This window comes from Bombus pascuorum, chromosome 3, assembly GCF_905332965.1.
Source record: "Bombus pascuorum chromosome 3, iyBomPasc1.1, whole genome shotgun sequence".
Lineage (NCBI taxonomy): Eukaryota > Metazoa > Arthropoda > Insecta > Hymenoptera > Apidae > Bombus > Bombus pascuorum.
In genome coordinates, this window is record NC_083490.1 from 5,223,938 (window position 1) to 6,222,439 (window position 998,502).

Here is a 998,502-nt window from a genome sequence, read left to right on the forward strand (position 1 = left end):
TTTGAATTTCAACTACTATCTTTGTCTTCATTTTTATTATTCTTTTCTTTTATTTTAACGAGTATTCTGTCCTCATTTTCTTTTTCGTCTTCTAAATCGTGTCCTGCATCACAGTACGCGATGTCCAGTCGCACGGCAGATATTTCAATTTTTCAACAGTTACACGCGTGTAAGTGACTGTCAAGCGAAAGCAAATCGCAATACGAAATTGATCTGCGGGCTAGCAATTTTCTCTCCATCTTATGGTACACATAAATTACTAAAATGTATTAAATTAACAGTAGAAAATATACTGTATTTGACCCAAGACGGGCCATTCGTACCAATTTTTATTTTTATTTCACGATCCAAGTCATAAGAGTCAGGTACGTCGGGTGTTTTAAAAATTCTTGCGACATAGCGATCGAAAGTAGCGGCCTTAAACAATCGATCACAAGCCCGCCGTTCTGAGCGTAACAGATGTAATTGCATCGCGTGTGTTTAACTTTTTCCCGTCATTCAGCTTGTCGTCGTCGAAGAAGAAAGAAAGAGGACATCGTCGCGAAGGACTATGATTATGGTAGAGTTAGAAAGAGAGCGAAAATCGCTAGAGGGAATTTTTGTTCGACTCGCAAAAGCGGCGACATCCTTTTTCCACGTGGCGGTCCCTCGAATATTCCCGTGGGAGTGAGGATCGTACACAAACTGGCGAGCACATGCACAAACATACACAAACGTTGGCGTGCGAGCGTGCACAGCCTCGAAGGGAATAGACACAGCGGGATGAAGTGACAGGAAGTGGAAGGATATTAGCCTGGATGTCACTCGAGGTAATAGGAAGAGGTGAGCAACCCCTCCGTTCCCCCATTTTCTATACGTCCCGAGGGTGCGAGACACCGTGGAACAGGAAAGAGGTCTCTCCCGTAACGACAGCCGTGCCGCTTCTACGCTTTCATCGATGGATTTTCCAGCTGATATCGATACCTTCTTTCGTTCTCTGCCTCTTACTTTACCCAAACTTTATTTCGTTCATTAATACGACGAATAGCTTCATCTGAATTTTGGCGCTGGCTACACATTTTGGAGGTGGATTGACGAAGAATGCCGCTGTTTGACAAGGATTACTAGGTGGATAGAATAATGTAAAGCGCACTTCCTTTTTTCTTTCGTTTTCTGGTTGATACAGATTTTATTTCGTTCTCGAATGGAGTGAACAATTTCTGCTGAATTTTTGGTGCTGGCTGGTTTGAAGGTAGTTTGATGAAGAATTATGGAGTTCGATGAAGAGTAATGGGTGAACATAATAATGTAGAAGGTTGCTGGTTTTCTTTCTTTCTCCTTTTTTCTCTTTGACAGTTGATTCAGACTTTATTTGCTTCTCTAGCTGGATGAATTTTGGTACTGGCTGATTTGAAGGTAGTTTGATGAAGAATTATAGAGTTTGATGACAAGTTATACATACATAGAAGAGTGTAAAAGGTTTCGGATTCCTTTCTCTCTACCTTTTCCTTTTTATATTACAAATTATAGTTATTTGACGATTTTTATTAGGACAAAATATAGCTTCTTCGGAAAATTGAACAGATTTTGAAACCAAACTAAAAGAGACACGTACAAATACAGCTAAATGTGTACGTTACTGATATTCAAAAAATCCTATTACAACTTACTCGCAAATCTCGTTGTAGTTGCATTTTTTTCAATACTTTCAATAGTGACAACACGTTTCAATCGAGTCGATATGGTTTTTGCAACGATACCAGTGGAATAATTCTGGATACAACGGTACGGAACAAAAAAGAGAGAGAATTTGCGATTCGCGTCTTTTCAATTACGAATTTACAAACGGGATATCAGCAAAACAAGCCTCCGCATTCAAATGTAAAATACGCAACTGACCGGTTGAAGTTCGCGCGAACAGAGATAACGTAAAAATACCTTGGCAAGTGCCGGATCAATATCCGGATTTACGTGCTTGGAAACTTTTGTAGGCGTCGAAAAATCACCGATGAAAAAAGGTAACCGTCGGCAAATTTTCATCGAGAATTCTCTTCCATCACTGTACGCATATCGCTTTATTAATGAATTCTGCAAATTGCACGTTAGTTAGATAGAAACTGAGCTAGTTCAATTTCGTTGAAGCAAGATTAGATCGTACGAAAGTTTCGTCCGTTGAAAGTGGAGCGGAATTGTAAAATGATGAACAAACTATCGGTTTTATTTCCTTTCTTCTTTTCTGAATAAGAAGCTGACGATATAAAGAGAGAGAGAGAGAGAGAGGGGGGTCAATTTTACGTAGTTTAATATGACAAACAGCAACTATCTGAGATTAATTTTTATGTTAAGAAGAAATTTAATTGCGCAATAATGTAAAAAGGAAAGAATTTTATGTATGTTTTAACACGTTGAAACGCATACTTTTAAATTAATTTGTTACATTAGAGCAAATTAATCCACATAATGATGTGACTAAGACACCAAGGTAGAAAAATAAGAATAATTCTACGAACATTAGTATGTTGAAATGGTACTTGAGATTAATTTTCTAGTTGGATAAAGGAGTAGACTCGTATAATGACGTAATTAACTTAACTCGTTGCCTGTTAACTCGGGCAAAATTAAGTTGGTGTTAATGCCGCGGATAGAGATTGGATTTACGATACGGACGTGACTCCAACGCAATTTTTGAGATTAAGAACTTGCGCGCATTTCCTGTGTCAATATGCTCGCTCCTTTATGCCTAGGAAAAAGTCCAAAATTTTAATTAAGAGTGCAAAGACGCAGAGCCTCTTCGTGATTCTTAGTAGATCCTCTCTTTCTCGTAAAATCTAGGAAATTTAACAAAAGTATGCTGTTCGTCTCGTGATAAAATTATATTTTGACTTTAAAGTAGTAACTGGTCTTTGTAATCTTCTTCGTTAAAAGTTAAGATAGTTTTCCAGACTATGGTACGCCGTAACTTTCAAACTTTATCCTTACGAGTAACGTTAAAATTTTATTCAATTTTTATTCTATTTGAAATTCTATTTTCCACATTTTTATTTTTATCATTGGAATATCCCTCGCTTCGATGTCAAACATTCCGGACATAAATATCAAGTTCCATCTTCTCTCGTACTGTTTCGTACAATTATTTCGTCGCAAACTGAATTTTCGACACACAGCTTCGAAAAATGAATTTGTAATACTAACGCAACCTCAAATCTTGGATAATGATAATCGTTCAAAGCAGGTCCAAAAGCACCGCGGAAATTACATCGAGTTTCCCACAAACTTCCGGGGCACGCACCATGCGGTGGCAATAATTATAATTGACATCCGGCGGCGCGTGGTGTCGCGAGTACGAAAACGGCCAACGGTACGGATGCCAATTACGAAACGTAACATCGATAATCCGTTAATATATCGTTCAACCAGAAATCTCATTTTGCCATGGAAGCAACATCAAAGAATAACAGAGAGAGAAAGATAATGAACGACGCGAAAGGTACATTCTCGTTTATAAGTATTGCGACGCTTATAGCAAACAAGGGAAATTTGAAATATTTATTGTCCAAAACCTTCGACAAGTTCTTTCGTTTATTTAACTTTTAAATTATAAGGAACTCATTATTGGCTTGGCAACTAAGCGATTGCGGATTTTATCAATACCATCTAATGACAGAATCCGCAATCATTTAGTTGCCAACCCAATAGAATAAAAATCTGTATTTAATTTCCTGTTTACTCGATCGCTGCCTTAAACAATTTCGCATCTGCACTACCTACGAAAGAACGAAATAAATTTTACATCAAACGATGAAAATCTGGCCGATCATATACAAAGCTGAAAATTCTGATGAATTAATACACGGGATTTAAGATTCTGATTAGTTAAGATACAAATTCGAAAATTCTGGTCAATTAATAATATAGAAATTCCAAGATTCTGATCAATTACCGAACTTCCCCAAGATACGTTTCGATTATTACGTTTCGTACAAGCTGGGCAGATGTCCAATATTTATTAACGGTGGACGTGCAGCATTTTCATGGCCGCCGCTATGCCTCTCGGTTCGTCGAATCGAGCTCGCGTTAATTCTCGCAAAACGTCAACGGTTTCTGATTTCTCTCGCAAGCCACCGCGAATATTCGCCGGCGCTGCCGCGCTTCCGGTCGCTTACCGGAAGTTTGAACGTGTCCTGGCGCCGCCACGCCGCCCGAAAACTTGCGACTAACGAGATAATAATTTTGACACGCGCGGAACAGCGCGAGATAGACAAAGTTACCAAGCTGAGTTACACGCGTTCGTACACACATACGTGTGCGCGCGCGCTCACACACATACACACATCTACGTACTTATTATATACGTGCGTGTGCGTGAATGAAATTTCGCTCGTAATTGCAGCTGCAACTAGAAAAGAGCGACACGCAGAAACGCGTTAATTAGCTACCTAGGCGAAAACTTGTATCACGGATAGATAACAGAGAGACGGGTAGGTATTTGTTTTCGCGAGGACGACGGAAGTGGCGCGTGCCGCTGCCATAACTGTAGTTTATAGAGCTAGAGGGTGGAGTAATAGCAAGGCTGTCGGAAGAACAACAGACGCACACCAAGCGATGACTTTATTCTGTTGATATAGCGCGCGGAGAATGACGAGGCGTATGGCTGGAACAGCAGAATGCCGCAAAAATGGGTAATGGAATTTTCAAAGTTCCTTTTAATTATTACCATGCGAAGAAGAATTACGTTGGTTTTTTTTTTTAATTACGATGTACGTTTGTTCATTATGAGAAATTTTAGAGATTGCTTTTGGATTGGATGATAAGGGTTTTATCGACAGTTGCGTATTTTGAAGATCCTAGAAGCGCGTTTTAGCCGCTAAGGAACATGTTTAATTATGTCAGATGCTCCTTTCGTATGAGAAGCTTTTAGGGAGCAATTTTATCGGAAATTATGTGTTTAACACCGTATATATTCTCGTTACGACAATTTGTCACGGAGTTTGCGGCGAAATGCGTATTTCTGAGTACGATGTCTCGTTGCCTTTGTGTGAAAATGAGGCGTCAGCCCTGTTCACCTTTTTGAAAGGCCGATGACAACGTTGGTCGCGGCAGACGGTGTAGCGAAAAATGATCTACAACCGCGGCTTTTGGGTTCTTTTGAGCCAACGAACGTCCTACGGTAAATTGGAAAGCGGTATTCAACGCTTTGAGCCAGCCTGCTCGCGGATCAAAGTCTAACGAGAGAGAGTTACATTGCTGCGCGACGTATTTCTGAAGTCTGCTGCCTTTTTTCCTACTCGTTTCGCGTGACTCGTGCGACACACCGCACGGAATCGAAAGAGACGTCTCATTCGCGATGGATGGATCGTTTTAAGTATGGTAGTCTAGAATCACCGAGAATTTCCAAGTTTCTTTAATATACTGGATAGTATATATATATATATAGCGACTTGTAAAAGTATTTGTGTTACGCCACGAGGCTTAGTATAGGCCGTATTTCTAGCCGTCGCTCGCGGTCCTACAGTGTCGCAGACAGATCGTCTTATCTGCCCGACGGAAAATATACAATGTATCGACGAGCGTGTAACATCAACCACATTTCAGCCCGCATCGGGGACCAGGCGACACTTCGGAACCGATGGGCTGACGACGGAAACAAAGATGTGGTGGCACGACATACATTGTCGCCGAAGCAAGGTGCCTAATGAACCCTCAATATCCCAACAGTCCTTTCGCCGAATGTTGGAGAACGCCTAACAAACGCGTGGATAGTGGGGATATTGGTATTTATATCGCTAATGGCGATCCTTAAATCCAGTAGGAATTATCGGGAAAAGTGAAGCTCCTCCTGCAAAATGCTTTTCGTTTCTTCTCGATCCGACTACCGTTGCTGAGATATCATCGTTCGAAGAGAATCGAATTTTTCAATAAAACCTCTTATTCGCGTCGCGTCACGAACCAATCGTAACTCTTTGGTAGTGCGCTGGTCAGTGACAGACAGCGTCTGCGCTTTCTTTTACTGTTACTACTAAGTACTAGACATACACATTTCTCGGAAAAGATGTAGGTCAGGCCACTGCAGCCTGCTATTCATAGTTCTATAGATCTACAATTACGTATACTTTATAATGCTACATCATCGAAATCAATTGAGATATCGATTTAAATTAAAGTACATTGTTAAAGCTACGCTTCTGACTATGCTCTGAGTAGATAAGGTTTAAGAATCTCGTGATTACTTTGTGAGCATTGCTTATAAAATATTCGTATTTCATAGTGCTGCTATGCCTTGTTTTTCAGTACAGCAAATACTCTAATTAATTTTCACTTAGAGTATTAGCATACATGATTCAGAATTTTAAAAGCATAAAGTCTAACTACGTTGATATTCTCATCATCGGTACAATAAAGTCCCAGAGTTGGAAGATCTCTGACGAATAGTCAGTTATCATCGAGTTATCATCGAGAATTCGATATAACAGTGTTAAAACGTGAAAGTACAACGACGAAAAGCAAAAGAATTCCAACTTTCAAGCAAAAGACCATTTCCAGGATGAGTCGCAAGTAAAGTCAAACTTTTACAAGACAAAGATGCAATCCGATTTTATTGCAATTTATACTTAACTTCAGTTTATAGAAACAAGCAAAAAGACTGTGTGAAATCGAGGAAAAACAGAGCGTGTTAAGAATCGATGCCATTAAACTCACTAAAGCTCGCTAGAGAAAAACAATATAAAGAAAAAATTCAGAGTTGGCAATCAGTGCAGGAAAAGTAGATGAACGAAACGTTATATCGGTGGAGTTTGATCGACCAGCTATTTCCGCGTATTTCTCGAAGGCAAACGGAAAAGAAGAAGGGAATAAAAGGTAAGGAGATCAAACTCGCGTGCCGTACGAACTTTCTCCTCCTCGCAAAGAACAAACTGGTTAGAACGAGAGAGGCAGAGAGCAACGAAATCGAAGAGGATTATCTGCAACGGGTTTCGGTATTCGGTCTTTCATTGCCGTTTAGAGTTCCTTGCGCTTCGATCAGCTCCGTTTCGTATCTACTTCGAAGGAAAGAAAGTGGCGACCCTTGGTCGTGTTGTTTGCTCCCTAGAAAAGTTTCTAACTCTGAGAATCTTCTGCAATATCGGTTTATGTCGTAACGAAGATCTAATTTCCATTTGAGAATCAGGGAATTTGAACTTTCAGGACTTTTACATTGAAACTTCTTTTTGTGACAAATTTCATCGTGACGATAGACGTCGCCTCTTACATATATAACATTCTCTGTGAGAGGAATTTCGATCGTCAAATTAGTTTCGTTAAATTTCTAAAACGAGATTGGGATAAATAAAGTAGTTGAACCGATCGACACGGAACATTGTCCGGTCGAACAACTTCCAGATGTCTGTGGCTATTAACGTTACTCCCATCGAGCAGGAAATTGTCACGAGGAAGCGTTTTACCACGGTCCCTTGAGTAGCCGAAACCGATTTTCACGCTTCGCGAAGCAATCGGCTAACGATTCGCGACCAAACCGAAAGCTAATTCGAGTGGATGCTCCAACAGCTGTCATGCTACTTATACGATACATATGGAACCTAGAGAGCACGTGTTTCCACTCGGAACTAGTCGTTTTCCCGCCGAATTTCCGATCCTCGTATTTTTCCATTACGGCTTACCAACACTCTACTCTATCTACTTTCTACCGATATTCTTTCAATACTTACGAACAACTTCACAGGTTTTTTACAATTTGTTCTTAGATCAACATAGATCTGATACTTTGACTTACGCGTATATAAATTTATTCACTTTCATGCAAAATTATTAAAACAAGGCGCGGTGCCCAAAGAAGTATACTCCTTAAACTTTCCCCAAATTTTACCCACGTTCTTCGTCTCTCTCACATCTCTCTCTCCTTCTCATCTCTCGCAAACACGCTCTCTACATCTTCTCAAAACATCGCTTCTCAAAATTCCAAAAATTCCAAATCAACGTATACGTGCAAAAACCCAATTCGCAATAACCATCCGCTGCTTCAACATTTTCTTTTATCTCTTTTTTTTTTGTGCTTCAACAATTCTCCCTTCAAGACACTCCCAATCGAATTCCCGATCATGAAAATTCCCTAGAAGCCATTGAGCCCCTTGTCGCTATAATTACTTGAATTACCAACTACCATCAGCACTCAAACCGTTATAACAAAATTATCCTCCGTACCACTTCGTCGACCAACCCATCAAAGAAACATCCACCGTCCGGAAGCCCACCGATGGAAACCCCGAAAACCATGATGGAACGTTGGCGGCGGAACGGTTTTGTGGGAGGTTGGCCGATTTCCACGAGGTTTGATGACAAAGGTGTCCAATGCTAGTTCGATAGTGTTCAATAGGACGATCGATAATCGAGAGAACAAAGCATGCGAGATCCTGGCTCGTGTACACGTGTGTTCACTCTGCGTGGGCACGCGTGCATCCTACGTGCGTCGCGATGGTGTGTGTTTGTCCACGTGCTCCGGAGCGCGCACGATATTTGCCGTAGGAAACCGCACAATGGTCCGTCACACCGCAGCTCGAGCATGGCCGACGTGCCGTAGCTGCATGCCAATGCGAAATACGCGGCAACTGGCTGGATTCGAGTGTCGCTACCTGGCACACAAAACCCTTCTTGCCTTCGCGTGTGGAAGAAGTCTGAAAAAGAAAATCTCTCTAAGAGTTTGTCGCTTCGAACAAGAAACAATTTTTTTAACAATGTTCTCTAAGGATCACGCATGATGATAAAAAAGATAGATTCTTATTAAGAATCGTCGTTATTTGAAGACAAGATAACAGATGTAAATGAGATGATTTAAACAGGCGATAGAACTAGGTTGATAGCCTTTGGCAGTACCTGCAGAAATTTAAATTTCATATACGTCGATCAAATCCCAAGAAAGAAATATCGATATATCCCTGTCTAGGTGACAAAAATCTCGTAACTCCGAGAGCCTTCCGTTAACGCTCCACTAAAAATGACATAACTGTTCCAGGATAATTAAGAATATTCCAAGCACCTCGACTAAACTTCAACAAAGAGATATTTCAACCCTTCCATTAGTAGTATCGTACTATAATATCAAAACTCAAATAATTATTACGAGATAATTTTCAAAATCCCAAACTGCCAGGAAATATATCCAAAGCAGATATTTCGCTCTCTCTAAGAATCGTATAATTCCAGCCCCGTAACCCTTTCATCGAAACGCAAACACAGTAGCTCGATGACCATGGCTCATGAATTTCCAACAAAATCGACAGGACGCGGGCAGAATGATTTTTGCCCGGAGCTTTAGCCTGGCGAAAAGGATGGGTGATCATTTATTTAACGCGCGTTGCGCAGTTACGCGTATTAAGCAATTGTTTTAATAACCATGGGCCGATCCGTCGGCGCACACGACGCGATCGATGCCGAGTTTAAACGGTGATGCGCGGGACACAAAAGCCATCCAGCCCGGCGGGTACACACGTCCAGATCAGAAAATTAATTTACATCCTCGCGATGGCTCGAGTGTCTGGTATAGGTTTCCCGCGATTGTACGACGAGAGAAGAGCATTAATAAAACCTCTCCGCCTCTCGCGGCTCTCTCTATCCCCGAAGCTGTTTCAAAGAGTAAATCGCGCCCTCGCGACGCGTCGCCAACAAAACCAAGCGGATGCTTGCGATCCTCGATTCAGCGACCAGCTGCAACGGAGATTCTTTGTCCACGTGTTTTTTCCGCTCTCTTGCATCGCGATTCATCTACTGATTATATTAATATTAGCGAATCGACAGGTTGGAAATTATTCGCTGCTTTTAGAAATTTTGTATAATTATACGTCAAATAGGAGAATTAGATAATTTGCAATGTGTAAATCGTTTGGTTCACTATCTAACTCGTTACTGCACTATCTACAAGAGAACTTATTAGTACCGTAGCAGACTTGTAAAGTTTCACTCATAATGTTAGTTCGATTATGCAAGAGAACGCTAGTAATTTAGGAAATTTATCGTGACAGCGATAGTCGATAAAGGAACGTTCGTCTTTTGAGAAATTCATCGATATTAAGATCTTGACGTGTCTTGATTATAGAGTTTTCTAGAATTCTTTCTTGAGCGATGGTTTATTAGAAAATTAATATTAGAAATTGTTTTTCCAATAAAAATTTATAAACACGAGTAAAGAAATGCAACAAATATCGTTGTTAAAATCGATGAATAACGTGGAGAATATCAGCTGTAGTCGACATTTGCTGTAAACACTTTGATAATTCAATGGTTTCACGTGTGGTAATTATTTACTTTTAACCTTTCGGAATTGTTTAATTTTATTGGATGTACTAGTGTGTTTCGAAACGATAATACGTTTTTATGACTTATTTATTCCCTATGGATGTTTCATGCGGGAAAGTTGGGTGTATCGTTGGAATTCGTCCAGACTCGTATTTCATCCGAAATCGAACCTCATATCCTAAACTGCCACTGAATTTCTTCTCTAAACAAGTGACTCTTGGAGTTAATACAGAGGGTGGTTCGCAGCCGTCGTTCTAGAAATTCGCTCATTCGTGAAATATATTTAAATAACAATATTCTCTCACGTAAAATAAATAGAATGGAAAATTCGATGGAATTACTCGACGTTTAAAAGTTATTAAAGACTCCCTTTGTCTATTAAAATGGAACTGAAATTATGATAAGAATATGAAGAAAAAGGAATAATTTCTCCTCTACCTAACGGCTAAATAACTAAGACAATAAAAATTCTTGTATTGTATTAAAACGAGAATAACAAGGGTAAAAGAGAGAAGCAGAAAGGCAAGTATTTCGATTTTGAAGGTAAAAGATTTTAAAAGTCCCCTTGTCCCATAAAACAAGAACGCGAAGAGAACACGCGAATCGGAAGAAAAAAGAAACTAATTTCTCCCTTATCGATTAACATTAAAAGCAACGTTATAAATCAATCTTGAAGAGATCTATGAAAACAGACGAATCCTCCGGTTTTTCGTTTTCACGAGGAAGCAGATAATGGAAATCGGGATTACGCGTGGAAAGTTATCGCCCCGCGAGGGGAATCCGTTTGTTCGAAAATATTGTCGGACGATCGTCTGATCCGTCGCGTCAGACTCGTGAAACGGTTTGAAATGATGGGGAGGATCGATCGATTTGCCGCGTTCTGCAAGCTCTTGTAAGCACTTCGAAAGGATTAGAGACGGAATAAAAAAGAAGAGAGAGCGCGAGAGAGGAAAAAACAAATATCGTTACACGCCTCGCGTATCCAGGATACTCGATCTCGTGTTTCGAATAGTGAAACAGTCGACATTCTGTTTCGTTGGTTTACCTGACCGTGCAATTAGAATGTTAAATCGCGCCGGGTCGCGCTTTATTTAAATTACAAAAGAGTCTCGGTCGCCTCTCCCCTCTCCCCGTCCATTTCAACATGGACTGTGCCACTCTCAAAGAGGTGTTTTCGAGTAGTGAAAGACGAAAGCTGATTGCTTGTCAAAAGAGACGAATCAAAGTGCGTAAGCGACGTGTGTTCCACGATGTTTCTCTCTTTAATTAGGAAGTTCGATCGTTTGCTCTTGATTTTGTACGCTCTTGATTTTATTTGCTCCCGTTCGAGCGTGAAACGTCAAGATCTGGAAATAGTAAATTAATTTAGCTCTTTGATGTTGTAAAACTGGCTGTCAAGACACGTCATCGATGGCTATGACCGCGTTGCAATTTCGGAAATGAACACGACTCACGTTTTATAGAAATGATCTCTTAGGTACCAAATTCCTAGGTAATTAGGATATTGTATAAACACGTAGCACTACACGTTAATATATCGCGTAATATCACTTTACCTCGTGGTAATAGCTCACAAATATTTTGTAATATTCATCGATCGACGATCTTTCAACGTTCGAAATTGCAACATTTGTACTTTTTCGTGATTCCCTTGAAAATCATTCTATAGCATCGCTTTCATTTAGAATTCTACATTTTTAATTTTTACGTCCTCGTTTCACGTTCGTTCAAACCAACAAAAACACTGCTTAGATAAACTTTAGTATAAAATTGAAACAAACACTCTGAATAACCGAGAAATTTCCTTACTTATGGTAAATTATATGGGAAACAACTAGGAACAACTAAAACAAGAAAAGATTCCTGCCTGCCTAATTATCTCCAAACTTCAACGCTTTCGGATCATCCTTTCGTCTCCGAAGTTAATTACGGAGTGAATTATTGATGGCGACGTGAGTCTTCCTCTGAGCTAGGGACTCGTGCTCCAACATAGGGTTGGAAAGTGAGAGGGAGCAAAGAGGAAGAGAGAGAGAGAGCGTGAGAGAGTACGATGCCTAGAATCGATTGATCTCTTGTCTTTGAACACGAGAGACAGACACTATTTGCCTGTCGTGCAGTGTATACGTAGTTACCCGAAGCTTTGGCGGATCAATGCATCGAATTGCGCTATCGAGTTTCGGGTGTACGCGCTGCTGCAACTATCCCGCTTCCCGTACGTATATTACCCGGCCTTGTAGAATGTGGTATCATAAACTAAGGGCCGTGGATAGGTATTTGCGGGCAACAGTTCCATTTCCTAACGCGCGGGAATACATTCGCCGACGATCCCGGCCCGTTCGTGTCCACGAAACTTTGGATTTATATCGACCACGGCCCGGTGGCCACGTCGAAAGTATCCGAAATCGAGAGGATGGCCCTCTCTATATAACCTCCTGACGCTTGTGACACCATTTCGGATCCTGTTGTGTTTAGATTCCGGCTACGCGTGTTACAAGGCTATTAAATAGAAAGGATAGGGTTGTTGGAAATTTTTGAAGATTTTTTTTTATGTAAAGATCAAGAGATGTACAAAGGTTTGGAAGAGAAGACTAAACAGTCGAACAAAAATTCATTATGTTATAACTTTTGCTGTTATTCTTAACGATTTCCTCTTAACAAACAACACTTTCGATCACACCTCGATGGAAATACCTTACTCAAATATACTTCGATGCAACATGATTGTCAATTCCCTAATTTCCTCTCGTTGTCTAATTAATCGATCGATCGATTTAACAGAATTCAATTTTCATCTTGGGGAAATATCGATATCTAGCGCTATTTTCATGCGAGCGATAGGATAGCATGGTTGTTAGCGAACACCATGAAGCTCGATAGTGATTAGCAATGTTATGTCAAAGCAATGCCACAATCGATACAATATGCAAGCGAATTGCATCAGCCTCGATGAATAACTAACGTTAATTAGGCAGCAGAATCGAATGTCAAAATGGATTACCATTGGATCTATTCTAAGTACGTTTTGCTTTCGTACATTCCTCGCTATATTGTAAAAGATCGAAAATACCATACCGTGATAAGGGTCTCGTATATTCTTTTAAATAGTCCACGATATCATGGAAAACAGAGTTCTCGGATGAAGCATATTTTTCCGGTGCTCTTGCGTTTTCGAAGTTGGAATTATTGTTTCGTCAATGGCGCGTCGATGGCCAAATAGGAAGAGGGAAAACACGACGTCCTGTTTCTGTGCTAGTTACTCGAAATGCCGCTCGAGGTTCAGATTAAAGTTCGAATTGAACTGGAACTACTTGCCGTGGATCGGTTCGAATTGGGGTTAATTAAGGATTAAGAGTAAGGAGGCTTTCGTGCCGCGGGTACAAAACGCTCCGCGCGATCGAAAGCCAGCCTTGGATAATAGGAAACCGCGTCGCAACGCAAACTACCGGAAATATCATATACAACCTTCGAAGAAACTGCAGAAGACTATCACAGTTTTCGAGGAGAAGTTCGCTTCAGATAAGATTCTACATTTTCGTGGGAATATTAGAGCGTACCGTATAAAGAGGGAAATCATTTCCTTTTTTAATTCATTTTTTTATCGTCTATCCAGCTTGTTGTTGAATTCTATCTACTGTACAAAGCGGAGTATAAAATCGGGATAGTAAGTATCGGAATGTAAAATCGTTGAATTTCTCTAAATTATTATTGATGTATAAAATGGAGTGGAAAATTGGAGTGGAAAATTGGAGTGGAAAATTGTCGAGTTTTAAAAACTTTTCTCTCCGTCACAATGAACAAACGAAACAGCAAAATTCACGCTGTAAACTACCCTTGATAAAAGTAGAATGATTCCGTCTCGCGAAAGCCAAACCTATTGCCATCGAAGAAAACAATAGGCTCGCCCCGAAGCTATTCACAAGCTCCTCGAGAAATCGCATCAGCAAAGCCCAGTCTTTTCTCCCGAGCCTTCTACGAGCCCTTCACACGAATTCCAGCGAATTCGAATGCGTGACACCGTCTCACGGTTCGCCAGAAATCCTATTCTCGTCGTGAAATCAAACTGTTCTGACGTTTGCATTAAGAGGCCCGGCCCTCTGCCAGGAACAATGCATGCTAATTACCGGGCGGCAATTATGGCTCGTTCTTGCAGTCGTCAGACCAGAGGGAACACGAGCTTATATACACGGAGACGAAGAAGCTTTGGATGCAAGATGGAAGTTTGTTCGAGTGTAACGAAGGGCTGCAGTTTTCAAAAGAGGAAAGGAGGAAGTCGTAAAGATCGTGCAACTTCCGCGGGGTTGCCGACTCGATGAAAGAATTACAGGAACATAAGGGATGAAAGGGGGTGGCTCGAAGCTCGGGGTGTCGTTTGAGAAATTGGAAAGACCCGGCGAATGGGCGATGCAGTTAGAGCTGCTGCTTCGAATTTATCGCTTACCTTTGCCGTTGTTCGATAATTCCAACCTCCTTTATGGCTTCGGCTATCGAACGTTTCTTTCTGCTTAGAAAAATGACGGTCGATAACCGGCGCTTCTGCGAAGCGAGACTTTGCACGAGTCATTTTTCGAATGTTCGTTAGCACTTTTATTTTTATGGCCGTCGTTCATTTGCGTGAGATCTTGTGGTTTCTAGAGTCGAATATGTAGAGTTTGATGGGTTTCTGGTTTATAGAATCGAGATTGACAGGTTTTTTAAACTAAGGATAATTGGCGCAAGAGATTTTAGAGTTTTAGACGATTGACAATTTCATGTCATCAAGTTTCCAAATTGTTATTAGACTTTCGAAATCTTCAATTCAGACAGATTATCGTACCATAGATAATTATCGAGTGGACGATTTCTAAATCTCCTCCCGGTCGTTGATAGATTATTTAAGATTTCCAATATTTCCAATCCGGACGTCGCTGATGAATCCATCAGCTTAGCCTCTTTGAAAATAAATTTATCAAATCCATAAAGAACTAATCATCTCAAGCGTTTCCCCATAATTATTCGAAAAATATTCGTAAATATCAAAGCAATATCTAAATGAAGAAAAATAATGCACGCTTACTGTTGCGGACAAAGAAAACTTTTAAATTGTTATCTTATCTTACGGTTCTACGATTATCAAACCTCTAGAATCAGAATCCCTAACTGTTCTCCAAGATCGATAACAGGATACATTGGATATTTGGGAATTGGAAGTTGTCGCTACTAGGATCCCTGCTTTGAGTATCTCCAATGGTAACAGCAGTTTCTTAAATCCGAAATCTGAGCTACCAAATTTACGAAGTTCGAGAGATCGCTATCAAGCTCATAGTTACGAAACCTCCGCAAGTTCACCGATACTTCTGCTATGTGTTCCGTTTCGAATATCGGATACCCCAATTCGTATATCGCTGATACTGCCTCTCGATTCTAGCATCGTTGCTACTGCGACGTCTCTTAACTTATAAATCCTTCCTACTCGCTCTTGAAACCGAATTACATGTACTTCCATTATCTATCGGATAATCCATAATCTTGTTCCTGTATTAGCAAGATCTTCGAGATAAAGATCCACGCTATATTTCGAATTCTTATCACAGTTTGTAGAACGAACTGTAACCACTAACAAGTTACCTTATACACCTTAATTACGAATTTTCATCAAGAATATTTCTATTCGAAAATTTCCACTATACTAATTTAGCTTAGTTTTATTAGCTTGCTACAGTTCATAGAACAAACAGACCGTATCGTCTTTATCTAAGTTCAAATTCCAGCTGGAAATGTCTGCCTGAAAATCTGTCGTTCTGTTCCAATACCATCGATATTTCGAAAATAAAGCTCTTTGTTATATCGCCAATCCTTAAATTCTTCCCGATATACCGCAGTCCATGGAGAGAACCATAACTACAACAGATCACTCCACGCCATCAACCCTCGTGTTCCGACTTAAATTCGAATTCCGACCAAAAATCGCCGGTCATTATTCTCGCTAGGTAACCATCATGTTTCCCGTCTCGCGCGGTTTATTTCTCCTCGTACTTCACTCCACCTTTCTCACTGAAACTACTCACGTGATGTCACCCTTACAAACACACACACACACACATGCCTAGATTTTATAGAGAAGAATAGGTGGCGCAGACATGGTCACAAACAAGAGAAGTCCGTGTGTATGCGAGTAGTAGAGAATACCAGAAGGGATTTAGCGAAGTCGGGCCATAAAGAGTAAATTACGATGTCGGTCTCGCTTCACAGTTTTACGCGGTGCTGGACCTTCCGTCATCCTCTCCGTGCGTTCTCCCTTTTCTTTGCCACTGTGCATCTCCTGTAAGTTTTTCACCGGATCAAACGATCTAGCATTGGTTTTGATGTCTTTTGAGATTTGAACGAGTCCACGCAGTTCCAAGTTGCATCACGAGTCGAACGAATTCTTATTTTTTGTAATTTAGTGCTGTTGATCGTTGACTTTTGATCGATCGTTTCACACTGCCTGTTTATTTCTTGCGTTTGTCGTAAGAGATAAAACAGTCCATTGAAACAAAGAATAAGACGCAGATAATAGAACTTTTGGACACTTTGGTTTTTATATTAACGCACAAGTTAGAAATTATTCTGATAATTTATTTTGTACGCGTATGAGGGTCTTATCCGGAATACTTTGAAAAATGTGAAAGTAATTGTTCATGCGATTCATTGTATGTAAAAAAATGGAAATTCGAAAAGGGACTCGGGGAAAAAACTGATTATAAGGTGGGTACTTGAACATTCCGCGAATTCTTTCAGTAGTAATTTTCTGGCGCCAATTAGGTTCCACGTTAAATAATGTCGCGCGTACCTATTCAGTCGGAACAAAGTGGACAGGCCGGGCATATTGTGCAGAAATGACAGACATCCGCGAACAAACCGCGGATGTTAGGGACTCGTGTAACAAAAGAGCTGACGATTATAATATCAGCGCTGTAAATAATGAACACACGAGCAAACGCAAATCCTACCATTGTTCGGCTCGTATATACGCGTTTAATACCAGAAATATTCAGTGTAAAATGTGAGTAAACGTTCGATCATATATTTTGCTCCGAATGTAAAACAGAATTACAAATAAATCAGAAAATGCACTTAAAAAGATAAATTTTTGAAACGCGAATGATATAAATTTATTCTTGAGTGAAAAAGTTAATTTACGACTTTTAATGCATTTTTATCGGAAATTCACAGTAACTGAATAACTTTCTAATGTTTTACAAATTTAATTTGCGAACCCTCCAAATTCAATTTATCTTTTTTAGTCGGAATAAATTCCCCTTGCAATTAATACCTCTACGTATATTATCAAACGTTAGCTTCCAATTATTCTGTTTTTCAACGAATGCAAGAACTTTTACATAAAATGAAATAAACCAGAATCGTACTGCTTTAGAAATTTAATCGAAATAAAGAAAACTAGTAATCGGTAGTTCGGAATTAAATTCGGATCGAAATTAAAATTTTAATAAAAGGTACGAAATTCGGTACGTACTGTTATTTCTTCTTCCTTGTTATATTATTCTCGTTAGTTCCGTACAACCAGAAATACACAAACAACTAATCCCTTTCTCTCCCAATTTGTCCCAAAAATTAGTTTGACCGAGTACGTACAAATTCGTACGATCCAAAGAATGTGTGTACGCGCGTAGATAAAATCGAATGATAAAATGATAGTAAAAATGGATTCTCCCTGGGAACAATCGGTATTCCTGTAGATCGAACGGTTTTTAATTAAGGGCCAGGGAACAAAGCAAACGAACGGGATAACGTTCCCTGAAGTTTCTAAAGGGGAAACGGGGAACGTACGGATTGTCAAAGAGAATAAACGCTTCGATAATCTCGTGAACGTAATTAAATCGTAATTTACAGTTTCCAGATGAATCATTCCTCTGTTTCACGCAATCTCTTGACATTATTCTTGCGGCTCTTGGAATTTTATTTCTACGTTCCATCGAAACAATAATTCTTTCGCTCGTGTTTTATCGCCATGTCGCGCTCGCTAATCTTTCGGCGGCTGCTTCTGACCGACGGAAATATAAACAATTTCACATTCCGTCTTATCTTTTTTTCTAGTTTATCGTTCCTTCGTTTCGTTTCTTCGTGGTTTTTTTATAACGTCGAGTCCCCATAGAGGTATCGTTTTCGCGAATTCAAGCATATCGCGTAACTTGATCCCGAGCGAGTTGTCTTTGTACACTGTGCGCGCTCTGTTAAAGCTGCAAGCGACGGAAAAAACCTGCCGCATTTGCATAGGTACGCAGAGACGAGGCCGATCATGTGTGACCTAGTTTGCCTGACCGACACTTCGTTAACGCTAGAATTGTTCTTCTATTCTTTTTGATTTCTGATACTGCTCACTGGTACGTGTTTCCAAGATGACGTGTTTCAATCGATATATGTTACGAGAAGTAGATAATTACATTTATATTTATAGTTAACAGTGGACACGATTCCATTTCAGTTTAAATATACGAATTATCTGCGAAAATTATCTTGCACAGTTGTCTAATCATTTTCCCTGCTAGAAAGTATTCTCTGTCGCAAAAAGTCAAATGTCACAATTGAGAGGACAGTACGAACGACGCAGAAGAACGAACCGTCGCTTTTAAAACAGAGGAGATCTGCAGGAACACGTCGGTTGTGTTCGCCGAATACTATTGTCGCTTAATTGTCGTAGTTTCACCTTTACACACTGTGTGTTTGCCTTTCAAACGTTAAGATTCACGACTGCTAGGAAGATACACGAATCATTGTGTATTTTCCATGGTAAAATCTATCATACGCGAAGCTCCTGTTAACCAACAGGTAAATAATTACGTATATCATACGAAACAACTCCCTTCAAAACCATATTTCAGCAACGTAGTTATTGCGGCGCACCATTTTAACACAATAAACATAAACATAAACATTTTAATACACAGTAGAAAGATTATTCGCAAATTAAGGCCAAATAGAAATATGTTTGATATTTCGCGTGTAGTAATCGTTCGTAGGAGGTTTTTAGTAGCGAGACAAGGTGTAACGCGTAGGAAAATGAATGATAACAACGAGGAATTTGCGCGAAATCGCATTTCGAGCGCGGAGTACGCAAAACGAATTAGCAGAAAGCGGCCGCGACGACGCATTTGCATATCTGCTACGGTTTACGTGGCGCGATCCAGGGGAAGACGTGGCTTCCGCCTCGCTCTTCCATCGCGCCAGCTTATCTTGCCGACGACCGGTGCGGCGACGAAAGAATTTCTAAAAGGAACGACTCGATCTCCGAGATGCCGGAATTTTTCTCGTAGAAGTATCGAAAAGAATCATATTCCATTCCCGGTTCGAATTTCCCTTCCGTATGTGAAATAGCTGGCTTTGAAGTAATTCTCTTTCCTTTTCCTTTTCATTTCCTTTTTTGCCTTTCGAATGTGGGACATCTTTAAATTTTTATTAGCATCGAAGGAATATCTTCTTCTCCCGATTCGTGTAATATAACTGGAAGAATAGCGAAAGCAGATATTTTTACTTCGAGAAGCGAGAACTGGTTTCAAATCTGTCGAATTTAACACTTTCGTATCTGATATCGCACGATATCGTACTTTCTTAAGTTACGAAGTAACTGAACCGATAAATCTACGTATTTGTTTTCGGTAAAACTATCTCAGCAATATAAATGACGTTTCGATTCATAAACGATAATCATTTTTTCATAAGAATTCCACCAATAGGATAGATGAAATTAAACCGATAAAATTTTCCCCGCAGAACATTTGTATTTCTGGGAAACAACAACTTCCCGGGAATAATCGCTTTTTCTTTAAATATTATATCAATCATCGAATTAATTCTCAACCTAAAGCTTTCGTTTTCCGCCTTCCGGTATCGTTTGCCAAACAAACGACCGCTGAGTTGTTTAAACAAACGTTCCTTCCGTTACAGAATCGCAACGCGGTATTTTCATAAAGTATTCCGGAGCACGGCAACGTGCGCATTTACTTCGCTCGTTGTATATCATGCCGGGATAAAAGTTTTCGTTGTTTATTGCTGAAAAATATGGCTGGTTCGTAGCCTCGACGCAAAAAGAAAACGACATAAAAAAAAAAAGGGAAGAATTAGTAAAATGTGGTTATAGTTGGAAGAATTTTCACGAAACACGCGAAATTTCGCAGTTTCTAACCGTTGTTCAACAATATTCACAATGTTCTTGGTTTCTTACGTTATACAGTCTCGTTGATAAATATCGTCGCGTTTATCGATCACATACGGAAAATTATAATTTGCACGAGTCATCGAGATATGTACGTACATTTCTTTGATAAAATTATCGTTAACGTTTATCAAGATCGAAGATATCAACAGACTACAGGGTTTACTAGTAGTTTAGGACATTTAGGGATTATACGTATTTAACACCTACAAACTAGAAATCCTACAAACTACTAATTCTCGGTAGATAGGATCGTGGTGCATTCTAACGAATAGATTCTCAGACGTTTTATTCCAGTTGGACGGGGTTTTCAATTAAACTTACGTAAACGCGGTCGAAATAAACGAATAGCAGGACCGATCGATGAAATGCATATTTGATTATTTATTTTGAATATGATTGGAATTTTAAACCCGGCACGTCTCGTTGCCGATAGATTCATGAATTTCAGATATTTTCGCATTGGCGTCGCGACGCTTCCACGCCGGAAATAGAAGGGCAATTTCGAAGTTCCGCGAGAAATCTCCGTGAATCTGAAATCGCGAAATCAGTCGATCGTCCGACGCTTCCTCGAGGAAATTAACGGCAAATCTGAATATTTCCATCAGCCTTCGATAATCTTATCGTACTTATCGTCGTGTAATGTCGTTAAATTTCTCGTCTTTGCCGCGTGGACGCCCATGCAATTGAATTATTTACGAAGCTTGCTGGCAAACAATAGGAAGAAAAACAGAGAAAGGGATGTTTCAGATTCTGGCCGTCGTGCGATTTGAATTATTGACTAGATCGTAAACGCGATGCAAGAACAGCAATTTGCATCGTCGAACGTGCTATTAGCGACACCTTGCGCTTGTTCGATCGTCCAACGAATATTCGATTGTATCGTATGTCGGAATATTGCGAAACGTGATTTTGCATTCTATATTTCGATTTGTGATGTTGACCTTTCTCAAAACGTTAACTGCCAATGAACACGATCGAAGAATCGAAAGTTTTCGAGCGATACATGCGTAGTAGAGGAGAAAGAGATTTTATTAAGTTTGTTTTATTTTTTTCTTTTTTTAATGTAAATTCACGTGTAGATCCGAATCGAGATTCCAGCTGAATTCAGATTCGAAATACGAAGCCGGGTACAAAGTTTTTTTATTCAGACTCAAATTCAGATTTTTCTCAATTTATACGCAACTTTTAAATTTAAATGTTCGAACTTCTTGTACCTCGCGTATTCTGTTCGATCTTTTTTTTCATTCTCGTCTTTCCAAATTTTCTATCGAATCGTTCGTCGGATAACCACGGACCTGAAGGCGTTCAGGCGACTGTACCCGTGCCGCTCCAAACGCATAAACCACTCTTACAACTTAGCACGATCGAAGCAGCCAAGCGAACCGCGAACGAACAATACCTTGTCATCAACGCAAGCGCGAAAAAGCTCGACGTAGTCCCAAGCATGATGTGGTGGCTCGTTAAGCATCGGAATGATCGGATAATTAATATGCAGCTCCCATCCCCCTTCCACGCGTCGATGTCCCTCACACGGGAACCTTCCCCTATTCGCTCCGGTAAACCGAGTCAATACATAACGCAATTACCCGACAAGTGGATGGAGGATGCCGCCGGCGGTGCATCAACGCGTCCGTTAACGCTCCCCTGCGCGTGCACGTGCAGATGCACGCCCCTTGTAACCACCGTGCACGCGCAGCTGCATGCGAGCACGCACACCTGCAACATCTCCGGACGTCTCCTGATATGGACAAGGGGTAACATCGATGACGCGCTTCGCGAGTTGAAACTTTGATGGAAGCTCTGACAAGCAGGCGCTTTGGAAGATGATGGCTTTTTATTTTTACTTTCTTGATCAGTTGATGCGATTAATCGTTTCATGAGTTGTCGTAGGTGAATTTGTACGTACACCGAGAATGAATTATTTTCGGAGATTTTGTTCCAGAGTATTAAATTTGAATTGAGAATTCGGTCGAGGTGTTGATAAACGGATGTTAAGAAAGATTACGTATATCGGATGGTGATGTTTTATCTTTGGTTTCTTGTTGGTTTCTTGTGACATGTCGAGGTTTGAGAGTTGATCGTTTTACGAATTATATATTAATTTTTGTAGAGTTTCGTATTTGCTGATATCGACTTATCTCTTTAACATCGTTCGAATCTATTACGCTCGAGTTGAGAATTTAGTTACGGTTGCTAATAAGGGAGTGCTTGGCGGGATCGTGTATATTTATCGTGTAATCGATTGCTTATTCCTGGTGCCTTGCTTGTAGTTAAATCCTTATAAATAATCGAATAAAGGTTGTTCGTAAAAAGGATATCGTAAAAGGTTCGTAAAAGATATTATTCGATCGAGCTTCGTGCCAAAACAATCGATACAATTCCTCTTCCAAAATTCAATATTGGCGAGGAAAGTTGGCGAAGTAAAATTCAATTGGGTCTCGATGCCCAACCCATCACTTTCAACGAACGAGAAATCACGAAGCCTCATTCATAAAAGATTACCCGATAAATCCCATTTACTTAGCGATAAATAAAATCGATACGACAAATCTACAAACAATTCTCGTCCGAACTTCGACACAGCCATCAAAAGTAATACTCGAAACATAATACCATCGATCATCGGCAGGATCGTTGTTCGTTCAACATTCATCCTTTCGTCACTTCCTCCTCCCATTTCCCAGAACTACCCCGGCTGCGGTAATCCGGGACCATTCAGCGAACAATCGACGGATAGAAAACGCGACTCACAGTGTGTGTCGAGAGTTTTTGCAGAAACGTAGTCGTTTCGCGAACAGAGGAGCGTGGAACGCGCGATTTAACCCTGCCACGAAAACCACCCCGTCGACCATTATATCCGCGGCACCCGTAAATCCGTTTTTATGGGCTTTCGATACCGTATCCCTCCACGAAATCAATAATCGTCTATAAAACGGGTACCTTGCTCTCCGCCGGCATACGTTCTCGTAGTCTGTCGCTTAAACACACGCATCTATCATTTGATACACATTATACGAGAGATATCGGTAGTTTCTTGCGTGTAATGACAATATGCGGTAAGTACGACGCTATATGTAATGACTGGGCTGCGAATATTCATGCAAATTCATATTTTTGTAAGATTATAATTAAAGAAGTGGAACCTAGGTAGACAATTGTTGTTGCTTATCGAGTATTATACTTGGTACGTTACAATGACTTTTATATTTCGCGTGTTTCAACATTTTCAAGAAATTGATCCATAATGAAGAATCATTAACAAATCGGTCATTCGTCGATGAAAAGAATTTTTTCGTCTTCTTAGGTAACAGTCTTGTGTCTCGAGGATCTTCAGTGAAACCTTATTCTTGGATCGTGATATTCTTCTTGTCAGATGGTATAACTCTATCGAGGAACGTGTAGAAAATAGTTCAGTCTTCGAGTCAATTTTTGTAGGTACTTAAAAATTGTCAATTTTTCTCGCAAATTGATTATGTTATTGAACGATATTCTTCAACGATACTATTAAGCACTTTATTGTTCTATAATATAACATTCGATAATTTGAAGGTATTACGTCGAAGCAAAATGACGTCGGTGCAGTAATGTCAAAGATGCGCAGGATGAAAAGCAGAAACGCGATTGTCGAATGGTATGCCGTTGGTCGAGGATTTAATGAAGAATCGTTCAAAGTTTGGTCGTTGTTCAGGTTGGTTTTTTCAAGCACGCAATTAGAGTAATTGAGAGGTCTCGTTGTTGTTTCCGTTTCGCGGAACTTCAAACTTCAAACCCCCTGTGGAAATGTTTGCTTTACCCGGGATCCAAAGAGGGTAGAGTGTCACGGAACTCCCACATTTCTGTTCGCCCATGCAAACTTTCTGTATCTCGTCGAACCGTGAAAAATAACCGCTCGATCCTTTCAGAATTTTACATTCCACGATCATTTGGAAATTGACAATCGGAACATGACAAAAGGTCACAATGGAATGTTTCTATCGAATTTGCAATAGACAGAGTCGCTTTGTTTCATAGCACAATGGATATGACATCTTATTGCTCACGTTTCATTTAATTATTCGTCTTCTTTCTTTCTTTTTTCTTCTTTCTGATCAGAAAATGTTTTTACTGAAGATTTTCTCGAGTACGAATTTCCAAATATCGTGTGAAAGTTGTACGTACGTTTTCTAAATCGAGGAAACAGCGTATTGCCAATACAAATTTCAGTGAATAGTTGTACAGGATCGATAATAGTCAATATTGATCAAATAAATCACGAAACAGTTTGATAAACCACAACCCAAAATCTACAAATCTTTCAATCAATAGTAACCTCGATTATCTTCCCAAGGGGTACATTCCAATAGCTCCAGCTAACCAAATTACTCTCAAATCACTGACCTTCCCACAACCATATCCCTTCAATTCCCCGCCTAAAATCAATCATCAACTTAATTATTGCTTGATTAACCCCTAAATGCTTGTTACGATGTAATTCGCGGTAAAATGAACGTTTTTTCATTTTCAATATACTTAATAAACGATTTAAATATTTATCAGAATATGTATCTTTGTATCTTTATTTACATATTTATCTTTAATCTTCTTAATCATCTTTCCACGCTGTTTTTTTCCGTAATAAAATCAACTACGTAATATCAACTTTAATTTTTCAATCTCCCAAACTGTTAAGTCTTTTTAATTTTAGTTATCCATACCAACTTTCCTTAATCGAGATTCCCAATTTTCAATTTGCTCGGATTTTAACTTCAAAGGAAGCTTATCTCAGACTTAATATCGTAATGATATAATATCCGTCTAATGACTATAACATCCTTAAATAACCATTTTCTTCAGAACTTGCCGTCATTGTATCTTGAATTATCAAGTTTCTTAGGTCGTTCGTTGACGAGATAACGTGGTGACGAGAAAGTCAGTGGCCCGAAGTAGAAACACAAGTTGATTACGTATTCAGGATACTTCCATCCTTGTACCCACGTTTTCCACGTAGACTCGTTCCTAATTAAACGAACTTTCTGTCTCTCTCTCTCTCTTTCCTCCTCTTCCCTTTTTTACCTTCTTCTGTTTACTGCGTTATTTTCCCGTCTGCAACACGTTTCCCTTTTCTACCAACTTCCAGCTTTGTGATAGAAAAATTCCAGATTTCATTTACTCTTGCCTTCCAAAAGTTTGCTCTTTACAGTAGTATAAGTCGGTGATTGTTCAGACAATTTTTTATTATCAAAAACCTGATACATATTTTCTGCGTGCGTCATTGAGTTGGTTTACGATTGTATCGATAACAAATTTCAGGTATCGTTTAGCTCCATTTTTCGAAAGTGTCGTACTTTTACAGTAGTACGAGTCAATAATCTACAAGACAAATTTTCACTAACGCGTATATCTACGGCTGATACTTGTTTACCACGTTCTCATCGACTCGATCAATGCGATTGTATCGATAGAAAATTTCAAATTTCACTTGGCCTCGATTTTGGCAAAATTTTCGTTTCTTGCTGCAAAGAATAAGTCGATGATCGTTCGGACAATTTTGCATTAACCCGATGTATATGTTGACGATTGACATCTGTCTTCTGCTTGCGTCATTGATTCATTGCGTGATCTTCGTGTCAGAAACATTTCAAATTTAGTTTAGCTTCGTTCTTAGAAGAATTTCATTAGTAATTCATAAAGATATTTTCTCGCAATTTAAAAGAACATCCCGTTTCGAAAGCATTAAGAAATGTATGAAAATAATAATAATAATAATCTCTAGTATTGTCAATGTAAAGAATTCTGATGTAATAACGAATTGAGACAACTCCCGAGACAATTCTCGAGAATAATACAATTTTCATACGACTCCTATATTGTTTAGTGCTTCTCTATAGGAATTACAGATTCCATAGTATAGAATTGGAAGTCACCGATGTCAGAGTAGCTCACGCGTAACCCGATTGGAGGATTAGCGAAAAGAAACAACTGGAAATACAGTCGAGACAGGTTCCCCATAAGCCGAGGCGCGACCATGCGTAAACGTCATCCGAAATGTGGGCTGAGGAGCGTGTTTAACTCCGTTCAGCCGTGTAATCGGATTGACTCGATGCGCGTGCGACGCATTATGAATCTGAGGAGTCGATAGCTTCCCTCGAACGTCTTCGATGCCAGAGGATGTCGTTCGAATGCAGGCAAATTCGGTTAAATTCACAGAAACATGGTGATTCCTGTGATAACATTTACAGCGGCTACAAAAACTAATTGCGCGTTATACATCGTTGTATTTCTTATATAGTTCTTATGCTAATTTAATTAATTAGATTGCAGAATATTAAATTTCACGTTATATAGTAGTACTTTCGTACGACTATAAAATATTGGGAACGAAACGTAGGACTTGCTAAAAGATATTTTTGTAGCCACCATAGTTAGAATTTCCGCATTTCTTTTATAACGACAAATACCGTTATGGAAACAGTAGAATCGAAGACCACATAGAGGAAATATGATAAATCTATTTTTTTTTAATTCTACGATCTTTGTGCCAGTTGGTGATTAAAAAGAAAAAATTGTAACAATACACGTATGTAACAATGTTGTGGAAGTATAGAGAAATTTTAACGAAGAAAGATTAAATTACGAGAGATCTTTATTCTAAATTTATTCTACGAAAATAATATAGGGTAGAAATTAATTGTAATTATATGAAAATATAATCGACTTTTAATTAAACTTTTTAGATTATAATTTACAGACCGCCGCACCGTTTACGTTTCGCCGTTCGCCGGTCTAAAAAAAAAGGTAGTCTCGTTACAGCTGAATATTCCGCGAGAGAACTTTCAATAACATGATTATATAAAAGACAGGAGAAAAATTTCAATAACGAAAGGAATGTTTTTAATGAAAGAACCGATCGTTTCGCTGAAAACGCAAAAGTTTGATGCAACGCACCGATGACTGACGCGCCGCTGGGGAATTTTATTTCGACCAAAAATTCGTTATTAGTAAAGAATTTTTCAGTAAAATTCTTTAGATAACAAGTCGAATTTTTGAATAAAGAAAGACAGAAGGTAATACATCGAACCTATAGAAAAATACGTAATAACCACAGGTAAGTGGCGAATAATTAAGAAAGACTGCCCGAACAATCACTGAGTTGCACTACTTTTTTAAAAAATTGCAGCTACACAGAATCATAAATTTTTCTATCGAGACAACCACGCTGCTAAACAACGATATACACAGGAGACGCGTTCAGTTGTAGATACGTGTCAATTTAACGAAATATCGCCTGCTTCAGAGAACCACCAGAGAATCTAAAAATCCAAATCCTTTTACCAGACAGTATCAAAAATTCTAACACCTTCGTGTAACCTCAACTGTACCGAAAACGATGATTCAAGCGATCAATAAAAAGGAAAAGAAACGACGCATGCAAGATTTGAGAGACAAACAACGCCGTAAAAGGAGTTGTTCTAATACTCGACGCAACTTCTATGTGCATCTAGATCAGAATCATCGAGCACGCAAGAAAAGGGCGCCGTCACGAGCGTTATACTCTGCGAAGAGGAAGCAAACATTGTTGCACAGTTGCTTCGTCATCCTGAACTCACACAAATGCAATATAACGGAAACGTGGTCGAAACGTTTGTTACGAAAACGTAGGGATGCCTTACCCGCTGTTTTCTCCTTTTCTCCATTGTTCTCTCTCTTTCTCTTTCGTAAAGTACGACGTCCGGGATCTTCAACCCTCCGTGTGCAAAACCGTTAAAACCTGAAAGCCCTCGCGAGCTTCCGTGAGGCAAGAAAATAGAAATCCTGCAACCGCGGTGCAGAGATCAAATGTCAAAATGGTAGCCGTTCTTCCTTGCGGAATCTGATTTTCAGCTTACCGAGGTAACTGATTTAATCGAAATTCAAATTAAAATACCACCGTATTAACGGTGTATTAATAAGATATAATTATCAGACGCGCAATATTTTGACGATTTTATTAAATCTTCGCTTTCTCGTCCGAGAATCAACGTGGCGAATTACCGAATTAGTCGAAGACTTTTCAGTCGGATCGCTGCTTTATGCTTCACGCCGTGAAAATTTCTGTTGTCACGCGTCATCCACTATCGATTGCATATTCTACGCGCGACTATAGTAGTCTGATCGGTATATTGGTAAAACATAGTTGTCAAATACTTTGCATTACTTTGAGAATTTTACTAAATTTCTATTTCCTTGTTACGAATCAATATAGCAAATTATGAATTTTACATTAACAAAGTTACAGACTTTCTAGCCAGATCAATACTTTGCACTTCACGGCATGGAAGGTTCACCTGTCTTGCAGCATCGACTGCGGCATCACTATGTGTGCGTATGCATGTAACAGGACCGAGGGGGACTTTATGGAAGGTTGGAGCGTTGAAAAGGGCTCGTACGTTGTGTCACAGGACGCCATCAAGGGACGTTGCCTCGTCTAGGAAGCTGGCCCTTCAGAACGCTTAGTTAATGGCGCACCGTGAGATCATTAAAGCGATTGCCGCTCCACGAGAATCACGCTGGAAATCATGGAAACGGCGAGCTACATTTTCACGCGTTTCTACTACCATCCGAGATTCTGATAATGGTTAAACGCAGAGGTAAAGGTGATAATTAAATGTAATAGCGGCGGTTGAATCGAGACGCATCACCAATTACCGTACCTTAAACCTTCTGTAACACCATACAGCTTACAAGTTATTGTCTTACCGTGGAAATTATCTTTTCAACATTTTTCGTATATCTGTTAACGTTAATACAGACGAGAGACTCGTTCTTGATAGCTTTTGACCTTTTGGAAATTTGCATCGTAGGTTGAATTGATCTTTTTACTATTATTCGACGAAAAATTATACTTAAAATTCCAAACACTCTTCAATTTAGTGTTATCAGCAAATTATAACGTTGGAAATTTCCTATATACTTTAGACTGTCGTGAAACATTATCCTGATACTTGCAGAAATTTGTGGACTGTCATGATACGTCATAATCGTAAACGTATGAGAATTTTTGTAGCATGAAGATCTTGAGATTGAAAGTATCAGAGTGACGAGCAAGCAGCAAGAAAAAAAAAACACAAAAATAGTCGAAACAGGTGCATCTATTTTAAAAAGCTTCGATCTTAAGAAACGGAAAATTCTTTAATTTTGAACTCTTTTTACAAGTGTTGTATCGTTGATGTATTATCACGCATCATTTTTGATCCTCACCATGAAGAAGATTAAGCTTGAACGACACGTAGTTTGGCGTCGAATCTCGCAGTGAATAAATGCGCAGTGGCGTTCAGAGACCACAGTCTCTACGCTATATCGGAAAAATTAAATCGATAAAAAGAAAAGAAAATAAACGGTGAACGCGACATCGTGGTTAATCAATTCCGTCCACGTCGGGAACGTAAATATACGTTAGAATACTTACAGAGTTACAGCAAATATTTATGACAGTACAACACGTTCACGTACAGTGTCCATAACGAATCGAGAATTTTACGAGAAGGCAGGGTGTCGTAAAAAGCAGACGGAATCCTTCGCGACACGGAAGAAACGGCTCTGGCTAATATAGAACGCCCGTCACGCTTTGGTACATGCAGTTTAGCAATGCGTCGCTGCAACATAGCAACGTCGAACATTAAACTGCAGCGTGCGCGAGCCGGTTCATCCTGCCGGTAGTTTATCGTCGCAGGATTTCCTCCTTTCGTCGTTTGCCCGCCGCAGCCTAATGGGAACATTTACTCCAAAGGACTAAACCGCCTCTGTGCCGAGGCTCACCTATTTCAGTAGACAGATCCTGCGAAAGATCGATATTTCGTATGTTCAGTTGTTTAAACGTGTCCAGAATAATGAGTAAATAAGTACCTACCATCGGTGGATAGACGAAAAGGATCAGCAGACCTTGAGCGATCCTAAATTCGTAATAAATATGATTCGAATGGATCATCTGAAGATATTCCTATCGTCGATTGTCTTGATGCTTCATTGTTAATTTACTCTCGTCTTTAGTTCGAGATACTTCCATTGTCATTATTACGGAATTTTCTTTTTTTCCGTGCCACTTTCTCTTTTATTTTTGTATCGTATCAGCGACCTTTCATTGTCGTATAAAAATGTCAAACATTAACGCCTGAGCGAACAGAAACTTGAAATATCCCTGGATTTCAAAATATGAAACGAAATGTACCTAAATGGCAAGTATATAACCAAGTGGCAAAATATACGTAAACGTAAAACAATCGTCGTATCGAGAAGCAACCTACGAATTGAAAATTGCTCTTTTATGATACGTAGTTGATTGCTATGCCGAAGAACGATGTATAAATACGTATGCAGAAACGTGAAACGTTTGATACATCGACGGTTGCCCCTGGACCAGACGACCCTTCAGGCGAACCGGAAATATCGCTCGAAAATTCAGCCGCAAACGCGCGACTTTTCTCGTTTAACCGGTAACCACCGGAGGGAACGGTCTGCTGCGTTCGAAGTGAATCTTTTAGCTTGTCGAATGCGAAATCGTCGCCAGACAGCTGCCCCTGGAGCCTCTTACGATATATTTCATTCTTATCTATACTTCATCGCCAGGGTTGCTTTTCCTCTGACTCCTAAAAGCTGACCTTGAGCCTTGGTGTCTTCGGTATACGTACGTACACAGACTGACAAAAATATTCGTAGACATCATTTATAAATAGTATTAAACGCGTTATAGGTAGACTACAAATTTTTATGCAAATTTATACTTTTATAGATACAAGGATAGAAATAAAACGTAGATGAACGTTTGTTTCGTTCAGGAAAACATTATGAAAAATACACCACTTTGCAAGTTTCGCGTATTTTTCTCCATTATATATGCACTCTGTCCATTTTTGTACCTTCAAACTTTGCATAAAAATGCATAAAAATCCCGCTTTCTGGGTATGGGGTATTTGGAAATCTCATTAACGCTGTCACGAAGCTCGATTTTCAAGCTCCATTTTCTCGAGAACCTCGACGAAACTTTATTCTATGTTTTCGACTTGAATTGTTTCTTCTTTCAAGTAGAATCGCCACCTTGCTGATCGTACCGTCGCTGCTGAAACAACCCGTACAGTGAAGAGATCGTACGTTATTTAACTGTTATAAAAGAGAATTCGAAAGATTAAAAATAAATATGAAAAAAACATATCGCAAAGATTATTCCCGTGTCGATTGACCGCGGTAAAATAACTGCAAGGTCCGCAGTGGTCTGGCAAAAAATGAAGCAGCCAAACGTCCCTGTTTCACACCGTACAGGTCTGAAAACGTTCACGCGCGACTTTTGATCAGTGGCGTGTGTACGCGAGAGATAGCCACGAGGACGTGGATGAAAACGTTGCGCGTTGGCTCGAAATTTTATACAGCTACACTGGTGGTGGAAAGAAGAGAGGTCCGGGGATAAACGCCCGAGGGCTTCCAAGCGACCCCAGGATTATAATAATTCGCGTCACTGCGTCCAATTTCAATTTACCTCTGGCCAAGCAAAGTTGTTTCGCTAACAGGACACTCGGTATCTCGGGATCATCAGCATTTTTCCGGTGTTCTAAGTAGCGGGAAAACCGATCGGGTTTCGCCACGAAAGGGAATACGAACTTTGAATTATCCCGCCATTCGCCGTATTTCCTTTCCTTTTATTCCTCGTCATCTTTTTAGATACTTTGAGATATCGTTACCGCTGTTCCTGAAGAGTTCATCCATAAGATGTTCGAGCTTCTCGATTCCGGTAGCTTCTTTTCTATACAACGATAAACGAAGCAGGTATTTAAGTGATCATTTGGATGAGACTTATCCGATTCTTAAAATTTAGGTACCAGAATTAAATATTAAATATTAGTCTTATCGAATTATAATTAGAAGATACCTAGAGTATATAGTTTTATTCGAGTTGCACCCTTTTGTTAGAATCTATAAAAATGTAAATTCGCATGGAGAGTCGTAGTTTATTTATGACTTGCGGTCGTATCACAATTATGTGAAAAATTCGGAAAGGGTTGATCAGCTGACTAAAGAGAAATAAATAGAGCCAGCATATAGATCGTACAGGTTTTATTCCTTCGATTCTCGTTTACAGAGATACAAATTTCCATAAAATCCGCCGTCTATAAACGATTTCGTTCCATCTTTATTAAGTCTCTCTCTCTTGTTTTCGTGGTTACTGTACGTTCTCCGATTCCAACATTTGAAAACACCTCGCGCTAGAAAAATCATAGAAATTCTACGCATAACCGACTTTCGATGTCGCGGTATATTATCACGGCAATTCGGTAGCTTTATCGTTCGATGGCAGGACAGTATCCTTCCCTTTCCGTGCCCGCCCCTACCGTGTCTCGGCCATCGAACCGTAGCACGTACGTGGGCATAAATCTGACAGTCGAAGGAATCTATGAACAAAAGTGGAGCCACTTACATGCGCGTAAAGTAAAATTTATGGAGGGTGTGGGCATATAAATGCGCGACGTATCATAAATTTCAGTGCTGGACGTGGTCGAAGCGAGACGGCGAACAATAGAATCGTGGAGAGGAAAGAGAAGAAGAGAAAGAAGAGAAGCGACGTGGGAGAGAAGAGCAGATCTCCCTCAAGTCTCGAAGGTACTAACGATATTGTTTGAGGCATTCGCGGGCACCAGGTCCGTCCTCCTCGAATTCACAAGGGGAAACAACAATTTATTTTGACGGGGCCACGGAAATACCCGAAGGACCAGTCGCAAATCACTGGCTGCACCGTTGCTTCGCCATGGGATTTCTTCGTCTTTTTCCTATATTCTATAGAATCCTTGTTTTATCCTCGTCTACCCGTTACTAGTCTTGGGATTGATACCGCACTGCTACCTTGCCAGTTTGCTTGCGCAAAAGTTGCTGTTCGTATTTAAATATCGGTATCGATTTGATATTTCTGTTGAAGTATCTATTGATACTGTAGAAACGTTGTATGAATGGTGTATTTATTAACGCGTTAATAAGTACACGTATCGAAGAGGAAGTAGCCCATTAGCGATAACGTCGATATCGACATCGTCTTTTCTAAATATTTTTTAACATTCTAGTGAGTGCTCTAGACATTTTTGAAGCAAAAACAAGAAAGAAAGAAATCATCTTGTCTTGTGTACTTTCTTGTAAATGATGTGTTAAATAAATACAAATTTTTTTTTCCTTTATCATCCTTATGTGTAATGAAAGTTCCTGCATATTTATTTCGGCGATTAGGATCCACAATTCTCAACACGTCCAAATTTTTTTGTCATTCTCTACCGACTAAAGATTTGTTTTACGTTGAAACGTAAATAATACTACCTAGTATAACCGATTGTAATTCCAATATCGTTTTTTTATATTTCTAACATGAATAGTGTTAAGGTTATTCGGTGTATGTGGAATTAAAGAAACGCGTGGGTAAATTGTAAAGTATTGTAAATATATATATATTGTGAATATTAAAGTACAAAGTGTGGAATACAATGTAAGCTGGTCCAGATCCTTACGCTAGCAATGTTACCCTGAGACTAAAAGAACCCTGAAGCCAACGTCGCACGTGTACCGCTTATGGTCTGTCATCGACGCATTCTTTTGTCTATGCGCTATCGATGACCTCAGCTCTTGAGAAAACCAAAGACCAGATGTAGAGTTTTCCTAGAAGTGACGATCACTTCAACAATTATCTTATTATTTATAAAGTACCTTAAAAATCTATTCTCAAATATCGGTCATAGTATCGATATCTATTCCATTGCCATAGAATTAGATCTGTCGAAGTGATCATCGCTTCTAAGAAAACTCTACATCTGGTCTTTAGTTTTCTGAAGCACCGAAGCCATCGACACCATATAGACAAAAGACTGGGACGAAGGCAGACCATAAACAGTAGATAGGCTTCAGGGCTTTCAGTCATAGGGTAACGCTGCTAGCCTGCGGATCTGGACCAGCTGAATAATATTCTGATTTTTATTTACTCTTCTGTATTAAAATATATTTTCTACCTTACAATTTATCCACGCGTTCCTTTGTATTCACATACATCTAATAACCATATTCATATAGGTTGTCCGAAATGTTTCTTTCGTTTTATAAGGAAATAACAGACGCACAATGTTTTTCGTTTTATATTAGTTTATTGAACTATGGATGAAAATAATAATAGAAATAGAACGAAATGGATCATACCTAATTCAATAAAATAATATAAAACAGAAACTGTCGTTCATCTATTATCACCTTATGAAACCAAAGAAACTTTTCAGACAACCTAATACAATTAGATATCGTTTAAAAAGGTATTAATATTGAATATTGATTTCGACATCTTTCGATACTTTTCTACTTGTAGATACTTAGGTAACTGTGAATCGTTCCAGTATGTATCATTACTCGTATGTATCGTATCATTACTCGTCAGACGCAAGTGTCATTTTCTACTTGTTCCATGTTTTCTCTCGCTCTTGCCACAGGTAATCCCACGTACTTTTGACGAATCGAGGTCGGATATTATTCCCGGCTATTAATCGGCTTCTCATGCGGCTGAAATTGAAGGGACGTGGAAATGACTCTTTTAATATTTCCTTCGACGGATATTGTGTCGCCCTCGTGTCGATCTTGCTATTTAAACTGACGAATAAATCGACAGATTAAAAAGGTTGTGATCGTCGCTCCATGCATCGTCGAAAAAATTCCTCTACGGTAGACTGTTTGGTTTTTCCTCGAACACGTATTATGTGGTGATTTTCCGGCTAACAATAAGTAATATAGCTTTTCAATGAAAGGAAAAAGATATAGAATTTATAAATACACAGGTGATTCGCTTAAATCGAACAATAAAATTGTATTACTCGCTATTGGAGGTATTGAAGAAAAGATGACCAGCAATAAAATCTAGCGATGAAATTGCTTTGTTACCAGATTAGACTTTTTTTTTTCTTTTTTTTTTAACTAACGGTAACAGTACAGTATTTTTAACGGAAAAAAGAAACCGTAGAATTTATAAATATACAAGTATGAAATAATATCACGCCTAAACCCAGTGTCAAAATTATATTCGCTGCTATTGAAAATAGGAAAAAATAATCCAGCCTGCATATTTTACTTTCCCTATTTTTGCAAATATATATTTTCTAATTTATCTGATATATGCAAAATTTCCTCGTAACATTTTTGTATATACCCTTGTCGTAAATGTATGGACATCGGCGACCTAATCATACCATAAATCTTCTAAAATATCCCTTGTTACTAAGCAAATCCCCAGCCTAATGTTTACTCCTTCGGTTCGATAAATCTAATCCGTTTCTCCGGTAAATTCCGGTTGGAAAAAATAAAGGAAAAGATCGAGCCTGCTAGCGAAGTATGAATGAAAGCTGATTCCCATGAAGAAATGTTTCTCACTCAGAGCTCCTTCGCCCTATATTACATCGATGGGTACCGAGCGATGATCGGTTTAGAGGAAATCGTCGGCACTTTCGTCGCCGGGTCGTTTATCCTCGTAAAAAGGTGGGAACCAATCCGAAGGTAACGGACAACTGCAGGAGTGGTGGCTATCTCCCTAAGAGGAGCTGAACTTCTCCAAGTTTTTTCCTTGCTCCGCGTTTCTCGATCGTTTGGCATTATTAAAGCCACGCCCTGGATTTCCATAGATCCCAGCGTTGAACCGCGTCATCAGATAATAGGATGAGATCGTACGTTTGCTTTGCGGTCCCTTTAAATCGAATCCTCGTTGCAAAGTAGGCCGGAGAATAGTTAAGATATCGAACGATCCACTTCAACGTTTCTCAGATTCAGCGTAAAATAAGGTTACAAGATTCGTTAATGATTGAAATCGAAGGAATATTTCTTTTTAATTTGATCGAATCGTTCGATTTTATTTCTTGTATACCTTCTGCTTTGTATTCTCTGATCGTATCTTTCTTTAATATATTCGTTGCATTCGTTGCATTACGTTTCTTATGCCCATTACCGTTTCTAGGCTACCTATGTCTTAGTTATATAAGACGTATCACAGTAGCAATTTGTACATATAAATGAATAACTGGTAAGAATTATTTTATGAGACTATTGCACGACTTGCGGTATTACGTACGAAAGTTTTATGTTGATAACGATTGAAACATTTCCTTTAGGAAAATTGATTTATTCGATAGATTGAAAGAAATATAGAATAATTTACATTAAATATAATTTTATAATATGATATAATATGTAATCTATATAAAGTACTTCCTATAAAATTGTGTAAGATGGCACTGTAACCTACGTATGTACTAATTAAATATTACATGTAAGTAATATGATTTAAAGATTACATTTATTTCAACTTCGACTATGAGACGTTTTACGTTAGTATCGGTTAATGAAAGGAACTTGTATAATCTAATTGTTTAAAGTTTTCCTCGCATACACCAATTCATCCTCTGCATTTCTAGTATTTTATCTGTTAACAAAAGGAAAACCAATTTTTACCCACTTTCTAAAGTATCGACCTCGAAGAAACCAGTGTTTCTTACGCCCTCTGCGATTTGCTACGGCGAATATAGGAATTATGTATATCACTGACCAAGGACTTTTAAGATCACAACAGCGACGAGGTCCTGCCCTTTGTCAATGATTACGTAATTTTAAGTCCAGAATGTCACGTTAAAATTTAGTTCCAATTCTAACCACTACAAGCGTTGCAATCTTATCCTACGCTGAATCGGTAACGTTGGGAATGATATTAAAATGATAAATGTACTCTTAGTCAATAGCGTGATACAAAAATACATCAGATGTTAGATCCAATCTGTCCTTCGTTGATATTTTTATTATCTTTTAATGACTAGAAACTACTTATCGACAGCGAAAAGATTCGTAATATTTGTAAAATCTCCAACAGATGGCGTAGCTATTTAATCAGACCGGCGCATAGGAAAGACGGAAGAACATATGTTTAAGCAGTAGCGCATGCGCAGTCATTGCTTCCGCGACGTACCTAGCCATCTTTCCAGTCAAGCAAAAGTGATTGTTTTCAGCTTTAGTCTTATTTAACGGAACTTTTATTAATGTCAGAGCCACAGTCCGCGCTTCTACTACGAAAACAATTAGCAGGTATCCAGCAAAACCAGTATAAGTGCTAAGTGTGATCGGTGCCTCAAATTCGAGCTGAACGAAAAGCCGGAACCGTTCTCATACCCCAAACTCGTGCGATCTCATCATCGTTGTGATTCGACCCTTGAGATTGGCTTTTGTGAACATTTTTTCTGTCGAAATATCACTTTCTCGAAACCTCTGTAACCTTATGTGAGCACCGATTAAGCCTTCCGTAGTCTCACGATGGCCCTGCGCCTGATTAGGGCGTGAAAATCAATACGGCTACGGAACCGTAGTGTACCTCCCATGAATAACTTTAACCTAGCATTTAATATCGCGTTTACTAGTAGTTACATCCGTGTCGGATCTAAATTTTCTTATGAACGATTTTCATGCACGACGAAGGCCGTTTACGCTGTTACCGAAAATAATTGCAGGCAACGTTATTTATAGCATTTCGCGCGTCACCGAATACAACGCGGTTTCGACTAAAAAAAAGACAGAGAAAACCATGCCGTGCAACGACCACCGAAGGTCAATCTTCGAACCATAACTACTGTATTACTTCTAAGGCAACGAATGAAACAATGAAATTCCTGAAAATTTGTTCTTACCATTTATTGTGATTTCATTCTTCTTTGTTAATTAATCTTTATCGTTGAATTTTACATGGAATATCGTGTCACCTTTGTCTCGCTAACCCCGTGGATATATGACGGTTACTTTGTGCGTTTCAATTTGACCTAACCTAAACAACACTGAATAACAAAAGTTGATTTATCAAGACCAACGTTTCTTTGTGTTGTCGATTTTTTTCAATGTTTTTATTATCGTTTCAAAGTATGATCAACCGTATTTATTTTTTCTAGTGTAATATTCTAGTGTTAATATTTCTAGTGTTTTAATACTATTTTATTGTTCTGCATTTTAGATACATGAAATTCTTATTAATCAAAAATATTTTTCAAGTTCAATTTCATGAAGAAATTATTTAAAAATACAAAAGCTTGATTTAAATTTTCTTCTCTTCTATAGAATTAAATAAAAACCCAGTAGAAGGGTTTTCAGCAGGCCTCATAGACGACAATGACATATATCAGTGGGAAGTACTCATTATTGGACCTCCAGACACATTATAGTAAGATATTAATTTGTTTACTTTATAATATATAATATCATATATACATATGTACGTATCACACATACATATGTACATATATATATTTTTACAAATATCTTTTTACATTTTAGTGAAGGTGGGTTTTTCAAAGCACACTTACAGTTTCCAAAAGAATATCCACTTAGGCCACCAAGAATGAAGTTCATAACAGAAATATGGCATCCAAACAGTAAGACTTTTTCTTTGACAGTAACATTTTTATATATATTATATAACAAAATAAAAATAGTAATGTAATTTTATATTTATAGTCGAAAAGAATGGTAATGTATGCATATCGATTTTACATGAACCTGGAGATGATAAGTGGGGCTATGAAAAAGCATCCGAACGGTGGTTACCAGTTCACACAGTTGAGACTATTCTCATAAGTGTTATTAGTATGCTTGCAGATCCTAATGATGAAAGTCCTGCTAATGTGGATGCTGCCGTAAGTAATATTCTGTATTGTACAAATTTAGATTACTATATCGTTTTGACTGTTTTTACTGATATTAATTGCAACACTGTAGAAAGAGTGGAGGGAAAGCTATGCAGAATTCAAGAGAAAGGTGGCGAGGTGTGTCAGAAAAAGCCAAGAGGAGTGTTTGTAGGAGATGAACAATTATTCAAATGGAAAGACTTATTTAATTCTGGTAAGTTCTATAACGTTTTTACAAATTAAATTATTCAATAAAATAATATATAATAATGAGTGTGTTTGAATAAACTTTTTTCTTATTTCTCCCTAGGGAAGCCGTAAGCACTGTAAGAAAGAAACCGATGCTCAGCATTAAGCTAATGGACAACAGTGCCACTAAAAACGGATATAGCCTGACCCATTCTTAAGCAGAAAAAGGGAGGCAGAGTATGTGTGACAATAAAAGATAAAATCACACATCTCTATGAAGTTTATACCACCGCCACTGACGTACCATCCATTGATACGAAGAACATAAAGGAACTACACGCAGCTCACCTTTTACATAATAAACAACTAAAAAACTAATTTACACATATACATAATGCAAAAAAATTATCTGTACGATTATTACCTTAATATTGATAGTTATAAACTTAACTTCCCTGTTCCTCCTGCTCAAGAGTTAGCCCTACCCTTTATACCTAAAAGCCTGTAATTTAAAATGTTTATGTTTATAATTGAATAATAATTCCTTAGTGGCGTTTCGTATTTTCTTACTTTCGTAAATATACATAAATAAATTTTTGTAAAGTCAAATACATGGTATATGTTTATATATATATATATATACATATAATATGTGTATATATATATACATATGTATGCTACAATCGTTAAATGTAATGCCAGTAAAAAATGGAAACGAAATATATGTGAATCAATTGTGACATCACGGTATACATGTCGATTAAGCTGTACAATTACGGCTATGTAAAGAAATGTGAAATTTCCGTTGAACCGTAAGTTGCCAAAATAACGAATTCTAATTAAAGTGATAATAATGCTAATAACAATGTTATTATTAGAAATATATCATTAATTACAACTAGTAAATTTACCATAAAATTTCGTACATGCTTACAAAAACTATACATATTTCAACCAGTGCCAGTTTGTGAAGTGATTGTTAAGATTTACCTTTTTATTGTATCTAAACTTGCGGTTCGAAGTCATAAAAACATTCAAATTTTTTATCCGACTATATATAATTTCATACTGTCAATTAAATTCTACAATATGAAAAATGTTTATTGTATTCCTAGAACCTGCATTCTACTTATGTCATCTAGTACGAAGACATATTTTTATTATCTACCATTGAAGCAAATTGCTTTTTTCTATACTGTGATTAATTGTTTGCTTATGTGTAATAAATAATAATACCTTATTTTTAATAGATTACAACTTATTTGATTTTATGGATTATCTTTTTTCTTCAATTTATTATTATTTTTATATTTTGTTTTATACAATAAAAATTTACATACGCATTGTTATTGTACATATTAACAATACTGAATTTTTAATTACCAAAAAGTTAATACTTATTTATAAGAACTACAAAATTAAATAACAAAGTAATGTACAATAGACAATTCAGGATATTATTTTAATAAAAAAATAATTGCTAGAAAACATAGATAATACATTATAATTGTTCAATTACACATTTTTTAATGTCATAAATATTAATGATATAATTATCTCTTTTCAATTGTATAAAATATTATTGACATCTATTAGTATTTGACTTTAATATATATTTACATGTACGTAATGTTCAATGAAAAATTCATTAGATAATTGAAAGTTTCTCTATGATTTTATGAATTATATGTGTAATCACAATACATTTATAATGTGTAAACACATTTATAATTCGATTTATAAAATGAATAAAGCACGTATGTAAAAATTTCTGACAAAAAATTTATGATAAAGGCGTCTATAGCTCCATTAATGCTAAAATATGTATATTGAATCTTAAAAATTAATTATACCTGATTATACATAAATAGACGTAGCAGATACCTAATTTATCGACATAAAAGATTCAAATTTCTACCTACAAACTTACAATGTACTTCAAATTCATTGTCGGAGCCGCAGTTTCACGTGTTTGTTTATGCTGTAAGTCACGTTGTTACGTTATGGATTAATGCTGTGCAGTCGTAATTTAATTTTGTTGTACTTAATTCTGTAAAGAGAGTAATGAAATATTTTCAAAATTAATGTTTGTAAATTTCTGACATAAACTTAATGTTGTTTTAAAACACCATTTTCTATAGAATTACGATCAAACACTAATATTATAATCGATTCTGTTTATATTTAATTTCTTCTTAATTTTATTATTTTTCATTATCTAAAACCTTGACGTAGTTTAAAAATATTTTTGGTTTGAATTGAACCAAGTAATTTATAACTATGAACGATGAACAAATTGTTTTGACATTACCTGCTACACAAAGTGTGGATGCAATATATTTGACTCCACAAGAGTCATCACAAGAGAAAACCATGACTGTATGGGGCAGATTATGTCCTATCAAATTACCTTTTAAGACAATGGGTAAGAATATATACTTATTTAATATTATGTATTATATGCAAGTTTATATAATTTATAATATATGATATTTATTGTGTAACCTATGTTAATTCCATTTACTTTCGTAGAAATGACCAAAGATGTTTATACTCTTGGTCGAGCAGAATCCTGTGATATTTGTGTTACTAGCAATGAATTAAAGCCAAAATGGCTTAGCGTAATGAGTAAGATACACTTTAAAATAACTAGAGAATATATTGGTAATGATAATGATGCCATAGTATATTTAGAAGACTTAAGCCAAAATGGAACTTTTGTTAATAAAAAAAAAATAGGCCGTGGGAATAAGATAATACTTGAAAGCAATGATATAATATCTTTAGCACAACCTATAGTCACTGGTAAATAAATTATATCTTATAATAAGCATGTATATATTATACACAAATCTCACATTTTATTTACACTATATAATACAATATTTGCTACAGTTTATATATTCATGAGTACAACAGCATGTGAAAGCAACAATCTTCCTCCAGAACTCAAAGATAAATATAAAGTGTCATGTAAATTAGGATCTGGGGCATGTGGAGAAGTGAATATGGTATTTAATAAAATGGGTTGTCAAAAATTTGCTATGAAAACTATTATGAAAATAGGTGACACAACGAATGGACAAAAGCATCCGTTAAATGATCCTGAGAAAATTATGAATGAAGTTAAAATATTAAAAGCCTTGAAGCATGTAAGTGAATATATAAATTGCTAAACTGATATAGAATGTATTAATTTATACTTTGTTCTTTAGCCTTGCATAATTCGAATGGTAGAAATTGTAGATACTCCAAAAGCAGTATACATAGTTTTGGAATTAATGGAAGGTGGTGAACTTTTTGAAAGAATAAGAAGCAGGGGAAGATTATCAGAAAAACATGCAAAATTGATTTTTTATCAAGTTGTATTAGCTGTTAGTTATCTACATGATTGTGGTATAACTCATAGAGATTTGAAGGTATGCGTTTTTCTTAAATATCTGTGATATTTTGGTTTAAATATAAATAGCGAACAAACATTCTTTGGTCACATTTACAGCCAGAAAACATATTATTAGCTAATAACTCAGATGTTACATTAGCAAAGGTATCAGACTTTGGTTTATCAAAGTTAGTTGATGCACAAACTATGATGAAGACATTTTGTGGAACACCTATGTATGTTGCACCTGAGATATTGTCTACTATTGGACGTGGTTCTTACACGAATCAAGTATGTATATGTAAGAAATATCTGGAAGAAATAAGATGTTCCATATTTTTTAATTTAACTAGGTTGATGTATGGAGTTTGGGAGTAATATTGTATGCTTGTTTAAGTGGTTCAGTACCTTTTAATTGTTACGACAAGAATATGAGTTTGCAGGATCAAATAAAGTGTGGACGTTATGGTTTTCCTCCTTCCAAATTTGGACATATAACAAACAAAGCTATAGAGCTGGTATAGTAATATTTGATGAAATATTATTGTAAGGTACACGAATAGAAATAATTCTATTTTCTAATAATGCGATCTTTTTTAGATTAAGAGTATGATGACAGTAAATCCGAGAAAAAGGATTACGATCAAACAAGTTCTATTACATCCTTGGTTACAGGATCGTGAACTTCGAGAGACTATTGATACCTTATTATCGAAAGAAAATGACGAAAACTTAGCGCCGCAAAGTATTTCCACTAACATTCAATACAAGAATGAACCGCATCAAAATTTAATTAAAAGAGCGAGGTTGCATCTATAATTATGTTACTTCCCTCTAGTTCTAGATAATATCATTATTTCAAAAATCATTGATCTCTAATCTATTTGTTCTATTTATTATTTATCATATAAATTGACTAATTAGTCGACAAAAGTTAGTCCACATTTATACATAACATGAAAGACTAACTTCAATTATTTTCATTAAGTTAATAAGAAAGATCAAATTAAAATAATTATATTTTAAATTGATTTAATTTTCAAGTACATAGTTATAATATAAATAAAATTAATTTAATAATAAAATTAAAAATATAATAGAGAAACTTTGTAACTGATATGCACCAGAACATTGTACAAATAATAGTTATAAGAAATAGTTATTATAGAATAATTATAGAATAGTTATTTTCATGTTTTATATTTTTTTACGCTTGTAATTATTAAAAATTTATTAAATATATTTTCTTTTTTACTAAAATTTCCGTACGTGTTAATATAAAAAGAAATTTCATTTTCTCGTGAAATCTTATCTTGATAATTTTTCATTGGAAAACAAATAAAACCTTATATGTAATAAAAAATACCGGTTTATATACAATTACAAATCGTATCAAGAATAATATTTCATTAATCATGTTTTCCTTTTTCCATCTATTCCTCTCTGCATTGGTAATGTCCTTCGCCGTTACATGGATTTGGAAGTGGAGTTTCCATGTCTGGCCGTTCCTTCTTTGTTAGTCCCGCTAACAATCGTTTTATTTGAGCTATTGCTTTTCCGGGATTTAAAGCCTTGAAAGAATTAGTCACATAATAATAATATATAAGTTATTAACAATATTTGAATTTCTATTCTTTATATAACGTTGTGCACTTCATACCTTCGGACAAGTTTTTGTACAATTGAAAATAGTATGACATCGATATACGGAATAAAAATCACGTAATTTACTAAGTCTTTCTTTATGCCCCATGTCACGTGAATCTATTATCCACCTATAAGCCTGCACGATAAAAATATTTCATGGTATATTGAATATTACGTATAGGACATTCTTTTTCTATAACGAATAATTCATGTACCTGCAGAAGAGTTGCAGGACCTAAAAACTTATCACCAAGCCACCAATACGGTGGGCAAGAATAAGTACAACATCCACAGAGGATGCATTCGTATAAACCATTAAGTTTATCTCTATCTTTTGGACTTTGTAGGATTTGTCGTAAACCGAGAAAATTGTCTTCTCCGGGACGTTTTAAAAATGGTTCAATATGCTGGTATTGTTTCAGGAATTGTTCCATATCCGTTACTAAGTCTCTAATTACGTATGAGTGCGGTAAAGGATATATGACTATAGGTTTTGGCGATTCCTTCACTTTTCTAAAAATAAAAAGATAGGATACTATACGGCTTTAGGATAAAAAAATATTATAAACTATTTACTTTACTTCGTCTGACAATGAGTGTTACAATTTTTTGAATAATTATTATGATTCAGGCAGATATGAGTAATGTATGTATACTATCATTATGAAACAACAAAAAAAGGTATTTTTCTCGCATTACGTGATGCAAGCCAAGGTATTAACACCATTTATATTCATCGAACAACATCCGCAAATTCCCTCGCGACAGGATCTTCGATAGGATAACGTGGGGTCATGTTCTGCTTTTATTAATGCCAATACATCTAATACCATGGTGCCGCATTTATTTAAATCCACACTGAATTGTTGCATGAAAGGTTTTACGTTTGGTTTTTCAGGATTCCAACGATATACTCGAACAGTCTGCAGTCTGGGCTTTTCCGGTACCTTCCGATCCTAAATATGGATTAATGATAAGAAGGAAGGAAATTTTATAATTCAATGCGTAATAAAATTTATGAAATGAAAAAAGAAATACAGAGGAAATGAGAAAAGTTTTTATTAATAAATGTAAATTTTTAATATAACTGTAACATTTATGGTTGCTAACTTCTGGAGGTGTTTTGCATTCTTTCACAGCGGCGATTTCGGCGTTAATTATGTTTTCTGTCTCAGATGGTTGCTTTTCTGCCTTTCCTGCACTGGACAAAAATCTATGGCTTGAAAAACGACTATTTTGACGCATGCCTCGTCGAAGAGATACAATTGTACAAAACCAAAATCGGCTCGCATGACTGATAATATTGAAGTTGAACATTGTACTTGTAGAAGTTTTATGAAAAACCTTTTATAAGTATCACCTGAGACTATAAAGGCATATTTCGTTTTTCTAATCTTTTTATCATTTTGTTTTGTAGTGACAGTGTAATTCTTAGTTAAAATAGAAACAAAATATCATCATTTGAAAGAACTTCATAGTTGTGTTCTTTGACGATTTGTTCACATTAAGAGAAAGAAATTATAATATTATACACATAACTTATATAATGCTGGATAATATAAAAATAATGAAATAAAAATAGCAGTATCATATGTTTTTGAATTAAAGTTAGATCCAATAAACACATGAATTGTATAAAAATTATAAGATTACAAGTATACAACCATACGATTACAAATTCACAATAATTCGTGAAAACAAATGATAATATTTCATTGACGTACAACGTTTGATATGGATATGCAACGCCAAGGTTTGTTGATTTTGCAGTTTGTTGATCATTTATGCAATATTCATATGTTTTTATTTACTAAAAGTATAATTATTAAATAATAATATTATTAAAATACCTAATATCTGGTCCTAAAATAATGAAAACAGTATGTTTCATATTTTAAAGCAATAAATTCCATTTATTTGAACATTATCTTTATTTATACTGTTGCTCAACATTTGTTTCGCGGCACAATATTTTAAATATCTTGAGCTATTTTAAAAGGTCAGAAGTTATCGCTCGTTACACACGAGTTATAATGGATTAACCCCCGCAAAGAAGCAGTCTTCTTCCTGCGAATCAAGCTACAGCAATAAATATTCGTTAAAATTTTCATAGTTATACAGATATAAGCGAGAACGATTAAACGTTTCAACTTTATTTGATTACCACCTGTTGCTCCAAGAAACACGTTATTAAGTAGTGGGAATCACAACAAATACAATTTTGAACCACGTGTATTAAATTAGGAAGCCAATGAAGCAATAAAAAGAGCTTTACTACACTCAGAGCTTAATATTCTTAAAAAGGTGCAAAAACTTCCCGAAAGATAATAAATACGGAGGTTATAAATATATTGTATTATGTAGATAGTTTATAATATCGAATAATATTGGTAATATTATCACGAAATGATCTTGTAATGGATTTATGAATATTTTGTTTTTATTTAATATATAGTAAATATTTATACATGATATGTATAATGTGGTATTATATACATATGTAAATAGTATTATACAAAATTTGATAAGCTTATTTGTTTGTATATACTCCTATTATGTTACATCTTTTTACAATTCATTCATTGTTAATATAAAATTTAATATTCTTTAGGCAGTATGCAGTATGCAGTTTTAGTTATTGGTGGTGGTGGTAGAGAACATGCTATTGCTTGGAAACTTTCACAATCTCCTTATGTAAGTATCTTAAATATAATATATTATTATATAGGTAAATAAAATTAATAAAACTTCTAGGTAAATAAAATTTATGTTTCTCCTGGAAATAGTGGAATTTCATCAGTTGACAAAGTTTCTCTAGTGAAATTAAATGTTAAAGATAATAAGGTATATTTTTATTATTTTATGAATTGAATTATATAATTATACGAATGAATTCAATAAAATTATGCTAGGATTTTTTATTACATAGGAAGTAGCAACATGGAGCAAAGATAATAAAGTAAATTTGGTAATTATTGGTCCAGAAGAATATTTGGCTAATGGATTAGCAGATGAATTAAAGAATGCAGGTATTAATTGTTTTGGTCCACAAAAAGCAGCATCTAAAATTGAAGCAGATAAATACTGGGCAAAAGAATTCATGGATAAATGTCAAATTCCTACTGCAAGATGGAAGGGATTTGTAAATGCAGAAGAAGCAAAGAAATTTGTTAAAAGGTATATTAAAAAATTATATTTATAGGTAAATTTTAAGAAAAAGTACTAAATATATAATAATTTATTATAGTGCACCATTTCCAGCACTTGTAATAAAAGCTTCAGGTTTAGCAGCTGGAAAAGGAGTCATAGTAGCAAAAGATAAAGAAGAAGCTTGTAAAGCTATAGATGAAATATTAACAGACAGAAAATTTGGATCTGCTGGTGATTCAATAGTTGTAGAAGAATTATTAGAAGGAGAAGAAGTATCTGTACTTGCATTTACAGATGGTATAAAAACAATTTTTAACCAAAATTATTGTAATTTTATTAAGCAAAAGCTCCATTTTTTCTACAGGGAAAACTATTGTGCCAATGGCACCTGCACAAGATCATAAAAGAATATTTGATGGAGATACAGGACCAAATACTGGTGGTATGGGTGCTTATTGCCCATGTCCATTGTTAAACAAAGCAGATTACGAAGTAGTGAAAGCAGACATCTTACAAAAAACTGTTGACGGTCTTAGACAAGAACAAATTTCATTTGTTGGTTCGTATCAGATATTAGAGCTACATTGTAATTTATAATGTATTTTACAGAAACAGTTTAATGTAAAAAAATTTATTATTTTTAAAAATATAGGTGTATTATACGCTGGATTAATGTTAACAAAAGAAGGACCAAAAGTTCTAGAATTTAACTGTAGATTTGGAGATCCTGAAACACAAGTAGTGTTACCATTGTTGAAATCAGATTTATTTAATATTATGAAGGTTACTTTTTATTTTAATATGAAAAATTATAACTCTGAATTAATAAATGCATGCATTAATGAACAAATTAGAGAATTAATTTAATATTTATTGATATAGGCCTGTTGTGAGGGTTCTTTAGTTGAATCTGAAGTTATATGGGAAGAAAATCTGTTTGCTGTTGGTGTTATTTTAGCATCTCGAGGATATCCAGTATCATCATCAAAGGGTCAAGTTATAATAGGCGTCAATGATATTTCGCGTGAAACAAATCAATTTGTTTTCCATAGTGGCACAAGTATCTCTTCTGAAGGAGAGTTATTAACTAACGGTATATTTTGTTGAACGGTATCTGGTTGTGTATATAGATATATATACGAGTTCAGTAATATTTGTCTGTTTGTTTGTTTATTTATTAGGTGGAAGAGTTTTAATTACTGTAAGTTTAGCACCTTCATTGGCTTTGGCTGCTGCTAAAGCAACACGTGCCGCCCGAATCATATCATTCGAAGGAAAGCAATTTAGAACAGATATAGCACATAAAGGAATAGCAAGGTATCGTGTAATAAAAATTATATAGAAGAAAAGAGAAAGATTTAATCAAGTAATATTATCAGGTCTATATTGCACCATGGACAATTGACATATAAAAGTAGTGGTGTGGACATAGAAGCTGGAAATTCATTAGTTTCAGCTATTAAACCAACAACTTACTTGACACAACGTTTAGGTACAATGGGTTCGATTGGTAGTTTTGGTGGTTTATTTGATATAAAAGCTACTGGTTATAAAGATCCAATCTTAATATCTGGAACCGATGGTGTTGGAACTAAATTAAAGGTATATAGATATTTATAGGAAATTTAAAAGATTATATAATGTATAGACATTATATCTCTATAATGTATAAGCAATAATAATTCCAATATAATAACAATGTGTAAAATCTATCAATTTTGCAGATAGCGTTTGAATGCAAAAAACATAATACAGTGGGCATAGATTTAGTGGCTATGTGTGTAAATGATGTTCTTGCACATGGTGCTGAACCTTTATTCTTTCTGGATTATTTTGCTTGTGGTAAATTAAACGTTGATATAGCTAGCAATGTTATAAATGGAATAAGTGAAGGATGTAGAAAAGCTGGATGTTCATTAGTAAGCAAACATAAGTGTACTTTTAAATCTTTTCCTCTAATATATTGATTAAGTAAGAATATCATACGTAAATAATGGATCTAGATAGGCGGGGAAACAGCAGAAATGCCAGATATGTATTCCAACGAAGAATACGATTTAGCCGGTTTTGCTGTGGGAGTAGTTGAAAGAAATGATTTGCTTCCACGTGTAAATGACATAAAAGAAGGTGATATTGTAATTGGCTTATCATCAAGTGGTGTGCATAGTAATGGATTCAGCCTTGTTCGAAAAATTTTAAAATTAGCAAATAAAAAATATTCAGATGTGGCACCTTTTTCTGAAAATAATCGTACAATAGGTATTTGTTTTGTTTCTTTATCTATGGTATTTTTTCTACTATAAAAAGAGAAGTTTATTTACACTTATTGTACTTTAAAGGCGAAGAATTGTTAGAACCAACGAAAATTTACGTAAAAGGAGTAATTCCTGCTTTACGCACGAATTTAGTAAAAGCATTTGCGCATATTACTGGAGGAGGTCTGACAGAAAACATCCCAAGAATTTTACCAAAAGATATGGGAGCAGTTTTAGATGCAAAGGCGTGGATTATTCAACCAATTTTTGCTTGGTTGGCAACTGTAGGTAAGGAAACGCAAATATTATTCAAATTTTAACATATAAATTTATTTTGTATTTATATATATTTTAAAATATATATATATATTTCATAGGAGAAGTTAATAAAGAAGAAATGTTAAGAACGTTTAATTGTGGCATTGGTGCTATCCTAATTTGTTCGGAAAAAGATAAAGACGAAGTGTTAAGTAAATTACAAATAGAAAATCCTAAGATTATTGGACACGTAATTAATTATAAAAGTAAGCTCCATTTAAAACTATTTTATTAAAAATAATTTTATTTATATTTATACACATTAAATATTACAGAAAATCACACTAGAATACACGTTAAAAATTTTGAGGAAGCGTTAGAATTGAAAATGAGACAATACATACCAGATATAATTTCACAATTAAGTAAGCCTTTAAAAAAAGTGGGTGTTTTGATATCCGGTAGCGGAACCAATTTACAATCACTAATTGATGCAACTAAAGATCGATCTCAACATATTGGTGCAGAAATTGTTATAGTAATATCTAATAAATCAAACGTTGAAGGACTTAAACGAGCTGAAAAAGCTGGTATTAAGACGATGGTAATTGTTGTTTTTAAAATTTTTTACATTTCTTTACCTTTCATCCGTATATCATTTCAATATGTGACCATAGGTTATTAAACATACGGATTATCCTAATCGAGACGCATTCGATGCAGCAATGAATGTTGAACTCAATGCTTTTGGAGTTGAAATAGTCTGTCTTGCTGGTTTCATGCGTATTTTATCAGATAATTTCGTAAATCGATGGCGTGGTGCCTTAATAAATGTACATCCTTCATTGTTACCATCATTTAAAGGTGCACATGCACATAGAGATGTTTTAGCAGCTGGAGTACGTGTTTCTGGATGTACGGTGCATTTCGTGGAAGTATGATCTATGTTATATTAGAAATTTTTCTTTATATTAAAGAATTCTTTTGTATTATTAAAAATAATTTTCAGCCTGATATAGATTCTGGAGCTATCATTGAACAAGCAGCAGTACCTGTACTGCCACATGACACTATAGAAACTCTTCAAGAGCGAGTGAAGACAGTTGAACATTGTATCTTCCCACTAGCTCTAAAACATTTAGCTACGGGAAGGATACAGTTAAACGAAGATAATTCCATTACATGGAATTATTAAACTGAAGATATTATTTAATTATTTTATGTATCATTTGTCACATTTATATATAATATATATATATATTCTTTTTAAATTTATATACATATATTAAATTTTTTATCAATAGAAGTAAATCAGTATAGAAGTATCAAATCTATTTAAAAGAAATATAGTGAAATAATCTAATACAATAAAATAGTATATTTTTTATGACACTTTTTTATTTAAAAATTGAAAATATGATTCCAAATAAAGTGTCTTCCTTTTTAATAGGGGCATTAGTGTCTACTTTTATTGAATTATCTCTTTTAATTGTTCTTTGTGGTGGTGTTGAAAGTGCCTCGTTTGCAAGATCTTCTAATTTGGTATGAAGCATTTGTTTCTGAAGTATAGGTACTAATAAATTATACTTATCGATTTTACTATTTATTCGTTTTGTTTCAGACCTAAAATTTTCTACAATGTTCCTCCAAGTTTCTTCATCTGTGTAGTTTAATGGAAGATGTCCCACATTATTACGGGCGTTTATTAATTGTTTTCGCAAATGTTGTATTTCTTCTCTTATTTCTTTAGATAATTGTATCCATTCTGGAGTAAATCCATTTTCTATTAGTATCTGCAATTTAATATTCTGTATATAATTTATTGTAAATTTCTAATTTATATTAATTTATCATACCTCATTTAATTTGTAAGTAACAAAATCAACATATGGACTTCGAGTATTTGTATTTTCTTTCAATGGTTTACCCATGCCTGGTAGATCTTTAAATTCACCTTTATTCATTGCTTCTTGAATTAAATCTTCTACTAAACGATCCATACCAAAACGTGTTTTAATATCTTTGGCACGTTGTTTATCCATTCCAACTAATGTATTACGTTCTTCAGCCTGTAACTTTTTTAATCTATGTTCTAATACATTCTCAACTGCCTTTTGAGCTCTTTCTATTGTATATAACTTTTGTCTTTTGCTATGTGTTCCAACTCCTATGTTATAAACTAAATAATGACGATGCTGTGGAGCTGTATGCTAAAACATGAATATATATATATATATGTATATTAAATCAGGAAAAAGATAATATGTAATATATATATTGTTTAATGTTGCATATATACTTTAATATCAAATTCTTCCACTTCAGGTAAGTTTGTACTGTTTTCTTTATCTTTCATTCTTGCTTTACGAATCTGTCTATAAGCAGTTTCAATCTGTGAAAAATGACATTACATGTGTATTATAACTCACAATATTAAATAATCTTTATTAACAATACAAAATATCTCATACCTCAGAAAATTTGGCTGCATTAGCTTCTGATGTACCGCTGTCTGGATGGAATTTCTTTGCTTGATAAACAAATGCTAATCTTAGTGTCTCATCTTCACAATCTTCTGCAACTTCTAACGTTTGATACCATTTCTTGAAGCGCAATAAAGAGTATATAGATCATTTATGTCAATAACATTTTAATTGAAGAGGTTCAATGTATATATATTTTATTAAACATATATATACATAATAATTATAATCATAGATAATTCTATACTTAAACAGAAATTTTTATTATAATTACATTAAAGAATGAATGTATTCATAAGGAATTTGAAAACACTAGTAAATGTCTAAATGTATTTTTCATACCAAAACACATAGGACTAATGTTCCATAGATGTAATAGAAAATATACGTTCTTTACCTTTATATCACGTTGATGTGTGAATCTTTTTATCTGCATAAATTCCCAATAAGGTATGCAGTATATGTGCTTAAATGGTTTCTTATTATACTGATTAAATTTTAACATGATTTTTAAAAAGTTAAAATGTTAAATGTTGTTATAATTTTGATATTTTTTTTACTATTATATAACTTATCGTGTTATTGTAATATATATTAACATATGAACTATTCTTTATGATAAATATTCAAAATAACCTACATGTTCGTTCTAAAAAACAGTTATAAATTGTATGCCATGAATGACATTCTGCAAAAATGTACTTTTCGGTACGAATTAGATATTACGAACATATTAAAGACAATTTATTTGTCATAGAATCAACATAATTATTAAAAATCATATAAAAATGAACGTAACATTGACGTTTTAAAAACGTGTGTCATATACATATCAGGTATCACGTGGTAAACGAACTCAGCTGTCCGTCATACAGTTATTTATTCATCTGCTTACTTCTATAATATAAAATAAAAAAATTCTATATAAATTTTTATACATATATTTTAATATAATAATTTTTACAACTCATAATTAACTTTTATGTTTCTATCAATATGTTACAAATAAAAATTACAATATTTTCATTTCTATATATAACAATAATTTTGATACAGCGCTATAAACTACATATATGCAATGTAATGTTTATTAACTATTGGATTAACAACTAAGTGATTGCGTATTTTAAATATGAAGGAAAATTCAAAATTTTTGTTTAAAAATATACCCTTTATTCAATTAGGTATTGTCCATTTTTGTCAATGACCTTTTGCCATCTTTCAGGCAGTGTCATAATTCCATCTTCATAAAACTTCTGATTTTTGCCAGCAAAAAACTGAATTAAATGTGATTTTACATCATCAACATCATTAAAAATTGTACTATTTAAGGAGTTCTGCATGGAATGAAATAAATGGTAATCTGAAGGCGCAAGGTCAGGGCTATTTGGTGGATGTGACAACACATCCCAACCTAGTTCCAATAATTTAAGAGTGACCAAAGGTGTGTAGAGGTTTGCATTATCATGCTGGAAAATAACACCCTTACAATTTGCCAATTCTGGCCGCATTTCTTGAACTGCATCGCTTAGTTTGGCAAGTTGTTGAACGTATTCGTTTGAATTAATCATTTGGTTTCTTGGTAAAAGTTCAAAGTACAGAATTCCTTTATAGTCCCACCAAACTGAGAGCATAATCTTTTCTTGGTGAATCTCAGCTTCTGGTGTCGACTGGGCTGTATAAACTATCCATTTTTCGTCGCCAGTAATCAGTCGTTTCAGAAATGGATCAATTTCATTGCGTTTCAGAAGCGAATCGCAGATGATAATACGTTGCATAAAATGAATTTCCTTAAGCTGATGAGGGACCGATAAATCAAGTTTCTTGACATGGCCAAGCTGTTTTAATTTTTTTTGAATGCATGTATGCGATACATTGAGCTTCTCTGCAATCTCACGCGTTGTACTACGACGATTTGAATTGATAATGGCCTTGATATGGGCCTCATCAACTTGAACTGGACGGCCAGATCGTTGAGCATTTTTCACTGAAAAATCCCCAGAACGAAATTTGGCGAACCAATTTTGACACTGCCTTTCTTTCAAGGCTTCATTCCCATATACGGCACATAACTTTTTGTGTGCTTGCGATGCGTTCTTGCCTTTTCGGAAATAATACAATAAAATATGTCTGAAATGCACGTCTTGTTCTTCCATTTTTTTATTGGGATAAAAACGAAACTAAATAACTAATCGATACAATTTTTTTACTAAATTAAAGGTGGAAGTCCAAACAACATGAAAACAATATAGGTTATGTGCTTTGAAGACATTGACAAAACAAAAGAATGTGCTAAGACCATCTATTGACAAAATCCGCAATCACTTAGTTGCCAATCCAATATTATCATGCTAAATTAAATATAATTTTTAATGAAATATATTTTCAATGAAAAAGTATATCATGAACAAATCTAAAACATGTTATTTATTGAATTCATTGAAATATTAATTTTGAATTTGTAAATATTGCCTAGTATGTGGCCTGTATTACCACATCTAGTAACTATATGTTTTCTAGGGAAAATGTTATTCTTTTGTTATCGCATTTCAAATATAATAAAATGTAATCTTTAGATCACACGTTCATTTTTTATATCAAAAGAAGTTTAGAAAATACGTATATTTAAATACAAACTAAATGTAGTTTATTGTATTTTTGTAATAGAGGGTTATAAAATAATTTAAATATAAATATTGTGTTTGAAGATTCCGATGTCCCTTGTGTGATTTTACGTGTAGTTCAAAACACGCGATCATGGTTTAAAATATTGAAATATCAATTGTAATAGATACATATAATATCTATTTTATCACAATGTCCGTTCATTAAGGTTTACAAAAATTATTATATGATTACATTTCAGTCATTTTTTATGACGATTTACTTAGAGACTGAGGAACCAATAAAGGACAATTTGGTTACTTAAACTACTTGTGTAATTGTAAATGAGGATAATACCATGCGAATGAAACCGGATGTATACATTTTGTAGGCATGCGCATTACTGTACTGTATCTTTTTTTTCGCTCCCCGTTGACGTCAGTTTTCCATATACTTGCAGAAAAGAGCGTTATGCGAGCTTTTAAAACTTGTATTTAATTATTTTCAACATATAAGTACATTTATTCTTTGTTGGATTTATGAACTTTGTAAACCTTCTGTGAAACGTACCGTGGTGTATCTTGTATGGTGAATTTGTTCTGTTCTGTTTAGTTCATCGTAAAACTTACAAGTTTACGATACAAACATGCAAGTACAAGAGGCGGAAGGAGCTGATGGTAAGCAAATATATATTGTATTTTTGTGTTCTTTTTTTAATTCCTTGTTTTTATAATGTTTGGCGAAGAGACGAGGTATTTTGTGGCCCGTTCCGATCATTACGATACACTTAACCTCTATTCCACCAGTATATATGTATGTTGATTACTATTGCTATTACGTGATTCGGCAGATACATAAATGAAACATTTGTACATAGGTTCACCGTGGAACAATTCCAGTGGTTGCGATGAAGAACGTCGTCCAACTCAAAAGGAGGGTAAAAAATCGAATATATTACCTCTATGGGGAAATGAAAGAACTATGAATTTAAATCCACTAATTTTAACCAATATACAATCGTCACATTATTTTAAAGTAAATTTATATGAACTGAAAACATACCATGAGGTTATCGATGAAATTTACTATAAGGTGTCTCATTTGGAACCATGGGAGAAAGGAAGCAGAAAAACAGCAGGCCAGACTGGCATGTGCGGAGGTGTGAGTATGTTTTCTTGTACATCGTTCATTTTTAATTGTTATTTATTGACATAAAACTGAAGCAATCATAGAGATATTACCGCGTGTATAGATACAGTCCAAATTTATAGCACTTTAAAGGACCTGGACACTCTATGAAATGAGAACTGCTATTAAAAACAAAGAAGGTTAAAGTAATTAAAGTAAATCATTCAAAGTGAAAGTTCTAAATATTTTAGACTTTTAGTCTAAACACTGCTATTAAATAATCAGGCATCAATATCAAAATATTGGGCTTCAACTGGTCTGAATGCAAACATTGAGCAGACAGTCTCACTTAATACCACTGTTAATTGCAGAGTAGCATGTTCTCGGTCAATAAATTATAATATAATATGAATGTGATTAATTGACATAGGGGGGTGTAAATTTAGCGGTTCATGCAGGTCCGAGGAGTCGGTGCTGGTGGAATTGTCTCAACAGCTTATTGTTTACTGTATAAACTCTTCACCTTGAGGTTAACACGAAAACAATTAAATGGTCTTATCAATCACCTTGATTCACCATATATTCGGGCATTAGGATTCATGTATATTAGGTAAGAATATTATGATATTAGATTTTAATTTAAAGAAATGTTCTAATAATTTGATGTATTATGCATATATTATTGTTGGTGTTAACAGATATACACAACCACCAGCAGATCTATTTAGTTGGTATAGTGATTACTTAGAAGATGAAGATGAGTTAGATGTAAAAGCTGGTGGAGGACAAGTAATGAAGATGGGTGATATTCTCAAACAATTTCTTACTAAATTAGAGTGGTTTTCAACGTTATTTCCAAGAATACCAGTGCCTATACAAAAAGAACTCGAACATCGATTAGCAGAAAGGTTTCCGCAACAATCTATGAATGCCCGGAATGCAAAACCACCTATTACCCTAAATAGTCATGGAAAATATAGTAATAGCAGTAGTAGGAAAGATAACGGCAATCTCACCTCACGGAATCAACCACGGCATATACCAGATAGCGAAGCTCAGTGGGGTGAGGCTGAAAGAACAAGTCACTGGCGAGCCAGGTGCGTCTACGTGGTATGAATACAATCACGTTACTAATTTGTATAAGGTTAATAATATTCTATGAACTTGTTAGGAAAATTGGGTGAAGATTAAAGACGTACCATCTCCTGGAAAATACTCTTGATCTCAGTGTATCATCATTCAGTTTTCTTTAATACATGTGTATGTTCTTATTTGATTCTTGTACAGTTATTCGCTGGCTTTATAAATTTAGTGCAATGAACTTGTTTTTATATCTATATATGCTATTTAGATTCTGAATATTGAATTTACTGAATTTCTTTGCAAGAGAGACATTCATAAGTTACATAATTTCGAATTTTTTAGAAGCCATCTCGATATTCATTATCTCAATAACTGTACACTAATCTTTTTATATTGGATATCAAGGAATGCAAGATTTTTAAATATCTATGAACACTAAAATCTACACAAATATGTAATATCGAGGTGTTTAAGATAAATAATTTCTTGGTATCTTCCATTGTAAATAAGTGCAACATATGTATGCACTTGTACAGGCTGATATTTTAAAGACGTTATTCGTTATTCCGCATTACTTCCCTTCAAATAATGTTTTTCTAGATCTGATGAAGACCGCAAGGACAAATACAGAGACCGAGATCGTGAGCGAGATCGTATAAGAGAAAGAGAACGAGAACGAGAACGTGCCCGAGAAAGAGATCGAGAAAGGGATCGACATTGCAGACGATCAAACAGCCGTGATCGAAGTCGAAGACAAAGAGAACATAGAAGTCGTAGCAGAGACAGATCACATAGAGATAGAAGTAAAGATCGTTATCGTGATAAAGATCGTCATAGGGACAGGTACATGTGCTTTTTTTTTTAAATATATTTTTAATTATAGACTTTTAATTCCTTGTTAATTACAGAAGAGGATCACCTTATGATTATGCAACAGAACTTGCTCGTGAAAGAGAAAGACAACGAAGAGAATGAAAATATACTCTGGAATGTATATATCGACATAAATGTTTGTACGAGTGCAACTATAGAGATGAAAACGATTTAGAGCCGAGCCATGTGAACACCACCGCGTTTTGAACAGACACTTCATTTGAAGTAATAGCCTAAATTTAATTCGATTATATTCACTATGTAGTTTACATGTTTTTATAAAATAAATTCAAGATTATAACTATTGTTTTACAATTCCTTATCCTGCATATGTAATATAATTTTTTATAAATGTATATACGAACGTATATGTATATAATTACAGAAAATGTTTCAAATGGATTTCTTCTTAATATATGTGTAATGTAACAAATTGTATTTATGTTTCCAGAATTAAAGAATGCTATAAAATCGATATTTTTTAATATCTTTTAAATTAATGTTTATTCACAACAATTTCTGATACTAATACAGTGCTTTACGGCGCGTGAGTACTTCGGTTTGAAGTTAAAAATGGCGACGCATACTTGCCGTCCCATCATAGTTGGATGCGACTAAGCAGAGGTTTCATCAAAACATGAAGGAATTATTTATTATCAGGTGACAGCAACCGCGTGGCCAATTTTCAAAGGTGATATAAATAGATGTTTTTCTTTACAAAACAGTTTTTCAGTATTCTTTGTATTCAATTCGTAACTCATATATGTACAGCTTCGTTAAAACTGTGTCGTTATGTTACACGTTACAGTATTTCAACACTTGTTTCATAGAATCTCTTAGATAAAATCTTATATATATTTGATTTAGAAAATTGATTTTTGTATTATCGATATCAATCAGTTTAGTCTTCACAGACTCTTTTTAGTACATACATGCATTAAAATGTTTATTATATGTTAGGAAATTATGTTGAAAAAGAATTCACAAGAACGAAAATGGCGTAAGTATAGATTGATCTTCAAGCTATATAGTCGCTCTGTTATAATATTCAAGTAAACCTGTAGTGCGCCATCTATGTTATGTTTATTCAATTAAAATTTTGTTCACAGATGATTGGCCGACGCTGTGCTCTCATCGCTTTGGGCGGTCTTTTGATTCTTGTCCTTAGCGTCAATGTATATTTTATTCGAATGATTGTAGAGAGCTCGTCGCACAAAACTTCTTCTAAAGGCATGCCTATCTCGCAATTAAAGCCGGAACAGGAACAGTTAATATCCCAAGCGGAACAAAATTTACAAGTTTCGCAAAAATCAGTTGCGAAAGATATGATAAAAAAGATTAAAGAGGAGATACAGATATTACCGTCAAGATATTTTAAGCAAAATACTAGCTACGTAATAGTATTGGAAAGATTATTTACTGAATTAAGGATAATGCCTAATGCTGTTCAAAAAAATATATGGAGTATACCTAACAATAATGTTAGTATTGTATCGAAATATGTTTAGAACGAATAATATAAAATATCTTTTTTATTGTAAATTATTTTTAATAATTGATATTTTTAGTGGCCTGACGCCCATCAGTTAATACCACCGGTTGCGCCTGAATTAGGAACAATTTTAGATATCTTGCGTAAATCGAAAGTGATGCGTGCAGATAACGCACCACTTGGTACGCAATTGAAATTGATGCTAACTTTAGAACACGGGACGAAGGCGATGTTCAAGCCTCAATGGTATTCTAGGGACGCTATTATTCGAGGACCTGTTTATCATGGAAAAGATCGACACAATGCCGAAGTAGTAGCGTTCTATTTATCTTCCTTATTGGCCTTAAGAAGAGTGCCGCTTACTGTTATAAGAAAACGTATGTTCCTATAGAAATTCTAGTAAAAATTTATATATATAATTTTATACAGATTGCGTGCAAAACATTTGACTATTTTGTATTAAATTTCTTTTTTTAGTTGACTTAAGGAATGAAATTCGGCCTCGTGCAACTCCTGAACTTTATGCTACTATGTATCAAGATGGTAATGATACTTGTTTGTATGGTGTTTGTCATTATTGCTCTCCCGTGGATCCAGTGTGTGGAGTAGGAGATATTTTAGAAGGTGCTTTAATTTCTTGGTTACCACGATATCTAAGACTTGTAAAACATCGTCATCCATGGCAAAGGACATATAAAAAAAACAAACTTGCAGCATGGGAAATAGATGATAACTATTGTGAAAAAGTAAGTCTATTAGATAAACGTATGTAACAAGTCTATCTTTCTCTTTCTTTTTTTTTCGATAATAACATGGAAATATTCGATTTTTTAGGTGAAAGATACTAAAGCATATTCTCCGCAATCGTCGAGCAGACTTTTAGACTTAGTAGATACTGCGATTTTTGACTTTTTGATGGATAATGGTGATCGCCATCATTACGAATTAGCACAGAATAATTTTCATAACCCAGCTGTGTTGTTAATCGATAATGGGAAAAGTCTTGGAAATCCTGATATAGATCATTTTGATATTTTAGCACCTTTGTATCAGTGTTGTATGTGCGTATTTATATATGTATTAATCTTGTTTATTTATAATAAAAAGTGCAATGTCTTCGTTAAAGTTCTAAGTTTTTTAGAGATTACTAACTCTACTTTCATTTTAGGATTCACAAAACTACATGGGATCGTTTGAAATTATTTAGTGGTGGTTCATTAAGCATAGCTCTTGCAAGACTTGCTGCTCATGAATCCGTAATGGCCGGTGTTCAACCCCTTGTTACAGAAGCTCATTTAAGTGCCATGGATAGAAGATTACTTACTATTTATGCAGTTGTAGAATATTGTTTGAAAAATAAGAAGTATGCTTCCAACGTTATATTAGACCATCGGTAGCCTATATATATATTTTATCCAATATTTAATGTGTACTTTAATGCCTAAGATGTTAGGAACACATTCATATTTTATAAATGATATAGGTGCAAACGATACTTTTTTAATGTCATTCCAGTAAAGTTCGTTGAAATTTAAGACTTAGCAAAATATCGCTGGACTATTTATATTTACTACTTAATACTCTTATTACTTCATATGTTATTATACACAAGTACAGTGTGTGTATATCTTTGATCTAAATAAAACAGCTTTGCCTATGTAATTTTATTCAATTTATCATTAATACCTAGGTAAAGGATTGTACATACGATTACCGTACAATGTGGAAGATGAAGTTGGTTAAAAAGAACGGTCGAATTAATCCAACCATATGAAGTTTAGTGTGATTTATTTGATGACACAATAATTATCGTTATTTGGATAAAGGTCCAGTGCAGCGTCGTACAGCGTATAAATACGGTACAAACGTAAAAAACCTGTAAATGTGACTGTATAATTATTACATGCACATCGTATTCATGGACATTGTGATACTGATCGAAATCTGAAATCGACTTCAAGGTTTATCAAACATGTACACTATGTATATTCGATATAGCCTGTGCTATTTTCTGTTATTTTGGCTTCTGGCAGTTGATACGTTGCAATCTGATAAATTGCACATAAAGCATTCAATTCCTTTGCTTTCCGTCTCTTTTTTCTTTTATACACTTTACACGCCATAACCAAAATTGATCTTGCAGGCTACTATGGGACTTCGAATCAAATTTGCATCTAGCGTCATCGTACATTCCATTCGTATTTTGTATTTACAATGTTACATGACCAGAATATTACTCACGTATCTTACTGGCTAATTATAAACTTTATTCGTAACATAAATTTAGCGCCATCATCGTTAGGTTGTGTGTGTATATATATAATATATTATATTAACATTTTTTAATTAAATAGAGATTTCGTAGCAAAGTATGTATAAATAGACTATTTTTGCACGCACACCCATCAGTACATACTCACTTCGAACTGCGCTGTATTTCTGAAGGCGAAACAATACTCTGTTGAGCGGTCCGTCCATGAGATCCGTATATCGAATACGATAAGCTATTACCTGAAAGTAGTGGACGTGAGGAATGGTGGTTCCTCGATCCTAAATCTTGGCTCAGTTCGAAGCCCTTCATTTTTACGCCCTATGATAATACTGTTGTATATTCCATCCAAATTTCTCGAGTAGATTCGCGTTAAGCTACACTTAATCGTATTTGATTTGATCATAGAAATGTATCTGTTTAAAATAGACTCGTACTTCCGTAACGGCAGCGTAGATTATTGCATCGCGTGACGACGTATGCGTTCATACGTCGGTATATTCAAAGAACATAGAAGTATCGCTTGCTTGTCTCTTACTTATTTAATTACATATCACACCGAAGTGCATGACGCACATAAAGATCTAGAATAAATATAGGCCAGCTGTAGGCATTGAAAAATTTTTCTCCACATTTTTAATTTCATTTGTAATGCACATCGTCGCCTCGTGTAAGAGCAAATGGAAGGACATGTTTTATAAAGAGTATCATATCACGCACTGTTGAAAATACCTTAGTCCTCGCTTATAGCTCGGTCGTTTAACATTTGATATTTTTTTGTCATAAAAAGTTAGAAAGAGAAGATTTATATCCTAAAGGTATTCAAAATTTATTTTTGATTCTTTTCCTTCTTTTTTTTCATTTCAAATTTTCGTATGCATTTATTCTCATACGGCCAAATAGGTATAAATTGTTATTCTTCAAACTGAATATTACAAACTGGCCTGATGCACGATTATATTCAGAAGTTGTGTTTCATTTTCATTAATCAGAGCAGAATTGAATTAAAGTGCTGATTCTACGCCTCTCGACGAAGATGTCGATGAACTTAAATCTTCGGACTGTCGAGTGTGCGACGAGTCAAGGGAGGTAACCGAGTCGCTGTCGTTGCTATGAGGACTCGAATAATTGGCTGCTTCCTGTAACCTCATCAACATATTCAGCTGTAACAAAGAGAAATTTTAATTAATTATCATATTACGGGATTCAGGAAGCGTTGAACATAATATTCAATGAACTTAATAAATAAGTAGAACTACTAATACTGATTTCCATATTGTATCATTCAAGAGTTAAATTTATTAAAAGTGAAGATACTAACTAGTGGATCTCCTTCTGTATCGCTATGTGTGCTACCAAGGCTTTTCACACTAGATGCGCCGACTCCGGAAGTGTGTCCAGACGTAACAACATCGTAGCCAACGTCCTCAGGTCGTAAACGAAGAAGAGCATCGCTACCACCGTGTACCGCGTGCGTAGAAATCCAGGGATAACTCGATGTGATAAATTGAGCTGGGTCTTCCCAGGAGGAATCTCCATTTCCATTTCCACTCACGCGTCTACCGTAAAGTGTTAATCCTTCTCTGACTGCTTCTACCAGGTAAGGTACTACAGAGTAGTTCCATAAGTCCGTAAACCATACTTGAGAACCCGTTACTTCCATCGGACAGGACAGAAATAGTCGCGGTCCTAGAAGTTATACGTTTAATTTCATATGTTTATGATGAAGCCGATATTACTGAACTGAGTATAAATATTGTTAATGATCTTACCTATTGTCACATCGGAACTGCTATGGGTTTCTAGGAACTTGTTGAGATGTAGCCACACCCGGGGCAACCATTCGACAACTGCTGCCATTTCTGCGTTTCTAGTTCCGCCACACTCACGTAACTCGTGTTCCAACAGCTTCCGCCTGAGATAACGTCCTAAGAATCCCTTAACTGGTTCCATGTGATTAGCGCAAAGCACCCACCTGAAAATAAGATATTCGTTGGAGAAAAAAAGAGAAGCGCTAATAAAAATATAAGACAAGTGGGCTGTCTCTCGTTAAAGGGTAAGTTAAATGATAAGATGTACCTAAAATTGTGATGTAATTGAAGATTCGTGGTACTACAAGTGGCCTGACTCATGGTGCCAATAATAGCTGGACAAGATGAATGTCTAGTACCAAGCAGGCCACTAAATAATTCTCCTAAAGATGCGGCGTGTTGCAAGTTCTCGAGGATGATTACCCTTGGTAGTTCGTCAGCTGCGTTTGAATCACATCTTTCGGCGATATGCGCGAGATATTGCCTGAGTTCTTTGCTGGACTTGTGGTCCACATTGAACGTGGCTACCGCCGTGGCATCCTTTGTATCGTTATCGGCATCGACCAACGCATGAGCTAATTTTCCAGCTAAATAACTCTTGCCGGTGCCACTGGGTCCGCACAGAATGACTCTACGATGTTCAGTTAGCAGAGATATCAATCGCTGTACAATGGACCGTGGTATGAGAGTATCCACAGCCAACCATGAGTAACCGGAAAGCACCAGATAAATGGTTTTCACGTGGCCAATCAAGTAACCGCAAGGAAGTAACTCTGGATGCTGGGAATCCGTGGTACACCTATATCGGAAGATATTACAAAAATATACGTGTAAGTGTTTCGGGGTATTTTTATAAAATAAAATATTAGTATACACATCGGTAAGAAAAAATAGTTATTATAATACACATACCTAGAAGCTTCTCCAAGATGATAAGCAGCAACGCATTCGACTCCCAGACCCAAGTTTGTCACAGGATCGACTCTCGAAACGTACTCCTTGAAGCATCGCCTTACAGTAGAATCAAGGGAGTCCCATGTAGTTTTGTTGCTGATGCAAACGCTCGCGATAATACAATGAGGAGGTTCACCGATGCTGCCATCCGACGTGCTTCCAGTTACGAGATTATAGTTGAAATTTTTCTCGCTACCTAGATAAATGGCAACGTTAATCCTTTTCCCATCCGTATCTTGTTCCAAAGTTGGTTCTCCTGTAGTTGAGGTGGTTGATGGGACTACTGGGTGTTCCGGTACATTTAAATCTTCTAACTGGTCTGCCGTCGTACTGGTATCGCCATTTGAAAGCGCAGCAACGGTGGAAGCTACTTCTGTCATGCTGAAACGTCTGTCTGGATCGCTAGGCAGTGACGACTGCGAGGATGTTAAGGATTTTGACGTTACTAATCTCTGCAGACGCTCGTTGTTTTGCTTCAGATTAAGCATTTCGTTCTGTAAAGAAAATTTGATTCTTTCATGTCGTACAGGAAAGTTAAAAATCTAAGAATTTTCCCACAAAATTAAAAATATGTTTACCCTCATCTTGATAACAGTGTCTTTCAACGATTCCAGCTGATGCGCCGATGACAGAGCCTCGAGTCTAATATCTGTTAACACAAGATCCTTTTCCCTGAGCTGTTTCTTCAGTTCCACCACGTCTTCGTCCTCTTTTTTGTACAAGGCCGAACTGCTTTTGCTTCCGGTCAATGGATTCTCCACTTCGGGTGATTTCTGTCCGTTACTTCGAGCACCTTGAGCTCGGGAAGAGTCGTGTTTGGAGGCGCTCGGCAATCTAGGGCTGTTCGGTGCGCTCAGGTCTCCGCTAGCGCTCTCCTTGCAATCTTCGGCGTCGGAAACGGAGCCATGTCTGTTCTTCCGTGATCTCGAGAAAGCCTTTGAAAACGAGCTACGAAGCCAGCCTTTCTTCTTGTGATGGCTGCTGGCCGAACAGGCGCTGCTCAACGAGTTCAACGAAGTGACACTATCCGCGGACAACTGTCTCGCCATCGAAGCACCCTGATGGTTGCTGTTACCAGTGCAGCCTGTCGTCCCAGAATCGGAATCGCCGAGGGTGTGACGGCGACCGTTGTTCGCGGGTGGTCCATTGTTCAAACCAGCTTCCGCGCTTTGCTTGCGAAGCCTTTCGATAGTTTCTCTTAATTCTTGAAGTTCGGAATCCTGAAATTTACAAGTAAATTGTAATTGTAATATTGCTTCTTCTTTTCTCGACCGCAGATCGCAGATTTTATCTGATGATTTGCAAAGAATGCCGGCACGTTTGTACAAGTTAAGAAAGTTTCGAGTAAATACTCGCGTCACGAGTGACTGTGTGATTCGTGATATATTCTTGTTGTTCCAAAAGATTTATGAACACATAGAAACGATATTAGAGAAAGGAACATAAAAAAAGAAACTTTCCTTTTCTTCCATATAACTGTACGAAGCTATGATAGTATTACGCATGCAGTTTGTCTTCATATTTTATTTCTAGCTTTCAACAACATAAATCCAAGTTGTACTACGACGGTAGCTACGCGATTTAATTAATAATCGTATCGCTATCTGCAAAAATATCAAATACTTTTATTCCTTATACCGACGATCATAGCAGATCGTACTTCGTATCGTAAAATGCATCTTGCACTTGACAGCATAATTAGTCTAATAAAACATCTAAATTTATATCTATTTCACAACTCGTTACTTAATTTCACTTCGGACTCTAACCTTTAGTTTATAGTAAATTACAAGATTTTCTTCAAACTTCATCGTATATCTCCTAGTAACTACATCGACTTATTTACGCATTCGTTAGTAAAGCGTGGAAATTTCTCAGATGATAGAACAAACAGAGTAGTTTTATTTTCCGTAGAAGTCGCTTCCGTGAAAGGGGCAAGGCTCTCGGCTGTGACAGCAGGCACAGTTATCCGAATGACTGACCACGGAGTCGCTGCTCCACGATTCAGCCATGCTGAACAATTGTTTCGTGGATTTTGAGCTCGATTCTTTCCTAAGTTTGCCTGGCTTGTTTCCCTGGGAGGTCGACGATTTTTTTCTCAGTTTACCGCCGGTTATCGATTTACGGCCGGATGTGCGTATCGTGGTCGGACTTGAATTCGTTGGGGTACCAGAGTCCCTCGGAGTATCCGGATGAAATTTTGGTCGCGTTTTTGTCCTGTTCGAAATATTTTTCAGTCCCCGTTCCAGTTTCGCGTGTAAAATACTCAGCGTTTCTAACGTAGCGGTTCGTTGAGCCTTTTGTTCTTGTTTTAAATCCGGTAGCTTCTTCGACGTTTTTACGTCCGCATTTCGATGACGCTTAACGTCTTTCTTGAGTTTGCTATCGTCGTTCGATCTTTTTCTAGAGGACTTGGGGCTGGATAGGCGAGCAGGGCCTTTAAACGAGGTCGAGTTTGATTTAAAGCTGTCGGAATCTGGGACTCGAAGACCGAGAGCCTTTGCGTCTTCTGCAGGGATGGGAATCATGGTGAGACCGTTTAATAGCTTAACCTTATTATCAGGGTAGGCGGATAATAATTGCATGATTTTCAAGTCACCTGGGCGATTTAATCTTTGATTTGGAGATTTTGGAAACTGCGAGCGATTGATCGTTTGGTCGAGGTTTCGATTTGCGTGCATTTTAAAAATTTGAAATAAGATGCCAGGTTTTCGAGAAATCGTAACTACGAAGGTTAACTTATAAATAGGGGAAAGGTACAGGGAAATGATCGTTCATTTCTGTCGTATGTGATTCATGGCATCTTCGTATATGGAAAATTAATGGTTCAAGGTGGAAATGTTCATCCCTTTAAATTTCGTGCTATCGTTTCACCGTTGGAGACTTCATATTTGAACAGCGATCCTTTACGATGAAACTTCTATTTGAAGTACAAATTTAGTCGATGGAATTCGATGTGATATTGTTTTTATATCGGTGATTTTATATGTTCGTTTAGAAAGTGTTGAAAATTATTAGGTTGGTAATAGAGCGCTTACTTTCTTTTCCGCCGTTGCAGTAAGTTGTTGTAAACGTTGTGTCATATTGGACAAAGATTGCTCGAACGCGGACACTACATGAGCCTGTAACAGAAAAATTCACAGGGTAATGAGAAACAACGAACGTTACTCGTAAAAATGATTATAAAGCGTATTGAATAAAATTGAGCGTACTTAAACAAAATAACGATCATAGATAAAATAATATTCATTTTGTCTATCTTCTATCCTAAAACGTTTGAAGAGATCAGCGAAATAATCAGACAAGAGCATCCTATGAATCTTCTACGTCCTAATAATTTTATCAGGAAGCTTTTGAAACAGAACATGGAACTCGGATAACGAGTCGAGTGTTGCAGCCAGGCAGTTATTTCCCACCTATCGATCTCGGTCATCTAATTTTCCTTCCTGTGCTCAATAGCGAGACGATAATTCATATTTTTTTTTACTTCCGTCGAGTGGCCATGCGTAGCAAGTAGCCACAATAAAAACTGATTTTCATAAAGATAGAAAACGACGAAAATTCTACGCTTGCTGTAAAATGACCCTCTCGGTTGTAAATATGTCTGGATACGAAGAAGGTTTCTGATTTCTTTAGTCCTCGTGTTTCGATAAAGGTTCGTAGTTTCGAAAGAATGGCTTGGACATAATGTAACCTTTTTCATTTGCTTCGACATAATTATTTGATTCGTGCAATTTTTTTATCAACTGGGTATACACCAAAAATAATTAAGATTATGTTATCGCTTGGAAAGCAATTAGGTTTCTTTTTATCTATGACACAGAGAAACGTCATATCCTATCACGATTTCCTTCCCGCAGTTATTTATTCCAGTCTATCAAGTACCCTTGGTAAAGTAACATGGTCGGATGAGCGTCCAGCTTCGTATCCAAGACGTAGGCGAGCTGACCCACAATGCGACCTACACGTTGCTCTTTCAATTTTTCTGGACGCTTTTCGTAAGAAGAATGGGAATAATAATGAAGGAAAGAAAATACACGGGGAAGGAGAAAATTCCATGTATTCAGTGTCTGAATAAACAAACATCAGAACACGGTCATCTTCTACTCCACGGGGTGCACTTATTGTGGTCACCAACTGTTTCATACTTATTTATTTGAAACGATAAATAATCGGTTGAAAGATCGCACGTGTCTATAGAAATACAGATACAACTACAAAATGTAAATTTGTTATTTTACAAACTTACTTCGAAACCTAAACGACTTTGATATTTTCATAAGTATCTTTCCTCCAAGTATTACGAGTATCACAAATAATAAGTGTTAGAGATATTACGAGTTAATTCATTGGAGGACGATATAAGATAAAACGTGAAATTCGAAATATTGTAAATGTGATTCTCACAATGTAACCGAGAAATTTCGACGAGAAACTACGAAGAGGAAACGAGAAGAAAGAAGGGTAAAGGACACGTGGATGAGCAACATTTCTACGCGTAATACCAGAGAAATTATTCCGCCTGTAAAGCGGCAACACGGTAATTTTCTCGGACCTATCCCAGGACTTCTTCATTGTCGTAGCTTTTCGCTTTATAACCTAGGATACGGAATGAGCTTTCGCGCTTGCAACGATGATTGCAGGTTGTCAGACACGCGATGTTCCCTCTTTTGTCGGAATGTCAACCTCCACTCGTATTGTTAATATTGTTCGAGTCAATGTCCAAGGTTCAGTGATTTTAAACAGTGATATCATACCGCAATTATTTATTTCTACGAACAAGCATTTCTTTATCCGATAGTCTGTGATTTATCAAAGACTTTAACTTGAAAATTTCGAATTCAAGATCTTCCACAGTATATATATATAGCTCAGAATAAGTATAGTTGTTCGGATCAAAACTGCTTCCACTGCCGTCAGTGAAGTAAGCGTTTGCTACACAAGAACGGAAATCTCGAACGAGTCGAAGCTACTAAGAAGACCAGTAAATCCCTCGAAAGATCTTGGACGAGCATAAGTATGCGATGCTCTCCCACGCGTGACTCTAACGCGATCGCTATACTGCTTCACCTACCGCCGAATGTGTCAACCGTATCCGTAGAAATATATTTCTTTATCGTATCAGACGTATACGATATGCACGTAAGTGCAGTCCACCTACATGTCGGCTTTGCACCTTCCTCGAACATTCTGTCGAAGCGCACCTCGAACGGTTTCTTTGGGCTTCGTCGCTAAATAAATAAACGATCTTATATTGCTCGCGTCGCGTCCTGTAATACACCTCGAACACAATCGTAAATAACGTTATTATCTGTATTTTATTAATTCCCCTTAGCGTTCTATAATTTATACAGGAAGATACTTAGCAATTTAAAAGAATTGAAACATATTAAATCGAAGATGTTAATTAAGCTGCTATTCGAGTTCGTTTCAAAGTGAGTTCGAAATTCCGATCGTAAATCTTCATATAAGATAGGGAGAAACTTTTATTTTTCTATCATGATATACCACATAATAATGCACCAATTAAGACGTAAATCTCAATTAACGAAGATGGTAAATATAAGAATGAAGCTAGCAATTAATCCTCCAGGAAGAAGATAATTTATAACCTTCGTGCGAATTTAATTCATAAATATTCACGCGTAGAGGTAGATATTCTACCTTTAAATATTGGTCGGATTGAACGCGATACGGCTACTCTGTTTGTCATAGGTGTGTCAAACTTGAGTTTTAAATCTCGTATCTAGAAACGTAGAACAGGGACGTTGGATCGGCTAGCATCTATATTAGCATGGCGTGTCAACCTCGTCGAAGATTAGTTCGTTTTGATTTCCAGGCTTAATGATCAGAGTAAAGTAACAAGTGTACCCAGTGATAACATCGTTCTTTAATTTCCTTTTCTCGCGATCGTTCAAACTCCTACGTTTAATAAACGACCCACGGACGATCGTCGATTCTGATGCATGCGACGCCTACACGTTTCAACTTATCTGCCACAGATAACTGCCGTGGTCGGGCTCGCTCTCGATCGATTTGGAAAGTGTCACGTTGTTGTTGTTGTTCTTCTTCTTCCACCGAGCTGATCTTACAAATACTTACGAAAATCTCTGCATGTTATTTAACTCGTTATTAACATATCGACTATCACACAAATTCTGTATATTTTTCCCTGGGAGCAACAGATGCAGATATACTACGCTATGATATCAAATTTTTGCAAAATATTATGTTGTATTTGCGCACTTCTCCTGACAATTTTTCTGTTGAAACTTACCTTATCTTAAGGACCGAAGTTAATGCGGAACATTTCATATTCGTAATCTCTCTTTAGTCAATTTGTACCATTGAATTTTGCTGGATTCAAATCGCAATTGCGGAAGGGAATTTCAAGAATTTGCACGATATTTTGTTCGTCTGTGAAGATATTGTTTTATGAAATTTGGAGGAATTGAGACACATATTTCATAACGTCACGATGAATTTTCTTCAATTATAGACATTCGTTTTGTATCTCCGATTTGCGTAGTTGGACTTTTGTAACGCATCTGTTATTGCGATATACTTATGGGACATTTGTAGGAAAGCTTTTACGCATTATTATTGCTCGGTCCTTAATTTAAGGAGATATATAACTACAGACTGCACGCTTTGAAGTACTTTTTGTAAGCGACAGTAGAAATAGGTAAAAACTCTCGAGCAAATGGATACTCAGACAGGAGATGTGTGCTTCGTATAATAAAATTCACTTTGCCCACGTCTCAGGAAGAAAAAAATGAGTGCACGTTTTCTGACATCTGTAGAACGTAGCGTCTGTAGAGTGCCTATCTAAAAAAAAAAAAAAATAGTAATTTATCGGCCTCGAAATGCTGATCGCACTTGCCTTAGTTTCCCACTGTCTCGTCTTCCTTGATATAATACACCCTGCGAAAGACCTAGTCGTAGATCATCTTTCACCGTTCTCTTTTGCGGTTTCATTTCGACTTGCTCCTACCCACGACGAATATGCCGCTCTTAATTGTACCAAATCAGCGTCCAATATTAATCTGCATCTATCGCGTAGGATTCTTCGATAAGCTCGTACGCTTTCCTCATAAGAGATGCTCCGTAATGGGGAAAAAAGCTAAAGTTGTGTCGAGAAACCAGTCGTGATACCGCTATCGACCACGCTTTCGAAACGAAAATTCTCTAGTGGATGATACTGTTCTATCTTTATCTCTGCTTCAGGGATGATATTTTCAAGCTATCAAATACTATATACATTAAACGCGTGGCTTGAAAATTTTCCGATATAGATATTAAAATATTCGTTTAATCGAAACAGATTATTCCTTGCTGCGATTTAATTTTACTTCAATTGTGAGATTTCTTTTTCATTTGCCGAGTTTAATAATGCATATTTTTCAAAGTGTGGGTTCACGTATATAATTCTCCATGGTATTTCATAGAAGACGATTCGCATAAATCATCGTAGAGGAACAGGTTACTCTTCTAATCTATTTTAACCAAAACATAAACTTACGAGTTTTACTTTAGTCGTGAGATTTCTTTTTTATTTGTCGAGTGTAGCGGTATGCATTTTTTGAATACGAATTCCTTATAATTTTCCATAAAGTATTTAGCATAAAACGACTTGCGTGAATCATCGTAGAGAAGGATTTTCATTTCTAATAATAGCCTGGTAGGTGGCATCGAGGAAATTCTAATACGGCGAAAAGCAGCGATTAAGCTGCTTTCATCCTTTCGTCGTTTTAGCTTTACCATGAATTAAACGTTGTTCTCTACAAACGCAACACAACGGAGCCGCGTGCAGAGGGTGCAGCGATGTTTCGCGCAATTCTCCGCTAATTGCACGCAAATACATGACTCACATGGAAGCGCGTTGTACGTAATTCGTAACTAGACGCGAATCATTGATATTCGAGACACGTACCCTCTACGATGCAGCATCGTTATTAACCGTGACGATACTCGACCGACGATTTCCATTGAAAACGAAAGCTATAAATACGCTTGAAATCAGCAGAATTTCCCTTTCGATCTATCTCTATTTGTGATCCATAAAACACTCGCTAAATATCTGCGCTTTTCGTTGAAAATTATATTCCAAGGACACATTTATGTGAAAACTGTCCATCACAGATTTAATTATAGTATTGATAAGATTATGCTCGTAAAACTAATTATACGGTTGCCACATACAGGATGTTTGTAAGATCCAGTTGTACGTTTTTCAAGAAATCTAAAAGATAGAAAATTAATAAGATGCTATCGCGATAAGACCGATATTAATGGATAAATGTTCTTCTTGCGGCAAATGATAGTAGGAAATGACTTAATTGTTGATCTTGAAACCCGTGTTTCTGTACTTTCTAATTTTGTGAAATTCTAGATACTTCAATGTTTCAACTTAATGTTTCATAAAGCTGATTCTAGATCGGTAGTTTATCCCGAACGAATATATTGAAACTAACGAAGAAATTTCAGATAAATGTGCGAATAAACTCCTTGATGTATGTTCCTCTATTCGATACTTATCGATATTATGAAAGATTGCAGTTGTATAATTTTAATTTGTCGAAGAGTGGAAAATATACCACCACAACATCCCTCTCTGTCTCGATAAAAGCAAGATGTGTATAAACGACTCTGTAAATTTCAGGTTTCTTTTCAATTAATCATAAACTATGAAAGTAAAACCGGTACTCACGCGTATATTATAAGGAGAACGTAATTCAAAATCCTCGCGTCATACGTAAGCGTGTACGCATTTAGGTATTTGAAAATTCTTGAATAGTTTAAACTTGACATTTGGTAATTTAAACTTTCTTCGTTCGATACGATCGAAAGAAGAAAAGTTTCAGTTTACCTCGTGTATCGGGTTTGACGAGGGATCGAGCGAGTTGAAACGAAGCTAGTGACTAAAAACTGGACCGGAAGCTGCTGTGGCAAAAACGTACGTGCCGACGATGCGCGTAAAATGCATCGTTCTGCACAGTGACGTGCCTTGTTTCCCTTAAAAGAATTGCGTTGATGTTGTACCCAGAGTTTCTGTATTTCTGAAGGGGAATTTACAGGCATGAATATTAAAATCTACCTTTTAATCCATCTTGCCTACGAGAAAAACATTTCACTGGAATATAAATACCCTTTTCTCTATGCACGCACGTGGAATTTAGAATCGCTAAGTATTTTTTAATAAAACGAAGTATTTACATTTTCACGCGATGTCTATGCGTATAGTATACGAGATGAGATTTAGAAATCTACTTATTTTATGACAAATCCGCAATCTTATTCACGTTATACACGTCATATAATGCAAAATACTAAACGAAGTAAAATTGATTAAATTTTTTCAATTAATGTAGGTAGCACTTACGATCTCCGTATACAGTCGTTTGATGTTTGCGAATTTTATTTATTATCATTTCGAAATGATGGTAAATTCGTTCAAAAATTATTTATCAAATAAGACTAGACGATACAGATGGTGTTAACATGGAGAATGTCGAAAATATCGTAAACAGCGAAATTGAAATCCGAGGAGCACGTACTCGATACAATGGTTCTCGTGGTTAATATAGTTTTTGGGTCGCGAAATGTGGTTTCTATTGATATAGGAAATATCGAAGGATGCAGGTAACGAAGTTTCACGTATGAACACGCGCGGAGTTTCACGTGTCATAAATCTGTGTCGTGATTATCCGCGCGAGTTCGCTTTTAGCGAATACAGTGACTCGTTATTTCCATAAGGAATATATCTAGTCGATTATTAGATAACGAACCGAAGAGAAAATCTATGCAAGAAAAATGGAAATATCTTCGATTCGAGACAGGAACTGGGAGAAGGTACAGAAAAAAAGCTAAAGTGGTAAAAGGAATTCTCTATAACTTTATAGATCGTCAAAGATAATTTCCATTGGTTAATCCAATATAAATTACACAGAGTTACAAAAAACGTAGAAAGTATGGTTACGTCTTTTTTTTCATGCCAATCTACTTTCATAACTTTTCTTATTATATTTCTTATTCTTCGTATTTTCGTTCCACACTCTTATTCCTAGTCGAGCTCTTAACTGGTCTTAATTTTCCTTCCTCATTTTAAGTCAGTTGGTTAGAGATTGGCAGTTCTATTTGTGATTTTCAGTGAAAAATTATCGAATTTCTAGTACAAGCTTCCGTGCAATATCGGTTGAAAAACGATAGCAGAGAAACATTGAACGGGTCGTAAGTTTCCTTCCCATACGAATGTCTCATGGGGCATACGAAACCAGATAGCACGAGATGTGAACATGGCATAATCTTCGAAGCGTTACGACCCAAGCTAACTGGGCTAACAGTTCCCAGGCTGCAGAAGAACGATTCCCCATCACGAAATAGTATACCCCAGTGCATGTAAGTGCACACAGCAATGAGTATTGGCACATGTGCAAGACCTAGCTCAAGATACGATAACTTCTCCATTGGGTTCTCTACGCGAATCTTTGAACCATAACTACATACGCTACTGCTGAAAGGAATATCGATACTTGTTTCTTTTTGGCAGAATGCAATTTAGTTACAGGATTCAGCTAGTTTAGTAATATTAGTTGCATATTACGATAAAAGAATGATATTTAGAAATGTCAAACATTATGGAATAATTTTTTTATTTGGAAACACTTCGTTATCGTCAGCTGAGTTGATTCCCAAGCTATAAATAACACAGAGCAGATTCTTTAAAATTGATAGACAGACTATCATGATTATTCCAGTTAATACTTCGACGAACCGTTTATTTTAATGTATCGTTGAGAACGTTTCAATTAAATAATTTCAATTTCGTATGACGTCTTTTGGTTTCGCGAGAAAATAGATCTTTTCAATAAATAAACAGACCTTCCAATAATTAATTTGTTACGAATTCATACATCTTACTAACATTTATGTCTTGTTAGTATACAAATCAGACCAAAATGTGTACATACTTACGAGCTATAATTGATGCAAACTAGACATTTCTTTTCTTTCTTCCATTTTACTACCACCTACCATTTTTACCTAATTTCGTTTGCAATAGGGCGCAGAAAGTTTTTTCTTCCGTGTAAAAAGCTGCGCGAATTCCCGAACACTTCCAACGTTGAAAATAAGATTTTTTCTTTCTCTCATGATAAAAAAAAGCGCGATAATTTTAGAATTTATCCAATAGAATGCATTAAGCGATCATTTCTACGTTCCATTAACCTGCAGGTATTATATCTAATCCTCTTACAAGCTTTTCGCGATTCTACCGCAACTTTCTCCGGGCGTGCTAACGCGCCACGTTGAACCTCTAATAGACTAATGCATCTGCGAGATTGCATCTCTGTAGGTCCAACGTGCAATTAAACGATAGATTCGATCAAGTTCTGCCAGAAGTTTAACACGTAACACCGTTTTCGAAGATGCTTGCGTGAAAGCCAACCGGCACGGTACTCATCACTCGGTTAATTGAATTTCCATCTTAGTTAGGGTTTCGTACGATTTCACGGGACACCGACTTAATAAGATCAGGGTCGTTCGAGCTTCTCTATTCAATACATTCGACCTCGTGAGTGAACCTTTAGCCTTTTATCTCTGAAAATGTTACAGTTACATTACACCGAAACACTATTTCAGCTTTGTAATTTTTGATCAAGTCAAAGTTGTTCAAATGTCCGAACGAGGTTGTTGTAAAATGTGTCAGACTTTTTAATTATGCATTTTAGAGTGATTTTTTGTTGTTTCCTTAGTCAAATCACAGTTAACTTAATAATCTTAGGGATATGATGCAAATATGAATTATCTTCTCTCGTTGCAAACCAATGCTTGCTATTCGTCTGTATGTCAATCAGAAAGTAGGTAAAATGTGAAATGGACCTCGATAATCAGAGCTTCGACCATTATTCGCATGGATATGTGTTTAGGGATTGCGTAAAATTTTGGCACACATAAGACTAGGAATTAGCCGCAACCAGCTACGGTTAGTGCTTGTATACTTGCAAAAATATTTTGGAAGCACTAAATCGTATAAAGTTTATAGTACTAGTATCGTATAAAGGGAATGATGTGGATATTTTAATAAGTAATATGTTCGAGTTTTATATGTATACGTGAGAAGCGTTTGAAATAGATATGAGAGTACCCGATGGGTCAGATTATAAGAAAATCCGAGTGCTTGAGATTGGCTTGTGTACAAAGAATGTACGATAACACAAGGTTACAGGTAGACGTGACTATGAGATCTTAAAGAATGTCTCCGTATATCAAATTGAATTAATATATAGTAGATATACAGTGGCTACAATAAATAATTGTACATCGTTACATCTATTATAACATTTACGTGCTAACTGTTAGGTCCAGGTATATTAAACTTCGTATCATTTAGTAGTACTTCCCTGGTTGGACCTATGGGGTCCAACTAAGGGGAACAGCGGGTAATTCCAACATAGAAATTCTTCAACGATTTCAATCAAAAACACTAAGATCCTTGATAGATGCATTTTGGTATGTTACCAAACCTGTTTTTTTTTTTCTTTTGTTTGTTACCAAACAAAGGCTAAAAGTTATGTTTGGTATATAACATAAGAATTAAAAACCACCAGAGTTACTCAATTACTTGACACGACGGATCAGATCCGCAGGCTGAAAAGAAAAACATTATCCTCTAGATCTAAACATTAGATTCAGCTAGAATCAAACATACGATGATCACTTATTATTCACGTTATAGTACCACAAGAATAATTTACTTACAATTCTCAATGAGAATTGATCGTAAACTACTTTCAAATAAAAAAAAAGAAAAATTAGTAGTACTTTCATACAATTAAAATAAATTGATACTATGAAAATGAAATGTAAATTCTGATTAAAAATCCGCTTCGTTGCAAATGCTATTTGTAGCCACGTTATATAATATTAAGACGGGAACCTCACCCTGGAAAAAAAGAAGAAGTTTTCTGCGCCACTGAACATCACTTACACACAATATCGGGCCAAAACGTTTAAGTGAACCATGAAACGATAAATCCTTGTCTTGCGGGGGAGTTGAGGACATTTACAACAGAGCATGGTGTCCAACGTGTCCTAAACGAGTGAAGTGGCTTACCACAAATCCCAGCGACAGTTTTATATGTTTTTGGCTTTCCCTGGCCCCACGTGCTGTTGAATATTTTGACCCATGGGTAAGTGGGAAAACATAGGTTCCAGATCCTTAACATTAGACCTTTCTATACCTATATAATCATGATTTATTCACGAGGTGTTTTCTAATCTTTGAACGAAGAAAACTAACTAGGAAATCTATACAACAAATGATATCATAAATAGCATGGAACGTTTTCCTAGCTTCTCCTTTCGTAGTTCCTTAGGAGGGTTCGATATTTAGGACGAAAACTAGTTCAATTTTCCTCGTACGAATAAAAATACGGTCAGAAAGGATTCTGCTTGGTTGAAACAAAATTTAATTGCATGATTCGCGCGTAAATGCCAAGTCTCTAGTATTGATTATTGGAATGCCCAATTAATTCGTTGATATTGATTCTAACGTTGCACACACTTTTCAACGAGTCACTCGAAATGATTAAAATAATTAGGAAGTTTCTAATTAAAAGATGAAATGCGAAAGAACGTATTTCGCCCGTATTTGTGGAAATAAGAAAAAAAGAAAGAAATAGTAGTAGTTGAAAAAATAGACGAAAGGTCGTTTCTCGGTGAAGCAGTTGAAGTAGTCAAGAGAATGCACTCTATGCCAGAGTTACAAGTGGAAGCAAAGAGGTTTCGAGTGTACGCGGGTAATTGAATAGGTTGTTTTAGCAAGAGTTCTTTACTGGAGCCCATTTTCGCTGTGCTCGTTCTACTAGAATATTTATTTACACCCTACTATACACTATAATTATTATGTACGTAACCGATAACATTTTATTCTACATCTACCGTAGTCAACTTTAATAAGATAAATTCCAAAAGAGCTATGTGCAAGGACCATGTGTTTCTTCCGTGCAGCTGTTACACATTGAAATTACCATATATATGGTACGTTACAAAGTTATTTAATAACTTACTTTCCTCTCGTAGACTCGAAGTAATTTATGCCCGAACTGTAATACTTGTTCGTGTATCCACGCGTGATTTAACGCTAAAGCTACCGAGCTAAATGGATTCTACATAATACACAGCATTTAAAGAAGCATAACATCAGCAACAATCAATGATGTAATAATGTTTCTATCTCAATGTAGCTAAACATTAATATTACCAAAAGACACTTGTATATTAAAAGGAGTTGTAAAGATGAAAAGTCTGATTCCTGTCATTTTGTCTGCTTCGGTAATTCTAGCGTTAAATGACAATGATTGCCGAAGAGTTAAATAACGTTATTACAAACAGTCATAGCGAATACACGTGTTATACGCGTCAGCTGTCGGTTTGTCCATTCGACAGCTGTAAATGGAAGAACAATGATGGAAAAGTTCCAAGAACAGAACATTTCACCGACGATTTGCTGTGAAAAGCGTGTACGTGTTATCGATTACGTCAACTAACGTCCCTAAGGATATTAATTATATCTGATGGTTGACGAAACGCTACATATAGTTGAATAAATACGTTCCAAATGATAAGCAGTATTTTAAACTTATCTTTAACAAGAAATCCGACCAATCGTAGCACTGAGAAACTAAAATATTTGACCGCGAGATAAAAAGACTGAGAACATCTGCAAATGCACAGGCGAATCATTGGTTAAAGATCGATTATCGATAGGTGCACTAGAACTAGGGAGTCGAATGTTGTTTTAGGACAACTACCTGCTGCAGATATATGGAACTTCTTTTCCAGGGAAAAATTCTAGAAGGGTCTGCTACCGGGTAAGGCTAAGGTTCTGCGAGGCGTTGATTTACTGCCTCGATGTTGGTCAAGAGGATACCCAAATAGTTTTGGGGACAAATAACAATCTCTCGAACGTAGTTCTACAAACAAAAGTCACGTTTCAAAGGGACCAACCGTGACGTGAATTTCGACCTCTACATTTTTGTCGCAATAGTTAACAGATGTTTTATGAAAATCTTCTATTTTACCCTCAATATATAACGTTCCCTTTTCTTTGGTATCTTTTCAAGCACGCATCTTTTTACCACTTCGCTATCTACTATTTTAGTATCTACGTTTAATATTTATTTGTAAACTGATTAGTCGTTTTTAGAATAAAATTAATATCGCGTCTATTTCGTTTTCTTTATGATTGTTTTAATATCGAGACGAGATTCGTACTCGAAGAAATGCAATTTTACGTAACTAATCGTTTCTGCACAAAAAAAAAAAAACTCTTTATCAGAAACTACTAGAGTGCTTAGAGATTTTTCACCCTAGAAAGATAACAGAATATTCAGGTTGTCGCCCGTAATAAATGTGTCCCAGAATTATTTTATATTTTCGAATACGTCTAGAACGGTAAAGAAACGAAGCTTGAATGCGAACGATTCAATTTTCCTGCGGAGTGTGAAAAAATATGTTTGTCTAACGAAGAGTTAATAATCGTAATGACAAAAGCAAACGACGTCGATTTTGGATAACGGTGTGCACGATCTTTTTTCGGGAACGAAGAGGAGGAAATTGAGTTTCACAGAAATGTTATATTAATGCGACGCACGAGAGGAGCGTGATCCGAAACAGGATCGAGTTTAAAGAGGATACAGAAGAGGCTCGGAATACGAGCATATAATTATTCAATCGGGACCACGAGTGGCATTGTCAACCTACGCTTTGTTACACATCGTCTTTCTAATGGTTCAATGGTATGCGCTCGGTTTAATTTCGTTTGACGGCTCCACCCGTGACGTCTTATTATCGAATTTATTATTCGAGTACCTCCACCTACCCGCAGCAGTTTAAGCAGTGACATAAGGCGAAATAAATCACGTAGATCGCCTTGACGACCGAGAGTACCCGCGTTCGAATTTACTCATTTCCTTTTCCTTCGAAACACCAGTGACTTAAACTTATTTCTTTTACCGTGAAAAATTTGCCAGCTACGATCGTGCAAGTCTGCTAATCGCAGGTAAATAATTGAAATATATAGATTCACGTTCTCTTCAGACGAAGCGATTAAATTATTTATTATTATATCGATGCATATGAAACGTCATCTCTTCGATATTTGAATTTGATGGGCTATTAATAAAATTTAGTGGTATCATCGAAAACAGAAGATTTACCTTATTACGAAGCGAATTAAGTTAATTAAAATATCGATTTTTATTTCGTGTTATGCGTTAAATCGTATTTAGTTGACCTTTAGTACAAGCTATGATCTTTAAAATAAACGAAGACTGACGATACACCTTAACCATGAATTCATTTTATCTTTCTTTTTTAATCGCAAGTGATTTCGAAGTGGCATGATTCGCTCGTTATATCTAATAAATATATAATACGAATTATTATATCGTAAACCCGCTTTAATTACAACCAGATTGAAGTCGCAATTAAAATGATTCGCAACTATCGCACACTTTTCTATTCACAGTATCATTAATGACGACTTAAGAAGACACAATAGCGTTAGTCCTTAAGAATCGAGTTGATATGTGTGATTTATCAAGAGCCATCTTATAATTAGCAACGCTGAAGGCCTATTCTGACGCGTGAAAGGCGTTAAGACCAATGAACCCGATCGAATAGACATAAGTGGTAGCGTAAGTCGAATGATTGCGATAGACCACCCCATACTATGCATCAATGAAAAAAATATTTAAAAACTTTTTGTTAATAGGTACGCGTCTTCCTCAACTCGATGTTAAAATCTTTTTTTAAAACATAAAAGATCTTGTGACTAATCCTTTCTAAGATCTTAAATCGACATTGGCTTATTCCAATAATTAAAAACTTACTCTGACGACCATAATTACTCGTATGAGAGCACCTATTCGTCGCATTTATTGCAAAACTCTAATAAATTTTACTTCGTAAGACGCATATGATTTAACAGATTTGTAATAAACCAATGAAAAAATAAAAGCAATGGAAAGCGTACGATCTCAACTAACATTACACGAAGTAATCAAATATTTATGGCCGGCGCTATGATACCATCGATATTGGTTATACCGATCGTAAGAAATCTAAATAGACGAGTACATCTTATTTGATCTATTTATTTATCAACGAAACATTTTTTCTATCAACCGTTGATACGCAACCGGACGAAATTTTCCTTCGCGTTACCTGCAATGACGGGCAACTTCGATGCCTGTACTTCCTAGTTGCTAGTTCCCACCAAGGAATGATGTTCTCGGTGCTTCTCGGTTTAACTGGATCGCTGACTGCGTGCTCGTAAAGCGGCTCGAGGATCGGCACGTTACCGGACAAACGTCTAAGAGGATCGTTAGATGCCTGATCTTTCGAGAGATTTCCTCTTCTAGGCAAAGTGGCGAAACCGCTGTGCCGGCAATTATCGTCGTTATCTTTGTCCTCTGGTTCTTCCGATTCCAAGGAATTGTGCCTGGTTCTACCGTAGGAAGATCTCAGGAAATGATCTTGCCTCTGGAAGCTGCGACTGGTTCTGTCTATTTGGCCGTGTAGTATGAGGTCGGTGGCATCCATCAGGTAGAATGGAAGCGCTCTGGTACTGTTGAAGAAGTTTTCGAAGTTCTTTCGTCTATCGAAGGATTCGTCGTTTCGATCGCTGACGTCGATATTGCTGGTGCAAGGCCTATGAAGAGAGGACGATCTGACACGGACATGTCGTTCACCATCGAGAACGTCTTCGCTGGATTTGTGAAGAGGTCTCGAGGAAGCTCTCGATCTCCGAGAGGGTAAGGTATCGTATCTTCTTTCTAGATTGTTATTCTCGTTCAGTTTCGCCTCAAACCGCGAATTGTACAGATTTTTCTCCGTCATATCGTTTGGTCGACGAATGTTATCGTACTTGGATACGGTTAAAATTCGATCTCTTTTTAAATAGGATCTGTCCGTAGAGTCGACCCTAGAACGATTCCTTCGAATCGAGCTGGTGACTGGTAAACGATCCACGGATCGAACGATCGTTGGTCTGTCGTCGTCGGTAGAAGACATTTCGTCCTTCGACTCGAGTTCGTCGGATCCTTCCGTACTTATCGGATCCTGTTTACAATTAATCGGATTTTTCGATGCGTTATTTCGAAGACTCGACTTTAGCTCGCCATTTTGTCCAATTTCGTTCGTTAGCGTTTTGCTAATCGCGTATAAAGATTCGGTCGACTTCGTCGACGACGTGGTCGTAGATCCTGTTGAATGTCTCGAAGTGTTTTCTATCGAGGAAGATCTTGGAAGCAACTTGGGTGGAAGTTTACCGAAGGAATTCGGCCTACTTTTGAAAATCAAAGTGCTATCCAAACATTCTGTCTTATTATCGGAGTCTACGTGCTTCTCCGTCTTCTCCTCGAAGTTTTCGCCAAAGTCGCAAGATATGGGAGGCATCGGCGCCATGTCCCTTTTCCTCGCGTAGCCATAAAGATTGCAGGATCGATCGAGTTCCCCTTTGGCGATCTTGTTGATCACACCATAGGCGGAATTCTTCGAGTTCGAGGACGACTTCAGTTCCTCGTAACTCTTGTCGATCTCTGCGATGTTCTTGTTAATATCTTCGATATACTTGGCCGTGGTGCGGTAAAGATCACCGCTCGGAACGTAATTACCATCAACGACGGCGATTCGTCGATCGCGTCTCGACTTCGACAAAATGTTCGGAACCGCGTAGATCGGTTGTCTGTCTTTGGTATTGCTGATTCTTTCGTTATCGACGAGAACGGGTCTCTTGAACTTCGCATCGTCCTTCTTGATATTGAAGCTCCTTCTTCCGCTTCTTCTTATCGGGTCTGAATTGCTCGCGAAGCTTTCCATCTCCTTCAATTTCTTCAAATTAGAATCGAGTATCACGGTAGGTTGAAAAGAATCGATCAACCGATCGTCTCGTGTAAAAGCATCGTTCTTCGATCGAAAAGAATGCAAAGTAGCGAGATCGTTTAAGCATTCCTCTGTGCATACGGCATCGTACAGGCGATCCAACGAGCCATTTTGAGTCGAATCTTGCTTCGTTTCGTTCGATTCGTTCCTAGCTGAGAACGTGTTCAGCTGTCCTTGACCGTTCACTCGCGCATCATCGGTTTGCTGGACGTAGCCGTTCTGCAGATAGCTGCGTCCTTGGTCGGCCTTGCTGAATGTGTTCATGGTTACCAGCTTGCGCTCATCCGGCGAGTTTACTTTCTTCGAGCCTCGTAACGTCCCGTAATTCTCGATTAGAAGGCAATCTTTGCCGAAATCGGACCATCTCGGTACCTGTTGGAGATCGTTCTGGGCTATGGGAAAATTCGAGAGCCGAGGAAGAGCGTAAGGACCTCCAGCTTCCTTGAGAAGCTCTTCCGAGTCGGATCTGTAGACGGCTCGAGGTCGGCTGCGACCTCGCGACCTTATGGTCGCGTAGCCGTCGTGAACTCGACGCGAACACACGTTCAGATCCATCGGTGACGGTTTACTATGTGTCGGATGGAGTCTTTGGCATTCTTGCCGTAATAGTGGCGGCCAAGGAACAGCGAGCTATCGTCAATCACCACATATCATTTGCTAGAATGTCTTCGATACACACAACATTTCTATCGAGTCTGTTTTTCATTCAAATTCCAAATGAAGTGGAAAGATTCTGTGAAAATAATTCATCTCGTATTAGACGGATTCGTTTGTCCGATGATTTTTACTAATATAATGTTACTCCCGTGACACTTCCATAAAGGGAGCTACCAGAGACATTTTGAAAAGAAAATTACAACGAGGAATACCTTGAAATCTCTCGTTTAGCAATCCGTAATTACCGAGAAATAAGTATTACGGGTTCTGTATTATAGAATTAAGTTTAATCTCTCTTTAGCCTAGTTAGCGCATGGGAAGATGCGTATGCGCTTAAAAGAATCCATATGTATGTGAGAAATAGCTATTAAGACCAACTGTGAAGGGAGAAACGTAGAAATTAAAGGATCTGCTGTGATTTTGATGGATCGCGAAGAGAAAGATATTTAGAAGGGGTTTTGGTAATTAACCATGTTCGTTGTTATTCCCATTTGATGTGCTCTATATAATTCGAATGAAATAATTGCACAGACATAGTCGTGTCAGCGATGCTCTTTCAAAAGCTATTTTCTAAAATAACGAAGGCGATTGATAGATGTAACTTTTTACTGCGCAAGGATCTTGAATAAATAGAATTCAGACGCTGAATAATTGGGGTAAGTCGAATTTCTAATTACGTTTCGATTTGTGCAAGAAACGTTCTTCGTGGTATGACATACATTTCTTTGCACCTACACATAACTATATCACGCTAACGACTTAATTTAAGTAACTTGAGTCGAGATACTATTGCTACGTTGCGGTGACGATCAACTCTTGCTATTCATCGTTTAACGAACAAACAAAAATGTGTCGCACGGGCCGTTTTATATAACAAAGAGGAGGCAGATTGCGAAACCGAAGGATAATGGCACCGCTGTAGCAACGAGTTTATCAGTAGCGTGTGGCATTTACAATCGCATAGTTTAAAGAAGATTACAAATAGGAGGTCATGACGGTAACAGCTGTAGCAATAGCATCATTGATAACTAAATTGGGTCTCGTGCGAGATGACGTAACGTTTCAACTTTATAGCTTCTCGAAGAAAATCATTACGCTGGCAAAAACGATTATTACGATCGTTTAACGAATCGGTTTCAAGGCGAAACTGTCGCAAATGAAAAACTGTAAACGTCAAGAAAGATTAGGTGACGAATCTTTCTTCGGAATTGAAACATAAACGCGCAAGATAATGACTTATCTTAATTCCGTGACTAGGTAGGTAGATTTATTGTGCTACCGTAATTTTATTGCGGCTTTATCGGGTTTAACGTAGTGGGCTTCGCAACGGTATTTAAACGTCGAATAAAGAACCTCGCGTTTTCTTTGTAGAAGATTGATCTTAATTTTGAAGAATCTTCGCCCCGAGTGTTAAGATTTTAACGAGGAAATTTTATAAACAAATATTTACTTCTTATAAAATCAACGTAAATTATATTTACTTGTTAGAGAGCGATTATAGGATATTTGCGTATGCATATTTATAGTATTATCGTAAGAGAATTCATAAGCATATGTTCCAGTTACAGAGAGTAACAACGATAGTCACTGACCTAAATCAACTAAGAGGCTTTATGCTACTCGCTAATCATTTATCTAGCGGCATCAGACTGTAATTTCCGATACGACGATTCAGAGTACTTCAGACGTAATAGTTAAAGACAGGCTATAAAAACTTTTAGCTATATCAGTAAAGTTAAGCATCTTAAAATTTCAATGAGTTTGTTAATTCAAAATTTATCAGTTGTACGTTTAAATTACCTTCATCGAACGAATATTCATTGGTGTTACTTTGACACGAGCACTTCTATCTCAATCAACGATAATGTAAAAGTATCTCGGGGATAATGATAATTCGTCACGTGTTTCGATTCAACAAATTCTAATTCCAGAAGAATTTACCATTCGTTGGTTCCTCGATGAAGTCGAAGCTTCTCTTATCGTTATTATTAAATGTACCTTTATCAGCCTCAGAAATCTTTGCCTCGTGACAGGTTAAATATTTCTTCTTGTCACGTAGAGCGCGCGATTCGTATGCAGAATTTGATTGTTCGAAAGAAGCGCTTGATCGCAGTCATCGAAATTAAAACTGGTTCATTGGATGACCACCTGCTTTCGTAAGCTGGATTCCACTCAACTCGAATTAGGTTCATATTTAAGAGAACGTTAAAGTCATGGGCCAGCCGAGCCAAGACCACCTTTTTGTCGCGAACATTTTGCAATTTAATGCGACTACCTGGTGACTAGAGAGTACGATCGAGAGTTGAATTATTTAAGCGGATGAAAATGAAGTGTTGACGCGCATCGACTTGAATTGAGACGATATCTGATTGTTTCTGTGACGAGTCACACCAGAATGTCATATGCCAATGTAATTCGCTACATTTTGTTCCGATTGTATTAATTTATAACAGCACGCTCTTCAAAAAATAATAAAAGATAGGAAACTTTATTCCAATAGATAAAGGCTGTTAGAAAAAGTATAGAAAAAGATAAGTTAACTTTATCTCTCTTTTATTAATTAGAGAGATCAGTATCTAACAGCAATATATATAAATCATTTTTAAATAGACTTTGCTCTTTAAATAAGTTCATTCCGTAATTCAATGTTATCACAGTTTTAACAGTGACTTGTTTTACACTGGGAAAAATTGATTAGCTATAATGGTTCGCTAACCATGAAAAGACATATGCAAAGTAGATATTATTAATTTCTCTAGGTGATAAAGATACTGCCGCTACGTCCGTAAGTATTAAGAGTAAATTATGCACACTCGAGACTTTATGTCCGCTATAAATATGTATCGATTAGCGTTTCAGATAAACCAGTTTCCCGTGCCATTAGACGTGCCATTTCTACAAACGTTTCTGCTATCACAACGACCAGCTATATAGTAGCTATCCTAAATTCTTCCCGTTAATTCGACCCGTTACATCACGGGTCACCAATTCGTTGAAGCCAAAGAATTATTTCAAAGCATTTACATTGCACGAATCGAAGTCTACCAACAAACGATACTTCACCTCGTAGCGATTAGCATAATGTACCTCTACGTTATTCACGTGTGTGGTACGTACAAGTACTACGATATGTAATCCTATTGAACTATAGCTTTTTACGCGACGCAATAAAAAAACCGTGATTGTTATTCATCGGGACTAGTACCTGATGGAATATTGATTGCACGAAAGATGAAAAAACACAACAAAAACGACGTAGAAGGTGTGGTGGTTTTGCAGAATCAACGGAAGAGTGGTAAAGGACGTCTATATTTAAAGATCGTGTAATATTAGCAGCGTATTTGGATACGTTTCTGAATAGTTTTAACAACGGATTAACAGCACTCAACGCTACTTTAAAATGGTAATTCGAATATAATTTGTCGGTATGATACTTTGTTTTTCTTTGAACGAAACCTAAAATTCTTTTATAAAGCTAATAAACGATAAGATGGGCGATAGTCAAAGTATGCGAATGTTACAAAATGTGTTGCATAAAGCGCACGAATTGTCCGATAAAATAATTTGCTTCTCGACTGTGAGAAATATTTTGCTGATCTCGATAATCGCAGACCGTTTAAATCTCCCACCCTCCATACTGTTTTTCTTCGTCTTTATTTTATTTTATGTCCAATTTTATTGCGAGCTAGTCGACCGTACGCGACGTTAACTTCGAACCGGGAAGTTTCCGGGAGCAGCGAGTAATGGCGCTAAAATGGCAGAGAAGAAAATACCCATGCACCTTGCTGCGTCTACTCGATACGTTTTATGCAAAATTCGATTCCGACAATAATAATCTGATAGTAATTCCTTCAAACGTTTCTACTATTCATGTCAAGCCCTGATTATTATTTGTTGTCTATAATATATAGTTTAGTAGAGTAATTAAATATATCTTAAATTATCTGTGTATATAACATATACGTTTTCATAAATGGTGTGACGTGATTATTAAAACATTAGAAGAATTTCCTAATATTCATGTCAATTAATCATTGATCGGTATATTTTATGGTAAAATTACCACTGATCCACTAAGAACCAAGCGATACAATATAATTTATTATAACGTTATAAACGCTTCAATTCCTTTGAATTTTACAAATTTCCAGGATCTGGGAAGAAATAGTAGCGAATAAAATATCAGGCGTAAAACACAGAATTCGATGACATTAATTGCTCGAGAAGACCAACGAATAAAATGTTATTTTGTTTTTTTACGTGTCTACCTACTTTCCTTTAACATCTGAATATAAAATTAGTGACGTCTGTATATTAATATCGAACATATCCGGTACACAGCGTAAAAGACATTACGTCGCAACATATCTCGTCCGTTGATGCGGAATGGTTGGGCGTACAGGTGTCGGTATAATTTCATTGATATTATAAGTAATCCCAGAGCAGACTTTTCCTTTTCTCGGATCCCTAGCGGCTATTCAAAGTTTCTCGCGCAGAAAAGATGGGAAGCGAAGGTTTCTCGGCAGGACGAAGAAACGTTGCACACGTTTGAAAGCTTGAAAAAAAAGAATACACGCGTGTACGTTCGACGTTGCAGCTTTGTTGCGGCGTACACGCAACGCAGGTGCATTCTCTTTGCAGGAAGACGCTCATAAATATTAATATTTCGAAGACGTCGATACGTCACGTTCTTCGTATCGTTAGGGTATTTTCTTCACTCGTTCTTCGTTTCACCTTTTTCCTCGGTCATATTTGAATTTCCCGTTGAAGGATGGCGCACAGTGTTTCGTACAGGAGCAACGAGACTGATAGCGTAGCGTCGTTTCTCGTCGTTTATCTTACTGTTTATTTTCGAGGAATCTCGTGATTCCGTTAAATGTCAGGACCTTGATGAAACGTCTCCTCGATGGGAATTAATTGACGCCAAGTCGCGCAAGTGTTTTGCGTTACAAAGTGAGTTACGTAATCGTTCGTTAATGTTCCGGGGAGGAATAGCGTTTAAGAATTCCGAAAACTTGGCTACAATGCATAACGTACTAACGAAACATCGAGGAACTATATAAATTATAAAAGTATCTTGAACTGTTAAGATTCAACGTCGCATTAATTTTATTTGTAATTTTCTTCTTTTTTGTTTTCAACCAATTGATATCGTGGAACTCTGTTTTTTAACGCTGTGATTGTGAAACGGAATTTCAAGGATACGCTTGATATCATCCTTTTCTTACTATTTCTTCCACTCAGATTCTACGATTTTCTCGTTAGTTTAAAGGTATCGAGTAAAATAAACGTATTGTTATTTATAACGGCGTTGAAATCGAAATTTCACGTTTCTAATCGTAATGCGATATTTTATAACGATATTGCTTGGTAATATTACGGTATATCGCGACAATATAAGAAACCTGCGTACTTGAAATATCAAAATGAATATTTCTCATACTTTTGCTCGAGCATATGCTTCGAATTCCTGCTGCATGTTCCAGCTGTGCCGAGGAGCTTCCTCGTGTTAATAACGAGTCCGAGGAAGAGAAGAGATAAAAAGTGTGGATCGTAATGCCACGAGTAGATAGGATGAATTATCTTATCGGACCAGACAACGATGCATTGTAGGTAAAAAAAGAGGAATAAAGGAAATGCGAATAAGTAGACGCGTCATGCGACGTAAAAGACATGTGTGGTTAATTGTAATTAAAATCGCGTAAGCCGGAAGTATATAGTTCGTGACGAACACACGCCCAGTGCGTGTTCTTCCGTCGTGTGAAAACTGAAAGTAAAAAACCATAGGTTCTTATTTTTCATGAGAATAGAGCGGAACTCCCGTGCTTTGTAGCCAATGTGTCATGATTAAGAGACCATGTAATATACCTACTGGGTAAAGAAGTGCATCGAGTGCAACACCTAGTTCCCAACTTCTTTCTTACGCCTTTCAGCGTTTGACACATTTCTAACTAACGACGTATAATTTTGGGAACTTAGTTAATTTCAAAGTCGATATACCTAATTGTCGTGCATAATACGCAGCCTGAAGGATTATTACGATAATATAACAATAATAATAGAATACGTAGTTCTTATCTTATAATTGTCCATTATACTAATTCCTTTTTCGAAACATTAATACATATCAGGTTATAAAGAATTCAAGGAATCCGTGTCTCGTATCTAGTCACTATTCTCCGATCATTGCTTTAAAAATTTGTTATCGTTATCGTTGTTGCATTATGAAAAACGAACACAGAGATAGGTGTTAAGGAAGAAGTAAAAAAATGGAAATTGTTTAACTCGCGAAACAGAATACATATTCGAGCGAGCTATGAATCTTGAAAGACGAATCATCGCGATAAAGATCGCAGAGCGAAGATCATCGATTTGCTGTGGAGAACGCGCGTGGAATTTACGCGAAACAAAATCCAAGCAAAGAACTCGGCGCACCGCCTTTATTTCTCTCTCGTTCCTGCCTCGTCTCGTCACCTACCACTTTTTCCCGCGATGATAGCCGCCTTCGGGTAAAAACAGCGCGCAGCTAAACCCAGCGTATATGTATGTATATTTCTTTTCATGGAAGAACGGTAGATATAGGGGAACGTGGAAGAACAAGAACGCTGGTGTCCCTATCGATCAACTCGGGGAATTCTTTTATTAATCACCGTGAGGTCAACAGCCCTCCGTTAATCGCTCACGATTTCATCGAGATATTTACCGATAACGGGGAGGAAAGAACGCGGAAAAAATGAGGGAACGATATCGACCGAATGATCTTTTGTAATTTTCAAGCTGTTGGAAGCTGCATTAGATGGGAAAGAGTGTGCAACGTCGATAAACGTGGGGACGAATATATAATTTAGTTGTCTGTTAGATAAGAACATAACTGGAGAATTATAAAATTTAATTAAGATACCGACAAATTACGCATAATGGAGATTGCTATAATAAATACACTTCCGTATCAATGATTATTATAGATCGTTCGTCTGTGACTAATGTATATATTTCGATAAATACATATAAAAGTGATTGCGACAAATTATGCGTAATGAGGGTTGCTATAATAAATTACTTTGGTAGTGGCAATTATTTATACATCATTCACCTGACGTTAATGTATATTTATGAATATTTCGAAGAATATATATTTATTTTAAAGACGTTATATATATATATACGTTCAATTAAAATGAAAATCGTGGAAATGTAAGCTGTGGAGATTAAATCGATGGCTATCCGAATTTCAGCTATTGTTATAATTTCATCGCTTTCTAGATTTCCAATTACTCCTCTAAATTACGGTCTATATAATCTGCGATAGATTGACCGAATTGAGCTGCCAATTTCACATCGAGAATTCACGTTTAATTCGGAGGGATACCATGTGGTTTCATCAGGGTGTGGATTGCTTTCTATTCAACGTGTCCGCATTACAATGGTAATGGCAAATTTTTCCATTTTCATGGAAGCACTAGTGATCAAGGATTTAATGGGAAATCGTAACCGCAGGTGCAGTTCCTATTATGAAATTAATGTCTCATGGCGAATGAATCTCAGCGTAATCAAGTCCACGGAATTCCATAGGTCTCGTCAGACTGATGGCACGCGAAATCGTCATCGACAAAAAAGAAGAACTGTAACTCGGAGAATATTAAGACAATACCAGGCTGATGTTCATTCCCTTTACACGCCAATGATGCAACACATTTGCATAATTAAAGCACATTATCATGTAAATTACACTTAGTGCATCTCATGTAGGGCAGTACTGATTAAAATTCTTCGAGCGAATTTTCTACGAAGCAGTGGACGATTTTTGATAACAGAACTGCGTCGTGCATGCGAACAACTATGATATAGTCGACACGTTTTTCCTCGATCTCCACACTGACATCGGTATTGTCAAACATATATTACTTATCGGCACTGATAGATAGACAGAACAGGGAAAACCGATTTAACTCTGATGTTGTAGCTGTTTCTTCGCGTTTCTATCTCTTCCGATACCTTCTTTTTTTCTGAAATATTTTATTCGTAAAATGGCGGAAGATGCAAAGGGTGGTAAAATTAAACTAAACACTCGCGAATCAAACATTACAAATCTATGTATGCTTTACTAATATCTACTCAACAGTAACATCCATTTCACACAGATCCAAGGAGAACACATCCGGACTAAGAAACGATTTCCATTGGTCGCTTTCAACGATACGATCTCCTACTGAAATAATTTCATCGCAGGAAACGAACCTTCTGTAATCTTATTTGTAATTTACTAGCGAGAGTTGGATAAACTAAATAAAATTAGACGATAGCTTAGCGAAATAACGAAACGAAGGGAATTTGCCCCAGTTGTAGAGCGAGCCTACGGTTTCATCGGTTGAACGCAGACAGAGAAAAAGGTAAGAAGCAGAGGGAAGCGAGCAGAAGGGAGAGTCGAAAGAAATGGTTACAAAGACGGACGCGCGGGTTCGAGGCGGCTAGTTAATGCCGGACATTAAAAGGAGAGACAAAAGACAAAACAACGGCACGAGTTTTAATAAGCCGGAGTACGGGATTGGCCGGCCAGTTGGCTTCAATCAAGTCCCGGGATCTTCTTCTCTGCGCCTTCTCGGGGCCTTTGCCCATTCCTCGCATATACACGCGCAAGTTGACGAATTAAACTCACCAACCACGGGGGACGATGAATTATCATTATTATTGTCACACTTATTGTTACCGCTGCCATTGTCGACGTTGACGGCAAGAATTGGACAGTCCTCCTTACACAGACGCGCTCGAATCACGACCGAATCGTTTATCATGCTATCGTTCGATGTTGGCCGAAAAAAAATTAATTCTCTCGATTACAGAATCTTCCTTTTCCAATATTCTCTCCCTTATGTCAATCGTCTTAATAAAGACGAGAGACGTTCGATTCGTTGCTTCATCGAAAAAGCGAATATTCGTGGTTCTCGCTCGGTCTCGGATTAAGGTGACAACTGACAAAAGTTGCTATCGAACTATTCGTTCGGTCTTCGTAAAAGTAATGCCTGACCTGGTTCTACTGTTCCCGTGATTAAGGCCAGCGCTTACTTGGTAGCCTTATGGATGGGTTCATCATATATATATGTCATACATACATATGTAGTAGACCCCTGGACAAAAAGCGACTTTCCTTTCTCTTTCTCTTACTTCCTTTCTCCCTCTACCTTGCACCTAGTGTCATTATAACAACGTTACATGCCACGATAGCGTAATATGAACGTCATATTAAAGATCGTGCAATTAGAAGCATATATCGAGATTCTCTTTTCTTTTTATACGTGTGGCAACGTAAAGAAAGATAAAGGTAAATCTCTGGACATATGTAGAACAACGTTTACAGATACAAATATCATCGGTATCGGTACAAAAAGATTTATAGCACCTTCGTAATATTTATCACGGTATTATTGCTACCGACGTCAGTCGTTTTTACGCCCGTCATTTCTCGACCTCATAAACCTGAATTACGATTCAAATCACATTAAAGAGATACTTTTATGGATTCTTGTATTCAAGCCAAGGCTATTACACTACACCTTTAATTTACGCGAATGATGTCGAATGGGTAATACGTGTCAAACGTTTTTATCGATTTCGTAATTCTCAAGCCCTTTCCGTACGATAATTTATCAACTCGTGGTATCAACGAGTAAACAACAAGTTGCAAATCGAACGCTCCTGTTGCTATTTTATGCATCAGAGTTACGAGTACTTTTTGTACAAACAACGTGTTGCGCGAGTTTTACGATTAAACAAAATTTAACACACGCACAGATCTAACATTAATTCGATGGTACAAGAGACTTCATAAATTTCCTTTCAACGATCCACGACTTCAAATATGTTTCCGATATTGTTCCAGGCAAATTCTCCTATTCCTTTATTCCCCGTCTATTCTCAACTAGTCGGAAGAGGCTGGATTTGATCGAACGGCCTCTGGTGTGCAACACGTCGCGAATCGCAGCTTCTTGTTTATCATCGTTCGATGTCAAAGCGAGTAACCTTCTGTCCCTGGACCTTTTTCTCTTTTCGTCGCTTTATTGCATACCGGCATATGATCGAGGACAATGCGTGTGCAGCGGCTTCGAAGCTTCTTTTATAAATCGCTAATGACGCGAAGCTTATTCGCATGTTTCTCAGACATCGAATGCGAGTAAAATAGACAAAGGTACGCGTTGATTCGTCGTTTTATCGTTCAAGTACATCGTTATTCGGTATTTGAATCGTGATGTAAAGGCAAACAAAAAGTTAATTCGAGCTTAATGTCCGTTTTCGATGAATCTCATATCTGTAGTGTGGTGTTGCGTAAATACTAAATCATCAGAGATTATGGGAGATACGCGTATACCTGCGTTGTAAAGAATATTATTAGGCTGATTTGTAATTGCAACTTCTCTGCAACGTATTCCCCATTATTAAACGAAGGAATCCCTGTAAAATTGTTATAGTTATGGTTCCATTTTACTTCAAGGGAACTACACAATTATAGCCCCCAATTTAAACACGATGTTTATTTTTATTACGAAAACACATGTTAGTTACTTCTATTATTATTAGTCTGCAGATTTTTACTCTGCAAATTTAAGGGTGCAGAGACACGTAGAATGCGCGTGACACGCGATATATATATAAAATATCCAAAGTATATAGTAGTACATATTCCAATACTTCACGAGACAAATTCCTACCATAAAAATATGAACTTGCATAAATATTCGCAATGCAGTTGCTATAAGTTTCAGAAAATCAACTTTTGTCGTGAAAGAAATTCTTGGAATTGCCAAAAAGTCTCAGGAACGACGCAGCGAAGGCTAATATCCAACACGTGTCCGTGTTTGGCCGTGTTCCCGGGACATTCTCTGCTCCGTTTCACGGTACGTGCGAGTTTGCGAGGAATCACAGTGACGAAAAACGAAAGAATCCTTTATCGAGGTCTGGCGTAATTGCTCGTTCTTAAAAGTGCATGATTCCGAGCGCAAGATGGGATTTGAAGGAGGCAAAAGGAAGTTTGCAATTGTCGAGATGTCGCCCTCGCTGGTTTCGACAGGCATAATCGTCTAATTCACCGGCGATTTTGTCCGCTTTGGAAGGAAAGAAACGAGTTCGAGGCTGGAGGCAGGCCAGCCCGAGGAAAAGAAGAAATCGGGGTTGCTCTGACGAAAGAAAAACACGGATAAAAGCCGAGCTGGTATACTCGTGTCAAAAGAGCCTGGAGGATCCGGGCCAGACCCTTCTAACCATTGGCGTAGAGTTTGGCATCCTTTTTACCCTCTTTTTTTTCACAATCTTCGATCGACATCTCTTCTTCCTATCTGTTGTCGTTCAGAGAACTTTTTACCCGATAAACATCGAGCTAAAAAGTTTCTTCCCTTATGAGAAAAACAATAGCACTCGAACGACTCATCGAGAAGAAAAGATCAGGAAGCGCGAATACTTCCAGGAGATAGGAAATTTCCATTTCTTTTTTCTTATTGCTACACGCTTAACATGTTTCTAAGAAGAAACGAGTTTCTAAGAAAGAATATTTCTCACGTTTTCGACTTTTTTTATTTATCGATGCTATGTAAAAATTTAATTAAAATATCGGGAGCATAAAAATGCATCGATATTTTATTCATTTTAATAATTATTATTTAGTAACTATAACTAGTGATTTCTCTAAATGTGACTAAATTTGCTTTGAAATATATACGGTACATGATTTTAATTATTAACACGTTAACCTATATATATATATATATATTTGCTCTGGCAGCTTCAACAGATTGAAATGTACTACTACAGTGTAACATTTAATTGTTGCAAAATATTACATCATATCCGCGCATTTTTTTCTGACAATGTTATCTAAATTACGTACATTGTCGTCGATTTGTTAGTCCACGAAATTTATCGTATCCTAATTGCTCTAAAAAAAATCCGCATCATGGATCATATAGTATGATGGTAGCCAACGTTGCTAAAGGAATATGTAGACCTACGAATGAAAAGTACTATACTTCGTCAAAATGGACGAACCAGATTCTCAGAATATCGATTCTCAAGTGAAATCCTATGCAATAAAAAGTAAAAACATTTCGAGCGAAATACTCAACGTGTTTGAGGTTGACGATAATAGAGCATCAACGAACGCACATAGATATAAATCTTCAGTTTGTTTACGCACCTAACGACGTATCAATTATCACGAAACAAAAGTTCGAGGGATGGACAATTACCAAAATCTTGTGGAATTGCTATTTTCCAGATCAAAGAGCTGATCATTATGGAAACACAAAGGGATTAACAACCATCCGCTCGATAAGGAACAATGGTAACAATTAGAGTTTATGACTTCCTGCGCCAGTGGAGGTTCTCGTTCGGTTCCTACGGATTAACGGAACTCCCACGCGGTCAGTATAAGTTGTCTTTCGAGGCAAGTTCATGAAGTCGTGCCGGTTCCACCAGCTATACGCCCCTGGGTGCCAATAGGTTGTCAATGGAATATCAATAAAGCGTATGAAAACGCTCGTTATGCGTGGCGCCGCTTGCAGCGTACCACCGATGAGTTTCTTGGTTTAACTTCACCAGACGGTTGAAATAACGCAATCGATACTTCGTTTCACAAATAACAAGCGTCTTCTGCCCATTTCTTTTCTCTTTTGGAATAACGACGATGATAGACGTATCGAGGATACAGTGAATTGCTATTTTTTTATGTCCTTTCTGCGAGTACGAAAATCCTTCGGGCTATCCGAACGAATCCATCTATGCTTACTTTTCAATCACGTATTTTTTTCTTTTATTTATTTAAAGGAAGAATGTTTTACACGAGATGTTATCTCGAACGCGAATAAAATACGGATGGATAATATTTATGGACGGTTATTTACGAAACAAGCTACTATTTAATATTCGAATATACGAGTGAGAATATTAGAATGACAAAATATTTCAGATTTTATTTTTTAAGCAGAGAATTTCTTACGATGAGAATATTAATCGTACAGTTAGGGAGAAAAAAGAATTTTAGGTCATGTGATTGCGACCCGCGAAGGGATGTATTTGAGTTCAAAGAATTTGTTTCGCAGGCTTGCATAACACATGCTCTGCAATCATTGTATAAGCTTGCAAAACGTAGCTAAAGAAAATTGTCTGGAGAAAGAGATACAAATAAGAGAAGTACACGGCACAAACCGTAGATCATACGAAACGTAAATAGAGGACACCATAAAACAAGGCCGTAAAGTGAACTCTATACTCGAGTAGAAATTAAGTTTCATAAAGCACAAAGCTGCTTAATGTTAGAGACGAGAGGAGTTTAATTTATTCCTACGCGACAATGCAGCCGCGAACGTAAAAAATCTGAGGCTAGACATACCCTCCAACGACGACGAGCGACTTCCCATTAATTTTTAACGAACACTAATAATTTTTAATAAGGCGTAATAAAGGTAATAAATATTAATTGCTGTCCTCAATAAGGCATTTCAAAAATCGTCTTCTTCGAGTTCTAGCAACATCGGGAAAAGTAATAGACTAGGAAAGTTTCCAAAATGCGATGCAATGGAAATTTAATTGCAACAAAGAAAGCAAGCAGCAACGCAAGAAGCACGGTGAAAGAAGTAACAAAAGCTGAAGGAAACAGATGTTACGAGACAACGTTTCGTCGTCTTCGTTTGCAGCATCGCGTAACGGGTGTGGTTAATAATTGCAAATATATGCATCGTATAATTACGTATGCAAAAACGTGTATAGAAAAAAAATGTGGTATGCGTAACTATTATCTACGAGACGTATGTTACCGAAGGATTTTGTCAAATAATAAGAATGTAGGTTTCACGAAATCTATCGCTTTCGCAATAGTAGTTTCCCGAATCGTTGTCATTATACATTATCAGTCATCGTCATTATCAATTATCATTATATTATCATCATATATTATCAGGAACATAATTAAAACCGTGGAACTTCATTGGAGACTCGTTTTACGTTTGAACGTGTGTAGAATGTCTCTCGTTTGCAATATCGATTACGTATCCTCGCCTTCCGGGTAAGCGCAGAATTCTTACCAAATTTATTTCGACGACTATACAGAATCGTTGTAAAAGCTCGATAAAAGCAGATTTTATAGTCGGCACGTGTAGAAATCCAGATTTTTATTAAGTCAATTTCAAATAAAGTTTCCTTGGAAGAAATAAGTTTTCCATTGGCAAAAGAAACGAGGAATCTTACTGGACAGACCGGAAACTGCGCACAAGTTGTAAAGTCGCGCGTGTCACGTTATGTCGACGATTAATTGTAAATATGCGCGTTGGACTATCATATGACGCAACAATATTGTAAGAAAAATACCGTCATACACTAGAATTGCTAATACAGCAGAAACGAGGTTGTATCTGGGCTAGCGATATATCCTGAACAACGTTGCCACTTATCGTCCATCTAGAAACTTTTCTTGTAATTAATGACTCTAGATAACAGATTTTCCATTGGTCTTAGAATAGGAAAATGCAGGCGTTTTAGCTAAAAGGTAAAAGCCACTCAATTATAGCCATTACAGATCGCAGTCGTGGCTTGACTTTGACACAGATATTCTTTGCTTCTTTTGTTTGCATCTTCGTTCCTCGTGATAAACTAACTGTAGATGCTTTTTCTTTAGAACGAGATGAGAGTCGAAGATGAGCATACACCTCGAAGATACGAAATTTATTTCAAAATTCTTACGCGTACGTTGTATAAATTGAACATTGATCGAAGAGATACGACGTAGAGATATACAAATTAATAATAAAAAAACATAGGTAAGAATTTGTAGCTAAGTGACTGTTATACAAATTTTTAAAATTCATTTTCGACTGTCACTGTATAATTTTATAAATCAAATCAGACGTGTGAATTCTTTCGAAGTCTCTTTTCATCTCTCTCTCTCTCTCTCTTGAATTTCATCCTCTTCGAATAAAATGTGAAAGGCCATCATATTCTGTTACAGCGAAAACGACGAGAATCTAGAAAATTTCGCATACCGCAAACATCTTACCGCGTGGTTGTCGCTACGTTTAACGATATTTTAAAAAAGTTCGTGACATCAGAGAACGGTGTTCGATTTACGAGCAAGACCGATGACAAATCTGAGTTTCAGGATGCAGGGTCCAACGCTCTACGAAGAATAGTGGACGTACTTTTCACAGGGGAGTGGTACGGTGTCCTAAGGCCGAGAATCGATTATTCCAACCGAAGTTGTAAAAGCATAGGGTCAGCCGAGGCCGTAAATCTCCAGTCGTACGTACTTATGTGAGGAAAAAACGAAAACGAACGATGCACCGAAGGGACGACTCTTCTCTACAATGTTTGTTCAATTGCGACAAGAAGTCGTCTCCAGGTTTTTCAGATTTTGTCGGAATATCAAAGTATGCCACGAACGGTAGTTTATGTAATTTTATCATTATGACCGTGATCACGATTACGATCCTCTTGCACGATAATTTACTAAATAATAATATCAGCATATTGAAAAATTATAAATTATATAAGCTTCTCTTATAATCTCACGATTTTATATGGAATAATTGGATGTTTTGTAAACTTTCTTTGTTCATAAGGCGCGTGTTACATTTGTAAATATGCTCTAGAATTATCGACCGTGAAGGCATTAATTGCCATTCATACTTCAATGAACATCAAGATCTAAAAATAGCGTTAAATTCAAATATTTGTTTAAGTTTCCACAGGCTATCCTAATTTTAAAACATTATAAATTAAAACGCATCACACGATTTACGTTACGACCCATCAGGACACATCCTTCACGTCGTTGGATTTGATAATCGCCTCCGCAAATTTTTATAGTTCGCTGACTCATTTAAGCTCTACCATCTGCCGATGCATAATATACGCCGCTTAAATTATCGACCAGTTGTAACGATAAAATCTACGAATTATGGTCTTGGGTTTTTCGGAATTATATTTCGTTTACGCGTCCGTAAAAGAGCCAATTTAGTTTGCAAATTATAAAACACTTATTGAGGAAAATCGTCGTGGAAAAGATATAATCGGAAGACCGGAAGATCGATTCGTATCGAAAAAGAAAGAATTAGGTTTAAAAAGATCGTTACATCTTTGTTGCGATCATGTCACATGAATTTACTTTCACGGCTTTCATCTTCCAGTGCAAATCTCTAACTTTCCTCGCAGAAGAGCAATTTCAACAAGAAGAAAACGGATATAAATGGTTTGGGAACTAGACGAAATCTCGACTCGTGAAAATCGGCTCGATGTATGTTCATTGCAACTAATTTACATACAACAAACTAATTACTCTCGGGATTTCAATTTCTTTTTAGTACCAACTCTAAACTCCGAATAGTTTCCCGGAAGAATGTTCAGCTAGTAAAAGCGATACGAGTACAATAAACTGACGAAACGACCTAGTTTGCACGCGGATAAAATTCTGCATTATAACATTTAAATAAAGTTTAAAACGTCATTAAAAAAATACATAACGTAGGAAGATATACGAAAAATATAAGGAATTATCGATAGTTGAATCGAGAAATGCATCGAAAAATGAAAACGTACTTAATCGTTCGTTTGACAGACACAGATAGTAAATCTCCATCGACTCTTATTAATAAGTTACGTAAGGGTCGTTTCGTATGATATTAGATTGATAGGAACGCCGTGTATGAAGCATTTCCAGCCATGTCGATTGGTCTAGAAAGTCCTGCTATTTAATACCTGTTGCCTGGCTTCCGGCTAAAAGCATCTATTGGAATTTCGATTATTAGCAAAAAATTGTCAATGGTGAAACACCGAGCGCGTGAACAATATAATTAGTCATTTTCCCACGTAAGTAGCTACGATATTTCTTCATAACGCTTGTCATAACAACCAATTGCTACGCTTCTTTTTATCAGATAACGCTTAATTTGTCCACAGCTTTTACTGGTAAGAAAAAAGGTCGTCACGAGTGTATTTACGTTGCATTCGAGATAGAAACTTGCATTCGACGGTAGTTAGATAGAAGTCGTTGGATCTATCCTGCAAGAAAAAGAACTTTCTCGTTGCTTGGTAATGATTCATCCAAAATTGCCCAGAATGTTACGCGCATAAACAAAACGAGCGAAAGTCTTTCGGAACGCTGCACGTGTTTGCTGCATTAGCTGTACCGTTAATTATGGCTCGTGTCATTTGAACGATTTTAGCTTCAGAGGAGCAAAATCGATGCGTTTTATTTTTGAGAAAATTTGTGTAACAGTAGGCGCGACATAAAGTTTCGTAAAATATTGCTAAGAAAATTTGATTTCTTGCAAAACATCCGATTAATAATTCTCTCGCATCAAGAACGGATATCGTTGAATTTCGTTCGAAAAGAATTTCACAGTTTTAATAATTCATATTATTGTGAAAGGCTTATTAAAAATTACCTTATACTTTAATAATTACCTGATTTCTTACCAGTAAATTAAAAATGGTAAATATAATGTTTCTCCTATATTTCGTATTTCTTTCTTAGCGAGTAGACCGGAACACGTAAGTATGTAAGCTCGTATCACCCAGAACATCATTTAGAAATTAACGAGATAGCCGATGCGTGATCATTTTCATATTTTAAAGTTAAAAAATTAAAAGCCTCTATTTATTTCTGTTACACGAACGTTCTCATTAATACAGTCTATGTTCACCCACTAAACAAGTAACCGTTCGACTCAGAATTCCGAGCTACTTAAATCTAGGTTTCTAGAATTTCTTTCAATTATCATCTCGATGAATATCAATTCCTAAACAGTGACCAACATATCGTTTGAATCAGAATTCCTGACTGCTCGTTTAGAGATAACCGCTGAAAACTAGTTCAACTCCCTAAATCAGCGATTTTCAAGCAGTGTGCCGCGGCTTGTTGCTTTGCCACGAGAGATCTACAGGTGTGGCGCAGGAATTTTTTAAATATAACTTTAAAATACCTAACTATTTAGTCAGAGGCACTAGTCCCTTTTTCCTTGTATTATCAAATAAAACGATAACAAACGTCGAGACAACGTGTCTTGAAAAAGATCACATATATATTATATATAATATAACATATAATATATTCTTTGATGTACCACAGAATCGTAGTAACTAGCGAGGAGTAATTTTATTAACTAGTAATTAGCGAGACGAGGAAGAATCGAATACATAAGTCTGTTTACTGCCAACATCAGAGCGGTCGATTTCGATAACTGCGCGGCTATTATTATTAAAATTTATACATCATCGAAGAAAGGATATGTCGGTGAATCGCGTGGACGATCGGCATAACAAGGAACCATTAACAACTATACAAGGCGTCAATAACTATAAATGGCGATGGTGGAAGGAAAGATCGCGAGTTCCGAGTGCACACAGACAGTTCTTTTCCCGTTGGCAGGAGTCATCGCAATTGCTCGGTAGTCGGTACGTCGTCGACCGGTCGCACGAGTGACGGACGGTCGACCCGGCTGCCGCACCAGTCGATGACAGAAACGGAAACGCGAGAAAAAGACAAAGAGAAGAAAATAAGGTAGGACGATAGTGGACGAAGGTGTACGCGTCGGGAATGTTGGATACTGGTCGCATATAGTAGCGCAAAAATGATCGCAACTCGAGTTGGATCCCTCGTTTCCTAGGAACTATCCTCGACGCGCTTCTTTCTTACCATATATGCGGCTCTTGTGTCCGACGATTCACGAACAACGATCGCGCATTCGATATCGAAAATTTCCTATTTCTTCAGAAAATTGCCCACTTAGGGCCAAATGTCCTCGAGTCGTGCTACCGATAGCTCGTTTTTACGTATTCTAAACGCATCGTCGAAAGGGTTCATAGCGTGTCGAGCAACGAGACTAGTGTAAATCATTTGTATCTTCTTGCAGCCGTGCGTGATCATTGTGCTGAACATGTTCTATATAGATATCCGTCCAGAGGTAAACGAACTTCGGGGGCTGAACTGTTACTTTTTTCAACATTTGTAGAAATCCAATGCGATACCGTGATGTTAATGTCTTTAATGTATATATATGTATATATATACCAAGTTGGTAATTGAAATTACCGGTAAGAGGAATAACACTAAAGTAAAACATTTCTCTCGTTATTCTCGCTCTAAGACCTAAAGAAATCCTTATGACTTTTCTTTATAGCGAAAGGTTTTAGGAAACGATTTATAGGAAACGATTTGCAAGATAAAACAACGCTCCTTCGATTTTACGTAATATTTTTAACCTACTGTTATTTCCACTTCTGTTATTTCTAACTTCTCGTCAATAGCCTGCGACCATTATAGTTACCGACCCTCTCATGATCCTAATACCGCTAAGTGTTAGAAAAAGGTTGATGCGTTCATAATATCATCTTTGTCGCTTCCTCTTTCATGTATACTTGATTTTGAAAACCAGAATTTTCATCCATATTTATGTTTTCACTGGAAGTTCTACCAAACAGGTACAAATTATATTTAGAAGAATATCGATGATTTTGAAATAAAAAATTAATAGCAAAATATAATATATTTTTGCTAACAGTCGTGTCCTAAAGCCTTCTAAGCTACTTGTCACGATACTCGTTCTTTTTCATGTGTAAAAATCGAAATCGGAAGTTAACTATTATCTTGTTAATCCAATAACAAGAAACACAAAATTTGTATGCAAATGTGCGTGTTTGGTTCGGAAGTTAATCGATCCGCGATATACTTGACGATCGTATCGCAATTACGCGCTCGTTAACGGGCTAAGATCGCGTTCAAATGAGCCGGCCGATTTGCTCGTAATTTGTATCTCAGCATGTGTATCCCATATAACTTGCCGATGAGACTTGCTTCGACTCGAAGGTCTCTTTTTCAAGCTGCGTCATACAGTTCGAATTATCGTATCCTAACAAGTTTTTATCGTCTACTCTGCTTGCACGATCTATCGTGCTAAATTTACTGCCTAAAACATATTCAGGGAAACAATATAATTTACCATTTTTTGAGCTATATACGCGTGAGTTATAATTCAGCGGATTACACGGACTATCGTCTGTTCAATTTTTCAAGAACGTTACCGTATACAATACGAACTTTTCTTTTATCTAGGTAACTTCTGCGCTGGTATCGAGAAGATAAGGATTAAAATGGTAAACAAATCTATGGAGGAAGTGTCACGAGCGTAAAACGATAATGTTTGATAATTTACAAAATGAACGAACCGTGGTCGATAAGTTACGGAGAGGAGACGACTGGATCACCATTTACATTCGTAAAAATCAAACCAGACAAACGACTCCATTTCGATTACTTTTCTTTCAACCACTTTGCCGCGTTGGAAGACTGCGTTTCACGCACATCGATCCAGCCGCCGATCGAGACGCCGATTGATCACCAACCGAAGACGTTGACAGAACACGAATCAATTTTTCGCGCTAATAATCTGCTACCACTTTTTTCCACTAAGCAGAACCATGATGTATTCGATCGTTCACTTTCGACCAACAAACACATCGAGCGTTTATTTGTATTCGCGACGTGTATAAAGTAACATACGACGTTTAAAGTAGCGCGTCTCGGCACAAACTGAATGTAAACTGACTACCGATCCACGCTACGGTGATCCAAGATGCCCGTAAGTGGCCGCTTTGCGTCCGATTGGTTGAGGCCACTGATCTTCCCTGGTGAACAGCCATTCAGCTGTACGGACGCTTTCGTTGTGTGGTACAACGCGGGTCGTTTGAAATTGTCTCAACGTTTCATCGGTTTCGTAAATCGTCGAAGCGAGTTATAAGTTTCCTTTTCTTGATAGAAAACTCGCCTTCTGTTTCGATATATACGGCAACGACGTTATAAAATTTGCATTTTAAGAGAAAATTTTTAAAAGAAAAAGATGTAATTTCGTTTTGTGTCTTTGAAATGATTTAAATTACTTATGTTTCCTTTTTATCTCGATACTTTTTCTCTCTCATAAAAGATATAACTTAGAAAAAAACGAAGCTGGCACCCCTCTGGGGGTAGCCACCCACATGCTATATTTATTTTTTTATTTACCAATGAGATATAACACTTTACCAAATGTCCCTCAGGACAAATTGTAAAAACCAAAATAAAAAAAAAAACTTTTTCTCTATAAACGATATTACAACAAATAGGTATACATTACTATTAGAAAGCTATCGATGATTTTGAAACGAAAAGTTAGTGTAAAAAATATCCTTTTAGGCTAACCATTGCATTCTAAAATGGGTTGACAAGAAAGGAAACGATTACCTGGAACACAATTGCTATTTGTTTACCTATTTAAAAGGTGTATAATGGAATTTAAAAGGTCCTTTTAACACTTAATTTCTGTATACGCGTTATTCATCGTTTTCCATGTTACGTAACATATAAATACATTTAGCAAGCAAAACAAAGGTAATGGACTTTGCTAATGTATATAAACCATTGCAAGAATGATATATGGGTGTTCTATGGAGAAAATTGTACCAACAGGTTTGGTCGGATCTAGCTCGTTAAAGCAAACCGTAACTATGAAATGGTAACTTTGCTAATCGTTGGCTCGTTCGATTAATTATGATTAATCATTTGCACCAATTCGTTTGATACAATAAGAACGAACGTATCTTATTTCGTCGGAGTAGGATAGATCCGCCTTGAGAAACTGTATATCACGATGACGTCAGTTTAATAGACCGGTACAGAAATTACAAAATACGAACAACTCAAAGCGAACAGTAGCAAGTAGTTAATATACGTCAAGCTTGCTTTATCGCTACGATAATCGATCTAATATGTACTCACATTTGTCGACAGCTGGCTAGTCAACGAGTGAACCTTCTCTTGAGCGTCCACGAGTTCTCGTCGTAATTTTCTTAGCTCGTGTGCCTGTTTCTCCTCGGCTGAACTGTACAGGCTGCTCGCTGTCGATACCAAAGATACAGAAGAACCGTGGACTGAAGGCAAAAGAAGAGAAAGTTTTCCTTTTTCCATTTATTTTCGACAAAAGGTCGGAAATGAAAAGAGAGATCGCAGGAAACTTGTGCGTATCTCTGTGTCAAAAATGCACGCTATCGTGTTACGCGTTTCTGTGACGTTCCTCCGAGTTTACTTTGGTGTTAATTCCTCGATAAGTTATATAACAGAACATGCCGTATCTTCGACGGTTGGTAAAAATGATATTTAAAAAAAATAACGATAACTTTAAACGGAAACTTACTATCGTCGTCCTTATGCACGTGTTGGTAAAGATTAGGTGGTTGCCGAGAAGTGTGCGTAGGCGTTGGAGACGTCGGTTGAGACCAGTGTTGTCCCGTACACCCTGTAGATCCTACAGGAACGCTGTAATATGGTTCAACGCCTACGCCCATTCCTATTCCGACTCCGACTTCCTCGCCAACGGAAGACGAAGCTCCACTTCCTCTAGCTAACATTGACGGATACATTTTTTCACTTTTTGTGGATCTGCGAAAACAGAGGTTTAAACATCTGAATAGTTGGTAGAAAGAAATGTTGCGGTATTATATCGTAAATGCCTCCGAAGATAGGCAAAAAGTTCTTTCAATCGATTCTATTATATCATTAAGTATATCTGTACTCGAAATTATTACTACGATACCATAGTTGTTGATGCGATGAAACGATATTCGATATATGATAATTGTCACGATTGTTTAACGAACTGTTTGCATCTTCGAAGAATAAAAAGCGCGCAACGTGCATCGATAAACGTCTAATATCGATGTTGAAAGAAGAGAAGACGTTCAAATAATTTACAAAATCTCGTTCACGTTATAGAAAGTGTTTGTATCTTCCATACACGAGATTACCTAAGTATTTTCTTTCAAACGATAGAAAGCACAATTACTGAATATTTATAGCTTGTTACGCTTGGTTGCATTCAGAAATTAGATTAATCTCGGAGAAAAGCATATTCCATTCCTGAATACAATCGCGTATACGTGTATGTGTGTCCTTGAAATGAAAATGTTCAGATGCGAAGAAATTGACGTGCTTGGTATCGCGCGCGCGCACACGAGAGAGAGAGAGAGAGAGAGAGAGAGAGAGAGCTCGTTAAAGTTAATTCAACGGAAAAATTCCACATAGATCGATCGATTCGTCAGACAAGAGTAGTTCTTTGCATCTGGTATTCGGTCGACTTAGAACGTCGATGGAAACACGCCCGTCTACCTAGCGAGTGTATACGTAATTAGTCGATCTAGAAGAGGCTCCTAATTAAAAGATAAATTCCCTTTAGTCTGAATGTCGAGTGCCGCTTCTCGATCGTGTATACACTCGTACGGTTCTGTAATAGCACAGCGAAAGAGGACGAATAAACGATAAAAAAGTTGACTTTCACGGAAAAGTATTTCAAACGGAATTAAACGCAGGTACATCGTAACGTCGAAGATATCTTTAGCAAAAAGAACCTTCGAGCTATACATATTGGTAAAATGTTTCCTTTCGCTGTGCAACGGAAGATTCGTAAATAAGCCTTAATCCCTAACTCGTATGGTGAGGATCAAGTCATTGATAAACGAGGAATGAGTAAATAATTAATTAGCACTCAACGAGAAGTGCGCATACTCTGACAGGAAAAACGATAAATTGAGAGAAAGAGGCACGTTATGTCTGTTACCGTTTTAATCCGCACCACACTAGTCGAGGAATAACATGCGTTTGGATAAGAAGCATATATCAATCACAAATACGAAATACAAAGAAAAATAGAATCGACTTAACAAGATAATAACTAAAGTATTTAAAGTCAATAATACAAATGTAAAACTCGACAGAAGAAAGTGCACATGGATATGTATGTTTTTAGTGCTTATAATTGGCACTCGTGTATACGTGTAGGGTACAAAACCCTCGAAGGTTTCGTTCTTTCAATACTTATGCATGGAAAACAGGCTCGACGAATGTGTATTCTAGATTTTCGCACTACCTTGGGAATGTCCTGTCCCGCAGATGGCTAGAACGGTATCAAATGATCTGCGTTATTTCACCGTAAACGAGCAATCGCTGTCATAGAGTGGTTAATTAGAAAAAGAATCAGAAAAAAGCTGAAACTGATCGTTTGAAAAAATGTGGTGAAAAATTTGCATCCTCTAGTCATGCATCTATACATATGGATGTATGCAAATGACTTGTAACAAAATTTGATGTAATATCGTGAAAATTAATGCAGCGAATAAACTACTCTGTAAATTTACCTAATAGAATTGCTTCTATTAAGTCTCGGTGGAGCTGGAGATCCTGTCGAGTCTCTCTGATGTATCAACAAGCGAGCGTGTGTTAAGCTTGCTCGATGCGATCCTAATGATTCTACGCTGTCAGCTTCGCACAATCCCATTCCTGAAATTAGACAAATTTTTCCCTTCAAAATAAATAATTCAAAAACTAGTCTTTGATCTAAAGTTATTTCAAAATTTTCTGACAGTAGTAAAACGTAAAATTTATAAAAATGACAAGCTAAACTAGCAACGCTTGAGTTCACCTAAAATATGTTTGAAACGGCACAAAAACTTGCCTTGAGAACGTCCACTCGGTGTGTACGTGTTACTGTGTCTCATCCAAGATGTAGTATAAGGACTATTGGGAGTGTAATATCCTTGCAGATCAGGAGCCGCGTAATTGCTGCACGTATCGCTGAGACTTCCATCCGATGGTTTGAGCACCCGCGGTGAGAAGGAAGTAGCCGTTGGTCCTGCACCGGATCCTCTTTCGCGATGATGCGCGGATGCAAATAGCGCCGTGAATTCTGGGCTACCAGGCTTTGGTAAACTTTGCGATCCGAGCATAAGACGATCTCGCACTGATTGAGAAAGTTGGCTGGCGCTAGGACCTGTGAGGCTGTAACTCTTATAATGATGTCCTTGATTCGACGTGGAAGAGTTGGCTTGAAGTTCTGTAGTACATGTTTGAGTACCACCGGACACTTTGACCTGCAATGTCACACGAAAGCAAAAGATCCGTTAATTAATGCTCGCCTAATATACCGCTGTGTAGAAAATTAAGAAGAAAATAAGCGATCTTACCTTTGTTCTTGGAACTGCGCTAACTTGAGCAGTTCTCGTCGAGTCTTTGCCACCATTTTGAACTCCGTTGGGACTGGGGCTGGTACCAGCGCTGTGCCTCTTAACATATCCGAAACTCTGTGGTACACCTCTAACTTTGCTGCTGCCGCTCGTCGATGTTCCCGATGAAACTTTCTGCGGTTTTTCGCCGTTCGCATACTCAGCCATGGCCTGTTTCCGATGTTTCTCCTGAAAGAGAAATTATTCAGTCAGAACATGAAAGTACCTAAAGGGGTTAGCCTCTTAACCTACAATATCGTGTGAAAGACGTGGTACGTCGATCGGGCCAAATATAAACAACACGTGTGAGAGACGTGGTACGTCATTGTTGTTGATTTATCATTTACTTTAAGATAATAGATCTTTCTTGTTTAATTATCAATCGGTAGTAATTATTTATCAAACATCTTGCAAAATAAAATTAGTTGTACCTTACACACGCATTTACATATCAAAAGACATGTGCGATTCGCACAACTTTGAACGCTCAGCCAAACCGTGATGTTGGCTCGACGTGTGATCGATCTTGTCGTTGTTTATGGCACGCGTTATTGGAACTTAAATCGTAAGCTCGAGAATCGGGAAATTCTAGAAAGAAATTTCTACAGAAATAAAATTCAAAGACTGCATTAAGTTGGCAAAACCGACTATCTCAAAAAATCAATATTGTCCGGTGATGCAACGACGTAAGAACGAACAAAACTGTATAAATGTTTACCTGAGATCGCCTGGAGGGATTAGGACTCGGAGGTGCAGCCTCCTTGTCTCTCTCCCGATCCCTCGCAGCTCCAGCCTCGATATACTTTTTCCATTGCTGGCTGTTTGAGCTACTGTTCGCCGAGCTATTCAAGCCTGGCTGTTGCTGATGTTTGAACGCCGAGTTGTCCGTTTGCTGAGAACTGTCCGACTTTTTCACGTGCGGATGATGACCAGGATGTCTGGAGCTCACCACACGGTATACCAGGTTACTACCCTGTTGTGCACCCTGGGGGGTGGCCGAATTACCGCCACCCCCCACAATCACGCCTCCACCACCCGGCACCCTCTGTTTACGGAAACAAACAATTTTTTCTGATTAAAACACGTTTGAAAAAACTCGACGAATTATTATAAATAACACAGCTTGTTATTATTATTATAACTGCCCTGTTGATCGTAATATCAAATTAAAGTGTAAAGAGATGTCGCTATAAATATAATTTCAGTGGAATAATCCTGCTGGAATATTTCTAAAATATTTTATTGCAAAATTCTTGTCGGTAGCCTTTAAACGCGTAAGAGGATATCGTCGGTGCCGCTGCAATCAAACTCGCGACCTGGGTCAAGGACTTCCGGTAAAGTTAATTTCACTACTATCGATTCTGGAGCGCGCGGTTTGCGAGAATCAGAACCCTCATAGCATGATTCAGAAGAGGGCGCCGGAACGGCGCGACGACTGTTCCAAGGACTATAAGATCTCTACTCGAATATTTTATTCTTCGTTCCTTTTCCCTCTTTCTTAAATTTCCAATTAAATGTTCACTTTCCTTCTGAAACACTATCTTTTTATACGATACGGAAATAAAAGTTCAGTATTTATTCTTGCAATGAATAGTTTAATCTTCACATCAATGTTAATATTATTTTCCTCCTTTTCGGTTATGTATTCTTCCTTATGACGCTCTTTTTACAGCCTCCTATCCATCTACGTTTACTACGGACCGGCAGATTTTACGATTCATAAAAACGAACAATCCACGAAGTGTCAAAATAGCGAACAACTCGTGATATTGTTCCATACTGTCAAGCCTCGTTCGGCAACCACTTTCACGCGATGCAATCAATCGAATCGCTTTAAACGATCCGACAAATGGACCCAACCAACATTCATCGATCTTTCCGCTGCTGCTCCATTTCTGATTCTCTCCAATCCCTTCATTTACTACGCGGAGTTATATCGCGTATCAAATGACTCACGGGGTTAGAAACGGTACCTTGGGTTTTTACTACCCGGATCGTAAACGTACTACGAGAAGGCCATAAGCGAGACAAAAGATCCCCGTGGGTCAAACGCAGCTTTTTCTCTTACTGCCCCTTAGAAGCGTGTTCGCAGTTCGATCGAAATACGGTTCTCGTCGACGGTAATTTCTAACTTTACACGAAGAAACGATCGAGGAATAACAAATATCGGGCGACTCCTTTATCTTTGGACGACACTACTGCCACAAAAATTCAAACAAACGGTGCCTTCTTTCGAGTACAAGACGCCAACGTCGGCTACGTTTTTCATTCTTTCGTTTCCAGCTAGTTTATTTTCAGAAATGTTCTCGCGAAGACATTCGTTTTTCTAACGGAACAAATGTTATCGTTCAGACAGCGCCAGGGTGCAGTCGAACGACGCTCCAACTACACGGAAAAAATGTGAGAAAAAATTTTATGAGCCTGAATACTATCTGGAATAACGATAATATTTTTCTCGTAAAGTGATAAAACCTAACTTTGACATCATTTCTCGTAAATAAACTCACCATTCTTCTACTTTGATCGACGTGTCACGTATTCCACACTGTATACTAATAGCGTTTTCGTTAATTTCATACAGACGCACGCATACAGTTGTTGTATCGTTACTTGATCGTTCGCGACCGGTTTAACAGAATGATTATAGTTAATTACACTCGTTCCTGTCACATTGGATGATTATTCGCGTAGCTTTACACGCACTGAACACGTACCACTCATAAAATTAATTCGGCCAGCTTCGTAAAGTGTTCTTGACAGCCGGTACTGCGTATGCTCACCGATACACGTGTCTACGAGTTTCGAGGGATCGATAACGGTGGAATACCTGTGTGAACATCGAATGCGTCATTGCACGGGATAATTAAGGGATAGCCCTCGAGCAGAACCACCCTTGTTACCCTCGACGACTAGTGCAATTTAACTAGGGTGCCTATTTGTTCCAGACACTCTTCATTCAACACGAATTTCAAATACCTCTCGATATTTGTCTAATCAAAGCATTTAATTTGAATTTACAAACGTGACTATTAGGTTTTACATGGTTTAAAATAACCGAACACACCTTTCGTTCTATGCAAATATATAGAAAAATCAAAGTTTGCGTGGAATTAAGTTTCTTCTAGAAGGTAAAAAAATATGAAACAACGATAATGATGTTATGTTAGAAAAGCTAAGAATATTAAAGTTGCTTCTCTTGAAATAACACGGCAGAAACATAGCTGTGCGGCGAATGATTTCTCGCCACGTTTCGTCTAAAAACACGAAATTTGAAAGCCGCTCTTCATTAACCGCAACCGTGCAAACAGTACCGTGAAACTCTTTCCCTATTCAGCTAAGAGTCACTTTGCAATGAAAACAGCAAGGCGTGAAACCGATCCACAGCACGGAACACCACTAAATATTCATTACGAAGGTAGAATATCCATCTTAGAAAATTATAGGGTTCCTTCGTCTCTCAGCGAATTAGATGATTTCATCGAGGGTTCTTCGAACGTGCGTCATTTAGTTGGCCTTCTTTTTTTCTCTCTCTCTCTTCTTTTTGGTAGAAATCGTATCGAATGAAAACGCCTCGAACACGGCGCGGTAGCACAGCTTTCACCGTGAGAAATTTACGAAAAATTGTTTTTTCAACACCGTTGACATTTTTCACCACCTTCGACGAACGTCACGTTTTCATGAGTCGGACGAACGTTAACTGCCGACTGCGAGGGTCGACGATCCATTGCTCACCGACTCTGCTCCCCACTTTATGCCACGATACTACTTACTAACGCCCGGCTACCGAATACTACATTGGTTGTGTACAGGCTGCCGCAAAAAGTATCACCGACCAAAACATCAACGAGTCACCGACTCTTTATTATCATGTGGTACGTTCGCGCGTAATTTCCTTTCGCAAGATTGGATGTTTTTTCCTGCGCTATTACGGATGAGTCGAAATGGTAGACAATGTAAATTAGAGAGAAAGAATGTAAATTCTATCTGGAATACGGTAAAAGAAAGGGGCAGAGTGATTTATTTCGGGTTTTAAAATAATCGTAAGCCAAATATAGAGTTGTGATGGTAAATGCTAGTTAAGTTGGAGTTGAAAAAGATGAAAATATAGCGAAAATATAGACTAAATTATCCTTTCCTGTAAATCTGTAAAAAGGATAAACATTGAAAATCTAATTAGTATCTAGATGATAAATAATACACAAGTACATAAGCATCAAAATTAATAGAAATACGTTTTTTGTTCTTGTAGAATATGCTTTGTAATGAAATAGAAAAAAGGAACATTAAAATATAACAAATTTATTACCTTTCATTAACTAGAAAACCTATGACGATATGTAATACATCGATGTATATAAAATCCCTATTAATTGTAAGATATAGAAACGATCGAAAAACTTCGCTACTTTGCGGCGTGTGCTGACTAATGTAATCAATGTCGGTATTTAAATAACGCGATTTGCAGGGAAAGTAGAGTAAAAGGAACATTGTTTTGTAAATGATAAGGTGCCACGCGAGCCACACCCCATCGTCTTTCACCCTTTTTGCTTTATCTGAGGAAAAAGTGGCAGGATTCAAAAGGCGCAAAAGAAACGTTACGTGAAAACTGATTACATTTCGGGTCGGTCAGGGATTTCCGACTCGAACCAGGAAAATCGAGGATTATCCTATACGGATTATCGACTATGAAAGGAACTAACTTTTCAAGGGGAACGATATCATATCGGAGAACCCTTTAACTCGACTTCACTGATCATCTAAAATGACCACAAAATGGATATATGAAACTAGCAGCGAAGGGGTTGAAGTCTACCATTCCCTTTCTTTTTTAACGATTTGCATACACAGCACAGAATTTTTAAATATATATTTTCACATCGACGATGTAGATATCCCAATATTATTCTGAATTAATTAATGCCAAAGACAAGAAAGAGTAATTCCATTATCGTTCCGATTACATATCCGACAGATTTTGAATATTACTTTTAAGTTGGATAGTTTAAGATTTTAATATAATTATTGCATTCGCGTATGCAACTATGGAACGCACGTAGAGAGAAATCATTCGTTTTTATCAATGATAAGTCACTTTATTCGACGGTACGTTAAACCTACTAATTTGTATAAAACAATTATTAACATAGGGATATCTGAATCATCAGTTGAAAAGAGAGATCAATCTATTTGCCTCTAAAGGCGGAACATTTTCTACGTTTCAGTGAAAATTGCCGCTCATTAACGGCGATTGTAATTCGGCTAATGAGCAGTTCTATTTATTCGTAATGCTCTTACATTACCGCGCAAATATTTCGAACAGAATAAACGAGCCACTGGCTGAATAGGTATTCATAGAAAGATGAAATAACTGTGGAAAAGAGAAACGTATACCCTTTACGTCTTACTCGGTTTAATAGGGTAATTACGCGAAAGAGATAAACCAAACTCGAGAAAGAACATAAATTACGGAAATATCGCAAAATTCCGAACGCGGGAAACTTCTCTATACAATTTTCAATTTGCCAACCAATTGTACAATAAAAATGCAGTGGAAATATTATTACCCGTTATTACGTTATTCTTTATTATTCTTTCGCAATTTTCCTTCGCTTTCGTTAAGCTAAATATACAATAACGTAGCATCCCATAGGTTTTTTTTAAAATAAACGAAAATTATACAAGCTGTGTTAGGTTGCACGTGAAAAGCAATTTCTTGCGCTGCACGGTCATCAAGTTACACAGCTGGATTTTTATCACAGTCAGATTCAGCCCAAACAGCGTATCTCTGCCATTTCTCATAGTCTTTTTTATCGATACTATACAAACAGCAAAATAGCTCCTATCATATCTGAATGAAGTTTAAATTTTAAATATAGATTTTCTAGATCAACACGAACGATGCCTTCGGACGTCTAAAACTACAAGAAGTTGGAACATAAACTGCTGTATAACGCAGAGCATGCTACTTCCTCCGAGCTTATGCTGCGCTGCGTCACTCTGCGCTTAATATGCATCTTGTAACGTAGAAATTTTACGCGCAAAAATGCGGTTGCATATACTGTGCTGCATCACTCTACGTCCACTTTGTGCCCAGACTAAAAGGCTGCAAGAACTTCCCTACTTGTCTCGGCGAAAGAAACAAACCAACGTGTATCATTTGCCACACGACAAATTCGATTCAACGTATCGTCAAGTTTTACCTTGGGATATCGACGTGAAGGAAGGTTGCATCGAATTGACGACAATCCTACAAAATAAACTAGAAATACGAACACGTATTCAAATTTATGTAAATTTATGTAAACCGCGCTAGATTACTCGTTTTAAATTCCATCCAAATAAATACGGTTAAGTACTAAAGATTAGACTGTGGATTTTTATGCATTTATAAGTTGGAAGATGCAAAAATGCAGAAACGTAAATATAATACGCACAAATATACAAAATACCCAAAGCGTTACAACGTTTAATAGATGAAACAATTCCCTATGTAGATTCTATATTTCTAAATTATGTTCGTAAAGATATGAATTTGTATAAATATCCGCGATTTACCAATGATTGGACTGGGAACTTTGTTTTAAAGGCGCAAAAAATGCACGCAACACGCGTAATTTGCAAAAATATTGTACTATTCTCTGTAATATTTGGCAAGTAAGACAACTGTCTACCTGGTTTTCATTTCTTTAATTATATCTATAAAAACACGAATTTACATAAACATTCGTAGTTTATTAATGATCATTACAGGGTATGATACAATCTGAAAAAAAGAAGACAACTCTTCTAATTAGCGGAACAGTGGTATGAATATGAAAGTGAGAAGCTCCGAAGGTGGTTGATGATCAGCCAGCACGTGCGTATTATCAGTGATAGATGCAGGCAACGTGAAAATGGCCCGAAGCAAAACGGTCCTCCCTCGCGTGTATCTATAGCTACACTTTGTTCGCGATAACTGTTGCCTACGAACGACAGAGACTGTCAAAGGGAGTAGGAATAGTCGGGAGAAAGAGAACGGTTATTATTTCAGCGAGCAGATATCGATTCCATTCGACGACCTGCCGTGACCCGTCTGCATAACTCACAGCGACGCGTACACTAATCCTTCCCCTTCTTCCCAATCCGTGCAAAACGCGTGCAAAACGCGTTCCTTTTTGTATTACGCGACCGAATGCACCAAACGCTGTTCGCGCCTTTCGTCTCGACAGAGACGTTTCTCCAAAGATTTCACAAATCCTTTCTCGCCTTTGGAGAGAACGGAAAGAGAAATAAAGAAAAAAGGAAAAGAAAGGAAAAAAGAGCTAAAGAAAGTCAACCAGCCGGAAGCAAAAGGATAAAATATGAAAGAACGTTCCCCGGAAAGGACTGAGAATCGATACCGATGCCCGAAGCCTCTATTTTCGTTGTGGTATCCCGATATAAATTCAACCAACGATGGTGTAAAATTTCAACTTTCAGTATTAGAGATTTAGCAAAATTTTAGGTGTTTGATTCAACCTTTCAAACATCCTAATCAAATATAAGTTAAAAACATTGTAGTAAAATTTGCCATTTCCTCGATTGCTGGACAAAGTCCGGAAAGAACTGCTTCTTTACGAGTATCACGAGAAGAAACTGTTTTCACAAAGAATGTTGTTTCTATCTGTCGAAATATTTTGACGAATCTGCCGAGGAAACGTTTCCTTCGGGAAACTGAAGAAAACAGCGACCGTCGGGAATATCGGCGAAGAGGAATAAAGACGTGGTCGTCCGCGAAAGGATAAAAAATTTGGAAGAAAAAAATAGGTAAGATAGGAAAGATATAAGAAACGACGTGGACAAATCGAAGGACAATGCCTGAGAGCCGAATACTCGGTGCCTTTCTCCGTTTTCCTTTCTTCTTTATTTGCTACGATAAGAGTGGCTTGGAAAGTTGCCTCGAGATATCTCAGGGGTCCTCTAAGCCTCTTATTCATTGGGTGGATGGTGCAGGATGCGCGCGTACGAGACATCTAAACTTCCGACAACATACGGCATTGCGCTATGCACTATGCGAGAGAGAAAAAGGGAGGCCACGCTGTGAATGGGGCTATTAGGGAAAGGGGGGTCAAATGCAAGCGCTCTGCAACATGCAGTGTTACAGCGATGCGATGCACCGCCGTATATTAAGAGGGAATAAAAGGGGAGAAAATAAACGCGCGATACACAAGGCGTAAGTTAAATTGGAACGGGTGAAAGAAGCGGGGGACGAGAAACCGATTGACCAACCAATAGGAAAAAAAAAGTTGAGAGCGATAGAGAATAGCCCGAGCGAGGGAAAGTCCCGGTTTGAAAGGGTACAGATCGCCTAGAAGATTGTTCCCGTGATTAAAGACACTTTGATTCGCTCAGTACCTTGATGCACGCGTTATGCGCCCCTGACGAATTCACGCATGGACATCCAGTTTATCCGATGGAAAATATCGGCGTTCAAGCAACGAGAAATTTCTGCTGTTTGTCATGTAAATATGTTGTGCGATAAAACCATATGTCGTTTTCCAGTAACGCCATTATCTTGTCGAGGAACGTAGAAATATTCGCGCGTTCGATTGCTGGCTTTTGTGTAAAGCTGTTACGTCGGGCGTTCCATTTTCATGATATTATCCTTTGGTATTTTCTCGTCTTTTTTTAATGATTTTAAAATTGCAAATATACGGTTTTTATAGGGACAAAAGGCAAATTAACGTTTACTAGATTGTACATGATTTTACGCACGATGTGCTTCGTGTGCATCAACATAGCGTAAAAAGTTTGGAGCAATATTTTTGTTTCTCGTTGTTAAAACAGGCTGATTCCCGGGGTTTTCAGCTGCACCATCAAACGCGATAGCAACAAATTCTCGGGTTCGAGATCGATGGAGAAAAATTGTACGGGCAAATTGTCAAAGCGACGCTTGCATTTTTATTCAATTTTTGTCGTAACTTGATTTCCGATCGCCTGAACGTAGAACATTTAAAATGAACCACCCAGTATACGGCAGCTGCACGACGCAACAGCTGACGCATATGTAGAAGCGAAATGCTTTGTAATTTCATTGTTTGCGCTCGAACTCGCATCCGCGCTTATGCTTTGGCGACCTACGTTTCGGTGAGACCGTACACGCACCTATTCAATAATTAGACGACACAACGTAATGCGTCTTGAATAATTATTATACGTCGTCGAGTAGTTCTTATATTGTCGGTTGCGAGCAATTGTTTGTCAATTATAGAGATTTGTTTCAAGAAACCGCAATGACTCGCGAATCAACCCTTCTCTTTTCCTCTCTCTTGCTCTCTCTCTTTCTCTTTCGTCCTGTAGATACGCGCGTATACGTAAAAGCCTGTGTAATTCGTATTGTTCCTGCTCGTTACTATTCTTTTTTTCCAAAGGAATTGATTCACCGGAACTCCGATTTAATTGTAAGCTTAATTAATTCCAACCAATGTTTGCCGAGCAATTCGATGTCAACTAATTAATAAAACCCTAATTGATACGTCGACCGAATTGGTACGTCGTGTTTATCGTTGCGTGTTTAATGAACAAGCTATTGGCGGATTACTTTGATTGGGAATGATGGAGCGTATGAACAAAGGGAGAAAATCGTGGCATTTGTTGAGCACGTTTCTGTCTCATTTACCATAACTGCGCCCCTTCAATTTTCACTCAAAAATGATCAACCTGTTCAACGAATCGCGATATTTTCATGCCATCTTTGTCACCAAAGTGGAGTCATCGATCGCCAAGTATGTACAGGGGAATATTCTGATGAATATTACTCCAACTACTTTATAAATACCAGACAATTATTCCATATATAAAATTATTCGTTTATCCTAACGATGTTTTCAGAAATTGCACGCATATAGACAGACTAAAATATATTATAATGTAGAATTATCAGAAACACGGTCCCAAAGAGAAATGTGTATTTGATGGTACCCTAATTAACAAATTGAATACGTAGTATTTTAGATCAAAATATCCAACGTAACGACACATTTGACAATGTTTAAACTATGCATTATGCAAATGTAATTACCGCTATTGCCACGAATCGACGAAAGGAAGATATTGTATAAAATGAAATTACAAACAAATATTTGTAATTCACTGTTCTTTAGAAAACATCAACCATCGTGTACATAATTGAGCTTCCATTAAACAACAATTCTGCGCTGGCGAATAATTAACTATGTGTGTAACGAACCCGTAAACAATATTTCCATTCGCCATTATTCTGTTTGGCAACGATTATACTTTGGCGTTTATTTAAAGGATAAATACCACCGACGAAATATCGATTTAGCTAAGTTCGCTGACCTTGTGATGAGAGGAATGGCCTGTGTGATTGGCGGAGGTGTGATTTCCGGCGGGAATAGATGCCAGGTCCTCGATGGTTAACTCCGCTAAGGCGTCGTTGCCACCGCTGCAACCGCCTAGCAAGCCGCCTGCGATGACGCCGCCACTTCCTGGACTGCTCCCGATGCAACCTCCATCCGACCTTACAACGTTTGCCGAGGGTCTCTTCTGCACCCTTCTCGAGGTCACCAGTTCTTTCACCCCTGACAATTCTCGCCTCGAACCACCCACGTATCTAAAAAAAAGCACGTGCGACTCTCGTTAATGTTTACGCTCAACGTCACACCGCTCTAAAAAATATTCAATTAAAAATTATGCCAAGTTTTGCTTCGCTTGCCCCTTTACGTATGTTGTCGTAATTCCTCATAAACTTAAATAAGCTATCGCGTGAGGTAACCACCTTTTTTTTTCTTGGGATTTTCAAGTTACCTAACAGTGCCTCTTTATCGCGATAAATCTCATCTGATCGATATATTTCTATAGATGTTAATAAATAAAATTTCCTTAGAAAAATAATTGCAGAGTACGTTGGTACCAAAGTACCGGAGTACCTACTGTAGGATAACTTATCCTTTGGAAGATGATTATCAAGCAACGAATAGACTAGTAGCAGTTATAGCAGAGCTTTTCTATTTAAAGACACACCGGATGAGTTAACGCGCGGAATATAAAAGCTGCATGTACCTAGACAACGACGAGCGTAGTTGGCTTTTTTCTAAGGAATCTCCGACAGAATGTTGCAGGCGGTTGAAAAAGCACCGTAGTTACCACGGCAGTATGAATCGTGTCAAACGAGGGAGGATTCGAATCATATAGAAATTGCTCTATTAGCGAGATTAGATCCGCGAGTCAATCCATTTGGCCGACAATGTCTGTCCTGCGAGCTGTTCTAAATCGATGTGACGCTGTCCGCGCGTCCACCTCGTCCCCTTTGTGCCAGACGACTTTCGTGATTGTCGCCAATTAAAATTGCACAAAAACTTAACGAATCAACGTTTCCTTCTTGGCAACGTCGCGACCTGTAATCTGAAGGTAAACGCGTTGATTTATATATACCACGTTAAAACTTGACTCTGTGCTCGTGGCATTTTAAAAGTCTGTATAGATCGCGTGATTTAACTCGAAACTCCAGCTATTATATGTAACGCGAGGCGGGAGAACATTGGCAAATTTTTCAGTCGAACTACGATGATTTATTAACGAAGGCATCGTGTTCTTATGGCATGATACTTAAAATACCAATGTGATTAGACGCGGATAAAGGAGGCAACATGTTGAACAAAGAGAATAAAGAAATGAAATCAATAGCGGTTGTTAAGCTGACGTAAAAGATCTGGAGATTCTGCACGGCTGGGACGTTGACTAATTAGTTTATAAGTAGTATAAGTCGGTTGCTGAGCGTCCGATCGCAGGTGTGATACGTGTGTTTACTTTGCATTTAGACAAGTCTTCGAGCAACAAATTTGCTGATGCAAATCTTGGAAAGTCTCGTGGCTCGTGCGATTAATAATTCACGAATCACGCGCCTAGGATTAGGATTACTGTGCTTACGTGAGCGCACTGCTGTCGCAAGACTTTACCAACTAATGTGATTAACGCGTTCTGCTTCTAATAATGCTTTTCCGACATTTCTTTACAAGCTTTCCTCGACTAGCGTTTCTCCCATACCGTTGTAATTATCCGTGACGCGTGAAACGTATTACAATTATTTACTGTTTGAGATTTCGTAATCAATATACGATGCCGAACAACAAGCTGTACATGTTACATCGAACGATACAGGAATTTATTTTAAATCTAGTCGACTTTCTTCAAATCTGATCTTTATCGTTTTCAATACTTTATATCTCGCGTCAAATAAATTTAATCTGATCAAGTTTAAGCTGTCTTAAGCATTACGGTTTAACGATAATCGAAGGTGACATGAAACTCGTTGTTCCATTTCGAGCAAGAATATTCGTCGATGGTCTTGCATTATGAAAGAATTTATTTTAGATAATTGGGAAGAGCGCACGAATTACCAAATATTTTAAAATGTAAAGTCACGAAAAGTAAAAGTGTAGCGATGTTCTTTCGATACCTCTAACACGAGTTCCATCGAAAAGATTTTATTTCCTTAAAGATAGATCGAAGGAAAGTAAAGGTAGAGAAAAGACGGCGAAAGTTACAGCTGTGTTCTCATCAACATTTCAAGATTTTCGTCCATTCTTTCTTACCTTTCTTTTCGGTAAGATACGATGGTCGCAATGAACGATCGTCTTGTCTCAATATTAACGATCCTTCGTAATGATACTATATCAATATTTTCGTACCGAGATAATTCGAACACGATGGCTGTTTTCTTAGTATCATAGCGATTCTCTTGTTATTTTTACATCCATACAAATGTATAATGTACAGTCTTGCAAGTAGCGAGAACTACTCGAAGATACGGAGAAAATATAGACGGCACGGAAAAATCTATTCTATGGAATTATTGAAAAGTATAGCATCTCAATCGATGTCAAAGACAACTCGACGGGACTATCGACGTTTGCTTTCTTCGGAATAGGATATCGAACGATTCTTCGAATATGTTTTCATTCGCGTAAATTCGACCATTTAATTTTTCATTCTCACTTTCTCAAGCAAATGTCGTACAATTAAACTACCACCCTCCCGTCAAATTTTGTATACTATCGTCATTTTCATTTTCTCAACTCACAAAACCGTGCAATATCCGTCACTTTACATACAACGTTGCAAATAAAATATCCCATTCTGCTGTCTCGCGAATCGGACGGTAACCGGAAGGTCCGCGACAAAATAACACTCGTGACAGGTCATTCATCCCCTAAAACTTCCTAACCTTGACATCCGGACGCACCGATATCCGGTGATCAGGCCGGCGAAAAGGATGAAACGTTGAAACTCAGCGAGACAAAAGAAAATGTAAACGGAACGAAGGATTACCCTGAACTTGCGTCTCGGAAATCGTGGTTCACCTCCTCCGTATAGGACGTCACTCGGCAACGTTCTTAACGCGTACACTCCTCACGCGACCGATGTTTCCGCGGAACATCACAATATTCCGGTTCGTTGGTTCGAAACCGGCCGACGGTGGTTGGTTTCGTGTGCGAATCCGGGAACGTGTAAATTGGGAGAAAATATGAAAGAAAAAGTGTGGACGGGAACGTGGCGAAGAGTAGCCGGCTCCTCAGTCCCCGGAGAACTATCGCTAACCACGACTTTCCGTCGTTCGTGTACGTACGTACGTTTCGTTCGTTCTCGACGATGCTCCCCACCCCTTGCCACTACGCGCTACGCTACGGATAGGTCTCTCCCGTCAAACCGACCCCCGAGTGCAACCCTCCGCGCCCTTCTCAGCTGTCGCGCAAGAACCACCCTTGGTGGCGCCTTAAGCTGCCCTCTGCCAGGTTTAGCAACGTCGCCGGCAGATCGCACCAGCGAAACCGCCGCCGACGGATCGATCCACGTGACGTCACGCCGCCCACGCAAGCGTCGTGCCAATCTCACTCCGTATCGTCTCGCGACGACACGTCCTCGTCTTCATCTAGAATCTAGATACCGACTCACCACCAATTTTTTTCCTTACAGATAAACTTTCTCTACTGCGCCAACGTCTCCTTCCAGTTACTCGATTCGGCCTCTTCTTCTATTTCTACCTCTTTCTTGTTTTTCTTTATCATTTCTTTCTTTTTTTATTTCGGTATCAGAAATGAGACTATTTCTGCGCAATGTTTCGAGTACAGCAGAACTCCGTTTATACGTATACATTTGTCGGGGAACAAACAGTTGGTATAATTGGACTTTGTATTAACGCTGATCCCTCCCACTATGAGCTTTTGCTCGTACGATAGAAATCCACAGTTCGGAATTTTTTATTGTCAGAGGGCGGTTAAATAGAAGTTTGTTTGATCAAAGGCGAATGAAAATTTCGTTGAAAGGGATGGAATTATATGGCAATGGTCAAACGTATGCACGTTTACTCGTGGTTCTTTTTATTTGTCTTTAATCAGACGAATGATGACGATGAAATCGCGAACGTTGCGCGTTGCACGTTATTCCGTGCAATTTTTACGCCAGTCTAGGATTCTGACATATTCTAGCAGGGAATACTTCATAATCCGCATTACCATACAAAACCTAGACATCTCTGCTATGAATTATGCATCTAGGCAAAAAGTCTCAATCGCAGTTTCAATTTTAAATTCAAATGCCTCGAAAGCCGACCATTTAAATCAATACCGCATGAACACATATTATTCGGAAAGTTGCAATTTGTGATTTATGAAACAATTAGAAGGATTAAGTGTACCATTACAACCGGTCAAAGAGTTATAGTATTTCCGTGTGAAGTAATTTAGCGATATATCTGGATAATTACATCGAACGCGTGGTTTAGCGCGTAAATTCGCTATGTTGCTGGATATTGGTTTCTACAAATCGTCGTCATTCGATGTTTTAATGATTTATATGTAAATAAGTGTATATTGATTTACAATCGTTGTCGACAATCACCGACTCTAAACGTTTTTAAAAATTAATAGCAGAAAAAAGGCGTTGCAAGTTGCAACGCATGACGTCAAAATTTGACAAGACGCGAATCCTCTGATAGTGCGCTTACCATTTTGTCAAACGAAAGGGACAATACGAAGCAACATCTGCAAAAGACAAAGACGTTTATCTTTTCTGTATACGGCCACGTCGAATGCCACGTCTCTTCTCGGTAGTTTAAATTGATTTCTCGCTTTGCTGCTTGTTTCAATCCATTATTGTTCGATGCTAAAGCCGAACGCATTCTCTATTCTGTACCTGCGATTCCTCGATAATTGTCTTGACATTTCAAACGGCAATCGTATTTACATGCACCTGCTGAATATTGTTTAAAATGTACTGGCTAATTCTGTACTCACCGATTGCTCTACTTTTATTCGTCTTTTGATTATTCGTTATTTCCACGAAATATTCTGTACGTCATAGTGACAATTTATTCGTTCACTTTCGTATTGACATAAAAGATATAACTTAGAAAACACGAAGTTGGCATCCCGCTGGGGGTAGCCACCCACATGCTATATTTATTTTTATTTTATTTTTTTATTACCAATGAGATATAACACTACTAAATGTCCTTCAGGACAATTTGTAAAAACCAAAATAAACTATAAAAAAAAAACTCGTATTGCGTTATTCATATAATTTTCACTCTTTTATCACATTACAATTTCATGTAGAATAAACTCTTTCTCCCATATTACGTTATTCGTAAAAATTCTTACAGCGCATCGCACGCGCAACTCGTTATATCGTTCCTTTTTAACGCTTTGAATTAATAGGACTTTATACGGTTTATGGATTACTGTGACAAACGTCATAAATTTTTGTTAAGAAGGATCAGACGTACTAAAGAGATTTAACAGGGATAAAAGAGGAAGAACCAAGGGAAGAGTAAACATCATTTTCTCAATGTTTGATGATTGCAATTAGGAACACCTGGAGGGTTTAACCTCCACCTTGGCGAGTCAAAATTCCGTCGACTCTGTCTTCATCGCGTAAAGCCCGTAATTAAATTGAACGAGGAACCACATACCCACACATGGGAGCAGTAATCAAACTTGGAAACTGCATTAAGATAAAATTAAATAGAACCTCGACGGTATCCTAATTTCGTGTCAACTCTAGAATAAATATTGTGTTTAAAAGTATAGTAAATGACGTGCAGAAAGCCAGCTCTCACCCCCTGCCTTATTTCCTGGCACGAATTTTCTTCGAACTCGTTAGTGGACTGCGGATTTTTACACAATTATGGGATATTTGAAAGAGGAAAATGCACAGGTTGCGCATAATACGTAAGAATATATAAAATATCCCAAATAGAGCACTCACTACGAATATTCAGCGAATAAAATAAATTTTTGCTTATGCGGCTTCCACTTTTGGCCAGTTGTGGTCAGAAAAATTTGAATTTGCGCGAATATTCACAGTCTAGTCATTAGCCACTCTGAAAACCGTCAAACGCAATTCTCCCCGGACACAATAAAAAAAAAAAAAAAAGAGCAAATACGAAGCCGCAGAGGCGACAGTATTCTGTAGAAAAGAATTAAAAGCTCGAATGCTAAGGGATAAGCGAGAGATAATGTTCTCTAGCATTGTTGGAGGATTCGTAATCGTTGGAATATGCTCTCAGAACTTGCTTTCTTTGTTGTGCGCTCGCCCTGCTTTATGGGGTTCACGACGATGGTGGAAGGATATATAGAGGGTCGAGCCAGAAGACGGGGGCAAGTATATTGAATTTCCGAAAAGCGCGTTGGGTTTCAAGCGGATGATACGCGGCTTGCTTGTGCCAAACGAGTTAGCAAGCCTGGAGAGGGTCCATGATACGCCTCCGGCTGTTTGGCGTATTACGAAAACACCGCTGTTCCTGCGGCCTAGCGGCTATTCCGCTGGCCTACTACCAAGACTCGCGTGGGTGTCCTAAAGGTACCTTTGAACCTAACGACGAGCGATCCCTCGTATTCGTCTGTGCTTAGCGAAATTAAAGCATAAGCGAGTTATTTTTCGCAGAATGGCGATTGTTCGCCGAATAGGAAATCAAACATCCGAATGATCTAACATGATTCGATTATCGTATAATTTATTCTATAATAGGATTTCTTACAATTTCTTCGTTAAACGTCATTACCATGATCCATTTTATAATATACTGCCTTATAATTTCGTCAAATACATCGTCGTCGCTGATGTAAGTAAGGATCGAACTGGAAATAACTATCGAGCATTCTGGTAGAAGGTGCACGGTCTAATTTTAACGAACGTATATTCGCAGCGAAGCTCTTTCGGTGTAAATAATTCTACGAACAAATTGCTAGACGGCCGTTTACACTAAACGAGCACGAGCGAATGCTCCTGTTCTCAGTCTATGTTTCTGCTTGTTTGGCCTGAACGTTACCTTCAGAACGCTTCGCAATGCTCCACAGTATTCCTGTTCGACGAACGACTATCGTTGGCTGAGTAAATTACCGTGGAAAATTGAAGCGTCCTAAAGTGTCACGATACCAATCGAGAAGTTGAAATAGTAAAAGGTATGATGACAGAGTAAAGAAACGATCGTTTTAGTTCGAGAGGATAGGAAATTTCATACAGAATGTAGTAAAATAAATAGAATCAAATACTCTAGCTTTAGAATGATCGATAAACGATGCTACGATCTTAAGTATGAAACAAGCTGAAACTGAAATATATCTATGGCATATAAATTTTTGTTTTTATTAGACTAGTTCAAGCGTGATAAAAGCCTAAGTATCTTTTTATTGCTACAACTGCAATAATACTTGTTCCGTTTGAAATGACATTTTATCCATTTATCCATTTATAACAAATTGTAACAAATTGCATCGATCGAACAATTTGTCTCTATTATCGGAAAATGAATCGAACGACTGCCGATAATACGTTTTTCGCCTAGGTCGCATGTACTGTATAGCCATACAAGTGTCTGGATCGTGTCGAGGTTTCGAATATCGGTACAGAGGGCAAATTGCCACGGGGCACGGCTCTATAGATGCGCGCTTTAAATTCAAGGCGTTTCTCGATATAATCGGGATAATCCACTCGAAGTCACTCTAGGTGGGACGTTCACTGAGTTCTTTTCTTTTTCTTTTTTTTTTTTTATCCGACCTAACTGTTTCGTGTCACCGCTTTTCTTATAAAATGGAAACCTAAGAATCGAACAGGTTCGGAAAGAAGGAACACAATCCAGTAGTTCTCAAAAGAATTGTATGTTCATTGGACGTTATAGCGTATACTGAAATTGGAAACTGTTTGTATTCTAAATTAATATAGAAACGATTTTGTGGATTGGATGAGACGGAGATATGAATATTTCATTATGCTTTGGTTGGTAGTAGTCTATGAAGGACTTACAAGTTTCTACTGTTACGTCTATAGAGTTCAGTGCCTCGCTAAGTGAAATGGGGAAATCCCCTCGATCTGCTAGCAATATGTTAACGAAGTTCCTTATGTGCGTAGGGACGCGATATGAATGAATCGATGGATTCTGATTATGTAAAAATCGCTATAGAATATAATTCTAAAAATATTAATATTCGAAGCAACTTTTGCCAAGATTGTCAATGCGATACGTGATATTCGTACAAAATTACGAGTATGGCGCTAGAACATTTCCGTTATGATTATTCTCATCGCATGGAGAACGCATCGCAATCGTTAACTCGCTGTTTCCTCGCTATTATCGATACAACCGGAGTTTCCTTACGAACGATGGCCGTGTCCTATATTCCTGCGAAAATTGCACTGGAATTTCTTATCTGCTGGACCGAGTTGTAATATAGGGCATTCGCGAGAAATTATTGTCGTTCGTCCAATACACTTTACATGGACGACACGTTCGAAGGAAATCAAATGAGATTGAATAGTCGAACGAGTTGGATAAAACGACCTACGCTTCAATGAGATTCTATTCGACCGAGACGAATCCAAACTCAATGCGGTGAATCTAATCGAAATGATCACCACTGACCCATTTCCGCTTTTTTTTTTCCATTGCCAATTCTCCTCTGCTTCCAGTCAAATTTTCTTTCCATCCTTCGACACTTCTGTCGCAAAGAAATTCTTCGATTTTGATTGGTTGGTCACAATAGGGAAAATATTCTGTAATACCGTAAAGATACGCCAAATGTATACTAAGCGGAATTATCTGATAACCAAATATTTTAATAGTTTCGGACGTTTTAAGGATACTTGGATTTTCTTAAAGTTTAATAGACTTTTACTTTTACTTTGCATTCGGCGAATGTTAATAACACAAATCTCACGAACTTATTACGCGTTCTTAATTACGTGAACGTAATTTAGATACAGACACTTTCGAAACGGTCTGAAATTAACAGAAAACTAGTGGATTTTCAGGTAAGGTAACTTGATGAGAGACTAGAAGAATGGATAAAAGTGAAGCATAGAAAAGTTAATTAACCAGCATCTCGGCAAGGCTTCCTTAATTCAATCGAAGCAACCAAAGATAACCGTGCTAAGCTGCGAAGAGCTGAGTAATTGGAGGCCCGTACGAAATTAGCCCCTGCAAATTTCGTCTAATTAAAGGCCGTTAGTAGTAGCATCGCTACTTGGTGCATGCCGTATTAAGTCTGATTCAGACATCGTTAATCTACTTCGCCAAGTGATTCGCGCTAGAACAACTTTATATTACTTAAGTATCTCCCTGATGTTTAAAATGAAATTAGCAATCGTTTCCACAATTGTATTGTAAGGTAATAAATAGTTGAATGAAAAAAATCGTTTGTTTTTTTCGCTAATTAGCTATGACGTATATGTAAGGATCTTGTTCGAATTTTGTACAAATTTCGTGAAAAATTAAATTATATATTTAGAGGTTGATTTACGTTTTCCTAAATAAATCGCGAGTAGAGAACGATTGAATACGAGCAATGAAAATTTCCAAACAATTTCTCGAATAACGGAAACGCTTTGTCCGCTAATAAAATTATATTCATCGGTTAGAATCCGCAATTGGGCCCACGTGCGCTGACAAATCTGGCGGCTTACATTTTACGTTCATGGGGGAACTATGACTCACTCGACGTGCCATTGAAACACGTGCACCAAGAAGCAACAAGATGCCCTCGTGGAAATAAATGGACGAAAACACGTATAACGTAGCGTGCTTTGTCTTCGAGACTTTTCAGGCGATTTGAAATCTTTTCATCTTTCTTGCATCAAAGGATATTATTTCAAAAGTTTATGTTACTAAAAGTAAACAAAAAATAAACACTGTGAAGTTGGATTTTTAATAAAAAATAAGTACAATCTCGAACCGATTTAAATGAAACCGAATGATAAATTAGCGAAGTATGTATTGTTCCCCAACGGTAATCCGTAAATTTCGTTTAATTGCTTTTTAACTAAAATTTAATTTCAACTAATTTAGACAGTCGAATAAACGTAATCGGAATATTTAGATAAAAATGAACGTTTCTATAAACTTACCTCTCGTGGTCGTGGCCGTAAGACGGATTGATTCTGCGTGCGTACAACGAAGCACCGCCCTCGGACATGTAACCATCGCACAAGTCGGATATAGTTCTACTACCAACGGTCATGCCACCTCGAAGAACCTCCCCGTCGCTCAGATAACCGGAGGCGACGTCGATGTCCGCATAATCGTGACCGACATGATGATGAGAAGAAGAATGAAGAATCGTGTACTGTCGGGCTGTTGTTCTGCTTGGTAAGGTCTGAAGGGCCCTTGCACCCGGCGTGTAACCGCGAAGTAGAGGCTGCATAGGCTTCACTGTCATCTCTGCATCGTCGTCACCCATAGAACCTCCACCGCACGTTGAACTTTCTGACAAAACCTATAAAATAGAATAAAATTAACGCCTGATCCTGTGTTTAACATTCATTTTATATATTTAACAATTAAAGGATGGTTTACATTACGCCAACTATGCAAAGTTTATCAGTAGTCGTACATGATACATAATTACTCAACGTTTTCACAGCAGGTGTTTTGAGCTACATTGGCGGACACGCGACTTTTCGTTTAAAGATCTCTTATCCTCTTTGCGAAATTTTGTTGTGTTCTCTTTGAAATTTATTAAATTTTCTTTTAAACATACTACATTTTTCTGGCGTATCTCTATTTTTTCCTCGATAACGCTTGTTGTATGCGAATTGTACATTATCACAGCAAAGACGAGTCCTTGCGATCGTCTGCCTAAAATCGCTGACAGTGGAATACTTACCGCCTACCGCCTGCTATCACCCGTCATAAAAGCGTCAAGTAATATTTTACTAAAGTTAAATACATCGTTCGTCCGAGGAATACGTATCGACGGTGTTACTGACCTTCTCCATTTGTTCGAAGGTTGTGTCAATTTTCCTGTTAGGTATGGTTTTGATTTCGCTGCCGCTTTCGCTGCTGGGCCTATAAATAACGCTGCTGTCGCTGGAATTACTCTGACCAGTACTATTAGAATTACTATGAGAGCTCTCGGACATCAGATCGGAGATACTTGGCATTGGTGACACCATTGCAACCGTGTTCGGATCGAGCTTACGATGCAAAGCGTCTGCCTTTAATTTTGTGGGCGTCGGTGCGCCTGGCATGTTGTTTTCCTTCGGTGGTTTCGAAGTGCCTTTCACCAAGGCCGTGGGCTTTGGAATGCTGGAACCTGGGCTCCCGGAAGCGCCCAAGGTTGAACCTTGCAGTGGACTATTAAGAACCGGTGGCTGCTTATTCGCTCCAAAATTTAGCGCGTTCGAAACTTGCCCATGAGGAGGAACGTTAACGTGAGTCGTTGTAGCAGCTACCGGGTTCTCTTGAATGCTTGCCATTTTTACATCCATCGGTGCTTCCGGGCTGTTGCGAGGAGAAACGGGCGGCGTTTGCTTCCCATTTATCCTTTCTGTCTCGTGTACCTCGTTTGGAATTCGAGCTTTCACGGGCAGGCTCGTATTTTGTTGCTTCGACGGACTGCTATTTTCCACGGGTGCCGCTTGATTATTCGTCAATACGTTCTCACCGATCTCCTTTTGCTTCTCTGCCGTCGACTTTTGGTCGCACAAATTCGCTTGGTTCATAGACAACGTATGATCGATCGTAGAACTATTCTCGTTGGTGATGACGATTTCTTCGTGTTCAGTCTGCTTGATCATTCCATTCGTATTGCTCAACAATACCTTCTGCGCTAGAACGTCCTTGTTCAATCCGTTCGGCGGAACTTTCATATTTTGCAGATGAACTTTCGTGTCGGGTATCTTGGCTGGTAGCTCCATCTTGGGTCTGGGCGACTGTTTCGACGTGTCGTTCTTCAAGCTGCCAAAGTTCTTTGCATCTTGCGGAGCGATTTGCTTAGGAGGCATCAACACGGAAGGATTCGGTTTCTGCAGTTGACTGCTAGGCTGTTGCTTCAGCAGATCTTGGAGATTCGAGGACTTTTTGTCCACGGCCGGTTTGGCCCCCACGCCACCGATTTTACTGGTCGGCTTGACATCTTCCAAGGGCGGATTATAGCCGACCAATTTATCAGGTGCACCCTTCGTTCGCGCTATTTTACTTTGAGCTTTGCTCTGCTCTTTTCTCACCGTCTTCGGGCTCGCCTGTTTCGCCGGCTTGGTCGATTGCAGCTTCGATTTCAGCGCGCGACTCTTGGGCGATTCCACTTGCAATTTGCTCTGATCGCACAGCGACGTCGAGCTATCGGAGTGTTCCGATCTCGCCGAGGAAAAGCCGGAAGAACTGGATGTACGTTTCGACACGCCGGACGAAGCTTTACCGCGATCTTGATTCTTCTCTTTGTTGTTGAAGAGCTTGAATTTGTCTAAGACGGAGTTCTTGTTTTGCTGGGTGGGAGCTCCCGTGGTGGTGTATGGCGATTGTTGAGCAGTCCTTACGCCGCTGGGTTTGCCCACCGTAGACGTTCGAGGGCTGAAACGATTTAACGTTCGATGATTAGTTCTTCGATGCCAGTATTGCAATTGTGAGAAATAGCAAATAATACGAACGACGCAACGATAGGAAAACATTATCGAGTCTAGAGTATGCTCGATAACAAATGATAGACAGTTTAACGATTATGTTTCTGCAAGGAAAGATATGATGAAAAGAAATTAGGAAAATGAAGGATAAAAAGTATATATATATATATAGCAACCAATGTATGCCGTATCGTTAGGAAAAATCAATATTTACCTTGGGGTAGTAGCTGCAGGTTGTCTGTTCGTAGAATTCTGATTTCTGGGCTGAGGAATGAAAGAGAGTCCACTTTGGGGTGATTGTTGCTGACTCGGACTTGTGCTTCTCGAACTGCTTGCACTGCCTATGCCACCGTTTCCATGTTTTAAACCACCTGAAATAGAAAATCATTGGTCCTGTTTAATCGTTCCTTGAAATATCGCTGTTTGCTTTAAAACATGAAAAGACGTCATCTTTAACCGACAATCGAGTTCAGCGAGCATCGATGCAGTGAAATAGCGGATATAATAGTCGTAGTAAATACTCTGAAAAAAACAGCAGACGAAAGATCCCGTTCACAATAGACGAAGAACCATCAGCTACTCTGAATTCCAATAATGATAAAATTTTCGATATTCGAGAAAATATCCGTACTAAGTGCACTCGTAACATTTAATTAAACGATCGGCGATAAACGCTTATAATTCGTCTGGTCTTTTTCTAACAGTATTCACACTGTCATTGGCCGCGTCTCAATAAAACGACGATCGGTTGGCTCATTAACCGAGCACAGTCGCAATACTGTACCAGACCTCGACTCCGTAGCTGTGTCTGGGAAGTATACGCTGTTTGTAGACAAAATAAACCGCAGGCCTGCTATGGTACATACACGTGACAGCGTGCATTTACCATGCATGGAGATTAATCCGCTACTGCTCGTTGCTCAATCTGTCACTACTGTAATCGCAGGCATTGTTTCCACCAAGTAATTTACGTTATCGTGGGACAAAGTTATAACGCGTCGAATTAATAGATCATCTTGCATGAAAACATAGTAGTTATATCATTCGACGGACGCAAAGGACATTAAAACCGCTACATACGAGAGATTAAGTTAAAATAATAGTAGCTGTTTTTCAGACTTGTGTATCGCAATACGGAAAGATTCTCTCTGCCATATGATACAGAGATAATATTATAGTCCTTCCGTCGTAGAAATTTATGGATTAAAACATATTTTTCTTCTACGCGTGACTTTAAAAAAGATACGTTCAGAGGTTTGGTTTTATCGTATTTATTTCGGAGAATAATTCTTAATAAAAAAACTAATTGATTAGTTGGTATGAAAGGAGAAATTAGGAAATATATGGATGAATTATCCAACGCTATTTTTTAAAAAGAATTGGATAGACGACCGATTAGTGCAAATAGAAAATTACGAGATACACTTTACAGTGTACCTAAATTGTCGCAATGAAGATCCCCTGATAAATTTTAATCTAGATCATGAAACAGCTGCGTTATCCTGATCCACGCTACTGCCAGCTGGCAGAAGTTACGTAATTTATTACTCGTGTCATTCTATTGTTGCACACCCGTAATTAGCAGAAAGACCGAGTGACTTATTAATATAAGCCAGAGCAACTCGTTCGGTTAGACGAATGACGATACTAAATAATTCAACATCGCATGTATGATAATTAAATTCAGCACAGGGGAATAACCACGAAGCAATTAATTATTTGCACATAACTCAGAACTTTGGAATCGTTAACAAGGATTGGCCGAACAAATCAATTAGATTATTAGCTTATTTAATTTAATTGCTACTTATTTCCTTTTTGAAATTCTTATCGTTATACCATTCAATTACTATCTATTTTCTTGTTATCTTCGATTATGGTATTCTGGTATTCGCATCACTCAAAATATCAACTTTCTAACTTATCCAGGCCTTCGTGATTTATTACTTTCGCGCGATAATTTCACATTCCATTCTCAGCGATAACACGTGTTTGAAATTAGTTTCGCAAACTGTTTAATTTTATGTATTTTCCAAGTATCCGAGAACAGCATGTTTACGTAACTAAAGAGCCAACGCGCGGATTCAATCGAGCTCAATTTATAATTTAAAATGGTCGTACGTTTAATTTGCTGCAAGCTCTGAGAACTCGCATCCACGTTACGCGTGTAACAAACTCGGACAACGTAGTTTCCTCGCGATGAATCACATTAGGGATCGTGTGGCTTAAATCAATTCCTCTATTTACTTAAGTTAATTCGAGCGCGCCGGTCACACGTTCGATCGGTACTCGTTACGGTAATCTCGACAACCGCGATCGTTCTTCATTGGCACCGGTGCTGACACTGATTCGCCGTAATAACAGAGCCTAATTCTGGCCGGTCGATCAGCTCAATTGTCAAACTACGTACGCGACACAAATCGCCTGGATACAAGATAAACGGTTCGTGGCTGAGAATGAAGAAATCTTACGATGTTGCAAGGCTATTTGCGAGGGGCGTCGTTATTAGTTTAACCCTCTATCGATCAGCCATCGTATAACGAGCGCGACCATGCGTAGCCGCATTCATAATCGGATACCATGCGTGCCAGCGAATCGGTGAATCGCATTCTTTCGTTGCGTTGCCATTGGAATTTAAACATGCATGGAGCCAAACAAAAGGAAAGAGCGCAATTAAAACGGGATTTAGGATTCCAACGATCGTAAACGTTGATCTCAAACAGGATGAAATAAAGTGGAGAAATGTCAAGACAGAGGTTTCATTTTATTTTAGATTTCGTACGATGGGTACATCGCATGCTTGGATTTTACTGTTAAGAGATAATCGCCTTAATCGCGCTTCACTTTTTAAGGTAACGTAGTTACGTCGCTTACATAAAATTAGCACGGCTTACTTGTCCTTGTCTCTTTCACTTTTTCTATATGTAGCACTTACGTACTGTTCATGCACGACAACACCCATATTTAATCTACATTTTGATCGTAAGTTACACGATGATTAGTGTCGCACGATTTGTGTTAGAGATGGCCTCGCTAAATGTATCTAGGCTTATTGATATAATTACTAATTTAGAATTTTTGCCAAATGCGTGATTCCACTAAATATCTTTCAATTTCTATACGCGTTTTCAGCTTCGTTTCAAACTATAATTACGAATGTATATAATTATAATTGCGTAATAGCACCAATAGAATTTTAAACGATTTCATACAACTCACATAATATGCGCAAGATTCGACTACTTCGGCGAGTCATCGTCAATTAAATGATAATACCGAGTAAACTATAAATCAATTGACTATTGTGAGAGTACGGAGATTTGTATCTCAGCCGGAACTCTTAGCGCCTTACGAAAAGCTTCAGTCACGGGGTGTCGTAATAAATTCGATTTTTTTATTATCAGCGAATCGAGGCATCGCTGACAAAGAAGAGGCAGGGGAAGAGACGAGATAGAGAAGTTAAAACGTGACCAGGCATTAGAGGTTGCCTGTCATGAAAATGATTCATCGGAAGTCGGAGCACGACCGATCGATCCTGCAAGATATTAACGACATTCGCGCGCCCCGAATTCTCAAATATTGACCAGGATATACCAGGACATAGATACCACCTGCACTATCATGCTCTCCCATGCCACTATTTTTTTTTTTTTTTCTTTATTCCTACTCTATCCAAAGCGCCAGGTGTTTTTCAATCATGCTCGTGTATTATGTATTCCATGTACCAGCGTTTTGAAGGATAGAGCTTGAATATTGCAGGTTAGTATTTTATTACCAGGCTGCGGTTGTCCGTGCATTTATGAGAACCATGCAAAAATGCGGAGAATGTATATGCGTAATACGAAGAAACATGTATACACGGTGTACAAGGTAAAGTACGTATTTGTTATAATATATAAGGAGTAAAATAAATTTCGTACTTCACCGTTATCAAAGGCATGAATTGACATAAATATGCGCAGCCTGTACATTACGTGCTTCTATGCAGAAGAACATTTAACCGGAAACAATGTGAAATTATCGCTGATGTCTTGCAGACTTGATGCGTTTGTAAATTATGTTACGAGATTAGACAATACTGAAGATATATAATATACGACAGTCCAAAGAGTAAGAAGTCGAAATCAAGGAGCACGGTTCCAAGGACAATAGAATGGGAGGAACCTGGGATGCAAAGGGCTGCGAAATTCCGCAACGTGCGTGCTAGGCAAGACTTGTTGCGCTCTCATGGCAGCGAACGCGTGCGAACTCGTTCTTGTGTTTCCTCCAAGCACAGTGCTTCAAACTTCACGTTGTTCTAATTTTACCTCTCATCCCACTTTAAATATACTCGCGGCGGAGACCTACTAAAAAATTGTTTTTCCCCGAGTAGACAAACATTTTCTTATTTACAGAGACACGCTGTCTATTTCGCGTTTCTCGGTTAGAAAAAGGTGCAAAATAAACGCAGCGAATCTTTAACGATCGTGACGCGGGACAAAACGTCGTAAAAATCAGACAAAGAGAGGAAAGATTTCTCGATATCACACAGTTTGATAGAACGATCAAGTAGCTTACCGAACTCGCACTAAACTGCCATCGTAAATCAAGAATCACGAGTCAAATGTCACGTGCACAGAGGCTCTCACGACGTTTTTACGGTGGCGGCGGTTACACTTTTAACCGAATTTCGTGCGATCGACCAATTATGGGCGATGCGTCCTCCCGTGTTCTCGTTCTAACGTAAACTCGCACTTGCATTTCATGCGAATGCGGTACAGCTCCATACTGTTCCACTCTACGCTCTCCTCCCTCCTTTTGTTTCGCTGGTACGCTTCGTGGCGAGAGTGCATCGATGCACGAGGGAGCAACGAGCAGCGGTTGCATTAGTGCGTCTTTAACGGTGTACGAACTCATAAGGGCATTGCATCGAGTCTACGTGGTGTACGAGCGTGTTCATCGACGTCTCTGTATGTGTGTTTGTGTGTGCGAGCGTGTGCCTCGAGCGACCCATGCGTATGCATGCGTATGTAATCGTGTGAATGTACGATTGACAGGCCAAAGCGATTAACTTCAGTGGTGACTCTCTGAGAGACACTGACTTCTCTCTTTTTATCTCTTGCCTCTCGTTTCCTTCTTCTTTCCACTTTCGATATTTTCTACTGAACAGATGTGACCAGAAAGACGCAGATTACTTATTTTCTCAGAAAGCTCGATAATGCGCGCCCGATGAGAGGAACAATCATTGGGTTTATAGAATATGTTCGTGGTTTGCAATCGAATCGAACTGAGATAGCTTGTTTGATGAATTGCTGCTTTATTTATCACGTAGTTTTCACTCGACTAACGCGGTACATCAATTTCTAATTGATCTTTCGTATTTTTCTAATATTAATCGTTTCGGGATCTAAGCTCGTTCGGGAAGAACTCGGACGAGATGAACGAAGATCTTCTAAATTATTGTTCCTTTCTTACCGACTATCGACTGTTATGCGTCATTCTTACGATAGTCAACGATGTTAAACGCGCAGTTCAATTAAAGGAGAGTTAGCGCCAGTTGAGAGTCACTGAGAAACGTGCAGTGCATGCGATATGTGTACGGAACTCCATTGGCACACCGGAGGATTTGCCGGGAACGGAAGATCAGCGAAGATTAGCGGCAAAACGATTTCTCCACGCTCGTCGAACATGCACTTAGCTCTTCATCAAATTATTATACGTAATTAGACAGTAACGTCTAAAACAAATACAACGTAACGAATTCGAATCCTTTCATTTCTTGCGTGAAGAGTCAAGACTGCTACGAAGTTATACGTACGTATGTATAGTTATTGACAAGGAATTGTCATACGGTAAAGAGAAAATGTCATTACGTTAATGCAAAGATTAAAAGTTCGGGGAATGTTATCGATACCATTTATTTGATTCTGCTCCGTTCGCATAATTTGATAACGTAATAATTTATCAAATATATTTGATAAAAAATTTCCAAGAACAAATGACGAAAATGATACGATTATTGCGTGATATCGTAAGCAGCAAATAGAGAAAAAGTAACGGCTAACAAAGGCGTTTCCATCGCTGCGAGGCGAACTAAGTGTAAACGTTCTTAGATTGCCATATGAGACGACTTACTCCCACGTATGTTATAGTTGGAAATATCGGTTTCTGTTTTCTGTTCCCACCTCCGTTATATCGAGTTACGCTTAAGATAAAGCACTACGATTCATTCTATGATTACACGCTTAAGTGCACAAGGTGAAAGCCTTTAAGTGGAATAATATTACGAATACGTACGATCATTTAAAGAACAGAAACGATCGACCTTCGTAAGTCTAGGAATCGTGAACTGTTCGAAAGATTATTAACGCGATTCTTTTACGGGATGATACGTTATCACATCGAGAATGTTTCTGCGTCTATATCAAAAACGTAATTCATCCATCCACAGTTGAAATTTCGGGATAACGTAGAATTAACAAAATACGAAGACCGATAGTCCGGTAAAATTATACGAACATCAAATTAAACGAGCACGTTTAGTGGTTATCGCGATCGTTAACAGCGTTTGCTCATGAACGACCGTGGAAAATTTTTCAAACCAGTCTACCTAACGAACGCTTTGATCGGCAGAGAAGTTTTAATCAATCTGTTATCCTCGCGACAGAGAAATAAAAGTTTATCTGCTTGCAAGCAGAAACGCGAGGTCAAAGGCGGCCTTTGAAGTCAACGGGACGGAAAAACGTTGGGCAGAGGAGAGCTAAAATGATTAGTTAAGGAGTCGAATTACGGTCAGGCCACCCCGCGTGAGTCTAAGATGGGGATTAGAGCCCTTAGAATTTTCGTTCACTTTCTACGAGAACCGCATCACCGACCATCTTCGAGATGACTAACCGACCCTTTTCCACGGAAAACTCTATTATCGACTAGCCGTCGAATCGAACACGAAGCTTCTTCTCGTTCTAACACCTCTTCTGACGTCTGTTCCGACGCGACGCGACGCCTCTCATCTGCTATTTCTGAGCTTTTATGCGATTGGTATGGATAACGGTGAGCGAATGCACGAGGGTTCCAGTGCTACAGCTCGAATCTCAATTAGAAGATTAGATTGTAATTAGTTGTATGTGTCAGTCGATCGTATTACGGTTGCTTCACAGCACAGTCATCAATTTCTTTCTCGTTGTACTTCGTTATCTATTGACATCTCTGATCCACTGAGGAACGACAAGTTGATAGAGAGGATTCACGGTGTTTCCAACGTAATCCTGTTACGTCCTTTCGGTCATTATCGATCCAATTATACCTTTCTAACTATTAAAATATATTTGTAGTTTGGAGAGGAAGGTCTTATTGCGACGGTTATTATAATTCTGTTTATTTGAACAAAATTCTACTCGATGCTCGATCGATTGAACTTTAGCTGCTTGAATTCATTCGCCTGAAAACGAACTCTTGTTACGTGAGAAATAATTGTTCATGAGGACAATTGGTGAGATTCTATTATACGAACTCCAATTATATATACCGTTAATCTCCCGACGCGTGTATGATTTCTTGTTTCAGTTTTATTTTTAAACAACCTCTTGAAACATCACAAATTCTATTTCTTTGCTAAAGTTGGAGCAAGAGATGGAAATATGACAATTCGAGAATCGTAGCAGAGTTAAATTCTAATTTTTAATTCAAGTTTTTAATCAATTTATTGAATTAAATATTAATTCTTCAAATCTTTTCGCTAAAAAGTACCTGTTAATGAAATTACGAGGCAATCCAGGGATTTTAAGGAAATGGAGGAAGTTCGGATGATAATAGGATTGGCTCGAACCTCGTAAACGCCTTTCTTGGTGATACAAACGATAGGAGTTTCCTCTCGTTTCAATTTCGCTATCGGCTTCACCGATTTCGCGCACGTGTTTTTTCTCCTTCGGGGAATTCACGCACGTGCGGTCGTCGATACGAATTAGAGTCGGGGATGAGTTCAACAAAGCGCAGTCTCTTCTGTCACAGTCCCGTGGGATCAGCTTAAGACCTGAATATTGTCAGGAGGTAGTTGACTCATAAGACCACCGTGAATTTTGGTCTCTTTTCTATGTATTTTTTTTTCTTTTCTCCAACATAACGAAATTCTATCATATTATATTATATTATCGATTTTTAACTTTTTACATATAAACAAATTACCAAAATTCTGTGTGACGCATTAAAAAATAAATTGTACTCGATCATTGTTTTTATTCAACAGTTTATGAGGAGAGGTCAGTGCTCCACGCTAGTAGCCAGGTATCGCAATTTTAAAAAAATTCTTGCGGTACACCGAATGAAAATGGCGATATTATATCGTTATATTATATTATGGTATCGCATTATATCCTACTATATCAACGATGTGTTATGAAAATGTTGATATGAAAAGACATTACGAAGAATCAACGTTTCCGATCTGTTTTTCAACAAATTGAATATTTGCAGATGAATCTGGATGATTCTTGTGGTCGCGGCCCCCTTTTAGGGGGTTGCTCCGCAACAAGATCACCAGCGACGATATCCGACGCATATTATATTTTCAATTCCCTTGTGGGCATCGCAACGAAATTGCATTCTGACAACGCTGGAGCACATCGTGAATCGAGTATTTTCTATTCACCGCGAAATCCATTTGCAGCAAGTCTATCGTGTCTTGCGATCTAGACGCTTAATTCGATGGGGAATCGTAGAGGGTGTGATGTTACAAAAATATCATGTCCAATGTGATAAAATCCATATAGTTGAATGGCGTTCTTATCGTATCGTATTTCATATTTTAATAGAGGATACTTTATCGTTAATAACGTACATGTCATGATAATTCAGCCTTTGTAGCACGATCTCTAGAATTCGATTAGATGGCCGCATAATTGTCTTCGTCGAACAAATCGAACTCCGAAACTCGTTACTGGCGCTATCGCATCGTTAAACATGGTAATTTTAAAATTTAATAGACGTTCGAGATGAACGATGTTTAAGCACATTTTTCAAAGGATGTAAGACTTTCTACTTTCACGTTCGTGATACGTGCATACTATCATCTATAGTGTTCCTGGCAATCTACGATTTTATATTCTAGTATTGTAGACGTTAGGTGAAACTCGTCCTATTTCATGCAGTTCCAGTCGAAGGATATCCGTTGCTAACCCTTTCACCGTGGATTAAAATGACAATGTGCCGTTGTAAAATTGTATTGTAAATGTAAAATTAAAAAAAAAAGGAAATTGTTTCATTGTGGATTTTGGATATAATTATGTATCTATCGATTAATACGTACTGCCTATATAATAGATTTTAAAATAGAAAATATATATACAACGTGTTCATGTGTCGTCGTAAGAATTCTAAATCTTACGTTAGTTTGCTTACTGTATTGGTTAAATTAAGAGTCTTTAATTCGGTGTTCTCTGTACACCTAAGATATTTTAGTGATTTGACAAGAATTCAAGTATTTTCGAAATTGATAAATTTTAGCAAAGTCCTCTAAATTTACTGACCAACACCATATACATTCGCATCGTCTAATTTTCCTATTAAGTCAGCTAGGCAACTACAGGTATACGTTTGCGTGCGATCGAACCGTGTTCGAAAATCAATTCAACCGTGTAAGTGGTGATATAACATCGGCCGTGCATTAAACTCAGCGATCGATCGAACAGGTGCAAAAAGGAGATTCGCTTTAAAAATTGAATCCCATTAATCCGCGCATTCCTTTCTGCTTCGTCGCTCGAACCTATCTCGCGCATGAAAAATTGCGCATATAAATGATGTTGCTTTCCGGTTTGGGTTGGATCTCATCGTGGACGTGATGCTTCGTGCCACTGTGAGAAACTGATGGACAGAGGGTATGGTTCTATTCCTGCATGCACGAAATCTGATTTTTCCCATGTTACAGAAATTATGACAGACATCGCCGATACAAATTGATTATGGGATTAGTAGATATTTTCGTGTAAAATTCTCAGTTGCAGACACGCGAATGGACGATAAATATCTTTATAAAAAAAAAAAATGTTCATTAAATTACTGCTACCGCAGAAAATAAGGTCCGTATTAAATACAAATATGTATAATTAAACGCGCATAAATGAATAATAAGTATAGCAATTAATATAAACTACCGCGTAATAGTCCGTGATTTTCTCTAATTTTAAGTTTTATTCCTATATCTAGCAATTCTTTGTACACGTCCGACCTTGCATATAATAACGAAATTAAATTTTTCTCGCGTCTTTATTTCTCAATTTAGCCTGCAGCACGCGAACCACGAACAAGCTAAAAGTGGTAAATTAAAATTCATTTTAGCCCGAGGAGAGCTTTATAATATACCTACTTCCGGCGTAACAGAAGTTTTGTTCATTCAACTTCTGATTATGAGTTGTAAATGTGGTTGTGTACCGTGCGTTTGCACTTTGCCCGAAGCGGAAAACAGGATTTAAAGTATCGTATTCGCACGCGCACGTCTGCAACTTCCATTATAATATCTTTGCATCGCGATCATTATCGTTTTTCATCGTGTCACATCGTTTTCGCGAACCGTTATGTTTTCTTTCCATTTCCTATTATTTTGCTATTGGGAAGCCCCTACCATGCCTTGCATTACTTTTTGTTAGCTCTTGCTGCTCTTCTCTCTCGTTACTTCTCCCTTCTCCCTCCATCTTCCAATTTAATTTCGCTTCCTTTGCACCAATCTTTTTTCGTTCAGACCTCATCCTTATTCATTGTTCTCTTATCTGAATTTTCAGCGAGAGGTGACCGCACAATAGCAGTCTTGATCTGGGATTTAATCGCTGCTTATTAAATTTCATTGTCTTGCTTCGAGAAGGATTCTTGCGTCTTTTAAACACTCCTGTGAGTAAACTGTTAAACATTCGAATTACGTTGTACATCGATGCACCTATGTTCCTGAGGATATAACAAGATTTGAAGAGAGAAGAACCAGTTGTGCAACGCGTTTCCGAGGTTTAAATTGATTTTCACCCTTGAATTCCACACCAGAAATCACGGAGGAAGATCCAATATCGAGACGAAGAAACATCCCCTAATTTTTTATTTCCACCGACCGATCGCCTTTCACTAGAGTGACGATGAAGGGTAGGGGAAAGCTCCGAAGGAAACAAGATGGAGTTAACGTCGCTAGCAGCTGTTGGTACCCGCGGTGTAAATAAATGGAACTACTCTACGAAAAGTGTACGCTCTTTTGTCCGCGAATTGACAAGTTGCATGTTGCACGAATACACTTGGCCACTGGATCGTTTGTTACAAACCACTGACGAATCACGTAAGAATACAAAGTTTCATTAATTACAATTTTTCCTTTCCTTATACGACGCATCGATGCGTAACGCTTTTACAAACCTTAAACGCTAGTTCCTAAAGAAATATATTGAAAATATAATATAAAATAAAAATCATCAGGAAACTATATATTTACACGTATTCAAGAAGGTATCGCAGGATAAAAAAAAAGCTATCCTTCACGAGAAGTATAGCGAAACGTCGATGTAAAAGTTTTATGTATCCGCAATTTTATATAAAATTCAGACTTTGCACCTCGTTTATATGCGGTGGATCGCATGCTGCATAAATATGCGTAGAAATACGGGCAGAAAAATGCGCATAAAGAAGACTGGCGTGCGTATACACTCGATAGCGAAGGATGGTGAAAAAGGTCTGTACCATCCCTTGCATCGTTGCTTAGGTGCAGATTATACGGTTAGGGGAGAGTATCCTGACTACTAACCATATCGGAAATATCGTTCTGTGGATTTTCAAGCCTGTCTTCTACGCTCCCTCAAATTCGCCAACGTGCAGGAATAATAGGAGTTCGAGGAAACGCACGGATGAGGGCGGAAATCGAAAAATCCGGATCAAAGCTTAGCGGCGGTCTTTACTCGCACCATCGAGATATAATACCTCGTTATCTTGAATAAATATTCTCCTTCTCGAAGGAATATCGTCAATGAATTTAACCACTGAGAAGCGAAATTTAATTAAACAAGATACCGAGAGCAGTGGAATTAAGATTTCGAGATTGCGCGGGACATGAAATTCTAATCGATATGTAGAGATTTCGTATATTTGTGTTTGGTAGATTAATGTTCGATATTTTAATGGACAGTAGGAATATTAACCGAGTTTCCCTTTAATCAAGAACTTGTGCAACGTACAGTGACAGAAGATACCTTCTGACAGCAAACGATATTTTAATAACTGCTATCCTTTCAACTTCCATCTGTATAAGTAAGAGATAGTTTTATGAAATATCTGCAGAGTACGAGTTATTTATTCAACGTTTATCGGTATCGAGGATCACAGAAATCCTGTGGGATTCTAACATTGACTTGCAAATAAATTTAGCAAACGAATCGGCAGCCCCATTCTGTCGGTCAGCAAGGAGGGACGTAGATCATTATCGTCTATTTCTCACTTGAAAAACTCGAGAATCGATAAGTTGGAGAAAAGGAATATCCGGTCTTTGCCGAGGTGAATTGAAAGGAAGCACGAGGAACGAAGGATCGCATTGAAATCAGAAATGAATGTCCAGGATACATCGTTGGGTACGTAAAAAAAAAAAAAAAAAAAAGAAAGAAAGAAAGGAAAAAGAAAAAGAAGAAGGAAAAGGAAAATATATATCCCATCCTTTGAGAAACCTTCTTTATTTCAAGTTTTATTTTCATCGCAGCGACGCTTCAACTTGGAAGAAAGGAAGTTCACTGATCGAAAAGAGAGGTGTACGAAGAATCCAGAAAGAAACGAGTTAGAATGGGAGGATTGAAGGGAACTACGAACAAATCGAGCCTCTTGAAATTGCCGAAGGAGTAGCAGCCGATCGAAGAAAAAGGCCAAGATGAATATCATCGAATAAAATAAAGGGATCGATGAAAAAATTCTGTATTAATAAAGTTGATCTAAACGTTCTAAATTAAAAAAAGTTGTATCGCAGGTTTAGACGTCGGGCACCATATTCGATATTTCGCGACACTCCCCGCTTCGTTTTTCGAATATTTGTGGTGTACATAGGGGGCAGGTGCAAGAATTGTTGGTAAAAATAACAAGTGAAATTCTCTGCTTTAGCTGCTAATTAAAGGCTGAAATATAAATGGAGTGATAAACAAGATTGGCTGCTATCGATCGTTTCCCCAACCGCTCTCTGGTCGCCTCATAATTTCCAGCGAATTATTCAAATTCTATCGGTGCACCACCCGATTCGGTATTAATAAAACAACGTCGAAAATCGTATCGCGCGTCGTGAAACAAAAAATAAAAAAGAGAAGAATAAAAAAGACAGATAGGAAAAGGAAAAAGAATGTACTTTCATCGGTGGAATGACGTAACACAGCCAGCAATTTTTTTTCCCGAGCACGACGAGCTTCGCCGTCACTCAGCTGTCTCGTTTCACAGTGAAGTTCAGCAAATTGCAATCTCTCCCTTTTTTCCTAGATTCCCTTATTTGTCCTCCCTTTGCTCGCCAACCTCTCTCTTTCCCTCTCTGTCTCTCTCTCTTTGAGCTACCCTCCTGGAATCTCCTGCTTTTCAACGATCAACCCCTCTCTTCTCTGTCAGATACACGTGTCGACTGCGTGTCCTTTTCAGAACGTCTTGACGCGTACACGACACGCGCGGTTACGTGCGTTCACACGTGGGCACAGGTAAGAATAGAGAAGTGCAATGCGATACGGATGAAATACCAATGAATGCCACTCAAGTGGAGGTTTACGCGTCTTTTCAAACTTCGATCATTCGTCCCACGATACTGACCCAGTTTTACAACTTCGTCCATCTCGGTTGTTCTCTTTTGTTTCCACGATCTTTCCGATTTAAGCGTCTTAACGAGAAAAGCGAAATCTAAAATTATTCTTATATGATGACAAATCTAATTAAATGTTAATTAATTGTACGTTGTTGGGAAGCATGGAGGAGCTTACCTTACGTGGACGAAAGCAAAATGCAACGACTTTTAGTTCGTAATGAATTCATTAAAAATATGGTTCAGTTGTAACGTTAATTACGGAAACGTGTAGGTAATTTTATAATTGTAAGGGAGGTTTGTAAATACTAAACGTAAGAAAAATGTGTAAGTATAGCGATAAGGAATAAAAGTGAGTGAAAATTCGTAAAAGGAAAGTGTACGTAACGTTGCGAAACAGTCACCTTATTTCGCCTATTGAATCTACAAGTGGTTGGTTGACTATTTGAGTACGGAGCACGACAGTGGTGAATTCAAGAAGAGCAAAGAATATCGGACACAGATTTCCACGTGGAATGCCAGATTAAAGGTAACAAGGAGTATTTGTTTAAACAACCACAGAGTATTTTAGCTGTCATAAAATTATCGATGTTCTATGTGTGAAATAATACGCACGAGAACATGAGAATGCGAAAGCATTTGTTATCTGAAAATCTACAAACTTGCAAGAGCAAATAAAGAGAAATACGTGGTAGGAAAATCGAGGCGTAGACTGACTCTGTACAAGATAGAATAGACGTAAAAAAGAAGAAAAAAGAAAAGGAAAAGAAGAGCAGAATATTTGTAGTTCAGAAGATAGCGATCGAGAATAGAACGTGAAAGAAGAAAATCACAACAACGGCCGTGACAACCAAGAGAAATAAACCTTGGCGCCAGTTTCTATCTTTTCTCGTTCAACGGTGCAGCGGCAGCACCCTTTTTTCCAGGAAAATAAAATCGTGGAACATGGTCAGGAATGCAAACACATTTTTCACTCGAAACATCCCACGCATTGGGAACGCGCGAACCAAATGGCAATTGTTCGTCGAATAGGTATATATTCCACGTGCGACGCAACTCGAGCGATGAGAAGCAACAGAGGAAAACGTTAAAAAAAAAAAAAAAAAAAAATAAACCAAGTTGCGTATGTGACTATTCTCAAAAAACGCGCTGTATTTTGTCACTGTTGTAAAAACTGGCGAGATGAAAGAAAATCATACACAGGATGAATATCGGTAGCACTCGCTAATCTAAATTTCCCTTTGACAGAGCGCACGTCGGAGAAAATAAAAGAAAAGATCGTGCGGACAAAAGCATTCGCAGGGTCAACGCGTTCATCGGTGAGATAAGACATAAACAAAGGACAAAGAGGGATGCGTAATCGAAATAAATGGGAAGTATCGGTGAAAGAGGGCTGGACAAAATAAAAGATGCAGCGGAATAAGTCCTACCTTGGAGGTCGGTTCGATGACAAGCACAGCTTTCCTCGTGACTTCGTTCGCGGATAAATCTTACGCAGAACATGTCACCCTCTCGCGCGACCATAAACGACCGTGGGCGACGAACGACTGCGAGGAATTCGATAATGGAAATGCAGCACGACGGCGTCGTTGGCTCCTGGTATAACCAGTAAAACCGTAGACGCTCGAGAGCTACCAGAGGAGCACTGGCAGAAAAAAGCAAGAAAGAGAGAGAGCGAAAGACCGTGGAAACGACAACATGGAAGAAGCGAGAGAAAGAACGCTACAGGAAAATACAGAGAGAGGGTTCAAAGAGTTCTGGCCCTCGCCCTGCAGTATTTTCTCTATGTGTCTACCTTTTCATCCGTTTCGTCGTAGCCATCCTGGACGACCTGTGTACGTGCTCCGTATATACGTACGCGTTCACGTCGCAGCTTGTGAACCAAGCTTTCCTATTGGCAAACGCCGTGGTTATGAAAATTTAGTAGCATGAAAAAATGTTGCAAATATTCTGTGGCAGGAATGATTTCTTGGCGGATGAAAGAAAGCCACGAGATTGAAGCTTTTTGATGTTCGCCTTTGTAGTTTTATCAGTGGTTGAAGTTTAATATAACTTAACACGGTACGAAATTTTTATTATGCGAAATTATACGAAACTAATTTTTGGTAAAACGGTACGAGATCTTTCGTGTAGTTTAACAAATTATCAATATAAGTTCAATTTGAGATGGCATCGCTAGTAATATTACCGATGTCGGAGTTTAGGGAACACGTGTTCAGTGTCGCGAGAACTATATGGGTACACCGTCGACCGTAAACGCAAAATTGAAACGATTTCATTCACGCTCGTAAAATCAAGTTTGTTACCCGGTGAAAGAGGACGCATATCCCAAACTATGACGATATTCCAGTCGGTTTCGCTGAAAAGGAACTGATTTTTATCACTGACGTATTCGATGTTAAACTTCAGACGGCTGCGAGATTCCTATCGTATTGTACAAAAATTCACACGTATCTGCTAGACACCTAGATGTTCGTAGGTGTTGGTTTGATCGAACACTCGCACGCGTTCTTTGCATTCAGTGCGTTTGGACAAGCTTCGAGTTTTACGAATTAATCGTCACAGGAAAAACAGCGAAAAATTGTTGAGCTAAAAAACGAATCAAAATATCATTCCTATGTACGTCGGAATTTTTGACTATCGATTGGAATACATCATTTCCGAGCCAATTGTCCTGTTCATGGAAAATGTGGAATTTTTTAAAGCGAAAAACTGGAAACCTCTTTCAATGCTGTCAAATAAAACGCAACTCGCCAGCAATAGAAGAAAAGCTGTCCCATTCATACTTTACAAAGAGTGAAATTAAAAAATAAAACCGTCTATTGGAGGGCGAGAACATTCTTTTGTAACTATTCCGTGAATACAAAAACACAGCTGTACAAGCAGCGCATTCATCATCGTGGAACATCGTTCGTATTTGAAGAAAGGCCACCATTCGATAACTGATGGTTTAGACGAACGAGCTTTACCACAAATTCAACGTAACGGTTAATTCAAACACGATTGAAACAAGATATCAATTTATATTATAATCCAATTCAATTCGTCCGTTTTATACCTCTACTTTTTCTGCTCGTGTTTCATTTCAATAATAAACTGAATGGTACAATGAAAAATACACGGGACTAATACGAGAGAAACGTTTACGCTTCTTGTCAGATTATTAACGACGTGCTGACAATGAATACGAGCTCGTATTACGATCCACGAATTTAAATCACAATCCAATCATCTTATAGTTTGATCCAATTCAATTCCTTCGTCTCATACCTTTACTTTCTCTATTCGTATTTTATTTCAATAGTAAACTAAACTGTGCAGTGTGAAATGCACGAGAGTAATGCAAGACAAACGTTTATGCTTCACGACGAATTATTAACGATGTGCCGACAACGAATACAAATGTATAGAGAAGTAACACATTGTGCACGTCTCACCTTTTGTCTCTCGAATCCGAACAGAGAGCTAAAAGAAAATGTTTGTGCCTTGTGCTTGCTTCCCTATCATTCCGGTACCCTGTACGCCGCAAAGTAAGGAACTCGCGTTTAGTTAATTCGCGTGTCAACGCGAGCCGCCCCGACGTCGAACTGATTTTTACTTCCGACATTTCATTTGCCCTCGAACCCTCTGCGACAGTCCTGATTCGTGGCGCATCTTTTCGAGGATGCGATAAATGCACGCGGGATTGCGCACTGGTTCGAGGGGTGAACCGGCGAGAATCGCGGCGGTGTTACACAAATGCACACAGACCACGGTCGTTCGCGTGCAAGCGTAAAATCTATACACAAACGTATCGGTAGGTACACGGCTGAATATGAGCCGCGTATTAAAGGAAACGGGCGCGTGGAAAGATGCGTGTTGCTATGCGCTGAAAAATCTATACAACGTCAACGTTATTCGCCAAGGGTTGGCTTCGAGGTTTCACCGATATTTTTCTTCCGTCGCGAATGGCTGGTTCATGTAGATTTGTTCAACCGTCGATATAAAAATTTATTCTGCCTTTAAACCATACCAGCCAGGTTTGTTTAACAATGCAAGTAGCGATATAACAATACAAACTATAGTATACTTAAGCTTTATTAAATTTGTTATTTAAAAATATAAATTAATCGTAATCTTCAAATTTAGAGTTATGTACTTGGAAGGTTTCAATGGCGGCATGAAAATTTAGCGATGCAGCAATTTTCTTGAAATTTGCCTTAAAACGTATGTGTTGTCTCGTTAGTCTCATAAAAGTTGAACGAAATAAGTTGTATTATTTGAAAAGATTTTGTATAATTTTAATATAAAAATTGTTACTATTTCGTATTAATTTTTTTTATCTTTTCTTCTTTATTATCAACCACTGCGAGTTTTCCTTTACGTCAGATTTAATATAATAACTGAATGCTGCACTGCACAATTATAGGATTCGCGAAGTGAAACTGGCGCACGCGCGTATTGTCGATCAAGGTGGCACTCGTTATAACGCGCACGCAGCTTTCCTCGTATAATGTATAGGATTTTTTTACGAATGAGAGCACGTATTTCCAGGAGAAAAGCGGGTGCGCTGTCAATACAGTTTGTGTCTTTAGAAAGTCGCTCGTATTCCCTCTTGGTGACACTCCAGCTTCGGCCACACACCTGAGCACCAACTTCGTGCGATACGTGTTCGTACGAGGATGGGATGGATGGGAAAGGTTAAGGGCCGCGAAAGCAGGGGGCTCGAAATTGTCGAGGGTAAAAGTCGCGGCGAATCTACACCATAGAAGACACTGAGATCTTCCGAGCTTTTCGTCGAAACAAAGAGAGTAGACGTGCCGAGGCGCGAACTCGTTTCATACACTTTCGTATCCTTGCTTTTTGCTCCTTTGACGCGGCAGCGAGCACCAATCCTCCTGAGTGTTGGCCAAATATTACTTATATGATTATTTTGAATAATTTCTCAAGAATCAGAAGTGATTGGTTAATTTTGCTTACATAAGTATCATTCTATTTGAAATAATCGTGTTTGCTTTCTATTATACGTAACAATTAACAAGCAGACTTGAATCTTTCAAACGATATTTCTATTTCTTTTGGCACGACCAGATTACGAATTCGTAAGCAACGATCGAATTTGGCGATTCAATGAAACTTTAAAAATCGCACATCGATTCAGCGAAGCGATTTTATTTTTTCAATTGATATTCGATGATACGGGTTCATCAAACATACCTTGTCAAGATTTCGCTTCGATAAAAAATGAAAGAGTCTGTTTGCATAACAAACGACCCGCAGGAGGCCAACGTGCCGATTATTGCAGGGGCTGTTAGCAAAGGGAGCGAAACCCGCGTCAGCAAGATCCGTACATGCGTTGCCACCCAGAAATTTTCGCGCTTATTCAGATAAAAATAGTGAATGTCAAAATAAAAAATATTCTTGCGATATATTTACTAAATTATTATTTTCTCAATTATCATTTTTATATTACGTCATCTATACATATCCCTCCAACAAAGTTATGTATTAAAGCGTAGGTGGAGCAGTCGGAATATTTATATACTGCGTTATAATTCGACGTTTCTTTGGTCAAATTCGAAGTACCGGTTCACAACGGTAAATGCGAAGAGGTTTTATTAAACGAACTGTGCTTAATTCAATATTTGCCGTATCATTGATAATAATAATAATCTTCGAACTATTATATTTCTCTGAATCTTCTTATTTTAATAAATAAAAACAATTTGTAATGTTTGAAGAAGATATTTAACGTCAGATTGAGATAAGAAATAACACATACCGATAAAACGTTTTCTATATTTTGTGTATTTTCGTCCAGTCGTAATTTCTCGTTACGATTATACGAATCGACACCACGAGCAGAGCGATCCCTTTATTTCTTTTGGGATAATAGGGGTGTTTGTTGTTGAATACAACTGTAGTCTACAGTTATATAATATGTATATATTTCCACCAGATTACAACACTTATAGCGTAGACAGAAATTATTTGACTTCGTCGTGTCGGAAAGTATAATGATTGACCCGAGGGTTGATAGAACAATAGATTTGACTGCCCGAAAAATGTTAGAACAGTAGACTTGACTGTCCAAGGAGTAAGAACAGTAACAAACCCGTCTCGTACTATTTAGGAGGAAAGCTCGGTGTGGGTACCCTTTTTCAACTAGGATCGCGGATTCGTTGTTCACACTTTTCGGTAGAAATGTGAGGGTAACGATCCGCGATGCCCATTGGTTATAGCCAATGTTAATAAATAAAATACGAGGAGAAAGTCTCCTGCAGATGTGGTTCATGGGTGTTCTTGTTCCTGGGAAAAATCAGTTATTTCGCTGCGCACATCTGCCTTCTCCGTAATTAGCAAGAGTGTGCAACAAACCCAAGGACCGTTCAAAGGACTTATACAAATAGAAGTTAAGGTGAAAAGATTCGGTTTACGGTGGTTCCATGGGTTTATTGCGGGTCAGTGTAACAAGGGGTAGGACTTGACGGCCAGATCGAGAGGGACGTCGCACGGACCATCTCGCGCGACGTAACATTTTGTTCAAATAGTAAAGATATTTCTTATTCTTAGGAAAATATAATTGCATGGAAAATGACCGACAGAACGTAGCAGGATTTGTTTAAGATCAAGTGATTGGACATAAAATATACCGACAAAAGTTGTACGTTGTTCCAACAGAAGGTAGAAAAAGTTAGCTAACAAATTTTTAGCATAGCACATTCTCGGGATACGTTCGGGGAAATAAAGACTTGCCTGGAACAGCGGTGCTAGCGCTATTCAACCTACAACACATACCACTTCATTTTTCATCCACCTCGTCCGTCTATCTTCTCTCTAATAGAGATCCTGGTATAATACATTATGGTTGGTTTCATCTCGTATTGTGCTTCTACTGTCTATTCACTGCATACGTGCTCGAATCCATGTTCTATACGTTCGACGTTTGCGATAATACGAACATGGAATTACGCGATTTACGAGCAACTGCGTAGCGATAACGAGGTAGAAGTAAATTGAAGGCGCCAAGTGCTGCGAGGTTAACAATGCGGTTAATTATGATAGTGATGTATTTCATTATCGAATGCTTAACGATGTGTGGTCAGTGTGTAAACTAAATTTCCTCGAGAATCAATGGGAACTATCTAACCAGTAATTTAATAATAAACTAACATTTAACTATGTAACTGTGGTTCTGTAAGAATAATTACTGTACAATGAGGGTGTAATTAAAAACATTGTTACGAAGAAAATACTGATGGCTTTGTTCAACTATTTAATAATTATATATAACCTCTATTCGATACGAAAAACATTGATTACTTTGTTATTCAAACTATCGAATAACTACACATATTTTCTATTCAATAGCGTGAGCGAACAGTAGTTCGAAGAATGAAGTTAGCGTTGAAACCAAACTTTGTTATAAATACAATGTGTATTCGTTAAGTATCACGAGCATGACTCAAATGCTTTCGCAAGGAAAGTGATCAAAAGACTATCAGGTATCGTTACTTCTACGTAAAATCTGTGTAATTAAGGGTGTCTACGCGTATACTCTTTCTGTTCCCTATCTTCTATCTCCTAGCTTTTTTCAAAGAAGTCAAACGCGGCTACCTTTATGTTCTGTACGCTGTTTAATGAGCTCTGATAAAAATGATATATATATGCAATTACGAGTTTATCCGATGAGAGACTAAAATAAAATATACATTCCCTTAGAAGTAAACGAATTCAATGGTAACCTAGATTACTATAAATATACCGGCGAGGAGCGTATGTTGCGTGCATAATCTAATGAAAGCAACAATAGAAATAATAGAAATGCACAGTCGATATCGAGTTCACCGCTATGCTTTTGTTTGCATAGACGACATTAACGGTGCTCCTCCATATTGATAAGAAATTACGAGACGAATTGCTGCATGGTGCAAAAAGATTCATGCAGGCCAGTAAACGATTACAGTCGTCTAGGTGGACTTATTATTAGCGACAAAAGTGTACCCTTAGCGCGCAAGAAGCAACGATTAACCTCGTAATATTCTCTGAAAAATCGCGATAATCTACTGTAAGGCTGCAAAAATGACCAAGTGAAAGGATAGCTCGAAGGAAGTAATGCATCTATATGCGCGTAGAGCGCGTGATTAAATAAGCGTCACGGTGATAGGAAGAACCGTATAAACCCTGGCAACGAAGGTAGTAAGTACCCGGATAGTTAGCATGATAGTTAGGATAGTATCTCCCATGACACTCTAGGTAGTCTAGCAAGTTTTATAGGTATAAGTTCATACATGTATATATATACACAGACCGGTCCATCTAACTTTATCGCCGGGAATATCTCGCCTGTAATATTAAAAATGTAATATAATATGTAATATAATGTAATATACTTAATGTAGCGTAATATTAAAAATATTAAAAAATATCCCAGCTATAAGTTTTTATAGAGAACGTCGAGCTGCATCCACTAACGTATTAAAAAATATGTGATTTCATTAAAAAGAAAAAAGAACATCGGTGATCTTCATAAGTCTTCTACGCGTTCATTTAATAAAAAGAGAATTATGTTCTCCCCGAAACCATTCAACTTGTACCTGAAACAGTTTTTAATATTATTAAAAACAAGCGAGATATTCCAGGTGATAAAGTTAGGTGGACTACCTCGTATATTTATACAGTGGCTACACAAATATTCGCACCATCGTTGTATTTATTACAGCGTTTACAAGTTAGTTAATTAGGTCCAAGTACAATTAAATTTCGTATCATTTAGCAGTATCTTCATACGGCTATAAAAATTTGATACTATGAACACGAAATGTACAGAACGTGATAAAAAAAACGATTCATTGGAAAATAAGGTGTGTCAATTTTTTTTTACAGACACTGCACGTGAGATAAAAATTGTATATTTAGCAAAGACGTTTCAGCAATTGCTGACATTAAGTATACATTTAAGTAATGTATTTTTAGCTTTTTACTTTGATTATGTTTTCGGTTTTCCGTTACCAACAGATGGAGATAGAGGGATACGAACTGTTCCTGGTTTTACAGAATGACTCAAAACGAATAAATAACGAGCGCTAAACTGTGAAAAAGCTTGTACTTATAATTAGCACAGTTTCTTCGGGTCTTCGATCTTTCTCCTCTCTCTCTTCGCTTAGGAAGCGAATGATTCTTGCCCTTTTTGTTTCTAACGAGTAAGTTGTTTTGTGCTTTCCAAGACACCGTACAGTATGTGCGCACGTAGTGATAATACAGAGCAAAACTTTGCAAATGTAATTTAAAGATCTGCACTACTCGGTACGAGATCGTCTAGAAATTTCTCATCAATTTTAACGCAGATCAGCTGCTACTAAATAGTTTTCCATTAACAAAGAACGAATCGCGGAGACATTAAATTTAAAGCAGAGAAGACTATAAAGTTAATTATAAACAGACTATAAAGCTACATCTAACAAGTGAAAGACGCTTTCATGTGCGTGGGTGCAACTAGCGTGACACGAACGTCAAGGACAACTGCAGATTTTTATCACGACCAACCCTTTCACGAGTTACGAGACTCTCCCGCACGTCGTAACAAAAGAATATTTGACGTAGCGAGTTAGAAGGATAATTAAATCTTCTCGGTTCATCACCGCGTTTAACAATCACAAAGGATTCTGTTGAAAAAAAGAACCTGGCTACGAACCTGGCATCGTTTCATCCCCTCGGCCAGAGCGGCGTTATCGAGGGGCAATTTTCAAAAACCTGTGCGCTGAGCCGGTGCACCACACGAGTAGGTATAGTATTTTTAACTCGGTCGAACGCGAGCAAGGGAGATGAAACAGAGAAAGAAAGATTTAAGGGTCTTAGAGCATCTAGTCAGTGGTTCTCTACGTAAACGACGTTTACTAGCACAAACTGAGCCATATGACAAATATTTCCCTCTTTCCAAGTGCACTCGCGTATTGCCTCTAACGGGGTACGCAATTTAGCGTGCAGCGCCAAGAGCGGGAAGGCAATAAAAAATGAAACTGAGAAAGAAGGAAAGAGCAAACAGACCTCTACGGGAACAAGCAATCTTCTGACTGCAGTATACGTCGTTAGAGTGATCTACTAGAATGAAAAAATCGTCTGGTCGGTAGAAACGGGGGCGAAATAATTATCCAGTAAAATTGTACTATTAAATCGGGAATGTTTTCAGCTAATATTTGTATCAAATATCTTTCAAGATCAGTAGGAATGAAACAGAATTTCGTTCCATAAACCATCCCGTGTCAAACCATCTTCATCAAATTTCACGGCAAGTAGATCGAGATACCTTTAAATGTTGTGAGAGCCACTGATTTCTCGGGTGCTTCGGGGTTAAAGACCGGGTGCAGGTCTTACGTGTGCTTCGCGACTTCAATTTTCTCTCGTTGTCTTTCTCGGTGCCTCTCTCCCGTTTCCTTTCTCTTCCTTCGTTTACCGTCCCTCGTCGTATCCTTCTCCGTTTTGAACCCTCTCTATATCCCTTCGTCTCTATGTTCCTCTCTGTCTAGCAAAAGACGATACGAAAGAGACAGCCGATATCGACACTGACGAACACGAGACCGTTTTTCTTTTTTCACTTCGTTCTCTGTCGCGGTCCAAGATGTCTCTTTGGGAGATTCCTGCAGGATTACAAGGCTTATGCTAAGCTCGTACCCAACGAGGGATTCGTTTGCCGGCAAAAACGATTTACTCTATGTAATTCCACTGTAATTGAAACAAATATCTACGAGCATGCATGCTCTTATTCCGTCTGTTTGATTTTCGCACGTTTATTTTCATCTCGTTTTATTCGTTCGAACGTGGCACTACAATATTATGCATATTACTCATTGTATTCATCGTGCTTCTTCTCTCGATTCTTCTTATCAAAAAGTTCGTATGAAAAATTAAATCAAAGGATAAAACGATGAGAACCTCGAAACCTACTCGATATAGTCCTTTTTTAGCGGATAGGCACTTCCTGTTCGCGTTGAGCAACGCTGTTTAATGATAGTACTACAATTATTCGAGTGTTCCAGCTGTTGACAAATGCAGATGCTTTCGTATTTTTTTCTCTTCCGCCTGAGAATCCTTATCGGATTCCTGAGGAATTAGCTGTCGCAAGATGAGATCACATCATGCCGAAAAAACGTGCAATGCCCTTGACTCTTTTTTTCGTTCGATGTACATGTTTTACGTGGGAATAATATAAATTAGATGGCTTTAAGCTGATTTAATTTACTTCCTTTCGGCGAGAAAACATTTGCTCTTCTTACTTCAGTCCAGATTCTGTTTATAGTAGATTTCTTAGAGGATTCAAAGTAAGCTTGATCAATAAGCTTGCCTGTGCCGTAGCATTTCATTTCTGGACCTCTGGTAATCCTTCGTAATACCTTCGCTAATTGAAGTAAATACCACACTGCGCACGAATTTGATACATATGTACATGTGCTTTCAAGCAAGTAATCTTATGTACCCATAAGCGTATACACATATGACTGAATATACGTACATAAGCTCATTTATGATGTAGGTTTCCGTCAATAAAGCATTATATCAGCAGGTTTATGAAGCATTCGTCAAGTTTGAAATAGCAGAATCATTTACATAGATATGCTGATTTCGGAATTAAAAATGTTCATGCGTTTTAACGTTGACAATGAAAATTCACTATTTAATTAAAAGCTATCGATTTCAATAATTATCATATCTTTATAATGGAACTCTGTAACACCAGCAAAGCAACGAACGATTAACGGGAAAGTTATGACACAGTGTTTTAATACCTTTTATGTTGTTTATTCCTGAGGGATGCTAAATTATTTTAGCGAAAACAACAAAAATCGAAAGTACTTTTTTCGTACGAAAAGGGAGTAGCAGCTGCAACTTTGTACCCTCGGCTCGAAGAGATAGACGAGAGTTACAAAAGATGTTGGTGGGGTTCCAGTAGTCAGATACAGAACAGCCATAAAATTTATCGAGCTTTCGGGGTGGCGGGAGTTAAGCTGTCACTGCACGCGACTGCGCCGCCGAACGTTCGCTTTATGAAAACGATGATTTCTGGGGAAAGATTTCCCGAAGGGGCCGTGCAGGATAATTCGGTTCTAATTCAAGCGGACCGTTCGCGCCACTGAATCGATTTGCAATCACATTCAAATATCAAATAAAAGTATTCATTCGTCTACAAATTCTTTCATATTCGTTCAATCGATATTTCTTTTTTTTTTTTTTTTTAAGAAAGGTCTATTAAAAATTACAATAATTACGTATTGGATAAAAAGTTGTGAAGCGTAAAACATTTCTGTTGATATATAAGTACTACTTTTTGGATATTCCAATGTCTATCTTGTTATTTGAATACTCTTTTCAGCAGAAACGTATTCCGTTTTTGTATACATGGAATGGTAGTGAGGGCAATACAAGAATATGCAATCTGACTGTCAATTCGAGCAACTTCAAACCGATGGAAGTGTGTTGTTGAAAGTTATCGAAATGTTTTTATTAACTCTCTCCGGTTGCCAGCTGAATAGCACTTGACAAAGCGTATCTACCATTTTCTTCGTTGGAGAACTTCTCTTGGCAACCGATTTTTACTGTTCCGTCCGTTGAATGAACTAACAGAGTTTCAAGGGCCATAAGTTTTTATTATCCATCTACTCTACACATACTTATTTAGGTTTAATTCATGCGTCGCGTAAAATATTCCTGACCATGTAATTTCTCGGTATACTCACGATCAGATAGAAACACCACAATTAACATTTCCATCAGCGAGGAAGGTAGAATTAATAATTCCTGTTTCGTGATTGATAGAAATGAAACGAAACGAGACAAATTAAAGTTAGATATACCGTAATTAAGCAACCTAACCGTAGTCTAAGGCAAACAACGATAACGGTGAAAACGGCACGATACATCGTCGAAAGAAAACACAAACCCTAAATCCAAAATCTTTCTAGGAAATCCACTCTTCCTGTACCTAAGCGATACATCTTTCACATTCCAGAAATTGTCTTATCAAGGGAGAACGCTCTAGAACCCATCTAAAACAGCATAAATCAAAACCATGACCTAGACGCGTAGGGCCTGTCGCCTAGACCGTCTACTCTACCGCTTGCTGGATGAACGATGGAAAGGAAAGAATAAAAGCGACGAAGGGCTCCTAAAATAATATCGTAAACCACGAACGACGGCACGTCTTGTCTACGCACGTACGCGCGCTTATGCGTGCTCGTACATATATTATGAACACGTTATAGGACGTGGAAGTCTATTTCGAACCGAAAGACATTCTGTATCCAGCCGCTCGCAACACGCTGGCTTTGATACAGCCACGATATATATGAGAGAACTGCATCCCCTTCAAACTTACCAGCGATCCTCAACCGTGTAAACAACTGGGGTAAGCAAACTTATATATCCACGAAGAAGGCAATTCGCGTTTAGAAAACGTTTTGTATTCGAAATTTGTTTTCCATTGTGCGACGGACGTGATTCGATTTCTGTCGAAGAGGTAAATTTCTTTGTATCAATTTGCATTGTACATTAAGCGGAATGTTTTATTCATAAACGCATTTGTCGACTACAGAGCATTGTGTAACGCGATAAGATGTTATGCAAACTAAACGCACAACGAGTTAATAATTGACAGGTTTAACTCAGGTGTCAGGATCATTGCAGTCGACTGTAGTCATTTTCATAAATTTATGCCTCGCAAAGAGAAGCAAATTAATTCTACCTCTCGGAAGAAATTTATCTCTTGTTTGGCTAGTACGATGAATATATTTACGCTCGTATGAATAACATATTCCTCTATGTATCGTATCAAGCGAAATTATTACTCGTGTATCGTTAAAACGTCTTTCTTTACCTTCCTTTGTGTAATTAATTTAAAGTTGGATTTAATACAATCAGAATCTATTCAAATTCGGTTCTTTCTAATCTTAGGACCACGAAGATTTCTATCTAACGAATCGAGACTCTCGTTTCGCCGAGTAATATTTCTCATATAGAAGACTTGCACCGGTCGTGTCATTTTTTGCGCTAAACAGGGTGACTATTCCCGTAGGTTGAGGACCACTGTAAATCGGCGTGCACATCTGGCCGTGGCCGCCCTGGAAACGTGGGAGTTGAGAGTAAAGTATAAACTATGGGGTGCCACCCCATCTCGTAGCGGGCTACCTACCTCCTCTCGGCCACCATAGATGTAGGTAATATCGTCGTCCATACGAGTTACCCACCATTATACGTACGTGTGCAAGCGCGTACACACGCGTACTTGCTATCAGCCGTACTTGTCGACTGGACCTAACGGAGTTTCGCGATGTGTATGTATACGTGTTACTACGATGAGAACACGCTATTCGAGCCACGAGCGTACGAAATAGGGTGACCGAGGTATATACACGCATACATAAGCTAGAACAAATACTAACACAGTTAGAAACTGGCGCAGATACGGCGCACTTTTGTTCAACACGGTTAGCTACACTTGCACGAAATAGAACGACTGATATGCGTGCATGTAACCACGATAGAGGGGGCAATACCGTATATGTATGTACAACAGAGGGAAATGTGTATGAGTGTATGGGGGTGAAAGGGAAGGAGAGGGAGGGAAAGAGAGAGAGAGAGAGAAGTCGACGTTAGTACAAGAGAGCTCATATATTTAAAAGGGACACAGGGTCGCGTACCCCATGGAAGCCAGTTTCCATGGTGGTCCAGATCTCTCGTGGCAGCCAGAAATGCGCAAAGGGTTGCTAAAAGCCATTCACAGGACTAATGGCTAATGGGGTATCCTTAACACGGTACCGAATCTACTGTGCCGCTTGCCACCCTCGACGAACCTTTGTATCTTTAAGAATAAATTCCACGTGTTACCTCAAGATCTTAAGAACTTCGTTCAATTGAAGCGCGTTTAATAAACGGTATAGGTAGAAATTATGCGACTCGGTGAAATTTTAATTTTAATTAAGAAATCGAACGATAGAACTACCGATTTGTAATACATTGTATCGAGTTATAAATTCGCTCGTTTATCAGTAATATATGTATTTCGAAGAATGTTGTAAGTGTTTTAAAGAATGAAAAGATACAGGAATTTGAGATTTGCGATAAAAGACGTATATTTTTAAAGAAAGGAGACGAGTAAATTACTTCTCGATTACATAGAATATGTAGAAATAATACGACTTGACTTTGCTTTTTGAGAAAGTTTGTGGGAACTTATATTATTCAACTTTAATTAGACAGATGATTGTGATGCAACTAATATAATGAAAATGATTATACTTTCTATATTAAGAAAACATCTCTTGTATCTTTACTGAAACTATAAAGAATTTTCTTTTATAGCGTTAAAATAAAATATCTTTCTCGTAAACAAATATACCGAAAACGCGTTGGTGAAAAATTCGACGCGAACAAATACGTAGAAAGCTAGACACATCAATCGCGAGAGAAGCAACAAAGGAGAAACGTGAAGTATCGCGAGGGGAAAACTGACAGTCGCGTCGAGAAAATGAAAGGGAATGCCAGAAACAGATAAACTGCAGGCACTAAAAGATCATGGCAGGATGTTACTTTGCGATAACTGTTCAGGATATTCGGTCGCTAATGACTTTCCATAAAAAGCAATTTGCGCCACGAGTAGAGGGGGAGTTGGAAAAAACAGTTCCGTTTCTTTTGCATAATCTAATCTTGACTTTTCACTTTTTCTTTTATTCTCCCCTGCTTGTTACTTTGAATTCTCTTGATAACGTTCGCATTATCGTACATTCTTTTATGTAGGACAATGCCTTTACTTTTATTAGAACACTATAAAATTTTCCTTCTTACTGGCGTTTGAAAATATTTTAAATAAAGCGAAGAGGATACAGACCAGACAGTTGTTTTCTGCTAATCCTTCGCATTGAAAGGACACTACTCTATCCTCGGAAGCAACTTCTAATATATTTTAGCTTTATTACGAATACTATATTTCTTTTTATGCATATAATTTTCCTCGATACATCGATAGATGTCAAATTTCTCCTTAGTTTAATCCTCTATTTTATTTTTCTATCTTAGCTGGTAAATACCTATCTCACACGGGAAGCACGGCGATTCGAAGACTGAAAAACACGAACTACATTCGTGCAAAGTGTCAAATTTTTTTTTAATTCCCCTATTAGTTCGTCGTCCGTATTTTAAATGATATTTTATTATTATATCATGAAGCTGTAACGTATGCGACTACCCTAAATCCCAAGGTGGCCATAAATATCGCTTAAGTTGTCTTAATTGCACCCGAAACTTCGTAATTTAATATATTAGTTACGTCAACATATTACCATCTAACGTAGTACAAATCCAAATTTATCGATAAGTATATATCGACGTTAAACTAACCAATTCAATTTAATTAACTAAAAAACTCTACTAGCAAAATGTTACTTATCCTCGTAATTAATTAAAGCAATCGTAAAGCTCAACAATCTTGATCCACGGACATCGTTGGAAAATTAAACGCGTGGAGGCTGTTGCAAGTACAGCCAATCGATACTTTGCAAAGTTTCCGCTTGAAACGAGGGAACTTACCAAGTTGTGATTGATGCGTCGGCGTCGGAGCGGGCCTAACCTTGTCTGGAGGACATCTCCTGGTGGCGGCTACGGTGGCAGGTAAGGGTATACTCGTCGTTCCAGCGCCGGGTCCGCCACCTGCACCACCCACTGCCGACTGCTTATTGTACGGAGACGGCAATCTGGAACAAAGAGATCAATTTAGAAAGCATCGTCCCAATGGGGTCGTTACTGTTATTCAGACTGAAATCGTTTCTGGTCCCAAACGATGGTCGTATCTGCTTGTTACTCTGTAGGTAGCTAGTTTCCTAACATTCCTTCTTTCATCATATACCTAATTCCGTTCTTGTATTTGATTTGCATTGAAATGACAAAACGCACCATGTCGCGAAATTATTTACGCTTGCACGTCAGTAGGATTATTATTGACGTATCTCCGAAAGGACTTTAAAAGATTAGGACATTTAACTCGGAAGATTCTCGGGATAAAATTACATCAGAAATTACAAAACCTTCAAATTTTTCAACGTTAAATGGATGAAGATTCGGTTATTTAACGTAAGTGTTTAATATTAGACGAGATTCGTTCTCATGGCTGTAATTGGAAAATTAGTACTTGAAACACTCGTGATCTTTTCTCATCATACTCTTCAAATTATATCCTTCTGCGCTAAAGAGATTGTCTCCTATTTATGGCTATTCTGTATCTTTTGACATTTCAAGTTTGACGATTATGGAGCAGCATCCATTCAACGTTGACGATAGGCAAGCGACTACCGACGATGCTTCATCACGTTCACGGTCACGACTGTTGACCGTGCAATTATTGTTCCACGGATCTGGTCAAAACTGCCTTTCCGAGAACTGTTTGTTTTCCAAAGGCCAGAGGCTGTACTTAAGCTTTTCAAGCAGGCCGACGAATCGCATCAAAAGCTGTAAAGCATTACGGCAGCGACGCGTAACGCGACGATGAAATTTCACGCCGTCGCGTCGACTCGTCGAAACGGAAGTACAGATAACCATCCGGTAATTATGCCACTTAATTACTCTCTCTCTGCTCACCGAGGTAATCTCGACTGAATCGCGTCACTCGGCTAGCAAGGGAATAATACTCGCATGTGTTCAGACACGGCACGTGCGCCGCGTGAACGGAAAATCAGGCCGAACGATTAGAGCAGAGCTCGTTGGAACGCCGACGGAAATTCTTCATCGGTGTAGCTTTGGTATAAACGTGCAACCGGATCGCATACCGAAATCATGTGCTCTCAAGTCGGAAAAAGTAAGATTAAAGAAAGAAAGAGACGGAGGAGCAACGAGAGAGAGAAGAAAGAGAGCGAAGCCAGGGGAAAAAAGAAGGAAACTCGACGAGGGCGTTAACGTGGCCCAAAGAAAACGCTGGTAAACGAAAACACGAAGAGGGAGAGTCTCGTTGGTGGTCGTTTCGCGTTCGTAGCATACGGCGTTCCCTTCGACGGAATACTTTTTTCTCCTCGAAGCATCGTCGTACTTTCCTTTTCGTTCTGGTGTAGGGTGCCGTGAAATCGGTCTGCAGAACTTCTTTGAATCAGCAACCCGGTGACGAGAGGGTGATACAAATTTTAATAAGCGAGGTATCTCGAATAGTAATGCGGAAAAAATCATTTTCACCTTTTCAAATGCCGCCACATCCGCCCTGTTAGTTCGTCACGCATAATTTTGTGGCTTTTATCGCGAGAACAATTAACATCTGCATTTCAAAGGAATATATCGGAATTTTCATAGGGTACTAACGAATACTGTGCTCCAATGTTTTCGTTAGTTGTTATACGCAGCAGCGTATATACTGTGTATTTAACGGGACACAAATACGTTTGCAAATGGGCTAGAAATTATTTATCGAGTGAAAGAACGCAACGAAGAATAGATGCTCCCGTGGGAATAAAATAAGAGGAAAAGATCGGCGAAAAGGAAAGGGAAGACGCCGGAGGCAAAACCCATGAGACACAGAGCGTTCGCGAAACTAACTAAGAAGTAACTCGTGGAAACGTAAAATGTATGGTTTGTCTGCAGCAAGTTAACAACACTGGGTGCATCGGTTCTGGTCGCGTCATCAGTGAACGGTAAATATTTGGTTAAAACGATGACGTCGGCACGTAGGTACTCAAAGAAGCCCCGGCTTTTTCCCAATTCTCCTACACGCGCCATTATTCAGCCAGATTTCTTATTCCCTTTGTTGATGAATCAACCAATAAAAGCGCCGCTTTCCTGGAAACCAGGACTAAAAGAATTCGTTTGTTCTCGTTTTGGGATGTTTTCATTGAAATGTCAGCGAATACGTGGAATTTATCTGCTCTCTCTCGAGGGGAAACTAAATTTGACGAACATAGACGTAGATGTTCGTTACATTAAAATTAAAATCAATTGAAATTTATTCTATTACGGAAATATTACACCTGCGTGTGCGTATAAAATTTTGCAAACGTCCAGCGAATAGCGTAGCATACCATACCAGCTAACAAAGGACAGTATTTCACAGGTTAAAATTGTAATTTATAATCTTGCTCAACGACGATGATAATTAATTCTCGAATAATTTTTACGGTACCGTAGACGTGCTGTTTCAGAAACCAGCCCTTGATGCGTTCATCTTTTTAACGAAATATCTATCTCAGCTCATGCTACTTGGACAAGCATTGATTAATATACATGATATGCGTATGAACGCGTTGTTAAGCCTCTATTTTACAGGATATACGTAAGTTGCGATTATTTCCAAGCCTCAGGATAAATTGTCCCAACAAGACGCGTTAATAGCCGACCTCCTTTTACGACTAGATTAAAAATTTGAAATGGCACGGTTATGCCCGTATTATAATGCATAAAGGATGGTCAGATGTTTATTGGAACTGTATTTGTACTGATAAGCGAGATACATCCCAAACGTTCCCTGGGGATATACGAGGATACGAGAGCCGTGTCGACTGGACGATATTGCTCGTAAGAATCCATATAGAACCGGTTATTCTCCTTAAAAACGAATCATCTACCCACACGTTCGAAACTGCGCTGAGATAACGTAGATATAAATACGAGCACCGTGGATCGTTGATTTAGCTTTTAATATTAAATTAAATACTTCTATTCAGTTTCTATTTAGTTAACACGAGAAAACGCGAACAAATGAAATGGTAGGAAAACGAGCATATACGACTACCACACGCATACTCCGTTTCAAACTATTTCATTTTTATCTTTTATTTTCATCTGCTTGTAATACACTTTTCTCTTTTCATGGTATGTTCGGTAAAGATAAGACATAAGGCTACCATTTCTCGACAGTGTTTAAAATACTTACTCCTATATTTAACTTAATGGAGTTCACCTCTACACAAGGAAAGAATAATTACATCTTCCATACGCCGACAAATTTCTTAAAGGAAATTTGTCTTCCATAGTGTTTATAGTGTATATATATATGCTTAATTATATATTATGTAGATTACATTTTTCAAGTTTCTCTACGGTATCGTAATTGCTATTTAAACGGTAAGTTCAACATCGCAGTATCAGGACATTGGTCAGACATAATACATCTCCAACTTTTACTACGACACTTTCCTATCTATATGGATATCTATTCGGCTCAATACCGGATGTATCCATTACCACCTAATGACAAAATCCGCATTCGCTTAGTTGCCAACCCAACAGAAGAATACTAACGTACCTATAACGACGACGGTAGTCTTGACGATTAGCAATCAGCGTGGATAGAGTAAGAAACTAGTTAAAAAATAATTCGTAACCTGTTTTACGCGAAAGCGAAAGTACTCCGACGCCACAGATAAAAAATGTAAAAGCAGTCGGCGTTAACGTTTCACGGGTCTTCAATGTCCGCTTTTTTTGTTTCACCGTAATACTTCGGTGTATCGATAACGCTGATATCTATCCAAACGAAATACTCTATGAATTCAGTAGTCGGCCGATACATCACGAGCTCGAGCAAATATCGACGGAAGAATGGTTTTCAAATCATTCGTATTCTGTGAAAGAGAAACGACGCGGCGGCCCATCGAGATTTACGGGCTTTTCTCTGCCGTAGATTCGTTGGGCGCAACAGCGTGTGAGATTTGTAGCGTGATATATCGGCGGTAGAAGGTCGACTGATCAAAAAAAATTGAAATCCTTTCCGCGAGCTGGGCCTGCGATGGCAGGGACGCTGGATCCGCGTCAAACGAAAGAAAAAAGCGTTTCAATCTTACGAAGAAGGCCGGGATAGAGCGTTTGGCGAATATTTACGAGGGTAATATCAGGAATTAATGTCCCCGGCTGGTGTTGCGAACGGCAGTGCCATTGCTCTCACGTTTTGCAATTTCTGCCGACTTGTCTGCAACCGGCCGACATATTAATATGGCAAGATATGACGTGCCTCGGCTGTAAACATCATCTTTACGATGTCTTTGTTCCTCGTTTGTAAGCAAACGACGTTTCTTCGAATAGCGATACGTCATCGAAAATATTATTAAACTCGGAGCATCGAGGATCAGGCACTAAGGGCGTAAAACTTCTAAGCTTGCGCTTAGCGAAATACAGCCTTGCGCGGATACCGGCAATTGTCGCGAACCTAACGAGATAGGACGGTATTTGAAAGCTCTAAGCGGCTTAAACAGAGTTCGACGGTCAAATACGACAACTATAGACACTTGATTGGAAGCTCGATTGCGACTCTCTACGACATTAATCGCTCGCTAATTGACATTTCTATTCAGACGTATAATATATAGAACGATAGGAAAAGAGTTCTTAACTTCAAAGGTGGATCGCTACTCTGGATGAAAGAAAACGTCGTATTGAATACCAGTTGAAAAATTAATGCTTGTGCGGTTACGAATAGACCGTACATTGTCGTGAGAAAGTTGAAAGTGGAAAAATGCGCAGAATGGAAACAATTTGCAAAATGGAGCAAGATATCCAGAGTATGGTAGTCTCTGTTGATATTTAGCGAGAAAAACAATTTTCTAACAAGGTTTCATTTTCTCGGTTATATTCGTAAAAATGTGGATTTCTATAAAATCCCATAGTCTATTTATAAATAATACACCTATTCCTGATCCCTAAATTTAAAAACGTGCAAAAAAAATTTGTCATGAAATTTACAGTTACGCTATTTGCCGTAATTTCACGCTCAACTCACATCGTCACGTGACACACGAAACAACGGCAATAAGTCGTCATATGCCGAAATAAAATCTATTAATTAGTAAACATGTTATCGACTCGATACGCTGCTCCTTTAGTTCTACAAGTTGTTAACGCGACTGGTCGATCACGTTTCAAGAATTTCATATGCAATCCGCGTGAACGGGCACGCACACAAACGCTGCTTGTGTTTCGTGCAGTCGCATGATATTGACACGTCGCGGAGACAATTAATGCAGACACAGGCATGTAGATACGTATGCACCCGTATACGTAGCTATGGGCAAAGGGGAAGGGGGTTCCGTTAATTACTCAAGCTTCTGGCTTCCATATCCGATGGGAGACCCTCGAGGATCGATATCCGATTTCTCATCCCTGCTACTTCAAGCGTCAAGCACGCACTTCCGAAAAGTGATAGGATTCTTGGAAAATGTAACGAGATTCTTATCTCCGATACCATGCGCACGTATCGAAGCGACGTACATATGCTACGCGATACGCGTATGACGAAACGCATGCACGATACGTTTACAAACTACACGTGCGGCTCAAGTTGATTAATTACAACGTATCGTTAAGACGAATATTTTCACATCGTCCTGATAAACTTCGAGTTTACATTTAAAATGGAGTGTCCTATGCCTTTCACGCTATTAACCCGTAATTCGTTTATACGATTAAACATTTAACCGGGGGAATTTCCTTCTTCGAACGATACTCAACATCTCTCTGACTATCCATAGAGATTTTCCACAGCGATAATATATCGACTAGATCTAATATCTCTTACGAAACACGTAATACCACGGTAGATAATAGCTGCTTAAAAAGCGAGCTTCTAAATTTCCTATTCAAACGAAAAATACTTCACCTCGGAGCTGTGTTTGTCGACGGGGAAAAATCGCGAAGAATACTGCCTTCGCCAGCGAGCTGTTTTCAGCGCTCTCGTGGCGCGGCATACGTAACGTCGATCGCCCATAAAAAATCGAGATCGTTAACGAGTTAACGGCGATAAATAACAGAGTTGGACGGTGGAGCAGCGCGTAAAATTACGGTTTTACCTGAACGAGACGAGTAGTCTGGAGACTGGAGAGGCGTAGCTGCGAGGTGAGTTCGTGAAAGCGCGAACGACGCAGGTACCCCACCTCGGAGCCCGATCGTGTCTTCGTGGCCAGATCTAATTGGTCGGTGGATTCGAAAAATCGGCGCGGATCGAGCCCGCTAGTTTCGAAGCAATTAGAAGGAATGTCGCCGGGTGCCGTGGCGTCGATAGGCATCTGGCGCAGCTTTTATCTGCCCGAGAGTCCAACCTAACCCCGGTGTTGTGCGCTTAGGCAAAAGTGCCGTTAGAAACTCTCCTCTCCTATGTGCTTAACTATATCGGACTATGGCGCGCCATTTACGTGGATAGTTCTGCACCTAGCGCAGATAACCGTAGCCAGAGGTCGGTCAACTGATGTCACGGACCGATTCTACTAATTGCCATACTTTCCACCGCGTCTTCCTTCCTCGTTTTGTACTTTGCCCCCCTTCTTAATCGCGTCGCCGACTTTCATATTTTCCTGTACAAAATCGCGGATGGAATTTGTATCTTGTTGGAAGTTTGTCATAAGCAGACTCTTAATGCGACACGAAAAACGCTATGCGATAGTCGACGTGGATCACGGAAAATAAGAGAAGGAGCTGATGTACGCGTTAATCGCGTAAGTAACGAAGACGAAGAAGGATAAGAATGAACAGAAGTTGGATTTTAATTTTAAGGAATCTGAAAATTAAGAAGAATCGACGATCGCATGGAAGATCGGTAGCGTTCGTTTCCGAAGATAAAAATTTTATGGAAAATAAAAAATCGATCCACTGCTTGTATGGTTAATTTATCTGGTGTTTGTTATATTTGATTCCTTTTTCTCTTTTTTTTTTTTTTTTTTGCAACATTAGAACATAAATAACACTTGTTAATTACAGATTCAACCGGTTCGCGTGAAACCTGAACTGTATTTAGCGAAGTTTTTCTAATAATTAAGGTATCGCGCTGAACAGGATTTCTGGCTATATTTTCATATATGTATATGAAAGCCACTTCTATGCTATTCGAGATTTTGGTATTTTAGAAACCGACATAAACGTATATTATAAATAAGCTCAATTCGTATTTAGTATATTTAACGTGACTGAATAGTTCGCGTGAATGAATCTGGTAATTTATACACGGTATTAGGGGTAATTGCATGCTTAACCAGTTCTTTTGAGGACCAGTTTGCAACGACAGTGAAAGCCCTACACAGAAAACCTCGTTGGAAGTTGCCACGATCTTTAGGCGGATGATTTTTCAACCGTATAGAAACGATAAACTGTATACAAATGCAAATTGCGGCAACGTGCACAGAAATTTTACCTACCAAAAGCAATCTTTCTTGCTAGATATTGCTTGCAATGATATTTGCAATTTGTTAAGGAAATATAGCTGGAGTAAAAAGAATTCGAAAAGTATCACATTCATGCACCTATATTCAAAATTGATGATCATTGTTACGAGACAGTAAAATTTGAAATGGTATATTTTAAAACGTGGAATATATAATCCAACGTTTCAGATATCGCTGCAATAGCATCTTTCAGAAGTATATATATGCGCGCGCGTGTGTGTGTACTATGCTTCTGAAAGGTTAAACTAATAAAAAAGGTAAGTGCTTCTCCAAATAAAATGTCGGTAACATTTGTCTTACTCTAATTCGACTTGCTCTTAAAGAAAGGCAAATATACAATAAGTTAACGAAATAAGGCTTGTACGTCATTGGACAGAAATTTGCATGAAAATGTAGCTAAACTGAATATCTCAACAGAAATATCTGCTTAAAATCCCAGGAAAGACTCTGATGTATTCACCGGTATGGTAGAGGCAAAGGAGCATAAGATCGTTAAGTTTGAATAAAATTACCATATTAAATAGGCTGAAAATTAAGATGTAAATTATAGCGAAACATAATTGTCGAAAAATAAAAAGAGAACAAAAGATAAACGAGGTATACAACTATGATATATTTGGAAAAATAACAAACGCTTGATCATCCGTTGAAGTAATTCATCTGCAATTAAATGAACGTAAGAGAAACAGCATAACGTTGTGATATAAATCTGCGTCAAGTAGTAAGCTATATAAGAGAAGGTTTGCGTGACAAGCGTGTTACTCGAATGCTTCGCGTGAATAGCTAATTCATTCGTGGTATTAGGAAATGTTGTGTGTCATCGGTGGATACGAGCCAAATGTAAAGTTATTTTGAAATTAACTAGAGACGTCAATTTCGTATAAAGGATTGCGCGTTTACACATTTGCGAAGAAGATTGGTTTAAGTGCAACGACCCGTTAAGTGAAGATTACGCGGAAACCGTTCAGTTTTATCTAAAATAATAAATTTTGTTGCTCTTAGGAAGCACATGGCATCGATAATAAGATCGAGCTACCGTAGAATAAAAAAATAACGCACGCGGTCATCATCGTTAATTATGGATCGTTAATTAAAAAGATTAGCCACTAAAGTTATCGATCAAAGAGATATCGTAAAATCGTTGGCTCTACGAATTTTGCCGACGCGTTAAAACACATATGAATAATTTTAACCGCGTTTTTAGTTTCTTTGGCAAGTCAGATACACAAAATTCGACAGGTGTGCGCGGTCTTTCGTGACTGGCTGCATAGCGAAATCGCATAGAACGAGGTAAAAGTATAAATGGGTTTCGATGCACGCCAGACACTCGTTTTTAAGACTTCCACGTATCAAGAGCGTGCATCTCAGGATCCCGATGATTTACGCGAAAAAGCCTCGATAATTAATTCGAAGTGGAATAATTACTCTTCGCGAGGAGGCTATAAGACCAATTCTCGAGTGGTTGAAAGGAGCACGAGGAGAAAGTACGTTAAGTCGAAGGAGCCGTTGCACGTTGTTCCAGAGCACGAGATAAATTTAGATAATCTCGAGAAAAAGGACGGTGTTCTACCAGGAAGGCCGACGCACTATTCCACGCGGACGATATTATTATCACAAGCGTCCAGAGCACCGCTTATTATTCCCCACGTTGAGAAACGCAAGGACGCGGGACAAGCGTTTATTACACGCGGGTGTATTCAGCCTTCCGATGACTAACGTCGCTTAATATACATCGCCATTTGGCAAAAGAAAACTGCCTTCTGATCGAGCAATATTTTTCCTTTCCGAATATTTTTTTAGGTATTAAAAGGTCGCGTAAATTGAACAGAACTCGCGAGCAATATCGAGTTAACGAAATCCAGCTGAGACCTTTTCCAAGAATCGCTTCCACTCGAATAAAAACAATCATCGATTGCCTATAATCATCGAACTCATAAATATTGTTTCGTCTTACGAAAATAATCGAGTTCAAGAAACTCTACGCGATCTATAACGCGAGATCGCGAACGAAAAAATCTCTACGAGAATTAATTACAAGCTTGTTACGATCTTACCTAATAACGAAAGCGAAACAAACCCACGTATTTAGTGTTTATATCTTTGTTTTCTTGACTAAAACAAATATGAATTTCCATAAAAATCCACAGTCATAAACGTAACAACAAGTCGGTCCAGTTAGGCAAGAATATATCGGTACTGTTAGATGTAATTTCGATCTATTTATAAAACTGGTTACAAAAAGCATTAATTTTCATCAGAAAGACATCGCGTCGACGATCTTGCGTTGCGCACTGTAATTTTCTCGTGACTGTCGACCGACTCACGTGATATTACCGCCTTTTCATCATAGCGAAGATAATTTTGAAGAAACATTAAAGTAACATCGATAAGTGAATATCGTTGGAAAAAATTGCCGGTCGTACGCGTTTCACGTGTAACAGGATGCAAAGGCTTTGATTTAAGGAACGGCAAATACCTAAGTGAACCAGGGAACAAAAAGGTTGGTCGGCCGCGAGTTCTCAGGGCACGGCCGGATCTTCGCTTCGAAACGATCGAACGCCGCTCTTTGTTCGCGACAAGAGACCGTCGAAAGGTTACACTTAATTATGACATTCGGGGAGGCACGTTTTGCCAACGGGAAGTGACTTTCCCTCGAGTGTTTGTATTACGAAGAATACGTTCGAGTAACAGTTTCATCGCGTGTACACTTACGATATATACTTTTGGCGAAGTAATCGACAAATATACACGGAATTTGTAAAATATTACAAATCCATTAAAAATATTTGGTGATCTTGTTCGTCGATGTTACTTGATAGATTACCTTGTTCTTATAAACTTTCATTTAACATCCCTACTATATCGAAACGTATTAAAATCGATACTATTTTAACAGTAGTCACAGGTTTGATTAAAACCTTCTGCCAATGATACGAGTGGTTTGTAACGAATAAAACTTTGTCGTTATTAATCGATTGCTCGAATCGATTCGAAACCTAATTAAATTTGTGTAATACAATTGTACGAATAATTAGATATAAAGGCAAGAAGTCAGAAAGGATCGTTCAGTCTCTTCGCGTTGACCAAAATAATCGAGTACTTTTGTTCGATGAAGCTCGTTCGAAATATTCAGATGTTGCGTAACGCGAGGACCGTGCGTTTTAATTACAAACTCTCCATTTGCTCTTCTAACGAGTCGTGCCAAATCAGCGAAACAGAGTTCGCGGCGTTTTCCGAACATCGCGTACCGATGGGCTTTCGTTGAAAAGCAGGAAATTCAAAGGCGAAACGGTGCAGAGGCAACGATGACATCGCATTGAGCACCGCGTAATCGTCGGATCGATCTTTCGACGTCGAACTACGCACTTTAACGAGGCGATCGCTAACAGGAGCGAGAACGTACTCGAGAATCTATTTCTGCGGCCATTCACATCGAAAACATGGACTCACGCTCGTCTCTCGAATGTCTTTGAACTCGTTCGCTAAATAAAGAGAATTTCAGCTAACAAACGAAGGGAAAGGGAGACGACGACGACGACGACGACGACGACGAAACGAAGGGAGAGGAACGATGGGCCCCGCGTGAAATAATCGCACGAGTCGCGAATAATAAATCAAACGGGTCGACTTGCAGGCGTAGTCGGTGAAAAAGGAGAGACGAAAGGGCAAGGAAAAAGGAAATACTCGAGAAAGAAAGAGAAAGTATCTCTTCGGTATCGCGACCCGTGCTGTGCCACGTGCTTCGCGAATAACCGACCCATGCTCAGCTTCTTTTTTTCTTTTCTTCACCCTTTTTTCCCTGTTTCACTAGTTTCTTCCGTTTCTTGTTTCCTTTAATACGCCACGATACACTTTATTCTCTCCTACTTTTTTCGTTAGATGATTAATCTTTCGGTCGAACGTTCCTTTCGTTTCATAAATCTTGCGAGAACGTTCGTTCGACAGTCGGTAGATACCGGCAGCTTTGTCGCGAATCGATATTCCTCTGTCATAAAGCGCAGCTACGTATACGAGACAAACGATGCGATGCGATTGTAATTACCGCGATACGATTTATTGATACTTACGTCGACGTTTCTCATTTTAGCAGCATTAAATTTCTGCCAGTCCTTTAAATTCTTCCTATTTTACATACGGCTCGTTCAATGACCGACTATATACAAACTTATTATCATCTCACTGTCCGAAACAGACATATCCTTCGCGATCAGACTTGTTCGTTAAAATACCATCGATTGTATTTTAATCGATCGTTATCTGATATTCGTATACTTGTATTTTAATTCTAGCTTTCTAATCACCCATTTAACTAAAAATGGCGCACTACCGTTCCGCAAGAACCGTTTGATTCGCATCTGTTTGACACATCGCAACGAGCACAAAGCAACGGAACACTTGGCCGAGCTGTACGGGCGCAAAAATATCGAGGTTGCAAAGCGAAACACGAATTTTGTACGCGAGCATTGTATCCGTGTTATCACGTCCGCGGGTACGCGACGAAGGTCGTGTTACAAAATATCAAACTCCATTGATTCCGGGGAGGACACATGAACCAGAACAAAGGCAGCCATTTAATAGGAACTTGATGCATTTGAATTGCACAGAAATCGAGTTGCTTCGCGTGGAGCGAAGTTTATTCGAAAGGCGTCGTGCCAACAGACCGGTTCTCCCACGGAACAGCCAGGACTTCGTTTACGACAGAATTTCGCAAAACCGATTTTTTAGCTCCATTGTGTGATACACCGTCGGAGCATTGGCTCGACGAGTTAGCTTCATCTGGCAAAAATAACATAAATACGACGTTTGTCTATGCCTTTCGCTCTTTAAAAGGAAACTTTGGTTTTCGTCGATCGAATGCCAGGTGCGTAGAATTCGAGGGTCGTGGGATTCGTGGTCCCTAAAAATTATTAGGGTCTCCCCAACTCGTCCCTTCTAATACCGCCTAAGCTTTTTTTCACCCCCGAATTCGGCTCGTGTCAGAATCATCTTTCTAAGCTGCTATAACGTTAACGTTTTGATCGAACGTACAAGTTATAGCTATTTTTATTATTATTATTATCACTATCATCGTCCTCATCATCGTTATTATTATTGTTATTATTTTCGACGATATACTTTGGTTCAGATTTATGTCGATAAACATCGTTGCAACCAATTCTTTGTTAAACAAGATTTTTCCAGGTAGGTATAATAATGATCGAAGCAATTTCGACATAACGTTATTGTTCGTATTGCGTGTATTATACGAGCACTACGAACACCAGAAGTAGCGTAAAAATGTTTCGAATAGATAACGGAACATTATCGTCGACGTACGATTTGTTATACACGCGACAGTAGTCGTCGTTTCACGCGTGTTACGAGACAGATATTTTTTCGAAGAAGCGTAAGAATACGTAGTTGGTTGATCGACGCAACTAAAAATTAAAGGATGAAATTAATTCTAGATTACAGTTCGTTCTACGTCACTTCATTTTACGCGGACATACTGTATGCGGAATATTCTTAATCCAAACTGGATTTTCACGTTTCAAGATTCGTTCGGTAATCGGATATCGATCGTCGGAGAATATTCAATGTCCGTCCTATCCTTCTATTAACGATGATTTGCAACGCGAATACTGGCAACGGACATTGACGTCTATCGACAGAAAGATATTCTCTTTGCTAAGAAATAACAGTATGGAAGTTTCTTTTTTTGTCGCTCGCGTGAAACGTAGGTGATCTACAATTGGAAAGATGCCGTGACAGAATGTTCTCATCGAATCGCGTGTTCGCGTCGGAGGTTCTCGTACAGAAGGTGTCGAGGTGCGACCTGCAGTCAAGGCCTAACCGGTCTTCGGGGCCCCGTGGCGATGGCCACTCGGAACACGAGGCGGGGTATCTGGTTTTGAATTTTTCCTTTCTCAATATAGATCGTGACCGAGCATGTCTTATTCGTCTGTATCGCGTAATTATACACGCCGGGTGATTCTCATTTTTACAGTTCTTTCCGTTCGCTCTCCTCTGAGATCACTTAGCTCTACGAGAATGCTTCTCGATACTCGAAATTTTAGTTGCTACCTATTCGTATATTCTGTTACTCCAGTTACTCTCTTATCTGCTGTTACTCGAGTGAAAAATTATAGATGCGAAGAATCGATGAACTCTTATCGTATAAACCCGCGATTTGCGACTGGGTCGCAAGAATTTTTCAACCGTGCAATACCAGACTGTTTGATCAGAGACACTGACATTTTCTCTATTGAATGATCGAGTAAAAACCACGTATACCGTCGTACGGTGTGAACAAATATAAGGTATCTCGTGGGTGCGGTAGAATTTTAGTAATTAGTATAGGCGTTGTGAGATAGAAAAGCTTGAGAATCATCGGTACAAACTATTTGACTTCCGACGAGTCCAGACAAATGGAATTCAAACAGGGTATTCTTTACGAGGAGCAGGTCGTTTTTCTTCTTGTCATAATAAATTCACCATGCTGCAATTCGCGTAAATGTTAGTCGTAAAACGTTTAACGTTCGAAGGCTATAGTTAATCGGAGCCACAAGACGTATTCGTTGCCGTGATACGGGTAGATCGTGAAATCCAGAAGCCGCGTGGAAACGTAGAACACGCTTCAGCTTGCAAAGCGGTCATCGTGAAAGTTCGATCCGCAAACTAAGTACGTATTATACATACGTAAGACCGCATGGTAATCTATTCGGTGGAGGAAGCATCGCGTTAGCCGATCGTGAGTCGAAGAGAACAAAGATATTTAAACACGTCGTACATAATTTATTTGGAATCCGGCTTGGTTGGAATTCACGAAGAAAAATCGGAGGAAACGCGCGGAAGGAGGTGGGAAAGATTGGCAAACGAAATAACCGGTTTTCGGTTGGTGGAAGGGTCGAGAAACTGAAATCGAATCACGAAGAACGATACCTGTGCGCTTCCGGTGAATTTGGCAAGCTGCGTGCCTTCCTGCTGGCCCCGCCGCTACTTCCGCTGTTTCCCATTTTGCAGCGATTTCCAGGCTAGTTTGGTCGTGTCTCCGCGCGATCCGAAATAGTAGCACTTCTTGCGTGCACTGACACTTCTGACGGTCAAAAGTGTCCCGATGAATCAACCGGTAGACGCGACGCGACGCAACGCAACGCGCTCGCTTTGGTAAATAAACAAATAGGTAGGGACAGGTTTTAGCAACGTTTCAACTTGCTCGGAAAAACGAACGTTCGGTCGCGTCGCTCTTTGCCAAATACTCTGTCGCGTGTGTAGATCGATGAACGCGAAGGAAGAACGCGATCGAAAAGAGAATCGCGGCCAGTGATTCATTCGGTTCGTCGTTCGGTATCGGTCGCGATATCTTTCGCTTTTAACTTCGATCTTTCGTTTAGGTTCGTCGAATCGACGATTCGCACGCGTATAATTTCTTCTTACACCGTTACACTATTGTTAGGCTTTATGATTCGTTTCCTGCATCTTGATTCATACACGTTGGCTGCGTTCGCGCAAATATACAGCACCGTTTGCTGCGATTAGTGGGATTCTCGCGAATCCATCATCGCCGTCCATTCGACCGTTGATAAACGATTTTACGACTTTAGCCGCGCTCGTAATTTATAATTACTCTGATCCGTAAATCTCTCGATGTAACGAATCGCATGGTCGGTGGAAGCTGGCGATTCTGCGGTTTCGCTGGACCCGCTAATTCGAGAGAACCACCGACGACAACCGGTACATCTTTACCGATTTTCTCGAAGCGGTTACTATATATTTATCTCTGGATGAACCGGTTATTAACGGAGCGATGTTGATTCCCTTAGCGACCAAGCAAACAACATTTCAGGAAACGTCGTTGCGCACGCAACCGTACATCGTTTTGCAGTCTGTTTGGCAAACACCATCTCATTGTTTCTCGATCAGCCGCTACGAATCGATCGTCGAACCGTCGATCTCGTTGTCTCGGTGCAACCGTGAGAACCGTGAGCGAATCATCGCGCACATCGACCCAATATTCTCGAAACGAATCGACGTACGGATCCTTTTCGAAGGAAGCATATTTCTCAACGTGTTGTTTCGCTCTTTGTTTACGTGGGACGGTTCTCTCGATTCGTAGGATCCACGAACAGAAACAGGAATGGAAAGCGGTCGTCCCGAACGGAACCTCGTTCACTACACTACACTTCCACCGAAGCAACGACGATGCCTTATGGCGAGCTGTTCCACGGTCATACTGTGGCCATGGTGTGTAGGCATCGTTGATGGCCCGTTTCAAACTGAGGCCCGCCGAGAGAGAACCATTCCTGTTCCCATAGCACGTGGCTTCTCTCTTTCGCTCTCTCCCTCTCTCGCCCTTGCCCCCACTATTCATTCGAGCAATCCCCATCGCCTTCTCTCTCTCTCTCTCTCTCTCTCATTTTCTGTTCCCTGTTCTCTTCCCCGCTTCTGGTTACCCCAGACTCTCTCGTTCGTTCTTCCTCCCTTTCTCTTCTGGATCCCCATACAGATGCGATATACCTTCCCTTTAGCAGGGTCTCTGGTATACACGTTTCATCTCTTCTTCGCAATATTCCTATCTATCCGTTTCTCCTTCGTCCTCGCACCAAGCTTCTCCGTTCGCGTTCTCTCTATCTTCCGTTCTGTCTTCTTCTCTCCTTCCATTCTCCACCCTCTCTATTCTTCGCGATGCGAAAGCCCAGGATCATCCCTCCTCGTCTGTTCGCTTTCACCCCCATGAGCCCCTCTTCGTTCTTCGCCCTCGAATCGTCCGACAACCACGTTTCGCTCTCTTCGCCTTCCCGTGTTGTTCGTCGTTCTCTCTATTTGTCTCTCTCTCTCTGTCTCTTCCTCTCACTCTCCCTTTATATTCTATACACCAGTACCCCACAGCCTCCGTGGATTTCCCCACTGCATCCATGCGACCAATCGCACCGCTCCACTTCCGTAAGAGCCGGCCAATCCCGCACGAACGCTTACCATTCTGGATTTTTCAATCATTTTTATGATAATGCTGGCATAGCTGGAGCACGTGCACGCGCACAGTATTGTACCGAGACGCAACAATACACCCTGTGTACGCCAGTACGAGCCTCGTACGCAAAGAGTCGAGCGCGTGTCTCCTCTACTTGCACGCAAGCGTGTGTACAAATCCTATAAACGGTGCGCGAGTAGCTTTCTACAGAGTGGCTCGAGAAGTCCACTTAATTACAGATTCGGACGTCTAGTACGGTTTCATGGGTTCGTACCGATAGCCGAAGACGATAGTTTGCATCCCTCCTATCCACGCATTCGTATCGTATATCGTAGCGGAGTAACACCAGACTCTAGTTTCGCCAGACTAGTGAATTTTTCCTGATTAAATTAATCGATTATATTGATTATTTTTTTTTTCTGTGTGTGTTTTTAGAAGCACGGTATAGAATTATTAGTTTACGTTACGGATACTTTAGTTGTTATACTTGATCTTCGCCAGCCCCTTAGCGTCAAACAAACATTAGGTCGAGTCGATTAGGTTGATTAATGCGAGCTTGTTTGAAAGAGCACATTATGTGTTTCGTATGGAAACATACTACTCGAGAGTTGGCGAATGTTTGTAAATATATTGCCTTTGACAGAAATTCACGTGCACGTATCCTTGCTGCATCAGATCACAACTTCTCATATTCTTTAATTACAAATGAAAGATATCAAATTTTGTGCAGACGCAAAATTTGCCGCATCGGTATCGTGCCAGGGCATTTGTGATAACGCGTCAAATTGACAAGCAACGACCGACAGTTAGAAGTCGACGAACCGAAACTCGCGCGAATAACAGACGTACGTTTCCTCTATTTGTCTTTTTCGTACGAGACTGAAATATTTGTAAATATTTAGAAAGTATGAAACAAGTAGCAGGAAGATGAAAGAGTATATGGAAAAGACGGAATTCTTATTTAAAGAGCGTTCGTGACGGGTAATATATCGGCTGGAAAATATGGAATAGAATTTTTTGGTTACCCGTTATATTCTTGTTATACGGGCCAGAGCCATAATACACCCACGTTGGCTGGTTTGTGTCGCGGGGGGAGTTTCGATGTATACGTGTGGTTATATTGTGTGGCGAGCGTAACACAACGACCACGGTCTACGCTGAGTCGTGGGCATAATGGAGCATTGTTAATATGTTAATGTCGAGCGTTCCTAAAGGTTCCGACGGTTTACGTTTCTCCATTCCACCGAAGAATCGTTACACGGTCCATTAGACGACGAACCTCGCATTCCACTCGCCACGAATTTCCCTGCGGGATCCTTCTTCTTCCATTTTGCTCCAACGTTACGATTTTCCATTAATTCGTTTCAACTATGTTGCACGTATTGGCGCTAGTACAATTTTTCGCATGCAAATGAAAAGAAAGAAAGAAACGTGTCTATTCGAATGGCTATCGATTTTCCGATAAGGACGGAAATGCAAATTACGAGCGACGTCGTAATACGAAGTTTCTTAAAACGGCCGGTTTGAAATATCGAGCAACCGTAGGAAAAATTGTCGCCGGGATACGTAACGAAGATTAATATCGTCTCGTTCGTTCGGTGAAAAGCACAACCTCCGCGAAAAATCTGCCCCGCGTAGGCGTGAGTTTGCGTGTGGGTTTAAAAATAACGACCTTGACAGTCGCGACTCACGGGAAACGCGAATTAAGAAAAACGGCAAGTCAGTGGGGCTCCTTGGTGTTCTCTGGCGAGCCGCGAGAGCAATTAACCGCGGACGGGAGTAATTAAAATATTTGAAGCTCCGAAGAGTCCGCAATTACGTTACTACGCGAAATACAGCTGTGTAAAACACAGTCGTGCCGCTTCCTGCATGTATATAGCGCGATATTCGCGTTCGTTCGGTGGTGTGAGCACGCGTACAGCTTGATTAACGCGGACGTTAATGAGCACGCCGTCGGGTCGTTCGTCCGACGGGACCTCGGTATCGATTCGAACTCGCCAAGAATAAAAGTACGATGAGATCTAAGTGCGCGAAAATTTTGCCGTAACGAGTCGAAGGCACGTCACGAACGTTTACTTATCGCCATGTATGCCGATCGATATCGATGAGACGAAAATTGAAATTGAGATTGAACGGCGATGGTCACTGAAAATATACCTCTCGACACGACAGAGTTCGATACAAATGTCTTTTATGCGATTTCTTGTCTTTTAAATTAACAAGGATGTAAGTTTATAAATATAACGAATATTTTCGTGCTACAGCGACGTTTGCAATGTGGAAATTGTTCGTCTTGTTTCTTTTTAGCGATAAGAAAGACAAAAGGAAAGAAGGCCATCTACTGGAAACTACTGGTCGATCGTATCGGAAAATTCGGACGTACAGTTTATCTCCGAAACGAGGCTAAAAATCATTGGCGAAATCTATAAACGAAATCTATTCAATATCCAATAAAATCAGCTAAAAATATATTAAAGAACTACGTGCATTATCCTTTTCAAGAAGATATTCTTCCTTTGTATTTGATGGTAACGTTTCGATAATTCCGAATTTATCTGCGATCGATACGACGCAGCGTTATCGACTGTTAGTAAAGAAAACCTAACTTATCCGTGGTAGATACAAACCACTGGTATTATCTACATTGACAGTCGGTAAGAAGGAATCTGCGTTGAAACTTACCTAGGCATGTCTTGAAGCTGTTTGGCTCTCTGCTTGTATCGCGAGAGGGCGAAAAGAAGGGCGAGGACCGGCCAGAGGGTTGATCCTGCAGCCAATTCGCCAGGATTCACGGAGCCCACGTCCGCCCCAAGAGCTCGGAGCGCTCCTACGCACAGGCTCACGTTCTCGACCTGCGCAACACACGTAAAACCTCGTCATCGATCACGCTATGAACCGATGTGTACTCGTGTACACCACGCGAATCGATCGAAAATTTCTTTTTTTTTTTCTTCCTTTCGACAGATCCCCAAGGATATGCCCGCAGCTAGTCGGTGACCTAAGTCGAAAGACAGTTGCGTAACGCGCGCTTTCGATTCAAATTCGCCTTATTCGATATTACATTTGGCGCGACGAAGGATGTCGATGCAGAATTCGATCTAGTTGATGTTGAAACATTATCTAGGACCGTGGTCTTACATTCCGTTTGTAATTGGATTCACAATTGCGAGAGAAAAGATCTCTGATGACTGACGTGACAGTTCAATGGGACTGAAATATCGGTTGACGCTCTAAGCTCTTTACTCCAAATGGATTCCGTTTCTTTCCTAGTTGTCAAATTTCTTCCTTCTTTCGTTAAATCGACGAAAGTACGTATGTAAAGTAGGGAAAGTAAGAAACGAAAGAAACCAAGTAATTAAAAAATACAAAAATCTAGAATTTACGTTGCATTAATTTATATACATACTTTTCTCGTGAAACTTAAGAAAGCGCGAGTATATTAAATAGAGAAATCGAGATGAAATATGTAATTTATAATGAAAAAGTGTCCAATTTACGTTGCCTCGGTTATTAACGATTACAAGTAAGAAACCAAGGATTAAAAATTAATCCATGTATTTCCACCAAAGTAAACTCTACTCGCACTATATTTACGAGTCGAATACCAAACGTAACACATATCTATTTCGTACATTTCGTGAAAAATGAATATTCCGCCATGAGCGGAAAGTGTCAAACGTTCCTTCAAATTTTCTACAAAATTTTCTTCAAAGTGTCAAATTTTCTACAAAATCCGCAATTTTGGATTCCGCAAATTCGACAAAAAATTGGGGATTTTGTCGAAAATTCGCAATCACTTAGTTGCCAAGCCAATAGAATAGACGCAAAGCACACGAAAGGGGAAAGTAAGAGGAAAGTACGGATTAACGTCGTCCCTGGTGTCGTTTTGGAGCGATAGTCGAGAATCCAAGACACGGTAGACGTATCGAGGTGACTGGTGCATATCGGCATACATAGTTTGGAGGGTAGAGCAACGCGAGGAAGGTACAGGAGCGTGGTGTAGGTGTACATAAAGGACGCGGCAGCACGATGTACATATACGACACAACATTCTACGAAACGTGACCGCCGTGACCATGGCTACCTTGTGCTAGCACGCGTGCCGGCCTGCCTCTTTTGTTTCCATTGTTCTTAAGAGCCACGGCGGCTCCGGCTTTTACCCAGAAAACAAACCGTACTATACTGCACACGCTGCACACGGGGTGGTGAGAGGTATACACGAGCTATGGTAGAGAGAGAGATGACTCACCCGACAATACCCTGGGTGCCCACGCGTAGGTAACAACTAGATTGCCTGTGTGTTCGTACGAGCTACATGCGACCAACAACGATGGGGTGCCATGACGGTGGACATCCGACAGAGAAACAGAATTCAGGAAAACCGTGAAAACGTGGATCGAGTAATTGACAGAACATGCTCTTACTTTTGCCTACCTTTCATTCCCATTTTATCCTTCTTTTTCCTAATTTTCATATATCTTCGTTTGCAATTTTTATGAAATTACACACTCTATCGTGTACATAAGGTGTATATAATCGAGAAATCGAAATAACAAACGATGCAAAATTAAATTAAAATCTTGTGGGTTCTAAAACTTATTTCTCCTTTGATATCCAATACGTACATATATCGAAGAATCGAGATTCTATCGATATTTTTTATACGTAGATCGCGAAGGTTTTTCATGCATTTACGAGAAATTTAATTTAAATTTAAAGGAAAACGTCCAGGACTTTCAGTAGGTGAAACGAACGTCTATTTTATTTCTAGTCCTTTCGATACCTGTATGCGTAGCCATTTGCATAAGAATTCGTGGTGTAATCGTACGCGATATACGTTTCCAAATTTCCATTTGTCGTTCTTTTTACATTGCCAATCAAGAGAAATACTTTTAACCGTACGACGTTCAATACCACAGAATTTCCAAGCGACGATGAATCATTAATCTTATAGCAACAAATAAATCAAACAGTGACGCGGTCTTTGATGGTGAGCAACCATTGAAACCTCGTTTCGGAGGAACGCAGGTTCCCCAAACCCTTATCAGACTCCATTAACGGCGAAGCTTTGAAACGAAATCTCAATCGAAAGTAAGACGCGACGAGATAAAGGGTTGCGAGCTTTTGTCGAAGTTGACGCAGACCTTTGTGAATACACGCGGTACAGATTTGCGTCGTCCACGAGATCTCAGCGCGACACATCGGAACCCTCTCGGAGCACTCACGGGTTATCCACACGAGATGACAGCCGTAAATGGCGATGGCGCTTTTTAATGCGTTTCTCTGTCTATGTCGTCGACCGTCCCACGTCGAACGTGTACTCGTGCGAACCTTCGACCGCGAAAAAAGAAAACGTTGCTCTTAAGGGAGACATCGTGCTTCCTAATAAAGGGTCGAAGGTGCATCCAACAGGTTGTTCTATTCTCCACGTTGATCGTTGGATATTTTCTTCGAATTCCTTCGATTGTCCAAACTATCGCTTTTTAAATACGCGTATCACGTACGATTCCATAGGAATGGATAATTGACGGGACGTTACTCTACGGATAAAGCGAAGATAAGTCGAAGACGTGGAACGAGATTTGTTTCGCTCCAAGTCTCCTTTTGGAGAAAATTTAATCTCGAGAATGAAGCCTTCGATTTTCGTCGTATTTTGAGCCACGGAGTTTCCTTGACTTTGTCCGTACTATGAATTTAAACCTGCGGTGTACACGAATCGCTTGGAAGCAATAATTCAGTACATTGGAAAGCAGAGAAAAGCGACGACGATGCACTTTTTACGACGGGTAATCTGACGAAAGTAAGTTATTCGCTTCTGGAGAAATCGAATGCTACTCATTTGTTGTAATTTCACTAACGTTGTTAGTTGGAAACTTGTTGTACGAGAGAGGCTCGGACGATTGAAATCGTTTCGACGCATAGCTCGAATAGCTGACATATTTTTGGACGTACTTGCTCCAACTATGCCTAACTATAAAACCGAAGGAAAGCCGTGAAATGGTATTACGCGCGCTGTATTAAGAATAGCTTGCGCCATTCGTATGACGAATATCGATGGCGAGCAACGCGGGCTGAGTCAAAATTCCCATCGAATCACGCGTATCCAATTAACCGAGTCCATTGGTAGATGCAATCAACGGATCGACGATGCTACGTGTCTCTCAAATCGCCCGAATGGCGTGTACATCGAATCAGGTTTGTAATTCAGAAACCGTGCTCGAGGAAGGAGAACGGCTACAGAGCCAAAGATGGCAAGAGATGTCTCCTTATGGTAACGTCCTCGCCTCTCCGCTACACAACAAGGAAACGAAAAAGAAGAAACGTAAGAAACGTCTTCGAAGCCTGTCTCTCTTCGGCTTTCGATTTCATGCGTATCGCCGATCTACCGATTTCTTGTTACGTCTTGCGCGCTCGTTTACTCCATCCAGCTTTTATTTATTTGCTATGGATCTTCCTATATCTGTTACTATATCGTTTATAAAATCATTTTCACGACTCTCGTGATTTCATTTACTATGGTCGTCGAACATATTACGATGCTTTCTTAATTTATCAAACGGTTTTGTTAATTATTCTTCATCTTAATCTTCGTTTAATTTCTAACCATAATTTATAACAATTTATAACAATCGAAACAGATCACGACGTTATTCCAGAAACAGATTTTCTTACATCTTTCTATATCGAAAAATAAGAAATTGATACTATACTCTCGTCGATCGAGCTCGTTTTACGTCATGAATATGTATATCGTATTTAAAATCTCAATTTCCAATCTGTCATTTTCATCAAAGTCAAACATCGCCTTCGTTTAATTATACCTGATACGAACGAATCTCACGTTCGAGATTCTTTTATCATGGCACAACAAGAAGCTGACTCAACCAATTTTCCAACTGACCTTTTTCGTCTCTTTTTTCTTACAAGCAAGTTCATTACATACTTCAAATATGGGTTTATCGACACACCCTTATACAGCGCACGCTTGGTATACCTACGCGTCGCGCGATCGTACGAGACAAAAGTCGAAGGAGCCGATTGCGCAAGAAACCGACGAGGAGGATCTGATATCTGACGTGGAGAACCGGTGTCGTCGCTTGGCGGCACCGGCGCTTCAGAAATCGAAACTCGCGGAGAGATGATTTCATTTTTTCCCCTGTCCTTCCGTTTTTCGTTGAATGCATCTCGCGGATACGTGAGTGGAATGGAGATCCTCGTTGGAACGATAAGTGGTAGCCACGATCCACGTAAAAATCAGATTTACACGGATGATCGGTTGAGTCACATTGACAGACCAGTTTCCACTGTGATCTTTCCCGTTCATTTAATTGGAAACTTATACACTGCGTTCGCGAGGTTCCCGAGGTTTTGACCCATTAAGGTGCAAGCAGCGAGACAACGCGTTGAAGTAAACGCAACGTCATCGATTCAGAATACGAATAAGATTTTCGTAATTCAAATTTATCATAGTGTCGTATGTACTTCGAATTTTATAAATCGTAGTGTCTAGACGGACCAAGATATAATGATCGTTCGAATTTCTTTGGTAATCACACTCTTAAAAAGCAGAATACAATGCGGAGTAACGGGGAAAAAGTTATAAATAAAACGTTGTTAATGCAACGTTGTCTCTTAATGGATTAACGAGTTATCGAAATAAATAAGCGGAATATTTACTACGCTCTGTTATACTTGTATTTTCACAAATTGCCAAATGGAGATATCTCTTGAAACATAAAGTGCTTCCTTAAATCGATAGGCTATCGTCAAAAATATTGATTTACCGTTTAAAAATAATTTGTTGGATATTTAAGAAGAATTTGTTTAGAGATAAGCGACACGATTGCTTCGACGATTATAAATATCAATTTTAAATATCAGCAGTTACATTATTTAGCGATTAAACGTTAATAGATATTTAATACTCCTTGTTACATATTTAATTATTATATGGAGGTTTAAACGAGAATTGTTTCGTACGATCTCCGCACGAACCGTCCCCAACGTTTTCAACGTTGAAACGTCGACAGGATTTCAACGATGAATTGCGCCGACAAGGTTTATACCTTTGGCTGATCTCTCCTCTTGCGATGTCGCCTAAAGGTACACGTTACTTTCGAGGTTTCTTTGGTTCCGGATCAGAACACCCGTCAGTACCTGATTATTAGTGATGTTCCTGGTTCAATCGTAAAACATGTAGCAAAACTTTAATCACGAACATCGTATTTTCCATGTAAAGACACGATTTATCGTACTACTATAATCATTCCTGACGCGTACATTAAACAAGCAGGAGAGTAACAATTTTATCCACTTTTTGCCTACTTGTGATAGAACAACGAAAGCTCTAACGTTATATAATTAAAAGAAATATAAATATTTGAATTTTTATAATTTGCAAATTTTTCCCCAGCTTATAGAACACTTTGTAACATGCTATTTTCGCGATGATAGATCGCGTGTGTACTGTGGCATTTAAAGATGAAAATTACCGAAGTGACCGTCTTTTATTTGGCTCAACGCCATCACCGGGCCCAAGAGTTAACACAATGAACGTTTGAATTCGTAGTGTCCAGTTAACACGATTAAATCGTGCGACGAATCGCTGAATAAGAAAACGTCCGGTGAGATGGAATAGAACGACTTGTAATGTAATTTAATGATACTTGCTGTCAGAGACTGGACAGTCTGACGATGGAATCTTACGTGTTTACTCTTTACGTATGAAAATTATATTATATTTCTTCTCGGAAAATGTAAATACGCGTCTCGCTATCCGATATTCAAATATCCTTTCAATATTCAAATACTCTTTATATCAGGGCTCAACGGAGAGATATATTTTGGTAGAACACAAAAAAGTGATCGAAGAAAGAAAGCTACAGTCACGATTAACCATACCACCAATTTTTTGCTTACACGAGAAGACTCTGCGAAAGGCTTGAGATCGTTCTTGCAGAATAAGCAAACTTCTTGGAACAAAGTATCTGTTTAATATATATAACATATTTCCTTTATCTCTGTATCGCTGAGGAATTATATTAATTTACATTTAATATTATAGGAGTACAATTTTATCGACGACAAAATTATTAACGAACAAGGATATCAAAGAATAGATGAAAATTAATTACCAATTTAAAAATTCCCATGGATAGCGCAAACAGACGATTAAAGAATAATACTTTGTGCTTTGTTAAATGTCGTTTAATATGGAACGGCATTATACAACTCTCTTGATCCTTATCGTATAGAAGGAGAAATTTGCTTATCGATAGTCGTTCGTTAAAGTCTCTTATTTACGTTATCATTTTAATGGATCTGTTCGACTGTCAATTTTACCACTGACAAGACGATAGTACCGTTAAACCGAAACTACCCGTAGCCTGTCGACGAAAAGGAAATATTGCTCTCTTTATACGCGTGTACGGTGCGGCAGTTATCAAGATATTTCAAGATGCAAAAGTTTCTTGTCCTTAACGTAACAAGTTCTTTTTCGTAATAGCCATCGGGCACTCGATGCGGTTACCTTTTCGAGCGCTCTGTGTTTTTAATCAAACTATAAATCACTTAAGTGCGCATCTCGCAACATGACATAATTATGTCTTATGCAATGCCGTGTTAACGGTATATATTTGCGCGTGTAACAAATTTTATGAAAATAAGGTATTATACCTGGTTCATATACGTTGTACAGGTATAAGTCGTACAAGTCGAGATGCTAGTTACCAAGCGATATAAATTATGTACTGACAAATCGTTGACTGGAATAGCGATATATGTCACCTTCTCATAGAATTAATATACGAATCGTGGAACATTCGTTTTCTTATATTCGGACGTTCATTTAAAAATTCGCTATAATATGTTTAACAGAGTTGAACAAATTTATTACGCTAGTCGAGGATTCCTTTCGTGAATAATTTTCCACTTATCGCGTCATCTTTTTGTTTATCCAAGTGGTTGGTAAACTCTCACTCGAAGATCGTAAAAAAACGATATTATAAAGTTCGGCAGTTGTAACTTTCCCGTTTTATTGACTCCATAAACGGAAGAAAAGTTGGCTGACGCGCAGGGACTACCCCTAATCTCGGTGCTTCGTGGTACACAAGAAGCCGATAGACCGATTATTTTTAGAGATGGCTCGTGCCTTCGGGACTTTCCTCGGTGCTAAACAGCCATCGCATTTATCTGTCGGATATAGGCCGGCTTTTCTTGTCACGGGCCATGTGCTTTTTCAAGTCGCTGTTGCATGCAGACCTTGTTTCATAATTACCGTGAGAGTAAGGAAGTGAAAAAGGGGAAGAGGAAACGCGGACGAACAGCACAACGATCGTGGTTATTTCCTCTTTTTCTAAAAATATAAGATCGAAGCTATCTAAGCTATACCCAGTGAAAACACTACAATTGTGATATACGATAAACGTGAGTCAAACTGTGTCGTAGCCGTAGACAGTGTGGTAAAGTGCCTAAGGATCGATCGCAGGAGATCGGACGTTCATCCTAGTGTATTAACTACGATCTGGGGATAATTTTAAAAATATCCGCAGAAATTAATATACGTGACGTCACGCGGAGATTTGAGCGTACGTTAGCACGTGGCAAAATAGACTGTTGACTGTCTCAGGTCTTCGAAAGTACGCTATGATTGGGAGGAGAGAAAGAGAGAGAGAGAGAGAGAGAAGAAAGAGAGGGAGAGCTATTGCAAAGTCATCGAAAAATTGTCGATGAGTTGCACTTGTTGAAGGAATTATGCGAGCATAGTAGCTACGAGAAAATACACAAAAAGATCCATTGTACACGTCGAAAGTATAACGCTGATAGATTCGGTATACAAAAATATGTATAACGTTATATAACGTTAAGAATTCGAAAGAGCCCAGTATGACATTTACGTGTGACATTTGATAGTCGAAAAAGAAGAAAAGAAAAAAAGGACAGTTAATTATATACGCTGAATTTGCGTCAATGATATTCGTTAATAAAAAGTTTTTTATTATATTTATTGAACGACCTACAACAAGAATTAGTATTATTGCGACATATAGCTTTATTACATCCTTTCATGGAGTATTTTATGGAGTAACTATTTATATTAATGTATAAATCTGTTACCGTGCTAGGAAATATAGCAATTTCTAGGAGTAAAGGAAATTCTGCGAGACAAATTGTCTCATAAATAGTTATATGAATATCTAAGCGGTGAAACGATGGCTTGCGTTCATTTGCATAAGCCGACAACAGAAATTCAAAGTTCGAGCGACAGAATTTTACAGTGTGATCGGCAAAGGATATCGAGAGATATGAACATGCAAATATCAGGGAGAAAGACATTTCTCGCGTGCTTGTCCCAGTCGTTTGAAACGCTCGTGCTCTCCACTTGGAAAATTGCCGTTGGCGTTTGCTTTGATTCCCTACCCGGGGAAAACAAGGAAAATAATAAATTCATTTCACGATATTTCGCTACACATTAAGGTACGTAGGATTTAAAATATTTTCACGCTACATTTATACTCGTACGTTACTATTACTCACAAAGTGCTACAACTTTTTCGAATCAAAATAGTTTTGCGCAGATTTCTTACAAAAAAAGTTCAATTTATCAAACTCCAAACATACGTGAATATCTATCATAGAATATCGATATCTTCGATTGAAGAGAATGCTCTTGCCAATTAAGAGAAATCTAAAATAAAGGTATCGAAACGTGTAATTCAATTAAATGGATGAAGGAATGATAATTACGTTGGAACTAACGATACGGTGGTTGTCTCGCTGAATAGGTTAGAGAATTGGAATTCAGGTTGAGTTTCCTCGAAGCTCCTGCCAGACGATTTCACGTGAGTTGCATTCGAGCAACAGGGAGATTCCTAACAAGTCTAACTAACCCATTTCCCGAGACAATGCCTATATTCAGACCTTTTCAACAGGGGAAATGAAAATGTTAAACGATTATCCTGCTAGTTAGAAGCTAACTATCGTCGGTAACTACATAGGATGCTTTTAAATCGCATTGATCGAACAAGGAGCACAATTGCCACGACTTATCGACTCAACGAATTACCAAAAAAGTCAAATTCCACGGTATACTGCTTCTAAACGTGCCATTAAAGGAAAATCGACGTTAAGAGCGAACGATGGAGATACAAATACAAGCTACGAAATTGTTTCATTAATTACACGATAAATTTGTCTTGTTTGAAATTTTCTTAGTCATTAATATCGCTAAGTTGCATGCTATGCGTGTAACTATGCGTGGGAAATACTTAATTTGCAAAGAATAACTTTCATTCCGTGTGCTCTAAGCTTATCAAGTTGGCAATCGTACCGTAGGAAACACTGTTGGCAGGTAACAGTAAGCAAGCGAGTACGAATCGATTGCACAGTTCATTTGGACTATTGTTTACTTAGCATTTAATCAAATTTATATGCGAGAACGTATAATCAATTCAGGATCGAAACACGGGATGTTAATTAAATAATAACAGAAAATTCATGGTTCGTTGTAATATTTATGAAGAATAGTGGACTCTCCAAATAGATATGATACTAATCATGCTCAAACATTAACGCTAAATTTATACAAGCTTTGTGGTTGTTACAGTATTTTACATACGAACAGTTGCACATAGTAATGCAACGCGAAACCAGACTTGCGAAACTCGTGCCCTGCATTAAATTTCTTACGGCTAATTTTTCTCAGGCTGTAACCGCAGGTGTCACTGTCATAAGCTACACGCTTTTTCATGTCCTCTATTTGACACAGCTCATGGTGATCTCGGTCGAACGCTCTGTATCACTTACTTAATAAATACTCGATACGTAATAACAGCTACGTATCCTAGATTAGACTTAGACAAAAGAAAGACCAATTTACTTTCTTTGTTTCCTCGATGTGAGTCATCGAATAGAATACGAGGGCTAGCGAATCGATCTAGGTGACGAAGGCAGAGAAGAGACGGGTTTAACGATCCCAACGACCCATGGAATTCACGGAATGTGCATAACGGTGATGGCGTAATCTGCGAGAAAAAATGAGCGGCTCGGCGGCGAAAAAAAAAGGAATATCGAGCGGCAGCTAATAATCGCCTTGGGCTCCGTAATCGGTTGGGCCTTCTTGAACGGCTCGCGTTACTTTATCAGGTTTTCCTGGATCAGCCAGCGGCCACGCAAGTACTGAACGATACTGAGAAAAGATCGCAGACAGTACTTGGCGGATTACAAAGCGTCCAATTTTTCAGGAAGGGTATTGCAAAATCATGAAACTCTGCATTTTCACACCTGTGTAAATTATTCTTCGAACCTCCGTTCGATTTCGAAGCAAGGAATATTTAATAAAAGTTTGAATCGTCGTTATAGAACATGCGAATATTGATAAGAATTTCGAAACAAATCAATTTAAATATTTTTAGTATAAAAATATAAAGGTGAATGCAAGGCATTTTATCACGCGAAATCCTTCAAGGGTAACGATACGATAATGACGAAATCATCGCGCTAACAACATTATTGTTAATCGTTCGATCGTCCGTCAGCACAATTTACACATATCATTCAATCCTGTTAATGTTTCTGTGGTTACACATATACGTACGAACCTGAAACCGCTTGATTCGCGCGAGATATGCAAACGCACCGTGAGCACCCGGACGATTGTTCACACAACGAAATTACGCAATCGGTCGTTGAATCATATCCAATGCGTTTCGTGAACACATTAAACTTTCACATTTCCATTAACGAAAACCGAAAAACTTCTTTCGCGAGATAGACACCGTTTCTTCCAGCGGAATTACTTATCTCTGAATCATTCGTACTACTTCTCTCATTGTATTATACATTATGGCGAATTAGTTGGAAATAAATGCTTGAAAGAAATGCTAAAATTAGTTCTAGAAAAATATCCATGTGCTAAATGGCTCTGGTATTTAGCACATAAAGTACATTCGATACGTTCACTACATCTTTGATACGAGACCAGCTGAAGTTATAACGTGCTAAAAGGATATCTTAAAAATAATATCTTAAACACTTATTGCAGCGATTGCCATCTTAAGTAACATTCGCATGTAGGGTATACTATTATGCGAGATACGTAATTACACTTGTGTATTATCATAACTTCGTGCTGGTCCCGATAGGACAATGAATTTTGTATATTCAACTGACGCAACTCGGACTTTCACTTAACTTTCCGACAGTATACAGAAGCAAGTACCGATGTGTTCGTGACGAGCTATAAAACCACCCTTTTAATATGCTTTTTTTTTTTCTTGTCAACGATAAAGAATTATTATGATTCCTGGAATTTGTCACCTTAATGGATCGTATTAAGCAGCTTTACGAACTGGCTTACGCGGCGCAGGAATTCTTTTTTCTCTCGTTGGCTGGCTTCTCGTGTGAATTTCAGCGTCCGCCCAGTAAAATTACAAAGAGAGAGACAGAGAAAGAGAGAGAAAGAGAGAGGCGAGAAAGGAGAAGAACGAAGAAAGAACGAAAGATGGGAAGAGGAGCGTAACGGGACCGAAAATGGGGATGCATACGCAATGTAGCCAACGATTATGCGGAATCTCGATTGATTGGTTGGATCGTTAAGAGCGACACGAAGAGAACGGGACCGAAGGAGATCTCGAGACGGAACAGACGTATGTACATATATGTATACGTAATAGCAAAGAGATCTGATATACTGTATGAATAATAGCGATGGACGATACGTATCTGAGCAACGTTGCTGCGCGACGACGTGGAAATATTTCTTCGTACGCAACTATTAACGCCTTAAGCTTCCAGCCATTTAAGTATGCCGCCACCCCTACGACAGTTGGCTTAAAGAGTATGGCGAAGATCGTAACTTCGTCACTTTATTACGTCTGTGACCAAGTTCAAGAAAGTCTGGTAAACGCCCTCCTGCTGTTCTTCGAGGATTTTAACCCTTTAGTAACGACCGCAATAAAAGGATTTGTCATTCTTTATACAATGTTAACTTTTTCATTAAACAAACGAAATTTAGAAATTTATCCCGTCTAATAACGATGACATAATTTAATATCGATGAAGATGATATGATAAAAATGTGATAAGTTTTCAAGGATTTCAGAATCTTATTTTTCAAACTTGAAATATAGCGAAGGTAGCAATCAAACGTTTTCCGTTTGGACTGGTACTATTGTTACACTTTGCGATTCATATAGCGAAACAATGTTACACGTATCGCGATCGAGACGCGTTTTCCTCTGACTTTTATTGAGGTTTAAAATGCTCGTACGCATTCGATGCAGCAGACGCGAAGTGTTCCGGCGCCGCTTCGTTCTCTCCTATTCTCTTTCTTTTTTTCGTTCGCATTTCCCGTCACAGGGCTTTACAGCCTTTCTTCCTCATTCGTCAACGACGTCACAGCGTTTTTCCTAGCGCGCTTTCAACGCGTGTCGACAACAATGCACGTAAAAAGCACGCGTGAGCATTGTTACTAGGCGACACCGGATTTTTGTACAATATGACGAAGCCATGGCTGTTTAACGCGTACAAACACGCTGTAAAGTCATTGTCTACGTCTATTTGCACGATTCTTCGAGAACTTTACTTTATGTTCTGTTTCTTAACAAGGTGCCGCTGTTATGCTTCGTTTAGTCTCACGAAAACCTAATAACAAAGTGCATGCTCCAATTCTTATTTCACAAACGCTGTATCACTTTTTAAAGAAGTTTACGAGAAAACACAGAAATATCTGTGTATATCTTACCTACAATTACTAATTCACCTATAATTATCAGTAGATGAACTCACAGGAGTTTAATTCCTTTTTAAATAACTGATCGATACATCTAGGAGAAATTTCTTTAACGAGAAAGATTCAATCGAGCAGCGTAGCCTACGTGCGCTCTAGATAGATATATGGCTAAAAAATATTCATTAAATAATATTGGTTGCAACATATAATATATAATATTTGTTGCAACAATTATTCGAAAGCTGCGAGTTTCGTTATTTCTCCCGCGTTAGCTGTTACGTTAGCCATATTAAAGCGATATTTCAACGAGATAGCGGTAATTTCGTACGATATTTTTCCAGGTTTCCGTATAAATGTAACGAGCGCAAACAATACATGCACGTAGGAGGCGCAAGGACACAACGACGCGAACACGGGATGCCGTGTTAACGAGATACTAATTCGTTGGTAACACGAATGCAAGAGTTGCTTTTCGTTGAAAATACAGATAGGAGAGAAAGAGGAGCGATTCGACGATCATGCATCGATGCACGCGGCCGCCGCAATTCCGCGTACGTGCACACCTGTGTAAAATACCGCGAGTCGATGAGCCATAGTCTGACTAATTGCACTCGAGTTTCGTTTCTGTCCACGATTGCCCCGCGGCCCCGGTCTGACGAAAAATTTGCAACCGACCTATCCAACAAATTTCAATGAAATTGCATCGCGCTCACAGGCCAACACAAACGCGTTAAAAGCTGGCTGCGCTTCGCGATTCCGCCACCCATGAAAATGTTCAACCTGTAGAAATAATGCGTGGTGAATAACATTTAACCGTGCTTTCGTTGATTTTACCCTTTTATTCTTTGCCGCGACTGCTGCTATAAAAAGTATCTCGTCGTACTCGTCGTTAACTTCGTTTTTATTATACCGTTCAATTTACGCTTGGGAATAATTAATTAAATTAAAACACTGGTTTTACACAATTTCTACACTTCAATCTTGCTGCGATCCTGCAATTTTTTATGCCTCAAATTCGCTTTCGTTTCAACCGAATTGAGGGCTTTCATCAAAAAGATCATATCGATAACGGTTCTTTCCTATCTGTCGAAAAATTTAAGAAATTTTCCAACGATAGAGAAACGCGATTCGGTCGAGAATGATCGAAAGAACGGGCGTTAATTTTATCCTCATTTCACGGAATGTGCAACTAAAGATATGTCTAGTCGAATTGTCTGTCATAATTTTTATGACGTTGAAACAAGTCCCGAGAGGATAAAGATTATATCTGCATAACGTCATTAGATACACTGCGCATAGCACTCTAATAATACTATAAATTGAAATACGCCGAATATCATTTAACGTGCAAGTTATTCTCATTTGCATTTACGCTGTTATTTCGAATAATCGTCGTACAGAATTGCTCTTCTGGCACGTTCGTAATAACCGTAGATACATACCAGAAACCAGATATGTTCGCTTATATGTACGGGGTTATCGTACATTTTACCTGGAAAACAAGCATCCGCGTAAAACGCCCAAGTAATGAATGCACCTTCTAAAATCCTATCATATTTCATCTTATACGTTGACACATATACTGATGTGAAAATTAAATAGGAATATGCACGAGCTTGTGCGTATTTGTGGTTATGTGAATATTCGGAGGCACGGGAATAATACGTGTGTACATACAATACAATCGTTTCGAAAGAGCTGATCTAAAGAAACGTGACTGTGTTTCAGACAGCTCGAAACCGCTGTGTCGTTCGCTTCGTAGCGTGAACGTTTCCCGCCCAAGAATACCGGAAGCGCTGGAATTCGTTTCAACGCGACCGGCGTTTCTGAAGGCCGTTGTTGTTGCAACGTAAAAAGTAAAACCGCAGCTTAACCGAGTAAAAGTTGACGCCTTGTTCATCGATGCTGGTCCTAACCTTCTTTTCCTTTTCTATCCCGCCTTTTTTTTTGTTGCATCTTTTTGTAACTATTACAAAATAATCACGATCACGTTAAGATTTTTTTCATACGAATAACGAGGCTACCAAGTAATAAATCTGTTAATGTCTCTTCCGTATCTTTCCGGTTCCTTGTCTTACAAGCGTTCAAGAAATTGGGGACTTTTCGTTCCTGACTTTTACAGTAAGTAGACTTATCGTTCCAAGTTTACGTCGAGTTGTAAACTCTTTCGTTGAAAGTTCTATCACTTATTATAGCGACCCTACTTCCATCCTTCCAAGAATTTAATGCTGCATAAGGATAGTTATATACCCTGTCGTTATATATAACGATATAATTTTTCTTTTTTTTTTTTTTCATTCCATTTAAAAATATTATTTCTTCCGATCCCAGGCGATCCTTATGTATCATTAAGTCCTTGGAACGACGGAAGTAGGATCACTTACGTAAGATCGTATAAGTGCAATAGGTATGCCAATCTTTCGACGAGAAGCACGAACACGCAGATTAATCTGCACACGGACGAGCGACCTGTGCGACACTCGCTGCGGTTATGTAATTTATTTTACGTTCATTTTAAGCAGCGACTCGATGGTACAGAAATACCGATCGTTCGTATGTTTACTGTCGGCGATTAAATACTAACGTCGCATAATGTAGCTTCGACATTCTTCGAATAAATCTCAAACGCGATGGCAAACATTTAACGAACACGTGTAATAAGACGAACAGCTTATTCATCAAATAAACTCTTAATAATTTATAAATTCTGCAGTGCATTTCAATAGCCGAATTCGAAAGTTTCAAGGATTAGCAACAAAGGAACATTTATTTAAATTAATAAAAATGATAACGTTTCTAGTTGAATTGCAAAGAGCAGAGTAAAGCTGCGCGAAGATTAAAAGCGACCCACTTATTTCGTATTATTTCGTTTGCCTCGAAATCCCAGGTCTCTCTTACTCGAGTCTTACTCTCGGTATGTGGCATAGAGATTTAAATTGAAATTACAGTCTTGACGACGCTAATTATTTCTATTACCAGTGGAATTAAAATTGTACGACCAGCTCAATGACGCGGAGCAAGCACTTTCTTGTCGTTCGACCGCTGCACATGTGATCGTGTCAGATCTGCCTAAGGTCGAGGCAGAAATGGGCAACTTCGTTAAGAATCGTCATTATCGTCCACGGCAAATATGTTATTCGCCATAGCGTAATTCTATTTTACCTAACATCCTAAGTAATAGAAGCTTATTTCCTTGCAGCGCTATTGCTATTTATTCGGTAATTTAAATATCGAAACTAAGAAAAAATTTACCTGTTAACGTCAAAGAACTCTTTATCGTGCTCCATTCGTACGTCAAACTTTTTCAGATTCCAGATATTCATCGTGGCGACAATAAAAACACTTACGAAGATCAAAGTCTATTTCGATCCACTGAAGCTGTTCTTGAATCACCGTTGTATAATTCGCGAACGACAACAGTTTAAGAATTTACGAACGCACACTGTCAAAACAATCGCAACGGATTTCTCCGCGAACTACGTTCGACTCAAAATAATAAGAAATTTCAACACGCTCTTTCGCAACCACAGGCTTCGATTTCTACGTTGTACATCGAAAATCGTTATTTCGTTCGTAGTTTGCAGCGAATCTTGTTAAGGAGTAGCCACGAAGGGCATTTATCGTCACAGTGGTCGTGACCAATTCATTGTCGCTTCACCGAGAGAGCGAAAATATCGCTTCGACTGGCCATGCCTATTTATAAACCTTCTTAAGGAGATTCTCGGACGTTTTGCTTCCTTCTCTCTTTCTCTTTTATAGCAATAACCTCTCTTTGTTCTGGGACACTGGAACCGTGGTCCCTTAAAGAGAGTTCCTCGTCGAGAGATCGAATAAGGTGGCAAGCCAACGCGAACCAACCCGCGTCACGAGAAACAGGACGATTGATCGTCGTATCGTTTTCAAAGTATCCTTTACACCATGCACACCGTACTAAATATCGCGCACCCTCGATTATACATTTCGTGCGATCTCCCATCGTTTCTCATCCTCGTCACGTTTTTCGTCTTCTGACGATTCTTTGATATTTCATTTTGATCGAATCGTCTTTATGTTACTGCGTTAAGGCGTTACGAGCTTGAGTATCAAATCTTCCTCGTTCTTGTGCTTCCTTCCCGAACCATCTTTTCTAGTATCGAGTGAAATGGCTCCATTTGTCAACGTCGTTTCAGCAAGGGCTGAAAATTTTATCGCGAACATAAAACGTAATACCATTCACGTTACGAGGATTACAAAAATCCAAGGTCCATCCTTTTCCATTTGACCTACGTCTTCCTCCAGCGAGTTTCATTTATCTCGCGCAACGCTGAAAAATTGGAGTTGTAACGTGAAACGAAATATCCATCCAACGAAAACGCATCCAGATGCTATTTTTCTTTTTTTAAATCCAACGATATTTAGAATCTCGTGACATAAATTTTCACTTCAACTGATCCCTTCTTTTTAATTCTTCGTGGTTAATTCGAGTATTTAATTTACAGGATATTCGATTTTACTCGTGTCTCTACTGCGCTGTTTCATTCAATTCTGAAACTTCAGGAACACTCTCGTACGATATCTCGTGTTTACCGACACTGGCGCGAAAATATAACTCGGGAAACTGTTGCAGCATCCGTACTAACAGACCACCACTCGTCGAGTACTACTTGATGATAGATAGAGGCCACAGATATAACGCATCCAGTAGCCGAGTCCGAATGTATTTTTACTATTTGCTTTTACTATTTGCTCTTGCTATTACCATTAATTCTCTATATCTTGCAAAAATACAGCATCGAACAAGCACTATCAAATTTCCAAATTTGTCGCCGTCTAACATTTTTACAACGGTAGTCCTTCTTAAACGTTAACGACGAGTAACACATAAGAAAATATCGATAATTTTCCAACTAACCGACGTTCAAAAATCACTCACTGTAAAACTTATTATGAAATATAAAAAAAAAAAGAGGGAATACCAGTTACATGAAACTCAATTCGGACAATGTATGCCTGTTAAAACTGACGATATTATTTTATTACATTCTGTATAACTTTCTCAAAGATACATATCTCGTATGTGTTTCCCGGCACGACGCAAAGTTTCCAGCGCGATCGGCACAGCATCCACGCTACCGGATCACTCGTGAGACACTAACCGACAAGAGACAGAGAACGCAGACACGAGGTAGAGGTAAGCTACACCGCAATTGGTCGGGTTGGGAGATGGAAGAGTGTATGTTAGCAGTATACGGAGAAAGAAGGAGACGGCGAATAAAAGTGGGAAGTAGAAATAAGCAGGTAGTGGGAGTGAAGTAGTAGCTGGTTGCGTATACGAGCCTTAAAAGCAGGTATCCACGTGGCCGGTGCTCGTAACGTGGGGTCAGTTCGTACCGCGATGAAGCAGTTTGCCATAAAAATAACGAGCCGAAACTTTTGAGGTCTTATCCCTCTTTACCTTTTTTATCATCGAGATCTTCCACGGTATTTGCAATTTGCTACGGTAACTGCAGTCCTTGCCGATGAAAGGTTCGATTACTTCGCGCGTTTCCAAAGCTTTCTCGACATGGGTTTCGATAGAAGCTTCCCTATATATATATAGCCTTTATGAAGGGTAGAAGACATTTTCGATCCGATGAAGCGCAATACTTCGACCCTCTTGCACAACACTTTGTTAAATGGTAATAGCGAATCGACAAGTGACGAGTTTTGGAGCGTAGATTTCCGTCGTACAGTTTACAACGTACAATTTCTGACCTTTACATCTTACGTTATACGATTTTACAACTTCACGTCGAACAGGAAAATCGGTTGTCTCGTAATTTATCGAATTTACTTGTAGACATTTATCAAATTTATTGCCGTTATTATCAAATTTGTTGCTGTAAGATTTTACTAACAGTAATAGTTCAATTGTGCAAAATGGCTCTGGCAATATTTTGCTGTTCTCTTTATTCGAAAATTATCATGAATTCCGAAAACTAGTTTACGTTTATTCGTAAGGATTGCAGTATAATACACAGGCAATTTGGAAAGCCAATGAGGTTCCCATTTTACTCGATATGCAACTACATTGTGAAGTTCTGAAATATTCCCTAATTTGATGTTGTACTTTCGTGGGAAAAAGAGAGCATAGGAAAACAGGACCACCCCCTCGGACCGTATCCTGTAAGGAGTAACTCCTACGACACACAATAACCAAGTAAATTGGATGGAAATTCGTGAGCCAAGAGCGGTCAACGCGTTTTCTACCCTGCGTGCATTTTGTATGAGTTGCCAGAAACTAGCTTCGACGTCGCTTATTTTATTTACGAGGGTTCGTATTTTGCGGCACCAGGAAAACTTCTCAATAAGGATTCAAAGTTTGATGACAATCAAATATATTCGATTAATATCACAGTCAGCGTTACCAATTACAACTGATTTATCTGTTAACTGCAAGGGTCTGCACATATCTGTCCCACTTTGATATTTTTTATATCTCGAAGTTGCGTTCAACGCCCTAGAAAACATTACGAAATACCAAGCGTATCTTATCGCGAAATATTTGATCAGCACGTGAGAGTTTTCTTGCGAAAACTGGACGTTTCATCTTTATTGCTATTTGTTCAAGCACTAAGTAAAACTGCATAGGAATTATGACCGAAGAAGTTTTAATTTGTAGACAAAGAAAATTTGTAGAGGTTCGCGTGACAACCAATAGAAACTGACAGATGAGCACTTACAAAGAGGAATCTTGCTCTGCTGGACACTAATTAACCAAAGGACAGAAGATAGAATTATAGCCGAGAAAGATGACGAAAAGGATAGTTGGAAATTGCATGTTGTGTGGGTGCAATGTCTAGTTCTTCTTCACATTTTTCTCATTCCCACGTTCCTTTGTAATGATTAGCTAGCCACATACTATCAATATATTCCGTATGCGAACACTAAGACTAGTAATAATTGACCGGAAAGTAAATAGGAACGAAAAACAATTGAATGTTGTTCAAGTCTAAACTATTTCACGAAGAATATAATTGCGAGTGAAAATTTGTTTGAACGTTGCACCGTAAATTATTTTATTTCCAAAGGAAGAGGAAGAACCATTTCCAACCAAAATTTTTTCCCAGGAAACCACACCCATGTTTCCCTGCTGTTCTCTCGGTCTCTCTTCCAACCTGCCGTGTAAATATCGCGTCTATATCTGGGACACCTGTGGCGAGCATTTTCGTTGACTTGCTAGACAAGGACATACGGGCGATTGAGTAAGTATATTTGCACTTGGACGTGGTTTTTGTCCATATTCTTTCGTAACAAAACTATTCGATTAACTATTACATCAAATATTTACGAAATGACGTTTATCAAATTATCTTTGATCTATATGTATGCTGTTCGTAAAATTAATTAGTATTTTGGTAGTAATGTCGTATCGTGTATTATCACTATAATTCTTCAACAATTTATATCGTTGCGTACCAAATATTTACCGTTTCAATTATATAGATTTTATAGAAAAGGTTTGTTTCAAATAACCATATTCTATAAACTTTCATGCAATAAACTTTCGTATTACTTTCTTAGAACGTTCATGATCGAACCAGTCTTTGTTAAGCTTGCTCAGAATCCTGTCGTAAATGGCTAACACGTTCCTCAGGAGAAAAATACGATGAACGATATAAAGAAGCAGAAGACTTTAATTATCAATTACCGTAGTTAACGCAAGCTTGTAAAACGTGATATTTTTATGGCTATCAAAGCGGAGCCGCGCTTCTCTAATAAAATTTTCTCACAGCTACCGTAACGTAATCCATTTATTTATTTCTAAAGCGTTGCTTATATTTATAATTTATTAGCGCGGTATCGTTAAAAGACGGCTGGTTGACTAATAACGTATACGCCGAATGACTCACACTCACGGGAGTGGACTCTCCGTGAAATAGAAATAGATCTCGATGGACCGGCTCGGATGGTCAGAGATGCGATGCTAGCCACCGATTCCGGTTTGGTCGATGACTCTTTTAAAAACAACACCAACCTCTTTCACTTGACTAATCTTGCGACAAAAAGGAAACAATAACTTCTTGAAAAAAAAGAAATTCGCTCTTTCCTTTTTAAAAACACCGATCCCATTATTTATCAAAGTTTCCCTATTTGTATATCGTGTTTATCCTTCGTGATAAGAGCCCTGCCTTGGACAATATTAGGTCTGTGTACGGTTTGTTTTAAATTTATATTGAAAAGTGACAAGAACCAGTGATGTAATTTCCTTAGATATAAACACTATCAAAAAATCTTATAATATTACTCTCTTATAAATATGCCATATAAAATTTATTATACTTTTACGAATATCTTGTATCGAAAATGTTACAAAATATAAAAAGAAAAATAGATTATATTATTCGGGAATTAGAATGTCTATGATAACTATATCGATGTAACGAAGCACCGTGGAGTAATCCTCTTTTAACGAGGATAGTTTAAATTTGGAACAATGATTTGGCGAGACACGCAAAGTTTAACTGACAAACTAGAACATAGGTTTTGAAGCAATCAACGGTTTCCTGTTTATCGTGGAAAAAGCTTAGAAAGTACGCGTTCCCTTTGGTTTACGAGTGGGACGTGTCGCAGGAGTTACTGTGGCCTGTAAAATGACGTGCTGTGAGTCGCGTGCTGCGTGAGCGAACCTTGAAGAAAAACACGTGATTCGGGTTTCGCGCTTTGCCGTCCATATACCTCAACGCGTATACGCGTTACATTTGGGCACGTTTTCGTGTGTACACGTATAGCCGCGTGGCACCGAGCACAGACGCAACCTCGTTGCTTTAATTATAGACCGGAGCCCTTCTTCTTTCCTTCGTCCACCCTCGACACCGCGAAATTGGAAAGCGTACGTCTGCCACGGATCGCGCTCGTTTAGTATAGCAAAGGGTAGCAGAATTTTCGGAAAATTCCCAAAATGTAATTCGTAAAATATTAGTGGCAATGAATCAATTGAAGTTTTCTTTGTTAATAATATTTTTAAATAGCATCGATAATTGGAATGATTTGGGCAAATGATCCTCTTTTAATTAAGTTTCCAAGCAAACGTCTGCTGAGGTAGATGCTATTTATGAATATTTAGGCTAGACGTCATGTTGGCATGAACATTGAAAAAGTTTTAAAGAGATTACCCGAGAGCTCTATTCTAAGACGTTTAAAGTAACTTTGCTGTAACTTTACTAGGTCATCGAAGGACTAAGTAATATGTTGAACATCGAACAACTTCCTAAACTCTGTAAAGACAATTTTTAACACTATCGGCAGGCGAAACACGTACTGACCGAAACAAATTAAATTTTCCAATATTTAGCTCTTCGCATTTTCTGATAGAAGCTATCTATATCTTTGGTGAGAAGTGCGTCAAAAAGTATAGGTAGACGTATAGTTGTATATTAAAAGTTTTTTACAAATATTTGCGACTATAGTAAGATATAAATAATTTGATGCTTTTTAAGTTTCGTATTACTTAAATCACTTGTTATATCGTACAGCGAAGATCACGTACTAATTACAGATTGGACACAGTCACAGGCATTACCTATTACGCCTACACACCTACGCGGATATAACTATTATTATGTAATTACATCGCGAAGATTATTCCTCTTTCTATTGTCGCAGGACAAGTACTGCTTGTTAGAAATAAAATCCATTAAAATCGCGAAACTACACGAGATGTTTAAACGCAGCTGACTCCGGCTGACAATGAGCCATTTAAGATACCAAGCTACAACGAACCATTGACTCTGGTTATGAAAATGGGAAATGGCCTCGTTAGAATTAAAGACCAACCGAGTTAGTATATTAATTTATGTAATTTTCGTCTATTGTACATTTACCAAGAACAGTGTACTCAGACGTTAAACGATGATATTAAACGTGAAAGTATCAAGCATAAAATCTCCGATTTAAGCAGGATATAAAATAAACTTGTTGCTAAAATATTTAATTAAACCGAATTACCATGAACGTAAATCTTCCATTCTAACACTTTTGCTTTTGTCTTCACATTGAAGAAATTATAATTTGTAAACGTAATTTGCCACAAATCGGATTATTAGAAATATTCAACCTTTTTCGAGATACGTAGTTGCTACTTTACATTACAAATGTTATCTTCGGTCATCTTCGATCTGCACCGCATTCTATCGAGATTATGCAAATAGAAAACACGACGAGGCATTATCTCGCAAAGTGTAACTCGACTTCGTCGATCTATCCGGATGTGACGCAGCTTGTTTTCACCGAGATGTAGTTGGGATTCATAAAATGCTCGTCTGTACTCACTTCGTCTGTCCATTCACATTTCTCCGATCTTTCCCTCAGTCCTTTCGCTGTGGCTTCGACATTAGAATTGAAAAGTAGCGAGATCCAAGATGCAACGAGTAACCAATCTGACTAAGAAGATCACAACAACGTTTCTAATAGGCTTTTGACTCGATAAGGTAATCGTGTATTCTTGTCGTGAAACATAGTGCACGTAGTTTTTGATCGAATTCAAATCGTTTAAAATATTCTGCGATGCTTTATATTATAGAAAAATTGGGTTACTTTATAAAGTATCAAAAATTGTCTGAGACCATAGCGACTTTTCTCAGATTTCTCACAATGAAAATAACAAATTCATTCGGTCGAATAAATGATAATATCGAAGCAAATTTAAAGAATACAACATTCAAAAAAACGTATTACGAAATGAAAATATAATATAGAAATCTTTCTTTTCTTTACAACTAGAATTAATATTTTATGTTTCTATGGCGCAACTGCAGATGAGTGGCACATTCGTCCAGATTTTATCTATGTACCCCGAATGCAGTTATAGGCTTTCTATTTTTAAAAGACAAGTCGTAAACGTCTGCATGCTGTGGTGATCGAGTCTCATTCGCTTCACGCTAAAGTTTTTGTACTTTCCTTCTACGTATGAAATATTTCAAAAATAATACTTTAACGTCCGCCGATAAGCGGATAAACGTTACCAATCTTAGGAATTATTACGCGTTATTTTGAGTAATATTAATGCCCCCAGAGTACACAGAAATTGGTTCACATTTCTCCAGTAATTAATTATGAGCCCAATCTACGATAGCTACAAAAAAATATTGACACATACTTTTATTTTCCAATGAAGTGTTTCTTTTTTTATCAGGATCTACATTTCATTTCCACAGTATCAAATTTGTGTAATCATATCAAAGTACCATTAAACGGCACGAAATTTTGTTTACTTGGATCTAATCAATTTTTATATAAAGGCAACACGATAATTCCAATGACGTATCAATGTTTCATAGCCACTGTATAATAGTCTAGAACTGTAGACGCGCAAAATTTTTTAAAAAGAAGCTTACCATTTGTTGAGCGTTCCTCGGCTTTCTATTTACGTCAATCACCTTTTGATTGGCTGCAACGAGAAATATACGATAATTAATGCAAAGATGTCCTCTACTGGTTAACGGGCAGCAAATCGTGAATTTATCGAGGTACATCACATATGGTGTTCGCGTATAGCACGTGACCACGTTACCCCACGAACTAACGACTTTACTGACGATTTATGTGTTATGGGTAACTGTCCAATACCATAAACGATTCGGCCATTGAGTACTGTTACTTGCCACTTTATTATTGGCACCAATCTCATTGACTTCCAAATGTACGGTTATCAATGTAATAGTGAAATTCACTTACTGACTGCTTCAACTAGGTCAGCTAGAAGAACACCGTCACAAAGGTCCGACTGAAGATCTGTCACCCTTCTCTTGCATCCACCTCTCTCCAAATAGTAATTCGCCCAGTCGGTATAGATCTGCACAAAAAATAGTTTACGTTAATTTGATATGGTGTTTTTAAATTTAACAAGTTAATTCAATGTCTGATACAATCTCGTTTCTACAAATCAAAATAAATTTTGCGCCAATTAATATACGTATTTATAGAATTTCAATAAAAACTATAGAGATTACGTACTGGACGCGTATGCGGATTACACTGATCGCTTAACAGAAAAACGAAAATAAAATTTGAAAATAATTTCTAGCGAATAAGGATATGTTAAATAATGCAATAACGCATCTGCTATATTATAAATCGAATTTATAGCACAGTGATATGAATCTGACGTCAAAATTGGACGGTCCGTCCGTGAAGCGTCCATAGATTTTCGTCATCATCATCAAAAGGAGCACGATATTTTCATTCGTATTCTAATCACGCGTTCGCACGTCAGCCGATATAGAAACGTTATCTCTTGCCTATTGCAACCATGTAGGCGCACACTTACGTTTATTAACTGCGGTGCACGCAAAGCCTATCCAAGTATGTATACGGCCCCCTGTTTGCAAGCTATGCATAGTTTTATCGTTCTGCTTACAGAGCGATACTTTACGAGCAACGCGTTTGAGCTGCAGGTGCGTTCTGTCTATCAGAGACATTACGATTAAATCAACCTCTGCGTACTTAATGATAATTGATTTCGTTGAATTTCATGAAATCGGAATTCCAATCGATTACATCGCTCGCACAATTGCTGCGCATAATAAAAAGCTACAAAATGCAAAGCTACGAAGATCATTTATCACGTACCGAAGTTATCAGCGAAAAGTAATTAAAACATCGATTACATAGGGAACCGTAATTCACTAAGACAAAGAACCTAATTCCGTTCGTAAGATATCGTAAAAGCGATGAATGGCCAATTAAACGTAAAATTAAATTTCCCCCATGAAACTTCTATAAAATTCCTCTAAAATTTCTCATACCTTCAATTAATCAAAGAAAACGGTGGCCAAAAAATTTATATTTCCACGTTTCCATTTATATCCGTCTATTATTCTGTCATTATCTTAACGAAAGACACACGTTGAAAAAGCACCGAAACAGTCAATTAAGACTTCCTTCGGTCGACACGTACACTCTCAAGAACTGTTCCTAATCACCTCGAGCAGCCGGAAGGCGCGCTCTACACTCTTTCCTTCGCCAAGAGTGAAAATCTCCTCCGCTGCGCAGTGTATAAAGAAAAGGCCGGTCCCGCAGTCGAGCTTCTTTCCTCTGGAAAGAAAAGGCAAATCGCGAAAGGGTATTCCGTCGGGATAGATGCACCGAGAGTTTATTGTTTTGGCTGTACACCGATATTTTTCGCGTGTAAAATCCCGAGAGAGTCTCGAGGAGAAAGAAGAGGCAAATAGGAAGAATAGAACTGGCCAGACAAGGAGATAGGTCGGGAGAGGATGGAGCTTGACGGTGGAAAGGAATTAGTCACCGTGCGTACCGAATCATACGTATACTTACACACGCGCATAGACACACATACAGACACGTACACTCGTCCTCTCCTCTATAGCTCGCCTAAATGAATGTGTGTGTGTCCACACACACACATGTACGCGCGCGTGCGCACATACACTACGTGAAATTGTGTTTCTCTGTTTGCACCTATGAGTTGATGCACGCATGTGCGAGCATTCGTATTCTACGGAGGCACGCGTATATTTACATACACGATTCGTCTACCAGTTCAACACTGTGCACGTTCGTTTCCTCTATGTGCGTGCGCTAACGAAAATGTTCGTGTGCCTCGTGTGTGACTGGTGTACTTCTGACGTGTATTCGAGCGCGGGAACACACACGTCTTAACCCCGAACCAGTCGAGACACCGTATTATTTTTGAACGTAGCAAAGAGAGAAGCAGGATGAACTTCCTTCATAATTTCGGGTCACCACGCAGATTCTAATTTTCATTATTACACAGAACCCTAGCGAGCAGCTTTATAGGTTGGCCGGTGATTTCCAGTAACGATTTCGGTACTTGGAAACTCGCGAGTCTAGTTTCACGAGTATATCTACCTTTGGAACGAGCAATTTGGTGACTCGCAAATCGAGCACGTGTCTTTCACGCTCTCTAATCGGTATACAAACGAGAACGATTCTTTACGCGCCTTCGTTTTTCCAATACAGAATATACCGAGAAGAGAGAGAGTGTATGTGTGAGAGAGAGAGTGATAGAGAGAGAGAGAGAGAGAGAGAGAGAGAGATTCGAAAAGAGAACAGTTTGTGACAATAGTATTTCTATTTTTTACGGTATTTCGCTACCCCTACAATGTATAGCAAATATATATTCTCGTAGAATTTATCATGATTATTTGAAGAAAATATCTTACTACGAGTTTCCCTACGAATATTTCATCACGAATCAAGAAACATATATGCGAAAGAGAAGAAAAATATAAAAAATATGATATAGATAAGACGATATAGCAACCGAATCGTACATCTGATGGTTCTATAATCGCACCTGGGGTTTCGAGGACAGACACAATGGAACCGCGGACGCTTTACAAATTCGCAGTTTACTCGAGTAGACATCGGCATGCGTGCGCGATAACAGAGGCCTGGTACCTGTATGACATTGCGGGTCGAATCAGCCTTGATGTCGTCGGTCGATCCACAGACGGATCTTGGTGCTCTAATACACGCCATGACGTCGATGCCAACAGTCGTTAACGTCATCCAAATCGCATTAATTCACGCACTATACCGGGACTTCACCATGGAATCACTAATTATCGCTTCGAATTGAGCGCCACGAACACTCCAACGATGTAACCTCGTGGAACTATTGGCCGTAATTACACTTAACATTCGTCATCCGTGCTGATCTTCGAATCGCGATATGATTTCCTGTCGATTAACGGCATATTTGTAACGATTTACCAACGTAATGATTAGGTGCCACCAATTTTCATTACGGGACACAGTCGGCTATAAATCATTAGCACGTCGCGTTAAATTCACGCTGATTGGACTTCGATAAAGCTTCGTTTGTCCGGCACAAACACTCCTGTCATTCTTTGTACCTTTCACCTTTCGTTTTGTAACAATGCACGAAACTAATAATTAAACTGACACAATCGAGCTATGGAACGTGTTCGATAATTGCCTGTGCGTAATAGTACAGTAATTAATTTTTGAATCACAATACGGTCCCTTTAGGAGTCTGCTCGAAATATTCGGTTCTGGCCGATCAAGATGCCTAGACGATCGATCGGTCGTGTTTCTCCATCTATTAATGGAACGATCTCGCTGTCCTCGATGCACGTGCTCTCACGAGGCGTGTCGTCACGTTTCTTTTGACTTCGTGCACTTAGAACCGCATCGGTGGTGCATCAGACGTGCAACAAGCAACGTGTAACGATGCGAACAATATACAAGTTCAAAGCTCTGTCGAGGTTACACTCTGTCTACGTTCTCACAATTTTCTTTCTTTACGAAAGCGAAAGGAGCGCAACTAAGTTTCGATCGATTAAAATTACAGCTTCAGCTTCTATACAAATTTTTACTACTTGATAAAAATTTGATAAGCCAACTATAGAACTAATCTAACGATTAATTATAACGATTAACCCTTGGACGAAATAAGTATCAACCAGTAAACTCAACTAATTTCAAGACTAACATTAGCACAACCATTAAACGATTTATATCCGTTTTACGGAAAGATTTCAAGTTTTATCGTTACAAGTTCTTTGTCATTCAATCACTCAGCCTTAATACTTCTCATACTTTTTATCGTTTCCAGAACACTTTCAAAGTCTTCGAAGGAAGAACTGCCAAACTATTTGCGCTCGATGAAAAGCGAGACACGGTGAAATTTAATGAAATAGCACTTGGTCGGTTCTCCAGGAGAATGGCGAACCGACAGAATCGAGAGATCTCTGAGCGTCGAATGAGAAACGATCGATGACGCTTCTCAAGTAGCGGCAACCAAGTCGCGCATTGTTTTAAGAGCATCGCAGAAAGACTTCAACCACTCCAACTTATCCCATTTCGTATTATCCAATTATTCAATTTTGCTGACCGTCGCCACCCCATGTAAACAGGAATGGTAATCCACTTGTGCCTTTTTCGCTGCTATATTATTATCCAATCACTTTAGAAATTAACGAAAGAAATCCAACAGAATCATATTCGTCTGTTGTTCATTCGTTATCCTTCCTTTAATATCTTCATCCGAGAATTCTAGAAACTTCATCGACACTGCACGTCTCTTCGATCTATTAACGACCACCAGATCTTTATTCGCCTTCTTCTTTTCGTTGTTAATCAATAGCTAATTAATAATCGTCTGACAGAAACGAAAAGCAATGGTCGATGATTGTGCAGTTTCTCAAACAAAGTTGCGAAGGTAGCCACGAGACAGCGAGAACACGCGTGGAAACGCATCGTGAAGCGCACGCGGACGAAACTTGTTGCCGAAACGGCGCGTCTCGACGGCGCGACGCACCGGACGTAACTGAATACGCGCGTCGCGCACACTTCTCTATGCGTACGTACTCTCGCTCCTTCTCCTTCCATCTTCCTCTCTCACACCCTTTTTCCGCCGCTTCTTCATCGTTTTTTTCTCTTTTTCCTTTTTAATGCTTCAATTCTATCTCGTTGCTGCGTCCCATTCTTCTCTTTCGACCGAACGTTGTTACATTCGGTTTCCTTTTGTCGAGCGTTCGACGCGACACGGGATTTCCTGAGCAATTATTGCGAGTAGTTTCTATCGGACAGTGAATACAACTTTCGTACGCTGAAAGAAATGAAATACAGGCAGCAGCGTGAACGTTTTCTCAGAATGAATCAACGATAACAATTGGTGAGTAATTTGAAGTAACTGTACCCATTGTGGTTGGACACGCGGAAGTGAAATGTTAATCGAAATGCAGTAAATGTGATTAATATTATTTGTGTTTTGTATTTCCTCAATTTGTGTAAATCAAATTACGATTATATTCTACTTTACGAATTTATGATCGAATCTCTGTAATGTAAAAGTCAACTCGTTTTTTCTTATTTAGTTATTTAATTATCCCAGCAATGATGTCCTTATAACGAAAGGTGTAACGTAATTATAATTTTTAATAAAGTGATCTAGAAGATAGGAATTGTTAAGGATAGAATACCAGTAGATTCGATAAGAAAATTTGAAAAAGATAAAAGTTCAAGCGAATGTTAATAAGGTAGGGGAAACTAATCGCATAAGGAGAAGCTAATAAAAATTACTGCGGATCCCATCGTCTTCCAAGAAGATAATATCTTTTCTGTTCGAGCGAAAATAACGCGACGTGGACGAGGGATGAAAATAGGAACGAAAGTAGCTAGAGAGAAAAAGGGAGAAGAGAGGATCTCGAGACGAGAGCTCGATTATAAGTCGTTTTAATTCAACTTAACTGGAAACAGAATACAATGAGCGAACGGCGTTGCGTGGCTATTGTTCCGTAAATTAACAGAATCGAGAAAAGGCTATAAATTCGTCAATAAACGATCTTAGATTGCCGATTAGTTCGCCCGGTCGTAAAACTGTAAAAATGCCGCTCTATTTCTTGGCTTACGCCAAATTCGCTGGCTTTATTTTGATTTGGATTACACTTGCATTTTACTTACTGTTTCACGCTTAGATTCGTACCATTAGTCTTTTAACACGAAAAAAAGTACATTACCTTTCTTTTAGTATCAATAGATTTTTTTATATCGAATTATTTATTCAGGTACGTCATAATGTGTGTGTGCTCGTATTTGCAAAATAAGCTACACATTTCGTACGAAGAATACGAATGTGTATTCGTTGCTAAATTCACGAGATTATCGTTCATTATACGAGCTTTTCAAAAGCCAAAAAACTGGTCAACTCCAACAAGTTTTCATTTATTTCCTAATCTCTAAAAAATGATAAAATCTCGAGAAACGAATTCCAAAATAAATGAAAGATGAACAGTGTTATATAACACCATCGCTTCTCTGTACTTTTCGATTTATGGAGTTGACCGATGTGGCTTCCGAATAGCTCGTCCAACTAGGCATGAAATAATCAGCTCGATTGAGCAAATATTAACGTTGCTATCGCACCGGTTGTCAAATGTCTCATTTTAATTTTCAAACTACCAAAACCCATTAAATGCAAATGGGCATCGTTGGTTGTTTTGTCGGCGGTCGATTGAAAAAGAGGAGGACCGGGAAACCCGGCGGGAATTTCGCCGTGTGGACAATGACAGCGATGAGGGTAACCTTGAGCATTCTTGACAGGTGCTGTACTATCGATTGCTATTCCGTACGATTCACATACGAGCACCATCATTAATTGTAATGCCGGCCATCGTGTTGCCTTTTAACGCGCCTATACGCACCTACCCGTGGCAACCTGCACGATAATCGACGCCAAGTCGAATATCGATCAGCCCTGCGTACACGGTTCCCAGGCTCGCCGTCTAGGTAATTGCTCATGCGTTTCTGCTTTCAAAGATATCTTAACCAACGATAAATTTCGTTTGAACGATAAATAACAACGGCCGTGTCAATGCACCCGATCCTCCCTTTCATTCCTATGACTCATTCTCATCATACGTGTACCTGATTTACGATGCGCCATAGTCAACTTTCCACGCGCTTCCATCATGTAGCGATATAAATTTTCTGTCGGCTGATATTGAAGCAAATATGAGAAGAGCTCATTCAGAATGCCTCGAGGCTTAACTATCGCGAGATATCAGCGCAGAAAAAATTTTAATGTACAACGAGGAAAGAATATTTTGATTTGTTTAATTCTTTATTAAAATCGCTAAAACACTTCGATTCACTCTATTGGTTGAAAACGATTCTTGAAGTGCATTGTGAGAACTAAGAAATGTACCTGACGAGAGAAATTCCAAGCCAAGGGTAATAGAGTTTCTCGAGGAATAAATGAAATTAATACGTAACAGAGGGGACAAAAAGCACATAATTCGTTAAACAATAATATTCTTTGAAAAAATACAATTGCAATTGTTTGTTGCAAAACGACAGATGTTTCACGTGATTAGTTTTATTTACTAGAGAACTCGTCGCTTCGAATGCAAAACATTTCGACTTTTTATTGATAACTTACGATCAATATTTAATGAAAGAAGATACGTATAGATTTAACAAGTTTTCGTTTAAAATGGCCAGATGCGTTTCTCCCCTATGTCGAAATAACACAAACGAAATTTTCCAGTTTCCACTTTGAAACGTCAACCTAGCGGTACAAATGAATTTCGCTCTTGACACGGTCGATTCCGAATACATGAAACCGGGCCGCAATGACACCTCTGCTCCCCATCGTTTCAAGAATCATAGCGGGTAAATGAAATCGTTAAAAGGCAGTAGCGAAACTGATGACTCCCTCAAAATTTAGGGGATGCTTCATATATGCCACTTTTGCAAAAATGGATACTGGACTGATCCTTTCGTGAAAGAGAACGAGAGTGCGAAAGAGGAAAGAGGATACATATGAGCATAGAATGGACGAACAGAGAGAGAGAGAGAGACACACACAGACAGACAGACAGACAGACAGATAGAGACAGAGAGACAGACAGAGAGAAAGAGAGTGCAAGTTGAAAGAGAGAGATTGAAAGGCGGAAAAGGGGTGGCTCCGCCTTTGTCGTCCGATTATGAAGGGGCTACTCGATGGGCGCCAAGAGAATGGGGCGATGAAATTAGGTTTGCCTTGGCCACGATATCGAGACGGGCCAGTCAGTCGAAATGAAAAAGACGTCGCAGAGCGACAGAGGGTGGTAGGGTGGAGTAACGATCGTGAACAAATAATCTTCTGAACGAGATAAAATTATCCTCTTTGTTCGATATGACGTTGATTACCGAACCTGGGAAAAATGTTTATCGAGCGAACCGATAGCGAACACGGAAGCAATCTACACGTAAATGAGTGTAATTTCGGAAGATAATGCAAAATAGATTCGTTTCTCTTGGTCTGTGAAAAATGGTTTAGGAATCGCGCTATATATTAATTTCGATAAAATTCCATTTCACTGAATATTGTTTTAAGCGATTCTCATACAGATGAGCTAATTAAAAAGAGAATATGGCGCGTTTCTGCCATCCCGAGTCAATTAACTTTGTATAACTGTAGGTGTAAAAGGAGACAAGACAAGATATAAACCGTAAGCCATAAAGAGAAGAAAGAAATAAACGATACAAAAAAGTAAATGAGTAAATGATAAAAAAAGGGAGGACAACATTTTGAGCAATAAAATATCGAGATGAGTTTTATTAATTAATCTTATTTATATTCTGTATAAATCAAGCATTGTTTGAAATTTACAAGCAAGTATATTCAATTTAACGGTGGATAAATTGCTTTTACGTATACACCGGTTCAATTCGTACGTTCGGATACGTAAAAGGAGAGATAATTAGAAGTGCGTTCATTAATCGTAAAAATTCTATTTGGGTGATAAATGCGCGGGGAAGCCGTGCAGACGTTAAAATTTATGCACATACGAAAGCTGCACTTGGTGCTCGTTGTTCTCTTTGTTTTCCTACGGTCATCGCCCTGAATTTTTCTTTCTCTCTGAACTACTCGTTGCAAATGAACCACGTGCTGACCCACCCTCTGTCAGTGCCCATTTTTCCCTTTCGTTCTACCTTTTATTTCTATATTTACCATTTCTCCCTGTATACGTTGCCGCGCATATTCGCAAAGACCCCTCGCTTTATTTGCAAATCAAGGAAACCAAAATATGGACGAATTGTCACTTTTCCTTCTATTTATTTTAGTTACTCCGTTCTTCTTACCCCGAAAGCTATCTATGATGATCCAAATGCAACGTACACGTTGGCTTGCTAGTGATACATCTAAAAGATTATCTACTTTTAGATATTTGTAAAAATTAATTGCAAAAATAAACCACTTTCTAAGACGGAAGTGTTATGATTTTATCTAATAAAATTATGCTCTTCGTGAAGAGAATTGCTACAATTTAAAAAACACGGTATTGAATCGTGTATGATAAAATTGCAAAAGAACTAAAATTGATGGTAATATTTTTTCCTATTTGATACCTGACAGAAATTAAAGTTGCTGGAGTTGAGAACCTTCGTAACCGAGTTATCGTCCCCCAAAGAACGAACGAACGGAGGATGCACCCTCTTTCCTCAGGATGAGAAGTGTACGTGTCCTGCAGTGTGGCATAAAACGTATCGTACCCTCTCGAGATTCGAGGAAATTCGTTGTCATGACTACGAAAATCCGGAAGGAACAAGTTATTTTTACGCGGCAACTTTCATGAAACCCGTATCTGAGTCCTTGTCCACTTTTACGACTTATTTTCGAGACACGGTGGTCCACCTTACGGGCAATTCTATAAGAATTATAACCCTCTGCAACGGAGTTTGCGTATATCATTTGTCTCGTGTTTCTCTCCCTTTACCTCGTACTACAAGCATTCTTCAGGCACGAAGGATACGAGATAATCATTTACGCTCGACCGAAAGCTTAAGTTTTTTAATTTGTACCGTTGAACAAATTAAAATATTTTTACTGCAAACCGACCAAGATATTTATGTTTTCAGGTACTGAACAAGCTATTTATGTTTCCAGTATAATTATTTTCGCTATATTCTTCTCATACGTTTCAAACTAGAATAATATGCCTTATGAAGCATAGTTACACCAAATTAATGAACATACTTCAATAGCACGTTAGTTAAACTCGACAAACATTAATCCGCCGAAACTATCGAGGATACTATCATATAACATTAATTATAAGTTTCTCGGGAGGGTAACTTTCAGACACCTGAACTTTCAGAAGTCGAGATCCAACCATCCTAATTCGCGATATACGTTCATAAACATCTAGCTATCGAGTTGGTAATAATCGTCTTAATTCTCCCAAACAGCGGCAAAAATCAACGTCTTCTCTTCTTTTTATCGGCTCGAACGGCGCCACATGGTTTATGTTTTATGAATGAGTTACACCTACGCGTCATTACGATGCACGCGAGCTAAATATACCTGGATCACAGGCTGTAACCAACGATGCAACCAGGCCCTACCCTGCTATTGTACATTGTGCGCATCGTGTGGGCATCCTGTGCGAGAACTAGCCCACACGAGGCCGTCTTAACGATCCTTAAGCTGCTTTACGGTGCACGTGTACGCGTGTAGCCGCGAAAACGAGCGACGACAATACTTTCGCTCATGGGACGACTCCTTGCTTGGTCCCACACGTACCGAGAACGTATAACCTTTTCACCGCTTCTGTTAGATCCTGTTCCTCTTATTTATTTCTCGATCGTTCTCCAGAACGAAGAGAACGCGAGCGATTTTAGTATGGCGACGATCGATTCGCGAAAAATGATGGAATATCTGATAGACGAGATCAGGGAAATTCTTTATAAAATTTAGATAAACATTAGAACTAAACGCAAATGAAAGGAAACTTCTCTTTTGTAACTAAAGAGACTGCCATAATGAGCAGTTTCCGATAGTTTCGAATAAAACGAGAAATGATTTCTTCAAACATATTATAAATTCATAGTCAGTTATATAATATTCGTAGTAATAAATTTTCGCACTTTTGAATATGAAATTTACACCTTTCCTTTGCTTCGAATAAATAGCTGGAATTTAAATATCGGAGCTGCCGTTTCGTAAACGCGAACTCTTAGATTGACATCTCTAATGAATCATGTAAATGTATGACGATAGTGTATAGTATCTAATTGCACTAGAAGACAAATTTTGTCCCAGCTGATCCTTCGTACAACGAAGAAATAAATAAATATGAAACCCGCAGCAGTCCGTATAGGGACAATCCACTGATAAAAAAAAAAGAAAAATAATCGTATTCGTCTTTCTATTTTTACTTCTGCCGATTTGTCATGTCCCTGATTCTTAGAATAACGTTACAAATCCACGATTCCAGGTAGTCGGGCTATTCAACCCGTACGATTTCAGGCAGCCCAAAAATTGATATAAATTCCTGTCAAGCAGTTAGAAATCTCGCGGCGGAGAGTCGGATCTACTATTCTGCTCGAATCTGTACGGCAGACGCGTGCCGTTCGCGGAAAGGAGCCGCGCACGACATTACGAATTCGACGAGCGTCACGCCGAAATTGCAATAATTCTTTCGTCTCACGTATCGTCAGTTGTATGGAAGACGCGCACGGACACGCTTGCTAACTTACTCCAAAAAGCTCTAACGAGCTTCGACGTTTGTTGAGGGTTGCCACGCTGCGGGAACCAGATCTAATGCTCGTGTCTGATTCGAGAGTAGCACCGGCATTTTACTGCGCCCCCTTTGCCCTCAGGATATACCAGAGGAGGAAGGATCCTCCCTTCTGCATCAACGAGTAAACGAACTCGTCGTCATTCGGGAAAAGAACCTGTCACTCTTTAATTGTCGATTGATGACACACCCCGCTCTGATTCATGTCTGAATGGCTGGAACTCGGCGATCGTCAACAAGCCGGCTAATTGACGGATACGCTTATTTTAATTGCTTATCTGTCATTTTAATTATTCATTAGTATCATTCAATGTTTGTAATGACATAAAGATTTTACTTGTATCGACTTTAAATAAATACAAGGACATCGAAGCTTTATTCAGCTTTTAATTTCTTTTACTTTCATTGAAATAAATTGATTGCTTGTTAGATTGAAGAAAGTTGCAAGGTCTAATAAATTTTAGAATATAATTGGGTATTAACTAGGGGACAATGAAGCGTGCTGTTAATTTGCTAGAATTCTTCATTGAAGCTTTCCAAGAGATTTGACATTATTGCTCACTATTGCAGATGCTTTCGTCAAGATCTAAGCGCGGAGTAGTGCTATTCTACAAGGACATTTTCTTACCCTAAAGGGGGAGGGAAGGGTCCCCTCTTCTGCTTCGCTACGTAAACGAAGGGCGTACTGTGACGTGAAACGAACGTTATATTCTCATCACGTGACACGTCACGACTCTCTTAAAGTACGTGCCTCCGCTTTTCCAGCGATATAAAATGCCCTCAAAGAACAACCGCAGAAGCACAAAGTGAAAACTACGTTGGGAGTACTGTAAAAGTTGAAGTTGAATCGTACATAAAATGCAATATTTTACGAAATTCTCTACATCATTCGTTGCATGTACAAAAGTTATAGCACAGCTCGTTCAGCATTGATATGACTATGTCACTAATATTCTTTTCGCAATTTGATTATATTTTAGACATTAAACAAAGACTGATACTAACTCTATTCTCAGGGAAATTTCACCGATATATTATCATTGTTGTAATTTGACGAATAATCCGTTTACGAAGGTCGAATTTCAAAGATTACGAGACGATTCAGTGACTAACTAAAACTGGCTTCAACGGGAAATTCGATCGCGTTGCCATTCCTCGTTCAACGAAAACTAACCCTCTACTCTTCCAGTTGCACGGTAACAAAGTGCGAACAACATTGAAAAAAGGAAAGAAAAAAGAAAACGAAAGGATGAACAATCGGGACAACGAATGAGATACGATAGCCCAAAGGGACATCCGATATCGATACGAAATTTATAGTCCGGAAGCGGTGCATACCAGTGACGTACGAGTATTTATTTCATCAGGACATCCTCTGGCGCGCATATTTCTCGATTATTTTTCCGAGCTCGTTGCCTCGCTTCCATAGACGCGGAACGTATCACGGATAATACACAGAGATTACGGATATTTGTATGTTCTGGCTGACAACGTTGGGTCGAACACAGAAAGAAAAACATTACGCGTTACACACATCAAATAAAAGTAAAACGGCTTTACTTTCCTATTTTTGTTATGGATTCTAATGAAACATTGTGAACATTGGAAAATATTGGAACGAGGTAGACTATCAGTAAATGGAATTTCAAGGACTGTATCCATGTATGTTATTCGATTGTAAACCTAGTGATTTTCATATATTTGCTAGCATTGTTAAAGGAATTTATCGACAGTAGTTTGTTTCCAATTTCTTCGTGGAAAGCGTGACATTTAAAAATCAGAGAAACTAGAAATGCGAAGCACGTGGTGAATCACATTAGCTATTAACCACGAGTTTATTCTATCGCGCCGACCTATCTTAACCTTTAGAATCGTTTTCTTCCTGAGCGGAGGAATTTTAACGTGCATTGTATGCGGAGAAGTCTCAAACTTTTTAAGAGCAAGCTTATAATATAAATAATAAGAAACGAATTTCATGAAAATATTTATTACCGTCGGAAAATGAAAAATTGCAAGAGAAAGAAGCTGAAATTCCATAAATAGAAAAGAAGAATAAGAGGAACGAAGCACGCAGAAAGAGGGTGGATACCCTGGTGGCAAAGCAATTTTCCTGGGGCTGCAAATTGGCAATTGGACGATAAATGATTTAGGTCGCGTAAGCACGTACCTACATGTAACTCGGCTGAACTCGACGGGAGCGAACCTACCCCAAGGCAAAGCGCATATCTCTGCCTGTTCAACTATCTTACCGACAAAATAGATCTTTAATTCAATCGTTGGTTCTCGCTGACTCACGGTTCTTTATACTTGTAGATATAAATTCCTAAAGACGTCTATCTAGCTGACACACGACATTACAGTCTCGATAAATATCACTACTAGCAATCGTGACATTTATTTTCTACAGTAAGAAAAAGTAAAACGTTTCGATTTTGATAATTTTATATAATACTTTATATAATAACATTTTATAATATTTTAATATATATGTGATGTAATGTGATAAAACGTTCTGACAGTATAGCAGCAAATATTTATGTTGATCAATAAAATTCTTATCGTTGGATTCAGTATAGACCAAAAGTCAGTAGGAGGCATTACACCTGTTATCTTACAATTATTACCTACATATATCTACGCTGTACATAGTACAAAGCGCAATGCGTACTTTCCCAACACGCGTTAAATTACACTGCCGTAAGTAACTGCAGCGATTAAACAGATACAGAAGCGAGCATATTGTTAGGTGTAATCGACCGGAAGAGGCAGATATTCCAACGATTCTATACCCTACAAATTCTGCTTTTCCTCTTCTACTACCGGTAATTTACGTTTCGATGATCTGGCATTCGACCAACATCGAATGCACGCGATTTTTTCCTTTATTTCTTTTTATCCCACCCTTTTCAGTCACGCCTTTCTGAACGTGTACAGCGTACAGTGTACAACGAAACACCTGTGTACTTTGCCGTGTAATCCCATCATCGATCACTAAAGCGTGATCACGTATTGTTTTCGCAAACCTGTGAAATAAACGCGATACATGTATCACTTCTGTCTTATTTTCGAAACAAAATTTTACACCAAATAGATGATCATCGGAACTGATAAAAAAGAAAACATCTTCTTCAGAAACGAAGAAGAGTATCGATGAATATTAGAAAAATTAAAACTATAACTACAAATTTAACTAAAACTTATCCGAATTAACGAAAATTGTTATATTATTATCACTATAATTGTCATTATCGTAACGGATATCAGTATACTAAAAAGCTAACTGCGGTTGCTTTTAACTTTCTGTTTACTACAAAGTATAATATAAAGCACTTGGTATTATAGAGTTTGTATTATCACCCCGTGTTCCTTTGTAGCCGGAATTACGCTGTGATTTCCTCAATGTGTTTCGCACATATTCCGCTAATTACTTTAAAGCAAAGCAGGGTCGTGACGGTTAATAAACAAAGTCAATTTCTCCTTTGATCATAGGAACGATCCGGCTGTGAAACTTTCCGGTAATGAAAACAACTTCATCCTCGTTCGTCGGCCCAGAGAGGAACAAAGAGCAATTCCCTTGCAATATATATAAGGAAGAGAAGTGCAGTCCTCCTTCGTACCGAAAGATGCTGGTAGCCAGTGGCATCCCTTAAAGTAAACACCGTGAAAGAGCAAATCGAGACGTGAAACTTAGGATTCTGGGGGTGATCAAAGCACCTTCACACCCCCAGGCAGCGTATTCGATAATCTCACCAACCGCTCCTCTTTCTGAGAATCTTTAAATTTCCTTTGTGGAAAAATTGCCAATGATATAGAGAAAATTAAAATTAAAAATTGAGAAAATAAAAACAACTCGATTTCAATGGAATCGAATCAAGGAAACTACACTTTTGCCCTGGTTCGTAGTACGCGGTGCATTTTTATCGCTAGGAGTAAAACGCAAGATATAATTGTGAATAAATTTATCTCGAATAACGTGAATAACGAGTCGTTGATCGTGAAAAAAGACGATTATTTGGCAAATTTGACTGGAGCTTTGCCCGCTAAATATTTCAAATCGAAGTACAATCACGGTACAGAGAGGAACTCGTAAATCGGAGAGGCCGAACGTCCCATCACTTTTATCAATTCCAGGCTGAAAATGACGAGAACAAAGTACCATCGTATAAATTGCCCGCGGCACAGGTGAAATGAAGTAAAACTCGATAGCGTCGTACCGCAAATTTGCAGCTTGGTTGCCGAAATTAGCTCGATGAGGGACGTGAAAATCGGTTCTTGCTCGAATCTGCCTCGAGGGATGAAACGCGAAAGAGAACAGGAAACGAACTGGCCAACGGATAGAGATAGAGCGATACGGAGGAAGAGAGGGTACGAATAACCAATGAGCAACAGCCAGCAGAAAGATGGAGGGCCAGTGGAAAACAAAAAAAAAAAAAGAAACGAAAAAAGAAAGAGGAAATGAATAGAATGGGGGAAACGAGACGGATAACGCGCGGAATCGAAATCGAGGAGGAAACACGGAAAATGTCACGCATAAATACGGATAACTAAGCGCGCAGCCAGAGAGGCAAAAGGAACAAATAGAATAACAGAAGAGAGAAGTGATTCGCGTTAAATGTATTCGAGTTCGCAATTCGTGCGCGACTGACGGCAAGCTTTGGCGAGATTGCTTTCGTTTTTCAATTAATTCGTAACGCGACCCACAGTAAACGGGATCTCGCGCATCAACCTCTAGATAGGTGTATAGTAGTCAGCCGAAGAGACAAACGACGACGTGTGCTCTTGACAGCTCATTTCCAATTCGAGAATTCGGGTAACCGCGTCAATTATAGCTTTCGGTTTTCCGAATATTTTTATAGCTTTTTCGATAAGATATAGATACCCATAGATTTACTTATTTACTTAAAATCAGCAACGATGAAATACAAGTAATCTAGAAGATACGTGATAAAAGCGATCTAGATAGTATATACAGTACGTTAAAACCAATCAAATAATTCCATACATGTAAAGCAAAGATATTGATTTATCGAATATGGATGAGACTTATTCACATCGTACGTACATGGTGTATCTATCTTTTGATCTTTAACTTTATGAAATAGTACACCCTGTTCATTGTTCTCGTTCGTATTAACATCACATCTTCTCGAGAACGTTTCGATGAAATTTTGAAAAATTCAATACCTGCTGCGTAGTTTTGCCCCGATTCTGCCACTGATAGAAGTGTTCGACATTCAAGGACCACCCAGGTGCGAAGCTGAATCCCTCTGTTGGGATCTGGGATGATGTAGTAGTTGCCGCGGCGATCGCTTGTTGGTACAGTGGTTCGGGTAGCTCGGTGTAAAGGCCTCGTCTACCAAACCACCCACCAAAGATGCACTTGTCGTCCACTTGACCTACATCTTGTCGCGATTGCATCAACTCCTTTTCTAACGTGTAAAGCGACTCGAATTCTAAAAACGACATTCCTGGCTCGTTTCCACCACCCGTGGAAGAGACACGAAGCCCGAGAACCATCTCGTCTTGTAGAAAATCTTCCTCAAACACAGATATGTATCTTCTGGGTGAACGTTTCGGAGAAGCTTTCGGACAGTACGGTTGCACCTGCAACGTTTGCTGTCGCTCCTCTTGCTGCGAATACCTTTTAGGCGATTTTTTACTGGATTCCACGTTTTGAACACTTCGACGTGGGGATGTCGACGACACGGAAGACTTGGCGGGACTGGACGATGGAGAATCCGTGGCGGATTCTTGCGACTTCTTCGACGAATTTCCAGTTAAAGGGGATATCAGAGATTTCGGCGAAGTCAATTTGCAAATTTTACTCCTGGCGCCGTTATTGCTCCTAGGTAATATCACGGATGGCTTGAGTCCTGATGCACCGGACATCGTGACCACATTGCAACGTGGCAAAAATCGTTTCGAACCACTGAAAATTTCCCGATAAATCATCGATACTTTGTGCTTGCTTTTTCGAACGTTCTATTCGTCTTTTTCCCTGCTGTCGTTCTAATTCTTCACTCACACAATTTTTTATCTCTTGCTATCTCACGTATACGCGTGTCATGATTATTCTATGAAAGTATAAAAATAATATTGCACACATACGAAGGTCGATAAATTATATTTATAAAAATTTCATCGATGATGTTCTCGAAGAGAATCAATTATCAGTTTGACGTATATAAATGAACATACTTCGCGGAAAAGAGAAGAGAGAACTATACAATGACCTAGAAAAACGTTTCTTTGCACGAAGGAGGAGTAACGAAGGAACGAAATCGCGAACCGTCTTTTACAAATTATATCGTACGATCCTCCAAGTATATAGAGCGAGCACCCTTAGAAGGATCCTCGGCAGGACTGACGGTGTTTCAAAGCGTCCGATGCGCCACAGGACGACGTAGCCGTGGCGCGCTTGTGCGCGGGCGCACATCGCGTCATCGAATCTACAACAATGTTCGCACGGCGAAGCGCGACTAAATGAGAAGCGGCGAGAAGCCGCAATTATTTCACTTACGGCACTGCCACGAAATTTCCAACCAGTAACTTTACAAAGTTACTTGACACCTTTCTACCGAATTTTCACGCACGTGCCACGTAATAGCTGACTATTAATTCCTTTGAACAACGCGGGAATACGATAACCTCGCAGATTCCCTATACGCTATATGACATAGAAGTTACATATCCGTGTGTTTATTTTCATTTAATTTTGCTTCGTTATATTTCGTTATATTTGATGAATATCAAAAAGTAATACGTACGTACAGAATTTAATAGTCCGCCTTGAGAAACGAAGACAAGCATTCAGCTTTTAATAGTTCAAGAAATTGTTTTATTAAAATCAAACTAACTGAAATAAATGGTTCTAAAAAACCTACCCTTTTATGTTCGTATTAATTTAAAACTTCGTTTCAATGCAAAAAGAAAAGGATGGTACTCGATGATAATAGCAGACATTGCATAGAGACAACGCTCCTCCCACTCATGTTTTTTATCTCAAAACTGCAAAGATAATTTAAATATTTACCATGTATTAAAAATTCTAGCGTTAGAAATCGTTCTCCTGTGTATGCTCTTTCTTTTTATCACATAAGAAGCACCGCAACGGTGCTCTCTATTATACCGAGTTGTTAAAGGGATCGAAAGATCGACGACATACTTGTAAGAAAGCGCCATTCTAAAACGTCTAGGTACATACTTATTTTTCGTGGTTCCTGTTGGCGAGAGGAAAAACCGCGATAAGGAGACCGACAAAAGCTTCGAGGGTCAATATCGAAAGGTGGTTTCCCCGATCTCCGATCGTCGCGTCGGTGCTATTTTCGAGAGGGGTTCGAGCAAGAAAAATCACAAGCGAGGCGTGTGTACACGGGGGTGAATATTATAAAAGCACTCGAGAAAAAAGAGGAGGCTGCTGGTCTCCTGGTGATGACTGTGGAATCGGCGCCGGTATGGAAAAGGTACATGAAAACGTTCCACCCTCGAAGAAATCCCCCTTCGTACGACAACGTGACGAGTGTCGGTACAGTGCAAGCACACCGTAACCCTGACTGGATCTACATATTGATAGCAAATGCTCAGCGCACCAGAAGATTTTGGATGCATGATAAGTAACCCATGACCATCTAACCAGATTTTCTAGTTACGCGAGTAGGGTTAACTGAACGACGCGATACGATTTATAGACAGATATAATATTGTTATTTCAATAGGAATTCGAAAAATAAAGATATTTTCACGCAACAAAGTATTAGTTTATTAATCGTTAATATATTACACTATTAAACTATAAGTTTGTTAGTTAGATTTTTTAATATTAAGTTATTAATAATATTAATTTTAGCTTTATGGCTTTATCAAAGATCCACTCTATTTTTTATTCAAAGACTTTGTTATCAAATTTTTTATTAAAATGGGTATTGTTAGAAGAAACTTTACAGGACTAACGACGAATAGTAGCGAGGAAAAGGTATTATAAGAATTTCATGATATAAGTTCATAATATAGCAAGACTTTTTTATCAGTAAATAAGAAAAATCAATACCTTCGCATCTGTATAGGCACACATGGTGGCGAAGGGGTGATTAGAGAGCCCTCGAAATAATTAATAAAGCCACACCAAGCTTATGCTTGTCTGCTTCCCGATTTCTAGTTTCCCATTCAATGGCCTTCCCGGCGACTTACTTTCTCGTTTCCACGAATTCAATATAATAACGCAGACCAACGACCCTGTGGCTTAGCCCTTTGGATCAGGGGCTCCCAATTATTTCGATTAGAAAGCACTGCTTACACAGTCGAAGAAACGTGGAAATTATCGAGAAGTCGATGACAACCGCTACCAACTTCCGACTACGCAAAGGGTGGCTTACGGAAAACGTTATTGCCATGTCACTGGCTTCGGGATTATTACGAATCACTTTTTCCACATGAAAGTGAATCCCTCTGTACACAAGGACCCCTCATATACGATCCTCATTCGCTTTCGTTCGATCGAAACTTTCATCGATAGAAGCATCGATTATTTAACTGGTTTTTCTACATTATACTTAATGAACCCATTAGATCAATCCAGTGAACTTGTCTGGTAATACTCGTTCTACAACTTGTTGAACGCATAATATACGCGGTATTATATCTTTTATCGTTTCAATTGCAATTTCATCGCCAAACCATTTTATTTAAACTGAATCTTTGCTGTATTGGTTCAAACAACAATGATACCTTATATGTATAACATGACGATAAACATGATAAAAAGCAGTTAATGGTAATATTATTATTAAAAGCTATGGAAATATAAAAGACAACTTAATATTTGAACATATAAATATAAAAGTAATTAAAAAATGTTAAATAAAAACGTTTCGTTCGAAACATTACTTTCACTAAAGATGTAAATATATCTGACATGCGCGCGCAGCCGATGACGTTTTATTTAGTAGATACGTAATTATAATAGGCTTTTGTTTGAAGCTGAAAGTTAAAAATAGCTCGGAATTTAATTGATGATATTCAAATCCCGGATAAATATTTTATATAAAGCAATAAATCTCTCTAGTACAGATATCTTTAGCATCGACGAAGTTAAAAATTTGTTGCATAAATAGATAGAGACGTTAAAGGTTAGGATGCATAAAACAAAATTACGTCAATATAATACATACATTTCTTATTGTTAGTAGCGAAGAAAACGAGAATAATTTAATAATTCTTGATGATTAATTTAAACGATAAAGCATCGTACAAGCTGGTACAACATTCGTGATAAATTTGAAAGTATACGAATAAAAAGAAGTATTCCCTTATACAGAAAGCTCTCGTGACTAGTTGATCTTACCTGTCTCTGCTCCGGTACACGAAGGTTTAGTTATAATCGTCCCGAGGGCTCAGCAAATACGAAACAGGAAATAAAAGGAGATTCGCCTACAGAGTCGATATCACTCGAAAGAAAAAGAATGCCGTGGCACATTTGGACGGTGCACGTATAACCGCGTTATATCTCCCGCAAGTGGTTTCGCGACTGAGGGTGGTGAACCACGCGGAATAAACGGTCGATGAGCTTGGTTCACCTAAGAAGGATATTCGAATTCCTTACGAGCAGGACAAACGTTTTAGGAGGGAATTGCTTCCTTCCATACTCGACAAAAACCAATCTCTATCGACTACTGACGCCGTATCGAGGATCTATTCGATTTTGAAGATATTAATTTCGCGGGAAACCATACGTGATTCGAATTCAATATGCTTAGCTAAGGTCATATTCGACTCAGTTTCTTCTTATAATTAAAACGTTATTGAAAATGTGTAAAGGTTTGATAAAATATAATTAATTTAGCGCATCGTTTAAGCAATCTCAAACAAATTTATCTATTTTTTGTTTTATCGAATGTATCTTAGACCGATAATGTATAATGTATACGTATTTACGAAGTGTGAAGTGTCGCCATCCCTCGGTAAGAAATAACAACACTAATAACCTTTCTCTTTAATGGGAAGCTTGAACGGTATGTCGGATCTCGTGAAGGGTCTAACAGAAAGAAACAGGAATGCAAGGTTAACGCTAGCGAGGAAGCATCCTCATGAATGAGAAGCACGCGCGCTTTACACGCATAGGATCGCGCCGCGCCGTACCGCGCCGTAGCTTGTGGAGAAACGCATCGTCAAAAGAGGGTGAACGTAATTCCTTTGCACCACGTGGTTGCACACCCACGGGACTTGCTTCGCCCCTGGAACGTGACTCATAAGATTTATAGCTGTCTCCGTAAGTATTACTAGACCTTCCGATTTTTCGTGACATACAATTGGCTAAACGTTCGTAGATTTCGTGGAATATATTGTTACGATTGTATAACTATACATGTATGTATAGTGACTCATAGAAACGTTTGACTACTTATGGGGAACTTTTAACCAACATGCTATTTGTGATATATGAAACTTTCAGAAATCTTATAATAACGAATAATCGCGAATATTATGTTAACAATGTTTTGAAACAAATTCGAAAATGTATATTACGTAAATATGGAAATTGCAAGGCATCTACTGCAAACATACATCTTATAGAGGTTAGAATTTACTCAGTTTCTAATTACAACAATTAACGAACGACAATAACGATGCTTGACATGTAAATTGTAGAAAAGAAAAAGTTTACCCGAGCTTGTCGTTTCTCGCAAGGACAGTTTCGCAATTTCTCCAATTGCTCCTCGATCAAGTAAAACGCTGTATATTTCTGACTCTCCGGGGACAACGGTGAATCTGGAGATCCGAATCCGGAACTTTTGCTGCCACTGCTCTTGATCGAAGTTCCTGATATACCTTTTACGTTAGTCGATGTATCCTTTAACGGCGATAAAGGCGACAGAGGGGAACCTATGCCCGAACTTTCCGAACTAGAATTTACAAGACCTCGTCCATTCGAAATCTGTTTCTTCGGTCTTGCTTTTGGAATCAAACTTTTTGTCTTGATCGTATTTAACTTCCGCTTTGCTCCGGAAACCTTCATAACTTTCGATACCTTTGATTTCCATTCGAAAGATTCTCGATATAACTTTAAATCAAAATCCCTCTTCGTATTAACTTTCGAACTTTCGTTCGATAATTCTTGGCCTGCATCGTCTGTGTCATTTGTTACGGTTAATTCAAATAATAAATTAATAGAATCTTCCATTCTGTTACTTTTAATTTTATCGGCACTATCTTCTTGAGTTTCCACGTGCTTTCTTATTTTGCTGATAAATTCCATATCTTTTTCTTTCGTTGTATCATTCGAATTCTCTAAAAGTGAATTATACGAACTTGATAATGTTTCTTCGATATAGTTGCAAGCTAAATTTCGGTCCTCGCTGAAAGATCTTATATTAGATGGCAAATCCTGAAATTTTTCAGCATCTTCGTTCTTTCTACGCGTATCTCCCTCGCAAGGGGTTGCACAAGAACGAGGGTGCTCTAAACCGTTTCCATTATCTTTAATGGCGGTATCTTCCATTTCGTTTGATCTGCGCTTGCTTGAAAAGAATTCGGATGCGACGTTCTCATATCCTAGCAATCGGCTATCGAACGATTTCAAAAGCCTTAGGCCGTAACCACCAATACAATCTTTTACTTCGTAATATTCTACATTTTCAAAGCAATTGCTTGAGATCGGAACCGGTGTATTCAAGGACGTGGGCCTCCTTTTTACAGTACCGGTTTCATGACTGGGAGAATCCCAATCCACGTGGAAAGTTCTTCTCTTTGACGACATGTTAATATCTTTTTCCATATTTGATTATCACTAACGTATTAGTTTATTTTATGTCTGTATCGAATCGGAAGTTCTGATGACACTTAGGTAATTTTATGTTCAATGAGAAAATGTGTAAAAATAAACAACATAACGTTCGAATAGCCATTATAACTTTCTCAAAATTATCGCACTTTCGAAACGAAATTAAACGAAAGGAAAATATGTAGCCGATAATTAGGGAATATTTTAATCACATTAATTACTTGATATCCGTATCAAAACGGAAATTCTGCTGACACTTTCCCATCTTTATTCTTATCAAGCACGGTAATCACAGTTACTACGAAAGATATCACGAAACACCGTCATATTTATAATCAAGTAAATTACTTTTCACTTATATTTCATTCGACATTTCACTTAATTATAAAGCAGATTTAGTTCATCACTAACTTGGACTTCTTAATTCCCTTTGAAAAAGAGAACTCACAGTATCGATCACATACCGATATCCAATCACTTTAATTCGCTTTGCTTCACACTCTAGAAGCTCTAGATACCGAAGCAATAAGAGCGCGAGTAATCGAAAGAAAAAGGCGAAAGAACGTAAAAACTCGTCTACCAGAGGCGTTGAAAGGAATCACGAAGTTCGACTCGGCCGTCAATGAAACAGATAAGCGTATTTTTGGGTTCTTGCACTCAGACAATAGATGCACTTGCCGAGGGTGCCTCGGGCAAACTGAAACCACCCCTAGGCACACAACCACCCTCCAGCGTTAGATCGGGCGCTAGGAGTATAAGTGGGTGCACATGGAAAAGTCCATGGGACCCTAGGCGCCTAGTCCAACTCCCTATCATAGCTTTGGGGCTAAAAACTAATTACATTCGGCTACGGGGTTGGTGCATGATCGTACCATATTGCAACGAGCAACACTCGTTCTTACCAATACGTTGTTATGAATTCCACAAGACACGTCCATCTACCGCTATACAAACCCTTTCGTTCAAACATGTGTCGAGAGAAACGGTTACTGTTATATCTAGGCAGTGCGCAATGGAATAGAAACAATTTTATTTGACAGAGCATAATGGAGATTCTAATCAACGAGAACAAAAGCCGATGAAAAAAAGATGTGTGAATTTCATTATGACGTTCGTGAGAATTAAATGTAAAGAATGAGTATATACGTATAGATATATACAATTAGATGTACGCAATAAATATTTATATTTTACCTTTCTTTTTATGTGTTTAATTAATGCGATTTTTTTTCCAATCAAAGTATTTTAAAACGTATATATTAAAACGCAAGGGAAGAGCAAATAAGAAATTTCAGTATTCGAATGCGGTTTTAAAAGTATATTATCGCTAGTTGTGTCAATGATAATAGATACTTCAGCTTATCCGACGGGTTTCATCTTATTGTTTTCGTAGCGAAATGCGCGCTGCCCATGAATATCATTTGGATAAAATCTCATCGGTCTACCCGGCAGCCGTAACAGGGTCTTGGAACCCCATACCACGAACCAGTCACCACAAGACACATCCCCTAACTCTTCATCTGGACCGTAAAAATAGGAGACCGACACGGACACGTTTTGTAAATTGTGTTGGTGCATTTTTAACTACGTATAAACGCGTAATATCTTAAAATGTTTTAACGCTAGTTTAGGGACAATTGTCTTCTTCTAATTTCGTAAAGTGTTGTTCGTTGTACGGTTGATGATTCCAAATTATATTTCTCTTTATTTAAAGGCTAGACAATATAGTATCTATGTAATTATTATCGGTCAAAGCATAAGTTTAATGAAAAATATTGGAAATTCGGTATGTGCGCTTAAGCGTTGAAAATGAAGGGTTCATGCTACGCAGGATTGCGTGGGATATATTTTGACGTCGATTTTGCGAGGGATCGCGGTAGCATAATGGACCTTCAGCGCCAACATCGCGGTCTCCTCCATCAAACTACGTCCATTGCCATTCCCCGATCACGGGGACAGAAACATCATAAAATGTAATCCACAAATATGAGAAACCACAGTATATCTCGAATAGATTCATGAAACAAACAGTAGCTTGTTATCTTTTCTTTTTTTCTCTTAATATGACGAAAGGAATATGTTCTTCCTAATTTAACAAGATAGTTTAATTTCCATGATGTCAGAACAGTATCTTTTAATTGAAAACATGACTCATACTGAGGAAGCTAGTCATACTCCGAGAATGAATCAAACCTTCCCACTGAAACAAAGTCCTCCCTGGCCTCGAGTTTTCAGGAAATAAACGATCCGTGCCAAATAGGTCTTAAATCATTACTTTTGAGAATAAGCCAACCCTTCTTCGTCTAGACATGAATTCGTTTCTTTCCCTCTAAGGTTGAATTCGTTAACTTAATTTTCCAGCTTTATTTCCCGTTTTATTATTCGTCTTCTTTTTTTATCATTGTTATTCCTTTTAAAATATTTTATTGTTACTCGATCGATTATTCAAGAAACGTTCAATGCATTTGGAGAAGATCATGCATTTAAGGGTTAGAGAATTAAACGCCGCTTTTTATCATTAAAATTGCTTAATACTTTCATCAACGCTGTCGCGATAAAGATAATCCCTGAGGTTCGCACGCAAAAGAGAACTGGTCGAACAACAAAAAATCTCGATCCACTTGCGGGTTGACCACAAGCTCGTGTATTAACGAATAGGATTTCGCGGGTCGGAGCTTACAACTTATAATCCCGACACATCCCGTTATAGGTTACCCGCCTGGCTCGTCCGAAGATTAAGCTTGCACCCCCGTGTGTTGCACACAGGAATAAGCATCCCCCGTGATACTCTGCATCGCTTGCCAATTCCCTCCCCTTCTCATCCCCTTGAATCAGCTTAAGCTGTGCACGCGTGCATGCATCATTTAGCTCATGCTTTGCTCGCGTAAACGCATCGAATATTATACAATTCCAACTACAATATTGCCGTGATCGAACGAGTAAATTGAATCTGGGAGGCAAACGAGCCTTAATAGGAAACGTGCGTTCCAGGCTGCACCCTTTGTACGTGATTAGAATGATACATCACGATCGGAATAATTAGCCTGACGTGTTTAAGACTGTAGATCTCCAGTACCAGATTGTTGCACAAGAAACTTAGTTTCCTCAAAGTTCATTGATCGATGACAATAATAAAATCTTGGGTAATTTAGTTATGAAATTTGTAACAGCCACAAACGAATATTATTAACGTGTTTCGATTTAACGAAGCAAACGGTGGTTACATTTTTGTGGAATTTACTTTTATTTATTGTAAAATTGCGAACTTTTACGCGCTTATGGGAAATTCAACGATGCAAAAATGTACGCGTGATATCCAAAAGTGTATAAAATATCCCAATGAAAGAACTCGTTAAGATATTTAACAGATGAAACAAATCTCTGTTTAGTTATATTGTTAAAAATATAAATTCGAGTAAATATTCACAGTCTATTTTTATTACGGATTATGTAATTTCAAACTATGATTATTCCATGTGAAACACGTTTATCGACGACGGTCAAAAGCTCGATGGATAAGCTACGCTCGAGCAGAAGAGAGTTAAGTTTCCGACGTAGTTTACCGACGTATCTCGAGAGATGGAGCTTTCGAAGCACTAAACACGAGCGGAAGATCGCGCTTGCGAAGCAAGGTCGGGCCGAGCTTACGCGCGCTCTGCTCCCACTATGGATTTGCCATTAATTCGAAGCACCGAGAAACTTTTGTCCCGCACGCGCGCACCCTCCACGTTCAAACTACCTGCGGCTTTCCCAAAAAAGGAGCACGTCATAGAATACCATCTGGCAGAAAGCAATTTTGTCATAACTATCGTTGAAATGTCCTTTGTAGAAATGTAGGTCGAACTTGATATAATAGGACAAAATATAGATACTGCAAAAGAAGTACAATGATGACTCGGACACGTGACGTTATCAAGCTAGAAATCTATGACGCAACGTTCACATAAACTCGACCAATTATCAGATAAATCGTATTAACGAATAAGTAATAGATTTTAACGGTAATCTACCATATTAAAATACGATGAAATAATAGTTAACAGACGAACATAAGACTGGACGAGTTTTCAAAAAATACTTTACTAGTATCGATCGGTTGAAAGGATCTGTTAGCGCCTAAACCTAGTGTCAAAGTGAAATCAAATCCGAATTCTCAGTCACGTACTCGAGAGAGGAATAAAAAAAAAGAGGGAAAAAGAGGAAACGGTCCTGTTCTATGAAACGGCAGAAAACGATGCGCCCCCTCGCGATACAGCGTTTTCACGTCGACGAAACGGCACGAAGCGAGGGGGCGGATTTTCCCACGTGGCTGTTAGATCATGCGCGTCCCGTTCCAGGAAAAGTTTAGTCCGTGAGCCGCGTTTATTGCGGCCGAGTATTACCTTGACTCCTGGAGATAGGGGAATGGAGAACGGCACGCCGAGCAGGAGGGCATTACCAGTGGATCGACGCTGGAAAAGCGAAAGTTGACTTTAAACTTTCAAGGGGATCGTTCCGCGTGTCGTCAGCCTTTGCTTTTTCTCTCGTTTCGCTTATTCACCAGAACGTTCCGTTTCACTTTCCGCTCCCTGTGACGGAGGAAACCGTATTAGCAGTCGCGGATCCGGTGTTGACGAATTTCGTCCCGTTTGATATCACGAACCTAGACATACCGTTTGATTTACGGTTGAATCGCCGGACGAATTAAAACGAAATTAACCGTGACAAGATTAATCGCCTTGTAGCGCTTTTTTTCTCTCTTTCGCATCGAAAGCCGTCATCGAAGCTCTCGTCGAAGTTGGATAATGTATTTTGAAAAAGAATTTCAACATATTTTAGTTTATACAATAAACTTTAATATTTGAACGACAACAAATTCATAGAGTAATAATTTTATTGTCAACGTTCTGGCTTGGTAAGATCGGTGGAAAAATATTATCGGCCTAAATGTGCGCACTCATTTCCTCCGACGAGCATTTCAAAGGAACAACCGTGCGTTTCAACGTCTCGCAGAAAGACTAATTGTTTGAACAAGATTGCGCTCACGCACGTGTACGTCGATGCCACCGTCAGAAACCACCGAGAATTAATTGATCTTGATCCTCGATCCTGTAGCGTGTTTATCTGCCACTAATATTCAATTTTTCATTTCGTGTTCTCCAATGGTCATTAACACGCGAACAAGTGGGTAAACGAAACTCGAGTATCGAAGACTCGTTATAACATGGGAAAGGACAGTATCATTCGGTTTTATGGCTGGCCACTATCTTTCCTTTGCCTTTCATGCCCCTCTCGACTCTCCACCCTTACGTTACATAGTATCACGCATGCCTTCACTAGCTCTCCCTTAGCCTTCCAGCAAAACTTTCGAGAATTTGCACGCAGACCGCTTTTTGCTCGTTACTTTCTGTTGCACAAAGCGATACGATAATTTATGCGTATGTGTAACCGCTGATAACCTGCCTTTTTATTAATTCCCTACATTCTCTTATTTCTTGCTCGTGTTTCATCTCGAACGATGACGAAATGAAATGATATTACTACAGTTGTAAACAATTATTTTCATTGCCAGTATTTTCTACTTACTAGTGTAGACAATGGGAGATTTAGCGTTGGACGTCTGACTATAGATTAACTTATACTACTTGTTCTTCTAGTTCTTCGACCATCGTAACCAGCGTCCATACGATATTTTCAATATACAATCTCATCGATAATTCGATAAATGTGATTTTTAGATTACAATAATTTATTATACAATACTGAAAAGCGTCGGCTCTATAAACGTGAAATAGAATACGAAATTCTTACAGTAAGTTTTCGAGATTCGAAGCGCTTTAAGCTCCCTTTACGAATATATCGTTATACATGGGTTCGCTATAGCTTTTAATTGAAAATTATGAACAGGTCGTACATAAAGTACAGAAGTACACTGAACATCGACGGTACATAACACTTTGCTTGTTCCGCCTCATTTACGATACAGATTTTATAATCGTTTACACAATTGTACATTACAACGTAAAATATTAAAATTACAATTACTCAGGACACTAGTTTTCCTTTATATCGTGCCATAATTTTCGCCAAATTGTCGTCGCCTCGTTTCTATTTACGATGCGATATAACATCACTGCGGTAAATTTCAGGAACACGACAAAGGTTAATATATCGCGGCAGAAATTATCTACGTACAACGATGATTTACTAACGGCCCTATAAGAGCTAGAAATGTACGGTTCTCCGATACATTCTTAGCAAAATGATGTCACGCTGGGGTGAGTAGCACGTGGAATCTTTCTTTTTTCTTGCTTTGGCCCGCGATATTTCCCGAGGTACCCCAAAGAAGCGGTATTAGGGCTTAGAATTTGAAACAGCCTGAGCCAACCAGCCAACGAGCCCTGGGGTTGGAACGTTACAGCTGCTGTCACATAAATATCCTGAAACCCCCCGCCTCCCCGAATTCTAGAAGCACGGGTGGTCCCACCCCCTCCCCTCCCCCGCAGTCCTCGCGTAAAGTTGCAGAAACTCCGCTGGTATTGATTCTCAATTCTTACGACAACGAAAGTGAGAACAGAAAAGAGTGGAAGAAATCGAGGAGGAAAGTGCGAGCGAAAGAGGGCTTAAGTTGGAGAACTTTCAAGGTTCCATGTATCAACAACGCTTTCTTACAACTTCGAAATCAAAAGAAATCACGTTGTAACGATAGACATACGTCTAACGAGAAGTTACAAGAATCTGTCGAAAGAGATTGGAGGGTTGATGTTCGATCTACTTCGAAGTTTATCCTAATTCCGAGTAATATTCATAATATTATCATGTTAAGGGGCCGACGTTAGTTTTAATATGATTAAAGTTGTAGTTTGGTAGCGTGGGGATGCATAATAATGTGCTGCGCGCGAGGGTAAAGGGGTAAAGAAGACTCGATAGCGCGATAAGTTTAGAACTTCGTAACCTTGACTAAGTCGAGAGAGGGTAATGGAACGATCAAATTCGGAAGATTCGAAGTTTCATGGGTAAAGTTTACTTAGTAATTTCATTGCGAGTTAAAATTCACTGAATCTGTTATTCAGCTGTTCCAGCGAAGCGAGACAGTATTTTTTATTATATATAATTTTATGTGCTAGATTAGGTTAGATGCGTAATAGTACTACTTGTATGTTAATATCAGTGTGTAGAAGCATGTGTGTGCGCGGCGTCTCAAAAACAAACGAATGTAAACTGTTGAGTCGGTTAACAGCGTGCAGGTGTGTATCAATGAATATCTTCGGAATCATTTATCAAATAAATATGTGACCATTCTAATATAAATTCCAAGAGTAAATTTAGTGTCCATATACCGTTATCTTGGCTATTAAGATCCGAAATTCTCAACAATAATAACTAATTATTAATAATAGATGCGTTTCTCCTCGCTTTATAAACGATTGTCGTTTATTTTCGAACGTTGGAGAATTACTTAGCTATATTAAATTTTCACACGCATAATTATAGGTATAAATTGAATTATACGCACGGAAAGATTTTCGTGCACGATATTTGATCATTATTTAACCACTAGTTCGATGTGAGTTCAATTTCCTTCTTATGCCTTGGCCCCTGAAGGAGGTAATACGATAACGAGTGATATTAGGGACACGAAAAGCCTTTGATCGAAATTTCAAGGACGTACACATTAACGGTAATAGTGTCATTACGTGTCCTACAGTCTGTGTCTGGTTTCACGTAAATACGTCGTACAATTCTACACGTATGTAAGTACTTATCACTAATTGCACGATGATTTATGAGATATTTAAGAAGGGAATAATTAGTGAAATACCCGGGGTGCATATGTAAACATTTCTCCCTAGTGTTGATATGGCAATTAATATCGACTTTTGATTTATGACCGCCTTTATTCACCTATCGCGATACCGGAATTTCCTTATATATCTTTCGTTCCTACGAGCCTGATATTCAAATTACCAGAGGAAATGTGCTAGTTTCGTGACAACTATTTCTCGCTGTAAATCGGCACATTAAACGAAACTGCCATCGAAATACATTTAATAAAAAAAAATAAAAAAGAAAAAAAACGAACATTTAAGATAAGAGTTTTCTTAGCTCAAGAACTGTTTGTTTTTTATTGAAAAAGATAGTAAAACACGTGTCACTAAAACGACACGAGTAGAATGATCGTGAAATTATCTATATTGACAGGAATTATGATAAAGATCTAGAAGCAATACGTTGATGGTTTAACTCATAATGCTCTTCTCTCTTTCCACGTCGAATTTCTAATTAAAAACAGACAGATAGAACTTTCGACGAATGAGCGCATATATGTATTAGGTTGTTCGAAAAATGTCTTTCTTTTACAGACACGTCTTTTACAACGACGTATCTTTGTACAAACGTGAAACCTAATCTGTCAAACGTTGTGATCTTTATTTTGATAGAGCAAAATGGATCGTACGTAATTCGATAAAATAATATAAAACGGAAAACGTTATGTGTCCATTATTTCCTTATAAAACGAAAGAAACTTTTCGGACGACCTAATACAAAGAAACATATGTATAAAGGTTTAAGAAAATAAAGGTTAGAAGATGAGGAAAGAATATTGCGTATTTATGATACGCCGAAAGAAAAGTAAAGAAAGGCAAATGTGGAAAGAAATCTGCAGAAGAGAGAAAGAGTAGCTCACGGCACGTAAGGTCTGCCCTTAATCGCGATGCGTGACAGGGGTTCTACCAAACAACCCCGGTAATATTAATCTTCGATTAAAGGCTTATCGTGGCACGTGGGCATGGGCGCGGAAAATTCGGCAACGCGAAAAACTTGGGGAGCACCTTATCTTACCACTCCTCAACTTCCCTACTTTTGTGTGCACGATTTAAAAAAATAACCTCAAACCTTCGTCCAGATGGTTGTATAAATCGCGTTTCTTCAAAAATCGTTTTCATAGATTACAAAACACGTCTTACATTTGTTCAGCCAGGTGAGAATTTAACGCCAGAACCACATGTTTGATTATTCATAACGATATCATAGATTTACAACGGTGTAGTTTCGGGATTTTGAACGACTTTTTCTAAAATAAATATATTTTAGAATATTAGAATAATATAATAATAATACGTTGGTTATTATTGTATTGTACATAGTATATGGACAAAAGCTTGCCCCGAGTGTATTCTTTCGTAGTTGATCCAAAGTCTTATACGTTTAATCGTCGATAATTCTAGCGCTAAGTGTTTAATTTCCATAATCAGCGGTTGGAATTCGACGACAAATGTTCACGAAAGTTGACTAAGATATTCATAAATTCCATTATCGGAAGACCTATCATCTACGAGGTTAAATATATCTTCTTAGATCCTCTAGAAGCAGCTTCTACTTAATCCATAGCCCGCTAGTTAATAATTTTGGTAACGGGGCTGTAGACTCTGTCTCGATGGTTATTAAGTGTTGCGTCGAACGAACACTGGAAGCCTGAAACGAAACTTTACTTCTAGAGAATTCTCGTATTCGAGGAGAGCGTCTCGTCGTTGAACGATCCGCGCGTCCACAGGCATAAAACTCGACTCTAATCGAAGCAAAACGAACAGTCGTATAAAATTGTCTCATGACGATATCTCGAGTCGTATTCGCGATATCGATGCTACAACGATAACCACCCTCCTGTTCTGTGTGTGCTCAATATGTTGCGAGAAACTCGCATCGGGGGCAGAGTGCCTGAGAGAAGCATTCACGGAGATATCGAGGCAATTCCGGAACGATGGTTAGGTCGATCCTCGAATGGCTAATCGATGCCTGACCGTGCAAATACGCTCGAAGGGCATTCACACGAGGCAAGGTACGCACCCCCAAGTCGGTTTTTCACCCCACGTTCCTCTCCCTTATGCAATAATTTTTACGTTGACACTCGCGAGATCTTACCGTGCGTTTCTCCACTCTCCATTAGGCGTATATTCTTCCTGTCCTCTAAGACTATGGAACTGGCAATATTCGCGTACGATAGATAGTCTACCGACATACGGTATGGAACGAACACTTGACAGACTTTAACGAAGGAACACAGAGGGGCTTTGTTGAAATATATTTTGATGATATTTTTCGTAATCAGTAACAGTTTGTAAGCTACAACCGTGAATATCTGAGTATTTTTATAGCTTCTTTTCTTTTCAACTAGGACTTAATTTTCAATAAATAAAGATTACAGTATAGATAAGTATAATTTGTCTGATTTCTCGATTTTGACGTTATTTAGTGGTTGGGAGGGTGTGCTTTAATACAAGGCAGCTAAAAAAGGGAGCGATTCATTTGATCCAGAGATATGAGCAATATCTGACAAATCCATAAAGTTGTGCGAACGCTTTTAAGAAATCGATATTTCTGACGTAAATATTTTCCAAGAGAATTTCGCGTGCAAATTTAATTTTCAAAAAATAGTTCTCGCAATATGTGACTGGTTTTTTCAATTGCTTTCGTGCGTGTAAATTGTCTACGAGTCAATTAAATTCGTAAAACCTTCGTCTAGAACGAAACAGAAACAGACGAGAACGCATGTCTAAAATGTACAGATAACCCTTCGAAAGGCAGCGATCACTTTTGCCAAGCGTTTCTATGTTGCGGGAGAAGACAGAGCTTCGTCGTACGCATCTACATATTTTTCGGTAAATTTAGCAAGAAATAATCAACCGAGGCAGCGAAAATTCGACAGGGATTTTGGGAAAGTCGCAGCGTGGAATCCTCATCCAGGCAGAAGTTTCCGCGGTAAAGGCACGTTGTATGACGCATGGCAAGATTCTGCGCGCGTAAGCCAATTTAGCGCTTTCTCACCCTCCGTGTTGCCGGATCTTGCAGCAGAGAATGCCCTCTCTTCGGCCTGTTGCGAGAGGTAGGCGTTGTATCTTTAATTATCTACGCAACGGAGGGACGGAGGTGGTCCCGAGGGATTCAGCCAGCTACCAAGAGGGTTGCAAAATGGTATCATCTCGTCCTCATGGCCGGGGCGTGGCTCACTCGACACCCAAAATCTCTTCGTCTTCGTCTGTGTAGCTTACCACTCGTCCGAGAGGAGTAGGGAACGAAACCACCGCTGGAAAACCTCGACCATTTAGCGGCAGCTTTGCTGAGACCAGTTAGCCACACGCTTTTGTCTCCCAGAAAAGAAAATCCATTGAGACCATAATTTCGTTTCACGTTCGCATCTATCGTTGGTATGGACCTATCGTTGGTGTGGACCTATCGTCGTGATCGCCAGAAGAGTGACGCACGGTGATTAGGAAACGTATTTGCTCAACATTGTGTTTGTCGTAGTATTTACATACTAATTAATTAGATCCGAGTACATTAAATTTCGTATTCATACTACGAAAATGAAACGTGAATCCTGGTAAAAAAAACCGTTTTATTGGAAGATACGTGCAAATACTTCCTGTAGCCGCTGTATCTAAAAAATTGTCAATTTTGAGGGCCGACTGATAGCGTTTTTTTTTATTTATCCTCGCGTCGATCGAATGTACGAATCGTATCGTCGGTTTGCCAGAGAAGTGATACGTTCAAAGGTTCGTCGATTTTTCAAACTCTGTAAAAATTAATTTACGTTTCTCCGTTAATACGTTACCGTTTTACCAACCCATAGACTATAATAACGCGAAGGTATTCTTACGAATGGTTATTTGATATCTTTAACGAATAACTCTGCGGATATAAATTAAGGTAAACTGGGTTTAGCTTCTTTTCCATAGCAGAAATCAGTTACGCGCATTGAGAGCGTACAAGCAGCGAACGAGTTGGCACACAGCTGAGAGCAAACATTCCCTGCTTGCTCGTACTTCCCATACACCGTTTTGTACTCTCAACAATCTGTTTCTTTCGATGCTCTAAATATTCTTTCGTTTACAAGCATACGTCCGGTACGTTAAGTAACGTTAACGATGCAAACGAACGATCCATTTCTTTGAGCTTCCATCGTGCTTTTGATAATACGTTGCATTTTATTCCTGCGTTTCGCGAATGTTTCAATGAAGCACGACGAAGCTCACCACGCTCTCGCGAAACACGATTGAAACTCAAAAAACCACAGATACAATTCGTCCAACGAACATGGTGAAAATTTAGAATCTAAAGATGCGAGTCAATTGTTCAAAGTTCAGAGACCAACTTCTAATTTTAGTGGAATATTTATCGAAAGATCGATAATCGCTTGGAATAGCGCGATAGAATAGCGTCACGGAAGCGCGGCAATTTTAGCATTTTGTCATCCGCACGAGGCCTGCTTGAGTCGTGTAAAGGCCCTCGACACCGACTGACGTCGAACGCAGAAGGTGGAAAAAAGAGCAGCGAGGACGGCCAACGGCTCGCCGACGACGAACGAGAGTGAAGTTCGGTCATTCGCGCGGAAAATTATCCGTGGTACGAAGAGGGGACGACAAGGTCGCGATCGCGTACAGACAGCTCGACGCAACCGCGCCTAGGTGGATATTAATTAAGACAGTCATTAGGAAAAAGCGACGAGTCGGCAGTGCATTCATGTGGAAAATTATGCTTGGTACCTCCACGCCAATGCGGAGAATTCCCGCGTTCTCTCCTTTTTTCTTCCTTCTCTTCCACTCTCTCTTTCTCTCTCTCTCTCTCTCTCTCTCTTTACTATGTACACCGTTGGAAAGCGATAAAAGTCTTCGTAACATATTACACGTATAAACAGTCGTATAGCGTGTGAAATAAAAGAAAATGACACTATGCAGGCTTAATTGTAAATCTACGAAGGTTCAGTTTATAATAATCGGCAACTTTTGCGCGCAATTTATACCGCACCATGCAACCCTGTTTGATATCAATTTAAAGGGTTGTATAAGTATTGATGATTATTGGTTATCCGATTAGTCGGTTTACAAGTTTATTTAATAGACAAATATGTGCAGTATGTTGTACGATATAATATTCGCTCGTAACTCTATCACTAATCCTAATTTTAGTAACAATGGATGCGTTATCATGATGAAGAATTTCAATTATATAAACGTTGGTTTGTTGTAAGAAGCAGCAGAAAGACAGAGTTTTTCCGTAAGTCTGGAGAATTAAAATAAAGAGCGCACGGTATTAACCGTTTAGACTGGAGATTAACGTTAAGAAAGGGATGGGAACGTAGTTAACGGCCAGACATTATCGCATAAGAATATCCCTCTGTTAATTGCGTTACAGCTGTAGAAAAGAAGAAACTTAATTCCGTTAAATTCCACCTTCCGTGTGCGCAGCAAACAGAGACTAAATATTTCGCCTCCGAAACAAATGGATAATTTCTAATGGAATCCGGTAATGGACAACTACCAAAAAAGAAAGGAGAAAATAAAAAAAAATCGCGGATTCGATAATTATTTTCTACGCGCTATTTTAAATAATAAATACTATTCGAGGTGTATTTGAAAGTCGTTTGAAATCAATCAAAACGAGCCACATTTTTGGAGCGTCCGATAAATTTTTCTGCGAATTCCTCAGCAGCGTACAATAGCGTGGAATTCCACTTTCACACCAATAATTATAGCCACGAAATTACGAACTCTTTTCCCCCCGATGTTCCGTCAAACCAGAATTCAGAGTACGCAGGAAGTAATACAAGGTCGCGTACACTCGAACACGTACAGGATTAACCCCAATGATGAACGAGGAGAGGAGCGAATTGTAGTGAACGTAGTGACGATACCAACCACCGAAGAGAGTGCTCGTGTTAATTACGTTAAAACTCATCGAGGAAAACGAATGTAATTTGCGTCGGAGCTATTGTTTCCAATTTGGCTGGAATAATCGTAAACATGTTCTTTAATAGTACATCTCGATGATCAAACTGATATTTCTACTTTTTCGAAGTGTCGACCAACCGACAACCTTGTTCATTCTCAGGATTTTATGTCGCAGTGACACGATTGAATCTTTGTCGTAATATTCGACATTCTGACTTTACCATCGCGAACATGGCTAAAAGAAAAGTCGATATAAACGTAATTTCTTACCTTGATGGTCTCCTGAGGGGAGTACCTCGCAGAGCGTTGTGCTTGAGCCTGTGCCTGCAGGCTCATCGCTGTACCATATCTGCTACACTAAATACTCTGTAAGCAAACAGAACTACGCGTTACTTACTCTACTTTGATACACATAACGAAAGTTAAATTTAGTAGAACAAGTAGAAGCAGAGGAAATTTAAGCAAGATATTTAAATGTCTTATATACTAAATTAGAAAGTGGTTCGTTAATTTAATCACTCACACACGTTTGATTCTTTTTTAACATAGATTTCAAACAATATAAAACTCTCGAAGTAGAACGAGCAATAATCCTTTGCGTTATCCTGTGAAAGCAAAAAGAGGACGCAATTGTTCCGCAGAATCTGGATAAAGCTAGGCCTGAAACAAGAGTCGGAGCAGACGAGAGAAGGGTAGAGGGTGGCTGGTTGGCTGGTCGGCCTGTCAATACGAAGAGCTACGTGACCCAGGTACCAAATGACACATCCGGTCGAAGGGACGAAGTTTCTCGTCTCTTTCGAGAACCACCTTGTTTTCCTGATATTCTTCTAGAACGAAAAAACCATCGAATATATCGCTCGAGTAGCCAACTATCTTTTCTGTATTCGTTGTTTTGATCGGAAATACGATTTCTTCGTTCGTGCTATATTCGCGAATGTAATTGATTGAAAAACAATATCAAATGTAAAAAAATAAATACTTGGTTACGCGATAAAGAACATGACATAACAATGAGGATACGTAACGACGAAGAGATTAAACTTGCCGAAGAACTCGTAAATTGTCATCGCAAAGAGAGGAGCCTGCAGCAAACGACGGTCTTAAACCTGCAAAAGTCTGATCGATAATGAAAGCAATTGGGTTTGCCGCGATCGTTCGCGGATCATCAAAGAGAGCCGCGCCTTTTACGATACTTGAAGTCCTGTTCAAGGATAACATCGCGCGCTCTTTCAACTCGGAATAAAACAGAGGTGAAACGCGAGCGTCGAGGGTCTGATCGTTGGACGACAAAACGCAGCGTTCGCCGATTATTCGTTGACAAAAGAGAGAAAGGGAAAACAGGGGTTGAGGAAGAAGGATAGAGAGAAGGAGAGACAAAGAAAAATCGGAGCGAACGAATATTCAACAACCGAAAGAGACAGAGGGAGCACTCTCGCGATACGGAAAGCTAATCGAGCGAAAAGCATAATTAATCACGGCGAATTTGTCGTGATTAACGACGATCGCATTGTCCCCGTAGGCTGCGAGTATAAACACCGTTAATACACGACAAATGAACTCGCCAATTTGCTATCGCGCCTATTTACAACCTCCAACATATTACGCCCAAATCTCTTACATTATATTCGAGCGCATAAGCACGCATAAGCTCTCTATGGATACTGTCCGTCGCTATGTGCGACATTATATACGCTAAGCCTGAATTATATTATATTATATAAGCCTGAATTCCAAATTATATTTCGAATGTCGAATATTTAAGTAACAAAAATATCAATAAAGAAATGCGTTGATAGATAATACAAGAAGTTTGTTAAATGATTTTTCATATAATCGTATCTTGAATTTATTTAATTACAAACATCGATATATTTAAATGGGATGTAAATTACAGACAGAGATAACAATATTCGTCTGGGTCGCGCTTGAAATTTCCCCATAGAAAGTGACGAAGACCAGACCTGCTATATTATTCGCTTTTTATCGTGTTTGACCGCGCGTCGATTCACGGGTAAACCCTTAAAACAAACGATTCTCTTCCATGATGTACATCTGTCGATCGAATACAAGAATCGAAAACGTAGGCGCAAAAGAAAGGTCGATAGGATAGAGGGGGTAACGTCGTTAGTTTCCGGTTCGTCGTACGCACTTCCATCGAGTCCCATGCGGCAACCCCTCACGATGCACGGGGTCTCGTGCTGTCTAATGAGGCTCGACACCCGCCTACCCTGCCTCCCATGATACTGCACACCATAAACTCCGATGTTCGAACTGTTGAACGCGCGTACACGCGGCCGCTGACCAAGTACTCTCATATTTTAATACATTCTATCTCTCTCTCTCTTTCTCTCTCTCTCTATCAGCTTCCGCTTCTTGTGCACGAGAACGTGCTTCGTATGTTTGCACCCCTTCTCTTCGTTGTTTCCATAGTCTTACCACCCCTGGATCCGTTGTACAACTTCAGATACATATTATAGCGTCGTAAATAGACTAATAGCGTGTCGAGAGATTAGTTACGGCGTCTATTTCATGGTTTTGCGGATCATAGTACACGCGTATTAGACAAACGATAAACAACATGGAGAAGTTACAGTAAGTAAAGTATAAATACGATTATAAATAAATAGAAATATAATCGTTTTATACGATAAAGTATGATTTTTATAAGATATTACGAATGAATACCCCTTTTGCTTAATTACAGTCTGTGCAATTATACGTATTGATTAAAATAACGCGAAACCAATTAGTCTCTGCAAAAGAAATACTTAATTATTATGGTAGCGATATACCGAAACATCGTTACGCTCAATTGACCGGTGGAATAAAACAGTGGAAAGTAAAATATTCCAGTCTCGAGTGCAATTCTCATTAACAGAGGTGATCAAGGCCTCGGCACGTTTAATTGCTCGTACGCCATGAAATCGTACGAGTTTATTGCAACATGTACATTTGCCTCTGCTTGAAATCGCTGGCGTACGCATATTTGCATTGTTAAGGTAAGGTCAACAATCGAATAATTTAATGAACGTTTTTTACAATGGTAAATTTTCCTAGAAGATAAAATATATCGAATTCAACGTTCTAATTACCTGTTCCTTTCCCTCGATAAAACATCGATTAAGAACATGTAAAACACGCCGCGAATAGATAACGCGTGTTTCCATTAATTATGAAGTTCACCGACAAACAAACGGCGAAGCAAAGAAGCCAAGTTTGGAATTTAAGGAGATTCCCATAACAGTAGTACATCGGTATGGGGATTTTCTGGTATGGTGTCGGGGGTTCGCGTCCTGACAGTGATCGAGAACCGCGATGCTATCTTCGCGGCTCGATAACGACCAGCGGAAGTATCGCTTTAATCACTATATCCGAACCCCGTTCCCTTGGCACGCCATTGGATACCAGATCGTTTCTCATGTAACCTCCTGTAGACCCAACGGTCACACCGTTATTTTCTTAAAAATTTAAGCTCGTGCAATTATCATTCCTATTAACCATCGATAGAGTTAACTTCGTTTGGAAGCATCTAAGGATCTCTACAATTGGCAAAATTACTTTTTGATAGTTTCAAAACGTTTTCAAAAAATGAAATTTGGACATTAAAAGATACAACACACGTAAACGTTGGAAATTCTAGTGATACAATATTTAAAATTACGGTAAAACGAGTTTCATTTTCTTCAAATTTTGGCAAACAGACTAGAAATAGTAGCATTTGCAAGAACGTATGTGAGTTTTATACGCGAATGTACTTTAACAGTGGCAATCGATTACACACCGATCGACAAGAACATGATCGAGCAGAATGCTCTGGAAACTTGGAAAAACTAGGATACAAACGGACGTTAATTTCATAGAACGGAACAAGGTAGAGAACGAACAGGAAGAGAAGGAGGAATAGGAGGTGGAGGAGGCACCATAAGGTCTGGAAGGCCCCTTTTGCTATCGATCTGTCCCCACCTCGGCGATTCCACGCTCTGTGCCACACCATGCATCCCCATGGAACACTATATTGTTCCCACTTAGTCGTTCACCGACGCGCGATAGTGTAGGTGAACGTGTTTCTCTTGTATATTTATGCGTTTTCGCACGCGTGTGCGCACACGCATTCTGCCCACTACCACCGTGTACTCGTGTGTACGTATGCATTAACGCAGTGCATTTATTTCCATGTGTGGAAACCATGGACCTCCTCACACCTGCCTTTAACGACACCGTTGCGTCACGAACAACGCAACACCAATGCCCACCGCTATAATCACCCACCGGATACATATCCTGGACATTGGAGAAAACCGCTGCTCACTCACGTTTTATTATACTTAGGAACTTTACTTCGCAGACAATTAAAATATACTGTACGTTGTTCCAACGTTTTTCCGATATCCGTATGCAAAAATTTGTATCACGATGGTATCACACGTTAATGATAAAGAATCATTTACACGCGCCTTTCTAGCTTTTGTACGAACCATAAAAGGAGAGATACAATCGTTTTATACGAACAGCAATGAATGAAAAGTATTACATAAGCGACTTTCAAGTTTCCTTAACGGCACAAGATTGCGATATCTTCTTCCCACCGAAAGGCCTACAAATCTTTTGTTAACGTCGCTTTACCAATGCTGAGTTATCGTTTTTTTTTTTTTTTTTTTTTTTTTTTAGGAAAACACGCGTACACTTTAAATCTAACACGTACTAAAAATACGTACAAGAACACGGTAAACAAAAGTTATTTGCACGGTGGAAGTCTTTGAGGATTGACTTTTAGGAACAAGGTTGTCCGATCCGCCTGTCGTGTCTCGAGTTCCTCCCCTCTGACATGGACATATGGTATTCTACTTTTCATACCGTTGTACTTGCGAAAAATAGAGAGAGATGGCTTGCGAGCAAGTGGAATATCCGAAAGAGAGACGGGAGATTTGGAAAGACGGATAACGATATTACCGAAGATGGCAGAAGAGGACAAGGATATTGGTCAACGCTGAAGGACGGAGAGCGACGATATAACGGAGGAGAAGATTCCTTGAGAAAGATTAATATCTCTATCAGAGAAGTTCAGCAGAGCGGGCCATTTATCTACCTACGGACCTACAACACGCCCTATTCCAAACTCCTTCGCCTCCTCTTCTTTCTTCGACCTTTTCTTCGACAAATCTTACACGGACAGTTCACTATTCCAAGGAGTTTATTTAAACCTGAAGATTAGCGGATAGAAAAGAAAAATCTGGACGCGGAGATATAAAAACAAGGGGAAAAGAAGAAAACAAACTCCGGTGTTCATGTTGGGAAATGGTGATTCACTAGCCGGATGTAACCGAGGAAATTCGATTTGACACCCGGCACAATTTGGAAGCAGCAGGGTGGTTGCTAATAAATTCCGAGTAATCTCATCTGTTACGTGTCATCGAGATGCGAAACGACAGATTCCAATATTTAGTTACCATCGAAAATTTATTGCATTAATCACGATGAATCGAACCGGTCGTATAAAGCGTATAAAGAAAATTACCAAGGTCTTGGAAACTTAACGTTCCTTCTTCTCTTTTAATTTAAATTTTCATATTAAGTTCGAATATGTTTCTTACGTGAAAGATAAAATAGAAAAAAAATGAAAAAATATGACACGGTAAAGTACCATTTCAGATGACACCGTCGATCTTAAGTACGCGACAAGTAGTAACGCAAACGATTTTCATATTAAGTTCGAATATGTTTCTTACGTGAAAGATAAAATAGAGAAAAAATGAAAAAATATGACACGGTAAAGTACCATTTCAGATGACACCGTCGATCTTAAGTACGCGACAAGTAGTAACGCAAACGATTAAGTGTCGTCAGAGTGAGTAAATTACGCTCTATCTCTATCTTGACTAGCCTTTGTAGTCCCAGCAGTCTCTACGATTATGCCGCGACACACGCAATGTCCCGTACCGTAATCCCACAAACTCTGTTGCACCCCGTTGAGATATTCGGAAATGCAAAACATAGTCGATGCGTTGCATCCAGCGAGAAGCTTTGATCTTAACTACGCTACTGACGAACGCTTAACTACACTGAAAATTATACTTCTTTCCGTAGGTTAGTTACGATAAGTATCAGTTTGAATATTTATATAAGCATCGTTTTAAAATATTACAATATATAAGAGTTACATTCCAAGAGAAGCATCGAGCGGCTAATTTATCGTCGCCGTCCAGCAGTATTTTATCGAATATGAACATCAAATTTAGCGAATACCTACGTATAAATAATCGCGATAACTCCGCAAGATTGTTCTCGACGAGCTCACCATTAATAAAACTGGACGATACGAAGACCACCAACGAAGGAATCTTTTCTTGTATGATTTAATAGCGGGGTCAAGCAAGCCAAACTCGTTGACCTTTTGTACTCGAAAAATTCCTTTTGGTTATTTCGCCTTCAAATTTCGTTCTCTACCACTTCTTCTTATAGCCCAATGCTTCTTTCAACGTCATAGTTTCCTATATAACTTCATATACGATAGTAAAAAAGCTGCATTTCATTCAGAATTCTAAGCTTTTCCCTTTGAGGTTTTCATAGGAATATTCCTGTTATCGTTTACGACATTAATTACGCGCGATACTTAAGTACTTACGATACTCACGGAAAACCTCGTTAAAGGAAAACGACCGTACGAAAGATATTGTTACCTCTTTGATACAATTAAGAATCTCACATCGAGATACTTCCATTTCTCCACTCCGTACTCCCTACGTGCACTTACGTTTCTAGTCCATTTACTCCGGCCAAGGTAAAAACACGAAACACACTCTTCTTACACGAACATTTCTCAGGTGAGATAGCGCGGAAGTGCATGGTGTGTTACACGACATCCGAAGCGTGTACATTTGTACGGATGTCTTTATCGCTTTATGAGCCCCATAAAGTGCCGTTGTCGGTCGAGCAGCCTTTGTATCTCCACTGTGCAGCGCCGACCACAGTGAGGGAGCGAGAACGAAAAAGCATTTACCCATTGTTTATGCGTCTCATTATGTATGCCGTTGTCGTTGATACAGACTCTTAAATGCGTGTACATAGAACGCAACATGTTGAAAGAAATGATGAAAGGTGATTTATGAAGGTGCGCGCCACGGAAATGTTGGATAACGTGAGCGATCTAAGTCATTTTTCTCATGAACTCGCAGGACAGATTACCGACGATAAATTTGTTACAGCCAATCGTGATGAATTCGACGATCAACGTGATCGAGCAGTAGTCTTGGAAACACATCGATGATCGATTTAAGGAACATTATTAGGAAGCTGTATTCGGAGCCAGAAACAAAGTTTAACGTGGTCTTTAAGGGAACGTCACACGTTCGTATAGAAAAAAAATCATCGGGATTAAAAGTTGACCACTGGAATCTGAAAAATGTCGAATGTAATTCAACGACATTTTACCAGTTTGACCGGTCTAACGATGTTATTGGCCGTGTTCTTTCGCTATCGGCACCGTGGATCGTCTGCACGACAGTTTCCGTGCACTCTCCATTATGCCGTTTAAGTGTCCGAGTATCGCAATTTTTTTCGGATATTGAAAAGATAGCCGAGAATATGGCCCGAAACAATGATTACGAGCGTAGGGTTCGGGATCGCGAAGATGCCAAACCAGATAAATCATCACAACCTTTGGCCATCTACAACGCGAATCCCATAAAACACGAATACCGTTATCCGTATCATGGCGTATTTTATGATTACATACGTGAATTCTCTTCGAAACAATGAGACATTTTTACGATACGTTTTGCCTGCTGCAGCACTATAGTTAGATGCAATAACTTTAGACAATCTAACAAAACTATCGTAAAATTATTATACGACGTATCGTTCCGATACGACCAACTCGTAAAATTGTTCAATCTACTTCCTTTGTCGTAAAATATATAAATTGTAAAATTCTCCAAATCTGTTTGAAAGGTGCAAAGGTAAAATGCAGTAGTAAAACGACATTTCATTATCCAAGAAAGAATAAAAGCTAACGAAAGGAAGATAGTTTTAGCCTAATAGATTCTTGCCCGAGCAGATAAGACGAAAAGTGAAAAAAACACACGAGACGAAGTACAGTGCTCGGAGAAAAGGAGAAAACAAAGGCACAGAGATGTTACTCTGGCAATTATACGGGAAACGAATGCTAGAACATTCATCACTCCGAATGTGTTTAATGCGTGCGCGTTAAATACGCACGGCAGGCACGCTAACCAAACCTAACTAACAGTCAGGCTAACAAATTAACGCTGATGCGTTAAATGTCCGCGTCGAGTACCAAGCCGGAAGAGCGCGCCGTGTTCTTCTCCAACTGGACACGATCGGGCCTGCTACTTTGATTTCTTCGACTATGTACACACAACTTGTAACTTGTCTCTGAGATACTAGGCGGATAATTAAAACTCTAGTGTGGCTCTAATATGATCAGGATAATACAGCATAGATGAAAGGCTGATGCACAGATATGTAATTTAAGAAAGTAGGACGAACGTTTGCAAGAATCGCGTCTAGTCGTCTGATAATGAGCATCAGTTGCGGTTTAATCATCGTCTTTCGCAAAAGTTATTTCGAATTAGTGTAAATGAATGTTTATTACACGAGAAAATGATGACAATAACAGGTACTTTATTTTAAATTTGTACGCAAACAGTACGATAAAAGGTGAATATTTTTTAATGTTCCGCGTCATTGGGGATTACGAAATTTGCGTGGCGAATGATATTCGACACGAATGAAAATTTACAAAACAGTAATTAAGAACGTTTCGATCGGCCAAACGATTAATCCGCTATTTTAAATATTGATAAAAAATTCCGTGTAATTCCATACATTGTAGCACGTTTCTTTTAAACACGAAATGAGAGCAGCAGAGGCAAGGCCAAGTCGACTACGTATTTACGTTCGGTGAACGTGCAAAAACAAACGTGACCTGCATCTACGCTTCTGTGTACCTGATAAGCGATAAGCTTGTACGATTATTTTGAAGTTTGTTTACGTACTGCTTACGAATCAAACGTTAGCTCCGCCTAAACCAAACATAACACAGAAGTCGGAACGTATTTTACGTTGGAAGCTTCGCTATGAGATAGAACAGAAATTTCTATGCAAACATCTTACGCGAGTCATAAACTTTAAAAGACAAAGAGCTCGGTACACCTTTAACTTTGCATAATTATTACAATTAGCTGAATAAGAGATTACGAAACGAGAATTTAACGAGCGAAGAAGAGAGAGAACGCGAAATATCTTCTGCCTGTGTTGTGTTTATATAAGTGCGTACGTGTATATGCAATTACCTCACGAAAACGTCATTGACATGAAAAAAGGCTGTACACCGTGTGGAGAATTCGCCAAATTTGGCGAGATCGATCGCCTTCAGATTCAATACCGACAAAGCTGTTGAATAAAACGATGAAACGATCGTGATCAGCGAATACCATACGTTCATTTTCAATAGCAGAGGGAAAGAATACGTTGCCAAACCACCAGCGTTTCTTTCAAACTTTGAAACAGTTAATCCAGCACGGAATAAGGATCGTGTTGCACTTCGTGACTAAATACTAAATACTTCTTCAGGTTTGTAAAATTCAGCCTATAAAATATTTTTATAAAATATAAAATATAATATATTTTATAATTTTATTTTATAATTTATAATCTATAAAATATATTTTTATAAATTATAAAATATAAAATATAAAATATTTTTTCCGCGCTTGATCAATAATCGTTATGTATAAGTGCATTTATTTGCAAAAATATTTGCTTTCGTTCGAGATATATTTTTTCGAGGATAGTAAAGCATAAGGTAGAAAGTAAAATACAATGATAAAGATAAATTGAATACCCTGAATTAATATACAATGTGCGATATTGAAGTAAAAATAATTCAAAACTACACATCTCGCAACATCAGAAAAACGTACGCTTCTATTCTGATAGTAGATTTCACGTGACCGTTAACATTAATCGATATTGCATGCTAATCAGAGCGTAACAGTATTTTTACAGTACCAACTATTTAAATCAACCTTAAATTCGAGAGTAAAATAAATGACTTTTGACTGAGGAAAGCGCGATGAGAATACCAATTAAAAATCAGTATATCTATCGATATCAAACTTAATTATTGCTAAATTAATATCGAGTATTAAAATTGAATTTAAACATCAAGTAGAAAAATAGAAAAATACAAAACTAGATATAATACGGATATAAGCGTAAATATTTAACCTAATTACACATTTTTATAAGCAATTATTACTTAATCTTTATACATATATATAAAATAATTTCAAAGTCGTTAAGGTGCATCGATAGTCGTAATATACAAACAAAAAACTTTGTTCGAAGGCAACTAACAAAGATAAGAAAGATGATGTCTACTAATTTCAGTGAAAACATTATTAAAATTTGTATTTGATTAATGTCTCACCTGATCAGAGCAGCGTCGATGCTAATTTACACTACACAGTGAACTTAGTTTCGTCGACTATCGTTGATATGTATTAATTTTTCTAAACACACTTGGATGCACACACGCACTTGTTACGATATGTTTAGTTAACGGTTTAACAGAAAGTTTATCCATTGGAAAACATGTTGTTAATGTAAAGGACGGTTTGTATCGATAAAAAAAAAAAGAAAAAAAAAACGATAGTAATGGAACAGGAGAGAAACACACGAGAAAGGCGAGCTGCAGGCTGCGTGCCGAGCAGCCACCCTCACGGTAGGCGCGCGAGCCTACTACTGAACTCGCTATACTGATCGTCAGCGTCGCGTACCGGCACTTCCGCTCGGAGTGACTCGTCCCTTACGAGCATCAGATATAGCTCGCGATCGTCGTCGCAAGATTTTTGCAAATTCACTGTCCGTATAATTTCACAACTCTTTATACTTGGACGAACGACGATATCCACGTTCAAAGTATGATACCTTGCTGTATAAAGATAAATATATTTTATAAACATATTTTACGAAATATGGTTTTCAGAGTGATTATGAACCAAGCAATTATTTGGCGACTTTTTATCATATTTGTTGCTTTAATTCATTTTTCTGACAGAAATAAGAAGAGTACAATTTACAGTCAAGTCGAAAATATACGCGTATATGTAATAGATGTAAATATATATATATCGTATATATATATATCGAAAGTGACGAAAATGAAAAAAGAAATAAAGAACGTAGCAACGGGATTTATCGTATATGTAAATACTTATACATGTACGTAATAATATAAATAATCCATCTTATATTTGGCATAAATCACTTCTAAATTTCTATAATCTACGTCCAATGCTGTCCACGATAAGCTACGAAGCTCGCAGAATCTCTCCTGCTTTGACTTTGTCACTATGATGCAGGGACGCTAACCGATGCACTGTACACACGCATCTGATACAAATGCTTCCCGCAAAAATCAAAGTTTCATGGTTTAGTTAACGAACGAGATTTATGAAAAATGACAAAGATCGTACTAAGTCTGTTCGTTTTCTTTTTTCTGATTTTTTTCGTTAGCTCATGACGATAGCGCGGAGGATAGGACAAAGCCACGCGAGGAGTTTGAACCGTGGACAGCATTAATCTGTATAATACCGCGTATACATGTACAAATTAATCGTACTAACGATAAAAAATTACGATATATAAATCGATTGTAGTATGAAGTATTGTGATAAATTAATTTTTTTATACGTAAATTACAAATTATGAAAATGAATAGCAATAATAGTAATGCTTATATATATATATATATATATAAATAATATTTTATAAACTTCTTACTTATTATATATGTACATCGTTATAGTACATAGTAATGATTCCATTAAAAAATATGGAAATTGTAGCAGGGTAACTACAAAAGTATCATCAAGCGACAAAGGGAGAAAAATGCACGTAAAGTTTACTATACGTAATTTCTACAAAAATAATTTCATATGAAAAGCATTATGTATCGAATAAATTCTTCTTTACTGATTATCATATCCAATACTATGTTTTCTAAGGTTCCTTGATCTAATTATCACCAGCTTCGCTTTTATTGCTCTTAATAATACCCCACGCGCGATGCTTTATAAAAATATTTATCCTAGCGATAGTTGAATTACCTTTGAGCAAGCATATGCAACAAGCTACACAAATATTCCTAATTTCTCGCACTGTCGCCCTCTGTCACTTGTCACAAGGATATTTCTATTATCGATACGATTTTCGCCTTACTCTACGATCATGTTCCTCTAATTACTTACAACTTGATAAGGATAAAGCAATTTCTACATATAGTTTAATTCAATACTTGAACTACATACAATAGATATCAAATATAAAATAAGCTACTTAAATGCATTTGGCATGTCTTGTTTATGTGTGATGCTCACCTGTTCTAATCCGAATTATTGATTCGCGATCAATGTCTTCGAGAGCTACGAACAAATGACGTCACCTCCTTGGTCTTTCGACTTTGTGCACTTACGTTAAAATAATTATTACTTAAAACTTTGGACTCTTCAACGGATTAGTTCCGCGATAATTTTCGCGTATATAATTCGTATTTTATCGTATAAATATATCTAATTACGATAATATTCTTCTATCGGTCGTTAAAATTGGATTTACAATGTTAAATCTGATGTGAACACACTGCTTGCTCAACTTGCATCTACTGGCAGCTGCTGTACTATCTAAAACTGACCTTCGACATTTTATATTTTTCTTGTAATTGAATTCTATGCTGTAACGTCGTCTTTCTATCTATTTATACCTAACGATGTTTCATTATATTTCTGATTAATCTTGCATATATATTTTTCTTAGTTTTCATACCTTTCTCTCTTCATTTTTCATCTCACAATCCATATGTAGAAAAACATTTTCTACACACTCTGATAATAAGAAGTCACTCTTTCGCTTACAACAGATTCCAAATTCTCTACTGTGTGGTACGATGAAAAACGATTAAACTTTTTATTTCTTCCAGCAGTTCTTGGATTTACATTACTTTTTGGCTATTTCATATTTGAATATCGCTTTGATAAACTGTTTCTAAGATTTGAAATACAATGGCTCACGAAAGTATTCAAATGCTTAAGTTTTAACCAGAAAACATGTGTATACATTAAACTGGAGCATGTACTCAAAGCAATATATCTGTAGCAAAAGGAAAATCTCAAAATTATATCGGTAAAATTAGAATTCAATTTAATGACATATACAATATTTACAGTATGGTAATTACAAGTACAGATCGGTAGGTGTTATTGAGTCTATCAGAAATGACCAATCAGATCCGCACTTCTTTGCCTAGTCATCTTCTCAGCATTCAGTGTTATACCTATTGATAGATCACAAAAGTATTCGAACGCTTAGAATTAAACTATGTTTACAACGAATCTCTATGACAAAGTAAAAAATCTTTTACGTTTCGCTAATTTCGTATTATTATTACGTATACTTATCGAACTGCAGAAACTGCAAGTACGAATCACAGCAGTGAGAACGAACGAAGGTATATCTAACATTTTTAATAGATGAATGCAGTTATACGTAAAGAAAATCGAATATCGAAATAGAAATACGAAACTTACGTCGAACAGTAAAGCATGGAGATGATTCTGTCATGGTGCGAGGTCGTGTGGCAGCCAATGGTACTGGAAATTTATTATTTATCGATGGAATTTTTAAGAAATACGTATTTACATATATGTTAAAAGAGTCTAAAACAGAGTGCAGAAAAATTAGGCTTATTAATACATTCTTACTTCCGAGGCATAGGGATTGAATCTTAAAAGAATAGATACTACATAATATACCCTGCATCCTAAATACTTATAAAACCCAGACACTGATTATAAAGAACATTTATGGTCTGAAATCGGTAGGTTATTACATAATTATATGTATAATAAATAGGCAAGAAGTATTCAAAGAAAGATTTATAAAAATATGGAATTCTATTGTAAATATCGCAAAAAATTACTTCATAGTATAGAAAACAAAGTTAAAGATATTGTTACAGCCAAAGGTGAAAGAACTAAATGTTAATATAAGATAATACATAGTCAATGGTAATATATGCATGCGTTTGTACGTGTGAATACTTTTATGATCCACAGATGAATCGTGTTTGTAATAAATGCACTGTGTATATCGTTAAAATATTTCATAATTTTACTGATATAATCGTCAGATCAAAAAAATTCAGTATTGTCTCAAATGTTCCACTTTAACATATATTTTGCTTGTTACAAGTCGCAAATGTAGGCGTTCGAATTCTTTTGAGAGCTGTTGTATATTACTTAGAACTTTTTTAAATTGTTGGAACTTGTGATACTTCTGTTGTTTACTTTTCATGCTTATAAAAGACTTTTTGTATGATTCAACTATAAAACTTCATTTATACACCTAGTTTTATGTAGATCACACACACTATCATTTTCCAGTTCTTGATCACGATAGAAACTAGCATTTCCAGAATTTTCAGTAGATCTTGGAGTTCAGAACTTGATCTTTGTTTTCATGTAACGTTGAATAGTTGCAAAGTTGCTTAACCGTGTTATCGCTATTACTACTAATTAAATTACCAATTAATTAAAAAACTATAATAATTTTTTTACATCCCAGCTTTTAAAAGCTGGAGCAATATTTTCACAAATCATTAAATTTTCATAGACGTTTCTACTTATATTTCTGTCCTATTGTCACAAAATTAGTTGAACTAAGTTTTTTAAAGGTATGCTGCTGATTCATATATTCAACATAATGCGTAATATTTCACAAATATTATGAATTCTTGTAAAGAAATTATTTTATTTTCTATTGGAAGTAGACATATGTTCTTGAAGTGAATTATCTTCGCAATTCACGATAATTTGAATTCTAAGAGTATTTTAATAACTATCTAATAACACTGAATTAACCATCTGCGGTAATTAACAATTTTATGAATACTGTTCAAACAAGTTTTACTATGCGATGATTTTTAAACGGTAGAGTAAACTTGGTTTTTATTTAAATTGTTCATAAGATCGTTCATTGATTGACTGAAGACACAAGTCTTATCGTTTGAGTTTCTGTTATAAAAATCAACTTCAGCATGACTTAATTTTTCTGAACTTTGTTGTAAAATATATCAATACTGTTTGATTCAATTGATGATAAAACTTCACTCCGGTTGTTTTTAACATTTGTCCTGCTATCAGGAGCATCATCAACTTCATCTTGCGAATTATCACCCTGAACTGGATTTTTGAAGAAGTCAAATTCAAAAATTGCCAACTTTATCGGCTCACGCTGATACCAGTGTTGCTCCGGCGCGTTGGTAGGTGTTGATGCTGTGGTCTGTTCGCCTAGAAAGCTCTGCTGATATACAGAGGCAGGACAAAAGAAAAACAAAAGCACTGCTACAGATACAGCAAACCACTACAGAAGCCTTCCTAGCACTGTGTTCAAGTAAATAAGAATGAGGCCATATAATAGGTGAGCATATTTTGCATGGCAGTGAATTCAAAAGTAATAAGCAAATTGATAAGAAATTATAAATAATTAAAAAATTGTATATGTATATAATCAAAAGAAGAATTCGCCGCGTGACTACTACTAGTACGATCTTATATCAATTAAAAAAAAAAAAGAAGGTAAGCCATGCAAGATAATAAAATAAATTTTCTATTATAGAATATATAATGACAATTACCGCTAGCCATGGATGATCAAGTACATCTTCTGCACTAAATCTCAGTTCAGGTTGTGTTTGAAGCATATTCGATATTAATTGTTTAGCAGAATCTGAAATCTCGTCCCAAAATGGAGATCTAAAGTCATACTGGCCGCTTAAAATACGCTCAAATAATTCTTCTTGCTTATTTTCAGGAGAAGCAAATGGTGGAAAGCCACAAAGTAAGATATACAGTATTACTCCAGCTGCCCATACATCAATCTAAAATAGTATAAATTTATTTTATCTTTCATATTTCTAAAATTATATTAATAAATTATAGACATCTAATTAGAAAATAAATTTACTTTCAAACCATATCCTGTTTCTGCAAGTATTTCTGGTGCTACATACGTAGGTGTACCACAAACTGTGTACAAAGGTTCCCTTACAACTTGAGCAAGTCCAAAATCGCATAACTTTAAACAACTAACATGATTTCCATCCATTTCAACTAAAAGGTTTTCAGGTTTAACATCACGGTGTACTATTTGGTGTAAATGCAAGTAAGCCAATGCAGATGTTAAATGTCCAATCATTATACTAGCTTCAAGTTCGGAAAATTTTGTTGCTGCAGCAATAGCATCAAATAAATCACCACCCTAAAAAAGCGCAAATTTGGAGTATTCTATCGATATAAATTTCAATTTCTGATATTTAAAATAGAAATATTTGTGAACAAATGTACTTTTACAAGCTCCATGACCAAAAACAGTTGATCAGTAGTTTCTTGTTCCGCAATTAAATTAATAATATTTGGATGGCAAACTTGTCGTAAAATTGATACTTCGCTTGCCCACATTGTTTCTTTACCTTGACATTTATACTTATCTACAATTTTCATTGCGTATTCTGCACCTGTAGATCTATAAAATATTTTTAGGTAGATTTTTTATTTTTAGCTATTAATATTGTACAATTTCTTGTAATACTCACTTATGAGAGCAATGCCTAACAATTGCAAAGTTACCTTCTCCAATTACATGTCCTACTGCATAGTGTAAACGTAGTGGTTGTGGTAATATTAACGAAGAAGGACTCGGTGTCCTCACTTGAGGTGTAGTAAGCACTTTTTTTCCAGATTTACGTGGCATTCTTGGCATTGGACCAATTTGTCTCTTTGATGTCCATGGACATCTTCGGAAACTTTGCACACTCTTAGATTCTTCAAAATCTAATTCAAAATCTTCCTGATTTGACTTTTCAGGCCCATAAGCTATAAAGATATCATCATTTTCAAAAAATTGTTCCAACGAGGTAACTTGTTGCCCTGAGAGTGTATAGACTTTTCTTACTGCTCCAGAATCTAACTTAACAGCTTCTGTAATTGCTTCCATTGCATGTTCTAAGCTTGGAGCATTTCTTTTATTTAGTAAAAGACGTACAACTTTACGAGGTTTTGTACCATGTCTTATTAAAGTGACTATTTTTGCTTTCACGCACAGTGGTATTGCACTTATTTGTCTACCAGTACCAGCTGGGGATTGAGGTAATCCAGATAAAGAACTACCTCTTCTTACTTTGGTAGATGAATATTCCACTTTTTTAAAAATTTCTCCTTGGCCAGAAACCACATAACATTTACCATCTTCTAAATCATTAATACTTTGAACCTTTTTCCCATCCATAGTATAAATTGCTCTAACACCATTAGGTAGAGTCACGCTCGATATTAAAGCTCTTGTTAAATCCGATGCTAAACTATCAAAACTGCGATATCTTTCTGGAGTCACAGCCATCACAATACCAGTATAAAATTTATCTCCATTTCTAAAAAATCTCACTCGTTTTGCCTTCTTGGTTGGCGGTGTTCTAAGAACATTTAAAGAATGCCGTGAGCTAACATCCAACATTCTTTCATCTATACTCATTATAGTAGTGGAACTTAATTCTCCGCTTCCAGAAAAATTACTATCAACAGATGGTGAAGCACCTTGACTCAATGGTTCTTCCATCATCCTAAATATAAAATGTTTTCAGTATAAATAATGTTATTGGAATGATAAGATATTGGAGTAACAAGAGGTTGCATTATACAATTATAAGATAATTATATTTCTCATAAAATTACGAAAATTACTGTTTTATGTAGTATAAATTTCGAAAATACGTACAAAAAGTTTTTTTACTGTCATTAATTATCGATTACGCGAACAAGAAATATTTTCAATGGAGTTATAAATAAAGATTTCCTGTTACTTCATCATGGTAAATGTTTAACGATAAAAGCTGTATATTAATATAGGAGTAAACCTATAAAATTTTAGATATTTCAAGACTCCTTTACTTTTCATTACACGTAACAGTTTTTATAAACGTAACATTCTGATAACAGGAATATTTATTCTCCTTTCTAACCTACTTAACCTTCTTTAACTACATCACTATGTACACAAATACAGCATACAAATAAACACTAATACAATACACAACGTTACTTATTCGTAATTCAAATTCGATAACAATGAAACAATCCGTATGTACTTACATTATGTTCTATTAAAAAACAGAAGAAATGCCAGCTAATGAACAAATGAATCACCAGTGAAGTGACATTTTCATAGCAACCATGACGTGAATACTAGATAATAAAAGCGAGAAATCTCGCTTTCGTATTACACTAACAGAATTCCCTTTCCGTTATATCTAAGTCTCATACAATTTTTTATGCTTTCCGTTTGTATCGTAACACACTGATTTTGTTTCCTGCGCGCAAAATAGTTTGAACTGCCAAATTCGACATATAAGTAATATAAGAAAAGTAGCTTGTCAAAGAGAAACCGGAAGATCAGAACCGGAAGTGTAAAGAAATTAAAAGGGTGGGACAAAAATGAATAACCGAGCAGATTACTCATTAACGTAATTACAACTAATTATTATTTCATTATATAAACATGCGTATCTACGACTCATTCCCCTGCAAAATGCATTATCTGTTATATACTATTTCAGCAAATATATAATTATATTAAATAATTAAATATATTACAAATTGTAGTTGCAAAACTAATGTATAATATTTAGGCTTATAATAGTATTAACAATTATTAACAGTGATAACAAAGATATAATTTCATTATCGGAAATATCTTTAAAAATTACAATATTTTAAAAAGCAAGGATGAATTCACTTGATCTTTCACGATAGTTTCTTTTTTAAATTATATAAGATATAATAGAGATAATAAAAATTTAAAAATCAGTCGGTAAGATATAATGATTGTAAGTGTGTACATAGAGGGCAATATAATCTTCAAAAGTCATAGTCATTATCACCATTCGTTTATTTTACTTAATATTATTATTAAGTATCCTAGAGTAATCCAATAATTATATTAAATAATTTGTAATATGAAACATATAGAACAGTTTGAGGTTGTATTATTGTATATCGTTCAAAAGAATACAAAAAAGAATGTTTCATAAGTCCTCTGTTAGCCGTGATCGTCTAGTGGTTAGGACCCTACGTTGTGGCCGTAGTAACCCAGGTTCGAATCCTGGTCACGGCAATGTCTAACGGCATTGTCACGGTAAGAGGTATTTTTTTTATTTTCCTTTCAAAACAAATATCTAGGATTTCATATCATTTTTTTACTTCTATCGTACATATCAATAAACATATTTTTAAACGTTAAAACTTTTCAAAAAAGGTAAAAACTCTTATTTCGTGTAGAGTGATATCTGAATTGTTTTAAGATAAGTAATTATGCTAATACTCACATTTTTACAACAGGATTTTCTATTTCACCGAAATATCCAATATTTGTGTTAGTATCTCGTACTCGAGTAATTCTTCATACAGTTATCATCGTTTAAAAGCAAATATGAAAATATGCATTGATAATTTCATAATAATTCCTAAGATATTTTCATGTATATTAATCACAATATTCAAAACTTGTATGTTATTGATGTGGCAAACTGCGATATCCGATGATACTGAATTTGGATTAAAATGTATTGAAAAATTGTCGGAGTTCGATCGATTGGTCCGCACCTGGCAGTAGGATCAAGAGAAAGATAGACATAGAAGCGATCCAGCCGGTGTTGGTAACGACACAGGGCCGTAGCATGCTAGTGCTGTGGCGATGGTGCTCGGAGTCGATGGAGGGAGATTTCACAATAGCAACCGAACGTTCTCCAGAAGAGCCGCCGCAGTCTCGCTCGGTGTGTGTTTCTCGACGGTCATAGTCGGTGCGGGTGGATGTATTACGTGAAGGAGCGAAGCGACCAGTGCCACTCTATAGTGCGTGAAAAGCAAAAGCGTGTATCTTTCCTAAATCACTGTAAAATAAAAGGGACGAGTGCGGTGACCGAGGATGTCTCGCGAGTGAATGTGCAACAAGAGACGCCGTAAGTGCGGGTGTCCTCGAGTTCGATTGCAGATCTTTAGACCGGTCAACGACAATGCGGGCGCGATACGTCGTGGCAGGTGAGTAAGGCCCCGGGCATGTTCGCCATTCGCGCGTCGTTCCTTACTCCGTGTTTCTCTCTGCTTGTCGCTACGGCCCCTGCAACTCGCTTTACGACTCAAGATCTAGAACGCAGAACGTCAAACCTTTCAATTTTATCGAGTTAAATTAAATCGCTGAACGCCGTACGAACAAATAAAATGTTTTCGATCGTGTATTGATTTTTTGATCTAGTGGCGGGTAACCTATGCTGCGTTGTCGTTCAAATTTCTACGTGGATCAACGCAAACGATGAACTCAGTAGCATTGAATTCGTGACAGGTGGGGAGACCGCCCTGCCAAACCGTTCCGCACACCTGATCGTCTACAGCTTAACTGAAGTACTGTTACTGCTTTATCTACACTAGGATACACTAAAATAAACGTCTTCTCGCTTCTGATGAATTCTACTTTACCTTTGAGCCTTTCTTTCCTCGAGCTCATCGAACCTTTGTCTAGATATCTTTCGAATATTCTTCCTTTTAATTGTTCTTCTTCAGACATTGCCTTCGTAACTTGTATACAGTTGTATAGGTATATATACCTATATATAAATACATATATATTTGCTATTGAATACAATTAAATGCATTATATGTAAAATAATGATCGCTGGATCTTGCTCGGCGTGTTGAAGTCTCCGGCATCCGGCATCAAACAGCGTCCAAGTTTCCTCTTGTGATTCTTAGCTCTGAAATATTATTTCGATTTACTCGATCGCTGGCTATAGTGCTTCATAAGTAAAAGAACGAAATACGGAATTACGAGAGTCTGGTCGATAATGTTGGTGCAATGACCAGGTAGCCTATTAACAACCGATGTAATCACGGAAAGACACGTAAGACGCTATTTCTGTTTCACAAATCAAACCTATTAACCCAAGCATTAGAATGTTGCACGCGTAATTATCCGCACGTGAAAGATGCATCTAACAACGGAAAAGTTCATGCCTCGATATACCTGTGTGATGTCGTATTCGTAAAACAGACCAGTAGGATATCGATCGTCTTACAATCGCATCGCGATATCTTGCGTTGTTCAACCGCTTCCCTTTGCTATTGCTTTACGCGTAAAAACGTAGCGCAGTTTTATCCGATACGAAATTTTATCACGCTTATTAATTAGTCTCAAGTATACTAGGTTACTTTCCCTTTATATCATCTCTTGTGTTCGTAATTTCATTCGTGAAAGCTTTTAAAAGTCTTCGCTAACTGAAAACAGCGTCTAGCGCCGCAAGAACGGAGTCAGTTTCTACGCTTTTTGCTCTCGATTAATGCTAATTAGCTTGAGCGATTCTCCAGATTAACGCGAATCGTTCAGAATATTTTATGCGCACGTCTATAACATAGAAAATTTATTACGATCAGAATTTTTGGCCGGAATCAATTTTCTCTGATCGAGGAATCGTGCGTAGATACACAGCGTCCAAAGGGTCGGCATACCTTCGGATTTCTTAGTAAAGGAAAAATATTTCGACTCGTCTAGCGCAGGTGGAAGCCAGGTCGGTGCATTAACGTTGGTCCCTCGCTTCACGCTCAGGTGCGTGCCTCAAACGACACACGCATTTTATATACTCTATACATGCAAACCTACTGCGCAGAACAGAGGTTCCACATTCGTCGTTATACCTGCCGGACGATGCTAGCCATAATCATTTTTCCTTTCTTCTTATCGTCAGCGTAAAAAGAGTGGAGTAGATTCCGTAACAAGTGCATCGTTTTATTCAACGTCTGAGAAATTTTACCGCGACCGCTTCTTCCGCAGCCGACGCGACGCTACGTTCGATCGAATTTGCTTCGAGTAATTTAACAAAAAATAACGTACTCCTTGAAAAAGCGATTACCATCGAATCGTTAAAGGAAACCAAGCTATTTCGTTTCTAAAAAGACGTATAGTATCTGCTTCTCTGTTGTGACTAATGCATGGAGCAGATCGTTGTTATCGAGTCTCTCGTCTCTTCTAATTCTTTGAGGTAATCCAAGCAAGAAACTGATAAACATTCTTCTGTATATATCGTATGGTATTTACGGACATTAAAGGATCGATAAAGAAAGAGCGAATTTGGTTAGAAGGATACCATTGTCTTTATAAGAAAAAGATTTTATTTAACGACGCGAGATAATATATTTGAATGATAATGACTCATAAATATAATTAGAAACAGTTAATATGTTTAAATTCCAGTTGAAGCATTTCAAGATTTCCCATTAGCCGAGTATTAACGAAATTACTTTTATTTAACTCGCGATAGAAATTGAAATAAATGTAGAAATAAATAAACGGAGATACGTGGATTTTAATCAGAAAATTCTCAACAATCCAATTCTTTTTATCGAGTATGAAGATAAAAATGATACGAAAATGTTTTATCAGCTGAAGCGATAATTTATGGCTCGTTTTCACAGATTCGTTAGTGTCGATTTCAATAATGCTTCGACATTAACGAATATTATCGAATTTATTATTTCTGTATTAACCTGTGGAAGATTTTCGAAGCGAGATACCGTTCGATATAATTCGAATTAGCTGATTCTATGTGCATTCGGCTCCTTCTTTGGTGTTACATGCATTCGTCGAATGCAACTTCAACATTCCAGCAGATTGCATTTTTTCGGGGTCATCGAAGCGCAACGAATAGAGAGAACGTAGTTCTGGCTGCTTTATTTCACCTCTATGTTCATTTCGCATGTGGCTTTGCCTCGATGATTAGGTATTGTCATTGAGATAAGTTACGCTAATATAAAGCACGAACTCGATGTAATTGGTGACACGGATTCCATGCTTGTCTTTGACTTTCATCTTTTTTACTTTTTAACATTCCAGATTATTTTTTTAATGACGTTTCAAATGGTTACTGTTACGTGTACATGCAGTGGTAGTTTTCCTAATCTTTATTCCTGGTTTTATCCTCGTATCTTTCCCAGGATGTTTCCTTGCGATTCTTCTTCCTTTTTTTCTGTTCTTCCTCCGATACCTCTAAGGAATTTTTCACGCAATACTTACTGCATATCAGTAGATGAATATCCTTGATTTTTTTATATATCAGTAACAATACCGATGCCCTTGTTATTACAGTAACGCGTAGAATGTCGTAGAATACCCAAGTTACATTCCTTTAACGGTAGGTTTGATTAACTTTACTGTAACTGTATTAGTCATTACTTCCTGGATTCTCTGGCTTCCTTATACGCTTTGTACGAGGTAAACCGTTTCCTCGTTATTATGCTCCAAACAACTTTTATTATACCTTATTTTACGTTCTATTAACGTTACTGAAACGAACATTTGTAACAAAAAAATATGTCATCGTTGATCCTTAAACAATGATATTATACATTAAAGTAATAACGTACGATTAATGACGTATTTCTACGATAATATTTGTATTGCATTAAATACGTAAGAATTTGAAGATTTCAAAATTTCGACATGTATTTGAAAATCTTGTAAATCTTAGAAACGCGCATCGTGCATCGATAGTCTCGGTCGTCTGGTTATCATCAGAATGAAGCACTAGACAAATCTTGAATGGTTCTTCAGTTTCGGAAAAGGTTTTTCTCCAAAGAATTCATGGGGGCAGGACACTAAAGAGGTTCTCAGAGGCCATGTGCTACATTTATTGTCTTCAAGAGGGAAACCATGGTTTAAATTTTCGTAGAAACGTCTCTCGTACTATGCAGTTGCCACTGTCATAGACAAAAGTAAGAAATATTATTTGTACACTGAAGTTAGGTCGATTAGAAAATTGGGAATATCTTGTTTTTTCGAGAATTAAATATAATGCAACTTCGAGGCGCTTTCGTCATTTATATTCAATTCAAGAGGAAATATCATTGCTAATACGAAACGAATGAGTTGAAATATTATATGAGATCGCTCCTTCTGTAACTTGATGCGAATCACTTGCATGTTATACCTATATAAAGTGACCCGATGACTATCAAAGTAGCGCAAAAAAAAAAAGAAAGAATTAATTTTTACCCTATTCATTTTTCTCTGACAATTCTCTTCGGCTCTACATAAATGTTTAAATGCTCTACATTACAAATCTACAAGATTTGTCTAGTGCTTCGTTCTGATGATAACCAGACGACCGAGACTATCGATGCACGATGCGCGTTTCTAAGATTTACAAGATTTTCAAATACATGTCGAAATTTTGAAATCTTCAAATTCTTACGCATTTAATGCAATACAAATGTTACATATCCTCCTTCGAAACTCTTAAACCAACATTCATCGAAAGTTACGATCAGAAAAACTTCTTTCTCCGCAAAATGATTTGGTCGTAATCGTGACACAAGTTTATTAATATCAATGAAACAGTTTCACCCGGGTAGATGTTTGACTTATTGTATTTGATGGTTTTTTCTAAAATTTACGTATTTGTCCGTTCGTTTAATTATTAAATAATTCTCTCGCGACAGTAATTACATATTTGTGCCTCTTGCGATTCGTTGGATTCAACCAGACCACATAACTCGTCTACGTATAGCAATTATGCTGATGTACGTGGCGTCGCGACGTAAATGTGCAACACACGAAATAATTTCCATCGACCCGCATCGCACACCGAGCAACGTTATAGATACAGAAAATGTACAGAATGTACATACAGAAATGTATATGTACAGAAAATGTTATCGATACCTGCTGTGTTACGGCGACGCTCATTTTAATCTTACGCCTGTATAACAATTGTTTCGCACCGATTTCCTCCTGTAATGCATCCGATCGTCGATAAACTTGTGAATGAAATTTATTGCCTAAAAGATTTCTTACAAATCAGGTACTGTGCAGTGAAAACAAATTACTTAATTAATCGATCGTCTATTAATTATATTAAACGTTATTTCTATCTTTAAATTACACCGATTCTGTAATTTAATAAAAAACAGAGATATCTTCGCGATCGATCGCTATTGATTTACGTTCGTTTTGTTGAAAAACGGATTAACGTGTGATCGAATAATATACATTGCGCCATAGTACGATCTCGTTCTCTAAATCTAAACATATATTGTTACGCTACAAAACAACACGTGCCTGTTATACGTATCAGACCTTACAGCTCAGCTTCAGATACGCTTATCGTTTTACAAAGATGAAAATATAGCTACTTTCGTGTGACACGACACAAGTAAGGTTTACACCTTTACGCGTGTCATATACCAAATTGGTTTCTCTTGAACGAACGTATAAACAGGTATGTCTCGCAACGAAGAAATTCTATTGAAGCGGCTGTTGGATTCTCCTTATCAATTCAAAGGAATTTCTGTAGGCTCTTAGGATTACCTACGAATACGCTATTCAGATGTAAATGCGTTTTGCGTGCATTTAGATAAGCCGCGTGAAACCCAGAAGGCATCTTGGTATCGTGACTCATTGCGGCTCTAATTTTTCTAACAATAGGAAGACTGGTTTTATGATTTAACCGTATTAAAGTAGGGCAATAGCGTCTCGTACCGTTGAGTTTCCGTTTACGTTGACCGAAGCGTCGACGTGGTTGGAAAATCAAGCAAGATTTCCAACTATTCTGTTTTTTTTTTTTTTTGTTCCTTTCGTTAAACGCGAAATGAGACGCACGAATACAAAAAAAAAAAAAAAAAAAAAAAATATCGAGTTCTGCGTATCCTTGTGCCACTTTTTCTTCTGCACAACCCTGTGCCAGATTTTATCAGACGAAGGATTTACAGCTAGAACTGAAAAAAAAGGACGCGATACGTGTGCAAATTGTATAATCGATTGTATAATCGCATCGGTCGTTCGATAACGAAAATTCATATAATTTGCGATAGCATATTAGCTTTCTATCGATATTACGAGACAGTCGTATCCCATTTAATACCCTACAGAAAACGGTGCCCATTCAAACTGAAGCCCTACGCGAACTTTCTACATCGACCGAAGTAGCTTTGTTATTCGCGGAACGCATATGCACGTATGTGTGTTGATATGTTTCACTTGGAAAACCGATACTTTCACAGATTTCCTTTGTGAATTCTATTCAACGAAACTTCACATTCAGATAAATTCATAAAACGATTTTCGCGAATTCCATTCATCGCGTGTCACACTTTTCAAATAAAGCACACACTTGGGTATTTCATTTATACGTTCCGTATAATATATATACATATATGTATGTATTAGCTTCCAATCTGTCGTTCATCATATTTCTTCGTTTACACTTACGATTAAGCTTACGATTACTTGTTACTAATTATACTTTATGCTTACTGTAGTTGTACTAATTGCACTTACGTGTTTATTTATATTAAACTGATACTTGATATTTGCCGCCATATATTAAGATTGTTATTAAATCGAGAAACGTACTATCAAGTTACAAACTTATAATTTTATCGTAATCTAAATTCATTCACTTACTAGCCATTTTTTAAATTAACTAACATAATGTCGGTCAACCGAGAGGAATAAATTACAATGATCAACGATTGCGTGTGGGGTTTTTATCGCTGTAAAATTTCGCCTATACATAATGCAAAGCGGTCGCCGTTTAAAATGCAAGTCTCTCATATGTAAGAAACGACACCCTTTTTTCCCTTAGTTCCCGTGTCATTCTTCGTTCGAGTGTCACACACTCGGAATAGCTTTTTTTTCAGAGCGTGTCGTTTTTAAAGGTGAGGCAAAAGACAATGGTACGTGGTACGTGGCGCGTATATGTATATGGAACGTATTATTTCAATACGCTCGCGATTTAGCCAACCAGTCCAAATCTTGGCATTATTATACCTTGGTTTTATTGTTTTTCTTCGCTAGAATAATTGGCACGTTACGAGAGTTATGCCTTCGGCGTATGATTAAAATATCTGCGTTGAAATTTCAGACAGATGATCATTCGCTTCCATCTGCTTTGTTAAATTTATCTCTGATATTTCTCAAATGTATCTCAAATATAAATTCAAATATTTTTTCACGTAGAAAGTTATACACTGTTACTTATGTTATTGTACAGCGAATTATTAATTAGAACATATATTTTATTTACACATATATTCCATTCGTTTTTTTCCTTTTCTCTAGTTTTAGTTCCAAGTTTTTAACACGTGTAGGTCTTCGTATATCGAGCGTTTCATCCACGCTTGTTAAGAGATACAGGCATATTACATATGGAGATTGATTCAACGTTTAAAAAGCATAACTGTGAAAATAAGGACTTACCGTTTTCTTTATTCTATCGGCTAATCTGTAAAGGTGAATAACTAGAAAACAACGGTTTATGTAACGTATACACGGTGTAAAATCATGTTCCGAACATTTATGTATTAATAAGTAGGTGAAAGTAAAGTTGAAGATACTTAGCACGGAACGTAATTGAACATAAAAATTGCTTTACGATAATTATATCGCGAATTATCAACGCTTTGATAATGACGATCATCTAGACATTCTACGTTAAAGATAATATTCACACGTCCATTTAAACTTACGTTATATAGTTATCGTCGCTTCTCTCAAGCTCCGAAAACCATCATAATGGATGTAATTGTTCGTCAACTCGACTAAAACTTCATCCTTGAAATCGTACTGCGAGTAAAAAAATTCTAAAAGCTACCAACTTAAAACAGAATAACGTAGCTCCGTTTAGTTGTCTTCCGAATGAGTCCGGGATGTAAAAGTTTCAATGAAATCCGGGTTGTATGGCATACTGAAACGCATAAAAAGAAGAGAAACGAGGAATCGAGCGAGGACGCAAGATCCAAAGTGTGTAACCTTCATGGTTACAACCCCGGACTGTACGCGACAGTATTCTCGGCGAGCCTTCGACCAGGCAGCGATTTCATGGGTCGTTGTCGTGGCGTCGGGTCGGTCACTGATCCACACCGATGATCCTGAGAAGCTGTGGTAAAAGTTTATACCGTTACGAAAGGGAGATGTCGTGCAGCGAATATACGCAGCGTTGCTCGAAACGTGCTCTCGAGACATCACAGAGAACCGGAAGCTCTAGTAACGCGCCTTTCGCTCAGCATTGTAACCATGCACGCCGCAGTATACCAAGGTCGTTATTCCAATCTGCTTCTCGACGACAGACATTTTTCTCATAAGTTTCATCTTGTTTCTATTTTGCGCAAATCGATCTATAGTTTTGATCCTCGAGGGATTTCTTCCCACAATCTGGCAATCGTTGAGAAGATAGTGTGGGCGATAAAACGTGGAAACCTTCCTCGAGGACTCGTTTCAGTGATCGGCGTTCGTGGCCGACCGAGTGCCGATAATTTAAACGTTCTTCGATATCGAACCGTTGATGATCGGTTTCAATCCGTCGTCGAGCGAACATCGAAAGGTCCAGGTTCGAGACTTTGGTCGCCACATTATGTAGCTAAATAAACGAACGTGACTCGTCTTTTTTTAAATTATTAAGTCTTCTCTCTACGATAGAAAAGTCTTTGTCAGATATAATCACGTTAATTTTTTTTTTACGGCCCATAATGACAATAGCTATGGACGATCTGAAAGTAGAGTTAGTTGATGAGAGCTTCTGTTAAAATATATTTCGTTGAGAATAATAAGTTCGTCTGAATCGCGTACGCATTTCTAGAAGTATTATCTCAAGCTATTGCTTCTACTAGCGGTGATGGTTTCATTCTGTAATTAAAGAAATTGTTATTATCTAATCTAACATAGACCGTGCTGTATTCATCGCACGTATGTATTTGGACGTATGAATGTGTTTTCAAAGCGTTCCTTGGCGAGCGTGCACCTGGCAGTTTCCAAAGTAAATTCATTAAATTTTGTAACGATCGTGTTTATAAGACTGCATTCAGCGTTAATTATACACGTTATTTAACTCTTTAAAAGTGTATTAAACATGGCAAAGTATAGTTTAAAAAATGTACGAAACGAGGAAAATATTAATAGAAAGGTGTACATTTTAGATCGGCAAAGATATTCCATAAGCTGATTACGAATTCCCAAAGGCGCAGTTTTCTCACAAATTGTTGAGAAAGTTGCCTTTGCTTCGCAACTTGAGCGTCGCGTATTTCATAATTGCACGTTATTTCTATTTTAACAATAATAAATGCGAGTAAAATCGATCGAAGAGAATTAATTAAATAAAATTGAGTAATAAACAAACATAGATTTCGAGAAAGATTCTTTACAATTTACGGAGATGTCGTTGACAGATTCCTATGTTAAAAGGTGAAATTAAAAGACAAAATTAGTGTCACCTATGTCTTTATTTAGTTTCGCTTTCTACACATAAAACGCGTGTTTAACACATTTACTTTTCTCTATTAACAATAGAAAATCATAATTTGCCACAGATTTTATTGAAAAGAGAGAACGATGGACTTATTAATGAAACTTGCACAAAGGCGATTAATGTATTCCATGTACCGTTGCATTTCCATCGATCAGCTTCATAATTCACAATATCCAATAATGCATGGTTATTGTTATCGAATATGTATAAATACATGGCTGTATTAATAAACAATAAATAACTAATAACTCGATAGAAATATCGAATAAAGCAGGCATATTGCCCAAAAACAAATATGACGTTATCGAATTTTTCAAGCGTATATTTTTTCCTCTATTTTTCATCCAATCCTTTCTTAAACGTCAATGCGCGACCATGCGTTGTATTATGCAATCGATGCATGTCAATCAAAGGCGCGTCCACTCATGGAAAATTGTGTACACACGATAAAGTTCAGCGCACGTCGGTCTCGAGCATTTTTATGCAGGAGAACGCGATTGAAAATGCAGTTGCCTGTCATTATACACGCGGAATCTACTTGCGGTAGTCCTCGCCTTTTCTTCCCTTCTCGCCCTCTATTCTCCTTCCTTCTCTATCAATCCTCTATACTCCCTTTTCTGTCATCTCGAAATCCACCGTCTCTCTCTTTTTCTCTCTCGCTTGCTCAAAGGTCTCTCCTATTCTTTGAGTCTGTCTCTCACCGTGTCGACAATTCTCCTCCCTCTTGGCGGTGGTTTCGCTTTATCCTGACATCTGGTCTCTACATACCTCGGAAACATAGCGGATCCCATGAGAACCACTGTTCAAATGAATGAAACCCATTCACCGATCTATAGAACCGATCACAGCAGCACGGTATGCCAACGTAATCCGATAGGAATGCATTTTCCAGCAACAAAACAGGCGTAACCCGGAAGGTGAAATTAACGTTCAGCACGACGTGTTCCTTTCCTTGAAATTTGGCGAGTCTGATCAATGGCGGAGCCTGTCGCGCAAGGCCACCACCAGTCATTTCCAAGTATGAGCGAGGCACAACGTTACGTAAAATTCTACGGCGCAGCTTGCGCATTGAAAGTGCTCAGGTAGAGCCTTTGAAATAAAGTTGAAAGTCCTAGCGGTTCCGAGCTCTTGATAATTTCTTCGTTATCGTTGCTATCTTTGCTTTAACACAAATACTTAGAATCTTCGTGTTGGTTTAGAGATAATGGAACGTGATTAAGTTAAAGTTTCGAGGTAATTAGTCTTTAAATTCAATTCGTTCCTCAAATTAGTGGAGTCACGGGATGATTACTAAATCGATTGATAAAGATATGAAAAAGGAAATGGTACGAGAAAGCGAGGACGAGAATGGAAATTTCTCGCAGAAAATTGTATAATACATTCTTGTTCGATGTATCGGTAATTTTCCTATGAAAGAGCCCGAAGGCGAGGATCTACGGTCCGTGAGAACCGTCTACGTTCAGTTAACAAAACGTACACTGATTTTCACTGTAGCTACCTGTCCTACTACCTGTCCTACAACCTGTCCTATACTTTTCAACGTTTATACAGGGTGTTTTCGAAATCGTCGCACGATCACAAAGCAGAGAAACTCGCAAGGTCCGTTTCTCAATAGAGCCAAAGAACAGAAATGAAATTTTCCAGAAAAGAATTCCATCCTCTATTTTTCGCTTTCCGTGTTTCCGTGGAAATTTTTTAACCAGTCTGTACAAACAACGAGATAACCGTACCGCTATGTAAAACTTGAACTTCGACATTTAGGATTGGATTTTGTAGAAAATGAGTACTCTGCGAATACCGGAGCATCCCATTAAGTAAGAGCAATGGTAATTTTCAGAATCTGGTGAACTTAAACTCTATGGTTCAGCCGATCAAATACGAGACTACGATTGTAGATTGTAGCGAACTGAAATTGCATATATCGGACGGTGGGCGTAAGTGTACACGGCTATATTATGTCGAGATATCTGTACAGAGCGAATACGGGGGAACGAAAATGAATGGAAACGCTTATCATCTTCTTAGAAAATACAATTTCCGTATACAATTTCTGTCTAACAGAAAATATAAAAAACTGATGTATTATAATGAAAACTGTAAATAAAAAATAAAGAAGATATAAATTTTATAGCTACGTGAAATACTTGACACGATATTTAAGCCACGGTTGCACTCGATTATAATCCCTTCGATGTTTGTCGTTCAACATTTTTGTGTCAGGAAAAATTGGTTTTCATCAACTCGGATTGTTAAGAAATAGATTTTTGTTTTGTTACGAACATGATGGAGTGTTACGTGCATATGACATCCGTTTACGTTAAAATGTGTGTGCGTTCAAAAACGAAGATCGTTTCAAAGCGAACTCAAATCAATTCAATTAAAACGAAAATACCTATTATCGTTACAATCGACGATTTATCGCTAAATTATTTCGATAATATACCGTTACACCATCAATTTAAATCAACGGATTTTGAATCAGAAAATAATCCTTCGTACATCTTTAACTTTTTTTCCACTCACGTTGACTTTTTTACGTTAAAATATCGATAATAAAAATTCACGTAGCGATTTAATACGAAAATGCTACAGGTTGTAAACATAAAAACGGGCTATTTAGATGTTAATTACGTTTGTCTATGAATTTCTTATTAGGCGAATAGTCCGTTCTACATACGTTTGCATCTCATCCTTGAAATAAAAGACTCTTTCTTCCCTAATTGGATTTCTGTGCTCTACAAGTCGTAAGTGAGCCACGAGGTTAAACAGTTTCGAATAAATCCTCATTCGGCTACACCTCTATTCTTAAAGGAAAGCGGTTGATTCTCGTCTTGTCGAAAGGTAAAAATAAACCGCAAATGATGTCTTTCGACCCAACGACGTATAGGAATTCAACGATTACGTTGAAAGTATAACCGGTGGAGATCGGGTCGAAGAGTTCTTTGCATCTACATATTACAAAGCCGAGACAGTGAGTCATCGAAACCATAACCTGTTTTTTGACGTTAACGACACATAATGTTCTCCTCTATCAGCATTCGTTTTACGATAGATGAGTACGAATCGTACGTACATTTTTTCTACTATTCGTTACTTACGTATAGAAATTATTGATATTTCAATTACGATTCAACGATTCAAACAAATATTCACTATTTTCTACAACAACAAATTGCTATTAATCGTATCGTGCGTGATTTTACAGGGATTAAACTAATATTAAATATTACGCTGTTCATGCATGATTGGCAAATTACGAAGTACAAGAAGATCGTCGAACAAAAAGAGAGGCTAAGATACGGGTTTGTTAGTAAAACAACTCACGCGACCACTATACGTATCGAGTGCACGCCGTGATAAATTCTGTTTGTTGAAATTCATCACAGCTCGTACCTGCTTCTTAATAAAATTATCAATCGCATTATTCAACCATAATATCACGTTATGAAACAATTCGTGATTAAAGCGTAAATACATTAATGACATACTAAAGTAACTTCTGCGTTATTAAGTGGTACTTATTTTAAAATTAGTCGAAAAAAAGTATTTAGAATTGTACGAGAGTAGTCGTAGCTTCTAAAATATTATTGCTTCGAATAATTGCGTCTCTCTGCGTCACTGAATTTAAGCCTTTCGTCATAAATATTTATTTTAAATAATTAAACTCGTGTTCGACGTATTTACTGTAATAAAAAGAGATACGCGTTACATCGTGTATATTTTATTTTGCACTTGTCTGTTGCTTAACCCACTCTTCTTGTACTACATATTTACTATCGTTGCATCTATTACTTTACGAGTATTAGTACACAGTATCTCGAATAAGTAGCTTCCTACAAAGCAACAAAGAAAGTTACTCGTGACCAACGAAGGCGTGGCAAGACTCGCTAAACCGTTGAGTCACATAATATTGTACTCATATGTGAATACATACCAACAAAGATATTCACCGTGTTAAGAAATTCTATTGGTATGCTCGTATAATAGGAATCCATTAGTCGGTTTAATTAGTTGGACATTGTATAATCCTTAATGGATTTTCACGTTTGTCGATCATTGCTTTGACAAAAGAAATAAAACATTTTATGACGCACAGAATGTAATTCACAAATTGTTGCAACTCGTTGTAACAAAACATGCTTGCTGTTAATAAAAAGGAATTCTTCCAATCATCGAGATGCCAAACGAATCGTGAAATTTTACGTAGCCTGTCTGATCCGTTATGCTTTCTAACAGTAAACTCCTTTCTAATATATAAAGTAGATAAATCATTTTCTTCGTAATCTTAATGATTTGTTGTTGCTTGAACAACTAATAGGTGTTTTGAAACGATAGATATAGTTAGTCAATTACGGTTGATCCAAATATTATTCAACTGAAGTAATAAAAAAGTTATCGGATTTATAATGTAAAATTAACGATAGCGCGTCATTTTTATATATAGTGTTCGAATAGTTAGATACATTTAATTTCTAATCCTATTTGTATCAAAAATTAGTCGATTCGATATTTTGAGATTATAGGAAAAGGTTTGATAATAATAATCTTGATAAACATCTTGGTTACATTTTTGCTTGTATTATAGTACCTTCTTCTTATTTCAATCGCTACTCTCTAGCGATATTCTATTCTGAATCATTCAACTTCAGAAGTGTGACAAATACCCGACGAATTTCTGAGAAATCTTCCTCCGTTGATCTGCGCGGAGAAGAGACTTCAACGCCTGCATAGTCACGAAACAGAACGTCTTTCTATCGATTCATCGTTGAGCTGAGACCTGTAAAACCAGAGGCACGTCACCATATTTGTCGTTGCGTCTCGTCGTTCTAAAGAAAAGGAAGTTACTTCCGGTTGTTTTCTGCGTTGTCTCACGATCAGTAGTTTCCATAAACCGTTTCTACTTATACGGTATAATCGGAGTAACATCCACTTCAAGATATCAAGTAATTAGATCTCGTTTTGCAACTTTTTCTTCCTTTTCTTTTCTTTTCATTTTTTTTTCTTTTTTTGGTTTTTTAGAAATTGATTAAAGTAGCATTTCTAATGCCATAATCGTAGGCAACTTTTATCGAATTCATTTTTATCGGACAAAAGTACCGATTAATATAATTGCTAATTATCTCTAACAATAATCGTCAATTGCAACTAAGGTATATAAGAAATTGGGAATATTCCTATAATACAGTAGCGTTCGAACATATTATAGAATTAATTATACTTTCCATGATTTTTCTCAATGTTCTCAAGTCTACATCGTTGCAGTTGTTCACATCACGGTGTGTTCCCCATTGTGTCTAAGACAACATACGTAAAGTACAACTGTCTTTTCTGTGCGTATTTTATATGCCAATCACGCAAACTCGTGAGTTCCTGCCATGTATTCATTCTCGAACGCGTCGCGTGCGCTCATGCGAGAGGAATCGTGGAAAAACTCTAGGAGCCAGCACGATATGAATCTTAATTAAAGATACCTTACTGCTGCTTCCTTAGATTCAAGCATGAATAATTTTGTTACGATTACGATGATTTAACCGCCACTTTGATATTTCTTTTTTTTTTTTTTTTTGTCTATGCTTACGTAAATTTTCGTTTTTTATCCTAAAGTTATCTTCGTAACGACGCTATATATAGACATAGATATTTTGATTAACCTGTTCTGCAATTCATTAACGACGTTCACTGAAATATCATGATAACGCGACAATTCCGTGCGAGATATAACGCTTCTGTTTATTATGTCAACATCAGAATATGTAAATTAGGGAACGATGGTAAGAAAAGAATAGTTCATCAGAGACGTGTTATTCAAGGCCTTATGAAAATACAGAGGAGACAGCATATACAGCGAAGTACTTTTATCAGTAAACATATATGTATATATGTATGTATTGGAACCGATCTCACTTCGTACAATTTCCATATTATTATCGGTTGTCATAAAACTTACGATTGATCAATTTCGTTGTATACACGTAAAATAACTTTTTAGTTGTTCCGTTCAATATAAGAGAAAATACTTCGGAATCTCCCTAATTATTGACAATGTAAGAAGTAAGAACTATTACCATCGTGTTCTCTATAAATCGTTTATGATTTCTTTACGATCGTGTACGTACATAGGTTCATACCAGGTGTATGCCATTTTTTCCTTTCCAACAACTCTCTCACAATTATATCGTACTCCAACACACACATACACACACGACTTTTGCCTTTTTCCCATTATTAGTCATTCGAGTAACATTTAATTTTTTTCCATGTACTCGATACGTTCGAAGAATGGATGTATTGAATTATTTCAAAGTGTAGGCAGACAAGGCCAGATACGCGACGTTAACTCTATCGAATTATAATGTTATCTTAAATTCTGTTTTCCCATGGCAACCTGACGTGTAGCATGCGCACTTTAATTTCAAAAGTGCGATTAATTCGATTTACGTGGACTAGTTTATCTAAACATAATTGCTAAACATAAATGATGATAGACATTACGGTTATACACCGTATATATTATATATATAAATGGGAAAAATCTGTTTTATCTGTTCTGAAATTTATTTTTCACGTGATAAACACTCCGCGTAAATAATCAATACGTTGTAGTTGTAATTAATCAAAGTCCTTGATTTCGACGAATTTTCGCCGGTGTATAACCGTAATGTTCACCTTAAACGAGTCTCTCCTAACTATACAACCTTACGAGGGCGTGCAGATGCATCTCATGCATTATTTATTGGTTACCATCGATCCTCCTGTGGGTGCAGTGGACTTCATCAACCGCCTTGCTTGGAAAGTTACGGATGTTTGTATTTTTAAAATACCTAATGATAAAGCTTAAATTGGAAAACTTACTCTCTTGATAAATATTCTACAGCACGAGGCCACGCAAGCTACAGAGGTATAAAAAGAAATGTCCTAAATAAACCAGAACTCGGATAAAGAAAAAAGTGTAACTAAATATATGGAATTCCTTCAATATCGAATAAAACTACGAATTCGAACAACCATTCGACTAGTTTATCGAAGAGGATGCAATTCAGTAACCTAAATTAAACGTTTCAGTGAGCAGAGAAATCAAATCTTTCGTGTACACATGTCGATTAGAATCCAATACAAACGTACATTATCTTACCGAAATTTCAACCTACATAGTTAATAGCGATAACAGAAATTGGAACACTCACATAATCGGTTACACTGTCTTTCCTTTCCTACTTTCCGTCAATATCTGTAACTGTCCGAATATTTACGATATCTGACATACTGAAAGACGTAAAATTTATATTCCCCGTTGTAAAATTTATTATATGTGTTATTATATTTTTTATTATCATGAAAGAGATTTTATGCAGGTAACGTAATATATTTCGTTTTACTACTTGATGTTCTAGTACTTACGAGCTTATTAGTAGTCACCGACGAAGCGCCGCAAGATTCCAGACACAAAAACTACGATGAACGTCCCAGGGAAGCCTATTTCAATGGGTCGGCGTTCCTCAAATTGAGCTCGTTCGTGTCCGTGCATAGGCATAGCGGTTTGAGTTTTCGAACGTGCGAAGGAGGTCGACTTTTTATGCAAAAATACAACGAGGATTCGATTAGTCTTGAAGTGACCCCGGATGGACTTCTGTTTGCGGCTATCATCGATCAACAGCGATACAAAGCGAGACTAAACGCCAGATTACTGAATAATGTTTGGCACAATGTCAATATCTTCTTCAGACTGGGAAATCTTACTTTAAACGCAGCAGGACACACACAGGTAATCAACACTTTTTTCAAGATAAAAGACTCTCCTCGTTATAATAAATTTCCCATATATAGTGACGAATTATATCTGTTTAATAAATTCAACGATTTGACGATCAATTAAATTAAAAGATTAAATTATTATGATATATTAAAAACTTAAATTATAATGTTTCCCTTTAAAGTCGTACATCGATATTTATGAAACTTTATGAAATGAAAAACGTAATCTTAAAAAATGTTTTTTCCTCTCTTCTTCTATTGTCCAGATCACTATTCGACTTAAGTTTTCTTTTATTCTTTTTTAAAGGGACGCACGATCGAAAGAGTGATTTTTACCTCTTTGGCGGACCTGAGACTTCAAAGCTATATTTCTATTTCTCGTTACAACGTTGATTTTTTTGACTGATTCTGTTTAGGTAATTGCTAATGCAACGTACAATGCTGCGATCCTTACGCTGCCCGATTACGATATGAATGGCTCCCTTATCGTGGGAGAAGCGTTCAGAGGATGTATCCTTCAAGGTCCTGGTATTCTTTTTAACGATTCCATCAATAACGGAGCTATCTTTGGCCCCTGTCCTGCGGAAAACAAAGGATGTAAGGATTTCAACGTTCTTTCAAACGAATATTAATATTCATATTATTTAGAATATCTTGCCGAGTAAGAAAGAAAGATATTGACAATGTAGAAATTGACTAGATACTAAATACGTGCGAAATAACACATTCTCCTTTGTTTGGTTCAATTACAAGCGGAATTGAACCACAGATGAACAGCAATTGAACCACAGAATAGAATTTCCGTAGACGAACAATCCAGTACTAAGCTGTAGATTTTTGGATCACTGCACACCTTTCGGAGTGAAAATCACGTATATTTAGTTGGTTCCTGCGTAAACTCTCAGACTACTCGTATGTGCGATTTATGATACAAGTAGCAGATTGCATGGCAGATTTTCCTACGAAATTTTCAGGTGGTACGAGCGGACTTAACGGTGGTCTAGGATCAAGTGCAATCACCACCATGGATTTCTGCCATCACGAGCCATGCATGATGCATGGTAAATGCGTGTCACGGCAGGATCGTTACGAGTGTCACTGTTACGCCCGATATTCCGGCAACAACTGTCAAATTGACAACGGTAGACATTGACGACGAATACGGGATTCTGGCACAGAGCGAAAGATAGAAATAGATCCATGGCCTTGTAGAAATACGCGTTATCATAAATTACGATCGTAATTTCTTCACCGTAAATAGAATTACGTTGCTTAGCGTAGAAATTTTTAAAAGCAAGTCACGGTTAAATTCATCGTAACGAATCGTGTTATATTTATTTTAGTTTCTCGTTGTTTATTCCTTTTATAATATAATCGTGACTGGAAATATTGGTCTCTAAATTAAGCTTTAAAATATCGATTAAGATTCAGTCGGCCATGGATTCTCTTTTTTAACTTTCGTCTATAATCTTTGCATGAGTTTCATCATCTGTCTGCCTCTTTTGAATGACATACATACATAGAATATCGCAACGAATCACATATCACGAATAACACGTCTTTAATTCTCAATTAAAGCCGAGTGTTTATAAGAAACGAGTTTGCACGGTGGATATTCTGCTCGAACATCTCGTTCCACGTTATTTTATTTCAATCACGAGCTAAAGAAAATTAGCATGCCGAAGACACTAACTACCTGGAACACCATACATTTGCCGGGCTTTCTATAAATAAGAACTGTATACTAACATTCCTATCTGCTTGTCAAATATAAGTTTCAAGTTGCCGATCCTATCGCGTTTTCTTTTATTATGGGCTCTTTTATCTGACAACAGGTGTTTGGATTTCGGAAGCACTGGTATCGCATTCTTTCGCTATTAGAGCTACTAGAGATGCTGTTTCCCGATAAATGCTAAAGTACTTTATCCATATAAAATTTGTCAGGTCCGCCATGTATGAGCAGTCCTTGCCGCAACGGTGGCACATGCAACGAAGACTCGAAAGGAGACTTTAGCTGTATCTGCAAGCCAGGCTTTACCGGAATTTACTGCGAATCGCAGCTCGGTGTACGACTTTGCGAACAAAGTCCATGCAGAAACGAAGGTGTTTGCATAGCGCTCACCGAAAGCGAATATAAGTGCGAGTGCCTGCCTGGTTGGACGGGGAAAAATTGCGAAACCAATTTTAACGAATGCGCACCGAATCCTTGCAGACACGGTGGAGTTTGCATCGATGGTATCAACAATTATACCTGCATATGCGATAGAACTGGGTACGTCTCTGGCGTTTACGTCGTATTAAATAATTCGAGGGAAAGTCTCAAGCAGTTTACGTATACTCTCGTTTTAGTTTGTCATTTTTGTAGTACACTGTACATTATGAAACTGTCGATTAAATTCCTTGCCAATTTATTTGCACATTTCTCTACGCCGTCTGGCAATAATTCTTTTATCGACGCTTCGAAAAACGTGATCTCTTTGGAATGTATGAAATACATTGGTACATTTCGCATCATACACGTTCAGAAATAAAAGTTTGAAACTTTCAATATCTAAAGAAGAGAAATAACATCTTATTGTTAGTATATAATAAACATATTAGATACAAAAAATAAACGAACCAAGTTCTACTTTTTAGCGTTCGAATGAGAACTCGCATCCTTAGTAGAAAAATATAATTATCTTCGATACGTGTGTGTATTCGATATCTAATCAACAACCGTTACAAAACGGTTGAAAGATAAACCTGTTGAGGCAGAAAAATTATAGTGAATTATTAATCGTTTTCATCCTATTACAGATACGAAGGTGGTAATTGCGAAATTGACATCGACGAATGCTTGGCGAATCCCTGCTTGAATAACGGCGTGTGCTATGATAATTACGGTGGCTACATCTGTCACTGTCCGAACGGTTTCGAGGGTCAAAATTGTGAATTGAACTTAAACGAGTGCTTGTCGAATCCTTGCATGCACGACGCCGATTGCGTGGACGACGTTGGTTCCTATCATTGTAATTGTCCGTCCGGATACGCCGGTCGACACTGCGAGCTTAAGAGTTTGTGCGAGAACGCGGCATGCCCGCCGAATAGCATCTGTGTAGAAGACGCACATGGGCCACAATGCGTCTGTAATCCTGGATTCATGGGCAATCCTCCGAATTGCACCATCAATTATTGTGCCAGTAATCCATGTAGTAATGGCGGAGCATGCACAAGTAACAAAGACGGATTCAACTGTACTTGTCCGCCGGAATGGAAAGGTGAGTAATAGATTAAATTCCTATTAGTGAAAGTGTAAGACACAGCTTGAAATTGTAAATATAACGAATGTGTTGAAATCTCAATGTATAAAGGAATTCGTTCGTTTTCTTTTAAAAAAATAATTTAAACCAGGCTACCGATGTTTGTGCAAATTCATATTTTCCAATTAGATAAACAGATCCTACGCGAAAAATTTGTTTATCGCTTATCAAATATCATAACGAGTACACACAGTTTGACTATTTTATAGATTTTTTGCATAATCGAGTTGCACGTAAATGCACAAACATCCGCGGTCTGTTAATCGCTATCACCATTTACGTCATCGTTACGCTCACCGTGTGCGTCTGTTACGTCTGTTTTATCCAGAATAAAGTCTATTTTAGCCGAAAGTGGAAAATTACGTAAAATTGTTGTTGTCGACAATACGTTTGTATCGTGATTAACGTCTCTCTAAATCATCGTCTCCTTTACTCGACTAATCCTTTTTCGTATTTCTTTCTTAAATGTTTCGTATTGTCTTTGCGTAACGCGTGGACCATTAGGAACCACTTGTCTATCACCCGCCTCTGATTGGTGTTCCGCTTGCTACAACGGAGGCAGTTGTCTCGAGACTCGTTTCGGTGTTATGTGTCAGTGCCCAAGATTTTGGACAGGACCTCAATGCAAGGATCCGATCACTTGTCGCGATCTACCTTGCAAACAAGCTTCCGCTTGTCACGATTATGTGAGTCAGACATTTGCAAATCGCTTTGCATGCACACCCAGCCGATTAATCAACCGCGTCCCGTCAAATATATCTCTATGTGGCCTCTTGCTTTGTTTGTTACGTCTCGCTTCGAACAGCCCGGCGGTTATTATTGCACCTGCGAGCCAGGATGGACAGGCCCCGAGTGCTCCATCGACGTCGACGAGTGCTCCAGTGATCCCTGTCGTAACGGCGGCATCTGCATCGATCAACAAAATAGCTACTACTGTCAATGTCTTCCAGGATACACTGGTAATCAATTTATTCGCAAACTCTCGCACGAAGCTTTGCTTGTCAAATTCTACGTTAATACTCGTTTTACCATATTCGTAATGTGTAACTGACATTCATTCATTGCCACTTGAATTTGTTTCATCTACTCTGCATCAAGCATTGGATATTCTAATTATTCGCGTTTATTCCTCCATCAACGAACGAAGCATCCGCGAATTATCTCTACGTTATATTTTTATTTTAATTTTGCTACCTAGAATGGAGAGGATGAATCAAGATTGCAAATAACAGATATTTCTTATTTTCTAAACGACTAACTTTATCACAAGCGAACGAAATACCTGTTATTTGCTTCTAAATCGTTCTATAAATAAAAAATAGATATCGTTTAATAAAAGCAATCTTAATTTCACTAGGTAAAAATTGTCAGATCAACGTAGACGAGTGCTTATCACAACCTTGTCAAAACGGCGGTACTTGTATCGATCGAATCAATGGATACATATGCAACTGTACGAAAGACTTCATGGATGAAAATTGCGAACGCGAGTACAATGCGTGCGCGTCAAATCCTTGCCAGAATAATGGGAATTGCACGCTGATACCAAGGTCTCGACGAGAATTTGTTTGCGAGTGCCCTCGCGGCTTCGAAGGCAAGATTTGCGACGTGAATGTGGACGACTGCGTCGATGTGCTATGCCCTGATGGGAAAGTTTGCGTTGATGGTATCGCTGGTTACGAGTGTAAATGTCGCGAGGGTTACAGAGATCCCAATTGTACCCTTATCGTTGACCATTGCGCGACGAAACCTTGTAACAGCGGCACGTGTATCGATCGCGGAGAACAGGGTTTTGAATGCAAATGCAGAGATGGTTTCAAAGGTATATTTTATTATTTTCTTATTTTTTATTTCTTATTATTTTATTATTTTTATATGTAATTATTTTCGCCAATTGTCATATGTTAAATCGAAAAGTGAAATCTCGAACAAGGGTCGATGGTACATTTTGGTCAATGGTTGAGTTAATAGCAAAGCACGGTCCTATAGTCCCTGTCGTTCGTTTTAATACACGCGTCGAACACAAGAAACGCGTTAGGAGTTGAGCTCACGAAACAACCTGATTTCCCCCAAAAATGTGCCAAATGTGCTCTAGAGCCTTGTTCAAACTTTCCATTCGACCGTCAATTACTTGTACCCACTAATCGATTATTCAAATTCATAGGAAAATTTTGCGAGGAGGATGTGAACGAATGCGAGGTAGAAGGTAGCTCATTATGTAACAACGGTATTTGCGTGAATACAAATGGCAGCTATAATTGCTTCTGCAGACCGGGATTTTCCGGAGATCACTGCGACATCGACATTGACGAATGCTTATGCGGTCCGTGTAAAAATAACGCTACGTGTATCGATGGTATTAACACGTTCGAGTGTCAGTGTCCAGCTGGTTATTCCGGGAAAACATGCGACGTGGATGTGAACGAATGCGAAAGCAATCCTTGTTTAAACGGCGCAACCTGCGTCGATGAGATCGCTAGTTACATGTGTATTTGTTCACCTGGTTTCCGTGGATTAAACTGTGAGATAAATATCGACGATTGTGAACCATTGCCCTGTTTAAATCATGGCCAATGTATAGACGGTATAAACAATTACACCTGTGACTGTGCCGACACCGGTTTCGAGGGTATACATTGTGAGAAAAATATCGACGACTGTCGGTCAGGACCATGTGTGAACGGTGCTCATTGCATAGACGATGTCAAGAATTACAAATGCCAGTGTTACGCCGGCTATACTGGCAAAAATTGCGAAGTCGATATAAACGAATGCGAGAGTTCACCTTGTCAGTATAATGGTACTTGCTTGGAGAGATCTAACATGGAATTGTACAAAAGTGACGCGTTGACGTTACCTTCGATATTCAATCAAGAGTTCAGCTATGCGAATGCGAGTGGGTAAGCATCGTGATGCTCGAAGTAAAAAAACAAAAAATAATCCGAAGAAAGAAGAACTAATTGTACTTTTAACAATTTATTTTCAGATACGAATGTCTTTGCGTACAAGGTGTTACGGGAAAAAACTGCGAAGTAAATATTAACGAGTGCGATAGTAATCCATGCCAAGCTGGAACCTGCGTAGACCGTATTGGCGGTTACACTTGCGAATGCGACGAGGGATATGAAGGCGATCATTGTCAACACGATATCGACGAGTGTAAAAGATATTCACCCTGCGAGCACGGCGTGTGTACCGATGGAAGAGCTGATTATACCTGCACTTGTGAGCCAGAATACGGTGGTAAAAATTGTTCGGTAGAACTGATCGGTTGTCAAGGAAATGCTTGTCAAAACGGTGGAACTTGTTGGCCATATCTCGTCGATGAAACGATACATAAATTCAACTGTACCTGCCCGAACGGATATCACGGAGAAATTTGCGATTACGTAAGCATCGTTTATATTTACGTACTTTGACATGCCATTCTTTTCTTCCTGTAAATTTACAAGTTGTTTCAATTTCTTAAATTCATTGCCTATCTCACTTGATCACGCTCTTTGTATCGCCTTACGCATAAATACGCGACACAGAAGAAGGTGCGTAAACGTACAGGTCGCAACTTCTTGCTGGCTTCCAATTCATACCGTTTCCTTTTGTTTTTTCTCATAGGTGACAACAATGTCTTTGAACGGCAGCTCATACGTTTTGGTGAATACCACTCGAGACGAAGGATACGACATACAATTTCGCTTTCGAACGACTTTACCAAATGGATTACTGGCTATCGGAAAAGGCTCGACATTTTATATCCTCCAACTCGTTAATGGCAAGCTAAATTTGCACTCGAGCCTTCTGAACAAATGGGAGGGCGTATTTATCGGCAGTGAATTGAACGATTCCACTTGGCAAAAAGTGTTCGTAGCGATCAACGCTACGCATCTAGTACTCTCGGCTAACGAGGAACAAACGATCTATCCCATTAGTCTAAACGAAGGTTCCAATTTAAATCATACATCTTTCCCGATGACTTATGTCGGCGGTACAACCAATTATCTTCGGCGGTTAACCCATGGCCCATCTTTCTTTGTGGGCTGCACCGAGGATGTAGTCATTAACGGAGAGTGGGTACGTTCGATATCTTCGGATCATAAACGATATACGTAGTCACATTAAAATCCATTGAATTTATGGAATTTTAAATTAAGATATTAAATAAGAAATATCTGTCGTACGAGCTTATCAAAATTATGAAAAATTTCCTAACTGTCATAATTCAGGTGTACTCTGGTACCTCATCAAAAACCGTATACATGGAGGACGTTGAGCCAGGATGTCCGCGCGAAGCCCAATGTTCACCAAATCGTTGTAAAAACGGTGGCCACTGCACGGACAGGTGGCGTGACTTTTCCTGTAAATGTGAGAGACCGTATCTTGGTCATACCTGTCAATACAACATGACAGCAGCGACGTTCGGATATGAGAATATCACAAACGGATACGTAACCGTAAAAGTGTCCGATATGGCTAGACGAGCAGTTAGATCGATCGTCGATATTTCCATGTTTATTCGCACGAGACAAGATAGGGGTGATATATTTTATCTAGGAACAGAACCGAATCCTCAAACGGATCTTAAACCTCGGGAGAAAACTTACATAGCAGCTCAATTGGAAGGAGGCGAATTACTCGTTAGGATTCAGTTTAACGGTTCAGAGGCATACACCGTTGGCGGCGTAAAATTAAACGATGGAAACAATCATCTAATACAAGTAATTAGAAACGTAACATTGGTGCAAGTGAAGATTAACGGTACCGAATATTTCCGGAAAACTATCAGCGCGTCCGGTCAATTGAACGTAACTGTACTATATTTGGGTGGCATGCCACAAGCATCCAGATACATACGGCAAGTTGACAATCGCCAGATAGAAGTACCGCAAGTGCCGCAAGTTAACTTCAAGGGAATTATTCAAGATGTTCAAATATCGAATGGCATTGAGACTATGGTCGTCGAATTCTTTCCTCTAAAGGTAACGATACGTTTGTCAATTCGATCTGCGTAATACGCTATTACAAAATTTCATTAAAAATTATATCGCGCGTGATAAATTACAATAGAATATTTTAGCGATAATATAAAACAATATTTTATAGGCAAACGATATTCCCACCCCAATACAATTTGGTAACGTGACTTTCGATAATGACAAAATTCTTAAGGGTGTGATATCCGACAACGTATGCGTGAGTAGTCCATGCGATCACAATGGAACTTGCCACGTTACGTGGAACGACTTTTGGTGCCAATGTCCACGAGGATATACCGGTAAAACTTGCCAGGAAATGGAATTCTGTCAACTGCAGGATTGTCCTTCTGGATCGAAATGTCAAAATCTAGACGATGGTTATGAGTGCATCGCTAATGCTACTTTTAACGGTGTCACGACTTCTTTCACCTACGTTTATAATCAGGTCGAAGAGAAAAATGTGACCGACTCGACGATCGATACCATTCAGATTACGTATCGATCGAATACCGGTGGCACGTTAATGCATATTGCGCCTCGTATAGGCGATCAGCATTTTACCGTTTCTGTTTACAAAGACAAGGTCACGGTATCTTGGCGCTTGAACTTGCAGAATCAAGGAATACTAACATTTGGTAAAGTCGAACCTGATGGTAATTGGACGTCTATCGTATTGAGGTTGAGCAATAATTCCATGGAATGCGGATATGCAAATTCTAACGACGAATATGCATCGCACGTTAGCCCGAACTTTAGTTTTCCTTTGTGGTATGATTTATTAATTACCGGAACGGTCACCCTTGGTGGACTCGGCTCTGTTTTATCGAATAAACATAGTTACATAACGATAGGCCCTGGAAAACAGATCCTAGAAAATAAAAGCGGTATTAACGAAAATTCGATAGATTTTACTGAACGTACATTGACCACCGCTCCTCCACCTTATAATGTAATGTCAGGTAATATATTAGCGTACATAAATATTTTTTAATTATACGCGTAATATTTACGTAATATTTGTTATATATTTTTATTTACATCGTGACTAGAAATATGTCTTCTATTTTACAGGAGAAGCTTTTAAAGGATGCTTGGGTGAAGTAAGAATTGGAAGTATGCTTCTACATTATTTCACGTACGAAGAAGTATATCAAAACGCCAATTTTACACCCTTAGAGTACTTAGCATTACAAGAAAATAATTCAACGTATCATGACAGTATTGGCTGTCAACTTTGCTTCGACTCCGATTGCAAAAATGACGGCTACTGTTTTGATAAAGCAAACAGTTACATTTGCGAATGCCCCGCTGGATACGCAAAGGACGATTGCTCCCTTAACATCGACGAATGTATTGATAATAAATGCAAAAATGGAGCAACATGTATCGATGGAATCGCCAATTATACGTGTGTGTGTAATAGCGGCTGGCAGGGATGGTTGTTAGTATATAACATAATTTATTACATCAAATCTCAATACACTCGTTTCTTATCGAAAATCAGGAAAAACTAAATTTACGCTATCTTAGATGCTTCTCTTTATTTCAGATGCGACAGTGACATAAACGAGTGCGTAACCCTTAGCCCTTGCCAGCACGATGGTGTATGTATAAATCTTCCTGGATATTTCCGTTGCGAATGTCCAGATCAATTTACCGGCGAGCGATGTGAGAACTTTCGCCTAATTACTTGCGAAAATCAACCTTGCAAAAACGGTGGTAGTTGCGCGGATATTGTAAATCCACAAACTAGCGACAACTTCACTTGCACTTGTACGACCGGTTACGAAGGTTCAATCTGTGATACTCCTTACTGTATTGGACGAAAGTGCCAAAACGGTGGTAGATGCGATTACTTGCATCAGGTATATAGCATATCAGGTTTATACAATGAGAATTTTGATTTAATGTATGATTTAATCTATGATTTAATGTATAATTATTTGTAATATGTAATAATCTATTACTTTAAATTACCAGACACCTAGGTGTACTTGTCTACCTGGCTATTCTGGACTCTATTGCGAAATTAACATAGATGACTGCGCGCCAGATGCAGAAGGAAATATACCATGCAAAAACGATGGAAAATGCTACGACGGTGTAGATAGTTTCGTGTGTGATTGTAACGACACCGGTTATATAGGACAGGATTGTTCGTTTGATATAGATGAATGTGTACTGCCAACGACCGATTGTGGTCAAGGACGATGCGAAAATTTACCAGGAACTTACCAATGTATTTGCGATCCAGGTTATTGCGGATACAATTGCGGAATGACGGATCCTTGTAAAGCGGTATTGTTTCTCGGATAATTTCTCTTACTCGCTACACTGACGATTAGTTTTCCTATATCTCATATTCCTTCCCTTAACAGGATTATTGTCAAAATGGAGGTACGTGCAAATGTGGAGATGACGGCGGTTACAAGTGTCAATGCACACCGGACTATACCGGACAAAACTGTACAGAGGTACGTTCTAATATTTTAGAATAATAATTTCTTTTACGTACAATTACGTGCGATAAATGTTGTGTTCTCTTTTAGACGGAAAACTTTTTGGGTAGTCAAGCACTCGATATAGCGGTAATCGTTGGTCCTATCGTCGGATGCCTGTTCATTATTGCAGCAGGTTCTTTAGTTGCGTTATTCATGATGGCTAGAAAGAAACGTGCTACTCGAGGAACATACAGTCCAAGCGCTCAAGAATTCAGTAATCCGCGTGTAGAAATGGACAATGTGATGAAGCCACCACCGGAAGAGAGATTAATCTAAGAATTTATTTCGTAACGGAGGAACATAGTACGAATGTTTCGCGTCTCGAAAAATCCTAGTCTGCCGGGAATATGCATCGTTATCGCAGTATTTGTTGTTTAAAGAGAAAAAAGAGTGTCGTTCTCACGGCGAAACTGCTTCCAAACGATCAATGAAAATATACGGGGTTTCATCGCGCGTTTTCTAGTCCATGCTACCATATCACGCAGCTGTCACATTGAAATAACGAGTTGAGCAATTTGGGACATGATAACTGATTTGAAGACATCCGAAAGCGACGCTGAAGATGAAACGTATTAAAACTGCCTATAAAATTAAAAGTTGATTGTAAGATAGAAGTCAAAATGAGATACACAAGAAAATTATTGAGAAAAGAATTTAAAAAAGAAAAAAATTTATCGCGAGCAGTGAGATGAGGAATGTACCATAGAATTTATATATTAATCGTGCTGTTGGTTTGAACAAATCATATAGTTATACAAAGTGTACTTAAAACTTCATTAAGTGTCCTTAACTTAAGCAATACTCGGAAGAAACTCCTAAGAAACGAAACCCGTCCATTTTAGTGCCTAATTGATCCTACTTAAAGCTTTTATTTATAAGCGGTAAATTTAAAGCATCCAAAATGTACATTGCAAAATTGTGTTGAACACAGACGTTACATCGAGATCTCTAAAGCATAATGATATTCATTACTACTGTTTTACTCGTTAAACTTTGGGCAATCATGATACAAATACTGTTAAATATCAATACAGCGTAGTGTTTTTATTATTTGAATCGTCGTGAAGATGCCGGAACTTTGTAAAAATATTGTAAAGCAACGCTGTTCATGGATAGAACCCTTTACGCGATTTTGTTTCCTTCCACGCGTTGTCATTATAGAAAAAAGAGAGTTTATTAGGAGATCAAGAAATTTATATATGACGTCTCTCTTTTTCTACCTCGCTGTTGAAACAAAAGGATGATACGTGGGAGTAGAAGCTATCCAGTTTACTCGCGAGAAAAACTTGGACTTCATTGTTGTAAAGGGTAGTTATCACGCTACGCGTTAATTACTGTCAGTATCGACACGTTGTGCTGGTTCAATTTGTACATAGATTAGATTACGTTTAAAAAAACAATAATGATTCTACCATTAGCATTTTATATTATGAATATAGTATTTAATGATGAATTATTTTGTATGTAATTACTTAATACCACGACCAAAGTAATAGCGAAGAATTTTCTTGTCTATTAAAATATAAACGATACAACCGTAAATAAAAACTATGTCATCGTTTTTCAATAGCCAAGAATAATTATTCTTTACAGAAATGAGAGTTAACATATTGTTGGTACTATGTTTTTCATATATACTGACCAAGGTGTACTATCCTTTCGTCTTATAGGACCGAGATTAGCAGAAATGTCTATTTATCGTATTGATGTGTGCATCGTAGAAAAAGAATTTTTAATCAGAAAATATGTATTGAAATAATTGCAGAATACTAAGCATGCTTGTCTTAAGCATGTATCGTAGTATCACGATGTGAATGATGTATCCACTACAGTAATCGCTACATTATACATATAATGTGGTATCAATCAAAAACACAATTATGTGGAGAATTTATACTTGAAATGATAGGAGTAATCACTTTTATTGTAAGTTATGAAGAATAACTTTTGTTCTATGTGTATTATAAAGTGAATATCATTAATGTTTTCTGCAAGACTGAAATTTTGAGTACTAAAAATTACGTGTGCATGCGCTTTTCACGTGAGTACTTATTTTGTGACAACATGCAATATTGTGCATAAATAATTATTACAATTTAAACTAAATGTACAAAAACAATAAAAATTTAAATATTTCAACATAGTATTTATCTTGCATTTTTATAAAATACATATAGAAAGAGTTCATATATAATAAATACAAAGTATATTGCTATATGTACATTTGTTATTATATATGAGATACATAAAAGGTTGTTTAAAATTTTCAGGTACAATTTTTTTTTAAAGAGATGTTTAAGTGATCGATAAATACATATTATCATTCATTAAAATCTCTTTTATTTAGTAAATATATATTTACTTTCAATTAAATTAATTTCGTATATCTACAAAATTCAGATCAAATAGGATATTCTACCTACTTCAATTTTTGCCTCTTACCTTCATGTCGTAGTTATCGAATATTTTTTCCATTTATTTTACTTAATTTATCACGTGAGATCTTATCAAAAAATAAAAGTCCAGCAGCCCGTTCTATACTTTCTGGTGGTACCTGTCACGATATATATATATATATCATGATTATTCATATAGAATATATCATAAAGTTCTGATTTCAATATATTATTAATTTACCTGGAAATTTGTTAGAGGTACATTGTCATCTATAGGAGTATTTGGCATTACAAATGCTTCCATTTCTAATTTAGAATCATATGTTTCGCCAACAACTATTTTATAAAAATGAGTAGGTACTGCTACATGATTTGTGCCAATAACTTCATATCGAACATATTTTTTCCCATTAGCCTCTATTCTGTAATCATCGTGTATTTAATTGAAATATTTAAAAAAGAAAATTATACAGAGTAACAAAGTTTTGCTCACTTTGGCAAATATAAAGGACCAGTACAGACATATACATCCTTATAAACTTTAGTTAAGTGCCTAACATATTTTTCCAATCTATTCCAAGAATCCCTATTGAAACCCACACCTACTTGCGGTGCCATGTTCGTTAGGAAAAATGTCTGATCTATGTGACTTTGGGAACACTTGTGATTTCCAGCTGCTGCTAAATGCCCACGATCGTATCCACTGCCTTTGTAATCATGATTTTCTGATCTGATCACCGATAAAATTATTAAAACATGAATTAAAAAATATACTATATAGTTTCAAACTCCAAATATTTACCTAAAAAAAGGATGTATACTTGGGTCAGGTTTGAATTCACACTTACTACGTGATATCTCTTCATTGGGTTGTAACCTATCTTTATTTAAATGTTCAAAGACCCAATGAGCTACCCTGTTTCTTCTGTCATAAGAAAGGACAAAATCTTCGTAAGATCTAACATGATCCAATCCAGGGAAACCATACTTCATAATCTGTAAAAAATGAAAATCATTTTACCTTTACTTTTCCTTTTTTATTCTACAGGATTTTATAAATAAACCATGAATAACAGAATAGAAAAAAATACCATTATCGTAACAAGCGATAAATGTAATAAAGGTAAATTTTTTTCATACTGTTTATATTTACTTATCGAGGTTAAGTATGACTGAAATAACTTACTTCTGATACCCTTGTAGCTGTCGATGATAATTTTGAACCCATATTTGTATCAACTTCCATAGGAACTGCTGCAGAAACAGTTCCAAATAAAGGTAAACCGGGCATTTCTTTGATGTTTACATTCGAAATAATATGACTTCCACTGTTTTTTATATCTGCATTCAAATGTCGTTTTTGTTCTGAAAATTTCCCCAAACACCAACCAGCAAAACCTATGCTAGTTGCAGCACTCAATTTCAATATAATTCGCGTTACTGCTGTCATACTTTTAGTCAGTATGTCTTTAATAAATAATTCTCTTGTGATTATAACCTCTCACTGCTCACAGCACTATAAGACTAGAATACAACATGTAACTGACTGTAAATACGTTGATCGCCACATCGCGTCTATTTCTTTATTCAATTAGAAAAGATTTTGCAAACAATTTGCAGCAGATTTCACTAGTAATACGATTATTTATATTTTTTAAATAAATAAAGATATTCTTTGTTTTTAACAAAAGTAAAATAAGTAAAAATTTTATTACTTTGATTTGATTAACACTCTGTACATATATGTGTAGACAAAAATGGAACAATTTACAATACTAGAAAATTGAATACATTATATTGCTGAATTACCATGAAAACCAAGTATTATACGTAAAAAATAAATCAGTAATTCATAAATCAGTATTAAAATTATGCTATCGTAAGATACCGTGGGAGAGGAAATAGGGAAACAGCCAGTGAACAAATAATATACTTTATTTTGTATATTGATTACAGCCACTTGGCCATGTTACAACCTACCAACAGTAATGTTAAAATTTCAATTTTTTTCCACTTTTTTTTTATTTTTTTACAATTTCTTTTGGTTTCGTATGTTCGAGCAAGATCTATGGTGGAAGATGAGTGCCGCTTTGCGTCAGTCGTGCGGACCTACTGAGATACAGTGTTCCAAAAATGAAACAAATTTCGTCTATATTGTAATGAGCGAGACTAGATCGACGAGCAGTCTTACGCTTTAAACGAAACATCTTAAAGATATATATATCGAAAACGTTTCACTAGACCGTTTTAAATCTCTTGAAAAAAATCGTTCCGTTAAAAATCTGACAAGCACGCTACAATACGGAACGCGATTCTCGCGTTCTGCAACTTTTTAATCGACTAATCGTTTTCGACGAAAGTACTGGGACGTACTTTGAAATCGTTTACGAGACGAAGAAGTAGTCTAGACTCGAAATTGTAAACCTAACCTTTCGTATCGTTACGCTAGATTCTATGAAAACAAGTCTGAACTTGTACGTGCTTAAATAGAATTCAAAAAACTTCGATAACTCGAATACTGGAAATTCTAATAACAAAGAAACGGCGATTGCTCTATCGTTTCCTTCCTCCTTCCTGTATCGACCGTTCTTCGAAGGTGGCACATCCCTTTGCATTTAAGAGGAATTTGTTCGTCTTCGACTTCGCAGTTTCCAAAATCGTCTGTCTCTGGACGTATGATGAATAGAAATAGTATTTTGTGCTTTGGATCCCTTTTCAGGCATATACATCCTTAATAGTCTCGCGGCACGTTCTTCTTGCGATCTATCCGCGGCCTTTCCGCTTAAAAAACTAAACAGCTTCATGCTGCGTCGTTTTATTCTCAATCTGTATAAGAAATTTTTCTCCGTTCTAGAAGGGCTGGTGTCGTTCTGATCTTCCGAATCCTCGTCGAGTTTGCCTGTTTTTCGTTGAATTCCGAACAATTCCATCCGTCTTCTTCGTTCGTGCTGCGTCTCGCCTCTTCGACTGTATCGACGATCCCTCGCGTCTCCCAGTTCCGCCGACAAATATCCTTCCCTCTTTGCTTGTTCAGCTTCGATTCTTTCGGCATTTCTGTTCTCTCTAGTCTCCTCCGCCCTTCGCGCGACCGATTCGAGTTCCTTCAAACGTTCCGCCTCTTTCGCAATATCCGACGATGTAACCTCGGTCGTGCAAGTATCTTCGACGTCCGACAACTTTCTATGAAGATTCACTATCTTTCTTCGGAACTCTTCATCCTCCTGGCTCAATCTGGCGAAGATACGATCCCTGTCATTGCCATCGGAACTCGTGCCGACGTTCTTCGACGTCGCCGTTTGAAACCGCTGTCACCACCATCCGACTTGATCCTTCGCGCTTCCAGACGAATCTTCCTCCTCCGGGAGTGGCTCTAACCTTTGCCTGCCCAGGAAACACCGCAACGAGCTGAGACTTCCACTGCCGAGTAACTGATCCATGTTCAGTTCCGACAAATTGCAGTCATCGTTCTCAGATTCCTGGTCGACCTCGTCTTCCACCGACAGATTCAGGCCGTAGTTATCTTCGCCAAAAGTAACGACGTTGCCTGAACCGATGGGCGGCGGCTAGGGAAGTCAGGCACAGTTGGGGCTAGTGATTCTTTGCAAACAAAAGGGCAAGCATTGTCATGCAGATGCGTGCGAAGCTTACCAACTAATTTTTGTCTCTTACTAACTGATTTAAATCGTTTGCTCTCTCTCTAATTTTATTACCTCGTTCGATCTCGTTATTTACTAACGTTCCGGATTGAAACTCGATAAAAATACAAACGGTCTCTTTTTAACCTTCTACGGTTTTAGATCGCAATACGACTATCGACTGTTTTGCGGTATAATGTAAGTGACAAGCTTTTACAAAAGCCGTGAGATCGGTGAAAGAAGCGAAGCTGAAGAGAAAGTAAGAATATCGCGCGCGTAATCGATTTTCAATCAGACTCGGGAATCTTTCGTGTCGTTGAATCTATCGTGTTCCTAACGATACCTTCGAATGCTATCGTATTACCGTAAAATGGTTCGTATCATTACCGAGCTCGCGGAGAAGCTTTCGTCATCGGGGCCGCCGGAGGTCGGAGTTCCCCAGATATCGTCCCCCGAGGTAGCTCCGGATGTCGTTCCTTCCTCGTCGTTCGGGTCCAACGAGAATTCCGTTCTTTCAGGAGGGACTGGCGATTGAAGAAGGTATCCACCTATACCTTCACCGAGTTGTTCCAGTAACGACGATCTTTTACTGACTACGTAACTGCTTGCTCGAGCCGTCCACGCTCTTAAACCCGTAGGTGGAGACTCGGAATCTCGATTGTCATCGTCTGCTTGCTCTTCGAGTTCGTCGTCCTGATCCAAACTGCTCACCGTACCGAATCTTCTTAGAACTCTGGAAATTAACGAAATACCATTATCATCAAACGATCTTTCGAACTTGCTTTCGCGTTACACTTTACCTGTACGGTGGTTCGCCGTCGCAATCAAGGTCGTCCTCGCTCCCATCTTCTGTGTTGCCATCGGCAGGAGTGTAAGATGGGCTGTTCCTTCCTGGGCTATCGTGCAATCCATTTCTAAGTCGATGCCTGGTGCAGAAGTCAGGCGTTGGCGGGACGACTGAGATCTTTGGAGGCAACGGGGAAAACGGATCTCTCGTCAAAGGCGGTGTTGGACAACCCGATCTACAATTGCACGCGCGTCTATCAGTGGACATTTCATTTACTACTTATTTCTATCATTTTGAGTTCTTCAGCAAAATCTATTTTCCTATTACCTGTGACATCGTCTACAAATGTTGATCGAGCTGGTGGAATTTTCCTTGGAAGATGCGAGGCTGCCATTTTTCTTCGTGTTTACGCTGTTGGACTTGACGGTACTGAGGCTCGCGCTCGAAGCTGTACTCTGTTGCTCTATATCCGAACTCATTATTTCCGTTACAACATCCTCCGCTGTCGCGTTTCGTTCTCGACTCGGTTCGTTGCTGGTTTCTTTCGGAGCACGTGCCGCCAACTCTTCGGCTGTCCATTCCTCGATAGCAACTTCCTCGTGATCCGGTGGGGGAATTTGATGGGAATTGCGCACCCATTGCGCCAGATGATTGTCTCCCGTTGAACTTTTGACGATACTGTCAATGCTGTCAACAGAGCGCGATTCCTTTTCCTCGTCCTGTTTCTGCGATTCCCTGGTAGTCTGTAAAATTGAGAATACGTAAATAATTTGCTCGATTTCCAGTTAATCCTCAACTGCTTAACATTTACTCACTTGTGAACTTTCCGTAGGCTCCCTAATCGCTGCGTTGGTGAAATTACTACCGGTGATGGGACTTTCTTCTGGACTGTCCTGACTCGGTGTTCCACCATAGCCTGTATTTACATAGATTCTAAAATATAACGAATTAGTACAGACAAGCAAAACTATCGAACGTTTCGATGTGACGAGCTTGTCGGAGTCTCGTTGAGCTCTGAACATGGTACGTGACGATAAACGATATCTTTATAGCGTTCTTTTCAAAAGTTATTCAAATTTTCCGTGAATCGTACCTATCAGAATTCCTCGAAACTTGCGCATCTCGATGCGAGCAAAGGCTACTTACATCTGTCGCTGAAGAAGATTGTGCCAAACGGCCTTCAGTTCTGGAGTCGGTGCACGCAAAACTAAAACTCGTCTTCGCGGACGACTGTGAGGGCTGCAGCCACCGCTATTTACTTCCACGTGACCGTTCTCCGAGCTTCCGGAAGGATTGATAGCGATTTGCAGTCGAAATTCAGTGGGTCTTTTGCGGACGGTGAAACAAGCCTCGGCGATGTTTGATAGTCGTAGAGGCTCTTCGGTTACGAATAGAACGCGATCTCGGGAAACCCGAGCGAATACGAGAAGGTCGGTGAGAAGTAAGGCCCATGAGGGTTGCAGTCGTGCTCGACCCTCCACTTTTGCGAGCGCACCGCCGAATAGCCTACGAAGATGCACGTAATCTTTTATACGATGCCAAAGCCACTTTCAGGCTGTGGTTACAACAATGAAGTATAATAGTTACAAAAAGTATTTTTTATTTATCATAATATCAAATTGCTGTAGTCGTATGAAAATGCCACTAGATGGTTTGATATACTTGAATCTAATTAATTGATATGTAAATGCTATAATAAATGATAAATAATAAACACACCGTGTGTATATAGATTCTGACGAATATACGTATACATTTGGTTTCTTATTCTTTACTTATCTTTAGACGTAACGTTCGTCAGAGCGACGGTACTTCAGAACATTTAACTACTGTAACCATAGCCTCACTCTGATCTTTTCGATACTTTTTCAAGACGCACCATTGTCTACCGGGCATGGCCAACGTGAACGGTTTGCATCTCGCGAAAACCAGTCGAGATTCAACCTCCTGCAGACTGAGCAAAGGTCTACCGGTATCGCGCGGTGGTTCCATCACACCGGCGTTAGCCGTCGCTTCTCTGTATCCCTGAGCTAAATCTCTGGCTTGCTGGCAATTCCTTGGCGACGCCAGACCCAACAGTCTCGTCATCTCTCTAAAGACATTTCGAACGAATACACGACGTATAGCGAGCAAGATTTCAAGCATGCGAGGATTTATGAATTTTGAAACGAACCTGTAATGCTCCAGAGGCAAGAGCAAGACACCCGTCAAATCGGGTCGTCTCTTATGCGGTACAGCAGGCTCGCAGACGAGCTTCGCGAATGCCGTGTTTCGTCTAAGGGCGACCAACAGGCAACACGCGCGTTGCAACCCGCTTAAGTATCTTCTATAGGCAGCGGTGATTCTTGGAACTCTACACAAGTAACTCTCGACTCCGCCACCTTCGTCTCGAATTTCCTCGGAGATCTTGAGCAACTCGTCGAGATTTTGGAAGAGGATCAAGTAATCCGCCGCGGAGAGAACATCGCGTCTCTCGGCTAAAGGCGCCAGAAAACGCGTTTGACCGCTTTTCAGGATTCCCCAGTACCGTGTTTCACGCACGGACAACTCCTCCTCCGGTGGTGCATCCGGGGCGAGGTTTGGAAACACCTGAACGCGTTCAATCGCAAAAGCCGTGCCATTCGTTGGATTTTAAACGAGGAAAAGGTTTGCAATTGTGCGGCACCGCATGCAGACAATTTTTACGTAAATCTATCGTTGTTCTTGGTTCATGCTCTGCAAGCTGACTCTATGTATCTCCATTCGGATTGTTCAGACAACGCAACGCAAGATACGTCTTAGCATTAAGGGGATAGGGATGAAATAAATAAATAAAATACGAGAAATGCTTTTAAACAGAACTTGTTGAGCAACAAAAAAAAGAAAGACAACCGTTCAAGTTACATAATAAAACATAACTGTATCATAACTTAACCGTGTCCACTGACAAAGGAAACGGACACGCGCTATACACTACGAGTTCGCAGCAAAATACAAGATAGTCACGGAAAAGAATGTACACGAGTATTGCGCGACATGGCGTGCAACGCGAAACATAAAAATAAGCTCGAAAGAAAATGCAGCCCGCTGCGGCCTGCGAGAACTTCGTTCAAGGAGTAGGTAACATCCGATCGATTCAAATTCAAAGCGAATTTCCAATTCGATACAACTTATTAAACTAGCACGCAAAACATTTTGATCAACGCTACTCTGCGATTTCAACAAAGTTCATTAACCTAGTCGAAACCGCGAATGGAAGAATGATATGAAAAGTAAAAGTAAGTCAAGCGAAATCACGAGCAACCAAAGCCTTTTCGTCCGCGCATATCCGAGCAAATCGTCCTCCGATCATTCGAACGAAACAACTTCGATACGAGTTTGCTATGTTCAGACTAGGACGCCTGTACCGACCTCGGCGTTAAACGCAACCGCATGATGTCCGCCACCGATCGATTGCTGCAGACTAACGTTCATCGAGTTAGGCCGGTGCATCGACGAATGAACGTTCCCCTTACGATAAACTTCCAAAATCAGTTGATTCGTGGCCGCCTGGATCAGTCCAAGAATCTCTTCCCGTGATCGCGTCACTACGTTCGTCATATCGACGAAGACTACGTGATCACCTGGCCTCAAACCGGATCGTTCCGCCGGGCTGCCAGGGTCCACGCGTTCCACGCGGGGTGGTCTTCCCCAAGAGAGCGAAAATCCCCATGGAACCTACGGTGGAAGAAACGTTCTGTCAAAAGTGTTAGAGAAGGACGGGTACAGGGGAAATAATAACGATCGGAAGAAATATCGAAGAGCCATGGGAGGGCTTTCCACGCGTTTGCTACAAAGGAGAGAGTTTCGATAGAGCTCGGCACGAGACTCGTTTAGCTAATGCCGTGGACAAAGCAGGCTTTCAGAAAAGGCCTACTTAAACCCTGCTAGTAAGAGGACCCCTGTGATTCTGTTGGGGTAATTGCGTGAAACGACTATAACTTTCCGATATGTACATCGTCGTGTAGCGAAGACAGGTCTCTCTGTATAGTCGTGGAGATGGAAGACACGTTGTTGCGAAAGGAAAAAATGAAACTCACCTGATTAGCTGCAGTTTGCCTTATCAGTCTCCTCGTAACGGTACATGGTGTTCTGCCGCCTCTAGCAGTAAAACCCGGATGCAGGGGTAAGCCAGTCAAAGGATCGATAGGCTCTAATTCGAGATGCCTCAAATACGTCAGGTCTTCCGCTCCTGAATTATTATTATCTGGCTCTCCGTCCTTCGACAGGGGTGGCGAAACTCCACAATCTTGTGGCAAACCGGCATAAGGGTTGCTCGTGTTCCGACCGGTTCCTGCCTCTAGCGGATGCCATGTCGCTTCCTAAAAATGAATCGTCGTTCAGTGAAACGTAAATTATCGAAAATACGATGATTCGTAAGTTTGTATCTCGACCCAAGTTACCGTGAATACCAATACGATGTTAATTTGCGATAGAAACCTTCCGCGAATCTCTATTACGAGTTCCCTCTCTAGGACGTGAAATCGTATTTTAAACCGAAAATCCATCCACATCGACGATTAACACGCGACTGTAAACTAAATTAAACGACAAAAATTCAACCCCGTCGCCGATACGTTCTTTTCCTCTCAACAGAACATGAATATTTTCAGCAAAACTCCAACCACGAAGAATACCACACAGTAAATGGCCACCACGATCATCTCTTGCTCGCGTGTCGTGGAACAACGTAAACGAACGATTTCGATTAAATTAGCGAGATATCGCGACGACACCTGCCACCTGCCACCTTTAACGAGGTCAAAGCGCAAGTGAATCTTTGCCAGGCAACGTTCCACTTACTTGCTTCGTAACGAGCTTAGCCCTGACCTTAAGCCAGGAAGACTTACAAATCCTAGCAAACAGCTGACGCACAGTCACGTATTAAACTTCCTCCTTGTCGAGACGCTATCAAATCCCAACGATATTTTCGCGTTTCTTCCGTCTTAAACCGAGTGCAACCGATTCGAACGTATCTCCGAAAATACGTAGCTTGCGATTAAAAAATTAAAACGTTTAAATATATTTACCTTATCTTGAGACAGAGGTAGAGGTAGAGTCATACAGCCCAGCAGCTCGCTACGTCTGAAATGTGAAAAACGAAAACGTGCGTGAATATACGCGTGGTATATCCGCTATGTGTACACAGCGTCGTGTATCGTATTGGTGTATCGTGTATCAGCTTGCATTGGATAGCGGTATCGGTGTTAGTCGAAACGTACGACAGACGACTGTATAGTCGCTAGATAAACGGCGCACACACACACACATACACGTACAAGTTTTAACTATTTACATTAGGTGGAGGGAAAAGGAAAAGGCAGACAGTTTCTGTGTTGTTTCCCGTATACCATTACAGAGACGCGCGGATGTTCGCGAGTGCACGTGGTGGACACGGTGCGCATGCTTCCAGAGAATCGATTCCCCTCCTACCGCAAGAAATCCGCACATAGCCCAGAAATTCGTTTTGATATTCGGATGGACCGTTGCTTCCGAACGTAAAATTATCCCAATTCGAGCTGTCATTTATCGACCGGTAAATTATCGTATTTTCACTCGAACATGGCCATCATGTTGCGAAATAATCTTACTTTGCAGAAATTCGAACGTCGAACGATTGTACTCGAAGATACGAAAAAGGAAGTAAAGAGTTTCGAATCGCGTTTAACAGAGAGACACGATAGGATGGCCGAGAACATTGGGAGCAGGGTTGCTTAGCTCGTTCGTCTTCCACTAACGAGACCAAGCCATAGCTCTTGACCTCAATATTTTTTCCTTAGAGACAGCGCCTACTTCTGTGTCTTTCCATCGCGGAATGATACAGTCGCTTGATTGTCCCTTCGTGGAAACGGTTTCGTCCGTTGTATTTGTTCGTTCGTATGAATTTTTAATTCGTCGCGGTAGGAGAATATAGACGATCAATGTCTTTGACGAACATCGACAGGACACTTTTTCGTTGTAGCTACGCCACTGATAAACGCGTGCACAGGAACAGCATGCAGAAGATTCGAATATGAATATTCGACGACGCGTCTAACCATATAACTGACGTTACTCCTTTCTGGAAACTTGATGGCGAACGTTCTATAAATATTCCCAAACATTCTGCCGGAATGCACGCAAAGGTGGATTGCGTGAGATTAATATCTCGCGCCGTGTACGAAGCGGCACTAACTATCGTTACCGGGTTAACCGATTATCATTTGGAAAGTGTTACCGGATAGTCGAAAGGCACGATAGCGAACCGTGCGATTATGAGTCAAGGCAACGTTGAGAATAACGCGAAGATGTTCTCGAAAGAGAGAGAGAAAGAGAGAGAGAGATAGACAGACAGACAGACAGAGGGAGAGAGAGAACGGCTCGCGTGTCGATTCCCGGCAGCCGACAAACCGACAGCAAATCGTTCCGGGGTCGAGCACGTTTCGACCGTCTACGACGAGGCTACGTCTGCTACCTCAACCTCCGAGCCCCTCTTTTACTACGTGCACACTTTCTTTTTCGAGCATGCTCACCTTGCACGACGATCCCTGTGCCAGACTGCGATGTCCAGGGACGTGGGCTTGCTGGTGTAGTGATTGTTGTTCACCGGGCAGGGTAGTATCAAGGTCTCGTGGAAAACGGGATTCGGTGTGGCTCTGTGTACCGCTGTTCTCTTCACCACTCCCTCACCGTTCGTATTCTTCAAACTCGCCTTCACGTAAGCGTGAACCGGACCCTCGTATGCCCTCCGTAGGTCCTTGCACCTTATCACTGCACGAAATAAAAAGACAGTCTCGTCAGGGCACCAGCCTTTCTCGATCGTCTTTATGTTTTCTGTCGCGAGATCAGTCACACGCTTGAACCGCGTACGATATTCGAGTTATTAGAGAACGTATAGTTCACGGAAGAGGGTGAAAGAAGTTGGAACGAACGAGGACTCGTTCTCCTTCCGGCTGACCGTTCCGTTGCACGCACTACGCGCATCGCTGGTGCCTGACCAATGCGGCACTCCTCTACTTGCTGCAACACGCTTCCACTCCGAGTGATTCCTCCTCGTTCTCCCAAGCGAACGGATACGAGAAACAAAAGATACGAACCGATTGGAAAATCGATGTGATTGGCAAGCTACAGCACGACGGTTCAACGAAATTTATTAGAAGAATTTAGGTACTCGGAAGCGTGTGAACGAAGAAGCTGAGGAAGGGCAAGTCTCGGAGATTTTTCGAGAGTTGTTTACGCAAGGATGTGTACCGCGAAGAATCAATGTTGGTAGGCTTACTAACCGGGAGCCAATTGCCAGGAGGGTCTGTGGGTTACTGGCACAGTCGTCTATCGCGGGGTGCCAACTGAAACACCCCCTCTCGTGGCACGTGACTGGCGCATGCCTTTTCGCAACATTGTTTCAGGGACGTCTTCGCGGCGCGGATACCCTCGTGAATTTCTTTCCGATAGGATTAATGTATCTCATGGGTTTGATCGTTACTTCTTCGGAGGTTTACTCGCGCGATTCGAATTTGATCAAAATAAACGTATAAAGTATACCGTAACCTATGCGTGTCTGAAACGAGAAACCTTCCAAGAACTATCTTTCCCTTGATTTCTTGTACTTACCTCGAACGTGTATTTGATCACCCACGACGGAATACTCGATCTCGATCGATCCGTGACAATTTTGTCTCAGAGGTTCGCTTTCCGGGCTGAACTTGAGGCATCTTCTGACAGTCGCGACCAGCGGAGTCTCCGGTGTGTTGGACACCGAGTTCAGAAACGATTTCGAACTATGAAAGTCATCGGTAAGAGTCGATTTTGGACTATCCAGATCCCAAGTATTCGCTTTCCTTCCAACTTCCTCGTCCTTGCGATCGTCGAGTTCACAGAACAGCCCTTTCGGCTCGAACGCACATTTCTCGTCCAAAGTAGCGTCCAAGTCGGTCTCCAAGGCGAGTTTCTTCACGTTTGGATTCACAGCTTCTATCAAGGTGTTCTGTGTCGTTGCTGATTTCGTGCCAGTGGACGGGCTGTGACTAGACGATCGTCTCTTTGCTCGCTTTCCATCGGAGACTTTCTCGGTATCCTTCCGATGCCGCTTCCTCCGTATGCCTCGCTGTCTCTTCAAAGTGAATTCTCCATCGAGATCGTTCGTAGGCGATGTAAACGCCCAAGACATCGGTGATGGATCTTCCAACAGTTGACTAGCCGAAGAGATGGAACTATCGTTGTGAGTCGCAGCTTCCTCGGCCACGGTTTCGTCTCGTTCCACGATCGTCTCGTAGGTATGATCGGATGCGGAGAAGTTTTCTTCCTCGCAACTACTGCCGAGAACCTTCTTCCTTTCTTCCACGTCTCCCAAAAGAATTTCTGCCACGGTTTTGCCAGTAAAATTTATTTCCTGCTCCCTAGACAATAAGGATGGTAACAAAAGATAAAAAAAAGAAAAAAAACAGTAAATAGAAAAGTAACGAAGAACAAGTTGAAAAGGGATTTTGGGTAACAGAGAAGCTGTGAAGTCTAAAGTTTTGCGTGTTTCTTACCTGTTGAGAACTTCCGTAACCGTGTTGTCCATGTTCTCAAATTTAGGTAAGTCTTGGTCGATAGCCAGATTCGAAAGTTTCCCAGCTAGAGGCGTTTGACTATGACCATTGCCTTTCAACGAGTTCACAGTAGAGGAAGTCTTGCTGTGGTACGGTGTCTTGCATCGAGCGTGGATTTTCGTGATCTTCGCCAATTTCGGTAAATATGATATTTTCGAGGAATCCGCGAACTTCGTTTTCCCCTCGTTCTGAGAATAAACTCGATTGTTCGAGAAGGGTACGGACTCAGCCTCCATCACGTCTTCGGGGCTGGTGGCCATCGAAATTTGTTGAAAAAAGTCAGAGACGTGCGATTGGAGATTCGCCCTGGCCTCGTTCACGATGTTTTGTGGTAGCTCGTTGTCACTTTGGAAATTCTTTGTTCTAGTTTTCATAAAGAGCGCCGGATCGGTTGGCAGGGTCAGAGCTGTCGAGCACTTGCTGCCCGGGGGAAAAAACGTTAACGGGCCGATATCGGTGTCGACCCTTGGCGTGCTTTGATAAAAACTCTCCGAGATCGATGATTTCCCCGGCTGCTGTGACATCGATTGACGTTTGTTCGCGCGCAAATTAGGCTTCGTTGCCTGAAACCAAACGATACGGCTTATCTCACTTCCCAACTTCTATTTTCCACCTTTTAATTTTCCACGCAAAATCTGGGTCGTGATTTTCAGCGATGTTGCTTCATAAAGCTTCGTCTCTGCCGAAGCGACATCGAGCAACATTGTCTTCTTCTCTCGTTGCTACATGTGCCGAGATATTTTCAAGAAATAACATCTTATAGAAACATTTTGTTCGCACTGAAGCAACAAAAAATTACTCGATGTTGATTCTTCGGTGGAAACGAGACTTTATTGAGAAGGAACAGGATAGAAACGAGAAATAAAAATTCGAATGAGACGAGTTCGATACCTGAAAGTACGTTCTCAGGTCGCTACCGTGGCTCCTGCATCTTCTTCGACGAACCGGCGTCGTTCTCGCCGATATATTTTCGGCATTTTGACCAGGTACACCCCGAGTTTTTGTCCCAGCAGCGGGAGGCGTGTTAGATAGATCTCGAAAAGGCCTACGGGGCGCCTTGTTCAAGTTAGGTGGACCGTGAGGCGTCGAGCTGCTCGCTGACAATGATCTCGAAACCGTCCACTTCAGCATCTCTAAAGGCAAAAAGCAAATCCCTAACTAAGCGGAACGCGTTTAACGTGTATTCACCCTTTCCACCCTTCCGCTAAAAAGCTTACAACAACTTTATCGATTTAACCGCGATACTGAACCGCAGACGACCGCCGTTTCGATTACATGCACGAAACCAAACGATACCCCGGAATTTTAGACTGTCGTCGTAGACTGTGTACAACGAAATTTATTTTTAACAATCAAATATTCCACCGAATTTTACGTATTTCTCGATTACACGGATTCTTCGCGAACATGGAAGAGAAATCGGATTAGATAAAAGTTATTAGAATAAAATTATATTAGCTCGAACATCGACAAATAAATCTGTCAAATCGAACGTTTTTGCAAAACTTTTTTATCTCGGAGAGTATGCATTTTTCAGTTATTCAGATTCCCCGTGTATATGAAGGAGAAATTACGTAAGGCATGCACGTGACGCAAAGAAACAGGAAGGTTATCGCACGATCTTGCGTTAAAGGGATACAACCGCAGGAAGAAGGAGGGTGTCGGTAGTATTGTATCAACCATACGGGCTGCCGAAAATAAATGTCCGGTTTTAATGAGACAACAGGTCAAAAGTGGTGACAAAAAAAAGGAAAGAAGAGAGAAAAACCAGAAGAACAACAGAAAAACAGTGACGAAACTAATAGATGCACCTGTCATGGCATACGGGAAACAGTAAAACAGGTGAAACCCATACACCTGATTCTGTTTCACGACTTAACGCCTACCTTAACGAACGGTTAAATGCCAGGCTAAGACTATTCATAGGCACATGCAGTGTTGCTCGTGGTAAAAGAGATTTGCCAAACTAAAGCGATGGAACTAACGAACAAATGGAATCGATGACACGGAGAAAGCGCTTCGTGTAAAATTCGCTGGACCAAGTAATCATCGATTCGATTAGAACGATTGACTTTCGCTCTGTTAGCACAAATCGAATTCGCCCCTTGCTCCTCTGCAATTTCCTTTATTTCCACGACTCATTAGCGAAGCACGTGTAAAAGTTAACGAAGTTTACAGAAAAGTTTTCCGCGATAAATCTTCCAATACGTCCGTGAATCATTTAGTGCGAGTATAGGTACAGAAGTATTTGTAGAAAGTAGCGTGTGACTAATTTTGCTAACGACGTAAAATGTGTGTTACATTGTTACAAGTTCCTAACGTTGGAAGCAAGTGTAACAGAAAAGTGTCAGCAGCTCTAGTAGCAGTACGTATTGGGTTTTCACTTTTAACGGTTCCTTCTGCAGGGTGGGGCGTACTGTATTGTGAATTAGGTATAAAAATGCATTCATTTACATACAGTCTGTTGCCATGCCACGCACGCGTTCTTCTATCGTAACACGCACTTTTCCACTATACGCTCGTTCACGTACTTTCGAGACCTGGTCTACCTGTGCGTTCTTCGTGCAGCGTCACGTTCTCGTGCTTGTACACGTACATGTGCAACGTTATGTGCAACCCCTCGGCTACGTATATACGGTCGCTGGTAAAACAGCATGGGCACCTGCCCATATGGTGGCGATCACGTATAGCGTGCCTTCCATCTGGTCCCGCAAAGCACGATAGTTCGCTTGGTGTCGAAACACCGTCAACGAAACGCGATCGTTATCTTCGCTTATTTTCAGCCGTCTTGCTTTAACGTATTACGTTCGGCATCTTTCGCGACCCTGTCTCGTACGTCTACTGTATTTCGCGCGCAACGAGCGTTAAGCTCGCGATATTGCCTCCGCCATCGTGAGAAACGCGTGCAACGCGAACACTACATTAAGCATTCTGTGCTTATGTTTAAATAATTAACCCGATACTTGCTAAAGTGGAAGCAAAGAAGTTGCGACGAAAGCGCAACTGGTTCTCCTTGAACGTTTGCGATTGGGAGATTAAAAACGGGAGACGACCCTTACATTCGAATCGGTTGAAAAGTACAACCGGAACGTATTGAAGAAGCGCTTCCAAGGATTTAACCGACGATACGTTTTTAAAGATTGCACAGGCGGTCTGGTCGGACGTTTTAAGGGAAGAAAACCAGTCGCGCGACACGCGCGGAACCTTTAAAACGTTTCGTATGTTCCAGACGACGTACACACGGAGCTGAACAAGAAACGGAAAGCGGTATGCGCGTTATGCTCTTTGCATAATGCCCTGCGATTTGCACTAGCAATGAATCTCGAATGTAATTACAAAGTCGTGGAGCGCACTGCACCTGCGATCTAGGTCGTGCTTCTCGATTGTGCTTCGAGAGGAAGGCGACACGGTAGCTTGAAACTTCGGTTGAACTGTTTGCGTATACTTCTTATTAGAAATGGGTTCTTGTGTTTTAACATAGTATTCGCGGAAACGAACCAGACCATTATATACACTACTAGCCATAAGTATCAAACCATAAGAACGATATTTGGTACAAATCGAACATTGAAAACTGAATTTCTTACAAATTGAATCTTCCACTGATTTTATTTTTCGAATATTTCACTACAAAACTGTTAGCGTTTGCACCACGTGTGCGTAGTGCTAAATACTAAGTAAAGTAAAGTTTGATATTTTTTAAATAAATTGACCGAGTAGAATACTCGTGGCTGATAGTGTATAGCATACAGAAGCATATTTGTATTCTAAAGATTCAGCAGATACATTATCATTTGTACGAAGAATCTGATATACTCTGCGGTCAAAACACAACTGATTGCAAAAAATACATATTCTGACCCCTTAATAAGCAGCTGCAAGCTCGTGACGTAATTAGAAGTCAAAGATAAATCTTAAGTGCTTGCGGGGCGGTGCGTCTAGAAAAGGGGACTTATAGTCCACCTGTAACTCTTATCGTCTCATCTAACGATCACCGATATATGTGGTCAAACGACAAATGACCGCCATAGGAAGGAGACTTTCGTTGTTCGAAGTTAGCGCGTACTGTGAACTAAAGGAAACAAGTGCGGAAAAAAGGGGTTCGATGAGGGATGTTAAAACGCACTCTGATTTACTCGGGCCCTTACTCGGAAAGTACGTTATAACGTTGTACTCGATACGCATCTTGATTTGATAAAAATATGTCGACTTGACGTAATTAAAATATAAGGGCAGATGGAAATTACGAACACCGTTCGAAAGTTGCTTGACGAGTATGAAGCAATTAGGACGAAATCTTGGGTGCGCCTTACATTAAGGTATTTGTGATTTTAGGGGTCTCGCTCGTGCTTTTATTAACACGTTGCGGTTTGTTCCGAAGTTTCACAAACATCCCAATTCGCTTCTTCGGGACAGCCCTAAAAAACGTACCAACAAGAACACGGGCGAAACTCGAAGAACCACAAATACGTCGTCCAACCATCGTGAAAGTTTCAAATCCGGGATCGTAACTTCTTTAAAGCAAAGAGTTAAATCATCGTACGAACGGAACGAGGTAATTTCGGGGAAGGTGTTTTCGTTCGATGAACGAGTAGCAAGTGGCAAACTATAACATTAAATTGTTCCAGGCGCTTTAGTCCGCGCAGTTTGGATAAAACATGACCCATATCTGTCGCTTTTATAGGTTGTAAAGCATCCGCGCCAGGTCGTCGATACTTGCTACGTTCTTGGATCGCATCCTAAATGTAAAAGGGAGAGGGATGGCTGGGTGGCCCCTCCGATCAGGTTTAATCCCTTTTTGCGCCCCCTTACCTATACGGACTCCCTTACCTAACCCTCTGTGTAGACCCCGCGAAGAACAAGACAGGATCGAGCTGAGCACTTTCCTCCAACCGAGGAAAGGAATAAAATAGAGCGACGGTTAAAAACCTTAACATGCTTACAAGCACGCCAGACCCCTCTTTTCCTTAATGTATGCTGTAAAAGCTGTTTTTAACGACTTCGACATTGAACTCTTCTCGAGGATGAGAATTAACCGAAGAGGTCCGAGTCCCCTTTATTATCTACCGACCTGATTTCTTTATTATCGTCCATCTAGCGAATCTTCGCGCCATATTCGAATAGAATCGATAATGCGCTGCGTTTAAACGTGTTTCGATGTACTTTACATTCGAAAGGATCTCGCACGTCACTGGACAATACCGAGAGTCACAACAGACGAAACAGGGTAATAGGAATGAGATAACGCGAAGGCAATACAAAATCAGCTGGATGTCCCCCTATTTACCACCGTCGCCAGTCGCGCGATTAATTCGCGTGAAACGCGTAACAGATGCATCGCGAAAACCGCTGGCACAATGCGATTATTTACGGTTCGAGGAGAATAAAGAAGAAGGCATTAACGGTCACGATTCGGCTCCTTTCGCGAGCAGCCCCGAGGAAAACAAGAAACACCAAGATTCTTAGCACGAGTCTCGATCGGGACAGCCCCCTTCCACGCATGAAGGGACATCCACGGAAGAACCGATGCTACCCGTTCTTGCGAAATAAATCGCCGCACATTCGTTCGACCCAATGGACCCGATAAAATCGAAGATCTTGCAATGGGTATGATTTCAAGAGAGACATCAAGTCGTTTCCCTGGTCGAAGAGAAAATCGCTGAAAACGTTTGCATGCGACTTGTAACGAACGTCTCTTCGGTGTTCCGCGCGCGAAGATACTCGAGGCAACCGAACAGGAAGATGATCGTTCCAACGTTGAAGATAAAAATCGTGGATTCGAAAGATAAAGGGAAAGTCGTTGCCAAGAAGCTCGGAGTTGCACCGTGACAGAGATATCCTCGTGTGTAGAAGAAGTAAGAGGAAGACGAAAAACGAAGGAAGGGCAGGTGAGCACTTGGTACCTAATCCCTTTTGAAAACGTCGCAAACACACTAACGCAACAGCTACACGCACAAAGAATATACGGGCTGTGTACAGATCGTGAGCGCTCCCTAAAAATAGTCTATTCATCGTAGCGAACACCCCCTTCCCCTTCCTATCCGTCGAGCCTTCCTTTTTCTTCTTCGGCTTCATCCGCGCTCTTCGCTCGGCTTAGCTTAGCTCCGAGACTCGGTTCTGATTTATATTGAATTGACCCCGGACACACCTTTTGCTGGTGACGTTTCTCTCGAAATGGTCCCGTGTCTCGTCGAGCATAGTTCTCGCTGGGGAGAGAACGAGTAAGGTGAGAGAGACGAGCGGATGCACGAGGCAAGAAAGAAGAAACGACTAAACCGAGGGGTCGGGGGGATTTCACAAGAGAGCCAGTCGAGGACAATCAAACGCGCATTCACAGCACCGACGTACTCGGTTTTTGGCAACAGAGCGAGACGAACAAGATCGAACGAAGGAAGGGAGATCGAAGAATCGGAGCAGGGCCGGGAAACCTGGAGAGGAAACGCGTCCAGAAGACAGACTTTCGGTTCGCGCTCTATTTCGAAGCACACCTGTCCTGGGTTTTGTCCTCCTTCCTGCTTCCGATTTTCTATGCTGCATTTCCCTCCCTTCGAGATCGCGAGCTTACGTAACATAGGTACCACTGTGATCTTGCAGCTTTGTGCTTCCCTATTCTTCATCTCTCGTTGTTACCAGACGGCGAATATTTATACAAATTCGTTTTTTACAGACACTTGAACAAAAGTAGGTATATCTATCTTCTAAATGTAACGTGAATTCTATCCGTGATATTTTATACATTCCTGTATTTGTATGTGTGCTTGCCCATTTCTGCTTATTTGTATTATGCATAAACGTATAAACATCCACATCCTTAGTCACCACCGGTCGACCTTCAGTATCCTACAGGGGTGGATAGTCTTTGTTTATACACTTGGGGTTTCTACTTCTCCATTGCACGTGGTTACGTTCCTCCCATTAAGTTCTAAGGTCGTAGCAATAGCGTAGACCATTTGCATGGACGGTACCGGCAACTCTCAAATCCAATCTCACACATCTTTGATTCGACGATGAAAGAGTCGGTTCCAGCAAAAGAAAAGAACGGTCCGCCCTGGGCGCAAGGAATAAGAAATAGAAGGATATCAACGACGGAATAGACAACAAAAGAAACGCGTTTGGTTAATGGCGAATTGAAATTAAACTGGAAATTTGCAAATTGTAAAGGAAGTCGGGACCACGTTTCGTAACCGCTTACCCTTTGGCGACGGGCTAAAGCAGGCTGCGGACATTCAGGACGCGCCTCGAAAATAAGGCGGGAACAATAGAACGAAACGAGTCCTGGTGAACAAACGCCTGGCCATTTAAATAGAGGGATCCTCGAGAAAAGGTTCCTCGAGGTGGACCCACGGGGTCTCTGGAACTTCGACAGGAAAGTTTGTATAGGACCCACGACTAGCTTTGCTGGTTCCTTCGTTACGAGTCCCTTTCAGTGTTTTTTTTATCCTTCTTCTTCTTATTCCTCCTCTCTTCCAACTTCTTTCCTCGGTTCTTCTCTCTTTTTCCATTCTTTGACAGATGTACCGTCCGAAGCCACGCGCGGTCACTTTCCTTCCTTTTTTTCCACTTCTCTCATTCGCCGTCGCTTTACCATGCACTAACCAAGCGACTCGTACTACCGGATCGTGCAGTCTTACAATTAGACGAGCTTCTAACATCACAGCGTTCGAGAGAGTGCTTGACTTTGTCCAAGGAGCTACCAAATTCGATTGCAGCTACTTAAGAATGACCTTAACCCCTTTGTTGGATCGCGCTTCTACTTGTATTCCGATTTCATTCCATTCGAACCTCTTCGCGATTAATCGTTTGCCTATTTTTTGCATCCATCAAACAATTTCGTTAGTCGCAGCGAGATTTTTTTAATTATTCCTATGTTTAGGAGACAAAGTCACAGTACTCCCTCCTCTTTTTGCTTTTCTTTAGAGTCTCATAAATCACTTCGAATGATTTCCAATAAACCATTTTCGAACTTTATCCATAGAACTTGGACGCAGTGGAAGTCAATTTTGAGTACGTCCAAGTAGTACAAATAAAAATAAATAAATTACGCCCAACTATCCTGTTAAAGACTGACACTCGTAGGAAGTCTTGCTTCCTCGGTAGGAAATGACGATAATCATTATATTTATAGAAAATTAGTTACTGATTCATGTCGTTAACAATTCAGAATCGTCTGATATCGTTACGGTTACCGAAATGTCTTCGATTGATTCGAAGAGAAACATCCGCTTCTAAAACCTATATTAAAAACGAGATACTAATTGAAAAAGATACCATCGAATTCCATAAACGATAAACATCGATCGTTGCAAAAGACCCTCGTACGCAAAACGTGCAACATTTTTCAAGTTACCCGAGACTATAGCGGTATACAAAAGAAAGTTCAAGATCGAAATGATACGAAAAAGTACCATAATTTTCCAAAATGAAATTACATTTTACAAAAGTAGCGAATGAATATAATATACATCTAACTGTCACCAATATAGTCGAAAATGTTTACTACAAAAGTTATTGACATTTTTAAACTTTCTTTTGTCCATCGCTGTTAATTTAAAAAACTCAGGCTATTCGAAGTCAGACTACTCGAACGGAAATATCTGGCAACTTTGTTCGTAAAGAAAGACCGCCTCCTGGAAGATCTGGTACCGGCACAAAAAAGAGAAGCTATTCACCGTGTGTCCTTGAGCAGCAGGATTCGACTCGTACATCCAAAATCAGCACCGGTATCAGTCACTTTCTTCGTACACAGATTTCAGCGTCGCAGCACATAATCCACGTTAATGATAAGAGGAAACTATCGACGCTGACGGAGAAAAAACGCGGATCGCGAGGAAACGTAAGGTACAGCAACGCGGTGGAAAGGTGTCGGATCGTGGCACTTCAACGGCTGGTTCTCTACTGACGTGGTGGGGTGAGGACGTGGGCCTTATGTAGGAAAGGGTCCCTAGGTGAGGCTACGAAACAGGAGAGACCGGCTGTCTCTTGCTCTATACAGTCTGTACTATACTCATATCCCCACTCTGAAGCCGTGACCTGATCCACGCCAGCCACTCCACTCGCCCCAGGTAGACGTTCGATGATCCGCGGCTCGAAGGTGCTGGTGGGTGTTTCAGGATTGTGAACCATCGGAATGTTAGCGACCGATAACGGGACGCCGACAAACATTTTCTATATAGGAACCTTTGTTGCCATACTGTACCACAGATTATCGTATTTGTTTATTTAGTTTCATGATCTTCTTACCACTTTGTTCAACTACCGTGCGAAGTCACGAACGACAAAGATCCGAGAAAATATTTACAAAAGAGGAAGGAAACCTCGGGTAAGTGAGCTGCTTATTCGCCGAATCGGTTAAATTGCGGGAACCCTACAGAACGTAAAATAAGAGAAATTGATGAAATTATATCTTTGGTGGGCAAAATGATGTAAGTCGGAATTATTAGCTTTATAGCGATATTTGTATCTCAGGTAAGGGAGCGAAAAAGAGGTGAGAGCGACTTGAATCGTCAGAATCATAAGCAAAAGACAGCATTGTAGAAAATATTAGCGTGCTTATCCTGTTGATCAAAATTTAGACACTTGTGCCTGACATGTGCTTTGACATGCGAGTTTAAAAAATTTAGCAAACTGGCATAATTAGCACTTTGGTCCTGAACGGATCAGATAAGCGTGACTTTTTGCGAGAAGAAACAAACGTGCAGTTATTTTTGCATGCACGAAACGTTTAACCACCCGACGGAATATAGCAATCGAGATCACCTAGGGTTTCGAGCAGGAAGTTAGATTACAATCTGAACGATTTATCGCATGTACTTTGTGCAATTCAGTACGCGTCGCACCCGTTGCCGTTTTGAATGCATCTGTGGCTCGTGCAAGAGAAAGGTATCAACGCGATCTGTTTACAAAGTTACAACGAACCCACGTCTGAGTGGTAGGTCCGTCACGTGATTTCTAATCTCACGGTTGTTTTCTCCATACAGAGCCTTAAGGTTCGACCCCTCGATGGACCAGGTAAAAGTATACCTACGTATATCTTTTACAGACACGTCCGCGTTGAAAGCCTTTTCTGGTCAGGGCCGATGAATCTGTGGTATACCGCAAATGTTCGGTATTTACACAATCGCTCGATATTCCTTCGAAAAAAGAAGGAATCATTTGCGTTGTCAGCAAAATTATTCGACAAACATAGTTTCTGGTAACGAGCGTTGTCAGTACACACCAGTAGAAACGAGGAATTTTTCTTAGGCACGTGACAATCTTCCGGCCGTTACTTTTAAGAGAAGCAGCCGCCTTTCGATACAACAGCTCTCGAGAGAACAATCCGATTCTTTTGTGTACTCCCCCGCGCGTGCTGAGGAACCTCTGCTCCTTGCTTCAAAGACGCACGGTCCAATTACGACAACGTATTCGTCTTATTTTTTCGGGCACGAGTCGCTCGATCTCGGCTGTTTCTATAGGTCCGTCTATGGAAGTTCCTTTTATACAGCTGACGACTTCTTCAAAACAGCGATATTTACAGCAGCTATAAAACATATTGGCACATATCCTTACTTTCTAACGAATCTTTTTTTTTTCTTTTATCAGGTTCCATACATCCCATTTTCGTAGTACAACATTTTTGTAATTATATAAAAAGTACGATTAGATGATTAATCAGTATGTAAACGCTACGATAAATACAGCAGTGTGTCAATATTTTTCATAGCCAAGTCTTTCTCGCTTCTCTTTGTAACTTCTTTCGAGAATTTGCAAGTATCTAGACTAGTCGTTTCCATTTTTCTGCAGTACCCGCGCAAATTGCCATATGTAAAACGCGAAAGCATAAAGACATCTCTATCGTGTGGTAGTTTTCTTCTTTATCTGGAATCTTCTCCGGGAAAGTGAGTGGCGGGATGCTATTTACATAAAGAATATTTCCTTGTCTGCTACTGGAAAGTCGAAAACTGTCGGATGATTCGCATGAGAGAAGTCACGAGAAGAAAGAACAAAAGTGAAGGAAAACGTTGAAACGAAATTGGAACCGTTTCACGGTTTCATAGCTGCGGGACAGCTGCGTTTGTAGGTGCTTGTATGAGTTTCTACATAAGAGCAAAGCGTGCAAGAAAGAATATCGAACAGGGATCCCGGAGAATAAAGCGGTTTCATTACTGGCTGGCGAACGTCGATGCGAACACAAGGTCCCGCATATCCTCGCTCGTAATTAGAGACGGCTTATTTCTTTTGCTCTTATGCACGACGCGTAGCCACGCGTTTCAAGATCGAACAAAGAAGCTCAAGAGACGAGAACCCTTGACTCGTAATTAAAGCCTAGTCGATAACGTGTAGCAACGAATAAGGGAGGGAAACGTATCTATGAATCGGATGTATAAACTCCGATACACCTGGTTCAGACCAAGTAATTAGATACTTTGAAATGAAATCGAGAAACTTTTATAAATACTGGCGCTTAACCAGCTCATGCTGAGTTTCATATTTTATATTTGCATCTTGTACAAGTTTATCATTAGGGGATTTTTAATGCGATAAAAAAAAAGTCAAAATAGGTGGAGAAATATTTTATATAGGAAATGGAAATATTTTTGGTTATTAACTTACGACTTGCAAATACCGTAGTCCTCTGAAATGAACAAAATACGTAGAACGTGATTTCGACTCATTCGCAGCTGCAGGGTTAAACGAGATATGTTCGTTTTTTGGATTATCGTATTTTTAGAACCCTGCGTTTGATCGTACATAAATATTTATAAATCGACAATGCAATATTGCAATCGTTTAGTTAGATAGAAAAAAAGAGATAATTGGAAAAAGGACATTTTTGAAGACGGACGAGACGGAGACATTACGAATTGAAGAATCACTTTTGTCGTTCTGAAACAGTATAATATCGATCATAAAAAACGATCAATAGTTTTAAAAAAATCGCACTAAAATACCTGTGACATCGTGTTATGCGTTCGACAAAGCAATTCTAACGATTCTACCCCTCTCGTTTGACACGAGAAAAGGGGAAAGAAACCTCGTTCCAAATTAGATTTTTTGCCTCGAATTTCCTATGCCTCGAAAAAAACCCCCCCGCAAGAGGACACACACTTTGACGATTCACCCTAGTTTTTCTCAAGTTTCCTGAAGCGGGAGCAGAAGGTACCTACCTTTGCCAAATTAGAACGAGGCGCGATTGTCCGGAATCGTGCGACTGGAAACGAATCGACGAGATTTTTTTCAAGAGTAGGCGAATGGAACCGATAGAAGGGAGGAACTTGGTTTTCTTCCGCCTCGCTTTCTTTCTTTCTTACTCTTGTTCTCTTCCTTTGCATCTTTCTATTTTTATTTCCCCTCTCATTTTCCCTCGACACATTCGAGCTTATAGAAATATAACTTTTTAAATTCCCACGTCCATCATGCACCTATCGAAAAGCACGTCCCATTAAACGGTATTCCGTCCTTCGTAGTGAAAGCCTCGCTAAACACGTTCTTGTTTGGCTTTCTTGCTATTCGAAGTAACAGCACGCGAGCTATAGGTCACCAGAGACCTACTCGATATCGTACTTTATTTTCCGAAACCGATATAATCCTCCTATACCTTGGGGCGAAGCGACGATTTGATTGACATCTTTGTAAGAAATTTCTCTCCATAAAGCTGGTATAAATTCTTCAATTATACGTTCCATTGAAGATGTCGTTTGAACGAAACTGACCCAATCTTCCTCGTTTTTTGTTACGGTCTCCGTATGGTCTCAATAATAAACCGAAACGTTCGGTTGTCTTGGTAGCAACATTCCACAAACTAAACATCGACTAAAAATCTAGAATAATTAATATGGCAGCTGCGGAAGTGACACACACGCGAGCAACCTGAAGAATATAAAGACAGCTGCGCTAGAGAATTATTATCATAGAACACGACGATTTTCCTTGCTTTTTTCTTTATATCGATCGATAAATTACCAGGCAAAGGCGTAATTTGCGTTTCTATCCTGTCCAACGATAATAAATTCTCAGAGATTGTGTAAGTTAGCCACGGAAAAAAGATCAATTAGCCGGTTCTACGTGATTAAGAGTTACGTGGTAATAAACATGTCACGATGGGAACGAGACAACTGAGAGAAAAAGATCGCAGAAGTATTTATTAGTAGCCCACTACGGGGGAGATAGGAGTTCCCTTTGCCACTGTAATCGGCTATTGTATCGTTATTTCTAAGCCGTTAAGCCGACCGAAGGATTTCTTTTCCAGGAGGCAGGCGTCATTCTACTGCCTGCGCAACATTTTTTCCCTAACTTATTGTCTCTTACTTTCACCGCCACCCTTGACACCCGAATCGAACCTTCTGGAATTATGATCTTACTTTCGCTCGTGAATTGAGAAAATACAAGAACGATCATGAGTTTCTACCGTGAACTATCGTCGATCGTGACATCGTGGTAGAAAACTTCCAGATGAAAATACACACAGAATCTCGTTTATGTGAACTGAGACACGAGAACGAGAGACAAAGTAATTCGGATAATTGAGCAGACCCGGTAACGGTTGGTTGTTACAATAGAAAATAGGAGCTGATAGTACAGGCTCAATTGTATGTTCGTATATCCAAAGCTGTGCATTAACTCGTGTCTAGAAATAAGATATGGACAAACGAGATTCTGTCGTGTTTCAGGCAAATGATACAAGTAACGAAGTTTTCAAAATTTCGTCATCTAGAGTAAAGAGTAAAATCAAAGAGTAAAATCGTTGTATGTTGTTGAGATTATCAGATGTGTGAACAAAGGAACGCGTGGATAAATTGTAAGGTAGAAAATATATTTTAATACAGAAGTGTAAATACAAGTAGGAATATAATTTGAGCTGATTCAGATCCGCACTCTAGCAGTGTTACCCTATGACTGAAAACCCTGAAGCCATCGTCGCCTGTGTACTGTTTATGGTGTGCCTTCGTTCCAGTCTATACGCTGTTGATGGCTTCAGTGCTCGAGAGAACTAAAAAGACCAGATGCAGAGTTTTCTTAGAAGTGGTGACGACTTCAACATGTGTAAAACTAATCAAAACGCGATATCAAAAATGTGAAACACAGTTCGATCGGAGCCGTAACCAGCCGTCGATGAAATTAAATATTCATGCACGATCTCGACCTTTCCTCTTGCCAAAAAGTAGCGTGTAACAGAACAATGCACGTGGTCATAAATCGTGGCAGGTGGTAATCCTGATTCATGCTTCGTTCCAGTATTAACCACGTTAATCCATCGTGGCTGCGGCAACGTCGATCGATCCTAATTTATGCGCGGCATTCTCTGGAACGTAAACGTTCCATCGACCTATCCTACCGTGGAACAAGCGAGATAGCTTGGACTCGCAGGGCCCATGTACGCCCATTACAAGTCAAGCGGCCGGTGTTTCGATTAAATGAATTTGGATAGAAAGTCAAAAGGAGGGAACGGCGGCGGTATTTGTTGCGATCGAGAGATTAGAGTTCCATGCACGAAAGTGTTTCGACCCTCTTATCGGTTAAATCGGTTGTGGCTTGGGAGGGAGGGGTGCAAGCAACGTGCATTTATGTTCGTAAAACGTGTCGCGTAATCGGCTGAGAGGCTTATTTTTCAAAGGAGTCGGCAACGTTTCGCGAATAAAGTGACCAGATTGCAATCCTTCCTGCTCGAACGACAAACAGCGTCATTCAACCCTTCCGCAACATGAATGGCTTTATGAATTTTTTATCGCAAATTATGTTAATAAAGTACGTGAGACTTTTAGTCTTTACGCAGTAAGGCAAGTTTTCATAGTAAACTTTCATAGTAAACGCGAATGACCATATGAATTTTGTATCGGGAATTATATTAAAGAAATATGAAAAATGTTGATCTGTCAACGAAGATATCGATAAAATAATCAAGATCGCATGGTAGATTATGCTTGCGCGTGAAATGTCACCGTGTTGCCATTAATATAAAAATTGTCTCGGAAATTTGATCGAAACACGAGGAATCGTTTTTCAGTTGGTCGCAAGGGATGTCTCGATGATCGTTCGAACAGGGTTGAAACGTTTCATCAACCCCTTTAATATCCGCGAACCCTGATTTCGCAGAAAGAATTTGTCTATGAAACGGTTCTGTACATCTCGGTAGTCACAAAAGCAGTAGGGTTTCCTGAAGAGACTCGAGAGCTCGTTCATGGGGGTTGTTTTCAAATACTGTCCCAGTCGTGAAGATATTATCGACCCCTCTTCGTGCTTTTCATGTTCCTCGAGAGTCTGGACCTCGTTCGCGATCAAAGGGTTAAGAAAGAAAGAACCTATTCAAAGTCAATCTATGGGGCCAATTTTCGAAAATGATCTGGGAAATACTACATGTATCTTTGAAAGCGAAAATACATACAGCTTTAGTAACAGGTGCACTTGAAACCATACTATATTCATCCTATCTTTCCTTATCTTTCATCTTATATCCCTGTAATTCTTATGTAATATTTCCATTTAAAACTATTTACCGTTATATATTGCCTGCTCGACGTTCGTTTCGCCATTTCAAGTAAAGTTAATTCGTGGAAAAGATAGAAAAAATTCGGCTAGTCGAGTAGCACACGTGCGGGTCTCTCTCTCTCTCTTTTCCTCCCTGCCACGGGATATATCGAAGGAGACGGTTAGCAAAGCTAACTCTCCCATGGGAGCATCTCTCTCGACTTACGAACACGAGGATTCTGCTTCCGTTACGAAAATAAAATGCAACCGGGAGAAGCGCCGCGAACCGTATCACCTCTCGAACAAACAAGAAGAACAAAATCATTTGATTATACCGCCGACAGATATTACGGTTCCTCACGGGTTCCTCTCGTCTTGCCTCCAAACGAAACTATATAAGAACCTTGTCGTACAAAAGGATGAACGAACCTCTTGCAATTTTTGTCGTGTCGTATTTCCAAGTTTTGTGAGAATATAAACCTCTGCTCTTAAGAAATAAACATTCTATATATTCTAGACATCTACGCAAGATGAGGAGATTTCAGCTCACGCGATATAATCACCGTTTAAGAGGATGCTGGAGGATTGACCATAAATTTCATCTCAACTGGGTTACTGGCAAGAGTTCAGTAATGGCAATAGAATAACCACATGATCAAGAAAAGTTGATAAAAGGACGCGTGTATGGGAAAACAGGTCGTAGGGAAGATTATCGCGTGTGATTAACGTAAGTATTATACAATTTGTCAATTTTTTTTTCTTCTAGTTAGAGAAGATTAGATAGACGTCACGATCCTGCTGCGCGTAAATCGGAAGAGAAATTTACTGGTAAGCAAGCAGGGACAGAGAAGTTGTTTGGAAGCAGGAAGAAACCGTATGAAAAGGCAGGTCGAAAAATAGTTGACGCTCTCCGCGGGAGATCCGACATGTAGAAGGAGCCAAAACGCGATAATGAGCCCTTATTCTCGAATCAAACCTGTCATTGTCGATTTGGCTATTCATCGTCATTGTATCGTATTATCCCCGTATATAAAGTCCTAGGTGTTACCATTTTCTTTCATCTCTATCTCCTCTGCTTTCTTCTTCCCTTCGAAATTCTGAAAACCAAGCAAATCCTAGGGACAGCTGGATCGAGATTCGCAAAGGAATCTCTTTGTAATTAGAATTTACGACGAGCTTTGTACGAGTTCGTAAACCAATCGAAGCGGTGAAAAGTTGGCAAACGCTTCATAGATCAAACGTTAACGAAGACTTAGATTGTAACACAAGATTGAATCGTCGTTTTACCGTTATCTCGCACGCGTTCGTTCGAATCATCGAGAAACTTTGCGTCATTATAGTTCGCTATCACGCTCGAAAGCAACGCGCTTGGATTCAGAAAAAATACACCAGTCACCAGAGAGTAATTTATTCGATCGGAGTACCGTAACGAAACGAAACCAGTGACTGCATTGAAAAAGCTAACTCCGATCAGTCTTCCATTATCCATTGAATGCGCGCTCGCAATCGATTATGTCCAAAAAATTAAGGGCAATGATTTCGCAACATCTCGCTCAGTTGCGCCATATGGCGCTGTATTACCAAAGGTTGGGCGACGAGTAATCGATTGAGTCTCACGGTCCAAATAAATACCAAGAAGAATGAAAATATTGCCACATAATATGAAAATATGACAGGAGAGAAAGCAGTGGTGCGTGTTGATTCGTCGAACGTGTAAAATTTCGAGGCAAAACTGGAAAGATGAAAAACTCGCTGACGAAGATTCGCGGCCCGACGATCGTCGCAACTTTTGCCTGTCGAATTCTTTTCATCGCTGGCCTGGCTATTATCCTTGAAATTACCCCATGCGTCTATCTTTTACGCACGGTAACTGTCAACGTTCCGTCATGAATAATAAATTCGTAGTTACGTAATTATAATAACGTTGACAGGATAAACGCTAATGATAAGAAGGTGTAATTAGATAGGCAGACCGAAGTCCAGAGGGGTCTGCTAACCACCACGTTGACCCTTGCGTTGTTCCAGGCACAGTCACCCCCTCCTGCGTCAGTCGAGATGGTCAACCCTTGACATACATTACAATGAGCAATGTAATCCAACTTGGAATAGCATGAATGCGTAATTTACTTGTGACCGGTGGCACGGCGATGGAGCGGGTGGCACGACGGGTAATGGGGATCACGCTCTGTTAACCAAAGGGGGATTTTCGTGCCTCCCAGTGCTGCCGCGGATGAACGCCGGTTGCCCAGCCAGAATGACGTTTCCTTCGTTCCACGAAATGTTAACCCTTTACGTTTAAGCAAAGCGCCGATGCGTTTTACTTTCAACGTTTCGTCGGTCCAGAAGTAGCCTTTTAGCGATGTATCGTCGTTAGCGCCTCTAAGCGTCGTTGACGCTTTTACTTTGAATCGCAGGTCTTATATTCTTACGTCGTTCACGTTTTTCATCCATTGGTAATTATCGTCTGTAAGGTAGAATAATAAAAGCTGGATGATGCTCGAAGGAGAAAAACAGAAACGGTGGGTTGTCTCCGCATAGAGAAACATAACCGACGACAGATCTCGGACCAGGGGGTAGCACGAGTAAAATTATCTGCTTCCAGTCGTCAGAGGAGCGAGCAAGAAAATCGGTAGAGGGAGAAGAAAAGAGAGTAAACGTTGAAACAGCGGCTTTTCCACTGCATCGTCGACGCTTCCTCCGCCTAATTGGCAAGAATGACGCACGACCCTTGTAATTGCTCGAACGAACCGAAGAAACCGAAGCATGATATGTTTCTTCCTCCGACAGACCACGTTCGAGTCTTTCTCGTTTTCCTTTGAAACATTCGTCGTTATCGTGTTATACACTTTCCCTTTCGACTTCGTTGACAATTTCGTGACAACCTGACCGCAAATACCGTGACAGTCGTCGTCTCCTGCGATGAGAACGTAACCGTCGCTTAGTCAAGAAGTACGAAATCCGTCTCGCAGACCCCCGAATCTCTTTTCATCGCTGTTAATCGAATGCCTTCACGGTGGCCGATGACCACTATCGCAACGTTTTTGCTTTCCGTGGTTTGCGACGAGTCGCTTGTCCTCTCCTCGCTACCAGACGAGAATCTCCTTCTATAGGTAGATTTAAGGCGTCACGGGACGTTAAGTGTCACCCTTCGACACTCGTACTCGGCCGACGAGAGGCAGATTTCAAAGAAGAATTCGGAAGTTGAAAGTTGGTCGTCAGGTGATTATCGTAAATTCACGAGTTTTCTACCCGTGGGATAAAAATCGCTTTAGAAATGATCCAAGCGAAACGAATTCTCGCGAATGAATTACAGTCGCTGATCGCGATTATGAAAATTTCCAGAATTTCGTTAAACCCGAGGGGGCTTGGATATTCGTGATACGTAGGTATTCGAAATACGCTTTAGAACAAAGCTTGTGAACTTACAGAAGCGAGTTTAAAATAGTGACAAACACGAAACACGTGGAGTAAGCGAAGAAGAAACATGGAAAAAAATGGACAGTTATGTTCGTGGACGATCAAAAGTCAAGGGAGAAAGAAAGTCGAAAATATAATATAGTATAAACGCAAAGTACGCGTTGCACTCTTATACAACGGGAGGTCGAGCCAATTTCATATTCTCATCGTGGTCGAAATCGTTTACGTAACATATGTGTCAAGAAACTTATGTAGATAGGAAGAAGTTGATCGCGCCGTGCAAGTGCCAGGCGACATAATTGTTGCACAGCGGGCCGTGAAAAAAGAAAGGGCAACCAAGAATATGGAAATATATGGAAAATACCGTGAAGACTATTTCTCCAAAGTACACATATGGAAGCTATTTCGGGAGTTGTCAAGCAACGATCACTGTCACGGTGGTCAAAACTGCATCTGTGATTTCCCCTCTTTGCGTTACACAACGTCGGACACTGATCCGTCTTGACGCATGCCGAGATCTCTTACGATCTCCTAAAATCCACGCGTTTCTAATAGAACTGGATTGATCATAGGATTTTCTAACATCGAATTTATTCTCAAATACGCGAACAAGCATAGCCTGTATATTTAGGTGTGCGAAGCATTGCTTGTCGAAATCTTAGCAGGAATTGTTCGCATGCAAAAGACGGATTTCTCGAGTCGTTCATCGTCGCGCATCGCATTACGAAAATACCAGAAAAGTGCGTCGTGAAGAATTTCAAATTCTTTCGTGGATTTGTAAACTCCATCGCGGTTGCTGGTTTGCCGGCGAAGAAAAAGAAGAAGAGGGAAGAAAACGAAAAGGGGTGAGAATGAAAGAGAACAAAGGAGAGAGAGAGGAGTTACCGTGTGTCGTAGTCGCGGGTAGTCTCTTGAAGATAAAGAGGATGACAAAGGCACGGTGAAGTGTCCAGGCTTGGCTCATAATTTTCCTTAGGCGTCGCGCGACGTGCGACGTGTACGTGTCACCGCGTCGCGACGCACCCGTCCGTCTCATCGCGACTGGAACACCAAAAACGAACCTCTGACTATTTTATTGCCGGTCTCCTGACTCGTGAGATTCCTTCGTTTCCCTCCCACCCTTTTTCTCTTTTTTATTCTTTTTCATTCCGACTACGAGACGTCGAATACTTTTTGATTTAGCTGCAGTCGACGATTCGAGAATCGCGAGCATACTTTTAAATATCGCGCGATCTCCGTCTTGTAAAGCGAATATCGTTGAATCAAATCGTTGAATTCACGAACGCGACGCATAATGTGGTTTGCCGTTTATTTCGAGGGAAATAGTTCGGTCTAAGCGAACGTCGAAAGTGGGTAGCGAAAGAACGGATGCACGGTCGCGTTTTATTGGGCCAGCACGCTTGACAGCAAGAATGACTGCGCTCGTAAAAGCCTCGTATAAATAAAATCGCCGGGAATATAATTGTTGCTGAGAGCCGGGAACGCTCGTTCTACGTCGAGGTATAGATATAACGCGGTCAGCTGTCGCCACTTCGTACTGCAACACTTTTTCATTGATTTTCGCAGCATTTTCTCGATAAAGCTGTACTGTCTTTTCTTCCCCAATTCCTCCCCTTCTTGCCCATTGAATTCTCCAATAACCAATAGTTCGAGTTCTGCGATTAGTCTCGCGATTTTCACGATACTGCGCCACTACGACGCGGCTGCCGTCGGCGGTTCAAACATCAAAAGAATACACACTATTATATCATTTTTATGAATGTTGTAAAAATACAACAAAAAGAAGAATCGTCGTAAAATTTGAGATATCCGTTTCTTCAACGAGTAGCCGTTACGCAAAGATGAAAAAGCTTGGTAATTCGGTTAATTCGAATCAGGAGTAGATAGCAAGAAATTGTTACTTTCGAAGAAAGTAGAAGAAAGTCAGGAATAAGGGGAAGGGTCGGGAACTCGCGTTAGGGCGAAATTGTTACTCGACACCCTTGTGTAACGAGAGTCAAGCCGCGGCTATGAACAAGACCAATGTTCCGGCGCATAAAGAAGCGTAGTTTAGCGTGTCCCTGAAAATCGAAACCATCATGACGCCGGCGCCTCTTGCTTATTCTCTCTTCGTGCAATATCAAAACGCCGCGCTTATACAATGTGTCACTATATGTTTATCGATCAATGTATAGAATTTAATCGATCGATGTGATTCGATACAAACGAATGGGGAATGGTTCGTTCCTTTCGCAAATTCATTACGAAAACTTGCAACGAGATTCATTGCCAGTTTTTAGAAAATAAAATTATCGTTTGGACGATGGGAAAATTTCTGGATAACAGATAACGCACGCGTACGTACTTTTAAATTGCCAGGGGTTGCATCCAGAAAACATCGGAAAGCCGTGCTACCGTTTAGAAACCAATGAGCATCTAATGAAGGTGGAGCTTGCCGAGGAAATCTCCACCTACTCTTAAAATTCTCTATTTCTCTCCTCTCCTGCGTGCGTGTCTCCCTGCGTAAAAGGAAGAACGAGATGCGAAACGAGAAAAGAGGAAGGAGTGACGGAACGAGGAGCACGCAAGAGGGCGGGAGGAGAATGAACGAAGAGGAAAGACAAATGAAGAGGCTGAGGAGGATCTTCAAGTACGTTTTAACTCGGCCAAGTCAGTTGGCATCTCGCCGCATCAACTAATACGATGGCTTCGTTTCACGGTTTCACGAAACGATCTTCCGGCAAAGTCGATCGACTAGTTGTGATTTACGCGTGATTCGGATGAAAGCAACGCTCGAACTTGAACGAAACGTTACCGCGATCCAACACGCTTCGCAATTTTATAGTGGGTGATCGTCGCGTGTATACGTATATTTTCGTTTACGTACGGGACAACGTTGATCTTTTGGCAACATCGTCGTTGGAAACGAATCTTATCGTCGAGAACGTTCGTTCAAAACGATCTTGTCCGTACAGAGTGCTCGTGACGAAGACTTTCTTGGATACTATCATCTATCCGTACAATGACAGTTACTGCGAATTTTATTCGAAAGGATTGAAATAGAACAGTCCTTAAAATTCGTTAAATCAAACGCGCTTGCTAGATATTGTATTTGATATAATACACGCTTATAGATTCATGCGAGCCTTTGCGCTCACGAGAGATTTTCCTTGCTATTCAAATGATCGACGATTAATGTCACAAGATCGTAAAACGTCCAAAAGAGCAATTGATTTATAGACCTACAGCGAAACGCTTTCATCGCCAAGCAACGAGTGACAAAATGTACATTTATTATATACTGTTAGCATAAAGAATCGATTTCAAGTAAGTGCGGATCCTACGAAGAGGAATTTCATGTTCGTATAATACGATAATTGGAGCAGTATACGGTTCGTTTTTATTTTATCTAATTTACATATCCCTAGTTGGCATTCGATGCAAAGGAATAAAAGAAAGGTACAGGTATACGCGTTCCGACCTGAGTTACCCCTTCTTGCAAGACCCGCAGAAACTGAAACGAATTATAATTGATCGTGACGACCATGATCGCAGCCGTTGATAATATACTCGATAAAAATTCACTACGAAAATTTTCACTGTGAAAAGCACCTAACAAATGTTAATGTTAGTGTTAAAATATTGAAAACATTGTTGGTCGTTATTCTGATATTTTAATTAAGACATTTGAAACGAATAGGGCAACGATAAAGGAGCGTAATATTTGTTGGAAACGTATAAAACGTTCTCCAAGCACATTGGAACCACATTGAGCCGATTGGCACGTGGCATGAGCCTTAATTACTCTGCCACGCTTCGACCAAGATTTTCAGGAAAAAACTACGCATTCGTCTTCGACGTTCACGAAATTACGTTTCGAATGAACAGCCTGATCAATTCTTGAAACATTTGTTTCTAAATTGAAAATTAGGGAGCAGGAAATGTTATCTAACAATGTTTTAAGCAACTCATCGACGACATTATCGCGTATTTACTTCAATATTTTCAAGTAATCAATTTTAAGAATAAGAAATATATTTGTGCAATAATCGAGGCTCGTAATTTATCTATTCGAGTCGATTCGATTCGCTCTTCGACTCCATCGCTATTCGACTAAAGAGGTTTATTTCTTAAACGAAAAGAGAACAATGTTGTGTGCAAATTCGGGACAAGAAGAAAACAACAGCGTGATAGTTTCACAAATGACGAATCCTCATACTCCGCAAGATTTCACGGTCTCGCGCTTACTGTCGACATCAACTAATTCGTTAGGTAAGAATCCAGGGTATTCGCGATCGAGACGTTAGGATTCGTACAAACGCTTATGTAACGGAACGTAGAAAATTAAACGCGATTCGTGATCGCGCGTTTCGCTGAGAGGCAGGCCCGCGTGTACACGCATGACGAGTTTTCACGTTTAATCCACGATTCAGGATGAGCTCGATTCCATCGAAATCACGCATTTCCAGTCATGCTGTTCAGATTATACCGCTTTGATGAATGCTCAAGTACAGTGAAGTCATTCAAGAATAGCCGCGCCTGTGCTGCTTCTCTTCTTTGCTCTTTTTTCTTTTTAGAAGCGTTACTTGCCTATCGCGGACAGCATCTTAAAATATTTCACTCGAATTTTCATTTTCTTCCAAAGAACTCCGTGCAAATAAGAATTTAGTCAATCGGTGTAACAGTTTGGCCGGCGTGTTGTAGATGAAGTCATTGCGATAAAGTGATTGTGGCAAATGATACGCTTATATTTTACAGAGTGCAACGAAAGTTCCACGACACCTACGTGTAGGCGACCCAGAAGGAGTAGGACGACATTCTCGGCGCAACAATTAGCCGCGTTAGAGAGGGTGTTTGAAAGGACGCATTATCCGGATGCTTTCGTTCGAGAAGAACTTGCAACGCGTGTATCTCTATCGGAAGCCAGAGTGCAGGTAATGGCAATAGCATCTTTGAACTTGAAAGTAAGAAAAGAAGTGAATGGAATAAGAAAAGAAAGATGTATTTTCAAGCACGGTAGAGGCATTCGATGATGATCTTTGCTTTGTGGAAGAGAAAAAGTATCGTGGTAGCATGTAAAGGAGAAAAAGTATCGTATCGCTTGGTGGGCCAAGTTCACACATGTTTCTTGGGATTATGGTGGGCAATGTTAGAAGGAAGGCAGACAGGCAGACGGAGGTATAGGAAAGAGAAGAAGAAAAAGTGAAAAAAAGGAAGGAAAGAGGATGGAGGTCGCCGCGGATAGCTAAGCAGAAAATCAGAGGAGACAGGTTGTCAGGGGCAAGGAGCTATGATTAGCTTGGCAGGATAGTTGCGTCGTTCCAGCGGCATCTGTGCTTGGCATACGACGTATGCTGTACCGTATGCTGTACGATACGTCGCGTATCTAGCACGTGTGTGGTGACTCTTACACGGTTGTGCAGAAAGCACACTTTTCGTTTACACGAGTCGATCCATCCACTACTGGTGCTGCTGCTACGTCCCTCGTCTCCCGCTGATGTCTGTCCATTCGTCTGTCTGCCGTGGACTGTACGGTTGCCAGGAGCCGTCACGCTGTCCCGTCTTCACTTGCCGCATCCCTTCTTATGTCCGTTCGTTTCTTCTTCTCTTTTTTCTCTTCGTTCGACAATTACGGCTTACCACAATGATATTTTCGTTTCATGGCCTTTAATTAAAATATTTTCATAAAAATGTTGCCTCTATCTGTTTCAAGATATGAACCTCGACGATATCAAATAGACGCGATTTTCTTCGATCTCAGCGAAGCAAAATATTTTTACTAGTATAAATACTCTCGCGAAACTGAACATTTGGAAATTTTACTCATAGGTATGGTTTCAAAATAGACGCGCCAAGTTTCGTCGAAACGAAAGGAGTTCTGCTATTAACCGAGGCGTTTCCTCGAACAGAGAAGTGGAAACCACTTTACCTTTACGACCTATCAGAATAACGCACACGCAGGAAAACAACTCGGATACTCTACAGACTTCTCAGGTAGCGCAGTATCCCTACAGCGAATACTGGAGATCGTCGCAACACTATACCTCTATGCAAGCTTCTACCTGTCATGGATTTATCAATGGAAATTTAGGAAATGTCAATCTTCCTCCGTATCATCAAACGGAAATTCATGGGGGAATCGAAGGATCTACGATGAGCAGTTTAAACGCGTTACGATTCAGAGCACATCCATACGGAACTGCGTATTCTGCCATGCACGCAAGCATGTAGCTTTCTCTCTCTCTCACTCTCTCTTTGCATAATAATATCCCTTTTTAAATTTCAAGTGATAGCGATTTATAAAATACCAAAGATTTTAACGGCATCGTTTAAGTCAATGTAAGAAAAAGAAGATGATATAATATAAAGGACCAACAGATCGAACATGGTTGCATAGAAATTAGGATTTAAGCACGAAATACAGGGTAATGGAAATAACTCGAAACGTTATTTTGTAGAACTGAAATAGCTTAATAAATAATAAAAATCATATATGTATTATCTGCTTAATACAAGACATCTATACAGGAAATGTTATATGTTAGTCTACAAAGTTATTATATTATGTATGTTAATCATAGAAAAAAGCAAGATGTATAAATACAATGATCGATCTCTCTCTGTGGAAGAACGGGTCGTGTACTCGTTGCGGCAAGAAATATGTAAAGTTATAGTCGTAAAACGAATATGTTCACATATAATGTAAGAACATTGGCACAAAATTAGAATATAAATTTCCTAAGTACATTGGTCACACGTATATTCGTTATAACGTTAATCGAGCTAGAACCACGTAAAAAGATTCCAAAAATTTCTTCTTACATATTAGTTATTACATGCTAGTCATCCGTCCAAAAGATCTTAATTATAGAGATACAATTTAGTACTATACAGTTACTTGTACATTTTGCACAGCATTACTCCAATCTACTTTTGAAGGAACCAAATAAAATGCAGGTGCTATTTTGCTGCCACATGGACATTGACTACCCGCTATCCAACTAAAAGAGCCTAGTTTTGTATTACATTTTGGACAATTCAATTTCCCCTCGACATTGTGCGTTATATCGGGCATCCAAGCTAGCGGCTCCACAAACAATATTTTGGTACAAAATTCTGCAGGTTGCTGCTCTCGTTTTTGTAGCGGTTCCAACAATTCACGCGACGTTTTTCTTGTACTTATATGTCTCCAGATTTGTCTTTCGTTTGGCATATGTGGCAAAATATTGCTAGCACTTGCTATGATTCTTCTACACTTTTTACACCGATACACTGTTGGCTCTGGATGTACCGTAGCAAGAGCAGGATCTGATTTTATCAAATCAGCACAATTTTGTGGTAAAATTTTTGCCTTTCGCATCTTATCACCTGCAATTTGTAATTTATACATTTTGAATTGTACGTTAGTATTATCTACTCCAAAACCCATTTCTTCGTAAAGCTTCAACTGTGCTAAAAAACCAGCGTTAGGTCCCACAAAGCGTCTCTTTTCTTTTACAGCTTCAAACGCATCGTAGAAACTTTTTTTATATTTTTTCATTAAATATGCAATAACGATTGTAGCTGATCTAGAAATACCAAAATAGCAGTGTACCAAAATGTTTTCATTCTGCTGTAGAGAATGATCTATAAACTCATAAGAATCTTCAAAGTGAATTAAAAGATCTTCGCGTGGCATATCAGTAACTTGTATGTATTTTACAGTCAAATTTGGTAGAAGTCCTTGGATTTTTCTTGGAAGTGGACATGAATCTACTGTGAGTATATAATTTATTTTAGTTTCCTTTAACCATTCGATATCTGTAGCAGCTGTAAGATTCCCAAGGAACAAACCAGGAATAATTTCATCATAGCTCGATGGGCCAGCATCAAAATCTTCTCTAATTAGATTAGTAGTTTCTTTTTGTGCCATGCTGATCACTCTGGAATAAAGAATAGAGCTACGGCATGCATCTTTAATGGAAATTAATTTTGTTAATTATGATAGGATACTTATGATATAGAAGATTAAATTGATATAGAATTTCTGAACTAAAATTCTCATAAAAAGTAATAACTTAAATAAAATATAACTTCCCTAGAGGTACCAATAGTTGTCCTTGTGTGAAAAGAACGTGGAATATCCAAAATCTATTTACAACATGCTCTAAATGAAAATTATATTTTTTATTACCTCGCTTAAACGTATTGTAAATAATTGCAGTATTTCTGATTATGAAACTAGTTCTATAAATGTTATTTAAATAATACGAAAAATAAATCGTAACAGTAACATGTTTTATAAAAAATTTTATTTTCTTTTTACGATGTAAAATATTATTGGTATCAGACACAGTATGTTTCGAAATCATTCAAATTTTAATCCTTCCATAATGTTACACATCTTTCATTCATTTTGATATATTTTAAATTTATTTTCTTACTTTTACACAACATAACACAATAAAAAACATATCCTACATTCACAAAGGTCTATGAACTAGTTCCAGTTGTCAACGCATGATTACGATGGCGCTTCGGTAGCATATTCACATGGTTCAGTTCTAAATTGAAACTTCTTTTCACAGTGCATACAAATTTGATTTCGTGGTTAAAAAAACACTATACCTAATTAGCAAAATCAAACAATTACGATCTAAACAATGTACATAAAAATGCAATTAATATTTTTAACCTTTGTAATCTATCAAAAATTATAATTTCTTCGATGGAATTTTTATGATGGCTTCTTAATGCTGGATAATTTGGAAGACAATATATGCATATTTTTTATAAATATTTTACATACGTTCGAAAAATATACCATATTTTAAAGATATACAGGTTAATATATATGCGCACTATTTTAGTGTATATACACATCTCAATAAAAATGGAGTATATCAACAGAATTGTACCTTCAGCTTAAAAGTAGGCGCGAATTTTATATTATAATATATAAAATATTTAATTTTAAACTATCACAATTATGTGTGTATGATAAATAAAATTGTTCAATTGCGATAGAAACATAAAAATAAAAGAACATTTTACAACCAATCGTATTATTAGTACAAACAAATTCTGCAGTTTGATTTTATTAACTTATATCATCAAAATTTATTTATTTAATAATATTCTTAAAATCAGATGGTTATGTCATCGATAATGGTATAAGTATACGAAATACGAAACAAATATCGTCAAAATATAACGGTTTTTAAAAGAGAAGAATAAAATTAGAAAATGATGGAAAGCAATAACAGGTAACTTTCAGAAAATCAAAAATAAATATAATTTAAATAATTGATCTTTGTACTTTCAAAAACATTACGGAATATATCATTCGACCACGTATGCCGGAAGTGACGCGACTTCGATCTCCACATCATTCAGAAGAGTTGTGAGAATACCGCTTACACAGTCGTATAGAGCAGTAAGCCTAGGTGTTCCGTGTTTCTCCGATTTTCTCTGTCTCTTCCTCTTCTTCTCTGTCTTCGTCTAGTCGTTTCTATCGGTATCACTTGCGTACGCGCACGTGTGTATATGTAAGTGTATGGGTACTTTTTTGATTTTTAAATAAAACAAGATGCTGATCTCGCAGGAGGTGATCTCAAAAGCGGAAGAAATCGCAGATCAGGTGAATTTACAGGCCATCGTGCTTGATTTATTTCTCTTTTACGAATAAGTCTGCTATTGCAAAGGAACTCGTAATAGAACACCCATAGAAATCCTGTAGGAGCACAGATGTACTCCTGTCAACGTCATCGTGACACGATTCTTATGTACATTCACATATTTTAATTTACACGTTTTCTATTCTTGATTATTTATTAATATCAGGCTTTTTTAATATTGCTGAATATTGCAAACTTTCGTACATTGTTGTCTCTACCTTACGAAATTAAAGGTTATGCATCAGGATTTATGAGGATATATGTATGTATCTGTTACGAATTCCATTGCTTTCACCGATTTTAATTAGGTGAACCTTTTAGTTTAAATAAATTGAGATAATAAAGATTCAAAGTTATCTAAAACATTAATTTTTAACCTTACTTCATTGTTCTATTTATATGATACTTTTGTCGATAACATTAAATCTGTAAGAAATATTTATTTATTCTGTATAAATGTATTTAGTTTGCTTTATGCCATATTGACAAATATGTAAAATACTAATGAAAAATAAAAGATTTCATGACATATATATATATCACTATGTTTAAGTATGAATTATTTATCCACTTATTATTCTTTTCTAACAATAGGTAATTCGCAATGGAAAGCATATATTGCCAACTCTTGCAAGATTATGCCTTATAGCCACATTTTTGGAAGATGGATTGAGAATGTGGTTTCAATGGTCAGAACAAAAAGAATTTATGAACAATAGTTGGCATTGTGGTACCTTCTTAGCTACAATGTTTGTCTTGATTAATTTAATTGGACAACTTGGTGGTTGTGTCATGGTTATTGGAAGATGGAAAGTCAGCATTGCTTGTGGAATCCTGTTTTTCATAGTAGTTCTCCAGACACTGGCTTACAATATTTTGTGGGACGTAACATTTCTATTTAGAAACCTAGCATTGATAGGAGCACTCCTTCTGGTCCTGGCTGAATCAAGAGTAGAAGGAAGGTCATTATTTGCTGGTGTACCAAGTCTTGGAGATAATAAACCTAAAAATCTCTTGCAATTAGCTGGTAGAATTTTATTAGCGTTTATGTTTACCACGTTAATTCGCTTCGAAATATCATTCCTTCAAATCATGCAAGATATTCTTGGAAGCAGTTTGATGGTATTAGTCACTATTGGATACAAAACCAAACTCAGTGCATTGTTACTTGTCTTAATATTATCTGCACTGAACCTTTACCATAATGCATGGTGGACCATTCCAGAGTATAAGGCTCTTAGGGACTTCCTTAAATATGACTTTTTCCAGGTAAAATTCAACCATTGTTACCTTTATCAATGTTATCAATTAAAAGTGTTAAATGTATATCTCAATTTTTACAGACATTATCAGTGATTGGTGGCCTTTTAATGATAGTATCTTTAGGTCCTGGAGGCGTATCAATGGATGAGCATAAAAAGGAGTGGTAGATGTCATGGTATCACCTGAATATGCATCATTACTTTGTCATGATCATTAAGTAAAAACAGTCTCCCATTCCTATTCCTTTATATGCTCAATCAAGTTTATAACAAGTCCATCGTTTATTGGATGAAGAGCAATTCGTTTTGAATTATTCAATTTGGATAAAGGAATTGTTAAAGTAGAGTTTAAAGTTGATATTTTAAAATACAAATACATAAAATTACAAAAGAAAAAAAAAGTGGAAAACTCCAGAATAGTGCTGTTCAAAAACAAACAAAATGAAGACAACACCAAGACTAATTTATATAATCAATAATGGCATTGTACATATGACACTACATTTATCAAGGAAACAAAATATATTTTTTCTGTGTGTTTTTAATTTTCTCTCCGTTTTTGATCTTGAATCCTAATCGGATTTATGTGCATGATTTTAAATATCAATGAATTCTTCCTGTAGAAATATATGTACATTTAAGTTATTTTATTATATTTATAGGAGGCATAACAATAGAAATATTAGATTTTCGAGATTTTTATACAACTAAATTATTGTAAATAAATATTTCATATCAAATTTTAGTTACTATTTATTTATATTAATTATATAATTTCTTTATTAATTATAAATTAATTATATAATTAAATTTGCTTCATAAATAAATAAACAGAACTATGTAAGTAAATAGAAAATAAATAGAATTATGTAATATTATGTTTTCTAAATTAGTGTCACTGAAAAATATTAAATAGTATTGTTAAAGAAAAATAATAGATTTCGAAATAGTAAGTCTATACTTACTATTTCTATATCTATGTATCTATATACAGGACGAGATTAAACGGCTGTCGGTTGTTAAGGAAACTATTTTAATTGTAAAATCATTTACATTTAACCATTGACTAAAATATAGTATAGATCTGACATTATGTGGGACTTGTTGCACGTTCTAAATTACCGACCTCGAAAAAGATTAGAGTGCTGTTTACGCCCTCTACGATATGCCACGGTGAATATAGGAGTTACATTACCGACGATATATCGTGTCATATGTTCTATAATATCGATCATTCGGAGGTTTTATTACGCCCTCTAGAATATAGGAATAATGATTAGGGACAAAAATCAAACGATCTCGTCGAATATAGTAATTATTCCGTTTAAACAAGATTAAAGAAACTTCCAATCATCGAATTCATTTATTTGAAAGTGAACTGCTATTATATGAACGAGAAATCGTAAGTAGTAAAGAAAATTCTCTTGGCAAGTTTTTATTATACGAATTTCAATTATATGAATTATTTGTCCCGCGACAGGTTCAAATAAACGGAATTCTATAAAGTATCGCATATTCAATCCAAACATGGAAGTTGATGCAGTTAGAAATAAATACAAGATACTGCGGTCATCGATGCAGAACAGAATAGACGTGATAATGAAATATTTCTGCATGTCCAGCGATTTAAAGGTTTGTGTATATGATTATGAAATCGTAAATTATCAGCGTAGAAGAAATACAGATTTATACATATGTATATTACGCGTCTAAAATGTACGTCTATATGGATCGAATTAACGATTTCTTGTATTACGCGATTTCGGCAGCTTGTATTAACATTTCAATTTTAACTTTTCGTTCTTTTATGAAGGAAAGGCCAATCAATGTAAAAGAGGAAATTAAGATTTTGATAAGTCTTTTCTGTTTTATTATTCTGTAATATAAGATACATTGTCCGACAAACGGTTATACAGACGTACAATATCCAGCAATTCGTTTTTTTCATGTATTTTACAGTGACGACGAATGCACTTCCATAGTGTCCAATTTCTTAACTATTTACAAAGTATTAATTGATTCTTATATTTGTTACATGACACCAATTCAAACGATAGGTTCATGGTACTCCTCGGTTCTCCTGTTGTTTGTCACGTTCTATTTCTCTTTTTTCGCATACGCTCTTTCCTCTCATATCTTTTTACATGTATACTTTTCAAAAAATCGAAGAAACATCGTTACAAACAGTCCCATTGGAAAGCTGAAATATAAAAGTGATATAAAAGTAAAGAACGAATACATTTCTCATTTGTTAATAAACAAAATACATTATTACGAATGCATAAACTTTGAGAATCACAAACGAATGCATAAACTCGAGAAGAACAATAGTACAAAGAAAACGTAGCTGCTCTTCGTTAATTTCAGAAAATTTGCTAATCAAATAAAATTGTCGCAAATTCGTCATTCGAGAATGCGCACATACACATACACGCGTATCATACGTACACACATCATCAATTCTGCCACGGCGAGGCAGACAATAAACCAAATTTTTCCATTTAATCTTCGCCAATAAAAATTATGACAAGTTTCACTATACAAAGATTTACATTCCAGGTGGGAACAGATAATACAAAACTGCTACGAAGTGCACGTAACTATTTCTTCGGATCATGATTATCGTGCACGAGAAATCTCCAATGATATTTCCTATCGTGTTTGTCTCTGAATTTCTCGGGTGTAGCGTATTGCGATTCACGCTTAGAAACGTGCAACTCTTATTTGGACAAAGTCGATCGAGAGTGAAAATAGAAATTCTAACGTTTCAATAGTACTCTTCTAACATTAAACGTTAACTGTCGGTATTAATATCGTACAACGTTTAATATTATATACAAGGTAATATAGAAAAGTTCAACCACGTCGCTCGATTCTTAGGGATCTCTATCAGCGACATGTTCGTTAATTCCAATTACCATTTTTGATGACATTTTCATATTAATTAAATGATATTTTCAAAGATCGAGTTTCGCTCGTAGAAACGTCTAGCTGCGTTCGAATTACAATTACGTTGCAATTTTGTATAGGATTCGCTAGTACGGAAGGACGGCAGAAGCAAATCCCACCGATTCGACAAACGCGAACATTGAATCAGCCATTTCCATTTTTTTTCTACTTTTCAATGTTCTTCCTATCGCTAATGGTTTAATTAATTCCTCGTTTGAGCAATCGACGAACGTGTACTTTGGTATTACGTGTTCCTTTTGAAAATTCTAGTTCGCAGAAAATATGCAAATTAGTTATAATCCTACACGACACGTTATCGTTATCGAAGAAACGAAATTAATATTTTTCGTCCTTTATTATTTTGATTTCACTGGTTTTTACAGAAACTTTCGTTCGTTTGTATAGAGATACAAAGCAATTTGCAAGTACCATTCTAGGAGATTCAAGAGCCATTTTGTATAAACTCGTTTGTTATTAATTGAGAATATGTTGCGGTGTAATTGACTTTATACTCATTGACAGTATTATCGTTAAATATGACCATCAATGGAATTCAATGGTACAGATGAACGTTTTCGAATAATTTGAATTCGAATGTTTAATAAATTATCAATGCTGATTATTACATCGTTTTAAGTGCACGTAACAAAAGTATCAAATACGTGAAATTGATTGACAAAGCATCAAATCTCAGCCATTTCTTTCTTTCTTTTTTCTTGGAGAAACTGCGGTTTATTAATCAGAAATCCGTTGAACATGTTCTTTTTTTTTCTCGCAAACTGTCGTACTAAAGTTTCATGGTGGTCGACGAGTACTTTGAGTCGAGTCATATTTCCCTGAGGAATGAGGAGAGAAACCAGAACGCAAGGGCGTGAAATCAGGAGACACATAAGAGGAAAATCTTATAAAATAAGAAAAGTCGAATTGGAGATTTCTCTAATGGGAATTCACATTGAAGCTGAAGATAGCGTCACACGAAGCAAATTGCTTCTCTTTGTAAGCTATTACCTTGTAAACTTCATAATTGAATTTTTATGTTACTTCTCAGAGATAAGGTACAGAGATGAAGAAACAAAATAAGATAAGATTTTTAACGTTTCGATGAGCAGAAAGAAACAACGGCCATAAAACTTAAGAAAGGAATTTTTTAATGAAATTGCTATCTTCATGGAATATTTGTTGTATAATTTTAATACGAAATATAAAACTGTATATGTATATCTTTGATTCATAGAACTGAAAGTTCGTAGTATACTTTGTGAAATCTGCTTCCTTACGTTCTGGTATCAAATTTTATATAATTTACAAATGGGTACAACTGGTCTGTAAATTCTTCCTTGATATATCTTCTCAACTTTCGCTTCCAATACTACGCGCATTTTATTTCTTCTCTATCGAACCAACTGTAATTGTGTATGATTTCACCAATAGTAATATTTATCGTTCAAGAAATTGTTATTCCATCAAAACATTCTACGATAATATAACAAAAGGAAAAGAACTCGTTGATGTAATTTTTAATTCCATCTAACTTTCTCCAGAACTACTTTTTTTTGTTATATTTAGTATTAGATGAAATTATCGGTACGTTCAATAATATGTATATCCAAAGGTCATACGAATCGAAGAAAAGTTACAAGTGGTTTGCCGCAACAAATTGTCCAAGCGTCAGCTTGGAGAAACGCGCGTGGCCCATCAAAATGAATGGAACGAGTGCGAGGAAGTTTGCTCGGTCAGCCAGGTTGGATCGATGGCTGGATGGTCCGGTGCAAACACCAAAGCAAACTTTGTCTTGGCTACCGTCCACGATTCTCTATCGAATCACCAACAAAGTGATAACGATAACTCTAGCAACTGCTCAAGATAATATCGATTGTCATTAGACAACGTTACGAAACTCGCTTGTCTATTTGTTGCGCAACCAGAACGTACGATTCGGAATTCGTAGTTTCAACGTTGTTGTTCGTCGATCGTTCCAGTTTCCCCTCTCTTTTTTCAGCGTAAAAACTTTTAACTTTTAACGTTCTTACATCTTATGATATGTTACAAGAAACAGAAAAACACTCGTTTAGGTTGCTACTGCACGCGGTTCGTTCGTCGCTGGTACAGAGCAGACTATGCGTTAGTTTGGTTGCGGTTCGATCTTTTGCGGGCCAGATTATTCAGTTCTTTCGTCGAGTAGTATTTCGTTATATACAAGTTTTTATAACGTAGCTATGTTGTGTTTTGTTTAATATTTAAATAAAATATTTGAATAAAACATACGAGATTCAGAGGCTTGAACGTGCATACGACACATGCATATGTGAATAGTTATTTGTTATGAATAATTCATAATCTTGGAAACAATTCTAGCGATCGATCATACCGATAGCTTGCATTTTTTGATATTAACGAAACGAGTTTAATTAACAAATGTAAATTATGCTTATCTGGTGTGGCGTAACTATGACGTGCAATGGTACAAAGAACTGTTTTCTTACGCAGAAGAGAGCAACCTGTATGTGCTTTATACCTTTTTAAAGTCTGCTCGATACATGACGAGAGTAATATTTTACAGCTAATTTACAGCTATACATTACGCACTCCATAATCTCATACTCTATCACGAATATACCGATATTAAACAGTGTGAATAGTTTTATATGCGATACTCTTAAAAATTAGTGCCTAATCGCAACAGTATTTTAGTTATTGTTCTTGAGCACAGAATTCAAATATGATTTTCGTTCGATTGATTGATTTCTGCGTCTAGTCAATGGCCGCACGATGGTACATTAAAAACAATTGGCGTTTATCTTTCAAAGTATTACCTGGTTTTGTAAAATCATCGCGTAAATAATTGTTCGAAATATTAAAAGATATAGAATAGTTCCAGTAAAAGTCGACAATAAAATAGATATGTACAAAAGTTAAACTTACATTGAAACATCGTCCGGTTCTTTTAGAAAAATGTGTTTGTCATAAAATATACTTACAGATATATGTATATATATATATAACGATTTACTTATTTTTATATCAATTTTCCTGGGTAATACTTACTTATTTTGGCAGTGTCGTTATGAAAGAATTGTTAGCGTATGAATAATTGATCAATGATGGTGCAATACATGTATAAAAGAGTGACGTATGAATGAACGTTTCATTATGCACTACACGACTAGACGCATCAATCCACTCAGTTACATTATGGACAAGAATGTGTTTATTTTATGAGCGTTTAAATGCAGAAATATAAAAACTGTTACGAATTTCTATCTAAATAGGTGTATAGAAATATTAAGTCGATCTCATAATAAGTTAGAATGTCATTTCCAAGTGACAAATAAATTATAGAAATTATCAAGACTGCTGAATAAGAGACGCGAGAAACTGTATTTCTGATCCCATGTTGCTTTCTTATTAGACCAAAGAACCAAAATATATTTACAAGTATGTATCTGTTGGTGTTGCATGTATATGTACAATCTTATATTATTCGATATATGTATTTGCAAAATAATCCTCTCTTTTCCGTTTATTCTTACATTCGATAGCTGTTTAGACGAAAACACGGATTTCACATTCTACTAATATGGGATGAATGTTCATTAAGAGTAAACCAGAATTAACGTAGGAACGTCTGCAGGAAGTTTAGGAATTTCCTAGAACATTTAGGAAACACTTCGTATATCCCGAGGATATCTTACTTAGAACTCGCATAATGTAATTGCTGGTCTTATTAAACTTGATATATACAAGCATATGTATTATATATCTCGTCGAATTGGACCAATCTCATTTACGTTACTATTATTTCGCTTGCTTTGTTCATCGAATCGAGTAAAATGTATTTTAACATTTAACATATTTTCACGGAAAGAAAGTTTGCTAATTCGTTAAACTTCTCTCATATTGGTTTTCATCCAATACTAATTTTTATAATTGACAGCGTTCGAAATTACACGTGTTATACGTATTTATTCTAGAGAAAACTAAAGTGCGAAATAAATCACAGGAAAATAAGGTTAATTCGTTCGTTTGTCTTAAACTGAGAATCTCTTTCGTCTCGTTAATATTGGAAACGACATTCCAACCGTTTTCGAACATCGTCGCGTACTTTCTTTGAAATTGCCGCATCCATCGTGTGCGACGAAGATTTAAGACACCTCATTTATGTCGTACTTCGTACGCATAAATATTCGTTTGCACCGAATAACATTAAATCCCGGCAACTCTACGCGAAGACAGTCCATCGATCGCTAACGATATATCTATCTCTTCGAACGAATACCTGGAAACGTTTTTCAACCAAAGTATCTTCCTACGTGCGAAGCATCAGTTCCTGTTACGAAAACGTTAATTTATGAAAAGAAAGAGAAAAAATATGTAGAGAATAACGAGTTACTATTTTCGAAATAAATCAACCTCGAAACCGGTATCGACGGTCGTATCGATGAAAGCGTTTCATCCAATTTCCCCGTCAATCGTCGAAGCGCACACTATGTCACTGTGATTGAATGATTACCTCTCTATTTATAATATATACGATGTATTAAGGGTACCTATCAATCTCGAACAGCGTCGTGTTCCACGAGAGCGTTCTCGAGAACGAACCTATCTAAACAGGTCGTCCTTCGCTTCGTTATTTCTATGCGACATACTTTTCCGACTACGAGAAGACAAAGTTTTACATTTCGGTGTTTTCTTCAACCTCTTCGTCGACCTTCGGCAACATGTAGACACTAGGAATCGGCGGAACGTGATCTTCGAGTTTCAAAATTGGTTTGCAGTCTCTAGTGACGTCTACCTGATTGAAAGAATCCTTTAGGATATTAATTTCGTTCTCATGGGTGAACAAGTTGGTTGGCGGTTCTGTTCCACATATATCGTTGTCATCGGTGCCGTTCCTGTGGCACAAGTTGCCAGACGGAAATTGTCACGAGGTTAACGTGAGAGGATCGCTCGATAGTTCGTCCACACTTGGGCTGGCTTTCACTGGTTCTTGTTTCTCCGACTGATGGCTAAGCCTGTGAACGATTTCATCGTGCAGGATGTTGAAGCACATCGCAGTCAGCGCCATTCCAGACATTATGTAGAAAGAACAGAACCAAATGGTTACATTCCTCGACTCGTAAAGGCTTTGGCGGGGATAGGAACCGGGAACCATATCACCGAACCCGATCGTGCTCAGGCTCATGAAGCAGAAGTAACTCGCATCTACAGTTAAACACGAAACACCAACTTTAGTTATATAATACCGAGTTACGTATATCGATATTAGATCGCGAGCTTGTAGGATATAATTCAATTAGGTGAACAATTTTTACAACATAATTTTCAATTAAATGTACGATCGTATCTGAATAAATTCGTTCGTTTCGATGATTTCTTTCGGTACGAAAAACTTTTCATCGAATTAAAAGTAACCGTGTAATTCATATATATATACACACATATAAATTACACGTTACTGGTATAAAATTATACATTACTGGTATACACATAGATGACGCGACTTTAAAAGTGCGGTTAAAGCATAAATCTTTTAAGAGAAATCTCTTTTCCACGTACCCACAAAGGACCAGCCGTCTAACTTGTGCAGAGTAAAAGCTCCTGCCACAATGTAGCAGAGCATTGCACCCAGACAAATGCTGATTGGTGCGAGTATAGTAACGTTGGGTCTGTCACCAGAGCCAAGACTCGACACTTCGTCCTTCGGGCTGGTCTTAATTTCCACTGTGCTCGTAAACGTTGACGCGTTCGCACGAACGTAAAAGGGTTCCTGCAACTGCAATTGCTGCTGCTGCTGCGCCAGTTCCTCCTGCTGCCGTTTCTTTCTCATTCGCCTTTCTTTCTCCTGCATTCACGCCAATTTCAAAGCAATTTTTAAGATTGACAAAAGGCAGACACTTTTCTATTTACTTCGGCAATATCTCTGTGAAACGTTGACCCTGTATCGCTTTACGAAAATCTACCGCGATACTTTTCTCGCCTTTTTCCCGCGAGATATATAAGAGTTCGATTCGAGAAACGATTACGATTTACGCACTCACCTCCATTCTTCGTTCATCGTAGCAACAATAGCCACAATTCGAACAAAGGCAGCAACAAAGGGCACGAGTGAAAACACCTCTGGCGCATCTGGATAAAAGGCCTCCGGCACTTGATAAGTAAACCAAGGTCAAAGGAATACCCAGACTAGCGTAGCCCGTGGTTGCGATTTTACCCCAGGTGGATTTTGGAGCTATGCTGCCGCAACCTGCAACAACATCGTTAGCCGTTTCAATGGAAATTCTCGTTCGTTTTAATCTGAAAGAATCGAATCGATTAATCCTTTCCATTAATATAGAAAAAATAAACAGAATAAAATTTAAGGGTTAAGAAGACAGAAACATATAACATAGAAATGGATCTCGGCAATTTCAATCGTTACACCATTTTCACGTCCTTTGGTCTACTTAAAAACGATACTCGCTCTTTTCAGGATAGAACCTCATAAAAGTTCGATAATTTGATATCGCCAGCCGTTTCTACCGACAATTAATCGTAATATAGGGGAACAGAGATCACAAGATGGGTGTTTAAATTTACATAGAGAGCGAAATATTCGCGAGCGAATGTCGGTTAATATCTCGTAAGCCGATCGAAAAAAATATAGTGGTCGGTGAAAATGAAGAGCCAGAGAGAATAAGGCTAGACATTTTCCGATAGGTGAGGAACGAAGTTGGAAAAAGCGGAGGCTCGAATCGATCGAGCTGACGCCGCTTAAGATAATGGATCGCCTATTGGAATTGCTGTGGACCGTGCATGATAGCGGCTTCGAGTGCATCGTCGATGGAACTGTAGTCGTAGAAACCTCGCGAAACTACGCGAAAGCCTATTCGTCACTGTCGTTTCGCCTTATCATTCACGATGGTGTGACCCTTTTCGTACCTGTTATCTGTTACCATTTGTTAGAGACCACGCCAGATTGTCAGCTCTAGTTTTATTGGTCTAGTGGCAATAGTATGGACTCGGGGCATTCGATCGGTAGAACGAATCTGTCCATCGTTCATATAGGATATGTTTCTTAGACTCGAGATATCGATCGGACGTTGTGACTTATCGTTTGGATAATCACGGTGTTGTCGTTGATTTAGGTATTTACTTTACAATGATCAAGATATCAAACGTAAAATCCCAGATTATTACAGAATATTTAGAGATAAAACGAAGAACGTGCGGAATATACGAGACGTATATTTCATTTTTGTACTCATAAAAATTCAATTTTTGTAATCATATGGAGGTACCAATATATAAAGGTACCAATACGAAGGTACAAGTAGTATGAAACTTGATGTACTTGGATCTACTTGGATTGGATCAAACATTTTTTCTAGCCACTGTATGTGATGTATAAATAGAGATGTTCGAGTAATCGGAACACGAATTAAAAAAATAAAAGAGAAACAATGCGAAGGTTTAATATCCAAGTTTATATCTGGCCAACGAACTCTATCGTCGGTTCTTCTCTGTTTCGAAGTTTCTTCGCAGTAGCGGAGCGAGTTACGTGCTCGCTATTCAAATCGCGAAAATGTAGGAAAAGGAAGGCCATCTTTTATTAAAATATTCGATATTGCGTCTATACGGGAACCGGTAACGCAGTGGGATCGTTCGGAAAAGATATTGAAAACAATCTGTGACGTTCAATAGTACGAAGACAATGGAAATTTTAGGCATCTTGAGAAATTTCTTTATGCGAATCGACCTACGATGTTGGTCGCAGGAATTCCGATACAATTTTTACGTTATTTTTACGCGTCGAAACGCTTTAATTATTCTCCCTTGTCGCGTATGTTAATGCCGTAATTATTGTTAGATTGAAAGGGTTCGCGTGTTAATCAGAGGTGTTGAAGAAACTTAATGTTCGTCGAGCGACGCATATTCATATCCGATTTTCTTAATGCGAGCTGAATACATATGAGATGCTATGCATATTTATGCAGATTTTCTGATTAAAGTCACGCAACAGACTTCGCAAGTGTGTTAGTGGTAAAACTTGGCGTAAGTTTTGAAAGTTATTGATTTGCCAGCAGATAAATGCATATCGCGAACAAATACTTTTTCTTCTTAAATAATGACACCTTATTGGAAATAATAAATATATATATATATAAATTAAAATTAATTTAAGAATATTTGACATACGAAAATAAATGAACATAGTTGGTAATAAAATATCAAGTCCACGTTGTACGATACTAAGATCGGTTACGGTAAAAGAAGTTAAATGTTAATGCGACAAGTTCCTTTCTGTTTGTTAGGATACGAAGTGATACTCGAGAAACTCGTGTGAACATGTTCAAGTTCGACAAGCTGTTTGGTCCGTTTAAATCCAACTCCAAGTTCAAGAAACTTGTTTACAATGACTTCGTTATGTCTGACAATTAGTTAGATTCTCACCTATTTCGAAGTAACAAAAATTTCTCAGGTAATAAACTATAAATAGGTTTGTTATAATATTGTTGAAAAGGTGAAATCGTTGAAAAGTTTTGTTAAACGCTGATAAACGCGTTTTATTTATGCATCGTTATCCTAACTGCATAAGAGTCTTCGGTTTTATAGTAATTCTTTTAATATCTAATATTATTCCATCTTATAAATCTGTGTCATCGTTATCGATCCTTTTTAACAGAGGGAATAGAACAAAGTTTTCAGATTTTTTTGCGTAAAACTTGTGCATCGAATAAATCAGCTTTGACAAGCATCTTGATCCTTTATAAAGGCGAAGGTGTTAGAAGGAAATACTCCGATTGGATACCACTATGCTGCAGGATCTCGTAAAGCACAGAAAGTTCAAGACACTCTACTTAGTTAACAATAAGTCGAACGTTTATTTTCAGTTTTAAGTACAAATGCCGTAATTATCGGGAAAGTGTTAGTTTCTCTAACTTTCAGCAACTTTGCTTCAATCTTCGATTATCGAAAATGAATCGCGCGTTTGCAAATGAAAATAGCAAGTGATTTTTTACCATCATGTCAGTTTTATATTAACAGACGAATATAAATTGAGAAAACGAGTCGTATAATTTTTTAACGAACAACGTTAAAATTATATCATTAACGAGAGATAATTAACGTATATTCGTGTACAAGATATATCTTTAAATACAATGCGCAGACTGTAGATGACGATACGCAAGAGTTGTGAATTAATACGCAAGTTTTATTCCATATTTGCAAATTAACGATCAACGATATCTAGCTGACACTAACAACGTACGATGAGAAATCAATTAAACGTTCTTATGCCAAGTTGCGTGCAACGTATCGATAATCAAACTCCGGAAACGTTGTGGAAAACAGGATGACACTATGTTGCGAAGTAAAGTTCGCAACAACTACTGCTCCTGACGTTGTGCTGCATCTATGTAATGCGCGCTAAATAGATCTGCAAGTTTCGCCACCTTTCGTAAATGTTACGCCAACCGAAAGTTTTCATCCGTTAATGACTCCTTCGAAGAACTCGAAAGCATCGTCGTAAATCGTGATACGATAGTAATGATGGCTGCCTGAATGTTTCGTTTCGACACGAGTTCAAGAGAGCATGAACGTTTTAATTGAACTTCAAGTGGAACGTTTCGAAATGCAACGTCGAGTGAAATAGCTGCTATTTAGTCGCTAGATGTGTCCTCGTTTTAACATGTGCGAATACTTCAGCATTTATGCCATATTAATTTACGGCTGTAATCAAAATATTATTAATGTATTTTAAAAGAGCTGCAGAAGCATTTAGCTTTCGTTACGCACATATATTTTACGTTATTACATACGTTCGATTTAATCATTTGGAACGTGTATCTCTTAATAATTTAATACGAAAGTAGGGCAAAATAAATGTCACGCATAAATGGACGAACGAAATTTTTCTTCTAAAATTGTTTCCATAAATTCTTGCTCGTTCTGTCTTTCTTCGTTTCTTTCTACAGGATAATTGATTTCGTACTTATCATTATACGGTTGTGTACATTAGCGAATTTAGAGCGGATTCTCATAATTGCTCGTAATAGGATCTATTAGGTTAATTGGCCGCTAACGCTATAATTGCAAATTACGTTATTAATATGATCGATCCTTATCTCCATTGAAATTACGATACGCTGTGTTTTAATACGCTAGTCTATATGGTATTATCATGCTAGCTTCCCCATTACTTGTTTAAGTTTCAATAAAAAAGTTTCTTACTATTTGCTCATAATTACTACTAAGATCGGCATTAAAATCTTAATCTACAAATCGTTTCGTCCTACAAAAAGTTGCACCATATTTACTCCTCGAAATAACAGAAACAACGAAACGTTTTACTTTGTGCGATGAATCTTGGGTATTTCTACTGAAATCGTATTAGTAAAATCGCATCAGCGTTGTCGTGCAAAGATCGTCTGTTCGTGCTACTGGGAAAAATACCCTGAATTACCAGGTGACGAGACAGACTATAAGGTGCATGAGTGAACGCCATCATCGGCTAAATAAATATGGCATAAATTGTCTGTAAAAAAAGTATCTTCGAGGTCTTTAAACTTTAATCTTGGTCGCAGTTTACTTTGGAGTTCGTAGGGTAATATCTCGTGTTATTAATTGCCACCTTCAGTTCGCTAATAAATTAACGTCGCTTTCTCTCTTTTTCTTATTTCAAAAGTATCATCCGTGAATAGGTGGGATTGCGTGAAATTCTCTCGTCACGGGATTCTCGCTATCTAACAACGTCGACAGTTTATCTGGTTAGAAACGCAAGTCTATGGACGATTGTTCCTTTACTTTCGAAAGGCTGTTATTCTTCCATAGCTGTCAAAGTATTTTTCTCGCCAGAATCTCGGCAAACGAGGAAACAACTTTTCATTCGTCGCTTTTCAAAGACAGCATATTACATCCAGCAACGTATAAAAGGGAAAAGTGGAATATAGAGAGGGAGGATAAACCTGGACGATGTAACGAGATGACGGTATCACGATAAAAAAGGTAACAGACACGGAGCACGCGAAGCGGAACGGAACGAGAAACGGAAGAGAGACTCCGGGGATTATTTATTTTGCACGATGACCGCAATCCGCGACTGCATTTTCCGCGAGACGACCGACCAAACTGTCTGGAAAACGAACAGAAATTACATCGGTAAAAAATAATAAATGTTGGCTACACGCCATTGATTAGGCTTCTGACTAATTTACGTCTGTACGATCAGTAGCGAGAGCATAATAATTCGCGTGTCTCGTGCGATAGAAAAGGGTAATCTTTCTATCGACGTATTGTCTTTAACTTGTATACGCGATGTGCTTTGGCAAAAAGGTGTCGAGCTCTGGACAAATTTTCACTCTTTCAGGATTTTTATGGCCGCTTTTATCGTCTTTTTTTATAGTTTATGGAATGCTCTGTGCAACGAAACCTTCATCTCCTAGCATTATCATCGATTAACTTCGCAACACGCAATCAAAACGACGTATCAGAGAATAGACAATCATTTGTTACATTGATAAAAATTGATCTCTGATTGGTTTCTAAATAAAATTGCAAATGCACGATTGTAATTAACAACAGCCTTCGCTGTTAACGGAGATTGAGAATAATCTTCGAAGAAAAGGTTGAAAGCTAATATTGGTACAAAGCAAAGCAGCGATCTAATGCGTCAATTAGAAGAGAAAATCTTCCAACTCAACCCTTTTCTTTTTTACATCAAATTTCATAACAGGAGCAAAAGAGAATAAATTAGGATTACAGGAAGCTATGTGTGGAACCGTGTTACCGTGGAAAGTGGAAATGCCATTCGGAGAATGGATAGCAGTCATTTCGTGTTTTACGCAGAAGAGATTACACTAGGGAGGAAAAGTTTCGCATGGAGAATAATGCTTTAATTGATGGAGTCTAATTCTAGGAGGCACGGACTGTTACAGGGTTTAAATGAGTTGAATAGGTCTGTGGGGAAAGTAGATTGCGTGCGAGGAACATAAGAGTTCGTTATTAAACGCATCTTCCGCAGAACAATCAATCCTGACATTATGATTTGGTGAATTTTATCAAAATGAGCAAATTAACGAGGAATTATTAACCGGAAACAACACTTGCTATCTTATTATGGAATCATCGTACCATAAGTTGTAGCTACCTACTTTTTAAAAAACATGGCAATAATACATTTTGCTATATATTGTACCAATACTAGTACATACAGGGTGCGCCGTTAGAATCCGGACAAAAGAAGTTTTGTGCAGAAAGTTGTTTATTTAAGTCAATACACAAAAACACATGAAAATGTTGTTATATCTCATTTAAAGGGTCCTTGCTGAGAACTTTTATTCTATGTAACCACCCTCTGCCTCTATGACCTGCTCTATTCTTGCTCTAAAGCGCGAGCACGCTGACTTCAACTGGTCGCGTTTAATTGTCGCGAATTCTGACTCGATAGCAGCTCGTAGGGAGTTGACGTTGGGGTGCCTGCATTTATTAGTTTGTCTCTCGATAACGCCCCACACGTAATAGTCCAATGGGTTTAGGTCGGGACTGTTAGGAGGCCAGAAATCTTTCGACCAAAACATGTCCACATTGTCAGAGAGCCAATTTTGAACAAGATGACTTGTGTGAGCAGGTGCGCCATCTTGTTGAAATAAATACGGCCTTCCAGAAGCCGTAATTTCCATCCACGGCTTTATTACTGTCTTCAGGACCTCCAAATAAACCTCCTTTGTGATTCTTTCGCCTTTTTGGAAGAAGTGCGGAGGCATGACGTCGCCCTCACTTGAGACAACGCTCAAAACGTGAACACTTGCTGGAAATTTGGTTTTGCCCACAACAGGAACATCTTCGAGATTGTGGGCCAGCCAACGGTCGTTCCTCCGAATTTTATAATTTCGACCGGCGTTCTCCCGGCGCGAAGACTTTCTATAATCGCCGCTCTTCTATCGTATTCCGGGTTTTGCTTAACGAGTTCTGTCATTTTGAGGTTATAGAAGACTTATTGACATATTTAACTAACTTCAGAGTCAATCAGCACAAACATCTGAATTCTAATATGGTGGGAACTACAAATTGAATTCTGTCCGAATTCTAACGGCGCACCCTGTATATTTGCAATTTATGTATCACTGACTGTATCAATATCGACAATCGTCCTATCACATTAAAAAGTACTTCTTTATCTGGCTTATAATTAGAAAATTAAGAAATCTGCAGCCGAAGAGTTTGCTAAATAGCAAAATTATTTTATAGAGCTTGGCAATTACAAATTTCAGTTTTGTTATCGTATATCGATTTTCAAGAATCCGCTAAACCGCCTTATAAATAATTTTCTATTACACGCAGATATGACGATCACAAGCGACCAAATAAATCTCTGCGATTTAACTTGTAATACAGCAATCCAAGCATACCTTCTCAGGAAATAAGCAAGCGCAGTGTATTTTACTGTAATTAATCACTTCACACGAGCCTTTCGTTTTATCTCTTGAATACGTACGATTAAATTATACCTTCGCTGGAATACGTAAATAATCTACGAAGAGGAAGAAAACGAGCGACTTTGCAATGACCATAAAACCGGCGTTTGATATCGATGGTTTAGCTTTTCTTCCGGAGGATGGTAGCCCGTGGTTCTGGCTCGTCGACGAAACAATACCAGGTCGAAAAACTCATTTCCGAGAATACATCCGGAATATCAGTGCGCTGTTTCTCGCAATCAGAATCCACTCGTACGCGATGATTTATGTTGGTGGTCGAGGCGAGGTGAGGCGAGGTAACGCGTGCGCGCAAGAAAGAGCCAACGAGTTTCGTTGACGCAGTCGACTTATTTACGTGCCGGTTTTCAGCTGTTTAATTTACCGCTCGAAATAATTTGCATACAGCAGGACGTGCCGTTTTCGTCGTGCAATAACATCTCGAGGATGAGCCGTGTGCCGTGTTAGGCGAACGCATCGCGCGTTGTGCGCAACCGACTAGCATCCTGAGAGAGAAGCTAGCAACCCCCTTTCGTTTATCCCTTGTCCCCGATTGCCCCTTGTCCCGGTTGTCGACGCCATTCCGTGGTACAGGTTCGTCGGGATCCCCGACGTATCCCCCGAGGTCGTAACGCTAAGTCTCTCTACGCGAGGACCCGAAATTAATAACGCGGCCTGGCGCAAATACGGCGCACATAATTAAAGCGATATTACGATCTGGGACAGCGGCTGCTGTATCGTCTAGCAGCCGGCTGGCGAGCATGTTATTTAGCTGTGAGCCGCTGCTGCGCGATTCAAGATGTGTGCGCTTCGATTCCGAGCCAACTTTGGTCGAGCTGTTTGCGGACAGGTGATTTATATTGATTTCCTGATCCGACCAACCAGGGCGAGGGGATGAGAGAATGTACGGCTCGTATCTCTCTACGAGAGTTTCTTGACCATCTATCGGTTGTCGGCTTGCTAGTAACGGCGGTATTAGGTCGTATCTTGTAAAATCGCTCTTCGCGCTGAAGCAACCGCTTTTTATACTACGAAGGAATTTTTTAATTCTGCTCACTAGCTTCCTAACGATTTCTAGAATATTTTGATTAACGCGTCGACCGGCACGGCGATCATCGGCGGTCATCGGTGGTCCGCGTTACTAAATCTGTTAGAACGATTAAAGTAAAGTAAGCTTCGTGCATTAACAAATTTTCACAGACGTGGTTTATATAAGATCATCGGAGAAAAGTGAGCGAACGCAATATTTTGCAGAAATTAGTAGGTCGTCCGAAAAGTTTCTTTCGTTTTATAAGGAAATAACGTTCTATACATTGTGTTCTATCGAGATAAATATTACAACGTTCGACAGATTAGGTTTCATGTTTGTATAAAGATGCGTCGTTTTAAAAGACGTGGCTGTAAAAGGAAGACACTTTTCGGGCAACCTAATATCCCGGTAAAATTCGTATGCCTAAAAACGCGTTCATTTAAATTTTCTAGAAATTGTTGGGAGGACAGGGAAAATTCTCAAGTTAAAAGATACACAGAAGGGGAGAATAAAGAAATTGCTTGATATTACAAAATACGGTTATCTCCAAGCGAAGGTACAGTTGGGGTGAAATCTTCTCAGGTTAAAGGGAAAGCAAGTCAAAGAGTGATTTTGTGACGAGGATTAAATGTCTTATGAAGGACTTTTAGACCAAGTTTGAATTAATTATAACCTTTTACAATTTGCACAGGATGTCCGTTATAAATTTTAGTTGCACACATGTAATATTCAACGACTTGAAGCAGTTCTAAAATGTGGTCTCCAGGGAAACCTGTTTATATTCCTAGATTAAATTAATAAAATGTATTCTTTAAAGTTGCTATGTACTTTATATAAGTACATATACACCTCGCTTTACTTTATACACCGCAATCAAGATTTCACTTTTACTTTCTGAAAATATGCCCTGTCATTTTTGTCTGTTACAAGAAAATTGAAAGAAGCTACATACTCGACTAATACTTTTTGCTGGATTAATGTTAACGAGCACTAACCGTTCAGAAACGGAAGATCAAACGGATTAAAACTTTCTCCTTTGAGAGTTGAGTTCATTTTCGACAGAGACTTGGCTTTAACATTCAGGGCAATCAAGAAGCAAAGTAGCGGCTTTCTCGAACGTTAGAAAGAACGTAGAGTGAAACTCAAAGGTCAGATTCTTGCCACAAAAAAGTAATATTACCTTTATAACGCGGTAAATCGGTGTAGAAGATTAGCCTCTGGAATATGCGTGCTGAACGAGGGCCACGATACGCAAGGTTGGATTTTCTGTTTGCGAAACTACTAGATGCTGGAGTCTTTAAAGTAAATAGATACGCGCAGAAAGTGGCGCGGAAAGGAAATGGATAAAAACAGAAGGTAAAAAAGTAAATAGGAAGTGAATGTAAGTGGTAAAGTGAATAAAACTGAAAGAGACGAAAAGGAAAAATGAAAAGGGCCCTGTGAACGCAAGAGCGAGGGAAACGTCGTATGAGGAAGAATTGAGAAAAAAGAAGAAAACGTAAAGGATGAAAAAGGGGGCGATAAAGCGTAGAAAAGAGGAAGAAAGGAACGTAAGAAGAAAAAAAAGAAGAAAAAAGGAAAAATATGGAAGTACTCAAGAAGTAGACAAAAAGCCATAAAAATCAAGGAATAAAATGAAATAGAAAAGATGTGAAAGAAGTACAGAGAATGTTTGAGATGATGCACAGCCTTGATGTATGAGATACTTTTGCTTCTACACGCCGACACTGTCAAGGAAATGTTACCCCATAAAATATATCTTGCACGTTGGCTTATGCCGCGCCCAGGCAGCCAAGACGTACATACTTCGTAGAAACGCACGTCCTTCGGCTGAACGTGTTGAAGGTGTCACGGCGAAGGATAAAGTCGACGATAGGGTTAAAATATAAATCATTCGGGACTCGTCCGATACCTCGATATATTTCCTAGTTTCTATGCTTTCAGATCGATAAAATTATGACCGAATCATCGATAGAATTTCGTTAAGAAAATTACACTTACAGAAGCTTTGACAACAAGATTCTGACGAAACGGTATGCTACGGAACTAAGCGAAGACCAATTAAAGAATTCGAATAATTAGAATTTCTAGGCAGTAACGATATAGAGAAATAAAATTCGGTTAAGATATAGATAAAATAATAAAAATATTCTTCCAACATACTATCGAAAAGAGGGAGAAGAAAAATTAGAAAAGAGAAGAAAACCATATGTGTCTTTAATTGTTTTCTCTTCCGTCACGTAAGGCGTTTTCATTTGACGTAAATGCGAGCCGACAGTCGCGACAGTACAACGAGCTAAGGGAATAAGGATGGGATAGGTTCGGAGTATAAATCACGTGGAAAGCTATTCGGAGCTACATACATCGCAGGCGGCTATGGGGTTGCCGTTATTGTGGCGATTTTCACACCGGCAGCGAGCGTTTTACGAGTGAACGGGCCGAAGCAAATTGCCGACTTTTTACGAAATACGGACGAGATCGGAGATAGACTGGCGAGAAACGAGTCTGCAACATTCTGCGAGCTGGTAAAAAGCGGAAGAATATAAACGGTAGGAAAGAGAGGATAAAATTTATGTAATCCGTGGCTTCTCCAGGGAGTACGGTGGGGTGCAGCAAGATAGACAGAAGATATCTACATCCGTGAAATACGAATAGGTTAATAATTCTAGAGACATCGTGAGTATGTCGCGGAAATTTGGACGGTGACCAAGAAAGTTTCACGAAAGATATCGTGTTATATTCTAACCTATATCGAGACTCGCGAGAAGAGGAATCGTTTATTACATATAAATTTGGATCTTGTCCAAGATTAGTTAACATGTGGTTTAATAAGGGCCGGTTTATCGAGATCGATCTTATAGAAAGTTGTAACGATTAATCTCGCCGGGAATGAAGCGAATGTGAGAGAGTTTACTATACGCGGAGAAGCCGCGATCCAACGCTGATGGAAAATGCACACGAGTCGGTTTAATACGTCGGTTCGGAATTATATTCATCGCGTGGCAGTATGCGTGTTGCCGGAAATAGTTTCGAAAAGAACAATCGCGTTTTGATATTAAAAGCGATAAAACAATTGAAAGAGAAATATAGAGTGGTACGAACGATGTAATAAAACACGTGGAATTAAACGACAGCCATGAATTTCACGTTCCTCCACGTAATAAGAAGCGTCACCGAATGTCGGCGAGAATCTCGAAGAGCGCAGGAAAATTTCGTGGAATTTCAGAAAAATTTACTGTCTGGATGTTTACCGACACGGAATCTTCTCGAGCTCTTTTCGAGCCACACCTTAGGGATAGTCTCTACTTCGTTTCGTTCTCCCTTGTGTCACCGAGAGCTTGCTATTGGTACTAATTACTGGAACAATAAGTCTCTGCCTAATACTTCTCTCTTGCACCCTTTCATCTGTCACCTTCCCAAGACGACATTTTCTCACCACCATCGCGTCGCCTGTCGACAGTGTAAACTATCCTCCAGCAACTACTCTACTACACCTTCCCCTTGAAACTTTCTCATACGAACGACCTTCATTCCGGCTTAGATGGAATTAAACGGCGAGGGGGAATTATCACTTGCAGCTCAATATTTCGCACCTTCCATTTACTCGACTTCTATGTACGAGAAAAGCCGTAGAACGAGCTTGATCTTCTTCCATTACGATTAAACGGTTCTGTCGAATGTTGATCCTTGTTATAACGAAGGAATTTTCGCGTAATATTTCACGTTATACGACGATCGTAGAATTTTACGAAGGAAACTCCTAGAGTTTGAATACATACTGTTATGCGTGAAAATGGTTGAAAATATACATTTATTTAGTGAATGAAATATCACGCATTCTGTATCTAGGTTTCACGTAATTATCTACAATTTTCGAGCATTTTCTAACCAGCTTCATTTTCAATAGAAGAGAAACTCCCAGTACCGTTCTCCTTTTACATTATCAGCAACGAGCGGATGTTGACTTGCAATGGAAACTTTTCAAAATTCCATTAGATATTGGAAGTAGCAAATAACGTTCGCCCTTCGCAAATTCTTGAAATTATATCTTTTTCCTCAAGTTTATAATTTACAAATTATCTCAATGGCAATACGTTCACATAATTTCTATTTGGTATTTCTATCAAGTAAGCGTACTAGTTGCTGTTGAGCTTTACAAAGATGTTCGTAGCCTTTAGTAATGATCGACATCCGAATGTCATAGCCAACGGTAGTTCACCACACCGAAACAAGTTCTCCTCGTAATAAGAATAAATCGATCTTCTCGGAACTCTCTCGGTTCATCTTCTTCCCTCGCTGTTCATTAGTCTCCGTCAGAAGCTGCTGCAAATGCAGCTGCGGCGGTCATGTGTCGATATTATTAATAGTAACGCCGACACGGTATTATTCCTCGAGGTAGGAGTACGAAATTATGCATCAGTCATGCATTAAATATTATATCTGGCTATTTCGAAATAATTAAATTTGTCATGCACGATACTCACTGGTCGTTGTTCCCTTTTGCGAGCGTGTTGCACTACTTTACCAGTGTGTTTCGTTTTAGACTTCAGTAACGTATAGTTGAAACAGGACGCTAATGGCAAATTACTTTCCGTGATAACTTTTCCACGGTGATCGTTAAAGAACAAATTGAGGAGGGTTAGTGCGATCCAGATCAACGATTACTGACGCGGAAACGTTCAAGGACGATATTTATGGCCTTAGAAATCGCAGCAACCGACAAACGATCGTTACTGTCTCTCGAAGTATATTTACTGCCTGTGCACTATACCGGAGTTGCGAACTAGGTTTTGTTCCAGCTGGGTCAATGAAATTCTATATCAGCGCACATGTATACAGACAAAAAGAGACTTCAATTTTTTTAACGCAACATAAGTCACCGTCGTGAAAATGATATTGCAAGGATACAGCTGATTTTCAAACGTTAAATATTTATGGCGCGTACCTCCTAGCGCCAGCCTATTGAATTTCATAATCTGTGTTGAAATTATTTTGACAAGTGATAACGTTGAAGTAATTTAATGGTAAAATAATATAAAAATAGCGTCAGTAACAAATAAATATATAGCACATAAATATCTCTAAATAAACACGTACAAAATATTTATTTACGAAAATGTTGTATAACATGATTACGAATATTAATTGAAAATAATATCCGACGTGGCAGCGAATTTGTACCTTTTAATCAAGTATTATTTTTTAAATAAATGGATTATTAATCCCCCTCTCAAAGCCATTTTGTCGAATATGTATTTTTTTCTTTTATTTTATTTTATTTTTTTTTTTTTATGTAGTTACAACGCATGCTATTGGAAGAAATGGATCTGGGTTAAGTTTTATCGAGTAGTACGTTCGTTAATAATTGTTACTCGTGCGAAACATGTTCAACTGAAAGGTATAAAATAAACGCCCCTCTCAATCAAAACCTTGGAGCAAGCTGCATAAAAGAACGAGATTCCAAAGTACAAGGGTTAAAAGTATAACGCAAAAACAATGTTGCCACTACATAGAAGGAATCACCGACTCGTTCCTGAAAATACATTTATAATCTATGGCATGGAACGTGCTGTTGCAAAATTGCAGCAGCCAGAAAGCATTCGTGCAGAAAACACGGAAATCGTCTTGCGTTGGAAACTGTTCCGTTCTCTATATGATATTTACTGTTCCGAATTGCCTAAGAATGCCTCTGAATAGCTCTCGTGAAAGCATTTCCAGTTATCGCATACTTGCAAATCGAACGTTTGTAGCGTTCTCCTTGTGCTTGATTATTCTCTGCTAGATTATTGATTTTTCTATACGAATTCAAGAGGAGACGTAAGTACCCTTAAAAAAAAAAAAAATATATATATATATATATATATATATATATATATATATATATATATAAATAAAAAGAATGTATTGTCTTACGAATAAGGATCATGAAGGATTTTGAAGAAAAATATTTTTTGGAAAGGAATTGTTAAAAATAGCGTACATGTTAAGTACTTTAATAGGCACATAACGGGTTCCATTTAAACAGTATTTATTTTATTTATTCTCGCACGAGAAAATAATTGCACAGTTTTGCCCCGGTTATGACCTTTTTGTTTGTTTTGTTGTTAAAATATTTCATCAATTTTAACTGTCAACGAATTAATAGCTGACGTTGTAGAAACTTGAATTTGTTATTTGAAGCGTCAATCATTTATTTTCTTCCGCCAGATGTAAGCTGTCATAGTTTATGAAATTAATTGTTTTATAGAAATTTCTACTGACACATTTGTTCCGATTGGAAAGGACCGAAACTTTTTCGTAATTTTCTAGCTATTAGATTTAAAATATCTTTTTTTCTCCACTGAATTTTTATACTATCCGTACCTTATGTATATTTGATTTTTATCGAAGAATAAATTGATTTTCCCGTATTTTTGTGGAAATAAAACTCCACTGATATTGCACTATGGATGCTTATAAATGGATGAGGTATTAAAAACCAACGAATTCGATGGGAAATCAAATTTGTCGCAGATTTAATCCGATACTGCGTGTAATTAACGATCACCATATCAGAGGCCAACACCGATTTGTATACTAAAATTAAATCACTCTTAAATACCATTATCACTTCGCCTTTAAATATATTACTTTTAGCGTTTGATTTAAGAGTAGAATTAAATTAAACAACATACGATAAATTTGAGCTTGACGATGACCTGTAAATGGAGGATTAAAAATATCGATAGGCTATCATAATTTTAATCAAATAACGTAATTAGATTATATGGATTATTTTTGTTCAACGCCGACTGTTCGATAAACTATGGAAACGCGTTTAGAATGTTACATTGTTCGCTAGTGTATTACATTCGTATACACGTAAAAATGTTTACCACGCCAGCCGTAAATATATCTGTATGCTATGGGTAAACGCGTTCCAAAATAATTTTTTACTCTGAATTACAATCCGTAGAAAGCTCTAGCGGTTTGTGAAAGGAAAGAGAGAGAGAGAGAGAGAGAGAGAGAGAGAGAGAGAGACGACAAATTGACGAACGTATTTTGGTTGTTTACTTTCTAATGAAACGCTTTTTTCAAATTTTGAATGTAAAGAGTCGGCAATAACCGAAGCATAACAAGTTCGTGGTAAACATTTTGTAATTTTCCAATACGGTTATTTCGGTAGCAGGATTTTGATATTTTAATACAGGAACGATACTTTAAGTTTAACTCGCATTTCGAATACAAATGACGTTCTATCGATGTATTGGAATGATTTAAAGATATCAATGGATTGTTGAACGTTATTTGTCCTCTAAATCAAGCAGTGTTTGTGCTCTAAAGTAAAATAGAAAAAATATTTTTTGATTTTCGCCCGTCGACAAATTGTTTTGTGTGAGAAGCAATCGACCCGGTTTGTATTTGTGTTTGCAATGTACTCGGGACAGGTGGTCAAACAACTCCGAATTTTCTATCGTTCGTTGAATATCGCTGGGTTCAAGCGGACAAAATTCATTTTCGCGACAAGTTCCTTTTTTCTATACATTCTGTAATTAGACGGGTTTGTGTGTTTGCATCCGAATATCACGCCCGAGGGACTGAATTAACGCGGGGAAATGGGATTTATGATAATACGATGCCGTTAGTGTAACGAAACGTGGCGAAACTAAACGGTACGAAGTCCACTGGATAATTTTTCCAGCCAAAGAACAATTAAACTCTTCCACACAATGTCTACTTTATAATTAAAATTTGCTCACTTGTCGCGCAAACTGAAACAAATTGGCGCGTTACACAGGCTAATTAACGCGTCCAGTTTCTATACCGTGTTGGATGTAAAAGGCGTATTAATTCCCTCACGTTTCTGCCTAAAATGTTTCCACAAGTTATTCGACAAGATATTCCTCCAAAAAATTAATCTCTCGATATAATCCAAATCCAAATGATACGAGGAGCATCGAAAAAATAATTTTCTAATATTAACATCTTTCTCTAGCCACTATCGATTTTAAGATTCGTAAACTCAAACAATTTCTCCCGTTTTTTCCCGTCAAACAAAATACGACCTGTCGATACACACACACACACACGTATATAATATTTTTAAGAAGAAAAGATATCAATTTACGAACCGCCGTGTACAAGCAAATCAATTAATTCTCGCCCTAGTTTTGTTTTTTCATCCGTGCAGTACTACACTGTCAGTACGTTTACCACAAGTACCATCTGCATAATATCCACTCGTAAATCCAGCAAAAGCTTGCCGCTGGGCCAGGCGTCCTCTCTGTATACATACGAGACTGGCCGGATGATCCCTGGGATTTTATTTTCAGGATCTCCCGGGAATATGAGGAGAGAACCCTGCCGGGGTGCGAGTGAACGGGTGCGAGGTATAATATCGGCATTAATTATATTACCCTTCGTGTAATAGGCAAGCCGCTTTAGTGCCTAATTATTTCGTGATTGGGTCGTCCCTTTCTAGAAGCTAACGCCTACCCGGAATAAATTGCAGGCTGTAATATTTCCACGGTATTCGTTCTAATGTGCACGTCGACGCTTTTGATATATAGCAGCTCGTGCAAGTATTCGAATATCTCTGGAAGATTGTTATGTATATATCTGACAAAATATATGTATATTTTATATATGTATATAAATTATAAGATATTTATTGGAAACATACACCTCGCAAAGAATAATTATTCGCTGTATTAATTATTTAGTATATTATTTAGTGAGACCATTTTTACCATTAATTACACGTTTGAGGTTCATACCGTATAATAATTTTTCACTAAATTTCTAGCAAATGTCTTGTAGATTTCACGTTTTCGGATTAGCTTCGAATTTTAGTATTATAATCATGATAGTCTCGTTAGAGTGTTAACGAAATTTCAAATAATGCGTATAATAGATTCATAAAGAAATTCTGTGGTAGGTGCTTGAATACTTTCGCGAACCACTGTGCGTATTTCTTTTTATTAAACATCATCTACACTAACAGCGAAGAGTTCGTATTTAATGATCTTTTGGTTGTGATCTTTTCTTGTCGACATTTTGTATGAAACAGAAAAATCGAAAGAGAATATTCACGTGCTTGTTACTGTTTCTTATTATTTTACTTAATTTTGTGTTTTTGTTTTAAGATATTTACGTTACAGCGGTTAAACTGCGAAACTTTGATGAAAGGTTTAAAAAGAAAAACGCGATATCACGTCGTTTGATACTTGTGTGTTTTCCGAAAACTGCAAACTTCATGTTACAGATTGCTTTCGTACACGGAAACGCATAGTTTGTAAGTTGAAACGCTATGCAAGCAGATTAATAAACTGTGTTTGTGTAGACGATTTGCAAGTTGTTTTTTGACAACAGCTGTGAGAAAATCTGTGATTGAAAAAACATGAAAAATTTTTTCCCAGTGGAAAAAACAGTTTGGTGCAGAGATCTAAAACATTGTGAAAAATGTTGAGAAAAATCATCGTCCCTGTCAGATCGTTTATGTTTTTTTAGTTCATATTTCGTAAACTCCGCTGTAACACGCTTTATACTTTAAAACCATACGGTGAGTAATTTTTAACTAATTCCTCATCGTTAGATTGCGAACTTTTATGCATTTATGCGAGATACATAATACATAAAATGTGTAGAATAATTAAAAATATATAAAATATCCAACGTAGAGTATTATGATATTTATTGTGTGTAAATAAATTTGTATCTGCATAGATAAGCACGATCTATTTATCAGAGAAAATGGAACGTTCCTTTGTCGCTGTTGTTCGACATTCTGCGCTTGATATACTTTAAACATTTGCCATGTTAATTTAAGTCTCTGAAAGCTGTTGCCTTTGAGTCGCATGTTTTCAGAAGATTTTAATGGGAAGCTGCGAAACCTAAGGCAAGATAATTTTCTAAGTAAAGCACACGCTGATCAATACCTAGAACTTAGTTAAAGTGTCGCCAAAGTAGAGATAATACAAATATACAGAGAATCTTGGTGGCTTTTCCTAAAACCAACTTTTCTCTATTTAACCCGCTGTCTAACCACGTGGTAGCAACTACTTGTCCTCTTTCTCTTTGCCGAAAGTTTACTCGTCCTTCGCTCTCCAGGGAGAGATCGAAACACAGTCCCACAAGAAAATATGAAAAACTGACAAACTATCGTCGCACTTGTTGAGAACAAACATCGTCCACCGAACCACTTTTATTGAACTTCAAACTCCAGTTATCAAAAACGTAGAACGCTTTTAGCAAACTGCTCTTTCTATAGCTCTCGGATATCTATAATTATCTTTGAACAAGTATTTGTCCCCCGTCCGATTAACTTTTTTCTATCCGTGAATTAAAGTTTTTCGTGATTTCAAACTGATCATTAGAGATAGCGAATATTTATTTAAATTCATAATTTTACCAATATAATTTAAATAACGATACATTGACAGAAGTTCGTTCATCGCAATAAATACTGTACTTTGGATATTTCATATTGAAGTAATTACTTCAAGAAAAACTCTACATCTTTACTTTTTGTATATCCGTGACCTGGAGACCGCTGTTACGAAGAGAACAGAATTTAGTGAAACAAAATAATTCGAAATAAGAAGAGGTCCATATTATTATGCCCTTGAATATAAATTATGTTTTGGGTTACAAGGTCTAGAAACAAAAGAGTTATAAGTAGATTTCTATTGCTGTTTCTTGTAGTCTTCAGCTAGAACTACAAGGTTAACTTTTTGGTAATGCCCTTTGCTATAAACATACGAACGTGCTCCTTATCATAGCTTGTTCTATTGTATTGTAATACTGTAAGAGCGAGGATCTGGATCAGCATACAATATACCTGTACTTATTTCAATATATTTTTCTATTGCAAATTCATCCATTCGTTCCTCTATCAGCCAACCTCAACATTTCATACGTATACTTTTGTATATTATGTACATCTTGTACATTTTTGCATCAAAATTTTGCATAAATAACCTGTTAGTTTTTATTATTACTTTATTTAAATTTTGTCTTTCGGTTCTACACAGCACAACAATACTATTTTTCTTTTACACTATAACACTTATGGTACTCGTTATAGCTAGTTTAACTTATCTTATTCTACTCTATGTTATCTTACTGTTATTTTCCCTGTTACTTGTTTGTTATTTTAGTTATTAATTTATGTACGAAAATATAATTTATCGAAAGGTAGCCTCTAGCAATTTAATTTGCTACGTGTCGTTTCATATTCAGCGCTATTTGCTCGTGAAGAAATCGTTCCCATGAAATATACGATTGAATTATTAAGTTCATTATCGTCGAACGAGGTTCGCTATCGAAAATATTTTCGCTTCTTTTTCACGACGCTTCGTAGGAAATGCAAGCTGAGCAGAAATTTTTTCAGACTTTTTTCCGACTGGAATATGGCATGAGTTGTATTACGTGAATACGTGGCTATGAAAATATTGCCCATTACCAGTTCCTCGTAAAGCAAGAAACGACCACCTAAAAAGATTAAAAAAAATATTTTACGTCGTACCCGTGTGTACCGTTAATAATCTATGTGACACGTGATAATCAATTTTTCAACACATGTTTATGTTACTAATGGAATTGAGATGCTCGTTATAATAGACTTCCAAGAGAATATATTTTTGAAACGATCCAGGGAAAATTATTCATCAGGGAAGAATATTAAAATTCATTTTTTTAAAATAATAACTACACCGTATTAATAGCAACTCTGTTGTACTAGATACCTTTTACCATGTTGATAATAGGTGTAATGATAGGCATTACATCTATTCATAATTTAATATTTTTCCTCGATCTCAACTATCTTTTTCTAATCCTTCTTTTGCCCTCCATTGCATCATGGAAACAAGACGCAGTACAAATTCAACAACCGATGCAAATTAATATTACCAATGCGGCATTGTACATGTAATGTTTGGGGATGTAAAGTAACTTTTGGTCTTTACATCACGATATACGATACGAGATTGCAAAGCTAAGTCAGAAGAGTACGTCTGCTTTTATACGATGCTGTGATATTCAAGGCGAATCTCCTTCCGGCTAAACAGGGGATTATACGTAAAGGCGTAAGCTGTATTCTACCCGCATGCGTCGTAAAAACGTAAGCTCGCTAAAGACTATCTCGTCTGAGTTCTTTTTGCAAAAGAGGTTTTCAAGCAGAAGATAACGACTGTAAGCGGCGCTGGTTATCAAACCGATCATGCAACCGAGTTTCAAAGTAAAAGTGGCTTCTCTTAGCTTAGAACGTTCGCTACGAGTACCAAGACGAACGAGTTATACAATTGATGATCTCGATACAGTATATTTAAAATATCGGATTAAAAATATTTCATCTAAAAAATTAAGAGCTATTAAGGATATAAATACTAAAAACTTTTACATTTAAAATATTAAAAAGCTTCTACGTTTTATGCAACCCTAAAAAATCGTGATACCTTTCGGTACGTCTCAATAACTTTTTATTCGCTGTTCCAACGATTTTTGTCGTTTCCGTCATTGTTTCTCCTGCCCTCGATGATATCTCGATCGTTCCAACCGCAGATTGATCTATGAGCCCGTGGATCCCTGGTCAAAATCTAACAACAACCCCCTAACGCAAATTGAATCGTGAGAAACGAATCCAGGAAAAAGGAACGAACAAAACGTTCGTTATTACGGATAGCGTAAAACCAGTCCTCTCTAATTGTATTTCGTTGCATTGTACGCCGTATTTCGTTTTTCAATTTTTCTCCCCTTTCATCAATTCATACGATTGCACGCGATCCAATGAATACGTAGATCAAAGAGAGTTTTCGAACAGAGCGCAGAAGTGTCTGTCTTTACCATACGTAAATTCTTTTACAATACAAAAGGCTAGCCCTGATTTATTTGACGCCACGATAGCCTTTGATACTAACGGCACCTATACTAGTCGCTGCTATTCCATGTAAAAATGGGGAATAGTCCGAACTTTTGTAAAATCGTGGAACGCATCATTCGCTGAATGCGAAATTCAGGCGCGATTGGGACGATAACCACGCGTATTTTCGATGAATCGACAGAATTTAATTAAGAACGCTATCCAATTAGCGATGCGAAGCATGCGAGAGTCACGGGTGGTTTCGATGTGCTGGCACACAGCAGCAAAATCTGAAGACAGTCACCTATCGATAAGAGGAGAACGGAAATGTATATACCAGGTTCGTTTAATTATATTTCGTGGAAGCTACCCGATGCATGATAAGATGTTAATTTTTACGATAATTTTAAGATACTAATTTTATTTAATCACTTCTCAAAATTTAATTCAAGAAGGTTGTTAAGTTTCTAGATTTTAAACAAGATTTCGCACGTATCGCTCGTGCTCGTAATTTAATTCTAGTTGAATAACTGTACATAGAACGACCATTCTCGATAACGTTTTGTTCAACACAATAGAACGTTATGCTACGAGTGGAGATTTCACGATCTGATACACATATATCTGTTTAAAATTCGCGGCTCCACGTACTCTAAATGGTATAATGTTATTAAGTTATTTAAATTCCGGTAGTAGCAACAGCAGGGTTTCCGGTTTCCGCGATTAAAAATTTTATTTTCGATTTTATTTCAAGTTCTATTTTCGATCGGACGCGGCAGCACGATTTAGCAATCGGTTAAATGACGCGCCCACTGATGTTTCGACAATACTGGTCACGTTCAATGAATAAATTACCCGAGGTTAGTGTGTTCGAACTAAATGCGACCACCAATGGAAAGAACTGGGTCGAGAAAAAAAGAAAAGAACTGTCGGAAGTAAAAAAAAAAAAAAGAAGAAAATAGAGTTACGACAAGAGCGACACCGTTCGCTCAAATCATTTTGACTGGACCAGAAATTCGTTTTGATCCCACGCGCTATTTTTTTCTTTTTTTTTGTTTACCTTCGCGTATGCCGACAGTGTATTTGACATTGGCTGAGAAATGTACACGCCGCGCTCCGAATTTTCCAATCTGCGTCGGAGCGGCTGGCCTGCCATTTAATTCGTTGCATGGGGCAAGGCACTGTCGCATTTTATCTCGCCGCTCGCTAGTCGTACAGAATTATCGGCGCCTGTACGATCCATACAACGACCAACCATCTATCGTTATACTGCTTTTCCTTCAAAGGATACCTGTTTAATAGAACGTCAAATAAATAATCTCTATCCACTCTAATTGCTCTTACAAAGATCGAACGACCGACTGTATAAATACAATTACTCGTATTAATATTTTGAAACAGCACCATTACTATATTTGGTGCAGTATCACTTTATATATATTCGTTGCTTTGTGCAAGAGTAAATGATGATCTAAATGTGGTGTTGCTTATTTTACGAGAATATAAACCGTTCACCGTAGCTTGAAGATACGTAAACAGTTTCTTCCTAACGATGCATTTTTATAACACGGCAAGAAATTTAACACGTCACGAAAAGAGAATAATTGTCTTGATAAAGCACCACTCGTAACTTATCACAGAGAAAAGAATAAAAATTATGAAATTGCACAAGTATTAGTACTACTTGTAGCAGATATTGTTGGAAGATACAAAGAAAAAGACAAATTTCTTAATTGAAAGTCTATTGCACGGACACATTTTATCGTTAGGTAGAAATTATCTACGTATTTTCGAATCTCGATAAATGGTTCGTATTATACGATCAGTATTTTCCTAGAATAAGGAACACTAACATTTAACCGACATTTAAACCATCCTCTCTTATACAAAACGACAAATACAGCGATAGTACTACGTGCGAATGCTAACGCGTTCAATACGCGAAACGTTCTTCGATCTAGTTTTGATAATCGACACGAGATCATTTACCTAGTTCGATCAACGTCTTCTAATAAAACCAATTAGATTGCCTTCCATTCAGGCTTCCAGTTTGGCGATTCGTTGAACAACGCTTGCATAAAGCAATTTCCATACTGCAATAATGGGCTTGCCCAGGGCGAAAATGCGTACCGTGTTATAAATCAGTTGCGAGTAATTTCCTTCCAAAATCTCTAAGCTTTCGCAGCTAGCTCCTGTACACGTCGAAGATCGTAATATTTCTCCGTTTTCCATCGGAAACTTCACCGGTCCGGACGTACAGCCTGGCTTGATTATTCTTTCTCGCAAGGGGCGAGGGAAGCGAAGGGGTACGAAAAAGAGACGTAGGGGGATGGAATAGCATGGACGGAGGGGGAAACTTATTATGCCACGTTGCTTTCTACCGCGGTTTATTTGAATATTGCTACGTGACCGTAATGTTAGTAGTTGAGCGTGTGGTCGTAATGCTCGCACGGCTATGGGACTGACTCGTACGTGCGTTACTTATGGACGGACGTATGCGTCGGTGTCGGTGTGTATCCGTATATAGGCGAGAACAGGTCGAACTCAATAACCACGACGGGCCAAGCAAGGGGCTCAGCTACGCGATTTGCGACAGTCAATAAAGCCCGCGTATTCACGGGAAATAGGTTTTAACCCCGCGAACTGTGGATACAAAAACTGGCAAATCTTCCTCTCTTCTCCTTTTACTTGCTTCTTCTCTGTTTCTTTCCCGTCTCTATCGCGTCATCGTGTCCGAATAATGGGAGAAAGGCGTCCGTGGACGCCTCGATCGTATCGCTTCCGTTTTCCTTCTTTCTAGATTTATCGATGTTCCGCTCGGTCTTCGAATTGCCTTCGATAAATCGAGCTATTTTTGAAACGAAGAACGCCGGATCAAAGATCATTCGTTCGTTCGATTCACGAGAACGTTTGCATCGGGGAAAGACAATCACGCGCGACGTCAAATGTATTGGAATTGGACACTGGGGGTCGCGCGTGTCGTCGATCAATTGCGCTTAGTATGTAGCCGAATGTCGTCGATTTGAATTTTGAGTTGCGCGTTCCGGTAGTTTTCGAACAATAGCGGACGATGATTTATTTGCTTTAGATATTTCAGTCCGGGAAAGGTCGGCTTGTTGAGAGTCGCGAAGCTTCCAATTTGTTACGAGTTGCCTGCAAGTGAAAATGGAATGGCAAAGGAAAAGGAATACAATTCCGCAGCGATGCGGAAACAGATAAAACGTACAGTTAATTATCGGTTATAATTAATACGAAAAAAAGTGAATGTTATTCTGTGTGTAAAAAGAAGGGAACAAAAATTCCCCGGAAAGTTAGATGTTGCTTTGGTACGTGTAGGTTTTCTACCAAGGTTTGTCGCTTCGCAGAAAACTTGTGCAGCTAGACCGTGTCGTACTGTCCAAGTAACATAGAACACGGACCTACATTGCTATGTTTCCAACCCCTCTTAGTGTCTCGAATTTGTGTCCGGCTATTTGCGTTCCATGTACTGTACCTGTCACCGTGCCCCTTTTAACAATATGCAACAGGAAACAGTTTGGGTGTCGGATGTCTAACATTTCGGTTTTAACGCGAGCGAATGCAACGAAAAAATTCTAATTCGTGAGCTTTAGTATTTTAGCAAGAAATTCGGAAGTTTAATTTCAAGTCAATACCTGCACTTTTCTCTTCCAACATTTGGTATCATTCTTATCTACGATGAATTAATATAGCGTAGCGGTAGAACAGTTGAACTATTAGGTTGTCCCATTGAATTATGTATGGTAATTATTATACGACCCATTTTGTAGTAATAGAATAAAATGGATCATACATAATGAAATAAAATAATATAAACCAAAACATGTCGTGTATCTCCCTTATTCCCTGATTCCCTTATAAAACGAAAGAAACTATCGAGACAATCTAATATTTGTACTTCGATAAGTATTTCATTTCCGATACAAAATTGATTTTTAATTTGAAAGCAGTACCGTGTAGAAGAACTTTTTCCCACTAGTGTTTCAGAGAGAGTTCTAGAAGTTTAATCGAAAATGTGTTTCTTCTTTATTCGATTACTCTCTCGTACGACGAGTTAATATCATGGAACGGTAGGATTGTTAATCTATTTATACGTGAATAATTATTACAATACCGCGTACAATTTAGTTTCTATTGCGAATTGATGAATGATCCAAGCTCGTAACTGATAAATCATACAGAACGTAACCTGTCACGGAATCAATATTATCAGCACACATACCGAGTACGCGGTACCATACAACTGCCGCGGAAACGGACATAAACGGTGACTCACCGAAGATGCATTTTCAACGAGAATAGGTATGCCCTCGTTTTATCATCCAATAAGTTTTATAACCTTTCGCCACGGTAATGGAGAACTAAAGGGACCTATAATACCAATAACCCCTTCTACTCAACCTATCCTTTGTCTTTCCTTGCCTCATTCCCATCTACCCCTCGCCCCTAACTTCGCCCACTTCTGTCACGCCTGTGGCTCTTTGACTCTCACTTTGATTTACCGGATTAATTTCCTCTCTGACCACCACTCCTCTATACCTATATAATCCTTATTTCGTATTATTTGATTCGAGAGTTTGTTAGAGCGTGATAAATTAATTTCACCTCATTTCTATTAGCGCGTTTCCTCCCTCCGCTTTCCATCTGTCCACGTTCGACCGGGTTTTGTCTCTCTGAATTTATGTACAACTGGTGCAACGATACGAAATCGTGCGAACTAAATTCAGTATAAAGAAATAAGTAGTTTATTATATCGCTGCGGTCGACTTTCGTTGAAATTATTTTTTACTCTTTAAAATAAATTGAAAAATAATATTGAAATTTCTAGCATATCACTGTGCTTGATGTTCGTTAAAATTATTTTTTACCTTACGAGATACAAAATAAAGAAAACAGAATATTGAAATTTTTAGTCTATCGCTGTGTTTGATTTTCATAAAAATTATTTTTCATTTTTTCAAATAAATTGAAATTTATCGTAAATGTATAAATCTGATCGTATTTCGACCAATGAAATCGTGTTTACAATTAAGCGAATAAAAGATCGAGCGTCTGAATTCCATGGGGAAACGCGATGAGAAAATGTAAAATCAGCTAAAACAGATTTTTTTATCGAAGCAAAATTTTTAAAGTGCTCAAGAAACAAGACATTTTTACCTACTCCCGTCATCCAGACATATAATACATTCGGGATGAATATTTCTCGATTTTTCAGACGCGGGATAAAAAGAGGAGAGGCAGTAACGTTAGTACAGGTCGTCCCAGGTTAGGTCGTTCTACGTGATTACGAGGTGGGCTGTTGGCATGAATGGAAAGAGGCCACGGAGCCCGTCGGAGCTTTCCTAAAACGAGCCCTGTGGATTGACATTAATTTTTATGAAAATTCACGTACGTTCCTCGGTTAACTGGTTGCCGGGGTATGACGCGAGAAGAAAAGTGGAAGCGTTGCCTTCGTGTTTGCGTATCTCGTTCCAATCACGTATACCGGCAACCATATTTTCAAGCAATATTACGAGAAACGGGAAAACTTTGAAATTAAATTATTTGTATTAGGATCTACGGTAGACATTGGAATTTTACTAAGATTTTTAAAATAAGATAAAATTCGTGAGCTAAAAAATTGTCAATATTCGTGGATAACACGATTGTTAGAGAAAAGGTATATCAAATATAATAATAATATTTTGCAAAACTTAAACATTATTATTATATTCCAAACTATCGCGACTTTCAGGGCAAAATATATAAAACTCACTTGACAGTCGACGTGTTAAATATAAATAGGTTTCTTTTCTATCGGCCGCTGTAAGACCACAGAATTTAAATCGCTATTATCGATTCAGATCCGATATTTTGTAAGCAAGGACAGGTTGTTAATCAGGATTCGAGCAAGCTTACACATGACAAAGGACAGCGTCGGTGTTAACAGAGTGCCAGGGTAAAACCTCCATCTAGCTAGTAGAGCTGTCAGTTCCGGAGGCGTTTCTGGTGCTAGGATATTGGATTGTCTTGTTACACATCGTCCTTTCTCTTCCACCCTTCGGCTCGGCCGTCGAGATTCTAACCTTCACCTACGAAACCCACACGACGAAAGGTGATACGATGCGTTCACACTTTGCTTTCCGCTTGCTATCTCGTGTCGATCGACGGAAGGAGAATCGAACCTGTCAGACTTGGGATTGCTGTGCGAATCTTTCAAAGATTTCTTTCTGTTCATGCAACCATCGCATTTCTCTATCGTCAGGATAAAAATTCCGGTCCCATAGCTTACGATTATTGTCTTGAGAAATTTTATCGTTTCTACGACGCGGTTATAGTATCTCTTTTGGATTATCGAATCGATCGATGCGAATAGAAGAGAATTAATCGAAGACCTTAATACGTGCAAGAAAAGCCTGTTTGCAAATTCAGGTTAAAACGCGAAGAAGTCGATCATTAAGCTTCAACTAACATTTTCCTTCTTGCTAAATTTGTATTTTTTTAAATAGACTGCGACTGCGCCACGTTTAAATTATCGATACAAAAATGCAACATTGTGCTGTATCGTGTCGAGCTTTAATCCTGGATTTGATTCACGACTCTGTCTTTTCCGGATATATTATTGCGTCACATATGTATATTTTGACGATATTCTCACGTACGTTATTGCTGTTGTTGTTGTTGTTGTCATGAACATAGTTTTTACCTGGTAGCCGTGTATTTTGCTCGTAGGAAATTTGAATTTACACGCGTGTAGCTTCTGATAGGAACGCATTGCTATGTCAGTAGAATGTTTGCAGCATCCATCTGTGCCTAGGGCTTCCAGTGCAATGTTTCCAGCAGAAAACTATTGGCTAGCCGGAGTATTCCATTTGAAAATAAATAATGTCGCTCGTTATCGTACCGATTCGTGACCCATTTTCTTTGAGCAGACAATCGATGCTACTGCGAAGGATGATCGTTACGTCGATCTTGAGTTGCAATTCGGTCAGAATATTTTGTATCGATCTTGCGTGATATCTAGGTCTGCATGTAGTATATTTATGTATATATGTGTATTTCTGTGTTTTTTCTGTTTAAAAATATTTCGAAGCTTTAATCTTACTAAGTGTTTGTTATTAAAATTAATTTTTATCATTAGACCGCGAATATTCATGGGGATTTATATTTGTAAAAATAAATAATACATAAATGCAATACAAATGAATAAATAAATAAATAAATAAATACAAATATATATACATATGTACAAATGTACAATGGTATTTTTAGAGGTAGAATAGCGATTCGGTGAAAAGTACCATCTAATCCGAAAATAAAAAAAAAGGGAATTTTTCAAATTACGAAATCGTTCCGTGTTTTAAACGAGGACGTGGCACAACGTGGAAAAAGAAGAGCAAGCGATACCATGCACAAAACGTGGAATACTATGAAGGTTTTAAAAGACATAATGCGTTGTGTTCTTCCGTACAAGCGATAGCGTTCACTCTTTTCACCCCGAATGGAACTCTTTGAAAATTGGCATCAAAGTTAACGATTTCCGTTACTTTGTGCTTTTCCATTGAACCTGGCGAGCTTTACCGATTCTAAGGATGCACAGGCCACAGCGTTGCTAAGCCAAGCCGAGGCCTTAGGAACGAGAAGGAGAAGCCTGCATTTGATAGCTGTTAAGGTGAAAAATATTTCACTTGGCAACGGTTAACGGTTTGCTTCGTGAGTATATTCCGTTTGCCTATACTTTTTTCAAACTTTCTTCCGTCTTCTTGCCGATGCCAACGAATGCCGTTAAATGGATCTTTAATATTTTCCTTTAATATTTTCCACAAAGAATCTTTAATATTTTGTCACGTAACTTCTCAATGATTTCGTATATCTTCTTTTCTTCCCTTTAAGAGGCATCGTTACTTTATATACATTAGATCAAGATAGATAGATAGATAGATAGATTAGATATAGATCAAACTAAAATAACGATAAATAAGAGAAAAGGATGATAGGATGTATTGGGCGTAGCAAAATTGCGTGTATCGTTCATTAAGCACGTTGTATACCATTAATACGTATATCACGAGAATGACAAGTCAGCCGAATAGTGGAATTCTGGGGCCTATGCGGTCATTATTGCGATGCAGAATTTATGTGGGCAATCGAATTGGAGACGATGCAGAAGGGGAATATGGAGCAATAATTAATATGTATTTGTCGAGTATCGCTTGTTGAACTTGCTGAGCGGTTGATTATGCTTGCTACTGTCGCAACGTAGATTCCACGACAAAACAATGTTAGCTTGGTAGGACTGGTTTCGGGTATATCCATTGAACGCCAGTGTACACTGAGTTAGACGAGTGAATTGTTCTTTAAAAGAGAACGCGGACATTGTACTTGAAGAAACAACGAAAAAAGAAGCAACAATGACGAAACGAAACCGAATGAAGAGACGAGATGATGAAATTCTATAAAATAAGGGGATTAATTAAAAAGAAACTTGTTTCATTTCGCCCTAAAATTCTTCTACGTTTCGTTGCGAACGATACAATCGTAACAATACACGCAAAAATCGATTATGCAATAACAAAAAATATGGAAAATACAGGGAACGCGTGTACAATGCGTTGCTCCACGTCTGCTATCATTTTGAAAGACAAAAGAAGGTCCGCGAAAGGGTGAGCTTAATTATCCGTACCTCATTACCTTGGTGAACGTTGTCATCGCGTGCGCGTAAACGCAGCGAATCCGTTCTTATTTCTCGTTCGCATTGTGCACCAGGGTTCGGCCAGCTTAATCGAGTCGCGAAAAATCAGGAATGATCTCTGTATCGGTCCGTATCGGAGTTAATCGGGTTTCGCGCTTTATTACAGCCTGAAAACGGCGCGAAAGCGATTAAACAACGAGCGATACACGCGTCGTGTCACAAGCTCGTTTGTACGCGGAACTATCGATGCGCGAGGATTAAACGTTCATGGGAAAAACTGGCCGGCTCTTTACGTGCCGCTACGTTGTTTCATGATTATTTATGGGCCGGGCGAATACGCGTCGTCGGAGCAAATTGAATAACCGAGGAGAATCTTTTGACGGGTGCATCGCGAGAAAATAGACCACGTTTTATTTATCCCTCGTGTGACAACGTATACATACGAAAGATCCATATTGTTTCTATCATTAGATTGCACATCTATCGCAAGATCTTCTAACCCTTTAACGTACAATTTTCTTCGAAAAATATAACCAGTTCAAAATGCACCATCTTCTTAGTTGAATTGTTTTTGGCTGTATACCAGCAATATTTTGTTATAATCCTAATTTCACATCTTACGTTTCGAATACGATGAGATACAAAACACGAGGTAGGAAGTAAAAGAGAGCAAGTGGTTTTGCGAATAGGAAAACATGATTATCTTTCTTATATAATAATAACAATGCGCATGGCTTCTGCAGTTCTTGTCGCTTAATGTAGCGAAAACCGAATGTTACTTATTTGATATAAAACTACTTGCGAAGATTATGTATAAAAGGCACAAATAAAGAACTGAAAATAAGAAAAGATGTTTCTTACAAAAAATGTGTTAAAAATGTGTTGCTTGGCTGTCTCGTACAGACATGAGAATTAAATCGATAACAGAGACACTGTTCGTTCTTGTTAGTCGTGAACATTTAAATCGAACAAAATATCACAGTAAGTAAACATCATTCGACAAGGAAGGAGCGAATAATCGTCGCTCAGTCCATGAAAATTGTACAAGATTACCAGAAAATGAATTTCTCTGTTTGTTTGCGAAAGATCAATTTCATTCTATAGAGAAGCTATCCCCGAGGTGCTACGAAAACAGCAAAATGTTGCATTTAACAGTCTGCGCAGAGAGCGAGTTCTTTGGGTTATTGGCTACAATTGTTTCACTCGTCCTCGGAGATTTTCTAATGACTTCTCACTGTAAAACTTCCCTTGCTAGGCATAGCCACGAAAATCGTCATGGCTGTACTACCGTTGGTATATTTGCCACGAGCAAATACCCAGCGAGTTTTTGACGTGTCATCGCTTCAAGGTATCCCGCGGAGACCGCCGAGCGCAAAGAAGGAACCTAACCGAAACGAGGCAGAGCAACCTCTCATTTTCGCTACGGGATAATATTCACTGTCTACCGGGACTTACCGCAATGTAAATTTTCTGAAATTTCTCTACTTGAACCGATTCGCTTCCACGTAGAAACTTTTTGGTGCTGCCTTCACCTTATCTCGCAAACGAGGATATATTAAGAATAATTAAAGTGACTATAGGGGTTAAGTAAAATTTTGTTTTGCGAATAGAGATAAGTAGAATGCGGGTTTCCATGAATTTTTATATTTTTCTCCGCATAAATAAAAAAATGCAACGTGAATAGAAAGTTTCATCTACCAAATATTATAAGAAATACTCTACACTTTGAATATTTGGTATATTTTTGTATATTCTATGCGTGTTCATTTTTCCACTATCAAATTTGTCATAAATGTATAAGAATCCGTAGTCTAGAGATAATAAGTAGATAAAATAGAAAGTTTTACTATGAAAAATCGTAAAATCGTGAAAGTAAGTGTTGGTACTTGCGGAAGACTATGAACAAATTTTATTCGAACTTGGCCAATGGCTCGTCGAATTGGTAGATATTTTTTTATATTAAAATAGATACAGTTGGAATTCCATCAAAGCAAATAAGAAATACGTATCTTGATTATTCGAGGAACATAAAACTAGCAAGTATAAGGTTTGCTAAAGACAATAAAGTCGCTTCGCACAAAAGTTTTGCTGAATTTTACTCCGCATGGAATAAAGTGGAACCGCTTTCGAAATAAAGGTTCCTATTCTTTTGTATTTTTCTCTGCACCATCGTTGTTATTCTGAGAATTTCAAAGAGATTCTTTTGTTTCTTGCGATCCATAAAATTATAAATGAATTAAATTCAAAGAAATAAAATACGCCGTCTTTTCTTTTCGTAAATTTTAAGTAGAAATTTCAGCAAACGTTACTTCGTTTTTGCATTTGCATTTAGGCAATAATCATTCGTACACAGTTCGAAATGTTTATAAATATATTTATAGAATGATCTCTAACGTTTCTAGATAGAAAACATTCGTGTTTGCAGATGAAGTTTAGTTGATACGTCTTCTGCAACGAAGACGTTAATTATGGGAATAATTAGCAAAAGCCACAAACATGTAACGTTTACTCAAGTTTACAGCAAATATTTGGACTTCAGCAGTCACTTTATCTGCATGTTGTGCAATAATCTTATTTATTTAACTAAACGTCAGGAAATTTGTAACGCTTATGTAGAAATAAAAATTTATTATAATTATTTTCATAGAACGTTTATACCAATAAATGTTCTTCGAAACAATTGTTTTCACAAGAGTTTCGATCCTATCTTTATAACTATGTTTAATCCAATACGAAAATGTCCAGTTTTAAAAATAGACGAAGGAAAGTATCTTTTCTTTCGCATAGTTAACGAACTTTCGAATACAACAAGAAACGGTGGATGGAATTTGATATTTATAATATAACCGATACACTTGTTCGATTAGGAAATTCGAATAGGTCGATGATTTCGAATGGATGAATTCGTGCAAATCAATCGGAGGTTAGTAACTAGTCTGGCGAGCAAATCTCATTATGAGTTGCTACGGAACAATTAGCGCAATTATAGCGTAATTACCAGAGTTCAAAGCATGATTCGTTCATTAATTATTATCACGCTGATGCCAGGTGATCGTTATTCAGAATTCGACGTAAAACAATGTATTCGTAATTTCATGAGATCGTATTCGAAATTCGCCGATGAATTGTAACTGTCAATGGAATATCATAGAATTTCGACAGGTGGAAATTGTTTCGATTAATCAAATTCATTTAGGTATTAATTAACTTCATTTCGAGGTTAGTTATTTATTTACATTCCATTTACGAACCTGTAGGAGGAAAATTGATTTCATTCCGAGTCAACTTAATAACGATACAAAAATAAAAACGGCCTGACCAAACGGCTTTGTTGTTAAAAGAAAAATATGATCGTGGCGAGATTAAAGCGAATACGGCAAATTTGAAAACGGTATGAAAAATTGAGGAACGGAAGAGTAGCGACAAACGAGTATTTATTTCGTAAACGAAGAACGATAGAAGTTAGAAGTATCCACTTTTCAATGGAAAAGTCTGATCTCGTTGGTGATCCTGCAGTAATCGATAATATCAATTGAACTTTCTTTTCTGCGTGGTGAAACGAAAAAGGAAACGGAAATCGAAGATCCATCGGGAAGATAGTCGGATACAGCCGGAGAAAAAGATGTCTAAGAGAATGTTCATTCTTTAACGTCCGACGCGGATTACGGTGATTGATATAACGAAATCGATCGATTCTTCTTTGATGCTTCATGATTCTTACTTCGATGTCGATAATACGAAGTACATAATATCATTACATTTGTGATTACGTTATAATCCACTAGCTAGTAAACTTTTATAAAGCAATAAGTACCGCTCGCTCGTATTCTATTCACTCGCATAAACATTTATTTTTATGCAAAAAAAGCTGCTATACTTACAAGTTAGATATATCTAAAATTCTGATAAAGCTTTTGCTAGACTCGTTTCATTTTCAACAAAAATTGCATCTCTTTTTAATAAATATTTCAAGACCTCCGTTCTAAATATTTCATGTCGCGTAAATTGTGTAAAAGGCACAAACCAAATGCTTAAGTAGCGAATCGAATCGAAGCTTTAGTCGACATGTTGCAACCATGAGATATGAAAACCAGTGAAAAACAAAGAATAATAAATAAATGGTATGAAGTGTTCGAAACGCTTTTCCCATAATTCCTCTCTCTGTTTCTCTCTCTCCCTCCCTCTCTTCTTCTCCTTCTGTCACCCTCTTCTCTCTCTTTCTCCGTAATACCTTTCACATGAAAGCCGTTTTTTTTTCTTTATCAATTTCACAGTCTGGTAAATTGTTACCCCCGGGTTAATTTAGATTTTCTCGCATCACTTTTCTCTCGATTCCGGCATTGACTAGCTATGTGGCGCGTTTGCCTCAAAGAGGCAATACGTAATACCATCAATTGATCGCATACACTGCTACAACACTTCACCCTTCCGAAAGTGCTTCAATAATCCCTCTACGAAAAATCTGTAGGGTCGTGAAAGCACGCCGATGCTCGACTGTCGGAATAGCAAATCACGTACATTCGTTCCTCTCGAACTCTCGCGTCCAGTGTTTGTTCTCGATCACGTCCACTCACGACCTCCGTGTCCCCAGTCTTTTCGCTTTGACATCGATTTTGTATCGGACAGGTAATTACAGGTTTCGAGTTATCTATGCGAATCCATCGGTGGGACGTGCCCCGAATTATTACCACACGCTTCGTTCACCGTTCTTTCCGCTATCTCCTGTCTCTTCCTGTTTTTCTGTCCACTTTGCTGTTCGCCGTGAATCGTTTATCCTGTTCGACCATTCCGCCGCTTTTGTGTCTAAAGACACATAACTTCATCTGATTTCAGAACGTTATTTCATATTTCATCATTCTGCTCGCGCCACCTCCCTCGAGCATTAGATCGCATAATAAATTCACGATAAGTTCACAACGATATTTAATAGTTATCTGAAGGAATCGCTGAATGCCACTTTTATCTTGAATAATATAATTTTTTGGCGAAAAGTTTGCGGGAAAGTTAACTAATATCTTCTTTTACAGACGACAAACGTTAAAGGTTAGTATCCCGAAACAACATAATGAAACCTTTAAACGATCCAAGTTGCTTTTCAGACAGTTCAAACATTTCAGATCAAAACAGCGTGAAAATCTCGTCTGACGAATTCTAAGAAGTGGACCGCAAGTTTTTATTTTCATTCATAGGAAACGTGAAAGCGTAAAATTCCACGGAATGCACGAAGAACGTATAAAATATCCAAAGTATAGCGTCTTTGTATAATATTTAGTAAGTGAGACAGTTTTCCAGCAAAGTCCTACATCTTTAACCGTATTCTCAAAAATGTGAATTTGCTTAAAAATCCGTAGTCAGCCAGAGAATAATTGATAGACTGAAGATTTTTATAGAAAATTACATTTTTACGAATACAATTAAACAAAAGGAATCTAACCAGAGATTCGCTTTATCCACTTAGTATCGTAACGAGTACTCTGCTTCAGATATTTCCTATATTTTTATGCGTTATATGCAATGCGTGCATTCTTGTTCAAATTCCCCACATCTGCATAAAAATCCGCAGTCCAGTGATTTGAATAAAATTGCAAGACACGTAATATTGTAACGAGAAGTGTATCGTTACACAACTCGGTATGTTTTCGCGAACAAAAGAATATTTCGCATTGGAAGAGGACGGGTGACCAGACTAGTCGCAACTGAATGGATCGAGGGGTTAGGCGCCATCAATGCGGCGAGTCGCGAGAAAGGGGTGAGTTTATTTTCGCAGAGCCACGATATAACTTCCAGACCGACGGTGTATCTCGAGCATTAAGGAAGCATTCGCCTTGGAAGTTTATCGGGTCGTGGTTTCGATTCTTCGGTCCCTTTGGTTGTGTCGGTCCGACGCTGTTCTAGATTGAGACTGGCCGTGAACGGAATAAGAAACAGACGTGATATTTCTTCCTCGTCCCTTCTATTCTAACTCATTCTCCGTTTATGTTCACAACGACAAAAGTTCGACGAAAGAAGAGCCCGGGGCAAATTACGGCTAACGCTTCCGTCTAATAATATATTTTTATTTAGCCAATGAACTTTATACGAGAAGAACCGCGAACGAATGTGTTTTTCGTTTCCCCTCGTTTCTTTCTATTTCTTCCAGCGGAAATCCCTTGGAACTATGGCAGTAAACTTGTATATTGAATTTATACTTACGTTATAAGAGTCGTCATGAAATCATTGGTTTTTTATTGTCCTATTTGGCTTGTTTCTCAAGTAAGTATCGTGCACTTACATACAATGGCGAATAAAAGAAAGTCTAAATTTTATACCGTAAACGTTTTTACGGTTATCACGAACCGTAAACGAGGGTCATCCATGTCCGACACGTTTTTCAGTGGGTAAGAAATCTTGGAAAAAATTTGAAAAAATTCATATAGTATCTCGAAAACTTCTAAATTGAGATTAGAACACGAGTTAACCATCCTGCACCTTTTTTTTACAAAGCAGATCAAACGTACGTTACCTGCTTGTTTGCGAAGAATCCACACTTTTCACATTTGCTTGGACATAAAAAAGATCTCAGTTTGTAAAGTAAACCTGATGCCTGGGAGTACGATTACTAGACACCTTTTACCAGCTTGGTAATAGTTATCTATTCTAGCATTACATCTGTTTGCTGTTTTCCTTAATTACAATTTCATTTTGTAAAATTACCCTATCTTTTCCTATCGCCTACCTTTTAATTTTCTTTCGTCCGCCACTATACACACCGACAAGCATACAGAGAAAGCGTTGAAATTATTTTACAACGGTCATCTAGAAAAGAATCGTCTTTTTCAAACGTTCTTTATTCTCGTTAAAAATTTGCAAAAACCAAAAAAAAAAAAAAAAAAAAAAAAATAAAAAAAAGAGAGATTACCAAACAGAATAGACAAACGGAATTACTTCGAATCCTGACATTCGGCTTTCAGCGCGACGCATTTTCTGGCAGGTGTGTTCTATGAGTGCGTTCATAAACCCAACGTTCGACGATAAAAATTTTTTAATCGTCGGAACGAGCTCGTAGAAAAAACGCATTTCGAACAGTGGTTATACGTCAACGTCGCCACAGGATTGCGTCATTGGCAGATTGGTTCATTTGGATCTACATCCGGTACTGATCTGCATTTGAAATGTCGCTTCGAGGCACCAGCTTCTCCCCGAACATATATTTTTCAGCCGCGGTTTTTAACAAACCCATTCATTTTTATTGTTCGGTCTTCCAATTACTTGGAGCTCGACATACGGTTTTATTAGCCGTCTATAAATTGGGGACACGGCCGATAATTCTCCTACCGAGTTCGAAATACGGATGAGTAAAAATCTGGGCCAGGCGACGTCGCGGCTCTTTTATACCGATGCACACCGAGAATACGTTTCCGACTGTATCTGGAACGTGTAATTTCCAGATAATGTACTATCAATTTTCTAGCAGAATGACTATACTCTTGGATATTTTCAGCCTTTGAATATCGATCGATGAAACTATTGGTTGTTTGCAAAGTTCATAGTGGAGTAATAAATAATATGCAAAGAAGCATTTGAACGTCATATTGTTATTATTATTTATTATAGCACCTATGTATGTACTAGTTAATTAGTTCGAGTGTATTAAATATCGTGTTATTTGGAGGTACATTCACAAAGGATTGATACTGTGAAGATGAAAGGTAAAACCAGCTAGAAAAAGGCGCAGTTGAAAAATAAGAGTAGATAGAAATACCTTTTGTAGCCATCGTATGCAGCGTTTCTTTCGCATAGAGTTGATTTAAGTTCTCAGGAGATACGATTAATCGAGTCGTGTACTTTGTCGCGGAACGACAGAGGTCAGGATTAAAAGTTGGAAAATTTCATGGATTCAGAAATTCGCGCAAAGTTTTTACAGCTTTTTTAAGGTAGAAGTTTTGAAGACCTCCTTCGATCTAAGGCCAACTTATCTACGTTTGTCACCGAGCAGTTGGAATTAAATTACTCAAACTATACAACTTTCCCAGAAATTGTTAAATTCGAATGTTTCAGCAAAATACTCTTATTATCCGCTTCGATGAAATCATGGTTGATCGATTACCGATTCTATGAAAGTATTATAATTTGTAGGCATTTGTTCGTTTCTAACGAAACTCGATTCAATTACGGAACATTCGATCATCCGTCTTTGAGTCTAGCTAGTTTAAACTTAGAATATCGTTTCCATGCAATAAAAAAAGAAACTTTCGAGAACCAAATTATGGTTTGGATATTCAAGTATAGGAACGTGGTAGGTATGGCGGAGGCGCTATTTTCCAGGGCGAAGGTGGAGATTACGGCTAATGTATTCCCTAGGGTGTACAAGTTCTACGTTCTCGCAGCCGCAGCCGTCGTCGTCCAGGACAAAGTTGTCGTTCGACCATGCCAACGAACCAGTGTGCCGTAACAATCGCCATTGCCATGTTAATGGCTGTAAACTCACGGTGCCGGTTCTACGTAGTCTCGTTCGACTTCTTCACCGTTGGCCGTGTGCAACTTCACAACCTTATTTGCGCTTCTTTTGAACGGCGAAAGCCGCGCAGGGTGGAGTCGAGCTAGTTCCGATGCAAATTCGATGGAAAGGCACGACACTTAATAAAGTAACAATCTTTGTTTGTTGCTCGTTGCAGAGAGAAAGATAAGCCTTTCATTTTTCGTTTGATCCTTCAGCGTCTTATAACATCTTTCTTAAAACTCTACGTACACATCGAACATTAAAAAAAAGCCACGTTACAAATACCATTTTTTTTCAACGATAATCGTATTACCTAACGCAATGAAATTGAGAAATTAGAAAAACTGGAGTTACGTTCAGTTTGTTTTTTGACAGGTTCGTTTCAACAGCAACGACCGTTATTCTAATTTAGACGAATTATAAACAAATTACTGTTACAATTTTGACAAGTAGTACGTTTAATCCCATAAAAACGAGATACCTCTACCGGAGGATAATATCAGACGGTTGAGTAAACGGAACGAAAATTATTCAGACTCGGTGCTTGCCGTTTATCTCACCTAGGCGAACAATATCCGAAGCAAGTGGTGCTCTTTGAGTTGCTGGTGGCGTGAGATTGGCGTTCTTAGCGAGATACCGACAAGCAGCGAGAGATATTTCGTCGATACGTTTCGATGTTTCGTGGCCACGCTGAAACAACGCGACAGGAAACGAGAGTGAGAAACAGAAGGAACGAGAACGAAGGTGGATCTCGTTTTAATTCCAGGGGCTGACTGCCTCTTGCATATTCAGAAGTTTTGCGCCGAATGCCAGGCCGTTGTTATGCTAAGACCGTGAGGGCGGCCTGGTCGGCTCTTAGCATATTTCGACGATATTTCCGGCAGTACCGTATCCGTAGGACTTCCGGTGGTACTGTTGCTTACCGAATCTCACCTTGGAAGTTTCCTTCTCCTCTCAGTTTCACGTGCATTTGCATTATCAGCTTCAATTGCTACTCCTTTTCTTCCCTTTCAACCATTTGACCACGGCTACCACTTGAGGCGAAATTGATCGAAACGTTGGACGTAAATGATAGCGGTGTTCTGAAATTGCTCCGACATCGACATCGAATCGAATTTTTAACTGGAACGTACGTAACATAATTATGGAATTTTTGCCAATTCGTTATATATTTTATACTCGCGAGAGAAGCAAACATTTTACGAAAAAAAAGAATGGGAAAGTCAAAATTTGTGTAGTTGTAATTTTGCGTAAAATCGAAGTGGAAGCTCCTGGTGGAAAAAGCACACCTGGTGCAATTCAATTAAAAGATTGATATTTTTTATACATTTTTGAAGTTACAGTCGAGGAATGTTTGTTTATTGTTAGTTCTTTACTTCTTGCCATACCTGGGATGAAACGACGTTGTTTCTCCCCCGTTATATTTAAATTGAAACGTGGAATATGTCTGAATCACTCGAGTTTCATATTTATCTCTAACGAATAACCAACGCTTCGAAAAATCTATATAAACTATTAGAATGGGAACGCATATTTCGATCGTTCGAACATTTTAACGTTGAACAGACACGCTTATCGACGACACGTAATCTGCAGGATCGATTTTCATCCACTTTGAATTATTGCTTTTTTATTTGTCTTAATCAACGCTAACCATTCTTTTTATCGACGTCTATCAACGAAATCTTTTACGTTTTCTTACGTTTATGAATCCTTGAGACAAGATTAGAGAATAAAATTGGATTAAAGATATTTGCAATAATTCTTGCGCGCGGTATAGCGTACGTCTATCCTTCGAACGTATCGGTTCATTGTTTATGAATTTGTACAGCCATAGCTCGCTAATGCAGTTAAAAAAGTCAAGGGAAGGGTAGCGCCGTCTGTGCGAAACGTTAGGGGAAACAGGCCGGATTACACGGTAAAGTTTTTATGGGGAAGATTACACGAAGAAATAAAGCATTTAGATGGATGGTTAATGCGTCCGTTGGAATGCAGCTGTATCCACGAGGCTGCCTATTTTTGTAAAATATACTGTTATGGTATTACGCGGGAGTTGCTGGATTTGCTTGCAATAATTTTTATGGTATTATACAGGCTTGTGTGCCGTATAATACGGGCTATGATATTTATATCGATATCAGGAAACTTATCCTCGCGAGATTATTACGATATTTTATGGCCGTATAATTTGAGTTATTGCGTGCCCACTATATTCCGGTCTTACGTCCGCGGATTATAATGAATGATAGTTAAGTGTTCTCACGCGTACAGAAATTTTAACGAAGAGTAAGAGTGATAAGTTTAAATCAACGTACATATGTTGAAGTTAAAACGTATGCACGATGTTATATTTAACGTCTAACTGCAAACTACTTTTCCTTTTTCTTATAATCATCCTGTAAACTTTTATGCGTTTATTGGAAATTCAGAGGTTCGATACACGCACAGAACGCACATAGTACGCAAAAATATATCAAATACGCTAAATGTAGTATTTGTCATATTTAGTCATAGAAGAAATTTCTATTTAGATTGCAGTTTTTAAATTATATTGATAAAAACACGAAGTTGCATAAATATCCGCGCTCTGTTTGTGATATAAATAAAAAGGAGTATTTTTCTTGGAAACGAAATCGTAATAAACAATTTCAGGACAAGTTAACTTGGAAATTTATTGGAATTAAATAGCAACGCGTTTTCACGCCAAGTTGTTCCACATTCTTTCGCGAACAGTCCATGACATTAATCAAAGACGACTATCTTCATTTTCTACTCGTTTTCCTCTCTCCGACATCGTTCAACCCTATGGCAATTTTTCTGCAAAGCAATGTTCGCCTGTCCTTCCATCTGTTTTAAAGCACTTGTTTGTTCAGGAACGTTATTCCCGTAAATTGTATTTTCATGATCGTCCATCAATTACTAAAGTAACTTGAAATTTATCGTTCGATTCCTTTAAAACGAGAGTGACAAACGTTCGCGGTTTCATTCACCGATTGAAAAACAATCGATGCTGTATTTCGATAATTTATTATGCTATTACTATCGCATTATGATGGATGTGTATACTTGCAGTTTATTCACCTGTAACGATGAAACAATCGTATCGTTAATCTTTAGCCGTTAATTATCACGAAAATTTCGATTCAATTTTCGATTAAAGAATCGTCCTTTCATCTTTTGCATATCCTGGAATTATATCAAATAAACTCGCGATATTGCTATGTTTCATGCGTGCGCACAGCGCGAAGGCGTTCCATTAAACTTCGATTTCTTCGGCAAACAAAGTTTATTTGCACCGTGCTTACAACAACGTTCTCTCGTGCTGTTACAACTTTACCTATTCGTGTCTTTTTAGGAGCAAACAAAAGTTGGGAACCGAAGAGAGAACGACGAGCGGAGATATACGTAAAAAGGAGCGAAAAGGGGGAAAAAGATTGGAAAAAAGGCGAACGCGTAGGAAAGGGAAGATCGAAAGAAATTTTCTTGTTCGTAGCTATCGAACAGTTGCGACAGAAGCGAGAAAAATCGCGAGGATCGCGCAAAATGCCACGCGAAACGCGTACATTTTACGAGACAGAGTAGATTATAAGAAATATATTTTGAGGCCGTTCGTTTCATCTATTCTATGTAGAATTTACGAGGCGCGATCCTTTGGAAGAGGACGCGTAATCGGAAAGTTATCTACGGCTAGACACGTCGTAAAGAAAGAAGACGTTAAGGCGGCTGCGATAGCGAAGATGACGGGGGATAGGGAAGGGGAAACGAGATTAAAAAATATATCCTGCGAGGTGCACAATTCCACTCTGGCAACGATCGATCATTCGTACATATTACCATTCCCGTTGCCGAAGTATAGAAAGAGAAAGAGGAAATCCATCTTCTCGTGGCGTTTGACGTTGACGTCGACGGATATGTACTACTATCACCACGACGCTAGAGGAAGATTCTGAAATACTTTGCCACCATGCGACTGGAAAATAAAAGTGTCAACGTTTTCGGAATGGTCAGCGTGTCACGGGTAGCTAGCTTCTCACGCGTGGACGTTTTCTCATATACGAGTGTCTGACTATAAAGAGCAATTTCCCCTTTGATCAATGGTCTACAACTGTGGAGATTTTACGAATGTTCGAAAAATTTCGATAGACAATAGATGTTACCTTTGGCGATTCTATCGTGAACCAATAGTCAGCGTAGGTAAAACAAATATTAATTCTAGGATTTTTCATTTAAGAGCTTTTGTTTCGTCAGAGCGTACGATTCCTATCCAGTTTTCGATCGTCTATTTTTCGTACGTGTTGACAAACTTCATATTTTTACCACAAAGAGCTGGTTTTCGTATCTTTGCTTTCACCTTTAGATCGATTCTTTCGAAAGAGCAACGTGCGGCTCATTCACTAGCTTCTATGTCACGTTCCAGGGAAGAGATTTTTGATGTTTTCGGACACAGGACGTGCCCTTTCACGAAGTACCTTTCTATCGGAAGTAAATTGCGATGTATTAATTTTTGAAGAATTCGATACATATTCCAATTGTTCGTAATTTCCTTCGTAATTTCATCGTACCGCTATATCGAGGATGATAACGCTGCAACTTGTAACACGATTAGGACATACAATTATTTTCATTAGTTGCAAGAAGAAAGAAAGCGTTTGGAATTACGCGGAACGTCTATCGGCGCACGTAAAATCGGAGGTCGGTTAGAATCCGCGGTTGTATCGCTTCGTTGCAGGTGCCAGAGAAAATAGAAAATGAAAATAGCAATTTTACGGTAGCGAGAGGTGAAAGAATGGGGGAAAGGATAGTGTAGAGAACGTCTGAAGAAGCTGACGTGCTGCAATACCTGAAAGACAAGAAGCGAACCGAACAGTGCACGAAAGAAAGAGTAAGAAAAAGAACGAGCAAAGACGAGAAGGAGACAGGCGTGATTCGAATCCAACGAAACACGAAAAGAAGGAGCGAAAGACCTCTTTGCCATCTCGAGACTTCTCAACGATCCCTTCAAACTCCTTTCTCTTCCCTTTACCTACTTCGTTCCAGTTTTATCGAACTTGATTAATGCTCGTGATACGAAACAAAGGAACGAAGCAATAATAATCAAGTGTTTTAAACGTACATAATACCAATTACTTTTTATCGTTGTACTTTCTTTTTCCTTCAAACAGACCACTATTTGAAATCATAAAACAGATACACAGCTTTTTCGTTATTTTGATTAGATTTTTATACATAGCACGAACTATCTCGCCTAAAATTTCGAAATAAATCTTTCCATTGTTGGAAAATCTTGGCCATCGAAATTTTGGCTCGATTCCTCGCTTTGTTCGTGCAAACTCGCGATTCTACCCCAAGCACTCGATACTTCTCAGTTCTTCCATCCTATTCCCTTAATTCGTAGTTTTCGTTTTTTCATAGAGCGTTGACTATTTTCCAATTCTTCGTTGCTATTGAGTTTCGCATGGTACAGGCGATCCCGGGCCAAGCACCGATTTGCGATATTGAAGTGCGATCAGCCGTGTTGAGAAAAGGCATGGTTTACAGAGGCGGGCAACGGAAACAAAAGAGGTCGACAAGCTAACGTGGCCCGAAACGAAGAACGAAATTGCGATTAGTCTGCGACCTCTTCTCGTCTAGCAATCCATTAGCGAGTCGCGGAAAAGTCGAAAGTCCCGGTCGTCTTAGGACGCCTCGAGTCCTCTGATTAAAATTCGCGATACTGCCGGGTATGAAAAGCCGCCTTTGGTCTTCTCGCGAACGCGTGACCCGATCCTCGGTGGTCGACGCCGTCGACATCGCCGGCACCTTCGCTGACGCTGTGTTCCTGCCGTCGTGTTTCCATCGTCGTTCTCACAATGTCTCGCCTACTACGTCCCTTTCGTTTTCTATCCCGCGTTCTCTCGAAGAGAAACGCACGGGTCGACGGGAAACGCGGAAAGAAATTATACTGCCAGTGCAAAATGCTAGTGTCCCTGACAAAAAGAATGGCAGTAAAGAGGAAAAAGTGGGACGTGCTGCAGAAGAAGCAGGGATACGCGAGCCAAAAAGGTCAACAAGAATACGGCGACTACTTTGATGGCGAACAGGGTAACGAAAGAACGGAGATTACGATGACGCGAAAGTAACCACGCAAGATGATTAATGGACTTTTCCTTCGACTATCGTTTCTTCGAAGATCGTCGAGGACGAAAGGGACTGGTCACGATAAAACCTGAAATCGCGCGGACCGCAGCTATTCTAAGCCAGACGAGCAACACGGCTGATTGCGACTAAAATATTTCCAGAAAATATTTTCGCGTGGAATATTTCGAGAAGAAAATGTAAGTCCCTTCTTTCTTCGTTTTACGTTGCTGGAAGAAACAACTTACAAGAGAAAAATATTTCGGTACACATACATATGCATCACCGGAATTTTTCGAGAGTCCGAAAGTTTTGCTAGAGCCACAAGGAATTTCGTTTAAATTCGACGTACTTGGTTGGAAGGAAATTCGATCCCTGTGTCGTTAGTTCTTAAATTTATAGCCGTTGATTATAATTGAAATTCGCTTTGGAATATTTATTTCGGAGTAAAATGTTTGTTTACGCGAAGTAAAGTATTTTTTGAAAATTGGATACTGTCAAACAGTTTTCAATAGAAGTGCTTGAAATTCTATGTTAGAGAACGTGCACGTGAAGTAGACACAGTGGAAAAAATACATGAATAGGTGATGCTCGAGCTTAGAGAGGATAAAATCCTGCTGGATCCCCGAAAGCCGAAGTATTTTACGCTTTGGTTCCCTCGGTCACTCTGACATTCGATTTAGATTTTTCCAGCTAATAGTAATTTACTATCGACCAAATACAATATTATATTACATCCTGAAAATCGAACAGCTTCAAACATGTCCTATTTCGTCGTATCAGTTCAATTACATTAACATGTACTAAACTTTTCATTAACATTTTTTACTATAACATTAGGTGATTCGAAAAGTTTCTTTCGTTTTATAAGGAAACAATAGACGCACAATGTTTTTGTTTTATATTAGTTTATTGAATTATGTACGAACATAATAATAGGAATATAACGAAACGGATCATACCTAGTTCGATAAAATAATATAAAACAGAAATTGTCGTTCATCTATTATCACCCCATAAAACGAAAGAAACTTTTAGGACAACCCAATATCTACAAGTTGCTCTCTTTTGTAGTTCTCAGTTTATATCTCTTCCTATCGAAACTAACGAAATGTTACGTTCAAAGAAATAAGAAAAGGGATCGCTCTGCCAGTAAAATTCGAGTGAATTGAGAACTTCGCAGGATCTATCGACAATAGCTTTTACTTCCATGAAAATATATCAATCTTGCAGATAAACACGTGGTAGATCTTTGGGACTTTGTCATGCACGTGCCATTGACGAAAAGGATGAGATATTTGATCCTGAAAATTCCATTCCCAGAATCCTCGCCGATAAAGTGGACTAAGAAGACGGAATAAGTGATATGCAACGAGTATCTTACGACGGGGATAAAAATCGAGTTTGATCCTCCGGATCTGTATACCTCGCCTCTTGGTCCTGGTCCAGCAGCACCGCTCAGACTATTTTCTGACTACGTAAGTCTAGACTATAAAGAGGTAATCGACGAAATATTCATACGGCTTTCTATCGACAAGTACAAACGGATGATTTCACTTTCAGAAACTTTTTACCTTATTAAATTATATATAATATGCATATTATACGGAACACTTTGACGAGGAAGGACCATCGTTGTTATATCGATAAAAATTGAAACGAATCTGTAAATGAATATAGAAGTTAAAAGTAATTTATTGGCACACCTCTGCATTTTCTTAGTGTTCCGCAAACATCTGTTTTATTTTGCAATAATTTTTATGCGACTTGTAAAAGTGGTTAGAAAAAGTATCGGCACACTACTGTATTTATTATATTCTGCACATACTAATTAATTAGACCAAAGAATATTAAATTTCATGTCATTTTTTACAAAAATTTGATGCTACGTAAATGAAATATAAAAAAATATGAAAAAGAACGCTTCGTTGAAAAATAAGGATGCATATCGATACCGTTTGTACTCGCTGTCCGCTATCATAATCACTGGCAAGCAAAGTCATACGAACCTGACACCATCCGCGAAAGCCTTTAGACTCGATTATCTTATAACTAGGAAGGTATCCATATAACATGTTGCAAAAATTACTCCACAGTTCTATATAGCATGATCTAATAAGCTTAGCACGGTTTCGAGAGGAGGGTTGACTGTACAACAGTGCGAGATGTAACAGCGTTAAGCATATCTTGCAAGCGCTAATTTCCACACGTGATATCAAGGTCTCTCAAAATTCGAAGCTAAAATGGACAAAACTTTGAAAGACACGAATAGCACGAAACATAGCGAGTAAGATAGGAACGAAGACGTGTTTAAAGAACAAACCCGGTCTTCGTAGCCGTTTACAACGCCAGGGGCCTGTTTGCCTGGCTATGCGCCTTTAATGGAATGTCAACTTCCTGCCGTCGAAATCTTTTTGTGAACCGAAAACGGGCTTTCCTTCGGGTCTCGAATAATTATGGAAAATTCTCAGTACCGCGAGAAACGAAATGTTTCGCCCGGATGCATCGTGGGTGCGGCTCGTCTTGCGTACCGTGGATCGATAAAGTGTCTGAATGAGACCGTCACCGGAAATAGCGCGATGAAACATTGTTTACGCTTCGCAATTGTTTCACAGGTTGATCGATCGTTGGAAATTCGAAGAGCAGGATAATTAGCGCTTTAAATGGCGCGTAAATATCGTGAGAGTAATTTTCAAAAGTAAACTTATAATTTAGATAAATGCGTGTCGTAATTCGTATCGCGAGGTAAAGTACGAGCGACTTCGCTCATTGCGTACTGCGTGAATTTCTCAGAATAAAAAATTATGAATAGTTTGCGTTATGTTTGTACGCGTAATGCTTTTGATTTATCATCGTGTTCTATTAACTCGCCACGTGTCAACGAACAACGTAATCATTTTTTTAGAAGCGTCTTATTTTTTCATTCGACTTCACCGTGATACTTTAGCGATTCGTAAGAAATTTACCGGATCCAAACTCGTTGCAGCGGTTCCTTCGGCTGGATGAAAAATCGAGTAATTGCAGAAGTTATGGCGAAAGTAACGTGGAAGCAACGGCATAATCATACGCGCTGTGAATCGTATCAAAACTTTATTTATTAAACAGACTTATAAGTTCTCGTTATGAGACTCGCTTTGTATCGTTTCATAGGCAGCCACTCGTCGTTGGGACACGGAAAACGATCGAGTTTTTCGAGTAGAGCAGCAACCAATTAAAAAGTTCGTTACTCACAGCGAAGACGACACCGTGGCGGCCCCCGTCAACGAAAACTTTTCCCGGGAAAAGTAGGAGTTACTTTAGCAATGGCTGCCGGCTATGCGACAAATAACACCGACTATGTTCCCTCTCGACTGTTCTCGAGGACATAATTAATTGCTACACGCAAATACAAATTGCTCTGTTTCGTTTATTCCGTTTATCCTTCCCTTTATCAGTCAGCTCACGCACTTAACGCAATTTTTCGCACAAACGACGCATAGCGTTTACCAGAAGATTCAGTTTATCGTACTTTCATAATGAAATCTTTAATTTCATAAGCGTTTTAAAAGTAGTTTATCTACGCGCTGACATTTTAAGAAGATTAAAATATGAATGAAACTCGAGAAAAACTACATGAAACATACAGGGTGTCTCAGATTCTTTGCACGAGGTAGTAATAGCATATTCTACGAGTAAAGATAAGAAAAAAAAAAAAAAAAAAAAAGAAAATAAATAAAGTCGTTTCAAGCGCAGCTTTGTCAAGTTTCTTGAATGCGGTCGTAGGTATTACGTGAGTCCTAGTTCATCCAGAGAATGTACCGTGTCTATCTCCAACCTTTTTCATCGGCCATCAGGCGCCAGATTTCAGCGTACTATCACCGAAAAGCACCCGATGCTGTTCTCGCGAACCCCGGTGAATAGCTTTTTTGTCGAACTGATTTAATCATATCCAGGACAGCAGACAGGTTTATTGGTGTTAATAATACATACACGCTGGACATTACTTTCTACGTGTAAAGCTTGCAAGTTCACTTCTGGCACCTAGAAATATTAGCTACGTACATATCAAGACGAATATTTCCAATCCCTCCAAGTAAACAGAGAACGTGTTAAGTTATGAGCTTTTAAAATGAAAAAGGAAAATATTTATCGCGTCTCGGAATAGTTGCACGCAGTGGGAATAAAGATTTTCCACAATAAATGTAACGTGATTTTCCATTTTCAGTTACATGTTACTCATGACTTGGCACGCACGATATAAACTTGTTAACTCTATGGTACACGTGTCCAATCTGATAGGTTTATTACTCGTCTCTCCTCGGTTATTATTTTATCAGCCTTCGTGTGGAAAATAACCATCAAAATGCAAAGATATATATTTTTTTATTGGTATTAACGATTCAATATATTCGAGTAAAATGGTGTAGTTAAAGAAATGTATATTTCGTAACATAAAACAAAACGACATAGGCCCCTCAGGCTCAACGAGTGCTCTATAAGATTAAATACGTTTTATCGACGCTATACTGTATCGAAATCTCGTAGGAAGCGACGCTCGTTACGACCATTATACCTGCGCTCGAGCAGGTCGATGCAAAATTCCACGATGCTTACAGTAATTAACTGGAAGGTATTGAAAAAGTTAGAAGAGAAAGAGACAAACTGAGGCCGGACATCATTGCTGACAAGAAGTTGAGTGGTTTCCGGTACAGAAAGGTGGCGGACATGAACGAAAGTAGAGCCGATAAGTTGGAGAATTCTGGAAACGAATTAATTTCCTGTGACGTTTCCTTTTTCAGTAAATTGTTCCTAGACTACTTCCGCTTGCTTCCCTGCGATTTGCAACCGTCACGACGAAAATAGACTGGAATTTAATTCTTAAATACTTTTTCTCTACTTGTTCGCCATATATGTATTATATATTTGAAAGCGCATATTTAAATTTATGATATCATAGGTGTCATAGATTTGCCTGAGGTGTGTAACGTAACGAGTATTTATAACTGTATTTATAACTCTACTCTTGGGGGTCTGGAAATTCAAAGGCGAGATAACGTGTTTATAATTAATGTGATGACTATGCAGCATTTGGGTATAGATAATACGAACCTATGCTGCACCTTTACTCTAAGCGACTAGTATATCGGTGCTACTTATTTATTTATTTATTTATTTTATTGCTTCTAAATATTGCTGCCAAATGCGACTACTAAGTCGACTCTTTTTATTTGGAAAGCAGGAAATAACGATACCGAAGTTAGGAGTTATACAAAAGATTGACAAAAGATTAAAAGATGATCTATAACCAGAGAAAAGGATAAAAAGAAAGGAATAGAAGTTGAGAGCAGGAAAAGAAAAAAGTTGAAGAGTCGTTTAAAGGAAGCTGAATGAGAAGGAAGGAAGAAAAAGAGAAAAGAGTAAATTAGAGGCAATGGAAATAAAAGAATTTACGAACTGATACAAAGGGGATAGTCGGATGAAACGCTTGGCTAACATCAGAAAGTCATTAATGAATCTTTGACAATGTGAATCTTTAATGTTTTAAGGTCGACTTCGAAGATCGGAAACTTTACATGTTTCCATTAATAACGTTTGCTGATAGTAGGTGTGAAAAATGGACACGTCGAAGCAACATTTATCAAACGTTTTTAAATGAAATAAGTTTTTAAATTTTCGTTCCGGGGATTTCGAACGCTGCGTATAGTCATTGAAATTTGTTTTATACGTGCCATGTTGGTTTACGGTATGTTGCAAATCCCGATCACGGTGGAAAAATTTGGTTTTGAAATATAAAGTCTGAAAAGGCTCGTAAACACGAATTGCGTGATTGCGAAACTAAAATTTGTTGGTGAAACAACTGGTAGATGTATGTGAAAAAAATGGTAGATATTTTTGAATTGGTCGTAGTTCGGAATGAAACTGTTCTTCGTTGAAACAAACTTACGAAAACAAGCTGAGTTGGAATAGCAATGGATACCTGTAAAAGAGATGCTCGATTGAGAAATTGAATGGGAAAACAAGACGATACGTGATAAATCGTGAAAATACGAAACTGAAACATTTATAAAAGATAAGAATTTATATTTGGCGATACCTGTATCCTATCTCCGCTTTAGATCAAAAGCTCCGATAAAAATTATTCGAACGATAAAGCGTTCTCTTTTGTTTCTGCATGATTTACGATCATCGATAATTTATTTCGCTTCATCCACCATATTGATCATTCCAAGTTTAATGTTCCACAAAACATCCTTTTTTCTATTGCAATAGTGCAACGATCTCGCAATTTATCGCAAGTATCCAGAATCGAAGCAATTCTGCCTTCAACGATTTATCTATCATAATTAATTTAAAAAATGGATATCATATAATAAACGAAAGAAATAAATATCGCGTATTATCTATATAGGATTTTGAATTTCGGCCAAGTACATAGCTAATTGTACAAAAAAATCCTCTTCATTTGACCATCAAACCCATGCGTTAAATGAACAGCTATCTCAACAACGTAAAAAGGCTGAAAATAAAAAAAGAACGAGCACGCTTTCAATGACTCAATACCCAGCGACTACAAAAACGATAGTTCTCACCGGGATTTCACGGCACGGAACCCATTCAGCTTCAATCACCTCTCGGTGCAACAAAAATCTACGCTTTTTAAAACGCGAATCATTCAGTGTGCAGGTTATACGTATTTTAAAGTCTACCGGACCCCGCCACCTCGCCAATCTCTAAAGAACACCTTCCGTTAATTCGGAACGTTAATTCGATGCTAACGGACATCACGGTAACGATTAAACCAAACATGGTATAAATTTCATCAGGCGCGTACTACCATCGTGGTTCGTAAACAACCATCGGATCGATACCGACACATATCGATGATGTTTCAACAATTGCGCGAGAAATATCAGAAGATATCGTAACTTTCAGATTACTCGTATCAATTTTCAATACGAATGTTTTCCGAGCAATAGCAAACCGATACAAACATCGAGTCAATATGTATAGTTGATACTTCATGGAAGTATCGATATCTCTGTTTATTACCTAACAAAATCATCGATACTTTGTGTATTGGTTTGATACTTTATAACAACGATTTCCAATTTCCTTCGTCTCACGACACGCATAATTTCTGTGGTAGACCAAAAGGTATATTATATTTGGTTCAAGATAGCGCGTTCACACCGGATGACTATTATTATTATTGCTCGACAATCCGAGGGGAAAAGAGGTCAGTGCTCTTAACCAAATAGTCAGATATTACATGTTTGAAAAATGTTTCAGCCCCGATTGAAAATCATGGCTTGATAAAATCGCAAATACTCGAATTTGATATTTCAGGATGTTGATATTGATATGTGTCAGATATTGCCTCGAAAGTATGGATATTACAAAAACCTTTTCAATTGATTGACACTTCTGAACAGTAGCACATGATGCTAGACAGATAAGAGTTTTAATTACATCGCGTATTATCGAATTTTCGTCGTGAAAGAAATCGCCAATACATATAAAAAAAAAAAGGAAAAAAAAGAAAAAAAAATAGAGGAAAAGAAGAAAATGAGAGACATATGGCTACAGGAAGAATAATTTGATAAGCTGTTCCGTATCCTACCTGATTATTGCTGCGCGCACGGTTCACTCATTTCGCGACTCTTTTATTTACTTTTCCCTCTTGTTCCTCCTGCTCCCTCTCTTTCTCTCCCCTTTTTTGCAATATCCACAAAACTCATAGACTTCCAATCTGTTTCAGTAATAACCAGAGTAAACGATCGGACGTGACGTCACTCGGTTCGAACGCCGGCAAGTCGAACGATTTGGAATTGTCGGTTTGCGTATATGTATGCCGAGTATTCTAACATGTAAAGCGGACAACAGTAGTCCAGTCCACGGCACGGCCATTACACGTTAATGTTGGACTTTGTTTGCCTTGAAAATTGATGCTCGCTATACCGGCCTCTGGTTCACCCTTTCGACCTCGTAACCACCGACTCTTGTTGCTTCTATCCTATTTTTTTCTCCTGCCCCCACCCCCGTATCCCTTCGCCGCATGTCTGTCGCGTTTTCCGCGCGCGAAACCGATACGTTTTATCAGGAATCGTTCGAATGTAAAATTCTCTGTCGTTTCATTTTGTATTTACGAGAGAGCGTGTTACCTTCAAACAGAGATATCACCCGCGAAATCTCGATGCTCGCTGTTTCGATTAATGCCAAGACCGAAATTTTTTCGCCCTTATGTTTTAATGCAGCTTCCGATCGCAAGTTACACTTCATTTTTAATGGAATGCGCGCAACGTTCTGTACACCGTGGCTATGTTATTTCCAAATTTTGTGGACTCGTAAATCTCGCTTATGTTCATTCGGAATTGGGTTGGCAACTAAGTGATTGCCAATGACAAAATCCGCAATCACTTAGTTGTCAACCCAATATTTCCAGATAAAAGATTTAACACGCTGATTATCATATCGTGATTGTGTGTTTTTCTTAGGATGATCAAAATAGGATAAGTTTCACGGACTGAACAATTTTCAAGGAGGCGAATGACTTGGATAACATTGTCGGTGTAATGTTTGGCTGAAATTAAACGTTTCACGGTGTAGCAATCTATTGTTACAACAAAATATATAAAATTGATGTGGCAGTCAACGTCTTTATCTATTAGGGATCGAGAAATACGTAATACGTGAGATCATAATACTATACATATTCCAACTTCTTCAAATCTCGTGTAATTGAAGAATCTAGACAGAAAAAGCAGTGGCAAAAAGTACTATTTGCAAGGGGATCTTTGAAATTCCTTTTCACAGCCACTAGGTTAGTGAAACAGATCAGAATAGTGTAAATCGATCGAAGAAAAATTGCAAACGAAACGTTGCGTCAACAAAACTTTGGCCCCTAATGCGTTAAGCGACGATACGCAGAAATTGTGCAAGGTAAGATACTTTGTCATTTGCGAATTTTGGAATCCTGATGTTGCCTTTGCATCTTGGGTTTTCAACTCTCGCTTCTCGATCCATGTTCTGATTTTTATCCCGCAGTACTTTGACCTGATGTAATTTCGCTTAGCTACCGTCAGACTCGAAACGTTTTATAGGTGAACAGTAAAAGATTTTACAACAGAGCCGTGCGATAAGGAATCGGCTTGCGTTTAAATTTGCTTTGTCAGATTTATAGCGTACCGTATCTTCGTACTCTGCTAATTTAAATCTGCGCCGTGGTAGATGAATAACTAGAATATTTCGTAAAATTTAGCCATACCAGAGACTAGAGATCGGTGATAAGTTACCAAAGCGACTTTACGGCCGCATAGATAAAGTCAAAAGCGAGTAACTGCATACGTTATTGCACGATATATTTTCTCAGTTGTCGAATAGGTATCTGGTCTTTGTTACGCGAAAAACTCTAGACGTATACGGGATTGGTCGTCGATCAAACGTATCGATCGTTACTATGAAAAATCGATGACTGGAAGTCGAAAATTGTAGTAATACGTTTTTGATTTAACGCGTGGTATAAGTCTTCAAAGCAGGGAAATTCTTCGTGATAGTTAGGAAAGTTCCATGTGTCTTATTTATGTATTTACGTATAGTGAATTGTTAATATATGAGATTACATTGTATTAGGTTGTCCGAAAAGTTTCTTTCGTTTTATAAAATGATAATAGACGAACAACAATTTCTTATATTATTTTATTGAATTAGATACGATCCATTTCGTTATATTTCTATTATTACGTTCGTGCATAATTCAATAAACTGATATAAAACAAAAAACATTGTGCGTCTATTATTTCCTTATAAAACGAAAGAAACTTTTCGGACAACCTAATACATGAAAATTACAAACCAAGAAAAATGATCTTTCGAGAATGAGGAATCTCTGGCAAAACTATCATGAAATAATCATAGAGGATTAAAATCTAGTTGGCCAATGTTCTACTTGCGTCATACTTGACCTCATCGTTCTAGCTGTTGTATCAGTGTAATATAAACATACATATACAGTCGACGCAACAAATATTAATATCGTACGTCACGTATTCTGGATAAAAATCAAAGTGTACTTTTATCGTCGTATAATTCTACTTGAAACACTTACCGATCGTCGTCAGCACCGTGAGAGAATATAAAAAGGCTTTGGCGAAGTTCCACTCGTATTCCGGTATCCGTCTTTCTGTCACGGTATCACTAGCGGAACTTCCGACATATGTTCCGGCGTTCTGGGTCGCCATCATGTCTTCGGTGATCCTCTTCACCAGTTGATCCTGAAAACGTGCGATTTCCTGGGCAGCCAGCCTCGTCCAGTTCTCACGGTAAAGAATGTTCAAACTCTCCGTAATTATCCATATATTTTCCACCGTCTTCGCTCGTGCTTCGTGATTAACCTTAATAGCAAAACAAATATCCTCATTAAAATAATACAAATAAAATTTGGTGAAAATATATTTCAAGTACGTACGCGCTTACGCAAAGTTGCAGATTTTAGGAAAGGAACAATCGCGTGGAAGGAAAATTTTCATTGGAATTTATCAGCGTCGAAGAATAACAGCGCGTGATAGATATGGATAAGACGAAGAGAAACTGGAAATATCTTTTCCACCCTGAAGACTCTACGGAACGAGTATCACTTTAAAGAAGGAAGAAACTAGTTGGCGACGACCAATCGATAAAACTTCGTTGAAACGGAGCGCCAACGCTAGAACGCACCGATAATTCGATTGATTCAGGTTCACTGAGGTCATCTCAGGTAGGGAAACGGGATTCTAACCGAAGATGCAACGATAAGTCGAAATTCGTTACCGTTTCGCGTAAGCGATAATTGGGAGAGGATCAAATACCGTCATGCTTATTCGAAGCAGCGCGTCATCACCAATACTACACGCGAGAAACGTAAATGCAATGGCATTGATTCAAACGCGGATATAGTTCTCTTCAAAAGAAAGATCAATTACTAATTGGATAATTTTTCGGTAAAGTCTTTTCGATTGTATCTTTACCGTTAACCATTCGGTTTATTGCCTGTGTATTTTTCAGTAAAAAATATTTTGTACGAAATAGTTCGATGGGAAAAAATTGCAATATCACGAGAAAATTTCTCTGAAATCTATAGAATGGAAAGTAACAAAATGTCCATGTTTCAAACGGTCGTAACAGCAAGTAATATAAGATTTATTTCGCTTTAATTTATGAAACATAGCTCGAGAGAAAGAGCGTTCGTTCGTAACAGCGTGAATCGTTACGTGGCAAGTGACAAATATTCAAGCTATGCGAACCGTAAAAATGCAACAATGAAAGGCAAAATGAAAAAAAAAAAGAAAAAAAAAACGGGAGGAAAAAAGGGAAGAAAAACCGCCGGGTGGAAATCAATAGTTGTGCACTCACTTGCTTTAGCCAAGCGGTGGTATTCCGTCTGGTAGGCTGATTCTCTGCTATTGTGGTAGCAAGTGTCCTTTGTTGTATCCCGGCATCGGTACCGCCCTCGATGGCAAGGAAGATGAAGCTACCCAGTAAAGTGTAAGCCACGAGAAGGGCACATATTCCAAGGTTTATAATACAACCTTTGAGAAAGGAGTGCTGGCTGGCCTTGTCCGGCACTCCGCCGAAGCAAAGGCACCTCACTTGTCTCGACGGATGTGTTTTCGAGCGGTCCGATGTGGACCTCTTCAAGGACGATGTATTGCCATTGTTCGCGGGCTTGAAGCCCTCGTAAGCTCTGTAATGTCTCGCGCTGTCCTTCTCCATTCTATTTTTTCCCTTCCTACCGGATCACCCAATTCTGTCCTCTGACTCTCATTTGTCGAACTGTACCTTAGCACGGCCTGTCGTTCGCATTTGTCAGCTCAGGTCGCTGATAGAGGGAACCGATGGCGAGGAAGAGAAATAGGGAGATAAGAACGGCCTTCTAATCTTCTTCGAAATCCCTCGAGCTGACCTCGCGTGAGAGTCGTAACGTCACTTCTCCACGGTAAGAGTAAAACGATCGTCTCTCCTTTCTTATATTTGTGTTGGATACCAACTAGAGATCATCCGGCAGGTTGTCGGGCCGATTTTTTCTCCTAGAAATACGAACGGCTCGGTGGGCATACTCGGGTCGTGCAATTTATTTGGAAGCGATCGAGTCGTTAACATTGATCGTGGATAGCTTTCTCGACGATTTTCTGCGCGATCGTCTGCGCGATCTCCGCGAATCCATTCCTTTTAACGGTATCGCGTAAATAAAAGTCGTCGAAGCGTCGGATTCTTCGTTGCGAACGAGTCGCGGTTCGAAACACTCCATTGGGCACGCGGTACAGTAGAACGCCGTGAACGACTCGCGCTGAAATGTTTATGACAGAAACGTTTAAACCAGGCTCGAAAGTTGCTGCTTTCGAAATAAAAGGACAGTCGTGACGAGATGACGGGATACTCCGATTACGGTCACCGCCAATTTTTATTATCCTCTTAGAAAATGGTCGTTCGACGGAAGCAGATCACGAAGGGATTTCGTAGGATCCGAGAGAACGTTCGATCGTATGCGAGCCGGGCACTCCCGTCATTTTTCTAGAGGACGGCTGTCCTGACTGGAACGCGGCCCGGAATTCTATGGACAAAATCGATGTTTGAGATATTTTCTGGGATATTAGTTCTACCTCGGGATGAGGCTCTCTATCGAGAACGAAATCGAAAGGCTCGATCCTCGTTTTCGGGGATATTGCCCTCTTAAGGTACGCATACGTTTAAGAGATATTTATGGGTGCCGGTGCAATAACGTCGAACTCGATCTTATTAAAGAATCCGCCGACGTTATGCAACGCATAATTCTGCTTTACGAGCCTTAAGAGCGTTGTTCAATTTCAACATCTTGCCATCTTCGGTTAGGCGATGTTTTACCGTGCTTGCCTGCAATTTCCGATTATCCTTTGCGACCAATTTTTCCTTCGGTGGTCCCTCCTGTCTTTGATACGTCGTTAAACAATTTCAATTTTGAAACTCTCGTTCGAGTCTCGTGGAGAAGGGACGATGTTCGTACAGTATCGAGTTGTCTCTCGACGACGCGCGTACCAATCGATTAAATCCGATCCGGTGTCACGAACGGAAACCACGACACTGTGTGACACACGTAGGAGCACTTCCCCTACACGACATCGACGACAACGGCGACGCCTTTTTCTCTGTTAGCGGTAAAATGGAAACTTAAATAACAGCGTAGAGTGAATTCCAAGAGTGTCTGCATGAGTCACTTAAACTTTTCTTCGTACCGGTTGAATGTAAAGCTATCAGTTCCTGCTTTTCCCATTCTCTCTCGCGCTCTCGTTTCTCGCTCTTCTTCGCTCTCGTCCGCGAAGAAAAGATGGAAAAGAGGAAACGTAGCCGCAAGTAGAGCCGCGAGATGCAGACGGAAACGCAACCGGCAAGCAAGTGGATGACAACTTCAAGGCTTCATTCTGACAAACAAGATCTCCGGAATAAGTATTCTCGATGCACTTCGCGGCTGCGTGGTCCTGCGTTTCGCACGAATCTTTCACGATGCGCGTCGTTATCGTTTATCATCCTTGTTGCATTTATTTATTTCTTGCCTCCTCCTTTTCCCTTCTAGTTTCGTTCGTTCGGTCGTAGCTCGTCGATTTAACGCATCGTCGGCTCACGTACAGGAGCAAAACTCACCGCGAAAAGCCGCTTAACTCGGTCACACTCGATCCGCTAATTTGCTCGTGTCCTGTACGCCGTGCCATCCTCGTGTATTCATTCCAGAGCCTGGCGAATAAATCAGCGGACCGCGACGCGCGAACCTGGCGACGTTTTCCTCTCGCACGATCGAGGTAATCTGCAAACAAAAGCAAGAAGGTTGAATTCGTTGAATGGATTTTATACTTGCTTTTCTTTGTTCTGCAGCAGAGTGCTGTTAAAACGCTTAATGTTTCAATATACGAGTCACCCACATCTATGTTGACCGACCCCATAAATTAAAACGCATAGAAGAACGAGAGTCGAAAATATTATTTTTTAATTCTTCCTTAGAATTTACGATTATTCGTGTTATCTCCTTGCGACGAATAAATTTATAAAAATAACCATGAATGATAATTCCGTATCCGGATAATGCGAAGATGGATAAACCCTATAATAAGCGTAGTTGATCAGTTTGGCTTCTCAGAGGCTCTTATCGAGAAACGAAATTAAATGATAAAATTGTAAATACATTAAATATATTTCCGTTTGGATTAAGTTTCCTTTCAATAGCGTATGATATTTTCCTCGTAGAAAGAGGCGCGCGTACGCAACTATCAGTAATAAAACCATGATTCCGTCGATTATTAATATCACGATTTTATTATTCGCCTTTATTCAAAATGTTGATGTTGAGATCGTCGCTGCGATCGTCGAAGAATTTCGATAGCTCTGTGTTACGACGATATTAAAAATACCACGGAAGCGTTCCTAGATTTCAACAGTGACGCCAGAGCCGTCGCTATACATTTCTGTATAAGGTACAAAATCTTCCGTGGAATCTTCGAATTTAAATATCACTGAACATCGAGCCGCTCACAGATCCTGAATCACGCGTGGATATCAAGAACTCCAAGGGCTTTAAAACGGTTGATCTTGCGATGCATTTATGGATGTCGAAGCCTGGTGAAATCGCGCTATACCCGTCACGGTTTCCGTTTAAGACGAATCGACTTTTCCTCTCCCTTGATTCACCATGCCGGCCGTACTTCCCTCCATTTTTATCCGGCAACCTTCCTACGCTTTCTTTTGTAAGATCTCGCGAGTTCTGTATTAGTGGATTTGAGGATGATCATCGATTATGGTCCCTCCGCTGGAAGGTTCTCCAGTAACCGAAGGAGGCACACGAGGCAACAGAAATTCCAAAGAACTCCTCCACGATTTCCCAAAGGGCCTGCCTCGATAATTCAACGTCCGGCGTCCACCTCGAATTCAACTGTCTTCTCCGGTATATCGAACCCATTGTGGCTAGTGTTGGATCTCTGATTCTTCCCGAAATGTGATACGGCTGGCACAACCGTAAAAAAAGAAGAAGACACGGTCTATGAAGTTACGTTGCACCGATCTTTCGCAGTTTCCCTTTATCTACTACCTTCGCTTTTATATAATTGGAGGAAATACGAAGCTGATTTGTCAGACGTCATATTCCGTTGGAAAACGATGAAAAATTTATTCGTCATTTTCGCGATAAAAATCGCTGGTAATCTCGTTGATATTAATCTCGATACAATCTCTTGATTTAATCTCTATCGAGGAGAGATGGAACGAACTTAACGAATCGATGAGCGAACGCCACTTGAAATCAGGAATAACAGCTTTGGGAAATTAATGCAGATTATTGGAAAACCAATTTCAAAGACAAATTTTATAAACCTAGTAAGAGACGAATGCTAAAAATTATGTATTCCCGTAAAATATATATTACAGTACGTATCGAAATGCTTAGTAAATATCACGTAAAATTTAGTATCGCTACTTGTACACAGATACAGTCTATTCATAGGTACGGTTGAATATAAAAATCTAAGTAGGCAACGAAAAAAAGTTAAGAAGTAATTTTACCTCGTCAGCAAACGGATCGACGACGAGTAAAAAGATTCTTCGACTTTTCAATTTTCCTATCGCGATCGTTTACGAGAGAGGTACGAGCTAGTTAACAGTAGTAATTTTATTCCCTCGATTCCTCTGTGGTTCCGACGCGCGTGACCCGAACCTTTCAAAATTCAATACCAACGATAAAACCTGTTTCGCTGGTTTCCTTCTGAAAAGCTCGGTTTCTGAAAACCCCGACACCCGTAGAGGAACGTTTGCAAGGATTTAGCGTTCGCCAGGCTTCTTTTCTACTCGGCACCTGGAAACCAATGTAGTTCACAACCGAACATTCGCAGACACGCGCAGCCGTATTTGAACAGGAAAATTGGCCGCATCCAGTTACCGATTCGCGTCCCGAGCAAACAAACGGCCACAAACACATCGAAACCCGATCCCGCAAACATAAAAGAAGAGACAATGAATTTGAACTCGTCGGATACTAACTCGATGCTAATTTATAGTCTGTCCTGATCGATGTTCTCGATCTTGCTTTTTACAGGCGGAGAAACGGTCTGCCTTGAGAACAAACTATCGAGGCAGACTCGCGATCGTAAATCGGCCCTCGCGACGGCGCTTCCATGGATCCACACCTTTTCCACTTCCGTTCCGATTTCCAACCCGTTCCACACCTATTCTCTCGCCTTTCTCTTCGTTTTCTGTCTTTACAGCCCGTTTACGAACATCCTTGTGTATCCTCGTAAACGAGCGATAGTTTCTTGCCCTTTTCCTTCCTCCTTCCTTTATTGCGAACGATCGAAGACGACTCGTTCCAATTTTATGGTTTATCGGGGCTCAGCACCTAGTCGAACCAGGGCCAAACGATTCAGGGTTATTTACATTGATTTATGGGATTCGTAACACCTTTTACAAAGCTTTAACCCCTGAACGTGCAATTTTTGTGGGCCAAATCGGTGCACGATTTTTATTTCGCCAGAGTTGTTTCTCGGCTATATAATAATTACGTGGTGGACATTTATGCGAATACATATTTTTCTCAATATAATTGAGAAACTACAACTTGGACAAGAAAACTATTTTATCTGTTAAACGTTATAAAGGTTACTGTACTTTCGATATTCTATATATTTTTGCATGTTACGTGCATTCTATGGATTTCCGCATTTGCAAATTTTTCACAAGCGAGTAAAACTCCGAGCAATTTGACTAATGATAGCTACACCGTTTCGTCGTTCTAACGCTGCACCGTGCGTTCTTCGCACAGTTAGGTGCAAAATACGACGTGGAACGTTGTTTACGCGGAATATAATATATTTCTGAAAGTTAACGTCTATTATTATCAAAGCACGTACTTATCAATTTTTTGTAACTTCGTTCGATATACATGTTGCTGGGGAAATTTCTAAATTTCTCACCCTTGTTCTTAGATCTCCGGATGTTCTTTCAGACAACTTACGTAACAAGGATAGCTATCCTTGGCATTCGCCTCGACATGTTGTTAACACTATCTCTCTCTCGTACGCAAAGCGATCCCGGCATACTTTCCTAACTTGCTAAATTGGAGTGCACCTCCGAACACTTCCGCTTCCTCCGCCAACAGTCGAGTATTCGTCTTTCGACGCGACGAATGCCACGACGTACCGACCTTAAAATTGCATGTCGGCTGCGTTTTACCTCCGAGAGCTTCCACCATCGGAGATTGCGCCGCAGCTGGCTCGTACATTAGCATTTATAACCAATTTCCAGCGAGAATCGGGAGATAACTGGCTCAGAGTGTCGAGTGCACCGACCGACCAGTTCATCGTTGAGAATCATGGCCGTGTGACTTTATGGGGGTTGACGTCGTTCGCGGAAACGGAAAGGGAACCGGCGGTGACCGCGCGTGCAAAAGAAAAACGAAAGGTGGAAAGAAACGTGAAAGGCACGGGAAGGGGAAGACGGCATAGCAGGTAGAGGATAGAAGGGAAGCAAGAAGGGTGAAATGCAATTTCTCCGTTCGGCGCTTCTACGCTGGCGGGAGAACCACCTGTGCTCGTCTCAGCGACTTTTAAATTCGTACCATTGTCGGTTCTATTTGCTGAAAAATGTTTATTCAATTCCGTTTACCGTCACTGCAAGATATTTACCCGGTCGCTTTTGCTCGAATAGCCGCGTCGCACCACTACAAGCAATGGGAATTGGATGAGGCTGAGATGCGAGGTGGATGCTGGTGGCTTCGGGGGTGGTGAGCACAGATAGAGGATGACAGAGAGCCGAGAGAGAAAGAGAGGTAATTTCTCGCTAAGCAAAGTGGAGCAAATTTTCTAGCAAATAGAGCAACGCCAGGTAAGTGTCAAAATAGCTTTAGTTTATGAGCACGAGATATGACTTTTTAAACCCCTATCTGCTGACTATACCGAATTCGATATCCGGCTGGCTGCCAGTCTTCTCTCTATCTAGTTTTATTGTGATAAACTTACGATAGCACCGTATCCGAAATATCATTCTCTATTGATAGGAAAGAATAGGACAATTTCTTTTGATTAAATTTCAAAACGACTGCGAATATTTTATTAAAGGTGGAAAGGTTCGAAGGAAAAAATTGTTTCATCTGATTTTGAAATTTAATTTTAATAAAATATCGCGTGCTAAAAAGACTAAACCAAATAAAGAATGAATAAATTTCTCGGTTATCTGGACTCGTGTGAAATAAACATTTATGCGAATCAATAAATTATAAATGTGATAAATTCGTAGTAGCCTTCGATGTTCCGCTTCCATCCGATAGAACGAAAATGGAGTAATATTAGCTTCTGTCTCGATTTCCCTTCAAATTTGTACGATTTCGTATAACGACCAACGAAATCACAGTCGGCGATACAAAATTTATGGCAGTGGCAATACAGGCAATCGAAAATTTCATTAAGCTGGCACCGTCATGATATTCAAACTAGTCGGGATCAATGGAAAATAGGGTATACACATGGTGATACAACGTGGCCCGTTTTGAATTTAAAGCACTTATTGCGTTTCATAAGATTTTCTCCGAATTATTTCCACATTTCCAGTTTCGACGCTTTTGTTAAACCGTTTTTCGTCGATGACGTTAATACGATTGTTTCGAATCTAATCATTAAAAATCTATTAAAATACGCTGTCTTTTACTTTTTTTTTTACTTATTTTAGTATTTTACAGTTTTGATTGTAAAATACCATTGATGTAAAATGCGAAAAAAAAAAGATAAAATTCGCTGAAATTTTCCAGCAAATGTAACGTAGTAGGTGTTTTAATATCGAAGATTATTTAAGGTTTTAATAAATAAGGCGTTTAGAAACTAGATAATGTACGGTTGTGATAAGAAAATGAAAAAGAGTTTTAGACAAAGCGACCAAAAAGACATCAGCGATTTTTCAATTGTTATCGACGATGCTTGCAGCTGTGACAATCTGAAAGACTACGACCTTTAATCAAGATTCTCGAACTAATTAGGGCCGCGTCGCGTCGTCGCCTGTTCATTGGCAATTGCCGTGTTATAATCTTGCTCATAGAACTAACGACATCAGCACGTGAGCTACAGTCCTTGAATGTAGATGCATGATGCTGAGGTGTCGTTAATTACGGGAATTCTACAATTCAAATTAGCGACATAAAGCCTGCCTTTCGACGAGGCGCATTATGCATCCGCCCAGAGAAAAAGAACAGATTATCTAAAAGGTGAAAAGGATAAATCTCTTTAAACAAAATGAAATTAAGTTAAAATAAATTAAAGTTAAATCAATCGAATATAATCTAAAAATGTCTACTAATAATCGTAAAGAACACATCGATAAAAACTTCAACAAAAGAGCAGAATATCTAAAACGTGAAACAAATAAATCTTTTTAAACAAAATTAAACTACCGATCAAATGTAATACAAATTCCTACGAATATTGATAAAGAACGCTCCGACAAATGCTTCAGCGAAAGAACAGATTATCTAAAACTATAAAGAATTAATTTCTTTAAACGAAATTAAATCACCGATTAAACGTAGTACAAATTCCTGATAGTAATAATTACAAAGAACATTCCGACTTCGACAAGAACGCCAAGAGAACAGTTTATCTAAAGAACGAAGAAAGGACAGATCTCTTTAAGTAGAATTAAATTACTGATTAAAACGTAAATTTAAAAAATATGAAATAAATTTCTACGAATGATTGCTAAGAACACTCCAACAGGAACTGAATTTTGAGTCGATCAAGATTCGTGGGATGCACCTAGTTCGATTGATAAACCAAGCCCAAACGACTCGTTACTCGAAGTGCTTACATTTGTAACCTTTTTACGAAAGTCCATTCGGTTAACCTTAGAGGCATTCGAACAAGAACTGAACGTGATGAAACATCGTTAGGCGTCGACTGGGAAAAAAGCGACAAAGAACTATCGCACTTGGACAAATAACGACGATACATTCCTCGCAGCTGTTTGCCAAACTTTATCACCATCGTTTCGGTGCACACGAGCGCATCGATATTTCCGCACGTACACAGTACCGTGCATTTACACGTGTGCGAAAACCTGTGCACAGCCATAAGCAGGTGGAACAAACCTCGAGAAAAAGTGTCGCAACTTGCAGACAATTTCTGTTGTTTCACGTAGCCGTTCCTCTGTTTTCGAGCTTCTAAACGGCAGAAACAACCACGTATGGAATAAAAGGAGACAGAGACAGTTGGGTTATTCGGAAGAACCGAGAACCACGAACAATGTAGCGTTAGGTAAGTGGTATTGATCCATTATTGTGTTCGCGACCACGGATCTTCGTGCTCTCGGCCAGAACACGGTTTTCTACGAATTTCGAAGCGAGGTTTCAGGCCAACTTCAACTACAATGGGAAGTGGAATACTTGCGTTATACTTGGCGGAATATTTGCAAGCGTGTAGGTAATAGATACTCGACAAAAATATCCTCGAATATGACAAAAATATATCGAGATACGGAAATATGATTTTCAGGAACGAGAAACTTGCTCAAGCAAATGATTTTATACAAAATATTATAGACGTACTTTATTGTTTTCTTTAAAATCGGAGAACGACGAGACGAATCAGCAGGAAAGTGCGTTACGCGTTGCATCTTTATATAAACGCGTGTATAATAATTCCAGGTTACGAGAACGATAATTTGCATTCCGTTACGTGAAAATTGATATTTACGTTCGCGGTAATCTAGATTTCTTGCTCTACTCGCAATCTCTCGGATAAAATAACAGGACCTACGTGGACGTCGAAAGCACAAAATAAGGGGGCAATGGAGTAAGAATTATTATGTTTGTTACCTTTTATTCGTCATTACGACGTGAAAAAAAGTTTGGAGGTAAAATGAATTCAGAGATTGCAGAAGAAACTAAATCCTTTAAAAATTTGTCGAAAGAACAAAAGATGGGATGCTCTTCGGTTAAAATAAAAAGGACAATGACGCGAGATACAGGAAACGGCATAAAGAAAAGCAGGAAAGAGCAAAAATAATAGAAGCGGAGATAACAACATGGCATACAAGATGGTTGCGGAGCGTGAAAAAGAAAAAAAAAAATAATCTACGACTTATGACATTCTTTCAAAATGGTGTGCTTGCTTTCTCGTATACAACCTGGTGAATATGGGCACAACGAACCGATGTGTAACGCTGTAAAATGAAACAAGGTTGAAATTTGTGTTCGGAGATGAAATTCCCTTCTGTACGTAACCAACGATACTTGCCAAGGCGTATCCGTTCGGGAGAGTCCTTTCGCGATTTAGCTTGTTAGAGAATGCGGTTACGCGATGCCATCAGACGAGAGCGTATGCTCGTATTTTCTAAAATTAGCGATGCAAGGAAGCTTACTTCGTCCTGAAAACTCGTTCCAAGTTTTTCCGGATTCCTGTCTGGTAAAGATTCTCGTCAAGATTCTCTCGACGAACAGACGTACCTGTGTATAATTCCGTTCAAAATGATAAATATCGATTAGTATCGAGCAACGTCGTGGAATTTATAAAATTCTTTGGAATGTTGCAAAGATGTACAACCTTTTCTAGCGGAATATTGTTCCTCGCCTCTGTAATAATATATTTCTTTCTTTCTTTGCATCTATAATATCTACAGTCTAATACCATAATGTTAATAAACAAATACTAAGTTGATAGGATAAGACGCAAAATAGAAGATAATAAACGAAAGAAGACAATTGATTTTGTAAACGTGAAAACGTGATTGTTTATTAGTACAGAAAATGTATTATTTGGTTGGCTGTGTCTCGCGCAATGGTTTGATGTCTGAATATTTCCGGTAAATTTTCTAACTTGAATATTTTGTAAAACGAAGTTAATCATATTGCGTAAGATTCTTTTATACCGCATCGAAAAAGGAAGGTAACTTGCCTCGTTTTCAAAAATTGCGATACGTATGTGGAACTTAGGAAAAGAAGTTGTACATTGTATAGATTAGAGGGGCAGCGTAAATGTAAACCGGCGCGTGTGTGTAGTACCAGACTAATTAGAAGTTAATTGCCGGTATAAATGTTATACTATTTACCATCGGCGCGCTACATTACACACGGATGTTAGGTTGTAGCATGTAAACGTGATATTATTGGCCGACCGCTCGTCGATGTCACATTAATGCGCGCTGGATCTTGTCAAGCGACAGCGACTATCGCTATTAGTTCTATTACAAAGAGTTGCCAAACCACGTCAGTTTATCGTGTGCGTTACCTCTATTCGCATCGGCACATAATCGGTAACTGAATTTTGTTGATAAACGTTTCAGCAGATTATTTGAGTACTCGACAGTCTACAGTCGAAACCACTTAACACGTGGCTGATTTCATAATGTATAGCGACATTCTAAAGGCTACTGATCCGGATGTATTAATGTATTTGGATTATAATTCTATTTCTCGTTTAGTTCTATACGAATAGAAACAATTCTATCAATTTTTTACCAAAAATGTTATGATTTTCTATTGCCACTTTCTATTCAGAAATTTTTCTATCTTTCATTTGAAAAGATAATATTGCACGTACCATTGTGAATAAACTGCGGATTTTTATGCCTTTATAGGAGATTTGAAATATGAAGACACATAATACGAAGACATATATAGGATATCCAAAGTAATATTAATTAGTGGTTAAATTGTTTGGTTAATGTTAAGTTTCTAAAAGTTTACTTGCGCTATAAAGTATAATAGAATTGTAGTTTATCATAGTTATCAGTGTAATAGGCCAAGTTAATAAATTTAGATTCAGTATAAATAGGTATAAATGGGTAACAGTATAAACAGAAGATGATTGATTCGTATTCTAATCGTTACTAGAGAGCGGATATATAATATAGCAATCAATTACCAGGTATAAGGTAGGAATAGTGGAAAAAATAAACGAAAAAAGCTGAATCTCTTGTAATCCGCAAGGAAAATAGTCATGTTGAAGTAACTACTTCAAGAAAAACTCTACATCTTTATTTATGTATATTCGTGACCTGGAGATTTGACCTGCTATTACGCAGAGATATTATAAATAAGGAAAGGTGCATATTATTGTACCCTTGAATATACATTATGTTTTGGGTTGCAAGATGTAGGAACAAAGGAACTAATAAGCAGATTTCTATTTATGTTCCCTGTAGCCTCTAGCCAAAGCTATAAGCTTAACTTTTTTGGTATTGTCCTTTTGCTATAAATATATGAACGTGCTCCATATCATTCCATTGTCTAGTAACACTAAGAGTCTGGTAACACTAAGAGAGTAAGGATCTGAATCGGCATAATTTCAATTTAATTATATCAATATACTTTTCTATTACAAATTCATCCATTCGTTCTTCGATCAGTCAACCTCAACCTCAACAAGTAAAAACACCGAAAATATTATCTACCTATAAAATATCCAAAGTATGGTGCTTTCCGTAATACTTGATAGATAAAACATGTTCTAATTGGGTTCCATTTTCTTAATTACTATATTCTCAAAAATATGAATTTGCACGGAAATCCGCAGTCTAGTTACGAATTTGGTGAAACTTCCAAGATTAGGACGCTATCGAGTTTCCTAACTCCGTAATTTCGATAACGAAAACGACCGGAGACATTAAACAAGATTGGAATCCGATCATTCGATCTGCATCGTTGTAACGAACAACAACAAAAGAGGGAACGCGTTCTGTGGCAGGTTTTTCCAGTTAAGTGGTATTTCCCGTTTATGGGGCGGGCAAATCGGCCTGGTAATTTCTGATGTAAACGCAACGCGGCGTTTACTATAAACGGGGAGAGAGTGTTATTGGACGGCGGGAGTCTCGGTCGGTGGCCACAATTGGTCGAATCCCGGCCGCTCGCGAAGAGTCGGCAATTCGGTTCAGTTTATTAGCAGGCTATGCTCAATTATCGTCGGTATGACAATAATTTGCTCTCGTTTGCAGAGGACCCCTGGCCGTGCAAACCTGCCGAATCAGCCGGTGGAATTAACCGAATGAATTCGAATTGTCCGGCACGTCGATCGATTCGTCGTCTCTCAGAGCTCCGTTGCTCATATTATTCTAGATGCAACGTCGAAATTGACCTACGTCCACGCATTCGCTTGTGTCGCTGCAGACCTCCTTCATTAGCGGAAGTAAGCCGAATTACGTGCCCCGGATTGCGTTTGAAGCCGCGCGCCACCAGGTCCAGGCTCGTTACGATGCCACCACCGAGAAATTCGTTAATTCTGCATTACAAAACGGAAATTAATTAGATTTCCCTATATAACGGGAGAATCGCTGCGCGGTAACACAGACGCTCGGGAAACGCTGACGATAGACGCGGCTGAATCGGATTCTGTTTATAGCTGGCGCTGTTGTTAACGCCGATTCAAACCGCAGTTTGAATAACGCCATTAAGTATATCGAATATTCTAATTGCACTCCTATTAGAATTGTACTCGCACGGATTAGAATCGTGGCGAGCACAGTTAATCGAGGAGCCCGGTCGAAAAGAAGGAAACATGCTACGAATCGTGTGAATCTATTGGAAATTCTATTCAGACTCGTGATTAAATAATCGTTAAGAAAGCTTGTTATTTTCACGAAACATAAAACGTGAGAATAACATCGACCCCGTTTTAGTTTCAATAATAAATATCATACCGATGAACTATTTAGACCGCGGATTTTTATTCGTTCATGAAAAATGTATAATCACAAAAATGTACGAGGCGCACGTATAAACATAAAGAATATTTAATGCGGAGTATTTGCTAGGATGTACAAAATCCACGTAATGTGTAAAAACAAAACAAACATAAAAAAAATATTCAAAGTTAAGTAGGTACTTGATACGATATTTAATGGGCGAGATAAATGTTTACGTACACCAAGCTTCCTTAGTTGTGTTAATACAAACACGAACTTGCATAAAAATCCACGATGTAATAATAATAACTATCGTACCAATGAACTATTTATACAGGCTATTCCAGCTGTTCGAATTTCATCGGAATGATCTGCCATCGAACTAGTCGACTAAATATCGAATGAGAAAAATGTTGGTATTGAAGAATATACGAAGAATCGAATCTCAATGAAATTATTCTAAATCAGAGATTTCATATTCCACGATTATAGCGTATGTATTACAACATCAGAACATTGATTTCGTTCTCGGAAACGATGTTCCAAAGATCTCGTTCAAGCTGCGATATCAGTAATCGTAGATAATGACGTATTTTACCCCTCGCAATTCGAAGCGTAGGATTCGCGATTTTCTTCGCTCCTTCGCTCTTAACGTCTATACGATAGGTGGGAACGGTTTCGAAATATCTCGAAACTTTATCGAAGCTTTTCTGTTCACTCGAAGCGCGAAAAGCGCTGTACGAGACACTTGAACGATTTCACCCGCTGTGAAACTTTCATTTTGTCGTTCCACCGACAGAAAGTACCGCAAAAGCAGAGAAAAAACCGAATTGGCGAAAGAAGAGGGAACAGGAAAGTTTCATCGAAGGAACAGAGAAGCAGAGAAATTACCAGCGAATGGCGAATTGTTTTTAGAAAGATTTTTAAAAAGGGCTTGTTAAAACGGTAATTTTTATTTAACAATTTTTTTTATTTATACATATTTATTATTTTCGCTTTTTTTTATCACGGGAATATCGTCGGGATCATAATCGGGAAAGAAATGAATTTGTACCGATTAATACCGTTCTCCATTGCTTGTTGAGATAAAATGCGATGAAAGAAAGCTCATTACTACCTCAACGATATTATACTCTTATATTGCAATGTCAACGAACCGAATATCGAAGAAAATGTAATTTCAATTCATTCGCTTAAGAAAGAGATTGACTTTTCATTATAGGCAACTCGCCAATTGCTAAATTATAATTCTACCCTTTCTCTTAACAAGCCCCGTTTTACTTCGAAGGGAATTATATACAAATATCACAATTTTACATAGAAATACTTTGTAAGACGTGTCCAGAGGATTAAGAGATTTCTCAAGCGTTTCATTCTTTTTAACGCTTTTCGCTGCGACAAATAACGCCGAGGAACAATAAACCATCAGATTCGTGTAAAAATAGAAACGTAAACGTGCGCACATAAATTCGGAGAAAATCCGAGCTACGTTTCGAGCAAGGTTTCTTACGAAGTAGAAATTTTATCCAGAGAACCAACATTTCAAATATCCTTCCTATCGTTTTTCTTTCCATCGAGCGTTTCACGTTCGAGAAAATCAATGGACGCGTCTTCTATAATTTCGAAAATAAAGAAACTTGACGATCTCGCAGAGAAGAGAGGCAACTTCTACCAAACTAGTGACGTGAATTTCTTCTTATTCAAGGTATTTGAACATAATCCTACCCGGTGGATCGATTCCACCGCGTCTCTGCGTCGTCCGTAGAAAAAGCGTTTGATCAGGAATTCAGAGGACGCGATGAAGTTTTCACGGAATAACCAGATAGAGATGTATATTTACTGATATTCGACGAAAAATTTATAGAAACGAGCGCCCCTGTTGCCTGTAAAACTTCGTTTTCAACTTTTCCCACGTATCGTCAGCTACTTGGCCTGTTATTGCGCTTTCAAACGATTCCGCGTGTTCCGAGTTACAAAAATATTTATTGCATTACCCCGTAAACCGAGTCAACAGCCGTGAAACCAGGACCATGCATCGACGTGAACGTGTAAGTGGTGAACTGGCGTGTTAAAGCCAGCTCAGCTACTGAATTAATATTTCCTGACACACATATATCTTTCAAACCACTTTTGCTGAATATTTTATAACGGTACAGTTGCCACACATGGGTCGTAACAGTCAGAATTTAATCGATCATGTATCACTAGATTCGCACATTGACTGTCATGGTTATCATCGGTAGCCTAAATTTATCATTTTCTGCAGTGATTGAAGTAAGATAAACTTCATGAACCTGGCAATTCTCAACGATACGAATGACCGAGAATGAATCGCAAAAATATTCGTACTCTTATCGGAAAACGCTTTTAGGTTTACACGGTGTTAAGGTTATTCGATGTATGTGGAAGTAAAGAAACGTAAACGTGGGTAAATTGTAAGGTATTGTAAGTATATATATATTGTGAATATTAAAGTACAAAGTGTGGAATACAATGTAAGCTGGTCCAGATCCGCACGCTAGCAATGTTACCCTGAAACTGAAAGAACCCTGAAGCCAACGTCGCACGTGTACCGTTTATGGTCTGTCATCGACGCATTCTTTTGCTATGCGCTATCGATGACTTTAACGCTTGAGAAAACCGAAGACCAGATGTAGAGTTTTCTTAGAAGTGGCGATCACTTCAACACATGGTAATAAATTGTTGAATGAAAATTAACATTGTAATGAGACGCGACTGTCATAATTACGTTGGCAAAATTTGATCTCGATCTGAAAGTATACATAAAATTTGCAAGATACTTGCTACAAGCTTACTGTTAGCGAAAAATTAATATACGGTATGATTTGTTTCTTCAAAGATTTTTACATCGGCCGACTCATCATAAATCTTAGCAAATTCTAGCTAAGGTCCTTCAGACCGAACAAACATCTCGTCTTCTAACAGTTTATTGTTTACTACGGGAAGATTCGGGAAAGTTAGTTTCCTCGCGTGTGATGCTTCCCATTCGCCACTTTCTTTCAGGGACAGTTAACCCCTTCCTCACCTAGCAACCTCGAAAATTAACCAATTACCAACGAAGCCTATTTCCCTCACTATTATAGCGAAACCCTGTCTTTAACGAATCAGCTCATCTCATGTCCGTGGATCCACCCATCACAAGTTTTCCTCCGCAGCATCATTTTCACAGAGAGTCAGTTGCTCTTCCGTTTTCGACCTTTCACCATTCGAACTTGCGTTATTCTACTCGAACTTAGAAATTACAATTACTCTCTATCAACTCATATTTAGTTAGTACATAAACTTTGTAATAAACTGGAACTAATAACTTGTTATATCAGTGTCATAATCAATTTAATTACCTCTGTTATCCTAACCGAAATAGGGGAATTTACAACTCCCGTTGACGTGCTTTCTCGCGAACGCGTCTCTCCGCGAGTGAACGAAACAAACATGTAAAAGGTATTTAAAATGATTAACATCATGAACGATTGAGTGTTTAAATATTTTTCTGGTCTCTGCAAAATATATATCTGTATTAAATATTTTGTCACTTGGTATACATTCATAAAAGATATAACTTAGAAAACACGAAGCTGGCACCCCGCTGGGGGAGCCACCCACATGCTATATTTATTTTATTTTTTTTTTTTTATTTACCAATGAGATATAACACTTTACCAAATGTCCTTCAGGACAAATTATAAAAACCAAAATAAAATAATAAAAAAACTTGGTATACATTCTTAGAATCGTTAAAAATTGTATCGATATGATCATGCTAATAGGATTTCATTACGCCAATGAGATTTTAAAATGTTTCATAAGTTCAGAAAAAGTATACGAATATCATCAGCAGCTACCGTAGATGACATTGTCGAAAGAAAAAGTACGCAAACACGATATAATCATAAAAGATATAACTTAGAAAAAACGAAGCTGGCACCCCGCTGGGGTAGCCACCCACATGCTATATTTATTTTTATTTTATTTTTTTTCACCAATAAGATATAACACTTTACCAAATGTCGATAAGGACAAATTGTAAAAAACCAAAATAAAATAAAAAAAAAAAAAAACACGATATAATGTTTCGCGAAAATGAAACACCACGGTGCAGTACTTACATTATATCTCAATTTATTGCTGTTTCTAGGGCATCATAAAATTCGCGTGGCTGTCAACGTGTTAACAAATCTTCCTAACGAAATATCACGTGATCCTATCGATACTTTCATTCGTATCGGGAAATTTCGATCAAAAAATTGCGCGTTGTCCTCCGACACGTGCAAAAGACGCGCGAATACGTACATATATTATTTACACTCACATACATACACAGATGTATATTTCTATACGTATTATATATTATTGCGAGCATGGCACGAGGTCGAACTCGACGATGTTGACAGTCACATACAAATTGTCGCGGCGCGAAATGACAAATTAACGGCGCCGGCCCATTCATACGGACACTGATTAATTGCCATTTACTTGCAAATTTCCAGGGTGCGCGCGTTTACACGTTGCATGGGTAACCCTCAACCTATTCGTTTCCCTTTCTCCCGCCAAAATCCGGGTCTTCTCACTCTTGTCTGTGTATCCATGTCGCTGGCAAGCGGAGCCGAGCCGAGCCGAGTTGCGTCGCATCGTCGCGAATTTTGCTCCTGCGGCCGCCTAGCCGCGTTGACGCAGCTTGTTGTTTGTCATTTGTTGCGGACTGCATTAACACCGACCGCATAGCAGCGTAGCGGAATTCGTGCGAATCCAGTTTGCGATACTTGCGCGGCAAAATCGTTGCCGGCCAGTAAAAACTCTGTGTTCACGTTCTGTCGCGACTGCATTCAGTCAGCAAGATATTTTGTAAGGGAACGTGCAATCAACGTTTTCTATTTGTACTAATCGTATTTGCCAACACACGGTAGCTCACGAAAGTATTTCAACAGGTGTAACAATATTTTACGAATATGTCATGTACATTACGCGAAACAGTTTGTAACGATCAAACTGGATCCTCATGATTATATCGGTAAAGTCTGAAACAGATGCGAAAATGTACACGGAAGCTACAAGGTATTTAGTACAAGTGAATACATAGTTTGTAGGGACCACAAAACCACTTAAACAGCCAACTACGTACATTGTTGCAAAATATGTTTAAAATAGCTATTCGTGCTGTATATTAATTTTTACTAAATACGTGTTTGCATGAAATATTTTGTAGCTTCCGCGATATGTACATTTTCAGCTTGGTTTCAACATAACTTCGAAACGTTTCGTACAACACACACAGTATATACGTCAATATTTTCTATAGTAAATGTTCAAGCACTTTTATAAACACGTGTACGAATACAATCGATAGAAAAGATTCTACAAACAGTTTGTAGCCATTATCGAATTTGAAACACGAGCAACTCCCTAAACTTTCGTTAATCACCTTCGCAACTCCAATAATAAGACTCAACTTTGTTCTAGCGGAACATGCAGCCCGTCATCCGCAACAAAATCCAAGCGATCAAAAGAGAGTTGCTCGTTACTTGTGAGACTGCTCGGTAAACGGGATCGTTACCGAACCAGCATTCGAGTACGATTCCTCTCCATCAGACGAGCAATTTTGCGTTTGAGCTAGCTTTGAGCTATATGTTACAGTATCAACCCGCCATTTAAGCCCATGCATATTCCACCGTTCCGTGCGTCTCTTTCTCTCGCAGTGTCTATAGAGATGAGTGTAAACGTAAGTCTATTAAATGGTTCGACGATCCAGGGAACACGGAGCGCCAATGTCGCGCGGCAACTTCACCGGAAGTTGCCTGACATCGACAAAACTTTCGCCACGGTGTGCAAAGCTCTCTAACCAATTCTAGCTTCCTCGCGTACCGATGGTTGGCTCTTCCAGACTTCGTTTGCTGCAACGCTAATAAAATATCATGTGAAACGATCGTCCTTCGTAACAAATGACGCGACAGTGCTCCCACATCGCTGTTCGTGTCATTATCGTTCTCGTTTGTGGGCTTGGTTCGTTGAATAAGCATAATGGCATGTGGTAGTTGGTCAAAGTATTCGAACGCTCACCATGGACAATTTTTATGTATTCAATTTTAACGTATTATGGGGATTATACAAAGTTTTCAAAGTTTCGTTGGTATCGCAACGAGGTGCGATTATCGTGATTGTATTAGTGAAATTTGAAATCGATCCGAAATCCGTATATGGAGATAATTAAAGATGGTCTAAGTATTCTGTCTTATCGATACAGTAATATCTTAAAAAATTTCTTTGCCCCAGTTCATACGGACTTTCGAAAGAAATATTCTCATTAACGCCTTATTTATTGTTAGATAGTTTCCATTTCAGTTTCGTGTAAGCTTTTCAGGTAATTGTCGAAACGAATACAATGAATTAGAAAAAGTTTGCTATGCTGTATGCTTTAGTATGTTTTACGATATTCGTACAATAATGGGCTTTTCATTCGCAAAAATAACTTTGTTTGTATATGGTATTTAATTAAATATGAGCTATTGCATTATATGTGTAACGTAATATAATATTGTATTATTAAATTGATTTAATTAAATTAAATTTATGTTTGTATTTATACCAATATTACATATATACGTGTTTGACGTACATTGTTTAACCGCTTTAATATACTAATAACGTAATAACCTGCATGTCTATATCTCACACAGGCGTATAGCTGTCCAAAACGTGCACACCCGTGTCTTAGACGTCAATTCCCACGCACAATGTATAATCAAAGTACGTAGAATATTATAACATAATAATTCTACGCCTGAAATCTCTGTATCGTCCAAAAATTAATAATTATTTAACAATTATTATCAGATATATTAGCAAATGTTAGGCAAAAAACGAAACGATAAAAACAGGTTTAACGATTAAATATTAAACTAGCGATCGCTTTTAATTTACGCGAAGGCGGATTACATATGCGACGCTAGAACTTGGTTACCTCTGCATGCAATTTGGCCTAGATTCAATATTCATAAAGAAATTAATTAAACGATCTAATATTAATACAATCGGCCGAATATAATTGCGCATTCCAGGTTGTATTTTCAGGTCGATCGAGGATCGAAATAAGGCGTTTGGAAACGGTGGACGGTCCGAGATAAAAAGACTTAAATAATTCTGCTGTTCGTTTGAAGTTGACGAGGATAAGAAAAAAAGACTGGTATAGTCTCAAATTCTTTCTTAATTGACGCGAACCAGAAGTTCGTGCGAGAGTAGAACGGAAAAGAGAGACGGTAAAGTGCAAGAGAAATGAGTGAAGCCAGTCAGAAGTATTGCGTTACGAATGCTAATGAGAGAGAGAGAAGACGCAGTGAAAGAAGCTATGCTGCTTTCCCTCATTTCACGTGAACGGGAAGTCCATTATCTCGATTCGTGGACAAAGCATGAAAAAATGCTTAAAACGAAATACCATAATTTCAAAAGGACTTCCCATTGAAATTTTAATGAAGAGCACTCTTCTACGTGCTACATTATTTACTCTAACGCAACTATCCTACATGTTTCTTCTAACCTTTGCAAATTACAAGGCCGTGTGTATTGTACTAATTAAAAGTTAATTAATAATTATGTCGCGTCTGAGTTCCTCTACAAAGTTTACTTTCTTAACTATAATATTTTCTAGAGAAATATATACCACAATTTCCGAACTTCGAACGATTCATACGGATACAAATAGAGATTTGAAAATTCCTATCGATGATTATGATATGATTATGATTAATCAATTAGCATTGTCATTATCGAAGGTTGAAAGTTTTGAAGCTTCTATCATAAAAAGATGTAAATCCGTATGCATTAATTTCATATAATATCAAGAAAGATTCTTCTCTATTTTATTCTATTTCGTTTAGGTTTCATTTTCTAAATTTTATCTACTTTTTATTCATTTAATATTCTTCCTTGAAGAAGTCTGCAAGAAGCAGAATTTTTTATGTAAACTGATTCTGATTTTTACCGACTAAGATAATACTTAAATTAACATACAAATGTTAAATTAAGAAACAGTGAAACCGATGGAGATAGCTCGGTCAAGTCAGCAATTTTAAATTCGTGACTTTCTATTCGGTATTGTTCGAAGCGTCTCGTGCTATTCCATAAGAATGCCTTTCGCTATATTGATTTCATCCGAGACAACTTCAACAGTCAAACGATATCCCAGTAACGCGTTGAAAAGGAATGAAAAGGGCATATCTCTACCTTGACGGTCAGACGAACATTTGATTTTCAATCGATTTCTCCGACCACGTTTCTCGCATATAAACGCGCACTTTTTAAGGTTTCAACGAGAAAATCCATTTGGCGAAATCCTATTTTGCGAGGGATAGCTCAATTAAACGAGAAGTAATCAAATAAATGGGATTTAAACGTCGCCGACGACACTGTACTGAAATGTCGTGTCGCAGACTATCCACGGTGAAAAATTGTCCGTGGTAATTGCAGTTGTGGAATTCGAAACCTGAAATTTTCTTTACTTTTTATTCGTCGCTCTATAAAATTATCATCCTACGATATCATAAATAGATATGATACGACGAAAGTTATATTTTTCGAAGACGACTGATCAAGGAACCATCGAACAAAATTTCATCTTAAAGGATAAATTGAATATTTTAGAAAGCGTTTAAATACAAGAATCGAATCTTTTCGTTGACTTTTAACAATAGTTTGAAATAAAAGCTTGTTGACCAGTCAATTTTCATAAATGCCTCTCAAACGTTCCCACTTCATTTACAATCTAATTAGAGCTTTTAATGTTTTAACATTATACATGCACCTTTAGTTTATTAACCTTGCAATTAATCTTGCATTTTCCGAGGCACTTCAGCCAGTACGCTTTGAGAAGTGTCGGAAAACATTCACGAAATTAGCTAAAATACTTTGGTAAACGTTTACAGTTCATTTAAGCGATCGATAATCAAGCACGCTTCGCTTTTCTGTCTCATCATACGTGAAGCAGCGTTAACTTCGTTAATGAAATCAGTAGAACAAAGTTAATATGAAAAACGAATGTCGAGGGACGTTTTGCAATGGCCAATTTTACGCTTGGGCTAAGCCGGATTTATAAAAATAATACAAGTTCGTTTCACGGCGGTCAAATTCATCGATGGTTGGCGATATTTTAAACGATTTTTTCCTATTTCGCACTTTTGTCGCCCGCGAATCGCATACACACGCCACCGATGTATTTTGAAAAGTATAACATGAATAGTTATTACGTTGACGATAAATTTATAGTTGTTATTGGAAAACGGTGGATACCAGTTTTGTACGCGATAAAACGATCGTAAATTTATCCATTTTGTTTAATTGAATATAGATTGCCGAAGACAGATTTTAATTACACGTTTCTAAATAAAATATACGAGACTCGGCCGATAAATAATATAATAACTCTGATTCTAAAATACAATCCGAACGAAATCCATTTGTTGACGTGACACTAACGAACAGAAACGTTCAAGAGAGATTAATCAAGAGAACAAGAGGAGAATTAACTTTTTCCATTGGAAAATTGCAACATACAGAGAGGACGTTCGACTGGATATTAATTAAATGGTTAACCGAATAACCAAGTGTTTCGTCTCACAGCACGCGGAAACAAGGAAATCCAAATAACACTGTAATTTGATTATTCACCCATCCAACAGAGAATTGGATAACTGCGGTGAGTTGTTATTGTTTCCAGCACAAAGGATAGGTTTGTAGAAGGCATGCACTTTCGTGATCCTCTTAGAAAGGTATAATTGGTGCAAGGCGACCGGAGAAGTCAGCGTCAGATTTCCACTTCAACGCACTAATTTCCGTTTGTTGCAGATCACTGCTGCTTTGATCTACGTGTACCTCGCTGAGTGTCCAAATGTTTGCCAACGAATCACTAATTTAATAACTATTCTGGCGTCTAATAATTCAACCTCTTACAGCGTGCACCAATCTTATTTCTCTCTCGAATTATTCGCTAATTCCTGTAATTGCTTTAACCATTGATACGATCGTTGCTGGAGAATATCATAGGTGCATAAGCACTCGCACAGAAACAGTTACTCAACCCTCTTCTTTCCAAATGAAATACAGTCGTTCGCGAAAGTATTTCAACATCTATAGAAACCTTTACGAATATAATGGACAAAACATTTCGAAATTTTGTTAGCACTGTAATGTAACACGACAAGATGACAAGATATTTCTTGGATACATACACTTCGCAAAGATCATCAAAAGAAAAATTGTCGCAATTATTGTTCGCGATTATGCAATTATTTTATAACGATAATTAACATTATAATAACAATATGTATATAGTGTACGTGGTCGAATACCTTCGTAAACCACTGCGAATTGTTACGCTCAAAAGATTTGCAATTCGGACGAAGAGTTAAATTCAACATCGCCGCAAGAAGCTACAGTAACATGCTTCGCATTGTTCTGTGAAAATTGATAAAAATCAACGATACGCCCGGTCATTCTCCGTTTAGTTACTGACTCCTTTGTTCCTACGAATAACTCTGAATCCAATCGGATGAATTTGCTTGGCTGAGCGTAACGCACTCCATGTACAGAGATACTGGGCATAACTACGTGCGTGTGCACATAAACGCGCAGAGAAACTGGGAGTCCGTGTATTTCATGGTCCGCATACCGTATAACGAATGTTCGGCGCTTTGTGATTTATGCTTTGTTCGGAGTAAACTGCTGTGTACATAGGGCACCGGTTCCGCAGGATTACGTACCTGGCTTCTTGATTATGATCATGCAGTTGGTCTACGGGCAAAACCGTGCACACGTTGAATAGAATTCAGGCTGATTGTCCGATTGGTCGATCGTTGAATTAAATTGCCATTTTCACTTGCCGATTTCTATCCGATACTTTTCACACAAAGCGATATCGATCGATCGCTTTTGTTTCCAACACCGTCAAATTCTATGCTTTCTATGATTTACGCTGTCAACCACAATTATCAAACTATCTGCTGACGTTTAGAGCAAATCGGATATTTTCCACTACTTTTATCCCCTTCGTAATTTTAATTGCCTCTTCGCGTAAAGCATCAAAGAACGCAAGATTTGTTGAACTTTTCCAATAAACGTAACGAGCAAGTGACTTAATATTTATAGCCGACAGTGTACGTTTTGCGATAAACGTTTCACTGTACGTATAGCAGTTACCAGAGAAGAATCTACATGTTTCCATCGTTCGAAATATTTCCATTGATTCTCCTTACGATTACGGAGATCGTTTCAATATCGAGTTCCACTTGAACGGGAAAAGTGTAAGATCCGCGAACATCGATAAGGCATCTTTTATTAAATCGATCGACGTTAGAGGTATATAACGAACCGTCAATTCCGAGAGAATTAGTTAGAGTGGAAGTAATTCGGATGAAATTTCTCGCACAGGGCGAGATCGTATTTTCGTTGGTATTTGAAAATTTTATTAAGTTTCCAGCAGTTTCCGAGAAATTGAGATTTTTAACCGAGTACCTTACAATTTATTTTCGCGAATATTAAGATTTTATTTCGTACGTTCAATTTTCCGGCTTCGAGACGGCAGTCTCTTTTATTTCATAGATTTTATCCCTGACTATACAGTTTAGAAGTTAGTACAAAATTCTCTTTTTCATGTACGGCGTGTCCCAGGAGAAAACCGAATAATTTTACCAGTATATTTGCTAGGTCATTCTGAATGAAAAGAAGTCGCATACACTATGGGTTTCGGTTCGCCTGTTTTTCGCTTATTTCAACAAATATATTTTACATTCACATAATTGGAGTAGAACAGTAATTTTTTATTATTGTTCATATATTTCTTACATACGCTAATATATAGCTAAAGGAGATGCTCAAAGTGACCACCTTCCTCCAGTAAACATAATCCATTCGAAGTTTTATCGACCATTCTCAACTCCATTTCTGATGCTGCTATTTCTGACTTCTTGCAACGCGTAGTACTCGTATCAGTTCTTCGCGCGTTTCTGGTTTCTGGTTTCTGGTCTCTGAGTTGCTATTGCTTTCATACAATCCTGGGAAAAGTAACCGAAAGGAGTTAAGTGCGGTGATACTTTGCGTGATACTTGAGCAAAGTAAATAATTATTATCTGAAGATCGAATCAACCAAGATCCATAGTGTACGTATATGATATTGTTTCATTCGGAATGACCTACCCAAATATAGTGGCAAAGTTATTCGGTTTCCTTCTGGCATACTCTGTACAATAGAGTGTGTATTAATACGAGAATGTATTTGAGACGTAATACGATTTCAATTGTATGGAATAAACAAAGGTCCAAGATCTATTTAATAACGGACAAACGTTTAACCGTTAAAATTTGCATCTGCTTCCTCGGAGAAGTTGGTTAAGCCATGCTTACCGTTATCACAGTTCTCGGTGTCTGAATGAGACAATAAATTAATCCAAGTCTCGATGATGCTTTGGGAGTTGGAGATTAGCAAGTTTCTCTAGGCAAGTAAGTACACGGAAAGCACCTTAAACCTTCGAGCGAGGAACCCATAAGAGACACGCGATTCTCCGGAAATTTTGACGGAGTGACCTATTCCCTCCTTTTCTTTCTTCTTCTCTTTCTTCGGGTGTTCTCCCTTAAGCGAGGTCGCGCTAGTTCTTCCCACTTCTATGGAAAAGTTCGTATGCCGAGGTTTCACCCTCGCCGAGCGTTCGACCATAATGAGATTTCAGGCGAACAATAGTGTCGCCATTTCCCTAATGCGATTCGCTACTTAAATATTTTAATAAAATTCCGTCTTCTTTCAGCGAGCTCCTTACTTAACTTTACCCTCTGCTCTCCGCTCCCGTCCATTTTGCATTCTCATACTTTTAATCTTTCTTTTTTTTCTCTCTCTCCCCTTTCTCGCCTTTGACGACTTCTTTCCCATTTGGATAAGTGAGGCTGAGTTATCGAAACGCCGCCGGTCCTCCTTTGTTTCTTTCTCGTAGTGTTCGTTTTTGCCGGCCGGGTCATTATTTTTTTCAAGTTCCAATAGTTTTGGAAGCATCGCTCCTTAAGCTAACAACTCACTATTTTACTCCGATGGTTTTGAGCTACAATTTTATCACGGAACTACGTCAGGTATAATTTGCACAACGAATCGAAAGTTCAATGAAAAAATATCGGTGCGTCGCGATGTCTTCAATTATGTACTTTAAACACGTACATCTAAACGCGTATATCTGGTCTTGTGGTTTGATATTGTTCATCCTGGCTATTTTCAATGTGCATTTACGTCAGATAAGCTACGTACCGTGAACATTCCATTTAATCGAAAACTATCAATCGAATGATCTTCTGTATCGTAAACGAATAATCCTATATTTGTTTCGGATTTTGTTATAATACTCTTAGCATCGGGATGGGTTAGTGCAATCTCCAAAAATGTTTTTTTTTTTTCATTGAAATCTCCTAACGAAAGATCATAATTGATCCCGATCTGTTCTGCTGTATCCATTGTCACATGTAAATACCGTAATATATTAATCCAAATTAATCGACACTCCTATTGTTAGTGTTTTATTACATATATATTAGGTTGTCTGAAATGTTTCTTTCGTTTTGTATAAAATAATAGACGCACAATGTTTTTTGTATTATATTAGTTTATTGAATTATGCACGAATATAATAATACAAATAGAACGAAATGGATCACACCTAATTCGATAAAATAATATAAAACAGAAATAAATTGTTGTTCATCTATTATCACTTCATGAAACGAAAGAAACTTTCCGGACAACCTAATACCTGATACAAATCTTCTCAACTCGGAGAAAAATTTCCTCGCAATACAAAAAAAAGAAGAAGAAAGGAGTAAGATGAGAACTAGAATTTCCATATTTAAATTAATTTCAGCCTTCATCTTCACCTGGTCTTTCTGACAAAACCGACTCGAAGTTCGGCCCGATTTACGGTGGGAGATACTCGTTAGTTATGCAACCTCACCGATACAGACTCGTGTCGAATCTCGAGATGCATTCTTATTGGCACAGAATGAACTTTTCGCGATTCTCTGCAGCATCGACTTCCTTCTCGTATTTTCTGCTTACGTTTGCCCCGCTTTTGGATGCTAAGCCCGGCGGTCTCTTCTTCCGAGGAAAGTTCGAACCAAGTCCGCCAAAGGGGAGGGCAAGAAAGTTTCGCAAAAAATAGAAGCCGTGGAAAAGTTCACCGGTGATCGAGTGGACACTAGATATCCCGGATTCTTCGACTGGAAACGCGGCCGCGTTTGTATTGAGAGGATTGTATACAGACTTGGCTCTCCCTCTCCCTCTCTCTCTGCTCCAACTTTTATTATTTTCCAAGCTACTCGCGTGTCAATAATTCCGACGTTATCGAACAATTTTTCTCAGCCACGTTGCATAGGAATTCAGACATCCAGTTAATCACGACCGATATTGAAAATGTGATTGCACGTACGAGCCTATTTTTACACGTAAACGACACTTCTCAATCTATTGCGAGGTAGATATAATCGGATAATTTGGGAAATAAACATGTTACTTTTGTACGAAATATTTAGTTACTAAAAATGTCGAACCATCGAGTCTCTCAAATGAAATGATTTCTATTAAATATTCAGATGTAATAGAATTTCTAGGAATTTTATGTTCAGAATTCGTATCATAGATTTTCAATATACTTTGGTGAGGTATAAATCAATAAATTAAAAAATATTGTAAAATTCGAATGTTAAGGCAAGTAACTGTACATTCTTTAGAAATTATCTGACTGTTTAACGTCAGTGTACGTTCTTTGTTATATCAGGTTGTTGTGAAAAGTGTCTTTCTTCTACAGACACGTCTTTTACAACGAAAACTAATCTGTCAAACGTTGTGATCTTCATCTTGATAGAACAAAATGAATCCTACGTAATTCGATAAAATAATATAAAATGTTGTGCATGCATTATTTCTTTATAAAACGAAAGAAACAATAGTACCCAACTTTTAGTAAACTGCGTGCAAATTTGAATAATCTAGAGCTTAAACATATCGAAAGTTAAATAGAGTAGTTTCAGAGTGTAACTGATTTGATCTGTTTTAATACCACGATAGATGGTGTATTCGTCCCTTTTATAATGCCACGTTGAAACGTTCCTTTGTCTGTCTATGTCGAAAGTTAAAATCACAATTTTAACACGTGTTATTACATATTCATGAAAATATTGCAAATGGATGGCGAGGTTGCGAAACGAATCCAAACACGAGCTCGTTTAACCTGTCATATTGTTGTTCGAAGCATTACCAGAGAGTTTAAATTTTTCAAGCGGGGTTAGGTTGGTTTCTGAATAATCTTTTCAAAAATCGTGAACGAAACTGTGAAAACATTTTATAGAGGGAATAAAACGCATCCATTTATACGTGCAAAAAATATCGAACATCTAACCGTCGATACATAGTCGGACGTCGCGGTAAGAAGAAGAAATCATGCTTCTTTATTTTCGGTAGAAGTTGTCCGAGCATCGTGGCAGCTCGACCGCAGCAACAGATAAATCAAAAGTGGCCAGCCAACTTTTCTAGTACTTCAAATCTACGCTCAGAACGAGACACTTCCTAACCATTGGATTTCGCAAGCTTACAAACATCGTGATAATCGTCAAAATGACGTGTTTCGTGGGAACAATTTTGGAACACAAATAAACAAGGAATAAAAATAAAATTCAGACAACAAACGTAAATCTTATATTAAGAACGAAGGTTCGTTTCATTGCGAATTAATCGAGACGAGTAACATTATTTTTCTTGTTGGTTGAAATAAACAATCGATAAGCGTTATGGATTTCTTTGCTTTGCTTTAGTTTAGCAGGTGGTTTCGCTGCTAAGTATGTGAATGCGAACGATATCACATTTTCATAGAAAGTGGGAATCGAATACTCGCGAGCGACCAGGTCAATGTAATCTCATGTTTGAGAAAACACGCTAACTTTTGCCATTCTCGCGGCAAAGTTAAAATTATTGTTGATGCCCGAACTTTCGCGGCCCATCAAAAGTCATAATCACTTTCCTCGAGTTTTACTTCTGAAGACTTTCAGTGCCGCTCACACTTTTCCAAAGGGTCTCAAGAAATTTTACCAACCGTCTTGTAGAAAGTGAACATTCCTCTTCTTTCTTGCATAGAGAAATATTGTCTTTCCAAGCGAATATCTCTCCTGGCAAATATAAATACAAAGAGAGTTTATCGTGTTGGTCGTTACCATTTCTCAGATATTTTCGATCGTCTGACGAAGAAATATTATCTTTGAACGATTTATATTTCAGCCGTTCAAAAGCCACGTTGGTCAACTTTAGAAGCTAAAAAGTATTAAAAAGAAAATGATAGTGTTACAGATACTGTTCTTCAAATTTACTTTAGAGTATACCATCATTATAGACCATCTTCTTACTATCAATAAACTTATGCCAGTAAGTTATTTGTTTCTTGAGAAATGAATATTAATCGTACATTTATGTAATGAGATTAAAAAATTAATAAATGGCAAAGTTGATCAGTTTGACTTCCGAGAAGTACGTTTGTTTCCAACATGTTCTATAGTACGGCTGACAATGAGATGTTTAAATAAACATAAGATCAATTGGTAACACAGAAATAACATATCGTATTAACTTTTGCGAATAAAGTCTGCAGAAGACGAACACTGGCAAGCTTGTTTTAACCATAAGATAACGAACACACGTAACGATGTTGCACCAGGATATACGTTTGTTCTTGGTTTGCGTTAATTACATGGAAACGTAAATTTATGTCACGGATTTCTAGGGTATTAGAGAAATCTTAAAACAGAAATTCTTTCTCCGTCCTTATCTTACAGTGTATTTGGCTACTTTCCATCAACACTGTATCCTCTCAACGAAAGTTATAAAATAAGTTTATCAATTTTAATTTCACGCAATAATCATCAATGAAAAATTTAAAACATTTAAGATTAGGGGAATTGAACTTATTAAAAGCCAACGTTGAGTTAAACGCGACATTTCATTTGCGATCATCGAATTCTGTTTTCGAAAATTGTGTTCGTTTAGTATCTTTCCTCGTCGCTATTTCTTTCACTTAGATTCTACAATTTTTTAGAAATTTCGAGAAATTTAAAAAAATTGAAATACAGGCGTGCGCAAGTTTCCAGACGGATAGATCTATTTATATTTTACTTTACATTTCAAAAGTGATATTTCCAAGAATCTCAAGTAATACTGTACAACTACGTAACCGTTTTTTTTTTTTTTATTTTGGTTATTTTACAATTTGTCTTTATGGACATTTGGTAAAGTGTTATATCTTTTTGGTGAAGAAAAAAAAATAAAAATAAAAAATAAATATAGCATGTGGGCGGCTACCCCCAGCGGGGTGCCAGCTTCGTTTTTTCTAAGTTATATCTTTTATGTACTACGTAACCGTGTTCGCGTATTATGCTATTTTCGTTTGTTTATCATAGTCTTATACCCAACGTCATTAAAAATTCTTTTACATATAGACTTTCGAATATAATGTTAAGAATTTATTCCGGCTGGAAATATTTTCACGCCACTGTATTTATAGTGTTACGATAAATTATAATATTATTTTCCTTTTTAATAAGCTAATTAAGTAAAAGTATGTAGAAATATACACGAACTCTGACGTTATAACAGACCGTATGGCAGCAGTTTTCACGAAGAAGGCGATAAAAAGGAAGTTGGCGTTACAGCGGAAGAAACGAGGACGAGGTGCGAGTTGGGCCTGGTTTTATTTTCCAATAAATAACATCACATCGTAATAAGAGAACTCATTTTAACGCCGCGTTAAACTTTCCACCGGCGGTTTCGTCTATGGTCTCATAAATTATTATGATTGTTAAACGTCCGACACCGCATATATTACTGAAATGCACTTGCTATGAATAACACGGAAACTTATTTACTTTCCACGCTTTGTAATAAAAGTTGCGCAGCTAACGCGAACTAAATGTCACGGACAGCTACGTATCTACGGATTTCTTGTCACAGTTAACCATAGAAATTACTTGCTGTCACGGCCGCTTTTCTTCGGCTCTAAAGACACCGGTGAGGTCTCTATATCTATCGCGAAGAAAACAAAAGGACCGACGATAAAATCCTGTCAGCTTTTTTCCTCTTCTCTGCGCGATGGTTTAAAGAAACTTTTAAAAACAGGAAAACATTCTTGTCTCGATCGATGACGGGAAATTCTAGAAAATTGATATCGAATTTTTTCTTAATTTCTTAATTTTTGTCATTAGACGTAATACGCAATGTTTTGTATTTTTGTGCGAGAAGATCCGCGATACAGGAACGATTATAATTAGCTTGTGATTTAAAAAGCGAATCAGATTAAGACCGAACGTAAGGGGATTATCAACAGCTAGTCTGATAAAACTTAGCTGGATCGTGCTTCCCTACGTAATAACCAGCAACTTCCTAACAAGTTATGAATGTTCCTTTACCAATATCAGAAAGTTATTAAATCTGAGAAGTTATTAACGGATTTCAAGAATTTTAATCTCAGAATTTCTGACGGGGCAATGTAAATAGGTAAAAACTCTACAGATTAAAAACAGGATATTTCGTTGAATCTAATTGAAGTTCAAATAAGAATCGAGTCACAGCTATGTTATTAAATATTAATTCGTAGATATATCGTTGTTAAATATTGAATCATTTTAAAAGAATGCATTAGAACTGTTATATCGTCATTCTAGTCGGGCTTCAAGTCGTATATAACGAATTAAAAAGCGTAAGATCACCCCGTAAGTAAATAAAATATTCGAGAGAGTAATCTTCTTCGTTGGATTTTTCAGGATTCAAAAAATGACGATTACATTAAGTGAATGAAATACCCAAGTATCAGGTAACCTGTGGCTAAGTTATTTCCGTAATAATCCTCACGAACGTAATCGTGTTTGCAGAACTCAGCATTCCACTATCCTCTCGTCGAGTCAGCTGACTGCTGCATACCAATGGATTAAGCAAACATAGCGATGCGAATTATTTCCACTGTTAAAGAATTGTACACATCTGAGAGCAGCTGAAAGGAGCAGTCGACGTTATGCCAGAGAATATGAACATTATACCGATATAGTTTATAGTTCAAATATCATTATTAATATCATATATACCTTATAAATTAGATATCTCTTTACATTAAAGAAATTGTAATATAATTTACAGTTCAAACATTACTGTTAATGTCAGACGTAATTTATAAATTAAACATCTCGTTTCATGTAAAAGCTTCTTGTATTTAAGTTGGTTCCTCTAATGAGGATTTGTAGAGATTTATTAGCCCATTAACGTTGTATGCCCCGCCCTGGCAAGATATTTTTCCTTTCTCTTGTATTTTTGTAAATTTCAAGATTACCTCGCATTGGAAGGAAAACGTTACTTACGGTATTTCGTTCCTTTGCTTTGGAGAATTTAATAACAACGCAACATGGAAATAAAATCAACAGGCCAAACATTTGAGCGTGTATGATTTATATGCAATGTAAATATACGGCCGGATGCGAAAACAAAGATGCGAACAGAAATTGTAAAACATGCAAAATACGGAGGCACGAATAAGCAAACAATATATCAGGCGTCGGTGAAAAAGAGATATTCAGATTATTTACATAACACCGATGGAGGACACGGTGCAAGTGATGCTCGGTGAGAAAAAGAAAAAGCGAAGGAACTGGCGATGTGAATGCGTAACTCTCTGCAATCTGACCACCAACACAAAGTAGTACTTTAAAGTTTTTTCATAAATGAGACGAGTTATCTCTTAACTCGGGAAATGTCGCCGTACTTTCCACGATGAAACGGCATGAAATAATAGAATGTCGCGAACAAAATAGGTGACAAACTGAAAAACTTGTTAAATTAATTTTAAGTAGATATATCCTTGGTTTGCTAGAAAAAATGGAATAACTGAGAATAGCGAATCTTTCAGAGGATTGGTTTGAAACAAACAAATATTGTTACTCGATTATTTGTAGAAACGAAGAAAGTCTTTCTTTTATAATATTTTGACGATTAATTTGTTAAATTAATTTTAAGCAAATATCCTCGGTTTGCTGGAAAAAATGGAATAACTGAGAATAGCGAATCTTTCAGAGGATTGGTTTGAAACAAACAAATATTGTTACTCGATTATTTGTAGAAACGAAGAAAGTCTTTCTTTTATAATATTTTGACGATTAATTTGTTAAATTAATTTTAAGTAGATATCCTCGGTTTGCTAGAAAAAATGGAATAACTGAGAATAGCGAATCTTTCAGAGGATTGGTTTGAAACAAACAAATATTGTTACCCGATTATTTGTAGGAACGAAGAAAGTCTTTCTTTTATAATATTTTGACGATTAATTTGTTAAATTAATTTTGAGCAGATATCCTCAGTTTGCTAGAAAAAATGGAATAACTGAGAGCAGCGAATCTTTGAGGATTGGTTTGAAACAAATAAATATTGTTACTCGATTATTTGTAGGAACGAAGAAAGTCTTTCTTTTATAATATTTTGACGATTAATTTGTTAAATTAATTTTAAGCAGATATACGTGCCCTGAGCTCGCTAGAAGAGTCAAACGACTAAACGTTTCAGTAGTCATTATTTTTAGAATCGACGAAATTCCCTTAGATCTACGATGAAACTGAATAATAAGAATATTTCGAGATATGTAGCTGAGTATAGATTTCATGCTTCAAACGTAGAAACAGGAGAAGATTTGCAAGACGAATTGGAAGAAAATTGATTCGATGTCGCAAAGATTATTTGAGATTGAAACCCGGTTAATATATCAACGACGATCATCCCCGTTGTGGTTTGAATTTTTCAGAGAAACTCGACTCGTGAAATTTCGTTCCTTCGGCAGCAACGACACTCTGGTTAAGCTCGATTCAAGATTCTGCATACCAGAGGAACTTCGGCTTGTCCAAAATTAAAACGAATCTCTACGATTCTCGTGAACTTCTGCCAACTACTTTGCAAATTTAACCACAAAGCTCGGTGCCCTGACAAGTTCCCGATACCTTTTAACGTCTTTCTTCCGATATTCTTGTCCAATATCGTGGAGTATTTAATAATTATTTTCAGAAGTGTTATCATTTGAAATAAGAAAATATGATCCAACATATTTTAGTATAATTGGCAAAATACTAAATTTTTAGTAAAAAGACGTATCTTGAAATTCGTTATTTTTCCATTGAATTTATAGCATCGCTTATTATTATGCGATTATCCCTAGAATCATTAATATGAAACAGGGATATGAATAATGTAATTCTCATGTTAATATTATCGAATCGAGAAATATTGATAAATAACGCATACAAATTGAAATTCTGTTTAGTTTCATACTACAGGCATCCAATAATTATCGTTAATTTCATCACTTCTTGATGAACATACGATATATATCGGAAAATAGCACAATTTTTTTACTAAAACTAGTCGAGTTAGGAGAAAGTACGGATAGCAAGTTATAATTATTATAAAATACATAGAGCTCGAACGGTAGCTCTATTTTGCGTTTAATATCGCAAAGCTTTGAAAATGATAATAATAAAATGATTGCGACGAGAGAAATATATATGTTCGTTATATAACCCAAAGTACAAGATTTTCCCTATAGATACCAACCTCTAAAACTTAGAGAAGAAGTCGTGAGATAGCAAAGATGATCTTAGTTCAACGATGATCGGCGACAGAAAATTTCTAAATTTTTTTTAAACGTAAAGTTAATCCAAACTTTGTTATATATATTTTTTTCTGCATGATTTAAACTCAATAATCCAGCAACTCTTGCAACGCGACTTTAATTTAGCCTGGCTTTGAACTATCAACAGGCCTAATTAATTAATTAAACATTCATGAAGCAATTAAGGAGCGGTCACACAGTTGAGCTGAAAGGGAAAAAGTTCTGAACGTCATAAAGGGGCCGACATTTCGCCTGAGAGATTCCTTAAACGCGTTACACGAAACTGAATTTTCACTCGACGAACCACCGAAGATAAACTTTTTCCATCCTTCCTCAAGAACACGACGTCGTTTACTTTTCGAGACCGTCACTTCCGGCTCTTAATCCTTTCTCGGGTTCAAAGTACACGTGCCCATGAACGACAAATTCGATTTCCCACAGGAATAAGTTTCAACAGGAAAAGGTCCAACGAACCGAAACTGCCAACGCTGGAAATACGTGAAAAGTGAATTTTATCTTGCGATACTACTTCAACTATTCTATTACCAATACTTCGTATTACCTCGTGTATGATTTTCAAATCTCTGCGTGCACTACAGTGATAATTCTTAAGGTTATTTGACGTATGTGGATACAGAGAAACGCGTGGATAAATTGTAAGGTATTGTAAGTATATATATATATATATTGTGAATATTAAAGTACAAAGTGTGGAATACTGTTAAGAATTGTGGATCTTTGGTGCCGAAATAATGTTGAAGGAACATTGAATATACACTGGGGTGTAATATTAAAATAATAATATATTTATTACAAGAAGGATTTCTCACATATTCTTCGATTCACACTTGCACGCGTCTCCGCACTTTCTCTACACTCGACTGCTAACCGACTCTTCCAGATGCTTCTAAACCACTGCCGATCGTCTTTTGTCCTAATTAAGGCCTGGATGCTTACACACATGTATCCACACACTAATACTCGCATACTAGTAACTCTAATACGCATTTAACCCAGTCCAGCACGGAAAATTATACATATCTCAACAAATACAATGTGAGCTGGTCCAGATCCGCACGCTAGCAGTGTTACTCTGAAACTGAAAAAAGCCCTGAAGCCAACGTTGCATATGTACCGCTTATGGTCCGTTCTCGACGCAATCTTTTGTCTATGCGCTGTCGATGGCTTCAATGCTTCAGAAAACCAAAGACCAGATTTTTTTTTTTATTTTATTTTACTTATTTTACAATTTGTCCTTATGGACATTTGGTAAAGTGTTATATCTTGTTGGTGAAGAAAAAAAAAAAAAAATAAAATATAAATATAGCGTGGCTACCCCCAGCGGGGTGCCAGCTTCGTTTTTTCTAAGTTATATCTTTTATGAGGTCTATTGGGTGTTTCCTCTTTAGTCTTCTTGCGATGTTTGTTGTGTTGCACGTTTCAGCTGCCAGTTGGTTCGGGTGTGTTTCTATTCTTACTATGTATTTTGTTGCGAATCTGGTAATCTCTTCCTTGACCGTTGGTATTCTCAGGTCTTTCCGTATGCCCTCGTTTCTAACGTACCACGGGGCGTTTACCATTGTTCTAAGGATTTTGGCTTGGATTGTTTCTATTTTGTTTATATGGCTCATTGCTGCTGTTCCCCATAGTGGAATTCCGTATGTCCAGATTGGCTCCGAAGACCAGATGTAGAGTTTTCTTAGAAGAGGCGACCATTTCAACAATAATATAAAAAAATTAAACTAACCAATCAATTTTTGCCTTTTCCTCTTTGATACGTTGCCTGTCGTGCGACGAACTTCAGCCACGTGGGTCGCGTGAGTCGTATAATGTTTCTCAGGAAAAATGAAAAATGTACTCAGAAAGTACGTTTATTGATACTTAAACAACCTTATGGCTACCCTGTTCAAGGATAACACAGTTCCGGTCGCAAGAAATCAGATATTTGATTCGATTGCGACAGTGAAAATACGTTAAAAGTTATCATCGTCGATTCCTGCGTTGCTCTAACTTTTAACAAAGTACGTGAAATGATCTTGTAAATTCGCTTACTACGCTTATTTCAGCGAACTTTACTTCGAACAAAAACCGACTGTGCTGCTTTAGTTTGATATGCAGAGTACGGACAGCGTCGTGGCGTCGTCGCATCGTGTAATCGTCGCGGTGTAACGGTACAAAGATTGTAGCTTGTAATACATGTTCGGAATCTCATAGACACGAAACTACGTTAAAGCTTGTCGAACTTATTAAATTTCTAACGCTTCGTGAAACTGGTGCGGATCTCGAGCTTGTTTTATCTTTACTCAATAATTCATAGGTATTGAGATTTATTAGTAAATTACACATTTTCACGGATTAATAAGAAATTTGCAAGTGCAAAATTGCAGAGAATGCTCGCGATATGAGAAAACATACGAACTAGCCGAGATATAGTACGTTCTATGATACTTGACAGGTAAAACAATCTTCCTCGAGTCTCTACTCTTCTAATTACATTTCGAAAAATACTAATCTGCGTGAAAATTCGCGCTCCATTTGTTAGGTAACGAATTTATCGATAATCCGAGGCTCGGATTCTGACAAGGAGATAGAACAATTTTCCCCGTTTCTCCTCGATATCGATCGAGGAGCTTCTAGGTCGCGTTATTTTGTTTTCCGAAGGAAGGAATAGACAGCTTCGTAATATCTTCCACCTTCCTACAGAAGTCTGCGAATTTCTCATTAACGTAAATATTATTGATTTGACGGCAGGATGTCACGGCATCCGAGATCGTAGGAAGTTTGTCCGATATGGAGGAAAGTAATAGGACGTAGAATAATTGAAAATTTATATTTGCCACGTTATGCCATGGACTCGGCCCAATTCCAGGTGAATGTCGGATACACAACAGCGGGGAAATCGATTTTTCCGACTGAATGTTACGCAATCGTTGAATAAACAGAGCCCTGTCTGGAGCAGGTTGTAACTCTCATTGGATTTTTGAAATAGTCCGAAATCAGTTGATAACCTCGTTTGTTTCGATTTTGTTTGCCTTTTTTCATTCGATCCTGATACCGTGAACCTTTAAAATCGTCAGAAACCATACGAAATACAAACGAAGCAGACGTATGAAAACCTTTGAAAACGTTAAAATTATTTTGTAGCGCGCATTTCCGTGGAACACGAATATATTAAAGCATATTAATAACTAGCCCGTGGGATTTTATGCACTGCCGTGAAAGTTTAAAGATGCAAAAATACACAGAACGTACATAATATGCAAAAATGTATAAAACATTCAAAACATAATACTGGTTATATTATTTAGCGGCTAAAACAATTTTCTATGTAGGTTGTACTTTCTAGATTATATTCATAAAAATATGAATTTCCACAAATATCGGCAATCTAGTAATAAACATTTAAATTTGTTGGTAGCTTCGCGTGAAATTAAATTCTCGGTTATCGATCGATAATCCGTTTCAACGATGTTGCTACGTTTTCCTTCTTTAAAAAACAGCCCGCTATTAACTGGTTAATAGAAGGCAGAAAAATAAGGAGTGCGCGTGCTTTTTAAGACGGTGTACGAACCGTGAGTTGATCGTATAAGTTTTTCGTGACAGAAAGGCCTGGCAAGAAACGCGGCTGGGTAATTCACCTTACTTGTTGAGAGAGTAATCGTGCCTCAGGCTAACAGCACCTCTTTTCTTTTGATCTCTCATGAACTTTCGCAACCTTTAACGATTCCTTCGTTTCCGTTTTCTCTCCAACAGTGCACGCAAGTTGAATTTTCTTTGTAAGCGAGCAATGCACGTCGTACGGGATTAATGATAAAATCGATTAAGTGCTTTTTCTTTTGGAAAGGATAATATTTTTATAACCATTAACCTATAAAACTTCTCCATATGCATTCGTTTCGTAAAAGCCGCGAGATCATTTTTCATTTTCTCTGAAATCGGCGAACGCGTGTATTCAAACATCACGTGCACACATCAGTCGTACATTTTATCTTTCGGGCGTTGCTCATTTCCACAACTGTAGATCATTAAAATTTTTCAAGCTCCAAACACGAAGGTACTACGTTGCTAGAGATAAAAAAAAATATGTATATATAATAGCGTGTCATTTTTAGAAAAAAATGTCACCCAAAATCACTCCTGTACTTTTTTTAACATCTGTAGCTTGTATGTACAATTTCTTTTATATTTATAAAAATAATAGAGATCCCTTTTAGTTTTATCTCGCGATAAATAACGTAGAACTAAAAAGATAGTTTCTCTGAAACCAATGTCAGTGTTCTACGAGCTTCATTTACTCTGCTATGTTCGAACGAAGTTTTATTAAGCTCCATTAAGCTTTATTAAGAACGTGCTTAAAACGACAAATCGTTCAACTTCTGACAGTCATAGTTTTAAAGCTGTTTACGAATTGAGACACGCCACCAGAGTAACTTAGACTTCTTGTTAGGACGACGTTCATTCTTCACGAGACGGTTTAAGTAGCGGAATATCGTGTCTTCGAAATTGGCGAGGATAAAACCATTCTTGGCAGTGAATATAACCTTCTAGGCTGCGAAATGTAGCGGAACAGAAGGTGAAAGGTGGCGCACTTGGCGCGTCCTTGTAACTTCCCAACAACCTCTTCATATTTCAAACAGGAACGTCCGTTGAAAGTAGTCGAGCGAAACTGTAGACTGCTAGAGTCTAGGGGAAGCGTTTCGATTCAACAGCCTCCGCCAGTACCAGGTATGTAATTAACTGGAGCCTGGTCGAATCTAACAATAAATTATGCGAATCACGTTGTTTCGTAACTACGTTGCTGTTTCCTGATTCCTTTCTTCCTCCGAGAGTGCAGCTCGCTCGAATAATTTGATTCCAAACTCGATGCGAATTCATTACATTCTTTCCTCTACTTGGACGATTCGAATTTCTTCTCTGCAATGTGCAACGGAACAATTCCGCTAACATTATTACATTTGTAATGCACTGACGCATTCGTATTCCTAGTATTGAGAAAAGAATATAGATCGATTGGCTAGATTGAATATCGATGAAATTCGAGTACGCTTTAGAAGAGTTTGTGTAAATTTCTTTCATTAAGAGGAAAACAATTTCTCTGAACTGTGACACGTTCGAGATATCTAACGAACAGGACGTCACAGAAATACTTACGATGAAACTCCATCGATCTATTTATAAATGGTCTTAAATTCCTGCAATATTTATGTTTCCTTTCGGTAGTTCCATTTCAATTCTCAATTCATCCCCAACGCTATCTTCTTTCGTTTTTAAGCTTCGTAGTTTCTCTGTTTCTCACACGGAGAATACCCATCCATAGATACATCGTTAAGCGCAGTCGAATGGTTGTGGGTCTCGTTAGAGTTCACGAGAATTTCCTTTCTATTGCGATAAAGTAGAAGATCGCGTCTAAGACGAATCCGAGAGCCGTACGGAGAGGAGCACGATGGACAGATTACTTGGCCTCGTTAGAAGAACAAAACCCATAACGGCGGAATAACGAAGGCATCCTTCTTGATATACAACACTATTTCGAGGGTCTTATTACTGGCACTGGCTCACAACCTCGTTATCCCGAAAATCAGGGTTATTCGCGCGTGTAACCAGTGCGCATAAATAAAAGATAAATAAGTTAAAAGTGCACGGTAAATTTATTAAATCGTTTTACGTATCTCTTGGGCTCGATTCCGTTTCATTACCGGCGATTGATCCTCGTTGCTCGACGAATTATACTTGTCGGTATTGTTATCGCGACTCGAAGCAAAATCGAGTGGATAGCGGAAAAATTGTATGAAAAACAAATGGCATCCGATACCAGACGAGATGAGGAACGGGTAGCGTCATGGAACGTTATTTTCCGAATAAACGATAGAACATTGCCGATAGCGATAAGTCACGGTAAGTTCGGTATTAGCTCGCTAAATGTGATTACTAATTACTTAACGCAACTTCGTCCATTTAGTTTTGAAACCAGCGTTGGTCGTTTTGCAGATCCGTGTTTATTGTACACCGAACTCGCAGTGCCAGCGAAAGAATTTCTCAGATTTCCGCGATTGGCACGTTTCCAGAAAAGCCATTTCAATTACGCCATTATTCCTACCTCACAGAGAATGCTTTAGAGTTAAGAAAATTTCAAATACAGATATTTCATACAAATTCTAGATACAGTTACAACTTTCCATTTCTTCCCACGGTTTTCGGTATATGATAAAGGTTTTCAATTTAAATCCCTCGGTTTAATACGAGTCCGCAGATTCTACCTCAAGGAAGACTTCTTAATCCGTCAACCGCCGGCAATTTTCATATTTTTCCGTACATAAGAGCGCACGAAATGTAAATCTGACAAGGAAACTCTTAAGATCAAAAACAAACGCCGAAATCGACAGAATATGTAGATATAATTATTAGCGGAATATTAGCGGAGATTTCGACGTCGTTCGCGGCTGAAAAAAGCATCGAAAGCTTTAATTTTTCTGGAAAGTCTTTAGTTTCGAAAATAGACATTTTATCGCTTTTTTAAAAGCGGCGTCCAAGATATTTTATGGTTTTCTTTTTAAGCAATGTTCGAGATATTTTATAGTTCTGTTTTAAAAGCAGTGTCCAAGATATATCGTCGTTCTTTTTTAAAATCAATGGCCAATCATCTGGCGCGAGTTCCCTGATATTTCCCACGAATAAATTTTAGAAAGACTTTAAACAATTCGTTTCTAATGAAAATAGCGGGACATCAGGAAAAGCGGGTTCGAAACGAACGTCCACATGATTCAGGAATGAGCGTTTCTCGCTGCGAGAGTTCGTCGGAAATCCGCTTGGATTTCGTTATTTAATCCGCTTTCGAATTGCTTGCTGCATTTTCGGCCCTTCGTCCAGGCCCGTCAACTCGCATAGTACTACACACCGTCGGAGTTTCGAACTACCTACCAGCCTTACGAAAGAAAGTAACACGAGTAAGCATGTATCTGTATAAAGGGGAGAAAAAGAAACGTGTACGGCAATGGTTACAACCATAGCTTTAAGCGGATCTCACGCTGTACCGTACAAATTGGACGAATGTTCAACGTTTTGGAAAAGAAACTGTTGCGAAGGCAACGATTGCGTGAATGTTATCGTTGGTCGTGCAAGTGATAGCACCCGGCGAAGAGATGCTCTTCTGATATTTTCGAGACGAAAAAGGGATCGAGCGAGCGTACGGTATAGCGAGAAAAATTTAGACGATGAAAAGGGACGTGAAATTCAAGACTCGGCCGTATCCATAAATGGTTGCGATTCACTGTACGGAGTAATTGAATTCGCTACGTGGCCAAAATTAGTCCCTTTATATCGCGTTTGAAATCGAGAAAACTGATTCTTAGGTGCCATTTCGGGAGCTAATTCTCCACGAACCAACCTGTTCGAATTGTTGGATACAGTTCAAATGCGAATTTCAATGGCCAATGTGGGAAACATTGTCTATACAATTTCATTGTAATTTTCTATTTGATTATTGTATCGATATTTCTATACTCTGTCCATAACACTTTACTTTAATTTTCCAGATATTCCTTCAGGAAATTCCGAAGTGTTTCATTTTTGTGCCAAAATCTGCAAATGTTATTTGGAAAACTTCATATTTCCCAGTGGGACGTTCCATTGGTCGACGTTTCCATTCGATTAAAGATATCGGGGATAAATGTAAGGTACAGTGACCACGGAAAATACCTGCACACACCTTCGTTTCTCAACGAAACGTTTTTTGTTTTACCTGCTTCTACATTTAATTTTCATATAGTGTAGAATTTTTGTAGTCATACGAAAGTACCATTAAATAATGCGAAATGTAATATACTTGGAGCTAAGTAATTAGTATGTAGATGATATAATAAATGTAACGGTGTATAAATACTTTTTCCAGCCACTATAGATGCAGATTAGTTGGAAGATATCTGCAGTTGTTGCACGAGTTAATTGAAAGTCAAAATGCCTGTGAAATAATTTTGATCGACCAAGTGTCTAAAATCAATTTTCCCAGTTGTTACGTGACCGCTTTCAACGTGTCCTTTTCGAAACAAGGGTATAACATTCCTGTCTATGCCCATGCATAGTTCATCAAGCTAAATAGAATTTAGCAACAAGACAGAGTTTCAACTAAACTTTACGTCCCTTGGCACGATGGATCGAAAATCAAAACCGGTATATCGAATTTTCGCATTTCCTCCTCGGCATCATTTCATTCACGATCCTACAACGATCACTATACGTTTCGTCTTCTCTAAATTTCCGAAAAATATTTCACTTTGGTCGACTCAAAAATGAGAATTCATATTAAAAATACACAGACTCGGCCGAAGGTCTACAAACTATTAACAAATTAGAAATATCGTCATAAAGAATCGAACAGAATTAATATTACTTTATTATTACATTGATAAAACACCCCTTAACGCTCATGATCACGTGAAACACAGCCAATGGATCTAATTAACCTACCACAGAATTGCCATAACATAGAAAAATATATAAAGTATCCAGACTATAGTACCCTTTATAATAATTTGATGTTATATTATATAATAGATAAACAGTTTTTTAATCCAAGTTTTCAATTACGTTCGTAAGAACGCAAACTTGCATAAATATACCAGGTCTAATTATTATATATCCAAGAAATAATTCCGCTGGAAGGAAAATTGCACGTTTTTCACTGTTCAAGTGGAAAAAGGAATTGTACGCTAATGGGTTAATTACGTTCTATTACGTTGAACGTTTTACTACGTCAGATAACGTGGTGGGAAGAAATCGATTTCCCATTACTAGATTATTAATTAAACCGACGTCAATAGCCGCGCGAAAGTTACGACTGGTCGCAACAACGAAAACCTAACAGGTTTCCACCGCGATAATTACTCGGCGGCTTGCAAGGGAACTCAAACGCCAAGCGACGAGGAATTACATTACCGGTGGGAAGTTCTGTTTCCGTTTCGCTGTAATTGGTCAAACGATGCACCCGGGATCCTTTGTACCTACAGGTATATTCTTGGCGGAGTATCACAGACGAGTAGATGAAAATCCATCTGCAGACGCGCGAGCAAATGGAGATGCAAAAGGAACTTGGCAAGATGAATATTCTCTTTCCAGGGATGCTGACCTCGCGATGCTTTTTCTCGCGAAAGAACCTGGATAACATCCTCGATACTATACTTCCATTGTATCGTACGATAAGGGAAATCCTGTTGCGATTTACATGGAGAATATTGCGTGTGTATAGCGCCTTGAAACGGTGCTCTACCTTCTAGACAATTTTCTTCGGTAACTTCACGTCGATCGATATAATCTTTCTTGCGCTTCCTACGATACTCGATATACTCGCAACTAAGTGGACAAAAGAAAGTTTGAAGTCGCCAAGTAATTTATTTGCGTATTATATATGCGCGTATCGCTATCTCTTTGTATTGCATATTTTTCATCAGTGTTGCTGACAGTCACTTACTTTGCGATACGCGTTAGATATATTTATTCGTTGCTCTTGTCAAATACGATTATTCTGTTTTGTAAAATTATGGTATTCTTTGTATCGACTACATTTAACTCGTACATGCGGTCATAAATACGAGGACACTTGTTGGTCTATCATAAAAGATATAACCTAGCAAACACGAAAATGGCACCCTGCTGGGGGTAGCCACCCACATGCTATATTTATATTTTTTTTACCAATAAGATATAACGCTTTACCAAATGTTCTTCAGGATAAATTGTAAAAAAATAAACTAAAAAAAACTTGTTGGTCTCGTATAAGATACGACAATTTGTTTAGAAGTAGGAGGAAACGACCATGATTTTGTATTCGTGCAAGATTATCGGCGAAAGAATTATTTCTATCAGTCGCGATAACGAACAATTATTATTTGTCAGATTGTTGTATTTATACAAGATATAATGATCCAAAATACCATGCTTTGATTTATGACAATTATTCGAAATGATTAAACGAAATTCATGATAATAATTAGGTGATCTATGCATAGGTCGCACTGAATAAAAGCAATTTCACAATGGCGAACGTTGATACAAGAGCAATTCCAATGGAAACGTTCCCTCCCTGTTTTATTGTTGATTACTCCTCGAGTAATTAAGGTCAACGATTTTATTCCCCAATATTCATTAGCGTAATATTGCTGTCCTCATTTGCGCGAGTTCCAGATATTGGCAATTAAAATATTCAGCATATCATATTGTTATTCTTGGTTCAACAAACAGAGTTTCAATCCATTTGTTCTATATAAAGCACTTCTCTTGGCCTGTTCATATAATTGAGTGAGTAATTAAGGGATGAACCTCGTTTTTAAATGATATTCATGAAACATGATATTCATTGTTTAATAGATATTCAATTAACGTCAAATATATTGCTTGGTTCTTTAAAAATCTTACTATGGAGAAGGGTTTCAAGAATATTCCCTTTCGTTCGAAAATATGCTGGCAATCGAATTTGAAAAGCATTAAAGAAAAAAATATTAAAACGAATGTTTCACCGCAGCTTGATGTTATATATCATTTGTGAATGAATCTTAAGATAACGATATCTGAACCGACATCAGCATTGTCATATTTAATTGGTCATTAAAACTTCTTAATTGAAAGTCTTAATGCATCTGCAGCGATGGATGTCGAAGGCTGATGAGCGCTAATCTCGGCCTTGGTTTTAATAAAACGCGGAAGGAACTGGTAGACAGAGAAACTCGTCTTCAAATTAAGAAAATTAAATCTTGTTTTAAGAATTTTAAGAAAGTACGCTGAAACGCGAAGGACGATTGAAATCGCTGCGATTAACAACCGATCGATGAACTAAATATTCAATTTATAATCAGTGGATTACAAAGATATAACAATATTAATATATATTTGAATAATTTATATGTTAATTTATATGTGAAAGTAATTATACCGAAAGAGATTTTATTTCTAAAAACCTACGATATTTTCCTCTTCGCGCGACACCAATGGAACGTCGAGTACTTTTCTTGTTACGATAAATTTTTCCAAATACATTCCTACAGGTCCAAACGAAATTTGTATAGAATTCAAAATAAACGAACGATAACAATACAATAATGATCGCATCTGAATATATAGACACGCCAGTAACAATACGATATCGCGATAGCGTTCGCCTGAAAATGAGTAGGAGAAGAAAGAGACCGACGTCGCGTCGCATCGGTGGCTTCAATAAATAAATGCGATTTTAATGGCGCATCCTGTACACCATTCTCATTTTTCTCGTCCAGCCCGGTAATATTTCCATGTCAAAAGTTCTTTGTTTCTAACGCTATGTACACGGAAAATATTTTTTCTCCTTACTGACGTGTCCCCCTTATGGACACGAGAGACGTCCATCAATTTCTAGTCATCGCCCAGAAAACGAGCATCTTCACTTGATACGAATTTCGTTAAACGCTCGATTAAACATTTGCTTCAAAGTGAATTCTGAGAAAACGTTGGAAACTAATTAAGAGCGCAAATGTTTATCGGACTTGTACTGCCTTCTCGATTCATTACATTTGAATAGCGTTCGATTTTAACAACAGCAGCAAAACGCGACGCCCAAGTTTCCTAAAACAACCCAACGTCTGTGAATACGCGAAATATATTTTCGAGATTTCGTTCGACTTTCGAATATTAGGAAACTTTTCAGAAAAATATTTCGTAGCGACGATGCGAGTTTTCAAATAGATCATCTCTTAATCGGAATAGTTTACCTATAGGGTGTCGTATAACTGGCGGTACAATCTATTTGGCAACTGGTGATTTTTTCGTGAAAAAAGTCGAAACTGTGGAATAAAGTTTTCAAAGTCGGGGAAGTAAAAACCATCAGTGTTTTTGTTTTCGAAGAATAAAGAAAAATACACTGTAAGGAATGCATAGTAATTTCGTACAAAAATATTACGAGTTTATAGATACAAAACGATCAGAAACAGAAGCTCGTTAAGTCGAAATTAACACACCTGTGACGTTTTTCCCAAAATTCTTTTCCTCAAAAACGCAGCCCCACGTGCAAAATGCATGTGAACAACTTCGTCCTAAATTTTCGACTTATTTTTTATCAAAAATCACCCTGCGCTCGATTGTACCATCGCCAATTACTGAACACCCTATGTATGCATATATATTGTAAAAATAAAATGTCGTAGGCGAACAGCAATTACTTGTTCGGTAACAATTTTATCCAAGAAGGGTCAAAGAGTCGGGAATCGGAATGCGGTGAAGCGTCGGCTTTTTAGTAAACCGGAAACAACGTCAAAGAGGAAATACGAGATGCAGAGTATAAGAGGAGTGAGGTTGGTTTCTCGCGTGGAGACGAATTAAAAAGTTCGTGCAGAATCGCGCGGCGCGGATCGGAAATAGTAAAAGGTAGAATTCTTTTTACACGAAATGGAACAAGATGTATATACGATGGATGAAGGGAGGTTTCCGAGGAAAGTTTTTATTGGAACTACTTGCGAGATACTACTACGGTAGTTATCTACGGTGTACGGTACCCAGCCAGCCAGGGTTAACGTAAGTTCGCAACACAGAAGATCGGCCTCCGGTTTCCTTAGAGGCTGTTTCCAGCGATACGGGAAAATCTCGAGAACGGCGTTGAAAAATCTCTGCATGCGAAACCGTGAAAAAATTCCCTCGGGAATTGCAGGCATTTAATGGCTTCTTACGGAACATTCGCTTTAATTTCAATCGGAAGTTTCGCCGGATGAAAATTTTTCCTTGCCCAGAAACGCAAAAGTACTTGCGCCGTGGAATATTTTAGGAAAATTTCACGGGTTGAATATTTCTCTTTAAAGTGCACGAAATTTGCGTTGAAGGATTTTTACTGAATCTTCAATACGCGAGAAACTTGGTTCCGATTTATATCGAATAAAATGGTAATTTTGTATACGTACAATGAAATAATACGTAATTCAATAAAATGATATAAAACAAAAAATATTATGCGTCTATTTCCTTAGAAAAACGAAAGAAGCTTTTGAGACAGCCTGATATATCTTTTACTCAAACGAAGATTACAAATTCAAATTATCATTCTTCTTTACGATTAATTTTATCTCGATGAAATTATTTCGAAAGATGTGTCAGCCACGATTTTGTCGTTGTACGAAGAACAATCGTATCGTTTCTTTCAATCAAGGACAAAATGTTTACGATAACGCGTTAGTTCCATCGCGAATTGACGAAGCAAGCAGCACTCAGCTTCCCTTTTTCTTAAAGGGGATTAGATCGAATAAGTAGGACGAATCGCGGACAACGATGAACGCTTAGCCTGTACTAAGCAAACATAAAGAGCAACAACTACAATATCATCGTTAAAATCTCGCGGTTCGCCGCAGATCTTCATGGCTACGACGATAAAAGCATTGAAACGCTAAGCCTTCGAACGAGAGAATCGGGACAATAACCGGTGCGCTCTTTATTTTTCACATGTCCCTCGTTCTTTTCCTCAAAGGGTTCCTCTCATTTCCCCAACTTTCGTCTTGAATCGTCGCGCGCTTTCCCCTTTCCTTTGTCTTTCTGAATAATTTCTTTCCGCGTTCACGGTAACCGGTTTGCAGTCTGATTCCGCTAAGCCATGCCAGAGAGAACAACGTAATATCGGTCGCGATCGATGCAACGATGTTTTGAATATTCCTCCTTTTTCTCAGCGTGCGTGATTATACGCGTGAATTGCGAGAGACGAACGAGGACATGGTATCTCGCGGAAAAAATACGCTGATGTGAGAAATCACTCGCGCGTTTCATGCTACTGACACGAAGCTGACGCGTATCCAACGTTCTTGTAGGTCACGGGAACGGCAACAATTTAACGCGCGCGATATTCATTTTCCACGTGCATCACGCCATTATTTCCGACGAGTTAATGTAGAGGAAGTCGATTAGGCCATAAGCAATTTCCTATTATGTTATGCAAATTGCTTGGTATATTAGCTGATTAACTTGACTTTATTATTACAAGAATTTACTTTGAATAGACAGAAATGGAATAGGAAAGTATAGTCGATCGTAAAAGTATGTATGCATTGCTTAAATATAAAATGTTATAGCATAGTAAAATATTGTAGAATATTATAGCACGTTATGAAAATTGCTTGGTACTTCAGCTAAATAATTTGACTTTGTTACAATATTACAAGAATTTAATATAAATACCTCATCGCTTCAGTTCGTGAAAAGGTACAAAATATTCACCAACGATTTCCTTATCTGACGAGAATTTCCTTCTAGCAGGGGATTTTTCAACTGTGGAACAGATGGAAGTCAGTGACAGCTAAATCTGGCGAAATAAGTAGACGTGGCAATAAATCGCAAGTTTCGAATTTTAATGCTTTCATGGTCTTATAGCATCGCTTTCAATGGTAGAATGATGTAAAATTCATGAGTAGAAACAATACTGAGAACGAACGACAATTTTTACTAAACGATAGAACAGATATATACATTCTTCTAAATTTCTATATCGTAATCCTATAATCTAGAAATTCCCGATCGAAGATATTAAAAATGTACGTACATTGTACTATTTTCGTAAAAACAGTTTTTTATAACAGAATTTTTATAACAGATGTTTGCAGATTGTGTCAATATTTAAGAAATGGAAGTAAGCTAAGATCTCAGTCTGAAGGATATGATTTCTTGAAAACAAGGGATAAAATTCTTTGAAGTTCCCAAATGTCGTACGTCTCGTACGACGTAAAATTCTGAAGAAGTGTAAGTAATTTTGTTACATTTGTGCTTCGTGTTGTTCGAGTCTCCCTATGGAATTCTAGATTTCCTATATTCTTTCGCATCTTTGTTCTCTCGTACTTTTAAAATTTCCCAGTTGTTATATTTAAAATTACACATACCGTAATTTTTTAATTTTTTACATACAACAAATTAGATTCCCCCCGTTACAACAGATTCTCTAAATTCTAATTTCAAAGAATTTATTCTTCATTCAGCTGGACAAATTGTAAAGTACGAATTAAGTAATAAAAAATATAACAAGATAATGACATATATAATAAATTATATATCATATATAATAACAAATATATAATATATATATATATTATATGCTAAATACGGGATCCGGGTGTAATAAAATTGGGTATAATTTATACTACAACAAACTGAAAGGGTCGTGGCCTACAACTCTGTTTATAGCGGTGGTATTGCCTCGGCAAATATACACGTAAGATTTATGCGTTCATAGACGACCGCGTATCTATTATGTACCCATTGTTAGGTGAGTATATGTGTAGTACATAGATCTTCGCCTTTGTGTGCGCATATATCAGTCTACGTAGTTGTATAGCGAACAGCTGAATCTGTATCATTTTACAGGTATGCTTGCGCTTAAGTGTACGTAAGGGAGCATCGCGTTCTATCGCTTGCAACATGATAGAGCCAAGAACGTATGTAAGCTTGAAATCACGAAAGATCAGACGAAGCTTTAATTACCAAGAAACTCAATTGACCTGGATCCTTCGAATTTACAGTTGCTCCGAATACATATTTCAAGAAGACGAGACAAATTTTAGTAACGTTACTGGAAGACTGCAATCTCTGAAGTTCTAATCTTCCAGAAGAACAAAACTCGTCTAATATTTTGATTTGTTTCAATAAATTAATACATAACGAATCTATGAACATTTTCTATAATCATCGATAGTTCGAAAACTCATAATCAGAGTACATACGTTCATAGGACATTTTATATTTATTTCAAAGTGTAGATTCATCATGAAGCGAAGGGCATGCGTTCATAGCTCAGCCTATATAACAAATTTATATACTTAGAAAATACTCTCTTTTATGCTTTCTTTTCCTATGCTACGATATTGGCGATGTAGTAAATTTGATTTATGGTAATTCATTAATTACGAATAACACTGACGTACAAGCTTGAATACGAGAAGTTAAAGGACATTGCGTCTAAACGTTAAACTCTTCATTACGATATCGACCGCTAGCTAACTCTATAGGTTCTGAACCGAGTCCATCTGGATTATCTTCGCTGATTTAATTTATTACCAGGATATTACCAAGTGATATAGCCTGTAGTTTGAGTTATGGCTACTTAGGCTCACAAAGGGCAATGGCTGTGAGTGACTTACCGGAACTACTTGGGGTATGGTGATCTGGTTTAGCCCGAAGAGTCACCATCGGAGCTGTTCTCTTATCCTTGGCTTATCTATCGGCCCAAACTCGATAATAGCAGTTATTAATATGGTTGATCTTCAATACGATATAATGTTCGAGTTATCGTATCAAGATTTTCATAATTCATTTCACTGCGATTCCATGATGTACGGTATACAAAAACATGACCGATATTAAAATTTCATTGTGCAATTTTTTAAATTAATAATTATCGTATCAAGCCTCTCATGGTTTTACCGAGATCCTACAATGAACGGGGTACAAAAACATTACCGATATTAAAATCCCACTGTGCAATTTTTGAAATTAACTATCGTATCAAAACTTTCATAATTTTATTCAGAATTCATAATGAAAGCTATACAGAAACATTGCCGATATTAAAACATCGTTATTCGATTTCAATAATTAGTGGCTTAAAATAATCCCAAGTTATTATAACGATAACGATGAACTTTCGCCTACGTAAAATACGAAGCTAGAGATCTTCGAGTAATTTCAACTTGGAAATGTGCGCAATTTTCGTAAACGCGTCATTAAAAATTTAAGAACACTAAATTAGTCTTAATTAAACCTGCCTCGAGTTTCGCGTGATTACACTTTCTATAAAAACGTGCCACGCAAGTATATACGAAGAGCGGCAGTGCTTACCGTGTAACGTAGCACACATTTCGCGCGAGAATTCTTCCCCTATAAAAAATTACTGCGCGCAAATTTCTCCTCGAAAATTCTAGCAATCAGGTTGCCATGTACTAAATGTAATGTAGATTCAGGCGTTTTTGATCGTTAAAACGTTCTAATTACACCTCATGTTTGCTTCTCGTTAATCTTATTCTCAAAATATTTTACCCTGTGGGAACGTTCAGTTCGGTGTGGACCGATGTTCACTCGATTACGCTTGATTAGAGTCGATTAAACGACGTTTCGGTGTGTACACTGTGTATAGATGCCGCAGTAACAGACGTATATTGCCACGTCGATTAAGTACACTTCGTTTAAATTCGTCTATTTCAAATATTGTATTTTATGTACCGAAATATTGTAGCTATCTTATGCGTAAAAATATTTTAAATTTTATATTAATAGGCAAATTTAACTATAGCTTATAATGTCATTGCTCGATTTTTGATATCAAAGCAGCATGAGAATAAAATAGATTTTGCGCTTTATGCAATAATAATTGTCGCATTTGCAAGATGTTTGCTGCATATACGAGTCAGTCGGAATACATAATTCGAAACCATCTTTTCCCGACGACTAGCGAGAATATCTAACAGACTGCTGGTTAAATTAATTCTGTCTAGTAGATGCTAATTTCATCTCGGAAACTTTCGTCTTGGAATTTATTTACGGGGTCTGTTAGCAGCGATAGTAAATCGTAATTACGTTCTGCTTGCATTTTCATTGTTGAAATTAGAAATCTACGTTCCACGATCTCTTCCAGCTCGACTCGACATAATTTATCGAAGTTTCTTCCTTGTTACCTTTCATAGCTTAATCAACCATTATATCTAAATTGTATCACGCGTTTCCGAATTCTCCAATTATTTTTTATTAAGAACGGATCACAGTGATATTCGATTCTAACATATCCTGGAGAATAAATATATCTATGTACTTAAAGGCGAGAGAGCCATTCGCCATTGTAAAGTATAAACTTCAGAAACTAACCACATGACCGACCAAAAGAAGTCGTTAACTAAAAATTTTCATTCTATCGATATACCACGTTATCTAAAAGTTTTTGTACTTTATCTATAAGCCATGGAAAAAAGAAGTTGGATTTATCAGTCTTTTACAACTTAAAGTATATCGTGGCATGGCAATACTTTTAGCAATTACAGTGACCAAGAGTATAACGAACCTTCTAATCTCGCAACCACAGGGGTATACATATCAAAAAACACATTTCCCAAAGTAGTCCTCTTCGCTTCTACAAATATATTCTCCGCTCTGGCTCCCACTATCTACTCTTTAATATCCAAATAGCTCACTAAGAAACCAGTATGCTTGTATGTATATAAAACGTACGTGTGAAGCACTCTTGTGTGATATTCCAATCTGATCTACCATTGCAAAATTACTATATGCTTAGAGTTCGGAGAGTTCGTAACACATTCTTAGGATGGTCCTTAATAAATCATCGAACTACTTCATAACCACCCAGCTACTTCATAAAGAAGCAAACGATCCCATGACACACGACTATATTCCAGGTACGTTGAATCACGCCGACGAACAGGAAAACCAGTTAATCGCATAACTATGAGAATATCTATTTAAAAATTAATAAAATGATACGTGAGATTTCAAAAATGATCTTGCAAATTAACTGTTCGTATTTTAATCGAGAATAAGCGGATTTTTGGAAACTCTCAAATTCTAAATTAACTATGTTCGAGTTAATCAAGATTAAATGGATGTTTAAAGATTGAAAATTCTGTACCAACAGCCTTCGAGAAAACGAGATTCTTTAATGGAACGTAGAAGGGTGTTGCAATGATAGTACAAGTTATCGAGTGTGAACGATCAATTATGTAACTTACGTCACCGAATGGTCACGCGATATAATATTGACTATAAAATCGATATCGGAAAGCGACAGTCTGTGAACTTAATCGGAAATGTCGCCGATGCGATTAGAAATCATCAGAGACGTTACTGACTGACAGGAAACACCTGTCTGCAGGGTGAGAGGCAATTTCCTGGTTAACCTAACCCCCGTTTACTCGTGTATTACGTTGGCCACACCGCCAGACGTCAGATTCAGATAAGGAATTTCAAATTTTATCAGCGGAACACCGTTCTGGGTAATTAGCGGCAATCTATAGTTTTTCTTCCATAAAACGTCGGATACGAGATTTATAATTTTATATCGTGGTTAAGAAGAAAAAGAAGTTGGAATATCTGCTTGCTCTTTGTTCTATAAATCACGGCATACTTATCTGCAGGTGATTAATCGAGGAACGACACGAGTTTACTGGGTGCTTTTCAGACTTTCTCCCGTGAACTTTTATATTCTAGCTTTATTAACTTTTAGTATGTCTTGGTAATTGTATTTACAAGTCAATCGCAAAAATCTGCATACATCGCTTAAATATAAAACATGCTAAAGACGAAGTTTAGCTTGACGAATATTTTTATTGTTCAGGTGTAACACAATTTATTCACTTTCGTCGTTAAGAAAAAAGGAGTAAAAAGCTGCAATGTTACAAAGATTACAATACACTTGCCATTTATAGGAAATCATAAAAATAGTAGGATTAATATTATACAACGTCGATAATATCCTGCTATCTCTTTAGAGTCAAAGAAATTAATGATCTCGTCATTTCTGGAGATTTTCGTGATAAGGATAAATAATTTTCTGACAAAGTGCACTTTCAAATTCTTCGCTAAGTCAAACACGCAAGATTCTATAGATGAACGTAGACTTTCATGTATGCTTATATACGTGTACGGAACTTTAATGCTATTTTCCAAATGGTAGATTACCAATGTATATAAAATTCACGAATAAACGTAAGAAACAAATATCAAGTCTGGAAACAATAATGGAATTCGATACAATATCGCGGTTATAATGAAATAACTGTTTCCTCTGGCATTCGCGTCGAATTCATCACCTTATGTTGGTAGCATAGGGAAAGCTGAATATTGGGTAGCTTTTATTAAACTGCAACTACCGTTGGCCTCCTCCTCAAAGCGTGAAATTTTCAATAAAAATCGTCGTCGGTGCGACAGATGGTAGTCATAAAAGTAAATGCATTCTCGTTTTTGTTTGCTCGTTATTTCAAAATGCGTCCATTAGAGGTGGCTGGGGTGAGCGTGGTCCGTGCCAAGAGACGAACAACTTTTCCCCCGACAAATCGGTCGTCGTAAATCTATCTGGTTGTCCGTCTTCTGCCGTTCCTCCCTTCCTTCTCGTTCTCTCTCTTTCCAACTTCATTGGTAGGTAATATTACGGAAGGTGAAAGTCGACGATAAGCCGAGAGTATTCAAATATTTTCCCACGGGCCGAACCAAGAATAATGAGAGAAAACGCCGCCCGTTTCTCCTCCCTGGAAAACCTTATGCATTATCTGACCTCTTTTTATTTCACGGGCGGAACTCGAACGACACGCCGCTAGAAACTTTGTCAAAGATTTCGAAATTTCTCGCGAAATTTATGGCCGTGGAAAGCCGCTCCGCTTTATACATATATCGGTGTCACGGGGATACACGGTGTCTAGGAAAGTTTGTCGAAAACGCACAAGGAAAACTAAGCGAATATCGTGGGAAAATTCATGGATGGTCAACAGCCCTCTATGGCTTATGTTGCATATTTACGACGAATCGCGAAAGTATCCGAATACTTATGGCCACTGATATCAGGCGATATTTATACCGAAATAAATATTTTGTATTGTTAAACAGCATCAGCGTAACGGGTGTCCGGTTTTGATGATAATGTATGTATTTAGAAATTTTTTCATACGGCGTGCACACACGATATCGAAGCAGAAATTATTGCAAATAGATGCTGCAAATAGGTTCTGGAAATTTTTACGTGCTTCGAAGATTTGTAATCTTATGGAAATGAATTAAATTGGAAAGTGTTTAAGATACAGGATTTGCACGAAAGAAATCACGATGAGAGACATATAAAAAATACGTAATTCAAAGTAAAAGAATTAAAAGGATCATTCAGAATCTCAAAAATGGGCCGTTATTAATTTATAAAATTATTATGAAAATTTACAAATTAGTCATTTTTGTTAAAATAATTATTTAAAAAAAAAACTCTGCACCTTTTCTTTTGCATATCCGTGACCTAGAGATCGCTGTTACGAAGAGAATAGAATTTAGTGAAACAAAAAGATTCGAAATAAAGAGAGGTCCATATTATTGTGTTCTTGAATATAAATTATGTTTTGGGTTAGAAGGTCTAGAAACAAAAGAGCTATAAGTAAATTTCTATTGCTGTTTCTTGTAGCCTTCAGACAAATCTGCAAGGTTAACTTTTTGGTAATGTCCTTTGCTATAAACATGAACGTGCTCCCTATCAAAGCTTCTTTTATCGTATTGTAAAACTGTAAGAGTGAGGATCTAGATCAGCATACACTATACTTGTACTTATACCTATATTTATACTTATACCTATACTTACTTCAATATATTTTTTTTATTACAAATTCAGACACTCGTTCTATCATCATAAAAGATATAACTTAGGAAAAACGAAGCTGGCACCCCGCTGGGGGTAGCCACCCACATGCTATATTTATTTTTATTTTATTTTTTTTCTCACCAATAAGATACAGTAGCGGACAAAAGTTTAAGACGAAATGGAAGAAATAAATAATTGATTTACTTTCCATAAAAAATATAAATACGGTGTTCTACTTTTGGTATTAACTAATTGTACATTTGTTTGTACACTTAGAAAAAAAATTTCATTTTGATATTTTGCTCAATAGCTAAGTTATAAAAAAGGAACGAAATCTGTATAATATTTCGTCGGTCAAAAGTTTAAGACTATACAAAAAATATTAATTTTTGGTTAAAAAATATACACAATTTTTGTTTAAATTCAATATTTTGTTCAATATCCGTTATTTCTTATCCCTTCGGTACATCTTCTTGGCATAGAATCTATTAATTTTTTATATTAATCTACCGTAATATTATTCCAGGCTGTTTCAATCGTAGAGTAAAGTTCATTTAAATTTTTCGGTTTATAACCTTGTACTGTCTTTTTTATGATGCTTCACAAATTCTCGATTGGGTTAATGTCTGGTGATTGCGACGGCCACGGCAGCACGGTGATATTTTCTTCTTGAAAAAACTGTTTCACAACCCGAGCCGTGTGCTTCGGATCATTATCATTTTGAAAAATAAAATCATCACTCATATTGTTGCGTGCAAAAGGTAACATTGTGTTCTTGAGTATGTCCTTGTATTGAAAACGGTCCATAATTCCATTGATACGACATATCGGACCAGGGCCGCTTCGAGAAAAACACGCCCACACCATAACGTTGCCACCACCATGTTTAAGAGTTTTTAAAACGCACTGTGTTTTCAAACTTTCGCCAATTCGACGTCTAACGTACCGTATCCCGTCAGAACAGACGCGATTGAATTTCGATTCGTCAGAAAACAATACCTTTTGCCAATCTTCACTTGTCCAATGCTTATGAGCTTTAGCAAATGCAAGTCGTCTTTTTCGATTCCTAGAACTCAGCAGTGGTTTCTTTTGGGGTTTTCGTCCTCTTAAGTTAAAGTCTTCTAATCTTCTCCTAACAGTTCTAGCACTAATTTGTGTATCGTTTTCATAGTTTATCTCCGCAGCAATATTATTTGCACTACGAAAACGATCCTTTTCGCTCAATCGATGAATCCGGCGATCCATTTTCGGTGTTGTTTTCCGTGGTCTTCCGTTTTTCGGTTGATCGCAATACATGCCTGTCTTTAAACATTTATACCAAGCTTGTTTACAAGCTGTTTCTGACCTGTTCACTATATTTGCTATTTCGGTGAAGGTTTTACTTTGCTTTCGCAGCCTTACGATTTGTTCCCTTTCGTTTTCAAGTAAATTCTTTGATTTACCCATAGTCTGTTCCTACCTAAATGAATTTTAAGCAATAAAAGGTACACTAAACAATGATTTTGACATTCCAGAATCAAAATGTTCAAAAACTGTACTCGTACTCACGTTTTACACAGATCGTCTTAAACTAATGTCCACTGTTTCCAAGTGCTAGGCGGTAACTAACTGTTGTAACTCCTACATTGTTTGTATTTAACAACTGACTGTCTGAGGTTACGAAGGTCAAACATACAGCTACGTTATTCCAAAGAGACAAACCGAATAGAAGAACAATATGCGTATAAGATGTTTGTAATCCGGTTTACAAATCATCGTCTTAAACTTTTGTCCGCTACTGTATAACACTTTACCAAATGTCCTTCAGGACAAATCGTAAAAAAAAACAAAATAAAAATAAAAAACTCGTTCTATCAGTCAACCTCAACAATTTTGACCGCTCTAGTGTTAATTCACATTTTTGATATATTTAATAAACCGCAAGAATAATAAATATCAGCTTACTTGAAGATTGATTAAATGCCGTCTATTATAACTTTGTATAATTTTAAATAAATTATATATATTTCAAATATATTTTAAATAAATTATATATAATTTTAGAATATCAGCCTACTTGAAGATTGATTAAATGCCGTCTATTATAACTTTGTATAATTTTAAATAAATTATATAACTTTGTATAATTTTAAATAAATTATATATATTTCAAATATATTTTAAATAGATTATATATAATTTTAGAATATTAAATAAATTCAAATACTTCAGATTTCAGCGACAACCTCGTTTCTTTTATCAACTTTGCCAAGACGTTTTCATACTCGCAACTTGGAAGCAACAGCAAGCACGTATGAATTCCTAACATCTACCGTAGATGTTATTGTTCAGTTAAGGAGTCGTCTTATTAGCGTTAAAGGTACATAGGAGTTTCACTTATCTAACTTAAGATTTACCGCTACAGTTCCAAGAACGGGTACACGTTGCATATTACGTGTTTGCGCTTACGGTCCGCCTTTAATTAACGAATTTACGGCAACTTGGAATATGTAATTTAGCTTAGACAAGTCATGTAATTAACATAATTCATTCACCAAGTTTTGTCCACGTTTTCTTGCATATGTTAAAGGAACACGGTGGTCCTACCCAATGTATTACACCGAAGATTCAAGTTGTATACGTATAAGCAATTTCGCTATTGAAACGTTAGCACGAATTAAACCTCATTATGAATTATGTTTATGCTGAAAAGATTATTGTATGGATATTTGCAACACAAAAGAATCGATAATACGATTCTAACGAGACAGTTCTATGCGCAAAGGAAATATAGTTTAGATAAATATATCTTATACAGTGAATAGGAAGAAGTTGATCGTGTAAAAATAAACAACGCGCTGAAGCTTATCGTGTTTAGTGCAATTGGACGCGTAAAATTCAATTCCGCAAAAGTACCATTTTCCGCTACCAGCACTTCACTCAATTAAATATAGTTAAAACAATCGTATCATAAGATTACACGACTCAAAGTACGACTCGAAGTTGCGTATAACATACAATAACATCGAGCATGAGAGTCAAAGAGTATTTTTTAAAAATTAATTCTACCTGCTCAATATCATTTTGAGAAGAATTTCTTTCGGATCGAATATCGAACATGTTAAATGCACACACACACACACACACTAAAAACTGGCATACATATCCTTAACGAGTATGAAGCAGATCTAACGAAAATACGATGAAAACCGAAACGTTCGTAACGTTGCTCAAGTGCCACGAAGCCATTTTCTAGATTAACCGAAAATGTATCCGGAAATCCTGCCAGACGACCCTCTTACGGTGGTCAGTTGGTCATTTTATTATGGTTGTTACACAGCCTCCCCTCTGCAAATGGCGGCTGCCAGTAAATCCTGGCACTAATGCTGCAGTATAATCTTTTGAGTCACTTTCCTGTCCCGAACGAGTCTAATCTATTCAAATTTGCGCGGTGAAGGAAAACTTGATTCTATTTTTATTGCTGTTTTTCTTCTTTTTAAGAAACGCACGCGGAACCATGGATACGAAAATACGAAATACGACTGAAGGATGACATTTAGAAGCAACATCGACTCGAAATCTCTTCAAATCGAAGCAAATGCACGTTTATCGCGTTAGAAAAAGCAAGAAATAGGGAAAGTAATAGAGAGTTCATGCGAGAACTAAACTAAATCTGCTTGGTGTCAAAATTTTTCCGGCTACTATTTTGCTTTTGTGTTTTACCATTTATCATATATATGCGTCACTTTGTTTTTCTCTTATGTGCGCGAAAAGTACGTGTATATTTTGAACAAAACCAAGATACCCAGGTGTGAATTCAGAACTATACTTTATGCACTTCTCGTATCGTAGTACTTCGCGTGTTCTTGAAATATATTGCCTCTCACAACGTATTTTATACACATACGAATATTTTTGCTGTTGTATACAAAACGTTGCTTGTTCGCGGTTTAAAGTATCTCGTTTACTTTTGGAGAAACTCTATTGCAAATCTGCGTAGAAAATTGGGGAATATTCCTAGCGATGCGTAGAGAACTATTAGTATTGTACTAATATAAATAATAGTAAATTATAGCATCGTGAGATGTACGAGACTGGAACTTAGAAGAAAATCCTCACATAGAATTAAGAATATTTTTGACTAAATTGTATTTCATAGATTTTTTCAATCGACGAATCATACGTGGTTCCTGTTTCTTGTTAGTAGATCGTGGATTTTTATGTATCTATGGGAAGCTTTAAAGTGCAAAAATCTAGAAAATGCACGTAATATGCAGAAATATAAATTACATTCAGAATGAGGTATACGAAATAAATCTTTATATTAGTTTATATTTCTTTAATTATATTAATAAAAATATGAAATTGATAAAGAATCGATAAAGAACTACCCTTGCGATAGTAATCGGAATTTATCAGAAGAACGCAGACTTATTCTAAAGAGCGAGGTTGTCCGAAATGTTTCTTTCGCTTTATAAGTAAATAGTAGACGCGCAATGTGTTTTGTTTTATATTAGTTTATTGAATTATCCACGAATATGATAATAGAAATAGAACGAAATGGATCATACCTAACTCAATAAAATAACATAAAACAGGAATTGTTGCTCACCCATTATCACCTTATGAAACGAAAGAAACTTTTCGGACGACTTAATATTAAATTAGCGAACGATTCTTACAAAACGAGAGGAAAGATTCAAGTGTCATAACGCGCGGCGTGTGCGTGTGAAACTGTACATAGAAAACAGGCGTACGACTACGACGGGAAACAAAGACGGACAGTTAGACGCGTGAATTTTATCGTGGCGGAAGCCATTCTTCGTGAGCCTCGTAAAAAGTTAGCACGGATGCACGAATAAAAAAGAGCCTGCAGCGAGAATCCAGTTTCCGGGCGCGCGTGCACCACATAAAATACTATTTTTCTTTTTTTCACCAGCCGTTCTTCGAGTCACGATACCTAGCCGAGCGGTCGTTGACGAACCACGAATAGTAAATTATGATAAAAGTTCGACGGGGTCGTCGGTTCAGTCGATGCATACGTTTCCGTCTCCATTCTCATTCGTACCGTACCGTTTCAAAACGCGCAACGTCTAATTTCGCTAAATTAGCCGAGTTCTGACAGCGCCTACACCCTGGGGAATGTTAACCAAAACCTGCGAACCAAAGCAGTTTATGGAGTCTCAGTCGCGAATAATTATGATAACGTCTAATATATAGAACGCTGTAGCTTTCGCCAATGGAAAAATCAAGTTTAACATAGCTAATGAATGGATCGTTGTTTTTCACGCATTTACGCGCATAAAATTACGTCCATGTATCGGTTACAATTTTCTAACGAACAAACCGAAAAAGTTGTATTTCTTTGGTTATATTCATAAATATTAAACGTTCATTTGCATAAAAACCCACAATCCGCCGATTAGTACTCGTGATTTACGTGCTGATTAAAATCGCTAACCAAATGGCCCTCTCCTTAAAATTAATCTCCTTATTAATTTGACTAATAATATTTAACAGTATTTATCCCTATCAACTTTTGAAGAAGTTGAAACTCCTCGTTAAAAAGTTGGATCGATTCGAACGGTAAATGGAAACGCGTAATTCGAAGTTAAAATTTCGCAATGGAAAACCTATGGAATAGGAAAAAAAGAAAGTAACATAAGAGGTCTATCTCTTCGCTATCGAATATTCGGATCGTTGGCACGAGCAGAGAGGGGCGAACAGTCAAGATAATACCGGACCGTTGGTAGCCCCCGTGAATAGTTACACGTTCGATTGCCACGGCCATGAATGTCTATCGAATCGACTCCAGGCTTTCGTAGGATCCATGTAAATACCAGTATCAAGGTTTCGAGTAGGCATTAGAGTGGTATTCAGTTTGCGTCGTGCCCGTTCAGCTACAATGCCTCGAAATGTCGGTTGAGTTTCACGCGGTCCTATTTTCCTGACCGGAGTGTATTGAACGCGAATAGAAGGAAAAGAAACATATCGGCTATGAATACAAATAGAACTGTCCAAGATATGCGTTGATACGTTCTGCACGTGTTACCATCTCTGCATCCGGCTACTCAATCGAACGCCGTATTTCCGATAGTAACTATCTTACCAATCATTGGCGTTTCCAGATATCTCCCGTTTAGTTCGATTTTTACAAGAAATTTCATGGAAATCTACGTAGGATTTCTTTAAAATATTTGGCCAAATTTGAGATCTGAAATAGCGATTAGGTAAAGGAATGCGTTATTTAAAGTAAGATCTTAAGAAATAATATCATTTCATAGAGAGCGGTATGTATTTTCCGTGACTGTACTGTTCTTTCTCTGTATACTGTTCCATCGTTTCCAACTCTACACGATTCTCCAATTTGGATATTCCATTTATTCTCGCATCTCTTTTTCCTATAAATGTAGAAACGTACGGGTATAAAACGCTTCGATAACGGGTGTCCAGATAGAAGATATTCAGCGTACATCTAGTAACAAAGTTTTCGGTGCAGATTAATATTCGCTAAATAGAAGTCGTGACTTTTCTTTACGCAGGAAGGTTAGTTATATATTCAACGGTACGAGGAACAAAATTGTTCAAGAATCGGCTCGTTCACGATGAAACAAACGAAGGACGCTATTACTGAGAGAATGGTCTCTGCGATTAAATTTCAGAAGCGGTCGCGATATGAACACGAAAAAAAAAGGAGAAACGAAAATCGGGCGGGTGTCCAGCGATCCGTTTCGAATCGACCACCTTAACGATCGAACGAATAAAAGAAGCGCCAGCGATCAAAAGGTTCGAATTTATTCCACTCTGTAGAGCATGTCATTCACGCTTCGCTCTACTTTCGTCCTGACCGAATCACTTTGTTTCGACGGACAATAAATGGTCATATGACCTGTGATCAATCTACCGAGAACGGTCTAATAAAATTTCGCTGATCGATCTCACAGATATTTTCTTCTAAATACCGATCGCTGAGAGGCTGGTTTATTGCGTTTCTCGATCTATTCGCTCGAAACGAGCGGCATTTCGAACGATACCGATCTGTTTTAATCTGATTGGTACGAGCGTCGATTATAATCGACGGCCGACTAAAATCGGCGATCATCAAACGCGTCCTACAGGAACCTCGTTTATGTCCTGTAACTTTTGATCGAGCAACCGAGTCGATTGACGTTAGACAGTTTAAATTCGTCCGTGTAAATACAGCGTCAACCAAGTTGACGCAGCTTCCGATCGTTCGACCAGGGATAGCTCGTTCGTCTATCTTTGATTGGTTGTTTCTACTGTAGTTGCCTAATGTAAACGCGGCTATGCAGACTACGGTTCACTTTAGTTCACTGTTTATATCCTCCTGGTTAGTCGTTCTGGACTCTCAACTCTTGCGAAACTTCTCAACTTAAAAATAATTATTGGATTTCGATCAGTTGAAAGAAATATCACGGTTCGTTCCATCGAGTATCAAACGGCGCTACGCGGCGAACGAGCGCCGTACGAAAGAGGTTAACGTTACCGGAAAGACTCTACTTTTAAAGCCGCACCTGTGGAACGGTGGCGACGAAAAACGTTGGCAGAAGAACAACGGCGGCTAGACAGGGGAAAAACAGAACTGGGAAAATCTTGAAAAATACCTGCGTCTCCTTCGGCTGTTACTGGCTTCTCCGGACAATGGAATGGTTGAGTCACGGGATTCCCGGAGCACCGCAATGCCTCGAGTTATTTTTCAAAAGCTTCGCTTCCCATTTCCTGCTAGCCCGTCTGGAAAGATACGAAAGAAAATTTGTTGTCTTCCGACTTGGTCTTCATACACGCAATAGCTCGAGCAATAAAAACACGGGCAATAATTCGCTCGCGTTGCCGTTACAAAGGAAGAGGCTTCGTGGTCGGATAGAAAAACAGGAAACTTTAAGACTGATTCGCGTTACCGCAGCAACGGAGGATAAGACGGTTCGCGGTGAAATACCGTGACAGTCATAGTAATGGGTATGATCGGTTGAAACCGACCTAGCGACACGAGAAGTAACGTGATAGTGACGTGACTATAAATTTGGATTAAAAGAGGCTCGCTGGTAAATATATTCACCCTCGCGACAGCGTTACGTTGTTTCGGAACATGCGTATGAGAATAGACGTCGGATGTATAAAGTACATCGTGTTTGTACGATAACATAGGGAACCGTAATTTCATGTTTCCAGATAAATCTTCCACGAGTTTCTTCTTAAACCTATTGCTTTTTTTAGTCAAATCGTCCTTTTTTATCATGTACCAAAAAATTTCTCAAGTTTGAGCAAAACAAGAAAAAATCATTGTTTGTACGCGTGACGATTATTATATTTTGTATACGATTATTTTCTTACGTAGTTATAAGCCTTTTATTCGATCAACACAATGGTAGATTAAGATAAGATTAAGGTATAAGGAAGTCGAGGATCGCAGCAGGGTTAATACTGTTATAAGAGAAGCCTGTTTAGTTAAGAGTTTCTGTTTTATCGCTAATGTGGATTTAACAAAAAAATATTGAAACATATCGTTAACCAAAGAGCTTGGTATTCGTAAATGATACCACGAAGAGTGGTAGCTTCCTTTTTTTATCGACGTCTTGTTTCAATACCGTAAAAGCAATTCAATATTTGATTTCATTGCCAAAATTCTCTCTTGCACGGTATTTCTTCCGAAAACATATTTGGTTTTCGTTGAAAAACGCCCGCTTTATGTATCATCGAATTATACAAATTTTCTCATCGACAGTTTACGTTTGTAAATACTGTAAATCGAGCGAGGAATTTCAAACTGAAACATTTTGGCAGGGAAATATGTAATTGCTAACGTAAATGTGTAAAGACACGTTCCGCTTCGTTCACTGTGCTTGTAGTTGAAATTATCTTAACTACACGGTAAATTCGACAGAAAAATTGCCACAGAAATTCATGGATTCAAAGTGGCAACGTTTCCTGTAGAAGAACGGTCGCGACATTATGGAAATTATTGTCAGCGACAGAAATACAATGCGTCGAACGACTGGTGAACGTTAGCGTGCGCGACGCGTCTCTATGAAACTGTCTAACGTTGAAGCAATGAAGAGAAAAAAAAAAAAAAATAGGAGAACGTAAGGTGAGAGGGCGTGAAACGGGCAACAGGAGTCGTGAAGCATGAACCTTTACGATATTTGAAAAAAGAAATAAACGTGGAAAATGGATGATGGGTGTGGGCAAGGAAAGGAATATGAAACGCGGAAGAAGCTTGACGGGATAAAGGCACGGGTGATAAAGCGTAAAATGCAATATCTCTGTCTATTCGTTTCAAACGTTAGTTTTAACGCTCCGAAGTGATCAATTAGGGTTAACGTCATGTTTTTCACGCAAATTTTTATCGGAAGCATCATTTTCTCTTTCGATGCGTAGTCTTTGACGCTGATATTATGACCTCTCGCGCGGCAAGTTACCTTGACTGTCACGCAATTTTATACATACATGTACGTATTTTACCATGGAAGTTGTAATAAATTGAAATATATTACACCTTAACATTTATTTCTTGAAAAATACAATATTGCATTCTCGTGCCTTCTCCCTGGAACAGTTCTCTAGCTCGCTCATAGCGTTGAAAACATTTTGGTCGATGTAATTTGTCCTATTTTAATCATTCTTAAGATAATTTAATAGAACGTAGATCATTGATGATCACCGTGGAAGTTATCGTGTTGATATTATCCAAAGTATTTTTCGAAGAGTTTACTTGAGTATACTAAGAGGACAACCCACGTGGTCGCGAAATTCTATGCCCTTAATTTGTTAGTTGCAATATATTTATCAGTATTGAACGCGCAGGGGTTGTACAACCCTAAAAAATGTAGTCATTCTGCATTCATGAAATGATTTCTAAATCTCGATTTTTGATTCCAATAGTCGATCGTACAAGTAGCTAGAGATAGTTTTCTCCATAATATCCATGTCATAGTTATTCAAAGTATTAATTAATATTTCACAGTATTAATTAATATGCATCCCTTTTGCTTCCGTGAAACTCATTTCTACGCGTACAACGCCTCTTCTTATTTTTCTTCGTAGATTTAATAGCATCAGATACTTCGTAAGCCGTTATGCTTTTTACTCATCTATAATATTAAAATCTTGTCGCCAAACAGTACAAAGATTTTTCAAGTGTGTGTAGATGGGTGAACATGTGCGCGTGTGTAAAACCAACGAGAGGCAGAGGTTGCATGCAGCTCGATATTCCGCTTTAACGAGCAAAGAGCGCTGCGTGTAGAGCGGTTCGCAGATAATTTCGGTGAAAAAGGGACAGCGGGGCGGGAAAAGAAAACGACGCTATACAAAATGAAATTTCCCCTTTCCGTCACCACTTATACGATGCACTCTGTGGTTCCGAGACGCTCGACCATAAACGAGACCGAGTATGGAGGTACTTCGGTCATACTTTGATGCCACCACGACCTCCATAACCCCCTGTTTTTTTATACATCCACGCACAGAAACGGCGCTTCTTGGTTTGCATTTTCGCCAAGAATAGCGGACGAATTCGCGCTTAGCTTTCTTTTTTCCTCCGCTGGGAAACCTAGTATTTAATGTAAATTTTGTACGGGTTCTTTTAAAACGGAGAAACTTTGATGAGCGAAACGGGAGAAATTCGAAGGCAATCGTGCTGGAAATAACGTAACCTAAAATAAAGTAATACAAAGAATAATTGGAAATTGCATATTACCTAAGCTTATCGCTGGACTGTGAATTTTTACGCGTTTGCATATAGGAAATTTTAAAGTGTAAAATTACACAAAATGCACATAATATAGAGGAAATGTATAAAATATTCAAAACGTAATGCTTTCAATGTCACTTGGTGGAACAATTTTCCACCGATATTCTACTTTTTAAACTATATTCTGAGAAATATAAATTTTTGTAAAAATCCACGGTCTGCTTATCGCTGGCGGATCATCATTTATTTCAATTATTACAAAATAAACTGAAAATTAATTCTATATCCGTTTCGCGATATCCAAATTGAACACAGCGCACCAACCACGTCCAACTTATTCGCATTCATTTCCCTGTAAACAGAGTTAAATTTCCAGGGGAACTTCTCACAATTTTCCATCACAATTCATCAAACGCTTGACACACTATGTTTTACCGTGAAACCATAATACCAGAACTCTGCGTTTCACAGACTCGGTCGGTCTCCTTCCTCTTCTATACAAGAAAGTTGCAAGGCGAAATTGCAAGGTGCACGAGTAAGGACTAAGGTATAGTATTGTTCGAGGCAGATCTCAAGAAGTTCTTGACGCGAGCACGTCTCGCCTGTCCCTTGGTAGATCGAAGCTAGCCAAACGAGAAGACGTATCGAACGGGGTGTTCATCCAGACAGTACGAGCGAAAGGGAAAGATAAGACAGAGGAAGAGAGAGAGAGAGAGGAAGAGAAACAGGAGGCGGAGGGACGAAAGAGAGAGTGTTGATCGTAGATCGCTACGAACCAGTCTGTCTTCTCAACCCCTTTTCCAACGGGACGAGTCCACAGAAGCAGTCAGCCAAGACGGATTGTCCTCGGTGAAACTTCCTTAATTATCTCGCGGTTCCAGGAATAATTCGGTCGATTCGAACAGGGTGGTTTACAAATCCGGTCGACATCTTGCGACAAACAAGCCGTCGCTCGTCGGGGACAAACCTGCAAAACGAACGTAAAGGAGATGGGGGGAGTGGCGAAGAAGAGGATTCGACTCGCTTTACTCTCCTTCGAAACTGTAATTCCGGGTCCCCAGACCTTTGCCGCAGTTCGACTTTCCTACCGGTTCACGTTCGCCCATTGTCATTCGATTCGACGATTCTACGAATTTTTCCAGCGACGGCAGCCTCTCACAAATTCGATCGCGCAGCTCGAAGTTTAGTCGAACTCCTTCTTGAGAAGCGCTATGCCGCTCTCTGATGAATATTTCACCGATGCAATTCGGTGGAAGTAGCGTACGAAGCTTCGAGTAGAAACGAAATACGATAGAGACGCTTGATTATTTTGATATCGAATTCAGGGAAGTCAAAATCGTTGAAACGGCGCGAGTATTGTTTTTCCCAGCGTTCGACCACGGCTATGGTATCGCGTTGGAAATAACAAAAATTTTCGGATTTCAGATCGCCATTGACGTCAAACATTTCTGGCACAAGTAAAATGACAAACGAGTAACGGGAAGCAAGCAACATGCGCGAATGACAAAACAGTCCAAAATTGCTCGAAAACTGGAACGGACGTTAGCTGGCTGTGTAAAAAATAGTAATGGAAAAGCCAATGTATGGACCTTGTGTCGTACGAAAAACATTCGACCCTTCAACTTCGAAATTCGTATAAATATTACTTACCTGTATGTTCAAAGGTCATTCGTAGATGCATACATTTTTAATTTTATTCAACGTTAACAAAAAAGAGAAGGAAGAACACTGATCATTAATTTTCAATCGAATTTGATATTACTGGTTAAATAGAACGTAAGCGACAAAACATTGCGAGATGGTTCCATAATCTGGAGAGGCATTAAGTTGCATGTACTAAAACCCGATTAGTTTGATTTAAGAAATATTTTAATTGGAAATGAAAACCAAATAAAAAGAAATAGATGCCATGAAACGCGTGTTTCAGAGGCTGAAATAAACAGGATGGTGCAGAAGTCGTGAAAAGATCGGTAGAAGTATTCATAATATTTTTTAATTGAATTTCTTTTCTTCCGTTCGAGAACTTCTCAAGTTGTACTTGCAAGATCGATTATGGGAGGTTACGGCGTTATTCGACGAATAGAAATTATAAAATCCTATTTCCAGAAATTGAGTTTCGATTGAACCTTTCGATCGACAAACTTGACAGATTCTAATTTTTTCCATTTGGTTGTCTTGAGAACAACGTGTAAATACGTAAATAAACTTAAGGGCCATCGAGTAACTGAAAGAGAATATTCGAGCCGAAATACGGAAGCTAGTGGCAGATACTGTCATGGAGAATGTTCTTAGGAGCTGAACTTTGAGAGGCTGAGAATGGCGAACACTTAGGTAACTTAGTTTTTCATAGATAGTTCAATGAAATTTTCTTGGTTCGCAAAGAGATAGATTTCAAATTAAATATTTTTTTAAATTATCAATATAAACGGCTTCGCGACTTTAGCAACATGTAACCTGTAGTCTTGCGGAATTGAAATTTCCAAGATAAATCGCTGGTTATATCCTAACAAGTTTGTATTATAAGAGAAGTGAGCATTCTTGAAGATGGAACGATAACACAGAGGAGTTTATAGTCGATAAATCGAAGTTTCTGTTTTGAAAGCAATGTTCTCAAGTACATACTTGAATTGTCGGATCCTCTCCTGAGACATGATATGTCAGAAATACTTATTGAGATGCTCTGCTACGGAGACACTCTAAAACAAGCATGCTCGATATCTGACATTTCCCGCGAGTATTTCACTCTTGATTCTCACCTCGACGGGCATCTTTATCGATTCGCTTTTAGCATAAACAGCAGACAAATTATTCTACGATACTCGCTCATCCTTACAACAGTATTTTCACGCTTAATATCCTCGTTACAACTTTTTAGTAGGACGTTTCCGGATCTACGTTTACACATTTTGTCCTATTTTTACTCGTAGAACATAGCAGTAAAGTTCGATCGTTTAACTTTGAAACTCCTTAGAGTTTGGTACAAATTCAAAGTAAGACGTATGGTTGAAAGCCTCGCTGCATACTGATCGTTTATCGAAGAAAAATTCTCGTTGCACGATGCCCTTGAAGTGTTTGTAACACACAAAAATGTTGCAGTTCTTACAGTCGTATCTTCTAACGAGTGAAATGTAAAAGCGACCATAAGTGCTGTGACGTTAATTTAAATTCAATGCTTTCCGCTGGTTTCGTTCTTCAATTGTTTTTAATTACAAATCTGTTAATCCAACTCGTAGACGCCTCACAACGTAAAACGCTAAATAAAGTTATTAGAAAAGTAAAATGGAATAGTAGAATTTATTAGAGTTTTGCAATAACTGGAATACGGGTGGAGGAAAGTTCCATTATAATCTGCAGACTTCGTTTCCCCTGCTGCTTCGCCTCTACGTTGCATTTCAAATTTATCACAATAGAAAAGTTCTAAATAGAGCGGACGAATGAAGCGCGTTAATCCGATAATTCCCGAGCGTGCGTCTAACCTAGCAAATAACAATGTTTGGAAAATAGCAGGAATCACAGCTCGATATTCGCAGTTGAACAGCAACGAACCGAAACGCACCTCGAGAAGTGAAAGCAAACGTACAGGTAGAGACGTTAACGAAATTAAAACAAACTAGCAAGTAATTCGCTAAATACACGTGCGAGAGGAACGTTTTGGAACGTGTCGGGCGAGCCGTAGGATAGTTTCGTTGGGATTTCGGACCAGCACGTTTGGCATGACGATACGAATTTGCAACTCGACAGTTTGCCGAGTTCCTTTACGAACCGGATGCCACGAACTTTACGTTCAACTGAAGATACAGCGAAATAGAATCGGGAGGTTAGCTCGACCAGAAACTGGGGAAACGGATGCCCGTATCCTGACGATGCCGGCGGTCGTTCCTGCGAGGTTTGTGTTTTCCAGACGACAGTCAGAGCTTTCGAAACTAAGCCTAAGGGTGTGAGACGAACGTGTCCTCGATGCGACGATGCTAACGATACTTGGACGAAAGAGGGTGGATATGGTGCTTCGAATGCCAAGAAAGCTGGCCTGGATCCTGCTAAACGAGCAAAACGATCGACAAAACTAAAGATAGAAGTTCGTTTGGCAAACGGCCCGTGATGGTCAGCCTTAAGCTCTGTCCGTAGTGACATTTATTACGCCACCTATCTTACCATCCACGGCTTTCACCGGTAAAAGTATTCTCTTAACAATCGTGACATCGCACGTAGAATTCCTCGCCAAACGCGTCGTTCGATGTAATTCGTTCTCTTACCGATTGCACCCGACTAATGGATATTTAATCGCCAGGGACAGCTTGCTTCGTCGCCTCTATTCGCGGTTTTAGTCTGCCGTGATTTATCTCAGCATTCTACCTACGGTTTAGACGAAATGTAGGAAAGAAATGTATTTTTAAATAACGTATATTATTAGAGGACGAGGATAAGCAAATCTTTGCAACTTTTCGTGCGGATAGTTCTTATCGGTAGCAATCGGAGCATAGCTCTCGATACAGTGACTGCAAAAGGTACTTGTACGTGTTAAATAAAGTAACGTACATTGAAAATAAATTTTAAACTATTTGTTTTTCCAAATCCTCTCTATACCTTAACAGTACGTACTTTTATTTTCCAATGAAGCGTCTTCTTATCAATTTCCAAATTTTATTCGCGTAGCATAAAATTTGTATAACCATAAATGATACGAAATTTAATATACACAGAATTAATTAAACAGTATATAAATACAATAGTGAATACAATAACGTAGAAATACTTTTCGTAGGGACAGGAAATTAATTTGATTTTATGCGGTTTTATCGAGGAGATACGATACAGTAGTTTACTGGTGGAAAGTATCTGCATTTAAAGCTACACTCGTTCCCTTGCAATATTTCGAAGTCGACATCGTACAGAGAATTTATGTACATGAAATAATTTCTACATCAAAGTTATTTGAACTGCATTTGTGTCTTGAAGGGAAATTGAATAACCTTTATGACTTTATAATACGCCATGTGTTACGCTTGAGATATTGCACTCACCTACCTATATAACTTCGCTAAAACACTCTCGATTTTTATCTGTTCGTAGCGGCTTTCATTTTTCAACAATTTCGGTAAATGATTCCGAGAGAATTCTCATTCTCTCGTGAAATATAACATTTCTTAAATTTCGATGACGACGCGAGCAATTTCGAAATATAGGATTTAAAAATAAAATCGATTACGCAGCGAAACATAACGGATTGGTTTTTAATTGGAGACATTATACAGTTTAAAGCGGTCTGTGAATACGTATCGATAATTCACGGACTGCGTATCGGCAACTCTATAAACGTATCTAGGGAAATCATAAGAGCGTAAAGTTGTAATTTACGAGGCTATACGTACATTCGATCGTCGAGGCAGAAAATACATCTGCTTCGAAATTTCTGTTTCCTATCAATATGAATATAATGTTAAAGTAAATTCTCGGTTGTTCGAAGGAACGTATTTTAAGTTTAATAACCAGGTAAATTATATCGCAAAATATGAACAAATATCTACCGAGGCATCTCTTCTATATAGCATAATTTTTATTAGTTGAATTTTCAATAATAAACACGATTCGTTTATCGTTTAACAGACGAAGATAATTAATCTTTAACGTAGACAAACGAATCTGCTCTTTGATAAAAGCTGCTTAATTTCCAAACACTAATATCGCGAAATTTTAATATCGATTTATAATTATTTCAAGGCTTTTATCAATCGCCATAGTTGAGCGGAAATTTTCACTGGTTTAATGGATTTTACATCGGTGCGCGTATCAAGGGCTCGCCATGTCGCCGTTTATCAAAATGTTATTATTCGGATAATCGTTAATTGCGTTGTAATGTACTTAAATGATTTGTTACCTCGCCATTCTAGATAAACTCGAAATTTTACATATACATCGTATAATCGCGTATCTTCGCAGGGCTCTCCGATTTTCACCACGTTTACGTCAAAACATAAACGATTCCATAGGTTGGAAAAAATGCTACGTAAAAGTTAGTCACATCACCAGAGATTTTTACTCAACGTCACACGTTTTCCACGCTTTTAGTATGTAACAACTGTATACGATAAACATACATACATACGTGTAAATTATATAGATGTAACCGATAAATTAAACACGTCGCTATGATATAACGACGTTATTGATGAAGCACTGAAAATAGCTTTACAAGTGCTGAGTTTTAAACTATCCATTAGCCTATCCATAAATGCCATAATCAATCAACGCTTACATACGTTTTACGTAGGTATTGGTATTCACAGTCGAGCGAAACTCCTTAGTATCGACGTATAATACGATAAATTAGTACTTGAGGTAATTTCTGTCCGATCGTGAAACGAAATAAAACAGGCAAGAGGAGTCGAAGGATCGAACTTGAAACGACATACTATCGAGCAAGTATCGAAGTGTACGTACGACGAGTATGCTATTGATCGTACGTAGCAAGGGCAGATGCTTGTGAAATTAATCTTAATCGAGGGTTCAAATCCCGCGGCACGATGGAGCAAATTTCTGAATGAAAACGTGCGAACCACAAAATTATTCAACTCTCCGGATCATCGTGGAGGTGCGGTCGGGAATGTCTTCCGAAAATCTGAGACTTAATATTCATAGCAGGAGCGCGTCCCGCCGCGACCCCTGAATCCATTACCGACTTTCACGGGACCGATTAGTAATGAGGTCGGGATTTCATCCGACTTGCAGGATCGGCGGGGGATGGCAAAAAGAAGCGCGACGTCGTTTCCTGGAGTCTCGCGCTTCGCAGGAATATTAATCGAGCGAGAACAAGGCGGAAGCGAAGCGGGCTCGGCAATTCGTCGTCGGGCGTTCGAGTGGCGCGACGTCGGAACTGAAGAAGAATCGGCGAACGGAGGGTGAAAAACGGCTGACGAAGTAAAGGGCAAATGGTCGGTGCTCGTCCGCCAGAAGGATTTAAAACGGTCGAGTAAGCGGTAAATTCTAGGCTGGCTTCGTGCCTCGTGACCGATTCCATGGCGAATAAGTACGATGATACCTCGGGCAAGGGCCTATTCAAGCCCTTTCATTCCGCGCTTCTAGCTTCTAGCTTCTCGATTCAGGACGAGTATATCTTATTCAGTCAATTCCGAGCTACGCGACGTGTTCGCTATCCTAAGAAAATTGAATCGCTAAAAGAGTCACGGCAGACCGCGTGCGGTCTTCGACGAGCAAGAGCTCGACCGTTTCGAGTAGAAAGTCGAGTGGAGACCGTCGGAATATAGTCACGGACACGAGCCGTGATTTTTCTCAGGAGGTCAATCTACTCCGACGAATACGTGCCGAAGGATGAATACCGATGCTTCGGCCACCCTCGTGCCGAGAATGCCTCGCGAATGCCGTTCATCGTTTAGGGATCATTTCACCCTCGTCGATTTTACGGACCTGTTCATTAGGGGATCGTGATCGCTCGAGTGTCGGAACACCGACTTTGCGCATCCGCTCGCTCGGAAGCTATTTCCGATGATCTATCCCGGGTATTTACATCGAATTAATTCCATCTTTAGCTTTCTGCCGTTATTACGCGTCCGACGTTCTTAAGAACGTTTTCCAGTTAAAGAGTTCGAGATTAAAACACGTATCCGTGGAGATAAGGGTCCAGATTTTTCGGATTTTCTAATTAAAGGTATTTTATAAATTCTGGTACTCGTACGGCTTCGAATGGAAATAATATGCCGTGTCAAACTCTGAAATAAAAGTAAAAAGTACGAGTGTACTATGAAAAGTGTATAAAAGAACGTAAAAGGATATTTCGAATAAATAGTAAAGCGATGCTGCGAACGCGAAGAGTAATAAATGAAGCCGTGACAGTTCTAACGAGGATACTTCTAGAACAATTAATGACGAAACATTAGCCATCTCAAAATTTGTAGAATGCTTATGTTTCGCTAATACGTCAGAACAAGCGGATTGCGAGTACTGACACTGACCACGACTGGGTTTGTAAAGGTAACTCCATTTCGAGGACCTTCTAGTCTAACTTAGTTTTCACTGTACCAATTGCCCAGTCGGCTAGGCAACCACGTACGTAGTTACGGCTTGTTTGTGACGGATGTTACCACCATGGAACGAGAATCGTTTCTACGACGGAAGGAAATCAAGACGAATAAGTGTCGGTCAAATGATACGGATATTTCACTCGCGCTATGTATTGGCGTTCCGCTTAAGGATATCTTCAGTTACTTTATTTTATTTAAAGTGGTTCGTACGATTCGCCGTATGAGTGGCAGTTGCTACCAACCGTTAATTTGGAAATAGATTTCTTTTTATGAAAACACGATAAAACCATTAGCGAACTTACGTACTATCGGAAAAAGTATAAATCGGAACGACTGTTGTTTTCTCGCTTCGCAAAAAAGAAATTATGAAATTCCCTAGATAATAAATTATTTCGATATTTGTTAGGAAAAAATGGGAATCATCTTTTTATTTAATCAATCTATCGTCTTGTACCTTAGTTACGAAATCTATTCGCTTAAATCCGGCAATATGTTCAGATATATACTGCTAACTGTGATAGAACCAATTTATGGAATATGAAGGGAAGGTAAATTACCAAAGCGGAGGGAAAGGTATGGATCCAAAGCAACTAATAGAAACTCGAACTCTGAAATTTGGAAAATTGCTCGAAGAACTAACTTTTGCAAAGTCAAATGGAAATTTTGAAATTTGGCAAATATTAATCTCGCACGGCATTCAGCTATAATTGGAATACCATTTTGGAAATTGAGAAAATTTTCCAACTCCGGATTACCAGATTTAATAGCTTGTTTAGCAAACGTACTAGCAAAGTGCTTCGCGTGCTTTTCGGTAATTTTTCATGCTCGACAAGTTGATGAAAAAGGAACGAAACAACGATAAGCGTGAAACTCGGAAGAGAAAGGAGGAAGCGGCGAGGGTTGGGTAGTTTTTAACATCAAGACAGAATCGTTTATCATAGAAACTTTTAGCCGCTTGCAGCCGTTCAGATAGCGAGATCAAGCTGGCGAATCGACTAAATCCTTATTTACCACGTCGTGTAAACGTGAAGCGAAATCCCGCGAGCGAAGTGCGAGGGATGATCGTTGCGGAAGAAAGATCGACCGAAATAAAGGAAAACTGACAAGGGTCGGCAACGCGTTAAAGACTCGAATACCGCTTGTACCTCTTTCTCGTTGAATCAGGATGTTTCCGAGTTAACAACTCGAGAAATGTCTTGACAATGTCGTCCAGGATGATTTGTTGTTTCCTTTGCTAAGAAGCGCTTTACAGAAAATGTAATATACGCGATGTAACTGAAACAATTCGGACAATTTATACGCAAACATTTTACAATCAAGACATAAATTAAAATCTGACTCTTTCGATGAAATGAAGAGAACGTTTAGTTTTTATTATGCAATACCTATTGTGTCACTTGTTCTTGATGAATCCAGATACTTCTTAGGTAGTAACTGGGAAAATTTCCACGATGTCGTCCGCATAAAAGATATAACTTAGAAAAAACGAAGCTGGCACCCCGCTGGGGGTAGCCACCCACATGCTATATTTATTTTTATTTTATTTTTTTTTTCACCAATAAGATATAACACTTTACCAAATGTCCTCCAGGACAAATTGTAAAAAAAACCAAAATAAAAAGAAACGATGTCGTCCAGAAAGATTCGTTGTTTCCTTTTCCAAGGAAAATATAATTTACGAACGTCTAATAATCAAGGTATAATTAGGTACATTCTAAACACGTTGACTGCCACAGTGGTGATCGATGACCCACGTTACTAAATTTAGGACGATCATAGCGAGATAATTTTTGCCGATTAAAAAATGATAAATAACGCGAACGATCCGGATAACATTTTGAGAGAAAAAATGCGCAAAAATGAAATGTTACGTTGTAGTACGTATATTTTGATGTATTTCAGCTCCCACAGCAAGATATATAAAATTCGCCTGGCAATCAACGTGTTAAACGAAATGAAGAGAATTTTTAGATTTTACTACGCGATGCTAGGAAACCGGGCTTGTTCGCAGCCAGAACGAAATTCGGTTGGCGTGTATTTGAATTTAGCGTAGTCTGCGCGTTGCACAATACGATTCTGTCTAACCTCTCTATGGCCACACGTCGAGCCCCGTCTCAGGGATTGTACCCGTAGCTGCACGTGGTACATTACGAGCATTCCCAAATTTCGAACATAGGGTGAACATACATAGGTGGCCAGGTACATTGGTATGGGTTTATACGAGTCACATAATAACTCGCAACGGTACATCGACGAACCGTACATTGAACAAGGCGTGCCACCGACGCATGTATTTACTCAATACTGGATATAATGTCACATCCGTTGCATAAGTGTGCACGCGTGCGTCTGCAGTTGAAATGTATACTACAAGTCCATTTAGAGCGGTTGATCGGAATATGTTACAACAACGAATCGCCTTATCGTCTACGATGCATTCACTAACGTATGAGAGCATTATCATCTTATCAATGCGTGAATGTAGAAGCGAATTTCTATTGGATATAAACTTATTATCAGTTGGAAGAAAAACTAGTCGTCGTGGATTTCTATTGAAACACAGTAAATATCATTTACAGATTTTTATGCAATTATGAGAAATTAAAAGATATAAAAAATACAGAAACATATCAAAACATTCAAAGTATAATATTCTTTATGATATTTAATAGGTAAATCTAAATCTTCTTCTTTGCATAAAGGAATTAAGCAAACGGTACGAAGGTATTGATTTGACAAAGGAATCTGCATAAAAATCCGCAACCTGATTATTTAATTCGCTCTGTAATACGACCAATAATCTTGACACCGTTCTCGCGTACTGATTAAAAATAGGACACCGCGAATATTCGGCTACAGCAATCTTCACGTTCGTCACGTACATTGTTCGTGTCACGAAATGCGAAAAACTTGTCGTTCAGACTTATACGCGCTTTAATCGTATAATAAATAACACAAATATCCGAAATTTCCGACGTTGAAAATTTCAGTAGTTGTCCTGTTTTATTCTGCCAGCAAATGTTTCAACGCCCAACTTAGCGTGTCGCCGTTTCTTTTCCCCTTTGATACGCAGAAAAAGTATAATAAAGTGGAGAAAATGGGGACGAATGGCGACGGTAAGATAAGCAAATAACAAACAGCATCCGAGGTGCGGCACGAGAAGCAGTAACAAGACTAGGAAAGTAGATGCAAAGGAGAGAAAGAGGGAGGGAAAAGGATAAAACGAAGGACAGTGGTATACACGTGCATGAAACGAAGTGGCTACTCCAATTTGCAGAAAGACTAAAAGCGAATAAAACTGTCCGAAAGGCACGTAAATAAGCGAGAAAACGATGTCTACGTAACAATAGAAAGGGGAAGCAAGAGGTTAGCTTGACGGGAGAGAAAGGAGAAGTGAAAAGAGAGTGTACGGTGCATCTCTCCGGCTGCTATCGTTATTCGTTTCATTTTATCTTTTTCCCCTCCCCCTTGACGTAATCCCCTTTCTTTGTCATCATGCATTACAGATGCGTTTTCCAAAGGACTGAAAGAGTGTACTGCAGCACGACGCTTTATAGAATATCAGTTTCCATACGAGGAGATTGAACCAGGCAAAGCTGCTCTCCCTTTATGCGCCTTTATCAGCCTCTTTTTATCGACCTTGTACCTGCCGCATATTCTACGCACGTAAGCTCGTTCGATCAAAAGCCTCCTCATCGAATTCCATGCTGTTAATTATTTCGGGATTATTCCTGCTTAGAACCCACCGCCAAGGAAGGAATTCCGATTCCTTTCAAAGGAATCGCTGTGATCAGAACGCTAAGAACAACGCGAGAATGTTGCCTCGTCGAATTTTCTCCTTTTTGTTTCCAAGCCACCGAGATTCCTTCGGTGCTCGTGTTTTCAACGTATGCGATGCAATTTTCAAATAAAGTCGCGCGTAAATTCGTCCCGACCGTTCGTAAATCGGGCTATTGAAAATCTTCCGAAATTAACTTCCGCGGTCACCGCATAAAGCGTCGCGGGAAGAGTTTGAATTGCGCCATAAATCGAATCGCGTGCTTCGACGTCTTAATAAAATTGCCTTCGTTATATCGGCGTCCATTATCTCGAAGCCCGCAAATATCTTCTTCGAATCTCCGAGGAAATTCTACTCTTACAACGATTTTTATATCTACGATAAAGTCCTTTTCTCGCGGAAAACAGTCCTCGAATTTTTTTGCTAACGGAGAGAGAGAGGGGGGGAAAGGGAGAGACTAGCGTTACCTTCTGTAATATTTCTTCGTCAATTTATTTTCATCCGTGTTCGTTCGTTACCTAGTAAAATACGAGCCGCTTGTTTGCCAACTCGGTTCACTGCACGAAACAAGAACTAGAGAAAATTGATGAAATTATCGCGGATAATCATCGATCAAACGTTTTCGCACCGAGGGTTAAACAACTTCGAAAAGTAAAATTAACCACTTTAGCCTGCAAGCGGCTCGTATTTCAAACTACTCGATTCTCCAAATAATTAGGACGTTGAAGATCGTGACTTGACGTGTGCGTTGAAAAATTTCGAAAGCGCGTGTGCTCGAAATCTTACCGCACTCGTGACAGATTCTTTTCGTCACCAGTCACGTTTAGTTCGGCCACCTTTGTGAAGGTAAGGTGACCCAAGGGACCTTGCAGAATATTAAGCAAGATTCTAACACCCTCTATAGCGAACTCCATGCACGGAACACGCCATCGAGTATGCTGTAAATTTCACTTTGCGGAACTTAAGGATATCGAGGCAAGGGAAAAAGATAGCTAGATAGATAGATGGAGATAGATAGATAGAGACAGAGAGAGAACAAGTTCTCTGTTAGAAGACATCGAGAGAACCAGAAGGTTGAAGCGGAACGGGAGAAGTGGTTTGTGCGAATCCCGCGGAGGGCGTGCAGGTCCTATGGGAGAAACAGGATGTAACAGACGCTATTCAGCTTCTTCTCTTGCGGTCCAAACAGTTTGCTGCGCCAATATTAGTACGACGGATAAGGAAGCATGGTTGCCGTGAGGATGGTATAGCGTGGAAAGGTGGGGAAAGGCTGGGTCAGGTTAATCCATGGATTCCTCTAGTCTGCTAGCCGAGACGACGATGGTTTGTCTTTTCTTGGCTAACCTCATCTAGAATCTCCTCGACCGCGATTCGTTTAAGACCCGGATGATTTACTTCGCTCTCTGTTGGAGAAAGGCTGGCTGGCTGTTTGTGCCTGAAGGAGACGGTTCCTGAATTCGATGCGTCGGCCTGCTGCTCCTGTTTGATCTCCATAGCTTCGTTCGCAACCTCATTGTCGTGCGCCTTGATCTTTGGAAAGCTCGTTGTGACGTTTCATTGTCATTATAACAAGACCTTTATATCCGTTGCATCTCCAATATCCTCGATTGAGCACGAAACAATTCTGTTGTAGGCGCCATCGTGTATATCACGAGGGTTTCACGCGTATCGTTAATATGGAAGATATTTCCACGAGATAGTCGTCTATTTTACGTACGAATTATACACACCATTTAATCAATATAATCTCTTTATTAATATTGCAAGTTACGGTATCCGAGATGGATGTTTATCGCGAGCGACTGAATTTTAAATGACAGAATATCCCGGATAATGTTCATATATATATATCTGAAAATTTACCAAACATTTTAAGAGAAATCTTTATTAACAATAGTAATCGTTATACGCGTTTCATTAATACAACGAATTTTTAATCATCAAGATGAAAGTTCCAATTGACAAGTTTTAAAATGAACTCACCATTTTTCATTCTCATCGTATTTCATGACACAGAAAGGTAAAATTGCATTTTAATGAAAAATAGTGGATGATACTTTAATGAGATTTTTCATTTTCGTTTTCATCGTTTTTGTACACAATTTCAATAACATATATCGTCCCGAAAAATATAATAGCTACCGTCATATAACAATTACACGCTGTATACCGATGAAAAATGTTGAAAGTATTATAATGAACTTTTTTAATGAACATTTTAATGAACTTTTACCAATACTATGAAAGATGTAATTTTAACGAACTGCCGTGAACACGATGGAGAGCTATATTCTAATACCATACGTAACTTCGTTATAGCTTCTGAAAATCATATTAATTGCACAAAATGTATTGTTCGACGTTTATTATATCTTTCAGAATCCAGTGGTTAAACGCACCATGAAATGACGTTTATTATACATAAATTTAAAGCTTCGAGTAAATCGCATGGAGCATGATCGATGTTTTATCTATTGTTTTGATATAAAGTGACAGATTATGCATGAAAGCGAATTATGGATTAACGTCGAATTCGGGCACTTCGTTTATGCGACTCTCAAATTGAATATAACACGGTAACAGCTGCTTCGTCGCATTAATGCAGCTTGCGAAGAATTAAAAGAGCAATCCACCGTCAATGTGAAAAATGTTGATCGTCGAGTGCGAATATCGTATCACGATTAAAGACGTAAATGGAAAATAAAAGAAGACAATGAACGCGTAAAAATCCAAAGGATAATGTTGCAGAAAGGCATCAGCGATATTACAATTTTTAGCCATGGTGAACGCCGAAATCACGTCTACTTATTCTGTCGATAAATTAATATTTATTCAATAAGACGATGTTTATTCGGTCTGTTAATTTCCCTTTGCGATTTTTGTATCGAACTAAGGATCTCCTTGAGACAAATCCATACAAATAAATAAACTTTAAATAAATTAAAGGTATAGATATATAAAAATCGTGCATGGTTGAAGGATTATAGGAAACAAACACTCCTAAAGTTTACCCTTAGAATTGAGAAATCAAAGATAGTGGCAAAATAAGACGAATCGAAGTATACAAACTTAACAACGGGTGCAGCGGGCACTTGGGTTGTTTCTAAGTCTTGGGAGATTCGCAAGGTAGCAATTTGCATGAAGATTGGCCAAAGGAATCTCGAGGTAGAGGCTGAACCGGTATACGTTATAGCGGTCGAGCAAGCTACTTCGGTAATTGCGACGTTATTAAATCATACAGCTTCTTAATTAATATATCCCTTAAAACGGTGGCGCTGATAAAGAGACGCAGACAGGAAAGAGCCTCGCCTCTTTATGATACGAGCTCGCCCCCATCATCGGCAAGCTTTAATTCCGTTTCTCCGTCTTTCCGTTCTCCTTTATCTTCATCATCGTCTTCATTTCCTTCGCTCGTCTGCTCTCTTTCCCATCCAACTTAAATAACTCGTTTGGCAGACCGCGCTGAAGGATCTCTAATAAGATCGTCGACGCGATATCCGTTCATCCTCTGCCTCGTTTTTCTTCCGTTCTCTTTCGGCTTCGACATTCCGCTCCTGTGTATTTCTTTCCTCTTTTTCCCTCGTCTCGTCACGTTCTTCGTCTCCTCTTTGAATTTTCGACTTATCTGTCTGCCATTTGCTTCGCCGCGCCATTACCGCAAACCTCGACTAGTCAAGGCTCGATTAAATTCTTCGGTCCATGATTCGCGGAAAGAAAGCTGGCGCTTTCTGCGTGAAACGTGAACAGAGTATGCTACATTCCATTACCGAAAGGCTATTCCCGAGAATAAGTGGATTTCCTGCCTATTTGCTCGAACCGGGATTCATACGGACTTATCGCAACCTCATAGAAGAAAATTAACGAGTATTCGTTTTATTCTGCCATTAAGAGGAAGAATATTTGAATATGTTTCACGGTAAAAAATTTGCGTGCGAAAATTCGAGGAGATCGGGATTTCATTATCGCAGTTATAATTTTCGTAAGCGATCGACCAACAAAAGTGTTTCAGGCCTGTCACGTCGTGCCGCCGATTAATAATGGTTTTTCTTCGCTCTACTTTCCAATCTCTTTTCTCTCGCTTGTAAACTTTCGGAGACACGAGCAATATATGGATTGCAGCAATAAAATGGCTTTTGAACGACGGTAAATTGATTGTGAAATAGCGACAACCGCCTCACCGATGACACTTCTATCAGTCTTTCCATTGAAAGCCAATCTACTGATAATTTGTCACACTGAGTTTCGACATCATCGGTCACGGGAAAATCGTCAATACGCAAAAATTCAATCGGACCGTGCGGCGACAAGTTATTCGATGAGAGTACATCCATCAAAAACACATTGTCATGGGAAAAGCGATCTCGATAATCCTCACGATAAACCCGTTTTAATGAATCGTACCTGCTTCTATGTAGTGTCCAGGTGCAGTTGATTCTCCAGCGAAATAACGATTCTTTTACGCGTATCGTTAAAAAGATCGAGAAATTCGTCGTAAATGTTCATAACTGCTGCGTTTACCGTTTTATGGTTGGCATATTTTTCTTCGCTGGCAGTGTCATACGCGCCAGGCAACTATGTTAATACGTATTTACCGATCGAAAACAAATTCTGAATGGCGTCACTGTGACGACATCCGACAAAGAGTTAATTGTTGCAACGAGATTTTCTTTTTTTCGCGGAGCAACGCGGTACGTCGAGCTTTATCATCTCCCCGAGCAGCGTGGTTTCGCGGCGACAAAAGGCCGTAGCTAGCATCGTTCCGAGTGTTTACTTCGTTTCTTTGAGCCGCGATAGAAACGAAGGGAGCTGCGGAATGCGTCGGCGAGAACGTTGAGAAGAACGGAAGGAGAACGTGGCAATTGCGCAACACGTAATGGCGCCATTCCAACGTTGCTGTTGCAATCAGCCAGAGTATAATTACCTCCCTACGGATCTTCGATCGCTAATTACCGCGAAACGCCAGAGAAAACGAAGAAGAAGAAGAAGATCGAAAATGGAGATCGGAAAGCCCAGAAGCTACAACTTTTCCAGATTTTCGTTGCGCGGTTTCTTTCCTTCTTTTATCACTTTTACCGAAGGTTCATCCTGTTCTTTTCTTCTTTCATGCTCGTTTCCGTAGTTCTCAGCGAACTTGCAGAAGAGATATCGGCGCGGCAAAGAGACGGTATCCCTGGCTGGATGAAAGTTCGACCGCCCCTAAGGATCGAAAAAGTTTCACGCGGGAAACACCCGACGAGCGAGATGGTAATTTTATTTCGGTATGCTAATCTGCCTCGGTTAAATAGCTGATGGCAAGTGTTTGCATAAAGATTGTGGCCGAATTCTATTCATAAATTAGCTGCTTAATTTTGCGGCCTCCCCTTGCGAATAAATCCCATCGTGTTTCGATCTTTTCTCGATTCGATATCCAACGAAACATTTTCATTTTAATATTTCCAATTTTCAAGCAATCGTCGCGCGAAAATTACTTACATAGCTATGGCATTAGCATCGTAGGTGATCAAAATCCGATCCGAAGTGTACGCGATAATTCGATTAACACACATCGAGAAATTGAAAAGGATATTCTTTAAATAAAATACGGTTTCGCGTACGAAAGTACGCGTATAAAACTAATCTTTTAAACGTTTGCAGCCGTACGAAACTCAATACGTTGGATGCAATAACCTGTACAAAAGATATCGCGCTCCTTGGTCCTTTTTCGCTAATAATTTACAACAAAATATCCCATAACTTGAACGAATAACACACGTATCGACATCCATGGACCGTAGAGAGAACATGAAATAACTATTGAACGATATTTTAGAACTAAATTTTAGTTTCGGCTGCGTGGAACGGCAAAAACTTGTTCAATTTTAACTTGTACGTAGTTGCAGTGTTTGTTGGACGTTGAAAAAATTCCGCACTAATATTATACGCATAGCCTGCGCAGTTGTATTCTTACTCGGTTATTTCACTGTTCAACCTAGTTTTATGTGCGAGCCGCATACCGAAACTTTTACCGTGAGTATTTTTTTTATTTTGGTTGCGAGTAATAAACGCGACCAACGTTAAATTTCTGATTATCTAAACGTTTCATAGTATACGTTGATATTCATAATTCGTGGAAGTAAAATTTTATTTAAAGAATTAGCCACACCTTTCGATCGATATATTACGATGTCGCAGAAAATATTTTTCATTTCGAAACGTTATCTGCTGAGACAGAATGGACAACGGAAAAGCCGAATAAATGAAAAATGTATTATCGTAGTGAGCATGGAAAAAGCTTTCAGGCGATGTGAAATACACGTGCGTTATTCCGCCAAACAATTCAAAAATAACTGGAAAAAGTGACCAAAGCTGTACGATATTTTTTTGAGATAGTTAATAAATGCCAGATAATGTATTTTCAAAGATAAAGCACAATGGGTAAATATATATTTAAATTCTCTGAAATCACGTTCTAAAAAAACGTGATATTATAATACGATGTTCGCTTTTGTATCGTCTCCTCTTTTTATTCGGTGAATTTTTTACCAGTTTGCGTTACAACTTTCGGAATAATTATAAATCTACGTAACTTCCCATATGGTTCGCCATTAATGGAATCAATCCCAATAATCTCATGATCAATGTGTCAGATATTTTCCTATCTTACTATACCTTGATAACCAGACGAGCTAACAACAAGTATTAAGTTGTCCGAAGTGTCTTCCTTTTACAGACACGTCTTTTACAACGACGCATCTTTATACAAACACGAAACCTAATCTGTCGAACGTTATGATCTTTACTTTGATAGAGCAAAGTAGATCGCACGTAATTCGATAAAATAATAAAAAACGGAAAATGTTGTGCATCCCTTATTTCCTTATACAACCTTTCAGACGACCTAATATATCGATCTCCTCAAATGAAAAAAAGAAAACGCTTCCCATTGTATGTTGACTTTTAAAACCAAATTTTATCGTGTCGCGATATTCTACCATAGCTGCGATAAAGAACAAAGTAGTCCTGAACTTTCCTATTTATAATTTCCCAACTAATTTATCTTCCGCCAAACGGAAAAGCTTAGTAGATTTCCTTTCTACGATTCAAACCGAATCGTAATGTTGACTCCCGTTGCAAGTCAAACTCCAATCAGTGCTATCGAAGCTAGAGACCGAAGGATCATGCCGGCGCGATGAAATTGATGCGTTGCTGGCTCTGTGAGGTTCCCAGGCCGCGTTTACCGCTCTAGACCATCGTTTACCTTAGATTCATTCGCACGCGGTTTCGGACAAGTTCAGGCTGGATAATGGCATTCTCGTTTCACGACCCCGTTGGGATGACGCAAATGCAATTACACGGAAATCCCGGGATCCTGGACGCTTTCTGGGCGTAGCTCGCGGAATAGCCAGGCCAGCGAGCAGCCAGCACCAACGCGTGCTTTGGTTCGCGACTAATTGTGAAGCTAGTTTTGCGGTGTGCTTTTGATATCGGCGAGACAGAACGTGGCCAACGTAGAGATCCATTTCGACCGGTTGGGATATCCGTCGAGGGCGATGATGGTTACTTTAATGGACCTCGAGGGTCGTGACAACGCAGAGATTTGTGTTTGTCGAGAGTAGGGACATTGTTTGGGATACGTTGGACGAGCTTATGCAATAACTCATGCCCTTGCATGGATTCATTACGTGTTACGTCGGACAAATTAATGCGAAGGGATACCACCGATGGACGGCGAGTCGAGATTCCAAAACTTTGAATATCTTTTGGATATTAGTTAACGTCTCGACTATTAGCTCACCTGTCGAATATCAGCTGATCTTTCCGGTAGTGGTTGTTCATCGATCAATTACGTAAACGTATAAATAATTAATTCATAATTACCGTTAATCCTCAATTTTTTTTAAACTTAATAGAAATTTATTGCAATTGCTCGCGCAAGCGATTAAAACGTGAGGAATATAGGAAATACCGAAAAATATATAGTACTTAACAACCAACCATCTTTAACACATTTTTTCTACTAACAAACGATAACGTTTTCGCATTTATAAAAACATTTGCTTTCTTTCGCTGCTTATCTTGTGCTTCGCACCATATTGTGTCAAAACCGTAAGAAATAGCATTAGAATTAGAGAAAAGAAATATGTTATTACATGACCAAGAAAGAATTTCCTTGCAAAAGATGGTGCATTTTTGTGCCGGATAAAATTAGAAGAATTTGTACATCAATGATTTTTTGATGCCACCGACGATGACGCTGGAAACGACGACTTGGGTTTTATATCCGAGTTTGAGCTATGTACCTCGACGGTAACCCGAAGTTCTATGAACACGATTCGGACACGACATCGCCACGTAGTAGTCGTAAAGTTTTGGCACGTCGTACGACCGGGATACGATCGTCTCTGATAAACTTCGAGAGGAATATCGTACAAAAGGATCGGTGAATCTATAAGGATCCGCGGGGCGAATCTCTCTGGCACGGAACCCCGCGAGAATTATGGTCCATTCGTCGGCGGTTGCTCAAACGGCGCAGCTTATCCAACAACTGGCACCTGTCGCTTCGGGAATAGTTGGAGAACCGTAGCGGTAGACGATGAATAGTGACGCGGCACGAGTTCCAGTTGCAGCTCGGTTAAATGGAGTCCGCAGGACTCGCTGGAACGGCCGCCTAATTCCCTTAATCAGCTGCGGAATTCGCCTCTGTCCGGCGTCGCGCTAACGTTCCGCCTTGCTAAGTCTCTTAGAGCGCAAGAGGGATGAACAGAGACCACGAGAGTTCCTGCTAGTTGTTGAGGCGTTAACATTCAGCCAGTCTTGAGACGGGTATTACGCAAGATCGCGATGGTATGGTTGGAATTGGATTTCCGGCCAGTATTCTTCTCGAACCGCGGATAAGAAACGCTTGTTCCCGTTTGTTTTTCACGCGACTCCAAGTATTTTTCACTAGCGAAACTTCCGATGATGTTGGGAACGAAGAACGAACATCTTGTTATCCCGAGAACGAAAATAGTTGTCGAAATGAAACAGGAAAGAAACGGAAAGTGAATACTTGCCGTCGACGATGTGGAAAGCAGAACGTATACTTGAAAAACACTGTTTCTAGTTTACGATTGCTCTATAAATCGTGTCAATGAAAACCCGACATTATACGTACGACATTTCTTTCGTAGAAATTTTAGTAAGGGAAAGATGTAGGAGGCGTGCAAAGAAGCGTCGAACCAACAGCTCTAAGTCGTAGGGAAACTGTTCGACCAAGATACCTAAATGAGTAAAGACTATTTCGTGCGACATCTGCTTTCGTGCAGACGCAAAGGGGTCAAATAGAATTGCGGTATTCGTCTTTGTCGGAACAAAAGATTCTGCTTCGTTCGGTCTCTGGAAAATTTACAACCGCGAAGAAACGATATTCTAGGATTGGAAAGGAAGAGAACCGAGCGGCAAACCACTCGACGGCCTGCATCTTCTCGAAGCAATGCATGTGTAAGCAAGATGCGGCGATGCAAAGGGAAATCTTCAGCGAGCAGAAAAGTTGGAGAAAAAGAGTCTAAAGCGAGTCTCAAAGGGCGGACTCTCGAAGCGTGCTAATAAAGAAACACGAGCGGAAGAGAATATCGTCCGAAGCAGAGAGCCAGTAGAAGACGAGTAAAAGGAGGAAAACAGTCGAGGCCACAAACGTTCTCGCGTTCATCATATCGAATAATAGAGAGAGGCGCAGTGGCAGACTCCAGCTAAGAGTTTATAAATGTGTTTTTCAGAAAGTTGCTGGAAAAGTTGTTCGAAAGGTTATGTCGGGTATTCTAGCTCGCCACGTATTCCGGCCGGAAAAGGGACTTCCGTATGAAATGGTTTAAGACGAGTACTTCAAACGGGGCGCATCGTTATTACGGATTTAGCAAACAGTAAAGAAAGAGGGAACACGGAACGCGACGAAGGTTGAAGGATCCAAAAATAAACGCTCGAGAAGCTGGTCTGGCTTTGCCAGCAAAACTTTCTACTGCAACGCCCTTGCAGAATTAAGGAGACGCGACAAGATGAAGAGAGCGAGCGAATCCGGAGGACGGAGAGAAGCAGGCGAAGTGAATTTAGGTTGAAGATCGGAAAGCAACTTCCATCTTTCCTACGTGGCAATTTGATGAAACATGCAGCGAAATTTGTCGCGGGATCCAACCAACTTACGATTGTTCGTCATTCTTCCAGCGAATTGCCATTTTGTACGTGACTTTTCCCACTCCGGTGATTTGTGATGCCTCTTCAACGTAATTTCAGTGCTAATGAGAAAACAAATTGTATTTTATATATAGATTACGGATGAATGTTAAATCTAATCGTATCAGTCTCGTTAGGAACACTTTAATTTATTCACCGAATTAATTCGAATTCCTTTCCTCTTCTGGTATTTAGCTTTTAGGCGAGCAGAAGCGCTTAAGCTCGTCTTAAGAAAAAACGGATTATAAGCGTCGTGCAAAGTAGCCGGTGTTGTTCAATTACCATACATCGTGAAACCAACACGATTGCATGCAAGATAAAGGAAACAATAACGGGGTAATAGAATAATACCGTTTCTCCGCTGCAAAGTAATCTCGGATTAATCTCAAGTTCAGCAACAAGTTAAGTGGTTTGTAATTTAATTACGTTCGGTGTATATTCGTTGGTTACCACGGAAGAAACTTTTTCCCTTGCGCCAAACTTCCAAGGATTTCCCTCGAAAATCTCTTTTTATCTGTTAAAATTCTATTTCCGAAAAGGCTATTTTTAAAGAATAATGTCAACTATACGCGACCGAATATTTAGAATACCGCAACGAGATAACGTAGCGCGAATAATATTCAAGCGGAACTGAAATAGATAACCGTAGGTCAACGCTGATAGGAGCGTTTTACTGTACATTTTTCTTCGAACGTGGCTCATCGGTTTCAAGGGACCAACAGATTGCAGGAGTTGAAAAAAAATTGTCGGCCCGTTAATAAACGCGCGTGCTTCACCGTGAAGAAGGATCGCAAGGGTCCGCGCCTGGCGATTCGTTGATTTATTTATCATCGTACAATCCCTGTTCCACCGACCTGGACCATTTCCCATGCTCCCATCACGCCCCTCACGGCCTTGCTGAATGCGTACATTGTTTTGACCGTATATACGACAATGACGAATAGAGAGCTTTTACAGACAATAAATGAACTCCGGCCGGTACCTGTCTCGTCCACATTAATTCCAATGACATTGTCACTATTTCCCAGCTTTTCCACGGGCTGGATTTTTTGTAGATATTATAACGCCAGTAACTTACATTCAGACGTACCAGCGAAAAACACCGCTGCGAAAATGGAAAAGCGCTCGTTGATTTATAGCGTTTACCTCGTTACTTTCGCGTCAAATGAATTCGACGACAAGAACGTTGACGGAGAATCGCTGGAACGTGAAATTCAAAAAACGAAATTTGTTTTTTTTCCTTTTTTTAATTTTCGTTGCTAAAGCTAGGACATCAGCGTTTTTGGTATCGTCGTTCTATGAACTGTATTTTGTTCGCAACGTCGTCACGTGTTAACTAAACTGCGTTAAAACTAAAAACAAGCTGAAGCATCGGAGGGACGAGGAGAGACCGTAATTAATAACGCGAACGTGCAACGAAGCGTTTATGCGAACGAGCAACGCATAAGGAACGAGCGAAGGCTCCGTCGGACTTGATTAGTCTCTTGGATCGACATCGTCCGCCTACGTTTTTCGTCGCTTCCTACTTGCATTCTTTACAGTCTTCTTCCCATGCGCCCTGTACGACCCTCACGAACTCAGTTTTTCGTCTGAATTAAGAATCACCGGTATCGTTAAACTTCGACAAGGGTGGTTCTAATTATAACGAACACGAGGAAAGAGTTTCAAACGATTTTATGCGGTGAAAAATTACGATATTTTTCTCTTAGGAAATTCGAGTTTGCAGATTCAAACGGCGACCCGTTCGACAAAGTTTCGTTTAACGAAATGATACACGACGATAAAATAACAGAAGTTAATAAGATATTACGTGACAAGGAATGAAAATAGAATTGTAAGAAATTCGCAATCAATTCTTGAAGGACGATGAGACAAATTAGCAACACTTTGCCCAGGTAACTCTAATTTGTGAAGTTTTCGGATCTCATTTTCATCAAATGTCACACCCGTATGAATTTTTCAGACGCAACAACGAGGTCTGTAAATCGGATATTATGTTGCAGAAACCTACATTTTAATTAAATTCATTCTACTACAAAAATTTCAACTTCTCTTCTCAAGAGCATGAAGGTTTATCAGATGCGATGCTTGCACTTCTCTTCTCACTTTGCATTTTTTTTATTTCCTCGGCGCTTTCATATTCATAGAATAAGTTAACGTGCAGCTAGAATGGGAACGTTTTTGGTTCTGTAATGCGAATTAATTACGCAAAATGCAACTAGCTGTGTTAAGATCGCCCTTCATTATCTCCAGCTTTAATTACATTCTAAAACTGCGAAAGAATTTTCAATGAAACTACGATGCATAAGTAATCCGCCATTAAAATAAGAAAAAGTATTACCAATTACTCGCAACTATCGTCGATAAAAGTTGCGTTTATTCGATACAATTCGAGTAACGTCCCCTACTCGATCGAGAAAGTTGTCGAATTGCCTCGAGACGAATTGTAAATCGACTGAGGGAAGAAGGAAGAATTAATTCAAGCCGGTTCCTTGTTAGATCGCCGATGAATTGGACAACGCGAAGGACCAATAAAAAGCATCCCCTGCGATAACGATCATGTTTCACTCGGTTATTGTAAGCATCTTGTAACTTACAAGTTGTAGCTGCAAGTTTCAAGGATCTCGCTCATTAGCGAAATCCTTATCGTCTTTGTAGAGAGCTTGGTGTTGAAATTTCCATTAAAAGACTCTAACTATTTCATTTCTTGCCGAAAGTTGCCTTGCCCACTAAACCCTTTCTTCGGTCGTAGTTTCAACTTAAACGAAAAGATAGAAATAAGCGCTGTTTAAAACGAAACTCTCGTCAATTTCTTCGCGTAGTCCTCTTAACTTTTCATTAAAATATTATTCCAAATAACGAATAAAAAATATAATACGACAGGGATATGACGATATGAAGCATAAAATATTATATAAAATACGATATGATATAATAAAATATAATGGGAGGGAATCTTATGAACTCGGTGGAATTAACATCACGTTCCCTGAATACAGAAATTTCGTCAGCGAAACGCAGTTCCGTGAAAAATATAGCGGCGAAATGGGGCCAGCGCTGAAAAAAGGCGAAGAAACGGCGAGGAGAATTCGATTATTCCAAAAGTTTTGCGCTCCTTCGCTGGCAATTGGTTTCGTAAGAAAGCGAGGAAAAGCAGGATGTACGGTGTTGAAGCGAGAGAAACAAGGAGTAGCGAGAGTTTAGTCTCTTTGGACTGGCGAGCGTGGAAAAACTCATATATACCCTGATTTCTGGACTGCCTCCAGTGACTGGCGGATGTTCGCTATAGTTAATGAATCCCCCCAGAGTTTCTCGGAAGATTAACGACGGACGTAACGCCGAGTGGGCGGCAAGGAAAGAAATACAATGAATCTTCTAATGGTATAGAAGACTCGACTAACACTCACCACGCGATTTCTTTCCATTTCTTTCCCAATGAAAGGAAGAATTTATCGCAAATCCTGCTATGCAAGAACATTTACCTCGTCTGACCATGGTCAAGCTTCTAATTCGTAGTTGTCTACACGGTCCGAGACATTGTAAACGATTCGTTCAAATATTTCGTATTAGGTTGTCCGAAAAGTGTCTTTCTTTCGTAAACTTGTTTTTTACAACAGTGCAGCTTCGTACAAACGTGAAACCTAGTTTGTGAAGCGTCGCGCGGTGTTTATCTCAACGGAACAAAATGGATCGTACGTAATTCGACAAAATAATATAAAACAAAAAGCCTTGCGCGTCTATTACTTCCTCGTAAAACGAAAGAAACTTTTCGAACAACCTAACAGTTGAGTTTTGCTTTCTTCTATGCTAACGATAAGTGGAATAACAGCGAATTTAATCGGACAGGCTACGTAGTTTGTGACGTGTCACTTAGTGAACAAAGAACGTGGCAAAAGGAGAAATTATCAGATTCCGGGTTCTTATGCATTTTTATATTTTTATTAACGTTAGGAACTAGAGAAACGAAATCTAAATAGAAACGTGCTTCGTCTATTAAATATCGTAATTAGTGATCTATTTTGGATAATATATCGTCGTACATTATACGCATTGCGCGTATTTTTGCATCTCCACGTTTTCCATAAATGCATAAAAATCCGCAGTCTAGTAATTACCAGCGAGGAAACTCATTTTCTTTTGAGTCTACAATGGACGATGTATGCTGCATTGTTTTACTTTCCGTCTTGTTGTATCTTTTTCACGGAAATACATTCAACGAAACGGACATTGCGAGGTTCATCGGGCCGAAAAATCCAAATTGAACTATTTTCACAATTTCGAGAACAATCGAAAGAAGACGGAAGTGTATCTACAATTTGTTGAAGCGCAAGGAAAATTTCAAAAACGAAACTCTCTATTAATAAAGCGACACAAAGAACAACGTTTACAATGAACAATGTGCAAAGCAATGGACGCAACAAAGGAAGAAAAGGGCAAGGGGGAATGTTCTATTCACTGGTGAGAGGAAATTTAATTCGTACAAGATGTTTTCCCTCATTATTGTTACAATTTACGAAAAGAAATGGTAAAATCTCGATGATAAAACGAATATATGATTTGGAAAACAGATACAGAGTTCATTGGGAGAAAAATAAATGGCAATAGATACTTGTATTTTACAACGTAACATATTAATAAATACGTGTAAACGGATTATCGTTAACGGATTCATTTTCCACTGCAATAATGACGCAGTTCGTTAAGTAAAAATTATCGAAACATATTTAGCGATAGAAAGCATATTCGGTTGACGTAATACGTCAGATTTATTCATTGTGCGAACAGTGTACGAAAATAGAGGACAGCTTGACAATACATATTTGGTGATTAAAAGAATCCGTCAGAGAGGAATTTATCACGAAATACAATACGAAAATTGTTTAAATTATTACTAAATCGTTAATTGACAACGTTCGTACGATGACGTTGCTGCATTGCGAAAATTTCGACAGCGTGTAATGTGATTATTCGAGTTTTAACGTCAATGGGTTAATATTTTGCAGAGAAATACAGAGAAAAGAATGGAAATAAAAGAGAAAATGAAGAATTCGTTCAACATATACGGTTCGTTTTTTGAATTCTCGGAATGGGCAACCCTTATTAGCAATGAAAATTTCAATGGTTTTTGTTCTTTATTGTGTTCAACTGTATTACTCTTAATTAAGAGCAGAAACGTTCGTCTTAATTAACAGTTCGTTGAAAATACGTGTTACGATCCTTTTAGCAGTTACAAGAGAAACTCACGCCTGTTTCGCGATCCTAACAATAGTGTTTTATAATTCTAGATAAGAATAATTCTAAAAGAAGTCGAAAATCTGGTAATTCCATTACGAAGCCAACCTTACACTACGGAAAAATATATCCGATCGATACAATCTCGTGAAAACAGTCACGGAAAACCGTGACGTGGACAACGTTTTCTACTAGTCTGTTCGAAAAGTCCGTAGTATTTTTGACAGTTGTACTGTGTACTGTGTATTTAGCAAGATTGCGAAGCCACCGATAAATGGTAAAAATGTCACTGAAAGTAACGATGCGTATATTATTTGATAAAATGCTAATTCTATCGAAACACGTTATCCTTCGATTCTTTTAAAATTTGTTTACCATCATTGCGAACAATCCAATCTGAAAATAAAATCGATAACATAGAAACGAATCTCTCCAAGTAAAGAATTAGTTTTCGAAGTGTATCCAAAAATGCCTGTCGCAGGAAACGGCGTATATCAACGAACTGTGAAATGAAAACTGGTTCAAACGAGTTTGTTTGGTTTGTTTCTGCGGTTGGTCACCGTTTCCCGTGTCCTGTATAGAAGATATCAATCATATTATTAAAACTGTGTAGGAGTTGGCGCCGTTTCTACAACGTACGATTCCTACAGCGGCGGAATAACAGATCTCGCGATTGAATTTAATTTCAACGCGAACGACATCTCAGAAATTGTTTTACTCGACCTGCTCGTTCATTTACATTCTATTTCGTTATCGAGTACGATAATTGGGTCACGTTAATTTGGCAAATATGTAATTTTACGTGATAATTTGGCAAATAGTCTTGCATTATTTTGCGATAATGTAAATATTAATAAGCCCGCAAGATATTTGCGAATTTTAGTCTCTCTTTTCGGTTGCCGGCAACGAGATTACGCCACGGAATCGGAATTTTCGCGCTTGCGTATCGAGAAATCGTTTAATTAACGGCTCGAGCGGATTAAACTATTATCAAAAAACATTTACGCGGCTCGTAGCGAGGCGGTTAATTGCGTCGATAGTAGCGATTAATTCTGGCATTCGTAAAAGCGGTGGACATCCGCTGCGAAAAGTACACGCGTCGCTCACACACTCGTAATTATTAAGTTTGTTCCTGCTGTCTGCCGATGAGCCGAAAATACGCCAAAGGCCGTAAAATTTATAGCTTGATTATCGGTCGAAAAATGGGAACAATTTGTGGGCCATTCCGGACATCGTCTGCGATCCTTCGACCAATAGATATTGAAAGCTTCGCGTATTACTGAAATTATTTACCTTGATCACTGGAATTTGTTGACCAAAGATTGAACGGCTATTTCGAATGAAAATTTATGAAACGCAATCGATCAGGTGGCCAATATTTGTAGCTTTTACGTGCGATTTGTGTTTGACAATGTTTTAATTAACTGAATAATTTTATAGTTTATATACGGGATTTAAATAACATACAGTTATTAGTTGTATAAATTATCAATCGTTTGATATACAGAACGATCCATCGATTTTACGTATACGAAAAACTTCTTCAATTTAATCAAATTACATAAAAGCGGAAGTCGTTACTAAACCAAATGCAATGTTTCGACTAATTGAAGAATTTTGTAATTTACATGTATAGAATTGAAATAATATATGATTATCTCTTGCATGAAATTGACTATTTATTATTATCAAGAAGCATCCATCGATGCTATGTAACAGAGAACTTTCTCAACGTATCGAAATTCTATAAAGTCGGGAATGCTTGAGTTGTACTACTGACAAGTCAAATACAATACAAGTAACAGGTCTCGATATCTTATTATAAACAGTATAGAGTACACAAGCTTCTGGATATCGATCGTTCTGTGATACTACGCCGCAAAAACAGGATATTAAACCGCAACCTGTGCTTAATACCGAAAGATTAACACGGGACCAAAGGCAAATACGATGTCCATTTGGTCGATGAATCTTGCTACTTGTTAGCTAGTTGCATCGGTAGTGTTTCAGCACTATTCTCGTAAGTTTCCTCGAAATACCCTCGAAAACTGAATATTCAAATTTATGCCATGAATATGCGACTGTCACAGAAAATTCGAATTTGACTAACAACTATCGCACTTTGTGTTTCGAAATAAAATGTTTCTCTTACGATCGTTAAATTCGACGCTGGAATTAATAAATAAAATTAGATCGGACGAAAATTAATCTGTATGTATTCTACGTGAAAATTAGGTATTTTCGACGAACCAAAATTGGCTGTTGAAACAGTCTGATATTAATACGTATCGCATCGATGACGTTATGAATTTAAATTATGCCTTTCGTCCGCCTCTTTCGCTCCAGTTTTATCACGCGTAAAGACAAACATTAATTCTCGTAATTGGAATCGTAAATAAATACAAGTTCATCATGCGCGATAACACGCGATCGAAACGGAATTAAATGTGGCGTAGAAAACGGAAGGGCGGATAACTTTATAATCTAGAACAATCGTATTCTTTCGCGTTTATACGGAACTTTTAACAACGAAGAACCAAGGATAAGAAACTTGGTTCGAACGCAAACGAGAAGTTAGCAAGTTTGCTTCCCAAGGTATGAATAATTTTCATTCAAGCCTCTACATCGTGGAAATTCAAATTTGGAAGCGTTCCCAGTCCGAAATTTATTTCCTTCTCGTACCGTGCATATCTAAGAAATCGCAATTCTTTGTTTGGAAATATACTATAGATCTGCTATATTATACTATTATACTTATATTATTATACTATTCAAACTCTTTATAGATAGATACTTTTTTACGAATAAATCGTGTGCGTTATAAGAAACATTTTGCAATTTCGTTAACATTATAACGAGATACGAGTATTACGATTGCATTGATAAAGTTTCGAACGTATCAGAAAATATATATGAAAGTTATTAATATTAATAAAATATTAAGTGTAAACATATATATTTATAATCCTCGATATTCGATGAATAAAAATTCAAAAATCAATTTTTCGACATTTATTATACGTTCCAGATGCCTGTTCATGCTGTATACCAAGTTGTTTTATTAAATATATACAGGCAATAAATATCTCGTAAGTTTCTATATTCATTTTCAGATTCAAACTCGACCGATATCAATCGTGATAGGCGTGTCTCGTTATAACGTTAATGAATATTTGTAATTTCTTATGCGACACATGCAACGTGAGCATAAAGATTTTCTGCGATAAGCGTTCAAATACTTTGGCGAGTCACCGCTACGAATCGATTTGCTTCAGGTGAAATTATAAAATAGCATCTATCAACGTATCATAGGATCTTTTTCAAGAAGCGATCTTTTCGCTTTTTACCCTTTTCTCGAATTATCCGGAAATTATTTTCTTATATTGTCTTAAATTATTCGGAATACAGGACGTAGTTTTCACGGTGACCATGTCGCTCTTTAGAGGAAGCTTCCATTTCTAAGTCACTGTCCAACTGGTGCGTTTGGCCGGTTGCTCATAAATTTACCTCCGGAATTCCATTACTCCGAGGTGGAATCGATATTTCACTATTGCGAAGAGAAATCTCGAGTACTCGAAACCACTTCGAGGCCGAAGGATCCGTTTCACGAACGGTTTCGAGTTTATTTGCAGACTCTGATCCTTTTGTAACCCCAAAATCACTGCCAGTTTCAGAAACTTCTATTCGTTACTCAAATTCGTCATTCGGAATGCACGGAACCGATGCCGCAATCTCCTTACACGAATTAACGACGAAAATTTCAAATATGTGTATTAGATGGTAAACGTTCTCCTAGTTTAAGCTGACTGATGATAAGTAGACCGCAGATTTTTATGCAAATTCACATTTTCATGAATATAATTAAGAAAACGGAGATAAAAAATTGATTTCCCTGTTAGATATCACAAAGACTATTATTATATTCGAGATATGTTGTACATTTTTACAAATGATTTGCATTTTGCCCATTTTTGAATTCTCAAATTTCTCATAAAGGTCGGCGATCTAATGACTGGAGGGAAATAAATAATAGAGCGAATGATATCAGCGTCGCTTTTAAAGATCATAAAACTTAAAATTAATTACTTTCGTCGTTGCTTTGCATTAGTTAGGATGTGTTTCGACGTTATCAGAATAATGTACGGTCTAGTTTTATGGGTACAAAGTAATTTCACTAGAGCAGATAGTCTTAAAAGAAGTTTCCGAGAAAGAAAAGCAATTCGGATACAGGCTCGTACATAAAGAACTTGCTTAAAGTCGTAAAAAAAAAATTTACCGCCAGATAATATTGCATTTCCGTCTTAACAAGAGGAAGGAAATTTTTCACATTTGTCAGCTACGAATTCCAGTATGTCGGATAATTTACCGGAATTTAATTACGATGTGGACATTGATAAGAAACTGATAGCGAAAATTGATATGTCTACCACAGGATAGAGAAAATTTCATTTCGCAACGTTTATTTTCTTTACGCTCTGATATCGAAGTTCGTCTAACACGACAAAGTACCGAAAGGTGCTTGATACTGAAAATTTCTACGAAAAGAAACTTCTCAATTTTCTCGTATTAATTAAGAAACTAGGAAAGTGCTTAAGATTATTAAACGATAGCCCCCGTGGTCGTTCTATATCGACTTGATATTTTCATTTGTTAATTTAAAAAAGCTATCCAGCACTCTGAACCATAACCACTGGAAACCCTCCCTGGAATTTCTAATTTCCACGTCAGAATGTCACTCGAATATTTCCACTCGTTTTGACTGCTTTTTGATACTTGCAAATGAATAATATATCTAATTATTAAACCTGCTACCATAGTCTGTACGTAGGTTGATAATTCGAAGCATAGGTAGTATACGATATTACCCTCGGTGTATTCGTCGGATAAGTTGTCATTTGTTGAGTAGAATCCATTCTATTACATCCGACTGGGAGAATTCATATTAAATTGTGTACACACAGACTGCAATCAAAACTATGAGTAATGTTTCCGTTTCCAGAGAACATAGAATATGACGTTGCAGAAGCGTTAGGATAATTGAATGTTCGGATAATGGAACGTTCGGATGGTTGGCTATTCGGATAATAGAGGTTTGCTTCTAACGCGTTTACGTATTCCTTCGTTATCAGCCGACCAAGATTCGCCCGACCTGTTCGGAAACTGTCGCCAGCCTTTGTGATGCTAATTTAACGCTCCAGTCTACCCTATGCCTCGCGAATCTTTCGTCCCTTCCATGGCAAGAGTTTTCTAAAGGGGACAAAAGGCAGCGTATTTTTATTTCTATCACGAGATGTGATAAAAGATCGTCACGATCCAAAGTTCGAGAAACGGGCAATGACGAGGGAACTCCACCGAAAAGAGGAAAACGAAAGGAACGTTCGGACTTACCGGTCGACAATTTCCTGCAGGATCGCGTGAAAAGTTTGCCGAGGAAAATGAAAAAGTGGCTAGCATCGTCTGTCCTCTGTTCCGGCAGATTTTACCCGCGCGAATAAATAAATCGTGGCAACGTCGAAACTTGGAAGGCATTTTACAATGTTCGAGCAACCCCGGAAGGGGTTGCCGAAGAAATGCGCGGAATCCCACTTATCCAGTGAAGTACCTGTAAAGTCTCGTTCACTTTCCCAACTATCGCGAGCAGAACACCGTGATAGAATGTTATCCATGCTTTTCGCGATCGTTTCGTCGTGGAACTACGCCCGTTTCGTAAATCGGCTGCGTTACGCTTTGAAATTCCTCTTCTCACCCGCTTCCAAAGTCCGCACGTTATTTTACCTGATAATTCTTCGACATTCACTTTCAATTAAGCGTTCGATTTCGCGCGATCAGACTGTCGATAATGTTTTGCGTATACTTGGAATTTTTGTTGTTCTTGTTTCATACGGATTTCGGGTTCAGGACTGACGACGTATACAGTTGATCACAAAAGTTTACGGTTCATATACGTTTCTTGAATATAAAATACCGTGACAAAAATGTTAGTCCCACGGATTTTCTCCACGCGTTACGAAATACATATATCGTCCAAACCTACCACCTTTACTTAGAAGGAAGAAGGAAAAGAATATAAAATACGTCGACGTGAAATCAGAAAAATGATAAGCTTCCTGTTGTATTAATATTCTGCTATATTCGTAGCGTAGAAAACATTAAAGGTTTTGTAATTTCCGATGCAACGTTATCCCGAGATTTTTAGCGAATTAAACGTTTTAACTTGATTTAATCATCTGTAAAAATAAATTAATAACAATGGTATCGATATGTAGGTATAAATAACTTTGTGACAAATTACGATTTTAGTTTCTTCGGTACGTGGAATATACAAAATTCGTATGTAGAGTTTCGTGATTGACTGTATAATGGGGAAAATATTTCCACAACGCGCAGATGGAAATTATCGTGACGCGCAATTGGTATTTCGAAGAATCGATGAAATACGACAATTGAGTTATATTGATTGCGACTCAGGGTCATGAATAGCAAGTATACGGCCGAATTGTAATAGAGTGATTCACATAACGTGATTTATGCGCCTAGACGTATGAATATTAATTAGGACGGTGGCCATAACTGCTGAAGTAAATAAACGGTATTCAATCATCGTTTCGCGTCAGGACAGCTTTGCAATCAGCCAAGCTCACGCATAAAACATTGTCAATTCGTACATTAGAGGAAAAGAAACGTGTATATATATATAATGAAAGCAAGCAAGTCTAACACGCGACACTCGATTAATAATCACATATTTTTATAAAATTTACTTTATTTATTATAAAATACTTTGATTATTGTAAACTTCCTTTATTTATTATACTATATATATACTTTACTTTGGAATATAATTCTCTACAATTGTCTGGTAACGTTACAACACGCGAATGCGTATGGAATTATAGCTGATGTTTAGACGAGAAATTTATACGTCACGTCACATACAAATAATGTATAATACACAAGGTGGTTGCTGAAACTCCGGTTTCTACAACCTCGCTCGCGCCTTCCAGGAACCGAGGAACCGTTTGAAAAACGACTGAATCCTGTATTAATAGCAGCTACTTTAAAGTTATACGTTGTACGTGCCCGAAACTAACTTGGAAACCAACCAACGGTGGTATACGTGCTGGTGAAACTGTCAATGTCGATGGATTTGTTACAAGGGAATTCGGTTTACGGTCATGAAAGCTTTGTCGAAACTCCATTGAAAGTCAGCTGCTTGATGAACCGCTTTAAACGACTCGTAGCGGAAAGATCGTTTGCAATAAACAAACAGAGCAAAAATCTGTCAAGATAATAAAGTGAAACACGACGTGTGCGCGAGTCGAGCGAGACATTTTGTCTGTCAGCAAGTTTGATGAGATAACGTTAATCCCTTTTCGCATTGTCGAGTGTAGAGGTCATTAAATTAAGCCGTGAACGCGATGTTTAAACGGAAGCTCGTTGAAAAGTCATCCTGAAAATATATATTCTACGATTAATCGCCACGATAGCATTTTGAGCCACACGTTTCAGGTCGATTAATTATTAATCGATAATGTTGATGGTCCGAGTCCCGATGGGCAGGTATTATTTTCAATTCAAATGGAATTTTATTGTCGCAACTAAATCCAGTTGGAACGGTCCAGCAGTTTGGTACAATGCATAGATTAATCAGCGGTAACCGGAAATCTGCGTGTTCGGTGCCAATGTGTCGTTCGATGGAAAAACGTGGCGTCGCGACAACGTCAGACTTTTTTCGTATCAGCATCCCGGAAACCAGCTGCCAGATAGAAACGCACATTCAACTTCCAGCCAAGTTTTTACACGGTGCGCAAGAAAAATCGAATCGAGGTAATAGAAACGTGTACGAAGAAAAATTGACAGTAGTAAAAACACACACACAAAAAAAAAAAAAAAAAAAAGGAAAAGTTTAAAACGTTGAATGGCACGGTGGTCATCGATAACCCATATTACTGAATCTTTTAGAATGCCTAAGATAAGATCAACTTCATTTACTAGAAAATGGCCAACGATTTGAATAACTTAACAAACATTGCCAGAGAAAAAGTGCGCAAATACGATATATAACATCTTGCAAAATTTAAATGTTACGGTGTAGCATATTTCAATATGTCGAGGCTCCCAAGAAACAAAATACGTATACAAAATTCGCATGATGGTCAACATGTTCAATAACGAAGTAACGACGTTTAAATAAAATGAAATGGCCAAGTTTTAGAATTCATTTTCGAATAGTTATTATCATACTGTGAACGATATAGTAGGAAACGATATAAAATATTTGATAGATAATACAATGTTTTGTCAAAAATGCGAATTTGCATAAAAATCCTCGGTCTACTTGTTACATCGTTTTGCACCGTTCAATTAAATAGTTTGATAAGAAACAATTCACTTTTAACGACATCCCACGGAAGTTGGCAAGATTCCTTTCAAGTGTTCCTTGTCCGTAAAGTAAAATTAGGGTGGGACAGTACGAAGGAAACGAAAGGATAGCAAACGGGAAGGAGAAAAAGGCTTACCAAATAAGCGCGAAGCTGCGAATCAATCGAACGTGTAACGAGTACGACCCAGTTTTGGGCGAAGTCTTTGAAGATGGCTTTACGTCCTTTGTATTCCCCAGACGCGGTTATTCTTTTCAGTGTATCATATAGTTCCCTTTTCGTTCGAGCGCCTGGCATACACAAAACAAAAGAGAATTTTTATTGTTAGTTTGGAACGTTTGCTCTCACTCGATAGTCGCCGATAATAGCGTGATTGTACCCTTTATCTGTATTTATCAACAAGAATCCACATAGAACACAATTCTAGTGGCCGAATTTCGCAAATTGATAGAAGTTTACGTACATCGTACGCGAGCTTCTGAAACGCGAGAAATACGCGGAGCAATTATAGCAATCGCCGTGTGCCTATTCTTCGATGAGAACGAAACGACGAGAGAAAGAATATCACGCGAGTAGATATATCATATCGATCGATTTTATTCTGAGTTTGAATATTATCGATTGTAGATATTTCAGAACAGGCTAATAAATATTAATCGAAACATTACGTTTTCAGTGGTACGTAGCTTGATTTCGTCTGTGTTGCGTTCCCGGAACGATTCAACGTTTAATCAAAATTTTAATTTCACGCATAAAACTTGTATTAAATTTACAATGCATGGACATGCATCGTCGCGTCCTATTATCGTGGAATTTTCGAATTTTCCTCGCACCACGGAAAACTGAAACATTTATGTCATTATGAGAATTCCCTCGGGTTCGAAGCGTTTGCCATATCGTAATATCGTCGACGAATCGCGAAAAATTCTTACCTACTGTAATTAAACGTTTTCGAATTTCAATCAAATTATATTCGTTTGTGTACTTCCTGTGACGATCCTCCAACTTTTGCGTCCGAAATCTTGTCCACGTTTCAACACACAGAATTCATTAAACGCTAACATCCATTTGCGTCGAAAAAAAAGAAAAAAAAAAAAAAAATAACGGGACAAATCGTGATTTTTAATCCACGCCCGCCAAAAAAAAATGTCAAACGATCGGAAGCACCAGAATTATAAATATAGAAAAATCATCGGCATGTCGTAAATCTGATATTTCCCGAACAGGCAACATTTCGTTCACACAAATTCGTTAACATCGTCCACAAATTTCAATCGATCATTCCATCTATACAATTGCCGAATAAAAAGTAACGAACGCAAATTGAATTGAAATTCATACGTTTATTGTTATAATTGAAGAGCAAAGAAGAAATAAAGTAAAAATTCAAAAAACTTCTCTGTAAATATTTGTAAACGTTATACTGTGGATAATATTTCGCCATATCGAGATATCTATCATGCAATAACAACTAATAGAATACGTCGTTCGGGAAAGGTTGGTTGCGGAGGAAAAATTGAAAAATTTGGTTGTTAAAAGGTATAAAAAATACAGGCTATATGTGTAATCTACGTTTCAAGCGCTTTTAACGTTACCTATTATTTAAAGCGCAGTTTTATAATGAATGCATCGGACGATAATGAGCGAATTTTTAAACATTCTGTACTTGCAATTTAGAGAACATTATTTAGGAATAAAACGGAACACCTGGATGAGTTATTAAAACTTTCATAGGAAACAGAATTCATTTTCTGCTTCGAAATATTTTCCGATATTCCTATTTTATTTACCCGAAATACCTGAAAAGAAAGAAAGAAGCAATTATATACCTTAAATATAGCTGATATTAATCCTCTCTATATGAATACCAATGTGAAGCTTTCTATTATTATTTTACTCAACTTTAACTTTTCGTCGTTTAACCAATTTTACTTAATTCATTAACCAAAGAAAATACTATTTCTATGACTTCGTGTACACGCAATAGGCGTACGTAATTTTTGCAATATTCTACTTCATATCTTTTTTTACTTCTCTTTTATTAATAAAATTGAAAATGAACTAACCACGTTACATTTTAACAATACGCGCGCCAAACAGAGCGAAACTAACGTTTTTACTATAACGTTTCACGTTCACGGTGGGCATGTAGACTTTTGTAACTAAATGTACTTTTCTCAGGAATATTTACATATTTACATATTTCCTTCGTTCGGTACACACCGATGTCGCTAAATCATTGAAGAAGCGCAACGAATATAACGCGATCGTTCGGTAATTGCTTAAACGAGCCCTTTTTCCCGAATGACTCGAACTATTTTCCATTCGACAGTTCGTCGATGAGTCGGTCACAGAGATTTCGATGACCACACGTAGCCATTGGCAGGATTTCGCGGCTGAAAGCGGGTCGCGTCAGGACGACTATAAAACTGAACGAACATGACGGACGAAAAGTAGGGAAAATTTAAGGAGGACCAGAGCGGAGCTTCTCGGCTCTCGGATCACGTCTCGAATCGCGGTGATCATTTCACGGGGACGTGCTCCCGACTGCTAGAGTTCGTGGCAAAGTCACGAACAATTCCGCACACGAAACGCTGCCGCTGGTCTCTTCGACTGCAGCGCGACATTGCGTTGAACTAACGACAAGAAGCTCCGAGTATACGCGTTTCTTCGCTTTCGGGGTGCAACTTTTCCACCGCCACTACCGCGTCTATGCTTCGTCCCGATTGTACGAATCGTTCCGACTCGTTTACGTTGAAAAGTTAATTAAATCGACACCGAAGTTGTGATGGCGAAAGGTAGGTAGAAAATTTACGAGTGAACCGAGTTTCAAGAAAAGCAAACGTCGTAAATGTTCGTGTACGATTTAATAGTAGGTTGGAGAACTGTGATAAAATTTTGGAAAGGAAAGGACGTTAGTTATCGAGCTTTAAAGTACAGCGCTGTTCATAAATATTGGAATACCTGCTGTTCTTATAAAACGTGATAATGGATTTAGATTATTAGGGGATCGGAATTACGTATTGGTGCTAAATAATAGTTAAGAATAAGCAGAAAATATTTGTAAATGTTATAAGAATGTAGCGAATCGTAAATTTCAGCAAAGAAGCTTTTGACGAATTTAGTAAGAAAGTCGGGAGAGAAAAAATTCGAATCCGATCCATGGAGTTATTTATAAAATACAATTAAATAATCAACGAACGCAGTGGGACATAATAGTAATACGATTTTCAAGGATAGTACAAGTAACAAAGAGGAAAAGTATAAATAAGTAAGTTCTCTTATTGTGTGTGGTAACGGTGAAAGAGATTTGCGGTATATCGCTCGTAAAGCAAATATCGGAATGCTTCTACTTTAATGCCGTTTCCTTTATACGACATGTATCGTCAAACGTGAACTAGTTGCGTGTATTTGCATGCAAAATTTTACAAAGTTAAATATAAAACTGTATTAATATACTTGGAACTAGCTACGACGAACGTTATTTGCTCCACTTTCGAGGAAAGTTTTTGTCGCTGAAACACGCATACAACTTCAACAACACGAAACGCAGACGATCCAACTAAAAAAGTACATTTCATCGTTTGATATCGATATTTTTTCTACTAAAAGATATTCGAGCATCGCTTTTGAAAGTTGAATAAACATCCCGTGTCGAAATTTCATGTCTACCCACTTAAAACGCGTAAATATGTTAATCAATTTTCATTGCGCGATATTAACTGTACTTTATCACGGCAGATATTGCTCGAGTAAGATAAACGAAATTCTACAGGAATGTAATAAATTTCGATAAAGCAAATAACGTAGCTCCGGGCAGCGTGTTGAACAACAACGGTGTATAGGTAGCTGAAAGTTCATTTCCGAGGATGTAGGTAATTGAAATTCCGTTTCCCGTATGGTTCCAATTCGTCGAACAAAATAATTCGACGCGATGGAAATGTGTGTCACGGAAGGTACGCGGGCCGCGATAATTAACGAGAATGGCGAAAGTCCGCGCGAAAGATCGTAATCATAAAACGAGGATTTGCCGGGTGACAAGCGGGACGAAGAGCAAGGGTTAGGGGAAAGGGAGTATAGGGGATGAGGTGAAGGGTTGGGGGCGTCGTGGAGCGGGCAGCCAAGGTAAATTCAGAGAGTCAGCTGTATTCCAGGGCGCGGAGGCTACATCGATAATACGGCGAAACGAAATTGCACGGCGAACGAATTGTCGGCGACAAATTCGGTAGGAGTAATTCAGAAGTGGCCGCCAGCAACCGGGCATCAGACAGGAATTGCGCGAACACCGTCGTTATCGCGGAAAATTAAATGTCAAATTAATGGAACGATAAATTCGCGTTCCGAATGGACGCGGTAACGGGGCGAAGCCAGCCAATTTACGACGTATGATGTGAAATTTAATTCGACGACATTCGAAACGCGCGAAAAATACCGTTGATAAGACGAAACGACGCGGACTCGTAGCTGAGTCACCGGCAGATCGACTAGATTGTGAAATTGGCTGCGTTTGCTTTACCTGGAACGGGTATCTCTCGTCGCCGAATAACGCCGCGTTCTCACCGCGATAATTTACTGCCTCTCTACCCAACACGACGTATTTCAGAACGCTTAGAATGTTATTTTCGGAACATCGTCCGCGTCTGCGAAACACACCAGCAGTTCTTTAATCAACGCTACACCGTGCTTCATCAGCACGTGTATTCGACCGTGTCCCTGTCTCGTTCCAAATGTTGTTCCTTGCGTTCGTGCGCAAACGAACGAAGATTATACGCCGCGGGTATACCAGGTCTGCGGTCTACCGTTACGAAAGGGGATGAGAAATTACCTGCTGTTCGCTGATCGTTCAAAAATGATCATTTTCGTAATTTTATTCCAGGCTAGCCGTTTTAATCCACGCGAGAGTACACCAAGACTGGCCTTTCGTGAGTTGCGACAGGGCCTTTCTATGGTGTCGATGAGTAGCGTCGTGTAGCAAAAGAAAAGTTCGAAAAGTACGAGTATACCAAAATTTTTGGGTTGTCGTTGTTTGATAAAAATGTGCTGTGAGAATTGCAGCAAGTATCGATGGTACGAGGTAATGGTCGAGTAACGAACAAGAAGCGATAGGTTTAACCTAAGGGTGGTAAGAGAATAAAAGAGAAAACAAGAGATGGAATGGAAAAGAACAGGTACGTACGCGATAGATAAAATGGAAAAAGATGAAAAGTTCAAAGAAGAAAAAGAGACATGTAGAATAGAATGGAAAGAAAACAAAAAAGGACGAAAGGGAATAACAGTACCCGGAACAATGAAAGGGAAAATGGGAATGGAAAAAGGAGAAAGGATAATTTAGAGTATGGAGATGTTAAGCGCTTGACATACTGATGTATTACCACGAAATCCTCGTCATTCTCCTCTTCTATGTTCCAAGAATGTTTAATGCAGGTGTGAAACTATATCGTCGATTTTCTTGTTTTATTAAACAGCTACAACCGTTTTCAGACTCGTTAAATTAAATTGCTAATTGAAAATTAAGTACAAAGAGCGTGTGTGTATGTGTGTGTGTCAGATGTAAGTAATATGTACTACAGTGGAATACACATTGAAGATTCTTCGTTACGTTGAATGTTCTTTTATACAATGGCATTTAGTATCGAGATAGAACATTTGGGAAAACTGAAAGTTGAGAAAATTTGTACAAATTTTATATAGCTACGTGCGAAACTCGCATGGAAATTATTAACTGAAAATAGTATAAAAATAAAATCACGTTAACGATATACTTAAATATGCGGTATAGTATCAAGTATAATCGAGTACAATGAAACGTCCATTATCTTGACAAAATGAATGACAACTCCGTTCGATAAATTAGCGATAATACGTCGACTATAGATCATTCTCGTTTTTATTACGAATCGATTGAAATGCTAACCGATAATGCAAACGATCGTAGAAACTCTTTAATGGAACACAGAGAAGACATAGTTCTGAATATTAAAATCCACTATTTCTCTCCGTGATATAAAATCATTTGGTAGAATACAAAATTCCTCTATCGAGCTTAATAAGTTGATAGATTCGACGTCAAGTGTCAACCATCGTTCACAAAATGATTGATTCACAGAAAAGTAACTGTCATCGCTGATGAATGTCAAAGCAGGACGACCGACTAACAAGCTGATAGCAATTTTCATCGAAATATCATCTATTAAATTTAGATCACGTCTTTTCAATTTTAATTGCCGGTAGTCCGTGCATCTACATGGGTAATAAGCAACGCCATCGATCAGAAAACTTCCCGCGGACACGATGAATGGCTTTAAAGTGGAACTTCCGATTTCCAGCGACCCAGGATGAAATCAATTCTTCAACAAGCGGAGGAAGTTCGTTGCCGATGAAGAAAAGATTGAAATTAGGTGGAGGCGCGCTTGAAATTATTGAAAAATAGGAATGCGAGTAGCCGTAGGGAGTGAAAACGAGGGACAAGAAAGAAATAGAAGAAGAGAAAGAGAGAGGAGGAGAGAATGGAAAGTCGTTTGGAAAATCGAGACCGAAACGAGGCAACTTCTGCCTAGGCTACGACGATTGAGGCGAGTGCAGCCAGTTGAGTGTGGCCATTGTTGTCGAATGTGGGTCAGCCTCGGCGTACTTCCGGTGGAGTCAAGCCGATGTAAAAGGCGGACGAAGCTACGCGAAGAAAGAGTAACGGAGTAAAATAGAGGATACGGAGAAATGGGAAAGAAAGGAACAGGTAGACGTCGATGTCGCAGGGCGAATGGAAGAAGACCGACTTCGGTACGTAACGTTGAATCAACATCGGAACGGTCGAAACTAATTGTTCGTCACCTTTAAGAGGTTGCTGCTATACGACTGACTGCAAGAACACAGTTACAGGAAACGTCTTAACCCTTGTAATTGCGCGACCGCCTGTAATTTCAACTGCTATTTGCGAAACCGGTGTTCGTGGCCACACTGTGTCTTCTAGTAAACGAGCTACCATTATAAAGTATGAATCCAATTAAATTAGGGACATGCAACGGAAGGTGTACGAAGACGATTAGATCGTAGATTAATCGAAAAATTTGGTTCTTTGCAAGTTTATACGGTTTTATGCTTCAAGTTTTTCAATTTTTAATCTCTTGATGGATAGTAGCGAGTGTGCCACTGGTTAAATCGCGTATTCAAAGAAAATAAAAATAACAGCAGAAACACATTGGCAAGGTGCTACTGTCGCATTCATTGGCCTCATTATTGTTCGCTAAGGGGAGCACTTCTATGCACCCGTGGGAGAAGTTTGCGTCACTAATGCGTAGCAATTGGTAATTTACTGGTGCCCAACGTTTGGGAATACCAAGTTACGACATAGTTAACGACAATTGTTGATAAGCATCGACTCGCAACGGTAAGCTGCGCGCATCTCTAGAGTCGTATTTTACGGATATACGCGGCGCAAATTATTTCCTGCTGTCTGTCTAAGCGTCATCACCGCCCGAAGCATTTTAGAATACCGTACTGATAGGTATAAAGCGACACAGAGAAAATTAAAAATAAACATTTCGCGAATGAAGTACATTGTATCGCTTTTTTAATTACTATAAATTAAATCCATGGCCATAGGAATAAGAAGAATGAAACAGGTTACGTATTATTAATTACAAGCTATAATATATCAGATTAAATAGCAAAATACTAATAGCACTGCATCATTTTCCAAATCTGTACCTCTTTATCGATAACCTAGGATTGTCGTACCAGGCGAAATTATTATTTTCATAAATCGTTATTTCCATTGTGTTCTAACATCATGGATAAAATAACGTCATTTACTTCTGTTTTACACACCTTGTATCTACATAATCGCGTTATATGTTATTACCAAGCCAATTATTCCTACCTCTGACAATGGTTTTCACTGGAAAACGAATAAAGCACAAAGTACAGAGCTTATCGAAGGAGAAGGACGAATATTTCATCACCGTAATTCTATCTAATGTAATTTTCTTAATAACGTTGAAACTTTCCATTTCCAACGCGACGTTCTCTTTTAGCGGTCGTTATGTTGTATACAGTGTATACTCGTTCGTTAATCAATGTACCGAAGCATTAATGGAGAAGTTTATATTCGATAGGAACGGTGTCACTTTGAGAAAGCAAGAATTACGATCTATCGTTAGTAGTTTTAAGTAGGTTAATTTCTAGATGGTTTCATCTCTAGGCAGCCTCTCTCTAACTTGCGCCGAGTTACGGGCTGCTTTCATCAAACTTCTTGTCACGAGTTCATAATCATTTCGCGAATATAATGAAATAAAAACTCGAGATAAAAATTTTGTTTCTCCGATGAGCTTGTTTCTCGACCGGCGTACCGCAGAGAAGGTATAACGTGCTAGGAGAAAAAGTTACGAGCTACGATATAGCCCGCGTAACTTTTGCTAACTTTAAAGACGATATAAAATTGATAGAATCGATAAACCTTGAAATATCGAGCGCGTAAATACATGAATTTTTAAATAGGGTAGGTAATTCGAGAGAGCGAACATTTTTATAATAATATCGGGGACAAATTTTTTCGCCAACTGGAATTTCGTGAAAATAAAGCGGAACAGCGAGCGAGAGGAGATTCAAAAGCGGCAGAAACTGCTAACAATTCGCGAGATAACGCGGAAGCAGTTTTAATTTGGAGTAACAGTTCACGCATTTCATTACATGAAATTAAAGGAGTTCGTTCGTCATGTTAAAAAATTCTTCCGTGCAATGTTTAACAGCCGACAGCCTCCCTGAAGGACGGAATGCGTACCAGTTCCGGCATGACTCGAAACCACTTTAATGTCCTCGTTAAAGTCCCAGCCAGTTGGAGGCAACCCTTTATGAATTAAAGCCTCGTTACTTCGCGAAATTAAAAGCCGTGGGAACTTACCATTCCGTGAGTCTATTAATACGGATCCTTTTCCAAGCAGACACGTAATCAATTCCCTGAAAAATATGGGAAAAAACTGATTAATTAGAGGAAATTAGTAACCATAATTAAGAATTTTACGGAATAAATTTTAATAAAAAGAAGCGTTAATACGTATAGAGATAAATATTTATTTATCCTCCGATCTAATACCTCCAATGACTTGTAACGTCACTACTACACTTCCAACTTCCAACTATCAAAGTAAACAGGATGTTCACAGGCTTGGAAGGATTATCCAAGTATAGAGAGTCCACTTGGCCAACTAGTTTGCAACATTCGTCTCAAACAAGTACTTATGTAGCTTTACATTATGAACTAGGTACATTTGAAGTTCGTGCAACATAATTCAATAAACGAGTTGACATAACGGGCAACGAAGCATATGTAGGTAGAGTGATTGGCGAAAGTATTGGAACACTCTTAGAAACCTTTCGTTTATCGTACAGGACATCTTAAAATTTCATTAGTTCTGTAACGAAATCTCCGAACGTTCCGTATAATGTACATATTTTTTTTTTTTTATTTTGGTTATTTTACAATTTGTCCTTATGGACATTTGGTAAAGTGTTATATCTTGTTGGTGAAGAAAAAAAAAATAAAAATAAAAAGTAAATATAGTATGTGGGCGGCTACCCCCAGCGGGGTGCCAGCTTCGTTTTTTTCTAAGTTATATCTTTTATGTGATGTACATATTCATCAAAAAATTCTCTCCTAACCGTTCGTATACTTTCGTGAGAAACTATTATGTTGTCCGAAAAGTTTCTTTCGTTTCATAAGGAAATGATGGATGCACAACATTTTTCGCATTATATTATTTTATCGAATTACGTATGATCCATTTTGTTCTATCAAAATAAAGATCACAACGTTCGACACATTAGGTTTCATGTTTGTATAAAGATGCGTCGTTGTAAAAGACGTGTCTGTAAAAGAAAGACATTTTTCGAACCTAATCCCTGACAATCAAATATCTGACTTATCGTCTGAAATTCAATATTTACCATGCCCACTTACTGTTCAGATTTAAAGTGATATTTATTGGTACGTTTAAGCTTAGGAATCTGAAATTCAGGGAAACCGGTATTTCACGTGCAACCATGGAAAATGAACGAGAAAGAATGTGGAATTAAGATCGAAGGGGAAAATTTACAAGGGTCGAACGAATCGCGTAGGATTCAAGGCAGGATGATCCGATTACAAGCGGCGAATAGTGGCACGAAATGTGGATTTGCTTCGCGTTTGCATACTTAATGCTTATCGGATACGACTTAATTACACGGAGAGCCATAAAGCTGCGCTGATTCATTGTCACAATCTTCTCGATTTACGTCGCCCTACATAACGGCCCGATGAATTACCGGCCATTTCTGTTGCATGATTCACGCGCGAATGTACTTTGCATTCCAGCAGCGAACATCGCAGAAAGGGCGAAATTCTACTTATACCGATGTCTGTGAGTTACTGGATACTTATTACATTTAGGGTAGCTATACATGGCTATTAAAACTGTAAAATCAGACTGATACTTTGTTACGTCGCGTGAGATGGTCCACGCGACATCCCTCATGGTCAGGCTGCCTAGGCCTACCCATCGTCACAGTGACCCGTATTAGGCCCAAGAAAACCCCATAAACCACATCTGTTAACCATTAAACTATGGACATATAAACATCGCCGGTTTATGGAGGGTCCCAAAAAATCCGTAGGTTTATTACGCACTCTCGCTGATTACGAAGAAAGCAGATGTGCCCTGCGAAACTGCTGGGTTTTCTCCAAGAACAAGGACACCCATGAGCCATATCTACAGGAGATTTTCTCCTCGTATTGTGTTTATTAATATTGGCCAAAACCAATGGGCATCGCGGATCGTTACCCTCACTATTCTACCGAAAAGTGTGAACAACGAATCCGCGTCCTTAGTTCAGCAAGGGTACACCCACACCGAGCTTTCCTCCTAAGTAGGACGAGATGGATCACTCACTGTTCTTATACTACGCAGACAGTCAACATACTTCGGACGGTTCTTTCGCTCATCGGGCAGTCACGGTATCGACATTTAACGCGCGAACACCTCAACCCTCGGGTAAGACCTCAAAATAATATCTGTACGTTCCACGTGTTGTTAACGGTGATAAATAAATATATATTAGATAACTGTAGACTACAGTTATTCCAACACAACCACCCCTATTATCGTAACAGAAATCAGGGGATCGTCCTGCTCGCGGTGTCGATTCGTATATCGTAACGGGAATTTACGACTCCCGTTGACGCGTCTCAAAGCGAACGCGTCTCCCCGCGACTGGACGAAAATACATACTTGATAAACGCGTGTCCTACGAAGAAAATAATCTACAAGATCGTAACTTACAAGTAGACTGAGGATTTGGATGCGTTCATGGCAAGTTGGAAGGTTTCGAAAGCGCAAAAAAGTGCACATACGTAATATGCAAAAAATATATAAAATAACCAAAGTAGAGTAATCGTTATCAAGGAGCATGTAATAACGTTAACAACAATTACTGCACTTTACCTATCAATGTCGAAATATCGCTTGGCCTAAAATAGAGTTTCATTGGAAACGGCAGGTTAATGTTTGTCAGCTACGTAGAAAAATACACAGTAGACCCGAATTATAGTGTACGTCAATTATTGAGAAGCGAGATTGAAATGCTATAAATAAGATGACGATGCAGGATAGGCAAAGTGTAGTTCGAGGGAAAAAACCAATACACGTTGTGCAGCAAGCTCTGCTGCTGACATGATTGATTGACTGATGCGAGTGTGTATAGGAATATAACGAACACGTGTGTGGCGTGTAAGTTTCTCGTTGTAGCATTGCGCAGCTCTTTCAATAATTCGTCAATTTTAATTAACACGTATCTTATTCGGTATTACTAATAACAAGTTGATGAATTCCTCTTCGACGTGATATTTCTCAATATCGTCGATTGTAACTTAATCTGATTCGTTGCAACTATATTCAGCGAAACGATAGGTCTGTGATTGTAACGCAACAATAAAAATTGTACACCGGTGGCTATTCTGCAAAGCGTTTTACCCAGTTATTTTTTAATAAAAGCACATCAAGTTTGTATTTTTGAAAGAGCAATTAAAAATTTTACGATTATCTGTGGTTTCGTCGTGTATTTTTAAAATGAATTTCAAATTCAGTACCTTTGTTACATTTTTATGTTACTTTGTACGATAGTGATTGCGGAATAAAATATTTATAAAGTATTAAAAAAAAAAAAACAAAAAAAGAGAAAGAAGAAAGAAAAAGAAAGAAAGACGAAGTAATTTCCAAGAGGTACGCGTATAATAAACGCTTAACCGCGGCAACGTGATAAATAGTAAATAGAGTAGAACAAAAGTCTGGATAGATAATGAATTCCATTAGCGATTAAGTGTAATTTCATCTAACGGATTCGGATATCAAAATACGAGAGTAGGATATATAATCGTGCAGCAATGGTAGTTGAATTACTATCGTTTCTTCCTAATCACTGACTACATCAACAACTATGTCGTCAATTATCGTAATTATCACTAATAGTTGTTAATTCGATCGTAACACGAACTCTGTGGTCCACTATATTATTCTGACGAACGGTTCTGCATGGTCAATGATATTAATAGTGATCACGCACGCCGTAATACCGACTATGTAATCAAACATTCTAGGTAAAGTACACTTAATAATAATTGTATCGTATTAACCAAGAGGCTTATCGCGCATCCAATTATTCCACTTAGTTGCGTTGTTACAATACTTTAAAACAATTTTCAATCTTCTTTAATCAACATTTTTTAAATACTTTATCGAGCGTTTCTTTCTACGCGTTTCAACAGAAGATAATGGAAAGACGAAAGGAACACAATGGACATTGCGTTAGAAGAAACTTTATTATTTGAAATAAAGACATTTCTGATAAAAGGGAATATACGTAATCTGTAAGGCGAAGCAATCGTACTGCAAGACAGCTGTATGCGTTGGTGGAGACAAATGCGTTAATGACTAATTCAAACGGGAATACTCGAAAGGCGATAAAATTGAAATCTGCCTACGTGACCCCGTAAGATCGATCCGATTACTTGCAAATACATGGTGCTAAACGATCTGATGCGCTCGTAGGATTAAGGTGCACCACCACGTTCAAACCGTGCGTACAGTACGCACGTCGTAATCGGATTTCAGAAATTATTTCAATGCGTAGTACGTGATCCAAGAATCTCAGGCAGCGCTGAATTTTCGGACAGGAGAACGTAACGAAAGAGAAATACGCGCGTGTCTATTTCGAAATTGAATTTTTCCCATTTGAACGAAATTGATTGAATTTTGTATAAAACGTCGTATGATATAATAGAATAGTACAAGATGATTAATAACGTAATTAATATCAATAATTTCCTATTTGTATAATACAAAATTTATGAAATATCGCGACCATAAAGGGAGAAGGAATAATTTATTACAGGATAATGCGACATTCACTTCCACTTCCGATTTGGAAACGAAAATATCTCTGTGGCAAACAAAGACTCGAATGGTGGAAATATCACGAGGTTTTCTAGGAGACCGAAGCCAGGAAGCCGAGGTCCTGAAATAACACGAACACGATTGCTTTGGACGGTCTTGAAATAACAATCGTAAGGACACACTCGACAAGCCGGGGCTGTCTTAAATCCTAAAGACCTGGAAATATCTGAAAAGCAGCCCGTTGAAAGAGCATAGAGAATGACAACGCGGAGAAATAGTTCAATTTTCTCCAAGAATTCTCGGAAAGTCCAGCAAGTTGGCGAATCTTAAGCGGATCCGTGGACTTGAAACAATATCGTATCGAAGAAAGATTTGCATCTTTTTGAGAAAAACGAGTGATCGTTTACGTTTCTTTTTCCTTTTGACGTAATTTTACGGATTTCCAAGTTTGAAACCCTCCGGTTCGAATTGGAGCTAACTTCGACCTACGCAAAAATAACTTTATTTGGTACTCTACGACGTACGACGCGTATGAAATAAGAAATTTAGAATAAAATAAATAGAAAATGGAAAGCGTGAGAAACATTCGATTTCTACGAAGTATCGATAGCTGTTCTAATACGTACAGTCGACAGCGTATTTCTCTACTTATTTTTTACTTGAATTCCAGTTACACGAACTGCTTGTCCAAATACAGTTCTGTCTGTTGAATTACGACAATAATTCCTTGGAAGATATTGAAAATTAATCATAGCTAGCCCCGTCGGTAACTTTTCAAAATTACTATAAACGCGTAACGACCATAAAAATAAACGACTAAGGACTTTCTGTTTACTCATTCTCATTTTACCTTCGCTCGGCTGCTCCAAGCTTCCTTTTGTTTCATGCGCAACTTAATCTAGCGTCGAGTGACGTTTAAAGCACTTAAGAAGGGCAAATTTATCGCGCGCAGTTTTCTCAACAGGACGACCTAGACATAAATTCGAGTTCCCTCCGGCGCAAACTGCGTGGATGAATTACAGGTGAGAAGAGAGAGAGAGAGAGAGGGAAGGGTGAGAAAGAGAAGAAAGGACGCTCGATAGAGTCCTTTAGAGGCTGGAGTGGCGGAGACAGCTGCAAGTGGCTTGTGATATTCCTGCGCCTCGGTATTTTGTTTTGAAGCGGTCGTTATCAACGGAAGCGTGTTTCGTTTCATCGCTCACTTTAGGCGAAACTGTTTTCGAGGCATTGGTTTTGTTGCGGTGTGACACCAAGCGCGGACACCGGCGGTCATAGTGCTCGTTTTTGTTACGAACTCACTGACTCACCATACCACAGTGCCTAGCAAAAACTGTGTCAACTGTTACCATGCATTTTACCGTGTTCTACCGTACGCGCGCCACTGTACCAAAGTTTTACGATATCGCGTGTAATCGACCGCGATGTAAGTTGTATTCGCGTTGTTGCGTGATTGCGCGATTCGGCGCTTTCAAGGATTTCGTAACATCGATATGACCTGCGTGCTATCGATTTCCACCTTTTTCGCTCGAAGCAAAACTCTCGTGGTTCTTCGTTCTCGGTGATATAAACTCAGTATCGTAAGAAAATTGTTAAATTTCATCGAGCATCCCTTTTTAAACCACCCTTTTCTAGAGCTTTGCGCGCGTCTAAGAGAACGGTACAGTTTGTTGCACGTACCATTATAGTTGAACTACATACTTGCCATTCAGCGAGACTCGAGTTTCACTGAAAACGCAACCGACATTCCTCGTGGATTTGTAACAGGACTTTAAAGACAGAATAGTCACACAACGCGAACTGCAGAAAAGTTTAATTTACTTCGCTACGTATACACGCTTTAAACAGTAGAAGTTCAGCTACATCATTTAAATCCTTGTAATTATTGCGGACTACCGTACTATTCATTTTCTCATAGAATTGAAAAGGCAGGATAACCGTACGATAGCTGTAGAATACTTGAACTACAAAAAGCTGTTTTAACAAGATTCACCGAATGAGAAATCATAAATGCCTCGTTACATTGAAATTTAACCACTTGAAATTTTTCGGTGTTAATGAGCGAGCCGAGGAGGAATCTGGAGCAAAGATCCATCAACGTGGCTGACGCGATATACATCATAGTTGTAGCATCCGATAAACTTTCACGATGATATCCGGCGTTATTATTAGCTTCTTTGGACGTGCATCGCTTTAGACGTTCATCGTGTATTGGCCATATTGGCTTCTCAATTTTACGAAGATAGCGCATTTTCTTTGAGATATAAGGCTATTTGCGTAGGGTGCGTTAAATTAGATCGACGAACCTTGGATGACGTTTGACGTTACTTCGTTTCACCGATACGCGACCTTAGTCAAAGGCTTTAGAATTTCAACGAGCAGTCACACTGTACGACCTGCTAAATTTTCAATTGGTTCCTTTATATAATTCATTCCTTGTGTTATTACCGCGTTTCATTAATTATACCGGCGTTTTGCGAGCCAAGTGAAAATAGTTCAAGGATTTGACCATTAGGTTAAATGTAACGAGTACGTTTAGGTTCGAATGCAAAGGAAAGCGAATTGAATTAGACGCGAATTATGACCTTTGATAATAAATGTTCGATTAATTAAGAACGTTGAAGGTTAAGGAAATTGAAATCCAAACAGAAGATGATGTACGCGTACTCGGAGCTACGTTTTCCTTTTCTTTCCTTTCTTTTTTTAATCAGATATTTCGTCTAAAGTGCAACGGTACGTCAGACGGTTACGGCAGAACGCACGTTTCACCGAAAATTATATCACGCAAACACAACCACGATTCAAAGGTTAGATTTCTTTTCAGAAAGCGATTTAATTTCCGATATATCCGGGATAATGTAAACGACTAATGCGGCGAACGCGATCAATCAGTGTAATAAAAGGATACAAATCAAGCCTGTTATCAGAGAAATACACTCTGTTGGTGTTTATCAAAATTAACCATGATTCACTAGGCAAATCGCTCGCAGAGGCATAAACAAGAGTTTTAGAGTTATTATCTCCTCTGGTAGGTCGTAACTATGAGTTATGAGAGAACGTCGGTATCGGTGTGTACACAGATCGTCGTACAGGAAACACTGTCCAATAGAAGGACTAGAAAACCGCTTCAACGAGCACCAGGAAAATCGAATTACGTCGCGTTTCATTCGATTCGGTTATCACCTACGAATGCAGCTTCTAACTGTATGTTCGAACGTGAATAGCACCGTCGAGTAACGCGTGTCTCTTGTCCGTCCTCGTGTGCTTCGCATGTTACATAAACCTCGTGCAAAGAACGATTGATCGGCCAGGAAATGACGAGATGACAAATTTTTACTAGAAGAACTCGAGACTGTCCTCTCTCTCCTCGTCTACATTTAACTTACACAGATTCGTTCTCATATTAGCTATGGTACGTTCTTTTGCTCATTTTTGACTCAACTATAGGTTTCTTACGTTAAACAGTATCTTGGCAGTTTGAACAAAATATGAAAAATAATCTTATCGATTATCGCATGATTCCTCGTTTTAACTTTCACATTTATTAAATATCTTCTTGAAAGGTTAAACACTCTTTCTATCGGCTAGAACCAGAGCAAGATAGAACTATAGAAATTCATAGATGTTCTCGATAATTTGCGAATCTAGAAACATTCCGTTAATCTTCCTCGTCTATTCCTTTATCAACCAAAAAGTACACATATATTTCGTATGAATGATGATTGCGAGTTTACGCAGTTGGACGAGCAGGGACGTTGAGATATCAGTACAGGCTTGAACACGGATATTGGACAACCGTATACGCGGATTGTCCGTAGACAACGTTCGTGAATGTACGAAGCTTAAGAATGTAGTAAAACTTGTCCTGAAAGCCATATTTATCATTGTCAGTGTAACATGTTACAATTTTAAGGTTCTAGTAAACTTGTTTACCGAATGTAGTTTGCAGACATCGGAGATCTGCATTGCGTTACAGTAGTATATTTAACCAGGTTGAAACCCACAATGACAAATGTTTGCAGATTCGTGTTACCCATATGAGGAATTCAAGAATATCGGCTGTACGTATTTGACGAATTTGCAAGAATATCGAATAATCTGTCATCTGTTATCGGATATGCCTAAATCAAACTGCAAAATAGGATATAATCGTTGAATATCGTGAACTATTTCTCGATCGGTGTTGGATTCACGGTTGTGTCAACACGATGATTTTATGTGTTAAAAATTGGAGTTTTAGTATGTTTAGTTGCGCCAAGAGATTTTGAGGATGAAAATTCAAGGATATCGATTCCTTTTCGTTGGTTATAACGTTTAAATAAGTTAAATATTTAACTTAGATCATTTGTGCCTTAGAACACAACCAGTAACCGCTATCGGTTATTCGTTCCACTATATTTGTATCATTGCTTCCTGACAATGAAACAATAAACGATCTTCAGCGCGCTCTTTTTCAACGTATCGATACTCGAAGACTAAAAGGAGCTCAGTGCCTTTTATTGCGATGAACGGCAGAGGAGAATTCGAAGCCAAGGGTTCTGACATGAACGGTGATACGTTCATAATGCAGCTACGATACGAAAGAGCGGTATCGATGAAGCTTTCCAACTGTTCCTTTGATATCTTTCTGATCTACGTAACGATGCACACGCACTTTGCTCTATTTACGTAACCCGTTCCATTTCTTTGCCTGGTAACAAACGCGCGGAAGAAATATTTGTAAAAGTGCGTTGCGCAATTTCTCTGCGTTATTTGCAGTATTAAAACTGAAATTCCTACGCATGAAATATTTCGTACGTTAAAGGGAGCGGTAAAATTCAGAGGTGAAATATTATGCACGAAAATTCTGGAGAATTATTCGACGCGACGCGAATTATCGCCAATATTTGTATTAAAAAGAATCATCTCCGCCTGTGATTATTATTATGATCGTTGATTATGCGATAACAATGATTATTATTTTATTCGTATTCAAAGTACAGAAATATTCAATTATTTCTGGAATAAATTAATACGTAATTTGTTCTTCCAATATAATCATCTCGCGAATAACTTCTTCCTTTTTTTATTTAATACGCGCTATAACGGTTTTAATAATTTAATGATACTCTGTTCATACAAACGTCTGTTTTATCAAATATTTCGTATATTTTCCAATTCTCGTCTGTGCGTGTGTTTTCATTATTTATTGAAATATGGGTTCCCTCCTTATTTGCTCATTTAAACTGAATAATTTCGTCGTATAAAAATGGATAGGCGATGGATACGAGATATTTATTAATTGAGAACATCGTAATGATTCCTCTCGAAAGAACGAATAAACGTTCACTTTAGCTTCTCTCCCATCTCCACCTGGCTAATAAGCGGCGATAGGAAAACAATGATAAACGACATAGCACGATGCGGACAACGGAACACGAACAACGGAACACGAACAATAAAACGCGGATAGAGAAAATGAGTTTTCGTTCGATTAAATAAAGCGTTCTCCGGTCGGGGAACCGACGGAAAAACATAAATTTCCCGGCAATTTATACAAATTACGGAGAACCATTAACAACATAGAGAACAGCGTTCCGTTCTACCGCGGCGTTTTATAAATCAACGTATTCCTGAGCTTTCAATCTTGGTTGTATGCACATGCACCATTCTGAGCGGTGCGCATTTCCGCGTTTAATTCACTTTTTGTTTTGCTTTCCCGCCCACAATCCCCAAGTTTCACCGTTCTCGCGAAATTTTAACGCCAACATTTCGTATCCTATTTATAACAGTGATTACAGGAAAAATGCAGATTGCAAAGAATAGTTTGGTTTTTATCAGCCGTCGAATGGTGACAGGAAAGCATTCACAGACGATTTCGGAGCAAGATCGACGTTGAAACGTGAAATTTGTACGCTTGGAGTGGAGAGACCGTCGCTGGAAACTTGAAATTCCAATCGGAGAAAGCAGTGGCGAATGCAAAAAGCGCAAAAATCTTTGGTATTTTATATAGAGTCGGCTGCGAAAATTCGGCAACAATATTCTAATTCACGGCCCGATCGTCAGTGTGCTCCAAGTCAGCCAACGTTCAACCACGGCAACACAGCGTGTTAGGGTGAAAAAAATGAAGGATGCACTGGTGATACAGCCTGTAGTTTTTCAACGCACCTTCGTATGACAGCCGACGCGGCAGCGCGTCGGAATTTATGTGCAGAACACGAGTTCGCCTGAATTCATCGCACAGGCAACTTACTCTCGCACGCTGGGTTATGCGGACGCGCGCGCGGACGCACGCACACAAAACAACCGCTCAACCGTGTACGTATATAAGCTTGCAGTCACGGCGGGTGTGGGAGTATCGGTTTTGCATTTTTCAAGCCGATAATTTATCAATCTCATCCCCCTCCACGTCGGTCCACGTCCCTCGATCTCTCGGCGTCGACGAGAACTGGCGAAGGGAGAGAGAAAGAGAGACGAGGGTGGTCGAATTCGACTAGGAACGATCGTTCCTGGCAGGAAAATAATGAGACTCTTTAAAGGCCGGAAGTTTTCATTCGTGGTAGGGTGCGGAAAATCGATTTTCGCACTTTGTCGACCACACTGTCGACCCTCGTGTTAGTTGCAGACGAATTTATTCCCGTGCTAAGGGAGAGCTGAGTGGAAGGCGACAGTGGAATAAATATTGCGAGGATATAGAGGATGGATAATGCGTTTGAGAACGATATGTAGCGCAACTATCACTTTCTTCGTGAACACTTGTTGTAATGAAATTTTGTGTGGCCTGAACGTGACTGGAAACATCAAAGATCGTTAAAAGAAAATTCTATTAAGAAGAAATAGCGTGTTATATATGACACGCGGATTGGATAAAGTAAAAGAATAGCGACGAAGGACTCAATGTTACTCTTAATTTACTTGCGTTATTAAAATCCACGTTACGTATTAAAATCGTGTTGCAAAATTTCATGGCTATATATACATATATATGTACATTTTTTTTTTTGTTTCAGTGCACAATTATTACGGTAAATTTAAAAGATTGGGCCACATCTGGTAGGGATTCCATTTTCCGGAATTATTCAGGATATTACCCAGATTATGTCCGAATGATTGATAGCGGCGTTGTTATGGTAACGCACCCCATAAGCAAAATTTAAGGAACGCTTCTTCCTGATTCTCTGCATTATATAACGTGCGTGGAAGGATTATTAAAACGATGCGCGCTGTCACATTGATTTACAGTTGCTAATATAGCATTGGCAATAAATTACAACTTAGAACATACATCTTTTACAACGGTTTCGATTATTAGCATACCTCAGCTATATCAAGACTTCATATTTCACATTTATATTACGGCTTTTCTCTCAGTGTTGTTTCCAATAAAGTTCCCTACTCTATCATTTAACGACACGGTCGTTCGATTCGTTTCGATCCTCTCGCAGCCATGTTCCCTAGTACGACGCTTGATTTAAGAAACGGAGAGCATCTGTTTTCGTTTACAATTGTAAAGAATGTTACGACATTAGACACCCGGGAACGGAGCTTAACCCGCGATTTATTATGCACGGATATGAAAGTAATCAATTTCTCGGGTCGACGAAGAAAAATGACAACATTGTCCTTGGCGAAAGTCGTTCTTCACCTCGATCAGCTTTTCCCTCGGTGTGTCGTGTAACGAGGGTGGACGAATCCTATTGACTGGAAATAGGTGAACGGGTACGAAGGATAGGCGAAACCTCGTATCGGTGGAAAAGGCCGAACTCGGTATTTGCCGAGACAGAGGTTTAAAGGAAAAGACCGGAGAATCCTTCCAAGGAAGAGACGACACTCCACACTCGCACACGGTACAGCAATCCGAAATTATTGGTTCATCGTTCAGCGACAGACCCGTTATATTATTCGAAGATGTGGCTGAGCGAGCGTGTCCTGTTCCCGGAATCATTATTTAACTTCAGCTTATTCAGCAGCTAGAAGAACGAAGAGGGTGGAATGTCTGGTCGAGTGGAAAAAAGTCGAAGAGACCGTTTTATTATCGAGGGCGTCATGTTGCAACGAGAAAATCGATGCCTGACATGAAAAGATCGTGTCGCAGCCAGAGAGACGAATTTTTACCGAGCTTAATGAATCGATTAAAGCAGCTTTAGGAAACAAGACCGCGATTCGCGTGTTTTTGACAACGTAAAGATGCTCGAAACATAGCCACGTTAAATAATTGTTACCAACAGAAAGAATATAAATGCAATTGGACGATGAAATACAACGTGCTAACGAGTAACCGATATCGAAGGAAGAAAAAAGATCTCTTCCGTAGTTGATACAAAAAATTATCCGCGCTTCTCCGTCTCTGTTATACGTCTCGTGAGTTTTGTCGAGAATTCTCAATTGCCTTTGCAAAACTTTCAACATGGTGTGCGAGTTTGTACCGTTTTTCGTAGTTAAGGAGTCATGGACTGTGTTGCTCGGACTTTAAAGTACTAGAGAAGTGTATAGTGCGAGCCGCATACGAAACTCTGGCAGTTTGGCTGCATACCAACCATCTTCGCGTCCCAAAGTATTTTTCCGGACCACTGGCCCTTACTGACCACTCGGTAAAATGTGATCCAAAGGCGTTTCGTTGAAAGGATGCTTTTCCGATCTACTGCTGCATAAACTATTCCAAGAAGCCGATACCTTCCATAAAAGAATATTCGATAAACTTTTATCGACAGGTGTTATACTTGTCCACTTACTGCATGATATTACGGGAATGTCTTTTCGATATCTTTACTTTTCTAAATGACGATAAAACAAATCTTTCGTATACAGCTTTATTATCGCCAAATATATATATATATTTTTTATTCATCTCCCATAGTTTTATGTTATACCTCAAAAGTAAGTCGCTGCAAGATTTGAAACAACTATAACGCGATAAAACTATAACACGTTAGACGTTGGAGGCACAGAGACGCAAGAAAGGCCGCGAAAAAGTGAAGTTAGGATCAAAATTGAAACTTTCCAGGCGCGTGACTCGAGTATGTATATCGGTCACGAACCTCCGCTGAAATGTATCGCGCGATAAAAAGGTATCATCGAAAAATTCGGTGGATGGTCCTAAAGTATGCAACAGTCGCTAAACCTAGCCAGACACGATAAGATCGCTTATATGGGAATACACCATAATCGTGGAAGAAATTTTATTTCCCCTACTTTCTGCCTCTTACTTTTTCGACGAACTTGTTTCTAGCCTGGCTAATGACGGCCCTTATCTTCATCCTATTTGCACCTTCCATCAAGCCGGTCTTTTATGCGATGCAAATAGCTTTTTTGTTCAGTTAAGACGAAAGACCAAGAGGAAATGGCTCATGGCCTCTTGAAAGGACGTTTGCGCGACTTAGGAGGACAAAAGTGCACTGCGAGATTTAACTCTTTGTCGTGGCCTGATAATAATTGTTTCCTCGTAATTCATGAAACGCATTCAGGAGTGTGTTAAGATGTATCACGGCGCTTCAATGTTTTACGTCAGGGTGTAACGTCGAGATACCAACCGAGAGCAATTTATTGTGCTCACTTTTCCTTCTAATGGAAATTAAGAGGTCGATGTGACACGCTAAGGTGGCTCTGAGACTCGTTTCATGAAACCTGATAATGACGAATCTAATTTTACTCTGTTATCAAGGGTAATTATAGAAATAGACGAAAAAGTAACAACGATATACGATAAACGTAATCGTTAGGCGAATTTAGTAAACGGACGTGAAATTTGATTTTTTGTAGATTATCTATATAACAATGGCGAATCTAACTTAACTCGGTAATTGCTAATTATCCTTCCGTCTGCAATTTTGGTTTTACTGCCGTTGTACGCATACTGAGGCGTTTAAACCCTTTTAAAAAATCTCCAGAAATTCTTGAATAACCTTCCAAGTTTCTAGAATATCATCCAATAGTTTTTGTCGCTGTGCGTTGCTTTAATTCTTTTAAGCAAAGCAAAATTTCAACAAAAATGTGAAAGGAACGAAAAATTGCTTCGGTACGTGGAAATGGACGAAGAAGTCAGCACTGCTAGAAGAATTTAGTAAAAGGATTTAAAATGTGATTTTATAGGATATAACGATGGAAAATCTAACTTTATTTTATAATGGATAATTATAGAAATGGATGAAGAAGCAACAATGGTATACATAATTGCAATTTCTAGAAGAATTTAATCCTACTACGTTCTCGATACGTTTTCGATCCAATTATATTCTTCGATGCACGTACAGTCGATTCTCTTCTACGATTTGTACATGTAACTATTTGTAGAAAACGTTGCTTTGTTGCAGATTGAAACGAGATAAAATGTTTCTCCAGAACTATGTTTTAATGTGGTTAATTCGGAAAATCGATATCTTTGTTACACGAAAATACCCCGAGGAAATTCAACGTTGGTTAGACAGTCATGATAAATAAAATAATATTTTCAAAATAGCGTGTGACGCGATGCTAGTAAAACGTTTTGGAAATAACATGGTAGTTAGGTAGACAAAAACCAATTTTAATCAGAGAAGCTAAAAATGAAGCTTATAAATCAGGCAGTGTGATTTATGCTGTTTCAAGTTAACGATGAAAACAACTGTAAATACGACGGAAAATATTCGTCCTAACTATAAATAATAAAACGAATAATTATAAAAACGTAAATATCCCGCGATGCAACGTTCGAATCGTTTAGAAATTAATTTGTTTTCGTACTGTACAAGTACGATTATTAAATCGAGAATTAAATTCCGTAAGAACGGTTTTAAGAAATAAACTAAAAAATGTTCTTCGTATCGCAGCAAAAAGAATATTAACCGTTACAGATTCGCCTCTCTAAATTATTCATGAATTCGTGGGTATTCTAAAAAAAAAAAAAATTCTTTGTCAAGTTACGGAAAAGAAACGCCAGAAGAATGGGAAATAAAAATAACAAGGCCCAGAGAGGGAAATGTAGTTGTTCGTCAGGAAGAAAATTGAATTCCCCGTCGAAGCGCAGCACAGAGAAAATTTATAGCGCTGTTCCGCAGAGGACAGCCAGACACCAACGCGCGTCCGTGTTAATCGATCGCCGTGATTGCACAGATGAAAAAAGGGCCGTGCCACGGCCATTATTCGGCTTCTCCTCATTGTCGAAACGAGCCGCGTCTAGTTTCCAGCCGGTCGAAAACGTCTCTGTCGCGAAATCGCTGGAGAAAAGCTTTCCCTTGAGCGCGTCTCCTTTCGGACGAATACAGGGGCTGCGTAACGTGCGGTTGAATCACCGGTAATTAGTACCGGTGAATGGGAACTATGAAAACGGAGATAGTGGATTTTCAGTATAATGATAATTAGATCGTTTTGCACGTTTCACGCGGTACACTTGTTCCATTGATCGTAGAAGTTAATTGCTGAACGCTGGAGGGAAAAAATTCGCCTCGAGCGTCATACGGTAGGGTTCGAGACTAATAACGCTGCAATTATAGCTTAACACGATCCTACGACTCGAAAAAATTGAGCCAGGGCAATGAATCTGTGGAAAAATATTTCGAATTCCGATGGGAGACGATGTACATGATTTTCGTATCATCGTTGGTTACCGTTCCTACGATAAACGATAAGTATAGGATAGAAAGGAAAAAGGAAAGAGCTTTACGATATTTTCCGAACGACGTGATACAATGCGCGTCAATCTTTCACGTTTCCGATGTTTTTCGAATAGAACGAATGCAACTTTTTGAATGGAACGTCATATATATCTTTCTATGTCGAAAGTGACTGTCGAGTAGAATTCAACCACTCGTAACACGATGTCTTTTAAAGCAGCGTGAACTTGCAAAGCAAAGAAATTCATACATACAAAATTCATAAATAATACGAACATCTGCTGATTTTAATGGACTCCTTGGAAATAGCTGTTGAGAATTGTGGATCTTTGGTGCCGAAATAATGTTATAGGAATACTGAATATACACTGGGGATTAATATTAAAATAATAATATATTTATTTCGTGGACGATTTCTCATATATTCATCGATATACACTTGCACGCGTCTCAGCACTTTCTTCTACACTCGACTGTTAACCGACTCTTCAGATGCTTCTAAATTACTGACAATCGTTTTTTGTCCTAACAAAGGCCTGGACGCCCTCTGACGCTTACACACATGTATCCACACACTGATACTCACATACAAATAACTCTAATACGCATTTAACCCAGTCCAGCACAGAAAATTATACATATCTCAACAATAGCAATAAAGTATAGGCACAAAATATTATAGTTAAAGCAAGGTTCGGTGTAGACCTAAAATAATCTTCGAATTGCCAGTTGTCCGAAACTAATGACAACGATCTAATCGGATTCGACGTTGGCGCTACGCTGACAGAAATTAGGGGTGGAATCGGTACAAGGGAAGGTAGCATCTGGGGCTGACGTCTCGTCAATGCAGGCTTGGAATCTGCGGTTCCTCGGTTTCTCCGTTGTACAGGCGAAAGTGAGAAGGAGCCAGATACTAAAGTAAGGGGAGGCGGATAACGGAACGGAGATCCGTAAATCGGATAGAGGGGCGGGTACATACATGCAAGACAGCATGGCCAGCGATTTCATAGCTTCCCATTTCGGCTGAGGCTGTCGCGTGATTTATATGAGAACGATCTCGCGTCTGGTGGTGCAAGTAATCGCGCGATGATTGCCGTTTGTAATTGATTGCCAATCGCCCCCGTCACTTAATCCCTGCTGCTTTCCAGAAAATTCACACGATTAGATTAAACGGTGAATAATATGAAACGTAACAAAACGAGCTCTTTGATCGGCGAATAATTAGGATAAAATGTTTAAATCTCGCACGAACGAACGGAAAACAAATGGTGCTGCAAACGCGATTAATATCTGAGAAATAATTAATCGTTCTTCAGTTTATACGGGAATACAAGTTTCTTTGTACGAGTATAACAATCGAATTAAATTTGTACGTATGATAAATCGATGTTATTAGGAAGCGATCATAAATAGCTTCAGGTGCTCCTTTTTAACGTCGTAGATACGTATTTCCATAAAACTAAATTTTAAGCATAATGATCTTTTATTTTACGCGGCTTTCAATTAATATCCTCTATATACTTAGCGATAATTCTACGTTCTGAACTGAAATTCGCGAGGACGATTATCGTTCGAAGATTATTCTAGTCAGTTTCATTTGCATGAATAGACAATTTCATCGAGGAAACTCGACACAATAACCATAACAATTGCCTACTAACGCCATAGGATCCCTCTTATTGACACGATTAGCCACAAGACTGTTTCATTAAGCGAGGCTAATGAAAGTCGATCTGCATGCTAGCCGCTGTATTTGTAATGTAGAAATCTTCCGTAATAGAATTTTCCACCGGCTTCGACATCTTGAATTCGTAGATAAACGTTGAACGCGATCGTAGCAACGCGTTATCGCGATACGAAGAACGCGATTTACGCTGCTATCGTCGCAAGATGCTGCGGCCTTTTCAGTGCGGGGCTTTAGATACGATGAATGAAAAAATATACGAGCCGTTTCGGAATTCCGCTGGCGCGGTACTAACTCCAACAATATAAACCGTACCCGACCATCGATCGTTCCACGATCGTTTTCAGAAGGTTCAAATCCAACAACGATATTCCCAAATGCTAATTATTAATTTTAGTATGGAAAGAAAAGATTTTCATTACTTTTTTACTACTTCAGTCGTACAGTTCGCTACTGTCCATTATTGGGATATATTTTATGATCAACTTCTGCAAGGAATTTTCCCCCGGACCTCATCCTTCATCGCTTGACGCGTTGACTACCATGGCGGTCATCGATGACCCTTGTGTTGCCAAATGTTTTAGAGCGATTAAAATAAGATAAAATGGATTAGAAAATTTTCTATAACGCGATTTAGATAACATTGTGAGGAAAAATACACAGCTGCGATATAGGGTGTCTCAGCTGAAAGAGAACGTTTGAACGTCTCCTTGGTTTTCATCTTCATGGAAAATGTCTGTAGCAAGATTTAAAGGATTTCCGGAGAGGAATACCATGGAAGAAACACTCTTTCTTTTTTTTTAGATTTTCGAGATCGTCGTCATTCTTTTTATTTTTTCATTGCATCTCGTAGCAAATTGCAGATGAGAAAATACATTCGAATATGCTTGAATGACGAGCCTCGGATGATTTTGAATACTAAAACGATGATACTGTAGGGCAATATTTGGATGGTACATGGGCTTATGATTTAGGTTATTAAATGTTCGAAATGATGTTCGTTGGTAAAGAGAGTGGAGAACAATGAATTATTAAATGTATTAATTTACGTTTATCAACAGATATAAACAAGGGCCATTCTCTAGCTAGCTGATTACATAGCGATCGTTACTGTATCGGTAAACGTTCCACGATAGATAATTATTCGAAACAAGAGAGATCTGATCTGATTTGTATCTATGGCGAGGCAAACTATGAAAGGAGCTACATAGCTGTAGGAAGAACGATTTCCCAATCGCAAATCGCGTTCATCGTACATGAAAACAATTAAAAAGCTAAAGACAAAAGTGTAAGATTAAAAACGAAAAATCATCACTCTGAACGTTTAATAACATAAACCGCGACTTCTAAACTATCCAAACATTGTCTTACAATATCATCGTCCTTTTGCTGTTCATGATCACCTCAAAGTATTCGAATGTACTTTCTCGTCTGCTGCAAAATGCAATAAAAAGAATACACGTTTCCTATGACAATCATATTGAACGCAAAGACGTTCAAAATACATTTTGCAGGCAGGACACCCTGTGTAATGGTTTGCAAAAATTAAATCCTACATCGAATATATGAAACGAAATATCGAAATCATAAAAATAATCGCGTAATGGTATCGTCACGATATCATCGTACAATAAAGATATCCGTTACATGAACCCTCTCGTACTTCACGCGATAGTGATTTTGTTAAAATACGTCGGATATCTGGCTTTCTATTATTCACGTTTATCGTTCTCTTAGATAGTGGCAGTATCAAGGAATACGATAAAATTGGAACCGGTTAGCTGGAAAAGGTGAGGCCTGGTTTCCGTAATTCAGGTGCGCCAGCGAGAAAAGAGTCGGTAAAATAATGTTAGAAAATAAATTCAAGCTCCGGTTATTGTCCAAAGTGGTAAAAGTATGTGGCACGTGCCACATTCCAGTCGCGACTATCTCTCCAGAAGAGATCTCGGGGCATTATCCCTCTCATAATTTCGCAGGCAGCTTACACCAGCTTAACTCCCCGTCGGTGGGGCGCGTCTACGCGTTTTTCCCTCGACCTCGCGCACCTATTTCCAGTGCTTGCAGCCTGCCCTCTCATAAACTTAACATAAGGGTTAAGTCTTAGCGCAGCCTCCCCTCTATTTAGCCTTTTTATTCCTTTTGTGGCCTGGCTACCTCTTGTCTCGTACGCTATTCCGCTCACATCAAAGGCTATACTTTCCGCTCGTTACACGAAATTATGCGGCAACTCGCGTGTAATTTCTCTTTCGGCGAACGTTTCGAAAATACGAGCAACATTGTCGAATTCCCTGGCGTTCAACTGTACACTTTTCTATGTACCGATATCTATCGTTTTTTTAAATAGAAAGCGTGTTCAAAATCGAAGTAAAAGTTTGCTATCAATTCTTTTTATTTCGTTCCACTTTTTCTCTTTCTACCGCGCGAAATAATTATTTTTCATCCGGTTCTACGAATGTAAAATTTCCACCATAGAGATTTCCATTTAAATGGAACAGCGACCAACTGATATCTCCTGGTATACTTAAAAACGATGTTCTAATTCGATGTTTCACATACAATTTGTAAGGAAAAATTGCTGCTTTCTATTCGATAATATTTATCGGTTAATATTCGAGATAAGACGAGGCGCGAACATGTTTAAATGTATACTTTTCATAGGGACGGACTATACTTTTCTATTGTCGCAACATTTACAGGTTTTATTTTTGTACCTTTGTTTTGATATATTAATGAAAATTTACACTATCGTCGACCCGACGTACATCGGCGGAACAAAATGGTGTCAGAAAATTATTAAAGCGGAGTCACGACCTCTGGTCGGCGAGAGGAATTATGTGCATTTGATTATCATTAATATCGACTACATCCATAAATTTGTTCTAAACAAGAGGGCAATGGAAGTACTATGGAAAATTGTGTGTCCGTGACAAGCTTCTACACCGGAAGATGACACATTCTAGCCACTCGATAAAATTGCGAGATCCTTGAAACGTAAAAATGTCAGGGAAGGATAACATATCATGTTTTGTGAAAGTTGATGAATGAGTACAGACTGTCTGAAGGATGAAATAAGTGGCCGGGTGTAACGTGTTATTCGTCAAAAGATAAACGACGAAACGGATCTCGATTTTTGACGTGGCGCGAGCCCGGTGAACCGTTTCAACTTTCACAGCGCATAAAATACCTTGTGAAATTGTTTTAACAGAATAACCTCTTGCGGAAAAGCGCTTGCAAAAATAAATCTACGCTAAATTCTACCGAACGTAGGTACACGTTCTATTAAAAACTGAACTCTATCGGAGTTGAACGAAAATAACGAAGGAACGTTTCTAACCGTGTATAAAAACGAGTACATTCGCAAATTCGAAAACGTAGCGAAATATAGTATTTTGCTCGACAACGAGCGTTGTTATTTGCAATTTTTCGAGTATACACCTAGCTGTTTCCTGAAGAGACGGATATACGAGCGGTCCTCGTGCGTTCCCTCCTCGTATTCGCGAACGTGTCGGATAAAATACCATCGCTCCATTTTGTCAGCGGCATTGCAATTTCGCGGAATTCACCTACGGACCTATCATCGTGTCGCATCTTTCCGCGATGGATGTTGCATCAATCGAATGAATATGCATGTCGTATCGTGACGGATCGAATCGACGTTAATCGAATTCATTTCTACTCGGTACACGATACCAAAGACACGCTAACGATCGTTAACTTAATTCATTTGAAATAATTATACGACACCTGTTGAGAACGACAATTTATATATATAGAACCTTCCCCTATCGATTTCAACCTTCGCAATTTGATACGTTTCGAGCATCGAGAACTCGTCATTAATTTTCTACAACGATAATTGTTTGGCGGATAACTATTACGCTGGTTCGCGTCTTCTCTTGTAGTAGCGGCAAATTGCATCGTTTTCAGCGTGTAACTTCATCACCTTAGAAAGCTCATCACCTTGGATTTCCAGAAACGTAATTGCTCGAGAAGGGATTCAACTTGTCCTTTCATGGAAGGGCGGTCTATCGCATGGAACGAGCTTGAATGCAACCATGATTTATGACTCTGCGGCTGCTAAGGATATAGCTAGAAATGCAAGAACATCGGCTGCGATAGCGTTTCCGTGATCTACAATAAGCCGCTAAAAACCTGCGATGCGTGTATAGCGTAATTGCTGGAAGAAACGGATGATTCGTTTCTCTGAAATATGATATCCGTTAGTTGATGGTGAAAAGTTACTTCGTAAAGCTCGTTGTAAAATTTAGGTCCTGTTAGAACGACCGAGGAAAAGAGAAGAACGAAATCATTGGATTTACCTTTAAAACGAAGATTATTCGCCGAGAGGAAGTATCGTCGAACGAAGAAAAATCTCTCAATGTTTACTCGTTATGCATGCGTTTATAGCGTTTCTATGATGTACAATGAGCCACTGGAGAACGTGAGATCCTGTGTGTAGTATAATTGCTGAAAGAAACGAGTATTTAATTTTGCCTGAAACGTGATATCTGTTAGGTGTTGGATAAATTTAGTTGCTTTATAAAGCTCATTCTAGGATTTAGTCCCTGTTAAAACGGTCGAGGAGAAGAAAAGAATAAAATGACTAGGTTCCCTTTTAAAATGAAAATTATTCACTCAGAGGTATTATCGAATGAGAAAACCTCCCAATGTCTGCTCATTATACAGCTCGTGAAACACACTCTGTACACACGGGTTCGCGTTCCCCGTTCAGTGTAGGTTTCTGCCAGGCGTATTCACGTTCTTCCTTGGCCTCCTCGTTTCTACCTGCCGCCTCGTTATGTATTTTATTCCGCGGTAATAGAGCCCGCAAACGATTTCCTCGGTAAGTGGCAATTTACATAAACGAACACCCGAAACATATTCCTGTCTGCTTCCACACCGTGATTCGTCATCTCCACCGGTACTCGCCAACTTTCCGCTGCCGTAATATCATTAAAATACCGTTACCGATGAAATACCAGCGAAATCTTACATGTTACGCACCTATCTATTTTGTTCGAAACGATCAATCGTTGCTCGTCATCGATATGCTAATTAGAATCTGTTCCATTTTCTTGAACAAGCAAAATCGTTTTTGGACACGAACGAATAAACGTCGGTATAAGTATCATTCACTGTGGACGAAGCACGAGATACCTTTCTTCGTGAAGCATCCGCGATATGTCGAATTCGATGGACTTTTCTTGCTAATGCATCGAATAATAACGTGCACGGCCAATTAAATATTCGATTACTCCGGATTCTTTGAAATTGTGTTCTACAAATGTTTTACATCGGCTGATATTGCACAGAGAGTACGCTCGACCGACGATTAAAGCTCGTTTCTCAAGTAACGACTAATTTTACGTTGGTCGACAACGTAAACACAAAGTTGATAAATGGCACAAGGTTGAGAGACGCTAACAACGATTTCACGTTAATTAACGAAGGTATAGGGCGAAACGAATTCGATTGTCATCTTGCACGATTATTAGCAGCCGATCGAATAGAAAACTGCAGAAACGAACTCAATCGAGAGACAATAACGTTCAAGTTTTTAGACAAAATATGACCGAGATCGACAACGATGGAAAACAAAGGCTCGATTTGTCAGCGGCTGTTTGCCGTAGAAACCGTGTTACTCATCCTTTGAATAGAGTTATTTTCCGAGCAGTGAATAAACAGCGATAATGAAGCAATTCTCGTGTTGTTCTGTATGCACCGTGCAGCTTGTTCGCTTGCCTCGTGTGTACACTTAAAACACCTCTAGCAATTTAACGGTTGTGCAGTCGAAGTGTTGGCGATAGACTGCTACTGATGAAAACGATTTCCGAAATTGCAGGATAATTTATCAAGTAGGGGACCCATTCGTACTTGACAGAAACGAATAGCGCGGGAACAGAAGCTAATAAGCCGCAAACGATTCGTCCGAGAAACGAGCGAGCATTTTCGGCCGACCGAGTCACTGACGGATGCTGCGTATGTGACTTCTGTTCTATCGTTCTGCCTCACGAACGTTCCACGATTATTCTAACGAGCTGTGCTTTATTCCTGAAAACCAATTTAACAAAGAAAATAATATCGATTTACCGATCTCTTTACGGAATTTTCATGAAAATCTTTTATCTCGCCGCTACGACTCTTCTAAAATTGTTCTCTCTTAACTTCAGTGACATTTCGATATAGTCTGGACGAGTGATTTGTCAATTGTAATTATTATCGAGATCGATTCGTCGATCTTTCTATCGTTACACGAACCGGTGAAACTTGGAATTTGGAATTAGAATTTAAAATATTGTAATGCCTTGGAGTGTTAACGCTGTTTCGATCTGATAGATTCAAGAATTAACGAACTCCAGATCAAAATATCATCACCGTCATTTGTAATCGCCAACCTGAATTACATTCGAACTTTTGTAATAACAATTGTACTTATAAATAGACGAACATGCTCTCTAAAAATCAGTATCGGTATACTCATCGAGTATTATCAGTCAGTATCATTACGAGAGTCTTCATAGCGATCAGCATAGCGAATTATCAGAGTGAGTTCTACAATGGAATCGAGTGAGAGACGGTTGCGATCGACATACACTATCTCTGTACTTGTATTCAAAGTGCTTTTAAAATACATTGACCATTACATTTTACCACTAGTCTTCTTAATACATTAACACGTTTAACACCACCTCAATATCATAAAAAATTGAATTTCGATGCTAATAACTCATGGTTCGTACATTTTAATTTGTATAACCAAGCGATTATATCGTTTCGTTTCATTGGTTGGTCTCGCTCTTCAAAGCTTGCTTTTAATTTCATTCTTAAATTAAACATTAATCAACCGTTTAACACTGCAAATTGCGAAAAAGCTATTGGTGCGATTTGATAAAATTATTAATGAAAGATATAAACGCGAGTAGCAATGGGTTCGTATAAAAAACTACAATCTACGTACGGTTAATAAAAACGATCGAATTTTATTCTCTTATTTACGCACGTGGTTCTATTACGTATAATTTTCAGCGGGAAATTAATTTGCCACGCGATTCTATGAATTCGCATAACGATTGCAACGTTTGTAAATTCAATTTTCCATCTTTGATATTTGCAGCTGTTATTCGATCAACGCTCTTCCACGAATATTTCAAGTGTTTCCACGTGGAAGAATAACAATTTGTTCCTACAAAAATGTCATAGTCGCGTTTCTAGTTGCATTGTTCGCTCGTACGAATTCGCCGTCATCCTTCGCTGACAACTATGCCTGCTCGTCGGTTTTCACGTTGTAATGTCCACAACTACCTGGCGTTCGACATAATAGACAATTTGGTTGGTAAGTCGAGGCGGAAAATTGTCGATAAAGCCAATAAAAACACCGCGACTCGCAGAGAACGAGGACCATTTTCCAGCGAGTTTCTCTCTCTCTCTCTTCCTCGCTGCATTTGCCTTTCCGCGTTCCTCGTCGAATACAATCAAACATTGCTGCGACCAGACAAAAGCCGACGTTCACGGAGAAGCAAAAACGTGGAACGCTTTGACGGAAAGCAAACGTCTTTTCGTATTCTTAAGACATTTCTCTTGCTATAGTTTTTTCTTTTTCCGTTTCTCCGATCCTCGTGCTTTTTTATTACCATCGGTAATCCGACATTTGATATATCACCTGTTTCCATTCCTGACGGCCAATCGATTTTTGCCGTTCCACTGGTTTAACTTGCTAGTGATACGAAGTATAGAAAGTCAGACCTGATTCGCTAAAATACATTGACGCCGTAAACTAAATTACATACTTGCGGTCCTTTGGTTGTCAATCGTGTTTTTATCGGCGCTTTGTTTCAACGTTTCCTCAACATTCTTTAACTTCAGTTCAATTCTGTTTAAGTTTACACGAGCGTCGACGTGTGGGATTCAGGTACAAAACCGATCAGGCGCGCCCCTTGTCCTCGAAATCTTCGAAGCTACAAGCGCTTACCTGTAGGGAAACGAAGGCACAATGCAACATAACATGCAATACAATACAAAAGGCGTAGGTCATGGTACAAAAAGAGAGAGAGAGAGAGAGAACGAGAGAAACTTATAAATATTGTAATAATGTACTAACTGTATTGTAACGTAGTATCGGGAAATATTAATAATTTTGGTGATTCATTTACGAATGGATGGATTGTACAGATGTTGATTAAACAGAAGAACGATGGTTGTTTAATGTGAACTAATCGCAATAACGTGCTGTACTTTAGACAACTCAATAATTAATTTGCAATTTTCGTCACCACGGATCCAACACTCTCCCTCCCTCATCCCCTCTCTCTCTCTATCCCTCTCTCTCTCTCCCTTCCTCATCCCCTCTCTCTCTCTCTCCTTCACACCCTCTGACTTCTCCATTGACACTGACTGTGAATTCGTCTTTCTGTCGTCTTTCGAATTTCGTCTTAGCATCCCTTTTGTCCCTTTGTCTTAGTCTCACCACGCACGCGTTACGCAACCGCTGGCGAAAGTCAGGCATTTCTTCTACGAAACTATTCAACCGAAGGACCGACGACACATTGATGGGTCTGTCGGCACCTCGGCTCGCGACAATGTTTATGGTTTACCCGATATCTTTTAGGCCTTTTGTCCACAATATTACAGTAATAATGTATGTAATATCCTTTAAACACCCTTAAAATATCCTGACGGGATTATTTAAACCTTCGGTAAATATTTGCTTTCGTTAGGTCTGATTGGGAATGTGCACGAAACGTTGAGACAAAGCGCAATTTATTACGATGGAAACGCGAGGAATCACGAATATGTCATTTACTCATCGTAAACGTTTGAATGCTTCAAAATTAAATTAGATTCTATCCCGAGAAAGTAATAAGCTTTTTACATAGCAAAATTACGAATGTTTCCATCGGTTGTCTGGGACGTAGGTGGTGGTAAGGAGTAGTTGACTGTTGTTTATACGACAGTGGTTGGGAATTTTAGGTGACTGGAGAAAGTTGGGTCCTAGATTATTCCACGCTTGAGAGCGAAAATTTGTTGCATGCGACTGCTCGACATTTAGGTATTATAAATTATAAACGCGTCTGCTGGCGGAATGTGCTGACCCTCCAGCCTTTATAACGGTCTTAATAACATAGAAGGAGCAATTTGGTACAAGCGAACGTTTAATTAAAAATTTTTACGTGAAAAATAGATTTAAAGAAGAAGTACAGTAAAACGCCGTTTATCCGAACAGACAGTTTACCTGGACAAGACAGTTCGGAGAACCGAATAGCTCTGATAGTTATCCTTCCTCTCTGGCTCTTCTTATTAGTTCCAATAAATACTAGTAAATTACAGCTTTCTATGAATTATTATATTTTTACGAACATAGCTGAACAAATGAAATTTAAATAGAAATTTGTTTCATCCGCCATCAAATATTATAACAAATACTCTATTTTGGATACTTTGTATATTTCTATATATTATATCCATTTTTTTTCATCTTCAGACTCGTATCTACAGTAGCGGACAAAAGTTTAAGACGAAATGGAAGAAATAAATAATTGATTTACTTTCCATAAAAAATATAAATACGGTGTTCTACTTTTGGTATTAACTAATTGTACATTTGTTTGTACACTTAGAAAAAAAATTTCATTTTGATATTTTGCTCAATAGCTAAGTTATAAAAAAGGAACGAAATCTGTATAATATTTCGTCGGTCAAAAGTTTAAGACTATACAAAAAATATTAATTTTTGGTTAAAAAATATACACAATTTTTGTTTAAATTCAATATTTTGTTCAATATCCGTTATTTCTTATCCCTTCGGTACATCTTCTTGGCATAGAATCTATTAATTTTTTATATTAATCTACCGTAATATTATTCCAGGCTGTTTCAATCGTAGAGTAAAGTTCATTTAAATTTTTCGGTTTATAACCTTGTACTGTCTTTTTTATGATGCTTCACAAATTCTCGATTGGGTTAATGTCTGGTGATTGCGACGGCCACGGCAGCACGGTGATATTTTCTTCTTGAAAAAACTGTTTCACAACCCGAGCCGTGTGCTTCGGATCATTATCATTTTGAAAAATAAAATCATCACTCATATTGTTGCGTGCAAAAGGTAACATTGTGTTCTTGAGTATGTCCTTGTATTGAAAACGGTCCATAATTCCATTGATACGACATATCGGACCAGGGCCGCTTCGAGAAAAACACGCCCACACCATAACGTTGCCACCACCATGTTTAAGAGTTTTTAAAACGCACTGTGTTTTCAAACTTTCGCCAATTCGACGTCTAACGTACCGTATCCCGTCAGAACAGACGCGATTGAATTTCGATTCGTCAGAAAACAATACCTTTTGCCAATCTTCACTTGTCCAATGCTTATGAGCTTTAGCAAATGCAAGTCGTCTTTTTCGATTCCTAGAACTCAGCAGTGGTTTCTTTTGGGGTTTTCGTCCTCTTAAGTTAAAGTCTTCTAATCTTCTCCTAACAGTTCTAGCACTAATTTGTGTATCGTTTTCATAGTTTATCTCCGCAGCAATATTATTTGCACTACGAAAACGATCCTTTTCGCTCAATCGATGAATCCGGCGATCCATTTTCGGTGTTGTTTTCCGTGGTCTTCCGTTTTTCGGTTGATCGCAATACATGCCTGTCTTTAAAAATTTATACCAAGCTTGTTTACAAGCTGTTTCTGACCTGTTCACTATATTTGCTATTTCGGTGAAGGTTTTACTTTGCTTTCGCAGCCTTACGATTTGTTCCCTTTCGTTTTCAAGTAAATTCTTTGATTTACCCATAGTCTGTTCCTACCTAAATGAATTTTAAGCAATAAAAGGTACACTAAACAATGATTTTGACATTCCAGAATCAAAATGTTCAAAAACTGTACTCGTACTCACGTTTTACACAGATCGTCTTAAACTAATGTCCACTGTTTCCAAGTGCTAGGCGGTAACTAACTGTTGTAACTCCTACATTGTTTGTATTTAACAACTGACTGTCTGAGGTTACGAAGGTCAAACATACAGCTACGTTATTCCAAAGAGACAAACCGAATAGAAGAACAATATGCGTATAAGATGTTTGTAATCCGGTTTACAAATCATCGTCTTAAACTTTTGTCCGCTACTGTACATATTGAGATTTCAGTGCCACGATTTCGATTGTTCCTTCTTTGACAAAGAATTTATATCGAATGAAACTAAACAACCGCATAGAATATACTCGTTAATATAGTGATATATATTCGTTACAAGAATAAGTGTTTGCGTATTACAAAATTATTCTCGATTGTAATTCGAATAATGGAGTTTCGGTAATAACCGCTTGTATAGTCGATTGTTACTATTATTGTTAGTGGCCCGCACGAACGAGAATCTACCGTCTATAACATAGTGGTGTAAATATAATCAAGCAAGTACGATATACCGATTCGATGGAAGAATATTTTTTAATAAACGAGAAGCAAATAAATCTGGTGTTTGCCAGGAGAATGAGAATGAGAATGAGATGGAAGCAGTGTCAAATGGAGGGCGATAAATTCATTGGATTGGAATTCCGTTCTCGCTGAAGGTTCGCGTTCTCCGTGCAAGGTTCTCCAGTTGATGCCGCGTAATCTAGAAACTGAAGGAAGATAAGGATCGAATAACCGATAGAAAAAGGAGACGAAAAGGAGGCGCACGGTCGAATGTCTTGAGTCGAGCAGGCCACCGCCCTTTGCGCAAACACGACTGCGCGCTCAGTTAAGAATATTTTATCGGGGAATATTCTCGCGGATTGGGTGACTCCGGGGGTCCCGCAGGAATCCTCCTGACATTGCGGAATTCCTCGAGATCCCGGTGCGCCGTCCGAGCGAGCATTTTTCTTTCCTCTCGTCTGCTGCCTCGCGCGCCTCAGCTGCGATACATCGTCCTCCGTGCCAGCCCGAATAAACGAATAAAAATGCGAGACGTTCCTAAAAGATTGATTTTGCACGTCAGTCAACCGAACGACGCGGTCTACGAATCGTTCTAGACACAAAGGCGGACGAAACACGATAGAAAAATCTCTCGTTGGTCATTCGCGATCGTACAAACGGTCATTCTATTCGAACGAACAATTGACTTTATAATATTACAGCGAGGGCAACGTTCGAAACGCTGTTATCTTGGTGTCTTTATTATTCGCGAAATTCAGAGAATTCTACAGGCAGACGATTTAAGAGACAATCACGCGTTTGATATTGTTACAGTTTGCGCAGTTCTCCAGCGAAGACGTGCGTGGAACGCAGTGCAGATATCGTATAACGTATGGCATAATATCGTCAAGATTTCGCGTCTATCTTTTTGGATATTTGCATTTATTTGGCGATGGTGTAAAAATATTTTTTTATATTAACACATGATATGTACTGGGTCGACTGTGACGAAAAGTGCGATGTTAGCGTTACTACTTGCAAATACTTGAAAACAGTGAATATGAAATTTAAGGCGGCAAAGCATAACTTCAATTTCAAAGAACCTATGTAAGAATGTTTGTCGTCGCAATGTGTTTACGTAATATTTTAAAGTAATATTTTCTCTGTCAATTGCCTTTCCCTTTATCATCTTTCACTTCGCCGTACGAGCCATTTTCTTTCGAAAATATTACTTTACATATAGAAAAACTGTAGCTCATTTTTTGAGAGAAACTCCACGCAAACGCGGTAAATTTTTGTACAGAGATAGAAACGCGTATATTTTTAATCTATTTTATTACGAGAAATCACGTAGACTACCGTGAAAAGTGAATTTTCCTTTAATGGAAAGCAAATAGCAATCCAGACGGTCGATCGAGTCCAAAAGAATTGAAAATCATTCCGGTTTGCAGTAGAGGCGAACCGTTCAAAGTGATAAGAAGACAATGAACCAAATTCCCATTTAACTAATGAATGCTGTGTAATTAACGTAGAACAGAGGAATCGTTACTTTCAAGAATCTCGTCTCGTCTTTTCAGAGCAAGAACGATTAATTATACAGCATGATCTATCGAAACTTGTTCTCCAATGGCTTTGTAATTAATCTGTACAATACTCTCGACGTCTAATCCTCTAGCACTTTCCTCGTCAAGTAGATTCATACTTTTTCACACCTTTTTATCGTATTCGTAACCGATCATCGCTTATCGAAAATTCTATTCTCGTCTAATGGAAAAGTGACGGTGAAATATCGACGAAAGAAACTATCCTACTGATTAAATTTACAGAATTCTGGGTAATCCTGCTCAAATTCTCGCGTCAAGGATAATAGAATAAAAGGTTGATTGCAAATTTTTAAATCGTTTAATATTCTTTAAATTATTTAAATCTGCAAAAATCGCTATAAATTATACAGTGTGTTCCAGTTTGTTCTGCAAAAGGATACTAGCATATTCTATGAACAAATGCTTCGTTAAAAATTTACGATAAAAATGCGAAATAATAACGAACCGTCGGGTCAGAAGAAAACTTCGGGCACACTGTATATCGATAGATTTCCATGGCTTTTATTTATTTCGTGTAAATGTTTGCGTCGCGAAGTATGTTAAACGCGTGGCTGTAAACTGTTTCGAATAATTTAGTCGGACGGAATATAGGTCGACCTACTTTATTTTATTTTATTTGCACGTATAAAATAGAGACAAAGATGTGCGATACTATTATGCGTAGCTAGCTACATTTATGTAAGAGAAGATAAATCGGTTAAACCGAAAAGCGTCGAGTATCATTGAAATTTTGAATGCAGACCGAGCGAATCGATACTGAGAATTAAACGTTTACTCTTGTTGCAGCGTGCGAGTGTATCGTTCTTCTGCAAATCATATCAACACGTTCTTAAGCTTGTATTAATAGAATCTTAAACTTTTTTATTCGAACCGTAAGCAAGTAGGAAGTTTGTAAGAGGAAGCTTTATCCGCGCCATGGGAAATGGATCAACTTTTTAATGCAAAACGTCATAACAAGATAGTTAATAAAGTTGTGGTTAAGTTGCTTGTGAAAATGCTGCAAGGAAATTACGCCGTATAACGAGTAGAGGGTGATGGATTTTTTAAACTCACACTTTAAAAAGGAGCTGAAGAAACGTCGCGCATTGATAAACATGCAAATCACGGTAATCAAATGCATAATATAAGTAAAAGTTAACCGCCAAACGGATCTGTGAAAACACTTACAAAAGCGGATTGGGAAGCCTTTGATCGCAATTTGTTCGACAGCATGAAGCATTCGAAATTCCTTTGAGAACGAGAATCAGACCGAGTCAAACGAGAATCACGACTAGAAGAACTCGTTCATTAGCGGCTAATTATTTTTGTTCGGCCCGTTGGAAAAGTTTTCGAGTTTCCGATGATTTGGCGAAACGGCATCGAATCCTCTTGATATTTAGGTGACATGAAAGATAACAGTTTAAGTAGAACATGTTCGATAGTTTTTACACAGATGGAAAAAATTATTCGCTCGTTAAATAAATTATTAATTAAAAATTTGATAAATACGCACTACGGATACGTCAAAGTGGAAGGTTATTTTCGACTTATATGTTTCGTCGTAAACGGGTGGATTTTGCAGAAGTGATATACAGTAGCGGACAAAAGTTTAAGACGATGATTTGTAAACCGGATTACAAACATCTTATACGCATATTGTTCTTCTATTCGGTTTGTCTCTTTGGAATAACGTAGCTGTATGTTTGACCTTCGTAACCTCAGACAGTCAGTTGTTAAATACAAACAATGTAGGAGTTACAACAGTTAGTTACCGCCTAGCACTTGGAAACAGTGGACATTAGTTTAAGACGATCTGTGTAAAACGTGAGTACGAGTACAGTTTTTGAACATTTTGATTCTGGAATGTCAAAATCATTGTTTAGTGTACCTTTTATTGCTTAAAATTCATTTAGGTAGGAACAGACTATGGGTAAATCAAAGAATTTACTTGAAAACGAAAGGGAACAAATCGTAAGGCTGCGAAAGCAAAGTAAAACCTTCACCGAAATAGCAAATATAGTGAACAGGTCAGAAACAGCTTGTAAACAAGCTTGGTATAAATGTTTAAAGACAGGCATGTATTGCGATCAACCGAAAAACGGAAGACCACGGAAAACAACACCGAAAATGGATCGCCGGATTCATCGATTGAGCGAAAAGGATCGTTTTCGTAGTGCAAATAATATTGCTGCGGAGATAAACTATGAAAACGATACACAAATTAGTGCTAGAACTGTTAGGAGAAGATTAGAAGACTTTAACTTAAGAGGACGAAAACCCCAAAAGAAACCACTGCTGAGTTCTAGGAATCGAAAAAGACGACTTGCATTTGCTAAAGCTCATAAGCATTGGACAAGTGAAGATTGGCAAAAGGTATTGTTTTCTGACGAATCGAAATTCAATCGCGTCTGTTCTGACGGGATACGGTACGTTAGACGTCGAATTGGCGAAAGTTTGAAAACACAGTGCGTTTTAAAAACTCTTAAACATGGTGGTGGCAACGTTATGGTGTGGGCGTGTTTTTCTCGAAGCGGCCCTGGTCCGATATGTCGTATCAATGGAATTATGGACCGTTTTCAATACAAGGACATACTCAAGAACACAATGTTACCTTTTGCACGCAACAATATGAGTGATGATTTTATTTTTCAAAATGATAATGATCCGAAGCACACGGCTCGGGTTGTGAAACAGTTTTTTCAAGAAGAAAATATCACCGTGCTGCCGTGGCCGTCGCAATCACCAGACATTAACCCAATCGAGAATTTGTGAAGCATCATAAAAAAGACAGTACAAGGTTATAAACCGAAAAATTTAAATGAACTTTACTCTACGATTGAAACAGCCTGGAATAATATTACGGTAGATTAATATAAAAAATTAATAGATTCTATGCCAAGAAGATGTACCGAAGGGATAAGAAATAACGGATATTGAACAAAATATTGAATTTAAACAAAAATTGTGTATATTTTTTAACCAAAAATTAATATTTTTTGTATAGTCTTAAACTTTTGACCGACGAAATATTATACAGATTTCGTTCCTTTTTTATAACTTAGCTATTGAGCAAAATATCAAAATGAAATTTTTTTTCTAAGTGTACAAACAAATGTACAATTAGTTAATACCAAAAGTAGAACACCGTATTTATATTTTTTATGGAAAGTAAATCAATTATTTATTTCTTCCATTTCGTCTTAAACTTTTGTCCGCTACTGTATGCGACCGAGATGGTATTCGATAACGATGGCACGTCGCGTTGCGTTAGCTTGAAAATGTTAATCACTTTTATGGAAATACAGTCTAGCCGCAGTGAAATTTATAGTTGGTGCTTGAAAGCTAGAACACGGCATGATAAATAATCCGAAATTCGCGAATTAATTGGTAGAAAACGTATCAGTTGCCAACAGATATTTTATCGCGGAACGTAGCCGACTAATTGTTCGTTCTTTTCAACGCAGTCATGAATCTCTGTCAGCGTTTTCACGGCATTTCTGCTTTCTGCTGCAGCTCTGTTCGATATCTCATTTACGGAGTGTGTTTCATTTTTCGCTATCGAAGAAAATATCACCCGCTTGCTAGCTTGTCTGATTTATGTCGTAAATGTACATATTGGATTAACAAGAACCTTTCCTGCGATATCTTGTAACCGTTTCGTGCATCGAATAACCGTGAGCTCGTGACAGTTATCACTGTCACGTTCGTATAGAGAAAGAGAGAGAAAAAGAAAAAAGAAAACGCGCGAAAACACGAATCTTCTGAATTACCTTTCATCTGTTAGCGAACAGAACAATTTTGTGCCATGAAAGGATCGTGGCCTTTCATACTTTAACGAGGAGATCCACCTTTATCACGCGTTACAAGGCTATCGCGGCAGAGAGAATATTTCAGCAAAGTAGTTTTAAATTTCTGCTCGAAAGACTCGCATGCAACTCGGTTTCAATTCAGACATCTCGTATAACATACCTTTATAGAAAAATTTTCCCTCAATTTGTTCCTCCTTATTTATGAAGAACTGCTTATATTCGAATAGCTTGTTTTTTAATAAGAAATTGCCAATTACTTAAGAAAATATTTGATATAATATCTGTAATAAGCCAATTTTTAACTAGCGAGATATTTCATTTTCTTAAGTAAATATAATTATAACGTTACAAGCAGTTTCACGTTGAAACATTTTCCCTCGACTTCCAATGTTAGATGAAATAAATCGAATACGTACATAGTTGTATATAATATTAACAATAATAGTAGATTCGAATATCAACAAAAATATTTTTTCTCCGGGCTTGAAATACTCGATGAAAAATTAAATAGTCGACGATAAATAATGCAAGCGTATAAAATATTTATCAAGTTGCACAACTTTTTCCTGGTTTCTAACTAAATCGTGCAATTATGGTTTTTATTGAAGCGATAGGCGTTCGAACACCTGAGCGAAATTTTATTAACACTGCTATTCGTTTTATTTATTTCATCACATATTCTGCCAGAAGATATTCATAAAATTTTGCCGCTTCGTTAATATACATCGTATGCTTTATTCGTGACAAAAAGTTCATCTCAATCGGATGAATAATTTTCAAATAATGTGTTCATAAGAGTAACTTCAGTTCCGCCGGTGTCAAGTTAATTTTAAGTTAATTTAAATTACAAATTCAAATTTACATATTAAAATACGAAACGTGGCAACGTCGATTATTTCGACAATGAAAGAAGGTGTGAAATAGGGGCAGTCGAATTAACTCGTATCCAATTATTAAATGGAAGAATTTTTGATGACGACATAATTAAAAATTAACATGCTTGCTTAATTGAATTTTCACGAGGAAAAAAATTACATTGGGACAAAGATGTACCCTGGAAATGTATCTCAAGCAACAACGATATTATAGAACGAAGTAATTAAAAAGAAGTAACTATAAAAAGAATAAAGCAACAATATATAAAAAGAATCGGAAGAAAACACGATATCAAAGTCGTCTTTCGACAACAACGTTTCCACTCCAAAAAAAAGAAAAAAAAAAAAAAACAAATACTCGCTGGGAGAAAAAGGAATAATTCCCCATTGCTGATTTATTTGTACGAAAGGAATCGCTCTTCCAGCGACCGTTCCGAAATTTCAGTAGCGTTCTGCGTGTAAAGCTGCGTTCTGGTCGGAGAAGTCAGACATAGCGATCACTTTCGCGCACGTATCGAACATTCGTCAAAGCGTTCAGCAGTTAAACGTTCGTGCAATACGTTTGGTAAGTTGGGCCGGGTTACCTTTAACTTCGTGCACACCTAGCGAGAGCAGCGGCTGTTCAAATGAGAATCGAATAAATCAACGGTTAAAATCTGGTGTTCGCGAAATGGTACGGCTGTGCGACCGATTCACGAACGAACGTAAATTTAGCCCGAGCTGGGCTGACCCGGGGAAAAAGTGATCAGTGCCGCATAAAGCAGTCAGTGTTTATTTAATGGCAGCGAGTTTCGCGTGGTTTTCTGCCCACGGCCAAAATGCAGCCAATCGATCTCCCCTTGGATAGATGAGCGAGATCGGAAAGTCGATTCGGTTGGTCGGGCTGCTGCTGCCGATGTTTTATTCCTCGCGGCGACGTCGACGCGCCGGCGAAACGTAGAATTATTATATTCCTCCGAGAGAAAGAAAGAAAGGCCAGGTCAGCTGCCTTTTCAAGGCGAGCGCAATGAATCGGTGCAGAGCGAGGCAAAGCGAGCTGGCAGACCAAAACCAGAGCTGAGTGGAGCAGAGCACACTGGATCATACCAGAGGAGAATAGAAAAGAGTAGAGTAGGGTAGGCTGGACTCTGCGAAAAATGGAGCAACGAAAACAACCGGTTGACAAATGTGATTCGCCGCGGGAAACGACGCACCCGTTTCCGGCAAAATTACGCCACTAACTACAACCCCTTGAGAGGCAGCCGCAGCATCGATCCTTTTTACGGGACGCGCTATGTAATGCATCGACGTACCGCGTCGACCACGTCCGCCAGTCTGACTTATGGAACCCGGTTTATATTTTCGATTTCTGCTTTCGTTCGCGTTACCGTTCACCGCATTTCAACTCTTCCGGAAAACTACCCCACTTCCGACTGACATCGGTATCTCATGTCACGTGGCAATTATTCCTGTTTTTGTCGAGACGTTCGTCTCTCCGTTGCGTTCGCTCTTGGCTAGCGAACCGAGTATTCTGCGGGAGACCGATCATGCGCATCTCTTTATCTTTTTCAAATATTTCTGCGATCCGGCTCGGTAGCATTCATCGTTACCCGTATGTTTCCAAATTTTACGAGCGAATGAGTCGATCGATCGCAGCCAACGAATTTGGAATCGTAGAAATGACTTAAATCAAGTAAAGAATTGAAATTCGATCGAACAAAATTTATCCGAGTGACTTCGATCTCGTTAATTGGAACGAACTCGGAGAACGACAAGAAATGAGTAATAAAGAGAACGAATGATATATAACCAACGACAAAAGATTTATACCTGCGAACGAATTATGAAATGGGAAGTCGAGCAAACGAATAGATGAACGATCGATGAGTATACCTCGTCAAATGTACTTGCACTGATAATTAAAAGTACTTTATTTCGTTCCAGATAGTAGGATGGCGCAAGAAATCCAGTAACTTCGTGGTGCACAATCGAACATAAATCACTAAGAAACATGCGCTGCTAAATCCACCATAAAATCCAGTGGGTATTAACAAATCACGAAAGTACTTCTTCGGTCTTCCCCTTTTTCACTTACCCGGCTTAAGAGAATTTAGAAAGTGGTCGGCGTCATTCTGTGTTCGTACCGACGCTTAACTATACATTACTAACCTACCGTAATACGGCTTCCTCCAAGAACCTTAGCTGTATATTTCTTTATGGGCTTACTTGTAACCTCGATTCCTTTCATGTTTGTTTATCGGTTATATTTCTTTCAAATATCTGTCTTGAATTTGCGAAGTTTGTTTCTACGTACAAATGAACAAAGATTGGTAAGGAAATTTTAACGAAACGGAAACAGAAATTCATAAAGAAACATAATAGAGTTTAAGAAGGTTTTCTAATATTTTTGTTCTAAACTGTTTAATAAATAGTTGACTGAAAATCGGAGAATCCGTAAAAAAAATGTGAAGCATTAAAAGGGCTATTTATAACGCGAAAGTGAACGTCACTCTTTAAAAACTTTAAGAGCCTTACAGTCTTCGTTTCTGCCCGTTATCGGCACACATTTTATGATCAACCTGTACGAAGAATTTTCCCCTCGACCTCGTCCTTCATCGTTTAACAACGTTAACTATCACGGTGGTCATCGATAGTTCACGTTACTACAGTTTTTAGGATGATTAAAATAAATTTCTTGGAGTAACAAATTTTCAACAACGTGAATAACTTAGGTAATATCGACGGGAAAGAAGCGCGCAAATAGAATATCTTGCTAAAATGAAATGTTACGGTATAGCGTATTTCAAACTATTGCGGCTCGCAGGGTAAAACGTATAGAAGTAGAACGCGTATTTTTATGCAAATTTTTATTTTTCAGAATATAATTAAAATGGTAGAACCACGGTGGAATACTGGAATACTGTTGGTGTACCGTTTCGTCTACCAAGTATTATACAAGTATATTAGTAGATATTTTTACCTAGATATTTTTTATATTATGTGGATTCTGTGCGATTTTGCGTTTTCAAATTTGCTGCGAATTCATCAAAATTCCCAGTCTGTATATTCGCGTGGCAATCAAAAGAAAAAAGAAAAATGGCAAATTGGCAAAGCTAACAGTGGCGGACGAGACGAGGTAACACGGTTAGGTGACCACAACTTGACGAATGTACCGCTTCGAGGAGGATACGGCAGGATATAAACGCTATCCTAAAGTTAACTCTGTCCTTTGCCTACAATCTCCCGTTTCTTTATACAGGTTCTTCTAGCTGGTTTCTTGTTCATTCCGTGGCAACGGTGAAGGGAAAATGGAGGAATGTGCCGAAACCTTAACTTCATTACACCAGAGCGCTTTAATTTTAGCGGTTTGCGTGGGAATGAAAGAGAAGGATGCAGGTCGAAGAAGGACGAAATACGAGCGCAGCGCGGTAACGAGTGTTGTTGCGTACAAAGTACCTGCTGCCCAGCCAGAATGAGAAAGGAAATTCAAATTAGCAACCAACCATGGCCCGCGCTTTTCACGCTGGAACGCTGGATTTTTGACTACGAAATGCGTGTTCTTAAATAAGCTTACCGCCTGATGAACTAAGATCTTGAAATTTTCATAGCCAGCTGCGTATCCGTGCCAGAAATACTAAAATCGTCAATGCTTTTTCTTTGAAGACACGTTGTTCGCTGCGCACGAATCACCAGATAATAATCATAAAATAAAATGTAATAAAATATTAAAGATTGTCACTTCGAGTTTTAAAGGACTGCTAATGAGTAGTAAAAAAATGTCGTATAATCTTCTCTTGTCATATAATCTCTCTAATTATATCGCAGGATACGAATACAGTGATTGGAAAAAGCGTTTTTCGATTATGTTCATTTTTAAAGGTTTAGGAACTAAGGTAACGATCTCAACGATATTTTCTGTTATCGCAGCTACAGTAGAAATACAGTCTCATGTTCAGCCGTGTATTTATACAACTTGAAAATAGTTAAGGGGGCTATTTATAAAAAATATTTCTCAATTAAATTACAGATATATTCGAAACATTTTTTAAAAATATTAACGAAAGTAATTCCTTTCTACAAAAAAAAAAAAAAAAAAAAAAAATGTCAACAGCTTCGAAACGATGCTGAAATAAAATATAATACGCGAGGCGAAGAATAAAGCAATGACACGAGAAAGCTCTGAAAGAATTACTACAATGGAGAGTTCTTTTTTTGTATGTATCAACCATAAAGTTGGATAGTTCGAAGATATTGAAATCCAGCTAAAAGACAGACCTATATAAATATATTTCTGATATGAAATACAGAGGGAAATTTCGTTATCTACCGAGACACCGTGAACCACGGCCAGTCTAGTCTAGTCTTTGTGGATAACAGAAAATTTCCATCTTCGGCTAGCATGTATCCGGTATGCGTAGACCGTATAATAAAACGGCACATAGTGGCATGGTGCATACCAATGTAGGAGCGCACATTATATACATTTTTACATATGTAACCGTAGCAATGTACACTCAGCCACCAGAGAAATAAAGCTGCGATGCATTATGCAACCGTGTTTCTAATAGATTTCTGCCAAAAAGCGCGCATTTCGTTTCGTATATTCCATTAAGCGATGACGCTTGTTTCGCCGACTGTATATTCCGTAGCAATGAAATTGTTAATTAAAGAGAATGAACAGTGTTGGGTATAAATAAAAAAGATAATTAATTTTATTCGCCTGTCTCGTTACGTTTAGAACGACCCTGCTTCAAAGCGGTCTCCTCTTTTCCTCTTCTCCTTTATTTCTTCCTTTGCATTCCGTGTGCTTCGAAACTAGTATGTACAGACAAATACACACACAAACGCATCCTAAAGAAATAACTAACGAAAAATATTTTTGCATCCGACCTTTAAAACTATGAAACGCGAACAGTTCTGACACGAAGCGCAAAAAGCAAAAATGCCGGGCTTGCAAGCCGCACACGGCCGTAAATTACATTCTGGAATGTCATTACACGTACGAACACTGCAATGGAAGAACGGCCTTTGAGTATACAACAAAAAGCGTTCGCCGTTAGACACGAGACTGCGTTTACGTGTCGTCGTTATTATGATGTTATTAAAAAACATATAAAAAAAAAATAAATAAAAGTGGGAGAGCGGAAGGAAGGCAGAAAATAGCGGAGGGTATTACATGTAATGATACACCGGAATCTTTTTTTATTTATATTTAGATATCACGTATCAACGGTGGAAAACTAAATGAAACGTAACATGCGGTCGATATTTTTAATTTACCACTGGCAACAAACTTCTTAATTAATTGTATTTCATTTGTCGAGATTTTATTCTATATCCGTATTTCGGCGTTCAATTTCGTTATTTATTTATCTATATTATTTGATTAGTTAATTGTTCGAGTCGGTTATTTTCCGAATCACTCCAATTTGACTCCGCAAAATTAAACGTAACGAAAATCGATGTAATTATGTAATATAAGCTTTAATAAAAAATGCTTGGTACAAAAATTGTAAAAATTTCGAAAAGTGGAATCAACCACATTGATTTGTGAACAATTCGTTTCATCTATATCTAAATATTGCAAAATTAATTTGTTGTACACAAGAAGATTAAACATTTGTACAAAGTAGTTTCTATAGAAAAATACTTATTCGGATTTGAAGTGACCGTCCCATTACGTCCCGTAATCCTCTACATAAACCAGTTGTCTAAGTACCTTTATTGCGATCCCATCATAAAACTTAATCATTTTATAACTATGATCCCTAAGACTGCACACATGTTATATAGGAAAGCCGATTTACTTACTTGTATTTAATGTTACCTGTGCGCTTATTCAATGCGTTACAGACAATACCCGTAACTAAGTTTCCCCCGCAACAATACCATCACCGAACGACAATATCTTAACTCGCCAGTGATTTTCTTACTGTATACTAAACAGTGCAAATAAATGAGCTAAACATAATATTACTCTGTACCGTTAATATACATTGAACGTTAAAAGCGTTCACGATTCAATACTTTGCTTAATACGTATCTACGAACAAAGAACATCGTTTGGAAATACGATTGCACATTGAAAAGATGGAAATAAAAAATCGATTGCACTTAGTTTTCGTTTACTTAGCTTAAGACGATTGTTCGCCAGACGTAAAATGTTGTTAAAAGTTTGAAATTTTCGAGAAGTTTCGGGAAACGAAAACTATTAACAACCGATGCGATTAAGTTGTCAATAAAGTTCCGTAGTTTACTATGCCGCTACGTCTTCGAAGAAAACGTGACTCGGTTTCCTCTATGCAATTTCCTTGCCGCGCAATTTTTACTTCGCGAAGCGCAACGCATATTCTCGCGTTTAATGAATCACGATGAACTTCCTCCCTGGAACCTGTGGACCAAGGTCTTGGACGCGAAAATACTTGCCTCACTTTCCACAATTACGTTCCGAATAATTCTCTCGAGAGATGCATCGTAAAATTACAACGTTAATTAAATCCTTAATTAAAAAATAAGTTCCGAGAAGCAGAAAGAGAGAAAGAGAGAGAGAGAGAGAAAGGTTTCGTGATTCAAGAAAACGTGCGAGCCAGTGTTTTTGCAATTACATACTTTTATCAGGCAGAAAGTATACTTCCATGCATCTTGTTCTCGTGGTGATTATATACTCGAGATGTGAATGGCAATGATCTTAGACTCAATAACGAGTCCACGGTCAACGGGATGACGAATGCGATTTCTACCACAGTCTAAGTCGAACTCAACTTATTGATCCACGATTCGGGTGTGACACAACGTACTTATCCACAGTACAAGTAAAGCTTATCTGATTGTCTCTCAGTCCAAGTGGAACTGCCCTTATGTACTCGTCTCCGTACCTCTTTGTATCTCTCGAGTCAATCTTTGTTTTTAAAGAGAGCTACTTAATTACTCCATACTTCTGTTAGGTACATGTGCCTCCCGTGATCGTGGCTACGTTCAGCGACCAATTATGTTACTTCGAGCCTAAGCCCACTGTCATTAATCTCGGACACCCATACTCGAATTAAGTCATAAACAACTATTTCCCAGTTTTATTATTTCTGTACAGTTCGAATGAAAAGTTTGGATTAAGGTATTAAGGACCTTCCCCAACATTCCCAATATCCCAAAAGAAAGGCCCCATTATGTTAATGTAATTGTCAGCTAGAATAATGGAATTTAGTATGAGAAGTTGGGTTTTATTGTAGACAATATTGAATTTGCTGAGAAAGGAAATATCTATTTATGTTCACTGAAATTATGTAGTTTCAGTAAATAGAAGAATGAGCTTCTGGATAAGTTTCGAGACAAGATTCCGAAACAACGGAATTCGTTTAAATAAAGATGCGATTGTAGGAAGTCACGGTTATCTGCTTCGTATTTCGTTTAATTTTCTTCTTTCTCGTTTTGCTGAAAGCAAGCAATTTGTTTAACCAAAGAAGGTAAAAAATTAAATAAAAAAGATAATTGAAAATATAATTTGACCGAGTAAATTGGCAATCCTCGAGGTAAACGTTTCAAGATTAAAACTGGGCTTGAGTATCTTGGAAAGGTCTATTAAAACGTTTTACGCGACTGAATTATTTTCATGTAAGCATCAAATATTATAATACATACATAGTTACGCGCTATAGAAAATATTGTCGTTTGACGAAGAAATAAATAAATTAATACCTGATTCACGTTCGTACCAGGGAAAGTCGTACGGCCAACGAGATAAATTATCTTATACCAGAATTACTTGAAATCAGAGCAATAGCTTTTGATCAGACACAATTACGACAATAATGCGATCACTATCCCATTCTATTCCATTGTGAGAGCTCCCTATGAACCATTCGATGCAGTATGCGATCGCTTCTCTGTGTACGTAAACAAAAGACGAATTAAAGCTTAATCGCGTTGCTCATATAGCACTAATTAACGCATCGTAAATACATCCACGTCATTTTGTATTTTATAATCGACCCGATTACACTTTCTCGATTAATATCGAAAATGAAGAAAATCGTCTTTGAAATATGGCACGTAATGGGCATTCGATTCGTATTCGATAGCGTAACTGGATTTCGAACAGCCTACGTTTGCATTGTTATCATCGAAACAATGTTAAGAAGCAAATGGATTATTAGCTGGGAAAGAGTTTTCGTCCTTCCACGCGTCTAATGCAGTTTTGCATTTAAACATGGAGCAATTAACGCCGGACTTTGCATTTAAATGCGGACAGAGGGAACGCGAAAATTCTCTTTTCTATTAAAACAGAATTTGCGAACTTAAGATCTGTTCATTGATGTTTATAACACGTTGCATAATCGCGTGAATATGCTTTATTAAAGCGAAACATAAATTCTTATGCAACGATATTTAGCCGCGGGTGTACTTTCTGAGCAACTAAATCCACAGACAAACACGCGTTCCTACTTCGGAGATATGGCTTTTATGAAATGCAAGACAACCGTCTTTTGGGCGCAACGCGTTCCCAGCCAGTTAGAATTCCATTACTTAGCGTGAACCATATTGTTGCATCTGTGAGAATTCTGCAACGCTGTTAGAAACTCCACGAACTCTGTTCCAGCATTTATTAATTTGAAACACTGTATTACGTCGTTCAAAGCAACCTCGCGATTAATAGCGACGTCTTTAATGCCGGCAAGCTATCGATCGATTGTTCGGAATCGCTGGTTATTCCTTGCATTCCTAGCATATGCACTTCTTTTCACTTAATTGCGAAATTTACTTCCCATTTGACACGTTGAATGCCGCGTACGCTGCACTTCCCCTCTACGCCGCTCTAATCATTCCGCGTGAAACAAAACTTGATCCGGAGATGCTGGAGAATACAATCGGTTGATGCATAATTATCACGTATAAAACGAACAATACGGTTGGCTATTCCTAACCTGCATAGCTTGAATCGAAAATCACGCGAAAATGAGTCGCCGTTCAACGCCGTTAAGCAATCGTGCGCAATTTTCATTTGATATATTGTATCTTTATTAGCAATCGGAATATGACGTATTTTACAGATTAAAACGGTGTCTTAAAAATCTCGTAACGAGAACCCCAACGACACGTTTCCTTTGATCTCTTCTCAACACTACTAGCCAATTTCTTCGAAGTTTTCCATCATTTTGTTTCGATAGCGAGATCGGTAATGTATTTGTATGATTTACCACTATTTTATGTTGATTTACAAGAATTTTTGACGAATACTGGCAAGAGACGATTGGTAAAACACGACCGTAGATATTTCGGTAAAACTATCGTAGGAGAGAAAATCGAATTAAGAGACAGAGAAAAGCCGGCACAATAGTCTTCTTGTCGGAACAAAAGCTAGATGAGTCAGAATTACATCGACCGATACGAGCCACGCAATTGCAGTTGCGGAACCACCGAGCGCCCTGCAGTTCACACTAATGCTATTCACTTCGCCCGTCTGATATCCCACAGTCCTCTGCAACTAGCAGTCATAGTGGCGTGTTCGTACCACCATTGGTCATTTTCCGCATGCAATATCCTTTCGAGAGCGAACACGAAAATTCTCCCAAGTATTTCCTGCTTTTGACATGTACGGATTTTATTCGACAGGGACGCTCCAAGTCTAAATAGAACGTAGAAGTAGCTACGAGTTTAACCAAAATGTAGCGCATCTCGTCGCCTCTTCTTCTTTCGTACGTCTCCGGATATCGTTGAATTTATTTTTCTGTTCCCTCGGATAATTTCAATAATATCGCGACTGAATTTTACTTTGTCACTGCTTTCGCATTATTTGCGGATATAGATACAGACGAAGAAACAAAAATTCGTTAGCTTATGGAAAAATTAAAAACGTGATAGTCTATCGATTTTCTTATCGCGCATTATTTTTGCTGTCGAGAGTATAGATATTTTAATTCATTTTGGGAGCAAAAAGAGAAAAATGGAAATTTCACGCTTGAGAATAGTCTGTCTCTGAAGGACTGATGAGAAATACCAGCATTATTCTCTCGAAATGGCGCATGCAAGATATTCCCTTAAGCCCTTTTAACGTGCGAAGAAAAACAGAAACATTTGCAGCGATGTTTATCGATTTAGCTTGGCTGCGAACTCAATTTCCAAGTAAAAGGAACATCTGGGCGATGAAAGATATTTAGAGTGAAATTATACCAAGAATAAGACACGAAATATTTTTCTTTGCCATATTCGAAGTTTGTTCAGAACTGTTTCATCTTGCAACAAATAAAGAAATTGTTTATTTTAATAAAATTTTAATTACAGGATATCAGTGGTAACTTTTCTGTTTCGTATCGCACAGTTACGATATCATACATACATACATTTGCATATACATTATAGATGCAATGGCGGATAGAAGAAAGTTTAAAATTGATGCTTGTGATTATATTATACATTCGTTGCTCTTTTCATTTACAATTCAATTTTGTAAAATTACAGCGTTTTGGCCCATTTTCATTCTTTAAGCTTTCCTTCGGTCGTTACTGCGCGCTGCACATATCTATAGGTACGATATTTAATTTTACTTCGGCGCTTAAATGTTCTCTACGAGTCTTTGAAATTTTATTGCAACTCGTTCTTTTGTAAAAAAATTCAGTTGCTACTCTTTGAAATTTGAATGCTGCGTTTGCTATCGCAATGTTGAACCGAAGGTGTAACTTCATCCTCTATTCCGTGAAAGTATACTATTTAACTTCGAATTTCATAATTAGAGGCAGCTTTCCATTAACGCGTTTTAATAAAAGAACAATGTTGTTACAGTACTCGTCTTGAGTTTGTATAATGTAACATTTTTTCAGTTAAAATACGCTCTATCTAAATTTATAACGTTCTTTCGATTGATAGATAAAACAGTTTGAAGAGGAATCATTGACTGATTATTTTAGGAATCGTTTAAAATATTTCATTTTTATTTTTATATTTTTACGAATTATTTTACGAACAACTTTGAAATTCCAATATCGATAGCTGTTGCGAATTCTCAACTAGGTGACCATCAGTCAGGTTATCGATATAACAGTAACGTATGCACCAGGTTTATAACAATTTTGTGAATTCTCTATAAATCGCCTCTCTATAAATTCCATACTGTAGATACCATTGCAAATTTATTGGTTCGTAAACGTTCGCTTCTTTCGCTCTTCTTATCAAATCGTATAAACCTCATAATTCCAGCAAAGTCATTGCTCGTTAATTTTGAAAAAAATGCAGCATCCAAATTTTATTTCACAAATGTGAGACATCTAAATTCTTTGCCTGATATTTTTATATAATCGATACACCGCGGACAACCAGCACCACAGAGCAATAAATGCATCTAGTTTGTATCTTTCTGTTTTATTTACCTGGTGAAATCCTCATGGACTGAGGTGATCAATGATAAGATAAAATACCCTCTTTACTTGTTCTTTCATTATATGCCGTTTAGCATATGCTGTCGCACCTGACATATCGCTAAAGATATTATGAACTTTATTTTCTTTTTCTTGACTAACAAAGTAAGAATATGGTCTGTTACGGCGATATTTATATGAAAATATTGATAGGTGCTGGCCGTCCACCAACGGTTACTCAAGGGAGCAATTGACCGTTGAACATGGGAAAAACCTGCTTTTCTCTTGTTTCATCGGAAAGCAACGACCCTAAGAAACTTGTCGACTTTTAAAATGTTTGTAGCAATTGACCGTAAAAGATGCCAAAATTTATTTATGGATTATTATGGGCTTGGGTTGATGTTTTGACAGCTGGTGATCGAGAGATGGTTTAAGACAATATTACGTAACAGTTGTTATTATTTGTTATTACTGATTTTGTTTCTCATCTGACCTTGTGATAGTCTTTTCTTTGTATCGATTGCATTTATTTTAAGAGTGAATAAAATATTTTATCCAGCAGTCAAATTGACCGCCCGTGGTAGGCAGGACAGGCTATAAATATTTCTTAGAAAAAAAAGAAAGCAAATTATAAATAAATATCGAAGAATATATTGTATGCATGTTTTATGAAAAGTCATAGGTTAGGAAGCGATGATAACGTTTAAATATGGTTAAATTTGTATAGAAATTTGGAAACGGTTAATTTGTAGGTGGTAGATTTAGTCCTCGATATTTGGAAAAATGCACGGATCCTAACTCTTCGGCCTTAGGTTTCCTTCGTTGCAATGGTTTTTATGGGATGGAAACCTATTCTTTTTAACTTTGTAATTGTGTAGCCTTTTGGAGGTATATTCTCTGCTGTTACTGAGTTTTACTCTAATGACCCAAATTAATCTATTGACACAGTCCCCATCGTAAAGTTTACAACTTGCCAGATAAGAAATTCGGATTTTGCCAAAAATAAATAAGGTGTTGTCCGAGTTACGGGTAGCCGTACCAAATCCCGAACGATAGCAATGAAATTACTATATGAAATCAAGAATTGTACTAGTCTAATAGTACAGTAATAAAAGTGATATAATTATCAGAGAAATATCCACTTACATACTTTAGGTCGATATTATTGGAAAACCATTTCTCACATACTAAACAGCTGTCATATTCTGCGAAATAAAACCGTATGACTACAAAATTAAATTCATCTCAACGCTACAATTTGCACTGTAAGAAGCTTTGTATTATCTATTGTCTGTAAAATATATATACATATTTTATATAATAATATTATATAGATATATATATATATTTGAATTGAATTAAAATAATAAAAAAATATATGAACAACACTAAACTAAATAATTTAATATTCCCTCTACTAGAAAATTAATTAAGTGGTTAAGAAAATATTTATACATGATAAAACTTTGATTTCGATCTTCGCTGAAATGTATAGATATGTTGAAATATGATTTATTTAAATTTAAATGATTTATTTATTTAAATAGCGTGGTGTCGGGGAAAATTCCGGTGTACTGTGGGTACGAAGCAATGAAAGTGCTGAAAGCGTTGAGGTAAGAAGGGTCGTCTTAAATGTATAATGAGGCTTAACTGTATAACATATGGGAAAGATTTCTGGGAAAAATCCAAATGTACTTCAGGTATGAAGAAATAACGGTACTAAAATATGGAAGGTATGAATGGGTTGGTCCTATAGGTAGGTAGGTCCTTTCATTACAAAGGGCAATTAAAGGAGGCGTACCTAGCTATTAGCCAACCAAATTTATGTGCATGTGACAATTTGTGGGGGGATGAGTATATAAGGCAGCCCTTAAGGTGACGAAGACAGTCTTTGAGACAACTTTATAGGTAAAGCAATAGTGACCGGTGTTCTAGGTACTTTTGGAAACAGTATTGAAAAAGTGTAGTGAACAGTGTTGGAGAGAGTATTGAAGAGAGTATTGAAGAGAGTATTGAAGAGAGTATTGAAGAGAGTATTGAAGAGAGTGTTGAAGAGAGTATTGAAGAGAGTATTGAAGAGAGTATTGAAGAGAGTGTTGAAGAGTATTGTGGGCATTGCAGTAACGAGAGTTCCTGAGAATAGCTAAACGAGTACCAGCTGTACGAGTTATCATATAATTGTGAGTAGTAATTTTTAAGTTATCAAATTATTCATTCAAGTTCTGAGTTGAATTGTAGACCATCCATTTAAGTTGTTTTAGTTATATGACATTACTGCATTGAGTTTACGTTAAATAACCGTTGCTTCCCATTTAAATTATAATAACAAAATTTAAAATTAAAATTAAAAATTTTTAAACTTAAAATAACTTAGAGACCACGCACCGAAGGGAGAATATAAGATTTCTAAAATAGTATCCTGAATTTCGTATTCTTTCTTATTTACTAATCCTTTAGTAATTAATTTTCCTATTTTACAAACACGGTATACCTATCGTTAAGAGTTCGTCCGCGTGATAGCACCTACATAAAGTTTTCCGAATAAGAAAATACGCAAATCGGAGTATAGCGAGTTAAGAATACAGTCGCGCCGACGCAGCGGTCCGAAATTTTCCTCAACGTTATGCCAAATCTCGTAAATTTTGGAAGCTATTAAGTTTATCGGGTCGGATAACGCGCTCGAAAGTTTTATAAATGGCGCACAACCGGTCGACCGCCGCCGCCTCCGCGCTCGATGCAATCTACGAAAAATGCTCGTTCCTCATTTCGCTTAATTCTCCGACCGCGTGCCGAACGAAGAAGCAAAAGAAACGCGGACCAACCGGGACGTGGTCGATCGATATATCGTAATAGAAAACGATTCGTCCGTTTCATCGGCGTTCTCTATTTCTATCTAGGATCGCTAGCCACTTTACTTAGTCTCCTAAAGCATCGAAATCTTTCTAACAATGAAATCTCTTAAATGGCTGGTCTTTCTTCAACTTCCATGTCCATTCTCTTATTCTCGATAAAATGTCCTCTAATTTCCAATTTTATTTCGCAATTACTGCGAAATAATTTTATCATGAAGCGTTTCCGCTGTTTGCACTGCATTTAACCACTTGCTTTCGCAACGAAGTCACAGGGGCGCGTGCCAGAACGCTACACTGTAACTTGCCGTGAAGCGTTACTTAACACTTAGCCAACCGAACAGGGAGATCTCCCCTTTTGTAAAGTACATCGCTGCGTGATCGAACGGGGTGATCTTCCTTTTTGACTTTTGCAACACATTTTTTTTTTGTTATTATCAGTTATTGTTTATCTGAAATTCTTCCCAATTAATTGCATCACTTCTTCTGCTTTTATAAAGTACAGTATATAATAAAATACACCAATTTATTTATACCACATTGTAACAAAATATTACAATGCATTATGAATTTCTAATTTCACGTTCAAGTCGTGTTATCTTCAGTCATCTATGTTTTGAATTTTACATATATATTTTTTATACTTTTAATATATACTTTTAATTTGATGTTTCGTATAAACAATAAGTGAAATCGTTATATAAAGTCATTACCGCAAAATATAATTGACTAATTAAATAAATCTTAGACTCCTTTTGTTTTTTACGTAATGAATATTAGTCCTCGATACTTGGAAAAGGTGAACAGCGTTGGCTAAGTGTTAAAACCAGAAAACTCGGTAGTCTTCCACAGAAAATTATGCACAGATACGAATGCTAATTTTGTTTATTATTAATTTTGTAGAGTATGGTATATTTCAAGGCATTCTGGGACACGTAACGCCACAAGACATTCCTTGCATTCTTCGTGAATTTTTTTAACTTTTTGCGGGTGGCATATTCCTTGAAAAATACCCCCTTTGCATGGTTGCAAGGCTAGTAAATAACTAGTAATTACTAGCAGACATCTTTCCACGTTTCTGATAATTAGCAATACGTATACTTTATAAAATTTGTTCTGCTATATTTATAACACGTCGTTGGCAATTTCGAAATAAAAACATTTGGACGCGCGCGGCAAGTGGTTAACTTTGTATACTGCGAGAATACTGCGAACCAGGCAACAAATGATACGCGTGGTAATGGCTTTGTTTGCGAATTCAAATTGCTGTATTTATACTAGTTGGGGAAACATATTAATAGTTTACTAGTTGAGAGTTAAATGAGCTTTCACGTATATGACTAAAAGAGAGTAATTTGTTCGTAGGCCAAGTTGCTACACAATATCGATCGATAATACGATCGATTGATAAAAAACGACAGCTAGCGATTACGTTTTCCATATAATAATTTATTTTTCCAATTACGCATTTAATACATTTAAAAGGACGTGCATTCTATTGCAGTTTCGTTTCAATACTTTTAACGAGATCTGTGATATACAAGTTTTCATTACAATAGCGAACATTCAATTTACAATATAATTAAACCAAAATTTTTTAATGAATAGATAAAGAACAACGTTGTAAAAATGTTACCGCGGTTACAATTCCGAATAATTTTTAGATGGATAATATTACTATTTTCAAATCTATTATCAGCATATAAAATCCAACGATTTATTAAAACTTATTGTACTGCGGTTTTTCCGATATAGATACTATACGAAACAACTAATTAACAAAACACGAAAAAATTCATACGCTCACCGAGTTATTTATACGAACAAAATTCCAATATATTTCAATTATTCAACAATTTTTACAACTATCGATCCGTGAAAATTGTTACGATAGAACGATACAATTATTAACATCGCAGGTTTCTCGTTATTGTAACGAACGAACAACAGTCTCCTTTAATTTTCTAGTAATATTTCCACCCATTGTTCATAATTCGTCAACGTTGCAAACTGCGTTCGTTAAACTAGCCGTAGGAGAGATTAAACTTTCACGAGGTTTCCCAAGCCGTTTCGTTCTTCGCGATTTTGCAGCAGACTTGCCCGTCTTTCTCTGACTTGCCATTGGTGCGATTTTACCGGGAAATAGCACGTTCGATTTCGTGGAATATGCAGAGGGCAACGGTAATTTAGCAAATCTCAAGGCGATACGATTTGCACGGTCTAATTCGTCGCAAGTAGGAAGGAAATAGTGGCCTCGGTACCTTCTTAGTATACCGTATTTCAAACCTCTCTTCAAGACTGATTTTACCTTTAATTAACCAAACGTAAATCAAGGGTGGGTATGAAATGTCGTTGAACGAGTTAAATGAAAATTTATATCGCGGGAACTCGAACTTTCTCGTTTAACTTGAAAGCATAATATAAAATATTATACGTATGAAACATTACAGGCGATCGTAACTCTTCGTAGTACAACGTTCGGTCAGCGAGTAACGTATTATTTAAACTAATCCGATTCAAGCAAGAATAATAAAAAAGAAAACGCGTAATATAACGGTTTGATTCTTTTCGATAGCACGGTTAATACATTACAGTTTTTATATCGGTTACCATAATATATCATCTTTATTATATCTCTGATTATAAACTCACTTGTCGCTTAACCTTCCCATCGTCCACGTTAGAACCATAACTGATATAGCCAATAATTTTACTAGGCGTAGATCCCTTTGTCTCGCGAAGATCTTGGATAGCCGAGACGATCAATGCAACGATCTTAGACGGCCAGAGTTTTCGCATTTTTTTCTTTGGTAACATTTTCGCAGCTCTATTTATCTTTCGTGTCATTTCGACCACCATCGAACCACGACCGAACGGCTGGGAAAACGAACGTTCGCGCGTTCCAGGAAGAAAAAGACGTAGACTTAAAATTTTGCAAGATCGTCGCTAGCGATTACCAAGAATCAGCGACAAACATCACAAAAAATTTAACTATTTACAAATCCCGAAAATATCGTTTGCACGGACGCTCGTTTGTTTCGATCAGTGAACTGAACTTAACTTCACTCGAATACGCGTGTACATCGATAGGGAATAATCCCGAAAGCAGCAGAAAATATTTGCAGAATCTTGGTCCTGTTTGGAAATTCTAGTTTGCCATGGGATAAAAATTGTCGCCTGGCTTCACACGAGTGAATTGTAATTACGGAAAAGTGCAAATTTACCGTGGTACTTATTGATCCAACTAAACAAGCATATTTCGCTACTAATGAAAGAGACGGTTTTAATCGTAATTATCAGCGACTGACAATGAACGATAATTAGCGACAACAGAAGTTGCGCGTGATTGAGAATGTAGGTGTTGGTAACCAATACGCGGGTACTACGTGCCGCAATTAATCGAAATTCAAAACAGTCTTTTGAACTACCGTATTTGAATTCGAGTCGTTATTTTCCCCCGATCGGCGTCATTTTCACCGCAACGACGACAAGATTGCGCAGCTACAGTTTGTTTGATAAAGAGATCGATCCGAATTCTTCGCGCGCGTTTAATTTTCCATTCGACGCGATTGTTACAACGAGATATACATATATCATTATGACATTATAGAGTCCGTAAGAAACGTAAAACAAGTAAAATATGTGAAAAGCTTCAGAATGTCGAGCGTCCAAAAAAAAAAAAAAAAAAAAAAAGAATATTAGAAGCATTTCGATTTACTTTAATTCTTTCGTTAAAATCATCAAAGAAAATGCATCGTCCTTGTTCTACCGATGCAACATGATACTTGATCACGCATCAGGTTAAAATAAATAATATATAAAATATAAAACCATCGCAAACCGCAGAAATAACGAGTCTCTCAAAGAATAATATAAAAATGCTAGGAAATGGAAAAGACAATAAATTCGTAATTTACTAAAAAGGTAAATTTGACTTTACAACTTTCTTCAAACGCTATACGCGCGTTGGTGTTTTATCGACGTACGGTATATAGCTCCTCCGACCATCCCTGGCTACATAGATCGGCTCTTTTTCCTCGCCTCGATCAAACAACTTTATGGACATATTTCTTTCGGTCAAATTATGTAAAAAAAGGCATCGTCCTGAATAATACATCGGACCTCGTGGATGCACTTCACATCCGCGATATCAGTTTCAAGAAAGCGTAATCGGCCTTTTACTGTTCCCCGTTGCTTCGATAAGAGGAGCACGCAGTTACGTGCAAATTAGTTTCCGTCAGAGATACGTGGTCTAGCCTTTGGTACGTGAGAACGTCATTACGATGATGGAGTGCTAAGGTGTTATCAAACGCGAGTAAAGAATGGAGCAAGTTTATCCAAGTCTCGCGTGTGTCGTTCTAATTTGTTCGGCTTAAAATTGATACGTAAGACCATGCCGCGTTTCTAGGAAGCCGCATGAAGTCGCTTAGAGGTACATAGAGATTACTTGGAAATTAATCAACACGCTAGCGCAAAATTGGCTTTGCTTTTGCCTCTACGACGATTGCAAACAGCATCGGCACAGATCTTTCCCTTCCAACGAAGCTCTTGTCAGAGACTCTCGCGTACTTTCGTAGTATAATTCTTGTCAATGAGTAATTGAAGAACAGCACGCACGGGATACAACAAAGTATCATAAACGCGTATAATTCTCGAACGTGATAGAAAACTGAAAACTCTCGAATTTCAGGATATCGATATTGCAACTATTGCTATAGAATGTAGACAAACAGCCGAAAGTAATACGAGCCAAAATCCGTAGATATCGGACGATTTTATTCTCGAATAAATTCATCTATCAGCTATCAACCAATAGAATTTTCGGACCATGAAATAATTCCTTCGAACGATCTATTGTACGCGATCAACGTGAAACCTAGTACGTATCATACGTGGACGATATATAATTTTCTTAAATAGACGTCCAAAGTTATTCCATAAAGTGGGAAATAAATTTCAGGGATTTATAAACCATCTGATCGAGCAGAAACGCTTTCTATCGTAGAGAAGAAAGAGAACTTTTTAGCGTCCATTAAACGTCCGTGGAAAACGGAAACAAATGCCGTGGATATCGAAAAATACTACCAGGATCGCCAACTTCAGCACCGCTAATTTAGGCTAATCGGGCCAAGCTGGAAGTTGGCCGGTTCGCGGTAATCTTATCGGAGTTGGCGAAAAAAATGGAGAGTTTTGAATGGCACGGAGGTCGAGGCGAGCGGCTGCATTTAGCGTTAATATCGATCGATGGCAAGTGTAACCAGCTTTTTGCGCGGTTCTTTTCCTCGGCTGAATCAGGCAACCAGCAGGCGGTCTGCAAATTGATCTGTCGCGGAGAAAAAACGCACGATACGCGAACCAGCGTTATTACGATGATAGAACGTTGGCTTCTTATCGGGTAGACGACGGTGAAAAAAAGGAAAACATGGAATAAGAAAAATAAGGAGAGGAGAAAAGAAAGGGGAACGCAGGTTGGAAATAAGCCCAGCACTAACAATCGCCGTGCAACATTACCGCTGATAAGTTCCGGGGCTAATAAACACAGACACTTGTACGCCCCGTTGCGAATTAACACACAACGGTTTAAGCCTGATATCTGAAACGACACGCGACTGGCTTGCAATTTGCATAGAGTGCAGTTAGAAATGCAAACGGTCACGGGAAATCTCAATTTCACGTGGCAGCCGTGTGAGAGTCTGCAACAAGCATAATAGGGAACGAGTTAATAGAGAAAGCGACGCGATTTCTCGATACGTCGTTAATCTAATTTAGTTCAACTATTTAGTGCTAGCTCGTTGAAACGCCACCGGAAATGGCATGTCTATAGAACGATCCTACATCAAACGCGTATTGTTGATTTTAAAGCTCAGAGTTTCATCGAGATATTTTTATATATTCGCGTACGTGCAGGCGATAAAAGTTGTGTATTTGCGAAACGACATAAAATTAATTTTCATTTTCAGATATCGACCTGTCAATTAATATCGCCAAGCACATACAGTAGCTTTCGCTGCAGTATTTTAGATAATTTCCGGTTAGCTTTTATTTACAATGACTGCAGAAACGATCAGCAGATAAAAGTGCGCACATTTTCGATTTTTGTTCCATTATTTATAACAATTTCTAAATATTTAACAACGAAAATGTACAATTATTCGACCGATGTTAAAAGAACATTTGCGTATTTAGAGCGCGTGGAAAATATTTCATTTAAACGTGGACTGATATATTTCGCATTATCCTACGTTTGATCGCCTTTTTTCTATCGAAAGAACGTCTTTTATCGGAAGAACTGCCGATTCTTTTCCCCTCTGCACGGAGCCCTTTAAATGCCACGGTTTAATTCCTCGATCCAATCTACATCTGAAAAGAGAACAGAAAAAGAAACCCCGAGTGTATTATTATAACACGGAATCCTTTAGAAATTAGAGAACCTTATCATTCCTAAATCCCTTATGAGAGAAATTACATAATCGAGCAAATAGGACAAAATTCAGATTATAACGGATCGATGTAAATGAAGAAACGACGTATAAAAATTGATTTCATTTTTTAGGCAAAGGACGATCGTCTTTCGTTTGATAAAGGCAAACTTTCGATGAAACGTTAACGCATTAAATGATATAAAGAAGAATCTTGTCACGCTCCGTACAAGATACGAGACAAGGTGTATATTTTATAAATTTTTCCACTATTTAACAAGCTCTTTTATTCATCACGACGAAGTCTGAAACGACTCGTACAAACCTTCTGGTGAAATTCTTTTTTTTTAGCTTAGTTAAGTAGATGGGACTGCGAGATGCGGAACAGAGTTAAAAAACGAGAATCGAGAGGCAAGATAAGGCACGTAGCTAGGAAACTTCTGGAAATTTCTTTAAACGTTAAATATTACGCGGAATAGGAACAGGAAAACTGCGTGAGATTGTGGCTTGCGGCGCGAGAGAAGCGATAAAGAGTTATTAACATGAAACTAGTAAACGTTGCGATAGCGAGCATTACATGCTAGCTTAAAAGCATATTATAATACATGATTGATGAAAGAAAAACACTGTACTTAATTCTAAATCAAATTTCCTTTCAAGAGTACGTTCGCTTATTTTCCAGTTGGTTTTTCTTGTTATATTATATTAAGGGATCGTAATGAAACCGATACCTTTGCCTGATATCTTGCAACGTGCAACGAATAATATGCATAAATATTGTTTGATTTACAAACTCTATTTATTCTCCTAATTACAGTTCCTATTAATGTTAACAACGGATGGATTTTCGTGCTTTTTATAATTACGATTAAAAGCTTCAGAGAAGCACACGATGGAGAAACAAAATTGCATGTTTCGAATAACATCTAACCATAGTTACTGAATATTCATAAAACAAATATACCAAATGTTCGTGTAAAACAAAAAAGATAAAAGCTATTTTGAGAACTAACATTTTCGTTCTACAGTCACGCGTTTTCTGAAGAAACATCGGCGACAAAATATTTGTATACATCTAGGAGAATTTCGTACGGACGTAAACTGAAATATAGCAAAAGTCAAAGCAACGTAAAAACAAAATAAAAGGCGATGTAAACGAAGAATTTAACGGCCGTTATAAAGTTACAAAGACCACCCCTTAAACCTTCTTAGCAGTTTACGAAGGTGGCAGATATGATCTACCCTCTGTCGTAATTAAGTCGTGAAAACGCAGAACTCGCACTGCGTGCACCCCTTTCCTGACATTTTATCACAGGTCCAAGTACCAAGTTCTCGCGTTAACATACCTAAAGAGAAAAACAACGAGAGGAAGAACCATTGTCACGATGGCGCGAATAAATCGTCCTTCTACGATATCACGAATAACATTCTCAAACATCCTTTTCGACTTCTAAAACGCGACGGTCGCCGTGTGTGAGCTCTATCGTAGTTACGTCGTTAAAAACGTAGGCTCCACGTTACGTACAATGTTTCCGAGAAAATTTATTAGAGATCAAAGCGACAAGCGGCTCGCGTCGGTGAACACGAGACGGTAGCTATCGGCGCGAAAGTGGACTTGTCAGTGCTTTATCGTTTAATATTCTAAGTGGTCGTAGAACGAGGTAGTAGCGTTATTGCCCTCGTTAAATCTAACCGGCCGAGCTAATTATGCAAGCAGCTGAATTATTTCGCGTCCTCCTGGCGCGTATTGCAGAAAGTGCTGACCGCGCGAGAAAATTTTAACTGCATTTTGTTCGCGGCTGAACAATTAACTGTTCGTCGTGCTGTTAATTCCTTTTGCTCCGCCCGTTCGCTTTCTACCCGTCTCGCCTCGCGTTTAGGTACCTTTCGCCCTAGTCGCTCGATTCTCGAGAACTTTGCGAAACTACCCTCCCATGGATAAATTATAATTCTTATTGTCCACATCTATAACACAGAAACGGTATATCAATTATTTTCAAGATTGCACGTACAATGAAGCACGCTTCTAAACTTAACAATACGAAGCAACGACGGATACGCAATGGAGTAACTAATTCGAGTCTGATCGGCTACCTACTTGATAGTAATTGCAGCGTTATATCTTGTAGAAGTAATTACCACGTTAAAAGTAATTATCTCGATATGTGGCCCTTGCACACGAGTAAACCTTACTGTTAACTGTGTTAGCTGCGGTCAAATCATACTATTACCACATCGACGATCGACATTCAGTTTCAATGTACAATCGGGAACAGCAATAAATAGGCAAGTAATGGAAGCATCTATGAAATTCTATCGAACTAGTACTAGTGTTATATACGTAAATTTGCTTAGATATATATCCTTTCATAAAAGATATAACTTAGAAAAAACGAAACTGGCACCCCGCTGGGGGTAGCCGCCCACATGCTATATTTATTTTTTATTTTTATTTTTTTTTCTTCACCAACAAGATTAACACTTTACCAAATGTCCATAAGGACAAATTGTAAAATAACCAAAATAAAATAACATATATATATATCCTTATTCTACATATGTTATTTCTAAAAAAAATTGAAATCACATTTATATTTTTGCGAACTCCATTAAGTATCGTATCTACTCCCACTATCTGTCCATTGATTTTTGCTCTCGGTAAATGATCGTACAAAATATTCCCAAGAGAATTTAGCTTATAACTTTCCGTATTAAATATTTTGTAATAGCTTGAAAATCACAGGAATTAGCGGACAAACGCGTGGTCCAAACGATACCACCGTTCAACGTACTAGTTTGCCGTTATATCGCTCCGCCTATTGATAGGCAAACACTAGACGTTTTGCTCGTATCAATGGACGCGTACGCAGCGTAGCGAAAATTATTGGCGTATCGAACGCAGCACTATCCGACGGTCTTTTTGTTCTTCTTTGTTCCGCGTTATCTTCGTGGAACTGCAACGCGACTAGGATTTCCAATTCTCGCGTAGATCGGTGTCGTTCAACCTATGACGCTACGATGTAACGCCCGTCAACTTATCATTCCCAGCATCCACGATCTCCACGCTATAAATCAAACCTATGATGCATCGAACTTGAGAAATGGAACTTCTATTTCACTTTGCCCTCCGCGATTTGCCGTAGACCGTCGCCAGCCGAGCGTAAGTAGTGGCCCATGGAGGAGGCAGTTCGGATAAAGGAAGATCAATTAATCTCTCGTTTCTAAGACCGACGTGCAGTAACGACACACAGTGGGAACATTTGCTCGATCTAGCCAATCGACAGTTTTGTCAAAGCCTCTGCAGGCGAAAGGAAGGTTTTAACGTTACAAAATGGGGAAAATAATTTTCCACGTAATCGCGTGTATCGCCCTATAATCGTTATGATTATAACAAATAGTTATAGGTGGTATTTTTGCACTAAGGACTAGGATATTACTTTATTATCAAAGTTTCGCTTTTTAGACCAACCGGACTTGACAGTTAGTGACTCGGGGAGATATATTTGATATAACGTAACAGAGAACGAGATAATATTAACGAAAGATTAGAATTTGTCGAGGATTACGTTTTAAACTGCGAAGAATACTTGGAGCAAACCGAAGGAAATTAAACATAAATTTTCTAATACGTTAAATTTAATAAATAAATTAACATTTTATATATATACACGTAATTTAATTAGTTACATGTAGTAACAATTTAACCGTAAGAAACCGATCATACTGATTTGCTGTCCTTATACCGTCTAAATTTTATCATAAATAGATAAATAGATCATAATCACCGACAGAATTAATTTTCACCAATTAAATCGGGTAACATCCACCTCACCGTGCGACGTTTAGCGATGGGACGAGGATCTCGAAAGAGTATATGGTTCGGCGAATACGTTTTGCATTGACGAACAAACGAAAAAAGAAAAAAAAATGAAAAACACACACGACAAGAAGAATTAGAGGGGAGAATGATTCTCGATGATCTCTGTCGTTTGGCAAAGCGGTGTTCGGGAATAGTCCTCCAGGTTTTTGTTAGAGACGTAAACGCAAGTCTCTCGGAAATCAGAAAGATCGGAGGAGGATCTTCGACCATGTATTCGCATTCAATTACGCTACATCCGTTTCCCCCTGTCGCGTCGCCCGCGCTAGTCTAAACGTGCCCAGTGAAAAGCCACTTATAGCGGATACAAACGCCATTGTATACGGCGAGTAAATAAGTTCAAAGAAACGGAAGCTCCTATAGGTCAACATTACAAGCAGCTATTGTGGCGAACGTCGACAAGCCATAAGTACAGCCTTATATCGCGTGATTCAATTATCGCGCACCACCGCCGCAACGTTGAAATCCTGGTGCCTCTGCCGTGCAACCCGCCTCTTCTAGCCGAATAATACATGAATCATCTACGAGAAGCGAGAAACGAGAGAACAGAAGCGCATTACGTGGGTTTTAATTAACGGAAAAGGATAATACGCTTCGAGTGATGGCTTATTCAACCCTTGTTGAAGATAGTCACGTACCGTACTTGCACTCTCATCCTTAAAGCGTTGTAATAATTCCATATATATGTATATACATTTAACTACTTTTTAAATAATCGTAACACTATGAAAATACGATCTCTTGAAAAATGTATAAACTAGAATTTGCAAGATAAACAACTCTGAATGATATAGTTAGTTAAAGTTATAGAAAGATCTATCTGGACGTACATGCGCAGGAAGCTCTGCCATTCCAATGCGTATATCGTCTATATTATCATGTTGCTGCGCATCCACGGGGAATTTTCCTATTACAACGCGTATTTCCTCTCGATCTCTAATTGTAAAATACGAGTTTCTTAACTACGAACAAGGTAACGCTGAAAAATTGCTGCCAGAACCCTTCGTTTATCGTCGTGCACCGGATTACCAACAAGAATGATAAATAAGCAGGGAAGCATCTGGTTACACGTAAACGGTTATACCGCGAAAGTTTTTCCTAACTGGTTCTAGATCTATTTGAATTGTACGCGATTACTTGGTTCGATGATTCATATTCGCGGACCGGAATAAGCGCGTCTGTCTTGTCCGATGAGTTTCTGTTTAGTTATATACCGCGGATAGATCGTGGTAAATAGAAGCAGTCGGAAGTTTCCAGTGTTCAATATCGGGACGAGTGACATCGCGTCGTCGATCCTGCGTCGATGGTGCATTAAAACGGCACCGTTTCACTCGAGACTAGGATACGCGATATATCTCCAACGTCGCGTCGTACGCCGCGTCGATGTTTAGCGCTATAGACGATCTTTAATAGCAGCATCGCGGCCAGCGTGCTCGCAGGCATCATTCGCTAGCGAATACGATTGCCAGAGCTGGAAAGTGATCGATTCGGAGAAACAGGAACGAACGAAAACCGGGCAAACTTGCGAATCGAACGCTCAGTCAGTATGCAGAGTGGAACGATGGAAGCGCATCCTGGGAATTACCGGCATTCCGTCGGATCATACTAGGATTGCGCAGTTTCCATGCGAGCTCGTAATCACCGATTGGACTTACTCGAATGCAATTGATCCGCGGCTAATGGTTGCACTCGCGATAATACCATAACAATCGTACATCACCAACGTCTCTGATTCAGCCGTAGATTACGTCGGTTGCATCGCTTGCCATTCAACGATTTCGAAAATTATTCCCTGGCCCCTTTAATGAGAACTTGTTTACGGAAGTGCATAATGCGGCGCATCGCCACCGATCGATCTCAACTGCTGTACACCGCACGATCGAACGGTTATTTGTAACTTTCATACGACGATTGAGGTTTGAGGTTTACGGTATCAACGATAAGCCGGCCGAATTAGTTGGTTCGTTACAAGCCGGTTGATCGAACGTCCATGCGCGCCATTTACGTCACGTCGGACATCGTGCTACTCGATCGAGAAAAATATCGCTACCCTATCGCTAGTCGTTGAAAATCGCATCATTGGATTCTAACAGAACCATATTTTTATCGTATTCGCAGGCTCGATTGTCGAATTAATTTTAATCGCTATGAAATCGGTGCATCGTTGCAAGATCGCCAATTAACCGAGGTAATTGTAATGGCTTCATAAAACGTTAGCGTGGCGATAATTTAAATTCAACCGGAGCACATATTCCGTGGAAGACGCGGCGTGGTGCAAGTTCGATTGGCCATTACCAATTCTGGATGCAGATAAGCCTAACTGCCGTCTAGAACAGCGGTGCATAAGATCTCGACAACTTACGACGCTATCGGGTCTCATGAAGAATTCAGGTCCAGCCGGAGGTTAAGTTCTAGAGGAGGCAAGTTGAGCCACGAAACTAGTTTCCGTCTGTCAGTGTCTTATCTAGGTGGAGAACCCACGGGAAAACGTCGTGGCTCGTTAATACTTTAATTTCGCGCACTCCGGTCCTTTGTGACACAGCCACACCGGCTGACAAACGGAACTCCATCGCGACTCGACTCGACTCGACGCGACGCGACGCGACGCGACGCGACGACGCGCCAACTTTCCGTTCCGCGGAGGAAGCTTAATTGTTTGCTTGCCGAATTGTTGTTAGTTAAAGTGGAAAGTTGCTGATAACTCGGAGAAAGGGAAAACGAACGTGGCGAAGAAGTAGGAAACGCGCGTGCAAGTTGCCGCGATTCGAGGAATAGTATAGGAAGGAGGGCGACAGAACGAGCATTAAGCGAATGGATTCTCTCACGACTCTATAGAATCTGCCAACGGAAGTGCTAGATCATCCAACCTGATCGCCTGAGCCAGGAAAAATGCCGGTGAAATGTTTCGGATGTAAAACTTCTCGGATCGTTTCATCAGGGTTGTAACGGTTAAGCGTTCGGATCAAGTGAGAAAGTTTCTGATTGGACCGGACTGCTTCAGCTTGAATTTCAGTGTCTTTCAACCGGAACGCTGGCAATCCAATCTTACGTAAATTTAAAGCAAACGCGACGGAACGTTCTCTTCGGAGATGTTCACCTTTACCTCGCTGGAATCCGCTAACCTTTTTCTAGTTGTTATTCATCGATGAGAATCTTCGGCAAAGGAAAATCCTCGCGGAGCGTACCCTCCAAGCGTGTTTGTTTATCGAAAGGTAGAAAATGAAGGATATCTGGCGAAAATTCATAGATCGTAAACGAATGACGCGACGCGGTATAGCGCGAGAGAAGAATAAACTTTGATTTTGAGAATCGCGCCACTCGTATTCGAACTCGTAAAAGTAAATAGCGGCGAAGGGATTGGTTCCATCTCGGTGTAGTTTCGCGTTACGCGGGCCCTGTGCCAGACCGAAGGCACAAAATTTTCTCCCGGTCGTAAATTTCATGCGACCGCTAATATCGACCCTGACCGAACCTCGATGAACCGCGTCGTGAAACCGTCGAGGTTTCGTTCTTCTTGAACGCATGCCAGTATAATACGAAGGAACTTAATAGGATCGGATTAGAACATCGCCTGCCTATGTTGCGGTTTAACGACTCCTTCAAGAGATACGTTGCATAGCCAAAACTTGATATTAACTACGATACGTTAAGGGTGTTATTACCACCGTTATTTATACCACTAAAGAGATTTTCTTCTCACATACAGTACGTAAATACGATTGTTAAAAAATATCATGCCGCGACAACGACAATGGTCTAACAAGTTACTGACGTTGGGAAGGTAGAACTAAAACAGGTAATGAGAACTGAGGAAAAGAGGCTCGTCAAGAAATCCAACGAGGAGTTGAAGAAGAAGGGCATTAACCCAAAATAGATCTCTAGATAGAAATGGTTCTCATACATGATATTCGTGATAAGAACGTGACTTCTCGTTATTTCTTAAAATAGAATCTAACCTGATATTTTGTATCGTTTCTTCGTTTTCATTATTAATTTTTCCTATTTATTAAACAAATCTTATCGGTAAAGTTATAGCAAGGAAATAAATCGTAAGCTATCCGACGTACCTTCGCAGTTAAAATTTATCGATCGTGTAACGTATTCGCTTCATTGGCTGAAAAGTAACGATCCAAAAAAGACGTAAAAATATCGTCGGTACTACTCAACTCAAGTTTTCTCGTCGGTTGGCAATCTCGATGACAAGGGTCGTCACCCCGACGAGTCGGTAAATAGCGCGAGAAGAAAACTCCGGTTCGGTAAATCTCTCGTTCATCTCTCTAATTCATAATCCGTCTGAAGGATAAGCCAGGATTTGCTCTTCTCGGTGGTTCGCGTTCGAATATAAGCAGGCGGACGGAGGCATCCGATACCCCTCGTCGCTTTCCTCTCACCCATATCTGGCGACGACGCGACGAAACGCGACAGCTGTGACAGTTCGGAGAACAATTTGAACGCACTGGTCGGCGCTAATGCCAGGGCCAGCTACGAATACATTTGCAAGTGTAAGCCACGACCGAACGAGAAGCCCTGACCAAATACCAGACGAATGGCAGCGTGGTAACGTTCTGCTCTCCAGCATCGACTAACTGGAACGACTGGAAGTACCGACTGGAATCTCTCGACGATCGAATCGCGAATATGTACCACCGCGATTCGAATTCCTAGCTGGCAGGTCTGGCTGCCTGTCGATCGGCCCGATTATCCGTCGCGGTCCGTTTAGAGGAAATCCGGTCAGTCTGCGGAGATATTGTTGCTTCTGCTCTATCGATCAGTCTGACAATCAGATGATAACTGCGCGTCATGACTGACGGTTTCTGAAACGTTCGGCTGAAAAATCGCTCGATTTTTCGACCTTTCCAACGTTTAGATTCCAACGTTACATGGAGAATCAACTGTATCGTATCGTTGGACGTTGATGTCGGATTTGAATAAAATCACGAGGAAATGTTAACGTTACGTACGCGCAAATACGCGCTACGCTCGTACGTTCCATATGCATCTCGAAATTGTAATCCCTTTTATTCTGTCAGTTTTAAACAAACTCGCGACTGCGACAACACGTTTACAACAAAGACAAGAAATCTCGTACTCGTACAGTTTATTACTTCAAATATCTCGTTTCTGTTGATTATTCCACCATGTATTTATTGGTAAAATCAAAATTCCTAAAATTCTGGTTTATTCGATCTCTCTTGCGCCTACAAATTCTCGCAACGATGTGAAATATAGGTATCGTCGAGCTGTTAGGAAATTGATACAACTAAGAAAACAATTCTCGAGAAAAATTAATAACAAGTTAGGATCAGATACGTTAGGACTTTCGTCGACGTTAACGTTTCCGTTAAGGTCTTATCTCTGCTTTAACAAGATAAAGAAACTCGAAAGCCTCTAAATCAAACTTCATTCTTCGTTCGTATACCCGTGCTGTTACAACTCACTCGACTTCTCGCTATTACCACTCGCGTCTGTTTTCATACTTCGTACTCTCGCGTCTCGCTCTTATCCCACACTAGCTACAGACTTTGTTTACCTCGTTCATCCACGGTCACGCTTTTACGCTCATACTTTTCACATAAATTCAAATGCCACACAACTTCGTTTAGAACCTAACGTAGCAGCAACAATAGACGAACCCTATCGATCGATGCATTCCAGCGCAAACATATTGCAACGAGCCAAAAAGTGTGTGGCGAGTGAAAATCCGTCTAAAAGAAAAAAAGCGTATGAAATTCATAGATACCTATACGACATCCGCGTATATGTGCGCGACGAATATTAGTTTTGTCCAAAGATCCAACAACAAATGACACGAAAAAGTAGTGAAAAAAGTAAGACAGCCCGGGAAACAGATGCAGAGCGGAAGAGGCGATAAGCTTCCAGCCGAGAAGACCTATCTGTCCGCGGAAGCAAAAAGTTCGTTCATTTGTCGTCCGGCGCGCCGTTCCGTGTGTCCGATTCGGGGGGAGCGAAAGTTTCAAAAACGCTAGCTCGTAACACGTGTCCAGTGGCTCCAACTTTTTCCACGCGTGGATGACGAAGATTCTTCCCCGGTAGCCACTGATCCGAGAGTTACATTACGTTTCTCCCGCGTGAATCACGTTCTACGAAGGCTAGACAATTTGATCATGAAACCGAGTTACGGCCTGTATGGCCGAGCATCTGAGAATCTGCGGGAACCGCGAGAAAAGTAAATAGAACGTGTTTACAAAGATCCACCGAAACATGGTCACGTACGTTCGCATATTCTTGACAGTCGCGTAGAGGACACGCGAACTCCCTCGAGTAATCGCACGTCGAGCAACTCGATTTTTTCAGAGTACAATCGATGACGAAATAATACAAGAAACGGGAATGAATTTTTTCTACGAAACAGAGTTACGTGCAACGTTACTCGTATATCAGATTCGAAAAAGAGATTCAAGAGACTTGCCTTTCGGAGGAACGGTTATTACTTCCTACTATTCACTGTTCATGCTCGCGTTGGGATTAAGTTAAGTCAAGGATATTAAATCGTCGAGAAATTATTTTTCCAATATATATATATTCGTTGCACGCGTATTACATATTACAACCGATATTTGTTAATCGTAAATTGTAACAGCCTAATTTTTTTTTTTTACCTACGATATTGTTCGTTTTACCTAGGTTATTGTTTATCATTCGCGGGAACAATCCATTAGAATATACATGTACAGTGTGAATGTTGAATCCTGATTAGTAGAGGTTAGAGAATCTTTCAGGTGGTATTTCGATTTGAGTGCCCTGGGGCCCCTTTCTTGAGCGTCGAGCAGCCACGTGGAGTTTTAGTCGGTATGAGTCCGACACTACCCGATCCTTGCTTGCAGGGATCGGGTGTCCATGAGGATTTCTCCACGTTAAAAAAAAAAAAAATAGTAGAGATTATTAGCAATCCGATCAAAAATATTTTTATCAGGTAGAACATAGATTCAAGAGATATTTCACTAATTCGAGAATTGGGCGATCGAGCCAGCGCGATTGACATCTTACACGTTTGAACGATCACTCGAGACTCACCGAGTTGCGTGTAAACATCGGGCAGATTTGATGCTTTACCTATACGAAGCAGCGGTTGCAACCGTTATTCGAAATAAAATAAAAACGCTATACGCATTATCTGCGAACGCGGAAGGAATATGTGCCCGTTCAAAATCATTACCCACAAATTTATTACTAAACGAGTTCAATTTTTCTCTGCGATCTGATTAAATATTTTACATAGAATCACCCCTTAACAGTATGTATCAGTTGCCTGGTTTCACTTTCTATATTGTATTTTAATATACCACAAAATATTTTTGTTCTGTTATTCACGTTTATTTCAAAAACAAAACATACAAATGAAAATAATGCTAATGTCCGAATATTTTCCTGTTAACTATCGTTAACATACAAATCAAGGAACGTACTTGCACTAGTATTTAAGTGGATCAACCAACCTAGAAAAGGTTCGATTAGAGTTCGCACAAATTTCTAATTGACCAACGAATTTTCAGGAAAAGGAAACGTATATAAGGGACGTTTCCTGCTTAAGAAATTGGGACTACCGTAGCTGTCATCGCTTTCAAATCGAGCAGTTCCTGCATAACGAAGAGAATCAGAAACTTCTTCGAGGATCATAAATAGCAATAATACGATGCAATCGAATTTTTTTTCGCATCAACTTGCCAGCATCGCGGAATCACCTATGAGCTCCAGCGAGGTATTTACAAAATTAAGTTGTTAGAAAATTACGAGTTTTCAAAGATAGAACACATACAATTACCAGAAAAATTCTTTTTTTAGGCAACTCCGGGGGCAGCCATGAATATGGATATAATCGAGGATGAGCTATCCCGTTTTATGACTAGATCAATGACGCTACACGCATCACCATCGTCAGAACTCGGCAGTTTCGCTGGTTGTAAAGCACGGTTCAGTGGAACAGGAAGCAACGAAGACCTTCAGAGCTTCATTACAAGCATCACGTTGTACAAAGATGCAGAGCGAATCAACGATGATACAGCTCTAAAAGAGCTACCATTTTTACTGGAGGGGGAAGCCGCTACATGGTGGACCCAAGTAAAAGAAAACATTTATAGCTGGCCAGCAGCTATAACATTAATAATTGAAAGATTCAAACAAAAAAGACCTGCATATGAGATATATGCAGAAATATTTTCTGTGAAACAAGACGAATATATTCCAACAGGAATGTTTATTCGTCAAAAGCAGGCTCTTTTCGCGGAACTTCCACGTCCTCATCCCGAGGACGTGCAAATTGACATGCTGTATTCGCTGTTAAAGGCGAAAATACAAAAAAAAGTTCCGCGGGATTCGGTGTTTTCCATCGATCAACTGATCGAAGCAGCTAATCGCGTCGAACACGCGAAAAATAAAAAAAGAGTCGGAAAATACCGCAACATTGACATCAAGGCCATGAAGATCGCCTCGAAATTAAAAGAAAAATGTTCGCGTTGTAGGAGATCTATAAAGAGCGGGCAAATGAGAAATATCAACGTGGATTGCTATAAATGCAATTTGCGGCGGGCTGAGCGCAACAAAGTTCTCACACCCGAGACAAGAAACCATGTCTATGCTCCATTACAGGGTTTTGACCCTAACATCAACCCATTTAGTAAATAATTTTGTTTAATCGACCAATCGCGGAGAGACGCGATCGCGAGAAAGTACGTCAACAGGAAAGTCGTAAATTCCCGTTACGATTAGGTAATCGACGCCACGATCCGATCCCCTTATTTCTATTAGGATAATAAGGGTGGTTCAATTGAGTTTACACTGTATTAACATGTATAAAATATTTATTTCAATAACTGTGTAAAGATAGATTTGTTACGCTGTTGCGTATGTACAAGTTAAGTGATTGATTTAAGTGTAGAGAACCATTACAGTTATGTATTGACTATTCTAACTGTGAAGAATACGTGAAGTTTAGTGACGATGCTGTGTCGGAGGAAAGCTAGTGATGGGTGTGTTTAGCGCACTGGGCCATCGGAATTGTTCACGACATTTTTGGTTAGGAAAATGAGGGCAGTAATCATTGTTTCTGATTTGATAATAAGAAGGTTGGTCGACTAGGAAGAGTCTTAGCCGCCCTCGATAGAAAGTTACTAGTGAGAAGCATCGTATGTGAGAAAAACTAACTTTCCCGTGTCTTGTCGTAGAAAACAATAAACTTTAGAAAACGTTTTAGTAAAAAGATCTTTGTTCGGTCTGAAGGACTTTAACTAAAATTCCTGAGATTTGTGGTCGGTCCTCAAGACTATCGAGGGTACACAATAAGGATGTGTGGACATCTGGATTCCATGTTACCCGCGATGAGTGGCCTGGGCTAGGTAGAGAGTCGGCCGACGTAACAAATTTACTTCGATCAACATATAAGCATCTCGGTAGTATACAGTCAGTTGTACATCAGTTATCAACAAGTTATCAATGAATTATCGATCCAATGAACGAGTCATTAGCGATTATATTTTACGACCTGTACACTGTACGAGTGTCTCGTCGATAATATCTATATATTGATTTATTTAATCATTTTAAATGTACCTGACGGTTTCAACAACGAACCATCTCGTCATTAAACTTCACCGACCAACCATCCTCTACACATAAACCTCTACAAATTGTTAATCCCGACGTGAGTTGAACACGACTAAACAAACCTCTACATTGGTACATACATTGCTACATTTACAAAGTATATATATATATTGTTCCCGTAAACGATAAACAATACTATAATAAGTATATATATATATACTTATTATAATATAAGTATATACATATACTGCGATATATATATAATAATATAATATAAGTATATATATATATATACTTATTATACTATTGTTTATCGTTTACGGGAACAACCCATTAGAATATACATGTACAGTGTAAACCTCGAATTGTAATCAGTAGAGATTATTTTGTTATTGGCAGTTCGATCAAAAATATTTTTATCAGGTGGAGCATAGTTTCAAAAGGGCTTGTCCTCCGGCTACTAATTCGAGACTTAGGCGATCGAGCCAGCACGAATGGCATCTTCCACGTTTGAACGATCACTCGAGACTCACCGAGTCGAAACGATCTTTATTAGATTCTCAAAATCTGTCTACACGTTTCTCCGATCCGACTATGGAACGATACTGGTGATACAATACCGTCTTAACGATACCAAAGCCGAAGAACCATGGGAAAAATCGAAAACGATCCGCAACAAAGGTGGCTGCCTTTGAAAGACAACGGCGCTGTGATCCGGAGAGCAATTAGACGAGGAAAGGCGCAGGACGACGTAACTGCCACTGCGAGCTCTCGGCAAAGACGAGAAAGATGGGTATAAGGACCGAGGGAAATTAAATCTACTCGTTCCAGTACCCCATCTACCCTCATTACTGTGGAAAAGCGTAAAGATCCCGGTGAGACGAGAAGACATTGTTACAAGGAACGAGCAACCAGGAAGTCCATGTTTCCTTTTTGAGAAGTTGCCTTTGGTCTGTACGTGTACCCGTGTCCCGAGTTACACGCAACGGACACCATCGTCGGCTGCGACGTGAATCGCTTCGCCAAGAAGAAAGTTATCCCTTTGCAATTTTATTTCTCGCGTGCGACGGCTTCGGTAATTGTTAATCGGAAATTGTACCCGATTGTTACCAGCGTGTTCCACTGTCAGCGAATTCAAAAGTTATTAGGAACGTAAACAATGTTGGCAACGAGGATGCTTCTAGCTTCGATGACCTCTAGACAGACTTGATCGATCGTCCGGTTTAGTTACTCCGAATGTAAACCGAAATGGACTAGTTCGCACGAACGATCTATCGTATCGACCTGTTTAAATGTATCGACGAATACGATCATACTTTTAGAATTAACGCAATTAATATAATTACTCTACTAATTAATCTATTGTGCGATCGAGACATTCACGAGACGAAGTTTGTAAATTTTGTAAATTTTAGTGCGAAAGTACTTAGAAATAATTTCATTTCCAAGTTTCTTTAGCATTTATTTTTAGAGTTAACTGTAAATTATTTATTTGTAATTGTAAAAAATTTATTTGTAAATAAATGAGTCGTTTAATAGTAGAATAAATAGTACGTAATTTTTTAGTATTCCTCGATCCCTTAGCTTTTAAGCTGCTTTGATCTAAAAGAAACTATGATCAAGATTATGATATATCGACATAATTCTATTTAGTTTACTCAGAGACATATGGTCCAGATTTATCGATAGAACACTCGGTATAGGTCTAATATTATTATACACTCCGAATTAAACTCATAGCTGAAAAATTTGTTACGTTTATGCTTGGTAGACTAATATTACTGTAATACTCAGGGATTGTACTTGCAGAATCAGTGTAATCTGATGCATCCACGAAACAGAGCTATATTTCCTAGTAGATACATATTAAACGTATGTACATCTTTCCCACAAACGTGTAAGCGGATTAAAACAGGAAGAAGTACAGAATGTCAGATAAGACTCAAGCGCATGTGAAAGTCAAAGAGCATAAGATTAATCTTTCGCCGTATCTGGTTCTCGTCAGCTTCTGTGACTTATCTGGTAAAATGTAATTCAGCGTAATCGCGTCAATTGTAATTATTATCTTACACGCGTATGCAAGTACGTCCATACGAATCCCATTCGTTTAAGAAAAAAGGCAAACGATACTTTGACGTAGCTTTCGAAATAATTCAAAGTGCACAGTTTACAATTTTATTTTCGCGATATAAACGAAGAGATCCTATGACGAATCGAAACGAGAGAAAATACTTTTCAGACAAATGACATTGAAATCTGATCGAGTACGCGTAATACTTTTCGTAGCCGCTGTACGTTGTTTATCACTTCGACTTCTCGACTCGAAATAAACCCAAAACACATACCTCGATCAGAAGGAAAAATGGAATGACAAATTAAACGACGATCATGGATGTTATCAACAACAGGTATCGTCTTGACGATTGGAACACTAATTTAATTTCCGACTCGACGCTACTAGTGTTGAAGGTGGCTTGACAATTCAGAACATCCTAGTGGTGATTAGGTTTATTTGCGGGTGACCGAGAGCTATGTCCGACATCCTGAAAATCAATGGGTTCTACAGTGAGTGCAACATGATCCGGACAAGAGCAAGGTACAGGAGAGAAACGGTTAGATAGGCACAAGATTGGCCTTGCTGAAACAATAGCTTTGCCTTGACGGACGGTTGGTTACTGGAGATAATTATAGATGCCGCAATGATTTGTATTAATGGGCTACGTGTGATACTTAGCATACGAAGCAATTCATCATTCGCGATATAGAATACGTTGCTTCATTATGAACTACGATCTATTAGCCGAACTTAACTTTGTATTAAGAATATCTTCTACCATTATTGAACAAGATACTTAAAAATTCAATGTTATCGTCGCGGAATAAAGATTATTAAATATTACGCATAACACGATTCAAAGCTTCTTCCTATGAATTCACGAATATTTAAATATATACAGAAGGAGATGCTTTAGCTCGCAACGATGTTTTAAAAATGAAACGAGTCTTTCGATATTCTAATAAATATTCATTGAATTTTGTATTCATGTATATCGAAATAATTGATCTTTTCACGTCATTTTTCAATTAATTTTAATTTTTCAAGTAAAAATGTACGCTATCGCAAACGACGAAATACTTTAGATTATAAACACGAATTACATACGCGCATGTGTCTCTTAAGTAATAACGGCAACGGAATTTATTGCCAAACATAGCGTTATTATTCCAAAGTACCTACATATAGTTGTTGAACGTTAAACTACAGTCTATGGTATTACGAGTAATGTACGATTTACATAGGTTGATGAAAGCATCACGTTACGTTTGTGCGGCCACAATCAGTTAAGCCATGATGATAATGACGATAGCGATGGTTACGACAATAAAGTTGAAATTTAGCTGTCACATAAAGCTATCATAAGCGTGTTGCTGTTTCGAAAGGGACCGGAATGACAATTAAACGAAAACGTCGGCAATTTATCAAAATCATGAGATCGAAAACCAAAAGAACTTTAAATTCGACGATCAAATCCAGATCAGAATATTTTAAGATCACGTTCCTGTTGCAAACGACAAACGACGAATAAATTTTATCGCTCGTCTAATTTGTGTCCGATTTTTGTTTAAACTAACTGGCAAACGTTCGACAGAGTTTCGCTTTATTATGAAATGGACATTAAAATGACAAATGGTTTTTCTCAGAGAATAACGCGAACAATATTTACACCGTGCAAGCATTACGTGATGCTCAAACTAATGGCGAACACCGCGCTATTTTTATTGTTAAATATAACGGTTATCCAAAGTCACTGCGAATACGGTCAACCTGTGTGTAAACATCGGGCAAATTTGATGCTTTACCGATACGAGGCAGCGGTTGAAATCGTTATTCGAAATAAAATGAAAACGCTATACGCATTATCTGCGAACGCGGAAGGAATATGCGTCCGTTCGAAATCATTACCCACGAATTTATTACTAAACGCGTTCAATTTTTCTCCGTGGTCCCACCAATTATTCGACGAAGATGCTTATCAATTACGAGCACGTTTACGGTTTATTCGGTATTCAGCATCGCCTATCCAAAACACCTACGGATTTTTTAATTATGGAAATAGTTCACAACTATCATAATAACAAACGTTCACAACAACAACAAAACGGAAAGTTTCCTCAATTTTAGATAATTTCTTTTAAATACATTTCTAACGTTGAATATTAATAAATGTTAAATATAACAAAATAATGTCGTTGTCGCTTTGGAAAAGGAACCTGGTCGATATAGTATATTTGGTATACTGGTATAATAATTTGTATAACATATAGGCAATATTTAATATACCCCTACTTTTCATCAAAGATTGAGCATGAAAACCTTGGTATATGGTGCTTCTTAGGTTATTCCGAATAACGATCTATTGTAATCGGTTTATCAGAGGCGCGCATGGTTAATACTCCCTGTTAAACCCTTGTATTACATGATTCCTTCGGATATCCGAAGTAGTTATGATACTTCTTAAATAATAATAATAATAAATTTCTCCCACAAAATGTCTCGATAATACTTCAAAATGTATAAAACTTGGAGAAAGTACAGTCGGCGAACGTTAGAAAGTAAAAAAGGATTTATCTGTATTATTTGTAAACTATAGGTCACCGTAGTTAATACACGACTGTTTATCATTTAGTCCTGGTCTTGAACATCTACAACTTTGCTATAGTTAATAGAGTAGTATACATATAGCATGTAACTTGAATTAAACTATACAAAATTTATTCGTGTCTCCTTATAGCAAACATATATTTAGAAATATTTTTCGTATAATTTAACGCAATATGTAAGATATAAGATATTCTTCGTATTATTCATTTTCTCTATAATTGATTGCGGCTGTATTTCTCACGATTAATCGGTCGTCATCCCCATTACTCGGACGAGATCCTCCCAAAGGGTCCTAGTGTTCCCTTTGACATATCATGAAGCTCGACCTATTCGCTCTGCATAGTGTACCCTCACACAAATTCAATTGTTTATGAAAAAGTACTAATTATTCGCGAAACAATGGTTTTTATTTCTTCTTTCTTTTAAACGAAGCTTTTACCACTTTATCTGTGAGATTTTTCTGATCGTTATAAAATTTATAAAATATTTTTGACGATATTTTCGCGATATGAAAAATCATTTGTTTTCAACTTTTCTTTTAATATTTAAACAAGGGTTTGTTTCAAGTAAAACTTCTTTCTGATATCTACATAGCGTGAGACCGGACACGCGACACAACCGGCTAGGGGAGTGATTTCACGTGAGACAATAAATCGGAAATGTACAATAAAATTTTTTCATATGACGTTTCGCTTCCGAGAAAATCGAGTTTGAACATTTGACAAGACTTTATAATTTTATATAGAATCACCTCTTAACAGGTGTATCAGTTGCCTGGTCTCGCTATGTATACTGTATTTTAATATACCACAAAATATTTTTGTTGTGTTATTCGCGTTTATTTCAAAAACATAACATACAAATGAAAATAACGCTAATGTCCGAATATTTTCCTGCTAACTATCGTTAACGTACAAATTAAAGAACGCACTTGTACTAGTATCTAGGCGAATCAAATACACCACGAAAGGTTCAATTAGAGTTCGCACAAATTTGTAACTAACCGACGGTGTTTCGGGGAGAGGAAACGTATATAAAGGACGTTTCCTACTTAAGAAATCAGTATTACCGTAACAGTCAGAGACATAGCAACCACTTTCAAATCGAGCAGTTCCTGCATAACGAAGTGAATCAGAAACTCCTACGACAAACAGCCATGAATACCAATAATCCGATTTAATCGAATTTTGCTTCGCATCAACTTGTCAACATCGCGGAGCCACCTATGAGCTTTAGCGAGGTATTTACAAAATTAAGTTGTTAGAAAATTACGAATTTTCAAAAATAGAACACATACAATTACCAAAGAAATTCTTTTTCTAGGTAAATCCAGGGACAGCCATGAATTTTGAGATAGTCGAGGATCAGCTGTCCCGTTTTATGATTAGAGCAATGACGCTGCCTATACGCATCACCATCGTCAGAACTCGGCAGTTTTGCTGCTTGTAAATCACGGTTCAGTAGAACGGGAAGCAACAAAAAATTTGAGAGCATTATTTTAAAGATCACGTTATACAAAGATGCAGAGCGAATCAACGATGATACAGCTCTAAAAGAGCTACCACTTTTACTGAAAGGGGAAGTCGCTACATGGTGGACCCAAGTAAAAGAAAATATTTATAGTTGGCCAGCAGCTATAAAATTAATAACGGAAAAATTTATGCAAAACAGACCTGCATATGAAATATATGCAGAAATATTTTCCGTTAAACAAGACGGATACATTACAATAGGAATGTTTATTCGTCAAAAGCAGGCTCTTTTCGCGGAACTTCCATGTCCTCATCCCGAGAACGTACAAATTCATAAAAATTCGGTGTTTTCCATCGAACAACCCATCGACGCAGCTAATTGCGTCGAACACTTGAAGAATGACAAACGAGTGGGAATCAACGATGATACAGCTCTAAAAGAGCTCTACCACTTTTAAGGAAGGGGAAGCCGCTACATGGTGGACCCAAGTAAAGGAAAATATTTATAGCTGGCCAGCAGCTATAACATTAATAATTGAAAGATTCAAACAAAAAAGACCTGCATATGAGATATATGCAGAAATATTTTCTGTGAAACTACACGAATACATTACAACAGGAATGTTTATTCGTCGAAAGCAAGCTCTTTTCGCGGAACTTCCACGTCCTCATCCAGAGGACGTACAACTTGATATGCTGTATTCGCTGTTAAAGGCGGAAATACAAAAAAAAGTTCCACGGGATTCGGTGGTTTCCATCGATCAACTCATCGACGCAGCTAATCGCGTCGAACACGCGAAGAATAAAAAAAGAGTGGGAAAATACCGCAACATTGACATCGAGGCTATGAAGATCACCTCGAAATTTAAAGAAAAATGTTCGCGTTGTAGGAGATCTATAAGAAGCGGGCAAATGGCAAATGTCGACGTGGACTGCTATAAATGCAACTTGCGGCGAGCTAATGATAAAGCCAAGAAAAAAAGAATATTTATATCTGGTCAGCAGCTATACAAGTGATCAAGAAAACATTCACGCAGAAAAGACCTGCATACATGGTTGGTACATCCCAACCGAAATGTTTATTCGCCAAAAGCAAGCGCTTTTCGCGGAACTTCCACCCTCATCTCGATGGGATGCGAATTGATATGTTATATTCGCTGTTAAAGACGAAAATACAAAAAAAAGTTCCGCGGAATTCGGTGGTTTCCATCGATCAACTCATCGACGCAGCTAATCGCGTCGAACACTTGAAGAATGACAAACGAGTGGGAATCAACGATGATACAGCTCTAAAAGAGCTCTACCACTTTTAAGGAAGGGGAAGCCGCTACATGGTGGACCCAAGTAAAGGAAAATATTTATAGCTGGCCAGCAGCTATAACATTAATAATTGAAAGATTCAAACAAAAAAGACCTGCATATGAGATATATGCAGAAATATTTTCTGTGAAACTACACGAATACATTACAACAGGAATGTTTATTCGTCGAAAGCAAGCTCTTTTCGCGGAACTTCCACGTCCTCATCCAGAGGACGTACAACTTGATATGCTGTATTCGCTTTTAAAGGCGGAAATACAAAAAAAAGTTCCGCGGGATTCGGTGGTTTCCATCGATCAACTCATCGACGCAGCTAATCGCGTCGAACACGAGAAGAATAAAAAAAGAGTGGGAAAATACCGCAACATTGACATCGAGGCTATGAAAATCGCCTTGAAATTGAAAGAAAAATGTTCGCGTTGTAGGAGATGTATAAGAAGCGGGCAAATGAGAAATGTCGACGTGGACTGCTATAAATGCAATTTGCGGCGAGCTAATGATGGACCCAAGAAAAAAAGGATATTTATAACTGGTCAGCAGCTATACAAATGATCAAGAAAACATTCACGCAGAAAAGACCTGCATACATGGTTGGTACATCCCAACCGAAATGTTTATTCGCGAAAAGCAAGCGCTTTTCGCGGAACTTCCACCCTCATCTCGATGGGATGCGAATTGATATGTTATATTCGCTGTTAAAGACGAAAATACAAAAAAAAGTTCCGCGGAATTCGGTGGTTTCCATCGATCAACTCATCGACGCAGCTAATCGCGTCGAACACTCGAAGAATGACAAACCATTGGGAAGATATGTGAACATCGCCATCGAAGCTATGAAGATTGCGTCGAAATTTAAAGAAAGATGTTCACATTCTAGGAGATCTATAAGAAGCGGACAAATGGGAAATGGCGACGTCGACTGCTATAAATACAATTTGCGACAACATAAGCGTAGCAAATATAGCAAGCCCTAAACAATAAACCCTGTCTATACTTCGTTACGTGGCTTTATCTCTGACAGCTCGATTTAGTAAGTAATTTACTTCGATCGGCGTATAATTCTACAAGTTATGATGTACTAAATGTGTGAAATGATAAGTCGGCACATGTTCCTACAGGCAAAATAGCATTATTCTACCTATATATATATATAGACACATTGGTCTTCCTCAATTCTATTTATTTCTTTCTTTCTTTCACATCAGATTGTAATTACTTTCTAACATTTTCACTTATTCATTTCACACAATTATTCATTTAGTAACGTATTATATGTATATTACAAAGTATTATTTTAACCTATATTACTTTCTAATTATGTGAATTGTAAAAATATATATAAATATACATAATAGTACGCGATTATAGATTTTGTACCAATATTTAAATAAAGTAAGTAATATGAAAATATACATATGGCTACCTTTTTGATTAATTTTTAACTTGCATGAATAGTACGGTGATATATTTAATACTGACAATTACATTCCTTTCGGTCAAACGATTCGATCAAAATTTCCATGTTTTCGAACCTTCAGCAGTCTCTAACTAGCTCGATGTAATAGCTACACTTTTGAAAGATACTTATATTTTTCCATCAAATAAAACGTAATACCAAAAGTGAATATTAACAAACGATCCTATAAAGATACAAATTATGAAGCTCGGTACGTTCTGTAAAAAGATACATCTTATTTGTCAAAATATAGCTGAGATAGATAAGCTACGCCGATCTTTAATAAAAGGAAGTAAATTTGCATATCGCGAACAATGATTAACTCCTATACAAACCTATAAAGATACGTAATTCGCTATTTCATCTGGTTTGACAAGCAACGATGCCGGCGAAGAAGTATCAAGCCAACAAACAGCTCGTCAAACGTCCAAGCAGCCGTGCCAACGAACGACGTCCGGGATGGAACCATTCGCTGGTAACGAACGATAAACTTTCCCCGACATAGATAGAGGAGAAAATATTTTCCATTGGTTGGCAAGCCGCCTCGATGGATCCCTGGGGACTCGTTTCGATCCTATGGAGACAGCTGGTGGTCTTGAGGAACAGGCCAACGCCATGCTGCAAACGTCGAAGAACGACCCTCGAGGCACGAAGAATTTTAGTACCGTCTCGTCGTCCAAAGCTTCGCCACTTCTTCCGCTTCGTGTCTTTTTTATCCATTTGAGACGAATCTACCGAAATTTTCAAATTTTTTAACGCGCCAATCTAACACAACGTTCAAGCAACGGGATTCATACGCTCGATTGCCGAGGTTACTTCCCGTGTAGTCCGGCGGAATAGCCTTACCCGTGTCCATTTGCCGTGTCTATCTTCCAGCTTGAAGAACGTCTTTCAGAGTCGATAGTCCACCCAATTCTCCGAGATCATCCGACTCGGCAAGCATCCAAAACGTTGTAAGATCCATTTCCGATTCCGTTTCGCTAATGATACTGCTAAACCAGTATCTTCTATTTTACAACGCAGCTCGTGTTATCCAAGTATGCGCCTCCAAGTAGTATCTCCATGATTCTCGATCCCGCTTGAAAAGCGACGAACGGTCGAAGTTGGTAAGATGGTATGTTTTTAGCTCTTTCGATGTTTACGACGTATTTCATTTAACCCATATCGTAATGCACTTTCGGCGAAGAAGCACCGAAACTAGACGAGATTTGCAAACTTTCTACATTGTTGGTTACGGCACAAACTGTTAATTAAGTCACAATGAAGATGGTGAGTATCACGTACTCCGTAGTATTTGTATTGGAGTCCATAGTTGATGACGAGGTCAAAGCACTTTTATACTTGTTCGCGGCCACGCCAATATGCGCTCTGACAAACGTCGCAGACAGTCGCTGAAATTTATATCACATGAACGTAGAAACAGTCAACGGAAATTTCGAAGCTGAGAGAGACCCATATCATTGCGCCCTTGAATATTAACGATTGTTTCGGTTTACAATGTTTAGAGGCAAACGAAATCAGGACAGATTGTTATTGCCGTTATTTCTAACCTTCAGCCGGATTTACATAAAAACTTTAATTCTTAACGTTCGTCGATATAATACAACTGACTATTACGAATTTATCCTCTCGTTGCATTATTAAATATACCTATACGTTTAAAACACCTCAAATTGGAGAACATGATGTGATCAAAAGCGAAAAGAGGTGAACGTGTTGCGTTAATATGACGACTACCGACAAGCACGTAAGCATAATGGACGCCACGGACAGCGAACGATAAAACCGCGACGCATGCCAGGCTATGCCGATTAGAAGCGCAAATTAACGCGCTGAGCCACGACCACGTTCGAGACGCCGCCGTTCACGTTCTCGGAGCAAGTCAAAAGCGCCTTCCGCGAGTCGAAACGCATCCTTACTGACGCTACGATGTTAGCGCATCCGGTACCAGGCGAGGCGGTCAGCCTCGCGATGAACGCGTCCGATTACGTCATAGGAGCGGTTCTGCAGCAGCGTGTGAACAACACGTGGCAACCGCTGGGATTCGTTACAAATTCGCTGACCCCCTATATTACAAAATACAGCGCATACGATTGTGAACTGCTTGCCGTGGAAGGGAGAAATTACGTGATTTTTATTGACCAGAAACTCTTCACGCACGTGTTTAACCGGTTCGCCATGCCAATTCCGACATCTAGATTATATCGAGCAATTCAAAACCGATATCCGGTATATAAAAGGCCTAAACAAGAATGTAGCCGATGCTTTACCTCGCATCGAAACGATAGGGAAATCCATAAACCGCCGAACTCTTGCGGTTACATAAAAAAAAGGTATCGAGTTACGAGAAATCGTCGATTCTGGCACGTGGAAAAAGGTACCTTTGTCCGACCACGACATGAAAATATTTTGCGACGTAACGAGCAAAGTCGTTCGACCGTATGTACGCGACAACCTTTCAAAAAGAAACAAAACACAAAATGAAAAAAGAAACATAAACATTGGTAATGGGATGATGTAGCGACACAAGCCAACGGAATGTTCAAATCTTCTAATATTTATCCCATATTATTGTGCCTTTGTATACTAACTACTGTTTTGCTTTACAAGGTCTATCGGGGCCGTTTGTTATTGCCGTTTCTTGTAATCTTCAGCCGGAATTACATCCGAAGGATAACTGCTGTTTGTGCTAACGTCCGTCGACATAAATGTATAAACATGCTCTCTAGGATTATTGTTATATTATACACTATCTTTTTTTCTTTCTATGTTATACTATACATTTATAGGATTATACAGTATCTCTTGTACTTATACTGATTTTGATACAACTGACTATTACGAATGCATCCGTTCGTTTCTTTATAAAGACAAACCTACACGTTTAATCCAGCTGATTTCTCTTGCTCTTTTCCAATGAAAATAAACGATGCGTATCAAAAAGCTTTTAATCCATCAATGTTAATTGAAAAGTATCGCCCATCTCGGGGACAATTTTACGCCAGCGATAAGTCAAAAACGTGGAGCGCGTAAGAAAATTTAATTAACACGATACAAGCTATAATTCAGGTATTGTTCGCATCGACAGAGGCCATCGTTTCATTAAATTGTCCAATTAAGTTGGAATGCGTGGAGTCGCGTAAAACAGCCAAGTAAATCGGCGTTTAGCGTTGGCCATACAAAACCAATTCGGCGCTAGCCGACAGTTTGACGCGGTCGTTTCATTCGTAGCCGAAAGTATAATTGCCCGTTCGAGCGAAAGCCTCGTAAAGAGCTTCTACTGCGCGATTCGAAAAATCCAGTGCAGACAGATGCGCGGCTACTGTCATAAATGAAACGGACACGCTCGCCGATCGGTGAAACCCGGGATAACCAATCCCTTCCATTACCACCGATCTGTAAATTTTCCAGAGTTTTCCAATCCAGTGTTGTTCTTTCCAAGGAATTCGAACGTTTTTGTCGTTAACGATATAGATATTTGTTGTATAGCGTAGCTTAACTTTGATACGATCGCGAATTACAAAGAAACGCGCTGGAAATTACGAACAAAAGAAAACGAGGCATCTTCGCGGCGAATTTCTGACAAAAGATTGAATTATTCAAACGCGTATTCATTGATAAATACCAAAAGACAATCTTCTCGCGTTCAAAGGAATTCTTCATCAACATGGCTATGGATTACGGAATTCTTTGAAGCATTCTTAACTCCGTTGAAGTATTAAAAACTTTTTAGTGGAATTGAGTCTTAGTTGGAAGTTGTACCGCTGAAAAACGTGAAACGGTTCTTGGCTTTGTTCAAGGATTCGAAATTTTCCACTCGTGCACGAAACGACTTCCGTGCTCGGACGTTCCAAATTTCCAAAAAGCTTCAAGTGCTCTCGGTTACACGGCTGTTCCATTATGTTGCAAACAAAGTATCAAGGATTTCACTATATTAGAACTCACTTTAGGTACATTTTCACCAGACAACCAACGCTGTTTACCTTTTCCACGTCACACGACTGCTCAGCCAGAGCACGAAAGAGACAATTTGAATTACAAATTCACGTTCGCTGCCAGCACTTTACTATTGTTACACGTTCGCTAAGTGACGTATATCCATAGTAATAACCCCCTAAGTGCGAGAATGCAATTGTAGTTGATGTTACAACGATTAAATGACGTGAATTAAATTCGATCAAATTTCCCTTACTAGTCGCGAAGCAAAGATAATCAAATTTGTCAGATCGCTAAATACTTTCTAATTATATTTCTAATTATATTTCTGCGCTGAACACGTTCGCTGCGAATCTTAGTTTCGTCTCGTGCAACGCTGTATGCCAGCAAAAGATTGTCATACAATATGCTTCTTTATGTTGCGAAACTTTACATACGTGCGTAACATGGATCACAATGAAATATTCTTTCATAACTTTGAGATTTTTAATTCACGTGTCGCATTAGAGTCTACAACCATAAGGAATAATCTAAAAGTACGCGCTAAGGTACAAAGTAAAGTAAAAACGAAGAAAATAGATGGTAAGAATCGAATCTTTTTACTTCTACAACTCGTAGATGTTTTCTAACATCGAAATCGACTATAAAAAGGTAAACAATACGACTATCTTTTTCATGCGTCAGCGCTGAAAAGCATATTGTAAAAACGAAGAAAATAGATGGCAGACACGGACGGTCTTCTCTCTGGCGAGACTTTCAAAAACACTTGGTGAAAGCTAATTCCCTGGGATCGAGGATGCGTTTGCAGCGCGTCCTCTTCAATTTCCAGCATTGGAAGCGAACGCGGAGAAAAGCGATAGAAGAAGAACACTGAACAGCCATCATTGCGCGACCCTCCCTCGTCGTAGACTCCACGATAAACAATAAAGTCGCTCTGCAAGCTGCATACTCGCGCACAAGCTGCGACACACAGTGGCTTGCTTCACTTGTATACATACGTGTAGCGGGACAAAATTAGAGAGGCAACCGTGAGATAACTGTGCTTGTTTACGAGACCGTAAGAGCTTCGTAGGTAGTTTTAAAAATTGTGCGTATAAAGAGAGCGCACTTTTCGCTTCCTCTCGCGTATACCGATAAATATATACTCCTACAAACGAGCGAGATACATAATTCGCGAGAATTACGTTCGCACAACTCCCACGGTGGTCTACGTTATAACGCAAGATTTGTTCTCGGTTCTTAAAATCTGCGTTCTTAAATACAACCTAGACAGATCAACTGGATGGATTAACTGCTTGCAAAGTTTCATTTGGAACACTCTGATTTACCGCTTACAGAATTTGAATCTATCGATGCAAATATTTCGAAACGTGGTGGGCGCAGGAGAAAATGTTTTCGGGAATGTTTCAAGAAGATCGAGTAGGTTATGGTTAGATATACAGTGAGAATCGAAAGTGAGTATGCCTTCTACTATTACCGCCTTATATTATTTTACTGTTAATTTATATTTCTACTTTATTTTCATACTTTATAGCTTCTCAATGAATTTTCAATTTACGCAACATACGCGTGAGAATTTTTTAATAAATTTCGTCCCTTCGAAGTGTATACTCATTTTTGACTCTCATTATACGTACGGTATCTGTTATCATTTTTTTTTTTTTTTTATTTAGTGGTTTATTTACAATCAATTCTCGTACAGAATTTTAAGTAAATTATTTTGGCGTGGTATTGTAACTTGGATTATAAAAGTTTATAGTATGTTTGATTCGTTTGATTATCACTTGACACTATAATCGTTAGTATCATTTTCGTGATATTGGTTCTCGACGCTTAGCATCTCGTATTTTATCAGGTTGTCTGAAAAGTATTTACCTCGACAGAACAAAATGGATCGTACGTAATTCGACAAAATAATATAAAACAAAAAACGTTGTGCGTCTATTATTTCCTCATGAAACGAAAGAAAATTTTCCGACAACCTAATAGATTCGTTAACCTCTGAATCAGGATATTCAAGGTTAAGTCAAGTTGCGTGAAAGCTGGATACATGATAAAGCGATTGATACTAAAGTAGACAACGAACGGATAATTGGATAATCGTAATAACGTCAGTTCGTTTAATTCGACGCTGATAATAAAGTGTTTTTCCGGATGTTCTGAATGGAAATTTGATGTCGATTGTTTAATTGCTTCGAACGTGCGATCGAAACGGAAGAATCGGAACGAAAGCACACCACAGGTGCAGAAATTGAAAGTTTAATTAAACCGAATAGATCGGTAACAAACGAAACGAAAAGAAACATTTTGTTTCACTTCTCGTTTCGAGCTGTAGAATATAAGGTGCAGCGTGGAACGGCACGTCATTTATTTTTGCTCGCTTCCATCATATCTGTCATAAAAATATTTCTACTGTAACGGATAGAACGTACGAAGAGAAAAACGCGTTCTCGTTCAACAATAACTGATATTTGCTCGACCGTTTCCAGTAAATTAAAACAGCTTGTACAAAGCAATAATACGAACATTATTTTATTGCAATGTGTGTAATTAAACGATATAAATTCCTCTTCATGCGTGTTCCATAATTCTATATTTACGTAGCTTTTGAACTCTCTTTGTTCATCCGACTCTTACGCGGATGTCATAGCGGTACGCAAGTATTGCAGGAGCATAAATGTGAAATCAAATTCGTTGTTTGGTATTTTTATATTTGTTTTTTCTACTCGTTAAACGCATAGAAAGCACGGTCGTTTGAAGTACAAAACTTGTAACTTATAAAACAATTCTCACAAAGAAAAAAAACCTCTGCGGCGTTGTATTGAATCTCCTTTGTTCGACCACAGTACACACAAACGGGACATTGCACGAGCGAAACTGCTTTTAAATTTACGATGACCATCGAACAACTTTCATATTTGCAGAACAAAAAAAGATATGAAATCGCGTGGAAAGCTCTATCCATAAGTTACGATCGTATATTCGCTCTGTCCACGAAGTCACACGTATAACAAACTTGATATAATTGCAGGAATATCGGTGAAGAGATAGGTATACTAATTAAACGTGAACGACCATCGAGAATACGGCGTCTTGAAACGACAGAACGAAAGAAAGAAGGAGGTTGTTCCTCCGAGAGAAGAAGTTATCGTAATAAAAATGGAGAAAAGGTACAACGAAGTAGCCTCTCTTTATGCAATTTAGCGAGACCATTCGTTCCACTCGATTCAAGTGGAAGTGTAAAGTGCTCGACCGACCGGTACACCGTCCGGTGAATAATAAATTAACGAAAGCCGGGATTATCGACGGTGCTGGATTACATCGAGTCCGCGGGATTATTGAACTTTTATCGGGAAGACACGGGTAAAGAGAGGGGAGCGGCAGAGAAAAGAGAAACGAAACGGTCGGCAAGGACTAATCGTAAAACGGGCAAGAATAGGAAATGGAAGAGACTGCTTTTCGCGAAGGAGTCGCTTGGCAATTCGCCGATCCGATAAACTCAATCAGCTTACTCATCTACCTACGTGTAGCTGCGCGTCTACTAATGATCCTTAAATCCAGTCAATCTCAATCGAGCTTCTCTTGTGTCCTGATTGCAACCTGTACAGGCTCGCCAAAGCGACGACGCGACGTTCCCGACTATAATCGAAGTTAGAAATTCCCATTCCTTTCTCCCGCGATTCTTTCCATCGCGATCAGGCACACGTCTTTCAATTTGCGCAGATTCTCTCAACGAGAAGAGTTGATTACAAACGAGATATAAGAAAAACGTACGAAGGAAGAAGTAGCAACATACTTGCACGATAGTAGCGAGGATCGCTACCTCGTCGCAGGATATTCAATATGAGATCTAAAAGAAGAAAAAATAACTTAGCGGTACGCGATTTTCAATGCGAATTGTGTGACAGCGTGCGAGTACAATTTAGCGATTGAATTTCGATGCGATCCGCTCGAGGGTTTGAACAACTATGTCCAAGTGTCTCTAGAGTTTCTGATCCTCCGTCCTTTTCCACGAGGGTAGGATGCGCCAAATTCCTTGCCGGAGAAGTGGCTGAGCGCTGACAGACGAAGAATTAGTTAACTTCTTAAACATTGGCGACGACCGAGAAAACACCACCCTGAGGATGTTGGCGCGGAGCACAGGTCATCCGAGTTAGAGAAAGCTCAAGGTAATGATGCTCATCCGCTCGCGTACCTAAGTTCGACATTCCAAGGGTTTGCGATACGTCAATTGCAATTGAGGTGCCAGACGAAACTTCGACTATTCCGTTAATTCTACAAATTAACCCTTTGCATTCCCCTTTGCTGTCCCGCCCGAGGGAACATCGTAAATCTAGCAAACAACTCGGTTGTCTTCTCCAAGGGGACACAACGATTATATAATATAATAAATAATAATTTTAAAAATGATATAATAATAACAAATATAAAATGTACAATCGATCTTTTCGAAGTTATTTTCATATTAAATGAAAGTTTCCTGTTACTTCTAGAATATTTTTAGCCGCGTCCACGTTATTTTGCATCTTGACATTTTGTTATATATTTTATACAGACGAGAGGGAAGAGACAAGCGTAAAAGTTTCATTGAAATTGTTTGAAATTTCGATGATAATTTTGACGGAGAAAAGTTTAAAGCGCACGTTGTTATCTTCCTTTAACGTAAACTTGATCAGGCGTGATTTTCATGATTCCCATAAATCAGACTACAACGTTCTGTAAATATAAAATCGCGTCAGACGAATGCAACGGTCCAGTTAATTGGATAAGAGTATCGCCAAGCTTTCGTTTACGATACAACGCGATACGCTTCATGAAAATACGCCAACGTGCAATTGATCCAATGCTCGTCAGATCGCTCGAATAAGCAATTATTCGATCACGCGGGCAAAATGGACGCGATTCACGGCAGACAGAATTAACTGGAAAACGTTAAAGTTAAATCTCGCGAACGATGGAAATCGATAGGGATCGTTCAATTTCCGGCGGGAAGTCGATTTCGCGAAAATCCAGTTTCGCGTCGTTTATCGATATAAAAATCCTTCGGTTGCTGGACACTCTGGACAACGAAGCAGAAAATGGAAGAAAAACGAGCCCTGAAACGCTAACAAGAAGCGGCAAAGGACCGTGTCAAATTATTCTGGATCAACACCAGCGTAGTTTTTTGTACAGTGAAAATGTCGCGGAGAAATTTTCCCTTCGTTACAACCACGGCCAGCGCCTCTAAAAAATTAACGAGAAATAATTCCACCCGGGAACAACCGTGTTTTTCGTGTACAAAAGTGCTCTAAATAATAGTTTCACCGGGTGATGTCGTGCACAAGCTGGTAAGCTACTTTAATTTTTACGCCATTCAGGCTACTATGCTGTTAATTAAAAGCACGCTCGAAATACAAATTTTGTAATTATATATTTAACAGGTCGTTCCTTTTATCATGAACGTATGCGTAAAGTGAAAAAATACCGTTTTATTAGCTCGTTAAATTATTTCCAATTAAATCGACCATTACTGACGCGAATCGTAATAAAATAATACATTTCTCTTACAACGAACGTACAGTAGAAGTTCGTTTATCGAAACGAAGTTTTAATTAATGCCCGTTTAACCGGACTTTCACTGGTTGAATTTATTTGTCCGATCGTGAGCTCGTATTGTGCGAACGAAAAATAACAAATAATAGAAAAACTTAATGTACTGAAATTACATAAATTGTTTGCCCTTCGGCAAGTTTCAGACAAATCGAATTCTGTCGCAGCTTCGAATTTCCTTTGAACGCCATTAACTATTTTCAAAATCTTTGGTGATCGTTCAAAGACCTTCAAATACGAACCGAACGGCAAACGTGAACAATTAAAATCCGTTCCAGTGAGAGGTCAGAAGTTTTCGTCAAGGCAGACCGTCACTGACGGCCGCTGATATGGACAATTTATTGTCCGGCTATCAGCGCGTGGTTTGTCACAGACGTACATACACGCGGATACCGTCAGGATAGAGCAACGTATATAAGATGATAGGTTAGGAGCTTAGGTAGGATGACCAAGCAGCTCCATAGGTATGCTACGTCACCGTTTGTAATACTGCCTCTAGCAGAACGTTACAAATCCCATAAACGTCACACGAGCTACGACGTAGTCAACGGAGAAGAGACGTTCTAATTTTCGGCAGGAATCGACCGACGCCCACACCGTTGTTTGCGTCGGGACGATGCTTCGGCCACGGACAATCCGTCCCGGAATTGAATGTGCCTGAATTCGAATTACACGCTGAATCGTCCTGATTAACGTTCCTTAAGCGACGGTTCGCCGTACAAACCCGGTTCAATGACGAACACTAATATCCCGGACGACGATTGTGTTCAACACCGAGGCAGATTCCAATACGACTCGCGCTTGGCGATATCCTACGCGGATGTACTGCAAACTGTTTGATTCACGCGCGATATGTTTACGCGTTCTCCAGGAATATTGATGCGGTTGTTAGCGTTTCGTACGCGACGACGTTTACGTTTCAGTTGATCTCGAAGCGGATAAATTGAAGACCCTCGCTCCAGTGAATTGCCATACATCGTGCAGCTCGGTACGATATCGGTTGAAAAATGTCACTTGTAAAAAGCTTGTTCATCGCAAATTTAATATCACAAATACTAAAACTACTGTACTATGTTGGTCCTCCTAGTCATATTTATAACCAATCCCAATCTCGATTACTTCAAATATTTTTCACCTGCTATTGCGTCGTAATACACTAAAACCTCGACTAAAATCCTCTTATAGTTCCGATTTTGTGTTTGGATTTATCTAAAAAAAAAAAAAAATTAAAAAATAGGAAAAACAAACAGATTACTTCATGTAGCAAAAATTCACTTGAAAAATTTGCTTCGCGTTTACGCGTACCTACAGCAACGAAAAATTTATCGATCGAACACTATAAGCGTTATTTTGAAATCAAACAAAACAAGAAGAACCAGAAACCAGAAAAATCAATTTCAACGCGATCGTTCTATTCGATGATAGCTTAGAGAAGGAAATAATGAAAAGTGTGAGATTAAAAGACCTGGAGATACGTGCCATACCTCTGACCCCGGTCCTTCAGGCTGCTTGAGCAAAAAATTTGCGCAACCGGTTCGCAATTTGTTAAATGCGCGCCTCGTTCGCAGACATTTGCATACAGCGCGACGAAACAATTACTCGAAAACGGATAGTGCGCGGGCTGAAGAGCGAGAGAGAGAGAGAGAGAGAGAGAGAGAGAGAGAGAGAGAGAGACAGCGAACGAAAGCATCGATGCTGATAGAGCCCCCCACGTGGTCCGGTAGTGCGTCGCATTGCGCGCTCGCGTTCGAGTTCGCAGAACGGGTCAACAGAAAAACTACGATATCGTTCCATTAGCCAGAAATTGCAACAGAGGCGAGCCATTACTTAAGTGAAAAAGGAAGGAGACACCGAGGTTGGTTGCTTTCCATGGCGCTGCTCGAGAACAATCGCTTGCGACCGAAGGGAGACAGAAAGGGGTTGGCGAAACTTCGGACAGACGACGATTCTTCGACGTAGTCGGTCCTTCCTCCGCCCTGCCTTCCATCATGGTAACGTCATGAAAACAATGAGAGAAACGGGCCACGGTAATCCCGTGGCAAAGCCAGCGCGCGGAACCTGGTCTAGGAAGTTACTTTTCAATGAAAATTTATGACCGAGCCGAGTAGAAAGTGAGCAGAGTTTTGAAAACCCGTTCCACTAGCCGACTCCCGATAACCCCTTTCGTTGGTTTCACAGAGAACTGAATTGTTACCGGGTGAAATCGCACCACGTAGAGTTATAGTTTCAGCAGAAAGCAAATCGTCTCGTTGCTTTGTTCTTCCGGATGCTATTTTACCAGCTATAGAACGCCTAATCGCTGAATGCATTGGCTCGATAGTTTTAGGAAAAGCTGTGTAATTAACGGACTCGAAGATGTTGAAAAGCGACGAAAGAGATCCTTTGGACGAATCTCTATTTTCGTGTTAAATTCTCTGTATTTGGTACGTAGAAGGCGAGAGTGGAAACGCAATGAATTTGACGAACTGATCGAATCAAAGCGATCGATCTCTTATAATACGAATATACATACTTCGAATTCGGTCAGGAAAATCGTTTTGCCCGTGTTTTCAATCGTCTAACGCGTATTTGATCGAGTAACCGATCTCAGAGGAAGAGGTATTCAAAGGACGAAAAAAGAGCCGGAGAATAACAAATAGCGTTGACTGAATTGCCGCGAAAGCTTGCTGTTTGACGATTCAGCACGCGGCGAAACATTCACGAAATTGAAAACGACCTCAACGTGAGAAAAATTTATTCTTTTCTACTCCGTTTCACTTTTCTTCGCCCTCTTCATCTTCCCACTTCGGTCCAATGGCAACTGCGGCGATGTGTACGTATTAACTGGAAATTGAGTCCAAAACGAAATACTTTTTCCTACTTGAAGACTATAGGTTTGATAAGTTGCTGATCGATCGAAAACTGTTCATTATATGTTTACACGAATAGTATACGTTTTAATTATATTTTTAACTAGATCACAGAGGTACGAACTCTCCGAATTTGTTGCTACTTTACTTCGTGTAATTTCTCGTCGTTCAAAATACAATATATAATTGCGCCTCTATCTCTAATAAAATCCCATAGAAAAAATGATTTGGCGGTGATAGCCATAGATATTACCTTTCTATCGAAGCTACTTTATATTAAACTAGTCGAACTGATATCTTACTACAAACATAGATTAAATATCTCTGAGCGAATGGTATAAATTATTCTCGTAAAAGCGAGCACCGATCCACTTTACCCTGCTTTCACCCAGCAAATAACTTCTCACAGAATTCAAGATCAAAATTCTGGTCGTATCTGATCTACAATGAAATCGAGATGGCGATTAAAGCTTTGACAAATTTAATCAAGTTTCATACGCGTAGTCGTAGAGAAAGTTAGTTCGACTCGATCTCCTCCGACGTTTTATACGTAGAAAAAATGAATTCTATGCGATTGAAACTAACATTGGTCGTACGAAAACAGAAAATACATTTATACCGTACGGACACACGAAATACCATTACCATGCAGACAGATTTTACAAACGATTTCCTTTTGGGGGCACAGAGTTGTGAATTCCTCACATCCGCGGTAATGATTCGGAATTTGGCTACAGATGTTGCCAACTCAACGTCCGGGGGTTGGCAGCTTATGGCTTCGGCTGCAGGACTGTTCAAGTTCCATGCGTTATATCGGCGAGCAGATGTTATCAACGTTCTAGCTAATATTTCTAAATATTCCGTTACCTGATCTTAGAAACGACAATATATGTAAAATATACAACGTTTGGCATTCAAACGAAATAAAACACGTTCATACGTTCGGGAATTATTATTAAAAATCTTTGAAAGATATTCCAGTCGAGAAAACGAATTTTAAAATATAATGTAGCCCGACTGAGGAATCGTTTCACGTAAATGGACATAATTTCACGTTTCACGGTACCGAAAGCTCGCGGGATAGCAGGCTAACACGTAATAGAATCGTGTAGCAGCTAAGGGCGTGCAATTGCCCCGCAATTTCACGTAGCACGCTCGAAACAGCGTCGACATCTCGGCGAGAAAATTTTCTTGGATGCCTGGCAGTCCGAACAGGGTGGCCAGGCAGCCTGAAGAATGGCCGCGAGTGCAACCAAGGTACGTTTTCCTCCGGTTGTTGGATTTGGTCCTCGACGAGATGACATGCGAGCGTGTAAGTGCGCATAGGAACCTCGCCTGCTTCGCTTCGCTTCGTCTCTTCACGCCTCTCCCCGTTTCACCTCGCCTCGTCTCGAACGTAGAAAAGCTCGGTGACAGATGCGAGACATTTAGCAGCGGGCTGGCTGCCGCGCAACGGCCTGTCTGCCGCTTAATCAATCTAAGGTGTCGGAAGGCATTACAAGCGGTAGCGTGGCGAGCTTTTAGCAAATTCACGAGAACCAGCAGGGTCAACTCGCGCGTCCACCGATAACCCTCCGTCGTCTGCGCGTCGATATTTTCCAACTTTCGTCGTCTACAGGCGTGCGCAATGTCCGTATGAAAATTACAAGCGCGCATAAATCGACTTCCCTTAGAAAGGACTAGGCGCAATATGTCCATGAAAGCCGTACGAATGGAGATCGATCATTTCGCACCGTCTATCGTTTCGTGAGTAATTTGCTGATTATTGCGAGAGAGTACGAAGCTCGCTACGTATATGAGAATAAGAAGAGAAGAAAGTAAAGTTGAACGAGTAATTCTGAAATTCGTCGATATTACGGGCGAACACGAAACAGTGGAAATATTGGATTAGACGTATACGTAATAAAATATGCACCCTGTAATTATTCAAATATCATAACGCATGGTTAATGCCAGCAATCATCTCTTCGAATATCTCGCTGAAGATAATATTATCAATTTATGATCTTCTAGTAATAACCCTTAAACGATCCTTTATACGAAGGACCTAGATGCCAAGTGCTATATTCGTTGCTAATTGATTTTGCGGTTGTAAGTGCACCGGGATCCATATGATGTTCATTAACTCTCTCACCTAAATTCATTTCCTCTGTAGCGCATTCGCTCGTGGATTTAAAGCACAATATTTGAAGGCAAGATCGATGATACCTCGCGACTTTGCTTCCAACTCGCTACGCTTCGATATAATTTCAAATTATTCTAGTTTATACGCATTTTAAACAGACAGATATAATCTTACTTTTGGTAGCAGCGACAGCAACCGAATATTTGCGACGGTACCTATTCATCTAAATACGAAGTAGAAGCCATTCGTTTTCTTGCGATTAAAATAAACAGCGCTACATTTCGTGACAGCCAAACGGCCACGTTTTTTTCCTCCTGTCCACATAACCGTGAAAATTGTGTCGCATATTCTTTGAGATTGAAGTGCAACATTTTTCATATTGTCGAGTTTGAAAATTGTCAGAGATCGTTTGCAATAGTAATCTTTCTGCTCTTTGACGGAGTTAATTAAACCTCTCGGACATGAAACGTCAGATATGTAGTTTTCTGACTCGGAAGCAGAGAGATTAAAATTGTACGATGCACGTCGCGGTTGTTGAATTCGCTGTGTTGTTTATATTCTACACGTTGCACGTGTACATTACCTATTTTTAATAAATTGAATACGATCTAACGTTTCATTTTTGTTTCTTTTCCTCAATTATTAAATATTATAATAAATATACGTCTATGTTATCCAAAGGCTTGAATTTCTTTTATAAATTCATGGACATTCCCTGTAGGATGATTCTTCCTTTTCACGATGCTGTTTACGTCAAAATGGGCAACAAACGATCTAAGAAGATATTTTCAGGAAGCAAAACATGGTGACAAATTTTTTACATCCGGAGAACTCGCATTCGTCACTGGATTCCAAATAACATTCTTCAAATAGCCATTCCAGTCTCACTTATCTTAATACAGACACTGTTGTTCTCTCCCATTTCACGTCCCTTTTTCATTTCTTTCAACTTCCTGCATGCGCGGAATTTCCTTGTCCTTTTCTGTTTCATTTCATTATCTTTGGACGTTCTAAATTGCCGTCGTACCGAACTTCTAACGCTCCTTTTATTCCTTCATACATTCACACGTGTACATTTCTACGTTAAAGCACACCGTAAAATAACGCTTTGATAGAATCATTACATCAATGGAATAAGAAATATATTCCGAATTACAGCTGGTTTGCAAACAGAAATGGTAATTTCGACCTTTGCTAAATTACAAAAGGAATCGAAATAGTTTATCGAAATTATTTCGATCGCGTTCGAATCGATAGGATACTCCGTGAAATTTAGTCAAATAGAAAATGTTAGTATAGTAAGAAATATAAAGCAGAGTACCGCTGTATTAAATATTTCTTTCCTTTTTATATTTCATGTCTTCTACATTTCCGTGTTCACACGAATTTACAAAATATAGTTACTTCCGTGCGAATAGAGGTCCTTATAAGACACCATGCAACACGGTTTTCGCGCGTAATTAAAATTTATTCGAATACTTCTTGTTGAAGTGATAGTCACTTCTGAGAAAACTCTACATCTGGTCTTCGGTTTCTCAAGCGCCTAAGGTCTTCGAAAGCGCATAGACAAAAGAATGCGTCGAGGAAAGACCATAAGCGGTACACGTCCGACAAAAAACCATTCCTACCACCGTGTAACCTAGATGTAAGTACTGTAAATATGTAAATACTGTAATCATTGTAAATAATATAATTTAACACCCCCCTCCCCTTTCCTCTCATCCCCCCCCCCAAAATCCCACAACGCATAAAAGTAATACACCGAGGAGTCCTGTTTTGCGGCCAAGTTTCAGGACAAAATACAACACACACAAGAATACACAAAAATCACGCACCAATGCGACTTAAACCCAAAAAAACAAAAAAATAAACGCAAAAACCGAAAATCCACGACACATATTAGACCATGGCTACGTCGTACCGACGCGTATCGGTACTTTTGCCTAAACACACTATACTCAATTCATTGTTTATTGTGAATCTCAAAAATGTACAAAAAATCAAATATTGGCTAAATAAACTATTTAAAAAAAAAAAAAAAAAAACACGTCCGACGTTGGTTTCGGCAGTTGTTTCAGTCTCAGGGTAACGTTGCTAGCGAGAGGATCTGGACCGGATTACATAGTAATACATATTTTGTAATTTATTATTCACAATATATATACTTTCAATACCTTGCAGTTTGCCCACGCATTTCTTTAATTCCACATATACTGAATAACCTTAACACTTCTAAAAGAGAAAAAACGTTATTCATTCTACTTTGATAAATGATTAAAGAAGTCAATTTATTTTTACATTCGTATTTAATACATTTTATTCGAACGTGGAAATTAATTCTACTTACATCGATATGTTCGAGATTAAAAAACTTAATAACGATAAATGTAGGAACGGAGCGTAAAAATTTCGATGCTTTCGGTTAGACATTAATGGTAGCGGGGCTTTATTGATCAATGGTGGTGTGTTAAGTTCTAAAAGACATCGACGAGCACATCCATTACAGTTTACTCCGAGTGAATCGAGTACGAACATTAAAGGTGATTGCTTCGAAATCGATCACCTTCCAGTTTCACGACCACTCGACCACCCTGCCGTAAAAATTGGAAATGTTATTCATTTATTTATCGTATCATTTTCGAATTCGACGTAAAGTATAAATTTCCCATCGATGTAAAAACTATAGAGCGCCGTAAATTGTAAACGTTCTGTTTCATTCTCTCGCCGGTAAAACGATAAACCCACACTCGAAGCGAAACAAGTACATTCTCGTCGCCGTTTTTCGAGCTTCAAGTGAAAACATTTCACGTAGTTAGCGTTCCATGCGGGATTTGGAACTTCGCGAAACTTCGTATTTCACTTTGGTAGGTTTGCACGACCGTTATGATATATAACGAGACACGCGTTGCAAGTAAGTTGTGTTCTCCATTGCCAGAAAGGTATCGCGTATACGTATAATTGTAGAGAAAGCGAAGCTGCTGGAATTTTCAGAGCGTGGCAACCACGCGCAACAGAAATAAAACGGATATTTCATTTGTTCCGTGCTTTGCTCGATTCAATTACCACGTTCACTCTGCGCGCCACAACGAGTCAAATATTTTTAATTTACGCATAAACAACGTCAAACTCGCGCAACCTCCGTGTTTTACATAGTCGAAATAAAAATGCGAAAAAAGACAACGGTACAACGGTTTTAAAGACGACAGAGCAGCGAAACTTGTATCGAAAGATCAAGATATATCGGTCGAGCATCTTTCCTAGCGGAAAGAAACGCGCGATACTTCGCGTAAATGTATCGATCTTTGCTCTCTTTTAATTTCGATTCTCTGGACAATGGATGGAGCGAAAGATATCCGTAATGTATGTAATTTACACTGAAACAGTCGGTGCTTGGTGAGGAGGGGAAAAAACTAAATGCAGCCGGCGGATGAAATAGGCGTTCGTCGTTGAGCCGTGAGCCACTGCAAGAGATTCGTCGATTAAAGAAAACGAGCAATCGAAGGAACCGCGCGCGCAACAGAGAAAAGCTGAAAGAGGAGAGCGGTATGAAGGTAACGAAGGGTGCACGGGAAGCTAGCAGAGCGCTCGTTACGTGCATTTTAACGCTATCAGAAATTCCTTGCTCCGCGTGCAACGGTCGCTCCTTTCATCGAGCCAGACACCCGAAGCAATGAATTTACACAGTATTTCGTTCCGAGTTTTAATCTCGTTTCACTCAATTTCGCCTTTACCCGGGCTTCGCTTCTCCTTAAGTCACGGTAATGAGTGAACATGCTTCGAGGAGCAGCCTCTCCGCGGTATGTATTTTACGCCCAACAGAGAAGCTGAGCTCGCCTATCCTAAATTACGCTGTGATGCGCTCTATAAATCAGACGCAGTTATTTACACGGGCCAAACGAAAAACCGCTTTCATATCTCTCCAATTGGAATTCTTTTTCATCGGTTAACTACCACTCTTTTGCAGGAATTGCCCATTTACCTCAATCTTTTTGTTGCTTAACCGTTCCTGTAAAACAGTTCCTGTACATCGATCTCCTTTTATTTGCAACGTTCGATGACCTGAAATATATATATATATATGTATGTTTCGTTTATTCGCTCCACGACTGACATAGTTTAGAGGGGACTTGCTCCGTCACGATATTCCTAGAAGATATTCGTTCCTTTTGACAACTGTTCGAAAGCTCGAGAAATAATTAATTTAATTGGGAAGACCGGTTAACTACGATTAGCGCGGTATACATGGGCTATAGAAAAAAGTTCGTTTATACTCGATCTGATCCATTCGTTTTAAGTTTTCTTCGGGAAACAACGCTCGTGTTCTCGCTAACTATTTACAGTTCCCCTTGAATGCAACCATCGACCGAAATTCCAGGGAATCTCGTTTCGATTCAAATATCTGCGCGATTCATCGTGAAACAACAGGATATCTTGTTAGGAAACTCGTATATCATCTGCACCGTCAATCAGAAATTCTCTCCCTCGTAATATTTGCTTCATTGTTATACGCCTGGTGCACTATGAATCCTTACTATCACGAAATATATTAAATAAAACAGGTATTTTTAACGCATAATACGAATTTCAAACAAAATGTCGAGATTTCCCTACGTAAACAAGAGACTGTGCGTTTCATTGTCAAAAGATTATATCGTGATTAATTACTTTCACGTGTAATTGATTACTATCACCGATCAAACTCAATTCGCGTTCGCATGCTTCAAATATACACACACGATGAAACTCTATTACCTCGGTATATCACCGCGATGCACTGTTCGTTTCAGACACCGTACAAAAGCGGGCGAAAATCCCTTGCAAATTATCCATTGAAAATTCTGTGAATAATACAGTAAAAGACCATCAACGCTGAATTTTCGATTAGCGAGATACTTGAGAAAAATATTCGACTAACCTTACACGTTACATGAATATTATTATAAAATAAACTAAAGGTTCGCGGAACGCTAAGAGAAAATAGATAGTGTGCTAAAATGTTAAAAAAAGAAAAATAAATTTAAAAGTAAATGCAGAAAAACTTCGCGAAATAATAAGAGATATTTATACGAAAAGAAATCGCGTTCATTATCTCTCCAATAACGAAACGTTTATTAAATCGCGAATATCAAAGTATTAAACGAAAGAAATCCGAAATAGACATATCGATGAAACGAAGCAACGCGAGGACAACGACCCCGAAATGCATTAGTTATGTGCGGTCTATTTTCCATGTCGAACACGAAGCAACCTCTTCGGAATCGTTCCGATAGCAACGATAACGTGAAATCCGTGACGAAAGGGCGAATCTAAATTTAAGTTGGACGTCACTGGTGTGGGCTCAAAGTCGCGAGGAGAAAGAAGGGAGGCGGGTGGGAGACAATCGGAGGAGTTCGAGTTAGTTGGAAGCTGCGCGGAAATGAATTGAATAATTTGACAGAGCAGAACGAAGGAATGAAGCGAGTAAGCTCGAACGTGTGTTCTCGGAAATGCTTGCGAAAATTCCGAGAATGAGGTATCCCGCTACCGTTTCGCTTTATTCCGCGTCTTTTCGTGCGAGCTTTTTCGCCACATTTACGTCACGCGAAGAAGAAACATCCTAGCGGACGACGTCGAAAAATAATTTCCGCTTTGACGTTTGACAGGAATTCCACTTTTTTTCTCTCACTGTACGTACGACGCGAGGATTTCTTCGGCCCTCCTCTTTAAAAATTCTTTCGACAATTCTATTTGACGCTGCGCCAGTCTGACGTTGCGGTTTCGAGGGAACAACGAACGTCGTTGTAAGATGCACCGTATCCAGCACGAAATCTAGGCGACAACCTATTTCTGAAGTCAAAGACGTTAAATCGCAAAAGGAGATCAACATCTGCGAGTAATATTATTTCTCGTTCCGACCAATTTCCATCGCTGGTTGAATAAATAAACGACCGATTAAATATCTCGAAAGCAAACTTCGCTCCATCTACGATACTTCGAACGCAGCCCAACGGTCAATCGGAAATTCTATTTCCAGCAGAAATTAACAATTTCCAACAGAGCCGATTCGATCCGGTAATACCTTAATAAATCTGCCAGCTCGTTTATTCGTCGACCAGCCGCTTCTTTGCCGTTCTTAAATAAATGATTAATTAATTCCGTGTCAGAGCGGTTTCGTCGTTGGTGTTCACGATGGGACGCTTCGGCGCTCGTCGTCGCCTCTTCCATCTGCTATACGCATCTTGAACGGCTGTCAGTTAAACTTTGGACGTATTCGCCCCCGACCAACGCAACGTTGACAAAATTCACGATACAAAATCCTTCGTTCGTTGCAGCGTGTCGCGCCGGGCGTTTCGACAATAGCCTAGAGGCGTCTGAATGTTCCGCGCCACTAACGCTGGCTGAATTATGTATTTCGTTATCCTGGAAACGTCGCGATAACAATTTGTCAGCGTGAGGTCCTGCTCGTCCAGCGTACGTGTACCTGTACGCGCGTTGTATCTGTGCACGTTACATACACCGGTGAATAGTCGAGCTTTCGGCTCTTGGTTCGCGCAAAAGTTCCAGCGAACCTCGTAATAGTTTCGTCATTTGTAATTATGCAGCCTTCCGGGACTAATGCGTCGCTCGTATTCATCGAGAGAAACAACGCGATAGGATTGGCGGATGGAAGAACGTGCTCGGACTTAGCGAGTATAGAATATTGGTAACGAGAAAAGTGAGAGAGATTCCAATGAATTGTGCATTAGCTGATTGTTACGTAATTGCGGATGGATATCGTTCCTTTCCATTATTTTGCACGCTGATGATTACATAGTGAACCGAGTTATAAATTCGCCCGTTTTCTACTAATGTGGAGTTTCAAGAGATGTAAAAGTTATTTTTGCAACTTTTCATGAAAGACGTATATTTATTTTAGATTTTAAGGTTTCACGATGATTAATGGAACAGGGCAGAGTTTCGTGTCTGTCTCCAAGGACTGTACTGTAACGTTCACGAACCGCTGACGCAACTCGGAACATTATCTTCCTAAACACACAGGTGTATATATATTTACAGGCAGATGGAATAAATCAGCTACTTCTCGACACATTTTATACGAAAGCAATAACACGTCCCCTGTGTTTTTGCAAGGACACGCGAATAAACTTATCGATCGATCTGATATTTATCGAAATACGTTTCGTTATGGTTTTGGAATATATTTGTCCAAAGTGTATAGACACGTTGAAGCAATATTTGAATATTTTCCTAGCTCTAGTGTTTAATTCTGATTTATTTAGTGTTACACCAGCTCAGAGAGCTGGTTAGTTTCGTAAGAAACTGTGCGCGTACTTCTGAGGAGTAGGTGACAGTATGTACTCGAGAATAAGGTCAGTTAAGAGCAAACTACGAGAAGGAGCTAGAGAAAATTAACCTGTGTCGTGAGGTTATATTTGCTACGAGGATTAGAAACGATCGACGTAGATTTAACAAAACGAAGAAAAGTCGTCTTCTAGAGAGGTAACGAACGTCCTCGTACAAGCTTCTAAGGTACAAAATGAACGAAGTACAATTTATTGCGACAACCGCCTTCCTCGCTAGATTTAGTTGTCTCTGACTTCCATTTATTTCCACGGTTAAAAAATTTCCCGCTGGAAAGAAATTCTTGCGAGACGAGAACGTCGAAGAAACCGTTGGTGAATATCTTTTGCAAGTCTTCGCGAAGGAAAGTATGTATGACGCTATAATAGCTTTGATACGTTATATTGGAATATAAAAATTGTTTGCAAACTATACAGAGTGTCTTTCCCTTCCATTCCAAGAATTTTTCGTTCGACCAACGTGAAACGCAATGCCTGATCAATGCGGTATACAGTATGGCTGATCAAACGTTGACCTTTATCACTGACACAGCGTTCTACTTACGCGATACGCATCGATTGTTATTATATTTAATCAGAAATTGCTACGCATAGGTGAATGAATGAAATTGATCGGAAATTTTGAAACATAAATCTAGAAATTGTTGGAAACTGTTTAATATTTGTTGCATCGGCTAAAGATTAAATATACATTATTAAAATTTTGCATTAAGTGCATACTGTTCATTATTAAATTCTTGCTTTTCACGGTGAACGATAAAATCTGTTTATAAAGTTGATTATTAATTGCACAGCGAAATGATTAAGAAGTAATCAAGAACCGTGAAAATAAATCGTCGGAAACTAATAAGAAGACCAACAAGAGAAAAACGTGTATTCATCGTAAGACGTTGAAAATTAATTATAAGTGAAGGTTCATTTAATTAAAAAAGTTTCTCGTTAATTGCGGACGACAGATTAATCGATCGGAAGGCAGCCCATAACAGTTATTAGTTAAGTATAGTACAGAGCTTACGACTTATATAGTAAATTATTACAAATGTTCATGCTTGCCGTTACAAAATCTTTAAGAAGAAACTGTTTTCGATCGACTGTTTTCCAATGGTCTACTCGACTTTTCAAATCTCTCGAACAATGTTTCAATATCTTTTTAGAGGCTAACAACTATTTTGCCGTGTATCCATCTCCAACATGTAACTAATTACGGTAATTGCTCATTTGCATTGTGTCGAAAATAAGGGTTTTATTAGCCAGCATGGAAGAAACAGTGGTAAGATATCAACGCGTTTCACGGAAGGAAATTGTTGCAAGTCGCATGCTGATGCGAGTCTAGATATAAAGCGATTAGTAGCACGACAGCGCGAAATAAAGGATTTTAACGACATTCTTTTAGGGTCGGAATCAGATTACCTTTTGCAGCGATCCAATTTCTTGCATGCAAAGCGCTGTTACACGACCGTGCGGTTGATTGCAGCTCTAGGATGTATGTTGAGCACGAACGATTTCGTGCACAGACCTCTTTTTCAATTTACAACGTTATTGTAACTGCATTCTGATTCCTGTCTGTAGTTTCGCGCACGATTGCCCGAAATTTATGTCGTCGTTCTACGAATTAGAGTCAAAAACAATACAGCGAAGCTATTACAGACAAGGAGAAAAACGTCGTTTCATATAAAAGCTCTCAGAATAGTCCAAGAATTTTATTTTCCCTCCCGATATTTCGCATCGCTACCTGCCGCTAGTGCCGTTAAAATCAACAGAATTTATCGCCACACTTGCCAGCGCTTTGAAGCGAGTTTCTCGATCGACAAACCACTCGACGAGCATTATAATATTTGAACGTTGAGCCACAGTTGGTCAGTCGTGCCATTCCCCTTCGATCTGCTACGCCAACAGCGACGTTTCATTCCTCTTTCTCGGCAAAGAGCAAGCGCAACGAAGCAATCACGGCTAGCGTACAGTCAAAGAACAGCAACGAGCAAAGAAGATAGAGCAAAGAAAGCGGAAGAAGGTTTGCACGCAGAGCGCGCCAGAGAAACGATCGCTCAAAAATTTCCAGCCAAGTCGAATGATAAAACTTCAAACCGGTGCGAATGCAACCGGAATTTCGCGTCATTAGATTCAACGGTAGCTTGAACAACAGATACGAAGCCGCGCACACTCCACTCTCTTCATTTTCTTTCCCGACACGTAGTTGTACACTCTGGCACGGTCCTCCACGCCGTTTCTTTCTCTCGCTTTTATTTATCCGCGCCTCCGTTGCCAAATCTTTCTACCCTTTTCTTCGTCTTCTTATATCCTCGGCTCTTTTACCTTCTCTTCTGGAATCGGTTTACTCTCAGCAACCACCACCCCTGACGATTTTCATCAGCGTTCCATTCAGTTTTAAGATCGAACACGGTACTTTGCGAACTCCCGCGTTTTTCTATTTTTCACCGTTTATTGGTTTCGTTGCTGCAGCTTCTATCAAGCAACTTCCGGTTTGCTGCGGATCCTTCGTTGAAATCCAACGATTGTACCATCGTCGATTGTCGCTCTGGTAATCGAGTAAAATAAAATTGTCGGTTTTTAACGCGAAAAATGACTCCTAAAAACTCAACGTCGACACACCGCGTTGCATTTCTTTATTGTATTTATACGGTATAACGAATAGAAAATATTGAGCGGAATGAAATTCTCCGTAAATAGTGTTTGCACGATGAAAGGAAACTTGGTATGGAGTGAAACTGTGTGTGTGAAATCATTTGCGAAACTGTATTTAATCCAGCTGTTCTCCTCCGATCTGTATGATCCGAAATTAATACCACGTCTTAACAAATATTGCTCGAATATAGACAGTTTTTAAATATTTGATCCCAGCATCCGATATAATTTCATCGTCTTTCGCGTGCACCATACTATTTGCGAATAAAAATAACCAGGAACAAAGATATCTGAAAATACATAAACGTGAAAAAATGCAAACGTGGAAAGATATAAACGCGAAGAAGCAACAAGAAGAACAGTGGGGTTAAAATTATTCCGGAGCATGGGTGTGAGTTGGTTGACCGCGATTTTCGGAACGACGTAGCTTCTGCGTTTTTCCAGATTCAGCAAGCAAGATACAATAAAAATGCGAGTATTATACGTGTACATGCGCATACCAACGATGAAATTCCAACACACCGTAACGTTTTAAAATTGAGAAAAGATATCTAAGCGTAAAACAAAATCGCTTCTCAATATCTCTCACCGTCCGATCACGGACAACGATATTCACCGGTGAATCTTGCGCTATGCGTCGGAGTGTCGTCATCACGACGCATTCTTTCCCCGATTTCTTTCTTTTTTTTCTTTTTATCTGGCAGCGTTCCTTTCACCATTTCATCACCTCTGGCTCTATCGACGCTTCCGACGATCGAGGTAGGTCACGTCTCTATTTTGTATTCCACCAAGCTCGCATCCATTCCCGCGCTAAACAATAGGGCGCAGTCTGCTTCCTTTCTTCGAACAGCCTGCGCAGGTTGAGCTCGCGAAAACCTGTACGAGTTACAGCGCGGATAGTCGCGCCAGGGAAAAGTTGCGAAATTTCCGCACTTTTCTCTGTCTCCCAGCTACGCCGTTCATCCCTCTTTGTCTTCGTGTTTTCTCGTTCTCTGGCCACACCGAGCGTTTCTGGCCCCTTCTTTCACACGATACAAGTAAACGAGTGTTTGAAGATAGCGGTGGAACGGGGCGTTCCTTTTATCCAACGGTTCATCTCGATTTCAAATGCAAATGCGCCTGACGCGAGAAGACCAGGAAGGCGAGATAGAAAGAAGGTGTACGCGGCAACTTGCCGCAGTCTGTTTAGCGAGTTCGCACTCAATCTAAGGCCCGGTCTTTTGTCCTCGCGATTTGCCCCGCTTCGCTTTCTCGTTTCACGCGATTATCTGTCTCGCGTTTCACTCCATCGTTCCACTCGCTTTCCAATTTCTCCAGCGTTCCAAGCTTCGCTTTCGATGCATAGAATTTTTATAATTTCGCCAATTGTCGCCTTTCAGCGTACAAATTTCTTTAACGAATTAATCGTGGAGTAGTTTCTCAAGTTTAAAAAAAACAATCTTTTCAGAAGAAAAGAAAATCACACACACGCAAATTCAAAGTGGAGGATATATCCAATGACGAGACCCAACTGTAGAATATAGAACTAAAATTCGCGAGGAAACGCAGGAAACCGATCGCAAAGCTCGTTAGCGTCTAACTTCGTCGTCTTCAATTTCGCCTCTCCGGGAGCGAACCACAGCGAACGAGGCAATTAAGCCAGTTATCTTAACGGTCGAACCGTCACAAGCAAGAAAGCCGAATCTTCGAATTCGTTAGGGATAAATCATTCCGGGCGTGAGCGCCGCGCGAGATTTTATTGCCATTTTCGGCTGTAACCGAACTATTCCGGCTCTACCGTCGCCGCCCAACTTTTAACTGCCTCAGCAAACTTCGATGTTCCCGTGGTAACCCTGTCCTCGTGATAACATTCTGAAATTCTTAGTCGGAAATTCGTAGGTATTAGATTTATTTATTTACTATTTATATAAAGAATACGAAAAATACGTTCGTTGAAATAGTCTCTGGCTGAAATAGTGTTTGGACGATAAAAGAGAACCGAGTTACGTGGAATAGAAACTGTGTATAAAATTAATTATGAAACTGTATGCGAAATTAATTGTAAAACTGTCCTGAAGAAATCAATAAATCGATTGCCGGCAATTTTTGAACTGACGCGATTTTTTTTTTTTTTTTTTTTTTGTTCAGACGGATGTCTGTAATGGATTAGAGACTTTAGAGGCTCCTATAGCTCAAGCTACGAATAACTGTAAAGTAAACGATACGTTTAAGGGCTAATGTGTAGGGCAAGGGATGACTGGACAGAAATTCGCGTGAGATGGAATTTCCAAAAATCTGTTGTAGAGGCAGAAGGTGTGATCGTGCGGTCACTGGAAACGCGATAGCGAAATGGAGATGAGGATAGTAGAAGACTGGCGCATACTAAGCCTGGAGGGTATTTTCGGATCGTAAGGGATCAGATTAACAGATTTCCAGACTGCCGCGGGTTCCTGTATCCCAGACAGCAAGCGGTGCGATAAAAGTACAGCTTCTGCGCTTACTCGTCAAAGGTGTTGTGCGTGCGTGAGCACATTAATTATCAATGGACTCCACCAGCAAAGTAGCGCGGAGATTTTCCACGAGGGAAACATCCTTCAGCCTCCCGAATTTTGCTAAACGTTTTATCGCGAAACGATCGACGAATTGGCGCATGTTTTTTAAGGTACGCGAATAGGAATAACGTTTTCACAATATCGGCAGTCGGAGAAGCAAGTTCGCACAATGAAAGGGGAATGAGACGGAAACAACGAAGAAAAAGAATAAAAATCGTAACGTCTGGCGAGAACCTGGCAATTTGCGAGCTCGATACAACTTTGCCATTTATCGTAGCGATAAAACGTTTTGGTATTTTTATTGGCCACAGACAGTTTCGACGGTGCGCAGACTGAATGGATACCTGTATGTGTCTTGATTCCTCGATTCGAGGATTCTCCTCGATGGAGGTCAACGCGAGCCTCCGCGATTTGCTACAGATCGCTATATAGAGAGGCAAATGTATGGCGTATGTAAATGTTAGCCCGGCTAGGGTAATCGGAAATTTGCTGGCTGTGCTTCGGGGCCACGCCTGTTAGAGGAAGCCGAAATCTACGGCGAGCAATCGACGATTGTTTCCTCCGTGCACAGGATGCTTCATAAATGCATGCCTATATTCCACGAGATGAACGTACGTTAAAAAAGTAAAAAAAAGAAAAAAACGTCGTACGAACGTACGTCCTATCGGCTTCGATTTTCGAGTTAGTTATGAATAATAGAAAGAATGTTCAATGTGTCTGCCTCGTATCTCGGCTCACGTTACTGCACGCTTTAACACGACGATCGCATACACAGCTGAAGCATGCCATTATGAAACGTTGTATCCAAAAATCAAATCGAAACGAATTAGGTAGAATTTCAGGCAGCCGATATTTCACTCTCAACAGGTCCTCCCGAACTGGAAGGTTGGAAGGGACCGTGGAATGACGCAGGTGCTTCCCGGGCATGGAGTACTCGGTGAGTACCTACGGAAAATTGGAAGAGAGGTGACGAGCACCTGTCACCACTGCGGAGAGGCCGAGGACACGGCCCACCACACGCTGAAGTTTTGTCCGGTGTAGGAGACTCCCCGCCATGTCCTGCGACTAACGATTGGCGAGAGTTTGTACCTCTCGTCAGTTGTGAAAGATGCTGAGAGGGCAACAGGAATTCCTCGCAGTCCGCTCCTATTAAGAAGAAGTAATGCTCGCAAAGGAGCGGGCAGACAGAACTTCTCACCCTTGTAGGATCCCACGCCGGAGGGCGGCCTTGCGTCCTGGGTCCTCCTCGGACTTGCATGACGGTCCAGGGGATAGCGTTGAAAGGGGTGGCCCCTCTCAATGGCTAACTAAACTTGAGGAATGGCTCCCTCAGAATGGGAGAAGACGCAGGAGTGCTCCGGCAGCAATTCGGACAACCCTGTTAAGCGTCAGGTAGGCCACCGTGGGGTTTTAGCTAGTAAGTCCGGCACTACCCCGCCGCTTCCCAGAAGAGCGGCGAGGTATCCATGAGGATTTCGCCACGTAAAAGAAACAGAACATTATAGCCGAGGAGACATTTATCTGCAATTTATAAAATCGGCTTCACCCCTTGAAAATGGCGCGACGAAGCATATCATCATTGGACGTATCGTTTAATTAGCACTGTTATCGGTAATTTCAATTAACAATTAATTTCATTAATTCAGTCTTTTTTTTGTGTTGCCCCAATTACAGCGAAAAGTGCCGATTTATCCATCACATACTTGCCGAATTGTGTTTTCTTTATTTTTTATTGTATATCTATAGAATATGTTAAAAATTCTTTGTAGTTATTGGCTGTGGAATATGGTACAATGGAAGAGCGATTTTTCATGCAAGAATAAATCGAAATACCAACATTGGAATAACATTTTTACAAGCGGACTTCGCTTTTAGAGAGATAAAGTTTGAAAACCGTTAAAGTAGTATGTTAAATAGTAAAATATCGTAACTGTTAAAAGAGTCGCGCACTTTGTACTTAAAATTAATATGGTAAATTCCGTTTTAATTAGAGCGTTTAATTTTCATGAACACTTATTAGCAGAAAAATATTAGTTGAAAATGCCTTCCGTATTTTTCTTCGCAGAGAGCTCCTCTTTGAAAATGAAATCCCCCGCGTATACCGGATTTTATGTTTTTAATTTTCAAATGTTACAGCGTTGTTCTCTTTGAAGCTTTCTGGGTATTATATTATTATCTTTAACGTATGAACCGTATAATTTTTAAATATCGAAATATATCAACCGTAAAAAATTAAAAGCTGTGCAAAATTCTCGCTTCATCTCTATTAATCTACGAATCCGCAACGAATATCGAACACGTTGAAAACTTTAAGCCGCCAGTGTATTTCTATGCTGGAAGTTGTAAAGCCTGAGTTAATCTTCTTCGCCACAAACATTGTTTATCAAATTAATTTTCAACAACTTGTTTCATCGAATGAACGATATAAAATACACGATTTATCAAGCATTTGTTTCATTTTATTTAGAGTTCCTGTGTGACTTGCTTAGTACGTATTCGATTATCGTGATGTTATAAACGAAATATGTTACATTTGGAAACTTGTTGTCAGACACGCCATAAATATGAGAACGGACAGATTTGCACACCATTCGTATCATACTGTTTTATATTATATATCGTTTATGTCTCTGCCAATTGTCTTGAGAGCTAACCTTGCGGTTATTCTGCATGATTCCTATTCACCAAAATTTGTATCGTTGTGGGTCCGCAACGACGGAGATCCTCTGCCTGCTGGTTTGGAACGGCAAATGTATGCCATATGTAAATGTTATCCGAGGCGTAGGGTAATCTGGAATTTGCTCGTAGTGGTTCAGAGACAAGCGTAGCAAGGTAAGCTCAGGTTTATGCTACGATTGATACTACGCCCTACGTATCCTACTCAAGGTTATACGTCGAAAACTACACGTCGTGATATATCTAATGTAAAACAGCAGGATTCAGTCGTAAACTCCGAGAATTGAGAAAAACACAAACGATATAATACGTATAAATGACTTCTCTGTTCTCGAGTTTATGGCGCGTCTAATAATAAAATTTTCAAATGAGACACATTTCCTATGTAACTATCATTAAAATTGACATATTTGCGACGATGCTTCGAGTTTAAAAAAATCTTCCTTCGGGTTTGCCCTGAAAAGCTCAAGTGAATTGTACGCGAAACGTCGAAACAAAGCGCAACGTATTGAATAACGCGACTGAAGCCTGAAAAATCACGAATATGTCATGATTCGTGTTTAAAATTTAGCGTCCCTCAAAAGTTGAAAAACTAGTGTCCCCAAAAGTTGAAAATCTAGTGTCCCCAAAAATTGAAAATTTAAAATTCGATAAAACTGTCCGTTTCTCAGCTTATAACGCGAGAGCCGTCCAAGAGAAGAATTATAACGTTAACGCGATATTTAATTTGCAATTTTCTTCGGTCGAACGAAATTATCGAATTTTGTCCCTCGTTTCTTTAATTCGTAATGCTGCTTGGTTGAACAATTCAAAACAACCACTTATCCGATTACGTTCACGAGCAAAACACAACGACCTCGTCCCGTCAGGAAGGAACGGTAACTTGGAAGTAATCTAATAATGAAAGACCTGGCTAATTTAGCGGTCGTATTCCTGCTGTTTTCTTTTCAAGACCGAGATGAGGGCAGTGGTCAAAGTACCGACCTGTATGCGCCCAGAAAGGTTAACAATACGTTGCCTCTCCAGCTACGGCACAAAACACAGAGGAATTTCGTACAGCTGGTTGAGGCTGTTCGAGCTAGCTATGTTATTAGCGGCGAGTTGAGAACCACTGAAACGTGGAATCGGAAAAATTGTGTCGAGCGCATTCAGAGAAAACGAGAGAAACAGAGGAAACTCTCTTTGTAGAATTTAGCTTGTGACAAAGGAATGCATTGTGTATAACTGCTTGACATCTGACCTTGACTTGCTACTACCGATTGCTTATCGTTATTATCGCATTATCGACGTTAAGATAAATACTTGCTTTGCTTTTCTTTTCTTCTTTTTTTTTTTTTTTTTTTTTTTTATTGATTTTTAGAATTAAAATTAAGACAGTTATTGTCACGGTCGCATAATAATAATATATATGACTGATTCTGAAAATCCATTTGCTATTTATCATCGCCTCTCATTTTCACACGAAAATTCCATTTTCAACGCGAAATTAATTCGCTTAACCGAATGCATCGTTAAACGAATAGCACATCGACGATAAGATTAATTCGTTACGAACTGTATACCTTTATTTCAACATAACGACAAGCAGAGAAAGAACTTCTTGATTAAACGAAAACTACGTTCTTTAATTATAACTTTCCATAAAGAGTTCTCATTTCCTTCCCAATTGGAAACTAACATTTTAACGATAAGATTCTTTCAACTGTACCAGCTTTTACCTAGCTATTTATCTGAGAACGTACAACTACTCTGTGAGAACTGTAAAAAGATGTTTGCTTAATACTTAAATGCTAATTTCAAATAAGGAAAGATCGCGATGATCCAAGATAAAAGCGATAAATGACAATATAGAAGATCGCTCGTAACTTGCCATTGTTCTCCGTTCTTGATATCTCGCCCCCAAATTCCCCGAATAATATTGCAGCTATGAATTTCTAACTTTATTCGTAGAATGCGTTCCCACGTAGCTGGAAGCTCGATTCGTATACAGCCACGATTTCAATATGCACCGTTGCAATACATTCAAAATATAGTTACGCACATGCAGTACCACGCTGCAAAGGATTCGGTGAAATTGCGGTCAGAAAGTAATCAAGTTGCAGGAATTTATAGAACCATGTTAACATCCGCGTTTTTGAGCAAAAAGTATTCAAAAGAGATACTATATCGAAATTGCCGCTACTAGCGTAACTCAATTGCAAATTCCAGACGCATACAGTATAACATTTTTGTTTGGAAGATACTACTACGCTGGACTGCAGTGGTCAAGATTCCAATATGCTCCGTATATTAAATCAGAAAATTTAAAGGGCGATTCTTGAAGCTGAAATAAAACGAAAATCAAGAATAAAAAGATTGCGTTTTCGGCTTAGTTTTTTAGTTATTGGCAATTAGAAATCGGTCAAAATACTCCTGCACGCGAGCAAACCTCCTTACACGAACGAAAGTGGGTCAGCCTAAGCAGCGGGGTGCGCAGATATCCTGAAATCGAACAATACATGGGCAGCAGCTTAACTCGTACAAGTCGTAGAGAAGAAGATTATGACAATTTGAAGACGTAATTCATTCTATTTTGTAAGAAAAATTGTAGATTAAACATTATACCTGCGTATCGAAAATGGCCTCATGAAATTTTCGATTAGAGAGGATTGATATTTCCTCTAATCCTTTGCCTCCATAAACAATTAACAAATAATAGCACACATAAACAATGTTTACACTAATTTCACACACGGACCGCGATCATTCCGTCCGTGGCTCTCCACAGAATAATCAAATAGGCGTTAGGTATTCTTCAGGTGCTACTAAATGTGACCGAATCTTGTCTTGCACAAATTACATACATTTTTCAGGTAAATTACCGATCAGTGCGTGTTACAATCTTCACGTACATACACGTGAAATGAAAAACGAAGAAACGTATACAAGTAAGAGGACACGGAACGAAATAACGCGTCGAGGGACGTTTAATTCTTGAGAAAGTCGAATTCTTTTAATTCTGATCGAGTCTCCGACATTGATATAAACGTCAATATCGAATCGCATTACTCATGGCCGATAAACGTGACACGACAGTATGCACTTGAGTAACAAATTTAAAGCAAATGCCATACGTACGCGTGCAGGATGATGTAGGCATTTGTTACTGCGTCAGTTCACTTAATCCACCCATCAATCAGTGAATTTTATCTTGTATTAATTCTATGATATAATACCTCAATTTTGTACCTTTTTGATATAGTTACTGCAGCCCGTATTTCACTATACATATTCCGCTATAAATCTCTTAATATGCAAATTCCGTAAACTATAAAGTATAATGTTACAAAATATATCATCGAACACGAGACTATTAATATTTCACGAAAGACGATATAATCTCTAGCAATATTTCAAAAAACATGACTAGCAAGAAACATTAAACCCGCATGTGGCCAAGGATGTGCTACATCCGATATCGTCTTAAAGAACAGAGAGTTCGTGAACAGGACAGGTCTCTGGATAAGGATGTTTTAAATACCAAGATAAAGCGGATGTTCCAACAACGGTACGAGAACTCGCTGTACCGAAGTTGCAGTAAATCGATCAAATCCTTACATACCTATATATATAATCGTTAAATAAATAAATTTCGTACAAGTTGACCGCGTACGTTTACAACTACCTAATAACGCGTTCGTCGATGGCATAATGAAAATTTAGCTGAGATATAATAATAGACGATATGTACATTGAATAGTCGAAACTCTTCTTCTTTCGAGTCAAACGATCTCAAACTACCTCAAAATATTTTTTCCATTTTCTCTACTATTTATGTTATTTGTAGCTTATCGAGATATAATCCAATTAATGACACTATGAAATCTGCTGTCTCTAATTTAAGCTGTCGTGTTCAACGGAACTTGTCAACGATCATCATTAATTCCGTAGTGCAAATGTTGTAAAGACACGCACGCTGCTACACAACCAGGAAGCAACGCGATGTAAATTTCAGGCTTGCGTAGCAATTCAATGTATCGTTAGCTACTTCCTGAATCGTGAAACAACATGGCCGTAAACCACAAGCCTTGAGAGGTAGCCCGTATGACCAACGTAATCTCTAAAATCGATCGTTAAATTAACGCAACGATAGAACGAATATATTATTAATCAGTTAGCTGCTGCGACCTGTTTCAAAAGGGTGTGCCTAAAACGTGTCGCGAAAAGTAAGCGATGACGAGTATACTCGTCAAACGCGGAGTACGTGGAAACAACATCGTCAAACGCCGTCTATCGAAGAAAAACGACGACGAGCCAGATTCATGGGAATGCCAATATTCCAGTATTGTTCACGTAGGTTTAAAATTGCACGCGAAACAATGACAAAGTTGCGAGAGCCCAGTATCGTTCGGACTCGAGAACGTGTTTTACGAATCACAGCTACTACGGTCGTAATCAAACGGTTAATTCACATAGTTGATCATGCAAATAGGATTCTTGCTCGAACCGTAAACAGCGTGTTCCGATGCAAGCTATTAGCGGCGAAACTTCGCTTTAAATCTTTCACCGAAAACTTCGGAATAGTTAACTGTTACAACTTTTCCAGCGGTTGCTCGAGAATTTAATAACAACGCGGGTCTACGTATTTCGATCGTCAACTTGAATATTAAACTTTCTAGATACCTGTGTTATCGATGTTCCAGCGATCATAAACGTAGGATTCTATACGAGGAAAAGTGGTCGATACTTTGGAAATTGTACACGTTCGTCGTCATTGATTCGTAGAGTTTGATAAAATTAATCGGAATTGAAAGTTTCACGAACAAACAACTAGCGAGGCCGTATGTGAGAAAGGCGGCAAAAATATTTGACTGCAAGTAATTGCGCGATTTAAGGGACGAAGCTTCAAAGAAATACGAGACAGAGGGCAACGAATGTGACACGCGCACAGCGAACAGGGTAACTACACGCGCGTTTGCATAAAACTTTTTATTTACTTTCTCACGTTTCAGAACGGGTTACGACGTACACTTTCCGCGCTGTGGGGAACGCATTTTTGGACGCGCGCGTACACTTAAAGCACTTCCTTGTCGTGTTTCAAAGGATCCACTTCCTCCTATGAAACTTAAAATGCGTTTCTTCTCAAGTATTCAAAAACCCATGCATAAAGGCAGCCTTTAATTGCTCAAGCACGTTTCCACGGTTATTTAAGCTTTAACTTCGAAACAAGATTCCAAGTGTGTACTTATTATAAAATGAAAAAAGGAACAAAATTGAAAAAGAAAAAGAAAGAGAGAGAAAGAGAGAACAAAGGAGATTCCATCGTTGCGCGATCGATATGCCTAAGCACTTAACGTAATGGCTAACGATAAAAGATAATACCTGGAGATCGTTCCCTTTGACTCGTGAAAATCGATGGTACGTACGGCCAATCACGGGTAAAAATATATCTTACAAGCAATTAGCTTGGTCCAGCGTGAAAAGCGGCGCAAACAATTACTTTTAACGAATCGTCGGCAATTCTCGGTGGGGGCAATTACTTTTATCCAGCGGGAACAATAGCAGCGTGATCAGCGATCAGCAGCGTTAGGTGCGGGTGATTGGCGCGACAACGCGCACGATATGACGCGGAATCGCGCGCGCCTTGCCAATATAAACCGATGGTAGGCGTCACGTAGATTCGTGTGCGGTTGCACGTGCATTACGGCGGCTCGTTACCAGCCGGTGTATCTAACCCAGTTGTCAATTCGTATAGCTTGTTTCGCACTCATTCGACGTATTGCGTCGCGGTGAAACGCGGCCAGAATACAAATAAAGTTTGGAGACCCCGCGAGCGAGCAACGGCAGCCATTCCAAGTCAAACAGGAACCCCGGCAGCTTTAATAATATTCCTCGAGGACGAACCGTATCGCTGTGTGACGCGGATAAATAAATAAAAGTTTTCTGGGCGCCTGGGGACTTTGGACGAGAGAGAGAGAGAGAAGTAGGCGAAACCAAGCGAAGTCTGCAATTTTGCGAAAATTTCGCGGACGAATCTCGCGAGCGTTTAAAGGAGCGCTCGTCGATCGGGCCATTGCTTTCAAACTTTCCGTTTCATCGACATTACGAATGAACGTTAAGGAAAATATTCCCGCTACGACTGGATTGAATGCGGCCTATTTCAAACGTTTCCACGCAAAATTCATCGACGAAAACGTCCTATCGCTCGCATCTCCACCACTCCATATAAAATCGTTATCGGTTCCCAACGATTTTTTCCCCTTTCTGTCGTGTTTTATTATCCTCGTCGATCACAGCGAATGGCACTTACACCATCGCGTCTCTATTCTATCGGACTTTATGCCATCGCGATTACGCAATGGGATTTATTACGTGTACGATGTTACGCTCGCATAATCTTCCGAACTAGACTGAAAAGTAGTTTCGAGCCTTTTTCTTCAGTTTAGTTAGTTAAATAATCCTATTGACGACTAGTCTAACCTCGAAACGTGTCTAAATTAACACATCTTTGAACTCGAGCACCGCGCAGTAAGTTTACCAGGTTGAGGCCAAGTTGGTAGTCGTCGGACCACAAATTTAGTTAAGTGCTCGAACGACATCTTGCTGCAAAAAGTTCGAAAGTGAGACCAGCTAACGGACTTCATTGTTGAACTTTCTCCAGCGATGCGTCTTATTGTTTTACAACCAAACAGAAGCGTTACACGTACCTCGAATGGCAATTAACCTTTGTTCGAGTAGCTGGAATTAAAGACAGAAATACTCGGCGGTAAAGCGACGCGAATCGATCGACTGAACCGCATCAGAGCACCATTGTATATGTATGAATAATGTAAATGAAATGACTTGCGTATGAAAAAATGGAATTTAAAGTATCTCGTTTAAAAAAGGATAACGTAAAAATTGTAGATACGTCGTATTTGCTAACGACATGGACAAACAAATGATGTCAATAATATAGTCTGCAAAGCTAGGTATCTATCGGTCGAACAAAATGTTTGCGAACGTTCGTTAATGGCAATTTACTTCGATAGAAACAGGAAACACGCGATGGACAGCAAATAATCGCGAACGTTTACGAGCGTTCGAGTAATGCCGATACATTAAAGAAAATGGTCGCTTGCGTTTGTGCGCGTTCGGTAAAGACAAATGACTCTATATTGTCTTCCACATCGACGAATACCGGCGAAGGCTTACGCCCTTGTTTTCGACATATTTCAAAGCAAAATGTTTGCAAACGTTCGCGAGCATATTAATCGATTGCTCGCCTGGACGTACTATAGTCCTATTATTTTGAACACTTAAAATATTAATATACGCGGTAGAATGATTGAAAGCGATTTGTTTGCCGGAACTGTGTGCTTGCTTACTCGCTACCACGACAAATTTTACTAGCGACATTCTCACCGGAACCGCAAGGAAAAACTTGTCCTGGAGAACGTAAAAGCACGCAAGGCTACGAACGTAAGAATCGGATAAAGATTGGATTAGACGTTATCCCCGTGAGATATCATTTGACCAACGTGCAAACAAAGCGCTGGCTTCTCCTTCCAAACGTCAAGGAGCAATTATTTGCGAGAACTTTGGAAAAATTGCGTGTTTGCACTTTTTTAATTAAATTTCCCGTCGGATGGACGGTCCGCGACCGCGTCGCGACCACGCGGTGGACTTGAGAACTTTCAGGAATTTAATTGAAGTCCAGGCATCCTGGCCAACGGGCCGCCCCTTTGCCGACTAGAAAGAGTATTTCCTGGCAAATTTGCGGAAAATTTGCCGCAGCTCAGCCCCCGCTAGAGAACAACCCCTGACCTAGCAATACGTTCGCCCGAAAAGTCTCCAAGTATTTAGCCTGCACGCTGACGCACGATGTCAAGCACCGTACGAGCGAAAATATGTAACGAAACCAGCCCCAAACATTTCGACGCGTAATTTGAAAAACCAACGGAAGACCAGAGCTCATCGTGAAAACTTGAAATTGTTACGAGACAAAGACAATTGTTACGAAACCATTCGCGGCGATCGAACTCGATTCGGGGTGAAGCGCAATATTGCGAAATGACCGATACTTCGCCGATAATTTGCCTCGCCGTTTACGTCGTAACCGAATATGGTGTCTGTATAAAAAGGGGTTTGAAACGATAGATGTGCGAGCACAGGAAAAGCTGACCTTAAACCGTGAAAGTGCACGAGATAAACATAATTAAAAATATACTTGACAAAACGAGAAACTGTGTTACGTTTACGAAAATTTATGCACGGAGGACAATGCTAAACTGTTTCACCTGTTGAACATTAATACGTTACGTGTCTCACTTTTTGCGGTCTCTTATTTCAATGGTAACCGTATCATGTAATTTTACGATACTCCGTCCCTTTGAATTCGGCGATTTAATTTACATCTCATTAACGAATGGATTTATATTTCATAAAAAAATAATTCTCCCGTAAGCTAGGTTTCAGAATATAGAATTTTTATTTGTCATATTTGTAGAAGAAATGAATAATCATCGAAACTGAAGTACACGACGAGACACGCGATACACAGTTTGAAAAGATCAAAGAAAGCGAACGTCGCTTTTTCCGAGGCACGAAAGGATGAAGAATCATCGGTGCCTAGAGGTTCCTTTGCTGGTGACAAACTAGGGACGAAGCACGTGAGAACGCGAATCGTACATCGTTTGGTCGAGTGCCACTGGTAGGCATCTTCGTGAAAGGAAGCCGAAAACGCGGCAAAAGAAAAAGAAAACGAAACGACGACGCGAAGAAGCAAAACCATGCGCCTCTATAGAACAGCGACGAAAGTCAAGAGGTTAAGCGCCTTACGAGATCCAAGGAATACGGGGGGCTTCGTGGGGAAAGTGCTTTTTATGTCGACGTGTCTGGCGTACGAGCCGCGCGAAAATGTGCCATTGATTTTTATCGGTGAAAAATAGGCTTTCGCGATCGGTTATGAAGAGAGAAAAGGAATGTGGTAACAGGTAAGCAGGTGCATGGTGTGGCACAGAAATTGAGGAAACGTCGGCGTGGAAAAGAGAGAAGTTTGCCTTTCTTCCTCTACTTCCGCCTCCTCCGCTCCTCTTCCTGTGTCTCGCGTCGAAGCGCCAGTAACATACAGGAAAGCGTACGAACACCGGACGAATTTTTAGCAGTTTCGATTTCCGATGAAAAATGAATTTTTAATAGGAAACTTCGTTCTTTTCAAGAGAAACATTCCGTGCACCTGCTGCTCCTCTTTCCTCCCGTGTCCGCAACTCCAGGTCACTGCGCATTATTCAGAAGTATATTTCGTATGTCCACGGTGTCCGGATCTAACGAAAATCCATTTACGAGCCAGCTAAATGTTTTTATTCGCAACCATGTTGCGGATGAAGTACGTAAATCGACGACGATATCAATTACGAATCTCGATACAAACGATACAGATACGGTATCAATTACGAATCTATATGTGTACAAGTTACAGCTGTAGACTATATATAGCGAGACCATAAGTTGAAACATTAAACGACGATGCCGATTGATCTAGTTGCACTCAGGGCTGACGCATCCCGTGACTAAAGTTGCCGAGCGACTCTTTACCGCCGATCTGCGTACGAATTGAAAGACAGAAATACGTAGTTGACATGGAACGGAATATCTGAACGAAACCAAGCTCCGTGTCTTCCTTAAAATATCTCGACTTACGTGTTTCGGTCATCAAACGTGTAAACTTTAATGCCTGGCCGATTTTACGACCTCGCTATGTCGCTTTCAACTGCTACACGAAACAGGAGAATTATAAATATTATAGCGATAGCGGACTGTCATTGTCAGACACGTTCTTTTCCAAAAAATCGAGAAGTATCAATCGACTCGAGCACGCGTCTTACGCAGTGAACGCATTTAAAAAAGTACGAAACACTATTTATAGTGGTGTACGCGCGATTTAGGCAGCGAATGCGTAAAAAACGAGTCGTGCGAAAATATTCGAAGAAACGCAAACCAATTAAGAAATCACGCCATCGGTTCGCCGTATTCGAATTTCGTTCGTGTTTTCAACGTGACACTTTTACTCGAAAAATCTTATTTCGGCTAACGGTGCTCGATTTGAGGGAAAAAACGACCGTGTTTCACTGGCTTGTCGCGCAGCTGGCTACATGGCCGTGTGTTGAACGCGTGGAGAAGCACGCACGCCATGGTAAAAGTTACATGGCCAAAAAGTTCGATTAAAAAACAGATATACAGATTGCGGAATCGAATTAACCGGCGTTTCCACGCGACCCGTTTCTCTCCCGTGCATTTTTTTCCATTTGGCGATCTTTGTTTTTTACAGCGGCCTCCGCTCGGCCAACGTTCAACGCGAGAAGCATGCGCGGCACAACGTGATCGGAATGTTCATTGGTAATTCAGAGTGGCCGAGCTATCGAGCCCCGAAGGCGTCGAGCCGGGATGAAGATAGCAGAAGTCGAACGGAAACTCGTCGTAGAGATCGCTTCGAGATCGACTTGGGTGAAACGAAGCAAGGTGAAGAGCATGCCCCAACAAGGAATGGAAAATAAGTGGATCGATCGGACGAAGAAAGACCAGATCCGTGGATGGATTGCGAGCAAGTATCGAGGATTAGGAAACGACGATTGCTATCCGGAAAGAGACGATGCACGAAGATAAAGAAAATGAAATGAAAATAAGAAACGAGGAGGACGCTACGAGCTACGTTTCCCAGTGAAACGAAGAATAATAATTCGCTAATCAACTGGAAAGAAAAGAAGATTGGTCCAACATTTTAAACATCGAACCTTCGGCTACGAAACGTTACAGAAGCGCGGATACGTTTCCCAGTTTAAACTTTAGATCCAAAGATTTTTACGAGCGGCTGTTCTTGCTTAAAATGCTTGGTGCGGAAGCTGTAAAGGTTAACCATAAAAGCTAGGTGTATTATCGTATTTATTGCGTGCTGTGTGTATACCATTTTATAGAAACAGTACACGTATACAAGTTCTTTCCTGAAAGAGATGATCTCCCAGCTACTGTTTACAAACGTGTATCGAATTTGATAGACATCGTTTCGAGCATTCGAATGGCGTAATAATTTTCCAACGACGTTACAATAAGCGTTGTATTTTTCGAACGAAGCGAGGGAACGTGGCTGGTAGTCCGCTAATTATGTACGTCGTAAATCGAGTTGGTACGAAGATGATAAAAGGGATGCGAGGAATCGAAGACAGACAAAGAAAAGAAACTAGATCCGACCAACGCGGGAACGCTTTCGCCTGTCAAAACCTGGTCGAGGCTTTGGAACCGAGGACTCGGAACGCTTGGCACTTTATATTAAAATCCTTCCTCCCGTGTCAACCCGATATCCCAGGTCCTCGTATTTCCTCTCCGTTATTCTCCAACGTACCCACCAACATTTACCGCACGGATTCTACCTTTCTATACCTACCTATAGCTGCTATGTATTTGACCGAACAAAAGTGACGTCTAACGCGCACGATCGATCAGATAGACAGCAATGAAGCGATACGCCAATCATTCCGTGATCTTGCGTATTATTTTCCACTAAGATGACCCGCCTTAGTTCCCCTCTGTCTCTTATTTATCTACAATCTTAGAGAGTCTCGTGTTATTCGAATATTTCGCTTTTATATTTCCCCCTCCATGCCTTCTTCTATTTCCTTGACTAACATTTAATCTTCATTGGATGCACATTTTTTAGAGTTCGATAAGCATCAAAGTTTAGTAGAAAAGAAGTTTTTACCAGTTCATTTCGTTTTGTTATTTATTTTAAAGGGTTTAAATGGATCTTTGATCTGGCACAAATATTGATCGTATTACACGTGTTCGCGTCGACGCGCAATTTCTCATTAAAAGCCTAACGAAGTAATGCCGTTATACGTGCAACGAACATGACAAAGTATGTCCGCTGATCCTTATTAACGTTTCCTACGTGAAAATAATCTTGCGAAATAAACGTGAAAAAAAGACTAGATTTATCGAGCGAACGTGAAAAGTCCAGGGGAGGGTATAACGCGATATCAGAAATCGCGAGAGGATCAGAGATCGAAACAGATAAACAACTCGAGGCTCGTTGTCAATGAACCTCGCTATATCCGAAAAGCTGAAATCCGAACAGCGGAGCGATCGGTCGAGATGCTTACCGGCGCTATCCTTCGCAGAATGGAAACGGCAGGGAAATTCAAAAGAGCGTGTTTGTCGTCCACTCGGCGAACCCTCCTGAAAATTGGCCTGCTGTCACTCGAAAATTTCAGTCCTGGTCAGCGTGGGACATTCGCAAAACACTGAGTGAAATTAAATCAAGTCCTATTTGTCGCTGTTTGTTCCGTTAAAAGCCACAAAACGACTATCGGTATATATAGTTTCTACAACACGCGAACATAAAGTAACAAGTACGTACACCCCCGTCCATAAATCACAGGACAGTTGGCAACTTTTAATACAAGTTTTAACAATAGAATAGGTAACAAAAGCTTCGGTCGTAGCGTAAAATAGTTTTCTTGTGATATATATGGTTACTAAGGATCAAGTTGATCTTGTAATTTTAACATCCATTTGCATTTATCCTAAGTGTAGCAAGTGTTCTGTGGTTTATATTATACATACACAGTAGAGTATGTCTAATAATAATATGTCAATAATATTGATTTAATAATCGTACTTTTATGATTCTGTATGAAAACGGAATATCGTAATGAAATTATTGCAGCTAGCACCATATGTGAAATGAAGAAGGAAATGTTTTACTCTTGCGTTTTATCGTTAATCATGCCCAATAGTCAATTATCTTTCTGCGTTAAGTAATTTTACGTAATTTATAGCCTGATAAAAGTTGAAAATCATAGTCATGTTAAATATTTCATTTCAAAAAATTTGCGAGAAACGCCGATGACAGGTGCAACTTTGATAACTATCGATAGATAATACCAATAGCTCTGCATATATTGATAAATAATTACATAAATACGTGAGCGCGGTACAATTGGCATAATTTTATTAAAAATGCCCATATCTTCGACAACGGTATTACATCAATGACGCAGAGCTATCGAATTGGATTATTTTCGCCGAGAAAGTGTGACGAGAAGCGCAATGTTCAGAAACTTTGAATGGCCCTTGAAAGCATCTTATGCAGCGAGTATCAGGAAATGGAACGTGAAAATGAATACTGGCTGCGTCTCCATAGTACAACTTCTTTGCCATATCTCATGCGAATGTTTTATCTCGCCAAAGAACTTCTCCGAAACTCAAGTATACGAAAATGAAATACTCCAAACTCTTTGTAACTCTTTTATTATGCGCAAAAATATATACGAAAATACGTTGTACCTGTAGTTTATTGCATTTCAAAACGTAGTTGCGTACAACTGATAAAGCTGGAACGCCAGTACTCCAAGCTATACGATATATTATACATAATAGCCGTGTATTCTTTCACGTAGGTATAGCACGACGATTAATACGCGAGTAAGAATTTTCAACGATCTAAATTTCCATAACATCTATTTTTTAGCCTGATGAAAATTTCTTTAATTTCCAGGATAAGGGAAATGCAAATAAAACAAGTATAATTGGGATTGCTCGTAGAGCAATCGTATATCACGCGTATTCAGCTCTGTCTTTAACAATCGCCTAGTCTCCGGAAACAGAAGACTAGCTTGAAGTATATCCGTTGGACATATTCCAGTGCACGGTTGCAGTAGCTTTAGGGTCGAAATACCGCGACGGTTGCATGGTTGGTATTGGTATTACCGATATTAGCATTGCCAGTAACTCTTTCGAAATAGTCTTGGCACGTTCTGTACTACGGCTTCTCTATGCTTCATTTCCTACACCTTGCCCGAATCACGCTTCGAAGTTTCGCATATCCGTGCTTATATTCGCGCCACTTTTAACGTTCCTTATCATTTATCTTGCTTCATAGTTTCTGATTGTATTATTCGTATACTCCCCGAAACGAATTATAATCACGAAGAATTCATCTGTACGCGTCGTTCGTGTGATTCTTTAAACTCGTAGATTTATCCTATTTATCGTAAAAACTTCATTTATCTAGCTACATTATATTATTTATCGCTTATTATTTTTATCTATTTACGACAGTTTTGTTTATTATACTCGATGAATGTTTGATTCATTTGTCTATACTTGGAAATATAAATAAGTAAATAGTAAATAGTAAATATAATAGTAATAGTAAATAGTAAATATAATAATATAATAGTAATATAAATAGTAAAGCTACTGCAGCCGAAAAATAATATTTTGTAGCGTGCGTCTGATAAAAAGTCCGCAATCGTAGGTAGCTTACTCGACGACCATATTCGAGTAAAAGCTTAATAATTATCCGCGCTGTGTGTTTACCTATTTCTCTTTTATTCAGTATCTACGCATTTACAGGCGCACTTATGAAATGCAACTAATTAAGATCACATTAACCCGGTTTTAAAGAACTCTTTCCATTAAAGGGGCACTGACAAACCGAGGAACTAGCACCAGATAAGTAACGTATTTAATTTTTCCAAAAGTTTCTAAAAAAGAAAAAAAAAACGGAGAAAAATTCGGTTTCGCGACGCTCTACGTAAAATGGATTTTATTTCTCTCCGGGGACATGAATATTTCACACATTCGATCTCAATGAAAATCGTCTTGGAGGCACGTCAAAAATGCAGCTCGCGCCGGGCGCAAATGTATTTGGTCAAAACACGATAAATTTTTCTCTATCCTTTTCCCTTTTTTTTTCTTCTCTTTTTTCAAAAACCTCGTTTCAACGTTTCAACGAAAAGCATGTCGTGCACCAGAAGGTTTTGCATTTTTATACATTTTACGTCGATCAAGCTGTCTTCTTTTTGAACCCGCTTCACTATGCTATATATCGATTGAAATACGCATAGATATCGTCGAAGCTTGATTTTACGCTTCATGGAGTTCCTGTTACATTAACTTTTAACGTTTTCCCCGTTTGCGTACACAACAGATACGCAATTAGCAATGAAGATAAAAATCTCTCGTACAAGAGAAGATCGATGCATAAAGAAAAATTCTATTACTCGTTGTGTTCATATTTCGTATGCTACTGCGTGTGCTTATACCTTGAAGAAGATCATTTCGTTGCCAACAAGATAGAAGAATTCGTCAGTGATATATTTTTCGGTATATGAAAATCAAGAAAGTAGTCAATAAATTTCAATTCGTCGTTATTTCGAAATAAATGACAATAAATGAAATAACGAACAAGATATCGAACTAGTAAATCATGATAAAACTTGCTCAAAAAGTTTCCCCTCGATATATATATACATATCTTGTTCGTTATTTTATTTATTGCCATTTATTTCGAAATAACGACGAATTGAAATTTATTGACTATCTCTTTCATTTCCATATACTGAAAAATATATCACTGACGAATTCTTACATCTTGTTTTGCAACAAAATGCTCTTTTATATTTTATACTATATATAGTGTAAAATTAAACGTGACTGTAAGTTCGTAGCAACAAATCTTCCTAAAATAATGCGTACTAAATTTTATTATCTCATTAAAGAAGGTATAAAAGAACCGTAGCAAAATATGTATCAACCAAAGTCCTTTGATGTACAGAGATTGAAGTTGGAATATTCAGTCGAGTAATACGCTATGAGTTCAAGCAACTTCGATATAACCAAGAGTCTCTTAATATCATAAAACGGAATATCATAACTTTGTTATATCCCTTCGGTTTTCCAATTATACTTAATCTTATACTAAAACTGCTCGGTAATTAGCGTGCGAAAAAAAAAGATTCAGTATGAAAAAATATTAAAAGTGGTGGCTTTTATACGCGTCTCTATCGGTATCAATCTCTATCATATTAAAAACAAGCATATAATCTATAAACTTACCAACTCTGGAGCGACGAGTATTCAATCCGTCGAAATCACCAATGGGTGAATGGTTCACTAATTCGTAGATGAGTTTCTCCCGTGATAATCTAATTTCTTCAACGAAACACAAACATGTTTCGTTGTAATCCAGTTACCGGCGTACAAATTCATCGAAGGCAGTCGATGTTTCGCAAACTTGTTGTTTACACTTCGTTACACGACATTACACTGATACACCAACTGATTAGCGATGTTTATTTAAATTGCATTGTCCGTGTGTATTGCTACAGCTACGCCGTGCCGCTTTGTGGAACGTTTACACAAAAACGTGGTCAAGGACGTCACTAATTGAGAATAAATACAACCAATGCGTAAATGCAACTCGAAGCTTAAATTCAGAATACGAACATAAATGGAAAGATCGCTATACGCGTTGCTCTATTTTATTTCTCAATTACAGCCAATCATGCGCGAAATATGCTCTTATTCGAAAGGAAGACGGAATAAATTCATGAAGAAAAAAGAAGGATGGTTGACGAAAAATGGAAACGAGGTCATTTAACGCGCGAATTTAAATGAATTTTCTTTTATTCTTCTACGTCCCGGATATAAATGCCGCGACACTGTCCGCGTTTCTACAGGCTCGAGCTCATTTCTTGCGACATTTCAAAGTGTTCTAACGCTTGGAAGCAGACCAGTTACGTGGCTCCATTTTAATCGAGATCCCTGCAGCAGTTAAAGTCGAACGAATCCAGCTGAATATCTACGAAACGGTTTGCTAAATTGCCAATCTTCCTAGTGCAAATCGGAACGAACGCGTATTAAACGATACCATTCGATACGATGTCAACCCTTTTAATTAATTTTCAAACACGATATTTTCAAATTTAGAATCAAAGCGCGCGGTACAAAGCGTACAAACCATCATTCTTGAATCTAATTACAAATTGTGCCGCTCCATTTGACTTTACATGAGACAACGAACGAGATTCGTTGCTGTAATTGAAGAGTGCTTTATAAATCCATTCTAGAGCAGCAATGCTAATTAACTATCTTAATTATAAATTACTGGTCCACTTCGAAGAATCTGATCTCTTAATTTTTGAAATTTGGAAACATTTCCATCTGTCTATTAAGATCTAGAAAGAGATTCTACGCTTTTAATTAAGCTAAGCTATGAGCTTTTATTCGAATAAAACATATTTTCATTGCTAAAAATAGAAATTTCCAATCAATGACTAATGACTTTTCTGTTAATTGGAAATAACGAAATAGCGTGTAAAATTGAAAGCACAGTATTCTTTTCCAAGCTTAATAATAAATCGAAATAATAAATTTATCCCGAAATCGCATGTGTTTAAATTCGTTTTCCTTCGTGTTTATCACGATCTTCCTCGATTTTCCGACGGTACTTCCTTGTTGCAGCGTCCTATCGATCGCAAAACCCGATCTTTTGTAAATATCAAGGAGATCGGTTTACTCGAAAGCAAGATGAAGCGACGTTTTATAAAATACCTACGTGTTAGCGGTGGTCGGTTTCATTCGCGAAGAAGCAAAAGAACGATGGTCCGCGGAAGTCTAAAACATTTCATCTGTCGTCATGAATATTCATCTGTATTACATTATCATTGTTTATACGGAACACATCGCGAACAAAGAATTTCCTTGCTTGAGAATTTTAATTCCAAAGCATTTGGAATGAAACATTTATAGCTACATCGCGAAACGAAACACGTAACACAAAACACGACGTATGAAACGAATGAATTTGGGAGGATAATGTTAAATTACTCGAGAAATACATGCAAATAATTATATTACAAGAGAAATTACGAGAAAAACTTCAAATGATCTCGCGTATCAATTTGGTCATTGAGGTTACGTTTGAGTGGATTTTGAGATTAATTGCAGAACGTACGATACCGTTTCACGAAAAAATAATTCGAAATATTAATAATGGAATTGCGATACGCGTACAAAAACTAACGAAGAAAGATTAATTAAAATGAACTTGCATATGCGGCGTTTGAAACACGGTGTCTGGCTTTGTACGTCGTGCTATACGTCGAGTTGAATTACTGTGAAACCGCTCGGTCGACTTGTTACATGCAATGGTATTAACTTCAATTGGATTGTTTCCAGATTCAGGATTCTTCTTTTCGAGAAAGTACTTGTCGCAAAACACAGAGGGACGCGCATTCAAATCTAACACGAACAATTCATATACATGTAACTTCACACTGAACACGTGATCTTCAAAGTACTCAGGTCGATCGCTCGCAACTAACCTAACCTTTCACAATGCCCAACGAAATCGCGGCATTTCCTGTATTTGAAAAAATCACATTGCGCGAGCACGCCAATATTCTCGTCCTTCGTACGCACTTATCTTACTGTTTCGTATCATCCATTCGATCGATAATACGTCGAAATTCATTCAAAATCACTATATGATATATAACTCAAAGATGCCGATCCTTGCACCTTCCTTATCGAGATACGCTGCCTAACACTATAACCTCAAACTCTGATATCGTTTCGAACACTTTTCACGTTCGAATTGTCCTCTCACCTCTGAACGATGCACTTTTCTTTGACACGATGATAATGGTTCTTGCGTCGACGATCAAGAATCGATTTTACGAGTATTATTATTTTCAAAGACGATCGATCGAGCAGGGTAACACGCGACACACGTTAAAACTGAACCGCGAACACACGTATTCACGACAATCATGCGCATCGGGCGCAGAACGACGAATGAACGAAAGCGCTGCAACCGAAACTTCGCGAGCCCCACCGCCCTTTCAGCGCTTGCGAGTTACCCGCGAATCCGGACGATCGCTGCCGGACGTCGCCGAACGTGCACGAAGATCGATGGGCGGATAGACGGGGTTCACGGTGTCGCCACAACATAATTAATCGGTGGAAATATAATTCTCGATCGTGGCTTTACGCCACTACTTCTGTTTTATTAATTGTACTTGCTGCGGACGTGCTTACAAAAGAATCCCACGATGCGACGTTGATCCCCTGATTACTTTCCTACCATTTCGCAATGGCGTTAATAAAACTTTTTTCTTTAGTCTTTTATACTATGCATCCTTTTCTCTTTTTGAATAACGAGCGGGCTACGTCACGTTTGAACATTGTTTTACAGTATCGACAAAAACTGCTTCTACGTTCTACTATCGAAAGAAAAGCAAAATCTCATAATCGATGAATACTTTCACACGGCCTCGGTCGAATGCAATTTGTTGTTAAGTTTATCGACTGCTAAGGAAATTCGTAATGAATAAAAATACAAATACCAAATGCAGCTAAACGAATCGTTCCATCTAACTGCTTCTATTTCTACTTGAACATTACTACAAATATTCCGCGCTTCTTTGCGAATTTTGATCCTATCGTGTAAACTGCGAGAAATGTATTCTACAAAGTCTCAGAAGGTGACAGAAATCCGTGAATCGATAAAACAGAACAATGAGTCCACCGTTTACCTGTCCACTAGAGTCTGTGGGTGTCGAAAGCTCGAATTCTCGACGCAGAGAAGTCCGGTAACCAATTTACGGGCGCGATAGCCAATGGCTAGCGAACGGTATTTTTCGCTGGGCGAAAAAGAAAAAAAAAGGGGGGGGGAACTTGAAAGAGACGAAAGGCAGAGGCAAAAAAGGTGGTTTCCTACCTCCGAATCAAGTACCGAATCTGGCCGTGCAGACAAACGATTTCACCGTGCGTAAAATTCATTGTCGCTCGCTGTGCCAATGACCGTCCAGCTTAACCATCATCGATGCCGATGCTGAAGTTCAATGAAACGGCAGCCGTATCTGTCCGAACTTTGTCGTAAATTTTAACCTAATAGCACGCTTGCGCGCGTAAATGAAAGCCGAAACGCTGATGCGATCCCCGCCAGTTGAAAATGTAAAAAGCGGACCTGATAACAGAGGGAATATGGAGGCCAATGCGAATTACTCGTTCTTCTTGCACTTTCAAAGTACTTTTCGTAACGAGTATCATTCTATTTTTATCGAAATGGACGGAGGAAGAGTGCTATAGATACGATGCAAGGTATTCCGAGAACGTATGATGTAAAATTTATGAATTTCCGATAACCGAAAATAATTAATATGAAAATCGTAGTAGTGCACTTCAGCGTTGAAACTCGTGAAATACCTGTGCGACAAAGTGGCAGAATATTGTGAGAAATGACAATGTTCCTTTAATACGGAACATTCCAACATATTTCTATGCACTTAATAACGCAACAACATATGTGTGCAATTAAGTATATACGGAAGTAGGTGTTGACATTATAAGAATAGAATAAATTGATCCGTATATTCATACGCGTACATATACGTTCGCATGTGTACATGAGTAACAATGTTTCCGCAAACAACGTACAATTACATATGTTGACAATTTAAATATATATATATATATATATATATATATATATATATACTATACGTGAGTAATTGATATAACGTGACATACGCTTTGTGCAAATCTTTGACTAGTATTATCGTAACGTCACACGATATCAATAAATCATGAATAATTTATAGATTATTCACTTTCATTCTTGTATCATCTTTCGTGGCTCAGTTTATTTCAACTAATCTCTTCAACAGATAAAAACGATCGGATGTACGAGTAAACACGTGCATAGTGACGAAAAGGAGCAAAGATGAAGAAATGGAAGAAAGAGGCAACGTGAAAAACGTGTTGAACTTTGACAGAGGTTTCAATTGGCAGTAGATGTATTCTTCAGCGGTTGGATGATTAAATACTAGCTCGCCGTACTGGCTTTGATCCCTCCAATCAACGCACTGTACCACGTTCGTGTAAGGTGCGCGACCTTTGTACACTTCAAAGTCCTTTGCTTGTGGACGCTCATAGAACGGACCGAAACGGACTCCGAATGTTTAATGTCTAGACACCTGTCCATTCGACCCAAACTGTATGGCCATTTTTCTATCTACCACCTCGTCGTTGCTTTGAAGTCTGCCATTTATTCGATAACGAGCAACACGGTTATTTACGATAATCAAACGCACCTTGCGGTATCCGCGGTTTGCTCGTACAAATCTACGCCATTCACCCTATTTAGACATCATGTATTACCTCAATGTACTCAAAGTTCGAATTTGATGCGATATCCCGATACGACCGAACCGATTCAACATACTCGTCGATAATATAACATCAGTTTGGGATGAAACCAAGAACCTTTGTGATTTGATGATTCTTCGAGAATTGGACATTTCATCAAAAATATCGTATGCTGTATAATAAACGATATTTTAAAATTATTTGACGAAGTTAAGTGAAATTAGTGAAAATAGAACGATACGTATGTAGGAAATATAAGAAAAGATAATAGTCGATGAAATATATTTTATGCAACTTTATCTTCCCTTCTCCTGACCTGGTGTATCGTGAAGATCAGAAGATCCCTCTGTGCCAGCATCACCTACGGTAAATATTTGACGAGTAACTGTGCTATCATGGCAATACTGGTCCTGATGAGGGCTGCTCAACTCCGCCTTCGATGTTTCATCTTAACGCCGTGAAACGTTGCTGTGTCACTTTGCAAAATCAAAGTTCGTCGAGTATTATTTGCATCTAGAAAAACGATACTCTGAAAGTTTATACGATAACCGAAGGTAATTTAATGTTATACCATAATTTATTTGATACGCTACATTCAGTTTATTTTGACGAGTGCAATGGAAGGATTAAAATCATACGAAAGAACCTTCGAACAAATTATTCACGTTAAAAATGATTTGGTTTTAACAAGTATTGGAACGATGTTTGCGATTTTATGTATGTTGCGAAAACTAACTACATATTGCTAAAACTGACCTAGTTAAAGTTTCATACCGTAATTAAAACGTACAACTAGGTATTGTTATAAAACCGGTATGAAAATATTGTGCATATATCGGGATTCCATACTCACTTCCTTTAAACAGTGTATATTGCATTTAAAGACTATAGTGGTTAACAGAACAAATAATGACGAAAAATATAGCATACAGGGAAGAATTAATTAAAGTTAATTAAAAGTGACAAATTTTATCACGGTAGCGAAACAAATTTCATTTGCATAAATGCTGTAACATCTTTGCATGCAAGTGTCCACATGCATATAGATCTATAATACATAAATACGTTTGTATCTGACGTATGTAAATTTTCTTTCGAAGTAAAGCTGAAACGAGAAGAAAAATGTGGAAAGAAATAACGCAAATTGATCAGCGTACGAAGCTACGTCATTCGTGTACATAGAGTCAAAAATCGCATACCACAAAACTGGCTTCCGCATGTGTGTTTGTACACGTATGTATTGCCTACGCGGTATCTATAAAACATAAGCATTATACTTTCTAATGTATTAAAGGACACCAGACCTTTCCGTCGATCCTTTAACTAAACGCAAATGACGCGGGGCACAGAGCCAAACGATCTACCATAACGATCGTCTCTTCGACATTTCCATCGATTATCTACCAGAAGCTGCTCTGAATTCTGTGCTTCAGAATCACAATGAACTTTCTCCCCGAAACACAAAAAATTAAATTATTTACGCATTCGAATGAGAAACCTTTACATTTGAATCATAATTATAATTATAAATGAAAGTTAAGATAAATGTAAAAGTACACGTTTTGAACGATTTTTTCTTCTTTCCTTGGTTCTTTGGATCTTCGTCTCACAACTTTGTTGCAAGCAAATAAGCAAACACGAGCATGTACGATATTTTATATTATGTAACTATAATTGCATAACGTGGGTCTGTTAATATCTATGATTGGTTACTTAATTAACGCAATTCAGTGATTACACCGAACGTAAACAGAGGAATCGAAATAGATTTCAGATAAAACCTTGATTAAAGAAACATCTATCCACGACCATTGTAACCACAGAACAATAAGAAAAGCGTATTGTCATTATCGTCTGCGTGTATATTTGCGCAGCCCTTTTCGAATCAATTATACCGAATTACGATACTGAAATTATGGATAATAATTAGCAACATAGAACGAATTATTGTCCGAATCGATTGCTTACATTATAGAACAGCCAAATCGGTGCTATATATGTTATTATGAGCTACAGGTGTTATCTTTAACTCTTCTAATACAAGAATTTTCTCTGTAAACCTGAGTAATAGTCGTTCACAATCTCTATTAAATGTTGTAAGTAAATTATAAGGAAATTTACTCTATTTATATGAGTATTATTATATGTTATATATATCAGTATTACGACTCAAAATTAATAATTCGTTTTCGTGTCGATTATTCCTCCCATTAATTCATATGTTGTCCTCTCTATCGGTGGCAACCGACAGGTATAAGCGATATTCGTACACGATCATGCGAGCTTTGCGGAGAAACGGACGCAAGGGCTCAGTTTAACTTGCGAATTCGCGGTGAATACCAAAGGATCCGAGATTCGAGCATCAGAGATCGTGCGTGGCAGTAAACTTGCAGAAGCGCAATCCAATAGCAAGGATAATAATTAATTGATATCGCCTTTTGGTCGAATACATGGAAATCTGGCATTGGTAAAACCTCATTACGGTCGTTCGTAGCGTAGACAGAATTACCGCCAGCTTCAACGATAAATCAATATCGTTCGAGCTTCGTCCAAATGAAAAAGTACGCCTGTCGCAATAATTTACCTGTACAAATAAAATTGTATCTGTAAGTAAAAATCTAATTGTAACATACGAACTTGACGCAGATTTATTTAATTAATAATTTTCTATCTGAGATGTTCTATTATTTCAGGCCGATTTTCCGATACATCTTGATAATGAGACATTTTTTATACTCGCAGATGAACTACATCTATTCAGCAATTTTCTAAAATATTCAAAGCTATCGTTTCAACGGTTTATTCCACTCGAATCTTTTCTCTCTCGCTCCTTCCGAGATTCCACGTGTCGTATCATCGCCGGTGGAAATGTTTGCCAATTACACGAACGCAAGGTAACAAAGAGAAGACCAATGTATTTAATGGAAAGCGTTCGAAGTACAGAGGAGACGCGCATATTCTAGTAACGAATATACGTGGAGCCTTTGGAAGACAGGATTGTAACCGGAGAATGGTGAACGATGGCGGTAGTTGGGAGGGGGGATCGTTAAGAGGCCGCGGTAGCGAACAGGGTTGGACCGGACCGGGTTGCCTGGGGTGGTTCCCCGTGACAGAGAAGCAGACGACTCAGGCAGGGTTCGTGTGGCCCTAGGGGTTAATAGATGGCCGATGTCCCTGCACCGAGGTCAGACACTGTGTCACCTTCCACGTTCGTCATTACAAATGCAGATTGGACCTGCCGCCATTACACCGACGCCTATCTAATCGTCGCCGAGGCCCACCACGAAACTTCTCGTCTGTACGGAAAATTGCCCATTGTCCGACTACTGGTTCCTCTTTCCATGGCTCTCTCACGCAAACTACGTACGTTACACCGTGCTAGTGCGCTGCGAAGAGAAAGAGAGAGAAAGTCGAAGTTCTGGCACCTCGTAAATCGCCGATATACCGCGAAACCGTGCAATGCGAATTCCCGCGAATTCCCGCGAATTCCCTGGAAAACGGACAGGAACGCCGGTCTGAGTTGCACTACGGATATGGACGGTATTGGGCTGTCGTTTCGCGAATCAATAGTCGACCGATAAAGAAAAGCTCGCGCACAGTTCGTTAGTGCGTGCACAGAATCGTGTTAATTCATTTTCAGCCGAACTGAAGCAACAATTTTTACCGTACGTCGGAATTGCCGATATCACTGACGGAATATGAAGAGAACAGTAGATTTTTATATAGCTGAAATATCGTGAACGGAATGGTCACGTAAAACGTGCAATAACTTCCGAATGAACGTATCGAATTCTATTTAGAGGAGCATAGGCGATGCTGATCTCTTTGTTAATCCCTTTATTTCTTAACTATTTCTTCGATAAAAACGCTTACTTACTTAAGACAGTAATGAAATATATAACAACGTTTCGTGTTTAGATCGTATAGCAAAAACCGTGAAAAAAGCCACAATGGATGTATCGCTATTGAACTGACATCAATGCCTAATAGCTACGTGTCATTCAACTGAATTCTTGATGGAGCTAATACTCCATTCAATTAACGATAGCCGCTACAATTGGGAACCTTCGATACTCCCGCATCGAGTTTCCAGGGAGATAATTTGAGGTAAACCAATAGAGCTTTATTAAGTGACAGTTTGATGCATCCACGACTCTCAGTTCCGTACAATTCGATAAACTTGGAAATCTAGTATGTAATACCTCTTAAAAATGTATTTTCGTATATCGAATCTTTGACTGAACCAAAATATCTTTAATACGATACATGAGAATTGATAATTACAAAAATTTCACGAATTTAAAATTGTGATACAGGTAGATACACATTGTCGGTATGATGACAAGAATCAACATACAGAGTTATTAATATTATCAGGATATGGATTACTTTACACATACAAAAACGTGTAATGAATATTTTGTCCGACGCGTGTGACTCTTTTAAATGCAAATCAAACCAGAGGATGAAAGCGAGAAGTATTTAAAAAAAAAAAAAAAAAAGGGGGATAAAATACAGTTCATTCCAGGTATACATCGAAGTTTTACAAAGTGCGATTATTTCTCGCTTCGATGATACATGTAAATCCCTGGAATCCATCGGAACGCGTGTGACCGTCCTCGCAGCAAATTACATATAATCCCGTTTTGCGCGTAGATCTATGCGTACGCACATACGCTGCCGGCGACGAAAAAAATTGTGATCGTGTATCGCGTTTTTAGCTGAAGTCATAAGGCAAAAACGTTCTCTTTATTGTTGTATGTACATTTTCCATGGAAAAATCTCACGTTATACCATCACAGAAATATATACATTTAAACACTACTTATTAACGTAGTAATTTTGTTACGCTACAGAGTTTCTCTATAAGTTGCTCACCATAATTCGAATATTTGAATTCTCTCGGATCCCACGAAACTGATACGCTCGTTGCAGTTAACCACTAGTTAAATATAAATTTAATCGTAAATTTAAACAAAAGTAAGACAGCGTATTTCAGCACAAATTTTCAGTGAAATTCTCCATGAATAAAGGAGGAAGACATTTTGTAAATGAATGAAACGAGCGTCGTATATTTCTCGTGAAGGTTTCGTCTAGACGAGGTCTGACATTTTCCTTCCCTCGAAGGATATTCGTTGTCACGCAGACAGACATGGTCCTATTCTACTTTCGCAATAGCAAGGATGCTTTGACCCTTTGCGGCGAATGTCACCCTCGTTACTTTTTATTCTGTCGAAGTCCTTTCACAAACTGCCTTTTCAAACGGCGTCGTTGCTGCATCCTAACCCGCCAAGCATCGATACTTCGCCATTTCTGTTAATTATAAATTTCCAATGTTATTAGACCAAAATTTTCCGATAGACCGAGTGTACAGAAAACGAATTACTCAACACGTTGTTAATATACTACGTAGGATCGTAACATTTATCTGACTATAGAATATCACTTACGCAGCGTACTTTCTACGAATCAGTAGTACGAATCAATAATAATCAATCGCGCATTCTTGTAACTTTTGGTTTACGCGTTATTTTACATGATTTGATTTTAACTATTCAAATAGGGCCAAAAGAGAATATAAATTAAAATACATTCTTTTTAAAAAAAAGAAATTAATTCGAATCTTTCCTACGTAATACCAAAAGTCCTTTTGTATTAAACGATAAAGCTGTATAATAATGGCAGTGATATCGCAAGGAATAAAGATGTAGATGTTTGTCTCTCCTAACGAATATCTTTTATTTAAAACGTTAAACTTTTAACGACTAAATTTCTTTTATCGAAGAGTAAACAATTATACTTGTAATTACTTAATAACCATTATGTGCTTTATGGGAGGCAATTACATAGGATGTTCTTCATAGACGGATGAAGACATTCAACCGTTGAAAAGCAAGCAGAACTCGACGTAGAGTGTAGTTCGAAATCCAGAGTCATAAAAGACACGTGGTCTTGTAAAATTACCAAGACAATGGGAATACGATTCTCCAAGTATTGTCCTCTTGACATTTACGAAGGATAAGGGAGTTAATTAAGCAACTCAAGTGGGCACAAGCTGGACGTAATCATGTGAAAGTACCGGCTCTTCTCGAACACCGTTTTCGTTTTATTTCGTTTTCAGTAATGTCGGAAGAAACTGCGAGGGCATCTCGGTTAAAGGTTTGCTCCAACGAGCCAGTTCAACAGCGATAAGTCCGTTCCTTCGAAATTAGTTCAACCGTAACTAGCCCACGGGATCACGTCGAATTAAGTTGTACTTCACGACCTTTCGCTGATGATTCGAATTAAAACTCCGAAACTTGGACGTAGCGGGATAATCTTAAAACGTTACAATGTATTCGTAACGAACACGGGACAGTTTGCAATCTTGGGTAAAATACGAAACAAGCTGAGATTCGAATTCCAGATGTTGAAATTCTATCAAACAGGAGTTAGCAACTCGAAGGTAGAACTTCCAAACTGCGACATTTAATTAATAATAATTGGAATAATACGATTGATACGTATTTATCAGTTACGATGAAAGTTTTAATACGACGGAATTTAGATTTATTCGCCGAATATAGCACTTCGAATTGAATAACGATTCATGGAAATTGATGCGCTTGACGAAGAGTTGGAATCTATAGGAAACTGCATATCGTTATCGAAGTTCTGTCTACAACCGGATACAGGGCAAGTAGTTGCACCACCTTCCCTTCCCTTTCAAGGCAAGGTATGTTAACGACGCAGGAACGAAGATTAGGAGCAATTACACTCCCAAAGTGCAGCTTCCGAAACTATTAAACGCTGAAATATTTTCTATTAATTTATTCAACGAGTTAGAAATAGGCGCTTGTGCAAGACGAAACAGTGTTTAACTCGAATATATGAAATTATCTCGTTTGATCGTACGAACGATTATCTTAGTTTTAAATGTTCGTGTAAGAAATCGTTCAACAAACTGACTAAAATCACGTTTTATTCCTCATTTTCCCCGTACATTTTCAGGGATGGAGAAAATCGTGAAAATTTTCCATATGGTCGGCCATTCTTCATTCAGTGGCGGGGCGAACACGACGTACATCAAGCATGTGACTAAGGTGACGTTATTAAGGTGCAACGCCATGAAAGAGCTGAAGTACGAGCGCGTGCTACTGGCATTGAAGACCGTTTGCACCCTAAATGCCATTTACATATTCATGCTTATAATCGTCCATTACACGGTGAGCGTGCAAACTTCTTCCCAAAGCTCGACGTGCCACGTGTAAACGTGCTCTCTGTACAACGCAGCCAGGTATCTATTTTCTCATTGCCGTTTTTGTTACGTGTTTATTTACAATGAAAACTGTACGCCAACAACGCTTATAAATTTACATTAGTCTGGCCAGTTGTTTTAACGAATCCCACGATAACGTTATCAGCGTATAATGGCACATCGAGTCGAGTTGCCTGAAAATGTACTCGGTAATTGCAGAATTGTAAACCTGCGAGATCTGGCAAAAGCAAACGGTGGAACCGTGTTTATAAATTAGTCGGTTCGTTTCTTCGCTGTTTCCAATGAAAAGTTTGACACGAGTTTCGCTAGTAGACTCGAGCAACGTTCGCTATTTAGTACTTACATACTGTTACGGAAGTCGCGTTACAAGTGCTCATCTCGAACGTCTATTCGGAGCGTCTGGCGTAACACTTCGTTATGAATGCAGCACTGAAGCGAAGTACGTCTTCTGTGAAAACGCAGCCTGAACACACTGAATGCTCGGAATTTTTCTTCCGTCCTTTTTCTTCGCGTCGTGGAATGCGGTATCATTTATTTCACATAGTAATCTTGAAGCAGGTAGGTAACGAAAATTCCTCTCTGTACAATGTCGAGAATACGACCGAGGCAAACACGTTTTGAATTATCTCCGAACGATATTTTTGTTGATACAGTGAAATTACGAAACTGCTGCTATAAAACGGCAACAATCATTTATGGAAGATGAGGTGAAGGAGCAATAACCGAAAGTTTACGCAATTTTACAATTTTAAAATCTGAATATTCCAGGCCATCGCAGAATCAGGTGATCGTAAAATAAAATACAATTAGCCAAAGATTCTGTACTAGTCAGACTTTCAAAAAACTAGACGCTTGTTCGGGATGAGAAATCGTCGTAGAACCAATAAAATTGACAAAATTCTCTTTCACTTTTAAATCGATACAAGCATAAATCCTTTTTGTACTAAACCGTGGTTGATCACAAAAAACGGATTTTCCATAACAGTTCTAATCGCAACAGATCATAGCTAAATCCTGGTGGACGTTCTGTGTCACAGCCAAGATGAAACATCTATGGTCACAAGGTACTCTTGTATATGTATTTAATGGAATATGCATGAGATTATGTACTATGAGCTTCTATAACAAGGTCAGAATGTCAGTGTAAACCTACGTAGTTGACAAACGATGTGGTTTTAACGAGAAATTGAATTTTGCGCAAAAAGAACTGGATCAAATAATCCTACTACGCGATAATGCTAGTTTCCATGTTATAATAGCACTCGGTTAACATTAATAGAGCCACAATGGGAAGTCGTATTACAACCGACGTACTTCCCAGACTTAGCTTCATCAGATTTCCTTTTACGTCGTTCCACGCAGTACAATTTTAAAGAAATCTTTGAGAAGTCCGACGACTCGTTGATAATTATACTTCAAAACTTTTATTACCCGAATCCTTAGCCTACAATTCTTGTTGTTCGACGAATATGCGAATTCGTTTCAATTTAAGAAAAATTACTCGTCAATTTCGTCGTCTATAATTTATCATAATTACGGATTTCTATGAATTTATGCGAAATTTACAGCGATAAAAATTACACAAAATAATAAAGACTCATAACATAGAGAAGTATACGAAAGATCCAGAGTAGAGTACATGTTAGAATTTTTAATAAATGAAACGAATCCCCGTGAGGTCCATGTGTATTGATAATCAGAAAACGACATTATCGGACATTTACGCACGTGTATTTCTCATTTACCACAAATCTGCATGTGTTTGATAAATAAATTTAAAGTAGCGAGAACATGTTAGAATTTTTAATAAATGAAACGAATCCCCGTGATGTCCATGTGTATTGATAATCAGAAAACGACATTATCGGACATTTACGCACGTGTACTTCTCATTTACCACAAATCTGCATGTGTTTGATAAATAAATTTAAAGTAGCGAGAACATGTTAGAATTTTTAATAAATGAAACGAATCCCCGTGATGTCCATGTGTATTGATAATCAAAAAACGACATTATCGGACATTTACGCACGTGTATTTCTCATTTACCACAAATCTGCATGTGTTTGATAAATAAATTTAAAGTAGCGAGAACATGTTAGAATTTTTAATAAATGAAACGAATCCCCGTGATGTCCATGTGTATTGATAATCAGAAAACGACATTATTGGACATTTATGCACGTGTATTTCTCATTTACCACAAATCTGCATGTGTTTGATAAATAAATTTAAAGTAGCAAGAACATGTTAGAATTTTTAATAAATGAAACGAATCCCCGCGATGTCCATGTGTATTGATAATCACAAAACGATATTATCGGACATTTACGCACGCGTATTTCTCATTTACCACAAATCTGCATGTGTTTGATAAATAAATTAAAAGTAGCGCGTATTATAAAACGGCTGGACGTTAAATACCGAATGAGAAGAAATAGCCAATGGCGAGAAGAAACAAAAGCTGTGAAAGGCGCATATCGATTCCAGCAAGTTTAACCGGTATTCAGTCCATTTTGCATACATTATCGTATTTGCATAATTTCGCCAGTTTTTTTCATTACACCGAAATACCCCTTTCGTTGGATAGGAATCGTCCGATCCCCTTTCTTCCTGTACCCCTTACGAACAGCCTAGCCGCACTTGCCCGCCGCCATAAATGGATTTTTCTATGCAATTTCTATTAGCATAGTTTTTACATAATTGCACGCGGTACTGCTGCCAGGCCGATGTTCACGGCCGGCTATTTTACAGGAGAATAAATTCTGCCACCATGTATACAGGAGGGTTTCGGGCAGGAAAAAAGATGGACAAAGAGAAAGTCAGAGAAAAAAGATGGATCTAGGGAACGAGCCAAAGAAAAGAGACGAAGACGAAGAACAATGGCAACGCGCAACGGAAAAACTGCCGACGTGGCGACCAATGCCAACGTGGATGCTTGCACGTGTATATGAACTTCGCGCCTTTTCAATACCTTTTCAACTATCCGCTCCGTGGTCGGCTGAAGGTGATCGTTTATGAGAAAAGTTGCGTCACAAGTCTGCCGATTATGTCGACAAAACGGATCTTCGCGCTTTCGGAAACTTTGAACACCAAGAGTCACGCGAGTGTATTTTTACGAAGGGATTGTCGTAGTTGTGTTCAACTTGTATACGAGTGCCTGAAATTTCGAATAAACTCGTTTATTTGATTTTTTCTATTTAAATTTTTCTAGATCTGGAACGATAAAATATCGACTACACTGGAAACGTAAAGACAAAGATGCCGGCATGACGGAAGCGACACTGTCGATGAAAAGTAAATCAGATGTATCGGATAAATTTAATTTGTCCGAGGCTTCGTTTCTCGGATTTTTCAAAGCCTTGTTTTCGTTTAGATTTTACAGTTAATATATCGATATAATGAAATTATTGCGATTCGCGACATCTGCAAGTGACAGGGTGCTTTCAAGAAAATGTTCCTTGTTAAAAATGTTGAACTTTGTTAACCTCGTTGTGCTTAAATTACATGATAGGGGAATGCGTGCAAGCGTATCGCCTGAGGCCTGGCAGGAATCTACCTTCCTCATGCCGACGCTCTCTAATCTCCTAATCAGCAGTTCCTAACTATGTTTATTAACATCTTTTCTTGACTCAAGATATAATATCAAGTAAACAAACTTTCGCAACATAAACACAGCATGTTGCGATGGGGCATAAATTAATCGTTAACTCGTACGAGCTTTTCTACCATTTACCATCTACTATTAAACGTGAGAATTTATCAAGGCAATAAAAACGAATGATAAACCAACAGAAACGCAGATTAAAGTTTCTTCACGAAGAATCGTTCAAGATGGACACCGAAATAAGAAGAAATTCAGTTTCTTTCCTCGGAGATCTTAACCTTCCAAACGTAAGGAGATTCTTCAAATAATCCATTCAAGTAACGTAAATTAGAAATTTCAAACCGGACTTTGTTTAACTTCTCAAACGGTGTTTCAACAAAGTTGCATTCACGGTGATTTTACCGGACTGGCTTCGCGAGAGTAATGGTAAATTTGCACTATCGAGTAATAAACAGATGAATAAGATAAGGTACGACGAGAGCAACGAAGCCAAGCGCATATTCCTCGCCTTTTTCCTTCGCAAAGTAATGAAGCCGCGTAATCGGAATTCCTTTGCGCCACGATTAAATTGCACAATTTATTGTTTCACGTTAGATATAGCTGATGCACGCATGCATCACGGGCCCTTCATAATACTTAATGTCAGCTAGCTGTTCGCATAGAGTCACTTTACTAGGGGATAAATTTCAGCGCCACGTGCACAGCGAGCCGAAGAACTGGCGAACGTGTGGCAAAACCGGAGAGATGAACCGTAAAGGAGAGGACAGGAACAACGAGTAATGGCAACAACCGTTCAGAAAACAACCAGTCAGGATGAACATTATGGGATGTGTAAAATAGAGAAATATTAGTACGCGGGACACATGGAGGTGGAAATTTTATGACGAATAAGAATAACGTAAGCGGGTTCCATCAGCGTAATGAAAAAACTGATATACTAATGGCAGATAGTTTTTGTATAACATATTAAAAATAGGTCACCTTATATTTATGCTCGTGTCGTTATATTACGGTGACTTGAATCATCACGGCAGAAACTAAAACTAACGTCCGATTGAAGATTGTCTGCGTTAATCGTATAGTCTTACTACTTGACAACAAGACATATTAATACATATGTTTGAATTGAAGTTTTTTAAGGTAATAAGCTTGTTCGTCTTTTGAGTAATGTGTACGTTTCGTGTGTAAGTTTATAGGAATTGTTTAAACAACGTAAAAATATACGTATTTGAAATTTTCGATGAAGGATAAATGTGTGTATGTATATTTTTAAAGAAGCGAGATAAATGAATAGATAGATTTTATGTAATAGTAATAAAACTTGCTACTCGATGTAATAAAAAGTACAAAAACGAATTTCGCGAGAGTTACGAGATATATGTATAACTACGGCTGTATATTTATTGAAACTCTTTTATTCGAAGACTTACCTTAAATTTACCGCTTCATACGTGAAATACTTTTTATTCCATGATGTATATTTTCTGTGGTTTCATCGTTGTTATCCGGAACAAAGCAAGTGCAACTTCGCATGTACCACAGGCACGTTTTTTTTCTGACAAGCAGGTTGTAATAGATTACCGACGATAGGAAATTTGCTCACCCTGTTTGCAACGTTTAATGAAATAACAGTGATATGTTCGCGGCATATTTGTTCGATAATGGAAAAATAACACGGTCATGGAGAAACGTGAAGAAAATTTGTGTCGTTAAAAGGTTAACGCTAGATTGCACGACACGGACGTGCAAAAAGCCTCGCGATTATTGACTTCTTTTAATGATGCTGCTTAACCTTAAATGGTCTCATTTGGCGCAACCTGTACTAGCACGTCGATTTCGTTCGCCTGAATTGATCATAATGGGTAGTTTACTCTGACTAATTATCGAGCTTATCTTGAAAATTGAAAAAGATATCTTCTACGAAGAAGGAGCGAAATTATTTAAATACAAATTTTCATTGACCTCCGAAGCATATTTTTTTATCGTTCGTCATAAAATTTCTAAATTTCTCCAAACACTGTAATAAATAGAAATATTTCCCTGAAACGAAGCTTCTAATTTCATAAATGTATTTTACTGTTATCTATAAACTATTCAAGTTGTATATATATTCAATAAATTAATCGATAAATTGAATCGACAATAGAGTTGGAGAAATACTGCAAACATACTATCTACATAGTATGATAATCGAACCTGTTTTCTACTGATTACAGTGTCGCTAACGAGGAAGAAATTCTTTAATTTTTGAACATGTAGTTTTACTGAAGATCATGATGACGGCTATCATGATCGGACGGAAGAAAGTCGTAAAGATAGGCGTAAATGGTGAACACGAAGTTTTCACGTGGTCGATAGCTGGCTAGCCTCGTAAAAGCGCAATGGAAGTAGCGAAGAAAGAGCTGTGCGGCGAAAAAGCGTGGTTTACGCGACGTTATAAATTTTCTATATTATCGAAATGTTCGGTACTGGAGCCAGGGAAAATTATTAATTTAGCTTGGCGTTACGCTGCTACCGGCAATTTCCATCGAACGGTTTCACCCATACCGCTGTTTCAACGAGCCAATCACCACGGCCCTATTGCTCCCTTTATTTTATTCACCGGAGCTTCCTCCAGGCCAGTACCTTCGCAAATGTGCCACCATTCGTGTCTCCTTTTATCGGTAATGAGACAGAAACTTCTGCGGATATTTTATCTTCCATCGCTTTCGGGATGCATCCCTTTGCAGACAGTACAAAAAAGGGGGATTTATTACACTCGGCGGATCGATAGGGAAATGTTAACTGTAATTCACTTTGGAAGACTTGGCGCGACGGTATTAAACCAGTGAATCGAATTGAATAAGAAATATTTATGCCCCGGGTGAAAAATTTATTCGAGCTTTCACTTTGCTAGAGAAAATGCCATAGAAATACGCTCGATGAGAATTACCACTGGACATTTCCCAAAGAAGAACGTTCTATCTAAAATCTACTCTTTTACTCGAACATACCCAAACATACTTTTTAAGCTAGTCACTGTGATTCATGGTACGTAGGAATTACGTTAATATGAAAATCATGTCAATGTTTCAAGAAAGATCTATTAGAGATGCACATACAGAAACCAGATATCAATGAAGTTTAGTTAAGTATGACTTGTTTGCACAAAAATACAAATATTCCTTTCAATTATTTACTAAAATAAAGAAATAGAGTAAATAAAACTGAAGCATATAACACTGGTACTAGTTCGATTAAATTTCATTAATAGCTAATTGCAATTGCCTCTCTATTTATTTTTCTCCTCGACTAAATCTTTTGATACACAAGACGTTTTCAGCCAGTGATATTCCATTTCCTACTATACTCGGTATTACCAGAGTACGTGGTGGTTCACAAGCGGTGTACAATCAAATTTGATTCGCGCGACGTTTCGACATGTATTATGATATGATAGTAAATGAGTCGATAGACGAACTTCACGTACTGTTGTATATATTAGCTGTTCATACGATACTTTTGGATTGTGTCAGAAACGCGCGAGATGCGATATTAAAGCGCTTGTCTGTGGGGCTGTCTTGATTCCAAGAAAAGAATATGCGTTATGTTAATTGGATTTACCCAGAGAGAGAGAGAGAGAGAGAGAGAGAGAGAGAGATTACATTTCTTAAACATCAAAGGCTGAATCTGCGCTCGTTGAAGGAATTTTCATAGTATATTGTATTATCAGATCAAGTTCCTTAACAATAGACGAACCAACGATTTATAAATTGAATAAACCTATAGATCTTTATCGACAGTACGTATGCAACTGGTATTCGTGTAGGAGAAATATTAATTTATTTATCAAACAACTCTATCGTTCAAGAATTTATTTAGACGCACAATACACGGTAGCTCGTCAATACTTTACCGGAGGGAGCTTTGTCCGTCCAATTTATGATTTCACATAAACTCATAAGCTCGTTCTCTCGGAAGTAATAAAACGAAATGGTTCCGTGGCTGTACAGGTTTTTATGGAAAACTCGGGAAATTAACCAGACGTTACATAAATAAGTCCAAAGGAATAAGTTGCGTCATTCGTTCTATTTATTAAAAGATAAACATTAGATCGCAGATTTTTATGTAAATTCATATTTTCGTGATCGAAATTATTAAAAAATGTAACGAGTCTTATATTACTTTGAGTATTTTATATACTTCGATGTATCGAATATGATATGTAAATCTTGGCGTCTCTAAATTTTCCATAAATACGTAAAAATCCGCCATCTAATAATTGCATATAAAACCGAAAGAAGAAAGGAAGACTAATAAAGAAAATAAGACTACAATTCCTAATAAAGAAAATGAAATAACGAATAAATTACGCAGCATTTATATCGGCATTTGTGGAAACAATAAATCCTCTAATTACGGTGAATACAATTCCATTGCAAATTTTAGCGATTGCCAAGCAAATTACCATCGTTCAAACGGCATTAAATAGCGAGAAAGCTCTCGTGTCATCGAACTACGGAGAATAGAGTGTACCAGGAATCGGTTGGCAAAACTTGATCGAACATGGTGCCAGAGTATCGACACTGTTGATTATACTTCGACAACGAAACAAGCTACGAACGGCAGCATTGTCGAGAGAAAAGGGCTAACGCGATACTATATCTATAGGTGCATAGCTTATTCCCTCGGGAATAGAGAGACAGAGTTCACTGGCATGATAATGGGGATAATAAATGGACTCGAACCGCCCTTTGAAACTCACCCCTGGCCAACGTTCAACCTGTTCGAGGGACACGTATCCGGACAGCGCCACAATTTCCGTAAGCAGCGAACTCCGCTTTTATGAATACCACCTACACTCTTACATTTACGACTTGAAGATTTTGCGATAGAACCGTTTACGACATAATGCCTTGGAATCAAGGGCTTCGTATTTTTTGCCCTACAAGATAAATTTACGGGTTCATAGATTTTAAGGTGTCCACGTTGTGCCACGTACTCGCTTACACATCCGTAGTCTCGTTTAATACACGGTTTATACGCGAATTATGGCGAATTAATCACGACGAGATAGTCCACTAGGTTGTTACGTGACGCATTATCGGAGATTTAGTAATCTGTGATACGGTCGTATTTAATCGACACACTTGACATTTCTAAATATCTTGAACGGTGATTATCATCGACGCTAGAAAATACACTGCCGACCGTTACTTTTATTCTTTTACACTTTCTTCCTGCATAAATATTCGAGTATCCAACGTTCCATTTTTATAGAAATTATGAGTAAAGCAACATCCTCATAAGAGGATGCTTACTCGCAATTGTCTTCTATTAAAGCTAAAATATTGGGAACCGAAATATTTCCTCCATCTAAATTGTTTACACAGACGGACGATGTAGCAAATTTCTCTGACACAAAGGCGATGAGGTTCACGCAATCTGTCCGGACAACGATTCTAGATTTGGAAAGAAACGCTTTCCAACCGTGTTATTTCGCGTGAGCCCTTACAGTTTGATATCAGCCCCAGAGGTTTCGTGAAAATCTCTCTAAATGGAAATCTCCTGTTACGAGCTTTCCTTCCCTTTCTTGTACATCTTTACCTCGAAATGTTTGTCCTACACTAGACTGATGAACGCTAGCAACGATTTCACTGGCAAGTTCGTCGAAATACAGATTAGAGGTTTAGATAATTCCTCGCGAACTTGCCACGTCGTTCCTTTTAATTCGACGGCTTAATCCAGCTGGATGCCGTTTCCTCGCTTTTATTCTCGGTTGTATCAGCGCCGAGCTAAAATCTGCGGACAGTTCGCGCGGACCTTCGTTAAACTTGTAAATAGCACGATGAAAATCTCGCGATCGTGTGGAAATTTGCTCGTAGAGTTTATTACGACGCCAAAGACTTCTCTAATCGCAACTTACGCGGCTCAGCCCCTGTTTGAAGTTTCAAATTGTTATATTTAATTAATTAGAAATTTACATCTGTTATTCGTTCGATGTTACATTCGTATCATACTGTCTGTGAAATATTCCTTTATGCAAAGCAGAAATTAGAATGACTGAAACAAAGTATTCCGATTATTCTCGCGCAATTAGAACGCTTCGTTCCGAAACTACATTCAGACTTCGTTATTCTCGTAATTCTACACGCTGAATAAGAAATTACTTTGAAACGCATTTACACAAGGAAATTGTGCAGCCTAATTTATAACATGATTAATTTAGCTGATATTGCCCCGGTTCTGTGCTTCAAACGGACTGAAAGCGAAAATAAAACCGAAATGATGCGCGTTAACGCATCGTTGGTCGTCGTCTGTAACAATATCGTGATTTTCAACAAACTCTCGCGCTTCGAGTTACCGTTTTCTACACGGCTAAATAGTCGTTTGCTAACGTTCTGTTTTCTCTTTGAACGTTATTAAATAATAAACCATCGATTATTGTATAATTTGCCTCTCGAACGCGAAGCTGTTTCGCGAGAGTTGCTCGCGAAACGAGATTACGCTATCAGAAATGTAATGTTCGCCAACGTCTCTACGCTCTATGAAGCTTCTCATTCTGAAACAAGGGTACGCAAACAATAGAGCGTTGCAAACTCGACAATGCTGCCTGCATCTTCAGCTGACAAATGCGCATTGAAGGGAACGACTAGTTTTTACGATGGTGATTCTGCACTCCAACCGATGTACAGTACGGCTCATCTCGCTGTGGAAAAGCGGAAGAAGAGGAACGATATCGTGATGCCGTAACGAGCACAGAATGAGAAAGGAATCTATTACGCCGAGCTGGTGTCAGTCGATGCGAAACTCGTCTACGCGTCTATGCGAAACGGCTTCGTCATGCCAACCCGAATATTCTACTTTTTCTATCCCGTCCTAGTCAATCTTATGCACCGATCCAAATTCCTTTAACCAAACGTTCTACAAACTATGCCGTAAAAATCCAAGTTTCCAATGAATAATGGATCGTCTATTTCGGTGACGAGATTCAAAAACGAAATCCTAAAAGAAGACGCGTCTCGTTAACGCTCTCTCACTCCAATTTATATACCTTCTCCTTCAGCCATTACATCGTCAAGGAGGCGCATATTCAATTACGATTATCGAGTACGTATTATATATCGGAATTGCGTATAGAAACATCAAAATAGCTGTAGCATTATTGGAGGAAGAACAGCTTTCCTGTGATTCATATTTTGTACTTTAAAGGTATATCGAAAGCTGAAATTTATCGAAGACTTGCTACACAATATAGGAGTAATATACTATCGCGAAACAGTGTCCATGAATGGATGTCTATCAATGTTCACTTAAAGCCGCTTTGAAAGGCAGACTTTTCACCCATAGAAGCAGCGAAGGCAGCGATGTGCATACTTCATTTATCTCTCAAGCGAAAACATTTTATTCACGGGGCTTTGTACAACGACTAATTGGGCTAACAAGGGGAATACGAGACCTTCGAGTTTCCAAGTCAGATGTTCAGGTACAGAGTATTGGGACACCTGATGATATTTAATACAAACTGGATGCACTTCGCTGATTGTACTATCTGATTATTTTATCTCGAATGTGTTATTTCATTTGCATTACATGTATCTTGTAACGTAAGATACTGATCGAAGTAAAAATTTGTCCCAGTTTACCAATAAGTGTTACGAATAAGCGTATAGTTTATTAAATTCATTATCGATATGATCGATGTCGATCGATCGATTAAACGATATATACATATTTACATTCCGTAACGTGAAAAGTTCGATTCAGCATTTACTTAGAAACCAGAATTTTCTAAGACGCTATAAATCACTCTCGTAAAGAAAGAGACATGTAATTCGCATCTACTCGGCCACACACAGAATAATCACAAACCCAGCGGGTAACAATCACGGATGAGTCTGAGTAACAGGAGGAAAATACGAAGGAAATGGAAAAGGCAGGGAAGAGGAGAACATAATTCAGTTTTACGAGCAACATTGAACCTTCGTCTCTGGGTTATTTATATAAAAGCGGCGTGGAAACTCGCGGCATCGTGTACGAAATCCATCGTCCTATTTATTGTTGTTGCCCTTGTTGTTGCCACGCTCCCGTCGAATTTCTTATTTCCTTATTTCTCTCCCCTCCGCCGCTCTTTTTATTCTCGATACGCCCTCGCCATCGTATCGTTTCGCTAGCCAACCAGCTAGCCACCCCTCGCGTATTCCGCTCCGTCTCCGCTCGAGTAGCGGACACCTTACCAAAGAATTATTTATTGGCCAAGTTTCTCCACTGGTAACTTATGTTGCCACAATCGAGCTACGTCCGCGAAACGGCCAACCCAGGATATATAAATTCTCAAACGGGGCTCCAAGTCGAATGCCTACAAAACGTGTCGAAATACTCATAATAACAAACGATCACCACAGCCAATGGTACTTTTATTATTTACGGCGTTACAAACTCCTCCATTTCGGTTATATCGTATCCACAGACGGCGACAGAAATAAGTAGATAAATAGTGCAAGTGGCTATCGACAAAGTCTAAACGAACTATAGTACCTTGCGTATAGTGGCGGGGAAAAAAACATTTACGAAATGAGAAGCATAAAAGGACCAGGCAATTTTACAAAATGAATTCGTATTTGACAAGAGTAATGAGTAAATATAAGTAGTAGGCTACAGAATAGATGATTGTTACCTATATGATAAAAAACTTTTAGTACAAAAGATAAGGAGATTCATAGCGATATCGATTGAAAATTTTCCTTCGTCAATCGTTGTATTTCACTTGTATACTTTTCTGTAAACAAGCCATATATTTAAAGAAACTTCGGTGATACCTATATTATCTCCATTACCTGATCATTTAATTTGTCAAGGTTTGATTTATACGCATATTTCCTCGGACTAAGCATCTTTAGGAGAAATTACGTATGAAGGGAAATATTTGCTACACGGTCGTAGTAACAGCATGTTATCCCGTTGCTTAGTCTCGCTCGAATAAGTCGAAGCTATGCTTATTAATTTCTAAGCAGACGTCGAAACACGTATGAATAGCAATGGAGGAATGTCTCTCAATGTTGAACGTATTACGCCGTAATGTCGACACAAGAACTTACGTATGTATCGCTAATTAGAAATGCAATTTCCGAGTCTCGTTCAACGCAAAAGATGAAATGCCTGCGAATCAACTACATCATTAATTAAAAAACAACCGAGTCTTAAATAACTGAGTCGCAGAAAATGAAAGGCTGAATAAGCGCGATTTAGTTTCGCAGAGATTCAAGAATTCCTTCAATACACGCAAAATATGGAACATTGATAGACCCTTAAGGGTAGTCTCGAACGTCCAAGAATCCTATCGGAAAATCTGAGAAGATTTTAGAAAAGTTCCAAGTAGTTTCAGCGCATCTAAGAGAGTTATGAAATCTGAGAAAATCTTTTAGATATCTGTAAATACTTCTTTTTCGCGAAAAAGAAATAATCGATAGCAGGAATTCCTCCAATCGGTATTTTCTAAAAGCGAACTCGTAGAAATTTGCAACGTGTGGTGTCGCAGTAACTTTTCGAATAGTAACGAAGTTTATCGTACATGTCGTGAAAAAACTAAGTGAGCGATTTTCCAAGGTAAACGATGCTTTTTTCGTCGAGCTACAATTAACGAGGCTAAACGGTATGATAGCTCGGATTAATTTGCATGGTAACGAGGCAGAATTATGGAACAAGGCAAGGAATGCCGAACCCTATTGTGAAATTATTAACCTTTCGTGTAAGTTCTTCGTTAATCCCGCACGGTATTCGAAACTTTCAGTCAGACTACACATCCACGACGATTCGTGCAACGTGTACCGGGAATTTTCGTAATCGACGAAAGTACTTCGACTACCTTCAGTAGCTCCAATCTACCTTTCGTTTCTTTTGACTCAAATGTGGCTCGAACTCGTATACATTACTAAGAAAAATTTTATAAAAAGAAGCAAACTTTTTTAATTGAATTAAAAGCGATTGCTGCCTTATAAATAAATACTTTTCAGAAGGTTTTACGAAGCACTCGGAAGGTATACGGTAGCACACGAAAGTATTCGAACAGTTATCACGGAAAATTTTTATAAACATGTATATTATACGCGTGTTGTACGAAACTCTTTGAAAAATTTATTAGCACTGTAATAAGACTATCGTAATTATAACAATAATATTTGAAACTAATTCGGTAATATAGAAATAGAAAAATAACGAGACGATTTATCGCAAACGTGTGCTCAGTGAAAAATTAGTATACAGCGTTAATAAATAGTAGTTTGAAACATACGATCAGCGTTGAAGATATCCTCGCTAAATATCGCGGCTCATTAATATATCGAATAATTAACTGTTTAAATATTTCGGTAATTTTTGCGAAATGTATGCTTTCAGAAAGTTTCCTCAAACTTTTATATACATTGTCAGATTCGTTTCAAATTTTATCAATACAATTACGATATCCGTATCTCGTCGCAAAGCTAATGAGATTTCCAAATGTTTTGTACGTACAATATATACGTAAAAAGTTTCCAGAAGCGTTCGAATGCTCGTAATTTTTTCAAGCAACTTAAACTTCTTATTTATCTCATTTTTCACTTCACAGAGACGGCATTAGATGCCGTGAGGAAACCGTTCTATTATGTTCCATAAGCTGCTCCAATAACGTTGTCGAAAAATAAAAATATATCGCCGATATTTCCTCTAGACTGGACTTTTCCATTATTAGCAAAACTCGTTTGTAGAGCGTAACCGATGAAAGGGCCACACGATCCACGTATTAGGAAATTTCGCGAACAGTGCGGATCGCCGACAATGGTTATTCGAGGCACTGCGGGCCAGGATCAGAACACGATACACGACAATTTCGAGAATAGTCGAAGGCAAGCCACACATTATCTCCGGAAACGAGGTTATGGTCGTTCGCTACGAGAACTCAGATGGAACACTTTGGATTCCAATTGCTTCTGTCTAACGCGTTTATCACCACAGCCCCATCCTCCACGTGTACATACGTATAGAATTTCATTTTAGCCGCTTCACTCTTTCGTATCGTCTGCTTCATGGACTACCTCTTGCCGACGCAAACTTTATTGCTAAAAGTTTTATCGCAGATGAAACTGGGCTCGATCAATTGTCGTTCGAAGAGGGATTTGCGATCCTGGATTTAAAGCGACGCGCGATAAATCTATCGGGGCTCGATTTTCACCGAAGAAATACTTTTACCGATCGAGTAATCGGCATTGGAATTATTTCAATGAAAATAATTAAATCGATTGATGGCATAGCTGCTGGTGGTTTTATATATATTTTATATATTTCATATATTATATATATATACTTCTTTTTATGAATTTTTAGAGAGAATATTTTTCCCCTTTGCTGTCACAATGGAAACAGAGAAGATATATCATTATACTTAAATAGGAACTCCTAATGAAATGACAAAATTAGTAGCTCGTGCTATGCTTTATTTAAAGTTATTAACGTCGTTTAAAATTTATACGATGCTCTAGAACTTTAACAAGAAATTGGAGTTTTTGCTTTTACAATACAAGGTATCCTAGCGATACGCAAAGGGTATCGCGTAACAAGTGCATCCCTGAAAAGGGGTGATTCTGGGTGAAAAGAACAAATTGATAACGTTGAATACCATTTTTTCATTCGGATCTCCGTTTTTTGAAAAAAAGTTGACCTGAAAAGATCTTTTTGTTTTATTATACGACCAGATACGTGATATCCTGTAAGCAAAACAACTTTGTCTCAGAGATTTCGTTTCATCCGATGATAAAATAATGTTATTAATACTAATAACTATTACCGTGATAACACGACTGCAAGGGTGCAACGATTGGAAAGCGAAAATGTCTCTTTCTCCAATTTATTATCACATCATAAAGTATCGTGATATTCCCGCAGACTGTGAAGCGCCCATCTTCTAATTTCCCTAAAATACATGGGAACGAAATTTGAAAAAAAAGGCAACAGAATACGCGGTATCATTCAAAGGAAATACGAAACGATTGGCATATTGTTGGTACCTTTTGAACGTGCAATATGACAACAGAATAGTCTATTCCGAAACACGAGCGTGAAATTGCAGGCGCGCCATAAAAAAATCAAAATGCAAATACCTCAGCTTTTTAGGCTGCTACGATTTTTCACTCGGAATTTTTTATCGGTTGAAATGAGTTGGAAACCGATTCCGTTGACTGAATCGCTATAACGAACGATCGACAAAAAAGAACAGCGAAGATTCTCTCGTCTTTCGCTGCTGAACAATGGAAAAGAAATATCGGTATCAAATGTTGGCACGACCGTGCAAAAACGTAATCTTGAGCCTATTTTGTTCAAAGTCCATATGAAACAATTATAAGGTAGAATTATACTAACATATTTGTGATTTCTCTGGTTTGGATCGTATTTTCCGTTAACGTTCCAGTCTACCTTTTCAAGACAGTTCCGAAAAACATCAGAACAAAATGCAACGTATCAGGAAAAACACGATCAAAGTTGGAAAAATCAGAAATACGCCATCTAACCACCGTGAAAGTTTAAAGTCCAGAATCGAACTAGTTTGATACAAATAAATTATAAAGCAGATATAGAGAGACTCTGAAATTTCATTTCAGTTGCAACAGCTGTATATCTGGAATGGAAAACTCGACAAACTTATGCCAAACTGCGCGGTATACTCTACTCGGTGCGACATCGCGAGTACTTAAAGGACGAGTGGAGTAGGTGACGATGTTAGCACCACTGCCTTGCATAAGGACATCATTAGCTAAGTCAATATTTTACTCTTATCGCTATAGAACACAAACACTGCAAACAAGAACAGCTCGTCTCAATCAGAACGAGAATATAATCTCCTAACCCGATAACTGAAAAGTATCGGCATATCGATCCATATTTCGTTAACGGAGCTGAACCGATCCATCGTTTGTAAAACGTCTTTCGTTTCCAACGATCTCTCGAATATTCTGGCAAAGTTTGTCGATTTAACCATCGAACACAGTGTACACACAACTATATCTGATATTTATACAACTTGCACAACTTTAGTACAGATTACGTCCATTCACGGCAGAACCAAGCTTTTCTTACCTGATCTTTTTAAGTTCCAAGCGAATTTTGTCAAGTATCAGCAACGATATAACGAAACGATTAACTTATTGTTTTTGTAGCGTAAAATCGATAAATCATGGCTGCTGTAGCAAGAAACAAAACTAAAAAGATATCTAACATTTACAAACAGATATTAAGTTGTAACATGGCGATCACTTGCCAACATTTATGTAAATCGATAGTTTCATGAACGCAACGAAAAAAGTGGAACTTAAACAGAAACTCGTTTTAATAGTTAAAAATTATAGTCGCTGCTCTGCTTTGTATATTTCGTGTATCGTTACACGTTCTACGCTGGCTACAAAAAGTATTGTCACGTCACTGTACTTATCATAGCATTTACGTACTAACGAATTGGACTCAGTTATATTAAATTTCATATCATTTAGTGTAGTACGTCTTGTACGAATGCAAACATTTGACACCATGAAAACGAAACGTAGAACTTCGTGAGAAAGCGTTTCGTAAGAAAATAAGAGTGTCGATACGATATTTTTGAGCCACTATACGCATTCTTCGTATCTTGTTTTTGCATCTCTAAATTTCGCATAAACGCGTAAGAATAATAATCATCGAATAATCACCGTATTCGTGCTTAAGGCGCCTTCCAACAATCAGTCACGCATACTTTCGTAATGTACACGACTATTAATCGACGAAAGAGCCAATTCACCGCTTGACGTAGAAATACCAACCAGCCGAAAAAAAGCTTGATTTTCTCGATTAAAGGAACAATAGAGATAATATCACGGATAGCGTTCCCGCGGGAAAAGAAAACGGGAACGAGAAACGTGCGGGGTTTCTCTTCAGCTTGGGAGTTCTACCGCGGTCTTCTCTGATCGACCGCTTCCGGTTTCCAGATATAATGCAACTCGCGTACTCCCCGGAAAATGAGCGCGGCTGTCTCGTTCTCTGATTGGAAAACTACGAATTGCTTCCTGCCGACGATGGATCCCCGGGACAAAACTAGAACGAGGACAGAACCGTCGCTGTCGGAAGAAATCGAGGGAGCCTCTGTCGAATATAATCGGGCCCGGATGTGTCTTTGATTTACGCTCGATGTTCCTCCGTATTGGAATCACCAACAGCCACGCGATTGAAATCGATCCGAGGAAAAGGGAAAATGGAAACCTTATACCTTCATTTGCCTGTACCCACCAACTTTATTATTATTATTTATTTTATTTAAGGTCGTATCTTCGTGGTTATTAGCAACTGAGATTAACAAAATACATAATAGGAATATAGAAAACAACGAAGTGTAAAATGGAACAAGGCAAGTTACAAACATAAGTTATAGCGTCTATGTGGTACAATTGGAGTACGATACAGTACGACTAATCTGAAGTTAGATTAACGGGATATAGTGTAAGTTAGAACTAAGTCGGTATATTACAATATCATAACTGGTGATACAGATGAATATCTTTGAGAAAATGAAGAAGATGCTCGCATTGATTTTTTATGATTTAAACGCGTCGGAATCTCATTTACAACATCGAATTTAATTCTACATCGAAAAACGCTATTACAATTAAGAGGATAATCTGCGGACGGAATACAGTTACAGTAATTGCACTTTGGCGAATTTTTAATTATAAGACGAGAGTGCAACCAATCTTCTATCGCATATGGTAGCGAATATACAGTATCGCTCAGAAGTGTTCAGAAACTTGCTCATTTTTGGCAAAATACATTTTTAATTAGAAAACTACAGTAAAATTGAACTGCAATGGTTGGGTTTGTCGTGGACATCAAACGTAAAACAACATATTATAACTCGTTTAAATCGATTTTCGAATATATACTATATATATATATTATATTGTTGTATATATTCTACGCTGGATCGTCTCTCAAAGTAATAGTTTATGAAAGAAAAATTTGCACATTAACATGGTACAAGGAATTGAGATTATTAAGGCGTCGTTCTAATATGCAAAGTTTAAATCATCAAGAGATCCCAACTAATGAAGGAAGGATTATGGGAGATAGATTATTCTACATCTCTCGTAAACTTGGTAAGCAAGGTGAAATAGCTTGTCTGCACTTTCTTGGTTAAACTTTCTTCCGATTATTTTCCACTACTCTACAGGATGATACTTAGTGCATTGATTTAAAATAAATCTTATCGTAATCATTAACAATCCTTAATTATACAATTATATGTCGATAAATGAGATCTAAGTATGTTCAACGTTTAATACTTACGTCTTTCGTTAAGAATTATCGCAGCTTGGAGTCTCATTCTACTTGTCCGTATGTTCTGTAACACAAAACACAAAGAGATTAGATAGAAATCGCTAAAAGATTCGCGTAAAGATCATTTTTGATTAGCTCGTGTAATCAAATGTGTTTTCAACTTTGACGAACTTTCTGAACTGCGCAGTTTTAATCTTCGAAGCTGTTCGAACTTCCTAGAACTTAGAATTTTGGATCTCTTATAACTTTATGAACTTGAAAATTCACCAAACTTGTTTCCAATTTCAGCTAAATTTTGAACATTTGCTAATTAACGTTGGATAACTCGTGACGGTCCATCAGTTTTGCATGTATTTATCCACGAAATATGTTTCGATTAATCTGCCAGAGATAAACTACTATGTGATAAACTATCATTGAAAAAGTAGCATTCATTGCGAATAAAATTGTACTATGATGTATCGTCTATATAGCTGAAAAAAATAGCGCGCCATGTAGCTTCAAAGTTTCCTGAGGACGAATATGAATTTACCGTTTGCGCGGCTAAATCCGTAAAAATAGGTAAAATGCAACAAGGTCCGTGCAGATAGGTTGACAAACGTCGAACGTTTGTCGTTTGTTATCGCCGCTACAACGAACGTCAAATTTGACGGACGTAGCTTGTATGACTGCTAGTATGCATTACAATGTTACGCTTCGATAGACGCTGCAACGTCCGTGGTAACGTCCACTATTTCAGCGTTCGGTGACCGCGGTGTGAACAGTTCATCCTCCGTTAAACCGGTTCTTTCACCGTATCGATGAAACAAGAAATTATTATTTATACGTATAACGACACGCATTACGTATATAACGATAGCGAGAAAGCATCTGTTAGCAGCAAACGTTCCGTTCGGACAAGGTTCTACTGTACATGGAATTCCAAAAGTTAGATGAACCGAGATTCAACAGAAGAAAGTATATCCTCGATTTCTGTCAAACACATCGATCAAACGAGAGTTCCATTAAAACTTCGGCAAACATTTTAGTTGGAGTTTAGCTTGAAACTCGTTATTAGAGTTCGATAATAAACAAGCTGCATAGTATCCTAACTGCAACGTGGTTCACTCGACAGTCAGATTTTTATGCGGAAACTCCAATCAGCTTAACGTTCGACATCAGCCCTCATAAAGCGTTGCCGTACCCCGGGCGACGGAAGTGTACATTGGAAGCAGCATCCGGTTGTGAGGCAGCATCGAACGGTGGAAGGGCGCAATTAAAGTTAAACTACTATAACGAGACATCGATAGGCCGGGCGCTAGATCCTGGCGCAAGTCTCGAAAACCGATTAGAAAACGAGAAAGAGAAGCGACGGAGAGAGGGAACACGGAGGGGTGAAAACGACGAGGAAGGGAGATAGCTAGAAACTGGCTCGAGTTCGTAAGTTTTAATTGGCAGAGAGCACCACGACCTCCTACCATTTTACCACCGTGCCCCACCTCTGGCCACAATTTCACCTCAGCCCTTTCTCGTCCGGCACTGCGATAATAATTATAGTTACTCTTTGTTTTATAAATTAACTCTGGCTCCCTGGGCCTGCTACCTTCGCGGATTCTGCGACGAGCCGGCGGAGGCGAACTGGAGATACTTCACATTCACTTCAATTAACCGGTAATGGATTAACTGCTTATCTTTCCTTTAGTTTGCTTACCGTGGTTCCCACCTATAAAGTCGCCTTTTAAGCCATTCGAATTCGATCCTTCCCCTTTTATACGTTTTATAACCAGGATTAAAATAATCTCCCCCTTTTCTTCCTTCGTACTACGATTCACACCGTAGATATTCGCACTGTTAAATGAAAACGATTTCGCCGAAAACCGTAAGACGGACGCTCGGATGTTATCGCTAACGCGGAGGGGGTTTTCGGCTGGATTCATTAGCAACAACGGCGAGCAAAAAGTTACAAAAGGAAAAGAAACGATCTGGGGAAACAAGCGGTGGAAAGTTCTCCGATGAAGTTTTTTAACGGGGCTTTCACACTCGTTAATTACCCCATGAGAAAGAATAGCGCTACCAGAGCGTTAATTTTCCAGTGAATATTGTTTTATTCTTTCGTAACAAAGTATTATTATTGACACTGCGAAATATAATACCAATTTATTTTTAAATATCTTTTGACAAAATATGCGATAAAATAGAAGTAATTTATAATAATTATTTATCAAGCGTCGTATAATTCCGATCGTACATTACACGTGTATCATGTTGCGAAACATTACATAGGGAACTTGATAAATTGAAATCTAACGCCAAGTCTTTATCGCGCTTATAAATTCCATCTAATACCTTAAAAAGATTCGTCTACTATACTCGTCTTCTCCATTAAATTAATCTACGCTTTGTTATCCGGCTCTAGCATCGTAAGTACCGATATTCGAGTTGATGATACTCGTTAAATGTTTTCCCCGGTTCGTCCATTTTCACCTATCACAGACTTAATGGTATTACCAACAGGAAAAAACAATAAGGCGATCTTACAGTACTCGAGTGTTTGGCATTCGCAAAACGTCGACGAAACTGCGTCGTTAAATTAATCATAAGCACGTGACGTCATAAATAGGTGGAAAACATTCGGTAAACAGAGAAAAGTACTCGGCCGCTTTAGAAACGAATGGATAATGAAGCTGAAACAGATACCGGAACATTATGGGGGGCAACAAGCTCGTTCGCTGCCGATATTCCAGGAACGTACTCATCGTAAAAAGCAATTGTTTCGACTTTATATCCGTCTGTTCGAGTACACTTACGGCAACGTCGGTATCGCGACAAGAAACACGCTTACGACTGTTTCCAACGATAGAAAGACAAAGATGTTCTTCGAAAGAACGATAACGTTCAACTTCGGTTTCCACAAATTAAGAATTACGAACGTGACTGATAATAATAGTAAATTACGAGTATAATTTATCAGGCTCGATCTCTCTTCGATATCGTATAAAGCGTCGTACTAAATGATAGAAATTAAAAACTGAGGGGGTGAAACGTTGAAATTTATCAACTCTACGAAGTATCAGGTTGAACAATAAATTTATTCACAGTTTTCTTAAAAGAGCTCGTCTCTTTACCTTACCTTACTTTTACATAAAATCTAACTATCAGGGGGTAGTTTGTTTATCCCACCTCAGCGGCTACAGAGCTATCGAGACACGCGCACTTATTTTCCAACAAAGTGTTTCTCATCAAGTTTTATATTTCATTTTCATACTAGGGATCAAATTTTTGTAGTCATATGAGTGTATTTTCTAAATGATACGAAATCTATAATAATACTACGAAATGCTACAATAAATACAATGATCTGCCAATACTTTTTGTAGCCACTGTGCATCTGTCACGAATCAACTTTCCTTTTTGCCATGTGGTACGCCAGATGTGACGGTCCTTGCGAGATTCCCCGTAGTCCGGACGCCAAGACCTATCTATTGTTCTAATAACTCGCAGCAGGCCTAAGAGGACGACATAAACCGAATCTGTTCTGTTTCAGTTTTCTTCACTTAAACATTTTCGGTTTATGTTTGTTGCACTCGACTCTTACCTAATACGGAGAAAGCAGGTGCCTGGCAAGATAAGACTTTTCCCATGAACAAGGATGCCCACGAGCCATATCTAGCTCTCCTTGTCTTTACTACCTAATTCATTTACCAATGGGCATCGCGGATCGTTACCCTCACTTTTCCACCAAAAAGTGTGGACAACGAATCCGCGTTCTGAGTTCCAAAGGGAACACCCACACCGAGCTTTCTTCTTTGATGGTACGGGACCGTTCAAACAGTTCCATTTTTGATTCCAATTCAGTTACAATATTGACCTTTGTAATAAAACACTAAGTCTAAAAAATAAAGACTATTCTACAAATCAACAGTTATGTAATTATTCAGAAATTACGCGACACATCCATCGTTAAAAAATTCGTTAAACAATTTTTATAACATTCTGCGATACGTATACGTTAGCGACAGGCGAACGAACTTATTACTCGACTCGATACATCCTTAACTTCACTGTGACACGTTCCTAAAGAAAAATGTAATATTTCGAACACTGTACATGACTAGGGATATTTAATTTCAAGGCAACTGCACGTAGCAAAAGAGCTATCTAAAATCCAATGTCGTGGAACTAATGTGCGATTCTTTCTCCTATAAAATTCGTTTTCTCTCATCCTCCTTCCCTTATCTACATCCTTTCTTCATATCGGCACTCTTCGCAACCCATCGATGACCCTTTGCGTTCCTTCTCCTATATCGCCACTTTCTTACCATTCGATAAAGTACTTCGAGGTTCACCTTGGGTCTCTTTGACGCGTCCAACTTGCCCGACTAACAAAATAGACTCACCTTCCTGCCACTTATTACTCATTTTATCTGGATTCGAAGAATGCTATCTGTATGTTACGAAGCCGATGCTTCAAAGTCTCGGATGATCAAAGTCGAAAGCACATGAAACGAGAAAAGGTTTCGTAATGCTTTATTTTCTGAAGATAAATTTATGCTTACTGTGAAAATCATAGTGAAACATTGCTGCTTCTTTATCTGGATCTGTAAAGATCTATTTCCCAGCAGAATTTTACGTTAATGATTTATACGCGATACTATGAAAGGATTAATAAGGATTAGTAATCGCGGAGGAAGAAACTCGATTGCTACCGAAGAACTTTAACTTGCTGTAACTAAACGCTTTGGCAATGTTCTGACGCGTATTAAGTTGTCGAATTTTTGGCCGAAAGAAAGTAACAGGAGTGTGATTCATTAGAAGTCCGGAGTTGAGACGGCACTACGGCTAAAGAAAAATTATGACTGAGTATTATCTCTCTTATTAATAGTCAAAGCACTCATTATTTAGTAACTGACTGCTGCTACGTCCATTATCGTATTTAAAATTGCATAATAAATTTCAGTAGAAAAGAGAGAGACAAGGAGAAAGGAAGAGAAAGAGAGAGAGAGAAGAATTAAAGATAACATCATCTTCGCATAAATTCTCACTTCTTTTTCGATTCTGCCTGCTCTCCTTCATCTGGAAGCTAGGATAAATCCTTGACCCATAAATAAGACGACGAAAGCTAGCGTAGCATTATACAAAGTTACATATTGTTTCATAAAAGTGGGAAAAAGGTGGAGCCTAAGGGAATGGCAAAGACGATGCTAAGCTTTCCGGTGTCGTGCTGAGACTACGGAGTATCGTCTTTCCAAGACTAACCAACAGTAAACGAGCAATAAAGGCCATTTTACGATAGGCCGGGGAGTAATTTCATCCCAACTTGGGTATTTAATACGAGAATGGTCGAAAAAACTAGTCGTTGCGAAAACAGAAACGTGCCAAACTGAAACTCTTGGTTGTTCGATGCATGTATCTTTACGACTGGTTCCGGAAAATCTTGAAGCATAACGGTTATCGATGGGAAGCAATTTCTCGTAAAAATGATTTCAGGTGAAACATGGAATAACGTAAAAGCAATAAAAAATATTCCCCAAATGTGCTGGCTGAAACAACGAAAATACCGACGATCGAACCTATGAATAAAACGTTGTTTACGCTACTTTTTCTTTCTACCACTTCGTGAGATGGTTTTTAAGGATGGAGGCGTTTTAAATTTTCGGCTAACACGTCAATGGCGAATAACAGCGAGGAAATCTGAGGAAACGATACGAATCGACTATCGAGACATCCGATCGAAACGAACGAATATCTTCGATCACTTCGAATATAACGAATAGATGAATACGATCGATTACACGCAATAGTATGTAAAAGAAAAGCAAGTACTATTAAAGGAAGCTGCTCGGAGTATTTGTACTTTTCCAGATATTCCATCAAACGAGTAACTAATTTTAAACAAATTCTCAAGGGTTTATCTTTAAAAGTTAAAATCTAAAAATCTTGAAACATTTAAATTAATGTAAAATCGAAGATTTTACACGTCTACGAAGATAAGAAGCCTGATCCACTTAAACTAATTGAAGATTATAATATATAGGTCACAGTGAAGATTACTATCCTAATGTGTCACCAGCAGAATAACGAACACTGGTGGAACGACAAAGCTACTTACTTAGTTTATTATCTATAACACATCTTGGAGAGGCTCTGTCAGAGAGTGAAAGCTGCTTATCTCACTATTGTCATCCATCATGTATTTTCTACAAAATTATTTATGATAAGCGAGATAATACGGCAAACTATCAATGTTTTGCTACAAGAACGATAAGTGACATGCCATCGATAATAACTCGTTACATTTTATGTATTTTAAATGATACATTTCAAACAAATACTTGGCTTTATTAAAATGTCCGATATTCAATGATAAGCACGATCAAATTTTTGTAAATTTGAAGTATCGTAATTAGAACTATAATAGGACAAAGAAGAGCAAGACGTGTAACAAATAGCATTTACGATGGAATAGATACAAACCAGTCGAATATTTCGCAGTAATACTCACATTTGATGTCGCACCTAATAAATCTTAATCGGATTTCACTAATGCAGCATTAATCACATCACTGCAATAATAAGATTACCGTATTAATAACGTTACGCGCAAGTATCACCGCATACGATGACATTAACGCTACCACATTAATATCGCCAAAGCGGTAGGAAGTAATTCAAATCGATGCATGTATCTAACTATATCGCAAACTTGGCAATCAAATTGCTGCATCGATGTTTAAATCCATTTTCAAATTACACAGCCTAAGTAAATCGGCAACATCATTGATACGTTTTACGGTTCAACGGCATTTACAGTGGCTCGTGAAAGTATCTGAATGCTAATAGCAATCTTTTACGAACGTGTTATACGAAATATTTGAAAATTTCATTGCTAGTATAACGTTGTTACGTGTAATTGTAACAGTGTAACACGTTTATATTGGTCAAATTTGAAACGAATCTGAAAATGTGCATAGAAATTGTAAGATATTTATTGCAAGCGAAGATGACGAAGGCATTTGAAGTTATATCGGTAAGCCACTTTTTAGCATTCATGCGCTTACTATACAAAATTTTCTCGTGTATCTAACTATACATATTGTGCATGTTACATGAAACTGTTAAATAGATAGTACATTTATATTGTACTTGTGAGAGTGAGGGAGCGAAAAGCGAGCAAACACATGTATGCATCCCCTCCTTAAAGTGTATGTGGGCGTCGCAGGAGGTCCAGGTCTCAGTTGAAATAAAAGAGCGATTAGAAGAAAACAAGCAAGCGAGTGTATTATCGAATCCTTCAGAGAGTAACCTACATGTAAAGCTAAGTTTAGATAATTTGTAAATAAATTTTAACTTTTTGTTCTCTCCAGATCCTTTTAACAAAAACAAAAACTTCAACAAAAACACATTGAAATTTCATTAGTACCATAATGAGGCATGATTAGTATCCATATTGACCAAATTTGAATCCAACCTGAAGATATTTATACTTGTTGCGAGATATTTATCGCAAGCTTATATTTGATAAGAAAAAATTAATGGACGGTAAGAATTACAAATGTTAAAGACGATCTCACTGAATATATGAGACTTGTTAATATCGTGGACGGTTGCTTGCTTGGGCACTTTTATGATCTCTAGAAAATATATACTATCTTGTAACTTGTGCATACATTTTCAAAATTATTTAGAAGTTTACCAACATAATCACGATAATTGGATGTCGAAACGAAATTATATAAAATATATAATAGGTTCATAAAAGGTGTTGACGAATATACGACTACTTTCGTAAGCCACTGTACATAGAGTCTTTAACCGATTTTGTAACCGCGTTATACAAAGACACGGCTGCAATTTTCTGATCCTATCTGACTACTACCGTAATCAGTTTCATTGAGAACGCGTAAGAGATCGCGGTGAATAGCCATCGTCGGTTGTACAAAGCAGGGAAACAGTTCCCCTGCGTAATGCGCATCGTGTGTCAGGATCAGCCTGTCCATAACGCGCACAGGATATCCGGCCGTATCAGAGCTGTGTATCTGAATGAAGGATCGACCAGGATCAAGGGGATCGAAATGCCAAATCGGAGCTGCGTTCTCCCTCTGCTTACTGTTAGTATGTACACCCTGTCGTATTCAAGAAACGCTACACCATTTACATTAAATGCACTGACCAGAAGATGTTTTAGAGATGAAATAAATTGTACGGGGAAATTTTCATATTTCGATTCATTATTCAAACTCGTGTACGATATCTTAACGTATCAAACGTACGAAACGTAGATAGGTGAAAGAGAGAGAGAGAGAGAAAGAGGAGGGGAAAGGATAACAATCTCTCGCCAGCCATTCTGCGTTATCGCATTATCGTTTATTCTGTTTGCCAAATCACGTTCTGTTGATGCGATTTCGCGCAAAGCGAGTATTGTACTTTGCACAAACAGTACTGCGTTAGCCCATAAATCAGTGGAGAATCTTATTTTACACCCCAACTAAATCAAACGTCGTAATTTAGCAGGTAAATTCTTGTAAATCATACGACGTTAAGTATTCCATTAATAAATTAACGAGTATTTCATTTCGATTTTCGCGCTGCGAGCCAATAATTTACTTGGCGACATAACGTCGAAGAAGAAGAAGGAAACAAAGAAAATCATTTTTCCCTACAAAATCGCGTGAATTTTAAATAACGAGCTGCAAAATAGCCAACTGATCTTTTGTAGTTTCGAAATTGTTGAGTGATCGTTTGAATGGAACGAAATTGAAGCGCGCAATACGAATCTACGGGAGATTAAGTTCAATTGTATTATCAAATTTTTAATGTTATTTCAATTTAACACAGCGCAATTAATTCCCAATGATTTTGCGCCATGGCACTCGTATCTATTTATGGAGGATTAAATTGGATACGTTGAACAATGCTCCCATAAATGTACGATTTAGTATATAATCAGCGAACAAATTATTATGTCGGTTTATTAGGTAATAATGGATAGATAAATGTACGATCTATCGATTTAACATTGTCTGGGAAAATTTATCGGCAAAAACATGTAACATGCCGATGGTAATATACATATTTAAATCGTATATCGTTTAATGTAAGATCGTTTAATGTATTGGGTTGGCAACTAAGTGATTGCGGATTTTGTCATTAGGTGGTATTCAAAATCACTTAGTTGCCAACCCAATAGCATCGTTTATTTATACTTTTAACGCGTCTCTAGATATATAACGAAGAATTGTGAATAAATTAGAATTTTGGTGGAATAATTATTTAAAACGCATATAGATGTACACAAGTCTTAATTTAATCAAGTGGTATTAAAATTTAATTAAAGCTGGTGTCAAGAAATAAAACAGACGTATTACCACTTCGTTTGATGGTTTCTCAAATTTAATTTCGACCGCTATTTTATAATTAATATACGTTTCAAGACAAACCTCGCTCTCCAATTATAATTTATAAATTAGAGGAAATTTACTTAGCAGGGAACGTCTCTTGTATGATTTTCGGCGAATACGCGGATATACGCGATAAAAGAGACAATTGTAATTGACGCAGCTACACTTTTACTAATTATACCGAACGAAATAACCTCGTGAAATTTATGATTATAAAATATTAAAAATGTATGTATATAATATTACAGAAAGGTGTTTGTATTTTTATATAAAGTACGAAATGCGAAATAATTCTTTCTTTATTTGTCGATTTCACAATAAATATATTTAATATTAATTTCTCTGCATAATTACTCAGACGAGACAATCGTGTAATTTTATCTTTTGAATAATCGTTTAATAAATAACAGATGAAAGAATTCAAACTTGTTGAAAGCGTTAATATTAACAGACTAACATTAATTTTTATCTCGCTATACACTAAATCAAATATAAAAACGTTCTTCTAAATACGAACTTTCGCGACTGAATGCTGATAACGAAAGCAGAATTGCTGGAGTAATTAAAATGGTATTCTGCCTCTAAGGCATGCGGGATGGAAATACGTGATGCAATTAGCGTGACAACCGCTTTTCAACCCTCAGATGCCACGTTAAAAAGGCACTATATTTCTCTTGCGGAATACCCTCGACTACGAGACGTAAAAGGCCCTGTGGTATTTGCAATCACTTTAAATAACAAAAGTCACTGGATTATCATTTCAAGTATCAATTTAATAAATTATCTCGCCTTATCTTGTCGAATTTTTATCGATCGTTTCCTTGTTTCAAGTATGACAAAGTATACAGTTGTTCACGAAACCTTTACCTTACCGACACCTTTTCTGAACATATTATTAAACATTTGTTATAACTATACTAAACATAATGTAACGTAAAGTAATTTTTTATTGAATAAAACTATGCAGTAAATATTTAGCACCAAATTCTATATATTTTTTCACAGTAGCCTCAAATTTTGTCAACTTAATCGTGACAGTCGCGTCTTATATTATAGCATCGATGAAATTTCATAATGTTTCATACAACACGCGCCATGTACACGCGTAACAGTTTTCTACGGTAGTTGGTCGAATACTTTTACGAGCCAGTGTAGAGAGAATGGACGAATAAGGTATTTAACGAAATGGCGTTGAATTATTTATCCATCCAAAAGGATTTGAAAAATGTAACGCTATTACGATGGAATGTAGCTTGGCTCGATAGCATTGAGGGAAACGAGCCGATAAGTATCTGAGTTGGCGTCGAATGGTCTAAGGTAGCATCTTCCCGGTCGGTCAGGATAGAGGCGAACAATGAGGGTGGATGTTCACTTATAAGAAGCACGCTTAGATAAATACAAAGCGGAATGGAACTTGCGTCCCGCTATTAATTCCGACGCCCCTAAGATAGACTTGCTCCCTTTCTACCTAGCTTTCGGGCTAGAATAATTGTTAGTAGTAACGATATATCTCTGCTTTAGGTATGTGAGAATAACAGCGTCTACGTGCACCTAGCTAGGGGATGCTTAATTAAACGTTCGTGTTAATTGCTGGGACTTCGCGTCAACCTCTCGACCCACGCTATTCCAACGGACGCCGTACGAACAACTTCCGCTTTCCATCGGTTGCAAATGGAACGGTAGACATAAAATCATCCTTTGTCCTTCTCACCGATCTCTTCTTATTATGCACTTTTCAAGGTCGTACCAACTTTGACGCTCGAAATTCGCATCGTATAGAAATTAAACGCTGGAGAATTAATATCGAACGAAGCGCCGTTCATTGTACCATAGCGTCGATTGTGCGTGAATCGATCTTCATCGGGAAACGATTATTGGAACATGGTACACCGAACAATGCATTATCTGTAAGATGGACGTTTATTCTGAATATTCCGGCTTGTTATTAATGCGTTGGAACTATTCATGGTTTACATGAAAATTTTCGTTATTAGGAAGAAACGACGGATGGAAAGTCGATTGCTCTGTTGTTCGAAAGAGATGAAAGAAAGAAGAGCAAACGAGAGTAAAGAAAACAGCATTGATAAAATATTTTTAAAAATTGATAAAATATCTAAAATTTCCAATGGAAATGATGGTATCTCGGTTGAATGTTATGCAAAAAGGAAGCCAACGAAGCTTGATAGAAATGTATTACAGATGTGTCTGGAGCAAAATTTCATTCTAACTCATCCTGATACAGTTCGCTGAAAAAAGAACTGGGGAACTTCGATCAATTCATTCTTCGTCGTAAAAACGTGTAAAAAAATGTTCACGGACGATGGACATCGAACGATGATTATCGTAATTTTCCATATAAAGAATGTCTTTCTTCTTTCCTTCTGACAAAGAAAACGCAAAATTTTCTTTCTCTAATTGCAAAAATTGGAAAAGTTTAATCGAGAAGAAATATTATGTCCCCTATTAGATATAGTTATTTTTCTGCTAGAAAGACACCGAAGCTTGCAGAGAAGAATATTGGAAAAATGCAGAGAACAAAATTTATCAAAGCGGAGAAAACAGCTCGAATACACCGTCCGAAGTAAATCCATAGGGAAGATACGAAGAACTGCGGGTGGGAGTAGTTCGTCTTGGCATATCGAGAAACAGTCAATACAAACATCGGACGTGAGTCTGAACTTGTTAGGTTCGAAACACTGGCGAAGAAAATGCTATGTTAAACACGACGCGAGTCCATGGCTATATCTGTATAGGTATGTCGATATAATAGAGATGCTTCATTAGTATCAAACGCTGAGATAAAGTCGACGTTGCTAAACCACGATGACAGTAAGCCAGAGGAGACTTTTCAACGTAAAACAAGAAAATATTACAGCAACTTATCAACCGAGCAACTTAGCTACGAAACTCTAACAGGGATATAACTGTATAAGACGTAAGAATAGCGTAGATCCCGCTCCGAATTCAGTGAAATATGTAAGTGTGGAAGAACTTTTGGGCAAACTATGAAAAATTTTTCATCCCATTCCCAACGAGTTGATACTATGAAAGTTCCAAGTACGAATATGGGAGGCCGGTGGGAGTTTTCGAAAGCGTAGGCAAAATGTTAACGTCTTGATGTATGATGGAATGTAACTGTGTTTCTAAAAAAATTATTTAAATTTTCTACGTATACAGACGATCACAAAAGTCTACGTATAATCGAATTTTACGCATCAGACTTACCAAAGAAACTAAAAATTCACTTGGTCGCGAAATTAGATACTAAGTACAATTTAATCTTATCACTTCTTTGTGAGCGTGTGGAAAGTTCAAAGAACATGGCAAAAGCTTTGTTGGTGTATTCTACTGAATTAGACAACGATACACGATTCTTTGAGTGCAGCGTTGAGTATTTGATTTAACCTTTCTAGATGACCGTTTCCTCTTAGCATGCTGCTTTCAATCGAACTACGTTAAATGCCTTTTCGATAGCAATAATACGTTGCGGTGTCTTTGAAGTTAAAATTGTTGTTTCAATTGGAAATAATTCGGCGGAGAACTCCCGAACTTCGTGGCTTGTCTTTTCACGTGCTGTATAGCCTATACTCTATACTATATCTCGCTATTGTAAGTTACTGATGTATCGGTGTCGTTCTTGATCAATAGCAAAATGCTTGTTATCGTTAGTTCATGCTCTAGTATATTTATAATCATACTTTTGAAGAAGCAAACTTCTTCGGGTTATATGTTGCGAGCAAAAGCACCTCGCAATCAGTTACGATCTTGAAGGGGATACCCAGCGAGTAAAGACGAAACTTTTTCAAAGCTTTTACAATTGCAAGAACTTTTAACTCGTGTTTCTCAGTGGCGCCCGTTTTGCCCTTGGCGAAATACATAGAACGCATCACGCTTGGTGTTCTTTTGTAAGAAGAATGTATTGGTGTTTCTGTACGTAAATAGGATTTCAAACAGCTGATCCTTTCTTATATTTTATAGAAAAATAGATTTTGTACGAAAGCTATCTTTTTAACATACAGTGGCTCGTTCGAAGGTATTCGTACACTTATAGTATTTCATTGTTATACTAAACATTTTGAAATTTCACTTGCATCACAATGACACCCAACTATATATTGTATTGGATTTTAAACGACTCTAAAAACGTCTATAAAAATTACAAGATATTTAATGCAAGTATATATTTAGTGAGATCGAAAAGTATGCATTTAAACGAGCAATCATCCACAATATTAATGAGTCTCGGTATTCAGTCCATCTTTAACATTTATTACACGGTTAAGCTGACTATTTATACCGCGTAGGTAACTTTTTGCTAAACATAAACACGACAATCGCATTTCGTTACGGTGCTCGTGAAATTTCAAAAAGAGAGATACGTAAAAATTTTCTACAGTAAGTGTACGAATATCTTTGCAAGTCATTGTGTATCACAGATAATGAAACTCCGATTTACCATGATCTGTGTTGAAAGAATGATCGTGTGCGAACTGTAACGCGTAACCTGCCGGGTTAACAACACGTTTTACGCGATTATAAATCGTACGTATATCCATGCGAGCTTGTAAGTGTACACAGAAACACGTACAACCCACGACGAAGCCAAAGTCCATGACCAAACAGTTCGAGCGTTAGGCAGAACGATAATAAATTAAGCTCAGCCAGAACTAGGAATTGAATCAAACGCGGTAATCTCTAACGCAATTGATTCCGGCATTCAAACACCGCTCGAACACGAGCTCGAAGGTTTCGAACGATTTCGGGGAGTAGTTCGCGAGTATAAGAGAACGAAGAAGTTGGAGATGGAGAAGGAACTGAGAGTATGTATCCATCGTCAATGATAGGTCGATAGCGATAGTAACGATTGTACTAATGGCACGTTTTGTCTTCCTTCGTCGCTCTTCCATTCTCGTTTTAAATCAACTATCTGGGCACTCGATATTAGTATTATCGTTTTGTGAAAAAACTGTGGAAAGTTTTCAAAATGATCTGATGAGCCGTTCTAATTTGCATTCGTATCGCTCATAGTAGATTGTTATGCCAATTTATAAATCCGCAATTAAAGTAGATACCAAATTGTGACAGAAAACAAATCTAGTTTTAATTATTTCTTACTGAACGCAAATTTAAAAAAAAGAAAAAAAGGCTTGTTTTAATAATGAATCTCAATTCGTCACGGCACGAATGTGATACATTTGTGAAATGAAAAAAAGAAAGAAAAAAGAAGAGCATACAGGACTTGATGAGAGGAATCTTGTTAAAAACAAATTACTCCGTTATTACCCCGAGGATCCTTTCATCGCCGTGAAAACATTTCCAACACAAATTTTAACTCGATGAAAAGTGAAAAGATTCGCGATTTAATTATATGGTTAATTATTTCATAGAGTTTGACAAAATTAGGAACGTGTAAATAATAAATAGCGCAATATTACGTGTATTCGAGAGCGAACAAGATGTCACTGAAAAATTGGAAAATGTTGATTTCAACGAGAACCGACAAAAATTGAATGCGATCCGTATTCAATTTGACAATCTACGATCGCTGATTGAGAACCGGCTGAATTTAATATCTTTAACAGCAACTCGTTAAACATAGCCATTCTCTAAGACTTTTCAATGCATGCACACGAGCACAATGCAATGGGTTACCAGATATTTGATTAACGATCTCCCTCATTAAACGAGTCGTTACTGTTTATACATAGAATCTTGTTCATGCTGCCGGATCAGTCGTTCCGTTTAAATATCAGACCAGTATACACCAAATCTGAGAAACGAGCACAATTTGCTAGGATCTGCTAGATTTACTAAGCAATGGCCTGGATAATCTGTCGTGTTTACTGTTGTACCTAGCATCACCCACTGTGTTGCCTCTTTACCAACAGTTTCATTCCTCTTTCACATTATAAGTGATGCACGAAGCCTCGGTTATAATCATGCGCCATTTACATCGTTATTTGCGAGCTTTTGTCTATAATTACGGGAAATACGAGACACTGATAGCGCTCCATTTCCACGAACGTGGATCAAATTATCACGCTGTGACAAAAATTAGTAATTGGGAATCGTGACTTTTTTATTTATTCTCCTATAAAATTAACTTACATTTTGCTTTTACTTTTGTGCCGAAAGTCCGGTATCGATATCAATCGATTTATGTTTCATATTTTGCTACCATATTTTTGAGATCATTAAAGCGAATATAAATATGATGATAAATTGTTCTTCGCCTTAATTGGTAAACTGAAACACGATACTTGTATAAATAAAACAACGCCACGTATTTATACCGGCGGTAACTTAACAAACGCAACTTCCGCCAAAGCGCGTTCATTGCACATTGCGCATCCATTATTTGCAAGTTAATCCTTTTCAATATGACGCAGTCAAAAATCAAAGGGATAGATTATGTAGTTATTTTCGTTAGCTTCGTAACATTTCACAAAAGAAAATGTTTTTTGCGTCAAAATCTACGATAATACGCGAATGGCGGAAAATTTTGTTCCCGCTAATTAGTATCCTTTCCACCGAGATATCGTATTTTTATAAAAGATAGGCTAACAGTCAATACTCTTCTCCTGTTCTATTCAAGAAGTTTTATTCTTGTCGCGTGACATTAATCATTATATCGCATAAAACAGAGCTGAGAGAGCGAAGGTATAAAATTCGAACGAGGTGATAAATCTCGCGCTCCAAATAAACAGACAACGTTCCTAGAAGTGCAAGAGAACTTGGAAACTGCACGGAGGATTCCTTTAGGAAGCACAACGGTTTAGGAGTTATAAATACATTCGGTTTTAATACCAACAGCGGAGGATTAATTCGTCGCTCTTCGTATCCCTGTTGCCTCCTACCCTTCCTCTAGATACTCTGTATTCTACATATATGTTTCGAATTGAAACATGTTCCGAATGCGTTGTTGTCTAGGAACCTACTACCTTACTGCTATTAGTCAGCTGGCTATCTAACATGTGCTTTTTCGATATCACATTTCATCTTTTACGTGTTAACAGTAGGAGCTTCTGCTCCATGGCATTGTCCCAACATTAAACAAACATTTTACACATATAACACATTCTTACAACGAAAATATCATCTCGGTACCGCAACAAATAAATAAAACGTTAAAAAGGAATTCGTAAGTCCGACGCTAATAGAGTGATCGGTAGACTGCGGATTTCTATGCATCTATAAGAAATTTAAACATACAAAAACGTACAGAATGCATACTATATGGTACACGATATAAAATATCCAGAGTAGTCGTTACAATGTTCATGAATAATTAAAACGAATCTCTACGTAAGTTCTATTTCTTTACTTGTAGCTATGAAAATATCAATTTCCATAAAAATGAGTCTAATTGTCAATGTAAATCCACTGAGGCGTCGCGATTCGTGATGTCTCCGCGAGCAAGAAAAGAATCTCGAGCAGCGAACGTGTAGAAATCTTTATACGCGAGCGATGTCAAATGCCGCATTACGACAGACCGATATACATGCATAGAGCTGCCAAGAGAATTTCTCGAGTGCCGGGGTCCTAAGCTCAGCCACGTGTTTTGTTACTTACCGAAGATTACCGGCTTACAAGAAACCCAACGGCGGTGGGAGCAATCTACCACCCTACAACCCTCCGAGCAACCAACCCTCTCCCATGCGCTACGCGCACCCGAATCTCCAGCTCCTCGAGGCCGTTATCACGACCACCTTCCGCCTTCCGCCGCCCAACACCCAACGCTCCACTCGGTGTGCTTGCGAAACAGCAGCCTGCAGAATGCACGGCACCCCCGCGTCGCCGCCACTGCTGCCAGCACCCAGCGGCTCGGTAGAGAGCGAGAGATAGAATAACGTCCCTAAGTGTACTTACTGCAAAGACCCGAAATTGGGGAACGATGTAAATCACTTACGAGATACACTCGCGCCTCGCCGCCCGAGGAAAAGCAAGGCGCGCCGCCATTTATCGTCGCTACAATAATTCCTGTGGATTCGCGCGCACGAGTTTCCCGTCCTACGGGTGCATTGGAGAGAATATCCACGCCGCGTGCAGGAATTCCATGTCTCTCTCTCTCTCTCTCTCTCTCTCTCTCTCTCTTCGTGTTGTCGAAACACAAATACGTTGAAGAAATGCAAATATAACGTCCATGGGAGAAGTTTGCTCGAAGGTCATCGATGGAAACGAGTAGACTTGTGGAAGCTTCGCTATGTGCGAGAGGAACGAACTTGTTTCTTGGGAAAATTGATCGAATTAATTCCCTAGAAAGTATGTATGCTTCTATTTGTAGGTGTTAGGATATTCATGGAAAGGGGAACCTCAAAAGAGTTTCGGACTGGAGCTTGGAATTTATGCAAAGATAGCCTTAAGACAAACAAAGAACTCATACATTCAACATTGCAATAAAAATCTCGTGTTTACGTAGGATAATATTAAACTCTAAACATGTATCACGATCGTTGCTTCAACAAATCCTAATGCTTGTATTATTCAATTTTCCGTAATCCCAAGTTTTAGCTTGAACGTGCGAGACAATTGCACATCGTACGCGGATCACTTATCCGTGAAAATTGAACTGTCCCTTTTTACAAACAGACGCATGATCGGCCAACCAGCCGAATATTAAACGAGAATTCCTCTCGATGAACTTTACAATTAATTTACCACCGCATCCATGCGCATGTTAAGCTTGTTAAAATTTTAATCTCGTTATTCCCTCTGAGCTTAATGAGCGATATTAGCGTTCTCATCCCTGGATTTGTTAATGGAGATACAAGAACGCGAAGCCAACTTCTCAACCATGAACATCCGTTGTCGATATTAACAAGGATTTCATTCCTCCTATTGCTCGAATTTCTGCCAAACTAGCGGCGTCGAAAATCGATAGGAATTTCTTCGAAATCTACAGCTACAGAGGCTACAGAAAGGAAGGTATGCGCCGTTTCTTTCGTTCCAAGTATTTACCATTAAATGCAAGAAGTTGAGCAACGATGAAATTTAATAGCGTATATTTAGGTAGCTCGTTCCGTAAACGTTTTAGAAGTGAATTTTCCCGGCGAGTTTTCGCGCAACTAATAAAAATTTTTTGCGTACTGGCAATATCGCGGAGGGTCGAGCGCGTAGAAACCACGACTAAAGATCCATTTACGTTAGTTATAAAATAAACTCGTTGAGCACGTGTCACGTTCTGTCGTCACGTTTTATAGTTCCGAACAGTAATTTCCATGGCGTCGAACGATTTACCGTCGCCATGGGAAAACATCGTAAAACCCCGAAAGAATACCCTAATGAAATACAACGGAATATTATAAATTTTCTCCCGAACATTCAAGTGCAATGTCGTCGGCTTCTTCGTACTCATTTTTCGTTTTGTCCGTCCTTCCTCGTTGCCTTTCCGCGCTCTCTTTCTTTCCCCTTTCTTTTTACTTAAGTCGCTTGGACGAAAAGGGCTTAAAATGACACTTGGTGGTTTTATTAGCGTAAGCAGTAGAAACCACGAAGAAATACGTCGCGAAACATTTAAAATTGCAAGAAAAGAAGAATGGCCCTCGCAAAGATCCTCGCGACAAATTATCGCCGGGTTTCTCGCTTCCAGCTACTTCGCGACCAGACGGAGTGGAAAGATGTTTTGTTCTACAGAGAAAACCGAAACTACAGACTCGTCGACTATAATAAAAAGAATTAAGCGAACGCGAGAATAATAAAAAAAGGATAACTTATTACGGATATTCGTAAAGAACTGCGACAGAAGTAGGAAAAAGGGCACCAAGCACGAGCAAGAAATAACAAAAATACGTATAACGTTGAATTTTCTCTACGTTTCTCTTTTAAGTAATCTTTTTCACTTTTATTTGCCAAAAAATAGTATTGCTTATTATCTTCTCACGCTCCATAGATTTGCGACAAAGTAGGAAAGTGTGTTAAGTCAATAACTGGCCGGAATTGATTAAGATGACGGAAATAATTTATCAAATTCAGAGAAATTTATTATCAGTCCCAGAAAAGGGAATTAGGTCGTCTAAAATTTCAAGGTAATAAATTATCGTAAAAATTTTTATGTCGTATAAAAAGGGGCATCGGAAATGAAGATTAAAGAGTCGAACGAAAAAAAGATCGTAAAGAGATGAAAACTAAAATTGAATACCTATATTATCTTCATACCGTGGCTATTATTTCAACTAAAAATGTATGTCCAACTTCCGTGAATTAATACATTCTTGTCGTATCGCGCAACTATAGAAAGTACTTTAATAAAGTAGGAAAAATGCTGGAGAAATACCGATCGGACAATATCGACCACTGGAACGCGGGGAATTTCATCGAAATTTAAATTATCATCCAAGAGAAACGTCGTTATCGCAAATACAACAGGTAGAAGGCAATTTTGCGTTTCTGATATTTGGGATCGAGTTGGTAATTCGCGGTGGACCTCCGAACTGTGTCCTCTAACTTGTTTAGTAGTCACCTATACTTACAGCAGAACCCACAGTTCCGTGAATAGTTTGGTATGGAATAATAACTCCGGTATAATAGTATCACATGCTGTAACTTAACCGCGACGCAATTCTCCATACCACTATTTGTCTGTTTAAGTTTCATATTTTCACAGCCAATAAAAATATTAATTTCAGTAGTTCGATTTTTATTGAACATAATTTACACAAATTTTTGACATATGGTAAATAAGTCGTAGCTTGGTAGGAAATTTTTATATGAACGAAATGCGAAGATTGTTCCATTTTCTTCTTTCTTTTTACTCACAAATACTTCTCGTGTAAGCAATATTACCTAACCTTTTTGTCCGAGTAGCATGTTTTTGCTCAAAGAAAATTCTGCGACGTTTATCAAACGAATGTATGGTATTAAAGGAAACCATAATATATATTTGAGAAAAAAATGTTAATTAATAATTCGAACTCTTTAAAAATATGTCATCTTTCTATTTTTCTTCCTTAAATTTAATTTCAAACCAATTTTTTCTCAAGTGCTATTCAACCTATCTCTCTTGTGTTTTACTTCAAAGTAAAACACGATATAATATCGAAAGTACTCTGAACCAAAAGTTCATTTCTTCAGACGCGATATATTTCAAGGAGCCGAACAAAAAATAATACAACATTACAATAACATTAAACGCGTTATATCCCTCAAAGTCCTCGTAAATCTCGCAAAAAACGCTTTTAATGCTAGCGTCAAGCACGTTTTAATGTTCCACAAAGATCAGAGGCTTGCGACGCCAATAACACGGAACTACTTTATAGGTCACCGCTCTTATAACTTTGATGCCGATATAGAACGCACATGACACGTCCGGGAATGACTGGTGGTATTCTCCGTAACTGATTCGATGGTTTCCCAATCATAATTTCTATTGACTAGGCTGTGAATTTTTATTTATTCGTTAAATTTCAAACTATAAATTTCGACAGAATGCACATAATATGAAAAAGTAGTATAAAATGTTCAAATTATAGTGCTTTCTATGACTCTTACTTGATTACCTTCTTAATTACGTACATCCTCAAAAATATAAATTTTCATAAAAATCCGCAGTCTACTAATAACGTACAGACTCTAATCAAACGCAATATGGTATTTTGCAAAATCAAAAAAGAAAAGAAAAAAGAATTCCATTAGCACGGCAGAAGTTTCTTTAATAGGAGCCGAAGCAAAGTATTCATACACGCAGAATCTTCTGTAAAAGTACGAAGCAAGAGGGTGATATCCGAGTTGCCGAGCAATTTCCCCTGAATTTCCTCCCTTTTCTTTGCATATCGGTTTATTTCCAGCAATTCGAAAGCATCGATGTTTATAATATTAATCTCTGTAATTTTCGTTCGTAAGTAGCAAATAAGAGAGGTAGCTAGCCGTAACGCGTTTAATATTCGAGTAATACAGCGAATATTTCCAGTGCGGTTATAGGTATTGGCGTATCCATGCGAATAATTTTGCGACTCGCCGTAGAATGAAATTGTATTGTTAAACATGACTTAAATAAAGACGCGTCTCCATAATCACATGTAAATGTAATTGCAATATCATGCGACGCAATCAATAACACGACGTAATAATACGCGAAGCACATTAATACGTGGAAGACAGGCAAATAGCGAAGCAGAATTATCGTACAACGAATTAAAATCAGTTTTAACCATGCATATCTGTACGAGGGAAATGTGTTCACTTGATTACGATCCTCTTTAAACGCAAATGACACTTTTCATCCGCTTCAGAGGGTCGTTTACAGGGAAATGCAGGGTAAAGGGCATTTCGATTAAAGCTTCGGAACCGTTTATAAGCTCCGGCGAGATAAGATCGTTAAAGATGGTTTTAAACAGACGAACGGTGTCGCGGAAGCAAGCAAGAGAAAACTGAATAGAGCCATGGGAAGAATAAAGAGTAGGCCGACGAGAAACGTTTATCGTCGTTTCGACCATACTCGTTTCACTCTGTTCGTGTCGAACGTCTGCTCGCCATTTCGAAATATTTAAATCCGCGAGATATTCGTATTCTCGGTCGGTGTTTCAGCGGCTTTCTTCTCACGAATCTCTCCTGGCTCCTCGGGCCAGGATTAACCAGCGATATTATTCTTCAATTTAGATTAAGCTCCTTCTTTGCGGCAGGACGAATTTCATGGTTCCTGATGGATCAGCCAGCACGAATCGAAGAATGGCGAACCGTGTTAGCCAGATTGATCCTCGTACATTCCCTGCCTGCTTTAAAGAAACTTCCGCCGTCGACAGCGAAATCTTTTTTCAAAAATTTACGATATCGAGTTTGATCGCAGCTTGTACATTATGAGAAATTAAGATTGCCAAGACATTGAATCAAACACGTAAGATACTATCAGTTCTTTGATCAATAAAAGGACGTATTATCCAAATAAAATAGTCCTTCGTATCGCGCTTCGCGAGATCAAACGCACAGTTTGCGTTTCGTTAGATTTAAGCGGAACTACTTACGCAGATAAGATAGAAATATCCTACGATCAGCAAAAATAACTAACCAACTTTAAAGCTACGCGCGTATGACTAAGAATACACGAATTCCAGATGAACATGGAAAGAGGACGCTTGTATATATATGCAAATCGAAAACTGTACAAGCTAAGTAAGCACCACCGCTGAATCTCTATTGCATATATTGTAACAACCGTTACATTAACACCCTACAAGTGGAGCCCACGGTAATCCAGGCATTAGCGTCATTGATTTACGAGGGAACGATGCCAAAAACTTTTTCGTCCTGTTAACGATCTGTCTAGATCGTGCCAAAATCTAAATTTCAAAAAATTCCGATGAGAATTTTTCGCCTTGTTCCTTTCACCTTACGGTTCGTATTGCATTTTTCGTAGAATATCCAATTGTTTCATAATCATATTCTTATTCTCGAAAGTTCAAAGCTAACAAGTAGTCTTATTAATCGATTATAATCATAAGATTTTAATTTTTTACACATACACGGTGAGTTTTTGTAAAAAATCGATATTCCCTTGGTTGTAGTTTATGGTATGTTAACAACTCCAACTTATCGACGACCGCAACCTTGCAAAAAGGTCTGAACGTATAACAAATGCATATGGAAAACCGCATCAAAGAGAAATCGTTAAGCGGAGACGTAAAAAGCGATAACCTTTGACGAGAATTGAATTTTCATTTAAAGGAGTTACGCCAAACTAGCCTTTGTCGCGCAGATTTTAGCTCTTCGAGTTGTTCGATTGTCGAGTTGTTGCGAAAAGCGGTTTCCCCGATGGTCGTGCGAACGTTCGCGTCCAACCATTAACAATTTCCTCCTGTCTCTTTTTCGTCTAAAACATTGCGACCCGCCCCGATTATAAATCACAAAGTTTCGCCAGCTATCGCGAACGTTGAATTCAATTACGCGAAACTTGTGAATATAACACGTTGAACAACGAATACGAGAACGTTATCCGTATAATGTACTGCAGTATACTTTTTATCCTTCCCTATTTTCAATCTCCTAGCGCGTAGGCCGTATAATTGCTCGTTGATCGTGTAAGTAAAAAAGTGAATCTGTGAACGACTGCTATTGATAAAGGATGAATCAACAAGTGTCCAATTTCGCGCAACAACGATGAGATTCTCGTAACGTGCGTTACGATGATGTTTAGGGCAATCCGTAAAATCTCGAGCTCGTGTTAAGATGAAATAGTCTCTTATTTCTGAAACGACTGAGGAACATCGAAGAACACGCTCAAAACTCGTGTCCGAAAGCCGTGTGTCATCGTCCTGTTTCAATTCGTTCTTTGCTGCGAACGATTTTAACACGTCGACTGCCAGACGAATTTTACATATTTTTACAAGATATTATATTGCGTATGTGAACTTCTTTCTAACGATATTATCATTAACATTATACGATATTATCATTTCTAACGATATTATCACTAACGATAAATCATTCACATTGTTGAAAATTTGTTAGTCTATGAAATTTATCTTATTTTAATCATCCTAAAAATTTGGTATAATCTTTTTATAAACTTAGTAACGCGAATCATCGATAACCATGGTGGTTGACAACGTGTTAAATGTCGAGGAAGAATCGTTGAAACGATTTTTATTAATCTTAAAATATTCGGGAAAAATTTGATGTTACTTGAAATTTGTGAAAAATTATTTGTTTCGTTTTTGACATTTGTCAAATATACATACACCGATGTTTTACAAGCAGAAAGGTCTTTCAGATTACACAGCGAAAATGGATAGAACATCAACAAGTATTGAAAGCGCCTGTCACCAAAAATCTTTTCCTTTCTTTCTTGCAACCATAACGATCTCTGCGGTTTTCATTCTAATGGTCTGACTGAATTCTCGTCGTTGTGGCAGAAACGCGCTGAAGACCTTCATTCGGGTTCGATTTAACTTCACCGCTGGCGGCGTACTGTCGGAAGTTAAATTAGTAATAGAACCGTCCAACGGAGTTGCATCATGTTGTAACGAGAAACATTCATTCTACGGAAGGAAGGGCAGTCGCATAAATATATTATTCTGACAAACATAAATATCATAATTTCATAAAATCCTAATTAACGCCAAAGTCTTCGTCTTCGGTTAAAATGTCTTAATCTTCGCTTCGTGGCTTAGCGGCTGTTTAAGGCGCTTTTTTCTTTTTAAATATTCGAGTTATATCGTGTTTAGTTTTCGAAGAAATCAATGAATTCTACCGGATGGTAAAATTAATATATGATGCGATTATTATTACGATTATAACGTGGTGTAATTAAATATGCCATAATATAACTTAAACACGTTTCGTTACGAACAATTAATTTCAACGACACCCTTCTGTAGCTCCGATAATTTTATTTTCGAACGGCATTAAATTATTTCCCCAATAAGCAATTCTATTGTTAGCAGTAAAGTGAAAACAAAATTATACAACTGCCTCTGTTTGTAATCCAATGGACTATTTCGTTTTATACCTTTATTTATCAGAAAAATAACAATTAATCTTACATATTAGTGGATAAAAAATAGACACAATACGTACGAAAGATTAAAAATACTTCTTAAAGGTATTATAAAGTTGACAAAATTCTCATATTCTTGAAAACAAAACAAAAAATAGAAAGAAATGTTAGATCTTCCTTGAAGCATCACAAATAAATTTTCTATCAGATGGCAACATTTCAAACCGCAATGCGGTTTCTTCAACGTGATCGCGTTTATCACGCTTATCCCTAAAAAGGTTTCACTAATATTAAAATCAGACTGCAATCACGGTGTGACGGACATTAGAAATTTTCAATGAACCGAAAAACCGTGGCTCGACAAGACTATTACAGAATTTCCATTCGACATCAACACTGAAGATTTCCCGGGCCGAGAGAAAATTTCTCTCGCTCCATCTTTGTCTCTGTCTCCGTCTCTCTCCATTTTTTTTTCTTCTCACATGTTCGTACCCGACGAGTCAGCTCATCGACATTATTACACGATGTCACTCGAGGTACGTAGTATCGATTTCGAATCACACTGGCGGACCAATGGAGAAATTTAATTGGGGGCCGCGTAATTCCCAGTTCAATTCGAGCCAGCCTGCAAACGCTCGACGTGCCGGAAAAAATTACCTACCCAGAATGCAGTCGCAGAAAGTCGAAGCTATCCACATTGGTTGCGCCGCTAAAATCACTCGGGGGAAAAATTTATCCATTAAACCGATCGCTACCTGCAAAGATCAGTCATTGGTAACGTTACACAACCGATCTCCACTTTTATTTCCAGCGATGACATTTAATCGACTGTCAGAAGATCTACGATTTCGTGTCACACAATACCATTGAATTCTAAGAAAAAGAAACGAACCTTTCACAATTGACTTGATGAAGTGCAAAGTTTTTCGAATAACTTCTTTTCATTAAATTAGTATTTAATTGGACAACAGGCTTTCCTGTTAAATTATCGGAATATTTCGATGAAATACCAGTCGTTTAGATGTGGTATAAACATCGAAAGATAATTGTAACGTATGTGTAATGGAATCAAATTTAATCATAAATTTGTCTGGGATTATATATATGCTTAATTAATTTGGTGGCTGTTTGTTCAATTTTAGATAAACATATGTGCACGACGACTATACGTGTGCGAGCTGACAGATGGGCGATAATAAAGCACATTGCGTTTATTTATGGAAAATGTAATTATACATAAAACAAGGAAGAGAAAATTCGCGATAACTTATGTATCAGCGTGAGAAGACTTACTTACTTAACAACGTATATGCTTTCTCATCGAGTAAATCGAACGAATTTAAAGCGTAAAATTTATATACCGAGATCATAAAAGGTACTTATACACCGTTGTATTTATTATAGAATTTATATAGCAATTAATTAAATTCAAGTAGATTAGATTTCGTGCAATTTAGCAATACTTTCATATGGCTACAGCCACAACGATATCGTGAAAACGAAATGTAAGACCTGCTAAGAAAAGACGCTTTATTGGAAAATAAGGGCATGTACAAATACCTTTTATAGTCACTGTATATCCCATACGCCTATCAGTTCGATTAGATATCTCCAATTTATCTATTTTTATACGTCCCTTACATTCCATGAACCTCAACTACAATTCGGTTCGTCCTTTCTTCGCGTAATACCAAAAAAGAAATACAGAGGTAAAATAGGAAACGACTGTGAAAAGGAAAAGAGATAGAAGCAGAAAATGGTGATTCAAGGAGACGGTAGATGTAAGACTGGACAGAGTGCAAAGCACGAGACCATCAAAGGGAATGCTAAGGAAGCTCTTATCCAATTTTTCCAAGGGAAATCTTTTCAAACTATTTAAATCGCACTGTTGGCTGTACCTATTACAAGCCGGCGTAATTCGCCAGAACTATGCAGAAAGTATTCCAGGCGGAAACAGGGAACAAACTATTCTGCGTTATATATATGCAACTTTGAGATTTCTGGCAACCAACGAAAAGCCACAGTAACTCGCCGCACTAGCACCGAATGAATTCAGACGAAATTACTATTGCAGGGATAACAGCTTTATTTAAAACCACATCTTAGCGTTCGATTCTGTGGTGAAAGATTTCCAATTACAATCACACTGCTAATTCCGAAATATCAGAGTTGGCAAATTATATATATTAGATCTCTAACATTTCCAAAAATTCCAATTCCCCGTACAATCCAATTTACGATTTATTTAATTAATATGACGTTGGATATAATTAATGAAATTATAATTGATGTAATGGTATCATAATTATTTGCTATTATGATGGGCTTCGCCAACTACATGGAAACCTTAACGTTATAATTGCTAGAACATAGCGAAACAAAGTTACGGGGCGCTTTACCGGCTAGTATCACACATTCCTGTGGATAATTTTAACGTTTCAGAGAATTTGGCTGCGTTTCCACGACGATTAAAATTATTTCTAAAGATGCACTTAAAGATCTAGCGGGGGAATGCTCGTTCTTCCTTCGCTTTAACAAAACTAAAGTATAAACGAGCCATTCATTCCTTTACCATTTAGCGTTTGTTCGCCGAATCGTTCGCTCGCGTTCATCGTAAAAGATTGAGCTGTGTAAATGAGTTTACGAGCAGATTGCTGGATGGTCAAGTACGCTACACGAGCACGAGCGAATCCTTTTACTCTCGTTTCATGTTCTTGCTCGTTTGATCTAAACGTGCCTTTGGATATCACCCTACTAATAGAATCTATCGCATAATATTCCGTAAAACAGTCGAATGTAAGTCAAACTCTAGCAATAAGAAATGTACGATACACTTACTTTCTTTAATTAACGAAATTTTCAAAACCGAAAGATTTTTACTTGGAAAATATCGCTGCGTATTGAATCACGACGTTACGCATTATTCGTCAGAAGTCGTACAGCTGCAGTTGCACGGGATTTCAACACGCAATTTAACAGCATGCCGCAGTCATGTCAATCGTTTTGTTTCTACGCTTAAGATCTTACAGTAAGTCTTGAAACTACGTTGTGTAGTGAATTCGTGAAAGGGAACATATGTGGTTGCCATTTAGGCGAGATTGCTTGCCCCAAGGGTTTAATAACAAGTTCCACTAATAGATTCTCAGCGTTGTACAAAGCGTATATTTGCCACGCTTGTCTTATATCGCTGTCTTAGCAAGCTCGATTAGACAGCAAAATTCGGATATCTATGACCAAATACGAAATGTCACGGTTTATTCCAGTTCCACTACACTCCTATTCGTTACATTTATTGAAAAATTCTAATAAATACCCTAATATGTGTTTTAGAATACAAAGCACGTATGACGTGAACAAAATAATAGATTTATAATAAAATAATTAGAAAATGAAAACGGCGGAGCTCAGTCAATTTTTATCGAATATTATACGAAATATAGATATTAAAATTTACGAAAAGAGAAGTAGAACGCATAAAGTAAGAAACTAATTTCACGTACAGATGAAAGTTGTCTGCATCGATAAAATGAAAAATATTTCATTTGCCGACGCTAAAGCTGGATCATCGAGGAGTATACTCGATATACAAATTAAATTTCTTCAATAATTAAATTCTCAGCTTTCTAAAGTTTCCAACCGTAATTCTAGAGCTGGATTGATGAGTTCTAAACGATCCCTGAACGGTTTCCGTAACTTCGAAGCTCTGTGGACCGAAAAACGAAAGCTCCTTGAAGAATCTTCCCACTGAAATGCTTCCAGGTGGCACGTAAAGGAAATTGAACGCATTCCTCAACTGCGTTCCGTGCAAATAACGACTGAAACATGTCTGACAGACATGACTGATCTTACGCTTTTTATGTATTATGCACACGTCCGCGTACTACTGGAAACTCTCAAATTCACAAATTCGAACGATACGTTTTAAACGATTCATAACGAAATATGAAATTCCATACAGTACATAGTATTCATGTATGTAAGTATTATATTATTTATAATATTTATGTATATCGGAAATAAAAAGTAGCTACGCAACAACGTAAGAACGGTAACGCAACTTCAAAGTTAGAATAATGTAAAATATCGCAAGTTGAATAAATCATTATTTATAGAATTTTATGAAACAATTAGATCCTTTCAACTCTTTTAGCCGAGTCTACGTTGAAACAAGTAATCGTTCAATGGTAATTTAGACAATTTAACGTACGTAGTAAACCAATTGGAACGAACTTTTCAACAGAAACTGTATGTACTTTTTCGCTAAACTAACTCGAGTAATTTTATTAAAAACTTTCAATTTCGGAGGTATACAATTACATTTGGCAGTACTATGTAAATGCATTTTAATCGAAGGTACAGCGAGGAAAAGTTATGATTTAGTTATAAAAATTAACTTGATTTTGTAAATAGGATCGGTTTCATCATTTTCACGTTGTACTGCTATATTCTCATTTCGAAATATCGATATAATACCGGTTATAATTAAACGAATATTTCACACGCTAAAGGATTTTAGAGAATTAATTAAGCAATAATAACACAGAACAAAAATGAGATCATAATTATACGTTATTCGGCTGACTTTACGGTTCCTCTTTAATTAAATAATTGATTGCTTAATCGTAGCAGTTATAACATTTCAGTCATAAATAGTCATAACGGAACAACGTGTAGCATATTAGCTTAATTAGCAAGTTATTCGCGTCAACGAATGTTTCTGTGAGTATGCTATAACTACGTGTATAAACCTCATCGATATGGACAACCTTAATATACGTTTCCCCTAATTTCTGAATTCTACTTTCAATCAAAGTCCTTCGTTCGATGTTCCATAATAACTTCATTCGATATCGAGACGCGATAAAACTTCCTACTCGATGACCACTAAGAAATGGCTATATCGTGGAAATTAGGAAACGGAAGAGATTGGATTTCTCTGGCGATTAATTATCCGAGGGTTAAGATTAGCTTCCGAAAAAGCAATTAATTCGAGGAGACGACAGCAATGCCTTATATTTATCATGCGCTAATTTTGACAGATTTTAGGGTTGGCTGGTGGATTGAAACGAAAAGCGTGTTGCGCCGCAGTGGCCTCGTGGTGGGCCCTGCACACGATCAATCGTTGCCGCGAATTATTCAATGTTATCGTTATCATAAATTCGGCGGCAGCCTATTCTCGCGTACTGCGCGCGCCACTCTTGGAATGATCCTGATAAATTATCGAGCGTAGGGTTGCGCGGATGCAGCGCCGTCGGCTGCGCTTAAATTTTCATAGCAGCCACAGTCCCGTGCCCGTAAATCCGATTCTAAAAACGTTTCCTGATTGATCTATCGAACAACTATCGTTTTTCCATCGTCCCAATTCGGTCGGGCAACGTTCGTCAACCTGTTGTGATTTTTGTTATCTTCCGCGTTCCCGAGCACCGCCTCCTCTATCGTGGATAATACGAATACAAACACGATTCCCAACCGACGAAATATTTCACGTTCCGACATTCACCCTTTTTAACACGCATCCGTGAAAAATATTTATTTTGCATCCCTTTCCATGGGCGTTCATCTTTCATTCGTTAAACTTGCTTGTCTAAAGGTTTTCTGCCGGGATTTTCCTCCATTGGAACCGACAATCCAACAAACTATCGATGGCACTATTCCAGATTATATTTATCGTTATTGCTGAATGATTAAAGTAATTCCTATTTTGAAAAATTTGATTTTGATGTGGATTATAAAATATCACCAGGCTAAACCTGCCTTTTCCAGCTATAAATTTCTGTGACGTTAACTTCTAAAAAGTATACTCCCTTTTAAAATATAGCCATCATAAGCTGTACATACATCGATATGTAATACACGTTACGGACATCTTTCTCTGTAACAAGTTGTTGTAAAAATATTTATTAAAGTACGTTAACGTCTATATGGAGACTAATTTAATTTGTAATTTTGAAAGATAATCATAAATGTGAAGTAATTAATGTTCTTGATTAGAATATTTCGACCGACAATACTTACACTAAAGCGTAAGGCCAAACGTACTCCACGTATCTACACGTACATATTTATCTGTCCGATTTGAATTTAGAATGACAGAAATGAACGTAAATCTACGCTGATTTGAATAATTTCGATTTCTCGATCGGATGGATATGAATTTACATCGACGCTGGATAGAAACGTGGAAAAGAGGGTGGAAAGCAATAACTTCACAATAATAAGTGGATATCTTTTAGTGTGCTGGTGTTTCCAAGAAAATGAAATATTATTTTTACTAAAGCTAATCGTTGAAGAAAATTACTGAAATTTCGTAAGATTTAATGGTTATTAATAATAATTTTACCTATCTACGTAAAATTCTAGAGATATCAAAATTAATTCTCATTATATTTATATAAATATTAATTTTTAAATGAAAACACTCGTTCGATTTTATTTCATGGGCGGTGAATTCTGAGCAGTTTTGCAAAATACAATAGTAACACGATATCTCGCGTCTCTTTCCGCATGAACACTTGGCAAGAATTCTGCATCAACAATAGGAGGAAAATGTTTCAATATACGATATAATTCAAGTATCCACAACACTTGCATAGCGACGTGAAATACAGATGTCTATCGTTGAAAAAACAACTTTGAAAGAACAATCTGGCGTTTGTCACCGAATATATTTCTTCACCTCCTCTGTGAATTACGTCTTCAAAAATATCCAATGCACGGAGCAAACTCACGCTCGAAATTAAATTGACATAATAGTTTTGGAATTTCATAAAAAATTTTACTCTTAACATTACGCGCGATTCGATCGAAACTAATTGATTAACTTTCTAGAAGAAGTAATCGATTGATTTCTAGAATATTAATACGCAGCTAAGATTTCACCGAAATATTCAACGATATATCTATTTGAAATTAAATTCGAAATTCGAAATTAAGATAACATTTCCACGTAGATGTTCTTTCTGAAACATCTATACTATGTTCTAGTTGTTGAAAAGAAGGAACCACTGCTGAGATTTACTTTGCTTCAAAGGTAAAGAAAGTGAGAAATACCTGTAAAGTTTGATATAGGAATTGCTCGAAATTATTCGAATACATTGCTGATCAGAGTGAATGACTTATGTCGAATAACTGCGAAGTAAGAAATTTCTGGAAAAGGTTTCCATCATGAACTACACCTCGCGGAGATTGGACTGCATCTTTTACGATAGAGCCGTGAATATCTTAAATTCCGCAGCTCTGCTTTACTATCCAAAGACGTAGTCTAAATTACACTCCTATGAAGCGAGACAGTTCCAGGCTTTTTGGTGCATGCGAGAATAATCTTTAACATTTCATTTTATTTTTCAAAAAATGATAAATAAATGCTTTCGTTCGATCTGAAGTTCGTTAATATGTGCGAAGAGGAAGACAGTACATGGAACAAAAATTTGACACGGACAAAGTAAAAGCAAACGAGAGAACTTTTCTAATTTAATTATTTCTTTAAAGTGAGGAATTGTCGAAAGTATTGCTCCCCTTGACGTATGCAAAGTCCTACTTGTTGAATTATACATGACCGTATTCTTAGCAATGTTTCCTGAGTTTTCAATTACTGTAGGGGCTGAATGATAAACTGTCTCATTTAATCAACGTTTTCAATATCTTAGGAATTTATTATTGATTTTACATCGAATAGTAACGACGTTTATAGAGTACATAATAGAATCGCGCGATTGAACAGTCTCGTTATTAGTAGACGCTCGCGTATTTCATGTATTTCAAATTACTTGAATAAAAATAATTTATTCTACAAAATATACGTATACATAATGTATTTGTAGCGTAAGTTATCCATCGTCCATATTCATCGTGCTCGTCATTTCAACATCCTGTTGATCAAGCTGTTGATGCCATCCCATTAAGAAAAAATAAATTTTAATTATCGTAAGGCACACCGCTCCAATTAAATTGTCCAATCTTTCAGCCAAACAGTAATGATAGTACCTAAATCTATTGAAGTAGTACTTCAATGTATTTCTCGGCTTCTCTTGTACGTTTTTCTCATCTTCTTGATTAGCTGTTGAATTTTCTACGTCCGTAGTCTGCAGGGCTTTGTTTCCTGTTAATGAAACCTGTTGCGGTAAAACTACGGCTCTAGATATTTTGTATAAAGGCTGATAGAACTTACGTCGTTTAACAGTATTCTCCATATTTATTATTTTTGTATTCTAATGATTTTCTCACGAGATCACAACTGCCTGCCTGCAACACGTGTATAAAACTAAAATAAAACCTGAACTGACATACAGACTGACGTACGCTTAATTAAAAAGACATCTTGCGAATTCCTTAACCGTTTCGACTTGAAGAAAGGAACGATTCCTGAAAAGGTAGTGTCTCTCGTTTCTTTTAATTTTGAAATAACGTAAAGTGGAATAAAGCGCTCGAATATCCTTTTCCTCCTAAATCACTTCAGTGCTCCCTTCTAACTTTCTTCAAAACGGTCAGCTACTTAAAAACTTTAAAGAAGCGAAGCTGAGAAGATAAATACCGAAAGTTTCGTACAAATATGTCTAAATTAAATTTCCAATGTTGTTTTCAATATTTTTGTAACAGCCGCTGTATAAAATGATTAATATAGTCTATCATACGTGAGTTTAGTCGTATCGAGAAGATGAAACCTCATGAAGATGAAACTACATAGGTACATACATTGTCTCGGACAGCTTCAAAATCCCTTTCGACCTTTAAAAATTGAAAAAACACCATTTAAAACTTAAAAATTCAACGGCGATTCAGATGAAATGAAAAATTCATAAAAGGGTTGGTGCGCGAACGAAATACGTTCCTGTCGCGTGTGACAATCATAGGTTTCCTTAAATTACAATAGGACGAGAACCGTGTCCCGGAGATTTCGTTGCTGGAAAACGTGTAATCTCGTCACGCGTAAAATGGGAGAGAACAAAACCCGATTACAATTCCACGCGAACGTATTTCAACGCTCCGAAACGTTTTATCTAGTGACGAAAATGGAGACTGCCAATATTTCGTAAACGAAATTCTATTTTGGTCGGTCGCGCGTTATGCCGAAACACGACCGTAGCGGTAGAAATATTTCCAAAGCGACACAATTAAAATATGCCAGAGAAAAGGATTGCTTGAACGTTAAAGTTATCTCGAGTTTCGGTAAAAAAAAAAGTATAAAAGAAAGAAGAATGAAACGCCATGTATTCCGCTTGCAACGTGCTAAAGCAAAATACGCTTTAGCGATGACCTATAACTGTTCCATTTGATACAATCTATGTATGTACATGTTAATATACGCTCCTTTTATTCTCCGCACTTTTTCTCTCTAACGTGTTTACGTGCATTTATTTCGTTTATGGCGTCATTTTTCTTTTTTAACCTTCCTATGACAATATATCGAAGAACAAAAGACAAAACAAGATATATGTGCTTGGTAAAATCTCCATCTCATATTAATAGTATATCTTCCAATGAAAATTAAGATCACGTAGTATAAATAAAAAATTACGAAACATAGACAGGAATAAAAATGTTCAAGCTCGTGAGGTTGATTTTACTCGTTAAAGACAGCATAACCAATCTCTACGCGTTGATACTTTGAATCTCAAACATACTTATCTTTAAGGCTACTCATAAAACTCTACGAGGCTTCGGTGTTTAGCGTTATAGCAAAATACTATTCGCAATTGTTGAGGTTATTAGATGCGTGAACAAAGGAACGCGTGGATAAATTGTAAGGTAGAAAATATATTTTAAAACAGAAGTGTAAATACAAATCGGAATATAATTTGAGCTGATCCAGATCCGCGCGCTAGCAGTGTTACCCTATGACTGAAAGCCCCGAAGCCATCGTCGCCTGTCTGCTGTTTATGGTCTGCCTTCGTCCCAATATTTTGTCTATACGACGTCGATGGCTTTAGTGCTTGAGAAAACTAAAAATACCAGATGTAGAGTTTTTTTTTTTTTTTTTAGAAGTGGTGACCACTTCAACAGCAATGAAGAAGAATTTTGAAAAATTAAATACTGCCTATAGAATTTTATTCTACTACTTTCATCCCAATTACTTTGTATAATTTCGTAGAAATAGCCATATCTACGGACAATAATATTGCTTCCAGCGTCTAATTCATATAGTACTTTATTGGGAAACAGAGATACATCAACGTGGTCGATAAAGGAAAAAGAGAAACGCGAAAACTCCATTATTTTCCGAAATGGAGCGAAGGGAAACGCAGAAATTGAAAAACAGCGATCGAACGACGTATCTATTCGGATGGTTAATAAGGTTGAAATTCTTCGCGTGTTCGTCAGGAAATTAAGGAAACGTATTTTCCTTAATTACACGGTGTCTGGGAAACGATCGATCGAACGCGTTCACGGTTGACAGAGCGTCAGGAAGCGTTTCGAAATGCTCGACAAAACAGCGGCTCCGAATGAAAATCGAGTCTCCGTTCGATTTGACCGTTCTGCTCGGCAGAGCGACATCGAAACACCGAGTGTGAACGAACAAATGATATTTCCGTATTATCGTCGTTATCGAGAAACAATAGGTGTCACGTTCCATGCAGCCAATACCGAAGGTCGGTCGCATGTTTTTCGCGAAATTTCGAGAACGACGTTGAACTCACGTATTTTCTAGCAATTTCACGTTCGATCATTCGATTCCCTGGGATAAAACCGCCAGACCTGCATTCATCACCGCGAATGCTGTTTTTTATAGACGAATGCGCTGCGTCGGCATGAAAAAAAAAAAAAGTTGAAGGTTGTTTAATGTCTCTCTCTCTTTCACTCCTAGGCTCTTTTTTTCCTCTTTTTCAGAGGCTGTCTCGATTTAGCTCCCAGGAGGTTAAGCGATACGCCTAGATATACGACGCGTCGATACGAGCAAGTGCATTGAAGTGGAGTTTTTGACGGATTGCCGGCAAAGAATTCGACTATTCCTCCGTTTACGACATTAATTTCAAATAGATATGAATATCGATCTTTCCTCGTTGCTAGACATATTTATTTTCTTTATCGCCTGCCAGAAATAGCGCTGAATTTTACGTACGAAGAAATACATACGAATCTCGTAAAATTGTCGACGATCTACGTTAACGATAATTAATATCATTGATATATGTATATAGAAATTATTTAGATGTAAAAAATATAATAATCGAGTTTCCTTTTTCAAGCGTTCGATTTGTACAGAAATGTAATACTCACGTAACACGATGTCGCAAACCAACAATTGTATCGTATCGTTGCACTAGTGATTTCAAATATAGTAATCGCAGAACGATTTTAATCTTAGGCTTTCAGTAGTAGAGCGTAAGTCTCTAGTGAAAACCACAAAAGCCCGACAATATTGATTAACGCCGGGAATTCCTTTCACCATCGCCATTACTTTTACTTTAAACGTGACAAAGAGTACCTCGGAAGAAGATAAAAAACGCTTTATCGCGCAAAGCATTCCCTGATAATTTAAATACCTTTAATCCGAGCCACTTCAATCCTTCCGCTGAACAGGCAATTATTCTTTGTATTTCGTTAATTGCAAGAAAAGGAAGACATTAGAGAGAATTATACATCTGTTTACTCAAACAGAAAATTTCTGTAGCACCTTAGAAACTACCGACGACCGCTTTAACACTAATATCCTATTTCACTTTTATTGATTATATGTAGCGTACGAATAAAAATAATTGCTAAAAGTTAATTATCAAATATCTGAATAGTTTTCTATCGTCGCAAGTAACTACGATTTAAATATCCAAGTTAACTGTACTGTTTCAAATACCGATTCATAATGTACCGGCGTATGTTCATTTGTCACTTGCAAACCAAATGATATCCAATTCGTAGGTCGTGTGACAATGTTAGAACTAATAAAACCTTGAGTACAATACATTCGATAATATTATCGACTACGCTTATCACACTTAAACAATTTTTACTGGCTATTCAGCAAAGTTCTAGTAGCTCGCTATTATTTTTAGCAAATATTGAAACAATGCCTCGTAATATTTAATACACGAGACGAAATAAAGGTTAAAATAATCAAACGTAAATTCCACATAGCGAACAATGTGACATTGATACGATAAATAGATTCGAAGTTACGGGGAAGCGAACCAGAAGCAACCAGAGCTTTCATGAAAAATGGTAAAAATTTCGTTGGCCGTGCGTGACCAGAGTCCAATACAGCGGATCGTTTCCTCGAATTTCCTTTCGCCTTTCAACTCCGTCTTTCTGTCTTCCAAATACACGTCGATTTCTATAATCCCATTTCGCAGCCTCGCCGCAATATATTACGATTAAAACGATACATTCTGGGTTCGATCCCTTATCTCACCATTCGCGTATTACAATATTGATTCTGTTCGAGCCACGACGAAATGAACCGTGAATAAAATAAATTCGAGATTTGATTTTCCAACCAGTGAATATCGAAGGTGGTACGAAGTAATTTCCAAGCGTATCGCTGATTTCGTTAGCGACGGAATCCTTAGAACTGCAGAGGAAATCTTTCCTGTAGAACAAGAATTCCTTCGGTAACTTTATCCTACTGCGTTCCCTTTCATGAAAAATGGGATGGCAGAACTGCTGCCTGGGTAGGACAGAAAATTAAACTAGGATAATGTGCTGTTGCTCCATTCAAATCCATAAGACCATTCTTTTACCTTTCTCTCTAAAAACGCCATTTTCTCGTTCATTCGATTCGATGTACGACGAATGGTCACGTCGAACTTAAAATCCCTCTAAAGCGCTTGAAAATCAATTCCCAGCTTTATGCATTAAAAATCCAATTTGAACGCGTGCTTCGCATAGTTCTATAAATAATTTACGGAAAGTATCGTACATAACACGTGTCGATGAATTGACGCGTTTTAAAAGCGATCGTCATCGCAAAGCTGTTAAAAAGTGATTTATATAACGTTGCTTCATCGAGCAATCTTGTTAGTGGCAGGCAAGTATGATCGAGTTTGCGCGAAATCTGCAAGTAAATCGAAGAGTTCAATCAGACAGACCAATGAAAACCGATGGGAATGATAACGAGCATTTTTCTCAATTATACACTACGCTGATATACCTATCGCATTTATGGTTAAAACCGAGCCGATCGCTATTGTTTTCCTTTCTAACGATACTTCTATGTTTCGTTGCTACTGAAATATAAATTAATAGGATGGAATAACGCGCAGGCTAGATATATATTAAATTAATAATCAAGCGAAGGATCGATTAATTTCGTTCAAAGTGCAGGACATTGAATCAAAGAACCAATAAGGAAACGTGAACTGCAGATGACATCCATGCTAGTAAGAACGATGAAAATTCTTTATTAAGGAACTTATCGTTTCTTAAATAATATCGGAAGCAATTCACGTTTACGCATCAATTATCGAAATTCTGGGAAATTATAACTTGATCGAGATTCCAGATAAAATTTAATTACGGTAAAAAGTTTCAAAGGCTGACAGACATGTAATTTGTAAGATAATAGAGCAGCCGCCGATAAAAGACGGCTGTGTCCTAATGGAATGAAGTCTCACCCATACCAAGGAAGAGATGCACGGTCTTGTAGAAATTCAGCTGACGTTTCATAATCATATCTTTTTCTAAAAATACTTTCTGTCTGTTGTGATGAACTACATTAATTCTTGGAAATACAACAGGATGTTTAAAGGAACTCGCTATTAAGGACAGCACCAGGTTATGTCTAAATGAATAATTTCCGCGCCCTTTGCGCTGGCAAACAACGAACGAGATTAGCAAGCTAATTAGTCAAATAACGTAGCTCGTCCAAACGCGCGATTAATTCTCGAAACGTTCAACTTGTTAGAAGCGATCTGTCAACCACTCTGGATCGATATTCACATTAAAACGAACCGGCGTATATCGAGCTACTCGAAAGTAACATTGTTCTCCTTATTCGATAACTTTATACAGTTTCGAAAAAAGACACAACTACGCTTCATGCGTAATTCACAGATCATCTGATTAGTTTCGGTAAACCATAAGTTATATGTCAAGTTTAAAAATGTAGTTCTCATCCTTTGTATTTCCATAGCGAAACGAGTAGAAGGCGAAGGAGATTGCGTTAAGGGGATTAAATGTATTCGCGAATAAAAGCGATTTCTGTGCACGCGTTTCAAGGGCACAAAGAAAATTAGAGTGGAATGGAAAGGAAGGAAAAAATAAGAGGAAGGAAGGAAGCGACGTCGGTAAAAGGGAGAACCGGCAGGATAAAATCGCTGAAGGTGAGCGAACAGTAAATCTCGCGGTACTGCGTCACGACGACGAGACGATTTGCAGTCGGCGCTGCCACTAATTGCATGTCAGCCCCAATGTTTTGCGTTTTATCTGACCGGCACGTCGCTCTTGCTATCTACCATCCGTTAACTGCCGTGTGAAATTTCACGGTGCAGAACCGTGTGTCCCTCGCTGCTCGAAACGCGGATGTTCCATCGAGCCCACCATCAACGATTTCATTCGTTATTGCACGCTGTTTAAAGAACAAGATTTTTACGATCTTTTCGTATGTTCTATACTACGATACTTCGACAGTGTTACAGTGTTAAAGAACGTATCGTTGCGTTCACATTTTCAGGTAACCATAAACGTTTAATAGATCCGTTCTTTGCGTCTGTTCTTCCTTTTTTCCATGCTTCCTTGTCTGTTCTTCCTTTTTTCAAACCATCCTCTTTTTTTTACCGATCGAGAAGGATATTTGTCGAAGCTCGCACGCCACGTACGCAAGGTTGTGACGTGTTGTAGGCCTGTACAATAAATCGTTCAATTCAGGCTATTGTAGCATGACGTATCATGTGACTCTAGGGCGATTGCCTAGGCAGAACCATCGTTAGTATCGGATATCGATTATGTATGGGGTACCTTTCACGTGAAATTTATCACTCAAAAAGATGAATTTAGCTGTGTTCCCGACTTATGATCGTTGCGAGATAAGCTACGAACAAATTCGATACGCGAGCAAAATGTTACGATCAAAGGTGTATATAACAGCGTAGACAAAGATCGGTGTGATATTGAATCGTTCCATGTAGACTACGAAATATGGGTGTCCAAGGCAGATATCAAGTACGTTACTCTGGCCGTTTTTCGAAGATTCGACGATAAGTCGATTATTGAGTTCTCCGCGATAAAATGGTATAACGAGAAAGAATACGACTTACGTATTTCCTTGTTTTTTATGGGCTGACGAAATTAAAATCAATCACGTAGAAAGCCTTAACTTTTGAAATGTAAAACAGAGCCTCGCTCCTAAATTCTGTGGACCCGTTCTTATTTTTTATACAGGAATCCTATCAGCTGAGTCAACACACCAATTTACCATACGTTCCAGTCATGACCCGGCCTCTTTCGTAGCGCGACTTTCACACAGTGGTAGGAAATGGAAGGATTAGAAGACTGCGAAGAACGTGATGGAGGATTTGGTAGAAAACGCAGAACCCACTTAAGGGCGAAAATTTTCGTTGAAAGTCGGCAAATAAATAATTCTTGAACGAGGCATTTCCGCGGAACGAAGACCCACCTTTCTCTAGTACAAACTCAGTTCGGATTCTCTATCCTCCTTTCTAGTTCAGCCAGATCCAAGAGCGACCTTCCTTTTCTCGTGGGACAGCCACCCTTATCAACCATTGATTTACATCTCGAATTGTTCCTGCGGGAACCCGCCTACCTGTCGCACTCCTTCCGTTCCTGTTTTTCTTTGCCGACATTCGGGCGACTTCGTCATTCGACTTTTCGTTTTATCCTCACTTCTGGCTTCTGCACAATACCCTCACCCGTGACCACTGTGCTCCGCTGCTTTCATTCCTCGATATACGATTCACGCTCGCTCCTAAATTATGCGATGATACATGTCGGCTTTCACTTTTAATTTCTATTTTCATGATAGATCAACTTCCCGTAAACAAGTTTCTTTCGTAGCGGACAAGCTACGTCGATAATCAGTTCATTTTGTTTTTCTCTTTTATTGTTCCAGACTCTGAAAATACCCGGAAAAATTCTGATACATCTATCGAAACCTTTACTACGTTGTACGATCAGATTTTAAATCAAACGTTTGAAATAGTTTTCAGGGAAGATACAAATACGTTTTGGAAAGATTCACAAGCGAAATTTTATTTGAAGCGTAAACAGATTACCTACGCGTGGTTGTAAGAGATGGACTTGTTAATAGGTATGTTAGGTAGTGAAAAATAGTACTTCACAGTTGGAATAATTCCTGCTTTTTTTCGTGTAGTATATACACACAATGTCGTACAACGTATAGACTCTCAACTTTCTCAATTACCTAAGCATTGTTCTTGCAAAAAATAAGCATAGTTGGATAATCACGGAGTACTTTCAGGAAAATGCGTCGAGACAATGACGACACGGAAAGTTATGATCGAATAATCACCGTGAATAATGAGACAAAATTGAAACCATTAAAAAGTAATACACGAAAACTTACCAGACACTGGATGGTAATGAGAAAAATCGAGCAACGATAAACCAGACTATTTTGCTAATAGATTCTTCAACGAAATGAAAAGATCGCAGCCGATACTACGTTTAATGGAGTAGAAATAACGTTCATAACGAGAACTTTGGAAGATGAATCCTCACACACTTTGGTTTTTACACTGTTCATTCCCAATCCTGCACACTGTACACTGTACATTATCTTTCTTGCGCATTCTCGTTTGCTCGTTAGCACGTACAACCAGAATTACTAAATTCTCTCTCTACCAAAATAATATACAATTAAAACGTAATCAAATTAGCTGAACATATAAACACCGTGGAAATAAAATTGCATGAAGGATATAGTTGGAACGATCGATCCGATTTAACGTATAAAGTGAATTAATATTTTATCAAGTTATTTTTCGCAAACATATTATTCGTTTGACGAAACTTCTTAAAAAGCTATTCTGGCTTTATTGGCATGTTTCAAGGATTCCTGGGCGATCAAAAGTTATAAGGCTTTCAAAATGCCAGCTAAAGATTCAAGAGTTTTAGAAGTTTCAAAGTTTCCTAGAATTTCAAGGGTTTTTAAGATTCTCGATATTTACAATACTTTCTGTTCACGATCGTTCCGTGAAATTATTTTCCAAATTCAAGATTACGTGCTCAAAGTGACCGAGATCGTATTGATTTGAAGGATTTTAAATTGCTCCCTCGTTAAATACTCGATACGATTAAATCGGCACGCAGAGGTTTAAGAAATGATTTAACATTTTCGATAGAAATATCGTAATATCTGTTTTATATATTTTATGTTTACATGGCAATTTAATCAAACTACCATGTATCGTAATAATGATTAATGCGTTAAAGTGTCTTGGAACTTCTCTTGATTAACAGTTACCGCGGTTTAAACCTCATCGAGTTCATTTGTCATTCAAGAGGTTCAATATGTTAAAGTGTCAGCTTGTCAAACTAACAACGCAACGACTTATCTAATAACATCTGTACTCTATGTAGGCGCAACCATTATATATACGAAGTTTCATTAATCTGTCACATATTCTTTGAACGTTAGATCCAACTAAAACCGCCGGAGGTATACATATGCTGTAAGACATACATTACCTGGCTTAAGATCAAAGTTAATTTTCAACTATCCGACACATGCATCGTATCTGATTTGCGAAAATATGAAAACTAAATCAGTTATATTCTCTACGAAACATTCGAACAGACAAAAACGATGATCGTTTAATATCACACCTATCAATCATTTATACATACATCAAATGATAAATTTCCTGTATAACTGCACACATTATGAAGCATCGAATTCATTATACATGTCCCTTCATGCAGAAGTTAGAAATATTAATTAATAAAATTATTAACAAACTAACTTTATCAATAAAGCAAATTAACCTCTGTACCACTAAATTAATATCTTTCAATAATAAATGTCATATGATTTGTAGCCATTACCGATTATGTATATATTAACACCTGCCATTATACTAATCGAATCATTTAACCTGTTTCGTCCTATTTTCTATACAATTCGTAATACGTCGTTCGTTATTCTGTAATATATTATTTATTTCTAGGACTCACAAAATACGGCAAAATAATTGCAATTGCTAGCCAAAGAAGCAACAAATAAAGCGATGATTTATCTTATTATTTACGATACTTTGTTATTCTTTCCGCTTACCGCGTTACTTTTGCAGGTAGCCCCGAAATTCGATTTTCTCTTTCCGCCAACATACCCCCTGACACTTTAACTGTTCGTTCTATCTAGTTGGTACTCTATCTCTGTTTTTCCACGATTGCTTCGCGGATACACGATTAACCCAATAGCACCGAAAGAACGATAGAACAATCAGCAATAAATATAAAAAGAACGATATAACGTGTTTGGTGACAATTCGTTTTCCACTATTTCGCACGACACGATACCACGTTCGTTGTCGTCTAGTAATTTCTGCGGAACGTATACACCGTATATATAGGATTCTGTGCACCAGAAATCGAAACAGCCGCTACAAATGTTAGTGGCGAAACATTAATGAAAGTTGTATCTAAGCAACTGAAACGTGATACACCGTTCCCATTAGCATTGTGCATTAGAAAATAGAATGTATTAGGCCCAACAGCGGGCACAATTGGAAATTCATCGAATAAAAATAATAAATTCCAGTATGCGTGTACTTATATAAATGCAAACATCGACAACATGCGTATATGAATAGAGATCGAACGTGTCGGTTTTACCGAAGATTCATTTTTTGACTGAATATTATACATTATAAAATTGTTTGTAATAACGCCTGAAATGGAACGTTCATTTAAAAACATGTAAATAGAAGCGGAGAAATGAAATATCTGCAACTGAATATTAATATTTTTACGTACTCTCTCGTGGCTGTTGCAAGACAAGGTCGTTTTAAATGTAATTAAATACGTGGCAAAAAGTAAACTAAAATTTATTTAATTAACGTAACATTGTTTAGGAAAAGTCGCGGAAATATTATATTTGAAATTCGGAATAAAATATGTTTCGAGAATTAAATTTTAATTCCATATCTATCAGAATTACAGAGTTTTCACGGTTACGTGGTATTTGAAAATTGTTCAGCGTAGGAATTGTATTTCATTACGGAATACCTTTGACAATCAAAGGTATCTGGTAACCTTTGATAATAATTCGAAGCGTAATATATAATGAAAAAAAGGATCACGAGAGAAGTGTTAAGGAAAGGCAAGGAAAACTAATTTGCCTTTACTGGAAATGATTGCATCCGTAGCAGTTGAGTACCGGTGTTTGCTCTCAAGAGATTAAGAGTTACCTACACGGATACTCTGTACTCGCGCGTATATTGGTCTGTCTGCGTGTCTCCATCGGGACACCCGAAAGAAAAGGAAACATAGACCCACAGAAAACAAAAAGGAACAAGTTTCAGGCAGAATGCACCCGGCACGTGTTACATTACATGCAACCATGCGATTGCTTCCCCATTCTAGTTGAACTCGTACTCGAATCCATGGACAAACATCCTCCGACAATCTTGCTGAACGAAAAGGCGTTTCCATCGGGATCCCTTTTCTTATTTACAGTAAGAGACGATTTCTCTCTGAAGTCTTCTTGCTCCGACATGTTGCTTACTTCGCGTAGGATTTATATTTTACGTTAAGGAAGTTCATGGAACTTAATCCCAATTTAATTAAAGGAAAGTTAATCCTTATAAGTTGCGAGAGATAATCGAGAGAGGATCGAAAATTGAAAATCTGAGTGGAACGGGATGAAATCTTAACTGAAATATTTATCACCTTCGATCCAATCAACTTACATCTGCCGAAGTTTTAGAACTTCATTGAACATGCTCTTCTACAATGATATATCACAGAGTGGTGACTGAAAGAGATTCGATAAAGTAGAGCTACATCGGTTCTTTTGAAAGTTACCTTTTGTTCTCAGATAGGAAACTTTCAGCTTACTTATACATACGAATGGTAAACCTTTCGAAGGCCCCAGCACGACAAAATCATAATTTTATTCACGGTAGGCGACGTGTCAAGCGAATGTTCGACAACATTTGACTAAACCCTCGAAAGAAGCAGAAAGCAGGAACAATAAGTTGTTTAATCTTTGTGACATTCGAGTGCGAAGCCGGTAAAAATAAACATAAAATCCTGGTATCGTATAGAGAACAAACATGGCGTCGACAGGATTAATCTACTATTTTACAATAAAAAGTATTTTAAAAAGATCGAACGCCAGGAGGGTTATTCTTTAAATTCGAAGTATGCCTCACCGAAATATCTCGACTAGATCAACCATCAGAAATCGTGAGTTCTTCTACCGCGAGATTGAAAGGGTAACCTAACTCCTCTTCCCCCGCCCCCTTTCCCGGATGACACGCTAAGATGCTATACCCAGACGTAAGAACGCAAGAGAACCTGATGAGCTTCCAGCAGAACTTTCCCTCCTTATAGAATATAGAAGATAATGTGTCCTACCTTGTCTTCATCCTCCGCTATTCTGTCGGCTCTCCAAAGATCCTCCTCGGGCACTACACTCTGACATGAAATAACGTCCACCACGACACATATGACAACGATGCACACAGGTTCACGTAAGTGCGAACATGGAATTCTCTGGAATATCTCACTCACGGGCGACACCTTGTACGACGGAAGTAAATACACTGAGCAATATTACGCGCAACAAGAATTCGCAGACCGGAAAACGACAAGGTTATTTCGTTCGTCCCGTCGCGAAACACATTTCTTATTCGACCGAAACAATTCATAACACGAAACGACCTCCACGGTGCGCGGTCGTGGTACACACGCGGGAAAACTTCGCCAGCTCGCGCCATGTCGCTTTATCGATCGTACTATTAATTATCGATATGTATCGCGGGCTCTGTCGAAAGGGAGACCGATGCGTGCGCATCTCAGTGCGCATCTCGACCGCGCAACCGGGCTTTCGGCGGTTTTAATCGAATTTCTATGGGCGATCTCGATACTTCTCCTTTTGTATCGCAATATCACATCTTACATTTAAATGCGTCAAGAGTCTTAAATAAAACAGAACCATCGATAAAGTGTTGGTTACCTCAATCGAGTAAATGAAATATCAGAAATCTGAATATAAGAATAAAATTGGTCGTTATTCCTCTCATTATGAGTTCTCTTGATTTCGTTCCTGTTCCAGTTTCTAGGTTCTTCATTCTCCATTTCTTCGTCGCTACGCAGTGGCGAAGTTGGACGGAACTCGTTATCGGATGGAACGGCCGATTACCGCCTCGTCTCGAGTTCGTCCTCGACTTTTAACGCGATTATACGTTGCTGAAACGCTAAATTGCACAGCGCAACGGGAGTTAACGCCTACGAAAACTGCAAATTCGTACAACGTACCTATGAACAGATAAACGAGCTTACGAAAGATAAAAATGTATTAGATTCGCGCATGCGGGATGTCGTTTTCTGCAATAAAATTTTAATCATGCTAATCTTGGATTATAAAAAATGCTAACAAATAAATTCTGTGAACGGTCGCCAAATGATAGCCGTTATTTACAGCTGGAATTCCATATAATTGAATAGAAATCTTGAATAAAAGCCTATACAGCATTTTGTTCAAAGTTGAATTAAAGCGTGGATTCTACAATCCTAGTTAATCGCCTTAGTACAGATAGATTGCGAATATTTCGTTAAAGGGCGATGTAACGATGAACACAAGAAGCACGTTAAAAGCTTAAAACTTATGGGACAACCTAAAAACCATTTTTTTTATAAAATATACTAAATGTGCCTTACACCCTTATTCGAGGTTTTCATTTAATTGTCTACTCAGAAAAATTGGAAAGGAACGAACTTTCGCAATAATTTAGTAATATCGCGACAACTTCCGCTCGAATAAAAAATTCCGTTAATATCGGAAAACAATCGTTAAACGTTACGCACGACATTTAATCGATAAAATCACTTAACGGAACAAAGATCTGCGCCGCTAAAAAATTCTTGTGTGGAAGGTAACAGACGGTACGTGGTGGCATTTGTATCGAAACGTATATTGATGGAAACGTGTTACTAGCTGTTCGAGAGCGAAATAGCAAGAGCTCAAGGAATCAATCGAGCCTGAATATTTGAAGCATTCAGAATCTGTAAATAGTCAAAATTGCACTAGCTGTTCAAATAAACTATCTTCTCCAAAACCATTCAAGCAACACCCGATTCCCTAAGCGTCTAACATCGTAAAAATGCGCATACCTTGGATAAATTTACTGCATCGCTGATGCTATAAACTTTGGATTACGCTCGCTTTTCGGGAAAATCTGCTCTTCCGAAAATTCACCAACACGCTCAAACCGAAAGTAATAGCTGTGAATTATGAGACCACTCCGAAGCAGTGGCTTAAAGTTAAAAATAAATCTAACTTCAACTAAAATGAAAATTTTATCAACTAAAAAGAATAGAGAAAGAGAGAGATAGAGAGAGGATATAACTTGTAAATTATCCACTAACCGTTGGCTATCTTTAAAGATATTGTAGTCTAAAATTCATGGTCAGCCATAAAAATCTGTGCTTGCGGTACCGCCTGATTGTCCAATACTGTTAGTTGAAAATTATATGTAAGTAACCAAATGCAACAATTACGATATTAACACGCTGCTATGTTGACACTATTATAGAACTTTTCTCATCGTCCACCTTCGTGAAATCATTCAAATTGTCCAACTGCAGAGATTCTATTTTAAATTCTATCCGAATCCTATGCGACAACCTCTTTAAACTTGCCTCTGCATCGACAGACGGATACAAGTAAAACTAATTGTTTCCGTATTGTCTTGAAATTACGTTCAGGATAATAAACGCTCCCAAATTTTCATCGAGTATCATTCAGGATTCTGGAACGCAGAATAATTTACATCAACCATAGACATTCTACCGGGATAAGAGTATACTACCTACAATATTGCAAACTGGAATGTCTGATGCTGTTGCGTTGTTTCGTAATTCGCGCATAAAAGTAACAGCAGCCGTTACAGTACAAACAACATCGTAGAACATTCTACGGTATATTGTCTTTTGCCTAAACAGCATAACGCTAAACGCTCGATTATCATAACAATTGTTCTCGTACCGCGATACCGTAATTTATGGAAACAAAAAGCGAATCACGATTATTAGCAGGCTAAAAGAGCCGCACGACAATCCGGGGTTGTGCTATTTTAAATGGGCTTGCTCTTGATTTCTCGCATAACCGAGCAGAAAAGAGAGAGAGAAAAAAAAAAGGATCGAACTACACTTCGTTTCGCTAAAAATGTAATGAAGCTACTCGGAGGCTACGATAAAAATTTAAATACGAAGAGAAAAGCGTATAAGAGTGGGCCAGATTAGTGATCACTCTGGCACTTTATCTCGTAAAAGGGGAGAAGGAAAATTGACGAAGGAAAAGAGAAGTTTACGAAGAACCGGAAAGGTTGAACCAATCGCTCACCTGTTCTAGCAATCGCACACCTGTAAACGTAGCCACTACTGCTAAACCAATCGTCTCGTACGAATCGTTGTTTGGCCAGTTTACGAGCCCTTGCACTCCACGGGTATCGATTACCGATCGCCTCGGCTACCGTTTTCTTCTAATTCTAAAAAATGGACCAGAGACTTTCCGCAAGCTCCAGTGAAAGGTCTGAACTCGTGTGAGAGAATCCTTGATACTGAGAAGAGAATAAACTTTTCGGAAGAATACTCTAGAACTTTCTCGCTCGAAATTCTCGAAAGGTAGGTCGATTTGGCTCGGTTACTCCATAATTACCCAATCTGCCGTATTCTTTTACGAACTAGCTAACGATGAACAGAAATTATCGGCTTTTAGAATGCTTGGACATTTCTGTACGTTCTTTTCTGTCTCGTCTTTTCAAAAATTTTCCAATCCATAAAAAGATAATATTTTTCGCCTTTGAATTCGATCGGACAACGATAAAACGGATCATAAAGAGATCTTCAACTTTTATGGCTAAAATGTATCCTATATCTACTAGTACTCAAAACCATATACCGATGATAAAGAACCTTTGAAAACCTCTGGTTGTAAAAATCGACATAGAATAATGTAACTTTTACAACCGTTTTACTTTTAGCTATCTTGACCGACAGAGCCAGGATTCTGCGTGTCTAGATCCTACCGCAATCTTGAAGTAGTAGGAATAGTAGGAATAAAATCCTTTGGGTGATAGAAAAATATATTACTCGCGAGAAAAGCTATATAAGAATACTGTGTAAGAAATACGGAATTTAATATTTTTGTAAAAAGATTAATTTTATATCGCAAGAAAAGCGATGGCTATAAAAGCTACTTCTAATCCTTTTAATGCTAATTTTCATCGTGCATTGGAATAATTAGGAGATGAAACAAATATTTTATCGAGTAATAACTTTCGTCAAATAATAACTATATGTGAATTATTTGAGAAGTTGTATCGTATATTTCTCTTTAATGTTATTCAGCCAATTCATAGATGATCGAAAGAAAACCTAAAGAGCACGGTCCTGAACAACGTAATGAAAACCAAAGGAAACCTTTATCCGACCATTTGAACGCCAATTTGCATATTCTATTGACCGTCCCGAGCTTCGCTAGTTCTGTTATTGGTGTAACTTTACCTTTCAAAGTGCTCCTAATATTACACCCCAGCTATTCGGCCAACTTCTCCCTAGTCTCTTGAACGTTATACCAATAGGTGGTACGAATGTCCCTCTGCGAGTTAACGTATGCTTACATACACACCTTTGAATCTAGTGTTCTTTACAATACTATTCGACCTCGATTATTGGAATACCATTTAACCGAATATTTAATTATTCCAACACTGTTTAATCAACAAACGATATCGAAATTTTACCAACTAGTTATGCAATTAATTTTAATCGTTGGATTATAATAACGAAAAATAATCCGTCGATAATGTTTAAAAATCGATTAAAATGCCCCTGAAATTAGGCAAACTCTCTACACGAACGTATGTACAGCAGCTCAAGCATTGGGGTACGCAGTGATTCTCAAACAGTTTATTCATACAAGTCCCAGAGAAAAATAATCTTTTCCTTCCAAAACTATTCTAATCTTTAATCTAAACTGTACAGTCAATCAAACATTTTTCGTACTATTGAACAATCAGATATTTATAAAAGCTCTGGCTTTTCTTCGCTTCCTACCTTGTATTTTGTACCATGTTATATTAAAAACGTAAGATATAGCATTAGCATTACAAAAGTATACATCATTATATAGTCAAGAAACAATTCTGCTAAAGAGAAATTGTGTATCCTTGACCGACTAGGTGGAAAAAATTTAAAAACCGTAACATCGATTACAAGTATTCCGAACGAAGTATTATTAAGTCAGCAGTAATTTTTATAACTATTGGAGAACTGGTAATTTACTTATGGTTTTCCGATGTAACTTGATCGCGATTAAATTTTAACCGTTGCAGTGCAGAGAGTTTCTGCTTCCCTTTCTCTGTACATGGCACTTTAAGGTACTGTTACAATCAAGCCAGATTCAGCTGATCCTGGCTGTACGCAAGAAATTTCAGCTTAGATTGAATCGCGTATAAATGAATGCCATGCAATTACACAAACACAGTGTAATCAGCGGACAGTTCGGAAAGTTTAGATTGGTCATAGCTATCTCTCTGCTTATGATTATTACGAGCATCTCTTACTTGATAAGTTAGAGAAATATCAAACTACATCGTCTTGTGATTTTCAACACCTTGTAAGAAACGGATTTATCAAATTTTACCAATATTTGTCAAACGTATGCCTATTTTGATGGAATTTTAGCCTCGTGCACCGTATCTTTTATTTATCTTTTACGTTATACGTGATTTATATTCTATCTCAAACATTAAGCGAAAATCAAATATTCCGTGTATATTACAAATAGCTCATTTTTATGCAAATTTATATTTCTATGGACACGATTAAAAAAATATAAGGTAAATAGAGATTCACTCTACTTATTGAAAATTATATGAATTGTTTATAACAAATACTTTACTTTGAATACTTTACGTATTTTCGTATATTATATGCATTTTGTCCGCTTTTGCATCTTTAAATTTCACATAAATACATAAAAGTCCACAGTCTAGTTATCATATATGCCTAGTAAAAAGTACATTAACACGAAAGTCGTCCGTCGATGAATTCAAGAACAAAAAGCAATAAAATGTCCAGGAGAAAGTTACCGTCGACACGCTTCGTTGGTTACGAAAGAAAACTCAAAGACACTTCGTACATATTTCAAGAAATAGAATATGCACAGGCACGGTCCCTTCTAATATTTTTCACAGCAAATTTTAATAACGACACAGATTCGCTATTAAGAAACTCGTTATATCGATTCGTTGATATCATAAATGAGTTGGGATAAGCGATAAAAGAAAATACCAACAAAAATAAGATGAATAAGATAAAATAGAATTTATTATTTATGAACATTCAAATGTCTAATCACACACATTATTACACACTAAACGAGGATGACGTGATTTAAAGATGATATCGAGATCCCGATGCGGGACATATGAATTTAGAAAATATTTTATGGTTTCTTGTCATCATCCTTGTACCAATCCTCACTGTAAAACGGTATAATTGTTTAATTAATCTTGCTTTCTGATCGTTCAAATATTTTACTGGTGTATTTTTACATATTTTTTTTTTTTTTTAATTATTACTATTAAATCATACGTACCAGCCGGGGACATTTTCAGGTGCGTCGCATCTTTGCTGTTCCTCGTTATAAACAGTTCCGTCGCTACAACCTTGTTCACGTGGTGTTACTCCGTTCAAACAGACATAAAACTTCTGACAGTCATCTGGATGAGCAAATTTAGGATGATCGACAACCATTCCTCTGGTATCGACCTGACTTTCTTTCGGACATTCGAAACCGTCTTTCAACTTCTTGTCTACTACTCCACATCCCTGTAGAGATGAAATTTAACGTTACATGTAGAATACGTTGTTGCGAAACATATTAATTTTCATTTAGTACGTGTACTATCAAGTTGCGATATTCTTAACATCAAGACTAAAAGAAGAAATATATTACACATGTAAAATATAGGATAACGTTTACCTCTCGTCCAGCGCTGTCAGGCCATACACACGTGCCGCTATATTCGTCGAAATGCAATCCAGTGGTACAAATAATTTCGATCGCTTCGCCATCGATGCAATTGTAGAAGATGTTACAAACAGATGGGTCTGGATGAGCAAAGAAACCATTCCTTCGTGGACACTTCTTGGTCGGTTGAGGTGGTTCTGTAAATATAGAAAAAATATAACGAGAATTAAAAGCACTTTCATTACTTGTCGTCATAGTATCCTGTATGTCAAGGACATCAACCGCAAAAGCCAATGACACGCGTAACATGTCGTACTTGGACAGTTCAATTTTATTCCGACGAGTGTGTTTCCAACACTTGATACAAGCATTTATTACAAAAATATGGAAAATAATCAAATTCTCAAGGACTAGATTTTATTTAATATCATCCAACGAATACAATTTATGATGATCTTACGTAGTTCCAGACGATCTCCACAATCAACGTTGAATACGTGATCGCATTTGTTCACTTTACGATTGAGAGGATCGAAAACCAATCCATCTGGACAAACCTTCTCCGTGGCAACGCCATCGATGCATTCGTAGTATTTGTCACACTGCTTTGAATCCTCATACTGGCCGTCTTTGCTCGGGCAGTTGAATGCACCGTCTATAACAAGTTTCACATAAATGAAAGTTTACTCTCTTTATATATATGTATATATGCGGTAATGAAATTTTCTCCAGTTCTTCTCACGTGTAACGTTTATTTGAGAAACAACCATTTGTTAGTCATTTATGCATATATTCGGAAATTTTCGGCGCCGAGGTTGGAATATTTTTCAGTTTTTCTTGACAATGGAATTTTTACTACAGTGAAAATAAAGTTTAATCCCACATTATTCAATCGAACAATAATCTAAATGGAATATTTTATCACGCGATACGACTGGGAATTCACGTAGGTGAAAATGTCGATGAAAATTCTCAAGTGAAAATAAAGTTTAATTTTAGATTATTTTCGTTAGATAATCGATTAATATTCGCGACCATTAAAAATCACATAGCGGAGCGATAAATCAAGGAATAATCTAAATGGAATATTTTATCAGACGACAGGGCTGGGAATTCACGTAGGTGAAAATGTCGATGGAGTAGCATTCTCGGGGGACTCGTTTTCACTTTGTAAAAATCTGGAATACAAAGAGAGAAAGAAACTGGAACAAATTTCTTAAATTTCTCCACGTTACTTGCGGCATTTACTTTGTAAGATATACCGGAAATCAATGCCACGCTTCAAGAGGCATATAAAGTAGCTTGGCGAGAAGTGCTGTAGCATACGCGAGTTAGTCGAACCAGCCTAACTTCTCTTTCTGTCCCATGAATCTTAAATTCGATCGGCATTATTTTATTTCTTTACGTAATTTATCGGTTTTACATATGTATAGAGACGATAACCACTGCGGATACTTATGCAACTCAGCGAGCAACAGATCTGACATTTACGCTTTAGAAAGTTTAGTTCGACTGTCTTTAACGCGCTCTCCAGGCGAAATGAATACCTTTGGAACGTACTAGAGACACGAATAATTTTTCTCCTCAGGATGGGCGACGAGTTTCAGACGTTTAAATAGTTATGAAATTTTACCGGTTTTACGCGATGATTACGATACCGGAAATTCAGCAGTATTTTAGAAGCTGCGGCAAACCGTGCCGAGAAATTAAGAGAAAGTCTGAGATCTGTTTCAGTGAAACCATTCTTTTCCTTCTCGGTAATTAGCATGTACTCTTTTTGCTTCTGGTTGAAAACGTGCAAAGTAAATTCGAGAAATTTCATGTTTGCTTGAATTACTTTTCGCGATGTTAATTTATAATTTAGAAATATACAGTTAAAAAATATTAATTCCTTCCAGTGGTATAAATAAACCGTATAATATTATATTTGGTATAAAAACGACACACTCGAACGAAAGTATTTTTATTATTACAATTAATAAAAGTACCTACCACTATTATTCAAAATACAGGATCTGGATGCTTAATTTAAATATTTGTGTAATTAATCGTCGAGTATAATATTCTTTAATAACGAAGTGAAATATTTCCATATAATTTCATTGTTTTAAGTACGTATGCCTTTTCAAATTTTGCATAGAAAATTATTAAAATACGATACTTACGTGTTACGGCAATCACAGCCAATATCGTTACAAAAGACTCTCTGATCATATTTATCCTTTATTTTCTCGACTTTGATGGAAGCCAATCACGCGATCTAGCAAAGATTATTCCAAACACTGGTCACTAAAGTATGGTAATCTGTATTTTTTGGTCTTCCTTCGAAATGGTGTCTCCGTCGCGAAACACTGCAGCTCTTCGGCAACTCACCACGGTGTATACCCTGTTAGTCCCCACTACGTGCAATGCTTCGTCCCCACTTTCGTTTCGTTTTCATAGATGGATAACCGTCTAGAATCAAGATTGATCGGAGGGACCACGCGCTTTTACCCTTCTTTCCCTCTTCCAGATACCGTCACCGCTGTTCATCTTCTTCCTCTCTTCTGTGCCGTACTCTCACTTCGACGTCCTTCGCCAACGTTTGCGGAAAAATTAAAATTACAGCGATCTTTACAAATGATCATCGCGTTCCTGGAATGTTTCGAAATCCATGTAACTATAATGCTATCGTTAGTTTGCTTTTCGTAAACTTTGATTCGCTTTTACTATATCTGGCTCAAGTAATTTAAAATAAATCTAGACATATATGTATTATGTTATAAATTTAGGTGGATGGTAAGCGAACATAGAATCTTGTTAGACAATGTTTGATCTTATTATATCATTCGATTTACGATGTTAATTTCCTCTTCAGAAGATCGGTTACGCTACATCTTTCACTCTCTCCTCTTATGTTTCTTGCCTCTTTCGCTCCATTTCTTTCACTGATGTACCGCGTGTTTTACCCAATTGATGATTCTTATCGTTTTCTACGTCTTGTTGATCTAATTTTATAAAATATCGTAGTATCAAATAATTTTTGTTTATTAGCGTAATTTGAAAGTAACGATAATCTTATAGATGGAATAAGATAGTTTGACATGCGACTAACATTGTTCCAAAGTGTTACATAAAATTTCTTCGAATCGATTATTGCGAAAGCGACACTAAATTTAATTTATCACGAAAGCATCACACGTTGACACACTGATCGATCGAGCAGATTTCGGAAACGTTTGCCGTGAAATGCGAAGAACTTTCAGACGATCACTTTCACTGCTCACGGAAATTTACACGCGATTTGAATTCACTAAAGAAAAAGTGACAATACTCACACCGATAAATACGAATAGCTCGAAAGACTAATTCGTCTGTAAAAAGTATTGTAAAATTTTTTACACGTACCCGATAATAAAGAATCTAATAAATGTACTTTGATATAATTAAATACGATGATTTTATACAAAATCTTAAACAAAGCACCAGGAACCGTATAGAAAAATCATTTGCTTTTGAAAATATCTGTTTTCTGAAGTTTCTCGTTTTAATTTCTATGATGTTATCGAGAAGTTTCAACGAATACAAATAAAAGCAAAAACTTTCACTCTCGAGTTCCTGTGACAATTTCGTTATATACGTACGAGTATATGTTAACAGTAACAGAATTATGCAATTGTATGTATGGTAATTAGAAAATAATTTCGTTCCCATGTTATAAAAAAGAGAGACGTATTAAAAGTGTTTTATTTTCCATGAAATATTTAATAAGTCAGTGAACATTAAAATCTACAGATGAACTTAATCTTAAATCTACGTCGGTGGTTTGGCGCCTTTTCTCCTGCTATGTCCACCAGAAGGTTTTGGTTTCGGTGGTGGATTTTCCAAAGCGTCCAATTCCTCGTCGGTCAATTGACCTTTGTACCAGTCTTTGCTAAAATTCCGCAGAAACATCTGCTTATTATCTTCGTCAGAAAGTAAAACACGAAACGAATACCGAATTTTTGACAATTATCATTTATCCTCGGCAATAATACACACACTGAACGTGGTTTATCTTACTGGAACTTACCATTCGGGTATTTTCCTCGCCCAATCACATTTTCCAGTGCGTTCGTCGAAAGCTTGACCCAATTTACAACCGCTCCTCCTAGGTATCTCTCCATTCACGCACACGTAAAAATATTGACAATCCTCCGTGTCAGGATATCGAGGGTGCGTAGCGGCAACAGAGTCGTCTACTTTTGGGCACGTGAAATTAAATAATTCCCTGGAACCGCAGCCTTTTTTCTGCGCCTCGTCGGGCCAATTGCAAATACCCGTTTTCTCGGAGAAGACCAGACCCTCTGGACACGTAATCATATTATACTTTCCTTCTACACAGTAGTAGAACGTATTGCATATTCTAGGATCTTCGTGAGCGAAATAGCCGTGCATTCTTGGGCAATGTGGAGAGGGTTGTGGTTTCTCTGTAATCGAATTTATTTACGGTTAGCAGGGAAATAATTTAGAGCACGTTGTAATACAATTCGATACTCACGCAATTTTGGCCTCTTGGTGCAATCGATTCCGAATGGCAGATCGCATTTTTCGTGTTGAGGGCTAAAGTCGTTAAACACAAGACCATCGGGACATAGTTTCTCGATGACTTTGCCATCCCGGCAGTCGTAATATTTGTCGCATTGTTCCGCATCAGGAAAATAACCGTTAGGTTCGGGACATTGATCCGAAAGTTCTTCTTCGTCCTCCTCGTACTCTTCCTCGTCTGCCGTAGGTTGCTGTTTCTTCTGCAACGCTGGCAAAGCCACTTTCCTACGATTCTGCTCGAGTGCCTCTTGCTTCCTCGTTAAAGCGGTGACAACACCTAAAAAATGTCCGATTGTTACGATATTTACGAATGTTTTTTTCTAACGCGTTAGCAAAACCCTTGGCTGCAATTTATTCAACGTTATTCTTTCATATTTCCTTGCAGGAAATTACATTTTCTTTTTTTTTTTTTTTTTTTTTCGTCTTTGCTCTGAAGAAAATGCATATTCGACCTTGGTTTAGAAATAAATTTCATTTCAACTCTTTCTATGCGAAAAGGTGAACCTATACAATGCGGATGCATTCACGTCGGTAGCCAGGAATAACGAATGAATTTGAATAAAAAATACAAAGAGTAGAAAATAAAAACGGTGAATGGCGAGAGAGGGTCGACTGGTCGGAGTGTTTTCAAGGCAAGACGCGACGTCTTGCGTCCCTGAATAAACGCCGGTTCGTACGTAAACGCCGGTCGACCTCGCGAACGGAAGAAAGCGAGAAAGTGGCTGGTCCCCGTGTGTGTCTGCTCGGCCATAACTTAAATGTCGTTTAATCGCTCAGACCTGTTAACTTTCCAACACTCTATATAGGCTTCGATACGTTTTGAAGATGATAATTTTAGCCGTGCGAGCTTAAATTTATCGTGGAACTACAGCGGACCATGTCGAGAAAATGTATCTGCCGATTAATCGCATCGCTCGAATCGTATTTATGTAGAGTAGGTAATTCAAAGAGATGTTCAAGTAATTTCGCCATGAATTAGTTTACTTTAAAGAGATCAACGACATTAGACAAGTCACTTTGTAGAGAAAAATTGAAAATTCTAGCTGATGGATATTCTTATTACTGAGAAGACAATTCGATCAAATATCGACTAATCGCTAATTAAATTTCGACACCACGCGTCACCGTGATTATCAAAGTAACGCAAGTCGAGAATCTAAAAAGAACGAATCTGTTTCTTACTTTCCGTTGCGTCCATTTACATTACAATAATATGAAATCCTCTTTACAAGGTAGTAGAAATCGAATCTTTGGATTAAGCTGGTTGTTGCGACGTCGAACACAATTCAATTCATGCGTCAAACGCAACACTTTGAATATCTCGAAACGAAAAATATACGACACAAGCCACTTTCATAATCACCGGCATACGTGTGACGCATTAGTTGCTTTCCACAGATCCGGCGTTGCACATATGCGACGCATTCTAAAATCCGCCCGAATTGTCTACTTATTATTTTCTATTATTATATATGCATACGAATATATGTCATATTATGTAACACGTTGAGAATTTCAAACTTGGCCTGTGAACAACGACTTTTTCCTTAAACGGCGGTAGCGAAAGGATTAAATAAGATTTTCGTTCGATTTGTTCGTCAGATTGCAAATCAGCACGTGGTCTAGAGAAATGAAACTTTCTATAAGAAGCTGAAGCGAACTGATTTCTGAACAACAAACGATGTTGTAAGTTGTTTCGTGGATAGATAAGAATCGTGTATCTACATATGTAGGACGTATAAATCAAATTATGAATGAATCAGATCACTCAACCAATATGCATGTAAATTAAGGCTACAGTTTCCATATTGCGCGTCTATCTCTATACACGATCAGATGTAAATTATTAAGAATCTCTACAGAATAGAATTGATAGCAAACTTATTCTAGCATCTAGTAGAAACTATAGTAACAGCCGGAGCAATAATTATGTCCACGTCGCTACTTTGTAAGAAGTAAAACAATACCTGGGATAAAGGTCACTAGTCAAACTGGCTGTCATTTTAACAATTATTCTCACGGTGTCTTTCTATCTTACAGTGAAATTCTTTAAAATTCAAGTATTTAACAAGTTTGAAACAATTCGCCTATAAACTATTGACTTCTGCTATCGAATACGAAATATTCACGTAGTTACGTTTACAAAACTAGAAAGTTTAAACGAGTGAAAACGCAGTTACACACTTAATAAGGATTGAAACGTTGGTTTTATAAAATTACTCACCGAGACAAATTAGGAGACACAACACCTCCGTCTTCATCCTGACGGAGGACGTGAATATTTGAAAAAAATATAGTCTTTTCGTTACGTCAGAATCAAGTCACGGTTCTTCGAACGTGAAGGAATTGATGACTAGAGACTACTGGGTCGCATCGAGAGGGTCCCAGGGCCTTATATGCATCCCCCACTTTTCCATTCACGAGGTTACAACATTCGATGACCGCGTAGAACCAAAGGAGAACCATTGCTCTTCTGCATACTCGCGTCGATCCAACACTCCGTTAAAGCTACATCGAGTTAGCCGTACATTAAACAAGATAATCAATGTTTCAAGCATTTTTAGATATAAAGCGTTTAATATGATTGGAATTTCATTAACACAGAATCAAGAACTTTAATGGTCTTCTGTGTCCGGGATATTCTCTTCTATTAATAGCCTTCTTTTTATTTTATATCGTTTATGTTTATCGTTAAATGCTTCTTTAAAGTGTTCTGTCATACGATTAGAATTTATGGTAAATCGAATTATGTTATATCCATTTGCGTAGATTTAATAACAGGTTTCGCGATCCCACCATCCTGCAGGATTTCTTCTGATCCAAAGCTTTCTAAGTTCGTCGTAAATCAGAATAATCACCGCGTACGGTACACCTGGTAGCCACCACTCAAAGATCAATGGATATGTTCTGAGAATTTCTTTCATATAAGGGACATAACAAACGACGCAGGCTACCGTTATCTCGAAAACAATCCCAAAATTAAGTACCCAATTGTCCATGCCTTGATGAAAGAGAGAGACACGACGAGTTTTGCAGATCATCACGTCAGCAATTTGAACAATCACTATACTGACGAAGAAAGCGGTATGGCAAGTATATTCGAGTATCTTGCGCTGCTCGTACGTCCATTCTTGACCGTAACAATCTTGCAAGTCGTTTACGACGATACTGTCCCACGACGATCGTAAATCCAGTAATCTATAAGGTAGAAAACCATGTTCCGCCATAACTACGAAATATGTGACGAAACCAGCACAAGCTTCGATTATGCCGATCTGTCCGTAAGACAGGAAAAGTAACCGATGACTGACGAGATGATCTTTTAGTGGAATTCTGGGTTTCCTACAATTTCGAATTAATTTAATTTATAGCTTGAAAAAAAAATGATAACTTAAAATTGCTAATATAATAACGATAGAAATTAACTTTTTGAGCAAAATGATCGGTACCTAAGGATAATGTTGGATTCAGATTTCTCGTAAGCCAATGAAACGGCTGGCCACATGTCCGTGCCAAGATCTATGCACAATATACAAATCACGCCTACAGGCAAAGGAATGCCAAGTACAATGAATGCCAAAAAGGGTGTTATTTCTGGAATGTTACTAGCTAGAGTATACGCGATACTCGATTTCAAGTTGTCGAATACTCTTCGTCCTTCTTCGATCCCGGCAACTATAGAGGCAAAATCGTCGTTTAATAGAATCAAGTCTGCAACTTCTTTACTCACGTCCGACCCTATCGATGAAACACGCGTTAAAACACATGTCACTTAAGTAACATCATCGACGATTAATAAGATCAGATAATTAAATATTCCTGTCTCGTTGATTTCTCTTAGATTTAACCCCGCTATGTTCCCTCGGTCATTTTCGAACCAGTTATACATATTTTTCTAAAGTTAAAAAGTATTTGAACAAGATACGAGAAAAGTCTTATTTTAATCTTTGATTTCAATTTTATGATCAACATTTACTTAAAACAATACAAATCCGTTTTATAAAAACGGAAATTCGAAATGTGAAAACTCGAGGGCCGTAGCAAGGTTAATAATTATTAAAAACGAAACAGTAAAGTACCAGCAATGCCCATAGCGATGCCAATATCGGCCTTTTTCAATGCCGGTGTGTCATTGACTCCGTCACCGGTAACAGCGGTGATCAGATGAAGTCGTTGACAGCTCTCTACGATCTGAAGCTTTTGCACGGGAGATGTTCTAGCGAAAACGATCTCAGGGTATTGTCTTATGATACGGTCGAGTTCTTCCGAGTCTAAGTCTCGCAACTCCACTCCCGTCACCACGATCGAATGTTTCTTTTCATTGTGATCGTTGTGCAAAAAATCATCGGTGATGATGCCGACATACTTAGCGATTGCTCTCGCTGTATCAGGGTGATCGCCAGTTACCATGATCACCTTGATTCCGGCGCAACGACATTTGTACACTGCGTCTGGCACTGCTGGCCTCGGCGGATCCATCATTGATATTAATCCGATCTAATAATAATGTAGAATATCGACTTACTTGCATGAATTCGTGTATATTTTATTTTAATAAATATAAAAATATGACACAAGAGTTATTTCAATAAATGAATCGCCATATAAAAAAAAGGGAAATAATAATAACGAAACAATAGCTACAAACACCTATTGAGGAAACGAATTGTCTTTTTAATCGATATTAATTAAAACTTTAAGAAACTATGCGTATGTATATACGTGATAGATGTTAATATAACAAACTCCCGTTTCGTATAAACAGAAGATTACTAGTCTCAAGTTTTGAAGAGGAAAATTTGGAGGATCCTCTCTGAAGACGTAATCCGATGGAAAAGAAGATACAGGCAGATCGAGATCAGCAAAACCAAGTACACGTTCACCATTATTTGCTAGAATATAACAAGATTCCGTATAAGCTTTCTTGATTTCATCATTCAGTTTCCTTGTTTCGTTATCGAACGCTACGGTCGAGCATCGCTCTAGAACTCTTTCTGGTGCACCCTTTAAAAAAACAACGTATTTCTCCCCGCACATATAAACGTTGGCTTGAAATTTATCCGTCGAATTAAACGGTATTTCGGACACCTAAATTAACAAAGATAGGTTCGTTACATCGATGGATGATCTAGTCCGTAAACGATCATACTTTGACACCTTTACGCAAGTTCTTCTATATGCTTCTGCGCCTCCTTTCACGAGAACTTCCATACATTTTAATAAAGCAGCGTCAGAAGCATCCCCCAAAATTTTCCTTTCTCTCAACGGCGGTGCGGGCATATTTTTAGGTAAAGGCTCCCATTCAGCCCGATTACAAAGACTAGCTACCCTGGCTAAGTTATGAAATCCTGTGTTTTTAATATATTTTCTCCACGTGTCAGAAGCCATTACCTCTTGCAATTCACCGTTGTACCACATGTGTCGAACCTGAACAATAGATAATAACGAAGTTGATTTCGTAATCGCTAGTTTCACGATATTACAACGCGAGAACGCTGTAAAACTAATAAATAAATAAAAAAGAAAGAAAGAAAGCTGATGCTAATATTTAAATAGGAAGTGCATCCTTTTTATAATTTAGTCGTTATTTCCTTTCTTTCTACTTTCTTCAAATTATCGCCTATCACATATTATACAGTCCGTCGTAATAAATCACATTCCACAGTTTGTAGAAATATAGAAATAGAATTCTTAAACGAAGAGAATTCTACCAATGACACAGCACGCTTACGGTCATTTTATTTTGAGTGAGCGTTCCCGTTTTGTCACTGCAAATAACAGCGGTGCATCCTAATGTCTCGATAGCTTCGAGATGCTTCACCAGGCAATTTTTGCTTGCCATTCTGTTCGCTGTTAAAGTGAGACTAACGGTCATAGTGGCTGCCAATCCCTCCGGCACGTTCGCAACTATTATACCGATTAGAAACGCTATCGAATTGATCCAAGTGTAGCCCATTGCTGTGGACAAGGTAAAGAACAGCATTCCAAGGAATATAGCCCAGCACGATATCATTTTCATGAATCGATGAAGTTCGCGTGAAAGAGGCGTGGGTCTTGATGCCAATTTCGAAGTTAGTTTAGCAACTCTGCCCATCACGGTATTGTCACCGCGAGCAACCACGACTCCTTTTCCGCTGCCTGTTGTACATTAACGAAGCTTAACTTTAAGAAACGATACAGGAAGCCTTGAGAAACTATAGGAAATTCTTGAGAAATTAATACGCGGCAACTCGTTTCGTCATACGTTACCTTCCACTATATCAGTCGAGAAGAAAACCATGTTCTTTGCCTCCATCAGATTATTCGTTGGATGAACATTGGCTGTTCTTAAAAGTGGGATAGATTCTCCGGTAATCGAAGCATTGTCGATCTTAAGACCTTAGTGGAACGTATATATTTCTTCAAAATGCTCAGGCAGTTAATGAAACCGACTTGTAACGAATTAAATATCATGAAATAACTGCGAAACGATATATACACGAATTTAATATATTTGAAACTGATGGCGTTACCTTTGAGAATAATCGAAATGATCGGACGAATAAAACAGTACCAACGCTGTAAACAGTGGCTACAAAAAGCATTGGAATACTGTTGTACCACAGAGCATTGACATACCAATTAATTAGATCCGAGTATATTAAATTTCATATCATTTAGCAGTACCTTCGTGCGAGTACGGTAATTCGATATTGTGAAAATTAAATATATAAAACGCGATAAAAAAGAAAAGAAGAAACATAATTCGTCGGATTTAAATAATCTAGTACATAGACAAATATTTTACGCTTCTTTGGATTGTACTTATAACAAAATCGACAAGATATCTCGAGCGTCGACGAAGAGAAAGGCGAGGACTTTTTTGTTGGGAAATAAGAAAGTTACGGTTGCAACTGCAGCGATACGAATTTACCTTGACATTCCAGGATCCTAATGTCAGCGGGTACTCGGTCACCGGTTTCCAAAAGGACAATGTCCCCGATAACTAATTCGGCTACGGACAATACCTTTTTTTCGCCGTCCCTCAGGACCTTTGTCTTTTGCGGTAACATCTGCTGGAACGACTCTATAATTCGAGAACTCTTCGACTCCTGATAATGGCTGAACATCGCTGTAACTAAGATCAAGCCAACGAGCACGATGCCAAGCCCCAAATGTTCCTTAGAAGCTTCGCCGTAAGTGCCATACTCCAGGAGATAATTGCAAAAACATAATACAGCACCTATCTAAAGGATTTATATTTCTCGTTATACGATGTACATAGTAGCTCGCGAAAGTATTTGAGTAGAAGCTTCGTAGGTAAAATTTGAAACGGATCTGAAAATGTATTTAAAAGTTACAAGATATTTAGCTACACTTCGCAAAGATCATCAAAGTAATTGGACAGTCAATTATTCCTTACATTAATAAGCCATAATATGTAGTGGAATCATTTGTAGCACTAATCGTGTGTTTACAAGACTATTGTTCGTATTATACGCTAATTTTTCGGTAAATTTATGTTTGCGATAAATGTCTGATACCTTCTATATAGCTCTTCGGATCAATTTCAAATTTTACTATTACAGTCACGATTGTCGTCTCTCATAACGAAATTTTAGAGTTTTTCACATAACACATATAATATGTATATATGCATATAATGTTCGAATACTTTCGTGAACCACTATATATCGTAGGACATTAATGATAAAATTCATTCTTATACCCATATCAATAAAGAAAATCCTCCGAAACATAAACGTAAGAATTTTAATGCATTAGAAATCTTTTTTGGAGGCGTCAGTTCATTTGGACCAGTCTTGTCTAAAAGATCGCATGCAACGGTTGTGGATAAGCCATGCGTCGCATTTGTCCCTAGACTTTGCAATAAATCTTCCGTTGCTCGAAGGTGAACGTCTGTTTCGATATCACGACGTAGAGATTCGAGATTGGTAACAGTACGTTGTCGTCTTCGTCTTCCAGTGTATGGTAGAATTTTCCATTTACGAAACCAATTCGTTGCAAACATTATTAGATGCAAGAATCAAAAGAAAAATATATTGTTTATAAAAACGTGAAATAACCAAAATATGTACATATTTAATATCAAAATTGTATCGAGATATCGTAACACAGATTTTTTTGCAGTAACGTATGGCGCATCGATTTTACCCTGAATAAATGTTTCGATATTTTCTTGTTCATAAATGATTTGAACAAAATACTATTCGGTTTATGAAACATTTTAATGAAATTAAAATATGTGATGAATAAAATGTTTAGAAAGCATTTCGTTAAATATAGAAAGTAAAATAGAGAAATAATTAATAATGTATCGTAGTATTATCTGTCTACAATTTATGATTTCCATTTTAATATCACAAGTATTTAAATAATTTACTTTCTCCCATTGAAAAAATATTTATCATACTTGATCGAAATACCGACTGTGTACCGACGAGTAAATAAGGAAACATGTTCTACTTTACCTACAGAATATTTCAGTGTCGACGATGAGAAGATGATGGTGGCGCTGATGTACAAAGGCCGAAGTTGTACGAATCGGAAAACTCGGAAGACGCCACGCAGAGAAAGCGAGTTTTCGGATCGCCATAATAGCGCCATAGCGGTGTGTACATAGTCCCGCTCGTTCGTCGTTCGTGACGGGACGCTTACCGACGCTCGGCGTCGTTTCGTGGGATTTCGATTAATGAGTGACATACTCCAATCGAAATAGGCATTTTCGTCGTAATTGTTCTCACGGTACGTCACGCTACCATTATACAACGTTCGTGAAGAACGGCGATTTGGAACGCGTGTGTGCTTTGCGAGGTGTGTGAACGGACGATAGTCAAACATGGAGAACAGGCCGGCGCCGCTCAGGTCCAGGCGGGTCTGTCGATTTTGCCTAACCGAAACTGAACCACTTTCTTTTATCTATGAAAGAGACCATAGTAAACCGTTCCAAGTACCACTTACACTGCAGATCATGTCGTGCGTCGCCATCGAGGTAATTATTTTCTTATAAAACGGCATCGACTGCCACTGATTCATTGTCTAACTACCTTTGTAGTACGATATTCTTGGAGGAGTCATACTTTTAAATATTATTGCTATACAACTTATTCGTTTCTTTTTTTGTTAGAAGTATCGTTTTGTGTCCAATTATATCCGTTATTATCGATATCCTACATGGACTAAAATGCCAATAGACAGTGAATGGTAGGATTTGGATAATGCAGATATGTTATTTGCCGATCGAGCAAAATGCATTCGATTATTTTTCGTTACAATTCGATCATAATAACTTAATTCACTAATACGATTGATATGTACGATCAATAATAGATCAATCGATATTTGAAAATTTTAAGTTTGGTATAATATCCTTTATTTATGTAAATGTAATTTACGAAATAAAATCATATATCATTGATAACTCTCTGTAAATGCTGCGATGGTAAAATGTAAAATACATCGTATTGTCGTTCTGATATTTTGTATTATCGACATTTATGTACATACAGATATATGCAAAGAAATAAGCATCGTATAAAATAATTTACTGCATCGTATCATGAAATAATTTTCTCTTGTTATAACAATTTAGGGTAATCAATTTTGGCGGGAAAGTAATTCACTTACTATATTCTATATCATTTAAATATTTTATATCATGCAACTTGTAAAATATATGTAAACTTCAACTATTCTATTGATGATTACAATTTAACTTATACAACAAATTTAGATAAACTTTCTTATAAGATATTTATGTATAATCTTGTTTTTTGCATCGGATTATGTTTTTTCAATAAATTTTTTTTCAATATAAAGCAATTTTTTTATGTAATACTTATTAACATAATATGTTTAAGGTGTATGCAGCTGATGGAATGCCACAAATGATATGCAGTATGTGTCGTTGGAATTTGGACAGATCTTATAAATTTAAGCTTCAGTGCAAAAAAGCAGATGAAGCGTTGAGAGCTTATCCATTGTCTGGTGTCTTACCGAGACCATTTCCACCAATTTCAAATGATCCTCCCGATATGAACAATAAACGACCTTTGGAGCAAAGATCTCAAAACGAAGGAAATAAAAAGCCTCGAGTTGATAGTTGTGATAGGGAGAGACGAGAAACACGAGAAAGGGATAGAGAAAGGGAAAGGGATAGGGATCGAGAAAGAGAAAGGGAAAGGGAAAAAGAAAGAGAAAGAGATAGGGAACGTGAAAGAGATAGGGACCGTGACAGAGAAAGGGAAAGAGAAAGAGATAGGGAACGTGAAAGAGACAGACAAGTAGAAAAACAAAGAGACAAGGAAGAACAGCACGACTTTTATGAGGAGGAACAAGATGCTGGCAGTGAAGGAGAGCAAGATACAAATAGTACTAAAGAAGAGCGAAAGTTAGAGCCAGGTGAGATAAGAGTACATTCATGTGATCAATGTGAACGTACTTTTCCACTACGACAGGCTCTTGCTTTGCACATTCAACGAGCTCATCGTGATCGTAATTATAAATGTACAGAGTGTGATCGTATGTTCTTTTCTAAATATGATCTTGGGAAACATATGACTACTCATTCAGAAGAGAAACCATACTCTTGCCCCGTATGTAACAAACAATTTTCAAGGGCAAATTTGTTACAACGTCATGAAAAAGTTCATAGAGATGAATTGCGTTATGGTTGTCAGCATTGTGATCGCGAATTCTTTTCAACCGAAGAATTAGACAAGCATGAGGATTCCGTACATAAAAAGGAGAAACCTTTCCAATGTAACATTTGCAACAAACGTTTCACGTACAAACAAGGTTTAGAACGTCATGAGGTACTACATAACGAAGATAAGACTTTTGTTTGCGAATATTGTAAGGAAGCGTTCCGTACAAGTACGAAGCTAGCTCGTCATTTATCGACGCATGCTGGACATCGACCATATTTATGTAAACTATGCCCTAGATCATTTCTGCTATCTCATCATTTAACTAGACACATGCGAACACATTCTGTAGAAAAACGCCATGTTTGCGAAGATTGCGGTAAAGCATTCAAGCGTAAAGAGAGTTTGGAGGTACATCAGTTAACGCACACAAAACGCACAGGTATGGGATTAACATGTGATGTCTGCCAGGAATCATGCAGAAATAGGGCAGATTATGTCACACATATAAAACAACATATTGAAGCAGGTGAAAAAATGGGACCAGATGGATTGCAACCAGACAATAAAACTAAACTTGATTTGGATTCTGACGAAGACGAAGAAGAAGAACAATATTCGGATGGAGATGATGATTACGAGCCACCAGCATATATTGTGAAAAAGCTCCCAAAACCACTTAAGCCCTCAGAAAGCGAAGAGGAACAAGAAAGATCAGAAAAGGAGGAAAATCAAAAAGAACAAGTTGTGTACGTACGGCATAAAGATGGAAATATGATTAAAAAGACAATTAAAACTTTGATGCCTATTCAACGCAGAGAGGTACAAGACAGCAAGATAAAACAAAGTCCAGCTACCAACCAATCTCAATCAGCTACAAAACCTCCACAGTCTAAACAAAATGAAGAACCTTCAAAGTCTTCCCGCGTTGATGAAACAGAAGCACAAGTTCAAAAAATTGTTGCATCTGTGTTTAAGGAGCATAAGATACCTCTGAAACATCAAAATGTTCAAGAACAAAATAAAGAACCATCTACGCCTACAAATCAATTAAGACCTCAACAAGGACAAAGTAGTTCACAAAATCAAATTTCTACGAAAGACGAAAAACCTGATATTCCTATAGCGGTTAGTAGTACACCAAAAGCTTTAAACACTGTTAAAGTAATAAAGAGAATCGTTGTAAGAAAACCCGGCAATACTGAGACTAGTACATCTACAGTAAAAGATGAAGACGCAACAGGTAGCACTTCTCAAACATCTAGTACAGGTCACAAAGTAACGAAAAGAGTAATTGTTCGTAGAATTATTCGTCAGGGAGATACTACCCGAGAAGTTATTATGAATCCCGATGGTACGATAATCGATCCGGCAGAATTAGCAAAGCTACCAACTGGTAACGTTGTAAAGAGAGTTGTCGTAAAGAAGCCACTTGATAAACACCAAAGTTTGGTTCAAGCGGTGTTGCAGTCAACTACGGATATTCGGCAACCAACTACTACAATAAAAAATAACGATACAGTACTAAGCGAATCCCCGAAATTTGAATTAAAAACATCTCAGTCTATAAATGCATCGTCATCGGTAACAAAAACAACTGTATCTCCTGCATCGAAACCTGCATTAACTGTAGGAGATCAAGAAACGAAAGAAAAATTAGAACAGCTGGAAAAGAGAGTCGAACAACAGCGCTTAAAGATTGAAGAATTAGAGGCTCGTAAGCAACAAGAATATGAACCTATTGAAGAAATGTCTCCTGAACGTCACGATGAATCCGATGATGAACAGCAATTACCATTAAAAAGAGTGTTTGTAAAGAAAAAGCAAAGTATGTACGACGAAGAACAAGAATATAATGACAATGATGTAGCAATAACTTCTGTAACAACCTCTGCAACAACTCCTGCAACGACTCCAATAACAACAATGAAAATAGATGATACTCAGCCTGAACCAGAAAAGGAGAAAGAAAAAGGTAAATCTGAGGTACAAGTAGAAAATATATCAAAGGATATTACGGTAACGCCGAAACTAGCTACTACAACAGTTGTATCAATACCAACAACGACAACAGCAGTAGCAATACCAGCGATGACAACAGCCATAGCAATACCAACAACTGTTAACACTAGAAGAGAAAGTAAACCACTGATAACCAGTTCCAAAGTCTATGGAAATAAAAAGATTATTGTTATAAAAACAGAAGAAACATCGGAAGTGGAAGAAATGAGTCGGGAATTGTGTAGTATATTAGATTCAGCTGATTCTGTAGTCAAGATGCAAGAAACAGTTTTAAGTAACCTCAGTCAAATATCTTCTATTGGAGAATGTTCTCAGAAGAACTATAATGATAAATCAACAGCTGGACCATCTATCTCCGAGGATTATTCAGAGAAAGAAGAAGCTGTTGTCGAAACTACTTCTCAGGATCAAGAAGTAGATATTAAGTTAGAAAATACTGTACCCATGGATGTGTCCGATCCCCAAGAATCTGATATTAAAATGGAACCAGTATCTGAAGAACAAGTAATAGAACAACCTGAACAAAATTCAAATTTGGCTTTAGACGAACAAGATCTTTCAGAATCAACAGATATTTTTGAGCCATCGGATAATGTATTAGAGGTACAAAAGAGTCAATTGGATGACTCCGTAATAGAACTCGAGCATGGAAGTCATGCAATCAGTTTAAACGACACTAATGATAGTCAAGATAGTCTCGAAGACAAACTTCAACAAATGGAAGGTTGAATTTTCTATTAGGAAATAACGACGAAACGCGCTTTGATTTAAAATTCATATATCCATTATTTTCTCAACCGATATCGACATTTTAAATCATAATTTTATACATTGAAAATTCAATCCTTATACATCTGTAATAAATACGGATAAACATTTTAATCATTAGATTCGTCGATCTATCATATAAATTTAAAAACTAATCAATGTATATCTTTCAAATTTCTTTATTTCTTCTTTTCTTTTATTTTCTGTATGGCAATTATAACATTATGTCTACAATTGTGAACGATACCAATAACATCTAAAAATAAGTTAATGCCTAGTAATTATAATTTTCATATAAGAACGTAAATTTAGCTAATGAAAAAAGTATGTTTATTTCTATGTTGTGCACTTATTATACAAATTTTTTTATCTTTACTAATGTGAAAATATATTAAAGAAATATTAAAAAAATGAGATGATCGTCGTTGTAAATTTAAGCTTTCATTCTAGAAAATCTGTCTTATAAACTGGTATTTGTGCATGCAAATATTAAACATAAGGCATTTTTGTGTATATATGTCAACAGTAATACTGTATTGGGATTTTTTATTTGTTTCAATTATAGGTAAAATTGTCCCATTTTAATGATATATTACATTTTTTTACCATTGTTATACACATGATTCCAACCTTTGGGAATTTACAAGGTACTTTAAAGGATTAAATTTACTGTAATATTTAATCACATTATGCTAATTTTGTCAAGCTAGAATGGAAAGATACATAGATTATTCAATATTCTATAAACATTTCAAACTATGTATCAAATACAAAGTATGCTGTGTAAATGTAAAATTAAAAGTGTTGCTTATTTTTTTACCTTCATCGCACATATACATAGTACAAACAACAAATGTCATTGTACTTTCATACAAAATATTTACACTTTATTTCATACAATTGGTTATAGCACATACTTAGATATGCATGGATTTCATTATTAATATGTTTAAACATGATTAAATATGTGACATATTATTCCAATTATATTTTAATATGCAATCTATAACAAAATTACATGTATCTTATGAGTTTAAAAAATACAATAGATATAAAATATAGGAATACGAAGAATGATATTTAATTGATCATTTACCTATAAGGATGTATATAAATATTGATTAACTATTGAAAACGCATTGTCACCAGAATTTATAAATTAGATATTGCATGTTATATATTCTGATCATCTATTATACATATATAATATTAATTATATAGTTGTAACCTAGAGTATAATATATCAATGTCGATAAATAAAATACTACAAATTAACATATATTAACTTATATTGGCATTCATCAAATATGATTTTCTATATCAATGTTGTATGAAAAGCTAGTTCGTATATAATTTTTGATAATTTATCGACAGTTTATAAGTATTTTATAAACGATTTCCAATAAATAGGTTGCATCTAACTGGCAGAAGATGTCGACACTATAACATTTCAGTTCGGCAGAATCAATCTTTGGCTTGCAACAACTATGTTCGGTAAAATAAGTGTGATACAAAGGAGCGACTTAAAGTTACAGGTAAAGTACATGTATGTATTTAAATATAAACGAACAAATGCATATTTGTATATTCGATAAACTAAGATCATCACACATATGATTATTAAGATGAATTGCATAAATTGAAAACGAATTACTTTGCTCTTTCCATATGATCAGCATTCATGAGTATTATGTTCTCTAACTATTTAAATATTTTCGGTTGATTACACGTTGATTAAATAACTGTAATAGCATAAAATTCACATATTTCACCCACTTAAATCATTACATAGATAACGAATCGGCAATTGAGAATGCGATGGTTAACGATAGTTAGAACATCAAGCGGGGTTATCTTTCCTCTTGCTGGTGAGATTCTGTAACTGTAAAAATAACACTTCGAATATTTCCGATTTCACCGATTATCATAATTATAACATACGATATAAAAATATGATATTTCCGTCTTCGAATCTTTCTTTATGTCGGCATCATTTTTAAAGTCCACCGTGTCCGCTGTCTATGTACTCGAACTTCTGTGAAGCAAACACGATATCGAAGATTTAAAGAAAGGAAAGACAAACGATTATCCATCATGCTTATTATCAAGGAACGCATAACAGTATCAAACGTAGAAAGATTCTACAACGAAAATCATCATATCGTTCAGCCTAAAGGTAAATGCTTTATTTGTAATATTTCCATGAAACGATAACGTTTTGGTCAATTATTTCGGTAGATATTAGCGAAGGATAATTAGAAAGAAAAATCATTTTCGTAATCGATTTAAATGTGTCGAGAATTCCGCTAAATTCTTCGTTTTTACTGTACCTCCTTCTCGTCCGTCGCGGCGACCGTGTACACTCGGTTGGAATTTTTCGACTCTTTCGCAGGACCGATTACGAACGCGTAGATCAATCCAGCTGCCATACCACCAAGGATTGGACCAACCCAATACAGCCAGTGATTCTCATATATATCCATTACAATTGCGCTACCGAGTGATCGAGCTGGATTCATACCTGCGCCAGTTCTTGGTATCTGTTAAAGCAGTACAGTATAGTCAAAGGCATGTGAGAAGTATTAGAAGAACTTTGCAATATTCAAGTTTAACTATCGCGATTTATGAGCAGAAAAAAAGAGTTTAATATATAGTAAGTAAAGAACATTTTGATTTATTTAATTCTTTGCTAAATTCGCCAAGAAAAATATAAACGTCTCGATTTATTCTGTCGATTTAATACGATACTCGAATTGCATTATGACAAATAAAGAAGGCATCTGATAAAAGTCGTTGCGCGTCGTCAGAAATAATGATAAAAATAAAAATAATAGATTTTTTCTTAGATTAATATAAAGAAGTGACACGAGCCGGAGAAGGCAATAAGCTCATAGTTCGCTAAAAATATATCGCGTAAATATATTTGCAATTCTCATACTTATATTAACAAAATAATTAATCGGTATATCGTAAGCTTAGATACGAACAATTATTAAGGTATTATTATCTAAAGTAGAAGAATGTATCTTACACCGACGATATGACAGGCAGAAACTGTAAATCCGATTATAAGAGGAGCAATCCCCTTGCTGTCTGGTTTTGCTGCATCGCATGCACCACATACGACCAGAACCAACGCGAAGGCGAGGAAAAATTCTATACCGAAACCTTGGACAGGAGTAACGCCTGGTGAAAGAGATACTACGCCTAAAACATGTTCCATCCTTTCGGGAGATAACGCTTTTAGTATACCAGATCCTGCTACTGCGCCTATACATTGAAGTATTACGTACAGCAAGCCTCTGATAACTGGCACCTGTAAAACAAAGTAAGCGTTTCAGTACATTTTATAACGCATAAATTAATTCATCCTATAAAAGTTACTAGTTCATCAGTAAAAATAATACATAAATATCTTCTGTATAACACAACGTGTACGTATAACAAATTATCATAGATTACACTAGGTACGTATCGTTATTCTTCGAGATCAAATAATTCCATATCATCGTCGAATGATCGTCTATACGTCATTATGAGCAATTATCTTACAAGCAATTGTGTGACTAAACCGTATAAAACAGAAGCTGAATAAATTATCGATAAGTCAATCCGTTAGTAATCGATATCCAAGAAATGATCATGCGTTTCACGGTTTGAATAACAAGGCGCGAAGAATGAATCTAACCGCGTTGAATATTCTATTAATAGTTCTATAGTGATTATGATATGTATCATTTATATTTTGTACGATGCTCAGGATATTTTGTCCACAAAAATACTCCACGTAGGAAGAAAGTAGATGAATATTTTTTGAGTAACCTGTGACCTACGTGTATGTTAAAAATTAGTCGACGACGAAGAAGATCTCATGATTCTAAGAAACGATCACCATCTTCGATCATTACCTTGCCAATCACCATTAATCCGAACGTAACAGCGGGATTAACATGACCACCAGAAATATGTCCTATTCCTTGAATCGCTGCGGCTACAGTCAAACCAAAAGCCAAGCTTATGGCCACGACGTTGCCCGTGACGACAGATCCACAGCCAAAGAAGTTCAACAGCAACGTACCAAGAAATTCTGCGATCAGTGCTCGGTAAAGGCCAGCCTTTTTATTGGTCAGCTCGTTTGTACCTAAAGCCTCCTTTAAATTTGCCATCTGTAAAAAAGTTCGTCCGATTGATTTGGCTTTACCAGGCACCTACAGACATTAGAACGTTATGTCCATTTGTTGTAATAATCGAAACGGAACGCTGTATCGGTAACAGTCAAGTCAGTCACAGAACGTTTCAACCATAAAAAGGAACGTCTAGTTTTTCACATAGTTTTTCATACCGTCTACGATTCTCATTCGTTCAATCAGCAGACCTTGAGTCAATCTTGGCAAAGGAAAAGATTCCGAAGGGCAACTCGATCCTTTTGCGCAACGTCGTTAAAGAACGGTTAACCGTCCCGTTAACTTGAAAAAAAAATGTAACAAAGCTGTTTAGAGATGGGTCAATAGCATCTAGAATTTTTCATGTAACGGTTTATAACGAACGCATTTTCGTAACGTATCGAGTGTAAAATTTCGTACCGTGGAAGCAGGATTGCCTGTATAAAAGGCTTGCACGAAGATAACGTTGAAACCGTATCTAGAAAGTATCCTAAATTTAGAAAAACAATTTTGTTTTAATGTCCTCGTTTCACGGCTAGAACTACAAGAGAAACTTGGTAATTTATTTTTATAGTTCGGTTAACTTCTTTTTAAACAAGCTAACAGCTTCGATTCAAGTTCCGCCGTTGATCCTTAAAATCAATAACGAAGATCAAACGTATCGTTAGATATTTCAATTTTCGTCGTTCTCTAGACGACTATCGTGCGTTAACACAACACGGAATCCATACCGCGTATCAATGTCATCTTTTTTTATACTTTTTAACGATCTAACACCTGTTTGAACATTTTTAAAGCGAGATCAACTAGAAAGAAACGAGTGTTCTTCGCTGTTCGTTACGGAAGATAGGAAACCTTGCCGCATTGAACGTGTTATCCAGAGATTCCATTCCATTAATTCTCGAACGGATGAGATCGTTTCTGATCCATCGTTCATTAACCACTCTGAAAATGAAGCCGGTCGATCGTTTAACAGTTCCGTCGATTCGCGTCATAGATTTAGATCGAGGGCATGTGCATACATATGCATGTGCATATGTACGCCACGTCGCATGTGTAGTTCGTACCGTTACGAATTACGTTGGAGAAACGAATCGTTAGTTAACGAGAGACGCATCGAGGTTGCATTAGGCTCAGGTGCAAATGAGAGATTTGCATCGACGTCACCGCTTCGTTCACGCATTTTTCTTGCAGTTCACAAGAGCGCTTTTAATTCCATTTTCGTATCGCTTATTTGCTCGATTACAATTTAGCCATGAATGCGGCAACCCATTATCAAAATTACAAAAGAACAATTAATAAAAATAGTTAATAAAAGAATAGTAAATGAAAAAGTTCTTTAAATATACAAAAATACTTTCATCAGTGCCAGACTTTGCAAAGACAAATGAGAAGAGACGAGACAGAGAACGAGACAAATTTTGTAAATATTTTCGTACGACCGTGAAATCTTTTGGCGAATTAAGTGCAAAAATTTATGAAAATTGGATGTAGAGTCCGTAAACCACTTGTGTGAATTGAGTTATATAAAACAATGTAGCGCTTCACCACCGAAGGTCAATATTCCGATTCGCAGCCAAGCAGTAGAAGCTTTTGTCTTGATAGACTAAAACTTGCCGCTTAGTCGCTGCTCAAAGTCTCGCGCGATTTATTTCGTATAAATCTATACTGTTCTAAAACGCAGCGGCAAATGGACGCTAACGTAAACCGCTCGTCTGCGCCGGGCCTTACTCATGCAGATCGTTATATCCTCGACAAGTATGACAGGCGGTCCCAATCGCTACGAATTACTTAATCATTCCCGTTAAAATACCGCCCGAGCTAATCGTCACCCACGCCACCGGCGCGTCATTGCGTTTTAAGCCTCGCGTACTTGACGCAAATATCTTAACGCGGATCTAGGTCGGTCATCTTCTACCCTTTCCTAATTTCCGTCCTGCCTTCCACGATGAACGAGTTCGTTACGGCCCATTTTCTAATAAAACTCTCGCTCGAGCTTCTCGTTTCAGCGAATATCCGCGGGTGGATTGCGCGACGAGGGAAGCGAATAAAATTGCAAATAGGATGAAAAGGAACGAGAAGACAATACGAGGAATCGTCAACGAGTTTACGTCCGAGACGAGTGAAAAAACTCGACGTTCGGCCGATTCAATAATGGATTTAATTCGGGTGAGATCATCCATAGGCAAAAGTAGAGACTGCGACATGCCATTCTCATCTCGTGCAATTTCCACGTTGCAGCGCGTGTCACGTGCACGATAATCGCTTGCAGCTACGAAAACTTGTGATTTCTATAAATAGAAAGATACACCGGGATGCGAGTATAAAGGTAAAGGATCTCTGGAAATCTTTGCTGATAAAAATTACTCGTCGAGTATCGACGTGTATGGAACGTGAAACGCTCACTCACGCTTTATTTATTTGAATAGTATTGTACGTGTCAAACGTTACGGTAAACGGTAGTTTGATTTTCCTTCGTTACACAAGCGGTAAAGTAAATAAAATGCGGGAAAATGTTAAGGGAAGCTACGCTGTTTACTTTATCCGCGCTCGTAAGTCCGCGGTTTAACTCGCGTATGTGGCACCTCCTTCGATTAGAAAGATAAAGGAAATACATGCATCGTTGATACCATAAATAGTTGGCAATGAAACATTTCATTCCGATCATTTTACGTAAAATGATATTTACGGAAACCGTTAACACCATCCGTTCGCTGATATTTCGATCTTTGTTTCTTTTTATTCTCGTCATCCGTTTCCAACTTCGTTCGTTTCGTACATATTTGACCCTCGTAACGAAATTCCAGGCAGCGGACTAACTGTTTGCGCAAATAAATTATTGATCGTAAAGCTAGCAGATCGACTACTCTTCGACCAGGCATCTGGTACGCGTGTCATTAAAAGTGTCGTTCAAACTCTGTTTACCTTTGTATTGGGGGTGTTCGATTCTTTCTGGTGATGTCACGCCTCGAGATTATTTCTTCCTTGCGTGCAACGCAACTCGATCTAACGATTTATATTCTATAAATTCGAGGGGTTTCTGCTTTCCACACGATACCCTCTCCCTCTGTTCGGTAAACAACGACAACCGATCCACGATTTTCTCCTTTAAAGAGAAAATAACGACGACGATTCTCGCTTCCATATTATATGAAGCCGTCGAAGGTTGTAACAGACGTTGAATAACAATTTCTTATGACCTGTTCGTGTATAATTTTAATTCACTAAGCGCTTTTCTTCATCAGCTTTCATAAGGCCATTAGATTTATAGCGGCCGTATAGTTTCCCCGCGACTGGTTCTCGGAATTAACTATTGCAAACAGAATCATTTACCTTAGATTCCAAGTGACCTCATTAAATTACGTGATATTTTTCTCTGGCTTTTATTACATGGTGCACAATATTGTACGAAGATATCGTTTTGCGTCCTTTCCTGCATATCGTTTAACCGGATCTATAGCGTCACGACGAGGGAAAAGATGAAGCAAGAATTCATCGATTTTCTCGCCCAAGAATAGTAATTACGCTGAACGTATCCGTACATTGAAATTTCGTTTCTTTTTATTTTTCATTCCTTTTTTATTGTTATTTTTTTTTTTTTATTTTTGTTAACCTTCGATCGGATTCGTGAAAGCAGCGGAAGGCGGTCGATTTCACATAGATCGGTTGTTACATCTTCAGCGATTTATCGTCGTGCACTCCTCAACCATGATGGTCGTTACCCTTATATGGTTTAGTACAGGTGCGCGATATCTCTCCTTATCTCTATTCGTTTCTTTCTCTCTTATCCTGCTTTCTGTAATCGGTAATAAAGCGGACGTTAAAAGTTTTCTTGTTGCTTCACGTTAGCTTAATACGTGTATTTGAAATATAACGTAAGACGAGCTTTCTTCTTTGACAGTTTGCCATTACTTCTATTCCTGGCAGATCTTGTATAACGTAGACGTGATTCCTCGTCGACAGATCCAAGATTTTGATATATTTGTGTAATATGCAAAAACATGTAATAAAAAATATTCAAAGTAAAAGAATATATTTGTTACGATATTTGATAGGCGTAATAAATCTTTATGTAAATTACGTTTCCTTAGTTGTATCAATGGAAATACGAAATTGCGTAAAAGTCTACGATCTATTCGTCGAATATTAATTAGGAATATGAAACTAAGTTTCTCTCCTGTGTCTCTTTTTGGTGAAAATTAATTTCAAACACCACGGATTGATTTGATGAAATTGTTCAATTTCTTTTCGTAAAAGCATGCGATCTCCTTTAAAGCTTCCAAGGTGGTAGCGAACGCCACTCCTGCCTCGGCTGATACTACTCATTCTGTTTTACAGACGAGCTAATGGACAGTAATTCTACTGTCACAGCAACGTTGTTATTAAAGCGTCTTTCGTCATTTTTAGAAGACTCATACAATGTAACTGTTGTTGTTTGGTTAACCCATTTATCTCTCATGAAACTATTTCGAGGACATCGATAGGCGACTTACAATTATAGATTTCGAAATTCTATTAATTAGAAATTTTGCACGAATTATATTTCTGCTAATATAAATTCTTTATTTAGAAAATTGAAATTATTTTTATCTCTAGGCTGAGTACTTCTTGAATAGTTGCCACGCAACGTATACAATACACACGTATACATAAGATGTGCATAGGCATCCACAATCCGCGGTTTAATCGTAGATATTTCTATTATGTATATATAATTAGTAATTATCTCACGCGCGTAATCATATTTGTTGTTCGTATGCAAGAAGTCGCTTGGTTACATTCGAAACGCAAGCCTATAACGAAATAAAACTCATTGTATACAATACAATTTCGCAATGAAACAAATATACGTAGTTTACTACGGCGAAAAGTAATTTTATTAAATTTTATCTAGAGTCCGGATTTATCAAGGTTTATTTGATAAACATAATAATGGTACTCGCTAACGATAAGTTTCCTTCCCTTGCTTACGATGTTGAGTAAAAATAGAAATATCGCTTTAACGTTTATCATTATGATTTATACCATGTACTGTTCTTGCACTTCATTAAGACATTCGTTAATCACTCTCTATTGTCACAATGATTCTCATATTTTACATCACACTATTTGTAACATAAACTTTCGTTCGCTGTTCCTTCATTTTAATCGCAGTACGCTTCTGGCATCGTTCTGTCTCGTAAAAATTTACACGACTCAAACAATAAGCTGACTTTTCGTAAACACCGTACTGTTTGTGTAACAAAAGCCGTATTACATATTTATATTTACATTTGGTAAACGAAATTTAATCTTACGTCAATGTAAACGAAAATGACAACTAAATCGATATACAAACGTCAAAGCTGTGAAGTGGCGAAGTGACAAGAAGGATCTCGAATTAATTCGAATAAATTAACTAAAATATCGATCGAAATATAAAGAAAGAAGCTTACCTCGAAGATGGTCCGAGTCAATGCAGAAGCTAGGTAGTCGCTTTTAAAAGTTTTCTGTGATTTTTTCAGCAACGGATCCTGTCACAGGCTTCGCGGTAGTGGCTCTCGGAAAAGCGAATGCTCTGCAAGAGTTACTGAACGACAACTGTTGAGGCTGCCGAGCATAGAAACCAACTGGTCTCACGTAGGTATCTAACTGCGTCTGTTCTGGTACTCTGCTAGATGCTACCAGAGTAGGGATATCACGGTTAAAACGAACGACGATCTCCAGGTAACAGCGTTGTTTTAATTTTGCTGCCGCACGAAACTTAACTCGATGCGAAACAAACGCGTATTATATTTTTGCGTAATTATATCGATGTCTTTGATTTTGTCTTTTATGTACGATTAACACGATATGGCAGTTACATTTTTCCTACCTATCGAACGTTCAATATTTTTCCATCTAAACTAGTATTTGTTAAATCTATCCATCGTCCTTTGCTGTACTTCATTCCTATTATTATTGTTACAGAATCGGAAGCAGAATCGTAACTAATTAGTATGATAAAGAAGAGCAGAATGAAATTAAACAATTTTTTAATTCAATTTAAACACATGTTGTGGGTATTACATATTACAAGCATAAAGGTGTTACACGCTAAAGGCGCGAAATATGGCGAAAATCGGAAAGACAAGAAATTTATTGAATCGCATGCGGTCCGATAGTAAACGTATTTAGATATTGTTTTATGGCAGAGGTGCGCCTATCTCCAGATGGTTCTACTTTATTTGTAACACGTTATTTGTACCATTGTGTTCTTACTATCACTGATGACGCGATAATTAAACGGACTGAGAGTAAAACCAATGTCCTTCATAGGCTAACGAAGGAAATTGAAAGGAAGTTTTTATAATACATGGAGTTATTAAAGAACAAGCAAAAATAATGCTCGTGACACGTATCGGTGTATATTTGTATATCTATACGCGTAATATATTTCGTTAAAATTATTCGGAAATTACAAAATAGTAATCTTACTTGCTATATTTTCCACGCGATCGATGTTTCCCTTTTTATTAGTATCGTTTCTGTCGTTGTCGATATTTGCAACAAGCGAGTTCGTGTTTTCCAATTAGAAAACGGAAACGTAGTTGACGGCGAGATTTCCGCGCAGAACAGTCGATGCAGAACGTTACGAGTTGCGTATTCGCGATTACATTCGAGGAAAAACCTCTAAACATGACCGCAGATCTATTTGTTTTTCGCGAAATATAATTAGATAAAAACAAATCGTTTGAAGAAAGGAAGGAGAACAACAATTTACTATTAGCCTTGATGCAAAGAAATACCTAGAAATTACTACATCCGTTGATTAATCTCGCCAAGTGCACAATTAGTATTTTCGATTGACGCAGTGACATATTTTGTTGAACTCATGACGCAACCTCGATTTCGATTTGATTCTTTGAAACGAAAATAGGTCGATAGATGTAGAAAATTTCAGTGTTTCAACTTCTAGTATTTTGACTCTGCCACGATCCTCGAATTTTTATATTTTAAACTCGCACCGATTTTAAGAAATAACAAGAAATTGTAGCGTTCGAAGAAGATTCGACTTGAAATTGAAACTGGAAAAATAACGATAAGTACTCTCTCGTCTGTTATCGAAGCACGAGATATTTTCTACCATTAGAAAAATACAATTGGGTCAGAAATAACCGAAGAAAGACAGCGGGGTTAAATATTTTTTATTAACAACTTCAGAAACAATAGTAAGACACGCGTGACCACGTACCCCTGAAAGCTTTTACCTGCGATTTGTATGCAACGATCTCTCTCTCTACCGTCGTATTTCGATCATATGTCAGATTGACAAGTTGCTGGGTTTACCCCCTTATTTGTTCAGCATTCTTTCTTAACGTTCAATCGAACGTTCACAACGATTGGCTACAAATTTAACGGTGCCTGTGCAGGCCATCCGTATCTGTTGCCATACAGTGTCGAGCATGAATATATTCTTGCATTACGTTCGTCAAAAGCGAAGGAACCGTTAAAGATTGTCGGATCGCAGTTATCGCTGCAAGGAAACGTCATTACGTCGTTAGGAATAAATTTCTGTTTACGTAGCATAACTCCTTGAACAGATTATGCAATTTACGAAAGGTATATGTTCGCGGCTAATTACAATCAGATATAAAAATAATCGTACAGGATGAACCGTTTAGTGTTACAAATTGATCGAATGGCCAATCTGCATTTCTAAACGCAACGTTGCACGCCTCCGCTGATTCTCTACTTGAGAATGATTTAATTCGTTCATATATCAGGTACCTTAACGAGATTAACTTGCCGCGTTATGTTAATTAATCTTGAGTGGTTTCCTATAAAAAGACCATTATACGTTAATCAAATATCGTGTATCCTTTCTTCGTTATGTTTGCTTATTAATAATGTCATAATTAGCTAATCTCTCACGCGTCGTTTGGCTCGCGTCTTATCGCCGTTAAACAAATTCATTTCTTCGATATCAGACAAGTCGCAGAAGCGACAACCGTATATATTTATCGTAACGTCGTTTCGAATCGAATGAAATTAATGACGGCCTTTTCCAATAATAATTCTTCATAGGGTAAATTGTTCATTTCGAAAACCGTTTCCTCTGGTTCTTTTTTAGACCGACGGTAAAGTTCAAGGTCCTCCGCATGATGGTGCACACTCAAAACTTGATACGAAGTCGTTCACGGAAGCCTCTGTTACTTTACAGACCTAGTATACGTATATAGAGTGGATGAAAAGGATCGAACATTTTAAAGAGTTAAGTGTATGGCATGAAACTTGAGATTAAATTATTAAAGCTTAAATAATAATAATATACGCGCCTAATATATACGCTACACACACACATATATATATATATATATATATACTAAAACTGTATATGTATACATTTATTTAAACTGGTTCTGTACCTTAGGTAGAAGTCAGTTTCAGGTTCTTAGAATTTCGTGAGAAAGAGATATTTCGACGGAAAACATTCTTTTTCTTTGTCCACCCTGTACGTACGTGCGTAATAAGCCTGCGTACGTTCCTGAGAATGTAATAGTACAACAAGATCATCATCATCGTCGTCATTATCGTTATTAGCACTCCTTCTACGAGTTCACCACTGTCAACTGGTTCACCGTCTTGTTGTTTTTCCGCAGAACATATATCTGGTTGATAAGAATGTATTTCCTCGCGTACACGCGCTCTGTATGTACACACGAACAATCGTTCTCACAACGCGCACATAGGTCGCTACTGGCAATTATCTTCCCCCTTACAAACGCGTAGTTCTTTTTCTCCACAGAAATCTAACTGTTCTTCAATGTCGATGAACCATGTATGGCTTGGAAGAAGATGAACGTTTCAACGACGCGCGTTTCCTACGCGAATTTCGAGTTTCGACCACTGGCTGCCCTGGAACGGCAAAAAGAATAATCGGTAAGATTGCATCGATTCTCGGTGAAGAGGTGTGCACGAAATTTGTAGCACCGACGCTGTTATGTGTCAGGCATTAAGAAGTCGGAATGTAATGAGAAACAGCCGCCTCGCCTTAAACACACCCTAATCTCCTTTTGGTTCTCAATTTAGAGCATGTATGCGCTTGTTCGAGGAGCACCTTCTCCGTCGGCCTTGACAAAGCCCTGTTTCGATGGTACAAGTTCATTAATCTTCGCACAAAGTATCCTTCGTGAAAAGAAACGAAGTCGTAGAAATTGGATCGAGAGGCTCCACGGACAAGAAGCACATGCCACGATACTATAAATTCATAGAAAGATCGAGCAAATCATTCTCGAACGCTATCGACAGGCTGAGGATTTTTATGCATTTGTGAGATATTTAAAAAGTGAAAATTTTCGGAACGCGCGTGATATGCGAAAAAATATAAAAAATATCTGAAGCAAAATTATGCAAGTTAGAGGATGAGACGAATCCTTATATGCTTTCTGTTTCTTTAATTATCTCCGTAAGGATATGTATTTGCATAAAAATCTTCAGTCTGATCGTTGATTAAATAATTTCTCATCTTAGAATCCACTTTTGAATCGTTATCAGCCAATTGATGATACAGAGAGCCAGTAACCGAAAATGTAGACGTAGCACGTGCTGTTTCTCTATCGAGTTCCTCGATCTAATTAAAACAGTGTGTACCAATTGAACGGCGCAAATGATTTACTGTTCGGTATAATTGCTCGAAGTAGTTGTCATTAGATTAATGGTGGCAGGTCGTACATCATTTCAGTACATCCGTAGATGTCGATGAAAGTGTATGATACTGCAGAAATAGCGGAACGTAGATGTAAAACTTTAATAATTGTACAATTGTTCTGTTTGCGTGCATCAAGTATTACGATAAAGGATTTATGTCTGTAAAATATAAATATCGTGCAATGAACGATGATTCTTGTAACTTCTCTCCCTCTCGCTTTAAAGAAATTAAAAGAATTCAATTTTTATTTATCTCTGCGCGAATTACATTAACACCTATAATTTTATAAAATATAGTTTTATACGATAAACGTACCGCTAAATTTAAAAAATGCCGCATTAAGCTGCGATAGAAAACACGAACTGTAGTGTCGGAATCTTATCTTATTTCATTATACCTATACGTGTATGGCGCATTCGCCGTGCGACATACGCTCGTTATATTGTTCTATGTAAAATCTCTGTTACATTGTACACATTTTGCCTTTGATGTTAAATAACATTTTCTGTATCACGATAACCGATAACAGACGCGATATCAACGATTGACCGTTGTTACCTTGAAATATCTCGTCTCGTTCAGCAACGAAATAATCGTCAAAGTAAACTTTTACGTAAAAGAGAATTCTTATCGCGAAACAAATGCTGAAACGATCCCAGTATCGAGCGGAGATCGTCTAACGAGTGCAAGACACTGCAGGTGTGACGTTCCATCGCGCCTCCTTCTCGTTGTATCCATCGACTGACCTCACGTATGCTAATTGTCGTGGTTTTATCTGCACGCGAACTCGCTATCGCTGTAATATCAGTTAACGGATCCGATATAGGCCACGGGAAAGGTGCAAGGATTGATTTATGTCGAACGTAAAATACTCTTTCACGGCCGCGTTCAAAAAGCTTGGTCTCTATGTCGGCTATGGTAAAATAAATTCTTTTTTACGCGTTTCGCCTAGACGAGATTCTTTTTCGATGCAACGACGATCCACTTGCGAATCGTATCAGCGAGATCTCGGCTAGCCGTTAGCCGGTAGACGTGAGACGTTGCAGGCGATGACCGGAAGTCGCGGTCGAAGACCGTCCAGACGACCTTCCAACGATACTCTTATCAACGTCCTTAATATCGTCGAGTCGAAGTTGAAATTAGTTTGCTAGAAGTTTCCATTTTAATAATTACTTGAGAATACACAAGAGACCAGTACACTACCATCGACAAGGGTTGGTACAGTGGATACTCGTTAGAAAACCATTTCGTAAAACGAGTAGATAAATTCGCGCGATAACCGAATAATGGCGATCGGTGGCCGAATAATGTTTTATTCCTTTCCATCTTTTTTTTTTTTTACTAGCGTTTTATCTTCGCTTGAGTCGCAATAAAATATTATAGTACAGATAGTTCGTATTAAAGGATAACGAATGAACAAGCGATGGATCATAGATCGTTTATGATAAAACGAGCCATGTACTGAAATGCGATTAATAGCGTACGTTCGTCCAATTTCAGAGCTATGCAATTTGCTGAGCTAGCGTATTCTCAGTTCAGATTCTACTTATTAAGGTAGCGCTTCTAGTGGCTCGTTAGAAGTTCCAAGAAAGGAAAAAAACACAGACGGCGCGCGGAATAACTCGAGGACTGTGACGGACGTCGGTCTAGTCGAAAGTATCGCATTATCATAGGAGGAAGATTGATCACAGTACACGGTTTGTGTTTTCTGTTCAGTGACCATCTTCGCGTCACGCAATTGCGGCAGGGTTGCTGTCAAGGGCATCGTGTACATGAGATCTTGGCGCTCGGTTGGTCACGCTATATTCACAATTGGCGAACATCTCGTAGTCGGAATCATTGTTGGAACGTCCGGCTTCCCCCGCATGTCCATTCACGCGCAGTTTGTCCTCATAGAATTTCGCGGGTTAACCCCGATCCTCTGGCGTAAACTCTGACACGTGGCCGCGGTTTAGGCGAAGTGCGCAGTGGCGAGGTTCATAGTTGGACGAAGAGACACGACCTAGGCGAAGAGAATCGCCTTGCTATAAGTCGACGGAGGGATGCAACGTTCAGTAGGCAATAGACCTTCCTATCTACATCTTTGGCACGAGTTTTTAGCTATACAACCGACCGCCAAACAGTTGGCGCGAAACCCTGTGAGTGCAATTTACCGTCACCCTCTTAGGACAGTGTTTGAATATTAATTTCTATTATTTTGTGCTGTACAATCCTAACGTATATATTTTATTTCGATGGTAACTAGTTCTGTTTTATTTTTACGATTTTTCAGAAGCGACTCGGTGATTAAATTTTATTATATATTATTTTCGCGCAGATGCTTATCTTTCCTGCGACTAGAATATAAGTTTAAAAAATAGAAATTTAGCTAGTTAGATTAAATCGGTAAGCATGCAACAAGGAGAAATGTTAATTTCGTATTACAGAGTTAATTGTCCGAGAAGGGTGTAGAGGAATTTACTCGTCCGGTTTAGTTTCCTTTTGAAAGTTTAACGCGGGTAGGATGATAACGATGCCTTGATAAGGATTGAGTTCAATCTTATCAAACAATGTCTCGAGAATATAAAATGGGAGAACACGATCGCGGTGTATTTATATCGTAGGAAAAGTGCGTATGATATTTGAGAAAATTCTAGTGTGCCTTGAAAAGTCTACAGACCTAGTCACAAAAATTCTTTCCTCGTTTCGTACTTCGTATTTCCGTATTTTAAGAATAATCTGAAATTTAGTGTTTTATCGTCTGTAGAATGCAGCTGTGTAATGTATTGAACAGTATTTTCCATTAATATCGAATACCGGAACGAATGTATGTTTACGGTAAGGGAAAAAAAGCATTTCGCTTATAATATATTCGTCGCATAAAAGAAGCGTAACGATCGACCACTTTTCGCGACTGACCGTTGGAAATTTTAATAGCTAAAATCGATTTTATTCGTTTTGTTTTTACCTTCGCTGGCACGTATTTTTACAGACGGTTGATTTCTGTGTTTGACAAACATCGTTCCGGTATCGAAAATTACCGCTAACATTTGCAATACGTTGTCAGCTAGGATGCTAATAGATCGAATTTAAACGTCGAATTAGCAATATCACTAATACGATGCGGAAACACGATCGGACAAACACGATCCAACAGTATCACGGAACGTTCCTCATCGAACGAAATTAAAATTTCTGTTAATTGCACGCGTGTTTACTTCGACAACAGTCATGAATGTAAATTGCGTTCGTTCGTTAAATATTTATTTTAGCCGGTATATTACTTGTCTTAAACATTTACAGTGACAATGAGAAACTCATGTTACAGGAATAGAGGATGGATCAGAGCATGATCCATCAGTACGTGGTTTTCAAATTAAATTGCCTTTAGAATGATATTTGAATTTAAACTAAAACAATGATTCACAGTGATTTTCAGAAAATCAGATTGCAATTAATGATTCAAAGGTGAAGAAATTTCAAAATCTACAAATAAGTATTCTGTGTTGTTCGCAGTTTTACAAGTCAACTGGTATTATGAATGTGTCTACCGTATTTCCGGAAGGATTTACTGAAACCGAGAGGTCGCAACGTCATGCATCAGTGAGCGTAAAGGATGACGAAGACGTTCAAGATAGGTATAATCGTAAGTACCGCCAGATTCTAATCTTCTTCTATTATAACGACACACATGGTAATTTTACATTATAATTTTAGTCATCCCGTTACACCCTCTTCTATACTATCTTACGTCACTTCTTCTACTTCATAATATTGTATCAAGTTATTTCTCAATTTGCATACTCCGACACGGGAACTTGGTATAACGTAGATTTATATAGAACATCGCATAATGTCTAACGTAATGAGTAAAGCCTGACTTTATATGCGCAATTAGATCGAAAATGTTAGGGGGACTCGAAAGGTTTCGTCTTCGAAGCATTGACAACGGTATAAATAAATGTTAGTTCCATATGATATAGATTTTTCTCCTAGGGACAATGTAGACAAAGCTCATGATGAACCTGGCGTTAATGCGCGGAACATTCGCACAATTTTGAGATAGACTTGTCAGATTCAAGATCAACAGTGGTAGTCTAGAAATCTACTTTGGAAGCATTAACAGTAATAAATTTGTCTCGCGCGTGTGAATAAATTGTAAATAATTTCGATCTGTTCGTTGCAATAATCTTTTTACATATTCTGTAGGTATAACTCCATATATTAAACCGAAACGTGATTACAAGTTAAATCTTCCCTTATATTTTTCGTTGTACTTAAATAACGTTCTAATTGCTAAATTGCATAATTTCAATAATTACACTAAACGACGAACTGCTCTACACGATTTTACATGGAAGAACTATTACCTGTAGTGTAGGATGGAATATAGTAGGAAGTAATATAAATTCGGTAGCACCTATTAGCATATTGGTGCGTGACATTTCCACATAACGCAAAGGTGTGGAAATGTACGAAACGAGAGACTTGATACACGGTATTACAAAACCAGTCAATACCAACAAATGTATTTCCGGTGAGAAAAAAAAGAAAAAAGCATGTGATCGCTATCGACTAATTTGATATGCGATCATTTCATGGTGACACATCTTGCAAGGAACAACGCTATCTACGTTTACATGGACTCTTATGTCCTTCGAGAGAGATGATTGCGCAATTACCATGAAATTTGTTGACGCGTTGTGTCCTGTCGAACTCACACTGTTTTATACGAGTTATACGAAGGAAACGGGTAGGAAAAAATTTTCCACTTCGTTTATTGTGTGTCATGTTAAGCTATACCGAGAAGTAATTAAAACACGTACAACTTCCATCGCTCGTAATGGATATTTGTGTCTATTGTATGTTTTTTTAAACGATACTACGTGTTATAGTTCTTGCACACATTAAATACCAAATACAGACACCTGAATTTCGTATACGTTGTTCGATGATATATCAAATTGTTTCTATAAATGAATTATCGTGCGGTAGAAAATGTTTTAGAAAATTAGTACGAAACATTCAAAGAATGCATAAAAAAATGTTAAAAATTTTTTAATTCTTAAGAATTTGAGATATTTAAAAATTTCTCAAGAAAATCGTTCTCAATTACCAATTTATCGACGGAGAAGTCGCGATACATGGGTTGCGAATTTTAATTTGACTGAAAGAATTCTCGACAGATCGCGACTCGCTATTGCCTATATGATACAATGCTAATGCATGCAAATGACGACGGTTACATATATCAAAGACTCGTTGAGTAACAACTGTAATTAATTTGCTTAGTATTTACGGAAATTGGACTACTTATAACTGTAAGTTCGATTAACATAATATTATCTTTTAATTGCAAAATGTTGGCCATTAAATTAAGGTTCGTTAATTAAAGTTGACCTATTACTCTCTCCGTTAAAATCTATGTATGGACATTATTTAAATTTACGATCTTCCTCTATCCACCAATTTACGTATAATGTATTCGAGCGTATAATTTCAATAAAAGGTAAATTCATTAATTCATAAATTATAGCAGTCATTAAAAATAAATAAATTACACTCATAAATAGATATTCAGATTCTCTGCATCGTACAACGATCATTCGTTATTACGTATGAATTAGTATGATTTATTTAAATGCTATATGATTTATTTACATTCGCGTGCACCTCTAATTTACGTCGTTCTAATTAATAAACTTCTGAAATTAAAAAATTGTGCTAATGTTACTACGAATCTCGATACCTGACGCAACACGTTCATTTCTTCGGTTCACCGAAAGCAACTGACTCAAATGCTTCGGACTGCTAAGGATTTGATGAAAGCAGAAACTTCGATCCCTAAACGACAAACAGAATGTATCCTCTGGGATACAAACGGATCGACCAAAATTAAACAGAACATACTCCTTCTGTAGCGCACGACTCAACCTATCTATTCTCTTTACGCAATACAAATTCTCTCTATTGACTTCCGAAAGATCCTTTGAAAAATGTATTGCTTCGTAGAAAACGACAACCTGTATCCATCCATTCGTTACACGTAGCGAAACAATTTTATTCAACGCTACGCGCTCCATATTCAGCGTCTTGCCGAAGAACATAAATAGAAAAAGATTGATCTTTGTCGATCTATCATACCGTTCATAGAAAGTCAGGTTCTCGATGCCGCGACACGACACGATCTCTCCGATCTTGGTGTAATAGAGATCTGGTACACCGGCGTGATTCAACCACGACGTTTGGAAATTTCCAGATTTCACCTTGACTTTGATTGCACGTCGCACGCGAGTCGGATCGTGCGAATCTTTCGGATACAACAAGTTACTACGTGTTATGTCTACTAAACAGAGCCGAGTCGTACGAGTTCGGAATTCTACTTACCGAGAAACATACCATATTATTCATTCATGGCTAATCGTCAAACTAGAAAATTACGCGCTAAGTGGTTTCTGTCTCGTCGTTCGTACTTCTGATCGAATAATGAGAATTAATCCTTTCGCTGCGGATTAAAACGAACGGCGTGCTGCGATAACAATGTTGCAGAACTTGGGAGAAAATGTTGTTTCATGTGAATCATATATATATAATACTAATTTATCTGTCGATCGATGTGTGTACTCCTCTTACTGCAGATTACAGAATAGGAAATAATGGATTCGTGGATCGTCGTAAGATTTATAAATCATAATAGCTTGTAATCTTCGATGTGCTCGTACGACGTACGAGGTCCACGGTGAAAGGCTTAACAACGTTGTGCAAAATAGTTTTACGATGAATTTTATTGGAAGTAATTTCCACGTTTCGTCTCGTCTTGTTGAACTCGAAACGACTTCCTTGGTAAAACACACGTTACACTCGCGTAATATTTTTTCCAACGGCGATGCGAGAGTAATAGAATTAATATACCTAACCGACACGCAGCTGAACTTTGACCGACAATAAGGAACGACACAGCAATACAAATAGTTACATTTGAAACGATTGCATGTCGCGTTTGTAAATAATTTATAGATATAAGGACAATTTCCATGGATTAACAGGCGGTCGATAATTGACGAATGAATTTGTACGGTGAATTAGCGACCAATAAAACTTTGCATCGTAACGCTGTTAGACATACTTGTTTCTTTCCCTCTTTCATTTCAACAATTTCTAAGATAAACTTTTCAAACACCGCAAAGTTTTTTAGACGACAGAGGACGATCTTAAAACAATAAGAACGTGCAACACGTTTATAGAACTTACGATGATGAAATTAAGGAAGTCGATGCGCTCGATCTCCTCACAAAGTGTTTAATTTTTAATGAGTTACTCGATCCCATATATCGCGTTGGAAAAGTAAGTTCTTTTTTTTTCAAAAAAGCCATGACGAGACACAAAGTAGGAATTACTTGTAATAGAATTTATCTTGAAAGTATTCTGTACGGTGTTATCGAAGGTTTGAAAAATAAATAGCAGGTTAATAAGAGGAAACAATATTGTAGTTAGAACTACGATCGATCTGTTTCGACTGAAAAAAATGCCAATGGTAGTTACCAGCCTATTACGACAATGAGCTTCTTTTGCGTGCTACCAACTCGGAATGCATGCTAAATGAAAATGGAGTCGCATACCGATGCATAGCAAAGGCAGGCTGAACAATAATAAAGACTAACAGAAAAATAGATGTGCAATAGGAAGAGAAAAATGTGTTTACTCTCGTATCAAGTTTTCCAAAGGCATTGAAAACTGCATAAATTAAGCCATAACTTCCTTGTTGTACTCGTGGATCTTCGATCTATCGAAATTCCATTTATTTCGAATAAAATTCATTGAATTTCCTACTGGAATTATTACAAAAAAGAAAAGAAATTGTAGAAAGAGGGATATTTTACCAGGGTATATTTACAAGCTAGTGAATTATTCGTATTACCGAAAAACCGGTTTAACAAAGTAACTTGTGTTATCTTTTTACGCAGAACGTTGCACGTGTCGTCGAATAAATACAATTCAAATATCTTCGATCTAGAATTGGTAAAAAATATAAACACTGAACAAAAGTAAGCTGAAAGAGGTAACGATGTGTGAACCGATGACTGACTACCATTTGCTTGCCGTTAACAGACCACCGTAATGACCAGTTTTCGCTCTAACTGGATTGATTAACTTCACACGTGCTCCGAACCGGCTGTACCGGCAAAATACGTAATTACACGATACGGATTTACGTGGATATTTACAGTGTTCGTGGCATCGCGCTATTCGAGAATACCTGCAATGAAATTCATCCACGATTCGTCTCTTTCGTTAAAGAGAAAAACAAAATTGAGAGCAGTCACGTTGTGCTTTTCGACGATGCAACGCTGCCTTCGTGTGCACATGTGTACGAATGTGTTTAAACGTGCAAAGAGCGTTGCGCCTTTCCTCGATAGTAGGATATTTAAGATACTAATTATCTTAAGATACTACGACGTCGTGGAAATTATCGTTAATTTAAAAATATTTAAAAATAAGCGAGAAAGGATGTTTGAAGCGTTTGATCAGGACGATACGTGGTGCACAGAATCACGTAACATCCATACGAAGAATAAATGCTAAAATATGAGTTGGAAGAAACGATTGAGGATAATTTAAATTATTGAATTTCACATCAATATGAACTATTCGTATATGTATTCATATATTCGTTTAACTTTCTCAGAGCCTCGTTGTTGTACTATAAGTAACACACTCAACAATGACACATTAGTTTTCTATTATGTTAACTTGAATAATCGTACCTTATATGATTTATTTATTTCTATAATTATTAAACCGAACCTCTAAACTAATCTTATTTGCACTTATGGAAGGATATAGGTAATTACTTACATTAATACATTACGTTACACATAACGCGTATTTTTATTAAGACATTGCTGCTGCTATTTTAGTATAACACACCGAAATTGCTATACCGTTCCCAGAAAAGAGAGAAAAATTAAACTGCGAGTCGGATACTCGTTTACGAAACTTTTCGAATGAGAATCTTGAAAGAGACTCCTGAGAGCTGTCGAACGCAGCGATATTAACGATAACAAAGCTAAGTTAAACAATATAAGGTAAAAAATTAAATAGCTTTTAATAGCGATAAAGCTTTCATTCATTAAAGATAACCCAAACCTGACCCAGTTCGATAGAGATTGATATAATTTAACATTGTGAATACACATATTAGAGACGATTTAGCCATACGTATCGATCATAGCAAGCGAAAATGCGCATTTCGAAGAAGCACGTCGCATACATCGATCGAACAAAGCAAATTCACGATCGTTGCTGATTACTAAGACTGCAGATATTTATGCAAATAAATATTTACGCGAATATAATTAAAAGAGTGGAATCTAAATAGAGAATTGTTTTACCTATCAAATATTACAACGAGTACTATACTTTGCACATGTTATATGTTTTTCCGTGTTATACGCATTTTATACATTTTTGCATCTTCAAATTTCCGATAAACGCATAATGATACGTAGTCTGCTGATTATCTCGTCAACGACGACGTCTTCTTAGGAGCGACACGCGTTCCTACGTGTACGTAGCGAAGATCGAGGGCAGATAATTGCAAATAGTCGGTTTATTATTAAATTATTTTTCTTTCCATTCTTTTATCCATATCCTCGTTACATGTTGAAAGATGCAAAGAAAAGAATTTCTCGGTAAACTGAGTCATCGATGATAAACATTACAGATACAGGAGAGTCATTCATTATGCGATTCGTTATTTATTATACAGGATGTGCCATTTAAGTCAATCTTTGCAAATATCTCGAAAACCTCTCCTGATAGGGGAAAATATTTCGAACAAAAGTTAAATCGCTTCAAAGGGGATATAATTTGATAATCAATAGTTTTCTTTTTTTTTATACAAGACACGCGAAGGTCACGTTATTAAGCAATAGAATAATTTTATTTCTTATCCGGTACTTGCGTAACGATTACGTGAATTCATTAACAATCTCGAAGAGTACAGAATTCAGGAGATACTTAACGATAAATTTGTCGGTGGCCGGACAAATTCCGACCGAAACGGAGTACGTTCGAGTATTATTTATACTCGTAATGATACACTTCGATTATGTCGCTAAATCTCTCTGACACCTAAATTATAAACGATCTTATTATTATCTTCGTTTGCAGCGAAATGAAATATTCGTTTTTCGCTTGGATTATGACATCAGCGTCGCTGTGTTATGAATCCCATTATACAGACCTTTCTATGCACTGACATTCATAATTTCCGCTCGAGAAAATTGCCCCGGGCCAACAGTACGCTCTTTGCAACCTTTTGCGACGTCGGGTATATTTAATTTCAGGTTTCGATTACGTACAACAGTTTAAAGAATATTTTGACGATGACGTCCCACCACACTGTAGACCGCAACACGCGAATGAGCGTAACGGAGATTTTATGAGCTCGTGCTTTGATTATTTCTGCGGTTTTGTCGTCAATATCGCCACGGCACGCCACACATTTTAATGATTTTTACCATCGATAAAATCACGCAATTACAAAGGATACTCGGGTTATCCGAAATCTGTCTTGGCTTAATTAATATCGCGGTTGATACACGGGTTTCAGTAACGTTACATATGCTTCAAGTTGCTTCCTACCGTTTTTTAAGTAAAAGAAAATAATGATTTTTTGCATTGTTTATTAATATTTAATTCACGATCTTTAGTTTCTATTATTACAATTGTTTCTCATTTTAATGGATATTCCTACATGTTTTCGCAGCATTTGTTTCTTGCCGATATCACTAAGATATACAGTAGCCTGAATGAACTTTATCGATAGACATTTTTCCTATATCATTTCTCGGTAAGAATCGATGGTATCATGGAAAATAAAAGTTAAAACGAACGAGTTGTAATCTGCATTACAAAAATTGTCCACTCGCTGAATGTAAATGCGCACCAAGCGGAACACGTAAAACAGAATTTTACTGTAAGCTGAAAGATTGAAATCCGTTTCGAAACACGCTTCTAGAAAATGAATGAATCTCCGTGGCAAGTCATTAGTAAAAAATTCTGACATCGATGGAGGAGCTGATTAAAACTATTATCACGTAACAGGTAAACGTGTCCGTTCAGCTAGTTCATCATGCGGGTTTGTACGTTACGTTAAGGTAATTTTCCTTCTTCCAGCACAATTCTCATACACAGCTTGTGCGCACCGTGAAAATTCGCGTAACACCTTATTTTCCATTCTACTTCCTAGAAACTTAGCGGCTGTTTCCTGCCCAGGAAACCGACTCATCGCTTGTCAATTTCGGCTACAACCGTAACCGAAGTAGCAATTATAGCGCGGATTCTAAATAATCGCTACGTCGCAATTGCTTCTATCAAAGCAAATTGTGAATTTACGCAATACAATACGAGTGATCGTATACCAACTAGAAACAGAATCGAATGGATAGACATCTAAATGCGATGATACTCCACAATGGTAATAGCATCTGCTAAACACCTGTATGTTCTTCCATGTAAATTATGTGGAAATGATTATTGTATATTATTGGTTATACCGTACTGTTGCTGTTATTCTCTTCGTTCGTTTTATTATCCTATGGGATACTTCATTCAGTGAATATCATTATTTTTTTATTCTATATCAATTTCAATATTCTGAGATACCAACGTCGTTACGTTCATGTGAAAATCAGTCTCGTTTTTCATTATACCAAAAATACTCACATACCCATACCATATATCAGACACAAAGGAAACACGTTCTCTCGTTACCAATAGAGAGTTAAAATATCATTAATATTAAACAGTGATCGCATTTTAAAGTATAACGTTCGAGTAATCATTCTCGTAAATCCTCCTTTATCGAAGTATTATTCTTTTAACTAACAAACGTGGAAACTCGTTTAAAAAACAAAAGGAACTTTCTCTATCGGTTCTCAAACCGATCGACAAGATTTATAATATAAAAATAATCTTCGCTCCACAAAAGCAGGAAGTTTCACTGGAAATTAGTGTTTTCACTGGAGTAGCGAATCGCGAAGCGATCACCGTTAAACAAAGTTCATTAGCGTTGAAAACTTTTACCATACGTAAATATAATCGTCGGTAAATCTCGCGTACGATCTTAACGTTTGTGAACCAACATGACGCGAAATCTCTATCTTTTCCTAAACAATTTCCAGCCGCGGATCGTTGAAAAAGGAAAGTTTTCGCGGGAGCACGTGTTTTTGTAGACGGCGTAGAGAAAAGAATGATCACGGTGCACGATATAATTGTGGCAATTTCGTGGCACATTCGCTACACGGTAAAATAGGAACCGTTCCTTTTCGGTCGGATATCGACCCGCGAAACAGTTCATAAGCAGAGAAGCAAGAGGATTAGGCTGGTAATAAATCGTGCTTACGAACTTGGCTGTTGTCGTTGCGGCAGAGTTCATTGAAACTAATTTTCCCAATTCCTATCGAATGCTCGCGCAACTGAACGTGTTACGTCTTAAACGAAAAAAGAGGGAAAGTCAAAGAATAAAATGACGAAACTACGCGAGTACCACAGTACGATCGTCAGGTTGCCTAAAAATATTTCCACCGTTTCTGCGGTGTAACTTGAGAAAAACTTCGTCGAAACTTTATGAAGCGACTAGAAACCACTTACTAAAAGGAATAACTAAACTATTTCTTACTATTAGACCGCGGTGTTTTATCCACTTATAGGAAATTTAAAATCACAAAGAACGCACATAATATGCAAAAATATAAAATATATGGAAAGTGTAGTACTAATCATAATATTCGACAAATGAAATAAATCTCTGCCTAGATTCCATTTGTTTAAGTGGATTTATAAAAATACCAATTTCCATACTTACTTCCCATTATAATATCCGTAACTTTTTAGTTTCTTTTTAGTATGGTACGTTCATCGACAGTCACCTTGGGCTACAAATCTAGAAAACTTCTAGGAAATATTAAAACAGCAGAACATATTGCTCCGTGGTGTCTGTCCCTTCTCTCGTACAATTATATTCCGGCTCGCGGAAACCAGTAATGCAAATAATAGACAATCTATATGATTTTTTGTTTGCGCGCACACCCCGCCAGCTCTTCAAACTTATAAGTACAGCCCCGAGGCCCTTGTTACTTTCTGGGGCACGGAGTTTACGAAATACGCCGCGGGTTACGTTTGCACATTGTTCGCTCAAGGGTCGTGAAATTTGACATTTAACTTCCTACGAGAATAGATCCGGTCGGTATCCTTTTACGAAACGCTATTTTTGAAATCGTTGTTTCTGGTAAACTCTTGTAGCTGCGAACGAGACAACGACGATTTGCCACTTTGTTAAGCTATCGACGCTCGTCGCATCGACAAGGACGTCCCCTTAATGGACGTCCGCTATGAACAACGTTCTTCGGCGGCTGATAACATCGGATTGGAAACACGTCGTTCGTTTTAACATTTTATGACTCACTGCGTCTTGAATTGATAATGTCGTAGGTGCGGTTTAGGAATGGAAGATGAAAGTAATGTTATAGTGACATTTACCGTAATCGAGTAAAAATCTAATCTCCTATCGTCTCTCGGTAATAACATCTGCATAATACTTTAACGTTTGCCACTGTAATTTCATTTGTCGCGCGTTAGCCGCGTACGACAAGTCGTTACGTCAATACAATTTCAAAAATGCGTGCAACAGTGTTTCTGAATCACCCTGTAGATGCCACAGATATCGCTCTTTTTCTTGCCCATTCATGTTCGCTTAGCTATAAACGACGCGAGTGAATAGTTACACAGGTGTGCTACCTGCCGATGGTTTGCAGAAACCATTCCTCCGGTACACGGGTCCAATTAAAGGTACTTAATTATCGTCCGAAGAACCTACATATTTTTGCACAGGGCATTTCGATACGTATCCCTGTACACTGTTTGCCAATTTAGAAAATGAAATTCATGCGTATCCAATTTCAAATCGATATAATCGTAAAAGCTTATAAGGAATTGTAGCAGAGTTGGGATATTTCACTTTCCTTGAGATTTTCGTTTCGATTACCAGGGACGTTCAAACTTTCGAACATAAGAAATCGATTAGATAACAATGAGTAAGATTTGCAAACAAATGTAAATGTAAAAAGAAATAAATCCAGATTTTTATGTAACAACGGATAAGATCTTCAGGGAAGTGAATCGGTGAAAAATTAACGAATGCAAAAAGAAACGAACATTCGTTGAACCCCGTTCGTAGAACCAAACGATGCAAATGAAGCAGCAGGTGCACGAAGGATCTATTTGCAGGAGATACCTTGCTACGCAGTGACCCAATTAATTGCACTTAATTACTATCGTGGGACATGTGTAACGGCAGTGCGGTGCAGTTTTGCAATCTCCAAGAATTCGACTAGCCTAATTATCTATCTGTAGAACAACGCCGCTCGTAGATAACCACTGATAACTGGAAAACGAATATGCGTGCATATTACTCCGTACGATATTTACATGCCACTGTTGACTCGCGATGTTTGTAATTATCTTGTTGATATCACCTTGTTCTGCATCCGATGACATCACTGAAACAAACACATAAGATGAGGCCTTGTTAGTTACGATTATCAGTAGCACCAAACATTTGCAAATATCCGAATCTTGTGCGATCATCTGCTAATTATTATCGTTACTTCCAACCATTAACATCTACAACCAGTTAATAATATTTCAAAGTAAAAGATATATATTTTATGTGACGCGTAGCTATAACAAAGCCGAAGGAAGATCGTTTCGCGCGATTCTCGCGAAACTGCGAGCTACGATCTGCTCGATCACCTTCCACTAGCTTAAAAACTAAACCCAACAGGGATTATGTAAGAACACGAACGAATCAGTCGGATGAGAGGCAGAAAAAGTACGATGAAAGGAACGGACGAAGGAATGTCCGACGACTTACAAACAGAACGCAGATTTACAAACGTACAGGGTGTAAAGCAAAAAATTCGATGCGATATCTGTATCTTGGAATTTATACATTTTATACATTTTATATATATAAAATTGGACGATACAATTACAATTTGAAACGATATCCCGATTGAACGTGGTGTTGCAAATCCTTTGACAATAACGCATATTTCAATGAATATTTTAATTAAAGCTAAAAGTTTAAGAACAAAGACGAATGTTAGTCGTCGTACGATTATTTATGTGCGTACACGTTTGTATAAGTATGTTTCATTAATACAGACATATACGACAGGTGAAAAACATATTTTTACGTAAATTCTGTACGAGAAATTTTCCATCTTAGTTTATACTTATAGAATTTACATCGCAACGTAACTATAAAATATCTTAAATATTGCTTATTTGCAATTCATAACGTAATGTGTTATTCAACATCGATCTTCCGACGGTTTAACATTCACACGGACGAGGTATCTTTTCAGTTGTTCATGACTGTGCGTTTTATGGTGTATTAAAAGAACGTTATCCGAATCAAGCTGTTTTATAATGTTCCAATTGCCAAATAAGTTACAATCGGCATAAGTTTAGAAAGAATTACGGTATAGTCGAATGGATGCAAAATATAGTAATATAAAATTACGAGGTTAATTTGATTTTACATACAGACGCATATATGAAATCTTAGAACGTTCTTGTTCAAATTATTTGTTTTTCACATAGAATATTTCGGATCTCATCCAGTAGACTTTAATTTACTCTGATACAACAGTGCGTCGTTGGAATACGTAAAATATACCAGTAGTTAAGTTTATAATTGTGATAACTTATCTAAGTAACGCAGGCGCGACATTGAATTCTTTGAAATAAGAAAATGTACATTGCAATACGTCTATAATTACTTTTCCTAAAGTATATTCAAGCATGTTGATACGTTGTACCACCGACAAAGATGGATATAAATGACAGAAAATAAGTTCAATGTAAAGTAAGAATATCAGTTGCAGTGAAAAATACCAAAGTACTAAAAACTGAGAACATAATCACGTCCCTGCCATGATGATCGTATCATATAACACACCTATCATGCATAAATACACCACTCTCGTATATCTAGGTAGTTAATTGCATATCAAATTCTCAAATTCATATCAATAATCCCATTTAACGTTTCTCATCTATTTCGCTACGACGATGATAATTAAACGGCGGATATTTATGCAAAATAGTATTCTCAGGAATATCATTTAAAAAGGCGGAATCCAAACAGATAATCATCCTATTTGTTAAATATTATAATAAGTATTATATTTTATATTAGCATATTATTTACGTTTCATCGCTTTTATACTTTCGAATTTCATAAAAACCGCGGTCTAATGATAATCTTCGCCAATTTTCTATTTAATCTAATTCACGAAAATTGCAAGGAATTCGTTATCCAATATAGTATCCGTTTCTTCTGGCTCCAGTTTGGTCTCCCTAACACGAGCTACTGATATCTACGCCTCCGCGAAATTAAATTGCGCATCGGCCATTCCCCACAACGCGATCGCGAGATCGTGGATCCTTCTACGTCGCCTAAGATTCGAATTACGTTACAAAAGACAACAGCCTGTACGATGACCAGTAACGTAATTACATCCGTGGTAAATGTAGTTACATCGGACCGCCTCGTGGTAATTACAACATCTTGTCCGTCGAATCTGTGTTGGTTCCGTTGGTTGGCTGGAAAGGTTGGTAGCGTTAAAATCGGCACGATCGGTTAGAGGAGCGCGTGCGTGGATACATTAACCTGCGACATGTCAAGGATACAAAGTGCGAGACTACGCCTCGCGATCGCAGGCATCCTGGCCCGCAGGACCATACGATGCGAAACAGATACGGATTTCGTTTTGAATGAGTTTTTGAGTGGGGCTACGATGATCAACAGACTGGAGGTGGAGGAGGTGAGAAAGGAGGGATCCGCGTGTCGATTGGGGGGAGGACAGCAGTGGAGAACAGCGATATATGAAGGCGAAACCCGCGCTCCGCAGACTCAATAGCCCAGAGACTCCACGTGGTGTACCGTCGAACATCGCGAACCAGTGTGCCACCACCGTGAAACAGACATTTTTCTCTTTTTTTTTTATTCTCGTCTTTCCTTCCGCTTCGCTTCATTAAGCCACGGAACCCTCGTCTTCGATCCTTCTGCCACGCTTTTCTACCGTGTTCGAGTTTTCCGTTACGCCGGATAAAACACCGCGATAATCGTGGCCGGCGATCGAGGTGATAAGTTGTTACCATTGTCTTCTTATTTCGAAAGGATCCTTTGTCTTTAGACGAGGGGGAGAGAAAGGTTGGGAGAGGGAGAGAGAGAGAGAGGGAAAGATTGTTTCTTGTGACCGGTGATCGGTGATCGATATTCTCGGGAAATGGTAGCTAGCTTCCGATGAGAGAACAATCCGCTGCTGACGTTCGTTTGTTGTGAAGAACGAGAACCGGGGTTGTAGATCGAAGGGAGGACGCTGTTGCTTCTTTGTTCGACCGTCTTGCCTGCGATATCGAGAGGAAAATGGGCAAGGGTTGGAAAGGTATGTCGTTTATCAACATCTTAGAAAAGCGATGGCGAATCGAGCACTAGTCACGCGTCGAAATTATTAAAATTATGGGATACGACAGAACGCGATATCGCGAGTATGCGTAACGCGCACGTGTTCGAAAAGCTTCAAAATTTACATAATCTATGTAATATCGACAGAGTATCGATATAGAATTTCGAATCGGCGAAACGAAAAGCTACTTTGATGCGCGTCGACAAAATTTCGTAGCGTGTTAAAATTGATACCGTGCTATCAATCTATCGTCATTGTTTTAAGATAAAATCTAATCGCTGTGTGAATTACAACGTAACGCGCTGGTGTATATCTCTTTCCATTCGCCATTTGTTTCTAAAGGAATAATAGCAATAGTTAATTGAATAGATTACATGAATCAGAAAGATCTATCGCTCTATCAGAAAGGATTAGATTGCACAATTTACACTCCAACTTCATCTATTTCGGTATATGATTCGCGATAAATTTAAATTCTTATTAGTAAGACGAGCAATGTACACGATGATCGTAGAAGAAAATACATTTTCTTACGATCGTCAATGATTCTTTGATAAATGTGCGCTTCTGGATAGTGTTTCCAACTATGCCGATAGTTCGCACGCATATGGGCGATATCTCCGTCTGTTGGTTCAATAATAAATTGATTTCGTTGGTTCGATGATAAATAATAAATTACACGGGAAACATTTGTGTCGTTTCAGGATACGCTGATCGTTACGAAGGAATTTTAATCGGTCCTTATTTTTTGCAAATTTTGATACCGTCGATGTGTAAGAAAATTTTCTCGCCACTGCCATTTTCCTTGCTTTTATTGCACGTACTTTCTTTTCGTTATTTTACCGGCGAAACATATGCATTCGTGCGTTTTTATTTTTACTTACAACGTGATAATGGTAATGTTTATAATGTAAAATGGAACTCCAAAAGCGACAAATGTCTTTGCAGTTTTTTAAATGCAAATTGCAGTACGTACAGTTACCTTAGAATATAATTAGGTTTCTTTATATGAAATCGCGGTATCATTATGTCGTGGTATCCATTATGTCAATTACGTAATGACAATTTAGCGTGTGTTGCGATCGTAATAGCTTTTAGCTCAACATAATATTCGTCCAACGATAATCGCAAAAACAGAATTTCAACAATGTCGCCCCACTGAAAAATTTTCGCGCATTCTGTTTACACCTTTCCCTTTGTTTTATAGAACGCAGCAGCTTTGCGTCATCTGTCTCATTGACTTCTGTTGCATAATTACTCTCCCCTCTCCGTTAACAAAAAAAAAAAAAAAAGAAAAGAAAAAAGAAAGAAAGAACAGAAAGGTAACGAAAAGAAAGAAAGGAAAGCAAACAAGTACAAAAACGTCGGCATAATGAATTCATACTTGTATTTGAATGATCGATACACCAGCGGACAAGAAGACGGGATTTCTTTTGTTAAAGATAACAATCATCGTAACGTATGCTTAAAAAGACGACACCGACAATGACGAATATTCGCTTGTGTTCGCGCTCATTTGTTGAATACACTACGAGATTTGACGTTTCAATAAAGACGGACAGTGAGAAACGTCTTCCATGTCTTTTCATGCGTTATTTAATTACCAACAAAATGTTACATCGAGAATGCAAAAATGTTGCTCGACGATGTAATCCGAATGGTCACACGTTATTTTCTTGTTCTTCTTGTTCGTTCTGTCCAGGCGTGAAAGATTTCGTCGGCCTCGAAGAGGTGATGAAGTTCGAGTTTCTGTTGAAGCTGTTCGCCGAAACCTTGGGAACGTTTCTTCTGGTGCTGATCGGCTGTGCATCCTGTATCACGTGGACCGCGGACAATCCTCCGACGGTGGTACACATCGCGTTCACCTTTGGTCTGGCTGTCGCCAGCTTAGCTCACGTAAGTCACGTGTTCGATACACAATTATTAATGTTCTACTAGGAAAAATAACGAGCTCCGACCGACTCGACAAACGAAATTAACTGTTACCGCACCGAGAGCCGTGATATAACTTTCGTTTCATGATTTCGCCTTCAATTACGCGCAATGGTATAAAAAATATCGAATATTTTCGGAAGATCGACAAGTAAGATTGGTAGAGGCGCACTTTTAAGTAACGAAGGAAAATAAATAGCCGGAGTAACTTAGTCCATTATGTTAAGACAAAATATTTCACGTTTTTCAGCGCTGATAATCTTGCTAATTATCAAAGTCGTTGATAAGAAGATTTGCTCGATATGAACACAAGTTTAGCAAGGTAATTTGGCTTCTGAAACGTAGAACAATTTGATAAGATCTAACAATTTTTTCGATGAAAATGTTTATCTTATGAAACGGTAATAATTCGATTTATCTGATAAAATAAGTAATTTTACCAAAGAGATTTAAAATTCTTTCGAACCTCCCCGCGTCTTATCATGGTTTTAAGACATCTCTCCTTTACTTTGTTCCGTCGTTTACTTATAAAATGCAAAACAATAAAATATTTGAAACTTTCGCATAAATTGATTAATACGAAGAAAGATAAATAATGATTTGCCGAAATTTCGGCAGCCCACGCGCTCTCGAGTTTTCCTCGTGGTGAGTATTACTCACGTGATAAATCGTTTGCCACCTCGCATTTATCTGATTTCATTGAATGGACAAAAGTAATCGTGTTCTTCACTCGTCCCATAAGAATCATGTACTTGGAGCACACGATGGTGGGGAAGAAAAAGAAAGGGGGGACTCCATTCACCTTACTAAAACGTCACGCCAGGTGAGGTTTGACGAACGGACCGTTTCCATTGCTCTCACTATCGTTCGTTCATTCGTACGCGATGCTTCATTTTTTTTTTTTTTTTTTTTTCAGTCGATTAGCAAATTGAGAATTAATTTGTTTGGTCGATAAGTCCGCACGTGCAAATTATTCATCGTTGAAATCGAAAGCGATCAGGCAAGGTCTTAAAGTTTTACGATCGATTTCGTATTTCGTTTTCTGTTAAATCGATCGTACCGTTTTACAAATTATCAAGAATTAGTTGAATTCTTGAGATTTCATGATCGTATTTTTCATTTGGCTTTAAAACACTTTTACGAGTTTGCCAATCGTTAGGAACTGTTTTTGGGCGAAAAGAACAGATCTTTTCAAAGTTTTAATATTATTCCAGATAAAACGGTAGAGATTCTTCGTGAAAGTAAATGATCCCTGAGATCAATTCAATTGAACGTCGAGATCAAAGACTGGCGAAAAATTATATCGCAGTATGTAATAAGCTTTCGTTAAAATCTCTTTATCGATTAACCCAGAAAGTAAGATAATATTTGAGGTAAAAGCTAAAATGGCTCAATAATTGGATATGTACAAGTATAATTAAGAGATTCGATCTGAAAAAAGATCGCGTTAAATATTTACTTTCTGTTCATATTACATACATATTTCTTTTTTTATTTTTTTTTTTTTAATAAAATTCGCTTATGAGAAGCCAAATAATAATCACCGTGCGGATTACTTTTTATTAAGAAATTTTAATCATGTATTTTCTCGTAAAAATAGGTGTTTATGAAGTACATAAATCGTTATTATGCAATATTATCGAACCACTCTTTATTTTTATTTCCATCTTGTAAATTATATTGCACCATAAATTTTTAGATTTAATCGATTCTTTTTATTTTTATTACACGCATCTGCATCAATCAATGATAACAACTACAATTCTTTTCACAACTTTTTGCAACTTCGTTCCTCGTACGATCTCTTCCCACAAGAATTACTTAAGAAGTTTCGCGTAAAAAGGTTGAATGTTCGAAAACCAACGCGTTCAAATCTCTCGTATATTTGTCTGATTTTCATCACGAAAGAAAGCTAATAATTTAATGAGAATATTTCCTGAGAATTCTCTAGACATCTTTCCACTGGCAATTTATCGTTTGTTCCGAAAAAGTGTAACGCTTATTGTTGATCGACTGGAGAAAAAAATAGGTCAGACGTTGGTTGCAAGTAGCAGACAGCAGAGTAGAGAAGTTGAAGCGTAAAGTACCGAAGCGAACAACCCGGCGAGCAACATTTTATCGTAACATGTGCCATTAAACGAAGTAAATCTTTTTTAAACGTGACTTATTTTCTCTTTCGGAACATTATTTTCCTCTCTGCTCAATGCCAACTTTCGCAACTCGTTTCAATCTCCATACCAGCAAAGACAATTCGACGATAAATTTCACGCATCTCTGACCCGTCCCTCGATATCCGAATATTTCTCATTTTTCAAATTGAATTCTGCAATGAGAATCTCTCGTGCTCGAAAAATGAAACGTTATCGCTAATTTCTGTAATTTAGTTTCCCTCTGAGTGATAATTGTAACGATAAAATCTAAGATAAATATGGTACACAAAAATCGACGATGTAAAACTAGACTATACTCGTCGCAATCTGCTCCGAATTGAAATGAATTCGTTCAATCTGGTAGAGACGACAAGCAAATTTTTCATAAAACATAATAAAAGTTCAAAAATTGTAATATGTGGTACATGAATGGTACATGAACAGGTTGATTGCCGTGCAAATTTCATATATTTTTTTTTTTTAGGATCCGCGATAGATTAAAATATACCACATCGTAACATTTAATTTTTGCGAAATACTATTTGCCTGCTTTCTTTTGACAATGTTGTCTAAATCATTCACATTCTTGAAAATTTAGTCCGTGAAATTTGTTGTCCATGAAAAAATATAGTGGAATTTATCTTATCTTAATCATTCTAAAAAATTTAGTGACCTGGATCATCGGTGGTCACCGTGATAGCGAACGTATTAAAAATATCAATAATTCTATGAAGCATCGACGAGAGATAAACCTGGTGTGTTAGCGTAATCGTTGAACTAGGCGTAGGTAGGTTGAACACGTGGGAAGCAGCTGGGTCCACGAAATCAGTAATCTGCGAATTCGATTCCTTTCTGAAACGTTTAGCAACCAGACTGCCTGTCTCTTTCTCCTTCTCCGGCTCGATCTTCACCGGAAGGCATGAACTACAAACGAACAGGCTCTCTTTCCCGCGAACACGCGCGTCCAACCACACGCAAACCGAACCTTACTCCACATTCATTAACATTTCAAAAAAAAAAAGAAATAAAAAGAAAGAAAGAAAAAGATCATTTAAGCAAGAAACAAATCAAGCGAGCATGCGTCTCAATGACTGACATCGAGTTCTCTGCGAGATCTGTCATTACGAGGATTTAGAATAAAGCTAGTTCGCGTAACCGTGAGTCTATATTACATAATAATCGAGTCTATAATGGTTCGTTCAGAAAGAATGATAAATTTAGATCGATCGAATGTCGTTCGGCGTGTTCCTTTTAAGAATCTATTCAACGAAGGAACTGTACATCGTCTACTGTACAGTGTCTATTGGACGTATATTTTGTCATTTAAAAATACACTTTCAGTCGTAATTTAGAAATACGATACACCAAACGTATAATCTCAGACGGATGACTTGTAACAAACTCAAAATTTCATACTGTCTAAAGAAACAGAGACTGCGGATTTTTCTGTAAATTCGTATTTGTGAGAATTTAACTTAAACGAGCAAAACCTGACTAGAGAATTATTTTATCTATGAAATATTAAAAAAAAGCACTGATACTTTCATATAATATATTTCGTATATCCTTTCATATAACGTGCATTCTGTGCAATTTTGTATTTTCAAATTTCCTACGGATGCATAAAAACTCGCAGTCTAGATACATACGTTTAAAAGCACTTCGAAAAATCTTTTTCCACTTTTCCAAATATTTCTTTCCGACTTGTTTTACTTGGGAACGTAATGCGACGTAACTCGAGCTAAGCTAGCGAATCACTCGCCGATCGAATTATCAATTCAGTCTCTTCTTCTTTATCTTCTGACGTTCCTGTGCTACAGTACGGAACGACGATCGGACTAGTGGATACTTTGAAGTATTTTGCGGTTAGACCATCCTTAGTTCAGGTAGTCGAGGTCTGTCGGTATTTACTCGTCTGCGTTTACTCTTGCGACGTTAACGAGTAAGTGGAAGCGAACGGGTAAACGGCAAGGTATAAACGACATTAATCGAACGCTTTAAGGGTACTTTAATATATACAATCTCGTACATTCGTTTTTGCTTCATTTTTCCATTATGCGAAAGAAAAAGTGATATACACTTCAAATACTCATTTTTATAAATTTATAAACGTAAAGAGTGTGGCAACTTTTTAATGAAGTTAAATTATATTAAATTACATCGTGGAACATTTTATACCTCAACCAATCAGTTTCCATTCTGCGATCATTTATCACAATTATATTCACGACTTGGCCGCGTATAAATATAATTTATATAAATTTGAAACATTAACACGCATTACCTATGTACGTCCTTTATTGCCTATGCTCTCATTGTCAGCAATGTAAAGTCGTATAAATATCTAATGACAAATATGCATCGACTATCGCTATTGCCAAATAACACGTGATTATAGTACGAAAAAATCTACGATGGCTCCAAATTTATATTTGTACTTTCGCACTTATATAATTTTTTATTTATGTAATTTTTGTAGCCACGCGAAGGTATTATACTAAAAATGGTACGAAATTTCACATACCTGAATCTAAGTAATTAATATGTACACGCGCTATAACAAACACAATGGTGTACGAATATTTCTTGTAGCCACTGTATATCGACACGAAGAAATCACTATTTGTTATTAGATTAACAGGTACAAGTACGCGTCCAGTTTCCTTCTAACCAGATGTAAGTTTCTCCAGGTGGTATAAAAATGTCATACAACCGAGCTAACAGTTAGGCGGTACAAAAAGGCAAAAATATTTTTATACGCAGAGTCTGGCGCGTGTGCAACGCCTTTTACGCATACGCGTTACGTATGCACACGCGTGTATTCCGTTTTACACGTGACGTTGGTTGATCTCAGAAAGCCGCCGGCACGTTGGTAGAAGGGTAAATAAGGCCGCTGATTCGCCCAAGGGGATCTAACTCTCTGGATGGTGCAATTCTGCCCCGAAGGCTCCGACAACCTACTCGAGACCGCTGACTCGCCTCGAACCTCCGATCGGACTAATGTGGCTCTTGTTCTGTCTCTTTTAATACTTTATTTTCCGACAGCCTGCACGCTGCAGATACGCCTATTTATAATCCTCTGTGTCGTTCCTCCATGTATTTTACTTCGTCGCTCGTTATCTCGCGAGGAAAGGTCACAGTCGTTGGGTCATCGATTTTCATAATATTTTTCCCGATGAATCATATTTTGCCATTTTCGTCAATATTTGTTATTTGAGAAGATATTAAAAGTGATCAGTCTATGTCGTGGACACGATAAATTTCTATTAATTCTGTGTTCATGGGACGGACAAACGAACGTTGCTCGCTTTAATAACATTTTTATACACGACGATGGAGGTCGTACATGAACCGTAGAAATTATTCCGCCACGTTGTATTTCCTATTGTCAAATTCACAAAAGTCAACGAAAGTTTCACAAACCAGCGGCAAATTATGAATCAGAGAAGATGCAAAGAAGATAATTAGATATTGACCAAGTATGTCTGCCTGATAATGTGATAATATTTTGTTGAAGATACTTGTGTTTTTCGTGTTTCTACGATATGCATCATCCTGTACATTGTATTTATATAACGTAACGAAACGACAGTAAATTTAAAGATAAGGAAAAAGATTAACAAAAAGGTGAAGGAAAATATTACAAAATAAAAGGACCGCGGAAAACAAGTTACAAAAGGGGGAAAAAATAATTTATTGATCGTGAGAGATTTGAATTCGTGATAGAGTAATTCAAGAACCTATCACTCTACCACATTTGTTTCTTATAAAATGTTTATTTGCCACGTAAATTACAACATTGTAGCAGTGTTTCGACTGCACGTTCAGCTGTTCGCATGATGCTAAAAAAGAAATCCACAAACACGTAGGTCATTACAGATCGCTGTACATTACATCGGTATTACGCGAAAGAAAAGTACGCAAATAAACATATCAATATGATGAACTCATGGGTCAGACTTACCACCTTCACTGTCACAGCTATTTTCATTCGTTCGTTATCGTTGCCCGACGCGTTATACATATTTAGTCGGTACATTCCTTCGGTTTCGTAATTGTTATTTACATAATTTCATTTTCGGTTGGGTTTACTTTTACGTTCGATCTTCCTCTGCTCGGGCGGTCGTGATCTTTCTGTTTGCTCTTGGCTTTCTTCGATTTTTTGCCTGACTTTGGTTTGTCAATTAGTCCTTCGGCTTAGCGAATCGAAAGGGAACGCGATATTTCGACGCTGGCAATTATCACGATTCTCACATTGTGGGACGTGGAATGGGTACAGTGAGTCACGCTGACTGAAAGAGACGAAGCGAGCATTTTCGATACATAGGGCGTAGTGTAGCTATCGTATCTTTCTTTCTTGCGCATTTACATACGTAAATTTAAATAAATTCCTTTCTTTTCTTTTTACGTGATGCGTACGTTTGACAATAAGAAAGGTCCGAAAAAGAACGAGCGAAAAGGAAGAAAAAAATAAGGTACGAACGTCGAAGGTGTCGGCGATAATTTCAATGCAAATCATACGTTTCCCGCCCTGCATTATGCGCCATTTGTCGCAAACGAACGAGGAGTTGTCAAAGAAGAAGACGTTAACATTGCATAATCATGTTGCGAAGCGTAGAATGAAAAATGTCGAGGATGATTCCACGGGATACGATCTCGACGCAGCTTTGCACATTTGCTTCGAGCTTTACGAGTCGTGCAATTAGTGAGACAACTCGAGGCGTATGGTAAAAATCCGAGACGAAACGGTTAAATTCGATTTGTTCTGCTTGATAATGAATCGTCATTGACGACAAATGTTGAGAAAAACGCTACTTATTAATCTTCCATCGCGACGATACGCGTGCGAGAAGCGTACCCTGTTATGGACAAAGTAAGTGCCCACTTATGATTAATGCTCTATGCTGAAATCATTTTCGCGTTTTCAGCGGATCTGCATGCTTTTACGGAGCCGTTCGTGATTTTATCACGATCTGCATTTTCCCAAAAATTACTCGAATACCTCCAGAAAATACAATTTCGTTATTTCTCTGAAAGATTGTTTAAATTCGTCGGTCTCGCGAGAAACGTCACAACCGTAATACACCGATCTTGATCAAACTTTACAGACTCATAGGCTACCCAAAAATATTCGTCGCGTATTTTCTCTTGCCGGCAATGACTCGCATCTCGAGCGTGAGAACGGCACCCAAACTTTAGGGTTGAAGACATATCTTTTAAAATATCTCGAGAAATAAATAATAGAGATAAAAGAATTACATCGACGAACGAATTTTGCGTTTTCTGAAAGATCGATATTACTGTATAGAAAAACTATAGGAAAATTCGTTTGTGTAAGTAATATATCAAAAACTATAATATTTTGTCACTGTTGTTAAAGCGTATTCAAACAGAATGCTGTAGTTTCGTATGAACAAGTAGAACTTCGTGAGTTAATTTGGAGTGCCATTTCAGATAGAAAATGCCTAATAAGTCTATGCCCATTCGCGGTCAGACCGCAAGGCAATATTGTTCTTTACGCTGCATGTACATAGAGCTGTAAAAAAAATGAAATGGCGTTATTCGCCATCCGGAGTATAAGAAATGTTTACACACTGTCACGTCAGGTGAAACGAAAAGAGACACATAACGCGTAACACCTGCAACAACTATCCCAGGTAACGTCATCACGCGTGCATCAGATAAGCGATATTTCACTTGCGTAATTCGAGGCGTACACTCCTTGGCGAACAGCAGACCATCATCACGAGCTATCGTTTGTCACGTTTTAGATACCTCGTATATCGTTCATCTACCTGCGCCATACGATGTCCCATGTACGTTGCGGGAACACGTTGATAATCCTTTAAAGCCATTTCTTAACGATATCATAGAACTGCTATGCGATGCGTGACACGCGTGCGACAGACCGCAAATTAATAAGCACGCTTCTGTCCAAGACAGTAGAATCGACTATGGTTTAAGCAACGCCTCCAGTAAAACAGAGAAATTTAACGAACGTTCATGCAGGACGATAATTTTACGTAGAATTCGTTGTGCCCCCTTGAATTTTGCAACTTTGTTGCGTGGGCATTTTGAAAGAATTGCAGCACAATGATTGAAATTAATTACTACCAATTTTCAGTTCTTTTCGTTTGCGTAAAAGACAACGCTTCTTTTACGACGGTATAATTAGCTAACTGCAACAGTCTATGATTTGTGACACGTTTATCGTTATGTGTCTGGTAAACCAAACGTCTTACAGATGTCCAGATTCGTCACGTAGGAACTTACATAGACTAATTTCTAGATCTGGACTCTTGAATCTTTTGGATGATTCTATTAAGAATGCAGAAAAAAAGAAAACATAGAATGCTTTGTACGAGAGGATAATCGTGATACGTACGTGATTCCTTGTTTCGTTTGAAATTCGCGATAAAATCGATCTTGTCGTAACAGCTTTACATATATCCTTCGGCAAATATTAGAGTCATCTTGCTGGAGGTCTTTTCGGAGGCCTATGAGAGAGACCGCTCCCTCGTCTCGAGCTGTTGTGCAACGTGATCCAAGAGTGAAAGATCATTGTCCCGCATGATCGTACATAAACCTTGCAGCTCGTGTGCAAGTCGTGCACCCTAATTATGCGGGCAAGACCACCGTCATACTCTGTGAATTTTACGAAGTACGAGTTAGTTTCTCGTGCGAAAACCTGGAATCTCTTGCACAATAATTTAGTAATTAATAACATCGACGGATTCGCGAACGACAAATCGACAGGTTATAGATCGTCGTTTTAAAAATAATTCTTGCAATTTTACAATTGTTTCATCGAACGTGACAATCGGCTGACTCGTAGCTCGCAAAATCTTCGCGTCGTACTTACTCTGCTTGTAATTTGATTATTAATATCGGTTCAATCGTACGAAATAATTGTTATAATTAACGTTTACTATGAATGAATAATACGGTGATTAAACGATGTGTTCGAATCTGTATGTACGTTGATCGTATTCAACAAGCTGAACGCGATAAAAGTTTCACGTTCTGACAAGAAGATCTGACGCAAATAGAACTTCTTACGAATAGCAAAAAAGAAGTACAAGATCAGAGGTTATAGCGTTCAAACTCGAAAGAAATCTGTTGAAACGTGCTTCGTTAATGATCGGATTAATATTCAAGACACGTACAAATTACGTGTTTACGCGTCTGAAACATATGATCGATCGAATACAGCTGGTAGTTACAGTTAAATGCGACACTCATGACATTACGGTGGATTTCTATGTACCGTAATTTATTTAAGAGAACGAGAGCCGAGGCAAATCCGCGAACGCTCGACCAACGTATCCTCGGGCTGTGGGTCGTAGATCACTACGTGGGTCACGAATCTCAATGATGTAGAATCTTTTTATCTCGTCTAAACAGTTGAACGGATTACATATATCGTTTAGAGACGATTTCCTCGTATTTTACTTGACGAACATCTTTCAATTTTCAATCCACCGACATCAACAAGAACGCCGAATACATGCCGAGACTATTTATCTGAAAAACGAGATTTATTATTAAAGAAGAACTTAATAAAGCCGAAGTTTCCTTGTATCTTCGTAACAATCCATGTGCGAACGAAAGAAGCCGGCGCGGTGCGTCAACCTGGTTTCAGCATCTCACGAGCCTTCGAAGTTCACAATTTTTCGCGTGTGCTCGTTTCTCGAACGTTGTTTCGCCACCGGTAAATCCCATCGTAAGTCTACGATATCTAGACGTTCTGCAGAATTAATAATTCAAGATTAATGCGAGATAAGCGGGTCGCGCGGCCCGTGCACACCAAGAATCAGAAGACGTCGAGAAGGTATAAGAAGAGAAAAAAAGGAGGAAAAGAGGACGTACATATATGAAAAGTTTTATCGAGGCGGGAGCTGCCGAATAAAAGCCGAAGTTCGTTTATTGCTCTTCTTGGAACAACCGAGTGCAGCGTTGGACGAAGGACGCACCGGTGCTCGATGAAAAGTTGAAGCAACACTTTCCCCTTTGTAGGTTCGCGTGTCTACGAACGTCACCTCGCGCTTGTTGTCCAGCCACGATGAGCCGCGTATTAATTAAAATAGGACATTTTTCATTCGGCACAAGGCCTCTGTTCCTCGGGGACGTGAAATTAATTTCTACAAAAGCGTATTGGAACACGACCTTTTAAAGCGACAAACCCTTCGTTCTTGGTAATTACATGGCGTTCCCGCGAGCTCGACCACTCGCGTTTCGATTAAATGAGAGCCACGCGTCGCCTGCGCTCCATCCTGTAATTAATAAAATCAATTAGTCGATATCTCGCCGTTTGATCTTTGCTCGAAGCACCGCGCATTCGGACAATTTATGCCGAATGAACAACGTGGCTGCTATCCTCGCGACAACGTCGATAAAAGGCACAGCGAATAACCGGATCGAAACGAACAAGAAGAAGAAGAAGAAGATGAAGAAGAAGAAAAAGATAAAGAAAAAGAAGAAGAAGAAGAAGAAGAGGAACAAGAGCAAGAAAAGGAGAAGAGCGTAAGGTCGGAGAAGATGAGTTACGTAATCGCAGCAACTCGTCGGCGCATGTGTACCGATCGCCCGGGGCGAACGGAGACCTTGTCGACGTGCATGAGAACTGGGCCGTGCCGCTCCGCGCCGCGCCAATGTCCACCGCCATCCCGATTTTACTGGACTCAAATCGAACCACCCACCCCTTTCTTTCTATTGTGCCCTGTTTAAATTTCCTTACTCTCTGTACTAACTATCTATCATTTTTTTAATAACATGCATTACGTTGTTAATGCATTACGTTTTGTTCCTGAAGAAGCAAACTGGCTATGTTCGCAAAACATCGGGACGCGAGACAATGCGAGTATCAAACGACACGATTGAAATCCGAAGAATCACAAATATATCGTGTAATCACGGTACAAGTTTAAAATACAAAAAGAAAGGATCGTTTTATGTTTTTAATGTTCCGATCTGCTATCTTTTCTTCGAGTTCTACTCTTCCTCTCGTTTTCTCTTTAATTATGTAAAAAGAACCGAAAAAATAGACAATTTTATTATCTTTTATTACCTTGTTCCGTCGCACCTTTTCGCCTTATAGACTTGTAGATTAGGGGTCATTAAAAAAAGCTGAATTTTTATAAACCGAGCATTCGAGAATATTTGTCAAGTTTATTTTCATGTTCTACCGAAGCACGCGATCAATCTTTGGAGAGGAGGATCGCGCGAGAATCTTTTCCTTCTTTGTAAATTGACTCTCCAACTAGCGTCTTTCATCTGTCTCAGTCTTTCCTCTTGTAACTTATTTTCTCACTACTCGATTTCGTTCGGAATCTCAGCTTCTTCCAACTGGTTTCTGTCACGATACCGCCACAAACATTTCCGGCAGGCTGACTGTCGTCGCAGAGTCTGCGACGTATTTGCTCTTACTCTCCCGGCTCATCTACGACGCATCATACTTTGATATTTGCTCGTAAGAAATAAGGAAGCCATTTATATACAGGAAAATCTTTACTAATTTGGTTAACATAAATACGCAACGTTCATAGTTTCTCGATAAATATTTTTGTATCGATACCAAAGACATATCTTATCAATACCGATTGTTCTAATTATATTTCTAATTATTATTCTAATTATATCCATCTTCTAATTATATTTGTTGAATTCTTAATATACTTATATGTATATCGTTCTATCGATAATAAATGAGTTTCATTTCGTCTCATCGGCACGTTTATGAATCAATTTCTCCGACTATTCGCGCCAAAGAGGATTGTATACTTTGCGCTGCAAAAAAGGACGTACAAATCAATCGCATTACGTCAATCTTTCTTAAACTCGTTCGTCATTTATACTACTTACAAAGGAACACGCATACGCGCGCATTTATTGCCTCGAGTTTGCAACGTGAATTAAGGGCGACTGTTGCCATGCAAGATATACAGAGTCACACACGCGGTTTCAAGGGCTCGAAGCGACACGGTTGCGCCTCGAAAATGGCCCGCTTTTTGATACAAAATTCAGATTTACAATCGTAATTCCCATCACACGATCATTCTTCGAATTTCTGACGATTCCTCGATGACCTCAGCTTCCAAACCAACATTTTGTAAAAGTGGTCATGGATCCGACGATAGCACTTTGATTTCACCGCGAGTATGCATACAGTCAGTCGCGAAAGTCTACATATATCCCCCAAGTATAGAATTATAATCAAAAATTTATTACATAATTGTCTCGATACGTTAAAACAGATATTATTCGAATGTAACAGAATTTATTCAGGTTCATCTTTACTAGAAAAAAAAAAACAAAAAAGGATTAAAAAGATATAAAATACACTGTTACGAAAATAACTTAGACTTATTATATCAATATCTTGCAGCCTCCACCTCCCTGCGTAATCATCAATAATGGCCCGGTATCTCCTTGGCATCGATGAAATCAAAGGTTTTGTAATTTCTCATGTAATTTTATCTTAAGATTTTTCCGAGTTAAATGTTTGAATTTTTGTAATTTCTTGCGGAAATACATTAATGATCGCGTTCATATATAAATATAAATAATATCGCGTCAAAGTGTGTTTTCAGTTTCTTTGGAGAGTCAGATACACGAAATTCGATAGGCGTACGTAGACTTTCGTGGCTGACTGTATGTGTCGACTGTATGTACGCTGGTCGGCCATGCTCCAGAAATTGTGAAATTTGAATTAGAATTAAGGAATTTCTTGCGAAGATAAACGCGGTTACTTTGACGGACAGATTTCAGAGCACGGACGTATTATCTTTTCACGTAACATGTGCACGCGTGTTACCTGTTTCTAGAACTACTCGAGTGAATCATTCAAGTGTACACGGTTGCTTAGAAATCTGATAACAAGCTAGAACACTTTGCCCCTTTGCGAAATATCACTAGATTTTTTGTAAATATTTGCCGAATCTGTCATAGATCTACAGGAAGTTACCTGAACTTCTAACTCTAAAATATATTACTATAGTTTACAATGGCTTATTCAAACGCATATTCTTTTTGTTGCAGGTATTAGGTCCGATTTCAGGATGTCACGTGAATCCAGCGGTATCTATGGGACTTTTAGTAAGCGGGAATTGCAGCTTTCTAAAGACCATTTGTTACATAGTTTGTCAGTGTTGCGGAGCAATCGCAGGTTCAGGAATTTTAAAGGTAAAATCAACAAAAATTCCTAAAGAAACGACTTTGAATTTTTTATTCAACCGATAACCAATCGTTATTACTAATTAGCACTTTTACCGTTGATTGAATTCTCATTACAAGCAGTATTATAGCCTACCAAATAATTCTTTAATCTTTATTTTTTAAACCTGTTTTTAAGTTGCACGTGTGTATATCACAAATATAGATACAGCCTGAGAATTGTTTTTTGTCCTGTAATTATCCAACAAAGCTTTTTAGTCGCCTGATTTTAATTAAAACGTCGTTTTAATTTAAAGGTCAAGGTTTTATCATTTGTTTGCCGACATTCGTTACATCAGAAAATAACGACTCAAAGAAATTACAGGTATGCATTATGCCTGATCCATTCGTGACAGTTAATTCATATAGACATGCATAGCCGTCAATTTCGATGATTAGCCTTTGTTGGTATATACCTTACAATTCGTAGATCTATATCTCACGATTCGCAATCGAATACAATATTTGATTACTTTTCAAAACGTAATATATTAAAATATTAAGTATGAGAAAAGAAACAAATTCATCGACAGATCTTTCAAAATAAATGTACAACAATTTTATCGATATTATACTTTCCCGTGTATTTTTTGCATACTTTTGTTCTTTAAATAATGGCCAGCAGTAAATAAGTTTCTTTCTTTAAACTAGGATAAAGCATAACTGTTAGGACGTGCTTATATCTGAAATACTGTCGCATTAAATTATATAATGCAATGTGATAGCCATTAAGCCCACAATTACAGTTGCTGGACTGTATGTAGTTGTCGAAAACCAGAACCCATTGAAAGAACCGCGGCTATAATTATCCAATAAAAACTCTACAATTGAGGAACGAGTATAGTTACCTTTTTCGGCTTTGACATAATGTCCCATGCTAACAGTACTAATTGACGTGATCGAAACAGCATCGAATCATTCTTTTAACTGATCGTCGATCGTCATTTTAGTATATATGCCCCAACGAAACGAAACGAAACCCGCGAAAGATCGCGGTAAGTTGACAAGCTGTTCACGAAGGATCCACTGGAATTTCTAAAAGGAAATTTGTAATATCTATATTTATGTAAATTAAATATAATAAATCTATATTCGTATTCGAAGTATATTTATAAAATTATCCAAGACGATTGAAACGGTTCAAATTATTATTGCTGAGGATGTCTTAAAAATGATCCATAGATTATAAATTATAAATAGATAGGTTTATAGATAAATAGGATCTCCACTTGCAGTAAATAAAGAGTAAAACGAAGAAACAACTTAATTTAATATTCTTTACGTCTAACATTCCTCCATACCTTTTACATTACTAGTTTAGCGATTATATGTGCAATTTCATATTTTTGTGGGGATAATTTAAAAAATAGAAACCAAGTATGAATATTTTACTTGTAAATGCATCGAAATCAAAATCCACAGTCTACAGTGTACGCATTACGCGTCATTAGCCTAAACACTCGCTGCTGTCGCCCATTCTCTTACAACATTTATCCGTGTGCCATATACGGTACATGTTATGATATATTAGTAGTATCATAATATACAGTACATATTGTAATACCTTCAAAATGAATATAATTATTTGCAGCTGTTGATCCCTGTTGAAGCGGCAAATAAGGGCTTAGGAGCTACAAATTTGGGCTTACTGGTCAACCAAATGCAAGGCATCTTCATGGAAGCGATCGTTACATTCCTGCTACTTCTAGTTATCCATGCAGTAACAGATCCCAAGAGAACCGACACAAAAGGATGGGCGCCTTTGGCGATCGGATTGACCATCACCGTGGCTCACATGGCTGCTGTACCTGTAACAGGAAGTAGCATGAACCCGGCTAGGTCGTTAGGTCCTGCGATCGTCCTTGGTAAATGGGACGATCTGTGGATCTATTGGGTCGGACCGATCCTCGGAGCCTGTATCGCCGGTGCCTTGTACAAATTGGCGTTCAGACATAAAACGATGGACGATGAAGCTTCATACGACTTCTAACAACAGAATCGAACGTAAATATCGCTTACGATGTGGACCTGTTTCCTGTAAACGAAAGAAACAAGTCAAAAATCATGTTGATATCTGCTGAATGGAAATTTACTGCATTTGACGTATTAAAGAAAGTTTAAATGGTGCTTTTCACGAAAAAAGGAAAAAAGAAATAGGAGAAGATATCGTTCGGTTTAATTCGTATCCGAAATTGACGATAAAGTATTTTTGCAAAACAAAACACGACTGATCGAATATTTTAAACTGAGAAAGAAATGGACGTTCTGTTTATAGTCTGAGTAATCTTTTAACAAGTATTTAGTACAATTAGATGTTTAGTAAACTAAATCCTTGCATTGTTTTAGATACTACTTATAATTGACGAGACAGGGTATATTTATACGTTTCAGTTTTTTGCATTTCGATCGTTGGAGGAAGAATCAAGAAACAAGTCAATTAAAATTCAACGAAATTAAACGATGTAAACGCAAATCATTTTGCAATACATTTGACCGCGTTTTCCGTTAATTTTTTCTTATGTACTTTGCATGCAATGATCTACGAAAGATATATATTATTCGAAGGAGAAACTTAAACAACATCTTGTTTAGAATAGATTTTGTTATTGTTAATAGTATAATTAATGAAGTATATCTGTTTAATATTTATCATATTTTTAATGACGATAAAAGAAAAGAATTAATACGCTCTAAATGTTCTAGGTACATAATCTGTATTTATCCGAATAATTTATGAAATGTATTTAACTTTAATCGATAATTTTAATAGTAACATATATGTATTATATTATGAACGCTATACAATTTCGTTCGATAGATTTTCATCTTATCACAACAAAGATATCCATGTACATGTCGTATCGATATATTTTGTACCCCGTTTAGGTTTTGTACATATTGTACTTGCATTTACTTGTAAGATGTCACATATAAATACATGGTTCATATTGCACACTATGCTTGTATAAAGTATTTATTTAGACGATTCTTTCATCGGCAGCTTGAACAATTTGTATCTAATAAAATTCCAAACATGTTCTATGCAAGTAGTACAACTCTTAATTAATGGCTCCGCTTCAAACACTAATCTCAACAAGTTCATGTCAAAGGACTCGGTTTGTAAAACGATTTAATTACACGCTAATTACACATGCTCCCATCGAGCTTCCTCGTTGTATCGCACACATCTACGGTTCGAAGCAGCAAAAATAGCACGTACCGAAATAGACGAACGTGGTTTTTGGATGCTTGGGTGATGCCAGTAAGTCCCAGCATCGTCGACCGGCAACGTGTCATTCGATTGCAAATTACCAACTGGAAAAATAATCGAGATCATTTACTCGTATCAAACGAACGAAACGAAAGATTTCCTTAAACCTATAATTGGTAATTAGTTAACGTCTGTCCTCTCAAAAACGGTACGGTAAACCATGAGAAGAAGTTGCGACAAGTGTTACAGTGAAGGCACATGAATCGAACGCTATCTATCTATATACGTACGTGAAACATATTAAAGTATTTTGTGCAACAGAAAATTAATCGGAAGCGTGGAACAAAATGTTAGGGGAGGACGATAGCGGAGTCAGTGATTACTTCCGGTCAAATTTCCTGGCACTCCAAAATGCGGTTACCCCGCAGGATATGAAAAAATTCATAGCCCTGAATGAAAATTCGGAAAGGATCCGTTTCCTACTGCGATATCCAGTGATTTATAATTTGCCTGTGCGAGTTACTGAAGAGGCAGAATTGCTGAAGAACAGCGACAAAGCTCTGAAACTTAAGGATATTGGTAACAAGTATTTTGGACGTGGTGAATTCATTAAAGCGCTAGGATCTTACTCGAACGCGGTTCTACTAGCACCTAGGAAAGGTAATTGATGATCGTTGATACTATCGCTGCTACTCGTCTAATGCTGTTGAAGCGTTAACATTCTACGCGTTATTTGTTTCGGTAAAATTGATCGTTTCACAATCTCTACGTAAGCTATTCTGTCAACGCGCCCAGTTCATCGCACACCGATTTTATAACAATGTTAGAATTATGTCGATGCGTTTTAAATTTAACGTAACTTGATCTTCGCCTCAGCTTTGATAATCGCGCGATACATCAGGCAGCGAAAGTCCCGAATCTTTGGTATAATCGTAAATTCGATGTGAACTTTTACTTTGCTTGTATCGAATCAATTGCCAACTGTTCCTCAGACTTGGGCGTTATACTGGCGAATCGTTCGGCAACGCTTTACCACCTAGAAGAGTACAGCTACGGTCTAACAGACGCGGAAGAAGCTTTACGCGTCGGATATCCACATGAATTGCATTATAAAATTCAAGAAAGACGCGCTAGATGTTTGCTCGGATTAAAAAGACACGACGAGGCTGTGCTAGCATTCAGGAACGCTTTGCAAGCATTAGACACTGCGAAACTATCGTTGGACAAGAAACAGAAGCTCGAGGCAGACATTAGACTTATGCTTGCTGTGATAGACAAGGGTAATCGGCTGGCACAGAAGACGTCGAAAATTCCTCAGAAAGAAGAGATTAGGGAGCCTAAAAGGACGACTCTAAAGATCGAGCACTGCAATCCTCTGTATCCTTCCTGCAGCAAAGCGGTTGAAATTAAGGATGAAGGTGGTAACATAGGTAGACACGCCGTTGCTACTAAAGACATCGAACCTGGGGAAACTCTAGTGATAGAAAAGCCACATTGTGCAGTTTTGTTGGCGGAATACAGGTGCGGTTAATTGAACAGAAACCTCGAAAAGAGTCCAAGCACGTTTAGCACGTTTCGAGAAACGCTGGAAAAACGTTAAACGCGTTTTAAGTTTCATAAGTTTCAAACACCTAAAGTACTTCTTGTATTCAAGGTTCATTTGCCTTCTGACCAAACATCTGCAAACTGTGTGTATTAAAACGATCGACAGGAATTGTAGCCAAATTGACCAAAATGTGCCACAGACCCTTATTCGAGATTTCCATTCGATTGTCAAATGACTTGTACAGAAACGGTGCTGGAAATTGTACTTGATTAACATTAAGACTTATATAATTTCATTGCAGACTCACCAATTGTCATCATTGTTTCACGAAAATATTCGTACCGATACCAACTAGCTGTGACACGTGCAACTTCGTGGCTTACTGTAGTATTCCCTGCAGAAACAAGGATGCCGAGATTCATAAAAACGAATGCATGATACTACCCAGCTTATGGTTCTCGGAAACTTCTGTAAATTGTTTCTTAGCTTTAAAGGCAATCGTTCAGAAACCCTTCGAAGAATTATTGACGCTCAAAGATAAGCTTAAAGCTACGAAGGGCAGATTCGAGACTTCGACACAGCGACCTCGTCGACACGATGACTTCGAAGCTATCTATGGATTAAGTAATCAATTAATCGATTATTACAGTCGTACAAAAATGGGAAAAGAACGCCTTTTGATGGAATAAATCTAATATCATGATGTTTTTAATTAAATACGTTTATTAATAGATATTCGTTGAGAAAAATATATGCACAATATCCATTTATGTTTCTCTTTGTACAGTAACTCACGAGGAAGAAAGAACATCGGAAGATCTTTTCCATAGAACTTATATAGCTACTTGGCTATTGAGACTTTTAAAACGAAGCCCTTACTTTCCCGAATGGGTTAAAACCCCAGATTCAGCGGAAGCGATACCCTCCGATGGTGAATTATACATAGGCAGTTTAATTCTACATAATTTAATGTTAATACAATTTAACGCTCATGAAGTAAGTCATGTTATTTCTCTTTTTTCATTTTTTCCCAACAAAACTAGTATCAAGTATAGAATCGAAAGTTTTATATATTTGTGCGTTGTTCGCATTTATGCACTTACATTTCATTCTCAGATATCGGAATTAGTTGTACCAAAGGGTAGCAATATTTTAGCAAAAGCTAAAAGTAAATTTATTGGTGGCGGTGTTTACTCGACAGTTTCACTATTTAATCATTCGTGCAATCCTGGTATCATCAGGTAAATAGAAAGCTATGATTGCGAACTGTAATCTAAATGAAATTCATAATAACAATCGTCCATAATTTAATTACTAGGATAGTAATTATGAAATAGTAAATCGTAAATAATCATCACTGGCTACATAGGTATTTTATCGGTACCACTATGATTGTACGAGCAATTCGCACCATTCCAGCAGGAGAGGAAATCTCCGAAAACTATGGCCCAATTTTTACAACTACTCCCGAAGCTGAACGGAAACGGAAACTAAGAGTACAATACTGGTTCGATTGCAACTGTGAAGCATGTACAGCTCATTGGCCTACTTTGGAAGAAATCGATCCAACGATTCTAAGGTATTCTTTATTTTGTTACGATTATTTCAAATCTTCGATCTTTTGTGGCTCGAAATTATAGGCATGAAATATTTCAATCTTTTTTTAGATTCAAGTGCGAGACTGGTAAAGAATGTGGAAACGTTCTACCTATAAAAGCAGACACAAACGAGTTCATGATCAGATGTTCCAAATGTGGCAAGAATACTAATATTTTCAAAGGTTTAAAAGCGTTACAAGACACAGATGCCATTTTTAGAACTGCTTCCAGAAACCTCGAGGAAGGGAAGCACCAAGAAGCATTAAAATCTTATTTAGAAATTTTAAAACTTCTAGATGAAACCCTCGCTTTACCCATAAGAGATTATCATCTATGTCAACAAGGTGTTCGATTATGTATGCTTCCTTTAGGAAACGTTTCTTATATTTAAGAATTCACTGCGTCAATGAAATCAATAATTTAACAAAGAAAATGTAACCAAGTATAATAATTTCAATATATATATATATATATATATATATATATATTATATATATATATATATATATGTGATAATTTCTTTTTTAACTGAATATTAATGGGATAAGAAATATGAAATATACGACTCCGATGTACTATTACTTCGATACTTTATTATTTTCTATTAATGAACATCAAACTGCTATTTGCAATAGGAAAGCCAAAATAATTATACCATACATTTTTATTTTAGTCTTAAATTCGTAAGAGTACAAAATAATTAATACAACATAAAACGGCCGTTCCTTCTATTTCTTCATGAACTTGTTCACATGAAAAACGTCTCACTGTTATGCTTGTCGTGATAATTGTCCTCAATTGCAACCGAATTCTTTTTGTCTCACCCGTACACTTTGAAGCAATGGGTACATTCCGTAAGAGATTTATCGTACTCGATAGCTTACATCACAAATAATTTTGTTGCGTGTAAAATACCTTTGTATACATAATGTGTATGCGTCTGTGAAAATGTGTCGTGCATGTGAAACCGACTACACACGCCTGGATAAATATGTCTAATTAAGTTTTACGCATATAAGCAACGTTTTATGCGTGTACAAAGTGTTAACAACTTAAATTCTAAACATTATGTACGTGTATTATTTTATATCTCTTATGAATGTCTTTTACTCGTATTATCATTGCTTCGATAGAATATGTACGCGTGGTAACGATTATCTTTTTTATGTACATATAAAATCGGTTTTCTTTATCTTCCATCCGGCACATTTAGTCGATCCGTTCTCTCAAACACTTTTAGCACCTAACTGTAAGTAAATAGAAAAAACATTTAGAAAATATACACTTGATCCCCAATGTAAATTCACTACATTGCTTTTTTGCACTGGAAACCGGGAATTTCATTGTAAAGAGAATAGAACAGACGAATTCTTGCAACACTAAAACTTTGTTTAGTTAAGAAGTACTGGAAATGCTATAAATTCATGAGTTTCTTTCATCTTTCTTCCATGTTGAACAGTAGAAAAACACATACGATGACAATTTTCTTTATGATGGAAATGCAAGATTCGATCTCTGCTTCTTTTCTACACATATATTCTTTCTGGTTTGTTTTTTTAATTTGTGGTAATATTAGTACCGTCTGTCACGGGAATCCGAACGAGAACGGCGGTCTCGGCTACGGCTACGGCTCAGTGATCTCCTGCGAGGACTACGGGATCTTGACCTAAAATATTAAAAAAGCATTTTATACCACTTTTATTAAAGTTTGGAAAACAATTTATTAATACACGGCGTTCTATTTTGTCTCAAGTTTTGTGTCATTATCATTAAGATGGTATTAACTTTCTGAGATATATGCCACCTAAGATCGCATCTAAATCATGCTCTATATTCCTCCAAAATATTATAATATAAAATTAAACGTAGTTGTATTAGATGATGTATGAGACGAAACAGAACGTCGTGCGTTGAACACATAGGTACGAAAATGATCGCAAGGCAACCGTAATAGAATTAGGACTGGCTAATTCCTATTTGCCTAAGGGGTGATAAAACTAGTTAGACACAATAATTAATACAAAATGACATCTCACCAATAATGAGAAACCAATAAACGAAAGTAGGATTAATTTAGTTAAAATAAATTTTTACAACTGTTACAGATATATATGTAAATATATATCTTGATAAATACATATTATGTAACAGGCGGCAGTTCCCTAGTCCAATGTGTACCAACATATCACTAAAATAATTAAAAAGAAATATTAACCAGTGTCTTCTATTCTGTTTGCTAAAAATCTGTTGAATAAACATAATTAATTAATAGAAACTGTCATTGGACTGCAGAGAACATGACACCATCAATTAGACAAAAAAAAATAAAAAAAAAAGATAAAAAATCTTTGAAAATCGGTGAAATACCAGACAACTGTGAACATGTAGTGGTGGTTGGTGGTGGTGGTACTTGGTTGGGTGGTGGTGGGATGGTGTGTAGGTGGTGATCATTTTGCTTTGCTCAGTCGAAGAGAAGTGGCGGTCGCGTTGTCGGCTAAGTTTAACGTGATGGTTGACGAGTAGTAGTAGTAGCAGTAGTAGTAGTAGTAGTAGAAGTTGGGACGGACGGACGGACTGACGCGCCGAGATTTTGACAGAAGTATTCGTTCATATCGCGTCGGCTGTTCGATGGATTCACGATGCTCCTAGCCGCTAGAGGTTGAGGTAGCCCGAAGAAGTCTTTTTGAAGGGGAACAGACGGACTGACGGACAGCATCGGACTGTCAACTGACGGACGACTTGGCTCCTACCGGTGACTGGTGGTGACTGATGGTGACTGGTTGGGAAGTTAGTGGGCAGGCAGGCTTTTTTTTTGTTCAGTTTTGATTGCTAGACTTTTTTTCACGGTGGCTGTAGTAGTAGTAGTAGCAGTAGTAGTAGTAGTGGCGGGGAGACGAGCAGAGCTAGGAGCTGACGCTGGTAGAATCTGCAAACGTCAGTTTTAGCAATATAACCATCAAAGTTATCATACTCCTGGCCACTATTGGTATACACGACTTTTTTCCTTAATCCAAATTCACAAAATTGCACATGTATCACTCGTCAGTGATATTATCGTTACGATTATCCTAGACTGCCCACTCTAATGCGTACAAAAGACTCTACTTGCAACTGATCTGATTAAATTTATATGATGGATGTATCAAATTATCCGTTATATACTTATCGCAACGCATGGTGCGCAGTATACTAAGAAACCGTATTTTAACAAAAAATAATAAAATTCAACTTTGTACAACTAATACACCAAAAGTAATAAGAACAATTAAAAACTGCGTCAATGCGTGTACGATAAATAAATGTGATTCAAATACGAAGTGCAAGAGATATTTGCACATTAATGAATTTTAATATCAAAATCTTTTACTATATAACGAACTATTTAATTAAATTGGATGTGTAACTTCTACTTAATTTGGTACCTGAATAGATAACAAAATTTTTCAAATAAAATGATCAACTGCGATTGCTTATTACATAATTTCTATGCATTGTTAAAATCATAGTTTCAAATACCAAATAACTTAATTCCAAGCATTTACAAAATAAAATTCATAAGATACTATAATAAGACCACAATAAGCACTAGAAACAAATTGTTGTAATTGTAAAATTAACACCAGACACCGCTATGATTTACTTTTATCTGCCACCGGTGCTTCTTTTTATGCACCAAACTAGCATCGTAGTTGCCAACTAATTCTGGACCTCAAATTTTTGATTATCTTTTTTCAGTTTTCTAAGTTATTTCTTCGTCCTCAGCCTATCTATTCTTTTAGTCCTGTCCTCTCCAACTTATGCCAATCAATTAACAATATTTGACCGCCGATCGTGACAATTGCGCAATTCTCAGTGTTCAATACATTTCGATCAGAATTATTCTATGTTTTATATGATATATTGTGATTCTGCGTGCAAAATTGCGATGATCACAATACAAGCGGTACTTGTAAATACCTACTTGCAATTTGTAGATTGGCTGTTCTTGGTAAGGCCCTGAAAATTTGATAAAATTATGAAACATGAGGGGATTACCTAGAATATCGGCTTATCGGCGATCTGCGTGGACTTCTTGACCAGGACCTAAAAAAAATTAAGAAAAACTATTGTATGTTTCAGACTGCTCATATGTTGCCAATCGCCATGTTTCGCTTTGATTTCTTTCTTTTGTCTACTCGCACCTGAAAATTGTGGTTAACAGGGCTAGGAAAATCTTACCTTGGATAACGACCCAGTGATCTCCTTCGGGGACTGCAAGATCTGGACCTATAAGTTTGTCAAAAAGATATATGGTATGTGAATCCTGTTGTTCGCTAAGCATATTCACAAGGAGATTACAATGGGGAAAAAAATGAGCTATATATGATATCGCTACCTCTGCCATAACTAAAAATTACCCTAGCATCTCCCGTTTAGGTTTCCCATGCAGTGTATTTGGTTGCTCTTCGACTAACCTCGTAAATTTTCACATTTTATATAAAAATATTTTATGATGCTCAAAGAAACTTTTTCTTCAATTACCATTACAATTCATTAAATCTTTAATTTGCAATTTGCATAAGAGTACTAGCCAGAAGAGCGATAATATCAAATAAATATAGTATATAATATATTCTATCTGCATTCCTATATAAAATAATTAAAAAAAAAAAAAACAATTTACATCCTCTGTGCATAAAAAAATTCACCGAAACCCGTGCATCATTTCTTGACATTCTTATTTCATAACTGCACTGTAATACCTACTTGGTGAGACACTTAGTCATCTGCAGCAGCTCAAATGTTGCTGTAAAACATGGATATTCAATATTTTAAGATTTCTTACCTGGAATATCTTGGACCTGATCTCCTTCCACCTCCACGTCTACTTCTTCCTGAGGACATTTCTACTCTCACTCTGGTACCACAACAGCGTCTGAAAAATAATAAAAAATACAAAATGATTTTTATTATTAAAATTCATAAAATTGTTATTGCATATGAATTATATATATATATACAATATACAACCATATATATAGTAAGATATGTGTGTATGTGTGTGTGTATATATATATATATATATATACAATAATTACTACATAACACTTACGTTCCATCTAACCCTCTAACTGCATCTTCTGCATCTCGTGGGTCTTCAAATTCTACAAATGCAAAACCAGGTGGTTTTCTTGCAACCCAAACATTTCTGAGTGGACCATATTTACTGAATGCACTTTCAATTTCATGTTTACTAGCACTGTTTCCTAAATTACCAACGTAAACTTTACATGAAGGATCCCATTCACGATAACGTGACATTGCGTCTATAAAGAACAAATTTTCTTTTATTAATAACAAAATAAATTTCAAATTATCAACAGAAGTTTTGATTAACGAATAAATAGTTTAAGTACGTATGTGTTGAAAATTGAAGTATTTCATATAAATAGGTAGTGTGTCCTTGATGGACCTATTATCGAATTCAATTGCCTATGAGAATAAATCGACACCCACTGTCAGTTTACCTATACTAAAAAAATATCGACCGGTGACGAAAATAATACTGCTGTATACAATATCTACAGCTGAAAAACGGTATGTATTTTGCATGTGTCTGCTTCATAATCAAGTTAATCTTATATAATAACCTCAATAATCTACAATCGAGTCAGTCACAAAACTTAGTCGATTATACTGAAAAGGGAAAGTCGGTATACCGCCATGTTGTGTTCTCAATTTACTGCAGTAACGAGGACTAATTATTTTGGAATTTATTCAGGAATGTAGATCTCGTATGTTATTTGAAATATTATTACTATATACAAATATTATTCTATTTTCGATTTTATTCGCATAAATGTATAAATATTACAAAAAGATTTTAGGATTTGTCGGAACAAAAACTGACGCCATAGAATTTTCGAAGCAATTTTCTTATTTTCGCGTAATATTTTCAAAACTAAGTACAAATAAACAAGTGCATATCTATTTTCTATAAAATATTATATTTTACTTACTTAAATGTATACGTTAATTCAGAGGATTTCGTAGTCTCGTAATACACAACCGTTCGCTCGTACTGCACAAGTAGAAATGTCCACAAAATGGTGGCGTATGTAGCGTTAATCTTCTTCCGTGGCCTCCTTTCTAAGATGGCATTAGTGTATATTGCTTTCTACTTCCTAGTCAAATTATAGTTTATTTCTACTTTAGCATCTCGTATTAATATTCAATGATTATGTTTTTTAAATGTTTACTATCCTGTACTTAAAAAATATTAATTTGTTTGAGTAATATTTAGATTGTTTATACAAATCTAAAATATTTATTCATATTTTAATTATAGATTACTTGTAAATATTATGCAATAAAATTAATACATTAAACAATAACGTACATTTATAACCAAAGAAAGCTTTTAATTATTTATTTTAAAAAAACGATAGTGCCATATAATTTTTCATGAAAATCGATAAATACTCTGTATTGATTCACTTTATATAAACAATAGAATATCTATGTACTCATATAATGTGCATGTTTCTTCTCGTATCATACGTATATATGTTACTCTACACAATAATTAAATTTATGGTGTAGGTCACACGTAAAAATATATAAGAATAATAATTTAATTATAGAAAATATAACAATTTTTATTTCTTGTATAGTTTAAATTATAAAAAATTTCCTTATATATACAATTCTACAGGAAAACTTACACAAATATAATTTGAAATTCAATACTGGTTTATAATTTTTATATTAATGAACAAATCTTTTGTAGTCAATTTTTTCAAGCTGTACCAAGGGTTTCAATTGTTCTGCAAAAATTCTCATATCTTCAGCTATTGCATCTTGGCCACTAGGTGCTAAAACACTCAATTCCACTAGATAACTTTGAGATATTGCTTCCACACTTTCAGGTAGTTTTCCTTGTTGTCCCATCTTAAATATTTTGGAAACTGTAACCTTCATTCTACCCTTACGAAACATATAACCACGTGCAATATACTCAAAATCTAGCCTACATCCAAGTTCTGTTAAAAAGTCAACAACAGTATTACTAGTTGCTATATCTAAGCTACTTCTAACGATTGTAGGTCTTGATTTGTCACCCAATTCAGGTTGACCGATATAACGTAATTGCCATGGCATATCTTGATAATCTAATGCTCTTCTTACACGTAAAAGTAATGGTTGTTCAGCTCCTCTAAAATATAAAGCATTAAGTAATGACTTAATTAATTAAGTAGATTCATAATCTAATTAAAGAATTAAGCATTAAGTAGATTCATAAACAAAATAATATTCGTAAAATTATTTTGTATACCTGATGCTAAAACACATTTCATGATCATTAAAGGTTTCTGGTCCAGTATCTACATTATCACATAAACCACGTAATCTATGAAGCAATACTTCTACAGCACTGTCTAACACAGATCCTTGCAATAAATATTCTTGATTTGGAATAATATTAGATCTAATTGCAGCTGTTAAATTATCCATTGCTGTACTTATTGGTGCACTCATTTTTAAGGTTAGAAATTTTTCTTGAAAATAAATCTCTCGTCTTTGCAGAATAGAAAAGTGTTTGACAGATGTTCACTTTTATAGATTAATGTAAAACTTCAATGCTTATTACTCTTATTAGTAATAATTCTCAATACATAATCTAATACATATAATGCAATTGCAAATATTATTCCATGTAACAGCTGTTCATAAAATTTTCAATTCATAAACAGCTAACTTCACACAGAATTATAGCGGTATAGAAATAGAAAAAACAGTTTTATTTTTTAGAAATACATGCATGCTGTTATATGTATATTAATAATCTGTATTTAATTCTTTCACTTTTTTGTTCCACTCCTATCATTATTTTACTAATGAAACTCATAGTTTTGAAATATTTGTAATAATCTGAATTTCTCCGTCATTAATTTAATATTACATATATGTGTATATATTTTTGTATACGAATATGTATCAAAAGGCTAAGAACAAGAAATGTAAATTACTCAAATTTTTATTGAGAACAGTTTTTTCTATAATAATTATGTCGACAAAATGCGTCCATAATTTATAAACAGATGTATTGAAGTAAAATTATAAAATACATAAAAATTATTAAACATTATAAAATATAATATGAAATACTGATAACCATAGTGTTATTACAATTAGAAGAAATTAGGTTACTAATGCATTTAAAAAACTAGTTATACCGTTTTCTTAAAACAAACAATATGCGTACATATTTAAATAGCCGGCTACTACAGTTAGCATGTTACGCAGAAGCACATGCCACGTTTGTTGATGGGTAGATAAAGTTGAACACGCAAGCGCAAAACGGAATTTACAACATGGCGGAACGTAGGAAAAGCAAGAAGCGCAAGGATGTAAGCATCACATATGGCTGCAATTATTACAATATTATTTAAGAGTATATATAAATTGTGGTGTTTATTTGGTGACTGAAAGTATAGTATTTCGTTTGATGTTAAATTCATTTTATTTTATCAGCTCAAACCACGTGGCAATATGGATAAGTGTTGTAACATAATCCAACGGATGACGTAGCAAACAAATCATTTTCATTCTATTCAAAATTCGTGAATTAACTTTAATTATATGATTCAATTATTCCTTAATAAACTACTTTATTTCGTTCTTCGTGGAAACTTATTATTTACATTATGGGGTTTCTTTACATAGATGTTTGAAAATCGTTTTAATTGTATTCCGGTATATGCGAATTACCATCTGTACCGTCTAAACTTTGACTGTTCTGTTTTTTGTACGGCATAAAGAATTACAATTGAATTTAATGTTTTGCATAAAAAAATAAAACATTTTTAATTTATAATGAAATCTATTTCTAGTTCTATAATTTATATGTATTTAAAGAAATATTTACAAAGTACCATGGAAATGTAAAAAATTAAGCTTTAATCTTTTGTAGCAAGAAATATCAAGCATAGATGATGAAATTGCCCCTGCAAAACCATCTAAGGAAGAATATGCAGTGGCTAAATGGATCCGTAACAATGTACCATCGAAAAAAACAAAATTTGATAGAAATCACAATGTCGAATATTTTACTGGCACTCGTGCAGTTGATGCTTTATTGGAAAAGTCACCATGGAGTAAAACTAAATTTGAAACACGTGAACAGGTTACAAGATTTCTAGATTTGATGTTAAGACATAAATTCTTTCATCGAGCAAAAAAGGTAGTAATCTCTGAAGGAGAATTATATAAAATACGTGGAATAAAGAAAAAGGTAAAAGAAAACAAAAAAGAAAAAAAATCTACTGAAAAAGAGAAGGAAGAGGCTAAAGAAAATAAAGATGCAACAGGTGAAAAAGATAATGAAAGTAAAACTGAAGAAAAGAAGAAAAAGCCAAAGGTAAATTTTAAACGAAAGTAATAGTTTATTTATTTAGTGATATGTTCACTTTTTTTATAGACACGTTGTTATTAATTACCCTTTCGGTGCTATGAATTCATATATAATCAATCTATATGTATGTACTTATATAAAACTGCAGTATGCATCATGAATTTGTGTATATATCTTATTTTAAAGTCATATTTGCTATTACTTACATAGGTTTCCATATAATATCTTATTTCAATGTTATTACTTGCTTTATTTTATGTTATTTTATTTCATTGAGTATTTTATAGCATAGTATCAAAATAATTTCAAATGCACTCTTCAAAAGGTAAATACTTGATTCAACCAAAATACTATCAGATTAAATGTTTAATGAACAGTGCATATACATTATCAAGAATCCTAGTGCTGAAAGGAATAAATGTTAAAAGATACAGAAAAGTAATTAATTTAAAAAGTTATTAATTAATGTAGGTACGTTTGGAAATGCATATGGAACAATATTTTGTTGACTGCAACGATGCATATGTTTGGATATATGAAACAGTTCCTATATACTACTGGTTCTTTGGAGGCCTTGTAGTTTTAGGTGCAGTTGGTGTTTGTCTCTTTCCACTGTGGCCATTATCAATCCGTCATGGTGTATATTATATAAGTGTTGCAGCTGCTGGATTCCTTGTATTCATTTTGGCATTAGCATTTATTAGATTAATTGTATTTTGCCTTTTATGGGTTCCAACACTTGGCAAATGCCATCTTTGGCTTTTGCCTAATTTAACTGCAGATGTCGGATTCTTTGCTTCATTCTGGCCACTTTATCAAGTATGTATCAGCTTTTAATTTTTTATTATCTAACAAATGCAATGAATGCATGTATAAATATATTTCCAGTATGAATATTATGACTCCACATCTGAAAGGGACAAAAAAGTTAGTAGAAAAAAGAAAAAGAAAGAAAAAGACTCTGATACTGAAGAGGCACCATCAACACAATTGTAATATAAAATTTTATTATAATATAAAAATATCGGACTTACAAGGCTTTTGTTATTATGAATATGTTGTACTTATTTTAAACTTCCTTTACAGAGAGAAAAAGTCTAGTATTAAAGAATTATCTAAAGAACATACTCAAATTGAAGAAATTTTATCTAGCGAAGAAAACAAGCTTCCTCCATCTGAATTAGGAGGAGAAGAGGGTAGTGAAGGCTCCGAAAGTGAAAAATCTAACACAGGTCGAGATTTTGTGATGATCTAAAATAGGAATTGGCAATAAGTAGTTTTTATTTATCTTTAATAATTATCACAATAATCAATAATTGAATCTTGTCAATTTTGACTAAATCGCATACAGGTTCATACATAAGGATTTATGTATAATTATTAACTTTTGAGGATATGTACGATTTATTTTGAAAAAAATTCTAATTTTGAATATCATTCAAGGTAAAAATGAAGATACAGTACATATATTAATAGAAATACGGTATACAAATTTAGCAAACTCAATCCATTTATTGCTTATAATAATACGTATCTTTGCATTGCATTTAGAATATTACAGCCAATTGAACAAGGAAATCGCATCTGTATTTTATACAAAAGATCTTTTGTAAAAATATCAATCTTGAAATTTCAGTTAAATATGTATTTTTATTTCAATCATTATTAATAATCATTTATTGAAGTGTGTAAATTTTACTTACAAGAGTTTTTACTAAAACGTACAATTACGTTGATGTGGGTGTCCAAGGCTTTCCTGAATCGATTAGAAATCGTTTTTGATATTTTATATCGCAAAACGATAATAGTGAATTTTAAATTTCAGTAATACGATTTTCTCAGGTTTCAAAACTGTACAGTGCTTGATAAATAGAATCTCCAAGAACAAGACTATAAATTTATTTTAATCAATTGTTCACTCTGCTAGCGAGTTTGTTTTTGGCAGAGCCAGGACCTGATCTTTTACAGATTTCATACAACAAATTGTAATTTGTATTTTTATGTAAAAATTCCAATGATAATAATTATTACTATTATTAATGTAACGATTATTATATTATTATTACAAAATAATCATCTTGATCATTGTAGATGCGCAAATCGTGACTCTAGCTATATTGAAATAAATGGTGAAAAGATCTGAAATTTATATACTGTTATCAAAAAAAAGACATGGGATGTATATATAAACATGTTACATCTACAACTCACACTTCTTTGGTTTCATGATTGTGTCATACACATTCAATATTGCTAGTTATCAACGTTTAGATAATTTGTATTAAGATTCTAATACTCTTATGCTTATATAAGGATTTGTTCTAAGTGCATCGATTTGCACTTAACGCAGCAAAACTAAGTTTTAGTCATCTTTTACAACCAGTTTTATTATTAAGATAAAATATATTTAAGTTACTTTTATATTCTCACATACATATTTTGTGATCACAGATGTGGTTTCATTACTTCTCCTCGATTCAGTAAATTGCAACCTTTGCATTCTATTAGTTAAAGTCATAAAGATTCGATACTTGCTTTTATAATTTATAAAGAAATATTTTTCGAAAACATTCGTCAAATTATTTTTTAACAAATTTAAATTAATTTTTACCTATATCTACATGTATTAATAATTAATATTATGTCCTTTAAATATTATTTAGGAAATTTGCTTTTATTTATCGTTGAACGGGCATTAACTTTATAAGAAAGCATTATATGGATGTATGATTTTATCTGAGATTTCTTGTGTAATGTTTCTGTAATACAGTTAGACATGATAATTTATGAAAGATAAAATCATTTAATCAAAAGAAATCAAAACTAGATACGATGTTTCCAAAGTAATCTAAAGTAATCGCATTAGGTTATATTCACTGATCTAGTCGTAGAGGAAGCAATTCTTAAAAAACCAAATTGAAAATCAGTACATGGCAAAGAAGCTGGATGAACATACCGTTTCCATATTATCATGTTAATGAGCATTTAATATCACATTTTTTATCAAGCTCGTAAATTTACCGTTAAAGCTGTTTTAAGCGCCATATGTGCCTCGCCTTTCCCACGAACTTTATATTAAAAAACCTATGTCGACGGTGTTTCAATTGTCGCATACGCTTTTACATATCGTGAATTGCAAACATTTCTAGCATTCAAAATTTTTATATTTCGACCTCAGTCGGGTCATGTATGGATTATAGATCCGTTTACCGATCTAACGTTTCATTCAAAGAAATTCAATTAATTCGTGCAAATGAACCGCTTGGTTAAAGGCAAACTTTTCGCTTGGAAGGAATACACGAGGCATGTGCATGTGTATTTTTGTGCAGTCAGAGTGGCGGATTCGTAGGCTGGTCGGTCGCGAGGCGAAGGGCCGCGTCACGAAGGCAAAGTTAACGGCCCATAATTCATAGCCGACATATAATAAATATCGTTACTCCATCGTAAGCGCACGTAGACACGCGCATTGCGGTCTTATGTGCACGTACCCTTCGTGTAATATGTATGTAAAGATGTAAATGTTGGCGACTCCATATAGGCTTTCCCTGAGATTACGTGGTGAGCTTTCGTCCTTGGCAGAGGTAATAAAAGTCTCCTTTAACAATGCACTCACGCGCAGAATAAAATAATAGTCGCCCTTTTTAAAAGCCTTTTTACCCTTTTATCGTGTACTGTGAATATACAGACGTTTTTTAAAATTCGTGGTCAAGAGAAATTCTTTATTGGGCCGTAGCTTCTTTGAACGTATTGCTTTTATATTCGTTAACTCATTTATCTTTGAAACGTTTTTGCTATCTTCCAGTGTATGTCATTCGCATTAATTTTATGTAACTGGTTTTGTAATAAATAATTGTGTAATTGTTGTTATTTTTAATAGAATATTTACATTTATTTCGAGTTTTCTTAACTGTATAAATAGTATACGTTTAAAAGTATTCGCATAATATATTTTTGTATCTTTTTTAGGTTATTTGTTCTTCTTTATGAATTCGTTTCTTTCGCCACATTGATTTATTGCTTTAAAATTATGTTTACAAAAATTAATTTATATACAAATTATAAACTTATATTTACAAATATTTTATTTCCGAATCTATTACATCACAGTATGACTACACCGACTGTATATGTAAATGACTAACGGTAGGCAGAAACAAAAAAAATTTTATACACTCGCATTTTTAGTCTTCCATGCCATTGGGTCATTGAACTTACGAAACAACGTTGTATCCTTGAGTTACAAGTTTATGTTTTTCGTTTTCTTCGACATCGTGTATAGGAGAGAGTATGTATAAATAAATGTGTACGTACATACCAACTTTGAGTTTCTTTATGAGATTTACAAAATTGTCACTTTAATTGTTAATTAGATTTTCTAATAATAATAACTAAAATAAATATAATTTTTTGTACTTTGCAGATGCGTAAATGTCACGACAATCTCATATATTTCACATTAACTTCAACGATCCTCCGAAGGAATAAGTTCCAAAGATACTGCAAATATGCTTGTAAACTCTATTCGTGTGTGTGAGCGTGTGTATCAAAACGAGATAAAAAATATTATACGCGCAGAGGAACCCAAAATAAGGTGAATAAAAAATATCTTGCATGGCCGACCACCGCGGTTTGCGGTTACAGTGTGCAACGAAAAAAGAATTCTTCATTTCGTCTCTTTCTTCTTCCTTTCTTCATTCGACTTGTTCCTGTCCTCTTGGTTCGCCATCCTTCTCTTCGTTCTTCGTTCGTGAGACTTTCAACGTGTGTAGACAGCCGGATTTATATTCAAATGAATCGCCGTGGAAGGGTCGACTTATCAACGTATCAAACCCGACGAGGCGAAGAATAGACAAGGGGGTGAGTTGCGAAAGAATGTTTGCTTCTTGATCGATCACTGGTATCGCTTGAGGGAATTGTTATTAATTATCCTAAGAACTTGTTCCTTGATAATTAATTCTGGAATACGAAGAACGCCCATTTCGTATTGTAGTCGAATCTGTCATTTATCATATTATTATCCAACTAAATATTTATGTATCATCGACGACTGGCGTTCAGTGTTGAACATTAAAACAAATTTTATATTTTATATCGTAATATAAAATGTTTTCGATATTTCAAAAGACCAATGTATATAGTTTTTAACTCTTTGCGCTTGTACGAAATATTTTTTTAGTATACTCGCGCGATACGTTGTAATTAATACGCACAGATTTATATACGTAAAAGATAACCGTGGCAATTACGTAGACGGATAGCCAATAACGACGATTGCCCTTTCGAAATATTACGCGGCGAATAGTCATTATTTTGTGAATAAGCTCGAAAAGTTTTTCGAGGGCGCAATTATCGGCAGAACGATTTCCTTCGTTCGCGCCGCTACATGACTTTATTTAGCTTTAGTTTGTTGAAACCGGTTGCAAGCGACTTCTCTCTTCTCTTACTGCAATACCGAGAGTTCGGTGCTCCGCATCATTTAGGGTTCCTCGGGTGGAGGAAGGAATTTCGCGTTCACCACGCTCGACAGCTTCTTTCGCATAAAGGTAATCCTTCGTGCAGCAACTTTCGAATGATTTAGTAATACGTGCTTTGATTTATCGAGTATTTATGAATTCGTAACACCAATCATTTTTCGTTGGGTTGCGTTTATAAGTTACACGATTTCGAAAAAAATATTAATAGAAACGAAACGTTATAATTCATAGGAATAATTGGGTTGCAACTGCGATATCAATCGGATTAATTAGCGAACAGAATGATCAAATATACTGTACGATTATAAATACAATTAAATTGTGACGAAGTGATTTACTAAGTTAGTTACGATATAATAGATTACAGACGATAATCGTAACAATTTAGTTGCGATAGTCGATTTATCTTGCGATCGAGGAACTTTTAAAAGCTTCGATCCCTTCGGGGAATGACGTTCAAGTGCAAAGAAATTCGGTCAGGGCCGTCATACGACTCGATCTTCCGCTTTTTGCAGTTAAAGAGTCGCGTCTTAATTATCCTTTTTTCTTATCCGTCGGAGCTTGTAAATTACATTCCATGGTTGGCCGACGTACCAGGAGGAAAGCGGATCACCGTGCTTCGCATTAGATCGAGCGTGGGTAGCTTGCGTCATTAAGCATAGTAACTTACGGTACAAGAATGACTTTGGCTTTGGCGGAGAAAGTGACCGGGTGTGGCCATTGCGAGACATTGTACATCGTACGCATTTGTATACACTAGCCTCGAAGAAAGATTTTCGTTGTTCGTTGTCTTTGACAGCGTCTATTGTTCTATCGATTTTTCCCTTGTCTCAATGGTTAAGACGTTTCTCTTAGTAAAGCTGTTCTGAAACTGCAACCCATAAGGATGTAAATCTCATTTCTAACAGTCGGGTCTGCCAGTACGGCAGTTATTATCGAGAAAGGAATTTAGTTGAAGAAATCGGCGAATTCTTTTTGTTTTAATGAATTCTTACTTAGCGAGAAATTGAACGTAATTCACGTGGAGATATTATCTACGCTCTATGATTTTTGTACATTATGAAACAAATATAATTTTTTTCATATATGATTTTATTTTCAAGAAACATCGTTGCCGATGTACTTTGTATAGCTTTAATACGTATAATTTCATCAGAATGATACAGATTGTATCGTACCTGGGGATATATCGTAAATGCAACATGTCTTCGTCGACTGATGTTTGCTTCGAATAACGAGAAGGACGTAAAGCATGTTCAAACCTCGAATAAACGTAGAAAAACTGGCCTCCAAGTCTTGCGAGGTACGCTGCAAAGCTTTGTGTCAAATTTGGTAAGTTTAATATTTATGTTTCCGGTTGAAGCCGGTTTGTCGGTAGCATTATTGCGGAACATATAAAAAAGGTGCGGGCATATGTATCGAAAATCTTTAATCGTATTAAAAAAGAATTAATTCGCATAAAACAATGTTGAAATCATTAAACTATGTTAGACATGTCCTCCGCATATTGCATAAAATTATAGAAGAGGAACGAGTACGAGTTATATTTTTTTTATTTTTAGTTATAGCTTCCCACGGATTAATGGATACTTTGGATAAGTGCATCCATAATTGTAGTACTAAAAGTTGACTTCTACTTTTAAACATATAGGCGATGACTTGGATCGCTAAAGTAAACTGCATCGAGTTAAACGCCATTAAAATGTGGTGTCCGTCGAGTATACGTTAGTAGCGGAAATGATGGAAATTCTAGGCACTGATGCATTCGAATTTCAAGATTTTTATCTGGCGAGCTCTGTGTTTGGAATCATTGTTTTCAGGAAACGTAAGAAACGTAAGACGTGTTCGAACTTACTATCAACCAAGTTGAGCCACCCGAACCAAACGTGCAAACGGTTTGGCCGGTTTTCGAGGTAGAGTTCATCGAACCTTGGTTGCAAGGGATTGATCGTGTATGGCTACCGAAGGTATGTGCACAAACAATCATTGATCTGTGACGCCCGACCGCCTACATATTACTTACATATTATCTAGTTCGAGCTCAAATAGGACGCGCCGCTTAGATTCAGAAACAAAACCTCTGTTATCACTTTCATCAGCTACGAATAATTTTATAAGCAATTTCTAGGCCAAGGTAAATAATTTTCACTACTAGCGTCGAGTAAGAGTTTTATCCGATCGTATATAACTACTTGCTCTTCTTTTAACGAAGATCTTTCCTTTCAAACTGTCGTTATATATCATTGGCTATTTTATTATATACTTATTACATTATATTTATTATATACCAAGACGACTGGATTGAAAATAAAATTATTACAATTCTTTTTACAGTGAATTTCGTAATAAAAAAGAAGACCGTGGATCTGTCCGTGAGAATATTTGCCATTTTTCGTAGTTTAAGAATGCACAGAAACTCGTTAAACATTTATCCACCAAGCCGTACACTCGCCTCTTTCCTCTTCTTTGCAACTGAGAAGAACCGTCCCGGGACCATTGTTAAATCTTTTTCGAGGTTATTACACGTACGATATGTAAATGTGTCGCTGGGTCCGGTCCTCGACGTCGGAGGACCAGCTTCTTTCTTTTTCTTTCTTTCATTCCGATCCTTCTCTCTATTTCTCTTTTATTCCACACGGCTTCTTCTCTCATCTTGTCAGGGGCGGATCAGATCGAATCTGTCTCGATAAAATAGACCTGTTCACGATAATAAAGCCAGCCAATTAGAATTCATGAGAGGCAAGTCAATTCATTCGTCGAGATGATCTTCCGAATTTCTTGTTTCTTACTGCAACTATTCTATATATATGCAATAATGTTTCTTTATTAGACCTCTAAATATCGTATACCTATTTATACTGTATTCGCTATAATTATACTATATTTCATTACACGTATAATTTACATGAAATAGCACGCACATCATACGAAGTAAAATTTTCTTTCATAAAAATGAATTGTTAAAAACATTACCGAAGTTTCTATTTTGTACATATATATATATATGTATATGTATAATTATATCGAATTATAAACCTTTATTCATCAGTCCAACAATTCGATGAACTCATATTTTTTATGCCAAAAATAGCATCTATGTAATGAAGATTTAAAAATATAGAGGATGAACAAGTATCCAACTACGATTCTTACCTAAAATGTTTCATCAAGTAATTGTAAGTAAGAAGTATCGCTCGTTCATAATTCGGTACTCAATTTTGGCGTAACAGTTTGTATCATTTTTAGCAAAATATTGATATTCTATTATTTAAACTATTCGATAGAAAAAGAAAACTCTATTGGAAAGGTTTGCGTGGATCCGCTCCTGCCGTATGCCACTACTACCTCAGCATCGTCATCACCATCTCCCTGGCTCCTCCGTAACGGATAGGCTTCACCTCCAGAACGGAACTCCAGTCTGCTTCCAGTTTCTCCCTCGAGAATGCTTGTTGACTTAGTCGGAGTTTGGCTCCCACAACGCGCGCTTCGTGGCCACTCCACTGACTTGTCCCATCAGAGAACTGGTCCATGCTCTGACAGAAAATATCATTTAGTATCGAAGATCTTGGAACAACTTGCATAGTGTTCGTTGACCTTCGTTGCATCGAATTATTCGATACGAAAAACATTCCCTAAGGATACAAAAAGACTTTCGAATCTACTTCGTAATTGTGTTTTGTTATAATTTTGATAGTGTTTATAATTAAAGTAAAAAAGAAAGAAAAGATAACATTATCGTTCAAAGAAGTTGATACGAGGAAGAAATGTGTGGCAAGCAGTATCGTCGAGATATCGAAGACAGACAATGATCGACACTTGAAAGGTTCATTTATTATCACGATTAAATACAAAGTCATAGTTAATATTCGTATAATTCAATGTTAAATCGATTACAGTAATGTGCACCGTGATACCTGTTTTTACAGGTTTTACTCTGGTTTTACTCAGTCTATGCTTCACTCTACTTACCGCTGACCCTGTTCATAATAATTAATGGTGTTAGACTCCGTGAATGCCTGCGGACTGGTCATGCCTGGCTCTCGTACAGAATAGGCTGCGGTTTTATTTGCTTCTATTAGCACTGGTTATTTTCAAAATTGTTTGTAAAGAATTTTTCTGCGGTAAACGTTTGCTTTAAAAATAGTTATAGCCTATTGTTATAGTAATTGGGGAAATGATGAATTCTTTCTCCACGTGTATTTAGTTATAATACAAGTATCAGTTTTTGAATATCGTTATCGCGATTGTTATGTTATACTTGTAGCGAGATGATCCAAGAGCTCGTGGTGGTAAAAACGAGATAAATTAGAAATATCTCATTTACGTCACAATGTAAATCTTTAATTTATATAACTTCCCAGAAGGAAATGTAAAAATCTGTACTAGCAGTATAATTTGCGAAGTATGACGGAAGAACGAGTATACAACGTACGGTCTATATTTTCTTCAAGAGAAAAGCAATTTTCCATTTGTTGGTTTGATTATTAGCGACGCGCGTTAGTGCGATTTCCAAGCAGTTCCTGATTAAAACCGGTGCTCACTTTTACCCAGGCACTAAATCTAATCAAATGAACCGACAAGGCTTAATTACCGAGGCGAATCGTAATTACAGGTGTGCCATTCTTCGGAGGAAAGGGAGGCGGGCGCATAAGGATGCGCTTACGCAGGAAACGGTGCATGTCCCGGTGACGCTACAGAAACTTGGAGCCATACAGAGCCATACAGAGATAACCACGGAAGTACGGATGACGCGATGAGACTGAGCCCGATTATCTTGTCGTGGGCCACAGCGAGTTGGCTTGGTCCAACCGGAACTACGGCGATACGAGCTCAAGCCTCGAAGGACTACGAGTTGTCGACTGAATTCTTCCTGGTACCTAGCGACGTAGCGATGGACAAGAACGGTCTGGCCAGTGTAGCGAGTGTCATCAGCGTTCCAGCACCGAACAGGACGGTTTCGGTGTTCAAAATGCCTCCTGGAAAGAAGAACCAGGAGATCGAGGTCGATACTCGGCCGTACTCGAGGTCCTTGCTCAGACAACGACCCTGGGCTCTTCCTCTGGCGGCCCTCAGCGCAGCCACGATGCTCCTCATGGCTGGCTTCGAGGTTTTCGTACTGCTCAAGGTCGGTTCGTTTACCTTTACAACCAACCTTTTTCAAACCGATCTCGGTCGATCGCAAATTCAACCGAAGATCAGAGAAACGATAGTTCGCTGGTGAAAATAGAGAAATGTACGATTTATTTATCGAAAAACAGCGTTTATAAAAATTTCGTTAAATCTATGCGCGGTCGATCCTAGCTTCTTTCTCGTCCATTGTAGATTACTTGTATATCGCGTAATCGCTTTACGCTTCTCAATGGTTTTCATTTAAAAAAATAAAAAGGTATTTGTAAAGATTATAAATGTAAATCGCGAAGGGTATTATTTTAAAATGCAAGCGTCGTGGTGACATACAATTTATAATTCGACGGTTTCACTACCGGAAATAGAGCGCAAAGACGTTTTGTTTTACAAGCGCTAAAAAAAAAGCGGAAAGAGCTTGTTACCAATTGAACCGATCGCGTGCGATAGCGTGAAACGTATTTTCGCGGTCGTATAAGCATCTATAATTGAAATTTGAGGAAGCACCGGATTAATAGAGCTTAGAAAGAAATCTTTATCTCTTTTCCTCTCGATAGTACGTGGAAATGTATACAAGAATTTATGGTAATTGTTTTCGTTCATACTTCGACAAGCTCCAATAACCAGCACGCTCGCAATTTCGCCGAGACCTAGGCCTAGTTTGCATGTCGACTGCCTATTTCTCCTAGTCGTGTCGTCTGCTCGTATCGATACACTCCATTGAACAGGAGCCACCAGGAAAGCCTTTGATAGCTTTGATGTCTATACTATCTTTAATAGCGTCATTATGCTGCCAAGGATTTTAACGTTGATCGTCATTCTCTCAAATTTAAATTGCAAGACAGGGGGGTATTCCCGATCAAATGTTCTCAGAACCAATTACTGCTCGTCCTTTCTCTTTTATTTAATATTCTCACAAACGAGAAATGAAATATTAGCGTAAATCAAAGCAACAATTAATTTAATTCATTTTATCAAACATATGCATGTAGTTGCATGCATCGCTAAGGGTTCTATGTTTATTTTAACAGATACGTATGGCTGCTTTATTAGTTAGTCTAATTGGTGAAATTAACCCGCGTAATTATAATTTATCTATGTATGATTATATCGCGGCATGTAAAGATTCACTTTGCGAAAAGTCTGACATGCAACAATTCTTATCTTATCTTTCTAGCTTGTCGAACATTAATAGGACAAACGCGGATAAACAAGGAGATTTTACCTTAGAAACATACATCGAGGTACTTTCTGTTTGCCATATCGAGGTTTCCTTCGTTAAGGAAGAAAAATTAGAGCATGCTGATTTTCTCGCGTGAGACGCCGCCGTTTACTACTTACTTACATTATTCTCCCAGAATTTCTGTCCTACAAAATCGTATATTATGTAAATTATGCTCTTAGAATACGTTTCGTCAATACTACAAAAATAGTCGGTGTAAAAATTATCTTCGCCATAAGAATACAAATAACATAACATTTAATGAAATTTTCCAGGCAAGGGTAACCGCGCCAAACAGACGACATTTATTTCTGGGACAAGCTCTACTTTTAGGCCTTTTCCTCCTGGCAGGACTCTCAGCAGCAGCCTCCCTCAGTCAAAACCCTCTGTCATGCGCTGCATTTAGATTAGTCGGCTTACCTGCTGCTCTTGTATTTGCAGCCTTGCTGGTTAAATGCGTGTTCCTGCTCTCGTTAAATAGTGGAGTTTATCTACCAGCACCTTATCAAGTAAGTTTGATAACGATTCAGAATCTTAATACATTACATTGCAAAATACATTGCAACGTAAGAACAATGTAAGTTTTCCATTGCGTAGGTAAGATGAATTCAAAATTCATCGAAAGGAAAGTAAACTTAACATTTTTTCGACAAAAGACTCTCTTTTTTCGCTCGCTGTTTAATAATTTTCTATTTTACGATTTACTTACAGTTGAGTAATACGTCATATTTAAGGTGTAGGGAGATATCTTATTTTTGTAAAATTAGCCAACAGTTCATTGTGCATACTATTAAAAAAAGGAGCGTAGAATCTATTATTTCTACCGCGGTTCGTAGTTTGTCTAAATTTATACGTCGTTTCCAACGAAAGGTAGAGATGTTTCTTTAATTTTGTATAGTGTTACTTTCTATGCCATTCATCCAATGCCCGACCGTAAGGCGATTGAAACACAATCGAAAGTTCTTGTCCTAGCCAGTGTGAATACAGCCTTAGAAAACGGCTCGCAGAAACTCGTGGAACAACTCTCACGAAGGATGCACGGGATTTTTCTTATTTCGCCGTGTCGGAGATCCGGATGTCGATCTCGATCGACTATTTGTACGTGCGGGACGGGATCTGAATGAAAAGTAACGCAGTAGTAACGCCCGCTACTAATAGCAGTAAATGCAGCTGTTGTGGTCGTTAAGCATGCCTTGCCGTTCGTTGAATAATATTAATATCTCCGACATTTTCTGCCTCGCCTAACGGATTCAACGGATTTTCTTCTGTTGCTTTTTATCGATAGGTGTGATTATATGCATCGAAGGAAGCGACGTTAAAAACTAGAAAGCAATTTATAAAATAATCTGTTAGAAAAATCAACCGCATCTCTTTTCCTCCTATAATAATTCTTCGTTTATAATCGCGATCGTTTAATAGAACCTTGAACATGGCGGGGAACTGCTCGTTCATCAATAAATTATAATGTGACTGACAAGCGTTAAGAATGTTAATTAAGAATACCATCGTAATAATTACAGCGATTCATCGTTAATCGGTCAAAGCCCGATGCCCATTCAATACATTTTTCAAGACTCTATTGAAATACAGCTTATATACGTGTACCACATACGCGAACGTTAATATATGGTGTATGTTCGTCCTCTGTGTTACAGGCACTAGTATTGGGATTCGCCGTGCTCGTGCAGGTAGCTATCATTGGACAATGGTTTTACGGCGAACCACCTACGGTGGTTCAGGTACAAAATACAGGACAAAACTCTCCAATGTCCTGTTGCAAAACTCCTCTTGGACAGATAGTGGCTTCCCTCGGGTAAACTTTTGAAATGTAAACCTCTTCCATCGACAATATTTCACGGTTTTAAAAATGACACTTGCCATCCGGCTATGAATTGAAATTACATCGTTGCAATGGAAAGTTGTTAGGAAATATTTCCAGACTTGTACGATTCTAATCTTCCTATAACTCGAAGGAAACTTATCCGGCTTTAACACGCTATCGATATAAAAACGAAAGAAAGATAATTTTTCCAAATCTATAGAAACGTAAATTCCGAATGAAATTTTGAAGGTGACGCATTGAAGATCGGACGATCGGTTTTCAGATATCCGGGCGCGCTGTTGGTTGCAGTAGCTTGTTTAGCAGTTCGAGCACGCGGCGTTCGAGACAACAACCGGGAAGCAGCATTTATTGGCTTGGCTGTTGGTTTATCGCTTCCGATTTGGATATCGAGTGCGATCGGTTCAGTGGCTGCCTCGACGGAGAGTGACAGAGAAGCCTGGCTAGCTTATGGTTTATTGACTACTTCCCTTCTCGTGTTCCTGACGATGTTCCTGCCGAAGGGTCGGCAGTTAGCTGCCCTCGGTCGAGAAGCTTCCGCAACGGTGATTCGTGATCGAGACGATGCTTTGAGCTCGCTTCCTGGCAGCCGTTACTCGCCTTCCTTCTTCCACTTCAAGCCAGCTGAAGCTTCTTTAAAGAGAAAGATGCATTATCACAGCGGCGGTACGTTCATAGTTGTGTATTCTTTGGCTTGTTACGTGTATGTAATTGAAGACATTTTCACCAATTAAAGCGTTACCGCTAAGCTATTTATTAACGCCTCCTCGGCGTACAGAATCTGTTAGTAACGTCGTTAATTAAGAAAAACAAAAATCACGAGTATTTAGCCAAAATGCGTATCGTAAAATTTTATTATAGCAAGAAATTTCGTATTACTTCGCTTTTTTTTTTGTTTATTTTACGAATAATACTTTCCAAATGTTGAAATTGAGCGTCGTGCTGATTTCACTATGTTTTTTTTATCAAACGAGCAAATTTCACCTGCGTTTTCATGCACGCATCCACCGTTTCTTGTAGCTCGCTCAAACGTCGTTCCGTTTCGATCACTTCGCACAGTATCAGCGTGTTCGTCATGTTTTATCCATTTCAACCGATCGTAAAACTATATACGAAGAAAGAAAATGATTAATTAAAGTTTAATTAATACAGCGAAGCTATTGTACGTGCGTACGTGTTACGACGAGCTATTAAAAAGTAAAATTTTAGAATTAAAATTTTTCTTGCGTGTAAACAGTGTTAAATCTTATACGGTTTACGACAGGAATGTACGTTAAAATTATATCAACTCGAATTTAATGAAAATCAATTAGTACTAATTGTTAGTGTTTTTACCATTGGTATAATAGTGCATATATTATTGATGCCTTTGATTGCAGATCGCGTGGCATTAGTTTCATCCGCTATACCTGGATGCACTGCCTGCAGGCATGGTGGAAGCCCCATATACTCCGACGGTAAGTTCCTCTAGAAATTAGCTAATTGTAAAGTATCAGCATTTATGTTTGTAACAACCTAAGCTATATATCATTTTAGTTGCAGAGCGTTAGTTGTATTAGGAAATACAGCCTAGGAAACACGTAATTAAAGTAATAGCATGAAAATTTATACAATAAGATATATACATTGTCGGTAATACACAGAATATTCGCGGTATTACTCGCCAATTCCTCTCTTGTGATACATGAGATATATAATTTATTGCGGATCTTCAATGGAAAGAAAATGCAATTTTATCGATCTAAAAATTTTCCTACCGATAGAACGATTAAAAATTCTTTTGTACAGTGTTTTGGATATCAAAACCTAAAGATCTTTCGATATTATATTATCAATAATTTAATATGCCTAATGTTTAATCGAGCTAACGCTAAGCCAATGGATACATATTTTATTTAAATCGAACATACCAAGCACAAACTGATAATTTTGGTACCCGATCATGGTAATCAAGGAAGAAAAATACCACAGATATTACAGTAGTCCCGGAAATACCTCAGTTGATTCTCTCGGTAAATTCCCCGTCCAAACTTTTCCTCCGTTACGGCGTCGCCTCTGGCGACCTTCACCTCGAGGAACGAACGAACGAAAGGGAGGAAAAACCTCTTACTGGAAAGGTGGAGAGGGAGAAAGTTTCGAGGCGGAGGTCAAGCGCTTCTCCGAGAATTAATGTGGAAGGGGAAACAAATCCCGTTAGATCAGACGACGCTAGTTAATCGGTGACCTGTTGTTGGTGGTGGCTGATTGAACTTTTTTCGACAAAGGAGAAAACAAATTCTCCACTTTCGTAGGTAACAGCTAGTCAACATTTTCCTCTAAATATAACAGTATTGGAGCATGAATCATTGAACGTACATTGTCGCAGATACCGCTCTAAATTACAAATTCCACATTTTGTAAATTAGATCGTCCGGATGAGAAAACTTTCGAGTAGAGGAATAGTCGGTTTTTCTTATAGCGATACCTGATACGAAAGATAAAGGGGGTAAATAAGAGTTTTATTTAGAAAACTGATTCTTCATCCAATTTATGATAATGCTTTGATCCAATTTATCCCATGCGATTGATCCATCAGTAAGGAAACAAGGTTTGACAAGTTAGCTTTTATATAGATAATTAAGTATTGTTTTTATGCAGATAATATAATATGGAGATAACAATCTATTATCTTAGGATACGAGAAGAGAAAAACGATTCTATAGTCGCGGTTGCCATCGATGAAATATGCTGTACGTAGCTACTTTTTGGAAAAGGAAAATTTAAATTGTCGAATAATATCTCTTTTTAAGAAGGAAATGTTTCAAGTAAATGTGTTAGCTTCGTAATATATCTCTTTATCGTAATGTCCATTATTACGAGTAGGGCGTGTATTATACTACATATTGCGAGGCAGAGGTCACTAGCCTGCCAGGCATAAACCATCCGCTCGTTTATGACACCGGTTCTAGTTATCATAATATTCAGCTACATCGTTTTTCGAACTTTCGATTAAGTTTATAAATCAATTGCCGTTGCGTAAAAAGTTTGATTGAGATTTCGCTAGAAATATTCTTCAGTTTTTTACGAAACAACGGTATCTGCTTGCCCTTTTGTATCTCTCTTTTAATTTGAAGGAGCAAGGAAAAATATTATCCACTAGCTGATCAAAGGTGATAATTAAATTCCTATGTCAAAAGTCTTTTTTAAACGTATAAATCTTATTGCTACATATTATAGCCACTTTCTAATCTCTTTACTGCGATAATAATAAGTCTTAATATCCACCTATTTGTCTAATAAAAGTTACAAGTATTATACTACTCCGGTTTAAAATTTCTAAGAACTTTTTCCACGATTCCAGAAATAGACATCTTATTAAAAGTTGCTGGCCGACTTTTTCTGTTTCCATTGGTCCTTCGTGACAACACAATTTCAAAAATAATAAAATTACTCTCCCGTAACAAGAAACTTTCGAATAATCACAAGTTTGTGAGCAACGTGACAGGTGTGACCCACTTTGAAATGCGGTTACGTGTACGAAACAATTGTGCCTCTGCTTAATGGAGATTTTGTGTCAGCATTTCGCATGTAATCTCCTGAAGCCTGTCATAAATATTTGCAGAACCTAAGCACGGTTAAAACGAAGATAAAATAATACGAGTACGAATAAAATATAGAAATGTAACACCAAATATAAATACGTTTATCGTGAAAATTACGCTCCACTGCTTAACACGGCCGGAAGGATAAGCGAGCACGCGACCTTTTCATTGTTACCGGAAATTAACACCGTGTTTTGGCAGGACGTAAAAACGGATAACAAATTGCCATCCAGCTGTCAAGTTTCTTAGTCATATTTTAAAAATACGTAAATTCTATTCCTATGAAAAATAGAATTTGTGGGTAAATCTTAAAATTACTTTGATAATGTAATACGAGTCCTTGCTGACTATTTCCACGATTATGAATGATCGTTACACGAATTCACTGAGAAATAAATATATTTTACAGATGTTCATGCACCGATGGAGACGTTCGTCTTACCACCAGGCATGTATTTGAGGCCGGAAGACGCAGGAAATTTGTACACAACTCTATCAGCAAATCCGAACGTATTCTTTCAACGAGCAGCTCATCCCGGGATGATGTATTGATAATTTTCCAGACACACATTCAAATAAATGTCCGATAAAAGGACTGCTTTTCTACATTCTTAGATTAGATAACCATCAGGCGAACTTCGTTTTCTGTTCGCTTGTTTTGTTATTGTTGATAATAAAACGTGTAAGCTTCGTTGGAGATCTTTTTATTAGCTTCTCTCATTGTGGAAGCTATGCACGATTATTTCGATAACAAATCAAAATATAGCAACTGGAGGCGAATTTCGCAAGAAATTATAATAAAGGTACGATCCATTTTTTATATGTCTTCTTTTTCTTTTCATCATTATACCTTGATTATCGAGATTTCAATTATACCTACAAGGAAGATCATGCGAATAATACATTGATGAAACTGCTGCCCTTTTCTATGTTAAAATTCAATCGTACATTACATTGAAAACAATTCTTCGTTTCTTTTTTATCAATGACTCATTTCCTCGCGATTATCACCTTTGCAGCTTTTTCTTATTGAGACGCAGTTAGTTTTAGATTTTGCCGCGCAGTGGAACAAATCTAAAAGCTTGAAAACCTATTTAAAGAATCCCAGATATATACATAGTTATGTTTTATAACATAATATTTACATCTCCTACCTAAATGGTAAAATGAGAGGATTATAAATGTCTAAACATTGAGAACAATATCTAGACAGATTTATAGTCATTTTTATAATATTCGCGTATCTTTCAAAAAGGCTGTGGCGTTATTCAAATATACTACACTACTGTTTACACATGGCTATTATTGATTACAGATTACGTACTACAGTAGAACTCTATTTATCCGAACTTGTCAAAGAATAGAACTCATAAGTGGAACGTTCATATAATAGTAGTTGAATGGTTTTTATAATTACCTATGATTTTTTATCCAAATATTATCCAAAGATTTAATAGCACATTTGCCCATCGTTTCTCTGCTTGCAGAAATGCATCACTTCTTATTTTGTAAATGAATTTCCGAGACCTGTAATTTCAAAATGCTCGGATTTTTAGCTAATCGATTCTTTATTTATTTGTATTATTTTATTTATTTATGTTCTTATTAACTAGAAAGAAAATTAATGAAGTTCATTTAAAAGCGTTGTATATGCGAGTCATTTCAGAATTTTACTTAATGAAAGAATTCCGATAAGCGGAGTTGTAGTATACTACGTATTTTGCATTTACTACAAAGCATACATATTTACTACGCGTAATTGCGTATGTACAATGCACTTTAACACAGAATGGTGACAGTAAACGACAGGTTGCTTTCTTGACGTCACATGGTGTAGTAGAGGGGAGATTGCTCTCTTCACAGCACGCTCGTCCGTGCATCACAGCTGTCAATGGTATGGTTCTTTATAAAAGAATGTTTTCGTGTATCATAATCGAAAAGTAATGTAACACCTGTGAAATCTCCCTTTAAGTACTCGTTAACAATATTTGAATAAAAATCTAGAACAAAAAGATTAATTAACCAACCGTTGACATTTCATATATTACTTTTTAACCTAAAAAGTATATTGGAAAACAGTGCACAGTCACTGTAATATAATCTGATTCCAGATGCTAACAAAGTTAGAGTGAAATTTTGTATGATTGTTTTACAATATATGTACATCGTATTATCCTAAAAATGGCTGATACATCAAAATATCTTAGGTGAGTAAAAATTGTATATGTATCTTTTTTTGTATATGTCCTTTTTTTAACCAATGTTCTTTCCTTCAAGTCTGTATCGGACTGTAACCTTTGCCTCTTATGCTTCGAATTTAAATTATGAATTAAAAATTTAATATCTAATTAAAAATATGTTTTTGTTTTATATCTTGATCGATATATTTGTTATCTATGCTTTATGATAGTAAATAACTTTAGTAATAAAAAATTACCTCCTATGTATTTTAGAATCTACTTCGTCACATGGAATGTGGCAACTAAATACCCAGAGGAGGATTTGCATGAACTTCTTGATGTGAATCAGATTGACAAGTCAAAAACATTACCAGATTTATACATTGTTGGGTGTGTATAATTTACGCAAATTTATTTATATCATCTATAAAATGATTAAATTCATAAATTATGTTAGATTACAAGAAGTTAAAGCTCAGCCACAAAATATGGTGATGGACATATTCTTCGATGATCCATGGACTAAATCTTTTAGGTATATATATAAACGTGGGAAATATTACAGTAACAAATTTAATTGTATATATAAATTAACAGTTACATTTTTGAAAGCTAACAATTGTTATGTTAAAAATGGTATTTAACAATTTTATTGTATACAATTCTTGCAGAGATATATTAAAGAAATATGATTACGTAAAAATACGTACACAACGTTTACAGGGTCTTGTTTTAAATATCTTTTGCTTAAGAAAACATATTACACATTTAAGATTAATAGAGGCTCAATATACAAGGACAGGATGTGGAGGCATGTGGGTAAGAAGAAATTATAATTATATAAACTCATTCCTTAATTTTTTTTAGCGAAAAAATATATTATTTAAAGGGAAATAAAGGTGCAGTGAGTATAAGATTAAATATGTATGGAATTAACATGTGTATAGTAAATACACACTTGACACCACATGATCATTTATTAACAGACAGAATTATGGATTATAATACAATACTCACAAGTCATAGTTTTAGTAGTCCAGATACTTCAAAAATATTATTTCATGAGTCAGTAATTTTCTTTAAATTAATACAATTTAATCCATAAATACAAAATAAATTATCCATATCACTTTTCTGTACAGTTATGTGTTTTGGATTGGTGACTTAAATTTTCGATTACATGGAGAGGATTTAACTGCCACAGAAATAGACATACTAGTTAGGAAAAATGAATTAAAATCCTTATTAACCAGAGATCAATTGAAGATGGTAATGGAGAAGGGTGAAGCTTTTTCTGAATTGAATGAGAATCCTATTACATTTCCTCCTACTTATAAATATGAATTTGCATCTCAAGAATTTGATCTCAAGTAAGATAAGACTATGATACTCGCATTTTCTAATTGTATTTTTTTTTAACTAAGAATTTTCTATTTAGGCGTCGACCATCATGGACTGATAGAATTTTGTACAGAGTAAATGCAGATATTTATGACGATGTTAAATTGAATGCTATTCAGCGTAATTATAAAAGTCATTCCAATTATGTACAATCAGACCATAAGCCTGTCACAGGAGAATTTGATATTGTCGTAAGATTTTTTTGTACAATATAAAGATCAGTGAAAATTAATAATAAATAACAGAAGATGTCATTTTATTATAAAACTTTGCATTATGTATATAGATCAGACCAAATGTAGAGGACCATGGTGTAGAGTTCCAACCTGTGTCATCATGGTTTATAGATGAAGAAAATTCAGTATCATATAGATTATTAGGAGACGCGAGACCAGCTAGCGGCGATTGGGTGGGTCTTTTTCACAATGAATTTTCCAGTCTAGACGAATATATCGTTTATGAATATGTAGGTCGAGGTGAGCTAGATATCATTTTATTATATTTCTTTAAATATATTAATTAATTTTCATTTTGCATACATATATTACAGTTATTTCGGTAAATCAATAATAAAGACTTATGATAGGTAAATCGTCTCCAGTTCCTCTCGAACCTCACTCGATCACCGAGCGAATTTACTTTAGCGATACTGCCCTTCGAGCACCAGGAATGTATCGTTTGGTGTATGTTGCTCAACGAGGGAATCTTGTTGGAATTTTAGGCATTAGTCCACCGTTTCCAGGACATCACAGACCTGCTTGATAAATTGGTTCGTGTAATAGTCAGAATAGGCAGAGTGATAGTCGCTTAATGTTTAATGAATATGAAGATGCTGCACCTTATGTGTGTGCTTAGTTAACAAATTTATATACACAAATATTGGATAATTTTATTAAGTGGTTGAGAATTATTTTATTTGACTGTAACTCTTTGGGGTCCAGTATTTTTTTATTTTCTTGTTAGAATGAATACCTGTTTATAAAGACTAAAATACTATTTTGCATATACACCTATGCAACATATATATCATGAAAATGATAAACATATTGAATACTTTTTGTGCTTTAAATTAGTACTGTATAGGATAATTCCACCAAATAAGGATGAGCTGTACTTATTTCATGATTGAAGATGGAAATAATTGTGGAGAAACAAAGTTGAATGGTTGAAACGGTATTATTTTTCTGCAATGTGTTATTTGATTTTATGAATATTGTAGATGTAATATGCACTTAGAAAACCGAATATTTCATAAGATATCTGATAGTTTACATTATATATCGATTTTATTATAGCGAACATTCAAAGAACATAACAAGAGGTTAATATATTTTGCCCATATATTTTTGACATATTATGTTACTGTAATTGATAGAAAATTATGTCACAGAGAGTTAATATCATTATATCATATAAATTTTTGTCTACAAAAATTTTATTTTATTTATATCTTAAAGATAATACTTACTTAACATTTGGACTCAATATGAGTTTGAGTAACGAACAAATAATTGTTATACCAACAAGGACCACAAAGAGTTTAGACACATTAGAATTTTTAGCTATATGCATTGTCGTATTTATGAACTTAAACATGTATAAGAGATTTCTGGGAATTGGGGACAAAAAGACAAAACAAGAAGAGATTAGTAAGTATTGTATTATTCAGTAAATAATACATATTTTGTAAATTAATTCTTTCTAAGCAATTTGAGGATAGATAATTTTATAAAAAAGCTATATTTTTATAATAAATTCATAAAAATTAGTCTTTATTTTATGGAATAATGTTTTCGTACATAAAATGCCCTGTAAAATGTTGATATTTGCTGGATAATACAATAGCGATAAATGAGAATAAATATACGTAGGTGGAAAATGATACTCTCAAAACAATACATAATGTAATTTATACAACACTCAATTTTCTGGTTAATTTTGAAATGTTACTTTCGGTACCTGGTTTTGCTCTTGGGTTATTACCCAAAAGCATTAGTGCTTAATCGTCTTACGCTTCAGAGGATATAGCGAGTGTGTCGGTTATTTTTGCACACTTTATATTCGAACAAGCAGTCCTAGATAATTACAAATTTTTATTAGTTTAGTAGAAAACCTTTTGGTTCGATTGGCGAAATGTGTGTAATGGTGGTTTGGTTGTACAAACCTATATTATTTTATTTTTGTATAGCACAACAGAAACGCAAAAACATGGCAAATAAATGTATAATGTAGTATCGGGAAGGATACAAATAAAAAATATTTTTTACTCATGCTAAGCAGTTTTTGAAATACCATTTATTGTTTTTTGTTGAAACAAACATATGTATATATTTAAAAATGGATACAATGTTTATTATGAGAATGAATTTAATTTCACATAAATAATTTAAAAGTTTTACAATAAATAATACATTCCACTTCTAATGCTAATACTACAAAATACAAAACGTATAACGTCGTCGCTTGTATTCTTTAATTTATTTATTACTAGTGTAAGTAGATAATTCTTAGTAGTTCTAACATATAAAAATTATTATTAACACATACTTTGAGGAATACAGTAATGAATACTAATTGAATTGTTTCAGACATGAATTTGTTTTTATTAAAATAATTTAATTATAACGTATTTTCATGAAATTTTATGTAAATAATAAATAGATAAATAATAAATGAAACTTAACGTTGTAGGATGCGCTTGCAAATATTATATATTTAGAAATTATTAGAAATGCTTTTAATGTTAAATATACAAGATTCAGAAGAATGTACATATATATGTATATTAGATCTAAGATCATAATGTAACCTATTCTGTTATTCTCTGTTGTGTAATCAATGTACAGTTATACAGATATCATAATTTGCATACACTATTGTAAAACGAGTTGGAGGCATTTTTACATAATCAAGACAAGTTTCTGTGAAGCATGCTATTATTATGCGACTAACAATCACAAATGCGACTTTAAACACAAGAATCAAGTGATCTATTATTAAATTCATAAAATTCATTTCACATTTAGAAAACTATGAATTTTTTAAGTCTTTTTTCCCTAGAGTATAAAAATATTCACAGGGAATATGAAGCATCGCAAAATAATTACAATGTGAAATGAATGGAAGAACGCAAAATGATTCGAAAACGAAGTATAAACACATACATGTACATAACCATGAAGCTTTCATTAGTATGGAATTATCCTCGCAATCAACACGTGATAATCAAACTAATTAAAATAAATCGTATTATACAAAAATCACACTCGATACATAATTGATGATATGCAAAATAAATATTGACCTCATATATGGTGTTGATGACATGCATATGTATATGTTATATCGATATTACGCGTATAATAAATAATTCGATAAGTCTTACATAAAATAAATTTGTCAGAATTATCAAACTTCTCTTGTTTGACCAATTCGACGCTTTATAAATAATTCATAAAAAATTGTACGTCTAATCAAGGAACTTTCAAGCATGTTTCGGCAATTGATTTATAGTTATCTCATAATCCACGACGAATTCGAGGAAAGGTCGAAAAGTAAGTTATGTGCACGGAATGATCTTTTATCTAGGCAGTGAATCACCGTTAATTGTTGGAAGCAGATACAGTTCCATGCTTCCAGCTTCCAGTTCTGGTACTTGATGAATACCACGAAGTTCTTGTATTCTGTGCCACACAAAGTCTCTCGGTGGCCTTCGCAGAACAAATAAAGCGAAGATAAGAACACCTTGGAGAGCGTTTATAAGATCGAAGGAGGACCAGTCGAATGAATCTCCGTTGACGAACCAAAATATTACTTCCACCGTCCAATTAAGACCCATCAAAACGAAGATAATCATGCAAACAAATGTAGTTCTCATGAGTCGCCGAAGATACTTTCGATCAAGTCGATCGGATTCCTGATTTCTCGCGAGACGCCTTAAGTCGAGGTCCCTTTGATATTTAGTTAATTTGACGAAGATTAGAACGAAAAGAATCACATTCGCAACAAGAAGCAATCCGATTGGTATGTAAAAGTATGGTATTGCTTCATCTTCCGCTGTAAATTAGAAAACAATAATAAGTTTTATCGAGTTAATATCGATATGTTTCTTTTAATTTGTAATTTTATTATCTACTTGAAATTAATGATTTTACGGGGTAATGATGTAGAAGTGAATCAAGATTGACACGAGTGATATTTCATGATACCTTTTCTTTTTGATTGATATTTTTCTAGACAAAAGGCTGACTTCTCTGATCTTATACAAAAGAGTATTAAGACAGTTCGAGGTTAATTGAAACACATGGACGTTGAATCGGAATTCAAATCAAATTGTTGTAAATTAAAATTGCAGATGATATTGTTGTTGTTTCATAAAATTGTCAAGTGGTGTCTTAAACAATGGTCGTCTGTAGACCAATATTTATTATACTAATATCTCTTTCCAGTTGTTACCGTCGTTTTGAATGATTTAAATTGGTAAATAGGTTATCAATGATTTATGTTTCGTTCCTCGAAAGTATGTGAATAAAAATAACAGTGACAACTAGTCTTTCTTAGAGTGTTAAAATTAAGTGAAAACAGGGACCACGAGATTATTAATGTTAAATATATGTGATATGTTTTTGATAGTTAAACTGTACACGCGTGTGCGCGGTATGCAGTGAAATTCGAGTGCAACTCCACTTACATTTGAAGGAACAACTTTTCTTGGAGTTTGGCTTCACGTAAGTCGCCGGTATCATCGGACTGAGATCCATGATCATTGATACGAGAATAAGTATCACCGAGGGACCCCAGCACCATAACGAGTACCAAAAGAACAACATTCTGGGTTTCATCCTTCTGTATGTTCCACGATCCACGTAGACACGCACCAATGACCACATTTCTATGCAGATCGCATTTAGCCAGAAGAAGCACGCGACGAAGGAGAACTGGATGACGAATGCTGGAAAAGCCGATTGCTTTTTAATTGTTCATTTAAAATTTCAAACCAGCACTGGTTTTTCTTCCAAAAGAATTACACGTTACATCAGATCATTTTATGGTATCCCGTAAATCGCGCTATGTATGGTAACGCACGTATAGAGTACAGTAGAACTCGATTTATCTTTAACTTATTAGGGAACGAACAGCTCTGACGATTTAGTAGTTCAGGAGAAAATAATAAGAGCTTGTAAAATAAATATAATAAGAGGTAATTAGATAAACGTATTCAGTCGAAAAAAGCTCGTTAAATCGAATAGCAAAAGTATCGGCACATACGTTTATTTTTCAATGAAACGTTTTTTTATCAGGTTTTACATTATTACATTTTAGGTTACATTTAAATGCTGTAATAAATTCGATGTTGTGCAAATAAGTTTTGGAGGCACTGCACTTTGATTTGATAAACAGAGTTCTACTGTACTATGTTTGGACAAGAATAACATTGTTTCTAATGTTTTTTATCAGATTGAATATTTCATCTTACCTATACTGGTACAAGCTTGATCCGACAACTCTACATTCCATAACTGTGTAATTGCTAACATCATAAAAGCCAGCGCTAAGGATCCACAATAACGGCACAATGCCCTTCCAAAAATATCTCGCAAGTTTGGTGTGATGGAATACGCTGCGATGGTAAGAATTAAGAATGGCACCGATATTAAAAGGCCGCAGGCATAGATTGTAATTCGGGAGTCCGCGGTGATTATTACGCGACCTGAAATAATTTTTTTAGCGTTCGTTATATAAGTTAGTACGTGCAATGACTCTTTTGAAAGTATATTTCTGGCTCTTTTAAGTTATTTTTAACTTTAATTTCATTTATATAATTCTTTCTAATTTATAATTAATTTTAAAAGTATTTCTGCTTACTTTCGGAAAAACATACGAAAGTCTGAAGTCCTAACTTTGGCACGATTTCTGCACAGTAGTTGATTCCGGGTTGCAGCATTTTTGGATCGTGATCGGGTGCATATATAGAACCGTTCGTTAATAAATAATTGTTATCTCTGTTATCGTCGTTTGGATTTAAAATATACCTAAAAAAATATACATATATAATTTGGATAAATATAAAATTATCTCGCTTTCCTTTTAGATATTTTAATACTTTTATTCGTATAATTGTACTCTTTTCTTTAATTGAAATTACCTATATATACATATATATAATTCTTTTTGCATAAATCGTAAATGATCGCGAGTGATCAATAGTGTAATGATCATGGTGAGATAATTAACCTAATGACGCGCTTTGAGTTAAAGAGAGAGTGGGTGAAAAGGTCACGTTAAGTCAATAGTAGACCTTTCAATGTTTTTATAACTTGAAGATTCTTGGGAAGCATAGATTGGATTGCAAAGAAGACGTGTTTTCCTAACAAACTCGAAACTGTGTATAATCTATAAATTGTACACAACTGCATGATTAGAAGTGTTATGAACAGCTTGTGTAAACGTACTTGAGATAATTTGAAAGTCAGTCTGATCGTTTGCATTGGAATTAAAAATGAAGAAAAGCGACACCTATCCTTGGTATAAAATGCAGAATACAATCTGTGATGCATAAGAGATAAAATGAAATCGTTTCTTATTGTGTTTATACGGAGGAAAAAATGTACATATATATGATCTTTTTTATTTTATTTTTCTGCTTCGTTAAATTCTTTTATCAGGGATTGAAATAAACACTTATCTTTCGCTTTTAAAAAAATTCTATTTGCACTTGTGTGTTTCGTTTAAGAAAATATCTGCTCCTATGGAATTTTTATGGAAATAAATGTTGTACTTGGGAACTTCTTTAAAAAGTGTTCTCATGGAACAGATATTCTAGAATTTATATAATATATTTATATAATGTTTATATAATAAAAGTTTCATGAAAACTAATTATTTTAGAACACGTATTAAAAAAGCTTCCTTAAGATAAATAAAAGTACCAAAATTTTAGGTATTAATCTTATTTAACAATATAATATCGTACTTTTGTAGAATAACGCTTTTTATTTTCAAAAACTTTTCTTTCTTTGTTCTCATCGAAACTTACGATGCAAGAACTCCTTCAAAAAATGTTTCACGCTCTATGTTTTAAATAGAACCTATTTAAAAGTTTCATAACTCTTTCGATCTCTGCTTTTTATCAATGTTATATCAAAAGTGTCAATAAAATTAAATCGTTATTCCTATTACTTGGAAACTTAAGTATACTCACTTTTTGTATTTGCAAGGATCTCCGATGATCGCAACGAACGAACTTCGAACTTCACCGGGAGTTTCATAACCAAATGCATTAAAACCATAAAAAACTGGAGAGAAATTTTCAGCCATGGAGGAATCCAGATAACAAACCGAGTTTTGAGTACCATTTTTTACGAGAACTTCACCCAGTGGACAACATTTTCCAACCACAGATAAGTTTTTGTACTCTTCAGGTATTATCGTCATATTTTCCTGTAATATGAGATCAAAGGATATTCTTATGCATATCTAAAAAATGTACTCGTTTATCCGAATGATCAAAAATTTTATCTTATCGTATCAAAAGGCTTTGTATTTATGTTTCTTACACATTCTTACTGAAACATTAGAATTATATAATTTCGCGTAACAGAGAAGTATGAATTAAAATTAATTAATAACTTTTGTATGATAAAACGCTATTAAAGTTACGATTGATAATCGAATAAGAACGAAGATCGGTGTAAATTTTAATCGTATTTAATCTGTGTAAGTCTTAAGGAAAACTCATGCGGCAAACTTACCATTGACAACATATGCTAATTGTTATTCATGAATTTATATTTACGTTTATTCTTTTTATTGCGACTTTACGATTGGATTACAATTTTACGCCTCCAATATTTCAAAGATAGATGGACATAGATAGGGCGAAAAGTCTAAAAATAACTAAATGAACACACAGCTATCTATATTTATCGTATACACATCTATTTGCTGTGCTCCACAAAAATGCTTTGGTAATGTATAATTAGACCTACTGAAATTTTATGTTTATGCAAATTTCGTATAAATACTACGAGCACCGTTCCAATTCCTATCAAGATATTATTGGCCCTTATCAAGCCTATTTAGCATTTATAGAGTACAAAAATTCGACTTTTTATTATTTCAAATTCTCTGATATCGAGGTCTGATTAAATTAGCTTTATTGAATTAAATTATTATATATATATATACTAATACTTATATTTTTTAAATTATAAAATATTTGATTAAACGATCTGTCACTGGATGATCATATCTAAATAACATTTTTATTAATGTGCCTATACGTACCAAAAGAATGGGATATATGATCGGTTTGATCGATTGATGAATCGTTTCGTTGTTCATATTGGCACTGCAAATCACCAGTTCAGAGAAAAGAATTTGAAACAAAAAGAAGAACAGCACTAGAGACTTGTTCAAAGTCCCAGACATGTTGTTTCTTTGGATTCTGTTTATATGTCCTGCGAAAACTGCCATAAAGACTTTTATAACGTTCTTTAAATATATTTGTCTGTGATACAGATTTCTCGGTTTCCTGCGTTCTTTTTTTTTCTTAATGTCACTTCGTTACACAAATCTTTTCCAAAATGTAATTTTCTGTCAATCCCGTTAATGAAAATGCCTTCGTAAAACAACGGGAACTTCACCAGCCGTAAAAAGATAACAAAATTTCAGCGTTCGACTCATCGATGACATTTTGTCTCTTTCAGATTGAGCTTGGTATATTCCTTTTAACTTGACTACGTCGTTCACTACGATTTACGCTTCTCGTACGAAGAATATTTTACCAAACGTTTGAGTGTTTCTAAAACTTTTCCGAACGTGTTTGGTGTTCCATATAATTCATGTGGTCAGTATGCACCTTTCAGGCTGAATTTCGTTCTCAAGGTTTTCCTTGAAATATCCAAACCGGAAGAATGTTCGATGCTTGTTGGTAGAGATTTGACGTAATAAAGATATACCTTCAGACTTCCGTACTCTATCGGTTTACAGCTTCTCCTTCGCTGATTATTTTCTTGCTATCGATTAAAGACTGAGCAATGTGGAAGATAATAGCGCTCGCTTCGTTCGAGTATCAACTTCGATAACAGAATACGTTTTCTAGGTATATGTCTACTATCTTTTCCAACAGTTAATACACCGAAGCAAAATCTTTCTCCGATCGGTACGTTTCGTTAAAAACTATTTGCCTTTTGTACATACGACGTTACACGGATTTGGCCAATCAAATTCCAGTCTTTCAAACGAGACCTAGAACATACAATAGGAATTACTTAATCGTTCGGTATCTCGTAACCGTTGTGTGATCTTCAAAATGCATTTATCTTCACGCAATGACTCGATGTAACGATTTTTATTCTCAAGGCAACTTGTGGTTGGATTTTCCGCCGTTCTACGCGATTATTTGCCGAGAATAACCGAGAATCCAATCGACTAAACGATTAACCAAACGATAAAAACTCGAGGATCGGTGTTAAAGCTCGTAAAAAGTGTTAAATGTCATCCTAAGAGGATTTAATAAATCCATGGTCATTGACCTATAATTCTCGTTATTTCGACGACAAAAGTAGGTGAAAAAGTGAGCCGGACCTTCACGGCAATGAGTTGAATATTATTTCACGTGTTTTCATTCAAGAAACGTCTGATGTATTCATTGACACGGGACCAAGACAGCACATTAATTTTAGAAGTCTAGAAGGAAACACGAACCGGTATTGGTACATCTGACTAGACGTGTCGACTGGCACATACCTGTTCCTTGATCTCCAGATATACCGCTTAAAATTGATCACCGCGCGAAAAAAATTTATGTAGATGCTATCCTGATATTATATGACTTATGTCACTGTTCAAATTATTATACGTTCAAATAAAAATTATGTCGCAGTTGTCACAGTTGCTTAAGCAACATTTAACAATTTATTCGATGGCACAACTTCACAAACCAGAAAATATCACCGGCTCGATCCCGAAAATTAATGCTTTCGACTGATTCGTGGCTCGACGATTATAATTGTATAATCGTACTTGTTCAAAGCTGCGGGAAACACTGGATCACGTAACGGAGAATCGAATCCTGTCGAAATTCACGTGGTTACCCATCGATGTCTGGGAGCATACTGGCCGTATTCCTCGAGACACAAGGCCTTTATTTATCAGTGCACGATTACTCGTACGGTTGCATGCATCATCAAAGATTCAGTAGACAGATGTAATTATTGCGTATTCGTCGAACTCTGTTCGACAATTTTATGAGAATAACCAAAATAGGAAATCTTTATAGAATATCTTTTCTTTTATCGTTCGACCATTATTCTTTTTTCATCTGTTTCACCCTTTATGTCATTTATATTTCATCGTGCAAGAACGTTCATCAAAAGGAGGAAATTTGTATTTTTCGAAAGTACGTAGGTGATTTTTATATGTTCTAGTAGATTTAAAATTATTTTACTATTTAATTATTTAATTATAAAATTATTTATTGAAAATGAACTTATATCCGATAAAATAGATAGTGTGTCATCACTTTTGGAGCAGATGGTTGTTGATAGAACTCTTTTACTATACGAGTGAGATAATACAATAGATAAAAAATGATTAAATTTCATATTACACTTTGTGATATATTTTTGGATCAATGTTAATTTGATCTATTTGATATGAATTTTAGTTGATATTTTTATATACGACATCGTCATATAATATTATCAGCTGTTATAATATCTTTTATTATATTCTTTCATTACGTACAATGTAACAAACAGGAAATTCCAGATGATAATCAGGAAAATCTACTGGAATCGATAAGTTAGTATCTCTATTATAAAGTTAAAAAGTCCATTTTCTAAAACAAACATCCTGTCCGAATCTCAAAGAGGAAAGTAAACCCGCGTACAGATATGAATAAAATTTATATAAAAATCGTGCTTTCCTCGGATCTTTAGATTCTCGAAAACCTATACCCAGAGTAATAAAATTCTACGATAAAAGTAGATTTATATAACGTAGTAAAATTTGATCTAGAATCTGTTCTCGAGCGGTAATACTCGAGTAAAGGTCGGACGATAGATCAAAATGAAAATATCGAGGCAACATCGAACATTTTCTTCCTTTGTTCATCGTTGGTCGACATTTCGTAGAAAGTAAGAAAGTATGCGGTCGCGCTTTGTAGACTATTCGCGAAATCCAGTAAATTCGCGATATTCGTCAACCTTCCTGTCTACGTTCATTAAAAATACCTTCGGACGATATCAGAAATGTGACGTAATATCAAGGAAATTTTTCTATTATCGCCGATGAGATGACGTAGGCGTGTGAGTTATAATCGCAAATATAGTAGCTCGTCACGAAGGAACTCCAATTTTGAACTTTGTTACAAATATCATTCTGCGAAATGCAAGTTTTACCAGTGGCTTCTGCGAATTCCTCGTACTTTCGATGAGCCAGTCAACAATGTACGTACTTACGTTATCCTTTCATACACACGATATTTGCAGCTTGCAGAACCGAGGGATGCAGCTCTGTGAATCCGATTGAAATTTGCAGTTTCGCTTAAGCAGCAACGGACCAAAATAAATTTGTCTTCCAACAATTGTGAAGATTTTTTTATGCATTTTATTGGTATCATTCGTAGGAATATTTATTTGAAGTACAATGTTTTATCTTTATTATGCGGATGAACTTGTGTTGAAAGGTGATCGATTCTTTTCTTTTATGTACTTCGTGAAAGTTCAACATTTCGTTTATTTTCTTTATATTTTAATCGCTTGTAACATTAATTAAAATTTTAATATGAAAATCTTACGTTGGCCAGGTAATACGATCACGGTGTAATTTTCGAAGTTTGCAGTACGGTACAGACATTAATCACCAGCGATATATTTAGAGAGAAACCATGATCGGTTAGAGCTGACTAGAAGTTTAAAAATTCACAAGTTCTTCTTATTGACTTTAATGGAGTTTCTCATTGAACTTTCTATTAGCCAATTGAAATGAGTAGTCTTTATTTATATATATCAAAGGGACTAACGTAAAAAGAAGTTTTATAAGAAATATTCTTGTTATCAATTTCAGTCGGACACATCATATAAATTTACTATAATTTATAAATATATGAATACCATTACAATGTATATGTGATATAAGTATATACTATCTTACAGTAGACAATGTATATAAACAAAGTAAAAAAGAAAATGATTTTAGACGATAAAAAATTGCATATTTTAACTTTATTTTAAGGCACTTTAAAAAAAAATATACGAAACAAATTTAATTTTACAAATCGAATCTACACGTGTAAGTATATACGTAGAAACACGATGAAAATATAATTGAATAAATAAAAAAGAAGGAATGACATATAACGTTAAACACGTATGATCTAAGAACGTGAACATTGAATGATTCTTGACTTTTATAGTTATCGTTCGACCGTCGTAGACGATGAATTGTCGAGCATTGTAATTAAATTCCTAAGTACATGTAATTCGTTGACTTCACGTACATATTTCCCTGAAAACCATTTCTGACGTCAACGCGAGTGTTCAGGAGAAAGTTGTATATATATCGTTGTAATGTTGAAACGGATTTTACGCGGAGAATAGTCGCAAAAACGTATAATGTTCTTATGGAATTGTAAATGAGAAAGAAAAAGCATCGACGAACGTTATATTTACGAATTCTGTCGAAAAAAAAAAAGATATAAGACGGCAACAAAATTGTAAATAAATGATACTTTCGACATAAACACGTGCATCAAAAAATACTTGCAAATCTAAAAGATATTAGTCACGAATTTATCTTTGCCTTTTTATTATCTGCGCGATTGATTCACGGTATAAATAGTGAAAATGTTTTTTATAAAGTTCTGAGAAGTATTGAATATCTATATGTTTGTATATTTAATCTTGTAAAAGATAGAGTGGTTGAAAATCAAATGTCCGCGCGCCTACGTTCCCGCCAATTCCATAGCGTTTCGATAATCGACTGGTAGTTGTACCGGTGCTTTAGGAGGTTAAACTTCTATGAAGTCGAATGAAATTCAAATTTAGCTATTGACGCAATGGACGTTTGAATCAGTGAGCAGTTTACCAGTTTATGTTGTTAGGATCAATGGGATCAGACGTAAGAATGGAGTGAGTCGGATCAGAAAAAATCCAATGACGTCTTGGAATGTGTAGGCGTGCTGAACCTGGGAGAGGGTTTTACCAGACCACCTGTAGCGATGACGAAATATTCGTCGAATACAAGATATACGTAAGAATTTCTTCTTGTTCTTATATTAATAGTTGTGTATTATAATTAAAGTGGGAATTTTTATACAAATTCATATTTTTGAAGATATAATTAAAAAAGTAGAATCTCTGTAGAAAATTGTTTTACCTACCAAGTACATATTATAGAAGGTATTATATTTTGGATATTTATATATTTTTTCAATTTGTGTGCATTCTGTGCGGTTTTGCATTTAAAAATTTTCTATAAATAAATAAAAATCCGCAATCTAATTATAATACAAATATGATAATTAAGATGTATCGTTTATTTCATTTTTTCAATAGGCTTTGATGATATAATCATTTGTGAATATTTGTATAACAAATTAAAATTGTTGGATAATAATGACTATGGTTAAAGAGACAAAATAATTTATTTAAATTTTTCGAAAATTAAAGAAAGTAACATCATGATTATCATATTAACTGTAAAAGATAGATCATAACCTGTGAAAAAGATGTAGGAAAAGTACACAAATTTTTTTGATAATTTTCAAGGTATTTTAATGTCATTTACACAGTGGATAGCATTCGTTGTACCAAGACTATTGTACATATCAAAAAAATAAATACGTAGTTAACGTTCCAAATAATTATTGTTAAAATGTTCCATATATGCATTGTTCCACAGATACAGAAACAATATTGATAAATTTGACTACGATGTATGTAGGTGTCGCATTATTTCGTATCTGCTTTTCAGTAAGTTCATAAATATTTGAATGATATATAAGTTAAATATTTTGCGTCACTCAAGAACGAATACCTAATCACTCTATTATTCTTAGTTGAACGATCGAAAAGAATTATATTTGTAAACTTTGTTCGAAATAATAATAGCCGATAACGAATCACTATGCTCTCTAGTAAGAAGTATCGTAAATCTCGAACTTCATTCAGCCGATAACACAGATTTCTATCTATGAAACTAGCCTTATTGTAGCATTAATCTTACACTCTCTACACAAAAGCATTAATCTTAAATCTTCATGTTTTTATGTATGTATTTCTTTATGTTTTGTCCAGATTATGTTATCTATCTTTAAATAATCGATGCTTGTTATAAAGTATAAAGGAGTTTATATAATTTCAATATTTTGAAACTTTATAATATTTAAAAATTAATTAATATTTAAAAATTAGTTACTAAAAAGTAAACATGCACATATAATATTTGTTCATTGATAGAAAAATTTGATTTATATACATATATAATTATATTTATCATCAGACTAAATTGTTTTCTACATTGAAACAAATGAAATCATTCATGAAATTATGCATCCTAATTTTTTAACAAAACTCCGTTAAACTTTATACATAAAAAAATCAAGGAAAAGACTTAATCGTTGCCGTCCCAAGTATTATATTCACTGATCAAAACCCACTTTCTTAACATTTCGTTAAATGAACACTCCCTCGGATTACCTGGCCGGAAGCCATTCATGTGATGCAGTTGTTACCAACAGTAATCATGCTCGAGGGTAGACACATTGATTTTTTCTTTTTTCGAACAAAAATACAGACTGTTCGCGAACGTTTACAAATATTTTCAGACAAACGACCTACCAGAAAAATGATATTCGTTACAGAGTATTTAAACGTCGATCGAGTATTTTAACGTATATAACAGATATACATATTCTACTGATCAATCGATTTAACCATCGTCGAGTAGAAAGGGTCGATTAGGAAATCGACCGAAGGCGCGTTTTTCCCCAACCAAAGTTCATCGAGGCCGCATTCTTCCGCTTTATCTGCCGATGTACGGAGTTCCTGCTAAGTCGCGGACAAAATTGTCGCGAGTCTCGCGTGCGTTCACGGTCAGTGACGTCTCCCTTCTATGTATGCTCCCTCGTCTCGTCCTGGACGAAGTCCATCACGTGACCTTGCTGGTATACCTCGTGTTTGCCTTAAGTCACGAACGAATACAAGGAAAAGCATCTTTATTCGGTAATAAAAACAGCCCGTAGTTAAGAATATCTATAGTTCTCTAGTTCGACGACTTTGGTACGTAGATCAAGTCGAGATCGTGAATATCAAGATGCCGAAATTGTAAATGGTCGGGTCATCGGTCATCGTGATGCAACACTGTCGAGTCAATAGCGCTTTCATTTGAAAGAATTTCTTTTATGATTACGTCCTTAGATATGCAGACCCCTCTTCGTAACATTGTTTGTCGATGGTTCTTCAACACAATGATACCTGGCATTGTGAAATTCGTTGTGTATCCTCTTTGAAATATAGAAATATAAAATACACGGAATATCGTGAACTAAACTTTCATTTCAAAATAAACTTTCAACAATTCAGGAAAAAATGTTATATCTAACGTTTAGTTCGTTGTAGATAGGAAATAATTTATTTTTAGTTTCGTAACTATATTACTTCTAAATGTTAATTCTAAATGAAATATTGTCTGAAACGATATAATTACCGCTATCGTAGTAATTGTTATTTTAACCTAACTGTAGAATTTCCTACGAACGTCGTTAGAACCACGATCGCATTTGAAATTACATTTTACTCCGTCTTAAAAATATACTCGATTTTATTCGTTCTTTTTTCATATAATTGACGTTCATCGGATCATGTTGATATTATCAAAGCGTCCTCAACCGTGTTTTATTCGGAATTGCTGAACCGAACTGCTCTGAAATGAAAAAAATCAACAAAGCAAGCACCTCGCCCGCGATGTTGGATTATTTTCAGTAGAATTGTCAGGAATATCATATAAAATAAAAATCATCGAAAACAATTGGCGGCAGCGGCGCGAAGGGAGCGTATGAAAGGATCGAAGCTTGCGAATGGAAGGGCGGAAGTGCAAACGGGGCTTAATGCAGCATCAGCATCCGACACGGTGTACTGCGCCGCGAATCTGTCTTTATCCCTCCATTGAGTCGCCTCCCTCCTTTTAATAAAAATATTTCTCTCTCTCTGTCCCACCGCTTCTCACTTGGTGCACGGTCCTCTCTCTTCCACTTTGACCTCTCTGGGCCTCTCTATCCCGCGAACGCTTCGGGGATATAGGGTGAGTACGATTTCGGCCCCCTTCGTGGAGCCACTTAACGAGGAGGTGCTCGTTTATCGAAAACTAGTTCCTCGTCGGGGACACGGGTAAATCTCTCGTTCAGAAAATACCAACGCTCTCCTTTTTTTTTTTTTTTTTTTTGTTCTTTTTTCTTTCCTTTCCGTGTAACCATGTTGTACATCAAAAATATCCGAATATTGGACAAGTTCGAATCGTATGAAATTGACAATAAAATACGTATAAATCCGATATATAGAGAATCGGAAAAAGAGTTCGTTCAACGTTCGAATTAGTCACGACCTTGTGCTAATTTGTCACTCGCAATTGGAGATGTTAGGAAAATCGTTGGAACACTTCGTTATCGGATATTGCGGATTTAAAACGACAGAAGAAAGGGTTGTTGATAACGCGCAGCTTAATCGACAGGATTTTTCTCTGTTTTAATGCCGGTAAAATCGTTGATACCATTGTAATCGAAGTTACCTTCGGTACACTCTGTATACCCGTATATACACACAGGTTATCCCATTCTCTTCCTCTGCGTCTGTCCTCGTTCGGCGTACCTTCGGTCTCTTTCCATGGTCGGTGCTCCGGTCGCGAGCTGGCTATCTCGGGGTGAGGGGTAAGAACGTTACAGTGCCGGGCCTATACGTCTTGTCGCCCCGTACTAGATTCGTATCAGGATCGCCTCGCGCACTAATTTACTTTCATTACGATATTAGCTAATTTACGATATTAACAAACTAACATTGTCAAATATCTAACTATATGAAATCTAACTATTCGATTTGATTTGTTGTGTTGCGGTAATTTGATAAATTGAAAGGGAGAATACATACAGCAATGGTTGAATATGGATAAGGAAAAAGTTATCGGAAATATACTGTGTTTTTCTATTAAATTATTATGCAAATATTCTGAAATGTTTTTATAGTATAAAATTATAAAGATATACGCATGTGGCCTTCGATGACTCATACGAATAAAGAGATTTAACAATTCCGAACAAAGTTACAAAGCGTTATGAAATAAATGAGAATTAGCATTTTTAAGTAGTCGATTGATCTGATATAAAAGTTGTCACATTGCTTTTGGCATAAAAGAACCGAGAAGATCGAATCTCGTGTTGAAAATGTGGAAACACACTTTGCTTTATAAATAACTTGCGACGCGTTTATTCACTTACACACTTGCAAAGCATAAAATTAAAATGTCTATTTTGGTGCTGAAATTATTTAAAAAATTTGCATGTTAAATTTAACTCGATCAAATGGTCCCGAATTACTAAAATGATTCAATAGACGAACGATATAAGCGCTTTAACGATATCAAAAAAAAAAAAAAACAAATTGGAAGAAACTTATTACTGGCTTACATTATTATAACACTATTTTTAATTTAATCGTACGGTATGACATAAAAACATCAGGACGTATCGTACTGAATTTCTCACCAACGACTTTATCCAAATCTAAAATTTCAATTAGTTTTCGGTGCACCAAAGTAACTGACATAGACAAAAATAGCCAACATTAGAGTTATAAGATCTATCGCATCGTTCAGAAGTAGCCAAACAAATTATTTTCACCGAATCTTCCAACGATCCGTATTTTCAAAGTTCTCCCATGGAAATCATAAGTTTCGACGACTTAAAGAGTAACTTGTAAAAAAGAGCAAAGCAAGTAGAAATAATTGTTTTTAAGGAAGCAAACGAAAGAGGAGAAACGAAGAAAATAAGACAAGGGCATCACGGATAGATCCGGCCCTGGCTCGCGATTCCGTGGAGCGGGGGCGGCGGCGACGAAGTGGAAGGCAACGAGGAGGTACCGACAGTAGCTCCCAGACAGTGACTCCGCGCGTAACGACATGTAACCGGTGGATAAATCTTCTGAGTGTTATGTCATCGATGACAATTGTTCGTCAGCCACGATTTCATCGTCGACGATTCGTGCATGGTCAAGGATAAAGGTGTCGTTGCAGGAATGCGTGTAGAAACCCCGTGAAAAAAGCTGAAAGGAAGAGAACGCGCTTGTTGGAAACGGACCTTGAAGTCGCGAAGTCGGGACAGTGGAAAGGATTAAAGAATTTCGAGGAGAGAGATTTAGGGTGCGACAAGGCCGGCGCAACCACCGTGTAAGCAGCGACAGAGAGAAAGAGAGAGACAAGGGAGGGAGGGAGGGAGAGAGAGAGAGAGAGATAGAGAGAATAACGCCGGAGGAAAGAGAGAAGCGAATAGTTGAAGAGAAGCTCGATGGGTCGAACATACTCAGTGCTGCCAGCCGTAAGCTCGACGGAGTCGACGCCGCAAGCTCGATGCAAATCGACGTTGTAGATACCTCGATGAAAATCGACGAGCTCGCTGATCCTCTGCTCTCGCTCGCCCTGCTCTGTATCGCGGTTCGATAGTTGGGTGAACGTCGACGACCTGCGGCATCGGTGGATTCGACACCTTCGCGATACCGTCGTGTTTTTATCTTTGATAATAGTAATCGGCGGTGTAGCCGTGAATCTTCAGTTGAGACGTCCGGTGTGGATCAAAACTGGCGGAAAGTCTCCGCTGTCGTGAAACGTACAATAAAAAGAACGGAGGAGAAGCGAATAAAATTAAGCGGTGGAACACTGGCAACGGAAACGTCGAGGAAGACAAGAGCGTGGCCTATGTGTCCGGTGCATCTTGTTCGCGGAAGTGCTAGGTCAACAATGTCAATGCCCTTAAGATCGATCGTTGCTTGCTTGAAATTGTCTTGTTTGTTAATGGACGGTGAGAAATTGACTTCAGGGTGAGTCGAAGCTGATCAGGGTGAATCCGAGCCACCCATGATACCGCTTAATCACTTAGTCGATGGAGCTGCATAGTATAAGGTTATCACAGTGTATGCTTAGCGAGCGATCGGGCGATGTAATCGCGAATAAAAAAACTATCCTTTGCGAACCGACTGATGTAGAAATATCGATGTACAGTGAATATTTTAAGCGTTACTTTTAGATAGCACGTTCTGGTTGATCGGCGGGCCGAGAAGTTACTTAACGCGATTGGAAGAAGAGGAGCGGTTGTCAGAAGAAGTCGTCTCGGTGGACGGGTGGCAGAGTAATAACCGCTCGTTGGATGGAGTGATGAGCGGGGCCCCTGCACGGGGCACAGCGCCCCGTCGACAAAGACGTCATCATCATCATCACCATCACCATCATCAAAAGCATCAGAAGCAGATTCGGCAAGAACGGTCCTCGGATGAACCGGAAGAGAAACGGCCGAAAGTGAATCCGATTTTTCTTTGGGCCTCGCAGCGAGAGCAAAGAATCGTCGAGGTAAGATGCGAGGACTACGACAAAAGGAATCGTATCAAGTTGACGAAGACGGCGCAAGGATGGCGTTCGATACCGAGAACGGCGTCCAACATGTACTCGACTGCCTTGGGAGTTACCTCCCAGAAGACGAGCAGCGCAAACTCTTCGAATTCGTCCGACACAAACGAAGAAAAAGACATCAACAATCAGACAGGGCATACGACGCTCAATCTTCGACATATCTGCGCGAACGAGCTAGCCAACGGGCGAACCAACGGTTTAGTCGGCAAGGACGATGTTGGAAAAAAGAGAAGTTACGATGAGGTTAGTAGAGAGAGCAAACATCGACGAGATTACGGATTTCCTCTGGACGAAATGCGGAATAACGCAAAGATCAAAGAAAATTGGGACGAGGACCGACAAAGAGTACTATGTTCCGACGATGACGACGACGAGGACGATGTAGAAGAGGAGGACGAAGAAGAGGAGGACGAAGAAGAGGAGGAGGAGGAGGAGGAGGAAGAAGAGGAGGAGGAAGAGGATGAGGAGGAGGAGGAGGAGGAGGAGGATGAAGACGAGGAGCAAGAGGAAGACGATGAAGAGGACGCGATCGAAAACGAGATACAGGAGAGAAATAAGTTCGAGAAAGATGCGTCGAGCTGCAACGGAAGGAACAATCTCGAAAGGCTGCAGAAAGATAAGTTGTTCCAACCGCGAGTAATACTGGAACAACTACATTTTTCTCAATTGCCTCAAGGCGTTCATCAGAATGTCCTTCAAAGACGGGGAAAAGACGAGAAGGGGCAGGGCGAGGATGATGTTATCGCCGGCGAGGAGAAGCCAGCAGTGGATAATGAAAAAAGAAAACACGTGAACAAGGCAGGCATTCAGGACATATTGAACATGATCGATGTCACGGCCTCGCCGGTTCTAGCTACCGATACGCCTAGTGCTGATTTGCCCGTCGACTCGACGAAAACGTACGAGGTTCTCAACGAGAATCTTCATAATAAACCCAGTGAGAGTAAAATCAAAGACTTTAACGCAGCGGTTGTCACGGAATTATCGGGTAAGGTTAAAGAACAATCGAGGAACGAAGCGATTTCTAGCTATCAACAGCTGGAAGATATCGTTAAAACTAACGACAATCTCGCCGACGATAAAATAGAGATCCACGAAGAGAAGATATTCACCAACTACGAAAACGAAGAAGAGAAGAAGCCCGAAACGAAGAACGATATCATCATCGTTTCTATAAAAAATAACATTTCGGACTCGAAATCGTGCAAGATTGCCGAAGCGGACGGTGGCCTTGGAAATAGATCAAAGTGTAGAACGAATTCTCATTCTAAATGGCAAAGTATGATGTCTGTCGACGGTGTGCAATTGGGAACGGAAGACAAGCGACCCGACGAACCCCGTGAACCGGTGAAAATAGATTATAACGATAGCTCGAAGATTTTGAATGCGCTGAGAAATACACCCGGTCTTTCGGTTTCTATTACCAGGACTCACACTCCGGAAACAACGAAAAATATGGCTATGTCGTTGACGAGACCAACGTCGAAAGCGTCGTCGTCGTCGTCCAGTCGATCGCCCGATTCTCAAGCGGAGTGCGTCGAAAGATTGTTAAAGAACACGGATTCTGCAACGGAAACGCAAGGAACCACGACTTCTCCGAAAAATCTTCCCGGTTTGTCCATTATCATACCCAGTTACCGATATCGAAATTCTCAAATGATCGCCAATCATTCAACTTCTCCGAGTATGAAAGCGCGCGTCGAGTCCCCGGAAAGTACCGTGAATTTCCCCAAGAACGAGGCTTACTCTGGCGAGTCGAAGACGGACGGATTTCCTCACGAAGAAGACGACAACGAGAGAGATTTGGAGGAGGACGAAGACGATTGCGATTCGCAAGTATTGGAAGATCTTAGACGGCAGAAAGCCGCCGACTCGCTAGCTTACGAGTCCGATAGGGATTACTTCCACAGGCAAAACATAGGAAACTCGGAAGATCGGAAGACTCCTCTGGAAAATACGAAAAATCAGGCTCATTGGATCAGCTCGAGCAGAAACAGCGAGGCTCAAGCTAAATGCAAGTATCAGGATGTAGAACATTTCGACGAGCAAGTCCTTGAGGAACTTCGGACACGTGGCACCGTTGTCTCACCGCAGCCGAGTGGAATTCCATGTTCCCCGGCTTCCAGGAGGCCCTCTTCCGCGTATCTCGAGAGATTGCTACCTAGTCCCCCTTGTTCGGTATCCTGCTCGGAAGACGCGAAGAACGATCTAACTTTGAAAGGTATTTTGTCGTCGCCGAATCAGCTGGAGGTCAGAGATTACGAGAAGCAGAAAGAGATTTCGAATCGCTGCGATCAAATACCCAGCGATCATCTTACTATTCGTGCCGATCCGAAGGACATGGAGAGAAGTAGCGTAAACAGGAAAGGTAACAGAAGCTTTCAGGAACGATTGAACGTTCACACTCAGGAGATGAGGAACTCTGGTAGACCAATGTCCAGCGGTGATATCCATAGTACGTACTTCGTGACGGATCGAGCCACACCCAAGAGACCAATGTCCGCCGAATGGTCCGTCGGTAGGCAAAAGAACCAATCGAGTTCTTATCAAAAATCATCTGCAAAGCATCGAATGCACGCCATAGAGGAGGCTTGCGCCACGTCCAGTAGCACCGACAACCTTTTGGATCCTGCTAGTCAGCTTAGAGAATTGATCGAGACGTCCGGACATCTGATACCGGATCCGCTTCTGGTACCGAGAGACTATTTGCCGGGTCTGGCAGCGGCTCCGGCCACTGAAATTCCGAAACTGTTGGCCTCCAGGCCAGAACTAAGACTACCAGAAGCGTTAACCAGGCCGGATCTCCTTAGGGATCCAGATTTATTGGTGATATCCTTGGCTCATCTTCAGCACGTCCTCGATCACGGCGAGGGTCCGGTCTGCAGGTCACGACAGTCGCATCCAAGAATCAACAACGGCACTAACAGAGGATCCGGTCACGCGAGCAACGGAACGAAAAACGCGTTGCAAACGAGACCCAAGCTCAGCTGCAAACCAATCGGCACGCTAATGCCAGCACCGATCGATCTCTCCAGTGGTCGAAGAACCACCACTTATCTCCCGTTGCTCAGGGTACGCAGCGGATTACTTAAACAGGAACCGGAAGTCAGCTCCACGGCCAATTCGCCCGAAGAATCGCAACTTTGGCATCCTCTGTTTGGCAGGTAATTCTTACTCGTTTACTTATCTTATACTTTATCTTATTCAATATGGAAAATACGAGGAGCATGATTTTAACGCGAATATGGACATCTCTGTATTAAGGATTAGCCTTACGTTTAGTTATTCAGGGAATACGAGATATTTGTTCGTTCGATCGAAAGAGTTTGTTCGACGCGCAGTGATATATAATTAGCCACGGCATAGAATAAGAAATAATTCAATCAGGTGACGCAAGTGTCCATTTATATAACGTATGTATATGAGATTAAAATAGAATAGATAAGAGACTTTAATAAGAACGTGTTTCGTAGCAAGAAATTGAAGCGCATCCTATTATCACGAAGTGTCGTTTATTTCATCCAACTCGAACGGGAAAGAACATTCATACGTCAGAAGCATTAACTCGTACCCCGGAGCAGTGAAACGGCAGCCGTCACTTTTATTTTTCCAAACGCTTTGTCCTAAGGTTCTCTGTGATACTACGCGTCTTTTGACCAATGACTGCATGAAATGTAACAGCATTGGAACATTTTAATCGTGGCAAACGTACGCTTGTAACAGCTGTACAGATGCGGGTAACCATTTCACTGAGACAGAATATAGGAACGGTTGTTCATTGTCTTACGTGTTCTCCAATGAATCGCTTTTCAACTAGATCTCTTTTATCCGTCAGATATTATTTCTTCGATAAAGATAATTATCCATGGTTATATCTTATTTATCTTATGCACGAAGAAAGGGAAATATCACATGAAATACGTTGGAATGAAATACCGTCTGGTCTCTATAACGTCGACTGTAATTAATACGAAAGAGAGGCGGACGAAAGGGTAAAAAAGAAAAAAGAAACATCACGAAAAGCATATAAAATTGAGAATCTACGGATTAACCTCTCACTGCAACTTCAATCTGCATTTAGATGTAGAATCAAACTCGCAGACGCGATGTTGCCAGCGAAAAAAAAGGAATTGGAGCCGCCGTTGTTATCGATGCAAACGCATTGTTCGTTAAAGTGAATTTTTACGATTAAAGTACGAGTTAAAGAACGAATAAAAGAACTTTTTTTTTTAAACAACAATTTGCCATAGAAATAGACCTTTCTAAAGATCGTCGATTATCCACGAATATTATTCATATTCTTTTCAATTCGTGCGTTAAAAGATCGTCATCTAGATTTAAATTTTATTTCGTCGTATATCTCGTCCGATACGAACCTGTTTAGATATCGTATTTTATCCTTCTTTATTCCGTCTTTACCTATATTTACTGACGTAGGTAACAAGGTTCGACCTAATCATTGCAAATTATTAAATTACACCTATTAAATGTACTTAACATGCATACCACGCGACATCGGAATTCACAATTACTCAACCAGTAGCTAGCTCCGAAAGCACTTTCATTAATAATCGATTTATTGAATATCTTGTATTATATAGAAGTTTTAACATCAACATCGATCGAGAGAGCGTGTCGTGGAAAATCAATAATTAACCATCAACATCTTGCAATATCGGTATTATTCAATTAACGGTAGTAGGTTTTAATGAACTTAGAAGAATTCTTTTTATATTACGTATTACATATCGTAATATGTTATCGCGACTGTCCTATAGCTGGAGAAAATTAATCAATAATCGCATAAGTGGTACCGATTAGTTTTTCGCCGTTTGGCGTTGGTAAGTGGACTATATTAATCAACGAAACAGGTCATAAAGGAGCAGCTATCGAATCGTTTAACGTAACAACATCTTGCCCTTGTCACTTTCACTGTTTCATCCTATAGTTCACTCGGGTCGTCTGATGGCTATTGCTCCGAGAACAATTAAATTTCGATCTATGTACTTAATGGTAATCGTGGTTGGACAATTAAATTTCTATACGTATCGATACGTGGAAAGGTGTACGGTGCGCGGCGTACGACGATACTTTATGCATACAGAACGGGAAAGGAGATGGAGTCAGAGTATTTTGCGAGTCCGCAACGACGGAGGTAACACACTGATACTAAGAACGGGTCGGTGATAGTGCGATCATTTGCATTTTAATACCGAGCGAACGATAGCGACTGTATCTCGCAGGCTCCACCTCCGGTCTGTCAGTCCGGTTATAACGATCCGATCGACGTGCATACATGACCGCCGTTAAATATTTAAACGAGATCGAACGTGGTAAACTGCTGCGCTACCTCCTACGTAGAGAGACGCGAGCATGATCGATGCGCTTCCTCTTGCTACCAATTAACAACATTCGACAAGGTTCTACGATTTGTTTCCACGCTTCTTGTAAATATCATAAAAATCTCGAGTTTAGATTATATCTTAACGCTGTCTAAGATGCGATCATATCTCCCTGCCTCTCTCTCTCTCTCTCTCTCTCTCTCTCTCTCTCTCTCTCTCTCTCTAGTAAATTATGCACGAAGGTATAATCTCTACTTCTGTTAAACTTTCTTCACGTTTCGAAATTGAAGCGGATCTGTCTGATGTTCCAATTTTACTTTTGTAATTGAATCAAGTAGATTTGAGAAAGCTTCTGGTTATTTACGAGGGAGTAAAGCAATGGAATATGAAAAGAATACAAACAAAGTAGAGGCGCGATAAAAGAATAAACGTGTAGTGGCAATAATAAATTCAAAGTTGTATTTGAAAGGATTTTCACTAAACAATTCTGTAGATTCCTTATATTTCAATTTGTTACTGCGGAATATTTTATATTTGTCGGGAAGAAAGCGTGGACCGCCTTCGAGTCGTGAAATTCTCACTTTCGAAGAGCTAAATCTATTTTATCGCTAGCAATGAAACATTTATAAACTGTAAAATTTCTTTCTAAGTTGGTTTTATCCGACAGTTGTCACATAACTTTTTCATCCTGACAGAAAGAAATAGTAAGAGAGTAAAACTAAAACTAGTTTGATACGCGGTAATTTCATTTATTTATAACGCGTAAATAACATTCACGGCTGTATAAAACCGAGAATGGGATTAATAGCGAAAAATACTTGCCGCGTGGAAATTGGCGTCGCGAAAAATAATTTTTTCTTTTTTCTTATTCGATCCACGTTTTCACAAGCGTGTGAGAGAATTTGCGCGATTTAGGTTAGAATTCCGGAATAATTGGTGAAGGGGAGTCATTCGATCACTTAGATTAGAACATTCGTTCCAAGACGAAGAGTCCGAATTCCTGAACTTTCTAGCATTTAATCTTAGCCAGAATATCGAGACCAATATGAATCGAACACCCGGCCTGTCATAATTTATTCGTTGTTGAACGTTTGCCATATGAATTTTTACGAAGGACGATTTCAAATGTTTGGAATAGAACGATCAATGATAGAAGGTTATCGCGAAGAAAACGAACGAGAAGATCGAAATCGTTGGATAGACGTATTGAGAAACGTTTTTCCAGCTGGACAGCGATTTTCTCACGAGGTGGTCGAATTCTGTTGGTCGATCTTGTAACACGTGGCTTCTAATTGGTGATCGAGACTTCTCTAATTAGGACTGTGTGTTCCACGATCGGCAATTGGCACGGCACGAAAGTGGGTCGTGGCTCCGAGTTTTGTCCTACGCTCCTTGTCTACGTTTTGCGACGAAACTGTTGCGTAAGCAGATATTTCAAATTCATAGTCTTCGGTCCTGCCTCGAAGGATTGATAAAGATATCTGTGACGTACCTATTGTGTTTTCTTCGAAGTAAAATAGTATCGGGTTAAACCTTGGGATCTCGAATTATTTCAGTATATTCCTTTCGCTCATAGATCGGTTTCACCGCGATTACTTGAAATTTATGTATTTCGCTGATCTTACGAAAACGTGTACGTTGGAAAGTATTTATACGATATACGTAGAAATGCGAATTATTAATCGTTGTGAAAAATATAATCAACTTTATACGAGAGATTAATATGGTTTCTTCTTAAATACGCTTGAGAAATAATAGAATGCTGCGTGTTTGGTACTTTATGAAAGCAGTCGCGTTAGAAGCGGCCAGAACGTTAATGAAAGTTTAACGAAAATAATTTTCCAGTTTCCAAGTTCTTATTTTATTTCTATAGAAACGTCGTTATTCGTATAAGTCATTACCTCTCTCGATTCTTCCCATTGTTTCCGTTACTTCCTATTATAACGTACTCATTAAAATTACCTTCATTGTCGGGATAATAATAGGATTCACGGCTGGCAGAAACTTTTACTTGAGATTCAAATACTACGTAAGAAATAAATAACCAAGGATATTAGTGCTAAATAACATCTTTGTATTAGTTACTAATTAATTAATTTAAAACGGCAGTCTCGTTTCATGCAAAAAATCGAACGTAGTTAATTAAAATCGAATAGCTCTCTTCAACGTAATCGGTTTATATCGAAGGGAAATTAACATATACGCATAATATATCAGGTATACAAATACTACGCAATTTTAACAAATCGCGTGTACATCTTTCTGTAAATCGTTGCAATTCACCATCACATGTATAATTAGTTAATCGATTTAATAACCATGAAGGTTATAATTATAACCGTAATTATCATCAAACCTGAATGCTGTTGGAGCAAAGTTAGGTAACGTATTAAAAAAATAATTTTCAGATACAAAAACATTATTTAATATCTGTCAATAACGAATAGATCGTGTTTTGCATATCTTTGCATATTGGCATATATTGCCTATTTTTTTAATAATGTTTTTTAAAAATAAACTTAAATATGTCACCGTAATATCATCCGATGTTATGCTATAAATATCATTATTTTTTTCTGCGTCGATTCGTAAGTGAGGTTGGGTTTAAAAAAAAAAAAAAAAAGAATCGCAACGATTATTCGAGTGAAAGAATTTGGCTCCTCAATTTTAATTTATACTTCAATTTTTCCGTACTTTCATGAACAATTCGAATTTCCCAATGATTCGAACGATCGAACTTAACTCGAACTTTTCGATCCGCCCATACTTCTCCTATTTATTATCGGACGATACGAACAAGTTGAATTTCTCGATGACTCGAACGATCAAACTTAATTCCACTTATCTTGTCCGAGCCATCGAATCGTCGGAGTACATCTGATTATGAGCTAACGAAACACGGGTTCGCGTGTACGAGACTAAAGAGACGTTAAGCCCGTCGAATCGAATATACGTTTTGCAGTTAACGGCGGTTAGATACGGCTCAAAGCAAATGGATATTTTATTGTAACACGCTGGCACGGCGTCACAACGCCGAGGAACAGTTTCGAACGCCCTTTCGCTCCGGCGGAGCACTTGTGTAAATAGCATTAGGATGCTACTCTCCGCGTGCGTTGAGCGGACGGCTTTAATGAGAGGGAGAGGTATTAAAGGAGGGTTCTCATGTGACGACACGAACGTTCATCGATCGTACGAACGGGAATTCGAAAGCCGCGGGCCAACAACGAGGGAGAATGCAGGAAATTAAAATCAAAGCTCGTTTTAACGTTTTGCTGGTGTTTGGCATTCTCCGATGCCTAGACGCCAGGAACGCTTGTTTTTTCGACGCCACTGATCGTGGATAGCTCGATTTGCGTTTTACCTCGCCTCGTTCTTGCATCGTTTAAAACGCATTACCGATAAAAACGTCCGTCACTGTTTTTTCCCGGTCGCAATCGAGTGGCAAATTATCAATGTCTTTCGATTACATTTTCGCGGGATTTTACGGACGTATTCCTGCCAGATAATTGATCGCTTTTCTCTTAATTTCTTTTTGTTTCTTTTTTACATTACTCATCTGCTTTATCTCGCGTCTCTTTCATTTATCTTCGATATTTGCTCGTCAATTAGCTTCGCTTTCTTTCCGCTTGTAACGAGGAATAACTTTTGCTGGAATCGCGTTTATTTCTTCGTATTTTGTTAGATCGATGAAATTATAGAAATCGATGATTAAAAAAAAGAAAAAAATACAATTAAGATCATTCGAGTCTATTAAATAGAATTAAGCGTCTCGAATATCGATATTCAGACGATGATTCTTTATTAATCGAAGGGATACGTTAAGCCAAAATTACACGCCCAAAGCACTGACTTGTACTACTTCGTTTCCCAGAAGCTACCTTAATTATACAATTCGCTGCTTCTGCTAATGTTGACGGGGTTGTGTTCTTTTTTTTTTTCGATTCGACCGACGCAACATTCGAAAATTGTCGAATAAAAAGTCGTATATGGATGTGTCTATCATTGTTGTTGGAGAATCACGAGGCTGGTCACGATTTACGATGCGTCCAGTTGGATCGGTCGATGTTCGCCGGCCCTGAAGGCTTACCTCGCCTACGTCCACGCCCACGTTTCTGCCACGGGGTTCAGGAGGCGGAGGAGAGGGATAAAACGAGAAGGATAGTAGGAACTTGTCTCTATCTTTCTCTTCATCTCGATCTCTATATTCGTCTCTTGTTTTTCTCCGTCCTCTGGTTCTCTCCTTCTCCGTTTATCCGTGCCTCTTGAAATTCTTCTTTTTCAACCCTTCGTTTCCCCACCTCTTATTCAATCCCTTCCCATCGAGTTTTTCACTTTTTTTCTTATATTTCTAATTGGTTTTCTTTCCCTCCACCATTTCGTAGCGCGCTTCTTCCTCTTTCTTTTCCTCTCTTTGTCTCCTCCACCTTTTCTCTTTTGGCTGTCCTTCGCCTCCCTCTATATTTACGGTAAAACCACCGACAGTCGCCGCAATTCGTACCATCCTGGTCTCTAATAACGCTCGTAAAATACGGGCTTTATAAACATTCGCGGTAATCCTGATCAGGGCATGTCTTACGCCTGGATTGCAGATTTTTCTGAATTTATTGGAAGTTTGAAAGCGGAAGTTGCGCGGAAAGCGCGTGATCTAGAAAAATGTAGAAAATACCCAAAGTATAGCGCTTTTTATATTATTAAGTAGGTAAAACAATTTTCTATCGAGCTTCTACATTTTTTTATTATGTTCTTAAACGTATGAATTTTCATAAAAATGCGCAGTCTGCTTTATGTCGGTCTTAGAGGTAGAAAGGAACGACTTGTTCGGCGCTCCGTTTCTGCTCGTTCAAATCACCGATGTGAACGCCCCTTTAGAAACGGATCGATGAGTACGAGCGACATAACCGCTTCGGAGGAATCGGTTCGAAAATGTCTCGTGCTTTCTCGATCGATGAAATTCAACGTTCTTTGCTGTCCTTGTAATTGAATTACCGTTTCTTCGAAAATTCATGGTTTGGATATATCGGGAACTGAATCAATTAAATATGGATACCTCCCGATTAAAATAATGTATCATTTTGTCAGACGACCCTGGCATTGTACGAGATAAAATGCAAATAAATAGTGAAAGAGCGAAAGCAGGACGATAAGTTAAAACGACGAATGTTTCAAAGATAGAAGAATTTACGTAATATCGAGTTTTCACAAACCAGCTTGCGGTCGTTCTTGAATGCTAATTATAAAGTAGAGTTATTTGAATAGTATGTAAAATAGTTCTTTATCGTTTGAAAACATAGTCTTTCCATTGACTATCTGTGAATATTGCGCATATAGTGAAGTACGATACTCTTAGCAAGGTAAATACATACATCACTCGTATTTCAATTTTAATTACACGTTGGAAAAAATATGTTAATATATGGCAAGTATGTTACATAGTAGCAATCAAGAGTTTGTTATATTCGAGAAATAGTCTGCTCGAGTGACTTTATCGGAAAAGGATAACTTGCAAAGCTTTTACATAATATACACATAATAAATGTAAAAACTTTACGAACACCTGCTGATAATTCGATCGAAAGAAAACCTTTACACTGCTAGAAGCGTTTTTTTTTTTTATTTTTATTTCTTCTATTACTACTTAATATTATTAAAAAAAATCTAGTACTCTTGGTAATATACTTTTTATAACCGCGTTTCTCATCATTTTTATCTCGGGTCAAGTAAGTCACATAATTTCGCGTAACTCGGCTACTTCTACGAATCGGATTAGGAAAAAATTTCAAGGTGACCGTTGCACGAACGTAAGTAAAACTGGAGTACAGGCGTGAAGCGTTGCACGCAATGCTGGTAGCAATGCTGTCTGGACTACTTGAGCGGGCAGCGTGTACTACTGGGCAAAGCGTACCCTACAAAGAGAAGCGAGATGATACTCGAGTTACGCAAGATACGTGAGATACTTGTCGATACTCGAGATACCTGACTCGAGGACAGCAGAGGGCGGGGACACCTGAAGTTGGTTTAAAAGCATACGAGGATTACAAGAAGACACTCAAATTACAGTAGGTGCGGGCGACTGTGAACGCGAATCTCGGTCAGTGGTCGCAAGAAAGTGCACGATCTAGTTTTAATTACGCCATTGGCATTCAGGACGCTCGAATCTATTTCTGGAACCGCCACTTAGGCCGCTTTAAGAAATTATGAATTTATCCGCCCCGTTCGAGCTTCGATCTTAATTCTTTTACATTATCGTTAAACCGCTGCAACCGTTCGAGTGGTTTTATTATTATCGATGTTCTCAGGAATATACTTGCCGCGAAGAATGAATAAAGCGGCTCTAGAAAATTCCAACGACTAGTCGATAGGAACTTCCGATATGATTAATTTCTGTTACTTTTTCTTTTCTTTTTCTTTTTTTTTTATTTGGAAAAATTTAACCGACATCTCTAAATAATATTTCCTCAAACAATTGTAAATAACAAATAAGCGACTCAAGATGGGAAAGTTGTAAAGTAACACCACAGTCTGTACACATACGTATCTAACTTTTCGTTTGAAATTTTCGTGAAATTATTCAAATTTAATTTTCTACTTTTGATATTCCAAGCAAGATGGTTATATGTAATTAGCGCGTACAATTTACAGACATATCCACGAGTTTATCAATTTTTGCTTACACTACTTCTTAACACGATTGCCTCGAATTAATCCGATCGATTAATTCCTCGAATGGGATTAAATTTCGTATTTGTAGCGACAGAGGGCTGAGGAAAAACAGAACACAGTGTAACACGTGGCAGTCGTTTAGGGCGTAGAGATTTGTACTTTGCTGGGAGCCATGAGACCGCTCTCACGGATCGATGTTCGTATGATATACTAGCTGTATAGACAATGTGTTCCTGCTGTTAGGTGGGTGGATTCTACTCAGAACGTTCAGTTCATAGACCCTGGTCAATGCTCCAATCCACTTCTCAGGTTTTAAATACCTGTAATATACCGTTCAAGAACACTTATCGATCTAGAAATTACACGCGCGTGCGTGCATTGTTTTATTACAATCCCTTGGCATCGACCTAAGTCATTACTCAAGTAATTTCATATTCTATCGAAGCAGTTTCGCGAATACTCATTACGATTTATTTCTAAAAGTTGTATATCAGTGAAAAATGTTAAACTTGTATGAAATATATCACGTCAAAGACAAAAATACTAAAGTAAATATTGGAATTGTACACTTTGAAAAATGATAAAGCAACTTTATCTCTGGCAGAGTAAAATTTTATATTTCATATTATTTTATATCGGAGATGTACATTCTACGGGATAGGAAACGTATAGTAATCGTAAAGTTTCGTGTTTAAAATGAAATTTGATCGTATCGTTATAAGATGCAGCGAAATTTCTCTCGCATTTCCATCCATTCATTTTCACCTCTCTATTCGTTACTTTGTATTTTCATGCTGGTAGGAAATTTTCATTTCGCTAATGTTTATTTGGTATTTGCTAAAAGCAAAAATAATGTTTCAGCTCAATGACGAAGTGTAAGCATTCTACGGAAAAAGAATTATTACGGATGGAAAACGTTGAAATAGATTTTTCATTTTCGCGATATTATGACGATAGGAGATACGAGAGAGAATATCTTTAGATCCATATGGCAGGCTTGAAATAGCGAAAGAAATGACGTTTTTAAAGAAATGTAAAGTATTTTCTCAACCGTAAAAATAATGTTAAGAAGCTAACAACCGAAATGTATACTCTCAAAAATACGAAGCAGCACAACAAACACGATAGAAGTATTCTGGAAGACCTAGTAAATAGGCGTTTAAGATGTTTGTTCAAGAAATATCGCCGCGAATTCATGAATAACACTAATCAAGTTAATTTTGGACCTGTTTCACTTCTGACACATTGGTATGAAGGTCGAGGAACGACCACGTTCGAACAAAGCACGTGTCACTAGTATCGCCACGTGGCTCCCTTTTCACGAATGTTTCCTCCCTTTCGTTCGTGACGTATAAAACGAAACAACGGATATTCGCTCGGCATTGTCAATTTATTCGTACAAACGCGCGAAAAATTCGTAAATTTATGCGAAGTCACGGCTGCGCGAACTTATTTATTTTCGTACAAGAAAATGTTACATAACAACGATCTTAAATTCTGCAAGAATAAATGGCTGTTTGCGCGACACAACTTGAATCATGCTTTCAGCATTAGGATGTTTTACATTGGGGAAAAAATAAAAAAAATACAGAATGATATGAAACTACGTGTTTCAAATGCTAAGTAAAGCAACGAAGGTTAAATTAATAAAAATTAAATCGTATTTCGTTCTTCTTTTTTTTTTTTTTTTTTTAATACCTGGATAATCATTTATTTAAACGGGGTCACTGGTATATCGAAATTAAATATTGCGATTTTACGATATGAAATGCGAAGTATATACATTTTTATTAATCATGTTAGTTCCATTCTTCAGGCTCTAGATACAAAACTTAATTACTCTGACAGTCTATTGTGTTACATTTTATGAAGCAGAAACGACAGATGCCTTTACACCAATTACGTTAATAGTGTTGCGTTCACGCATCGTGTACTTCGCTTCTATTATAATTTATAAAGAATGGAATTCATTTGATGTTTTATTTGATAAAGCTTTTCGCGCTCGGTATCCCTCTCTTTTGACGAGAAACGAGTCCGTTAGTTACTTGTTATTTTCAGAAAAATTTGTAATTCATTATTTATGACATCGTTCCGTTCTTGTACCGTGTCAAATTTTTCAACAACTTTCTTCATAAATAAGAGTTATGTCAACATTTAACGTTTCTACCGTGAAAACATGGAATTTCTAAAATTGAAAACTCGCCAAATTGGAGAAATCAGCTTCAGTTCCTTGTTTTTTATTCTTTCAATTTATACGGTATATCGCTGTAGCATCATTTTCCCTCGCCACTGCTATTACGTCGCCCATCAACTACGCTAACAACCCCATAAAATGTCGAGGTATTCGTACAAATATCGATTCGTTACTCGCGAAGCTTGCAAATAATTTTTCGAGCAAATTCTTCGTAGGGATGTTCGGACGAAAACATTTGTAAAATCCATGAAATTTTCTTATCGCGATGATATCTGGACGACAGAAGTACCTAGCGAGAAGGTTCAATGTCCACGAGAGACACGTGTGCGTACGAAGGTCAAATGATTTGGAAAATACAAATGCCTGTACTGTGGTGCGCCCACCATCCAACGCCATCAACCCCAAGAGGGTTTTTAGTCTCTCGGTCTCTTTTTCTCTACCAAAATCAGACGTAAAAAGAAGCGTACACGCGAGTATTCCAGGAAGAGGGTCGACGAACGGATGACACGTGTGCAAAGACGTGTCGCGTGAGTTATTCGATTTCGCGTTCGTGGCATATTATGCATTTGCGAGCGTGGCACAGTGAAAACATTTAGTAGCTGGCTTTGTACATACGCATCTCAGCGTAATGTGCGTCAACTATGTAGATGAGTAGCACTGCCAGCCGTGAGTATTACGACACCTGATGTTATTTGGTAAAAATCGTATGTTCTTGGCTGCTTTTAGTTTCTAGTTATTTTATGATGAATCCCTTATTTCATTTGCGTCATACGTAGCATATAACGCGAAATACTTGACTAAATAACTGGAATGAATAATGCAAGTGACACGATTAATGTACAACTAACGTACGTAATTTAATAGTAAGTGCATTACTAAATTTTTTAGTAAATACGATATGTATCTTGCAAAAATTAAATATTACGATTTACACAGTAATATTCCCAAGGGCAAAATATACCAAATTTGTGCGCCTGTGAACGCGTCAAAGTTAAAGAATTTATTGAAGTTTTTGAATAAATGCAACGAGTAGATGTATTTAATAATACTTATGGCTACTATTTAATAATACTTGTGTGCGCGTGTATGTACATTCGTAAGGTAAATACATGCAAATGCACGCGTGTAGCTGATCACAGAGCAAAAGTGGCCGGATAACGTCGATAAAATTTAAGTCACGCTTGATCCCATCGCTAGCTGGTTGTACGTACTACGTACGCATATACGCGTAACCAGACCGGCTCGTGCATTAAATTGTCTACATGCACATGCAGTTGTATGCACGTTTGCACGCGCGTACCACTACTTGGTACACATAGGTGCGTGGGTGGTGATATACGTGGAGGCGAGCAGAGGGTGGGTTTACCTTGATACGATGTAGAACGCGGTGGAAGGAGAGCGACAAAGAACGAAAGAGACAGCGTGAAAGGGAATAGGTAATGACACGGAGGGATAGAAGAAAAACGAAAGGTAGAGGGTAAATGAAACTAGGAGAATGATAAAGAAGAGGAGATGAAAAAGTGCAAGATGGAAAACAAGGGGAAATGAGAATTGTAATAAAGATAGAGAAAAGGAAAGTAATAAGGGGAGAAAGGGAAATCTAGAAGCGAAAAAGGGAGAGAGGAGCGATGTTCTGCGCACGTGCGGACCACCAGCACCTCGATCGATCCTCCACGTTTCGAAGAGTCGTTACGACCGGAGTACCGGTACTCTTCGAGCTACTACTAACAGCCGTTCGTCTGACGGGCGTAGTAGCGCGGCACTCAAAAATTTTCACCCACGCGAAACTAAGGAAACACTCCTTTTTTACGATGGCACTTTTATTCCTAAGTGTCGCCGGCTATGGATTCACAGTGGTCTGTTCTGTAATTTTCCACCGTTGCCGCCGAGTTTTTCGATATTGCGATTCGCATTAGTCCGTAAATAAGGTCATCATTCTCGTTGGAACACGAAACAAGGATTATGTTATTTTTAATTAGCATGTGATAAAACTCTTTTTCTATTTCATGTACATAATCGGCGTTGGCGAATCGGTTGCTACGATCGTTACTGTCGTATTTAATAATTTAAGGGACGACTATAGCGAATAACGAATAATGCTTCGATCATAAGGCTTGTCATTTGGCGTCAGTTAATAATGCTTACCAGTTATTTCCTCATTTTAGCTGTCAGAAAAGTCATAGCTGCTGAGCAAAAGGTATTCGAATTCACAGCGGTCTGCTCTTTAATTTTCCGCCGTGACCACCGCTTCTTTCGACATTGCAATTTATTATTCCGCTTAATACAGTCATCGTTCGATTTTCGATTCGATAGCCAACGACTTTGCTATTTTTAGTTAAGACTTGATAAAACTCTTTCCCTATTTCGCATAATTGACGTTCGTAAATCACGTGAAAACGTTTTCAAAGCAGATTACGGTTGATGTTATCGCATTTACGAGAAGCGCATTTAATCGAATAACGACGAATGCTTCGATCGTAAAACTCGTCGTTCGTTGACAGTTAATTAAGTATACTCGTTATTTTTCCATCTCATCTGACAAAAAAAAAAAAAAGAGATGACCGACGAAAAAAAGAAACCGAAATGATAGACTTAAGTAATACAATTACTTGCTTCGAGGTAATTGCGCGAACGTAATGTACTTTGGATACGTTGATAGATCAGAGGATGATTAATACGAGGTGCTAAATGATGTTATAAGTGCCAAGTAACAGCAGCTTCGACAGCTTAAATATAATTACGTGTATTTTTCATTTAGTCGTGCTCGTTCAATGATTGAGTTGCTGCGAGCGATCTTGTATTTCGCTTCCTTTATGAATATGCATGAGCTTCGGAAAAGCATGAGCGATGTAAACTGAGCGATTATGCTATAAACGCAGCATAATCTAATTTCTTCCTGTTATTCGCGAGTATCACGCATACACGTAACACGTTTCTGTTTTAAATTTGCCATTGCAATCTTATTCAACTTCTCGAACGTCTTTCCTTTTTAATTACTTAAATCGCTGAAAGATATAGATGAAACCGATATTTTCTAGCTACAGTGACTTCGATTCAGAATCACATATTTCTTTAACTTATCTTTTTAATACGATCCATCAAGTTTATAACTAATGATTACAAAATGACGCAAGTTCGAGTTTCCTCATTTATACATATACGTATATCGTATACTAATTAACCGGTGCCGAACGATGCTTGACCCAAAATGCCGAAGAGGTATGTACGTCTTCATCGGCATTCTAAGAAATTAACTGCATCTTGAACGTGGCGTATCGAAGTCGAGTAAAAAGTTAAATAGTGGAATAAATCATGCGCTACAGTTGCGGAATTAAATAACACGCGAGGCAAAGAATAAATCATACGAACGAAATACATTTACACAAAGTTGTCGGAACAACTTTTTTATTTCCGCCGTTTCCATGCTCGTTTGAAAAAAAGCGGACACTTCAAAGTCGACCGAATATGAGTATCGACTGATCGTTGATTCATCGAAATCCCAACGAGCCACCAAGAAATCCATGAGAAATATCGACGAGCACATCTCTATGATCGCGAGTTCTCTTCGAGCGAATCTCTCGACAGGGAGTCTTCGAGATCGAGGACAAAAACGCCCTGAATTCTGACGATCCTTCGATCAAGAATTCATTATACGTACTTTGCAACTGACATACTCGATCGAAACGGAAAAAAGAGTGGGAATACGGGTTGTACTTGCGTTTCGAATCATAGTGTACTCGATTGCATAAATTATTATCGTTGCACTCGATTTGAAGAAAGGTCGATACGTTCGTTGCGAAGCTTTTTTGCAGCTGCTACGGTTATAATTAGTCGGACAGGCTACCTATCTTGAGACATCATATTACGATATGAAACAGCATGCATCTATGTAATTCACAGTAGACACGCTATTGTAATCGCCTATAATCTAACATCAAGCGGTAAAATGATATAGCTTTTCAAATGATTTTATAAAGTTATTTCACGAAGTTACAAAGTTTTAGTCCAATGAACTACGGTTCGATAAAGAAGACAAGTAGAGCTTTAAAAGCTGTTGAAGCTTAACTAATCGCGAAGCAATTACGAGCACACAAGCAAATTCTAGTACACGACGAAGGAAAAACATTTTGATTTATTTAGATATCCGTTCTTAAAATAATGTAACCAGCAAACGCACCAAAAGACTGACGAAGACCGTTCCAAGCCATCGGAAATAATTAGAGCGTGCGGTACTTCTTGAGCGCGTGGAAATTCTTGTTTTTACGAATATGATCGAAATAACGAAACCTAGACAGAAATTTGTTTTACCTATCAAACATCGTAACAAATATCAAATTTTGAATATTTCATTTATCTTTGGCTATTATGTGCATCTTAAAAAGTCTCACAAATGCATTAAACTTCACAGTCCATACCATACTTTGAATATTTCATGTACCTTTAGCTATTATACGCGTCTTAAAATGTCTCAGAAATACATAAAACTTTGCAGTCTAAAAATAATAATACATAGTTGTTTAAAGAACGATATAAAAGCAAGTACGAAGCGGAGGAGACAATAAGCTGATAATTCGCTGAAAAGAAAAAAAGACGATAATTCATTTGATCACCGACCGTGCACATATCTCACACGTGTGACACGTAATGGAACTCTGCGTGTTACTCCGTCTTCCATTTGCAGCACATTCGGAACGAGAAATCTAGTTGCTTTATAAACTCGTTACGAGTGGCGAGACAAGCGTGAGCGGCGCGTGGTTAAGCAACATCGAGGGTAATTCTTCGTTATGTTTCCCAAACCGGACGATCTTCGGTCGGTAGGCAGTGCACAAGCTCTTACTTTATGCCCTACCGTTTCTGGCTTTATACGCTTTTTACATGCAATTTGCATGCAACTTGTACTTTAAGTCAATTAGGATGCTTAAGGTAACAGCCCCGATACATAATCGAAAGGTTTCGTGATCCTTGAAACTTTACGGGAATTGTGTACATGAAATATGCCTCGAACATAGAGAACTTTTCGAACTGTGTTATCTGGTTTTCGATGAAGCAAAAAGGTCGATATCTCAACGATCGCCCACCATCAATAATTTAACCGTACTATGTCGTAGTATCGTATATCTAGCGCGGCTTAGACCTGGAGTTAGACGGTCTAAAGCTAATGAGATTTCTGGAACCAAGAATAACGTGACTTAACCTTAAGTCTGCAGTTGCGCGCATCTAAGGAAATTTAATTATCGCGTACAATCTTATTTGGTTTCGACGATAATTCTGATCTAATTAAAACTTTCCGATTAAAACTATAGCGAATAATATCCCGTATTTTGCCGAATAAGGGAAGATTCTTTGTACTATACGTGAAAAGATATTTTTCATTCGGAAGATTCGCTGCCAGAGATGCAAGTTCTTCTCGTTAATTAATACCGATCCATAGGATTCGTATCCGCATTTTCTATAGCGAGTAGAATCTTGTATTTGTCCATATGAGACAAGGCCTTAACGTTATACGTGAAAAGATACTTTTAAAATGAATATGCTCGTTAATTAGTACCAATCCGTAGGATCCGTAATAGCCGAGTGTTACAAAAAGAACGATTTTAAAACTGAATGATACCTTTATTCGGATACGTAAGTATTACTTAAGGATTCTGGTATATAATTCATGAGTAATCGTTACACATAATTTTGTTTAATTAGATACTAAATATTATCAGATTATACACATATTACGTAAAAATATACGTCAAAAATTATTGCGTCATTCGGTGTTGACCTAAAAAATATCTTTAGGTTTAAAGTAGCGTATCGAATATTCGCGTTATCGTTCTTGCCAGAAGTGAAATAATTTTATGTTCGCGTTATCATAGACATAAAATGGTTTTGGATGCGTTTAAACATATTCCTAGATGTTTTACATTACGTGATAGTATGTCGAACCCGCATTGTTCGAATTATCTAAGAAACCTTCTACTCTATCAACGAATTTAAAAACTTATCAATTTTAACATCGTTCGTCCTTCATTATTTTACAGTAGCTATCTTCGTAATACTATCGAAACTATTTCGATATCTAAAGTTAATCAACTTACCAGATATTCGTATTTATAATGCTATCGATATGTATCGTTTTTAAATCTCTGTTTGTATTAAACAGTAATGAATGCTCGTTAAGAATAATTCATAATATAATGAATATTAATGGCCTGTACAGATTGCTTCGTTCACATGGTTAAAACGGTTAACTACACTTTTGGAAATTTCTCAAAATTTAGCGTCAAACCACTTGATGCATATGTTATACAATTTTTGTTAATTTTCTTTTCTTTTTGTCTTGTGCGGTTAACCAGCTGTACGAGCGAACGATTCAATTAATAAATCAGCAGCAACCGCTAACGTCATTGCCTCTAATCAGTACCAAATTAGTATCTCTAATCTAATACGTTGTCACACGAATAAATTGAACCAACGAGGAGTAAATACAGTAGCTACCGTAAATATACTGATACTCTTCAAACTAGCATAACTTTCTTAAAATTGAAGCAGACGGCTTGAGTCTTCTTAATAAGATAAAAGGATTACTGTACTAGATGACGTGTGAAAAATGTTTCGGAAAAATAGCAATTAGTTGGAATCGCGAAGAAAATGGCGAAGGTCACTTTTTATAACTTTTTTATCTGGGCCTGTAGTGAAAATTTATTCCACTGATATGTTTTGAAGATTTATGCCGGTTATAAACATGCTGAAAATTTCGTTGAAATCAGTTTTTTCGCGATTTTCGATTGAAAATTTCAAGATTTTTCTTTCGATGCTCGTCGCTTGTTTCTGCACAAACCGATCTGTATAAAATTTTCAGCATGTACAGGCCTGGCACATATTCTTCAAAATGTGTTGTTTAAATGTTCATTACAGACACATTAAATGTTCATTCATTACACACATTAAACAGCTGTATTTTTTCCAAAATCTTTTTTACACGTCGTCTAACAAACTAATTCTACCAACTACTCAAAAAAAAAAAAAAAAAAAAAAAAAAAAAAAAAAAAAAAAAAAAAAAAAAAAAAAAAAACTGGTCGTTTGGTTCAATTTGAAAAAAGTTATTCACCGTACGTTTGACAATCGGTTGCTGCAGCAAATTTCTCTTTAATTATTCGTTAATACGACGAATCTCAGCGCGTTATTCCACGCGAAACTCGAGAAATTGCGACGAAACCTTGTCCTTGTTTCAATTAAAACTCATGTCGAGCATGATCTCATGAGAAAAAAGCGCACGATTCTCGCTCGTTAGGTTATTTTCTTCGCTGGACGCGACACCTCCGTCTCGCGATGTGCAAAATACGTAATTCGATTAGCAAGAACGAAACGTTCGACGGGATAACAAAATCAGTGGTTTAGTACCGGAAAAAAGGACGAGCAGGTTTAATTGCTACCCGAATGAATTCCTGTCTCGTTATGTACGATATACGGTGGAAACAAATAAGAGGGCCATGCGAATAAAAAAGAAGAAAGAAGAAAATAACAGTCGAAACCTTCAAATCGTCGACCGATGTAATTATCGGCTATTGCAGTGCCGGCGGGTTAATTTGCATTTCGATGAAATTACGTCTCGCCGAAATAATCTCGCTTTCGTCGATATTATGGCCCTCGTGAAGCCTGACCGGGTATTATTGTTATAACGTGCGCGTTTCCGACTCATCGTCTCGTGTATCGAATGTTAAATCCAACGACGTGCATTCCGGGACCGTTCCAGTCTTTCATCGTCGTTTTATGACGTTGGTAAACGTAAGTGTAGACACCGGCTTCGTTTTCCTTGTCATTTTAATTGAATTATTCAGGATCGATGGTCTACCAAAGGGTTAATTCCGATCATTATTCTTCGTTACTATTCGTAGAACGATGTTATCGGAAAGTGGAGACGCTTCCATAACCAGAGCTATAACATTGAAAATTAAAATCGTGTTTTTTTGAAATGTTAGTACATATATCTTAATCGGTGAAACTTTTAACGTCTTAAATGTCACCGTGAAGCGGCAGATATTTATGCAAATGTATTTATTTAAGAGGAGAACAGACAGCGCGTCCATTACATATCTGACATATTCTTTGCATAGGGCAATTCATTTTTGCATATGTTGCAATTTTTATTTACATATATTACCCATGTATTACAAGATAAGATAATAACGAACGCTTGAAATTATTTAAGTTTTAACTTCTATCTGCACAATTTAAGCATGAAAGTATAAGCACGGTTTGCGAGCTGTTTTGTCTCTAGGATATGCGTATTAAAAGTGACCGTATTAGTTGGTAATAAATATTTAAAATGGCCATTAATGCAATTTGATTCAGATTTGTTGCAACGATGCTTGAAATCGATAACGCATAATACTGTGATATAAATTTTTCAAAAGTTACAAAAACGCACTAATACATTCACGTATGCTATCCTTGTTAACCGATGCAAAATAATACGATAAAAAACGTTCGTTCAATGAAATCTATGCTTATTATGCGTATTGTTATGATACGTGTGTCTTATTTGTATCTATAAATGTGTATTATTGTGAATCACGAATGCGAATTCGAAAAAATTCTCACGTTCTGTTCGAGAAAGTAGGATATCACGACTTTCTCGTAAGATAATTATATCAAGTATGTACATCGTATGGAACGCTGTAAATATACATTTTTAGGAACAATATAAAATTGAAGAACGAGTAATCTGAAATTTTATCGCAACAATTTGTAATTTTATTAGGGCATAAACTTCGTACTTATTTAATCATCGGCTTGCGTATATAACGTGATATTTCACTTGGCGTGTAGTTCAACATAGTGAAACCGTGCAATCAAAAAAGCATGACCTTTTCTTAATAATACATCATTTTATAACCAACCTCACTCGAGATTACATAATGTCAAACTTGTACTATACGATACTTCTGGACGAACGTAAATTTAAGAAAACATAAAATTTTCCGCTGTCAATCAGAAATCGCAAATGCGCATATTGGTAAACGTAATAACAATAACTTGTAGAAATTACATATTTAATTTGAAAAGTGCATTTAGAATGATGTATTTGCTTTTATAATAATAACGTGTTATTATTGTTTTTATCGTATAGTCGAAGGTTATATGGTTTTTATGACTTCGTAAATTGCCCCACAACTAAAGTTCTGTTTGCTATAAAAAATGTGTGTCATTTGAAATTTTAACGCGATGAATATATGCAAAAGTTTCACAGTGCATTACCATATATAAATTTGAGGTCAATGTTTCGAATACTTCTTTTTTATAGTATCAACTTTCGAATGTAAAAAACAATCGTCGTGTCATTTAACACGCTTAGATATTTTGCAGATTTTTTTTTTTAAACGTGAGAATATATAAAAGCAAAAGGGCAAAAATGTACAAACTATCGAAAATATAGCAGCTCTTGTAATACTTAATAAGTAAAAGCAACTTTCTGGCCTGGATTCGTTTCATAGTTACATCGTTGAAACTATATGAATTTGCCTAAACATTCGGGCTCTAGCCATCGCTTATAAAGAAGCCTTTTAGATCTTTCTTACGCGTTAAAGAAATCTAAGAGATTTATAAGATAATACGCCGACTTTTTATTACATAAGAATAGCTGTAGCTATTTTTAGCCTACTAGCAACCAGGAAACATTATTTTCTTTCAATAATATTATTCAAATATATGAATCGTTATACGTGCCCAAAATTTTTCAAGACATTTTTATTGGTTAGACCTTGAAACCTTCTCCTGTATCTTCGCGTTGGATGTGCTCATGCATCGATAATTTTACAAGTTCGTGCTTCACACGATCCATCGTACGCGGGCTCGAGCAATGGCCGTGATAATAGAAGCTGTTACAGTAGAATTCGTTCAGGGTCGATGAAAAAAAATGCGCTTACACGCTTACAGTCACGCTCCGCTGTATTCGACATTTTCTACACGCGACGTGACTATTTGTTGCGGAGATTCGCCTCGAGACTATACTTTACTAGAATCGTTTCGTCCGAGAGTTCTGTCTGTCACATAATACATCCAAGTTACCGGTGACTGCGTATTACGAAAGAACGTGTTGCACATTTAGAAGCACCAGGTGAATGCTTTGTTACATCTCGAGAAATTTAATAAGTTGGAAAAAGAAATTTAATAATAGGTTGATAAAGACGTGCATGAGAAAAGGATACTAAATTATTGGAAATTATCATCGGTATAAAAATATTGTGACTCTAGCGATCGAACCTTCTTCGAAAAGCTATCTTTCCAAAGTATAGTTGGGAAAAATCGAGGAGAACGATCTTGCACAATCGAACGCTCTGTGGCTGGATTTTTTGCGAGTACATCGATTAGACGATAATGCGCTAACAACATTTGTTACTTAGTACTGAACGAGGCTAATACGATGGATGAATTTTTCTGACACGTAACCATATTATTAATCATCGATAACTCAAGCCCGTATCTTTATGGTATTTAGTGCTCCTTTCACTTTACTTCTTCAAACGAGGTATACCTATAGAAGTATAAAGTACATTTACGCACAATCCAAGTTTCTAATTCACGTAAGATTTGATAACACTTTGACATTCTAGTAGGATCAAATTGCGAAATATCTTTTCGAAAAAAATTCATTGGAATTAGAAATTACATTTGCAACGTCTGTCGTAGTGGTCAATAAATGAATAATTTGCAGCAAAAAGATATGTCATGTAATGACATTTAGACTTAGATCGATGTTAAGTTGCATGTATACCGATGTTTCGTTTTTTTAATCAGTTGCATAATGACTAATACATTGAACGTACAGCAAGAAGATAATTTTGCATTTGCTTTATTCTATTTTCTATTTTATTTGCGAATTATATTATATTTACGAATATTTACCAATTTAGTCTTCATTCGCCGACATAATGTCAATTCTCTATAATACTTAATGAGTTCTATATCCACCGACGATGGTCTTGTATCCTCTACATAATGAATGGAGCACTCATAATGAATTATGTAAAAGAACCATGTTTTTCATAATTTATCAGAGTATCTTCGTACGTCAAGACCAGTCGGCTAACTTTTTGTCCGTTGCATTTTAATGACTAAATCATACGCGTCAACCGTTCATACAACAACTGCATTTTTATTATCTTTATACGTAACTACGATGCAACCTATTTTTTTTTTTTTATTATTTTATTTTGGTTATTTTACAATTTGTCCTTATGGACATTTGGTAAAGTGTTATATCTTGTTGGTGAAGAAAAAGAATAAAATAAAAATAAATATAGCATGTGGGTGGCTACCCCCAGCGGGGTACTAGCTTCGTTTTTTCTAAGTTATATCTTTTATGATGTAACCTATGATATGAAAATATTCCAAAATGATTTTTTAAACGATTTCACGCCTTGATCGTCCACGAATTAATACCATCGTTCAAACGTCGAACGATTTATACTAAAAACTGTTTACAGCCTACCAAGTTACTGTAAGTCGATTATTCTCTGTTCCGTTGAAAAAGAGCTGTGTTTACATTTTTATTGTCATCGAAATACGTATTACGCGAGGCAGAAAAAAAGTAACAGCCATAAAGTAACCGCCTACGACCAGTTTTCGTAACATTACGTAATTAAAACGGTATTTTCGCTCGGACTGGCGCATACATAGCTCATTGCTGGTAAATAGTCGCAAGTCGAATCACGGTCATCGAACGCCCACGTGTCGCGAATACCCATGCAAGAATTCACTCGACATTGTGAAAGTAATCGTACGTCCTGTTTTTGGTTCACAGCCAGAAGAGGCCGCAACAGCAACAACAATACCAACAGCAACCACAGCATCAGCATCAGCACCAACACCACAATCATCAGCAACAGAATCAGAATCAGAATCAACAGCAACGTCAGAGTCAACACCAACACCACAATCACCAGCACCAGCAACAACATCAGCACCAGCACCAACATCAACACCCCTCCTGGCATAGGACTACTTTAGCGTCCTGACCACTGTGACCTTGACCCTGACCGCAAGCCGAATAGTCCTAGTAAAAGAAAAAGAGAGGAATCTTCTCGCTAGCGAAGAAACGCATCCGCCAGATCCCTCTAGCGGTTCTCGAAAATCGAGCTAGAGAAGAAGAAGAAGATCCATCAAACCCACGCGGAAATACAGGAAGAAGATTCCACGTGGCCGATCGGCGTTCCTACAGACGTTGAACATCCTCGACAACCTATTCACCGTGATACTCTTCTTCAAAGACCTTCGCTTTGATCATCATTGCTGCACAGATTTCCCTTGTATCACGTCAAAGAGCCGCTGCACTCATCGTGATTTCCTCTCCATAGAGAGCCTTTCTCTATCTCTCCCTCTCTGTCGTGAGTCCGTTTGTAGAGACCTTTTGCGTGTGTGATCGTTTTCGTGGAGTTTCCGATTCTTTCTGCCGAAACACCCTCCTTCTTTCATTTAACGATAAAAACGCAATGCTTGTTTCAGATTCACTTCGATCGGTATATTTCTATGGTAGTTGTTAATTGTGTTGGTCGTGTCAATAGAATTTCGTTTCGTAGAGAATTGTTCCGTTCGTTGCGAAGATTCGTCACTTATATATTAGGAATATTAGGAAAATATTTTTTTCTATAATCTGCACGCGATAACTAGCGTATCCTCTGTTATTTATAGAACGTTCGTTTTTGTTAATATTTGAAAGTACAATTTCGTTGATCGACGCGCGAGGGAGGGAGTAACAGCTTCTAATCGCACGAAACACGGTAGAAAATACAAGTTCTCTCGTCAACGATACTTCTTTTAAGTTCATCGTACTTTAGACGGACGAGTACGTCAGTAACCAGAGCAACAGTGCAATACGCGAACGCCGTGACGAGACGAAAGTTTTCATATCGTAGATACCTTCAAATTTGTTTCATTAATTCTTAAGAGAGAAATTTGCTTGTTACAAACTGTCACGCACCTGATATTTTGTTTGAAAGATTGTTGTTTGTGATTCCCCTTTACGAAAGATGGATAACGCTTTTCGATTTGCAGTATCGGATTGGGCTCGAAGGCTCGATTTCTGTCCTCGTGAAATAGTAAAACGGTTATATGACTCGTTCGTTCCTTTAGAAGAAATAAATGGATCCATTGTAGCGAATAGCAAAAGATATTTAACCGCTAAGCGATAGGATATTAAAATTCTAATAGAAATACGAGCGTGAATATCGGAAGCAGAATGTAAATAAAATTCGCGTGTTCATCGTGATGTGTAAGGAATAAGTGCAATGTATCATAAATGAATGTAATTTCGTAGAATTCTGATAGAACTGTACGATACGTATCTATAGGCAAAGCTGTATAAAGATACGCGTTGTCTTTAAAACACAGTGAGATCGTTGTTTCGTTTCGAATAATATCACGTTCACTCGCATAACCCTTTTACTCGTGCGATTTAAATATTACGGCTACGTTCGAACATTGTTTAATTTAAATTCTCATTTGGCTTATTAATCGTCTAATTAGTCAACGAGTCAGTGACAATGATATTGGTTATTGTTTTAACATTTTAATCAGTTAATCTCCACGTGAGAAACTTCGTTATATAGCCAGAATTATATTTTGTCGTCGAAACCAACGTAACAACGATTACGTAATCTACGCGCAATTCGTCTTTCACCCTCTATAATTAATCGGAAATTTACGATCTATAATACGTATGTATATTGGCACAAAAATTATAGTGTCCCATCTTGAACTGAAAATTCGGAATTAATAATGAACAATGAATCAATGATTTGATGGCGGTGCAATGAGAACGTCCATATAATATATGATATCTCGACGAGTAAATAAAATAAGACACTAAATATATAGATACCTATGTACGTATATGTATATAGCATATGTAACTCGAATATCATACGACGTTATAGAGGGTTATTGAACTGTATCTGGTGAATCGTTTCGCCCAAAATTAAGTTGTGCGTTTTGTTTCGCTGTTTATCACTGATTCGACGGTTGATTTTGATATTGTTGTTACTCGACCATTGTTGTAATTATTTCGTACTATAAATGAATATTTTGTCGAGCAAAGTAGTAGGCGATAATACGTAAGATATGCATAAGCGACGAAACGTGCAATAGTTTTTAATTCGATCATTTCGCATGGATCGTCACGGCGATCGTGAACTCTTCTCACGATCCTATCAACGGAGACACTAATACGATACGAACGAACGTTTTCATCCTGTATCTAAGTCGAATTTACATGCAACAAGTAAAATATGTTGATCTTGCCGTTAGCATTTATGCAAATTAATGAGAGGCATTAATATGCTGCATAGATAATCTCGGCTGTACAAACAGGAATATTACGAAAGAATTTGAGTGAAGAATCGATCGAGAAATATTAATTCGTGCGGTATGCATATTTATTTAAAACACGAAGATAACGGATGAAGAAGAGGATCATTTCGAAAGTATCGGTCTTAAAAATCAATAAAGCCAGTGCTTTCGTATCGCTGGCCACGAAGAACTTAATATAGCTACAACTAATTAGGTCAAATCAATTTTTTATAGTCTACATCCGTTAAGGTTTAAATTGTCCCGTGAACTAGTTCGTTGGAATATTCTTGATAACAATTTATTTACGCATAAATTAAATACCGTTAAAGTGGAAGATGAAAAGACGAAGGATAATGAATATCGATCGAGTAAACACATACACGAGACATTGTTAATCATAGAAATCTGTGTGATCAATTAGCGACAGAATATGATTGTTCCTTAAGGAACCGATAATTATAATCCTATTTAGAATTTCTTGATCTTAAAATATATTTGTAAATCGATAATAGATTAGCATTGAAATTTATGAGATTCAAATTGCGAATAGAAACGAGTTGAATCCGACCGTGATAGAAATAAAAAAGAAAAAAAGATTATTCATTAGCTACAAACATTAAAAGGAGATAGAATCTTACATCGTATTAACGAACTAAACGCGGAAACATATCTTACCTAATTGTCATTTAATAAATATGTATCCAACGCTTTCCTATTTTTCGCGTTAAAAATTTCAAGTTAAAGCATTATAGTAAATCTTCTGCGAATATCTTATATTCCTGCAAGCAAATCATCTTTTTTCGTACAGATTGCAAGTACCTGTAATTATCGACTATGTTGTTATCTCAAAGTATAATTAGATTTTGCTCGAAAGAATTAACGTTCGTACGTGTATATGGTTTGTTTGTTTTACTTCTGTGTGTAAACTCGACTCCAACAAACAAGACATTAAGCCGTTTAACACGTTACTTACAATCACGACTAGGTATCAAAAAATTAGAAGGAAAAGGAAAGAAATGACTAAGTATGAGCGTCTGAAATGACGGAAACAGGTGCTATTCGATAGTTAAAAAGGAAAACGATAATGTATTTCGGTGAACAGAAAGCACGAAAGAAGCGTATATAGGTAGATGATTTAGGTAGAGAAAATATTTTACGTAACGTACACATAGGGCACGCAAATGTATCGCGTAATAAAATATCCGCGATTGAGTGTACCTATGCATGCACGAAAAACGACCCCTTAAATATTTCTCGGTATTTGTCGACGCTTTGCGATCTATAATACAGTAGAATATACGATATATTTTCTGATTATACCTCGGAGAGTAGCCATAAAATGGTAATAATTTAGCTCGGTGGTAGTCGGATGAAATATTAACTAAGCAAACTTTGGCATAATAGAACCTGCGAATTTCTTACTTTATTTACGATATTTCAGATAAAATGTTAACCGGGCAAATTGTGGCACGTTAAACGACAATTCCGTGCGATATTATAAAGCATAATGTGTACACGACTATACTTCAACAAAATTATCTAATTACTGTACCGAATCAAATTGCTCTCTCATACAGAGGACGAATATCAAAATTAGGATTATAATTTGTAATTTAAGCTATCGTAACGTACGGTATAACCAGCGACTATATATGTATAGTAAAAATCGATTGCAACTACGTCATTTCTACTTTGCCTTGAACCTGACAAGCTATAATATATTCGCTATAATGAAATTATTCAAATCCGTTTAAACAGAAATTATACAACATTCGTGTGTTTAACTTTCAAACGTTCTACGTTTTTAACGCTGTGTTAATATTTCGTCTGAACTCGTAAGAAATCATCTCGTATCCGTTTCGCGAATAATGATAAGGTTAATTAAAAATGAAAAATGAAAAGACAAATCAAACGCGCGAATGATATATCATTGAACCGTTAGAAGAGTCCGCGAGAGAGTTCGCAAATATCAAAACGGCAAACACCGAGAATATCGATCATTGTCAAAAAGAATTCGAATAACTCTGCTGCGACTGGAATAATAAGAGGAAAGCCCGACATTTCCACGAGACAAGGTTTCATAAACGGAATTGTATACTATTAATGAGCGTATCCAAAATAGATGATGCATTCGATGTCCGATTATTACATGTTCCCGATCTGCAGTTAACAGGTTGCCGTACATCATTCTGTTTTGCTAATCTTACTTTCCACGATTTATGGATGAGGAAAATGTGCTATATCACGCAAAGTCAAACGAGCGTGTTAAATAATTCAATATATTATATGTATGTTAGATTCTTAACGAGTTTGCAAAGAACATACTCGATAAAATGTGCAATACATAGTTATTTCTTCGCGAAAGCATCGAAACGATTCGATTATCCAGTAATGTAACGTATATTTAATGAATATCTTTCAAAAGATTTACGAATATTTTTTTATTTATTGCGTGCAACTTAGCCTCGGCGAATGAACATTAGTTTAATTTTTAAAGAATGGTTGATTGATTCTATTCAAGTTCAGATAAAATCTAATGGATGTTTTATTGTAGGAAGAAAATCAAGTGGAAAATAATTTAACTTTTAAGGAATCTATCGACGTTTGTACTTTCTAGTTAAAAAATATTTTCTTCTTAGCTTTCGTAAAGGTATTTCTTCTAGTGGAAATTAAAAACTCTCGAAAATCGAAAACTTCTTAAATTATACGTGGAAGATCTTTATTGCCTATCGTGTAAAACTATCTTGAATATTTTTATTCGAACTATTATGATTAGAGTGTGATGATTTATACAAATTCGTATTTTTATGACTATAATTTAAAAGATCGAATCTGGACAAAGATTTCTTTTATCTACTGAATATCGCAACAAATACAATTTGGTTATTTTTTGGTTTTGCCTATTATACGCATTACGTGCATGTTTGAAATTTCAAATTTCCCAAAAATATAGAAAAATCCACAGCCTAATTGTAATTAAAAAGCATTTAGATTGAGACTGAAACGAGACTGCTCGACATCGTGTTCACTGCGATCGTGGTTTACAATACTAATTATCAACACTACCCTCACTACCACGTGGCACGTGGAATGTATAGATCTATACTTGTTTGTTTATTTATTGTTAGGTAGCAAACACGATGGTAACCATGAACAAAAGGTTTGTGGTACAGAGAGAAGCCAACTTTTAGATCAACCTTGACTGTTTAGCCTTTAGATTTTATTAGCTTTATAAGAACGACTAAAATATTATTTTGTTGATATATATATTGTATGACATTATTGATTATAAATCATAAATAACCTGTAAATATACAAGACCAATACAATATCTTTTACGTTACTTGAAAATATATCCACATAATCCTTCTACCTATATATATATCTTTCTCTCTCTCTCTCTCTCTCTCTCTCTCTCTCTCTCTCTCTATATATATATATATATATATATATATATATATATATATATATATATATATATATATTATATATGATAGAAATATGCATATTTGCTATATTTGTCAATAATATAATATCAAGAGGTAACAATATAATATGTTACTAAAAATAAAATTTGTTTCACTTGCAACTAGACATTCATATACATATTTCCAATTAAATTCTTGACCAAATAATCAGTTTCAACTTATTTTTAATGCAAAACGTGCCATCTTTTCTTATCTATAAATATCAGAAATGCTTAGATAATAGTATCCATTTTACACAACTATATGTAAAATACGTAAAATGATTTTGCGAGTTTTAGTATTTACGTTTTAATAAATGCATGAATATATTTATGAACCATATTTCGAAGAAACTATTAATATATTAGGATAAGTTAAATAGAGAAAACGATGAAAGATATTGGAACATACATATCTAGGAAAAGGTACATATATATGTGATAAAAGCAGATATTACAAAAATTTTAATAAATACAATATTGATAAAAACTAGCAATATATTTTATAATGAATATTTCGTAATATAACGAATATAACGAATATTTTCGTAATCTGTTGAAATGTGTCTTTGACGTATTTTTATAGTTTCACAATAACGGGGTGAATAAAATAATTTTAACAAATAGGATTAATAATAATTTAGAATACGTTTTCGGCTTCGAAATAATATTTTTCTAATAAATAAGACTAACTTTTAAAATTAACGTTCCTAAAGCAAAGTGCACACAAGCATTCTATCTTATCAGATTTAAAATTGGCGCCACTATCACACGTGTTATGAAGAGATTGATTATCTAGTATCTTAAATTGTTTTTAGTTTCAATATAGATTAAACGATAAATTTTCAAAAATACTTCCCGGTATTCGCTATAATACATTTACAAATAACAACGATATTTAAATATAAAAGAAAAAAGTGTGAAGCAAAAAAATGCGAATGACAAGAATATACACTATATCGTAGAACGGCCATTTTGTTGGGAACACGCGCGCGCGGCTTGGTCACAAACGAAAAATAGTCCGAGTATAGTGTGCCGCGAGTACGTAGAATTTTTCTGCCGTGTGAATCGTTTGCGGTGTTTTTTGTACGAAAATTGTATCGTTAACTTGAATCAAGTCCTGTGACAATTTGATATCGTGTTCACGTTCCACGGAAGGCGTCGCTGTCAAAGAAACGTGTAAACGCGTTTGATTGGTCGGAACAAAAAAATCCGCGAAGATGCAGTCGGCACGAAATGCTACATAATGCGACGCAAATATACCAGTATGTACGATGGTTGGCTTAAACTATGTCGTGATGTTCTTCCGAACAGAAAATACAATCGTGTATAAGTATTTGAGTCGTGGACGTACAACACGCGTATAATACTAGGTAAATCAGACTAAGCACGTCGGTTTACTATACGTACGCACAGAAATACATGCATGCACACATAAACGCATACTTCAAAGAGGTAGAGGTCACTAGCCTTACGTACCACGGGGTCGTGTTCTCATTTTACTTCGGTACCGTGAAAACTTCTTTTTAAGTAATATTAATATCTTGTCTTCATTGGATTGTTTTCGTGACCGTCAGCCATAATGTAAAAATAAGAGTACCCTTTGAAACAGAGAGAGAAAGACGGAAAAAGGCATACATACAACAGGGTTGACTGACACGTCCCTGTGACTTTATACTCTTTTTAGTGTGCAGTATTTTATGTGCCTTCTCTATTTGCTCTTCCCTATTTTAATACTGATTACCTGTATTCGATATTTCCATTTATCGAGATCGCCATTCTTTCATTCCTGTGCATTTTCGGCTCACTGTCGTAATCGTATTGTCAAGGAGGAAATAAGTGAGGTTATGAACGTGTCGCCCAATAATGTTATACCTCGATAGTGTCATTAAGTAACTTTTGAGTCAAACAAATGTCACGATTTATTCTAAAGTGCATTTCATATTGTGAATATCAAGTGGATTCATCGGCATAAAGTGAAAAACGTATAACAGAAGGTAATTTATAATATCTGAGATACAACTCTTATAACTTTACGCAAAATACTAAGTCTTCGTTGGCAAAACAAGATAAAGATGACATATAAATAAACTACAGTTTTCTTTGTGTAAGCTATGATATTTTCATGTAATCTATAATTTTTACGTTCATGAAATTGGCGGAAAATTTCGTTTCTGCAAGTAGAAATGGTGACATAGATATCGGGACATCATTTATGCAGAATAGGATTCGCTTAAACACCAGTGATTAATTACTACAAAGTTCAATGTTACCATAGCTCAATATTCAAAACTTTTGCGTCATTACAAACCACGAGTTAAAATTGGAGATAATTATAGAGTATTGATATTCTAAGTACGCTGATATCGTGCAGTTTCTTTACACGTTTATGATACTATGTTTTCAACGATGCTATACGTTTCTAACCTCAAATTTTAAAGTAAATTTTCATTTGAGGAATCGCTTTTACCTACCATCGGTCGATGGAAGAGGTTATGAGAAAATTATTCGTAAAATATAAAATGTAAATTATTTGTTATTTATTTAATTAAAGTACTTGTTATAATTAATTAATGTATTATATTTTTTACAGAATAAAAATGAAACACACAAATGGATAATATATTACTCGAAAGAAAGACTTCATAGTTCAATTTGTCGATATATGCTCATATGGTAACATGATAACAGTGAATTTGATATACCTCAAAAATTCATCATTATTTAAATATTTATACTTGGAATATTTCAAATGAATCTCTAAAATCAATTAATATAAAAAATGGCAGAGAGTAAAATAAAAGACATGGATTTAATAAAAGTTGCAGATAAGGAGGAAGTATTAAATGATCCTACAACATCCATGAAAAAAGTAGAGGATAATGAGATGCAGGAAATTTCTAATAAAAATGAATCAGAGCTAAGTGATTCTTATGAAAACGATTTGAAAATAGTTGCTGTCGTTGATGTCAAAAAACAAGAATCTAGTTTAGATTCAGAAAACTCTAATAACATTGGAAGTACTATGTCTGAAAATGAGAAACATACGAAAAAAAATGTAACAATGAATGCAAGACTAAAAGAAATGGATAACGAGGAGAACTCTAAACAAATAGAAAATTTGTCTTTAAAAGTTAAAGATATTAAAAATACTATTTCTGAAGAAGAGGAGACACTGAATGAAATATTAAAAGTAGTACATGAAAATTTAGGTTCAACAGAGGTCCGACAATTTGCTGCGGAAGCTAAAAATTTGAAGCAAGAAAATAAAAATGTTAATGAAGAAACTAAAAAACAGACAGACAGAGAGTCAAAGAAAGAAGATGTAGTAGAAACTACAAACGATGATACAGATATTCTTATAATAAATGAATCTGTATCGTCCAGGAGAAATTCTGATACTAAGCAATCCATAGAGATTGAACATATGGAAGTTGGAATAGTAGGTCCTCCTACAACTGTTAGTGAACTTATCAATGAAGAAGAACTCAGAGCAGAATCTGCGTTATCGACTGATCAAAAGGTTGAGGTTCATGTAGCAGAATGGGTTCAGAATTCTGCTAAAGCCGAAGAATTAGTTGAAGACGAGGAAGAGACCCTTATTAATGATGCTCAACAAGAGAAGAAGAATGTAAAAGAGAAGAGAACCAGAAAGAAGAAAAGCAACGATGTTCTTAATTTACCCAGTAGAAAATCTCAGAGAATCGTTAGCAACATCATCAAAAAAAGTATCAAATGGTGAGTAAAATTTTAAGCATTCTATTTTTTATAACATTAATTCATACTTTAAGAAATTATTTAGAATAAGAAATCTTAGATATTAATTCAAAATAAAGATTCTCACTACATTCTTATTACATTTTGCAAAAAAAAGGGATTTATTGTCGTTGATCTGTGATAGGGTAAATCAAATAAATGTAATATTTTCGATTGAATGAGATTGCTCAACCAAAATATTTCGTGATTTTAACAGCTTTACGCGTATAAATTTAATTTTTGAAAGTTCTGGGTTTATCGATTGATGCAGAAGGGACGCACAATTTTTTTTCTAATTTATTTTTCTGTAAAATATCAGGATATCAAATAACTAAAGTGTTTTCTTATTTCGTTCCGTCTATTTTACCTTGCTTTAAAAGAAGAATAAATCTATCAAATGAAGCGATAACGTCTTCTCTGAACGATCATTATCAATAGTTAAAGATTATTGTTTCCCTATTTCGAAACGTACGTTTTCATTACACGGACGTCATTACGGTTCGCGTTATCAAATTCCATCGGACCTCGTCGTCGCTCAATGTCGTCGGATGCTGATCAACGTTCCAATTACAAAATCGTTTGGTTCATGACGTTATTTCGCTGGTCCGCAATGGCACGAAGAAGCGTGCGCGCGCGTATGTATGCACGCGTGTATTTCGAAAGGAACACATCGCAATGAGGAATCGAGACACCGCGCGTAGAATCGTCTTTGTAACGAGGTTGCGGTCGTTACCGTGCACGTTCTCCGGCATGGAGAACGGCCGCTCACTCGCCACCGACAAATTCGATCGGCGGAAAGCGCTTCCACAGCGTCGCTCTACTTCCTTTTTTCGCCGTAATCGCCGATGCTGTCCAAGATTGGCGTTATCGGCCGATAAAGTCGGGATAAGAGAAGCATTGACGAGCGCGCAAACGCGCGCTAACGATGTGGAATCGGAGAAGTGGGAAAGAGAAAGAGAAAAAAAAACGGGGAAAGAAATATTGACCATAGAACGATAAGCAACGCGGTAGTGTCGATAACAGGATGACTGTTCTGCCGCTTTCTCCATCTTTTCTCGCTTACCTCCTATGTAGAACAAACAATCTTTCCCCTTTGTCTTTTTCTTTTCATTTGGAATTGCTTTATATGCTTAAACAAGTTTTTTTTAACGCGTAACTACGTTGCTTATTCTTTCTTACTCGAAAATATTTAACAATACTTACTAATATTCACTATTTACCAATACGCGGTGCAATTTACACGCGAGATAATACCGATAGGTCTTCGAATATTTCGTATCGTTGCAACAAGAAACACACGAAAAGAGTGACGATCGAGTTTGGTCGTTAACCTCTTGCGCTCGGAATTGTACTTCCTCGAATTGATTGGTTACTCGGAAATCTCGCGGTGGAGCATGAACCACCTCTTCGTATTTCGCTTATCAACCGGACATTTTTTTAAATGGCGCATGTAATACTTGACACATTATATGAAATGACTCAAATTAGCTTTTGAAAAAAGTTTCATAGTTTCAAATTAGTTATGAAACTTTCATATACGTATTCTCTTAGAGATGGAAGAAACCAACTTTTGCTACGTAGAACTATCGGTATAATCGATAAATAAATGTAACTGGAAATTTGTAATCATATCTATCGTATCTAAATATTCGATATCTGGTTTAAAAAAAACTTTTATATTTATCATACGAGCATACTACCTACATCGGTTTCGTTTTTTCGTTAAGAAATACCAGCGAACATGGTAGTAACATGTAACTGCGTCAACGAGAAACGTATAATAGTTATATTAATTCTTATCGCAAGGCAAAAGGAAGTTTATACGAGCAATCAGATTTTTAAGAAACATGGAATTTATTAAATTACGCGATCTGTCGTGGATGTATGAGTTAGTTGCGTTACATAAAGATTAAACGAGTCTAATACGAAGGTCATAACACCAGTGATGACAATCTTCTGCGCTACCATTTCTATTTACAACTCTTACGGTAGCGTTATCGATGTTGCTCGGTAAGGGTAGTAGATCAATTTATGATCTCCTCTAGGTATGCATATTAATAATGCTATACGTACGTAATAAAGATATAGTGGTGCAAACGTAATGGAAATAAAAAAGAAGATTCTCCATAATATTTTATTTTCCTCTATCTTACTCTCCTGCAAACAATTGAAAATGAAACGCATATTTATGGTGTTATCCAGTTTCGCTTGAATAATTTCCTGAATGATCAAGTTTCCTTTTGAAGTTTCGTTTTATCCAACGAATAACACAATAGTTAACGTAAGCATCGAATATTTTCATGGAAGGAATAAAATCACAACTTTTCATAATTACCGAAACAAGTTTGTTTTGAGTTACGACCAGGAACTTTTGTATAAGTTTTTCAAACAACCGTAAAGCAACCTTCACCTTTGCAAAAGCTTTTATATCCTCTTGGTTGCTGGTCCGGTGGTCGTTACGAGGACTTATTCTATACAAGAATAATCGTCGTTGTAAGAATAATTTTGACATGTTCCCTCTAATGTACAGTTACCGTTTATTACCGAAATAATTTACAAAATTTTATTGCGTTCCTACATTTCTCTTCCACGTTATTAAAAAGTATTCCCGTTATCGGCTATGGTCTCTAGCAGGAAAGCTAAACATTAGCCTCGACCTTAAAATCGACTCTAAAGTCCCTTCAAGGACATAAAAACTACCTGAGCTATTCTTCTTCTTTCTCTTTCCTTTCCCCTTATACCCATATATCGAAATATCGAAATCGATTCGAATCTTAACTGGTTTACCTAGCGTGTACCAAAGCGTGACCTTGAACGACATCTCGTCCCTCGGATACACGATAGACCGTGATTAAAAAGGTGACGTGTCTGGCAGCGAATCGCGTTGCATTAATTACATGCAGAGACCGTTTGCTCGTCTATCGGTTGGAAAGAACGCGTACCTTGGTGTCTGGTCCCAGGCCAAGGCTGGTCTCACCCCGCAGCCCGGATGGAAGTGGAACGGTCTACGAGCGGGAGGGGCGTTAATCCCTGCGAACGGTACCATAGAAACGGTACCGGTGGGGTCGTTACGTGTGCCTGCCTGCAGACCAGCGGCGTCGAGCCACCACTCCAGGCTACTCTGGTACCAGATAGACGGTGGTGTGCGTGCGAGCGAGAGACCACGATATAATCCAGCCCAAGGCCCCTAAGAAAAGGGGAAGGTCTTCTTTGTCCCTCGGTCCCTCGGGCGAAGGACCGCACGGCCAGATGTCGGCTGACGGCGATCCTTGCGACTGCGTCGATATGCACGCACTCGTTCGTTCGTTGTGTCTCGCTTTACTCCGTCTTTCCAATCATCCACTGACGCACTTCCTTATCGGTGTGCGCGCGTATGCGTGCGTTCCTCTCTTAACGTAGGCGTATATACGCAAGCGTACATACGCCCGCGATCCCGTGCCACAGCACGCTCACGGATATTGCGTATCCTTCGTGGGTATTTTTGGTGACCGTGTGCCGCTACCTCGGCCTTACCAACTTGGAACACGCGGTTTTCTGGAGGCGAGAGCATGCGAACCCTCGCCCTCTTTCAACCATGCTCTTGCGCATTGTTCCTTTATGACGGTGCACCGGAGGGCGGACGTGTCTCGTTAGACTGAAAGGTGAACGGGAATTTTCACGGAGAAAAATGGTTGCTATTTCGAGTACCTTCTAGTGGTACAGAATGGCACTAGGAATTATTTAGGTGATCAAACAACGTTCATCCTTAAAGCAAGGGAATTTCTGCTTGTATACGTTAATTTCTTTAGAAGGATATGGATAATTTCTTGAAAATATTTTCCAAGTTCTATAGGCGCTCGATGGCAATGAAACCAGCGTGAAAATGTTTCCTGATCTTCTTTTCCTTTTCCTTTTTTCTTTTTCTTTTTCTTCCATGATGAGCAATTTTTAGAAGAGGCAATTAAAATTTTAATTAAAATCAATAATAATCTGTAAGATATTCTGTCAGATAAGAAACGCGTTTCTTCGTTCTTGCTATTTTCTGATAGACAGAACGGTGGTTCGTGGTCTCAGCTGTTTAAGGTTCTTCGGGCAAGCGTACCAATGCCAGCTTAACAACGGAAAACAATTTACACTTATCCGTGGTAAAGTTTGTACTTTTTAGAGTTTATTCTAGTATGGACGAAATCTAGAATCTACTCAGCTATTGAAATCCCTTCTTTGTTAGTACAACGGATCTTTCTTAGAATTTCCTAGGTGTCGGTATATGACATTTGCTGATTCAGATTTATTGTGCGACCTTAAATAGTTTATACCTGAAACCATGAAAATGCTTTGTCTTGAAGGGATAAGACTTTTCCTCTTTCTCTTATTGATACAAAAGAATTTTACAAGTGGTATGTCCAAAGAACTGACAATATTCTGAATAAGACGTACTTAATAATACTAATAAACGTACCACATGTCTGACTCATTAGAAAAACATGTCAGTAAACGGATTTTGACTGATTTATATGGTAGACTTTAGTTAATGTCGAGGTATAATTCTGCCTTATTATTTCAATCCTATATATTGACGTTAAAGTTGTAATAACGAATACCATTATCGGTATACGATTTCTGCTTTCAATCTCATATTCATTTTTCTTCAAATCTTACAAATTTTTTTACAAATTGACTTACAAATTTTCTTGAAATATTACCAATCTCCTTGATCCGTTAGTGCGAGAGCGAGAAACAAGATTAACAAAAGCGTGGACCTTTGAACAGTACTAAAGGTCATTTACAATTGAAGTCTATAGTTTCGTCACATTTTATGAACCTTCGACGTTGAATGCCCACCCCGTCCAAATTTTGACCTGTGCAGGCGTAGAAAGGTCGAAGTCAAGCAATATAGTCTGCAATAGTCTGCAATATATTTGAATAACTGGAAATCCGTAATTTCTGTCCGTTTAACTGCCTAAAACTTTATACCACGAGTAGGACTGTCTAAATTTTTAATATGAAAATGCAGTATTAAATTGTAGACAATTTTACGGAGGAGATTTTAAACATACTAGGTTTTATTCATTAGGAGGAATTATAGACCACACTATTATTTGTTTCGAACGATAGAAGCGATTTAGGATGAATAACCTTTTTTATGTTTAACACACGTTTTGATCTGACCAAACGGAAGCTTGCAATTAGCATTGTTAAATGATACTGATCTAAGAAATGATAGCAGGTATTGAATGATAAAGTAAATGGAATTTAGGACAACCGTCGTAAATAAAATGACCGAGTTTTAAGGTTAAAGTTCGTTCCAATAAATTGAAATATATTATACCTATTATGATTTCCCCAAATTTTAGAAATACATTATTCGTACAAATATATTATAAAAAATACAAATGTATTACTTATACAAATTTATTACTCGTGCAATTAGTTTACAATATATTATTTCTTTTTTCCTTTTTCGTATACTGTCGAAACGTAATTTCGTATCGACGACGTGACGAAAATAGAGAATCGAAACTGGCCATCGATCCAAGATACCGCCGTAGGTATCATCGAATCAGCCGTGATAATCACTGGTGATCTCGAAATAAATCACTGGTGAACCATGGCAGCCGATTCCCGAAGGGGCATTTGCATTCCAGAAAAATGTCTTAGCTGTTCCAAGGTCGAAGATTAAGAACGCTTGATCCAATAAGGCGGAATAAACGCAGGATGAAATAATTATCATAGATTATTCTTTGGAGCGGGTCTCCTCGAATCCTTCGCCTCGGATATCTGACAACAGGTATAAATAAAATATCAGCGATCGTCGTGCCACGTAATCTCGGCTATATCCTCGATGTCGTATGACTGTCTGTCGTCGTCGTACAGTCAAGATAGAAATCGATAACGAAGACAGAAGCGTCATTACCATAAGCACAACAGTCAGTATCGTGAAATGATTCAACAGTGTAGTAAAGATAAAGAAAGGTAGAGGGTCAGAGATACGGAGAAAGAGAGAGACTAAAAGAAAAAATCTATTGTTAGGTTGACTTCGACCTCAGAGGTTGTTCGTGTGAGGAGAAGGTGACGTTTTCATTGGTCTTTGATCTTTGGTATCCTGGTAACGCAGCAATGACGTCATCCGGTGATCCAAACCCGGTCGGTTACCATCCGTTACCGTCGTGCAATACCACCCTCGGGCGTGCCTTCCAGCCCCAGTGCGTTTCACCACCACGGTCATCCCCCTCCTGGAAATCCCCCTCGCAATTCCGCCCTCCAAACGGGCTCTGACCCCTGTTACGCTATCGCGTTTATAGCAGTAACGAGAGGAAGAAAGAGCAGGTTCCTAACGCGCTACGAGACGCTATATGGGTTCCATCCTGCGAACCGATGGATCTTCCTTTCAACCCTTTTGCTTCCAGACTGGAAAAAAAGACGCGAGTTTCTTCACCGACGGATTTATGGTTTTCTTTACGCGTAGATACATCGCCATCGCGATTCGAATAATTGGAAAGATTTCTATATATCGGTTGCTTGCCGTTGTCACCGTTTAGACTTTAACGACGAGGTGCTCGGACGAGCGATTTCGATGCGACGTTGAAACGATTTTAATTTCCTTCCTGGCTTTAATAACTGCAATTGCTTATTCTTGTTTTTCATATTGCGAATGCCGATAGCTATCAATTATATTAAATCGTCCGAAGTGTTTCTTTTACAGACAGGTCTTTTACAATGACGTATTTTTATACAAACGTGAAACTGATAATCTGTCGAAGGTTGTGATCTTTATTTTGATAGAACAAAATGGATCATTCGTAATTAGATAAAATAATATAAATAAAAGAAACTTTTCAAACGACCTAATATTTCTGTGTCTTTTTCATAGTAGAGTCATTTTAATTTTTCCTTTTTTACGTCCTCGTACATCATTCGAGTCGTCTACCTCCTGCTACCACGATAATTTAACATCGCATAAACGGCGGATATCTATCCAATAGATATAAGATATATCACCGAATATATATCTCTTTGGGCGTACAGATTTTTGCGTAGAAAATTTATCGATGTCTAGCTGGTATTCGATTAGCAGTATGAAAAGTATGAATCTAATATAAAGGAATGTAAAATACCTTTTAACGTATCGACAAACTAGCGTAAAAAACCAGTCAGCAGTTTGGTTCGTATATGGTACAGAATATAGAACTCGACGATTTTTAGTTAACTGGTTTAATGTGGAAGCAACAGGCACGCTTTTGTGTATTCTCTTTGACGAGTACTCGTCAAACTCGAATATGAAACTAGATCGATCCAGCGGTAGCCCTTTTAAATACACACAAAGATTAAAACGTGTAAGGGTTTCGAAACGCGATACCACAGGTTTTGCCATTTGTACTAGAAGAAAGAAAAGTTGCCTTTCGTTTCGCTGAAATATCTTCAGCACGCGACTTGCTCAAAATATTTCGTGAAACTTAATTATTTAATTATCGAGATTGTTAAGTGGCGATGTAGAGAAAACTTTGCGGTCTCGCGAGGGATATGATAATGCACGATACAACGATTTGGTGCACGGTTCTCCAATTCCGAAAACGATTCTCCGGTGCATTGGAAACGTCGGCTTTGTACCTGGTGTAACGGGGACAAAGAAAGGATGAATTAAACATAACTTGGTACAACCGATCGGATGGTCATACTTTATACATTACTAACCACGCGACCATACGACAATGCATCTGCTTGGTTTTTATTTTAGCACAAGGTGTTTTCTTGACTCGAGACACGATCGCAAGAGAAGTATCGTGTCAATTTCGAAAAAATTATCGATAAGCGAAATTTTTTTAAACTACACGAGCTTGTCGAGGTCCAGCGTTGCCTTATGCCGACCGCGAAAGTCCGAATGTCCAATTGTGGTAACAGCTGGGGTGATTTAATCGAGGATTATGTTGATTTAACCGATTCAATAAAATCGAAAGAACGAAAAAGATCAACAAGTGTATAGAAGTTATTTAAAGAGAAATTGACGGATATTTCTGTTTATCTTATGATCTTTCAATGCGTTTAACGCATCTTGACGTATTTAATTCTCTAATTTCTTGTCAACTACGACTGTTAAGGTCCTCTAGTTCGGAAAATTACGCGATTAACAAGCTCTATATGAACGTATGTCGTTCGAATAGTACGAACGGTACCTGTTACTTAGTTTCTGAACTGGTAAATTCGGAAGATTTCAACGATCCGTCACGCGGTATCTAAACCAACTTCCTCGATAGCCGCGACCTTATTATCGTGGAAATTTTCCCACCTGCGTTTCTTACTTTAATCTTACTGTACGAATCGCCTATACGTATCTAGTCTATACGCGATGATCGATCATGTATTGGTCGGATGCTGTCAAGGTGACACGGCGAATAATCGCGCTGTCCACGAAGCCTCGAGCGGCCGTTCGGTGATTCGAAAGCATCTCGGTGATGACGGATTTGGGAAGCCACTCGAATTCTCCGGAGACTTGGACAGACAAAGTTGGCAGGTTTTGGCAGGCAAGCAGGCACAGGAAAGCAGCGCAGGCAAAGAGAGGGTGGCTTGGACTTTGGATCGGATGGCGGGTATTGATCCTAGCGAACCTAGCAGCGGGGTGGCCGGGACCCCGCCTCAAGGATGAAGGGTGTCTCCCCTTCTCTCGTTCCCTTTCACTCGAGCTTCACAGTCACACCGGTGTTAAAGCGAGACGAAGATAGGAAGAACCACGCGAGTGGGATGGTTGCCTCTTAAGAGAGAGGGGTGAACCACCTAGAATGCGCCCGTGTACCAAAGATACCATGCCTTAGGTTGGCGTAATAAGCGGACGAAGTGGTTGGAAAAGGAGCCGAGAGGCAACCTGGAGAAACGATGAAAAATCTTGCGAAGCCAGGTGAGCCCATCAAAGCCTGCTTTCCACCGTTTCCGGCTAAATATATAATATACCACGTTACGCCGCGCCACACCGCCGCGTGCTTTCTTTTCCCGCTGCTTTCCCTCCGCCTCTTTCTACGCTCGTTGGTGAACCGCCGACGACGCTTCTGCCTCGCCACGCGGTCAACGTAAATTTCACTCTCCCGCCCGGTTTGCTTCGTTCTGCTGAAACCACGCGTACGTAAGGAATGCAAGTTAACGCGTGGTTACCGACCACGTTCGATCGAACTTTGTTATGAAACTAGTAAGAACTTTTCTTTATTTGGACGCGCAGCTTTTTATCAACGATAAGCTGGTTACCGTGGATCATATCGTATTAACCGATCATGTCGTGATATTTTTCTATGGTAACGTACAGATATATTTTCTTGCGTGCAAATACTTTGACCAATGAGTCACTACACCGGTATACTTCTTCGAGTGATTCTCCCGTGTTTGTTTGCCCGATTGCTTGACCGCTGGCAAACAATTTGTTCGTTTGAAAATATGTCGATTACTAATCATTGGAAACAATATTATCACAGATATAAATAGAGTTTATTTACGTCTTATTAAACATGTACACGTTAAGAATATAGGTTCTCGGTGTACATGTGTTTCGTATTATTGTGAAAATAGAACCTTTATATTTACGAATTTTAAAGTAACGTTGTCAAACAGGGGACAGAAAGATAGTAGGAAACTGATCACTGGTACCATCTCAGCCGCCCTCGGGCAGAAACTTTTCGATCCTCTGCGTACTCGGTGAATGCGTCGGAATACGCATGCTCCGGTGTTCATACTAACAGACTCATGTTCGAAGATGGGTTGGCACCAGTCGCATCAAGTTCCGATTACGGTTTCTGGCGACACAGTATACATTCCCGCAGTCGTGCAATTATTGCCGCCGTTATGACGGCGACGTCCATGTTCTAGCAATTTCAAATTAAGTTCGATCAATGGGAATTTTAATGGAAATGTTCAGCAAAATTTCTTTGACATTTTGTTCTTTTGTTATGTAAAATCGAAATGTTAATCAATACACCGTACGCCACAATTTGCATTAACGTTTTCCAATTAAAAATCATAACCTTGGAATATTTTGATAGAATTGAGACGAGCAACTGGTCTCGATAGGAATAGAAAAATTAAGAAGTAAATTAGCAATTCGTATGCGTATAAGTAATTATGCCATCAATGTCTGTTTTAATGATTTCGTATCGCGTAACACGATGATAGAATTGATTTTGACGCGTAAACGTGACGATACGAGAACGCAGTCGCGGCTAGAGAAGCAGAGAACAGCGAGGAAGATTACAAAGCGACGACGTTGTACGACGTGGCCTATCGCGGAATACTTCCGTTTCTAGGAGATAACGGTGGGACAGATTAAAAGAAAAGGCGGTTAAAATCGCGTAGCTCGATTGTGGGCAACCCACGGCCAGACAAGTCCTCTTTCGTCCCACGAAGAGGATTTTTCGACCTGTAGCAGCCGAGTTGCCGTGTAAAACGGCGAAAGGGAGTCGCAGCTGCGCATCCTTCTTGGTCGTTCTCCAGGCGGTCGTGTCTGGTGGCCCCAAGTTGGAGACGCCTCGGCTTATTTCCCTCCTGTGCCAGCTGTGCGGAGCGCCCGCACACAGCCTGCCCTGCTAAGACCATCCACGCAACAAAGATGAACAAAGACGAGGACAGAGTTACTGGCTTCTAATATTGGACGAAGAAAGAAAGAACGACCGTTCTAGCCGACCAACGGAGGAAGAAGCGAAAACGTGCTCTAGTAGCCGCGTTGGAGAGTGAGACGAGCGGCTGCGTATCGTCATGAAAAGAAGCGAAACGTGCAACGTTTTCTCTCTCTCTCTCTCTCTCTCTCCCCCCCCCCTCTGTTCCTCGTCGCATTGGACTAAGAAAGAAGAGTCTTGGGACAACAAGGAAGAAAGAGAAAGGTTACCCTCGATCGTTTGATGGTGGGGTCAGGTTGCCACGGTGGTACGGAGGGAAGAGCGAGACCACCGGAAATCGGTCTGTCCTTATTTGAGAGGCCGCGTGAACCACACCGACGAAGTCTGGGCTTTCGTGCCTGCTTCTCTTTTCGATGGCTTCTCGTTGGCTCCACGCGGTCAAAAGAGCGAACGCACTGGTCACGCATCCAGACAAAAACTCTCCAGAGAACCACGCCATGAAGATGTTTCTGTTAGAACACGATTCTGGTACCAGGACATAGTCGGTTTCCGCAGAAGCGTTCCGAGAAAATCGTTGAGCCGCTGCCGAGAAGGAGAAAGAACGATTGGGAACGTGGGGGAGATACCTCGACGCGTTCGTCGCACTGGTTATACGATATCGCATAAGGGGAAAGATCCTCTTCGAGAATCGATGGGAAGCTGTTGCGTTGCAGGAGAACGTTTGTCTTGGAACTAGAGCGTCTACGTCGAGCCTCGTCGAATACCTTCTGTTATTGATGACAATACGGGAGATTATTTTTACTGCGCGCTAAAGATAACAACGAATAACTCTGATTTCAACATCATCGTCTGGTTCGAGTCGATAAGTTCAAAAATTCAAATTCGTTAATTCCGGGTGAAAGCAAGGATTTACAAGCAGCGAAAAGAAACGTTAACGCGACAAAAAAAAACCACGAATCGATGCGAACTCGCGTTAATGACCATTAAATAGATCTGTACTTGTTCTTCATCCAACGAAGAAAATCTGTCTGTCGTACGCAGAACGAACTACATCTATAGCGATATAACTGGATGCCATTAATCCCACTAATACACGGAACAACATACATTATCTGGTACGCGTGTCTTGATTATCGAACCAAAATGACCGATGTGGTGAACCTAGTATCGCCGAAATAGATTGTTAATTTGTTTCTCTCGCCCTTGAGAAATTCTCGGACCAGTTCCTTATCAACGATGATACACATATTGAAAATCTAGATTCCACGCATATGTGCAATCTTACAAGCTTCTTTCAATCGACCCATTTAGGTTAATCGATCGGTGATTATTAAATAAACTTATAAGTAACCGAGACGCGCCTCTTTTTTCCATACGATAAATTATTTTGAAATTTCGATTTAAAAGGAGGATTGTTTCGTTATTGTATAAATTATTTGACATCTTAAGTTCTTTTTTATTAAAACCTAACATCATCTAAAGTGTGATAAAGTTTGATCAAACTTAGCTTCTTTTGGAGCCGGATCGGGATAGTACTTTCTAAAAGTCATAAAAAAACATCGCTTATCGTATAAAAATGCCTAAATGTCCAGTAGAGCGAAAGCTTCTTTTTATATGTGTATTAATAATTTACTGAAAAATCAATTTTTCCGATTTTACGCGTCAACGTAGGAACCGAGTCGTTCCATTTTATTCGTGGCTATAGCCACGTTCTAAGTAATATCTAGAAGCGTTGGAAGCATTTAAGGTGTTGCAGGGACGAGGGATGTCGTGTGCCAACATCCCCGGTGATTCCTCGCTCAATGCCAGATCTCCTCCCCTTTTTACTTGCTTTTTTCTCGAAGCAAGAGGCTGACCCTCCAGCATCACGATCTTCTTGAACAAATACAGAAATGTCCTAGAATCGTTGCTGCAACGCTTTCCTCCAACTTCGTTCTTCGACCGCGTTTCCTTTTTTGTCATCGGCCGCTCGAACAATTAAAATCGATTCGGATGATTTGATAGAGGACGTCGATCCTGGGTCGGTCGGTTCACGGAATTTTCTTGTATCCACACAATTAACCGGACTTATTGATCGTGCAGTTTCGGTTCGGTTGCGATCGAACGGGGTCAAGTTCTCCTTCCTTTGTGCCACATAAGATGCCATGAGAACCTGATTAGCTGCAATAGGAGAGGAATACTACTGTATTCTCAGATACGCGATAGAATCCCGTCGAAATATCGATACAAAGTGCGTAGAATGAAACAATATAAGCAAGGTTCGCCAGCATTGATTAGAACATCGATCTGGAAAGTATTCACAATTTGAATATACCGGCTTTGAAATTGCGTGTCAACGATTCACGATTTTTCATTGCAAACGAATTAGAAATTAATAAGGAAACTTCTATATTATTAGTCTCTTAGGATATTTCAAGTTTCGACTACATCTGGTTATGGGAAATTGAATTCTACGATACACAGTATAGCTACGAAACTGTGCTTTCCACCTTGTTCGCCAAGGTGTTAAATCTATCGAATTCTTTTCATTGCAGGAATTTATCCAATTTCTATTCGCTTTGGGCTTAAACTCGCGTCTTTTTTACTTGAACTGATCTTACCTGTTATGGTAAAATTAAAAATAAGTATACAGGTGTACGTACTATATTTTCTCTGCGTTATTTAAACGCGTGATATATTTAGACGAAACAGTCTTATCAGAAGAATGTTCATTCATCGGCAAGAAACTTTCTACGAATGCTATACTCTCTAAACAGTTGAATCGAATAATTAAAAGTTCAACTTTATCAACCGTTCAAACGTGTCTGAAAAAGTGTACTCTATTCGAAGACAAATGAACGTACTCGGAATACGTTCGTACGTGCGCTGACGTATTAGGAGAAGCGATTACACATTCGGAGAGTTCGATCGAAGATTCCATCGCGAGTGCTCCTTACTGTAATCGAACTCCTCGCTTCGATTATTTTTAGAAGGCCTCCTGTAGGACTCTGCGTCCCATCAGAGTCCTTTCGTAACGAAACGATACGAAACGGAATTTTCCATGGTGATCCCAAGCAAGATTCTACAATAGGAAGCGTCTGCGATATGAAAGCGGAGGACATATTTCTTCCTTCCGATGATGACGGACTTCCGAGACTAAATTCGACGAAGCACAAAGGCAAAATCTGATTTTCTTTAACGCTTAACGCGTGTTTGGCCAGTGTTGGACAATAGTCGTCGTCGGTAGGAAGCAGCGGGTTCAGCATGTTGTCGCAGACAAAGCGAACGCGAAGCAATCGTGGAGATGAAGAGAAAAAGAGTACGCGTAACCTAACGCCCCTGTGAGGACCAGGTTGAGGAAGCGCATCGTGGCTGAAGGAGAAGGGTCGCAAAGCGCACGAGAAGGACGGCGAGGAAAGAGAAGAGATCGGTAGCGGTTGGTTATACCGAATAACAGAGACAAGGAGGACCGCATGGTTCGAGGGGTAGCGAACCCCTGAAGGACCCTAGCCGGTAGCGGTGACCTCCCTCTTTTTCCCTGTCTCCCTGGTCTCTCTTCCTTCCAACCCTGTCCCCCCTCCACAATACTCGTCATCCCTGCCGCGACGGCATTGGAGCACGATCATTGGTTCACCGGCTTCACGCAGACACGAGGAGGCACACGCAGCTGCCACTGGCTGTCTCTTGTTCTACGGCCGGACCCGATCGGCCAGTCTGAAGGAGAAGCAGCGCGCGTTCAGTAGTTAGTAAGCTGTCTGTCAGCAATACTCAGTGCTTCGTTACTATCGTGTGCCACGCTACGGCAGTTGTATTTATTTTTCAAAGTGTCACTACCCTCGTGCAAGTTAAGAACGGTCTCCGTTTCCGTCCTTCAGTCAGTTCAGAAGAAGACGCGACGGCAGCAACAGCGATTGCCCCTTGGTGTTCTCTCGTGACTACCACGAGTCGTATACACTAACAAGTTCGGTGATTTTCGTGCTCTCTCGTCGACGATCGTCGTTCGGCTACCGTCATCCGTCGCCATCTTGACGATCCGCCCACCAATCAACGTCACGATCAAACAGCGCTGATCGTCACGAACGGAGAAAGGTACGCGAGGCGACACCTTCCGCCGACAACGCGGACCCGTCTCTCGCACGTGTTGCGGAAAAAGACGTATGCGGTACACACGCGTTTCCCCGATCGTCGCCGTCGTGTTGCTGTTGCTCTTTCTTCATTTTACAACTCCCACCCTCGTGCGGTGGACGGTCGATTTATAGGAGACGCGCGACCGCGTGTGCGTGTGACGTTTTGAATTTGAGTCGTGAGGAAGTGGAGGCGTCTGCTCGAAGGCCTACGCACACATCGTTTTTTGGTACTCCGCCGTCCGTGCTCCCTTTCCCCCTCCAGTCTCCTCGTTGTCTACTCTTCTCTTTCGCTCTTTGATCTTCGGTCCCCTTCTACGTCGCTAGCCACAGTTCGCAGGGCGTCGCACGCAGGGCGGTACCGATGCCCTTTCGACCTCCCGCGGTCATCCAGAGTACGCAAGAGTGCTTCCGTCGCGTGACCGTCTCGCTCTTGTTTCTCACATTCAACGATATCGGCAGTGGTACGTTTACGTTTTAAGATTTTCCGCCTACCACGCTCGTCCTTTAGAAAAGAAACGGTTCTTCCTCTATCGGGCCACACACGTGCAGTGTCTTAAAAAAAAAAAAAAAAAAAAAAAAAAAAAGAAAACATTCAAAGGATCCAACAGAAGCCGATCGAACAATTTGAACGTCGAACATTTCCATTTTTGCCGCGTTTGTCAGTGTTCGTGTGGATCCATGCACACCCACGTGCGTCTGTTTTGAGTATCGAAGTGTCACCGATTCCTGGCAAAGCAGCTCACTCGGCAAAACGCATCTAGTCACGCGTTCATTACCAAAGTAAACGAAGTTTACGTCGTTAATGACGCTTCGTCGATTAACTACCGGAACAATTTCAAGAATCGTTCACTGGGAAGAAGAGGATTGGATCGCATCTGTTCGCACCGGGAAAACTCTGGTTACCGACGCGTACATCGATCGCCAGAAACAAAGGATCGCTGCAAAACGCCCACTTACGCTCTAAAGTGAAAGAATAGTACTTTGTGTTATTTCGTGAGTTATGAGAGCAACGTTGGTATTCTGGAAATCATGACATTGTGAAGATGGATGTTGGACGACGATAGAATTTCCAACCTTATCATCGAGGATGTCGTAGAGAGGTGTTATCGCGTGTTTGTTGAGTGTGCGCGAAACACTGTGTGTGCGTGTAACTATTTTATACTAAGGAGACAACGGATTAAGAGGTTACGATGCCGCAGTGCGCCGTGGCTACGTGCCGCAACAGTCATCGTCAAACCCGCGGTCGTTGTATCCGCTACCATCGATTCCCCCAGATACCGGAAGTACGCTCACGATGGGTGCGCGCGTGCGGTCGCGTGCCCCTCTCGAACGGCGAGATACCGTTCAACATACAAACTGCGCGTATATGCTCCCTCCACTTCACCAACGACTCTTACGAGAAGGATATGGAGCACCTTGTGCTTGGTCTTCCTGCGCGCAGTAGGCTGCGTCGTGGTGCCGTACCGACGATCGGCGTGCCGGTGAACGTACAGCCGGTCACCAAGATGCTGGTCGAGGACGCGAAGCGCTCCCTCCTCAAGGTCACCCATGCTAAAATGCTAACCGGCCAGAAAGTGATCGGCAAGAACGGTCTGTCTGAAAGCAAGCAGCAGCACCATCAGCCGGCCACGGAAAGGCGGCAGCAGCAGCAGCAACAGCCGCAGCAGCGGCAGCGGCAGCAGCAGCAGGAGCAGCACCAACACCAACAACGTGCCAAGAGTGGCAATCAAGTGAACCAAGAGCAAAATATGGCGGGCATGGACGTACTGCTTGCCCTCGGACTCAAACCCGCACCACGGTGAGTCTTTTCACTCGGTCCCAACGATTACGTTCTCGATCAGGAATTCGAGGACGAATCTAGTATCGGAAGTGATAAGGCATTCTAGTTTCTTATATTGTTTATATCTCTTCGTGTCTCTTCGATTGTTCTTCCTTATTTATATGTAACGAATTGTTATCATATTTCGTATCGTTTGTATATTTTTCGTTCCATTGTTGAAACCGTACACGAGATTTCGTGTTACCATGTTTCTAACTTTTTATTTAACGAAAGCAGAAACGTCGTTGTTCAAATGAAATGGTTAATCAATCGAGGTTAATAAAGATTAGCTTGCTAGCTGAAAGAGGAAACATCGGTGATTACGACGTTTAGTAAGAGCGCGGCAACCAAGAAGACCTTCGGCGCGACCTCTGGTAGGAACGACGGCGCATTGATCCACAATCACGGATCACTCGTAACTCTCGCTGTTTTCTCTCGGTCTATGAGAGCTACAGAAACTATAGTACATATCACGAAGAAACTCGATGGTTCGGGTTTCCACTTCGAGTTTCTTCTTCGCGTCTTTAATTTCAAGGTCACGCTTCAAGGTCACGCCATTCGACTTTTTAACAGAATAGGGACACTCGTATTAAAGTCGAAGACGATATTACTTTCCTTTGACGTTACGATCATTTTTTTCCATGACAGCACGGGTAGATATAAATTTTATTTCGATTCGCAACGATAAAATTCAAGTTAACGGTGTGTACGGTACACGCGAAGATAGTTACATAATTTTTTACGTGCACAAAATAGCTATTACATGATTACAGTTAGGAAGGTCTCGTTAATTTTTCTGCAGTAACGTGATTCAGTTGCAAGACTGTTACTGCTGGAATGAGAATACGAGTCATGGAAATTACTCGAGATCGAATTTGTGTCGAAGTAATCCATCTAACAAAAGACAATCGCAAAGCTAAGATCATTTTTAAGATATTTTTAATTTCACCAGTTTTATAATCGAAGAATTTTTAATCTGTCTAAAATATATAAAACAAACAAGAATCTATGCCGTTAAGAAGAGACTCGTAATTACGAGTAAGATTCGTTATCTGCTTGTGAGCATGAACGTAAAAGTACATTGTACGTAATGATGTATACTGAGCTGAGTAGGAAAATGTGCGTAGGTAAGCGAGACACGAGCTGGAGAACGCGTCAGAAACACGGATGTTGGACGTCTTTCTATATGGTCTTCGCTAGTTCGTGTTGACCAATGAAACTCTACGTCTTTATCTTTTTCCTTGACGCACGTGCAGATAATGCAGATAATTCTTCAACATCTGTCTTCGTTTTAAGCTCTTCTTGAACATCTTACCACTTCCAATTCGATCACATTTTTACACCTTTGATCCTTCTTACCTCTCTGTTTTCGTTACATTGTACTCGACCGGTTGATAAAAATGCTTTTGTTTTTACAAACAGATAATGCGTATCTGCTTAAATTTCATTTTGCGGGCATTCGTTATTTTCTTTTAATATCTTCGTCTTCACCGAGAAGATAAAAATCACACGAAATGCATTTTTTTTTTTTTTTTTGCTTGGTTTTAACGGATTCTCGTTGCCTCTTTTAAGCAGGTAGATGTAGTAGTTAATCTAAAAGTCGAAGAACGCGCAAGAGCGTTCCGATCTGAAAAACAAGGCAACGATCGCAGTGTTATCGATACTGAGAATCGTTATCGCTTCGGTCGTGATCCAAAATAACGATACGTGAAAATACTTTGTAGGTCTCTCGTAGACTCGTAGAACGTTTTCTACGATACTTTACCTTAAACCTTGTCGCGTCCAGTGTATATCTATTCGCAAATATGATATCACCAAGGACGCGTATTCATTTTCTCCTCCTCAATGTTAGCTTACTTCTTTCGTTCCAGCACAATCTAATTAGGTAATTAATTTGCTAATTCCTCCGGAACTTCATAAACAATTACATAAAGCAGATATATCGGTTAAGAATAAATGTTTTATAGAATTCATTAAAACGTTGAAACAAGAAACGATTCGTATTGTACGTAACTGTGCGTTGTTTTTTTACAAATTTTATCGAGTTTCGATATTGAGCAACGAATCTACCATAAAAATTTCATAATTTTATGATTGACATAAACTACGAGTGGCATCGATGCGGGCAGTCGATGTTCACAGAGTGGCGAAAAGTATCGGCGTCGTTCGCAGGACGATCCGGTGAAATTGCACATGTTACACTGTCGAAAATCAGTCGATTGGAAAGAACGAGAAAACGATCGGCGACGACCCAACCATCTTTGGTGCACAAACAGGCGACCAGGGTCGTCTCCGCGACGGCGGTTTGACCTACGAGCGACCTCGGGCCGAGAATCGACCGTCCTCCTTTCGTCATTCCACCTCGTGATATATCGTCGTTTCTCGTAGAACGCCGCGTGATCTTATGTGGAAAAGGCGCAGAACCGGGCAGAGTTTCACGGCTATCTTCGTCGGTTCGTCCGCGAATCCTTGAGCGTGCAAGGTTCCCCCGAAGAACCATTTGCATCATGGTCGTCCAATGAAACACGTGACTGGTTTTGGGAATTCCAACGCGGGCGAAACGATTTTTATTACCGTTCATCCTCTTAAATTAAATACCGGGATCGAGTACTGCATTTTGCAATTTCAACGGACCAAAACGCTAATGGTCCGCCGATCGTTATCTCTTCTCGGATATTTTCGAAGACGTGCTCGCCTTATTATCGTTCGAAAGTGGTGACGTTTTAATTTCGTTATTGGATAACGCGCATGCTCCCCGCACGCTCGCGCGGCGTTTCAACCATTTCTTTCAGCCTCTACAGTGAGGCCATTTTTTCCTCTTGACGATGGAATTTGAAGAATCGATCGTTTTTTATTAAATTAACGGTTGCTTTTTACGCGAAGGTAACGGCGACGTTCGAGTAATCTTTACACCTAATAGTGAAATGTCGAGAGACAGCGTCGTCAATTTCATACAATATCGCTGAGTATTTCGAAAACTCGACGATCAACAATCTTAATCTGTCCCTCGTTTTATCGCGCATTGCTGAGATCTATGGAAAACGATCCGAATTTGTTTTTTGCTTTATATATTGGCGTAAGAACAAGGAAATGCAAAGCTAAAAATTCACTGAAATCGTACGCCAGCTATTGGTCGAACGATGACAGAACTTTGGACTAGTCTAGACCTGACTTAATCTAATTCAACCTCTGACCGATGCAGCAACGTTCGAGAAAGGCCTTCGCGGTCAGGGACGAGACGACCGGCTCGTTTCTGGCAAATGCACCTAGCCTTGTCGAACATGTCCTAACATTCGAGCAGTCGTCTCGCTTTCGATACGACCGCCTCATGATAGCTGTTTCGATAAATCGCTCCACTTTTCGACAAGCTCAACATTAAGAATTTCACTTGGAAAATACGCTCAAAACTATCTACGTATATTTAATCTTTTTCTTATTTATTTCTATATACATCGGTTTCTACTTAAAGCAGAACGTTCGAAACAATTTCCTAGCACATTCGTCCTATCTATCTTGTATCGCTTTCTACTGCTTGTTTGTCCAAAAATAGTAACTCATTAGTCACGAAAAGGAGACGGTGGACCAATGATCTTTTAAGGGCAACGATGAGATCCTTCTAAGAGAAGGAGAGATTCAAGCTCAGCTTGATTCCGTGAAATATTTCGAGGAACCTGAACGCGTGTGGTTCACCAACGCACCCGAGAACGTCCTTGGCGCTCAGGGACGCCTCGAGCAGGCGAGAACGCTCCTCCGATCGTCAGCGTTCGCGAATTAGGTCGAGAGGAACGCGAGCGGAGCGGGAGAGCACATTCTCTCGTAACCGTTCGATATCATCACTAATAATAATAATAATAATAATAATAATAATAGCACAAATCTCACTAGCATAGAGCTTTCCTTCTTCTCTTCCTTATTCTTCTGTCATTTCGTAATTAATCGTATCGCTCTGAAATTTCCGGAAATTCAACCGATTTCATAACCATATATCGTAATTTATTGAGATCAGTTACACGTTACCATCAGTTACTGGGAAAAACACGTTAGTTACGATCATTGTTTCGCTGCATTTATCTTGTAATTCTCTTACTGATACAATTTATGGTGGATATATTTAGAATGGATTAAAAGTATCTGACTGTGAAATCTGTAATACTACATCTTAAAATATCTGTTTCTGATTAGTGTTTATGTAGCTTAGCAGTTTTGCTATAACGTTGTTTAAAATTTGGGATCCTGTGTTTATATATTCTTAAATGTGTTGCAGAGGTGTTTATAGTAAAGAACCTGTTTGAGTTTTACTACTTTCTAATACATGAATCAAATTCCTAGAAAACGAGAGGAAAAACGAAATAGGCTACACGCGAATTGTTTTGCTTTATCGTTCCACCTTGGTTATGGTTTCTTCTAACCGCAAGGCTCTAAAATATACCAAGCGGTGATTTTGCGACTAAGCGAAGGTCAAAATCGTTCTTTTTCTCCTTTATTTTCCTTGCTCCCGTGAAAGTCTTTCCGACGTGTTTCAGAAGGAGAAAAAAAGGAAGAGTTTCTCTCGTAATCATTCGCTGTCAATAATAATAGCAACTTCGACGATGCAGAGATTTCCTTCTTCGTATTCTTCCCCCACTTGCGCCGCGAAGTTGACCTTTCCGTCGTGTCTTTCCGTAGATCGTGTATTGCTTACATCGACCTGTGCCAGTATTGTTCTAATTTATTTTCCAGTATTAAACAATATTTGTTTCTTACGGTCTTTCATCGCTGTAAATTATAACACTGATTAAATTTCTTCGCGCTTAAAGTTGTTAACTTTCCAATTTTAGACGGTTTATTTTTCCTTGTGTTATATATAACCTCCATTTCCTATGTGCATCACAAAGCCGGACAAACTAGTATTATCGTTATAATTATAATTACTAAGAAACACGACTACGAGTATAATTTACCCGGTAGTTTTTTAAACCGTTCGCATCTTTCACAGTGTAAAGTCTAAAAATTTACTCGTATTCGTATCATCGATACGATATAGGTTATTTTATCGTATCACGATGGAATATCAGTGTTTTTCTATTTAACTATTCTTCGACGTTATTTGCACAAAGTGTGCGCGTGAAAAATTCTATTTTAAGGAAAAATATCGCGGTTTTAATCGTACACGCAAACGACGATGTTCGAATAGGACTATAACAACCTCGAATAAAACAGAGGAGGTAGTAGAGGGCAGTAGGAGGAGACGGAGGACGAAAGCGCGCGTTCGCTCGCGAAGAAGAAGTAGGACGCCGCTGCAAGGTTCCCTGGCAAGCGTTTAACCTAACCTAACCTAGCCCAATCTAGGCGCGGACGCACACGCGCGCGCTTCTATCTGCTCACCCCCCCTGCCCCCTCGTGCCACCGCACTAACCACGGCAACCCCACCTCAGTCGGCCGACCTGCTGCACTCCGCTCTCTCCCTCACGTTATCTCTCTTCCTCTCTCGCTGTGTCTCTACGTTTCTACGATCATCCGTCTTTATCGTTTCGACTTCTGTACACGACGGCATTCGCGTTACTCGCGCGAGTTATAGTCGGTTAGACGTCCTTCGTCTAACCGTAAATGCGCGAAAACAGGCTCCGCGTTCGAACTGCGTGTATACGCTAGCGGTTGCCGGCACGGTCATAGAACTTTCGTCCGTGAAACGTGCTAGTGCCTTTGGACAAGTAACTTCGCCTCGGAGAAAGCGATGAAAAGGATTACGAGACTTCAGTCACCGGCTTACCAACCGCGGCAGTAACCATACTCGATCTTTGCTCGTTTCGCGACTCGCTTGTTCTGTCGTGTCCGAAGCTTCCCTTTTTTCTTTCTTTTTTTTTTTCTTGTTCGCGATAGACGAATGACCTTTCATGATCTTTAACGTTTTACTACCCGTTGTAAAGGAATCATCGGTGTGTGTCGAGAGTGAGTGGCAAGTGGTGAGTGTTTCGCCACGGTGCAAAGACGCGAAGCGCGGCCGATTGGCTACGATCGGCTCCGATCGACTACGTCCGGCTACCTCCGGGGCAGGGGGGTCGAAGAAAGAAAGGATTTGCCGAGACCGGCGAACGGCAGCGGTGAAAAGTGCAAGTGGAGTGTGAACGGTGCATACGAAGTGTGTTTATGCCACTTGGTTCCTGTGTCAACGGTTTCTCGTGGCGAGAGCTCTTTTTTTTTTGCCGGTACGCGCCGCTCCAATTCTCCGGAAACCACCTCTCGATGTCGAGGGTTACTTCCGAGAAGATGTAACAATCTGCTGCTCAACTTTCCCGATATATACGTCTAACGTGCGTAGGTTAACTATTTGAGTACGGAACTGTAATTTATGCGTGTATGTTAGCAAACATAAATTCTATGTACTGATTTCAGGTGTTTCGTAAAATTCGAGCAAGTTAGCAGTTTGACAGTTAAGTGAAAATCGTAAAGTCTTTATAATTTCGTGTTTTGTCTCGTGCAAAACAATCTACGGAACAATAACGACGCTAACTCTATCGATTGTTTTCTTCTTTTTAAGATCTTAATTGTGAAAGTTGCTATCTCGTGACCGATATAGGGACCAGTTATAGCTTGTGTTTCATCTTGATTCGTGACAGTCATTACCATACTGGTTCGAGGAAAATATTAGTCGCACGGAGCTATTTAAAGAAAATTTTGATCTTGCTCTTGTGTCATGATTCTGCCCCTGTAAAACGTGGTGAAGTAATATTACATTCTTCTTTTAAATATTTCCTGAAAAATCGTACGTTTTATCGAACTCGTAGTACAAACAGTATGCTATTAGTTTCGATAATGTATGTACTTGAAAAGCGTTTCCTTAACCTCGATACTTTTCGTAAATCCATAGCATCGATAATAACCTCTCCGTAACCTCGATTACGCGATCGATATTAATCCTGTCGATATTCTCCTTTGAATCTACTGCGTGAAAGAGTTGCACAAGGACGACGAGTTCGACTTTACAACGTGTACCGCTACTTTATAAACTCCTCGTGATTAACGTTGAAATTAATGCTAATGATTATATTTTTCATGTCTCCTGACGATACAGTTTTTCCCAGTTTTATTCGTTTATTCGTTCATCCAGAAGATTTCAATTATGGTTTGCCGGCCGGTTTCGCTTTCTCCTTCGCTTTCGCTATCGCCACAGCTAAACAACTCTATGCTCTATTACTGTTTCGTGAAGCCAAGGAAAGCGTGAAAGGTATGACACTCAAACGAAATACAAATTCTTTAGTTAGTGCAGTGTAAAGTGATTTGGTGCCTGTTTCCCTCTTGCGTTATCATTTTTTAACCAATAAGTATTTAAAACGGTGAATTTAATGTTGGTAATCGTGACAATGGAATATCATTGTACTGATACAAAGTAAATAAAACGTCGGGTTTCAATATGGATGATACAGGTACTTGGAACAGATTTTTTTCAAATATTCTCGTCAAGATATCTCGAGTAGAAAATTAATTAAATATTATTTCACAGTTTCCTCTGTTTACTATCTTTTAGACTTATACAGCATTAGTTATGAATGAATAGGAATATCCAGATTCTTCTAATTATGCCATATAACAATCAAATTAATAGATTTACGTTTGACAGTAGATCGGTAGTATTGTTATTCGTAAATAGCATTTTTCCGACTCTTTTAAGTATATGAACATATTTATGAAATGTATGGTGTCGTTTAATTGTTAAAGTGAACGGTATCTGATTATCTGATGGCGAGTGCACAAATGCTGAAAACGAAAGTCAATACGACCAGTAACCACCTGTTACATTCTACCTGGAAAAAAGGACGAACAAGAGAATAATAGTAAAATAAGCATTCATGACCTAAATTATATTTTAAAGTTCTTGATACATTGACTTGCGATTATTTAAACATTTTACTGGCACGTGTAATACTCGAGAAATGTATTTGAAAATTATTTCCAGAGTTGGAAACTTTAATGTTTAACTACTCTTTGGAAATTTAATAATAATTTAAATTAATTTATATTATATAAACCTGTTTAAATACCTGTTTAAAAAAAGAGTCGTTGCGAAAATTTATTCTATTCATCGTGTGTAGGAAGCAATAAAAAATTATTCGTCCCTCCTGTAACGAAATTTCAACTAAATTAGCGTGAAGTGAGTCGATTGGACGCATTAGAATTAACGGTAATCCTTTTATTTCGATCGAAAGCCCCGAAGACTCGAGGAAGACTTCGCTTTTCAGAATTGGTACCGCGAAACCTATATCCGCGTCTATAAAGTGCAGTGAACGCGAGTGGGTGCAACGAACTTCGTTTTCCCCCTCTTTTGTCCTCTCTTTCTACCGTCTTGTCTCCCTCTCTCACGTGCAATCTCCCCCTCTGAACCTCCTCCCCTCTTACGAATGATCACACAAGCACCGCGTCTCTCGTACCAAACCAGACACAGGCGTAGTCTCGAATTTTGGATGATTCTACAATTTCGTATTTCCTCTCCTCTCACAATGTTTACTTTTCATTAATCTAACGTTTTCTAACCTATTATATATACAGTGATCATCGCTGATTCACGATACTTAATTTGTTTAAATAATTAAAATGAGATAAATTTCACGGACTAAGAAATTATCAACGATGTAAGTAGTTTAGATAAGACTATCAAAGAGAAGTCCGCAAATAGAAAATATGTTGGAAAAATTACATATTGCCTTGTGACATATTTGAATCTATTGCGGTTTCCAAGACAAAATATATAAAATTTGCATGACATTCAACGTATTAACGTAGAATTAATATCCTTAATTGTTTTATCATTTTGACAGTTTTCATTCGATCAAATTATTTTATTGCGAATACCGATATTACAAGAAAACGGTATTTCCTGCTTCGTGACCGGAAGGAATAGTTTGCTTGAAGTTTCCTTTGTTTATTACAATAATATTAATAAAATGTAATATTTGATAAGCTGATGGACAAGACAAATATGATACACGTTTTCTCAAGTATCCAATAGAACAAGAAACAAGAATAGTTCTGAAAAATATAAAAAGTATTAAACATTATGTTAATGTTAGTTTCTCAAAATATGACTGTTGATATTTATATGGAAATGTAGTTGTAAATTTAAATTCGATGAAATAAATTACTTTTTATATTTTTCAGAACTATTCTTGTTTCTTGTTCTAACGGATACTTGAGAAAACGTCTATCATATTTTTCTCTAACAAGATAGCAGCAACATGTTAATGAGGCTTACCCATTAGTATTTAAGAAGACAAATATTTTATCGCTCGTGTTTTCCAATCATTAAATTCGTAACTTAATGCACAATCGTCTACTTTAGGAACGAAGCCGTGCAGGCTTGTGCGAGCTTTTATATTTTTGATACTTGTTTGTTTCGTTTGCTTTGGAGCTACGGTCGTAACCTAAATTTTCAGCGTGTTACTAGCTTCATCAACAATCACAACATATGTTTACAGCTAATAAGATTTTGATATAATATATTCCCGTGGAACCTATATCCGGGATACTAATATAGTAAAAATAATCGTATAAGAATATAATACTAAAATACTTCGAAGTTCATAGTTCACTACATTCTGTTGCTTATCGTCGATAAAGAATATCGTTAATTCTATATATTGCTATGGTATTTAAAAATCTCCACGAATAGTTACAATACATGGCAGTTAAAATTACGAAACGGCATATGTATAACTTTCTCAAATAATTATAGTTTATTCAGAGATATACCAAAAAAGAAAGATTAAGCGCAAATACATTACAAATTTTTAGAGCTTCTTTTTAACATATCATATCATATTCAGAGTTCGAACAAAATGTGAAAAGGGTCTTATCGTCGTGCATGATTTTTCACTTCAATTTCATGTTAAACTTTTTCTTAAAACATTCAAATCCTTTTTGTTTGCTAGATCTCGAAACATAAATTTCGAAGATCGTAACAGCTTCGTGTCATTTTCGACCAATTGGATTCTTCTAATCTTAAAGAATATCTTGACCAAAATATGAAGACGAGCCTCATTGGCACGCATGATCTCTGATTATTCCTTTATGATAACTAAATGTTGTTTATTTGCTAAAATGAGAAGAAAATGGAAATACAAAATTTGAGAGATCGTAGCATGGTTAAAAATACTTTCAATTTTTGAGTGCTTGATACATAGATTTTTGCAAATGAACTTATCGATTTGCAAATGATAGAGAGTAGATACGTTCCTGTAGAGGAGCGGTCTCTCTTGGAAGCAGGCAGTGGAGCGCATAGGAAGCGCGAAAGCGTTAACCCCACTGTGTGGTCAACCTTCTATTCTAGTGCGCGTGTAAGCGTGCCTCTTGCTGAGGGTAAACGCAGAACGGCCATGCACGCGTTACGAAGACCACCGTGGGTCATCTTCGTCGTGGGAGCAACCCCACTTTCCACTCGTTCATCCGCGTCCGAATATCGATCGAGGGCGCACAGTTACAACAAATACTTCATAGATTTATGTTGCAGATTTTCTCAGGACCACTAATATGACACGTTACATGCAAATTAGATCATTAGATAAATTCTCTGCTGGAGAAATTTAATTTTTATTTTCAGCGATTGTAAGGAATAAATCGAATAAATGGTACAGAAATGGGAAGTTTCTGTATAGTAATGATAATCTAGGTACTTGTTCGTAATATAGTACCTGGGTTATTTATGTTAGGAAAGAAATATGTTTTAATTAAAGAGCACTAAAAATTGGTGTTTCGTGTATTTTGTATTATATACATATACATATACATGTAAAATAGTATTGTATGATAATATATAATGTTGTAATACAATATGTTTGTTTTTGATGTCCGAAGATAAGTTGAAATTTCTATTAACTAGCATACATAACTACGCTTATATAAATTGATGACTATAATTATAATTGTTATTCTACAACTAGTACAACTTGTTAGCCTTTTGTAGAGTTAGAATGGATATTGTGCTGTTTTGCCAAGTGACAAAGTTATCGCACAGTTTACCTTTTGAGATTGTATTTAAAACTCTTATTAAACAAAAATATTACTTTAATATATAACATATATATGTATCGGATATACGTAGATAAAACTTAAATAAAACCCTGATGTTCTCATAATACAACGAAGACAGTGTATTTGTTGCACTTACTTAAGAGTCCTTTATGCAACTCGGCTAATTACACCGTTGCTTCGGACGCGTGGCCGATTTGTATGCACGATGCAAGATATCATGAAAATGATAATATAGATGTATACCAGATGTTTTCTATTGGACGTCCTTGGATTCAATGACAACTATTTTCTATGCAAGGTCAAAGTAAACTTTAACCGACTTATCAAGTTTATCAATGTCATCATTACATCACAGATACTTTTAATCTGACTTATCTATTATCAACAAATAAACTACATCCTAGTACCGTACTGTAATCAATTTCAAGTGTCAAAAAAATAATAAGAACTTCATCTTAACTAGTATCTAAATGTCGTTTAATAAACTATTTATCGTATCAAAGGCGTTACACTGCAAGTCACATTGTCGCGATTATAGCAATCTCTTATACTCTCTTATTAGTTATAATGTTAACGACAGAAAAAAAAAAGAAAAGAAAAGACAAATTGAAGAATCGCATATAAGTAATACATATATAGTTAGACAACAGAGTTTAGCGAGTAGTACAAGGCCAACGACATAAAATATTCGAAGGACGCTGAGGAAATGCTTATTCATGGGAGAAAACATTTATTTACAGCTTGAACAAGATGCACGCTATGGAAGGTACTGCTGGTAATGGGAAGAAGGTGGATTCTGCTGAGAAGACGAGGGACGACGAATCGTCCAGGTCTTCGCCAAAAGTTCCTCAAAGTCAGCAGAATGGAGCGGCTCTTCCAGAAGAAACCGCCGCAGCTCCAACCACCATCGAATGCCTTCGATCCTCGTCAATAAAAAATGAACTCTGTGATTCGGAATCGGAAGTAGCAAGCAAAAGCCTGTCCTCGGCGGAGACGACGCAACAGAAACCCGTAGTTTCCCGTTGCACGAAATCGGAAACGGAAGGCAGCAGGAAGAGAAAGTCAACGGATGGACAAATGTCGTCAAATGGAAATTCTACTCCGAAGAAATTCTGTACTGAACAGAGGGAACAGTATATCTCGTCTCTTGTTGGCTGTGAAAAAGTTACCGCGGAAGAACTTGCTGCGAGGGCTGATCAACTTCGTGCCGAAGTTCAGGTAAATATTGTTTTTCGTTGCTTTCCGTTAGATTTAATATGTTCAAATAATTCCAGAATTATTCATTTGAATCGACTGATAGAAGAGAAGAACAAAAATAATTTTCGTTGCTTTCAATTTTATTTGATATATGCAAACGATTCCAGTATTACATGTTTATATCAACTGTTAGAAAAGAACAAAAATAGTTTCACATTTTAGTAGTAAGTTATTAGTTAAAATCGAATTTAATTATATTTAGATCATTGTTGTAGAGAATATTAAGTTGATATTACATATGTACATAGAGAATAGCAAGTACTTTTTAATAGGAGAAACTATATACCAGATATCCAACGTATGTCAGACGTTTTACATTTATTTGATTCAAGAGGTGTCAGGTGTTATCTAATATTAGCATAACGCGATATCCAAGAGGTATTTTGGGTACTTAATTATTTCCGTTCTTATTCTTTGCAAAATAGGCCCTAGACGAGTTAGCACGTGCCAAAGAAATGGAATGGAACGAGATTTTGAGCATGAGAAAGTTAAAGGAGGAAGCGTACCTGAGAATTGAGAGAAGAAGACAAGTTATGGGATTTATGGAGGGCAATGGACAATTAGCGGACACATTGCCACCAGCTAGTTTAGCGCTGGGTCCTGAATGGGAAAGTAGCGGTAATACTACTCCCGTATCCAAAGAAAAATTGAGTTTCGGTTCTAAGGAAGATCTTCCTGAAGAAAGTTCTCAAGATTCGCCAGCTTATAAAAGAGAAAAAGGCTCGAAACAAGCATCGCAACGCCAATCGACACCACCCAAACAAAGTGGAGAAAATGGCCGGAAACAGGCAGAAGCGCTTAGTCCGGAGAACAGACAAATCGGCGAAGGTCGACAAGGTACCATAGTCGACGTTAGATCTATCATCGCTGATTATAGACTCAGGCATCCTGAAACGGTACCGCGCAGGTAAATATAGAATATCAGAATATGCAAATCAGAAAGTATACTACGTCAAGTCCTATCAAATCTTTTCTGGGTTTTCCACATGCATATTGATTTCTACTATTTTATATTTGAACAAAGTTTGCACAAGGATTTAAATTTCCGGGAATAGAAATTTCTCGTATTTGTGAGATTTATAAAAATTAAATATCTTGAACTGTTACAGAGGTCGAAGAATGAGAAATTCGGTGAATGTTGGCCTTGGAGCTGGTGGAGCTATGGTCGAAACGGGTCACAACGTTGATTCAAGGCCTTCTAGTACAGATTCTTGCAAAAGCAACTCAAACACAGTTGATCCAAATAATTCTATGAGCTTTAAGGATGTGCTTGTGCAGTTTGCCAAATTAAGTCAACAACAAGGTATGTAATTACGTACAAAGGCGCACAAAAAAGGGACCTTATTCTAAAGGAAAATTTTGAGGTTCCAAGTTTACAAATTGATTTAACTCTTTCATAAATGTTAAGTATCGAGCAAATTATTAATTATTTTCATGTAAAATTCTTACAGGTGAACCTGTAAAAACTCCTCAAAATTATCCGGATGTGACGCTTCACCCCGTTGCTCCATCTTCAGCGCCACAAAATACTCCACCTCAACAGAGCGGTTCATTACTTCATGGAATTCTCACGAAATCACAATCTCCAAGACCTACTACTTTTTCACCTACTTTAGCTAGATTACTCACCGCACCTGAAAGAGAAAGGAATGCACCAACAGCCGCGTCCATGCCACAGCAAAGTGCGGCAACCCAGCACCTTTTGCAAACATATCAAGGCTCTAATCCGGTTTCTATCAGTGACCTCCTATCTTCTTCCAAGGTATTTTATTTATTTTTTTTTTTTTTTTTATATAAATCAAACTTTATTCATATCGCATATACAAATTAGCCTAGTATGTTAACGGTACTAATATCATTTACTTTTATATCTTTAGGCTCGAACTGAAATAACGATAACGCCAGTGATCAACACTCCAGTTCAGTCTCATGTGGTAAGTGTATACTATAATATGGGATATATATTTATGCATTTAATGTGGGATATATAGATACATTTTAAAAATATTTTTCTTTGTAGGACGATGTTGAAGAAGAGTCAGCAGTAATCGAAGATAGAGAGACTCGTATTTCTTCGGGTGGCAGGGATGCTAGAGAGGATAGAGATACCCCGCCACGATGCCAAGGATGTCATGACCGTGTAGCACAGTTCGTATGTGCTGGCTGCGGTCATCAGTGGTACTGCAGTCGTGAATGCCAAGTAAGATTTAAAGCTTATCTCATATACAATATTTAATAAATATCATGCGTGAAATATAATGATCAAATTATATTATATTGATTATTGGTAAAATTAATAATTTCAGGTTGCTGCGTGGGACGAACATTCGGAAGTGTGTTCTGGTTAAGGAACGAGCACATATATTAATCTCAACCTTCCGTTTACTCGTGGTATCAGATTACATACCCTTTTAACTAAGAATGAATCTAGTCAAAACAAGAATAGGCGAGATCATAACACGTTTTGAGTACGATAAGAGGAATGGAGAAACAATGAGAAAGCAGTATATATTTTTAAGGATCTTAAAACATGTTTAATCTGTAAAAAATAAGTTTTATTTCTTTAAAAAGAAAAAAAGAAATTGCCATAATAACGGCGCTTTTCATGAAAGATAAGTATTTACAAGAGTGAAAGCATGAGACTTTGGGCACCTTGACAAGGAGAAATTAGGAATAAAGTTGAGACGATCGTTGCTTCACTGTAATCACCGCGTTGCTTTTATTCGTTGTCAGTTCCAAACGATCGTGAATCTTCAAGGAAACAAATAGAGAGTATTAACCCTGCTAAATTAAGCATTTAACGTGTATCTTTCAAAGAACAAACCGTTCGTGAGATTCCTAACGTAATAGGAATTCGTGTTGGGTATAAACATTTGTAACAACTTCGTATATCAGATACTTTTTTTAGACCTTAATCAATGCATGACGTACAATGTACGCTAGTCGAAAATTTTCAACTTTTCCCAAATAAAAAAAAAACAAAAAAAGGAAACATTACCAGAACTAACTGGTATGTGTTCTTGTAACGAGGAAGAAAGCACAAAACTATATCTCGCGATGTTGTACATAATTTTATACGTGTTAGCAGGGTTGTTCAGTGTAAAATTTTAAAAGGTTGGTTAACCGTGTGCCATGCGTAAGATTCGTTTCATGGTCAGCTTTATATGTTAAACAAATTTAAGTTGTAGACTATTCGAGTGTTTTTATAATTTCATTTTTGCTTCGTTTCTCTATTTTCCTTTCCTTTTTCGTTTCCTTTTTTAACTACGTCCTATTCTTTTTCATTAAAATAATATCGCATTTGACGATAAAAATACAAAATATACACGGACGTTCTAGCTTTCATGTATATTTCGACGTTCATTTGAGAAACAGCACGTACAATGCGTACTGAATATTATATTTTATAACACATTTGTTACCAACGTATAAATTTAGATTTAATGAAGTGTTAGTCTTAGTGTAGATTTAAGATACTTCTTTTTTCTTTTTGCAACTTGTTCGTTGGTAACATATTTGACATGTCTTGAGTTCATTTTTTTCTTTTTTTTTTTTTTTTAAATCAGCATGTTACCTAAACGACAATTGCCGTAGATATAATCTGTAGTCCAAAGTTCCTACAGGTACACGTAACTTTATATATATTTTTCCCAATTATAAAACAACCAAAATAAAGTTTTTAATCATATTTTCATGAATTTTTACTATCTCTAAACCAGATGCATGCTGCAAATGTATTAACTTTCCCACTTTTCTTAAATAAAAATAGCGAGGTTGATCTCAATCTCTCTAACATATTTTTAGTTCTCACAATACTCAGTTCATGAATGTCAATGTTTTTTTCATTGTTTTTCTATTATTATTCTTTAAAGTTTCATAGTGATTACTTTTATTTTTATAAAATATTTTATGTAATTTTAAATAATGGTTGTATAAATATATATAACACGTATGTAATACTTGTTAGATAAATTATATAATTAAATGCAATAAAATGTATGAATTATTCATATAAAATATTAATTTATATTTATTTTGGATCACTGTTACCATAATTTACTAAAAAACTATTGGCGGCACTGCTACAGCGTTGTGTAGAAGGAGAGATTTACGCGGCAAACTGTTTCCGTATCGTAAGATTTTTTTTATTAATAGAATGACGTTTCCACAAGCTCATCAAGTTGAATTGATAGCACTGGCCGAACTAGCAGGGATTTCAGCAGTTCCAGGAGTTTATCGGTAATAATTTATGAACTATACAAACATAACCTATACGATTGTACGTGAAAGCTTTAGTAAGATATAGTTATAGAGATAAGCTCTTATATGCTATAAATGTCAACATTTCATAATAAATGTAACATTTATCTAAGTGCAGAATTTGTTAATGCCGTAAAAAAATAAACAAATATAAAAAATAAAATCTTATTTTGATTAGTTGATAATAGTCAAAGCTATTGTGATTTCAAGAAATTATTCTTTCAGCATCATATTGGAATTATTGGCTCTTCAAATATCTCCAGAGGATATATACGTCCTTTTAAAGCAAATATGTCCTCGATCAACAGAAAACCGAGCTGTTGATAATATTGAAGGGGTACCTAATGTACCTACAAACTAATACACATAATATAATTTAACACAATTTAATACAATCAATACATATTTTTATATAATCGATTATTATTTATAAAATATGTTACAAATATCTTAATTTTTACATTAATCTAACAAACAATTTTGCATTATTTTTTATTAAAATCAAATATTTTCTATATAACCTAAGGTACCTTAAAATGCATACAAAGTCTTTGATATACGAATAGAGTGTAATTTAATTGTCAACATACTGTAAATATTTAAGTTATTGATTAATAAATAAATATACATTTAATGAATATTTGTGAATATTACATATGAATATTAGATATATTTTGAACTTCCTGCCCGAGCTAATTTATCAGCCATTTCATTACCATAAATTCCAACATGACCATTGACATGATTCTGAAACATTAAAGTACCAATGTTCATGAGCTATAAAATATAAGATTAAGGCATTAAGTACTAATAAAATAATCATATATTACTTACCCAAACCACGTTTAGAGGTTTTAAAGCATTTTCCATTTCTACTAGTTCATTCTTATTTATAACAGGTTTGTTATTCAAAGTAACCCATCCATTTTTTTTCCAGTTATGTATCCAACGCTTTATGCAGTTGATAAGAAATTGGGAATCTGTATTAATCTTTAAATTTTTAATGTCTGCCTTTCTTGCTTGTCTAGCAGCTGCAGTTACAGCCTGAATTTCTGCATTGTTGTTAGTTGCTCGACCAACAACAGCCTCTGATACATTTCTACAATTAACATTTTTAAACAGGATATTTACATTGAATTACACATTAAATATAACTGAAAGATATATTGTAACATACAGAGGATGATTGTCACCAAACCAAACACCTATACCAGCCTTTGCGTTTTTTTTCCCATTTCCAGTACATGCACCATCTGTATATACATTGACAAAACCATCGCTATCCACAATAAAATTTTTAGTTAAATCCTAAAAAATTAATAATATAGTGTGATAAATATAAAAATCCATTCATAAAAATTATATGTGGAAAATATAAAATATTTTATCTTATATTTACTTTATTTATACATATATTTTCATATTTTGTTGAACTTATTGTTTTTAGCTTTTTTGAACTTGATTGTTCGGTATCAGAGTCTGTACCTTTCTTACTTTGTATTCGTTGTCTAAAATTATTTTCCAATTAATAAATTCATCTATGTACACTAATATGTTAAAATTGTGTTATACCTTTTACCAATTATAGGTAATGCATCTTTCACTTCATTTTCTTTATTTGTTTTCTTATGTTCTTCAATGAAGCTGTTTGCTTCTGTTTCTGTTTTAAATTTTTTAAATACAGGTCCAGAAAAACAAGACACTTGTTCATGACATTCAGGCCTTATTTGATAAGAACAGTGAAATACAATTTTTTTGAAATAGATTTAAAACAATGTATTAATGCATAACGAATGTAAAAATTTGTTACCAAGTACGATAAATTCCAGGTTTACGACCTTTGGCTACTGCATAATAATATTTGGAAGTCATATTTTTTAATATAATCACCAAAGACTCAAATCTGTTTAATGTCATTTAATTGTACAATTAATTTATGATGAATCCTGTTCAACATTAACTGATTTTATGAAATTTCACACATTTAGAGTGAAACACATTTCACACATAGAGAGTAAATTATTCCTACAACAATGCCATAAAGTATGTATTATATACCTTACAATCATATAAAGCATCATATCACATAATCATATCATATAACAAGATTTAAACAAGTACAAAAAATAACTAAAATCTAAGATCCTTCAATCATATAACACAGGTCTGACCATTAATATATTGCAGGCAAAGAGGATAATGTCCTCTGAGTGAATCACAAACAATAATCTGATATTTCATTTTTGATGTTATATATAAAAACAATATATATACACACACATATGTGTCAGATAGAAATGTACTTTTCTTTGTCTCAAATTTAAATTATTATTTTATTATATTAACTTTACTGTTTTACCTTTACCTTATTTTGGTATTTCTTACTCTTCTACTTTTTTTCCCATTCTCTGGGATTAATTACGTATTAACACAATTTATATAACCTTTTATGTATGAGTATGAGAAAATTTAGTCAAAAGTACGATCCATGCATTACCGCCACCAATATCCAAGCGGTCGAATTATATACACATTTCTTCGGCAGTTTTGCTGGAAGAAGCATGCGTATACAAAACTTAGCCGAAACATTAACTAATTGCAAGTAGGTATACTCATCGGTAGCTAAAAGTAGTCCCTTGGCTCTTAGTTGCGATTCGAAAACGAGCTTTCCAATTCCAATAACTTTAAGAAATAAGTTATAGAATATGACAAAAGAGTTGGAGAAAATCGGTAAGTATTGGTAAGTATTACAAAAATAAAATAGTATAAGAAGTATTCGAAAACTTACAAAACTACTAAAAACGACATAATTTTTTGAGAAAATCCACGAGCACAAAACTTGTTGGTAAAAATAATAATTTTATATCAGAACATGATAGCACAGAAGGTGTTACAATTTCTCCGATTCTTGAAACTAACATTATATTTCAGAAATTTGTTGAAGTTGAGAATTTTGAGATTTTGTCCAAAACTTTGAAACGATTTTGCGACTTTATATTACAAGAACATGACAGCATACGAGATGGTATAATTGAAATGAAATTATATCAAAAATTAGAATGTAGGAACATAAGAATTTATCGAAGTTATAATTTTCGAGTTCTTGAGCAAATTTTTCGTGAAGAATATCTATATTCTATCAGGAGAATATAATCTTCTGGCACTATTACGATTATTGTTGGAATTTGACATGATTTCTCGGTATGTCCGAATGCCATTTCGTGTTCGTTTTAAAAATGCGGCTCTTCTTGCAACGTCGCGTGTTCTTAATTATTTCCCGATGTATCATACATATCTGTATAATATACATATTGTATAATCATTTTTAGAAAGATCGTTACTGTTGGTTTTTGCTATCTGCTACCCGCGTTGATGGCTGTTTGTGATGTCGCCTGATTATTATTTTTATTTGCAAAGTGGCCTTGTTGTAATTGTTAGAGAAAAAATAATGTACTGTTAATATTTAATTAAACTGTAAGTAATTTTTATTTTTTCATCCTTGCCAATCATTGGTAATCCTTCATTGTGCCGCGCCGTCGATACGAATGCATTTTCCTTATCGTTTTTCTCGCCAATAGCAATCAGAAACGAAATGTGCATGTAATTCGGTCGTTGGCCGCTAGAGACTCTCATTTGTAGCACATATTTTTTGGCTGAATTTTTTAACATTGCATTCGCGATCTGCTTGCTGCTCTGTACTGTGAACCACGCTATGGACCCATGCGTGAAACTGTGAACTACGGTGTGTGCTGTGAACTCAACTATATGTACCTATACTTATAATCAATTAAGCTTTTAATACTATTATTATGTTATTGAATATCTTCTTGAACTTTTGTGCAAACATTGAAATGTACAATATTTAATCGATATCATACATACTGAAAGTGACATGTGTATTTGGAAACAACTTATAGTCACAATCTTTACTGTAAATAGTGTTTTGGGTTTAACCGGTTGGATAATTTCTGAAAATATTTCGAAATATTCTAACACAAATATATTAATTTATTCAAATACAATATTATCGGTTTTTTTGAAGTATTAGTACAGAAATATATTTTTAAAAATTTATGTTGTATTTTCTATATGTGTATCTAATGTAACAATTTGAATTTTGAAATAAATATTGGCTGTGAAAAAAGAACATAAAATGATCTTTATGTCATTTGTTTTACAAACAGATAATTATTAATCAAATGTTGCGATATAATTAAAAGTTGATGGGATTAATCAATCAAGCGTAAAGGCGTAAAAGAAAAAGTATAAATGTATTTAGTATATTGAAATAGTAATTGTATACGAGCCAAGTTATCTACACATTCTTTGTTGCACATTGTTCTCACATTCTCTCTAAACACAGTCTGAGATCACGCTCTCTTCCCTAGTTCACTCTCCCCTTTTTGATTAACATACAGCTTATGTATGATACGAATCTATTATATCATACTGAAAACTTGTTTTTATGCAAAAGAATATTTGAAATAATGTAGTTCGACATATAAGATAATGTTACAAAATTTTGTATAATTAATCGAGTTATGATTATTTTTAGACAAATTGATATATTGAAAAATACAAATTGAAAAATTGATATAACTGGAAAATATTTCTACACTTACAATTACAACAAAAGATTTCATATATTTTTGTAATAAAAATCTGCATTGTAATAACATATTTTCTCGCTATAAAGAATTTATATGCCCGTTACATTATGGCAAGTGCAAAGGTATATTTTCACAGAATGGGTCGTTTAATTCTTAATGTATAAATGTAAATACGTTATTTACTGATGTTAAATATGTTTCTGTTTGTCATTAGAAAAACAGTAGTTGGTTGATGTCATCATTTGAATGTGAACCTATCAAAAGAACAGCAGGAATTAAACGTAATATTTCACAAGTACTAGAAACTAGCGCTTTAGAAGTATCAAGCACTTATGATATAATACCGAAAAAAAAGAATGCTAGTAGCCTGTTTGCATTGCTGGAAGCTTGTGACGCACAAAGCCCTTCTGAATTAGTAGTTAGTAGACAAAAACAGCAAGAGATTTTAAATTGGTTACAATATAAAGTAAGGAAAGGCACACCTGCCATATTAATCTTATCTGGTCCATCTGGTTGTGGGAAAACAACAGCTCTAAGGGTTCTTGCAAAAGAAAATGGTTTCAATATTACAGAATGGATTACACCTATTGATCAAATTATGGATGAAAATAGTAATTTCTTTCTTTCTCAAACCAATAAATTATTAGTAATATCTAATAAAATGATGAAATAATTCTAGATTTTTTATTCAGACAGAGTAATGAGACAAGGAGACAGATTTGAAGAATTTTTAATCAGAGCTACTAGATATAGTTCAGTTTTAAGTAATTATTCTAGTCGTTTACTTCTTGTAAAAGATTTTCCAAATGTCTTTTACGAGGAGAAGGAGAGTTTCTTTTCTCTTTTGCAGTAATTAAAATTATTTATATTTTCTTTTGCCATTTTTTATTGAAATATAGTTATTATAAACCTCAATTTTTAGAAGGTACTTTGAAATTGGAAAGGAACCTATAGTGTTTGTATGTACGGAAGTAGGAAATTCAAAATTGCTTCAAACATTATTTTCTCCCAATATAAGAGAAAAATTTGGCATAGATTTAATTAAGTAAGTTTCTAAATATAATTATGTATTCATAATCTGTTCTTCTTAATGGCTATTTGATATAGGACCTTTATATTTTAGTATAAACTCTGTTACACAAACTGCAATGAAAAATGCATTAAAAAGAATAACTAAGATTTTGAATTCAACTGCTGGGCATATGTTACATGTTTCACAAAATAAAGTTGATGAAATATTATCAAATAGCATAGGAGACATTAGAAATGCTTTGTTAAATCTTATTTTCATTTCATTAAAAGGTAAATATAATAAATTATAATAATACGCTTGATTTCTAAATGACATCTTAATATCATTAGTACCAGAAGAACGAGAAAATAAATGTAATATTCGAGAAGAGACTTTAGGGCTTCTTCATGGTGTCGGGCGAGTAATTAATCCAAAAAGTGAGTAGATATTTTGTGTACATTAAGATTTGAAGACTTGCTGAATAAATAAATTTACAGGAATTCAAACTGAAAACAACTGGAAATTTGTACATGATCCTGATGAAATAGCAGCTTTCTTCCAGTCACAAGCAACAGTATTTTTGAACTTTCTGCAAGAAAATTATTTGAATACTATGGGAAACATAGAGGAAGTAGATATTTCTACAAATATTTTAAGTATAGCAGATGTTTTAAATTCTGAGTGGCGAGTACGTTTATTATTTATCGTTTAATTAACAAAATTTTACATTTTGTTTCATACACAATGAGAACATCAGTATTAATATATACATATATATATATATATACATTACGTAAAAAAATTTATAATAAAAATGTAATTAAAATAATTAATATTAAAATTTTCAGGATCCTACCTTAAATAAAGTTACTTTATCTTATTGCGTCCGAGGTTTAATGGTAACAAACCAAAAACCTGTTTCTGGGTGGAATCCTGTAAGAAAGCCATCAAGTAATAGAATCGATGCGTTAGTATAATTAACATAGAAATTTACAATATTTAATGCACTTGTAATTGTACTATATGTATGTAGCATTATATATGATGAATTATATGTATATAGATAAATACATAAATGTAACATTATCTATGTAGGCACAAATGTCTAGCAGCTGCCGAAATTCGATGGTACGATTCCATAATCAATTCGAAATCGAAAAGTATATTGGAACAACCCGTTACCAACATCGAGGAGATTATCATTCAATAAAGTTCATGGAAATTAAGGTTGTAATGAAGAAAGATGTATCGTGTATATTTATTTATGCTTTATTTTCTACTAGAATCATGTAAATGTAAAATATAATATCGATAGAAATCGAATGACACAAATTTGTTTGAGATTTCTTAGTTTTCGAAATGTTTGTATATATTGTTGAATAATATTATTTCATACTATTATTTATTTTGCTTAACATCGTCTAATATATAACAATCAGTATTTACGCAGAAAAACGAATGTTAGCGGGAATTACACTGATAAATACAATAAAAATACGTTTTGTGTAATTTATACGTCTTAAACGAAATGCTTTATTATAAATGTTCTTTCTACTAGAATTGGCAGTTAGATAACAAAATAATTTAATATAAGATTGTTACTCAGAATTGTTCGTCGTAGCGAGTATTTTATTCAAAAAATAGACCTTACAATCTAACTTTTTCTTCATAAATAATTATTCTAAACGATTATACTTAGTTAACACTATATTTGTACATCAATGTAAATTTTGTACGCTCACTAAATATGCTGTAAAGCGATGTTTATCAAACTTCCTTTCGGTTAAAAGTAGTTCATAGAAAAAATGCAACAACAAGCAGTCTTCCGCCTCAAATACCTTGTATTAGCGTTTTGTTTTAAAGTATTTAAATACATAATTTGTATTTTATAGGCAGTCTCATCTTTTTTAATTCTTTACAAAGACCAATGATAATTATACACAGAGGTATAGGTATTAAAGTTTTTAATATATCAATCGTATCAGAAAATATCTGCAAAATATGCTATGGAATTTTGCCAAAGAGAAAATTGGACATTTTTTATTTAGTTTATTGAAGCAAATAGAAAAAATACGATAGCCGTTATTAGGATGAGACCGGTATAGGATATTTATGTAAGTTGATTTCACGAATGAAATAGTTATTATACGAGAATTACGCGTTTGGAAGATTCACTTCTTCTATCGTAGAAATAAGATTATCGAGACCAAATAAAAAGCCTTCTTCGTGGTTGCCTTGTTCCCATGGTTTCCTGTGTGTTACTCTATGTCCATTTGGCAATCCTCGTGTTTTAGCAAAATCGATCAACCAAACGCCAACTTTATCATCGTCGTAGATCATAAAAATACTACTACCAATTATCTGGAAAAGAAATAATTTACGTTGTATTTCTTATTTGTTTTCCTAAAATTCTGTTAAACAAATTTTTTAAAAACGAAAAGAAAGCAGTTATTTTTTAACTGTTTTGATGTTCCAAGTATTTAATCACGTATATACAATTAATACATACTTCGTGAGTTTTGAAGTATTCGGACATCTCGATCTTTGAACGAAGATTTTTCAACCGTGCGAGCAGTTTTTCGCGAGTGTTTTCGCTTGTTCCAAGAAACAGATTCATAGTTTCGAGCACTTCCTGGTGTGACTTTACTTTCTTTAGGTCGGTGATCGGCGGACCACCGGGTAATTTCATAGCCTCGATTCTAAATCCGTGACTACAGGTCGAGCTCTGTTGCTCACGGAACTGCATGTACCGCAATTTAGTCACGGCACGTTGCTCGTGTTCTTGCTTGGTCGGAGCATTTGGATCAACGGCGATCATCTTTTGATATAGATCAGGTCTAGCGGTCGTCTTTGACACTTCCGATTCGAGGAACGTTCTCGTGCCCATCTTGATATCCATTACGTGTGGATCGTTGAAACCAAATAGTAAATCCTGTAGCTCTATGAACGTGTCACCTTTGTATTCCACTTCACGATAGTATCTAAAACATGAAAATGAAACGCTTTAAAATTAGACAGATAAAATGTTTTTCAAGGATTATATCATTATATCGTTATATACTATTATAAGTAATTTACATTAAGAGATAACTAATCGGACGAAACTTTGCCTGTCGAAAAAATTGTTTAGTGTGAAAATGTTAAAATTGTTTAATTTCATTACAGCTTATCAGTTACATATATCAATCGATCTAAGCTTCGTTGATAGAAGATTACACGATAATTTACGTACTGTTTGATAACATTCAAGTAGCTTTAATCCCTTTTAATTGTCAGTATATACATTTCTAAAAATAAAACTGTAAAAATAAGAAGACTTTCTTCTTATTTGGAATTCTCTTTCACAAAAACTATATGCTATATTTATCGTATATTTGAGACAATGAAACTTTTTACCGAAGTATTTTATTTACCTTGGAATGCAATCCCGTAGTTCCTTGTCTTTGCTAAGGGCTTCGTAAACAATTCTCTCTGTATTTTCTGCTCCTCCAGTTTTTCTCTTCCAAACTGTTCCAGGTCCAGCGGGAGCGAAACCATCAGGATGCCCGGACAATTGAAACCAAGATTTTAATCTGTTCTTCAACAGAACGTCACTGGCTGGGGCTGTTAAATCCAAGGCGTTCTACAAGAACAAAATAAACAGTACAGATTTTCATATACATATAATTAATAACTAGATCCCAGATATAATTAGTTCTTAGCAATGATAAAATTTACGATAAAACTATATTCATAATTTGTTTATTTGCAGCTATTTAACAATAGGTAATGCATACATGTAGAAGTAAATTACAATTGGACTTTAGTTATTATATTTTTTCCAATAGTAATAGTCAAATAGTAGTAATAATAGTAATAAGATAATTTTGTAAAATTATGTTGCAACATTTTAGAATTTCTGCAATTTTACGAATATCAATTATATCTGAGTAGATCGGATAATTCATTGTTGCTTGTTACTATTTATATAATTATCTTATGTATTTCGAACGTGCTAATTATTTCATAGATCAAGACTTTACCAAGGATGAATAGCTTTCAGACATTTCGCTTTCAACAGTATCTCTACAGTGAAATATAATTGAATAAAATAACGTTTAGGATAAATACACAAAATAAACAAACAATGTCAGATAAAGGAATAACATTTTACTTTCGTATAGTTCGTTTCTTTTATATGAACAATAAATATATACAAAAGGAAAATCATCATATCGGAGAAATAACGTTTAAAGTGGAAGGCATTCTATTGTATTATCCCTTTGTTGAATTCTTAATATTTATTAACAATGATGTTATTAATAATTTTAGAACAAATTTTTCTATATTTTATTTCAGATTAAAATTTATTAAAAATAGCGCTAGAGATTCGATTTCACCGACTACTCTCAATTATCAAAGATTCGATATTTTTCAGCGTTCATTAGCAAAAAAGTATAAAACGAGAGGATGAATACCAGCGCTAAAAACTTCAACGAAAGATCCTCTTCTGGCATAGTGGCATCGGAAAGGACCAATGGAAACTGTTCTATTTTTTGTATGGTCGCTGCATCATTAGGCAATTTGGCAAGGGCTCCGGTCGAGCTAGACCCAACACTGTTGGACCGATTCGAGCCCATAGACGTGCCCCTTCGCCATTGACGGAAGGCGCTGTAAGTGTTGCTCGACGAAGCATCCTTTTGCCTTCGATGTTCCTTGTGATTCGAATTATGATTCAGCCGCGTTTGCTCTTTGCTCGAAGGCTGTAACCAAAAAAATCTACTAAGAATTTAATCTAGCCGATAGGATTCTAGTTGAAATCGTTGCTCGATTATTTCGAAATTAATCTCTTTAGTAATTTCCGTATTCATTCAGAGTTCAAAGATATTTTATCTGCCTTAAGTATTATTAAACTTTGACTATTGTATAGACCGTTTGATACCACAGAATTATTCATTTATACGGATATTATCGCTAGCCGTTAAGACTGCGGAATTTTATGGATTTATAGAAAATTTCGAAGTAGCGAAAATGCATAGCACGTAATTTACAAGAATATATAAAATATCCAAAATATAGTACTTGCTATAATATTTAGCAATTAAAAAAATATTGTCTACCTAGGTTAAAGTAAAAATTCGCATAAATATCTACTATTTATTATACTATAGTTTCACGTTATATCGTATACGTATATCCTCTTCACTTTCATTAAATATAAAACATTTCGTTTGCAAAGCACAGCTAGCTGTTACATAATGACATTTTTTACTGTTCTCAGGAAGGAACGAATTTATAAGATGAAAGACATGAAAATACATAACCGATTAAACTGTGTCGTTATTGCGACTGTACGAGAAAGATATTTGGCATTTATTTCCAAAATTCGACGGAGGTGAGTAACAGAATATCGAGCCTCGGCAGCATAACGTCGAAGTGATAGATATTCGATTGGATATACTAAAAACGACCGTAGTAATAGCGTGGCCAAAAGTCCAATGGATTTCGAAAATAAATTTACCCACCTTTCTATAAGATAAAAAAAGTGTGCGATTGTTACGTGATTCGTACATTTTATAATCAAGCACCTCATATACGAAGAGGGGAAAAAACGAGGAATGCCCATTTCTCGCGATTTTCCAATTTACGATACATTTCCTTCGCGAGAACTAGAGTTGCTAAACTATCAAATCACAGTGATTATAACGTTCAAAATGTCTCCAGTAAATATCATTATTGACTGATTTAAAAAAAAAAAAAAAAAGAGAGAACAAGGAACGTCTACTGTGAAATAAATATTGTGTTAATCGTTCTTCTTTTACGACCTCTAAGTAATGTTAGAATTTCATTTTACGAACGGTATAGTCAAACTCGTAAGAATGTTGTCCCTTTTTTATTCTAGTGGACTAAAATATTAAGATTAAGATATTATAAATAGTAAGATTAATTTTCTCGAAAAAAGTTGTTCCATGGCATTCCTTGTTCTTTCCCTTGCTCTTCGTATGAAATCGAACGTATCCTTGGTTCGTCAATCGAAAGCGACTGAAGCAAGGAGTAAGGAGAGCGTCCAGCAGGCGCAATGCACATGCTCGCACGTGGTCCAGCGCACGCAACGAATCGAAATCCATCGGTAAGTGTCGTTAATCGAGTTTAACGAGTGGCGAGCGTCTCGTGCTAATTGCCGCAACGCCATTCATAAATAATCCGATTAAGACGTGTCACGTGTGTTTTTCGCTGCGAGTGTCAAGCGAGTCGCGATTGTAACAATTGAACGGTCGACGCGCGTAATGTTCGGATAATTGCGTGTAAATTGGTAGCCGGAACTAGACACGCGGAACATATATATACATATGTATATATACGCGTAGAGAGTTGATAGAGTGTAAATGGAATGTAAAATGGAAGGAAACGCGTGGTTACGAGAATAAGTCGTTCGTATCGACAGAGTTTCTCTAGGGAACTTTAAGTAAGTAATTTACGATAAATCTAACGTTATCTAACGTCGAACAATTTATCGGAATTCTATATTTTCCTAAGGGTAATATAAGTTGATAAGTTTCGTTTTTAGGATAAGAGGGACAAACTTTTGATCTTTGATACAAAGCCGAGCATGTAATTGTAACAACGATGAATCAATCAGCAAGAAAAATCGATCAGTAGGGCGTTGATAACGATTTTTCTTTCCTTCGATTAAATGTTTAATGGTTACGCGCATAGATCACTACGTGTTAAAATGCGATATGGACGAAGATTTTTCTCCTTACACGCAGATAGATACTCATAGATCAATTTATAAAGAATATATCCAGTTTTTCTATTTTTAGTTTGCCATTCCGATACATATTTACGATATTATCTGTTCGATATAGCAGTATTTTTGTCGAATATTTTCAACGTAGAATAAATAGCGTGGCTGTTTAAAACAGCTGGTTAATAGCGTGACGAGAAGCGTGCTTCGATCGGACAGGTGGTTCGTCGTGGAATTCGATTTCGCGATACGCCATTCATTTTAATTTAGTCGACAAGGTCCGAACGTGAGGACATGGCAAAATTATACCTTGCAATTTCCCAACGTGATTCCATATTACAATAGCGATGGAGATTGGTAGCGAATCGAATGATCGATCGACATCGTTTCTGAATTGATCCGAGTTAACGATTGTTTGTTTGAACGATTGTAACGTTCAGACGATAATATATACATTTAATGTTCTTTGATCAAGAAATACAAAGTAAGAACTACACGGTGATATCGCTACACATTTATAAAGTTCTACGACAAATTGTATATTTGTGTACACAGTCAATCGCAGAAATTTACATACATCCTTTCGATATAAAATATTATAGTAGAAACGTTAGCCGTACGAACTTTTTCGACACATTCAGACGCGTATTAAGTTCAAATGTGACGCAATTTATTTACTTTCACTCTGATTAGGGAAAAGGAAGCAAGAAAAATATAAAATACAATGTCACAGAAATCATGTGCATCCGTTGTATCTACACGTAATCATGCAAATGACGAGTTTAATGTAATATTAATAGATCTTGTAGGTCTTCTTTCTGACATTGAAAAAAGAAAAGGTTTCGTAACTTCTGATGTAACTTTATCTCAAGATGTTTTTGAAATAAATGTTTTCATTCTTTATATTTCTCTTAGAAATTCATTAATGCATTAATGGCAATTGTATTACCACGTAAGCATAACAAATTTTGTTGCCAAGTGTTTTCTTATTTCTTCTGGTAAATCACATACACAAAATTCTATAGATAAATTTTCTAACTTATTGATATATATATATATATTCCTTTCTTCCTTCTATTCCTATATATTCTCCCTTCCTTCCTATATATATATATATATATATATATATATATATATATTCCTTTCTTCCTTCTTTTTTAACTGATACATATATATATATATGCATTGTATACGTATACATACATATATATATATTTTTTTTTTAACTGATATATTTATATTTAACTATTATACCTTATACATATATACTTTATACTTATATACATTTTATATATATTTATATCAGTTAAAAAAGAAAGGAGAAAGGAATTTAACCATTTCATTTGCAACAATTTAATGCATCCGATTGACGTTGGCTCGTCACCGTGATTCGCGTTGCTCGCATTTCAAATGAATATATACAAGGGTCGTTACACTGTGCGTAACCGGCCAGTATATTTGATCGTAGTAAACAACCACGTGGCAATCAAGGAGATTCGAATTGCGCTGGCGCAACAATTATTGTCACAATGAGAACTACGTGAAATGTTAGTTAGATGACCGACTATAAATAACCATACAAAAGCAGAATATTTTGCGAATAAAGCAGAAAAGTACACCATTCTTTAATGCTAGATGTCTGCTCGAACAATCGACAACGCGCGTGTATAACGCGATACGAGGTAAAATGTTAACTTCTAATTTCGAGTAATTTTACTATTTGCGTTCAAATATAGGCGGACTAGGCGTTTTTAACATGAAAATTTTATCAACGGTATAGTGTATTTTGTTTCTCGTTGCCAACTTATCGTTGCTTGGGCAGATTTTGTTTGTGTCACGTAATTAGACGTTTGAAGAGTCATGAGTCAGTACGACTGATTATGGCAAACACGATGATAGTTTCAGACAATAAAACTGTCGTTATTCGATCCTATTATTGGTGCGGTATTTCACAATGGTATATTTTCTCGTTCTTGACGCGACGTAGAAATAAAAATTCACCACGGTTCTTTTATATTTTTACGTATCGTGTCTACGTGGTTTATAAATCAAATTTCTCTGTTCGATCAAAAAGCTATAAATACAAACTTACGACGTAACGATAATTTGCAAATTAAATTTTCCTGCTTGATTAGATCTGAATGTTGAATCGAAACAAGTTGGAATAAACGGACTATAAATCACGGTAGAAGGAACACAATTGCTTGGATCGTCCGATCGTGAGTACTCGCAGAGTCGATAGAGGAGTTCAGGATATTTACATTCGATATACGATCATGATCGATCGGATGCCGGTAATCACGGCACGCTTGGAATAAAATATGTAAGGAATGTACGTGTATAACGAGCTGTCTTCGGTGCAAATGTCAACATATAACCAGCAAAACAGCTTTCGAGGAATGGTTTATAAAACGGTAGATCGAAAGCTACGCGTTTAGACAGCAATGACGTTGGAAACTCGGTTTTACGATCTATTTCTTTTTTTCTTTTTTTTTTTTTTTTATCTTGAATCGCATTTGCGATACATTTATGCGTTGTTCGATATCGATAACAAAATCTATAGTCGAAATTCTAAAACTGATCCGTCAACGTAAGAGTACACAAATCGTATTCAAAATTTTAATGAGCGAATAAACATATGTTAATTCGGCACGATACTTTCAGCGATGAATTTCAATTATCAACTGTTCTGTAGAGAATGGAACGGATAATTACTATGGATTTTTAATATTTTACTATGTGTTTTTAATCGCTGTAGATTTTAAGATAAAGGTTATCTTTCTTGCATAAAGTACCGGCGCGTATAATCGATCGATGCCTCTATATCAATATCGGTGATTAAATCGACATGCATCTTCGAGGATTTTGGAACTTTCTTATTACTCGGAAGCATTATAAATAATTATACGAAGTTATAAGAAACGAGGCTGATGATTTTCATTTTGTTACAACAGAATATATACGGTAGAATATAAAGATCCGATAAAATTGATATCACTTTTTGTTTTTACTTGAAAACAAAAAGGAAGAGGAGGAGGAGGAGTATATTCCTTTGTTTGACAAACGTGTCGAACAATAAATCACGCACCTACGCCTTAGCCTTCGGGTATATCGTCACAAGAACGAGGAAAAAGAAGCTTGTAACTCGTTTCGTAAGTAGAGTCGTGTTTTACGGAGCATTGACGTCACTGGTGTATTCAGATTGCATTGTTGCAGATAAGTTTCAATCGAGCACCGTTCCAGTTTTAACGTTTAACAACGGGAGCCACCAGATAAGCCAGATTCACTGCATATCCAACCCGATAAGAGAATCCGAGAGGAAAAACAGGATTCATTCGTAATTCACATTTCTAAATATTTTATGTTACACTGGCCTTATATACTGGCTACAGAGAGTATTGGCACATATCCTTATCTTTTAATAAATAAAATTCCATTTTCATAGGAAGACATTTTTTAAATTAAGATTTAATTTTAATTTAATTTAGTATGAAAGTGCTACTAGCTAAACTACTGATACGAAATTTAATATGTTTTGAATCTAATTAATTAGCGTGTAGATGCTATAATAAATACAACGGTGTATCAATGCTTTCTATAGTCAGTGCATAGCAACTTGTATTGTCATATCCAAACGCACTGTTATCCTCTTTTTATTATTATTATTATCTTATTTTTACTAATATTATTTATTCTGTATTGTATTATTTCGCAAAGCGTTACAAGTAACGCGGTAAAATAGTGGAAAGAAGTGCGCGCCAGCGCAAACATCACGATCGCGGAAGCGAGATGTTTTTCTTGAAAAGCTTGCGTCGTCCTCGATAAAACGGATGGCGAAATTTTCATCCGAACCATACACCAGAAAAGCGACAACGACCTCGGCTCAAGTGCGTCAATGCACGAGCAAGACGATTTGATAAAAGTGCAACCGTAGCTTGTCTTCTTTGCGAAAGCGAGGCGAATTGTTGTCTGGAAATAATGGGATAAGATCGCGTACACGCGCCTTATATTATTTGCTGATTTTTACTCTTCGTGACTGAATCGCGAACGCCGACCTCTTTTCGCGCACGAAATATCTCGCCGCTGATCTTAGTAAATTGCACGTCGTTTACAGAAAAGTTGCTAGGAAATAAGTACAGGAAAGTTCATTAGATTAAACAAAATTTGGATACTTATCGTTAATCCTATCGTGTTCTTGCTCTTATGGTATGTTATGTAATGTGACGCAGAATTGTACATTTTTCTACTTTTAATGTAATAACGATCGAGGGATATCTTTGTTCTTTGAACTATTTTATTTATAAGAAGCGTGGAACACACAAAAGTTGCAAAACTTACGTTGAATGGTAAAACCAAGTATTTAAGAACTGTGTATATTTTTTAATGTCTATTGAAATGTTTCACATCCATTTCGCATAGACTAGAAGAGCACAGCAGAGTTGAAAAAAAACCAGAAAGAATAATTTTCAAAAAACTACAGAGTCGAGTTTCCGAATTCCTGTTAACCTTTGATCTACGAGAAACTATCTGGACAACTTATGTCTTTTCAAAGACACTGGAAGAAAACTCGTTTTACTTTTAACAATTTTAATTATTTTGTTTAGGACTGCATAAATTTGACGATTTTAAGTTTCAACCTAGACTGCAGAGTTAAGCGATAGTACACGTCAAGTTACAACGTAGGTCTTCAAAGATCCATCGAGTTCAAGTTCGTATATCTAGATATTATATTGCGCCGCCTTCGTATCGATTTTTATGTAAGTGAAAAGGTCATAAAGATCAGCCACTCGTTGATTATCATCCGTTTGGATGAAATTTGAACATCACCTGTAAGAGATCGGTACAACTCCTATGGAAAATATTCATTACGATCAATTCTTCTTCTTTCTTACGTCATATCCTCGAATGTTAAGGTAAAAAATGTATCAAATCGCTAATGACTATATTGTTTAGGTGCATATAGGTCAACATCAACGTACAGGGTATTCGGGCTGTTCCCAGCGTTTTTCTTGTGAACGATCAGTATGCGGAAAAAATGAAAGGGGAAACAGATGAATGGTTCGAACTGAGCTACATGTTCACATGATAAGATTTTGTTCGCAGCAGCAAAAATGTATATGAAGTTGCGCTATTTTTTTTGAAACGGAAATCTTCCCTGTTTTTTGCACACATCGAAGCCTCTCGTCGTTGTACGAAAAAAACGTGTTCGAAGACTCGTTAGTGTAAAAGATATCGTAACATTAATTTTGTAAAATTGATCGTAAGGCAAAGAAAATATAAATACGAGAGTACCTCGTTACATATTTCTTCGTTTTCCATATGATAATTTTCTATAAAATTAGTTAAAATCTCTTTTAAATCGATCAGTTTTCGATCGTGTTGCTTTAATACTTGATTTTTTAAATCGATGCGACGATCCGACGAGCGCAAAAAAGATATTATCGTGAATACGTATTTTAGTCTGAACCGACCATCTGTTTTTCCCATTTTTTTTCCTCGTACTTGTCGTTTACCATAAAAACGCTGGCAAGTAATAACATAAACACCTCTATGATAAAGATGGGAAAAGTAAAAAAAAAAAAGTCTACGAAGTAAGGCAAATGCTAAACGACGTTAATACGTTTAGTATCATGGATATTTTTTACCAAAGACAAGAATTATTGTAAGTCGGTTTGCAGAGTGCTTATTCAGTCTTAACGCTCAATTAGTAAGACGATACGCTTTTTACGTAATCGGACGAATTGAATTTGATCCTACTTAAAATACTATAGAACGTGCAGTTTCATATGTTTTATGCTTATAGCTACACGTGTATGTGTTGTGACATATGTGTGTATCTGTAAAAAATGGATTAACTTTTTTTTTTTAAAGCTAATAAGTTACGAACGTTGGTATATCACACATATATGTGTCTTTATTAAATTTGAATACGTACGATAAAATTATCATTAAGTTATCTATATATTTTAATTTGCTGTTAATCGTAAATTTTACTCTCTTTTTTTTTCTTCCATTCTATTTAATGTCGAACCATAAAGTAACAATAACAGACACGATGATCTAAAAAAACATTTTGAAACTTCTCGATTTTATTTTAGTAGATCGATGTTAATGTGTTGTTTAGGAGTTCAAGATAATCGCGTATCACGCTTTTAATAACCAATTTTTCTGAGATAATAGCGACGATATAATATGACGTAAAATTAATAAATCGATGTTGTTATGGTACTGTGTTATGCTACGTAAATCTTTCACCACAGTTGTGCCTAAAATTTTTTTTTATCGGATCTACTAGTCATTACGTGCGTTATAATATGCAAATAAATATGCATCGCACAAATACGAAAGGTTGCAGCGGTCCTCGGGAACTTCTCCCTGCGTCAGAAGAAAATAATCTTCTTTTTTCATAGATGACATTGATTAACAGTAATTACAATCAATCGTTATGCACTTTTTTCAAGCGTATGTAAATTTCCTCCTGTAGTAATAAAATTCTAGAATAGTGTAACTAATTTATACGATACATCCAAATTCCTTCGTGATGTATTAACGCTTTTATTGTATATCGTGCCTTCCGTTCCTCTCTATTCCCAATTTCCATATTTATAACTTTTGTCCTTTTTTTTATTCTGCATAGAAGTCAAAACTTTATTACAATTATACATCACATTTTAACTTTAACAAAATCTTAAAGCAATATCATATTTCTGGATATTTCTCTTTTTGTTTAATACTTTTTTTAAATACTAGTAACAACTTTCACAGTGAAAGAATCAAAGAAACAAATAACTATATCTGTAATGTGTTCTAAGGAAAATAATAATCTTGAAATTGAGAATAGACGAAGCGGGAAATAAGGCAAGAAGAAGATGAAAACGAGGCAGAAACATGATAAAAGAGGTAAAAACAAGGTATAAACGTGATAAACGAAGCAAGGTAGAAACGAGGTCAAAAAATGTCGTAACACGAGTATAAGAAATATAAAGAACAACAAAAAGCCAGTTTCTCAATTAAAATGACGCGGAAATTAAATACTAGATCGACGTCAATGACATGATGCATACGTATATGTATATTACTTGTTGTCGCTTTAAGCAAATGAGGGCTCTAAAATGTCGATCAATGATCCCCTACAAACGTGACCCCACAGGAAAAAAACAATTTATAAATCAAGCCTGACTTTATATGTAATATCATCAATCGAAAGCCATTCGATCATGTGGTTATATTTTTTAACGATAACACTAACACGCTATTTGTTACTAAACAAACAATTTCCAATTCGTCAACTAAATATAGTATCTTGTATTTGCCTATATGTATATTCTATGTTTTATATATGTATAGCGAAGAAAATAAATTTTTTTTTTAATACTTTGAATCTTTAAAACCTGAATATATAAATTTTATATTAATACGATAATAATATAAGTTTCTTAAAACATTTTCTATTATTATACATCTCTACATATTCTGAAAAAAGAAAAACAGAATAAGAAAGAATAGCGAATGATATTTACGTAACAGATAAGTTTTGACAGATATTTGTCTCGATTTCTCACGCTGTGCAATTATGATTACGACTAATATTACTGTATTACATAATCAAATTGTAAAGAAAACAATAATTTATCAATGAAACAATACTAATTCGCTGTCTATTCAGTTACTTGAGAAATAATTATTCTTCTCGTCTGTTTTATATTGGAAATTATTGTTGAACAGCAGGTAATTTATTTCTATTGAACAATTTTCCTGACAGTCTGCATGTATAAGTGGTTTCATGTTAAAGAATATAAAAGGAAAGCGAAGTATAATTTAATTTACTGGGTATACTGATTATTATCATTATAGAGACATTATATGTTTACTCTGATATTATATTCTCCAGTGACGCATTATTACAATAAATGTAGGTATCTCGAAATATCGAATAAATTTGACATCTTTGTAGAAACTTACATGCTACAATATCGAATTCCAAGATATATTGACTTTTTCCTCTGAATTGTGTAATCAGTATTAAGATTTAAGTGCTCGAGTACTTTCATTGAACCAAGTTATGGTTACAACGTGCTTGGCATTTTCAGATAAAAGGAATAACACACGATCTGTACGATGAGAATAAACGATTAATTTAAGAAGCTACATAATCGTAACTCTTGTCAATGCAGATATGAACTGGCAGATAAAAAAGCTAATGTATATATATACACACGTTCGATAAATAAAATCGATGTTAATATATTGTTTCTTAATCATTCTGAAGAACCTTCGCCAACGATATCCGAGATTATTACGATACGATGTATCATTAGAAGCACGACAATTTCAAAGCAGCACGCTCGCAGAGATTTATCTTTTATCAATCGCGTATACAGTTTCGTAATCGATAAACGTTCCACCTTAGCCCATAAAAATGTCTAAACGCAACTTTACTCGAACGCCATCATCCACGGTGTTTATAAACAGTTAAATCTACAAATGGTATAAGGTCGTACTAAAAATACTCTGCAATCTACGTGTCACTATACGTATCTAATTAATGGTTCGATTAACATAAATAGTTTAGCGACAAAGGTCGTGGCGAGAGCTATCGATCCTGTTTACGTGGAGCTCCTTTTAACCAATGATTCTTAACTTCTATATCATCTCTATTATTGTTCCTTTCTCTACCTGAGATCGATATCTATTTTTGGAACCAAATCCAAATGAGAAAAAAATATTTCTCGATGCTTCTTTAAGAAGATCATTGATATTTCTACAAGGATACCTTCACCTCATTGCTATTCTCTCTTCCTGCTAGACAAGTAACCCGTGGTCCATATGAAACTAGTTTTTTAATAGTCTGCTGGTGTTCCAGATAGATCATTGGTCTTTAGACTCGACATTTTCGCTTTGCTCGCATACGATGCTCGTAAAAGTCGAATTCTGATATATGTAACGCTACTTATGTAATTGATATAATAGGCTGTTAACGCGTTTATGATATACAAATACACGTGCGATTGCAACCAAACTGATATCATTTGGCGAACGTACAGTATCTTTTTAACAGTGTTAATAGCGATTGAGCAATTCACAGGCTAAAATGATCAAATTCCACTTTTGGAAATTTTAGTGCCCAAGTATTTGCTCGTCTTATATAAATTGATCGGTTTCCCCTGCTTTTTGTTTTGCCAAGTTGACCGATTTGGCAAGAGTGACTCAATTACGTATAGCATTATAATTTGCTACGTATCTGTTCTCACTGTTGTCGTTGAGAGTATAGGAAGCAAAGAAATATCCTTAATGAAAGTTGGTAATTTTTAGTCGATCGTAACGTGATTAATTCTGCTATCATCTGCTTGCACTTCTTCGCTTGTCTCTTATTTCTATTTCAGTAGAGAAAAGAATTGCAACGGAGGATACCAATAACAGTTCTTCCATATTTTCCTCGCGTTTAGAGATACTTTCAACGTTAGACGAAATACGATTGGGTCGATAACGAGCAGAAGAATGCGGCAAGAGTAAAAATTATAAAAAATAAAGTTGAAATTTGGAAAGCTGGAACTGGTTGCACCGTGTATACGTAATTGATCGAATAACATGTAGAATATGTAAATGAACGTGGTACATATCTCGTGTTCTGTGTGGTTATTAGAATTATTACATTCTCCTTGATTGACGTCGTCTATTACGTAGCAAAAATATGCACCTTGATTTCTTCGTGGTGCGTTCATATCGTATCACGTGAAAGTTATCGATCTATACGAAAAAAAAAAAAAAAAAACGAAAAACAAAAAGAAGAAAAGAAAAAGAACAAAAATGTGTAAAGAATGGGCAAGGCAATAAACAAAATTGAGTTGATTCCTCCTAATATTAAATTTTCATTGGATTTTGATAATAAAGACGTAAACAATTTATTCGTAACATAACGATCAGTCTCGACAATTTTGATAATCATGTATGTATTATAATAATAGTTTTCGACTGGTGCTGCGTTACTTTTTTAAGTTATTACGTATATTTTTCGCTATAATTTTGTTATCGTTAAACGTGTCTCATCGATCAATCGTAATCGATGGAAATGTCGTCGATTAAAGGTAAATTTACAATAATTGCGCTGTATTTGTAAACATCGTGGAAAAAACCAAACTGGCAATGCTTCCACAGTGTAAATAGATAGTTAGATAGATAATGGATGGAATATGGAATGGAAATATGAAATGGAAATATGAAATGAAAATTTCATTAAAAGGAAAGAAGGTTTCAATACACAGAATGAGCATGCGTTAGAGAATAATTTACTATGTATGATCGAATGGATTTCACGAAGAACAAGAAGCTTTTCTCATTCAATTACAGGACGTAAATAGACCATCCATTTGTTGTTTCGCAGGGTAATGTATCTATTTACGAGGAATGATGTCATATATCGAAGCATAAGTAATTGAAAATTATGAATCATCGATGTCATGTAAAATGATTGTAAATTTATCGTTAAATATATTTTAGTATCTCTTAAGTTGCTAAGTGCAACTGCACTTTTCATACACACTGATAAAAACTGAATAAAATTAACGTATCTATACGCGATTATATATGATAATTTTGTTAGTCTGCATATTACAATTACGATATAATTTCTGCCTTTGTTTTATTACTACTAAATGATTCTGCAGATACGCGAGGATTATGAGGATTGAGGATTTTTCTACTTTCTGTGTGTACCAGGTTATACGAATATGTGTATTCCTCGCGTTATAGGATATTATCTGATAGCGTATTTATGTATACGGGTACAAATACGTTTAATTAACGTGTAACCAGAAAAGTAAGTTTATAATTTTATAAATATGCTAGCATTAGTTAATTAATTAAATTACTTTATGTAGAGTAATAATTGGAATTTCTTACGTAGAAGGGTCAATGAATTCTTTGTATAATCGAGCGATACTTGGAAAATTTGGGCAGGAAAAATTGGTCAAACTGCACCGTCAAATGTCTCATGTTCATTTATTAATATTATTATAGATAAGATATAGTTATAAATAAAATATATTAATACAAGAATTGGTATAATACGGATTATGCAATATCTCTTGTGTTCCTAATGTTTGCTTTGCGTTCAGAAACCTTGATTTCAGTTGTCGTATAAAGCATTTGGAGAGAATCACGTTATCAAATTGTATTTATGCCTCTCATAAGCTTGATATTCAAAGTATTTTATATTCACGAGTGTGATTGTTCTTTTCGTTGCATTTTTTCTTATTTCATAAGCAACAGTATAGTAGTATATGCGATATAATTATCAGCACGAGGAATTTCATAATTGTAACGGATCACATATTCGTTAACAACTCATATTTTCTTGGAATTACACCATAAACAAGTATGGATTCCATGGATTTATTATCCTTCCTTATATCCCAATAATATTAAAACTTCTCATTTTGAAGTAATTTTCTGAAAAATTTGTTTTCGATTGTATCTCTCGCCTAGTACCAAGTAGATATGAATTCTATCTTCTTGTTCTTTTTCTTCTTTTTTTTTTTTTTTTTTTTTGACATAGTAACATATTCAATTTAACTTGAAATATTGCTATGAGTCACACACGTACTCCGAATAAATCGTAAGGGCACTGGGAATTTAATGCATACATCGAAGGTTTACGAGTATTTTAAAACAACAGATTACTACGAAACGAGCAAGCAACGTTTCATCGAATTACGGTGTTCACACATTCAAAGTACTGATTTATGAGTACTTTTATCGTTTCTTTTTCAATTGCAACCATCAAATAAGTTACACGAAGTTAATGGTTTAACACGTTCTCTGTTCCAGATATAAAGTAATCCTTGAATTTGTCATCGAGCACCGCCTTGAATTTATTCATCTGCCTTCATCGAAGGTCGACTGTTCAAATTTCGAAAGTCTGCTCGATTCGGTTTCCTTTGAAATTTTTTTGCCAATTGGTCTCGTATCGCGTTAGCCGCTATTAATAAATAAATAGATACAATATAGATGGTAACAGAATTTTGACTTGCAGTTGCAACGAACAAAAGTGACGTACTAAAAATACAAGACCGGTTTCTATAGCTTAATTTTACTCTTAGCAGAAGCGTAACTTAGTCGCTCCGATATACGATTGAACAGGTGCACGAGACTGTATACGATTGCAAGAGTCATAATTGAAAACTTGTACACGTCCGTTATTATTAACAATCTATATCGCAAAAATTCAAACATTTTCATCTTCGATTCAGAGGTTAATAATAAAACATATTTCATTTTCAATTTCTCAATTTCTCAATCTTCAAGTGGGGTCGTTGAATCATAGGTCAGGTCATCAAACCACACGAGTTTGGCTTAGATTCGAGTTAATGTACACGATGTTTCGGAATATTTAATCTTAATTTATATTCTACATATCCGGGCATAACTTATTAAATAATCTTATGCAATTGCTTTGGAAATTATCGTGAAATTAATTAAAATATCATGTTCTGTAGTGAGAATATCTATCCGTTTGGATCAAAATAAAATAAACGAAATCGGTATTAAAACTGACTGTCAACTTGAACCGACGGTCTTCGTGGTAATTTAATCGGGATAAATACCAGTAACTTAATGATAAAATATATATGAATCATAACACGGTCCAAATTCAGCGTAAAAAAGAGAATGTATATTCTTATCTGACAAATTGTCGATCATTTCTTTAGGAGATGAAGAAAAAATCCAAATTTTATCGTCATCTTCAGCGACCGCTTTATTTCTAATCAAAGGTCAGAATTAATATTAAATGAAACACACCGACGCTGTACGAATAAATACCGTGAAAGGGAATATAACGGCGAATTGAAAAACAGAACAATGTTACCGTTAACGAAGTCACATGTGAATACGAATCAATGTTTTACCAAGAAATACGACTTCGCAATGATTACTTGTTCAAATCGCATCATATTATGAGTCAATTCCTAGATGTATAAGTATGTAGTATCTTGTTTATCCGAGTACAATTAAATTCATGTATTTTACATGAATGATAAAAAAAAAAAAGAAAAACGAGAACACGCAGATCGCCAATCTCATTTTTACATACCAAATATTCGACCGTGTGTGCTTATGCATTTTTGGTAAATTTAGGATCCAAATATCTGCAGAATGCATATAATATACAAAAGTATAAAACGATATTTCAAGTACAGCGTTTATTATAAAATTTAATTTCTAGTTAGATTGGGGTTAGGTTAGTCATAAAAACATAAAATTGCATAAATACCAATTATTTTTCTAACGTGCTTGAAAAAGCACTATATATCACAAACTGTGCATACTACGAAGCATCATCTCCTATAATGAAACCCTATAGTTACACTACAATCTATGTGCATCGTCGAAGTTTCTCGTACTTCGATTGACTATCGAAGGTTTTCGTGGCGTGCTAGCATCGTGGATTGATGGATCGAAGTAAGTTGTATCTTTCGACAGACGTACCTTGTTGAAGTGAGCTTGCAGAAGCCGCTCATATTGGTCAGCAGCACGGAGACAGAGCCTCGTGGTGAATGCTTCCATTCGTGCTGGTAGGGGCGCGTGGCAAACACTGCTTGACATTATTCCTTTCTTCGAGCTGGCACTCCTCCGGAACACGCACGCACAGTGTGTACAAATAAAATCGTCAGTCGCTACGCACGGACGACGGACGCACTTAAATCGCGATGATCATTTAGAAGCGAGCTAACCTCAATCGACGCTCACGAGTGCATCGGCTACTTTAGGCGTGGCTTCCGACACTTATTCCATTCAAATTTTCAATGCGATTTTCGAATTAATTATATAATAATTTTCCACACTTGTACAAATTTATTCTTATTATCTTGTTCTGCTAGTACTTCCGCGAAAATTCGTAGATGCCTCTTTCGAGTGTACTTCTTTCACATGATACAAGCAAACCACTTTCACGTGGTACCTTTGAGTAAAAGTTAACTCTGAAAGTATGGATGTCAGTTCTTCACCTTTGACGTTGTCTGCACGTCTTATAAGTTGGAATATCGAAACACCGGATGTTACGATGATACTGCTTTCAATAATTGATTTGTGTTTACAGAAAGTGAATAATTTCTTAGTGACAATTTCGTTGCTTTGAAATGCTATCGAAGAAGCGTGCAAGCAAAACTGTCGATATTGCGCGTGCGCTGTACAGATTAAACTACCCTGCAGAGGAAGTTAAAACGACAATCCTGATTGGTGGAATCGAATTCTTGTCAACGACTTGGTAAACCGTTCTTCTTGCTTCTTGCTTCCGTATAAATATAAATACGAGATATAACGTAATAATTCGTTCACTACTTTTCGCTTTCTCAATGCATACTGAGCAGCGGAGAGAGTTACATGTAGTTTTATCGTCTCGTCGCTCTCCCCTCCATTTTGTGTCGGCGTCCGATTCTCGCTGGCGCAGATGTCATGTAGGTAAGTATAAACGTAAAGTCAGAACAGTGAATAGGGCCATTATTCGGGTCACAGCCTCTTTTCATAGATTGGGTCCATTCCAAAATCTATATAATATTATATAACACATTTTTTTAATCGCAACAATAAATTTATAGTAGACAGATATAGTGTAACACCATTTATCGAATCGAATAGTCGACCGAATTGATTTATATTTGAACGTAAACTTATTATATAAATGAAAAATAACAGATAATAAAGAAGATATTATACTTATCAATCAAATATTATACTTTAATTCAGAATTCAAAAGAATAAAACATAAATTTATTGTTGTACACGATAGTTTTAGTTTTATTAAGTTTTAGTATTATTAAAGTAATTATAAGAATTACTAAATTCGTTACTAAAGTAAAATTAGTTTCATGGCGACTGAAAAATGTGGATAAAATTAAATCTTTTTTAGATAACATGGTTAAAGCTTTACTTCGTATAAAAGTTCAATGATGCTACTTACAGTGGCAAGGTTGTAAATAAATCGAAAGATAACGACATTGATCATCACGTTGTAAATAATCGTCTCTTTATCTATGTTAATTTCCTAAGAGTGTTCATTCAATAGAAACTTGAACTAGAAATTTCAATAATTTGCATTACATTAATTTTATCTACTCTTTTCGCTACAATTGTTAAATCTGCAATTTCACATAGTACTAGTAAATTTTTTGCAATATTTTCACTAAACCTTTCTTTTTATGTTTCCTAATATTTTTCTAATTTATGCAATTTACCAGCGACGGAGTTAATACGATTAAATACAATTAAAATAGTTACAAGGAGAAAGAAATATAACGCGATTAAACGATGACTATTACTATGTATATTCTTAATATCGTAAAATTAATGATTACCTTCATTGCTCGTAGTAATATGATTAAAAATAACTATCTACAGAAAGTAAGAAACGCGATATTCTACAATGATTCTCACTGAAATTCTTCGGTATCGCATAATATCGTAGCTATGCATTTTTCTTTCGTTCATTCAAGGTCTAGGATTGGCTAGCAGAATTTATGAATCATTCAACGGCGTGTGACGAGTATCTTTCGATGACTTAAATTATCATTATTAAAATCTTAGCAGATCCGTTCCCACTCAAGCATTTTTTTTTTTTTTTTTTAGATTATCCTCGACAATTTATCAGATTTTGTTAATTTTAAACTACAAGATAGAATCCTTGATATTATTGCAAACCAATTTACCCAGACATACCGTCTAATACAATTATCTTCTCGCAATTATCTTTCTTAAATAAATACGCATATTAATTAGTGTTTAGTTATAGATAAACTACTGATTTTTATACCATTATGGTAAATGTAAAGGTGAAAAAATCCAAGCGTACACATAACATCCAAGAATATATAAAACATTCAAAATTCGTGATATTATTGTAAAATCTTCCCTGTGTGAATGCTATCCGATAAAGTTCGTGGTAAATCGAGCGTTAAGATTACTCGTTGCGGATAAAGCTTTATTCACGTGACATTTTATTTGGTCAAAGTTTTATACGACTCGTAATTTGAGGCACTCCACGATAATTTAATTTTCCGCCGTTCTCTAAACTTTAAGCGTTACCCGAAGAGTCGATCTGCTGACGTAAAAATCTTATCGAGGTGAAAGTCGATGGTGCCCGACAGTTATTCTGATTCACTGTGAAATTTCGAAAACTAGGAACAACGCACGACGGGTGAAATCATGGCATGTTTTATCGTTAATCGCATAACACATTGACCTATATAATCTTGTCTTTAAACGATACTAGAAACGTAATTGACCTAGATTACATATTAATGTGCGTGCGATAGAATGCAACTGTGGCTCTAGGTATTCCATATAGTTTCCAAAGGTAACGTTTCAATATTTATTAATACGGAACAAGATATTCCACATTTGTACAGCTGTGCTATTCGCGTTAGTCGTTTGTTGCTGTTTGCGATCTGCCAACCCTATGAAGCAAGGTCTGCGTCGATAAGATCTTTTCAAAATTGCGAATAATATAATTAGTAAATTATTCGACGATCGTATCATCTATTTCTTTCTTATATTCAAAGACACAAACGATAATTTCTTTGTTATAAAATAACATTTAAACATGATGCCGATAAAGACCATCTCTGAGCCATTCCACAATCGTGTGAAAATCACGTGAAAGCGGTACAATGTGTTATTCGACGTGTCAATTCAGCGGTTAAAGATAGTTGCAATAACAGTGTGCGATAAAAAAAAAAAAAAAAGAATTTGACGTCACATCCAGTAGACGCGCGTTACTTACGATACTCTCCCAAATTTGAATTGGTTATCGGTCTGAAATGATACCGATATGAGAAAAAAAACAAGACTTAGTCGAAAGAAAACGCTTGCTCCGAAGCGAATAAGGTCCGTAACACGCCGACTCGTTCACTTGCTTTACAACTTCTATTCCATATACAAATTGTGTTTACCTAATATCCTTAAAAAAAAAAAAGAAAAAAGAAGTGGCCACTTGACTGATTCACTGTCGTAATTCACTGCACAAGGAAAATTATTCATTTTTTCATGCCGACATAGCGAAACCAACGACTGCGTAACGTTATTAGAAACGAAAGGTGGATATAAAATTGCTGGATTTAATATAGATTGAAAACTATTATTTAAAAGTAGTAAAAAGAGAGCTAGGAAAGTGTTTCAACTTTGATACATATTGCAATCGTACTATGAATAAAATTAATATTTCAGGATGTATAGACGTACATTTGGCTATTATTACGCACCTGTATTGTTTGCTAATATTTCAATTAATATACAAGTCAGCTCTCGACTAGAAAAAATCGCGTGAGGAAGGTTCTACACGTACAAAAGAACTCGTCGATTGATACTTGCGCGTCGAGCAACTGAGTTGCACAGATGGTTTTTGTTTTATCTGTTGGTTTTTTCATAGAAACGATGCTCCTCTATCGCTATTACTCATGTGAATGGCACATAAACCGATTTTCTAGAACGTATATTTCAGATTTTAGAGCGTATTTCCGGATGTTAGCATATGACGTGGATATTCCATTTACGAAACTGAATCAAAAGAAATAATCTTTCAAGAATATACATATACACAGTGGCGGATGAGAAAAAGTTTAAAATCGATACACTATAAATTTTAGTAATTTCTGTACTACAAATTCTTTACCATATCGATAATAGTCATCTATTCTGTTATTATATTTATTCATTAAATATACTCCATCCAAATATAAATTCATCTTGTAAGATCATAGCGTCCTTTTATACTTCTTATTTTATAAACCTTCTTTTGCCCGTCGCTGCATATATGTAAGTGAAATTTCACATTTTTCTCCAACTGACGTATATTCTCCCGTTCATGAATATTTTTTGAATATACGTTTTAAATAGTTAAATGTATTATCAATTAACATTTTTAATGAGATAGATTAGCATCTGCGAGTCGGTGTGAACCCCAGTTTTATCGATCGATATTTATTTTCTACCGACGTCGAGAGTTTCTACTTGCAACAGGATATCGCAAATGTTTAGAAACAATGGCACGATCGCGATGGTTAAGCAGGAGAAGGACTTTCGCAACGTGCACTGATGAGTAGATACGATGGATGCGATCAGTCACGCCATATTTGTCGTTGCATTGTAGTTCACGTACAATTCGCGGAAAAAGACAATGCCACCCGCGCTCTTCCATCATCTTTTGAGACACTTATTTTACGAATCACGCTAACTTCGTTGAACGCTTGCATTCGATTAATAGGATTATTCATTTACAGTAAGTCATCGTTAATAGCGTTTCAGTTAAATTGCACATCGATACTTGCAACGAAATCATGCTCTTTTCGATGTTTAATGTTACATCCACAGCATCCAAATCGTTTTTGTTACATCAGCAAATCATTTTGATCGTTGCAGATCTTCGATATTGAGTTTCGTTTCAATAAATAGTGAACGTGGTTCTTTACTTGTAGTTGTGAAGACGAATTCTTGAGAGATGTTTTCGACAGTTATCTACACTCTCCACGTGCCTTTTCGTTAATGTCTGCGGTTGGTGGAAAATTACCTGTGGATAATCAATAATCGTTTGCGCTTCGATGAGTATTATCGCGTGGGTTGTTCAAACAAAGTATGGAGAATGGCTGGGAATCGAAACATGCCATGATGCACGTACAATGGACTTCTAACAAATCGATCTAGCAAATCCGAATTATTTCATACACCGTTAAACATCTTACGTAATAATGAAAGTACGTGTACGTTATATAAAATATCATAGGAAAAATTTTATCGAATATTTCTATTTTATTTTGCTGCTTTTTACTAGTTTCTATCCGACAAAAGTTGCACTGATAATTTTACTGTCTGTAAATGCTTACGTTTCACGACCCATGGCGACGACCGGGTCATCGGTTTATATTTCCGCTCTAATTCCGTCTGACGTACTTCGATTACAATTGTCAAAGGTAGATACTTACAAATGCTATTAATTTTCAAATATTCGTGGCGTGAGAATGACTCACTTTTTCATGTAAAAATCGATGAGATGTTACCTCTGTTTCTCGATGACGAGGTCTTTTCGATCCTCATCTTTAACGAAATGTCTGGCGAATATTTGATCATTGAAATTCCACAAGTACCGACGAAAGTTTGTTTGACAATAATCAAAAGACGTTCGAATTTCGAATTACAATCTTTAACATTTATCTTAAATCATAATCTTTCTCATCGACAATCGAAGTTTCTATTCTGTTCGTTCATGTATGTACGTATTTGTTCATTTAACTTCACGCGCAATCCTCTTAACATTAGCTCGTCACTCGTATTTAATTAATAAACATTACACGTTGCATTCTAAAATTCTAAACAATACATAAAATCATTCTTTATGCAACATCGATGTATTAAACCAACATCAAATTTACATCTATTTATTACGTTATATTATATGATATCTATTCGTAAGTTCGCTGTATTCGCTGTGTCAGATCCAGCTTAAGATGCTTGTTTTAATCTCAATAGTAACTCGACTTTATGATACATAATATCATTGTAATCTATAATTATACAAATTTTATAACAAACTGAACACTGAATACAAATTACGTAGCGTCGATAGAAGGAATCGCTATCACTATACCATAAATTATCTTTCCTGCCATTCCATCCTTCTGTCTTATCTGAGAATGTGCGTACTGTTCGCCACAAATGTCGCGTGATACACGATGTATGTATGTTTTTACGATTGAATTTTTCTTAATTCGACGTGTCATCTATCGCTAATATCGCACGATGGTTTCTGATCGACTCACGTAGAAAGTATCTTTATTTTTTTCCAAACAGCCTTTTTTTCTGTTTCCATTAATATAAATATCAGCGGACCTATTAGGTATCAATGCTGTTATGATTTCTCTAGCACAACTATAGAGAACCTTTTTTTTTTCTATCTTTACAATTTATATTTTATTGGCTTTCCAACATCCGTACTTATAATGTAATATGTACGTTGTTAAATGCAATGTGCATACATTACGATTAATTACAAACGATTACATAATACAATAATTTATTTATATTGCTAATCACATGTGATCTATCATTCACAGTTAGCAAATAGACGGACAAGCAAACGATTCAGTGAGTGCGACACGTAGATAGCAGTAACGTTTGTTTGAATTCCTTTGACAAGTAATTTTTATTCTCCAAATACAGCCGATGAGAACGTGGCTTTGAATGGCTTTCATTACGCGTTTATCAACAAGGTAAGGAATGCGGTATTGAACACACTAAACTGTAATAGGATAGAAAACTTAATTATATGCAGGTGCGCCAAGCAGACTATATAGGACAGGTAATAGCGTCAAAAAAGTAAAACATATTTCAGCCACGAAATGGAACAATTCTCGCGCTCGGTTAACGCGAATGACTTTAAAAAGTTATTCTTTTCGTCAATTTCTCGCGTGGTCGTGAATTTAAATGTTACATGGAAATTAAAATATTTAAAAATGTCATGCGGCCGGCCAGCAACACGTAGAAAGGAAACAAATTATCCTGTCCGATTAATCTTCCAGTTATCGTATAATTAATTTTTTTCTCATAATCATTATCATTCTTACTATATCGCAAGTGTTTCGTGATGAATCTTCAATTCCTCCTTCGTTCATGTAAAGTTCATGTACGAAGAGTATGAAAACAAGCATTGCTATCGTATCACGCTATGCTCCTATCTCGTGTTACGAAGGCAATTTATCCACTGAATATCTTTTTTTCTTCTGCCATTCGTAAATTAAACTCAATGTCATACATTCATTCATAATAGATATGATCTTTCGTATCGCGGTCCGATTATAGTCTGTCAATCCTGTCGATTATATGGTATTCCCTTTTCTTTCTCTCAACCGGTATTAATTTTTGTATTCTATATCCTTCGTATTTCATATCTATACAACAACCACGTTAATTACGAAAGCTTCGTGTCAGTTGCGACGTTTCAATCAAACGTTACAACATCTTTTCGTATGATATTTTCTTCTTACATTTGTAACGACATAAAAGATATAACTTAGAAAAAACGAAGCTGGCACCCCGCTGGGGGTAGCCACCCACATGCTATATTTATTTTTTATTTTATTTTTTTTTTTCTTCACCGACAAGATATAACACTTTACCAAATGTCCATAAGGACAAATTGTAAAATAACCAAAATAAAATAAAAAAAAAAAATTTGTAGCGCACGTAAAAGATATAACTTAGAAAACACGAAGCTGGCACCCCGCTGGGGGTAGCCACCCACATGCTATATTTATTTTTTATTTTATTTTTTTTTTCTTCACCGACAAGATATAACACTTTACCAAATGTCCATAAGGACAAATTGTAAAATAACCAAAATAAAATAAAAAAAAATTTGTAGCGCACAGCACGAGATATTAACGTTTTCTATCCTTTACCACGAGTATAAGATTTTATAGGAGTATCAGATAGTTCAGTAGTATACGCGTATATTTTCTACCATATATTTTCTATAAATACGTTTTAGTAAATAAGTAATCGAAATAATTCATTTTCGCTTCAATTAAAACGTGGAACGTTCAACAAGATGTTACGTCGCGCGACGTCCCTCTCGGTCTGGCGGCCAAGACCTACCCCTCGTTGCACCGACCCGCAATAAACCCAAGGAACCACCATAAACCGAATCTTTTTAGCTTAACTTCTATTCATATAAATATTTTCGGTTTATGGATGGTCCTTTGAACGGTCCTTGGGTTTGTTGCACGCGCTTGCTAATTACGTAGAAAGCGGATGTGGCCAGCGAAATAGCTGGTTTTTTCCAGGAACAAGGACACCCATGAGCCACATCTGCAGGAGACTTTCTCCTCGTATTTTATTTATTAACATTGGCTGTAACAAATCGGCATCGCGGATCGTTACCCTCGCTTTTTTACCGAAAAGTATGAACAACAAATCCGCGCTCTTAGTTCAAAAAGGGTACACCCACACCGAGCTTTCCTCCTAAATAGTAGGAGACGGGTCTGTTACTGTTCTTTCACTCATCGGGCAGTCAAGTCTACTGTTCTATCAATCCTCGGGCAGTCACGATCTCGGTGCTCAACACATCAAATCGATCAACCTTCGGGACAATCAACTATTGTACTTTCCGACACGACGAAGTCAAACAATTCCTGTCTACGCAACAAGTATTGTAATCTGGTGAAAAAAAAAATATATATATTATATAACTGTAGACTACAGTTGTATTCAAAAACAAACACCCTATTATCACACAAGAAATAAGGGGATCGCCCTGCTCGTGGTGTCGATTCGTATAATCGTAACGGGAATTTACGACTCCCGTTGACGCGCTTCAACGCGATCGCGTCTGCCCGTGACTGGACGAAGAAACAAAGTTCATTTCTATTTCATTTTCTCAAGTTTCCGTGAAAAGCGTCAAAGGAAAACCCGTTGATATCGTGCTGGCCTTCGATGAAAGATGCTTTCTTATTCGTGCGTTCTATTAATAACACAAACACGAGAGGAAGAGCTATTTGAAATTCAATTTGATCGATCAATCGAGCTTAATAAGAACAAATCAGACGCAGGCAGAGGCGCAACCAGTTTGGCGTGCATTTCACGTGGTACCTCGCACAGGATACAAATACCGTGGATACAGTACCGTGCAAAAGTCTTATAGCAGTCATCTGATCGAATGGAAATTGCTGTTTGAAACGAATAAAAGAACGCTTAATCTTAATATCGTCGTTACTTCCTTTCCTCGACCGACTTGTTTAAGAAAATGTCACAACTCTTGCATAAGGACACTATCTATTGCGACATTATTGAAAAATGCATGAATTAGGAAATACCATAAACGAGTAACATTAAGATAACTTCGTTTCTGTGCAACAGCATGCGAGAACGTTTCCTAAATGCGTGTTTTGGTTGCCGTTACAAGCGACGTGGATACGTGAAGATTTTTGCACGACGCTGTAAGTTCAATTGCGATCCATTATGTAAAGTCGTGTTCGCGTAATTCGCGTACAGATTTCATAGATCGTGGAACCTTGAGATACTTTCAGGCTTATTTAACCCTGTGCGTAGTTCGGTGCTTCGACAAAGCTGCTTATCGTGTAATCTCTCAAATCCATACGCCATACGGTCGTTGCTATGTTTCAGTAAACTTGCGGATCGATCGTTTCGATGGCTCGTTGATCCATTGGAGCTTTAAAATCGGGCTGGCAAGTTTCGTTGCCACGCGGTGCAGAACTCTTTAGGTTTCCTCTTTCGACGTAATATATTTAGATTTAATCGTCTTAGGAGAGACACCGTTTGACGTAACGGAAAATTATTATTCCGTGACAATACAACCGGTGCAAATATATAACTTTAAACTTCGCAAGACGACCGACTGCAATTATTTATCGTAGTAAATACGTAGGTATCTTCAATCAGACTGACATCTTATTGGTACTTGAAATCAGATCGAAGCCTTATTAAAATTGTCGACGCGAGTGTTATTAAACTGTTATTGCCTATTTCTCATTGTTTTTGCGCCTGTTACGATATTATCCGTAAGGTTGACCGTAATTGTATTAGAGCAAAAACGTAATGTACCAGCTGTTTGTTAAACTATAACGAATCGCTCTTTTTACCAATGAAGAAGAAATGCCCGATGATGAAGCGTTAAATCGCAAATCGTTTCTCCTTATACTCGTACGAAGCTCGAGTCGACTCGGAGCTCGATTTTGAGCAATGCTTTTCTCGAGGCCAGTACGAAAGAACCGGACTCCGTTCCGCCAGCTGACACGCGCGAGCGTTTTCACGTCAGAACGGGAGAGCACTCATCCCCGCTCGAAACAGAGGAAAGTCCTCGACCGAAGTTATTTGCTTTTTCAGAGCATAGAAGCTGTTTGTTCCGATAATTCACGCTTTCCGCGTTCTCATTGATCAAAATTGTTAACCAAACAAAGGAAAAATACTGTAAATCGTTGGCAGCTTATCGAACGGAAGTCGTTTCAAGCGGATCAACGACACGGTCTCCGGTTTTCTCATCGTAGGCGTCGATACGACGTAAAATAGAACACGACGATCATGTCGGTGATCCGTGTTGAAGATATTGAGCGGCGATTCCGTGACCTTGAATGTCACGAAGGAAGAAGGTGGTAGAAATGGAAAGAACGTGATAGATCCCATAAAATCGCTGCAGACACGAGTATTCGCGATCTTGTCGCTTGATGGCAAACGAATTTCGTGCGTCATTGCTGCGCGCGTGTGTACACTACCATACGAAATATCGTTTCCGCGCGTGGCCGAAATAAGAAGACAGCAAAAAAAAAAAAAAAAAGACAAAAAAGAAAGAAAGGAAAGAAACGCTAGTAAGATCATAGAGCAAGCAGAATTTTAGCTGTTCCTGTCTACGTAATGCTGTCTTGCGATAGTTTCGATCGGTCAACTTTCGTGAAAAATTAAACGTCTTTCGCTTGATCCCTCTCAATTGGTTTCCCTGGTTACTCGTCTACTTTTTCCAATTAACGTTATCCTGTTTTATCCTGCTTCGTTTCCCTTCAATCTTCTTCCCTTTTTCTAATCTTCCACCTCTTCATTTCTTCTACTTTATCACAGAACATCTTATTATCCTCTCTTTTTGTCTCATCTATTATTTTTGTTTCGCACGTTCAATTACCATCATCTTCAATCCCTAACTTTCTAAGTCCTTCTAACAATTTGTATTTCCGCTATTAAGTTTTTCCTTCTTCCTTCTACTCTTTTCCTCTTGCTTTTCTCGCTTCTCGCGATCCTTTTATTCCTCCCGCCATACTACTAAATTTCTCTATATTCCAACGATCCTCCTATTTTCCGCGTCACCGTCTCCCCGTAATATCCAATCCCGTTTAATCTTCCCTCACAACGAAATCTCCCATTTTCCGGCTTTCAGCGTATACCCGGTTGAAAATCCTCTTTTCTCGCCGCTGCCTGCCAGCCATCGTTTCTATCCAGTTTTAGCGTCCCATGAGACGCTTTCTTACCTCATCTCTGGCGGTCGTGCATGCTGGTCCCACGGGTCTCTTGGTGAGGCCCATGGGGTATGCGGAACAGCGGGGCGCGGAGCGGCAGATACGCGAACGCGGAGGTCACCATTGACGCAAATCCATTTGACGGTCACGTGACCGGCCGTGCTGGAACACAATGCTGAACGCGCACGGACGCCACAGCACCACCTTTCATTAAATCCGTTCCTCCGTGCGTGCAATGAACGCGGGGAGGGCAGCTCCACGTCCTAGAAAGTGGCCAATCCATGCAACCAAATAATGGCCAATTAACGATCCATCGATCGATGATCCGTCGGTCGAATGGCAATCGAAGCTTCGGAGGAACGTCCTATCTTTTTTTTCTATCACCGACCGACCGTTTTATCAATGTGCACGATACTGGAACTCTATTTATCCGAACTCGTTTGCTCGTCGGACAATTTGCACGACTTTTACTTACGATCTCTTATTTAAACGATAGGAGTTTCGTTAATATGAAAGTTAATATGACGCGCGTTTAGCTAATATTCAGACAACTAACTGAACGTTTAAAAATCTTAAGTAGAGTAAGGTAGTAATAAAAGTAATAAGAGAGCATGGAGTGGGAAATCGTACGGTTCGAAAGAAATTGGAGTAATCGGTTACAAGTCTTCGTTATGCCAAGTATCGTGTTTCTGAAATATATATCTTTAATAATACTTGTTGTGTAATAATATTTATAATTAAAACTCCGTACGATAAGAACTTATTTTACGATTTATTTTAATCGCGGAGTCTTCTCATCGCCTCTCGCTTCTACAGTGAATCGCGGTCCATCCTGTACTTGAAGCGTTGTATATCGAAGTCACGACAGTCTGATGTAAACGCGTTGAACGTTTACAATATGATGTAATGTCCTAACGATTTTGCGAGAATCTTGGCTTGTTATTTTGATGCCTTAAACGAGAGACGTTTTGTATGTTAATAAATATACCTTTTAAAATGTCGCACGTGGGATTAATTATTTCATAGGATGTTAAAGACATCGGAAACTTGCCTCCATAAATATTTGCTCTGGAAAGAGAAAGTCAGTAGCGGAATTGAACCTTTTCGATTATTAACGATTGGTTATCCAATCCTCGCCTTACATCTCGAGGTGACATAGTAACATCCACGAGGAGGTTATATCGATTAGTAAGTTCTTCCGATGAGTTTTCGAGATATTTCTTCGAACGGATTAATCAGTCAACTTCTCAACGTAAAATATTAATTTTCAGATGTTATTTCACGTCGCATTACTCTCTGATATAACAGGTGAGGATCGTTATTCTATGATGCCGTTAAGCTGTTACAACATTCATGAAGCGCTTTTGCAACAGATGTCTTATAAATTCTTTAAATTTATCTCTTTTAAAATACTTTTGCGTTCAACCTAACTTTTTTCAAGCATCGCTTAAACGATTTCTTGTATCTTTATTTTTAACCGTCTACATAAGGAAGAACTAAGACATGCGCGTACCATTTTGGAACAGATGTTTTATTAATTGCTCAAGCTTATTTTACTTCAAATATTTTTATCTTTGAAGATAAATTTTTTTTTAAGCATTACGTAAGCGATTTCCTGTATTTATATTTCGAACAATTTGCGTGAGACGGAAGTAAGACATTATGTGCATGTAACAGTTCCGCATTGAAATCTAAATCATACAGGAGATGTTTGTGAAAAGATCGACATGATTTTTTATTCCTGTTGTCTTATCCTCTCTTTTCTTCTCCTTGCCATGACGCACAAACGTGCAAAAACTATAATTTATGCGTGAGTATTAGATCATTACACCTATCTGTTCGAGATATTACTTAATAATCTAAGTTTTGTAATTGATGGAATATATTTGAATTTAAGATTCTCTCGATAGGATTCTAATAAACAATATATATTTATCGTTATAAATCTTTCTTTTTTCGAGCAAGATGTTTGCAAACGAAATTCATTTTAATGTAGGCAATTTCCCAGTATTCCGTAAATATTGACAATTTATCTGTTATTTAACTTCTGAATGTCACATTTTATTTAATTAACGCATGATACGAGATGCGATCATCATAGGAATTAAGCCGCATTATCTCCAATCATTGAAAGCGTGCAAATGAAACTCGAGAAATAGATATTGTCGGTAGCATGAAATAACCTGATTTACACAAAGTCATATCAATTAATTTATACACTCGTCCCTCAATATACGCCGAGTATACGTTCCATGTAGATTCGTTTTACGCGAATGAAAATCGCGTAAATAAAGTCTGTCTGTACAAAAGGAAAAATATGTACAACATATATGATGACTAGCACAACGTAATGTACTTTTATCTTTATCACATGCAGTATTGACGTGTTCTAACATCGCCGAATAAGTTACTCTATACACTTGTTACTTTTAAAATTTCTAGGAAAATGCATTTTCTGACCGCGTAAATTAAAATCGCGCATAAAATCTATCGCGTAAATTATGTTATAATTTACCCCGTAAAAATAAGACTCGCGTAAATTGAGGGACCATTGTAATTTAACATCTATACCGCATACTGCTGTACGAGATCTTAGTAATTGAACTCGTGAACAATATTATTTTTTATTTATTAAATAATTTTTATTATTCAATATGTTACAAAATATCGTATTGTTAGTCATAAAAATACATTGATGAAAATATATCTATAATAGCAATATGTATAAAAATTCTATAAATTCATATTACATATACCGTTTTTGCTATTTCTATAAAAAATATTACAAATTTCGTTAATAAAATATTATTCACATAATGTAAAGTAATATTTCAATTCCTATGTACAATTACTTGTATTTAATTATTTTCTCTCATCATTGATCTTAATCAACTTTAGTATCCGCTGGACTAAGAATTTTTAATATATATTGTAGCATTTTAAGTAAGTCTTCTTCTTCTTTCTTATCATCTACATTTAATAGTGTAATCCTACCTAATGCTTCTTGTATACTCTGTGAAAAGCCAGCACTTCGTACAATTAATTTTCCTTTCTGATTATTGGATATTAGAGACCATAACATAGACCCTGCTATTCTAACTTCGACCAGAGAACCATTTTTAAATATGTCATGTAGAATATTAATAAAATCCACTAAAATATTCGTATTATGTTAAAATCGTTTAAATATAGAACGTGATATGAGAGTGTGCGTATCTTAATTTACCTGAACTAAGTAATCGTGGTCGGTTGGTCATGTTAAACGCGAGATTGCGCAATATGGAAATTGCAAGAATTCTATTAGATGATGAAGAGTATTTTGACAATTGTAACAAAACATCCAAGCCGTCGACAGCCTGAAGAAACGATTAGTATACACACATGAAAAAGCATAAAAATATTTTTCAGATATCGAAGAATAAAAAGTTAAAGAAATAAGTTAAGAAGTCCATTTTACCTTTGGGACGCATAACTGGCCCTCTTCGTAATAAGTAAAGTCAATTAAGAACTCTAAGCAATATAATTCAACGAGTGGCCATGGTTTTGTCCGTTTCGTGGTAATTGGATGTATTTTTGTAAAAAATTGTAGGAGATTACTCTACGAAGTTTGTATTAATAAATAAACGTTACTTTGGAGATCCATATCTTTAAAAAATATCAAATTACCTTTGAAATTGATACTCTACATTCATGAACGTGTATTGCGTTTCGCAAAACATGAAATGCAAAGTGTAATTTATGATTATCAAAGAGTTGACCAGCTTTGTCTATTTCTTTACAAACTAATTGTATAATAACATGTATAAGGGCGAGAGTATTAGGAGTTTTTCTAAGTCCTGTCCCTGGCAAAATAGTCGTTAACGTCAAAGATTGCGCTGCTGAAAAATTAAATTATTAAAGTAGCACAAGATATTCAACAAATAATTTTTACTTATTTAATATTTAGCATTTAGCAGTAAGTGTATATTTCAATTTTAGCGATACCTGTAGTACATTTTGTAGTATAGGTTGCTAGTAACTTCAAAGCAGTGGTTGAAACTGTTTTATTTAATGCAATCCAAGCCCATAGTTTGTGTAATACATCTGCTAAACCTGCTTTCGTTAGAGCTACTTTAACTTCTGTACTGCCGTACATGAAGTTCATTAATAATACTAAAATAGCATTCATGTCGCGTAGTAACGGATGAATCTGTAGAAAAACACGAGGAAAACTTTTTGTTACAACCTCTAAGACCGATGTTGGGAATTCCGTCACGTGTATGAATATTTTTTTTTTTTTTTCGAGATTGAGAAATCTTTCAACTTATCACCGTAGCAATAATATAAATTAAAAAATACTTTTTTCAAAATCTATTTTATCTAATTACCTTCTTTTCACGGTCAATCTGATTTTTGAAAAGTTCGAAAGGTTGTAAATTTAATCTCACATACGATTCCTTCAATATCATTAAAGTTGTGTCAGGTAAGTTTTCTTCCAATGCGACCTGTTTAGCTGTGTTTGATACACATAACAAATTAGTAAGTGCGCTTATGATCAAATCCTTGTCCTCGTTCAATTTCTTATTCTTCTTCGATCGATTGTAATTATGAGCTATAAATAAGGGCAATAAAATATTACAAAGTTCCTTGCTCATAGCAATTTCGTTTCCTTCAACTTCATAATCTGCTGGTTTTTCGGAAATTAAAGGAGGATCTTTATTTCCATTTGATTTTGTTGAATGCATATTGGTACTTTGTAGAGAAAATGTATTAACATCAGATGTAATTTCTTTTAAAGTGTTTTTATTGTCATTTGACAATCGAGTTAAAGGAGTATCCATTATTGATTGTAATGAGATGCTACTTTTTCCTGTAGAATCTTTTTCAATTTCTTGAGACAGTAGAAACGCGAGACAGCCTATAGCACTGATGCGAAGTTCTGGATTAGAATCCTTCATTGCAACACAGATAGATGAAAGTACAGCTTCTGGGCCACGCAATTCTAAAGCGGTCTGTATTGTTTCAAAATGTTGATTTTCTGTTAACGAAAGTATGGCTATAAAATTGAAAATTTCGGTCCAGAGTTTATTTCGCAGAGATATCAATTGCGATGTGTTATTACCTGCGTAAACATTATTTAACTTATATAAAACTTACTGCATACATACACAAATGAATCTGTTCTTTTTTAACTTACAATATAAATCATCATTTAAAAAGCAAAATAACATGTAAAGTGAGTCAACTGAAAAGCTAGCTACAAGAGAATATTCATTACTGTTTGTAATACAGTTTGTTAAAACTGTACAAATGCTGATATACATTTCCAATATGTCACAATAATGCGTTAAATTCCTTTTACTTTCAACATCTTTAGGTATTTCATTGATGCATCTACAAAATTTGAAGTATATATTAGAAAAATCTTAAAATCATACATATATATATATATATAAATAGTTTAATTACCCAATTAAATATTTGTCAATAGAATGTTCATAAATTTGATGAACAACTTCTTGTTTTCCTATAAGTATTAAATTATTTAGTAGTCTACAAACAGCTGATATCAATGATGGTGTTGCTACCAATTGTAAATAATTGTCCATCTCTGTAGTTGTTGATTCTTTGACAGAAACTGAAAAATATTAATTAATATTTACAGTTATACAATTTAATTTATAAATTATTTTCAACTGCTTAAACAGTAGTTAAAAAAGTGTTAAAAAAGTACACATACGAGGTTGTAATTCATCGTGACAATTATACAGATGTGAGATTGCACGTGGTACTAATGATGTACAACCCGACTGCATGCTGTGAATAGATGGGACTTTCCCAGTTTCTTGCTCTTGATTATTCATATGATCACAGTCCAAAGAAGTAGACATATAAATATTAGAACATAGTACACTTATTTCATAATAAGTGTTGTTTTGTTCTATATAGATTAAAATAGCATTTGCTTTCAAAGAATCCATCTACATAAATGGGTATAATAGTAAGTAAAGAATCATATTTAGAATTTACTTTTACCGTAATAGAAAGATATAATATTTACTTACATATTGAAAAATGATAGAATTGCAATTTTTTATTAAACTGCTAAGTGCACAACATGCTTGTTCCCTAACAATGCACGATTCTTCTCTGCTGATAATACATTGAAGTAATGTCTGACATAATTCGCTTGGTGCTAGTGCTATAGAATTCAATAATTGAGAAGCTGTATGTAAATTACTCATTAGACCCGCTAATAATTGTAAAGCAGAAGCACGAACCAAAGGATCTCGATTTTGCCACAACATAGGTAACCAATTCAACATACGATCTTCTTCATACCAAAATTGTACAAAAATCTAGTAATATTTGTACCATATACTGTTAATAATATCATTATAAATAGAAATATTTAATTATGTTAAACTTGTATTTATACTTACATTTTTATTGAAGTTTATTTGCATTTGATATAACAAATGATTGAGACATATAATAGAATTTCTGGTTATAGATAAGCCCATAAAGCTAATTGTTCCAGCTCCATGGAAGGATATAATGAGTTCGATTAATGTATTTCCTAATGATATTAATAAATTTTTGCAATTTGTCCAATGACACTTTCCAATTAAATACGTTAAACATGTTAACAGCCAATCAAGGTAAGCTGTAAAGAATTGATTTATTTTAATTTAAATGATAAAAATATAATATCATGGAAAAAAGAAATTCACCTAAATTATAAAAATGTTGTTGGTCTCCTAAACATAAAGTGGAGACAATTAATTCAATAAAGTGTAGCCAAACGTCTTGGTCTTCTAAAGTAGATCTTTCTGATTGTCCTATGGCTGAACATGTGCCAGCTAACTTCAATATAGATTGATGTACGTTTTGATTATCTAATTCCGAGCTTTTTAATAATTCGGTTAGAGATCTAGTTATATTTGTCATTATTTTATTAGTCCATTTATACTTTCCTAATGTAACACAATACAAATATTTTTACTGTGTTTCAAATGATACATAAATTTTATTAATTATTTAATTTTTACCATTTTTTGTAATATTAATATAAAACTGTAGAAAATTTAAAACTTCAACAAATAAATCACAATCCTCTTTACTTGCGGGTTGTGAAAGTAAAAATCGTTCAAACGTTTGTTCCCATGGTAATAGGCTTATGTCTTTTATTTCCTCACATTTTTCCATTTTATAAAGTTTTATATGCCTAAAAAAAAAGAAAAAAAAAAAAAAAAGAAAAAATTACTAGCGTATTAAAAACAATTCTTTATAAAAAAATCAAATCATAAATGGTCATTATAAAAGTGTTGCAAATAGTGATTACATTGTAAGATAATCAAGTGCACATGAAACTGAGTCATGGGTAGTTGAATTTTGTATATTATACAGTTGTTGTTGACAGCAATAATGAGGAAAGCTGAAACGTAAGACTAAAAATTCATTTTCTAGAATTTTTAGTTTTTTTGATATATCAGAATCGTGAAGATCATTAAAATGTTTCCAAAGTACATTTATACCACCATTCCATTCCCATATCCAATATTGTCTTATAAATGTTAATACCAGTGAGTCATTGCCATGAAGAACTGGAAAATAAGAATTACAGACTAATAATATTGATCTTTAAGATATAAACGATCAATATATTTAAAATGTTTAATCAAGTCTATAATTTACCAGACATATCTGATCGTCTATGTCTACTTATTTTCCAATGCGATTTACAAAGAAATGGTAATTTCATTTTAGATACAATAATATAAGGCAAAGAAATATTTAGTTGATTATAATTTTCTGTATATTTTTCACTCAATCTCATAATGTATTCATTATAAAGTAATAAGCATAATAGCTGTGAACCATCAGTTTTAATACATTCATTATTTGGAAATAGAAAAAGACCTAAAAAATATTTTTTAGTAATATAGTAATAAAATTTATCTTGAATTTTTTGTTGCACTTACTTCTGGTTATATTTGACAAGACATTAATACGAATGGATAGATCTTGACGTATAGAACATTCAGAGGATGCTAGTAGTTTTAGTATAGTAATTATGGGAATGACAGAATCTGGATAATTAACATATTCTTTTTCAACCTAAAAAATGATGTCATTTAGGTAGAATAAGAACGACTATTTAAGGAATTATGTAGCATAGATATTATACAATCTTACTAGAGCACTGTTAAATATCTTCAAGATCAACGATAATCCATTTTCAGTAATAAATAACTTGTGTAAAGAAGAATCTGTAAGCATAACGCTAATTTGTACTAATGCTGATTTACGTATTTTAGGATCGACATTCGGCTCATTTAGCATTTCAAGTACAGATAATAAATTACTCCTCTGTAAAAATATTGACTGTATTATTTTTGTATTCACCATATATAAAGTTTGCAATGCGTGGAATAATTTTTAAATGTATGAAATGTAATAAAATATGTAACCTGATAACTGCCTTCAGATTTTTTAAAGACCCTTTGACGATCAAATATACAAAGTGAGCTAAGAGGTAAATCGTGTAGGGATGATAATCGTGGTAATTTTTTAACTGAATCCTTTTCTTTTCCAAGAAGCCAAATCAATCTACAAACGGCTTCGTATCTAATATCCTCATCCGACGAAAATAAGAACCTTAAATTACCTTTCAAAACCTTTTAAATAAACATGTATTTTTTCAAACTATTTTAAGATTTACGAATATAAGAAATGTACTTTTCCAATAATAAATTATAACACATTACCTCGATATATGGCAATTGTATATTAGTAGAAACATCAGGATCAAAGATTTTTGTCACACATTGACCTAAGGTTGAGGAAGGATGAGCATGACATTGTAAAAAAGGCAACACTTGCACTATGGCTTCTAGAGATTTTAACCACCCATTTTCTCCCATCTGTAATCTTCCTTTTAATATGTAAACCAATATTTCTTCGGACATTTCCTTGATCTAACAAAAACATAAATAATTGTTTGCAGATTGAATATCATTTAAGCCAAATTTACTCATAAGATTTCATCTTACCCTTTTGTCATCATGTGTTACACCATAGGATATGATTTCAATTAAGACAGATAATTCAAATAAAAATGCCAGATTTTCCCATGATAACTTTTCTTTGTTATATTCTACTCCTAAAATACTTTTAACTAAGGTATGACATTCAAAATATGTGGCATATTGTATATCAGTATCTGCATTTGCTAATAAACTTAATATTAATTTTGTAGCTAATGTTTGGTCTTCATTAGTTGGAGAATACCTTAAACGTTAAATAAATTATATCGCAATTATTAAGTTGTTTTAACAACGATAAAATTTCCAAATTCATATAATTCAGAAAAAGAATATACCTATTCATATTTTGTAAAAATTCGATAGTTTTCTTAATAATACCAAAATTTTTGTGATATGGTAAACTTAATTTTGAAGCATACAACATTTTTAAAACTTCCGAATGAGATGAATTAGGTGTATTTTTCATTATGTATATAGTTGCTTGTATCGACTTTGTTATCAGTCTTGTTTCGTCGAATGTTTTAATATATATAATTTCATCACTACCTTGAAATTGCTGTTAAGTGTACAACAATAAATCATTAGACTAATTAGGTTTTCTTTAATTAGCTAAAAAAAAAGTTAGAAATTACATACACGGCCATATTCTTGTAATATAGAGTGTAGTTTTGGGTATAAAAAATAAATAGCAGCATCCATTATAGCTACACAGATTGATGTTTTAAGTGATTTAGGGAAGATAGCATCCGATATTTCTAGAGGAACTATGTGGCTTAAAAGTTTCATTGTAATACTTATAAGGTGCAAATATGTTATTCTAAAATCATCTATTGTGCTATAATTTCCAAAATATTCTATGACGTCTCCCAGCATGCCAAATAATAGTTTCATGTCTTCAATTACTTTTAAAGCAATATCATCATTGCATAGCCAAACATTTGGCATGACGCTTATGATGAGTACTTGTACCAGTTCATATATTACGTCTGTTATATACTTAGTACTTCTTAATATAAGTGTTGAATTAATAGAAATACTCAATTGAGATATAACATGTTTTAAAGTTTCAATGCAAAAGGTTGGTATAAGCATTTGTTGTAATTGTAAAATAGAATCATCAATGTTGTCTGATACGCTTTGACTTCTTTCGCTTGTGCCCTAAATAATATACAAAACATTAGTAGGTACATAAATATGTTTATAAAGTATGTAAATACTTACAGTAGATTGATATGCTTGATAATTAACTTCTGGAAATCCTCCATCAGGACTATCTCTTGTTTCAGAAGGAGGATAAACATTATTGCTTAATTTTTCTGCCAACAACTGAAAAATATATTCTTTATCAATATATCATGTCATACTCGAGTATTATAATTAAGTATTAAATTTAAACTGTGTTTATTTACTTTTTGTTTTTTATTTGCAATACACGGTTCACAGTAATAATAGATTCGTAGTCTTAAAGATCGTGTTAATTTGTGAAGTGTTTTCAATACCATTGGTATTATATTTCTAAAATTGGCATTTGTGATATTTGCACTAGATTCCAAAAGATTATGTAATATCTGAAATTTAATATTGTATTATTAAATACTAATTATTAAATATCAATACAATATCATAACACTTTAACGAAAAGCTTAAATAATTACAAAAACAATTGCTGGTCTTTGAAGAAAAACTTCTGCTGGAAAATCCTGCATCATCACGTTTGTTATAAATTGACATGTATGTAATATAAGATTTGCATCTAAGCTATTATTTAGGGCTTCTTCAACTGCTGCTAAGACACCTCTATCTGAAGTGACTAAAGGTTGCCATGGCATGATTAACCATTTAATACCACCTTCAGTAGCTTTAGATATCGGGGTTCCATCTCCACATTCTAATGTTAAGTCAAATGGTACTGTACTATAAATTATATGTATTAGACAAAAGATAGAAGAAATTTCATATAAAACAAAATAAAAAGATTACACATATATAATCATCATACTGTGAAGAACATATTTAGGATATTTACCTGTTCAAAGCAGAGGTAGTAGTAAGCCCACTTTGAGATAAATTATGATCTTCTTTTCTATGTATTCTGTTATTTCCATTATATTCATAATCTTTTATACGTGTTCTATGCCTGTCGTAATCGATAAATCCTATTGTTGGACAGCTAGGATCCTTAAAAAGAAATTTAAATGAAAAATTTGTTTTAATATACTTACAACTATAGCTAAAATTAAAAGTAGATATAAGAACCTTTATAGTTTTTGAATTTGATGATATTGTTTGTAACTTATCTGAACAAAGAACAGCTTCTTCAATTTCATTTAATTTGTCGTACCATTCTGAACCTAATTTCCTTCTTAATTCCTGAAGTTCATTTTGAAGTCTTAATTTACCAAATGTATTTAAGTGACTTCTATCATCTGTCTTACAAAATATATAATAATATGCAATTATAAATTTTTAAATATAATTTTTATTGTAAGATATTATAATTTCTAAGTTATTAGAAGTACAATTATCGTTTGTTAGTATTTGAATCATTGATTGATGGATGAATGAATGAAACTAAATTTTTAAGTACCTTCAATAAACGAAGTAATAAATCCAAAACCTTCTGTGTTTCTGAGAAGGCTTCAAATGAAAACCAGTTAAATAACTTTGTTATTAATTCTTTTCTTACAGCATCGCAATCACAACCAAAACCAAGATTGTATTTTGAAATAATATTATCTAGTGCTCTCAATCGAATTTCCTCGATATTATGACCTGGAAAGATTGATAAATTTTTTGCCCGTGTTTTGCTTTGCTATACCATATAATAAAAAATTGGCGAAGTATTTATATTTACTTAATTTTCTGACATGTGCCGCTGTTATTCCACTCATGTTTGACATCTGCTTAACACATATTGAACTGTCACGTTTTAGGTTAACTGTTCCAACTATTTTGAATATTTCACCGCCAAATATCGTGAGCATTATGGGTAACTCTGGTTACATTTTTATGAAAGGCTACATTCTATCTAAATCTATGTATAAATTTATATTTTTCATGTAATATATAAACGTGATAAAAATTATATTTTTATTACGTGAGAAATTGTCGAAATATTCGATTAAAAGCTTTCGTGTTTATCTTATATTATAGCTTTTAACGTATTAATGTATATGCGACTTTAGTTCATTTATGGTTATATGCCATCTACCGGTGAAAGTACGAAGATAAACTGAAATGTAACTTAAACGTGTGCTCATCTATATACCTTATTATTTAAATTTCCCGCGCACGCGCAAATCAACGAAATATTTGTTCAATCGAATTTGATGCAGTATCAACACGATATAATACGACTTCACCAGGGAAGAAGCAAGTCCATGTTCCATGATTTCCTTAAGGGCGTTTCTATTTAGAATCTTCACTGAGATTTTTTGAGTTTAGCAGACTGAAAAGGAACCCCTCCAAACTATATCCTATAAATGATATACGTATACAGTTACTGCAATAATATGTAATATTTTGACATAAAAGTTTCACGCAAATATAGATGAAAGACAGTAATGTATGTAATAATACATTTATGCGACATAATTTGTGCGTATAGCTTTTTATTAAACTCTAAATATAGGAACATCTTTTTGTTACCTCGAAAAGCACAGATTTTTCATCTCATGCTGTTAATTTCTTTCTTTGCATCTGTAGCAGCTCGTTCGTGGTATTGTCGCCAATGTTGTAACTTTTTATTACAGAATGAATCGTTGATTCATTTCTGTTTAGAGATTTCCCGATTTCTTTATTTGTCTTCCTTTATTCAACATGTAACGATACATTCTCTGTCAGGTTCAATCATTTTCTGTTTATTGCCATTCGTGACTTTCAATTATGGACTGTGGATACGTAATATATAGATGGTACTAAAGAAAGCAAAATCGAAAGTAATTCATTTTGTTCTTCAGACGGGAAACTGGCGAAACAGGTAAAGGAAAGATTTCAGATATTTTTCATAGCAATAATAATAAAATTAACTGAAGGAATTCGGTATTAATAGAAAGTTAATAAAAAGATAGTCTTAATGTCATCGATTCGAAAGTAAACGCAATTTCTTTATCCCAAACAACAGTTCTTACTTTATCATTTTCTTTTAAATGCGAAATTACTTAGTAAGAATAATGGAAATTGGTTTGTCTCAAGTCGACGACATCAAGGCAACAACGACGTTTCGAAAGGACCTTTTAATCACCTCACGAAATTTCAAGGATAATAATTCGAAGCACATGCCTTCCACTAATGGGGTCGGTGTGTAGGTATTACAATCGCATTAATCTCACAACACTGATTTAGATAATTATGTACACGTCATTTAACTGCATATAAACGTACAAAAAGGATTAAAACTAACCATCGAATCGTTGGTAATCGTCTCGGGAGCGTCTCACTCTCTCTTTTCGGTCTCGAAACTTCCTTTTGTTCCGTTTTTCTTTACGCTCCTGTTCAATCCGGCGCTCGTATGAGTCGCTCGGTTTAGCGCCAACTTATATAAATTGTTTTCTCGCGTGAAACAAACGCTGTACATTTTTGATAAGAAGTTTATGCAGGTGTCTGATACGGAGAAGACGTTAAAGCAAAATCGTGGATTATCTTCTCCCTACAAACACGTGTACCACGTTCCCGGGTTTTATGCGAAATTAATTTCTACAGGTAAAAATGCATCTAGTTCTTTGGAATTCACGCGATATATATATATATGTAACTTACAACTTATAAAATAAAAATGAACTTTTATTCCTTTTCCTTTTACAGAAACGATGCATTCTTTACAAGATTCTGGCAAATAATACGTTAAATATACAGAATGTAAGTAAAAGAGAGAGAGTCACATATAATATATATATTAGTTTACAATACTTAAATTTTAATCATATATCGTTTATGATACGAGAACTACAAACCTTTCGCAAGATCATATTAGCGGCATAAAAGTAAGAAGGGAAAAAAAAATGTATTCGTTCGAAATTATCGATTCGGTTAACGTTGCTTACATCGTTACAATTGATTTTAATAAACAACGACCGATTTCTTTGGTTCTTACGCTGCAATACATACAATAGTTACAAAAATGTACGCATATATTAGTACGGTTAAGGACACCTGTATGTGTGAGATCGATGATCTACCGGGTCGTTCGCTATTTTATAAATCAACAGGACATTACAAGTTCAAGCGATCGATAAAACGAATACAAATTTTATTGCTTTCAGAGTTCCGTTGTTCTAAGTAATACGTCGGTATATCGCGCGTGCAATAAGCAGAGAAAGAAAAGGAAAAGAGAAAAGAATCGCGCGATCATCAATATCAATGACATGAAAATTTTACGCAATCGAAATCTAACTCGATCTTACGAGCTGTACTACCGTTTTATTATTTCCGGAGTACATTAATGGTCTATTAAATCGTAAGTAACCACGTTAAATCACTGTTAAATTAAGAAACTTAAATAAACATCGAAGAAAGATTAAATATACGTATATATATCCAGACCGCGAAATATACTTTATCGGTTTAGAAACATTTCTATCGACGCGTTGATGTTGTTGCGTGGCACGAAAGAAGTTAAACTGCGAAAATTCGATTTTATATAGAGAACTTCTCGATGCCAATAGAAGTATACGAAACTTAAGAGCAGTTAAACTTATAACAAAGGATACGACGACACGGTAAAGCTCGTAAACGTCGGAACAGGTGATTGATCGAATCGAAACGAGCTGAGGCGTGAGATTGTATTTTTTAGTGCACGTCTGCATCAAATCGTAGTGAATCGATTACATCGTTTCACGACGATGCGCCAGCCAAGTATACACGTGTATCGATGTCTAATTTCTCGTTAAGGATTGCGTATTGAGGTTTTCTTCGAAATTCCTGCGGCGGTACGCGTCGAACGAAACGTGCATCTTCTCTCCACCGCGTCTCCATTGCTCTTGCTCAAAGAAACGCAACCGTAATTGAACTTTGGTCACTTTTCACGATGTTAAGGGCGAGTCTTTCTTCTTCTTCTCTTTTTCTTTTTTTTTCTTTTGTTGTATAAATTCCATCTTTGTAAAAAAATTACTTTTGGTCTAATTCGTTGATACCGTTTACATGTACTTAGTACACATACCTAATCGGTACACGCAAGCAGTTTCGTGCACTTGAAAAAGCGTGCAAAGATCGGTGAGCTTTTTACGCTCTCGTTTTCATAGTACGAGAGAAAAGACGTCGGATTATTTTGAATTGCCTGTTCAGCCTATTCGACCGGCCGAGATTCGAAGCTTGCGATACATCCTCTTTGGATCTGGGATTGACGTTTCGACACAAGGCAATCCGCGTTTCGCTCGATTGGTTTCGATTGATGGTAAAGCAAGCGTGATTGACGATAAATTGAACGTATTCCTCGGATAATTGTAATTAATTAACTGTTAGCCAACGAGGTGAAACGCTGGCTGGACAATCGGCAGAGCGAAGCTAATTTCAGTCGATGAAAATGTAAGACGCCTGTCGAATATTTATCGAACACAATTTCACGCTAAATTTATCTGTTCGTGGAATCGCGTAGGAATTGTTAGAAATTACCAGCGAGCAATAAATCGAACTTGTTGCGTATATCTAAATAAACGTAGCTGATTGGGCTGATTCTGTCGAACGAATAATACGCGTATCATTGAACGTGGATGTGCGATGAATTTCACGGAATCGTAGACTAACGTTTCTGATAAATTTTGTTGTATTTCGCGTGATAAATTGCACTCGTAAGACGCATTAATCAAACGTGTTCAAAGAAAGAAAAAGAAAAGACTATTCACGACTGGCAACAAATTTCCTCGATCAAAACCACGGAATTAATCAAAACACAGCGATAAAAGAAGCTCGCGTTTCTGTCTTTCGTCTCAAGCAGCTCAAATAGAACGAGAGGCAAGCGTTTTCGAATTGTTTAACGATAAGAATCATACTCTTTGGCAACGTTTACAAGGATTTCAATACCGTGCTCCTATATGTGCGCAACAAACGATGATCAATACCGAGATAACGTAACACAGCATATCTTTATCTATCTTATTTCTTAAATTATTTTTAATTCGTCGCGAAATATTATTAAATCGCGTTTATTAAATCACGCAATGGAGACGCGGTAGGTGCGCTACGTGTTTGTTCGTTATTTTAAACTATATACGTACTATCAGTCAACAACTACGTCTTCAGGCTCGTTCTACGCAAGACAACTTATTGCTTTCTGTTGCACGACATCGCTTTTTTTTACGTAACTAATACACACGTCACTTGTAACAAACGCATCGAATAATTACGCGCATTACAATCAACAAACGAAGGGATAAAATTTCTTCGAAATGAACGTCCAGTTAGACATCTTCGTCGTATTTACTAATACATCGTTAATACGTTTCGATACGTTGATACGCGTTAAAATTTACCTCTGTACAATTTCTGAAATTCACGTTTGCAACGCGGTTACTCTACTTGTAGAAATTATACGAGTTTCCCGCCAACAATGACTTTATTGTTACTATACGTACACGCAAGTTTAAATACATCGATGATACATGTACATCGTGGTTCCGACGATGCACACGATCGTGTACCGAACAATGACACGCGTTAATTATTTCGAGCCTGTTTTTATTTCGACGGATAGCACCTTCATGGTAACATTTTCTTCTTTCGCACGGAACGTGTCCGCCGATTGCGCCCATCAAATATAATAAATCGATCGAGGAAAGCTTCGTAATAATATCACATCGATCGATCGATTGATCGAAAGAATTAAAGATACGTTTAACAGCGTTGAAACTTTAACGGAAGATAAAATTTAACGATCGTTGAATCACCGATTTGATCGGAATAAAAATGCGACGAACGTAGCAGAGCCGACCTTGAGAGCAAATAATTTAGAGGAATAATTAAAAAATGAACGATATCGTTTCTCGCGTAATTAACGACCATCCGTCACAGGTGCGCTATAATTCGCAATGAAGCGCGCTACACAGGATGAGCGTAGACGATTTGAACAACGACACGGTTCTATCCGAATATTCATAAACGACGATATCGTGGATGTGAGTCGTGTCATCGTATTAACGTTTCGACTGCTTACGACTTCCAAATTCGATTTCCTCGAACGTTGTTCGGAATTTTGATTCGCTTCGAAGGATCTGGCGTTCCGACAGAAACGCCAACGCGTCCCTCTCAACGTTTTCGTTTGTCGACGCTGCAATGCATGGATAAGAGTTCGATGATCTTCTTAACCCTTCGCGAGCTGGCTAGTTTAAACGATTGAATCGGAAGAACACACTTAAAAACGATCGCTTAACACTACGTTAGTGAACATCGAAACTTTTTCTACTTTGTTTAAAACGACGACGAAATTACGCGCTCCGGACGACGACTTTTAAAGTCTCTAAAAAATGCTTAATTTTTTTGCTCCTTTTCATTTTTGTTATTCTAAAGATCATAAGGTTGACTGTTTCATATTTTCTTCTTTTTCTTTTTCGCTCTTTTCCTTTTTTTTGTTCTTTTTCAAGCTTTATCCTTCTGTCGGACGCGAAAGCTTGTCTCTTTAGGCGATTAAGAAGGGTTAAGAAGCATCCGTGCAGCGAAAGGGTTACGTAGACAACGACCAGGGTCGACGATCATATATGCAGTTAAACAATCGGGCCCGCGGTTCGTTATCGCGGCCTAATGATTTTCAAGTAACAACACAATAATTAGGGAATTAATAAGACTCCTGGAGGGAGGGGTAGGAGAAAGAGCAACGTTTCAACGGAGCGTTTTGGTACAGAGTGGAAGAACGAGATTCGACGCTACGGAGAGGACCGAATCTCTTTTTCCTCCTCATTCATCTTCTCCGTGTTTCTCGCTCCGTTGTTCCTTTTTCTCCTATCCGCGTTATTAAACATCTATCGAGGTAAGGAGAAACGTGGGTAATCACGACAGAAAACACATACACGGTATACGCTATTATAAAAAATAATAAATATCATTGAAACGTGAATTACACGATCGGAAACGCGACGCGTCGGCACCCGAGCGATTTCGAGGTGTCGATGATCGCGTTCCCGGTTTAACAATCTTAGGACATCGACAACGATATAATATTCCTTATGTGTACGCGTGTACGCCTGTATCTTGTGTCAGTATTTGTGTGTATTTGTGCGCGAGCACGCGTCTCCACTTTGCCTCCGGATAATATCGTTTCCTTCGCCGATAGAAATCGATCAGCGTTAAACCTACCACCTTCTTCTCGTCCATTTTCGCAACACGATTTTTCCTGTGCTCGCTGTGTACTTGTGAGAGTGATGTAAGTATGTGTAGGAATAGATATATTAATACGTAGAGAACTAAGCTATCTATGACATTTTAAAATACTGTCTGGATCTTTGTCGATAGAATATCGTCCTTTTTCTTTCGGTTCAACGTTGCTGTACAGTTGACGACGATCGCGTGGATCACGATCTACGCGTTCCCTTTCGTTCGATTTCTCCTATTATTTCGCGATCCATACGACCGTCGATACGATTATCGTCTTAGCAAAACCTTATCTCCTATTCGCCGATTTGTATGCACGTGTATATATTATATAATATATATATATATATATATTATATATATAATACATATATCTTGTATATACAATATATATATACATATATATCAATTTGTATGTATATTATGTATATAAGATGCGGTAAATGTGTAATAAATTAGTTGTTAATGTTATCGTTTCTCTTTTGTTACAGTTATACTTACGTCGCGCCTCGTTAAGAACTAATGATATGTATTCGTTTTGAACTATAGCGTTTAGTTTGATACGGCCCTAAGGTAGTCGGTTCGATCGCACGCGATCCACCAGAATTTCGGCAATCGGTTCGATTCATTCGAGATTCGATACCTGAGCTACGTACGGGCAGTCTTGCTTAGTGAAAACGTCGATCGCGAAATAAGCCCACTCGAGTTTCACTGAATTTCCTTGTCGCATAGTCCGCGTCTAAATAGATCGAATAAACATCAAACGCAGAGAAAATATATATCGCGCGTAATCCTATGAAAAAGTATTCGTGTCGGGGAAATTTGCAAGCGCTATCTACAATTTCTCGATCGTCTACGACGAAGAATAACAAAGTCGGCTGATCGGGGGAAAATATTTTCTTTAATCTACCGTGCCCTAGCAACTTTTCTACTAAAGAAGCGCGTTTTCTGCTTCCTTCGGGGCTAGCCGCTTTGATTACACGCTCTCCTACTGAACAAATCATGAGAGTGGCAAATATTATATTAACCCTCTTTCTCGGTACCAAGCAACTTCCACTACTATGGTTATTTAACCAGGATCTGCTCTTTTGACTGAGCTACCAATATCAACAGCGCGCCACGTCTCTAAGTAATCGCCTAGCTGAGCGTCAAGCGCTACTCAAAATTGCGCAACTTCGACGATCAAACGTTAAACGTTGACTCATCGTAACTCGCGCAACGACTACAAATAATCGCGGTAACGTGTGTTTACGTTTATTTATAACGCTTTCATTTACCGAAGGACGTACTGTAACCGATAGGCGCTTCGGAATAAATGCAAATTACACGAGTTCGCTTCGACATGGATCTTAAAAGTCTATTTCTCTCTGAGAATCGACATTTTTGAAACGATTGTCCTACGAAGTTTCAGTTTTTTTAATTATGTCAGCATCGATGGCGAGAGCAGATACTACACTCTTGTTCTGTAAGCATTGGAACACCTGTCAGCTTCACGCGAAACTTGATAGTTATAGGTATTTATTATATATAATTATAATTATACTAAAATATCAAGCAAACGATTATGATCAAACAGAATTTTCTATTCGCGCAAGCACGCGATCTGACAGATGTATGTGAAAAGCAAAAATCCATGAACTCTATCTGAAAGAACTACACGTTGAGAACAATCGTATCATAATTTAGCAATCGTATTAGCGATTTGACAAATTACCTCAGGCTGTAGATTATTTTGCTTTAACTTTAGGTCAAATAAGACGATTACCTGATTTGTAACGTGTAAAATCTACTTCTAAAATCTTGCTTGCTTTATATCATACGACTAAACATATTATTGTTATGTAAACGAAGCTACTTTTAATTTACAACTCGCAGAAGGTAAATTTCAACTTTAAAAATAGCTCAATCGCGCAAGACAATGTCCACGTAAATAATTGTCTAATTGTTGAAACAAATCAAAATCAATAAGAAATCATTGAAGCTCGCTTCGAAACGGATTTAAAGATCGGCGAGAATGCGCGTAAGCTTCCACATATCGAAAAGAAGAAGAAAAGTTGTCGACGGAGAAGTAAACAAGGAAGCAAATGAATAAAAATAATCGGGACATTGTTTGTAGCCGCGATCGTCCCTGCGGTCTGTCGCGGTGGTGAAATTAATCGAGCCGATAGGAAAGGTCGTGGAAAAACGGAGGGGAAAGTGCGGAAAAGCGAAGCCGAGACTGTCGACTGTCGACGGGGAATTTTATCGAGGTCCGGATTTACTGCACCGCGGGCTGCGTGTACCGAGATGCAAATTTCGCCGGCTTGCCCTTTAGCGTTTTATCGAATCAACCTTCGGCCGATTAGGTGGACAACGATTTTTAACGGGTCATCGCACAATAGCCTTTTGTGCTCTGTCAAAGGCCAGTCTCTCGGGGGCCTAGCGAAAATGCGAGCCGGACAAAAGTGGCATTGCCTCACGGCGCTTTTTTTCTCCGGCTTTTTCGATAAAATGGCCCATTGTTGTGTTTCCATCTTTCTTCTTCCCCGTTCCACTTTCTCTTTATCCCTCTCGTTTTTAACTCGCTCTCCTCGCGACGTCGATGCAATCATTTCCCGCGAGCTTAGCTTCATTTAGCGCATATCCGCTTCAAAAATAAAATTCCACGTTTGGCTTTTTCGCTGTTTACCGTTCTTTCCTTCATCGCGTGGATTTCTAACGTAATCGTTTGTACACTTGTTATATTTGTCGATCGATTGCCATATATCGTTGATCCGATCAACGAACCTCCTTATTATGTTCATAAATCACGCGACACATTGGGGTGGTTCACGTGTAACGGAGGGGAAAACATCGGCTTAATACTGCTTTTATTTCGCGGATTATCTTCAATCTACTGGAATAACAAAATATCTTCGTTTACTTCTAATTATCTAACTTGTTCGCTTTCGTGTAACTTTGTTTTTCCACGGCTACACTTCCGCTTTTGATAATTCACTCTTCTAACTTCCGACTCGCTTTCAACCTATACAACTGTGGTAAAAAGAAAGTTAAGAAATGATACCTTACGTACGAAGATCTATTAGTAACTTTGAATTAGATACTTTTCACCATTGTTACCAACGATTAACTAGTTTGATACGTATAGTATGTTTATTCGTTTCACTCTTGCAAAATAGAATTCCGTTCTCTAAAACTGTAATACGATTATCGATAAAATAAGCTTTCAAATTCGTCTTTCTGCTCGCCACAGTATGTACTTTATGATAATTCTCGACTGGATATTTTTTTTATATACACAGACTATTTTTAGCGAATTTGCAAGTCGAAATAAATCGATTAAAACAGGTTTGATTTGTTGTCTCTATATATCGCATATAAGTTGAACATTTTCTCGGGAAATTCACTTTTGCACTACTCTCGTCCGATTTTACACAGAGAATACCGTTTACGAGTAATATTTGCCGTTACTACTGAAAAATTCACTTTGTATCTGTTTGCCATTTTGCAGAAATTATTCGGAACAACGGGAATTTCGAGCTTTGCCGATACTCTGTTTGCCAGAAGTAAACCCTTAAATAACGAACCGCGATAAAAACGTAATTTGCAATCGCAAATATCTGAATTTATATATTTCGTTTACCGAAGCTATAGTACGCATTAGATTTCGTAAGAAAATATTTCTAATACGATTTCCCAATGAAAATTCATTAGACAGCGAACAACGCAGGCTAATCTTCCGATGTAAAATTCAGTGAAATCGAGTGGCGAAAGAATCGAGAAATTCCGTTTCCCTGCGTTTCGTGTTATTATTTTCCTACGTAAATGAAAAAGGTATCGAGCCTCGAAATTGTGCTTCGATCTTATTCTTCGTTCGGTGTGTAATGTCGTGGATCGACACTGAGAACACCGGACAGGCAATTCTTGATATGTATCGTTTCCAGCGCGGCTTATTGCTTAACGTACCACGAGGATTTAAGATCTAGTTTTCTTAATTCTATTTACACGTTTAACTCGCCCCTTGCGGATCAATATCAAATACTTTACCAGGCGAGTATCGATGGTCCGTAGCATCTTGAAGAAACGAAACGTTGGTAAATGAAAAACCCGCGGATATATTTACGCAAATTCATATTTTTACGAAGATAATTAAAAAAAAAAAAAAAAAGAGAAATGGGAATTTGGATAGAGAATCGTTTTATCTAGTAAATATTAAAAACGGTGCTTTACTTTGGTTATTTTATCTATCTTCGCAATGTTATGCGAATTCTGTGCATCTCTGCATCCGCGGATCTTCTATAAACGCATAAAACTCCGGAGTCTACCGATAACGATCGATATCCGAAAAAATAATGTCTCGCTTGTTGGAAAATCGGCGATTTTCTCTATGGAAATGTCGCGCGATGTGAACATTTGTCAGTTGCGTTTAATCATAACACGACGGCGAACACTTCAATTTTGAGAAGGGATCATCGATAAAATTATCGATGAAAGTTCCAATGAAAGTTCAGAATATTCAACGAAACTGTAAATATTAGGATGGATCGATGTTTCATTGAAAATCACTCGGATAAATGAAAAAGAACGTGCTCTCACAATGCGCATCAAACTTTCGAATTATCGCGATTAAATGGCCACGTTTCGTTTACGATCGTCCAAACCAAACGTTGAAACTTATATATCGCGTTTTCATATCGTTTCGTGGTTTAATTATTTCCCTGGATAACCAGGCCTCGTTACGATAAACGAATGATCTTTCCCATCGCTTTGCCGCTCCTTTTACGGTTCCGTTAAATCGCGATAAACGAGGCTTATTATTGATTCTCTTCGGCCTATTATCTTGGGATTGTCGGTGAATTGTCTGCGATATCCTTTTGCTTCGAAGAGACTATTAATAAATAAATCGATTGCTCGGTGGAACTTGATGTTTCATCACGATTTAACGAAAGATTGCCATTGTATATAATAAGGTTTTGTCATTGTGCAAAACAAAGGAAGTTGAAGCGATCTAAAGGCGACGTATAAACGGAAACGTTTTGACTTTTCTTCGAGGAAAGTTGTTTGGCTTGGAAAATTCATAAAGCTGATACCGTAGCCTCGTAGCTTCCTTTCGATCGATTCGCCTTAAAAATGAATAGTCCAGTGTTTGCGCGTTGGTAGCAGTTTACTTGCGTTTTAGTAAAATATTTGATATCTCGTCATTACTCTGTCAACGACACTCGGTCTCGTCACACCGTTTGTAGACAAAACGGAGGAGTTGTGTGTACACGATAAACAAGGTGTATGTACATACGTCATTCATATCTTTTGATCACAGAAACATTATTCGAGAGTCGATTACACCGCTGTCCAGATACACTTCCACGCGAATACGTTTACGTGCTGTTGCTTCAAAAAAGAAAATAATATCCAATCGACTTTTCCTCAAAGTTTGGTGTTTCTCCCATTCCTAGTAATTAGACAAATTTGTCGAGCCAATTTTCTCAATAATACTTTTCATTTAGGTAATTCTCCGATTCCGATAACAAGAAGGAGATTAATTCATTGGCAGAAAAACTTATTCGACTTCCTTGTAATTTATTTAGGGGCAATATAAATTAAACGGAACGATCAACCTGTAACGAATTAAACGTATTCTCTTGCTTCTTCCGTTTTCTACGTTTTGTTTTTCTTGTCGTTTCGTTTTATTCGTCTTGAAATATTTATTACATTTTAAAATGGATCTACTTTTATTTCGAACAACGAACGCATGTCTTTTTACAACCTTCAACATCTCCAGAACCACTCGCGTGCGTCCGACTTTTACCGTTAAAATTCTCATAAAGTTGAACTTTGAAACATCGGTTAAAACATAGCCGAAATATCGTCAAATTCTATCGATATCTCTATCGACATTCAAACAAGTACAAGAAAATGTTCATGCACGTCGAAGCTTAATTATCAGCGAATTATGAGTAGGACAGAAATTTTAATATACAATAATAAACAAAGACATTTGGATTTATTCTCGTATATGATCCTTTATTAAAATAACGTAAGCAGCAAGTGGACTAAAAAATTGATGGAAGCCAGTGCATGGCATTAGTAATAATAGAGAGTTTTTCGAAGAGCAATATAAACGTGGTACGAGACGGGAGAGACAATAAGCTCATAATTAAAAAAAAAGAGAGAAAAAATGTCACAGAAATTTATCCTTACAGAGGAATACTCGATTATCCGAAGGCAGCCTTTTTACCCCATTTTTCATTTTATTTCTAGGTAACTGGAAGTAGTCGCGCGAAGATAATTTGCTTCGTAAAGAATAGGTGGACAGCTCGACAACCGCAACCACTAACTATTATGCAACTTCCAATAACGTCCGTTTAAATTCATCACCATATTTCTGGCGGAGGAAAGCTTTCACCCTCTTCTTCTCTCCATCTTCGCGAGAATCTCGCCGGTAGCACCGTCTTTTAAATAAATCAGCAGAGCTTTCGCTGAACACTGACAAGAAAGAGAAAAGAAGAGAAGAGAAGAGAAGAGAAGAGAGGAAAATAGAACGACGATGACAAGGACGAAGACGAGGAAGAAGGGAAAGATAGCTGCCGGCTCGAAAGAGCTCCCGAAGCGAAGGTTGGAGACACACTTTCATCGGGTCTCGAAGAACTTCTGGCTGGCGGCATTACCGCGATTCAAGCGCATCGTGCAACTTGATAAAAAGCATCCAGATCCGTCTTGAAACACCTCCCGTTGGAAGCTACCTCGAGGAAGGATTTACGCCTTGATCGAGGGGGATTGATTTAATTCTGTAAGTGCCTGTAACCGCGTTACTGCGAGAAAGAAACCTCTGCTTGAATTTGTAACGAAAGAAGGGACTGTATCCGTCTCTAATTCGCTTGGTAACTACGCCGATGCACGAACACTTTCATAGAAAACGAGAGAGCGGAGAAGTTCTTGTTGACGTAGGATAACCTTGGAAAAACGAGTTGCCCGGATAAGATTATTACTATCGATAGGACCAACTTCAATATGTACATTCCCGTACATATATGTTTGCTTAAAGAAACGTAAGTAAACGCGAAAAATTATTTGAAAAATTATGAAAACCTCTAAGAATAACTATTTCTTTAGGAACGTTAAACTACAAAGAACCCGTATATTTAATATCATAATGGTCGATCAATTCCGAATAATCTTGTCAATTTCACACGATAAAATTAATTCTCTTCTTGTCTATGTATACCTGTCGCGTTTTCCCATTACCATTTTCATCAATTTTCTTTCCTAAAGCGATCGTAGGGTTTACTCGAGGGTTCAAACTGCTGCTTTCTTTTATATAATTATTACAAGTCAGTATATAATTTATCGAGAATCAACGTTCGAATACACTTACGATATGGTTACCTTAGCTCGTCATTCAATCAGAACGAACGTCCTCTTGGATATATTTTCGGTTAGAAACTTTGCATGAAACACGACGTCATCTTGGCGTTTAATTCGGGAACCTTTGAAGCAAACTTCCGGACTGGAATGGCTTGAAGGATTATACGTGTCAAGGAAGAAGGATCGAGAAGCGTTAGAAGAATATTGTCTCGAGATGATCAATGGTATTTGAAGCACAGAGGCTGATGCACGGAACGATGTTGCAGAAGTTATGCTCGTGCTTTCACCGCTGCTTCCAAGGATGAAAGGATTCTTGGAAGCAGTATGTAACTTCCCAAGGGAACTACTTTCGCACAATCTGCGTTTGATGAAAATTTTGCATGAACATGGCTCTGGAAAATCGGTATTAGCACAATCGCCAGACGCTATATGTATATTTTCTCTCGTTAAAATAATAACCGAAATTGCGCCTTTCTAAAGTTTTGTCTCGCGCTTTGTACAATCACAAGCCGCGAATAGACGAACCTGCGTTTTTAATATATCGCGATTTTAATATATCGAATCTAAACTCGAGCGCAAACAAAGTCGCACGCACGCACGACGAACATACGTGTGATTGATTGCACGATCGATACTTCGGAAGACGAATCTAAGCATTAAAATAAAGAAAACGCACATTTTGATATGTAACGAACGATATGTAACAATAGATGCAATTTCGATGTACCGATTGCTTACAATTCCAGCCAATTCGTGTCGAGCGATATTGTTCGTTTATGCTTTAGACAATGTCTGGACACGCTTCTGCATATGTAATCAAGAGACAGCGAATTTTTATGTATCTCCAGAAATTAAAAATTTTGCAAGATCGCGGAGAATGCACGCTATATAAAATATCCAAACTATACTTCCTACGATACTTGTTAGGTAAAACAATTTTCTACCGAGTATGCACTTTTTTAAATTATATTCTCAAAGATACGAGTTTTCATAAAAATCCGCAATCTAGCGATCGACGTTAAAGCGCGCAGTAATACGTATGTTGCAACACGCGACATTCTGATCGTTCCCTTTAATCATCCACAACTCGAAAACGCAAAGTACACAGTTTATAATAGTATAGTTGTATAACGTTCTGTTATTTATTTCAACGCGTAGATTCTTGCCGCGAACTATGGACGCGCGTTTATGAATCATCTGCTATTGTATCGTCGTACCATTTGGCCTCTTTTTCGCCAAAAGAAAATCAGAAAGAGAAAGGAAAATGAATTGGAAGCAACGGCTTGGATACGAGTAGGTCCAATTGCTTTTAATCTGTTGGAAATCCTTTCGGAGAGTCGACGGGATCGTACGGTATGTTTTATGCAAATGTCACGGTCGATACACGTAACCCCGTAAATCCCTTTCTTCGACGCAAGCCTGTTTTCACCGAGCAACGTTGTGCAGCACGTGGCAAACTTGAACCTCGCGGAAACGTTTCTTACGATCGCTTCACGCCAGGGAATTTCCCACCGAGAGACATCGCTCGCATTTATACGGACGATTCTCCACTGTTCTCGTTCGTTCGTTCGATCTCTCTCTCTTTCTCTCTCTCTCTTCCGTTCTCCTTCTCTTTCTTCGTTTCGAGAGGCAAGCTTCGTTACGCTTCGAAGCGTTTCAACCACGTTGTCGATCGTCGTTGCCGATTAAACGTGCGTGGGGAAAAAAGGAAAAGAAATCTCGTCGAAGAAAGCCACTCACGGCTTTGTACGATTAATTTTAAACGATGTTCACGGGCGAAAGGATCGCGTTTCAACGAGAATGCACTAGTTTTATTTCGTTTACTTCACCGGCAACTCGGATAAAAAAAGCTCGCGCGCTGCTTCAGCTTATTCTCGTTTACGAATCTCGCCAAATTTTCTGGGTGGTATTCTCTACCGAATATCGATTTCTCGTCTCGTTGAAATTATTCAGAGACGAGCAGGGCAGTAGTATACGTAGTACTTGAATGAAATATCTTACGCGTCGTAACTCTCCATTCATTCAAGTTAGTAGTTACAGTGACTAGAAAATTTGCCACCACACAGTCTTATTATCCGATGAAACGTTATCTTACCAGATTCTACGCGTGTAATGTGCTTGGATTTAATTAATCGTTACGTAGGTAAATACTATAATTATGCCAATATCTTTCGTAGTCACTGTAAGTCGTTGACTCGGGAAAAACGTATCGCGCGTCCAATACATCTAAAAAATCTGTTTATGAATTTTATCTCTATTCGACTTACCGTAGCTTCTCACTGTGAGTTTCAACTTTTTGCAAAGCTAATTTGACGCTCTGCCAAGCGTTGCGCTTATTCGCATTTTCTTGCGGAACACACCATTCGCGCGATGTACGATAATACCAATGCATACTTGATATCAGTATGCAACGTAAACCTCACTGCTGATAAAATACCGAGATAAGTTGTTCGAGAAGAGCAAGATTTGCAAAATGTGCCATTGTATACTGTAAAGTAAAGCTTAGAAAAAAAAAAAAAAGAAAGAAAAGAAAAGAAAAGAAAGGAAAAAGATCTCTCCGCGTGAGAAGTGTATCTGGAAGAGTAAGAAGCACCAGAGTATGAATCGTTGATAAATCATTGGTAACGTCGTTTATCGATCGACGAGTATAACGGTGCGTGACGTTAGAGTAAAGTGGTAAGTATCACGGCTGAATCGCGATCGAGAATCGTTGAACCGTTCATCGAGTTCACCTACACGCGAGTATGATATGTTAATTCCGTTTTAACGACTAAGGGGAGCCCACGAGAGAGTAAAAAACGAGACGAGGTTCGCGGACCACCCGGTGACTCTCGACTGCTACTGGATTCCGGTTTCGCTGTTTCGCTCGTTAACGTCTTTGGTTTCGTTCGCTCCGTCTGACTTGATTTGCGGTACGTGCCCCTCAAGTCGAGACCGCGTCGATTTCCTTCTTGCCGGGCCCTTCTTGACCCGCTCTGTTCGATTCGATTCTGCGAGTTTGTCGAGGAAAAGGAACGAATGGATTTGATTATCCCAGCAGTATCGGGCTACCACGTTGTTATCAAAACTTTTCGAAATGCCTTACGAGGTCCCCTTTAAAGCGTTAGCTTCTTCAATCTCGACTTCGATTCGGCCTCGTTCCGAACGACATAGTTTTTCGATCGAGTCACGAGGATATAATCGAACCGGCTAATTATTTCTACGAGAGCTTTCCTTTCCAATTAAAATTTCTCATTTCACCATTATTTTGCTCTCCAGTTAAATGTGTCGTATTTATAGAGCCATCTCTCCTACAAGAAGATCAACTTCTCCGATGTTAATACGAATTTCGAGATATCAACGAGCGATAGAATTTGAATTCGTAATGGAAAATACGTTTCCTCGTTCGTTTAGCTTTTATTCGCTTGGAAATTAACTTTAATTACATTTGTTCCTCGAACAAAATGTTAATAAAAAACTTACATGCAAGTACCTCGTACATCGTGTTAATCGTACGTAGATTCTTTGCTTTATTCAATCGAGTTTATTACAGTTTATGTGTAGTTAGTTTTCAAATACGATAATTCGTTGTCGCGAATCGATAATCTTTCTCCTACTTAATTAGAAACAGGCAATAAACTCGCAACGAACGTTTTCACGGCACATCAATTAGTATTCGGAGATCTCGTCTTCTCGTCCTATTTTTCCTCCAACAATTGTGTTCCAATTCTTCGTTCGAGCGAGATGTTCGTTAGGACGCTTCGAAATTTTCCTATCCAACTCGCGTAAGTCAACGACCAGATTCGATTAGAATGTAACAAGGATCTTGAAGGCAAAGTGAAACGTGCCGGTCGAAAGTTTCGCGAAAGAAAAGTTTGAACAGCCTTTTCCGTTCACCGATTAGTACCGAAAGAGAATCGATCGAATCGACGAGAATAAGTCGAAGATATCGTGGAACGCGACGACGTCGTCGTCGTCACGCTGCTTATTAAAAGTTTCAGAGGGACATCTTAGTCTGGAACTGTACTAATGCACATCGATATCCATTTGGTTCGATTGCGCAACACCGATCTCTACGGTGACTCCTGGCAAATGTCAACGTTGTACTCGATTTTAGTTCTTCCATGCCACGGTTAACGAAGATATACAGTCAGTCACAAAAGTCTACGTACACTGCTTACACATCAAATACGTGTTACAGTAAAAACGTTAGCTTTACGAATTTTGTTCATGCATTAAGATAACATATTTTTCAAAAGGGGCATGATCCATACGATTTCACCTTTGTTACAAAAATTACATACGATTTTATGTCTGTATGAAATCATGAAAATAGTAGGTTTCGTATTGTACGAAATATATCGTAGTCCTCGAATTTTTATCACTTTAATATCGCTTTCACTTTACGATGTATTAGGTCGTCTCAAAAATTTCTTTCGTTTTACAAGGAAATAATAGATGCACGAGATCGTTTGTTTTATATTATTTTATTGAATCACGTTTGATCCATTTTGTTCTATTGAGATAAGGACCGTAACGTTTGAGAGACTAGGTTTCATGTTTATGTAAAGATGCATTGTTGTAAAAGACACGTTTGGGACAATTTAATAATGAGATTTGTAATATTTGAAAGAAGAAAGTTTATGTATAAAATAAAAATGAGAAATCAGGCGTATTACCAAGAATTTTTTTATATTTTTCTCGAATCAAAATTATTTCTTGAGAATAGAAAAAATATAATTTCGTCGAAAAGTAGTTCCTAGTCTACGTATTAATAATAATTGTATGGATACATAAGCATAAATAATATTGCAAAATTCGATACACGCACGTAGACTCTTGTCATTGGCTATGTATTTTTCTCCGAAAGGGCCAACTTTGTGATTTTAAAACGCAGCATTTTATTCACAGTTCTTCTATTTACCAATTTTATTTATTTAATCTTCTTTGTCAACATCGTGTTTATGAATTTCCATTCCCACGCTCTTCGTAAAATTTTTAACGCGGTGTAACTGGCCCAACGAATCGCATGTATGTATATTTGATAGCGTTTTTAACATCGTTTAGCCCATAAACCGCTTTATTTTCTCAGTTTATGTTCGTTTCAGTGAAGTGAATGAACTTATTGAAGTTATTGAATTTCAAGCGCCTTTGTAGCAAAAGTAGGAAATGTTAGGAACATTAGATGGAAATATTAAAAGCTTAAATCCGACTTTGACTTAATCATTTATAAGAAAACTTCCTGCCCTTTCGACGTGCAAAATTAACTGCGCGTCTAAAGTGACCCACTTGTAAAGGATCTACATACTATTTTCGTGGATAAACGTTGATGTGAATTCTCATTAAAGTATTTAATGGAGCAAGAAAGTTGTTTCGAAAAACGAAATTCGAACAATGTTTCACGATTAAAACAGCGGTGATTCTGTCACCGTTTTACGTTCGCCTGTCATGAAACAATTACTACTTGTTTCGTGATTTCTTCGCATTACGAAAGTTCATTTTCTTCTCATTTCTTCGATCTGTGTTACGAAGCGGCTTTTTAACGAATTTCATGCAGCACTGACATTATCCTCTTTTTTCTATTTTTTTTTTTTTTTACATAAACAAATAGAAGCAATGGCCCACAAATAATACTATCACTTTGATTGCACTTGTCCCGCAGGAATATTATTTTGTCGATAAACAAACATACTGATTCGACAAAAAGTTTAATAGTCAACGGGGCGTATAATTACAGGCGATTAAATAAATATCTTATGTTCGAATGAAAAATTACCAGCCCGAAAATCGATTCGAATAAGCGATATGGTGCATTTAAATGCGTCATTTGCTGATTGGCCGGAAATGTTACCGGAACCGCCGTTTTGTACTAAAATTTATCGATGTCATTAACGAGTTTGTAGCATTCCTTTGACAATTCCACCATCAATTGACCATTAAATTTCCGTAAATCTATATCACGGATATACAACGCAGAAATGACTTCGCAGAAATTTGGTTATCGAGCTCGCTAAAAAATGTTCACAAATGTCAGTTACACAAATCCACCGGTTAACCGCAGGAAACGAAACGAGGTTGTCGGTTTTCCGCTTGTTTGCAGGATAATTTTCTTTGAATCGCTGTCTAGCGAAAAACCTGAGCTTACAAAGTCCACGTAAATACGATAAACGAGCGGCAACAAAGATCAATGGTAATAAAGAATGGACGTGGACGAGGAGCAGGGCAAAGCAAACCATAATACTCTTCTACGTATACAGCGGCGCGTAAAAGAAAGTTTAAAATCGATACATTATGAATCTTAATAATTTTTGTACCAAATAATTTTCCATTATATAACAACTATATATTCTGTCTTATTCTTATTAAAAATAAAACGCTATTACAGAAAAAACTATATTGTCCTTTTATCCTTCTTATTTTATAAACTTTCTTTCATCCAACATTGTACGGAGGAAATTTTACAAATTACGATTTTCCAGAATCGATAAACTCTTTTGGGGGTAAACATATTTGAGGATAAATGTGAGAAAGTAAACGGTCGATCGCGATTAAAACTGCCCGACATTATTCATTGTTAAATTATCGTGCAGCAAATGATCAATTTATTACACCGTTTATGGAACAGATTTTATCCAACATCTTCGTAATAAATATTTGAAGGAAAACTCATCGCGTTTCGAGGAAACAAGCTTCAAGTGCAATATTTAGAGCTTAATATCCGCCGCTGAAGGAAGTGCAGCTTCCGCCTGCAGCGATAGTTGACGACGGATGTATTTCGCACCGCGAATGCATCGGAGACCAAACAATCCTCCTCTTCTTCCTGTTTTTTTTTCTCCTCCACTCTCATTTAAATCTTCGCAAAGAGGAACGGTGCTTGGAGACTGTGCTCGCGCCACGGATGCTCCAGCGCGTAAAGTGCTGTCCTTGATTCGTTTCAAAAAGGATCTCTTTGCGGTTTAGCGAAAAAATAACCGTCACGTCGCTGCGCCGTTTTCCGCTTTCACAAGGCGTCCAGGGCACGAGTGTTCTCCAAACAAAATGACAATTCGACCGACGTAAACTCTCCGGGAGAGAAAAGATTCGCAATAGCATGATAGCAAAGAGAGAGAGAGAGAGAGGGAGAGGGAGAGAGAGAGAGAGAGAGAGAGAGGGAGAGGGAGAGGGAGAGAGAGAGAGGAACCGATTCCAGTTAATCGTGGAAATTCGCGTTACAGAAACAGCGTTCTTGATCGATCTGCATCGCGAACCAAATATCTTGCACGTACAAAACGTCTATCAATTACTATCCTGACCACCTGATCAGCTGTTCTAGCTACGGTATGAGAAGAGCATCGCACGACTTACCAAGTTCACTAAACATACTATACAGAAAGGAAACCTTCGCAGGAAGGTTCTAGTCTTCTCGAAGGATATTGGTTTTTGCTACCTGCTATAGATATATAGATATGTGTTTGTCCCATTGATTACTTTCACCTTTCACATTAAGCAATGTTATAACCTTGGAAAGTAAGTGCCACGTCAAACTCGTGATTAAGAAAAAGAGAAAAAGATGAAAAAGAAAAGGAAACAGAAGATTGCTCGTTTGATCCGAACTATAGATTTCCATGCACTTGTAAGAGATTAGACAGAGCAAAGTTAGACAGTATGTACGTGGTACGAAAAAGTATACAAAATATTCAAAGTATAATGGTTCGCGTAATATATAATAAGTAGAATGATTCCTACATTTCCAAAAATAAGAATTTACATAAAAACCCATAGTGATAGTACGTTTAAGATTCGCTGTAGTAAGACTCGGAAATGATTGCTGGTCGAATCGAAGATCGAACGTCCGGATGCTCCGAGAATATTCTAAGAACGCTCGAACCATGTTTGTTCGATTCGCTCAACTGCACGACTGCTTTCATGGAATATTGTTGCAAATGTTTCATTCAGTTTAAAGTTTAAATGACGAATAAACGTACCGCAAGGACAATTAAGGGACAAATCATGCGAAACTAGTTGCTACCTGGGAAACGTGCCGCGGGGTGGAAATCGAAACAGGAGTTATGTCTGTTTTAAGCATAGTTCTGACGGGCTTCCGTTGTCGAATGGAAATTCGACGAGTTGCCTGAAGAGAATTTCGAGCTAAGTTAAAGCTCCTATCCGTACCGAAATCAAGACCTACGTGCATACGTAAGCGCGAGCAAGGAAGAAAGAAATGAAAATGATTTTCCATACATCCTTTTGACACGTGCGCCTTGTAATTTCCTTTACGGATACATTACGCATTATACGACTGTATTGCAAGTAATTATTTACCAATATTACATCGTAGGGGAGAAATCGAAATATATCGATAAACAAGAGTCTCCTGCACAATTTTGGATTAAAGTCGGATTATACATATAACAGCGGTTAGAAATTCTGGTAAAATTACTTGAAACACGATTACAAAGGGTCTCTTTTGTTGATGAAATATATACGTTTTCTCGTTCCACGCAAACGTTAGATTAAACATTTTCCCATGCGAATAAACAGATTTTCTACTTCGTAACTTAAAATTAATTAACGTTCCGTTCTAATTAAGTACACGTTGCAGTAACAAGAATATCTCATTTATAATAGAAATTTATGTGGTTAAACTATTAGTACGGCCGTCTTGTGTAACTAATATAAATGGAAAAGTTCATAAAACCGTGATATTCAACCGTGTAAATCTTATGATCGTCCGTCACGAGTTTTAAAAACAAATGAATTCATTTATTTGCTACCTTTGCAATTGCTTTTTACTAGTTCTACCTTCATTTTTACCTATAATTTTCATATCTCAAACCAACCTGATTTGCGAGTTTTTTTTAACCAATTAACGTTCATTCGAACCAATTCTGTATATCGTTGTTCGATTCTATCGGATATAACGATCAAAAATATATCCTCAACTCGTGTATCGTTTTATCGAACATGTTTTAGAATATTTCCTATTTGAACCGAGAAAAATTCGTTCCCTGTTTGCAAATAAAGGGTGGACAATATATACGTAACTGATTAATTTCGAAGCTCCGCTAATCTGGAACAATTCATCATCTTTTGTTTCGCTTTTGCAATTGTTTTATGAATGCACGGCAAGATAATCATGGGGCGTTATACGTTTCAACGGCGAGGAAATATCGTTGAAAAGTTTTATCAAGGTAATTCGTCGATGACGGCGATCTTACGCAAATTACGTCCGAATATTAGCACGATTCGTGGGTTAATAATGAAATTTGAGCGATACAGGTACGCGAAAGATACAGCAAGATCTGGTCGTGATCGAGCTGTCCGCACATTTGAAAATATCGTGAAAAGATTCGCGAGAGCATAGCCCAAAATTCTGAGATCTGTAGGAAACGTCATTTTGTCAAGTGAATATTCGTTGAGCAACTTCGTGCACTATGTCTTTTATATAATTTCCAAGCATTAAAGTAAAGTATTAGGTAATTATAAACGACTTGTGTTGAAAAAAGGCTGTCGTTATTTATTTTATTTAAAAGTTACTGGCAATTAGAATCAGTCAGTTATACATTGTCCACTTCGTATGAGTCAGCAGATGCATCCTTTAAGAGATCGTTTAATTAGTAAAATCGTTGCTTTCAAGCAGTTTATGACTAATTTCGAACAGGAAATGAAAAAAAAACTCGCGTACGACGACCGGTGTAATTAACGTTCGACGGAAAGAAATTCGTTTCGCGAAAATGTCGGTCGAATGAAAGGAGCCGGCTGTGAAAAAAAATTGCGATTCCCGTTGCACGATTTCGAGAGGCAGGAATGCTAAATTTCTTGAGGAAGTCTCCGCGAGAAGAGCCTTTTCACGACTCTCATATCACATTTCCGTTTAGTTCTTCGTTTTCTCTTTGAGTGTCCTTCCTCTTCCTCTTTCTCATCTTTGTTTCTTTCTTTTTCTTTTTACGTCGTTGCTATTATTTTTGTTTTTCCTTTAATCCCTTTCGTCATAGTTCCGCGTGTTGCATTTTAAACGTCCACTTGGAGTTGCGCGTGCGGGATGTGGATGTTTTTGAAATTGAAATCAGTTGATTCATGACACGTTTCAATTATTCATGTACAAAGTTGGATGCAGCTTCGCGTGTAGTAAATGTAAATTCTGTCACCACGGCGCGTTATACGACGCCTTCTATACATAATACTGTTTTTCATAACTTATTCACGTATTCTGTTTATCGTCCAGGTACACGATGACTCGGGACGAGTTGTTTCGGTCACCAGAGGCCGGGTGGTCTTTCCACCCAAAAGAGATTAAAATTGTACAGCGGTTTCTTTTTTATTTTTTCAAATTTTACAAATATTCCAATGCACCAGTAATCGACTCGGAACGAAATTCTTTCCATTGCGTTGCGCAATGCACGGCAAATTGAACAAGAGGGAAACGTAGATGAGAAAAGCGATTTAAGTAAGTGTTCCCCGCTTTATTCAGTTTTGAATCGTTGAAAATTCTGTCCGATGTGCTCGTGACCACTGAACCTTCTTTCTTCTTACCGCATTAATCCTTTGACTGCGGAAAGTGTATACAAACTGCCAGCTATATATACTACGACACTTAACATCAGTTAACAACTGGTGTTACGTCTATCGAATAATTCTAACAAATTTTACTTCATTTAGTATTTTACATTATAAGATTCCATGTAGTATAAAATGAAAGATTCATAATAAAATACCTAGGAAAGAGAAGTCAGTGGGAAGCGTACGATTTTTGCCAAGTGTCAGCTGATATTCTAATATTTATGGCCGGCAGTGTATATGTCCAGTAAATTTCGTCAAGAAAGATACTTTTACCATTTTATTCAGTCGATACACGAGGCAAATGTATTTTGTCAATTTCTATCGTAATGACGATAATGACGAAGTAGGAAAAGAACGGATGAATAAATTGGAAAGATTAATAAGACAGAGAGAAAGGAAAATGAAAATAAATGGGATCAGTTTCGCTCGGTTATCATTTCTAATGACAACGAGCCGTATTATGCCAAGCAATTTGTCTCGCATAACTATTTAACACGTTAGCCACGGAGTGATTTGCGAAGAGCGAGTTGGCTGGCGAACGAGCACTGGAAAATTGCCAAAAACGTGAGAACAGTTATCGCTGACAATGAGAGCCGGGTAGTAAATGTCAACACTTTCGCGAACATAGATAGCATTTAGGCGAAGTTGGATGTTTCAATTTTCTACTTTTCTGGCACACGATCTCTATCAAGTATTTCCCAGCGTTCCGGCGCGCATTGTTCGTCTCGATTACTCCTCGTCGCTCTCCGTGTTTCCACCTACTGACAGCGAAACTTCTTTCACGTAAATGCTAATCACTCGGCAGCGGATATTTACGCAAATACATATTTTTATAAAGGCAATTCGGCTTCGATTTCGATCAGTACTTTGGTAATTATTTAATTTGGTACGGTTATTATCTCAATTATTATTTCGGTTTTGTACAATTATCAACAGTAGAACCAGGGAAATTTCGGAGGATTCGAACGATACCTCGCAAAATATATCTTTAATTTTCTCTGTGGTTGCAGAGCGTGCAAGTTCGTGATGTTAATTTTCTAAATTTCCTTCTTTAATGTGGCTTTCTATACTTTTATACTTTTATTGCATCTTCGGTAGTTGTAAGTTAAATACTACGACGAGTATCATTCTGCTTTGAATATTTTATATATTTTCCTAAGTTATACGTTAAGTACTCTATGCGATTTTGCAAATATTATTAGAAGATATAAAGAAGAAGACCGCGTGGAATCTAAGAAAGAGAGCAATCTCTTGTTTGTTAAAATATCGGGGTCGCCCGAAAAGTTCGTTCCGATTTACATTTCCATTCGATATATATTTATCGAATTATATAGATGCCATTTTGTTCCACAAGCTTTCTCCATCTTTCGCTTAACATGAATATTCCATCCTTCCACAACCTCTCAGCTTTTTCAGCGGAAAACTTTTCAACATGATCCTTCGTGTCGACCAAATTCCTTAAAAATCCCAACGAACTTTCCGGGCAATCTAAAACAATCGGACGTTATTCGCTACAAAAAAAAAAAAAAAAAAAAAATTGTTCGCGTAATTTCAAGTTACGATAAATGGTTCATATGTATTCTCGTAGAATAAGCAACGCGCTATTTGAATAATCTCTTATGCAAGCAAATACAGAGATAGTGCTACGTCTGAATATTAATCCGATATCGTTTATCAATGTTGAGTGTTATTGGAATGAAAGCATTCGTTATCTCAATTGCTATTTATTTGGCGAAGTAGGTATTGCCATTGATCGCGTGAAATAGAAAATAATCCATTGTTTCGCGAGCAACCAAGGATTCGCTGTACGATAGATTGGTTCGCAGAACGAATTTAACAGGACGAGGTCTGGAAAAGGTTCGAAAGTCAGGCAGGAGGAAGAGAATAGAAGAGGAAGGAAGCAATTGAAGAATTAGACAATGTCGACGAGGCATTTCGTAATCAGACTAATAAGACAAATTCGTTAAATTACACGGTCCATTATTCGATAAATGAAGTTCTCGGTCAGTGGTTACACGTTATCGAGGAACGTCCTCGCGGGACGATTGCTGCCTTATTATTATCTCAGGAGACCAAAGTCATTTCTCGTACACGAACAAACTAGCTATTGCATACTAATAGCCGATTAATGGAAAATCGATCCGGAATTTTATTGTACCCGCAGCGACCCGATTAAATATAGATGCCGACGGTAATGGCCGCGAAAGTTTATTTTCCCCTACGCCCTGATACTCCGGCCTTTTCCTGTACCCTGCACATCGTCACAGTTAGGCGTTTTTTCATCGCTTTCTACGCTGCGGCCACCACTCGTGTTCCTGAATTAAATTAACGCGCCTCCGATCTCTACAGCTCGTTTCAATTCTTTCGTATGGTTATATATATATATACCGGAAAATTAACAATGTTACTTCATTTTATAACTTATAAATACACCGCGAATATTTATGCAAATTCGTACTCTTACGAATACGATTAAAGAAACGCCAGACCGAAACAGAAATTTGCTACACCCGATAAATATCATAAATATTCTGCTTTGGATATTTTATATATTTACGTACAATATACGTGTCGTGCACGTTTCTTCCGCACTTTCCGAATTCCCTGTAAACGCGTAAGAAAAATCCGCGATTTATTCACAAGTTGTAAATTAATTAACAACACCGCTTACTCTTTATAAATTACGAACCGATAGAAACGAAAGATATTCAACAGCGAAAGAAATACCACTATCGATGGTTAAAGCTATTCACGCATACCGACAGAAATATACGACAAAGCGGCGAATAAAATATACGAAAGACCGTTAATCCGAGTATCGATCGGCAAGTAAATCTATTATCTCATCGCGAGTTAATTTCTCGCACGACTATAGCGAAAAAGTCCCACACGTCGAAGGATATTGCTGAGTGCGTGCACGTAGCAGCAGCCTTAATCGAGGAACAACTTCTAGATGACCGCGATCTCGACGGAAGACCTAATATATCTTTCGTTGACGTGTACGTACCTCGAGAAGCCGGGATTTCGTAGCACAAATTTGTTGGAAAGTCTTTGCTGGTCGTCGTGACGCTTTCTCGGAGACTGTCCACCGCCAACTTCCCAATGAAAGCAGATATTCGCGTCGAAGACAGGGAAAAGGTGTTAACTGGCTTCTGACAAGGATCCCGGGTAAAGGGCAGAATCAGGACGTAGCGATCGTAGTCGCGCGGAGAAAACGGGAACGTCGTTGAAACATCGAGCGAAGAAAAGAGGAGAAGAGGAGAAAAAAAAGAGAGAGAGTGCGCGGAGGAAAAGGTTGAAAGACGAAAGTGGAACGACCGAGAAATGGGGAGGAAGAAAGGTAAAGGTAAGGGGAACACGCAGAAACGAAAGGGGTAACTAGCATGAGAAAGGGCCAACCGAGATCAAAAGTGGGCTTTTATCGTGGACTAGATTGAAGGAGAAAAGTGGCCGATTGCGCGTTGGATTGAAAGACAAAAAGAAAAGCCGACGAATGAAAGATAAAATAGCCGGCAGAGGAAAGCGGCGGCGACGACGGGGTGAAAGGTGAAAAGGGACGAAAGGGAAATCGAATGCGTCCAAAGCGTCAAAGACCAACGAGTCTATGGGATTCGAACAAACAGACCGGCTGAATGAGAGAATGGCATCGAAGGGAGTAAGAAATGCCAAGAGGAAAATTAAGAACGCGTTGGGATCGAGGGAAATAATTTCAAGAATTTCGTTCAACGAGAGAGCAGCAGATAGAAAGAAAATACAGTGGCTTCGAAAAGTATCGGTACACACACGCGCTTGTTCAACGATAAAGCGTTCTTCTCGTCGTTTTCATTTTCATATTACCAAACTGTAATTATACAAGAGTTCTTGAATCTAATTAATTAGCATTTAAATTCTATAATAAGTACAATGGCAAATGCAAATAACTTTTATAGTCATTGCACGTCGTTAAGAGAACCATCAGTTATTTTTGATACGTACACGCGAGAATATGTTGGAACTTACTTGTTTTCTTTTTTCCCCAAAGTACTTATTTATGTACTTGGTGAAGTATTATTATTTTATGATAATGGAGAAGTTGTAGGCAAAGAATTAACGCATTAGAATATATCGATTGAATATATGCACGCAAGTCTCTTCGCAAATAACCATAAATTACGTAAGTTTCGTTAAAAATGGTTAAACGCGTAAGAATTAATCAATATGATAATGTTGGCGAAAACTACGTAGTCACTTGGTTGACGCCGGACAAGGATACAAAGGACTTGATTAATTCATCGACTCGCTGGTTGTTACTAGCGTCTGGTTACGAATCCAGTTAAGGATCCTTTGTCTCGCAGGAGGCTTTACGAGCGCCTCAGACAGCGAGATTAAGTGATAAATTAACATGAACCGCATCAAAAACGTGATCGTCTAGCTTAAGTTCAGCCGTTAGTTTGCATCACAAAGGCATCCGTGTCTTTGAACGTCTGCGAATCGAAGAGAGCTTTACCAATTTCAGCTTTCAATTAACTAAGGAAATATTTTTCCAAATACTTCGCGACTATTCCCAGCAGATTCTACGAGAAGGAAGTGTAAATTCTTTCTATACCGTTGCCACGTACGAATTCACGTTCGCGTGAATTGCTATAACCAGCAACGAGCACGAGTATTTTATACATAGGATCGAAGCTTTGATCGAATGGATTCGTACCATTTACGAGTATCTCTCTTTTGGAAGAAGCGGTACTTGCAAGTAGTTGGAGTTCTCGGTGACAGCTGCAGAGAACGAAATCGCCACTCTCTTCGTTAATTTACAAGTAGAATCGAAGAACAGCAGGCTTGAAACTTTATGGCCACGTCGACGAAAGTTCTCCATTCGTTCGAATCATTTTCCCTTGTTTGTCTTTCGAACTAATTATCACGATTTTAATACGTAATCTAATTACTCTCTGCGACAAAAATAGAAAATTAATTATCGCTTAGCAATAAAGTTACGAAGTAATAAAAAAGATCGTATTCATTGCAAAAACGTTTTTCGATAACCAATTAATTAATTAACACATTGAAGATCTGTGGAATTTTCAATGGAAAAAATCGATTTTCCCAGCGAGAACTTTAAGAGTGTACATGTTTACGCGATGAATTTTTTCGTTTTTAGATCGTCGATCTAGACAGTCGTAAAATTTCCCAATTTCGTAACGTTTCGATGCTCATAATGGAACAAACGGTTCTAACGATCCTCTACCTTGGGGATCAACCGGTTCTGGCCAGTACAAACTCGAATACTAGGAATTTGATCCGCGTATCGAGAACTTTTGGCTTGGTCACACGCTAGTTTTAAGTCGATTAGTTGGAGGATAGTAGACAATTAAACGTGATTGGACGTGGCGCCTCTCCTACCATTTTCTATAGGACAATGTACGCGCAACGACAGATAAATTCATACGTAGCGATAGTGCTAGCATTTAGTAGAAACATCGTACGCGTTTCAGGTTGATATTTAAAATACGTTCTTTTAGCCTTTTGGTTTAATAGCTTAAAAAAAAAAAAAATGAAAAGAACTTAAAAAACTGCGAGAGAATACGAAAGTAAAAGGCTATTGTAATAAAATAGCCTGCAACATGATTTATGACAAGGAATAGCAGAAATTAATTTCCCTAAAGTATTTTCATTTTCTTTCTCGCACAATGAATGATGTATCTAATATTTCTTTTCTTTCTACGTTCCATCTGATATTTCTTTTCTTTCCGTTAACGAATACCACCAGATCATAAAAGCACCTATTAAATACCACGATAATTTATCAGAATAATATTCCTTGATGTTCCAGCTTCGACTAACTCCGTTTGAAATAAATGATTCACGCTGTTACTCAAATATCTCGTTTGATAAATTATAGTTATAGTTGGAATATCACGCGCAACGCACAATTTTATCGATCGACTTACCAAATATTTGCAAATCCAAAACCTTGCAATTATAAATCTTAGTGCGATACATAATATAACGTGTTAAAATAGTTCGTATTATGCGCGATGATGCAATACTAACTAATAACAATTAAATGATTCGCTACTAATTTACCAATTGATTCAATAGCGATTGAGATCCGTTGCAATATATTTGGAGTTTATGCCAGCGAACGGCAAACGAATAAACAAGTGCTCGATGTCTTGTTTAAATATTCGATGGTTCCTTCAATTTCAAAAAACGCTTGAAAGAATAAAAAATATAAAGATATTTTATTACGCTTCTACGCGTATTATTATAATAAAGCAAATCATGTTTGTTCACATTTTCGGTGCTTTTTCAAATCTGAGCTACTTGTATTATAAAATTCCTTCAAAGATGAAAATCGAATTTAAAATTGCCTTTGGAGATTGGATCAGATGAAAAGAAAAAAAAAAAAGAAAAATAGAACGCAGCCAAGACGGTAATCCGAAAAAGGATATTTTCCATTAGATGCAGTCAAAATAGCGAAATCCGACGCTTCGTCTTACGAAAAGCCAGCTTTTGATCGTTCGGCGAGCTCGACTTGTCGATTCTTCACGGTACGTAACCCAATCACGTTAATACTCGACACCACGGAAAAAGACGAGCGCACAAAATGGAAAGCTCACCGGCAGAATTTCTCAAAAGTTCTTTTAATCTGTGCTCCATGTACCGGCCGTTACATCATCTCCGTTATGTCGTGATTGAACATGGCCGGTGTATGTAAAAGAGGGCTGCTTGTTCAACCCTGCGAGAATCCTGATCGAATGTCGACGTTTGATCTTTAGTTTGACAAGCAAGAACCCAGGATGAACGAAGTGCAGCCTGTTCAACGTAATTAGAAGATCTTCTGTTTGAAACGCCACTAAAGGGTCCAGACGTTTGAGAGTAAATTAAATATTAGAAATGGCCGTCACTAACATTCTCCAATTCTTTGTCGAATATTCAGATTGAACCGAGTGGATTAAAGTTGAATTATTAATTCTTCGTTACTCCGTTTTAGTCGATAATCGTTTGGTCGTTTAGCAACGTGTATTTTCTATTTAATTCTAATCGGTGTAAAATTACAGCAACGAGCGGAAGAAAGTAGAAACGTAAGAAGATATCATAATTTTACGAAAGAGAATTTCACAAGAGCCAATGAATAAATACGAATGTACAGGGTGTTTCGTTTATACCACGCCAAACGATGTCGGTATATTCCATGATTAAAAGTAGGAAAACAACGTTATATAACCATAGGCTGGTAAATTCTGTATTCAAAGTTACAGCGAAGATACCTCTTGTTTCATTCTGTATGTAAGAAGGATATCAATTTTGTTCATAATTTCTGTATTTTTATTATAACTTCGTAGGAAAACATTTACTATCCACTGACCGACTGTAAGTAGCACGGCGAAAAATATTTAATGGAAAAGTTACTATGTGCACGCGAATAAATTACTTAGCAACTTTGAACTTTCTTTCTTCCCTGCTATTGTACATAAAACGCAGGTTAAATTTCCTAAACGCGAAACGAAAGTTTGCTAGAACAGCCAGCCAATATCTATCGAGGACGAAATGTGTAGATTACGAAAGAAATATTTCTAAGGAGTTAGCGGCGGAACATAAGAACGTTGTACTATCGTGTCCCGAACAAATGGTAAAGATGTAAATTGTCAAGATAGCAACTGGTGTGTCGTGAGAGATCGTAATCGCAATTAATCGGCCGTCATTATACGCTGTATTAATCAGCGATAACAGTGAATCTAAGTTGATGGAAGCCGTGGACGGGTTTGCAGAACGTATGCCATCGGCCGCAAGTTATTAGCGCTGTCAGGCGAAATTACTTTATTTCCGTATTTAAATGAACCTCGCGAACGGTGGTCGCGTGTCAAGCTGAATGTCCGAATGTCCTTTTCGCTTGGCTGACTATGATTCTACCGACTCTACTGAAATCGTATACGTCCTTTTTTTTTTCTTATCACATCAACGTAGTAGAAAATTTATACGTAGCCTTGCAACTATCGGTCGCACTAGGAACATTCCTCTCGCTCGTAAATTATCGAAATAATAATTTTATTAAATATGTCCCGCGTTTATCTTTATATTTTTATCAAAGCACGCGCGCGAGTATCGATAGAGTAGGTTTTTAAATTTACGAATATATAGATCCTTAGGAATTAAAAAATATTTAGGAAATAAGGTCTTTTATTTCTGCCAAAGTTCGCGCGTGCATCGATACAGGTAGCTTCGATGATTCGATCGTGTCCCTTCTAATTTGCAAATACGTTCTTTCGGGATTATAAATGTCTCGTTTGTTCAATTAATTCTGTTCATGCAACTAGGAAATTCGGTAGCCCTGCAACTACTTTCCATCCGAGTCCATTTAAACTTTCGCTACGAACGCAGTGGACCAATTTTAACTAATTTTTGTTCGAATACGGCTTTCAAGCTTGTCATATCTGGAACGAAAAATTGTAAAATACGTGAGAAAATTTACATGGAATTTCTGGAGGAAAGCGAAAATTTTTCGAGCCGAGTCGAGCAGTCGGTGAAATACATCGATCGGCTAATTTGAGGGTAGCGAGTGAAAGTTTTGGATCACGGCCCGATAGTTACTGGCGACGTAAAGCGAGGAAATGAATTATGAGAGCAGGAACTGAATATCAACGTAACAGAACGCGTGAATTATTTAACCATCCTATTTACGAAGCTCAGCAGCGCGTTGAATTAAATTTATGCCCTAGTCATATGCAAAAATGATTCGCGAGGAAGATTAATGGAACGACCATGATAATTTAGAGGGTTCTTCGATCGAATCTTAATCCGGCTGTTCTTGTCGACCTTTTCTGCTTTTTTATTTCCAAATCGGAATTTACGTGGAAAATGTTTCCTTTCTTCCATGCTGTGTTGAATAAGATTTACATTTTAATAAATGGCACATACACAAGTATTGTTATATTCGTATAAGAGCTGCCATTTCATTGTAAACGCTATTTTCTTCGTTACCAAACTGTAAAATATCCTTTGGAATAAACTCTTGCCTTGCAAGTGTATACGTCCATATAAAATAAAACCACGACGAAGAGCGTAGAATGATACCTTTTTGAACTTAATATACTCGTTTCACCTTGCCTCTGTTTATAATAATTACAATATATGTTTATAATAGGACGAATTTAGGTAGTTTGTAATCAAAAAGCTACGACTCAGATGCTTTAAACCAAATTAAATCTCCCTCTTCTCCATTTTATAAACATTTCCGTTTTGCATCAACCTCCAAAAATCTCACTGTACGTGCAAATATATAAAAAAGGCAGTTTCACATTATCAGCCGACAGTAAGCAAGACACGCGATAAATTCCACTGGAAAATAAATACGAAAGATCATGCTGCATAAAACTTTTTCTCAGAGAACTCGACGGAACCTTTCAAACTACATAACCAAATCTAACGTGATAACGCCGTGGCCGCTTTTGAACGCGCACCAACGTGAAACACAGGGATGAAAAAGGTTGGACGACGTTTGCGTCGCTGCAAAAGGGACACGGGGTCTTTAGTGCACCGAATTAATTCAGCAGGTTGTACGATGCTCCTCTACAAAGTAACGTTCGTTTCCTTTTTTCCTCGGGGCCAGCTCGCCTCACGGTTTCTAATCTTTCCGCGGGATGGGTCTCCTTGCGTCGTCGTCGGCCACTTCGTCGCGAGAGATACAATTTATTCGCGCGAGTGACGTCTACAGGAGTTGGCCCTTCCGGTTCGTAACAAGATATAATTCACTTGCGTCGCTAGCTAACTCGACGTAGCACGCGGCTACATCGTGTCAGGGCCAACTTTGCCGTTGCCTGACGGCCGCGACGCATTTTTACAGCGGACATTTCACGTTTGAAACGAACTGGCTGGAAAGAACTATGACGTTTCTTTTGCCAGGCTACTTCGCCGACGACTCTCTCGTTTTTATCTCCGATGCGTTTGATCTCTGTTTTTGCACAATGTTTGGCGAATGTTTTCGAGAAAACTCTTGGTCGTCTTGTTTTCAACTTCGCTCGTCTTCTATCTCGTCGCTCGAGATAAGACAAACAACGAGGGAGACAGCCATTCGATGCAAAGTTTCAGGTGTTTCGCCTATCTCGGTCGATTATGACAAATCAGATATCGGAACGGTACAAGATTCATTTGCACGATAAGCAGATGCTTCCTATTATAGAGGGAAGTTGAAAAAGATAGCAGCTGTAATCGAATGTTTTACTAATTCAGAGTTGTCGCGAACCCAAGCGCTGTTTTCGAACTTTCCCAAAATTTAATTAAAACTTTGGAATTCTGAAAAATAAATATACGCGAAAATAAATATTAACGATCTATTATACTTGGAAATTATTTATCGATCGCGTTGGAAAATATATCGTCCGAGTATCAACGACAAATTTCCAACGATTCGTCTTTCTCTTCGTAGAAATCATTCGCAAGAAACATCATCCGATTAAGTTGTAACGCTCACGACTTCTATAATTACTTGCCTGTGATCGTACGACGTATATGCAGATACATATACGAGACTTCGTCAAAATTATTGCTTAGACAAACTCAGTTGATTCTTGCTCAAAGCTGCTTATCCACTGCCTGCGAAGACTAGTTTGCAAAGATCAAGGTTTGTATTTCGCTTTGATTAGTATTGATTAGACGTATCAGTTAAGACGAACTAACGTTTGCTACAAGCTTATGTTTGTACATATTCGACGGTGATCTCTTCCTTCGTCTAACGACTATACACGAGAAGAACTAATCAACGTAGGCAAACAACCAGATAATTATACTCTGAATTTTTCCCAATAACGAAAATTATCTACGTTATATCGTTTGATTTACATGTATTTCGTATTGAAAGAATTTAAGTAAATGTGAAAAAATATTCGCTATCTCATACAATGCGATTCGTTGAACGAATTGTCGACCATTTTACACAGAGTCAATGATGTTTATATTTTCTTGATTCTTCGCATCATTCACGGAAGATAAATACTTCTTACATATTAAATTACGTTGCGTTTCGATCATTAATTTTTTATATTGCTGAAATTATTGAATGTTATCGATCGATACCTTGATTCGTAAAATAATCTCGTTAAAAATTGTATAATTCTCAAGTTTTTAATGATCGTTCGCATCAAAATTATACTGTAGTAAAAAATACGTGTATATATATACGTATAATATATATATATATTATACCATAGAAAAATTTGCTTATATCACACTTTGATATGTATGCATTATGACGAATTTCAAGCTCGCGATATGTTCAATGCTTATACTTCTCAACCTAAGAACCAACATTTGTCTTAAATTTAATACCAACTTATGGCTAAAATTTGTATTCCATCGAATTTTGATTCCAGCTTATATTCCTCGCAGTCAAGCCCTTCCCAAAAGTATGTAGCTATTATATATTTAGGAAACAACATTTTTCAAAAAAAGAAAATACAGTTCACGATAAAGCCCATATAAAGTGTATCAAGTTTTAAATGTCCCGTACAAATAGAACACCGCGGATTAAACGTTCTCCAGATTCCGTACACCTGCGTACGCGATTTGAGCTCTTTCACAGGCCAAAGCGGTTAACTCCATTAACTTTCTCGAACTTTTTAAAGCGCCGCAGCACTCGATCGATCCTTATCTTACATAATTTCACCAACTTTTCCTACTCTTTGCTTCGCAGAGTTAGCCGATTTGGCGGATAAGCGGCTCGTTTATCATCGAAAAAAATCATTCTTTTCGATACACCGTTGGACCCATGGTGAATCTCACGAAGGAAACCTGTGCACGATTTCGTACGCGATGCGTATAGAACGCAGGATTTCCCGTAACGTGAAGCGCGAAATTCAACGGTAGGAGATCGAAGGGGATTGTTTCCTCGACTTATCGCAGTGGCGAAGGAGTTCGACGCGGTTGTCGCTTCGAATCGTGAGACCACGGAACGGATTTCGAGCGGATTCGTAGCGAATACAGCTCGGGTGTTGCAGAGTTTATCCGACCCCGACATCGAGCACTCTGTGATCGAAATTTAACTTCTGCCCGAACACGGAGAGGTATTTATCGCACGGAATAACAGGGCGCACCGATGCAAGCTGCACTTTTCACGCTAACCTCTGCGGATGCACGACTCACCGCCGCTGTAAAGCGGATTATTTATGGCGCGTCTCTTTGCCTACGCCAGGGAAACGCTTGTTTTGTACCTTTTTGTCCCCTCTTTCTTTCCTCGAAATTAATACGCGCCGGGAATTACGCCGATACTGTCGCACGCTTCTCGATAATTCTATGGAAACCTCGAATAAGGGCTCTCTACAACGTATTTTGGTGGATGTTTATTAACACTGGAATCATACGTGTTATAATAAAATAATACTTATTTCTTCTCCCTTTACGATTACCGAAAACGTATATATGTTTTTGCGAAAATTAATGCTTAATAAACACACAATTATTTAGATGCATTTCATTGAATTAATTTCCTTACAATTTTATACTGGTTTATATAGGCAACATTTAGATACGTATTATGGTTCTATTATAGTTCTGACGTTAACAATGTAGTACAGTTCTACAGTGATCGTTCTAACATACACTGGTATAGCAGATATTTCGTTAGAAGGCGATGTAACGATAAACGCAAGAACCGCGTTAAGCGTTTCAGCTTATGGAAGAGCGTAACTTGAAAACCGCTTTTCCTCGAAATATTCCAAATTTAGAGCCTCGTTCGAGATTTCGCCGACTTTCAGTCGACTCGATCCTCGAGTAAAAGCGATCCTGCCGATTTAATCAATTTTTTATCGCTCCACGTATCCGCCAAACTCGTGCAAAATACGCAATCGTTCTGACTTGAGCCATAAATTTCAAAACGATAAAGATCGTGGATCTTAGGATCGTAGGATTTAGGTGACCGATCGTTGTGCTCGTTACTTTTGTGTTTTCTAAACGAGAAGATTACGCTTTTACAGAACTCGCCAACCGCTTTCTGCTTTGGTTTACGAGTTTCTCGGTAAACGTGACAAGATTTGTATACTTGTGTAAGTAGATATACAGTAAGTGAGAGCATTCGGTAGATCAGAGTGCGAACGAATAATTGTACATGCTACGGTATTTTTTGACGCCCCCTTACGTAGCAGTATTTTCTTACAATAATTTTGTTAATACTAATTCGATAGCACATTGGACTTTATCTGTCCTCTCTGCTTCCAACAGAGTACGATATACAAGTTTGACAATTTTTCAAAGTCGCTTGTACATGCTGGAAAATTATGTTCATTTCATCCTGGGAATTTATGTATGTATATCACGTTTATGAAATTTATGAAATACTCTCTTACGCCGCAGAATCTGGATCGAAATGTTTCACCATTGACCAACAATATTTATAACGATGTTATCGCGAGTAAATAGCGGTGTTCCGATGCTTTTGCATCAGATTAAACAGTCGTTCCACTGAAAAACAAACAACCGCGATGAAAAATATTCGTTTCACGGTGAGCTTTCTAACCGTGTTTGCTCTGTTCCTCCTTTTTTTTGCACAGCTTTCAAGACGATATCGAGAAAGAAACTCTATTGATTTTATTCGAATTGATATTTTTTCGTGACTTCTAAAACGTGACATTATTCTTTTATTATTTAGTACGTAAAATTGGAAGAACCGGCCAGAATCACGTGAAATATATTGAAAATGAGATTTCATCATTATCATATCGGTATCGATGAATTATTTTATCGAATAACATTTCACTTGGAACGAAACGTGACAAAGTAGGCTATTTGATCTTGATAAAAACGTAAATTTCCAAAGATAGATCATTATTTCATCGTATCTGTTAATTTATTTGCCGTAGTTCCGTGCTTTTGCATTTGTTAATGACCGCGTCGAACTTAAAGAATCGTACGATCTCAATTCGTATTTCATCCTGAAACGAGTTCATAAAATATGACAAATATTGATGGGCAGAAAAAATTAATTATTCGGTAGAAAACGATAAGATCCATTATCAGAAACTTCGCTGTTTTCCAATAAATTATGAAATAACAGCGTATTTTTAATGAAACGTTAAATCTTCAAGGAAGAATCTTTGTACTTTTTAAAAAATTGTATATCGAGCGCGAGTACGACGAGTAGAAATTTGCAGGAAATTTGAAATTGTTTTTTCGATAAAATGTTACGTCGTGTTGTAAACCAATATTAATTTTTCAAGTGGAAATTTATATACCTACAACATATCAGTGTATACGAATGCCAAGTTAACGTGTACCTTTAGAAACTGAAATTGAACTGTAATATTTCACTTATTTTATTTTGCTGGTAGCTTCCACTTTCCACGTTATAGACTTTTTAATAAATGCAATTTTATTTACACGTTTTAATAAACACGATATCGAGCTTTTATTTAACGTGAAACAATTTCAACGAAATGTAATATATTAAAATATCAAATTTCATATACACCGTGACGACAAAAGAATCCAGGGTATGCCATCGATAAACGACGAACTAACTTTAAATAAACCACTGTCGATAGAAACTATTGCATGGGTAAGATTAATTGGCAGACTGAGTTGGACAACGACGATAGGACATGAATTAAGTATAAAATACAGGAGAACCTGTCGTGTCGACTGTGCGAAATTGAGGAAACAGGAAATAGGGAAACGCATACACAACGGCAGCACAGAATACATAGAAATCAGACCAATCACTCTGGGAAATAAGAAATGAACAGAAATGGTAACCAGGAAAAGCGAAAAATTAATATGGCAACTAGCAAACTTCATAAAGGGAAGCATGAAGTTGAGAGTATTCTGGAGCTTGGACGAATAGAGAAACCAGAGAATAACAGTCAGAACTGGAAGGAAAACCCAAAGACTGACACAAACATAGAGGATCATTAATAAGGAAACGTACGCTCGCGTGCAGGATTATGTCATTGAAATATACGTAGAAACGCGTTAGCAGGCAAACTTACTGTTGGAACAATGAAATAAGACGAACTGGAAGATATATAATAATCTGTATAATTAATTAAGATATAACTACATTAAGATAGATAGTAAATTAATCTTTTGGACGAAGGTACTGGTCTTTCCTTCCTCTATATACGTTCTTGTCTTATTTTCCTCTATATACGTTCTAATTAAGTATTAATTAGGCTGGTATATAATATGCGCGTGATACATCTTCCTCGTCGGACAAGGAATGACAAGTTACACGTAGCGTGTCGCTAGGAAAATTGTCGTACCAAAGAATAACTAGCTTGCTCTGGTAGAAAACAAAGAAGAAATAAGAGAATTTGTATACTATGGTGACAGACGCACGCGAAAGTCAGTATTTATACGTCGATGATCGTTTGGCAAAATATGCTACGAGGGAGAATTACAAAACGTAAGAATTGATC

At 37.7% G+C, this 998,502-nt stretch overlaps 37 protein-coding genes, 7 long non-coding RNA genes and 1 other non-coding gene across 111 annotated transcripts; 21 read left to right on the forward strand and 24 right to left on the reverse strand.

Annotated features, from left to right (window-relative positions):
• Positions 1-37,379: 37,379 nt before the first annotated feature.
• Positions 37,380-39,918, forward strand: LOC132905313 (ubiquitin-conjugating enzyme E2 G1). Its single transcript, XM_060956481.1, has 6 exons — positions 37,380-37,537; positions 38,555-38,657; positions 38,771-38,868; positions 38,951-39,129; positions 39,212-39,334; positions 39,431-39,918. The coding sequence occupies exons 1-5, from the start codon at positions 37,492-37,494 to the stop codon at positions 39,290-39,292; spliced, it is 507 nt and encodes a 168-aa protein (XP_060812464.1). The 5' UTR covers positions 37,380-37,491; the 3' UTR covers positions 39,293-39,334; positions 39,431-39,918.
• A 1,070-nt stretch (positions 39,919-40,988) lies between these two features.
• LOC132905303 (ovarian-specific serine/threonine-protein kinase Lok-like) lies at positions 40,989-43,821 on the forward strand. Its single transcript, XM_060956462.1, has 7 exons — positions 40,989-41,734; positions 41,842-42,114; positions 42,205-42,461; positions 42,525-42,728; positions 42,809-42,982; positions 43,045-43,209; positions 43,292-43,821. Exons 1-7 carry the CDS (start codon positions 41,590-41,592, stop codon positions 43,508-43,510), a joined length of 1,437 nt encoding a protein of 478 aa, XP_060812445.1. The 5' UTR covers positions 40,989-41,589; the 3' UTR covers positions 43,511-43,821.
• A 226-nt stretch (positions 43,822-44,047) lies between these two features.
• Positions 44,048-46,067, reverse strand: LOC132905119 (uncharacterized). The gene is made up of 5 exons (XM_060956122.1): positions 45,449-46,067; positions 45,038-45,294; positions 44,554-44,851; positions 44,352-44,474; positions 44,048-44,262 (listed from the first exon to the last, which is right to left on the reverse strand). The coding sequence occupies exons 1-5, from the start codon at positions 45,653-45,655 to the stop codon at positions 44,125-44,127; spliced, it is 1,023 nt and encodes a 340-aa protein (XP_060812105.1). The 5' UTR covers positions 45,656-46,067; the 3' UTR covers positions 44,048-44,124.
• Positions 46,068-46,329: 262 nt separating this feature from the next.
• LOC132905112 (trifunctional purine biosynthetic protein adenosine-3) lies at positions 46,330-51,603 on the forward strand. 4 transcript variants are annotated; one of them, XM_060956087.1, is made up of 17 exons: positions 46,330-46,677; positions 46,950-47,032; positions 47,093-47,182; positions 47,268-47,515; positions 47,586-47,785; positions 47,853-48,047; positions 48,141-48,271; positions 48,371-48,581; positions 48,670-48,805; positions 48,868-49,090; positions 49,213-49,407; positions 49,492-49,747; positions 49,828-50,031; positions 50,121-50,267; positions 50,337-50,605; positions 50,679-50,936; positions 51,011-51,603. In XM_060956087.1, the coding sequence occupies exons 2-17, from the start codon at positions 46,955-46,957 to the stop codon at positions 51,194-51,196; spliced, it is 3,027 nt and encodes a 1,008-aa protein (XP_060812070.1). In that variant the 5' UTR covers positions 46,330-46,677; positions 46,950-46,954; the 3' UTR covers positions 51,197-51,603. The 4 variants fall into 4 exon arrangements, with proteins under 4 accessions (XP_060812070.1, XP_060812071.1, XP_060812073.1 ...); XM_060956088.1 differs by having other exon boundaries at positions 46,330-46,465; XM_060956090.1 differs by lacking the exons at positions 46,330-46,677; positions 49,492-49,747; positions 50,121-50,267; ... (1 more) ...; positions 50,679-50,936; positions 51,011-51,603 and having other exon boundaries at positions 49,828-50,032.
• On the reverse strand, positions 50,274-50,779 carry LOC132905123 (uncharacterized). Its single transcript, XR_009657739.1, has 2 exons — positions 50,643-50,779; positions 50,274-50,579 (listed from the first exon to the last, which is right to left on the reverse strand). It is a non-coding gene; the product is annotated as an uncharacterized LOC132905123 (long non-coding RNA).
• On the reverse strand, positions 51,218-53,286 carry LOC132905117 (dnaJ homolog subfamily C member 28). 2 transcript variants are annotated; one of them, XM_060956119.1, is made up of 5 exons: positions 52,882-53,286; positions 52,473-52,604; positions 52,301-52,393; positions 51,858-52,211; positions 51,218-51,794 (listed from the first exon to the last, which is right to left on the reverse strand). In XM_060956119.1, exons 1-5 carry the CDS (start codon positions 52,987-52,989, stop codon positions 51,399-51,401), a joined length of 1,083 nt encoding a protein of 360 aa, XP_060812102.1. In that variant the 5' UTR covers positions 52,990-53,286; the 3' UTR covers positions 51,218-51,398. The 2 variants fall into 2 exon arrangements, with proteins under 2 accessions (XP_060812102.1, XP_060812101.1); XM_060956118.1 differs by having other exon boundaries at positions 51,218-51,809.
• A 1,901-nt stretch (positions 53,287-55,187) lies between these two features.
• On the forward strand, positions 55,188-58,473 carry LOC132905116 (pre-mRNA-splicing factor 38B). 6 transcript variants are annotated; one of them, XM_060956112.1, is made up of 6 exons: positions 55,188-55,765; positions 55,966-56,249; positions 56,663-56,826; positions 56,915-57,313; positions 57,900-58,142; positions 58,211-58,473. In XM_060956112.1, the coding sequence occupies exons 1-6, from the start codon at positions 55,735-55,737 to the stop codon at positions 58,272-58,274; spliced, it is 1,185 nt and encodes a 394-aa protein (XP_060812095.1). In that variant the 5' UTR covers positions 55,188-55,734; the 3' UTR covers positions 58,275-58,473. The 6 variants fall into 6 exon arrangements, with proteins under 6 accessions (XP_060812095.1, XP_060812100.1, XP_060812098.1 ...); XM_060956117.1 differs by having other exon boundaries at positions 57,900-58,102; positions 58,183-58,473; XM_060956115.1 differs by having other exon boundaries at positions 55,195-55,765; positions 55,939-56,249; positions 58,208-58,473.
• A 257-nt stretch (positions 58,474-58,730) lies between these two features.
• On the forward strand, positions 58,731-61,329 carry LOC132905115 (glycosaminoglycan xylosylkinase). 2 transcript variants are annotated; one of them, XM_060956109.1, is made up of 7 exons: positions 58,745-58,863; positions 59,133-59,172; positions 59,282-59,653; positions 59,741-60,041; positions 60,142-60,410; positions 60,499-60,725; positions 60,833-61,329. In XM_060956109.1, the coding sequence occupies exons 3-7, from the start codon at positions 59,282-59,284 to the stop codon at positions 61,059-61,061; spliced, it is 1,398 nt and encodes a 465-aa protein (XP_060812092.1). In that variant the 5' UTR covers positions 58,745-58,863; positions 59,133-59,172; the 3' UTR covers positions 61,062-61,329. The 2 variants fall into 2 exon arrangements, with proteins under 2 accessions (XP_060812093.1, XP_060812092.1); XM_060956110.1 differs by lacking the exon at positions 59,133-59,172 and having other exon boundaries at positions 58,731-58,863.
• Positions 61,330-61,435: 106 nt separating this feature from the next.
• LOC132905110 (protein sickie) lies at positions 61,436-254,095 on the reverse strand. Of its 7 annotated transcripts, XM_060956079.1 has the most exons (24): positions 253,779-254,095; positions 243,599-243,694; positions 206,505-206,622; positions 206,165-206,217; positions 181,763-181,932; positions 162,545-162,708; positions 132,452-132,608; positions 130,606-132,187; positions 129,745-130,112; positions 119,683-119,956; positions 110,081-110,407; positions 109,324-109,551; positions 108,816-109,230; positions 108,499-108,640; positions 108,231-108,257; positions 106,503-106,747; positions 106,088-106,239; positions 67,737-67,820; positions 65,277-65,918; positions 64,657-65,192; positions 64,013-64,543; positions 63,706-63,908; positions 63,255-63,622; positions 61,436-63,096 (listed from the first exon to the last, which is right to left on the reverse strand). In XM_060956079.1, the coding sequence occupies exons 2-24, from the start codon at positions 243,662-243,664 to the stop codon at positions 62,938-62,940; spliced, it is 7,011 nt and encodes a 2,336-aa protein (XP_060812062.1). In that variant the 5' UTR covers positions 243,665-243,694; positions 253,779-254,095; the 3' UTR covers positions 61,436-62,937. The 7 variants fall into 7 exon arrangements, with proteins under 7 accessions (XP_060812062.1, XP_060812059.1, XP_060812061.1 ...); XM_060956076.1 differs by lacking the exons at positions 243,599-243,694; positions 253,779-254,095 and adding an exon at positions 223,028-224,173; XM_060956078.1 differs by lacking the exons at positions 243,599-243,694; positions 253,779-254,095 and adding an exon at positions 209,211-209,308.
• LOC132905121 (uncharacterized) lies at positions 65,951-67,730 on the reverse strand. The gene has a single exon (XM_060956125.1). It carries the CDS (start codon positions 67,377-67,379, stop codon positions 66,600-66,602), a length of 780 nt encoding a protein of 259 aa, XP_060812108.1. The 5' UTR covers positions 67,380-67,730; the 3' UTR covers positions 65,951-66,599.
• A 2,428-nt stretch (positions 254,096-256,523) lies between the features above and the next one.
• Positions 256,524-261,868, reverse strand: LOC132905113 (serine/threonine-protein kinase GD17699-like). Of its 6 annotated transcripts, XM_060956097.1 has the most exons (7): positions 261,553-261,868; positions 260,001-261,023; positions 259,753-259,930; positions 259,373-259,666; positions 259,044-259,286; positions 256,936-256,998; positions 256,524-256,682 (listed from the first exon to the last, which is right to left on the reverse strand). In XM_060956097.1, coding segments are annotated over exons 1-6 (1,773 nt in total). In that variant the 5' UTR covers positions 261,555-261,868; the 3' UTR covers positions 256,524-256,682; positions 256,936-256,965. The 6 variants fall into 6 exon arrangements, with proteins under 6 accessions (XP_060812080.1, XP_060812079.1, XP_060812075.1 ...); XM_060956096.1 differs by having other exon boundaries at positions 256,524-256,998; XM_060956092.1 differs by having other exon boundaries at positions 256,524-258,706.
• Positions 261,869-262,501: 633 nt separating this feature from the next.
• On the forward strand, positions 262,502-262,573 carry Trnah-gug (transfer RNA histidin (anticodon GUG)). Its single transcript has one exon. It is a non-coding gene; the product is annotated as a tRNA-His (tRNA).
• A 526-nt stretch (positions 262,574-263,099) lies between these two features.
• LOC132905460 (protein crumbs) lies at positions 263,100-293,408 on the forward strand. 4 transcript variants are annotated; one of them, XM_060956759.1, is made up of 19 exons: positions 263,123-263,496; positions 280,136-280,506; positions 280,913-281,093; positions 281,471-281,638; positions 282,441-282,768; positions 283,296-283,756; positions 284,303-284,484; positions 284,604-284,757; positions 285,156-285,620; positions 285,963-286,698; positions 286,785-287,187; positions 287,411-287,866; positions 288,019-288,771; positions 288,896-289,727; positions 289,840-290,209; positions 290,318-290,633; positions 290,749-291,066; positions 291,147-291,242; positions 291,318-293,408. In XM_060956759.1, the coding sequence occupies exons 1-19, from the start codon at positions 263,472-263,474 to the stop codon at positions 291,543-291,545; spliced, it is 6,843 nt and encodes a 2,280-aa protein (XP_060812742.1). In that variant the 5' UTR covers positions 263,123-263,471; the 3' UTR covers positions 291,546-293,408. The 4 variants fall into 4 exon arrangements, with proteins under 4 accessions (XP_060812745.1, XP_060812742.1, XP_060812743.1 ...); XM_060956760.1 differs by lacking the exon at positions 281,471-281,638 and having other exon boundaries at positions 263,124-263,496; XM_060956761.1 differs by lacking the exons at positions 284,303-284,484; positions 284,604-284,757 and having other exon boundaries at positions 263,127-263,496.
• On the reverse strand, positions 272,700-280,140 carry LOC132905463 (uncharacterized). The gene is made up of 2 exons (XR_009657803.1): positions 277,590-280,140; positions 272,700-277,521 (listed from the first exon to the last, which is right to left on the reverse strand). It is a non-coding gene; the product is annotated as an uncharacterized LOC132905463 (long non-coding RNA).
• Positions 280,836-295,229, reverse strand: LOC132905461 (endonuclease G, mitochondrial). 4 transcript variants are annotated; one of them, XM_060956765.1, is made up of 6 exons: positions 294,852-295,229; positions 294,468-294,661; positions 294,159-294,395; positions 293,907-294,087; positions 293,712-293,823; positions 280,836-281,075 (listed from the first exon to the last, which is right to left on the reverse strand). In XM_060956765.1, the coding sequence occupies exons 1-5, from the start codon at positions 295,113-295,115 to the stop codon at positions 293,725-293,727; spliced, it is 975 nt and encodes a 324-aa protein (XP_060812748.1). In that variant the 5' UTR covers positions 295,116-295,229; the 3' UTR covers positions 280,836-281,075; positions 293,712-293,724. The 4 variants fall into 4 exon arrangements, with proteins under 4 accessions (XP_060812748.1, XP_060812747.1, XP_060812749.1 ...); XM_060956764.1 differs by lacking the exon at positions 280,836-281,075 and adding an exon at positions 291,564-291,851; XM_060956766.1 differs by lacking the exon at positions 280,836-281,075 and adding an exon at positions 293,395-293,656.
• Positions 295,230-295,582: 353 nt separating this feature from the next.
• On the reverse strand, positions 295,583-315,592 carry LOC132905111 (uncharacterized). Of its 3 annotated transcripts, none has more exons than XM_060956084.1 (16): positions 315,345-315,592; positions 307,567-307,808; positions 306,616-307,238; positions 305,696-306,480; positions 304,618-304,855; positions 303,136-303,190; positions 302,146-302,427; positions 301,478-301,783; positions 300,261-300,676; positions 299,967-300,179; positions 299,234-299,593; positions 298,903-299,020; positions 298,415-298,830; positions 298,101-298,340; positions 297,688-298,033; positions 295,583-297,228 (listed from the first exon to the last, which is right to left on the reverse strand). In XM_060956084.1, the coding sequence occupies exons 2-16, from the start codon at positions 307,804-307,806 to the stop codon at positions 296,974-296,976; spliced, it is 4,893 nt and encodes a 1,630-aa protein (XP_060812067.1). In that variant the 5' UTR covers positions 307,807-307,808; positions 315,345-315,592; the 3' UTR covers positions 295,583-296,973. The 3 variants fall into 3 exon arrangements, with proteins under 3 accessions (XP_060812067.1, XP_060812068.1, XP_060812069.1); XM_060956085.1 differs by having other exon boundaries at positions 298,101-298,322; positions 315,345-315,591; XM_060956086.1 differs by having other exon boundaries at positions 297,096-297,262.
• Positions 315,593-328,177: 12,585 nt separating this feature from the next.
• On the forward strand, positions 328,178-331,899 carry LOC132905122 (dorsal root ganglia homeobox protein-like). 2 transcript variants are annotated; one of them, XM_060956127.1, is made up of 4 exons: positions 328,178-329,142; positions 329,216-329,787; positions 330,274-330,449; positions 331,345-331,899. In XM_060956127.1, exons 2-4 carry the CDS (start codon positions 329,664-329,666, stop codon positions 331,744-331,746), a joined length of 702 nt encoding a protein of 233 aa, XP_060812110.1. In that variant the 5' UTR covers positions 328,178-329,142; positions 329,216-329,663; the 3' UTR covers positions 331,747-331,899. The 2 variants fall into 2 exon arrangements, with proteins under 2 accessions (XP_060812110.1, XP_060812109.1); XM_060956126.1 differs by having other exon boundaries at positions 328,178-329,787.
• A 90-nt stretch (positions 331,900-331,989) lies between these two features.
• Positions 331,990-334,013, reverse strand: LOC132905118 (dual specificity protein phosphatase MPK-4). 2 transcript variants are annotated; one of them, XM_060956121.1, is made up of 3 exons: positions 333,689-334,013; positions 333,349-333,437; positions 331,990-333,270 (listed from the first exon to the last, which is right to left on the reverse strand). In XM_060956121.1, exons 2-3 carry the CDS (start codon positions 333,425-333,427, stop codon positions 332,402-332,404), a joined length of 948 nt encoding a protein of 315 aa, XP_060812104.1. In that variant the 5' UTR covers positions 333,428-333,437; positions 333,689-334,013; the 3' UTR covers positions 331,990-332,401. The 2 variants fall into 2 exon arrangements, with proteins under 2 accessions (XP_060812104.1, XP_060812103.1); XM_060956120.1 differs by having other exon boundaries at positions 331,990-333,437; positions 333,689-334,012.
• An 881-nt stretch (positions 334,014-334,894) lies between these two features.
• On the forward strand, positions 334,895-336,978 carry LOC132905120 (surfeit locus protein 4 homolog). Its single transcript, XM_060956124.1, has 3 exons — positions 334,895-335,134; positions 335,766-336,440; positions 336,515-336,978. Exons 1-3 carry the CDS (start codon positions 335,084-335,086, stop codon positions 336,599-336,601), a joined length of 813 nt encoding a protein of 270 aa, XP_060812107.1. The 5' UTR covers positions 334,895-335,083; the 3' UTR covers positions 336,602-336,978.
• Positions 336,979-337,640: 662 nt separating this feature from the next.
• LOC132905124 (uncharacterized) lies at positions 337,641-362,456 on the forward strand. The gene is made up of 3 exons (XR_009657740.1): positions 337,641-337,835; positions 337,914-338,065; positions 362,176-362,456. It is a non-coding gene; the product is annotated as an uncharacterized LOC132905124 (long non-coding RNA).
• LOC132905114 (TWiK family of potassium channels protein 18-like) lies at positions 344,123-713,566 on the reverse strand. 10 transcript variants are annotated; one of them, XM_060956102.1, is made up of 10 exons: positions 638,844-639,489; positions 636,740-637,109; positions 512,835-512,890; positions 469,103-469,293; positions 465,244-465,370; positions 401,354-403,775; positions 400,071-400,356; positions 345,421-345,626; positions 344,939-345,224; positions 344,123-344,584 (listed from the first exon to the last, which is right to left on the reverse strand). In XM_060956102.1, the coding sequence occupies exons 6-10, from the start codon at positions 401,711-401,713 to the stop codon at positions 344,304-344,306; spliced, it is 1,419 nt and encodes a 472-aa protein (XP_060812085.1). In that variant the 5' UTR covers positions 401,714-403,775; positions 465,244-465,370; positions 469,103-469,293; positions 512,835-512,890; positions 636,740-637,109; positions 638,844-639,489; the 3' UTR covers positions 344,123-344,303. The 10 variants fall into 10 exon arrangements, with proteins under 10 accessions (XP_060812085.1, XP_060812089.1, XP_060812088.1 ...); XM_060956106.1 differs by lacking the exon at positions 469,103-469,293 and having other exon boundaries at positions 636,740-637,065; positions 639,294-639,489; XM_060956105.1 differs by lacking the exon at positions 469,103-469,293 and having other exon boundaries at positions 639,294-639,489.
• On the reverse strand, positions 564,341-565,411 carry LOC132905047 (uncharacterized). The gene is made up of 2 exons (XM_060955974.1): positions 565,080-565,411; positions 564,341-564,735 (listed from the first exon to the last, which is right to left on the reverse strand). The coding sequence occupies exons 1-2, from the start codon at positions 565,284-565,286 to the stop codon at positions 564,415-564,417; spliced, it is 528 nt and encodes a 175-aa protein (XP_060811957.1). The 5' UTR covers positions 565,287-565,411; the 3' UTR covers positions 564,341-564,414.
• On the reverse strand, positions 700,435-701,008 carry LOC132904937 (uncharacterized). The gene is made up of 3 exons (XR_009657697.1): positions 700,982-701,008; positions 700,798-700,912; positions 700,435-700,694 (listed from the first exon to the last, which is right to left on the reverse strand). It is a non-coding gene; the product is annotated as an uncharacterized LOC132904937 (long non-coding RNA).
• On the forward strand, positions 704,028-704,650 carry LOC132904938 (uncharacterized). The gene is made up of 2 exons (XR_009657698.1): positions 704,028-704,126; positions 704,518-704,650. It is a non-coding gene; the product is annotated as an uncharacterized LOC132904938 (long non-coding RNA).
• A 5,696-nt stretch (positions 713,567-719,262) lies between the features above and the next one.
• LOC132905726 (protein obstructor-E-like) lies at positions 719,263-722,284 on the reverse strand. The gene is made up of 5 exons (XM_060957326.1): positions 722,092-722,284; positions 720,387-720,581; positions 719,939-720,123; positions 719,552-719,784; positions 719,263-719,435 (listed from the first exon to the last, which is right to left on the reverse strand). Exons 1-5 carry the CDS (start codon positions 722,138-722,140, stop codon positions 719,399-719,401), a joined length of 699 nt encoding a protein of 232 aa, XP_060813309.1. The 5' UTR covers positions 722,141-722,284; the 3' UTR covers positions 719,263-719,398.
• A 1,350-nt stretch (positions 722,285-723,634) lies between these two features.
• LOC132904905 (protein obstructor-E) lies at positions 723,635-726,870 on the reverse strand. Its single transcript, XM_060955729.1, has 4 exons — positions 726,717-726,870; positions 724,446-724,769; positions 723,978-724,374; positions 723,635-723,839 (listed from the first exon to the last, which is right to left on the reverse strand). The coding sequence occupies exons 1-4, from the start codon at positions 726,751-726,753 to the stop codon at positions 723,719-723,721; spliced, it is 879 nt and encodes a 292-aa protein (XP_060811712.1). The 5' UTR covers positions 726,754-726,870; the 3' UTR covers positions 723,635-723,718.
• A 133-nt stretch (positions 726,871-727,003) lies between these two features.
• LOC132905074 (sodium/potassium-transporting ATPase subunit alpha-like) lies at positions 727,004-732,503 on the reverse strand. The gene is made up of 9 exons (XM_060956023.1): positions 732,201-732,503; positions 731,406-731,718; positions 730,742-730,870; positions 730,224-730,630; positions 729,650-729,919; positions 729,266-729,580; positions 728,572-728,989; positions 727,942-728,230; positions 727,004-727,834 (listed from the first exon to the last, which is right to left on the reverse strand). The coding sequence occupies exons 1-9, from the start codon at positions 732,501-732,503 to the stop codon at positions 727,264-727,266; spliced, it is 3,015 nt and encodes a 1,004-aa protein (XP_060812006.1). The 3' UTR covers positions 727,004-727,263.
• Positions 732,504-733,052: 549 nt separating this feature from the next.
• LOC132905191 (uncharacterized) lies at positions 733,053-739,005 on the forward strand. Its single transcript, XM_060956221.1, has 2 exons — positions 733,053-733,484; positions 734,353-739,005. Exons 1-2 carry the CDS (start codon positions 733,332-733,334, stop codon positions 737,887-737,889), a joined length of 3,690 nt encoding a protein of 1,229 aa, XP_060812204.1. The 5' UTR covers positions 733,053-733,331; the 3' UTR covers positions 737,890-739,005.
• LOC132905198 (aquaporin AQPAn.G) lies at positions 738,458-747,731 on the reverse strand. Of its 3 annotated transcripts, XR_009657755.1 has the most exons (6): positions 747,527-747,731; positions 741,837-742,094; positions 740,960-741,244; positions 740,259-740,468; positions 739,870-739,963; positions 738,458-739,810 (listed from the first exon to the last, which is right to left on the reverse strand). XR_009657755.1 is itself a non-coding variant. In XM_060956236.1 (5 exons), the coding sequence occupies exons 2-5, from the start codon at positions 742,092-742,094 to the stop codon at positions 739,925-739,927; spliced, it is 792 nt and encodes a 263-aa protein (XP_060812219.1). In that variant the 5' UTR covers positions 747,527-747,731; the 3' UTR covers positions 738,458-739,924. The 3 variants fall into 3 exon arrangements, 2 of the variants coding, with proteins under 2 accessions (XP_060812219.1, XP_060812218.1); XM_060956236.1 differs by having other exon boundaries at positions 738,458-739,963; XM_060956235.1 differs by lacking the exon at positions 739,870-739,963 and having other exon boundaries at positions 747,527-747,730.
• Positions 747,732-753,647: 5,916 nt separating this feature from the next.
• On the forward strand, positions 753,648-787,534 carry LOC132905197 (aquaporin AQPAn.G-like). Its single transcript, XM_060956234.1, has 5 exons — positions 753,648-753,899; positions 755,257-755,386; positions 770,986-771,179; positions 784,403-784,546; positions 786,168-787,534. The coding sequence occupies exons 1-5, from the start codon at positions 753,804-753,806 to the stop codon at positions 786,564-786,566; spliced, it is 963 nt and encodes a 320-aa protein (XP_060812217.1). The 5' UTR covers positions 753,648-753,803; the 3' UTR covers positions 786,567-787,534.
• Positions 787,535-787,685: 151 nt separating this feature from the next.
• LOC132905192 (SET and MYND domain-containing protein 4-like) lies at positions 787,686-791,364 on the forward strand. Of its 3 annotated transcripts, XM_060956223.1 has the most exons (7): positions 787,686-788,447; positions 788,780-789,308; positions 789,635-789,957; positions 790,121-790,329; positions 790,450-790,574; positions 790,703-790,912; positions 791,001-791,364. In XM_060956223.1, the coding sequence occupies exons 1-7, from the start codon at positions 788,135-788,137 to the stop codon at positions 791,320-791,322; spliced, it is 2,031 nt and encodes a 676-aa protein (XP_060812206.1). In that variant the 5' UTR covers positions 787,686-788,134; the 3' UTR covers positions 791,323-791,364. The 3 variants fall into 3 exon arrangements, with proteins under 3 accessions (XP_060812206.1, XP_060812205.1, XP_060812207.1); XM_060956222.1 differs by having other exon boundaries at positions 790,121-790,574; XM_060956224.1 differs by lacking the exon at positions 791,001-791,364 and having other exon boundaries at positions 790,121-790,574; positions 790,652-790,846.
• Positions 791,365-791,577: 213 nt separating this feature from the next.
• On the reverse strand, positions 791,578-797,087 carry LOC132905201 (RNA-binding protein 1-like). 8 transcript variants are annotated; one of them, XR_009657756.1, is made up of 8 exons: positions 796,931-797,087; positions 796,024-796,237; positions 795,757-795,846; positions 795,150-795,197; positions 794,967-795,014; positions 793,682-793,857; positions 792,511-792,597; positions 791,578-792,178 (listed from the first exon to the last, which is right to left on the reverse strand). XR_009657756.1 is itself a non-coding variant. In XM_060956239.1 (7 exons), the coding sequence occupies exons 2-7, from the start codon at positions 796,230-796,232 to the stop codon at positions 792,175-792,177; spliced, it is 486 nt and encodes a 161-aa protein (XP_060812222.1). In that variant the 5' UTR covers positions 796,233-796,237; positions 796,931-797,087; the 3' UTR covers positions 791,578-792,174. The 8 variants fall into 8 exon arrangements, 7 of the variants coding, with proteins under 7 accessions (XP_060812222.1, XP_060812226.1, XP_060812225.1 ...); XM_060956239.1 differs by lacking the exon at positions 793,682-793,857; XM_060956243.1 differs by lacking the exons at positions 793,682-793,857; positions 795,150-795,197.
• A 456-nt stretch (positions 797,088-797,543) lies between these two features.
• On the reverse strand, positions 797,544-799,166 carry LOC132905200 (mediator of RNA polymerase II transcription subunit 18). Of its 2 annotated transcripts, XM_060956238.1 has the most exons (3): positions 799,148-799,166; positions 798,247-798,591; positions 797,544-798,126 (listed from the first exon to the last, which is right to left on the reverse strand). In XM_060956238.1, the coding sequence occupies exons 2-3, from the start codon at positions 798,447-798,449 to the stop codon at positions 797,679-797,681; spliced, it is 651 nt and encodes a 216-aa protein (XP_060812221.1). In that variant the 5' UTR covers positions 798,450-798,591; positions 799,148-799,166; the 3' UTR covers positions 797,544-797,678. The 2 variants fall into 2 exon arrangements, with proteins under 2 accessions (XP_060812221.1, XP_060812220.1); XM_060956237.1 differs by lacking the exon at positions 799,148-799,166 and having other exon boundaries at positions 798,247-798,668.
• Positions 799,167-799,190: 24 nt separating this feature from the next.
• On the forward strand, positions 799,191-802,370 carry LOC132905196 (translocation protein SEC62). Its single transcript, XM_060956233.1, has 5 exons — positions 799,191-799,321; positions 799,885-800,331; positions 800,797-801,144; positions 801,214-801,317; positions 801,412-802,370. The coding sequence occupies exons 1-5, from the start codon at positions 799,286-799,288 to the stop codon at positions 801,578-801,580; spliced, it is 1,104 nt and encodes a 367-aa protein (XP_060812216.1). The 5' UTR covers positions 799,191-799,285; the 3' UTR covers positions 801,581-802,370.
• A 504-nt stretch (positions 802,371-802,874) lies between these two features.
• LOC132905194 (uncharacterized) lies at positions 802,875-818,386 on the forward strand. Of its 5 annotated transcripts, XM_060956227.1 has the most exons (9): positions 802,875-804,628; positions 804,746-807,131; positions 807,362-808,314; positions 810,412-810,924; positions 812,421-812,654; positions 813,801-813,958; positions 814,251-814,651; positions 815,365-815,442; positions 817,976-818,386. In XM_060956227.1, the coding sequence occupies exons 4-9, from the start codon at positions 810,553-810,555 to the stop codon at positions 818,116-818,118; spliced, it is 1,386 nt and encodes a 461-aa protein (XP_060812210.1). In that variant the 5' UTR covers positions 802,875-804,628; positions 804,746-807,131; positions 807,362-808,314; positions 810,412-810,552; the 3' UTR covers positions 818,119-818,386. The 5 variants fall into 5 exon arrangements, with proteins under 5 accessions (XP_060812210.1, XP_060812212.1, XP_060812209.1 ...); XM_060956229.1 differs by lacking the exons at positions 802,875-804,628; positions 804,746-807,131 and having other exon boundaries at positions 807,248-807,766; positions 807,834-808,314; XM_060956226.1 differs by lacking the exons at positions 802,875-804,628; positions 804,746-807,131 and having other exon boundaries at positions 807,248-807,523; positions 807,620-808,314.
• On the reverse strand, positions 811,803-813,884 carry LOC132905202 (uncharacterized). The gene is made up of 3 exons (XR_009657757.1): positions 813,758-813,884; positions 812,390-813,467; positions 811,803-812,291 (listed from the first exon to the last, which is right to left on the reverse strand). It is a non-coding gene; the product is annotated as an uncharacterized LOC132905202 (long non-coding RNA).
• A 1,003-nt stretch (positions 818,387-819,389) lies between the features above and the next one.
• LOC132905195 (inositol polyphosphate 5-phosphatase K-like) lies at positions 819,390-823,417 on the forward strand. The gene is made up of 9 exons (XM_060956232.1): positions 819,390-819,773; positions 820,020-820,136; positions 820,204-820,281; positions 820,418-820,565; positions 820,636-820,811; positions 820,889-821,116; positions 821,185-821,338; positions 821,434-821,623; positions 821,734-823,417. The coding sequence occupies exons 1-9, from the start codon at positions 819,748-819,750 to the stop codon at positions 821,907-821,909; spliced, it is 1,293 nt and encodes a 430-aa protein (XP_060812215.1). The 5' UTR covers positions 819,390-819,747; the 3' UTR covers positions 821,910-823,417.
• A 79-nt stretch (positions 823,418-823,496) lies between these two features.
• Positions 823,497-829,622, reverse strand: LOC132905193 (G-protein coupled receptor Mth2-like). The gene is made up of 6 exons (XM_060956225.1): positions 829,434-829,622; positions 828,349-828,587; positions 827,013-827,179; positions 826,624-826,857; positions 825,838-826,098; positions 823,497-825,203 (listed from the first exon to the last, which is right to left on the reverse strand). The coding sequence occupies exons 1-6, from the start codon at positions 829,620-829,622 to the stop codon at positions 824,728-824,730; spliced, it is 1,566 nt and encodes a 521-aa protein (XP_060812208.1). The 3' UTR covers positions 823,497-824,727.
• A 4,542-nt stretch (positions 829,623-834,164) lies between these two features.
• On the forward strand, positions 834,165-872,683 carry LOC132905363 (myb-like protein X). The gene is made up of 3 exons (XM_060956574.1): positions 834,165-834,404; positions 839,159-843,985; positions 866,812-872,683. The coding sequence occupies exons 2-3, from the start codon at positions 840,570-840,572 to the stop codon at positions 867,023-867,025; spliced, it is 3,630 nt and encodes a 1,209-aa protein (XP_060812557.1). The 5' UTR covers positions 834,165-834,404; positions 839,159-840,569; the 3' UTR covers positions 867,026-872,683.
• A 1,111-nt stretch (positions 872,684-873,794) lies between these two features.
• On the forward strand, positions 873,795-909,015 carry LOC132905357 (uncharacterized). 6 transcript variants are annotated; one of them, XM_060956566.1, is made up of 10 exons: positions 873,795-874,193; positions 874,650-874,817; positions 875,414-876,558; positions 904,811-905,288; positions 905,753-906,234; positions 906,437-906,630; positions 906,779-907,089; positions 907,205-907,261; positions 907,348-907,527; positions 907,634-909,015. In XM_060956566.1, exons 3-10 carry the CDS (start codon positions 875,603-875,605, stop codon positions 907,673-907,675), a joined length of 2,700 nt encoding a protein of 899 aa, XP_060812549.1. In that variant the 5' UTR covers positions 873,795-874,193; positions 874,650-874,817; positions 875,414-875,602; the 3' UTR covers positions 907,676-909,015. The 6 variants fall into 6 exon arrangements, with proteins under 6 accessions (XP_060812549.1, XP_060812548.1, XP_060812550.1 ...); XM_060956565.1 differs by lacking the exon at positions 874,650-874,817; XM_060956567.1 differs by lacking the exon at positions 874,650-874,817 and having other exon boundaries at positions 873,795-874,085.
• A 930-nt stretch (positions 909,016-909,945) lies between these two features.
• On the reverse strand, positions 909,946-911,564 carry LOC132905361 (ribonuclease H1). Its single transcript, XM_060956573.1, has 6 exons — positions 911,398-911,564; positions 911,160-911,309; positions 910,987-911,095; positions 910,765-910,895; positions 910,422-910,686; positions 909,946-910,334 (listed from the first exon to the last, which is right to left on the reverse strand). Exons 1-6 carry the CDS (start codon positions 911,502-911,504, stop codon positions 910,251-910,253), a joined length of 846 nt encoding a protein of 281 aa, XP_060812556.1. The 5' UTR covers positions 911,505-911,564; the 3' UTR covers positions 909,946-910,250.
• A 2,589-nt stretch (positions 911,565-914,153) lies between these two features.
• Positions 914,154-916,470, forward strand: LOC132905358 (cell cycle checkpoint protein RAD17). Its single transcript, XM_060956570.1, has 9 exons — positions 914,154-914,319; positions 914,412-914,808; positions 914,890-915,046; positions 915,120-915,242; positions 915,321-915,499; positions 915,560-915,646; positions 915,707-915,897; positions 916,058-916,176; positions 916,305-916,470. Exons 1-9 carry the CDS (start codon positions 914,305-914,307, stop codon positions 916,417-916,419), a joined length of 1,383 nt encoding a protein of 460 aa, XP_060812553.1. The 5' UTR covers positions 914,154-914,304; the 3' UTR covers positions 916,420-916,470.
• On the reverse strand, positions 916,463-936,307 carry LOC132905359 (inositol-trisphosphate 3-kinase homolog). 2 transcript variants are annotated; one of them, XM_060956572.1, is made up of 5 exons: positions 935,422-936,307; positions 919,667-919,967; positions 918,623-918,831; positions 917,719-918,190; positions 916,463-917,570 (listed from the first exon to the last, which is right to left on the reverse strand). In XM_060956572.1, exons 1-5 carry the CDS (start codon positions 935,451-935,453, stop codon positions 917,364-917,366), a joined length of 1,221 nt encoding a protein of 406 aa, XP_060812555.1. In that variant the 5' UTR covers positions 935,454-936,307; the 3' UTR covers positions 916,463-917,363. The 2 variants fall into 2 exon arrangements, with proteins under 2 accessions (XP_060812555.1, XP_060812554.1); XM_060956571.1 differs by having other exon boundaries at positions 919,667-919,951; positions 935,422-936,305.
• On the forward strand, positions 923,234-925,545 carry LOC132905362 (uncharacterized). Its single transcript, XR_009657788.1, has 2 exons — positions 923,234-925,088; positions 925,153-925,545. It is a non-coding gene; the product is annotated as an uncharacterized LOC132905362 (long non-coding RNA).
• A 13,138-nt stretch (positions 936,308-949,445) lies between the features above and the next one.
• LOC132905131 (rotatin) lies at positions 949,446-960,063 on the reverse strand. Of its 5 annotated transcripts, none has more exons than XM_060956133.1 (31): positions 959,615-960,063; positions 959,235-959,442; positions 958,821-959,000; positions 958,554-958,738; positions 958,223-958,396; positions 957,993-958,144; positions 957,622-957,880; positions 957,376-957,534; positions 957,188-957,292; positions 956,603-957,124; positions 956,302-956,522; positions 955,973-956,210; positions 955,688-955,897; positions 955,391-955,597; positions 955,116-955,289; positions 954,902-955,037; positions 954,615-954,839; positions 954,262-954,523; positions 953,969-954,144; positions 953,651-953,893; positions 953,360-953,583; positions 952,982-953,275; positions 952,657-952,897; positions 952,386-952,554; positions 952,114-952,310; positions 951,305-952,038; positions 950,922-951,126; positions 950,604-950,812; positions 950,395-950,535; positions 950,164-950,293; positions 949,446-950,090 (listed from the first exon to the last, which is right to left on the reverse strand). In XM_060956133.1, exons 3-31 carry the CDS (start codon positions 958,948-958,950, stop codon positions 949,822-949,824), a joined length of 6,591 nt encoding a protein of 2,196 aa, XP_060812116.1. In that variant the 5' UTR covers positions 958,951-959,000; positions 959,235-959,442; positions 959,615-960,063; the 3' UTR covers positions 949,446-949,821. The 5 variants fall into 5 exon arrangements, with proteins under 5 accessions (XP_060812116.1, XP_060812117.1, XP_060812115.1 ...); XM_060956134.1 differs by having other exon boundaries at positions 949,447-950,090; positions 950,604-950,815; positions 952,195-952,310; positions 959,615-960,060; XM_060956132.1 differs by having other exon boundaries at positions 949,448-950,090; positions 950,604-950,815; positions 958,821-958,959; positions 959,615-960,059.
• Positions 960,064-998,502: the final 38,439 nt, after the last annotated feature.

Coding starts and splice junctions, on each gene's coding strand:
- LOC132905313 (XM_060956481.1), top strand. CDS start 37,492: ATGTCAGAGCCACAGTCCGCGCTTCTACTACGAAAACAATTAGCAG. Junction 37,538..38,554: donor ACTACGAAAACAATTAGCAG/GTATCCAGCAAA, acceptor TCTCTTCTATAG/AATTAAATAAAAACCCAGTA. Junction 39,130..39,211: donor CTGCTAATGTGGATGCTGCC/GTAAGTAATATT, acceptor GCAACACTGTAG/AAAGAGTGGAGGGAAAGCTA.
- LOC132905303 (XM_060956462.1), top strand. CDS start 41,590: ATGAACGATGAACAAATTGTTTTGACATTACCTGCTACACAAAGTGTG. Junction 42,462..42,524: donor TATTAAAAGCCTTGAAGCAT/GTAAGTGAATAT, acceptor TTTGTTCTTTAG/CCTTGCATAATTCGAATGGT. Junction 43,210..43,291: donor CAAACAAAGCTATAGAGCTG/GTATAGTAATAT, acceptor GATCTTTTTTAG/ATTAAGAGTATGATGACAGT.
- LOC132905119 (XM_060956122.1), bottom strand. CDS start 45,655: ATGTTCAACTTCAATATTATCAGTCATGCGAGCCGATTTTGGTTTTGT. Junction 45,295..45,448: donor AATGCAAAACACCTCCAGAA/GTTAGCAACCAT, acceptor ATCCATATTTAG/GATCGGAAGGTACCGGAAAA. Junction 44,852..45,037: donor AATACCTTGGCTTGCATCAC/GTAATGCGAGAA, acceptor TTTTATTTTTAG/AAAAGTGAAGGAATCGCCAA.
- LOC132905112 (XM_060956087.1), top strand. CDS start 46,955: ATGCAGTATGCAGTTTTAGTTATTGGTGGTGGTGGTAGAGAACATGCT. Junction 48,582..48,669: donor AGGAGAGTTATTAACTAACG/GTATATTTTGTT, acceptor TTTATTTATTAG/GTGGAAGAGTTTTAATTACT. Junction 49,408..49,491: donor GAAAAGCTGGATGTTCATTA/GTAAGCAAACAT, acceptor TAATGGATCTAG/ATAGGCGGGGAAACAGCAGA.
- LOC132905117 (XM_060956118.1), bottom strand. CDS start 52,989: ATGTTAAAATTTAATCAGTATAATAAGAAACCATTTAAGCACATATAC. Junction 52,605..52,881: donor CACATCAACGTGATATAAAG/GTAAAGAACGTA, acceptor TTGCGCTTCAAG/AAATGGTATCAAACGTTAGA. Junction 52,394..52,472: donor ATGCAGCCAAATTTTCTGAG/GTATGAGATATT, acceptor CATTTTTCACAG/ATTGAAACTGCTTATAGACA.
- LOC132905116 (XM_060956111.1), top strand. CDS start 55,735: ATGCAAGTACAAGAGGCGGAAGGAGCTGATG. Junction 56,827..56,914: donor TTAGGATTCATGTATATTAG/GTAAGAATATTA, acceptor TGGTGTTAACAG/ATATACACAACCACCAGCAG. Junction 57,314..57,899: donor ACAAGTCACTGGCGAGCCAG/GTGCGTCTACGT, acceptor ATGTTTTTCTAG/ATCTGATGAAGACCGCAAGG.
- LOC132905115 (XM_060956110.1), top strand. CDS start 59,282: ATGATTGGCCGACGCTGTGCTCTCATCGCTTTGGGCGGTCTTTTGATT. Junction 60,042..60,141: donor GCTTACTGTTATAAGAAAAC/GTATGTTCCTAT, acceptor TTCTTTTTTTAG/TTGACTTAAGGAATGAAATT. Junction 60,726..60,832: donor CCTTTGTATCAGTGTTGTAT/GTGCGTATTTAT, acceptor CTTTCATTTTAG/GATTCACAAAACTACATGGG.
- LOC132905121 (XM_060956125.1), bottom strand. CDS start 67,379: ATGCACGCAAATCGAAACCTCGACCAAACGATCAATCGCTCGCAGTTT.
- LOC132905110 (XM_060956076.1), bottom strand. CDS start 223,795: ATGATTTATCGGGAAATTTTCAGTGGTTCGAAACGATTTTTGCCACGT. Junction 162,709..181,762: donor CAGCTTCAAGACATGCCTAG/GTAAGTTTCAAC, acceptor TCTTTGTTCCAG/ATTGCCGTCTCCGTACAATA. Junction 106,240..106,502: donor CGTGCATAAGGACGACGATA/GTAAGTTTCCGT, acceptor TTTTGCCTTCAG/TCCACGGTTCTTCTGTATCT.
- LOC132905113 (XM_060956091.1), bottom strand. Junction 259,931..260,000: donor GTTAGGCATTGCTCTCATAA/GTGAGTATTACA, acceptor AATATTTTATAG/ATCTACAGGTGCAGAATACG. Junction 259,667..259,752: donor TGGTCATGGAGCTTGTAAAA/GTACATTTGTTC, acceptor GCGCTTTTTTAG/GGTGGTGATTTATTTGATGC.
- LOC132905460 (XM_060956759.1), top strand. CDS start 263,472: ATGCGGGCGCGATACGTCGTGGCAG. Junction 284,758..285,155: donor ATGTCTTCCAGGATACACTG/GTAATCAATTTA, acceptor TAATTTCACTAG/GTAAAAATTGTCAGATCAAC. Junction 291,067..291,146: donor TGACGGATCCTTGTAAAGCG/GTATTGTTTCTC, acceptor TTCCCTTAACAG/GATTATTGTCAAAATGGAGG.
- LOC132905461 (XM_060956765.1), bottom strand. CDS start 295,115: ATGACAGCAGTAACGCGAATTATATTGAAATTGAGTGCTGCAACTAGC. Junction 294,662..294,851: donor CAGCTACAAGGGTATCAGAA/GTAAGTTATTTC, acceptor CATTTTTTACAG/ATTATGAAGTATGGTTTCCC. Junction 293,824..293,906: donor TACCTCTAACAAATTTCCAG/GTAAATTAATAA, acceptor ATATCGTGACAG/GTACCACCAGAAAGTATAGA.
- LOC132905111 (XM_060956084.1), bottom strand. CDS start 307,806: ATGCTGAAGTGGACGGTTTCGAGATCATTGTCAGCGAGCAGCTCGACG. Junction 302,428..303,135: donor TACCTCTGTCTCAAGATAAG/GTAAATATATTT, acceptor ATTCATTTTTAG/GAAGCGACATGGCATCCGCT. Junction 298,831..298,902: donor AGCCTACGGAAAGTTCACAA/GTGAGTAAATGT, acceptor TCAATTTTACAG/ACTACCAGGGAATCGCAGAA.
- LOC132905122 (XM_060956126.1), top strand. CDS start 329,664: ATGTTGTGTGCAAATTCGGGACAAGAAGAAAACAACAGCGTGATAGTT. Junction 329,788..330,273: donor GACATCAACTAATTCGTTAG/GTAAGAATCCAG, acceptor TATATTTTACAG/AGTGCAACGAAAGTTCCACG. Junction 330,450..331,344: donor TATCGGAAGCCAGAGTGCAG/GTAATGGCAATA, acceptor TTTTACTCATAG/GTATGGTTTCAAAATAGACG.
- LOC132905118 (XM_060956120.1), bottom strand. CDS start 333,427: ATGGCACAAAAAGAAACTACTAATCTAATTAGAGAAGATTTTGATGCT.
- LOC132905120 (XM_060956124.1), top strand. CDS start 335,084: ATGCTGATCTCGCAGGAGGTGATCTCAAAAGCGGAAGAAATCGCAGAT. Junction 335,135..335,765: donor CGGAAGAAATCGCAGATCAG/GTGAATTTACAG, acceptor TTCTAACAATAG/GTAATTCGCAATGGAAAGCA. Junction 336,441..336,514: donor TTAAATATGACTTTTTCCAG/GTAAAATTCAAC, acceptor CAATTTTTACAG/ACATTATCAGTGATTGGTGG.
- LOC132905114 (XM_060956108.1), bottom strand. CDS start 401,713: ATGGAGAAGGACAGCGCGAGACATTACAGAGCTTACGAGGGCTTCAAG. Junction 345,627..400,070: donor CACGGTGCTGACGACGATCG/GTAAGTGTTTCA, acceptor ATGTTGTTGCAG/GTTGCGGCAGCATAGCTCCA. Junction 344,585..344,938: donor AGACGGCTGGTCCTTTGTGG/GTACGTGGAAAA, acceptor GTTTAACTGTAG/ATGCGAGTTACTTCTGCTTC.
- LOC132905047 (XM_060955974.1), bottom strand. CDS start 565,286: ATGGTGGTCGAAATGACACGAAAGATAAATAGAGCTGCGAAAATGTTA. Junction 564,736..565,079: donor ATGGGAAGGTTAAGCGACAA/GTGAGTTTATAA, acceptor GGTTAATTAAAG/GTAAAATCAGTCTTGAAGAG.
- LOC132905726 (XM_060957326.1), bottom strand. CDS start 722,140: ATGATCAGAGAGTCTTTTGTAACGATATTGGCTGTGATTGCCGTAACA. Junction 719,785..719,938: donor CTGACAGCGCTGGACGAGAG/GTAAACGTTATC, acceptor TCATCTCTACAG/GGATGTGGAGTAGTAGACAA. Junction 719,436..719,551: donor CCTGAAAATGTCCCCGGCTG/GTACGTATGATT, acceptor ACCGTTTTACAG/TGAGGATTGGTACAAGGATG.
- LOC132904905 (XM_060955729.1), bottom strand. CDS start 726,753: ATGAAGACGGAGGTGTTGTGTCTCCTAATTTGTCTCG. Junction 724,770..726,716: donor GTGTCTCCTAATTTGTCTCG/GTGAGTAATTTT, acceptor GACATTTTTTAG/GTGTTGTCACCGCTTTAACG. Junction 724,375..724,445: donor CACCAAGAGGCCAAAATTGC/GTGAGTATCGAA, acceptor ATTCGATTACAG/AGAAACCACAACCCTCTCCA.
- LOC132905074 (XM_060956023.1), bottom strand. CDS start 732,503: ATGTTTGCAACGAATTGGTTTCGTAAATGGAAAATTCTACCATACACT. Junction 731,719..732,200: donor GATTTTCTTTATTGATATGG/GTATAAGAATGA, acceptor TAAATCCTTTAG/ATAGGTGCTGTATTATGTTT. Junction 730,871..731,405: donor TAGGATCCTGGAATGTCAAG/GTAAATTCGTAT, acceptor CGTTCCACTAAG/GTCTTAAGATCGACAATGCT.
- LOC132905191 (XM_060956221.1), top strand. CDS start 733,332: ATGGAGAACAGGCCGGCGCCGCTCAGGTCCAGGCGGGTCTGTCGATTT. Junction 733,485..734,352: donor TGTCGTGCGTCGCCATCGAG/GTAATTATTTTC, acceptor AATATGTTTAAG/GTGTATGCAGCTGATGGAAT.
- LOC132905198 (XM_060956235.1), bottom strand. CDS start 742,094: ATGGCAAATTTAAAGGAGGCTTTAGGTACAAACGAGCTGACCAATAAA. Junction 741,245..741,836: donor GATTAATGGTGATTGGCAAG/GTAATGATCGAA, acceptor TTTGTTTTACAG/GTGCCAGTTATCAGAGGCTT. Junction 739,811..740,258: donor CCGCGACGGACGAGAAGGAG/GTACAGTAAAAA, acceptor TTATTTTTACAG/TTACAGAATCTCACCAGCAA.
- LOC132905197 (XM_060956234.1), top strand. CDS start 753,804: ATGCAACGTTCAGTAGGCAATAGACCTTCCTATCTACATCTTTGGCAC. Junction 753,900..755,256: donor AACAGTTGGCGCGAAACCCT/GTGAGTGCAATT, acceptor TGTTGTTCGCAG/TTTTACAAGTCAACTGGTAT. Junction 784,547..786,167: donor CAGGTTCAGGAATTTTAAAG/GTAAAATCAACA, acceptor AATTATTTGCAG/CTGTTGATCCCTGTTGAAGC.
- LOC132905192 (XM_060956222.1), top strand. CDS start 788,135: ATGTTAGGGGAGGACGATAGCGGAGTCAGTGATTACTTCCGGTCAAAT. Junction 789,309..789,634: donor GTTTTGTTGGCGGAATACAG/GTGCGGTTAATT, acceptor ATTTCATTGCAG/ACTCACCAATTGTCATCATT. Junction 789,958..790,120: donor CGAAGCTATCTATGGATTAA/GTAATCAATTAA, acceptor CTCTTTGTACAG/TAACTCACGAGGAAGAAAGA.
- LOC132905201 (XM_060956239.1), bottom strand. CDS start 796,232: ATGTCACGTTATCGTGAATGGGATCCTTCATGTAAAGTTTACGTTGGT. Junction 795,198..795,756: donor TCAGGTCCAAGATATTCCAG/GTAAGAAATCTT, acceptor ACAAACTTATAG/GTCCAGATCTTGCAGTCCCC. Junction 792,598..794,966: donor CCGATAAGCCGATATTCTAG/GTAATCCCCTCA, acceptor TTAATATTTTAG/GTCAAGATCCCGTAGTCCTC.
- LOC132905200 (XM_060956238.1), bottom strand. CDS start 798,449: ATGAGTGCACCAATAAGTACAGCAATGGATAATTTAACAGCTGCAATT. Junction 798,127..798,246: donor GAAATGTGTTTTAGCATCAG/GTATACAAAATA, acceptor TTTATATTTTAG/AGGAGCTGAACAACCATTAC.
- LOC132905196 (XM_060956233.1), top strand. CDS start 799,286: ATGGCGGAACGTAGGAAAAGCAAGAAGCGCAAGGAT. Junction 799,322..799,884: donor AAAGCAAGAAGCGCAAGGAT/GTAAGCATCACA, acceptor AATCTTTTGTAG/CAAGAAATATCAAGCATAGA. Junction 801,145..801,213: donor CATTCTGGCCACTTTATCAA/GTATGTATCAGC, acceptor ATATATTTCCAG/TATGAATATTATGACTCCAC.
- LOC132905194 (XM_060956227.1), top strand. CDS start 810,553: ATGAGACTGAGCCCGATTATCTTGTCGTGGGCCACAGCGAGTTGGCTT. Junction 810,925..812,420: donor AGGTTTTCGTACTGCTCAAG/GTCGGTTCGTTT, acceptor GAAATTTTCCAG/GCAAGGGTAACCGCGCCAAA. Junction 812,655..813,800: donor ATCTACCAGCACCTTATCAA/GTAAGTTTGATA, acceptor TCTGTGTTACAG/GCACTAGTATTGGGATTCGC.
- LOC132905195 (XM_060956232.1), top strand. CDS start 819,748: ATGGCTGATACATCAAAATATCTTAG. Junction 819,774..820,019: donor GATACATCAAAATATCTTAG/GTGAGTAAAAAT, acceptor TATGTATTTTAG/AATCTACTTCGTCACATGGA. Junction 821,339..821,433: donor CAGGAGAATTTGATATTGTC/GTAAGATTTTTT, acceptor TTATGTATATAG/ATCAGACCAAATGTAGAGGA.
- LOC132905193 (XM_060956225.1), bottom strand. CDS start 829,622: ATGGCAGTTTTCGCAGGACATATAAACAGAATCCAAAGAAACAACATG. Junction 828,588..829,433: donor TCATATATCCCATTCTTTTG/GTACGTATAGGC, acceptor CTCATATTACAG/GAAAATATGACGATAATACC. Junction 827,180..828,348: donor GATCCTTGCAAATACAAAAA/GTGAGTATACTT, acceptor ATATTTTTTTAG/GTATATTTTAAATCCAAACG.
- LOC132905363 (XM_060956574.1), top strand. CDS start 840,570: ATGAGCGGGGCCCCTGCACGGGGCACAGCGCCCCGTCGACAAAGACGT. Junction 843,986..866,811: donor TGGCATCCTCTGTTTGGCAG/GTAATTCTTACT, acceptor TTTGGTTCACAG/CCAGAAGAGGCCGCAACAGC.
- LOC132905357 (XM_060956566.1), top strand. CDS start 875,603: ATGGCAGAGAGTAAAATAAAAGACATGGATTTAATAAAAGTTGCAGAT. Junction 905,289..905,752: donor AACTTCGTGCCGAAGTTCAG/GTAAATATTGTT, acceptor TTTGCAAAATAG/GCCCTAGACGAGTTAGCACG. Junction 907,528..907,633: donor ACTGCAGTCGTGAATGCCAA/GTAAGATTTAAA, acceptor TAATAATTTCAG/GTTGCTGCGTGGGACGAACA.
- LOC132905361 (XM_060956573.1), bottom strand. CDS start 911,504: ATGACATTAAACAGATTTGAGTCTTTGGTGATTATATTAAAAAATATG. Junction 911,310..911,397: donor CCTGGAATTTATCGTACTTG/GTAACAAATTTT, acceptor TTATCAAATAAG/GCCTGAATGTCATGAACAAG. Junction 910,687..910,764: donor TTTGGTGACAATCATCCTCT/GTATGTTACAAT, acceptor TGTTAATTGTAG/AAATGTATCAGAGGCTGTTG.
- LOC132905358 (XM_060956570.1), top strand. Junction 915,047..915,119: donor AGTTTCTTTTCTCTTTTGCA/GTAATTAAAATT, acceptor CTCAATTTTTAG/AAGGTACTTTGAAATTGGAA. Junction 915,243..915,320: donor TTTGGCATAGATTTAATTAA/GTAAGTTTCTAA, acceptor TTTATATTTTAG/TATAAACTCTGTTACACAAA.
- LOC132905359 (XM_060956571.1), bottom strand. CDS start 935,538: ATGTCAAGCAGTGTTTGCCACGCGCCCCTACCAGCACGAATGGAAGCA. Junction 919,952..935,421: donor TGCAAGCTCACTTCAACAAG/GTACGTCTGTCG, acceptor TTTTGGTTACAG/CCTTCGAGCAAAGAGCAAAC. Junction 918,832..919,666: donor CGTTGAAGTTTTTAGCGCTG/GTATTCATCCTC, acceptor TTGTTCTTGTAG/AACGCCTTGGATTTAACAGC.
- LOC132905131 (XM_060956132.1), bottom strand. CDS start 958,950: ATGCTCACGATATTTGGCGGTGAAATATTCAAAATAGTTGGAACAGTT. Junction 958,739..958,820: donor GGCACATGTCAGAAAATTAA/GTAAATATAAAT, acceptor CAATCTTTCCAG/GTCATAATATCGAGGAAATT. Junction 955,038..955,115: donor AGATATTTAACAGTGCTCTA/GTAAGATTGTAT, acceptor ATCATTTTTTAG/GTTGAAAAAGAATATGTTAA.